Here is a 1,153,433-nt window from a genome sequence, read left to right as displayed (position 1 = left end):
TCTCCATGGGCACCAAATGCCTTACATCAGGTGCTTAGTATGGACATTCGCTTCAGTGCAAAAGAGCCTCAAGGGACAAGCCTGCCTCTTGCATCTTCTCATCCAAGCCACGTGCAGGAGTGATGATTCTGCTCCATATAGGTTGCTTCTGTAAACAGCCCTTCACAGTTAAGATAAGGAGCCATTGATAATGCTATCTCGGCAACAGTGAGGAAAATAATGGTTTTTGCATACTTGATTTTGATCGCATTACAATATTTCATTATCCTTCAGAAACAATTCTGATCGCTTTGCCATCATTAAAGCAGAGAAGAGCTTTATAATAAGAACACAAAAGCAACAATGGGCTGGCACGCTCTGAGACACAAGCCTCATGGCATAAATTACACTGCACAGTATAGGTCTCTAAGGAATATGAGAGAGAGAGGGGGGGGGAGAGATGCAAATCAGTGTGACTTTGGAATTCTGTTGAGTAAGTGCAGACACCTTTCCCTCATTCTGATCAATGCCTGCATTGCGTAGTGATCGTTTCATTGCATTGCTAATGCAGTTTGGGGAGAGGAAAAGATGTAGGCATTCGCCAATCAACCTAGGGTTTTGCAAACAACAGCAACAACTCGGAAATGTCCTGGTCATATTCTGGAACTGGACATTACGGGAAACGTGTGGCTCAGCAGCCACGACTCTCCTCCTCTCTCTCCTTTGGAAACAGTTTATTTTATTTAACACTCAGCAGTCACCTCACTTCAAAGAGGATATTGTAGAACTGCAGGAAAGTTGCAGGAAAAGGGTAACCAAAATGATCGAGTGACTCCCCTAGGAGGAAAGTCCACAGCACCTGGGACTTTTAGTTTGGAGGAAAGGTGAATGAGAGGTGACATGATAGAAATTTATGAAATTATGCATGGCACTGAGAAAGTGGACAGAGGATTTTCTTCCCCTCTCTCATAACACTAGAATTCATGGAGGAAACTGGAAGCTGCAAGATGACGAACAAATAAAAGAAAGTACCGTATTTCTATATGCAGTGCGTAGTTAACCTATGGAACTTGCTCCCAAGGGAGGCATAGATAGCCACCAACTTTTGCTTGAGGAGGACCTCCAAATTTGCTTCAGATTTCATTTTGGGTAGAGTCTGGTTGAAAATACAGGGATGTATTTTCCCACCTGTGCTCTCCCTGAGAAATTTCTTTAGTATCATCCCAACACTTTTGGCCTCCCTCAAATGTCCACACATGTCGTTGCCTCAAGAGGCATCTCCTAACCCACTTGCAGTTTCATTTAAGATGAAACCCAATGATGGAAGACTGAAGAAACCCCAGCTAAAGAATCATGGCAAGAAAAATTGATGGACTGTGCAGAACTGGCAAAACTGACATACAAGCTATGGGACAAGGATAACTGTGACTTTAAGGATGAATGGGAACCCTTTACAAAGTATCTGAAGACGCAACAAAGCGAACTGGACTCCTTGGCTGGCTTTGAATAAACATTCACAAACTTTTTATTGATAATAATCAGCTAAATAGTTTGAGGATCTATACAACTGTATAACATGCAGAAAACAGCATTTTTAGAGAAATCAAAGACTGGAACTGAGGGAAGTCGGGGGGTGGGTGGGTTCTGTGGGGGGAGGGAGGGGAGGGAGGAAAAATGGGGGGGGAAATAAGGATGATCTATTTCTGGATAATATGTTTTGTTTTAATTTTGAATAAAAAGTTATTTTAAAAAAAGAGTTGCAACCCAATGACTGCCTGGGAACAAACGAGAGACCTCCAGATGCCCTTCAAATGTTGTGTTCGGTGGAATTCACCCTGCAACACTAAATCGTCTGCTTTTTCTTTGATGCACAGAGAGAAATTACCCCAGAAATTAAATTGCCCCAATTCAAACTGGTGGTTGGGTAGCATAGATTTTCTACCTAGTCATTCAGTACAATAATACCCACAGGACCATCTAGGCCAGGCATGGCCAAACTTGGCCCTCCTGATGTTTTGGGACCACAATTCCCATCATCCCTGACCACTGGTCCTGTTAGCTAGGGATGATGGGAGTTGTAGTCCCAAAAACATCTGAAGAGCCAAGTTTGGCCATGCCTAGGATCTAGACTATCCTTACTTCCCCCAAAGCAAAATGATTTAGCCACCAGCCTAAGTTATATTTTATGTAGCAAGCTATAGGAAGTTTCTTTTTTCTAATGCAAATTGTCACACAGGGGGTGTGAGGATTCCCCCCCCCCGCAAGATCACAGCTGGGATAGGAAAGACTAAACTTGTTCTCTGTGTACACTGTTCTGTTCTGTTGCGTGCCCGCCCCACAACCCTGCACACACACCTACCTAGTGTTTAATACTGGGGGGGGGGGACTAGTTGACATTTCCTGTATAAGGTAACCTTGGGTAGAAATGTTTTAATATTTGCAGAAATACTGTATTTTAAAAAAAATAAAAATAAAAATCTGTATTAAAAAAAATCTGTATTTTTTTTTTTAAGTCAGACTGAATCACCCTGAAGAGCTTCAGAGGTATCTATTTCATTTCAGGGCATTTTGGAGATATCATACTTTGCCTTGGCCATGTGCTGTGTCACCGAGCTACAGCCTCCAAATTATCACTTACACACACTTACTGTGATGTGGCGCAAGAAAATAAGGAATATTTTACAGGTATCTTTACAGTTCCCCAAACTTTGATGAATGCAAATCCCAAAAATGTGCACTGCAATGGGACCAATTGCTTGCTTGCAGGTAAAAATACCATTTTAGATTTGCATGTACGCCATCTGAATGTTTGTTCCAGTGGGTCCTCTTTTTCATGGGTATGTAAAATGAGTCGTCATACTGATCCATAGTTAAAAGCAGAAGTTGGCAAATGTGTCCTCTGTTTTGCTCTTCAAATTATGGCAACCCTAGTTCCACTATAAGTGTGTGGGGGGTGTAATAATCTTTCATATCTTATTGTCCCTATAGTACAAAAAAACCCCAACATATTTGTCAGAAACATTGTTATAAGCTGCATGTATGGGGAGAAAAAGTTGAGACCAACATTCCTTCCATTCATATGGAAATCCACATTTCATCATCATCTCAAGCAAACAGGACCACTTAATATTATCTACAAAGTGGATTGAGTGTGGTTATGAAACTAGCAGTAACTTCAATAAGGATTTGAACGGAATACAATTTGATTTGTTTCTTTTTATTGAAACAGAGAGGAGCAGCAACACCAAAGGATGCTTATTTTATTAGAACAAATTGCTCAAAGTTGGGTGATAAATGCTTCTCCAAAGACTGCACTGAATGCTGACAGTTAATTATGGTAATCAATCCTTAATGGTGGTTATCTGTGAATGAATGACTATGTGTTTTAAAATAAAAACCACACTGCATTCATTGTATGAGCATGTCATGAACAAACATTTAAAGCCAGATTGCCGGCATAAATACCAGGGCATATGGGTGTGATTTAGCAATGGGCCACGCAGGCTGAAAACGAAGCAAAATTATGGCTGGCTCGTGGAAGCATAGTCCTTCAGGGCTCGTTCTTTTATGTATTTTGTTATGAATACCTCAGCTTTCAGGCACAGGCCCTTCAGGCATCTAAGAACCACTACAAATGTATATAAAAACAATAAGACAGTAGAGGCTGGGGGAAGAGGCTGGTTTGGGTGGAGGGTGCCAACCTTCATTGGTCTGGGCTTATGGAGTGACGTCAGCATTATCTTCCTTCAGAAAACAGGACAGAGGGAGACTGTGTGATTGAAACCTCTGTGTGATTTAGTGCTTGTGGGGTAAAGTTACTTGTACAATGGAAATGAGCTTATTTGGGCTTCAGCCCAAATAATCTAGCTGAATGATTGAACTGAATAACCTAACTGAATGATAGAACTGAATTAAGCCCAAGTAATTAGAATGAGGGATGCGGGTGGCGCTGTGGGTTAAACCACAGAGCCTAGGACTTGCCGATCAGAAGGTCGGCAGTTTGAATCCCCGTGACGGAGTGAGCTCCCATTGCTCGGTCCCTGCTCCTGCCAACCTAGCAGTTCGAAAGCACCTCAAAGTGCAAGTAGATAAATAGGTACTGCTCCGGCAGGAAGGTAAATGGTGTTTCCATACGCTGCTGTGGTTCGCCAGCAGCGGCTTAGTCATGCTGGCCACATGACCCAGAAGCTGTATGCTGGCTCCATTGGCCAATAAAGCGAGATGAGCACCACAACCCCAGAGTTGGCCATGACTGGACCTAATGGTCAGGGGTCCCTTTACCTTTACCTAATTAGAATGCTGGAATCTCATATGGGATGGCAGGGTTCAAATCCCAGCTCAGCCTATTAAGCTTGTTTGGTGACCTTGGACCAGTCACAATTCTGAGTCTGTGACAGTCATTCAGCCTACTATACTTCACAGAGTTGTTGTGATGATAAAATGGATGTGAAGGAGAGCCATTTTATGTCACCTTGAACTCCTTGGAGAAAAAGTGCGATATAGATGTATGTGTGTATTCTGGGATGTGAAACACAGAGCAGTCAAATACAACATTCCTAGAGTGGACATGTTTGTACCAAGCAGTCAGAACTTCCTGTTTCCTCCTAGGCTGGGACAAACGTCCTCCACATGTGACTAGAGGTGGGTGTGACCTTACCTGTGCAGGTAACATAAGCTGGCCACCATCTCTCTCTCTTCTCCATCTTGCTTTCATCATAGAAGCATCAGCTGCTTAGCCTGAGAAGCTCGCTTGACCTCCAGCCAAGAGAGGACAAAGGAACAATCTCTTTATGGGATAAATTCCAAGTGTATATATTTTATAACCTAAGTCTGCCTTCTAGGATCCACCTGTGAACAGAATGTGTGAGTAAACTGTTTTATACAAGACTGTGTTGTGTCTATTCCTTTTAGGAGGGAATAAAGGGGAATTACCAGGAAACTTATTTTAGAGGCTTAAGCAAGCCTGGCAACAAGTTATCTGCTGTGTAAGTTTAAAAAGGGAATGTTACTCTGCTAAATTATAGAACTTGCTAACGCAAGTTGAGAAGGATATTATTAAACAATATATCCTCTCCTGCCTCCCTGAACATTCCCACATGTATATCAGACCAAAATCTTGTGCACACTTGGAAATAAACACCATTGAACTGGATAGCTCACTTGGTTAGAGCATGGTGCTGATAACACCAAGGGTATTAGGCTCATTTATTCCAATTTGCAAACACAGCATATTTCTTTCTTAAAAACAAAACAGAAAACAAGTTCTCCACAGCCCTCAGGATCAATCTGCTTTTGAATAAAATAGGGGTAAAGCTGTTGTTTACACATAACAATTTTTTATTTTTGGTTACTTATTTTTGTTGCTGAGAACACATTTGTTGAAGCCATCAGTGTTCTGTGGCAGAGAATTGATCTGGATTGTGTTTGTTAACATGCTGTGATCATTTACACATTATAAATGTTTATTAGTAATCAGGAAAACATGGCGCAGTGTTTAGAGTTTGTTCACAACAGAATCTATCAGAGTGTGAGGAAAGATGGATATCATCAGGTTAAGGGGCTATGGATATTATCAAGCCCAACCAAAAACAAAACAAAACAAAAAAAAAGCATATGGGATTGTTAGGAAATATTTTTTTCTGAACTTCTCAAAAAAAGTGTGTTCTCAAAATTAGCCTCTCAGCATGTTGATCCTATAAGCTGTCCAGAGATTATTATTGCATTTATTCTATCTTATTTATGCTATCACTCCCCATAAAGCATCCTTATGTGATTCAACAACAGAATAATAGAATTGTAGGTTTGGAAGGGACTCAAAGAGGCATCTAATCCAACCCTCTGCAATGCAATATCAATAATAAAATCTTATATAAAAAGTCCAGTGCTAATGGGGAAACTAACCAAGTCTGAGACTGAAGAAGCAACACAAAATCAGAAAAGTTATGTAAAACACGGATCGGCTCTATTTCCTATGCAGTTACAGAAGAACATGACTATAGACCACCAGCAACTCACAGGGGCATATGGGAAGATATGTCTATTTGAATGAGAAATATTTGTGTGTATTTGAATGGAACTTCGGTTGTGCTCAGGCACAGGCAGGATGGAGTAGGAAAATGATCAATAAACCCTTAAAAAAAAGGAGGGGTGTCAAATACATGTGTTCAACTCCGTAGAGATACACGTGTCCCTGTGGAATGACTGACAGCATCCATGTGTCTGAGATTTTTCCATCTTCTCTATAAATCTAAATGGTTTTCAGATTCTCCACTAGCTTTCAGTGTTCATCTGGCGCAACGAACATATGGCATTGGAACATGACACATTTCCTTTGTGAGAAGATGATTCCTCATGCAGTCGTTTTCTTCAAAGACACAACTACAAACATTTGTACATTTCCTTCAAGATAAATGCCCACAACAATAATACTAAATGTCTTGATAGACATCATAGAGGAATCCTGATTTCTTCTGACATGGCAATGAAAGATTTATGAAAGTTAAAATCTCTCAAACTCTAGGAAGTTGGCACTGGAGCATCCTGAGTATTATTTCACAGGGGGGAAACCCCTGTGATTGTTGTATAATTTAGAGGGTATTTCTTTAGCCAATTGATTCTATAGGAAATAGAGAAAGATGCATTATTTAATGAAAATAGATTTTAAAAAAACAAAACACAACACTGTCTTGTGATCAGATATCGCATTTCCAGTTGTGGACAAGGCCTGGGCATCAACTCAAATGCTAGCTTGGCTCAGATCCTTCTTGAATTTCCTAACTTCAGTGACATTGCTCTACCACTAGGAGGAAGCAATACAGTATTTGGAAAATAGGCAAACAAAAATCCTACTGCAAGGAAAATGCCTCCCCATCTTCCCATTGACCAGGAGGAGAGGCTGTAAAAGATATATAAAGTCCTCCTATTTCAAAATCCCAGGGGGAGAATGGATACAGAAATCCCTAGAGGGTCTCCGTTAGGAAGGATTGCAACAGAAGGATTGCCCTTCCTATTTGGGACCTTATGGATGCAAGGAACCAAGGACGATACAGAAGGCAATGGGCGAAAAAGGTATAAAATAGGATTTATTGAAGCAGGCCTAGTTCAAACTAAATGGTCATAAAAGACCTACAAGAATGTTTGCTTTGTTGCCTGGTCAGTTGTAGAAGGAAAACACTGGAAACGCTCCAGATTCCAGAATGCTGGAATTACCATAAAAGACTGAAGAAGAACCACTTGCCCTTAAAAAAAACCCCCACGTAATAGAAATATTACATGCCACAGCAAAATGAGAAGCCACTTCACCTTGAAGAAAGCAAAATAGCATGAGGGGAGCAGGGAATATCCATCCATTAAGTGGCGTCAGTTTTTCAAACAGTGCCTTCACCACAAAGGTTTAACTCAGGAGCATCAGCACAGATAACAACTTTGACCCAGTTAGCTATGATAGGTGGTGGTGAGGCAATTCGAAGAGACCTTAGAATTCAGACTGCCAATGGCCCTTTCTCCTCTTCAAGAACCTGAAAACCTCCCATCATCTCTGATCATTGACCATGCTGACTGCGTCTGGTGGGTGTTGATGTCCAAACCTGTTGGTTTCTGTGTGTTGCCACAGTGCAGTGCTTGGAGCCACAAGACTCTGTTTTGCATTCCAGAGATTCCAGGCTATTGGAAGTCTCACGGAAGACAGGAGACGGATGTGATGTTACTGGTTTCCTGTTCCTTTGTTGTCCAGTTGCTCTCTGCTTTCACAGAGAGAGCATGTATATTTCTTTTCTGTCTGCGTAGTTAGAAATAAAACACTCTTTGCAATGTAGCTCATATTTCTCGGCTCCTTCCCTGTGTGCTGGATACTCTGCATAATGGGGAAATTAGGCGCGAGTGATCATGCTCTTCTGAAGTTTACTATACAGCGGAAAGGAGCAGCCAAGCATACTAGGACTCAATTTCTTGACTTTAAGAAAGCCGACTTCATAAAACTTAGGGAAGTGCTGGGTGAGATCCCATGGACAACAATACTAAAAGGAAAGGGAGTTCATGATGGCTGGGAGTTTGTTAAGAGGGAGATACTAAAAGCACAACGTCAGGCAATACCAATGAGACGGAAACATGGAAGGTGCCTAAAGAAGCCAGGGTGGCTATCTAAAGAACTTTTAACTGAATTAAGATTAAAAAAGGATGTGTACAAAAAATGGAAAAGGGGGGAAACCACCAAAGAGGAATTCAAACAAATAGCCAGCACGTGTAGACACAAAGTCAGAAAAGCTAAAGCACAGAATGAACTCAGGCTTGCTAGAGAGGTTAAAAGCAACAAAAAAGGCTTTTATGGGTATGTTCGTAGCAAAAGGAAGAACAAAGAAACAGTTGGGTCACTCAGAGGAGAAGATGGTGAAATGCAAACAGGGGACACAGAAAGGGCTGAACTACTCAATGCCTTCTTTGCCTCAGTCTTCTCCGATAAAGAAAACAATGCCCGACCTGAAGAATTTGGAGCAAATGATTCAGCAAAGGAAACACAGCCCAGAATAACTAAGGAGATAGTACAAGAATACTTGGCTAGTTTAGATGTATTCAAGTCTCCAGGGCCAGATGAACTGCATCCAAGAGTATTAAAAGAACTGGCAGATGTGATCTCAGAACCACTGGCAGTCATCTTTGAGAATTCCTGGAGAACAGGCGAAGTCTTGGCAGACTGGAGGAGGGCAAATGTTGTCCCTATTTTCAAAAAGGGGAAAAGAGAGGACCCAAATAATTACCGCCCAGTCAGTCTGACATCAATAGCAGGGAAGATTCTGGAGCAGATCATTAAGCAAACAGTCTGTGAGCACCTAGAAAGGAATGCTGTGATCACCAATAGTCAGCATGGATTTCTGAAAAATAAGTCATGTCAGACTAACCTGATCTCGTTTTTTGACAGAATTACAAGCCTGGTAGATGAAGGGAACGCAGTGGATGTAGCCTACCTTGATTTCAGCAAGGCATTTGACAAGGTGCCCCATGATATTCTTGTAAAGAAGCTGGTAAAATGCGGTCTTGACTATGCTACCACTCAGTGGATTTGTAACTGGCTGACTGACCGAACCCAAAGGGTGCTCATCAATGGTTCCTCTTCATCCTGGAGAAGAGTGACTAGTGGGGTGCCACAGGGTTCTGTCTTGGGCCCGGTCTTATTCAACATCTTTATCAACGACTTGGATGATGGACTCAAGGGCATCCTGATCAAATTTGCAGATGACACCAAACTGGGAGGGGTGGCTAACACCCCAGAGGACAGGATCACACTTCAAAACGACCTTGACAGATTAGAGAACTGGGCAAAAATAAACAAGATGAATTTTAACAGGGAGAAATGTAAAGTATTGCACTTGGGCAAAAAAAATGAGAGGCACAAATACAAGATGGGTGACACCTGGCTTGAGAGCAGTACATGTGAAAAGGATCTAGGAGTCTTGGTTGACCACAAACTTGACATGAGCCAACAGTGTGACGCGGCAGCTAAAAAAGCCAATGCAATTCTGGGCTGCATCAATAGGAGTATAGCATCTAGATCAAGGGAAGTAATAGTGCCACTGTATTCTGCTCTGGTCAGACCACACCTGGAGTACTGTGTCCAGTTCTGGGCACCACAATTCAAGAAGGACACTGACAAACTGGAACGTGTCCAGAGGAGGGCAACCAAAATGGTCAAAGGCCTGGAAACGATGCCTTATGAGGAACGGCTAAGGGAGCTGGGCATGTTTAGCCTGGAGAAGAGGAGGTTAAGGGGTGATATGATAGCCATGTTCAAATATATAAAAGGATGTCACATGGAGGAGGGAGAAAGGTTGTTTTCTACTGCTCCGGAGAAGCGGACACGGAGCAATGGATCCAAACTACAAGAAAGAAGATTCCACCTAAACATTAGGAAGAACTTCCTGACAGTAAGAGCTGTTCGACAGTGGAATTTGCTGCCAAGGAGTGTGGTGGAGTCTCCTACTTTGGAGGTCTTTAAGCAGAGGCTTGACAACCATATGTCAGGAGTGCTCTGATGGTGTTTCCTGCTTGGCAGGGGGTTGGACTCGATGGCCCTTGTGGTCTCTTCCAACTCTATGATTCTATGATTCTATGATTCTATGAAATGTGCCTGGAGCCTCATCAAAGGATCAGGTCATTAATCATCATCGGAGGTCTTGACCGGAGGAGTTGCTTGGTTGTATGCAGGTTCCGACAAAAACACCTCAGGGGCCACAGGCTCCTTAGCCTTGTGGTACAGGAATGATTTCTGGGATTGTTGCTATGCTAGAGCAGTAAGGAACATAGAGTTCTCTCTTTTTTGCAGAGACCTTCACATTCCCATACCCTCCAACTGCCCTGAAAATGCTGGGACCACCCTTTGGCCATCATGGCTTCTCATGGTATCACTGAGAGTCCTGATTTCCTGAGGGGCCTTCCCTTCCGTACAGCATTTCGATGTGTTACTGGGAGTTCAGATCCATGCATCCCTTTAGAACATTTCTTAGATCTATGCCTCTCACTCGCCCCCTCCCCCCGCAATCAATAAACACCATTTTCTGATTTTGTGAAAACATGAATCGGGTCACTTGACTACCCCTATGAAAGTCTTGGCTTTGTGTGGCCTCTTCTTCCCTGCCCCCAGCCCTAGCCCCGGAGGAGGAGGAGATGCAGGAGGTGGAGGAGGAGAAGGCAGCGGAGAGGGAGGGGCAAGACACTATTTTTACATTGAAGAGTATGCATCTGTCAGGATGCTGTTAGCGGCTCCCAGTCGGTTGCCCAGGAAAGTATAAAGACAATGAAAAGTTTCTTACAGTCCTATTTTATTTCAATCTTTACAGAGAGAGGCTATGGAACCCAGCCTCTTGGATAATTGCGTTGTCCCAAGTGAATCTCCACCCCTTGTCTCTCCCACTTCCTCATTCGTCGTCATCATCACCTCCTCTACGAGTGCTGCTATGTGCCTTCTTTCTTTGAGCTCCTACTTTTAAGGTGCTCCGGGTTCTGGGACATAGAGGGTCTGGAATGCTTTCTGATGACCACGTGTCAGCCAAGTGTTGCTCTGGCTCTCCCATGATTTCCCATCTTTTCCCCACATCTGCCTCTGAGCTGTGACCGCCCTCAAACCCCTGTTGTAAATCTATACTGTATTCCTCTTCCCTGGAAGGGTCAGAATAGGTAGGAATGGTGGAAACTCTCTCTGGGTGGACTAAATGTTGAACAGCCTCTGTATATCTAGAAGCAGCATTGGGTTGTGTGTAATTCCAAGGCAGAATATGGTCAAAACCAGAAGTAATCAATTCATGAAGTATCATTAATGACCAGGTTAAAGCACTAGAGTACAGGGTTGTAGCCAAGCAACAGAGTGCCTCATGCACACCAATTTGTTGCCAAGATGTCTCAGGTTCATACCTTGCCATGCTCTGTAGTTTGGTTAACCCATTATTACTATTATTATTATTATTATTATTATTATTATTATTATTATTATTTAAATCTGTATACTGCCCTTCATCCGTTGATGTCAGGGTGGTTCACAACATAAAAATACAATATAAAAACACAAAATACATAATAAAAATAAGAACAAACCAAACCAATAAACCCCGCTCCCCAAATACATTAAAAACGGTATAGACACTATCCCTCAGTCCTTCACAAGAGGATCATAAGACATCATAGAGCCTGTGAATGGGCCAAGCAGATATCTACTTGGAACACTGTGAAGCACTAGATAAATGCTTGAGGCTATCTGAGCATTGGCCTTGCTCCATTAGCTTCAATGAAACCGGGCCTTCTTTTGAATACAGCATATTTTCCGATGAATTTCTTGTGTACATATCTGTGATATAGCACTCCATTCGAGTCAGCCAAACAGAACGTGTAATTTGATGATTAGGAATCTAGGGGGTATTAACCGATTTTGAATTATTCTCATCGTTTGTTATTATTTGCTCATACCTCTATCATTCGCACAGTGGTTCCTATTGACCCTTAATTGCTTTCCCATTTCTTCTGGTTTATCTCAGCTATAGATTATTACATACCATTAATTGTCTGCCAAGGAGCACCAATGTGCTATCTATCCTCATCTGAGGAGTGTGTTTCCCATTTAAGAAATGACATAAAAATCACATCCGCATAGAATCATAGAGTTGGAAGAGACCACAAGGGCCATCGAGTCCAACCCCCTGCCAAGCAGGAAACACCATCAGAGCACTCCTGACATATGGTTGTCAAGCCTCTGCTTAAAGACCTCCAAAGTAGGAGACTCCACCACACTCCTTGGCAGCAAATTCCACTGTCGAACAGCTCTTACTGTCAGGAAGTTCTTCCTAATGTTTAGGTGGAATCTTCTTTCTTGTAGTTTGGATCCATTGCTCCGTGTCCGCTTCTCTGGAGCAGCAGAAAACAACCTTTCTCCCTCCTCTATGTGACATCCTTTTATATATTTGAACATGGCTATCATATCACCCCTTAACCTCCTCTTCTCCAGGCTAAACATGCCCAGCTCCCTTAGCCGTTCCTCATAAGGCATCGTTTCCAGGCCTTTGACCATTTTGGTTGCCCTCCTCTGGACACGTTCCAGTTTGTCAGTGTCCTTCTTGAATTGTGGTGCCCAGAACTGGACACAGTACTCCAGGTGAGGTCTGACCAGAGCAGAATACAGTGGCACTATTACTTCCCTTGATCTAGATGCTATACTCCTATTGATGCAGCCCAGAATTGCATTGGTTTTTTTAGCTGCTGCGTCACACTGTTGGCTCATGTCAAGTTTGTGGTCAACCAAGACTCCTAGATCCTTTTCACGTGTACTGCATCCCTTTGTCTGCACAAGATCCATCCCTACAATGAAACAAACTGAGAAGATTTCCTATCGGCGATGCCCCATGGCTGTGTAAATAGCAAACTTACCTCAGCTTGGTGCCTTCCAGCTGTTTTGGGGATATAACTTCCATCACCCCCAGCTAGCATGGAAGGCACCAAGTTGGCATATTCTGCTCTACTATCAAATTCTGGTTAGCTCAGTTGGTTAGAGTAATCATAATAATAATTTATTATTTGTACCCCGCCCATCTGGCTGGGTTTCCCCAGCCACTCTGGGTGGCTTCCAACAAAGATTAAAAATACAGTAAAATGTCACGCATTAAAAACTTCCCTGAAAAGGGCTGCCTTCAGATGTCTTCTAAATGTCAGGTAGTTGTTTATCTCTTTGACATCTGGTGGGAGGGCGTTCTACAGGGCGGGTGCCACTACCGAGAAGGCCCTCTGCCTGGTTGCCTGTAGCTTTGCTTCTCGCAGTGAGGGAACCGCCAGAAGGCCCTCAGAGCTGGACCTCAGTGTCTGGGTAGAACGATGGGGGTGGAGATATATACTGGTTTACTGGGCCGAGGCCGTTGTGGTGCTGATAATGCCAAGGTCATGGGTTTGATCCCCATACTCCTGCATTGAAGGGGGTTGGTCTAGATGATCCATGGGGTCCCTTCCTTCTCTATCACTGTCTGTCAGTATGCTTTTTATTATATTTTTATCACTGAAGTTCTGTAATGCGTTTTCAATGTTATACACCACCCTGGGGTCATTTGATAAGGATATATAAATTGAATAAATGATGATAGTGATATTATTCTATCATCTCTTGCGACATGGGATGCACAGATCTGTCATTTTCGGTTTCTCAGCATTTTAATGCATATCTCTCCTTTTTATAATAATGTTTATTAACAATTTTAACATAACAAATTATTTCAACAATTGTATTTTTTCCCCATCCCCCCCCCCATATCCTCCCACTTCCCTCGGTTCCTCTTTCTGGTTTATTAACACATATTGTTCTCTGCATGTTATAAAAATGTAAAAATCTCTGAGCTATCTATTATGTTAACAAATAAATATGTGTATGTTTACTCAAAACCTGCCAAGGAGTCCAACTCATTTTGTTGATTCTTTAGATACTATGTAAAAGGTTCCCATTCTTATTTAAAGTCACAGTTGTCCTTGTCACGTAATTTGTGCGCCAATTTTGCCAATTCCACATAGTCCATCAATTTCTCTTGCCACTGTTCTTTTGTCGGGATTTCTTCATTCTTCCACCCTTGTGCTACTAAGACTCTTGCCGCCGTTGTCGCATACATAAATATATTCTTCATTATCCTTGGCAGGTCTTTCCCTACAATCCCTAACAAAAATGCTGCAGGCTTTTTTACAAATGTTAATCTAAACATTTTCTTCAACTCATTATATATCATTTCCCAAAATTTTAATGCATATCTCTCCTAATGCACACATTTTTGCATGTGATTTTGCTTAATATACATGATTTTAAAAATCATATTTTCCCATAATGCATTTTTGTATGTTATTTTTCACTAATGTAAGCACTTTATGCACAATGTACCCAAATGTATGCATTTTTTGAAGCATTACTTGTTCAGAAAACTGCACTGGAAAATTCAGAGAAATGTCAATTTCTAAGCATCGCTGTGTTCTGGTTTGTTCATTGCTTCAGAAAGTGCTAATTAGGCACATTCACCTTAAAGTGTGAGCTGAATCAAATTTCTCATGCATCCCTCTCTGCTACTCCCTCACCCCATCCCCTGGCCTCTGCTTCAGGCTACTCACGCATGCTGCCACACCCCACCTTCCTTTTATAGATTTGAAAAACCAGACCTCTACAAAATGTTGCATTGCAGAGTGCTCCGTGCTCAGGATTCCAACCACTCAGTTTAACTTTCTCTTCCTTCCACTTTTCTGCAAACCTTCCAGCTCCCCAGTGCCTGATGATATTTCCCTTATGTGCATGGATGCTGAAGTTTTGGTCACATAAGCAATGACACTAAATGCCTGTCCAGTGGTACCTCGGGTTAAGTACTTAATTCGTTCTGGAGAATCATAGAATCATAGAGTTGGAAGAGACCACAAGGGCCATCGAGTCCAACCCCCTGCCAAGCAGGAAAAACCATCAGAGCACTCCTGACATATGGTTGTCAAGCCTCTGCTTAAAGACCTCCAAATTAGGAGACTCCACCACACTCCTTGGCAGCAAATTCCACTGTCAAACAGCTCTTACTGTCAGGAAGTTCTTCCTAATGTTTAGGTGGAATCTTCTTTCTTGTAGTTTGGATCCATTGCTCAGTGTCCGCTTCTCCGGAGCAGCAGAAAACAACCTTTCTCCCTCCTCTATGTGACATCCTTTTATATATTTGAACATGGCTATCATATCACCCCTTAACCTCCTCTTCTCCAGGCTAAACATGCCCAGCTCCCTTAGCTGTTCCTCATAAGGCATCATTTCCAGGTGGGTCTGTACTTAACCTGAAACAGTTCTTAACCAGAAGCACAACTTTAGCTAATGGGGCCTCCTGCTGCTGCCGTAATGCTGGAGTACAATTTCTGTTCTCATCCTGAAGCAAAGTTCTTAACCTGAAGCACTATTTCTGGGTTAGCGGAGTCTGTAACCTGAAGCGTATGTAACCTGAAGCGTATGTAACCCGAGGTACCACTGTACATTGGAAAGAGAGGGGCTGGTGGCTGAAACTGTTTTATAAGGAGTCAGAACACTGGTCCTTCTAGGTTAATAGCATTAACTTCCAGATGTTTATTCTTATCCTCCTTTGATTTGGGAGGTTTTGTCTGGTTTTGTCTCCAAAATTGAACCAATGCATTAGTGATTGCCTGTTTTTTAACACACACACACACACACAGAGAGAGAGAGAGAGAGAGAGAGAGAGAGACAGACAGACAGACAGACAGACAGACAGACAGACAGACAGACAGACAGACATCTGGTATCTGAAGAAGTGTGCATGCACATGAAAGCTCATACCAATAACAAACTTAGTTGGTCTCTAAAGTGCTACTGGAAGGAATTTTGTTATTTTGTTTAGACAGGCAGGCAGGCAGGCAGGCAGGCAGACAGACAGACAGACACAGACACTTTTTTTTTTACATAGTATCACCATATGTGTGGATGGTTTGCTACAGTTTTCAGTTCCTTCATGATTTTCTCTCTCTCCCTCCGCTTTCAAGATGTTTGCGTGCATCAATAAAACTCTGCAAAGAAACAAACTTGGTATGATTACACACATGATTGCCTCGCAATTCTATCAGCCTAAAGCTGTTGCAAAAGACGTTTTATGCATTCTCTGTTAGCTATCTCTCTCTAGCTTGTATTTTCTTGACCTTTCCAGCTCATGGTGAGGCCAAAAGTCTCTAGTCTCAGAAGTCTTATTGTGGTTAAATGCAGATTATATCCAGCTGCTCCAGATCATGGCCTGTAGGAGAAAGTTTAGTGAAATCATAGATGCCATGTCCTGTGGCATGGACAAAGGACATAACACTCTTCTCACCAAAACTAATGACAAACCTCCCACTGGCCTAAATGGAATCAGATTGTATCCAGTATATTTCCCTGTTTTATATATCTACAATACTTTGAATATGGTGTGCTGTTCCGGACACCTCATGACAAAACTGGGGGAAATAGAGAAAAGAATAACAAGGCAATCACTCCTAGTCCAGTGTCCTGTTCTCACAGTGGCCAGCCATGGGGAAGACCTGAATGCAACAGTCATAGAATCATAGAATCATAGAATCATAGAGTTGGAAGAGACCACAAGGGCCATCGAGTCCAACCCCCTGCCAAGCAGGAAACACCATCAGAGCACTCCTGACATATGGTTGTCAAGCCTCTGCTTAAAGACCTCCAAAGTAGGAGACTCCACCACACTCCTTGGCAGCAAATTCCACTGTCGAACAGCTCTTACTGTCAGGAAGTTCTTCCTAATGTTTAGGTGGAATCTTCTTTCTTGTAGTTTGGATCCATTGCTCCGTGTCCGCTTCTCTGGAGCAGCAGAAAACAACCTTTCTCCCTCCTCTATGTGACATCCTTTTATATATTTGAACATGGCTATCATATCACCCCTTAACCTCCTCTTCTCCAGGCTAAACATGCCCAGCTCCCTTAGCCGTTCCTCATAAGGCATCGTTTCCAGGCCTTTGACCATTTTGGTTGCCCTCCTCTGGACACGTTCCAGTTTGTCAGTGTCCTTCTTGAATTGTGGTGCCCAGAACTGGACACAGTACTCCAGGTGAGGTCTGACCAGAGCAGAATACAGTGGCACTATTACTTCCCTTGATCTAGATGCTATACTCCTATTGATGCAGCCCAGAATTGCATTGGCTTTTTTAGCTGCCGCGTCACACTGTTGGCTCATGTCAAGCTTCATGTCAAGTCAATGTATTGAAGTAATGAAACACCTTTCTTTGAGCTACTTGACTTAGAAATAAAGTTGACTGTGGAAGGGAATGGCATAAGTTTATAAAATTATGGGTAGGAAGAAGTTGTTGTTGCTGTTGTTGTGTTGGAGGGGATGCCAGGAAACAGGGTATTATGTTCACATGTGGTGGAGGTGTAAATATGTAGAATTTATTTTTGGCAAAGGGTTTTTAAGAAGATAACAGAAATCACTGGGTTAAAGCTGACCAAAAGTCCAGAGGTAGCATTATTATCTATTTGCGATGGGGTGGAAGGTTCGCGGGCTATGAAGGACTCGCCCACAAATTTATTGACAGCTGCATGAAGTATAATAGCTAGGGAGTGGAAGGGGCAAGCAGAATACACAATGGAAGAATGGTATAAATATTGGCAAAACCTATTGGTGTTTCACAACTTTCCGACTAGTTGCAGGACCTTAGCCAGACCTAGCAGAGTAAACGCAGAATCCATGGAAGCAGTTGGCGACTTGGCTGCAGACAGGATAGACAAAGCAGGAACCAGGAACTTGTAGTTAGGTGTTTATTATATACAGTGGACTATTTACAGGAACAGAACATGGATCTTTTGCTAGCGCTCTCTGACATGACTCACAACTCCTACACTGACGCACTAAACCACTGAACTCCTGAACTCCTGAACTAACACATTCCAGTTAGTGGGCCATTAATTATCACTCCCTTGAAAGAGCTTGACCAATCAGGAAGCTGTCTTCATGTCTCTGTTATATCCAGGCAGACTTACTCCTTCAGATTGCCATCTGGCTGTCTGCCAAACCTTAATTGACTCTGTGTGAGTAGCGGCACGTACACAGTTTCCCAACAATAAAGAGGTGTGGGATATAGCTATTAATTATAAATTAACATGTGCCGTTAAGGTAAGATGGGGAATATGCAGGAGAAATTATTTTTAGGAGATATGGAGGGTGTTTGTAGAATTTGTACTGTTAAAATGGAAAGGGTTCAAAGCATCGCAAGAGGTGTTGAAATTTTGGGAGGTTAGATAGTTACAATGGAATGGTCTCGGTGGTGGGGTGCACATTTTTATTCTTATTTATTAATGATTATTACTTTGTCAAAATAAAAGGAAAAAGGAAAAAGAAAGGGGAAAATAATAAACTATTAAATTCAAAAACCCTTTGACTCATTCAGTGAAATTGATAGCCAGAAGATTTAACGCAGGCATTGGAAACTCACGACCCTCCAGTGTTACTGGGTTACAACATCTACCCTGCTGCCCACTGTCCAGGCGGACCGAGACTGATGGGAGACAGTGTTTAACAACACCTGGAGGACCAGAGGCTCTCCATTCTTAATGTCAGGCAATGAAAAGCCTGTTGAATCAGGCTGAGAAATCCTGTAGTTATCATTCCTTCGCACAAACAATTCTGCCTTAAACTAAGAAAGTGTGCATGAATATCTGCTTTCACCTGCACACAACCCTTTGAGGGATCAGGGCAAAAAATGCTTTGGTTGCGGTCGTTCTGGCTTCCATAGAAAAGTGTTCAAAGCATAGAAAGCACAGAGCTAAATTATCTTAAAACTTCATTGTTGTTGTTTAGTCATTTACTCGTGTCCAACTCTTCGTGACCCCATGGACCAGAGCATGCCAGGCACGCCACCTTAAAACTTACACTACTGAAATAAAAATGGGCAGTTGTCAGTGTCAACATCTTAGAGTCTAAGTAGCCTCTCGAATGGCAGGCTCATATCCCTCCCTATATTTTTAATTATCTTTTTCAAATTGTGCATTAATGGGTTGAGCTATCACGGCTGAAAAGATGACCCTAATTACAAGCACAGCTAAGCAGCACAGTTACGGGGGGAAATTAATGATATAGGGCTTTCTACCTCCGATGAGGTCTAGGAGATGGGAAAAATGCATGACTAGTCTAAATGTAAAGTATCAGATGATTGCCATTCTGCTGGTCTTACAAGATGTAAGGAGTTATTAATTTGCAACATCCAACACCAAGACTTCATAACCTCTGTTTTGTTCAAAAATACTTAAAATGCACATATATGTTAATATATATGTTGAGTATTGGGTGGTCTGCAGTTCTGTTCAGTGGACTTGCACTAGTAGTCAGACTCCATATTTGAAGTTAGGATCAATATTTACTCCAAAGAGATTGTGAGCACTTATATTCTCCTGAATGTATTATTAGAAATCACACTTTTTACCCAACATGGAGCTTTGGATGGCATAAATGGCTCTTACATCCCCAAAACAATCCTATGACATAGTTTGGGCTAACAGAGAATAAGTGTTGGAAGACAACAATGAGCTTCACTTAAAGGAAGGGCTGTAGCTCAATAGTAATATGTTTTGCAGGTAGAAAGTTTCAATCCCCAGCATGTCTGGGTAGGGATGGGAATGTATCCAGTCTGGAAAGGTGGAGATTCACAGCTAGTCAGTGTAGGCAATGCTGAACTTCATGGACAAATTGTTTGAATCAGCATTGAATCAGGAGCTTCCTATGCTCCTTTATTCACAGCTGAATGGTGGTCGACAAGAGGTTTAAAGACTGTCTCAAGGCAAATCTAAAAAAATGTAATATAAACACCAACAATTGGTAAACACTAGCCTGTGAGCGCTCTAGTTGGAGAACAGCCTTTACCAAAGGTGTCATGGGCTTTGAAGACACTTGAACTGAGGATGCAAGGGAGAAACGCGCTAGGAGGAAGGCACACTTGGCAAATCCACACTGTGGTCAATTCCCGCCCGGAATCCTATGTCTCCACTTTGGAAGGATGTGTGAATCCAGAATTGGCCTCTACAGTCACTTACGGACTCACTGTTAAAACCATGTTTATGGAAGACAATCTTACTCGGCTATGAATGATCTCCAAAGAAAAGAAGAAGAAGGGTTAATTAGGTGAAGGTGAGAGTAGCAATGGCCAATACCACCATCATCTGACTTGGACCAAACCCTGACCTGCACGCAGCAGGACTGACTTGTGTCTGCAGCCTGTTTCAGAGCTTGGCAGACTTGATCCCAACTTCATTCTCCAATACACCTTAACAGCCTCTTTCAAAAGAGAGGCACAGCGCAGTAAACAAACCTCCCTGAGAAGGCATGCAGGGCAGGGCAGGGCAGGCAAAGAAAAGGACACTATTCCAGTGTTGGTGCAAAGAGATAACTCAGGAATGAGAGGACAGCATGGTAGTTATGGAAGTTGAAGAAGCAGAAGGATCCTGAGCAGCTTACCTGTGCAAGAAGGAATAAATTTCTGAACCCAATTCAAAGTGCTGATTGTAAACTTTAATAACCCAAGAAGCTTAGCACCAGGTCAGTTAAATAACCGCCTTCACTTATACAATCCTGCACAAATATTAAGATTTGTTTCAGTGGTCATTCTCAAGGCCATTAAATTGGTAAGGTTGACATGCAGGGCCTTCTGAGTGGTGACTCCAGAACTGTGGGACTCTCTTCTCATTAGCTTGCACACCGCCCTATATGTAGCTCACTGCCATTATTCATCTCCTCATTTTATTTAGGCTGATTTTCTACTGCCTGTCCAAAGCATTTTAGACCTGAACCAAAAAAACAAAACAAAAAAAAAACAGCTCTAATGGAGACTGTAATTAGATGAGCTTCAGATTGTAATTGGATGTTACAGGGCAGTTCTTTAAAGTAGTCTTGCAAATTCAACTATGAAATCTTTCTTATCTTACAAAGATCTTGTTTGCATATTATTTTGTGAGGGCATGGCCCTAAACAGGAACAAAAAACCCTTCCTTTTAATTAATAATTAATTGCTATTAATTAATAATATTAATTCCTTAATTATTTCATTAATAGCAGGAGTGCAGTGGCAGATATCTTAGATGGGAGAAAGGATTGCTGAATATCTGGCTAAGTAAAATGGTTCTGTGAAACAGGAGAGGAAAACCCCCATCAAAGTTCTTCATCACTCAACGGATAAGTTAAATATTGGTGATCATTTACCTAGTGGAGCCATATTGCCACCCACATCATTTTGCCAAGTGTTGAAGAAAATCCTGCTCCAGGTTTCTGATATGGTACAGGTTAGTACCATAAAATTGTCCTGTATCTCCCCATCTCCATTCCATTAATGAGAAAAGAAATTTAATTCAAAATTTATCAAAGAGTTGACCTCTCAAGGGGAGTCATAGCAGGATTGGGGAAGTGTCAAGGGAACTTGCTTCGTCTTGCAATCATGCTTTGCTTATATATAACTCTCAATTAAGTCTTTGGTGGAAACCAAGCTTGGAGTTCGAGTTCTTTATCTGGCAGTGAAGAGCAGCACAGTTTATGATTGTTCTTTCTTTCATTCTACAAATGATCTTCCTCGTGGTCTGCACTCGGCAGCCTTCCGTAGTCCTTATGCTTCAGCTAAATCCCTAGAGAAGACATCAGAATCTAGCTTCTCCCAAGAGGCTTCTTCAGATCAGAATGCACAGGCAGAATGCACTGCAGAGCACTGGAAAAATGGTTTCTCAGCCACCAAAAGTCTTGTCCAGCTCACAATTATTAAGGCAAGCTCAAACACCCTCACTCACCAGAATTCCAAAGAGATTCTATGATGCCTTATGAATGAGGCTGAAAAATAGCTTCTCCTTTGCAGGGGAAGAAAGGTTTCCAGAAACTGGAGAAGAGATGATAAAGATGTTAGGACAAATTATCCTTCTTAAGACAATTATCGTGGAGATTGTTGCTTGTACACACTCAACATCACAACAGCTTCTGCTGGGGGTAGCCTGGGGGAGGAAACCCCCAAATGCATCAAACAAGATATTGCCAATTTCTCCCCCTTCCAAGAGCAGCAAACAGGCAGTGATTTGAAATGTTGCCTGGGAATGCCTGACTTAAAATATTGGTTGTCATGTCAATTTCTCCCCAGCCATCACCAACACAAGCCAACACCAACACCAGTGCCACATAAGGCTCAGAAGTTGAAATTCAAGACCATCACACACTTATTAATATATGCATCTTTTATGTGCCCGATGTGTACTGCATTTCTCCGTGTGCATTGTACTACCATCTGTTGTACAGTCTTGGCATTGACTCTACACCTGTTTTTCCATCTGCTCCAAAGGACACTGAATCCATCGTGGAAAAATCCAAACATACAATCACTGGAATTATGCATTCCCTGTGGTGACTCCACTTTCAGCAGCAAACTGAGATTTTTAATAACAATGTTAAAAAGTAAGGCACTAATTCTACCCAATATTCCAAGTGCCTTTCTTAAGCTTTGAAGACTTAATCAGGGGTGGGGGGGACCTGTTTCAGCTTGAGGGTCACAATCTCTTGTAGGCAACATTCCAGGGGACTTCCTTCCAGTAGTGGGAGGGGCAGGTGAAAAACTGGGCGGGGCAAAAAGGCAAAAGTGGGTGGAGCAAAGTAGTCTGTTGTAAAGTAGTCTACATTCTGGGCACACAAAAACCAGAAGTTTCTGAACACCTACACCCGTCTATCCACCAGCAAGTCACACAAGGACAACAAGCCCTGTTGGCTTTGAAGACAAGAAGAGAAGAAGAAGAAGACTTTGGATTTGATATCCTGCTTTATCACTACCAGAAGGAGTCTCAAAGCGACTAACATTCTCCTTTCCCTTCCTCCCCCACAGCAAACACTCTGTGAGGTGAGTGAGAGGCTGAGAGACTTCAGAGTAGTGTGACTAGCCCACGGTCACCCAGCAGCTGCATGTGGAGGAGTGGAGACGTGAACCCAGTTCTCCAGATTACGAGTCTACCACTCTTAACCACTACACCACACTGGCTCTCAACAAAGACAAAGGGCTGCGTCATCGGAGGCATGAAGCGGACAGTTAATGCGTTCCTTTGAACTCAGTAGGAACATCCAGATTTGTGTGAAACTCCCCCACCCCAATAAAGGTTACCAATTTTATTGAAACTATTTTGGGTTTTGTCAAAATTCACCAGGATTTTCACCTCACGAGGAAAACCTGAAATCTGCCTTAGTTTTAACTTCCGTCAAAACATTTGTGGCAACTCTAGAGGCTGGAAATTTTAAGCACCTGGTCTGTTTCAGAGTAAATAACTCTGCAGTACAGTATGTTCAATGGTTGTTTGTGATATGCATCCTTTCTAATTCCTGCCATGGGATGAAACTTTTGCCTATGAAAACTCAGATACTTAAAATTCCTTAGACATTAAGAACCTGCGGAACTATTGTTTTAGTTTCTATAGATGACTGGTGGAGAACCTATGGCTCTCCAGGTGTTGCTGGAAGTATCTTTCATCATAACTGCCCATTGGCTGTGCTGGTGGGAATGGAGGTCCATGGGTTCTCCATGCCTGATCTACAGATTAATTCTCTTCTATGACTCCCCCCCCCCACTAAGAAAGTAAAGTTAGAACCACAATCCGTGGCATGTTTTTATTCATTGAGGAACACCTGTTATTTTGAGAAAGGGTTGTTGTTTTTGTTTTTTTAATATCATTCAAAATTCAGGTATGCAGCAAAGTTTCATGAGTGGTTTCTCTTTAAAATTTATACTTTATTTTATTTTACTTTTCAGATGCTTTCAGATGGTTAAAATTGTGGGATGTAATACACTGGGAGCAGTTAAGTACAACATTCCTTGTTTTGCTAGAGTGGACATGCAAGGAAATGTTTGGTCCAACCAGTCGAATCTTCCTGTTCCTCCTGGCCTGGAGCATCCTTCCTTGCATGTGAATAGTAGGTGAGTGTGACCTTTCCAGACCTGGTAGAAGGCCAAGTCACGCTTGCTACCTTTTTCTTTTTGACCTTCCTGTTCATCCTGTCTGCTTCTTGCATCACCTGGACTGGACCGCTGGCTGCCACAGAACTTCCCCAGCTTATCTTCTATATGGGGTAAACCTGTTTGTACATGTTTGCAACTTTGAGCCTAAAGCCTGCCTTCAGGGATCAGACTGTGCTCTGCCTGATTGTGAGTAAAACTACTTTTTGTTACTTATGAATAAAACTGTGGTGTCTTTATTCTTTAATGAGGGATTCAAAAGGGGTCTTACCAGAAATATTAGAACATATCTCAATCTCAATTGTCTTAAGAAACTCACACGAGTTTGCAAGCAGCTTTTTGCTGCGTAAGAAGGGGGATGCACTCTGCTAAGCGAAGAAACTTGCTAGTGCAATTTAGGAAGGATATTCCCACAAGGATAACATTGTTGAGACCCTTATTCTCCCGCTTGCCTTTGGTAACAATAACATTTTCATTTCTGCCAGTCTGTCACTTTGCACGGGGGAGTCAGGTGAGTGGAGATTCTGCTAATAAACTACTCAAAAACACAGGATTCTCAGAGATTTTGTGCAAACTTTTGGAGTTCTTTGCTGAGCAATTTGCAGAGAGCACAAGAATTAGAAGGCATGCCAAAAAGCATCTAACATTGCCCACTAGCCTTCAAACCAGATGCAGCACTGATATCCGTTCATTTGAACCGCTCCCCATCAAATTATTTTGAGGCTCTGATTCAGAGCTGTCATCAGTATCACTGAATTCACACAGAAGTGTATAAAGGGGGATACAGGATTTCCTCCTTGCCTGTCCATATAGATGATCACAGACTTGTTGTGGCAGGGCCAGCCCCACGATGAGACAGGGTGAGGCAGCTGCCTCAGGTGGCAGATGTTGCGGTACGGGGAGTGCCTTGTTACCTGCTGTCAGGAGTGCATGCAGGAGCCAGGCCCTGTGACCACTTGGGCTTCACAGGACTGGGGCCTTCCTAAGTTTGTTCTGAAGAGGCAAGGCGTGGCCGCACAGGTGAGGTCGATTGGTAACTCACAGCACCTGGTGGCAAGAGCTGGGAAGGGATATAAGGTCAGCATTTCTCTTTGGCTCTTTGCCACAGCAACATGCTTCCTGCGTTTGGCTTCTGGCTTCCTGATCCTTGGACCTTGGCTTCTTGACTCCCTGCTTCTTGATCCTCAGACCCTTGACTTTGTGACTGCTTGCTTCCTGACCCTTGGACTCCTGGCTTCTGGACTCCCGTTCCTGCTCCTACCCCACCATCTTGTCCCTGGTCCCGACGTCCTCAGCCGGGACTGCGATTGCCCGTAGCCCTGACCGTGACACCTGCCCTGTACCCCCTAGGCTAGCCTGCTGCCCTCAACTGCAGTGAGATACACTTTCCTTTCACTAGTACAGTGGTACTTTGGTTGTCAAATTAAATCCATTCTGGGAGTCTGTTTGACTCCCGGAACTGTTTGAAAACAGTGGTGCGGCTTCCGATTGGCTGCAGGAGCTTCCCGCACTCAATTGGAAGATGCATAAACTGCATCGGATGTTCGGCTTTCAAAAAACATTTGCAAACCTAAATACTTACTTCCGGGTTTGCGGCGTTCTGGAGCCAATTTGTTTGGGAGCCAAGCCATTTGACAACCAAGGTACCACTGTATTGGAGTAAGAGTCAACTACCAAGGGCATCATGATCAAATTTGCAGATGACACCAAACTGGGAGGGGTGGCTAACACCCCAGAGGACAGGATCATACTTCAAAACGACCTTGACAGATTAGAGAACTGGGCAAAAACAAACAAGATGAATTTTAACAGGGAGAAATGTAAAGTATTGCACTTGGGCAAAAAAAATGAGAGACACAAATACAAGATGGGTGACACCTGGCTTGAGAGCAGTACATGTGAAAAGGATCTAGGAGTCTTGGTTGACCACAAACTTGACATGAGCCAACAGTGTGACGCGGCAGCTAAAAAAGCCAATGCAATTCTGGGCTGCATCAATAGGAGTATAGCATCTAGATCAAGGGAAGTAATAGTGCCACTGTATTCTGATCTGGTCAGACCTCACCTGGAGTACTGTGTCCAGTTCTGGGCACCACAGTTCAAGAAGGGCACTGACAAACTGGAACGTGTCCAGAGGAGGGCAACCAAAATGGTCAAAGGCCTGGAAACGATGCCTTATGAGGAACAGCTAAGGGAGCTGGGCATGTTTAGCCTGGAGAAGAGGAGGTTAAGGGGTGATATGATAGCCATGTTCAAATATATAAAAGGATGTCACATGGAGGAGGGAGAAAGGTTGTTTTCTGCTGCTCCAGAGAAGCGGACACGGAGCAATGGATCCAAACTACAAGAAAGAAGATTCCACCTAAACATTAGGAAGAACTTCCTGACAGTAAGAGCTGTTTGACAGTGGAATTTGCTGCCAAGGAGTGTGGTGGAGTCTCCTACTTTGGAGGTCTTTAAGCAGAGGCTTGACAACCATATGTCAGGAGTGCTCTGATGGTGTTTCCTGCTTGGCAGGGGGTTGGACTCCATGGCCCTTGTGGTCTCTTCCAACTCTATGATTCTATGATTCTACCAGTCCAGCTGGCTTTTGTATGTGCCTTGGGGAAGGGTGCCATCTTTTCCTTCAGCTTAGGTTGCAAAATGTCTTAAGCCGCCGTTGAATTGTTCCTGTGCTGTGGCACAGTGGAAAAGGGAGAGGGACCTATCAGCAAATCTGTAAAATAAATTCATAAAATAAATAGGTTGTAGCCAATGGAACGGGTTTGCTGGCGAGATGATCCTGTAGTATCTCCTGCTACAAGCCACCGGTCCCTATAAGCTAACCAACAGGGACTTGTCTGTGGTAGCCCCTTCCCTTTGAAACTTCATTGCAAGGAAAGCTCTGGAGGATGGCTGTACTCAGCTCCCTGCTGCCCCACTAAAAAACAACAACCCACAAACCCCCACAACTTTCTATTTCTAAATCCTGTAGTCAAGCAATTTCACATCTTTAATCTTACACGTGGCCATTCAAAGAGACATTGCCATTGATGCACCATGCTATTTCCCAGGCAATGCTAAGCTTTGTGTTCAGATGTGTCTACAGAAAGGAAGAGATAAATTACCATGACATCAATGGTGCAGGCATCACATAATTCCATTAGGAGCATTTATTATGCTATGGCACCATCTGGATAGCTCTTTGTTAGAATTATTTCTCACAGATTAATATACCTCATCCTACATTTATTCATGGGTGAAGGGTTGGCTGAGGAGGAGAAAAAATAAACAGAGTAACAGTGGTTTACTGTTCTGCATTTGATGTGCAATAAAACAATTGTGTAGGGGGACGCGGGTGGCACTGTGGGTTAAACCACTGTGCTGCTTGGGCTTGCTGATTGAAAGGTCGTTGGTTTGAATCCCTGTGACGGGGTAAACTCCCGTTGTTCAGTCCCAGCTCCTGCCAACCTAGCAGTTCGAAAGCACACAGTGCAAGTAGATAAATAGGTACCACTCTGGCGGGAAGGTAAATGGTGTTTCCGTGTACTGCTCTGGTTTCGCCAGAAGCGGCTTAGTCATGCTGGCCACATGACGCGGAAAAACTGTCTGTGGAAGTGGACAAATGCTGGCTCCCTCAGCTTTTAAAGTGAGATGAGCGCCGCAACCCCAGAGTCGTTCGCAACTGGACTTAATTGCCAGGGGTCCCTTTAACTTTACCTTGAAACAATTGTGTAACACCTTTGGATAAACCATGACCCTATTCGGTTGAAGGTGACATTTGCAAATATATACCAAACAGACAGAAAAAGAAGTATCTTATCAGGACTGTGAACTTGGAAAGTTTCATGCCAAACATATGGTTTTTCTTATGTTGTTAGGGTCACAAGGCCATTTCTAATGTATTATATATTATTATCATTGTGGATATGATTATATTTTATCCACATTTCATTCTTACAACAACCCTGTTGGATAGATTAGCATAGATATAGAGTCTGGGCCAATGCAATCCAATGATCTTCATAGCTAAGCAGGAATCTGTCTGGTTCAAGTTATATCCACAATATGATCCCTGCATTAGATGATACATTGTAGACTGCTTGGGAGCAGGGACTTGTCCCCCTGCTCTTGAACATCACCAAGAATCGCAGTTCTGCTAAATCATATCATATATAGATAATAATAACTGATAAAAATATATGATGGGTTGTATCCAATGCCACACTAAGGGTGTATCTACATACAGGGGGGAAAACTGCCATAAATAAGTCAGAAATTAAATTGTTATAACAAAAGAAAAGAAAACACCTTATGTAAGAACACTATAGAAAGGTTTTCAGCTCCAATCTGGTGTTGCATGTTTATAACACATTCAAATTACTGTTTTGTTTTTTGACTAATGTAGCTGAGTCCTATAGTAAGGTTCGTATAGTTAAAGCCATGGTTTTCCCAGTAGTGATGTATGGAAGTGAGAGCTGGACCATAAAGAAGGCTGATCGCCGAAGAATTGATGCTTTTGAATTATGGTGCTGGAGGAGACTCTTGAGAGTCCCATGGACTGCAAGAAGATCAAACGCATCCATTCTGAAGGAAATCAGCCCTGACTGCTCACTGGAAGGACAGATCGTGAAGCTGAGGCTCCAGTACTTTGGGCACATCATGAGAAGAGAAGACTCCCTGGAAAAGACCCTGATGCTGGGAAAGATGGAGGGCACAAGGAGAAGGGGACGACAGAGGACGAGATGGTTGGACACTGTTCTTGAAGCTACAAACATGAGTCTGACCAAACTGCGGGAGGCAGTGGAAGACTGGCATGCTCTGGTCCATGGGGTCACGAAGAGTCGGACACGACTAAACGACTAAACAACAACAAGCTGAGTCCTAAGTTAAATTCCTGTAACTGTATACTAGTGCCGGCAGAGCAGGAATCAGCTGTTGGGCAACAAGCTTCTGTAACTGTTGCATTGGATTTGTTGCTCAACTGTTGCTCAACCTTTAAACTCTGTCATCTGCTATCACAAGGGTGCTTGCTTAGGCCCAGGCTTTCTGAAGGGCTATGTTCTTCCATACCAACCTGCCCAGGTTTTGAGACCTTCATGGCAAGCACTTATTTCAGTCCCGCACCATCACAGGCACACTTGGTAGGGACATGAGAGAGGGCCTTCTCGGTGGCTGCTCCCAAACTTAGGAACTCTGCTTCTCGAGAAGCTAGAATGGGTCCTACCTTTGTTGTTCTTCTGCCAGCAGGTGAAGGCTGTTTTATTCTGAAAGGTCTTTGGGAACTAATTGTTTTTTAGGGAAAGGGCTTTTGATAGTGCTGTGATGTTTTTATTCTCTGTATTTTAATAGATTTGTTTTTAATGTAGCTTTATTTCTATTAGAGCTTGATTACATTGTAATGATTATCATGGGTAGGCAAACCCGGGGGCCTGATCCAGCCCAATCGCCTTCTAAATCCGGCCTGTGGACGGTCCAGGAATTAGCATGTTTTTACATGAGTAGAATGTGTCCTTTTATTTAAAATGCATCTCTGGGTTATTTGTGGGGCATAGGAATTCATTCACCCCCCCAAAACAAAAATATAGTCCGGCCCCCCACAAGGTCTGAGGGACAGTGGACCAGCTCCCTGCTGAAAAAGTTTGGTGGCCCCTGCTCTATATGTTTCTAGCCGGTGGCGTAGCGTGGGGGGTGCCAGGGGTGCCGGCCGCACCGGGCGCAACATCTTGGGGGGGGCGCGAGTCCAGAGGGAAGGGACAAGTTCCTTCCTCTGCTGGGCTCCCCGCTGCCACCGCCAACCTTGCGCCCTAGCGCGTGCGCGCCCCCCGCCGCCGCTGCGGCTGCGCTCCACTCACTGCTCGCAGGAGGAGCAGCCGCTGCAGCAGCGCCACTGCCGCCACCACCGCCTGGCCGGGCACGGGCAGCCTCCGCACCCCGCCGCCGCCGCCATCCCCTCGGCCCAGCCACAGGCGGTGGCTGCTTCTGCCAACTGGGAGGGAGGAGAGCTCTGAGGGGCCTCGCCGCGCCCTGCGCTCCCCAAAACCCTCCGAGAGGAAGCCGGCGGGCGGGCGAGGGTCTCCCGGCAGAAGGGGGCGCCGCTGGCTCCGGCTCTCAGTGCACGTCTCAGCCGCGGGGGGGGGGACGAGGACGGAGCACGGCTGGAAGCCCCCGGACCCGGCCGGGAGGAGGAGAGGCGCTCGCCAAGCCCGGATCTGGAGCTCCACCTCCAGCCCAAGGAGAGGAGGGGGCGGGGAGGTGCCCGAGGGGAGGGGGCTTCGGCTGCCTTGGCCTGCGGGGGCTCCGCAAATAATAAATTTAATAAATTCCTGCTGAGCCTTTGGGGGGGGGGTCCTTGGCTCCTTCACTCGCCCCCAGCCCCAGTGGCATAGCGTGGGGGGGTGCAGGGGGGCCGGGCACAACATCTGGGGGGGGGCGCTCGCACTCGAGTGCTAAAATCCACGGGTTAGGGGGCGCAAATTACTTGCCTTGCCCCGGGTGCTGACAACCCACGCTACGCCACTGTTTCTAGCCATTTGTATTTTATTTGTGTTCTATTAATTTGTGTAAGCTTCCTTGAGTCCCAATCTGGGGGAAAGATGGGATATAAACACACAACAACAGCAGCAGCAGCAGCAGCAACAACAACAACAACAACAACTGACAAGGCCATAGGATGATGATGATGTAAAGTGATCATTACTAAAGATGACAAATGTTGCTAGTCTCATTCCTACTTGTTTGGTTTTCTTTGAATTTCCCACGGTATTTTACTTAATCCACCCCTCTTCCAGTTTCACTTTAAATATATTAGCATTTTGAATCCCCATTGCTATGGGGTCCCATTTAATAGGTTCTGCCTACAAGCCAGTCCCTTTATCTGTAGCATAGCACAACTTTCCTCCTCAAGAGGGTGGGGAATTAAAAGGCTTTCTAGAATAATTGGAATAAAGAGAGTCAAATACTTTATAATAGACATGGAGGGCTATAATTTTATCACCCTGCATGGGAAGGAATGTTCACAAAGCACTGGAACAAATAGCGAGGTTTATATGCCTACTGCTTGAAGATTTGCTTCATACGGAGAGATCCAGCTAAGTCATTTATTACTATACTGTAGTTACATTGCGTCTTCTGAACCAGAATGTTTCCCCTTACAGATGTGCTGTGAACTCTCCTTTCCTATGGGAGTTTAAGAAATATCAGCAATAACCCCTCCACTGTTCTTGGCTCTTTTCTCCTTTCCTCGTATAATAACTGAGCGTTTCCTGCAGACCCGCTTTTTACAGAGCCGTGAACATTTGTTTTCCTTTCCTTTTTGGCCTAAAACTCTGAAATGTCAGTGGCTAGGAAAAGCTAACATCTGGGAACTCTTTGCTTCCACTACAGAAATCAATATGATACTTAGAACGGATCGCTCAATAACATACGCACATTTCCCCCCACCCTCCGAAGATTTAATGCCATACATGCTAAATTGGCCAAGGGTAGTAATTTTACTCTGAGATGCTTCTAGAGGGAAAAGAAACAGATTAGACATCAATGGGAAGTACATGATGAAGTGTAGAGCCCTCCAAATGTTCCCTTTTGTGCCAGGATCTGAAAAGCTCCTTAGGCGTGCGCAAGTGTGTTTACACATGGGTGGCACATTCTGCGGCTGCATTGGCAGGTCACTTCATGGTTCCTCTCATTTTTGAAAGCAGTAGGCCAGAAGCCCTGGGTAGTAAAAAATAAAATCCCACCTGAAAGAAACAGCAAAACAGTGAAAGCTCTTTTTTCTTTTAAAGAAAGAAATCTCAGCAGCAGAATATAAACCTACCTGGCTGAAGTCCTTTAAAAAAAAGCATGGCAAAATTACAGAGGCATTTGTCTTAAAAAGATATGTGAATAGGCACCAGCAAAGCCTCCCTCCAAGGGAAAGGTGCCAAAACTGAAAAGGCCCTGTCTCCCATGTCTAGCCACCGTACCTTAGAATGTCCTCCGGAGATGAATGTAGTTCATAGGAACAGAGGAAGCTGCCTGATGCAGAGTCAACTCACTCAGTACTTTCTCCAGGATTTCATAGAATCATAGAGTTGGAAGAGACCACAAGGGCCATCGAGTCCAACCCTCTGCCAAGCAGGAAACACCATCAGAGCACTCCTGACATACGGTTGTCAAGCCTCTGCTTAAAGACCTCCAAAGTAGGAGACTCCACCACACTCCTTGGCAGCAAATTCCACTGTCAAACAGCTCTTACTGTCAGGAAGTTCTTCCTAATGTTTAGGTGGAATCTTCTTTCTTGTAGTTTGGATCCATTGCTCCGTGTCCGCTTCTCTGGAGCAGCAGAAAACAACCTTTCTTCCTCCTCTATGTGACATCCTTTTATATATTTGAACATGGCTATCATATCACCCCTTCACCTCCTCTTCTCCAGGCTAAACATGCCCAGCTCCCTTAGCCGTTCCTCATAAGGCATCGTTTCCAGGCCTTTGACCATTTTGGTTGCCCTCCTCTGGACACGTTCCAGTTTGTCAGTGTCCTTCTTGAACTGTGGTGCCCAGAACTGGACACAGTACTCCAGGTGAGGTCTAATACATTTGTCGCCCCCCAGAATTCAGTACCCAGGTGCACTGCACCCCCTGGTAAAGATGGCCCTGGTGCCACCCATTCAGGACTTCCAGAACTGGAGAACTGACTGACTGACTCCAGCTACAAAAGCCGAGGCTGCTGAAGAGGCCAAATAGCTGTGAGTCCTGGAAGAACTGTTCCCTGCTTGCTGTCCTTTCCCACTTGGTCTGGGAGGGTGGGACCCTGACTGAATCCAGCTACAAAAGCTGAGGCAGCTGAACAGACTTTTGGGCTGGGGCATTGTTTTAAAGGGTTTTGTTCTTTGCGGGGAGGGTTTATTGTTGTTGATTTTTTTTGTAACTTTATTTTAGATCTTATGATTTATGTGGAATTATTCAATCTGGTTGTGTATTCTTAATGTTTTATTTATTGTTGATGGCTACTTTTGTTATGTTGCTGTAATGTCTTTTCCCCATGTTGCAAGCTGCTTTGAGCATGGTTTGAACTATGGTAAGGCAAAATACAAATACAATTTTGTACATATGTATGCATGCATTAAAAACAATGACACAGATAAAAGCAGTCCCTGCACAATAACATTCCCTCCTTGTGGTCACAACATGTAAGACTGGCCATTGTGCTTTTCTGGTGCCTGGCACTGAAAGAGTCTGCAACAGTAATGCTCCCGTTATTGTGGGGGCAAAACTTTATCTTCCCTTTAATAGCATTTGAATACAATTTCATTAATTTCTCATTAATTGGTTGATTACATGTTGGAGTTGTAAGAACAACAACAAAAACAACAATTTATTTATACCCCGCCCATCTGGCTGGGTTTCCCCAGCCTCTCTGGGCAGCTCCCAACAGAATATTAAAGACACAATAAAACATCAAACATTAAAAACTTCCCTAAAGAAGGCTGCCTTCAGATGTCTTCTAAAAGTCAGGTAGTTGTTTATTTCCTTGACATCTGATGGGAGGCTGATCCACAGGGCAGGTGCCACCACCGAGAAGGCCCTCTGCCTGGTTCCTTGTAACCTCACAGGGAGGGGACCGCCAGAAGGCCCTTGGAGCCAGACCTCAGTGTCCTGGCTGAATGATGGGGGTGGAGACACTGCTTCCCACATCTGAAACTTATGCCAGTCATTGTAGGCCATACTGAACTTATACTGAGCAATCTTAAAATACATCTTGCTGTGTTCCTGAGAATGGTGGTGGGGGAAATGTGACAATTTTTTGGTATACATCATACCACACCAGCTCACTATCATCCTGTTATGATATAGGAAACATGTAGACTTTCATGTCAAATATGAAAGTCATTGAATTCAGCTATCAATTGAAAACAGTGAGCAAAAAAATAAGAAGGGCGGGGGATAAAGCTTTTGGCCCTTGGGCAGGAACATCCATCGACAAGATGCAAGGATGCTTGGTCACTGCCCTAGTGATCATCTGTTCAAAATCTGTAGGCTACCAAAGATTCAGCTTTAAAAAATAATAATAATAAGAGGCATCTCAGTTGACACACCAGAACATGATGTTTGAGATAGGGGAGAAAGTGGCAAAATATGATTTATGAAAGTGTGACCAACGCTGATGCCAATCGTATCCTGTTGGTGGAAGGAAAGAGAGCCCTAAGGAAGTCAAGGACATCTGATAGCCCTTCCTAAGAAGTCACTCACTGGCAGAGATCAGTCTAGACTCACAAAATGCAGATGTAATATATAACTATTTGGAACAACTCATTAGCCCTTGCAGGGCTGCACTCTGAGAGGTCCTGCTCCCTTCCCCAGTGAGGAAATGTCTATAAAGTGTTTGTCTGCTAGAAGGGCTTTAAAAAGAAGAGCTCAGCTTTTAGTTGGGTGAGCAGATGCAAGGAAAGGGAGAGGGAGAGGAACAAGAACAGAGGAGAAATCTCTAGTACTTTCCAAAATTGTGTTAGAGAGGGGAGTTCAGCAGAGCCAGCTTTTTCTGCTCCTGCATGACAAAGTGCATCTGCCAACACTATGGAATCTATCCTTTGTGCGCAGTCATTGTACCACTTAGGTAACATAAATAAGGCCCAGAGTTTCAAAGTCTCAAGCCATGCGCCACCAGTTCAAGTTGGTTTGCTTCTGGGTCGAGCAAAAGTAGAAACAAGGCAGTACAGGAGCCATGACCCTACAGTGGAAACCAATGGACATGGTTTTGATCAGGCAAAACTCAACTCATTTTGAATTGATTTTAGAATGAATTGATTTTAGAATGCTGTGTTACTTTTATTGTTGTTAGCCGCTCTGAGCCCGACTTCAGCTGGAGAGGGCGGGATATAAATAAAAATTATTTATTATTATTATTATTATTATTATTATTATTATTATTATTATTGCCACCGATTCATAGAATTATTGTGGAGCTGGAAGGGACCACAAGGGTCATCTAACCTCCTGCAGTAGTGCGGGAATCTTTTGCCCAATGTGGCCCCCTGAGATTAAGATTCTCATGATCTACCGAGTGAGCTATCAGAGGAAGGCCAGGAACGAAATGAGATCAAATGTAGGGTGCATCTAAGAATCTACTCAAAGATGCTTTGCGGGGAGACAAGCAGGAAACCCAGAAATCTGAAAGGCACTGTAAAAATTTTATCTTGCAGGAAAAGTTATGGAGTATGATACAGCAATATTTCCGTTGTTATCATTCTAGAGATGCCAGGGAAGTTCTCCTGAGACAGACTCAGACATGATATTCAGGGACTCATTAAAAGCACACCTCAATGGAGAGGGCATCCCCAGCAATCCTCAGCATTCCCCAAGAGGGAAGCCTCCTTTGCATCGTGCTCATAAATATATATTTATTTTACATGCTTATTTAATGCCTTGCTTACTGCATATATAGCTATGTAACCACTAAAAATGACAGCTACACCACAAGGCATCTCTGGCGTCCTTGATGCTTGTTTAATCAGCTTAGAACAGCAGGAAGCATATGGTGCACAAATGGACATTTTATGGTCCCATGGAGTGCGCTGTTTGACCAGACTGTATTGTGGAAATATAAGGCTAGGCTGTAAAATACATTCAGCTCAAACCACAACCTCATGTTCAGATGGAATCAAAGGCAATTTCCCTCATCGGATACTGAGTACTTCAGCTTTGGTTAGTTGTGGATCAGATTCTTAAGTTTACATGTAATAATATTGGAAGCGCTTCAGCAGTTCACACCAGCTAAAGTGACTTTTCCCAAACTTGGGTCTCCGGCTGCTGTTGGACTGCAACTCCCATCATGCCTTAGCTAGCAGAACCAGTGGTCAGGGATGATGGGCACTCTAGTCCCAAATCAGCTGGTGACCCAAGGTTGGGAAACCCTGAGCTAAAGGTAAGGAAAGGAGATGGGGTTAGTGGTGGCTGAGGACCAGGAACAGCAGTGGAGATCTGCAGTGGGAACATGGGATTTGGGGACCTTCTGCATGCAAAATGGATGCTCTTTCATGGAGCTGTGACTCTTTTCCTGAACACAGGAAGCTGCTTTAGAACGGAACCACACCTTTGGGGTCCATTAAGTGGAGCATTGTCTACACTGGCTGTGGTTCTCCAGGATTTCAGAGATAGGTCATTCCAAGACCTACAGGGAGATGCCAAGGATTCGATTTAGGATCCTCAGCATACAAAGCATCTGTGAATTTGATCTGTGAATACAGATTGCAAGGCTTCTACAGCTGCCCTCTCATTTGAGGTGTGCTTTAATGAGCCCCCAAAGATCACTTTTGAGTCTGCCTTGGGAGAACTTCACCGGTATCGCTAGAACGATAGCAATAGAAATATTACTGAATCATCCTCCGTAACCTTTCCCACAAGATACTTTCCCCCCCCCCTCCACAATGCATTTTGATTTCCAGATTTCTCTGCTTGCCTCTGCAGGGTTTTTAAGTAGCGCATGGAATCCTTCCTATTCCTATTAATAACACTGTATATTCAGAGCCCATTCATCTGTTGCTTTTCTGTGTCGTCGTCCCCCTTTTTGGGGAGGGGGTTGTTTTCATTTATTTATTTATTTTTGGTGAGGTGCGATTCCTTTTTGGCAGCTTGAGCAAGGAGGCTGTTAGCGAGGTTCCTTCTGTAAATAACTAACATTAGGCAACGACTACAGCAGCAGAAGCAGTAACAACAAAAATTCTCCAGTGCTCATTTGCTCTTTCGGTAGTACACATAATGAGAAATGGTAATTAGATCACAAATCACAGGGAACGTGTTAAAATCTGGGCAATTTTGAGGCTCACAGAATAACTCCAGATCTAATGAACTTTGAGCATTCCTATTAAATGTGCAGCCAGCTTTTCATTTGGTGCTTCTGGTGGAGAGGGGGAGTCACTGTAGGCCTACAGATTTCAAGAGCATTCTCTTAGCTTAGGCCCTTACAGATCAGCAGCCCGGATGTTTAATTGTTCTTATAAGTGATGGTTTCACTTGCTTATGAGTTTATGAGGCAGCAAATGACTCCTGCTCAGCAAATTTCTCACAGCTATTTATTACTGATTATATTTGGAGGAAGGAGAAAAGATAATATTTGTGCTCAGATGTGACATGGATGGGTAAAAAATTGGCTACTCCTTTTGTCTGACATCTGACGCTGTTTCTAGGCCCTAATAACAATATTTATTTAGTGTGTCGGAGTGCTAGAATCTTGGCAAACATAACAACGGCAAATCTTCACCTGCTCGAAGCCGTCAGATTATTCCAGCAAAACTAATAGAGGGTGAATGGAGGTTTGCTTGGTTTTTCATTTGTTCTCATCTTGTAGACATTTCTTTCAATGAACTTTTTAACTCAGGTTCAAACCAAAGCCTTATGCAAAAGCAGAATATCTTCTATTTAAGTCACTGTCTTGATGTACCCTCAAACCATGACTAACTGCAGTTTCTTTGCTGCTAGGGTCTTATCTGTGGGGCTACAGTCAGAATGCCTGTCTCCACTAACCCAACCAGCGTACAATTTATGGCATTCAAACCAAAAACTTGCTTCTCCAATGTGTCTATACTCTGCTGTTTGTTTAGACAAGAGAAATTGGTTGCATAAAATTTTCAGTCTTTGTTGTGTCCAAGTCTACCATGCTTGTTGTTGTTGTTTAGTCGTTTAGTCGTGTCCGACTCTTCGTGACCCCATGGACCAGAGCACGCCAGGCCTTGTTATGCATTGTTGAGGTTTCATTATATGAAGCAAGCTGAGGTTGCGTGGAAGTACAGTATGTGTATCAGCATTGAACGTCAATTGACCAGTTAGTTAAGTTTTCATTAGAGGAATATGTAACCAAACTTTCTCCTTGGGATAAGGTATTTCCATCCCCATTTCTTCAACACTCGCCATTTAAAGGGCCAGGGCTGTCCATATAACCTATATTAATTACATCTTGCTGCAATCTCTTTGCAGTTACTTCCACCTTCCTTGTTCCAGTTGCTGAGTCATAATAGTTGAACTTAGATTTCTGGACTACATTTTGCAATGGAATTCTGGAAGATTTGTCTGAAGTGCTGTGGGTCTGTGCTCATGTGGTAGCCATGTTAAAAAGCAGGCATAGACAAACTTAACCCTCCAGATATTTTGGGACTACAACTCCCATCATCCCTGACCACTGGTCCTGTTAGCTAGGGACACGGCAGCTAAAAAAAGCCAATGCAATTCTGGGCTGCATCAATACTCACCAGTACTCCAGGTGAGGTCTGACCAGAGCAGAATACAGTGGTACTATTACTTCCCTTGATATAGGAGTATAGCATCTATATCAAGGGAAGTAATAGTACCACTGTATTCTGCTCTGGTCAGACCTCACCTGGAGTACTGTGTCCAGTTCTGGGCACCATAATTGAAGAAGGACACTGACAAACTGGAACGTGTCCAGAGGAGGGCAACCAAAATGGTTAAAGGCCTGGAAACGATGCCTTATGAGCAACGGCTAAGGGAGCTGGGCATGTTTAGCCTGGAGAAGAGGAGGTTAAGGAGAAGAGGAGGTTAAGGGGTGATATGATAGCCATGTCACATAGAGGAGGAAGAAAGGTTGTTTTTTGCTGCTCCAGAGAAGCAGACACGGAGCAATGGATCCAAACTACAAGAAAGAAGATTCCACCTAAACATTAGGAAGAACTTCCTGACAGTAAGAGCTGTTCGACAGTGGAATTTGCTGCCAAGGAGTGTGGTGGAGTCTCCTACTTTGGAGGTCTTTAAGCAGAGGCTTGACAACCATATGTCAGGAGTGCTCTGATGGTGTTTCCTGCTTGGCAGGGGGTTGGACTCGATGGCCCTTGTGGTCTCTTCCAACTCTATGATTCTATGATTCTATGGATGATGGAGTTGTAGTCCCAAAACATCTGGAGGGCCATGTTTGCCTACGCCTGTTAAAAATGCAGAGTATCTGTCAGGCAAGGTAGGGCAGCTAAGCATTCCTTATCAGCTAAACACTGAGCCAAAACAGCTGCTCTCCCAGTGCCTGTTCCCCAGTTAAAATATATAGCTTTTTAGCTCATGTAAATATAAAACAGATAAAACTGATATGCTCCTTAACTGTATGTTGCAATTAATACCGCTGAGCCAACTGACTTTAAAACTATTCAAAATTTTAAAAACCACAAAATAAAACTAGAACAGACCGTGGAACTCAAAGACAAGCAGCCTTACTCCTCGCCATCTTCACCTGGAAACCAGAAACTATCAAACAGAATCCAGCTGCAAGTGTGTCTTGGCAGTTGTATTGGCTCTGTAAATGCAATACTTAGCAGTCTGTGAATTGCAAGAAGCAATATAATGAGATTACAAGATAGAGAAATCCATATGGACTAGGTGCTTTTGTGTTCAGAGGCCCAGGACTCTGCAGAAGTAAGATTCAAATTACGCTGAGCGATGCATAGTTTTATTTTATAGCTCTGTCCTTGCCACAGGCAGGCTCACAATCTTCCTTCCAGAATCCCCATGCTCCATCGCTGACTAGGGTGGCCTATTTTGTACTTATCCTAGCGCATCTGAAAATTGTGGCCTGTCTCATGGATGATAGTGGATGTTCAAGTGACACAAACACATTGGATGTATCCAGTGCTAGTTCTCAGTGTAGACCCATTGAAATCAACGGATTTACATTAATCAGGTTCATTCCGAACCAATGGGTTCAAGCAACAAGAAAGGAGATTCCGATCATTGGGGAGAACTTTCTGGTAGTAAGAGCTGTTTGACCGTGGAACGAACTCCCTTGGAAGGTGGTGGACTCTCTTTCTTTGGATGTTTTTAAGCAGAAATTGGATGGCCATCTGTTAGGGATTATTAAACTGTAATTCCTGCATTGCAGGGGGTTGGACTAGATGACCCCCCGTGTCCCTTCCAACTCTGCAATTCTATGATTTCACTTGGTCTGCTCTGAGTAGGACTAGCATGAGATTAACCCTATGGGTAAGGATTCAACTTCCTTTAGGCACAACCATGGGATGGAAATCAGCCCTGAGTGCTCACTGGAAGGACAGATCCTGAAGCTGAGGCTCCAGTACTTTGGCCACCTCACGAGAAGAGAAGGCTCCTTGGAAAAGACCCTGATGTTGGGAAAGATGGAGGGCACAAGGAGAAGGGGACGACAGAGGACGAGATGGTTGGACAGTATTCTCGAAGCTACTAACATGAGTTTGACCAAACTGCGGGAGGCAGCGGAAGACAGGAGTGCCTGGCGTGCTCTGGTCCATGGGGTCATGAAGAATCGGACACGACTAAATGTGCCATATTACAAGTTGCTTTTAAAAGCACCTCTGCCTTTCAGAAAGGGCTGCATCGTGTGGCGTGGAGATCTGCTCTTCAAGCCCAACACCAATTGAGGATGTGGAGCTCTTTGCATAGTTCTTTGGATTCCAGCCAGTGCTTTTCAAGGGACTTAGACATTACTCATAGTCGCCGACACAGAACTCCCTTTGAATACAGTTCTACAGCAGTAACTTCAGCAGTATCAAGTTCCATTTAAATGAATAGTAATTGTGCAACAGTGGTTGCTTTTATGCTCCTTGACTGATCCTATTCATTTCATTGGTGCCCATGCAGGAAACATTTTGCTTCTTATTTGTAGCCACGCTATATGGCCATCTTACATTTGGATCCTATTCTGTTGCATTACCGAAGATTTACAGAAATGGTGTTTGCCACGGGAAGATTCTTTCTACTGTCAGATTATTTGTCCACCAAACAGCAAGATTCTAGCCTCTCTCATGATTGGCAGGGATTCTCCTGAGTCCATCTGACCTTTAGAGCTGAAGATGCCAGGAATGAAATCCAGGATTATATTTTCATGCAAAACCAGAGCTCAAGCTCTGAGCTACATATTCACTCCACATAGAAGTCCAGCTTTTCTCTAACAAACTGAGGCAAGGACTGGCATTGCCATCTTCTAAGACGGGAAGGAAAAATAACAGGTTTAAAAAAATTAATTTGTACTGTATCATACTCTTCCTCGCAAAACTGCTCAGGGTGGTAGTGTGAGAATGTCAGACTAGGATCTGGGAGACCAGAGTTCAAATCTCCGCTTGGCCACAAACCTCACTGGGTGACCTTGTGCAAGTCGCCCCCACTCAGCCTAACCTTGCTGTGGGGATTAAATGAGGAAAGGGAGAACTGTCTTCAAATGCACTGAAGCCAACAAACATCCATATATTGAAACAATAATGTTTGAAGTAAAATTAAAACACTGAAATAAAAATTTATAATTCTGTTATTCTTTCAAATGAAAAACAACAACGACTAAGTACATTTAAAAGCAATCACCAGGTTACCAGTTTCGAGATTGCAATGGCCAGTACCTCTTAGCCATCAGTCCAATAGCTCTCAGCGTGTTTGGCCACATGACCCCTTGTAAGAGCATAGAAACCTATTTTAACACTATGTGGCATGTGTGTGTGTGTGTGTGTGTGTGTGTGTGTGTGTGTATATATATATATATATATATATATATATATATATATATATAAATAAGTAGATTCCCCACTCACAAATCAAAGTCTCTGCTTCCCTGTCTTGACCTCTCCAGGTAGCTGGAACTATGCCACTGTGCAAATATTTAGGTATCTATGTCATTTTGTAACAGTATGCGGATATGCAAATACCATCAGAATTCTCGATAAGAATACCGCTTGCAAAAATATGCCCCAGGACATAATCTTTTTCCCTCCCCCAAACAACCTATTTCATATTGCTCACATTGGTCAAGATTAATGAAATTAAGCCAACTCTGAAACGTTCCTCAACGGCAAACAGATTGGATCATTTACTTCTGCAATGTCAATGTGCTGTCACTATTATATACAATTTAATTAGTAGGCTCAAGGTAAAATTCAAGAGCACCCCTTGCGCAGCAGCTGCCATCAAAACAATTGTCTAATTTAGTTTGAAGGATTTGAAATAGAAGCAATCAGACATGGGGGTGGGGAAGAGAGTGAAGTAAGGAGAAAGGAATGCTCAGAAAATTATGAGCCCATGGGCCACTCTCAATCACGAGGAACCAATGTTTACTGCAATTAATTTATGTTTTAATAGATTCGTTTTCACTTTATTTGTTTTACTGCCTATATGTTTTTAGCTCTGTTTTATTGTACTTTGTTTGAGTTTTATGCACATTACTTTGGCGTCTTCTGCTGATGGGCAATTAATTTATAACAATAGGTAAAAGGTAGGTAAAGGGCCCCTGGATGGTTAAGTCCAGTCAAAGGCAACTATGGGGTTGCGGCGCTCATCTCACATTCAGGCCGAGGGAGCCAGCCTTTGTCCACAGATATGTGGCTAGCATGACTAAACCACTTCTGGCACAACGGAACACCATGACAGAGTGCACGGAAACACCGTTTACCTTCCCGCCACAGTGGTACCTATTTATCTACTTGCACTGATGCGCTTTTGAACTGCTAGGGTGGCAGAAGCTGGGACAGAGCAAGGGGAGCTCACCCCATTTCAGGGATTCAAAGCACTGACCTTATGATTGGCAAACCCCAGAGGCTGAGTGGTTTAGACCACAGCGCCACCAGCGTCCACCTTTTTTCTGTTTACCTATAACAACAACAACAATAGCAGCAGCAGCAATAATGCTTGTGATGGTGAAAGATATGGGTTATATTCAAAGTATTTCTAAGGAGGCTAATATCTGAAGGGCTGTCTTATGCAAGATGGAGCAAGCTTGTTTCCTGCTGCTCCAGAGTAGGACCCAACCCCGTGGGTGCTAACTACAAGAAAGGAGATTCCAGCTAAACATTAGGAAGAACTTTCTGACAGTAAAAGCTGTTGGATAATGGAAAACCTTGTGGTGTTCTAAGCTGAGCCCAGTCTGTCGCAGAGGTTTGGGCTTGGCTCACCATTGGCTCCCCCAACAGCATCCCTTCCATGGCCACAATTAAGATGTCCATACACTAGAGGCACAATCAATCCAAATTAAAGCACTTTTAAATCCAGAAAAGTTAAGCACGTGTTTAACAACATTGAAATCACTGCTTAGTTCCTGCAGGATCGTGACCTAGATATTAAGACTCCCTTAGATGATGGCCTCCAAGCACATGGAAATTCTTTCCCTGGATCTTCTATGTTACAGCTGTGCGTTTGGTCTTTCAAAACTGACATGAAAGGCAGCTCCTAAATGGGCAACTCAAGTTTTGAATCAAAAGACTTCCCTCCTTATATTAACAAGAGATGTCCTCTCACTGGGGGGTATTCAGTTCACTTACGAACCGAAAATAGCCAGGGTTAATCGTGTTGACAACAATTCAAAAGTCACTTGTTTATTGAGATGGCATGATATTTAACAAAGGTCCTTTGACAAATTTGGTGCAGTAGACAGTTCTTGCCCAGGCCACAGCTAGCTGCTCTCATTTCCGTGGTATCTCTTTGATGAAATTTATGTGTGAGGCCCCCAGTGTACCCATAAGCAGAGCAATCCCCACACAGAATGTGGATTATTCACTGATCCTTGTTTTATCTGAGTGGCTAGATAAGTCAAACTCTGTTACTTTGGACTTTCTCCATCTCTAAAAACAATCACTCACTTATTAAATCCTATGGCAATCCTTTGATAGCTATGATGAGCTATATCTCCTCCCCGTGTAGTAAAGAGAAGGAACAATCTTTTCTACAGAAATAATAGCATTGCATAGCTTGTTTGGGACACGTGTCAACTTGGCTTTTTCAGTCTCATTCTTTATCAGTACGTAATGGACATGATGGAGAAATTTTGTGCTTTAGTCAGCAGACTTCTTCTCTTTTTCTTTGTTGGGAATTTAGATCTACCAATAAACATCAGAAATGTTTCTGCCAGAAGTCCTGTTCTGGAAATTGATGAAACAGAGGTGGTGGATTTCAGGATAAAAATGATTGATGAATGGATTATTTAATTTCTACACTAATTAATATACAGTGGTACCTCGGGTTAAGCACTTAATTCGTTCTGGAGGTCAGTACTTAATCTGAAACTGTTCTTAACCTGAAGCACCACTTTAGCTAATGGGGCCTCCTGCTGCTGCTGGAGCATGATTTCTGTTCTTATCCTGAAGCAAAGTTCTTAACCCGAGGTACTATTTCTGGGTTAGCGGAGTCTGTAACCTGAAGCATATGTAACCTGAAGCGTATGTAACCCAAGGTACCACTGTATTAACAATATCTCTTAGTGGTGTACAGAAAACTGAAACAACAGACAACAAACAAAGTACAGTCAGTATGGTGTAGTGGTTAATAGCGGTGGACTCGTAATCTGGTAAACCAGGTTCGCTTCCCTGCTCCTCCACATGCAGCTGCTGGGTGACCTTGGGCCAGTCACACTTCTCTGAAGTCTCCCAGCCTCACTCACCTCACAGAGTGTTGGTTGTGGGGGAGGAAGGGAAAGGAGATTGTTAGCCTCTTTGAGACTCCTCCGGGTAGTGATAAAGCGGGGTATCAAATTCAAACTCCTCCCCCTCCCCCCTCCTCCTCCTCTTCTTCTTCTTCTCATGTCCACCTCCGCTCACATCCATTTCGCCCAACATTCATGGCAAACCCAGAAGTAACCCGTGGGTTTGCTGCCATTCGCACATGTACAGGAGCGGCAATCGCTGTTCGTGCATGCGCAGAAGCGTGCAATCGCTGCCCGTGCCTGCGCACAATGGCGCCTCTCCCAGTGACCTGTTTCGACTTCCAAACAGGCATCCTGAATGGATTGTGATCCTGAGTAGAGGTTCCACTGTCTTACAGAAATACAGTTACATTTAAAAAATGTTACGTTAATATAAAGTTACTAACATAGATAAATCAATATCAGTTCATTTTTCTTCTGACACACCCTCCCTCTTAGTCTCCGGGTTCTCACCCAGGGTCCAAACACACTGTCAGCTCACCAACAAAAGTCTTACCAATGAGAAGAGTTCCGGGAGACAACAGACATCTCCCTACACCATCCTTTCTCAATCTGTGGGTCCCCAGATGTTGTTGGACTACAACTCCCATCATCCCTAGCTAGCAAGGCCATGTCTCAGGGATGAAGGGAGTTGTAGTCCAACAACATCTGGGGACCCACGGGTTGAGAACCGCTGCCCTAGACTCTCATTTTAGACTTACTTTTTATAGGCAGGCTCAAGGTAGATGGTAATTCCTCAGGCTGCCAACAGCTGTGCTCCATTCAACTGCACTCTCCACACCCATTCCCAGGTACAGAAACTTTGCTGAGTTTCCCAGGGGGTCCGAAGGATGGGAAGAAGGGTCCCTCTCCACACACAGCTCTTTCTTCACTCTCTGCCATCTCCTCCACTTCCACTTTGTTCTGGTATCTGCCCCTGATACAGTATGTTCAACTTTGGGGGGGCATCTTCAAAGAATGTCTTGACAGTTGAATGTGGATGGAATATAATCATTCCGCAAAGATACTTAGTTGGCATTGGCATGATTCACTCATCACTGTAAGCCAAACTGCCTGAGCAGATGGACTCCCTGACAGTAGCTCATTTACCTTTACCTAGTGCAGTGTTTTTCAACCTTTTTTGGGCAAAGGCACACTTGTTTCATGAAAAAAATCACGAGGCACACCACCACTGTGTGTGGAGAGGGAGATGTCAGAGCCCCGCTGCTCTCTATGGGGAATCGGATGAGAGCGGACCGCCTGTCCGCTCTCATCCAATCCCATCCGATCTGATCCCCACCCAGGATGGATGGAAAATAGGGTGGACACAGTCCGGTGCCCACGTAGTGGGCGAAAATTCGACTTTTTTCTTTTAAAAAATCTTTTGAATTTTTCAATTTTTCCCACGGCACACCAGGCAACATCTCGCGGCACACTAGTGTGCCGCGGAACAGTGGTTGAAAAACACTGACCTAGTGTCTCCCAGTTCAGCTCTCTCCACACTATCCTTGAACTGCAACCATGAATAAATCTTGGTTACAGTTTGATAAATCTATTTGAATTATTGAATTCTGTTGAATGAATGTAAATCAATAAATTTACAGAATAAATCTAAAGCTCAACGTTCATGAAGAGAGTGCTTTAACCACTCTGGGGAGGCAGTGGTAGAGAAGGGGGGTGGTTTGACCCAGGTTTCATCTCTGAGGGGGGGGGTTGACCAAATCCCCCCTGGGTGGATTACTGATGTGCCAATAGGGAGTCCCATAGGGAATGGACGTATGGCACCTATAGGGATGGGGCACGCACTGGGGCCTCAGCCGCCTTACAGCTGGGGGGAAGGCAGTGGGCAGACAGTGAATGGGATGTCCCTTTGGGTGCTGTCTGTGCCGTCCCTTTGGGCGGTTCGCCCCACAGTTTGCCCCACCCCTGGGCACGCGCCCCAGGTGCCCAAGAGGCTTCATCCACCGCTGTGGGGAGGTGCAAAGTAGCTGTGAGCTACTCCACACTCTCATTTAGCAAGTCACACAAATCAAGCCATTGAGAACAGTGCTTGGAATAAGTAGTTTGGGTTAAGGAAGTTCATTGCATTAGTTCATTGCTGTTAGGTCTTCATTTTGTAATTGTTGATATATATCTGGTGCAATGTGTTGTACAAGCACTCTATAAAAACACTATCTGAAAAAGGTACACTTGAAAGTAGCTCATCTTCAAGTTTATTCTCTTACATGTATCTTTTTTATTATTCTTTAGACTTTGGGGCATTTAGTTTAAAGATCATGATTGAACAGAGGAAAATAAACTAGACAATTCATATTCCATTCTTTCCATTCCATCCTCTTTTTTTTGGTGAGGCTCATTTGGACGAACTTGAATTGAACTGTGAACTGAACGTGAAGCAAACTACCAGTAGTTTGTTTTGTAAAGGGACAAATGTCAACTGGAGTTAGCTCCTTTTTGAATAAGTTGAAGTGGAACTATTTCCTTTTTTAAAATGAACATTCCTCGCTCTGATTGAGACTCACAGGTAAATGCAAGGATATTTCTGGCATGTTTGCTGGATCTCCTAAAATCTGATCAACTACCAATAAACATCAGCGTTGAATGAGTTTCTGTTATTTACTGTTACATATAGACAAAGAAACAATGATTGTGGCTAATGGTGGTTCCTTACAGAATGAACATTAATATACCGTATTTTTTGCTCTATAACACGCACCAAACCATAACACGCACGTAGTTTTTAGAGGAGGAAAACAAGAAAAAAAATATTCTAAATGAAATAGTGGGTATATGATTTTTGTGGTTCATGCTGTGGCCACAGACATGTGATCTGACAGTGAGTTTGGAGTAGCCCAATTCAAAAATCCTGAGGATCCATGTGGATCCATGCTTTGTAACCATGGAGGAGGGAAGGAAGGGGAACCATGGATCCTCTGCTCACGACTGCAGCAGATCCCCCCCGCCACCCGTAGGCATTCGCTCCATAACACGCACAGACATTTCCCCTTACTTTCTAGGAGGAAAAAAGTGAGTGTTATGGTGCAAAAAATAGGGTACTTCATTCAATAAAAAAATCTCGGGTTTATAAAGACATGGATGCCTTCCCATGCCATAATCCTGGAAAACATATGTAATAACCTCAGATTCTCCACTGGTGACTGCGTGGGTGAAACCAATCAGAACTCCCATCCTCTCCTGATTATGATGACATTCAAAACCTTTGATAGAAATGATAACATGAAAAAAGTGATTAAGGAGCACATAAGCTTTTCAGTGTAATCATTTCTCTATATGAGTTAATTCAAGATCTTAAAGACCGATAGGTTTTATAGTAATATTACTTATCATTTCTATCAAACTTTATGAATGTTATCACAATCAAAGGTGATGAATATTTATTCCAAGGCTCATTTTTTTTAAAGAAAGAGGTCGTACATGTTTCATTTCAGGATAAGAATGAAGCCATTTAAATAGTAATATTACATATGCAAAATTATTCTCTGCTCTTTCCGTCAGCCTCTGTACTCACACCGTTGTCTTTCCGCAGTCTGCATCAGACTTAATTTCTTTTGAACCCTGTTTTCAGTTCTGCTGCTTGGGAATCCAACCTTGGTCCACAATCTTAGCTGAGCTCTGAGTGAGAAGGAAAAATAGGCTGTGATCATGTGTGCTTCAGCTGCTGATCGATAGTCAACTTTCTCTGAGTATACACAAAATATCCAAGAGCTAACTGACCAAGAGGTCTTGGCTACAGGTCTGCTGACAATCAGCCTAGCTGCTCAGTAGAGGTTGATTGATTGATTGATACGCATTGCCCTGGAGAATTCAGAATAAGGTTGGGTGCACCACCTACAGCTCATGGGGCAATCTGAGTGGACCAGCAGATAGTTTATACCAGGAAATCCTCTAAGGGAAACGTAGGCCAAAAGAAGTGGCCAAGAACCCAGGAACTAAAGGAGCCCAGGATAAGGTCTGAGCTCAGTGGAAGGTCTCAGTTTCACATTTCCTGGTATCCTCTGGTAGGGCTGGGAATGTTCCAACTCTTAAACTCCAAAAAGCCAGTGCTGGTCAGTGAAGGCAATACTGAGCTAACTCTGGATAAGACAGCTTCCTGTGTTCCTATCTTTGCAGACCACCCTTGCCCATATATCAGGGATTAGGGAGTCCAGATCTTGTTGGACTTTAATTCTTAACAACTCCAGCCAGCATAGGCATTGATCAGGGATAATGCAATCCAGCAAACGTCTGACCATTACATGGGAGTGCACTGCAGTCCCTCTATCCTCAGTCCATCCTTCACATCACTTGGGGCAAATATCACATCAACACTGTGCCCTTCCTGGTGGATGGGATCAAGGACAATCTGAGAAAGATCCATGGGTGGGGTTGGGGTCAGGTGGCGATGTTTCTATTTTACTTACTACAGTGGTACTTCTGGATACGAATGGGATCTGTTCTGGAGCCCCATTCGCATCCTAAGTAGAACGAAACATGTGACTGCGCATCTGTGCATGCGTGGATCACGTTTCGCTGCTTCCACGCATGCGCGTGATGTCATTTTGTGCATCTGTGCATGCACAAGCAGTGAAACCTGGAAGTAACGCATTCCGTTACTTCCGGGTCACCGCGGAGCGTAACCTGAAAACGCTCAACCTGAAGCATATTTAACCCGAGGTATGACTGTATATCCCATGCCAACCTAGCAGTTCGAAAGCACGTCAAAGTGCAAGTAGATAAATAGGTACCGCTCCGGCGGGAAGGTAAACGGCGTTTCCATGTGCTGCTCTGGTTTGCCAGAAGCGGCTTCGTCATGCTGGCCACATGACCTGGAAGCTGTACGCTGGCTCCCTCGGCCAATAAAGCGAGATGAGCGCCGCAACCCCAGAGTCAGTCACGACTGGACCTAATGGTTAGGGGTCCCTTTACCTTTACCTTTTATGACTGTATTTGTAGGGTTTGGTGTCAGCGTTGCTTGTCCAGGTTCTTTGCTGTTCACTTGTGTTCCTTTGGTGGGGAGACCTCTCTCTCCCTTTTCTTCCTAATGTCTCAACAAATGAAACTGATTTGTAAAAATGTTACATGGGGAAAAAAATACGAGAGAGAGACATTGCACACACTTTTGTAAATCAAGAAAATCTTTAAGAAAAAGAAAGAAAGACCCATGGTTGTCATGGGGGCCATGGATGCTTGAGCTGGTCTGACAGCAGCCTCTGCATGGAAGTTGAAGTCACCCAGGGTTATCATTTTAGGGTCCTCCAACAATATCCCAGAAAACAGGGAACCCACGTTTTTCAAGCTGCACACTGAATGCTTGCACCGTTTCCGCAATTTCTCACCTAGCTGAGGTTGATGCAGGTGGGGAGCAGAGAAAGTTATATCCTCATCATATACTTTTTACTCCGAAGAATCAAAGGCTTTCTGTTTGATGGGGAGCATAACTCAAAACCAAGATGAATAAGAATACTCTGGCATCTTTATGGTGTATTTGTGGAAGATTTCTTGCAGCCTGAAGAATTTCATCTCTGTTTTGAAAGCCTGAGATAGATTGTTAGCAGGCACATTAGATGTTTTGTTGTTCTTTTTCCAGTCAGACAAATGGCATTTTCCACCCACACCTGAAAACCGTGGATCATTTCACACATGCAGATTCAGTTCTGGGAGCTGTCTTGTCTTGAGACATATGACCAATACTGCTCCTGCTGCTCTCAGATGGATTTCATGTACCTCATGAAAAACTAGCGGACATGAGCACACAGAACAGGGGGCACCCACCCAGCTCTTTCTGTCCAATTTTCAGCTGCCGACTTCTGTTTTTCACTGGGTTAACAAAGCAAATATCTCTGCAATAATGGTATTATTGAAATGTATTGTTAAATATGTTTGTTTGAGCTTTAACCTTTTGTTGAAAGTTGAATATATATATATATATATATATATATATATATATATATATATATATGCAGGTTTTGGTGTCTTCGGGTGTCTTCCCGTGTAAGAGTCGGGGTGTCTGTGCGACGTTTCGACGAGGTCTCACTCGTCATCTTCAGGCTGGTGCTTTCGGCTTCTTGTTACTGGAACAGAGCAGAATCTGGTGTTTGAGTTCCTATAAATACTGTTGAGGGGTGTGGTGTATAGCCTCCAACGTTCTGGGCAGAGAGGAAGTTCCTAGATTAGTGTGCCTTTTCTTCTTTTGTTCCTTAATTACTTGAGGGATATCTTGAGTGATTTCATGAGTGATATTCTGAATACCACTGGGTGGGTCATTAAGTGTAGATTAGTTGCTAAAGCTTTTGTGTCTTGACCTCTTGAGCTTGTGAAGAGTTTTTCTGAGAAGATGGCTGTGCTGCATTTAGTTGTGCTCTGGCTTGGCTTCGTGTATAGGGGCGAGCTGTGGTTTTGTGCCTTGTGCCAGCCAGATCTGTGTAGGGATTGCAGGGGGGTGCAGCATCCGGAGGTGCCACTATAGTTTGGCTACTGGATGGAGTCTGTAATATGTCTGTGGAGAGGGTCTGGGTTTGGGTCTGGTGTGGTTGATTGGTGACGGCGTTCTGTGTGCCTCTGGTTCTGGTGTCGGTTTTTGTGGGGAGGGCTAATTTCCAGATGTCTGGCAGGCGGGACGTGTCGTCACGCTTGTTCATGTTGTGAGGGTGTTTCTCTATCTCGATGGCTTCCATGATTATTCTCTTGTGGTGATGTTCCATGTTAAAGAGCAATTTGGAATCTGCAAAATTAATTTCGTGTCCTGTTTCTTTCATGTGTTGGAAAAGAGAGGAAGTTTTTTCTTCTTTTTTGACGGCATTCTTGTGTTCTGCGATACGTGCATTTATTCGTCTGTTTGTTTGTCCAATGTACGTGGCTGGGCAGACTTTGCAGGGTATTTCATAGACCCCTTGGTTTTCCAGCTGGATTTTGTCTTTTGGGTTTCTGAGGATATTGGCTATTTTTTGGTTGGTGCAGAAGGCTGTTTTGATATTGTGTTTATGGAGGATTTTGCTGTGTTTATGGAGGATTTTGTTTTCTTCTGTGTCTTGGTTTTTGGGGGGTGTTTCCCCCCCAAAAGACACAGAAGAAAACAATGGCATGACCCTCCTTCCTTATATCAAGGGCACTACAGACAAAATCAGCAAAATCCTCCATAAACACAATATCAAAACAGCCTTCTGCACCAACCAAAAAATAGCCAATATCCTCAGAAACCCAAAAGACAAAATCCAGCTGGAAAACCAAGGGGTCTATGAAATACCCTGCAAAGTCTGCCCAGCCACGTACATTGGACAAACAAACAGACGAATAAATGCACGTATCGCAGAACACAAGAATGCCGTCAAAAAAGAAGAAAAAACTTCCTCTCTTTTCCAACACATGAAAGAAACAGGACACGAAATTAATTTTGCAGATTCCAAATTGCTCTTTAACATGGAACATCACCACAAGAGAATAATCATGGAAGCCATCGAGATAGAGAAACACCCTCACAACATGAACAAGCGTGACGACACGTCCCGCCTGCCAGACATCTGGAAATTAGCCCTCCCCACAAAAACCGACACCAGAACCAGAGGCACACAGAACGCCGTCACCAATCAACCACACCAGACCCAAACCCAGACCCTCTCCACAGACATATTACAGACTCCATCCAGTAGCCAAACTATAGTGGCACCTCCGGATGCTGCACCCCCCTGCAATCCCTACACAGATCTGGCTGGCACAAGGCACAAAACCACAGCTCGCCCCTATACACGAAGCCAAGCCAGAGCACAACTAAATGCAGCACAGCCATCTTCTCAGAAAAACTCTTCACAAGCTCAAGAGGTCAAGACACAAAAGCTTTAGCAACTAATCTACACTTAATGACCCACCCAGTGGTATTCAGAATATCACTCATGAAATCACTCAAGATATCCCTCAAGTAATTAAGGAACAAAAGAAGAAAAGGCACACTAATCTAGGAACTTCCTCTCTGCCCAGAACGTTGGAGGCTATACACCACACCCCTCAACAGTATTTATAGGAACTCAAACACCAGATTCTGCTCTGTTCCAGTAACAAGAAGCCAAAAGCACCAGCCTGAAGATGACGAGTGAGACCTCGTCGAAACGTCGCACAGACACCCCGACTCTTACACGGGAAGACACCCGAAGACACCAAAACCTGCATATATATATATATATATATATATATATATATATATATATATATATATATATATATTTGTTATAAGCAACTAGTTGTCAACAAAGGTCCGTATAGTTAAAGCTATGGTTTTCCCAGTAGTGATGTATGGAAGTGAGAGCTGGACCATAAAGAAGGCTGATCGCCAAAGAATTGATGCTTTTGAATTATGGTGCTGGAGGAGACTCTTGAGAGTCCCATAGACTGCAAGAAGATCAAACCTATCCATTCTGAAGGAAATCAGCCCTGAGTGCTCGCTAGAAGGACAGATCCTGAAGCTGAGGCTCCAATACTTTGGCCACCCCATGAGAAGAGAAGACTCCCTGGAAAAGACCCTGATGTTGGGAAAGATGGAGGGCAGAAGGAGAAGGGGACGACAGAGATGGTTGGACAGTGTTCTCGAAGCTACCAACATGAGTCTGACCAAACTGCGGGAGGCAGTGGAAGACAGGAGTGCCTGGCGTGCTCTGGTCCATGGGGTCATGAAGAGTCGGGCACGACTAAACGACTAAACAACAAAAAGTCCAAATAACAACACAGATGCAAAACAGCCAGAGGTTTGCAGCCAAAACTGCTGTTCTACTTGTGCAACAGACTTCTGCTTGCACAATGAAACTTTTGCTTCCTCTTCTTTCTATTTCAGTCTCTTGCACACCCTTAATATCTGCTGTTGAGGGTTAGTGGACCCTCCAGAGCAGATTCTGGGGGTACATGGGCAGAGGGAGGGTAAGTCCCATTGTGTTCTTTTTTACTGGGTTTTATAAATAACAATAATGTTATACAAACAAGTGTACCAAGTTTTCTCATGCCATTCCCATATCACAAAAATAGCATAATAAATGTGGAAAATATATCTACAACATATGCTTCATTATTACTGGTCAATGTACAGGTTCTTGGTTCATGAATTGGTTTAAGCCATGGGTAGGCAAACTAAGGCCCAGGGGCTGGATCCAGCACAATCGCCTTCTAAATCCAGCCAGGAATCAGCGTGCTTTTACATGAGTAGAATGTGTCCTTTTATTTAAAATGCATCTCTGGGTTATTTGTGGGGCATAGGAATTCGTTCATCCCACCCCCCAAAAAAACCTATAGTCTGCCCCCCCCACAAGGTCTGAGGGACAGTGGACCAGCCCCTTGTTAAAAAAGGAAGGAATAAAAAGGGGGGAAGAGGGTCGGGGGGAATGGTGAGTGGGGTGGAGTTGGGTGGTTATGCTTCTATTATTCTACTTAGTGTGTGTGTGGGGGGGTGCCAGGGTTACTTGTATGGGTTCTCTTACTATTCACTTCTTGTATTTCCTTGGTGGTAAGAGAGGTTGGGGGTGGCTTAGGGTGTGGTTGGTTGTCTTTGGTTGGCTGTAGTGAGAATTCTTTTTGTGTGTGAGTGGGGTGTGAGTCTGTATTTTTGAATCAGGTTAGCCAGATTGATTCGTATGCTGTTGGCGGATTCTTGTTGTCTTGTTGGGCTAGAATGCTCACTCAGGATTCAAAACAATGCTACATGTTTGCATGTTTTGGAGATTTTTATCCCTTCTTTTGATCAAAAGCTCGTCACAATACCTTACACTAGATTAAGGTAAAGGGACCCCTGACCATTAGGTCCAGTCACGGATGACTCTGGGGTTGCAGCGCTCATCTCGCTTTACTGGCCGAGGGAGCCGGCGTACAGCTTCCAGGTCATGTGGCCAGCATGACTAAGCTGCTTCTGGCGAACCAGAGCAGCACACGGAAACATCGTTTACCTTTCCACTGGAGTGGTACCTATTTATCTATTTGCACTTCGTGCTTTTGAACTGCTAGGTTGGCAGGAGCAGGGACCGAGCAATGGGAGCTCACCCCATCGTGGGGATTCGAACCACCAACCTTTTGATCGGCAAGCCCTAGGCTCAGTAGTTTAACCCACAGCGCCACCCGCGTCCCTTACACTTATAAACATGCAAAATAAAAATCTCAGACATACACATACACAACTGATCAGTTCTTAGTTCCCTGGCCAATGGATGAGGCCAGGGAGAGCTTCTCTTTAGCTCTGCAGTCTCAGGATAGGCGTGACCAAGCTATTTCTTAGATTGGGGGAAGGGAAGAAGCATTTTCTGTCCAACAGATGGGAAAAAGCTGTTTTTGTTATCCTTGTGTTGTTCTTCCTGGGAGGCCAGTGGTGTAGCCTCAGGTCAATTGGCAGTACTGACATCACTGAAAGCAAATGGGGGCAACCACAAGTGAGGGCAGCAGAAAAACATAAGCCATTTTTAAAAAGCAAGATGTTTTGAAACACTAGGTAAGGACCCCTGGATGGTTAGGTCCAGTCAAAGGCGACTATGGGGTTGTGGCACTCATCTTGCTTTCAGGCTGAAGGAGCCGGTGTTTGTCCACAGACAGCTTTTAGGGTCATGTGGCCAGGAGGACTAAACCGCTTCTGGTGCAATGGGACACCGTGACAGAAGCCAGAGCGCACAGAAATGCCGTTTACCTTCCCGTCTCAGTGGTACCAATTTATCTTCTTGCACTGGCGTGCTTTCGAACTGCTAGATTGGCAGGAGCTGGGACAGAGCAATGGGAGCTCACCCCGTCGCGAGGATTTGAACTGCCAACCTTCCGAGCCCAAGAGGCTCAGTGGTTTAGACCACAGCGCCACCCATGTCCCTTTTTGAAATACTATGGGATGGGAGCAATGGAAAGGAGATGTTTCTGGTGATCCTGAAAATGTTCCTAATAAAATAGTTTGGTGTCAGCCTTGATTTTAAATGTACAGTGGTACCTCGGGTTACATATGCTTCAGGGTACATACGCTTCAGGTTACAGACTCTGCTAACCCAGAAATAGTGCTTCAGTTTAAGAACTTTGCTTCATGATGAGAACAGAAATTGTGCTCTGGCGGCGCAGCAGCAGCAGGAGGCCCCATTAACTAAAGTGGTGCTTCTGGTTAAGAACAGTTTCAGGTTAAGAACGGACCTCCGGAATGAATTAAGTACTTAACCCGAGGTACCACTGTACTGTATGTGGTCTGACTTTAAAATATACTTGAAAATATCAAGGTTCTGGTGCATGGGTGTTCTTAAGCAGCCTATGTTTTTAAAGAGAAATGTTTGGGAGATATTGTTTACAGCTGGGGGAGTGTTAAGGGGTTGGTGTGTCAAGGGTTTACACTATTTTGCTTCTTTTGTTTGTAATATTAAGTTGTCATTTTAACAGGTTTTTAAATAGTTCTGCCCTGGCAGATCATTTATGGCAAAAAATAGGAAGCTAAGTTGGGAAAACAGAGTATCTTTGTGCAGGAGCCCAAAAAGTAGATACATAAAGCACAATTAGCTATTTTGTGCATTTAATCCCACCCACACAATACAGCTCACACACCGGTAAACATTTTCGGATGGATTTGGAGGACATTTTGTTTTGTTCTTGAGATCATAATATTTTCATGTATCACCCACATCAGTTGCTATGAAACAGACACAATGTCTTATACTTTTGTTCAAATGTTGGGATTCAAACTCTCTGTGATAAGTGTTATCCTCGTAAATCTCTGGATGCTGAAGACTTGCTGCTTAACCTGAATCTCTTTACTGAATTTGCTACCAAGATTGGTTCTCTTTAACAATTATCAGGGAACCATGGAACCAACTTTTCTCTGGCTTCATGCCATTTATATATTTATAAAAGTATTTATATATTGCCTATGGCAACATCCCCAGCTGCCGTACATTAGGGATGGTAAAAAAATCCAACTCAGTTCATGTTGAAAGGTGAGCTTATCTAATTTGCATGCCCCCACAAACAATGCAAGAACTGAGAAACAGCCTTCAAAATTTGCACTTCTCTGAATTTTGCAATGCAGTTCTCCATCCAAGTAATGTGTACAAAAATGCCTACACTGGGGGTAAATATCCACATATATTTATAAGTTAGTGAAAGTAACATATAAATTGCACCATTTAGGGAAAATTGCATTGCAGAAATGTGTGTAGCGGAATAAATTTGTATGAAAAATCCAGTGAATTTTCAGGAGGACTTTAAAAGAAATAAAAAATGGCAAACTGGAAATGTGGATAACTGAACTCAAAACTGGTAAAAGGAGAAACCGAAATTGACAGATTCACCCATGCCTTCTCTCTCTCTCTCTCTCTCTCTCTCTCTCTCTCTCTCTCTCTGTCTCTGTCTCATCTAGCTCAATTTGTGACCTGAAGACTAGTCCTAAAGTCCTAACTAAGACAGTGTCCATGCCCCACAGCACATTGTCCTCTAGAAGGGCATCAGACCCTCTTCTTCCTGAATTTATTCCTCAGGGAAAACTTCCTTTTAACCTCCACTGCTGGCATCTACTGCTATTCTGATGCAATAACCTGCACACAGCTCCTTCCTCCTTTTTCCCAAGCTCTCTGATTCTTCTTGTAATTAAGCCTGTGTTGATTCTTCCAGGCAACTCACCATCTGCAGAGCAAGAAATACTGGCCTTGATGTGATTTTGCACATTTTATGCTCCCCAGCTGCCCCTCCTTAATTAATCTCACTTTTATGCCTATCATGGGGAGAGAATCGTATCACAGAAGGAGGCAAGGGCTTTCATCAAAGCTATGACAAATGGAAGGAGGGAGGGGGATGAAAAGGGAAGAGGGAAACCCAAATGGCAGGATGAACTGAGAGACCACCTGCAACACCGCACGGCATCATCCGCTGTGATTCCTCTGGAGTGCAAAGTAATTCAGTGTGTCTGGGAAATGGATGGTGTGGTTGGGGCAGATGTCATTCTTGGTGTGAACACACAAAGGCTGAAACAGTGGGCAGGGATGTATGTAGAAGTATGGGCTACCCTTTAGGTAATCCCACTCTCGTGGCCATAGAACTGTTGGCATGCAGAGGGTTGCAAGGCCATCTGGCTAGCCCCAGCTGGGTTGTCTCCTTCCAGCCGTCCCGCTACGAAGACCCATCGGCCTCTGCTCCGACGTAAATCAGCGACCCAGGCTTCAAAGCCAGGGCACACTATATCAGCAGATAGAAACTGCGCACACAGAATAGGTGTGAGGCTTGTGAAAGCATACTACAACTACGGATTTATTAATCATAAATCAGGACAAAGAAACATGTCGTCTCTCTCTTTGTCTTCCCAGAGAGACAGGGAAAAGCAAAAGCTATACACACAACGGAAGTTCCCAGCAAGCTGTGCTGGTATGTAAACAGACATGTGACATGCAACAATTCCATGTTTGCAACTAAAGGTGGAATGGAATTTTCCAACAATAACTTGTGAACATCAAGTGAACCTGACTATTTTGAGGTTCAGGACAGATGAAAGAAAACACTTCTTCACACAATGCAGAGCTCAACTATGGAATTCATTCCCACAGGAGTGTCAGGGACTGGACTAAGGAGGAATGGTGGGGATCCCCCCCCCCGAACCTTCCCGAGAAGAGGAGGACAGTATAGATTTAGAACAGTGATTTGCAGAAGGGCACAGTTCAGAGGCTGCAGAAGGGAGAAGCTGGGAAATGTTGGGAGAGCAGCAGGAAGAAGAAACACCAGGGGAGAGACAGCTGACACACACAGTGTCTTTGGAAAGCATTCCTGACCCCCCCCTCTCCCAGGACCTGGCGTACATTGAGAGTAGTGGAATAGAAAGCTCAGAGACAGAAAGCACAGATCAGCCAGTGCAGGGATGACGTAGTATAGTAAAGACAGAGGGGTGGGACTTTACTCAGAGTAACACCATTACTTCAACATAGAGGCACTTTCCAAAGTCTCCCTCTGTGTATATTGAATAAAGGACTTGGTAAGAACTCTTCTTGTTATCTACCCCTTGGCTGCCCACCGTGAGAGGGATCGGATTCCTTGAAGCCTGACAAGGAGGCAGTGATGGCCACCAACTTGGATGGCTTTAAAAGAGGGTCGGACAAATTGATGGTGAAGAAGGTCATGGACCTGGAAGCAGTAATGCTTCTGCTGAAAAGCTCAGGAGGGGGAGAGTGCTTGTGGATTTCCTACAGGTTGTGATGGCCTGGGATTCGGACTCGGAGGCTGAACATGAGGGATCCCAGCCTGCACAGGAGTCCCCGCCTCCAGAGCCAGCTGAGCCGGGGCTGGGGCCTGAGCCTGAAGGGTCCTCACCTGTGCTGGATCCTCAGATGCAGGCTCCAGCTGAGTCTGCTCTGGCTTCTGAGGTGATGGAGGACCCATTGCCTGCAGGTGCTCTACTCTCAGCCCCGTCAGAGGAAGCTGAGGTTGCCTCTGGGTCTGGTAACCCTCTAGCCTCTCCTGAGCTGCAGAGGCTCAGGTCAGAGAGGTGGAGGAAACTAAGTTCCCGCAAGAGGAGTGCTTGCCTCCAGGCCAGGAGAGGTGAGTCACCAGAGGATCGGGGCCGCCCTATGCCTCGGGGGAGATAAAAGCCAGCCAGCCCCAGTCCCAAGTTGCGGGAGCAACATTGTTGGTTGATAGTTCCTGCCTGAACCCTGTCCTGCTTTCCTGCCTGAGCTCCTGACCTGCCCTGGCTCCCTGCTTGCAAGCCTGTTCCTGACTTCACGCGGCTCCCTGCCCTGCACCCAGCTCCAGCTACTATGGACTGCCTCCCCATTGCACCTTTGACCACGGACCGGACTTGGACCTCACCTCTCAGGTAACCCACGGGACCAGCACACATCACTCTCCGCTTGACCCCTGTGAGAGCCTTTGTGGTGTCATGGTTAGAGTATTGGACTGTGACCTTGGAGACCAGAGTTTGAATTCTCATTCAGACATGAAGCTCATTGGATGCCCTTGAGTCAGTCACCATCTCTTAGCCTAACCTATGTCATGGGGTTGTTGTGAGGATGAAATGGGGTGGAGGAGAACCATGTACACCATGTTGGGATACTGCCAGGGAGATAAAGTCCATCATGGCCCCCAAGCCGGCTGCCGGACGATCCATCGACCTCCCATAGACACGCAGTATCAGCAATTAGCGACATGAGCTCCAGAACATTCTAGAGCCGATGCACACTCTTTATCAGCAGATGATGCACAGCCAAAAGTTGCACTCAGGAGAGCATTATTTACAAGTTTTATTCAGCGTTGATCAGAACAAAGAAAGCCATGACTGCCTGCATCAGTGTCTCCGACACAGAGAGAGAAACGAAAGCAATAGAAAACATAAACATCCTGTGAACAGGAAATACGCAGACTCTGTGACTCACAGCCTGCTCCCTTTTAAGGTGGAACGGAAATATCCTAACACACCACACTGAACTCATTGGAAGATAAAGGTGGTGTTATAAATAAAATAAGCAACCAACAGCATGCTGTACTAGATCAGCTATTAGCCTGATACAGTAGGCTCTTCTTTATGTTCTTATATTATGTTCTTACCACAAATTAGCATGAAAGGTATGAATCAGTAACCTTAATCAGTAACCTTAACCAACCATAGGGAGATTTCTAAGCATGTACAACTGGATATTATCTAAATCTTTTCATACCTTCATGCTACTTGTGTCTAAAAAGGAGCCTACATGCCTAGAGATGGAGCCTTCACATGTGACTGTGGCCCTTTCCCCAGTTTGAGCATTGATGTGTTCAAGATAATGCTTGTGCACACCTGTGTCTCTTCGATTCACAGGGAATCAGCTGTACCATTTTGAGAAGTGCAGTGATATAATGAGCCTATTCCTGAGCCCTACTGATCTGCAGAAGATAGCACCTAAAAGGCAACCATCTCATTCATTCGTAATGCTGGAGTTTGGGCTCATCCACTAAGCTGATTGACAAAATAGCCCTCCACTTAACAAAATGCATTGATTATGGAATTAATTGGAAAAAGATACTGTCCACATCTCTTGAGTTGTGGCCTTTTAAAAGATACGGAAAATTCATGGAAGAAGGATTACATTGTGTTTCTAAGTCACTTTGGGGGTAGATCTACACACAGGAAAAAAACCACTATAAATAAGTCAGAAATTAGATGGTTATAACAAAAGAGAAAAACAACGCTATAGAATTTTTTTTGCTCTCCATCGCCATCTGGTGTTGCATATTTATAACACATTCAAAGCACTGTATTTTGACTAATGCAGCTGAGTCCTGGGTCACTTTTGGGAGGCAAGCAACTAAGTCATCATCATCATCTATCAATGATTAGTATCCATTACAGTTAAATGGAACTTACATTAACATAGGTTGTACACTTCTCAATTCCAAATGCTGGTGATGGTGAACAAGGGAAAGCCCTGCTTAAGAATGTAAGAAGGTATAGTTCTCCATTCCGCTCTATATTTGTCACATCTGTTTCTGTTCTGCTGCAGCTCATCTTCGGCCCAAACTGACATTATTTGACTTGCTGTCTGCTGAAGTGAAATTACATAACTTATGACATTCACACAATTAATTGCTTAAATTATGTAATCACATTGTCATTATGTTATTCTAACCCATTCTGTGCAAAGAAAATGAAATGCAAGTCAGGAAGAAACACAATGTATTACATTTGTGGGCTGAAATCAAGAACAACTGACAGTGAATACATACAACGGAATACTTTCTAGTCCATCTGCAATTTCTGCTGCTGTCTCCTTTTTCATCAGGATCCTCCAACATCGCTTGCCCTCCGTGGGACATCTGGCTTCCTGTTGTTGGGAAAAGATTCTGGACTAGATTATCTGGGTAGCGTATTGAGTCTGCTGGCTTGTCATATCAGGAAGTGCTTGAGTCAGCTCTCAGATGCTTTGCTTCAGTCCCAGTTCTGTATTGCAAGTAGCAGTCTGCTGTATCACTTTTTTTTATCTGCAAGCCGGTTTTTATTAAAGTTCTGGCTGCTTATGCATGCTCTGTGTGATCTGCTCTTCATAGTATTTTTCAATCATGGTCCGATACAGGAAGGCAATTCTGATAATATATGATACAATGCTTATTTTGAAAAGAATATTAAGTACACAATCTATAAGAAAATGTTGCTACTGCCATTCAGAATTGAAACCCACTGTGTCTATTCACATTCCTGGGCAAGGAATACCTATTCAAAAGTCATGGCATACTACAGGCGGTTAGAAATCTATCAGCTTTGGGGGTGCTGTTTCATGTTGAGCCCAGCAAGATTTGAGGCATACCTATGACACTTCAAATAATGAAGATGAGCCGAAATATATAATAGGTTATTCATTTGACTCTCACACTGGCACCACAAGGAGAAATAATCTTTTGTTGTAATGCCCAACCAGAATATCTGAAATGCATGCTTCTTCATGTACAAGCAAAACATTTCATTGTTTTAATACAGCACCCAGGATTTAGTCCCCTTCACCACAACATCTCTGGCACTGGGCTTGGGTCAGGGGTGCCCTTCAAAGACAGAAGCAACTTTGGGACTTGAATGCCTGGATTTTGGCTGTGAGTCCTGGAAGACCTGCTCCTTGCAGGCCTTTTCCCACCTGGCCTGGGAGAGCAGGGCCCTGACTGGCTCCAGCTGCAAAATACTCTTGAGTTGGTGTATTATTGGGGGTGAGTTTGTTGCTGTTGGGACATGGGTGGCACTGTGGGTTAAACCACAGAGCCTAGGACTTGCAGATCAGAAGGTCGGCGGTTCAAATCCCCACAACAGGGTGAGTTCCCATTGCTCGGTCCCTGCTCCTGCCAACCTAGCAGTTTGAAAGCATGTCAAAGTGCAAGTAGATAAATAAGTACCACTCCAGCGGGAAGGTAAATGGCGTTTCCGTGCGCTGCCCTGGTTTACCAGAAGCGGCTTACTCATGCTGGCCACATGACCCGGAAGCTTTACGCCAGCTCCCTCGGCCAATAAAGTGAGATGAACACCGCAACCCCAGAGTCGATCACGACTGGACCTAATAGTCAGGGGTCCCTTTACCTTTACCTTGTTGCTGTTATTGATATTGTTATTTTGTATCTTTATTTTTAGATCTTGTTATGATTTAGTTGTGTACTTTTTGATGTATGTTATTTATAGTTTATTGACTACTTTTGTTATGCTGTAATTATGCGTTTTTTCATGTTGTAAGCTGCCTTGGACATTGTTTTAACTGTAGATCGGTGGCGTACAAATAAAATAATGGATGGATGGATGGATTGCATCTTTGGGGAACAGTTGTAGCTCATTAGTAGAACATCTGTTTCTGTTGGGAGCCACCCAGAGTGGCTGGGATAACCCAGTACGATGGGTGGCTTATAAGATAGGGCTGGAAGTGATCCCTGTCTGAAGCCCTGGCTAGTTGTCTAGTCAGTGTGGACAATACTGGGCTTAATGGTCCAATAGTCTGACTCAGTATAAGGCAGCTTCCCATGTTGCTATGGAAAAGAAATTTTGACTAAGGCTCCATTTTTTAAAAAAAATGTTGTAAAGGACTAAGACAAAAAGCATTCATAAGAAGAGTCCATGCTGTGATGGGAAATCCACCTGAAGGAAATCTATTTGAGAGTCCTCCAACATCCCCAGTCACTCTATGGCAGTACAGTGGTACCTCGGGTTACATACGCTTTGGGTTACAGACTCCGCTAACCCAGAAATAGTACCTCGAGTTAAGAACTTTGCTTCAGGATGAGAACAGAAATCGTGCTCTGGGGGTGTGGCAGCAACAGGAGGCCCCAATAGCTAAAGTGGTGCTTCAGGTTAAGAACAGACCTCCGGAACGAATTAAGTACTTAACCCGAGGTACCACTGTATATTCTGAATTCCCTTCACCATTTTGTTTTAGAAAAACTTCCATGGGAAATTCATTCTCAGTTTTACCAGCTTCACCCACTGGATGAAGAGTTTTGGTTTTCCTCCTTGTCCCCATCCACAGTGGATTCCCAACAAAAGGATACGAGAAGGAGATGCAATCCATAGCACAACTTAATTTAGAGACCTTCATTAATATTTTCTGAGAGACTGAAGCTTGGATTGAAATACGATCTGGAGATAGACGTGTCCAGAACCCCCACTGCAGACTTCCAGTTTTCTTGCAAATTTCGCTTTAGGTGAAATTCCATAGAGATTCATTGAAATTTCACAGGGTTGTTTCACACATCTTTTAATTAAAACAGAAGAATACAGTGGAGATGAAGCAAATAATCTTGCCATGTGGCCAGATGCTTCCCATCTAATGTGTGCTTGCAAGTTTCTTTCAAGTGTGTCTTGAGATGCATACATATCTCAAATCTTTCAGCCCAGCTAAATGCTATGCCTTTTTCTCAGAGGAAATAGGATGGTTCCTCATCAACATAAGCATTTTGTTGTCTTTGATTAAAGCAATCATTCTCACTTTGTGAATATTGCAACAGTAGCACATTGCATCAATATATGGCTCTATTTTTGTCTGGTAGGAGATTGTGGCTGCCCTAATCCATTTGGTTAATTTCCCTCTGCGATCCTTTCTGTCCCAGAGCAGGGAGAAATGAGGCACACAGTACAACTGTACACACACAAAAAATGCAGTGTAGCCTAGCTATTTTAGGGGATGTGACATTAAGCACAGATGCAAATTCACTTGGTTTAGGCAGAATGCATCTCCTCTTATATGTTGCTGGATTCCAACTCCCATCAACTCCTGTCCGTATGGCCCCATGGTCAGGGATGCTTGAAGTCTAGCAACTTCTGGATGCCTACAGATTTCTTATCCCTGATGTAGACAGTCAGAATTGGAGGCCATTGTGCTACTTCACAATACATTCCTCTTCAAGGGGAATAACACTTCTGTACAACGTCCAAGGTCCTAGGACAGTTCTCAATGAGGATGGCAATTTTTAATGAGTGATAAAGACAAGGGATAATTCATTGACTCCTATTTGACACCCATCTACTCCCCAAAGTAGCTTAGCACAAGTAACATAACTTGTGAGGGGTCAAGATTGCAATATAAGATTGTTGAGTTGGTCAGTAAATGACTACTTATCTTAAGAGTCATTTGGAAGCAATCCCGCTTGATGGGATCTTGAAGGGCTTGAGTGTTCATTTTGCGCCTTGGTTTCCTTCCTTGAAGCCTGCGTTGAGGTATAATCTTGATAGCCATCGTGGAGCGGATCAGTCGATGATCTGTCCAGCAGTCATCGGCGCTCGTCATAGCTCTGGTAAGGAGCACATCATGGTTACCTTTAGCACGGACAATAACATAGTCTAAGAGGTGCCAGTGGTTTGACCGAGGATGCCTCCATGAAGTTTTAAATTTATTTTTCTGTCGAAATAATGCTGGTGGTCAACAAAAAAGGTTTAAAGACTGTCTCAGGCAAATCTTAAAAAATGTAGTATAAACACCAACAATTGGGAAACACTGGCCTGCGAGCGCTCCAGTTGGAGAACAGCCTTTACCAAAGGTGTCATGGGCTTTGAAGACACTTGAATTCAGGACACAAGGGAGAAACATGCTAGGAGGAAGGCACGCTTGGCAAATCCACACTGTGATCAGCTCCTGCCCAGAAACCAATGTCCCCAGTGTGGAAGGATGTGTGGGTCCAGAATTGGCCTCCACAGTCACTTATGGACTCGTTAAAATCGTGTTTATTGAAGACAATCTTACTCAGCTACGAAGAAGAAGACGACTTATCTTAAAGGAGTTCAAGTCTTTAGACCAGAAGAATGACAAACTATGGCACTAAAGAGCCTTATTCTCTTAATGATTCTTGCATTGAGAAATCCTGGAGAAACAGTGAGCACAGGACTGAATATGCATAAATGTTGTTCAAATCTCAAAAAGGAAGCAAAGATAGATCCAGGAAATGACAGACCAGTCTGACTTCAGTATGAGGGAAGATTTATCATAAGAGAGTCACCTTGTAAGCATCTTGATAACAATGCAGTGATCGCCAGGAGCCACTATTTATAGGTCAAGAATAAATTTTTCTGTTAAAAAAAAAAATCCAAGACACATTCTGGTCATTGGAAACAGTGTCTGGGCGGAAAACGGGAAATTGGACATATGGCAACCCATGTCAGAAGTGTTGATTTCACTTTTTGAAACATGGCAACCCTAATCATTTTGATTTCAGCAATGCCTTTGGCCAAGCCCTTCCATGATATTCTGATTAGCAAACTGGCTAAATGTGGGCTATCTAAAGGACTGTCTGCTCCCATGTGAGCCTTCAAGTGAAGTAAGATAGTTGTTGGATATGGGGGCTTTTCAGATGTAGTACCTCTATTAGCCTGGAGCTACACTTACTTTGTTTTAGTTGCCAGTGAAAACTTTAGTATTTATTGATGCGAGTGCTGTATTTAGGCAGGAACAGGGCATGGATTCCAGTATCAGAATGAATTCATATGCCTCAATACATTGGGCAGGTTTCATCTAATATGTCCCAGCAGCAGAAATCCTATACAACGATGACCACTTGTACATACATTTTCCTCCCCCTGAACCCCCTGGCACACCCCACATCTGTCTCAGGGGAATGAGAAAACCCCCAAAACGGTACATAGGGGAAGAAGGGAGGGATTGTCCAAATTGATGGAGTGAATGATCACTTTGTTTCAGTTTTGAATTCCTCCCATTATGCTTGTCTTACGGAAACTCAGGTGGTTTTTCTTCAAATGCCTCGGATGTTTTGCTTTGGCAGGAACTCCCAAATTCACCTGAAATGTCACCTTCGGAAATCAATGCTGGACCTTGGAATGGCAGAATTAGAAGAGTTTGGATTTGATATCCCGCCTTTCACTCCCCTTCAGGAGTCTCAAAGCGGCTAACATTCTCCTTTCCCTTCCTCCCCCACAACAAACACTCTGTGAGGTGAGTGGGGCTGAGAGACTTCAAAGAAGTGTGACTGGCCCAAGGTCACCCAGCAGCTGCATGTGGAGGAGCGGGGAAGCGAACCCGGTTCACCAGATTACAAGACTACTGCTCTTAACCACTACACCACACTTTTTTTTTGTTTGTGTAGTGCTGAGATTCCTGGCAGATGCAATGAGGAATGTTTGCCCTCCAGTGGGGCTTAGCTAAAACCAAGTGCAGTTTAGCTAGGACAGGAACTGATCCGCAAACTTCTTAAAATGCTATTATATATGTATGCTGTGCAAATGATACTCTTTTTTTGAATTTGCAAGTGCTAGCACAGTTGTTTTCAGCTCCTGTATTCCTTGAAATTGTCTCATAAATATGTGGCTATCTTGAATAAGCACCTAATGGGAATCAAAGCAAAATAATAAGAATGAAAATTTTTATTCATATTCAAGCACAGAATAAACATAATGGGAAAAGTTGCACAAATGTAATTCACACACATTATGATGTTATGCGAAAATAGCAATTCATTCTATAAAATGGACTGTTTTTTCTTCAAAATCACAGCACAGAGCCAAGAATAGCCTCTGCAGAACCGTTACTTTTCTCTTGAACAACAAATGATATTTTCAGTAATTCATGGAGTTGTAGAACCACAGGATTTGGAAGGCATACAAAATGTTGTTGTTGTTGTTGTTGTTGTTTAAGAAAAGCTCCTCCCCAATCCAGAGGCTGGACCATCCATCCAGAGAAGAGATTTTTGCCAACTGATTGCTACAGATGCTACTTTTGCCTCTTACAGGCATCTGTTGTGCTACATATTTGTTATTTCTCTTAATCTCCGAACTGAAAAAAATGTCTGTGGAAGACTGAAGGAGAAGCCTGTGGTGACTGGCTAGAGATTTCATTCTCGTTCCATAGCTCTTGCGTGTGTGACTGCTGGGCAGCCTAAGGGCAGAGTTCATAAACCATGAAGACTTTTTCCTCTCTTGCTTCAGCCTAGACTCTGAAAACTTGGGAACAAGTACTGTTTGGATGACTCACCACATTGCTAACTAGAGATGAATGGATTGATTTTGCATGTATCTATTCAGAAGCCCTTTCTCCCTTGTTCCCACATTAATCTGTGCAATTTTTAAAAAAACATATTGAAAAATCACATTTAACTCTATTTAAGCAATGTTTTCTAGGGGTGTACACCGACCATGGGATGCGGGTGGCGCTGTGGGTTAAACCACAAAGCCTAGGACTTGGCAATCAGAAGGTCAGCGGTTTGAATCCCCATGATGGGGTGAGCTCCCGTTGCTTGGTCCCTGCTCCTGCCAACCTAGCAGTTCGAAAGCACATCAAAGTGCAAGTAGATAAATAGGTACCGCTCCGGTGGGAAGGTAAATGGTGTTTCTGTGTGCTGCTCTGGTTCGCCAGAAGTGGCTTAGTCATGCTGGCCACATGACCCGGAAGCTGTCTGCGGACAAACACCGGCTCCCTCGGCCAATAAAGCGAGATGAGCGCCGCAACCCCAGAGTCGGTCATGACTGGACCTAATGGTCAGGGGTCCCTTTACCTTTACCTTTACCTTTACACTGACAATAAGACTTAAATTGACATGTTTTGACACAGAGTAGGTGGGCTGGGTGAAGTTTAGGTGAGCTTGTCTCCAGTCACTATATTCACATGCAACATTTGTTGGTAGAGGCACTTAAGTAATGCAGAGTCCAGAGAGAAAATGAGATTTCAAACCAAACCAAACCAAGCAATGCACAACTTGAGGAAAAAGAAACAAAGGGTGTTTGCCTTTTCAATGGGACCTTTTCAGAGCAGGATTAGAGTTGAAGATACATCCATAAGAAAGCTCCCTCACAGCCAGAGAGTCTATCAGAGCAGGTGCTGTCACACTGAGGATCATGACAGCTTTCTGGGTTGCTATGCAACACTGAGAACAGAATTAACCCTTTAGTTACACACTGAATGATCTTGGCTGCTGCACTTCCAACAAGACATGCATGCAAGCAGCATATTCAAATAGTTTATAGCTATAACAGATCCTGGGGATGTGGGTGGCGCTGTGGTTGAAACCACTGAGCCTCTTGGGCTTGCCAATCAGAAGGTCGGCGGTTCAAATCCCCGTGACGGAGTGAGCTCCTGTTGCTCTGTCCCAGCTTCTGCCAACCTAGCAGTTCGAAAGCATGGCAAAAAGTGCAAGTAGATAAATAGGTACCGCTCCACTGGGAAGGAAACAGTGTTTCCATGCGTTGCTCTGGTTTCGGTGTTCTGTTGCACCAGAAGCAGCTTAGTCATGCTGGCCACATCACCTGGAAAAACTGTCTGCGGACAAACGCCGGCTCCCTTGGCCTGTAAAGTGAGATGAGCACTGAAACCCCAGAGTCGTCCACGACTGGACTTAACTACCAGGGGTCTTTTACCTTTTTTATAACAGATCCATTCAGTTCAGCCATAAGCTATATCATGAGGGAAAAGGGGAGAATATTCAAACTTCTGAAGAACAAGGAAATGTCTACTTCCCTCAACAATACCATCACCTATATGAAAGCAGAATCCATTCAATTGACCCTTGTCTAATCTACCTGCAGTGTTTTCTCCTGGAAAAATGAAGCAACACAGAGAAATTCCTGTAAGGTTCTCTGATCTATAGCTATAGATGGTCCTGTTGGCTATTTGCAGATTAGTTGCACTGCAGAAGGCGTGCTGGGGAGACCACACATTACAAGGAATGCAAAAATAACTTTTGCTAGGTTTTAATAACAAAAACTCCTTTTACACTAAATATATCAATAAGCATGACCCAACCACCGACCCATCCACCAGGGTACTGAGGGAGCTAGGTGCTGCTCTTTATATACTATACCCAACAGCTTAATTAGCATAACTTAACAGCACCTGCTGTACTGCTTCACAGCTGTAAAACTAGGTCACGTTATTTGCTCTGGCCATTAAAGAAATACACATCTTGTGGAACAATAATGAACCTTCAAATTTAAAGAGACCATTCAACAGATTCGTGATGGCATTCCTGAGTAAGTACCGTTTGAGCTGATGAGTATAGAATGATGGCATCTTACCCACACATTCTGGGGATGGCGCTTATACGCAAAAGTGCATATACTCAAACTGTCTCCATGCAAGCATCCCTAGCATTTCAGAGCTGGTGCACCCCATACCCCAAGCAAGGCAAAGAGCTTAAAAGCTCTTTTTGCCCTGGGAAAACCCAATGTTTCTTTCATTTAACTTGAGGGATACCAACCAGCCGTCCTTCAACTGTGTATGGTTGAAATTGCATGAGTTAAGATGTGATCATACTGTACTCGTTTTCTCACTGGACCAACTATGATGATGAATTGTAGAACTTTATAGAAAGAAAGTTCTGTATGCTTCTAAATAAAGTTCTGTATGCTTTAAAAATGCACTCATCTGCTCTCAAAGAAACTCACAGAATTTGCATTCGGTTCAGCTCAATATGTTTGCTTCACCCAAGCAGTTTGCCAGCCAAGGCATTCACATTAATCCTTGATATTAACTAGATTTTTTATGTCTCTCTTCTCAATACACCAGATGTAACCCTTATTAGTCAGACATTTCTCTGATAATTTAGTACCTCTGGCATGTGGCTTTCTCCATAATTTCACTTGTCATAATAGTTTTGCTGATGATCTCCTCCCCCTCACCACACTTTCTTCAGGGCCCAATGAACACTGCATAAGCAATCAAATGTCTTCTCCCTCACCCCCACTTCCTGCATTGTTGGAGAACCTTTTACTGAAGGCTTAACTGATCTAATCTGTAATATTATGCAATGGAACTTAAGAGAGGGAGCAATCCTGGTTAGTTGCTTTTTTTGTATTACAGTGGAAGATGACAGGACATATCGGCTCTTGAAGCAACTTTTCACAAGGGTCAAGCAGCTATGCCTACTTTCATCACAACTTTAGAAAAAATAGACCTGGTCTTGGTCACTCATGCACTTGTTTCATCCTTTCCGGACGGCTATATATATATTATTATTTTTTTGTATGTGAATCGGGCTTTTGAGATAGCTGTCAAAATACTAGCCAGAACTCAGGAATTGGATAATGTAATTTATTATTGCTACTAATACATTACCATTTTCCACACAAATCCCTTTGTTGCATAATAATAATATATAATAATAACAATAACGATAATAATAATAATAATAATAATTTATACCCCACCCATCTGGCTGGGTTTCCCAGCCACTCTGGGTGGCTTCCAAACCGAATACAGTGGTACCTCAGGTTACATACACTTCAGGTTACTTACGCTTCAGGTTACAGACTCCGCTAACCCAGAAATAGTGCTTCAGGTTAAGAACTTTGCTTCAGGATGAGAACAGAAATCGTGCTCCTGCGGCAGGGCGGCAGCAGGAGGCCCCATTAGCTAAAGTGGTGCTTCAGGTTAAGAACAGTTTCAGGTTAAGTACAGACCTCCGGAATGAATTAAGTACTTAACCTGAGGTACCACTGTATTAGAAACAATACAGCATAGGCATCTTTGGCAATACACTTACAATCGGACAGAATCTACTCAGTCCATCAAAGGCTAAGGGAAAGCTAAGTCTTTACCTGGTCCTGAAAAGGAGTTGGTGAATGTCCCAGGTGGAACTCACTGGGAACAACATTCTACAGAGGAGGAGCCACAACTGAAAAGACCCACCCGCCTTTTCATCAACCTCTGAGCTTCTCTCAGAGTAAGGACCCAGACAAGAGCCTCAGCTATTCTACAGCAGAGAAATAGTCTCTCCTGGGAGATTGAAGACTCTCCTTCCTTGGGAGTTTTAAAGCAGAGGTTGGATGGCCACCTGGCATGGATGCTTTAGCTAAGATTCCTGCATTGCAGGGGATTCAACTGGATGACCCTTGGGGTCCCTTCCATCTGTACAGTCCTATGATTCTAATAGCATTAGCTAGCAAAGCATGTGGTACACCCAACTGGCATGTTCTCTTCCTCCTGGTCGATCGTTCGGGAGCTTCAAAAGCTTTCTTCTGCCCGAACATCACAGTGACTGATACCAACCGACACCGGCACACTTAGGGATCCGCAGAGTTTGCGCATAATGCGTGACAGACCTCAGCAACTCAGCATTTTGGCTAATTTTCTTTATTTACATATAAACACACACGGAGCACTGCAACATGGCTCCCTCTCTCTCTAGCATCAGACAGCAAAGAGAAAAAAGAACAGAGGACAATAGTCCCACTTCACAGAACACAGTGACACAAACATCCTGTCTCCATCATTTCCCACTCTGTGGAGTCAAAACATATACCGTCATGTGATAGACAAAAATCCCATGATGGCAATCATGGAGCGGGAATTTTAACACTATGGGCCTCACCCAAGGGGACAATCTCTTTCTCAAAGAAGGGATCACTGAGAGCCAGTGTGGTGTAGTGGTTAAGAGCGGTAGGCTCATAATCTGGTGAACCGGGTTCGATTCCCCGCTCCTCCACATGCAGCTACTGGGTGACCTTGGGCTAGTCACACTTCTCTGAAGTCTCTCAGCCTCACTCACCTCACAGAGTGTTGGTTGTGAGGGAGGAAGGGAAAGGAGAATGTTAGCCGCTTTGAGACTCCTTCGGGTAGTGATAAAGTGGGATATCAAATCCAAACTCCTCCTCCTCCTCCTCATCTTCTTCTATAGTGACATGTAGTTTAGGTTTAGCACTCATTCCCATATTTTCTGCAAACATATTTTTTTCTGCAAGCAAACAGCATGGAAATGAGCACTAAACTTGCACTATATATTTCACCATAATTCCAGAGATTGCTTCTACAGACTGATTCCTCTACTTTTTTTAATGAGTTCCCCCTTCCCTTCCCTTCCTGCGTATACCTGAGTCTGGGATGCAGTGGCAACTGGCCCACTGGAAACATTCTTCTTCAACATCATCATCATCATCATCATCCTCATTTGCTCCTCATTCTCCTCCTCTTGCTTGCAAAATGTAGTATCTACCACATGCCTTGCAATATCTACCACATGCCTTGCAAAATTAAATATTAATCCATGTTTCTACATACACTCAATCCTGCCCAAGTTAAATAAAACACAGCTAATGAAACCTCTTGCTTTAAAGTCTGCTCATATTCATCACTGCTATGTTTGTGCAAAGAAATTGTTTTCCCCCTGACATTTTAATGTAACGATCACATGACCCCAGACATTAATTATTTCCATGAGCTAGTTAGCAGATGGGTCCTTCAGGGCCTATGGCATCTAAAAGTCAATTAATCCTCCGAGTCTTCGTTGGATTGTTGGATAATATTTTAGCTGGGCTATTAAGCGACCAAGTAAAGTCTTTCATTAGCTGGCAGGGGAGGAAGTTGCACAAATATCTCTTGTGCTTTTGGGGCATCTAGATGGGTCATACATTTGCTATACAGTTCAGAGCATGATAAGAGCATGTTTGGTGCAATGAATGCAGCTCTCCTGGTGCCCAAAGTTGCGCGCAAACAGGAAAGGGTTTCTTGCTCTTTCCTTTCTCCCTCCAGCTTCTCCCTGGGCATGAGCAGGTGTATCACCCTGCTTGTGGTTAACGCTTAGCTGGAATGAAATATTCAACGCAGCAATAGAGAAATTAAAATAATAATTTATTTGTCAGACAAATAAATGAGAGGCACAGTGGTATATGGTTACCAAGCTCTGGCCTGGGCTCCTGCCATTATGGCCAGCACTTATATTCCCTCAGCCCAGGCCCCTTGCTCCTCCTTTGGCTGCCTCTGTCCAATCAGCCTGGTTGAATTTCCTATTGGCTGATTGCTATAACCAATCCTAAAAGATACACCCATTTCCTATTGCCTTTTATGGGATACAAAAAGCCTTTTATAGAAGCCTATTCTTCTATCTATAAATGACAAATAAGTAGTCATATATCTTACATTTGTCTCAACAAGGAACCTTAATTACCAGCTCACCTCTTGCCCTCCTTGCCCTATTGCCCTCCAAAACAGATGGTTAATAGTTTTAAATTTTTATCTTAAACAGATGTCAGAGATCTTGGGTTCACATTCTCATGCATCATCAATGAAAGATCTCCTTTTTGGAGGTCTTTAAACAAAGGCCTGACAACCATATATCAGGAGTGCTTGATGGCGTCTCCTGTCTGGCAGGGGGCTGGGCTCATCTGCCCCCCTGGTCTCCTACAGCAATATGACCCTATGAAATAAGAATTTAACATTTCTTTCTTTCTAGATCCTTTGCATAATTACATTTAAGCCAGTATATTTCATACATTATCATAGATAGCTTTTTAGAAGAATGAACCTTCTCAAAGTAAAAAGGAAGGACTAGTTTACAGCCTCAAAATAAAATAGGAAAAAAGCCTCTTCTGTTTACTCCCCTTCTCCAGCCATTTGCTCTTGGCCTTTAACCTTAGGAAGATATGGCTCAAGTTTAATGGAGGCACATGGTTTTATTTTACTGTTTACCAACCCTTTAATTATGTAGGGTCAGTGTAGCCTTGCTCTTCAGCCTATAATTCCCTTTGACTTTGAGAATTGTTTTCTGCTATAAATCAGGGGGCCCCCTTGTCCAGGAGGATAAACATCTTGCCAAAGTACTTAGGCAGCTGGTCTTCTGCCTGGCATAAAACATTTGAAAATCTTTAAGCTCATTTTAAAATACAGACCCTAATCAAACTATAAGCCTTGATAAAAATGCAGGCTATGATGAGATGCCTCACAGGGTAGTGCCTGACCTTGGGATCACCTGCTTCTGCCCTCTCCCATGCTTCTTCAGTCGCAGAAACTTGCCTCGCTGATGAGTCCTCCCAGGCGCCAGCCGTTTCTCAACTGGGGCTGGAACTAAACCCTATAATTCACACTGGCAATTCTGCAAGGCCTCCCAAGGAGAATATCAAGCAATTTTAACCTGTACCCCCCAAAATTCTCTTAGCAACACACACGTCCTTGTCCCTCCCACACTTTTATATTTGGACTCAGAGAAGGTCTGCACACATTTCTGTCAAATCTACAGTTCTCAGGCCAATCAGGACTCTGCACCACTAAGTCAATTCTAATCCAAAATTATACCTATGATGAGAAAATCACTGCTGTGCATCTCTGGGTGCAAAACCCATGTGAAATGTGAGTGTTAAAACTGCCAGCTTTTCAGTCCCTGTTGTGAAGGTTCTCCCTCCTTGTTGGTATGAAGGCTATTGCAGCCTCTGACTATAGGATGACATAGAACTACTTGATTTGCAGTACTTCCTGCCTTCTGAGCATGCTCAGAGCTGTTCCCTTGAAGGCCACACATCCAAACAACTCAAAGCACCTTCTTTGTAGCTAGCCAAGAGAAGGGTGTGGTTGCTAGTTTGAGCAGCTTGTTTTTTATTAATATTTAAGAGAGACTGGTAGTGGACACAGTGTAAATATCTTTCTATAATAAATAGTTTCAGGGCCTCTGAGCAGGATCAGGGGTATGTGATTTGCTGCACTGAAGTGCAATCAGATCTCAGCTTCTGTATGCAGCTTGCATCCCTTCTCAAATGCTTGAGACTACCGTAAACTCTAATGAGAGGTACACTCATTCCACCTGCAGATCTCCACAGCTATTCCTTCCCTGAGATGTGCGCATCACAAGGGTGCTGGGGATCTTCCGTGAGGTTTGAACACTTGCTGAATTTTATTTGCTTACAAAGTGGTTAGAAACTGTTGTGCCCCTTTCCCATAGAAAACCCACACAGTAGCAACAGTTTAAAAACACCACAAAACCAGCAAAAAATATAAAAATCGTAGCTCAATTGTAACTCCTCCCCAGACATGAAGAGCAAGTTATATGTACCGTATTTTTCGCTCTATAACACGCACCAGACCATAACACGCACATAGTTTTTAGAGGAGGAAAACAAGAAAAAAATTATTCTAAACAAAATAGTGGATATATGATTTTTGTGGTTCATGCTGTGGCCACAGACATGTGAACTGACAGTGAGTTTGGAGTAGCCCAATGCAAAAATCCTGAGGATCCATGTGGATCCATGCTTTGTAACCACGGAGGAGGGAAGGAAGGGGAACCATGGATCCTCTGCTCACGACTGCAGCAGATCCCCCCCGCCACCCGCAGGCATTCCCTCCATAACACGCACAGACATTTCCCCTTACTTTCTAGGAGGAGAAAAGTGAGTGTTATGGTGCAAAAAATCATAGAATCATAGAATCATAGAATCATAGAGTTGGAAGAGACCACAAGGGCCATCGAGTCCAACCCCCTGCCAAGCAGGAAACACCATCAGAGTACTCCTGACATATGGTTGTCAAGCCTCTGCTTAAAGACCTCCAAAGAAGGAGACTCCACCACACTCTTTGGCAGCAAATTCCACTGTCAAACAGCTCTTACTGTCAGGAAGTTCTTCCTAATGTTTAGGTGGAATCTTCTTTCTTGTAGTTTGGATCCATTGCTCCGTGTCCGCTTCTCTGGAGCAGCAGAAAACAACCTTTCTCCCTCCTCTATGTGACATCCTTTTATATATTTGAACATGGCTATCATATCACCCCTTAACCTCCTCTTCTCCAGGCTAAACATGCCCAGCTCCCTTAACCGTTCCTCATAAGGCATCGTTTCCAGGCCTTTGACCATTTTGGTTGCCCTCCTCTGGACACGTTCCAGTTTGTCAGTGTCCTTCTTGAATTGTGGTGCCCAGAACTGGACACAGTACTCCAGGTGAGGTCTGACCAGAGCAGAATACAGTGTGTAAAGCTGTAGAGACAAGAATGTATGGCACCAAGTGGTGGAAGCAGAAAGTGCAGAGAAAGCATAACGTCCAAAACCACCACGCCACACTCATTTGCATGTTGGATAGAGCTGCACTTGACATTTTATTGTAACCGTTGGAATAACTGTTGGGCCACTTGAGCTTCCATGTCAACTAGCTCCTTGTCACTCAGTAAGAGTGTTGGTGCTGGTTCACTTGAGCATAAGAAGCCTTTGGAGAGCAGGGGTCACAGATCTGCTAGGGAAAAGAGGGGACCTTCTCTTTGTGAAGGAGAGAAAAGTGAAGAGCTGGACTGGATTCCTGTAGAATGCTTCAATTAGGGGGTTATTAAGCTTCACTGTCTGGAACAATTCCAGTTGAAATTGCTATTATTGAAATCCACCTGGGGAGTGAAGCTTAGAGATATCCTAGACCTGGCTTAGAGCTGCAGAGCAATGGAAACCATCCTCTGCTGCCATCTGTTGGAGTCCCCTCTTGCAACTCACCCCAGTTGCTGCTGAAGCCTCTCTGCTGCCACCTTCTGGTTGGAGTTCTTTACTGATTCACTCTCAATTCTGCATCTGGAAGAACCCCGCCCATCGGTTGGATCCCTAAACTGACTGTAAGGCCTAAGGGAACGGACTTCCTTTGGCATTGCTGGCCCTTGGAAGAGGTTGAGACCTTCTTGACTGAAATTTATTTGTGTATGGCTTCCTAAATTGTTAATTTCTGGTTGTTAGCTGAGCATATGCCATTGCTCACAGATACCTTGAGACAGGATATGAATTGTGAGAAGGCTGCAACTCACACATTCAAATTGGGGTGCCGGTTTTCCTGCATAGGGGCTTGAGGCAGAAGAATAACCAAAGGGTTACGTGTACATAGGTATTAAAAGATGCAGGTGCTAAAGCTACTTGTTGGAAATGGATTCTCATTTCTCCATTCAAATACAGGTCACTCCACTTCTGTACCATACTGGGTGTGCATTTTGTTTTCTTTTTTTTTAATGCAAGCATGCAAATACAGTGTTATTGTTTATTTATTACCTGCCCTTCACCCCAAGCTCCCAGCATGGGTCACAATATTACAAACAGTTAAAAAACAAATTGCAACCACAAAAATAAGACAGTGTCCTAAAAATATGAACCCCAAGTGTCAAAAGCCAGGGTAAATAAATGCATCTTCAATATCCTCTGGAAACTGTACAATGAAGGTGCCTATTTGCTCCGATGAAAATAGGGATGTCCCATTCCATAATGATAATTTTACTATTTATACCCCACACATCTGACTGCGTTGCCCCAGCCACTCTGGGCAGCTTCCAACATATATAAAAACATAATATATAAAAACATTTTTTTTAAAAAAACCCTTCCCTATACAGGATTGCCTTCAGATGGCTCAAGGGTTGGATAACTCCATACCCTCCAACAATTCTCCAATGAAAATAGGGACATCCTGAGGAAAAGTGGGACATTCAGGGATCAAACTGGAAACGAGGATAGCTTCTCTAAATCAGGGATGTCCCTGGAAAATAGGGGCACTTGGAGGGTCTGCTGTGTGGAGAGGGAGTTCCACAACTTAGGGGCTACCACAGAGAAGGCCCCCTCTCAGACCATCATGACCCTAAGCCTTTGAGGGCAGAGAAATTACCAAGAGGGCCCCCTCCACTGATCTTAGCACCAGACAGGATCTGCAGGGAAAGAAGTGATCTTTCAGATATTCAGGGCCTGAGTTGTGTAGGGAATACGTTTTTTGCAAGTAATTTCCCCTAATATAGCACATTTTGCAAGAAATTTCACTAATGTGCACATTTTGGTGCCTGCTTTACCCCACTGTGTGCATTTAAAAACAATGGCATTGTTTTATAGGAGCAATGCGTCACAAAATCCAGAGAAGTGTGATTTGTGAGGGACGGCCATTTCACTTTTTGCATTTGTTTGGAAAGTGCAATATAGGTAGGTTTGCATTAAAATGAAAACCAAATGACTTTTCTCCCCTTCTCTAATCTCTATATGGTACAGAATAAGGCCAGTACAGCCACAGCCCAAGAGTGCTTCATTTTGCCACTGTCACACAGCATAATAGTAGGGAGATAGCAAACGCGTTAAAGATAGGCATGGATTGGAAAAGTGATATTCTGTTGCGGGCAAGATATATTTCTCCCGTTATCTGACAGGAAAAGAGAATAGCATTCTTGCTTTTTTATCAAGTGTTCAATAAAACAAAGTTTCAATGATATTGCAATGTCCTGAAAATCGTTTTAAGTGTTATTGTCAAACCCCTTCAAGTGTCAGTGCACAGCACTGTGTTCAGAGTTTTGTAGAAATGTGCTGGATTAGCAGATAGGGAGAGTCCAGTGGTGAGCTCTGTTCTGGGATGCCACAGGTCTCAAACTCATAAGAAGCTGAGCTATACAGTCAGAACTTTGGTCCACCTAGCTCAATATTGTCTTGAAGACTCTTTGCCAGGGTTTCAGGCAGGGGACCAGTCCTACTTGGAGACTGGACCATGGACCGTTTGCATCCAAAGTTGATGCTCCACCACTGAGATATGGCCCTTCCCACATGCCAAGAATAGGGAATGTTTTTCAGCCCAAAACCTACATTCTCTTCTAGGCAATTCTCTTCTAGGTGGTAGATGGGGCCAGAGGCAAGAGCGAGCAGACCAATAAATGTAAAATCTACCTTTCTACAGTTGGATAGTTTAGATGCACAGCTCTCTATATTCCTGAGGCATTGTCAGGGTCCAAGACACATTCAATCCAGACAAAGCAGTCAAGGAGAGTGCAAAGCAGGGTTGCTGAGGGGTGCTGCCTAGTGAGAGTGTTGGGATAGAATATTTAACCTTTGAAGGTCTGTTTGGTGCAATCTAATATTACAAAGAAGATGAACCTATTCTTTGACAAGTATTTATCTTATGACCCTATTTGGACGTAACATTATCTGTATTTGTACCTGTTTTGAATAAAGTTCCGTGAGTAAAGCTTTTGAAACATATTCATCGATCTGCACAATTTTTGTTCCAAGAGGAGTCAGTTTTTAATTAATAATGATAATAATAATAATTTATTATTTATACCCCACCCATCTGGCTGAGGTTCCCCAGCCACTCTGGGTGGCTCTCAATCAAGTGTTAAAAACAATACAGCATTAAATATTAAAAACTTCCCTAAACAGGGCTGCCTTCAGATGTCTTTTAAAGATAAGATAGCTGCTTATTTCCTTCACATCTGAAGGGAGGGAGGGCGCCACTACCGAGAAGGCCCTCTGTCTGGTTCCCTGTAACCTCACGTCTCTCAATGAGGGAACCGCCAGAAGGCCCTCAGCACTGGATCTCAGTGTCCGGACTGAACGATGGGGGTGGAGACACTCCTTCAAGTATACAGGGCCGAGGCCACTTAGGGCTTTAAAGGTCAGCACCAACACTTTGAATTGTGCTCAGAAATGTACTGGGAGCCAATGCAGATCTCTCAGGACTGCTGTTGTCCTGGCGGTCACTCCCAGTTACCAGTCTAGCTGCCGCATTCTGGATTAATTGCAGTTTCCGGGTCACCTTCAAAGGTAGCCCCACTTAGAGCGCATTGCAGTAGTCCAAGCGGGAGATAACCAGAGCATGCACCACTCTGGCGAGACAGTCTGCATCCTTTTGCTTAAAGCTGCACAACATTAATGTCTGCAATACGGAAGTCATTCTGTTAGAAAACAGAAATCACTGCACTGATAAAATTACCTCCTTAGGACTATGTTGAATCCCACCAAATGAGTCTGGTGTCCAAGTAAAAACAGCTAGGAAGATGAAACAAGGTTTGCAAAGTAGAGATGTCCAGAGCCCACCTCTTCCCTACTGTACAGAAGACAGATGATCCGGGGGGGCAGTACCCTTGCAAGCCCCCCGTTTCCTTTTCAATAATTTAATCATCCAGTAGCACTGAGAAGGCAAAGGGGATGGATGATGGTGATGATGGCCATCTTTATCTTAGACTGCATAAAAAACACCATGCACCAAAAGGGTCTCCCCGCTCCAAAGAATCCTGGGAGCCAGAGCTTACCCCTCCATGGGTTAGAATTCCCAGCGCCCTTAACAGGCTATATTTCCCAGGATTTGTTTGTGTGTTGTGTGTGTGTGTGTGTGTGTATGATGTGCTTTAAATGTATGGTGCGCACACAGCCCTACTCTTTAACTTAAAAAGGTCCCTTTCACATACTGAGAAGACAGTTCCTGCCTTCAGGCTCAGAATCTAAGACACACAGTGAAAAAGGAAAAGGACTGGGAAGGAAGAAGAGGGGGGGAAATCAGTCTCCGACACTAATCCTTAGTTTCAGAGATCTGTAGTGAACAGCAGGAATGGTAAAACAAGAAATAAAAAATGGGGAGGAGCTGAAAGTTGTTGCTCTTCAGAGCTGATGGAGATGCTGTCCATTTAACTCCCTCCTCTTTCTCTCTCCTATAACCTAATGGAACGAGTGTGGTAGATGACAGTAGAGGGTTGAGCCTGATGGAACTTCTCTAACAGCAGAGTAGGTGGAGAAGCCATGTGATCCCATCTCTCCCTCTCCTTTACCTGATAGAATGGATGCAGCTTGGACCTTTGTTAGTCCTAAAGCCTTACCAACAGGTTGCTTCCTGTGAAGATATGTCTGTGCACTGCAGCATCCCAGAGTTTCTGTTTCCTTCCTAAGGATTCAGGGAATGGACTTGTTCTTCCTGAGGATTGTCCAGAAAGAAAGAAAGAAAGAAAGAAAGAAAGAAAGAAAGAAAGAACCCCTTTATCCTTTTTCTAATCTTCATTTTTTTTTTTTGCCAGCCATAATGGTTAGAAACTTCTATATATAACAAATATTCATTAAATAAATATAATGAAGTCCCAGGAGGTCGGCATCTACAATATTCTGTACCAAAGCAGCCATGAAACATGAATGGCCAGATGACTCCCTGGGGAAGAGCAGACAAAACATTCTCAATGGGGGAAGACCTTCCATCTCTGGCAACTTCCACTTACTGGGAAACTTGCCTGAAACTGAGCTTGCTTTATGTTATCGGTTCTGCTATATGCTTGCCCAACAATTCTGAATGGGTGTAATCCTTAACCAATAACACATTACAGCATGCCATATATTTTACAATTCCATTCCATAAATGCAAACCAAATTGCAGCTATTACAATAAACTCACTTGTACATTCGCCTGCACCCCAACACCCACACACATTTTGATTAGGACTTGACAATGTTCGTAACTTAAGTGAATAGAGCTATAAGGTTGCCAGCTGAGTTTTCTTATTGGCAGAATCTGGATCGAAATGTGCTGCTTCATCAAATCAAAAGGTCATTCTGAAATTGCATACGCTCTTCCCCAAATCATGTTTTCATCAAATCTGCTTGAACATTCACCCATAATTTGCTCATGTTTTTCAACACCAAGTAATGTGACCTTTCGGAATTGTGAGAATATGGATTCTGCTTTGCGTTGGACCCCAACCCCCATCAGCCAATGGTCAGGGTGATGGCAGTCCAATAACATCTTCAGGGCCACAGGTTTGCCATCACAAGCTTAATGCCTCTTCTAAAATGATACAGTGGTACCTTGGTTGTCGAACTTAATCTGTTCCAGGAGTCCATTCGAAAACCAAGGCATGACTTCTGATTGGATGCAGGAGCTTCCTGCACTCAATCGGAAGCCACATCAGCCAGGTCGGATGTTCAGCTTCCGAAAACCTTCGCAAACCAGAACACTTAGTTCTGGGTTTGCAGCATTCAGGAGCCAATTTGTTCGGGAGCCAAAGTGTTTGACAACCAAGGTGCCACTCTACTTATTGAGATAGATGTAAGAGAAACTGGGAACCTGTGGCTCTGTAGGTATTGATGGTTGCTAACTCCTATCAACCACAGCCAGCATGGCCAGGGATGATGGGAAGCAGACCAATAGAATTGCAGGGTTGGGAGGAACCCCCAAAATAATTTTATCCAACCCCCTGCAATGCAGGAATCCCAGCTAAAAATCCCTGACAGATGGCCAACCAACTTGACTTGAGCAAGAGTTTAAAACACTGAATGGCAACAATTCAGCAAGCTACCTTGCCTGTAAGTTCAGGTTGATTTCTTTGGTTTACCCTGTCATAATGGGTTTTGCTTTCAGTATATCATTCCCTGGACTCATAGTTGCAAAGAAAGACAGTACTGTGTCAATCACCCAGAAAATTGTAACCAAATTCATCATCTAGCAGTTAACGGAAGCAAACACATAAACATACACACCCTTTTCCATGACTAACAGAGAAGAGTCCAATAGTACAAGTATGTGGTTAGCCCCTTAATAGGTTCATAAAACTGATGGTCAAGTTGTCCTATACAATAAAGGAAGGCTAAAGCCCCATGTTTGCAGATCCAAGCCCTCATTTACAAAAGTCTTCTGTGCAGTGGCTAGGGATGGGCAACCTGCCCTTAATCGGATTCAGAAATAATTCAGAATAATTGGATTAATTTCCCAGATGTCCACTGAATGCATGGAAAATCATATTTGACACAGAATTAGGTCACTGCCTAGGCCATTTCCCAGACCTGTACAAAGAGCTAATTGCCAGCCCAGCTAGGATCTGGTGTGTTACCAAGAGCTGCAGAAACCAGCAAACAAACAAACAAACAAAAACAAACGAATCCCAATGATGTTGACAACTCTATCCTCCGCTGCTTAAATCTCCTTTCTGGGGGAGCTTTTATCCTTACAGTGTTCTTCAGATATCAGACGAGCAACATTGGCCACCCTGCAAATCACCCAAGGAATTTTAAGGGGTGGCCAAAATAAATGAATACGTTCAATAAGATTGGAGATGTTCCACAGAGAGGCTCTGTGCATTTGCACCCCGCTGTGTCACTTTGCAAAACTGAGTGACTCACCACTCATTTTTCTATTTATATATACCCACCAGCTTCTCTGTTTCATGCACCTCATAAAGTTGGCTGATCTACGGATGTTTATCTTCTACGTTAGCATCACATGTCTTTTATTTCCTCACTTGCAAGAAATGAACAGGTGGCAGGAAGGCATGGGGATCTGGTCAGGGGCTGACTAGAAGGCTGCCTGGGATCCCATGTTTGCCACCTTGAGTTCCAAGGCAAAAGGGGGAGTAAAAATGATGACTTATGGGTCACATCCTTACTGTGCATTTAGTATGGAAAGGGTGCTGGGAACTGTAGCTCTGTGAGGGGTAAACTGCAATTCTCAGGATTCACTGGGGGAAGCCATGTTGCTTAAATGCGTGACCCTAGTATAAACATGGTCGGGACTGTGATCCAGCCCTACTTTTACACAGAGCAAAATTCAATGGGATTTATGTCTGAGTAGGCATAACTACTCAGGGACGCGGTTGGTTGCTGTGGGTTAAACCACAGAGCCTAGGACTTGCCGATCAGAAGGTCGGTGGTTCGAATTCCTGTGACGGGGTGAGCTCCCGTTGCTAGGTCCCCTGCTCCTGCCAACCTAGCAGTTCGAAAGCACGTCAAAGTGCAAGTAGATAAATAGGTACCCCTGTGGCGGGTAGGTAAACGGCGTTTCCGTGCGCTGCTCTGGTTCACCAGACGTGGCTTAGTCATGCTGGCCACATGACCTGGAAGCTGTACGCCGGCTCCCTCGGCCAATAAAGCGAGATGAGCGTCATAACCCCAGAGTCGGCCACGACTGGACCTAATGGTCAGGGGTCCCTTTACCTTTACTTTTAGGCATAACTAGGATTGCAGGCAGAGGAACTTTGTCACTCACAGCTTGCCATTTTGTGTGCTACAGCTGATAATGTCCAACTGTGGCTAGAGTGTTGGAGTAGGACCTGGGACAACAGGGTTTGAACTCCCACCTGGCCATGAAGCTCATTTGGGCCAGTCACTTCCTCTCAGCCCAAGCTACCTCACAGGGTTCTTGTGGGGATTAAATGAGGAGGCGGAGAATTGTGTCCACCACCTTGAGTTCCTTGGAGGAAAGGGTGGGATAGAAATGCAATTAATAAAAGTAATAATAACAACATTTTTAAAGCTTGCCTTGAGATGATAGACCAAACACATACTTGACATATAAATCAGGGCAGGGCAAGCGTCTAAAGATTCAATAAACACATCGTGCAGCTGGCAGAGAAAGCCCTTCAGCAATATGTAATGGTTGTGGGGTCTGTGGCGGCAACCCTTGGAGCAAAAATATCAAGTGTCTCTGTGTCCATCTGGAAAATATTGGGAGGTATTGCACGCATGCCAGCCATTAAAACAGCTCTTCAAAAACTGCAAGTTGTGTGCTCCGAGCCCTGCCAGGCGACAGCCAGAGCAGAGAAGAAGAAGAACCAATCTCAAGCTTGAACGTGCGTGCAGAGACAGGTGGCGTTATGCGAGTGGTGCTGGGAAGCGTTTGTGGGGGTAGAGATCTTAATTGCTGCTTGCATTATGCTTATGGTGGGTCTTTCTCCAGCTATACTTGGGAAAGAGGGCAGAATCTTGCCTTATAACGCACCAGTTCTCTCCCTGCCGCATATAGCTGCTCCCACAATCTGTTCCTCCACGTCAAATTTGCATTGGTTCCTCAGAGCTTCCCACCCTCTGATACAAAGCGTCCTTATGCATCACTGTCTGATGAGCTGGCAGAACGCTGAGTGTCCTCAACCTCCCTGCGAGGGAACACAGCATGCCGTTGCAAGAGCTGAGCTGATTGCCGATTTGGACCTTTGGAGAGGAGATGCTCACAGCCTGCCCTAAATTACAGGTGCCAAAGTGGATGCATCTGTCCTGTACTCATGGGCAGTCTAGGGCCATTAGCGGTGCTTTATCCACATTAATAGACGGACTCATTTCTTCATCAGTCTATGTTATGCAAATGATCACGGGGGTACTCCATGTAAAGAGAGGGAATTTGCATAGAGAGCGTTAATCAACAATCACTCCCTCTTGGAGAAATTGCAGAGCAGATGGCTGCGGTGCTGGGACGAGTGACTGTCTCTTGCCTCGGCAGCATGGGTGCACAGTCAATCAAGGAAATTAGTTTATTGTGGCTGTGATTTATCTAGGCTTCAGCTATCATTTCCCAAACAACTCGAGAAAAACATCAAGATAGATATCAGGGTCTTCTTGGCTTTCCAGTGCACCAGGTGTGGGGAGATAGAGGCCCACATCTCTTCATAGGCAACCTCTGGGGAGCAACATACCAGCAGAGAGTTTGGGGAAAGAAGGCGGGGCCAAACACACACCATTCTCTATTCTCCAGTGGGGCAGGCTAGAAGTACAGTGGTACCTCGGGTTAAGAACTTAATTCATTCTGAACAACAGACGAACGGACTTGTTTCGATTAATGTCTGCAGGAGACTTTGTGGATATTTTAGTTATAATTAGAAAAATCTTAAGAATGATGCATAAAGGAAACAGCTTATAAGAAGTAAATAAGGAGGCCAGATACAGGATAAATGAAGTCTTTTATTTGGTTGTTTGTATTGTTGTATGTTATGCTTATTGTTTGTTATGTTCGTATTTAATGAGGGTGGATTTCTTTATTGGGGGTGGGTGGGTTTATGTTACGTTGTAAATAAAATTTCCAATAAAAATAATAAATAATAAAAAAGAACTTTATTTGTTCTGGAGGTCCGTTCTTAACCTGAAACTGTTCTTAACCTGAGGTTGAGGTACCACTTTAGCTAATGGGGCCTCCCACTGTCTCTGCACCACCGCTGCGCGATTTCTGTTCTCATCCTGAAGCAAAATTCTTAACCCAAGGTACTATTTCTGGGTTAGCGGAGTCTGTAACCTGAAGCGTCTGTAACCTGAAGCATCTGTAACCCAAGGTACCACTGTATTTCCGGCAGGTGAAATCAATAGAGGAGAAAGCAGAGTGACTCAATACCTTTCACTGTCTCTCTCCGGCCCAATCATAGAAACGCGGAGTTGGAAGGTACCTCAGGGGCCAGCTAGTCCAACCCCCCCTGCAATGCAGGAATCTCGGCTAAAGCATCCATGACAGATGGCCATCCAACCTCTGCTTAAAAACCTCCAAGGAACAAGAGTCCACAACCTCCCGAGGGAGACAGTTCCAATGTTGAACAACTCTTACAGTCAGAAACATCTTCATGATGTTTAGTCGGAATCTCCTTTCTTGTAATTTGAAGCCATTAGTTCAAGGCCTACCCTCCAGAGCAGGAGAAAGCAAGCCCGCTGTATCTTCCATGTGACAGCCATCAAGCTATTTGAAGATGGCTACCATATCTCTTGGGACACGGGTGGTGCTGTGGGTAAAACCTCAGCGCCTAGGGCTTGCTGATCGCATGGTCGGCGGTTCGAATCCCCACGGCGGGGTGAGCTCCCATCTTTCGGTCCCAGCTCCTGCCCACCTAGCAGTTCGAAAGCACCCCTAAGTGCAAGTAGATAAATAGGTACTGCTTTATAGCGGGAAGGTAAACGGCGTTTCCGTGTGCTGCGCTGGTGCTGGCTCGCCAGAGCAGCTTCGTCACGCTGGCCACGTAACCCGGAAGTGTCTCCAGACAGCGCTGGCCCCTGGCCTCTTAAGTGAGATGGGCGCACAACCCTAGAGTTGGACATGACTGGCCCGTACGGGCAGGGGTACCTTTACCTTTTACCATATCTCTTCTCAGTCTCCTCATAAGGCTTAGTTTCCAGACCCTTGATCACCTTCATTGCCCTCTTCTGTACACATTCCAGCTTATCAATCTCTTTCTTAAATTCTGGTGCCCAGAACTGGTAGTAATTGTTGCCCACAGCAAGAAACTCCCACCCATTATCCACTGTGGCAGCAGAGCAAAAAATATACACAAAAGAAACAGGGTCCGGTCCTCAGAAATAACATCAGCCCTTCTCCTTGACCATTGGTTCCCTTTTCAATACAGCAAACAAATAAAACCTTACTCATTAGTCCAGGAAATGGACCACAAGTCAATCAGATCACGGCTAGCTTGCCCAAACTAGTTTCTATCCAATTTATAACAGCTGTTTGCATTTGACGTGTTCTGTTGTTGTTGCAACCTTTGTTGCCATTGGTAGGGGGGGACTCAAGGGGATTTCTGAGAACTATAGCCAGCTGACATGTATTAGTTTAGCTTTCACAATTTTTTGGGAACTCAGAGAAAGCATATTTGTACCAAACAGGAAAAAGCCTGATCCACATGTCACACTGGATTATTTCTCCACTCTTCTGGTTCTCTCTGAAATGCTTTCAGTGTCACCGTCAGGCAGGAGCCTTCAAATCTACTCCACCATTTCACTTATAGATGGATTGGGTGGAAGCTCAATTTACAGATCTTCTCGCTTTGCAACCTGCAGAGAGAGTTTCTCCCCCAGCTTTGGCTTTCTAACAGAGAGAATGGATTTCCAGTATTGGTGGAGGGGAGGAGATCTAAAATGAAGCAATCAGACCACCAGACAGATGATACCTTCACACTGTTTGACTCAATAACCTGTTGTGTAACCACTGAATTAATCTGATAAATCTGAATCTCTCTCTGACCTACTTTTTGCAAAGTTCTTTTTATTTTTAATGAATCATGTGTTTGTTATCTTTTCCTTACATTTTACGTTCATGGCAAGGCCATTTTGTTTGTTTGTTTTGTTTTGTTTTGTTTTGTTTCCAGAATGTCTTATGCATTGGGATGGAAGACTTATCCCAGTTTTGCTGTTCCTTCCTCACAGCATAATCTCAGTCAATCAGGAACCACATTGTCGATGTTGTGGTGTCACAGTTCCCCATAACCAATCAGATTTGACATTGGGACAGCAGACAGTGTTGATCTTGATGATCATGATAAATAAGAATTGTAAACTTCCCTTCAACTACATATAGTATCAACACTAAAAAGCATAAAATAGTCTTCCAAAAATTCAGCAATACATAATTTTGCACCCAAAGAACAGCCAGCTGCCTCATCTATCTGCAGTGACCAAAGAGAACAGATATATCTGCAGATGAGTTCAAAAGGAGATAAGCAAGAGTATGCTCGTGTGTTACACATCCAATGGAAGGGATTCCTACAATTCTTTTTTCTTTTTCTTTTTTAAAACCCTTTTTTATTATTATCTGCACGGGAAAAGATTTACTTATTCTTTGAGACGCCCACGGTTCTGCCATCCTTTCATATATTTGAACATGGCTATCATATCACCCCTTAACCTCCTCTTCTCCAGGCTAAACATGCCCAGCTCCCTTAGCCGTTCCTCATATGGCATCGTTTCCAGGCCTTTGACCATTTTGGTCGCCCTCCTCTGGACACGTTCCAGGATGTGCTGGAATTCTCGGGGATGATGAGCGACATGGCTGCGGCGCCTGTTCCTCTCTCCTGCTGTGGCCGGAAAAGTGGGATTCCTACAATTCTTGATGTTCCACAACAGAATAGGCCCTGCATTGCACCCAGGGCCGGATTTAGGTTTGATGAGGCCCTAAGCTACTGAAGGTAATAGGGCCCTGAAGGGCAGCAGTTGAAGAAGGAGCAAAAAGGGTTTTCTTGTGTGTGTGTGTTTCTTTGTGGCTGGTTAGCTGTTTTCCCTGTGTAAAGGTCAGAGGGGGCAGGGTTTCTGTTGAGGCAGGGGATTAGCTGTGGGAGGAGCTTATCAGAGTCTGAAGGGCAGTAGTTGAAGAAGGAGCAAAAAGGGTTTTCTTGTGTGTGTGTGTTTCTTTGTGGCTGGTTAGCTGTTTTCCCTGTGTAAAGGTCAGAGGGGGCAGGGTTTCTGTTGAGGCAGGGGATTAGCTGTGGGAGGAGCTTATCAGAGTCTGAAGGGCAGCAGTTGAAGAAGGAGCAAAAAGGGTTTTCTTGTGTGTGTGTGTGTGTGTTTCTTTGTGGCTGGTTAGCTGTTTTCCCTGTGTAAAGGTCAGAGGGGGCAGGGTTTCTGTTGAGGCAGGGGATTAGCTGTGGGAGGAGCTTATCAGAGTCTGAAGGGCAGCGGCACGCGCCTAGCGGCGCGCGCAGTTATACCCATCTTTTAGATTTAGGGGAGCTAGTCTCAAACGTTTGTTGGGGGAGACCTAGGTTTTTTTGTGTGGGGGGGGGAAGTTATTTGTCCTGTCCTCAAGCTTTTTATGATGGAGGACCTCTGTAGCCACCCCCAACGACACGATCTCAAGATGGAAGGGGAGGGAACAGCTGCAGTCGCCTGTGATTCCTGCGCAATGTTTGCCATCTTGCCAAAGGTTGCAGGCAGCTTTACCTGCAGCAATTGCATGTTGATTGCCCTTTTAAAAGACAAAGTCCAGCAACTGGAGGAACGTGTAGCTACGCTCCAAAGAATTAGAGAGCTGGAGCTCTTCTTGGAAGCAACAGAGCACACCGTCTCCACCAGGGAGGAGACAGGGGACTCCCCTGAGAAGGAGGCTAGTTCACCAACACAGGAGCCAGATATATGGAGAAACGTGACTCAAAGAAGTAGGAGGCCCAGGGTTCACTCTGATTGTTTAGAAATACACAATCACTTTGAGGTCCTCTCCCCTAGCATGGAAGACGAAGAGCAGACTCCATTTGAGGATCTCTCCCTCATTACAGTCGATCAGGTATATGAAGACGAGCAGCAAAGTCAGTCCTCAGGGAATGTGCAGGCGACCTTGGAACGGACAGCTCATGGAAGAACCCCGACCAAACCCAAGAGGAGGCGTGTAGTGGTGATAGGGGATTCCCTACTGAGGGGAACAGAAGCAGTGATCTGTGGGCCTGACAAGATGTCTCGGGAAGTGTGCTGTCTCCCCGGGGCTAAGATCCAAGATGTAACTGAACGACTGCAAGGAATCATAAAACCCACTGACGAATACCCCTTCCTCTTGGTTCATGTGGGAACCAATGACACTGCAAGCAATAGCCTCCAGAAGATCAAAAGAGACTACGAGGCTCTCGGCAGGAAATTGAAGCAACTAAATGCGCAAATTGTCATCTCGTCTGTCCTCCCAGTTGAACGACGTGGCCCAGGGAGAGAGGGGAAAATAGTGGAAGTGAACAGCTGGCTTCGCAAATGGTGTAAACAGGAACGGTTTGGATTCTTAGATCACGGACTGCAGTTTCTTGAAGATGGACTTCTGGCAAGTGATGGGCTGCACCTCACAACGGTTGGGAGAAATGTTTTTGCCAAAAATCTCAGAAACCTCATCAGGAGGGCTTTAAACTGACTAATGTGGGGGAGGGAGACAGTGCTCCTGAAGGTAGGAGTCTATCAATTAATGAAGATGATCATCCAAATGTCATAGACCAAATGGAGCAAACAGCACGCGGACCTAGTGGAGGGAGAAAAAAATCCTTAAATAAGAGACACGAGGGAATGATTAATGGACTTCAATGTCTGTACACTAATGCGCAAAGCATGGGAAATAAACAAGGTGAGCTTGAGCTCTTGGTCGGGCAAACTAAATATGACATAATAGGCATCACTGAAACCTGGTGGGATAAGTCCCACGATTGGAATGTAATAATGGAGGGATACAATCTATTTCAGAGAAACAGACCAGACAAGAAAGGAGGAGGAGTGGCGTTATATGTCAGGGGTGTGTATACCTGTGAAGAGATCCAAGATTTAGAACCTCAAAGCCAAAGTGAGAGCATTTGGGTCAAAATTAAGGGAGAGAGGAATAACAGAGACCTCATTGTGGGAGTTTACTATAGATCCCCAAGCCAAACGGAGGACATAGATGATGCCTTCCTGGAACAGATGGCCAAGCATGCAAAAGGAAGGGAGATAGTAGTAATGGGGGACTTCAATTACCCGAATATTTGTTGGACGTCAAACTCAGCCAAGAGCATAAGGTCAAACAGATTCCTCACTGGCCTTGCAGACAACTTCATTGTCCAGAAAGTGGGAGAAGCAACAAGAGGAACAGCCATTTTAGACCTGGTCCTAACCAATGTTGATGACCTGGTTAGTGGGGTAGATGTGGAAGGATCATTAGGCGCGAGTGATCATGCTCTTCTGAAGTTTACTATACAGCGGACAGTAGCAGCCAAGCATACTAGGACTCAATTTCTTGACTTTAAGAAAGCCGACTTCATAAAACTTAGGGAAGTGCTGGGTGAGATCCCATGGACAGCAATACTAAAAGGAAAGGGAGTTCATGATGGCTGGGAGTTTGTTAAGACGGAAATAGTAAAAGCACAACGTCAGGCAATACCAATGAGACGAAAACATGGAAGGTGCCTAAAGAAACCAGGGTGGCTATCTAAAGAACTTTTAACTGAATTAAGATTAAAAAAGGATGTGTACAAAAAATGGAAAAGGGGGGAAACCACCAAAGAGGAATTCAAACAAATAGCCAGCACGTGTAGACACAAAGTCAGAAAAGCTAAAGCACAGAATGAACTCAGGCTTGCTAGAGAGGTTAAAAGCAACAAAAAAGGCTTTTATGGGTATGTTCGTAGCAAAAGGAAGAACAAAGAAACAGTGGGGTCACTCAGAGGAGAAGATGGTGAAATGCAAACAGGGGACACAGAAAGGGCTGAACTCCTCAATGCCTTCTTTGCCTCAGTCTTCTCCAATAAAGAAGACAATGCCCGACCTGAAGAATTTGAAGCAAATGATTCAGCAAAGGAAACACAGCCCAGAATAACTAAGGAGATAGTACAAGAATATTTGGCTAGATTAGATGTATTCAAGTCTCCAGGGCCAGATGAACTGCATCCAAGAGTATTAAAAGAACTGGCAGATGTGATCTCAGAACCACTGGCAGTCATCTTTGAGAATTCCTGGAGAACAGGCGAAGTCCCGGCAGACTGGAGGAGGGCAAATGTTGTTCCTATTTTCAAAAAGGGGAAAAGAGAGGACCCAAATAATTACCGCCCAGTCAGTCTGACATCAATAGCAGGGAAGATTCTGGAGCAGATCATTAAGCAAACAGTCTGTGAGCACCTAGAAAGGAATGCTGTGATCACCAATAGTCAGCATGGATTTCTGAAAAATAAGTCATGTCAGACTAACCTGATCTCGTTTTTTGACAGAATTACAAGCCTGGTAGATGAAGGGAACGCAGTGGATGTAGCCTACCTTGATTTCAGCAAAGCATTTGACAAGGTGCCCCATGATATTCTTGTAAAGAAGCTGGTAAAATGCGGTCTTGACTATGCTACCACTCAGTGGATTTGTAACTGGCTGACTGACCGAACCCAAAGGGTGCTCATCAATGGTTCCTCTTCATCCTGGAGAAGAGTGACTAGTGGGGTGCCACAGGGTTCTGTCTTGGGCCCGGTCTTATTCAACATCTTTATCAACGACTTGGATGATGGACTCAAGGGCATCCTGATCAAATTTGCAGATGACACCAAACTGGGAGGGGTGGCTAACACCCCAGAGGACAGGATCACACTTCAAAACGACCTTGACAGATTAGAGAACTGGGCAAAAACAAACAAGATGAATTTTAACAGGGAGAAATGTAAAGTATTGCACTTGGGCAAAAAAAATGAGAGGCACAAATACAAGATGGGTGACACCTGGCTTGAGAGCAGTACATGTGAAAAGGATCTAGGAGTCTTGGTTGACCACAAACTTGACATGAGCCAACAGTGTGACGCGGCAGCTAAAAAAGCCAATGCAATTCTGGGCTGCATCAATAGGAGTATAGCATCTAGATCAAGGGAAGTAATAGTGCCACTGTATTCTGCTCTGGTCAGACCACACCTGGAGTACTGTGTCCAGTTCTGGGCACCACAATTCAAGAAGGACACTGACAAACTGGAACGTGTCCAGAAGAGGGCAACCAAAATGGTCAAAGGCCTGGAAACGATGCCTTATGAGGAACGGCTAAGGGAGCTGGGCATGTTTAGCCTGGAGAAGAGGAGGTTAAGGGGTGATATGATAGCCATGTTCAAATATATAAAAGGATGTCACATAGAGGAGGGAGAAAGGTTGTTTTCTGCTGCTCCAGAGAAGCGGACACGGAGCAATGGAGCCAAACTACAAGAAAGAAGATTCCACCTAAACATTAGGAAGAACTTCCTGACAGTAAGAGCTGTTCGACAGTGGAATTTGCTGCCGAGGAGTGTGGTGGAGTCTCCTACTTTGGAGGTCTTTAAGCAGAGGCTTGACAACCATATGTCAGGAGTGCTCTGATGGTGTTTCCTGCTTGGCAGGGGGTTGGACTCGATGGCCCTTGTGGTCTCTTCCAACTCTATGATTCTATGATTCTATGATTCTATGATTCTTTATATGTCCTGCTGTCCTTTGTCAACAACAAATTGCCGCTGGTTTTTTGTGTTGAATATATGCTATATGGTAATTTATGGACCTAATAGGTATCTAAAGCCATTTGCACATGTTGGCACCCTATATATAGAAATGAGCAAACCAGTGATATTTTAGGGAGCAGGCTGGCAGGTGGGCCCCATTACTTACATCATAGGAGCCTACACAACATTAAACAGTGTTGCTGTATGTAGGTTTTATTTTGATTGTTTTTTGTCTTATATTTTGGAAATGTACATCCAGTTTTTTCCCCTTTAAATTTTTTTTTGGGGGGGGGCAAGAGAGAGGGGCCCTAAGCTATAGCTTGTTTAACTTATACATAAATCCAGCACTGATTGCATCATAGTAGAACGGACCATGGCCATAGAGTAAACTATCAGCAGGGCCTCCATTGCAGATTTCGAGGAATGGGTCAGATAATAGGAGAGGCAATCCTTTATATATCTGAGTCCTAAGCCATTTGGGGCTTTATACATCAGCCAGCAACTTGAATTGGGCCTGGTAGCAAACAGGCAGCCTGTGCAGCTGTTTCAGGATTGGTATGAGATGAGCTCATCTAGCTATGCTGGCAGCTGCATTCTGGCAGCACTAGGTGGAACATTTAGCAATAGGCTAAATGAGAGGTAACCAGAGTGCATGCTACTATTGTTTGGCAATAGCTGGTGAACCAGCTGTATCTGAAAGTAGATGCTCATCACTAAGGCCACCTGGGTCTCAAGAGATAGTGTTGGATCAAGGAGCACCTTCAGGCTACAACCTGCTCCTTCAGAGGGAGTGCAACTCTGTCCAGAAGACTGGACTGCTCACCCAACTCCTTGTCCTGGGAATCACTCACCATCAATGTCTTCACATCTTGTTGGCATTCACTTTCAGGTTTTTGGCCCTAATCCAGTCCATTTCTGCCTCTAGACTCTGGTGCAGCAGCTGAACAGCCTCTCCTGATTCGCATGGAATGGAAAGATAGAGCAGGGTGTCATCTGTATACTGATGACAACTCTCAACTCCTGGATGACCTTTCCCAGCAGCTCTGCCACTGAGGCATTAACTATCCCTTGGACTCTTCCAACCAATGCTCCTCCAATTAGCTCTTAAAAGATCATGTGGTTGGCCAGACAGCTGTTGGCCAGACAGCCCAGGGAGTTTCAGTTTGCCTGCTATTGTGGTCCTTGTCACCACCAAAAGGCTTCCCATCGCTCTGCCTGCAGTGTACACCTTGTACACTTTACTACTGGCAAGGTGGGTAGATCCTTCATCTTCACAAAATTGCTGAAATCAGGGCTTCATCTTTAGGGCCTATAAAGAGGGCTTTGAAGTTGGAAAGTCTTTTTCAGTCCTCTCATTAACATATGACATTTTTGCTGCTGCGTTTGTTGTTACGGGAAAAGAAGTCCAGGGAGTTTAACAAGGTTCATAAATAGTTAGGATGCAGTTTGTTTTGCCTCATCACATTTGCGGGAATATGAAGTAACATCCAGCATATAAAATTGATTGGCATCTCTCTCTCTCTCTCTCTCTCTCTTGGTGGGATAAGGATTGTACTGCTGGTGTTCTGGGAGAAGACATTCCGAGAATTTCAGATGATTTTGATCCAGCTGGATGGAAAGGGGCTTGTTTTGAATTTTCATGTTTATGGGAAGTTCACATAAACATCTTTGCGAAAGACAAGAAACAGCTTGTTTCATAAGAATGTCAAATTGGCATACACCATGGAATGAATAGCCAAACATTAAGCCTTCCTCGGTCAGCAGAACTGTTTTTCATGGGACAAAACTAACAGCAAAATATGAGCATCTGTTACACTGTGGTTGGATCTATGGTGTGATGTAGAGACTCATGCTTTTGTGGCTAGAGTGGAACAGCTCTTCCTGTTAATGGGGCAAATCTACTTTACTTGACACTATTCATTTGGTGAATGCTCTGTTTCCAGATCTCTTACCTTCCCCCTGTACAGAAAGATTTTTCACTAGCCCTGGATGTCCAGTACAGAATACAGTGGTACCTTGGGTTACAGATGCTTCAGGTTACAGACACTTCAGGTTACAGACTCCGTTAACCCGGACGTAGTACCTCGGGTTAAGAACTTTGCTTCAGGATGAGAACAGAAATCGCATGGCGGCGGATAGGCGGCAGCGGGAGGCCCCATTAGCTAAAGTGGTACCGCAGGTTAAGAACAGTTTCAGGTTAAGAACGGACCTCCAGAACGAATTAAGTTCTTAACCTGAGGTACCACTGTAGTGATATCCGGTGCTAGAGGTAATACGGCCTCATAGTTTCTCAAACTTCTGAAACTGGTATTCGGAAGCATTATTGCCTCTGACCACTGATAGCCTTCCCCTCCATGAATTTGTCCAGTCCTCTTTTAAAGCTTAATAATAATAATAATAATAATAATAATAATAATAATAATAATTTTTATTTATATCCCGCCCTCCCCAGCCGAAGCTGGGCTCAGGGCGGCTAACAACAATAAAACAGTACAAAAGTACAACATAAACAACATTCTAAAATCATTCATTATAAAAATTAATTAATTCAAGCCACTAGCTTGAATATAAGTTGGTAGCCATCACTGCCTCCTTGGGAGCAAGCTCCATAGTTTAACTATGTGCTGTGTGATTTGTCTTGAATGAACGAATGCTTAAAAATAAAGTAAGATGTTTTTTTACCATATGTGGTGGGAATGCAGAGAAGTTAAAAAAAATGGGAAATGATATATAATGAATTGGAAAAAAATGTTTAAATTGACATTTGCAAAAAAAAAAAAAAAAAACCAAAAAAACCCAGAAGCATTTTTGTTAGGGATTGTAGGACAAGACCTGCCAAGAAAAACAAAGAACTTATTTATGTATTGTCAGGGAATTGCCATCGGAGCCAGAGGGGGGGGGGCTCCAGAGGGATTCCGGAGAGCGTCCCGGGAGGGAGAGAAGCAGCACATCTTCTGGGGAAGGAAATCAGCGTAACACCAGTGGAGAAGGGGGGCAGATGGGGGAATCGGTGAGGTGGCTCCAAGACTCCTCGCCGGGAACCAGTGGGGAGAGCATGGGTCCTCCTATGCCCACACCCTCCCTGCGCAGAAGGCTTCCGCGCAGGGAAAGTAGGCGGAGACTAGGCGTCAAAGAGCTTCTTTGCTGGAAGAAGTTCAAGAAATGCCCACTAATGGATTCTGCCAGCGATTGAGACAGCCACGGGCGCGTGGCTGTCCAGACAGAAAGGGTTCATTCAGGCAACCAGCCTAGGGTGGCATTGATTTACACACAAGCAACCCCTAGAACAGGGGTCTGCAACCTTTAAGACAAAAAGAGCCACTTGGACCCGTTTCCGAAAAAACAACAACAACTGGGAGCCGCAAAAACATTGCAACATTTAAAACAAATATAACACTGCATATATTGTTTCTTGCCTTAATGCTATATATACAGGATCGTGCAGTCAGCTGTCAATCTCAAGAAAAAAGGACAAATTAATAGCTAATTAAAATATTTAATTTACAACCAGGTAACCAGGTTAATGGGACTTTTGCTCCTGAACCTCAGTGCTCAGTGTCTGCACATCAGGGCTGTAAGACGTCACCTTCATTTTCACACAGGCTTGCAAGCTGTCATCTGTGAGGCGTGATCGGTGTTTGTTTTTAATATAGTTCATGTTGGAGAAGACCTGCTCACATACATATGTGGAAGAGACCACAAGGGCCATCGAGTCCAACCCCCTGCCAAGCAGGAAACACCATCAGAGCACTCCTGAGATATGGTTGTCAAGCCTCTGCTTAAAGACCTCCAAAGTAGGAGACTCCACCACACTCCTTGGCAGCAATTCACCAAACTTTCACCAAACTTTCCCCTGCTTAAGTTTAAAAAGGGGCTTCAAGCAACTAAAAAGGGGCTTCAGGCAACTAACTCCACGTGGAATTCCACGCAACCGCGACTGCATAATCAATGCCACAAAATGCCAAAGAAAATTAACCAGGGCCCCAGTGAACCATACATATAGTGATAATAAAAAGCTATTTAGGCCTTTCTCACCCCCTGTTGGGTGTGGGTGCATTTTCTGCAGACCAAAAGCCAAAAGTCTAGATAGCACGGCCCTCAGCCTCCAGCTGGCGGCCAGGCAGGTGCGCCCTTGGCGACGTGCAGGTAACTTGCCGCCGCTCCTGGAAGCTCCGCTGCGCGCCACCTCCCTCCAGCCAGGTGACTCCGCCGCCCGCCGGTCCATCCATCCACTGGCCCCTTCCGCGCGCCGGCGGCTTTCTCTCCTTTTGCGCGCCCGCCACTCCCTTCCGCGCGCGGGGACTCCATTCCAGGGGCTGCCTGCAGCCGCGTACGTGAGGCAGCCTGTGCCGGGGACAGCCGAGAGGAGGGGACTGGAGGAGGAGGAGGCGGCGGCGGCGAGGGCGGAGGGAGTGGGCGAGCCATGGCAGAGCTGGAAGGGGAATTTCAAAACAAGCTGCGCGAGGGAAGGAGGGAGGCGAGCTGGTAGGCGAGGCGGAGCGCGCGCGGAGCTGGCAAGCCGGGGAGGGGGCGCCCGTCGGGGGCTGGCGGCGCGGGCGTGGGGATTGATGCTGGAGGGGCGCCCGAGATTATTGGGGGGCAGAGCCCCCCAAACGAATTTTTGAGGGGGCTCGGGCCCCCTCAGGCCCCATGGAGTCTGCGCCTATGCCTCCGCTCTCTGCCTCCGCCCCTCGCCTCCTCCCCTCACCTCCTCCCCTCGCCACCGCCCCGGAGCCGCAGCAAAGGCTTTAAAGAGCCGCATGTGGCTCTGGAGCCGCAGGTTGCCGACCCCCGCCCTAGAACCATTACATGTATGCTACAACAGCGGCAAGAATCTTGTTAGCACAAGGATGGAAGAATGAGGAAATCCCAATGAAAGAACAGTGGCAAGAAAAATTGATGAGTTATGCAGAACTGGCCAAACTGACATATAAACTGCATGAAAAGGACAACTGTGACTTCAAGGAAGCATGGGAACTTTTTACAAACTATCTAAAAAGACAACAAAATGAACTGAACTCTTTGGCAGGTTTTGAATAAACATTCACAAATTTATTAGTTGAACATATGCTAGACAAAGCAAGGATATGTACAATTTTATAACATGCAGAAAACAAGGGAGGGGAGCTGAGGGAAGTCCTTGGTGGGGGGGAGAGGGAGGGTTGGGGGGCAAGGAATAAAGTGGGGAAAATAATGTAATTGATTATGAGGATTGACAAATTGTTATTTTGAAATTTGTTAATAAAAATATTTTTTTTAAAAAAAGGAATGTAAGATGCAGCCACTGGTCAATGGGACTGGTCAATGGCTGGTTGGAAGACCTCCTGGTAACTTCATGATGCTACCTTGATTCTCCAACGAAAGTACGGTTCTATTAAACAACAACAAAAAGAATATTAATGTAATTATTAATAAAACAAACAAACACAGCTTTGAAATAAATTGGCCTATAACAATTGAGTTAGACCAATGACCTGCAACAATGGGACAATAATGCAGTTTGGACAGTCCATTCCAGTGGATTATCCATTCTACAACGAGGCAGTGATTCATTTGGTGGACAGACAGGCACTTGTTTTCCCGCCATGTAAAGGGGAGACCAGATGAGGCAGGCACTCCGTGCTGATGTCGATTTGTGCGATGACCCAGTTCACCTGCTCCCCCTCCACTTTTGTTGTTGTTGAGGGGAATTATGTGGATTTGGCTATCGTCTTTATTTAGAGGCTTCTGTGTGAAGTAGCCACTCCACGTATTACATTAGATGGGCTGCACAACTCCATTTCACCATTCAAATGGATCACTGCCTGGGTAATTTGTCTGATCTGGGTAATTGTCTCCACCTTCTGAAAGCTCTCTTTTCACTCATTGCTGTTTGCGCTTAATGCATTTGACAGTTACGACACTGGTGTTTTGCTAGGGCTTCAGGCAGTCTCTTGCAATCATTTTTGGTACTGGGGTGACAGTGAGCGAAGGACCCAATAACTTTGCATCCACTGTTATGCTCCTGCTGGTCTTTATCACCAGATAGCAATATGCAATGAATAAAATCTGTGATATGTTGTTATAGGTTATATTGTTGTCATGTTATTCAAGTAGGAGAGGAAGGAGACTCTCTCTCTCTCTCTCTCTCTCTCTCTCTCTCTCTCTCTCTCTGTAAAGCATGATCACTTCACTGGTTATAGAACTCACTTAACTGTGCATAGAGTTACAGTATGACCAATGTTTATGATTCCCAACCCAGCTGGTGCTGTCAGTGCGAAAGAACCGCAGTCATTTGACTGCCGGAGGATAAACACAATGAATTTGTTCTGCTGATGTTCCAGCTTGTTACCCACCTCTGGCAGCTAGGAAAAAGTCTTTAATTACTGGAGCAAGTGTCCAAAAGCACTCCTCTTAAGGTATGATGAAGCCAAGAAAATGAAACACAACTCACTCTTCATGTACTGGCATAGCGGCTAAGAGTTTAAACTGGGAAGCCTGTACCACAAACCTCTCCTCAGCCAAGATCTCGGTTGGGCGGCCTTTGGAACAAGGGACTGTTCTCTAAGCCTCATCTCAAACATCTGCCTGTGGTGGTATTGGTACTGGCTTGCTTTAGAACAGTGTGCTTCCGACTTTAGTCCCCAGATGTTGCTCAACGACATCTTCCATTATCCCCAGGAAGTTCAGCCAATGGTCAGGGGGTGATGGGAGCCGCAGCCCAACACGTTTGTGAGAGAAGTAGTGTGGTTTTGCAACCCTGTTTTATTTTGGGTTTTAGAAAGAGAGCTGAAAGGAGTGCTGGGGATGTCTGTGTTAGGGAGACTGTATGCTGAGTGCATAACAACCAGCCATTGTGCACGTTCACCAGGTTTCATGGAGAATGTGCACATAATCAGTCCATGAAGAGGGAACTGTGCACAATTTCCAACAAGTCTTATGTGCACAGGACTAAAGCTGTGGTCAGTTTCAGGATATAAGAACATCAGGCTGTGCTATATCAAGGGTACCTAACACCGAGTAATTTGGCAAAAATGTAAAAATCAAAATCAAATAAGTGTTGGAAATGTAAAGAGAAAGAAGGCTTTTTTATCATATGTGGTGGTCTTGTAGTAAGGTTAAAGCTTACTGGGAAATGATATATAATGAATGGAAAAAGACGTTAAAAAACATTATTATTATTATTATTATTATTATTATTATTATTATTATTATTATTATTATTTTAAAAGCCCAGAAGCTTTCCTTTTGGGAATTATAGGGACAGAACAACCCAAACGGCATTGAAATTTATTCATGTATGCGACTACAGCGGCAAGAATGTTATTGCCCAAAACTGGAAAGAAGAAATCCCGACAAAAGAAGAATGAATATAAAAACTTAAGGAATTCACAGAAATGGCGAAACTTACCAGAAAAATAAGAAATCGAAAACAAACCTTTTATAAAAGAATGAAAATGGTTTATTGAATGTTTACAAATAAACTGCAAAGAGATAAGAACATTGGCAGGATTACTGTAATAACCTGCAGTTTTATAAGAGTATATATTTAAAGTAGATGAAAAAATGAGTAAATTAAGTTAATTTGGAATATGCAGAAAATACAAAAAATAAATTTAAGGAAACAGAGAGAGGGAAGCAAGTTGAGTTTTGAAATGTTAAAATAATTGAAAATAAATTGAAAAATTATTTAAATGTATGAAATTGAAAATCATAAATAAAACAAAATTAAAGATATTAACTTTGGGAAGCCAGTGGGTTGCTCAGCAATTATCCATGTAGTGACTCGAATTTATATTGGTAAAATTGAATTGTATTTTCCCCTCTGGTATGGATTTACTTCCTTTTTTTTTTTTTTTTTTGCACAGCCTGATCAGCCTGGAGGCTGTTTGTGTGACAGTGCTTCCAGTGAAAATGAATCTTTCAAGAAAAGCATGGTTATGAAATCTGAAACCATACAATTATTTGTATACTTTCTTTGGGGATTGATGCTTTTTAAACACACACACACACACACACACCACACACAAAACAATCCGAGAACAATTTTTCATAACCCTGTAACATTAAGAATCTTTTATACCTATTACACTTTTTGTTGGCTTCTTTTTCTGGAACAGAAATGATCAATAAGGAAGTTGGAGGTCACCTCAGTAATGAAAAAAAGACCTTTGTGTTTTTAGCTGATGGCATTGCAGAAAGGTCCAGTCCTGGTGTCATGCTGTTATTTCCTTGCTGTTTCCCATCGATGTGGAATTTTCCTGATACATCTGTACATTTAATGAAATGGGGACCATTATTTTTAAAGAAACATGGATTGTTATGATTCTGTTTGGCTGTAGGCGAAATGAGACATTGTGCTAATTGCACAGTTGTTCACTAAGTAGTGAATTCTATTCCCCTCCACCTCCATAACATTTAATATGTTACCCCATCTTGTGAGATGAAAATATTCTGCATTTCTTCACCCATATCCCACATTGCTGGGTGCTACTCGTGAAGGCACATGAAGTCAAGATTGGCTGCCAAGGCCTTGCTTGACTGCTGGATCCCTCAGACTGGCGGATATAAGAGGCGGGGCCCACTGGCAGAGGAAGAGGAGTGCGGGGGGGGGGCACCGCCCCCAGAAGCTCGATCCCCAGGGTGCCATTGTGGCTGCCTCCCACCCCCGCTGGGCACCCCTGCAGGTGTGCACCCCGCCCCCACTGCTCTTCACCCCCCAGTGCCGGAGTGTGAAGGACCTTCTCAGTGGTGGCTCCATTATTATGGAACTTCATCCTACATGAAGTGTGCCTCATTGACTCCTCTTAAACGGGCTTGTTTAAATACCTGGCTTGTTGAAATCTGCTTTCAGCTGATTACTCATTCCTGGGCAAGGTGATTGAGCGAGCGGTTGCCGAACAACTCCAGGCACGCCTGGAAGAAGCGGACCATTTGGATCCCTTCCAGTCGGGATTCAGGCCTCATCATGGGACTGAAACTGCCTTGGTCGCACTGGTTGATGATCCCTGGTTGGCTAGGGAGAAAGGTGAAAGCTGTTTCCTAGTTCTGCTGGATCTCTCAGCGGCGTTTGATACCATCGACCATAGCATCCTCCTGGACCGTCTTGAGGGGCTGGGAGCTGGGAGCAGAGTCATACAGTGGTTCCGCTCCTTCCTCCTGGGCCGTGCCCAGAAAGTGGTGGTGGGGGATGAGTGTTCAGACCCCTGGGCCCTCACTTGTGGGGTGCCTCAGGGTTCCGTCCTCTCCCCCATGCTTTTCAACATTTACATGCGGCCGCTGGGAGAGATCATCAGGAGGTTTGGGCTGGGTGTTCATCAGTATGCGGATGATACCCAGCTCTACCTCTCTTTTAAATCAAAACCAGTGAAGGCGGTGAAGGTCCTGTGTGAGTGTCTGGAGGCAGTTGGAGGATGGATGGCGGCTAACAGATTGTGGTTTTTTTTATAACTTTTTTTATTGGTTTTTACAAAAAATTTTAAAACAAAACAGACATGTAAAAAGACATACAAACACGTATAGTTTCATAACCTTTTTTTCATAAACCTCGTTTCTCAGACTCCCCCATACCTCCCCTTTCTGCATCCCAATGTCCAATTTTTTTTAGCAACTTCTAAATATTTCTGTCAAGCCTCTGTCCTCTTAATCTTTCCTTCAATCTGATCTTATATCACTGTAACCCTTTCTTTCTCAAAACCTCGACATTCTAACATTCATCAAGTGTATAATAGTCCTTAAGGTAGATTTTAAATTTCTTCCATTCTTCTTCCGCCGTCTCTTTTCCCAGGTCACGGATTCTGCCAGTCATCTCGGCCAATGTCATATAGTCCATCACTTTCATCTGCCATTCTTCCAGGGTGGGTAGATCTTGTGTCTTCCAATACTTTGCAATAAATATTCTTGCTGCTGTTGTTGCATACATAAAGAAAGTTCTGTCTTTCTTTGACACCAATTGGCCGACAATGCCCAAGAGAAAGGCCTCTGGTTTCTTAGGGAAAGTACATTTAAGTACCTTTTTCATTTCATTATATATCATTTCCCAGAAAGCCTTAATCTTCGGGCATGTCCACCAACGATGGTAGAAAGTACCTTCAGTTTCTTTACATTTCCAACACTTGTTATCAGGCAAATGGTAAATTTTTGCTAGCTTGACTGGGGTCATGTACCACCGGCGGCTAACAGATTGAGGTTGAATCCTGACAAGACAGAAGTACTGTTTTTGGGGGACAGGAGGCGAGCAGGTGTGGAGGATTCTCTGGTCCTGAATGGGGTAACTGTGCCCCTGAAGGACCAAGTGCGCAGCCTGGGAGTCATTTTGGACTCACAGCTGTCCATGGAGGCACAGGTTAAATCTGTGTCCAGGGCAGCTGTTTACCAGCTCCATCTGGTACGTAGGCTGAGACCCTATCTGCCTGCGGACTGTCTCGCCAGAGTGGTGCATGCTCTGGTTATCTCCCGCTTGGATTACTGCAATGCACTCTACGTGGGGCTACCTCTGAAGGTGACTCGGAAACTACAACTAATCCAGAATGCGGCAGCTAGACTGGTGACTGGGAGCGGCCGCCGAGACCATATAACACCGGTCTTGAAAGACCTGCATTGGCTCCCAGTACGTTTCCGAGCACAATTCAAAGTGTTGGTACTGACCTTTAAAGCCCTAAACGGCCTCGGTCCAGTATACCTGAAGGAGCGTCTCCACCCCCATCATTCTGCCCGGACGCTGAGGTCCAGCGCCGAGGGCCTTCTGGCAGTTCCCTCATTGCGAGAAGCAAAGCTACAGGGAACCAGGCAGAGGGCCTTCTCGGTAGTGGCACCCGCCCTGTGGAACGCCCTTCCAGCAGATGTCAAAGCGATAAACAACTACCTGACATTCAGGAGACATCTTAAGGCAGCCCTGTTCAGGGAAGCTTTTAACGTGTGATATTTTATTGTATTTTTGGTATTTAAGGAAGCCGCCCAGAGTGGCTGGGGAGGCCCAGCCGGATGGGCGGGGTATAAATAAATTATTATTATTATTATTATTATTATTATTATTATTATTATGGGGCTGTCCCAGCCTTTTTTGGTTGAAATGTTACAAGTACTTGTCTACTGCTTTTTCATTCTCCACTTCTCCACTTAACATATTCTCATTTCATGGTATCAAGGCTTCCCAGAGTTTTTGCCTCTCAACATTTCAGTGGACTACAATGTAGAACGCAACACTGCACATCCAGTTTTCCCTTGGAACAGAAGTTCACTTACACAAAAAAAGTTGCACTGTTTTCTTCCAATTTATTTCTTAATCATTTTAATTCTGCTTCATTACATCTCAGAAATTGCCAAATGCTAATGCTTTTTCATGGGGTCATTCATTTTAATAAACTGTGCGTTTTCACAGTGCCATGAAACCCGTCTAGCAGCCTACTTTATATTAATCATAAGTTTTAAATTAAGAAATGTAAAGAAAATGTACATCTTATAAGCTATGGCAAACCCAAGTCTCTCAAGTAATTTAATCATTCTCTGCTCATGGTAGTTTAATTACTTCCTGGCTACCAAGTTCAATTTTGTCATTGTGTTTGTAGGAGAAAAAAACCTCACTCTTCTGCTAACCTTTTGTCTGTCATACTGTTCTTTTGCTCATAAAGGGGTTCTGTATATATTGCTTAGGTCCGATTTCCAATGTGACATTTCAGATCCATGGGATGAGTTTGGAAAAAATTAATTTGAAAACTTCTTCATCAGAAAATGTCATCTATGCAAACTTGTCCAGAAACTGAACCATGGATTTTCTGGGATACATTGCCTTCCCCCTAAAAAATTATACAAGAAGCAACAATCATTATTAAACACCCCCACCCACCCCCAGAGCACCAAGTGTCTATTAAATTACATCAAACTTAAAAGTCATTTCAGTTTTTAAATAAAGGTACAGTGGTGCCTCGCAAGACGAAAAGAATCCGTTCTGTGATTCTCTTCGTCTAGCGGTTTTTTTCGTCTTGCGAAGCAAGCCCATTGAAGGATTAGCGGATTAGCGCTATTAGAGGCTTTTAGAGGCTTTTAGCGGCTTATCTGCTGATCGGGTCAGCTGATAAGCGGCTTAGCGCTATTAGCGGCTTTTAGCTGCTTTTAGCGGCTTATCTGCTGATCGGATCAGCTGATAAGCGGCTTAGCGGCTTAGAAAAAGGGGGGGGGAAACCAGCAGGAACTCGCAAGACATTGTCGTCTTGCGAAGCAAGCCCATAGGAGATTCGTTTTGCGAAGCACCTCCAAAACGGAAAACTCTTTCGTCTAGCGAGTTTTCCGTCTTGCGAGGCATTCATCTTGTGGGGCACCACTGTATCATTCTACAAGTTTGCTTGTGTCCTTGCAGGACTATATCCATGTTCTATCAATGTTGCATAGGTAATTCAACTATCTCAGGTTGACGGAAAGGTGGTGGACTTTCAAGAAAACAAATTGCAGATGTGGAGAAGACTGGGAAAATAAGGAAACAAGATGGGCAGATTTGCCCCTCCCTATTGGCTGGCTGGGTTGTGGGCAGCAGTGTGGGATGAGCCAGGAGCCATGAGGCCGATTGGGTGTCAGAACCAATCAGAATCAGAGGACAGACCAGCGGGCAGAACCCTAAAAGGCATCTCTGAAATATTCAAATAAATTCACTTGAGACAAGGCATTTAGCAGGGGGCTGGTACTATGAGTGGCTTTCTGAACTGGTTATTTATGGTGTGGTACGGGTGCCTTTTATTTACTTAAAATGATTTTTATGTTTAGAATTCTTTTTTAAATTTCATTTGGCTTCCTTTTCCTTCCCAAAGCATTTGATTGCCAAAGATTGTGAGCCTTCAGGGTTCTATTAACATTTAGGAAAAACGGCCGTATGACACTCTGAGCACTTGGGATAGAATGAGAAATATACTTCCTCCTCACTGTATATAATTTAACAAGGCTTGACAATGTCTCCCCCTCTTACTTTTCAAAACTACAAAGCTCTAAATGATATGTTGAAGATGACAACGCTGACTTATCAGTCCCTTGTTACCTTTCCTTCGTGGCTTCCCTTTTCACACCTTTCCCTGTTCTACAATATCTAGTTTGGGATAGGGCAGACAGAAATGTAAACAGCTGTATCTAATGTTAGTCCTGGCTAGAGTAGACCCATTGAAATTAATGCAGACCCTCCAAGTGTCCCTATTTTCCAGGGACAGTCCCAGATTTACAGAAACTATTTTATCCCAGAATGTCCCACTTTTCTTTAGGGTGTCCCTATTTTCATCGGAGAAATGTTGGAGGGTATGGAGTTATGCAATCCCCAAGCCAAGGAGATAAGTAACTATACAACCTTTAGAAGAAATCTGAACGCAGCCCTGTATAGGGAAGATTTTTTAAATTACATTTTTCTATATGTTGGAAGCTGCCCAGAGTGGCTGGGACAACCCAGTCAGATGGACGGAGTATAAGTAATTAAATTGTTGTTGTTGTTGTTACTATGGAATAGGACATCCCTATTTTCATCTGAGAAATGTTCTGGGTTTGTAAATGGACCTGATCAACTTATGTCCATTATTTTCAGTGGGTTTACTCTGAGCATCAGTTTCTTAGATACTACTTAGTATTCCAAGTGTTTCTACCCCACAGGCACACACAATTCTCAGCACAACAGAGTTGCTTGTCGTCTTCTTCTTCTTCTTCTTCTTCTTCTTCTTCTTCTTCTTCTTCTTCTGAAGATAAATTTGTTCAAATCAACTTGCCTGATGCACATATTTATGCCAGTGTTTCACTTTCTCATTAAGTTGCTTCATTTGAGCGCTGAGGATCACAAAAGGCCAGCCGAGTTGTCTGCAGCCTCTCTGTGGCAGCCGTTATGCAAATCACAGAGCCCTGAGAAAACAGAAAATAAGCACTTTTATTTTCACATTAGTGCAATACATTGCCTTTATCCAATTTGCTAACCGGCTACATTAAAAAGTTAAGTGCTTTACATTTGAAAACTGCCTTTCCTGTGAATTTAACTTGCATGTAAACAAGCACAGGAACAATGTGGTTTTCTGACGTTTCCTACTTGCCTTGCAAATAGTGGAGTGCTTTCTCACTTTCATCTCGCTCAGCTTTGTTTGTCCAGGTTGCAAAATACACAGCTGAGCCAGGATTTGCCCCTGAGGTTTCATGTGTGCATTGGATGGATTGGGCCAGATTTAGGGCTGTGTGAATGGTGTGCAGGCACTGGACACTGAGCTGAGGGGCACCATCTCAAAGCCTGGTAAGCAAGGTGCTGGGCTTTGGAAAGAGGTGTGAGGCTCTGATAGGTTCCTAGAGTTTTCCCACCTGCTTCCCAAGCCTAGTTAGCATTTTCCCAGCTTTGGGAAGGAGACAGAGCCTTTGTGCCTCCTTCCCAAGGCTGGGCAACCCCCTACCTGCTTTTGGGACGGCAGCTTGAGGATTGAGCGGGTACCAAAATTTGGGCTCATACAGGGCCACCGCAGGACCCAAGTCTGCCACTGGAAGGATGCTGAAGTTGCAGCCTACAATGGCAGATGAGCTTCCTTGAACACATCAGTGGTCCAGCCAATCCAGCATCTTTTCCCAGACAGATGCCTTTGGGAAGCCCACAAGCAAGACCTGAGTGCTGTGGACCCATTCTTGCTCTCCAGGCTGCTTCTCTGGGAATCTCCTCCCCTTTTGCTTTTAGTGTTTGTGAATCAGGCAAACAAGGGATGGGGTGGCTTTTAAGAGTCAACCTTTGAATCAATATTGTCACAGACTTTTTATATTATGTGGTTACATTCACTGACACTCCCCCCCTCCAAGTGTCCCTATTTTCCTGGGACGTCCTTGATGTAGAGAAGCCATCCCGGTTTCTGATTTGATCCCAGAATGTCCCACATTTCCTTAAGATGTCCCTATTTTCATTGGAGAAATGTCGGAGGGTATGAAGTTATCCATCCAACGAGACGTCTGAAGGCAATCCTGAATAGGAAAGTTTTTTATAAATAATAATAATATTTTATTATGTTTTTATATATGCCGGAAGCCGCCCAGAGTGGCTGGGGCAACCCAGTCTGATATGTGGGGTATAAATAGTAAAATGATCATTATGGAATGGGACGCCCCTATTTTCACTGGAGCAACATTGGAGGTTATGCATTCATTGCATAGATTTAGAGCACTCTAGTGCCACTTTATTCATCATGAAGTCCACAAAAGAATCCTGAAAGTTGTTAGGAGGCCCCTATTCCCCTCAAACATCCCAGCAGGGTGGGTTAGGGTGGGGAGGGAGCCAATATTTGGTCCTGGTCCTGAAGCCCTCATAACCTCACCTCCAAATATGCCCCAGATGTTCAGAGCACAGCATGAGAGCAGCAGGTTGCTGCAGGCGGTTGGAGAACTACCAAATACCATCCTGTTTTGCTGATGGATGCCTTCCACCAGTGTAGGACACAACCCTGGATTTCCTCCCCTACCACAAGAGAAAAGGGGGTGGTGACAGAGCGGCAGAAAGGAAAGAGGTGGCCTGCCCCACCCATAGTCATCATGTGGCCCCTGCTAGATTGAGACCCCCAGAGAATTCGACTCTCAACAGGATATCCCTGAGAGAATGAATGTAGTTCTTGATAGAAAAAAAGAAGTTTGTCCACCCATGTACACCCAATCACAATATGATTCTTTGTATGTCTTCTTGGGTCTTACTCAACTCAGTGGAATGTATTTCCAGGAAAGTATGGATGGGGTTGCAGCCAAAAGCGTGCTTATGCCCCACGGAAACAAATGGATTTCATTAAGCAGAACGAACTCTTCCGTTGGATTGTGGCCTACATATTCAGGGTGCAATATACACTGTGAAAGGGAGACGAATTATTTTTAAATGTGTTGTGGCAGTCTGGAGTACTTTCAGAATATCTTTTTTATTTTTATTTTGCTACTGTTAGCAAAAAAAAAGTACACTTTCTGAGAAAATATGTTTTCAAGAGGGAGTTCACATTGAGTGGGGAGAAGGAGGAGGAGGAGGAGGAGGAGGAGGAGGAGGAGGAGGAGAAGAAGAAGAAGAAGAAGAAGAAGAAGAAGAAGAAGAAGAAGAAGAAGAAGAAACCTGTACCGAATAATAATTCTTAGGGTTGTTGTTGTTTCTTTCCAGGCAAGGAATGGGGCATAGCCAGCCAAGGAAAAGAGCTATGAGAATTACATATGCTGCCCATGATTCCAGATTGGCTGGGATGGAAAGCATGACACCTCCCTCACCCACATAATAGTTTCCTGTGTTGTTTTCAGTAGTTTGGTTTTTGAGGAACTTCTTCTTTGGGGTGGTATAATTTTTTTATTATTGGTAGTAATAGTACTGGTTTTTTAATTGCCTTCTAAACCACTGTCTCTACACCATTTGCACATAAGATAATTTGAAATAGTTAAAAATGCAAAAAAAAAAAAAAAACCACAACAGGAATAAAGCCTATCAAGTTGGCACCTGTGGTAAAGACCCATTTATCCAGCTCAGAAAGCCTGTTGGAACAAATGTATCTTTGATTCTTTCCAGACAGTGCAGATATTGGGTGCCTGTCATATCTCGACAGGACTGCTATTCCACAGAATGGAGCCAGCCACACTAAAAGCCCTAGTTACTGCAGACCCGGAAAGCTGTCTGTGGACAAACGCTGGCACCCTCGGCCTGAAAGCGAGATGAGTGCCACAAACCCATAGTCACCTTTGACTGGACTTAACCGTCCAGGGGTCCTCTACCTTTACCTTTTTACATCGCAGTTCCTATGCCCCACTTGGCTTGGCACCCATTGTGGGAGAACTGGGGACACTGCCCTAAATCTGCCTCTGATTTAGCTCAGTAATCAGCCTGGAAGTGATAGTGGACAATATTGAAACACCTAAGGGGGAATTTCCAGGAAGAAAAGTCTTTAAAACTTTTGAAATTATAATCATTGAAGTGACTGAAATGGCATCTTCTCCTGAAGAGCTATTTCTATATTCACGGCATGTGAAACGGCATAATTAAAATGCTTTATTATGGCCATAGACAATGACTGTAGTAATAACTTTATAAGACATAAATGATCGTATCTTAATTATATATGTACGGTATGTATGTATGTATGTATTTAAAAGCAATTTGAATTTGAAGCAACTGCTGGGGGGGGGGGAAAGAAGTTTGCAACTGAGGGTAGATTAAATCCTGCTTTCACATTCCCACAGTGGTCTTGTGACATCCTAAAAACATCTGAGGAGGTGTTGGAGCTCATCCAGATGTTGGAATCGTTGCATGGGAATGGTTGCAGAAGTAAAAAGAGCTGATTTACTGAACACAACTGCACGGGATGAACCATGATGACCTCTGCAGATCCTGGCTTCTTTTCTCTGCTCACCTTGGTCCTCTATCACCCACACTGATAATTATGCCCTCCGCACCACAGTTGCTACTAAAAAACTATTGCTGTTGTTTTCCTTTTATGAAAGAGTTGCTATGCTTTTGCATGAGCCTGTGGCTTTGACATCACTGCTCATAGGACTAGACATTTTCCACAAGTAGCTTTTTTCCTGCAGAACAATCTCTTTGCATATCTTTGGAATCGACTCTGTGCAAGAAACATGGGTTGCTGTGCATCAGGGGTGGGGGTCTCTGGTCTGTGGGCCTAGTTAGGTGTGCCAGGCCTCCACATATGGTCCACTAGGCCAATCTGAGCAAGTCGTGCCCATCTATGATATGGGGCAAGTAAAGATCTGGCTCTGCACGACATAGTTCATAGCTTCTCTGAGTTATTTTACTTTCTTGGGCTCCATGATCACTGCAGATGGTGACAGCAGCCACGAAATTAAAAGACACCTGCTTCTTGGGAGAAAAGCAATGACAAACCTAGACAGCATCTTAAAAAGCAGAGACATCACCTTGCCAACAAAGGTCCGTATAGTTAAAACTATGGTTTTCCCAGTAGTGATGTATGGAAGTGAGAGCTGGACCATAAAGAAGGCTGATCGCCAAAGAATTGATGCTTTTGAATTATGGTGCTGGAGGAGACTCTTGAGAGTCCCATGGACTGCAAGAAGAACAAAACTATCCATTCTTAAGGAAATCAGCCCTGAGTGCTCACTAGAAGGACAGTTCGTGAAGCTGAGGCTCCAATACTTTGGCCACCTCATGAGAAGAGAAGATTCCCTGGAAAAGACCCTGATGTTGGGAAAGATGGAGGGCACAAGGAGAAGGGGAGGACAGAGGACGAGATGGTTGGACAGTGTTCTCGAAGCTACCAGCATGAGTTTGATGAAACTGTGGGTGGCAGTGGAAGACAGGAGTGCCTGGCGTGCTCTGGTCCATGGGGTCACGAAGAGTCGGACACTACTAAACGACTAAACAACAACATCTGCAGGTCATTCAAAGCCCTGTGAAAATTACTTCACACACAGAGGTTCGTTAAACTCATCAGCTGAGCTACAGGTCTTGGAAAGTCTCCAAGAGCTCCTTCCAAACACTTTGCAAGGGGAACTCTGTAAGGCATGTGCGAACAGTTGACACCATTGTGACATCAAGTGATTGACAGGTGGAAGGTCCTGCCCCACTTGTCAAACTAGGTCTTCTTGCAAAGCGCTCTACAAGATCCAACAGTCATGGAGAGTGCACTGTAAGGGGCTTCACAAGACCCAGTAATCAGCTGGTTGTTGGGTCTTGTTGAGATCTGGGAACAGCATTTTGCATAGGACAGTGCTTGCAAACCTTGACTGAACCAAATCTTTAACAGTCCCACACCTAATGTCATATAGATAATATGGCTTGGCTCAAATGGCCTTCTGGGCCAAATGGGTGGACTTAGCACGCCTAATTAGGCCCATGGGTTGCAGATGCCCCACTCCAATGGAAATGATGAAGCAATTGTTCTATTTACCCAAAAGATATTTCCATACCTATGAAGTGTCCTATTATATCCCAGTCCTATTTCTTAGCTCGGGGGGAGGGGGGGAATCTTTTCCACCAACCACAAACAGCAGCCAATCTTCATCTGTGTAAAACCACAAACAATTAGTTTCTTCCCTTTGTTTATAATTTTAAATAGTGATATTAGTTCGTATTCATACCTGGACCTCTGATATGACTCGACTAACTCTGCTCTTCAAATCTCCTGCATTCTTTGTGCTCTATTTACAGACATGACACTGAATATAAGATTTACTGGAATATAAATATATGCGGCTAAAATTGTATCGCTTGTTCAGGATGTGTGATGTTTGCCAACCCAAATTTTAAGAGAGTACAAATAGAAAACCATGAGGGCTGCTTGAGAAAGCTTGTCCCTTTTTTTTTTTAAACGGATAGCATTTGAGCAACTGAGTGTTAATGCTCGGTTTCTATTAACATTTACATTAATTAGCTAATTGAAAGATTAAATTGCTTACATACATTATGCAAATTTGATTTACACACGTTTAAAGAGCAGCTACTGATTAATAAATTAGACACTTACAAAATCCTGTGTAAATCAATGTAAACCATTCATTTTCAATTTCATTCACTTTTTAATGGAGTTTGGAAAAACACCTGGATTTGATCTTATCAGCTGCTCTGCTCTTCTATTCCTTTCCAGCAATTAATGTTCCTCAGTTGATATTAAACACCAGGGATGTGAAGCCTGTGGCCATCCAGCTACTGTTGAAATACAACTTCCGTAATGCCTGACCATTGGTCATTTTGGATGGGGCTGATGGGAGTTGGAGTCCAATGACATCTGGAGGCCCTTCAGATTCCCATTTCCAATGATAGAAAAAACTGAAGAAGAAGAAGAAGAGTTTGGATTTGATATCCCGCCTTTCACTCCCTTTAAGGAGTCTCAAAGCAGCTAACATTCTCCTTTCCCTTCCTCCCCCACAACAAACACTCTGTGAGGTGAGTGGGGCTGAGAGACTTCAGAGAAGTGTGACTAGCCCAAGGTCACCCAGCAGCTGCATGTGGAGGAGTGGAGACGCAAACCTGGTTCTCCAGATTACGAGTCTATCGCTCTTAACCACTACACCACACTGGCTCTCTGAAGGTCAAGATAGGCAAGCTGATGCATCTCTGCCTCTGTGATACTCTCTTTCAGTTTTGGTAGACACAGACACATACACCCCCTCACCACACAGTCTGGATCATGCCCATGGATCTAGAGAGGATTTTAAAAAGCCCTTTCCATGTACCATTCCCCAAATAAATTACACATTATTTGCCCCATCAGGGAAAAAGTATAGCTACAGAGGTTACCTCCTACAACCCCAAGTACCCTGTCCCCAGTCCAACCCACCCCCCTGTGTACACACATGACTTTTAACCAATATTTAAAGAAGCAAGTGGTCCTTAATAGGGTCTGAATCATTTTGTCTTGTTTGAATCTAGTAAATCGAATGTATCCTATGCAAGGATCACGAGAAGGGATCATGATTGTTGTGGATGTTGGAATGGCTTGTTTTCTGGAAGTGCATATTTGTACAATGGCCAGGGTTTAAAAGAGCTCTCGGGAGCACATGAAACCAAATTACTTAAAAGTTGCTTGTGGTGGAACATAGCATTACACAGGGTGGTTTAATATGAAATGGCAGCTACAGTCTTTTTAACGTTAATTCTAGATACATGCCTACTGGTATTGGGGAAAGTACTGTCTGGAACATTACAAAACATTAATAGCCTTTCATAGAAATTTATTAATTTATATTTAAAATGGGTTGTGCAGTCGTCATTTTTTAATTATTCCCAAAGCTAATGCACAGGACCTTGGCAAATACATTATACTTCAACAAGACAGGAGAAGCCAATGAAGCAATACTGGATGACTCTGATTTTAATATTTTAAATGGTTTCTATTGTATAAATGTATTCATAGATTGATGTGAAAATGGTCCGCTGACCAGAACTAGAGCTATCTACCTCTCCTCTTTCACTGTCCATTAAAGGTGGTCATTATTCTCAACCCTTAAGAATGTAAAAAGAGCCTGCTGGATCCGGCCACTGGCCAATCTAATCCAGCATCTTATTCACACAGTGGCTAACCAGATTATTATTTTTATTATCATTTCATTTCTATACTGCTTCCAGCCTACATCCGAACATCAAATAAAACAATTCAGGATAAAATATTACAGAAGGAAGGAAGGAAGTATACATTCAAAGCAACATAATTAGCAGGAAATTAAAATACTTTCTTAAAGATTGCAAAATGAAACATTACAAAGGAGGTCAACTACAGAATGCACATTTAACACTGCAAAGTTAACAAAAAAAATTATCTTGAACATTTCAAAAGAAACTTATTACTGAAGGAAGTCAAATATAAAATGCACATTCAAAACAGCCTAATTAGCAAGAGATTAAAATACTATCCTAAGCATCGGACGTATCAGCTGCTGTTGCTGCCAATTCTGCTAAGGGTGGTTCATGGCAGGCAGCAGCTGTGGAAGCTGAGGCTCAATGACCTGAGTCTTCAGCAGCCTCAGCTTTTGTAGCTGGAGTCAGTCAGGGCCCTGCCCTCCCAGGCCAGGTGAGGAAAAGCCTGCAGGGAGCAGGTCTTCCAGATGCCCATGGGAAAACCTCAAGCAGGATTCAGGACCAAGAGCATTCTCCCCTCTTGTGGCTTCTAGCAACTGATATTCGGAAGCCTAACAGAAATGAACTGAGCAGAGCCAGCATGGCTAGCAGCTCTCAGGAGTTCAGCCTACACTCGAGTAGGACCCTGGCAGAGACACATGCCCGACTGCCATGTTCCCTCCCTCCTGGTCAATCGTAAGGGAGCTTCAAAAGCTTTCTTCTGTCCGAACATCACAGAGACTGATGCCAACAGACATCGGCACACTTAGGGATCCACAGAGTTTGCACAGTTGCATAACAGACCTCAGCAACTCAGCACTTTGGCTGATCTACTTTATTTACATATAAACACACACGGAGCACTGCAACATAGCTCCCTCTCTCTAGTGTCAGACAGCAAAGAGAAAAGAACAAAGGACAATAGTCCCACTTTATGGAACACAGTACGTTTCCGAGCACAATTCAAAGTGCTGGTGTTGACCTTTAAAGCCCTAAACGGCCTTGGCCCAGTATACCCGAAGGAGCGTCTCCACCCCCATCGTTCTGCCCGGACGCTGAGGTCCAGCGCCGAGGGCCTTCTGGCGGTTCCCTCATTGAGAGAAGCAAAGCTACAGGGAACCAGGCAGAGGGCCTTTTCGGTAGTGGCGCCCGCCCTGTGGAACACCCTCCCATCAGATGTCAAAACGATAAACAACTACCTGACATTCAGAAGACATCTGAAGGCAGCCCTGTTAAGGGAAGTTTTTAATGTATGATATTTTAGTGTTTTTTGGTTTCTATGGAAGCCGCCCAGAGTGGCTGGGGAAACCCAGCCAAATGGACGGGGTACAAATAATAAATTATTATTATTATTATTATTATTATTATTATTATTATTATAAAAAACAATCTGTTTCTGTCACTTCCCACTCTGTGGAGTCAAAACATATACTGTAATGCGAAAGACAAAAAACCCTTGACTGCAATCATGGATCAGGAATTCTAACAGTAGCCACCAGTGGGTCCTCTCCTCCATGAATTTGTCCAATCCTCTTTTAAAGGTGTGTAGATTGGGGATCATCACTGCCTCTTTGAGGAGCAAGTTCCATAACTCTGGTATGCGTAAAGAAGTACTTCCAACATTCAGTTTCATTGGATGTCCATGAATTCCAATGTTTTGGAAAACGAAGAATCCACTTTCCTCCCTGCCAATTATAATTTTATAACCTTCTATCATGTCACCTCCTCCTCACCTTTTCTCTAAACTTAAAAAGACCCAAACAACACACCTTTTCTTCATAAGGGAGTTGCTTTCCATCCTCTTGATCATTCGGGTTGCCTGTTTCTGAAGCTACCCTTAACACCATGAAACATACATGGTATGCCCTGCGGAGGACCTTAAGGTCCACAAATAACAACACTTTGGAGGTCCCAAGCCGCAAGGTGGTTAGATTGGTCTGAACTAGGGCTAGGGCCTTTTCAGTACGGCCCCAACTTGGTGGAACGCTCTGTCACAAGAGACTAGGGCTCTGCGGGACTTGACATCTTTCCACACGGCCTGCAAGACAGAGCTGTTCTGCCTGGCCTTTGGTTTGCACTCAGTCTGAGCCTTATGTTTCCCTCCGCTTATGGTTTTGATGTTTGGGCTACTATTAAAATGAGGCTGCATTTTAAATTGTATTTTAACCTGTATTTTAATAAACTGGTTTTTGTTTGTTTGTTTGTTTGTTTTCCCCTATTATGTTTTATTGTAATTTTATTATTGTTGGCCACCCTGAGCCCAGCTCTGGTTGGGGAGGGGAGGGTATAAATAAAAAAAATTATTATTATTGTGTGTGTCAACATGGATTTATTATGGGATGGTGGCTGAGCTGGAATTCTATCTAGATGCCTGTGGACCTAGTGATGGAGAAAGTGTCTGAATCATGGTATGTTGTAGGTTTCCCTTTCGAGCCAATTATTGTGAAATCAAAGAGAAGATGCCTGGAGGATGTCCAAAGGGCTTCTCTTGGTCCTGAATCTATTGTAGAAAGCCAGTTTGGTTGTTAATGCCTGTGCAGCAAAAGCTCTAGCAGATGTCACTTAGGCCAAAGATTGAGCCATAGGAACAATTAAGATTTGTTTTTGACCTTTCTCTCAAGCCTCGTCCATTTAAGACACTGTGTCTGCACAGGCAATTCTAACAAGCGATTTGTTGACCCTTGCTCTGGGGGGAAACTGTAGGCCTGATAGAATCTTTCTCCATAGTGATAAATGAATCAGACAGCTGCAAGCCAGAGAGACATAGGAAAAGATCTGCAGATTGACAGAGTAGATCAGAGATGGAATGAGTTTACATGGATAAGGTCTATAAAGGTGAAGATCAGGGTAAGTCAAACACAGTGCATCATCCATCCTAGCAGGAGTTGCATTGTATCTAGCAGTGTGTGAGTGGGTATCAAACTTGCACAATGGATCTCCTCTTCCCTTTGCTCCTTGAAAAGCTTCAAGGATCAGAGGGCTCTCTGGAACAGTGAAAGTTGTGCTGCATGGGGGTGTAGTGTGAGAGAGGGGTAACAAAAAATAAGCAGGAGGAGCCCTGCTAGATCAGGTCAAATACCCATTTAGTCCAGCACTGGCCAACTGGATACCCATGGGAAGCCTGCATGCAGAACCCAAACACAACAGCACTCACCCCACCTGCAGTTCCGAACAGCTGGCAATCAGAGGCATACTGCTTTAGACAGTGGCCATCATGGCTGTTGTTGTTTAGTCATTTAGTCGTGTCTGACTCTTCGTGACCCCATGGACCAGAGCATGCCAGGCACTCCTGTCTTCCACTGCCTCCCGCAGTTTGGTCAAACTCATGCTGGTAGCTTTGAGAACACTGTCCAACCATCTCGTCCTCTGTTGTCCCCTTCTCCTTGTGCCCTCCATCTTTCCCAACATCAGGGTCTTTTCCAGGGAGTCTTCTCTTCTCATGAGGTGGCCAAAGTCTTGGAGCCTCAGCTTCACAATCTGTGTGGTGTAGTGGTTGAGAGCGGTAGTCTTGTAATCTGGGGAACCGGGTTCTCGTCTCCGCTCCTCCACATGCAGCTGCTGGGTGACCTTGGGCCAGTCACACTTCTCTGAAGTCTCTCAGCCCCACTCACCTCACAGAGTGTTTGTTGTGGGGGAGGAAGGGAAAGGAGAATGTTAGCCATTTTGAGACTCCTTAAAGGGAGTGAAAGGCGGGATATCAAATCCAAACTCCTCCTCTTCTTCTTCTTCCTTCCAGTGAGCACTCAGGGCTGATTTCCTTAAGAATGGAGAGGTTTGATCTTCTTGCAGTCCATGGGACTCTCAAGAAGTATTCAAATATGCATGTGCTCTTGGTGACTACAGCATCTTGTGACTTACATGGAAGACATGTTAGGCCATCACAGATATAGCACCATAGACAGAACTTGTGCTTCAGCTCAAGAGGGTTAGGGACCAGTTCGGATGGTCCATCCTTGGAGACTGCCACTCTCACCATAGTGTGTATGTGTGTGTGTGTGTGTGTTTGCCATATCCCAGCTCCCCTGGGAAGAAGACTTAGAATTGTTTTCCCCAATGAAGGCATTGGGGATGGCTTGCATGGGTGGTTCACCCAACGAGGATGGGGAGGAAGCCAGGCTATTTAAGCTTGCTCTTTCCCCCAAATGCTCCCTTTTTCTTCTTGAGCTGCCATGCCTCCCTATGTAGAATGGGCTTTGTTCGTTGCCTCTTCAAGAAGAATTACATGTGATCATTCTGACCGTGCATTGGTTTCAACTTCTGGTGTTCTATGGGATACGTAAATGCACCTGATTCCTGCAGGATATGAAGCCCATGCTGGTCTTCTGGTGATCTTCAGGATGGTTAACAGAAGCCACATCATCAGCACTGTGAGCAATGCATTTGGCATGGCTTACTCCTCTGTTTGTGGGACATGGGTGACGCTGTGGGTTAAACCACAGAGCCTAGGACTTGCCGATCAGAAGGTCGGCGGTTCGAATCCCCACGACGGGGTGAGCTCCCGTTGCTCGGTCCCTGCTCCTGCCAACCTAGCAGTTTGAAAGCACATCAAAGTGCAAGTAGATAAATAGGTACCACTCTGGCGGGAAGGTAAACGGCGTTTTCGTGTGCTGCTCTGGTTTCACCAGAAGCGGCTTAATCATGCTGGCCACATGACCCGGAAGTTGTACGCCGGCTCCCTCAGCCAATAAAGCGAGATGAGCGCTGCAACCCCAGAGTCGGTCATGGCTGGACCTAATGGTCAGGGGTCCCTTTAACTTTACCTTAACCCCTCTGTTTGAACCCAGGGTTGTCCCAAAGGAATGGGTACCAAGCAATCCTTGGAGTCTTTCCTGGTTCCACTAGTCCCCCATTTAATAATACCTAACCAATCTGGGAACTGCCACTGGCCTCTGTCATTCTCTTCCAGCCACTGAGAAAATGACCCATCTTTAAAACATATACAGTCTCCACTTAGCAAAATTTATTATACTGTACTTTTGCCCACAGCCTTTTTCAATATGGTTGCGCTTGACGAGAGTGCATTCATTATCTTATCATAAATGTAGGCTCATGGATTTCAAAGAGACACATCCAGCTTGAGCGTTCATTGAAGCAGTTCATTCATTGAAAGGAAATGCCACATAATTAATTGAAACTGGTTGCAGGCAATTATGACATTCTGGCAAGGAGAACCCTTGGTGGAAAAGCACATCAAATACTTCAACCTCACTGCATTTTGGAACAGGCAGAAAGGCAGCCTGCCCTGGGCTTTAATAAACTTTGGGGGCATGCTACAGAATGAGTAACGCCGTATTGTAAAACCAATCAGATTAACACTTCCCAATAAAAAAGGTACACAGTTGTAAATCTGGCCATGTGTTGTTTTAATTTTAATGACTCGAATATGCTTGAGATAAAAATTACTCTTTTGTGAAAGTGGAGAGCTATAAATCTCCGTGCGTTGAAAAAACCAAATTTATGTTTGTGTGTGTTTACAACTAATAACACAAATTCTCTCTGGAGGTATAATATATTAGAGGCTTCAATGAAAAAGCATGCAGAAGAAAGAGCCCAAAGGACCCAACAATTCCTACAGACCATATACATGGACTATATCCACTTTATCTTTTGGTTATTGGGGAATATAAGAAGGCATTGCTTTCCGTTCTGCTCCATATTTGACACATGCAACAGTGTTTCTCTTCTGCTGCAGCCCGCCTTCTGCCCAAAACCTGGATGGTTTTAAAAGAGGGTTAAGCAAATCCCTGGAGGAGAAGGCCACCAGCAGCGATGAGCCACAATGGCTATGTTCTGCCTCTACTGTCAGAGGCATAATGATGCTGAATACCAGTTGATGGGAATCACAGGTGGGCTGAATGCAGTTGTGCTCATGTTTGCCTTGAAGGCTTCCCACAGGCATCTGGATGGTCACTGTGAGAAGAGAACGCTCTGTTAGAAGGGTTGGTTGGATCCATTGGTTGAATCCAGCAGGCTCGTCTTATGTTCTTATTCTGGTTTTACATCTGGGATGATTCCACACCCTGGCACTTTCTGACCCTGTTCATGTGAGCTGGCACCACCACACTGCCGGCAGAATAATGGAGCTGCCCTCTGGTGGGACTTCACTGCAATCCAAAACCACAGATTTTACAGTAGAGGCTGATGTGTTGATATGATGTGATGTGTCCTATTTTCTATCTGGATGCCTGATGGATAACACAAGACCCTCAAGTCAGGGCCGGATTTAGGTTTGATGAGGCCCTAAGCTACTGAAGGTAATGGGGTCCAGCTGTCCTTTGTCAACAACAAATTGTCCCTGTTTTTTGTGTTGAATATATGCTATATGGTAATTTATGGACCTAATAGGTATCTAAAGCCATTTGCACATAACGAAATATGTATTTTATCAAAGTAATGTTTGAACTGAAATACAATTAAGAAGTATATTATTAGTGAAATACAATTAAGAAGAAGTACATTAATAGTGAAATAACTATTAATCTCTAACTTAAAATGATTTTTTTATTCATAACAAACTTAATAATGCAAACACATTTACATTTGGCAATAACAAAAGTTCCTTTAGAAACACAATTTACAAAGACTCATAATCTAGCCTCTAGAAACTTGCTATAAAACGAAACAATAATAGGTGATTTATGATTCAAATTGCTAATAATTATAAATAGCTTTAGTAATATGAAATTAAGTGTTATAACCTGTACAATGCAAATGTAGTTAAAACAATGCATTTTTTAAATATAATATCAATATCACCACAGTAGTCTACACTGTTCATTGGAATAGCAGACCTTTGTACCCTGTTACACTTAGTGAGTGTAAAAGATGGTATTTCTAGGAATATGTCACATTCATAAATAATACCTATACTATATCTTATATTTTGGAAATGTACATCCAGGATTTTTTTCTTTAAACATTTTTGGGGGCCCCCCAAGAGAGGGGCCTTAAGCTATAGCTTGTTTAGCTTACACATAAATCCAGCACTGCCCTCAATGTATGTCTCTCTCCCTCCCCTCCAAAAAAAACCTCTCCCATGTTTGGAATCTTTTCTCAGGATCCTCACACATCCTACTTTGCCGCTTGCTTCTTAAGAAAAGGAAAACACCCCTAAAGGTGACGAAGGCTAAAAATAAAATTCAAGTAATGGCAACGTCAGGACTTACATGCCTTTAGAGCACTTCACAAAAGTGAACTAATTAACATTCTAATTACTCCATTTCAGAGGCTAAGTATTACTACTGCTGAAAAGCCCAGAGTCCATTTATTGTATATCATATTTGCTACTTACAGCCTCATATCTTAAGGCCTTTCCACTGACAATATTGGCACACACAAAAAGAGAATCTTTATATCATTGAAAAGATATAAAAGGGAATGTAGTAGAACTGTCGCTGAGAAAATGCACCAGGAAGCTACAACTTAGCTCTGAGAGACCAACTCCTTCCCTGTAGGAGACCCTCTCAGGTGTTAAGATTGGCAGAGTGCATTTTCAATATATTCAAAGTTGTGGAATCCCCTCCTTAACGTGTTTTTAAATTGTTGTAGCCTGCCCTGGGATCTCATGGTGAAGGGTGGCTAAGAAATCTAATAAGGGTAATACAAAATGCATAGATTTTAAATGTGTTCTTTCAAAAGATCTGCACGGAATGGGATGCAACTGACCTACAGTTGAGTGCCAGCCAAACTGAACTAGGATAAAGATGTTCAGTCCTCTGCTATGAAAAGGCCTGTCGTGACATTATTTGCCCAAAAAGGGACATGGGAATTGGCCACAAAGGAGAACATCTTAATGGTTTTAGACCGCTTTAAGTATTTTACTTTTTTAAAAAAGTGCTTTGGAGATATTGCACATAAACAAAACAATTCCTACTTTTGCCTGATATATTATGATGTTTGAGGTTTGAGGAATAAAGAACAGACAATCTTTTTTACTCATTGGTCTGTCAAATAAATAAAATATAGTATTCTATAAAAAAGTAGTCTTGTAAGAGCAAAAAGGTAATGGATGCTAAGGAACATGCAAGATGTATACTAGAAATATACTTATTTCTAGAGCCACGTTAAGACTTAAATTGCAGTGCCAAGGGGGTAGCCACTTGGTTGAGGCAGTAAATTTTACCAACAGGATAGAATTTTAAACTCATACTTTCTCATAATGGTGGCTTCCCCCTTACAGCTACTGAGTAATATGATGACTTTATCTAATGGAGGCATCTCTTTAGAAATCATTGGGTTTTATTTATCTCAGGATGAAAGTGGAAGGAGAAAAACACTTAGGCTATTTTTCTTCACAAAAGCAGCAAGAATGGCACCTTGTGCAGCTATTGAGATGTTTTATGCTTATTGGCATCTTGGTCTTTATCAGTTGCCTTTCCTTGTTGTATTATTGAATGTTACATTTCTCCTGCTTCAAAACGCTTCATTGAAACTTCCATATAACAAAAATAACCCACCCCACCCCAATAAAATAAATGTCTCTCTGTGTGTTTGTGTGCATGATCAGTGCAAAATGCTTATCTTGTTCCACCATTTTTTTGAGAGCTGTTGTTTATGTATTCAATTTACACTCTGCCTTTCTTTAGAAAATGGACAAGGAAACTTTGGTCCTCCAGATGTTGCTGAACTACAACTCCCACCATCCCTGGTCAATGGCCATGCTTTCTGGGGCTGATGGGAAATGCAGTTCAGCAACAAGTGGAGATCCAAACTTTTCCCCAAACTGCACATTCTAGCATAAACACAACACAACACAACCATTGCAATCTTTAAAAGAAACCAGTTACAGATAGGTAGCCGTGTTGGTCTGCCATAGTCAAAATAAAAAAATTCCTTCCAGTAGCACCTTAAAGACCAACTAAATTAGTTCTTGGTATGAGCTTTCGTGTGCATGCACGAAAGTGTGCATCTGTACAAAGTGTGCAGTCTGTACAAAGTGTGTATCTGAAGAAGTGTGCATGCACACGAAAGCTCATACCAAGAACTAACTTTGTTGGTCTTTAAGGTGCTACTGGAAGGAATTTTTTTATTTTTAAAAGAAACCAGACACACATAAAAAGTACCACGCAAAAACTGTTCAGGCAAAGGTAGGTAGCCGTGTTGGTCTGCCGTAGTCGAAACATAATAAAAAAATTCCTTCCAGTAGCACCTTAGAGACCAACAAAGTTTGTTATTGGTATGAACTTTCATGTGCTATCCGAAGAAGTGTGCATGCACACGAAAGCTCATACCAATTAACAAACTTAGTTGGTCTCTAAGGTGGAAGGAATTTTTTTTTTATTTTGTTCAGGGAAAATTCACATGTTTGGTTGAGTTCCTCAAAGTGCCCCAGACTGCCCAAAGACTAAACTAACTGGATCTCTCAAGAGTGGCAGCTTTGAAATCAGGCCCTGCCAGAAACAAAGTCCAGGTCCTAGTAGCTGCCAATGTAAATGTTCACAGTGGCAGCAGAGGGAGCATAACATTATCCAGTAGGGTTGTTCTTATGTTCTTAGCAATCACTGACTTTTGCTTGGCTGGAATGTAGGCTACTCACTGCACAAAGCTTTAGTTGCTCCACCCACTTTTGCACCTGGCCCCGCCCACCACTGGCATGTGGTTTCTGGAGGGTTGCCTACCTAGTCATGCAACCCACAGGCTGAAAAAAAGACCAGCATGGCAGTAGTTGTCAATACATAAGTAGGAGAAGGAAGTCAAAGGGGTCATTTCTCTCTCTTTCTCAATGAGACCAATCGTAACCATGCAAGTTGTTCAACACAGACCTCCCCAGATTTTCACTGACTGCCTCTAGCCATCCATGTGTTTTTTCAGTGAGCACAATTGAAATGAGCAAAAATAAGTCCTGAGAAAAGAAATGGAATGAGATTCCTTTGCAACTTGCCTAGAATTCATTATTGCCGGACTGTGCCCTTTGAAATCAATGGGGCTTACCCAAAGCATGCTTACAATGAGAGCCCGGCCTGGCAGCAATGCGCTTAACCTTGCCACTTATTATGCCTAATGTTGTCTGCAAATAATTCCCTCTCATAGGAAAGCGAGAAAAATGGCTAGCTTGTGTCTAGTACATTGCAGAAAAGCGAATCCTCTTGGGAGAAGAGGGGCAGCCAATTAATTGGCGCTCTACCCATCTCCTTCCAGTATTGTGTGTGTATTGTATGTGTGTCACCACTGCAAATACATATATAAGGCAGCGGCAGATGTTTCGCAAGCCATGGTAGCACATATCTGAGCACATGGCATCCAATTAGAACTGAGCGCACAATGGTAAATAAAGACTGGAAACCACAGGAGAATACCAAGCAGGGGGAAGTCCCGCATGTTTGTATAGCTCTCATAGCTCGTGAAGCAGCATAATGCTTAATGATTCCTTTGTCCCAGCGTAGGCAGGTGTATGTTTATGGAAAGGCGATGCTCTCGTAGGAACTGAACAGTAAGACTACTTGAGTAGGGGGCGGGGGGGGGGGCAAGCCAGGGCCGGATTTAGGTTTGATGAGGCCCTAAGCTACTGAAGGTAATGTGGCCCTTTATATGTCCAGCTGTCCTTTGTCGACAACAAATTGTCACTGTTTTTTGTGTTGAATATATGTTATATGGTAATTTATGGACCTAATAGGTATCTAAAGACCATTTGCACATAACAAAATATGTATTTTATCAAAGTAATTGTTGAACTGAAATACAATTAAGAAGAAGTATATTAATAATGGAAATTTTGGGGTGGCCCCAAGAGAGTGGGACCCTAAGCTATAGCTTGTTTAGCTTATACAGTGGTACCTTGGGTTAAGAACTTAATTTGTTCTTGAGGTCCGTTCTTAACCTGAAACTATTCTTAACCTGAGGTACCACTTTAGCTAATGGGGCCACCCACTGCCGCCGCATGATTTCTGTTCTCATCCTGCAGCAAAGTTCTTAACCTGAGGTACTATTTCTGGGTTAGCGGAGTCTGTAACGTGAAGCATCTGTAACCTGAAGCGTCTGTAACCCGAGGTACCACTGTACGTAAATCTGGCACTGGGGCTAGCTCACCCATGCAGGGAACTCCTGCCTTCCACAGTAACCTTTGAACCTTTATTGAACTACAGAACTGGGAAACAAGAGGCAAAGCAACTATTTATATACATTTCTGAAAGCCTGGGCCACTCCCACTCCCAACATGATTGGCTGTCTACACTTCCAAACTGTGAATCACAACTCAGAGTTCAAGAGCCAATGGCAGAGGCCCAAATCCTGAAATGTTCTGTGACTGGAGAACATGTATCGAATCAGAACACAGGAGCTCAGAATCCTTAGTCCAGACTCAAGCTCAGGCAAACACAGGCCACTGAATACATAACAGGAACAAAGCCAGAATTAGTGAGCTCTGCCAACATTGGTTCCAGCTCCACCCACTGTTGCCTCTGGCTCCACCTACTGTTACTCTCCCTGCATTCTGCCCTATTACTCCCAATGGGCACCAACCTCCACTTCTGTGTTTTGCCCTTTTGCAAAGCAAAAGCGTTACCTTCAGTCCTTGCTTAACTTAACAGACATAATTTGGCTGATGCACCATAATAAAGGTTTCCGTTAGGTAGGGCCAGTGTAAATGATTTTAAAGTATGTTGCTGTACAAAAAGAAATGTAATTATAATAATGTAAAAATCTAAATGGCTATTTAATCCCCTACAGGTCTTTTAGCCCTGAAAAGCCATCTCGGAAGCATATAATCTCCTACTGATTTGAAACAGACCAGGCTGAATGTGCTTTCATGTGCAGTCAGGAACGGCTCCCACCCTCAACGATAATCAAAGATGATGAAACAGGTAATGATGCATAATAATGCCAAGAAAAATATTATAACAGAATAACTATCATCAGGCATTATATAGTTTCACACACACACACACACACACACACACACAATGCACGTCTGGTGGAATTCAGGTCATGACAGCTGCAAAAGCTACTTGAATCTGGTGCTGGTGTTCTGAATGTGGAAACAGGTTTCTCCAAGCACACAATGTCTAACTCTCGACATTTGGATATGCACTGGCATCCACAACACAATGCTCATTCCAGGCCCCAATGGAGCAATTGGATAAATCTGATATGGTTGGGGATGTGCGTCCCCTTCGGGGGCCGGTAGGGTCTGCTTGTGATGAACTGCACACAGCTAGATCTGGAACAGGCTCATGGCTGACATACAGCCCACAGGACAAAACAGTTATTCCTCCTAGCGCTGGCAATTGTCAAAAATAAATAGATGCTTCCAACACAGCTATAGAGACACATCTACAAAACAAAGAGCCTCCAGCCAGTGTAAAAACAAGGCAAATATACTCAGGCATCAACAGAGTATGAGTGAAAAAATGCAATCTATAATCTATCAAATGCAAACACTGCTGTGCTGTTTCGATTATCCATATTTTAATAGATATGTTTTCATATGGTTAATACTATTAGAGTTTACTTATTCTTTTATATGCATTCAGCTTTTTGTAATTTATCAGTGTTGTTTTCATTTGTGTAAGCCGTCTGGAGTGCTGGTCTGGGAAAAGGAACACTGGGTGAGTGCCTGGAACCCCCTGGGCTCTTGCCACCGCTCAACAGAGGGATGGGGAGGCACCAAACTTTTGTCACAATATATATTTAGCAAGAGGGACACGGGTGGCACTGTGGGTTAAACCACAGAGCCTGGGGCTTGCCAATCAGAAGGTTGGTGGTTCGAATCCCCGCAACAAGGTGAGCTCCCGTTGCTCGGTCCCTGCTCCTGCCAACCTAGCAGTTTGAAAGCACGTCAAAGTGCAAGTAGATAAATAGGTACCACTCCGGCGGAAAGGTAAACGGCATTTCCGTAAGCTGCTCTGGTTCAGCAGAAGCAGCTCAGTCATGCTGGCCACATGACCCGGAAGCTGTACGCCGGCTCCCTCGGCCAATAAAGCGAGATGAGAGCCGCAACCCCAGAGTCGGCCGCGACTAGACCTAATGGTCAGGGGTCCCTTTACCTTTTTATATTTAGCAAGGGGGAGGGGGGAGCTTAGAAGCTGGAGCTAACCTGCCATCTACTTCATTCTCATTACATTAGCAGTGCTCACAAAGGTAAAATAAAACACACAGGCATCTCATTGTTATAGAAAAAAATATTTTTTACTTGGTTACTTCATATTCACAATGGTAACTTTTGATTCTACATCATGAGCGGTGATTTCATAGTGGCCTCAGGCAAGAGGGGAGTGAAGAGAGAGCAAGGGGGAAGGACAAAGGGGGGGAGATTAAGCATTTAGTGGGAAACCACAAGGTATATTTTCCCTAGTCTCAACCCTGCCCTCTACTGATTGGAAGCTGCAAGGTTTACTTATACCCAGTGGATAGGTAAAGGTAAAGGGACCCCTGACCATTAGGTCCAGTCGTGGCCAACTCTGGGGTTGTGGCGCTCATCTCGCTTTATTGGCCAAGGGAGCCGGCGTACAGCTTCTGGGTCATGTGGCCAGCATGACTAAGCTGCTTCTGGCGAACAAGAGCAGCGCACAGAAATGCTGCTTACCTTCCCGCCGGAGTGGTACCTATTTACCTACTTGCACTTTGACGTGCTTTCGAACTGCTAGGTTGGCAGTAGCAGAGACCGAGCAATGGGAGCTCACCCCGTCACGGGGATTTGAACCGCCGACCTTCTGATCGGCAAGTCCTAGGCTCTGTGGTTTAACCCACTGCGCCACCCGCATCCATAATAATAAGAATGTCCCTCCTGGATCTGAGCAAATATTTATCTAATGTATCCATTCTAATGTCCTCTTCTTAGAGGGGGATGTACTTGCGGGAAGCCCACAAATAACTATACATCCTGCAGTTCAGCACGGATTAGAATTAGGTGGTGGTGGTGAGAAAAATCCGAGTTTCAGACTATTAGCACTACATCAGCAAGCAGCACTCAAAGTATGGCAGGCAGATGAGCAGAGAGATGCATGGTGGCCAAACTATAAAAGGAAGTTTGAGAAATTAAGACATTCCCACTGTCAGATAGATAATTGTTGCTGGCACAATTAGACTTCCTGTAGCACCAAGATGAGTCGAGAAGGACTTACTGGCTCAGTCCAGCCCTTATCTGAGCAGCTTTTTGGGTGCAGATTAATGTGGAAATGACTTTTCCATGCTTCAACAAGCTAGTTCATTAGGAGCAAATACTTCTTTTTTTCTTCTAGGAAAAAAATATACAAAGGCCACTGCTGCCCATTTGCTTAAAGCACACACGTTTGCTGTGTTCTGCTGCAGATGCAAAGGAGATTGTGCTGCCCAGTGATGTGATAAGGGACACAGGCAACCCATTATGATTGTGGGAGGGATTATGGGTAGGAGCAGCATCTGGAAAAAATGGTCCCTGTGACTCAGGTGTGAGCACCAACAGGGGGGGAAACTGTATTGATGTTAGCCTAGGAAGAAGGATCCCGAACGGATGCCACAGATAGAAGAGAGTGCTTTCTACATTCAGAAGGCAGAGTAGGAAAACTTAGCACTGAAAAATCTGTTTCCACATTCTGGATTAGAGGGGCAATCACAGAAGGAAAAGTCGTCCAAAGTGTAGAATGTTAGAGCTGATTCAAAGAGACATCTACAGCAACTGATCTCTCATCACTTGGGATCGGTTGGAAACTGCTTTGCGTGGCTAAAGGTGACTTACGGAAGTGTTGTGGGATTGTGTCCATCACAGAAGACATGCCTCCAGGTTATGTGGATGTCACATTTTGAATGGGACATTTTGAGCATGCCTTAGGGAAGGAACATGTGCCACAGACACACACACACACACACAGAGAGAGAGAGAGAGAGAGAGAGAGAGAGAGCACCAGACTCCAACTCCCATCAGCCCCAACCAACATAGCTAATGGCCAGGTATTGAATGATGGAATTTGTTGTCTTGCAACATCTGAAAGAATGCAGGTTCCCCAGGATTTAACTTCCTTCCGCAGGGCCTGTAAGACAGAACTATTCTGCCTGGCTTTCAATTTGAACCTGGCCTGATCTTTTGTTCCCCTTCCTTCCCTCCCCCTCCCCATTTTGTGAAGATTGCCCGCTCTGGGATCCCACAGCTGGTTCTCCCCTGGTCTCCTCACTGGCCCAAGTGGGACTAATTTAGCCAGCTAGCCCTGGTGATCATCTAATGTTTATTGGATGAATTTCCCCCTAAATTGATTTTTGATTTTATTGTTATTTATGCTTTATACCGTATTTTATCCTGGTTTTTTGTAGCATGAATTAAGTGTTTTAAATTTGTTGTTAGCTGCCCTAAGCCCGGTTTCCTGAACTGGGAAGGGCGGGGTATAAATAAAATATTATTATTATTATTATTATTATTATTATTATTATTATTATTATTATTATCCCTACCCTATGCATGGCTGAGGGAAGTGAATGGAAGTGGGCACAAATTAATGAATGATTGCAGAAGGGGGTGGGGGCTAAAAAGGATTTATCAGTGGGTGGGTGGGGGGATGGATGGATGGATGGCTGGCTGGCTGGATTGGACATGTTTGTAAATGGCAGATAATAGTGGGTCATGCTTTTGTGTCTATGTTTGGTTTATATGTGTGGCTGGCTGACTGGGTAGTGGACTGGTAGTGGTTGTGTATATTAAAGAGAGAGAGGGAGAGTAGGATATGAGAGACAGAGAGAGAGAGAATGAAGAAGAAACAGTGGCATCCATTATAGAAAAAATAGAATCACAGAGTTGGAAGAAACCCTGAGGATCGGGGCTACAAACTTGAGTAAACAATTGAGGGTAGGTAAGCCCTGCCCCACATAATCAATCACAAAACATACAACCATTTGAATAGAAATGCCTATCAACTTGGGGGGGTCAGCCCCCTCCAATATTTTATTGGGGTGCGTGTGAAGGGACCTCAGTCCCTAGGAGTTGGCTCCTTTGCTGAGGATTATCTAGTCCAGGCATCCCCAACCTTCAGCCCTCCAGATGTTTTGGACTACAATTCCACTGGTCCTGTTAGCTAGGGATCATTGGAGTTGTAGGCCAAAAACATCTGGAGGGCCAAAGGTTCGGGATGCCTGATCTAGTCCAACCCCTGGCAGTGAAGGAATATACCCCATAGAGGGATCAAACCTGTAACCTTGGAATGATCAACCCCATGCTCTAACCAGCTGAGCTATCCAGACTTGTGGTTTGCTTCTCTCCAAACAAACCATGAGTGGTAACCAATGTTTGTTCTTTCCCTTGTTGATTGTGATTTGTTGGAGAAAACCAACAAGGATCCCAGGTTCAGATCCCGTTGCAAGACGAATTCCGGCTTGTTTCATGGCAGCACAGCAGCAGTAGGATTGGATGAGGAGCAGAGCGAGAACCTTTCAGCAGCAGGCATTAGCACCCTGTGTGGCAAGATTGAACCACAATTTGTTTTTAAATACAGTTTAGTGCAAAATACAAACCAGGTTTGCATTGTCTGCACTGGAGGGCAGTGGCTCTCCAGGTTTCAGAAGATGTCTTTCACAGCCCTACCATGGGCCTGACCTCAGCTTTAATATATGCAGCTATGTGCCATTTGTCATATGGTTTATTTTGCAGTCTTTTAGTCTCTCATAGATGGTGCAAAATGTCCTCCTTCCCCTTTCAGGGAAGCTTCCTATTTTTGGAGATGTTGAAGATGGTTTTGGAGAGGAGGAGGATGAGGGTTTCCTCCTTTGCTTTGTGTATTTGGGGCAGTTTTATAAATTCATTTATTCATTCATTAAAAAAGAAAAAACACCTAGCAGTTAAATACACACTGCTTATCTTTGTTAAGACTTTAAGGAATGCTAAGCAAAGAGCTGATGATGGTTTTAGTAAGAGGAATTAATTGTAATACATATATATATATATATATATATATGCTTTCGTAGATTTTCACGGGTACAGGAATGCAGGTTTTGGTGTCTTCGGGTGTCTTCCCGTGTAAGAGTCGGGGTGTCTGTGCGACGTTTCGACGAGGTCTCACTCGTCATCTTCAGGCTGGTGCTTTCGGCTTCTTGTTACTGGAACAGAGCAGAGTCTGGTGTTTGAGTTCCTATAAATACTGTTGAGGGGTGTGGTGTATAGCCTCCAACGTTCTGGGCAGAGAGGAAGTTCCTAGATTAGTGTGCCTTTTCTTCTTTTGTTCCTTAATTACTTGAGGGATATCTTGGGTGATTTCATGAGTGATATTCTGAATATCACTGGGTGGGTCATTAAGTGTAGATTAGTTGCTAGAGCTTTCGTGTCTTGACCTCTTGAGCTTGTGAAGAGTTTTTCTGAGAAGATGGCTGTGCTGCATTTAGTTGTGCTCTGGCTTGGCTTCGTGTATAGGGGCGAGCTATGGTTTTGTGCCTTGTGCCAGCCAGATCTGTGTAGGGATTGCAGGGGGGTGCAGCATCCGGAGGTGCCACTATAGTTTGGTTACTGGATGGAGTCTGTAATATGTCTGTGGAGAGGGTCTGGGTTTGGGTCTGGTGTGGTTGATTGGTGACGGCGTTCTGTGTGCCTCTGGTTCTGGTGTCGGTTTTTGTGGGGAGGGCTAATTTCCAGATGTCTGGCAGGCGGGACGTGTCGTCACGCTTGTTCATGTTGTGAGGGTGTTTCTCTATCTCGATGGCTTCCATGATTATTCTCTTGTGGTGATGTTCCATGTTAAAGAGCAATTTGGAATCTGCAAAATTAATTTCGTGTCCTGTTTCTTTCATGTGTTGGAAAAGAGAGGAAGTTTTTTCTTCTTTTTTGACGGCATTCTTGTGTTCTGCGATACGTGCATTTATTCGTCTGTTTGTTTGTCCAATGTACGTGGCTGGGCAGACTTTGCAGGGTATTTCATAGACCCCTTGGTTTTCCAGCTGGATTTTGTCTTTTGGGTTTCTGAGGATATTGGCTATTTTTTGGTTGGTGCAGAAGGCTGTTTTGATATTGTGTTTATGGAGGATTTTGCTGATTTTGTCTGTAGTGCCCTTGATATAAGGAAGGAGGGCCATGCCATTGTTTTCTTCTGTGTCTTGGTTTTTGGGGGGTGTTTCTTTTTGTATTAGCTTCGTAACCCTGTTTTTCTGGTATCCATTGGCGATTAACACATTTGAGAGATTCTGTAACTCAGTTGTCAAGTGGTCTTTGTCAGCCAGGCGTTTGGTTCTGGAGATGAGAGTCTTGGCTACGGAGTTTATTTGTGCAGGGTGGTGGTGTGATTGTGCATGTAAGTAGCGGTTGGTGTGTGTTTTTTTCCGGTAGATAGTGTGTCCTAGGGAGCCATCAGGTTTTTTGTAGATTAGGACGTCAAGAAAGGGGAGTTGGTTGTTGTCTTCTATTTCCATAGTGAATTGTATTTTGGGGTGTAGGCTGTTGAGATGTGTGAGGAAGCTATCTAGTTTTTCTTTCCCGTGTGGCCAAATTACAAAGGTGTCGTCAACATATCTGAGCCAAAGTTTGGGTTTGTGTTCTGACTTGTCTAAAGCATTGGTTTCAAAGTGTTCCATGTACAAATTTGCGATGACCGGTGAGAGGGGTGATCCCATAGGTGCTCCTTCTATCTGTTTGTATCTTTGTCCATTGTGGATGAAGTACGTGTTGGTTAGGCAGTGGTTGGTCAGGTCCAGGATGTATTTGGGGGGGTTGTATTTGTTTTGAATGGCTGTCAAGGCTTCATTAATGGGCACTTGAGTGAAGAGAGATACAACATCGAAGCTCACAAGTAGGTCATCGGGATGTAGGTATTGTTTCTTTATTGTTTCTATGAACTGGAAGGAGTTAGTAACGTGTGAAGCGATGGATTCTGCATAGGGCTGAAGTTGCTTAGCGAGAAATTTAGCGAGATTTTGTAGAGGTGAGCCTATGGAGCTGACTATTGGTCTGAGTGGTGTTCCTTCTTTGTGTATCTTGGGGAGACCGTAGAGTTTGGGGCATCTGGATGATTTTTCTCTGGGGATGATTCTTAGCTGGATTTCTTCACTGATAGGAGAGGCTTTTATTTTGGATTTGGTGGTTTTTTCCAGATAGGTGGTGGGATCTGTTTTTATAGGTTGGTAGGTAGGGTCTTGGAGTAGATTTGATAGTTTTGCTTGGTAGTCCGATGTGTTCATCACAACAGTGGCGTTGCCTTTGTCTGCTGGGAGAATGATTATGTTGTTGTCTTTCCTCAGGTTGGTGAGTGCTTTCTGTTCTTCTTTGTGTAAATTGCTTCTGGGTGGTTTGCTGGAGCAGAGGATGTTGGTGACTTCAAGTCTGATTTTATTGGCTTCATCTGGGTCGATTTTGGTCAGGCTAGCTTCGACTCCGCATATGATGTTTTCCGTGGGGATGCGTCTCGGGGCGACTGCAAAGTTGAAACCTTTGGAGAGTACTTTGGTTTCAGTTGGGGTGAGGATCCTGTTTGATATGTTATGTACTGTTTGTTTCATGGGTTGTTGTGGAGGGTGGCTGGGCTTCTGGCGTTTCTCTAGTTTGTAGAGTTTGTTGGTGTGTATGTCTGTCTTATGTGAGGTCTCAGTTTCAGCTCTCCAGACGGCTAGTTGTTTGCATTTGTCCCAGAGTGCAGGGTGGATTTTGTTACATAGTTTGAGGTGAAGAGTGAGCAGATCTTTGTTGGTTTGGTTTAGTAGGTATCTTTTCTTATGTATTTCGTTTCTGATTAGGGATAGTTCAGTTCGTTTCAGGATCCTTTCGGTAGCTGGGGTTTTAGAGTGGAATTTAAGTTGGAAGCATGTGGGAGTTAAGTTGTTGCCACTATAGTTTGGCTACTGGATGGAGTCTGTAGTATGTCTGTGGAGAGGGTCTGGGTTTGGGTCTGGTGTGGTTGATTGGTGACGGCGTTCTGTGTGCCTCTGGTTCTGGTGTCGGTTTTTGTGGGGAGGGCTAATTTCCAGATGTCAGGCAGGCGGGACGTGTCGTCACGCTTGTTCATGTTGTGAGGGTGTTTCTCTACCCAAACCCAGACCCTCTCCACAGACATACTACAGACTCCATCCAGTAGCCAAACTATAGTGGCACCTCCGGATGCTGCACCCCCCTGCAATCCCTACACAGATCTGGCTGGCACAAGGCACAAAATTACAGCTCGCCCCTATACACGAAGCCAAGCCAGAGCACAACTAAATGCAGCACAGCCATCTTCTCAGAAAAACTCTTCACAAGCTCAAGAGGTCAAGACACGAAAGCTTTAGCAACTAATCTACACCTAATGACCCACCCAGTGGTATTCAGAATATCACTCATGAAATCACTCAAGATATCCCTCAAGTAATTAAGGAACAAAAGAAGAAAAGGCACACTAATCTAGGAACTTCCTCTCTGCCCAGAACGTTGGAGGCTATACACCACACCCCTCAACAGTATTTATAGGAACTCAAACACCAGATTCTGCTCTGTTCCAGTAACAAGAAGCCGAAAGCACCAGCCTGAAGATGACGAGTGAGACCTCGTCGAAACGTCGCCCAGACACCCCGACTCTTACACGGGAAGACACCCGAAGACACCAAAACCTACATTCCTGTACCCGTGAAAATCTACGAAAGCAAATATATATATATATATATATATATATATATATATATATATATATATATATATTCCCTAAACCCAACTGCTAATGCAATCTCAAATTAGAATTAATATATTTCATAAACTGTAAAAAGTTCATTAATTGTTTATTTAAATGCTGTTTGGTGCTCTTTCCTTTCTTCCCTCCATTTGTTCCAGGCTCCTGGAAGATAGCGATATTTATGAGCAAGCCATATTTAGTTTATTAGATTAAATTTTCCTCTTCCTAACTAATTTGTGTAATCCTGGGAGAGAGGATTAATTCTTCTGTCTGACCTCAAATTTTTTTATATTTCTTTCAGATAAATAAATATGGCACTGTGGCTGGCTATACAAGCTCCAAGTGTAACTGTTTATCCTGCCTCATTTGTGTGTGGGATGTGTGAGTTTGTGGCATTATTAATATCTACAGTTTTATATGAAAATAAAGAGAGATTTCAGACAAAATGACTCTCCCCCACCAATGAAATCTTTTCCCTCATATTTTGTGGAGACGACTTTGAAAATACTTGGGCCAAGCAATTTTTAAAGCACTCCTTATGCATTAAACAGGACTAACTCATGTAGCTGCTTATCCATTTATTTATTATTTATTATCATTTATTTATTATCATTTATTGCATTGGGATGGATCCATTCCTGCCTACATGGAGTTATGTTCATGCAATGGGATTTCCTTTTCATCTTTGTGTCATTGAAATTCTACTCTATATCGATCCAGAGTATATTCAGACATATAGTTAGCAGAGTAAAAACTAAAACACGTTGCAGTAATTCCCCCCAAAATAGATCAGAGGCAATTGTATTTCATCCAGCAGAGCTTTACTGCTACCGAAGGCAAATGAGCAAAACGGTCACAAATCCAGTACAGGGAGGTAGCTGTGTTGGTCTGGCACATTCCAAATAATAATAATTTATTTATTTATTAATTGTCTAGTAGCACCTCGTAGACCAACTAAGTTTGTTTTGGTATAAGCTTTTGTGTGCATGCACACAAAAGCTTATACCAGAACAAACTTAGTTGGCCTATGAGGTGCTACTAGACAACTTTTTATTTATTTTTAATTTTTAAATCCAGTACATTCAGGATTGGCACTGTCCATAAGAAATCCAGTTGCAGTAGACTTAACTTAAACTTGCAATAGCTTATAAAAAGACTAAACCTTAACACTATATACAGAGCACCACACCAGAGAGAGAGACAGACAGAGAGACAGAGAGAGAGAGAGAGAGAGAGAGAGAGAGGGAGTGAAACCCAGTCTCCTTCTAGCCACACTATTATAGTCAGTATGACCTTGGCAGAAGAGATAAGAGAACCAGCTTAAGCCAGCTGTACTCAGCTTCTCTGAAAGTATAACCCAAACATCAGGAATTTTCTGTTTGTTTCTTTCACACAGAGATGCTTCCAGAAGTTTCCAGAACCCTCTTAGGTACCACTCCGGTGGGAAGGTAAATGGCGTTGCTCTGGTTCGCCAGAAGCAGCTTAGTCATGCTGGCCGCATGACCCGGAAGCTGTATGCCGGCTCCCTCAGCCAATAAAGCGAGTTGAGCACCGCAACCCCAGAGTCAGTCACGACTGGACTTAATGGTCAGGGGTCCCTTTACCTAGTTGAGATCCCTGCATTTTAGGGGGCTGAACTAGATGACCCCGAGGCACTGACGGAGGAACAGGAGTGCAGAGGGAGCGGACCACCCCCGGCAGTGCCCCCCAGACACTGCCATTGCAGTGCCCCCCAGACAAGCGCCGTACCCCCCCCCCCCGTGAGCCAGGTGCCATGCCCCCATAGGTGGTGCATCACGCTTCCAGAACGCACATCACACCCCTGCGGGCAGCGCGGCTCACCCTCATGGGCTGCATACCACACCCCTGGGGTGTGTGCCACGTCCCCCAGGGCATGTGTCACGCCCCCCTGGGGGGCACCAGCCATGCCCCTGCCTGCTCTCCACCCCTGATAGCGGAGCATGCAGCTTCGCTACTGCTCCCAGGGTCCCTTCCTCTACAATTCTCCCCCCCCCAAAAAAAATCATTCATTTTATAACACAAATAAAGAACACAAACAGAAAAACAAGCAATACAAATAAATTCTTGTCTTATCCTTATTTTCCTAAACGTTGTTAGGAGGGCTTCCCCAAGTCCCAACTATCTGATTTTCATTTTACTTCATCTTTAGCAGTTTACATAAAATAATAATAATTTATTATTTATACCCCGCCCATCTGGCTGGGTCCCCCCAACAAAACACTAAAATACAATAACCTATTAAACATTAAAAGCTTCCCTAAACAGGGCTTCCTTTAGATGTCTTCTAAAAGTTTCATAGTTATTTTTCTCTTTGACATTTGGTGGGAGGGCATTCCACAGGGCGGGTGCCACTACCGAGAAGGCCCTCTGCCTGGTTCCCTGTAATTTCGCTTCTCGCAGGGAGGGAACCACCAGAAGGCCCTCGGCGCTGGACCTTATTACATATATCATAATTTCTAACCATTTTTATCACACTTACTTTAACCATAAAAGCTTCACATTTTATCACTTACAAATAATACTATTTTAAAATACACTATCTTCTACGTCTAACCCTACTCTACAATTCTATGATTCCATGATTCTATTCCCTGGTTTTATTCACTTTGCTCAATGTGTCAAAATGCCTCCACTTTTGGAGACAGTGTCCCTCTGAATACCAACCAGTAACTGGACCTCACAAGCGGGGAGAATACTGTTGCATTCAGCCCATGCTTACAGGCTTCCCATAGGCATCTAGTTGGCCTGCTGGAAAGCAGGACACTGGACCTTTGCTTGATCCAGCAGGGCTGTTCTTAGTTCCTTATTCTGACAGCATAGCCAAATTCAAAGGGTTGGGCTGTATCTATCTATATGACTGTAGGCAGTATGGCAGGCAGGCCAAAGGTTAGAAATGAAAACATCTATCCACTGTGAAAAGTCCTGCTCTTCTCCATTGAATGATATTGTACATCTTCCTTATAATTCTAACGACAAGAAAACTTCACACTGAAACCGTAAACAGCTGTTTTTTCAGGCCTGCTCCTCTCTCTCCTCCCTGCAATTGCCCTTTAGTTTGGGTTGCTTAAGTTTAAATTGTTTCAGTATTATTCTATATTTTAATCGCTTAAATCAGTTTAGTGTTCAAATAGGTTTAAATTTTTAATCAATTTATTGTGTACTCAGATTAAATCTAAAATTAATTCAGTATCTAGTCTGGGGTGAATTTTTAAATTCAATTTAGCTCTTGATCTGATTTCATTTTTTACATTGAATTACATTTTTCGTGTAGCCATGCTCGGATAAAATTTGATGATTAATAAGGCCATTCGACCCCATAAATCCAGTATAATTGACCGTGAGGTCTGAAAACAAGATGCTGTAGAAACAACATAAGTCAATTGTAGCCTGATTTTGGAAATTGTCCTTCCCAAGGCATGCATAACACAGCTTCTAGAGAGATGGGATGCTAGATTTTCTGATCTCCAACCTCTTCTCCCTTTGCTATGGTTGCTGCATCTTTCTATGCTGCTTTCCAGCAGTTAAGATAAGAGCCAGTGCTCTAGACACCCTGTTTCCTTGCAATATTGTGCTTTTAAAAAAATGCCCATTGCACTGAAACCAGCTACGGGTGGTATGATGCTACTAAATTCTACTCCAAGGGTTGCTCACTCACAAGCAGCTTCTCTGCATTGAAGCCATCTGCAAAGGAGAGAATTTGGGAGAATTTTCTCTAGCACGTTCAAGTACCGAGCCTCACACCAAATTCCCAATCGGTCAGACTTTATTCAGTATTGCATTGCAGGACAGAGTTCAATGGGTATGTGAGAACTTCCCATTCTCTCTCTCTCTCTCTCTCTCTCTCTCACACACACACACACACACACACACCTAGGCACTATACAGTGGTACCTCTGGTTATGAAGAAGAAGAGTTTGGATTTGATATCCTGCTTTATCACTACCCGAAGGAGTCTCAAAGCAGCTAACATTCTCCTTTCCCTTCCTCCCCCACAACAAACACTCTGTGAGGTGAGTGGGGCTGAGAGACTTCAAAGAAGTGTGACTAGCCTAAGGTCACCCAGCAGCTGCATGTGGAGGAGCGGAGACGCGAACCCGGTTCACCAGATTACGAGTCTAACGCTCTTAACTACTACACCCGGAAAAGATGGTATTCACGAACTATCCAAAACCACTGGGTCCTCGCACAGGGACAGACCGCGTGAGGCACCTGCTGACTATTATAAACAACGTTCTACCTGGGGCAGTTAAAGCAACCGACATAGACAGTATAGACTACCTATATCAAGATGGACATTCAGTCCGTGCCCTGATCACTTTCACAGATCATAATCTGGTCAACTTCATCTTTAGAACAAGAAATCTATTTTTAAAGAAAGGAATAGATTTATTAAGAATCTTTGAAAACAGAGCCCCGCTAACCTCCCTACTGGCGGCCAAGGGGGAAGGGAGACCAGGAACAGAGGAACAAAACGATAGAGTGCACATGCAACAAAACCAGCAAAACCAGAGCCTAGTGCACCAGCAGGAAAACATAGCCCCTATTGAGACTCAAACTTCATTTGAACGACAGAGAGGACTCTTTCTACATAGAAGAACATGCCCTAATGAATCGGTTCTGGTCACTGCAGATGCCAGCCCAAAAGGAAATCTTGGTTAGACTGGACACCCTGAGAAGCAGACTGACCAAAAAGGAGGTCCATGTTGAGACTACGGAAGGCTCTCACACACGGCCTGTATCCCCCAAGTGCCTAGTGGAGAAGAGGACGGTGGGAGGCGCCTTTAAATGTGTAGATTCGGAAAACCAATTGCAGCCCCCGCTGGTGTATGGTAAGGCAAAACTAAAACAGATTGTCACATCTCCGAGTACCTGGTTCAACTATCTAAAACTCTCCCCAAATGAAATAGCTACTCCCCCAAGTCCAAACCACCCCCTTAAGTCCCCAAGAGCTATGGATAATCATTCCCTTATGCAGCAGATGCCTATTGACAAACTTAATGGGAGTGTATTTTTAGATATAAAGGGGTCACTGGACACCGTGGACCCAACAAATCTACACCATGGAGGGACAGAGAATTAAAGCTGCTGTCCTGTAACATTGCAGGATGGCACGCTAAGAAAAACAATCAACAACTTGCAATGTTCCTTAAGCGATTCGATATCATCCTCCTGCAGGAGACCTGGCACAGCGACCCCATTCTGTCCAATGGGTATTCTTGTCACTCCCTATTTGCTATTCCATCTGTGAGGGGAGGTAGGCCTAGTGGAGGTTTAGCTAGCCTTATCTCCACAGAGCTTGATCATTCCTTAAAAGCCCTCCCAAACTGCAATTCACTAGCCACGGCAGTCCTACTCAAATTTAAGAGAGATGCACTGGTAGTGGTCAATGTCTATCTGCCCCCCTGCCAAAAAAAATCTATAGTGAAAGCTAACTGGGCAGAGTTAGAGGCATTCCTAGAGTCCATAGAATCTTCCCACCCTTCTACACCGATTATAATCGGGGGGGGGGGGGGATTTCAACGCCCGTATGGGAATTGATGATAACAATCTTTACAGCCAATATAATCAGATTCAGGACCCTGAGAGTCCAACCGAAGCAGGCGTTTCACGACTTTCTAAAGATAATAAATGCAACTACTCGGGGCTATGTCTAGCCCAGGTCGCAAAAGGAAGGGAGCTGATGATATTAAACGGTAGTAAGGAAGAGGATCGCCCAGGGGAGTATACCCATTTTTCAAAGATGGGATAGACTATATTCTTGTACAGTGGTGCCCCGCAAGACAAATGCCTCGCAAGACGGAAAACTCGCTAGACGAAAGAGTTTTCCGTTTTGGAGGTGCATCGCAAAATGAATTTCCTATGGGCTTGCTTCGCAAGATGACAATGTCTTGCGAGTTCCTGCTGGTTTCCCCCCCCCTTTCCTAAGCCGCTAAGCCGCTTATCAGCTGATCCGATCAGCAGATAAGCCGCTAAAAGCCGCTAATAGCGCTAATCCGCTAATCCTTCAATGGGCTTGCTTCGCAAGACGAAAAAACCGCTAGACGAAGAGAATCACAGAATGAATTCTTTTCGTCTTGCGAGGCACCACTGTATCAAGATTCACCTATAACTCTGTGTCGAAGTTTCAAGTGGGACATAACACCGAAAGCGACCACCTCCCACTAATTTTAGCGCTCAATGGCCCATCGTTTAACAAACCCACGGCTAACCTTTACTACACCCCCATCGTTAATCTGGGATCACTGGCCCCCAGAAGAATTAAATGGACCCCCATGCTCAATACAGAGCTAACTCATCTCCTCCATTCGGAAGACGTGAAGACCATCTACACAGCCATTGTATCAGCTAATACTGGGGAAAAGGCCATGGACTCGTTCAACGAGTTATTAGCAAGACTAAAGACCTTCCTAACAACTGAGATACTTAATTCTGTTACAAAGCGGGCAAAGGATCAAGAGAGATGGTTTGATTTGGAGTGTAGACAAGCAAGGAAACGCCTGAGATCAACCTATCGGAATTACAGAAACACCGGAGCACCCTCGCTATTTATGGCTTACATCTATTTAAGACGAAACTACAAACAGCTATTAAAGGTTAAAAAAAAAAACAAAAAGCTGAGGGACTGGCCTGGTGTAATTTAGTGAAGGCCTCGAATGAGAAAGACTCAACCTCCTTCTGGCATACCATTATGGGCCTCCTGGGCCAGGAGCGGATTGGTCCCACATGTACTGTAGAACCCCAGGAGTGGATGAAATATTTTCAAACCCTCTTCTATGACAACAAAGCTCAGCACAATGATCCAAGTGCCTACTCCGAGAATTTACCATATTGGCCTCCTGTCTCCATAGAGGAGGTGGGGAAACTAATTGCCCAACTGAAAAACAACAAAGCCCCGGGCATAGACCACATTCCAGCAGAGCTCATGAAGAACAATATCAGTTGGTGGGCTCCTTTAATGGCGTCAATATTTACATGCATCGATTCAACAGGCATAATCCCTGGTTGCTGGACAGAGGCAGTAATCATCCCAATCTATAAAAAGGGTCCTATGGCAGATCCAGCAAGCTATAGACCCATTAGCCTCCTTACTATCCCCAGCAAATTGTATGCCAAACACCTCCACATCAAACTAATTGACTGGATGGAAACTGAGGCAGTTCTGGCAGAGGAGCAAGCCAGCTTCAGACAGGGCAGAACAACAATAGACCACTACTTCGTATTAGCACACCTCATTGACAAATACGTCAATAAAACACATGGGATTCTATACGCAGCATTTATTGACCTGAAGGCGGCCTTTGACTTGATCTCACGAGTCAAACTTTGGGCTAAACTCAATGCTACCAACATTGACAAAAGATTACTATTCTTGATAAAAAGCCTATATAAAATCTCCAAGTTATATGTAAGAACCTCAGTAAATGGGCAACTAATTGGCCCTGTACCAGCCACCAAAGGAGTCAAGCAGGGCTGTATTTTAGCCCCGGCATTATTCAACTTATATATAAATGACATGGTCAAATACCTAACATCCCCGGAGTTTCATGCCCCCAAACTGGCCGAAAAATCAATTTCAGCGCTCCTCTATGCAGACGACGCAGTTCTCTTATCACGAACTAAAGTAGGCCTCAAAAGGCTACTAAGAGAATTCTCAGCCTACTGCAGGAGAGATCAACTGGTGGTTAATCACCAAAAAACCAAAGTCATGGTCTTCGATAGGAGACACAGACATCACAGATGGGAGATGAACAATCAGCCAATAGAACAGGTCAAAATTTTCAAATACCTCGGAGTAGTTTTCCAGTCAACAGGGGCCTGGGAGGCCCATCATAAATATGCTAGGGGGGAAGCATCTCAAAGCGCCAAAATACTGTCTCGCTTTTACTTTATGAAGGGGGGCAGACATATTCCAGCAGCTCTGGAGGTCTTTCAAGCAAAACCCTTGGCGCAATTACTCTACAGGGCCCAAATCTGGACGGGAAATCATTGCCACACACTTGAGACGGTCCAGTCTAAATTCTTAAGACGGATTCTAGCCGTTCCACCATGCGCACCAAATGCGGCCCTACGGCTGGAGACTGGCCTCCTCTCCGTCGAAACCCGAACCTGGTTAAGAACATTCAACTATTGGCTTCGCTTAAATTTAAACCCATCCGGACTACTACCTCTAGTAGCACGAGATGCTCATAGAAGTAGGTGGTCCAAAGTAGTGCATCAAAAACTACTTACATGTGGCCTCCAAGCACAGCATCTCCTGAAAATGGGTCTCCCCAAGGCAAAAACCATTACTGACCAGCGCATGAAGGATATTGAGCAACAGAATAATCTGGCCTATATTAAGAAATTTAGTGCTTGGTACGCTTATCTGCCCCCCTCCCACTTTGGTTTTCGGGCACCTTATTTGTCTACCTTAACCATTCCAAAACTCAGGCGGGCCTTTACACTGGCCAGACTAAATATGTTACCCTCGGCTGTTCTTGAGGGTAGATATCAAGGAATTTCATTCGAGAACCGGCTCTGCCCCTGTGGAGCTGGCTACGTAGAGACTGTGTCACACATTCTCTTGTCTTGCTCCCTATATAAAGATCTCAGGGACGAGACCATCACGCTGCTCCTATCTGCCATCCCGGGCCGCTCTTGCGAAGCCAAATTGTTCTCACTCCTAGCCGACCAGAACAGCTTGACAACAGAGAAGGTTGCCAAATATCTGTGCATTATTTTATTATTTAAAAAAAGAAAGCTGTTCTGAGATCAACAGCAAAAGATCTGTGAGTTTGAAGTGAACTCTTTAAAATCCGAACACCTATGAGAGTGCAAAGGTTACTGTATGTACTCCTCCCACAAACCCCACTCAAGAGTAGACAAGGATGGAAGGAGAATGTGTGTGTGATAGAGAGAGAGATGTGCACTGGGAAGCTCAGTTCAGTAGCTCACATGCCTAAAAGATTACAAACCATTGCGATGGACTGCCACCTTCCATGATTTGTATTGAAACAAAGGAGGAAGCTTTACTATTAATCAAGATGACAAGATGCCTGAGCCTCGGGATCTCTGCAGAGGAGGCCTCCAGCAGAGCAGAGCTTGCCATAGCTGGAAGGTTCATATAGAAGGCTGAGTCCTGGCCAAAGGTGGAATTCTACTGCAGGCTACATTTTGACAGGCTGCTCAGCAAATGCCTGCATAGTCTTTACATTAAATAATTGGATCTCTGGGTTTTCCGAAGATGGTAAGGTCTGTGTTTCTTTTAAACACACACATATATATAGAAATACTGCCGACTCAGAGAGAGAGAAAACAGAGCTACACCAACAATAATCTCTACACCATTTCCCCCATGCAAAGAAGAAGCCATAAAATTAGGAATCAGGATAATTTAATTAAAATGGATCGGCTGTCAGCCTTGGCTGCAATCCTGCACTCAGTTGCCCTGCTTGAATCCCATTAATGTTGATGGCCTCTTGGCAGCCAACTGCGCACTCAGGGTTGTAGCCCTTTCGCAACTCGTGCACACCAGTTTCATTGTGGGAGAGAGAATGGGTGGCCCTAATGTACGTGCATGGCTCATCATAGATCACAGAACTGTAGGAAGGGACCACGAGGGTCATCTAGTCCAACCCCCTGCAATGTGGGAATCTCCATGAGGGTTTCCCCATTCATTTGAGTATGGCATTCAAAACATTTGTCTTCTGTGAACATTTGGCATTCAGCTCTGCAAAAACTTGAATAGGTTTCTAGGCACAGAGCCCCTTCTGATATCACTTAAGTCTGTATACACACAGAATCCTTTTTAAACTTAATGAATCAACCCTATGCAAAATGATCAATGGACTGCACTTTCTCTTTCCACAAGCCACTGCTTAATAAACTGAGACGTACTCACTCATGTTGGACTGACAATATTTGGGTTGCAACATCAGAGAAATTATTTTATTTAACAAAATGTATATACCCCTTGATTGCATTTATATACCACTTTTGGCTGTTTACCAAGAAATATTAAAATTATTGATAAAAGCAGTTGAGGAACAAGTAATTAAAAACAGCAAAATGATACATAAAAGCTAAAAGAAAAGAAAAGAAAAGATGAACACACATTTATATGTCTGAATAAGCTTGCCTGAACAATAATGTTTTTAGCAGGCACTGAAAAGAGTGTCAGGAGCTGTCCTACTCTCGAGTAGGACCCTGGCAGTGACACATGCCCAATTGGCATGTTCTCTTCCTCCTGGTCATTCTTTCGGGAGCTTCAAAAGCTTCCTTCTGCCCGAACATCACAGCAACCGATGCCAACAGACATTGGCACACTTAGGGATCCACAGAGTCTTCGCAGTTTGTGTAACAGAACTCAGCAACTCAGCATTTTGGCTAATATACTTTATTTACATATAAATACCCACGGAGCACTGCAACATGGCTCCCTATCTCTCTAGCATCAGACAGCAAAGCGAAAGAACTAAGGACAATAGTCCCACTTCACGGAACACAGTAACACAAACATCCTGTCTCTGTCACTGCCCACTCTGTGGAGTCAAAACATACACCGTCACATGATAGACAACAATCTCATGACTGCAATCATGGAGCAGGAATCTTAACAAAGAGTACTGTCAAGTTGCTTGCCTGATGTCAATAGGCAGGGAGGTCCAAAGTTTGGCTGCTGCAACACAAAAAGATTTCTTACTGTGGAATGAGTATTATGTGCTACCAGTGCTGGTTCCGCAGACTGAAGTGGCCAGGTGGGCACATATGGGATAAGAAACCAGACATCTTGACTGTCCGAGTAAGAAGCAAAAAGCAAATGGGAGATGGAGAAAAGGGGAGTTAAAGCTGTTTCCAAAAAGGGAAGAAATAAGGAGGGGAAGTAAAGTCGATAGGCAGGAAGGAACTCAAATTGAGCTGAGGAAAGAGACCAGGAAGCAAATACTATGGATTACATTCAACTAAGTCCTATTCTGAGTAGACTGGTTGAAGTGAACCTAAGTTAGTCAGGTATATCACCTTCAGTAGGTCTACTTCAGGGTAGGACTAGCATTGAATACCATCCTATGGGCAGGATTCTCCTAACCAGCCCTATAAGTAGAAGCCTTACAGAAGGGCTTCCACTTGTGCAATGGGACTCTCCACCCCCCTTCTCAAAAAAATTGACTTGGGAATGGGTCAGGGGAAACCCCAGAAGACTGTGCAAGGTGAAGGGGAGGATTGTTCTGTCTGGCTAACTCTCATTTCACAGCAGTCACTGCACATTTTGCCACATAACTTTCTTCCTAGGAGAGCTAGAGACTTAGATATTTAAAAATGAAAGCTAAGAGTCTGGGGTGTTGGTTTTTGTTTATGCCACTGTGCAGTGCTTGGAGCCACAAGACTCTGTTTTGCATTCCAGACATTCCAAACTGTTGGAAGTCTCACCGAAGACGGGAGACGGATGTGATGTTACTGGTTTCTGTTCCTTTGTGTTCCAGTTGCTCTCTGCCTTTCACAGAGAGAGGATGTATTTTCTGTCTGCGTAGTTAGAAATAAAACTCTTAGCAATGTACCTCATATTTCACGTCTCTTCTGCTGCTTTGATACTCTGCTGAATGGGGAACGTGCCTGGAGCCTTATCAAAGGCTCAGGTCGTTAATCATCGTCGGAGGAGATTCTGAAGGCTCGACCGGAGGAGTAGCTTGGTCGCAGCAGAGATTCCGACATGGGGCACCTGCCCAGGAGTATTCCCCCCCCCCCGTACACACATACACACCTTGCATTGGGTCTAGGCTACAGCTTCCAGGATGCATCCGGGCTAGCTGAAAAAATAGTTTAATCTAATATAAAGCAGTTGCATGTATTTCCTTACTCACCAGAGGGACAATGTCATGCTACTAGGAATTGGGAGTGGTCCTTTAAGAGCACTATAGTGCCATGAGGACAAATCACAAGAAAGATGAACACTGCTGTCAAGTTTCTCAGGTTTCTTTTTGTAATTAAGTACACTTTAATGAGATCTCTGCACAGGTGATAAATTAGACGGCGTCCATCTTTACACTGCCTCCAGTATAGCCAAATGTAGACCTTATGCATTCAGTCCTTTTGCTTTCAGCAAAATGTGCCGTATTTCCATTCACTGTCTGCAAAAATGTGGATGAACTTTTGAATGGAAGGCCACCTTTAATGTTACATCCATTTGCAAAGACCATTTAGCATGCATTTATTATTTATCATAAAAGCAAATAATTATTTTGTGCAGATCACGTGCCTTCCTATCTGGGTCGCGTTTGCTAAAGGCCTTCTGAAATGAAAGTCCCCGCACATTTTATTAAAAGGTGTGCGACCCGGGAAGGAAAGATGCCCACAAACATCAAATGATGAGGTTATGGCTCTAACCTCTTGACTTCGTAACACATTCATTTACACAAATAACCATGTCTCTGAGAGCGTAATGGGGAACAACAATCACTAAAGTAATTACATAACCTGTAATTAAGAAAGATTTCTTTCTCACTGCAAGGGTGAAGAAGAGAAGAGAGAAAATCCAGGAAGAGACTAGCAGACGGAGAAGCTGTTGAACTGAATGGGATCCTGCATCCTGACTCTGAATGCCACTAGGGAAAAATAATGCCAGGAAGCACAGAAGACAATGGTGATTCATTTCCACTTAAGTGTAGAGTCCACACTCATATTTGTATATGCTTAGATCTATTATTGAGGCTCTCATATATTTGAGAAAATGCCACGTGAACCTTCAATAGAGCCTCCCTGTTATACGTTCACTGTGTGTTTCCAGAGGATCTCAAATCAGCACTTAAACATCCTGAGCAGGCATTGATAGTGGATCCATCCATTTTTAGTCCCTGCCTCTGTCACATTTGTTAATTATGTTCCATCTCATTTATGTTGCCATTTCTGGCAAAAAGAAGTCCCAGGTTCAGTCTCCTGCATCTCTCCCCCACCAAATTGGTTTAGGGGTCAGACCCCCCCTCCCCCCAAAAAGTGCATGGGGTTGGGGAGGAGATAGGAGAAATGATTGCACTGATGGAACAATCACCTTAGCACTACATTAAATTCCTCCCAGTGGGTCTCCTCTGAGTAAAGCTTCATTAAAGCTGGTTTTGACCTTTAAAGACCTTCACGGCCTAGGACCCTTATACCTATGGGACTGCCTCTCCCGGTATGCCCCACGGAGAGCCTCAAGGTCCATAAATAGCAACACCCTAGTGGTCCTGGGCCCTAAGGAAGTTAGATTAGCTTCAACCAGAGCCAGGGCCTTTTCAATACTGGCTCTGGCCTGGTGGAACACTCTGCCTCATGAGACCAGGGCCCTGCAGGATCTGATTTCTTTCCGCAGGGCCTGTAAAACAGAGCTGTTCCGCCTGGCCTTTGGCTTGGAGCCAATTTGATTCCCTCCCTCTGTTTCTTTTTCCTTTCTCTTCCTGTGATGAGGCTGCATTTTATTATTTTAATGTTTCAATATTTTAATTGTTGTATTTTAATCTTCTTTTTAAGTTGTATTCATTCAACTTGTTTTTATTATTGCTTGTTAGCCACCCTGAGCCCGGCCTTGGCTGGGGAGGGCGGGGTATAAATAATAATAATAATAATAATAATAATAATAATAATAATAAAATGCCACCCATGTTTCCCTACATTTCCCCCATTGCTGTACATGTACAATTATCCTCATTATATATAGAGATATAGATAGATAGATAGATGATAGATAGATAGATAGATAGATAGATAGATAGATAGATAGATGATAGATAGATGATAGATAGATAGATGATAGATAGATATAGATACTGTAGACTGTTTTAGCATGCCTTCAATTGTCAAAAGTTTTTTTTTTTGTTAGGGGGAACGGGGGGGGGAGACTAGCAGCCTTTTGATAGCTTAAGGTTTAAAACGGATTACAAAGGTTTTATAGAAAACTCTATTCATTAGCCACATTAAAGGCAGACGGCACAAATCAATGCTTGACTTTTCCTTTAACCTTAAAATGTCATTAAATTCCTCACATGAAAAGGTTGATAAAAACACCCTTTTTACTTAATTGACAACATTTCCATCCACTGTAGCATTTTGTAACGGCAAAGCAGCACATGCAAAAGGTGCAGAAAGGTCAGCATACAACTTGAAATATTTAGTGTTTGGGGGCAGAGGCCTCTATGTGTTCGGACAGATTTAATACCTGATTTTTCCACATGCGTCCAAGAAGAAGTCATTATTTTTGTTTGGACTTATACTGCTTCTAGATGAATGATTCCACAGGCCGGGGTGGGTAATTTACACAGAACATTACAGATCTATTCTTACCGCTGGCGTCTTGACAGTAACCTTTTGCCTCCCAGTCCTCTTCATCTTGGGCAAGAGAATGTAACATTTCCCCCTCCCCTCCGAATGAATTGCAATTGTAACATCATTTCTCTGAGCTACAAAGGTGTGTTTGTATGTGTGCAGAGGGAGATGTGATTCAAGACAAATTCTTCTGATGGAAACCAAAGTGTGGTAAGGACCATTACTAGCAGGAGAAAGGATTTGGGTTCATAGATTTTAGAGACTGGGGGGAAATAGTGTTGGTAGAGAAGACACAAACGTGATTCCCCCATCCCCACATTTCCTGAAGTGGATGCATATTTGCTAGTTTGGATAAGTTTCCAGAACATATTTGCAGATACTATTGTCAGATTATTATGAAATTTAGCACTAGGTGTATGGAGTGAGGGCCAGGGCAAGTGAGCACACATATAATCTCAGAATTGTAAGGAACATGAATGTCATCTAGTCCAACCCCTGCTGGAATCGTTTTGCCCAATGTGGGGCTCAAACTCATGGACCTGAGATTAAGAGGCTCATGCTCTACTGACTGAGCTATCATTATACCCAAAACTTCTGATTGACATATGGAGCATTGGCTGGGACCAGGATATTTCAGGGACGACCTCTGCCCTCAGAAACCTTCACTGAACCTCTGGGTCCCTTATGATCACTCCAGCTCTGAAAGAGGTTTAGTTGGTGGGAATGGAATGGCTGTTCTATAGTAAGCTATCTTCTCTGACCATTACTTAAGGGAGGGTTTGTAGCTTCGTAGTAGATGACATGTTTTGCATGTAGAAGATCCCAGGTTCAGTCACTGACATCTCTAGTTAGAGCAGGAAAGGTATGAAACCCCGAAGAGCTATTTCCAGTAACTACTAAGCTAGATGGATCAATGGTCTGTCCAGGTATAAAGCATCTTCCTATGTTCTTTTTCCATTGTGTCGCCCAAATAATGGAATTCCTTTCCTGAGAGAGGCTTGGCTGGCTCCTCCACTGCCTGCTTTTAAGTGGGCATTTTTAAAAGTTATCTTTAGAAGTGTGTCTGTGAATGTGTAGGCAATGGGTAGGCAAACTAAGGCCTGGGGGCCAGATCTGGCCCAATTGCCATCTAAATCCAGCCCGCGGACAATCCGGGAATCAACATGTTTTTACATGAGTAGAATGTGTCCTTTTATTTAAAATGCACCTCTGGGTTATTTGTGGGGCATAGGAATCTGTTCATTTTCTCTCTCTTCAAAATATAGTCCAGCCCCCCACAAAGTCTGAGGGACAGTGGACCAGACCCCTGCTGAAAAAGTTTGCTGACCCCTGGTGTACACAAACACACACACACACACATGCTCATTATGGATCTAAATCCAGCCCACGGACAATCCGGGAATCAACATGTTTTTACATGAGTAGAATGTGTCCTTTTATTTAAAATGCACCTCTGGGTTATTTGTGGGGCATAGGAATCTGTTCATTTTCTCTCTCTTCAAAATATAGTCCAGCCCCCCACAAAGTCTGAGGGACAGTGGACCAGACCCCTGCTGAAAAAGTTTGCTGACCCCTGGTGTACACAAACACACACACACACACATGCTCATTATGGATCTAAATCCAGCCCACGGACAATCCGGGAATCAACATGTTTTTACATGAGTAGAATGTGTCCTTTTATTTAAAATGCACCTGTGGGTTATTTGTGGGGCATAGGAATCTGTTCATTTTCTCTCTCTTCAAAATATAGTCCAGCCGCCCACAAAGTCTGAGGGACAGTGGACCAGACCCCTGCTGAAAAAGTTTGCTGACCCCTGTGTGTACACACACACACACACACACACACACTCATTATGGATATTTGGACTTTCCCCCACTTACTACCTCACAGCAAGTAACAAGAAAGCTGTGACGTAGCATACCATTCCTGAGTCCCTGTGTTTAGGATGACAGTCTGATTCATGGGCTAAAGGACTACTTAGTAATTTTATTTATTTATGGTTACAAAATACATCAACTTTATGACCAGGCACAAACCATTACAACATCAGCTATAAAACTTGAGATCACTGTGTCGCTTTATTATTCTTGGTATTTCATCTCTTGACATTTCACTCCATGTCACAGATAGCTAAAAAAAAATTCTTTCTGAAATGATGTATTGCTTTTAATACGGATAATATTAAATGCAATACTTAGTTTCAGACAGGATCAAAAATGGTAATAGAAAACAAGGAGGGGGGATGCAAAAACAGAACTCACTCGCAATTATGGTTGAGTAGGGCCAGGGGGACATAACTTCTACTGAGAGTATACCCACTGAAATTAATGAATTTAAGTAAATCAGGTTTAATAATTTCATTGCATCCAGCACTGGATACTACCTAAGGGATAATAAAACAACACAAAGCATACTACTTTGGTATAGCTAACTGGCACTGTTGACAACTGGCAGCAATTCCTGATGCTAATACCCAGCTGAGCAACCAGTGCCTTAGGAACTACATGTTGCCCCAACCTCATTTTATGTCCTATATGACATCAGGTGGCAGGGAGGGTTGAATGACTTGGCCAAAACTGTCACATCTAATATGGAGATGCCTGGTGGGTATATTTAGGACCAAGCACTGGAGATTCCCCATGCCTATGCTAACTCCATGTTCAACAACAACAACAACCAACAACATCCAGAAAACAGTCTGTATAAGGAGGAAGGAAGAGGCAGGAATAAGAGAGAAAGAGTTCAGTAAAAAATTAGCATGTCTGCAAACTCGGGAGGTCTATGGTAGGCATTTCAGGACCCTGGACAGAGCCCAGGAAGCAGCTAACTTGTTTTATTGACAGCTCCTTATCAACTGAGTTATTCTACATTCCCTGAGTCTGACTAAACCTTTCAGGCTCTACTCAAGGATGCTATTGTCCTTCCATGAGGCCATGGAGCATGGCACACTGTCCTAATTGGTCCTCACACAGGACCATAGGAAGCTGCCTTATACTGTGTCGGAACATCTAGCATCTAGGATTTTATTTTATTTTAAGATTTCAAAGAAGAGCCCTACCTGAAGATACCAGGGATTGAGCCTGGGAACTTCTACATAAAAGGAAGACGTTCTACCATTGTACTACAGGTTTTGGAGCTAGGTATACCGGCTTCTTGATGAACCTTTGCTTGGGGGCTGAGGTCTCTGAGGGTCTAGGCTCAATGGCTTCAGGCTTGGGGTTCTCTGCTTCAGTGGTGGAGCTCAGGTCCATTGCCTCCTCTATAAACACCACTGCCCATTCCTCATCTGGAACTGTGTTCAGATCACTGCTGGACATTTGGATCATGACATGGGATCCAGCTAGGAAAAACTAGTTCCCTGACAGTTCAGAGGGTACGATTTGGTCTTAGAGATTAGCTGTGCCAGATTTTCTGCTGAAATTTTGTGCTTGATGAGAAGGAACATTTCAAGGTCCTATGAAAAACAGCCACGAAAATCACCTTACTAAAGTGAAGGTGTCTAGGGTGTGGCTCTTACCTGCGCAATAGGCTAATGGAAGTATATTAGAGAGAGTAAATAAAGGGTTTCTGCCTCAGCTTTAGCCCAATCTATCTGGGTGTTCCCAGATTTGTCAAACAAACTCCAGTGTTGTGCAGCTCCCTTCCTTGCAAGGCTCAGCTGTTTGCTTTGTTCTAGCTCAGAGACTGGAGAGTTGCCAGGGATCTTAAAAATCAGTTGGATGGGGGCTTTTGCAGAGCTCTTTCTGAGCTGTCAATGTGGAAGGAAAATAGTCAAAATTTCAAGAGGTAGTTAAATGCTTACCAAAAAGATACAGATGTTTTCCGACAAAAATGAAATTAAGTAGACTTTTCCACTTGACTCTCTTTGGCGTAAAGAAGCCTTTGCCATCCTTTGACCTGCTGTATATTTTGTTCTACAATTTCCATCTGCCCCAGCCAGCTTCAGGGATTATGGGAACTGGAATCCAACAAGTGACTGTTGCATGGGTTCTTCCCCATATTTTTCATATTTAATGAGCAAAACTTACAGTGCAAGGAATTACCCATTTTTTAAAAAATCCCAAAAATGGGTCTCAAACAAAGATTATTTAGATATTCAGAGAACTGACTCAGTAGCTACCCATGTAATTACTTTGGGTTTTCACTCGGCATTCAGTGTGTCAAAGCAAATAAAACAGTCAAGGGAAAATATGTCTTAGCTGCTAAAAGAAGAGAAAATTGATTGGGAAAAGCTTCCCTCCCCCTTTTCTTGTTAGACACAAAGTTATAGCTCACCAGCACCGAAGTGGGTCAAAGCACTGAATTTGGTAAGCATGGGTTTTAAATAATCAAGCAATCATAATAAAATTGGGAGAGAGAGGGGAGAATTGCACATTCTGCACAATGGAAAGTTAAAGAAATAATCAAAAAGAAAGCAGACAGCATAAATAATTCCCTTTCTTTACATGGGGAGGTATAGAAAAATCACATTTTTTGTTTCCAACTCTGCTGTTAAATAGAGGAGGGTGGTGAAAATTGCACCAGTAGAATATTGAACTCTGCCTTCAGAAGAATTATAGACGCTTCTAAGTTGCTATGGCAATCTATTGATTCATTTTCCTGGGAGACATATGCTGTTTATACAAACATTTTGACAGTTACGAGATACAATAATATTATTTTATACATTAACAATGTTTAATTACTAGGGTTCATCCACACATGTCATATGCTTTGGCAAATGGGAGGAAAGGCCATCGCTCAATGGCAGAACTTGTGGCTTGGTGTGTAAAGGACATCTCCATCCCCAACATAGCCATGTAAGTGAATCTCAGGTAGCAGGTGCTAGGAAAGAGCTATTCTTGAGACTTGCAGCCAGACAGAGTAGACAACTATTAGTATTACAACCACTTTATACCAGGGGCAGATGGGGCTCATCCAGCTGGGAAGGCAGCCCATCTAGGAGAAGGAAACTCTGATCCTAGCCCTCCGCTGCCTTGCAAGATATCCTTCAGAGAAGAAAAGGTCAAGAAGTAAAGCCTACACAAATCCTGAGCGGAGTCTCTAAAACGATTGGATGGTGCCTTGTTAAGCCTCTTTCCGGCCACTCCTGCAGCCAAGCTGGTGCCAAATGTATTGTTTAGCTTTACTTTGGGCCACATCCATGAGATTGAAAGGGGGTTCTTGTTGTCTGGGCAGCCCAAGACCTCCAAACACACTGTCTAGGCTTGTGCCCTGGAGAGGCCAATTTGGTGCTGCTAATGCAGTAGTTTGACCTCACCCTCAGAGGCACATTCCATTGTCTCCTGAGACAGACGGATGCCTTGATGTAATATCACAATAGCCCCTAAAATGTGTTCGGAGTTGATTTTTATGTTGCTGCAGTAGATAACATGCTGTTGTGCAGGCATCATCCGGGAAGGCAGACCACAGAAGCGTGAGTCACAACACGATCAACTGGCCTTGATAACAAGCACAACGCCAAATTTCAATTTTGAAAATGTCATCTTTTTAAAAGAGAGAAATGGAGAGAAGGAGGGAGGGAGAGATTCCATGCTGTTCATCACAATGCCAACAACGCAAACTGTGAATTTTGAGTTGAACAGTCTTGGGTTAAACATTGCAACTTATCTGTAATTGTATGCATTTTGCTCTTTTGTGGGTTAAAACATTACATGGCAGTCATTTTTTCCTTCAGGAATCATTAGAATCAATTGCACAGCTCCCTTTTCTTATAAATAAAGCTGTTCAGTGTTATTTAAGGCATATCTGCAATCCCAATCCCATTTACCCAGGAGTAAGCCCTGCCAAGGTCAATGAGGGTTTACTTCTGAGAAGATATGTACAGGACTGCACTGCACATATTACAAATTTCCCTCAAAAGGTCTTTATCCATTAACCAAGAAAAACTTCTTGTTGCAAACTACTAATATTTAATAATAATTCAGTCACAATTCATATCTGTCATCAGTTCCATTGCATTTACCCAGTGAGCTATGCACCCCCCAGATGCAAATTTTTGCCCTCCCATAAAAACACACACCAAAATTCCTCCCCAATTCACCAGTTGCAAATGGGACTGCCCATTTAGGAAAGCAAATTTGTACAGTTGGCTTTCGTTCTGCCTTCCTTCAGCCTTTGCGTTGTTCCACTTTTGACCACATGGAAGCTGGGTCCAAAATGGAGACATTGCACTTGAATTTTCTAAACTTTGGACACCCTTTGAAATCCTTCAGATTGGTTGACTTGCACACCCTTTCTCCACAGATTTGAAGGTGGCATACATGACGTAATGAGTTATGGGAAGAGATTGGTCCAAGGTCACCCAATGAGCTCCACTACCCAAGAGATACTTTAGAAAGTCAAGCTGGGTGAGCTCCAATACAAATGTTTCCAATCCAATATGCAGGCGCCGACTTAGATATACATTTGGCTTAATACTTCCCCAATGTTCTGACAGAGTTCTCAGCTGAAATAAAATATCAGAATATGTTTGAAAATGCATATTTTGAGACAAAAAAAATCATTCAAATACATTATTTGTGTATGTATTGAACATGAATTTTCATATGGATTTTTAAAAAGAAGAAGAATAACAGATTACTGCAGAAATAGGATGGAATGAGAATATGGTGGAACACACACGAAAGATTCAGACCAAAAACTGAGTCTTTGTCCATCCCTGTCCAACAGTGGTTGTTGCTGCTGATTAGGACTCCTGGAGAAGGAAGGTAGGGGTAATAAGTGTAAGTGAAGACAGAGCCATCAACAAACAGAGCCATCCTCCGACTGGCTGTGAGTCAAAGGACAAGATGGTGGAGGTTGGTTGGTGGCAGACTGAGGTTGGTGGGGCAGAGCCCCATTTGCCCATATGGACTACTAGCCACCGACGTCCAGCTCTCACATTATTTTGCTAGTTCCAGGTACTCGCAAAGTTTCCCCAACCATTCTCTTTTTGTTGGGATGCTGTCTTCTTTCCAAGAGCTAGCAATCAAAATTCTTGCCGCTGTTGTCGCGTATAGAAATAAGTTAGTTTTATCTTTTGGGATATCTTTGACTAGAATTCCTAATAGATATGCCTCTGCCTTTTTTGTGTGTGATGTCGTTATCAATTTTTTTATTTTGATGTAGATCATGTCCCAAAAGGTTTTAGTCTTTGGGCAAGTCCACCACATGTGATATAACGTACCTTTTGTTCTGTTACATTTCCGGCATTTGTCGTTGTTCCTTTTATTTATTTTTGACAATCTGTCAGGGGTTAGGTACCATCTGTGGTGAATTTTTCTGAAATTCTCCCTTAGTAAATCACATGCAGTAAAATGTTTCTCCCAAAAAGTTTTCCATCTTTCCAGATCTATCTCATATCCCAAATCGTATTTTTTGATCACTTTGCAATATTTCCTTTCAGCTCTCACATTCTATCCACAGTATTTTTTCCTAATTTACTGTTGTAAACAGAATTTTCACTAGGGAAGCAATTGTGTAGGCTTTGAACAGTAGCTCTGCACAATCATTAGTGTGGGTTTTATCTCCAGCGGGTGACAATAGCTTCTATTCATTCTTTGCTTTTTTCAAAATAATAATAACAATGATAATAATGATACAAAAGTTATCTGCCCCTCCCCAATGCTTTCAGGTATCTACCTCATTTTCTCCCCATTTGTGTTCAACGAGTGCCAGCTCTGGGGATTTAAAATTAAATTACAAACAGCGTGTTCATAGATTATATCGATAAGGCTGGTATCTGTTGCAGAGCTTGACGGAATGTAGTGTGCTAATAACAAAGCAATAAATAGCCATGGTTTGTTCCTATTCCTTCACATATTTGTGAGGGGCTTTTAAATAATGAGCAGAGCCGGGAATGCTACGCTGAATAAGTCTGCAAAGGTCTAGAAAAGGTTTGCTTGACATTACGAAAAAGGTATTCTCATTTCATATACATTTGGCAAGTGAAAGTAAAAAGCCAAATATTTTTGTTTTCTGTTTTGGTGGTCTCTGACGATCTATGGGATTACAGCACCCATGTTGTTGTTTAGTTGTTAAGTCGTGTCCGACTCTTCGTGACCTGATGGACCAGAGCATGCCAGGCACTCCTGTCTTCCACTGCCTCCCACAGTTTGGTCAAACTCATGTCAGTAACTTTGAGAACACTGTCCAACCATATTGTCCTCTGTCATCCCCTTCTTCTTGTGTCCTCCATCTTTCCCAACATCAGGGTCTTTTCCAGGGAGTTTTCTCTTCTCATGAGGTGGCCAAGGTATTGGAGCCTCAGCTTCAGGATCTGTCCTTCCAGTGAGCACTCAGGGCTGATTTCCTTCCGAATGGATAGGTTTGATCTTCTTGCAGTCCATGGGACTCTCAAGAGTCTCCTCCAGCACCATAATTCAAAAGCATCAATTCTTTGGCGATCAGCCTTCTTCTTCTTTTTTATAAATATTTATTAAAGTTTTCACAGTATTACATAATGAAAAAGAAAAAATACAAAATAAAAAAATAAAAAACAGTTAAAAATAATTCCATCTTTTTGTCACTTATCTTTCATTTACTTGTTTCCCGGACCTCCTCATACCTCCCTTTTTGTATTCCAGTTCAGTTTATTAGTTCAGCAATTCCTTTCCCTCCTTATTATCCTGATCTTTAATCTTAATATATTGTAGCATTAAATTTTTACCTATTAAAAATCCAATTTTTCCATATTCTTTTATACCATTACAGCTAGAAACCACTTAACTTCAATCAAACATCATTCTAACATTCATTAATTTTGCAATATTTCTGTAAATAGTCTTTAAATTACTTCCAATCTTCTTCCACCGACTCTTCTCCCTGGTCTCGGATTCTGCCAGTCATTTCCACCAATTCCATGTAGTCCATCAACTTCATCTGCCATTCTTCCAAGGTGGGTAGATCTTGTGTCTTCCAATATTTTGCAATGAGTATTCTTGCGATGAGTATTCTTGCGATCAGCCTTCTTTATGGTCCAGCTCTCACTGGAGCAGGAACCGGCAAGCCACTCCAGTATCCCTGTCAAGAAAACTCTATGGACAGCACCCATAATTTTCTTGCTGGCTGTGACTGAAGAGAGCTGGAGTTCATCAGCCTCTGGGGGTCCACAAGCACCTCATTTCTGCCTTACAATAATCCAATGGCATATACACAAGGCTGGGCCAGCCATTAGGTGATGTGAAGCTGCCACTTCCTGGGACAGAAGCCCCAAGGATATGCCCCACCTCCTCTACCGCTGGTGAAGAAACAGCTTTTCCATCGGCATGGGTTTCCAGCGAGATCCTGTGAAAAGCGCATGAAATCTCACTGGAAATTGGGAATTGGTGCCCCTTCTTCATTGGTGGTGGAGGTGGTGGAGTAGATGGAGCAGGCAGCAGGGCAGCACTTCCTGTTTCACTTCAAGTGATGAAACGGGACTCACCATTGGTCCACTCGGCTCAGTAATGTCTGCACTGCTTGGCAGCAGTGATCCAGGTTTTCAGATAGGGGGACATGCCTAGTCTGGCCCATAGGCGCCGACTCCATGGGGCCTGAGGGGGCCCGAGCCCCCTCAAAAATTCATTTGGGGGGGCTCTGCCCCCCCAATAATTTAAGAAAATTATTAGGCACCTTGCCAAAAACCGCGCAGGGGACTCCGGCGCGCGCCTCCCAAAGTGACCGGGAGCTCCTGAGAAGGGGCGGGCAGGTCGGTCAGTCAGAGGAAGACCCCCAGCGGCGGGACTTTAGAAAAAAATGGAGCTGCGGGGCCGAGGAACGGCGTATTCATCGCCGGCGAGGGACCTGGGTGAGGGGAGAATGGAGGGGACGGGAGTTCCCGCCGCCGGAGCGGGGCTTTTTTTCTGGGTTCGGCTAAGGTGACGTTGGTAGGAGGGGGTGGCCGCCTCCCGGCGCGAAGCCTGGGGAGGGCAGGCCGGTTCTTGCATGCAAAAGCACCACTGCCATCCTGCCACCAGTATGGACCCCGGTATGGGCCCCCCAATATTTTTTATAAGTCGGCGCCCCTGGTCTGGCCATCGTTTGATCCTCAGAGAGATGGATAAGTGGTTATCCCTTCACACAACTGCCATCCCATACTGCTGGTTATCAAGAAACACTACCACAGGAACCCAATAAAAGACATCTCAAGCATTCTCATCTAAGCTTTAAAAACCACCCTCCACAATGGTCCTGTTACCTCTCGGCCATCTTCAGTGAGGGAGGTTGCCACACACTAGCCTGCTGTTCACCTTTACATTTGTTGTTCTCTCCACTTTTGCCTTTGGCCAAGTCCACCGCTGGCGTGCAGCCTTTGGAAGTTTGCCCAGAAGAGAAAGTGGTCCTCAGGTTGAAAAATGTTCCCCATTACTGGTTTAGGAGGTGCATGACCACATCCCTGAGTTTGTGTGGCTTCCATCCACGTCTGGTCCTAACCTAGGCAACATGATCAGAAATTCAGGGTTCTGATCGTACTATAGTTATTCACTGTAATTGTTAAGAGTGAATTTCAGTTTAATTATTATTGGCTAATGTTTTGAGAGTTAATTACAACTAGTTTTCTACTAGATTATTGAATATTACTTTATTTGATGTAAGTCGTTCCATTTTAAAGTTATGTTTTATTATGACTTTCTGTGTTGGCTCAGATTTTATAAGGTGTGTGTTCTTTGTGATATTTGTTGCTGTAAACTGCCTTGTATATGTTATTATTTATCATCATCATCATCATCTATATATTCTATATATATATATAGCTATATATCCATGATATTCTTGTAAAGAAGCTGGTAAAATGCGGACTTGACTATGCTACCACTCAGTGGATTTGTAACTGGCTGACTGACCGAACCCAAAGGGTGTGCATTAATGGTTCCTCTTCATCCTGGAGAAGAGTGACTAGTGGGGTGCCACAGGGTTCTGTCTTGGGCCCGGTCTTATTCAACATCTTTATCAACGACTTGGATGATGGACTCAGGGGCATCCTGATCAAATTTGCAGATGACACCAAACTGGGAGGGGTGGCTAACACCCCAGAGGACAGGGTCACACTTCAAAACGACCTTGACAGATTAGAGAACTGGGCAAAAACAAACAAGATGAACTTTAAGAGGGAGAAATGTAAAGTATTGCACTTGGGCAAAAAAAATGAGAGGCACAAATACAAGATGGGTGACACCTGGCTTGAGAGCAGTACATGTGAAAAGGATCTAGGAGTCTTGGTTGACCACAAACTTGACATGAGCCAACAGTGTGACGCGGCAGCTAAAAAAGCCAATGCAATTCTGGGCTGCATCAATAGGAGTATAGCATCTAGATCAAGGGAAGTAATAGTGCCACTGTATTCTGCTCTGGTCAGACCTCACCTGGAGTACTGTGTCCAGTTCTGGCCACCACAGTTCAAGAAGGACACTGACAAACTGGAACGTGTCCAGAGGAGGGCAACCAAAATGGTCAAAGGCCTGGAAGCGATGCCTTATGAGGAACGGCTAAGGGAGCTGGGCATGTTTAGCCTGGAGAAGAGGAGGTTAAGGGGTGATATGATAGCCATGTTCAAATATATGAAAGGATGTCATATAGAGGAGGGAGAAAGGTTGTTTTCTGCTGCTCCAGAGAAGCGGACACGGAGCAATGGATCCAAACTACAAGGAAGAAGATTCCACCTAAACATTAGGAAGAACTTCCTGACAGTAAGAGCTGTTTGACAGTGGAATTTGCTGCCAAGGAGTGTGGTGGAGTCTCCTACTTTGGAGGTCTTTAAGCAGAGGCTTGACAACCATATGTCAGGAGTGCTCTGATGGTGTTTCCTGCTTGGCAGGGGGTTGGACTCGATGGCCCTTGTGGTCTATTCCAACTCTATGATTCTATGATATACCACTCTATACCCAGGGGTTTCAGGGTGGTTCACAAAATAGAACATAGTAATATGGAAAGATAGTATGCAAATTAAAAGTGAAATGAAATGAAATCTCACCTTGTCGTGATTAAATAAAATATTCTTCTTCGTTGGATGTATGACAGGGTAGCTGCTAATTTGATTCAAAACTGTTTTCGTAAATTTCCAAAACTTTTTAAATCTAATGTCATAAGAGTTGTTTGACAGTAGAATGGTCTCCCTCAGGAGGTTGTGAACTCTCCTTCCTTGGAGGTTTTTAATGCAGAGGTTGAATGGCCATCTGTCATGGATGCTTTAGCTGAGATTCCTGCATTTCAGGGGGTTGGACTAGATGACCCTTGGGGTCCCTTCCAACTCTACAGTTCTATGATTCTATATCACATTGGAGAAATACTGGATAAAGAACCCCTCTATCTTGTTTGGCTTTCAGGAGGTCCTTGTTAAATGAGAGGATTTGGCAATTATCATTCATCTCTTAACAGAAACAGGAAAGATGATTGCACATAAATGGGGTGAAAAATGGCTCCATCTTCTGTAATGGACTAGTTACTTACTGCTTGTAGTGTGGTTCCAGCGATGCAATTGCAAAGTTCATATGTATCATGGAAAAGAGACAAATAGACCATTTGTTTGTGGTGTTTTGGAACAGCAAAGAACATGTCTATGTTCAGCTGCCACACGCTTCACTAAAACCGCCATGATTTATTGTAATTATGTTCCCATCTTAGGCTTTTATCATCATGTAAGGTTTATTTATTTTTCTAGGTGCTGCGTTAAATATTTTGAAATAAAATTTAAAAAGATTTATATCTTTGTTTTAATCATTTCATATTGATCTGGTACTGTTGCTTTGTGTGATATTGATTTTGCTCGTCGCCTTGAGCATGCCAATGAAATGGAAGGATGTACATTTCGGCCACAATCCTGGACTGGAGAGCCACTGAACTCAACAAGATCTGCTGCTGCGAAAAATGCACACAAGTTTGTATATAGTTAATGAATCATTGTCATTAGTAGATAAAGCACCAAATTTGGGGGTGGGGAAACAAGGATAATTCATGCACTGACCTTCACTCATCTTTCCTTGGCCCCCACAGTCCCCGCATAGATGGTGCACCTGTTGTGAGGTCGCCTATAATGAAATGTGACTCTAGGGTTGGGAAAAGTTCCCTTTCTCTCCGTTGCTGCCTCATATGCTTGGGACTACCTCCCAGATCACCTTCACACGACCTTTACTTTTTTCCCAATCTCTCCTGAAAATCCATCTTTTCAAGGAAGGCCCGGTAGGCCACACACCCCATGGGCTCTACTAGTTACCCTAAAGTATTTTTATCTCACTGGAAGGTGCCCTTGATCTCTGCTAATGCCCCTTGCTCACTTACATGGAGGACAGAGGAGGGTAGGAGTTTGTGCCAGTAGATGCCAGCCTTGTATACCCTGGTAATTTTGACATCAGTTGCTTCCCCAACCCTGCCATAAACCCAGTACCTTATTGTAACTAAGCCAATGTACATGCAATCAGAATAATTTTAGCTGTCTCTTAGTGGAGACCGCCCGCCATGAACCACCACTGGCAGCAATGGTAGCAGATAGGTTCTATGCTTCATTTTATTCTCTTGCTGTTTTAAATGTGCATTTTATATTTCGACTTCTGTTAGCAATGTTTTCTTTTGATATGTTAAGGTATTTATTTATTTATTTGGTTAAGTGTGCTGCATTCTGTGCAGCCTAGGACCCACATACCTAAGGGACCGCCTCTCCTGGTATGCCCCGCGGAGGACCTTAATGTCCACAAATAACACTTTGGAGGTCCCAGGTCGCAAGGTGGTTAGATTCGTCTCAACTAGGGCCAGGGCATTTTCAGTACTGGCCCCGACTTGGTGGAACGCTCTGTCACAAGAGACCAGGGCCTTGCGGGACTTGACATCTTTCCGCAGGGCCTGCAAGACAGAGCTGTTCTGCCTGGCCTTTGGTTTGGACTCAGTTTGACCCTTATGTTTCCCTCCCCTTATGGTCTTGATCTATGGGCTATTATTAAAATGAGGCTGCATTTTAATTGTATTTTTAACCTGTATTTTAAATTGTTTTTTCCCCCTATTATGTTTTTATTGTAATTTTACTGGTGTTAGCCGCCCTGAGCCCGGCTCTGGCTGGGGAGGGTGGGGTATAAATATTATTATTATTATTATTATTATTATTATTATTATTATTATTATTACTTGACCTTCTTTGTAATGTTTTATTTCAAAATGATTTCAAAATTTTGTGAACTATGTTGCTTTGAATGCATACTTTATATTTCACTTTCCGCTGTAATGTTTTATTTTGGATTGTGTTATTTGATGTTTTAACGTAGATTGTAAACAGCTTTGAGATCATTTTTTTCTTAAAAATATAAAGTGGTACAGTAATGAAATTCATTATCATCATCACCATCATCATCACATATTCCTCTCCGTTTACATCTTCCTCCATTTCCTTTCCCTTCCTTTGTTCTTTCCTTCTATCTGTTTTTAGATTGTAAATCCCTTTGTGTGAGAATTTGTCAAGTCTGTTCCTTGCAAATCATATAGATGGCCTATAGAAATGGTTTATAGAAACATCCCATCATATCCGAGGGGGATGCAAGGTCAAAGGCCTGCTGCCAGGACTAGCAGCTAGTATATTTATTTTAAAATATACACCTCTGAAGTGATAAAATATACATGAAAGCAACAATCACACCAACAAAACCTAATATATACATTGTATTGGGAGAAAGGTCATTCTACCCTTTCTTATTCAAATGTGACGTTGGGATTAACTTGCTTGGAAGCATGTCAAAATACACCCTCAAGCTCCAGCCACAGGTTACTAGAGATTAAGACATGGCAAATGCAGCGTGACAGATGACATTGCTTCTTTAAATTTATATTATCTTTACATACGTCGGCTAATGCTGGGACAAGACACTGGCTTCTCCAGTTCGCCCCTGACACTTGAAGTTGCATCCATCTCCTCAGAACCTTTTTGACAGAAGGTTCTACTTCCTTTAAGGAAATGGTTCTTCAAAGATGCCCAGAGGATGGGAAAAATCAGGGTACAAATGTAAGCGTTGGTAGAAACCTCTGGAGGGTGCTGGGTGCTTAATGTGTGTTGTACAACGAATTTCGTAGTTGAACATAACTTTAGCACAAGAAATTTGGGGACTTTGCATGGAAACGTAATGGGCTGGATCCAGAATGGGAATAAGTCACATTGAACTCAATAGGATCCACTTCTGAGTAGACATGGTTAGGATTGTGCATGGTTAGAGTAGACCCACTGAAATCAGTGGAACAATTGATTTCAGTTGGTCTACTCTTAAGTCTGGCTATGTCTGGATCCAACACCAAAAACTTCAGTTCAAACGGCCAGTATTTCTTCTGCTAAATATACATTTCCTGGAAAAGCTGATAAGGGACATTTTGAATTCTGATCAAGCACTCAAGGCCTGGATAGGCAGGAGATTTCATTTGTTTGGAGGAAAAGGTGGCAAATGAAAGTCTAATTACTTCTCCTTGCTTTGGTGAGTGCATATGTAGATTTTGTTGAAAACTGTCTGCTCCCGCAATCTTAGTCTACATAAAAATAGTATTAGGACTCATTTTCAGGGTTCATACGTATGTGCTTTTGTTTATATATATTTACATTTTGCAATGCTTTAAAATAAAAACAAAAAGATGTTAATAATAAATCTAATCTAAATGGGAGGAAAAACAGCAGGAAACACAAGTCGGATTTGTAGCAAAGCAAAGCCCTGGATGAGCAAGCAGGAAAAACAAAAGTTTGAATTTGAAGTTTAATAATTAAAGAATGTATTTGCAATAATGCCTAAGGCGCTCTGTGAGCAATCAATGTGAATCTGGGGTAAAAAAAAGACCTCTGACTTCAACAACACACAATCCCCCACATTTCTAGAGGCAATTGCATTGTTCCTAGCATACATCCCGTGAAATAGACAAGAGGAGTGTTAAAAGTTTGAAATGATGTGAAAACATTCCTAGGAAAGACTGCCTTGAAGATGACTGGTTTCCATTTCATTTGGAGGGCAAGTGGTATTTCCTTTTGAGATTTCCTAAAATCCCTGGATGGCCACTGTGAGGAGCAGGTTTCTGGAAATGAAGAAATTTTAATTTTGTGCACTCTGATATGAACTCATTTGGGAGTATCTCCTGGGCGGGGGGAGAGATTGTGAGACATTTTGGAAACCCAAAATCATTTTGCTGGGACTTGTGATTTATCAAGGAAATGGGGGTGGGATTTTGGAGCAAGTTTGGAATTCCTCAAACGAAACCTTGCAGGAGTGTAGGAAAAATCAAAAGCGCTCTGATAAAAATCAGCAAAATTTCTTAACAGGCTTAATTCCCACAGGGTTTTGCATAAACCAAAGTGCAAAGCAGTTTTTGAGGTTTTCAGAGGAGTGAGAATTCAATACCCAACCCCATCCCCTGCATGAGTCAGGGTTGGGGAACGAGATGCCTGTACAATATGCAAATTCTCCACACTGATAATAGAGACACAGCAATAAGGGTTACAGGCTTCGTTGTGCAGGGACTTGGGAATAAAGAGATGTGATACATGAAATGGGTTGAACTAGGGCCACGTGTTATTAGTAACTTCTGCAGGGGAAATGAGCAGCGTGGGATGCTATGCTAACCTTTGATGCTTTTAAAAGAGGACTACACAAATTCATGGAGGATAAATTTATCCAGTGCGACTGGCTACCACGACTATGTTCCTTCTCCATGGTGGAAGCAGTATCCCAGTTGCTGGAAACTGCATCAAGGGATAATGTTGTTGTGCAGGTTGAAGCAACTGGATACATAAAAACTGACTCCCGTTGGAATAAAACGTTGTCCAGACCGATTAGATATTATTCAAGACTTTAATTACAGAACTTCCTTCAAAACAGAACAAAAACATCAAAGATACATCCAAACAATTCCATTCAATATCTTGTGCATGTCCAGCACAGGCTCAGCAACTAATAAGAAATAAAAGGTAATTCCAAGCAGACCTAGAAGCAAAAGTGTGTCTCTCCTTACAGCCTCCATTTTGCCTGGAGCTGCATTCACTCTCATATAGGCTCATTTACACATCCTTCCTCCCGCTAAGCCTGGGAACAAAGAACCAAAGGCAATTCCCTTCAGAATGGAGATTTGCAGCCAAATGCCGTATTTTTCCGTGTATAAGACTAGGTGGTTTTTTAACCAAAAAGTTAGGTTTAAAAATGGGGCTCGCCTTCTACACATGTAGTGCTTTGGGGTGTTTTCTTAGTTTGAAGTTCCCAAAAATAGGGGGCGTCTTATACACAGAAAAATACGGTACCTTCATCACATGTTCAAAGGTAAACATTCCACATTAGAGCAAAGAACATCCACAGTTAATTATCAGAGTCTGCTAGTATGCACCCAGTGTTAGCAATACAGTATCAATTATACTTAACAAGGTCCTGTATTTGAGCTTCTCCCAGGCATTTGGTTGGCCACTGTGTGAACAAGATGACGGCCATCCAGCAGGCTCTTCTTATGTTATTAAACATCAGCCTTGGGTGAGCCAAAAAGACCTGTCCATGACAAGGGGCTGTGATGGCCTGGGAATCCGATTCAGAGGATGAACCGGAGGAATCCCAGCCTGCACAGGAGTCCCCGCCTCCAGGGCCGGCTGAACTGGGGCAGGGCCTTGATTCTGAGGTGCCTGCACCTGTGCCGGATCCTCAGGAGCAGGCACCAGGTGAATCCATTCTGGCTCCAGAGGTGGTTGAGGACTCAGTGCCTACAGGTGAGTCTCCCCCTGGGCCCAGTAACCCTTCAGCCTCTCCTGAACTGCAGAGGCTCAGGGCAGAGAGGCGAAGGGAACTGGTTTCTCCCAGGAGGAGTGCTCGCCTTAAGGCCAGGAGAGGCGGGTCTCCTGGGGGCCGGGACCGCCCCTGGACTCAGAGAAGATAAAGGCCAGTCAGCCCGGTCCCAGGTTGCGGAAGCAACGTCGTCGTTGAGTACCTGCTCCTACCCGGACCCAGACCTGACCTTCCATGTTCCTGTCCCCGCCCGGCTTCCTGCTTCTGACCTTCCAGTGTTCCTGTCCCCGCCCGGCTTCCTGCTTCGGACCTCACCTTGCTCCTTGTGAACTGTTTCCAGGCTAGTGACTCAGGACTGGACTTTGACTATGACAACGGTAACCTTCCCCCCGGGACTAGCACAGGGGCATTACAGAGCATAGCCCCAAAGTCTAGGCAGCCACCTTACACTGGGGAAGCCTTGCCTTCCAGGCCACCCATATTCTAGTGAAGTAAGCCTCAAAGTGTCCCATATCCAACCTAAGGTCCTCACTGTTAGAATTCCTGCTCCATGATTGCAGTCATGGGATTGTTGTCTATCACATGACGGTATATGTTTTGACTCCACAAAGTGGGAAGTGACGGAGACAGGATGTGTTACCGTGTTCCGTGAAGTGAGACTGTTGTCCTTTGTCCTTGCTCTCTTTGCTGTGTGATGCTAGAGAGAGAGGGAGCCATGTTGCAGTGCTCTGTGTATGTTTATATGTAAATAAAGTAGATTAGCCAAAATGCTGAGTTGCTGAGGTCTGTCATGCATGATGCGCAAACTCTGTGGATCCCTAAGTGTGCCGATGTCTGTTGGCATCGGTTGCTGTGATGTTCGGGCTGAAGAAAGCTTTTGAACCTCCCGAATGATCAACCAGGAGGGAGAGAACATGCCAGTCGGGCATGTGTCTCTGCCAGGGTCCTACTCGAGTGTAGGACAAGCTCCTGACACTCACAACGAAGAACAGTTGGACACCAAAAACATCCTTCACCTTAGAGGTGTCCAAGTATGCTCATCTGTTCCCTTGTCTCCCATTACCTTCTTTAACTGCACCCAACCCTAAACTCCCACTAGTTCAGAGCTGGTAAAAAACCAAAAAGTAACTGCCTGATCTGGCCAGTTTGTGGGGAGGCAGAAAAAATAATTTAAAAAAATCCCACTCAGCCCCCAAGTGACTGGAAATTTGCACTGGAACTGAGAGAGGGAGGGATGAATGAATGAATGCAGGAATGGTCAAATATGCCTCTGGGGCAAGGTGTGGGTCTAAACATCTCTTGGTCAAGCTCCCAGATGCCAATGTGCAGAACTGGCACCACCATGCATTGTCTCCCTCCCTGGCCAGTTGCAATAGCTCTTCCAGACATAGACTTGTGCTTTTGGAGGGAACAAGCTTCTGTCGCACAACAGTAAATTAATCTCTCAGAGTTTTCTTCACAAACAGAATAAAACTTTTACTTGAGAAAATAAACTTGTTCAGAAACAGCATAGTTAAAGAGCATGCACAGAGTGCTCTGGCTGAGACACACACAGACACAGACGAGACATTGCACTGGGTCTGCCTGCAAACAGGATACAAATTTATAGAGAGAATGAGTCATCCTGTAGATGAGTCACAATGATTCAGTGGTTTGCTGTTAACAGTTAGCAGGCTTGAATGATTGTGTAGACCTTGTAGGCCTTACTGCTTCTGCTCTTAAGAACCTTTGTCTCATGACAGCTTCTGGACACGTCAAATTCTTGGTCTCTTCCTACATTTCAAAAAATCTGTACAGTGGTACCTCGGTTTTCAAACACAATCCGTTCTGGAAGACCGTTTGACTTCTGAAACGTTCAAAAAATGGAAACTCAATACGGAAGCCTCAAAATGTATGGAAAACTCAAACAGGAAGCCACCTCAGAAGTTCAACTTCCGAGGTGCATTCGAAAAGAGAAGCATTTACTTCTGGGTTTTTGGTGTTTGGAAACTGAAACGTTCAGCTTCCGAGAAGCTCAAAAACCGAGGTACCACTGTACTGGTAAACAGATAAATAAGTCCCACTCTGCTATGCAAATGAAGGTCTGCTCAATCATGAAGACAATCTCAGTTCCCCGCCACCAGGGGGCTGCAATTTTGGAAGCTTACCAATTTCTTAAAGTTTGCACTACGAATGAAAGAGGCTGACCTCACGTGGTTGCGGCTCAGATGAGTGATATTTAGATTATAAATCTCAGCGAGGCTAAAGCTGTGGTATCCGAGTTGCTATAAAACCTCTGAGGAATTAAAATAATAATAATAATAGCTCTCAGTCTATTTGAGAAGAAGTAAAAGAGTAAACAGTATTATAATACTTAACACTTGGTGGCTTAGTTGTTGAGATTAAATCATATGAACATGCTTATAGAATTTAAACTATCCATTGCGTAAGGGAAGTTGATTGTGCTGCTGGGGTCAACTTCTGCAAGCAAATTCTAATGGACAGGCAGACAGGATGCTAAAATTCTGAAGCAGTTAAGATTCTAAGATTAAATAATAGCTCAGCTCAGCAGCAGAATTGGGCATTATTTTTGCTACATTTCAGCAAAGGAAATGGGACTCTACCGTAGATTCCAGCGTATTAGGCGGCTGGGCGTATAAGACCAGTGGCGTAGTGTGGGTTGTCAGCACCCGGGGCAAGGCAAGTAATTTGTGCCCCCTAACCCGTGGATTTGTGCCCCCTAACCCGTGGATTTGTGCCCCCTAACCCGTGGATTTGCGCCCCCTAACCCTAACCCCCAGATGTTGCGCCTGGTGCAGCCGGCCCCCCTGCACCTCCCACGCTACGCCACTGTATAAGACGACCCCCCCAACTTTTGCTGTTAAATTATAGAGTTTGGCCACCCGCCAAGCGCCGCCAGGGTCAGAGCGCGCACCCCTCCGCTGCCTCTGCTGTCACAGCAGCAGCCCAAGGCGCGTGAAGCATTTGGTGGGCAGAACTCCTTCCCTCCCTCCTGCCTCCTTCCCTCCCTCCCTCCAGGAAAAGGCTGTGAGCGGCCACCTTGGCCTCCGCCGCCCTCACCTGTGAGGATGCCCAGCTCCTTGGAGCCCCAGCCGAAGCCGTGCACCACCTCACCGCAGCAGGCTCTTCATGGTGCCCACGAGCCGAGCGAAGCCCCGCGTGGCCACGGCAGAGGCCAAATCCGGCTCCCATGGCAGCAGCAGACGGTACCTGATTTGCAGTTCTGAAACAATATGTTAAAACACAGCCAACTTTCAAAATTTGCTTTTCTTTCAATATTGCAATATTGCAAAAAAAGCAAAAAAAAAAAAAGCAGAGACATCACCTTACCGACAAAGGTCCGTATGGTTACAGCCATGGTTTTCCCAGTAGTGATGTATGGAAGTGGGAGCTGGACCATAAAGAAGGTTGATTGCCGAAGAATTGATGCTTTTGAATTATGGTGCTGGAGGAGACTCTTGAGAGTCCCATGGACTGCAAGAAGAACAAACCTATCCATTCTGAAGGAAATCAGCCCTGAGTGCTCACTGGAAGGACAGATCGTGAAGCTGAGGCTCCATTACTTTGACCACCTCATGAGAAGACTCCCTGGAAAAGACCCTGATGTTGGGAAAGATTGAGGGCACAAGGAGAAGGGGACAACAGAGGACGAGATGGTTGGACAGTGTTCTCGAAGCTACCAGCATGAGTTTGACCAAACTGCGGGAGGTAGTGGAAGACAGGAGTTCCTGGCGTGCTCTGGTCCATGGGGTCACGAAGAGTCGGACACGACTAAACGACTAAACAACAACAATTCTCTAGCTGAGTAATGTGTCCACAAATGCATATATCATTTTGTGTAGTGAACTGCCCTGAGATTTAGGGCCGTATACCAACAACAACAACATGGAACCTCTGGGATAGCTCATTTAGTAGAGCATGAGACTCTTAATCCTGGGGTTGTGGGTTTGAGCCCCACACTGGGCAAAAGATTCCTGCATTCCATGGGGCTGGATTCGGTGATCCTAGCGGTCCCTTCCAACTGTACAACATGATTATATGATTCTAAATGTGTGCAAAATATCATGATGCTGTGGGAAATTGCTTTGAAAGGGAGCGTATAAAGCAAAGTTGCATTCCAAAATTGTGTCATAATTCGCACTAAAATGCTGATGAATTTCCATGAGAACATTTGCTTAAAAAGCAAACCAATGCGGAAATATGAGACCAGAGTTCAAATCCCCAAGCAGCCACGAAGTTCATTGGGTACCTGAGCCCCAGTTGGTATCTCTAAGCCTAACATACTTCACAGGGTTGTTGAGAGGATAGAAAAGGAGATGAGAATGAGATGAATACCTAAAATGGAAACAAGAGGAACTACCGACGAAAGAAGAACGGAGGATGAAATTGATGGACTATGCAGAACTGGATAAATTAACAGGAAGGATTCAATGCCTGCGGCACCAGAGATTCTTAGAAGACTGGAGTGAATATACGAACTATTTGAAAAGTAATTGTAATGAACAGATTACGCTAGTAGGATTGCAAGAAGTTTTGTAAGGAGGACTATTTGAAATATTGCAAGAAAGGCTATAAGGAGAATTATTAGTTAATGATAAGGGTAATAGAGAAATTAAGAAAGGCAGAATAAGTGATAGAAATGGAAAATCATCAGAGGAGTTGACGGAAGTCAAAGATATTGTATAAGATAAGAAATTATGTTAAATGAATGTTGGAATTGATATGTTAAAAAAACTAATAAAACTATTTTTTTTAAAAAAAAAAGAGAGAGAGAGTGAGATGAATGCCACCTTAAACTCCTTGTAGAACAGGTGGGATAGAAATCCAATGCATGCATAAATACAAATGAAACTGTAAGCAAACATGCTTCCATACTTTGATGATTGCTGGGACTTCTCAACATGACCACATAAAGTTACTACCAGTTGGCTGTCCCCCATTAACCCATCTAAGGTGTTTGCATTGTGAGATTTGTTTACAGCAATAGGACTTCAAATCTTGTGCAGAGCTCCTTCAGAAGCATCCACACTCTGTATTATAAGCCATGCTTTTATCAGATACTTTTGTGTTCATCTTCCAAAGTTTTAAAGAGAGCTCTCCTCTCAGTATCATTTTTCATCCCCGGTTTGCATATCCAAGGTCACGAACAAAGCAAAACACATCAAATGAATAGCCATCTTGTTGGCAAATATCGATGGCTGAAGCTGTTTGCAGGAGGCAGGAAGAAACAATGTATACATTCTGAGGAGAGCAGGATTTCAGGGGAATTATTCTTTTAAAGCACTCAGGTTATTGCTCTTTCAAACATAGGGGAAAGTGAAATACAAAGGCAAGGATACTTTTAAAAAGGCGGCTTTAGCCACAGCTAAGAGCAGAGGATATGTGAACCCATCTTGATTATTGATGTGGATTTCCTGCCTTGCTAGTTCACCGACTGTACATCTTTTCTTGTTGAATATTTTACTTACTTCATGCAATTTATATACTGCTTGTTTATAAAACCAAAACCAAAGCAGTTTACAAAAAAAAGAACGAAACAATGAAACAAACGATGCGCTAACTATCAAAGTGAAACACCGGTCAATGTTCTGCATATCTGGATAGGTTTGGCTAAATGAACATATTTTTTTAGCAGGTGCCAAATATATCTATATCTATATCTATATCTATATCTATATCTATATCTATATCTATATCTATATCTATATCTATATCTATATCTATATCTATATCTATCTAATCTATATCTATCATCTCTATCTCTATCTCTATCTCTATATCATCTATCTATCTATCTATCTATCTATCTATCTATCTAGATACAGTGGTGCCTCGCAAGACGAAAAGAATCCGTTCTGTGATTCTCTTTGTCTAGCTGTTTTTTCGTCTTGCGAAGCAAGCCCATTGAAGGATTAGAGGATTAGCGCTATTAGCGGCTTTTAGCAGCTTTTAGCGGCTTATCGGCTTATCGGATCAGCTGATAAGCGGCTTAGCGGCTTAGAAAAGGGGGGAGAGGAAACACCCCCGCAGGAACTCGCAAGACATTTTCATCTTGCGAAGCAAGCCCATAGGAGATTCGTTTTGCGAAGCACCTCCAGAACGGAAAACTCTTTCGTCTAGCGAGTTTTCCGTCTTGCGAGGCATTCGTCTTGCGGGGCACCACTGTATAGATATATAGATATAGATATAGATATAGATATAGATATAGATATAGATATAGATATAGATATAGATATAGATATAGATATAGATATAGATATAGATAGAAGCTCTTGCCTGTTATCAACAGGCAGGGAATTCCAAAGACTGGTTTCTGACGTACTGAAAGATCTATTTCTTGCAAACGCAGAATGTGTATTCTGTGGCACTTGTAACTTTGCTGGACTCCTGCTCCAATAAAGGAGGTAATTAGATTCCAGCAGAACAGAAGCTAATTTGTTGGTTTAATACATAGCTGCTTTTAACATGGTCATAAAACCCTTTTCCAAAACATTAGCCATACATCATCATCACAATAAATCAAGTGGCTTTCAGCACCGCTTCTCAGATCTCTTTTTATTTAGATCGCTAATGACAATGCATTATTTATGGCTCTCTAATTGCTCCATGTTTTGGAAACAAGGTACTACTTTTAAGAACTTAGAAGGGAGCTGGGAAGAGATATAACAGATTGCTTGGAATTTTTTCCCCCTTGCCTGCTGTATTGTATTATTACCTAGCAGTTCAAAAGCATACCAGCACAAGTAGATAAATAGGTATCACTGTGGTGAGAAGGTTAACGGCGTTTCTGTGCGCTCTGGTGCTCGTCACGGTGTCCTGTTGCGCCAGAAGCGGTTTAGTCATGCTGGCCACATGACCCGGAAAGCTGTCTGTGGACAAACGCCGGCTCCCTCAGCCTGAAGCTAAGGTGAGAGCCACACCCTTTGACTGGACTTAGCCATCCAGCAGTCATTTACCTTCCCTACCTATTGTATTATTATCATTATTAATATTTCTTACCCAAATATAAAACCTACACGAAATATAAAAAACTACACAAAATACTTCAAAAAGGTTATGCAATAAAGGGGAATCAGTTGTGAAATGGAGGCCATTTCGGATGACTTCCATAAGGCAAATATCATATACTGTTAGATGCATCATGAGCATGGGAGTTCCACAGTCACTTATTTGGTAGTCTCAAGAATATCTCTGTACACACCTTTGTTGTTATTATTATTTATTATTATTTTATATTGCCCTTCATCTGAAGATCACAGGGCGCATCACAACATAAAAATACAAAATGAGAACACAAAATACATAACAAAACAAGAACAGAAATAAACCAATAACACACACCCCTCCATCAAATGCATTTAAAAGGCCATAGAATGTTAATCAGCCCAAGGCCTGGTTGCAGAGAAACATTTTCTCCTGGCACCATTTTGGCATTAAATAACATTAAAAAAAAACACGTTTTGTATTCTCCCCACCAAGCAGATTTCCCTTCTCTTGGGTGTGCAAAACTCTGAACTTCCAATGCAACTTGTCAGTTACGTGCATTGACTTGGCAATGTATGCCATTCCAATCCCGGTACATTTGCTATGAACTGAGGTTGCCAGTTTATAATGCTAGCCTTACAATTGGTTTAAGTAATGCAACAAGGTCCCAACGTGAATGCAATCATAGCCTTATGGTCTCTGGTTGCAGTGAGGTATGTTGGGGGGTGGAATCTTAGGGAAGATGTCTGTGAGTAGTTGGGTCTGGAAGGGGCATTGGCAGCAGTACAGTCATACCTCATGTTACGTTTGCTTCACGTTACGTTCTTTCAAGTTACGTCCCACAGCAACCCAGAAGTACCGGAAAGGGTTACCTCTGGGTTTCGCTGCTCGCACATGCGCAGAAGACTAAATCATGCTTCACGCATGGGCACAAGCTCCATATCGCGCTGTGCACCTGCGCAGATACGGTGCTTCAGGTTGTGCTCTTTTCATATTGCGAACGGGCCTCTGGAATGGATCCTGTTCGCAACCAAAGGTACCACTGTATATTAAGGCTCTGCGCATTTCCATGTGATGCTCTGGTTCGCCAGAAGCGGCTTAGTCATGCTGGCCACATGACCCGGAAGCTGTACACCGGCTCCCTTGACCAATAAAGCAAGATGAGCGCTGCAACCCCAGAGTCGGCCATTACTGGACCTAATGGTCAGGGGTCCCTTTACCTTTACGACCCCTCATTTACCTGGATGCTTACAGAGCAATCCTAATCATATAACTCAAGAGGTGATTCCTGCTTAATGCATTTGGGCTTACTCCCAAATGTGGAATTAGGACTGCAGCCCTATTGTATTTATTTAAGGCTTATGTCCTCTTTTAGACAGTGGTCCTTTAATGTTCCTCTTTTAATGATTTTGCTTTAATCCGTTTTACTGTAATTTTAACTAAAGCTACCCCGGGAACCTGCTGTAAATCAGGTTGATAAATCAAATAAATATGCTGTGCTTCAGTTAAAGATTCCCAAAGTGGCTCACAAAATGAGGGCGGGGGAGGGGGAGATACATAACAATACAGTAAAACACAACATTAGGGTCTTAAAACGGCAGAAGCAACACCACCACAAAGATAAAACCCAGTAGTCAATAAAAACCACCATTTAAAACCAACTTCAGTAATTTGCTGGAAGACCTCCGATTTTTATTTTTATTTTAAAGGACTTTGCCGGGAAGCAGATGCGGTACCATTTTGCTCTTACCTCCTGAAAGAGCACCTCCTCTCCCAGGGACTCTCTTGGGTGTTAAGATCAGCATAGGGGAGTCTTAGCATCCTCAAAATATTGTGGGGTCCAGGAAAGGACATTATCTGGGCCAGCCCCTAAGTTGTGGAATTCCCTTCTGCGTCTTGCACCTTCATTATATAGTCTCTACTGTGTGCTGAAGACACATCCATTGACCTGACCTTTGACTATATATGTAGAACTGATTTTAATGTTGGGATCTCATGGTGAGATCCTCCAGGAAAATAATCTCTCAAAGGACCTGTTGATGGCATTTTACCATTGTACTGTTGAGAGTGTATTAACTTATGGTCTGTGTGTGGTTTGGAATCTGCATGGTCAGGGAAAAAACAATGCTGTCCAGGGTTGTAAAGACTGTGGAGAGAATAATTAGGTGCACTCTTCCCACCTTGGATCAAATCTATGCTTCCAGGTGTCATAAGAAAGCTGCAGAGATAGTGCAGGATAGTGCATACCCCGGAAATGATCTCTTTCAGCTTCTGCCTTCTGGAAGAAGGTACAGGGTTATAAAGACTAGGACAAGCTGCATGAGAAACAGTTTCTATCCAAATGTGATTTTGGTTTTAAATGCAGTGTAAGGTAGTCTCTATGGGAGTATATTGTATTTAATTATGGGGTACCAGAGTTTTCAGGGGGCTAACCAGACTGGGATAGCAGGATTGTTGGTATTTGAATGTCTGATGTAGATTTTTTCAACTTTGTTGTTCTGTATGGGACAATGACAAAAAAGATTATCATATTGTATTGTATTGTATCATATTGTATGAGTAGCGGGTAAGTCACAGTAGCAGAAATGCTGCAAGCGACTAGGCCTGGTGTTAGCATTTGGTATCACTGGGCATGTGTTGAGGCCCATATTCAAGGAGGGGAGACCATTGGGCTCTCCTAGACCTCCTCTTAGTATCATTGCCTGTTCACTTCTTCACGCTCAGTGGGTGAGTCATGAGAAGGGCATGCCATGAGGAAGACACAGCAGCCTCCAGCCCCCCTGCTGTCTCTTTCTGGGAAGCTGAATGGTGGATTGGTCCCAAAGGACAAGTAAATGGCAGTAGCAACCACTGGTGTCCGCAGTTTTTCATTTCCCAAGGAGAAAGTGATGAAAAGCATTCGAGGGAGGGAGGTAGGCCATTTTCCTCCACATGCAAAAACTGAGAACAATATTGCCTGCACATTTTGATTCCTATCTCAGATGCTACACATGCCAGTAGCCAGAATAAACCACATACACTTAACTTTGCAAATAACTGGATATTTTACTCACAGAGTTTCCCGATGTTACAGCCCCCATCCATTGGCAGTAAAGTGAAGAAGGAAAAGGTTCCAAAGTGACTTTAAAAGAAAAGTACTTGGGTTTCCTTACAAAAAGGACAATATAATCTTCAGGTTAAGATGCAGTGTTGAAAATCCTCTTTCTTAGAGAGAGTCAGTTCACTTGCAAGGAGCCATGACTCCTGTGTTTGTTCAAGGAAGCATAAAGAAAGAAAAAACTGAGAAGGGAGGAGCAGGGGCTGCTGAGAGCCTATTAAGCCACACCCACTTGCAACCTAAGCTCAGGGCTCATTAACCCTTTCGCGCATACAAGTGTGAGTCAGTAGTGTGGAACGCCCTCCCATCAGATGTCAAAGCGATAAACAACTACCTGACATTCAGAAGACATCTGAAGGCAGCCCTGTTCAGGGAAGTTTTTAATATGTGACATTTTAGTGTATTTTTCATCTTTGTTGGAAGCCGCCCAAAGTGGCTGGGAAACCCAGCCAGATGGGCGGGGTACAAATAATAAATTAGTAGTAGTAGTAGTAGTAGTAGTAGTAGTAGTAGTAGTAGCAGCATTACTTTGCTGTAATATAAATAGACTAGGGATATGTGAATCTGCCTGTTTTAGCTTCTATCAGCTTCTCATTTTTCCATTCATCAGTTCTTCATATTTCTCCATTAGTTTACAATTATTATTATTAGTTTTATTAATTAATTAATTTTATTAATTATTTATTAGTTTTATGTAACATAAATAGACTAGGGATATATGAATCTGCCTGTTTTAGCTTCCATCAGCTTCACATTTTTCCATTCATCAGTTCTTCACATTTCTCCATTAGTTTGTAATATTATTCTCATTTTTAAAAAGAAAAGCCCTCACCAGAATTAGTCAGCATTTTAGCACATGGTTCTCCTAATATACACATTTTGGTTATGCAAGCACAGTTTCCTAATAATGCATTTTTGTGTGTGTTATTTCCAGGAATATATACATTTTAATGCACACTTTCCCTAAATACCTAATTTTTGGTTAGATAATTGCTGCTGCCAACTGGATGGCTTAGTGAGGTCCTTGGTCCAAAGAAGTGCAGGATTTGAAGGATAGCTGTGCTTCGGTTCATGTATTGCTTCAGGGAGTTCAAATTGGCAGTTTCCCATTAAAATGTGTGCTGAAACAAATTTCTGCCTATCCCTAACACAGATTGCTTTGAGAGCAACTGTGGAAGCAGTAGCAAAGCATGGGGCATCAAGCTCATTGCTGTCTGCACTGACTCACAGTGGCTATGCAGGGTTCCAGACAGTCGTCTCTCCCAGCCCTACCTGCTGGTCCCTGGATCAATCTGCATGCAAACCAGGTATTCTACTACAGCATGTTGTCAGACATGTGTGTTAATGGGTTTGTTGTTTAGTCATTTAGTCATGTCCGACTCTTCATGACCCCATAGGCCAGAGCACGCCAGGAACTCCTATCATCCACTGCCTCCCGCAGTTTGGTCAAACTCATGTTCGTAGCTTCGAGAACACTGTCCAACCATCTCATCCTCTGTCGTCCCCTTCTCCTTGCGCCCTCAATCTTTCCCAACATCAGGGTCTTTTCCAGGGAGTCTTCTCTTCTCATGAGGTGGCCAAAGTATTGGAGCCTCAGCTTCAGGATCTGTCCTTCCAGTGAGCACTCAGGGCTGATTTCCTTAAGAATGGAGAGATTTGATCTTCTTGCAGTCCATGGGACTCTCAAGAGTCTCCTCCAACACCATATGTGGGTTTACTTCAGTACAAAGGCTGCACTTTCTGCCAGTCTGTTTATTTCAGTTTCTTTACTTTGTGTTCTGCATTATCAGGCTGTTTGCATATCATATGCTCTGAGGGTTTTTGTGTGTGTGTCTCTATGGAAGCAGGTAATTCTTTCCTGCACATGGGACAAATATTCCCAGAAAAATTAACCACACGCGATCTTGACTGTTTCACTTGATTGCATTGCGTAAGTAAGGAGCTTCCTTTATAGTTCCTCTGGCTGATCAGAAAAAGTCAGAAAGCCATTAATGCTTTTGACCACGACGTGAGGCAGTAACTGTGTGTACTCTTCTGAAATAGTCATTATACAAAACCTTTCACATTCAGATCCAGAGCACTTTGTGTCCTGTGCTGAAACATTTTGTGCTGTCATTTCTTACGGAAATGATATGAGTGCTTGTTGGCGAAGAATAGATTTCTTAGAAATTGCTTGAAGGTGCCTGATTATCTCCTTGTAAACCAGCAAGATGGAAATTTTCAATGTTCTCGCCTGGTCTCCATGCTCACAGGCTCACAGCTCACTGCCCGCATCGTCCCTAGTGGCCCACCGCCCACGCAGTGAGCCTCCAGGGGTGTCACCTGCGCAGCAAGCGTGAGGTGGGGTTGGGGGTGGCACGGCAATGTCACCCTCCCTCACGGCTGACGCCTGGTGCGCACCGTACCCCCCACCCACCTTCCTCCACCAGTGATGCTCAGTAAGAAAAGTTGTCTGCTCAAGTCCACTGAAAAGGAGATGGATATCTGCTGAAAGTTGGTGTCAAGTGCACATTGCCTCCTTTTTAAAAAAGAAAAAGAAAAATGAATTAGTGGAACACTGCAGATAATTCCAATGATTTGCAAATCATTTTATTGCACTGGGACCTCAGAACTATTAATTACATTGCCAGCATATTGCTGTTCTTCAGGGTTGGCTCTACTGTTAAGCAGAGGGAGATAGTGCCCTCAGGAAGCTGATTTTAGGTGTCATGAAAGGGCAGCAATTAGAGCCCCACAATATTTTTTGGAGCAGAGGGTAATGTCCAGAATATCAGGGGGCAGTGGAGGCCAAGCATGGAGCTGAGAGTGGTATGTGCTGTACGTGGGGCTACTTTTGAAGGCGACCCGGAAACTGCAACTAATCCATAATGCAGCAGCTAGACTGGTGACTGGGAGCGGCCACCGAGACCACATAACACCGGTCTTGAAAGACCTTCATTGGCTCCCAGTACGTTTCCGAGCACAATTCAAAGTGTTGGTGCTGACCTTTAAAGCTCTAAATGGCCTCGGGTCAGTATACCTGAAGGAGCCTCTCCACCGCCCATCATTCTGCCCAGACACTGAGGTCTAGCACCGAGGACTTTTTGCTGGTTCCCTCACTGTGAGATGCCAAGTTACAGGGAACCAGGCAGAGGGCCTTCTTGGTAGTGGCACCCGCCCTGTGGAATGCCCTCCCACCAGATGTTAAAGAGAAGAACAACTACCAGACTTTTAGAAGAAATCTGAAGGCAGCCCTGTTTAGGGAATCTTTTAATGTTTAATAGGTTATTGTATTTTAATATTCTGTTGGAAGCCGCCCAGAGTGGCTGGGGAAACCCAGCTAGATGGGTGGGGTATAAATAAATTATTATTATTATTATTATTATTATTATTATTATTATTATTATTATTATTATGGCTTCAGTGCCCAGCTCCTCCTCCTGCTGCTGCTGTGAAGGGGAAGGATGGTCAAAGCAGTCCCCTGCTGGCGGCAGCTATTGAAGCCACTCTGCTGTAGCCTTTGGTTCTTCCCAATGTCCTGACATCATGCAAGTGCTATATCATGCAAGTGCTATATCAATGCTGTGCAAGTGGTTTTCTGTTTGTGAAATGAGACTCCCTCTCCTCTTTGTGGGCACCCCCCCCCAAACTGCTCCAGATTGTCCCTTAGCCTTCTGGAGCAGGTCTTTAGGGCATGGGTAGGCAAACTCAAAGGGGCAGAAGAACCAGAGACCAAATTGCAAACATGCGCTGGGTTATGGAGAAAGCTAGAGAATTCAAGAAAGACATCTACTTCTGCTTCATTGACTATGCAAAAGCCTTTGACTGTGTCGACCACAGCAAACTATGGCAAGTTCTTAAAGAAATGGGAGTGCCTGATCACCTCATCTGTCTCCTGCGAAATCTCTATGTGGGACAAGAAGCTACAGTTAGAACTGGATATGGAACAACTGATTGGTTCAAAATTGGGAAAGGAGTACGGCAAGGCTGTATATTGTCTCCCTGCTTATTTAACTTATATGCAGAATTCATCATGCGAAAGGCTGGGCTGGATGAATCCCAAGCCGGAATTAAGATCGCCGGAAGAAATATCAACAACCTCAGATATGCAGATGACACAACCTTGATGGCAGAAAGTGAAGAGGAATTAAAGAACCTTTTAATGAGGGTGAAAGAGGAGAGCGCAAAATATGGTCTGAAGCTCAACTGGTGACTGGGAGCGGCCGCCGAGACCATATAACACCGGTCTTGAAAGACCTACATTGGCTCCCAGTACATTTCCAAGCACAATTCAAAGTGTTGGTGCTGACCTTTAAAGCCCTAAACGGCCTCGGTCCAGTATATCTGAAGGAGCGTCTCCACCCCCATCATTCTGCCCAGACACTGAGGTCCAGCTCCGAGGGCCTTCTGGCGGTTCCCTCACTGCAAGAGGCCAAGTTACAGGGAACCAGGCAGAGGGCCTTCTCGGTAGTGGCGCCCTCCCTGTGGAACGCCCTCCCATCAGATGTCAAAGCGATAAACAACTACCTGACATTCAGAAGACATCTGAAGGCGGCCCTGTTCAGGGAAGTTTTAAATATGTGACATTTTAGTGTAATTTTCATCTTTGTTGGAAGCCGCCCAGAGTGGCTGGGGAAACCCAGCCAGATGGGCGGGGTACAAATAATAAATTATTATTATTATTATTATTATTATTATTATTATTAATTGTTTGCGTAAAGTCTGGGTCAAGAAAACTAGCATTAAGAGACACTTGAGAGGAGGTGCTGGACCAATCTCCCTGGGGAGACACTTGAGAGTATAAGAAGAGTCTGCTGAAAAAGGCCAAGTTCAGAATCCTGTCCTCACAGTGGCCAACCTGCTGCCTGTGGGGAGTCTGTCTGCAGGACCTGAGAACAAGAGCGCTCGCTCCACCTGTGGTTTCCAGCAACTGATGTCCAGAAGCATTCCTGCCTCTGACTGTGAAGGCTAGCAGCCATTGATAGCCCTCTCCTCGGGGAATGGAAGCAGCACAGAGAAGACCTGGTCCATTGGGGACCAGCTGCCACATTTTCACCTCCAGCTGTACTAAGAGAGATGATCAAAGTCTCCTGCGCTACTGTGGGTATCAAGGTCCCTTCATTCGTATGGTGCATATATTCATTTCGCAACGTTTCTGTACTGCTTGATTTCATAAAAACTCAAAGCAGTTGACCAAAAAAAAAGAAAGATTAAAATTATCAATAAAATATATTTTATAGTATTTTATAGTACAGCACATTGATTATTGCTTTCATTTTATGGATCAATGGTCTTGTTCGATAGTAAAATTCATGTCCAATTGCTGTTTTAGGGGTTGTTTTTAAAAGTCTGGAATGGATTAATCTGTTTTGCATTACTTTCTACGGGAAAGCGGGCCTTGGTTTTGCAAAGCTTAGGTTTTGGAACGGACTTCCAGAACAGATTAAGTTTGAGAACCAAGGGACCACTGTACTAACAAACAGCACTGGATTGTGGAAACAGAATCATCTTTTCCCCCTAATTCAAATGCTGTTCATGCATTATCCTTGGTAATGTCAGAAATCTTCTGCAAAGAACAACCATACCAGAATAGAGTTCTGCAACACAAGTTTAATATTCAGTGGTCTCGGGCTCCCACATCAGCCAATTTGTTACTGGGCACTGGGAAGGTCCTATTTTTAGGCTGGAAAAGCAGGATATAAATATTTTAATTCCTAAATAAGTAATCTGCTGTGGGATTGCATCCAGTTTAAATCCAAGCGCACTGGTAAGAGGACAGTGCTTTGGGTTAGGTGAAATGCAATCTCCGGAAGCTATAGCTTGCGAGTAGCAGCCTGTGACATGAAATCACTTGAAGTGAAACATTAGGATGCAGTTGAGGAACACATTATTCCTCCCGATCCAACATCAACTCTCATTTTGAATGCAAGCATAAGATTTGAATGCAATGCAGTGGACAGGGGCAAAAATGCTTGATAGTTTCTCCACAGCTCAACCCCAACGGGATACCTTGGCTTGTCTGTCTGCCTCAACAGCAACAACAAAAAATCAGAAATAAAAATCATGGCAGTTCGGAATGCATCGAAATGAGGCCCGAATTGTGAGGCATTTGCTCTGTGATCAAATCTGAACTCCTTTCCTTTTGTGTGTTCCCGTTTATTCTGGATGATAGCACTATATAGGAAGGAAAAATGTCCTTTAGGATTGGAACGGATGCTGCCATCAATATAGATTATAAAATACCCTCTTTCCCCATCCAGTTCCTAGCCATTATTTAGTTGGGCAAGATAGCCTCAACATACAAGGGGCGGGAGATGGAGGCAGAGAGAGGAATTTGCATTTTTGTAGATTTACTTGCAGTGTTGCGAAGAGTCATACATATTACCCTTCTGAAGAAAAGAATTAGTTTCCCATACAAACGCTTAGGAAGGAAATGGATTTCCATGGGGCAAGGAGGATTTGGCTGGAGCAGCGAAGCTGACTTGATTGATATGGGGGGAAATGAGAAACCACAAGTTTTTATTTCTGTGAACTGATCAGCTGGTGAAAAATAGCCACAGGCAGGTCAGATTTTGGATTGGATTGGGGCCATAGTTCTAGGGGCAAGGCTGAGCTTACTCATTTCCTCCTTCACAGAAGCTCAAGCATCGGAAAAAACCCCAAAAAGCACTGAAAAGAAACGTGGAGTTTTTTACTTGCAAGTAAAAATGTAACTGCTGTTATTAACAAGAGCCGAAGAAATACAGTCATACCTCATGTTACGTTTGCTTCATGTTATGTTCTTTCAGGTTACGTCCCGTGGCGACCCTGAAGTACGGAAAGGGTTACTTCCAGGTTTCGCCACTTGCGCATGCGCAGAAGCGCAAAATGAAGTCACGTGCAAGCACAGAAGCAGCAAGTCACAACCCGCACGTGCGCAGATGCGCCACTGCGGGTTGTGCTCTTTTCATGTTGCGAACGGACCCCTGGAATGGATCCCGTTCGCAACCAGAGGTACCACTGTACACACCAAATTATATGGTGCTTAATTGCTAGTTTAATTACTGAAGAGTTGAAGGAGCTGGTTGAAGGAGCTGGGTATGTTTAGCCTGGAAAAGAGGAGACTGAGAGGAGATATGATAGCCATCTTCAAATATCTCAAGAGCTGAGACATGGAAGAGGGTAGGACTCGAACCATTGGCTTCAAGTTACAAGAAAGGAGATTCCGACTCAACATCAGGAAGAACTTTCTGACAGTAAGAGCTGTTCGGCAGTGGAACAGATTCCCTCAGGAGGTGGTGGACTCTCCTTCCTTGGAGGTTTGTAAGCAGAGGTTAGATGGTCATCTGCCATGGATGCCTTAGTGTTTGTGCTTAAATGTGTTTGTGGGACGAGGACTCCCAGTATGTTTCTGAGCACAATTCAAAGTGTCGGTGCTGACCTTTAAAGCCCTAAATGGCCTCAACCTAGTATACCTGAAGGAGCATCTCCACCCACATCGTTCTGCCCAGACACTGAGGTCCAGTGCCGAGGGCCTTCTGGCACTTCCCGCACTGAGAAAAGCCAAGTTGCAGGGAACCAGGCAGAGGGCCTTCTTGGTAGTGACACCCGCCCTGTGGAACGCCCTTTCACCAGATGTCAAAGAGAAAAACAACTACCAGACTTTTAGAAGACATCTGAAGGCAGCCCTCTTCAGGGAAGCTTTTAATGTTTAATAGGTTATTGTATTTTAATATTCTGTTGGAAGCTGCCCAGAGTGGCTGGGGAAACCCAGCCAGATGGACGGGGTATAAATAATAAATTATTATTATTATTATTATTATTATTATTATTATTATTATTATTAGTTTTTTTTAAAAAAATTATTTGTGTTTTTATCTTGTAATTTTATCTTGCGAACCACCCTGAGATATTTTGATGAAGGGTGGTATATAAATCTAATAATTAATAATAATGGTTGTGATTCCTGCATTGCTGGGGCTTGACTAGATGACCCTTGGGTTCCTTTCATAGTCTATAATTCTATTATTCTGTTCTATGAGTAGAATCCATTGCTTTGTGTAATACCTAGCTGTAGTATACAGTTGATTGATGCCTTAGGGTGCCCAGTGTTGGAAATGCAGCAACAGGAATAATTCAGTTTCTAACTTAAGTGTCAGTTCTGTCAGTGTTCGAGACAACTAGCCAAGAAGGCAAGTGAAGGTGTTGCCTAGCAGCTAATCAGAATGCCATGGTATCTAGTGAGGTAGCACATTCTCTGATTGGCTGTGTAGTTCTGAGGGAGTTTTTCCTCTGTATGCTTAGTTGAATGTCCCTCCGTTATGTACAACATTATGTACAAGGCCTGAAGTAAGAAAGGCAAAACCTCTCTGTTCCTTTCTCCTCACATTATACACAGTTCTTTCTTTGTTCAGTAAAGCATTATCAGGATTTATTTTCTCTCTGGACTCTGTTATTTAAGTGACTTGGCTATAATCCAGTCTTTTCCATTAAGTGCTTAAAAATTGCTCATGTAAATCATAGTGTACATATATTACATGTTATAAACATGTGTCAGAATCTTTATCATGCTGCTTTGAAAGGGGAATTGTTTTATACGGATGACTTTCAAAGGTTGTGGAAAATATGGTAGTTAAATAGAAATAGAAATACTGAAAAATTAATAAAATGGAAAGAAACTTGAAGAAAAGAGGATACAAAAAGAGAGGGCAAATAATAATCTTTTTTTTTTTAAAAAAGAATAATAATTCAAGGGCTCATAATTACTGAGTCAGGGAAGAGAAACTTTACTGAACTTTGAGTAATCATCTGCTGCCACCTACACAAGGAGATTAGGGAGATCATAATGAAATCTTGAAAATGAGAAGCTAGGAGACCCTTTCTAATTATCTCCATGATTCAACATGAAGAGGAGAAAGAAGCCATAAGATGTATTTATCTAGCTTCATTTGAAAAAGAGAGCAGTACTCTCTGATGTAAGTATCACAGGGGTTATGTCTGCCAAATCTCCAATAACTGAAATCCTACACTTTTACACAAAGATGCGTTTATGTTTAGGACGTGAGAAAGTAAGACCTATCAATATTTAGAGGATAATAACCTGTAGAGACTGTGGGGGTGGACATTGAAATCTTGGATTTGGTTCGAAATGAGGTTCACTGTTGATCCTGCTACTAGTTAATCTCTTCACCTCTTTACTAAGCAAGCAAGCAAGCAAACAAACAAACAAACATCTCCATTCCCCTTAGTTTTAAGATTGGGAAGGATAACAAGCATTGAAGAAAGCCCAATTTGGTTTGGGACTTGGAATTTGGCTGAATACTGTACACAGCCCTATTGCAAGTTTAGCTGAAATCAGTGCATTTTGGAATGGTTTGGAACTTGACTCAAAATGGCATCCTGTTGTATCCAACCACAGACAAAATCCCGACCCTCCATTATATGAACTTGGGCAACAATATCTTCAGAGGCATCCAAAGCAGATTAAGAACAGAAGAAACAACAAACACCCTGCTGTTCTACCCAGACACGGAGGTCCAGCACCGAGGGCCTTCTGGCGGTTGCCTCACTGCGAGAAGCCAAGTTACAGGGAAACAGGCAGAGGGCCTTCTCGGTAGTGGCGCCCTCCCTGTGGAACACCCTCCCATCAGATGTCAAAGAGAACAACTACCAGACTTTTAGAAGACATCTGAAGGCAGCCCTGTTTAGGGAAGCTTTTAATGTTTGATGTATTACAGTATTTTAATATTTTTCTGGAAGCTGCCCAAAGTGGCTGGGGAAGTCCAGCCAGATGGGTGGGGTATAAATAATAAATTATTATTATTATTATTATTATTATTATTATTATTATTATTATTATTATTCTGAATCAGGACAGTGACCCATCTAGTCCAGCATCCCTTTCTCACAGTGACTGACCAGCTGTCTACAGAAAACCCACAAGCAGAACATGAGTGCAACAGCAGAGTCCCTTCTTGCAATTCCCAGCAGATGCTATTCAGAGCTGTACTGCCTCTAACAGTGGAGACAGAACATAGCCATCAGTGTTAGGAGTCAATGACAGCCTTAACCTCTAGAAAGTCATTTAATTCTCATTTTAATAGGTTTCATTTATAAATGGCCTCCTATGGAATATCTTAAAGCGATTTCACAACAGAATAAGGGCAATAAAAAACATCCATAATAAAACGTATATATATATATATATATATATATATATATATATATATATATATGCAGGTTTTGGTATCTTCGGGTGTCTTCCCGTATAAGAGTAGGGGTGTCTGGGCGACGTTTCGACGAGGTCTCACTCGTCATCTTCAGGCTGGTGCTTTCGGCTTCTTGTTACTGGAACAGAGCAGAATCTGGTGTTTGAGTTCCTATAAATACTGTTGAGGGGTGTGGTGTATAGCCTCCAACGTTCTGGGCAGAGAGGAAGTTCCTAGATTAGTGTGCCTTTTCTTCTTTTGTTCCTTAATTACTTGAGGGATATCTTGAGTGATTTCATGAGTGATATTCTGAATACCCCTGGGTGGGTCATTAAGTGTAGATTAGTTGCTAAAGCTTTCGTGTCTTGACCTCTTGAGCTTGTGAAGAGTTTTTCTGAGAAGATGGCTGTGCTGCATTTAGTTGTGCTCTGGCTTGGCTTCGTGTATAGGGGCGAGCTGTGATTTTGTGCCTTGTGCCCGCCAGATCTGTGTAGGGATTGCAGGGGGGTGCAGCATCCGGAGGTGCCACTATAGTTTGGCTACTGGATGGAGTCTGTAATATGTCTGTGGAGAGGGTCTGGGTTTGGGTCTGGTGTGGTTGATTGGTGACGGCGTTCTGTGTGCCTCTGGTTCTGGTGTCGGTTTTTGTGGGGAGGGCTAATTTCCAGATGTCTGGCAGGCGGGACGTGTCGTCACGCTTGTTCATGTTGTGAGGGTGTTTCTCTATCTCGATGGCTTCCATGATTATTCTCTTGTGGTGATGTTCCATGTTAAAGAGCAATTTGGAATCTGCAAAATTAATTTCGTGTCCTGTTTCTTTCATGTGTTGGAAAAGAGAGGAAGTTTTTTCTTCTTTTTTGACGGCATTCTTGTGTTCTGCGATACGTGCATTTATTCGTCTGTTTGTTTGTCCAATGTACGTGGCTGGGCAGACTTTGCAGGGTATTTCATAGACCCCTTGGTTTTCCAGCTGGATTTTGTCTTTTGGGTTTCTGAGGATATTGGCTATTTTTTGGTTGGTGCAGAAGGCTGTTTTGATATTGTGTTTATGGAGGATTTTGCTAATTTTGTCTGTAGTGCCCTTGATATAAGGAAGGAGGGCCATGCCATTGTTTTCTTCTGTGTCTTGGTTTTTGGGGGGTGTTTCTTTTTGGATTAGCTTCGTAACCTTGTTTTTCTGGTATCCATTGGCGATTAACACATTTGAGAGATTCTGTAACTCAGTTGTCAAGTGGTCTTTGTCAGCCAGGCGTTTGGTTCTGGAGATGAGAGTCTTGGCTACGGAGTTTATTTGTGCAGGGTGGTGGTGTGATTGTGCATGTAAGTAGCGGTTGGTGTGTGTTTTTTTCCGGTAGATAGTGTGTCCTAGGGAGCCATCAGGTTTTTTGTAGATTAGGACGTCAAGAAAGGGGAGTTGGTTGTTGTCTTCTATTTCCATAGTGAATTGTATTTTGGGGTGTAGGCTGTTGAGATGTGTGAGGAAGCTATCTAGTTTTTCTTTCCCGTGTGGCCAAATTACAAAGGTGTCGTCAACATATCTGAGCCAAAGTTTGGGTTTGTGTTCTGACTTGTCTAAAGCATTGGTTTCAAAGTGTTCCATGTACAAATTTGCGATGACCGGTGAGAGGGGTGATCCCATAGGTGCTCCTTCTATCTGTTTGTATCTTTGTCCATTGTGGATGAAGTACGTGTTGGTTAGGCAGTGGTTGGTCAGGTCCAGGATGTATTTGGGGGGATTGTATTTGTTTTGAATGGCTGTCAAGGCTTCATTAATGGGCACTTGAGTGAAGAGAGATACAACATCGAAGCTCACAAGTAGGTCATCGGGATGTAGGTATTGCTTCTTTATTGTTTCTATGAACTGGAAGGAGTTAGTAACGTGTGAAGCGATGGATTCTGCATAGGGCTGAAGTTGCTTAGCGAGAAATTTAGCGAGATTTTGTAGAGGTGAGCCTATGGAGCTGACTATTGGTCTGAGTGGTGTTCCTTCTTTGTGTATCTTGGGGAGACCGTAGAGTTTGGGGCATCTGGATGATTTTTCTCTGGGGATGATTCTTAGCTGGATTTCTTCACTGATAGGAGAGGCTTTTATTTTGGATTTGGTGGTTTTTTCCAGATAGGTGGTGGGATCTGTTTTTATAGGTTGGTAGGTAGGGTCTTGGAGTAGATTTGATAGTTTTGCTTGGTAGTCCGATGTGTTCATCACAACAGTGGCGTTGCCTTTGTCTGCTGGGAGAATGATTATGTTGTTGTCTTTCCTCAGGTTGGTGAGTGCTTTCTGTTCTTCTTTGTGTAAATTGCTTCTGGGTGGTTTGCTGGAGCATATATATATATATATATATATATATATATATATATATATTTGCTTTCGTAGATTTTCACGGGTACAGGAATGCAGGTTTTGGTGTCTTCGGGTGTCTTCCCGTGTAAGACGTTTCGACGAGTATTTATAGGAACTCAAACACCAGATTCTGCTCTGTTCCAGTAACAAGAAGCCGAAAGCACCAGCCTGAAGATGACGAGTGAGACCTCGTCGAAACGTCGCCCAGACACCCCGACTCTTACACGGGAAGACACCCGAAGACACCAAAACCTGCATATATATATATATATATATATGCAGGTTTTGGTGTCTTCGGGTGTCTTCCCGTGTAAGAGTCGGGGTGTCTGTGCGACGTTTCGACGAGGTCTCACTCGTCATCTTCAGGCTGGTGCTTTCGGCTTCTTGTTACTGGAACAGAGCAGAGTCTGGTGTTTGAGTTCCTATAAATACTGTTAAGGGGTGTGGTGTATAGCCTCCAACGTTCTGGGCAGAGAGGAAGTTCCTAGATTAGTGTGCCTTTTCTTCTTTTGTTCCTTAATTACTTGAGGGATATCTTGGGTGATTTCATGAGTGATATTCTGAATACCACTGGGTGGGTCATTAAGTGTAGATTAGTTGCTAAAGCTTTCGTGTCTTGACCTCTTGAGCTTGTGAAGAGTTTTTCTGAGAAGATGGCTGTGCTGCATTTAGTTGTGCTCTGGCTTGGCTTCGTGTATAGGGGCGAGCTGTGGTTTTGTGCCTTGTGCCAGCCAGATCTGTGTAGGGATTGCAGGGGGGTGCAGCATCCGGAGGTGCCACTATAGTTTGGCTACTGGATGGAGTCTGTAATATGTCTGTGGAGAGGGTCTGGGTTTGGGTCTGGTGTGGTTGATTGGTGACGGCGTTCTGTGTGCCTCTGGTTCTGGTGTCGGTTTTTGTGGGGAGGGCTAATTTCCAGATGTCTGGCAGGCGGGACGTGTCGTCACGCTTGTTCATGTTGTGAGGGTGTTTCTCTATCTCGATGGCTTCCATGATTATTCTCTTGTGGTGATGTTCCATGTTAAAGAGCAATTTGGAATCTGCAAAATTAATTTCGTGTCCTGTTTCTTTCATGTGTTGGAAAAGAGAGGAAGTTTTTTCTTCTTTTTTGACGGCATTCTTGTGTTCTGCGATACGTGCATTTATTCGTCTGTTTGTTTGTCCAATGTACGTGGCTGGGCAGACTTTGCAGGGTATTTCATACATTGGACAAACAAACAGACGAATAAATGCACGTATCGCAGAACACAAGAATGCCGTCAAAAAAGAAGAAAAAACTTCCTCTCTTTTCCAACACATGAAAGAAACAGGACACGAAATTAATTTTGCAGATTCCAAATTGCTCTTTAACATGGAACATCACCACAAGAGAATAATCATGGAAGCCATCGAGATAGAGAAACACCCTCACAACATGAACAAGCGTGACGACACGTCCCGCCTGCCAGACATCTGGAAATTAGCCCTCCCCACAAAAACCGACACCAGAACCAGAGGCACACAGAACGCCGTCACCAATCAACCACACCAGACCCAAACCCAGACCCTCTCCACAGACATATTACAGACTCCATCCAGTAGCCAAACTATAGTGGCACCTCCGGATGCTGCACCCCCCTGCAATCCCTACACAGATCTGGCTGGCACAAGGCACAAAACCACAGCTCGCCCCTATACACGAAGCCAAGCCAGAGCACAACTAAATGCAGCACAGCCATCTTCTCAGAAAAACTCTTCACAAGCTCAAGAGGTCAAGACACGAAAGCTTTAGCAACTAATCTACACTTAATGACCCACCCAGTGGTATTCAGAATATCACTCATGAAATCACCCAAGATATCCCTCAAGTAATTAAGGAACAAAAGAAGAAAAGGCACACTAATCTAGGAACTTCCTCTCTGCCCAGAACGTTGGAGGCTATACACCACACCCCTTAACAGTATTTATAGGAACTCAAACACCAGACTCTGCTCTGTTCCAGTAACAAGAAGCCGAAAGCACCAGCCTGAAGATGACGAGTGAGACCTCATCGAAACGTCGCACAGACACCCCGACTCTTACACGGGAAGACACCCGAAGACACCAAAACCTGCATTCCTGTACCCGTGAAAATCTACGAAAGCATATATATATATATATATATATATATATAAATTCATAGACAAAAACAATTTCAAATCCAATACCGATATGTAATAGGATAATAATCTCCACTTAGAAGGCTTTCTGAAAGAGAAAGGTCTTCAGCAGATGATACATAACAGGGCATTATTTCAGATGGTAGCTGCTGCCACACTAGAGACCTGATTCCTACATCATTCAGGATGATGGTGATGATAGTTGTTGTTGTTGTTGTTGTTGTTGTTCTTCTTCTTCTTCTTCTTCTTCTTCTTCTTCTTCTTCTTCTTCTTCTTCTTCTTCTTCTTCTTCTCCTTCTCCTCCTCCTCCTCCTCCTCCTCCTCCTCCAAACATTAAAATCTTCCCTGAACAGGGCTGCCTTTAGATGTCTTCTAAAAGTCAAATAGTTGTTTATCTGTTTGATATCTGATGGGAGGGTGTTCTACATGGTGGGTGCCACTACCGAGAAGGCCTTCTGCCTGGTTCCCTGTAGCTTCACATCTTGCAGTGAGGGAACCACCAGAAAGCCCTCAGAGCTGGATGATGGAGGTGGAGACACTCCTTCAGCTATACAGGGCCAAGGCCATTTAGTGCTTTAAAGGTCAACACCAACAATTTGAGTTGTGCTTGGAAACGTGCTGTGTTTAGGACCAGTCCTTTAGGCTAAACCTCTTTATGAGTTGGTTTAAACAAGAAGTTCTCCTCAGGTCCCAGTGATCAGTTGGGCATCTGAGGATTGACACAATCTTTTAGGCATCATGGTCCCCAGCTCTATAGGAGTTTGAGCACCAGTGCCAGCGTCTCGGAATTAGCTAATTGGCAGCCATTGACTGATTCCTTGATTGCATATGCCCTGGCACACGGTGGGGAAACGATGTCATTTGGGACCGAGGGACTGAAGACTGATGTTTTGTTGTTATCCTACAATGATGGGAGCAGACTCTTTTCCCCTCTCACCATGTATTAAAAACAACAACAATGGGATTAAAGGCACAAAGGAGGTGGAATCGAATAAATGAACACACCAGTATTTTTTTTTTCATTTTACAGAAGGTAGCACTCGCTCGTTCTGTATGGAAACCAACGTCTAATGAGCACATTTCATGATGAATAATCGGCACAGTCAAATTTAAGCTTGACTATTTTTTAATTAGAGCTGACATTTCCACCCTCGCTGTTGTATTAGAATTGATTGTATTGCTAAAAGATTAATGGGTGTGATGATTCCGTTGCTTATTTACATTTTCTTACTCAACCCATCCTGGAGGCTCAGAGCATCCAACGAGACGTTAAAAACAACCAACAGCAACCCAGTGCAGATCCAACCCATTAAGATGAATGAAATAAATGAACCAGCCTTGGCCTTGGCACTATTAAAAGCCAGATGAAATGGTTAGGGTTTCCCAGTGCTTCTGATATACAGGCTTTTGGGTACAGATCTGCCAACATCAGGTTCTCATTTTTCCAGTCTTAAATTCAGTTTTCTACATTTCCTCAGCAATTTACACTCATCCTCACCAGAATTCTTTTGGAAGCAGTTTCTCCTTAAAACCGCACATTTTTGTAAGTTAGTTTCACCGATTTATGCATTTTTATACACATTTTCCCTAACATATGCATGCACATGGCCCTGGCCTGATGGAATGCTCTGTCACAAGAGACCAGGGCCCTGCGGGATTTGACATCTTTCTGCAGGGTCTGCAAGACGGAGCTGTTCCGCCAGGCCTTTGGTCGGGGTTCACTCTGACTCCCTCTCCCCTTTCATAAGAACTTGCATGAAATTGGCCTCCCAATTTTTCTTACAGGCCCATATGCATTCAGCACAAACAGTTGGGCCTGGTGTGCATTTAAGGTCCCCAACCCTAATCTGATTGGATTTTGTTCTGATCCTGATTTGATTTTAGGATGCATTTTAATTGATTGTCTGAGTTTATGTTAATGTGTTATACATTTGATGTTAGCCGCTCTGAGCCCAGTTTTGGCTGGGGAGGCTGGGGTATAAATAAAAATTATTATTATTATTATTATTATTATGCACAATGCACCACAAAATTCACAGATGTGTGAATTTCAAAGGATAACAGCTTTGATTCGTTCATCTGTTCAAGAAGTGCATTGAGACTGAGAATTGTGGACTCAGGGATGGGAATTATAAAGCGTCAAAATCGAGATGTGGAAAATATGGAAACAAGAAGAGGCAGGACTGAGATGTGGAGATATGTGTCAGAGATCCAGACAGTGGGGAGCCCTGAAAAATTAATAATTATAACTTGGACTATAATTTGGTCTTTTTATTTTAGTTTTTTATTTTAATTGGAGTATTATGATTGGATATATTAATTGGATTTTTATTGGAAAATCAATAAAAAAGATTTTTTTAAAAAGAAGTGCAAATTAAGTAGTTTCTCATTAACACGCAAACAAAATCAAATTTCTTGCCCATCCCTTCTTGGGGAAACTCAGCTTGTAGCCTTATTGGAGTTCACCGATTGGGTTTGCATTGCTCCTGGACAGGAGGAAGGAAGTCAAATGACATCGAGGTTGGTTCAAAAAAAGAGTTTATTTTGCTCTCTGGATAGCAGAAGGCACTTGCGTGATTAGTCCACAGCAAGCCCAAAGAAATGAGAAGTATATATATCCTCCAGGCACCCTCTCCCTCCTTCCCCAGGAATCCAACCACGTCAGCCTACGTACGCAGTTTGACATCACAGTTGTTCCTGCTCCGGCACTCTTAACCATAAAAGGGTATTCCTTCCTATGCTCCTGACCATAAAAGGATCTTTCTTCCTGTACTTCTGACCATAAAAGGATATTCCTGTTCCTACTCTTATCTTGGAGCAAGAGGTCACCATTTCTGAGAACACACTCTGGCGCTGTTCCCAGACTGGGTCTGTGGTCTTTGTGGTCAGGACGTAAGATAAGGCACAGGTGTGTCTTCTCTGTTCTACTGGTACAGTCAAGGCCATCCTTGCCGTCACAAACTGATAAAGGAGAGAGCTTTGAGCACAGCCAGGTTTTTGTTTACACATTGACTCAGAGCTCAAGTTAATGGATTTTAGCTAAGGAAAAATAGGGATTTTGGTGCAGTTTCAAACTGCCTACACAGTCAGTTTTGGATTTGGAAAACCCATTCCTTCAAGCTGAATAAGGGAATTATGTTTCTGAAGCAGGAAGCAAGAAGACCTCTTTGTTCCTGAAATGGTGTACAGATAGTAAACCCCAAAGCTAAAGCCACTGCAAAGAGACTTGATGGAGGAATCCCAGTCCAAAAGACATTGCAACATACACCTAAGCAGCGTGAGAAAGGGAAGGAGCCTGTTGCATTATGTACTGGAGGTGGTGAGTGCAACTAGCAGACCTCTTTTTTTATAAGCAACATTTCTGGTGGGTTCTCAGAGAAGAGCAGAAGCTTGTTCGCAACTAGCAAAAGGGCACTGGAAAAGCAATTTTGGAGGAGAGGCAATGCAAACAGGAAAAAAAGAAATGTGCCTGCAGGAAGCAGTGAGGAGGCTGTTCTATCCTGATGCCTCTCTTATTTCCCTCAGTTTATTTCAAAAGGAGCCGAAATGAACATGGCAGTATTTGTGGTCATGCTCCTGCATCACTGTTTAAATCTGTGCATCTCACAGAAAATAAGGCTTTGTTGATTGAGTACAGCGCAAGGAACTGCAAGATCTGCTTAGGAAAAGTGAAGGCTTAGAATGCTTCCTGAACACTTATGTAACCAAAACAGCATTTTTAAATAATAATAAAAAAACACCCTGTAAACTGCCCTGGTGTACACAATGTTTGTTGAATGTGCAATATGATAATTACTTCCTTGCATCCTGATAAAGACAAGCCATCTGCAAGTAATAGATTAATATAAGTCTTGTTCGTGTGCTCTGGACCACATGATTAGACTTGAAGGATCAGGATATTTGAAAGATGTGTGCAGCCCCACCCCCACCCTTGCATCCCTGATGGGCCCCATCTTCTTCATCTTCGGCAATCACTCATAGCTGAGTAAGATTGTCTTCCATGAACGTGGTCTTAACAGTGAGTCCGTAAGTGACTGTGGAGGACAATTCTGGATCCACGCGTCCTTCCACAGTGGGGACATTGGTTTCCAAGTGGGAGTTGATCATGGTGAGGGTTTGCCAAGCTTGCCTTCCTGTTAGCACGTTTCTCCCTTTCGTCCTGAGTTTGAGCATCTTCAAACCCCATGACACCTTTGGTAAAGACTGTTCTCCAATTGGAGCACTCGCAGGCCAGTGTTTCCCAGTTGTCGGTGTTTATCCTACATTTTTTCTAGATTTGCCTTGAGAGAGTCTATAAGCCTCTTTTGTTGACCACCAGCATTACGCTTTCCATTTTTAAGTTCGGAATAGAATAGTTGCTTTGGAAAACAATAATCAGGCATCCCCACAACATGACCAGTCCAACAAAGTTGATGTTGAAGAATCATAGTGATGTGTCAAAGGTATTATTTCAATTAACAATTCATACTAAGAACTTGGGGACCCTCAGCCACAGGGGGGCTACATCTGCACACATTGCACATGTTTAATAACAGGGCTGGCCTTGGAGGCATGCAGACTGAGAGTTTTATCTCATACAGCCTCTGACTTTCTTGGGTGCTCTGTGCACCCATGCTTATGTTTGACTGCCCCTTCCTTTCGGAAGGTGGCTTCTCTCAGGGTCATGTTGTTGTTGTTGTTTAATCGTTTAGTTGTGTCCGACTCTTCGTGACCCCATGGACCAGAGCACGCCAGGCACTCCTGTCTTCCACTGCCTCCCGCAGTTTGGTCAAACTCATGCTGGTAGCTTCAAGAACACTACCCAACCATCTTGTCCTCTGTCGTCCCCTTCTCCTTGTGACCTCCATCTTTGTCAACATCAGGGTCTTTTCCAGGGAATCTTCTCTTCTCATGAGGTGGCCAAAGTATTGGAGTCTCAGCTTCACAATCTGTCCTTCCAGCGAGCACTCAGGGCTGATTTCCTTCAGAATGGAGAGGTTTGATCTTCTTGCAGTCCATGGGACTCTCAAGAGTCTCCTCCAACACCATAATTCAAAAGCATCAATTCTTCAGCAATCAGCCTTCTTTATGGTCCACTCAGGGTCATAACACGAGTGTAAAAACATTAGGTAAAGGTAAAGGTACCCCTGCCCGAGCGGGCCAGTCTTGACAGACTCTGGGGTTTGTGCGCCCATCTCACATCTATAGGCCGGGGGCCAGCGCTGTCCGGAGACACTTCTGGGTCACGTGGCCAGCGTGACAAAGCTGCATCTGGCAAGCCAGCGCAGCACACGGAACGCCGTTTACCTTCCCGCTGGTAAGCGGTACCTATTTATCTACTTGCACCCGGGGGTGCTTTCGAACTGCTAGGTTGGCAGGCGCTGGGACCGAGCAGCGGGAGCGCACCCCGCCGCGGGGATTCGAACTGCCGACCTCTCGATCGGCAAGCCCTAGGCGCTGAGGCTTTTACCCACAGCGCCACCCGCGTCCCAAGCAAAAACATTATGAGGTGCTAATTCAGAGTGTGAGTTATCACATCAGTAACCAGGATCTGGTTCTGGTTCTTAGGGGACTGTCCCCAGCAGAAAGTCAAGGTGAGAGGGATTGAGGCTTCTACAGTGGAAGACATCTGACATGTTCACATTTTCCTGTAATAATGCATTTTCCTGTTTCTTTTTCAGGGTCTACAGATGGGCCCTATTAGACAGCTGGAGGATAAATCGGCAAGAGTTGGCCACCTTAGACTTTGCAGATGGAACTTTGATCTTCTTTTCCCTTTCATGCCATGTATTATGTTTTATTAAATGAGTGTTGTCTTACACTGAATGTGCAGGCTCCCATTCTCCCTCTCTCACTGTGCAAAATGATTTTGTACTCAGCTGTTGCAGTGGATCCCTTTGTTTAAAATCTGAAGCGAATTACTCACACAACATACAGAGAAGGAGGGGGAACTGGAATAAAAATATTGGAATATTTGGCCTACCTGTATTAAGGATTGTGACCCCCCCCCCAAGCATATTCCAATAAAGTTATATGTTGCAATGCCACCTAAAGACCACATTCTTCACCAAGCTCTCATTTGACTCATGTCAGTCAATTTCCAAATCTCTGTCACACCTTCTTCTTACTTTTCTTTGTTCAATTCCAAACACCAAACTGGCAATTGGTTTTTAAGCCATGCAAAGATGAGGAACATGATGAACAAAGATGGTGTGCCCTAATGTTACAAAATGATTTTACTGAACTGTTGCAACTCATAGAAGGATAGGTAGCCGTGTTGGTCTGCCATAGTCAAAATAAAAAAATTCCTTCCAGTAGCACCTTAAAGACCAACTAAGTTAGTTCTTGGTATGAGCTTTCGTGTGCTCTGAAGAAGTGTGCATGCACATGAAAGCTCATACCAAGAACTAACTTAGTTGGTCTTTAAGGTGCTACTGGAAGGAATTTTTTTATTTTTACTCATAGAAGGAGTCATGGCAATCTTTGGGATGGATAAGTCAATGAAGTTTCTCTCACTGTCCATAAGTGCAGCCTTGCTGGATCAGACCAACTGTCCATCTAGTTCAGCATTCTGCTTCCTACCTAAAATGGTCATTGAGATGCCACCTTGAAATTTACCTGCAGGGGTCAATAACAATTGATCTCACAGTTGGATATGGGTCAGTTTTCTACACCTGCTTTAGGGCTTGGTCTGAGGGCATCAGATGCAGCTACCTGGCTGAAGTGTAATTAGATCTTGATCTGGTCTCTTCCTGGATGGGTGACTTCCAATGCTGCCTTGGGTTTCCTGATTTTGGTGGTGGGTGGGCAGAAAGGCAATTTGGCCCAGGGATTCAAGCTCAGAGGGGATCTCAAATTTAGACACTGATGATGATTATTTTGCCATTTGATAAGTTTCAGTTTGTTTTCATGTGCATCAGAGCAAATTGTGACTCTCTCAAGAGAGCTCCCATCACTTTGTCCCATCTCCTGCCAACCTAGCAGTGCATACCAGTGCAAGTAGATAAATAGGTACCGCTGCAGCGGGAAGGTAAATGGCAAATCTGTGTGCTCTGGCTTCCATCATAGTGCTCCATTGCATCAGAAGCGGTTTAGTCATGCTGGCCACATGACCCAGAAAGCTATCTGTGGACAAACGCCATCTCCCTCAGCCTGAAAATCGAGATGAGCCCCACACCCCATAGTCAAATTCAGCTGGACTTAACTGTCCAGGGGTCCTTTACCTTTACCTTTTCAATGAACAACACACCCTTTCAATCTCCTCCTCCTCCTTCCACTTTACTCATGGAAATGACTCAAAGCGACTTACAAACACATAGATATGCTAAAATTGATTGCAATAAACATAATCAATAGAACCTAGGCAACAAACAAAGGCATGCATACAAATAAAAGACAGGTCTAGCAGATCCTGCCCTACCAAAAGAGGCCAAAAATACTTTTAACACTTTCAAACTAAGAGCCAAAAGCCAGAGTAAAAAGGGTTGTTTTTGTTGTTTTTGCCTGGTGGTGCTTAAAACTAGGTAAAAGGAGGGTGCCAGGGAAGTCTCTCTGGGGAGAGCACACCAGTGGAGTGCCACCACTGAAATGGCTTGTTCTGGCACTGTCATCCCCTGGACCTCCTGTGGCCAGGTCACATGGAGAAAGGCCTCAGATGGCAATTGCAGGGTCCAGGTCAGTTCTTATGAGAAGAGATGGTCCTTGTATTGAACAAACCATGGAACATGGAAGATTTGGGAGGATGGAACCAGTAATTTACCTCAGTAAGGATAGTGACAGTTGAAAACACTGGCAGTATTGAGGTAAATTCAACAGTATAATGCATTTAAGAGGGTATAAAATAGGGGGAAACGGATTTAGATGGATATACAAGAATGTGCAGGAATTATGGGTAAATTAAAAGAACCTTGGAAGGGGAAGGAGGGAAGTCATTGAATGTATGGGTATAATGAAAGATGTTAATGTGGGAATGTAAAACTTGAAAACCTTAATAAAAATTATTTTTAAAATAGAGAGAGAGAGGAAATAGCTGAAGGAGGGCTTAAGGCAACTTGTATATATTCGGCTCTGCAAGATTGCCTGCAAGATTCTATTTTGATGCATGAGCAATCACATTGTCTCTGTGAGACGGAGAGCTTGCCAAGGCCACACAGCTTGTCCCTGGCTGTGCTTATGCTGATGAGCTGTGGTGAATCCAGGGCCGTGGTATTTTCAAAGGATTTGATCAACGCGTGAGAGCGATGCAGGCCATCTGAGGGATAGAGGAAAGTTCACACTAATTGTTATAACTACTGAATCCATTTTGTCACCAACCTGACTCCCATTAACGATCATTTATTAAAAGCATATTTATTTGTTATACAAATATAGCTGTAACAGGTGCAACCCCCCCCCCCAGCAACCGAGCAAATTATCTGAAATGTGTCTTAAAAGCATAATGTTTTGATGAATGCAACGGAATGCAGAAAGGGCCTCTATTATTATTACCACCAAATCCTCCTTCTAATCAAATCACGGCAAGCCTCCCTATTGAAAATAATTGATTATTTCAAGCAGTTCTTAAAAGACAACATGGGGGCAGGGGAGAAGAATTGTGATTTCCATGCCGAGTTAGAAGCAGATTTGTCAGAGCATGTCATCCCAAGCGTCCATTGCACCGGGAGGAGATTTTGTATATATTGCAGGGACATAATGCTATGCATTCCAAAGGCCACTTTTTCACTGACAGATTTTACAAATGAGCCTCTCCACTGCCCAGATAGAGCTCAATGGCAAAGAAATTAATATCCTGGGCATTGACACTTATTTAGGAAAACAAGATGAATGCTGAGAAAATAAATGACTTGTTAAGTTTGGGGGAAATGCACTTTTCACATTGCAAAGAAGAAATGGCCCAGTCTAGCATGTCACAGGGGAAACAGACTGAGTTTTCCTTATGCTTCTAATATAGGGAGGTGGCAAAACGAATGTGGGCTCAGTATCAAAACAAATAAAACCCAGCCAGGGTCTTGTGGTACCTTAAAGTCTGTAATGGTTGGGAGTTACTCATGCGTAAACCTTCCCTTTTGGAAGCTTGGTTGCATAGTTTAAACCATTTTGACTGCACAGCCCATCTCAGCGTGGCTGCCTCAGTCGCTAGCAGAATCTGTCTGTAGGCGTTTCTTAAACCTTTGCCAGCATAAAAGCTGTTTGACTCCCAATCGTCTCCGCCTCTCATTGTGCAGGAGTCTCCTGCGCAAGGAGGGCGTGGATAGTGGAGGACCAGTGCTCTCCTCACTGACTTCCAAGGAAGAATCCCGGAGCCCTTCCACCTCCTCTGCCATTTGCTCTCCTGGATCCTTGGTGTTACGCTGATTTCCTTCCCCCTCTATCAAGCTACGTCTCCCCCTTGTGCTGGTACCTTCCCCTGCAGAATCGGAGAGCCTCTCCTTCTCCTGTTGCTCTGATGTCAGTTCCCTGACAAAGACGAACCAATTTTATGATGTCATGAACTTTTGTGGACTAGAGCCCAACTCATCAGATGCAAACAAGCAAACAAAGAAAAAGGAATCAGGCTACTCTCTTGAGAAAAAGTAAAATGGTGATGATATAGCTATACAGTGGTACCTCAGGTTAAGTACTTAATTCGTTCCGGAGGTCCATACTTAACCTGAAACTGTTCTTAACCTGAAGCACCACTTTAGCTAATCGGGCCTCCCGCTGTTGACGCCACCGCTGCACGATTTCTGTTCTCATCCAGAAGCAAAGTTCTCAACCTGAAGCACTATTTCTGGGTTAGCAGAGTCTGTAACCTGAAGCGTATGTAACCTGAAGCGTATGTAACCTGAGGTACCACTGTATTTATAGATAGCTAGATATTGGTTCAGGCTATTTTTGATGGATATGGCAGACATTTTGCTGCCTGAGGTGAATTAGAAAACACATCCTCTCCTCCCAGGAATCTTGGGAATTTTAGTTTGTTAAAGGTGCTGGGTTAAAGCATGGATAGGGAATATCAGGCTTGCGGACCAAATTCAGCCCTCTAGGTCTCTCTGTCGGAGTTCAGGCCTACCCCCTCCAGTCCTGCTTTGCATCTTCATTGAGTGTATTTGGCTGGCAGAAAGGTGACTTTGAACACCTAACGCTTCTTGCTTGCCTGAATGGAAGAGAGAAAGGGATGCATATGAAGGTGCTAATCTGCAAAAATAAAATTCACACTCCTGGCTTTGACCACTTTTGCCTCTGGTCCCGCTCACCATTGACATGTGGCCGTCAGACGTTCACCCAGTAGACAATGCAGCCCTTGGGATGGAAAGAGTTCCTCATCCCTGGGTTAGAGTGTTAGAACTGGATCTGCATCATATCCATGAGGCCCACATGAGAGAACCAGTCACTCTCTCTCAGCTGATGGTTGTGAAGATAAAGGGTGAGGTAGGGGCAAAGAAAGAAGGCTTCTTACGAAGAATAAAAGTGTACCCCTGTGTCACTTTGTTATGTACTGAAGTTCTCACCCTGGGCCAGCAGGGGGATACTGTAGATAGTTATGCAAATGAAGGATCGAAAGTGACGTTCAGTGATTGGATATTTTGTATGCAAATGAAGGATCGAAAGTGACATTCGGTGTTATAATATAGAACAGGAGAAATGGTTAAAATTATGGAATGAGGGAATAAAATTTACAGCAAGTGCTGCTATTAGAGAAAACTTAGAGAAAATGATATATAGATGGTATTTAACCCCAGAAAAATTAAATAGGATGTATAAGACTGGTAACAAGGCCTGCTGGAGATGCAAAACAAATGAAGGGAATTTCATACATATGTGGTGGACTTGTGAGGGAGTAAGAAAATTTTGGAATCAGATATATGACGAATTAAAAAAAATATTTAGACTCACATTCCCCAAAAAACCAGAGGCCTTCTTACTAGGGATGGTGGGAAAAGAAATACCGGAAAAGGACAAAACCTTATTCCAATACGCAACAGCGGCGGCTAGAATGTTAATTGCCCAGAATTGGAAAAACCCAACCTTACCAACGGTGAAAGATTGGCAACTGAAACTTTATGGCTTTATAGAAATGGCGAAAATGACACAAAGAATTAGAAATCAAAAAAATACAAAGCTAAAAGAAGACTGGAACAAATTTATGGTTTATTTCAATAGTAATTTTAGCAGCTTATCAACTACAGTAGGTTTGACCTAATCTTCCAATGTTACAATCAAAGATCCTATACCAGCTGTTAGACTGAAATCATTAAAGGTAGGAATCCGAAATCAGAAGGGAAGGAAGTTGTTATTAGTAAATTGTTTGTATGTATCTTTTCTTTTCTTTTTTTCTAATCTTTTATTCTTACTTAATGTTTTTTAATGTGTATTGTTTTTCTTTGGAGGGGGTTTTTCCTTTTTTCTTCTTTGGTTGTGTATGATGAAGAAAACTTAATAAAAAGTATATTAAAAAAAAAGAAAGTGACATTCGGTGATTGGCTAGTTACAGAAAATGGTAACTGTTGCATTCTAGTGGAGCTCTATATAAGCAGGCTGACTGAGCTCCTCAGTTCAGTTCTGTTCCAGCTTACAAATAAAGAGTTGCTTTGGAAGAATCGCTGTGTCGTCTGATATGTTCGCCCACAACTTAACACACTTACCTATGGGTTAAGCACAGCCAGGAAGTGCAGAAGGGAAGCCCAACATGGAGGAAAGCAGCTGACTAAATTGTGCTGGAAGTTTGAGAACCTGCACATTCCTTAGCTGGGATCCCTGCATTTCAGGGGGTCGGACTAGATTAAACTTGAGGGTCCCTTCTTTATGATTCCGTGATTCAAGACATTTATGAGATTGTGCTGCTAACTGATTGCTGTTTCGATCCAATAAACTTTGCATCCCTACAATAAATGCAATTCTGATCAGGCTCTCTTCCAGCTCTGACGGCACACGCCTCTCAAACAGCAAGATATGTATTCAGAGTGCTTCTCCCCATCCATCTAGATACTGATTCTGTATTCAGTCTCACACGTTAAATCTTTTGTGTTATTTTAATCCATTTGGGAGACATTCCCCCCCTTTCTTAAACTTTTTTTTTTTAGGGAGGGGGAGGGGCGGTGGATGTCAACTCTGTTAGCTTTCCTACAGAAACTGTCACCTTGTTTAAACATGGTTTTCGTGGTCCAAGCTAGAAAAGACTTAATTGTGTTATTCATTATTTATAGACTAGCTGATAGAAGAACTGCAAAAGGGGAGAAATGTGTTTGGAAGATGGAGTATATAGTCTGCTCTGCTCTGGTGAAATAAGGCAGCAGGTGTGTGTGTGTGTGTGTGTGTGTGTGTGTGTGTGTGTTTGGCATCTGATGAGAGTGCATAGAAGCTGAGGGTCCTCTGTCTTTGTGAGAGTGGAAGATGGCAATGGGCTCAAATTGCAGAACCATGGTGGGCAGTGAGATCCCAGGGCTTCAGGCGAGAGTATTTTCCCACCTTACCTGGAGATTAAAAGATGCCTGCTTCTTGGGAGAAAAGCAATGACAAACCTAGACAGCATCTTAAAAAGCAGAGACATCACCTTGCCGACAAAGGTCCGTATAAGTTAAAGCTATGGAAGTGAGAGCTGGACCACAAAGAAGGCCAGTCGCCGAAGAATTGATGCTTTTGAATTATGGTGCTGGAGGAGACTCTGGAGAGTCCCATGGATTGCAAGAAGATCAAACCTCTCCATTCTTAAGGAAATCAGCCCTGAGTGCTCACTGGAAGCACAGATCCTGAAGCTGAGGCTCCAATACTTTGGCCACCTCATGAGAAGAGAAGACTCCCTGGAAAAGACCCTGATGTTGGGAAAGATGGAGGTCACAAGGAGAAGGGGACGACAGAGGACGAGATGGTTGGACAGTGTTCTCGAAGCTACCAGCATGAATTTGACCATACTGTGGGAGGCAGTGGAAGACAGAAGTGCCTGGTGTGCTCTGGTCCATGGGGTCACGAAGAGTCGGACACGACTAAACGACTAAACAACAACCACCTGGAGATGCTGAGGATCGAACCTGAATGAACCTCTGAATACCAGGTGCTGGAGATGACAAAGTGAGAATGCCTGAAGAAAGACAGGAAGGAGAGGAAAGTGTACAAAGGGAGAGATGGAGAGAAGGGTGGACAGGAGAAAAGACTGGGCAAGCGGAAGAAGGGAGGACGCGGACAGGAGAGAAAATGCTGTATGGGGAAAAAAGAAAACAGGTCCTCACCAGGGCATTCCCTGTGAACAAGATATTACCTGGGTTCTGAGGACTCCTAGAACCAGAGAGAGAGAGAGAGAGAGAGAGAGAGAGAGAGAGAGAGAGGACCCACATTCTCTATGTGTGCATGCAGACACAAATATTTTAAGAATATAAGAAGAAGAACCTTGCTGGGTTAGATAAAAGTCCCATCTAGTCCATTCCTCTTTTCTCATACTGGCCTATGAGAGTCCCCTATTCCCCTCCCAGAGCTACAGTTCCTTGAGAAGAGGTATTGATTGTTAAAGCCCTCTGGAAATTGTAGCTCAGAGAGGGGGGTACAGGTCTCCTACCAACTTTCAGCACCCTTAACCAAAAACAGCTCCCAGGGTTCTTCAGGAGGAAGCCGTGACTGCATAAAGTGGCACCATAGTGCTTAAATGCACGGTGCAAATGTGGTCAGCAGCAGTACCGGCCACTGGCTTCCAAAAGTGACAGCTGAGAATTGATCCTCCTTACACCAGACTGAGCAGCCGTCCAGCACCAGAACGAGAAAGATCCATGCCATCACTGACTGGGGTGGGGAGTTCTCCCCTTCAGGAAGCACCTTCAGATGTCTTCTTGTGGTCTTGTTACCTGTTCGGGTTTTTTTGCATACGTGGCCTGGTCACCGCAGCATTTGTTAATGTTTTCTTTCCATTTAATCTTTCCAGCTAGCCACGACCTGCTCAGCATGATGAACTACCTCCCTGTTGTTTATACGTGCTGACTCCAGTGGATCTGTGGAACACAGTGTAAGCATCATTCTTGAAAAGCGGCCAATTTTCCCCCTCCCTTCAGCTTGCAGAACAGCTGCCAGGTATTCCAGTCATACAGCCAGCCGAACGCCACTCATGCATACATTACACAGCCTCGTTTCGCGATGAATGGCAAGTGTGCTTAGCCAAAGAGGTTTTTTTTCCCGTTATTACCCTGTGTGTTTTATTAAGAACTGGAACGGCAGAACAACCGTAGAACAAGGACACACTTTTAAAAATGGGGCATATGCGCATCACGAGACGTGTAGGCTGATTCCATGCATCTTTATTCAGAATAAAGTCCTCGTGATTTCAGTGGGACTTGCTCCTGTTTACGGGCACATAAGATGCCTTTGTTAAGCTGGCTTCAACTATTTCCTCTCACCCAAAGGACTGGCGCTGTTTTTTTCTGTGAGGAGGCTTGAGCTCAGAGAGAAGCTTTTTCCAGCACTCATCAGACTACAATTCCCAGGTCTGCAGGAAGCAATGAAAGTTGCATGCCATTTTTGTAGTGCAGATATACCCAAATTCATCACTTCCCCCTGGAGCTTACGTTTTGTCAGTTTACTAATGGCATATCTGTACTTACATCCAGGGATGTCAGTTGAACATTTTTACTTTCAGGCAGGCGTGAATAAAGATGGTTGTCTTATGGTACGTTGGGGGGGGGAGCAAAAAGCAAAAGACCTTCTCTGACCTGCTTGAACCCTCTAGAATGAGTATCCTAGAGATGAAAGGGATGGCAGGGGCTGCCTTTTAAGTGTCAAACTGATCCAGCGAGGAGGTGGAGTTGTGTGTAATGTTCGAGGGTCCAGTTCTCCCCTGTATCTTTTCAGTAGCAAAGGGGAACTTTCTTCTCCATTCACATTTGAAAAGGATCCCAAGGACACTGGATCTTTGTCCTAAGAAAGTATGCTTTTAAGGCCTAAGGATCCATTAAGGTGGAAAGGGCGACTGTGTACAGTGGTGCCCCGCAAGACGAATGCCTCGCAAGACGGAAAATTCGCTAGACGAAAGAGTTTTCCATTTTGGAGGTGCTTCGCAAAACGAATTTCCTATGGACTTGCTTCGCAAGACGACAATGTCTTGCGAGTTCCTGCTGGTTTTTTCCCCTCCCCCCCTTTTTCTAAGCCGCTAAGCCGCTTATCAGCTCATCCGATCAGCAGATAAGCCTCTAAAAGCCGCTAAAAGCGCTAATAGCGCTAATCCGCTAATCCGTCAATGGGCTTGCTTCGCAAGATGAAGAAACCGCAAGACGAAGAGAATCACAGAATGGATTCTTTTCGTCTTGCGAGGCACCACTGTATTTAGAATTATGATGATGATACAATACGATAATCTTTATTGTCATTGTCCCATACAGAACAACGAAATTGAAAATATAAAATATAAATCTACATAAGACATTCAAAACCAACAAGCCTGCTATCCCAACCTGGTTAGCCCCCTAAAAACTCTGACACCCCATTTTAAAAATTCAATATACTCCCATAGAGACTACCTTACACTGTGTTTAAAACCAAAATTGCATTTGGATAGAAACTGTTTCTCAGGCGGCTAGTCCTAGTCCTTATAACCCTGTACCTTCTTCCAGAAGGCAGAAGCTGAAAGAGATCATTTCTGGGGTGCGCACTATCCTGCGCTATCTCTGCAGCTTTCTTATGACACCTGGAAGCACAGATTTGATGGTAGTGGTTATCTGAATTTCTTACTGTAAGGTTGCAGGCACATAGTAATTTCTAACTACGAGGAGCCAGGCACATTTGAAAAGCACATTACCATACAAAAATATAATACTAAAATAAGTTGAAACAATTAACAATCAGAAGAATAGGGTGGATCCTAACACACACACACACACACACACACAGAGAGAGAGAGAGAGAGAGAGAGAGAGAGAGAGAGAGAGAGAGAGAGAGAGATTGATTTCAGGTATATATTTTGTGGAATTTTAAAATTAATTAATTTATATTTGTACCCCGCCCATCTGACTGAGTTGCCCCAGCCACTCTGGGTAGCTTACAACATATATAAAAAACATAGTAAAACATCAAACATTAAAAACTTCCTTATACAGGGCTGAAATGCCTTCAGATGTCTTTTAAAGATTATATAGTTACTCATCTCCTTGACATCTGATGGGAGGGCATTCCACAAGATGGGCGCCACTACTGAGAAGGCCTTCTGCCTGGTTCCCTGTACAGTGGTACCTCGGGTTAAGTACTTCATTTGCTTCAGAGGTCCGTTCTTAACCTGAAACTGTTCTTAACCTGAAGCAGCACTTTAGCTAATGGGGCCTCCTGCTGCTGCCGCCCCGCCGGAGCACGATTTCTGTTCTCATCCTGAAGCAAAGTTCTTAACCTGAAACACTATTTCTGGGTTAGCGGAGTCTGTAACCTGAAGCGTATGTAACCTGAAGCGCATGTAACCCGAGATACCACTGTATCCCTGAAGCAGCTAGTTTAAAATCGAGCCCTCTTTGATGGATTTGGTAAGAAACGGAACTGAAGAACCTTCAGCATGAATATGGGCTTAATTTTTCTTCTCACCTGCCTTAGATCTTCTGCTTTTTGAGCTGCAATTTGCTTTATTTATTTATTTATTTCTGCTCAGCCCTGATCTGACACAGACATTCTCAAGTCTCTCAGGATGTACCAAGAACAGATGGCATTCAGTAGAGATGGCTGGATGAAAAGAACACAAGGAAGGGAGATAAAACATTGGCGGTCTTTAGAATTACCTATTAATGAATCATTGAAAATGCCGAACGTTCTCAGAGATCAGAAAGAAAAAAAGAAATGAAGTTCAGATCCTGAACTCTCTCTCACACACACACCAGAAATTCCTGAGTTCCAAGTATATATTTTATTTCATTTTAAGCCTGTTTAAACTTTATCAAGAAGTCAAAGAGGCATACTGTTGAGCCAAGCATCTGTTCACAGAAAGGGGTGGAAAAATCTGTCCCTTTAGGTTTCTCTCTGTTTTTCATTTTTCCAGTTCTTCAGTTTGCAATATTTCTGCATCAATTTGTAATTTATCTATCTATTTTTTAAAAAAATAAAAACAGCAACAGCTCATCACACAAAAAAAAATTAAGAGGGAATACTTCTGATGTAGACATTTTTGCAAGCAGTTCCCCCCCCCCCGCCGTGATCCATGATGTTATTTTCAGTAATATATGTACTGTATTTTTTGAAATACTCCCACCCTATTTTTTCACATTTTTTCCAGATTTCTTTTCCCTTGAAGGACAGAATTGCTATTTGCTTTGTTGATATATTTTTATTCATTTTTTTGAAAATATGTACAAAGTCAACTGAATGTAAAGGTAAAGGTAAAGGGACCCCTGACCATTAGGTCCAGGTGTGACCAACTCTGGGGTTGCGGTGCTCATCTTGCTTTATTGGCCGAGGGAGCCGGCATACAGCTTCCGGGCCATGTGGCCAGCATGACTAAGCCACTTTTGGTGAACCAGAGCAGTGCACGGAAACGTCATTTACCTTCCCGCCGGAGCGGTACCTATTTATCTACTTGCACTTTGACGTGCTTTCGAACTGCTATGTTGGCAGGAACTGGGACTGAACAACGGGAGCTCACCCCATTGCGTGGAGTGATAGGCCAGAGTTCATATTTTTTTGGTTCTGTGCTGTTGCAGAAAGTCAACCTATAGAACTGACTCCAACAGGAGGCAGTGACAGTGACCAATTTGGACATGGGTAGCGCACTTCTCCCCGCCGCCAGCGTCCAAACCAGGTCGGGGGACAGCAGCATGGTGGCATTCCGCCTCCCCGCTGTCCCCCGAGCTTGTGGGGCTGGCGGCAGGGAGAAGCGCGCTTCTCCCCGCCACAAGCCTCCAAACCAGGTCGGGGAACTGAAGCCCGGGGTGCGCTGTGCAGCGCGCCCCGGGCTTCGAGATGTAGGCTGCTATCCGCAAGCCTAGGGAGCCCGACGGGAACTCCCACGGGCTCCCAAGGTTTGCAGAGAGCTTCCTGAAGCCTGGAGAGTGAGAGGGGTCGGTGCGCACCGACCCCTCTCACTCTCCAGGCTTCAGCGAAAGCCTGCATTCGCCCTGTAGGATGCACACACATTTCCCCTTCATTTTTGGAGGGGAAAAAGTGCGTCCTATAGGGTGAAAAATACGGTAAGTTGCTTCAGAACGTAATTCTCACATAAATGGGGAGTTCTCTGTCATTGTATAACTGAGCTATGGTGCTGAAATAAGTTCTCATGTGTTCAATTTCAGTTCTGCCTCTCTGAATGTGGGCATACGGTTGTACCTGGTTTTAAGAAAAGAGGATCTGTTCAGTCATTTAAACTTCATGATGTTGGATCCTTCCGGAAATATGATTCCAGCATTTTTATTTTTTAAAAATGTATCCTCATGTAGAGCGGATCTTAACATGGACATGCAGTGACAATGAATCCTTGTGAAATAATAATAATTTGAAGAGACGGGGGAGGGGGGACATTTCCGCAGTATGGTTCTTTCAACATTTGAGCATCCAGGGTATATTTCAAATTAATAGCAAATTGCTTTAATGGAAATATTGTAAACTCACAGGCTTTGATAGCCTTTCCCCCCCTTTTTCTAGAAATTGTACAGTGTGTTTGCTCGTTAAGCAGAGTTTTTAGTTTCTCTCGCCTCCTGTACTTATTGAGCCTGAACCCTGTTTAACCCCGAACCGATTAAACAGCTTTTTATCAGTCCGAGGGTGTTTTAAAACAAGCACAGCTCTGTCGTTAGTAGAAGGATACTTGTTTTTGCAAAGAGGAGCAGGGTCTACTTTGATACTGGCATATTGTTAAAGTGAGAAAGGATTTGGCAAGGATTTGACTAAAGCTGCAGAGGAATAAAGGCGGAAAGGGCCATGTTTCCGCAGGAGAATCCTGCACAGTTTTAACCGTAAATGCGGCATTTGAGACTTGTGGCCCGCAAAGTGTGTGGTGGGCCATTGAGGGGCAAAAACCAAGCTCGCTCCTAAGCCAAGGTGACCCGATGCATCTCTAATAAGAACATGAGAAGAGCTCCTCTGGATCAGTGGACCAGTGGCCCACCTAAGTCATAGAATCATAGAGGTGGAAGGGAACCCGGGGGTCATCTAGTCCAACCCCCTGTAATACATGAATCTCAACTAAAGCATCCATGACAGATGGCCACCCAACCTCTGCTTAAAAACCTCCAAGGAAGGAGAGTCCACAACCTCCCAAGGGAGATAGTTCCACTGCCGAACAGCTCTGACTGTCAGATAGTTTTTGCATATACAGTGGTACCTCGGCTTACATACGCTTCAGGTTACATACGCTTCAGGTTAAAGACTCCGCTAACCCAGAAATAGTACCTGGGGTTAAGAACTTTGCTTCAGGATGAGAACAGAAATCGTGCTCTGGCGGTGCAGCAGCAGTGGGAGGCCCCATTAGCTAAAGTGGTGTTTCAGGTTAAGAACAGTTTCAGGTTAAGAATGGACCTCCGGAATGAATTAAGTGCGTAACCAGAGGTACCACTGTATACGCAGTTGTGTATTGTGTGTTATTCAGTAGCAGACTATGTGCAGTGAAGTGTAGGTGGGTTCCCATGAGGCAAGACACAATGATAACAGCAAGAACCTTTATTGAACTACAGAACTGGACAACAGGGGCAAAGCAACTGCTTATATACATTTCTGGAGGCCTGGGCCACTCCCACTCCCAATGGGATTGGCTGTCTAAATTTCCAAGCTGTGAATCATAAATCAGAGTTTAAGGGCCAATGGCAGAGGCCCAAATCCTAAAATGTTCCCAAGCCATCTCCATCTTTGCAGTAGTCTAGACTGTTGTCTGATTCCCCCCCCTGCTTTCTGTCCAGGATAGACCACTCTCCCAGAAGTGATTTGGGAGAATGTGTTTTAAATAACCATTTTAAAATGATTTCAAACATTAAACTTTGTTGTCGCAGGAGGGACATGTCCAGATTCCAGCCTTCTAGAAGTTAAAACTCTGAGTGGGCAGGATTTGTGACCCAGATAGGTAAAGATGAACATAAAAAAACCACACTAGTATAGCTGCTTTTCTACCTATCCTAATAACTGCTATGCTGGTGGTAAACATTGCAGAATATGTTTTGGCTTTCAGCTATGCTACAATAAATACAACCAGACCCTCTGGGAAATTAAGCATCCTATTAAACATGCTTAAGTTTTATATTTTCAAAAAGGAAGCTGTGCTAGTTGAGTTGAGTAACAGTCTCTACTTCAGCAGCCGCTGCTGCCCAGGCTACAGTACACAGGACTTGGCCGGTAGGAGGGAATGTGAGGGTTACATGGTCTGCAAGAAAAACAATAGTTTCGCTATCCCATTTGCTTTTGTTATTAAAGACTTCCTTATTGTTTCCTTATTGTTTTCATTACTGTTTGTTTCATAATTTGTTTGTTACAACCACATTCATTTCGTTACTTATTCATGAACAACATATTCGTTTCCATATTTACTTTCATTTTCATTATGTGTATTCCCCTTCCTTTTCTCTCTCTTTCTCTCTCTTTATCACTGTTATGTACTGAGCTGAATCCTAGAACAATAGGATCCAGAATGCAGCAGTCTGATTGGTCTGCAGGGGCCACCCAATCCAGCTCCAGGTGGAAGTGAATCAGTGACCTGATTGGCCTGCAAGAAGCATATGTAACCCAAGGTACCACTGTAATCTTCCCTAATTCTTTAAGGGTGCTGAGAGTTATTACATGACCCCCGTTCCTCTTACAGATCTACAGTTACAGGTAGGTAGCCGTGTTGGTCTGCCATAGTCAAAATAAAAAAATTCCTTCCAGTAGCACCTTAAGGACCAACTAAGTTAGTTCTTGGTATGAGCTTTCGTGTGCATGCACACTTCTTCAGATACACTGAAACAGAAGTTGCCAGATCCTTCTATATAGTGGATCCTTCTATATAGTGGATTCTATATAGAAGGATCTGGCAACTTCTGTTTCAGTGTATCTGAAGAAGTGTGCATGCACACGAAAGCTCATACCAAGAACTAACTTAGTTGGTCTTTAAGGTGCTACTGGAAGGAATTTTTTTATTTAGATCTACAGTTCTCAGAGTACCGTAGTTTAGCAGTACATCCATCTTCCCAATAAACTCTTGATCATTGCAGCTTAGTGTGAGGAACAGGGCTCTTATATCAACTTCTAGCACGCTCCACAAACTACAGTTCCCAGGATTCTTTGCGGGAAGCAATGACTGTTTGAAGTTGAATGGCATTGCTTTAAATGAATAGTGGAGATGGGGACTTTGAAACAGAGAAACCACAGGAAGAAGTACAACTGCTTATCTAGCTGCACAGAGCTCAGACTACTGAGATTATGGGGAAAATGCAGCCATATTCTTTTCTGTAGCTTCAGATAGCTTTAAAGTTGTTCCAGTTCTCATTTTTTTCAATAAGAAAAATACTAGCTTACTTTTGTGTGTCATGAAGATGCTACAGAGCTGTCTTGTCAAGCATCTAGCAGGGGGTGGGATGTCTCCTAATAACACTATCAACAATCCTGGAGCATCATAAAGAATGACACCTGAGCGTAAATGCTGAGAGGGAGAAAATGATCAAATCAACAAAAAGATTTTATGATGAGCAAAGTAAATGCAATCTTCTCCCTTCACTGACTTATCAAAACATTATGCCCAGGATTGGAATAAAGGTTTGAATGAGGAAAAAGTTGTGTGTGTGTTTTAAAGACAGAATTGATAGGAAGAGGAGGAGCTGGAACGAAAGATGGGTAACATTCATTGCAGCAAAACAGGAAAATCCTCAACTTTCTCAACCTATGTGTCTGTTTCCACTGACACTGATGGGCCTGAAATCATTAAATGTTCAATAGCTTTGACAATAAAAACAGAAACAGTAAATATATATATATTTAGGTAGTTCCCAAGTGGGTAGTGTCATTATGCAATTTAGTCAGTAGATGACTCTGTTACTTTTCAGAGGAATCACGAATTTCCTGTTACTGTTCCGTTTGTGTTTGAGAGAGACAATAAAGATCTTGTTTGACTTCCTGACAAGCTCCTCCAAACATCCCATGGCAGGTCTTTCCCCCACCTAGAGTTCTCAACTGACTTATAATCGCCATGCCCAATCTGCAATCCTCTCTTATCTGACAGATGTTGAAGCAGGAGCAGTTGGGGTGTGCGTGCCCCCAGAGATGTTTGTATATCTCCACCCTCCATTCCTTAGGGCTTTATATTTTCACATAGTCCCAAATACTTTCCAACAAGGGTACACATTTGTTGTGGAAGGAAAGAAAAATGAAATCAAATTGTGGTCCATTCAGCTCTGAACTGATTGCATTGAGGAACTCACAGACATGAATGGGTAAGTTTTACTTACATTTGTACCCATTCATTCTGTATTCATATCATTCAGGGGTGAGGCACTTACATTTTCCTGCTTGGCAGGGGGTTGGCCCTTGTGGTCTATTCCAACTCTATGATTCTATGATTTTCTTTTTATACATATAATATTTTATTAGTTTTCCACAAATAACATTTTTTTTAAAAAAATGTGTATCTGAAGAAGTGTGCATGCACACGAAAGCTCATACCAAGAACTAACTTACTTGGTCTTTAAGGTGCTACTGGAAGGAATTTTTTTATTTTAAAAAATACAAATTCATAACCGAATATAGAAAAAATTTACTTCCCCCAGTCCCTTCCCTGGTTTCATTATTTATCATTTTATGCCTGCTGGGTTTTTTTTCCTCCCCCCCCTTTTCTAAGCCGCTAAGCCGTTTATCAGCAGAGCCGATCAGCAGATAAGCTGCTAAAAGCCGCTAATAGCACTAATAGCGCTAATCCTTCAATGGGCTTGCTTCGCAAGACGAAAAAACCGCTAGACGAAGAGAATCACAGAACGGATTCTTTTTGTCTTGCGAGGCACCACTGTACATTGCTTCTGTATATATGCAATAGTCTTTCCAATCTTCCTTAAATTCATTGCCATCTCTTCCTCTTAATTTCATTGTTGATTTAGGCACTTACATTCTCCATCAGATGCAAGTGAGATGACTGGCAGCTGCTCCTGGTGTCCGCCATTTTGTTTTCTCAAAATGTCCCAATTGTTGTGCCATTCCAGGGTAATCCAGAGGCAAACAATGGTGCTTTTTAAATAGCTTTTAATGCTATATTTGTTTTCATGTTGCATTAATTATATTATAGTTTAATCACTTTGTAACTGTTATCTTTTATATGTTTTTAGTTTTCTGTATTTTGCCAGTGTATTTCTTTTTTTTTTATAATCCACCTTGAGTCCCGGCCTGGAAAAAAGCTGGGGTGTGAATATACCTTTTTCTTCTACTACTACAACTACAACTAATGGTTGCACCCACGGGGCCCACACTTTTTTGTGGTAGCTGCCACTTTTTAATGCCTAGAACATCGGAACCTCTGGAACATTCTGGGAAAATAAAGTGGCAGCTTCCGGGAGTGGATACAGGAATTAGTTCTCCAGCCACCAAAGCTGCAGGTAGCAACAATTTTAAAAATATGCTTTAAAACCCAGGGAAAAAAACCACACAGAGAGAGGAAAATAAGTAAAATTCATGTGTGTAAGCACTGAAGTGAATATGACAAATCAAAGTAACAAAATGGACACAACTTTAACAAAATTAAAAAGGAGATATAACTTTAATTTTAAAAATAATGACTATAACACCAAAACAACACTATTTGGAACCTACAGTTCTGTTCTTGGTGTAATCTAACCATGTATTATCTAGTGAAAGTTGTTGCACTACTGATATTTCTTCTTTCTTTTTAAAAAAGAGCTCTGCTCTGACATAGTTCACCTCCTTTCTTCCACACTTTCCATAGCACTTTTCCTTTCTAGAGCAATATTTTGTTGTCAATGATGTTTGTTTGAGATGGGGAGCAATCAGGCAAAGAAATGTACTGCAGAAAGTTTAGCTGAGCATAGACCACTATATATTATATAGTCACAAACGTGAGGGGGGGGGGGACACAAACTTTAAAGGTGTCGAGCCCAGGAGACACTGTATCTATTTTCCTGCACCTCGGCAGCCTTTATCTATTCTATAGGGGATAATATGCCTGCGAATTTCACCTACTTCTGTCAAAAGGGGGGAAATGTTATAGCCATTTTTATATTTCCCAATAGTGAATGGGAGCAGGGCAGGAAAGAGAAATGAAGTGGGCTCAAGATGGATGCCAAATTAAATTGGGCAGCATATATAGCACCCGGGACCAAGGTGAGTTGTTTTCTGAAACCCCGAATGGAATCCAAACTAAATCTTATGTTCAATGCAGCTCTAAAATTCTATTGTTCCACAATTCTACACACTTGGGGTCGTGTTCAATTAAATCGTTGTGCTAGCAGGAGAAGGTGCAGCAGTTTCCACTGGCATAACCGGACTCCCTGCTCTTCTGCCCACACTTCCCACCCCCTCCCCAAATCTGCGCAGAAGGACTAGGAGGATGCTATAAGTACAAATAATCAGCAAACAATAAATTAAAAATTGTGGGTGTTGGAGAAGCCCCAGGGCTATGAGGCTGAGGAACCTCAAGTACTTTAAGATCTTGTATAGAATGTCCTGGGAGATTGAAGTGTTCTCCTATTGGTTTCTCTTTTTATGATTCCTGATGTCAGATTTATGCCCATTTATCCTTTGGTGGTGTAAAGTTTGTCCTGTTTGTCCAGTATAGAGAGCTGAAGGGCACTGTTGGCATTTGATAGCATATATAATGTTGGAAGATGAACAATTAAATAGGCCAAAGATGGTATGTTTGATGTTGTGGGGAGCAATAATGATGTTTTCCGGGCGTATGTGGCAGCAAAGTTGGCATCTAGTTTTATTGCAGGCTCTTGTGCCAGTGTCCATGTTAAGTCTGGTTGTTGTATTATTGTGTGTGAGGAGCTGTTTAAGATTGGGTGGCTTTCTGTAGGCAATGAAAGGTTTTCCTCCCAGAGAAATCCAGAGAGGATTGGAGAGGTTTGCCTTTAACTGCAAGCTGAATTGAATTCCTCCTCCATCCCTGGTTTTGAGTAGTGTTATGTACTGAGTTGAATAGGATCCAAAAGGCAGCAGTCTGATTGATCCTAGAACAATAGAATTCATAATGCAGCAGTCTGATTGGTCCTAGAACAATATTCAGAATGCAGCAGTCTGATTGGTCCACAGGAGCCACCCAATCCAGCTCCAGGTGGAAATGAATCTGCAACCTGATTGGCCTACAGGTGAATCCCAGAATTAGCCAATCACATGGGGCCCATTGTGTAAATAATGTATATAAAGCAGACATTCTGGGGGAACTTCCATTCCTCCTCACCACTATGAGCTGAATAATGAGCATGAAATCCACTCTTGACTCCAAGTATATTTTAAGTAGACATGGTTATAGAATCATAGAACTGTAGAATTGGGAGGTACCCTGCAGGTAATCTAGTTAAACCCCTGTGCAATGCAGGAATCTCAACTAGATCAGTTAGGATAGCACTACTACGCTTAAAGGGATCCATGTGTGTGTAACAGTGGGTTATCCTTCGCTGTTCTAATTACCTATGGTTATGGAATGTGGCTGGTGAGCTGAATGGAAGCAAGCAAGCAAACAATCTCCGAGCATCAAAACAGTGTTCCTCTGACTCACTAAACAATGTATGATACCAGGGATAAAAAGCTACAACTGAGAGCATACTCAAAGTGAATAATGGCACAATTAAAAGTCCCTCCAGGACTGTAACTCTTTGGAAATGCAGAAGATTCACACAGTGTTTCAGCCTGCATCTGCCAACACAAAGGGAAATGTTGATGCAGACCAGCTGATGGGTGCTCTCCTGGCGAGTTAAGCCAGGCCACTTGGGCTGATACTGATTTAGTTTCCATGAAAGCAGTGTGACAAATACCAAGGCGTTTTCTACTTCTCTTCCATTTCGTAGCACCGTGCATTGAGGGCCAAGCCAAACTGGGCATATGTTGAAGGCCTTGGATGAGTCAAGTCCAAACAGCCATACCTATCAGCTGACCTGGGAAAAAATGGGATATCCAGGAAGACCAAGGCAGCCATTTTGGGTGCTTTGCTCTCACGTGATTTTGGGCTGAGATCTCACCCTGAAAAAGCTGTTTTTAAGGTCTAAGAACTTGTCTGGCACCCCAAAATACACACTTTTGTGTCTTCTTTGGGAAGACAGAGCAAGGACAGCATGGGGCGGTTGAGTAAACCAAATTTTCACCTTGCAAAAGGCGCCATATTATCAGGACCCATTCCTTACCAGGATGAGGAACCTTTGGCCTGTGGGCCAAATTTGACCCATTGGGAGTTCCAGTTTGGCTTGCAAGGCCGTTCCTCACAAACCATGCTCACCTGCCCTACACTTGATGCCATCTGTTATATCAGGTGTGAGGCAGGTTCCCACAGGGTTACAGAGTAACAACTGGGAGCTTGAGTTCCGAAGGTTTTTTTGCTGTCTTAGAGCACATTACTATCAGTTATCATCTGATGGAAAGTGGAAGCATGCTTTGCTCTGAAAGAATGAAGCACTTTGCAGGGGGAACACTCCATTTTAGCAGCAGTTTCAATGAAAAAGTTGGCAGGTTGCATCTGATGACACGTGAACATTGAGCTCCTGGGTCAAAAATGTTCTCCACACCTGATTTAGACTGGGTGACTGAAGATTGCAGTTCTATACTTCCGAGTGCAACTGGTAATTCAACTCCTTGTTGTTGTTGTTTAGTCATTTAGTCGTATCCGACTCTTCGTGACCCCATGGACCAGAGCACGCCAGGCACTCCTGTCTTCCACTGCCTCCCGCAGTTTGCTCAAACTCATGCTGGTAGCTTCGAGAACACTGTCCAACCATCTCGTCGTCTGTCGTTCCCTTCTCCTTGTGCCCTCCATCTTTCCCAACATCAGGGTCTTTTCCAGGGAGTCTTCTCTTCTCATGAGGTGGCCAAAGTATTGGAGCCTCAGCTTCAGGATCTGTGCTTCCAGTGAGCACTCAGGGCTGATTTCCTGAAGAATGGAGAGGTTTGATCTTCTTGCAGTCCATGGGACTCTCAAGAGTCTCCTCCAACACCATAATTTAAAAGCATCAATTCTTCGGCGATTAGCCTTCTTTATGGTCCAGCTCTCACTTCCATACATCACTACTGGGAAAACCATTCAACTCCTTGTTGTTGTTGTTTAGTCGTTTAGTCGTGTCCGACTCTTCGTGACCCCATGGACCAGAGCACGCCAGGCACTTCTGTCCTCCACTGCCTCCCGCAGTTTGATCAAACTCATGCTAGTAGTTTCAAGAACACCATCCAACCATCTCATTCTCTGTCGTCTCCTTCTCCTTGTGCCCTCCATCTTTCCCAAGATTCTAGTTAATGTGCCTTGTTGTTGTTGTTGTTGTTAAAAATAAAGCTCAGACTTTTACAGTGAGAATAAAATAAAATCTTTAGGCTGCAGCCTAAGTGAATATAGTTTTATGCAGGTCCTGTGGAACTCACTGGGATGCAGTTGTAAGAAAGAATCTTTCGAGAATGCCTGGCATTCAGATGTAGAGGGGAAAAAAAACCCTTAGAAGTGCAAGGTCTGTGGGTGTATTGGGGGGGGGGCATCAGAGGAAGGCAAGAAAGTCCTTATTCAGCTTTGCCCACCTAGGGAGATTTCTTGCAACAGCTTGTTTTCTGTGCATGGAATCTAAATTGAACTTTTGTGTCAAAGGTTTTTGAAAAGCAGATTGGTGAGAAATTGAAACACTGTACAATTGGGAGCGGAGGGTAAAAGGGGGGGAAAAAAAGGTGGGGAGCTTTTAACCACGATGAGGTGGTGGATTGAAACCTACAGTGATTCTTCCAGCTGCTTTGATTAAAAGCAAGGGCTTTAGTTTATTTATGTTTTGATTTCCCCCCTACTCCTCCCTCATCCTGAATGTAGCTCACCACATGAGATCCTACGCTAGATCAAATCACGCAGACAACCCGTGTGAAAATGCAGCCTTGCTCTTTTCCGATCTGATCTGTTTGCTGTCATAAGAACACAGAGAAATCCCTGCTGGATCAGACCAAAGGCCCATCTGCAGTCCAGCATTCTGTTTTCTGCAGTGGCCAACCAGATGCTTATGGGACTGGGCTTCAGAAGCCTGCTGCCTCAGATCCTGGCCATGGCATATGGCTACCAGGTCAGTTCTGGCGGGCTAGGGACAAAGGTGAGAGCTGTTTCCTAGTTCTGCTGGATCTCTCAGTGGCCTTTGACACCATCGACCATAACATCCTTCTGGACCGTCTAGAGGGGCTGGGAGCTGGGGGCACTGTTATACGGTGGTTCTGCTCCTTCCTCCTGGGCCGTGTCCAGAAAGTGGTGTTGGGGGATGAGTGTTCAGACCCCTGGGCTCTCACTTGTGGGGTGCCTCAGGGTTCTGTCCTCTCCCCCATGCTTTTTAATATCTATATGAAGCCGCTGGGAGAGATCATCAGGGGGTTTGGGCTGGGTGTTCATCAGTATGCAGATGATACCCAGCTCTACCTCTCCTTTAAATCAGAACCAGCGAAGGCGGTGAAGGTGCTGTGTGGAGTGCCTGGAGGCGGTTGGAGGATGGATGGCGGCTAACAGATTGAGGTTGAATCCTGACAATACAGAAGTGCTGTTTTCGGGGGACAGGGGGCGGGCGGGTGGGGAAGATTCCCTGACCCTGAATGGGGTAACTGTGCCCCTGAAGGACCAGGTGCGCAGCCTGGGAGTCATTTTGGATTCACAGCTGTCCATGGAGGCGCAGGTTAATTCTGTGTCCAGGGCAGCTGTCTACCAGCTCCACCTGGTACACAGGCTAAGACCCTACCTGCCCGCGGACTGTCTCACCAGGGTGGTGCATGCTCTAGTTATCTCCCACTTGGACTACAGCAATGCTCTCTATGTGGGGTTACCTTTTCAGGTGACTCGGAAACTACTAATCCAGAATGTGGCAGCTAGACTGGTGACTGGAAGCAGCCACTGGGACCATAGATCACCAGTTGTAAAAGAACTACAGTGGCTCCCAGCTGACCTTTAAAGCCCTAAACAGCTCTGGCCCTGTATGCCTGAAGGAGCATCTCCACCCCCATCATTCTGCCCAGACACTGAGGTCCAGCTCTGAGGGCCTTCTGGTGGTTCCCTCACTGTGAGAAGTGAAGTTACAGGGAACCAGGCAGAGGGCCTTCTCGGTAGTGGCGCCTGCCCTGTAGATTGCCCTCCCATCAGATGTCAGTGGAATAAACAACTACAGTGGTACCTCAGGTTACATACGCTTCAGGTTACAGACTCTGCTAACCCAGAAATATTACCTCGGGTTAAGAACTTTGCTTCAGGATGAGAACAGAAATCGTGCTCCGGCGGCAGCAAGAGGCCCCATTAGCTAAAGTGGTTCTTCAGGTTAAGAACAGTTTCAGGTTAAGAACAGACCTCCAGAACATATTAAGTTCTTAACCCAAGGTACCACTGTATCTGACTTTTAAAAGACATCTGAAGGGAAGTTTTTAGTGCATGATGTTGTACTGTATTTTTACTATATTTTGTTGGGAGTCGCCCAGAGTGCCTGGGGTAACCTAGTCAGATGGGTGGCATATAAATTATTATTATTAGCCTTCTCCTCCGTGTCTTTCTTCAGTTCCCCTTTTTGAGCTGCCCAAGTGCTCCCTGCTTTCATTTGAGCAGAGGCATACCTTGGTATTTGGTTGATTCTTTCCAACCACAGGGGTGCTCATCACAGACTCTGGCAAAAAGGCCTCCTTGATGGCTGTTGAAGCACTGAGTTGCAACATGTGCTGAGTTGAACAGGTGCCAATGGAGGGGTGCCTTATTATACTACTCACCTCAGCTTAACTCAAACTGGTTCAGAGGACTGAGAGCAAAGGAAGCAGGAAGAAGAAGAAGAGGAGGAGGAGGAATTTGGATTTGATATCCCGCTTTATCACTACCCGAAGGAGTCTCAAAGCAGCTAACATTCTCCTTTCCCTTCCTCCCCTACAACAAACACTCTGTGAGGTGAGTAGGGCTGAGAGACTTCAAAGAAGTATGTACATTTTTTCACCTTTGGTGGACGTGCCCAAGGATTAAGGCATTCTGGAAGATGATTTATAATGAAATGAAAGAGGTATTTAAATATACCTTCCTTAATAAACCGGAGGCCTTTCTCCTGGGCATGGTCGGCCAATTGGTGTTAAAGAAGGACAGAACTTTTTTTATGTATGCAACAACAGCAGCAAGAATACTCATTGCAAAATATTGGAAGACACAAGATTTACCCACCAGGGAAGAATGGCAGATGAAGTTGATGGACTACATGGAATTGGCGGAAATGACTGGCAGAATCCGAGACCAGGGAGAAGAGTCGGTGGAAGAAGACTGGAAAAAGTTTAAAGACTATTTACAGAAATACTGTAAAATTAATGAATGTTAGAAAAATGTTGGAATGAAGTTATATGGCTTTAGTAGAAATGTTATAAGGAATTAAGTATAGATAGATTAATAGAGCATTAAAGGGAAAAATAAGGTTAGAATGTGTTAAGATAATTATAGGATAGAAAACAGAGGAAGATGGAAAGGAATTGCTGAAACAATTAATAGAAGTGGAATACAAAAAGGGAGGTGTGAGGAGGTCGTGGAAATTAGTGAAAGAAAGATAAGATATTGAAATTGGATTGTGTTTTAAATGGTTTTTGTTTTGTTTTGTTAGATGTATGTTAGTGGGTTTTTTTTGTATTGCATTGTATTGTTGTATGCTTTTTCTCTTTTGGTTTTTTGTAGTGTTGTGTTTAATTTGTTGGAAAACAAATAAATATTATTATATATATAAAAAAGAGACTTCAAAGAAATATGACTAGCCCAAGGTCACCCAGCAGCTGCATGTGGAGGAGCGGAGACGCGAACCCGGTTCACCAGATTACGTGTCTACTGCTCTTAACCACTACACCACACTGGAAATAGAGGAGACTCCATTATTGCTGCAGATCTTCTGTTTTGCTGCAAATAGTCCTACAGATGGTTTGTAAAGCTATTATTTCATTAGATTTCCAGGTTGTGGGCAGGGTGTCTTCTCATTGTTTCTGGTACGTTGCCTAATTATCTTTGATGGAACAGGAACAACAATGGGAGCTGTTATCTTTCATTGACCAGTTCTGTCTATTCCTCTTTACAGGAGGAGTAACAGCATTTTGGCAAAACCTAATTTTTGTCTTAATGTTCTGTAGCAACCCACTTTCACAAGCAATGGATTTTGCTCTCTTTGGTTGTTTCAGGGCATCAGGTCAGAAGAATTCCGTTCCTGTTATCCAGACACACAAAAGTGAGACATCTTCATTCACAATTATCAAATGCTGCAGTGCTAATGCAAAGGCTAAACCCTGTTTCTGTAGAAGTCAATAATGTGTGTTTATTTTTTTCATCCCATCCCCCCCCCCCATCTTCTTTTCTTATTGATGTCAGTGCAGCATTTCTGCCGGGTGATAAAAAGCAGCTGAGTCAAATCAATAACCAACAAAATGTATCACCTGATAAACAAGCAGACGTTTGCGCGGAGAGCTACTCATTGACCTCCAAGGCTGTTGCAAAACCATTGAACACCTTGTGAAAACGCCTTTAGGAAACTAGCTAGATCGACCATTAGGCAGGAGACTAGGGAGAGGGTGGTTCTCTGTAAAAGTTCAATTCCTGTGATGACATTGGCTGACAGAAAATAGAAACTGTGGTTTGGTGGCCCAATAGCAGTGCTTAGAGCAGGGGTGGGTGAGTCAATCTATATACAGTATGTGTCATGTTTTTGAGCAATTACCCATAATGTCTGTTCTGTATCAGTTCCACATTAGTCTGCTGTGACTGTTATGTGTGTGACAGTTCACATTTATATGCATCTTAAAATGTGCATTTTTTTATATACAGTGGTACTTTGGTTCTCAAACAACTTGGAACTCAAACACTGCAAACTCAGAAGTAAGTGTTCCAGTTTGCGAACTTTTTTTGGAAGCTGAACGTGCTCCGTTTTGAGTGCCACGCTTCTGTTTTGAGTGTTATTCTGAGGTCTGCCGGGTTTTGCTATTTATTTTGCGTTTTTGTTTTTGTGGCTCTTTTTGTTTTGTTTTTGTGATGGTGTGGAACCCAGTTCAGCTGCTAATTGATTGATTGTGTGATTGTAGTACATGGTTTATTGCTTTCATTTTATGGATCAATGGTATCGTTAGACAGTAAAATTCATGTTATATTGCTGTTTTAGGGGTTGTTTTTAAAAGTCTGGAATGGATGAATCCATTTTGCATTGCTTTCTATGGGAAAGTGTGCCTTGGTTTTGGAACGCTTAGGTTTTGGAACAGACTTCTGGAACGGATTAAGTTTGAGAACTAAGGTATCACTGTATCGTATCTTCTCTAAAAAGTGCAGATTTCTAAAGGTATTTTCTCTCAGAATATGCATCTTCAATGAATTTTGACACTTGTTGCCTCAAGAACCTTCTGACAACATTTAGGAGGTACAAGATCCGTTGCGCCTTTTTGGGTGCTGTGATCTCTCATGTTTTGGGCACCATGCTCTCATGCGAGAGCACCCCCTCCAAAAAAAATGGGGTGTCCCAATTTAATCAGGTCAGTTGAGAGGTATTCCATCTCCATCTTTTATATATATCCAAAATTAATTTTCAAATCTGCATACTTTAAGAGTATTCATTTTGGTTAATTTCTCTCTCTATATATATATATATACCGTATTTTTCGCCCTATAGGACGCACTTTTTCCCCTCCAAAAATGAAGGGGAAATGTGTGTGCGTCCTATGGGGTGAATGCAGGCTTTCGCTGAAGCCTGGAGAGCGAGAGGCATCGGTGCGCACCGACCCCTCTCGCTCTCCAGGCTTCAGGAAGCTCTGTGCAACCCTCGGGAGACCGGCTCCGAGGGTTGCACAGAGCTGCCTGCTGTCCCGGGATCAGCGCACTTCTCCCCATCGCCAGCCCCACAAGCTCGGGGGACAGCGGGGAGGCAAAGCGTGCCTTCCCACTGTTCCCAGACCTGGTTCTTCCAGCCCCGCACCTGGGGGGGGGGGAAATAATTTTTTTTTTCTTTACTTCCTCCCAAAAAAACTAGGTGTGTCCTATGGGCCGGAGCGTCCTATGGGGTGCAAAATACGGTATATATCAACTCAATATTTCTTAAAATAAATGAACAAGAAAGCAAATCCATGACTTACGCTAAGAGCCTAATGTCAGATTTATTTATTCGAGGTTCTGGGCAGGAAATCCCTATAACATCAATCACAGATCATTATATGACAAATCATATCATTAGGTGGAGTTCATCCGGTGATACATATCCATTCTTGGGATTGCTGGTGAGAAAAAGAAAGGAGGGAATAATCAATGTTTAGATCATAACCCTCTAATTGGTCTGCACAGATCTGAATGTTAATGAAGGCTGCAGAGAATTGTCTTGCTTCTTAGCAAATTGTAGCAATGGGTAACCCTCATCTCTATCAACCCACCAAAACTCTTCCTTGGCCACACCCTTTATCCTCCAGGCACGCCCCTCACTGGTGCTGCCTCACATCCAGAAGGGAATATGGCTTTCGACTTAGAGAAGTTGCAAAACCCTGCCCCAGGCCTTTTCATACCTTATCCACACACTTAGGAAGCCACCATTACAATGGCAGACTCTCTTCATCTTGTCTATGCACTCATTATTCCACTGCAGAGGATGTTTCTCTGTGTATTCTGGAACTCTAATTTCTCAGGGTTCCAGAACACATACCCTGTTTTCCTGAAAGTAAGACATCCCCCGAAAATAAGACCTATTTCCAGTTTTGCCTCTCACTGTAGTATAAGGCATCCCCTGAAAATAAGATCTCCCCAATAATAAGGCTGCCCTGAACATAAGGCCTCCCCGGAATATGTGTACCATATTCTTCATGGAAAAATAAGACATCCCCTGAAAATAAGACCTAGCACATCTTTGGGAGCAAAAAGTAATATAAGACGCTGCCTTATTTTCGGGGAAACAGGGTAGAGAACAGTCCTCTGTGTGTTAAGTTGCATATATAATTAACAGGTAGCATTGTGCATACATTGTGAAACCTTCCAGAGGGTGTACAGCCCGCTCCCTCAATGTGTTCATTATACAAATGGGTCACACATCATCATCATCATCATCATCATTAATTAAATTTATAAAATGCCCTATACCAGGGGTCAGCAAACTTTTTCAGCAGGGGGCTGGTCCATTGTCCCTCAGACCTTGTGGGAGGCAGGACTATATTTTGAAAAAAATAATGAACAAATTCCTATGCCCTACAGAGATGCATTTTAAATAAAAGCACACATTCTACTCATGTAAAAACACCAGGCAGGACCTGCAAATAACCCAGAGGTGCATTTTAAATAAAAGGACACATTCTACTCATGTAAAAACATGCTGATTCCTGGACCGTCCGCAGGCCGGATTGAGAAGGTGATTGGGCTGGATTTGGCCCCCGGGCCTTAGTTTGCCTACCCATGCCCTATACCCAGAGGTCTCAGGGTGGTTCACATATAAAAAACGCTTGGCTCTCAAAATAAACTGGCAGGCTTCCTCTGCTCAGGAATAATGTGATTTACTTTTTTCTGTTGTATGAGTATCTCAGACTCTGTCCCATTGCCGTCCTATGGAGATTTGTGTGCGCGCACGTGAAATTTGGGGCCTGTGAAACCAGGGGCAATTTGAGGGGAAGGAGAAAAAAGGTGCAGAGGGTTCATGGGAGGCTTGCCATTATGGCGGCAGTGGGGTCAATATCCCTTAAAATGTATTTTTAGCACCACTGTTGCATGCCCCTGAAAGGAAACAGTTTGAGACAGATTGCTGCCCAAGGCAAAGGACAAATGGAGCTCCTTCCCATTCCATGTTCTGACACTGACTTGTAGTTGGATATTACATCAACACTGGCAATGGAATAGCATGCTCCACTGTATCTGACATTAGTTTATGAGGGGCCAGGAGAGGCCACGGGGATACACAGATCTGTCTTCCAGTAGCTAGGAGCTTCTGCAACCTGAGGCAGTTGTTTCCCTTTGCCTAATGGTAGGGCCGGCCATGCCGCATAATGCCTGGGAACAATATTACAGTCAGGGTAATCTGGGGGAAATGTTGGGCTTCAAACACACCCTGCCCCTGCGCAAGCGTGCTTGGTGACAGTAAGACATAAGTAAAAGGGAAAAGCTGCCCCTGTCACTACAATAGTGCTCTCCTCATGAAAGTTTCAAAGAATTCCCCCCAAATTTTGTTTTTTAAAAAACCCACCCTACTTACAGCTACTCTTTACCAGCCTTTTCTCATCAGTAAAACACATGAGTAATTGTGGCATAAGTTACCAGGGATCTCTGAAGAGGAATCAGATAAGGAGCATGTGTGATATATTACCCGTTTTGAACATTAAGGCTGGAGTGAGCTGCAAATCTTAACATGTACATAATGAACTGAACTGATATTTTTTTAACGAAAGGTATCATCTCAGAGTCATTAGGACTTAGAAAGAAAATGAGGAGCTGGTTCAATGCATGCCCATCACTTGATTTTCCGACAGTTCCTGCCCATGTGGTTCCTCTTTAGGCATTTACTTGGGAGGAGAGAGGGTCAAGATTCATAAAAATATCACCTTCTTCTATGGCAATCACTCATAGCTGAGCAAGATTGTCTTCCATAAACACAATTTTAACAGTGAGTCCGTGAGTAACTCTGGAGGCCAATTCTGGATCCACATGTCCTTCCACAGTGGGGACATAGGTTTCCAGGTGGGAGTTGATCACGGTGAGGGTTTGCCAAGTGTGCCTTCCTCTTAGCACTTTTTTCCCTTTTGTCCTGAGTTCGAGCGTCTTCAAAGCCCATTACGCCTTTGGTAAAGGCTGTTCTCCGATTGGAGCGCTCGCAGGACAGTGTTTCCCAGTTGTTGGTGTTTATACTACATTTTTAAAGATTTGACTTGAGAGAGTCTTTGAACCTCTTTTGTTGACCACCAGCATCACACTTTCCATTTTTAAGTTCAGAAGAGAGTAGTTGCTTTGGAAGATGAAAATATACCATGAAAGGTAAAGGTAAAGGACCCCTGGATGGCTAAGTCCAGTCAAAGGTGATTATGGGGTTGCGGCGCTCATCTCACTTTCAGGCCGAGGGAGCCAGCGTTTGCTCACAGACAGTTTTCTGGGTCATGTGGCCAGCAGGACTAAACTGCTACTGGCACATAGAGGACTGTGTTGAGTGTTAGAGTAGACGGAAACGCTGTTTACCTTCCTGCAACAGTGGTCCCTATTTGTCTACTTGCACTGATATGCTTTTAACTCCTAGGTTGGCCGGAACTGGGACAGAGTTCACCCTATCACAGGGATTCGAACCGCCAACCTTCCGATCAGCAGACCACAGCGCCTCCCAAGTCCCTACCATACCATGTAAATATCCCACGTACATGGCTATACGGGCAGAAGTCCTAATATGGGAACATAGGCATGGGCACAGCCTGTATTCCTCTGATGTGTGTTCATTGTAATAATAATAATAATAATAATAATAATAATAATAATAATAATAATAATATTTTATTTGGCTGAGTTTCCCCAGCCACTCTGGGTGGCTTCCAATCAAGTGTTAAAAACAATACAACATTAAATATTAAAAACTTCCCTAAACAGGGCTGCCTTCAGATGTCTTTTAAAGAGAAGATAGCTGCTGATTTCCTTCACATCTGAAGGGAGGGCGTTTCACAGGGTGGGCACCACTACCAAGAAGGCCCTCTGTCTGGTTCCCTGTAACCTTACTTCTCACAGTGAGGGAACTGCCAGAAGGCCCTCGGCGCTGGATCTCAGTGTCCGTGCTGAACGATGGGGGTGGAGACACTCCTTCAGGTATACAGGACCGAGGCCGTTTAGAGCTTTAAATCATCAATTTACTGAGGTCAACACACCGAAAAATCAAGCGAGGCATCTGTATGTGTGAACCAACTTGCTTCTACCACCCCTACCCATTGATTTGCACATAGCTTTAGAGATGGGAGAAGGAAGAGCCCCAACTGACCTTTTGCCTCTTGTTATGCATTGCCGGTGTAGAGTCAAAGTCTGCCTGGATTCAAATGCCAGTTATTCATATTTTATCATCCCCCCCTTTTTTTAGGTGCAGAATTGAATACGAAAAGTGTGCACAAACAGTATCTCTCCCAATATAGCCCCTGCTCATTGCAGATACTTGCATAAGTCCGTCCGCAGTGATGGTGCCTCTAATTATTCCTGCAGGCGTACCTTTCTCGGTGGGCATTTCCCGTCATTACACAGTCATCTGCAGAGGTCACCATTAATCCACGAGCGAGTAAGAGAGATTCCACTTATTTCAGAAGAGGAAATAGCACCGTCTTGGAAGCCTCCCAGGCCTCCTTCGTTCTCTGGCATTCTAGAGACTCAAAAACAAAAAAAAACCCACATTCTAGCTGAGAGGAATTGAACATGGTGTGAATATTAATGTTCCGGCTGTGTTAGCAGAACTGTGGTCTTGGGCTGGTGCCAAATCTGAGCATCTGAGAGAAGAAGCTGTTCTAGGACCTGTTCTTATGCTACACTGGACATCATTCGCATTCCCCTCAGCAACACAGATTGATATTCAGGGATGTCAGCAAAGGCAACATCCATGATCTCAGAAGAACAAGTTTGAATACCAAATCGGAATGTGCAGAATGCCTCACTCCCTTATAAATATATTTTTGCTCGTCTTTTTCAATTTCTTTCTTTCCTTCCTTCCTTCCTTCCTTCCTTCCTTCCTTCCTTCCTTCCTTTTTGCTTCCCTTAGAGTCCTCCCCCTCCCCTCTTTTTAAGTAGAGAGTTCCAAGAACAGCTCTGATTTAGGTAATTTTTCACACCACGGTTTTTGTCTCTGATCTTACATGCCCTCCAACATTTCTCCATTGAAAATAGGGGCGTCCCATTCCATAATGATAATTTTACTATTTATACCCCATGCATCTTACTTTGGAATTTGTTATCATGAGGCTATTGTTGGAGTGTAATTGAAAACGAATGAAAATTATTATTTAAAAAATAATGAGGGGGAGAACGATGCACTGTATGCCACCTTCAGCTCTTTGAGGAGAAAGGTGGGATATAAATGCTAATAGTTATGATGAAGATGATGACAAGGCTTGCCTTGAATGACAGAATTGTAGAGTTGGAAGGGACCCCGAGAGTCATCTAGTCTAACCCCCTGCAATGCAGAAATCTTAGCTAAAGCATCCATGACAGATGGCCACCCAACACCCTTCTTAAAAACCTCCAAGGAAGGAGAGTCCGTAACCTCTTGATGGAGTCCATTCCACTGTCGAACAGCTCTTACTGTCAGAAAGTTCTTCCTGATGTTTAGCTGTAATCTCCTTTCTTGTGACTTGAAGCCATTGGTACAGGTCCTATACTCCAGAGCGGGAGAAAACAAGCTTGCTCCCTCTTCTATGTGTGAGCCCTTGATATATTTGCAAAAGGCTATCGTATTTCCTCTCATTCTCCTCTTTTCCAGGCTAAGCCTACTCAACTCCCTCAGCTGCTCCTCACAAGGCTTGGCTTCCAGACTCTTAATCATTTTGGTTGCCTTCCTCTGCACATGTTTTAGCTCATCAATATCCTACTTAGATTGTGGGGCCCAGAACAGGACACAGTACTCGAGATGTGGTCTGACCAAGGCAGAATAGAGCAGTACTTTGACTTCCCTTGATCTGGACATTACACTTCCGTTGATGCAGCTAGAATAGCATTAGCTTTTTTTTTGCTGCCACATCACACTGTTGACTTGTGTTAAGCTTGTGGTCCAACAAGACCCCCTAGAACCTTTTCACATGTAATACTGGCAAGCCGATATTATATTTGTGCGGCTGGTTATTAAAGCGAAACCATGTGTAAGTTGGACTAAAGGTAGATATTTCCTATATATGTACCTAGGATGGAATTCTGCCAAAGTTTAAAAGGATGGAATTGCCACCCACAGGCATAAGAATATATTTGCAAGAGGAATCCTAGAGGGACCAGTATTGCATAGTGGCGTTCTGAAGCCAACAGTGGTAAAGATGTCACAATTTATTTTTTTAACAAGACCAGTGGGAATAGGTGTGCTTTTGTTTGTTTGTATGTGTGTATATGTGTGTGTGTGTGTGTGTGTGTGTGTGTATATGTATGTATGTATGTATGTATATATATATATATTCCATTCTTACTAAGCAGCTACCTTTATTTCTCTTTAATGTAAAAGCTGGACCATGCCCTGCCAGGCTGCTTAGTGCACAATAACATTCTTTACATAGTTCACAGCTTCATGGGGGTGACTGACAGCTGGCCCAGCATGTGCAAATAGCTCTTTTGACACATCATGAAACCAAAAGTCAGCGTGACCTGAGGAAAGACAAGAGGTGAAAAGGAGGGTGACAGCTAGGATGGCTGGCAAGGCTACCAGCAAAAACATATTTAAATAGAAAGACATCATGAATATGACAGAGGTGTATAAAAACCATGACAGGCTCGGTAAATATGAACACATTGGACAAAGGCTGTATTCTCAGGGTTTGTTGTTGTTGGCTTTTTTGATAGAGCTAAGGCCTTAGCAGCCCCCTACATTAGAGACCATTTTTTTAAAATTAACAGATTGCCCCAAAGAATCCTGGGAAATGTAGCTTATTAAGGGTGATTAGCATTTCTAGGAGACCCCTGTTACTCACACAGACCTACCATTTCCAGAGCAATTTGCATGTCGAGGTCCCCCAAGCCACCCCTAAATAATTCACAATTCACTCATAATTTTTGTTTAAGGTTTTTGGCATAATTTTGGCCATAACTTTATTAAAGTACATAAATGTGAGTGGTTGCTTAGGCATTGGTTAGGACTATCTGTCCCCACGCCCAGGGACAGAACTGACTTCCGAATTCCAGCAAAAGCCAATAAGGGAAAACAATATTGGGGAGAGCATGGAGCTGGACACCAGACCCTCACACCCCCCCCCCCGCATGCTCCCTGGAGCTTGCGCGGCCCAAGCCCCATTCAGGGGTACGGACGAAAGAATGGCAAGCCCCTGGATTCCTTTAATGGAATTCCCTTTCCGCAGCAGCATTGGAGGGGCAGGCACCACCAATCCTTACCCCTCCACCGACCAATTTTTTAAGCAATGCCTAACCGCAACCTTACAAGCTGTGACGATTTGCTACGCAGTAGGCAAAAACCAAATGGCCCCAGCCAATCAGCCAAATGGCCAAAATTCCTACGAGGCCCCTGCCTCAAAAGCAGATGACCCCATGACAGGCATAGCAAGGTCAACGCAATAGCCCTAGATTAGGGAGGGTGGGCAGGTGATCCGATGCATGCAGCAAAAGAGCCCAGTCAGTGCTGCGTGATTTTATTTTATAACCTTTGGTCCATCCCCCTAAATGGCAACACCAAAATTTGCCCAGTAACCCAACCGCCCAATCATTGCAGATGGTCATCCATACTAACCCGCCCAGCAACAGAGGGGTGGCCTGTCAGACCCCACCGCAACACGCTTTAACAATGAATCCTTCTACCCAGGGAATTCTGTGAATTGTAGTTCTGTTGGGGGGTGGGAATGGGGTCTGCTAACTGCTCTCACCAGTGTGGAATTGAGTTTCAGCCACAATTTGTGCAGGCATCAGCACACGGGTACCATCTTGTCCTTTGCCTTGGACGGCAAAATGCCATTGCAGCATGCTGTGGAAAGCTCTGGAGATGTCTCAAATAGCTTGTGCAAGTGCCACGTTGTATCAGCCACTTGCAAACAGTGCTCCATCGCTTGCATGATGGTTGTCTGTAAAAGAAAGGTTGTCATCATCCCAAAATGTGTGGCTCTAGGAACAGCTATCACCATCACACAATTAATGATAAATGTGTGTGGAGAATATGGAGAACCAGGAGGGGTGGGGAGGTAAAGAAATTAATGTGATGTTACATTTAGATTTAATGCTAACTGATTAACTGATTTTTAAAAGAAAAACCATGCCCAAGCTCTGCAGCAAGTGGCAATCAGTCAAAATTATGAGTTTTTGAGGAATGGAATTACATTTTTGGGGGACACATGGGATTTAAGATAGCTACCCTGCATTGTATTAGCACAGCTGCATCTAAAGCATTTAAAGTACCAATTGGTGATGCAATCAAAGGCAAACTGAGCTGAAAAAATACAGAATATGTGTTTAAGATACATTTTAGAAGTGTGAGATTTTTCTTTTTCTTACCACCCAATAAAAGGAAGGCAACTTTGTTGAAAGATGTCTAAATAGTTTCCTCAGTTTTGCCATTTGATGGCAAGGCACCAGAACAGTGCTAGTTCTTGGGTGAATCTTTCAAGTTCAGTTCTCTAAGTTTCTTATATTTCAAATCCTAAGTAATGTTCTCCACATTTCCACAGCAATTTGTGATCTTCTTTAAAAAAAAAAAATTCCCATGGAAATTCAGCATTTTAGTATGAATTTCCACTAGTAACATTTTTGTATGCAGTTTTGAGTAACACAGAATCATAAAATATTAAGAGGAGGAGTTTGGATTTGATATCCTGCTTTATCGCTACCCGAAGGAGTCTCAAAGCGGCTAACATTCTCCTTTCCCTTCCTCCCCCACAACAAACACTCTGTGAGGTGAGTGGGGCTGAGAGACTTCAAAGAAGTGTGACTAGCCTAAGGTCACCCAGCAGCTGCATGTGGAGGAGCGGGGAAGCGAACCCGGTTCACCAGATTACGAGTCAACCGCTCTTAACCACTACACCACGCTGAGCTGGAAGGGACACCAGGGGTCATCTAGTCCAACCCCCTGCAATGCCAAGAATCTCAGCTAAAGCATCCATGACAGATGGTCATCCAACCTCTGCTTAAAAACCTCCAAGGAAGGAGAGTCCACAACCTCCCAAGAGAGACTGTTCCACTGTCAAATAGAATCATAGAATTGTAGAGTTGGAAGGGATACCTTTTTCAAGCAATTTCCCCTATTATGGTCTGCTTTTGTGCATTATTTTCACCAATATGTATGTATCAATGCACACATGGCATGTGGCATTTGTGTGCACCCTTGAAGTGAGAGCAGTGTCGTGAAGTGGCCCTAATTGGTGGAAAGTGGGTCCATCGGATTAGGGCTTAATCTTTGAATTTTGGCAGGAAATAATGAATTAGAGAACAGAGACATTGCCTGTCATATCTGGAGCCGATAGCAAGATTTTACAGTTGAGCTATAAGCCAATAAAAGCTGGCTTTATAATTGAAGTGCTGACACACAAGTCTTAGGCATACTAGGGTGAGCACATCACTATATAACACATGAATCAAAAGTCTGTTTCATAGAGCAGCAAGTCTGTAGCTGAATATGCAGATAACTTGGCTTAATGAACAGCCTAATTTAAAACGCGCACACACACGCCACAGAGTTCATGTGGCTAAACAATCAGTGACTGTTATTAATGTTTTAATTTTGTGGACAGAAGTAGGATGCATACAATTAAATCCGGTAGAAACACTCCAGAGATATTTATTTATAAGGAAGCTTGCTAAATTTACATTGTCATCTGTTAGAGAACAGCTGCTGGGTCAGGGTTACAAAACCGCAGGAAAGAAAAAGGTTCATTTTTTTCCTGTCACCTTATAAAGCGTTGAACATTCCTGGAGAAGATGCCCAGGATAGCTCATGTGTCAGGAAATAATTGAGGGAGGTGAAATGACAAAAGAGCACGGCTAATGACATGGCTGAAAGACTCTTCTGCAAGGGAACAGGTGAGCGTTTTAGGGGTGCTGCTGCAGGTACAGATGTCCTTTGTGGCTTGGCGTGCCACCTTTGCTGGCAAGACAGCTATGACCATTCCTGGCTTGACCTCAAGTGTCTATGCATTGGTAATCTCAAGTTTGGATTACTGCTGTGTCAAACCCTCCAAGTGTCCCTATTTTCCAGGGAATGGGTGGGACCCTGACCGACTTCAGCTACAAAGACTGAGGCTGCTGAAGAGGCCAGAGGCCATCTTGGCTGTGAGGCCTAGAATACCTGCTTCCTGCTTGGCTTGCCTTTTTCCACCTGGCTTGGGAGGGTGGGGCCTGTTAGAATTCCTGCTCCATGGTTGCAGTCATGGGATTTTTGTCTATCACATGACGGTGTATGTTTTGACTCTACAAGGTGGGAAGTGACAGAGACAGGATGCTTGTGTTACTGTGTTCCGTGAAATGGGATTATTGTCCTTTGTTTTTTTCTCTTTTTGCTGTCTGATGCTAGAGAGAGAGGGAGCCATGTTGCAGTGCTCCGTGTGTGTTTATATGTAAATAAAGTAGATTAACCAAAATGCTGAGTTGCTGGGGTCTGTTACGCAAGTTGCGCAGACTCTGCAGATCCCTAAGTGTGCCAGTGTCTTTTGGCATCAGTCGCTGTGATGTTTGGGCTGAAGAAAACTTTTGAAGCTCCCGAACGATCGACCAAGATGGAGAGAACATGCCAGGGTCCTACTCGAGTGTAAGCTGAACTCCTGACAGGGCCCTGGCTGACTCCAGCTACAAAAGCTGAGAGAAGACACTCCAAGTGTCCCTATTTTCCAGGGACAGTCCCAGATTTACAGAAGCCGTCCTGGTTTCTGATTCGATCCTGGAATGTCCCACTTTTCCTATTTTAGATATCCCTATTTTCATTGGAGAAATGTCAGAGGCTATGGTAGGACATCCCTATTTTCATGGGAGAAATGTTGAAGAGCGTGGACTTATGCAACCCTGAAGCCAGAGATAAGTAACTGTAAAACCTTTAGAAGACATCTGAAGGCAGCCCTGTAGAGGGGAGTTTTAAAATGTTTAATGTTTAATTATGTTTTTATATATGTTGGAAGCCACCCAGAGTGGCTGGGGCAACCCAGTCAGATGGGTGGGTTAGATATATTATTGTTATTGTTATAATGGAATAAGATGTCCGTATTTTCGCCGGAGAAATGTTTGAGGGTATGTTGTGTGCACCATGTGGGACTACCCTTGAGGTTGTTCCAGAGGACGCAGCTAGTGCAGAACACACGGCAACTACACTAGCAGCCAAAATAGGGAAAACCGTTAGGGAAAAGTGTACTTCTGAGGTTTGATGGCTCATAACACCACTATTTTTTGGAGTAATACCATAAAAGTATATATCAATGGAAATATAATTTAATGAATAATGTAATGCAACAAAGTTTGTTCAATTATCTGTAGTCAATATCTGTAGTCTATCAAAAGTTATAGCCAAATAACCAGGAAAGGGAAGCATAACTTGCTTAGGTTGATATCCAGGAGCTTTCCTTCATCTGAATGTAACCAATGAGCATGAGTGTTTAGAGAGCCAATCAGGTGTTATGAGCCATCAAACCTCGGAAATACACTTTTCCCGAAAGGTTTCCACAATTTTGGCCACTAGTGCAGGTTGTTTGAGGGGGGGGGGGAGTACAACCACCATATAACACCTTGCTCACTTCATTTGCATGGGCTGCCAATCTGCTACTGGGCCAATGTCGAAGTTTTTAATAAAAAAAAATCCTTCCAGTAGCACCTTAGAGACCAACTAAGTTTGCTATTGGTATGAGCTTTCATGTGCATGCACATTTCTTCAGATAGCACACGAAAGCTCATACAAATAACAAACTTAGTTGTTCTCTAAGGTGCTACTGGAAGGAATTGTTTTAATTTGTTTCAACTACGGCAGACCAACATGACTACCTACCTGTAACTAGAACTATGGAAAGTTTTTAATGTGTAAGCCCCTATACAGCTATATACCCCTGTACATGAAATACTGCCTTATAAACTCAGTAGGTCACTGGGGTCTACAGGAGAGCTTCTCCTGCACTTTCCAAAGTTATTAGGAGTCCAGTTCACTCAGAGCAAAGCATTCAATGACCCTGTTTTGTGGAACAGTATTCCTGCTGAGATACAGGAACCTACCTACTACAGTGGTACCTCTGGTTACGTACTTACTTCGTTCCAGAGGTCCGTTCTTAATCTGAAACTGTTCTTAACCTTAGCTAATGGGGCCTCCCACTGCTGCCATGCTGCCACCATGTGATTTCTGTTCTCATCCTGAAGCAAACTTCTTAATCCGAGGTACTATTTCTGGGTTAGCAGAGTCTGTAACCTGAAGCGTATGTAACCTGAGGTACCACTGTAACTGTGTTTTCCAGAATCAACTGAATACATTTATGTCCAAATAACCTGTCCTGGGTCTCTCCTGTGGAAATCCATTTTGTATTTATTTATTTTTTATAAAAATAATCTTGTGTGTTCTTTTTCTTTTGCTGTTCTTAACTGCTTTTATTTGTTTGCTTGTTACATTTTGTACATCACCTTGAGATATATTTGTGGAAAGAGAGATCATCATCACCCTATGATCACATCAGCACTGGTTTTCCTTCACCAGTTTATTTCCTGAAGAGTTCCCACAGCAACAACCAAGCATAGGAGCCAACTCCTAGGGACTGAGGTCTCTTTGCCTCCCCCACAATAAAATATTTGAGGAGCCCAGGGCCCCCAAAAGTTAATGGGCATTTCCATTCAAATGGGATGTGTGTGCTACATCACATGATCAAATATGTGGGTCAGGGCTTACCTGGGTTCCAACAATATTTTATTCAAGTTGGCACTCCTGCAACCAAGTAATGCAAAATCATAATCAAGTGCAGTGAATGAAAGCTATCAATGCACACATGTACATTGCTAGCAAAAGCTGTGTGTCCATGGCAGGGGAGGGAAAGCTGTTGATACATGTGAACTGCAAAGGCTGTGGTAAACTGTTGTTGTTTAGTTGTTTAGTCATGTCCGACTCTTCGTGACCCCATGGACCAGAGCACACCAGGCCCTCCTGTCTTCCACTGCCTCCCACAGTTTGGTCAAACTCATGCTGGTAGCTTCGAGAACACTGTCCAACCATCTCGTCCTCTATCGTCCCCTTCTCCTTGTGCCCTCCATCTTTCCCAACATCAGTGTCTCTTCCAGGGAGTCTTCTCTTCTCATGATGTGGCCAAAGTATTGGAGCCTCAGCTTCAGGATCTGTCCTTCCAGTGAGCACTCAGGGCTGATTTCCTTCAGAATGGAGAGGTTTGATCTTCTGGCAGTCCATGGGACTCTCAAGAATCTCCTCCAGCACCATAATTCAAAAGCATCAATTCTTCGGCGATCAGCCTTCGTTATGGTCCAGCTCTCACTTCCATACATCACTATTGGAAAACCATAGCTGGCAAACTGAGCATGCCCCAATTTAGATGTTCTTCTAGCTGAGGCAGGACTCAGGAGGCATGGAAGACAAGGCAGAACAAACCAAAGGGAAATAAATAGATAAATAAAGGCATGAATGGGGTGTGCGAAGAATCTGCTCCTCCCTAGGCATTAGCAAGACTCTTGAGATGTCATTATGTACAAAAGCATTAAAAATATCTTCCATTGCTTAAATCTCAACCATTAAGTCTTATCTGCATTTTAAGCGGCCAGCTGGGAATTTGAGCAGAGCAATTTGAAGCTTAGTGATGTTTCTCTGCAGAGATCATTGCAACATGTGCTTTTGAGGGAAACAACAAATATTTACTTCCCAAGAATGAATGGAAACCTCGCCGGGAATATGAATTTGCGTGGGATGAGTGGAGTCAGTTTGCCATGGGCCCTTTCGCAGTCTCTAAAGTCAATCAATCAATTGTTTGTTTATTTATTTATAAAAGATTTATAAACAGCTGTCTTATAAAAATATATCACTGCGGTTTAGAACAATATAAAAACATACCTGTGTAAAAAGAATGTTATATCAAACGGTATAATGAGAAGTATGGGAAGGATTGTGTCGATGAGTACTTTTACTATGTAAATAACTTTGTCCTTTTTTTATTTCTTTGTTTCTTATCTTTGTTACTACTTTATTTTTTTTATTTCTTTATAATTTTTCTATTTTATATAATTTTCTTTTTTCTACCTGTTAAGAGATAGTACATAATGTTTGTATAGATATGCAAATTTTTTAATCAATAAAGAATATTAACAAAAAAGAACAATATATAAACATAAAACCAAACAATAACAGCAGAAAAAGTAAAAAAAAAAAAAAGTGAAAAGTGAAAAGAAATTAAAAACAAACATCAACTCTTCAGGTTGGTAAGTCCACGGGCTGCAAAATCTTCAGAGAGATGAACCATGATATCAATTACCCATATTTGGAGGACTTAGAATCATAGAATCTTAGAATTGGAAGGGACCACAAGGGTCATCTAGTCCAACCCCTAGCATTGCAGGAATCTTGGCTAAAGCATCCATGACAGATGACCATTCAACCTCAGTCTAAAAACCTCTGAGGAAGGAAAGTCCACAACCTCCTGAGGGAGACTGTTCCACTGTCACAGCTCTTACTATCAGAATGTTTTTCCATACGTCTCGTCGGAATCTCCTTTCCTGCAACTTGAAGCCATTGGTTTGAGTCCTACCTCCCAGAGCAGGAGAAAACAAGCTTGCTCCATCCTCCATGGGACAGCCCTTCAGATATTTGATTAAAGTGGAAGAAGAAAGGGAAGGAACCCAATGTCTCCATTGACTGGGATTCTTCTGGGCAGGCAAGTATCTGGCTTCTCCTCATTTTCATATTTGGCCATCCAAATCCCATGGCACAGAGTACTACAACTGAATATGTTTCAAGTACGTGGGTGGCGCTGTGGGTTAAACCACAGAGCCTAGGACTTGCCGATCAGAAGGTCAGCGGTTCAAGTCCTCACGACGGGGTGAACTCCCGTTGCTCGGTCCCTGCTCCTGCCAACCTAGCAGTTCAAAAGCACACCAAAGTGCAAGTAGATAAATAGGTACCGCTCCAGTGGGAAGGTAAACGGCATTTCGGTGCACTGCTCTGGTTCGCCAGAAGTGGCTTAGTCATGCTGGCCACATGACCCGGAAGCTGTACGCCGGCTCCCTCGGCCAATAAAGCGAGATGAACGCTGCAACCCCAGAGTCGGCCACGACTGGACCTAATGGTCAGGGGTCCCTTTACCTTTACCTTTACTATATGGTACTCCAGGCTGTGGAAAAAACATTAGGGGCAGGTCTATGGATGTCAGCTGGTGTACCCCGACAAAGCCCCGACAATTTGTCACCAACAGTAATAGTTTTTCTCAGATCAAAATATTGTGAGCTGCAAAAAAAGAATAACCAAAGACAGCAAATTATGGTACTCAGGTGTTCTTCTGTGTCTGCCACCTTTTGTTGTATTCGGAGGTGGGAAGTTGTGTGTGAAAAAAGGTGGCACATAGCTTCCAGCCGTCTCCTTCTTCTGCTTACCACTTCATAACAGAGTGTCAAATCGCTTGGTGCGAAAGGAGTCTTGTTATATGAATGGCTCAGGCACTTTCAGCTGCATACCTGGTCACTGACAAGGGGGGAAAGGCAAGAATTCCATGGCCATCACAGAGCTCTGAAACCCCCGACAACTCACACAGTTTGTGTTAACAGCTTTTTGATGGGTTCTCTGCTGAGCCTTGACAACTGGATTCAGGTGTTGGTAACTTAATGTATCATCTATTATTGCTTATTAAACATCTTAAAGCACAGGCCTAACCATACCTACTTGGAGGCAAGTCCTATTGAATGCGGTGGGGCTTATTCCTGAGTAAGGGGGTGGGGGTTTAGGATTGCAGCCTCGGTCGCCTTTCTCAAAAATGACACAAGGTAATTTACGGAAATATGAATATATATAGAATGTACAAAGCAGCAAAGCAACAATGAATGCCTGTAACAGTAAAAGTATGTAAAAAGTAACAAAAAAATAACAAGATCAAGGTAGGCAAAATATACAGTTAACAAATCGGGTCCTCCCTTAAAGAGGGAGTATTGTGGTGAGACCTGGAAACCAACACCCTGTGTTGTGGGTGGGTACGATTCATCAGCCACAACACCCGATTGGAGGTCCCTCGATGCTGGGTTCAATCAGGCCAATGGGGCAGAGTCCAAAGGGATCGAGGGACCTATTTATGCCCATTCACGTGACCCAGAGCTTCCTCTTTTGGCATGTGCATTCAGAACACCCACCCACCTCTCCCTACTTTTAGGGCTTGTGCGCTTGACCTTGCTATGCTGTCGTGTGTCATCTGTCATTGGGACAGGGGCACAGCAGGAATTTTCCCCACTTGGCTGATTGGCTGTTGCCATTTGGATTTCGCCTGCCGTGTAGCAAATTGTCACAACTTGTAAGGTTGCGGATAGGCTCTGGTTCAGGTGATAGGGATGGGAGAACGCTCTTGCCATCCCTATGTGAAGGGTTTTCCATTAAAGGAATCCAGGAACTCGATGGTTTGGTCAATCCCTGAGAGGGGGTTGTGCCCGTGCCGGAGTCCAGGGGGACATTTGGGTGGCGGAGAGAGCCTGTTTCCGGCTTACTGCTTATTCAGGTGTTCACCCTTGGCTGATCTATGCTGGTGCCCTGGGTCAGCGCTACCTGCAAGGGTACAGGGAGCTAGTCGAACCAGATCCTATGCAACCATTCACTTGCTGTAATCAATAAAGTTGTGGCCTAAATTCTGCCAAAAACCAAAACTAAAATTTGAGTCAAGTGTGAATTTATTTAGGGGGGGAGGTTTCTGGGTCTGAACATGCAAATGAATAAAAACCAATGCTCAGTAAAAGCAGAACATCACATGCCATCAAATGCCTGAGAGTAAAGTTTTAAGCTGGCAACAAAAGGATACTAATGTTGGAACCAGGTGAATAGGCTATCATATCCTATATTGTGTAATATACACATTCCTCTGACAGTGCTCCCAACACAGGCCTGCAGCAGGGATTCTCATTCATTGAGGGAATAGAGAAAGGCAATGGTTGGAGTCTTGCTTGTCCTTAGTAGTCAGTTAAATTTGCTGTGCCTGAATATAAAAGAGCTGTGATCATCTTAGCTCAGTTGGTAGAGCATGAGACTCTTAATCTCAGAGTCGTGGGTTCGAGTTTCATGTTGGGTGAATGCTTCCTGCATTGCAGGGGGTTGGACTAGATGACCCTCGTGGTCCCTTCCAACTGTACAATTATACGATTCTCTGTGTCTTGCCATCAGTTGCAATCAGTGGCAGCTGGTGCTCATTCAGACTGGTAGGGTAGAGGGCCGAGAGCAACAAACAATGACCAGTGCAACCGTCTAATTCTAGCTTTGTCCCAATTCACCTCCTTACTGAGGTCTGCATGGGCAAAACTGAGGCGCGGGGGGGGGGGAGAGAGAGAGAGAAGCTGACAGCAACCCTTCCAACATTCCTTAGGTGAAAATGTTGTTGTTTATTTGTTTAGTCGTGTCCGACTCTTTGTGAACCCATGGACCAGAGCACGCCAGGCACTTCTGTCTTCCATTGCCTCCCACAGTTTAGTCAAACTCATGCTGGTAGCTTCGAGAACACTATCCAACCATCTAGTCCCCTGTTGTCCCCTTCTCCTTGTGCCCTCCATCTTTCCCAACATCAGGGTCTTTTCCAGGGAGTCTTCTCTTCTCATGAGGTGGCCAAAGTTTTGGAGTCTCAGCTTCAGGATCTGTCCTTCCAGTGAGCACTCAGGGCGGATTTCCTTAAGAATGGACATGTTTGATCTTCTTGCAGTCCATGTGACTCTCAAGAGTCTCCTCCAGCACCATAATTCAAAAGCATCAATTCTTTGGTGATCAGCCTTCTTTATGGTCCAGCTCTCACTTCCATACATCACTACTGGGAAAACCATAGCTTTAACTATACAGACCTTTGTTGGCAAGGTGATGTCTCTGCTTTTTAAGATGTTGTCTAGGTTTGTCATTGCTTTTCTCCCAAGAAGCAGGCATCTTTTAATTTCGTGGCTGCTGTCACCAGATGAAAATAGGGACATTCTATGCTACATCAGTGTCTCTGCTTGAGCATTCCTCCCAGACAAGTACAAAAGTTGTAAGAGGAAACACACAAAACCACAGTATTTGCATTGCAGTAGAGCTGATTCTACCCCTGATATTGTGGCTGGGCCTAGTCATCACTTATTGAGTATCCTGTCCAGGGGGTTTAAGCCTTGCTATATCCTGTGTATATTCCTGTACTCTCCTAGGAATCTTTGTATCCTTTCCACCACCACCCCTTTCCTGTTACAATGATGGGTAATTTGTTGGTGTGAGACGGATGAGATAGGCCAGAATATTCTGGAGTCGCTCTCTTTTTCTGACAAATAAATAATGTTCCTGCTTTCTTACCTGACTGAACCCATTCCTGAGAAGCCCAAGGACATCCCTGGAGTTCAGTCAGATAGACAAGCGAAGCCAGCTGCCAGGGGAGGGGAGAAAAGGCAGAGGAAGATGTGTTTATGGGAGGGGGGAAATGCATGGCTCAGAAAACAGAGGCTTAAAATGCATGGGGATACCTTTTATTAACAGCCTGGGGACCACATATACATCTGAGTGACCTCCCAGGGGCCACATGTCAACGGAGAGTGGAACAAGAGTCAAAAAGTGGCTGTGACGATGAATGCGACACTAACCACATTGGTGAAGTAAGCACACACCAAAGTCAAAGGTTTCTCCCTCCTCTTCAGGCAAGAAAGAGGCCCTGTCACAGTTCAAGAAGGCATTCTAGCCTGGGGAAATCACTTGAAAATTGCAGAGCAGGGCCATTTTGTAACAACAACAACAACAACAACAACAACAACAACAACAACAACAACAACTTTATACCCTGCCCTGCTGGGAAACTGTGTACGTGCAGCTACTCACACAGAGTCAGTTAAGGTTTGGCAGACAGCCAGAAGGCAATCTGAAGGAGTAAGTCTGCCTGGTGATAACAGAGACATGGAGACTGCTCCCTGATTGGTCAAGCTCTCTCAAGGGAGTGATAATTAATGGCCTACTAACTGGAATGTGTTAGTTCAGAGTTTGGGAGGTTTAGAGTTCTGTGTCAGTATAGGAGTTGTGAGTCGTATCAGAGAGAGCTAGCATAAGATCCGTGTTCTGTTCCTGTAAATAGTCCACTGTATATAATAAACACCTAACTACGAGTTCCTGGTTCCTGCTTCATCTTTCCTGTCTGCAGCCAAGTCACCAATTGCTTCTGTGGATTCTGTGTTTACTCTGCTAGGTCTGGCTAAGGTCCTGCAACTAGTCAGAAAGTTGCGAAACACCAAGAGGTTTTGCCAATCTGGCCACTCTGGGCAGCTTCCAACAAAAGATTAAAAATACATTAAAACACCAGTCATTAAAAGCTTCCCTAAACAGGGCTGCCTTCAGATGTCTTCTAAACGTCAGATAGTTGTTTATTTGTTTGACATCTGATGGGAGGGCGTTCCACAGGGTGGGTGCCACCACCAAGAAGGCCCTCTGCCTGGTTCCCTGTAACTTCGCTTCTCGCAGTGAGGGTACCAGCAGAAGGCCCTTGGCGCTGGATCTCAGTGTCCGGGTAGAACAATAGGGGTGGAGACGCTCCTTCAGGTATACTGGGCTGAGGCCGCATAGTCTGGGGAAAGTGTATGCGGCCTGTGGGTGTCACCAAAAGGATATGGTAGTTGGGAAAGGTTGGGAAGAGAACAACCGAAATGATCAAGGAGTGGAGTGACTCCCTTATAAAGAAAAGTTGCAGTGTTGGGGGCTTTTGAGTTTAGAGAAAGGGGCATGCAAGAGGTGACAAGACAGAGGTGTATGAAATGATGGATGTCATAGAGAAAGAGACTTCTCCCTCTTTCACAACACTAGGTATCATGGACCTCCATGAATGTTGGGAGGTTCAAGGCAGATAGATGAAAGTACCGCATCAGCCGTGTGAGGTGCTTGCCTCACTCTGCCTAATAGTAGGGCCAGCCCCAAGGACAGGACAGCAGAGAGAGGTGAGCAGGGTGCAACGGGGGAGATGGAGACAATGGGATCATCTCGGTCTCATTTCACAGGAGCCTAATCGCATGGAGGAAGAGCAAGTTAGGACTAATGTAAAAGACAACCTTGGTAACAGGTTTTGTTTTGTGGACCTATAAGTGTTTGTTTTGGGGAGGTGACAGTCTCACTGAATTTGTAACATATGGATCAGGTCTGTATAGGTTCTACACATAGAAAGATCCCTGTATTTATTCTGCAAGGTGAAATAAATCACACCTAATTGAAAGAAGTGGCATTGCCTTCTGTATCCCCTGATGTCTCTGAAGCTGCAGGTGAAAACAGATTTTTTTGTTTAGTTTTATTTTTTGCCCTTTCACCCATGATATATCTAAAAAGGTGAAATATTGTTGGCTGGTGTTACAGAGGCTTAGCACTTTTCTAGTTTGCAGCTGTTGCTTTTCATCTTCTGGCTAGGGGGATACCAAAAATAAATGCCAGTGACATCTGTCGGCTGCTTCATCTTCATTCAAAACAAGTTTTCCAAATACTTGCATGGAGGCAAAAGCACAAGGGTCTGAAAAGCGTTTCCAGCTAGCTGTGGGGTCAGAACCAGCAAATGGAATCCTTGGGCAGCTGACAGGACCCCACCACAAACACCTAACCTGGACTTATTGAGGGGGGCGGGGAACCAAAATTAAATGAAACATCTGGCACAGCATTTCAAACTCTGTCAAACCTGTGGATCTATCTGCTGTTTGAATTACTCCAAATGTCTCAGGGGCATCAGTGCAACAGGGGCACTGAGAAAACTGAAACAGTAGGTTGGATAGAAAGCTGTTTCATATGGACTGCACCAGCTGCCAATTACTTTTTCTGGGCCCAATTCAAAGTGCTGGTTTTGACTTATAGAGCCTCACACAGCTCAGGACCTCAATGCCTTAAGGACCGCCTCTCCCCATATAAACCAACCCAGACCCTGTGCTTGTCATCTGAGGCCCTTCACGATGTGTCCTTCCCTCTCCAAGACTTGGGGGGTGACAACATGAAAAGAGGCCTTTTCTGTGGTGGATCCCCAGAGCAGCTCACATGATGCCATCATTACATGTCTTTTCAGGAGTTCAGCCTACACTCGAGTAGGACCCTGGCAGAGACACATGCCCGACTGGCATGTTCTGGGCGGCTTACAACAAAGTTTAAAAATACATTAAAATGTCACACATTAAAAACTTCCCTGAACAGGGCAGCCTTCAGATGTCTTCTAAATGTCAGGTAGTTGTTTATCTCTTTGACATCTGAAGACATGCCACAGGGCGGGCGCCACTACCGAGAAGACCCTCTGCCTGGTTCCCTGTAACTTTGCTTCTCACAATGAGGGAACCGCCAGAAGGCCCTCGGCGCTGGACCTCAGTGTCCGGGCTGGATGATGGGGTGGGGACGCTCCTTCAGGTATACAGGACCGAGGCCGTTTAGGGCTTTAAAGGTCAACACCAACACTTTGAATTGTGCTCGGAAACGTACTGGGAGCCAATGTAGGTCTTTCATGAACAAGCCCAATGGCCCAATGGCCAGAAATACCCCAGCAACCGAGGGTCTAGCAATTGGGTTGTTGTGGCTATCCAATCGCTCCCACCCACACAAGCAGTGAGGTCAGTCCTGATGATCTCACCACAACACGTGCTCTCTGGGAGGAGGACACAATCTGATAGCCAGTTTGAACACAACTGAGCTAGATGAATCAATGGTCTCCATTGGTACATGAGAAGGGCTGCAGCTCAGTGGAAAATCATCTGCTTTGCATGCAGAAAGCCCTGGGTAACCAGAAATCCTGGAGGTCCACTCCCAGGCAGTGGATACATTACTGAGTTTGATGGGCCCATGGTCTATTGCCACTTCCTCTGTTTCTCGCTGGGATGTTTTATTCCAAATATCCAACAAAAGAGAGTAAATGATGTCTCTCTCCCAGACTTGTTGCAGCTGAAGCAAGAGGCCAACAGAAAATCCATCCCATAAATTATTTCTGATCAGTTAACAGGCTAGCTTGACCCAGAATGTATTGATCCATCCAGCCATCCATTCAGAAAGATTGGAACCTCTTTGATGCAAATGCCATAAAAAGACATATCTAGGGGTTTGTGGGTTTTCTAAATGTCTTCCCCCTCCTCCAAAATGTAACAAATTCCTATTGTTTTTTTTAAAAAAGCATAAACAAAATGTTGGTTGATTTGTAGTTTTAAAAAAACCAAAAGAAAAACATTTCCTATTTGCATGATATGCATTAAGTGCCCAGTTCTCAGGATTTAATACAAGATGTTTTGTGTTGGTGAATCTATTTACCGAGTTAGGTTAACCTCACATCTTCTTTATTGGTTTGTCTATCTGTTTGTTTGGGATATTTATGAGGAGCAAAACCTCACTAAATTGTAAGGCAGTCTCCTCTCCCAGTATATCATACCCAGAAAGCTTACAGTGAAATTACCGGCGGCCAGTCAAACACAGTAAATTAGGGATTGCACAGTAAATCAAAAAAGCATCTTATGCGGGAAGAGGGGAGTGAAAAAGGAACAATCGAGTTAAGATAAATAGACTGAAGCAGCGTAGTTCAAAAGTGACAAATAAGCCCTCTTTTTGATCAGCACGGCCCCTTAAGTACACAGGTCAGCAAAACTGGACTGAGTTAGAGGTGTTGGTAGGCAGTAGAGGCAAATGAGAGTGCAGAGAGGAGATTCCACAGTAGCTCCAAAAGTAGGAGGGTGGGTAGATCTGCCAGTTAAACATTTACAGTAAGTTTGTGTGGCGTTGTGTGGGGTTATCAAATAGATGCTAAATCATTATCTACTCTACACAAATACATGCACACATACACCCCCACCACCTGAATTGCCATTGTTGAGAAAGTTATGTGCCCTTCCTGAATTTGCTGGCAGCCAGTGGCGTAGCATGGGTTGTCAGAGGCTGGGGCCACATGAAGAAGGGGTGGGAGGGGGGAAATGGATGCAGTATGCATGTGCATTCAACTGCCTAATGGGGTCTGTGTCACCCAGGAGGGAGGTAAGAAAAGAAGTGTTGCTCCTTTGTCTGGACTGGAGAGGTCACTTCCTGGTTCTCATGAGAAGCCATTTTCAATGGAGTTGCTATGTACTGAGCTGAATCCTAGAACAATAGGATCCAGAATGCAGCAGTCTGATTGGTCCGAAGGAGCCACCCAATCCAGCGCCAGGTGGAAGTGAATCAGCGACCTGATTGGCCTGCAGGAGCAGCCAATCAGGCTTCTGGAGGAGGTGAATCTGCAACCTGATTGGCCTACAGGAGCAGCCCAGAATTAGCCAATCACACGGGGCCCATTGTGTAAATAATGTATACTACAAATGTACCATAAACAAGGCCCTCACGACCCATGCATACCCAGTGCCAGTGGTCAGCCATGTCCTTGCCACCCCGGCTGGGTCATAAAATTTTGGCAAGCTGGACTTGGCCCAAGCCTATCAGCAGTTGCCGGTGGATGAGGCCACAGCAGAGACTCTGAGTATTTTTCAGGAGCCCAGGCATGGAAGTACACAGCTGTATTGAGGCAGCACCAGGTGTTGAAATTTTGCACCTAACAATTTTGCGACCAGGGCAACTGCCCCTGTGCGACCCTCCTCCCCACACAGGCTACACCATTGATGGCAGCAGGGGGTTTGAAACAAACAAGCAACCTCATACAAGGGGCAGAGTGGAAGCAGCACTCTGTTCTGTCCACACATTTAGGCAACAATGAGATAGTGTACAGTAATCCAGAGAGTAGGCAGAGGCAGCTGGATGCAAGCATTAACTCAATTGTTCTTAAATTTATATGACCCTCATATGGCAGAATGGGCTCTGAACCATTTGAATGGCTTCTACTAGGCTTCGGCGAGAGAAGAAAAAAGCAAAAACACAACAGAATGGCTTAGGCTGCAAGCCAGATTTCACCAACCAGGTAGCTTGCAAAAAACAAAACCCCTTCCTTTGTGCATCCTTGGATGTAACCCATTTCATTTGCGCTTTTCAGAATGTTACAAAAAAAATGTAAAATACAATATCAAAACATGACACGCAACTTTATTCAAGGTGTTAAATAAAAAGGGAGCTTTAAATTGAACAAAGTCCATTCAGACCGAGGGAAGGAATGACTGCCATCACTCAGAATGGGTGTCAAGGATGAAGCTGCCAACATTCCCCCCCAACCCTTTGTTTTCAGCCTCTCTTCAGTGTGGTTTATTTCACAGGGATGGGTGGGATGCGCATGAAACATAACATCACTGTTTCTGGCTCAGCTCTAATTATATATATATAAAATGATTTTTTGACAAATGCATTATCTGATACAGAACATCATGTCAGGTTCTATTAGTCAGTTCAAGTTCCCTGATGTAAATAATACATTTCTGAGTTATGCATTATTTAATCCTGAATAGAGCCAGCACATGTGAATACATAGGTAAAAATTATCAGTTCACAGCAGTGCCAGAGGCTTGCTTTCCCAAGCATTGAAGAAAGGAGCGTTGAGGTCGCAGTGGGTGTTTGTGTGCGTTTCTGCTACTTTACCTGTGCTGAGTGCATTTAAACACTATGAATTCAAAAGTTCAAAGACAGTTGTTTGCTTTCTCCTTCCTCCCCCTTTTAGGAGTTGAAAAAGTCTTTTAAAAGTGGGTTAATTTTCTGCATTCTACAGAATCGACTGTTCTGCTTTAGGCTATATTTATTCATTTATTATTAAGGTTTTAGCCTGGGCGAAGGTAAAAGGTAAAGGACTCCTGGACGGTTAAGTCCAGTCAAATTTGACTATGGAGTATGGCTCTTATGCCCACTTTCAGGCCAAGGGAGCTGGTGTCTGCAAACAGCTTTCTGGGTCATGTGGCCAGCATGACTAAACCGTGACGGAAACCAGAGCGCAGAGAAATGTTGTTTACCTTCTCGCCGCAGTGGTACCTATTTATCTAATTGGACTGGTGTGCTTTCTAACTGCTAGGTTGGCAGGAGCTGGGACAGAGCAATGAGAGCTCACCCTGACGCGGGGATTCGAACTGCCGACCTTACAATCAGCAAGTCCATGAGGCTCATTGGTGATTACTGGAGAGAGGGTGCCACCACCGAAAAGGCCCATTCTGCCGTCGTCACCCATGTCACCTCAGAAGGTCATGGTTAGCCACTTGGACAGAAGGTTTCAGAAGATGATGTCAGAATGATGGCAAGCTCATCCTTGGAGTAGAAGGATGACTTGGAGTAGAAATACCCAGACTCCAAAGCTGTAAAGTAACTGAAATGTTAAAACCAAAGAAGAGATAGAGGAGTATTCTGCTAAATATTATGAATCTCTGGATTTCAAAAGCCCCTTGAGAGTAACTGGAGGTAGAAATGGTTCTGCTCTTTTCTGGTCAGTTTGAGAAAATAATAATATTCACCCTGCATGTATATAGTCAACACGGAACAAGGCATCTTTTGTAGTAAATACTTCATGTCTTTTCCCATAATAGCACTAGAAACACAATACATTTAATCTCAGCAAATTTTTTGGTGGCAAAGTTCATGCTGGGCTGTTAGCTGTGCTGCCTTAATCTATTTGTTAACACATGCACAACAAGCTGTAAATAATGGATAAAAGGATGATGAGCCCCATATTCCAATAGCACAGAGATTCAACCTGTCAAAGGATGCTTTAAGTAGGATTACTAATGGTAATAATGAGATGCCTCTCCATCTGAAGAGCTGTTTCAAATAATATACAAATGGGAGGGTGTGAACACAACATAATGTGGGCTGGCCTTATTCCTTGATAGCTGGTAAAAGTATGTGTGCCACAGAGCTACTGGATTGCTAATAATAATAATAATAATAATAATAATAATAATAATAATAATAATAATCCACCCATCTGGCTGGGTTTCCACAGCCACTCTAGTCAGCTCCCAGCAGAATAGTAAAGACATGATAAAGGGTCAAACATTAAAAACTTCCCTCAACAGGGCTGTCTTCAATTGCCTTCTAAAAGTCAGATAGTTGCTTGTTTCCTTGATATCTGAAGGAAGGGTTTCCACAGGGAGGGTGCCACTACTAAGAAGGCCAAGGCACACAAATGGCCTTAACTACACATGACACCTAAGGCATGTAACTGCATCTCTGAATTTTCTTTGGAGGAGAAGCACTCCACTACAACAGTTTGTTACACACCCCACTTGTTCTTAGGCCGAGGTTTTAAAAAATCCTGAAGTGATGTTTTATGAACAGGTAATATAGGGGATGTAAGATGAACAGTAAATGTGCATAACTGACCACTGTGCACATTCACCAGGCCCCATGGAGAATGTGCATATAATCCATCCATGAAGAAGGGAGTGTGCATTTTTCATGGTCAATATCCACAATCCCCATCAGGTCTTGCGGAATGCGCGTATATCAACAGAATTCTGTATGTTCTTCAGTCATTATGCATAATCCCCAAAAGGCTTTGGGGAATGTACATATCCTGAGTACATTTTGTATGTTCTATGGCCATTATGCATACCATTCCGGCATATAAGGCGACTTTTTAACCCTGGAAAAGAGGTTAAAAAGTCGAGGGTCGCCTTATACGCCAGGTATAAGGTGGGCGGGCTCCGCGCCAGGAGAAGGCCACCCGGCGTGGAGCCCGTCACCCGCCGCTCCTGCTTTGGACAGCTTTCTCCCGGCGTGGAACTGCCCAGAGTATTAGGCGACTGGGCGTATTAGACGACCCCCCAAATTGTAGCTGCCAATTTGGGGGGTCATCTAATATGCCCAGTTGCCTAATGCGCTGGAATCTATGGTAATTTGTTGGGATTTTTGACTACGTGCCATTCTGTGCAGCTTCACACAAAGTCAATTAAGCTTTGGCCGAAAGCCAAGGATGACTGAGCAGAGAGGAGTTATTCTGCCTGGATACAGCTCTACCATTGGTCGCGGTCTCACACAGGTATGATGACTTATGACCTTCCTGACTGGATAGCGGTGAACAAAGAGAGAGAGAGAGAGAGAGAGAGAGAGAGAGAGAGTGCTAGTTAGGAGCATGTCTGTTCTTGTATATAGTAACTTGTAGAGTCTGCTGTAAATAACAAACACCTCTAAGTAACCAAGTTACTAGTAGCAGCCTCTTGTTCCTGCTTCATCCATCCTGCCTGCAACTGATTGCTTTCTGGAACTGTGCATATGCTCTGCTAAGGTCTGGCTAAGGTCCTGCAACAGATCAAAGTTGTGAAACACCAATATAATTCGTAACAGGCTATTGGGGAACATGTCTATCTCGAGAGAACGTTGTACAGTCTCTGGTCATTATGCATAATTACCAAGAGGCCTTGGGGAATGTGCATATATTGATTGCGTTTTGCACATTCTCCAGCGAATATGCATATTTCCCAGTCAGTATGCACAGTCTCCAAGATACATGCTCTAGTACAGAAGTGTGCAATCTCCCTCAGCCTAATCTTATAAGGCCCATGACCTGGAGCAGCAGGAAGGGGTGGGGTGCCAGAAAAGCTGCTTTTCACCAGCCCAGCCTCCTTTTCCCCACTCTCAGCTGCTCCCCCAATCAAGGGGATCATGGGGACAAGAAAGATTAAAAATTTCCCTCCCACCATCCTGATAGAAATTGCCCCCCGTGCTGCCATTAAAGCTAGGAAAGGGATGAGTAAGTAGCAGCATGGGGAGGGACAGTGATTATCAGACTCACAGGAGAGGTAAGAGTTAATCAGTTGGTGAAGGGTTACCCATGAGGGAAAAGTAAAGTACAAGAGTGTGGAATGCCTCTAGTTCCACCTCTTCTGTGGAAAGTTTTTAGTTGTGGGTGAACATATCAGAGGATACAGCGATTCTTCAAACAGCTCTTGTTTATTCACAGGTCAGAACAGAACTGAACTGAAGGGTTCAGCCAGCCTGCTTATATAGCGCTCCAGTACAACGTAACTGTAACAATTTTCTAAAAATATCCAATCACGGAATGTCACTTTCGATCCCTTATTTGCATAACTATCTACAGTATCCCCCTGCTGGCCCAGGGTGAGAACTTCAGTACATAACAGAAAGAGCTTCCCCACCTCTACTCTAGGAATTTGTGGGTGAGTCTCTGGAAACATCTTACAGAGCTCTCCACCTGGCAGGTTCTCTTCAGTGATTCATCTCCATCACAGGAATCAGAAAATAACACTATTGTGAGCCTGCTTTCCTTCTCCGCCACAATATGCTAAGTTATTTACCAAATAAAGCTGGAGTAAGAACCGTTTCACAATTCTCCAAAATAGGCATCTCCAAGCGATTCAATCAATTCACTTTCATGCCCCTTTCGCAAAAGAGCATTTTTTAAAAAAAGAAAGAAAAGAAAAGAAAAGAACATCACACAATGTAAACAATTCTCCGCCACAGTAAGGCTTTATTAATTCTTACCCCCATTGTCACGGGTGCTTTAGAGAGAGTTTTGCTGAAATTAAGGGTTGGGGGAGGGAAATCTCCCGCTGCTTTTATTTACAATTAATTCAAATTCAAAGCACGCAATTTATTGTCCTGGGTTGCAGGGCATCAAATGAGCTTTCTCCCTCTAAGACCTGAGTTATTCTGAGAGTTCAGCAAATCTCTGCTTCTAATCAGATTTAACAGGTGCTGCTTTCGGATTCAGTCGGAGTTATCAGAAGGCAGCCATTTAGCATTTATTTATTTATTTGTCATTCTTTCCCCCGTTCCCCCCTTTCCCCACCGGATAGCGCATGTCATAGCTGATCTTGAATTAATGGCAGCGGCATTTGGAATATTGATGTGGGACGTGTGTGCAAAGAAACAAATAGATTCCTTAAAATAGAAAAACAACAACAGAAGAGGGGGGAAAGGATTGAGGGTTATTTTAAGGTGCTGTTAGGACCAGTGGCGGAGTTTCATGCTCCGGCACGGGGGGGCAGAGAACAGGCGGGGGTCGGGCTGGTGTGTGTTCTGGAGGCGTGGCACGCCGCCTGTGCGGGTGTGGTACCCAGCGTGGGCAGGAGGGCAGCCGCGATGGCACCCCACTGGGATCGTGCTGCCGGGGGCGGTACGCTCCCCGCGCACTCGTCTTCCTCCGCCAGTGGTTAAAGGTAAAGGTAAAGGGGCCCCTGACCATTAGGTCCAGTCGTGGCCGACTCTGGGGTTGCGGCGCTCATCTCGCTTTACTGGCCAAGGGAGCTGGCGTACAGCTTCCGGGTCATGTGGCCAGCATGACTAAGCCGCTTCTAGCGAACCAGAGCAGCGCATGGAAATGCCATTTACCTTACCGCTGGAGCGGTACCTATTTATCTACTTGCACTTTGACGTGCTTTCGAACTGCTAGGTTGGCAGGAGCAGGGACAGAGCAACAGGAGCTCACCCTGTCGTGGGGATTCGAACCACCGAACCTCTGATCGGCAAGCCCTAGGCTCTGTGGTGTAACCCACAGCGCCACCCGTGTCCCTCCACCAGTGGTTAGGACTACCAAAAAACCTCCTCTGATCACCTTAAATTGCTATGTGTGGGGTTGTTAGGGGTGCCTTTTAGGCCTGGCATGCACACTCGGGCGAATGCCAAGTCAGTGGTGCCACTGTGAGCTTGTGTGGTCATATACCCAAGTTTCTCAGAGCAAGAAAGAAATTGTATTCCTTCCAAACATTTGGTCTGCCTGTAAACATGGTGAGGAGCAGGGAGGAACATGGTCCCTCCTATCTTAGGAAGCTTTCCTGCCTGGACTGCATTTTGATTTGCCTCCTTTAATTTGGTTTGCAGATTGGTGGAGTATTGGGTCAAGGTGCTGGTCTTGACCTTTAAAGCCCTTTGTGGCTTAGAGCCCTCGTATCTACGGAACCCCCTCTCCTGGTATGCCCCACAGAGGACCTTAAGGTCCATGAATAACCATAGTTTAGAGGTCCCGGGTCCTAAGGAAGTCAGACTATCCTCCACCAGGGCCAGGGCCTTCTCAGTGATGGCTCCGACCTGGTGGAATGCTCTGACCCATGAGACTAGGGTCTTTCAGGATTTAACCTCCTTCCGTCGTGCCTGTAAGACAGAGCTATTCCTTTAATTTAATTTCAGCCTGATCTTTTATTTCCCTTCTCTTCCCTCCTCCTCCCCTTTTATGAAGATCACCCGCTCTGAGACCCCACAGCTAATTCTCCCCTGGCCTCCTCGCTGGACCAAGTAGGACCAATTCAGCCAGCTAGCCCTGGGGATTATCTAATTGATTTTTGAATTTTATTGTTATTCGTGTTTTTATACTGTATTTTATGCTGCTTTTATAATTAAGTGTTTTAAAGTGTTTTAAATTTGTTGTCAGCCACCCTGAGCCCGGTTTTTGAACCGGGAAGGGCGGGGTATAAATAACATATTATTATTATTATTATTATTATTATTATTATTATTATTATTATTAGATGTTCTAAGCTTTTAGATTTCATTCTGTGCCTTCAGGCTTCTTTGGGGTGTGTTGGCAAGTTTTTCTAAATGGTGTGTATTGGGTTGTGCTTTGACATTTTATTACAGTGATCACCCCAAATGAGGCTGCCCCACTAGGAAACAATATCTTTTGTTCCATATTTATAGCTCTGTGGTTAATTTCTGGTTGTTTTCCTGAGATGACTAAACCACTGTGCAGATGAAGGTGGAGGCATCTGTTCCCAGCCGCCACACACTCAGCTGAAAGGAAGGAAGGAAAAAAATGTTAGCAGTGCTACCCAGTGCTTGATACTTCATGACTGCGTCACCCACCAGTAACCCCCAAGCACTGTGGGTTAAGCAGTTGTACTTCTGCAAGGGTATTTCTCCAGTTCTTGCATCTCAGGAAGCATGGATACCTTAGCTAGTGCACCATTTTCAATTGAATTAGATTTTCTGCTGTTATGCAAAAGGAAGAAATGTGTTGGAAAAGATCCCAAGTCAGACCAATTATATGTGTGTAAAAACCAGTGTATTTGCCAGCTTCATTTTTTCGTGACTTTATATGAATGCCTTCTAGGTAGGAGAGGAAAAGAAACTTTAGTGAAGACTTCAATTAGCCTTGTAGTTTGGGGTGACTGGATGGCCAGCCATTGTATCTGCACAGCAGATGGTCCTTTGTGATATATTCCGCATCACTCAGCGCATCTTAAAGTATAGTGTGGCCTCTCTAATCTGAATGTCATTAAATGTCAGGTTGTGTAGGTAAGAACTCACACATGATATCGTCATGTCAGTTTTTCATTCCTAGGAATTCATAGCAGAAGGAATGTGAGAGAGGTTGTTGGGCTCGTCAGATATATTATTCTTTCTTTTTAAAAAGATGTAAGCAAGAATTAAAGGAGCACAGGGAAAAAAGAGTATTTGTGAAGGATTTTTTTCTTTCTGATTTTTTTTCCAAATTATGTAACCGTGCAATCTGTATGTACATATACAGTAATCAAACAATCCAACCCACATATAAAGGTGAAAATGGCAGGAATGGAGGCTTGGGTAGGTAGGATGGGATTGTGGACACAATCTTTTCCCTCCATGCACTGGTTTGGTGAGGAAGTGGTTATTTCAACCAGGAGATAGACAGAGGATAGAGGTTAGAAGACGGATTGATTTTTCGATCAACCTTCCTATATACACAAAACCTAAGGTTGCTGTCAACCTGCAGTTTGTATAGTCACCAATAGGGGGTGTCAGGGGTCCAGGTGAGCTATAGTTTGGCAAACCACTATGTGAAGTGCCTCCTACCTCCTTTAAACATGACTGCAGCAAGGTTCCATTGGGGTGAGGGGGCATGTCAGAAAATCACTCATTTAACAGAAGGTGGGACTTGGGTTGAGTTGTATGGGGAAGGGCCACACCCCTCACCAGCCTTGTTTGGCAGTGAATCTCCAGGTTTTCAGAAGGGGGTCATTCTCAGAGATGCTGGGGACTGAATCTGGGACCTTCTGCGTGTGATGCAAAGGCTCTACCAGTGAGCTAAATCCCTTCCACAAATGGATAGCCTCCCTTCTGTTTGTTTTGAGTGAGGACAGAGAGCTCTATTAAGCCTCCAGCCTGCGAGAAGATGGATTGCCCACATTATATGTAATTAAATTGATGACATCCCACTTAATCCCATAAATATCATTTTGGGTTTACTTGATAGGCTCATTAAAAATAGCAAAAAAAACCACACAAAACCCCAACCTGGTCAGAACAAGAGGCAAACGTTTTAATTGCCAATAAACGGTGTAAAGCCTTAGTTTCTAGCACTGAATGGTGGTATAAATCTTAGGGAAAATATTTTCCTTTTCCTTCTACTTTTAAGTTGCTTTTGTTATTCAAGTGATGGACCATTTGCTCTGCCAGTGTGTACAGAACATGCACAATGGTTTGGAGGGAGACTATTTTGGAAGAAAAGATATCATTTACATAAAATAGTTCTTCTGCGCTAGAATTAAGTTATTGAACCTCTACACAATGCCGCATCTTGTGTTCTATTTGTGTATTTGTTAGAACATAAAATAAAAAGATTTAAAGTTTCTTAAAATATATATATATGCAAATGTATGCAAAATTTGTCCCAAGCAAAACATTTGGAGTTCTAGCGATGCAGAATAAGATTTGCTCTGATAAAAAGTGGAGCTATAATCACAGTCTGGAGGAAAATATTTAAATGCCAGAAATTCTCTCCCTCTCCTAGAAATTGCTTTGTCCTTCCAAGATTCTTTCTGTGATTGTCGTTTTCCAGTTAAAACTTAACTCCATGACAAAAGGACTTGCATATAGTTGCTGTGGGACCAAATAAACTGCTTCAAGGCAAAAGATCTGGGAACACATTTTATTTCACTTCCCTTGGCTCTCTGTTTCTTGAGAGTCTTTTGTTATTAAATTAAAGTGATGGATAGTTTGGTCTACCAGTATGTAAACAGGTTAGGCTATTAAGGAGGAAAACCTGGCTTAGAGAGGCCATCCTGCGATTGCTCTGAAATAAAATAAAAATGGAAGGAATGAAAAAAGGAGACTTGTTTTTCTCCTTTTCTTCATCCTCAGTTGTGTTTCTGAACTTGTAACGGGCAGGGCTCACACTCCTCACAGCAAAATGCAGAAACAAAACCACAGCAGAAGGCTGGCAAACGAGTCAATGAGCCCATATGATTTGTGTATTCTGACATGACTAGAGAGAAACGTAGACTCTGAACGTAATACAGTGGGGAAAATATTACGTGGGGAGAAATCCCTGCAAAAGACTCAAAGCTGACTTATATGTAATCAGCAAACATGTTGGAATAGGGAGAGGCAACAGGCAATGAACTATGGCAACTATTGGCTAAAGTTCAACCACTGCTGTGGAAATGATTCATTTTTTAAAACAAAAACTGGCTCCCTATCTACCTGTGGTTGGTAGGCTTCTGTTGGGGACTGTGAGAACAGGACGCTGCACTAGATGGGCTCCAACAGGCTCTTCTGTGGGATGCAACATCACTGAAGCAGTCAAATACAACATTTCCTGTTTTCCCAGAGTGGACACTCCAGCCAGGAGGACTTCCTGTCAGACCTGGTCTGGAGCATCCTCCCCCTGCATGGGACCAGGTAGATGGGTGTGACCCTGGCAGACCCTATAAAAGGGCCAGACACACAGCCATCTTCCTCTTGACTCTCTCGATCCCATCTCTTCTTGATGCCTTTTGCTGTCTCCTGGTTCTCAGCCAGCAGCACATGGGCTCACCTTCTCACGTAGGATGAACCCACACATTTCTCTGTAAGTGTAACTTAAGAACCATAATATGAACTGAATGTAGGCAAACCTTAGCATTACTTTTAAAAGAAGATTGTTGCATCATTATTATTTTTAAGAGGGAACTAAAAGGGACACGGGTGGTGCTGTCGTAAACCACAGAGCCTAGGACTTGCCGATCAGAAGGTCGGCGGTTCGAATCCCCGCGATGGGGTGAGCTCCCGTTGCTCGGTCCCGGCTCCTGCCAACCTAGCAGTTCGAAAGCACATCAAAGTGCAAGTAGATAAATAGGTACCACTCCGGCGGTAAGGTAAACGGTGTATCCGTGTGCTGCTCTGGTTTGCCAGAAGCAGCTTAGTCATGCCCCGGAAGCTGTACGCCGGCTCCATCAGCCAATAAAGCGAGATGAGCGCTGCAACCCCAGCAACCCCAGAGTCGGCCACGACTGGACCTAATGGTCAGGGGTCCCTTTACCTTTACCTAAAATGGATTTACCAGAACAGTCCAATCTGGACAAGCCAGACTGGATTGCTTAACTCAAATGGTTCTAACGAATCCATCAGCTAGCTTCCAGCAGTGTGCAAGGAAATGTGCTCACTAGCAACAAGTGAAGAAGGATAATATTTAATCAATATATCCTCTCCTGCTGTCCACAACATTCCCACATCTTCTTACATAGACTCTCCTCCCTGAAAGAGAGGGGAGTTGTTGTGGTCGGGAGCCCGAGCACCGCCCAGCAGGGGGCGTGGCCCCCTGCCTCCAGCTCACCTGGCTGGCGCTCACGCCCCCGGTGGCCACCCAACCAGGTGCCACAGAGGGGGCGTGTTCAGCAGCCTTTTGCTGCAGCGTCAGCCTCTCCCTGGCCTCATTCCTCATCGTCGCCCCATCGCGAGTCACCCACCCTCCACTCCCTTTTAGTTAGGGCTTAGGTCATTGGCCTTGCTATGGACCTTAGGTTGGTCGCCCTGGTTGCCCGGGGGGCCTGGTAGGAGTTTTTCCATTTGGCATTAGGCTTTTTGGTTTTTTCGCCTACCTCGTAGCAATCGTCACAACTTTTGTGGTATTGGTGGGTAGGTTAGGCATTGGAATAATGTGTTGTGGTGTGTCAAAGTGCTAGGTGTGGCCATCGCCTAGCACTTGCTTCCACTATGTGTCGTGTTTTTAATATTCAGTTGGAAGCTGCTCAGAGTGGCTGGGGAAGCCCAGCCAAACAGGCAGGGTATAAATAATAAATTATTATTATTATTATTATTATTATTATTATTATTATTATTATTATTAAATGCAGGTCCAGTTGTTGGAATATCTGAATCTGCAGCGTATATAGCAAAGTTTTAGTACTAATTCCTCAGCTTTTGATAAGTATATTTCACATAACAAGTATTTGGGTAGGGGACCTGCATGTATATCAACTGAAGTCATATGTTCTCTGCACATTATGCATAATCTCCAGCAAGTCTTGGCGAATGTGTGTATCTTGACTGCACTTTCCTGCTCAGGAGGAGCCAATCGCTGGTCTGAGTAAGTGGAGCCAGGGCATATCTAGAAAGTTCTTCCTTAAGATCCTGCTATTGCATAGATCATCCCACAGGACAATAGATGGCAGCTCCTGAAAAGTAATTTTTCAGGTCAAAATAGGACTTTGAGCTTATTGTTATTCCAGGAGATTTGGGTGCATTTGTTTTGATTCATAGAAGGTGAATTCAAACATGACATTCTGGCAATGCCAAAGAGTTGTTTATGAACTAAAAGCAGGGGGAAAGGGACAAAGCCTTCAATATATTGGGGGCGCCTTATTCTCCAGACTTACCGATTCACAGATGGAATTTACATATCACCCAATATCAAGAAACAATGTATTTTGCTATAGGCAGTTCACATATTTGACTGAGGCACACCAAGCATTGATCTATGGGATTTCTCAGCTCTTTAGCACAACAAAATATAATTGCTTCTTGCAGATTTTGTGCCCTCTTTCCCCTTAACAGCTTTGTGCTGTAGGTGTTAAACAGCATGGGAGACAAAAGCTGAACGTCATCAGACTCCATAGGAACAGCGCCTCTCCTAGCATCACCATCTTGCAGTTGCCAAAAAGGTAGGAGTGGGACTAACTCCCCGCCTATCCAGAAAGATGCAACGGCATCAAAAGTCACTGAAGAGAACCAGAGAACTGACAGCCCCACATTTCTCCTGTCTAGGGATGGATGGATGTGTCAGTTCTGGCTCTTCTCAGGTTTGTGGCCGCTAAGTTCCATTCTCCCCATTTCTACACCAGTCTGCAAATTTTTCTTCAGAAAGTCTGCACAAAAATTCATATCCATTCATGGGTTCCTTTCTATTAATACACGTGACTTTTCAAAATTTCCCTGGAGGCATTCCCCCCTAATATGATGTATATTTACCGTATTTTTTGCTCTATAAGACTCACCAGACCACAAGACGCACCTAGTTTTTGGAGGAGGAAAACAAGAAAAAAAATATTCTGAATCTCAGAAGCCAGAACAGCAAGAGGGATGGCTGCGCAGTGATAGCAGCGATCCCTCTTGCTGTTCTGGCTTCTGTGATAGCTGCGCAGCCTGCATTCGCTCCACAAGATGCACACACATTTCCTCTTACTTTTTAGGAGGGAAGAAGTGAGTCTTATAGAGCAAAAAATATGGTATGTTATTTTCACCAGTACCTTGGAAGTCAAACGGAATCCATTCCGGAAGTCAATTCGACCAAAATGTTCGGAAACCATAGCATGGTGTGAGGTGGGTGTGTGATTGCTCACAAAGATAACAGCCAGGACTCTAGCCTGTCATTTCAGGTTTTATTGAGTGCAAACTTATGTACAGTGCAGAAACTTCAAAACCGTGTCTGCCTTAATCGCTAGCAGATTCCAGAAGTGCCTTCTTCCTATTTCCCCTCCAGCATAGAAAGCCTGGAAAAATCCCTCTCTGCCTTTTTTCCTTACGTGGAAAGCTATGCTACGGAAGCAGCACATCCCCTTCCCTGGTATCAGTGTTTTGGCTCCCCTTTCTCTCGTCTTCCGTGTCTCCTGAAAGCTCCCCCTCCCCAGACTCTGACAAAGTGCAGCTGCTCAACAGAGGAGGAGGCTCTCTGTACGTTCCTGTCTCTTCCCCCTCCCCTGCAAGCAGATCCCTGACAAGTGGCTTCTGATTGGCTGCAGGAAGCTCCGGCAGCCAATCGAAAGTTGCGGAAGCCCCGTTGGATGTTTGGCTTCCAAAAATAGTTCGCAAACCAGAACAGTCACTTCTGGGTTTGCAGATCTGGGAGCCAAAACATTCAAGAACTAAGCTGTTTGAAAACCAAGGTTCAGCTGTATAAGCATTGTTGGTTGCAGAACTGTATCATAAAAATCAGAGAAGTGTGGCTTTCAAAGGAGTGAGTGCTGAACCACTTGTTGGTTCAGGAAGTGCAAATTAGGCAGTTTTGCAATTAAAATGCAAAATGAACAATTTTCTCTCTCCTTCCTGCTCCTGTTCCTCTCCTGCTACACATCTCAAAACCAGCCCAGAAAACAAATTGATAAAGTTCTTTTTTTAAAAAAATAATATTTATTAAATTTCCATTTTAACAATCCAATCAAACCATATTATATATTCCAAATTATACAAATTATCCAATAATCGAACAGTCCCAATATTATGCCTAATTATAAATTTTTTGGCTGACTTCCCATGCTTGGAGATCAGAGATTGATAAAGTTCTAGCTAACTCCTGAATAACCAAGAATGCCTTGAATAGGGTCCACCATATTGGTTCCACACAGAGTATTCTGAGCTCGCTGATGGAGCAATAGCCATGCTGCTGACACCTGGCAGCACATATCTTTGTGGGACAGGTTTTTCCAACAATGACTGCTATGAGGATGAGGCTATGTATCAGTAATCATCTAAAAGTGGCAATGTCTAGCAACCATCAAACCCCACACTGCAAAACGCAAACTCCGCTATCCCACCAATACTTGCCAACATGGACTTTAGTGTGAATACAACGATTAAAAATATTCCTCGTTTGTTATATCCATATCTACCTGTATCTTTTTAGAATACTTTTTCATAACTTACGGCACAATACCTTGCAATCACGTTCCCATTAAAAACACAACAACTGTGAATAACTTTGTAAGTACTATAAATATTTCAACAAATTCCACATTAATAAGGGTGTTAGTTCATTTTTGTCTCAAGTAATGGTTATAAAATAAGCAAAGTTACAGTTAAAAATCTGGTAAATTGATGGCTGCAGAAGACCTAAGGGCCAGAATTAATGTGACAATAAGTTGAAGGGTCACCATATCAAGAAAATCTGGACTGGCGGGTCATCGTACCAAAAAGATTGAAAACAATGATGTAGGTCATCTGGCGGAGGGGTGGCTGTTAGGTGGTTCTGCCTTAGAGCAGAGAGTTAGAAGTGATACAGTCATACCTTGGACACTGAACGCCTTGCGAGTCAAACGTTTTGGCTCCCGAATGCCGCAAACCCGGAAGTGAGTGTTCCAATTTGTGAACGTTCTTTGGAACCCGAACATCCATCGTGCCTTCCACGGCTTCCAATTGGCTACAGGAGTTTCTTGCAGCCAATTGGAAGCCACGCCTTGGTTTCTGAATGTTTTGGAAGTTGAACGGACTTCTGGAACGGATTCCGTTTGACTTCCAAGGTACCACTGTATTGGTCTTTCTCTCTCATTCTAATGTTTCCATTCAGTATCTTCCACAAGATCTGATTGCATTTGCATTGTGCTCCTGGTGAGTGGATTGACTCCTCTCCCCTCCGTCCTGCCGCCCGGTAGCACATGGTCATCCTTGTTTTAGAAACATTAGGGACATTAATTCTGTAGGAGGCTTTCAAAAGGATATTTAAGTGCTGTGGATTTCCAGCTTTTCAATGAAAAAGTTGTTGAAGGGGGAAACTAGGGGGAAAGAATACACATTCTTATATAAAAAAAATTCTGTCCCTTTTCATTCTTTTCTTTGATGCTCCTTTTATTAAACATCAGCTTAGCTTCTGTGCTTCATACTGAAACAGAAAAGAGACATTATCAAAGAGATGGTGATGTAACAGTGGAAAGCTTCATATTTTTAAAACAAATTCATTTATAACATTTTCTTTTTTTGAAAAAAACGGGTCTTTCTTCTGAATATCAAAAGGGTAAGACATTCTGTCTTGGCTCAGCTCAGCTTTCAGTATCCAAAGGTTGACATGTCCTGCCCCGTTGAATTATGGGGACTTTATTACTCACAGATAAAGAAGGCAATTCTTCAGTAATATTAGGGAATGCACTTTTCAGCCTTAACATCCGCAGCAAATGAAAAATATTGTTATAGATGTGGGCAAAATTAATAAGTGCTAGCATTTGGGCTATTTATGAGATGAGGGAAGAATGCAATTCCTGAGCTGGCTTATGCAAACCAGCCTGGCTGGTTGGGGGAAGATCAGACCTGTTAGCATTACAAAAAGGTGTTGATATGCCATAGAAGGATCCTTTGGCCTGGGGAGTCAGATGTTACAATGGTTGCCGGGGGTAACAGTGTGTTTGAGGGAACAGGAAAAGGGAGGTTTGAAGGTTTCTGGGTAGAAGAAGGAGGAAGTAAGGCTGAGACCCATCTTGGTGGGGGAGAACTAAAGGTTACCTGCAATACTTTGGGTCATGTTGTAAGATTTGGTCTCCCTCCATGCAGACTGAAGATGTAAATAGGTAAATAAACCATGTTTCTTAAGGCATGACGCTGTGTGTGTGCCTGTGGCCTCGTGCGCTCTTTCCACTGCTTGGCGGAGAATGAGGCAGGCTTTTGTAAAAATCTACACCCACCACCGGATTTCCACCAGCATCGTTTTAAACCTACATGTCATGCACAGCATTCCTCAAGATCAAAAACTCCCCAATCAAAATATGCTGGACTGCTACTGTTCCAAAGAAGAGAAATGCTGATGGTATCTTAACCTTGTCACGTCTACAAAGTACTTGGCCAGACCTTGAAGGCACTTGGCTGCTTTGAGGGTGATTGCCAAGACGTAACACTTCAAAGGCAGCATGGCAGGTAAGGTGTCTGGGAAGTATTGTGCCTCACAAGTCACAGCGTTTGCTGGAGATGTCGTGCCAAAGGTTAAAGCTTTAATATTCCGAGGCATTCCTTTCAAGTGGAGGTGATATAGTGCATTCTCTTGGAATCAAAATTCTCACCATACGGATGTCTTACTGCTTAGCCAGCAAAGGTTGGTGACTCTGTGGCAATTTCCAAGATTCCCTAGGAAGAAAGAATGACTATTGATCGGGCTTAAGTGTGCAGTGTAGACGTGCCTGTAGAGCACTGTAGTGTAAACGCTGAAGCTTTGATTGCCAACTATTTTCTAGCCAGAGCAGCTCCTCAGGGAAAAGGTGTCATTTTATATGTTCAGGAATTGGCCCCAACATCCTGTGCAATGGATTGTTAGCTATGACAGTGAGCTTTCCATTTGGTCAGCATGAGATGTCTGCTTAGATCTCGCCGCATTGCTGGGCAGGCAGAGCTGAACACCCCAACTCCCAGAACATGCTTCAAAACACTCAGTTTCATCCTAGACATGTAAGTGAAAGATGTTGAGCTTCTTTCCAAAAACTATCTGGAAGAGGCAGCCATATCTGCTTTCATCAAACTCCCGTTTAACATGGGTGAGATAATGGCATATATTTAACTGAGCCAGGATCTCCACTCACTGCAGTTGTGAGGAAGCTTTGACCCTCCAAATGCTGATGGACTTCAGTTTTCACCATCGCTGGCCATTGGCCCTGATGTCTGGGGCAAAACATGTGGTGTGTGGGGGTGGGGGTGGGGGTGGGTGTGTCGGTACATTTGTAAACAAGTGGTGGGAGTTTATGGAATATAAGACAATATATGGAACACCATAGGACTGTTTCCGGAAATCAGGTTGCTCAATTTGTGTGTCTCACAATCAAGAGTCTCCCAATCTTTTTAAAAATGGGGATTCAAATGAATGTACTGCTGCTTTCTTGCATTTACAAGTATGATTATTGCAGGATTGACCCTTCATATTGTTGCATACCAACCGCCATCAGCCTCAACCATTATCATGGCCAATGGTAACAAGATGATGGAAGTTGCAGTCCAGCTAAATCTGGAGGGTCACACATTGCTCATCCCTGGAATATTAGGGTCATTTCTCACATAACTGTACACACAAATTTTGATCACTCAAGTCCTTATGCATGGAGGGGGCAGTGAGACTTGGCACCTTCTAGCTCAAAGATTAGGAACCTTTGGCCCCTAAGATGACGTTGGACTCCATGGGATGTGGGTGGCACTGTGGTCTAAACCACTGAGCCTCTTGGGCTTGCTGATCAGAAGGTTGGTGGTTCAAATCCCCACAACAGGGTGAGCTCCTGTTACTTTGTCCCAGCTCCTGCCAACCTAGAAGTTCAAAAGCACACCAGTGCAAGTAGATAAATAGGTACTGCTGCAGCGGGAAGGTAAATGGCATTTCCATGCACTCTGGTTTCCGTCATGGTGTCCCATTGCACCAGAAGAGGATTAGTCATGCTGGCCACATGACCTAGAAAGCTGTCTGTGGACAAATGTCAGCTCCCTCGGCCTGAAAGTGAGATGAGCACCACAACCCCATTGTCACCTTTGACTGAACTTAACTGTCCAGGGGTCCTTTATCTTTTTACCTTTTACCTGTTGGACTCCAACTCCCATTAGTAAGTAACGTTGAGTTGCTGTTGGGGTGGGAAGTGACTACGTAATGTAATTATTAATAATTATAATATTAGTGCCCCATAAACTTGAAATCCACCTGCCCTTCAATTGCTGAAAAGCCCTCACATTTTTTCAAAGCCACCATTTAGGTCTGTGAAAGCAGGATGGATTTCCACTCAGTCCTAATATGAGCAACTGGAACACAGGAGCATAGAAATTTGCCTCACAATGAGTCAGACATTTGAATCCTTCTAGCTCAATTCTGTAAATTCTACAAGGCAGGCTTAAGCAGTATGTGGACCGAGAACTCCCAGAAGTGCAAGCTGGATTTTGAAGGGGCAGAGGAACCAGAGACCAAATTGCAAACATGTGCTGGATTATGGAGAAAGCTAGAGAGTTCCAGAAAGACATATACTTCTGCTTCATTGACTATGCAAAAGCCTTTGACTGTGTCGACCACAGCAAACTATGGCAAGTTCTTAAAGAAATGGGAGTGCCTGATCACCACATCTGTCTCCTGAGAAATCTCTATGTGGGACAAGAAGCTACAGTTAGAACTGGATATGGAACAACTGATTGGTTCAAAATTGGGAAAGGAGTACGGCAAGGCTGTATATTGTCTCCCTGCTTATTTAACTTATATGCAGAATTCATCATGCGAAAGGCTGGGCTGGATGAATCCCTAGCCGGAATTAAGATCGCAGGAAGAAATATCAACAACCTCAGATATGCAGATGACACAACCTTGATGGCAGAAAGTGAGAAGGAATTAAAGAACCTTTTAATGAGGGTGAAAGAGGAGAGTGCAAAATATGGTCTGAAGCTCAACATCAAAAAAAACCAAGATCATGGCCACTGGGCCCATCACCTCCTGGCAAATAGAAGGGAAAGAAATGGAGGCAGTAAGAGATTTTACTTTCTTGGGCTCCATGATCACTGCAGATGGTGACAGCAGTCACGAAATTAAAAGATGCCTGCTCCTTGGGAGAAAGGCGATGGCAAACCTAGGCAGCATCTTAAAAAACAGAGACATCACCTTGCCAACAAAGGTCCATATAGTTAAAGCCATGGTTTTCCCAGTAGTGATGTATGGAAGTGAGAGCTGGACCATAAAGAAGGCTGATCGCTGAAGAATTAATGCTTTTGAATTATGGTGCTGGAGGAGACTCTTGAGAGTCCCATGGACTGCAAGAAGATCAAACCTCTCCATTCTGAAGGAAATCAGCCCTGAGTGCTCACTGGAAGGACAGGTTGTGAAGCTGAGGCTCCAATACTTTGGCCACTTCATGAGAAGAGAAGACTCCCTGGAAAAGACCCTGATGTTGGGAAAGATGGAGGGCACAAGGAGAAGGGGACGACAGAGGACGAGATGGTTGGACAGTGTTCTCAAAGCTACCAGCATGAGTTTGACCAAACTGTGGGAGGCAGTTGAAGACAGGAGTGCCTGGCGTGCTCTGGTCCATGGGGTCACGAAGAGTCGGACACGACTAAACGACTAAACAACAACAGCTCAATTCTGTCTTCACTGGCTACCAGAAGCAGACTTTTGGGCAGAGGATATTCCTGTCAGGAGTTCAGTCTACAGTCGAGTAGGACCCTGGCAGAGACACATGCCCGACTGGCATGTTCTCTCCCTCCTGGTCTTTCATTCGGGAGCTTCAAAAGCTTTCTTCTGCCCGAACATCACAGCGACCGATGCCAACCAGCACCAGCACACTTAGGGATCCGCAGAGTTTTCGCAGCATTGCGTGACAGACCTCAGCAACTCAGCATTTTGGCTAATCTACTTTATTTACATATAAACACACACATAGCACTACAACATGGCTCCCTATCTCTCTAGCATCAGACAGCAAAGAGAAAATGAACAAAGGACAATAGTCCCACTTCACGGAACACAGTAACACAAAAATCCTGTTTCCGTCACTTTCCACTCTGTGGAGTCAAAACATACGCCGTCATGTGAAAGACAAAAATCCCATGACTGCAATCATGGAGCAGGAATTCTAACAATTCCCAGCCCTACCTAGAGATACCTGGGATTGAACCTGGGACCTTCTGCATGCAAAGCAGATGCTCTATCACTGCGTTATGGTCCTTTCTGTTACAAAAAAAGGTGCCTAGAATAAACATTGCTAATCACATCTCTTCCTTTCATTGTATAATACACTAAAAATGGCAATGTCAAAGCATCCCAGGCAGTGAAGCCATTTGACTATCACTTGGGTGATGTAAGTGCTAATTTCCCCAATTGACTCCAATTCCTTCTTCCAAGCCTCCTAAGCTGTTCTCTTATTGCCACCTTGTTGTAAACAAGATATTTCAGCGTGACTCTATCAGTGTGATTCTTTAGTACCATTAATATTTTACAAGAATAAATCAAAGCTTAAGAGCATGTTTTAATGCTGCCTTGTGTCACCGAAAAGAAATACTTCTGTGGGGTACGATAAAAATCAGAGATTGTCATGTTAACGAGTTATTTGAAATACATATATTTATTAATGCCAAGGCAACACGCCTACAAATCAGCAGGATGAAGCTTGAAAACTCCCAATGCACTTGCTCAAGTTGATCCAATGTGTGATAGAGGATCAATCTACTTTTAGTACCGTGTAGATATTTTTATTCAGTGAAGGTGCGTCTTACCCGGAAAGACTGTGACATGTCGCTGGTTGCGATGGTAGAGAAATTCAGCCTGGTTAAGGTTTTAACATGAATGTACCTAATTCGCACTTTCTGAAACACCGTGTGAAGCAAAAGGGAGCTATCCTGCAAAATTCACACTTCTACATATTTTTGTGACGCTGTTCTGAAACTAAATAATGTATACAAAGATGTGTATATAAGGGCAAATGTAGCTAAAACACATACAGTGGTATCTCGGGTTACAGGCGCTTCATGTTACAGATGCTTCAGGTTACAGACTCCACTAACCCAGAAATAGTACCTCGGGGACTTCCGGTCGGCGCCAGCGTTAATGGCGGTCCTCTCTCCGAGCTCCGGAGGAGGACGGCTCTGCGAGTTCGGGTCTGACCCGCTACGGCAAGCGGGGGACCCCTAAAATCACAGGCGCGGACGCCTGTGAACAAGGAGATTCAGTGGGCACCAGAAGCGCCCCTCTTTACCGCAGAAGGAGCCTTTTTAAAGGCTCCGGAACGACATGCCAAGGCAACACGCCTACAAATCAGCAGGATGAAGCTTGAAAACTCCCAATGCACTTGCTCAAGTTGATCCAATGTGTGATAGAGGATCAATCTACTTTTAGTACCGTGTAGATATTTTTATTCAGTGAAGGTGCGTCTTACCCGGAAAGACTGTGACATGTCGCTGGTTGCGATGGTAGAGAAATTCAGCCTGGTTAAGGTTTTAACATGAATGTACCTAATTCGCACTTTCTGAAACACCGTGTGAAGCAAAAGGGAGCTATCCTGCAAAATTCACACTTCTACATATTTTGTGACGCTGTTCTGAAACTAAATAATGTATACAAAGATGTGTATATAAGGGCAAATGTAGCTAAAACACATACAGTGGTATCTCGGGTTACAGGCGCTTCATGTTACAGATGCTTCAGGTTACAGACTCCACTAACCCAGAAATAGTACCTCGGGTTAAGAACTTTGCTTCAGGATGAGAACAGAAATTGTGCGGTGGCAGTGTGGCGGCAGCAGCAGGAGGCCCCATTAGCTAAAGTGGTGCTTCAGGTTAAGAACAATTTCAGGTTAAGAACAGACCTCCAGAACGAATTAAGTTCTTAACCCAAGGTACCACTGTATATTGGTGGAGATAACGCATGCTGCAAAAATGTGCTCTTAGGCAAAAGTGCATACAGCAATATCAGAAGAAAATTGCACTAAAATCCTGTTGAATTTTCAGGAGATTTTTTTTTATTGCAAACTGATGCAGAAATGTGGTGAACAGAGAATAAAAGTCAGGGTGTGGGGGAGAAAAGAAACAGATAAGAAATTGAGAAATTTGTCCATCCCCAATTGCTCTCTGGCATAGTACAGTGGTGCCTCGCAAGACGAAATTAATTCGTTCCGCAAGTTTTTTCTTCTTGTGAGTTTTTTGTCTTGCGAAGCACGGTTTCCCATAGGAATGCATTGAAAATCAATTAATGCGTTCCTAGGGAAACCGCCTTCAGACCAGGTCCGGGGACAGTCTGTCCCCCGACCTCTTCTGAAGGCTGGGGGGGGGCAAGGGCTTTTCTTCCCACTGCCAGCCTTCAGAAGGCTGTTCTGAAGGCTGGCGGTGGGAAGAAAAGCCCTTCTTCCCACCTCCCGCCCCGCAAGCTCCGGGGACAGGAGGGCTTTGCTGCCGACCGCCAGCATTTTAAAAGCCCCTGCTGTCCCGGGGCGATTTTAAAATGCTGGCGGGCGGGAGCGAAGCCTCCACTGTCCTGGGGAGATTTTAAAATGCTGGGCGTTCGCTGCCGACCCCCAGCATTTTAAAATCTCCCCGGGACAGCAGAGAAGTCTCCGCTGCCCCGGGTGATCTTAAAATGCTGGCGGGCGGGAGCGAACACTTCGCTGCCGACCCCCAGCATTTTAAAATCTCCCCGGGACAGCAAAGAAGTCTCCGCTGCCCCGGGCGATCTTAAAATGCTGGCGGGCGGCAGCGAACGCTTCGCTCCCGACCCCCAGCATTTTAAAATCTCCCCGGGACAGCAGAGAAGTCTCCGCTGCCCCGGGCGATCTTAAAATGCTGGCGGGCGGCAGCGAACGCTTCGCTCCCGACCCCCAGCATTTTAAAATCTCCCCGGGACAGCAGAGAAGTCTCCGCTGCCCCGGGCGATCTTAAAATGCTGGCGGGCGGCAGCGAACGCTTCGCTCCCGACCCCCAGCATTTTAAAATCTCCCCGGGACAGCAGAGAAGTCTCCGCTGCCCCGGGCGATCTTAAAATGCTGGCGGGCGGCAGCGAACGCTTCGCTCCCGACCCCCAGCATTTTAAAATCTCCCCGGGACAGCAGAGACTTCTCTGCTGTCCCGGGGTGATTTTAAAATGCTGGGGGTCGGCAGCGAATGCTTCGTTCCCGCCCGCCAGCATTTTAAGATCGCCCGGGGCAGCGGAGAAGTCTCCGCTGTCCCGGGAAGGCAGGCGGGGGGGGAGCAAAGACTTTTGCCCCCCGCCGGCCTTCAGAAGAGGTCCAGGACCTCTTCTGAAGGCCGGCTGTGGGCGAAAGTCTTTGCTCCCGACCGCCAGCAATTTAAAACAGGTCCCCGGAGATTTCCCTATGGGCTTTCTTCTTGCGAAGCAAGCCCATAGGGAAATTCGTCTTGCGAAGCGCCTCCAAAACAGAAAACCCTTTCGTCTTGCGGGTTTTCCGTCTTGCGAGGCATTCGTCTTGCGAGGTACCACTGTAGATATATAGAGATAGAGGTAGGGATAGATAACTTTTTTATACCACCTTTATTTTCCAAGGAGCTCAAGGTGGTCTACATGGTTCTCTTCGCCTAAATGGCTTTGGCCCTGAATACCTGAAGGAGCGTCTCCATCCCCATCGTTCTGCCCGGACACTGAGGTCCAGCTCCGAGGGCCTTCTGGCGGTTCCCTTGCTGTGAGAAGTGAGGTTACAGGGAACCAGGCGGAGGGCCTTCTTGGTAGTGGCGCCCACCCTGTGGAACACCCTCCCATCAGATGTCAAGGAAAGAAACAACTATTTGACTTTTAGAAGACATCTGAAGGCAGCCCTGTTTAGGGAAGTTTTTAATGTTTGATGTTTTATCATGTTTTTAATTTTCTGTTGGGAGTTGCCCAGAGTGACTGGGGAAACCCAGTTAGTTGGGCGGTATCAGCGGCGTAGCGTGAGCTGTCAGCACCCGGGGCAACGCAAGTAATTTGCGCCCCCTAACCCGGGGCAAGACAAGTAACTTGCGCCCCCCCTAACCCCTAACCTGCAAGTTGCCGCTGGCGCTGCCGAGCAAACGACGCCGCTTGCCCGGAGGAGGAGGGGGGCAGAGAGGCGAGGAAAATGCAACGGCCCAGCAGCTGCAGCAGCACCGGCGGAGGCGGGGCTGTGAGGAGGGGCTGCCTGGCGCATCCTCCGTGGCGAGCGCGGAGAGCCGCTGCCTGCCGGGCGCCTTCAGCCGGGCGCTGCGAGACATGCGGCTCCGCTACAGCCTGCGCCCGAGGCTCTTTGGCGACTCCGGAGGCAGCGAGCGCGCCCCCCCCAGAAGTTGCGCCCGGTGCGGCCGGCACCCCTGGCACCCCCCACGCTACGCCACTGGGCGGTATAGAAATAAAATATAATAATAATAATAATAATAATAATAATAATAATAATTTATTATTTGTACCCCGCCCATCTGGCTGGGTTTCCCCAGCCACTCTGGGCGGCTTCCAACAAAGATGAAAAATACACAAAAATGTCACATATTAAAAACGTCCCTGAACAGGGCTGCCTTCAGATGTCTTCTAAACGTCAGATAGTTGTTTATCGCTTTGACATCTGATGGGAGGGCGTTCCACAGGGCAGGCGCCACTACCGGGAAGGCCCTCTGCCTGGTTCCCTGTAACTTGGCCTCTCGCAGTGAGGGAATATTATTATTATTATTATTATTATTATTATTATTATTATTATTACTATTACTATTACTATTACTACTACTACTACTACTACTACTATTTCATCCTCACAACAACCCTGTGAGGTAGACTAGGCTGAGAAATGGTGATTGGCCCAAGATCACCCAGATTCCGGATCAGACTGCATTGGTTTAGTAGCTCTCTGTCCCTGTTCCCTTTTAAATTTTATCCCTGCCTTCTGAAGTGGAAGTTATCCCTAGCTGTTTTGTATCATCTGCAGTTTTGATAAGGATTTCCTTTTTTAAGCCATTGATTAAAATGCTGAGGAGTGAAGATGGTGTGTCCTCTTCAAAGATACATCTGTACAAGACCCATATCAGACAAGGCATAAAATACCAATTCGGTAGCAATTTTAAGCTGAAAGGAAATCCCCCAGTACATCAAAGATGGCACAGGATTGATGCAAGGCATTCTAAGAACACAAAGAATCCTCAAAACGTCATGAATCATATTGAGGAATAAACTGTACATCACCAATATTCTGGCGGTCCCCCCCCCCCTTTTTCGGTTTAACAGCACACTATGTTATAAGTACTTGAGGTGAATGGGCTATAACTGTTCTAAAGGAAAACAAAGGGAACCACTTACACTTGTGTAAGAAAATAACAGTCTTGATCCCATAGAAAGCTCACCTGTAAGATTGAAAAATGGACCCAATTATTCTAGTCTGTCCTGTAATCTTGGTCTTGGCAGGGATATTCTTTACTTTAGCCTTGACTCCAGTTCTGGTAGTTTATGCTTAAGGTGCTCTTAAAATCAGAGCCGAAAAGTGGTGGTGCAACCTCAATCACAGGGTGCAGTTAAGTTGCTGAAGAAAGAATGTGTGAATGACCTGACCTTGTGCAGACAGGCTGGTGGGCCCCAGTAATATGAACTAGCAAATTTGTATTTCTTTGAGAAGAAAACAGGCAGGTTGGATAGCTCTGACACATACTAAAGTCGGGACTCTTGATGCTGATCTGCTTTTCTGCTTGCAAGTTGTATTTGTCTGGTAAGAGTGCAGTGCTGGATTTTTGTGCGTGTGTGTTTCATCTTTAGCGTTATTCTACTGGATTAGCACATTTGCACTGTGAAACCTTGATGGGGATTTTATTCTGAAATTCGGTTTGTGAAACATGTCGTGTGCACGTGAGTATGATGGAGTTGGGAATTTGTAGGCCTTAAGACTTGCAGGGAATGGCTGTTCTGCAGACTGCAAATTTCTCAGCACAGCATGTTATTATTGAATTGATAGGAAATAAAACATCAGGGTACAGTGGTACCTCTGGTTGCGAACGGGATCCGTTCCGGAGGCAAGTTTGCAACATGAAAAGAGCGCAACCCACAGTGGCACGTCTGCGCACGCACGGGTTGCAATTTGCCACTTCTGCGCATGCACGTGATGTCATTTTGTGTGCCTGCGCATGTGCGAGCGGCGAAACCCAAAAGTAACCCTTTCTGGTACTTCCGGGTCGCCGCGGTATGTATCCTGAAAGAACGTAACATGAAGCAAATGTAACATGAGGTATGACTGTATACCACGAAACAGGAATTATGGTGAGCTGCTTCTGCAATCGGGATATGTTGTTATGTTTCTGTGTTGGGTGGTGGGGAATTTGAGGATTTCATTGTTGAATGTGCTTCCCCTGTGTGAGGGTGATCTCACCTTTGTTGGAGTTGTAAATCTGTAATGCAAGTGTTTTGTTTCTAGGTGTCACTAGAGCGCCCTTTGTTTTACCATTCACTTCAGCCAACAAGGAGGGAGCAAACCATACTCCAGCACCACCTAGTGGTGAACCCTACAAAACATCATGAACCCAAGAAGACATCAAAAGAAGACACGGAATCACAAAAAAAGGCTGTTCTGGCCATTTCAGTTTTTGTTCCCAGCTTATGTTCCTGGCTCCAGCTTCTGTCTCCCCAGACTACCTCTTCTAGTTATCAATTCAGGCTTGGGCTCTGACCTTGCCTGGTCTAACCTTCTGGTCTGTCAACTATCATGCATTTATTCGTTTTCAGCTACAACTGCATTTAGTATGTGCTGGATGCTTTGATCCCGACATTACTTATGGCTGACTGCAATTATCAGTGTTTGCACCTGGCCTAAAATAAATGGGAAGAACAGCCCTCCCTATCCTAATAAAGATGAGACATGCTAAGGTACATTCCTTTCCAGGTTTCATCAAACACATCTGCCCAATGCTTAAATTGGGCAACATTTTTTTTAAGCGTTTAGTTTTGCTAAGCCCAGCATACTGATCTCTTCCTCAAATGGCTCTCCAGAGATAATCATGTTGCATTATATCATTAAACAGAGTAACCTTAGTTGCAGGCCACACATGAGGTTGCTTCCTAAGCAGAGGGGTGCACTTCTGAATGTATGTGCTAAAAGCAAGTCACCCCAGTCTTGTCTTTTTCTGGAATTGGAGAAGCTCATATAGAAAACATGGAAGGTGGGAAAATCTCCCTCCCCATTTGAAAGGTCAAAGCAACAGGATCGATGTGGTGTATTGACTTTGTTCTGAATTAAAATGCTGCTTTGCCATCACATGGGTAAATCTGATTGGCTACATCATCATCATCATCTTCTTCAATGTTGTCGCTATTTAAATTTATTGGCCTTTTTTGTGAACGTAACTCAAAGTGACTTACAGAATATAAACCGGCACAGATATTGGAAACCAGCATAAAAACAAAAAGAAACAGAAAAATCTAAAAGACAATCCTGTTTTTAAAAGGTAGGATTGAGACATTCTTGTCAGTAATTCATTCTCTCATTGCTGGATCATGTGATCCTTATTTATATTCCATACTGCTGGAAGTGTGGGAATGGAAACTCAGACAAGAGAACTTCCGCTCTTGGTGCTTTTGTTTTTCTGCTCTTTGTTCTCTGCTTTTGGACAGAGAGCACATGAGACCACAGATCATTAACAGCCAAAAGCCTGGAGAAAAAGAAATGTTTTTGTCTGGTGCCTAAAGCTACATAATGATGAGGCCGAGTGAGCCTTCCCATGGAGAGCATTCTGCAAATGGGGAGCCACCACTAAAAAGGCCCACTCTCATGTTGCTACCATCCAGACCTCCTGAAGATGGGTCTCAAATGATAATTGCAAGGTATAGGTCAGTTCATATAGCGAGAGACTGTTCTTGAGGTACAGTCATACCTCAAGTTGAATGTGCTCCGGGTTGAGCGCGTTCGAGTTGCACTCCGTGGCAACTAAGAAGTAACGGAGTGCGTTACTTCCAGGTTTCGCTGCTCACGCATGCGCAGACACTCAAAATGATGTCATGTGCATGCGTGGAAGTGGCAAAACGCGATCCGCACACACGCAGACGCGCCATTGCATCTTGCATTCCACTTGGGACCCAAACGGGGCTCCAGAACGGATCCCGTTCGCATCCTGAGGTACCACTGTATTGGGGTCATGAGCCACCTAAGACTTTGTAGGTCAAAATCAGCACTTTGAACTGGGCCTGGAAACTAATTGGCAGCCAGTGCAATCAGGTCAGGGTTGGTGTTATGCACTCAGACCTAACTAGGAAGAAGGATTGTTATTCCACACACACACCCCAAAAATGGTGCTGAAACAGCTAGGATTCAGGCTGTGAACTGGAGTGAAAAAAATGTGAAAAGGAAAGTTTCAGGGAGGGGTAAAAGGTTTCGATTCTCCCCCCCCCTTGCAGAGAAAAAAGACATTACTGCTGAAAATGTTCACTTTCGACCATTTAGCTCAGCGCTGCTGAAAATGAAAACACTCCGTGAGTAATTGCAATGTAAAATCCATGTCCATATATTAAACACCACAATGTTTCCATATATGAACACCTACGTCTAGCTAATTATAGATGTGCTAAACTATAGCTCTGCTGTGAGTATTTGAATAATTGCAAGCAACCTGCTAGCAGTAGACACCTCAGTGGATTGTGAACCATCCCCACAGAGCTTTTTAGGGGCCAGAAATTCTGGTTGACCTATATATTATCTCAGCAAGAGCAGGTGTGTCTCAACACACTGTTCTTCAGGCTCCAGATAAACCAATCCCCTCTCCTTCTTTCTCTGTCTGAAGGGATGTTGTTTTGAGAAGGAGGAGGAGGAGGAGGAGGAGGAGGAGGAGAATCTGGACCTTGAATAAGCAGGCATATGGTAGCCTTAGACTACCATGTTGGCCATCTCTCAAGAACTTATGCATCCCTAAAAAATACTTAGTCTTAAGAAGAAGAACTGCATGAACCTTCTAATAGATGCTTTTCAGCAGTCAATGGCCTGCTGGTTTAATTAATATTTTCAGTACCCCCAAGACACTCTGGCGGCACAACAATGGATTAGAACAGCAGCAGAGCCCAATCTCAGAATAATGAGATATACCCAGGCTGCTGTGAATGGGAAGGTAATAAAAATGTTAAAACTTGTTAATCCTTTTTTTTAAAAAAAAAAAATATCATTATTTTTGAATATTCAGGCACAGTAATTAATTGCCAGGATCACGTGTGACAAATCTAGACTACAGAAGCCCTTCATATTTGTTTCACTCCCCCTTTTCTTCTTAAATAAATGCTGCAGAGTTTGCGTTTATTAGTTTTGCCTCTTAAGTTTGCCCTAACGGAAAACAAGAGCATCCCTGAAACTACAATACCGACTGAATAAACAGATATTTCTATTCCAAAGTCAAATATAGGAGAAAGCCAAAGCCCATGGATGGTTGCAGCTGCCTGTTAACCATACAGAAGGGCAGTAAATGTTTCAAATAAATGAAAGAAAAAGATATAAATTATATTGTTAAGAGTCCATAGATAAAGCATGATGATGTGTCAACTGCTATATAATGCTTACATTTGCCCAGTGCAATGAAAACATTCCTCTTGGCAGCTATTAATGGTTTAAAACAGGCATAGGCAAACTTGGCCCTCCAGATGTTTTGGCCTACAACTCCCATGATCCCTAGCTAGCAGGACCAGTGGTCAGGGATGATGGGAATTGTAGTCCCAAAACATCTGGAGGGCCGAGTTTGCCTATGCCTGGTTTAAAAAAAACCTGCCCCTCTTAAAATGATGCACAGACTGGCTGGGGCTGATGGGAATTCGAGTCCAATAACATCTGAGGATGATGGGAATTGGAGTCCAGTAACTTCTGAAGGTCCACAGGTGCCCCATCACTGATGGGGATTTGAGTTCAACATGATCTGTGGGGAGACATTAGCCATTCCTGCACTGTACCAATCATTTAGCTGTATCTACATATTGCAGGGGTTTGTCACTAATGGTTCGCTTCCCATTACTGATCCTCTCACCATAGAGCCTCTGATAAGCTTCTGGGTTCCTTGCAACACAGCTTGAAAACTTAAGTTGACCCAGCAAAATATGTTGAATTTGAATGTCTAATTCTCTGGGAATGTTATTGAAAGGGCTGTTGATATATGGGAGGAAAAACAACAACCATCTATTGCCCCTGCCTGTCACCATGTCCACCCTAAGCCCCTGAGGTGAACCACAGACGTATACGGCAAGGGAGGAATTTTCAGTGCACTTTTGTTTGAGCTTTCGCCGGTGCGCTTAGGCCTACAGATACAATTTGCAAAAGAAAAGAGGACAGGGAGAAAATAGAGGCAATATATCTGTTTTACGGCTCGCCCCAAAAGCGAGAGTTACATCCAGTAACTTGCACTGAGTCATTTATACAGCTTACCTGTGGTTCAGCAAGAACAAAAGAGGAGCCAATTTAACAGCGCACTGAAGGAGAGGGGCCTTGGGGAGGGAGCACTATCCTAGTGTCCACCGCAGAGCTATCTGGAAAAAAAATAACAGATACTGATGGCTCAGTCCTCTCGTTGCTATACTGATGCATTTCTGTGGAATAGCTCATAATCTCCCCAGTTTGCTGCATCCATCTTCTTCCTTCCACTACTTTAACAATGAAGGCTGACTGTGATCAGGAGGCTGATGATCTCTCCTGGATAAAATTGCCCTTGATGATGCTGGGTGATGCTAATTTAGTGCAAACACAAGCAAGCCTGTAGCCTTCGGCCATGCAGCCCCTTATGGTGATCTGTGACCTATCTGGTCCCGGTTAATTTGTCTGCCCAGGGCTGCTTCCTTGGAGAAATCTAACTGAATCCAAATGGGGCATTTCTTTCAGCTCGGGAGCGTTTCTATAGGGGGGGGGAATAGGCTATTTACAATTAAAGGACATTTCTGGGCAGTTTATTTGCTGGGGGGGGGGCACAGAATTCTGTCTCGCCGTGGGGGGCAGAAAACCAGGTGGAGATAGAATAGAGTGCAGTGGATACTCGGGTTGCGAATGCGATCCATGCGGGATGCACGTTCGCAACCCACAGTGTTCGCAACCTGCAGCAGCATGTCTGCGCAAGTGTGGGGTGTGATTTGGCACTTCTGCACATGCACAAAGCACGATTTAGCACTTCTGCGCATGCATGACCACTGAAACCCGGAAGTAACCCATTCCAGTTCTTCCAGGTTTTGGCGCGTCCGTAACCTGAAAAAACGCAACCTGAAGCATATGTAACCCGAGGTATGACTGTCATGTGGAAGAGGGCATGGTTGGCTGGCTGAACTGCTGAGCAAGAGCACTCCATATCGTAATATGTCATAGGTTGCTCTTCTTGGAAGAATCACTGCCGCTAGAGGGAATTGAAAGTGGGCATAAGCAATTTCTTTCCATTTAAAGGAAACACACTTATAACAAGGCAAGCAGGAATTCAACAGATGTAGCTTTTCCCCAGACCCTGCAAGTGTCCCTATTTTGTGAGGACAGTCCCAGATTGACAGAAGTCACCTCAGTTTCTGATTGGATCACAGAATGTCCCGCTTTTCCTTAAAGGTAAAGGTAAAGGGACCCCTGACCATTAGGTCCAGTCGTGACTGACTCTGGGTTTGCGGCACTCATCTCCCTTTATTGGCCGAGGGAGCCGGCGTACAGCTTCCAGATCATGTGGCCAGCATGACTAAGCCGCTTTTGGCGAACCAGAGCAGCGCACAGAAATGCCGTTTACCTTCCTGCTGGAGCGGTACCTATTTATCTACTTGCACTTTGACGTGCTTTCAAACTGCTAGGTTGGCAAGAGCAGGGACCGAGCAACAGGAGCTCACCCCGTCATGGGGATTTGAACCACTGACCTTCTGATCAGCAAGCCCTAGGCTCAGTGGTTTAGACCACAGCGCCACCCGCGTCCCTTCCCGATTCTTTAGGACATCCCTATTTTCATCTGAGAAATATTGTAGGGTATGGAGTTAAGCGACCACAAAGCCAAGGAGATAAGTAAGTATACAACCTTTAGAAGACATATAGGGAAGGTTTTTTTTTAAATAATAATAATATTTTATCATGTTTTTATATATGTTGGAAGCCATCCAAAGTGGTTTGGACACAATAAAATATTTGAGGGGGTGGGGGCTCCCTAAGTTGATACGCATTACCATTCAAATAGTGTGGGTGTGTCCCATCGTGTGATCAATTATGCAGGGCGGGGCTTATTTGTCGTCCCCCCCCCATATTTGTTTCAAGTTTGCACCCCTGGGCTTGGACAACCCTGTCAGATGTGTGGGGAATAATAATAATAATAATAATAATAATAATAATAATAATAATAATAATAGAATAGGACACCCCTATTTTCATTGGATAAATGTTGGAGGTATGTTTCCCCCATTCATGAGAAGCTGAGTCTCTTGAGTTTCTTGTTACAGGCATGAATATTTTGTCCAGTAAGAAAAAAGAGCACCATAAAAATCACCATTGTGAGCAGGCCATAATAAAGGTTTTCTGGATTTCTGAGTCCATTTGCAATTGTGGTGGCGGCGGCGGCAACAGGCAAGCGAGTCCTTCATGGAAATTCAATCATAAATCAGCAGTAAGAATCCACTTATAAAACCACCCTCTTTACTGACTTTGCACTTTTGTCTAAACCATTGATTCCTGAAAAGCTTTAAAGATAATTTGCTTAAATCAAGGCCACCTTAATTACGGGGCCCTTGATTAATTGCCACAATGCTCAAGCTTCCTTGAAACATATTAATCCTAATAGAGGCACCCAAGCTCCCAGTCCCTGAGAAATGCCCACCATTGTGTATGTAGCAAATATCTTATGTCTCGGGTAATGTAAATTCTGAGATGCATTGTTTCCATCCACTCTCACTGCATCATTTTGTGTAATTGCTCCTGACTGGGCTAACAGTATCAGTGACAAATGAAATGTAATGCAGACAAATTCTCGGGGATACATAGTGCATGGTTTGCAGAAATGGAGAACATAAATATAAAATGAGCAAGAGGGAGAGACCTGAGGTTGACTGTGATTGGAACTTAAGGGAATAATGCAGACCTGCTCCCAGTATTGTTGAAAAGCAATTTCAAAGTAAATAAAATGCTGGATATTCTTGGCTTGTATTGCAGTGTTCGTTCCCAGTATTGCTTGCAGTTAAACCTCCTTTGTTTTTCCCCTTTAAGGGGGAGTTCAGAATGCCAATCATTATTTCTAACCATTGCTACTATTATTAGCTGTTGTTGTTTATTGTTATTATTAGTTTAGCGAGTAAACATTTATCTAAATTAGGGCTAAATTTCATCAATCAAACTTTTCAATTAATTGCCACAAAGACAGAAACCTACCAGCCTTTCAGTTGGTTAAAAAAACCTTCTGATGGATTGAAAAAGTGCCACATTTAACTGGGTGGGGGTTTTTTGGGGAAAAGAAATACAATTTTTCATCCAATCACCTGTAAAGACAGCAGATGGCAAGCTCTGCCATGTCTCAGGATTCTGTGATAAGAACGAAAGACACCCTGGGGGTCCTAATGAGTGGAACAATATTTATTAACCACATAAGCTTAAAAACAATTAGTGCAGGGGTCAACAAAGTTTATCTTGCCTGGGCCGGATTGGTCCCACAGAGATCCCATGTGCACACACGATTTCCGGCGCAGCAGAAGTGAGTCCCAGCACTGTGCTGCACCAGTTTAGCTCAGTGCGCTAGCAGGCAGCTTAGTTTGGGGGCTGCTCGTGGGCTGGTGAAACGACCTCCACGGGCTGCTTCCGGCCCATCGGCCTTAGCTTACTGGCCCCTGAATTAGTGCAACCAGTGAATGAGCAACCTTAACAGATACACAAAGGAACCCACTGTGACCCAACTCAAACCACAAAAGTGGGTTTACTGAACAAATGAACCATGCCAGTTAACAGTAGTTGGAAATCAGCTTCTATAACTGATATTTTCAATCTATCCTTCTCTTAAAGTGCATTCGGACTTGGGCAATATTGGCAGAATGTCAGAATCTGCCCCACAAGCTGTTTTCTGGGCTCGAAAATTGCAATGTAATTCAGATTGGAATGGAAGTGCAAGGCAAGGCACGCACACGGAAAGAAGAGAAACAGAATCAGGACACCAACAAAACTGACCGTGCCCCAGCATACTGCGATTCAAACATGGTCAGCCTATGCAGGGCATGAATGACAACTGGAGAAGTTGAAGCGAAACCCTTGAGGGAGCTCACATCAATTTCATGCACAAAAGCTATTAGTTAAAGCTCCACACCAGAGAGACTCTTTTGCTGCTTCAGCACGAATAGTAATATGCCTTCTTCTTCTTCGGCGATCCCTCATAGCTGAGTAAGATTGTCTTTCATGAACACGGTCTTAACAGTGAGTCCGTAAGTGACTGTGGAGGCCAATTCTGGATTCACATGTCCTTCAACAGTGGGGACATAGGTTTCCGGGCAGGAGTTGATCATGGTGTGGATTTGACAAACATGCCTTCCTCTTAGCATGTTTCTCCCTTTTGTCCTGAGTTCGAGCATCTTCAAACATCACTGCTCTGAGCCACGGGCGTAGGAAAGGGGGATGGTGGGGGCAGTCCGACCCGGGTTCCACTCTGGGAGGGGTAACAAGATGGCTCCTGCCTCCCCCCAACTGTAGAGCGGCTAAGGGCTCCCGCAGTCTGTATGGGCGCCGCTTGCATGGCATCCGTATGGGCTACCGCTCTCACGCGCCGTCCATACGGGCTGCTGCTCTTGCGTGCTGTCCGTACGGACGTCCATCATAGCTGTCAACTTACAGATTTGAAAATAAGGGACCAGCAGCCTCAAAAATAAGGGACCAGCAGCCAAAATAAGGGATTCTAGTCAACCAGCTGAAATACGAAGTTAAAAGGGACCAGATAATTTGGAAGAGCAGCGCCGGTTTTTAGCCCTTTGTTTCCAGGGGTTGCTGCTCAAGACACCAGCTGATGAAACACTGCAATTAAATAACTACAAGCACCAACCACTTTTCGCGCAAAACGAAGTCCAAGCTGTGAAGATGCTGGTGCGGTTCTGTATCTTTTCTCTTGTGCTCCATCTGCAGCTCTCAGTTCCATCAGGCGGGGCTGGAGGAACGGGGGGAAATAGTGCCCGAAGTAAACCTGCAGATCAGACCATCTATGCTAGTCTACCACTACAAATCTATGGGAGAAGCGCTTGCAGTCCTTCCTCCGCTTTCCCCCTCTATGGTTAGCCCTTGGAACACCTATGTGTCTCTATGGTTGCCCTCGCTCTCTTCTCAAGGCTCCTCAGTCCTGGTGGGGAGGGGCTCCTGGGGGCCGAGGCTGGTGAGAGGAGGCCGGAGGGGGGCGGGGGGGGCAGCCAAACAACACAGTTGGAGCCTCCCTCCTCCCTGGCTGGGAGGGAGGCAGGGAGAGGAGCTACTTCCTTTGAAACCCGGGAAATTTAAGGGACATCATCAATAAGGGACAGCAGCGGGACACAGCGCTGGGATAAGGGAGTTTCCCACCAAATAAGGGACGGTTGACAGCTATGGCGTCCATATGGCGCCGTGCGAGAGTGGCATCCCATATGGACTGCACATGTGCGGCATCCTGTATGGTCCCAGCACACGCACAGTCTGTATGGGATGCCACTCGCACAGAAGCCCCTGTGGTCGCCATGCAAGCGGAAGCCCATGTGGATGCCATGCAAGCGGCAGCCCATATGGAGTGCCCATGTGCAGCATTCCGTACGGAGTGCGCACGCATGGGATGCCGCACATGCGCAGTCCATATGGGATGCTGTGCATGCACAGTCCATATAGGCTCCGCCGCCCCGGTGCTGAAGGGGGTACCTCTGCCACTGCTCTGAGCAAGAGACAATTGATAGCACAGGCAAGGAAACTGCTGGGTGGACCTTCTTTTTAAATCCACGTTGTCTAATCAATTTAGTGGGGTTGAAGATACAGATTCCAAGAATGTAGCAATGTGAACATGAATATTCCCATTGGCTTCTCAAATTTCTGGCAGTTCTGTTTGCCCAGTAATACATGGATTTGTTTACAGCTGTGTTCTTGAAAAAAGAAGGCAAGATGCTTTTGTGCATGTTTTGCGCTGCTCATGTTCACACTGCATCCTGGGTTTAGAAGTCTTCCGACAAAATATTTACCAGCAGTCCTATGCTTCAGCCATGGTCATGCTACATAGAATACTTGCTTTACAAGAGGGTAGAATATGGTAGTATGCATGCACAATGAAAAGATACACAATGAAGTCTTCTTTAAGTATGCTGTGGCAACTTATAAGTAGAGAGTGTATCACAGTGACGTATGTGATTTGTGCCTCTTAGCCGAAGAAACACTCTCTTTCCTTCTTTGAAATATCATTCCCTGAATTTATTTTTGAATCTGTCAGTTTTGTAGACATTGAAACATCTGAAATAATGCTATCAACATGGAAGACAATCTGTCTAGATTTTCATCGCCAAAGCAACAAACTTTCCAAAAGTGTTCAGCTCTTTTGCAACCTAATTAAAGCAAGTTTTGCAGAACCTAAACCACAGTATCAGATACATTGCATCATGCCTACCGTATTTGCAAGGTTAAATGGCTCGCCTTTGAGTTCTTCTAGTCCTAAGCAACTTCAAGAAATAAAACGGCTTTCAATTTTTTATGGACGTTCAACACCTTTTCGGTAATTTCAGTGAGAATTTTCACAATCATGCACAGTGATAGTTCACTTCTATGATATCAGTCTGCAATTGTGGATAACTGATGCTTTGCAATGCTGCTGTAAAGCATTGTTGCATATTGTTATATGCAATTAATGATGCATAAGCACCATTTTAGCATCACCCTGTCCTCAGTTTAGTTCAAGACTTCAGTTACTTTCATTGGGAAAATGCAAAACGACTAAGTTCATTCTGGGTGAATATGAACAAAATTACATCCAATTACCCACCTAGTTACAACATTTGGAAGGAAACAGGGTCTCATTGCTTCCAATCCATTGATCCATCCACTTGTCTCCTATCCAAAAATAATGATATTTTGTATACCAAGCCGAGAATATGAAGTTTGGTGACATCTTTACCAGCAGTTGCCCTGAATGCACATAATGTTCCCAGATAGCAGTACAATGAAGATTTGGAGAATTGATGCACATCATATTTGTTACTGGCTCAACTGTGCAACAGCTTATACACCCAGGCACTACTTTTTGTGGATTTGATTATAAAATTCTCCAGGATGTTATGTTGCCTGTTTAGGGCATGTATACTGAAGATGTAGCCTTTGCACCAGAAAAGGATACTTGTGGCATCTGAGTGCTGACTGTGGGAGAACCAGCCTCATGTAACCAACATGCTTAAGTCTAATTTGTGCATGAAGGGGTTAATGTCATAGAGTAAGTTGTCTTGGCGGGCTAAACTAGGTCACTCCTCGTCACCTTGGAAAGGAAGGAATTCAAGTCTACTGCTCTTCCTCAGTCCGCCAGAGAATCTTAACATGTGAGGTCTAAGCTTGTTGCTCCAAGTTGAGACCACATGGCTCTAACAAGCTTCCCTTGAGTTCCTATACCAATAATTTAGGAACTTTCACCACTGAAGTTAAGCTACATTTTACTGCCTGTGTTTTCTGACTGATATATGGAAAAGCACATAAACCTGACCTTTGAAGAGTTTGTAAGTAAACCAGTTTTAAACTTAACAAACGTGTGATCTTTTTCTATGCTAGGAGATGAGGGGAACTTTGGAAGGAATGCGGAAAGGCATATTTTAAAGGTCTAACAGCCTATATTTCCATGTTTTTCTTTGCTGGATATTTTGTGATTTTAAATATCTATTGATATTTATCTATTGATTTGTTTTACCTTGTGGGCTCATAGCCGAATAAAGTATTATCTATCTATCTATCTGGGGTTTTCTGACCAAAGAGTACTTACCCCAAACCTTGAATTTTGCATCCAGAAATTATCCTTTTATAGACCTTTATATGCCTATTTTTCCTTTCCCAACACTGACCACGCCCAGATGTGAGTAATAGTAATAATAATAATAATAATAATAATAATAATAATAATAATAATCCCACAAGAAGAAATTCTTACAAGACTATCCGTTTTGCAAGTTTTATTGTATGTATAGTTCCCTCCCCCTTTCTGACTCGTATACCAACCTAATGTTCTCTTCCACTGGGCTGTCATGAATCTACTGTCACAAAATATATCTCTTTCCAGGAAGACGATGCTTCCAGCATTGTGCTCAGAAATGCCAGTTCTCATTATACATGCAAACAAGCAGATGTCACAATTTATTCCTATTGACAAAGGGTTCTTGGCTGTTGAGCTTTAAAGCTGATAGATCATTTCATGTGGGAGGAGTTTGTTCTCCCCCTGCCCCCTGCTTTAGCTCCTCAGCTGAAAAATTTGAAACAAAATGATGTGAGAAAAAAATGTCTTGAACTATCCTTGTGCTTCCTCAAATCTTGGGTTGCTATGGGGTGATGCCCATAGAACCAAATAGTACTAAACTGCCAATAGTACCAAAATACAGTTATCATCAGGTTTTGTAGTCATCTGTTAGGTTCGCCACCTGGAAGTTCAATGTTTGCAGAGCTCAGACAAGTAGCATGTGATTTCTGAGAATCCCAACTTTAATTTAACTCTGCAAGTTTCTATTTCCTAGTAGTGATGTATTTCCCAGTAGTGATGTCTGGAAGTGAGAGCTGGACCATAAAAAAGGCTGATCACCGAAGAATTGATGCTCTTGAATTCTGGTGCTGGAGGAGACTCTTGAGAGTCCCATGGACTGCAAGAAAAACAAATCTATCCATTCTGAAGGAAATCAGCCCTGAATGCTCACTGGAAGGACAGATCCTGAAGTTGAGGCTCCAATCCTTTGGCCATCTCATGAGAAGAGAAGACTCCCTGGAAAAGACCCTGATGTTGGGAAAGATTGAGGGCACAAGGAGAAGGGGACGACAGACGACGAGATAGTTGGACAGTGTTCTCGAAGCTACCAGCATGAGTTTGACCAAACTGCAGGAGGCAGTGGAAGACAGGAGTGCCTGGCATGCTCTGGTCCATAGTCGGACACGACTAAACAACAACAAGCAAGTTTCTATACCTCATGGCTTTGGATATGGGCTTGGTCATTGAATGCATTGGCTTTTATCCTAGGATAAGGCAGGAAGTTCATGGAAGGAACATTTCCCCATCCAGGCTGGATTACGACAAACCAAGACCATAGGTTTTATCAATTTAAATTTCTTGCAACAGAAATAACCATGAAAATAGATATTATAAATGTTTACATTTGCATACATATCAGTACATAGCCATGGATGCAGCTAAAAACTTAGTCTAACCAAAACAGATAGCAATAAGCCTATTTGCATATGAAATGCCTTTAAATTAAAATACCTTATAATTTCTTACTTAGCATATCTGAAAACGATATTATACTTATTTCTGCTCAGGTTTGTAAACACAGTATGACTCATAACTGTGCAGCCATTAAGTATATTTTTGTTATATCGGAAGGAGACTCTCTGTTTTTTCAGTCTGTTTTCCCTGAGTCCTTTATTTTTTAACCAAGTGTGTGTGTGTGTGTGTGTGTGTGTGTGTGTGTGTATAACACGGTAGTTAACGGCCCCTCATAATTTTGCCCCGAACCATGGGTAGGCAAACTAAGGCCCGGGGGCCAGATCTGGCCTAATCCCCTTCTAAATCCGGCCTAGGAATCACTGTGTTTTTACATGAGTAGAATGTGTCCTTTTATGTGTCCCAGTATGTTTCTGAGCACAATTAAAAAGTGTTGATGTTGACCTTTAAAGCCCTAAACAGCCTCAGCCCAGTATACCTGAAGGAGCATCTCCACCCCCATTGTTCTGCCCAGACACTGAAGTCCAGCGCTGAGGGCCTTCTGGCAGTTCCCTCAATGCTAGAAGCAAAGCTACAGGGAACCAGGCAGAGGGCCTTCTCGGTAGTGGCACCCGCCCTGTGGAACGCCCTCCCATCAGATGTCTAAGAGAAAAACCACTACCTGACATTTAGAAGACATCTGAAGGCAGCCCTGTTCAAGGAAGTTTTTAATGTGTGACATTTTAATGTATTTTTAATCTTTGTTGGAAGCAGCGCAGAGTGGCTGGGAAAACACCGCCAGATGGGCAGGGTACAAATAATAAATTACTATTATTATTATTAATAATGCAACTCTGGGTTGTTTGTGGGGCCAGCCTGGTGTTTTTACATGAGTAGAATGTGTGCTTTTATTTAAAATGCATCTCTGGGTTATTTGTGGGGCATAAGAATTTGTTCACCCCCCCCCAAAAAAAATAGGCCAGTCCCCCCACAAGGTCTGAGGGACAGTGGACCTGCTGAAAAAGTCTGCTGACACTGTTAGCTTGTGCATCACTCTTCCCGTCTCCTTTTCTCTCTGCCACCATTTGCACCCACTGGAAAGCTTGGTGGGTTGGGAAGACATGGAAGGTTGTTGGCAGGAGGAGGAATCACACCAAATCAGGTAGAACCTCACCTGATTTTAGGCACCCCACTTTGAAGCCCCCTATGTCCTCATCCACATTAAGGATAAATCCTCATTTATAATAAGCATTGCTGGTGGAGCAGTTTCTTTCTTTGCTGTGCGTTTTTAAAGATTCTGAGGTAAAAACGCAGTGAGTCACGGCAGGAGATGTTGCTCTTGAGTGAAATGGCATATTGAGGCTAATGGACCTCCTTTGAACTTTGCTTTGTTTCCTCCTTAACCGATTCCACCATGTGGCTGTGAAACTGCCTAGCTCACAGACAGCGGCTGCTGGAAAAGGGAGACAAAACCCTAAAGAAAACACCACTTTGAGGAACAGGAGGGGAAAGGGGATTTCTGACGGTCAGTTTTAAATGGCTAGGGTTTATAGTGAAACTGAAACCATGCATTGAATTTGTTTTTTGGTGGATGACACACACCATTATTCATCATTTTCTATACAAAAGCAAGAAAAATGAGTATAAACTAGTTCTGAGCCAAAAGATGAGAGGTTCAGACATTAGTGGATTTGGAGGGTGGGGTGAAAGGTTTGGGTGTCGTTTAGGATGTCAGAGAAATCCGTAGAAAACAGAATCAGGAGTGGAAATTGCTAGTATTCACTTACTCGTTGTTCAAAACGGGAATCAATTCAGTGAAGAGGATTGATATTGGCTGTTGTTGGATTCAGCCCACAAATGATACAAAATTAATTATCCACACACACACAAACACCTTGCATTGTGCTTCCTTTGCATTCAAATGAATGGGTGGAATAACATCATAACATAGTTAATTATGTAAATTACCAAGTTATGCAATTTCACTGCAGCAGACAGCATAATGTTTGGCAAAAGTTTGCCTGCAGCAGAACAGAAACAGCGGTTCAGAACAGAAAATTACACCTTCGTGCATGAGGTAAAACTCACTGCTGCTACCCAAACTCCTTCCAGCCACTATTACCTCCCCTGCTCCTGCAACACCTCCATAAGACAGATGCAAAGGGGGAGGCCAGTGCCGGATTTACGTATAAGCTAAACAAGCTATAGCTTAGGGCCCCACTCTCTTCAGGCCCCTAAAAAAAAATAGAGGGAAAAAACTGGATGTACATTTCCAAAATATAAGATAAAAAACAAACACAGTGGTACATCGGGTTACATACGCTTCAGGTTACAGACTCCGCTAACCCAGAAATAGTATCTCGGGTTAAGAAATTTGTTTCAGGATGAGAACAGAAATTGTGCTCCGGCGGCACGGCGGCAGCAGGAGACGCCATTAGCTAAAGTGGTGCTTCAGGTTAAGAACAGTTTCAGATTAAGAACGGACCTCTGGAACAAATTAAGTACTTAACCCGAGGTACCACTGTAGAATAAAACCTACATACAGCAACAGTGTTTTGTGTTGTGTAGGCTCCTTTGATGAAAGTAACCTGCTAGCCTGCTCCCTAAAATATCACATATAAAGGGCCCCATTACCTTCGGTAGCTTAGGGCCTCATCAAACCTAAATCTGGCCCTGGGGGAGGCCACCTTGCTGCCATTTACTGTTCTTTCTCAGTCCAGATCTAGAAAGAGGAAAACACGTACAAAGCTACCTTATGTACAAGGAGTAGGGAGCCCTAATAAGCCCAAGGGCCACATTCCCTTATGGCTCACTTTCCTGGGGCCACATACCATTGATGGACAGGCCAGAGGCAAAAGTGGTGAATGGGCATATGTGACTCTTACCAGCCATGCAGAAGCCAGAGGTTTTCCCAGATACACCCCTCTTTAGTCTATGTCCAGGCAAGGAAGAGGCTCAAAGATCCAGACCAGCCAAGCAAAAACATTCAAGAAGGGTTCAGAATAGGGCACAATAGAGGTGTATAATATTCTGGGTCAGTGGTGAAAGTATTTAATAGAATCATAGAGTTTGTGTCAGGAATGAGCCAGCTCCCAGTGGAGGTTTATAGCCAACTGCACAAAGCAGCCAGGAACAGAGAGGCTTTGATGTTAGTCAGGCAGGGGAGAACCGGCTGCTGTAGACTTTGGCTCTTCCTGACCTTGATGGGCAGGCTGATAAGGTAGTAGCTGAGAGGAGGCTAGAACACAGCCAAAACTTGCCGGAAGCACAAACATCAGTGAACAAACTCAGAGACAGCCTCTCAGAACCGAAAAAGGTTGGAGTTGATCCACTCAGTCCAAAGAGTTGGTGAATGGGAGGGCTGCTAGATAGGAAGCTAAACATAAAACGTAAGGGTCATAAGTTCAATATCTTCTGTCGACACCGGAAGGGTCGTCTTGAGTAATGATGCCAGAGGCTTTGTTAGAGCTGTCTGGAGCTATCTGTTTTTGCAATAAATCCTCCTTTTTAATTACCGTATTTTTCGCCCCATAAGACGCACCGGCCCATAAGACGCACCTAGATATTTGGGGGGGAAATAAAGGGGAAAAATTTATTCCCCCCCCCCAGGTGCGCTGCGCTACACCAGGAGGTTGGGGCGTGCGGAGCTCAGCGCGCCCCAAGCTTCTGCGTGCCGGCAAGGTCTCCGCTAGCGTGGGAGAGCCGGGCGCCTCTCCCAGGGCTAGCGGACCCCTGTGCTAATCCAGAAGCTTGGGGCGAGCTGAGGTCAGCGCGCCCCAAGCTTCTGCGTGCCGGCAAGCAGTCCGCTAGCCCTGGGAGAGCCACGGGGCTCTCCCAGGGCTAGCGGATCGCTGCGCTACACCAGGAGCTTGGGGCGTGCTGAGCTCAGCGCGCCCCAAGCTTCTAGGTGCGCGAGAGCAGTCTGCTGCCGCCCCAAGCCTCGCGCACCCGGCAGGAGGTCCCACTGGGTGCGCGAGGCTTGGGGCGGCAGCGGACTGCTCGCGCGCACCTAGAAGCTTGGGACGTGCTGAGCTCAGCGCGCCCCAAGCTTCTAGGTGCGCGCGAGCAGTCCGCTGCCGCCCCAAGCCTCGCGCACCCGGCAGGAGGTCCCACCGGGTGCGCGAGGCTTGGGGCGGCAGCGGACTGCCAGCGCGCACCTAGAAGCTTGGGGCGTGCTGAGCTCAGCGCGCCCCAAGCTTCTAGGTGCACGCTGGCAGTCCGCTGCCGCCCCAAGCCTCGCGCACCCGGCAGGAGGTCCCACCGGGTGCGCGAGGCTTGCAGACACTCGCCCGAAGCAGGGGGAGCCCTCCCGAGGGCTCCCCGTGCTTCGGGCGACAGGCTGCCGCCCCAAGCCTCGCGCACCCGGTGGGACCTCCTGCTGGGTGCGCGAGGCTTGCAGACACTCGCCGGAAGCAGGGGGAGCCCTCCCGAGGGCTCCCCGTGCTTCGGGCGACAGGCTGCCGCCCTAAGCCTCGCGCACCCGGTGGGACCTCCTGCCGGGCGCGCGAGGCTTGCAGGCATTCGCCCCATAAGACGCACCCCGATTTCCCCTTCATTTTTGGAGGGGAAAAAGTGCGTCTTATGGGGCGAAAAATACGGTATCTATGCTTATTGTGTAATCAAGCTAGGAACCTGGACTCCAGACAGTTTGAAGGGACCCCAAGGGTCATCAGGCCCAACCCCCTGCATTGCAAGAATCTCAGCTAGAGCATCCAAGACAGATGCTTTGAAAACCTCCAAGGAAGGAGAGTCCACAACCTCCTGAGAGAGACCATTCCACTGCCGAGCAGCTCTTAAAGTCAGAAAGTTCTTCCTGAGGTTTAGCTGGAATCCCCTTTCTTATAACTTGAATCGGACACAACTAAATGACTAAACAACAACAACAAAATCAGAATTATCCTCCATCCTTATAGTGTCTACACTGACTGTCACTATTTCTTCCAGGATGCAGGCAGGGGTATTTGCCGGTCCTACTGGGGCACATCAGGGATTTAACCTGGTGTCTCCTCCTCCCCTTTAAACACCCAGGATGCAGTGTGCAGAGTGGCAGACCTGACTCATGACCTTAACTAGCATCATGGTACACATTATCAAAACATTTACTGTCATTGCTCCTGAGTTTACGAGACAAACCTATATGGCTGAGTCTTAAGTGAGTGAAAGGAAACTTTTTTTAAGATGCATTTTTATCGGTAACCATAATCACAGGAGAGAGTCTAAAAATTTACTGACCTGCTCCTTCAGATGTAAAAGTTTAATCAACTCGCTAAGGTCTGAATTCTCAAAAGTGCAATAAAACAGCAAATGAGAAGGGGGCGGGGGTGGTTAAGAGATCCCAGGAAATCTAAACAGAAACTGCATCTGGGAGTTGAGCTTTTAGAAAGAGTCTTGTCAGAAATTTCCAGCTGTTACTGCGTGGTAAATAATTTAAACAGATGCTCTCAGCTAAAAGTGCATAGTGACAGATTAGGGGGAAAAATGAATTTTTAACAATGCTACTAAACTATATAACAACAAACTCGAGTTGAGAGTCATCCAGCTTTCCAGTATCAAATGCACACAGTAGAGCATCTAAAAATATTAAATGGGGACAGAAAACATAAATTAATTAAGACACATTTTCTGTCTCCAAGTGTTCAGGTGGTTCATAGTGAGTCACTAGAAGGAAACAAAGTCTCCATGTCTTTTTAGATTTTTTATTTATTTCTTGGAGTTTTGAGGTTGTTAAGAGTTACCACTGCTGTTTTTTTACAGAAGGGGGGGTTACTCCTTATTTACGCTAGGAATGTACAAACCAGCACAACCCCAGGACATTTGCCAAGTCTGAATGAGACTCTTTGAGCTTCTCACAGCATTCCTCAAATATTTTGCCCTGAACCGTTTCTCAAAATTCATCACATCAGGGATGCATTAGTTGAGATTCCTGTGTTGCAAGGGGTTGGACTAGATGACCCTCAGGATATTTTCCAACATCACCATTCTGTGATTCTATGATCACAATTTAGCTTTGGGTGAAATCTGGTGGAAATCGCATTCAGCACTGTCTCCTTCAGCAAAGTTCACCTCTCAGATACCTCCCCTCTTAGGTAAAGCCCTGTAGAATCACTGATGGGCCTGATGCCAGCTCTTATGGTCTTACATTTCAATGCACGTATTGCATGAATTAGCTAGGTTCACAGTGAAATGCAAACTGAACCAAATTCCTCCCACAACCAACTTAGATAGCCTCCCCAGGACACATTGCACCATGGGTTTGCCCTGTCCATTAGCTAATTGAATTTCAAAACCCTATTTAAAACCGAAGCTGCAAAGTCATAGAGAATCAATTGTTTCTGTGATTGGTAGGATCTCACCTGTGCTTTTAATAGTTCAGAAAGCCACACATTCAGGACCTATTGTTGAAGAGATTCCTGTGGAAGCGTGCCCATGCTCCCAGATTCCCACCCTGATGTGCCTTAAATGCTCATTACTGCAGAGCAAGACACTTGCGTGAGCAATGCATTATAACAATACCGATCATTTCCTCTCCCTCAAATATTGGATTTTATGCTAGTTGCAAAAAAAGAATAGCATCTAGGAAAAGGATTAGTGGGAGAAAGAGAAAGAGGATGTACAATGGTACCTTGGTTCTCAAACACTTTGGTTCTCAAACGCTTTGGTTCTCTAACTCCGATAACCTGGAAGTAAGTGTTCTGGTTTTCAAACGTTTTTCGGAAGCCGAACATCCAATGCAGTTGTCGGCTATTGTTTCCGGGGCACCTGCACCAATCAGAAGCTGTGCTGTAGTTTTTGAACATTTAGGACATTTTGAACATTTAGGAATTCAAATGGAGTTTTTGAGGCGTTTTCTGTTAATTTGTTTTTGTGACTGTGTGGAACCCAGTTCAGCTACTTATTGATTGATTGTGTGACTGTGGAAATGGATAAAAGCCCCCCGTCCAAACAATGACTATCATCAGTGCAGGTAAGGGAAAAAAATTATTTTAATTTTTATCATCTACTATACTGTCTTATTTATTTTGTAGTGCAGTACATTGATTCTTGCTTTCATTTTATAGATCAGTTGGTCTTGTTAGGTAGTAAAATTCATGTTAAATTGCTGTTTTAGGGGTTGTTTTTAAAAGTCTCGAACGGATTAATCCATTTTGCATTACTTTCTATGGGAAAGCGCCCCTTGGTTTTGGAATGCTTTGGTTTTGGGACGGACTTCCGGAACGGATTAAGTTTGAGAACTAAGATACCACTGTACAGCTATCCTGTTGATGTGGAAGGACCATACATGGTGTGATGGTATGGGACTCGGGCTCGGACTCGGAACCAGAGGAGTGTCTGTACCAGTCTGTACCAGATCCTCTGCCTCAGGCGGAATTGGAACCAAGTCTGGGGCCTGATTCTGAAGAGCCCCAGTCTGCACAGGTTCCTCTGCAGCAAGCACCAGCTGGGCCGAGTCAGGGGCCTGAGCCTGCCCTGGCTCCAGTTGCGGGGTTTACCTCGTTGCCTTCAGCTGGGCAATCACTTACAGCTGCTCCACTACCAGTTGGGTCAGGAGAGGCTGAGGCAGCCTCTGGGTCTAGTAACTCACTGTCATCTCCTGAGCTGCAGAGGCTGAAGTCTGAGAGAAGGAGACCTGAGCACTCGCAGGAGGAGTGCTCGCTTTTGGGCAAAACAGGGAGCTGAGTCAAGAGGGGATCAGGACTGGCTGTTACCCCGACAGAGATAAAAGGCTGTCGGACTCCCCCCCAGGTTGTGGGAGCAACATTGCTGTTTGCTAGAACCTGCCTGTAACCCTGTGCCTGATCTAGCCCGGTTTCCTGCCTTGGCCCTGTCGGACTGACTCTTTGCAGAACCCTTGGATTCGGGACTGGACCTGGACTGCATTGCTTGGCTTAACCCCCGGGCCCAGCACACATAGCTCAGAGAGAGAGTATCTGCTTTGCAGGCAGAAAATCCCGGGTTTGATCAATGGCATCTCTGTGCAGGGCTTGAAGAGACCCATGTCTGAACTATTTGAGAACTGCTGCCTGTTTGTGTAGACCAGGGGGCCAGAAACCTACAGCATGCGGGCCCCAGTTTAGCCTGTGAGCTCGTTTTCCCAAAGCCATGGCCATGTGGCCCACAGCAGGTATGGAAGAGGTAGAAATGTGGCTGCCAGCGAAGATTTGGAACCCTAAAAGTGCATCAATTGGGTACTTATTGAATCTGCTCACAGTTTTGATGGAGGTGAGCATATTGTTGGGAATCTGAATACATGCAGCTACTCACACAGAGTCAATTAGGGTTTGGCAGACAGCCAAGGCAGTGTGAAGGAGTAAGTCTGCCTGGTGATAAAGAGGCATGGAGACAGCTCCATGATTGGTCAAGTTCTCTCACGGGAATAATGATTAATGGCCCACTAACTGGAATGTGTGGTAGTACGAGTGTCAGTGTAGGAGTTGGAGGTTGAGAGTTGTGAGTCGTGTATGAGAGAGCTAGCTAAAGACCTGTGTTCTGTTCTGTTCCTGTAAATAGTCCACTGTATATAATAAACACCTAACTACAAGTTCCCGCTTCCTGCTTCGTCCATCCTGTCTGCAGCCAAGTTGCCAATTGCTTTTGTGAACGTTTGCGTTTACTCTGCTAGGTCTGGCTAAGGTCCTGCAACTAGTCAGAAAGTTGTGAAATGCCAATAGGTTTTGCCAATATATGTGGCAGGGAACAGATGTTACCTCACTCCCCTCTCAATCCAGGTAGCCACAACCCCAGATATGGAATACAGCAGGGGTGAGGAACATGAGGCCCGTGGATGGAGTGTGGCCCTCAAGGCCTCTTTATGTGGCCCTTGGAATTCTCCCCAGGCCATACCGCTTCACTGGCCTTGCTCTGTCCCTGGAGTGTCTTTGCTGGGCTGGAATGTGTCCTTCAACTTTGATAACGCTTGTCTCCATGGAAGAGTAAGAGAGGAGCTTATAGTAGCTAGCCTTCTGTGGCGTTGCTTCATCAACTTTTGCCTCTGATCTCACATGTGGCCTCCAGGAGATTGCCCAGAAGGGACTGTGGCTCTCGGGTTGAACATTGTTCTAGGCCTCTAGGATATAGGGACCCCAAGCATTCAATAATGCTAGATAGTTCTTGAATATCTCCTGCAAACAACAATTGTCGTTTCTGGATTCCTTAAGCTGATGTAGACTTGAGCAGCCATATGGTCTTTTCTCTATAGATGTGTCTGCCAGGTGGGCTGGAAGCCCATGAACTTTCTATTTTGTGAAGTATGTGACTAGGGAACACACAGAGAAAGGAGTCAGCTATAAAAGCTAGACACTCGCTTCCTTGAAAGCTGGGCAATCTGGTGGAAAGCAGCGGGGTTAATAGGGTACAAGAGAAAGTTGCCCATGACTGATGTTTTATTCACTTCCCTTCTTTCCCTTGTTTTAGCGAACAATGGCCTCATCTGAACATTGTGCAGTGAGGCTGAATGGTTCTGTTTTAAAGAGAGCCTTTACTTCCACCACGACAGTTTATGCGCCCATTCCCCTCTCCTAACCTTAGCAATAGCTGGCACAATGGTCTCTGCCGCCATCCCTGTTTAAGCATCATTGACTGCCGCTGCTGTCCTTACCCGCAGAGCTTCTTAACAAGTGGAAGCTGTTAGCTGAACTAATGAGCCTGCGAAGGTTCAATGAAATCTATAGCTCACTAAAAGAAAAAGAAAAAAGCCACCCAGCTTTTCCTGTGATATGGAGTCCTTTCTGTTCTCGGAGGAAGAGCCAAGATGAGCTTGGAAACACAGCAAAGTACCCTTTGGGTAGCAATGTGAGGCTGGACCAGTTCAGGATTAGACCCTATGGAGGCCCTTAGGCAGTTGAAATCTCACAGCCCCCCTTGCAAATTATCTCCTAATACGTTTTTCATTTTACCAACCAACAAATCTAATAAGCCAATTTTATTACACAAAACAGGCATTCACAATTATTTATGTTATTAAACAAATTAACCTATTATGTTATTCAACAAAAAACGATTAAACATTATTAAACAATATGACACACACTTATAAAACTTTTGTTAATTATTATTTTTTAAAAAACCAACAAAACTTTAAACATTCACTTTCCTCAGTTTTTGGGTGGTGAAATCTTTCAGGATATCTAGGAAGTCTACTCACAGAAACCTTCATATTTGGAGGTTTCTTGTGAGTGGGCTCTATTGGGATAACACTGAACTAAGAAAGATTGATTACAATTTTCTTTCAAGATCAAAACAATATTATTTTGATCTGTTCTTGCGGAACCCCTAAAAGGTGTGGGGCCCATAGGCCAGTGCCTATTTTGCCTATTTGGTAACCCAGCACTGGGCTAGAGCCAGCTCCTGTTTGCCAAAGTTAATGAAGACTCAGGCTGTGTATTATATAATCATCATCATCATCATCACCATCATCATCATTTATTATTTATACCCCACCCATCTGGCTGGGCTTCCCCAGCCACTCTGGGAGGCTTCCAACAAAATATTAAAATACCGTAATACATCAAACATTAAAAGCTTCCCTAAACAGGGCTGCCTTCAGATGTCTTCTAAAAGTCTGGTAGTTGTTGTTCTCTTTGACATCTGGTGGGAGGGCATTCCACAAGGAGGGTGCCACTACCGAGAAGGCCCTCTGCCTGGTTCCCTGTAACTTGGCTTCTTGCAGGGAGGGAACTGCCAGAAGGCCCTCGGTGCTGGACCTCAGTGTCTGGGTAGAACAATGGGGATGGAGATGCTCCTTCAGGTATACTGGACCGAGGCTGTTTAGGGCTTTAAAGGTCAGCACCAACACTTTGAATTTTGCTCGGAAACGTACTGGGAGCCAATGTTTGTCTTTCAAGACCGGTGTTATGTGGTCTCGGCAGCCACTCCCAATCACCAGTCAACTGCCACATTCTGGATTAGTTGTAGTTTCCAGGTCACTTTCAGAGGTAGCCCCACGTAGAGCGCATTGCAGTAGTCCAAGCGGGAGATAACCAGAGCATGCAACACTCTGGCAAGACAGTCCGCGGGCAGGTAGGGTCTCAGCCTGCATACCAGATAATGCTTCCAAATACCATTTGCCACAGGAGGGGAGGGTGCTCCACCCCCATCGTTCTGCCTGGATACTGAGGTCCAGCCCTGAGGGCCTTCTGGTGGTTCCCTCCCTGCGAGAAGTGAGGTAACAGGGAACCAGGCAGAGGGCCTTCCTAATAGTGGCACCCACCCTGTGGACCGCCCTCCTTTAAGATGTCAAGGAAATAAACAACTATCTGACTTTTAGAAGACATCTGAAGGGAAGTTTTTAATGTTTGATGTTTTATTGTGTTTTTAATATTCTGTTGGGAGCTGCCCAGAGTGCCTGGGGAAACCCACCCAGATAAGTGGGGTATAAATAAATTATTATTATTATTATTATTATTATTATTATTATTATTATTATTATTATTAACATCATCCTGCTTGCATGCTTCCCATAGGAATCTGGTTAGCCACTGTGAGAACAGGATGCTGGCCTTGATGAGCATTTGGCCCAATCCTGCAGGACTGTTCGAGACTTCCGGTCGGCGCCAGCGCTAATGGCGGTCCTCTTTCCGAGCTCCGGAAAAGGACTGCCCTGCGAGTTCGGGTCTGTCCCGCTACGGCAAGCGGGGGACCCCTAAAATTACAGGCGCGGAAGCCTGTGAACAAGGAGATTCGGTGGGCACCAGAAGCGCCCCCCCCTTTACCGCAGAAAGAGCCTTTTTAAAGGCTCTGGAACGACATCGGGGGAGTGCGGTGCTGAGAATCGCTACCCAGCCCGCAGGGTGAAGCCGCGTCGCTATTAGTGGAGAGCGCCGATTCCTTCCTGTAAATTTTGGACAGAAAAAAACCCGTGAGTAGAAAGAAACCTTTATTTGGAATTACAATCTGAAATTTGGCTGAAAACGGGGAGGCGAAAATTAAGGAAGTCTGCCTTCCCCCGACTGCATGAAAGTGAAAGCAACGGAACTGAAAAGCTGCATCCATCAAAGACTTTGCTTTTGTTCAATTAAACCTGACATTTGGACCTTAGATCTCCACTCTAGCTAGCAGGGCAGAGGGGAGGCAAAACAGACATTAGTAACTGCATGATTTAATTAATAGAAAAATCCTATGCTGTCTCAAGAAACTGAAATGGTCTGCCTAATAAGATAATAGAACACTGAACTGACTTTTTCCTGTGGAAGTTGTGGAGTTTGGAACTAACAGGGTTAAAACTCACTGGTGTCCTGTATCTGGTTCTGGGAGGAGCTGGGAGGAGCTACATGCCGAGAAGTGCGTCACAGGATGTTGTTCTGACGCTCTTCAGATCTGTCTCTGCAACGGACAGAGAAGCAGCCCAACTTAGAGGCTGCTGGGCGAGTGCTTTGGAAAAGCACAAAAACATGCCGGAATGTTCCGATGGTGTCTGACTGATTTATTGCTCTGTAAATAAAGCTACTAGAGACTAGAACGGACCGTTTCTGGACCTGATTTATCCCTATTCTCACACGGAAGCAGGACCGTTGCCGCTACTCTGCTATCTTGCCAGGTCATTTTTCCCAGCAGAGTTCTCACAGGGAAGAGTGACTGGACGGCAAATTATCTTCACTCTAAGAGGTTATGGATGATCCGCGTCTCCTGATAAGTGTGAGAAGGGAGGAAGGCTGCCAGCTTTGAGTTGCTGTGATCTCCTGCCAGGAAGGGCAGTGAGGAATGCTGGTGATCGGAGCCAAGAGCCAAGAGAGACGGCTGCTTCGGAGGAGGTCCAGCTTGATGGCAAACTTGTGAGTACGCTTGAGAAGCCCTGGGGGGAGGAGATGGCTGCTGTTCAGGCACAGCAGGGCCATGAAAGCTTCAACATCCCCTTCGAAAGGCTGCATGGGGCCAATTGGGAAGCCTGGAGTACACACATGTACTACTGGCTGGCAGAGAGGAAGCTGTGGGACTGCACCCAGGCTGATCCAGTCCATGCCCAGTCCGGTGAGGGGTCTGCAGAAGCTTGTGAAGCAGACGTGGCTGCTCTGGAGAGAGAGCAAAGGGTGCTAGCCGTTTTAAGAGCCAGCGTTGATACTTGGCTGTTGCCAAAGCTCCAAGGGAGGAAGCCCTGGGTCGCGTGGCAGGCACTGAAGATGGCATGTCAAGCCTCAGTGGGAGCCACACCAGAGGGGGCTGAGAGTTGCCCAGAGAAAGCCCAAAGTTCAGAGGGGGCTGGAGCTGTTTTGGGAAGCTGTGTCCATGCTTCGACGCATCTGTGTGATGGACTGTGTGCTGGAGAGAGGCTGAGAGCTGGGAAGAGGAACGCAGTTGCAGGCTGTTCCTTAGGCAGCAGAGCACCCAAGAGTGGGGGTGCAAGCCGATCCAAGAGCTCTGCGAAAGCCAAAGTCTCCAAGAGTTGTTTGTGCTTTGTGGCGTCGTCCAACAGCGCTGGGAAGCATCCGCTAGAGGCCCAGGCTGCCAAGGACACCAGCTGGCGTGGAATGTCAACAAAGCAGGTTCCCAGGGCCGGTGCTCAGCAGAGGCGTGAGAAAGCTGCAGGCCAGGAGGAAGACAAGGTGCCTTATCACCTCACAGCTGTGTTGGTCTCTCTGGGAAGCAGCGAAAGCCCCAGTCAAGGGAAGGCTGTGGCCATGGCAACCAGGAAGGACACTGACAGTGGGGGTGCAACCAACGCCATGGCATCTTTGGAAAACAGCCAGAGAGACACCTTTTCTCTGATCATCGATTCAGGAGCTTCGCATTGCCTCGTTAACTCCAGAGTGCTCCTGAGGAACTGCAAGACAGTTAAAACTGCATGCTCTGTTATTTTAGCAGATGGGTCAAAAAGACCACTGACTGAATCTGGGTCTTTGTTTTGCTCTTTTCTAGGTTGTGAAGTGCCAGCTTATTACGTCCCGGAACTCGCCCATTCTCTTTTGAGTGTGTCAGCATTATTGGCTATTGGAATTGATGTCTTATTCTCTAACAATTTGTGCTCTTTTTACAGGGATGGGAAGAAGATCTACAGTGTTGAGAGGAAAGACAGGCTCTTTCTGGTGGAGCTGCCCATTGAAAATGGGGCTGGTGGGAAAATGGGACTGGTGGAAAATGTGGCTAGTGGGTCCATTGATGATGCCCAAGTGCAGTGTGCTAATGTCCCACCACACAATGATTGTATCCATCTGTGGCACAGGAAATTTGGGCACGCAGCGTGGTCGTATGTGCGTAAAGCTGCAGAGAACACAATTGGGTGTAGGTTCAAGGCATGTGACAAATTCCTAGATTGTCAAGCCTGTAAGCAATCAAAGGTCACAACATGCACATACCCCAGGTCAGAGAGAAGGACCAGCAAACCTTTTGAACTGGTCCATACAGATTTGTCAGGGCCCATGCCAACACCTTCTTTAGCTGGGTCTAAATGGATTCTGATTCTGATTGATGATTTTTCGAGACACACCTGGCTGTTTACGCTTAGATGCAAATCAGAAGCAGCTGCACTGATCAGGGATTGGATCACAGCGGTAGAGCTGCGTTTCTCTACCAGGGTGATTTCCTTTCAATCTGATCGCGGGGGGGAATTCACAGGTTCTGCGCTGCAATCGTTTTTCAGACAGAAAGGTATCAGTCATCGTTTGACTGCCCCCTACTCTCCGCAACAGAACGGGTTGGCGGAGAGGAAGTTTCGCACTTTACAGGAATCAGCGCATGCTATGTTGGCAGACTCGGGATTGCCACAGCGCTTTTGGGCTGAAAGTTATAAGACAGCATGCTTTGTGCAGAACAGGGTGTTCAATTCAAGTGTAGGAGACACACCGTACTTTCTGCTTCATGGAAAGAAACCGAAGGTGGACTTTCTGCACGTTTTTGGTTCGCAGGCTTGGGTTCTGGTTCCAAAGGCCATGCGCAGAAAGGGTGAGCCAAGGTCTAGGAAGATGATCTTTGTAGGCTATGAGCCGGGTTCAAAGGCGTGGCGTTTCGCATACCCTACTGGCAACCAGTCTAAGCTGCTTATTAGCGGCAGTGCTGAGTTTTGCGAGCAGAGTGGGTGGGAACGTCTTCACGGGAACCCAGATGTTCTGTTAGACTCAGGTGATGAGGAGGAGGAGGACGAGGCTGAACCTGTTGCTGAGGCGCACGGTCAACAGCCACAGAGTCCAGAGCAGGGATCTCCAAGGCAGAGGCCTCAAACCTCTCCAAAAGGGAGTCCCAAGACCCCTCCACAGGTCTCTGTCAAGTCTGAGCCGAGGAGTGAACCATCCTCGCCAGCAGAACCAGCTGTACGCCCGAAACGGCGCAGCAGGTCAGAGGGGGAGGTTTCTGACACAGGAGATGGTAGGGCTGATCCAGGTGAATCAGGCGCAGGTCCGGAATTCACGCTGAGGAGGTCAGCTAGGTCAACCAAGGGTAAGCCTCCTGAAAGGTATGAAGCCACTAGTGTTTGGGTTGGTGTGGCTAGGTGTGAGCCTGAATCCTTTGAGGATGTTCAGAAGTTGCCTCAGGAAGAAGCTAGCAAATGGCGTGAGGCGATGCAGAAGGAGATGAACTCAATGAAGTCTCTTGGTGTGTTCTCACTAACTCAGCTGCCGGCTAACCAGCGAGCTGTTAGTTGTAGGTGGATTTACCGCTTGAAACCCACAGAAACGGGAGAACCACAGTACAAAGCGAGATTAGTGGCACGTGGATTCACACAGAAAAAGGGTGTCCACTTCACAGAGGTTTATTCGCCGACCTCAAGAGCGGAGACTTTGAGAATGTTTTTGGCGATAGCAGCACAGAGAGGTTGGAAGGTGAACCATTTTGATGTAGATGTTGCCTACCTAAATTCAGATCTCCAGGAGGAGTTGTACATGCTTCCTCCTCCAGGGTTTGAAGTCAGTGAGCAAGGAGTCGTGTGGCGGTTGCACAAATCCATCTATGGATTACGCCAATCTGCCAGGAATTGGAATATGTGCCTACATGAAGCCTTAGAAGAGCTAGGTTTTAAGAGGTCTGTTGCAGACAGTTGCCTGTACCTGAAGAGGTCAGGAGAGACACAGGAAGTGATTCTTGTCTTTGTTGATGATATCTTAATGATGGCACAGACTAGTGAGCAGGTGAAGAAGTTTGCTAGGGAACTTGGAAAGCGGTTCAAGCTGAAGCAGCTTGGGGATGTCAAAACCTACCTAGGTGTTCCGATAGCGAAGACTGAGGATGGTAGCTTTTTGCTTCGCCAGAAAGGCAAGATTGAACAGTTGCTTGAGAAGTTCAGGATGTCTGATTGTGCAGGTGCCAGGTCACCCATGGAAGCTGGATACGTAAAGGAATTTCAGCAAGTAGAACGCGCTGCGTTTGAAAATACTGAAGTATTTCAGTCAGCCCTAGGGAGTTTGTTGTACTTGTCTCAATGGAGCAGACCAGACATTGCGTTTGCTGTCAATCTGCTCAGCAGAGAGGCATCAAACCCCAGTGTGCAAGCCTGGAATGGCATCAAGAGAGTTCTGAGGTATTTGCAGGAAACCAAAGACTTTTGTCTTAGGTTGCCAGCTCAAGGAGAAGTAAAGCTGACTTGCTTTGTGGATTCGGATTGGGCTAACTCTGAAGACCGCAAATCAGTGTCAGGCCTAGTGGTGAAGTTTGGGGACTCTATAGTTGGGTGGAGGTCCCGGAAGCAAAGTCTCATAGCGTTTTCATCTACTGAAGCCGAGTTCAGTGCGCTATCAGATGCTTGCAGAGAGCTGGAGTTCTATGTGTGTTTGGTCAAGGAAATCTGTGGAGAGAATTGTCTACCCGTTGTGGTGCATGAAGACAATCAACCTTGCCTCAAATTGGCTGAGACGGGGCAATTCAAGGCGAGGACCAAACATTTGGACATACGTTTCCGGAATGTATGTCAGAGCGTTCATGAGGGGCTAGTTGCTCTGAAATACTGTCCCTCAACAAAGAACCTCGCTGATGGTTTCACAAAACCATTAACCTTCCAGAAGCACGAGGAGTTCTGTGAGGGTCTGTGTATGGGGAAAGCATTGTTGACTGTTGTCTCCAGATGCAGGACAAGAGGGGGTGTGGAGTTTGGAACTAACAGGGTTAAAACTCACTGGTGTCCTGTATCTGGTTCTGGGAGGAGCTGGGAGGAGCTACATGCCGAGAAGTGCGTCACAGGATGTTGTTCTGACGCTCTTCAGATCTGTCTCTGCAACGGACAGAGAAGCAGCCCAACTTAGAGGCTGCTGGGCGAGTGCTTTGGAAAAGCACAAAAACATGCCGGAATGTTCCGATGGTGTCTGACTGATTTATTGCTCTGTAAATAAAGCTACTAGAGACTAGAACGGACCGTTTCTGGACCTGATTTATCCCTATTCTCACACGGAAGCAGGACCGTTGCCGCTACTCTGCTATCTTGCCAGGTCATTTTTCCCAGCAGAGTTCTCACAGGGAAGAGTGACTGGACGGCAAATTATCTTCACTCTAAGAATCACTACCCTGAGAATCACTACCCAGCCCGCAGGGTGAAGCCGCGTCGCTATTAGTGGAGAGCGCCGATTCCTTCCTGTAAATTTTGGACAGAAAAAAACCCGTGAGTAGAAAGAAACCTTTATTTGGAATTACAATCTGAAATTTGGCTGAAAACGGGGAGGCGAAAATTAAGGAAGTCTGCCTTCCCCCGACTGCATGAAAGTGAAAGCAACGGAACTGAAAAGCTGCATCCATCAAAGACTTTGCTTTTGTTCATTTAAACCTGACATTTGGACCTTAGATCTCCACTCTAGCTAGCAGGGCAGAGGGGAGGCAAAACAGACATTAGTAACTGCATGATTTAATTAATAGAAAAATCCTATGCTGTCTCAAGAAACTGAAATGGTCTGCCTAATAAGATAATAGAACACTGAACTGACTTTTTCCTGTGGAAGTTACATTGTGCAACAAAGTTTTGGCATAGCTTGGCTACAGTATACCAGAGTAGGCTGAGACAGTATCTATTGGGAAACTGTGGTAACTTGCAGCTACAAGCCCCCTGCTATACTTGTTTTAACTTTTCTCTTTCTTCTTATCCTACGTATTTGGATTTTCTCTTTGCCTTTGTATTCGGACATTTTGATTTGCTCCCCCTAGAGGGTAAAGTAGAGACCGACACAGCTTAAGACAGTGGAACTTTCCATAGGGAAGCTCCCGTGAGAAACGACCTTGACATGAGCGGCTCACAAGAAGAGATAGTCACAAGAGCCAAGACCAAACAACAACAACAGCACCAGCAGCAGCAACAGCAACAGCAACTAAAGAAAAGAGGCTCGATTACAGGCGCAACACCTGCAGGACCGACAGGAACAACAGGACAAGAAAAAGTGACAGCTGTCTCCATGGATGCTGTGACACAAGCCTTACTTAAGATAAACCAATCCCTGGAGTCTCTAACAAAACAGACTTCAGAAAATACACAAAAATTAACAGAAATATCAGCAAGATTAGACCAGAATACAGAATCTATAAATAAATTAGTTGAGGAAAATTCTGCTACACGTAAAATTGCTGAAGAAGCTAGAGCTATTGCTGGGGAGACTCAAGACAACTTACAACCGATCGCCAAAAAGGTGCATGAGCACGAAGCAACTTTGGCTCTGTGGGAATTACAGAGAAAAGAGAGAAACCTTAAACTGAGATTGGTTCCAGAGGACGAAGCTGACAGTCTCGTGGAGTTTTTAACACAAGTGTTTGCTGACTGTTGGGAAGATCTGGAGGAAGACGAATTTAAAATTACAACAGCGTTCAGACTGGGAAAAAAACAGAACAGAAAGACCCCGAGAGATTGTTTGATTACACTTGGATCCAAGGAAGAAAGGGACAAAATATTAAGACTACATTTTGAAAAGGCCTTGCAAATTGGAAATTCAGCTGTACAGATCTTTAAAGACATTCCTAAACACATCCTGGATTTGAGAGCCTTTTATAAGGATCTGGTTTACCTGCTAAGGAAGAACACTATACTTTTCAGGTGGGAATTTCCACAGGGATTGTCTTTCGACTACAAGGGGAAGAAGGTGAAAATAAAGACTATAGAAGACAAAGAGAAATTTTTGGAAAGAAATCGAGAGGACCTACAGAAGGGAACTGTGGACCCACTTGCACAACAGAGGAGAGCACTAGACATTCTGAATCTTTCGTTTGGACACAAACCACCACCATCAGAGGAAGAGCAACAACTTGGAGCTGTCGGAGGAGTGCCAGAAAAATAACAAGATGGCCCTGCAATTCCTTAGTTGGAATTGTAATTGGCTCAATGTGCCATTGAGGAGACGACAAGTTTTTCATATATTGAACAGAGAACAACTGGATTTGATATGTCTACAAGAGACCCATATAACCAGAGCTCACAGGAGACTACTTATAAATAAAAGATTAGGACAAGAATTCATATCATCAGACAAAGTTAAAAAAAGAGGAGTTGTCATATATGTTAAAGAGAAGTGGGCTCCAAAAATGATCTTTAAAGATGAACAAGGGAGATATTTGGCAGTTGAGATTCAAGTACAAGGAGAAAAATTTTTGATAGTTGGAATTTACGCACCAAACGATGGTAAAGTTGAATTCTTTAAGAAACTCCATGAGACTCTGACAGACTATCTGGATTACAATATGATAATTATGGGAGACATGAACGGTGTGGTCTCCACTAACATGGATAAGGCACAAAGACTGACAGTTACCAAGGAAGGGAACCTTTTTCTCCCAAGCAATGATGACCTGGACCAGAATTGACCAAATTTGGATTACTAGTGGGATGGCTCCAAAGATTAAAAAGGTAGAAATCTGCCCGAAAACCTGTGAAGATAGAAATGAAACTTACAACAACTGGTCAATTTAGATGGAGAATGAATGACAGCCTCTTTCGAGATAACGAGATCCTCATGAAGGCCCCAAAAACTTTAAAGGACTACTTTGAAATAAACTTAAGGGCCGATGTCGAGAAAAGAGTGATCTGGGACGCAAGCAAAGCGGTGATGCGAGGTTTTCTGATTCAACAAAATTCAATAAAGAGGAAGAAACAGAATGAGAAGAAGGAAAAGATCTTGGAAAAGATAAAGGAAGGAGAGAAAAAATTAAGAGTAAAACCAAAGTCCCAGGAGATACTAAGAGAGATTAAGTTATATCAAGTACAATATATGGAATTGATGAACCAACAGATTGAATGGAAGATAAAGCAAATGAAACAAAAGACATTTGAATCGGCAGACAAATGTGGTAAACTTTTGGCATGGCAACTGAAGAAAAGGCAGAAATTAAATACAGTCACAAGTTTAGAAGTGGATGGAAAGAATATATCTAAACCTGATGAAATTAGAAATTGCTTTTTAAGCTATTTCAAAAAACTCTATACTCAAGGACCGCAAAATGAAGAAGATATAGACAAATTCCTGGACAAATATGGATTACAAAAAATCTCTCATCAGAGTAAGTTGGATCTGAATCAGAGAATATCAGAACAAGAGATAGAGGCTGCCATTCAGAAAATGCAATTGGGCAAATCTCCAGGACCAGATGGACTGACTTCTAGATATTACAAAGCTTTGAAGGAGTGGTTGATTCAACCCTTAAAAGAGGTCTGTAATGAGATCTTAGAGGGGAAAAAGGCACCTGAATCGTGGAAAGAAGCGTATATTTCACTCATACCAAAGACAGAGACTGAAAAGACTCAACTTAAGAACTACCGCCCAATATCATTACTTAATGTGGATTACAAAATTTTTGCAGACAATTTGGCAAAAAGATTTAAAAGAGTGTTGATTGAGAAGATTCATAAGGACCAAGCGGGCTTTCTCCCAAAAAGACATCTATCAGACAATGTAAGGAATATAATAGATACAGTGGTACCCCGCAAGACGAACGCCTCGCAAGACGGAAAACCCGCTAGACGAAAGGGTTTTCCGTTTTGGAGGCGCTTCGCAAAACGAATTTCCCTATGGGCTTGCTTCGCAAGACGACAGCCCATAGGGAAATCTCCAGGACAGCGGGGAAGCGCAGCGCGTCTTCCCCACTGTCCTCGGACCTCCTCCCGCCGTGCGGCATCGGAACGAAGCTCCGATGCCGGGCGGCGGGGGGGAACGCCTCCTCCTGCCGCGCGTCATCGGAACGAAGCTCCGATGCCGGGCGGGGGAACGCCTCCTCCCCCCGCCCGGCATCGGAACCTAGCTCCGATGCCGATCGCGGGGGGGGGACGCCTCCTCCCCCCGCCCGGCATCAGAACCTAGCTCCGATGCCGGGCGGTGGGGGGGGGAAGCCTCCTTCCCCCGCCCGGCATCTGAACGAAGCTCCGATGCCGGGCGGTGGGGGGGGGAAAGCCTCCTTCCCCCGCCCGGCATCGGAACGAAGCTCCGATGCCGGGCGGTGGGGGGGGAAAGCCTCCTTCCCCCGCCCGGCATCTGAACGAAGCTCCGATGCCGGGCGGTGGGAGGGGGGAAAGCCTCCTTCCCCCGCCCGGCATCTGAACGAAGCTCCGATGCCGGGCGGTGGGGGGGGGAAAGCCTCCTTCCCCCGCCCGGCATCTGAACGAAGCTCCGATGCCGGGCGGTGGGGGGGGGGAAAAGCCTCCTTCCCCCGCCCGGCATCTGAACGAAGCTCCGATGCCGGGCGGTGGGGGGGGAAAGCCTCCTTCCCCCGCCCGGCATCAGAACGAAGCTCCGATGCCGGGCGGTGGGGGGGAAAAGCCTCCTCCCCCCGCCCGGCATCGGATGGCTGTCCTGAAGACTTGGGGTGGGAGGAGGGTTTTCCTTCCCACCGCCAACATTCAGAATGCTGTTCTGAATGTTGGCGGTGCGGAGGAAAAACCCTCCTCCCACGCAAGCCCCGGGAACAGAGGGAAAGCGCTGCGCGCCTTCCCCTCTGTTCCTGTACCTGTCCTGAAGGCTTGCGGTGGGGAGAAAAGCCCTTCTCCGCACCGCCAGCCTGGCAAGCGGTTTCCCTAGGAACGCATTAATTGATTTTCAATGCATTCCTATGGGAAACCGTGCTTCGCAAGACGAAAAACTCGCAAGAAGAAAAAACTTGCGGAACCAATTAATTTCGTCTTGCGAGGCACCACTGTATTTTGGAAAAATTAGAAGTGAACATAAATACTAAAGCAGTACTGATTTTTGTGGACGCGGAGAAAGCCTTTGACAATATTTCTTGGAGCTTTATGATAAAGAATCTTCAGGGGATGGGGGTAGGCCAGGGTTTTGAGAATGGCTTGGGTGCAATATACTCTGAACAAAAAGCTAAGTTGATTGTACACAATGTAATAACTGAGGAACTCAAGATAGAAAAAGGAACACGACAGGGGTGCCCAATTTCCCCATTGCTTTTTATTTCCGTTCTGGAGGTGTTGCTGAATATGATTAGAAATGACCAGCAGGTTAAAGGTGTACAGGTCGGAGCTAAACATTATAAGCTAAGAGCATTTGCAGATGACTTAGTATTGACTCTGCAAGAGCCAAACACTAGTACGAAAAAGGTGTTAGAAATAATCCAACAGTTTGGTCAGGTAGCTGGATTTAAGTTGAATAAACAAAAAACTAAAGTTCTAGGAAAAAACTTAACAGATATGGAGAAGGAGAAATTTCAAGAGGAGACAGGGTTGACGGTGGTCAAGAAGGTGAAATACCTAGGGGTTTATTTGACAACTAAAAATTTGAATTTGTATAAGGATAATTACGAAAAATGTTGGTCAGAAATCAAAAAAGATCTGGAAATATGGTCAAATTTGAAATTGTCAATGTTAGGCCGAATTGCAGTGATTAAGATGAACGTATTGCCTAGAATGTTATTTTTGTTTCAGACCTTGCAGATTATTGACAAGATGGAATGTTTTAAGAGGTGGCAGAAAGATATCTCGAAATTTGTCTGGCAGGGCAAAAAACCCAGAATCAAATTTAAAATATTGACAGATGCTAAAGAAAGAGGGGGCTTTGCCCTGCCGGACCTAAAACTGTATTATGAGGCAGCAGCGTTCTGCTGGCTGAAAGAGTGGATGCTCCTCGAAAACACAGACATTTTGGATCTGGAAGGCTTCAATAATGCATTTGGTTGGCATGCATATTTATGGTATGACAAAATTAAGCTGCATAGTGCCTTTAAAAATCATATTGTTAGAAAAGCATTGTATAATGTTTGGATAAGGTATAAAGATCTGTTGGAAAACAAAACCCCTAGATGGGTGTCTCCAGTGGAAGCTAAAGCAGTGAAGAAACTCAATATGGAGGTCGGATGGCCAAAGTATTGGGAAATCTTGGAACAGGAGGGAGACAAATTGAGATTGCAAAGTTATGAGAAAATGAAACATAAAGTACAAAATTGGCTTCAATATCATCAAATAATGGAGTTTTTCAAACAGGATAGGAAAATTGGCTTTCAGGTGGAAAAATCAAAATTAGAGACTGAATTGTTAGAACCCAATACTAAGAATTTATCAAGAATGTATAACTTGCTGCTGAAATGGAATACACAAGATGAAACAGTTAAATCGGCTATGATTAAATGGGCACAGGACATTGGTCATAACATTATGTCTGCTGACTGGGAATGGTTATGGAACACTGGTATCAAATTTACGGCATGTAATGCCTTAAAGGAAAACATTATGAAAATGGTTTACAGGTGGTACATGACCCCAGTCAAGCTGGCAAAAATTTATCATTTGCCCGATAATAAGTGTTGGAAATGTAAAGAGACTGAAGGTACCTTTTATCACCTTTGGTGGACATGCCCGAAGATTAAGGCCTTCTGGGAAATGATTTATAATGAAATGAAAAAGGTACTTAAATGTACTTTTTTGAAAAAACCAGAGGCTTTTCTCTTGGGCATTGCCAGCCATTTGGTGTCAAAAAGGGATAGAACTTTTTTTATGTATGCTACAACAGCAGCAAGAATACTCATCGCAAAGTATTGGAAGACACAAGATCTACCCACTCTGGAAGAATGGCAGACGAAGGTGATGGACTACATGACATTGGCTGAGATGACAGGCAGAATCCGTGATCAGGGAAAAGAGACGGCGGAAGAAGAATGGAGAAAATTTAAAAGCTATCTTAAGGACTATTATAAACTTGATGAATGTTAGAATGTTGTGGTTTTCAGGAATAAAGGGATACAGTGATATAAGGTCAGAATAAAGAAAAGACTAAGATGACAGAGGGTGGAAAGGAACAATTGGGAGTTGCTATAAAATTTTGGACATTGGGATGCAGAAAGGGGGGGTATGGGGGAGTCCCGGAAAAGAGGTCTATGAAAAAATGTTATGAAATTATACGTGTTTGTATGTCTTTTTAAGTGTTTGTTTGTTTTTAAAAAATTTCTGTAAAACCAATAAAAAATTTATATATATAAAAAAAATCCTGCAGGACTGTTCATAAGGCCTTATGTGAACTATGGAGTTGTTTTTGTTTGGGAAGATGATAAGTAAGCACAGCAGAGCTAGTTAAAACATCAAATGCATCATAATTGAAAGGGATAAAAAATTACTATAAATAGAGGGTTTTAAAAATCCATTTTGCTCCTTTTAATCCTTACTGGTATGGTGCAATTTTAATGTACCACTCTAGAAAATCAGCATATCAAACAATGCAGGGAAAAATAGAAGCTTTGTTCTCAGAATATGCCTCCCTCCTCCATTCTTCCTGCATCTTGGAGGTCGTCTAGTGCCTTTGCTGATAAGAAGTTTAAAAGAGGCTCCCCAGTGGGAAGATGTTAGAGGGTTCCTCATAGGGCTGACACATTACAAGTGCTTCCACACAGTTTATGAGCTAAAAAAACCCAATACTATTGGCAATGAAAGGAGATGTTTAGCCCTCATTCTGCAGCAGCCTAGACTTGAGAGCTTTAAAGGGCACACCAGCCTATTACAATATCTCTTCCAATTAGGGCCCCCTCTTACTCAGAGCAAGATACACTGAGTGATATCTAGTGTTAGTCGTAGTCAAACTATTGAAATCAATGGAAATCAATGCCAAGTTATTTCAGCAAGTCCACTCTGAGTCTGAATTAGTCAATAACAACCCAATGTCTTTTCATATCACTGGTCCTCAAACTATAAGGTGAGTTCCATTGGGTGGTACAGTTGTACCTTGGAATTCGAACGATCGAAAACTGCAAGTGATTGTTTTCAAACATTCTTTTGGAAGCCGAACATTCGGCGGGGATTTCACGGCTTCCGATTGTCTGCAGGAACTTCCTGCAGCCATTCAGAAGCTGAGCCTTTGTTCCTGAATGTTTTGGAAGTCAAATGGACTTCCAGAACAGATTCCATTTGACTTCCAAGGTATGTCTTTATTGGGCACTTGGAAGCAGGGAGACCTCCAGTGCACATGGGGTCCTGATGGGGTACAGGTGGCAGGAATGTGTGGGGAACCATTGTGGTAGCAGAGCTGCCCTCTGTGCTAGTGAGAGTTTTAAAGGATAAGATGTTACAGGTCTGCTTCCAAAAATAATGCCTCTTTTCTCCTTTCTTAAAAGCAGATTATTGTAATCTTCTACTCCATAGATATGAATATTGTCTGGTCATAAACAGTGCCCTGAATTGGAAAATACAGCTCCCCAAATCCTGCTTGGGGTAAAGCCAGTTCTGCTAGCACACTGGTCCTGCCTACACTGGGGAAGAAATTCAATTCAGTTTGCATCTAAAGTTGAATTTACCTAATTCACACATTCCAAAACAATACATGATCTGAAACTCAACCATTCTTCAAAATTCACATTTCTCTGATTTTTTCAGTACAGTTCTCCAGTTAGTACAAAAATGCTTGTGCTAGGCTAAAGTGTACACATAAATGAGTGTGTGTACTGCATTATATTGGGCAAAATTGCATACAAATGTGCATAGCAGAAGAAATTTGCACAAAAAATGCTGACGAATTTTCATGAGGACTTAAAAAATAATTCAAACTGATGTTGAAATGTGGAGAAGTAAACTTAGGACTGGAAAAAATAAGAAACCGAGGGAAGCTGAAATATTCACCCATCCCTACTCCATGTGGGGATGAAATGTGAGAATGCCATCTGTGAGCATGAAATCCATAGCACATAGGCTAAAATTGCATGGCCGATTCACGAAATGAAATTCACCAGTAAGTCATGGAATTTTCACTACATGATGGATTAAAAAAAAAAAAGTAGGTAGCTTGTGCACGTTCCATCTCAACATGGATATTTGAGGGGGAGGGACAATGGAAGTGGGGCTAGTTCTCTGGAAGAGTAGCAGTGGACAGGACATATGCACTCCTTTCCCACATGATGTATCAAATAGAGGATGTGCTGTCATCTTATCCAGCCCATGTTGGAGCCCTGCTGAAACACTGAAGAGCCATTCACAGTTGGTGTAGTCCAGTTTTGTCCAGAGTATTTTGGACTACAACTCCCATCAGCCCTACTCAACTGGAAGGAACCAGAAATCTGACCCAGCAATACTGGGCTAAGGTAAAGGTAAAGGGTAAAGCTAAAGACCATTAGATCCAGTCGTGACCGACTCTGGGGTTGCAGCACTCATCTCGTTTTATTGTCCGAGGTCATGTGGCCAGCATGACTAAGTCGCTTCTGGCGAACCAGAGCAGCACACAGAAACGTCGTTTACCTTCCCGCCAGAGCGGTATCTATTTATCTACTTGCACTTTGACGTGATTTCGAACTGCTAGGTTGGCAGGAGCAGGGACCGAGCAACGGGAGCTCACCCCATTGCGGGGATTCGAACCGCCGACGTTCTGATCAGTAAGTCCTAGGCTCTGTGGTTTAACCACAGCGCCACCCACGTCCCAAGACTGGGCTAGATAGCCCCAAAGTTCTGGCTCAGCATTAGCCAGCCTTGGTTGCCTAGGTACCGGATTCCTGGAGCACCCACAAAATAATAATAATAATAATAATAATAATAATAATAATAATAATAATAATAATAATAATAAATTACTATTATTATTGCTCCAGAGAAGCGGACACGGAGCAATGGATCCAAACTACAAGAAAGAAGATTCCACCTAAACATTAGGAAGAACTTCCTGACAGTAAGAGCTGTTTGACAGTGGAATTTGCTGCCAAGGAGTGTGGTGGAGTCTCCTGCTTTGGAGGTCTTTAAGCAGAGGCTTGACAACCATATGTCAGGAGTGCTCTGATGGTGTTTCCTGCTTGGCAGGGGGTTGGACTCGATGGCCCTTGTGGTCTCTTCCAACTCTATGATTCTATGATTCTATTATTATTATTATTATTCCCATGAAAGGGCCGAGCACCCACAAATTTCAGCACCAGTGCTATGCACACTCCACCTATGGCCCCAGGCAACCCTGGTCGTGGGGCCAAGGCCAAGCTCTGCTTGGTGGAGTAATATTGGTGGAGCTTGACCCTGCGGCCTTTGGATCAACATGGAACATGGGCTAGAAGTTGTTCTCCTCAGTTCTCTTCACCTTCTCCCTTGAAGAGAAGGGCTTGGTGAGACTCCTGTGGAAAGAGTTGCTTGATGAATCGAAGTTAATGGGAGTTTGAGAGAAGTCATAAAATCCAGGATTCAAGGGACAAATATTTAGAAACTTGACATATATTGTCCATTACATTAGAATATACATGTGTTTTCCATTTCAGCATCAGATTAATATTCATTGATTAGCTCAATCAGCCAATTCACAGACGCAACATTTACATGCTCTGCTCACCTGATAAATTGGGCCTGTTTAAATGCAAAAAGGCCGCCCCTAATTCTAAACTCTCAACGCTCCAGACAGTTTATGGCACACTTTGTGGGTAAAGATTTGCTAACAACACCTACCAAATTGCTCTCATGGGATTTATGCAGAAGAATGGAGAAGAGATCCAAATCACCCTTGCTTCCAACATATTCTCTTTCATGGTTTCTTTAAAAAAATGTGCTTCTGTGTTTATATATGCAATTATTTTAATCATTTTTATATGTGCAATCGTTTTATATGTGTTTCTTTATTGTATTGTGAAATTGCTTCAAGATGCTTTGTTGGAAGTGATTCATAAGTGAAATGAATAAACAAATTAATAAATCTACCAGTTAAAATGTCAGGGAGAATAAGAAACAAAAAAGCACAACTGCTGCCTAAGTAGCTGACCTAACAGCAAAATCCTCCACACTGCTCAGGAGCCTAATCCTGCACTCAGGTAAGTGTGCAGGCTTTCTCTGCTTAGTGCACTGCCTGGGGGTGATGGGGGTTGTAGTCTGGAAGGCGCCACACTGATGAAGGCTGATGTATAAGGTTGCAACTTCTGTTACTAGAATCCTTTGCTCTTAGCTTCCATGCTTCTGAGAGAGGGCTATTTGTTTGGCATAAGTTTCCTCTTTTTCTACAGAAATATCCCCCCCCCCAAATCACATACAACCCACAGGACTTGAGCATTGACGATGCATGCCTGGCTGAGGAAGTCTGTCCTAATGTCAATTCTTACATTTTTGTTTCTTGGTGCCTGTGTCTCCAAGGATAACATTTGTGGAGGACAGAGGACTCTTTACCACTGTGGGTCAATGTTTTAGTTCTGCTTTGTCAACTACAGAGCGGCTTGATGGATCTGACAACGTCTCCGATGCTATGCAACTCCCCTCGTGCCATTTTGAATTGTAGCAGAGACTGGCCGCGTCTGATTTTTCAAGCAAACCAGAGGAATTAATTTGCTTCTCTCACCTTGGGCCTGAGTGTTTTAACTCACGACTGTTTCCCCAGGAGCATGCTCAAGAAACGAATGTCAAATGCAAAGACCTTTTCAAACAGGACTTTAATACGAAGGCATGGCATGCCTGGTTGGTTGCAGGGACGCGGGTGGCGCTGTGGTTTAAACCACAGAGCCTATGACTTGCCGATCAGAAGGTCAGCAGTTCAAATCCCCGTGACGGGGTGAGCTCCCTTTGTTTGGTCTCTGCTCCTGCCAACCTAGCAGTTCAAAAGCACGTCAAAGTGCAAGTAGATAAATAGGTACTGCTCTGGCGGGAAGGTAAACGGTATTTCCATGCGCTGCTCTGGTTCACCAGAAGCAGCTTAGTCCTGCTGGCCACATGACCTGGAAGTTGTATGCCAGCTCCCTCAGCCAATAAAGCGAGATGAGCGCCGCAACCCCAGAGTTGGTCACGACTGGACCTAATGGTCAGGGGTTCCTTTACCTTTACCTTTATACAAACACAACCCATTGCCTAAGAAGAAGAAGAACTGAATGGGGCTTGAGAGCACTATATGGAAAATAATTTTGGTGAAGAGCACTTCCAGATGTGGTAGGTATTTGGGAAACAAGAATTTAAACAACTGCTGTGGTTGCCAGTTAATTTCTGGAGCCAATTCAAGATGCTCAGATTAGTGTTTAAAGCCCTCAGCGTCTTGGACCCTAAATATCTGAGAGACCACCTCCACCCCTACCAAGCTTCCCAGGTATTGAGCTGTGTAGAAGGGGCTCTCTTGGTAGTTCTGACTCCCTCAGAAGTGTGAGGAACGGCAGGCTGAGAGAAGACCTTCTCTGCAGCAGTTTCTAAGTTGTGATACTCTCTCCCCACAGAGAAGCATCAAGCACATTCATGGTACTGCATTCTCCATATGCTGAATATATATACCTCTTCACCCCGGCCTTGAACAGTTAAGGTATTCTCATTTGTCGGACTCCTCTCTTTCGCCAAATGTACATTATTGTGTTAAATTTGGAATGGTTATACATGTTTGATCATTGCAATGGTTTCAGTTGTTTTTTCAAAAACTGTATTTGTCAATGTTAACCTGCCTTGGGATTATATGGTAATGAGTGGATAAGAAATTTGTTGTTGTTGTTTAGTCATTTAGTCGTGTCCGACTCTTCATGACTCCATGGACCAGAGCACGCCAAGCACTCCTGTCTTCCACTGCCTCCTGCAGTTTGGTCAGACTCATGCTGGTAGCTTCGAGAACACTGTCCAACCATCTTGTCCTCTGTCATCCCCTTCTCCTTGTGCCCTCCATCTTTCCCAACATCAGGGTCTTTTCCAGGGAGTCTTGTCTTCTCATGAGGTGGCCAAAGTACTGGAGCCTCAGCTTCAGGATCTGTCCTTCCAGTGAGCACTCAGGGCTGATTTCCTTAAGAATCGATAGGTTTAATATTCTTGCAGTCCATAGGACTCTCAAGAGTCTCCTCCAGCACCATAATTCAAAAGCATCAATTCTTCAGCAATCAGCCTTCTTTATGGTCCAGCTCTCACTTCCATACATCACTACTGGTTAAACCATAGCTTTAACTATATGGGCCACTGTCAGCAAGGTGATTTCTCTGCTTCTTAAGATGCTATCTAGGTTTGTCATTGCTTTTTTCCCAAGAAACAGGCGTCTTTTAATTTCATGACTGCTGTCACCATCTGCCGTGATCATGGAGCCCAAGAAAGTAAAAACTCTCACTGCCTCCATTTCTTCACCTTCTGTTTGCCAGGAGGTGATGGGACCAGTGGCCACGATCTTAGTTTTTTTGATGTTGAGCTTCAGACCAGAAATCTTCCTAACAAATAATTTTTTTAAAGTTTGCTCTAGAAAGAATCTGGAATATCCAAATTAACCTTCCACATGTTCCCAAGATATAATTGCAACAAACCATTGGCTGGAAGCCTTCATTGGAGCTCGATACAAATTAATTAGGGATGAAAACAGACACTGGATATTGATTTGAAACGAATCTGTCAGAGGGACACCTGTAATTCAGTGCCTACACTTGTGAGCTTGTTGCCATCACTACTTTCTATTTCAGGCAGAGCGCAGATGAATGTTTTTCAGAGAGTCATCATTGCTCACTGTACACAGATGCATTTTTAAAAAACATGTTACATTCTTTTACCAAGCCGACCAATTTCTTTTTGCAGATTTTGTAGCACAGGGAGAGAAACTTTTCTCATTTCCTTCTAGGCAACTTTTCAGGGGCTGCATGCCAGTTGTAAGTAAAAGTAAAGGGACCCCTGACCATTAGGTCCAGTCGTGGCCGACTCTGGGGTTGCGGCGCTCATCTCGTTTTATTGGCCGAGGGAGCCGGCGTACAGCTTCCAGGTCATGTGGCCAGCATGACTATGTGTATGTTCAGGTGCTGTGACTGCCTATCGGTCACTGCCCAGATCATCACCACTGCCATGATGTAACATCTGCACGCTCAGAGGAGGAGATCAGCACAGTTGCTCTAATAATAATAATAATAATAATAATAATAATAATAATAATAATAATATATTATTTATACCTCGCCCATCTGGCTGGGTTTCCCCAGCCACTCTGGGCAGCTTCCAACAAAACACTAAAATACAATAACCTATTAAACATTAAAAGCTTCCCTAAACAGGGCTGCCTTTAGATGTCTTCTAAAAGTTTGGTAGTTATTTTTCTCTTTGACATCTGGCGGGAGGGCGTTCCACAGGGCGGGTGCCACTACCGAGAAGGCCCTCTGCCTGGTTCCCTGTAAATTGGCTTCTCGCAATGAGGGAACCACCAGAAGGCCCTCGGTGCTGGACCTCAGTGTCCGGACTGAATGATAGGGGTGGAGACGCTCCTTCAGGTCTACTGGGCCGAGGCTGTTTAGAGCTTTAAAGGTCAGCACCAACACTATGAATTGTGCTCGGAAACATGCTCTTGGATGCCTTCTGTGGATTTGATGTGCTGCTTGAGTATATCAAATACCTCATCTGAACAGTACACCCTCCTTAACCAGCCAAACACTAAAAACTCTTATTGACATTCTCCGCTTGCTTTCCCATCGCTTGTTTTGTTTTTGACTTGCATTTGGAATGCAAGTATATTCCCACCATCATATTTACTATCCATCTTATTGCCAGATTTTTCATTGCAGTGCTATCAGTCATAAACGCTAAGGAACTGACCGGCTCTATGATAGTTTGGAGCTGATTGTTCCAGTGCCTCCCAGACATGCTTATTTTATATTTTTATTACCAAGTGGTTTCTTTTCGCTTGCTCCTCGGCACCCACAACCCTTTTCTCACCTCGCTCTTGGGTTATTCTGCAAGTGCTTTTAGTCTGCTGACAGTTTAACTGATCAGTGTGACAAAAAAAAAAAGTAGAGGAAGAGAGAAATCTTTTCAGTTTTGCCATTGATACTTACAAATGCTGGAGGGTGACTATAAAAGCCCTTGATTTCAATGGGGCTCTGTGCAAACCGAGATTAAAAACAATCAAAGAATATAAAATGTTCTCTAGCTGGAGGGTATTTCTGAACACAGGGATATAAACTGTTCATATAAGCTGGGTTAGACATGCAGTTTGTTTACTGGAAAGGAACAAGATACAAATGAAACAGGCTGGCTTGCTAAGAACTTTTATTCCTGTGAAATTTGTTCTGTGTATTTCTCAGAAATACTGTAAAATTAATGAATGTTAAAATGATGTTGGACTGAAAAGAAGTGGTTTTGGTAATAAGGTTAATAAGAATAGGTAAATATAGATAGTTATACGGATGAAAATGTATAGTTATAATAGGTTAAGTATAGAGCAAAGTTAAATGAAAGAGGGTGAGGATTTGCTGAAAAGACTTGGAAAACGGGAATACAAAAGGGGAGGTGTGAGGAGGTCAAGGAAATAAGCAAATGATATCAAAGATGCTGAAAAATGGATTTATCCTTTTTTAAAATATCTTTTTTTCTTTTTTCCTATTTCCTTTTTTCCTTCTTTCTAGGTTGCCTTTTTGTCAACTTTCTTGTTAGCTTGTGTTTGTTAGTTTTTGTTTGTTTTTTCTTTATGTGTAATTTTTTGTATAATCTCAATAAATATTCTTTTTTTAAAAAAAGAAATTTGTTCTGTGGGGGACAGGGGGGGACCACTGCACCCCTCAGCCACACAATGACCTCAAAGATTCCCCTAGTCTCTCCCCTCCCTCCTTCTCATACACAGCTTCCCAGCGATGGGGGAGAAGATCCATTCAGGTCCCATTTAAAGGTGAACCTACCAAATTCACAATTTCCATAACCCTACATTAACCAAAACACCCACAGGTTCCAGATTTCGTGGCCAGTCAACCAGTTTGCACCTCCAACCCCATTTGGAGGGCACTGTAAAGGGATGGCTTGCTGATTTTAAAGGGAACTAATTTCAACTTCATAGGGACGCAGATGGCGCTGTGGTCTAAACCACTGAACCTAGGGCTTGCTGATCAGAAGGTTGGCGGTTCGAATCCCCACAATGGGGTGAGCTCCCGTTGCTTGGTCCCAGCTCCTGCCAACCTAGCAGTTCGAAAGCATGCCAGTGCAAGTAGATAAATAGGTACTGCTCCGGCGGGAAGGTAAATGGCATTTGGTTTCAGCAGAAGTGGCTTAGTCATGCTGGCCACAATACCCAGAAAAACTGTCTGTGGACAAATGCCAGCTCCCTCTGCCAGTAAAACGAGATGAGCGCCACAACCCCAGAGTCATTTGCGACTTGATGTAACTGTCAGGGGTCCTTTACCTCTTTAATTTCAACTTCAGGCTTCACCTGAATACATAATACCTAAGATCATCAACTGGGGTAGGGCATGCATAGAAGCTGCATTCTCAGCGATACCTCTGATGACATTACTTGAGGAACCTGATTAATAAATGCCCCTTCCTCTCCATTTCCCATGGGCTAAAACATTATTAATTTAGATATAACAAGGATAGGAAACCTCTACCCACCCAGATACTGCTTACATTGTCTTTGACCATCAACCATGCAGGTTGCCATTGACCCTCAAAGAAGATTGTCAGAATTCTTGTTTTGGAAAACTCTTCCAAGGCCCAGAGTGGCTTCCAAGGCAAAAATATCAGATGGATTTCTCTCTCTCTCTCTCTCTCTCTCTCTCTCTCTCTCTCTCTCTCCCCCCCCCTCGTTCTCTATTTTCACGAGCAACCATATTCCAAAGAACTTATGGAGACTTTATACGCAAAACTGTAACTCACCAGCATTTATTTTAAATGGCACACTGTAGTAGCTAATGTGTGCAATGTGTATGGCAGCTTAAACGGCAATTGCTTGCATAAAACAAAACAAAATAAATTGCAGGTCTTTATCGAGGTGCCTCATCATTTTTATTTTTATCGAAGTTCTTCGTTGCAACAGTTTACTTCCCTGTTAAAACTCCTTTTGACAGGGAGAATATGAGAGCGAAGCATCAAAATGGGGTGTCCCCCTGCCTACAAAAGCTGTTTATGTGCTGGATGAGTGGAAGGAATAAGGGCATGAATTATGTCTGGTAGGCAAAAGGTTCCAATTAGCCGAAGGGTAACGCAACGGCATTACTCCAACTTCAGAGTGCGGCAAAGGTTTGCTGTCAAAGAATAGAAGGGTAGAGTTCATTACCTTTTTGCCGAAGAACGTAATGATCCGAGCTGAGTTAAGCATTCTGTAACAAGATGGGCTTGAAGCAGATGAATATAACCCAATCTGTGATAGTGATGATCTATACATTAGGTTTGCAGAACTGTGCGTGCAGAATAGTGGGCAGAATTCAATTTTGCGCTCTTCCAATTGTTCTGTCTGCATAAGCATTATGCAGATGGAATGATACCCTCCCTTTCCTCCCTGCATATAGTGTACACTTCTGGATGTTCTCCTGACCTCTCCAGAGCATACTTTGGGGGGCATGGGGACATACAGTGGGGTGGGGGGGGGGAGGAAAGCCCCATTGCACATGTGGATGCACTTGCACAGGGCTTTCACTGGTGGGGCTGGTTTCGTGGGGCACAATGCCAGCATGCAGGCTCACACAATGTTGTCACAAAGCAGTGGGTGGAGCTTAAAGGTAAAGGTAAAGGGACCCTTGACCATTAAGCCCAGTAGCGAACGACTCTGGGGTTGCAGCACTCATCTCAATTTACTGGCTGAAAGAGCTGGTGTTTGTCCGCAGATAGCTTCCGGGTCATGTGGCCAGCATGACTAAGCCACTTCTGGCGAACCAGAGCAGCGCACGGAAATGCCGTTTACCTTCCCGCCAGAGTGGTACCTATTTATCTACTTGCACTTTGGCATACTTTCGAACTGCTAGGTTGGCTATTTAACTGCTATTTAAGCCCAATAGGCCCTAAATCAAGCCCCTTGGAGATGCAATAGGGATAATGCTTCTCTAAAACATATGTTTTTTCACTGTCCTATATTGAAAGATTTTTGGCAGAAGGTAACTGAAACTATCAACAGAACTGTACGGAACAACCTTACATTTACAGAGCAAAATCAGCACATGGAACCTTACAAAAGGACAACATGAGTGCATTCTCCTTGCAGCGTTACCACAGCAAAAAGACTGATGAACTGGAAAAATAAAACTGGAAACTGGAAAAATAAAAATGTGGATCCCTTCTAAGACTGAAGATAAACCAGCAACATATGAACAGCTTGCATATAAACACAGAATTGCCATGGACAAATTCAATGATATTTGGAATCCATTCTTACTAATATTGTAATCTGGTGAAGAACAATAACAACCTCGTGAAGTATATACCGGTAGTTTTGGGTTTCACCCCTTTATTTTCCCCTTCTACATGGGTTCTGTTTTTCTTTTTCTTTTTCTCTTTTATCTACGTTTAGTGCACATATAACTTTTTGAACTTTCAATAAAGATTTATTTATTTTTAAATCAAGCCTCTTTCCAATTTACTTGCACCCACTCATCCTCTTTTCTCCCTTGTAAAAGACCAGTTAGTTTTTCTGGGGCAAAACAGGATACTCCCCCCCCCCAGCCCTTCTGTACTGAGGGTGAGGAATTACAATTAGCATGGATGTCCCTCTTAATTTGATCAGGTTTAGGCTAGAATGTGAAGGGAATTTATCAAATAAGCCGATAATAGGTGAGCACCCTGAGTCACCTGAATGGGTGATTGGCATTTCCCAAGGCTCATTGCTCAGGACTGCGGACCTGTGAGCAGGATATTGCTCAACATTTTGGGTTAACCTGTCTTACCCACCTGGTGTTGTGGAGACCCAGGGAGGAAATATCCCTCATCGTCCAAAAATAAATGGCTTTGGGAACAAGATGGCGAAATCTCCCAGGTTAGCATCTCACACAGTCCGATTTGCACATCAGTGGGGCTCATTTCAACACATTTACTGGTGCCTCTGGGTGAGATTCCAGTGTGAACTGGAGGTTTCCAAACCAGGATGGATACATCAGAAAAATAGGGAAACTATAACATGCCTTCTACAGAGTCAGATATTTGGTCCATTTTGCCCAGCATTGTCTACACTTACTGGCAATGGCGCTCCAGGTATCTCTGAGCCTTACCTGAAGATGCTGGAGACTGAACCTTGGCTGGGTGATTGCTCTCTAATCCACAAACCTTCCAGGCATTATCAGTGCCTTAGAATCATCAGTACCAGGAGATGAGAGAAGAAACACACCCTATTAAATCTGGTTTTGCATTTACTTACCACCACCTCTTTTCTAGTGATGCGGGTGGCGCTGTGGGTTAAACCACAGAGCCTAGGACTTGCTGATCAGAAGGTCGGCGATTCGAATCCCCGCAACAGGGTGAGCTCCCGTTGCTCGGTCCCTGCTCCTGCCAACGTAGCAGTTTGAAAGCATACCAGTGCAAGTAGATAAACAGGTACCGCTCCAGCGGGAAGGTAAACAGCGTTTCCATGTGCTGCTCTAGTTCACCAGAAGCGGCTTAGTCATGCTGGCCACATGACCCGGAAGCTGCATGCCGGCTCCCTCGGCCAATAAAGCGAGATGAGTTCCGCAACCCCAGAGTCGGTCATGACTGGACCTAATGGTCAGGGGTCCCTTTACCTTTACCTTTACCTCTTTTCTGGATGGGGAGAAAGATAACGTTTTCTTCTCATCTTAACCCTTCTTTAGTTCTAAAACAGCAGAACAAAGAGAAATCCGAATGCTCACCTCCCATTTTAAACACTGTATGTACACAGAAAGTGTCAAAATGCCGGTGATGAAAAGTGTAGCCGTTGTTTATTTTCAGTGTAGTTGGGAGGTGGGAAAACATATTTAGAAGTCCGCTACAGGGCATTAAAATTGATTTCTGGTTTATCTGGTAGAGTAGAGTCCCTTGCCAAGCTGAGAAATAATTGATTGCTTGAAGCCCTGTACCGTGGTTAAAAATTGATAAATGCTAGGGCAGGGGCAATGCTTTATCAGGACTCCAGAGTAGTGGGACCCCCGTATCTCTTTCTCATCGCCACCTTCAGATCATGAGGCAGAATTTCAAAGGTGCTTTGTCTTAATCTTGGCAAATTACATCCAGCAATTCCAAGTCTACTCCACATTGCTGCAGGCGTTGGAGGACCTTTGAAGTCAGATAATAACTGATTAGTAATTTACAAGTCCAGGACATCTGTTTAAAGTTTAGCAGATTGTTTGCCTTTTATTAGACACTCTAATTAAAATTAAAAAGGCTGGTGCCGATAACCATAATATTTTCAGTGTCAAGCCAGAGCACAGCCTTTAATCTTCTGCAGAAGACATGCAGGACACCTGCGTTCTCCGAACACCCCTAGCCTCATATTGCCAGAAGGATAGTGTCGTCCCCCCACTCTTATTCCACATCAGTGAAGGATTTCCCCTGGTGGTTCAATGTAGTATTCATTTGGTTTGAAGTAACCCATCTCGTCCTGGCTCCTGAAGGAGACGTGTTAATAAAACTGACCCTTCCCCTTAAAGAAGAACTAAAAGAAGTATGGTTAATTTTGCAATAAAGGCGCTTGCACTTATTCTGGAATGGCAGAGATTCCTACAATTATTCAGCAGTATATATTCTGGTCAGGGACGCGGGTGGTGCTGTGGTGTGAACCACTGAGCCTAGGACTTGCCAATCGGAAGGTCGGTGGTTCAGATCCCCACGATGGAGTGAGCTCCTGTTGCTCAGTCCCAGCTCCTGCCCACCTAGCAGTTCAAAAGCACGTCAAAGTGCAAGTAGATAAATAGGTACCGCTCTGGCAGGAAGGTAAACTGTGTTTCCGTGCACTGCTCTGGTTCACCAGAAGCGGGTTAGTCATGCCAGCCACATGACCTGTAAGCTGTCTGCGGACAAACGACGGCTCCCTCGGCCTATAGAGTGAGATGAGCGCCTCAACCCCAGATAATCCACTACTGGACCTAACAGTCAGGGGTACCTTTACCTTTACCTCTATATAATTACAGTTTCCAAATTCATTTTATATCCACTTTTAACTTTAACCTTATTACATTATAAGTGTTATAACAATCATGCTAACGTTTTTAAATATCTACAGTGATATTTAAGGTACTCTGTATTTTTTTCCCATTCTTTACTAAATTTCTTCTCATCTTGGTTTCTGATATTCATGGTCATTTTTGCTATTTCGGCATAGTCCATCATCTGGGTTATCCATTCCTCTTTGGTGGGGACTTTCTCTTCCTTCCATCTCTGGGCAAAAAGCATTTTTGCGGCTGTCGGCACATACATGAACCATCTTTTCTAATCCTTTGGTATTTCATCACCTATTATTCCTAATAAGAAGCTTCTGGGTGGTGTTTGTTTGTTAGTTTGTTTGTTTTACAAAGGTTTTCTTAAACATTTTTTTCCAATTCATTATATATCATTTCCCAGCATTCTTTTATTATTTTGCATGTCCACCACATATGGTAGAACATGCCTTCTTTTTTCTTACACTTCCAACTTAAGTGTACTTATTTTAGATACTATGTTATTCTAAATAAGTAAGTAAATAAATGCATATGTTTGCATGCACTCAAATCTCAGAGTGGCTAGAGACTCCAGGTGTGAATGAAGGTCAATGGAGGATATGGCATCTTTAAATGGTTTTATTTATTCATATTCACAACTTAGCATGGAATAGAAGAGCTCACAGAGTTAACCCTTCCGTAGCTCTAGTTTCCCCATGAGGGTTCCAGAGAATATCTAAGTCACAGCTTTGAGGTTCAGCACAGAACAAGACTGGTCTCCTTTCAGCTCTCACCATCAACAAAATCTTTCTTACACACAACCCCACTTGCCCTTTTGCTCTCTGTCCTAGGATGACATAGCACCCAGACAGGCGAAGCAGGAAAAGTTACACCCATTTGTCTGTATTGCAGCAGGGCAACCTCTTTGTACATGTAAATGGTGGCACTAAACTGGCCAGATAAGGCCGTTGTCTTACAAATAAACTGTTCTGACTAGTTCAGTAGCCTCTTCTACTGGATTCTAAGCCTCTGTGGTACAAAATCATAAGCCTGGAAGGGATCCATGGATATAATCCAGACTTAATCTCCAGTCCTATGACCATAGGGTAAATTGCACAAATGTTTTCACTGGGAACCTTCTTCAAGGGCACAACAATTATGTGTGGACTTATTCCAGTAAGGCAACATCTTCAGATTAGCATACCGTATTTTTCTGTCTATAAGATGCCCCCATGTATAAGATGCCCCCTATTTTGGGGGACTCAGGTTTAAGAAAATGGGGGGAGATGGCCCTGTGTATAAGATGCCCCCTAATTTTTGACATTATTTTTTAGGAAAAAAACCTAGTCTTATACATGGAAAAATACGGTAAATAAATACCTATAGAATTTAGGACAACAGAGTAAACTGGTCTATATTTTTTTCTCCCTAATGTCTTAGATTTTTCCCCATTTTCAGGATTTATTTATTTAAATAAAAAAAATGGGAAGAATACAAAAATGGCACCTCCCACTTGCAGTCTGAAGTGGTGCAGTCAACTCTACCTACTCAAGACTATACCATTCCATACTTTTGCATATATCAGACCAGATCCAAGGCTAAAATATGGAGCTATAATTTACAGTGGTAAAAGCAGTAGGGTCACCAGGGAGCAGACTCAACTCCCACCCTACTGGTGTCCCCATTTATTGATTCTTCACAGGAATAGGTGGGATTCATATGGGAAGACCTAACATGCTTCAGGGTCTCCCATAGTGCACTGCACAATGCATTCCTCATAATAGTTCCCACAACATAAACCAGGCATCCCCAAACTCGGCCCTCCAGCTGTTTTGGGACTACAGATCCCATCATCCCTGACCACTGGTCCTGTTAGCTAGGGATGGTGGGAGTTGTAGTCCCAAAACAGCTGGAGGGCCAAGTTTGGGAATGCTTGACATAGACCCTCCTCAAACACTGGTTGTCATAATGACACAGATAATGGAAGGCCCATAACTCAGTGGTAGAGCATCTGTTTTGCATGCAGAAGATCTGAGGTTCAACCCCTGGCATCCCCAGGCAGGACTGGGAAATCTTGGAGGGTCACTACCAATCATTATAGACAATACTGAGCTAGGTGGACCAATGAGCTGGCTCAGTGTAAGCCAGTTTCATGTCTTCCTGTCTCTTATAATTTGAAATTAAAGGTCCTGACTACCTTCTTATACTAGAGGAAATGCCATTGTTGAAATAAATTTGGCACAGCTTTGATTTCTAAGCACTTTAAAAAAACCTCATGCTGGATTCTAATCATTGCTATACACCAGTGACAACATATTTTCATCATGACTTAGCACACTGTCGTATATTATGACAGCAGCTTTCATTCTGGCATTTAGTTCCATTCTTTTCCCATTTAAATTACCTGCTCTAACAATGTGCACACAGGTCTTTGCTGTACCATTCACTCCCTCCTTCTCCTTTTCCTTCAGTAAATTACGAGCAACCCAAACATCTTATAACTGTCTCTGAGGACATCCGGATAAATAGGGTAGCCTTACATACATGTAAATCTCCTTAATCTGAGGAGAAGAAAAAAAAAATAACTCTGCATGCTGAGGGCCTTTGGGCTGGATCGCAAGTGCAAAAACTGCTTAATCACTCTTTAGAGAAAATCAAACTCCAAAACTTCAAAAGGCCCCTTTCATATTGGCCTTCAAAGTAAGATTATTCACCAAAGGTATTTCTAGTTGAATGATTAAAACCCACTCAAGGCCGAACCCCTGTCAGGCAATGAGTTGCTTGAAGAAGCTTGCTCACTAGTCCAGCAGCTTTCAAATGGAGTTCCTGGGAACTTTGGCATCCCCCAGAAGCTTAGAAGAGGTTTCTTGACAAGGGACATAAGGAAAGAAGCCTGCCCATCATTACTGAACTGCTTCGCCACATCCTCCAGGGCCATATGGTTCATATGGGGCGACTGCTTGGTCCATTGTATAATTTGGGACAATTTGATTGACTGAGTCATTGATTGATTGGACTATTTACATACTGCCCTCTCATAGAATATCAGGACACTGTGGAGCAATCTAAAAACATTTTTAGAAACCCAGACACTCCAGGTGTCCCAATTTTCCAGGGACAGTCCTGGATTTACAGAAGGAGTCCCAGTTCCTGATTTGGTCCTGGGATGTCCCACCTTTCCTTAAAGATAAAGGTAAAGGGACCCCTGACCATTAGGTCCAGTCGTGGCTGACTCTGGGGTTACGGCACTCATCTTGCTTTACTGGCAGAGGGAGCAGCCATACAGCTTCCGGGTCATGTGGCCAGCATGACTAAGCCACTTCTGGCGAACCAGAGCAGTGCACGGAAATGCCGTTTACCTTCCCGCAGGAGTGGTACCTATTTATCTGCTTGCACTTTGACATGCTTTCGAACTGCTAGGTTGGCAGGAGCAGGGACCGAGCAACGGGAGCTCACCCAGTGGCAGGGATTCGAACCGCTGACCTTCTGATCGGCAAGTCCTAGGCTCTGTGGTTTAACCCACAGCACCACCTGCGTCCCTTCACCTTTGCTTAGGACAACACTATTTTCATCAGAGAAATGTTGGAAGATATGGAGTTATGAGGACCACCAACCCCCCACCAAACCAAGGAGATAAGACATAACCTTTAGAAGACATCTGAAGGCAGCCCTGTATAGGGAAGTTTTTTTAATGTTGAATTTTTATCATGCTTTTACATATGTTGGATGCGTCCCAGAATGGCTGGGGCAACCCAGTCAGGGGGCTGGGGAATTAATATTAAAATTCCCTATTTTCATTGGAGAACTGTTGGAAGGCATGAGAAACCAGTTAAAAGAAATACAATTAACAATCATTAAAATGACTGGCTACTCAAGGAAAATGTTAAACTGCATAGGCCTGTTGGCTTAAAAAAGCATTGAAGAGATGCCTGAAAATTGAGAGTGAGGATGCCTGATGAGTCTCTCCTGGAAGAGTGTTTGTCAGCATGGGACTGGTGGCACTAAATGCCCAACTTCTGTTTAAGTTGGGTCTCCATAACAAGGGAGCAAATGAGCAATGTTCCTCCAGATGGTGTTGGTGATTGGGCTGGGATTTAAAGGCTCAGGTAGTCCAGGACCCAAGTTCTTCAGGGATTTGCATATCAACACAATAGACTTGATCCTGGTCTGGTTGCATATGGACCTCCAACGAAGGAGAGTTCACAACTTCCTGAGGGAGTCCGTTCCACTGTCAAACAGCTCTTAACTGTCAGAAAGTTATTCCTGATGTTTAGTTGCACTATGTTGCACTATTTTAGTGTTGTTAGCCGCCCTGAGCCCGGCTTCGGCTGGGGAGGGCGGGATATAAATAAAATTTATTATTATTATTATTATTATTAGTTGGAAACTCCTTTCTTGTAACTTGAAGCCAATGGTTAGAGTCCTGCCCTCGAGAGCAGGAGAAAGCAAAGCAAGCTTGTTCCCTCTTCTATGTGATAGCTCTTGAGATATTTGAAGATGGCAAGCATATCTCCTTTCAGTCTCCTCTTTTCCAGGCTAAACATACCCAGCTCCTTCAGGTGTTCCTCCTTAGGCTTGGTTTCCAGACCCATGGTCCCCTGGGTTGCTCTCATCTGCACACGTTCCAGCTTGTCAACATCCTTCTTCAATTATGGTGCTCAGAATTGGACACAGTATTCCAGGTGTGGTCTGACCAAGGCAGAATAGCGTGGTACTATTCCTTCCCTTGATCTGGACACTATACTTCTGTTGACTTGGTTCAAAGCAGCTTCTTCCATTCCATTCCATGCTGGGAGCCAGTGTGGTGTAGTGGTTAAGAGCGGTGGACTCGTAACCTGGTGAACCGGGTTCGCTTCCCCGCTCCTCCACATGCAGCTGCTGGGTGACCTTGGGCTAGTCACAAGTCTCTCAAACTCACTCACCTCACAGAGTGTTTGTTGTGGGGGAGGAAGGGAAAGGAGAATGTTAGCCACTTTGAGACTCCTGAAGGGGAGTGAAAGGTGGGATATCAAGTCCAAACTCCTCCTCCTCCTCCTCCTTCTCTTCCTCTTCTATATTCCCAAACAAACCAAGGTGGGTGATTTCATCTGGATGCAACCCCAATGTCTGTTTCTCTCCCTTACGTTTTCCTTTCCTTAGCCCCTTCCCATCCTTCCATGGCACCTTATTTGGAGGGGTGCCACAACACAAAGGGCCCTGCTTCTGATGAACAATCACGTGATCTCCAAAGGAGGGTCACCTTTATCCAGATCTCAGCTGATGATTTTTAACATATCAGCAAAGTAAAGAAAAATAAACTTGTACACATGACCACAATATTATCTCCCACAAATACTTAAAAATGTTTTTGTCTTATTTCTATATTTTACTTCCACAGCCTCAAAACACAGCCTGATATGGCACACCTCAGATATTAGCTTCACTTCAATAACCCTAATGAAGTTTAACTTAATGAAGTAATAAATTCAGGGATGTGTGTCTGCATGCATTTGTTTCATGGATTTATTATCTGAAAATCCACAGATAAAATGCATTGGGATGAAAAGCCAAGACCCGAGAAAGATGCTGAGTATCGGAGCGTGCACTATATTCTGCATTACCAATAATTTACAGAAAGGCAGAAAAATTACCTTAGTGATTGTTTAAGACCCAGATTAATGCTTGCTAGGTGTGTCAACAGGATTAGAACAGTTTGAAAAGGGTGTTGGAGGGGGAGAGAGACATGGGAAAGTGGTACCCAAATCTAGTGTGTGACTGTAATATAATCACACATCTTTGTAATCTTGATGGGTGAATATGGAATATGGAATATGGAAACCAAGCCATATGAGGAATGGTTGAGGGAGTTGGCTATATTTAGCCTGCAGGAGACTGGGGGGTGAAGGTGAGCCATCTTCAAATATCTAAAGGGCTGTCACACCCACCCCTGACTCAGATCTGTCCCAGAAGGATACCATGGTCAATAGTATTGAAAGCCACTGAGACATCAAGGAGAATTAGCAGTGCAATGTGATGTTCTTCCATGATTAAGTCCCATTAACTCTGCTGTATGGGAAGCTTTTGCAGATTATCACAGTGCCTGGACACAGGCAGCCAGGATGTATATCCATAGCAGTGACCAGAGGAGGAATGTGTTGGGAGACAAAGTCCATCATGGCCCCACATCACCTCCGGTGCGTCCATCGATCTTCCATAGACACGCAGTATCAGCAATTAGCGACATGAGCTCCAGAAATAGCTTCTCACATTCTGGAACTGATGCACGCTCTTATCAGCAGATAATGCACACCGTAAGATGCACACAGGAGAGCATATTTATAAGTTTATTCAGCGTTGGTCAGAACAAAAAAAAAACCATGACTGCCTGCTTCAGTGTCTCCAGACACAGAGAGAAAACGAAAGCAATAGAAAACATAAACATCCTGTGAACAGGAAATGCGCAGACTCTGTGACTCACAAAGCCTGCTCCCTTTTAAGGTGGAATGGAAATATCCTAACAGAATGACCACTGGGAGGAGCACAGAGAGAAGGAACGCCACGGTGCACCTGTAGCAACAAAACTGGACGTCTTTCTCTGCCCCACCTGCAATAAAACATGTCTCTCCCATATCGGTCTCTACAGTCATAGCAGGAGCTGTAACTTTCCAACAGTTTGATTTTACCCCCAAAGACTGACTCCTCCATTGTCTCCTGAGACAGTCAAATGCTGCAGATTCACCTGCTGGGCTCTTCAACTTCCTAGAGTTTTCTATGCTTCACAATGTACAATACAGGGACATTATATATTTCCCATTTCAATCTACATTGAACAATGACACTTAAAAGGAAATACATGTTTGTGTGCGTTGAAATGTCCAGCGTTTGTGTGACTGGGATGTAGCCTCCTGTAAGAGTTGCAACAATTGCTTTGGCCCCACCCACCACATGCATGCGGTTCACGTGAAGAAAAGACGTGATGCTCGGGCTGGAAAAGACACCCCCCCCCATCTAAAGCTAGACGGTTTGACAGTGGCTGCTCTGCACTTCTCTGCTGCAGGAAAATACGGTTCCTCATTTGAAATCCACACCTCACGTTCCATCTCTCCTCTACCTTTCATACCCTGCTGCTGTCAGAAGCCATGTCATCACGTATGAATTGGAAAGGAAGCACTGCCTACCTGCCAGCTCAGTTCTTGAAGCTGCAAAATCTTTTTGAACCATTTGATGGGTGGGGTAAAATGAAACCCTCCTGAAAAATGATGGGGGGGGATGCATTTTCATTTTGAAGGGGGGGGGGTTGCCACTTATTCTTTCTTCTTTTGCAGCTTCTCATATCCACAGGGTTGCCAAAAAGTAAAAACCAGAACACCCCAAAATTGTTGAACTCTCTTTCGGAAACCACCGAAAACGCCCAAAAACCCATGATTGTTCAGCCGACTTGCTAAAGATCCAGGACAAAGAACCGCCTTTTGGAAATCCCCCCTGGACGTCAATTCTGCCTTTGAAAATTAGGATGTATTGCAGCCCTACACATCCATATTTGGACAGACACCTCTTCAAGCTCTTCTTGCACCCAGGTTAGTCTTGACTTTATTGTATTTCAACTATTGCTTTTATCCAGTTTCTTTTTGTTACTTTGCATTTCACAATGCTATTTTAAAAGTCTTGTAAGCCATCTTGAATCCCAACTCGGGAGAAAGCAGAGATATAAATACATTATATAAAGTAATCACCACCATGATCATAATGGGTGGCAGAAAAATAATTGCAGGCCCTTACAGGGACGTGGGTGGCGCTGTGGGTTAAACCACAGAGCCTAGGACTTGCTGATCAGAAGGTCGGTGGTTCGAATCCCCACGACAGGGTGAGCTCCCGTTGCCTGGTCCCTGCTCCTGCCAACCTAGCAGTCCGAAAGCACGTCAAAGTGCAAGTAGATAAATTGGTCCCACTCAGGTGGGAAGGTAAACGGTGTTTCCGTGCGCTGCTCTGGTTCACCAGAAGCGGCTTAGTCATGCTGGCCACATGACCCGGAAGCTGTACGCTGGCTCCCTCAGCCAATAAAGCGAGATAAGCGCCACAACCCCAAAGTCGGTCATGACTGGACCTAATGGTCAGGGGTCCCTTTACCTTTACAAAAACAACAACAACAACAACAACAACAACAGGGTGATGTGGTGGTTACAGTGATACCCGGGAGCCAGGAAGACCTGGGTTCAAATCCTCACTCAGACACAAAACTTATTGGATGACAGTGGGTTAGACCAGGGGTCAGCAAGGCTTAAGCGGCCTGGGCTACTTCACTCCCCTGGAGATCTCTCTGCGGGCCGGATCACACGCATGTGTTTTGGCACGGAGAAGACGTCTGTGTGTGCGTGTGCATGCACAGACGCTATTTCCGGCACCGAGAAGTCACAGAGGAGGTGTCTGCATGCACTGCGCTGGTTTATCGCAGCACATGGGGACTTGCTGAGCGGTCAGCAGGGTTCGTGTGCAACTTAGGGGCCGGTTGAATGACCACTTCGGGCCGTATCCAGCCCCCGGGCCTTAGGTTGCTGACCTCTGGATTAGACCCTGACTCTCAGCTGAATCTACCTCCTAGTATTACTGTAACAGTAAAAGGGAAACAGGGAAGGCAATATATGGTGCCCTGGATTCATTGGGGGAAAGGGGTGGAATTGTAGCAAATAAACCCCAGGTTCCCCTAAAATCAGTTGAGGACTCAACTCTCCTCTATCTCTTTTAAAAACAGACAACTACATTCAGTGCACCCGTACACCAGCTTCTTTCCCTTCTCCAAACTCTGGTGAGTGTCTCATTCATAAACAGAGAGCGATCCCTGAGCTATCAGGAAATTGCCTCCCAATGATCAAACACACTGGCCTCTTAACCAACCACCTCCCTAACAAAGGAAAAAGCTAGCCAGCCGCTGTAACATTAGATACCATTTCATGTTGCTTTTCTGGCAAACTTATTGCTCGCTCTCTCGCACACACACAGAGGAAAGAATGAAGGCAATCGTATTCTGGAGGGGCCGTTTTATTCTGAATGCTAAGTTATGGGTTTGCTATCACTGTAATAGCTCCCCTGTCTCCTCATCTTGGAGTACTTTGAATTCCTATGGCAGCTTGGTGGTATGATTTACAGCTGTGATTCAGGCTCATTGTTCACTGCAAGCCCACAGGGAGAATGCATGTTAAGTCCAGCATCCTTTTCTGCAAGCGAGCTTATGAGGGCTCACGTGCCGCTTGTATGACTTCCTAGTGAATGGTTCGATTTCACTCTACAGAAAACCTTAATACAGGCATAGGCAAACTCGGCCCTCCAGATGTTTTGGGACTACAACTCCCATTATCCCTAGCTAACAGGACCAGTGGCCAGGGATGATGGGAGTTGCGTGGCGATTCCTGCCCCCTCCCACAGATGGAATAAATAAAGACACCGGACACCAGAATTTAGGTTACAGGGCGTAAAATGGCCACAACTTTATTGATTACAGGTAAGAGCAGTATTGGCTTTAGGCATTGGCCCTATCAGACTATAAACCGGGAAGGGTTAAGCACCAACAGGGGGAGCCCCTGAGATGCACATCCCTAGGCGCTCCCCGAGGGGTTACCGCTCTGGAGCGCGCTTTAGGCCCTAGCCTCCATAGGTTTCGGACGAGGCAACACCCCCCCCCCGGAGTCCTTTAACGAACTACCCTTCATCATTTGGGGGAGGTGATGGCGTTCCTTCCCCCAACTCATTTGCATAATAATACCCCTGCCAATGCCTAACTGCCAAAACCAAAGGTGTTGTGACGTTTTGCTACGAGGTAGGCGAAAAAACCAAGTGACTTCCAAAATATAGCCAATTAGCCAAATGGAAAGACTCCTACCAGGCCCCTTGCGGCGACCAGCCGAAGCCCATAGCAAAGTCCAAATGCCAACCTAGAGGGTGGGTGGGTGGGAAAACCACAGCTGCTAAAATGGAGAAAGGGGGCGAGCATGGGCTGCCCCGACCTTAAATCCCCCCTAATAAGCCCGTCCCCACTGCCAGCCGATTGGCTGGTGGGGTGAATGATGAATAATAATGAGACCCGGGAATCCCTGAGTCTCGTGGGGCTGCAGCCAGCCCCGCGAGGATGTAGATGGGGGCATGAGCCCGCAACCCCCCTCCTGATGTCGGGAGTGGCTTTGTAGTCCTAAAACATCTGGAGGGGCTGAGTTTGCCTATGCCTGCCCTAATATCTACCATTGCCGAGCCAGACACAATATATATTTAAAAAAAGAAATTACAGGGTGTAAAGTGACTTCCTAGTCTACTATAGATGGCAAACTCTTAAAGGAGGAATGGTGTTGCTGGTATCTTTTTAGTTCTTCACGCAGCACATTGTTAAACTGTGGAACTCACTCGCACAGGAAGCAGTGATGGCTTTAAAACTTGGATGTCTTTAAAAGTGGATTAGACAGATTCGTGGAGGAGAGGGCTATTGAAAACTACTAGTCATGATGGCTATGCTCTGGCTTTGCAGTTGGAGGCAGCAATGCTTCCCTACTCCACAACCGTCCCGATTTTCCTAGGACATCCCAGAATTACTAAAGCCACCCCAGCTTCTGATTGGATCCGGCAATGTCCCATTTTGGTGCCGTGAGTCAGCTGGTTCTGGCAAGACACCAAAAGACAGAGGGTTCCGATTTTAATCAGAGGAATGTTGGTGGGTATATGCTTCCGAATACCAGTTGCTGAAATTTACAGGAGGGGAGAGTGCTCAAATCTTGCTTGCTGGTTTCTCAGGCACATCTGGTCAGTAACTGCAAGGGCAGGATGTTGGCCTAGACAGGCCATTGGCCTGGTCCAACAGGTTATTCTTAAGTTCTTACATTTGCATGTGCCGTGTCTCACCCAATGAGATTCTCTTTGCTGAAAGAGATGATGGTGATGATGATGATTACAATTTGTATACAGCCCTTCACCTGAAGATCACAGAGCATGGCGAGTTCCCGCCTCCTCCTATTGGAAATAACGACAGACACAATTATTAAGGTTAATAGGCTAAAATTGGCCACAGCTTTATTGATTACAGGTGATGAGTGGTATTGGTTTAGGCATTGGTCCTGATCTAATCAGCTATATGGGACGCGGGTGGTGCTGTGGGTAAAAGCCTCAGCGCCTAGGGCTTGCCAATCGAAAGGTCAGAGGTTCGAATCCCCACGGTGGGGTGCGCTCCCGCTGCTCGGTCCCAGCGCCTGCCAACCTAGCAGTTCGAAAGCACCCCCGGGTGCAAGTAGATAAATAGGGACCGCTTACTAGCGGGAAGGTAAACGGCGTTTCCGTGTGCGGCTCTGGCTTGCCAGAGCAGCGATGTCACACTGGCCACGTGACCTGGAAGTGTCTCTGGACAACGCTGGCCCCCGGCCTCTTGAGTGAGATGGGTGCACAACCCTAGAGTCTGTCAAGACTGGCCCGTACGGGCAGGGGTACCTTTACCTTTACCTAATCAGCTATCCGGCTGTAGGCCGGGAAGGGTTAACACCAGCAGGGGGAGCCTGCTGATGCACATCAACTAGGCACTTCCCTGGGGTCACCGCTCAGGGGCGTGCCTTGGGCCCTGGCCTCCCTAGGCTTCGGACAGGGCCACGCCCCCCAGAGTCCTTTAGCGAACTACCCTTAAATAACCGGGGGAGGTGATGGCGCTCCTCCCCCCATTCATCTACATAGCAATACCCCGACCAATGCCTAACCGCCAAACCAGGAAAGTTGTGACGATTTGCTACGAGGTTACCAGAAAAAACCAAATGGCCGGTGCCAATTTGCCAAGTGGAAAAATTCCTAGCAGGGCCCTTAACGGCGACCAACCGAAGTCCATAGCAAGGTCAAAGGATAAACCTAGAGGGTGGGTGCGTGGGTGGGAAATTCCCCAGCTGATCAACAGCAAAGAGGAAGCTCCTCTGCCGCGCTTGCCTTAAATGCGGCAAGCCACACACCGCAAGCCAGCTGATTGGCTGGCCAGGGTGATGACGCGGCAGAGGATTCCCCAGATCATGCGGGGCTGGGAGCCAGCCTCCGCGCGACTGTTGGGGGCGGGAGCCCGCAACACCACCTCCTCCTGAGGTCGGATGGGGCTTTCCCAACATAGAAATACAAAATGTGAACACAGAATCTCAGACCAAAGCAAACAAATGCAAGCTAATAAACCCACCTCCCACAAACACATTTAAAAGGTCACAAATTGTTAAATCAGCCAAAGGCCTAGTTATAGAGATGTCTCCAACCTGGTGACCTCTAGATTCTGGCTGGTTCTACACTGACCTGTTTAATGTTATTAGAACGATATTAGACATATCATTCTAAAACGTCACAGGGCATACTTGTAAAATAAAGCGTTTCCTACCTTTGTTTCCCCCCCCCCTCTTCAAAATGGCTCTCTCCCTACTGCTGGTAGCTGGTTGCTCTGCAGCGCTCTCTGGTGTAATAGTTTAAGAACGTATTGTGAACGTCCAAAAAAATAACATTGCGTGTCCATATGGTTATCAAAACCATTCCTTAACCCCTAATGTTAAAAGCCATGAGTGTAGATCTGCCCTCTGGTGGACTCAAAATCCCATCAGCCCAAGGCAGGATGGTCCAATGATCAGGGGTGATGGGAGTTGTAGTCCAACAACATCTGGGAGCAGGCCAGGTTAGAGGAGACCGTCCTCTCACTGCTGCAGCCAATGGAAATTCCAACACTACTGTGTTCCATGCAAGCAAAAATAGCAAATAAATTTGAGGCAGTTTTGTTTGACAGGTTTTCCATTTGAAGAGCGCTGTATCTTATGGTGTTTTACAGCAGGACTGGTGCTTTATGGCAGAATGCTTCATACCAGGTCTACTGGTATAAAATTAGGGGTGGAAAATGGCCTGCTTTTTATTGCAAATCTTTCTCTGTTGCTGAAGTTTTCTGGGTTGTAATGGTTTTGTTGCCATGTGTTCTTTTTGTTTTTATGCTATACCTTTAGCTAATTTTTGTGAGTTGTGTAGAGCCTTTCTTGTAATGAGCAACTAATATGATTAATATTATTATTATTATTAATAATAATGGGTAACAAATTTACACCATTTTACAACAGTTTTGCAGCTCTCCATGATTCGGTAACACACTCGTTGCTTTCAAGTCATATCCAGATATGTTTTCGTCATTTTAAGGACCTGAAATGTTATTCAGACTCATGTTCCAGCACTGGAAATATGAATCTCAATGAGGATACATAGTGATATATGTATAAAGATACAAGGCAGAATTTCTCCTCTTCTTGGAGATTTCTTTTGGATTGCAGCAAGTCTGATGTCAGGAGCTGAGATTCTTGAGGACCTGCTGAAACTGACACCCCAAGCTTTTTTCCTCTGAGCACATTAGGAAAAAAGGGCTGAACTAAGCAGCCGCTTAGTTGGTTTCATTTGTTAAGGCCAGAGGGACATTGAGGGCATTTGACTGCAATTGTAGATGACACTAGGTGGCCGCCATTAATTTCCCATAATGCATCACTGTGGTCTGTGACTGGCCAAGGTCAGTTAGCCAGGGTTCAAAGAAGGACCTTCTCCACTTCAGTGGCTGTTTTGTGTCATGAGCACCTTACGGAGACCAGGCAAGCACTGACTAGGGGTGTTTTGGGGGACTGTTAAAAAAAATGGGTATCTTATCGTTTGCTATGTCAATGGCTGGTGCTGATTGGCTGACGCTGCGGCAATAGGGTGGGCGATTGGCAGCTTCTGCTGGTGAGGGGACAGACGAGAGGCAGATTTTTGGCCATCCACCCTAAAAAAAGGGGGTGTCTTATAGACGGAAAAGTACGGTATTAAAAATACAATAAAGCATCAGACATTAAAAACTTCCTTAAACAGGGCTGCCTTCAGATGTTTTCTAAACATCAGGTAGTTGCTTATCTCTTTGACATCTGATAGAGGGCGTTCCACAGGGCGGGCGCCACTACCGAAAAGGCCCTCTGCCTGGTTCTCTGTAACTTCACTTCTTGCAGTGAGGGAACCGCCAGAAGGCCCTCAGAGCTGGACCTCAGTGTCCGGGCTGAACGATGGGAGTGGAGACGCTCCTTCAGGTATACTGTTAAGACCTTTCTGTTCACTCTGCCGTTTCCCGACCATTATTGAGGGAGACAAGTCTGGTTCTACCAGGATGTTTAAATCGCTGTTCTTTATTGATTTTTCTCATTTTGCATTTCTTGTACCCCTCAACTGCCCCATTTTAAGCAGTCAAGACTTCTGTTTGATTCCTGGGATGTCCCGTTTTTTGGTTCCATTGCCAGACCAAAAGAAGCTCACTCTGGTGTGAATCAGCTGGGTTCCTCCAGAGCACCAGAATGAAAGCCACTCATTTTTTGTTCTCATGCAATAAAAAAAAGAGTGTATTTTGGTCTTGTGCTCTCACACATGCATGAGAGCTCAGGAGCAGAAAGGGAGCTTCCCGATTTAGGTGCTGAAAAGCTTGGAGGGTAAGATATATTGCAAACTGCTTTGAGATTTATAAAAGTGTAAATGAAAAATGTCATATAAGTTGTTGTTTTTTAAGCAGAACGCATGTACTTTCAGCCTAAAGTATTGAGAGGAGACACTCCCCCAGTCTAACAGGAAGAACAGAAAAGATGGGAGAAAGTAGGGTGGGGAGGGGACTTGAATACTTTTTGGCAAAGCTCTTCACTGTTTTCTGGGGGAAATGAGACATTCTGGAAAAGTTTCCTTTCCACTGCAGCAAAACCTTTTGTTTTCTTCAATTAAAAGTAGCACAATCCCAAAATGAAAACTTTCCTTTGGTCCTATTGATTTGATTGTCACTCAGGCGACATTCAGAAATGAAACTTTCAAGTGAGATAGGGAACATCAAAAATGCTTCTGATTTGTTTTGTTTTGTTTTTTTTTTTAAGGAAAAAGACTCTAAGTCTATGCCAGTTCAAAGTCTGTGTTTGTCAGCAAATTGTAACTTGAAAAAAGAATTTATTTATTTATTTTTGCATTACTGCAAAATGGTTACCTGATTATATATATATATATATATATATATATATATATATATATATATGCAGGTTTTGGTGTCTTCGGGTGTCTTCCCGTGTAAGAGTCGGGGTGTCTGTGCGACGTTTCGACGAGGTCTCACTCGTCATCTTCAGGCTAATTAGGCACACTAATCTAGAAACTTCCTCTCTGCCCAGAACGTTGGAGGCTATACACCACACCCCTCAACAGTATTTATAGGAACTCAAACACCAGACTCTGCTCTGTTCCAGTAACAAGAAGCCGAAAGCACCAGCCTGAAGATGACGAGTGAGACCTCGTCGAAACGTCGCACAGACACCCCGACTCTTACACGGGAAGACACCCGAAGACACCAAAACCTGCATTCCTGTACCCGTGAAAATCTACGAAAGCATATATATATATATATATATATATATATATATATATATATATATATATAATGTTGTCACTCACAGAGTAAAATATAGAAAAAGAAGGACAAATTAAAAGTTTGTGTTGAATTAACAATTTCAGTTATTGATAGTTCTGAGAATTAACTATGTGGGTTACATACAGATTTTCACCCTGATCTGATTTTAGTAAGACAAGTCATATGGAAGAACTTAGAGATTTGGGGGGGGGGATGTGGTTCAGTTTGTATATAAAAATGAATCTGTGAAATTTGCACTTTCTGAACAATGTGCAAACTGAAAACAACTATCCTTCCAAATCTGCACTTATTTTGTGATGCTGTTCTCCAACTAATGTTTACAAAAATGCAGATATTAGGGGAATGCGTGCATAAAAATGCATGTATTTGCATACAAAATGTATTATATTATGGGATATTGCTTACAAAAATGTGTACAGTCATACCTCACGTTACGTTTTTTCAGATTACGTCCCGCGGCAACCTGGAAGTACCAGAAAGGATTACTTCCGGGTTTCGCTGCTCGCACATGGGCACAAATGTAAAATTGTGCTTTGCGCATGCGCACAAGCGCCAAATCACGTCACGCACCTGTGCAGATACAGCACTTCAGGTTGAGGGCTTTTCATGTTGCGAACGGGCCTCTGGAACTGATCCCGTTCACAACCAGAGGTACCATTGTATGTTAGTTAAAAATCCTTACAAAAATATGTTTATTAAGATAAATTCACATTAAAGTGCTGATATTTTTATCAGGATTTGAAACAAAACAACCACAATTGCTGCATACAAGTGGAAAACTGTATTGAATATTGTTAAAAAAGGAGAGAGAAAGAGAGAGAAAATAAGAGAACTGAAATGGATAGATCCATCCATCTCTAGTAGGAACTGGTGGCTGAGAATGTAAGGGAAACCACAAAGCTCTCTTTCTTACTTTCTAGACTTCCAGTCTATGAACAATCTTTTCTTGTTTACAGTGCCAAGCAACTACTCTATTCCGAACTTCAAAATGGAAAGTGTAATGCTGGTGGTCAACAAAAGAGGTTTAAAGACCATCTCAAGGCAAATCTAAAAAATGTAGTATAAACACCAACAACTGGGAAACACTGACCTGCGAGCACTCCAGTTGGAGAACAGCCTTTACCAAAGGTGTCATGGACTTTGAAGACGCTCGAACTCAGGACGCAAGGGAGAAACGTGCTAAGAGGAAGGCACACTTGGCAAATCCACACCATGATCAACTCCCACCCAGGAGCCAATGTCCCCACTGTGGAAGGACGTGTGGGTCCAGAATTGGCCTCCACAATCACTTACGGACTCACTGTTAAAACCATGTTTATGGAAGACAATCTTACTAGGCTACGAGTGATCACCAAAGAAGAAGAAGAAGATTATCTTTTTTCCTTCACGAAATAGACTTCCATGTTCTAAATTTGCCCAGGTATTTGGAAATAAAAGAACAGTTTGATGCTAAGTGTGCTTACCTGAAGTCCCGCTGAGACAAGAGGACCTCTTTCCCAGTAAGTGTGCTAAGGATTATGAACATTCCTAAGCACATCTCTGAGAAAGGAAGCTCGTCTGGAATTAATGGAACCTACCTTTTGAGGAAACATGCTTAAGACAGAGCTGTAAATGAGCAAAGCTGCACAGCAGGCTCACCAAATCAAATTCAGCTCACTGCATATGTATGTTGATCCAACAAGAGTGGAACGAACTATACTGGCTGGCTTAGTTCGTGTCTTGCCTGCCTTGGGAATATTTATTGATGGACAGCCATATAAATTCAATAAAATAAAACAAATAAATGGGCTGCTTGGTGTTGCCCCCTGCCTAGGTCTGCAAAAGCCAGGGAGGCTGTCAAGAACCTGTCAATCATATATATATATATATATATATATATATGCTTTCGTAGATTTTCACGGGTACAGGAATGCAGGTTTTGGTGTCTTCGGGTGTCTTCCCGTGTAAGAGTCGGGGTGTCTGTGCGACGTTTCGACGAGGTCTCACTCGTCATCTTCAGGCTGGTGCTTTCGGCTTCTTGTTACTGGAACAGAGCAGAGTCTGGTGTTTGAGTTCCTATAAATACTGTTGAGGGGTGTGGTGTATAGAGGGGTGTGGAAAACCAAGGGGTCTATGAAATACCCTGCAAAGTCTGCCCAGCCACGTACATTGGACAAACAAACAGACGAATAAATGCACGTATCGCAGAACACAAGAATGCCGTCAAAAAAGAAGAAAAAACTTCCTCTCTTTTCCAACACATGAAAGAAACAGGACACGAAATTAATTTTGCAGATTCCAAATTGCTCTTTAACATGGAACATCACCACAAGAGAATAATCATGGAAGCCATCGAGATAGAGAAACACCCTCACAACATGAACAAGCGTGACGACACGTCCCGCCTGCCAGACATCTGGAAATTAGCCCTCCCCACAAAAACCGACACCAGAACCAGAGGCACACAGAACGCCGTCACCAATCAACCACACCAGACCCAAACCCAGACCCTCTCCACAGACATATTACAGACTCCATCCAGTAGCCAAACTATAGTGGCACCTCCGGATGCTGCACCCCCCTGCAATCCCTACACAGATCTGGCTGGCACAAGGCACAAAACCACAGCTCGCCCCTATACACGAAGCCAAGCCAGAGCACAACTAAATGCAGCACAGCCATCTTCTCAGAAAAACTCTTCACAAGCTCAAGAGGTCAAGACACGAAAGCTTTAGCAACTAATCTACACTTAATGACCCACCCAGTGATATTCTGAATATCACTCATGAAATCACCCAAGATATCCCTCAAGTAATCAAGGAACAAAAGAAGAAAAGGCACACTAATCTAGGAACTTCCTCTCTGCCCAGAACGTTGGAGGCTATACACCACACCCCTCAACAGTATTTATAGGAACTCAAACACCAGACTCTGCTCTGTTCCAGTAACAAGAAGCCGAAAGCACCAGCCTGAAGATGACGAGTGAGACCTCGTCGAAACGTCGCACAGACACCCCGACTCTTACACGGGAAGACACCCGAAGACACCAAAACCTGCATATATATATATATATATATATATATATATATATATATATATATGCCCAACACACACAAAAGATTGCCATTTCAAAGCAAGGCCTGATATAAATATAGAAAAAGACACATTTTCTGAAATTACACGATTGCTTTTCGGATATTGCTAGGATCACACACACACACACACACACACACACACACACACATAGACATGTTCATTTCCAGCTGCACAGATGGGGCTACAACTGGCCCGGGGGGGGGGGGGACCCAACAGCCATCGCTGCCCTCGTGTCTTGAAAGCTACTTCATATGCAGTAATTAGCTGGTGAAGCCGCTTGTGGAGAAATAGCTGGAAGCGGCTCCAACTCCCACACCGCGCTGGGTCTGACACGCAGCTGTGCCAGCGAGGGTGAGGCATGGTTGGCAGTGTAGCCTGAAGATGCTGACTCCACTCGCTGCTGCATGGGAGAAGAGGGCTGGGATAGGGAAGAGAGAGCCTGCAACTGAAAGGTGACTGCAGTGTTGCCAGTAGGCAGCAGCAGTAGGGCCACTACCTTGGCGCTGCAACACATGAGACCCTGAGAAGATGAACAAGGAGAAAAAGAAATGGGGCAATAGTGGCAGCACAAACAGCAGCCCTACAAAAAGAGGCTCTGAATATTTGAGGAGTGCGGTTATTACCCCTCTGTTATTGTCCATGTGGCTTACATCATGAAAATGGGATTCAGGTGGCACTGTGGTCTAAACCACTGAGTCTCTTGGGCTTGCCGATCTGAAGGTCGACGGTTCGAATCCTCACGCCGGGGTGAGCTCCCGCGCTCTGTCCCAGCTCCTGCCAACCTAGCAGTTTGAAAGCACGTCAAGTGCAAGTAGATAACTAGGTACCGCTCCGGCGGGAAGGTAAAAAGTGTTTTCGTGTGCTCTAGTTTCCGTCATGGTGTTCCATTGCACCAGAGGTGGTTTAGTCTGTGGTTAAACACCGGCTCCCTCGGCCTGAAAGCAAGATGAGCACCGCAACCCCATAGTCGCCTTTGACTGGACTTAACCGTCCAGAGGTCCTTTACCTTTACCTTTTACCTACATCATGAAAAAATAAATAACTACAACATAACAAAAGTAGCCATCAATAGTAAATACAAAAATACAAAATACAAAACCAAACTGAACAATCCACATAAATCACAGCAAAACAAAAAAAGAAACACACACACACAAACCCATCAGCAACAAGAGCAACAACTCACTCCCCAACAACACCTCAGCAGCCTCAGGGCCCACCCTACCAGATCAGTGAGATGCTTCGTGAGATTCTCAGTTCTCATTTCCAATAGAAGACCCAGTCTGCCCAGGTTATGTACCTTAAGATCAGGGCAGCATCAAGGATCAGCATAGCTGGCATCTGCTGAGGGCGTGGCACACGCTGACCAGAGCCCCCAGACCAGCTATTCCTCTTTCAGCACTGCAACCTACTAGTTTGTTGCCTTTCATTCTGGTCCTGACAACGGTGAAGCAATAGACAAAAAGTATTGGTAATCAATATCAAAAGTAATCAGCCCTGGGTGCTCACTGGAAGGACAGATCCTGAAGCTGAGACTCCAATACTTTGGCCACCTCATGAGAAGAGAAGACTCCCTGGAAAAGACCCTGATGTTGGGAAAGATGGAGGGCACAAGGAGAAGGGGACTACAGAGGACAAGATATTTGGACAGTGTTTTCGAAGCTACCAGCATGAGTTTGACTAAACTGCAGGAGGCAGTTGAAGACAGGAGTGCCTGGCGTGCTCTGGTCCATGGGGTCACGAAGAGTCGGACACGACTAAATGACTAAACAACATTGGTAGATGCCACTGCCTGCTTGCTGCCTTTCAAATCCAATCTGCCAGAATGTTTTCCCCAAGGTCAAGCATCCTACAGGGGCAGTAAAATAGAGTATCACTCTTAGAGCGATAAATATCATTGCTCACTAATTGCTGCAGATAAAGACCTGTTCAAAACCTGACACACCTACACATAGGCTACAGAACGTAGCTAGTTGGCTATCTTGACTGTGATCTGAATTGTGAATTTATTAGGTCTACCAGACATTCCCTCTCTTTCCTTTTAAGGCCTATTTCTGGCTCAGCTCTCCATCTCTCTAGAGCCTTGGCTAGAGTCTCTCAGTATTATTTGGAAGCTCTTTTTTATTATTTGACTGTTCTTGTCTCCATCTGTACTCCTAGCCTTCATTTAAGCCTTCTAATAAACAGCTACATCTTCCTGCCGTGGGTGGCTGAGGGAAAGATATGAAAAGATGTTTCCACTCTGTCTCCATGCCAGTCACCCTGGTGAAGCCTGCAAATAAAAAAATTATAAAATGTTGGAAGATAAGGTGAGGCAAGCTGGCCATATCCTTGATTCTCAGTGTCCACAATTAGAGAGGGACAAATCTGTCAATTTGAGTTTCTCATATTTTTTTCTATCTTAAATTGAGTTCTCTACATATCTACATCAGTTTGTAATTAAAAAACAACCTAAAGAAAATTCATCAGTAAATTTCTCCTAATATATATGATTGTATGCAATTTTGCTCGATTTTGGTTTGCATATTGCTTCAGAAAGTGAGAATTCAGTAGGTTGATCTTTAGACATGAAGTGGATTGGATCTCTCCCCCATTCTATCCACAATACAAAGTTGTGGAATTGTAATTATGAACATGAATTTTGGGATACTTGGATGATTATAAATCCACTGACAGAACATCAGCTTTAAGAGCATATACAGTAGAACCTTAATGACAGGAAGTCCTTTTTTATGGTAGAGGAGACACCTACATTTCACCCAACCCAAATTGGGAAGTTCAAGATGTCACTGGAAAGAAAAATAGCACAGCACAGGATTGTTTTACATCCGGGTTATTCCTTCCTTAGTGTCTTTTGGGTAGAGAACGCTTTAGGGCTGCCTGGCTCGTCTTCTCGCCACCTAATGCCCTGTTCCCTAAGAATGCTGGCTCACCCTGGACAGCCCAATCCAACATGACCTGTATCCATCTCAGGGAAACCTGGACCCCCCCCCCCAAAAAAAAAAAAATCAGCCCCATTAAGTTCTTGCTTTGGCTGAATCTGGTGCATGGCCCTGCTGCTCACATTTGCATCCCACCTTCCTTCTATTGACTTCAGAATGGTGCATTGGATTTATTTGACCATACTTCATCCTTGCAACAGCCCTATGAATTAGGTTAGGCTGAGAGAGGGTGAATGAGCTGTAGGACTTTTGACACCTAATTTCCCCATTTGAAAGTTCCACACTCTAACCACCATACCATTCTTGGCCCGGTACACTCCCTAGTAATTCCTCAGTTCCCTCTGATGACCTGACATGGAACTTTGTCAGATATCAGTAGGGTAGCCATGTGTCCTGTTTTACAGAGGGCAATCCTTTACATGGTCCTTTATATGAGGATCATGTAGTCCAAGTCTGCTTTAAAGATACAGAACTATAAAAAGTGACCACAGGAGCCAAGAAGTTGAGCCCTCACCCACTGCCTTCCCCATAGAGCAGCTCTACTTGAATTATACTAATACTTTCCAAATGTACATCCATACACGCAATGGAGTACTTGCAAATTGCTGTCCTTTTTCCTTTTATTTTTTGGCAAGGCCGAATTATAAATAGAAGGCCATCCTTATCATGCACACTTTGTGCAGGCCGCTCAACCACACCACTGTGAAGCTGCCAAAATTCCCTGGTGTCTTCTGACCCAACATTTTGTCCAGCCCCCTGCAATGCAGGAATCTTTTGCCCATGGGGCTCGAACCCACAGCCCTTAGATTAAGAGTCCCATACTCTATTGACTGAGCTATTCCTTTCTTCTGTTTGCAGATCTTCTTGTTGTAGAAGCTTTTTGGATTTAGGTCCATTTTAGAACACTCCACTCATCCTCTAGCCAATCAGAGAAGCACCCCATTGTGACTCCCTTATTTTAGGTATACCTGGGACCAGGCCTCAGCACACATCCTGTACCTGTGATCCAAATAGTTTTTAACTGCTTTCTCTCTCCCTGTTCCGTTCTTACATTTCTCTCTTTCCCCCGCCCCTGCCAATTTCCATGTAATTCTTTGTCAATTTGCTGCTAGGCGGAAGGCAGGTTGCTTGATCTCTCCTTAATTTAGCATTTAGTCTCCTCATTTCCCCATCTTTGTTCTTCTCGCCTGCTCCAATTTATCCGAGTCCTTTTTACTCAGCAGTGAGCATTTTTCCTTTCAAACCCAGCATACCTGGAAAAGAAAAGTCCTATCCTCCTCGCCCCTCTGTTGCTAGGACACTTCACTCTCATTTATAGAAGCAGACTTGCACACAGGCGCACAGATTTTTCCATTTCATTTAGGACTTTCTCCCCATACAGCACAGACACAAGTAAGGAAATCTTCTAGAACTTTGCACACCATCATGCAGCGGGATATGCAAATGGTGCGGCTTATTCTGACCTCACGATGATTAGGGCTGAGGATGAAATTTGGTTCAGTTTGTATGTAAAGGCAAAGTTACTTCATTTGTACTTCCTGGAACAATTTGCAAAAAAAAATGCAGGTGTCCTTCCATGCAGTTTTCCAGTCAAGTAATGTGTATCAGAATGCATTTACCAGAGTAAAAATGTGGATTAAAGTTGCACATATTTCTGCGAACGACGTACCAAAATGCATCCATTGGGGATGATTGCATTTTGAAAGTGTATATTGGAAGAAATTTGCAGGGAAATGCTGATGAATTTTCATGATAACCTTAAAAATAAAATAAAAATCACAAACTGATGTGGAGAACCAAACAGTGGAGAAATGAGAAATGGAAAATGACAGCTCCTTCCATCCCTACCCATGATTACCCCTTTCTGCCATCTGATAGACAGCCTCTTCCTAAGTGGTAGAACACTTATTTTGCATGCAGAAGGGCCTAGGTTCAATCTCCAGCATCCCACCAGGCAGGACTAAGAGAGACCAGTGTTTGAAAACCCAAGGAACTGGTTGGACTTGATGATTCTTGGAGTCCCTTCCAACTCTGCAATTCTGTGAATCTATGATTCCATGTACCAACTCAATGTGAAGCAGTTTGCTGTGACTCCAAAAGCTCTGCCTTTCTCAATGACAAAATAAGAGTAGGGATGGGGAACCTGTGTCCTTCAGATGTTGAATGACAATTCCCATCATCTCTGGCTGTTGGCAATGTTAGCTGGGGTTGATGGGAGTTGAAGCTCAACCTCTGGAGAGCCCTAGGATCTCCAGCCCTGCCATATAGACATGCTCTTAGAATCATAGAATTGTAGAGTTGGTAAGGACCCCAAGAGTCATCTATTCCAACCCCCTTCAATGCAGGAATCTCGGCTAAAGTATCCATGACAGATGGCCATCCAACCTCTGCTTAAAAACCTCCAAGGAAGGAGAGTCCACAACCTCCCTAGGGAGACTGTTCCACTGTCGAACGGCTCTTATCATCAGAAAGTTCTTCCTAAGAACTGCTAAAAATTAGAATGACACACAGGTCCCTTCAGGTGATCAGTATATATAGTATTTCATACTACAGCCTTAAAAGGTAAAGGTAAAGGTAAAGGGACCCCTGACCATTAGGTCCAGTTGTGGCCGACTTGGGTTGCGGCGCTCATCTCATTTTATTGGCCAAGGGAGCTGGCATACAGCTTCTGGGTCATGTGGCCAGCATGACTAAGCCGCTTCTGGTGAACCAAGCAGCACACGGAAAGCGGTACCTATTTATCTACTTGGACTTTGACGTGCTTTCGAACTGCTGGTTGGCAGGAGCTGGGACCGAGTAACAGGAGCTCACCCTGTCGCGGGGATTTGAACCGCCGACCTTCTGATCGACAAGTCCTAGGCTCTGTGGTAAGCCTTAGGGTAGAGTAAACAAAGCATGGAGGAGAATAACATTTCATCCAATTGACTAAAGATTTCCTATGGATTATCTGTGCCCCATCTGGCAAGCAAACAAGCAAACAAACAAATAGATAGCTAGCACCTTACCTCCAATATGTTCAGGATGATACATGTGACCATCATCTATCTTTACAGCAGCCCTGTGAGGTAGGTTTAGATTGAGAAACGATGACTGGCTGAAGCTACCAGTGAGCTTCATGGCAGAGGGGGGATTTGAACAAAGATCTCTCCATCCTTGGTCCTACACTGTAACCACTATGCTGTGAGGCTCTCAAGTTCAGGGAAGAACAGGGAGTCAGTGAAGATATTAGTAAAGATCAGACTCCTTAAAGGGAAGGGGCACAAATCTGAAGACAGCAAGAGTCGACTTCTTCATTGTTTAGATTTGAGAGGTTTATCAGCTGCCTAGTTCAACACTTGTCATACAAAGAAGGTCCCTTGGCTGGGATGGACAGCGTTACTAGAGTTCTTCCCTTTGTTCAGAGTTCCACAGCAGGATGCAGAACAGGTTAAAACTTTGCCCGAGTTCATGGCCTGCTGAGGACTCAGCTCCTCACACTCTGTTGCTTGAGTTTGGAAGCAGCCAAAGTAAAACTCAGAAACTAATATCCAGACACACATGAAGAATGACTCAATGAAGCATGGGTTTCGCCTGAAGCTTGACTCGCAGCTAAACATGAGAGCTGCTTCTGTGGAAGGAGACTGTGTGTGTATAACACACACTCATGCACAATCCTCTCCTGATGTTGTGGAGGGGTGTCACTGAGTGCTGAATATACTGTGAGATCAGTTCACACCCTGGCTCCCAGGGGTTTCTACCATGAAGGCCGTTGCCTGGAAAGCTGTGTTCCTTTTGCATCCAGTGCCATGAATACAAGAGGAAAACAAAAGAGGGATTCCTACCCAGGTGTTCTGGATTTTGTCTTAACAAAAATAATCCTTAGTGTTTTGATTGTGGTAGGTTAATGCCTCCATCACCTTTCCCCTTTATTAAGGAATGCCCCATTGTTCACACAACCCATTGGATGTTAATTGGTTTTGTTTTACCTACACCTGAGTAAGGTCACTGACACCCACCCACCCACCTGATATTTCTTGTTGTTGTTGTTGTTTAGTCGTTTAGTCGTGTCCGACTCTTCGTGACCCCATGGACCAGAGCACGCCAGGCACTTCTGTCCTCCACTGCCTCCCGCAGTTTGATCAAACTCATGCTAGTAGCTTCAAGAACACCATCCAACCATCTCATTCTCTGTCGTCCCCTTCTCCTTGTGCCCTCCATCTTTCCCAACATCAGGGTCTTTTCCAGGGAGTCCTCTCTTCTCATGAGGTGGCCAAAGTATTGGAGCCTCAGCTTCACGATCTGTCCTTCCAGTGAGCACTCAGGGCTGATTTCCTTCAGAATGGAGAGGTTTGATCTTCTTGCAGTCCATGGGACTCTCAAGAGTCTCCTCCAGCACCATAATTCAAAAGCATCAATTCTTCGGCGATCAGCCTTCTTTATGGTCCAGCTCTCACTTCCATACATCACTACTGGGAAAACCATGGCTTTTACTATACGGACCTTTGTTGGCAAGGTGATGTCTCTGCTTTTTAAGATGTTGTCTAGGCTTGCCATCGCCTTTCTCCCAAGGAGCAGGCATCTTTTAATTTCGTGACTGCTGTCACCATCTGCACTGATCATGGAGCCCAAGAAAGTAAAATCTCTCACTGCCTCCATTTCTTCCCCATCTATTTGCCAGGAGGTGATGGGCCCAGTGGCCATGATCTTCGTTTTTTTGATGTTGAGCTTCAGACCATATTTTGCGCTCTCCTCTTTCACCCTCATTAAAAGGTTCTTTAATTCCTCTTCACTTTCTGCCATCAAGGTTGTGTCATCTGCATATCTGAGGTTGTTGATATTTCTTCCGGCAATCTTAATTCCGGCTTGGGATTCATCCAGCCCAGCCTTTCGCATGATGAATTCCGCATATAAGTTAAATAAGCAGGGAGACAATATACAGCCTTGCCGTACTCCTTTCCCAATTTGGAACCAATCAGTTGTTCCATATCCAGTTCTAACTGTAGCTTCTTGTCCCACATAGAGATTTCGCAGGAGACAGATGAGGTGATCAGGCACTCCCATTTCTTTAAGAACTTGCCATAGTTTGCTGTGGTCAACACAGTCAAAGGCTTTTGCATAGTCAATGAAGCAGAAGTAGATGTCTTTCTGGAACTCTCTAGCTTTCTCCATAATCCAGCGCATGTTTGCAATTTGGTCTCTGGTTCCTCTGCCTCTTCTAAATCCAGCTTGCACTTCTGGGAGTTCTCGGTCCACATACTGCTTGAGCCTTCCTTGTAGAATTTTAAGCATAACCTTGCTAGCATGTGAAATGAGTGAAATTGTGCGGTAGTTGGAGCATTCTTTGGCACTGCCTTTCTTTGGGATTGGGATGTAGACTGATCTTCTCCAATCCTCTGGCCACTGCTGAGTTTTCCAAACTTGCTGGCATATTGAGTGTAGCACCTTAACAGAATCATCTTTTAAAATTTTAAACAGTTCAGCTGGAATACCATCACTTCCACTGGCCTTGTTATTTGCAGTGCTTTCTAAGGCCCATTTGACTTCACTCTCCAGGATGTCTGGCTCAAGGTCAGCAACCACACTACCTGGGGTGTACGAGACATCCATATCTTTCTGGTATAATTCCTCTGTGTATTCTTGCCACCTCTTCTTGATGTCTTCTGCTTCAGTTAGATCTTTACCACTTTTGTCCTTTATTATGGTAATCTTTGTACGAAATGTTCCTTTCATATTTCCGATTTTCTTGAACAGATCTCTGGTTCTTCCCATTCTGTTGCTTTCCTCTATTTCTTTGCATTGCTCGTTTAAGAAGGCCTTCTTGTCTCTCCTTGCTGTTCTTTGGAAATCTGCATTCAATTTCCTGTATCTTTCACTATCTCCCTCGCATTTTGCTTGCCTTCTCTCCTCCGCTATTTGTAAGGCCTCGTTGGACAGCCACTTTGCTTTCTTGCATTTCTTTTTCATTGGGATGGTTTTAGTTGCTGCCTCCTGTATAATGTTGCGAGCCTCCATCCATAGTTCTTCAGGCACTCTGTCCAGCAAATCTAAATCCTTAAACCTGTTCCTCACTTCCACTGTGTATTCATAAGGGATTTGGTTTAGATTGTATCTTACCTGTCCAGTGGTTTTTCCTACTTTCTTCAGTTTAAGCTTGAATTTTGCTATAAGGAGCTGATGATCTGAGCCACAGTCAGCTCCAGGTCTTGTTTTTGCTGACTGTATAGAGCTTCTCCATCTTTGGCTGCAGAGAATATAATCAATCTGATTTCGATGTTGCCCATCTGGGGATGTCCATGTGTAGAGTCGTCTCTTGTGTTGTTGGAAAAGCGTGTTTGTGATGACCAGCTTGTTCTCTTGACAGAACTCTATTAGCCTTTGCCCTGCTTCGTTTTGATCTCCAAGGCCAAACTTGCCAGTTGTTCCTTTTATCTCTTGATTCCCTACTTTAGCATTCCAATCCCCTATAATGAGCAGAACATCCTTCTTTGGTGTCACTTCGATAAGGTTTTGTAAGTCTTCATAGAACTGGTCAATTTCAGTTTCTTCAGCACCAGTAGTTGGTGCATAAACTTGGATTACTGTGATGTTAAAAGGTCTGCCTTGGATTCGTATCGAGATCATTCTATCATTTTTGAGACTGCATCCCAGTACAGCTTTCGCCACTCTTTTGTTGACTATGAGGGCCACTCCATTTCTCTTACGGGTTTCTTGCCCACAGTAGTAGATATGGTAGTCATCCGAACTGAATTCGCCCATTCCCGTCCATTTTAGCTCACTGATGCCCAGGATGTCAATATTTATTCTTGCCATCTCATTTTTGACCACATCCAACTTACCCAGGTTCATGGTTCTTACATTCCAGGTTCCTATGCAATATTTTTCTTTACAGCATTGGACTTTCCTTTCGCTTCCATGCATATCCACAACTGAGCGTCCTTTCGGCTTTGGCCCAGCCGCTTCATCAGCTCTGGATCTACTTGTACTTGTCCTCCGCTCTTCCCCAGTAGCATGTTGGACACCTTCCGACCTGAGGGGCTCATCTTCCAGTGTCATAACTTTTATATGCCTGTTGTCTTTGTCCATGGAGTTTTCTTGGCAGGGATACTGGAGTGGCTTGCCGATTCCTACTCCAGGTGGATCACGTTTGGTCAAAACTCTCCACTATGACCTGTTCATCTTGGGTGCCCTGCTCGGCGTAGTTCATAGCTTCTCTGAGTTCTTCAAGCCCCTTCGCCACGGCAAGGCAGTGATCCATGAAGGGGCTGATATTTCTTGCTTTGGACCAAAGCTAATCTAGCACAATATCCCAGCAGTGCTTAGCTCAACTGCAAAGAAACAAAGGGAGCGATTTACTCCTTATTAGCAGAGCCCATTGTTTGTAATTACAGGTTTAAATATCAGCCAAAGCCCTAAAAAAAGGGGGGGAGAGATCAACTGATTTCTTGAAAAGATAACTAGATGGCAGAATTTCATGGAGCTTCTTGTTTTCTTTAAACACTAAAATGGAAATTTCACGCCTAGGACAGGCATGGGAGCAAAGAACGACTCTGGTTTCAAAACAGAGTTGAATAGATAATGAAAGGCTATACTTTTTGAAAAAGCATTCCCTCAGTTGTTACCTATGAGAAACAGGCATTTTCTCCCCTTTTCTTTCGCCCGTGAAGTTCTGGGGGTTTCCTCCTGTTGGGTGGTTGTGCAGAGCATTGAGCCTGCCACAGCCGGAGGCAAGAGTTGAAATCTTAATTCATGGGAAACATGGGAAAGAAAAAGGCAGAAAATTGGTAATCAGGAATTTGTGGTACTTCAGATGCTGTTGGCCCCACTTTGTCCCTGACTACTGGCCATGCTTTGATGGGATTTGAAGTAGAAAACCATCAGGAAAGCATGTTTAGTTTACATTTAAAGGTTAACTCCCCAAATCCTCACTTTATACCTGAAGAAGCATCTCCACCCCCATCGTTCAGCCCAGACACTGAGGTCCAGCGCTGAGGGCCTTCTGGCGGTTCCCTCCCTGTGAGAAGCCAAGTTACAGGGAACCAGGCAGAGGGTCTTCTCGGTAGTGGCACTTGCCCTGTGGAACGCCCTCCCACCAGATGCCGAAGAGAACAACAACTACCAGACTTTTAGAAGACATCTGAAGGCAGCCCTGTTTAGGGAAGCTTTTAATGTTTAATAGGCTATTGTATTTTAATATTCTGTTTGGAAGCTACCCAGAGTGGCTGGGGAAACCCAGCCAGATGGGCGGGGTATAAATAAATTATTATTATTATTTATGAAACAATATACAAATTTCATGCTAGCCACCTTTACACCTTTAAATTTTGCTGTTTCCAAAAAAAGGAGACTTTATCTACTTTGGCTTTCCTGATCATAGAATCATGGAATTGTAGAGTTGGAAGGGACACCAGGGGTCATCTAGTCCAACCCCCTGCAATGCCAAGAATCTCAGCTAAAGCATCCATGAGAGATGGCCATCCAACCTCTGCTTGAAAACCTCCTAGGGAGGAGAGTCCACAACCTCCCGAGGGAGACCGTTCCACTGTTGAACGGCTCTTACTGCCAGAAAGTTCTTCCTGATGTTTAGTCAGAAACTCCTTTCTGTTGTTGCTTTCAGCCCACAGACATAATTATGTTCCACACACACCGCTTCACTTTCACTGCCACAGAACAAGATAGTGTTGCATGTGACAAATAAAGGGCAGGATGGTAAAAGGTGCCAGTGTGGTGTAGTGGTTAAGAGCGATAGACTCGTAATCTGGGGAACCGGGTTCGCGTCTCCACTCCTCCACATGCAGCTGCTGGGTGACCTTGGGCTAGTCACACTTCTCTGAAGTCTCTCAGCCCTACTCACCTCACAGAGTGTTGTTGTGGGGGAGGAAGGGAAAGGAGAATGTTAACCGCTTTGAGACTCCTTCGGGTAGTGATAAAGCAGGATATCAAATCCAAACTACTACTACTACTACTACTACTACTACTACTCTTCTTCTTCTTCTTCTTCTTCTTCTTCTTCTTCTTCTTCTTCTTCGTAACACATCTAGTTCTTCAGTGGGTTTCCCTGTGGAGGGTTCGAGGGGAACATGCATAGTGGCCTAGGTCCTCAATCTGAGGGCAATCAGGTTCATCCTCTGAGAACTCCCATGTTTAGTATTGAGTCAGGGCTAGGCATGGCATTAGTTGAGTGAGGAGGCAGAGAAGGGAAGGCTGGCATTTGATTTTGATTTTATTTCCTTCTTTTGAGAGAGAGAGAGAGAGAGAGAGAGAGAGAGAGAGAGAGAAAGCAAGGAAGGAAGGAGGAAGGAAGGAAGGAAGGAAGGAAGGAAGGAAGGAAGGAAGGAAGGAAGGAAGGAAGGCCCTCATCCACTACAATTTAACCACACATGTGGTTAGCTGCTGTCATTATTGGTGCATTTTGCCATTGACCAAATCTCATCAAACACTCCGTTCTAGCAATACTTTGTTCAGCTTCAAAAACAAGAAGAGAGTGAGTGAGCCCTTAACCCCCTTATTAGTAGGGCCCATTGCTTGTTATTACTGGTTTAAATATCAGCCAGAGACCTGAAAAGAATGGGGGGGGGAATCAGCTGATTTCTCAGAGAAGAAACCAGATGGCAGAATTTCATGCAGCTTCATGTTTACACCAACCATGAAAGCTCTACAGGTTCTAACTGGGCAGGGATCAGGTTGCCACCAGGAGCCAATAGTGCTCTACCTGATCAGGTGAAGTTTCTGGTTGTGGCCTGATTCTTTAGTTGGTCCAGATTTCCCCCACTCTTGACTGCCTGCTTGCCTCCTGACCACCAGCCCTGAAGGCCTCTATCTTAGTACTTACTCCATGAGAGGGAACTGTGACTGGCATCTCTAATGATGGCTTACACTCTGTCTGTGTGTTCTGGGGACGGAGCCCGAATGAAAAGCCCTGTCAATAAGAACACACTTGCCAGTGAATGGCAATTTCCTTTACAAGGAGGTGATGTATAAAGGGCACGCAATATTGATTGCTTGAATGTATGGACAGGCATTTAAGGATGCAACACCTCTTATTTCGTCTAGTGCTAATCACTGTTTAATAGGAATATTTTGCATTTTGGAAAATTGCCTAGTGTGTTTGAGCTCTCTCTCTCTCTCTCTCCCCTGTAAGTTACTGAAGCACTTCATTATCATCTCTCTCCAAACAGTACTGATGAAGGAGAATGGAAAATTCACCTCCTCCCCCTTTCTCTGTCTCTTTTAAAGGAAACTCTTTCCTGGCACCTCCTTGAACAAAAATAAGAAATCTGTAAAATATGTGCTGAAAATAAAATATGGGAATAGGAACTGCTAGACGTTGTATCAATAACGCTGGTGCCAGGTTCTCGTTCACCATGGAGATTCACTTTTTCTCCCACTGATAAGAGCGCCGAAGTCTGTCAGGTTGTATTCCATTTCCCCCCTTTTAATTAAAGATAACAAAATGACATTTTGTGTTTCTCATCCTGAAACTGAGCCTAATTAGTGGAAATAGTTTAGGGCTGGGGAACACGAAAGCCTGTTTATCAAAGGATGCCGAATTGGAAATATAACAAAATTCAGAGACACAACAAATGGGTGTTTGTCATGGCTTTGTGTGATCTAGTTAGCTCAGATTTATTCTTCTCGGAGCTATTTGTGAATTCAAGGGCCAAATCAGAGGTCAAAGTGGGTTCATAAAGAAGAAAAGAACCCTGCTAAAATAAAAGGCTGTCCTTGCTATCGTGGGCGATGTTGTGGTCCTTATCCACCAGTGGACTCAAACCTCAGGGCTTCTTGGACCTAGCAATGGAGGAAAATATAATTCAGCCTGCATTTTAAAGCAAACTGTACTTTATGGACCAAACCACAGGTGAAAACATAATTATCCATCCAATTTTGCACTTCTCTGAATTTTGCAAAAGATTCTCAGATTTCTCAAAGTACCAAAAGGGAATCAATATCTAGGACAAAGTACATCTAGAAATGCATGTATTTACATATAATACACCTTAAATATGTGTTTTGTAAATATATGTGTACTTAAACACAAATTTCCTATGAATTTATTTTATCTATTTATTTTAAAAAATCACAGATCAAGGCAGAAATGGGACGTAATGGATTTATGAATGAAGACATGTGAAATTGACCCAAAGCGCAAATAGACTGATCCATCCAACCCTGCTTGGAGCACCTCATCATGAACACTGTTCCTTGGCCACCATGTCTTACTAGAAAGACAAAGGCCCCCATTGTTGGTATCTTATCCTTTTAAAACTGGAATACCAGGGCCTCAACATAGTGTTTGCTTAGAATGCTTGTACAGGAAAGATGACTCAAACCTAAACAGAATCAGAGGGATGGAAGTCCTCTTTCCCCCCACATACAGAACCAGAAAGATGACTCTGGGTGGAGGAACAGTTGCACCAGAGCTGGGAAAACCTGGCATTTCTCTAGCCTTCTAGGATACCACTCAGTGTTGCACCAGAGCTGGGAAAACCTGGCATTTTTCTATCCTTCTAGGATACCACTCAATGCACAATTTTAGCTTTAATTTACAACCCATGTAGCCCTGTAGCCACACTGGGCAAATGGGTGCACTCCCACCTCTGAGGGCCAGGAAGAGAAGTCTTTAAGTCTTCCTTGAAGGTTCTCAACTTCCACACCATTGTATGGTCCTTAGGAGTTGTAGCTCTTGGAAAACAGAATGTTCTCAACAGCACTGCTAGGAGCTGTTGTGACTGCAGAATCCAATGTGCCAACAAGTTCTATTTGCCATCTCCTTTAATGGCATGTTGGACAATGCCAAGCTCTACATGGTAAGCTGCTCATCTTGTAGATGTCAAAACATAGCCTCATCAGCACAGCCGTTGTCTAGGCTTGCAACCGAGTACAGATTCTGCTGTAGCAAGGCATTCTCCAGACTGATGAACAATAAAATAGCCCTCCACTTATATGTTGTTGTTGTTTAGTCGTGTCCGACTCTTCATGACCCCATGGACCAGAGCACTCTAGGCACTCCTGTCTTCCACTGCCTCCTGCAGTTTAGTCAAACTCATGCTGGTAGCTTCAAGAACACTATCCAACCATCTTGTCCTCTGTCGTCCCTTCTCCTTGTGCCCTCCATCTTTCCCAACATCAGGGTCTTTTCCAGGGAGTCTTCTCTTCTCATGAGGTGGCCAAAGTATTGGAGCCTCAGCTTCAGGATCTGTCCTTCCAGTGAGCACTCAGGGCTCATTTCCTTCAGAATGGATCGGTTTGATCTTCTTGCAGTCCATGGGACTCTCAAGAGTCTCCTCCAGCACCAGAATTCAAAAGCATCAATTCTTCGGCAATCAGCCTTCTTTATGGTCCAGCTCTCAGTTCCATACATCACTACTGGGAAAACCATAGTTTTAACTATACAGACCTTTGTTGGCAAGGTGATGTCTCTGCTTTTTAAGATGCTGTCTAGGTTTGTCATTGCTTTTCTCCCAAGAAGCAGGCGTCTTTTAATTTCGTGGCTGCTCTCACCATCTGCAGTGATCATGGCACCCAAGAAAGTAAAATCTCTCACTACTTCCATTTCTTCCCCTTCTATTTGCCAGGAGGTGATGGGACCAGTGGCCATGATCTTCATTGTTTTGATGTTGAGCTTCAAACCATATTTTGCGCTCTCCTCTTTCACCTTCATTAAAAGGTTCTTTCATTCCTCCTCACTTTCTGTCATCAATGTTGTGTCATCTGCATATCTGAGGTTGTTGATATTTCTTCCGGCAATCTTAATTTACATTATGTCTATTTCCTTATTCTTTACATTCATACTCCACCTTCCCTCCAAGGAGTTCAAGGCAGGTTTACCCCTAACTTTATCATTACAACAGCCCTACAGCGTAGCTTAGGCAGGGATGGAAGAGAAAGGGGTTAGAGATCCATGAGTTCAAGGTCACCTGATGAGTTTCATTACCGAATGGAGATTTGAACTCTAGGCTTCTAAAGCCCTAATGTATTTCTAGCTCACATTTCTATACACTTTTGCACAACTGGGTAGCCATTAGGTTTGTGGACACTGTCTCATTAATGAGGAAGGAACTTCTGAAGGCCTGATGATTCTAAAGGGCTAGAGATCTCCCCAAATATCTGCTGCCTTAGCATGGCCTCTTGCAACAGCTTCTTGATGTGCCCGTCTTTGATTATTCCTGTTGGCCTTTATTGCAAATTGTGTGGTGCCAATCCATTCGTTCCTAAAGAGGGCTCCTGACTGTTTCATGATCAGATTTCTTTGTAGATTCCTTAAGGGGGAGGAGGAAAAGAAAAGAACAAACGCTCCTGTACTGTGAATGGTGCTAAATTTTTAAATTGGTTGAGATGTCTCTGAATAATGCTTCAGATTCTGCTAAGAGGTTTATCATTTATAGCCCTGATTTGTTCCATTTATAATTCCAGAGGGTTCTATACTTAGTTTTTATTCCGCAGAGGAGTTTTATGAACATCACTAAATCCTATTTTTGCAACATGTATAATGCACAGTGCTCTCGGCAGACAGCTCTGAATGGGAGCTTTGTCTCTGCAGCCTTCCTTTATTTCCCACTAAGAATGCAAATAGACAAAACGGAGGGATCCCACGACCCCATCATCAGTTTTGTCACACAGTTCCTTGGCGAACAGATAATACTTCTTCGTGAAGGAGCACAATAGGTAGGTGCTACAGAATATAAGAGGATACAAGAAGTCATTTGTTGAAACAGACGCAAGGAACCTTGAGGGTTTAAAGCAGGCATTCTCATACCTGAATGGTAGCTAGGTAATGTATACATTCCTGTAACTCTCACCTCGGCCTCTAATGCCTGCTCCACAGTTCTTAGCAACATAGGAAGCCACTGTTTATACTGGGCCAAACTACAGTTTTCTCCTACTTCACATTTTGTCTATACCATGATTGAGAAACATCTGGCTTGAAGGCTAGACGTGGCCTATGGGAGACTCCTCACTCACCCTGCGGTCTCTCTGATTAGGCCTACCCTTTGCTACAACTAGGCAGAGAGAGAGAGAGAAGAGAAGAGAGAGAAGTGGGTGAGGTCTTTTTTTGTAAGGCTCCTAGGCATGAACTTGGTGGGGTGGAAGAGAGGATCGAAACTCTCCATTCCAGTCATGATGAGGCAACGAAGAGATGGGCTGTTTTTCCCACGTGCTGCCTTCACAGAAGAGGTGCCACCTTTGGCTGAAGATTGGGGGGCGGTAGCGACAATGTCATGTGCCTGTGATGTCACACTGCACCGCACTGCTGGGAGGAGGTGTGCTATCGGGAGGAATCCTTCTCTAGCACCATGCAGCTTCAATGGCCGTGGCTTCTCCTCTCTTGCACTCAGATGCTGTGTCATTCTTGGCTTGGCAGTTCAGCCTCCTCCAAACCTTCAGTACTGGAGTGGGGGCACTGGCGGAGGAAGAGGGCGGTGGGGGCAGCACACCGCCCCGGCAGCGCGATCCCAGTGGGGTTCCATCACGGCTGCCCCCCTGCCCACGCTGGGTGCCCCGTCCCCGCAGGCGGTGCACCCCATCCCCAGAATGCGCAACCCACCCCTGCAGGTGGCGCGCCATGCCCCTAGGATGTGTGCCACGCCCCTGAGGATGGCGCACCATGCCCCTAGGATGTGCCCCCTCCTGCTCTCTGCCCCCAGTGCTGGAACATGAAGCTCCACCACTGGGGTGGGGGCTAAGCCCCCTGATAAAGATTATTGAGGGAGGTGACGACACCTCCAGACCCTAGAATAAGCGTGTCTGCTCCACAGTGAGAACTGGGCTCCCCCTGTAATTAGCGGAGGAAAAATAAGGAGCATAGCTGCCTGTGTTGCATTTGAGTGCGTGTCTAGTTTGGCCCATTCTTGACGACAAGTCCCACTAAGCCACTTGGATCTTTATTCTTAGTAAGGAGGCATAGGATTGGACAGAGTGTCTGCTTTGCATGAAGAAGATCTCAAGTTCTCTGGCATCAACAGGTAGGATTGGGAAATACCCCAAATCGGAATCCTAGGAGACCAGCTGCCAATCGGTGTAGACAATACTGAGCAAGATGGACCAATGGCTTGACTCAGTGTAAGTCCTGTGTTATATCACTTTCCTGATTCGACCCTCTCCTCCTCTTTGTTTTATAGAGGGTACATTTTTAAAAAAACCCTCTCAAAATGATTCTGCTGCAGCAAAGATGGTCTGGATTTGCATTCATGCAACTAAGCAAATGTGGCCTACAGACCTTCCTTGTCATAACATCTGGCACCATTGTAATTATTTTAATGAAAACAGGCTTTGCATAATGGGTTTATATTTAGTCATTTTGAATATGAGCATTTCATTAACAGATGCGCGGAAGTGAGCTTGGTCTTCCTCTGTTCCCTTTCACGCTCTAGTCTTTCTCATTATTTTTTCATAGTGAAGCAGCATATATTTCTTTTACAATTTCAGGGTAAAAGCAACGTTTTCAGGGTTTGCTTTGGTGATGCACTTGGACAGTACCACAGACGGCAGTTTGCAACAGCAGATAGCCCTAGATCTATACTGATGCAGCAATTTTAATTTACATTGCACTCAGCAAGCTTTTTGCACCTGCCCTCATGGCAACACACAAAAGTAAGTTATCGTTACTGTAGTGGCAGCAAGACGCGTACATGTACAGTCAATTAAAAGTTGGTTTTATTCCAGAAAAAAAAATGCCACTTGTCCGGAGCTCTCTGCCCCCGTGACTTATGGCTACCCTGATGGTGATTCAACTAAATCCTCAGCGTTGTTCCACTTCTTCCGGAAACAACGCATGAAAACGAATCTCTTCCGTTGTTTCTGTGATGACAATTTCCCCTTTTCTTGTACCCCCCTCCTCTTCTGCGTTCTTGCATGCTGCGAAGTTTGCAAACTGGTTCAGACAAGCTATCATCTGCTAAGACCCGTGTTTCTCTGGTCTGTGAACTCCCCCCTGTCCTTTCCTCTGATCTTCCCATGGCAAACCTCCCTTCGTCCCCTGAGCTGTCGTCCAAGTCTGGCAGCTGCTGCTGTTCGCTTGCTGGCTCCAGCCTGACAGTTACTCTCATTCCATGGTGAACTGGGGTTTGTGTCTTGGCAGAGGCTAGGCATGAACACAGGGACACAGTCTTGTGCTACTTGAAGAAAAGGCCCAGACTGAAGGATACCTGAAGGAGCATCTCCACCCCCATTGTTCTGCCCGGACACTGAGGTCCATTGCTGAGGGCCTTCTGGTGGTTCCCTCGCTGCGAGAAGCCAAGTTACAGGGAACCAGGCAGAGGGCCTTCTTGGTAGTGGCACCCGCCCTGTAGAACGCCCTCCCATCAGATGTCAAAGAGAAAAACAACTACCAGACTTTTAGAAGACATCTGAAGGCAGCCCTGTTTAGGGAAGCTTTTAATGTTTAATAGGTTATTGTATTTTAGTGCTCTGTTGGAAGCCACCCAGAGTGGCTGGGGAAACCCAGCCAGATGGGTGGGGTATAAATAATAAATACATTATTATTATTATTATTATTAGACTGAAAAGAGCGATGGGCATCAAGCTCATGACACGGTGCCAGGGACCACATGCCAGGCTGACCTTGCTTGGCATAACCCTCAGCTTCCACTGCCACTCAGATCCTGGCAGCCTTTGGGAGGAGATGGGCTTCAGCAATACTGGATGCTTTGCACGCAGAAGGTCCAAATTTCGATCCTTGGTCTCTCCATGTAAGACTGGGAACATCCCCTGTCTGAAACCCTGGAGAGCCACCACCATTCAGCATGGACAATGTTGAGTTAGATAAAGCAACAGTCTGACTTAGGATAATGCAGCTTCCCATTCTCCTGTGCGAATAATAATAATAATAATAATAATAATAATAATAATAATTTATTATTTGTACCCCGCCCATCTGGCTGGGTTTCCCCAGCCACTCTGGGCGGCTTCCAACAAAGACCAAAAATACACTAAGATGTGACATATTAAAAACTTCCCTGAACAGGGCTGCCTTCAGATGTCTTCTAAATATCACGTAGTTGTTTATCGCTTTGACATCTGATGGAAGGGCGTTCCACAGGGTGGGTGTCACTACCAAGAAGGCCCTCTGCCTGGTTCCCTGTAACTTGGCTTCTCGCAATGAGGGAACCGCCAGAAGGCCCTTGGCGCTGGACCTCAGTGTCCGGGCTGAACGATGGGGGTGGAGACGCTCCTTCAGGTATACTTCATAGAATCACAGAATTGTAGAGTTGGAAGGGACCCTGAGGAACATCTAGTCCAACTCCCTCCAATGCAGGAATTTGCAGCTGTCCTGTACGGGGATCGAACTTGCAACCTTGGCGTCATCAGCACCATGCTCCAACCAACTGAGCTATCCAGGCTCACAAGTGGAAAGCCTTGCTGGACCAGCGGTCCCAATTTCTGCACTCGCCCCCTAAGACAACCCTGCATACAAGCGACAATTGTTCCCTTTTAAATATGAGAATTCACCACACAAGAAAGCAGAGACCAATTACTATTTTTCAAAAAAATGAAGAGAGGCAGGAAAAAGAGCCACTTGATCCTTATTTATTTTGCATCTGTCACTACATCTTTCCTCCCTGGAGCTCAGAGGGGCATACATGATTCTCCCTCTCCTGGTTTTTATGTTCTTAACATCCTTGTGAAATAGGTTCCAGTTACAGATAGGTAGCCGTGTTGGTCTACCATAGTCAAAATAAAAAAAAATCCTTCCAGTAGCACCTTAAAGACCAACTAAGTTAGTTCTTGGTATGAGCTTTCGTGTGCATGCACACTTCTTCAGATACACTGAAACAGAAGTTGCCAGATCCTTCTATATAGTGAGAAGGTGGTAATGAGTTGCAATTCAGCATTACCAAACTTAAAACCATGGAGAGACCTGGTCTGAACAAAGACATTGGATTCTTATCTCATTATACATGACCAAGCCATTTCTCACCTTCTCACCCCTTGCTTTTTCCTGTAAGACCTATTACAGTCGTTAAGAGTCGTCAACAAGCTCATCTCAGCTATCTGCCAATCTCTCATTCCCACCACCCTTCTGAGTAATACCCCTCCCCACCTTTGCAGCTGAGTGAATCATAGAATCATAGAATCATAGAATCATAGAATCATAGAGTTGGAAGAGACCACAAGGGCCATCGAGTCCAACCCCCTGCCAAGCAGGAAACACCATCAGAGCACTCCTGACATATGGTTGTCAAGCCTCTGCTTAAAGACCTCCAAAGTAGGAGACTCCACCACACTCCTTGGCAGCAAATTCCACTGTCGAACAGCTCTTACTGTCAGGAAGTTCTTCCTAATGTTTAGGTGGAATCTTCTTTCTTGTAGTTTGGATCCATTGCTCCATGTCCGCTTCTCCGGAGCAGCAGAAAACAACCTTTCTCCCTCCTCTATGTGACATCCTTTTATATATTTGAACATGGCTATCATATCACCCCTTAACCTCCTCTTCTCCAGGCTAAACATGCCCAGCTCCCTTAGCCGTTCCTCATAAGGCATCGTTTCCAGGCCTTTGACCATTTTGGTTGCCCTCCTCTGGACACGTTCCAGTTTGTCAGTGTCCTTCTTGAACTGTGGTGCCCAGAACTGGACACAGTACTCCAGGTGTGGTCTGACCAGAGCAGAATACAGTGGCACTATTACTTCCCTTGATCTAGATGCTATACTCCTATTGATGCAGCCCAGAATTGCATTGGCTTTTTTAGCTGCCGCGTCACACTGTTGGCTCATGTCAAGTTTGTGGTCAACCAAGACTCCTAGATCCTTTTCACATGTACTGCTCTCAAGCCAGGTGTCACCCATCTTGTATTTGTGCCTCTCATTTTTTTTGCCCAAGTGCAATACTTTACATTTCTCCCTGTTAAAATTCATCTTGTTTATTTTTGCCCAGTTCTCTAATCTGTCAAGGTCGTTTTGAAGTGTGATCCTGTCCTCTGGGGTGTTAGCCACCCCTCCCAGTTTGGTGTCATCTGCAAATTTGATCAGGATGCCCTTGAGTCCATCATCCAAGTCGTTGATAAAGATGTTGAATAAGACCGGGCCCAAGACAGAACCCTGTGGCACCCCACTAGTCACTCTTCTCCAGGATGAAGAGGAACCATTGATGAGCACCCTTTGGGTTCGGTCAGTCAGCCAGTTACAAATCCACTGAGTGGTAGCATAGTCAAGACCGCATTTTACCAGCTTCTTTACAAGAATATCATGGGGCACCTTGTCAAATGCCTTGCTGAAATCAAGGTAGGCTACATCCACTGCGTTCCCTTCATCTACCAGGCTTGTAATTCTGTCAAAAAACGAGATCAGGTTAGTCTGACATGACTTATTTTTCAGAAATCCATGCTGACTATTGGTGATCACAGCATTCCTTTCTAGGTGCTCACAGACTGTTTGCTTAATGATCTGCTCCAGAATCTTCCCTGCTATTGATGTCAGACTGACTGGGCGGTAATTATTTGGGTCCTCTCTTTTCCCCTTTTTGAAAATAGGGACAACATTTGCCCTCCTCCAGTCTGCCGGGACTTCGCCTGTTCTCCAGGAATTCTCAAAGATGACTGCCAGTGGTTCTGAGATCACATCTGCCAGTTCTTTTAATACTCTTGGATGCAGTTCATCTAGCCCTGGAGACTTGAATACATCTAAACTAGCCAAGTATTCTTGTACTATCTCCTTAGTTATTCTGGGCTGTGTTTCCTTTGCTGAATCATTTGCTCCAAATTCTTCAGGTCGGGCATTGTTTTCTTTATCGGAGAAGACTGAGGCAAAGAAGGCATTGAGGAGTTCAGCCCTTTCTGTGTCCCCTGTTTGCATTTCACCATCTTCTCCTCTGAGTGACCCCACTGTTTCTTTGTTCTTCCTTTTGCTACGAACATACCCATAAAAGCCTTTTTTGTTGCTTTTAACCTCTCTAGCAAGCCTGAGTTCATTCTGTGCTTTAGCTTTTCTGACTTTGTGTCTACACATGCTGGCTATTTGTTTGAATTCCTCTTTGGTGGTTTCCCCCCTTTTCCATTTTTTGTACACATCCTTTTTTAATCTTAATTCAGTTAAAAGTTCTTTAGATAGCCACCCTGGCTTCTTTAGGCACCTTCCATGTTTCCGTCTCATTGGTATTGCCTGACGTTGTGCTTTTAGTATCTCCCTCTTAACAAACTCCCAGCCATCATGAACTCCCTTTCCTTTTAGTATTGTTGTCCATGGGATCTCACCCAGCACTTCCCTAAGTTTTATGAAGTCGGCTTTCTTAAAGTCAAGAAATTGAGTCCTAGTATGCTTGGCTGCTCCTTTCCGCTGTATAGTAAACTTCAGAAGAGCATGATCACTCGCGCCTAATGATCCTTCCACTTCTACCCCACTAACCAGGTCATCAACATTGGTTAGGACCAGATCTAAAATGGCTGTTCCTCTTGTTGCTTCTCCCACTTTCTGGACAATGAAGTTGTCTGCAAGGCCAGTGAGGAATCTGTTTGACCTTATGCTCTTGGCTGAGTTTGACGTCCAACAAATATCCGGGTAATTGAAGTCCCCCATTACTACTATCTCCCTTCCTTTTGCATGCTTGGCCATCTGTTCCAGGAAGGCATCATCTATGTCCTCCGTTTGGCTTGGGGATCTATAGTAAACTCCCACAATGAGGTCTCTGTTATTCTTCTCTCCCTTAATTTTGACCCAAATGCTCTCACTTTGGCTTTGAGGATCTAAATCTTGGATCTCTTCACAGGTATACACATCCCTGACATATAACGCCACTCCTCCTCCTTTCTTGTCTGGTCTGTTTCTCTGAAATAGATCGTATCCCCCCATTATTACATTCCAATCGTGGGACTTATCCCCAGTGGCTGGTTCTGATCCTTCCAAGCCAAGGTGGACTTAGGGCTTGGGCTTAGCTCAACTCATAATGGCTAGGTGTCCAAACTGGCATGTAAAGGAAGGCAGTATCATGGCAAAGGGTAAAAGGTAAAGGACCCCTGGACGGTTAAGTCCAGTCAAAGGGGACTATGGGGTTGAGGCGCTCATCTCACTTTCAGGCAGAGGGAGCCGGCATTTGTCCACAGACAGCTTTCCAGGTCATGTGGCCAGCATGACTAAACCGCTTCCGGCGCAACGGAACACCGTGATGGAAACCAGAGTGCATGGAAACTCCATTTACCTTCTCGCCACAGTGATACCTATTTATCTACTTGCACTGGCATGCTTTCAAACTGCTAGGTTGGCAGGAGCTGGGACAGAGCAATGGGAGCTCACCCTGTCACGGGGATTCAAACCACCGACCTTCTGATCAGCAAGTCCAAGAGGCTCAGTGGTTTAGACCACAGCGCCACCCGAATCCCCTCCTTACACTGGTGCCTTCCTTCTGACACTAGTGTTGCACCATCTTACCTGGATGGGACTAGGGCTGAATTGAACTATGCAATGAAAGCAGTATCATGCCATGTTAAACCATCATAAACAGAGTTCCCTGGGAAAAGGGCTTGATAGTTAAAACTCTCTAAAGGAACTCACACCACCACCAGTAGCAACCTCCTTGGGGCCTTCAATTGCCAGGGGAAGCCCTGACGGTGATGCTGCCTCTGGCTGATGCCTGGTTGTTGTTGAACATCGGTAGGCAAACTAAAGCCTGGGGACCAGGGCCGGCCCAATCGCCTTCTAAATCCAGCCCGCAGATGGTCTGCAAATCAGTGTGTTTCTACATGAGTAGAATGTGTGCTTTTGTTTAAAATGCATCTCTGGGTTATTTGTGGGGCATAGGAATTCCTTCATTTTTATTTTTATTTTCAAAATATAGTCCGGCCCTCCACAAGGTCTGAGGGACAGTGGACCGGCCCCCTGCTGAAAAAGTTTGCTGGCCCCTGTTGTTGACTCACGGCAGGATTTTCTCAATGGTGGCTGCCCATTTGTGGAATGCCCTTCTTGTTGTGGTGTGTCAGTCTCCCTAATTTCAGGAGAAAATTTAAAACATTCTTATTTACTTAGGCATTTGATGGCTGATCGATGCCAGCCTTGGCAATGGTTAAATTAACAATTGTACGGGCATGTTATTGGTTTGAACCATTTCAGATGTTTTTAAATGTTTTAGATGGGTTTAAAATATTTTAAATATGCTTTATGCTATATTCTGAATTTTGAATAATGTTTTGAATTATGGTGCTTTTGAATTATGGTGCTGGAGGAGACTCTTGAGAGTCCCATGGACTGCAAGAAGATCAAACCTATCCATTCTTAAGGATATCAGCCCTGAGCGCTCACTGGAAGGACAGATCCTGAAGCAGACTCCAATACTTTGGCCACCTCATGAGAAGAGAAGACTCCCTGGAAAAGACCCTGATGTTGGGAAAGATTGAGGGCACAAGGAGAAGGGGACCACAGAGGATGAGATGGTTGGACAGTGTTCTCGAAGCTACCAGCATGAGTTTGACTAAACTGCGGGAGGCAGTGGAAGACAGGAGTGTCTGGCGTGCTCTGGTCCATGGGGTCATGAAGAGTCAGTCATGACCAAACAACTAAACAACAACAATATATTCTGAATTTAGCATTTTGATGCTAGATTATTTTGTTATGATTGCGAGTTTGTTAAAGCTCCTTTAATTTTGCCTTTTTAATGTTTTAACCTGCCCTGGGACTTTACGGGCAGGCTAATGATGATGTTTGCTGCCCTGGCATCCTTTGGAAGGAAGAACAGGATACAAATTTAATCATCATCATCATCATCTGACTGGGAGTCGTATTCTGATGCACAACCAACTTCATTTTTTAAAAATAAATATTTATTGGATTTTCACAAATTATAAAAACACACACAATACACAATACAAACATACACACACAAAAACAAACCTGTATAATTCCGAGTCCTTTTTTTCTTAAAACTTACTTCACCGACTTCCCCTTTCTGCATCCCAATTCCCAAATTTATTTCAGCAAACCCTCCCCCTTAATTTTGCCTTATTTTTCCTTTCCTTTTCTTTTACTTAATCTTTTACAGCTGTAATCCCCTACTTTCTATAACCGCGACATTTTAGCACTCATTAATTTTACAATATTTCTTAAGATAAATTTTAAATTTCTTCCAATCTTCTTCCACCGTCTCTTTCCCCTGGTCTTGGATTCTGCCAGTCATTTCAGCCAGTCCCATGTAGTCTATCACCTTCATCTGCCATTCTTCCAGAGTGGGTAAGTCTTGTGTCTTCCAATACTTTGAGATGAATATTCTTGCTGCTGTTGTAGCATACATAAAAAAGGTTCTGACTTTCTTTGACTGATGCACAACCAACTTCAGGATCCTCAGACTGGGTCACCCTGTTGCAGGAAAGGAAAGGAAAGGAAAGGAAAGGAAAGGAAAGGAAAGGAAAGGAAAGGAAAGGAAAGGAAAGGAAAGAGAGCCAAGCACATTAATTCCCTATCCATATGGAATGGTCACCTCTCTTTGTAGACAGGCTCTGTCGCTCACCCTACTTTGAGGGGTTCTCTGCTCCCCAAGTTTCATTGCTGGCTTTAGTAGAAGAGAGCTGCTCTAGACTAATCCTAGTCCGGGCTTCCTTCACTGCCCTTCTAGATGCTACTTTTAGGAGAGCAGGAATTATAAAGCCATTAGTCACTGCGAGTTAATGGTTGTGACACCCGAATCACACAGCCTGGGAAAGGCTAAGATAGTTATCTCTAAAACACACACTGAAAATAGAGTCACCAATGATGTCAGGCCCACAAGGTGTTCAGTGGGAGCAATCTGTGAAGATAAACATCTGCTTAGTTGCACTCTTAATTGCTAATTATGTTTATTACTAATTATCTTTTCCTTTTCATATGGCTCCCGAGGAACACCTTGAGGTCAATACCGATTTGCTGGCTCTGCCTGCTTGTGTAGAATCTTTAACCCTTTCCCCCATTTGCCTCTCCAGCTCATGACCCGCTTTATATAGTTTCCTAATTTGATTACGCTTCTACGGATCCTTCTTGTGAGCAAGGTTTGATTCATTCGGTGACTGTGCTTTTTTGAAAGGTAATTACTTGCACAGCAGAGATAATCATTCATAATGCTCGGTGCGCATTTGTTTCCTTTATGTGGAGATGCCATAATTCTGTGTGCTGGGTATTTATTTGTTTCCAATCTAGCTTTCTTTTACTCAACCTATACCCAAAACCCAAAGCTTAAAAATCATGATAAAACAAATGCAATAGGACAGATATCCAAGAGTCAGTGTGGTTTAGTGGTTAGAGTATTGGACTAGCACTGGAGATGCCCAGGATCAAATCCTCACTGAACTAGGTTACCAGCATTCAGCCTAACCTATCTTGCAGATACGGTTGTTCTGAGGATAACAATACAGCAGGGTACATGTTAGGATTCCTGCTCTGTGTTTGCAGTCATGAGATTGTTGTCTATCACATGACTGTGTATGTTTTCATTCTACAGTGTGGGAAGTGACGGAGACAGGATGTTTTGGTGTTACTGTGTTCCGTGAAGTGGGACTATTGTCCTTTGCTTCTCTCTCTTTGCTGTCTGATGAGAAAGAGGGAGGAGCTAAAGCAGAATGCTCCAAGTGTATTATATGTAAATAAAGTAGATTAGCCAACATGCTGAGCTACTGAGTTCTGTTACACAAACTGCGAATACACTACAGGATCCCTAAGTGTGCTGATGCTTCTTGGTATCAGTCGCTGTGATGTTGGGGCTGCAGGAAGCTTTTGAAGCTCCCGAACGATCAACCAGGAGGGAGAGAACATGCCAGTCGGGCATGTGTCTCTACCAGGGTCCTACACGATCAGGGCCACAGACCCAGTGTCAGCAGAAGAAGGACCGGGAGCTGTTTTTGTCCCAGCTGGAGTCTCCTGGAACCGACAGAGTGAAGCAAGCCTCTTCAGAGATGGAAGAGAAAAAGCAACTGAGTGGAGACTGTGTGAGAACAGCGAAAGCCTAAAAGTGAAAGTAAAGGCAGGCTTTCCTTGAGCTTCTTGAAGGAAGGTCACTCCTTACCTTCAATCATGGGTGGGTTTCGTCCCCCTTGGTGAGAAAGGAAGTCTTACTGGTATTCTTTGGAGGGGAGGGGAGATCGCTTCCTCCACATGTGGCTAGTTTTAGGCCAATAGCATTGGGGAAGAGAGCTTGCTTATAACAGCTCAAAATCATAGAATTTGAGTTGGAAGGGATTCCAAGGGCCATCTAGTCCAACCCGCTGTGATGCAGGAATCTCAGCTAAAGCCTCCATGACAGATGGCCATCCAACCTCTGCTTAAAAACCTCAATGGAAGCAGAATCCTGAGGGAGACCATTCCACTGTCAAAAAGCTCTTACTGCCAGAAAGTTCTTCCTGATGTTTAGCTGTAATCTCCTTTCTTGTGACTTGGTACAGGTCCTATACTCCAGAGCAGGAGAAAACAGGCTTGCTGCCTCTTCCATGTGTCACCTTGCCCCCCCATTTCATTTGAGATGTGAGGCAAAGACAAGAATACGGTGTGTGTGTAGTCTACCTATATGTTGTGGGTCATGTTCCAGGTCCTCACTGCTTCACCTATGTGTTAGGAGGGAGCTACAGAGTAAGCCTGGAAGGTTGCCATGCCCCCTGTTCCAGTAACTACAAGTCAGCCTACCCTTTATTTAGGCTGTGCAGCAATGGGGAGGCTGGAGCGTAGGGACATTTCACCACTGGCAACAGCAGCAATGGATCAGTAGCCCCCATGATATGCTTTGTCTCCTAGACAATGTAAGTGCAACAGCCATCAATGGGAGCAGGGAAAAGCCAACCAGGTGCCCATGTTGTATAAAATCAAATCAGCACATTATCAGCTTAATCCTGCTCACCAGTATAGCTTCTAAAATATATGAATTGTTTGCCTATTTGGGGATCTGTTTAGAGTTCTTGTGAGTCTCAGAGCCAAAGAATGGGGCAGGGTGTGTGGAGAGACTAAGATTTCCTCTGATAGGTTGAATTTATCGTAGTGGGTGAGGATTTTTAAGGAGCCATCAAGCCTGGCTTCGTAGGTAATGCCCAGTGCAGATTTATTGTGCAATTTCTATTCCCCCCCCCCCGAATGGATTTATGATACTTGTATTGGTGTAATTCCTTCCCCTGGGTAGCCTGAGAAGAAGGCTGAGACTTTGGGTCAAAACTCAAGATATGGTAATCATAAAAGGTAAAGGGACCCCTGACCCTTAGGTCCAGTTGTGGCCGACTCTGGGGTTGTGGCGCTCATCTCGCTTTATTGGCCGAGGGAGCTGGCGTACAGCTTCTGGGTCATGTGGAGAACCAGAGCAGCACACGGAAATGCTGTTTACCTTCCCGTCAGAGTGGTACCTATTTATCTACTTGCACTTTGACGTGCTTTCAAACTGCTAGGTTGGCAGGAGCAGGGACCGAGCAACGGGAGCTCACCCCGTTCGAACCACCGAACCACCGACCTTCTAATTGGCAAGTCCTAGGCTCTGTGGTTTAACCCACAGTGCCACCCGCATCCCCATGGTAATCATACCAGCAGGTTAATTTTCAACAAACACATTTGTGGTACGTACCTGGCTGGTAATCAACCAAGTTTTGCTCAGAGTAAACCCATTAAAGTTGATAGTCCTTACTTAGTCATGTTCATTCATATCAATGGATCTGTTCTGGATAAAACTGAGTTGAATACCACCCACTAAGTATGAATATTACCTCAGCCAACCCCCATGCCCATTTTCAAAGGGGTGAAGGAAATGCAAAACATATTCTAATATGGCATATCTTTTGATGATGAAGATATTGAACTGAAAGATAATGTTTATGTTAATGACTTCATTGTACATTCCAAGTTCAAAGCATAGATCAACCTCCACACCCGTTTCAAGTAGGCCTGGAAAGAGATAAGTGCACTTCAATATGATATGTCCATTGAAGATTCATATATCTCATATATTTAATTATTGGGTTAGAGTACTTAGTGACCATGAATAGTGATAAATTGCCTAAACTTTGCTTTCAAGAAGAAATTTCATAAAGTGTGCCAAAAGAGTCTTCTTGGTATCAGAAGACAATGAATTTAATTCACTGTTAGGGGTTTTCTTATTAATTAATGCCATGGGAACAGCTATGGCTTCAATTCATTTGAAGCGAAGAACTGAAGATATTTTAAATATGCCTAAACCAAATAATGTGAAAAGCTTCTCATGAACAAATTTTCTCATGAGACTTAGGCACTGGTGATTGCAAAATACCAAATTTTCAAAACATTGATTCTTCGAAAGATTTCAGAAGATGCCATCCTGTCTGAGAGGAGTTTTTATTAAAGAAATGAGCAAAAATGCAAAATTTGGCATCAGCTGTTGAAAATCTTGCCTGTTGCTTGATTCAGTGCTGCATGTGTGCAATACATATAAATATCCACTTGTGGGGAAAGTCTCGTGGCCAATCCAGCCTGCTCCCCCCACAAAAAAACAGTAGCAAACAGGAGACAAAAATTACATAGATATTAAAGGGAGAGATCAAAAGCACCCTGATAAAAGGTTGAGTTATTTGTATTTGTGAATGCAAATACATTATCCCCTTTTGGGGGGATGCATTGCTTGTTATTATGAGAATTGCATTTTGTCCAGTCTGAACAGATCAACTGAGTACTGGTTGGTCTGCATGTGCAACTACCCTGATCCAGGAGTGGAGCAAGGTGGGGGCAATCCGCCCCGGGTGTCATCACCGAGGGGGGGAGACATTTGGCGCACTGCCCGCCCACGACTCCTGCCTGCCCTGAGCCATTGGAGGGTAGGGGTGAGTTGCACTGCTTTGGCAGTGGCCTTCCCCCTTCGTTTTGACAGCCCCACGCTCCTGTGCTGCTGGAGGAGGCATGCAGGCAGACAGGGAGATGATGGGAAGGAGGCTGGCAAGCAGAGGGTGGAGGGAAGGAGAGAAGCAGAAGCTCCCTCAAGTGAGGACCCAAGCCCTGTTGAAGGAACGGGTTTCCCAAAACCCAAAACTGACTGTGCAAGCAGTTTTAAACTGCACCAAAATCCCTATTTTCCCTTAGCTAAAATGCATAAACCTGAGCCGTTGAGCAAATGCTTAACAAGAACACAGCTCTCTCCTTTATCAGTTTGTGACGTCAAGGATGACCCTGACTGCACCAGTAGAACAGAGAAAACATGTTTGTGCCTTATCTTATGTTTTGACCACAAAGATGCACAGACCCAAGTCTGGGAAAAATGCCTGACGCGTGTTCCCAGAGATGATGACCTCTTCCTCCAAGATAAGAGTAGGAAGAGGAATATCCTTTTATGGACAGGAGTGTAGGAAGGAAATCCCTTTTATGGTTAAGAGTGCCGGAGCAGGAACATCTGTGATGTCAACCTGCGTGTACAAGCTGACGTGGCTGGGGAAGGGGGAGAGGGTGTCTGGAGGATATATATACTGCATGAAACTTCTCATTTCTTTGGACTTGCTGTGGACTTGATCACGCAAGTGCCTTCTTCTATCCAGAGATCAGAATAAACTCTTTCTTTGAACCAACCTTGGTGTCATTTGACTTCCTTCCTCCTGTCCCGGAGCAACGCAGACTCAATCGGTGAACTCCAATAAGGCTACACTGTAAACCCCCCCCCCAAAAAAAAAAAGCTTAACAACTTTGGACAACCCTCCCCTAAAAAAAGCTCATCAACTCCTGGCAATGACAATGGGTAGATCACAACCAGTATTTTTATTCTGCAGGTAGATCGCAGTCTCTTGGGAGTCCAACTAGATTTCAGTGTGGGGGTGGGTGACAAGAAATTTTCTGCACCGGGTACCACCTGACCTTGCTATGCCACTGCCCTGATCTGCATTCTAGATTCAAATCCCATTTCAAACATTGCACCCACTTTTAAGATGTAAAAAAATGCAGCACAATCTGACTGTTGACATGTAAGGATCAAACTGAGGTTGTTGTTCTTCAGGATAGTATTGTGCTTTTTCAGCTGAAAGCCCAGCTGAAGCTTCCTTCCGTTTCCTGCAGGGGCAGGAAAGATCTAAAACACACATCTATGATGAAGGCCCTGGAAAAGGGGTTGTCTGATGAGGCTCCATCTCCTCTTTGCAGTGATAGCTTCGGGTGGATGGCTCTGGCAAATATTCACATTTCATCCACTTTGCTAGAGCAATGTTAAATTGGGGGCAGTGGTGAGAAATTAAAATGGTGGGTAAATCCAGCTGTTGGATATATATTTTTAAAAATGTGGGGCTAGGGCAAACCTCATCTGTGGGCCTTGCCAGGTCCACAGGGCCAGAGCAAGCATGACTCTAGCTAGGGTTGCAGAGATCAGAATAGCTTGATGCCTTTGTCAGCTGAAACAGAATCCAGACGTATCCAGGTGTTATGTAAGCTGAAAGCCTAAATGGACCAAAAGCACTATTAGATGTCAATTTGAAAGAGCTGCTAAATGGGGAGAAATGCGAAATTATTCTTGCTTTTCTGGAAGGGGAAAAAAAAACCCATTAAAGTAGCTTTCCTACAATTTGGGAGCTATTTCTATGTTTTGATAGCAAGTATCCGAAAGCTCATTAAACACCGGACTCAGACTGCTCATTGCTGCTAAAACTCTTGCTGATTGGATTTTTGCAATATGTTGTCTTATCGGCTTGCCATTTCATTTTCACTGCAACACTAACCTTATAGGATTTGGGTTGTATGGGTTGTACACAGACAGACATGGGCTCTGTTTAGACCTGCAGCCAAATCCATGGAGGTCAAGGTAGGGCCTCCTCTGTGAATGGTGTATAGTTAAGCTGTGGTGATGTCCACCACCTTGGATGGCTCTAATTAGACAAATCCATGGAGGGAAAGGCTACCAGTGGCCACTAGTCATGATGGCTATGCTTTGCCTCCATGCTTGGAGGCTGTAAGCTTCTGAATGCTGGAAACTGCAGGAGGAGGTAATGCTCTCGCACTCAGGTCCTGCTTGTAGGTTTCCCACAGGTTGACCACTCTGAATGTTAAGTACAATTGGTTTAATTCATACTGAAATGGTGAATGCCTAAATGTGTATTGGTAACTCTGGAGAAATTCCACTGCCATATTCTCAGGGACTCTGAGCTTTAACTGAGTTGATGATTAACTTTTGTTGTTTTCTGCTAACTGACACGTGAGTGTTTGACCTTGGATCAGGTGACAAAGGTATTTGGTTGTGATCTCCATTTTGAAGGGAGTTGCCCTTAGTTTTTGTTCTCTACTGGGAGAGTGAGGATGTAAATGAAGCTCTCCGGGTAAACAGTTTAAGGCAGGATTCTGGCTGGAATGCAGGCTGTAGGGAGAGGCAGACCTCTGTTTCTAGGTCAGTTTGGAATTACTTAATGTTTTGTAAGGTGCTGAGCCTATGCCTTGGCCTGCCATATGTCTTATGGAACCATTTGGTTGTATCATTTGATTTTTTTGCTATGTTTTAAAGAAAGCTCTGCAAGTAAAGCTTTGAATAATAGCTTATGTGCCCTGACAATGTTTTATTTCCAAGAAGGTGTCAGTTTCCATGCATCCAGTCACTTCAAACCCTAGAATATTGCACTACTCAGAGACTGGGGTAGGTCGCATGCAACAATACTAACGTATCTTGGTTGTCATTACAAGAGGTCTACAAATGCAGTTTAAGACTTTGAAAGTTTATCCTAGTAGGGAAAGAAAATAAAAACAGGAACATCAGAAGATCTTTTATACTAATTCAGACCATTGGTCCATCTAGTTCAGTATTTTCTTTTTATATATAAAGTTTTTATTGAATTTTACAATTTCATATTCAACCATACAACAGAATATAACACTTATCATATAACTCCCCCCTCCCCATGACTTCCCTCAACTTCCCCTTCTGCTTCTTAAAATATTTACTACTTCTGCTTAATTGTAGTCCTATTTTTATGATCTTATGCCTAAATGCTCTTATTTTCTTATCGATTTTATACTGAATTTTCTTTCATAATTACATCTTACACGCAATTAGATTTCATTTTATTGCTTCTTGACCTTTGAACTTGTTTTCTTAGTCGTAAGTGTTTAATCAAACCCTGCTAGGGAGTCCATTTCTTTACAGTATTTCTGTAAGTAGAACATGAAGGGTTCCCAGCCTTTAAAAAAGTCGTCATTGTCATTGTCTCTGATTTTTTTCCCATAAGCTTCTCCATTTCCACGTATTCCATAAGCTTGGCTTGCCATTCTTCTTTTGTTGGTATCTTACTGTCTTTCCATTTTTGGGCTAGGAGAACCCTAGTCACCATTGTAGCATACATGAACAACTTCTTTTGCTCTTTTGGTAATTCCTGTCCTATTATACCCAAGATCTAGTTCAGTATTTTCAACCCTGAGCAGCGACAACTTTCCTGGGTTTCAGGACTGGACCTCTGACCTTCTGCTTGCAAAGCAAGTTGCCTGTCATGGAGCAACAACCTTTCATTCTAGGCACTTTTTGCTTAGTCTTCCGATCCTTAACACAACCAAACCTATAAATGCCAGTGACCTGCTGGAAGCACCAGGTAACCTTGCCGCAAGAACGTTTGAGAAGATTGTCACAAAATTACCGCGGCCCCTTTCTTTTAAAGGTGCCAGTTACTACTGAAACATTTCATTTAAATAAACAATCTCTGGAAGCCGCTGAAACCATCACTCAGAATATTGCTGTTTTAAAGACTCTATCAAAATGCTCCGAGTGTGAGGTGGATTTAAATAATGCATTGTGTGTTAGTGTCTAGTCTCCGAAAGTAGAGCAAATTGAGGGGAAAAAGTTGCTCGTGAAGGTTGACTTAACATATACTATAGCCGCTGACTTAGCAGTATTCCTTTTTTTAAAAAAAAAAGAAAAAAGAAAGTAAGTAAAGCAAAAGTCTCCCTTGAGCTGAATACTGATACTAAGTCAGTAAGTGAGTGGAAATGATTTTGAAGTGGCAAAAAAAAAAAAGTTTAGTGAGAATGAGAATATCCAATCAGGAGAGTGATACCCTCAAAAGTGATACCTTTCAAGCTACTTGGACCAGGAAGCACACTTAGCTTCACAAATCATTCTAAAAAAGAAATCTCTTGATCTTGAATAGTAATCTGAATATCAGATAATAATTTCAAGGAGGTGCATTTTAGGTCCGTTTTGGCAACCCTGCAGAAAACATCAGGCTGATTTGAATGGCTTAATCACTGTATCCCCTAGGCCAGAAGACTTCTAAAAACTTCCAAAATAGGTTTGAAGCGAAATGATATGATTTGATAACCTTACCTTGAATTGTTCTTCACTGTATGTTTCATGTGCTGCATATTTTTAAAAGTATTTTTTGTAGGTAACTTTGAGATGCATGTGCAAAGCAATTGGTGAGTTTAAACAGTAGCAGCAGCAGCACAAGACTCAAGATTCATCTTATATGTGCATCTGTATTATTTGTTTGTTTGTTTCTGAGTCACTCTCTGCTCTTTCTGCTTCTTTCTGCTTTGGGTCCTGAGCAAATCTGTTTTCCCATAGACACCATTCCCTAATTCACATCATTATTCAGTCCCGAAACAGAGCCAACACACACTTTTCACATATGCATACCAGTAGATGTTCCTTTCTGTTTAGCAGTGGGATCTTCTGTTCATGCTGTGCTAGGAGCTACTGACATTATTTTAACAGTATGCTGGAACAACCACGATGATGCAGATCTCTCATGACAGCATGCCTTTGGACTTCACTGGCACCAGAGGAGTTAGTATCTTCTCAGAATCCAGCTGGTGTAACTTGAGGAGTCAGTATCTTCTTGTAATCCAGTGTAATTTGAGGATAATATTGCACATTGTATGGGGGAAAACACAGTTATGGTTGCTTTTGGGACAGAGAACATCAGAACACAATTGCACAGTGAATATTTTGAAAATATAAATAGTCACACTCCAGTTTTTCAAATTCCTACCCATCTGAAGAAATCAAGGCTTCTAGGTGTTGCTGGACCACATCTCCCATAATCCTTGACCATTGGCCATGCTAGCTGGGGCAGATGGAAGTTGAAGTCCAGAATATCTGGCGGACACCAGACCAGGGCTGACTGTTGGAAGCCAACACAATATTTTAAATACACATTATTTCCACCTGCTGAAACCAGGGCCTGAGCTCCTTTCTGGTATATTCCAAGCGGGAAAGGGATAGTTTTCAGTGGTTAAGCATCTGAGCATTTGTGGTGAGTGGGGTCATTATTTTAATTCATTAGCTTTTATATATATTTTCAAATATTATAACTGATCTAAACCGTCAGAGTCAGCAGCGCAAAATTCAGGGGGTTGGGGTGGACACACAACAATATTTATGTGTACATGAAAGGGGAATGATTATTCCAGAATGGAATAGAAGGGTCAGGCAAGATTAAACTTCAAACTCCAGCCTATGTACATGTTAGGGAGGCTGCGGAACAACTTGCACGATCCAGGAAATGCTTGAGAAAATGTTGCACATATTGCCATTGTAGACGCACCAGAAAGTTTTCACATAGGCTGCAGTGTGTTACAGAATGATTGCCCGTTCAGTTGCACTGGGCATGGAGCCTTGGGAGCACAACTGAGACTCCACAAAGATGATTTACAAGGAAGCTGGAGGCAGAAGGTTGATGAATTTTGGCGTGGCACAGAGCGCCACTGAAATTGAGTCTCCGAGATCCAAGGGATGGTTGCAGCAAGGACTTCTTACTAGGGGTGAGAAGCAGAACAATCTGATGATAAATATTGCTTTAAAGCTTCAGATCCATTAATACTGCAAAGCAGTTCAAACAAGCCCTGTCTTTTATCACAGGAATTGGTTAAACCTTGTAAGTTCAGATCAGATACGATTCCGAACACAATTCAATGTGTTGGTGTTGACATTCAAAGCCCTAAATGGCCTTGGCCCAGTATACCTGAAGGAGGATCTCCACCCCTATCGTTCTGCCCAGATGCTGAGGTCCAGCTCCGAGGGCCTTCTGGTGGTTCCCTCACTACGAGAAGCAAAGCTACAGGGAACCAGGCAGAGGGCCTTCCCTGTGGAACACCCTCCCATCAGATGTCAAAGAGATAAACAACTACCAGACTTTTAGAAGACATCTGAAGGCAGCCCTGTTCAGGAAAGTTTTTAATGTGTGACATGTATTTTTAATCTTTGTTGGATGCCGCCCAGAGTGGCTGGGGAAACCCAGCCAGATGGGCAGGGTACAATTATTATTATTATTATTATTATTATTATTATTATTATTATTATTATTATTATTATCCCAGAGCCTTCATTACTGCCCAGTTTATTAGGATTGCTTGCTGGTGCTCACCTCACCTGACTTCCTGACAGTTGAATTGCTGCTGCTGCTTACTGGGATGGAGAAGGGGCAGGGAGCAGGGAGGTTCGATGCTGCCAATGCATTGGTGAAGTAAATATGGTGTTCTTGCCGGTGGCTTTGCACTGCGCCAGTCTCTTCACTGCTTTCCCACTTCCCTTCCCATTTAGCATAAGCAATTCAGTGTTAAGCTAAGCACGACACCCCTACTACTGGTACTACCTATATGCACTCAGGGCTTTTCTGCAACCCAAATCTTTCTTCTTCCATCCAATCCCAGATCTCTATAGTGGTACCTCGGGTTAAGAACTTAATTCGTTCTGGAGGTCTGTTCTTAACCTGAAACTGTTCTTAACCTGAAGCACCACTTTAGCTAATGGGGCCTCCTGCTGCCGCCGCGCCGCCGGAGCACGATTTCTGTTGTCATCCTGAAGCAAAGTTCTTAACCTGAAGCACTATTTCTGGGTTAGCAGAGTCTGTAACCTGAAGTGTAAGTAACCTGAGGTACCACTGTGCTGAGCTAGATGGATCTATGGTCTGCATAAGACAGCTTCTTATATTCTTAAACTCTAACTTTTCTTTTTTAAAAAAATATATGCAAATGTAAATATGGTAGATTGTTTTCTCTCCCCCGTGATGTTTTGCTAGCACCCCCTCAAACACACACACACACAAAAACCCACCCCAACTAGAAATAAAATGAATAGTAACATTTTGCTTTAGCTATATTGTATGCATCCGTGCTCCTTAATTTGCAGCGATACTGCGGACCTCCTGGGGCGAACTGTGACTGGATAATCTGATTGATCGGCTTTGTTTGTTTGTGCAAAAGAGACTGAAGTGTTAATAACAACTCCTCAAGTGCAGGCCAAAGGCACCGCACGATGCAGATGCAATTCTGGAATGTTCTGACATTTGAATATATAGTTAAACCTCAAAAAAATAGCTAATCAGCTCGAGACCACGTGATTCCTGTGAACAGTGCTGTGCTCAAAGCTGTCCCCTGATTTCTTCCACCGCAAAAGAAGCTTGCAGTGACACCACAGCCCAGACGAACACTTGGGAGACAGAGTCATAGTTCAGATGTACAGCTCGTATCCAACAGAAGTGATGTGTTGAGTACTGTGGGCTCAGTTTTATGGAACTCTGTTCCATTTGAGGTCAGGCATGCCCCATCCCTACTGAACTTCCGATGCCTACTTTGTATTTGTATCATTATCATTATTATTCAAGTAAGCATTTTGATTGATATTTGAATTAATGACTTCCTTCCACAGGGCCTGTAAGACAGAGCCATTCCACCTGGCTTTCAATTTGAACTTAGCCTGATCTTTTATTCCCCTTCCTTCCCTCCACCTCCCCTTTTTATGAAGATTACCTGCTCTGGGTAATCCCACAGCTAATTCTCCCCTGGTCTTCTTGCTGGCCCAAATAGGACTAATTTAGCCAGCTAGCCCTGGTGATCATCTAATGTTTACTGGATGGATTTCCCCCCTAAATCGATTTTTCAATTCTGAATTTATTGTTATTCACGTTTTATACTGTATCATGCTGTTTTTTGTTGCATCAATTAAGTGTTTTAAATTTGTTGTTAGCTGCCCTGAGCCCGGTTTTCTGAACCGGGAAGGGCAGGGTCTAAATAAATTATTATTATTATTATTATTATTATTATTATTATTATTATTATTATTGATTTTTATTTTTTGTATTGTATCTTTATAAGCTGCTTAGAGACTATTTCAGCTCAGCAGCATATAAATCGTTCATGTAAAATAGAATAAATGTGTACTGGTAAGCAAATGACCTAAAGTGTAAAGTTGGGCTCCCTCGGGGCCAGGAGAGGGAAATCAACGTCAGATTTTAGGAGGTGTGGGTGGTTCCCCCTCACAGGTGGGATGCAAAATTGAGAAGACCCATAATTGAGAAGATCCATTTGGGGGTGCCAAATTTAGGCCTCACACAGTGTGCCATATTAACGAAGTCTGCTCCTGAGGAAATGGGCAGTCCTACTTCCGGGGTTGACGCGATCTGGGAATGGCGGATTCCCTCCGAGCTCCGGAGGGAATCGGCTCAGCAGGGGACGGGTCTTGCCGTGCCGGCGACACGGGGACCCTTAAAACCGCAGGCGCGGTGCCTGCGGACTGAAGACTCGGCGGGTGCCTTAAGCGCCCCCCCTGATTCGCGAAGAGCCTTTTTAAAGGCTGCAGAGGGGATACGGGGGGTGGCGCGGCACTGAGAGTCCATCGCTACCTCTGCTGAGCGAAGCCGCGAGCCATGACCGGAGAGCGCTGACTTCCTTCCTTGAAATTCGGCTGAAAAAACAACCCGTGAGTAATTTGGACTTGGCTTTTAAGAAATTTATCCACTGAATTTGAGACGATCGGGGGATGTGCTAAAAGGAAGTCCGCACCCCCTACCTTGCAGACGATCTAGAGCAACGAAAAAAGAACTAAGCTGGAGTGCCTACCCTGTAAAGGGTGAGTTTTAAAAAAGACAGTGACTTCCAAGATTTGGAAATTTTGAGCAGGAGAGAGGAGTGTTGGATGTTTTATGCTCTGTTGTAAACAACCCCCCCTCCCGGGCCCGGGAGCGTCCTGCTTTGGAGCTGGTTTAAGAAGTGCAGAGTTTGACAGCTGTCAAAGCTGTCAAACGGACTGTTAATAGTGGAAAATTGCTACCTAAGTTACCTCTGGATTAAAAAGAGTTACAATTGATCTAAAATTGTTGGAAATAAAGAAACAATAACAAGACAGAGGACTGTTGGGGAAAAGAATACTAAGTAACCAGATTCCCTCTAGAGGGAATTCTGTGGAACTACAATGGCTGTGGATGGAAAGATACTGGGAGAAATCGAAAGGATGTTTTATTTGGTTGGAATCTTACAAGAGCAGACTACGGCTATGAGTGAACAATTGATGACCTTGACTTCTGAAACAAGTAGTCCTGCTGAATGTAACGAGGACCTCAATGAGAAAGAATCCACAGCTGAACCAGAAATGATAATAAAAGAAGAGGAGAAGACAAAACAAGAAAGAGAAGAAGTGATGTGGGAAAATACTGAGCAGAAGCTGACGCCTGTGGAATACAAACAAGGAGATTATTGGAGTAAATCTACTATAAATCCACGAAAGATGCAGAAGACGAAAGTGGAGGCCCTGGGAGTCTATGAAATTAAGGAATTTAAAATAAAGAAATATAATCGGGGCCTCCACATAGACTCTGACTTTGATTACCTTCAAGATTCATGCCTTGTGGAAACTCTTCAGCAGCTGTTTGCAAATATGGGAAGAGACTTTGGATTGATGGTGAAAGAACTCTTTCGAGATGTGACGACTGGCATAAAGGATTACCAACAAGACCGGCGGAGAGGGACTGAAAGAGACTGGAGGGCCTCGGACGTGAGGAACCCGGGCTAATAACTGTTATTTTGGACATGCTTTGGGAAGGGATGCAAACCGGGGATGGGAGGGAGGGAAAAATTAAGTTCTAACAACACTCATGATTATGGGATTTGGTTAAAAAGATCATTATTCAAGACAAAATGGGAAATCGATGGAAGGGAATTGAGGTCCAACTTAGAAAAAATTAATTTTGTTTGCTTTTATAAAAGGACTAATATTAAGACAGGGAAATGCCAATTTGCTGACATAAATTTGGAAATGGGGATGCAAGAGAGGGGGTAGGGGGAAGTCAATGACCAGGGTTAGGAAATAACATTTTCGGGAAAGTATATATGTTTGTTGTTGTTTTCTTTTTTTTTCTTTGTTTATGTGTTTACTTGTTTTTTGTGTTTTTGTTTTTGTCTATATAAAATGTGAAAACCCAATAAAAATTTTTTTTTTTAAAAAAAGGAAATGGGCAGTCCTGAATAGATTAAGCCCTGCTGTTGTCTTTGCCTTCTTCCCTTGCTCTCTTCTTTGTGGAAGAAGAGAGTTGATTCTGATGGTGCCTTTGCCCCTCTCCCTATCTTGTTGAGAACTCCCTCTCTCTCTCTCTCTCTCTCTCTCTCTCTCATACACAGCTTTTTTCCAGGGGGAACTCAAAGGAACTGTGTTCCAACACCTCTCAGGTGGGCGCCATTTTAAGAGACCGAGGGAGATGTTCATGGTGAGTTCTGGCACCCCTTTTTCCACACACATACATGCACTGCAGGAGATTTTTCCAGCATAGTCCTATGAATGAAAGCTTTATTTTTGCTCTTACAAATCAAAGGGAAAGAAAAGAAAAGAAAAGAAAAGAAAAGAAAAGAAAAGAAAAGAAGGAAGGATATACTAGTTGAAAAGATATATATCCTTTTATACTGTTGCCTCAGTATTTTTAAACCTCTTCCCCTCCACCCTCAAGAACTTGTTCTCACTTCTTCTAAGTGAACAGCAGTAATCCCTTGATCTCCAGCTTGGAAAGGAAACCACAGCCGTTTGTAAGCTCAAATGAGCAGATGACATAGGTTGTGGCCCACAAACCAAACTAATATGTGTAAACCTCAGCAGGCTTAATCTCTTTGACTTTGATGAGGAGTAAGTTATTTAAGTGCAATTACATGGCTTGAGCTTAAGGTTGCCATTTCCCCTCTTCTCTTTCTGCTTCTCTGCCTTTAAACATGAAGAAATTAGGCAGGCAAAGCGTCCCCGTTCCTTTGTCTCCCCGCTAGAAAATGCATCATTTGCGAAATTTCTTTGGGTTAAGCCGCCATTGAAAACGGGGGGAGAACTAGGGGGATGTATGCAACATAGCGCTAAGCTTCTTGTTCCATCAGTGCAAGGATTTCTGCTTATGAAACAGAGAGCGTTCTCCATCTCGCCTCCTCCCAGTGTCCCCCCTAAATTTGTTCCAGAGGTTTCCCCAACCCTCTGAAGCAGAATTGGGAAGAGCATGAGGTGCATTCAGTGGGAGGAGAGGCAGAGGAATCAGGTTGCATGAGCAGAAATCATTGTGCTGATGGGATGCAGTAGCTAAATACCGCCCAGTGTTTAATAGAGTGTTACATTTCCCCTTTTATTTTTTAAAAAGTGTTCTTTTCATCTGCAAAGCCAGTGTCCCCTAGTCAAGGCATGATCAATGTGCTGCTTTCCAGATGTTGCTGGACTACAAGTCCCATCATGCCTTGCTATTGGCCATGGTGGCTTGGGTTGGTGGGAGTTGTAGTCCAACAGAATGTTGGAGGCATCTGTCCTAGAGAGCCCCTTTGACAAAGAAAATCTTAAGAGTTTGCAATCAATAATAGTTGTGAAAACCAGGATTAGACCCGGCCCTCTTTTACTTTCCCCTAGCTCAGCACTGGCTGCTGTTAGTGCTTTCCTTGTAGAATTAAATCAAACCATTCACTAGGAAGTCATGAGAAGAATCTGATAGATCAGGCCAAAGTCCTAACAAGTCCAGCACTTTGTTCTTTAAAATTTCCGCACCAGTTGATTGTAGAAACAAGAAACAAACCCTCAAAGTGGTTTACAGAAAAGATAAAACAGTAAGAAGAATTAGCAATAGTTTAAAACTTTCGCAAAATTCAAAACAGAAACAAACTAAAAACGCATCAGTTTTCTAAATGTCTAGATGTGCTAGCTATATGCAATGCAGCTTTGCTTTTCGGCAACTGTAGATCACTGAATCGGCACACATATAGACACTTAAAGCCTAAAGTGGCATTCCAGGGATAGCTTACTGCTTGACACTGCTGAGGGCATAATTAATTAATTAATTAACTAACTAACTAATTTCTGTCCTGCCCTTCCAAAGCAGCTCAGGACAGCAATATAAATTGCCCCCTAAGAGCACAGTGAAGGCAGCACTGCAGTTCCCTATCGGGCTTCACAAAAGGTCTTGCTTTGTGATGTACTTTGAGCGACTCGTACGTCTTGGTCCAACGGTTATGGATGTTGTTTGGTTTTGAGTAAAGCTGATGGCTCTCCTGGTTTAAGGAGATTAGGGCTTAAAAAAGAAACATACTGGGGAATAATACTATGTGCTATGGTGGTTTTTTTGGTTGGTTTTTAAAAATTATAATAATTTCAGTGCAGGTTTTTGACCCTTTGGGGTTTTATGGTGGACTGAGCATGTATCCTTTTGGTGTTCTGCCCAGATGAAGAGCAAATTGTCCTCGCTAGACATATGGAATGCAAACATGAGTCTTTTTTTAACTCCCGCATCTGTGCTGGCTGTCCATGTGGAAGTTAAAAATCCTCTGGCCCTCTGCGATAACCTCAGTCTCCTGGCTAACATTCCCTCGCCTAATAAAAACAAGATTTCAAGGTCTAAAGCTCTGTGTTAACTGTTGCATGGTGCTTTTTTATTTGTTTGCTTTCAGTCCTGCCCTTCCAATGTCTTTGCTGTACAAGATATCTGAAGGGCTTAACCAAATGTTTTCCTGTGAACATTTGACAAGGACAGGAGAGGTGTCCTAGAAGGGCCAAATATCCCCCATCAGCCACAAACTTTTAATATTTTCCTTGTCCCCCATTATTGACTGCAGTTTTCGGTTGCATACAAGTGTAAAAGCCACCTAAAATGTTTCCCGATAATCAGTGCGATTTTCAAGGGGGGGGAGGTGCCAGAACTCACCATGATCTGCTCCCTCATTCTCTTAGAATGAGAGGTGCGGGAACTGAGTTCTGGCAAGTTTTCACTGGAAAAACAAGCCCTACTGATAACAACAACAACAACAATAATTTATTACTTATACCCTGCCCATCTGGCCGGGCCTCCCCAGCCACTCTGGGCAGCTTCCAAAAAAATATTAAAATACAGTAATGCATCAAACATTAGAAGCTTCCTTAAACAGGGCTGCCTTCAGATGTCTTCTGAAAGTCTGGTGGTAGTTGTTCTCTTTGACATCTGGTGGGAGGGTGTTCCACAGGGCGGGCACCACTACCAAGAAGGCCCTCTGCCTGGTTCCCTGTACCTTGGCTTCTCACAGTGAGGGAACCCCCAGAGGACCCTCGGAGCTGGACCTCAGTGTCCAGGCTGAACGATAGGGGTGGAGACACTCCTTCAGGTATACTGGACAGAGGCCGTTTAGGGCTTTAAGGGTCAGCACCAACATTTTGAATTGTGCTCAGAAACGTACTGGGAGCCAATGTAGGTCTTTCAGGACCGGTGTCATGTGGTTTCGGCGGCTGTTCCCAGTCACCAGTCTAGCTGCCGCATTCTGGATTAGTTGTAGTTTCCGGGTCATCTTCAAAGGTAGCCCCACGTAGAGCACATTGCAGTAGTCCAAGCAGGAGATAACCAGAGTGTGCACCACTCTGGCAAGGCAGTCCGCAGGCAGGTGGGGTCTCAGCCTGCGTACCAGATGGAGCTGGTAGACATCTGCCCTGGACACAGAATTGACCTGTGCCTCCATGGACAGCTGTGGGTCCAAAATGACTCCCAGGCTGCGCACCTGGTCCTTCAGGGGCACAGTTACCCCATTCAGGACCAGGGCGTCCTCCACACCCGCCCGCCTCCTGTCCGTCCAAAACAGTACTTCTGTCTTGTCAGGATTCAACCTCAATCTGTTAGCTGCCATCCATCCTCCAACTGCCTCCAGACACTCACACAGGACCTTCACCACCTTCACTGGTTCTGATTTTAAAAAAAGGTAGAGCTGGCAACAGGCATTCAGAAGCATAGCTGCCTCCATCTGTGGAGCATAGACATTGTGGGTAGTTGCCATCAGCATCCCCCTCCTTCATGAATTTGTCTAGTCATCTTTTAACACCGCCACCACCTCCTATGGGCGCGAGTTCCACAGTTTATCTAAGTACTGCTTTTCATCCAATTAGGAGACGTGGAGGTATTTTGGGAAGGTGGAAGAGAATCTCCGTATCCAAGGAAGAGAAGCAAGGACTGTTTCTGCAAGCCATGGTGCCGCCAGAGCCATCTCAAGTGAATAGGGGCCAGGCCATTAACATTTGACCTTCGTTGCTGTAAATATCGGGACGCGGGTGGCGCTGTGGGTTAAACCACAAAGCCTAGGACTTGCTGATCTGAAGGTCAGCAGTTCGAATCCCTGCGATGGGGTGAGCTCCCATTGCTCGGTCCCTGCTGCTGCCAACCTAGCAGTTCGAAAGCACGTCAAAGTGCAAGTAGATAAATAGGTACCGCTCTGGCAGAAAGGTAAATGGTGTTTCCGTGCGCTGCTCTGGTTTGCCAGAAGTGGCTTAGTCATGCTGGCCACATGACCCGGAAGCTGTATGCCGGCTCCCTCGGACAATAAAGCGAGATGACCGCCACAACCCCAGAGTCGGTCATGACTGGGGTCCCTTTACCCTTTACCTTTACTGTAAATATCGCCTCATTGTTTCCAGTCTTTCTCCATTCAGAACACAGGGCTTGGCTGCAAATGCTGCAGCATGATAAATGCTCGGGTTGTAATGGCACCTGTTCCATGAGCCCATAAAAGAGGCAGTTTAGTGGCTATGTTGTTTTTGTGGTGATGGCTGTTTTAATTCACTTAGCACTAAGTAGTTACCAGAGGCACATTGAGGCATGGCTTGATTGTTTTTATTTGCCCTTAAACTTCTTTTTTTGATTCCCTTTGGAAACCCACATGTATTTATCTCACTTTATATATGCCGTGTAATTAGATGTGATTTCAGTAATCGTAGCCAAGTATGTATGCATGCATAATCTAGCTCTGTGGTAGCTGCAGTGACTGACTGTGTTTCTCTAGGGCATGGGTAGGGAAACTAAGGCTTGGGGGCTGGATCCGGCCCAATTGCCTTCTCAATCCAGTCCGCAGACGGTCCGGGAATCAGCATGTTTTTACATGAGTAGAATGTGTCCTTTTATTTAAAGTGCATCTCTGGGTTATTTGTGGGGCCTGTCTGATGTTTTTACATGAGTAGGGTGTGTGCTTTTATTTTAAATGCATCTCTGGGTTATTTGTGGGGCATAGGAATTCGTTCTCCCCCCCCCAAAAAAAAAAAATATTCCGGCCCCCCACAAGGTCAGAGGGACAGTGGACCAGCCCCCTGCTCAAAAAATTTGCTGAGTTTCACAAAGGGGACTCCCCCAGCTTTGTCTGGGTGGTAGCTCAGAGGCAGAGCATGTAGTAGCACAGCATTCAGCTGGCCTCAAGTTCAATCCCTGCTTAGAGACCTTAGAGTCTGGATAGCTCAGTTGGATAGAGCATGGTGCTGATAATGTAGAGGTTGCAGGTTCAATCCCCATATGGGACAGCTGCTTATTCCTAAGGGGTTGGAACAGAAGATCTCCCAGGTCCCTTCCAACTTTATGAATATATTCTATGATATTTCCAGGTACTGTTGAGAAAGAACCCCATCTGAAAGCCCCCAAAGCCCCTATGCCTATTGGTCTGTTTAAAGGCTTCCATGCGCATCGTTCCCCTGTGGAATTCTCAGCATGCCACAAAGGCAATGCACCACCGAGGTTATCATTTGTATGGCCGCTCAAACTGTTACTAGAGCTGGTGGTGACTTATCTTTGGCTAGGGGTGGGGGAGAAATTTAAAGGCAAACCTATCAGATTTGCACTTTCTGGGAACAATATTCAAACTGAAGCACAGCTGTCCTCCAAAATTTTCATGTCTCTGAATTTTGCAATGCTGTTCTCCAGCCAAGTAATGTGTGCGCAGATGCAGATATACTGGATTACATTGTGCATTAAAAAAGGAATGTATTGGTGTGTAGGTGAGAATATGCAAAATAAATTGTACTAGGAAAATTTCATGGCAAAAATGTATTGGAGTTCTGAATTTTAAGGTGGATTGGCCAGGCAAGTGGCAGAAGATATATTTTTGGTTTTTTTCCCCTTTTCCCCCCTTTTCCCCTTTGGTTATTTTATCCTGGATATAGCATTGGATTGGCCAAACAAGTGGCAGAAAAATTAGATTATAATTATAATATAATATAAGGAACGTATTGGTGTGTAGGTGGAAATATGCAAAATAAATTGTACTAGGAAAATGTCTTGGCAAAAATGTGCATGTTAGAGAAAGTTGCATATAAAAATGTGTGTATTTGGATAAATCTGCAATAATTCATCCAGTTATTTAAATGGTCTCCCCTGGGATGTTGTGGACACTTCTTCCTTCTTCTTTTAAACAGAGGTTGTCTGGCCATCTGTCACGAATGCTTTAGTTTGGATTCCTGCATTGCAGGACGTTGAACTCTTGGGGTCCCTTCCAACTCCACAATTCTATGATTTTATGGTTCTATATGCAATGCATTTTCATGCTAATTCCCCCCCCCCAATTAATTGCAGCATCTTAAAAACTAGAGACATCACCTTGCCAACAAAGGTCCGTATAGTTAAAGCTATGCTTTTCCCAGTAGTGATGTATGGAAGTGAGAGCTGGACCATAAAGAAGGCTGATCGCCAAAGAATTGATGCTTTTGAATTATGGTGCTGGAGGAGACTCTTGAGAGTCCCATGGACTGCAAGAAGATCAAAGCTATCCATTCTGAAGGAAATCAGCCCTGAGTGCTCACTGGAAGGACAGATCCTGAAGCTGAGGCTCCAATACTTTGACCACCTCATGAGAAGAGAAGACTCCCTGGAAAAGACTCTGATGTTAGGAAAGATGGAGGGCACAAGGAGAAGGGGACGACAGGGGACAAGATGGTTGGATAGTGTTCTCGAAGCTACCAGCATGAGTTTGACCAAACTGCAGGAGGCAGTGGAAGACAGGAGTGCCTGGTGTGCTCTGGTCCATGGGGTCACAAAGAGTCGGACACAACTAAACAACAACAATTAATTGCAAAATGATGTGAAAATGTGCAGAGCTGAACTTCAGAATGGAAAAAAGCAAGAAAATGTGAGAAGCTGAACCTGGCAGACTTGGCCCATAGTTAGAGATGATGGGTGTTTGCAGTCATTCCACTCATGTTAAGTGGGGGAGGTGGGGGTGTCCAACAACTGGTTATGAGCACACCTGGGCGCATATCTTGCAATATCTTTGTAATATATATAAGCAGGCTGCTATTAAAATGGCATTCATTAGCATTATTTATTATGCCAACAATAAATCTATTTGACATTGTAATTAACCGAAAAATCACACGAGCAATAAATACACAATCACATTCTTCTTAATATCTCAAATTGGTAATTAAGTTCATGCAACATGGATTTAATTGATATTTTAAATGTTAGCAGTGGTAAATTGCAATTCACAATAAAATCATTAGCTGGGAGCTGGCATGGTAAGTGGCAACGTGGCAAGTGAAAGTTGATGGGAATGAATGGATAGAAGGGAGAAATGGGGAACGTTTTGAAAGTTGTGAACTAAATCTGGAAATTCAGATGATCCCATATTTGAACTCTTGGCCACATTTTCCCAGAAACCCTCTCAGAATTATGCTAGATTTGGGCAGAGTCAGAGAAAATCACTGTGGGGTCACTGTGCTCTGCAGGGGAGAGACCTCTGATAATAAAATTTCATCAGGAAGTCCATTCCAACAACAACAAAAAATCCTGTTGCATATCAGACAAGTGCCTGTTGTCTTTTCAGCACAATTTGAAAATCTTCCTTTTTCAACAAGCCATCTTTATCCCAATGTACCTGCATTGGATTTGAAATTAATTTGAATTGCAGAATGAAGTTAAGTGGTTTAAGCAGCAATGTTATAAAGGTGTATGTAAAAATGGATTGTTAACAGGTGAGAATCCAAAGTTATAATATATTATGTTAAAGGACTAAGATAAAAACAAAGAGGGAAAGAAATTGCTGAATTAATTAATTGAATTGGAATACAAAAAAGGGAGGTGTGAGGAGGTCAGGGAAACAAGGAAATGAATGTAAGGTATGGAAAGACTGATGTATTTTTTTAAGTGTTTTTTATCTTTTTGTATTTTTTATTTTTTATTTAATTTTACTCTTGTCTTTCTTTTTCTTCTTTTCTTTAATTCATGTAATTCTTTTCTTTGAAACCTTAATAAATATCATTTTTAAAAAATGAAATTAATTTGAATTGTTTTGTAGCCTTATTGGAGTTCACCGATTGGGTCTGCGTTGCTCCCGGACAGGAGGAAGGAAGTCAAATGACACCGAGGGTTGGTTCAGAGAAAGAGTTCTTTATTTCTGCTTTCCGGAACAGCAGAAAGGCACCTGCGTGGTCAGTCCACAGCAAGTCCAAAGAAATGAGAAATTTCATGCAGTATATATATCCTCCAGGCACCCTCTCCCCCTTCCCCAGCCACGTCAGCTTGTACACGCAGGTTGACATCACAGATGTTCCTGCTCCAGCACTCTTAACCATAAAAGGGTATTCCTTCCTATACTTCTGACCATAAAAGGATATTCCTTCCTGTACTTCTGACCATAAAAGGATCTTCCTGTTCCTACTCTTATCTTGGAGCAATAGGTCACCATCTCCAAGAACACCCTCTGGCGCTGTTCCCATACTAGGTCTGTGTGTTTTTGTGGTCAGGATATAAGATAAGGCACGGACGTGTCTTCCCTATTCTACTGGTACAGTCAAGGCCATCCTTGCCGTCACAAACTGATAAAGGAGAGGGCTCTGAGCACTTGTTTATACAGCTGGGTTTTTGGCTCAAGAGCTCAAGTTAAAGCATTTTAGCTAAGGAAAAATAGGGATTTTGGTGCAGTTTCAAACTGCCTGCACAGTCAGTTTTGGGTTTGGGAAACCCATTCCTTCAGTTTGAATAGATTTTTTTAAAAAAATTATTTTGTACATATGGAATAGTTTTCAACCTATTTTTTAAAAATGCTTTTACTATGGAATTCTTTTTAACTGCTTTTATCATTGATGCTTTTTGTCGTGAAATTGCTCTGAGATATTGGCAGTGCTTCATAAATGGACCAAGTCCTATCTAGACAAATGCACTGATGTGAGGGCTACTATTAGCCATTGAGGGCTGCAAATTACCTCAGCGGTTGGATGCAGCAATGACCACAAAACCACAGGAGAGGATAACAGGAGGGTGGACCAGATGGAACATAGGCCTGGTACGGCAGGCTTTTCTTATGTTCTTACAAATCAAATATATAAGTTTGTGAGTTCTGGCTGTTTTTCAGCAGACACTGCTGCACTGCTGAGCTCCCCAGCGTTACTTAACATTGTCCCCAAAGGTGGACAAAGTTGCAGCAACAAGCTTGGACCTCTTACTTCACTGTGGTTGATGCTAAAATATCTTGACAAGCCTGTCAGAGCCGGAGCATGGCCGTAAACTTTCCCTTCTGTGATTTCACCTTTTTATTATGTTTGAGAGCTTTGTTCCACTCTAGTAGCCTGTGGCAATGTGCTGGGAAGATGAGACTTTAGCAAAATATCGAACACTCAGAAAGATGTGTCAGAAATTGCACTGAAAGATTCCTCCCCCCGTCTTGATTTGTGAGAGCAAAATGACATGAAATGCGTTCAGAGAGACTACAGGAGACAGTGGTATTTTATGTGCTATTCAGAATAGAACATGGCAAATAAGGGGAAGGCAGCCAGAAAAACAAATGCTGCTTCTGAGTAAAGAACTTCAACATTCCGAAAACAAGTTATGAACTCATTTGTATGTACAATAAATATTACTCTAAATGCTAGCTTTGTGGTGGAACTTAAGAGTATAAGAACTGCCATATCAGTCCAATGTTGTTGAACTACAACTCCTGTTATCCCTGACCACTGAATACATGGGCTGGGTCGGATGGGAACAGTAGTCCTATAATATCTGAAATTCTGCTCCACAGCATTTCTGGTTGTCTCAACTTAGAGATAGTGCAGCAGTGAAACTGGCAGAGGAAGATGAATATGAATGAATATGAAACTGCAATTAATCCAGAATGCGGCAGCTAGACTGGTGACTAGGAGTGGCTGCTGGGACCATATAACATCGGTCCTGAGAGATCTGCATTGGCTTCCAGTACGTTTCCGGGCACAATTCAAAGTGTTGGTGCTGACCTTTAAAGCCCTAAACGGCCTTGGTCCAGTATACCTGAAGGAGCGTCTCCACCCCCATCGTTCAGCCTGGACACTGAGGTCCAGCGCCGAGGGCCTTCTGTTGGTTCCCTTATTGCGAGAAGTGAGGTTACAGGGAACCAGACAAAGGGCCTTCTCAGTAGTAGAACCCGCCCTGTGGAACGCGCTCCCATCAGATGTCAAGGAAATAAGCAGCTATCTTATTTTTAAAAGACATCTGAAGGCAGCCCTGTTTAGGGAAGTTTTTAATATTTAATGCTGTATTGTTTTTAACACTTGATTGGGAGCCGCCCAGAGTGGCTGGGAAAACTCAGCCAGATGGGCAGGGTATAAATAATAAATTATTATTATTATTATCTGGTTTAATCTGACCTCTAACCTGGACAGGAAAGAGGAATTAAATATATTTTGGGTCAACCTACACTGCTCTGGCTTTGTGGGTCAATGGGGATGCCCAAAGAAATGGGCATGTGTGCCAATGTGAACAATGAACTGGTGGTTCCATGGTGCTCTTGTCTGGTTTACAGACCCAATGCCCTGTTACAATGGAAAAGAACTCATTCCATTCCTTGTTTTGGGGACACAGGTGGCACCCAATTGTATGCCCAGGAGTAGGGAGGGAGATGACCCTTCCCTCATTAGGGAACTTTCCTGCGTTGACGATGCTGATTTGGTGTATTGGTTTGTTCTGGTTATTTGGTTTCTGCAGAGCCACTTTATTTTTATTGTCACATTTTAATAAATATGACCTCGCCGTGTTTTAATACTGTGTTTTGAGTCCTGTTCAAAGGTGTGATGGCAAGGAAATAATTGCTTTCCACTGCATAAAGGGGATTTTCCCGTAAAAGATAAAATGCTGCATTTGTTGCTACTGAAGCGAAAGTCCATGGAAATGGCTTTTCTGGGAAATCCAGCTCTTTGGAAAAAGTCAGGAAAGCCCGTGACTATGGAGAAAAATTACAACTGCCACAATATCACCTTCTGTTATGCCGGCTGCTATATATTCATGGGAACATCTGTTGACATAAACAAGGAGGGAACGTAGCATCACAATGCTGTCTACAAATACACCACAGTGTTGGCTTACGAAATGGTGAAGTTGTGAAGTTCCCCTTCGGGCAACATGCTGGGAAGATGCCTCTCTTTGTCCCCACATCTGGCCAGAACATCAGTCAAAATGCCACCGGAGAGAACAGCGAGACTTGTGGCTGCCCAGTTATTCCAATTTCACTTTCTTCTTTTTTTGAGGGATTCTTCCATTCAAATGAGAGTCCCATGGACTGCAAGAAGATCAGACCTATCCATTCTGAAGGAAATCAGCCCTGAGAGCTCACTGAAAGGACAGATCGTGAAGCTGAGGCTCCAGTACTTTAGCCACCTCATGCGAAAAGAAGACTCCCTGGAGCAGACCCTGATGTTGGGAAAGATGGAGGGCACAAGGAGAAGGGGACGACAGAGGACGAGATGGTTGGACAGTGTTCTCGAAGCTACCGGCATGAGTTTGACCAAACTGCGGGAGGCAGTGGAAGACAGGAGTGCCTGGCGTGCTCTGGTCCATGGGGTCATGAAGAGTCGGACACGACTAAACAACTAAACAACAACAACAACCATTCAAATGGTTGTTCCCAACATGAAAACCACAGGAGGTATCCAGTGTACTCATTCCATGAATGCAAGGATTTCTGCTTGCTCAATAGATCTCTCCCTCCCCTTTCTCCTTTCTGTGTGCCCTCCCCAAATCTTTGGGGAGTGTTTGGGGATCTCCAAGAACAGATTTTTTTGGGGGGTGGGTGCCTATGAGAGGAGGAGGCAAAGGGAAAAGTATCCAAAAGTCTCTGAGATACCGGAACAAGTGAGTTCAGTGCTTGAACCATCCATCTTCTGGTTAGCAGCCAGACACATTAACCCATTGTGCAAATGTCTAAAAATATACACATGTTTATATTCAAAGTTGTTTAATATATACATTGTGGCAAAGCAATCCCCCCCAACTCATTTTTGCGTTCAGTTTACACTGACATCTGCACTTCTATGCACACTTTGCCCCAGTGTACGCACTTTTTTGTACATATTAATTGGCCGGATAACTGCATTGCAAACTTCAGAGAAGTGCAAATTTCAAAGGATGACTGTGTATGGGTTCAAAAAGTGCAAATTGTGTAGGTTCACAATTTAGTGTGACCTGAATCAAATTTCTCCACCATCCCTAATCCCGACATATTTCTATAGTTAAATAACAATCACTGTCATTCAGTCATATGCTTTTGAACAAACACTGTATGTATGCCGTTTTAAACAAGCTCTAAAGGAAGCAGAAGTCAGGCATATTATTTTCTTTAGCAAAATACGAGTGGTGGGGAAAGTGAAGGCTTATTGAACTCTGAGTCCTAACTAGCCTTCAGCATTGCTAACGGTCTGCAAGATCCTGTCTCATTTGTTGACTAATCGTAGTGGCATATAATACATTTTAAAGCAATAGGTATTTCCATCTACAGTGACACATGTCCATTTCACTGATGATGTGGAAGTACTCTCAGCTGTTCCTCCAACCATATCTAATTAAAATAGTGTGTGACTTGTTTTCATGTTGGGCACAATTAAAAAGAACAGCACTCGCTTTATAAAAAAAGCCAGAATCTATGTTGTTGTCTGCCAAGAAACCTGCTGCTTTGTAGAAGACAATGAAATGGTGGCAAGACCTAGAAACATTGGGGCGTAAGCTGCATTACACAGAGGCTACATTCACACCTATGGTGCTGGAGGAGACTCTTGAGAATCCTAGGGACTGCATGAAGAACAAACCTATCCATTCTTAAGGAAATCAGCCCTGAGTGCTCACTGGAAGCACAGATCCTGAAGCTGAGGCTCCAATACTTTGGCCACCTCATGAGAAGAGAAGACTCCCTGGAAAAGACCCTGATGTTGGGAAAGATGGAGGGCACAAGGGGACGACAGAGGACGAGATGGTTGGATAGTGTTCTCGAAGCTACCAGCATGAGTCTGACCAAGCTGTGGGAGGCAGTGGAAGACAGGAGTGCCTGGCGTGCTCTGGTCCATGGAGTCACGAAGAGTCGGACACAACTAAACGACTAAACACACACACATTTACACCATTCATCAGGGCCAGCCCACCCATAAGGCAAGGTGAGGTGACTGACTCATGTGACAGGTTCCACCCAGGGCAGCAGATCCCTCTGTCAATCTTTCTTCCCCACCTTGCTCCTGGTGTAGTTCTTCACTCACCCTTTCCCCCCGGTGGGGAGGAGGGGCGCCATTTTGGAGTCTGCCGCAGGTGCCAAAATATCTTGGGCTTTTCCAACTCTACAGTTCTATGATTCTAAGTGTGTTTAGGGTGGCTGCCTTAGACAGATTCCGTAGCCACTCAACGACTAACGCAAAGTGGTTGCAGTTCACCATCTTTTTGACGCGACATCAAGAATAGCAATCGCAAAGTAATTAATGTCATTCATGTGCCGAGAGCTGAGGTGTGGATGAAGTAGATCTGAGTCACTGGTAATATGTGACAGAAGCTCGGCAACTTTCTAAAACGCAACAGCCTGAAAAAGAAATGGCATCTGCAGCAGATAGACACCCAGTTGACACAAAAATCTAAATGAAAGCCATTTTTCAAAATCTGTTTCCCGTTTGGAGGCTGCATTTTTTTTATTTTATTTTTTACTGTAGCACCACATTCTTGGGGGGAACTCAAAAGGTCACCAAAGCCTCGCTTATGCTTGATTCTTCATATCATCAAAATATTTAAATATGCAAAAGAGGATCTTCAACTGCAGGAGAATCATCTCCAGCAGAAGGATATGGTTGGCAACGAATTAAAAACCCTGACAAGTGGATGACTCAAAGGGGAACAGAATGTTCCCTCTTGTTGTCTTTACTTTCTTGCAGTCTGTGCTGAGGACTAATTTGCCAACTTAAACTTCACAAGGATGAGACGATCCTCCTCTCCATGACAATTTTAAGGCAGGCAAGACGCCTTAATTTATAAATGAGACTGAAAATAAATCCGGGGATGGAAGAGAGATTTGTTTTCTCCCAATCCAAGAGCCATAATAAGCAACAGCCCGTGGGTTTTGTTTATATTATCAAAATTCACCTTGATTTGGGAATGAAATAACAGAAGATTTGTTGAATACTGAGTGGTGATTTTTTTTTTTTTTATAATCATATTTATTAAAATTTCCAATAATAACAGAATAGGAAAATAAGAAAGATAAAGGAAAGAAAGAAAAAGAGAAACTAACTTAGACCCTTCTTTTCATAACCTTCTTTCTGGGACTTCCTCCTTCCCCTCCCGATTGTATTCCCCTTTATCTAAGTTGGTTCCACAAGTTCTCATCCCCAATTAAACCTAATATATTATACTCATAAACCAATTTAAATTTACACCATCTTAGCATCACTCCTCGTCTTATAATAGAACAAAATTTTCCCCAAGATCCGCTCTCATTTCTTCCACGAGTTCCCCCTTTCTAAAAAAAAAGAAAAAACAGAAACGTAAAATATCAAAGTTATAAAGAATATAAGATAGAAAATATAGAGAAATTCAAAAAGTTGGTTACAAAGCCTTTGGATTCTAAGGTTCCCCCTCCCTTCCCCGGTTTTGATTCCCCATGTCCATTTGTCTGTATGTTGTCGGCCTGGAGATCTTAAGTCCACAGCCAAATTTATCTCAGTCCATCATGCTGTTTTCTTCGGATTTGATTGTCTTAATGATGTTTAACGTCGAAAATCCAATCTAATAGAGGCCTTTAATTTTCTTTAATCTTTTGTTGCTCCTCCCATTATTCTTTCCGTGTCGTATTCAGTCATCTACTCTTTTATTTCTTGGTTTCTCAGGTTTCTGTCTTGTTCAGCTGTCAAAACATTCTTGTTCCAAAATTTAACGTCTCTACAGAGGTTTGTTATTCAGGGACACAGACTTACGTCCAATTCCTTTCTTGCTTCAATAGAAGATTCTATTGTGTTATAGTCACCTCTGTAGACAAAATAATATTTCAGTTCTGCAGCTTTCCCAGGAGATAAGACCTTTACACATCCCAGAGTAGTTTTCCACATACGACACTTGTAATGTCCCGAATCCCCTCTAGAGGGATTACAATAACTTTGTATCCTCTAATCCAAAAGTCAATTTGTTGTTTCTTTTTCCCGACAGTTTATATCCATATTTATCAAATTGTAACAAAATTAACCAGCAAAGAACTTGTAGCAAAGTCCTCTTTATAATTTCCAGTTTTGACAGCTCCTTTGACAGCTGTCAAAATCTCCATCTCTCTTCACCAGGCTGTCCGAATCGCCCCGGTTCCCAGGGGGGGGGGTTGCTTTTTCCTCACCCTCGACTCCTCTCCTCCAGCACAGTTCTTATAATTCACATCGTGGAGTTGGTAATTTTTATCATCAATAAGCTTCTGAATAGATCTTGGTTTCTCAGTCCTTGTTTTAGCATGTTTACAATCAGGGAGGGGACTGACTTCCTTTTTTGGATCCCCTCCCGCTCGTGCCAAATCCGGAAAAAATTTTCTTTTTTCCTCCTTTTAAACCCGGTTGCCCAATTACTCACGGGTTGTTGATCAATTGTCCGAATTTCCTTTGGAAGAAGCCAGCGCTCTCCGCCGAATGGCATGCGGCTGCGCCCGGCAGGGGAAGCGGAGGACTCAAAGCACCACGCTACTCCCCGGCGCCCGATCCGTAGCCTTTAAAAAGGCTCTTTCACAAGCCGGGAGAGCGATAACGGTGCCAGCCGAGTCACCATGTCCACGGGATCCGTTCCCGTGGTTTCTAAGGGTCCCCGCGTCGCCGGCGCGGTAGGACCCAGCCCCTGCCGAGCAGACTCCCTCCGGAGCTCGGAGGGAGTCCGCCATTCGGCGATGGCGCCAACCCGGAAGTCCTCCTGAGTGGTGATTTTTTATTATTAAAAAATATTGTTAGGTGCATGTGAAACTCAGATCCACATTCCAACGTCAATCTTATATTTTCTATCTTGTTTATTAACATTTGGATGTATGTACTCATTACAACATGATCAGTTGGATAGAGCATGGTACTGCTAATGACAAGGGTTGATTCCCATATCAGGCTACTGCATATTTCTCAGGGTCCCCCCAACTCTACAATTGTACACTTCTATGATTCAATGGGGATGTGGGTGGCGCTGTGGGTTAAACCACAGAGCCTAGGACTTGCCGGTCAGAAGGTTGGTGGTTCGAATCCTCACAATGGGGTGAGCTCCCGTTGCTCAGTCCCTGCTCCTGCCCACCTAGCAGTTCGAAAGCACATCAAAGTGCAAGTAGATAAATAGGTACCGCTCTGGCGGGAAGGTAAACAGCGTTTCCATGCTCTGCTCTGGTTTCCCAGAAGTGGCTTAGTCATGCTGGCCACATGACCCAGAAGCTGTACGCCGGCTCCCTTGGCCAATAAAGCGAGATGAGCGCCGCAACCCCAGAGTCGGTCACGACTGGACCTAATGGTCAGGGGTCCCTTTACTTTATGATTCAATTATTCAGTTATTTTCTGGGAGTGCCGCCTGTTGATCAGACAACACACCATATTCTGTGCTGGCGGAACAGAAGGTTTGGATGACCGCTGCATCAAAGACAGAAAATCCCAGCATAATAGCTAGCCTGGTGGCATACTGCCAGCACAAGGGATAGAGTAAGTAATGCTTGCAAAGTTTGCTGGACTCAAGCTTAGATGCAAGCTCCGGAGATAATGATGTTCATTTCAAAGGGCAGGCAAGCATCAGAGGAATGCAAATTCTTTATCAAATCAGGTTAAAACCTGACCTGAAGAAGACCCTACTGGCTTATTCCTCCTTTGAAGTGATGCACCATGGGAAAGTGGCCCCAGTGCAGGGACCTCCATTACCCAGGGTCAAAGTTCCAAGATAACGACTTACCTGGTTTGTTACTTTGCTAAGATAGGACAATGAAGAGGTTCTCTCAAGAATACTGGAGGTAGGGACAAAATAATGTCCCTTACAGGGGATGAGCTTTTGCCCTCTATTCCAATGGTCTGTCTACTAGAGCATAAGAAATGAATCAGACCAAGTTCACACCAAGTCCAGCATTCTGTTCTCACAGTGGCCAACCCGATGCACATGGAAAGTCAACAACAGATGAACAACACTTTCCAACTTCTGCTGACCAGTAACTGGTATTTAAGGGCATACTGCCTCTGATAGGGGTTGCCTCTGAGGTTGGAACTTAACGGGTTAAGTTCTTCCCATGATGCCACACCATTCTGACGTCAATTTTGGAAGCTTGGGAGGAGCTTGGGAAGAGTATGCCAGTCCCACTCGGTACTTTGTGGGGAAAGGATGCAGTTTTGTCATGGCTGCAAATAGTCCTGGAAATTCCTGAGAAATGTTGGAATAAAAGCTGTAAATAGACAAACCTGGACTGTGTGTGTTTGTCTGGAAGCCAAGCTACATGACAGTTTTACACCGCTGTGTAATCTCTGCTACGGCGTGACTGAGAGATCGGAGCAGAGCGTGCGGCAGGAGAAGTGTGCCGGGCAGTAAAGAGCTAATTGAGGATCGTAAATCAATTAGCGGGAGTCGCGCCAGATCAAACAAACTGCACAGGTTATGGATACCCTAAATCACCTATCGTAAAACTGTCACGGAAGAGCTGCCGGGAGCTGAGAAATCTGCGGTGTCTAGCAGAGGAGCACGGAAGCAAGCAAGCAAGCAAGCTGAAAGAAGCTGTTGCTGAATGCTGTGGAGCTGTGAGCTGAGAGCAGCAAGGAAACGTTTCTCCACGCCAGAAGAGCTGGTGCTTTTGTAAGTACAGCTTGGGGCCAACTTGGGAGAAAGGGAAAACATGGCAGATGGCCAGGAGGTGATTCAAGCTCCGTTTGAACAGCTTGAGGAACTCACCGCCCAAGCGTGGAATACCTGGGCAAGATGGGTGAGAGCGTGGTTCATAGCCACGGAGGTTTGGGACATTTCCCAGAGGGAACCAGTGCAACTGGTGGACAGAGATGCAGGAAAGCTGAAGTCTGTTTCTCTGGAGGAGAGAATGCAGAGGGAGAAAGCTATGAGAGCTGAGGTCTGCATGTTGAGAGCAGGTGTTCATGCTAATTTGCAACATCACCTGGAAAACGTTGAATCTGCATGTGAGGCCTGGAGTGTGCTGAAACGTCTGTGTGAAGGCTCAGCAGGAGGCCAAGAGCAGATGGAAGCTGAAAGCCTAGAGATGGCTGGAGCCCCTGTTCCTGATGATTTAGCCTCAAGGAGTGCTAGTGAGCAAGTCGGGGGGGCGGAAAGTTCCAAAGGCAAGTTTGAAAAGTTTTCCACTGAATCTGCTGGAATGGAGCGGCAGTTCAGGGGGGGCGGATCTGGCAAGGAGTGCTTCTCCGGAAGAAGGAGAAGGAGGCCAGCTGGGAGGAGCCCCAGGCAGTGTTTTTCCACTGGGTTTCGTCGGTGCTACGTGTGTGGATCCCACAGTCATTTCAAAAGAGACTGCCCACAGAGAGCAGCTGCACAGGAAGGCTTCAAGGACACCTTCCATGGAAATCAGTCGGGTTTCCATGGGAACCAGTCTGGAAGGGGAGGTCAGCGTGAGAACGCAAGAGAAGGACGAGGAAAACAACGTCAGGAGACTTATCAAATCACGGCTAGTCTGGCGTTGGCTGAAGACAGCCGTGGGACAAGCCAAAAGCTAAGTTTTGTTATTGACTCTGCAGCTAATCGCAATTTGATTCCAGAGACACCTGCTGTCGAGAGGTGGAACTGCACGGCAATTCCTGCCGGGAAAACTGTACTGTTTGCAAATGGACAGAAAAGAAATATGACTAATGCTGTAAATTTGCATTTTTGTATTTTACAGGAAACGTTGGAGTGTTGTACTGTTCCTGGGATGCAACACTGTCTTTTATCTGTGCCTTATTTACTGAAAAAGGGATTTACGGTTTGTTTTCAGGGTGATGTGTGCACAATCTCCAAAGGAGGGAGGATGCTTGCCAAGGTTAAAAAGGGGCAGAATGATCTCTTCATTCTTAAAACGTCTCTGGAGGGTGGTGGGAAGGTTGAGAAAGCACAAGCACTGCGTGCTACAATTCCCAATCATGATTCATGCGTACATGCTTGGCATACACGTACAGCTCATAGTTCTCTTGAAGAACTACAGGTGCTGCCGGAAGTTTCCAATGGTTGTAAGATCTCAGAATGTGGACATGCTGTAAGTTGTGAAACTTGCAAACTGGCAAAGGTAAAAGGATGCAGTTATCCAAAGGTTGAAAGGATAACAACAAGGCCTTTTGAACTGATTCACATAGATTTGTGGGGTCCTGTAGAGGAACCAAGTCTGGGAGGGTCAAGGTTTCTGCTCTCGATGCAGGAGGATTTTACTCAGAATTCCTGGATACATGGCCTCAAATCCAAGGATGATGCAGCACAGCTGATCAAAGGGTGGATTGAGGGGGTGGAACAAAGGTTTTCCACCAAAGTGCAAGCTGTCACAAGTGACAGAGGAGCTGAGTTTACAGGTTCTGCTTTGCAGAAGTACTTTCGCAAGAAAGGGATACGTCACACAGTGACTTCACCCAATCAGGGGGGGGTGGCAGAGCGGAAGTGTCAGGCTCTGGTTAAAACTGCACAGGTGTTGCTGGAAGACTCTGGGTTACCTCCTAGGTTTTGGCTGGAGGCAATCAAGTATGTAAGCTTCACATGGAATCGCACCTACAATTCCATGGTAGGGGACACACCGTTTGGTTTGTTGCATGGCAGGAAACCCCAGATTCATTTTTTGCGTATGTTCGGGTCACGTGCGTCTGTGCCGGTACCTGCTGCTTTGCAGGGGCCAGACGGATCCAAGTTCCGAAAAATGATCTTCTGTGGGTATGAGCCAACAGCGAGTGCATGGAGATTTGCATTTCCATCAGGTGATCAGAGTAAGTTACTGATCAGTAAACACGCTGAATTCTATGAGCAGGATAAAAAGACACAAGCTGCTGTCAAGCGTGATGTTCTTTCAGAGTGTCTCTCTGATTCAGAACAGGAAGATTATGAGGGGGAGGAAGAAGAAGCTGAGTCTGATGATGACGATCAGGTAACTGACCAAAGTCAGGAACAGGAGGAGGTATCGGTAGTTTCTCCACAAGTTGTAAAAAGGGAGGCCAAAAGTGAGCCTAGTTCTCCTGTGAGTGTAATGGAGAAGATTCGAAAACGTTTTAAGTCAGAGGGGGAATCCCGTGATGCTGAGGACACATTTCCTGGTGGCAGTGAGTCAGAGGTAACATCTGAGTTTATGCCCAGAAGGTCTAGTCGCACAACAAAGGGCATTCCACCTGAAAGATACCAGGCAACATGTGCGTGGGCGAGATTCGCACAGTGTGATTCTGGGAGTGTTGAAAGGGTTCAACAGGTGCCTGGGAAAGATGCTTGGAAGGAGCACAAGGCAAAGGGTAAGGTGTTGAGCTCAAAAGGGTCTTGTCAGAAGGTGCAGCAAGGGGGGGTGTTGAGGTTGGAACTTAACGGGTTAAGTTCTTCCCATGATGCCACACCATTCTGACGTCAATTTTGGAAGCTTGGGAGGAGCTTGGGAAGAGTATGCCAGTCCCACTCGGTACTTTGTGGGGAAAGGATGCAGTTTTGTCATGGCTGCAAATAGTCCTGGAAATTCCTGAGAAATGTTGGAATAAAAGCTGTAAATAGACAAACCTGGACTGTGTGTGTTTGTCTGGAAGCCAAGCTACATGACAGTTTTACACCGCTGTGTAATCTCTGCTACGGCGTGACTGAGAGATCGGAGCAGAGCGTGCGGCAGGAGAAGTGTGCCGGGCAGTAAAGAGCTAATTGAGGATCGTAAATCAATTAGCGGGAGTCGCACCAGATCAAACAAACTGCACATGTAGCACACCGCTAAAATGGCTAGTAACTATTGAAAGCCTTAGACTCCATGCCTTGGTCTAAAATGCTTTTAGACCATAGAACTCAAGAGAAGGCCATGGAGAAGTGGAGGCCCTAGTTTAAAAGGTAAAGGGTAAAGGACCCCTGGACAGTTAAGTCCAGTCAAAGGTGACTGTGGCACTCATCTTGCTTTCAGGCTGAGGTAGCCGGCATTTGCCCACATGCAGCTTTCCAGGATGTGTGGCCAGCATGACTAAACCGCTTCTGGTGAAATGGAACACCATGACGGAAACTAGAGTGCACAGAAACACTGTTTACCTTCCTGCTGCAGTGGTACCTATTTATCAACTTGCACTGGCATGCTTTCTAACTGCTAGGTTGGCAGGAGCTGGGACAGAGCGTTGGGAGCTCACACCGTCTCAGGGATTCGAACCACGACCTTCCGATCAGCAAGCCCAAGAGGCTGAGTTGTTTAGACCACAGCACCACCCATGTCCCCACAGGGGACCCCTTTAGCCCAAGCAGCCACTTATTGGAGAATGAGTGAGTTTTGGAAACTCACTACCAATTTGTTCGAGATGGGAGAGGAATTTTTGACCCTCTTCCCATCTCACTGAAGGTCTGGTTGCCTAGACAACTGTCCAGTAAGTTGTAAGTTGAGACCCAAATAGCCTGGGCACTTTGGGGGCACCCAGGGGGGAGATGATATCAATATGGAGTCACGCATCCCATGACCTGTAACCTTTCTTGAGGTATGTAGAAGGATGTTTAAAGATGTTTCAATGTTTTATGACCCTTTGTGTGCTGTGTTTAAAATCCCCATATAAGCTTTCTTCTAATGCGCCTTGGGCCAATCTTTCTAACTAGCAGTTCTGCAAGAAGAAGAAGAATTTGGATTTGATATCCCGCTTTATCACTACCCGAAGGAGTCTCAAAGCGGCTAACATTCTCCTTTCCTTTCCCTTCCACCCCCACAACAAACACTCAGTGAGGTGAGTGGGGCTGAGAGACTTCAGAGAAGTGTGACTGGCCCAAGGTCACCCAGCAGCTGCATGTGGGGGAGCGGAGACACAAACCCGGTTCCCCAGATTACAAGTCTACCTCTCTTAACCACTATACCACACTGGCTCTCACTATTGCAATAGCTCTAATAAACTAGATCCCTACAGGATTCTTCAGCTTGCTATTCTCTTGGCCTTGTGTTTTGTTTAAAAAGGGTTCCCTCACATGGGTAACGGACCAGTAGTTTAGAAGTAAGTTCTTACCACAGCTTCACCACATCCCTGCTTAATTGCGGGCCAAAGGTGACTGCCGTTGAGGGAAGGCTCACACAACTGAAGATGTGGGAGATTTCATCTCCTACATGTGGGGATTCCATCTCCAAAAGAGAGCTCTTGAAACTCAAGCAAAGAGCAACAAAAATATGTTTATGCCTGTTTTCCTCCTAGCCGCCGGCTATCACTTTGGTGTTCCACTTCCCTGAATGAATTCCCTTATCAGAAAGCATACAGTACACACTGAATTGTTCAGCCTTTGGAGGGGAATTCTTTGAGCGTTTGTGGATGAATATCAATCAGCTGATCCTATAGAAAGGAAATCAGAATAAGAGTATGTAATCGTTTTAGATTTCCCACCAAAAGTACTGGAGAAGTCCTTGAAATATAAAAGAAATTCACATTTCAAAGACCGAAACCTATCTGAAACCAATGAAGTACTAGTTGATTTCTTCCTGTTGGTTTATACTGACACACCGCCTTTCTGCCCTAACAGGGATCCCAAGGCAATTGATGAAGCAAAATAAATAAAATACTAAAATGAATTCCAAAATAAAACAATAGTAAAGAGAACACGTTTCTTTTATTCAATTATAATACTTGCAAACTAGCTTTTAAGCAGGAATATTCCCCAAAAAACTGGTTTTAAACAAAACAAAAAGTGGTGGGGATGACAACAACATAACAATGCAATTTCTTTTAAAAACCCACCAGGGTTAAAACCAATATTTAAAAATAAAAGCAGCAGCAGCAGTTAGACCAAAAACCATACCCTTACCTTTGAAAAGAAGTTAAGCTGCCACTTATCTCTTAATTTTCTATGGATAGAGGTGAAAATGTGGCTAACTTTTCAAAATGTGGGGCGATACAAACACACACACACACACACAGAGAGAGAGAGAGAGAGCGCACTACTTCTGGTTGTTATCAATACTATATATAAAAATGTCTGAAAGCAATGGCTTCGTTGTCATAGCCTGGGCGTGGGAAACTTAAAGAAGGAATCAATAAATATCACCCACTCAACCCCAATAAAACCCAGGACCAGACTAAGCCAATATTAAGCAACAAAAGTAGTCAAATAAGTTGCTTTATTTCTTTTTTAAAAATAACAACCCACAGCCGGAGGGTTCCTTTGTTTTGTAATACAGTTGCACACATTCAAACTGGATGAGTTCAAATTTGAAATCAGCGAAGTAATCGCAAATGTTTGTACTATCACTTGTCTCAAATGCTTAAATCTTTATGGATTACAGTTGTACCTTGGAAGTTGAACAGAATCTGTTTGACTTCAGAAACGAAAGTGCAGTTTCTGATTGGCTGCAAGAAGCTCCTGCAGCCAATTGGAAGCCATGGAAGCCCCGTCGGACATTCAGCTTCCAAAACCTGATCACACACTTCTGGTTTTCAATCGTTCGGGAGCTGGAACTTCCAAGGCATTTGGGAGCTAAGGTATAACTGTATAACAGGGATGGGAAACCTGTGGACCTCCCAAAGTACATGGGAAACAGCAGAAAATACCTGCCTTAAGGTCACTGCCCTATGTTATTCTTCAGGGTGTGGTGCCATGAGTAGAATTTTCCAAGATGATCTACGTGATCTTGCATAGACATGTGTCCACTCAGATAACCTGCACACTCTGGGGTTGAAACAAATTTGGAGATTCCTCCAAGGGAAAAACTAAGAATACAAAAGGAACCCAAAAGAGTTTCAGTGAGCCTTGGGAAATGTCTCAGGGAGCAAGTGTTCATGTGAAAGGTAGAAAGATGTCCCACAGCAGTCTTCAGGCAGGCACAGAGGTGTTATCCAATGGTGAAGCTGCTCTTCAAGTTAGATAATAAAAGGGCTGATCCTAACCCCATTTTCTTGGAAGAACGCCCCCTTGAATTCAGTGGAACTTACATCCGGGTAGATGTGGTTACTGCTATCAGATCTATTAACTTTTTGTACTGTGCTTTCCTTGTTACATGGTTGCTCCACGGGATAATAGTAACTAAAATGAGCAATAATGCACCTATCACAGTGTACTGAGCTGGATTAATTTGCAATGTGAGCTCCAGCCATGGAATATAAAAAAAGAGAAAAATGGGGATTTGGAGCAAATGATTGCATTTAAGAACAATGGTGAAGAAGAGAGCAGAAAGGCTATTTAGGATTACATAGTCGGGGCCAGGGTGAGGTCCAGATGGGCTTTCAGCCACTGAAGGAATGAAATGACAATGGCAGATGATATTTGACAGCAGTCAATGCAAAAATAGCACATATTACAAAAATAGGCCGTACTCTCCAAGTAGCGTAGGCAGATGCGGTCACAACATGGAGGGTCCTCTAAGGAAACAGACACAGGAACAACCGCGAAAACGTCTACCCTGTGAGTGGCAGCAGTTTTGAAAAGCATATATGCTTGAATGCATTGTGGAACAAAGTGAAACAAGCAAGGCATATGGTTTCCCCACCCAGAAGTGCTAAATTTGGTAGAATTTTAGAGCAGAGAGGACTGTTGTGGTCATGTTCTGATCTCTGTGATGCTGACATGGGGTATCAAGTCTTGCAGGCGTCTGGTTGGCCACGGTGTTAGGATATAGTTCTGTTCCACCTTAAAAGGGTACAGGCATGACTGTTGTATGTCACGTGCCTGTTTACTTCCAGCACTTGCTGGGAACTTCCGCTTGTATATAGCTTTTGTGTTTCTGCTGTTTTGCTGGAGACGAAGGGAAGCAGACATGTTTTCCTCTGTTCCTGAACTATGCTGAATAAAATGCTGTACGTTATACGTACACATTTCTCTGTCTGCCTCTTCTGCTGTGAGAAGATTTACACACTCTGCTGATAGAGCGTGCATGGGTCTCTAAACATATCTGAGGCTCGTTTCACTAATTGATGCTGTTACAAGGGAGACCGGCTGCTGGCCGGTGGCTGGAGCCAGCTGGGGGCCTGCCTGATGCCTGCCTGATGCCCCCGTCTTCCCGGCAGTATCCCAACAAGGACCGGATGGTGGATTAGATGAACTGTTGACCTGATCCAGCAGCCTCTTGTTATGTTCTAATGGGGAGGTGAGGATTGTCCCATGAAAGGAGAGAAACCCAAACTTCATTAAAAGAAGAAACTGTAAAGAATGTAAGAAGGGCCTGCTGGTTCAAGCCAATGGCCAATCTCGTGCAGCAGCCTGTGGCCAACAAGATGTCTGTGGGAAACCCATGAGCAGGACCCACGTGTAAGAGCAACTGGCATTCAGAAGGATTACTTCCTCTGACCATGGAGGCAAAGCCAAGCCATCATGGCTAATAGCCTTTTATAGCCTTCTCCTCCATGAATTTGCCCAACTCTCTTTGGAAGCCATCAAGGTAGGTGACCATCAGTTCCTCCTGTGGGAGCAACAGCCAGTGTGGTGTAGTGGTTAAGAGTGGTAAACTCGTAATCTGGTGAACTGGGTTTGCTTCCCCACTCCTCCACATGCAGCTGCTGAGTGACCACCTCCTCCTCCTCCTCCTCCTCCTCCTCCTCCTCCTCCTCCTCCTCCTTCTTCTTCTTCTTCTTCTTCTTCTTCTTCTTCTTCTTCAGCTTCACTGTGTGCTTCACAGGGGCAGATCACTGGTGCACCTGCAGAAGCAAAGGTAGCCTTCCGTCTTCACGCCAGCTCTTCTGGAGGCAAAGGAGCTCAAAGCAAGATGCAAAATGACAGAATAACCTGGATTTAGTCTACATTCATTGTCTGAACTGGGCTAAGAATTGGGAATAGGAATAATAGCACCAATTCAGAGATGTTCAGGTGGGGACCCATGTGTGGTGAGTTTATTTTCCATAAACAAAGCTATCAATTTACAACAACAGTATCATTCTGTCCAATAGCAGAATAAATGAAAGGAAAAAAAGAAAATTATATAAGGTGTTTTTAGCATGGCTGGGACTTCAGAGGAGGGAGTGGGGGAAGACACAACCTTGTCCCAGAAAAAGAGAGAAGCTGCGGGGGAGGGGGGACACGACAACATTCAATCAAGTAAAAAAATGGAAGAAAAAGGTATATACAAAAATTTATCAGTTCTGATCCCCCCAAAACCTTTTCCTCCTCCTGGGTCAGCTTTTCAGCCAAGACTAGTTGCCAAATTCCATTGTAAAGGTGAAGGGACCCCTGACCATTAGGTCCAGTCGCAGATGACTCTGGGGTTGCGGCGCTCATCTCACTCTATAGGCAAAGGGAGCCGGCGTTTGTTCGCAGACAGTTTTCCGGGTCATGTGGCCAGCATGACTAAGCCGCTTCTGGCAAAACCAGAGCAGCACACGGAAACGCTGTTTACCTTCCCGCTGGAGCAATACCTATTTATCTACTCACCCTGTCGCGGGGATTCGAACCGCCGACCTTCTGATCGGCAAGCCCTAGGCTCTGTGGTTTACACCACAGCACCACCCGCATCCCTGTAAATTCCATTGTACCAAGTTTTAAAGGATCAGTAGCTTTCTGAACCTTAGGACGTGGATCAGTTAGGTTGTAAGATGTCCATACTTTAGGAAAGAACTGTGCGATTTTCAGGACCATCTTGTGGGTAGTTTTCTGCAAGTTTTCCATAACATTGTCCAAAGTCAGCAGAAGCCATGGCCATATGTGGGACCTATCCCCGTTAAAACAGGCAAACACTTCAGCTTCACATTTTCAGCAAGGTGTATCTGAGGAAGATAACATGGTTTAGGCAAATTTAAGAATACTGCAGGAGATATTCAATGAGAAAACAGGAACGTATCTTTCCAAACAGTTTTAGGTTGTTCAAACATGTCCCCCTTTTGCCCTCACTAGAGTCTGGTGAAGCCAATTCTATTTCCTCCCAGCAGTGAGAAGTCTTAAGTATCAAGATGACAGAGCACTGAAACCTGATGGCAATTTTAGCTTGTCTTAGTTACACTTGGACAGGCAGAGTCCCTGGTCAGGGGAAGAGAGTCCTGGTTAACGTCCTGTTGTTTGTGCTCTAGCTGTTTTCTTGCTTGATTTTATTCGTTGATTTTATTGATTTTATATTGTTTTCCTAAGTTGGAAAAACACTTTGGTATCTTCCTATACATGAAAAGGGCATATTATTTTCTATAATAAGCAATGAGGCAAAGCCTCAGAGTAATGATCAATGTAATCTACCTGCCTGCCTATTGGGATCTGCATGTATCACCTTATTGAGGGCAAAAAGAAAGATCTAACTTTACTTAATGTGTACTTAGAGCATGCTGTTTCTGGGAAAGGATTTTACCTCTTTGTTCACATACCACCTTCCCAATCTAAATCTAGCAGCAATAACTCGATTCAGTGGACTCTCCAGGTGGAGGCAGAGACAATTGCGATTGATTCTCTGCATAGCTGTCAACGTTTCCCCCTTTTTAAGGGAAATTCCCTTATTCCGAATAGGATTCCTCGCAAGAAAAGGGAAAAGTTGAAAGCTATGATTCTCTGCTCCCTTTCTCCCACCACCAAAGCTCCCCACCCTCATACTATGCAGAGGATCTCCTAACTCTCTAGAGCAATGTTTCAGGGTAAAGAAGTAGGAACGGAGGAGAAATTCAGTTCAGTTTACATATAAAGGAGAATCTTCCTAATTCACACTTTCTAAAGCAACCTTCCTTCAAAATGTACACTATAATGCCGTTCCCCAGCCCAGTAATGTGTAAAAAAACACACATACAGTGGACGCTCAGGTTGAGAACGTGATCCGTGAGGGAGGCACATTCAAAACCCACAGCGTCCGCAACCCACAGCGCCACGTCTGTGCACGTGCGGGTTGGCGCTTCTGTGCATGCGCAAAGCGTGATTTAGTGCTTCTGTGCATGCACGAGCACCAAAACCCAGAAGTAACCCGTTCTGGTACTTCCAGGTTTTGGCACATCCGTAACCCGAAAACACGCAACCTGAAGCATCTGTAACCCGAGGTATGACTGTATTAGTATAGTGTGTGCATCCAATATGTGATATACAGTGGTACCTCGGGTTACATATGCTTCAGGTTACATACGCTTCAGGTTACAGACTCCGCTAACCCAGAAATAGTACCTCGGGTTAAGAACTTTGCTTCAGGATGAGAACAGAAATCGTGCGCTGGTGGCAGCAGTGGGAGGCCCCATTAGTTAAAGTGGTGCTTCAGGTTAAGAACGGACCTCTGGAATGAATTAAGTACTTAACCCAAGGTACCACTGTATACGTATCAGTGAAGATTCCTATATTGCAGAGGGTTGGACTAGATGACTCTTGGTGTCAGAGAACGGGACTCTCTGACAGGCAGAGACAGACAGATACAGTGGAAGGAGGGGGAGAATTCCTAAGAGAGGGGGGAGAAGCAGTCAGTCACAGGAATTCAACCCAGTGGCGTAGCGTGGGTTGTCAGCACCCGGGGCAAGGCAAGTAATTTGCGCCCCCTAACCCGTGGATTTGCGCACTCTAACCCTAACACCCAGATGTTGCGCCAGGTGCGGCCGGGCCCCCCTGCACCCCCCACGCTACGCCACTGATTCAACCTTTGTACACAGAGAGACACAGAAATGCAGAAATGCAACTGCAAAGCTCAGATAGTGACACAGACATGGAAATAGTGGGAGTACAATCTCCCCAATCTTGTAGACTCAAGAGATTAAATGAGAAGCGAGAAACTAACAGGAAGAGAAGGTGGTGTTTTTCCCGTTGGGGGGAAAGGGGGTGGAGCTTAGTTCTGGCAACTGTGCTATTGGAGGAGGACTAAGATTAGCTGAGCTCGAACTGGAGCTTTTAATTGACTAATAAATCTGAAATAATTAACTGCCAGAGTCGTCTCGTGTGTGGGGGAGAGACCCAAGCCTGACACGTGGGATATCTTCCATCTCTACAATTTTGTGGTTGTATGATTCTAGAACATCCAAGACTGCATTATATTGGGGGAAATTGATTTGCAGAAATGTGTTTATTAGGCAAAACTGCATAGAAACAATGGGTGTACTAGGAGTGTACTATATGGAACTTGCCGAACTGACTGGGAGACTCCAAGATCAGAGAGAAGAGATGGTGGAAGAAGACTGGAAGAAGTTTAAGGAATATTTGAAAAAATATGTTAATATTTAAACCTTAGAATAGCTTTGGACGTAGATATAGGCTGTAGGGTTAGAAGTAGAAGATAGGGTATCTTTAAAAAGTATTATTTGTAAGTGATAAAATGCGAAGTTATTTTAAGTGTGATTTTTTAAAAAAAGATGGTTAGAAATTATGATATATGTAAACTGCTAAAGATGAAGTAAAATAAAAATCAGATAGGTGGGACTTGGGGAAGCCCACTTAACAATATTTAGAAAAATAAGGATATGACAAGAATTTGTTCGTATTGTTTGTCTTTTCTGTTTGTGTTTTTCATTTGTGTTATAAAATGAATTTTAAAAAATTGAGGGGTAAAGGAGAAATTTAAACTAAGATAAAAGATGTACTTTTATGGGGATGTTTAAAAAATAATAATCATGTACTGATGTGGAAAAATGGATAAGTGAAACTGAGACTGGAAAAATGATAAACTGAAATAGAAATTGACAGATTTCATAGAATCATAGAATCATAGAGTTGGAAGAGACCACAAGGGCCATCGAGTCCAACCCCCTGCCAAGCAGGAAACACCATCAGAGCACTCCTGACATATGGTTGTCAAGCCTCTGCTTAAAGACCTTCAAAGAAGGAGACTCCACCACACTCCTTGGCAGCAAATTCCACTGTCAAACAGCTCTTACTGTCAGGAAGTTCTTCCTAATGTTTAGGTGGAATCCTCTTTCTTGTAGTTTGGATCCATTGCTCCATGTCCGCTTCTCTGGAGCAACAGAAAACAACCTTTCTCCCTCCTCTATGTGACATCCTTTTATATATTTGAACATGGCTATCATATCACCCCTTAACCTCCTCTTCTCCAGGCTAAACATGCCCAGCTCCCTTAGCTGTTCCTCATAAGGCATCGTTTCCAGGCCTTTGACCATTTTGGTTGCCCTCCTCTGGACACGTTCCAGTTTGTCAGTGTCCTTCTTGAATTGTGGTGCCCAGAACTGGACACAGTACTCCAGGTGAGGTCTGACCAGAGCAGAATACAGTGGCGCTATTACTTCCCTTGATCTCGATGCTATACTCGTATTGATGCAGCCCAGAATTGCATTGGCTTTTTTAGCTGCCGCGTCACACTGTTGGCTTCCTACACAGGGGAGCAGCAGGGAGAAGATTGTAAAAAATCACTTCCCAAAGAATTATACCATGAATTACTCCACTCACAGTAATTCTGGATCCAACCTATCTGCTGCAATCCCAACCAGTGTCTGCTTCGTTGTTTGTTTTTAAGGAAAGCTCTTGGAGACCTGAACACGGGTCTCCTGCATCTCATCTAGTCCGATCTGCAGAATCCGTTCCACCCACAGATCTATAATTCTTTTCTTAACTAGCCTTAACCCAGCACTATTGAAAATACTAGACAGACAGCATACATCCAGCAGTGTCTGACATCTCAGTGACCCATAAATGTATTTAACAAGCGCTGGAGCTCTGGCTGCATCTCTTTTTTAAAGGCTATGGGGAGGGAAACCTTTCACGGTTTCCGAAGGGTGCGGAGATCACTCCAATACTTAGATGTTTTATGGCAACAGTTTTATTTAAACTAAACTGTTTCTGCATTAAAAATCCATTAAAACCTGCCTGCATAAAAGCAAATACCAGGGGATTCAATTACTCAGATTGTTCACAGTCAGCTTATTCATGCAATCGGCCTTCTCTTCTCTACATGCTTCCACCTGGGAATGCCTAAGAGGGTGGGAGGGGGAAGTGCTATCCAAAAATACGACAGAGAAACAAATGTCAGTGTTTTACTGCACCAGAAGGCATTTGAATCCAGATTAAGGCTGTGTTTAAACACACTGTTGTTTCTATGTTTTTCTAAAAGGTTTGTGCCCTCGCAGACCTCAGGAATGGTCTAGCGGAATGAGAATTTGAAAAGGTCAGAGTGCAACACCACTGTTCTTATTGTCATGAATTTTACCCAAGATGTATTGTACTTTTCTTGCTTAGTGTGTCATAAAATAATAATTATAATTATAATTATAAATTTTTATTTATACCCTGTCCTTCCCAGTTCAAAACCAGGCTCAGGGCAGCTAAGAACAAATTTAAAACACTTAATTGTAAAAGCAGCATAAAATACAGTATAAAAACATGAATAACAATAAAATTCAAAGTTCAGAAATCAATTTAGGGGAAATCCATCTAATAAGCATTAGATAATCCCCAGGGCTGGCTGAATTAGTCTTACTTGGGCCAGTGAGGAGGCCAGGGAAGAATTAGCTGTGGGGTCTCAGAGCGGGTTATCTTCATAAAAGGAGAGCGGGAGGGAAGAGAAGAGAAGGGGAATAAAAGATCAGGCTGAATCCAAATTAAAGGCCTGTCTTACAGGCCTGACGGAAGGAGGTTAAATCCTGAAGGGCCCTAGTCTCATGGGACAGAGCATTCCACCAGGTCAGAGCCATCACTGAGAAGGCCCTGGCCCTGGTGGAGGATAGTTTGACTTCCTTAGGGCCCAGGACCTCTAAACTATGGTTATTCATGGACCTTAAGGTCCTCTGCAGGGCATACCAGGAGAGGCAGTCCCGTAAATATGAGGGCCCTAAGCCACAAAGTGCTTTAAAGGTCAAAACCAGCACCTTGAACCTGACCCTATACTCCACCGGGAGCCAGTGCAACTGGTAAAGCACTGGGCGAATATGCTCCCATGGCAGGGACCCCGTGAGGAGCCTCGCTGCTGCATTCTGCAACCTCTGGAGTTTGTGGGACAGTTTCAAGGGCAGCTCTGCGTAGAGCGAATTACAGTAGTGAAGCCTGGAGGTGACCGTTGCATGGATCACTGTGGCCAGATCGGGGCGGGAAAGGTAAGGGACCAACTCCAATATGTTGGAGTCTGCTACTATGCTGTCCAGTGTAGTGTTGGGGTGAAAGGTATCTGCTGCTTTGTGCTGGACTTCGGGCACCTTGGACACCTGAAGAAGAAACAAGATCTATGGGAATGTTAGTGCTGTGAGTCCCTCCATCCTTTGTTCAGGATATATACAGTATATATATATATATATATATATATATATTTGCTTTCGTAGATTTTCACGGGTACAGGAATGCAGGTTTTGGTGTCTTCGGGTGTCTTCCTGTGTAAGAGTCGGGGTGTCTGTGCGACGTTTCGACGAGATCTCACTCGTCATCTTCAGGCTGGTGCTTTCGGCTTCTTGTTACTGGAACAGAGCAGAATCTGGTGTTTGAGTTCCTATAAATACTGTTGAGGGGTGTGGTGTATAGCCTCCAACGTTCTGGGCAGAGAGGAAGTTCCTAGATTAGTGTGCCTTTTCTTCTTTTGTTCCTTAATTACTTGAGGGATATCTTGAGTGATTTCATGAGTGATATTCTGAATACCACTGGGTGGGTCATTAAGTGTAGATTAGTTGCTAAAGCTTTTGTGTCTTGACCTCTTGAGCTTGTGAAGAGTTTTTCTGAGAAGATGGCTGTGCTGCATTTAGTTGTGCTCTGGCTTGGCTTCGTGTATAGGGGCGAGCTGTGGTTTTGTGCCTTGTGCCAGCCAGATCTGTGTAGGGATTGCAGGGGGGTGCAGCATCCGGAGGTGCCACTATAGTTTGGCTACTGGATGGAGTCTGTAATATGTCTGTGGAGAGGGTCTGGGTTTGGGTCTGGTGTGGTTGATTGGTGACGGCGTTCTGTGTGCCTCTGGTTCTGGTGTCGGTTTTTGTGGGGAGGGCTAATTTCCAGATGTCTGGCAGGCGGGACGTGTCGTCACGCTTGTTCATGTTGTGAGGGTGTTTCTCTATCTCGATGGCTTCCATGATTATTCTCTTGTGGTGATGTTCCATGTTAAAGAGCAATTTGGAATCTGCAAAATTAATTTCGTGTCCTGTTTCTTTCATGTGTTGGAAAAGAGAGGAAGTTTTTTCTTCTTTTTTGACGGCATTCTTGTGTTCTGCGATACGTGCATTTATTCGTCTGTTTGTTTGTCCAATGTACGTGGCTGGGCAGACTTTGCAGGGTATTTCATAGACCCCTTGGTTTTCCAGCTGGATTTTGTCTTTTGGGTTTCTGAGGATATTGGCTATTTTTTGGTTGGTGCAGAAGGCTGTTTTGATATTGTGTTTATGGAGGATTTTGCTGATTTTGTCTGTAGTGCCCTTGATATAAGGAAGGAGGGCCATGCCATTGTTTTCTTCTGTGTCTTGGTTTTTGGGGGGTGTTTCTTTTTGGATTAGCTTCGTAACCCTGGTTTTTTGGTATCCATTGGCGATTAACACATTTGAGAGATTCTGTAACTCAGTTGTCAAGTGGTCTTTGTCAGCCAGGCGTTTGGTTCTGGAGATGAGAGTCTTGGCTACGGAGTTTATTTGTGCAGGGTGGTGGTGTGATTGTGCATGTAAGTAGCGGTTGGTGTGTGTTTTTTTCCGGTAGATAGTGTGTCCTAGGGAGCCATCAGGTTTTTTGTAGATTAGGACGTCAAGAAAGGGGAGTTGGTTGTTGTCTTCTATTTCCATAGTGAATTGTATTTTGGGGTGTAGGCTGTTGAGATGTGTGAGGAAGCTATCTAGTTTTTCTTTCCCGTGTGGCCAAATTACAAAGGTGTCGTCAACATATCTGAGCCAAAGTTTGGGTTTGTGTTCTGACTTGTCTAAAGCATTGGTTTCAAAGTGTTCCATGTACAAATTTGCGATGACCGGTGAGAGGGGTGATCCCATAGGTGCTCCTTCTATCTGTTTGTATCTTTGTCCATTGTGGATGAAGTACGTGTTGGTTAGGCAGTGGTTGGTCAGGTCCAGGATGTATTTGGGGGGGGGTGTATTTGTTTTGAATGGCTGTCAAGGCTTCATTAATGGGTACTTGAGTGAAGAGAGATACAACATCGAAGCTCACAAGTAGGTCATCGGGATGTAGGTATTGCTTCTTTATTGTTTCTATGAACTGGAAGGAGTTAGTAACGTGTGAAGCGATGGATTCTGCATAGGGCTGAAGTTGCTTAGCGAGAAATTTAGCGAGATTTTGTAGAGGTGAGCCTATGGAGCTGACTATTGGTCTGAGTGGTGTTCCTTCTTTGTGTATCTTGGGGAGACCGTAGAGTTTGGGGCATCTGGAAGATTTTTCTCTGGGGATGATTCTTAGCTGGATTTCTTCACTGATAGGAGAGGCTTTTATTTTGGATTTGGTGGTTTTTTCCAGATAGGTGGTGGGATCTGTTTTTATAGGTTGGTAGGTCTTGGAGTAGATTTGATAGTTTTGCTTGGTAGTCCGATGTGTTCATCACAACAGTGGCGTTGCCTTTGTCTGCTGGGAGAATGATTATGTTGTTGTCTTTCCTCAGGTTGGTGAGTGCTTTCTGTTCTTCTTTGTGTAAATTGCTTCTGGGTGGTTTGCTGGAAAGCACCAGCCTGAAGATGACGAGTGAGATCTCGTCGAAACGTCGCACAGACACCCCGACTCTTACACGGGAAGACACCCGAAGACACCAAAACCTGCATATATATATATATATATATATATATATATATATATATATATGTCAAAAAAAGCCATATATCCTAAATATGCTACAGTCTCCATTGACCTCTTTCCTAGGAAACCAAACTCTGGGGGAAATGATTGGAGGCCCTGGAGTCTTTCCCTGCTCAGAGATTGGGCTGGCACCTGTCTGTCTGTCTGTCTGTCTGACTGTCTCTCTCTCAACCTCTCCCCCCGATTGCCCGCCATCAATTAATGAGAAAAGAAATTGTACTCCAAAACCATTGAAGGGAAGATAAACTCTTTTGGTGAAATTCACAATGTTGGGGTGAAGAGTTTAGTTTAGTTGAGGTAGCCACAGGGTATTTCTGAGCCTTTTTTCTTTCATTATTCAAACCATCTCCCTGGTAGTCTGCATGCTGAAGCCTTCCTGAGTGATCACATTTCCTGAAAACCCCATGGCACCCTTGGGTGGGCTTTCCTGTAAGTGCTGGAAGGTGTGGAGGCTTCCTACTGTGTTTCTGACAGTGGTTCATTGTTATTCAAATAAAATGTTTTCACTATTAAGCATATCATTGTGGATTGATTTTTTGTTTGTTTGATTAAAGTAAAAAGAGGAACGTCCCTTACAAGCAACATCTTGGAGCCACGACAGTGGAGTGTCACCTTTAAAAAGATCTCTTAAAAAAGGTGGGTTCACCATCTTCCAAGGCCACCTGTTCTGCTCCCATATATGTCTTGCTTTTGTTGTTTAGTTGTTTAGTCGTGTCCGACTCTTCATGACCCCATGGACCAGAGCACGCCAGGCACTCCTGTCTTCCACTGCCTCCCGCAGTTTGGTCAAACTCATGCTGGTAGCTTCGAGAACACTATCCAACCATCTTGTCCTCTGTCGTCCCCTTCTCCTTGTTGCCCATGTATGTCTAGATAAAGGTAAAGGGACCCCTGACCATTAGGTCCAGTCGTGGCCGATTCTAGGGTTGCAGCGCTCCTCTCGCTTTATTGGCCTAGGGAGCCAGCGTACAGCTTCCGGGTCATGTGGCCAGCGTGACTAAGCCGCTTCTGGTGAACCAGAGCAGTGCACGGAAACGCCGTTTACCTTCCCACCAGAGCAGTACCTATTTATCTACTTGCACTTTGACGTGCTTTCGAACTGCTAGGTTGGCAGGAGCAGGGACTGATGCTCTGTGGTTTAACCCACAGCGCCACCCGTGTCCCTTCCATGTATGTCTACACCCCTTCAAATAGAACATCAGAATTTAATAAGAGCTCTGCTGAATCAGTTTAGTCCAGGGTCCTGTATCCTACAGGGTCCAATCAGATGCCCCTGGGAAACCCACAAGCAGGCCACAATTATAATAGCACTCTCCCCTTTGTGCTTCCCTGCAATTGGTATAAAAATATCTGAAGATTGCTATCATATTGCCTGTTAGTAATCTCTTCTCCAGACAAAACATACCCAGCTCCTTCAACCAATCCTCACAGGACTTGGTCTACAGGCCCTTCATTATCTTTGTCAGCCTCTCTGGACATGTGCCAGTTTGTGGATATTGGACAGATCCCAGTGTGTTCTGAATCAGCTGAGAGTCCATAGCAACTGTGAATCCCTAGCTGATGCACTGTAAGTTGAAAAAGGGGGCCTTTAACAAGCATCAAGGTGAGCTTCTGTGGTACTGCTAAGTGCAAGCATTACTGACAATAATTACACATTTTTGACTTACCCAGAAGCTTGTGGAAACGACCAGATATGTTTGCATGGACAGTTGATTAGCAGCACAATCACATGGTCCAAACCAAGGCTTTTGTAGCCAGGAATAACTATAATTTACAGCACTAAAACATTAATCTACCCTTGTGGAACAATGAAAGTAAGGTATGGAAGGATTCAGGGACAGAAAGTGTTCAAAATGAAGAGGGCCCAGAATAGTATAGATGTATTTCTACAGGGCTACAATTTGTGTTATTCTTGGCAGAGGCAAAGGACAAAGAAAGGTCAGCCCATTCTCCATTTCCATGGATTGACCATTATCTGTGGGCTTATATTGCTGTATTTTTCTTAAACTGGTTGAGTTGGAAGATGCAGCAAATGCAGAAACACAATGGGATTACTCCTGTTGAATGTGTCTTGTGTTCCTCCAATGCACAGTCCTGGGGAGGCTGGCTTAATACTGAAGCCCTTGCTGATGGGGCAGAGGTTGTATCCCAAAGAACAGCAGCAAGGCAAGCCATATCCAGTAGTCGAGACAAATCCAGTAGGTACTGCCACATATCAACCAGGACAGAGTTGGAGAGCTCCCTGCTGATGCACTGAAAATTTCAACAAGCCTCAGAACAGGCTTCCGTGGTGCAGCTAAGTTCAAGCACTATTGACAACAAGAACACACTAAAACTTACAAGAAGCTTGTTGCAGTGGCCAAACATGTTTGCATGGGTGGCAAATTGATTCTCAGTGTGACTATGTGGCCAAGACCATGACTTGCAAGAAGGCATGACGACAATCATAATCTATAGCTTAGGCTCACCAACAACCAGTATTCAGTGGTTCACTGCCTCTGATATCAGAGATTGTTGTTGTTGTTTAGTCGTTTAGTCGTGTCCGACTCTTCATGACCCCATGGACCAGAGCACGCCAGGCCCTCCTGTCTTCCACTGCCTCCCGCAGTTTGGTCAAACTCATGCTGGTAGCTTCGAGAACACTGTCCAATCATCTCGTCCTCTGTCGTCCCCTTCTCCTTGTGCCCTCCATCTTTCCCAACATCAGGGTCTTTTCCGGGGAGTCTTCTCTTCTCATGAGATGGCCAAAGTACTGGAGCCTCAGCTTCAGGAGCTGTCCTTCCAGTGAGCACTCAGGGCTGATTTCCTTAAGAGATACATACTGAATTTCTCTAGTTGCCTTTTAAAATAGCTCAAGCTGGCAACCTTCACTGCATCTTGTGGTAGCAAGTTCCTTGGCTTAGCTGTGTACTGTGTAATAATTATTATTATTATTATTATTATTATTATTATTATTATTATTTATTATTTATACTCCGCCCATCTGACTGGGTTTCCCCAGTTACTCTGGGCAGCTCCCAACAGAATGCTAAAAACACAATAAAACATTGAACATTAAAACTCCCCTAAACAGTGGGTTCCATTCCTTCCCTGTATAGTGGGGGACATTTACCACACCCTCCACCCCTGCAAGAAGAAGAGAGATGGACTCTCCTACAAGGGTAGCATGGGCAATTAAGTGAGGGTGGTTTGCCCTATAGGCGAGAGGCAGAGATCAGGTTTTTTAAGCCTGTTCCACCCAAAACTCTCACCTCTTCTCACTGAGACACCCACCTTCCCACCCTTTTGCAGTGTGGGGGCTCTGCTAGTTGCTCTATGGAAGGAGACTTCACACTCTATGATTGGAGAGCTGTTTTGTTTGAATTTGGCTAATTGCCATTTGGACCTTGTGGGTGAGTCCGTTTCGGAAAATATCTAATTACTATCTGAGCCAGAGTGATTTTGGGGCCTGTCAGGCGCATTGGTGTGAATGCTGGCCAATGGGGCCATGGCACACATGTCAGGATCATACACTCAAGGAACACATTGTGGAGGGGGCAGGGGCGTTCCTCAGGCCTTGCTGTGTGTTCCCAGTGTGTGGCTTGTAGCTGGCTCAGGAGATGGGAGCATTAAGGTCAGTTCACCTCACAGCCTGGGCCTTATTTGTTTTGGTTAATTTAGTGGAATTATTCTGATTGGCAGAACCTATAGTTGCTATGTTTTAATCTTCTTTCTTCTCTTTCTTTGGTGATCACCCGTAGCCGAGTAAGATTGTCTTCCATAAACACAGCTTTAACAATGAGTCCATAAGTGACTGTGGAGGCCAATTCTGGATCCACACGTCCTTCCACAGTGGGGACATTGGTTTCCAGGCAGGAGTTGCCCACAGTGTGGATTTGCCAAGCGTGCCTTCTGCTTAGCACGTTTCTCCCTTGTGTCCCAAGTGTGAGTGTCTTCAAAGCCCATGACACCTTTGGTAAAGGCTGTTCTCCAACTGGAGCGCTCGCAGGCCAGTGTTTCCTAATTATTGCTGTTTATACTACATTTTTTAGATTTGCCTTGAGACAGTCTTTAAACCTCTTTTGTTGACCACCAGCATTACGCTTTCCATTTTGATGTTCGGAATAGAGTAGTTGCTTTGGAAGACGATCATCAGGCATCCATACAACATGACCAGTCCAAAAAAGTTCATGTTGAAGAATCATTGCTTCAACACTGGTGATCTTTGCTTCTTCCAGTATACTGGTATTAGTTCTTTTCTTCTTTCTTCTTGAGTCTGTTGACACTAAGTAATTTCCGTGTATGAACTACTCTGCACTCCTATGCAAGCAGGTCTTCTGTTCCACATTCTTCATTCTTCCTGAATTTGGTTTAACTTGGAGAATTTCTAAAACCCATGCCAGCACTGGAATATGTAGCATGTAGTATTCGGCAGGAACCAGCTGTTTCAGCTCATTTGCATCTTCCCCCTCAAAATATTGCTGAGGAGCATATGTGCATGGATGAAACACCTCCCCCTCAAAAGCAAACCTGATGTGATTGCATTGTGATTCTTTTTCTTCAGAAGTGTATAAAATCATGCATTGTATGAAGAAAGCTGACAGAGAAACATTTTTTCTCCTTCTCTCAAAATGCTACAACCTGGCACCATCCAAGGAATGCTGGAAGATTAAAGACATATGAAAGAAAGTACATTTTCATGTAGCTCATGATTACGCTATGGAACTCACTCCCACGAGAGGCAGTGATTGGACAAAGTCAGGCAAAGGACAAAGCCTTTTGCGGCTCTGGGTGCCAATACCTTTAAGGACTGCCTCTCATCATATGAACATACCCAAAGCCTATGTTCATTACCTGAGGCCCTTGCTTGTGTTGTGCAGAGGATGGAGCACAATAACAAGCCTTTTTAGTTGTTGTTTAGTCATTTAGTCATGTCCGACTCTTCCTGACCCCATGGACCAGAGCACGCCAAGCACTCCTGTCTTCCACTGCCTCCCGCAGTTTGGACAAACTCATGTTCATAGCTTCAAGAACACTGTCCAACCATCTTGTCCTCTGTCGTCCCCTTCTCCTTGTGCCCTCCATCTTTCCCAACATAAGGGTCTTTTCCAGGGAGTCTTCTCTTCTCATGAGGTGGCCAAAGTATTGGAGCCTCAGCTTCATGATCTGTCCTTCCAGTGAGCACTCAGGGCTGATTTCCTTCAGAATGGAGAGGTTTGATCTTCTTGCAGTCCATGGGACTCTCAAGAGTCTCCTCCAGCATCATAATGTTCTCATCATAGGGACATGGCTGGTGGACATCACTGTCAACTTTTGGGTGTCAGGAAAATATATTCTTGTTCATGCAGGCATTTGGCTCTGAAGTAGGGTCCTGGGATATCATGATAGCCAAGCCTGTTCATTTTCATCTGTTAGTGGGCTGGGGTAGGATTGTTTGTTTGTTTTGTTACTGCAGTGTGACCATTAATGTTATTTTACCTTTTTTGATGTATTAAGCATCTTGTATCATGTATATTTTAGTACTGTAACTTTCTCCAAGATGTTTTTGTGGTAAGCAATGAATAAATGCAAACTATAAGAATAAGAATAAGAGACACAAAAGTTAATCTGGACACTATATGGCTACATCAACGGAAGTATTGTGTCCAGACCAAAGGGAAGTAACAGTACCACTGCATTCTGCCTTGGTCAGATCACACCTGGAGTACTGTGTCCTGGGCACCACAATTTAAAATGGATGTTGACAAGCTGAAACGTGTGCAGAGGAGGGCAACCAAAATGATCAAGGGTCTGGAAACTAAGCCTTATGAGGAGCCCTTGAAGGAGCTGGGTATGTTTAGCCTGGAAAAAAGGAGACTGAGAGGAGATATGATTGTCATCTTCAAATACCTTAAGGGCTATCACATGGAAGAGGGAACATACTTGTTTTCTCCTGCTCTGGAAGGTAGGATTCGAAACAATGACTTCAAACTACAAGAAAGGAGATTCCAACTAAACATTCAGAAAAACTTTCTGACAGTAAGAGCTTTTTCAGCAGTGGAACAGACTCCCACGAAAGCTAGTGGACTCTCCTTCTTTGGAAGTTTTTAAGCAGAGGTTGGATGGTCATCTGCCATGGATGCTTTAGCTGAGATTCCTGAATTGCAGGGGTGGACTAGATGATCCTTGGGTCCCTTCCAACTGTAAGATTCTATAATTCTGTGATTCTGTGAAACAAAAGGGGAAATGAATGGGGAGGGAAGGGAGAGACACAAGTGAATCAGGTATCAACTCTTAAAGGACCGACCGCTTGGAGTGGTCATTGATGATCGAAATTGGCAGTGGTCCAGGCTGCTCTGATGGGTTGGATTTCCTGTCTGTCCTCTTATGATTAAGCCAGGTGGAAAAGGTTTCCAGTAGAAACGGTTTTGGGAAGGAAGAGCCAAAAGCCAGTATAATGAATGGAGGGACCATCAATGTCTTATTTTCTATGTTGAGAGACCCAGAGCTGCCATTTCTCTGGCAGCTAAGCATATATCACAAATGTCTGGTTCTGACCTTCATTCCTGCATCAAACTAAATGACTCAATCTGCCATCAGATGTGTGTGTTGTTTAAAGACAAATGGTGCCAATCCAGTTTATTATTGCTCAAATTTTCATCCATATGCATGAACTCTGCTCACGAAACTTGCCATTTATGAATTAATGTGATTGCTGCAATTCTTTATTCTCTTTCATATTTATACATCAAGACACACACAAAAATATGCGATCTTTCTTGATCTGAGGAGCACCTCTGTGACCTGTCATTATCGCTTGTCATTAAGAACCGATTCACCTTTAACATGTTCCCTTTTGCCTTAATTGGTTATTTTCTAGCCAGTTAAATTGCTTGACCCTTCAAATTTTTGAGGCCATTTTTATCTTTCCCCCTTGTTTCAAAACACCCTACCTTCCGTCTAGGTGGCAATTAATCATAACAATTCTGTTGGCAGGAGATTGTTGGTTCTCTGTAGAAGGCACTGTATGTCTCTTCTCCGCAGCTCTCTATCAGTTTGAATATGTTAAGAAGTGGGGGGAGGAAATCTGGTTGCTGATAACTGGGGGTGTGAGTGATAGAAGCTTCTGGCATTCCCTGCAAGCTGGAAGCATAATATGTTCAGTGTCAAAAAGCTACAAGAAAAGGGGGATTGGGATTTTATTAATTACTTTCACACTAAAGGAAAGACCAAAATAAACTCTGCAAATGGAAGCTGAATATACACACAGACCTGAGGCTTGTTGATATGAGACGTTGAACCTCAAATTTGGTTGTTGGTGGGGTAGTGTTACCTTCAAAAGAACTTTGGAAGAGCGCTGCTATATCAGGCCAAAGGAAGATCTACTCCAGCACCCTGTTCTCTCACATTGTGTGGCCATGGTGCAAGAACGTCCCACATATATCAGCATCAAAAGGAGAACTGTCATAGCATGCAAAAAGCATCAGCTTCTAACCCTGGTGTCGAAACAAGATAAAAAAATTCCTTCCAGTAGCACCTTAGAGACCAACTAAGTTTGTTATTGGTATGAGCTTTCATGTGCATGCACACTTCTTAAGTAGGGCTGATAAAGTCCCCTGACTGAAACCCCCAAGAGCCACTGCCAATCAGGGTTGACGGTAAAGGTAAAGGACCCCTGGACGGTTAAGTCCAGTTGAATTCGACTATGGGGTATGGCACTTACCTCCGCTTTTAGGCCGAGGGAGCTGGCGTTTGTCCGAGTCACGTGGCCAGCAGGACCAAACCACTTCTGGCAATGGGACATCGTGACAGAAGCCAGAGAGAACAGAAACACTGTTTACCTTCCCATCGTGGCACTGCCTATTTATCTATTTGCACTGGTATGCTTTCGAACTGCTAGGCTGGCCAGAGCTGGGACAGAGCAACGGGTGCTCAACCCGTCACAGGAATTCGAACTGCCAACCTTACGACCGGCAAGCCCAAGAGGCTCAGTGGTTTAGACCGCTGAGCTAGATGGAGCAAAGTGTCTGATGCAGTCCACGATAGCTTCCTGTGTTCCGATCTGCACCACACCATGTCTTCAGGTAGTGAATACTGTTGATGGATCTTAGCCAGAACCTGTTGAATATAGCAGAGCATATGCAGACTGTCCAGAAGCAGTCAACTGCAGGCAGGATGAAGCAGGAACAAGACGCTGCTACTAGTAACTTGGTTACTTATAGGTAACAGCAGACTCACAAGTTACTATATACAGGATACAGACACAGATCTTAACTATCTCTGAACAAACTCCAATGAACTCTCAGAACAAACTGCCCAACCAACTAACCAACCATGCAGGAAGGTCATGAGTCATCATGCCTATGTGGGTGACCTCAACCAATAGCAGAGTTGTATCCAAGGTCCCATATCTCTAGGCAGAATAACTCTCTCTGCTTAGTTTTCTTGGCCTTCGGCCAATTCCTTAATTGCTTCTGTGGGAAGCTGCATCAAATAGCATGTAGTCAAAATTCCCAACAAATACCTCAAAGACTGCCTCTTTCCATATGAACTTACCAAGACCCTGAGATCATCTTCATGGGCCTCTTCCATGAGAGGTCTGGGGGGTGGCAACCAGAGAACAAGCCTTTTCTGCAGTGGCTCCCTGTTTGTGGAATGCTCTTCCCAGGAAAGTTCAGCTGACATCTTCCTTATACACCTTTAGGTGCGAGGCAAAAACAATCTTCTATAATAATAATAATAATAATAATAATAATAATAATAATAATAATAATAATAATTTATTTATACCCCGCCCATCTGGCTGGGCCTCCCCGGCCACTCTGGGCGGCTTCCATAGAAACCAAAAATACAGTAAAATATCACACGTTAAAAACTTCCCTGAACAGGGCTGCCTTAAGATGTCTTCTGAATGTCAGGTAGTTGTTTATCACTTTGACATCTGCTGGAAGGGCGTTCCACAGGGCGGGCGCCACTACCGAGAAGGCCCTCTGCCTGGTTCCCTGTAGCTTTGCTTCTCGCAATGAGGGAACCGCCAGAAGGCCCTCGGCGCTGGACCTCAGCGTCCGGGCAGAATGATGGGGGTGGAGACGCTCCTTCAGGTATACTGGACCGAGGCCGTTTAGGGCTTTAAAGGTCAGCACCAACACTTTGAATTGTGCTCCAAAACGTACTGGGAGCCAATGTAGGTCTTTCAAGACCGGTGTTATATGGTCTTGGCGGCCGCCCCCAGTCACCAGTCTAGCTGCCGCATTCTGGATTAGTTGTAGTTTCCGAGTCACCATCAAAGGGAGCCCCACGTAGAGTGCACTTTAATGAGACCTTGAGCTGATTGACATCCAATACCCTTTTAAAATGTGTCGGGGAGCAGGGAATTAGGTTGTTTTTGTTTTTATTATGTGCTTTGTCTTTTTTGTATTATGATTTTGTGTTGTGAACTGCCCTGAGACCTGTGGGTTTAGGGTGGTATACACATTACAGTGGTACCTCTACTTACGTTCATCTCTGGTTATGTATCCTTCGGGATACATACGCGGCAAACCCGGAACTATTTTTCTGGGTTTCGCTGCCCGCGCATGCACAGTAGCGCTCTACCACGCCACATGCATGCACAGAAGCGGTCCCTCCGGTTGCGGAAACCTCGGGATCCAACCAGAGCTCTGGAACGGATACCGTATGCAACTGGAGGTACTACTGTATTATTATTATTATTATTATTATTATTATTATTATTATTATTATTCCATAGTTTGTGTACTTACCTTCCCACCTTCATGAATAACATGCCATAATGCAACTTCACACTGCCTCTGAATGTGGTGGCACAAAGGGGCAGTGGGCATTTGAGCACAACCCTCACATGGCTTTGCACCCCAAAATAGCAGATTTACCCATTCATGAACTAGGGAATATAGTCTTCTGCTTTCACCTCTGTGCACACCTGAGTCTTTCCTATCATGGGGGGTACTACAGAGGTGAAATTAAGGGTCTGAAATTAAGTGCCTTTCTGCAGTTACATGGTTATTCCGTAAAATGTTGAAAATAGTGCAATTTTCTGCGTCCCCAAATGTGATTATTGCGCTCGGTTTTGCCTGTAGGCGCCACTCGCCTTCTTTGCTGCGTTCAAATCATCCCTCACTTTCTTGGAATATAGCACCTGGGATCATGCATAAAACATTTGCGGCCCACGCTTCAAACACCTGCAATTATAATTGGGTCCTTAAAGTTCAGACACCCCCTACAGATCATGAGGGTTTAAAGTGTTTTTTCCCCATTGAAGAAATAGCACATATTGTATCTAGGTGTCTTTTTTTAAAAAAGCTGGATCAAACGGGGGCTTGAACACCAGCTGCTAATTGGGTTCTAAACACTCTCCCTATGTGTTCCATATCACTCTATCTTAACAATGTAAATAATTTGGAAAAACCAGACTGCTTCATCTTATTACATAAAAGTTTTTTTTTTAAAAAAACAACACCCTAATGAATCAACATGAAAAAGGTAAAGATAACTTATACAGTCTTGTGGAGAGATGGTATTCACAGGAGAAATGGTATATTATTTCCCTCCTGCTGTGAACATGGCTCCTTTCAAATTCAGCACCTCCTATGTTCAGCTGAATAACTAAACATGATAAAAATGTATGCTCATGGTGTAATTCAGGTCCTCATCTATCACCTATTCAGGACAATGAAAATCTATAGCATTCTCTCTATTTCCAATCTTTAGGAATGAGTATTGTTGGTTCTGGGACACGGGTGGCACTGTGGGTTAAACCACAGAGCCCAGGACTTGCAGATCAGAAGGTCGTGGTTCAAATCCCCGTGATGGGGTGAGCTCCTGTTGCTTGGTCCCTGCTCCTGCCAACCTAGCAGTTCAAAGTGCAAGTAGATAAATAGGTACCGCTCCAGTGCTGCTCTGGTTCTCCAGAAGCGGCTTAGTCATGCTGGCCACATGACCCAGAAGCTGTACGCCAGCTCCCTTGGCCGATAAAGCGAGATGAGCACCGCAACCCGAGAGTCGGCCACGACTGGACCTAATGGTCAGGGCTCCCCTTTACCCTTTACTATTGTTGGTTCTAATCCATCAGAAAAAAATGCCAATGGGGCAACCTAACCTCCAAAAAAGAACTCAGTCCATCAAGGACTGGATATGTTCAGTAGCCGTGTAATCCTGGCTGATTGTTTGGTTGGGAGGAGGGAAAAATTGGAATGGGATATCTAGAGGAGAGCATGGATAACTGGAACAATGAACAGAAGCAGTCTTGACCGCAACGTTCTGTTGCAGGCCCATTTATATACAGCTGGTTTTGATGCCAAGGCCACAGTGGCGTGGCATGGTGTGGCAGGGGCCGGGAGGAGTGATTGCCCTGGGTGTGAGTGGGTGTAGATAGATAATTTATTAGGTCAAAGACCAGCTCACATAACATAACACAATAAAAACAGCATTCATAAAGACAAATTATACAATCGGAGCAGATTGCAGCAATAGCTCATGAGTTAAAATTGAGATCTATACATACACCCGTACAACTGAGATTTAGGCTACCATAAAAAATTGACCCTGAGGCGCCCCAAAGGGAAACTTCAGCATTTGCCTAGTAAGCTATTTTATACTAGAGGAGGATCTGTGCCTACAAATCTGGGCACAGAATCTGGCTACAAGCCAGGTCGTTTTATGATCTTTGCCTAAGAGGAGAGAATTAGGTTTAGACTTGTCTGAAAGATCGGCGAGCCTCTTCAGCAAAGGGTCAATGGTGTCTCTACGAAACTCAACGGACATCTAAAAAATATATGTTTGAGGTTTCCTATTTCCCCTAATGGGCAGGCGCAAAGTCTCTGTGCGTCTGGGACTCTTCTATAGGAGCCTTCCAGAACTGGTGAGGGCAAGGCGATTGCCCCGGGTGCAAATATGAAGGGACAGAACCAGTCTGAGCTCATGCCACCTTCCAGAGCTGTGGGGAGGAAAGCAGGGCAGGACCTTCGGGGCTGAGGCAGCATCTCCTTCTCCTTGTGGCCAGAAAAGGGATTCCTGCACACGCTGCCCCTGGCTGGCTGACAGGTCAAGGCTGAGGTGCTCAGGAGGAGGAGGAGACGTAGCAACAGCAACTGGAAAATAAAACCAAAAAATGAGAGAGGCCAGTAGGATGATCTCAGAACTTGGCTTCAGAAAATAAGCATGGCCAGAAGCAATGAATTTCTGGAATGGCTATGGAAGCCATGGGGACTAGGGAAAACAGAGAACACTGAGATTTTCTAGTAAGAGAGGGTGAAAATATACCCCTAGCCATATTTGCAACACCACACATAATTGTATACACCTCTAGCCCGCCCCCTCTTACCTGCCTCCTCCTCCTCCTTCTTCTTTTGCTAAGATAAGCATCCACAGATCTTGAAAACATTAACAGAGGTTTGTCTCTTCCTTCCATCACTTTATATGTGAATGTGATGGACAAGTGAATGACAGCCCCACTATGCAATGTTAAGCCTTCATGAAAAGCACTCCATATAGTCCTCCTTTGCACTTCATATAGTCCTCTGCTTGATAATGTAGGCAGATGGTTGTGTGAACAAATGCTTCTTGGGTCACCAGGGTTTTGGGGCCCATGCGCCCATATTCTCTTCATTTGGACTTCAATTTTCTGAAGGAAGGCTCAAATAGCTTATTTGACTCTGTGCTAGCCTTGCTGACATCCTCTTGGCCCTAGTGGTGTCTTTTCTGATCTGCGGTATGCACTCCAGTTGAACTTTTAATACAACTTTTCCTCTATTGGATGCTTCCTTGATTTCATTCTTCATCTCAAGATCTCTCTGAGCCTTTTGATCAGGGAGACAATAGCATGTCCTCTGTACTAAATGACTAAATGTCCTCTTTGGACACCAGTAAAACCAGACACTCTAGTTCACCCATCTTGGCTTGGAGACATCCCCATTCAAGAGGAAGTTTTACACAAACAAAGCTTGATGGGGTCAAAACTGCCAAATTCTGTGTTTAAATCCATTTAAAATGGATTCTTCCTCCTTCACTAAGCAACTTTTGAGGAAGGCTTTGGAGATTTCTAAAAACTGTAGCAGAAAATGACAGATGGAAGCAAGTGGTGCTCCTTTCCATGAATGATAGACACATTGAATTGATCTTCCAGCTCAGGATTGATCTCCCTGGTTTTAGAGCAACTCCTTATCCATCTTCATAATATATAGCCTAGCCCATACTTAAAGGGTTTATATAGCCATCTTTCAAGTGAAACTCAGATGAGGAAAAGAAGCAGAAAAACACTTTTTTAAAAAAAAACCCACCTAGACAATATCAAATCTATTAATTTCATTTAATGGTTACTCTATATCATACCAGCGACAACATCCTTTCTCCATTATGGTGAAGGCTGAAGGGATGATATTTCTAATCCTTGCTTTTCTTCTCCTGCTTTGCTTCCATTTTGTGAGATTATACCATCAAAGCACATTTGTAATATAGAATCTTAACTGAAAGGAAAGAAGTTTTATCCCATGCAATGACCAAAGGAGAAAAAAGAATCCCAAAAAGTGCAATATGTTATCCAAACTTGATTTGCAATTTGATAAAGTGTGATTTTCCAGAAGAAAACCTTTTTGTTTATTTCATCAAACTAACCCGGACATATGTTTAATTTAGTTATCTATGTTTGCTTTAAACCTTTTACTGGTTCTTTGTATTTTATGGCAGATCCTCTTACATATAAAGGTAAAGGACCCCTGGCAGTTAAGTCCAGTCGCAAACGACTCTGGGGTTGCGGCGCTCATCTTTCTTTACTGGCCGAGGGAGCCAGCGTTTGTCTGCAGACAGTTTTTCCAGGTCATGTGGCCGGCATGACTAAGCCGCTTCTGGTGAAACCTGAGCAGCGCATGGAAACGCCATTTACATTCCCGCCAGAGCGGTACCTATTTATCTACTTGCACTTTGACGTGCTTTTGAACTGCTAGGTTGGCATATACTTGTATTTTAATAGTTTTGTGGACTCTAGTTTCCTTTTAATCAATAATTTGTATTTTTTTGTACATGACTTAGAGAGATTGAATATTAAGCAGTATATAAACATTTCATTGAAAAAAGTTTTGGCTCAAAGCACATGGGAGTTCTGGGATGAATAATTTCACACAATTTTTAATGTCCATGTTGCCATTGGGCCAGACTGATGACTTTGATCAGTGGATTGCTAATTCTATCTTATCAAGTTGGGCAAAATATTTTCCTAGATCTCTCCCCTGTGTGTGGTGGCAAGAGTCTCCTCTTCTTCCCATCTGGCATACCTGTCCCATGTCTGATCCTATCTGTCTGATGCTATCATAAGGAGAACCCAAAGGCCCATCTAGTCTAGCATCTTGGCCCTCACAATTGCCAGCCAGAAGCCCATGAGAAGCCAACAAGCAGAATTGATGTTTGGAGGCACGACAATGTTAGGCACTGGGCAGGGGAGGAATGGCAGAGACTGCCTCCCCAGCCTGACTCTTCAAGAAAAGAAGCAGACAGTTCAGTATTACAACAGGGGTTTGAGGGAGGCCACAGCTTAGATGCAGATGAGTAGAAAAGCTGGGAAATAATGGGAGAAGAGAAGGAGGAAGATGCACCAGAGAGACAGCTGACAGACTCAGTGTCTTTAGAAAGCATGTCTTTACAAATTATATGAAGAAAGTCGGTTCCCAAAATTGTAATTGGCTTAGTCTAAACTAAAAATTCCATAGGTAAACAAATAGTCTCTCCGTTAATGCAAAATGATTACAGACAACTGTAATCATATATGAGATCATATAAACTGTATAGTGGTTGAAGGAAGTCAACTTTTTCTATTTTTCTATTTTCCTTTTGACTTTTTAATTTTAATCTTCTTATTAGTAGCTTTTTGGTACAGCCATACCACATGTTACATTTGCTTCATGTTACGTTCTTTCAGGTTACGTCCCGCAGCGACCCAGAAGTACTAGAAAGGGTTACTTCCGAGTTTTGCCGCTTGCGCATGCGCAGAAGTGCAAAATGACATCACATGCATGCGCAGAAGCGGCGAATCGCAACCTGCATGTGCGCAGATGCGCCACTGTGGGTTGCTGTCTTTTCATGTCGTGAACGGGCCTCCGGAACGGATCCTGTTCGCAACCAGGGGTACCACTGTATTTGGTAACTTGTATTATTTGTATAACTGCACTCTTTTTTGTGTGTTGTTTTTTTTAAAAAAAGATATTTATTAAAGTTTCCAATTTTTTACAAAAAAAACCCAACATAAAAATATTAAAAAACACTTAAATTTCACAACTTATTTTCTTGTAGCTTATTTCCCCGACCTCCTCATACCCCCCCTTCTTGTATACCCAGTTTGAGTTGTTTATACAGCAAATCCTTATCTCAACATATTAAATTATTGTAGCTTTAAATTCTTGCTTACAAAAAGAGAGTCGTTTTATCATAATTACAGCTTGAAACCACTTAATTTCAATCCAGCATCATTCAACATTCCTTAATTTTACAATATTTTTGTAAATAGTCCTTAAATTTTTTCCAATCTTCTTCTGCCGACTCTTCTCCCTGGTCACGGATTCTGCCAGTCATTTCTGCCAGTCCCATACAGTCAATCAGCTTCATCTGCCATTCTTCCAAAGTGGGTAGGTCTTGTGTCTTCCAATACTTTGCGATGAGTATTCTTGCTGCTGTTGTAGCGTACATGAAAAAAGTTCTGTCCTTCTTTGGCACCAATTGGCCGACTATGCCCAGGAGAAAGGCCTCTGGTTTCTTGAGGAAGGTATATTTAAATACCTTTTTCAGTTCATTATATATCATCTCCCAGAAAGCCTTAATCCTTGGGCACGTCCACCAAAGGTGAAAGAATGTACCTTCAGTTTCTTTACATTTCCAACATTTATTATCGGGCAAATGATAGATTTTTGCAAGCTTGACTGGGGTCATGTACCACCTATATATCATTTTCATAATATTTTCTCTCAAGGCATTACATGCCATAAATTTCATTCCGGTGCTCCACAACTGTTCCCAGTCAGCAAACATAATATTATGACCAACATCTTGTGCCCATTTAATCATGACCGATTTAACCGTTAACTGCACTCTTTTTGGGGGGCATATATGTCATATTTGTAATATATGTAATATTTATGTAGAGAAAAAATATATATAGAAAGCATTCCAGGCCCACCTTCTCCCAGAACCCGGTGGGCATTGAAAGTAGGAGAGTAGAGAGCTCAGAGGCAGAAGGCACAGATCAGCCACCGTAGGGATGACGCATAATGGGAAAGACGGAGGAGGTGGGGTTTCACTCAGAGCAACACCATTACTCCAAGAGGCTGCATTTATAAGCCTCTCTCTGTGAATATTGAATAAAAAGCATTGGTAAGAACTTCCTTGTCTCCTCCATTCCTGGCAACCTGCTGTGGGGGGCTGAATCCTCTGAAGCCTGACAAACACTTTCAACAAAGATAAGAACTAGCTAATGTGACCACATTTGGTATGTGGTAGTAAATGACAATAAATGATGATGATGATGATGATGATGATGATGATGTATTATCACTAATATCCAGCAGTAAGGACTTTTAAATGAAAAACTGTGACCCCTTATTTCTCAATGAGATGATAAAAGAAAGGAATTTGACAACAAAAAAAATAGATAAAATGGCCACATATAAAACAGTGCTAAAATATCAATAGAAGTATAGTATTCTATTCTGCTTTGGTCAGACCTCTCTCTTATAGCACTTTATGAGGACATTGGGGATTATAGTTTCTTAAAGATGCTTAAAGTCTTAACATACAATAGTTCTCAGGGTTTGTTGGGGAAAGTGATGATTGTTAAAGTCTTATAACAGTGCTTCAAATGTCTTGTGTGGCTATGACCTGTCTAGTTCTGGGCACTAGATAGACAAGATTATGGGAACTGTAGTTTAACAACACCTGGAGTGTCATATGGGAACTTCAGGAAAACTGGTTGCATGGGGTTATTGCAGGATTAGTAAACCATTTGTGAATTATGGTCCTAGCATGGGTGTGTGCATCCCAGAAACATTGTAAATAGGTGACTGATTCAACATTCAGCTCTACTTACTCACAAAAGAAATGATACTGGTTTTTTAGAGTCTGGAATAAAGAGCTGGTCTAGTATCCTATAAATAATGGGAGTAGTTGTAGAATTGACAAGATGTTCTCAGAATAATATAGGCATATTGAAGGAAATAATAATAATTTTAGGGCTTTCAGTTGAAACTGACAGACCTCAGAGTCTGAACAATAGCTCTTTGATCTTGAAAGGCACGCATTGTACATGCCACAATATATTGAAATGACTGGCTGTTGATAATTCAGGAGTGTGTGTGTACGTACTGATTTGCAAAAAAGTTTGCTTGGTGAATCCAGTTTCAGTGAATCTGGAAACAACTGCCACTTTCTGGGCCACTTCAGTTTCAAGTGTCATGGTCCTTCGGCATCATTTTGGTACCAATTAAAAAGGTAATAATTAATATCATTGTTGAAACCACGTTGGTAATAATCAAAATCCTAAACTTGGAACTAGATTTTATTTGGCAGACATCTCCAACCCCATGTTTGCTGAAAATATTGGCTATACAAGATTGTGGGAGGGTAATTGGCTGGGAAACTATTATTATTTGATCCCTGTATGGGACAGCTGCATAGTCCTGCACTGCAGGGGGCTGGGCTAAATGACCCTCGGGGTCCCTTCCAACTCGATAATTTACGATTCTATGATTCCCATTCTCATATCTAAGATATAGTCACCAGATTTTTTTCAATGAATCCGGGAACACTTCTTTTTTTTGGAAGCTGAGTAGCAACAGGGAGTCAGTAGTGGGGATGGTGAGGCAAAAGACCCTGGGCCCAAGCACACATGCATAATGTATAAAGGTGCAAAGCCCTTCTTTTGTACCTTGTGAAACAAAAATGCGCAGAGTTTTTAAAAAAACTGGGCAACAGCCACCCTCCCGTGACTCCTGAGCCTTCCCTGATCAGTCAAAACAAAGGGGAAGGGGGCAGGAGATCTGTACCACTGGACGTCCCCGGTTCCCTTTCGGCAGTGGCAGCAGCAGTGGCAGCCTCTGCAGCCTGGAACCAGCCTGGTGGTGCAGTTGGCTCTGGCTGGCTTCAGGAGCTGCTCACGGCCAGGGCACCCGCCATTTTTCCTTTCTGGGAGTCCCTATATGATGTGTTGTGCACAAGACACGTCTTATGGGGACTTCCGGAGAGGAAAAATGGTGGGCGTCACAGCAGCGAGCAGCTCCTGAAGCCAGCCAGAGCCAACTGCCCTACCAGGCTGGTTCCAGGCTGCAGAGGCTGCCACTGCCATGTTTCCTGGGGACAGATTTGCAAATCTGGGGACATTCCGGGGACGGAATTTGTCCAAGGACAGATTTGCAAATCTGGGGACATTCCGGGGATGGAATTTGTCCGAGGACAGATTTACAAATCTGGGGACATTCCGGGGACGGAATTTGTCCGGGGACAGATTTGCAAATCTGGGGACTGTCCCCGGGAACCGGGGACGTCTGGTAACCCCAATCTAAACTTCAATCTAAGTTCACTCTTCCAATTCACTGTTTGACAGCTGTGGCAGCATCTGTGGGAGGGAGGTCACTCCATATCCTATTTATGCAACTGCAACAGCGTTCGGAGTGAAAGTTGGCTGGGGGAGAGCTACACCACCTCCCTCCCTGCCCCACTGCTGCTACAGCCACAGCAGCTCCCAAGACACTTCTTTTTTCACACCAAAAGCATTCACTGTAGAACATTTAGCTGAACCCTAATTTCCCCTTTCCATTGTGCCCTTTGTAACTCACAAAAAAGGGTTTTGACAGTCTCCTCTGCTATAAATGCACAGTAGAATTGTTTTGCTAATGGCCTAGGTTTTTGAATGTGTAATAGACATTGGTAGGAGAACAATGGCAGTCCATTGTTCAGACAGGGCTACCAGGAGGAGGTTACAAAAAAGCAATGGGCTCAAATTGAAAGAGTTTAGGTTAAATGTCTGGAAGGATTTTCTAACCTGACTGAACACTCAGGTAAAGTAGAAAAGTTACAATAGATGGAAGGCTGGAGGCTGCCCTCATTTGAATTCAAAAGAATTTAGATATGTGTCTATCATGGACGTGTTAGAAGGAAAATAATGGCTCTGCTTAAATGACAGAGAAATCAATGGCTTGATCATTCATTATTCTGCAGGGATACTCATCAGTAGCTCAGAATGGTCATTTATGTCTGCCTTTTGCTCGGTATCCAGGTAGAAGACAGGGAATTGGGGAACATGTGTCTTTCTTGTGTTTTCACTTGTGCTGTGCATTGGAACTAGCTGAAGCCCGCATCCTGAATTAAACTGCACCCACCTGGAGCAACAGGGCTGTCAGAAGGTGGGATGGTCTAGCGGTGAGAGTCAGGTGAGGCAGGCAGCCTGAGACTAGGGATGAGAGACTTGGAGAGACTAGATAATCGTTTTGGATGGCATGCATATATATGGTATGGCAAGGTAAAGGCCCACAGTGGTTTTAAGAATCATGTAATTAGAAAGGCATTATACAATGTATGGACTAGATATAAAGATCTCCTACTAAGAAAAACACCAAAATGGATTTCACCAATGGAAGCACAGGCCCCAAAAAAGTTAAATATGGAAAACAAATGGTTGAGGTATTCAGATTTGTTGTTAGAGAATCAGGAAGGTTTTAAATTAAAACCATTTGAACAAATTAAAGATAAAGTGAATTGGTTGCAATGTTATCAAATTAACAAATTATATAAGATGGATAAGAGAAATGGTTTTGCAACAGAAAAAACCAAATTGGAAATGGAGTTGTTAGATACTAATGATAAGAATATGTCTAAAATGTACAGTTTGTTGTTGGAGTGGCATACAAAGGATGAACAAGTTAAATCCATTACGATTGATTGGGCAAGGGATGTGGGACATAATATAATGATGGAGGACTGGGAGAGGCTATGGAGGAAAGGGGTTAAGTTCACTGCATGTGCGATGTTAAAGGAAAACATTATGAAGATGATGTATAGATGGTACTTGTCCCCTGTAAAACTAGCAAAGATTTGCGTGTTGAGTCCCACAGTGCCACCCCCCCAAAATAATTCACACTTCACACTTCAATTTTTGTTTAAGGTTTTTGGCATAATTTTGGCCACAACTTTATTTAATACAAAAAATGTGAGTGGTTGCTTAGGCATTGGTTATGACTATCTGTCCTTGCCCCCAAGGACAGAGCTGGCCCTTCCAGACACCACCGGAATCCAGCGTGGGAAACAAGTATTGGGTGAGAGATGAAGCTGGGACACAGTCCAACACCTCTCACCCTCATGTTCCGGTGGGGCTTGCACGGCCCAAGTCCGGCTCCACGGACAAGGACGAAGCGAATGGCAAGCCCCTGGATTCCTTTAACGGAATTCCCTTTCCACATCATTTGGAGGGGTAGGCACTTACCCCTCCAAGCACCAATTTAACCAATGCCTAACCGCCAACCTTACAAGTTGTGACGATTTACTACGCAGTAGGCAAAAACCAAATGGCACCAGCCAATCAGCAAAATGGCAAAATTCCTACCAGGCCCTCACACCAAGGCGAACGACCCCATGACAGGCATAGCAAGGTCAAATGAACAAACCACCCTAATTAAAGGGAGGGAGGACGGGTGATCCAGTGCAAAACGGCCAAGAGGACGTCCCATCGTCTGGTCCCTATATTTAAAACCTCTGACCCCTCCTCTGAATTGGCAACAATCAAAATTCCCCAGCAACCCAGTTAACCTCTTAAAGGCTGGGTTCCACCAAATTTGCCTAGTCATAAACGGGGTGGCCTGTTCCTCCAACCGCCACACGTGCTCTCTGTTAGGGAGAACACGCTTTATCACAAAAGTGATAACCTTTGTTGGAAATGTAAAGAAAAAGAAGGCACTTTTTTCCATATGTGGTGGACTTGTCCCAAGGTGAAAGACTTCTGGGAGAAGATTTATAACGAACTGAAAAAAATGTTGAAATATACATTTATTAAGAAACCAGAGGCCTTTCTCCTTGGAATAACAGGTTTAGAATTGCCCAGGAAAGATGTTAAATAATTTTGTATGTCACAACAGCCGCTCGAATATTACTTGCTAAAAATTGGAAAACACAAGAACTACCAACAGTGGAAGATTGGCAGATGAAGATGATGGACTTTTCAGAGCTAGCTGACCTGACTGGAAGAATCCGCGACCAGAAAGAAGAGGAGTTTCAAGAGGATTGGAGGAAATTCAAGGACTATTTGAACAAATATTGTAATATAAAAAATTAGAAATTACTTGAAAGAAACAAATAGGCCTAGGACAAATTAAGTTATAATTGCCGTATTTTTCGCCCTATAGGGCGCACTTTTCCCCCTCCAAAAATGAAGGGGAAATGTGTGTGCATCCTATGGGGCGAATGCAGGCTTTCGCTGAAGCCTGGAGAGCGAGGGGGGTCGGTGCGAACCGACCCCTATCGCTCTCTAGGCTTCAGGAAGCTATCCGCAAGTTGTGGGAGAGCTGCGTGAAGAGCTGCTCCCACTGCTAGCGGAGAGCTTGCCTGCACCCAGAAGCTTGGGGCGCGCTGAGCTCAGCACGCCCCAGGATTCCGGCTTCGTGTAGCTCTCCCACGGCTTGCAGATAGCAGCCTGTTCTGGGGGCTGGGGTCAGGGGAAGCTCGGGCTTCCCCCGCCCCAGCCCCGCACCTGGGGGGGGGGGAATTAAAAAAAAATCTTTATTTCCCCCCCAAAAAACTAGGTGCGTCCTATGGGCCGGTGCGTCCTATGGGGCGAAAAATACGGTAAATAAATGGGATTCAGAATGTGAAGAACAATGAATAAGATGACTATAGTTGGAAGTTGTTTTAGTTTAACAATGATACTGTAAAGCTGTTACTTTAAAATTACAAGGAAACTCAGAAGGGAGGGACTTGAGGACGTCAATTAAGATGTTTAAAAAGTTGGATTTGGGAAGAATTAAGTTTGCTATTATTGTTTATTTGTTTATTATTTTCCCCCTTCCCCCTTTCTTTTTTTTCTATTTTTTTCCCTTTTTCTGTTTTTGTGTATCATTTTGCTTTGTGCTTTGTGTTATTACGATGGAAAACTTAATACAGATTTATTTAAAGGAGACTAGGGATGGGTGAATGTGTCCATTTCAGTTTCTCACAGTTTCTCATTTTTCCAGCCTTAAAACTCAGTTGCGTGAGCAGGCGGCAACAGCCCCAGCCCCCAGGGATCATAAGGAAGGAATAAAGACTCTGACAATGTTATATGGAATTAAAATTAGGCCACAACTTTATTAAACTTCTGAATGTAGGAAGACCTTGGCTTAGGCCTTGGGTGTGTATCCCTCCCAGCCCCCCAGCTGGGGGGAACTGGGGCTCATCAGGTTAAATGGGATATAGGGGTGCTCTGCGAGACGTAAGGGTAGCAGGCAGCCCATCCCATATCCCCGCACGCAGGGTAGTTCACTGATGACCTTTCAGTATATGGCCAGTGACACCCATATATATAACCCCTTTAAGAGGGGGACCCTGGAATCGCCGTCGCAGGGGGGTGAGCCACCACTTCACGCGCCCCCCATATAGGGAAGAAAAGACTAAAGGGTTCCACCCAAGGCCATAACCGTCAAAGTTGTGATGAATTGCTATGGGGAAGACAAAACCTGCCAATGCAGGAAACAGCAACCAGTCAAAGACCGTAGCAGCACACCCTAAAGAGGAAGAAAAAGTTAACCTGCAAACAAGAAACATTAAACAAAGAGAGGGGAGGGAGGGTGAATCTCCAGAGCCAACTGCCTGGCTATTGTCTGCTCCATCCCCTAGTTATAAATGGGGCTGGCCCCACCTCCCAGCAAGAAATTGGGCACGAACCTCCAAAATTAACACTGAGAGGCCCTGTTTGCCAGTAAGCTCCCTGGGAACTGTAGCACCACACATGATCCCGCAAAGGGCACCCACAGTGTAAAGTGTGAATGCTCATTCTCCACATTTCCATCTCTTATTCACACATTTTGGCAAAGCAACTACCCCTAATATAATGTGTTTCTCTGTGTTATTTTCACTAATATTAAAAGAATATGTACACACTTTGCCCCAGTATGTGCGTTTTGGTAAGCATTGCAAAATGTGGGGAAGTGTGGCCTTTGAAAGATGGCTTTGTTTCAGTTTGTACAATGATTTGAAAATGTTAAGGAGTTGAGTTCACCTTGAAATCGGGTTTCTGAATGGGATTTCTCCCCCATCCCTATTTGAGACCATATCTTCACCATGGAAAGTGGTGTGGGTTCAAAGGAGAAGAGGAAAACATGGTAGTTCAAGGTAAGTATAGCTGCTCAGCTTAAATATGTTCCCATCAAGAGAAGCTCTGGGGGTTTCTGCCAAACGTCCTCAGCTTAGTAGCTTCTGTACAGGGAGTTTTCCTCGCAATAACCGATATACATAATGGAAGACTTAAGTGCAAGCCTAATTAGTCCCCAGAACCTCTGCCATATCTAATGCAAGTAGACACCCTTATTTCTCACTAATTAACTCTGGACAGTAATCAAGGGGCATCCTCCAGCAAGCGCACAACACACACCAGTAATTGGATTGAGTGTAAATTTACATGAAGGAAACAGAGTTGCATTTCCTGCGAGACACTTCCTGCCTTTCCCCATGAGGTCACCCGGTGGTGAGCTCCAATTGACTAGAGACCTCTCACGACCTCTCTGCCATTATTTGGCAGGAAACCTGTATTGATCTGTCTGGGAATGGCTCGGTACTTGTTAATTAGCTTTCAGTGTCTCCTTACATCCAGTTTAGTCCTTAAGGTAATTATCCTCTGTCAGGCCCTGCGCTGTTCAGTCTTCTACCCTGGAGATTGCTCTACGGACTGAATCTTTCTCCCACAATTCTCCTCTTATATGAACTTGGTGGCCCACATGGATACCCATGGGGAAAGACCTCCTCAGCTTTAGCCAACTTTAAGGGAGCATAAAACTTGTGTGCTCTCTGGGGAAACCTTTCCATTTTTAAACCCTAAGCCAAAGACACCAGGTTGCTTGCTTGGGACCTCAATGAAGTTACTCCTTCACTCTCTTTTATCTGCAATGGGTAAAAAAAAAAGCATTTTTAAACCGAAGGAGCATCTCCACCCCCCCATTGTTCAGCCCAGAGGCTGAGGTCCAGTGCCGAGGGCCTTCTGGCGGTTCCCTCACTGCAAGAAGCTAAGCTACAGGGAACCAGGCAGAGGGCCTTCTTGGTAGTGGCAGTTGGAGCCTCCCTCTTCCCTGGCTGGCAGGGAGGGAGGGAGGGAGAGGAGCTGCTTCCTTTGAAATTTAAGGGACATCATTTAAGGGACATCCATCAATAAGGGACAGCAGTGGGACATGGCGCTGGAATAAGGGACTGTCCCTTCAAATAAGGGACACTTGACAGCTATGCAAAGGAAGTCTCCTTAGACATCTAAATGCTGAATCAATGCTCTTGATGAAATGCAAGCTGTCAAAATTCCAAAAAGTCATCACAGTGTGATAACTGTTGGGATTGGACTTAGATTAATGATTTTCCACAACACGGTTGGATTTCTTGGGAGCCAGAACCCAGTCTTCAGAATGCAGAACTGCCGACTCCTTTTTAGCTTGCCTGTTGCTACTTGAGATAGCTTTGTAATCCTTAACAGCTGAAATCAAGATTGCTGCTGAGTTCTTGTTGCTGTTGTTTGCAATGAAAATGCCTGCATTGAATCTAAAAGGCTGTCCCGAAAATGGGAACATCTGTCACAGAAAGGACATGATTGGGACTTGCAAGCTACCTAGATATACTGCTTGGCTAACCACCAGGAGATGAAACCTTGAAGGACTTTCCTGAGTTTTGGTAAATTCCCTTTCAGTTATTGGCTGACACTGGTGAGATGTGGATAAGGTTTCTTGTTGTTTTAAGTAAGTTGAAAGAAAATGATTTAAGGGAGGCTTTGCTTCCCATGTTGTACACACATTTATTTGTTTTCTTCCACTGTCGCTTCTGATCAAATAGGCTTTGTGGGTCTTTGAAAGAATATAAAACCTGTAGAAGTTGTTTTCCAGAGGCAAAAGCACAGTGAACACACACACACACACACACACACACACACACACACACACACCATCAGCAGTGATCCATCTTTCAAACCATTTTCAATTATCTAGGGGGAAATGCCTGTCTTCATGTTATATTTTAGGCATGTACAGCTGTTACGTGCTGGGAACACATAACATGGCAAATTGGGATTTGGGGTGATTTTACTCTTCCCTGTGTTAATGTCAACAAAGAACCTTGAGGTAGATCAGGACACACAAAAAGTCTCATTTCATTGTTGCTCTGTTTGTGTACACCAGGGGTCAGCAAACCTTTTCAGCAGGGGGCTGTCCCTCGGACCTTGGGGGGGGGCAGACTATATTTTTTTAGGGGGGGAATGAACAAATTCCCATGCCCCACAAATAACCCAGAGATGCGTTTTAAATAAAAGGACACATTCCACTCATGTAAAAACACACTGATTCCCGGACCGTCCGTGGGCCAGATTTAGAAGGCGATTGGGTCGGATCTGGCCCACGGGCCTTAGGTTGCCTACCCATGGTGTGCACTATGGTATGCAATAAACTTTTACTCAGAGTAGACCCATTGAAAGTAATGACCCTAACTTAGTCATGTTCATTTGATTCAGTGGATCTACTATGAGTAAAACTTAGTTGCGTATCACCCCACTATTTCTATATGTTTCTTTATTTCTCCAGAATATGCTCCTCTTCTGAGCTATCACAAACATTTGGTCTGCACACTTTCTTCTTTAAAGCATCTCTCTACTATGTACAGGGTTTCCCCCTCCATTATGACACTCTGTAAACAAGGCCACCTGGGAATCCAGATGTGCATTTCTCTTTGAACAACAATTCTCTTCCAGACAACACATTGAAACTGCAATTACACTTGGCTTTAGTATCAATTATGTTTAAATTAACGATGGTTAGCAACTACTTTGCAATGGTGGCGCATGGAATCCAATTCCAAATGGATTTAGCCATAAATGCAAGTAATCACATAAAAGACTAATATTAACTGCCATTGCAAAGCACTCACTCAGCATACAAAGGGCCAAGGGAGAATGCGTCGTCAAAGAGGAGTCTGCGATGAGATTTGGTGCACATGTTGTGATCATGAAGGCATGCAGCTAAAAACAGCCTTCCCTTTCCCAGCCCATAATATTTGCAAGTAGCTGTCACATCCCAGTCACAGTATGAGCCTCCATAGTCCTGCGACACACCCTGGGCAACCACTGTCAGGCACACATCTATTTTGCACTATGAATCCCATTGGCCATTGTGGTGAGGATGGTTTATTGTTGATCAACAATATCTCAAAGGCAGCAGGTTGGGAAAAACTATTGCAGGGTGAGCGAGAATTGCAACAGGTACAGGCAGGGGAATGCAGTTCACAAAAGGGAGGTATTTTCAATGACTTCTGCCTGACCATCGTAATGGATGTTCCAGTCTCAAATGGGAGAAGAAAGAAAGCAGTGATAGTGAACGATAGGTTGTGCCAGAGTGAAGAATGCAGAAAAAGTGGGTTAAATAACTCCTCCCCCTTCGTGGAATATGTCTTTCAATCCCTATATAGAGCTCCCTTCCAGGACAATGCTTAAAAGACTTAAGAAGAGGGCACGAGAACACAATATTGTTACTCAGCCTCGGCCCAGTATACCTGAAGGAGTGTCTCCACCCCCATCGTTCTGCCCGGACACTGAGGTCCATCGCCGAGGGCCTTCTGACGTTTCCCTCATTGCGAGAAGCAAAGCTACAGGGAGTCAGGCAGAGGGTCTTCTCGGTAGTGGCGCCCACCCCGTAGAACGCCCTCCCATCAGATGTCAAAGAGATAAACAACTATCTGACATTCAGAAGACATCTTAAGGCAGCCCTGTTCAGGGAAGTTTTTAATGTGTGACATCTTAGTGTATTTTTGGTCTTTGTGGAAGCCGCCCAGAGTGGCTGGGGAAACCCAGCCAGATGGGCGGGGTACAAATAATTTATTTATTTATTTATTTATTTATTTATTTATTTATTTATTTATTTATTTATTATTTTTATTATTATTATGCTCTAATCCTTGCCACCAACTGTCTGAAGATGCATCAATTGTCCCGTTAAGTGAATTGTGTTAATTCAGTGTGGATCTCGCTCCACCACGTTGCTCCCTTCTCATTGGAGAGCCTGTGTAGCCTGTGTATTAGTTAGAGCAGGGGTGGGCAACCTCCGGCCCACAGGCTTAATGGTACCCACCAGGAATCCTCATTTGGCCCGCAAGGCCATTTTGCTGAAGCCACACCCACATGCCCTGCACCTGACATCATGCATGATGCGAGTTACAGCATAAAATCCTTGGAAGATCCCTTCTGGGACAACCTAGTTCAGCACATACCTCTCTAGCAATGGACCACCAGATGGACCTAGAAGCCTCAGTATGTGCTTCTTCCCAGTTAGCCTATTTGCAGGTCTCATGGATTCCTCCCAACAGGATTTAAAAGACTCCATCTGCATTTACCAGGGGAGGGGGGATTATCCCAGCCTTCACAGAAATTTCTCTGGAAAACTCCCTGAATATTGCTGAAAAACATGAGAAGAAACTGGTGGGAGATTTTCCTGCATTTCTGCACATCACAATACCCAGGGGAAGTTGTCATTGCATATCCATGATATATGTAATTGAATCTTTATGGCTATATTATTCTGACAGAAGACTGAATTATACAGGGGGATGCTGGTGAGCTAGTTCATTGTTCACTTTGCATGAGCACTTGCTATTTAAATTTTTAATAAGCCTAAGCCTCGATTCTTAAAGTGCTTACTTTCTCTTGCCTCACGTAGCAGTCTCCACAATATGCTTAATAGGTGTGCCTGAGAATGTTTGCCTGGTTTATTCCAGTTCAATGGAAATGGCTTTTGCATGGTGACACTGAGGACTGTGTCCTGAAAGCACACACCCTCAGCACCACTCAGTGATGTCTTATGTGTTGCAGGCAACCCGTTGTGTGTACAGTTTGCACACAATTTACATACCTTCCCACCGAATTGGGACGTGAGCCAAACAAGTATAAAGTGATGGGCTGCTATCACTGCCCAGTCCGTATACATGGAGAGCAATAAATATTGCCTGACTTCCACTCACCTTGGGCAGCTGTCCTGTAACACGATGCCATAAGAACATAAGAAGAGCCGACTGGATCAGGCCAGTGGCCCGTACAGTAGTACCTCAGGTTAAGAACTTATTTCGTTCTGGAGGTCCGTTCTTAACCTGAAACTGTTCTTAACCTGAGGTACCACTTTAGCTAATGGGGCCTCCCGCTGCTCCGCTGCCACATGATTTCTGTTCTCATCCTGAAGCAAAGTTCTTAACCCGAGGTACTATTTCTGGATTAGTGGAGTCTGTAACCTGAAGCATCTGTAACCTGAAGCGTCTGTAACCCAAGGTACCACTGTATAGTCCAGCATCTGATTTTCACAGTGGCCACTCAGATACCTGAGGGAAACCCCAAAACAGGATTTGAGCATTTACCATTTCTGTGGTTTCCAGCAACAGGTGTTCAGAAGCATTGATGCCCTTGAGACTCATCCCACAGAGCCTCTGTAGGAGGATACCATGATCAACAGTATAAAAAGCCACAAAAGGCTTGAGAACAAAGAGCAAGATCACACTCTCATAGTCTTGTTCTCAATAAAGGTCATCCATCAAGGTGGCTTAGGGCCGATTCAGTTCCATAGTTGGGCTTGAACCTAGATTCAATTGGGTCTAGACATGCATGCCAACTCCTAGGGGTCAAGGCACTTCCACACGGAGAGCGTTTTTTTTAGTAGGCCTGGCCTCCTCAATGTTTAGAGGGCATTTGGCTCTGCCCCCAGCTCCTTGCGACATCTTGCTCATGACATCATGATGTTGTGTAACATCATGAGTCTGATGTCAGGACATCATGTCGGGCCTCCTCAATCAACTTGGGAAGATAGTGCCTCTGGGTCTCGATCAGGGTTTCCCAAACTTGGGTCTCCAGCTATTTTTGGACTACAATTCCCATCACCCTAACCACTGGTTCTGCTAGCTAGCTAGGGATGATGGGAGTTGTGGTCCAAAAGCAGCTGGAGACCCAAGTTTGGGAAACCCTGGTTTAGATAATCGGAACCACCCAATAATGGTCATAGATAATTCACCATGGCCATCTCCTCCACCTTCCCTAGGAAGGGTATATTCACAGCTGGACAATTATGGGTACAGGGCTGGCTTTTTTTAGGAGCAGTTGTACCATCACCAATTTTGCAACTATTTGAAACGAGCAGTTAATGAAATGTTGGTTAATGGGGAAAACATTTATAAATTTGTACTCTAAGGGAGCAAATGAAGGTGCTCATGATCTTTTCTTTGGGTTGGTGATTTATTTAAAAAAATGTGAAAGTATTGTTCTCATACCTGCTATAAAAAAATAAGCAAAGGGACCCATGTGGAGAGCTGTGGCTCGAAAGAAAATGGGATGTGGCTCTGAAAAGGTTGCGGTGAGGCTACAGCTCTAAAAGATGTGGGGCTGACTGCTGCTGAGGATCAGGTTTGAGGCTGACAAGCGGAAGAAGATTGTGAGGGAGAATGAAAAATGTCCATTATATGAGAGAGCTTTCATCAAATTACCAAAAAATATGGGGAAAATATATAAATCATGCTTGAGAGCTTCACAGCCTATTAAAAAGTAACAGTGTGATGTATTGTATGCCCCGGCTCCTTTCAGAGTGACGAATAGGCAGCTTTCTTGGTGCCCACTAGGATGAGCAGTGATAATGATAATGATAAATATCCATGCAAAATAACAGACCTATTAGGGAAATAGCACCCCCTTGACTCATTAAATACACAGCCTTTTGCCAGCAACTTAATCAGTTCCATGAGAACGTGACCTATTGATTCAGTTAAACCACTCAAAATGCTTCAAAAAAGTAAAAAATAAAATAAACCATGCTGTCCACAAATCAAAGCAAATATATGAGGACATATCTTCCTTTCCTCACTCAATCAGGTGGGACTGAACTGAATGAAAACAAAAACCTACGGCTTTGTAGGGCTTGAATAGGGCTGAGATGGCAGGGTATGAATGAGAAGAAACAAAGGGAGAAGGTAAATACCCAAAGACAAAAGATTGGAGAGCAGAAACAAGGATAATAATAGAAAGTTATGAGGACTATGAGCTGGATCCAGACTTTCCATAAATACTTCTGATCATAGGACGCTTTGCTAGAGGCTGCATTTTGCAACGGCTCACAGTGGCTCGTACAATCACGCAATCCTTAAGAGCAGCTTTTTGGGGTTACAGGGGCTACACCTCTGCAAACCAACCAAGTTCATGGTGGTCATCATCTGAAGATCCTCTGTGGGTGTCTCAGTCATCGTAAGTCCATGGAACAGTCCTTTCACAGCAGTAGCACCTACCATGTGGAAAAGTCTCTTATTGGAAATTAGGCATGAGCCATCATTATTAAGGGCAGTATTCAACTCAATGGTTGTGTGCATGCAAAGATTGCCACTACCGCAACCGGACTTACAGGATGGGGCCAAAACTAAAATTAGTAATTATTAATATCATTATTCCTTTCATTTCTATAACCACTATACATTTTTAAGGGGAGGGGAAATCTCAAAGTGATTTAAAACACGTTAAAACACCAAATAAAAGAATTCAGCACAAAAATTTACTGAAGAAAGTCAGATATAAAGTATACATTCAAAGCAACATAATTAGCAGGAAACAAAAATATGATCTTAAGGAGTTCAACATAAAACATTACAAAGAAGGTCAGCTATAGAATGCACATTTAATTTAGCAAAGTTAGCAAAAAAAAATCTTATTGCAAAAGAAAGCATTAGTGAAGGAAGTAAAATATGAAATGCAAGTTTAAAACAGCATAATTAGCAAGACAATAAAAGACATCAACGGTGTCTCCAAAAAAAGTTACACATCACTTGGGAAGACAGGCAAACTAATACCAGTGTACTGGAAGAAGCAAAGATCACCAGTGTTGAAACAATGATTCTTCAACATCAACTTCGTTGGACTGGTCATGTTGTGCAGATGCCTGATTATCATCTTCCAAAGCAACTACTCTATTCCAAACTTCAAAATGGAAAGTGAAATGCTGGTGGTCAACAAAAGAGTTTTAAAGACTGTCTCAAAGTAAAAGTAGTATAAACACCAACAATTGGCAAACACTTGCCTGTGAGCGCTCCAATTGGAGAACAGCCTTTACCAAAGGTGTCATGGACTTTGAAGACACTCAAACTCAGGAAGAAAGGGAGAAACGTGCTAAAAGGAAGACACGCTTGGCAAATCCACACCATGATCAACTCCTGCTTGGAAACCAATGTCCCCACTGTGGAAGGACGTGTGGATCCAGAACTGGCCTCCACAGTCATTATGGACTCATTGTTAAAACTGTGTTTATGGAAGACAATCTTACTCGGCCATGAGTGATCACCAAAGAAGAAGAAGATGGTTCATGGCTGGTGGCAACTGTGGAAGCTCAGGTTCAATGAGACCTGGGTCTGCACTAAGAGGCAGCCAAGATGGTCTCTGGGCTCTTCAGCAGCTTCAGCTTGTTGGCTGCAGCTGTCATTGTCTCTAGCTCCACCTACAGTTGATCTCCTGGCCTTCTGCCCTACCAGTCCCAATGAGCAATGAGCACCTACTGAGCTAATGAGTTTGCAGTATATTTTGCAGACAGATTTCAATCTCTGGCCACCATCCTCTCACTCACTATGACAAATTGAGAACCTCGCTTTCGCCAGGGACACAAAAACACTCTGGAGAACCGTTGATTGGAACAAAAGACATTTATAGCATCCCTTGGGCACCTGCCAATGATAAGGTTCCCTCAAAACCTCACATACCAACCTAACTTCCAAAGAAATTGTTAAATGCCCCCCAAAAGGAGGCTAAGAATACATGCCTCTTTCACCAGACGAGAAAACTTTCAAGAAACTGGAGGTCAGATTTTGTGTGCAGCACACATTTTCAAATGTCCTAAATAAACTGTTAATGGTTGAATTGCCAACACTATGCTGTAGTGCATGATCTTTTTGGTATGTATTGTGGCTCTTGTGCCATTATTGTATTTAGATTGCTTATTTTCTGTGAAATGCTTTGAGAGCCATGTATTTATGGAAAGTGTGGCTTATAAATAAACTTGACAATGGCTGTACTATGAACAGCTTAATATAAAGGTATACTCATTTATCGTTAAGTTATGTGATCTCAGTAGAAATAAGCACCATATACGATAATTAAGTCTTTTCAAAAGTTTATGTTCCTGTGGAAGAAATATCTGAAAGGTTCCTCTCTCCCATCCTGCTTTACTTTTCACAGTTAATGCTAAATCATGCTGCAATAGGTTAGCCCACCAGCAGAACTAGGTGTTTTTTGTTTGTTTTTACAGGCAACTAGTACAGTGGTACCTCGGGTTATAGACACTTCTGGTTACAGACGCTTCAGGTTACAGACTCTGCTAACCCAGAAATAGTACCTCAGGTTAAGAACTTTGCTTCAGGATGAGAACAGAAATTGTGTGGTGGCGGTGCGGCAGCAGTGGGAGGCCCATTAGCTAAAGGGGTGTCTCAGGTTAAGAACAGTTTCAGGTTAAGAATGGACCTCCAGAACGAATTAAGTTCTTAACCCAAGGTACCACTGTAGTGGCATATATTCAGTGAGATGTTAAAGTGAATGTTCCATCAGCAAGAGGATTTTCTCTCTTTCTCCCTCTCTCTCTCTCTCTCTCTCTCTCTGTTCTATGGAGTAGCCATGGTCAGGCAAAAATCTAGAATCTCTATGGAAGGGAACATTTTAGGTAGTAAGGTATCTTGTGAACTGAAATATACTCGGAGTCGAGTGTGGATTTCATGCTCTTTATTCAGCTCATAGTTTGGGGGAACATGGAAGTTCCCCCGAAATGTCTGCTTTATATACATTATTTACACAATGGGCCGCATGTGATTGGCTAATTCTGGGATTCTCCTGTAGGCCAGTCAGGTTGTGGATTCACTTCCACCTGAAGTTGGATTGGGTGGCTCCTGCTGACCAATCAGACTGCTGCATTCTGAATCCTATTTAACTCAGTACATAACACCTGAATAGTTTAGGATAAGAGGACAGAAAAATCCCCAAATCTTAGCATTTTTAGGTACCTTTCATCTCCAGGCCCTGGGTTATGAATCAGTGCAAATTCCAGGGGCATACTAGACCAAGGACTGTAGGAATTATGAATTTCTGCCTGTTGCATTCATTCGTTCCAAGGATTTAGCCCCACTTCTTAACTGAACGATTCTCAGGTCACCTTGCAACAGATTGCAATAATATAAAGCGAACATGTATACCATGGTCATTTGGGTATTATGGGATGTTCATCAGGATTAAGCATCAGGAAAAACTTTCTGGCAGTAAGAGCTGTTCAACAGTGGAAGAGTCTCCTTTGGGAGGTGGTGGACTCTCCTTCCTTGGAGGTTTTTAAGCAGAGGTTGGATGGCCTCTGTCATGGATGCTTTAGCTGAGACTTCTGCATTGCAGGCGGTTGGACTAGATGACCCTCGGGGTCCCTTCCAACTCCACAAGTCTATGATTCCCTAACAAAATAGTTTAGTAGTTTAGAATGGGGTTGATCTGAACATCCGTCTTCCCTGAATTTATCTGCATTCTGATAGGGCAGGAGAACACTCATGAAAATCAGGATTAGGGTGGGGAATATTCAGGTAGGATTTCTTTTGACAAGGTGGAAAGGGCTTATTTCACCCCACCCCTACCTTTTGCACTTAAAAAAAAGCTAGCCATGGCATGTGATGACACTCTGTCTTCCCGGATGCACTCTCTGTGTGGATTTTCTTCTAATTCTCATCACATCCCTTGATTTTGGCAAGAAGCTCTTTTTTATTTTATTTTTACTGACTCCTCCAAAAGTCCAAACAGTTCTTTCATTTCCTATACACTGTTATATGCATATACACTCCAGGTTTCTTAAAGTAACCAGCGCTTAAATAGAGACGTACAGAAAATGCAAATGATGGTACCAAAAATACTTACATATTAATATTTATAAAATTCTGCTGCAGAAAAGTATAGCACTGCATAGAGCTTGATTCTTTTCTGTGTATTATATGTTATAATGGATGTTAAGAGTGATGGGCTAAGAATTGGGGGACCAGGGTTCAAATTTTCACTCACCCATAGAGCTCTCTGGGTGACTTTGGGCCGCTCACTGTCTCTCAGCCTAACGTACCCCACAGGGTTGCTGTGAAGATGAAATGGAGACCATTTCCACAACAAGGTAGAAAATCAGTCAAGCGAAGGGCTCCCTGTCTACCATCACATCATATGAACACCTGTGGAAACCTTGTACTTGTTAGGATTTCACTCCTCTGATGCTGCATATGAGATTGGTGTAAATCACATGCCTGTCTGGGAAGAGTGTGGGAACAGAAGACAGTCTTATCTCTTCCACTATATGTACTATTGTAACCTACTTTTGCTTTTACTTGTCCCTGTTCTTCTCTCGGAGCTGGAGAGAGAGGACGCCATGACTCCTTTGTCTGTACATAGTGTGTAAATCATGGGTAGGCAAACTAAGGCCCAGGGGCCGGATCCGGCCCAATCGCCTTCTCAGTCCAGCCCGAGGATGGTCCGGGAATCAGCATGTTTTTACATGAGTAGAATGTGTCCTTTTATTTAAAATGCATCTCTGGGTTATTTGTGAGGCATAGGAATCCATTCATATATATTTTCCCAAAATATAGTCTGGTCCCCCACAAGGTCCGAGGGACCAGCCCCCAGCTGAAAAAGCTTCCTGACCCCTGGTGTAAATAAAGATGTAGGTTATCTCTACATTATCTCACGCTTCTTGCTGTGTTATGCTAGAAGACTAGTGTGCATATATCATTTGATATATGTCATTGAAGTGCACTGGAGAAGAAGGGAAATGCCTTTTCCCGAGCTGTGCATACCAGAGGACACTCTGAGTTTGGTGGCAGCAGGGGCACCCCAGGGCGTTTTCGAACAATACTATGGTATATGCTGCTATTGTGCAACCCATGGCTGCTAGTTGCAATGACTATTATTTACAATGGCGATGGTCTACAGTGGTGATGGCCTTCTGTTGCACTCAGGTCCTAGCTGTGGGCTTCCCGCAAGCATCTGATTGGACGCTAGAAGCTGGACTAGATGAGCCACTGGCATGATCTAGCAGGCTCTTCTTATATTTTGCCCTCATCAGTGTCATGGTCATTCCCACAGCAGCTGGGAGGAGGCTTCTGAGGTTAAATATCCCTGCAAGGGTGTCATGGGGCAGGGAATCCATAATATTCTCTGTCCCCCTTCCAGGACGCCTTCCCAGGGACCATAGAAGTATGCCCTAAAAGCAAATTTTCATGAGGGTTTTTGGTTTTTTTTAACCGATCCCTAATTAACGGGATGGAATTGATAGATGAGAGAACACGTGTCTACATACCACTGGTAGATCCCATTTCCAATTGGCAGCATGAGTCGTTTGAGAGTCTCTTGTTGATGATTTGAGGAGCAGTGACCTTAAACATCCCTCAAATATTGTGATGTTCAAAAATAGAACGTGAAGCGTGTGGCTTCTGCCTCGCTTTCTCCATGAATCAAGAATCTTTTTTCCCCATTCCTCAGCTGCTTAAAATATCCGCTCTCTTTCCTCATGTAGGAAGCAGAGCTGCAATCTGGTCATGGTGACTCTGGCAGACCAGCAGAGAATTTCTAATTTTTCCCCACTGTTCTCGCCTCATCAAATCTATCTCAGTCTTCTGCACGGTCTCTCTCTCTCTCGTCCTAAAGCATCTCAAAAAAAGCAAAAAAGAAGAAGCAAAAAGCGTCATTACCAGAAAACTGCCTTTGATCTCTTGAATCAGGCTTAAATAATTTTTTTTTCTTCCTCCGGAAAACAGGCAGACATTACTTCATGCCTCAATAAAGTAAGTGCTGCGCTGACATTTAAATTTTCTCTTGACACAGTCCTGATTTACCCTTCTAAGCTGAAAAGGTGGTGATGTCATAATTTCTTTAAAAATTGGTCAAAGGACCTACCTTCCTTCCAATTTCACAGCACAACTCAGCATTTGCCAACCTGGTGACCTCCATGTGTTATAGACTACAATTCCTATCAGCCCTTATCAGCGCTAGCCATGCTCCCATAAGACTCATGCTGAGGCTGATAGGAGCTGTAGTCCAAAACAACTAACATACCCCTTTGGAAGCTGGTAGATGCTCTTTCAATTGAGGTTTTTAAGCAGAGGTTGGATAGCTATCTGTTATGGATGCTTTAGTTGAGATTCCTGCATTGCAGGGGGTCGGACTAGATGACTCAATGTCCCTTCCAAGTCTACAATTATATGATCCTATGTGGGTGCCCAGATGGGTCAACACAGCTGCTACGTCACTGATGGGGAACCTGGGGCCCTCCAGATGTTAGAACCATAGAATTGCACATCAGTAAAACACTGCAGGGGGGGGAAGAGTCTTGATAGTTCCCCATACATTGCATCAAGATTTCTGTGCCCCCTACTACAGAGAAAATCTGGCAGCCTGAGAGCAGGATAGCCTGAGAACCTGAGACCAATAAAATAAATCAGCCAGTCCCTGACAAGCAGCTCTGTTTGTAACCCTGTTTGAAAGGCAGTTCCCCTCCAATTGCTCATAATCCAGTCTCATAACTGCTGCGCCCGCAACACTGTCTATGCATTGTCTGAAATTAAAAGACAATTTACAATCCTCATGTTTTAGTAGCTGACAATATACATGGATATTAGCTGACAAGAGGACATTGTCTTAGTCTGGCGCGAGCGGAGAGAGCGGAATGAGATGCAGGAGACGCGGGTGGCGGCAGGGAGGAAGAAGAATCCCCAACAACATGAATTTATCAGCCAATATTATTTTCCTCCAATACGCTTCAGCTGCCAGCTTCCTTAATGCACATTGAATAATATGGGTCATGACATTTGCCAGCAAGCAGAAGCAAACGACGGGGAGAACATTTTGTTAGTGATGTGTCTCTGCTTAACATTCGTGCTGCGCAAATCTTTCGAGGTTCTTTCTCTAGTGGCAGAGGACCTTGGACTAGAAGGGAGACCCGGAGGGCAGTTGCGTGAACCAGGGAAAGAAAAACAAAGGTTAGAAAGCTTTGGGGAGGATTCCTGAACTCTAGAGATAGCCAGCACTATTAAATCAACCTTTTTCTTTCAGAAATCATTATTTTATCCCTCAGTCCATGACATGTCCAGCGTGACATTTGAGGAGTTGTTGTAGCAAAGATGGGGAAGATCCAGAAGAGGTCCTGATTTTGGCCACAAGCCACACCCACCTGCTCCATTCATGATGTCATATGATGTCAGGTGTGGGGCAGATGAAGGACACCACTTTCTTTTCTTTTTTTAAAAAAAATATTTTTATTTGATTTTACAAATTTATTCACACAAATAATATTATTACAGATATTAGAATTATGCACGATATTCTTCTGAATCTCAAAACTTCCCTCCTCCCCTCTGTGGATTCTTTAAATAACTTTTTAAACTGCATATAATAAGTCCATCTAATTTACCATCCTCCATTATATCAATGGTGTCTCCCAAAAAATTTACACATAACTTGGGAAGACAGGCAAACTAACACCAGTGTTAGAATCATAGAATCATAGAGTTGGAAGAGACCACAAGGGCCATCGAGTCCAACCCCCTGCCAAGCAGGAAACACCATCAGAGCACTCCTGACATATGGTTGTCAAGCCTCTGCTTAAAGCAGTGTTTCCCAACCGGTGTTCTGCGGCACACTAGTGTGCCGCGAGACGTTGCCTTGTGTGCCGCGGGAAAAATTAAAAAATTCGAAAGATATCTGGAGAGGCGGCCTTCAGGCGAGTTTTAATTTTAATTTTCCTTCTCCCACTTAATGCCCCACGCTCGCCCGAGCAGCTTGCAGTCCTCGGTAACCACGGCGACCCGAGGGAGGGGAGGGAACAGGGAAGTCGAGGGCGGCGGTGAGCCGCGATGACGTCAGTGGGCCGCGCCGCCTCGCCCTGGCACGGTGTGAGAGCCCCGGCTAGTGGCGCGAGCTTCGGAATAAGTGGGATCCGCGTGCGCGAGACCGAGATCGCGGGTAAGGAGCTCAGCCCTGGGCAGGAGGAAGCGGGGCCGCGCGTGCGGGCCACATCCCCACAGAGAGCGAGCCTCCCCCGGCCCACCACTCCGGGCAGGTCCACTCGCATGAGGGGGCGGCGATGGCGACGGCCGGCAGCTTGCCTGCAATGCCATCCCTCGAGCAGGCGAGGAGCCCGGAGGCTACCAGATGCGAGTCCTCTTTCCCACCCTGCTCGGGAGTCCAGAGCACTTGGTCGCATTCAGGATCTAGAGTGGGGAAGCGGGGCTTCTGTCTGGGCTGGACACATTGGGCTGCCTGTGCCGCTCGACCTGCGGGGAGAAATCAGGGTGGGAGTCACGACCGTGAGGCAGGGCTGCCAAGTGTGGCAGAAGAGGACACGGCCGTCGCACCTGTCCTTAGGTAGGAGCTTCTTCCGTGTCGACCTGCTGCCCTAAAGTCTTGGCTTTTTTCTTGGCTTTTTGGCGGTTGGCACAGAAGGAAGGCAAGGGGGGGGATTGAAACTTACGCTTTCGTGCGTCCCTCCCGGCGTGACGCTGCGCGCTGACGTCACGGGGCTGTAATGGTGGTGTGCCTCGAGATTTTTTTCATGAAACAAGTGTGCCTTTGCCCAAAAAAGGTTGGGAAACACTGGCTTAAAGACCTCCAAAGAAGGAGACTCCACCACACTCCTTGGCAGCAAATTCCACTGTCGAACAGCTCTTACTCTTCTTCAACATCAACTTCGTTGGACTGGTCATGTTGTGCGGATGCCTGATTATCATCTTCCAAAGCAATTAGAAGAAGAAGAAGAGGAGTTTGGATTTGATATCCCGCCTTTCACTCCCCTTCAGGAGTCTCAAAGCGGCTAACAATCTCCTTTCCCTTCCTCCCCCACAACAAACACTCTGTGAGGTGAGTGGGGCTGAGAGACTTCAAAGAAGTGTGACTGGCCCAAGGTCACCCAGCAGCTGCATGTGGAGGAGCGGAGATACGAACTCGGTTCCCCAGATTACGAGTCTATCGCTCTTAACCACTACACCAAACTGGCTCTATTCTGAACATAAAAATGGAAAGCATGATGCTTGTGGTCAACAAAAGAGGTCTCAAGGCAAATCTTTAAAAATGTAGTATAAACACTGACAACTGGGAAACACTGGCCTGCAAGAGCTCCATTTGGAGAACAGCTTTTACCAAAGATGTCATGGGCTTTGAAGACACACAAACTCAGGACGCAAGGGAGAAATGTGTTACGAGGAAGGCACGCTTGGCAAATCCACACAGTGATCAACTCCTGCTCGGAAACCTATGTCCCCACTGTGGAAGGAGGTGTGGATCCAGAATTGGCCTCCACAGTCACTGAGCTCTTGGGCAGGCTTTAAATAACTCTTGCAATGAGACACAGATTTTGGATATAATTTCTTTTTCTTTGTCATGATGGACCAGCCTCCATTGACTGCAATGCAAGAATAGTTCTTACACAGTGGGGGGAGGAATTATTGAAAGAAGAAATTGGAAAAGGAGGAAGAGTCTCCCATTCCCATCTTCTCCAGAAGATTAAGAGACTTTATTGAATGACTTGGACTCTGTCCACAGTGCAAATGAGGGAACTCATCCTAGTGGTAGAGAGAGCCAGCATGGTGTAGTGTTTAAGAGTGGTAGACTCGTAATCTGGTGAAACGGGTTTGCTTCCCCGCTCCTCCACATGCAGCTGCTGGGTGACCTTGGGCTAGTCACACTGCTTTGAAGTCTCTCAGCCCCACTCACCTCACAGAGTGTTTGTTGTGGGGGAGGAAGGGAAAGGAAAGGAGAATGTTAGCCGCTTTGAGACTACTTCAGGGAGTGATAAAGTGGGATATCAAATCCAGAGAAATCTAGCATCATTGGAGCTCCCCTTCATGAAATGTTGCTTTGTCCAGTTTTCCATTTTTCCTGTTTAGGGAAGCTTTTAATGTTTGATGGACTATTGTATTTTAATATTTTGTTGGAAGCCATCCAGAGTGGCTGGGGAAACCCAGCCAGATGGGCGGGGTATAAATAAATAAATGATGATGATGATGATGATGATCTCCCCTTTGCACTACATTTCTGTGTGGCATAGCTTTCTATGACTTTCTACTCTTTTTTGCTGGGGTGCAGGGGAGCTGCGAGACAGATGAGGGGATGGAATGAATGGCTGGGCAAGCTAGTCTTTGCTTGTGCAATCACTGGATACAACTCAGCATAAACAACTAAAAATGGGTTCAAGCAATGGGTTCTGGATAACTCAGATGAAATACTGGAGATTTCTGAATCTTAATGAAGCCTTGAATGAAGAAGTCTTGTATTTTTACGACTGAGACAAAATATGGGATTTTAAAAACACCTGCCATCATCTAATTGTTTATTTTTTAGGGACATCAACTTTGATTACTTGAACACATTGAGCTTCTCAGTAATTGCAGGGAGGGGGAAGATAATAAGTGACATCTCCAATCATTGACGGCAAATACTCTGATTAGACCAACTTTACAAATGAAATGTTATGGTTCAAATACTTGCAAAATAAGGAATTCCATTCCTAATTAACTTTAAGTGGCAGAGACTGAAATATTTTGAGTAATGTTTTCACCAATAAAGGTAATTGCATCTGCAATTTTGATGTCTCAAAGTAAATGAGGGCAAGGGGAAATCCCAAAATTATCTAAGTCAAAATAATGCCATGTCCATTGTTTTATTGCTTTGTTTTCTCTTTCTCAGTCAAAAAAATATGAGGAATGAAAAAGGATTTTCATTGGGAAAACTGTATGGGAGGAGTGTTAATCTCCCCTTCACCCACACTGTGGTACTATTCTAGATTGGGGCTCTTGTAGTTTGGATCCTAGAACAATAGGCAGGTAGGATCCTAGAACGCAACAACTGGTTGGCTTGCAGGAAAAGACCAATCAGGCTCCAGGAGGAAGTTAATCAGCCTATTAGGCTAGTAGGATCCTAGAATGCAACAACTGATTGGCCTGCAGGAGAAGACCAATCAGGCACTAGGAGGTTAAGCTGAATGAGCCAATCAGACAGGATTCATTGTGTAAATAATGTATATAAAAGCCTGAGGTTTGGGGGGGCCAATTCATTCACTGTTTTACAAGCTGCAATAAAGAGCATGAAATCACTACAGGACTCCGAGTATATTTCATAGTTACTGTTTAAAAGAAACAGGGATGCATTCACACATCTTCTCTGTCAGGTGTAGTATGACCCTAAGAGGCATAAGACTGTGTGAAATATACTCGGAGTCGAGTGTGGATTTCATGCTCTTTATTCAGCTCATAGTAGTGAGGAATGAAAGTTTTTCCCAAATATCTGCTTTATATACATTATTTACACAATGGGCCACACGTGATTGGCTAATTCCGGGATTCTACTGTAGGCCAATCAGGTTGCGGGTTCACTTCCACCTGGAGTTGGACCAGTCATACTGCTGCATTGTTCTAGGACCAATCAGACTGCTGCATTTTGGATCCTGGGACTAATCAGAATTCTGCATTTTGGATCCTATTCAACTCAGTACATAACACTGTGTAAGCCGCTTCTGCTCACAGACTCGAGAGACCACAGTTTGGTAAAATAGTTATAGTCGTTAAAATATAACTTGAGGATCTTCACCAAATAGTTAAACTTTACCAAGTGAAGGAAGGTAGCACATACGAGGTGTCAGGCTTCAGGAATTCTATCCCGTCCCCAGTGGCAGCAAGAAGCAGAGGGGTGGAAAGGTAGAATCCTTTCTAATGGGTTTATTCATTCATAATAGTGAGAGACAAAAGAATGCAGTTTGTCCACCGATAATGGCGTCGCTCCAACTGACCACCCTCTCCGTCCTTCCTAGCAACAACATTTCCCCTTATGGTGTCCGCTTGTGCGCTTGTGGCCAACTGTCTCTGGGTCCTTTGCTCTTGCACTCTGAATGAACGTCAAGTTCTGCGAGAAAGGGGGGTCAGAAATACTCTCCAGTGACAATGTGTCAGTCGGCTGCTCTGACTGTAAGTCCCCTGGCTCTGCCTCCCCCTTGTCTTCTGTTTGCCTCCCAACTCTTCTGTTTGCCTGTCTCTGTGCTGTGACCTTCCTCCAACCCCTGCTGTAACTCAAAACTGCCTTCCTCTGTAAGCTTCAGGAGAAGGGGGGGTGATCTCCACTGTTCCTCCTCCATCTCGTCCCTTCTGTTCAGTCCCTGACATGAGGATAGAGAGGGAAATCTCCTGTCCACCATGGGGGGTTGGAGTCAGCTGTGCTCCATTATCCTAAATCAGATGTGGGAACCTTAGGCCTTCCAGGTGTTGCTAGAATAATTGTTTACCTTGTGCAACTCATTACTAAACACAGAGAGAAAGTGCAAAACTAGATTTTGAGCTCTTGAGAGGTACTCATATTTAAAGGATGGGCAGGTCAGCCTATTTCTGTTCTAAATCTCTTCTGTCCCAATTATTGCAGCAACAACAACAACAACCCATGTGAAAAATGTACATTTCAATGGTATGTGTTTTCACCTAAAATACACATAACTGGTATTCTAAGCATGGTCATCCGGATGCCCAAAGACTCTGATATGTTCTGAAACTACTGCAAGAGGGAATGCACACATGACTGTTTTCAAGTTTCCCATAGGCATCTCATAGAATCATAGAGTTGGAAGAGACCACAAGGGCCATCGAGTCCAACCCCCTGCCAAGCAGGAAACATTAATTTAATTAAGGACCGGTGAATATCTGTCTGGTTGGTCTTTGTAAGAAAAGGATGCTGGACAATATGGGCCTTTGGCCTGGTCCAGCAGGACACTTCTGGTGCCCATATGATTTTGTGCTCCTCAGAGCTTCAGTTTTAATACGTGAATGCCATGGTGCAGCTGGCGAGGATAGAGATCTGAGCGGCAAAACTGATATGTGCAACTCAAAATCTCCTCCACACTTTATCCTCACACACATCACTTGAATGCTTGAATATGGCTGTCAGCTCCATCCCTGGGTCTGGTCCTAGGAGTCATCAAAACGCATGGTGGCCTCTTGTTCTCAGAATGGGGCACTGACTCAAAGACCTCTGTTGTCCTCTTCTATCATAGGATACTGCTTTGTTTGTTTTGTTCTACTTATAGTGTTTTCTTGCCTGTCTTCTGAATACAGTTCTTCTCCAGATTCCCCTTGTTCAGTGTCATCGGCTACAGGGTCATCATGCTAGGAATGGACAAATTTGTTAATATAGGTTTCTCTCAGTTTCTCATTTTTTCTAATCTTTCATTCAGTTCTACACATTTCCATATCAATTTGAACCTTTCCCCCCCTTTTAAGTCCCCATGAAAAAGCACCAGTGTTTTAGTGTCAATTTCTCCAGATGTACACATTTTGTACAATTTTACCTACCCTATACCTTTTCTCCTGATATATGAATTTTATATGCACATTTTACCATAGCATGTGAATTTTTGTACATGTAACTGGGCTGGACAATGGTGTTGCAAAATTCAGAGGATGTCCATATTTTGGTTCAGAGAGTGCAAATCAGGCTGGTTGTTTCTTTTTTAAAAAATGTGAATGAAATCTAATTTATCCCTCATTGCTGCATCTTGGAAAACACAAATGGGAGAATGCTATGTGCTTGTGGGCTGCTTGTGGGCTTTCTAAATGCATTTGAACATCAAATTCTGGACCAGATGGGTCTTTGTTCTGATCCATCAGGGCTGTTCTTATGTTCATCATTAGCCTTCGGATCTTGCTTCCACTGACTGGCTCACACCTTACGTGCGGTTGTCAAGAAGCGAGGCATTTTCAGTCACCTGAGATGTGCTGAACACTCTGCTCTTACCAATAATACAAAATAATAAACACCTTTAAGTCCCGTAGCATGCACTTCCAGTGACTGTCTTTGTGAGGATGACAGGTACCCTCCCACTTTGGAACCAATGTTCCTGATGCTGATGGTAAGTCAGAGCCATATTTTCCATAGAAATTAAGGACCGGTGAATATTTCACAGTGGGATCAAGCTGCATTCCTGATACATAAATAAATTGTGGTTTCTTTGTTAATTTTTTTGCTATTGATAAAGCGGGATATCAAATCCAAACTCCTCCTCCTCCTCCTCCTCCTCCTCTTCTTCTTCTTCTTCTTCTTCTTCTTCTTCTTCTTCTTCTTCTTCTTCTTCTTCCTTAAGGCTTCTTGATCACACAAGTGTCTGAAATCAGAGATGTGTCCTTGGGCACAAGGGAGATAATCTGGCCTCTAGCACTGTCATGACAAATGCAAGGTGGTTCTTTTAAAATGAGATTCAGAAGTAATACAAAACACAAGTGAGTGAGAATATTAAAGATTTTATTCTAAACAGCAAACAATATATACACACCAAGCAAGCACCTCAATCTGCCACTTGGAGGTCCACAAGGAGTGGCAAAGTGACTCCCCCAGGTAGCTTCAGGTTGCACAGCCCCCACGGCCATCAGTCGGACACGAGCTTCTTAGAAACTATGCCCAAAACCATCCGATTTATAGACAGCTAGCCTGTTATCCTGTGTGGCTTGCCCGACTGGCTATGTGCAGATTACTGGTTCCATGGAGATTATTCATTAGCCACCCTCTCCCAATGCCTTACTTTCTCCAAACCATGTCCAGCATCAAAAAATGTACCCAGCACTATCCTTTTCTTCCAACAGATTAGGACATCAAAGGCTGTTCTCAGCCATCAAGGAGCTTAACAAGAGATAGGGAGGGGGAAGGAACAGGGGGCAGTAAGGGTAACCATGTCAGATCACCTAACTCCTTGAAATACAAATACCTTCTGGATAGATTGTCCATACAAGTACCCACAGACCCACATGGGTGAACCAGAGTATAGATCCATCTCCTCATTGGGGCTGCAGCTGGTGAAAACTTCTGCCTGGTTCTGGAGTCACAAAGAACCCTCAGATTATTGCCCCCAGTTCCTACAACCACTCCCAAAACTCAGTTACAGATAGGTAGCTGTGTTGGTCAGAGAAGCTGCTGAACTGCAACTCATTACCAAACTTAAAACCATGGAGAGACCTGGTCTGAACAAAGACATTGGATTCTTATCTCATTATACATGACTAAGCCATTTTTCACCTTCTCACCCCTTGCCTTTTCCTGTAAGACCTATTGCAGTCGTTAAGAGTCGTCAACAGGCTCAGCTCAGCTATCTGCCAATCTCCCATTCCCACCACCCTTCTGAGTAATACCCCTCCCCACCTTCTCACTATGTAGAAGGGTCTGGCAACTTCTGTTTCAGTGTATCTGAAGAAGTGTGCATGCACACGAAAGCTCATACCAAGAACTAACTTAGTTGGTCTTTAAGGTGCTACTGGAAGCAATTTTTTTATTTTCCCAAAACTCAGCTCAGAGAACACAGCAAATCTATAGGAGGCAGTGATATGAGATTGGCTCTCCAACATGACCCTCAAGCCAGGAACATCCCTGCAGTTGAAATGCCTGCAGTTCCCCTTAGCTGCCTTCTACTGAGTCAGAACCCTGGTCCGTCTAGCTCCGTATTATTTATATTAACTGGGAGCAACTTTCCTGCGTTTCAGATAGGGAATCTTTCCTAGCCCTACCCAGAGATGCTGGGGCTTGAACCTAGGCCCTTCTGCATGCAAAGCAGTCACTCTAACACTGTTTCCCCTTATGCTCTCAAACCAGGACTGGCATATTCCTCCATAGGGCCTGTAAGACAAAGCTATTCTGCCTGGCTTTCAACTTGAACTTAGCCTGATCTATTATTCCCCTTCCTTCCTTCCCTCCCCCTCCCCTTTTTATGAAGATTACCCACTCTGGGATCCCACAGCTAATTCTCCCTTGGTCTCCATGCTGGCCCAAATAGGACTAATTTAGCCAGCTAGCCCTGGTGATCATCTAATGCTTATTGGATGGATTTCCCCCTTAAATTGAATTCTGAATTTATTGTTATTCATATTTTATACTGTATTTTATGCTTTTTTCGTTGCATCAATTAAGTGTTTTAAATTTGTTGCTAGCTGTCCTGAGTCCAGTTTTTGAACCAGGAAGGGTGGGGTATAAATAAAAAAATATTATTTATTATTATTATATGGAGTACTGAATAGTCTATGGATGTTGCTGGAATTAGAGAGAATATCTAGAGCTCACAGTATGGGTACGATATAGACTACTAGTATTCCTGCCACTTGCCCCATCCTGCCCTAGCCGAGGCTTCCAGTTATATAATATGTGCCACCTGCACAATAACACAGCATTATTCAGATAGCTCCACCCTGGCAAAAAGTGCCATACATTCAGAGGAGAAGAAAGCAGTTCTGAAAAGCAAATCCTCTAAAAAAAATAAATTAAGTGCTACATTTCATCCTTATTAGTCACACCACAGACCCCAAAAGTGACTGAAATGTACAGAGCTAGACAGGAGAATAGGGAGAGAGCGCATCTCCTCTTTTTCTTCCAAAGGGGCTCAGAAAACTGCGTAGCCCAGCTGTTCTTTGCTCTCTAATACAATGAACGTTCATCCAAAATGACATTTTCTCCATTCACGAGACGCTTCCGGCAAGAAGAGGGCGGGGAGGGGGGGAGAGCAAATAATGGGGGAAAGCAGATCAGCTTAATCCATTTCAGCTTAACTTTGCAGGTGCTGCAGTGAGCTTGGAAGCGGCTGATATTAAAACTGAAATCCATGAAATTTGGGTCTATCACAGGGAAACCTCTTTCAAATTACTGGTTATTGGTGTAACCTGCCCTCATTTACCGAAGCTGGTGATTACTGAATTAGATATGGCAATTGCCCATCTTAGTATGACACACACACTCATTTCTCCTTTTTAACATCAATAGCAAACACAGCAATAGGAAATAACTGATAACTATATATTAGATGCCTGTGGCAAACAATTTGGCTGCTTATTTTAAAACGATATGTTAACTTCAATCTCCATCAGATTCCTTAGTTTTTTCCTTTGATGCATTCTCTTTCTTTTTTAAAATAATATTTATTTAAAAATTTAATAATTCCAGAAAAAAGAAGAAAGAAACAATAAAAATTTAAACAGAGCAAAACAATACCTTACAAAAACAAAAACAAAAACAAAAAACAATACAACTAAACAACATAAAAAACAAAAACATTTAAAAACACATCCAATATTTCCATATCTTTACCTTTCATTTACTTGTTTCGTCGACCTCCTCACACCTCCCTTTTTTGTATTCTAGTTCAATTAGCTATTTCAGCAAATCCTTTCCATCTTTCTCAATTTTTGTTCTATAATTTATCTTAACACAATCTAACCTTGAATTTTCCACTTTGGCCCATTAACAATCTATTTTTACTTAATTCTTTATAACATTTCTGCTAAAACCATATAGCTTCATTCCAACATCCGTCTAACATTCATTAATTTTGCAACATTTCTGTAAAAAAACTTTGATTTTTTTTCCAATCTTCTTCCACCGACTCTTCTCCCTGGTCTCGGATTCTGCCAGTCATTTCCGCCAATTCCATGTAGTCCATCAGCTTCATCTGCCATTCTTCCCAGGTGGGTAGATCTTGTGTCTTCCAATGCTTTGCAATAAGTATTCTTGCTGCTGTTGTGGCATACATAAAGAAAGTTCTATCCTTCTTTGGCACCAATTGGCCTACCATGCCCAGGAGAAAGGCCTCTGGTTTCTTCAGGAAGGTATATTTAAATACCTTTTTCATTTCATTATAGATCATCTCCCAGAATGCCTTAATCTTTGGGCATGTCCACCAAAGGTGAAAGAATGTACCTTCAGTCTCATTACATTTCCAGCATTTATTATCGGGCAGATGGTAGATTTTTGCAAGCTTGACTGTTGTTATGTACCACCTATAGATCATTTTCATACCTTTGATGCATTCACTTCTTTCCCTTGCTAGTGGGGTCGGAGAGCTGAACATATACATATATTTTCACTTCCAGAGGTAACACTAAATACATCACGCCTGGTAAATGAGCCACAATAGCCGCCAGAGGGCCGTAGAAATTTGTGTCCCAGGCTTTTTAGACTTAGCTACTTTAAAGCCCTAAATGGCCTCAGTCCAGTATACCTGAAGGAGCATCTCCACCCCCACCGTTCTGCCCAGACACTTAGGTCCAGCTCTGAGGGCCTTCTAGTGGTTCCCTCACTATGAGAAACCAAGTTACAGGGAACCAGACAGAGGGCCTTCTCGGTAGTGGTATCCTCCCTGTGGAACGCCCTCCCACCAGATGTCAAAGACAAAAACAACTACCAGACTTTTAGAAGACATCTGAAGGCAGCCCTCCTTAAGGAAGCTTTTAATGTTTAACAGACTACTGTATTTTAATACTTTGTTGGAAGCCACCCAGAGTGGCTGGGGAAACCCAGCCAGATGGGCAGGGTATAAATAATAAATTATTATTATTATTAGCTACCCACGTACTATCTGAAACCAAAGGGGCACATTGGTTGCCAGATATGAAATATATTGGCATCCTTTCCAGCTCTCCTACCACACCAAACTCTCCAAGGTCAATGGTGGGGAACCTGTAGCAGATGCTGCTGGCTAGCTAAAGTTGAGTTAAGCAACTCCAGGTAGCTTAAGCCGAGATTCCCTAGACCCCCGGGGTCGCTTCCAACTCTACCATTCTATTATTTTATGATTCAATGAAAGATCCCCTCACTCTTGGCCATTGTTCATGCCTGTGGGCACTGATGGGAGTTTGAATCGAGCAACCTTTCAAGGGCCACAAGTCCTCCAGCGCTCCCCTAGACCAATCCCTTCTCCAAGCTTGCTTTCCTGGGTCCCTGCTTCTTTTACTCCTCTTCTCTGAAAATGTTCTTCCAGTCCTGCCCCTAACTGGAATAATAATTGCACTTTGGCAATTTGTTTTTTTATTGGGGGGGGGGGAGAGAAAACAAAACTGCCAGCCGGCAAACAAACAGACTAAAAGTAAATGTTATCATCTGGAGGTAACTATTGAGAAATTAGGACATGCAGCGTGCAGAATGCTGCTTAATGACAAGGAAGGCTCAATCTTGCTGTGCTGAATTTTCAGTTTGCCTCTGCTTAATTGGAGGGGCTGTTCAGCCACGAGGGTTAGAGACGGGGAAATCTGTTTTTGAGATAAAAAGAACATTTGATGTCTCTAAGGTCAGGGATGTGACACATGTTAAGTTTTCTGTTATCAAAAAAATAATGATGTACTATTTTCAAATCCAAGCAGGGAGAAGCAGGGCGGGTGTGTAGGGGGCTTATAGGTCCATTACTGGTGTATTGGTGTGTGTGGGTGTGGGTGTATGTGTGTATGTGCATATTTGCTGTTTTCTAAAACTCCAGCCGCCCAATGACCTCAAAAGATAGCTGATTACCTTGAAAAATAAAATGGCCTTCCAACCTGTTGTGTACTAAATTGTAGAGGATCCAAAATGCAGCAGTCTGATTGGTCTGCAGGAGCCACCCAATCCAGCTCCAGATGGAAGTGAATCCACAACCTGATTGGCCTACGGGAGAATTCTGGAATTAGCCAATCACGTGCAGCCCATTGTGTAAATAATGTATATAAAGCAGATACTTTGAGGGGACTTTCATTCCTCCTCTCCACTCTGAGCTGAATAAAGAGCATGAAATCCACTCTCGACTCTGAGTATATTTCACAACCACTGTGCAGGAAGTGGGTGATTTGAGGACAGTGAGATATAATGAATATATGAGACAAAAACCCATTGGAAGAATTGGGATGGTATTTGGGTGATGCCCCACCATCACAGCCCATTGAACAGCTTGGCTGCATTAGTCTTAGAAACATCACATCCCCCCACTAAGCTCTGTATATTTTGACAAATAAATATTTAAATCGTATATGGATTATTATTTTTTAAAAAGATCATAGTCTGTCACACCACAAAGTAAACATAGCTTGAGAGTTTTTAAGCATTCTGTTTGCATTACTCCCAGGTTTTTGTGGTCTCCTGAGATGAGGTTTCTTTTAAGGGCCAAAGAGGACAGTATCTAAATGTACAACTGCATGTGCGTACATATCTATCTCTATAGCTCTATTTATTTATCTATCATCTATTTATCAATATCTGCATAGATTGTGAAGGTATCAGATTGAGTCTGTGGTGGAAGAGAAGGGATTAGAATTTTTCAGACATTCAATTTCCCTGACGAAAACGCTCCTCCCCATCGTGTTTGTGCCCATTGTATTTTCCCTCCAAGGGCCAATAGCAGCTTGGATGGGGGACAGTTTTCATCAGGACTGTAGTGCTGAGAAAAGGGTTAATTTCCATCTCCCCCACCACACTTTTGAACAAGATCTGACCCACTGGCTGCTGCTGCTTAGGGGGGAAAAAGTATCTACAATAAAATTGTTAACCCATTTGCAAAGCTGAGCAGGATCTGAAATGGTTTTAAGCTGAATGCACAGCAGAGGGTTGGACTGAATGGCCCTCGGTGTCCCATCCAACTCTACAATTCTATGATTGTATGACACATTGGCCTGTTGTTGTTTTTTAGTCGTTTAGTCGTGTCCGACTCTTCATGACCCCATGGACCAGAGCACGCCAGGCACTCCTGTCTTCCACTGCCTCCCGCAGTTTGGTCAAACTCATGCTGGTAGCTTTGAGAACACTGTCCAACCATCTCGTCCTCTGTTGTCCCCTTCTCCTTGTGCCCTCCATCTTTCCCAACATCAGGGTCTTTTCCAGGGAGTCTTCTCTGCTCATGAGGTGGCCAAAGTATTGGAGCCTCAGCTTCACAATCTGTCCTTCCAGTGAGCACTCAGGGCTGATTTCCTTCAGAATGGATAGGTTTGATCTTCTGAGAATGCTCCAATTGGAGAACAACCTCTGCCAAAGGTGTCGTGGGCTTTGAAGATGCTGGAACTCAGGACACAAGGGAGAAACGTGCTAAGAAGGCATGCTTGGCAAACCCTCACCGTGATCAACTCCCACCTGGAAACCTATGTCCCCACTGTGGAAGGATGTGTGGATCCAGAATTGGCCTCCACAGTCCCTTACGGACTCACTGTTAAAGCCATGTTTATGGAAGACAAAATAAGACCGGAATAAATAGTGTGAGAACTTTAAAATGGTGCGAAAGCTTTGTCATTGTACGTGTGTGTGTTTTCTCCATGGAGCAAACAGCCGAGTAGCCTGTTTTACAAGGATGTCAACTCTGTCTCGAAAGACCACATCTGACAAGTGCTGTGCTAATGCTGTGCCAACTAATGGAAATCTACAAGGCTTCCTTCACTTCGTGTAGACCAATGACCTTTCCAAAGCTTAATACAAAATATGATGCATTGACAGCAGAGAGGGCCGTCTTGTTTTGGGATTGTGTGGTGTAGCAAAGATGTTCACTATGGTTGTTTCCAAGGAGGGGGGTGGTTCTTCGCAAAGAGAATTGTTACTTATTTCTGTTGCTGGGATCAAAAAAAAAAGACTTATCATTAGCAGAGAAAGAAGTACGATCAATGCACCTGCCCCAATAATAAACAAAACAGAATATCTATGTGTGGAGGTTTTTTTGTGTGTGTGTTTTTGCGAGTGCAGGAGGGAGGGCTGGTAATCGATTTGAATTTGCCACAACCTTCAAATTAAAGGTTAGAAGTAAGGCAAAGAGCTGACCTTTCTCTCAAGTTAATGCGATGCTATACTTATTCAAACATCTACTTCCTTGACTTCCGGGGGGAAAGCAAAGCAAAATTACATTGGATGGTTTAAATATATAGAAGCATCTGGCATTCCAGAAGCAGGCTTGCACAATGTAAATTCCATAGCAAAGGCTAGCTTAGAAAGTAAGCACAGTATGCTTATTAAGCAGACATAGCCTGTGGTCTCCGGTGAGAAAGAAACACACCTGCCCCTCTCCACTGAGACTTTTCCCAATCCATGTTACTTGGGCTTGCATTCCTTCATAAATCCATTTCATCTTGTTTCCACCTTAATCTGGGGGAGGGGGGTATGAAAATTGGTATTTATATGCACATTTAAATAGAGAGCTTTGCATGTTGTCTCACAACATACCCATTTCAATTTTACCTTCGATTATCCCTTTCTAAAAATATATATTTTGGTACATTATTGTTATTATTATTAGCCGAGAAGCACACCACCAAATTTAAGGGGAGCTATGGGACAAGACATCTCCTAAGACTCTCCTGTCCATTCACACCCCCCCCCACCAGAGGCTGCTGATGGGATTTATTAGGTTGGGGAGGGAATATATTAGCTATATTTTATCCCTCTATAGACCCACATGTGTGGGTAGGGACAAAGAGAAAAACACGGCTGCAAGCATTTTTCGAAATGCAGGGCCCCTGCAGACTCTCCCATGAGAGAAAGCTCTCTCAGCAGAGTTTAAAACCCATTTTAAGCAGTTTAATTGAAAGCATTGGAATTAGTCGTTAGGCTGATCTCCCCCTTTGCTGCCCTGTTTAGTTACAGATGTCTTTAGGGGAGGGCAAACGGGGCAATTGCTCAGGGCAGTGAATTTGAGGGCATGGCAAATGCTGTAGCTATAAACTTAAACATGAGCTGCTGCCCCCGACACATACACACACACACACACACACACACACACACACACAATTTCTGTGAAAATGGACTGGTCTAGCTTGGCTGCTTTTAGTTCCTACCAATGAGTGAAGTCAGAGCTAGAGGCTGAGGCTGCAGGAATTCCTGTCAAATTCTGTGTGAAGGAAGGAAACCAGCCCAGATTGCCGTTTTCAGGAAAGCCAGTAGTGGAGGTGGAAGCAGCTTTTTACCAGGAGATACTGTTCCTTGTCCTCTCCGTTCCTCTTAAAGGACTGCTGGTGAGGGAAAGGATTATGGATCCCCAGGAAATGCTTCAGAGGAGTGAGAAAAACTTCAGGGGGGGGGGAAACTAGCATGGACCTCAGGAGTCATTGATGCTAGTTGGACTTGTGTCCCTCCTCATGGTTTTTAATGAGTAAAATAGATATTCAGCAAACGATATATGTTAATGGAAATGACAGGAGGGGAGATTGCTCCTGTGCTTGAATCCTAACTGTGGATTTCTGGTTGAGCACAGTGAGAAAAAGTTGCTGGACTAGATGGGGCACTGGCGGAACCCATCAGGCTCTCCTTATGTTCTTGGAAGATAGAGAGAATGATGGATAGATTGACAGGCAGATAGATATACAGTGGTACCTCAGGTTAAGTACTTAATTCGTTCCGGAGGTCCGTTCTTAACCTGAAACTGTTCTTAACCTGAAGCACCACTTTAGCTAATGGGGCCTCCTACTGCCGCTGCGCCGCCAGAGCACGATTTCTGTTCTCATCCTGAAGCAAAGTTCTTAACCTGAGGTACTATTTCTGGGTTAGCAGAGTCTGTAACCTGAAGCATCTGTAACCTGAAGTGTATGTAACCCAAAGTACCACTGTATAGATGATAGATTAGATGATGATGATAGATAGATAGATAGACGAAAGATATAGATAGATGATCGATAGATAGATGATAGATAGATAGATAGATAGATAGATAGATAGATAGATGATAGATGATAGATAGATAGATAGATAGATAGATAGATGATAGATAGATAGATAGATAGATAGATGATAGATAGATAGATAGATAGATAGATAGATAGATAGATGATGATGATAGATAGATAGATAGATAGATAGATAGATAGATAGATGATAGATAGATAGATGATAGATAGATGATAGATATAGATAGATAGATAGATAGATAGATAGATAGATAGATAGATGATAGATAGATAGATGATGATGATGATGATAGATAGATAGATAGATAGATAGATAGATAGATAGATAGATATAGATGATAGATAGATAGATAGATATAGATAGATGATAGATAGATAAATAGATGATAGATAGATAGATGATAGATAGATAGATAGATGATAGATGATAGATAGATGATAGATAGATAGATAGATAGATAGATAGATAGATAGATAGGAAAAACAAAAAGGTTTTAATCCTAGCTTTGAATCAGGCGCTGTGGTCTAAACCACTGAGTTGTTACGACCACATTCAACCTCAGTTGTTCCCCGTCACACACCCTGTTAAGAAAGCTTTCCACTGGGCTATGATTGGAAAACTCCTCAGTTTCTAGTTTTTCGAACCATGTGAATCCATCCTCCCATGAAATAGTCTTGAATACACTAGGGTTTCTTTCTTGCAAACCCCATCAAATTTCAGCTCAGCCCCACAAGTTTCATCTTGTTGTGTTTTCATCAAATATGTGATTGGTTGAGCAGGTAAGATGAGCAAAATTCCCATCTCACTGGTTGCCACATTGGCATCAAAAACCAGGCAGCTATTGATGTTCCAAGAAAGACTGTCTTCCCTGGGAAAATATTACTTTCTGAGACAGAAGTGCTGACTGGCAGATGCTGTGTAGTCATGCCTGGAATTAAACACCACCTGTGAAAGGTGGCAGTTACAGGAAGAAGTCACAGTCTGGCAGCTTAGAGCACCCGATTCTTGTAATTACCGGGGAGAAGGGCATCAAAGACCATGAACGAACAGCCGGATGCTGACCAACTTGTGCAGCCGAATCTGATGACAATTAATGACTTACCTAAAGGGAACAGATGAATCACCTATCAGATCGGAGATGCCTCTTCCTGCATCAAAGTCACCAAGTCTCACACCCAGACAATCCAATACTTACAGCTTTGTAAACGATGGCTGCACAGAGTGAAGCACCATTCTGTGATGAAGATCCTTGCACGGTTCATCTGTCCAACAACTTGGTATACAAAGGGAGGACAGCCTTACCACCTGGCAACCACATATGATAATTTGAGAGAGAGAGCACTAGAAAGGATGTCCTTTTTGGAGCTGGTGAATGATTCTTTCCTTCTCTATGTGGAGAAGAAGGGATATAAATATAACTAAAGGAGATGTATGGACTGAGATGATGAGTAGGCCTAAAAGGGGGAGGACCGGGGCTAAATGGCCCCTCTGGACCAGGGGATAATGGGGCCCTACAGGCCTCTCTTTTAGGGTCTTTTTTTAATAAATATTTTTTATTATTTTCCAACACAAATATACAATTCTATCAGGTTTTCACAAATTTGTTTCTTTTTAGACTTCCTTCGGCTTTTCTGACAACCATCCATTTTTACATCTAAGTTTATGCATTCCTCTGTTTATATTGCCATTAAACTTTCCTCCCACTCCTATTTCTTTTTAACAATATATCTCAACTTTCACAGTTCTTCTTGAAATCCCACCAGTGTTGTTTGCACATCACATGTTCTTTTCAGATACTCAACAAATTTGCCCCAGTCCTCGATGAACTTTTGGTCTCGAAGATATCTAATTTTCCCGGTTAACCTGTCCAATTCTGCACAGTCAGTCAGTTTCAGTCTCCATTCTTCTATTGTCGGTATTTCCTCTTGTTTCCATTTCTGGGCCAGTAGAATTCTTGCTGCTGTGGCTGCATATTGAAACAGTTTACAGTCTTTTCTTCTAATTTCATTCCCTGTAATTCCTAAAAGAAAGGTCTCTGGTTTCTTTACAAATGTATATTTTAACATCTTTTTCCTTTCGTTAATGATCATCTCCCAGAAGCCCTTCACTTTCTTTCTCTTTTAGGGTCTTAGGACTTCCCCCAAGCTGCATCTCCTCTCCACAGGCTAGACTTCTCACCAGTCCAGTTCCATGCCCAATGTGAGTGCTTTTGTCTAGCTGGAATACAGAGATATGCCCTGCTGACCACAAAGTTTGCTTGCCAGAATCGATGATGGAGAGATTTGTGTGTGGTAACCTCCTACTTTTGCATGTCTGTAATTGCATGCCTATTGTACACAGGCAAGAGCCATGGTCATTGCCATCACCACTTTCTCCACAACGTACAAAAATCCTTCCTACCCTGAGCTCCATAACCTTTACCATCCCTGCTCCTTATAGTTGGCTGGCATAAGCAGTGTAATAACATCAGGACATGGAATAATTGTGGGATGTATTGCTAGAGCAGTCAAGTAAGTTTCCCTGCTGCCTAGAATGGACACAGAGGGGAATGTGGCTCCAGATAGGGAGGAACTCCTGTCAAACCTGCTGAGAACCTCCTCTCCCTGTGTGTGACCAGGTAGATGGGCGGGCGTGACCATAGCTGACCAAGTAATAAGGGTTGGCCATGCCGCCATCTCTCTGTCTATTTGGACTTCCTCTTTTTAGATCTTCACTTCTGGCTCTCTACTGCTCCTGGCTCTTAGCCAGCAGACGACTCATCCTTACAGAGGATGGAGCCCACAAGTAGAAAGTCTGAGACCTAGCTCAGGCTTCTCTATAAATGTAACTATAACAGCAAAATAAAGACTGCCTTCAGATTACTGCTGTGAACTGAATGTAAGTAAAACCTTATTCTTATTCTCAAGAAGACTGTGTTGTTTTATTCTTACTTTAAGAGGGAAATAAGGGGGAAATTTACCTGGAAGAATCCAGTCTGGACAAGCCAGACTGGACTGCTTAATTAAAAGACTCTAACGAGTCGTCAACTTTTCCAATAAGTTGCAAGGGAATGTGCTCTGCTGTTTACTCACTAGCGTGAGTGAGGAGGGGTAATATCAAAACAATATATCCCCTCCTACCTTCCGATGTGGGTGGTGCTGTGGGTTAAACCACAGAGCCTAGGGCTTGCCGATCAGAAGGTTGGTGGTTCGAATCCCCGCAACAGGGTGAGCTCCCGTTGCTCGATCCCTGCTCCTGCCAACCTAGCAGTTCAAAAGCACTTCAATGTGCAAGTAGATAAATAGGTACCGCTCAGGCGGGAAGGTAAACAGCGTTTCCGTGCGCTGCTCTGGTTCACCAGAAGCGGCTTAATCATGCTGGCCACATGACCCGGAAGCTGTACCCCGGCTCCCTCGGCCAATAAAGCGAGATGAGCGTTGCAACCCCAGAGTCGTCCCTTTACCTTTACCTTCCTAAACATTCGCACAATAATGGTGTGCAAGGGCTACGGCTTAGTCATAGAGCAGATGTTTGGCATGCAGAAGGCTCCATGTTCAGTCCCCAGCATCTCCAGGTAGGGCTGGCAAAGATGCCTGTCTGAAATCCTTGGAGAAACACAGCCAGTCAGTGTCAGCCAGAGAAACAATGGTCTAAGCCACCGCAGAGCATCTTTCTATGTTCCTAAATAGGACTGCTTTTTTTCCAGTGCCTGGAAGTGTTGTGTAATGTGTTTTCCTACCCAGGGCGCGCTTATTTCCCTTGAAAATGTTGAGATGGTAGTGAAAGTTGGTGTTATAGGAAAGTGTGAACCTTAAAGTCTTTGGAGACAAATGGGACAACTGAGGAGCTGTCAAGAAATCTCAGAATGCTTTCCCAGGTTGTGACTCAAAACTAGTGTCCTCTAGAACAATCCCATTAGCAGAAATTTGATTCTTCCCTGGGTGGGTCTTTGGTTTCCCAGCCAGGCTATCTAAAATTATAGCTTGGCCTTGCAAGAATGAAAGCCACATGAACCAAGAATCTCCCAAAATTTCAGTCTTTTTTCTCAGCTGCATTTCAGTATAACTGTCTTGGGCAAATTAGAATAAACTTAACTGGATGCCTGTTCTGCCTAGTTCCAAATTAATGAGCAGGTATTTTGCTCCATGGTTCTCATACAGACTAATTTAAATTAATTGCTTGTCTGTGTGGCCCAGTCAAAAATAAAGAGTCATGGGAAGTCTGCAAATGCAACTAGCTGTGCAAAGTGTGGGGTGTTTAATTCTCAAAATCGCTGTGCCAGAAATATGTTTCTATGTCTCTTAAACTTCTTATTGCTGGAGCAGAGGGTTTTTTGTTTTGTGTGTGTGTGTGTGTGTGTGTGTGTGTTTTAAGTAAAAGTAAAATAGAGGCACATGCTTATGGGGGCTGTAAAAAATACCTGAAGAACAGGTGAGATAACCAATGAGAGAGTAGTGCTGCCTTCATGTCCTGCTGTGAGTTTTCTGGCGCCATCCCCATTTGTGGGGCCAAGGAAGCAAACCAGTGAGTTGGATGAGAAATGATGACAGTCAATGATCTGGGATTAAACGGGCCACAACTTTATTGATTACCAATGTGGTAGGATTTGGCACAGGCATTGGGTATATATCCTATGTCTACCAACCTGTCTGCTGATTGATACCCCTTCAGGACAATCCTAGGTTCAGGGTGTTAGAATATTCCGTTCTACCTTAAGAACAGATGTGTGGATTGTTGTATGTCACATGTCTGTTTACACTTCAGCACCGCTTGCTGTGAACTTCCATTTTGTGTATGGCTATTGCTTATGCTGCTTGCTCTTGGACAGGAAGGGAGAAGACATGTTTTTCCTTTGTCCTGATGTATGCTCAACAAACTGCCTGTAAATATGCTCTCACAGCCGTCTCCTGCCACTTCTGTTGTGCAATGTTGTTCATTCTGCTGAGTGTTGCATGCTCCAGCTTCTGAAGGCTTCTGAAGCTGCGGGTCGCTGTTTCATGCTGATCCAAGGACTGGAGATCGCCCAGCTTACTGGCCGGTGGGCTGGAGCCAGCTGGGAGCTTGCAAATTGCCCACGTTCCCTTGGATGCATCCTAACACAGGTATCTCCCCATGATACAGATCAAATGGGGCATCCTGCCATTAGGATGTTCTATGGCCAAAGCCCTCCCCCTGCCTCATTTGGACCCTCAGACAGAACCCTCTGGACCCCTTTACTGGGGTCCCTTGAATTTCACTCCTGATTAGTGACTCCTCACCCACACCCCCCAGAACTTAGACTATGAATCCAAAACAATCTCTTTTTCTGCCAATGTTGTGACAATTGCTATGAGGAAGCCTAAACTCCAAGACTGGCCCAGTTTGTCTGCAGGCAATTTCCTTCTTGGTCCTGAATATGGTGACAAATCCCCGTGGAACCCACTGTCTGTGTGGGGGCACCTGGCTGAACCCCCTCAGAATTTTGTGCCCAGGGCCACAGCCCCCCTGCCCCCCCATGTTACACCACTGGGACACCCTTATTCCCGTCACATAGCTACAATTCCCAGACTTCCCTGAGAAGAAAGATTGGATGTTAAAGCACTCTGAAAATTGTAATTCTGTGAGCAGTAGAGGGGCCTCCTACTGATGCTCAGCACTCTTAATGAACTACAGTTCCCATGATTCTTTGGGGGAAGCCATGACTGTTAACGTGACATACTAGTGCATTAAAAGCAAGGTGTGGATGTGTTCAAAACCAGCAGATTTTAAAAACAAATGCACACACCAACATTATGTTTCTGAGTAGGCTTGCCAAAATAAGAACGCTTTTAGCAGACATTGAAAACAACACAATCACGCAACAGTGAAGAAGAGACTTCAGATAATAGGTGCTGCCACACTGAAAATAGATAAATAGATCAATCTGTCACAAGCGTGGAGTGAATATTACGTGGCAGTTGTGAAAGTGCCAGTTCTTTGGAGTGGGAATACCCAAAATTCACCACACACCAAAAATCCAGATCGAAGGCTTTGCTCGCTTTAATACCAGCCAGCAAATCAAGTGAATCCCTGAACCAGCACTTTGCAAAAATAGCAAGAGGCTGAAAGGGCAAGGAGGAATGAGGCAGAACAGGCCTCAGGCCGCTAATGCAGAGTGGCGGCAACAAGTTGGAGCTGAAACAAAGAAACCATTTCCAGAGGAGTGCTGAAAGGAAAAGAAAATGAAATTAAAAACAAAATAAAAACAGAACAATTTCCCCTTAAAGGCACAAAGCAAGGAGGGCAACAGGAGTCTTTCTCCTCACAACGTTCCCAAGGTGTTTGAATTTGGCTGACAAATGAGCTTAAGGCGAATCTCACCACTTCTGCATAGCATCAGTGGATGTTCAAAAGAAGGAGGGATTCCAAGTCAGGTTTTTTTTTTTAAGTATCTACCCCAGGAGACAAGTAAGAATAGACTGCTGTCTGGCCCAGCTCACATCAGAGAGATGGGGGGGAAAGATCTATGAAATGTGGTTGTTTTTTTGTTGTTTTTTGAGAGGGTGAGGAAAGTTTGATGCACATTCCACTAGGGAACTTAAGCAACACATTTGGTCTTTTGAAAACAAAAAAAATTGCCCAGAGAAATGAAGGGAATTCTTCAAAGGTAGAGAGGAGCTAGAAAGTAAGTAAAAGAAATAACAGCCAAGGTTCATGCATAGGCTAAGGCAGAATCTTTGACCCAGGAAAAGACGGTTTTGGTAAAGAAACGTGGAGAAGAAAATTTAATAAAGGCAGTTAAACAAAACCCAGGTGGTGTGGGGCAGGGGAGGGAGGAAGAGCCCAGCAAAGTAAATGAAGATGCTGCCCATATTGACAAAGGATGGATGTCTTGCAAGAATAGCCGGTCCTTCATTTTCTGATAAAATATTTGATGGGGGCATTTGTGTATGCAGGAAGGAGCAGACATATGCAAGATACAGAGGCGACCTGCTCCTCCAAGGACTCTTCAATGTGAGAGTCATCAAAGGGTTTTTAAAAAGGGGAAAGTGTGCCTGATCGTCAAGTATTAGAATGATGAGGTGGTGAAAGGTAAAGCCTAGTAATCTTGGAGGTACATAGGAGCACAGGAAGTTGCCTTATACGGAGTCAAACCATTGCTCCATCTCGCTCAGTATTGTCTGCATTCACTGGTGCCAGTGGTTTTGCACGATTTCAGGCAGGGATCTGTCCTATGTGGGAGAAGACCAGCACCTCCTGATAAGAAGGTATCTGGAAGAGGCCCTCAACTGCAGAGCGCAGTGTATATAAGGGGCGAGATGATCCTGTAGCCTCCAAGTTCTCTGAATCACCCCCCCCCGTGTTTTCAGCTTTTTCTGACTGGCTGTTTCATTCCAAATAATTGATAGCCCACACTGCAAATGTGTGTGGCTTCGTGACCGCCCTGCCTTGAAATGCAAGCTCACTTGAAACATACACATTCAGTCATTCTTTGCAGGGCCTACTCTGAGACCCATTGCTGAACCCAGACACTTATCTAACACCTGCATATGGCTTCACCTGCTTCTGTTGTTATGGAGAAATGGAGATGTGTGTCAACCACATTCTTATTCACATTGTGCTCCATCCCTCTAAGGAACAGATCTCTCTCTCTCTCTCTCTCTCTCTCTCTCTCTCTCTCTCTCTCTCTGTGTGTGTGTGTGAAATTCTCAGAACTCTCATTCTAATAACTCTCAAGCAACTGTGGAACCCATGGACCTTATGCCATCAGTTCCAGGAGCCTGGAAGAACAATTAGAAAAAGCCTTGACCCATCTTCCCAGGGGGTACTTACTCATAGGGGAGGAAGAGGGGGGAAATGGCGAGGGTGCTGCCATCAAATTTTAGAACAGATCCTCAATCTGTCTTCGTTGTTCTATATCTTGTAATATATGTTTGGTTTCAAACTGTGAACTCCCTAGAGTACCTTGGCAAAAAGCTGGGATACAGTTGCAGTAAATCAATAAATCTGCTTAAACCCATTTAAGTCTACAACAGTTTGTATACTTGAATTCTCTCCAAATAAGACCCTTTGAACACACATAGTCTTACTTTCAAATGATCAGGCTGTAAGTACGGGGACGTGGGTAGTGCTGTGGTCTAAACCACCGGGCTTCTTGGGCTTGCTGATTGGAAGGTCGGCGGTTCGAATCCCTGCAATGGGGAGAGCTCCCGTTACTCTGTCCCAGCTCCTGCCAACCTAGCAGTTCAAAAGCATGCCAGTGCAAGTAGATAAATAGGTACAGCTGTGGAGGGAAGGTAAACAGTGTTTCTGTGTGCTCTGGTTTTCATCATGGTGTTCCATTGCGCCAGAAGTGGTTTAGTCATGCTGGCCACATGACCCGGAAATCTGTCTATGGACAAACGTTGGCTCCCTCAGCCTGAAAACAAGATGAGCTCCGCAACCCCGTAGTTGCCTTTGACTGGACTTAACTATTCAGAGGTCCTTTACCTTTACCTTTCTTTGTACTGGATACCTTGGCATACTGCTCTTCCTCCACAGACTTCCAAGCAGCAATTCCTTTGCAACAGTCCTGTGAGGTAGGCTATGCTGAAGCTAAGCAGGGCATTGAACCGGGGTTTTGTACACCCAAGTCCAACATTCAACTGCTACATAAAATTTCTAGTTTTAGGCTTATGTTTTGTGGTTACACATTCAAGAGGGAGGCAGCGTGTGCACTGCAGAAATTTCTGAACACAGTCCCAAAAAACTACTGCAATATTATGGATTTTGATGAAAAAAGTATCAAGGTAACCTAGACCCATCTATGCTATTTTAGTCAAGGTGGCAGCCCCAGTCTCCATAGTGATGAATGAGCCTGTAGATTCTCTGAATGGGATTTTGGCAAGATAGTATAGCATGGGACGGAGACTCATTTATCAAAAGTAGTTTCGGCATTTGCCAACATTATAGGCAGGCACTGCGTTCATGTTCCAGTAAAAGTGTGAAATTCCTTTGTCCATCAAATTGCATGGATCAACCAAGTATCTCCAATTCCTGTAAACTGAAACTGGCAAGTCTTTTGCCTAACCTATAAGATGCATATCCCCTGAGTGATTCCAATTCATGAAAGGCATAGCTTGTTTTTTGTTTGTTTAGTTTTTTTGACACAATCATTGATTAAACATATGGTATTTCTTGAATTGTGAAATTTATTGAATTGGGTAGATATTCAAAATGTGTATTTGGGTATATGCGAAACATTGTGAGAACTGATTTGTGTCTGGGCTATGTGTGTGTTGTGAGAACGTAAGAGCACAGAAAGTCACTGAATTTAACTTCCTTAACACACACACACACACACACACACACACACACACATATAACACTAGATATGTAAGAATGCTTAAGCAAGAAGCTAAGAAACCAACACCAGATCTGCATGGAAACAAATTCAGTTATCCACAGAAGGAAAATATTATACACCATAGGAATAAGTCACACCGAAAGAGGGTCATAATTGTAAACAAGAAGAAAAGGTGACAAAAACTGATCTGCATCAAATGGAGGCCACACATCATTGCCAGTGCTTCTGTAGAGATAAACTCAGCTAAGGGTTACTGAGAATTTGAGGCAAAATGTTCAACTATAAATCTGCTTTAATAGTCCTTCAGCTGAGAATATCACAAAAGGCCGGTTTCACTTGTAGTCAGTGGAAAGTCTGTTTTACGGTCATATACAGTTCAGTAACAACAAAGACTTAACTGGTTCAAGTACCAGTTTTTAAAAGCTAAAAGAAAATCTTGGGACCAGGAAATCGTAAGGGTTCCCATCAAGGTGACCTCTAAGTGTTTCTGACTACAACTCCACCCTTCCCTGGCCATCCATTTTGCTAGCTAGGGATGGTGCGGAGGGCACCAGGTTGGCAACCCGTGGTCTAATAACTTTCCTCTGAACCACCCTTGGACCATAGGATCAGGTCATCCACACCTCAATCTACTCCCCCCCCCCAACAGTGTAACATCTGGAAGGAACATGGTGCTCAAGCCAAGAAGCCTACAAAGGAGATAGTTCCAGATGGCCAAAGAAATGTGTGCAGAGGAGATTGAAAACTGTTTGTTGTTCAGAAAAAGAGAGCTGGTCATGATTAATGTTATAAAATGGTTTTCAAAACCCCTAAAGGCTTCCATTTTTTAATCACACAGTGGAGGTGCCATTTCGAATTTCAGTGGAGAAGTAATATTCTCAGAGAGTGTCAACAGGCCTGCTGCTGGGTATATTCAAGATGAAATGGCAAAGAAAGCAAGGGCCTAGGACCATTTATTGGGGTTTACTTTTATACTTCATAATAAACAGCGATCTGTGTGCTTTTGAGGAACGTCCACCTGAAAGTTCTTAAGAAGCTGAAACAGAAAATGACTGACCCTTTAAGAAGAATATGTAGCATATTAAAATCAATTTCCCAACAAGATGGCTGGAAGGTAGTCACTGTAAAACTACTTGCTTTAAAAGGGACCCCAAAATTACAGACCTAGCAGCCTAGTATTTGATCCAGTAAATTTTTAAGAAAGCATAGTTAAAGGTAGATTTTTTTAAACATCTAGAAGAAGAAGCTGTACTGAGGATGAAGAAGCATAGCTTCTTCAAAGGGAAGTACTATATTCCCAATATATTTGAAATCTTTGAAAGTGTCAGCTATTGTGTAGATGGGGTGATATAGTGCATTTCATATCTTTGGGCTTCCAAAAAGCATTTGACAAATTCCTTCATAAAAGGAATTATCTTAGCAATTGGTTAAACAACAGAATTGACAAAGGGCGAGTTTTCAAGATACAGTGGTGTCTCAGGTTAAGTACTTAATTCATTCCGGAGGTCCGTACTTAACCTGAAACTGTTCTTAACCTGAAGCACCACTTTAGCTAATGGGGCCTCCTGCTGCTGGCGCCGCGCCGCCAGAGCACGATTTCTGTTCTCATCCTGAAGCAAAGTTCTTAACCTGAAGCACTATTTCTGAGTTAGCGGCGTCTGTAACCTGAAGCGTATGTAACCTGAGGTACCACTGTAGGGGAAAGCAGGTAATGGAGTTTTCAATAGGCACTGGAGTTATTTAACTAATAATACATGGAACAAACTAGCAAATGATGTTCAGTGTAATGTGAGCCCCATTGGAAGCATCTATAGTGCTGGAAAGAGATATTGGGGCAATGCTAAAAAAGCTCAGTGAAAATGTCAACCCCATTTTCAACTGCAACAAAAGGGAAACAAATATTGCCAATTATTAGAAAGTTGATTTAAAAATAAAAAGGCCAAGGTTACCAGTCCTTTATATGAATCTATGGCAAGAAAGGGAGGAATTCAAAGTTGTGTTCTTCTGAATGGTCCAGAAATGCAAGCACCTTAGAATAACAGAATCATGGAAATGTAAAGTTGTAAGGGGACCTAAGGGTCATCTAGTCTGACACCATGCAAGGCAGGAATCTCAACTAAAGCATCCATGACAGATGGCCATCCAACCTCTGCTTAAAACCCTCCAATGACGGAGAGTCCACATCCTCCTGAGGGAGACTGTTTGGCTGTCACATAACCCTTACTGTCAGAAAATTCTTCCTGATGTTTAGTGAGAATCTCGTTTCCTGTAACTTGAAGCTCTTTGCAGGGCAGGAGAGAACAAGCTTGCTCCATCTTCCAGACTTTTAGATACAGTGGTGCCCCACAAGACGAATGCCTCGCAAGACGGAAAACCCGCTAGATGAAAGGGTTTTCCGTTTTGGAGTTGCTTCGCAAAACAAATTTCCTATGGGCTTGCTTCGCAAGACGAAAATGCCTTGCGAGTTCCTGCGGGGTTTTTTTCCCTTTCCCCCCCTTTTCCCCAAGCTGCTAAGCCGCTTATCAGCTGATCCTAAGCCGCTAAGCCGCTTAACAGCTGATCCGCTAAGCCGCTTAACAGCTGATCCGCTAAGCCGCTTATCAGCTGATCCGCTAAACTGCTAAACCGCTTATCAGCTGATCCGCTAAGCCCGCTAAGCCGCTAATAGCGCTAATCCGCTAAGCTGCTAATGGGCTTGGTTCGCAAGACGAAAAAACCGCAAGACGAAGAGACTTGCGGAACGGATTCTTTTCGTCTTGCGAGGCACCACTGTAGTTGAAGATGACTAACATATCTCCCCCCAGTCTCCAAAAGATGCTATACCAATGGTATTTAACTCTCAATAAACTCTCCAAAATGTATAAAAGTGTTCCTAATATATGCTGGAAGGAACGCGGGTGGCGCTGTGGGTAAAACCTCAGTGCCTAGGACTTGCCGATCGTATGGTCGGCAGTTCGAATCCCTGCGGCAGAGTGAGCTCCCATCTTTCGGTCCCAGCTCCTGCCCACCTAGCAGTTTGAAAGCACCCCTAAGTGCAACTAGATAAATAGGTACCGCTTTATAGCGGGAAGGTAAACAGCGTTTCCGTGTGCTGCGCTGGTGCTGGCTCGCCAGAGCAGCTTCGTCATGCTGGCCACGTGACCCGGAAGTGTCTGCGGACAGCGCTGGCTCCCGGCCTCTTAAGTGAGATGAGTGCACAACCCTAGAGTCAGACATGACTGGCCCGATGGGCAGGGGTACCTTTACCTTTACTAATATATGCTGGAGATGTGAAGAACCAGATGGAACTCTCTTTCATATGTGGTGGGTATGCAAGAAGATTAAAAGCTTTTGGAATTACCGTATATATAGAGAGAGCCTGAAACAATGTTAAATGTAACTTTTTTGAAAAAATCAGAATCGTTTTTATTGGGTATTATTAGGCCCAGATATTGTTAAGAAGATAAGAAAGGTTTTGATCTTCTTGCAGTCCACGGGACTCTCAAGAATCTCCTCCAGCACCATAATTCAAAAGCATCAATTTTTCGGTGATCAGTCTTCTTTATGGGCGAGTAGGAAGACCTATATTCTTTTGTTGGAGTATGTTTTGGAGGGGGGATTGTTTATGTAAAATAAGGAAAATATGTATTTGATGTATCGATGCAAGTACGGAAAATAAAGCATTAAAAAAAATAATCTCCTCCCAGTCTTTTAGAGGGAATATTGGTTGAATGGAAACTCCCTTTTGGTGGTTCCTTTCCCCTCCATGAATACAGTATACTGAGGTCGCAGAGGTGAGAGAGATCTGGTGGCTATGGCTGAAAGCAGGATACTCAACAACCTGAATCCTTGAAGCAGGTATCTGTTCTGATATCCACCTTTCCCCCCTTTCTAAACGATGTTCCAATTACTGAAAACTTGCTAAGACCTCCTTTACAGGCCTTGTTGTTTAAATCACTACATTGATTCCTGATGTCAGGCTTGTTAACAGAAGATAAAACCCAAAACGTACATTGGCCAAACTTTTTGCTGCACATTTCCCTTCTTTTAACCACATAATTTTCTTCAACGTATCATGTTTGTTTGCTTGTTTGTTTGTTTTAAAGGTGCCTTAAGATGCTTTAAACTGGCCTAGAGATGTGTTGCTGTTGCTTTCAAAGCAGCAGCAAAGCCTTTAAAATGTTGCACATGAAGTAATGGACTTTGACAGGGAACCAACATACCTGGGATAAGTGATATGAATGGAAGGGGCTGAAACCTATAGACAACAGGGGAAGGTCAAGCAGAATAAATGGCATCTCGGCACTGAAAAGCCGAAACAAGGCTAGCCAGTGACAGACAAAACATACAATTGTACATTTAATGGATTCCCAATGGGCACTGGGTGCTCTAAATGGAAGTAAATGGATGTTACTTCTGCTGGCATTGATTGTTGAGCGAGTGGGAAAATATATGTGTCAGGGGGTGATGGGAAATGTCACCAAAATTCTTTGAGAGCATAACAATACGTTGGGGAATTAGAAGAAAGGGAAATATATATATATATTGCAGCACAGATGGTGGTGTGGGAAAACACCTACGATCATGGAAGTTTTGTTTTTTAAAAAAGAAAGATAGTATGCCAAGGGATGTTGTCTGTCATTCACAACATAATTCAAGGGCCCACACAACCTTCTTTGAAAGGACATAGCACAGGCATTCTTTGATTTTATCATTTCTTTTATCTTCATTTAACTCATTCACTGGCCATATACCTAAATATCAAGGACTTGTGGTGAAAATGAACAATACAATGGTGTTAGAAGACCTGGTGTTATGTACTGAAGTTCTCACCCTGGGCCAGCAGGGGGATACTGTAGACAGTTTTCACTCAGGTCCACATATGCAAATAAGGAACTGAAAGTACGTTCAGTGATTGGGTAGTTACAGAAAGTTGTTACTATTGCGTTGTAGCGGAGCTCTATATAAGCAGGCTGGCTGAACCCTTCAGTTCAGTTCTGTTCTGTGTCTGTGAATAAACAAGAGCTGTTTGAAGAATCGCTATGTCGTCTGATATGTTCACCCACAACACCTACAAAAATCTATTTTGATTCTGATTATGTTATTGGCAGCATGTATTTAATTTATTTAGTTTAGCGGTTTTATGTGTGTGTGTTTTTAATTGGTAAACCGCATAGAGTATTTTTTAATATATTAAGCAGCCTATAAATTTAATTAGACAAACTGAGGAATGAGTAGATAGGTAGCATAATATCCATTTTATTGGGATCAGTGTGGCTGTAATCCCATGCAGACTTCCCTGGGAGTAAGCTCAAATGATCTCAGTGGTGCTTTCTTCTGACAACAAAGGTTCAGCTTGTTAAACATGCTGAGCTTTCACAAAAGATCTTCAGTCAGCTGAAATGCAACCTTTAGCTTTCAATTAGAAAGTCTCACAAAGAACTGTTGCCGTTTAAACTACTAATGTGAAGTCTTGCCCCATCAAAGGAAAGAAAAGAAGTATCCAGACACTGCTTAGTTATTTTCCCTACTTTTGGTCTTCTTCTATGTTTATCTGTCACAAACAAACTTGAAAGCTTTTGTTGTCTCCACATTTGCTCCCACAACCCTGGCATTTATGGCAGATAATGTCGGCACCCGAAAAATTCCTTCTGTTTTCCTTTCACTACACCTCTTCTGTATTTTAGTACATTAAAGAGAACAAGGCCTACAGCTTTGGAGGACAAACCCCAAACACTTGAAATGTACATGGATATTTCTGAGAGTTAATACATTTTAAAATTAACATGATATTTGAGTAATCTATTGACTATTCTATGCGAAAAAGTGAAAATGCTGTTTCAGAATTATTGAATTGTACTGAACTTTATTGCAGCTCCTCCAGCTAAATTAATAAATCCAGACAATGGATTTATTTTCTGTGTTCTATTTATTTATTTATTTATTTTTACTCTCTGATTTCTTTAAGAAGCTTGATGGGAAATATACTGTCCCATGTTAGCCTCACAACAGCCCCCGAAAAGAGATTTTGACCCAATGTCACCCAGTGAGCTTCAGGGCTCTCCTTTGTCCTAGTCTTATACTCTTGTCTACAGGCCTTGGATTTCAATCTGTGCCGTTATGTGATAGTGTTAGTATAAGGTTGTGACTGAGAAGGGTTCAGAGGTAAGAAGAGAGCCCTGAGCAGCATTTCCCACACTGTCTATTTATATAGGATCAGTTGAAAGTATATTGTGTTAAAGGTATCATCATCATCATCTTATTTATTTATTTCATTTTATTTCATTTCATTTCATTTCATTTCATTTCATTATTTCATTTCTATACCGCTTTATATTTCAAAGACAAACTTCAAAGCAGTTTACAGTATATTAAAGCATCAATACAGTGGTACCTCAGGTTAAGAACTTAATTCGTTCCGAAAGTCTGTTCTTAACCTAAAACTGTTCTTAACCTGAAGCACCACTTTGGCTAATGGGGCCTCCCACTGCTGCCGCGCCGCCAGAGCACGATTTCTGTTCTCATCCTGAAGCAAAGTTCTTAACCTGTGGTACTATTTCTGGGTTAGCAGAGTCTGTAACCTGAAGCGTCTGTAACCTGAAGCGTCTGTAACCCGAGGTACTACCATAAAACAATATGAAGAAAGTCAAATGTAGAGTATACAGTCAAAGCAATATAACTAACAGAAAACTAAAATATTATCTTAAAGATTTCAAAATAAAACATTACAAAGGAGGTCAACTGCAGAATACATATTTAGCACAAACGAAGTTAACAAAAAAAAAATCTTAAACATTTTCTTTTAAAAAATTGCTAAGTGAAATGTAATACAAAATGCACATTTAAAACAGCATAATTAACAAGAGAATAAAATACTGTCATAAGCATGACACGGCTGTTTAGCAGGCACAAAAAATGGGGCAAAAGACTCCAATAGTTAGAGTTTGTTTGCAGGCAGAGTGATGTCCCTCTGGTCTTACCAGGAGTCTCTTTAGTAGAGCTGAGTGAGTGTGGGCCTCACCCCCTAGGCCAGGTGGAAAGGGCCTTGCAGGGAGTGGCCTTCACAACTCATAGCTGGGCAACGTAGAGAGTCTTTCCCCTAAGTTATAGAGAGCTTCCTTCTATTTAGCCTAGAAAGAAGAAACAATGGGACTTGCAACCAAGAGCTCATCCAGGGTTCCTTTTGCACCACATTTCTCAGGCGCAGGCCCATTCTTTAAAGCTGTGTGTCAGAACATTTTATTATTATTATTATTATTATTATTATTATTATTATTATTATTATTATTATTATTTTGTCCCAGCACAACCTGTGTTTTTCTGCTGAGTTGGATCTAATGGCAATCTGCAAAAACTCAATTGTCATTTGCTCTAATTCGGCGATAAAGCATGGATTTCCCCGGGGAAAGTGAAGGACCAAAAACCCTGTTTGAACCCAGACCTGTGCCTAGAAATGTGGAGCAAAAGGAGGTCTGGATGAGCCCTAAATGAAAAGAACACCTGGCAGTTGTGAGGTTTGCAGCGGTGTTTGAAATATACTTGGAGTCCTATACTGTAGTGATTTCATGCTCTTTATTGCAGCTTGTGAAACAGTGATTGAATTCCCCCCCAAAACCTCAGGCTTTTATATACATTATTTACATAATGAGTCCTGTCTGATTGGCTGATTCTGCTTCCCTCCTGGAGTCCGATTGGTCTTCTCCTGCAGGCCAATCAGTTGTTGCATTCTAGGATCCTACCAGCCTAATAGGCTGATTTTACTTTCCTCCTGGAACCTAATTGGTCTTTTCCTGCAAGCCAACCAGTTGTTGCGTTCTAGGATCCTACCCGCCTATTGTTCTAGGATCCAAGCTTAGTACATAACACTGTTGTTGTTGTTGTTGTTGTTATTATTATTATTATTATTATTATTATTATTTATAAAAATACAAAATGAGAACACAAAAAAGAAACAAAAATGAACCAATATTCCCCCTCCCACAAACACATTATATAAGGAAGAACAGTCTATGAACTCATGTGGAAAGAGTTTACATGATACCAAGCACAAAAGCGATATTAACTTGGCATCCACTAAAAAAATATTTGGAAAAAATACGTATCAAGGTAACGCTTGTATATAAATGAGAATTTTGCTTACAGTCTTTGAGCATTTTTTTATATGTTGAAATCAAACCTTTATTAGGCATTATGCAAATAAAAACCGTAAGAAGGAAAATAACATGTAAAAGCCTTGAAATATATATAAAAAGGCAGCAGTTGGCTACAATCATATATATATATATATATACATATAAAATCAGTGGTTTTCCTTGTTATCCTGCTCCTTGGAGGACTGCAGCCAAAAACTCGGCTACCCCCGCCGTTACCCTTTGGTCAACGTCGGATAGGCAGAATCCCGCACATTCACCTTGCTGGGGTTCCAGACCACCCAAAAGAGGGGACAGCACGCGTTGACGGAGCGTACTGTACAATGGGCAATGAAAGAGAATATGCTCTACAGTGTCCGGGACATTCATAGAGCATCTGCAGAATCTCTTGTTTCTAGGGATGTTTTGATATCTTCCCCAGACAAATGCTGAGGGAAAGACATTCAACCGGGCCAGCATAAAAGCCCTACGTTGGGCTGGGATTATTAATTTAGTGACGTAATTGACTCTGCTATCTAAGATATTTAAATCATAGAATATGGGGGAGCAAATTTTATTTACAGCTGCCATAATATTTTGTCTCTCCACATCCTTTAGTCTAGCTAGGATATTATGGAAAATGTATTGCTCATTAGAATTATACAGGGGCTCCAGCTCGATGCCTAAAGATTCAATCTTTTTTTCGAGGTACTGATACCATCTTGATTTATAGGGGTCTTTGAGCAGATCAGCGAGCAGGCTTGATGGAGAGCAGCGAAAATGGCAGCGTAACCAGTACTTTATTGAGGTGGACCAGGCCCAGTATTCCATTGTGTGTATGCCTATTTCTGCACACATTGTTTCATATTTGATCGCAGCTGGGAGTCCAAGAATACGTCTCAGAAAGCTGGAGTGAATCTTATTTAAATCACTGTTATATGCTTGAATCCATAGCGGGATTCCATAGAATATCTGGGCTTGCACTTTTGTTTGAAAAATCTGATTGGCCGCAGGAATAAATTGATTACCTTTCTGATAATAAAAAAACGGGCAACTGCTGATGAGGTGCACTTTGCCTGTTTTATGGCATTTGTGCGATGACTTGCCCACCCTAGATTGCTCTGGAATAAGATTGCTCTGGAATATTAAAAAAGGGTATTTGTCTTAAGGAGAGATGTGATTAGGAAGAAGATTGGCAGGGAACAAGGAACAGTGCTGAACTCTATATAGGACAGAAGCTCCCCTGAGTTCTGCCGAAAGCTCAGTACACAGTGCCTGTGTTTATGAAACTATATCCATGGGTTCTGCCTTGCTGTTACTTATTTATTAAATACCTGTGATTTCCTTCCAAATTATTGATCGCAGTGTACAGTGTGGTGTAGTGGTTAAGAGTCATGTAATCTGGGTAACCGGGTTCGCGTCTCCGCTCCTCCACATGCAGCTGCTGGGTGACCTTGGGCCAGTCACACTTCTGTGAAGTCTCTCAGCCCCACTCACCTCACAGAGTGTCTGTTGTGGGGGAGGAAGGGAAAGGATTATGTTAGCCGCTTTGAGACTCCTGAAGGGGAGTGAAACGTGGGATATCAAATCCAAACTCTTCTTCTTCTTCTACAAATGTGGCTGTTTGGGTGCACAGGATATGAAAAGCGTATCTCTTCCTTATTGCAAGGACTGTGGTCATTGCTGTGGGGTTTTATTTAGTTTAAGAGAGTTTTAAGAGAGAGGAGGAAATCTTGGTCATTGTCATCTATAGCAAATTGTACCTATGGGACACAAGCAATAAGAACTTGAGCTCTTAATACAGTGGTAACTCGGGTTAAGTACTTAATTCGTTCTGCAGGTCTGTTCTTAACCTGAAACTGTTCTTAACCTGAAGCACCACTTTAGCTAATGGGGCCTCCTGCTGCCGCCGCGCCGCCAGAGCACGATTTCTGTTCTCATCCTGAAGCAAAGTTCTTAACCCGAGGTACTATTTCTGGGTTAGTAGAGCCTGTAACCTGAAGCATATGTAACCTGAAGCGTATGTAACCCGAGGTACCACTGTACAGGATGGCAGATATGACCTAATAGGCATTACTGAAACCTGGTGGGATGGGACTCCCTTCAATCGTGGGATAGCTAGCATTGTAGCAACGCTTTCATTATGGAGATTTTTATAAGTTTTGCAATTAAAAAAGAGTTCCAGACACATGATGGCCACCAAAGGTCTAAGCCTGAAAACTATTTTACACAGACAGATTTTTTAAAAAAATGAAATGCTTGGCAAGTTCCAAAATATATGCAGTGCAAAGCAATGTGATATTGTAATTTGGGTTATTATGTCCTCTTATGTCTGCAATGCCATTAAAAACAACAAATTGACATGCATTTTGGGTACCATGAGATCAATCCAGATAAACCAAAATCATAAAATTTTATGTGAGTGAAATAGAAGCCAAGAAAAAAGTGAAGTCCATTCTGTTGAGAGTAGGAGGGAATACAAAATAGCCCAAGAGAAGAAGAACCAACCTTGTTCCTTTTTCCAAAAAGCCAATAAATCATATGTACAATTCCAAAACAGGGACAGTATTCAGCAGCTGACACACAGTATGAATTGGTGGCTTCTGTTATATCTATAAAGGTAAAGGGAGTCCTGACCATTAGGTCCAGTCACGGATGACTCTGGGGTTGCAGTGTTCATCTCGCTTTATTGGCCAAGGGAGCCAGCGTACAGCTTCCGGGTCATGTGGCCAGCATGACTAAGCCACTTCTGGCGACCCAGAGCAGCGCACGGAAACGCCGTTTACCTTCCCGCTGTAGCGGTACCTATTTATCTACTTGTGCTTTTGACGTGCTTTCAAACTGCTAGGTTGGCAGGAGCAGGGACTGAGCAACGGGAGCTCACCCCGTTGTGGGGATTCAAACCACTGACCTTCTGATCAGCAAACCCTAGGCTCTGTGGTTTAACCCACAGCACCACCCGCATCCCGTTATATCCAAAGTATACATTTAAAACAATATCATGCCGCTTTAAACAACTGTGGCTTCCCCCAAGGAATCCTGGGGACTTTAATATGTTAAGGGTGCTGAGAGCTGTTAGGAGACTCCACCCCCCTCACAGAGATACAATTCTCAGAGTGGTTTAACTATCAATCCATCATCCCAAGGGAACTCTCGGAAATGGGAATGTTGCTGTGTTAAGACATAGTATCTCAGTGTATTGAGTTCCACTCCCATTGTGTTTTGGAACATCTGGCTAGTCCAGAATGCTTGACTAGATGGACCTGTGGTTTGAGCCAACTGACTTCTCCATATATTCTTATCAGAACTACTGCAGATATTTATCTGGTGGCCCTCATGCGGGGTTACAACATTGAAAAGTGCTCCAATATATGTTTCAGGTGCTAAGCAGAGAAAGAGGTACATTGGGAGGCCAACTCTCTTCTGTCACCAGCCATCCCATCAGGCTGTGGGAGAATGTCATGGCCCTGGACTCATTGTATTGTAGCTCCAAGAAGGAGCTGGGTGGAAGCCCTTGTCTATCCACAGACTCCAGTGGATCAGTGGAGCCTTGCAGAGAGCTTTTCATAGAGAGCAAATCCTGAAGGAGCCAAGGCTGCATAAGTTACTGACCCTCTAACTGGCTAAGAGGCAAGGGACCCTAGGCAACGACTACCAAGGACTACAACGAAACTCAGCCTGTTTGCTGGAGGAATTCGCTGAGCCGACTTGGATGTTTGCTCTCAGCTTCCAGAACGCTGTCCGTGGTCCTGAAACTAGACTGTGGTCCTCCAAGATGTTTGCCTTGCCTAGCTGTCTTGCCTGGGGATCCAGGAACTACTGACCTCGCTTTATTTTGATCATCACCAGTCTTTGGTGGTGGGCAGCAACATGGATCACAACAGAGAGGGAGAGATGGGCCATCAGTTATGATTAAAGATCAACTTCAACAAGCAGCTCCTTCAACTGTCTATTAGCAGCCATTCCACCAGACTGTAGGAGACGGGGGATGTTGGGAAATCAAGGCCTCTCTATCAGTTCTGTCGAAAGTCCAGTAATTTGTGGGGTTTCTTCTTTTATTTTTTTTCATTCCATTCTGGTTCTTAGTTACAAGAACTCTGTAACTTACAACTATTGCCTGATGGTGTTTTTCCTCTTCCAGACCAACATCTTTTCCTTCTGTGCCTTTTTTTTGGGGGGGGGGAGATTATAGGCTTATCTTTTCAAAATAGTATGTGCTGTCAATGATAGAGGGGAAATACACATATCTAGGAATTGGTTTGAAATTCAGTTCTGCTTTCATTTTAATACAAATCTACCTCATTTGTTCTTCCTGAAACAATAAGCAAACTGAAACACAGCTCTCCTTCAAAATCCATACACCTACAAACATTGTGGTGCAATTCAACAACCAAATATGTGTATATTAGGGGAAAGTGTGCACAAAATGCATATGTTAATGGAAATAACTTCTAAAATCAACGCATTATATTACAGGAAGCTGAATAAAAAATGTATTAAGAAAAAGTGTTCATTAGGATTTTTGTAAAAAAAAAAACTGATGAGGAAATGTAGCAGATTGAATTTAAAGATTAGAAAATTTAGAAACAAAAAAATAAAAATCATGAAATTGACATGTTTGTCCCTCCCTGCTTGCATCCCACATAGCTTGGAACAGAAGTAGTTTACAAATCTAGGCAGACTTCAACATAACAGGGGGAAAGGCTAAAAAAACACCTTGTTGTGATAATCTCTCAGTGGTCTGTTAATCTTATATTATTTTCCTGAAAGTAGGCTCAGTTTAGGTAAACAGAATCTATGTGGTAAATATTTTCCAAGCAAATAAGGTGTGTTATTTTGGGAAGGGCTGAATGTTTGCTCATTTCCTTTTTATTGTATGTACTTTTGCAGTGTAAGAGATTACAAGTTCATTTTGATGTGATTCATCCCACTAGAGTTGGAACTTGACAGCTATCTTGTGTTGGTAAATGCAAGGATTTAACTAAGCAGATTTTTAAGCAAAAACAAAGACAAAAAACCCTAGGTTTTTAAAAGCTGGGGGGACATACGGTGTGAAGCCAGTTTTCTTTATACTGAAAAACCTGATGTGATGCAACACTTCAGAAATATGATGGCTGGGTGCTGGATTTGACTGAATCCTGTAGTGAATCCAGTTGATTCAGGATGATTTTTGCTCTGGCCAGATTAGGTTGAGGAAGCTACAGAGCAGGTTGAGTCATCTTAAATTGATTAATAGTGATTTGTGCTGATCTGTACCTCAAACAGTCTCCTATAAAGCCAGAAAGACTGTCTCCAAATTGTTGCAATTATTAATATAAGGAAAGTGCTAATAATCTGGATCTGGGGTGGGCCCAATCAGCTCCAGATTGATCTAAGCCAGGGGTCAGCAAACTTTTTCAGCAAGGGGCCAGTCCACTGTCCCTCAGACCTTGGGGGGGACCTATATTGGGGGGAATGAACAAATTCCTATGCCCCACAAATAACCCAGAGATGCATTTTAAATAAAAGAACACATTCTACTCATGTAAAAACACGATGATTCCCGGACCATCCACGGTCCAGATTTAGAAGTTGATTGGGCCAGATCCAGGCCCCAGGCCTTAGTTTGCCTACCAATGATCTAGGCTGAATCAAGTCTGATCTGGATTTACAAACTGGAACTGTAAATCAGATCAGAGGTCCAGGAACAGCTCTAATAAATATAAATTATACATTCAGAAGTGTATGTGGGGAGGAATAAACTCTCACAACTTCCACTCTAAAGAAAATGACAAAGCTAAATTTGTTTTCTTTTAGTTAAACATGTGAAGAATTTCAGCAAGGTACTCTCATTTTCCTACTCATATTGAGATAGGACAAACTTAGATCCACAAAATGTTTAGGGGTATGCGTACCCCTGCATCCCCCCCAGAAAAAAAGCACTGGTTCTGCATACCTTGACACTGGAACTAATTAATGATTATCTGAGAAATTTTGCAAGGTGAGTGTCAAGCTGTGACACCTCCATGCTCCAAACAGTGCACCTTTTGAGCCCACCCAGATCTTTCATGACCCTGACTCTGAACAACAGCCAGGAATCAAACGCAAAGAGGGAGGAACAAGCTGCATATGGAGAACCACCAACACAAGCCATAGAGATGAAGGAACCAGACTCTGGTCTCAACAGGGTCAACCAATCATTCATTGAACCTAGAGTTTTGTGTTTAGAGAGCCAGTGTGGTGTAGTGGTTAAGAGCGGTAGTCTCGTAATCTGGGGAACTGTGTTTGATTCTCCGCTCCTCCACATGCAGCTGCGGGGTGACCTTGGGCTAGTCACACTTCTCTGAAGTCTCTCAGCCCCACTCACCTCACAGAGTATTTGTTGTGGGGGAGGAAGGGAAAGGAGAATGTTAGCCGCTTTGAGACTCCTTCGGGTAGTGATCATAGAATCATAGAGTTGGAAGAGACCACAAGGGCCATCGAGTCCAACCCCCTGCCAAGCAGGAAACACCATCAGTGATAAAGCGGGATATCAAATCCAAACTCTTCTTCTTCTTCTTAAGCAGGCCAATTTAAGACTATTGAACACAGAGACTCTCGAACAGGCTGTGTTGGCAGCCTGGTCACAATTTTGCACCTCCACAATGACCATTGTTCTGTGGCATTCTGGAAGAGGTGTCGAATGCAGGAGGGGTCATCACACAAAAAAAATGGTGAAAATTCGGTCAGGTGGCTTCTTAGTCTATGGAGGGGTAAGAAAATGCAAGAGCTCAAAGTTTTCTCAAAGGGGAAAAGGTCTTTTGAGATCTTTTAGCTTAGCTCTACATGAAATAGAGCAACCTCCATGTACACTATTCTCCCTTTGCTCTTTGGAATACTAATGTAATTGTCAAGAAGGTTTCTGTGCCACTTTAGCGTGGCCTTTTAGCTCCTCTAAAATGTGACCATTCTCCCCAGGCAATGAAGTTTTGTCCTTTTGGGTATCTATGGAAATATCACACTGCTTAAATAAGTTATTCTAGAGATTCATTGAAAAAGATTTTTTTCATATATAGATTGTATGCTACTATGAGATTGTAGGACTCACAGTTATTTAACATCCAAACAGAAACTGGAAAATCTTAATGAGGCAGTTTAAATACTTACGGCTTCTTGGTTATGTCCCTCTGGGACTATTTATCTGCTGATAACCATGTTTACAGCAATAAAATAGTGATTAAACATAGAGATTGCCAAGAGTTAGACTCTCATATTGACCGTTACTTTAACAATGTTGGAGAAGAAATGAAAGATACAGGAAGGGCGGGTGGAAGACAAGATAGTGAAGTGTGATGGATGGAGACTGGAGGGACTCCATCAAATCATCGGGAAAAGATTAGCATCTTAGGTGAATTACGACGAGGGTGGGCAGCTATGAAGTAAAAGCTTGGCAGCTGGGGGGGGGAGAGAAGGGGAGATAGGAAGAGAGGAGACATGGTGAGAACTGTATTAGTGCAAGGCTGCTTCTGTGGAATGAAAACTCTAGATCATCTTCCTAAACAACACTAAATTTATCATCCACCTTTCACCAGCAGTTCCCAGGGTGGGAGTTATTGCTTTAACTGTTAGGGATAAAGGAGAGGGTCAGAGATAAGAAAGTTGCTGTGCCTTCTGTCTAAACCAGTAGAAGGTAGTAGAAGGAAGTGTTGTCATATACGAACATAGCTGCCCCTTTGCACATAAATGGATAATAATAATAATAATTTTATTGTTTATACCCTGTCCACCTGGTTGGGTTTCCCCAGCTACACTGGGGCGGCTTACAGCATCAAACACCAGATATTAAAAACTTCCCAATACAGAGCTGGCTTCAGATGTCTTCTGAATATTGTGTAGTTCTTTATCTCCTTGATATCTGATGGGAGGGAGTTCCATAGGGAGGGTGGAATAAATACTTGCCCTTTCTTCATATTTGGTGTGCCACCCCTCAATCGCTTGCTAGTTGAGGTTGTGCTACACTGGCCTTGCAACACCCAAATATACATCCTGTTCGACTGACAATTCGAGTCTGGATCTTATTGGCCATCCAGACTAAACCAACAAAGTATTGGGTATTTAACTCCAATAACTACCCATCACTACAGCACAGGTTTATTCGAAAGTATACCCCACAATATTCAATGGAACTAATCCCAGGAAGCCAGGACTGGGCTATAATTTGCCATTTTTGATAGAATCATAGAATTGTAGAGTCATATAGTCCTACCTACTGTAATGCAGGGATGCGGGTAGCACTGTGGGTTAAACCACAGAGCCTAGGACTTGCCGATCAAAAGGTCAGCTGTTCGAATCCCCGCAACGGGGTGAGCTCCCGTTGCTCGGTGCCTGCTCCTGCCAACCTAGCAGTTCGAAAGCACGTCAAAGTGCAAGTAGATAAGTAGGTACCACTCCGGCAGGAAGGTAAACGGCATTTCCATGCACTGCTCTGGTTCGCCAGAAGCGGCTTAGTCATGCTGGCCACATGACCCAGAAGCTGTACACCGGCTCCCTCGGCCAGTAAAGCGAGATGAGCGCCGCAACCCCAGAGCCGGCCACGACTGGACCTAATGGTCAGGAGTCCCTTTACCTTTACCTTACTGTAATGCAGGAATCACAGCTAAAGAAACCTTGACAGATGGCCTTCCAGCCTCCAATGAAGGATGGTCCACTGCCTTGCCTTACCTTGGACAGAAGTCCCATAGGCATCAATGGGGCTTACTTCTGAGTCAACCCAGTCAGGAATGGGCCACAAAAAAATTAAAATGTAGGCCAAAACTACAACGTAGCAGAAATGATTCTATACTAAGTAAAGTTAATTTATTAACTCACTTATTCAATTTAAATTACTTTATTAATTTATATTTGAAAACTTGGGGTGGGGATGAAGAAATAAAACATTTCCAAATTAGGCAGTACAGATGTGGGGATGGCGAATAGCAGCTGCACTTGGAATACTGAGAACAGAATTGGACGCATTCTCACAAAAAAGAAGAAGAAGAAAACGAATGAAAAACTTTCCTTTGCAGGTTTGCCTCGGAGCCAAACCAGAAAAGCAATTGACAGGTGATAATGAGAACAGCAGGTTGGTTTTCATCTGGCTACATCTTGCGCATGGAATGCTCCCCGTTCAATGAATCGACAGGCAGCTGCATCTCACAGCAACTTAGGAACACTGATGTTTCATCGCCAACTCTGGAGTATACCAAGTGAGAAGAATGCGCCCTTTTTAGTTAGTGATGGAGTCTAACACTTCCTGAAACTGGGAGGGTGGGGGGGAAGTGGTTTTAAAAAACACAAGCTAAGAAATGCTTTTGAATTCAAGACAGCTGGTCTGCTGATATGGCTCTTCATTTATCAGAGCTGAGTGCTGGCACATCAGCACCAAAAGCATGCATGCTCTTGAGACTTGAAATCATCGCTTTCCTCCTTGCAGATCTGAGAATCCTATTATCTCCCCAGGTAATGAGGCTTGCTTATGTAAAGTGTGGACAAGTAAATTCTTCAGCACTCACAACTGGAAATATATCTTGGGCCAGACAGCTGGTGTTAATTTGTCCCAATATAGGTGTGCTTTTCTTTTGAATTATAGTGCTGGAGGAGACTCTTGAGAGTCCCATGGACTGCAAGAAGATCAAACCTATCCATTCTTAAGGAAATCAGCCCTGAGTTCTCACTGGAAGGACAGATCCTGAAGCTGAGGCTCCAATACTTTGGCCACCTCATGAGAAGAGAAGACTCCCTGGAAAAGACCCTGATGTTGGGAAAGATGGAGGGCACAAGGAGAAGGGGATACAGAGGACGAGATGGTTGGACAGTGTTCTCAAAGCTACTAACATGAATTTGACCAAACTGCGGGAGGCAGTGGAAGACAGGAGTGCCTGGCGTGCTCTGGTCCATGGGGTCACAAAGAGTCAGACACGACTAAACGACTAAACAACAACAAAGGTGTGCTTTTTCCTATAAAACCCATGCCACTCCACCCATCTACTTAAAAACATCAAGTCCTACATCAGAAATGGGGATTCTGCAGAGCTTTTCCTCCCCTTTCAGCTCCAGCTCTCCAGAACTCAGTTCCAGTACCTCTCAGGTGGGTGCCATTGCCATTCTAAGAGAACAAGGGAGGTGTTCATGGTGAGTTCCTGCTCCTATTTTTCTAGAAAAATAGCAGCAGGGCCATCTTAACCATATCCGGCGCCATGGTGCAAAGATCCCTCCAGCGCCGCCCCCCATTTCCCAGAGTTACCTACCTTTTTTAGGGAGGATGGCGCTGCCGGCAATGTGCCCAGCTTTGCAGGGCTGGAGGAGGTGGGCAGCGGCTGGAGGGCAGCTCCTCTGGCAGGGAAGAGTCGGAGGCTGGACCGCTTTGTGCCGTGGTGGCCACGGCAGGCAGAGGCTCCAGGCGCGGCACTCCTTTGGTGCGGCATGGCAGAGGCGGGCGAGGGCGGTGAGCTGATGCCAGGAAGCGCTGCGTCCAGCCTGCATCTCTTCCCTGGCACCCTCCAGAACTTGGCGCCCTGCGCCACTAGCATCTATGGGTAAGACGCCCCTGAATAGCAGTGGGACTCTATAACCCTCCAGATATTTGGCATAACACTAAATGGTATGCTGGCTGCAGGGGCTCCCGGGAAATGCTATTATTCCCAAGGCCACCAACAAATGCCAGGGAATTACGCAACCCTGATCAGCACCTAGTTTCATGGTCACTTTGGGAAAGGCATAAAGGGTGATAAAGGTAAAGGTAAAGGGCCCCCTGACCATTAGGTCCAGTCATGACCAACTCTGGGGTTGCAGCGCTCATCTCGCTTTATTGGCCAAGGGAGCCGGCGTACAGCTTCCGGGTCATGTGGTCAGCATGACTAAGCCGCTTCTGGCGAACCAGAGCAGCGCACGGAAACACCGTTTACCTTCCCGCCGGAGCGGTACCTATTTATCTACATGCACTTTGACATGCTTTCGAACTGCTAGGATGGCAGGAGCAGGGACCGAACAACGGGAGCTCACCCTGTTGCGGGGATTCAAACCGCCAACCTTCTGATCGGCAAACCCTAGGCTCTGTGGTTTAACCCACAGCGCCAACCGTGTTCCTTCATAAAGGGTGATGGACTAAGGCTAAACCCAGTCCTCTCTCAAGCGTTATTCTACCAGCTCCGGTTGCTATAGATGTTTCTAATTCATACTCCTTGATTGTCTGCTATTGAAATGATTATTATTTATAATAATATTAGGGTGTGGGACACTAGTATTTCCAAGATGTGGCCAAGGATGCCTAGTCACTGATTCCTCATATAGAACAATTCATCTTAACATCATAAAGAACGTTGCTTTTAATAGCGTGAAAGTTGTAATGCATCAAACTGCAACATTACTACAGTTGGGCTGGATTTTTTACAGCCAGCAGATGCAGGGCATCTAGTCAGGCATGATAATGAGCAGAGAGTGCAAAACCTTGAGCTGATGAGTTTTAACTGGCCAGTAATTGTGTCACCTCCATATGTGTTTGCAGTCAGATATTTCCCTGAAATAGCAGCTTATCGGTGAGATATGATGGGAACACCACCACAACCATCATTAACGTTTCCAAACAGCTGCTCAACCCAAAGGCTTCCAGAGTGATGCACAACATTCCCCTAAAATGCAACCTATCAAAACATAATTAAAAACTACGGAATTGCTACTAATGTTGCAGAATTTCAGTCGAGTGGACTCTAACCTAGAACTATGGCCATTGTTCCATCAGTGCAAGCATTTCAGCTTGCCAGATAAAACAATCCCTCTTCTTCTCTGCTTGCATTCTGTCCTGAGGGTTCTCCTGACCTACCTCCAGAACAAATTTGGAGAGAGGAGAGTGGGGAAAAGTCCTATTATGCCACAGAGCTCCATAGAGCAGGATAGGGCACAGATCTTTCAAGCACTGAAACAAGAGGCCATCATTTCTCCCTGCTAAAGCATTGAGAGCTCAGGATTTCTTCTCCTGTTGGGCCCATGAAGGCAGACTCTCCTTCCTTAAAGAACTTTTAGGGTGTTATGATTAGCAGAGGGGTCCCTCTTGGTGGTTCCTGCGCTCTCAGATAGTGGCAGCCCCTGAATTTGGGAAATCCCTCTTCACAAAGGTGCGTTTGGCACCTTTGCTGTGTAGCTTTTGTCACATGCTGAAGTCACATGGCTTCATCTTGATTTTTGATTCTCTCTCGCTCCCCCTTCTCCACCTCTGTCTCTCTATACCCACTGACCATTTGGATTTTAAATTGATTTTCCTATTGTGTTGTATTTCATAACAGGTTACAGGGAACCAGGCAGAGGGCCTTCTCAGTGGTGGCACCCACCCTGTGGAACGCCTCCCTTGACATCTGTCAAGGAGATAAGTATACAACCCCTTTCAGGGGTGGGTATCCTTCTGTTAATCCAACATCCATCTATGGCCCTTTGGAACTGTTACTGTTGTGACACTCTTCATAATTACATGGTATTTGAGTCCATCATTCTCGCTTAGAGCTGTATGCATGAAAACATTACACTCATCATTAATGCACCTCCTTATAAATTTGGGGAGAAAGTAATGCCTTTTGAACAGACTAAGTGAACTAAGCCTTCCGGATTTTTATTTAATTGTTTGTTTATATTGGAGAGGGGTGGTGTTTTAATCACAAAGGCCGGATAGAAGACAGAGAAAGAATCATGATTGCCTTGTTTGTTATAATGAGTTGTTTTTTTAAAAAAATAAGATCCATGACTACATTTGCATCCGAGAAAGATGTGGAAGATGGAAAGTCAATAGGGAATAATCTGAGCATCGATGACACAGGCCAAGATCCCTCAAGAGTTCCTTTGTGTATAAGCAAGAATTTCAGGGAGCTAAATGGGATTTGCTGACTCCCTTCTCCTCTTTGAACAGATGGTCAGATCAGAAACTGTCAGATCAGAAACTGCTTCAGAAACGCCCCCCAGTCTCAAAATCAGTTTACCATGTGGCATGACGTCCGTGGCTAATCAAGGGCCAGAAACTCAAATCCAAAGCTCCTTTGAGGACGTGGAGTTAACTGTACAGTTCTTTGGCTATTTAAAGTGTAATTCTGTATCCGTCTTCTAAAAATGCATACGTCTTCCATCAACTCCCATAGGCCTTACAGTCATGTATCTGGGCACAGGATTGCAGTATTAAAGGTGCAAAGGGGAGAGGTACTCTTTAAATTACTAATAATGTCAATACCACGAACAAAATCCTGCAGAGAAGTCGCTTGAGAATGAGCACCCTACAGGGTTGGCCCCTCCTGCTGGGATGAGGGAGGAGAAGGAACTGTAATATCTCCTTTTATATAGTATTTTTATTGATTTTCCATTTTTTAACATTGATATAACATCTTATTTTCTTTTACAATTTTTTTAGCTCCACTGAGGTATTCAACTTCCCTCCATCCCGTCATCTGGTTTTTTATATATATAACTACCTCAAATTTCCACACATTTATACCATCACATTTCTACATTTTTCTTAATGTTTATAAGTGTTTAAGCCTGTTTGTAGAAAAGTTCCTTCTAATAAATGCCCCAAGATTTCACGCAATCCTGCTAGTGCCTTTATGCATTTACAATGATTATATATTGAATAAATGTACTCCACTATCTCTGGAATAATAATAATAATAATAATAATAATAATAATAATAATAATTTATTTTTTATACCCCACCCATCTGGCTGGGCTTCCCCAGACACTCTGGGCAGCTTCCAACAAAATATTAAAATACAGTCATACATCAAACATGAAAAGCTTCCCTAAACAGGGCTGCCTTCAGATGTCTTCTAAAAGTCTGGTAGTTGTTTTTCTCTTTGACATCTGGTGGGAGGGCGTTCCACAGGGCGGGTGCCTCTGGTACGCTTGATCGCTCTGGTTTTGGATTTTTCCCATCAGCTTTGCAAGTTCTGCATAGTCCATCATCTTCGTCTGCCATTCTTCTACTGTCGGTAATTCTTGTTGTTTCCACCTTGGGGCTAATAAAGTTCCAGCTGCCGTAGTAGCAAACCTAAACAATTTCTGGCAGCTTCTGATACTTCCTCTCTTACCATACCTAATAAGAACGCTGTAAAATTTCCTTCCTCATCCCCTCTCAGCCATATGTTGAATTAGATTTTTTTTTTGCCATAATTAAACATTAGCCACACCCCTAACTATTTTGGAACTGGATTCAGTTTGGGGTGGCATGCAACTGGCTTGAAGGTTGGCCTGACTGGGGCACTGCCGAGGGGCAGATACAGAGTGGCCAAACAGCCCTGTGAACTGCAGCAAAATCCTTTTAGCAGCAGCACTGCCAGTGCACTTTTAATGCTTTATTTTCTCTCTGTCTTGCAAAGCTATGCCTTAGGGTATTTCTATTGGGGGTGGGTGGGTGGGAAATTTGTCAGTTTTTATTTTCCTTTCATTAGGATATGATGACCCTGAGAAGGGTGAATGGTTCTTTATGATAGTGGCATAACCCTTGCATCAAAAGCATCTGACTACTCAGGATTCTTTGATCTGTGCAGAAAGCGCATTCCGCAATCAGCCTCAATTTGAAAACATGATACAAATGTCTAACAACTACTGATTTTACTGCAACAACGATCACTTACATCAGCGAACTTCATTTTATGGCCTTACCCTTGACAAACATATTTATCATCTGTAGGCTTGTTTAAAAAAGAGAGTTTGGGTTATGCTCTTTGAATCAATATCCTCATTACTTTTAATTAAAAGGGAATGAAGACACATGGGAACTAATTTGAATAGCATCTCCATCTTGCATTAAAGTTTCACAAGCAGTTCACAGTGCACGCCGTAGAAAGAAACATAGGCAGTGTTTTCTAATGAGATACTAGCATGTACGTGGGTGTGCAAAAAATATAGAAAGGTGGTGTGGTTAAGAAAAGTGTTCTTAACAATGCATAATTAAAAATAGTTCTGAAGGGTTTACATGACCACAGCTTATCACATGATAACTGCATCTGTCACTTGATGGCTCGGTTGAGTTGAGGCACATATGGTGTCAGCTCAAACTCTTTGCAGAGTACATTGTGATTTAGAAGGATTTGGCAATACTTCCCCTTGAGAAGACACTTGTTTGGTAATTTAATAATATCAGTATGTTCTTCCTTGGCGTCTACTTGAAGCTCACCAAAGCATGTTTGGAGGTGCTCTCCTTTTCTCTCTCTTTAGATAGGGTTGCCATACGTCCTGAATTTCCTGGACATATCCAGAATACTGCAACCACAAGCAGTGTCCAAGCCGAAAGTGATGAAATTGAATGAATGAATCTTTATTTGCGCCAGCCATAGCAACAAAACAACAATGCAATATACAAAGAACAGAAATAAAAAGTTGATTATATAAAACACGCTTTAGGGTCCTGAATCAGCAGTCAAATAATGGACCTTATTCTGATTGCCCCAGCTACAAACCTTGCAACCTTTGCTGTCATCTGCTCATCTTGACCTGCCAAGAGAAAGGACACTGTGGCAGTGGTTGGGCGACCCAGAATGGACAATACAAGAGGGATGATAATCTCATTCCTCAAGTCTTTATAAATAGTGCAAGCCAGAAGGGCATGCACAACTGATTCAGTACTGCCATCTCCACAGGGACATAAGCATTTTTCATATGGAAAAAGTGACTAAATGTCTGGGGAAATCTGGACATGTGGCAGTCCGTGTCATTTTTACTGATTTTCCTCAGAAATATCTCAACACATATCCAATTTATTTGCTAACAACTTTGGCTAAAAAAAAGCAGCTCAAGACTTTTCTGTCCAGATTTTCAGTTTTTGAAATATGGCAACCCTACTTTAGATTAATTGGTACTAACTAAAGCTGTGTACTGGATTCGGCTGAGGCCCACGCCAAATGGACCAAATTCAGAGGCAGAGGCAGATTTCTGCTCAGGAGAAGCTGAGAAATTTTGGCTGAATCACAAAATTCTAACTAAGTCCCTTAGGAAAAGAATTGTCCAGTAGCACCTTAGAGACCAACTAAGTATGTTCTGGGTATAAGCTTTCATGTGCATGCACACTTCTTCAGATACACACGAAAGCTTATACCCAGAACAAACTTAGTTGGTCTCTAAGGTGCTACTGGACAATTTTTTAATTTATTAATTTAATTTGACTGCATCAGACCAAAACGGCTACCTACCTGAATCTAAGTCCCTTAGGAGTTCCTCACAGTCCCGTCTTAACATGGCGATGGGGAACCTGAGATCCTCCACACAACTCCCATCATCCCTGACCATTAGCTATATTAGATGGGGTTAATGGGAATTGGGAGTCGCACAACATTTGGTGAGGCACAGGTGTTCACTCCTTCCTAAACAGCTTGGACCATTAACCAACCTACCTGTATTCTGCAGTGATACCTGCCAAGGTGGCCATCTTTGTTGTACCATCTGCACCACAGAATCAGATGGGGAAAGTTGCTTGTTGGTTTCCCTATAATTATGGAATTTTCTTCTTTAGAGACTCAGTAGACCTGGACTCTGAAAAACAGTTTGCATGATGAAGTTATCACCTGAGAAATACGTTTGCTGGCAGAAATTCTACAGACATGCTGGGCACTGCATGCCGCAATAGCTGTTGGATGTTGGGTACCAACTAGGGCTGCGCATAGCATCTCAAATCTGCCCTGTGCCCCCAATCAGTGACACCCCCCCCGAGATCAATCCAATTCATCTGGTGCTGCCCCTGGGGTTACCTGCTCCCCCCCAAAAAAAAACAATTCAGGGGTAGGGTTAAGAAAGGTTGGGCAGAAGGCAAACTGCAGCTGAATGGAGACAGTGCTGCAAATGACAGATACAGGGCATAATCGAAAACGATGCCTTATTACATCCCTGCATCCAGTTCATGAGAATCATAAAATTGTAGCATTGTAGGGTTGGAAGAAATCCCAAGAATCATCTTGTCGCTCCCCCTGCAATACAGGAATCACAGCTAAATAATCCTTGACAGCTGGCCATCCAAACTCCATTTAAAAACCTCCAATGAAGGAGAGTCCATCACTTTCTGATACTTATTGCCACACGTTCCCCTCCCCCTTTGAATGCAATCTCCCTCCTCATTAATTTATGGAGAAGAGTTGGGGTGAGATGGGAGAGATTTTCAGCACAGTTCTATTCCCTTTTCCATCCCAAGGCCAACTTCAATCTTAGTTCAGCTTCAATTAACATCAATCTTCGCTGAATTTCAATTGACTTGCCTGCCAATTCTCCTGAATTATTCCCCCCACCTCCAACACACACACACACACACACACACACACTTTCTGTTAAATAGTCCTGGAAGTCATCCTAAAGCTGGATGGGGGGAGGAAGGAGTTGAAATAATGTGCTAGTCAAACTATTAGTATTGATCTCAACACTTCCTGCAGTTTAGCACCATACGACCAGCATCCTCACACGTTTTCTTTGACCGAAGAGTTGAGTGTGACAGCACTAAATATTGCCACCTCACCTCCTCTCCCCCCTTCTTCTTCTTCCCCAACCCCATTCTGTATACAATGTTTCACTTGAAATGTTAAAAGAAGGCTCTACAACCTGAAAAAGAGGCGATGCATGTGCTTTTGTAAACCAAGAAAATCTTTAATAAAAAAAAATTTTAAAAAAAGAATGAGTACAGGGAAAGGGAAGGTGTGGGAAGGTAAGAGAAACTGGTCTGTAGGGAGATGGGAAGCACCACGAAGAAGTCGAGTCACAGGCACCAAATGTCATCTAAGAAACGCAGCTTCTGTGGCAGGGCCATATTGCATAACGGAGTCTTTCCTTCACGTTGCGTAGCTGTGAGGCAGCCTCTGCACAGAAGACAGTAAGCAGAAATGACAGAAAGGCCAAAACGGCATCACAATAGGGGTAGTTCATCACAACTTGTCAAGAGAAGCATTTGTCCTTGGTCAAAGACAGCAGATGAAGACACAGACGTGCGGAGGCACTCACCCTGCGTGACCATTTTAGCTTGCTGGTTTAAAAAGGCCCAAAGTGTTAAAAACTTTTATCTTGAATTCACTCACAGAATTTATTTACATCTTCCTTCCTTCCTTCCTTCCTTCCTTCCTTCCTTCCTTCCTTCCTTCCTTCCTTCCTTCCTTCCTTCCTTCTCTCTGTGTTTTGTAGTTTGTTTCCTCAGTTCCACATCAAAATATTTGTTTCCTCGCAGTCCACTTGTCAGCTGTGAACCTTTGGCGCCTAGTTTGTGGCCAGTCAGGTGAACCCACATTATGCTTTTGGCTGAAAGTTGTTCTAAAGTGTTTTCAAAATGGATTCAATTGTTGTAATCCACCCAAGGACCTTAGGATGAAGGATGCTTTAACAACAAGAACAACATGTACACCACAGCACCACAGACTGGACCTGATTTAACAGTCCTTCCTTCTCTGTAGGAAAGCGTGGGGATGATAGTTTTGTGAGGGGGCTGGGAACTGAAATTGACCCGAAAGGAATTTTTATGTATTATGTACTGAGGTCAGAACCAAATCACGTGGTTGGTGCACAGCAGCAGCAAAAAAATATTGTTAATAAATAAGGTTAGAATGAGTAACAAATGCAGGTAATGAAACAAATGGACTGTCAATGAATGGCTAAGGAAATGAATGCGATTTGTGCAAATAAATAATGAAATGAGTGTGCTCTTTAAAATAAAAATAACTAAAGGAGAAATGAAATGAAAAATATTTTATAGCTCACCCCTTTTGGAAAGTTTCTGGTTCTTATCTTGCCTTAGGATCATCCCATGTTCCATCATACTTTGCCTCACTTTTCCACAATTCAAAGTGTTGGTGCTGACCTTTAAAGCCCTAAACGGCCTCGGTCCTGTATACCTGAAGGAGCGTCTCCACCCACATCATTCAGCCTGGACACTGAGGTCCAACACTGAGGGCCTTCTGGCAGTTCCCTCATTGCGAGAAGTGAGGTTACAGGGAACCAGACAGAGGGCCTTCTCGGTAGTGGCACCCACCCTGTGGAACACCCTCCCTTCAGATGTGAAGGAAATAAGCAGCTATCCTATCTTTTTAATATTTAACACTGTACTGTTTTTAACACTTGATTGGAAGCCGCCCAGAGTGACTGGGGAAACTCAGCCAGATGGGCGGGGTATAAATAATAAATTATTATTATTATTATTATTATTATTATTATTATTATTATTATTCCAATTCCCCAGCCTCCTTTGTCCATGATTAACTGTCCATGACTTTGTCCATGACTAATTTGTTTGGCTCTCTCACCTTGTTGTGTGCCATACTTTAATCATTGTCTCTGAACTTAATATGCAGGAAAGCAGTGTAGCTCTGTGGTATGGCATCTGCCTTGCATGCCAAAGGCGCCAGGTCCAATCCCTGGTATCTCTGTGTAGCGCTAGAAGATATCACTTCTCTGAAATTCTGGAAAGCCTCTGCCAGTCCGTGTAGACAGTACTGAGCTGGGTGGATCAATGGTCTGACTCAGTATATGGCAGCTTCCTATACAATGGTACCTCTGGTTACATACTTAATTCGTTCTGGAGGTCCGTTCTTAACCTGAAACTGTTCTTAAGCTGAAGCACCACTTTAGCTAATGGGGCCTCCTGCTGCTGCTGCACCGCCAGAGCACGATTTCTGTTCTCATCCTGAAGCAAAGTTCTTAGGTAAAGGTAAAGGGACCCCTGACCATTAGGTCCAGTCATGGCCGACTCTGGGGTTGTGGCGCTCATCTTGCTTTATTGGCTGAGGGAGCCGGCGTACAGCTTCCGGGTCATGTAGCCAGCATGACTAAGCCGCTCCTGGCGAACCAGAGCAGTGCACGGAAACGCCGTTTACCTTCCCGCCAGAGCGGTACCTATTTATCTACTTGCACATTGAAGTGCTTTCGAACTGCTAGGTTGGCAGGAGCAGGGACCGAGCAACGGGAGCTCACCCCGTCGCGGGGATTCGAACTGCTACCTTCTGATCAGCAAGTCCTAGGCTCTGTGGTTTAACCCACACTGCCAAGCCGAGGTAATATTTCTGGGTTAGTGGAGTCTGTAACTTGAAGCGTATGTAACCTGAGGTACCACTGTATCCTGAATTTCTAGACTGGAACCTGTAGGGTTCATGCTGTTTTAGGTGCTGCTGGCTGTTTGGACATTTACAGAAAGTCATTGGTTAAGAATGGAAACCACCATTTTACTAACAAGCTGCAGTTAAAGAGGGGAATGGCCAAAACATCAGAGCGAAACAAGGTATCCGTCTGATTTCTGCCTCCTGACAACCTGAGCAGGTTTTAACGAACAGTTCCCAATCTCCGTTAATTTGAATAAGATTAAGAGTCTGCTTGCTCTCTTGGTAATGGCATATTGGACGTACTGTGCAATGTGCTAGCAAGATGCCTTTTTAAAAACAGCTTCATTATGCTCCCTTCAGGTAGAGGGGATGGCCAGAGGCAAAATCTTGCCCGAGATGGATCACTGGGCTGATCTGATATGGCAATTCCTGCGTTTTCTGTGTTCACAACGAAGATAAGGTTTTAACCAAGCAGAAAGGTTTCACAGCTGGCTGGAACAAATCCATTTTGTTGTTATGGAAAAGGGAAGAAGGGGAAAAATACATTTTTAATCAGAGTTTACCGACATTAGTCAACCAGTTGTCTGCCTGTGTGGAGTGGTGCTGGCAGGAAGATTGTTGGCAGATCGATGGGAAGAAACAAAATTTCTTTGCGTTATTGCACCGGGAAGCCATGTTGGCTGAACAGGCTGGGCACAGAAAATGGAAAACGTTCAGAACAAGAGTGGAGCCAGAGTATAATTTGTCAAGGGAAGGGTGCTGCCAGGGCAGAGACTGATGGGTCATTGGTAGGTAGCACTTGTGGAGAATTTGAAAAATTAGAGGTGGAGTCAAAAGAACATGGGAAAGCGTGTTCTCCTTCATGGAGAGCACGTGTTGCATGGGGGTCGACAAGACAATCCAAAGTTGTGGTGTGGGCTAATTGATCATTGGCCACTGTTGTGATTGGGCTTCCCTTGTTGTTGGGAAGAAGTTAATGTTGCCATTCTGTGACTGACAGCCTGAAATATTAAAACTCCCTGCACAAAGCGTAGAGCTTCCTCTTTTCGCTCCGTGCATTGTATTGCCCGTCCCCCCTCCCCATAATTAGGGTTGTTCGCTTGACTTTGCTAGGCAGGGGCCTGGTAGGAATTTTGTCCATCTGGCTGATTGACTGTTGCCATTTGGGTTTTGCCTGCTGCGTAGCAAATCGTCACAACTTGTAAGGTTGTGGTTAGGCATTGGTTTATGGTTTGGTTGGTTGAGGGGCATGGATTGGCTGTGCCTGCCCCTCTAATGCTGCTGCTGCAGGGTATTCCATTAAAGGAATACAGAGGCTCACCATTGCTTTTGTCCACCCTGTCAAGGGTCTAGGGCCATGCAAGAGCCCCTGGTTGCATTTGGGGAGGGCTGAGGGCAGGTTCCCTGCTCCATCGCTATCCCCAAAATGTATTCCCCTTTTCTGGCTTTCGCAGGCTTGCGAAATGCCAGTCTGTTCCCACTGGGGGCAGATAGTCGCATCCTGTGCCTAAGCAACAACTCATATATATATATATATTGTATTTTAATAAAGTTGTGGCCAAAATTATGTCAAAAACCTTAAACAAAAAATCCATGTGATGTGTGAGTTATTTGGGGTGGCTTGGGGACCTCAACATACAAGAACCTGCTGAATTGGGCCAATGGCTCATCTTGTCCAGCCTGCTGTTTTTGCAGGGTCCAACTAAATGCCTGTAGGAAACCCATTGGCAGGATCTGAGCAAAAGAGCACTCTCCCCTTTCAGATAACCTTTAAACTCTTGAAAGGGAGAGCTTCCTGTTTCCATTTTAACAACCTAGATTACTTATATGTTTTGTTGCTTATACTGGTTGCAAGCCACTTTGTGATGGATTTAAAAAAAAGGAAACCAGGTTAAAAATCAATCAGATTAATTTATCTGAGCAGTTCAACAATGAAGCCAATGAACCTACAGATTCCCTTCATCTAGACCTTCCAGCAGAGGCTGAACCACCATCCATTTGGGATGTCCCAGCTTCCGACTGCCTGCTTATAAATTCCCCTTCAACATTCTGATTCTCTGTGTCCATTCATGTTACTCTTTCTTCAATTTGGGGAAGGTTTTGAGTAGCATGCAGGTCATGGATGTCAGGTGGTTGCCTAGCAACCTCGCCCTTTGATTCGGTTTGCCAAGACCAGAAGCCACGACGCTGATGGTAAAACAAAGTGGTAGGAAAGCTGTGGAACCACATGGGGAACAGTGGTAGTGGGAGAGATGAAGGGACATTTTGGATTGCTCTAGGTTTTCTGAACATCTAGGATTGGCTCTGGTAAATTATGTGTATGTATAAAGTCAAAAAATGTAAATGCACAATTTCTACTTTTGCTAATTAAATGGGATCGGGGGGAAATGTGCATATACTGTAAAGGATAATCAGTTGATGTGTCCCCTGTAATTTAGTGGAGGGAGATTTAATGGCTGAGTGTAGCATTAGTAAAGAAAGAACACCCCGGAGAGAGCTGACTTGGGCTTTTCCTTTCATTGCACAGCTGCAATGTTTCGTCAATTTCCTTTGGATGCAGATCAAATTGTAAATTGCCACCATCATCATCTGCTAAAGCTACTGTGCATTGCGTAGTAGAGTCACAACGAAAATAAGATGACATTTTATAAAAGTGGACTCATGTTGGTTTGTTTTAAAAAAACTTCTAACAATACAGAAAATGGTGGGCTCCTTATCTGACAGATAGTCCAGTCTGGGGAAGTTAAGAACAATAACTTCACCGCTATCTGGCTTGCCTTTATTGGATATTTAATTTTTTTAAGAGAACAGAGCTGCTAACACAATATGTATTAGTAGGGTAGACATACACTGGTAAAGGTAAAGGGACCCCTGACTGTTAGGGCCAGTCACGTATGACTCTGGGGTTGCAGCACTCATCTCGCTTTATTGGCCGAGGGAGCCGGCATACAGCTTCCAGGTTATGTGGCCAGCATGACTAAGCCGCTTCTAGCGAACCAGAGCAGCACACGGAAACACCGTTTACATTCCCGCCGAAGCAGTACCTATTTATCTACTTGCACTTTGATGTGCTTTCGAACTGCTAGGTTGGCAGGAGCAGGGACTGAGCAATGGGAGCTCACCCTGTCACGGGGATTCGAACTGCTGACTTTCCAATTGGCAAGCCCTAGGCTCTGTGGTTTAGACCACAGCGCCACTCATGTCCCAGACATACAGTGGTACCTCGGGTTAAGAACTTAATTCATTCCAGAGGTCCGTTCCTAACCTGAAACAGTTCTTAACCTGAGGCTTGCTTTCGCTAATGGGGCCTCCTGCTGCTGCTGTGCTGCTGGCGCACGATTTCCGTTCTTATTCTGGGGCAAAGTTCTTAACCTGGAGCAACCAATTCCTGGTTAGCGGAGTTTGTAACCCAAAGCTTCTGTAACCCGAGGTACCACTGTACTGAACCACTCATGGGTCATTCCACTTTATCCTGCAATGTTTCCTCCATAATGCAATGTTGTCTGAGGGGGAACTCTTGCCCTCTAGTTCAACAAAATTGGGACAATCCCTCTCCCCCCAAAAATGTCTTATGAACAATTACAGGATTTCTGCAGGAATCTAGGGGGCATGTAACAACTGGAAACAAAGCAAGATGCTTTGTTAATAATAATAATAATAATAATAATAATAATAATAATAATAATAATAATATATTTATACCCCGCTCCTCCCTGCCAGAGCCGGGCTCAGGGCAGCTAACAACAGTAAAATTACAGTAAAAATATAATAGGGGGAAAAACAATTTAAAATATGGGTTAAAATACAATTTAAAATGCAGCCTCATTTTAATAGTAGCCCATAGATCAAAACTATAAGGGGAGGGAAACATAAGGGTCAGACTGAGTCTAAACCAAAGGCCAGGTGGAACAGCTCTGTCTTGCAGGCCCTGCGGAAACATGTCAAATCCCGCAGTGCCCTCTTGTGACAGAGCGTTCCACCAAGTTAGGGCTAGTACTGAAAAGGCCCTGGCCCTAGCTGCGACCAATCTAACCACCTTGCAACCTGGGACCTCCAAAATGTTGTCATTAGTGGACCTTAAGGTCCTCCGTGGGGCATACCAGGAGAGGTGGTCCCATAGCTACGTGGGTCCTAGGCCGCATAGGGCTTTAAAGGTCAAAACCAGCACCTTAAACCACTCCAACAATATCATGAATGCAAAACTGAAAGGTCATTTTGAGGCACCCCCATAGGAAGGCATGGAATGAGGGAAGGAGGGAGAGGGAGGGAGAAGGATCTGGTAGGGAGGTGTCTGCTGCATCATCTGCTCTCCTCCATGATGAGTAAGGGAGTACAGCTGCCCTAAGCCCGGAGTGATCTGGGGTCCTGTGACATTGAAGAAACCTATGAAGAAAGAAGAAGAAGAAGAAGAAGAAGAGTTTGGATTTGATATCCCGCCTTTCACTCCCTTTAAGGAGTCTCAAAGCGGCTAACATTCTCCTTTCCCTTCCTCCCCCACAACAAACACTCTGTGAGGTGAGTGGGGCTGAGAGACTTCACAGAAGTGTGACTGGCCCAAGGTCACCTAGCAGCTGCATGTGGAGGAGCGGAGACGCGAACCCGGTTCTCCAGATTATGAGACTACTGCTCTCAACCACTACACCACACTAGCTCTAGGCTGCAGTATTTGGGATAGTTTAGTTTAGAGCATGGGTAGACAAACTAAGGCCCGGGGGCCGGATCCAGCCCAATTGCCCTATAAATTCAGCCCACGGACAGTCCGGAATCAGCGTGTTTTTACATGAGTAGAATGTGTCCTTTTATTTAAAATGCATCTCTGGGTTATTTGTGGGGCCTGCCTGGTGTTTTTACACGAGCAGAATGTGTGCTTTTATTTAAAATGCACCTCTGGCTTATTTCACTGTAAACAAGTGGTTCTATACCATTTCTATACCAGCAGGCTCTTCTTATGTTCTTATGACATCATCAAATAATCAGTGCCAGGGGAGGGAGAGAATGAAAAAGAAAATGAAGGTCAATAAAGAGAATTCAACTCTTAAGAACCTCCAAGAGCAGACCAGTAGGTAACTCCCAACATCTAAAGGAGAATGGCAGAGTGTGAGACAATTCCTGCAAGACATTTCTGAGATAAAATAGCCACAACTTACAGCGTTGATCCACAGCAGTTGAATTTGGTTCAAGACTCAGGAGCTAGAAAATTTCCCAGCGTCGGTCTAAATGAAAGGTTTCATCCACAAAATGGTTAGGATGCCTTTTGTCCTTACACAAATAAGTCATTTTTCTTTGCAGGAAAGTGAAAATGGAAGAGACAAAGTATTAACAAGCTTAATCAAAATAAGACCACGGAGCCAAAAGGTGTGCAGAGAGCAAAAGAGACTAAAGGGAGAGCTGAAATAATAAGATGTTGTGACAGTCTTGGTGATCTTAATGGCTTAATAAGAAGAGCACAATGTAGAGGATGTGGAGATCAGAGCACATGGCAGCTGAGTGGATTACAGGAGAGGGGTGCCATGATTCAGGAACACAATATCCGGAAATCTCCTGAGCGGATCAAAAAACACCCTTCTGGGAAGATAGTTTTGCCCAAATCAATGGAACTTCCATCTAACCTATAGTGCTCAGGATCATGGCCTCAGTGGGTTTAGATTTCACAGGCTAAGGGAGCTGGGCATGTTTAGCCTGGAGAAGAGTAGGTTAAGGGGTGATATGATAGCCATGTTCAAATATATAAAAGGATGTCACATGGAGGAGGGAGAAAGGTTGTTTTCTGCTGCTCCAGAGAAGCGGACACGGAGCAATGGATCCAAACTACAAGAAAGAAGATTCCACCTAAACATTAGGAAGAACTTCCTGACAGTAAGAGCTGTTCGACAGTGGAATTTGCTGCCAAGGAGTGTGGTGGAGTCTCCTACTTTGGAGGTCTTTAAGCAGAGGCTTGACAACCATATGTCAGGAGTGCTCTGATGGTGTTTCCTGCTTGGCAGGGGGTTGGACTCGATGGCCCTTGTGGTCTCTTCCAACTCTATGATTCTATGAGGTGCTACATGAAAGACAGTTGTCAGCAGAGCAGAGATGCCATCTTGTGAGGGTCACATCATATGTGTGATGTTGTGTGTGACATCAGGATGTTGGGAGGAGCCAGGGGCGGAGCCAAATGCAGCAAGTGAATGGCTTGAATGGCTAGTGGCTCCTCCTCTGCCTCCTTCTGGTACCACCACTGGCAGGAGGCTGCTTTTTCCTGGTGCTATGTATTGAAGTTCTTACCCTGCCCACCAGGGGGATTGTGTATATAGTTTTCACTCAGGTCCACGTAAGTTAGTTTAGTCGGGAAACCCTGGGTTGTTGTTACAGTGTTGACAGCCGGCTGCCTATAAAGGCAGGCTAGGCTGGCTGAGCTGTTTGAGTTCAGTTCCAGATTACTATAAAGAACCACTTGGAGAAATCTCTGTGTCGTCTGCTATGTCCACCCACAACTTAATACCTTCCCCTCCACAATAGGAGGAGAAGAAGTCACTGGAAAAGCGCCACACTTGGCTCTGTGCTTTGCCTCCACACTTTTTGGACATGGGATTGGCCCCTACCTCAAAAATATTGGAAGGGCAAGGGACTCAGCCCCCAGGAACTGGCGACCCTGCAACAGAGTGGGGGTCTCCTGGCTTGGAACTGGCAGCACAGAACACCAAGATCCAATGTGATTGCACCCTCCAAGCAGCCTATTGGCTCCTTACTCGACCTAGCTTGGCTATAGGAATAGGGAATAAATGCAATTCAGTTCACATTTACAGTGGAACCTTGGGTTATGAACAGTCCTGCTTATGAACACTTTGGGTTATGAACTCCACAAACTAGGAAGTAGGTGTCCTGGGTTGTGAACTTTACCCCGGGATATGAACACAATCTGCTTGTGGGGTCGCGGGAGGCCTATGTAGGGAATGCGTGCCTCAGGTTAATAACATTTCAGGTTAAGAACGGACTTCCGGAACGAATTAAGTTTGTACCACTGTAATCTGCACTTTCCAAAATGATACCTGAACTGAAACATCTCCAGCCTTGAAAATTTGAACTTCTCTGAGGTTTGCAATTCAGTTTTCACATACAGCCTGAACGACAAAATTTAGTTTCATAAATGCACATGCAAGGATCATGAAAAAGGATTAGTTAAAATTATGCACAGAAACAAATAAAGGAAAATAAAACTAAATATAAGTGTCCGACTACATTTTCAAATTAATATATTGGAAGATATTTGTACCCAAAAGGCATATGGGTATTTTGAGGTCTACTAGCAAGGTACACAAAATTTCTCTTGTCAGGTTACGAAGAAGGAGAGACTTGTACCTAGTATTTTAACGTAGGTTTGCAAGGGGAAGATTTTAAACCATACAAGCAGGTAGTGATCCATAAGAATGAAGAATGAACCAGGTAAAAAGTCCAGTCAAGCACAACTCCTCACACCACTGATGTTCAAAGCCTTCTAATTCATCAGCGACATGTGGATCAAAGTCTTAAGATCACCTTGAGAAGTTCAAAACATTTTTAATAAGTTCTCTTTTATAGTTGGCAGACATTCTATACAAGGAAAAAGAACAGTTGCTGAGAATATATTAACTTGGCATGAAACCAGCCTAACGCACACCAAAGATGATTCCACCCATAAATCGTTTGATTTTATGGTCACGTTAAACCAAGGATAGCTAACATGCTGTCCTCAAAATGCTGCTAGACTACAACTCCCATCACCCTTGACCATTGGCAATGTTGGCTGCGGCTGATGGGAGTTGTAGTCCAACAACATCATCAACAACATCATGACAATCCCTGCTTTAAACTCATGGAAGTCTTTTAGATGGCAAAACATCATCCGTGCACAAACTAAACCTTTAACAAGAGCTTAGTGACATTTTTTTATTTTTGTTCCCATTGTAAGAGGGTGATGTTATGGCCTTAATGAAGCCAATTAAATTCAGCAGAGACCAACAAGGCGGAGAGAGTGACCCAGCAAAAGCAAATGCCTGTTGGGCTCCAATTCACTAGCAAAACCACACTCGCCCATCAAGAAGAGACCTGTCAGCTCAGTTTATGCTGATAAGGTCAGACAGATTTCATAGCTGGGTCTTGCTGGGTCTTGTTTTATTTTCTTTCTGTAGTCTTTGAATTGGGGAAGCTTTCAAGTCATTATATAAGCAACTGCTGCAAACAATCACTTTGAGAAGAAAGAAAGAAAGAAAGAAAGAAAGAAAGAAAGAAAGAAAGAAAGAAAATGTTGTAAACAAAAATTGCCCTTTTCCCTTATGAGGTATCCAAGAGCCCATATAGAGTCCTTACATAGGTTCCCTATTGGTAGGAGAGAATAACAGAGGCCAACCAGAGAATATTGAGAAGCAAAGCAGCTAGTAAGCTTGATCTTTATTGATCTGTTGAAACAGAGTGCTCCCCTCACCCTCAGGAGAGAGAAGGAACCCAGAAAAATGGCCTGCAAGGCCTTATAAAGACTTTTGAAATTGCCACCCTGTAGATCAAGACCACCCCCAGAAACATCATACATGCATCACAGAAGAAGCGGTCTAAACAGAAATTTGAATGTTCTTTTTCTCCTGTCCTTGTTTATCTCCTGTCTGGCAGGTTACTTGATAGGATTGCCTGGGAACCCTGGCCAGTCTTTTGTAATGATAAATACTTAGTTCCTGGGGAGGTCACAGGCTCACACCCTATTCAAACACAGACATACCCTTAAGACAGGATTTGTGAAGGAAAAGACAATGGGGAGGCTTTTCCATTTTCTTTTGACCTTGCAGAGAAAACATTTGGTCAGTTTGGAAATCAAAATGGTTCCAGGTCTGTCTTCCTGTGCTGATCTATGTATGTGCTTGGTTGGTACACTTATGAACACTTAACATATATCTAAGACCTCAAAATTCCTATCACAAAAGAAAGATTCATATTTGGAGGAGGTTGTTTTGTATCGCATAGGTCAAAGCTCAGGGTGCAGTGTTATGGATTCTCTGTGGCCCCATGTGCAGTGAAGCTTCGAAGGGATGAGTGGGGAATAAAGGCCACAAAGTTGTGGTAAAATAAGGCCACAACTTTATTGATTGAACTAGAATAGGTTTGGCATAATCACAGGGCATGGTTCTGTTGACTGGCCAGCCAGAATGTTTGTCAATATGCTCAGTGCTTTTTTCTCTTTTTTTCTAAAAAGCTTAGGGGGACTCTCATTTTGTCTCAAGAAAATCACTATTTTATAGTTTAAATCGGGGAAAAGAAATACAGTAAATGGACAAAAGTACAAAGATTCACAAAATGTTTAGGGGTATGTGTACCCCTGCGCACACACCCACACCCAGAAAAAAGCACTGGATATGCTCCTAAGGAATTATTATTATATATTTATTTATACCCCGCCTTTTCCACTGAAAGGGACTCCAGGTGGCATACAGATAAAAATAAGAACAGTTGAATACAGAAGGCGTGAAACAATCGTTAAAGGCACACAGAGAGAAATATTGAAACCATGCAAATAAATGCCTACAAAGAACATCAAACACAGAATTCCACTGACTCTGTACCCACATCTACTAACACCTCCAATCAACCTACGTCTGCACACATTCACCCACCCACACATCATCATGGTGGCACACCACACTGACCTGTTCATGTGTTAAGACCTGTGAGAGATGCTCTTCTCCGTTTCCTCCTAAGTCCGGATGTGTGTTTCATGGGAACACAGAACAGGGCCTTCTCAACGGCTGCACCTAGGTTTTGGAACTCATCTCCCAACCTGCTGCAGAAATGCCCTTCTAGACACTTCATTAGAGGACTTCTGCTGAGTAATCAAGACCTTCCTTTCTGCCAGGTTCGTGTCCTGACAGATTGGCTATTATTCTGCCTTGATGTATCGTATCATCATTTTATGGTTCTTTATTTTAGGGACCTGCCATTTTTAACTTTTTTCCTTGTTAACTTTGAAATATTTATTATGTTTTGTTCAGTAATTTTGCAGGGTTTTTAAAGTTGCCTTTGACATTAAATATGGAAGGCATTCTAGCTTTCCATATTCAATATTGTATATCTGTTTGGGTTTTGTTTTTTGCTCTCTATCATCACCAGTAGTGATGTATGGAAGTGAGAGCTGGACCATAAAAAAGGCTGATCACCGAAGAATTGATGCTTTTGAATTATGGTGCTGGAGGAGACTCTTGAGAGTCCCATGGACTGCAAGAAGATCAAACCTCTCCATTCTGAAGGAAATCAGCCCTGAGTGCTCATTGGAAGGACAGATCCTAAAGCTGAGGCTCCAATACAGTGGTGCCCCGCAAGACGAATGCCTCGCAAGATGGAAAACTCGCTAGACGAAAGAGTTTTCCGTTTTGGAGGTGCTTCACAAAACGAATTTCCTATGCGCTTGCTTCGCAAGACGACAATGTCTTGCGAGTTCCTGCTGTTTTTTTCCTCCCCCCTTTTTCTAAGCCGCTAAGCCGCTTATCAGCTGATCCGATCAGCAGATAAGCCGCTAAAAGCCGCTAATAGCGCTAATCCGCTAATCCTTCAATGGGCTTGCTTCGCAAGACGAAAAAACCACTAGACGAAGAGAATTACAGAACGGATTCTTTTTGTCTTGCGAGGCACCACTGTACTTTGGGCACCTCATGAGAAGAGAAGACTCCCTGGAAAAGACCCTGATGTTGGGAAAGATGGAGGGCACAAGGAGAAGGGGACGACAGAGGACGAGATAGTTGGACAGTGTTCGCGAAGCTACCAGCATGAGTTTGGCCAAACTGCGGGAGGCAGTGGAAGACAGAAGTGCCTGGCGTGCTCTGGTCCATGGGGTCACGAAGAGTCGGACACGACTAAACGACAACAACATCTATCAACTATCTATCTATCATCTATCTATCTATCTATCTATCTATCTATCTATCTATCTATCTAATCTATCTATCTCAGGGGTTGGCAAGGCTTACCGGACATGGGGCGAATCACTCTTGCAGAGATCCTCCGTGGGCCAGACTGGCACAGCGCGATGCCGGAAATCACTTTTGCACAGGCCCAGAAGCCAAAAATCTCTCCTGTGCGGAACCGATTTTTGGCGCCTGGGCATTCACAGAAACTATTTCTGGCACTGCGAACATGCGCAGATGCGATTTCCGGTGTCTGGCCATGTGCAGAAGCCATTTCCAGAGCCACAGAAGAGAATCCCTGCACAGCGCTGAGCTAGTTTAGCACAGCGCGGGGGGACTCACCGAGCGGGCGACTCGGTTCAGGGGCAGCTCATGGGCTGGTTAAGCAACCCTCATGGGCCACTTCTGGCCCAGGGGCCTTAGGTAGCTGACCTCTGATCTATACCATGTGCAGATGTGTGCATGTGGTTTCATCTGTGATCTTGCTATTCTGATAGTATTCCATTGATTCTACTCTATTTCTCTCTCTCAAACTATTTTATGCATCTTTTGTGGCTTTGTTTCTTCATTTAATATTTGTGTGCTGGCTCTTGTTGCTATTTTGTGTTGTCTTCCAGCAGAGAATGAAGCTCGCTAATACGTGCATTAATAAGAACGAAAGAAAGATTTAATTTATGGTGCACATTTGCACACTGGCTCAGAGCTGTCTCCTTTCAATCTCTGGCTACCAATCTATAGAAGCCGAATGCACATGCCTAAAATGCATGGCAGCAATCAATAGTGAGAAATCAAGTAATATATTCAGGAGGCTGCCAATGCTTTCTGTAGTGCTATTCTCCCTACTGAAGAGGCAGAGAGAGAGAGTCGAGGCTTTCACCTATTTGAAACTGCAGGATGTTGAACAAGGCTTTGATTCAGTGTTTGGATTGGTTTCAGTCTGCGGAATCCATCGGCCTTTTTCTTGAGCTGACACTTCAGGTCCGTGCTCTAGAAGGAGTGGCTCAACTTCCCAATCAATGACAAAATAAAGATATGATGCGATGAACTCTTTGTAAATATATATATATATATATTGAAAAATGGGAGGTCATAAATCTGGGAAGGATATTGCAGATATTAATACTGTGCAGTTTAAAGTGACTGGATGCATTGTCCAGACCCATAACAAATATTATTCAAATTTTACTAGTAGAACTCTTCAGAAACAAAACAGAATACAGTAAACGATACATCCAAAACATCCATGGAATGTCTTGTGTGGTTCAGCACAGGCTCTGCATCTTAGAAAATATGAAATAATCCAAACAGACCTAGAAGCAAAGGCCTCTCAGTGCCCTTGAGCTGTTTTCCTAAAGAGCTTCATTTACATCTTCTTGTTCCTTAAGGCCTTCAGAGAAAGACTAACAGCCACCACCCTTGCAAAGATGGCGAATTTTCAGCTCTGTAGCTTTGTCCCATGATCAAAGATTCACTCTCAGCAAAGAGCAGAAAACAATCAACGGGTAATCATTAACCCACTTAGGAGCTTAGGGTCCCTGAGAAAATTACTGTGGGAAAACCCCCAATGTTAGCAATACACATTTAGCCATTTTCCATTTTAAACATTCATTAATACACAAGCGTTTTCCTTTTCTGTGCCAGTTAGATCAATTATACTTAGCAGACCCTGCCACTTTTGTGTTCTGTATCATGCCTAGTATTCTGTTGCTGCTGCATCAATGGGTTGAATCCAAATGTAGGGGGGGCACTTGTGTCTAAAAACAGAAATCATAGAATTGTAGAGTTGGAAAGCACCCACGGGTCATCTAGTCCAACCCCCTGCAGTGCAGGTATCTCAGCTAAAGCATCCATGACAGGTGGCCATCCAACCTCTGCTTAAAAACCTCCAAGGAAGGAGAGCCCACAACCTCCCGAGGTAGACAGTTCCACTGTCAGAATCTCCTTTCTTGTAACTTGAAGCCATTGGTTTGAGTCCTACCCTCCAGAGCAGGAGAAAACAAGCTTGCTTTATCTTCCATGTGACAGTTACAGATAGGTAGCCGTGTTGGTCTGCCAACCAACAGTAGCTGTTTTACTACAAAGGAATTTCAGAAATAGACTGGAAAGAGAAGCTGCTGAATTGCAACTCATTACCAAACTTAAAACAATGGAGAGACCTGGTCTGAACAGAGACATTGGATTCTTATCTCATTATACATGACTAAGCCATTTTTCACCTTCTCACCCCTTGCCTTTTCCTGTAAGACCTATTGCAGTCGTTAAGAGTCGTCAACAGGCTCATCTCAGCTATCTGCCAATCTCCCATTCCCACCACCCTTCTGAGTAATACCCCTCCCCACCTTCTCACTATATAGAAGGATCTGGCAACTTCTGTTTCAGTGTATCTGAAGAAGAGTGCATGCACACGAAAGCTCATACCAAGAACTAACTTAGTTGGTCTTTAAGGTGCTACTGGAAGGAATTTTTTTATTCCATGTGACACTGTGTCTAAAAAGAGGACACTGATTTGCATAAGATTTGCATATGCTAATTTTAAGTACAGGTGTCAATTCAGTGCAGTGGTACCTCGGGTTACAAATGCTTCGGGTTACAGACTCCGCTAACCCAGAAATAGTACCTCGGGTTAAGAAATTTACCTCAGCATGAGAACAGAAATCACGCAGCGGAAGCAGGAGGCCCCATTATTCAAAGTGGTACCTCAGGTGGGGTACTAAATTGGGGGATGCGGGTGGCGCTGTGGGTTAAACCACAGAGCCTAGGACTTGCCGATCAGAAGGTCGGCAGTTCGAATCCCTGCGACGGGGTGAGCTCCCATTGCTCGGTCCCTGCTCCTGCCAACCTAGCAGTTCGAAAGCACATCAAAGTGCAAGTAGATAAATAGGTACTGCTCCGGCAGGAAGGTAAACGGCGTTTCTGTGCACTGCTCTGGTTCACCAGAAGTGGCTTAGTCATCCTGGCCACATGACCCGGAAGCTGTACGTCAGCTGCCTCGGCCAGTAAAGCGAGATGATTGCCACAACCCCAGAGTCGGCCACGACTGGACCTAATGGTCAAGGGTCCCTTTACCTTTACCTTTATGCATGGAAACGTGTGTTTTCTTTTCTGTGCATTTGGGTTGTGTAGCCTGATAGGAGGAATTGTGATGCAAAGGTGGTGGATAAAAAACAGCTTTTTGAAAACGTGGGCAAATCACAGTGGATCTCAGCGTGATAAGGAAAGCCACTGGGAGAGAAAGGTGCAAAGAAGAACTACACTATGCGAGAGAAAGTGAGATTCAGCAGTAGAGTAAGTACTGAGAGAAGAGGGAAAGGTGATTGCATTTTAATCTACTTTATTTTGCTCTGCTGGGGAATATATGGGTTTTCTGTAACTTTTCCATGTAATATACTTCTGCTTAAAATGCCATATTATTTCCTTCTTAGTATTTCCCCCCACTTTTTCATACACCTGTGAGTTCTCAGCTTATTGTAAACACCCTCAAACCCGGAAGACATAACCTGTACTACCCTACCTTGAGAGGCGTCAGGGAGACCATAGGGAAGCATTTAGGCTGATTAATAAAGGCAGGCAAGTAAAAATATCCCCCATTCTTTATCTGGTGGCAGCAAGATCTTTAAGTGGGAAAGGGGGGGGTGTTGAAGTCAGAGGGGTACACTCTGTTGTGGCTTGATTTCCCATCCCCGGATAGTACCAGCCCCCCAGCTGGATGGGTGGCCATCCCATAGGACCCTCAGGGTGACCATGCCTGATTTATGGAATGCCTTCTTTAGTGAGGGGCATCTTCCTCCTTCAATATTAGCATTCAGGAGGCATTCTAAAAATACCTGTTTCCCCAGGGATTTGATGGCTGAAATCTGTGGCTCGTGTTAACCTTGAAATTATTAGCTGTGTGGGTGATGTGACTGTTTTTAAACGTGTTTAATGCTTTATTGGAGGTGAGAGCTGGACCATTAAGAAGGCTAAAGAAGGCTGATCGCCGAAGAATTGATGCTTTTGAAATATGGTGCTGGAGGAGACTCTTGAGAGTCCCATGGACTGCAAGAAGATCAAACCTCTCCATTCTGAAGGAAATCAGCCCTGAGTGCTCACTGGAAGGACAGATCCTGAAGCTGAGGCTCCAGTACTTTGGCCACCTTATGAGAAGAGAAGACTCCTTGGAAAAGACCCTGATGTTGGGAAAGATGGAGGGCACAAGGAGAAGGGGACGACAGAGGATGAGATGGTTGGACAGTGTTCTTGAAGCTACCAGCATGAGTTTGACCAAACTGTGGGAGGCAGTGGAAGACAGGAGTGCCTGGCGTGCTCTGGTCCATGGGGTCACGAAGAGTCTGGCACGACTAAACAACTAAACAGCAACAGCAACAAAATGCTTTATTTCTTTATTTTTTAATTGCATTCTTCTGTTATTTGCGGCCCTGGGATATGAATTATTATCATCACCACCCTTAACAAAAGTGTGCAGGGAAATGAGCTTGTTTGCCCTTAGGAGTATGTGTAATTAGGAATACAACCATTTCAGGATATTTTATGTCCATCATTGTCAGAATAAAAGGAAATCCCATCTGAACCATTAGCCAACCACCCATGCCCCCCCCCACAAAATAATGTTTTTCATATCTGCACAGACACTGTTCAATGTTTTATCTTATTCTAGGATGGTAAGGATAAGATGTGATACATTTTTCATTTTATTCCAAATGGCCAGTTTTCCACCCAGTTCTCCAGCTTATAACACCCAAAGCCCTGTTATCCGCTACTTTTTCCTTAAGAGTGCTTAATGATATGGATCACCATGTTTAAAAACTCTCTTCTGAGCTGATGTTGAAACATTCCAATTAGCCCTGCAATGGAAGGGCTTGTTACAGCAGGTCAAAATTTCTGGTGGCATTATTTTCCCATGGGAAATGCTGAGAGTAGATCGTGGCATTTTCTGGTTTTTTGAATTAAAGCAAGGGGAGAACTAGAGAAACAGGGAGGCCCGTGAGTTTCAGAAATGTGTCTGCATGTTTTGGATTTCTCTCTCGCTCTCTCCTGTTCAGAAATGCTGAAGCAATTATAAGTTGAGCCAAACTCCCTTCCAAAGTTGAGCTTGGTTCATAATCAGTTCCTTAAAAGAGCCATGCAATTACTGCTCTAGCATAGGTGTTTTGCTTAGGAAAACAGGAAGCTGCCATAGATTGACTCATGGCATTAGTCTACCTAGCTCAGTGTTAGGTAGAGGTTCTCCATGGTTTCAGAGCCTCCAAGTCCTACTTGGATATGCAAGGGTTTGAACCTGAATCCTTTGCCATTGATGGGCTCTTTTTTACTCACACCAGCTGAAATAGGAGGATGAAGGGAAAGGGAAGTGGCTGATCCCAGACAAACCTCTTTAGATGGATGATTAATACAAGGAGATGAGAGAAACTTGTAGGAGAGAGAGAGACGCTCTTCTTCCTTTCTCTTCCTAGAAGCCAGGGTCATTCAATGAGAGTGGGAGAGTCAGGAAATATCCGTCCAATAGTGCATCATTTTATGATGTAATTAATGTTAAGTATTGTAATGGGAATTGGGGTTGCTTATGGTGCATAAACTGCAAACTGCTCTGAGCTAATCGTATAGCTAAAACTTTCCCTGGTTTGACAGCCCTTGAAACGCGACTGTCTTAGTCACTGGCAGAATCCGTGAGTGGGCGTCTCCTAAATTTCTTTCAACATAGAAATTCTTTGACGCCCAGTCTTCTCCTAGATTCTCTGCGCGGAAGCCTTCTGCGCAGCGTGGGCATGCCAAGCGGAGGTCCAGTGCTCTCTCCGCTGATTTCACTAGAAGAGTCTCGGAGCCTCCTCTCCGCAGTACTCTCCACCTCTCCTTCCTCCCTGGTGTCCCCTGGATTTCCTTCCCCAGCGGAAGCTCTCTCTATCTCCTTGCTAGTTCCCTCCCCTGCATCATTGGAGCGTCTTACCTCTCCTCTCGCCTCTGATGGCAGTTCCCTGACAGGTATATTTGGTTTAATTGACAAGGAAATGAAAATTTGTGTGTATTAATGAAGGTTTAAAATGGGAAATGGCTAAGTGTCTATTGCTAACACTGGAGCTTTTCCACAGTAGTTTTTATAACAGACTTTGAGCGCATAATAATAATAATAATAATAATAATAATAATAATAATAATAATAATAATTTATTATTTATACCCAGCCCATCTGGCTGAGTTTCCCCAGCTACTCTGGGTGGCTCCCAATCGAGTGTTAAAAACAATACAGCATTAAATATTAAAAACTTCCCTAAACTTAATGGTTTAATGAGTAAATGCTGATTATTTTCTACTCTGTGCTGGGGGTGAATCTTTGATCATGTGGTGAAGGTATTGAGTTGCAAATCTCCAAAGTATCCTTTAGTCCTTTGTCTCCCATATTCCATGGAGTAAGGATGTAAATGAAGTTCTCCTGAAGGAAGAGTAAACAGCCTAAGCCCAATGGAAGCTGAAATGCAGGCTTTGGAGAGAGAGAGAGAGAGAGAGAGAGAGAGAGAGAGAGAGAGAGAGACCTTTGGTTTTAGGTCTGTTTGGATTTTCTAAGATGCTAAGGCTGTGCTGGACAGCACAAGACATTGTATGGATATTTTGGTTGTATCTTTGATGCTTACGTTTTGCTTTGAAGAGTTATGCCAGCCAAAGTTTGAATAATATTTTTATGGGCCTGGTCTGACTCCAAAAGGAGTCTGTTCTTATGCTTCCAGTCATTTCAAACTGCATAATATTAATATCTGCAACAATTGATACCTTGATACCCTTCTGCAACATGCAGTGATGGCTAACAACTTGGACAGCTTTAAAGGGGGGTTAAATAAATTCCTGGAAGAGCAGGATATCAGTGGCTAGCTTTTGCTATATATTATGCCCAACATATTTTTTATATATATATATATATATATATGCTTTCGTAGATTTTCACGGGTACAGGAATGCAGGTTTTGGTGTCTTCGGGTGTCTTCCCGTGTAAGAGTCGGGGTGTCTGTGCGACGTTTCGACGAGGTCTCACTCGTCATCTTCAGGCTGGTGCTTTCGGCTTCTTGTAACAAGAAGCCGAAAGCACCAGCCTGAAGATGACGAGTGAGACCTCGTCGAAACGTCGCACAGACACCCCGACTCTTACACGGGAAGACACCCGAAGACACCAAAACCTGCATATATATATATATATATATATATATATATATATATATATATATATAGACATAGGTGGTGCTGTGGGTTAAACCATTGAGAGCCTAGGACTTGCTGATCAGAAGGTCGGTGGTTCGAATCCCTGCGACGGGGTGAGCTCCTGTTGCTCGGTCCCTGCTCCTGCCAACCTAGCAGTTCGAAAGCATGTCAAAGTGCAAGTAAATAAATAGGTACTCCTCCGGTGGGAAGGTAAACGGCGTTTCCGTGCGCTGCTCTGGTTTGCCAGAAGCGGCTTAGTCATGCTGGCCACATGACCCGGAAGCTGTACGCCGGCTCCCTCGGCCAATAAAGCGAGATGAGCGCCGCAACCCCAGAGTCGGTCACGACTGGACCTAATGGTCAGGGGTCCCTTTACCTTTACCTTCATGCCCAGCTTCAGAGGCAGTATGTCTCTGAGCACCAGACACTGGGAAATATGAGCAAAGAGTGCTGTTGCTCTCAAGTTCTGCTTGCAGGCATCCTGGTGACATTTGGCTGGTCACTGTAAGAACAGAATACCAGAATAGATGGGCCTTTGGTCTGATCCAAACATTGGTTTGAGAACATCATTGGGGATCAACCAATGGAATTATTCGGAAGTTCAAAGCAGATAAAAAGAAGTACTTATTAATGTGCAATTAAGTAATGAGGTTCACCACCATAATATGTGGTGATGGACTCCAATTTATTTATCTTTTGAAAGTACAGCTGTACCTCAGAAGTCAAACAGAATCCATTCCGGAAGTCTGTTCAACTTCCAAAACATTTGACTTCCAAAGCACAGCTTCTGATTGGCTGCAGGAAGCTCCTGCAGCCAATTGGAAGCCCCGTCAGACGTTCGGCTTCCAAAAGAATGTCTGAAAACTGAAACAACCACTTCCGGTTTTCAATCGTTCAGGAGCTAGAACGTTTGACTCTCAAGGCATTTGGGAGCCGAGGTACGACTGTACTAGACAAATTCATATGGTAGTAGAAGATAGTCATAGCAGCAAAATGAATCTTCTATGAGCAGAGATAGCTCATGTCCAAGTCCCATAGGGAGGCTCTTGTCTCTAGGCGTAAGATCCAAAATTTAAAAATAAGGATTTCACCACTGTTAGCTTTAACAATTTCACAGGTTCCCATTCCCTCCTGTTGCCATTTGGGAAATCCAGCCTCATAGGACACAATAATTAGCATACATTCCTAGCTGTATCATAGTTATGTGTTTTGAACATGCCCAGAGTGGTTTCCTTGAAGGCCACACCACCTCACCAGGATAATCCAAACGCTGTGTTTCCTACCTTGAGGAACTTTTTTGTTTTGTTTAGTATTTGTTTGGTGACCTAGAGAGAGCATGCAAGCAAACAAGCAATGGTTGACTAAGTGTGTGTCTTTCTATAATAATACAGTACTTAACTTTTTTTCTTTGCATAATAATTTTACAACTATTTTTGTCAACTGGATAGAAAGGAGAAATGGTGGATTGCTTGTGATGCATTGAGACAAGCTATGCATTAACCATTTACCTATTAAAAGCTACATAATTGACTGGATAGGGGAGGGCAGATTTATTTGAGCTCCATGCAGTACCAGAGTATTTTCCAGAACATTTCCAGAAAAGGAGGGTTGGGTGTTGGTGTATGCATACATAGAGATCTGCTTCCAATATTTCATGCTTTCCATATAGAGAAATTAGTGTTTTGGATGGTAAAGTTTAACTGATATTTTAGGGAGGAAAACAGCATTCAACTAGAAACAAATGTTCCCCACATTTTAAAAGTTTTTGTGTGTTTGATTACTTTTTTGGCAGCGGAAGTTTAGCTGTAAACAATACATAAATTGAAAAATATATGTCTTGTGTTATGGCTTAATTTTTAAATAAGACATATGGAGTCAATATCGTCTGAAAATCATAATTGGGCCTTCTTACATAGAAGCTCTCCCCCTATCTGTAAATGTGCAGATAATAAATTATTATTATTGTTATTAAGGCAATGGTGACATTCTGCTGATCATGACACAATTTCATAAATAAGTGCTGTACAATTGTATTGCAAGGAAAACAGCAAGGTTAAGGGAGCTGGGCATGTTTAGCCTGGAGAAGAGGAGGTTAAGGGGTGATATGATAGCCATGTTCAAATATATAAAAGGATGTCACATAGAGGAGGGAGAAAGGTTGTTTTCTGCTGCTCCAGAGAAGCGGACACGGAGCAATGGATCCAAACTACAAGAAAGAAGATTCCACCTAAACATTAGGAAGAACTTCCTGACAGTAAGAGCTGTTTGACAGTGGAATTTGCTGCCAAGGAGTGTGGTGGAGTCTCCTCCTTTGGAGGTCTTTAAGCAGAGGCTTGACAACCATATGTCAGGAGTGCTCTGATGGTGTTTCCTGCTTGGCAAGGGGGTTGGACTCGATGGCCCTTGTGGTCTATTCCAACTCTATGATTCTATGATTCTATGAAAAATTGCATCCCTACCAAGTCAAAATTTTACCAGCTTCCACCATCCAAAATCTGGGGAAATTTTGGATAAGAGCATGGGGGGGCGGAGAGAATCCTTAAATGAACACTTTCCAAATGTTTACTTTTCCTGCAGAGATATTTTCACTCTTTTGCCTTCTCCTTCAACTCTCTAGAGTTTCGAATAAACCTCTTTTAAAAAGTTTTATCTCCAAGTAAAATAGCTTACCCTACAGAACCTAGGATCTCCGAGCATTGATCATTTTTCAAACTGTTCTTTGACATTTCATATATTCCAGGGAGAAATCTGTGTTGCACCAGCAAAAAATCTGGTGTAATTCAACTTGACCTTTCCAGGAGATACACAACATTTAACATTAGCTAAGGCGCACCTATGATTTTTAATTAATTTGAAGCCTCCCTCCTTCCAATGTTCTTGTCTCTCCCTAGTCCCTTGATACAGAAAAGCTGTCAAGTTGGAGGGCGGGGGAGAATCAGATTAATGGATTAATTTGGGAAATGCAAAGCAAGTTGAGTGATAACATAATACTCAATCATCAGCCACTTCCTTTCTCCTTCTTTTTCCTTACAAGGGTGGACAGGCTTCCGGGCAATTATCTGAGCCAACAAAAAATTGCCATGTGCATTTGCTAGATTTGGAGGATCCATTCCGTTTTTTTTTTATTAATTTCAAAACATCTCAGTGCAATACTTAGACATGAAAATGGACCTCAATCACTTAAGACTATTCTTATACTCAATGAGGTATGCCTCTGTCAGAATGGTTGACATCAACCTCAACTGTCCCCAGGAAAAACAAAATAAAAAAATTCCTTCCAATAGCACCTTAGAGACCAACTAAGTTTATTATTGGTATGAGCTTTCGTGTGCATGCACACTTCTAAGTATCTGAAGAAGTGTACATGCACACGAAAGCTCATATCAATAACAAACTTGACATCTTTCCCCAGGGCCTGCAAGACAGACCTGTTTCACCAAGCCTTTGGCCAAGGCGCAGTCTGACCCCCTTCTGTAATCCTCATAGCATTCTAGCCCAATGGTTGCCATTAATTTGACTCTGAATTGATTTTAGAATGAATTGATTTTAGAATGTATTCCAATTAATTGATTGTGATTTTATGTAAACTGTGTTATTTTTATTGTTGTTTGCCGCTCTGAGCCCGGTTTCAGCTGGGGAGGGTGGGATATAAATAAAATATTATTATTATTATTGATATTATTATTATTACTTGGTCTCTAAGGTGGCGCTGTGAGTTAAACCACAGAGCCTAGGACTTGCCAATCAGAAGGTCGGTGGTTCGAATCCCCGTGACGGGGTGAGCTCCCGTTGCTCGGTCCCTGCTCCTGCCAACCTAGTAGTTTGAAAGCACATCAAAGTGCAAGTAGATAAATAGCTACTGCTCTGGCGGGAAGGTAAACGGCGTTTCCATGTGCTGCTCTGGTTCGCCAGAAGCAGTTTGTCATGCTGGCCACATGATCCGGAAGCTGTATGCTGGTTCCCTCTTCCAATAAAGCGAGATGAGCGCCGCAACCCCAGAGTTGGCCACAACTGGACCTAATGGTCAGGGCTCCCTTTACCTTTAAGGTGCTACTGGAAGGATTTTTTTTAATTTGTTTCGATTACGGCAGACCAACATGGCTACCTAACTGTAACTGTCCGCAGGAAGACATCTTGACATAAGAAAGACAGTAATGTAAGAAAAGCCCTGAAAGACCACACCAATGGCCCATCTATTCCAGCACCTTGTTCTCACAGTGGCCAAACAGATGCCCATCGAATGCCAGAGAGCAGGACCTGAGCACAACAGAACTTGTGATTCCCAGCAACTGGGATTCAGAGGCCTGCTGCCTCCAAGTGTGGTGGGAGAACATTATGGCTTGTAGCGTTTGTTAGCCTTATCCTCCATGAAACTGCAATCTTGGCTTGATTTAATAAATTAATTTAATAAAAAGGTAAAGGTAAAGGGACCCCTGACCATTAGGTCCAGTTGTGGCTGACTCTGGGGTTGTGGCGCTCATCTCGCTTTATTGGCCAAGGGAGCTGGCGTACAGCTTCCGGGTCATGTCGCCGTTTACCTTCCTGCTGGAGCGGTACCTATTGATCTACTTGTACTTTGACGTACTTTCGAACTGCTAGGTTGGCAGGAGCAGGGACCGAGCAACGGGAGCTCACCCCGTCGCAGGGATTTGAACCGCCGACCTTCTGATTGGCAAGTCCTAGGATCTGTGGTTTAACCCACAGAGCCACCCGCGTCCCCCAATTAATTTAATACCTCGTTCCATTTCTAGCACAACTTTCCCCTAAGGAGTTCAAGATGGCTGAAGGAGCCCCTCCCTCTTTTATTTTCAGAGCAAGCCAATGAGGTAGGTTGGGCTAAGAGACTGTGACTAGGCCAAGGTCATCCAATGAGCTTCATGGATTAGCGAATTAGAACCCCTGTCTCCCAGTCCCAGGCCGTGTCCAACACTATACTACACTGCTAACAGTTATGCTATTAGGCATCTGAATTGGCTGAGGAGCCAACTAGCAGCTTCTTCCTGCTTCCTTTTGTCCATGGATGCTCAAATGGCTTCAAGGCAGTCTGCATTCCTAGCAGGGTACCACTGCAGAGTATTTCTCCCATCTCTTATAATAATCTAGCTTTGTGGGATAACATGGTTATTTGAAATGACCAGGTGTTGCAAGCAAGGACCATCAATGGGGTTGGTTAATGGCATTACCCCTCCATCAACCAATGGATGGTTGACTGGTGGATAATCCCATCCACTTGTCAAAGTTGGCTTGGGGGTGGGAGTTAAAGACCTGGCCTGCTGGGCCAAAAAGATCCCTCACCCTGATCTGCATTGAATGTCTCTCCATGGTTTCAGGCAGAAGATGTTTCCAGTTCTCCTTGGAGTTGCTGGTGATCAAAGCTGGGGTCTTCTGTACATAAAGCAGATGCTCTACCATCAAGCTACAGGCCTTCCCTGAAACCTGGTGAGGGGGGAAGAAAATCAAGTTTCAAGCATTCAAATTTTGTAGCTCATATTTTGTCTCATCTCCATCTTTCCTGACTTCAGACAGATGTGCTGCTGATGCTGTGGCAACACCTTCAAGAATTTTAGCTGTGAAATATCTGCAGGAAGAAGTGAAGTCACCTGCAGGCTAAATGCACACCATGTGAAAACAGCAGCTAAAATTTCATATGGTTGTGATTTTAACATATTAATCAAGATCCTCGTTTGATCTAAAAGCAAAGAGACCTACACAACCTGACACTCCTACCTGATTTTTCTCCCCCCATTCCTTGGAAGATAGGGGGAGGAAACAGGATGCTGACTGATCCTCTTGTGGGTCACCCTCTAACAAACAGCCTTTTCTGCTGTAAATGACTGGCCCCTTTCCTGATCAGTAAAGACTTATACTTTTTCCAGAGTCCTTTTTTGGGAGGGGGTGACAACAGAGGCTATTTGCACCCCCTGATTCTTCCATTTTGCATATTTAAATGGTGGTTTTGTTATTTGATTATTTGGAATGACTGCTTTATTGCTGTTTTGTGTGTGTGTGTGTGTGTGTGTGTGTGTGTGTGTTGTTTTTTTTAAAAAATCCTATTGCTATTCTAATACATTGTTTACCACTCACGGGGGTTCTGAAGACAAAAAGGCAGTACTGATAAAAGATTTAATAATCCTAATAAAATAACATGGCAAGTAGTTTGCATCCAGCTTGGTGGCTCTCGTGTCATACAGACCTGATGCAATGTTCAAAAAATAATAGTTGGTGATCTGCCAAGATCTATAAAGCTGCTTGAAGAGGCTAAAAAGAATAGTTAAATTTATGGGTTGACTTTCCCTCTCTCTTTCTTTTAAAAGGGTTTTTGCATTGTCTCTTTCCTAAATCCAGCAAATGCAGATGGGTAAAAAAATAAAAAATAAATAAATGTCAGAGCAGGTTATAAATAAAGAACCAGTGTTGGGACAGCTGATAAAATATGAATACTATTCCAAAGAGCTTAATGTGTCAGCTCCTCGTAATAGAAAAGGGGATGAAGTGCGTATGTGCTCCTGCTGCTTAACAGTAGGTTTGAAAGAGGCTGTCGCAGTAGCACAAGTGGAAAATTTCCCCCTGTCTTTTGGCAGGTTTCCAAGGCGTCGATTCAACTTATGAAAAAATGTGATGTTTCATTTGATTCCAAATTGCACGGATTGCATCCTGCGCATGGGATTTCCGTTAGGCAGAAACGCAAGGTAGCTTGGATGGCTTCAAAAGAGGACTGGACAAACCCCTGGAGGAGAAGGCTATCAGCTGTCAAGGCATCAGGGAATCCGATCCCACCCACCCCACCCCCCGGCAGTAGGCTGCCAGGAATAGATGAGACAAGGAAAGTTCTTACCCATGTCTTTTATTCTATAGTCACAGAGAGAGGCTTAGAAATGCAGTCTCTTGGAGTAATGGTGTTGCTACGAGTAAATCTTCACCCCACCCCCTTTTCTCCCACTTCCTCATTCATCAAGAGCACCACCCGACTTACAGTGGCCGCTTAGGGACATTTGTCTCTGAGCCCTTTGCTCTCCTACTTTCAATGCTTGCCGGGTTCTGGGAGATGGTGGGTCTGGAATGCTTTCTACTGATAACGTGTCAGCCAGCTGCTCCGGCTCTGCCTCCTCCTCCTGCTCTCCCATTATTTCCTAACTTTGCCCTTCATCATAGCTGTCAACTTTTCCCTTTTCTTGTGAGGAATCCTATTCGGAATAAGGGAATGTCCCTTAAAAAGGGGAGAAAGTTGATAGCTATGCCCTTCATCTGCCTCTGAGTTGTGACCTCCTGCAAACCACTGTTGCAAATCTATACTGTCTTCCTCTTCTCTGGAAGGTTCAGGCTTGGGAGGCAGTCTCCGCCACTCCTTCTCGGTCCAGTCCCTGACACTAGTGCTGTCTGCCTCTAAGGTTGCAGGCAATAACGTGTCTGAATATCACTTTCTGGAAGCAGGGGCAAACAAAGGCATGACACGTGGGGCGGGGTGTTGCTACATAGGGCACATGTGCAGTGTCGCTGCGTACAACACATGAGGGGTTGCTTGGATGAATCAGGCCACCTTTCCATTGTCTTGGGACATCACATTCTGCTCTGAGTGGAGATGGCAAGGGCCGAACCTGAAACTTTCCGTACGTAACACATGGTGGTACAGCCCATAGTAGTACAGCCCTGCCTTGAGTTCATGGGCCTCCAGTGTGAAATATAGCTTCATAAGCAAAGACAGAAATTGGGATGCACTCCGCAGCTGATAATCAGGCCAATTTCCACCTCCAAGAGAATTGGTGTATTAAATTTACTTTCAAGGACTGACATTGGGGTCGCATTAGCATTTGCACTCCGGTCATTGTAACATTTCCAGACCATTAACATTATTCCAGTACTCTATTGTTGGGAATTAAACATTTATGAGATATTTAGCAAGAGTCTGTCTGAAAGAAGGAGAGGCCAGGAGGCACCGCGAGGTACAATTGTAATACTTATACTTGGATCTAAGGAAGATATCATTCATGAAACATTCTCTTTTGCCATGGAAATGTGTGTGCGGAAGCTATACAAGATCAAGGTGTTAACATCCTTGTTGTGAAATTTGACCAGTCTAATGCAGGGATTCTAAATTGGCATTGAAATTACAAGTGGATGTGGTGGTCCCTCCTCTAGCTAGTGAAGATGTTTGAGGCCTTGGGGGCTTGGTATGGCCCAATGTCTTCGTAAAATAAAACCCAAAGTGAATCCGCAGGGTTATAAAAATGCATTAAGAGCACTGCTGGATCTGAACAAAGGCCCATCTAGTCTATGTCCCAGGAACTCATAAGAAAGACATGGATACAATGGTACTCTCCCTCTCCCAGCAACATGTTTTCAGAGGAATGCTGTCTTTGAACCTGAAAGAAGTAGCTGTTGATAGCTGTATCCCCATGAGTGTATCCATTTTAAGGCCATCCAAGTTTGCGGCCATCACTACATCCTGTCATAATGAGTTCCATAGATTACTATGTGCTTCCTTTTGTATGTCTTGAATTTTCCAACATTCACCTTGATTGGATAACCCTGGGCTCTACTTACAAGAAAGGGAGACAATTTTACACACCTCTATCATTTCCTTTTCCCAGTAGTGATGTATGGAAGTGAGAACTGGACCATAAAGAAGGCTGATGGCCAAAGAATTGATGCTTTTGAATTATGGTGCTGGAGGAGACTCTTCAAAGTCCCATGGACCCCAAGAAGATCAAACCTACCCATTCTTAAGGAAATCAGCCCTGAATGCTCACTGGAAGGACAGATCCTGAAGCTGAGGCTCCAACATTGGCCACCTCATGAGAAGAGAAGACTCCCTGGAAAAGACCCTGATGTTGGGAAAGATGGAGGGCACAATGAGAAGGGGACGACAGAGGACAAGATGGTTGGACAGTGTTCTCGAAGCTACCAACATGAGTTTGACCAAACTGCGGGAGGCAGTGGAAGACAGAAGTGCCTGGCATGCTCTTATCCATGGGGTCACGAAGAGTCGGACACGACTAAACAACTAAACAACAACATCATTTCCTAGCTTACACACATTTTTTTTTTAATTAAAACAATTGTTGGAGAAGGTGCCAGATTAGGGGAGGAAGTCTCTATTTGCTGGAATAGGACCAAGAGGCAACACTAGGACATGTCTGAATAAGAAGTGGTCAACTTAATTCAGCTTCCTGTAAAGTGGAAGTAGAAAACTAAAACACCATCTGGAGCAAAAGTATGACACATGCACAGTTTTGATTCAAAGATTACCACTTTGTAGCAGCCAATGATCTTTTATTGAAATGATTTCCAGGCCATGACTAAGGAACCAACAAGTTGGGAGATGGGAAACCTTGTGGTTTTGTGGGCGATGATTTTAGTATTGCAATGGCATATGGTGGAGAGGTGCCCCTAGGAAAGCAAGCTATAAAACATCTTCTTAGTGGTAAAATATTATCTGGTTTTAGAATGGCCCTGCCCACCCAAGCTAGCTATAGGGCCCTTGTGGATAGGATGGGCTGTAAAGCACTTCCTGTCTGAGCCTTCTTCTTTTCTTCTTTTGCGATCACTCATAGCCAAGTAAGTTTGTCTTTCATGAACATGGATTTAATAGTGAGTCCGTAAGTGACTGTGGAGGCCAACTCTGGATCCACACATCCTTCCACAGTGGAGACATAGGTTTCCGGGCAGGAGTTGATCATGGTGAGGGTTTGCCAAGCGTGCCTTTCTCCCTTTCGTCCTGAGTTTGAGCATCTTCAAAGCCCATAACACCTTTGGTAAAGGCTGTTCCCCAATTGGAGCACTCGCTGGCCAGTGTTTCGCAATTGTCAGTGTTTATACTATTTTGTTTATTTGCCTTTAGAGAGTCTTTAAACCTCTTTTGTTGACCACCAGCATTATGCTTTCCATTTTCAAGTCTGGAATAGAATAGTTGCTTTGGAAGACAATAATCAGGCAATGAAGAACCATTCCTTCGACACTGGTGATCTTTGCTTCTTCCAGTACACTGGCATTAGTTCGCCTGTCTTCTCAAGTGATGATTAAAAAATTTCAGAGACGCCATTGACGGAATCTTTCAAGGTCTTCCTAACTCTAGAGTTTGTCCCTTGGTCTGGTTTTTCTCCCCACCACTTTGAAGAACGAGTGTACCTCAGTGACAGAACATCTGTCTTGCATGCAGGAGGTCCCAGGTTGAATCTCCAAGTAGGGCTAGGAGAGTCCCCTGCCTAGGACCCTGGGGCTCTGCTGACAGTCACTGTAGATAGATCTGAACTAGTAGACCAGGGGTCGCCAAACTAAGGTCCTCGGGCCAGATCAGGCCCAATTGCCTTCAGGATCTGGCCTGCGGACTGTCCGTGGATCGGCATGGGGATTCTGTTCATTCGGGCTGCACCATTTTTTCCCCTGTGCCATTCTATTCCCCCCCTCTCCCTCACACACACCGTGGTGGCGCCTCCTCCCTCCCTCCTGGTTTCTCCCAGCCCTGCCTAGAGAAGGAAGGGGGCTGGGCTGAGCTGGCTGAGCGCCATTTTAAGCAGCCCCTCTCTGGAGCCAGCCCTTTCGCGCTGCTCATCTTCCCTCCTCCACTGTCGCCCTGGTGCTCCTGTGGGCCAGAGAGTGGAGTGGACAAGCTCGCTCTGCCTACCCACCAGAAGCAGGAGCAGTGGTGTTGGCAGCGGCGGCAGCCCCAGAGAAGGTAAGCGCTCAGGCTGGGGCTGGGGGATGGGGAGGAGGACTACTTGCCCCCCTCGCCTCTTCTTCCAGCTCCCCCCCCCCCATGCGGCTTCTCCAGCCTGCCACAAGGTCTGAGGGACAGTGGAGCGGCCCACAGTTAAACAAATTGGCCGATCCCTGCAGTAGACAGTACAGTGGTACCTCGGGTTAAGTACTTAATTTGTTCCGGAGGTCCGTTCTTAACCTAAAACTGTTCTTAACCTGAAGCACCACTTTAGCTAATGGGGCCTCCTGCTGCCGCCGCGCCACCGGAGCCCGATTTCTGTTCTTATCCTGAAGCAAAGTTCTTAGCCTGAAGCACTATTTCTGGGTTAGCGGAGTGTGTAACCTGAAGCATATGTAACCTGAAGCGTATGTAACCTGAGGTACCACTGTACTGAACTAGTGAGGTGGCCGGACTATAAGGTCACTTCCTATGTTGCAAAAACTACAGATGGAAACTTGTTCCAAACTTTTCATCCATATAGGGGTGCGACGGTTTTATTTACTGTTTTTTCCTTGTAGTGCTGCATTGCTACACACTATAATAGAATTATGTAGCACTTTGACCTCTTGAGCTTGAGCTTGAAGCCTTTCCTTGCTTGCTTGCTTCCAACCCCTATCAGCCATTCTGTCACACGATCTGGATAAAGATATCTGCTTCTTGACCAAGTTCTTGATCCGTGTCCGAAAGCATTCACTTAACTCAGAGCTCTGCTTCCCCTGAGGGTCAAAGTTCAAGTTTTCTTCTGTGTGAACCAGCAGGAAGTATCTCAAATCAAGCCACAGACTCAGATCAACTGGGCTTATGGAAGGAATTGTGTTGGCTATTTTACACAGTGGGAAGATAAATGAACTACCCATCCAAGCTAAGATCACTTGGAACCTGCAGTGAGTGTACTTTTTAAGGCTTCCTTGAAGTGCAGAGCTCTGACACATGAGGAGAAATTTGATAGCTCCAGTAATAACCAGGTCTATGACAATCTCCTGCACAATTGAGGCTCCCCACAGTAAGAAGGGACAATTAATCAGGAGTCGTTTATCTTACAGAGATACGGAGCCTAAGGGACTACAACAATTTTTGGACCCCGACTGCCATCATCCATGTTCAGAGACTGCAGAGATGAGATAGGCCAAATATTCAAGAACTCTAATATGCACTTGTTTGAAGTCTGCCTCAAAGTTGCATGCCGCCTTGGCAATATTCAGTAAGAATTGTGCATGGATAATGTGATTTCTGTCCATTTCAGTTTGAACGGTCATGATCTGCACCTCCTGGATTAAAGTGTGGATTAGGAATTAGAATTTGTCAGTTTCAATTCTCTTCGCTTCTGGTTTTCTAATATTAAATTTAGTTTTCCACCTTTCTGCAGAAATTTGCATTTTTAAAAAATAAAAATAAAGCAGAGGCTCACATTGGACAGTCATCTCTTGTGGCTGCCTTAGCTCTCTATTATCCTAGGTATCCTCCCAATTAAGAATTTTTATTCTCTCAGTTCCCCGTTTTTCCAGTCTTAAATTCAGTTCTCTACATTTTGCAGCAATTAGTGATTTTTTAAAAATAAAAATCCTCATGAAAATTCTCCAGTGTTTTAGTGCAAATCTATTCTAATACACACATTTTTGTATGCAGTTTTCACTAATGTACATATTTTTGCAAGCAATTTCTTTTGTATGTTTTTTTCACTAGTATATTCATTTTTTTGCCTGATAAATTCAATTTTATAAGCATTGCATGGTTGGGTTAACTACATTTGGAAGGATGGCTGAGTTTTAGTTCCCATATTGTTTCAGAAATTGTAAATTATTTAATGCAATCTGAATTGAATTTCTCCTTCACCCCTAATTGGAACAGAAATATCCTTTAGAAGTCACACTTCTCTTAATTTTATAGTGGCGTTCTCAGCTCCAAAAATGTGTTTGAAATATATATTTCAGGACAAAGTATATTTAGAAACATATTCATTGAGATAATGTGTGTGTGTGTGTGTGTGTGTGTGTGTGATGAGATATGTATTTAAATTAAATAAAATTTAAATGCAAAATTTCATATGCATTTTTCTAATGTCATATTAATGCAGAAAAGGGACAGAACAGATTTATGAATCAACACATCTGAAATAAACAAGGAGCAGATGCACAATGACTATATTAGATGTCTTGCCTGTATAATATATGTCAGTAGATTAAAGCTTCTACTGATCTGTACATTTTATTTTGAATAATTTTACAAATTTGGATGTAATTGTTTTTCTTGTAACTCACCTTCTGGTTGTTTATGATGAAGATATATATGTTTATGATGACGATATATATGGCAGCTTTTGATTTTCACCCAAGTTGCAACCATGTTGTCTTGAGGTTTTCCCTTATAGTGTACAGAGGAAAAAAAGAAATCATTTGAAATAGTTAATCCAGTGCATCTCCTTACAAACTGGTGCTAGCATGCAACTTGCTTTGCCCAGGGCAAATTGTCTTGCTTTGTAATAAGCAAGGAGTCTGGGCAGAGGGAAGAGAATGACTGAAAGAGCCTATAATTTCCTTTTTCTTGTCCTTGGAGGCATTGATCTCCACTGAAGAATGGTTCTGTCTTATGCATCAGATACCTCAATTAGAACAGCATCACTCCTGCCTAGGAGCAACATTTCATTTGGTCTGAATTAGGGCTGTGTCAGTGTTCACCCATTTTTGATGTTCAAGGGGAAAGTGCTGCTTTTGAAGCAACTGATTTCCAGGGAGGGGGTGGCCATAATGTTGAGAGATGTAGGAGGGGTTTTTTTAGCCTATTAATTACTGTTGTTTTCTCTCTGCTGCAGCTGCTTTGGTATCATTGATGTTCTTCAGACTTCAACAGACCCAGCCAATCAGGGATTGCATAACGTCTGGGATGATGTCACAATGCCAGTCATATCTGGTTTCATGAGAACATCACTGGGAGCAAGTGGTACCCATGAAGGGAAAGGGTGATGCAGCCTGAACTAGTCAAATAGGTGATCTCAAGTAATCACAACATAATACATGGGATGTCAATACACTTGTAGTCTGTAAGATACGACAACATGCCGGTGTCATTGAAAGAAGGCAAGGCAGCCTTCAGAAAGTATAGACAGATCTCATTCTCAATGGGCAAACACATTTGCCCCTTTAAAATGCAATCTCTGAAAAGTACCAGAAAAGGGAGTGTATTTTTTATGCTACTGAAAATGTTTGTGGAAAGCATTTTACTTTTAGTTCATCCCTACTCAGAAGGCAAGATATGTCCTAAGTATGGTTGGCATTTCCTTCAAGATTAGCATAACTATAATTTAAATTATCCTTGACCCTCTATAGGGATTTCTGTTGTGGTGGTGGTTGTTGTTAATCATGTCATGTTTGCTGGAAGGAGGGTGTGGGAAATTGCAATCAAACATAATTATGCATGAGTGCTAGTTAGTGCATGATGGGGTTAAGACAAGTGAGCTGCGTTCCTAGACTTGGGTAGGTTATGCCTTCTCTTCTCCGATGAGAGAGGAAGTGAAACCTTCTATTTTCTTTCCCCACTCTGCGCCATGTAACTGACCAAGAAAGACATGACTAAGCAAGCACCAAGCTCACAGCATGTGTCTGAAGCTATTTTTCTGTATTCTCTACCCAATAATATTCTGCCTGTGTTTTCCTTGATACTGCTTGGATAAATGCTTGAATCTGACCTTTGGAACGTTTTGTAAGTAAAGCATTTTAAACTTACTTAACAGTGTGCGGTCTGTTCATTTCAAGAAGGGTAGCAAGAAAGTAGCACTGTTTGTAAGCGGACTAAATGGAATAAAACAATCTAAGAACCTATATTCATAATATTATACTACTGCTTGACTTGTGAGTTTAAACTCTGCTCTGTTTGGTTGCAGAGTGAGTTTAGCCCTCTTTTTAGAATCCAGGCACCCAGCCAATTCTTCACTGGATTTGGTTTTACATGTGTTGGTTTTAACCTCTGATTTTGTAAAGTACATTATGTAAATCACCTTGAGGCCATTTGTATAAGGCAACCAATAAGGCTAATAAATTAGTAGTAATAATGTTTACTATATCACTTAACAACTGTAACAACTTCCGTAGAATTTCCCTGCTGAGCACTGTGGGGAAAGCCTTTGCCCGCTTAAGTCTCGACAGATTACAGCCACTCGCTGACAGGGTCAACATGGTTTTAGAGCTCAGAGGTCAACAGTTGACATGATTTTCTCACTGTGTCAGCTGCAGGAGAAATGCCAAGGGCAGAGACGTGAGCAACTTACACCCTCCAGGAGCAATGCCTCAATGTCTTTTACATGCGCTGTGTCCGGATGATTTTGGGCAGGACAGCATTTCAAACAAAGATGTGCTCTCCCAAGCCCCCATTCCCAGCATGCTCGCACTCCTGTCTCAGTGACATCTACGCTGACTTGGTCATGTCCACAGAACGGAAGGTGGCAGAATCAACAAGGATGTCTTCAGGCACCAGGACCATTGGTAGACCAACTCTGTGTTACAAAGATGTCTTAAAATGTGAAATGAAGGCAGGCAACATTGACCCTGCTGTATGGGAAATTTTATTTATTTATTTATTTATTTATTTATTTATTTATTTATTTATTTATTATTTATTTATTTTCCGCCCTCCCCAGCCAAAGCCAGGCTCAGAGCAGCTAACAACAGTAAAATAATACAGCATTCTAAAATCAATTCATTATAAAATCAGTTCAAATCAAATTAATGGCAACCATTGGGCTAGAGTTCTGTGAAGAATTGCCAAAGGAGGGGGTCAGGCTGTGCCCTGGCCAAAGGCCTGATGGAACAGCTCTGTCTTGCAGGCCCTGCGGAAAGATGTCAAGTCCCGCAGGGCCCTAGTCTCTTGTGACAGAGCGTTCCACCAGATCGGGGCCACGGCCGAAAAAGCCCTGGCTCTGGTTGATGCCAGCCTAACCTCCCTGTGGCCCAGGACCTCCAAGATGTTTTTATTTTAAGACTGTAAGGTCCTCCATGGGACATACCAGGAGAGGCGGTCCCGTAGGTATGAGGGTCCTAGGCCTGGAGACAAACAGTCAGGTTGTGCACCAACAGCAGTATCCAGAAAAAGAATGACTGCTGGGAAGAGGGTAGAAAGGAGAGATGTTGTGGTGCATCTATATCAGCACAACAGGATACCTTCATCTGCCCCAGCTGCAACAAAACAGCTCTCTACAGCCATAGCAGGCATTGTAGCTCACCAACTGTTTGACTTCACCCCCAAAGGTTCTCTCTTCCATTGCCTCCCAAGACAGATGGAAGCCAGCCATATCGCTTACTACATAAAACGTCTCAAAGTGTAAACAACAACACACAAATGCAAAGATTGCAGACAACGTCAAAATAATGCAACATTATTTACTTATTTTCTAAAGGTGCTCATCCTGCAATACCATTAAAGGGCAGGTCCTGCCCCACCTTATTATACAGCCTAGGACCCTCATACCTACAGGACCGCTTCTCCTGGTATGTCCCACGGAGGACCTTACGGTCTTCAAATAAAAACATATTGGAGATCCTGGGCCACAGGGCCAGAGCCAGGGCTTTTTCAGCTGTGGCCCCGATCTGGTGGAACGCTCTGTCATAAGAGACCAGGGCCCTGTGGGACTTGACATCTTTCCGCAGGGCCTGCAAGACAGAGCTGTTCCGTCTGGCCTTTGGCCAGGGCACAGTCTGACCCCTCCCCCCTTTGGTAATCCTTATAGAACTCTAGCCCAACGGTTGCCATTAATTTGATTCTGAACTGATTTTAGAATGTATTTCAATTAATTGACTGTGATTTTATGTAAACTGTGCTATTTTTACTGTTGTTAGCCGCTCTGAGCCCGGCTTTGGCTTGGGAGGGCAGGATATAAATAAAAATTTACTATTATTATTAATTAAAAAGATGAACACCAAAGTAGGCAAGGGTATATCATCCCAACAATATACATACATACAATTTTCTTTCTTTACCAACAAACTAGAACAATGATTGCAAAGTGAAATTTCACTCCATACCTATTCTGACCTATGAAACAATTACCAAAATGAAGGGGAGGGTGTATTCCTAAGCAGAGAGGACTGGAAACTCCCTGCTTCTATAACATAGTTGTTGTTTTTAATTTGAGTATATAGTACTTTTATTTCTGGTAGGTTTTTTCTTCTTGGAACAATGGTTCCCTTGTTTATCCTATAAGTTTGCACGGCTTCCCCAAGAAACGGCAACTAAACTTTCACCTGCTAAGTCTGTACTGAACAATGTCTCCTGGTTTTTTCTGCTCAGAACATGAGATTAGACACAAGAAATGATGAGGCACAGAGGGGGAAGGAGTGAATCACAGGTAGGAAGGCAGGGGGTAATAACATGATAGGCAGCCACACAGCAAAAAAAAAAGGGGGGGAGGACTTCAACATAATAGCCGAGGGAGAGCTGAACATGACTCAGCTAAAGTGAGCTGGAGTTCAGATGGGCAGGCTTATTCTGAGACGAGGAAACAGAACATTCACAGCAGGGCTTGATGGAAACACTCTCTAGCCAAGGCACTTGAAATGTGAGTCAGGACTTCCCATAGAGACAAGGTCAGCTCATTTTTGACCCTCATCATACCAAATTCATATATAACCACACCACTCAGGCAAACTATGAATCAGCTTGTTGAATGACAAGCCATAGGGTCAATGCACTCCGGCTAGAACTGAATGTACAGTTTCAGGAGAGAGGGTGGCAGCACCGAGGCAGCTGTGAATCTTCATTCTTCTGTGGCACTTGAAAACGACTCCTGCTCCCCTCCCCACACACAAAAAAAGCACAAGATGACAGAGATCTTAAAATAATATCGCTGTATTTTCCTTTTCCATACAATGGCTCTCACAGATTTGCTTCTCATCACTTCACAGCTCGGATCCCATTCTTGGAGGAAAGGGATTAAGAAGCTTGATCCAGTGTAGATAACCACAATGGGGGCGACTGATACAATTTTGCAATGGGGGATGCTTGAGGAATTTTGATGTTTGCCAAGTCCCATATGGCTCTGATCTGCACCTCTCATATTAATGTGAGCAGTGGAATGAGCCTAGCTACTGGAATTCATACTTTTTCACATAGTTCACAGCAGTATAAATTGAGTGCCATTTGCTAGACTCCAATTACCATCAGCCCCAGCCAATATGGCCAATGATCGGGTGGTGGGAGGTTCTTGTTGTTTTCTTCTATATACAGTGGTACATTGGGTTACAGGTGCTTCAGGTTACAGACTCTGCTAACCCAGAAATAGTACCTCGAGTTAAGAACTTTCTTGTAGTTTGGATCCAAACTACAAGAAAGAAGATTCCACCTAAACATTAGGAAGAACTTCCTGACAGTAAGAGCTGTTCGACAGTGGAATTTGCTGCCAAGGAGTGTGGTGGAGTCTCCTTCTCTGGAGGTCTTTAAGCAGAGGCTTGACAACCATATGTCAGGAGTGCTCTGATGGTGTTTCCTGTTTGGCAGGGGGTTGGACTTGATGGCCCTTGTGGTCTCTTTCAACTCTATGATTCTATGATTCTATGAACTTTGCTTCAGGATGAAAACAGAAATTGCGTGGCGGCAGCAGGAGGCCCCATTAGCTAAAGTGGTACCTCAGGTTAAGAACAGTTTCAGGTTAAGAACGGACCTCCAGAACGAATTAAATTCTTAACCCGAGGTACCACTGTATTTTAAAAGTTTGTCTTTTTAGTATGCACTTGGACACCTCTTAAGATAGCATAACAAAATTTTTCATTGCGGTTCTTGAGATCAAGGGGCAGGTTGTCATTTATGTTTCAGCTATCTGGAAACCAAGCCTTATGAGGAACAGTTGATGGAGTTGGGCATGTTTCGCCTGGAAAAGATGAGACAGAGAGGAGGTATGACAGCCACCTTCAAATATCTTAAGGGCTGTCACATGGAAGGTGGGGCAAGCTTCTTTTCTCTGGCTCCAGAGGGTAGGAACTGAACCAGTGGATTCAAATTACAAGAGAGTCCAATTCAACATTAGGAAGCACTTCCTGATGGTAAGAGCTGTTTGACAGTGGAACAGACTACCTTGGAAGGTAGTGGGGAGTCCGTCCTCGGAGGATTTTAAAGCAGAGGGTGGATGGCCAGCTGCCTCCCACATGGATCATGTTCACAACCCAAACATCCACTGTATTATTATTATTATTATTATTATTATTATTATTATTATTATTATTATTTATACCCTGCCCATCTGTCTGGGTTTCCCCAGCCACTCTGGGAGGCTTCCAACAAAAGATAAAAAACACATTAAAACACCAGTCATTAAAAACTTCCCTAAACAGGGCTGCCTTCAGATGTCTTCTAAACATCAGATAGTTGTTTAATTCTTTGACACCTGATGGGAGGGCGTTTCACCACTACCGACAAAGCCCTCTGTCTGGTTCCCTGTAACCTCGCTTCTCACAGGGAGGGAACCGCCAGAAGGCCCTCAGCGCTGGACCTCAGTGTCCGGGCTGAACGATGGGGGTAGAGACACTCCTTCAGGTATACTGGGCTGAGGCTGTTTAGGGATTTAAAGGTCAGCACCAACACTTTGAATTGTGCTTGGAAACGTACTGGGAGCCAATGTAGGTCTTTCAAGACCGGTGTTATATGGTCTCGGCGGCCGCTCCCAGTCACCAGTCTAGCTGCTGCATTCTGGATTAATTGCAGTTTCTGAGTTACCTTTAAAGGTAGCCCCACATAGAGTGCATTACAGTAGTCCAAGCAGGAGATAACTAGAGCATGTACCACTCTGAGGAGACAGTCTGCAGGCAGATAGGGTCTCAGCCTACGTACCAGAAGGGGCTGGTAGACAGCTGCCCTGGACACAGAATTGACTTGCGCCTCCATGGACATCTGTGAGTCCAGAATGACTCCTAGGCTGTGCACCTGGTCCTTCAGGGGCACTGTTACCCCATTCAGGACCAGGGAAACAACAACAACAACTGTTGCATCTTTTTTTCACATCTGTAACGTGCTGATTTCCCCTGCCAAGGCAAGAGCAAGAGGCTGCTTGTGCACGTTGACTATTGTTCCACAGTTTTGCCTGATTTTGCCGGATAGAAAAATGCTGGGAAAATTTGTCCCAAATTCACGTTGCACTCGAATGATTTTTGCTAATGAGACACTACTGGGGAAGGCGTGGAGAGAAAAACCCATCCTTTTCATACCTTGCATGAACAGGCAGAACTACTTAATGCACCGCGGAGCCAGAGAAGCGTTTAAAATAACAGCACCTGTCATCTGGCTGGGATGACTGTACAATTTAGCAAAACTCTCTCACTACTATCCAGGCAAGGTTTACAAAGTCCATCCAACCCTCTGCCATTCTCGCCCCCTCCCTTTAGATTATTCTGGAAATGTTGCACCTGCTGAAGTCCTTAAGGAGACAAAGGAATCTTTAAAAAGATTGTAGTGAAAAATGTCTATGTGAATGGAGGTGTGTGTGTGTGTGTGTGTGTGTGTGTGTGAATTGCAGGGTAATACCACAGCTAAAGTTTCATCCCTGTATAAATGATTCATATAAGCATGAACAATGTGTGTTAAATCACTTTTGCCTGCTGTGTGGATAATGTTAAATGGGATGGGGCAACTCCTCTATGAGGAAAGGTTACAAGATCTAGGTTTTTTTTGAAGAAAAAAGAGGAGCAAGAGGAAACATGATACAGGTGTATGAAATTAGGCATGGTGCCGAGAAATTGGACAAAGATAGGTTTTTCTCCCTCTCTCATAACTAGAACTTCATGGACATGAATCTGACTGCTGACAGACCAAACAAAGTTCTTCTTTGTGAAGTGCAGAGTTAAACAACGGAATTTGCTCCCACAACTAGCTGCCGACTTGGAAGGTTTTAAAACAGGATTAGACAAATAAGTGGAGGAAAAGGCTATTGGAATCAGAGGTTTGGTAATGCTGTGCCATGGATTTCCACCAGAGTCCTGGACTGGAGATTCACTCTTTTTGGCCATAGGTACAGCTAGCCAGAGCAGGGTGGACATAGCACTTTGGTAGGGAAAGTTGAGAACTTGAGTTCCTGGCGTTCTGCTGGATAGGAGGATAGCCTCTGAGCTGTGTGTGCAAAATTTGCCCTGAGGAAACCCATCTACAATGGCCAGAGAAAGAAGTCTCTGAACTTAGATAGAAAGACAGTGGTTAGTGTATTTTGAGAATGCACAGACGAGCAAGACCTGGGAAGCTGAAGCTGAGAACAAGTAGAGTTGTGAGGGAACTCTCTCCTTGGGTCTCCATTTGGATTGATGTTCCGAAGAGAGAAGATTCGGAACGGATCCCGGACGCAAAAGGAGGTATGACTGTAACTATGACTGTTGCCTCTGTGAAGAGTCCGATAGCTGCTATGAGCACTCTGTGTATGCTCTTTAACTATGCTGTTTATGAGCAACTTTATTTTCCTCAAGTAAAAGTTTTATTCTGTTTGTGAAGAAGACTCTGCTTTGATTCATTTACCTCTGCGCAACAATTAGGTCCATAAATTACCATCTAGCATATATCCAACACAAAAAAGCGGCAATTTGTTGTTGACGAAGGACAGCTGGACATATAAAGGGCCTCATTCAGTAGCTTAGGGCCTCATCAGACCTAAATCTGGCCCTGCCCTGAATTCCAGTTGCTGGGAATCAAAAGTGGGTAGAATTCTGCTGTGCTCAGACCCTGCTTTCAGGGTTCCCACAGGCATCTTGTTGGCCACAATGAGAGCAGGATACTGGACTTGATGGGCCATTGGCCTAATCCAGCACTCATTTTATGCCCTTATCTGTTGCCCAGTTTATAGATGTTCATAGATGCATGGGATCATAGAATTGTGGAGGTGGAAGGGACTCCGAGGGTCATGTAGTCCAAGGAAGGAATCTCAACGGAAAGCATCCATAACAGATGACTCTCCAAACTCACATAAGTTTTTTTCCTTGCATTTTAGTAATTAGTGAACTTTTTTGGCCATAGTGTGCTGCTCTGCCAGGAAGAAAATCTTCCATCAGTAATTTCCTGATGCCATTCCATATGAATTTTCAGGGCTCTTCCGTGCATATATTTCTCATTGCCTCTGATTATTATTCTTTAGATAATAGAACTTTATAGAGAAGGATAGTGAAATTTCCTGACACCGCTTCTCGAGTATTCTGCTGAGGTAGAAAGTAAAATTACAGTCTTCTCTTTCTTTGCCAAAGACATTCAAATTTCTTCTCTTTTTAATTTTTTTTAAAAAAATACAAATCCTCCCCTCCCTCCATTTTTGGAAACATGCCATCATTTCAAGTGCTTCTGGTATCCAGTGAGAAAATGATACCATTATATGACAAAAGTGAGTAGTAATTTGCAATGCTGGAGACTGAGGGCTGATTGGTAGGTTGAATTTAGAGGTGTGCAAATTGGAGAGCTTTTCGTGAATCAGTATGCGAAGATAAAAAGCACAAGTTCTTTTTTTAAAAAAAGCAGTAATTAAAAATGCCAACTATAAACAAAGCAAATCGACAAACAGTAAAAAAAAACAAAAACAAAATAACAACGTTAAGAAATTCACATACATCTAGTGGTGCCAGATTTCAAAAAGCAAAATTCCTGACACCCACAAAGTTGTCGAGCTGTTTTTGGGAACAAACCCAAATTGTTGAGCTATTTTTTCGGGGGCTAACCCTAAAATAGTGGTTTTAAGCGTTCTGAGCTGCTTCCACTACTCTTCTCATAGCCTTGCCATACACCTGGGTTTTCCCTGACATTTTGCAGATTCAGCAAAGTCCCCCCCCCCACGACATTTTTACACCTGACAACCAGGACATGCCAGGAATTTTCCTGCAATATGGCAAGCCTATATATACCATGAGGAAGAAAGATGGGGAAGGATTCAGCTAACTATGTCCACTAGCAGAAGACCAAACAAGGACATCTGCTAGCACAATATTGTGTTCATTCTGCAACCTTGGAAATTCATGGGGGGGAGGAAAAAACCCAGAACAAGACATGGATATTAAAAGGCCTGTATCACCCTCACAGAGCTACAATTCCCAGAGTGGAAATCCCTCTTTTTTCTTTCTTTTTCTTTATTATTATTTTTTCTTTTTCTTTTATTTTGACAAAGCAAGCAATCCCTCTTCCCGGAGGACTCTAGAAATTGTAGCTCTATGGGAAGAAAGTGGGGTCTCCTAATAACTCTTAGCACACTTAACATGCTACAGTTCCCATAATTCTTTGAGGGAAGCCATGACTGCTGAGGCTCCAATACTTTGGCCACCTCATGAGAAGAGAAGATTCCTTGGAAAAGACCCTGATGTTGGGAAAGATGGAGGGCACAAGGAGAAGGGGGCGACAGAGGACGAGATGGTTGGACAGTGTTCTCGAAGCTACAAACATGAGTCTGATCAAACTGCGGGAGGCAGTGGAAGACAGGAGTGCCTGGCGTGCTCTGGTCCATGGGGTCACGAAGAGTCGGACACACCTAAACGTCTAAACAACAACAACATGACTGCTTGAAGTAGTATCGCCATGCTTTGAATGGATGACTGACTCCAGCTACGAAAGCTGAGACTGCTGAAGAGACTCTTGGGCTGTGAAATTTTGATGGGTTATTTTGCTGCTGTTACTGATATTAATTTTCTGTCTCTTCATTTTCAGAGCTTATGGTTTTGTTTTGTTTTAAACTTTTATATGTAATTATTGTTTATTGCTACTTTTGTAATCATGCAAATCCTTTCTTGTTGTAAGCCTCCTTGAGCGTGATTTAAAATACGGAAAGGTGGCATCCAAATAAAATGGTGATGATAATGAAATGTATGGTGCAAATGTGGTCCATTCCAGGTATTCTGGGACATTGTGGGGAATTTAAAATGGCAGCCAGTTATTGATGCCACTCATTCGGAGCCCAACGATGTACAGTGGTACCTCGGGTTAAGAACTTAATTCGATCTGGAGGTCTGTTCTTAACCTGAAACTGTTCTTAACCTGAAGCACCACTTTAGCTAATGGGGCCTCCCGCTGCCGCTGCGCCGCCACCACACGATTTCTGTTCTCATCCTGAAGCAAACTTCTTAACCCAAGGTACTATTTCTGGGTTAGCGGAGTCTGTAACCTGAAGCGTATGTAACCTGAAGCGCATGTAACCCGAGGTACCACTGCACAAGTGGAGTTTGTCCTCACTTGCAGCTTCAACAGCATCAGAGCCCATTTCCAAGGATAAGGGATGGGATCGATGGAGTTTCCTATTCTGGTCAGCCCATAAGCTGTGTTTATGCACTGAATTGCAGCCACTTTATAATGATCCAATTATTAGAGTCCCCAAATTCTCTCAGAATTCAGAGAGCCCTGAAGCTCTCCGCATACTAATATTTGTATTTGTCTAATCATTCCTTTTAATTTGGAAGTTCATAAATTAATATACAATGGCTGTGTTATGATTTCGGCAAGACGTTCTGCCGCAAGTGGTGTGTCTTTCCATCCAGTATGCTGGCGCAGGCCATCTTAATGAAGCAATTAAATTAATTAAGGTGATGAATGCACTGGGTCCACATTTCTTTTCATCTGTAATCAGCAGGTCAGTTAGCTTGCAAGGAACAGACATGACAATTTTTGCATTTTGAAAAGTCAAAATTAGTGTCGGATCTCTGAGGGCAAACTAAACAGGAACTTATTAAGGGAAGGTTTCGAGAAACTCATTAACTGGGGGTGGGTAGACTACTAGAGGAGAGAACAAAGTGCAAAAAATAAGATTGCCAACTTCAAATACGCTGCATCTTTGTAATTAAAGTACTGCTAATTGCCTGCTGGAGAACCATACAATCAATGCACTTGTAGCTGAGCAAGTACTTCCAATGAACATGTGAAAATAAGAGTTCATATTCAGAACTGTGTATCTGTATTCATTGGCCAGGGCTCAACGATGAATGCAAGATCCTCAAGATACAGTGAATCCTCTGTGAGGATGAACCAAAATGTCACAGAGATGTCAGAAAGCTTTCACACTTCCAAGACTCTTCATCAGACTAGACATTATGCAAACCAGAGGGAGTGGGGAGATATACAGTTGGCTTCGTGCTGGTGCCATAAAACCGAGATGGGTAACCCTCAGCCCTCCCAGCAAAGTTTTCTGCCCACTCCAAGGCCCCACCAGACACAGTACCAAAAATTAAGAGGGCATTGAACAGGGTGGGCAGAGATGTTTAAACACAGATAGCCAAGCACAGTGTTCTGATGGGAATAATTATAATTATAACCCCGCCCCCATCTCCCTCATAAGTTGGTACCTCTGAACAGGGCAATAGCCTTTATTCTCAGTGGCCCGGAGTGCCTTCCATCAGCTTCGGCTGGTGGCCCAGCTATGCCCCTATCTGGACAGGGATAGCCAAACTACCGTTGGATTAGTTCAATGCGCTATACAAAGAGCTGCCTCTGAAGACAGTTCAGAAACTTCAGCTAGTGCAGAATTCAAAGGCCAGGTTGCTCACTGGAGCAAGACCGTTTGAGCATATTACACCGATCCTGGTCCGATGTCACTGACGTTTCTGGGCCCAATTCAAATAATAATAATAATAATAATAATAATAATAATAATAATAATAATAATAATAATAATAATTTATTTATACCCCACCCATCTGGCTGAGTTTCCCCAGCCACTCTGGGCGGCTTCCAATCAAGTGTTAAAAACAATACAGCATTAAATATTAAAAACTTCCCTAAACAGGGCTGCCTTCATAGAATCATAGAATCATAGAGTTGGAATAGACCACAAGGGCCATCGAGTCCAACCCCCTGCCAAGCAGGAAACACCATCAGAGCACTCCTGACATATGGTTGTCAAGCCTCTGCTTAAAGACCTCCAATGTCTTTTAAAGAGAAGATAGCTGCTTATTTCCTTCGCATCTGAAGGGAGGGCATTCCACAGGGCGGGCACCACTACCGAGAAGGCCGTCTGTCTGGTTCCCTGTTAACCTCAGTTCTCGCAATGAGGGAACCACCAGAAGGCCCTCGGAGCTGGATCTCAGTGTCTGGGCTGAACGATGGGGGTGGAGACGCTCCTTCAGGTATACAGGTATACAATTCAAGGTGCTGGTTTTGACTTAAATGGCTCAGACCCACAATACCTCAAGGACCGCCTCTTTCCATATGAACCTACCTGGACCCTGAGATCACCTTCTGAGGCCCTTCTTCGTGTGCCTCCGCCTCAAGAGGTCCAGAGTGTGGCAACACGAGAACGGGGTCTTCTCTGCAGTGGCTCCCAGTCTGTGGAATGCTCTCCCCAGGGAAGTTCACCTGGTGCCTTCATTATATACCTTTAGGTGCCAGGCAAAAACATTCCTTTTTAACCAGGCCTTTGGTTGATCTATACATTCTATGCCCTTTTAAAATGTGTTTTCAGGGGTGTCGGCTATTGGGTTTTTGTTTTTATTTTTACTATGCATTTGTGGTTTTATATCTTGATTTTATTCTGTGAACCGCCCTGGGAGCTATTTTAATGTATAGCTATTTTAATGTATAGCAAACTGACAAACAACTTTTCAAAATATGAAGTAGAAAAAGAAGCAGCAGAGGAGACATTGTCTATTTCCTTCCTAATTAGCTATCATATCCTCAGAATGACAGCCAAGAGGGGCAATCTAACCCAATGAAGGCTAGTTACCAAAATGAAAAATAATCCTCCTAGGGTGCTATAAAATTTCTACTCTACGCCACAGTCACTAACTTACTGAAAGCCACATGTGCTTGGCATTTTCCATGTCTCAGCTTCTCCCCAGAACACTGGTCTTGTGCAGGCTTGAGCCAGAAATGGAGAAAACCTTGTTTTCTGTTCCTTTTCATGTGTGTTGGAAATGGCTTCCTGTTCACTGCAATTTTCAGTAGTTTTGTGCCAGCTGGCCCAGCAGATGAGTGTGCCTTGCTTCAAACACAGAGATTTGGTTCAGTTGGCATTCAAGGAGAACCAACATAATTTGCACTTCCCCAAGCAACATGCAAACGGAAACACAGCCAACCCTCTCGATTTTACAATTCAGTTTTCCAGCAAAGTAATCCATGCCCCCTCACAAAAAAGATTTATTTTATTTTTAATGGGGACTAAATTATAAGACTAATAATCGCAAATGGATGTGGGCATGGTGTAGACATGTTATTTCTATGTGCCTAGCATAGTAAAACATTGGTTCTTTTCCTCCTGCATTCTGGGAATTATTTCTATCTTCCCTTTGCTTCTAAAACAGACTATAAGACCTGTTTATAATCAATCACGCTTCTCTCCCTCTCTTTCACGCACAAGGCTAAAGGTCTGTGCCTGGCACAGATCCTTTTGTATATCATTCCTTACATACCACACTTGTCTCTTTTAGTTCACCTTTAGTTCACAATGATGTGTAAATCACAATGATGTGTTAATCCTCAATGTATAATTAATTGTGTGAGTTTATATAACAATCTAAACATTAGTAAACACCTTAGTCATAACATTATCAATCTTAGTCATAGGTGGATTAAGAGCTTATATGCCTGTCTAAATACAGCTCTAACATTCTGTCTTTCATGTGCCAAAGATCTATGGAGCTATGTAAGCCCGCCTTACATACAAATGAGCCAATAGGATTTCAGTTTCTTTGTCTTGTATTGAGCCAATCAGCCACTAGCACATTCGTGGCCATGCTTGTTGTAACTTTGAATAAAAGGAGATGCTGTGAGGCTGGAGGAGGAATCTCTCTCTCTCTCTCACTTTTCATCTGGCACACACGCAAGCTCCCTGAAAGAAAACATCTCGTCTGTCTTTATTCATCTCTACAGACCCCCAAAATCCACATCTGGTGACCCCGACGTGATCCTGAAGAAGGGTAAGTAATCAGATCCCAATAGAGATCCCTTTAGAGCCAAAAGCATTCCTCATACTAATCCGACTGGGAAAAAGTCTAAAGCGCTTAATTCGTTAGTATGGGAGGGGATTTAAGTAAGGTGCAAAAGGCTCATGCGAAAGAGCTTCTTTCGTTAGTAAGACAGACAATAGACAAAGTCCAAATTTCTCTAAAAGAGATTGAACAGCTGCTGCAGGAGATAAATCATCAATGTCCTTTTTATAAAGCAGAAGGCACATTGCAAATTAGCACATGGGAGAAAATCGGCAAAATTTTATTCTCTGAGCCACGTGCCCAAATCAGCTGCCTACTCACGTGGCAAAAGTGTGCTACCGCCATAGCAAAATTAGAACAATCTTCTCTTTCAATTTCTTCATTGCTGGTAACTGAAGAAATCACTTCCCCCCCGCCATACCCCCTGATTTTGCCCCCTTTGTCTCCTTCATCACCTAGCAGAAATCCCCCTCCCTTTTCTCCTTCCCTTGCTCCTGCGTCGTCTCAGCTTTCTGAGACCCCTCCCCCTCTCCCTGCTGTAAAAGTTGTGGCTCAGCCTGCTGCTTTTTCTGCTGCTGCTCCTTCTCAGTTTACAAATTCCCCCCCAATCCCCCCTCACCCCCCTTCTCTGCCTGAACAAGCAAATCAGCATGCCTTTGTCCCTTCCTCTTTGTCTCTAGACCATGCTGCTTTGCCAAAACAATATGGAGCCGTCCGTGCTGGGCTTTTACAGGCTAAGCAGGATGGGCTTTTTTCAATGGAAGAAACAGCTGCATGGGCTGGTGAAATGCCATTAATTTTTCCTCTCACTTATCAAAATGCTCCTGGAGGTCAGCAATTACAAGTTTATCATGAAAAATTGCCTTATGCTGTCATGAAAGATCTCAGGAAAGCCATTAGTGATTCAGGTCTTAAATCTTCTTATGTAATGGGAATTATAGAGGGCATTTCTACCTCTTTTACAATGATTCCGATTGACTGGAAAGATTTGATGAGGATGATGTTATCTCCAGCGCAATTTTTAGTTTTTGAAAATGAATTTAAACATGCCGCCATCGCTCTGGCTGATCAAACGCATACAGCAAGCCAGCTTTTCGGCGCTCCTCCATTTGAGACCCTGGCTGCCCAAGCCGTGTTGTCACCTTCACACCTTCAGCGCACTGCAACTTGCGTGCAGCGTGCATTTCGTAAAATTCCTGTCTCAGGACAGCCACTGAGTTCTTTTGTAAATGTTAAACAGCAGAATACAGAGCCATACCATCAATTTGTGGACAGATTGAAGGAATCGATCTGTAGACAGATTGATAATGAAACGGCTCAAAGTGAGTTGCTAAAAAAATTGGCTTATGAGAACTCTAACACAGACTGCAAAAAATTGCTGCAATCAATCATAAGCCGTTCAACATATTCCCTTGCAGATTTGATAAAAGCGTGTTCGGAAGTAGGGAGTCAATCTCATACAATGTCTTTGTTTGCCAATGCACTTCACGCTTCCGTGATACAAACAGGAAACTGTTATAATTGTCACCGGCCTGGTCATTTTGCAAAACAGTGCAAGGCCCAAGGTGGGACTGCACAGAAGAATAATAATGCAAATACCACAACCAGACCTTCCAAAAAATGTCCAAAGTGTGGAAAAGGCTATCATTGGGCAAATCAATGCAGGTCTCAGGGAAACTTCAGTGGGCCCAGTCTCTCGGGCCCCAAAGAATAGAGAGATGTCAGCCTTTGGTTTCTGCTGCTGCAAAAGTTACTAAAAATATGCCTTCTGAATTTGCCATTGATTTGATTAATCAAGAAACCAAAAACACTGCATTGCCTGGTGAAATCATAATCATGGCCAGCCAAATGGCAGGTCCACTTCCTCCTAATATCACAGGTTTAATTTTACCTAAATTTTCTGCTGCAAAACAAGGCATTCATGTCATCCCAGGTGCCTTGCCTCCTGACTATGTGGGCACAATCATGGTTCAATTTTGGAGCCATATGCCCATGCAGTTAACAAAGGGTGAATCCTTTGCTCATTTGGTGATGCTGCCTTCACCACCTGATGTTGTTTATGCAATTGACACTAATCTGCACAAGCTCTCTTTATCTTTTTCCCCTCAGCTTCTAGCTGTGACCCAACGTATTGGAAGAGAGAAACTCCTTCGTAAGTATAAAATCAATGGAAAAATATTAGAGGGTCTGATAGACACTGGTGCGGATGTTTCGATTATTTCCATTAATTTTTGGGAACAAAATTGGCCGCTTGAAACTTCTCCTGAAGTGTGGGGCGTGGGAGGTAATCAGGCTTCTTGCAAAAGCGCACAGTGGCTGCCTGTCTCTTTGCCTGATAGCTCTGAAGTTATTGCATATATTCAGCCCTGTGTGCTCAAAATTCATCTTAATTTGTGGGGAAGAGATTTGTTGCAACAATTACAAGCAACGATTCAAATAAATGAGTAAGTTTGTGCTTCCACTTACTTGGAAGTCCACTGATCCTATATGGATTCCGCAATGGCCTCTTACTACAGAGAAATTGATTGCTTTGAGACAATTGGTCGATCAGCAATTATTAGCTGACCATATAGAACCTTCTGTCAGCCCTTTCAATAGCCCAGTCTTCGTAATTAAGAAGAAAAATGGGAAATATAGAATTTTGCACGATCTGAGGTCCATAAATAGCATCATTGAACCCATGGGGCCTTTGCAATGTGGTATGCCTAATCCAAATATGATTCCACATTCATATCAATTGGCTATAATAGATCTGCAGGATTGCTTCTTCTCTATTCCCCTGCATGAAAAGGATCGCAAATTTTTTGCTTTTACAATTCCAGAATTAAATAATTGTAGACCATCTAAGAGATATCACTGGAAGGTTCTGCCACAAGGAATGATAAATTCCCCCACTATGTGCCAATATTTTGTGGATAAGGCACTTCAATCCTTTCGTCTTAAGTACCCACATCTTAAGATTCATCATTATACGGACGATATCCTTTTTTATTCTCCAGTCCTTCCCCCTAATTGGAAACATGATTTAATAACCAGTTTGTCTTTGTATGGTTTAAAAATAGCTCCAGAGAAGGTTCAGGAATCTTCCCCCTTTCAATATCTAGGACATAAAATGATAGCTAGTTATTCTATTCCAATAATCCCTGAACTTCATATTTCAAAAACAATGAAATATGTACAACTGCAACAATTGCTGGGAAATATTAACTGGATAAGGCCTTATTTTAAAATCCCACTTGAAGTGCTAAGGCCACTGTTTTCAGCCTTAAAAGGCCATCAATCTCCAGGTGAGCAAATCACCTTGAACTCTGATCAACTCAAAACTGTTGCACAGTTGAAAGCACTCATGCGTATTCATTGGGTGGATCGAGCGATTCCTAATGTTATGCCTGATTTGGTCATAATGACGGATTCTGTACAACCTTTTGCTGCAATTATTCAGAAAGGTCCATCAAAAGTTCATATACTAGAATGGCTTTATTTACATCATGCACCAAGAAACACAGTAAACCCTTTAGTGGATCTCCTTGCTCAGCTCATTAGCAAGGGACGACGACGTTGTAAGCATCTTTTTGGTGTTGATTGTAATCAAATTATTGTCCCTATGCCTTTAGAACAATGGGAAACAGCTCTTTCCACTAGCATGGATTTACAGTGTGCGTTCGCTGATTTTGTGGGTCAGGTGGATTGTCATATTCCACCCGATACGCGCCTGCAAATGAGCAAGCAATTCCCTATGTCTTTCTCTTCTATCATTTCCCCTGTTCCTTTGAATGCCCTGACTGTTTTCACTGACGGGGCTCCTTCTAGAGGAGTTGTTGCTTGGCAACAGAATGAGGAGTGGCATAGCCTGTACACTCTCCCACAAAAGTCTGCTCAGCGTTCTGAACTTGCAGCTGCTATAAAAGCTCTGCATTATTTTTCCTCACAACCAATTAACTTGATTGTTGACAGCTTATATGTTTCAAACGTCATATGTAGAATGCAAGGCAGTTATGTAAGTCCTTTATTAGATGATAACTTGTTGAGTCTCTTCCTGTCTTTGCAACTGCTTCTTTCTAATCGTTCTCACCCACTCTTTGTAGTGCACATTCGCTCTCACCAACCTTTTCCAGGTTTCATTTCAGATGGAAATGCAAAAGCAGATTCTTTGCTAAAGATTTTGCCTGTCTCTCCTATAGAAAGTCATGCTTTTCATCATCAAAATGCAAAAGCCCTTAGCCGCCAATTTCAAATTTCATTGGAAGAGGCGCGTGCAATTATTCAGCAGTGTCCTCAATGCTCCAATCAGATTGGCCATCCCAGCCCTGGGGTTAATCCCCGTGGACTGGAAGCAAATCAGTTGTGGCAAATGGATGTAACTCATTTTGCCCCTTTTTCACCCTGGAAGTTTCTGCATGTCTCTGTCGACACATACTCTGGCTACCTTTGGGTTACGCCTCAAAGAGGAGAGCAAGTAAAACATGTTTGCAATCATCTTGTTCGTGCAATGTCAGTTATGGGCAAGCCTCATTCTATAAAAACTGACAATGCCCCAGCGTATTGTGCAAAAGGCTTTGCTAAGTTTTGTGAAACTTGGGATATTCATCATCTGTTTGGCATCCCTTATAATTCACAAGGTCAAGCTATAGTTGAACGCTCTCATCGTACCCTGAAAACTGCACTGAACAGGCAGGAAAAGAAAGCAGGCATTCCAAACTCACTTTCAGAAAAGGAAAGTTGGTTGTCAAGTGTGCTTTTCACTCTTAATCATTTGAATATCTCCATACAGGATCACCAATCTTACACACGTCTTCAAAAGCATTTCCAGCAAAAGGAAATTCTTCCAGCTCCACTGGTGCGCTATAAAATTCTACCCTCCAATGAGTGGAGTGAACCAGTGAAATTGATTACATGAGGTAAGGGTTACGCTGCAGTTTCTACTCCACAGGGTGCTCGGTGGGTTCCTGCACGTTGTATTCGGCTGCACCATGGCGTGGCGACAGGTTCTTCCGGATCCATTGCCTCAATTCAACCACCAACTCCAGATCACCCGCGATGTGACGTCCAGCCCCCCCAGGACTCGTAAGCGGGGACATCGCAATCCCCCAGTGACGTGGGGCCAAATAAAATCGCTCTCTCTACAAGCTGAACAGTATAGGAGAGAACAGCAACTGGAAGCAAGCCCTACTAACCAGCTTCTATCCCTCATTGCTTGTCTTAATATGAATTCCATGATAATTCTCATTTTCAGTATTTTAATTTTGCCTCTCTCTACTTCAGCTCTTCCTACTGGTGATTCCACATCGTTAAATGTATGGGAATCGTTTGCAAGGACGCTCAATGTCTCATCATTTTGCCTTACTCAGCAAGTAGCCATTGGTGATATCCTTGGCTCTTGTCTCATTCCAGTTTGCCATGATCCTCATGACATACAGAATGATACTTGGTTTTTCTCATTCCTACCTCAAAATGATTCACTTCGTACCCTTGGATATAAAGGCTATCACAATTGGGGAACGCAAATGCGTGAACGCCCACCTTTAGCTATTGATTTGACAACACCATATGTAGCCTCTTATAACGCTGTTTGTGCACGTATGGTCAACTGTACGAAACAGAACTGCGTGAAAATGGGCAAAAATAACTTCAATTGCTCTGATTATGTAAACATTTCTTATATATATAAGTACACAGAACTGCCAGCAGGCTGGTTTTGGTCCTGCCCAGGTTACACTTTCAATTACATTCCGGCAAACATTAGTCACGGCACACCTTGTTGTTTAAGCCGTCTGTCTATCATATTGCCTGAAAAACATCATTTCTCTTACTCTAGACATCAGCGTAGTGTTGAATTGTCTGATGACTGCGATGATCTTGTCTCTCTCCCTAGCAGGTCTGAATACATCTCTTTAGCTGTCTCTCTCTTAGGTGTTCCAGGTTTGGCTGTGCGTAATAGCGCAAATATTAATTCTTTAGCTTGCTCTGCAGCAAAATCCCTGAATATTACGTCTAAGGCGCTTCATCTTCTCAACACAGAGCAAGCTGAACTTCGCAACGGTTTATTAAGGTCGAAATCTACCTTGGACTACCTACTCATGGTACATCATTATGGTTGCGAACAATTCAAGGAAATGTGCTGTTTTAACATCACTGACAATTCTAAGGCCGTTCAAAGGCAAATTTCTCATTTGCAAAATCTCACTCACCACATCAAAGAGGATATCGGATTTTCCGGACTCTGGGATTCCTTTTCCTTGTGGTCGACGGCGTGGCTACCTAATCTCAAATGGCTACGCGATGTCTTTTATTATACCATTATTATTGTATGTATATTAATTTTGTTTTGTTGCTTTCTCCAATGCATTCCTAGCCTTACAAATCTCTTTTCTCGCCTTCTCTCTCCTCCACCACCACCTAGCGCGCTCCTTGCAGCCTATTATGCGAAATGGCAACGCCACCAGTAAGTAAAAAACAAAAATAAAAGGGGAGATGTGGGTAGGATTATTTTGAGATTTGTTGGCACACCACTAATCTTGAAGTACTTTTGCCCCATCAAGCCTAGCAGTATTATTTCCGGCATTTGATGGCAAACCACTGATCCGGAAGTATTGTTGCTTTATTCACCGAGTTGCCTTACCTCGCTAAGAAGAAAAAAAAGGAGGAGATGTAGACATGTTATTTCTATGTGCCTAGCATAGTAAAACATTGGTTCTTTTCCTCCTGCATTCTGGGAATTATTTCTATCTTCCCTTTGCTTCTAAAACAGACTATAAGACCTGTTTATAATCAATCACGCTTCTCTCCCTCTCTTTCACGCACAAGGCTAAAGGTCTGTGCCTGGCACAGATCCTTTTGTATATCATTCCTTACATACCACACTTGTCTCTTTTAGTTCACCTTTAGTTCACAATGATGTGTAAATCACAATGATGTGTTAATCCTCAATGTATAATTAATTGTGTGAGTTTATATAACAATCTAAACATTAGTAAACACCTTAGTCATAACATTATCAATCTTAGTCATAGGTGGATTAAGAGCTTATATGCCTGTCTAAATACAGCTCTAACATTCTGTCTTTCATGTGCCAAAGATCTATGGAGCTATGTAAGCCCGCCTTACATACAAATGAGCCAATAGGATTTCAGTTTCTTTGTCTTGTATTGAGCCAATCAGCCACTAGCACATTCGTGGCCATGCTTGTTGTAACTTTGAATAAAAGGAGATGCTGTGAGGCTGGAGGAGGAATCTCTCTCTCTCTCTCACTTTTCATCTGGCACACACGCAAGCTCCCTGAAAGAAAACATCTCGTCTGTCTTTATTCATCTCTACAGACCCCCAAAATCCACAGCATGGAGAGAACTGAACTTCACACTGGGAAAAGGAGAAACCGGAAGGACTCAGCTACACAGGTCAATTTATAACGTTAAAAATGTGTTGTAAAAATGTGGCAGCAGATGGCACTGTATAGCAGAATGCAAAAATGATTTATTTTATTTATTTATTCATCTTATACACCACCCTACAGCCAGAGGTCTCAGGGCGGTTCACAACAAGACCATAACATATAAAATCAAACCAAAAGCAGTAACCCAATACCCCCCCCCCAGAAGCCATATTCTAAAAGGGTGTTGGATGTCAATAAGATCTACCAAAGGCCTGGTTAAAAAGGAATGTTTTTGACTGGTGCCTAAAGGTGTGTAATGAAGGCACCAGGCGAACTTCCCTGGGGAGAGCATTCCACAGGCAGGGAGCCACTGCAGAGAAGGCCCCGTTCTCGTGTTGCCACCCTCCGGACCTCTCGAGGAGGAGGCACACAAAGGAGGGCCTCAGAAATCAATGGCAGATTGCCTTGGGAGCTTCCCCCACCCCCATAATGTTTATTTTCCCCATAGCATTTTTTGTATCTGTTATATCTGTTAACTAATACGGAATGACCACTCCCCGCTTAAAACGGGGGGCGCCCTTTGCGTGGACGCGCGCAGCCCTGGATCTGGAGCGGCCCCATCAGCATAGGCTTGGCTTTGCCTTCCCTCAGGTGGGATACCTGGAGGTCCCCGCCTACCTCAGTCAGTTGTCCAATCCCACTTGGGGGAAGCGTTGCCAAGGAGACCAGGCCAGGTAGGGGGAGGGATTACCTGCCCACACAATACCTGGGAATCCTCACTTGGCTCCAGAGCTTCTCCCACCCTACCCACCCTCAGTTAATGTCTTCCTTTGCAGGTTAACTTTTCTTCATAGGTTTTGCAGGTTAACTTTTCTTCACAGGTATGCGGGCGCTGCTACGATAAGGTCGCAGTTAAAGGGCCGGAAAGGAATTTCCCGGCATTGTCAGGTTTCGCCTTTCCCGTAGCAAAACGTCACAACTTTGGCGGTATCAGGCCTTGGGCGGAATCCTTTAGTCCATCTTCCTCTTTGCAGCGGCGATACCAGGGTTCCCCGTTAAATGGGTTTCTGAAGGGAGGCTTTGACCGTACGCCGAAAGGTCGTCATTGCTCTCCCCTGCGGCGGTGGCGTAACGGGGGTGGCTATCTCTGCTTGAACATATGTTCTCCAGAGCCGGCCTATCCCCCCCCCCACACACACACTGGATAACCCTGAAGCTCCCTAGGTCCCCGGCTGGGGACTGGGGAGGGAGAACGCCCAATGCCTGAGCCAAGGTCTACCCACATTTGAAATTTAATAAAGTTGTGGCCAATTTAATCCCATAGCACATTGTCTTGAGTCATTATTACACATGATGGGTGGGGGGACCGCTCGGGATCTAGGGACTCCGCCTGTCCACGCAAATGCTCACTGCTACAGTTGTGTGGTCCCAACCTATTTCAGAACTTGAAATGGTGTTTCTGAGCATGAATTTAGATTGCACAGTGCAACGCACAGTGTTTTGGAAGTGCCACGGTGGAGCACAGAGCTTCAAATCTCATGAACTAGAAAATGTGCCTCATTACCTGACATTGGAAACTTCAACCGGTCCAAAATGCAGCTGTGGTTGCCTTTAGAACTATTATAACCCCTTTTTCTAAAACAGCTGAATTGGGCGCCAATTTAATTTCAGGGCCCAATTAAATGTGCTCATCATTTCTCGATAAAGACATTATGTCTTTTTTATAATGTACGGGAGTAATAAAGTAGAAGATGATGTAAACCTTGTGCCTGTGTTTACTTGGAATCCTGTGATGTTAATTTATTATGTTCAGTATGAAAATTTGTCCCTGTATTTTTAGTTCTAGATCTCCCTTTCTACTTTTAATTTTGTTTGCTTTATTTGGCATCCGTTAATATACTTTATTATGTTAGCAATATATATATGCCAATAAGAGTTTTTAAAGGTGCTCATGTTACTGTTTAAAGTCCTGGAGAAATCTTTGCCTATAAGGCAGATGCTCTAAACACTGAACTTTAGCCCTTCACTCAAGGCTCAGTTTCTAGGTCATGTAAGGTGTACCACTAGATCATATGGAATATTTCACAACATCTCCTTTGAGGTGACAGCCAGGGGGTGGTGGGGGGGACGACAGAGCAGTCTCTTACCTAACCTTACCTTGGGTTATAATATACAGTGGTACCTTGGTTTATGGGGGACGCGGGTGGCGCTGTGGGTTAAACCACAGAGCCTAGGACTTGCCGATCAGAAGGTCGCGGTTCGAATCCCCGCGATGGGGTGAGCTCCCGTTGCTCGGTCCCTGCTCCTGCCAACCTAGCAGTTTGAAAGCACGTCAAAGTGCAAGTAGATAAATAGGTACCACTCCGGCGGGAAGGTAAACGGCATTTCCGTGCACTGATCTGGTTTGCCAGAAGCGGCTTAGTCATGCTGGCCACATGACCCGGAAGCTGTACGCCGGCACCCTCAGCCAATAAAGCGAGATGAGCGCCGCAACCCCAGAGTCAGTCACGACTGGACTGGTCAGGGGTCCCTTTACCTTACCTACCTTGGTTTATGAACTTAATCTGTTCTGGAAGTCCATTCTTAAACCAAAGCCTTCTTAAACCAAGGCGTGCTTTCCCATAGCAGCGGGGGACTCAATTTACAAATGGAACACACTCCACAGAAAGCGGAACATGTTCTGCTTCCAAGGCAAAGTTCACAAACCAAAACACCTACTTCCAGGTTTGCAGCATTCTTAATCCAAGTTGTTCTTAAACTAAGCTGTTCTTAAACGAAGGTATCACTGTATACACATCACTTCACACATCCATCCATCTCCCAAAGTGAGTTACAATAGCAAAAGACCTAAGAAATTCAATAAATCAATAAAAAAATAGACTCCTCAGAGTTTGAGTCCAAAACAAATGTCATGAAAAACACCACAAAATATACACCATGCAGGATAAACTCCATCGAAACCCCCGACAGACACCAGTGTTCTCCAACTGCCTAGGTATAACCTGACTAAAGTTAAAAGATGTGTTGCTTGATGTGAGCTGTTTTATTTCTCCCGCAAAAGAGCCTTCAGATAAAAATAATAATTGCAGAGGTCCAGAAAGAAAAGTTGACACACACACACACACACACACACACACACACACACATTCTTGCACCTGTCAGGAGACTGCAAATCATAAGCTCCAGGCACCCATCTTTGTAAACAAATGGTGCTGGGATAAATATTGTCAGATCTGTCTTGTAATCTGAAGGAAAGGAAAGCAACCACCCAAAGGGAAATCATAGTGGGGTGAAAATCTGTCGAAGTCAGGCTTTTTTGTGGTGGTGGAATTTTGCCTTTCACTGGAAACCAAGGAGCTTTGTTAAAAACCTCCCTTCCGCTCCATCCCCAGGTGAACCACAAGGTAGAATTAATCACAGCCCTGCAGATAGCAGAACCATTCAGCCTAATTAATGCGCTCTGTTAAAGGGGGAGGGGGAGGGGGGAGAGGAAAAAAAACCAGGAAGTTGGAAAGATGGTAAACCTAAAGGAAAAAATGCATGCAAGAACTGGGCACAATTTGCAGCCATCTGTCTGGAGGTAACAAGACAGCAGATGATGAGCTGAATATGAGTCAGCATTATTGGTCTCATTGCAAAGGATGCCAACACCATGCTGGGCTCCATTAATGGGATCTTATTATGAGTTAGCCATGGGAGGTCATTTGGCCTTCCTGCCAGAGACGTTAGTGAGAACTTTTGTTCTTGGAGAATAGCGTTCAGCTCTGGTAAAGGCGTCTCAAGAAGCACAGTATAGAATCATAGAATCATAGAGTTGGAAGAGACCACAAGGGCCATCGAGTCCAACCCCCTGCCAAGCAGGAAACACCATCAGAGCACTCCTGACATATGGTTGTCAAGCCTCTGCTTGAAGACCTCCAAAGGAGGAGACTCCACCACACTCCTTGGCAGCAAATTCCACTGTCGAACAGCTCTTACTGTCAGGAAGTTCTTCCTAATGTTTAGGTGGAATCTTCTTTCTTGTAGTTTGGATCCATTGCTCCGTGTCCGCTTCTCTGGAGCAGCAGAAAACAACCTTTCTCCCTCCTCTATGTGACATCCTTTTATATAACCTTTACTCCAACAATAGTCATGTGCATTTATTTATTTATTTATTTATTTATTTATTTATTTATTTATTTATACCCCACCCATCTGGCTGGGTTGCCCCAGTCACTCTGAGTGGCCTCCAACAATTCTGAAAGGCCAAAACCCCATCATCTTGATTCAAAATGGCATCCAAACATAGACAAAAAAGCCTGCTCCTTGATCTCAGGAACAATTACTCAAAATTTGGTTGAAATTAACACAGATTTGAAAGGTTCTGTCTGCCATCTTGATTCAAAACAGTGTCCAATTGCATCCAAATGCAGATGAAAATTTGCTCCTTGATCCCAGGAGCCATCATCAAAAGTAATAATAATAATAATAATAATAATAATAATAATAATAATAATAATAATTTATTATTTGTACCCCGCCCATCTGGCTGGGTTTCCCCAGCCACTCTGGGCGGCTTCCAACAAAGATTAAAAATACATTAAAACATCAGTCATTAAAAACATCCCTAAACAGGGCTGCCTTCAGATGTCTTCTAAAGGTCATATAGTTGTTTTCTTCTTTGACATTGATGGGAGGGTGTTCCACATGGCGGGTGCCACTACCAAGAAGGCCCTCTACCTGGTTCCCTGTAACTTGGCTTCTCGCAATGAGGGAACCACCAGAAGGCCCTCGGCGCTGGACCTCAGTGTCCAGGCACATTGATGGGGGTGGAGATGCTCCTTCAGATATACTGGACCGAGGCCATTTAGGGCTTTAAAGGTCAGCACCAACACTTTGAATTGTGCTCGGAAACATACTGGGATGAAAATTGTTCATCTAGAGCATGGATTCTACTACGGAGCCATGGTCCTTCTGTGTGGTCATTGTTATGCAGTAGGCAGCCCTCCCTAGAAACTTCCTCTAGGCACCAAACTATCATACTCCTTTGTTCTGCTAAACTAGAAAAGGCCACAGCTCAGTGGTAGAGTATCTGATTTGCAAGCAGAAATGCCTAGATACAATTCTTCATGTCTCCCTCGGGAACCACTGATAGCCAGTGTAGAAAATATTGAATGAGGTGGACCAATGGTATAAGCTCCTTCTAGTTATCTCTCGCTTGGATTACTGCAATGCGCTCTATGTGGGGCTACTTTTGAAGGTGACCCAGAAACTACAACTAATCCAGAATGCGGCAGCTAGACTGGTGACTGGGAGCGGCTGCCGAGATCACATAACACCAGTCTTGAAAGACCTACATTGGCTCCCAGCACGTTTCTGAGCACAATTCAAAGTGTTGGTGCTGACCTTTAAAGCCCTAAACGGCCTCGGTCCAGTATATCTGAAGGAGCGTCTCCAATCCCATCATTCTGCCCGGACACTGAGGTCCAGCGCCAAGGGCCTTCTGGCAGTTCCCTCACTGCGAGAAGCCAAGTTACAGGGAACCAGGCAGAGGGCCTTCTCGGTAGTGGCACCTGCCCTGAGGAACGCCCTCCCACCAGATGTCAAAGAGAAAAATAACTACCAGAGTTTTAGAAGACATCTGAAGGCAGCCCTGTTCAGGGAAGCTTTTAATGTTTAACAGACCACTGTATTTTAATACTTTGTTGGAAGCCGCCCTGGGTGGCTGGGGAGACCCATCCAGATGGGCGGGGTATAAATAATAAATTATTGTTGTTATTATTATTACTATTATTATTATTAAGCTGCCTTTATAAAGCACAAAACATGGATTCAGCACCTCGAACTCACGGGCATCGTTGCATTGTACAGTAGTACCTCGGGTTACATACGCTTCAAGTTACATACGCTTCAGGTTACAGACTCCACTAACCCAGAAATAGTACCTTGGGTTAAGAACTTTGCTTCAGGATGAGAACAGAAATTGTGCAGCGGTGGCATGGCGGCAGCAGGAGGCCCCATTAGCTAAAGTGGTACCTCAGGTTAAGAACAGTTTCAGGTTAAGAACAGACCCCCAGAACGAATTAAGTTCTTAACCTGAGGTACCACTGTACATCGTTGGGCCCCCAATGAGTGGCATCAATAACTGGCTGCCATTTTAAATTCCCCACAATGTCCCCGAATAGCTAGAATGGACCACATTTGCGGACCTCCGGAACAAATTAAGTACTTAACCCGAGGTACCACTGTATCTACCACACTGCATGCACAACAGGAAGTATACTGCAGTCCCTGAGATGCTATGTGGCAATGAGCTTGCGGTGCAAGGAAGCCCCAGGGGATGTTAATTAACTAGTGAGCACCGGGATGTGCAATGGCATTCCAATTATTGCAATCTCTCCTAGAGAGAAATATGAAATGGAATGCGGATTCTAATGCAAATGCCTCTGCCTCACACTGTGGGCTGTGAGGGGCTGTTAGCTGATCTCTTCTGGGCCAGAGATGCACACAGATGCAGCAAATTACAAAGCTGAGGTTTACTTTGTATTTAATCAATCGCTATGAGAGAGAACATTTTAATCACTTCAGAACTCACTAGAATCATGTTCCATTTCAGTCAATTTCATAGAGAATGTGAGAGAGGCATTCATTTCCAACACGCCTTTTAGGCAGCAAATCACAAAGCCAAAGCGCTGAGGTTTTTACTTTTCATTTAATCCCCCAAACTTTTTAATCACTTCACTTTGCTTAGTCGTATTGTATTTTACAGCTGCATCGCCAACTGCGGATAGGCAACCAATCACAAGGTTGGGCTGACAACATCGTGAAACTTCCTGATTAGCTGCGCTGCCGCCAATGCTCTACAGTAACTGAGCCACTGGAATCCTCAAGCTGTTACATCATATTTGTGTAATATGTGTGCCTAAGGCTTCATCCTCAGCGCTCATCCCACAACCCAAGGATATAGATTGGAAATGCAAAATGGCCTTGTAGTTCCTGTCGTTGGAAGCTCAGGGGTGCCCAGTGGCTAGCAGTGCCTTTTTACCAGTTGGTTCTCCAACTATGAGCCCTTTGGGGTCAGACATGACTTGGCCACTGTACTCCATGTTCTGGTGATTTCCAGACTTGATTACTACAATGTGTTCTATGTGGGGCCAGCGGTGGAGCAAGCCTGTATTCTGCTCTGGTCAGACCTCACCTGGAGTACTGTGTCCAGTTCTGGGCACCACAGTTCAAGAAGGACACTGACAAACTGGAACATGTCCAGAGGAGGGCAACCAAAATGGTCAAAGGCCTGGAAACGAGGCCTTATGAGGAACGGCTAAGGGAGCTGGGCATGTTTAGCCTGGAGAAGAGGAGGTTAAGGGGTGATATGATAGCCATGTTCAAATATATAAAAGGATGTCACATAGAGGAGGGAGAAAGGTTGTTTTCTGCTGCTCCAGAGAAGCGGACACGGAGCAATGGATCCAAACTACAAGAAAGAAGATTCCACCTAAACATTAGGAAGAACTTCCTGACAGTAAGAGCTGTTCGCCAGTGGAATTTGCTGCCAAGGAGTGTGGTGGAGTCTCCTACTTTGGAGGTCTTTAAGCAGAGGCTTGACAACCATATGTCAGGAGTGCTCTGATGGTGTTTCCTGCTTGGCAGGGGGTTGGACTCGATGGCCCTTGTGGTCTCTTCCAACTCTATGATTCTAAGCCAATCAGGCACCTGGGGCGGTGCGTGTGCCCTGTGCTGGTCCCATGGGTTACCCGAGAGGCGAGGTCCAAGTCTGTTCCATGGTCGAAGGTGCAACGTGGAGGCAGTCTGTAGTAGCTGAAGCTGGGTGCAGGGCAGGGAGTCGGGCGAAGTCAGGAACAGGCTTGCAAGCAGGGAGCCAGGGCGGGTCAGGAGCTCAGGCGGGAAAGCAGGGCAGGGTTCAGGCAGGAACAGGCTACCAACAATGTTGCTCCCGCAACCTGGGACTGGGGCTGGCTGGCTTTTATCTGCCCTGAGGCATAGGACGGCCCCGATCCTCTGGTGACTCACCTCTCCTGCCCTGGAGGCGAGCACTCCTCCTGCAGGAACTTAGTTCCCTCCGCCTCTCTGCCCTGAGCCTCTGCAGCTCAGGAGAGGCTGGAGGGTTACTGGACCCAGAGGCAACCTCAGCTTCCCCTGACGGGGCTGAGAGTAGAGCACCTGCAGGCAATGGGTCCTCCATCACCTCAGGAGCCAGAGCAGACTCAGCTGATTCCTGCACCTGAGGATCCAGCACAGGTGAGGACCCTTCAGGCTCAAGCCCCAGCCCCGGCTCAGCTGGCTCTGGAGGCGGGGACTCCTGTGCAGGCTGGGATTCCTCAGATTCAGCCTCCGAGTCCCAGGCCATCACATGCCCAGAGGAGGGGCCAGCCGCCTGCGGGGCAGGGCAAGCGGGGGGGTAGGACGCTCTATTGGGCCTCTGAGGAGTCTGCCTGCCTCCTCCCTCTCAGCCGCCCTACAGGTGAGGGGGAGGTGGTGGACAGACAATCTGGGGCAGCGTGGAGCCTGTGGCTGCCCAAGCTACCACGTCACTCCCAGGAGAAACGTGTGGCTTGGGCACACTGCAGGCCCCACGGTGAGTGCCACCCAACATTTTGTCACCCCCCTCAGTAGTGACACCCGGGGTGGACCCCCCTTACTGCACCCCCCTTCCTCCTCCCCTGTGCGGCACTACCCTTGAAAATGACACAGAAACTTCAGCAGCCATTTTACTGGCTGAGGTTCCATTTAGATCTCATATAACCCCTGTTTTAAAACAGCAACACACATTGCCGGTTTGTTTCTGGGCCTCATTGAAGGTGCTCACATTGGTGTTTAAAGCCCAAATGACTCAGACCCTGAATATGTGAAATGTCACCTTCTTCACAACACGCCCTCTTGGGTACTGAGATTGGTAGGAGAAGGCCCTCTTGGTAGTTACTCCACCCTCAGAGGTTTGGGGCATGGCAACCTGGAAGAGGGCATTCATTGTGGCAGCCCCTAGGCTGTGGAATGGCCTCTGCAAAGATATGGGTCTGGAACCTTCATTATATAGCTTTCAGAGAAGGCTGAAGACATTCCTCTTTACCCTGGTTTTTGACAATTGATGTGTATGTTTTTAGGACCCGCCTTATTTTAAATTGCTTGTTTTTTATTATTATTATTATTATTATTATTATTATTATTATTATTATTATTATTATTTACTTATATCCCGCTCATCTTGCCAGGCCTCCCCAGCCACTCTGTGTGGCTTCCAACAGGATATTAAAAACACAACAAAACATCAAACATTAAAAACTTTCCTAAACAGGGCTGCCTTCAGATATCTTCTAAAAGTCAGATAGTTATTTATTTCCTTGACATCTGGTGGGAGGGCATTCCACAGGGTGGACACCACTACCAAGAAGGCCCTCTGCCTGGTTCCCTGTAACCTCACTTCTCTCAGTGAGGGAACCGCCAGAAGGCCCTCAGAGCTGGACCTCAGTGTCTGGGCTGAATGATGGGAGTAGAGATACTCCTTCAGGTATAGGGCAGTGTATATATTGAATGAAGAAGAAGAAGAAGAAGAAGAAGAAGAAGAAGAAGAAGAAGAAGAAGAAGAAGGATAAGAATAAGAATATATTGCGGTCTAATGCTGTAATCCACCCTGGAACCTTAAGGTGAAGGGCAGGAAATAAATAAATAAATAAATAAAAGCTGTGTTCCAACATGTTCCATTACCTAGAGTCACCAACCTCCCCTACTTACTGCCAGGGACCAGCTGGACACTGAGAAGTGGTGGGTCAACTGATGAGTGGGCACCAGAAGAAGCAGGGTTGGAGAATGACTTGGAATAAGGGATCAGTGAATTGGAGGAGTCTGTAACAGCCAAGAGACTGAGAGGAAGAGGGACTCAGATGGACCCCCTCCCAGTTTGGGCATCTTACAGAGCACTCTGGATTAAGGCAGATTCTGTTTCAAAGTGCTGAACCCATGTTCAATCTGAATCTTGTGCTTGGTGCACACCGCTAATTTTGCAGCCCCACACAAACCCATACGTACAGGCCTATTTCCATTTCTTCTGTAAAATAAGCCAAAGTGCACGGATTGGTCTAGGAGACTCAGCCGATCACACATTGCATAAGCCTCCAATGATTCCTACAATCTCCTTCCTCGTCCCTTAGAGTGACTATAGTCACCAAGAGTAGAATAGCACATTCATTTCCTTTGTGGAATTTGTATCTGTCTATCATTGTATTTTCCGGGCAGAGTTATTCATAGTGCAGATACACTCCCTACAAATATGCCCTAGAATAATTTTCTTTTCTGATTCCCAGCTGATTAGCAAAGTTCACTGCACATTATTTATCTTCTTCTGCCTACTCAGCATACATCATCCTCTGTCACTCATCTTCAGTTGCTCGTTTCTGTTCAATTATCATCACCTGAAATGGCTCATCTCGTTTACCTCCCATGCATTCCATAGTCATCACCTGACATCATTTTTCAATACGGGATTCAGACAGCCATTTCCTTTCCCAATTATGACTGATGGCAATTAACTGGAATTAGAATATTCATGCCAGCCTACCCAGGAAATTTGCCACCCGATGCTGATCACAGCGATCATTACCGCTAATAGGAGCCCTGTTCATATGCTCACTTAGGTCCTTCTCCTTAAACTTCAGACCTTCAATGGACAGATGAAGTCCTGGTCATCTAAGAATTAGGTCCTCTCAAAAGGTCCTCAGCACATGATGGCTATTGAAATAATAGACTTGAACATCTGGTTCTGAATGGTTCCATATAAAACAGATTGATATGGAGGATGCACCCCACTACCAGGTATTTGGAATTCATACACTTCCAAAATGACATTTGAAATTAATCTGCTTTCAAACTGGACTTAGTCTGAGTAAGTGGAACATCACATCCCCAATGGTGTCATTGGGCTACAGACTTGAAAAGCATCACCTTCAACAGCAGATGCATGCAAAGTGGATCACCAGGTGGGATGGAGCCACTACACTATCTCCTTGGAATGTGGGTTGTTGTAGCTTACAGGGAGGGGCAAGCCAGCAGGGATGTCAGCGCAGTGCAAAGCTACCAATGGAGCCAATCCAGAGCTTCTGCTGGTGCGTTTGCACCATGGAGACCTCCTCACAAATTAATACCGATGTCTAGGACTAAAAATGCTAAAGGCAGACTCAAACTTGACGTCAAAATATTATTTCAAATCACCATAACAAGAGAATAGAATGAATCACAATAGCAGGTCTCATTTCTCACCAGTTCAAAACAAATCAGCAAATTTTAAATCCAGATTTCCTACCAGAATTGAAGGGGATCAAAACGAACAGTATGTCTGAATTAGAGAACTGTTCCCCTCCACTCTTCATCAGTGGTGGCTTATGGGCCAAAAGAAAATGCTGCTGTATAGCCAATCTCCTTTTAAATATCACCAGACTCTGTAGTAGTTGGTGCTGCATATCAGCAAGATATCCTTTTCCTTAAAAGAGATTTAAATGTAATAGGGCTGCAGGGAGGGAACAGATTAAATTGCTTCACGGGTCACTTCTGGCGTACAGGCTGCCTGTTGCAGGAAGATGGACCAGTTGATGTCATTGATCTTCTCCTCTTTATCATCATCAGGAATGTTCCTGGCTTGAAGACATAGCTGGGTGAATTTTATACTCATTGATCTAAGCCAGCCTATTTTCTAATTTGAACATAGTTAGGAAATAATTGAATGACAATTAATCACTGCAGCTTTTGGAAAACTGCTTTTTTTTCCCTCTTAGCTGCTGCACAGGGGGAAAAAATAAGGTTCCATAACTCATTTCTGCCAAAACAAAAAATAAAAATGGAATATGCAGCCGATTGGTTTTAATAACAAGAAGTTAATGAAAACAGTGATTTGTATTTTAAAAAACATTAATCAATTACAAAAAGGCATGTATTTTAAGCCAAATCCTTTCCATTCTGTGCACAGTTTGTGAAGGTCTTCAACCCTAGGAAGTGAAGACTGACTATGAATGAAATAATAGACCCATAATAGATGACTCCGGGGGACATCTAGTCCAACCGCCTGCAATGTAGGAATCTCAGCTAAAGCATCCATGACAGATGGCCATCCAACCTCTGCTTAAAATCTTCCAGGGAAGGAGAGTCCACAACCTCCTGAGCGTGACTGTTCCAACGTCAAACAGCTCTTAGTGCCAGAAAGTTCTTCCTGATGTTGAGTCGGAATCATTGGAGAGGAAGAAAGAGCACAGAAACTTCTGCTGTCTTGCATGGAGTCGGATGTAGCTTGCTGTACAAACCTAAGAGTCATGTCCGTTGCACCACCTGGGCTTTCAAATGGCCCCTCGACTGTGACAGCCTGTTCCCAGCAAAGTGGTGAGCAGAGAATGATACCTGCAGTCTGCAGGTGATACCTGAAGTCTGCACAGCTCTAGGAACAAATCACATTATCTCAGCGTTTAGGGGGTCCTAAGAATTCCTGGGCAACACCGGGTACATAATGTAATGCTTACTTTGTTTTAGATAAGTGGTGATAAGCTCTTTCTTACACATGTGCATCGATGCATGGGCACAAATTATTATATATACAAAAGCTACCCAATTTGATGGGTCTGGTTCGCCATGCTGCATCTTCCTTGGCCTTCCCCAACCTCCAGATGTTGTTAGACTACAACCCCACCCCACCCCCAATCTGTGATCACAGAATGTGTATATGCATTGTCTTGGAAAAGGCTGAAACACCTTATTTTCTGTGCATGGAAACAGCCAATCAACCAATCAAGAGGTTTGGAATATTCCTTTTTTTAAAAAAAAAATTATTGATTTTCATACATTAAACCAAACAAAAAAGACATACATAACACATTCACACAAAAAAAAAAAACATAAAGAATTAACATAGGACAGCAACAGATTAACTACATTAACTACAAAACACATAACACTAACTGACTTCCCTTCGTCTCGGTATCAGAATGTGTTATATAGTTTTTCTATCTGCAGTTTCTTCTCCTCAGACCATTCTTTACATCACAAGTGTTATATCGCACCTACTGTAATTTTTAGATTTTTTTACCTCTGTTTCCATGTATGCCATAAATTTATTCCAATCATTATTAAACTTTGTGTCTTTTTGATTTCTTATTTTCTGTGTCATTTTTGCCAATTCTAAATAATCAAATAGTTTGGATTGCCACTCATTTATAGTTGGGATTTTTGGTGTCTTCCAGGTTTGGAATATTCCTTATGAAAAGACCCTTGGCGCAAAGGCTTCTGATGAGACCCAAGTAGCTGTTCGCTCCTTTATAAGAGAAGATCATTTGAACAATGTCTGTTTCTCTGACTTTGCTGCTGTACCAGTTCATAATGGGTCAGGAGGTGGCTTGTTCTAGACTGTGACCTTGCTCTAAAGCAGCCTTTCTCAACCTGTGGGTCCCCAGATGTTGTTGAACTACAAATCCCATCATCCCAGCAAGCAAGGCCAGAGCTCAGGGATGATGGGAGTTGTAGTCCAACAACATCTGGGGACCCACAGGTTGAGAACTGCTGCATTTAAAGGGTTTAGTTTCATCTGGCTGAGCCTTACGTTGCATCAAAATATTTATATTTTTTGCCATGCTACAATAACAAAAACGTATGGTTTCAGACAGATACTGTACATAAGAAACCCCCATGGGTTTTAGAGCTCTCTGCGATTTGAAACGGTTCGTCACCCCAATGGCCAAGTTAAAAGCAAGGGCCGTAGTTGTGGAAATATGAAAATGCTCCACTTAGACCAGCACAAGCACCATGATAGAGATTTAGTGCGGCTAATCATAATGGTGCTCAGGCACATGGAGGTGTTGGGGAAGAAGTCGTTTTATCAAAGTGACAGCTTGATGGTGCATAGATACGGCTCTGTTATGACTCCCATGTCATGTTTGCTCAGTTTAATCAGGCAGGCAGCATTCTTGTTATCATCCACCTTTTGGGGCGGAACAAGCTGTGCATTGGGGGCAATCTGAATTTAGTCTCACATGTTCATGTTACATTGCTGGTGACAAGCTTCTCAAAGGCAGAGTTAGCACTGGCCAAAGACTGATATGGAAGTCAATCCCCATTACCACCAGCATCCACCCACTTGCCTGGCCTTTGCTCTTGTCGGCTTTTTAATACATCAGTGGTAGTCAGAAGGTAGATCAGAATTAACTGGTAGATCTAGGGGTGAAAACTCACCCGCCAGCAAATTAGAGGAGGCAGATTGCGGGGAGACACTTCACAACATTTGCCATTTACTCCTCTGGAATAGGAGGGCATTGGCAGAAAGTACAGCCTTGTACTTGGAGCTATGAGCTCTTTTCAGGTGGTCAGCCTGATCATGTGTTAAGAGCCAAGGGGTGCATGTGCGGGCTTCACCCACAATGCCCCCTGCATCACCTGAACTGAACAACTTCAGAAGCCTCTGCACAATAGTAAAGGTAAAGGGACCCCTGACCATTAGGTTCAGTCATGGCCGACTCTGGGGTTGCAGCGCTCATCTCGCTTTATTGGCTGAGGGAGCTGGCGTACAGCTTCCGGGTCATGTGGCCAGCATGACTAAGTCGCTTCTGGAGAACCTTCCCGACGGAGTGGTACCTATTTATCTACTTGCACTTTGACGTGCTTTCGAACTGCTTGGTTGGCAGGAGCAGGGACCAAGCAATGGGAGCTCACCCCTTCGCGGGGATTCAAACCACCGACCTGATCAGCAAGTCCTAGGCTCTGTGGTTTAACCCACAGCACCACCCACACAATAGGAACCCTGAAAATGAAGAACTTCCAATGGCAAGAAGACATCAAAGGCCATTTAGCTGAACGTTTCAGCCTTTTTCACCCAGGTCCAAAGAGGCAAAAGCAGGTCCTGTGATGTCAAGTGATTGACAAGTGACAATCTCCACCCATTTGTAGAACCTGACCCATGTGGGTGATTGGGATCCTGCTCACTTGCTATATGAAGTTCCCCTCACCTGCACTAAATGCATAAAGATCAGAGTGAAGTAGGGAGTGTGGGACCAGCACATGAAAACCATGCCTCAAGCGCATATTGGGTTTGTTGAATGCTTGAGATGATGACAGCAAATCTGCCCCCTGAGCAACTTTGAGCATATACAGTGGTACCTTGGGTTAAGAACTTAATTTGTTCCGGAGGTCCGTTCTTAACCTGAAACTGTCCTTAACCTGAAGCACCACTTCAGCTAATGGGGCCTCCCGCTGCTGCCGCACCGCAGGAGCGCAATTTCTGTTCTCATCCTGAAGCAAAGTTCTTAACCCAAGGTACTATTTCTGGGTTAGCAGAGTCTGTAACTTGAAGCGTCTGTAACCCGAGGTACCACTGTATATCAAAATAGAAAGGAATGTGACAAAGCAGCATTGCTTTATCCCCACACCCCCCGAAAAGAGCATGATCAGATTAGAGGGAGACCAGATGCACATTGCTCCTCCTTTGCACCACGGCACCGAAGGGTCCCCACTAATTGCTTCACAGCGGGCCTTTGCAAAAAGACGCCGAAAATTGAGCTGTGTAATCTGGAAGTCCTCTATCAACTCTGTTCAGTACAGCAGGAATTCAGCTTTCATTCAATTACTGCGCACTTACTCAATAGGAGCTTTGCCTGAAGAAAGATGGGAAGTTTTGGCCATGGATTCCTGCATTATCAACTTCAAGGTGCACCTCGCTCGAAGCTTTTCTCCTGCCTCCTGTCCAAGTCATCCCTGAATGCCTTCCACATCACAAAGAAAAGGGTGCCAAATGGCAATGTAGCTAGTACAATTAATAGACCTTTGCTCTTACTCTTCCAGACACCCCCTGCTTTACTGGGGCTTTAAAAAAAATTAATTGGGATCCCCACACAGTAGAACCAATATATCAGTTCCACTGTCTTCTGTACAATAGCTCAGGGTTTGCAGAGACACAGCAGAAGGGGATAAGGGGATACATAGCCATTCAGAATGGTGTGATTGCACCATGGAGGGCCTTGAGCAAATCTGAAGGGGCAACCATAGGCAGGGAAGATGTGAGATTTGTTTGGACTCAACTCAGAACAGGATTTGCTCCTCTCTGTCTGCAGCTACCCCGGTCTTCCTGCCAGTCTCTCCTGCAAAAAGAAAAAAAGGGAGGGGAGAGCCTTGCATTGGAGCTGGTCATGGACATGACATGAGAAGACATGTAAGCACTTTCCACAGTTGGAAATGGTCCTTGAAAAATGTCATATCTTATCAGGGATCATGACACTTGCATGGCTGGAAACAGCTTTCCTTAACCATCTTGCTTTGTTTCTCTCAAGCTGGAATGCAACAGATGTCCATTGTGCTGTAAGGTCAACACAATCTCCTCACCATTAAGCTGGAGTGCTCCTTAATTGTCTACAATGCTTCTCCTACCCTCTCTTCTCAGCTATACACACACACACACACACACACACACTCCCTTTAAGAGTAAGTCATGCCAGATGAATCTCATTTTTTAATAATTACAAGCTTGGTAGATCATAGGAATGCTTTGAATGTAGTGTATCTTGATCTGGATTTGTAGCTGGTGGACAGAGCAAGTGCTTACTAATGATTACTCATCATCCTGGGGGAAAGTGACAAGTAGGGTGTCACAGGGTTCTGTTGTTGTTAATGTCTTTATAAATGACTTGGATAAAAGTATTGAGGGGATATCAAATTTGCAGATAACACCAAATTAGGAGGGTTAGCTAACGTGGCTGAAGACAGAATCAGGATTCAAGATTACCTTAACAGATTGGAGAATTGGCCAAAACTAACAAAACAGATTTCAATGGGACAAATGTAAGGTTCTACACTTCGACAGGAAGAAATAGCTGCACAAATATAAGATGGGAAACAACCAGATTGCCAGTAGTACATGTGAAAAGGATCTAGGGGTCTTAGCAAGTCTACTGTCCCATTCAAGGGAAGTCATAGCACCTCTCTATTCTGCCTTGGCCAGACTACACCTGGAATACTGTGTCCAGTTCTGGGCAACACAATTTATCAAGGATATTGATAAACTGGAATGTGTGAAGAGGAGTGCAACCAAGATGATTAAGGGTCTGGAAACCAAGCCTTATGAGGAATGGTTGAAGGAGTTGGGTATGTTTAGTCTGGTAAAGAGGAAACTGAGAGGAGTTATGATAGCCATCTTCAAATATCTTAAGTGCTGTCACATGGAGGATGGAGCAAGCTTGTTTTCTTTTTCTCCAGAGGGTAGGATCCAAAGCAATGTCTTCAAGTTATAAGAAAGGAGATTCCAAGCAAACATCAGGAAGATGGCCCTCTGCAATTCAATGATTCTGTGAAATGCATTTGCTTATAAACATACAAAGCCACTTTGCTAAATCATCGGCTTCGCTGTTTTGACAGAACTGTGAAGAATTCTTGAAAGGGAAAAGATACATTCTAGTGAGTTAATTTTTTCAATACATAATTGATGTTGATAGACTGAAGTTCCAGAAACACACCTGCTTTGTTTATTCCGTTCTGTTGAGCTTCCCTTTTCGAAACTTGCTCTGTGGCTGTTCCACCTAAGAGGCTAATAAGCACATGAAGCATTAAATGAAAAACGGGAACCTGAAGCAGAGGAAAGATATTTCCAGAGTTTGCATAAGTTTCTGTTGCTAGGGAAACAATTTATTCATCTCTGAAGAGCACGGGGTGTCTTGAACATCTGCCTCATTTGCAAGCCTGGTTTTGTAGCATATAGGTGGCATCGATGCAACCAGAAACACAATGCAAACAAATTAATTTCTCCTTTATTAAAAGAAATACGTGCCTTTTCTTATGCACAGTGATCCTCTTATCTGGAGAGAGAAAACTTCCTTAGCTGTGAAGTCCTGACTTTTGCATGCACAAAAAGCACAAATCCATGATCTTGATAAAACATCATCATTATGAGTCCCGTGTGGTTCTCCCAAAGAAGGAAGATATTATCTCCTGTGCCCTGGCCTCAGTCCAAGTTGGGTAATTGCATTCTGCCTAATGTACCTAGAATCCCCTGCTGCTTTGATAGGATAAGGAAGCCGCTTCTCCTCCCTGTGTAGAAGTGTTGAGTAGCTTAGCTCATAGAGTAATAATGACTGTTGTGTTGTGCCCAAAAGCCCCAAACAAATGGCATCGTCTCACCCTAGAGCCAACAGTACAAATTAATGTGCTGTTTGATTGCTGTCAGTTGCCTAAACTGCTGAAGTGCAACTTTAAAAAAACCAGCATTTTAATATGTAGTGTATAGTAATCATCTTTGGAAATTAGCATCTGATCTTAAATATCCAAGATAATAAATCATGCACTCCCCCCCCCCCCCGAAGCTGGTTTTTGAGTCCATTCGCTTGTATGGTAAGGCCATCTCAGTGACATTTGAAATCTGTCTGAAATCCTGGAGAGGTGCAGTCAGTCAGCTTGGAGAGTAGAGCTTCGTATGAGTTCATGACAGCTTGCTAGAATCATCACTTCTTCTAGAAAGGCCAGGTGAATGAAGAAATGAGATGATATAATAATAATAATAATAATAATAATAATAATAATAATAATAATAATAATAATAATTTTTATTTATACCCCGCCCTCCCCGGCCAGAGCCGGGCTTAGGGTGGCTAACACCAGTAAAATTGCAATAAAAACAATTAAAATACAGGTTAAAACATTATTAAAATACAGGTTAAAATACAATTTAAAATGTACCCTCATTTTAATAGTAGCCCATAGATCAAAACCATAAGGGGAGGGAAAACATAAGGGTCAGACTGAGTCCAAAACAAAGGCTAGGCAGAACAGCTCTGTCTTGCAGGCCCTGCGGAAAGATGTCAAATCGCTCAGGGCCCTGGTCTCTTATGACAGGGCATTCCACCAAGTCGGGGCCAGTACTGAAAAGGTACTGTTAGCCACCCCTCCCAGTTTGGTGTCATCTGCAAATTTCATCAGGATGCCCTTGAGTCCATCATCCAAGTCGTTGATAAAGATGTTGAATAAGACCGGGCCCAAGACAGAACCCTGTGGCACCCCACTAGTCACTCTTCTCCAGGATGAAGAGGAACCATTGATGAGCACCCTTTGGGTTCGGTCAGTCAGCCAGTTACAAATCCACTGAGTGGTAGCATAGTCAAGACCGCATTTTACCAGCTTCTTTACAAGAATATCATGGGGCACCTTGTCAAATGCTTTGCTGAAATCAAGGTAGGCTACATCCACTGCGTTCCCTTCATCTACCAGGCTTGTAATTCTGTCAAAAAACGAGATCAGGTTAGTCTGACATGACTTATTTTTCAGAAATCCATGCTGACTATTGGTGATCACAGCATTCCTTTCTAGGTGCTCACAGACTGTTTGCTTAATGATCTGCTCCAGAGTCTTCCCTGCTATTGATGTCAGACTGACTGGGCGGTAATTATTTGGGTCCTCTCTTTTCCCCTTTTTGAAAATAGGGACAACATTTGCCCTCCTCCAGTCTGCCGGGACTTCGCCTGTTCTCCAGGAATTCTCAAAGATGACTGCCAGTGGTTCTGAGATCACATCTGCCAGTTCTTTTAATACTCTTGGATGCAGTTCATCTGGCCCTGGAGACTTGAATACATCTAATCTAGCCAAATATTCTTGTACTATCTCCTTAGTTATTCTGGGCTGTGTTTCCTTTGCTGAATCCTTTGCTTCAAATTCTTCAGGTCGGGCATTGTCTTCTTTATCGGAGAAGACTGAGGCAAAGAAGGCATTGAGGAGTTCAGCCCTTTCTGTGTCCCCTGTTTGCATTTCACCATCTTCTCCTCTGAGTGACCCCACTGTTTCTTTGTTCTTCCTTTTGCTACGAACATACCCATAAAAGCCTTTTTTGTTGCTTTTAACCTCTCTAGCAAGCCTGAGTTCATTCTGTGCTTTAGCTTTTCTGACTTTGTGTCTACACGTGCTGGCTATTTGTTTGAATTCCTCTTTGGTGGTTTCCCCCCTTTTCCATTTTTTGTACACATCCTTTTTTAATCTTAATTCAGTTAAAAGTTCTTTAGATAGCCACCCTGGTTTCTTTAGGCACCTTCCATGTTTTCGTCTCATTGGTATTGCCTGACGTTGTGCTTTTACTATCTCCGTCTTAACAAACTCCCAGCCATCATGAACTCCCTTTCCTTTTAGTATTGCTGTCCATGGGATCTCACCCAGCACTTCCCTAAGTTTTATGAAGTCGGCTTTCTTAAAGTCAAGAAATTGAGTCCTAGTATGCTTGGCTGCTACTTTCCGCTGTATAATAAACTTCAGAAGAGCATGATCACTCGCGCCTAATGATCCTTCCACATCTACCCCACTAACCAGGTCATCAACATTGGTTAGGACCAGGTCTAAAATGGCTGTTCCTCTTGTTGCTTCTCCCACTTTCTAGACAATGAAGTTGTCTGCAAGGCCAGTGAGGAATCTGTTTGACCTTATGCTCTTGGCTGAGTTTGACGTCCAACAAATATCCGGGTAATTGAAGTCCCCCATTACTACTATCTCCCTTCCTTTTGCATGCTTGGCCATCTGTTCCAGGAAGGCATCATCTATGTCCTCCGTTTGGCTTGGGGATCTATAGTAAACTCCCACAATGAGGTCTCTGTTATTCTTCTCTCCCTGAATTTTGACCCAAATGCTCTCACTTTGGCTTTGAGGTTCTAAATCTTGGATCTCTTCACAGGTATACACACCCCTGACATATAACGCCACTCCTCCTCCTTTCTTGTCTGGTCTGTTTCTCTGAAATAGATTGTATCCCTCCATTATTACATTCCAATCGTGGGACTTATCCCACCAGGTTTCAGTGATGCCTATTATGTCATATTTAGTTTGCTGTACCAAGAGCTCAAGCTCATCTTGTTTATTTTCCATGCTTTGCGCATTAGTGTACAGACATTGAAGTCCATTAATCATTCCCCCGTGTCTCTTATTTAAGGATTTTTTCCTCCCTCCACTAGGTCCGCGTGCTGTTTGCTCCATTTGGTCTATGACATTTGGATGATCATCTTCATTAATTGATAGACTCCTACCTTCAGGAGCACTGTCTCCCTCCCCCACATTAGTCAGTTTAAAGCCCTCCTGATGAGGTTTCTGAGATTTTTGGCAAAAACATTTCTCCCAACCGTTGTGAGGTGCAGCCCATCACTTGCCAGAAGTCCATCTTCAAGAAACTGCAGTCCGTGATCTAAGAATCCAAACCGTTCCTGTTTACACCATTTGTGAAGCCAGCTGTTCACTTCCACTATTTTCCCCTCTCTCCCTGGGCCACGTCGTTCAACTGGGAGGACAGACGAGATGACAATTTGTGCATTTAGTTGCTTCAATTTCCTGCCGAGAGCCTCGTAGTCTCTTTTGATCTTCTGGAGGGTAGGAGGGAAGAGATGGTAAATGAAGCCAAACTTGTAGGATTCCAATTCTCCCAAGCAGGAAGCGAGAAAGAAATCTTATATCCGTACCAAAGTACTATCCCATAATACTGAATTGCTAGGCAGAGCTACAACATAATGGAAATGAATGTGATTGATAGCAGGTGTCAGTCACAGAGGGGTAATTTTTATAGTGAAATAGATACCTCATAAAACTTTGACATAGCCTGACCCTTCACATGAAAAAAGTAAGAGAAATTGAAGATAAAGATGAAACAGTAATAATACTGGGAGTTATATTTGGACTGTCCCCGGGGATGGGGAACACAAGCTACAGGGCATTTTCAGCTTAGTATAGACTCGGCAATGGAAAGGCAATAATCATGCATGGTTAAGATAAGACAGCAAGAACAATTCTGCTAAGTCACACATATTGTACAGGTATCTCTTAAATGTGTCTTTCACTTAGAAGAGAGGTAGTGAGCATAGGCCCCTTCAGATGTTCCAGACTACAAAATGTATCAAACCTGGCCAGCATGACTAATGGTCAGAGATGATGGGTGTTTGTAGATCTCAAGCTCTGGAGGAAACCATGAGATCTACTCTGACTTTGGAACATATCTACCTCTGACTTTTTGATCATATCCTTCATTTATGTCCCACCATTAAAGATGGAACCAGTCTTTGTGATTAGTGGGTCAGGTGGCAAGAGTTGAGGTGTGCCTTTAAAAATAAAAGTTTCAGTACCCCCAAGAAATGTGCATTTTGAACATAGAATCATACAGCTAGGACCTCAAGGTTCATCTAGATATATAATACTTCTTGAAATACATACTTAAATGCTATTTTTGCAAAGCATTTTTAATGCACACTCATTAGGAAATGGGACAGAATGGACTAAACACTATCAACATCATCACGATTAAAAATATGTAATTTAGCACCTGACCTGCTTTATATAAAATGAAAGTGTCTCTGTGTGCTCCCCATAATCTTAAAATGGCTAAAACCTTTCCCCCATTTTGGCCCAAGAGGATGAAATGCACAGGAATGGAAGCCCCTCTAGAGTGGATTAAGCCTGCCAAATTGCAAATGAAAGGAAAGGAAGGCCAGGGACCTTTTTATGGGGAAAGTAAACAGGGTTCACTTTCCTCCATAATCCCCTATTGGGCAGGAAGTGTGGGGTGTGGTTGCCTCTTTCATTTGGGGGGGGGGGTGTTGAAGTGAAGTTTGCCTCTTGCTTTTTCTTACTGAGCTAGTGTGTAACCTAGCTTGTACAGTGGTAGCTCGGTTTACATACCCTTCAGGTTACATACGTGTCAGGGGATGGTTAGCTGCTTGTGCTTAAAATTGTGCCCCTTCAGAGTTTGTGCGACCCCACAAACCTCTGTGTGTGACAGAGCTCCTCAGACATGTCTGCTCTAGTCACTAGTAGAGTCTGACAGTGGCTGTCTGCGGAAGCGCTTCCAGCAAAGAAGTTCCTTAACGGAAACGCGTCTCCTGGACTCACGACGTGGCAGCTTCCGGCGAAGCATGGGTCTCCCTGCAGTTGCTTCTGACACCTCCCCGCTATTTTCGCTCGAAGTGTCTCTCACCCCTTTCTCTCCCCTGCTGCTTCCTGCCTGGGCTGCTGCGTCTCTCTCAGCATTACTGAGATCCTCCTCCAGAGACCCCGCGCTCCCCCTGCTGGTCCCTGCTTTGGCTGTTGACTCTCTCCCAGTCTCTGGGAGCCTTACCACTTCCCTTTCCTCCGATGTCAGTTCCCTGACATCCACCTCCCCTCCAGGGCCCCCCTCTCCCCCGCCCCTACTTTCTCCTCTGGGCGGTGAGGAGCTGAAACCCCTAAAAGAATCCTCTTCATCTTCAGACGTCTCGAACAATTCCCTCCATCGGTCTTCGTTCCGACTCGCTGAATCCTCCTCCACCTCGGAATCAGCGAACCCCTCCAACTCTTCTTCGTCGTCGGTGGTGGCGAAGTATTCCCTCCGGAACCTCGCCACTGGCTGGGGTTTTCTAGGGAATCTCTGATGAAAAGTTTCAATCAAAACCTCGTCATCTACCTCCTCTGCCCTGACCCAGGTGTTTTCCGACTCCGGCTCCCCTTCCCACATTACCAAATACTCTACTTGCTCTCCCCTCCACCTGGAATCGAGAATCTCCGCTACATGGTAGCTGTGTTCTTTTTCCTCCATAGCTGGTCCCCTATTGACCCTCCCCTCTCTGTCCCCTATATACGGTGACAGCAATGATCTGTGGAACACTGGGTGCAACTTCATGTGGTTCGGTAACCGGAGTCTGAAAGCCACTGGGTTGACCTGTTGCGTGACTTCAAATGGGCCCAGTCTTTTGGGTCTTAACTTCTTACAACCTCCTTTAAATGGTAACCCTTGGGTGGACAGCCACACCTGGTCCCCCACCCTAATGCTTTCCCCTTCCCTTCTGGTTTTGTCTGCCTGCCTCTTATATTCCTCCTTCGCCCTGTTTAAATTAAGTTGGAGCTGGCGATGGATCGCTTCCATTTCTTCAACGAACTGTTCTGCGGCAGGAACGCTCCAGTTCTCCCCCTCCCCCCCTGGGAAGGCTCGGGGATGACACCCGTGATTGGCCAAAAAAGGGCTCATCCCCGTGGACACGTTCTCTGCATTGTTATAGGCAAATTCTGCCAACGCCAGCTTCTCCACCCAATCATTCTCTCTGTCATTCACATAACACCTCAAATATTGCTGGAGGACACCATTAGCTCTTTCCGCCTGCCCATTGGTTTCTGGATGACGGGCAGTGGAAAAATTCACCTCTACATGCAATAAGCTCATGAGCTTCCTCCAGAACCTGGAAGTAAATTGTTTCCCTCGGTCCGAAACCACCCTCAAGGGGGCACCATGCAACCTAAACACATTTTCCACAAACAATTTAGCGGTTTCTTCTGCTGTGACCGCATGTGAGCAGGCTATAAAATGGGCCATCTTGGTTAACAGGTCTACCACAACCATAATGGCTGTCTTCCCTTTGGACCTGGGCAGATCAGTCATGAAATCTATTGCCACTGCCTCCCATGGTCTTTCCGGCGTGGGTAGTGGTTCTAATAACCTTGCCGGTGCCCGCCTCTCCCCCTTGGCTCGTTGACATCGGTCACACCCTCTCACATATTCACGCACATCTTCCCTGACCTTGGGCCACCAGAATTCCCTGGTAACCAGCCACATGGTTTTGTGTTGCCCAAAATGCCCTGCTGTGGGGCTATCGTGCAGTTGCTTGAGTACCTTTTCCCTCAATTCCCCTTCAGGTATGTATAACGCTCCCTTGTAGTACAACGCCCCATTTCTCTCCTCAAAACCCCCGGGTTTGTCTCCCTCCCTCCTGAGACCCCTGAGTTTGTCCTGGGCGTATTCATCCTGCACCGTTCCCTCTATCAGTTCCCTTTGCCCCACCAAAGCCGCCCCACACACCCAGCGGTCCTCGGGAATAACATGGGTCTCTTCGGGTGCACCCTCTCCCTCCAAATATTCAGGTTTGCGTGAGAGAGCGTCCGCCCTAACGTTCTCCGGGCCTGGTACGTAACAAATCTCAAAGTTAAATTTGGAGAACTCCTGGGCCCATCTCAACTGCCTTTGGTTGAGCACTCGCGCAGTTCTCCAATACTCTAGATTCTTATGGTCCGTGCACACTTGCACCTTCTGTTGTGCACCAATTAGTAGGTGCCTCCATCTCCGGAAGGCCTCATAAATCGCAAGAAGTTCCCGGTCGTGCACCGTGTAGTTTCTCTCAGATTTGTTCAGCTTTCGCGAAAAGAAGGCACACGGTCGCCACTCTGACCCCTCCTTCCCCGGCTGCAGAAGAAGCACCGCCCCTATGGCTCTGTCAGAAGCGTCTGTTTCGACCCTCAGCTTTTTTTGTAAATCCACATGTAGAAGTTGTTCGTCAGAGGCGAAGGCCCTTTTCAGTTCCTCAAACGCTCGCTCCGCCTCCCCCGTCCAAACAAACTTCTTTTTGCTGCTGAGACAGTCCGTGATGGGCGCCGTCAGGTGGGCGAAGTTTCGGATGAACTTACGATAAAAGTTTCCAAACCCTAGGAACCTCTGCACATCCTTCTTGGTCTTGGGTGTTTTCCATTCCAGCACCGCTTGAACCTTGCCGGGGTCCATGGCCAACCCCTTGTCTGACAAGCGGTACCCCAGGAATTCCACCTCCTTGGTATGAAACTGACACTTTTCCAGTTTCACCCACAGTCTGTTGGCTTGCAGCCTGCTCAACACTTCTCTGACGTCTCTCACATGTTGCTCCTCATTCTCCGAATACACCAACACGTCATCTAAGAAGGCCACGCAATTCTTGTAGAGCAAAGGCCCCAGTACATGGTTCATAAAGGCTTGAAAACACGCGGAGCCTGTTTGTAATCCAAAAGGCATAACGAGGTATTCAAATGCCCCCAAAGGGGTGAACATGGTGGTCTTCCATTCATCCCCTTTCCTTATACGTATCAGGTTGTACGCCCCCCTTAGGTCCAGCTTTGTAAAAATCTTTCCTTTTCGCACCCTGGTCAAAATATCATCAATCCTGGGCATAGGAAAAGCCGCCGGCTCTGTCACTGCATTTAGGGCCCGAAAGTCACATACCAGCCTCGGCTTGTCCATTTTTTTTTTATCCACAAAAAACACTGGGCTACCCCCCGCTGCCTTGGACTCTCTGATGAAGCCTCTCTTCAGGTTCTTGTCAATGAACGCTCGCAACTCCTGCATCTCCCTGTCTGACATGGCATACAACTTGCCTACAGGAAGCTGTGCTCCAGGGAGTAAATTGATCTGGCAATCAAAGGGCCTATGCGGGGGTAGTTGGTCCGCTTCCTTCTCGCTGAACACGTCGCTGAGATCAGCATACTGTGGTGGCACCTTCCCCTTCTCCATCACTTCCGTCCCTGCTAGGGTGGCTTGGGCCCCTGCTGACCCCTTTTCCCCCCTGCAGTGTTCTAAGCAGTGTGCGGAACCGAAGGAAACCACTCTTTGATGCCAGCCCACCAGCGGATCATGTAGGGCTAGCCAGCTCATTCCCAAAATAATGGGAGCGCCTCCCAAGGTGGCCACATTAAACGCTATCAGTTCTGTGTGCCTTGCCACCCTCATTATCATTGGGACGGTCTGCAAGCTGACGCCTCCTCCCAACAGTTCCCTGCCATCAATCGTGGTCACCTGCAGGGGGTTGCTTAAAGGGATAGTCTGTATCTGGTGCTCAGCAGCAAACTCCTTGCTCATGAAATTGCAGGAGCTGCCTGAGTCCAACAGCGCCTTTATTTTTAGGGGGTGTCCATTTTGCAGCTCTAGCGACACTTCAATCACTAGAGCAGGTCGAGGAGCTTCTGGCACTGGCACTTGGGGAAGGGGCACTTTCACTGCTCTTTGGCCTGGCTGCAGTGCCCTGCTGGCAACCAGGCGTTGGCTTTTACCTGCTCCGTTTCTCCCTGCTCTTCCCCCTCAACAGCTCCCACCATCCCTTGCCATTCCTTCCTCTGGGGGCAGACTCTGGCAAAGTGGCCTGGCTGTTGGCAGAGATAGCATTTCCGGGCTCCCTTTCCCTCCTTCTTCGCCCCCTCACTGGGCTTTGAAACTGCGCGCGCGCGGGCTGTTCCGATTTCCATCGGCTCTGCCGGCGGGAAAGCTGGCTCAGGAATGTCTGGAATGCGTAACTCCTTCCAACGTTCCCCTCTCCCTTCCCGCCTCTCCAAGGCTCTTGCCTCCTGACGCGCTCCAATGGTCAGCGCAGATTTGGTCAGCTGATCCATAGACCCCGCCCTGGGGCTCCTGGCCAGCTCGTCTTTCACAGCTGAAGAAAGACCTTCTTCAAATAGCATCTGAATGGGTGCCGCCGATAAATCCCACCCCAATCTGTGAATCAGCATGGTAAATTCAGTCCAGTACTCACGGACAGATCTGCTTCCCTGCTTGCAAGCCATTAGCTGTCTGCGTACCACCCCTTCCTCAATATCGCTGGAAAACATGATATCCATTGCACGAAAGAATTTCATAGTGTCCTTTAGGATATTGTTGTGCGTTGCCATCAGGGGTCGAACCCAGTCCCGCGCCCCCTTCTCAAGATGCCCAATTACGAACGCAACTCGCGATTCCTCATCAGGGAACTCATCAAACTGCACATTCAGAGCATATTGCATCTCAGTCCTAAAGGCATGGTAATCCTTGGGGTCCCCCCCAAACTTCTGCACCAATCCTGGTACCTTTCTGGGGAACTGAGTGGTTCTCCCCTTTTTGTCAGCATCCTGAGCCCTTCTCTCCTCGAGCCTCGCCGTCTGCAGCGCAAGTTGGACCTCCAGAGCTTGATACCTTTCTTCCAAGCTTGGACCAGCTCCAACCCCTGCCTCTCCGGTTCCGGCTGGGTTGCTCATGATGCTTTCTCCTGCACAGGCAGCGTACAGAGACTGTCAGACTGCTGTCAGGGGATGGTTAGCTGCTTGTGCTTAAAATTGTGCCCCTTCAGAGTTTGTGCGACCCCACAAACCTCTGTGTGTGACAGAGCTCCTCAGACATGTCTGCTCTAGTCACTAGTAGAGTCTGACAGTGGCTGTCTGCGGAAGCGCTTCCAGCAAAGAAGTTCCTTAACGGAAACGCGTCTCCTGGACTCACGACGTGGCAGCTTCCGGCGAAGCATGGGTCTCCCTGCAGTTGCTTCTGACACCTCCCCGCTATTTTCGCTCGAAGTGTCTCTCACCCCTTTCTCTCCCCTGCTGCTTCCTGCCTGGGCTGCTGCGTCTCTCTCAGCATTACTGAGATCCTCCTCCAGAGACCCCGCGCTCCCCCTGCTGGTCCCTGCTTTGGCTGTTGACTCTCTCCCAGTCTCTGGGAGCCTTACCACTTCCCTTTCCTCCGATGTCAGTTCCCTGACAATACGCTTCAAGTTACAGACTCCACTAACCCAAAAATAGTACCTCGGGTTAAGAACTTTGCTTCAGGATGAGGACAGAAATCGTGCTCTGGTGGCGTGGCAGCAGCAGGAGGCCCCATTAGCTAAAGTGGTGCTTCAGGTTAAGAACAGTTTCAGGTTAAGAGCGGACCTCTGGAATGAATTAAGTACTTAACCCGAGGTACCACGGTATATGTTTACAAACTTTGCCGCTTCACCCTGGCCTTAATTTCCAGTGCCCTCTGATAGACCACACAAGCCTTCGATAAATAATTCTAGAACACCGCCTGTGGCATTCTGAAGAGCTCTGTTTTTATTTGTTTTTGTTAATGGAGAGCAATGTAGGATTGTGTTTTTGCTTCTTCAGCTTTCAGCTTCCTTATTTATTTATTTTTTAAAAAATAAATCATCCGCTGCTGTGTTTACCAACTACAGCAGCAGCAACCAATCCAGATCCCTTCAGTTCTCCACGAGCAACATTTTAGACAGCCTTACTTTGGGCAAAACCTGTGGACCTAGGGAAACCCCAGGCTGTACACAAACGTCCAGCTATTCTGTACAGAAGAAGAGAGTAACAGAACCCTTTGTGTTTGCCTGTGGGGGCTGTGTTCTGACTCAAGGGAGGGTTATTAACATTGTGCTACAACTTGGGAGGGGTGCTGAGGTCCTGAATCACCCCAAATTTGCCTTGCCTTTTGGTCACCGCACAGAGCCTACTAAATCATGGAAAGATTATATAAGAGAAGACACAAAACTACAAAATGCTCTTCATCCAGCCATTTTCTACACGCGGATTATTATTGCTGCTTCCCAACTCACTAGAATGTGCTAATCTTCATTTCATTACAAAGATGCTGAGGATGCTGCATAGGAATTCAGCACAGAGTGAACGGAGCGATTCGGATAATTGGGGTGTGGATAGCTGGAGTTCTTTTGTGTTAGTTAATGGTTAACATAACTTAAGAGGTGATTAAACAAAGCCACTGTAAGAGTAGCTCAGGGGACTCAATCGTCTAATTGCCTTTCTACCGGCATATGCCAATCTTTTATAATAAGCATAGCAATGATTCATAACAATAAGAAACAGTTCCCTCGGTGTTCGCTATTTTATTATATAGATGCCAATTATGTTGGCTGGGGCAATCATCTATTATACCAGTGGCTCAATTGATTGCCATGCTACAGAGGGTTATGCTTTCATATATCATTCTCAGTAGGGCTAGTAAAGTACTTGGATTGCTTTCATTTCTTAGAGGCACTACAACTGTGCTTGACCTTATTTGGAGACTTCTCTGGTTTCCAAGGAAGGCAAACTCCCAACCCCCAACCCCATTGCCTGTGCTATAGCTAACAAAAGAAATAATTCATTTTATAGATCCCAAATCACAGCCTTTGTGAAGGGGAGACAGCTGAGAATGTTCCTAGGAGAACTGGAGAGTCTTTCATTGGGGCAGCAGAAGTGGGGTGGGTGGCTTTGGGGTTGGGGAGATAGCGCAATCATAGAGGCAATCGGTGGAAACAGCCAGCTCCAAATCTTGATAAACACCAGGCGAAATGCAGGAATGTATAATTCACTTGTTGAAGGTAATTACAGCCTAATCAGCCTCTGTTTCCCGTTCAGGGTTAAATAGCACATTGTCAGACTTCTAGGAAATTTTTAGGATGCTTTGCCACTGGAAAACCTTTCCCAGATGTTATCTCTCACTTGGAGAATTGGGCCGTGTCTGTGCAGGACTAGGCCCCAGATCAACTGAAATTATATCTTTATTTAATCCGATTACATTTCTATGTAACCTCCCATCCATCATGGAACCCAAGGCAGGTTATAGTGTATGTAGTTGCCGGTAGTTACCCAGATCTGTTCAACTCCACTGGTGGAGTTAAAGCTGGTGGCTGAGTGTTTCTTCAGACCATGTTCTGGTACCTGTGAGCTAAGTCTGTTGATTCCAATGGGTCTGCTTTGGGAAATGTATATATAGATATATAGATATAACCTTCATATAGTTCTGCACCTACCATGAGTAAGGTCAGTTGACTGGGTCACCTGACACTTCTGTGAATGGGTGAATACTCTGCGAATACTTATTTAAATGAATTACATATCCATCAGGCTGAAGCTGTGGGAGAGATCAGGGCCTTTCTATCAGCTCTGCTGGAAGATCAGTTCCATCAGGTTCCTTCTCCCATCAACTGGCATGCAGCCATAGTAGAGGGAGAGATGAGAAACAGTCATTTTATTGTCTTTGCTAGCAGGCAAGCTCTATTTGGCTTGTCATCTCCCAGAACTGTTCCATTGTGGCTGCAACTTTAAGAATGGGCATCTGAGGTTGCTTAATTTCCTTTTTCCTTCTCATCCCATTTTTGTGCCATGTCTTATAACTTTTTCTGCATCCTTTTTGGCTAATCCTTCTAGATATGAATAGTTGGTTGCAATCAACCTCTTCATTGGCAAGCATCTCCCTTTCCACAGGAGCACAGCACGCTGATTTATACTGAGTCAGACCACTGATCCATTTCGCTCAGTATTACCTACACAAACTGGCAGCAGCTGCCCATGGTCTCAGACCTAGTTTTCCCCCCAGCCCTACCTAGAGAGACCACGGATTGAACCTACCACCTTCTGCATCTAAAGGAGATGCTCTACCATTTTTTAAAGATTGTGACTCTCACATTGCTGAGCACACCTGATTCCTGGGTTACAGACACTTTCAAAATTCAAAGTAGAACTGTAACAGAAATTGGAAATAAGGCTTCAGGCCTCATTGTGCTTCCTCAAAATTTATTTTCTCCAAAATACTTTATCTAAACACTTACAAAGCTTTCCTGTTCCGCCCCCCCCCATATCCCTCATGGTTACGAAAAACAAGTGGACCATCGTTGCAAATGAAGTACAGACTGATGTGTTTATTTCCATTCATTTGTTTATCACTCTGCCTCTGCCTTTGCTCATCTGCGTAGAGGAACTCCCTAAGCATGGTCAGAAAAACTCAAGAATCACAGAGCTCCTCGCCATGCTTTGTGCACCCAAGTGCTCAAGGATTTCATACTTCACTGATCCCTTAAAAACCAGCCTTTGTGAGGTTTTGCCCAGCTCTTTTTTGAGCTGTCCTGACTGTCCAGGACTTCTGTGAAAAGCAGAGGAATACTGTGGATTTTCATATAACTTCCTTAACTACCAGATTAAATATATATATATTATATTTATATATTATATAATAGAGAATATATATTCTCTATTGGATATGCCAGACATGACATGGGAATGGGAACTACTTACAATGGAAATTTGAATCAAAGTTCAGAGAATATTGGGGAAGGGCTAAGAGACAGTATACAACACAATGATACCCTGTACCCCACTTTTTAATTTAGCCATTTTGCTGTATATGATGCGTGCTGTGCAATTGGATTCACTGACTGTTTCCATTTGCCAATTTCCTACTGATAGATGCCTTGTGGATTTTTGTTGGGATTGAAGGGAAGGATAGAAACATTTCTTAAACAAAAATAAAGAAAGAAATGTAAGACTGGAGAACCTGTATATTGCTGATGACATCTACTTATGAGAAAAGACTCCCATGTCAGGGATCATTAAACTCATTTCACGGATTGCATCTGTGGCAGGAAATGATAGTGAGAGTCTCAAATCCCCATCACTGCCAATGTTCCAAATAGCAAGCTAATCTCAGTGTAACCAGTGTAACCAGTGTAACCAGATTAGAATGCCTCTAAATAGCACTTGTTGGGAAGCACAGGTGGAGACACAGGTGACCAGCACCCTCCACACTTGTGCAACTGGTATCCAGAAGCATATAGCCTCAGAAGGCAGAGGTAGAACACAGCCATAGTGGACAGTAGCCTTGGGTAGCCTTCTCCCCTCCACGAATTTGTGCAATCCTCTTTTCAAGCCATCCAAGTTAATGGCCATCACTACCTCTTATGGATAGGGACACGGGTGGCGCTGTGGTCTAAACCACTGAGCCTTGGGCTTGCCAATCGGAAGTTTGGCGGTTCGAATCCCCGCAATAGGGAGCTCCCATTGTTCGGTCCCAGCTCCAGCCAACCTAGCAGTTCGAAAGCACGTCAACGTGCAAGTAGATAAATAAGTACCACTCCGGTGGGAAGATAAACAGTGTTTCCGTGTGCTGCTCTGGTTTCTCCAGAAGTGGCTTAGTCATGCTGGCCAACCTGGAAAAACTGTCTGTGGATGAACATCGGCTCCCTCGGCCAGTAAAGTGAGATGAGTGCCACAATTCGCGACTGACTTAACTGTCAGGGGTCCCTTAGTTTTACCTTTACCTCTTACGGAAGGTCTCTGGCCCCTCCTGATTTTTTAAAAAATGAATTTTTGAGGCTCTTTTTTCCCTTTCCCTTTCCCTTCCCTTCCTTCCTTTTTCTTGATTTTAAGTGGGTTGCTTTACATGATGTCGCCTGCTTTTTTCTTCTCATTTTATTTCTTGGGGGGAGGGCTGTGTCAATGTTCTACCTGAGGTTTTTTGTTGTTTTTAGAGGAGAGTTTGAACATTGTCAGTTTCCTCTTGTGAAATAAATATTTTGCTGTGTCTGACAGCTCTCTGGATTTCCAAATATGTCCCAGGTCCAAAAGGTTTGGATACCTCTGTTTGATAGAGTTTCCAGCCTAAGTCATTCATGGTACCTGGGTTTGGCTAGCTTCAGTGCTTCAGAGGCCTTCATTCAGAATAGTTGGGGCTGAAGTGCTATGATCAATGTAGGCAACAGTTAGGGCTGAAGTTAACTATTGCATCTGCAAAACCTGATCAGGTTTATGGTTTGAGTGTTTCCTCTAGACACCAGATCTCATATTCACCAGGGAGACAGAACCACCGAGAGCAACAAGAGATGCTCTCCAGTCTTTTGCCCTTAGCTGTACTAGGGCTACAAACCACATCTCGATTATCCAGGCAGAATAATGATGTCAACAATGAGCAGGTTTTCCTTCTCAGTTATCCTATTAAACCAGCACATTGTTGACATCATGAAGTTGGGAGAAAATGAATCAAATGTCAGGAAGCAGTGGGGACAAAATTAAATTGATTCTTGGCCACCTTGATAATTATTTCTCTGAATCAATGTGGGGCCAAACAAGCAAATAAGATAGCTAGATGCATAAATCTGTGTGCGCGCACACACACACCTGTTTTAGAAAGATGTGGATTTTGTATATCAGCAAAATCACCAGAGGCTGTCATTGAACTGCATTTCTTTCATGGCTTTGAAAAATATAATGCAAGGGGAAATGGGAAATGGGAGAAAAATAAGGCATGGGATTGAGACAGAAAATCAAATAGGTTACCTCCAGACAGAGAGGGGATTAGGGCATCTCACCAGTGATATATGTGTAGCTTACAGAACTAGAGGAGAATTGGGTGACAACCACCCAGAAATAGATCTGTTCTGTATGAAGCCACCTTAGGGCATCATTGGAACATTTCAATGATTTTAATCAAGGCTTGGTCTGCCTATGTACAGATAGGGTGATAAAACTGGGGATCAGTGACAGCTCCAGAATTTGGGGGCCTTTGGGTAAAGCACTCACTGTGTGTCCCGTTGATCTGGAGGAGGCAGATGATTTGAGTTTCTACCTGTTCCTTACTTCAACGAAGGTGTTTCTTTATTCCTCTTCAAGCTAATAAGGAATGCAGCTTATTTCTTGGTGTGTGTGTGTGTGTGTACTCGTACTCTAAAAGGTATTGTTAATATCCTAACACACATAAAGCATCACTTTCTTAAATTTCCACAATGTACTCCTTATTTTGTGTGGCCACAGTGGCACATGCCTTACCTACATCCCCATTTGGATTATTGTAACATGCTCTATATGGGGCTGCCTTTGAAAAGTACTCAGAAACTTCAGCTGGCTCAGGGAGTTGCAGATTGTTGACTGGGGCTGGTTATATGGAGCATACAATTCCCTTGATAACAAAAACTGCACTGGCTACCAGTTTGTTTCTGGGCATTGTTCAAAGTGCTGGTTATGACCTAGAATGCCCTTTACAGCTTAGATGCAGGATATCTGAAAGGCAATTCATATGAACTAGCCTGGGGTATAATATTTTTGGAGGAGCCCCATCTCTTGATCTTGCCACCCTCACAGACATGCTTTGTAAGGACATGGAAGAGGGTCTTCTTGGTGGCTGCTCCCAGACTTTGGAATTCCCTTCCTAGAAAATTAGACTGGGGGTAGAGGGGAGCGAGAGAGTTTAAATTCTATTAATGTTTAATTGAATTTTAAATATGGGTTTTTTCCTGTGGTTTGTTTTTTCTAGCTGTTTCTGTTTTATCTGTAAGCCACCTCACTCATTTAAAAGGAGTGGGGATCACAAAATGGCAGCCATGGGTTTGGAAATGGCCAAGGCACAATGTGGAAACTGGTGAATCCACAGATGGGTGGGCTCTGGCTCAAAGTCCTCTTCCTCATTTCCAATGGGCTCTTCCTCCTATTAGGTGTCCTCTTCCATAACTCCTGTACTTCACTGTTTGGTCGTTGTCGTCCCCCATAAGGCTCCCCAGTTCTTGTTTAAAAGTTCTGATCTTATGAGTCTTTCATATGAACAAGGATTCCAAGACCTCCTTAATTTGATGCACAAGTTTACTCAGTGATTACAAGACTAACAGAACCGTACATACGTACAGCCCATGATGTATATACAATAGCAGGAACGTTCAGGTCATGGACAGGGCAGGAATTCCCATGCAATTGTCACCTGCAATATCCACAGGGATGAGTCCTAAGCATGAAGGTTTTTTTTAGTGTGTTTATATAATATATAATAATAATTTATTATTTGTTCCCCAGCCACTCTGGGCAGCTTCCACAAAGACCCAAAATACACTAATATGTCATACATTAAAAACTTCCCTTAAGATTTCTTCTGAATGCCAGGTAGTTGTTTATCTCTTTGACATCTAATGGGAGGGCGTTCCACAGGGCGGGCGCCACTACCGAGAAGGCCTTCTGCCTGGTTCCAAGTAGCTTTGCTTCTCACAATGAGGGAACCGCCAGAAGGCCCTCGGCACTGGACCTCAGTGTCCGGGCACAATGATGGGGGTGGAGACGCTCCTTCAGGTATACTGGGCTGAGGCCGTTTAGGCTGTTTACTTCAACATACTGAATCCTCTCTGGGATCAGGAGCCTTATCAAGGTCCCTTATCATGGAAAGATAGCTACAGTAAGCATTAAACAGAAACCACCTTCAAACCTTGGCACTGGTGCACAAAGGTGCAAACAGGAGTCCACATGCCTCAGATTCTTGATGGCAGAGGTGCACTCCTGCCCCCATCCACCATTTAAGGTGAAAGCGTAGACATGCCAAGGGATGCTGTTTGCTTTAGCAAAAGAACATCTTGATGCTTCCCAGGTTTCCCTATGTGATCAGTTGTGCTTGCCTCTATTTTTTTTAAATAATATTTATTAGAATTTTAGAGACAATAAAAGTTTACAAAATTTAAACATAAAAGATAAAAACAAAGAATAGCCATAGTAGAAAAAAGAAAGAAAAAGGGTACAAAAATACCAAAAACAAAACACAGAAAAAATAAAAATCAGTTTAAAAAAGAAGAAAAATCAATATTTCATATCTTATAGTTCATTTACTTGATTCCTGACTTCCTCGCACCTCCCCTTTTGTATTCCCATTTAAAATTCCTTTCAGCAAATCCTTACCCTCTATCATTTATCTTTACTCAGTATCTTAACCTGTTATAACTATGTATTTTCAACCATTGTCAATCCATATTTGCATATTCTTAATAATCTTTTTGCCAATACCACTTATTTTCCATTCCAACATCATTTTAACATTCATTAATTTTACAGTATTTCTGCAAGTAGTCTTTAAATTTCTTCCAATCCTCTTCCACCGACTCTTCTCCCTGATCTCGGATTCTGCCAGTCATTTCTGCCATAGTTGTGCTTGCCTCTAGACTAGCAAGCCTGTCTGTGACATCATGGCTGTTGAGTCCAAGGAAACAAAAGGCAGTATGACACATCAAGTTGCATCACAAACAAGGCAACAAGAGAACTTCCTGGTACTATTCTAAAGGAAGTCTAAAGGAAGAAGACAAGACATTATATTTATATGAAACAGTAGCTGCAAGGCTATTGATTGCGAAAAATTGGAAAAGTGGTATTATACCAACAAAAATAGAGTGGCTTGCCAAATTATTGGAGTACTACAATATATCCAAAACAATGGGAGAAACTGGAATGATCTCAAAAGAGAAGATAGACAGGGACTGGAAGGTGCTTAAAGGATACTTGCAAAACCACATCGAAAAATCAGAACTCCTATTAGAACTCCTATTAGAATAAACAAGTTCCGTTTTAAATACTGAAATACTAAATAAGATGGATAACAATGTATAATAGAAAAAGAAGCATGAAAGTAGGTTAAAGGTTTGTGAAAGAAAGTAATAGAAGTGGAAAGAAATTGTAATTGAGTAGATTGGAAGTCTAACACAAAGGGTGAGGGGTGGTGGATGGTGATGGGAAAAGGAATTATCTGTGGGATTGAGTGTAGGTATGTTTGAACATTTTTAAGGATTGTATAAAATGTATGTTTGTATGCTTGTATATTTGCAATATGCGTGTATTAAAGCTGAATTATTTTAACAAAAAAAAAAATACAAGGCAACAAGAGAAGAGGACCAATGACATCTGATACCCAGCAGCATTGAGACATCAGAGCCCCACATAGATATTACAAGGAAAAGGAGGTCAGAGGGCAAGGTAGAGGGATTCAAGACTGTTTAGAGGATGGTTCACTGATCAGCCTGTTGCACTGAAAAGCCCTAAACTAGGATAGCTATCTAGAGAGTGGATGTAATTCTTAGGTCAAGTGATCAACAGTTCAGTTTGATCTAATTGGGAGGGCTTGGCTGGAAAAGCAACTAGAATATTTGATTTTTTTAAATAATTTTTTAAAAAAGAAACCCTATATTTTAACAAGCTCAGGCAGCCAATTAGTAATGTACTTTGGACTACGGAAACATGCCTCTGCATGCAGAAAAATAACTGGAATATCTTTTAAAGTCAATTTTGCATAGATTAACAATCTGCATACCAGTTAAGATGAAAGGCTCCAGATCCAACAGGTTACATCTTGCACTCCAGTCACAAACAGATCTACATAGATACAAGTTGCACTGATTTAATGGGGGGAACTGGAAGCCTAGAGATGTAGACTGTTTATTAAGGAAGGTATTCAATGGTTTCTCCCATTCTGCTTCTTTATTGTCCTTCTGGTTTGCTCTGGTTTGTTTTCCACTCCTCTGAACTTGCAGTTTAGCTATGAGAATTTCCACATTGCAGACCATTCATAAAAACTAATTCCCAAAACATGTTGCTGCTGCTGTTGTTGGCTACCATTTACAGAGTGGGTTGTCAATCAATCCCTTTTCCTGGGTAATTCTGCAGATGGTAGTTCTGTGAGGGGAATAGGATTCTCCTCGCAACTCCCAGCACCCTTAAGAAACTGCAGCTCCCAGAATTATTTGGGGAAAGCCAGGACTGCTTAGAGTGGTACCATAGCGTTTTATATGGATGGTGTGACTGCTGCATGAGGTTAGATATTGGTCCATGGCTAGTATACGTATGATGATGGGGGAGAACCACCATATTAAAAGGTTTACAAGATACAAGAAAATGTGCCCAACCTGAGATGATACTTTTCACAAGGAGCTTGGTGGGGTCTGATTTAGTGCTTCAGTTAGATTAGCGGTAGTGGTGCCCCGCCATGTGGAACGCCCTCCCATCAGATGTCAAGGAAATAAGCAACTATCTGACTTTTAGAAGACATCTGAAGGCAGCCCTGTACTGGGAGGTTTTTCAAAGTTTGATGTTTCATTGTGTTTTTAATATTCTGTTGGGAGTCGCCCAGAGTGGCTGGGGAAACCCAGCCAGATGGGCAGGGAATGATTAAACAAACAAACAAACAAACAAATAAAGGCGATGATGATGATGATGTTGATGATCACCATCATCATTATCATCTAGATTATTTTTATATTTTTTTAAAAAAAATCATTGCATTTAATACACACACACACACACACACACACAAATGATTTGTGTAGATATCCCCACCAAATGAAATGCATGGAGCTGGAACAGGACAAGCTTGACCCCGGTCCCAAATGGAACTGGGACCCGCCAGGAATGTGGTTTTCAGCCCAGGCTATTCCTAGGCAATAATTGTGCATTTATGCCATCAAGATCAGCCTAAAGCTTCCTCACAGCCCCTTTTCTTTCTTGAGAGCTAAAAAAAGAAACCCAGAAACTCTATAGCCCACTCCTGAAATTTCAAACAAGATCAATCACCTGCAATCTCCAAATAACTAATTTGTTTTTGACTGAAAAGGAGAACTGGCTGTATGTGACTAAATTAAAATGCAGTCCTGGAGATTAAATTTCAAGTTCAATCAAATTTACATATATTTAAATATAATCCAATTTAGCTATTATATACTCGCAATTATTTTCTTCTCTTTAAGTTGTAATTGCTGTGTGATGGACCCCCTTTTAATTTGCTTTTAAAAATAGCTGCATTGTGAGGCATTTAACACCATCCTTCTTTGTCATTGGAAACCTGCCAGGCGGCATTTACCCAGCTCTGACCTCTCAATGAGAAGGAGGAGATTGCAACAGTCTACAAGAAACAACTACTTTTCAATGGGAATACTTAAGGATTCTCTATTATCTACTCACTTCCTACAAAATAAGGCAGACGGTCTAGACATGGGTGGGAACACAGGCGAACTAATGCCAGTGTACTGGAAGAAGCAAAGATCACCAGTATTGAAGCAATGATTCCTCAACATCAACTTTGTTGGACTGGTCATGTTGCTTGGATGCCTGATTATCATCTTCCAAAGCAACTACTCTACTCCGAACTTCAAAATGGAAAGCATAAAGCTGGTGGTCAACAAAAGAGGTTTAAAGACTGTCTCAAGGCAAATCTTAAAAAATGTAGTATAAACACCAACAACTGGGAAACACTTGATTCTGAGCACTCCAATTGGAGAACATCCTTTACCAAAGGTGTCATGGGCTTTGAAGACACTCAAACTCAGGATACAAGGGAGAAACTTGCTAAGAGGAAGGCATGCTTGGCAAATCCACACCATGATCAACCCCCGCCTGGAAACCTATGTCCCCATTGTGGAAGAATGTGTGGATCCAGAATTGGCCTCCACAGGCACTTGTGGACTCATTGTTTATGGAAGAGAATCTTACTCAGCTACGAGTGATCGCCAAAGAAAAAGAAGGCACTTCCTGTCATCCTTCAGTGCTGTTGGACTACAACTCCCATAGTCTCAATCGCTATGCTCAATGGTCAGGGATGATGGGAGAAGTAGTTCAAAAACATCCCGAAAGCCACAGGTTCCCCACCCAGTGGTAGCTGGTGCCCATTGGTAGGCCTGCCAAGAGACAGGTAGAAGGGATTGGATTTTGGAGCTGTCTAAGGTCAGCAAGGGGACATGGGTGGCGCTGTGGGTTAAACCACAGAGCCTAGGACTTGCTGATCATAAGGTCGGCGGTTCGAATCCCCACAACAGGGTGAGCTCCTGTTGCTCTGTCCCAGCTCCTGCCAACCTAGCAGTTCGAAAGCACGCCAGTGCAAGTAGATAAATAGGTACCACTGTGGCAGGAAGGTAAATGGCATTTCCATGCGCTCTGGTTTCTGTCAGTGTCCCATTGCACCAAAAGCAGTTTAGCCATGCTAGCCACATGATCCGGAAAGCTGTCTGTGGACAAACACTGGCTCCCTCGACCTGAGAGTGAGATGAGCGCCACAACCCCATAGTCACCTTTGACTGGACGTAACTGTCCAGGGGTCCTTTACCTTTACCTTTTACCTTACTGGGTTGCTTACTATCAACCCCTGCTCTATAAACCCCACATCTAGATGCAGTCTCATCTAGTCTCATCACAAGGGCTTCCATTTAGTTATCATGGCTAATAGCCAACATATTTACTGATTCTCTTCCCTTCTCTCTTTGCCTACGTTGGTCTAATTACAAAATTAGTTATGCATGCATTAGTCTGCATCAAAGCTGTCTGTTTCCAGAGAGGAAAAATGTGAATAAAGGATGGCGGCAAAGACCAAATATTGAAAATCTGAACCCAAGACAACAATTAGTCATTTGCTTCCCTATCGAAAACACCAAAACAATTAGGCAAGGTCTGATATCAAGGCAACATTTCCTGACAACACAATCAGTGTTTCATTAGGGTTGCCTACCCCTATTAAAGCTTCACATGAGATAATGAATGTGACTAAGAGTGTCATTTTCTTAGTATTAATATTCTCATTAATATTTTTCAGCTACAAAGGGATGAAGTGGTTCATATGGAGTTCAAAATGAATGTGGTTTGATTTTGCAGGGGGGAAAGTGTATCTATCTTTGAGTGTTGCCATTTAGCACATCAGTTTGACATGAATTAAACATTAACTCATGATAAAATCATCAAAATGCAGAAACAAAGGCCTGACTGCGGGATCAAAGGCACCTTTCAGTTGCTAAAGTAACCAAGGATGGAGCTGATACAGTCGCCACACCGTCTCATGAGATGGCTACACAGAAGAGAGATGTGAAATCCGTCTCTTTATTTCTCCAGTTATTTCCACCTTCCCCACAAAGGCATCACAAGTTCTGGCCAGCGATGTGGGAAAGCAGATATATATGGCTTTCACAATACAGCTCCGAATCATTGCTCTGAGATTCAGGCGGATGGCTTGGGCACCTTGGAAGGGCCCTCGCGCAAACATGTGTGTGTGAAATGGTAGACGCCTGACTGGAAAGCTCAAAGCCTGTTGCTGCTACATGGGAGATGGACTGAAGAAAAGGAAATACAAATTGGCCCTGCCCCATAGCTTGACCGATTGCATGCAGGAGTGGCTGGGAGCTAGGTAGAATCATGGTTCTACAAAAGTGTAGGCTCGCACACACTGGCCAGTTTCCATTTTGACTTGAAATGTTCTTTTGGGGCTTCCCAGATGTACATAAAAGCAGTGGCGTAGCATGGGTTGTCAGCACCCGGGGCAAGGCAAGTAATTTCTGCCCCCTAACCCGTGGATTTGCGCCCCCTAACCCTAACCCCCAGATGTTGCGCCCGGTGCGGCCGGGCCCCCCCTGCACCGCCCACGCTACGCCACTGCATAAAAGCAAGAAGCAAAAAGGAGGAGCGCTGGCCTGCAATAACACCCACCTTAGAGGTGCTGGAACTGCTCTCCGACTCACTCTGGCTAAAAAAGAAATCCACTATTTGCTTTACTATATTATGTTTTTTTTAAAATATATATTGCAAACTGCTCGGTATCCTTGGATAAAGGGAGGTATAGAAATTTAATAAACAAAATAAATAAAAAGCACTCCTTTTTTGTTAGCTTGCTAATGTGAATTTCAATGTTACATTATGAAACGTGTTTGATATGTTTGAACAGAAGCTGCTCACCAGGTGGAATAGAATCACTTTGCTAGCTTTCCCTGCAGGACTCATCCCTGTGAGTTGCTGCTGTTTATCAAGAGGGAGATGGATGAGGAAGCAGAGATGTATTCCTATTGCTGCGTTTTTTATATATATTCCCCCAATAATAACCAGAATATAACAATACCAATTAGTCCCAAATTAGTACAGTTATACAGTTATTCAAATGCAGCCACCTTCCAGTTAATACATTTTAGTATTAATTTATTAATTGTTAATTAATAAATTATTTTTCCCCGCATGATGTATTAGATGCATTTCCGATCTAATGTCACTGTGTTTCATAATCTTATTAATTTCAGCTACATTTCCATTATCTTCTGCCCCTTTCTGTCTCCCTACTGGTAAGCAAGAGTGACCCAGCTGCTCTGATGCTAACATGGTTGTTCCAACCCACTAAGAGACCTGCTTTTGTATTTGACTGTGCTTTTGTTGTACCTGTGCAAAAGGTAAGGTAAAGGACCCCTGGATGGTTAAGTCCAGTCAAAGGTGACTATGGCGTTGTAGCGCTCATTTCGCTTTTCAGGCCGAGAGAGCCAGCGTTTGTCCACAGACAGCCTTCTGGGTCATGTGGCCAGCATGACTAAGCCGCTTCTGGCACAACGGGACACCGTGATGAGTGCCAGAGTGCACAGAAATGCTGTCTACCTTCCTGATGCACCCGTACCTATTTGTCTACTTGCACTGGTATGCTTTCGAACTGCTTGGTTGGCAGAAGCTGGGACAGAGCAACGGGAGTTCACCACCGTCACATGGATTTGAACCGCCGACCTTCCTATCGGCAAGCCCAAGAGGCTCAGTGGTTTAGACCGCAGCGCCACACGCTCCCTTGTATACCTATGTACTAATCTGCTTACTCTTCTGATCAGCCACTTGGAGCATTATTGGGAAAGCAGCATATAAATGAACAGGATGGAGGATCCTGGAAAGAATGTGGGTGGGTGGCCTAATTATTTTCACTACACCCCCCCAAAAAACCCCCACTCTTAAATTCAGCCAGTTTGAAAGGCTATTATGTGGTGGAGATACCTTTCCTGGCATACATATCCTAAGCCACAAATGATGTTCAGAACAGTATTTCTTTCCCAAGAGATCATGCGCTTGTAGTTAGCAAAGCACAACCCCCACAATCCCCTGCATATAAATGGTATTGTGCACAAAAGTAAAAGCAATGGAGTTGGTTGGTTTGGGAAAGTCTGGCAGGGAAGGAGAAAGCAACAGGAAAAAAATAATAATTGGGTTTTCAAGGATGGTGTTGGTTTTTTAATGCTTAAAAATAAAAGCCCTTGCATTTGACAGGAGCACTCAAAAAGCCCAAATAATTTTGGAAGGGAGCAAAATGGGAATCATGCATCCCTATCTCAGGAAAAGTAACTGCAGAGCAGCTACCTCCAGATAATTAGCCAGCAAGCACAGCTCCATGTCACACACTCAGTATCCAAAAGATATAAGAAACACAGACAGTGGCTTCATATTGAGTGAGACCATGGGCTCATCTAGCTCAATATTGTCTATAGTGGCTGGCAGTGTCTCAGCAGAGTGCAGACCAGCTATACCTGGGAGGCTATGTTCTATCACTGCATTATAGCTCTTTTCCAACATTCCTCTATTTCAAGGATAGGAAATCTGTGGGGCTTCAGATGTTGCTGGACTACTGCTCCAATCATCCCTGACCATGGACCATGTTTGTTGGAACTGATGGGAGCTGAAGTTCAACAAAACCATGAAGGTCATCGGTCAGCAGAATGTCTTGTCTGTCTTGTGCTACTACTTCTTGTAGGGTGATACCCAGTGACATCATAAATTTCCTGCTTAGGTCCATTGATTTAAATGAGACTGCATATTGAATAACCCCCATGGTTGTGAATGGACCAGTAGATAAGGAGTTGATTAAAACTAAGTAATTTCTTACCCAACAGTAACCACAGAAATGTAAAGTAACATCTGTAGATGGCCTCAGAGAATTGTTTAATTAGAGTGTCGATAATTAAAAGTGAAGCATATAGTGTTTAAACTTGATTACACTCAAGTCAATATGTGTTATGTTATTTAACCAATATGTTATTTCCCCAACTTAAAATATAGTGGTATAAAGTCATTCTGCTTTGTTACATCAAGCTCCAGTTTCAACATAAAGTTAAACTCAAGTTTAGCTTTTACCACACAGATGTGCTGCACTATAAGAACAAGGCTGGGTGAGGAGGGATTGACCAAAGGTAGGGGAGGTGAAATGTATTGTTTTGTGATGGTCATACCACTACCTGATAGAATTTGGCCTGGTAGTAGCAATTCACACCTCGAAGGTGGCGAACCCATTTAGATAGTCCTTGCACAGAGACTGATGGGAAGTGATGTGTTCCTGGATGCTCTGGGGGATTTCCCACAAGAAAGCTGATGATCCTTTCGAAGTCCTGGTCTCATTATGGAATGGCAAGATGAAGGTGGCAGTTAACACAATCACTGCCAAGTGTCCTGTCTGGCACTGTGGAGCTCAAGTGGTCTTCTGGGAAGCTTCAGGCTATGAAGCAAGCCAAATGAACACTGTCGAGCAAGAGGCTGCAAGTCTTGTACAGAAGCCAACCAAACATTGGTTTAGGCCTACCATGAATGTGTGATCTCCACAATCAGAACCATCAGGACATAACTGGTGTCCCATGGTAAACACAAGGTTGTTGGGACTGGATGGCTCTCTCTCTCATTTTGTGTCAGCCACATTCCCATAACAGCTATTTTGTGATGGGTGCCACTGGTCCAAAAATTTTTTGTGATGGGTGCCCACTGGTCCAAAAAAAGTTAGCAACCCCTGATATAGAAGATTGAGGTTGGAGTTCCAGACACAGAAGGTGCCCACCTCTGCCCAAGCCATGAGCGTCTTTGGTGCATACATCCAAAAATGGGTTGGGAGGAGCTTAGCACGCGCCACCTTTTGTGGCAAAAGATCATTGGGGTTAAAGGGCTGCTTATTTGGCACGTGCATGTGGGGGGTCCTGCGCTGTTAGCTCACCGCAGGCCCCTCCAAGAGGTGGTTCCTCAAGGTTAAAGTCATGTTTGGCACTCAAGGGCACAACGGAGGTCATTTCCCTCAGATCGCTCCTGCTCCCTCTTCTACAAAGGTCACATTTCCTGGGTGTGCATGCTAATGTGTGTGGGTCCTTCCAATCAAGTCATTGCCCCCAAACCCAGTGTAGCATCAATTGCCCAGGAGGTGGCTGTGAAACTAGTCCCTCCATTCTTGCTGCTAAACCTTAAAAGAGTAGCACTCTGAGATGAGAAACAGGATTTCCACTCCACTCCTACAATATCTAAAGGGCATCTTTGTCTCCTCTAGTTTCAGTCTTCAGAGTCCAGGATTTCAGCCTCTCGCTCTTCTTTCTCCCACTTCATAGAATCATAGAATCATAGAGTTGGAAGAGGCCACAAGGGCCATCGAGTCCAACCCCCTGCCAAGCAGGAAACACCATCAGAGCACTCCTGACATATGGTTGTCAAGCCAGGTAAGACACTTCCAGGTAAGACACTTTTCCTCTCGCTGGTTGGGGGGGGAGCTCCCATGCCAGAAATTTCAAGCAGCATTGATGATTTATACTTTCCCCCCCTCCCAACCCCTTTTCTTGGGGGAAGAAATATGAGAGATTAATTCCAGTCTAGCTCCTCTGTGCTGTACTCCAAGTTGGAACTTTACAGCCATAAGACACCGTGGTGTTTAATCAAACCAGCCGTTCTCCATATTACTCATTTGGATAGCTCGATGCAGATATAATTTCAGGAACCTTCCAAGATGAGTTTAACACAACAGCAACATGCAATGCATTTTCCTAGGGACATTGTGTGTCTTTAACCACTGCATGCTGACGATGATTGCTTCCCTCATTGCCCCCCCCTCATTTTTTTTTTATTTTGGAAATAAATGTTATGGGGTGGGGAAATTTTTCAAGCCAAGCACTACATTCCCACCTGGGCAACTTTCTGGCTGGCCACATGCCAGTGCTGAGTGGGGCCAGAGACAAAGTCTTTCCCCCTGCCTTTCATAAAAGATCCACAAGGTGGATGACATTACAAACATTTTAAGATGCAATAGAAGCACAAAATACAATTGGCAGAATAAAAAGCTGCCGATTGAAATTGCAAAAAAAAGGAAAGCCAACAAAAATTGGTGGTTTATTTATTTAAGCAATTTATATGCTGCTTGACTACAATAGTCTCTAAGCAGATCACAAAGATACCCCCCCAAAAAAAATCAGTTAAAACTATAAAATCTAATATCAGTTAAAACAGCTGCTGGAATAAAATCAGTATTCAGTAGAGAGGGGACCTCTCTGAAAAATTGTTCAGTTGAACCACCCCACCCCACCCCATTTGAAATCTGTCAGGAGTTAAGAGAGCGTCGAAGGACAAGTGTAATTTCTTTGGCAGACAAAGATAATTTCTTTTGGGAGAGAAGTTCACAACTTTTGTCAGGAGGCCATTTTGTTAATAAGTACTTGCATCACATGACCTTTCCTGCTGTAATCCTGCCTGTCGTTCTCTCTGTGTGTTCACTCAACTCTTGTATTTCCCTCCTAGATTCTCTCTCTCTCTCTCTCTCTCTCTCTCTCTCTCACTCACACACACAGTATCTGTTTTCCTCAGGTAGATTTGCACTTCTTTCCGCCCATTTTTAAGGTTATGATAGTCGTAAATCAAATATAGATGAGCTGTCTAACAGGTGGCAAAAGAATTGAAGGGGTGAGATAGCTGCAGACGAGTGAAACTATTTATGGCCAATAGCTGTTAAAATGGCAAAGGAAGTGAAAATGGAAACAGAGCATGTAGTCTCATCTGTGAAGTGTACAGAACCCCAGAGTTAACAGCAACTTTTTCCTGCCTCAGATGTGTGGTTCCTGAAGCAGTTTATCTACCCACCCCCCTTGTTGCCCTACTAAATTTTAATCAAGGTGTGGAAATGTGCCCACAGTTTCATTCTCAAGAGCAGGGGAAAAGTTTTCTAAATTCATGACAGATAGAAGCTGTGCACTGCCATTTTAGTCTTGTACAGTGGTGCCTCGCAAGACGAAATTAATCCGTTCCGTGAGTCTCTTCGTCTTGCGGTTTTTTTGTCTTGCGAAGCACGGCTATTAGCGGCTTAGCAGCTATTAGCAGCTTAGCGGCTTAGCGGCTATTAACAGCTTAGCGGCTTAGCGGCTTAGCGGCTATTAACGGCTTAGCGGCTTTAAGAAAAAGGAAACAAACTCGCAAGAACTCGCAAGACGTTTCGTCTTGCGAAGCAAGCCCATAGGGAAATTCGTCTTGCGGAACGACTCAAAAAACAGAAAACTCTTTCGTCTTGCGCGTTTTTCGTCTTGCAAGGCATTCGCCTTGCGAGGTACCACTGTATATAATTTTTTGGCCAGCCGCAGAGATAGATTTGATAGCAATATAGACTTTGTGTGTTGAGGTCCCCAAGCCACCCCTCAAAATAAATTCACAATTCACACATAATTTTGTTTAAGGTTTTTGGCATAATTTTGGCCACAACTTTATTAAAATGCATAATCTGTGAGTGGTTGCTTAGGCATTGGTTAAGACTATCTGTCCCCCCGCCTGGGACAGAACTGACTTTCCGAACTCCCTCGGAAGCCAGTGAAGGGAAAGCAATATTGGGGATCAGTTGAGCTGGGTGAAAGGCCCTCACCGCTCACCCAACCTGCTCCCCAGGGCTTGCCAGCCCTGGTCCCATTTCAGGGATTGGACGAAATCGTGGCAAGCCCCAGGATTCCTTTAACAGAATTCCCTTCCACACCACCATTGGAGGGGCAGGCCCAGCCTGTCCTTACCCCTCCTCCACCAATTTTTATAACCAATGCCTAACCACAACCTTACAAGTTGTGATGAATTGCTAAGTAGTAGGCAAAAACCAAATGGCACCAGCCAATCAGCCAAATGGACAAAATTCCTACTAGGCCCCTGCCCCAACGGCAGATGACCCCATGACAGGCATAGCAAGGTCAACCGGAACTCAGGGCAGGCGGGCGGGTGATCTGATGCACTCAGCGAAAGAGAAAGCAAAACCTGAGTGCCCCAATATTTAAAGCCTTTGGTCCCACCCACCACATTGCAACAATGTGCAATTTGCCCCAGCAACCCGGCCATCCAATTGTTGCCCCAGGCCAACTCACTTTTACCTGCCTGGCAACAGAGGGTTGGCTTGGAAGACCCCACCACAACACGTGCTCTCATTTCAGGGAGAACACGCTTTATGCCTTTGGACCTCTGACTGGAGACTAAACTGTCCTCCCCCAATACTACTGATGCTATTCATCCTTCATCTTTGATCATCTTTTTTTATTAGTGTGGGGATCACAGGAGAGAGGACCTTTTCAGTGGTGGCTCCTCTGTTGTAGAATGTCCTCCCCAGAGAGACTTACCAGGTGCCCATTTTGCTACCTTTTCCATGCCAAGTAAAGCCAGGCTTATCAATTAAGATTTCATTTTTATTTTAGCACATTTAGGATGCAAACCCGTAGTGCCTGGGAGGGCATTTCAGAGACCAGATGATTTTGTAGAACTCCATCACCATCTGAGAAATTTTGGGACAGTTCTACTAAAATAATAGCGAACGCAGTTAAGGTTTGCATAAGCCCAGGAAAAAAGAACTTTAGGGGGGAAAGCCTGGAAGGAGTGGGAAGAAACCCAAAAAAAATGTGGGTTTCTGGGTGACTTTTTGGTGTTGTGTTGTTGTTTAGTCATTTAGTCGTGTCTGATTCTTCATGACCCCATGGACCAGAGCACGCCAGGCACTCCTGTCTTCCACAGCCTCCCGCAGTTTGGTCAAACTCATGCTGGTAGCTTCGAGAACACTGTCCAACCATCTCGTCCTCTGTTGTCCCCTTCTCCTTGTGCCCTCCATCTTTCCCAACATCAGGGTCTTTTCCAGGGAGTCTTCTCTTCTCGTGAGGTGGCCAAAGTATTGGAGCCTCAGCTTCACGATCTGTCCTTCCAGTGAGCACTCAGGGCTGATTTCCTTCAGAATGGATTGGTTTGATCTTCTTGCAGTCCATGGGACTCTCAAGAGTCTCCTCCAGCACCATAATTCAAAATTTGTCCATGGAGTTTTCTTGGCAGGGATACTGGAGTGGCTTGCCGGTTCCTGCTCCAGGTGGATCACGTTTGGTCGAAACTCTCCACTATGACCTGTCCATCTTGGGTGGCCCTGCACGGCATAGCTCATAGCTTCTCTGAGTTATTCAAGCCCCTTCGCCACAGCAAGGCAGTGATCAGAGTATTCAGGAGCAGGGCATGGCTGGCTGAAACCGTAAACAGGAGCACTCACATTACAACACTTGGTTGGAGCAGGTGACACTTGCAACCTCTCGTAATATCTGTTCCCCAGCATTTATTCCCATTAGCGTAGCTTTCATATATGAACCTTTTACGTCTTATTGATCTCATGCTCACACATCAAATATTTATGGGGACGGAGAGACAGGCCAGGACACCACAAGGTCAGAGCACCTTGCATTGAGTTTGACACTCTGCATTGATTTTATTATTAGTATCTTGATTATTATTTAATGTGGAGCATGGGTATTGTTGGGTCTTTAGCTTGTCTGTGCAAAGAGAAAACAGAGAAGAAATCATGGCTGGTTTTGACATGTGCTGAAGCCCTTTCCTCATGTATTCTCAGAATTCATGGAGGGAGGAGAGCCCCATTTTCAACACTGGCTCCTTTCCTAAGCTTCACACATTGAGCAGAAAGGTCCAAAGGCAGAATCTTCAAATGTGTGAGAGCATGTTTAGAACTCTGCATGTGTAGTTTGGAATGCCATCCAGGCAAAATTCCAGATCTTATGGAAGAGACACAGCACATTCAACTGAATGCACAAAGATTTCCCCTTCGGAGCTTCCTGCTCAGCAAGCAAAGTCCTGAGGCTATGACTAACAGGAGGTAAAGATGATGGGAGAAGAATTAACAAGGCCTTTCCCTTTCCTCTGTACATTCTCATGACACCTCTGGTTAGAGATTCAGTTATCTGGAGGAACTAAGGCTGTGTACATGAAGCATTTTATTCCAGTATCAATGGAGACCAAATAAAATGGTATCTTGGGTTACATACTGTCAGGGGTTCAGGAGCAGAGGCGAGGGCAAGGGAGGAAACAGAGAGCGAGGGGGAGGAGGCAGAAGAAAGGATGAGTGATGACGACGACCCGAGATCTCCGAGTCTTTCCAGTGAATCAGAAGATTCACAAAAAGGAGCACCAGTGGCCAGGGCAAGGGGGGAGACTAGGGGGACACCCCAGGAAGAAAGAGCCAGAGGGGACTCAGAGGGGAGCAGTTGGAGATCGGGACCAACGTCACCGCCAGAGAGTAGGAAAGAGGAAGAGCGCCAGGGAGCAAGCGCTGGCAGCTCGCAACAGGAGGGAGGGCACGAGTCAGGAGTGGCCACACCTTCATCGGGGAGCGAAGTGACGGTTAGACGGAAAGTGGAAGGTTGGGCGCGCGCGCCAAGTTCAAATGCACAGGAAGGTGGCGCAGTAGGCAGCCCGGAAAGGGAGCCAGGTCCTAAAGCCCGGCGCAAGGAGACAGGAGAGTCTGGGGGGTCAGCGTCAGAAGAATCCCGGAAGGAAGAGACCCAGGGGGGCAGAGGGACCCAGAGGAGAACTGTCAGGCGGAAAAGGTGGAGCAGGGCTAGGATATTAAGTTGGTGCGCAAGGGGCGGAGACTCAGACGGAGCTTCGCCGATCTAAGCATAAGACGTAGGGTTGCACGCAGCAGCTCGAGAATGGAGACTGTAACTCAATAAAGACTTTTATTTAACGATCGCTGGCTAGCGTGATCCTCTGTGAGCTAGGATCTGGAAGTAACCCTGACAGTAAGCTCCATCTCTTCAAATTGTGGGCATCCACGGCCTCGCGGAGAGGAGGGAAAGCGGGTGCCTACAAGAGAGCTCACGAACGGCAGACAATATGACGGCCGAACAGCAAATAACGGAACTCAGAGAAGCAGTTTCACGACTGAATGCCGAGGCGCTGGCGTCCAGGAAGAGAGAGGAGGAAGCAGCTGCCGCCTACAGGGATCTCCAGGTCAGGTTGGACGTGCTTACGAAGCAAGGGCAACAGACACCCAAATCAGAGGGGATTGGGTTGGGGAGACGCACAGGCGGTCTAGTCTCTCACTTCGATGGGAATTTGCAACAGTACCCCAACTTTAGAGCAGACGTAATGTGTGCACTGCAACTACTGCACAAAGACTTTAGAGATGAACAAGAGAAAGTGGGGTTCATCATGTCCCATTTGCATGGAGACGCAAAAGCATGGCTGCGCAATTTGTGGAGAGATAAGGATCCTGCGCTCCAAAATGCGGATGCCTTTATTAAAGCGATGGATGGCTGTTTTTTATCAAGCATTGACGTGGATCTTGCCCGAAAGGAGGTGCATGGACTAAGGCAAGGGAGGGCCAGCGTAAGGCAGTATCATGCCCGCTTTTTCGCTTTGGTCAGTGCCCTGGAATGGGACAGAGATTCGGCTCCTGTCAGAGACCTTTTTTGGGAGGGCTTGCACAACTCGGTTAAAGATGAGATTGCGAGGGGGGAGAGACCCCGGACCACGCAGGAGATCGTTCAGAGGGCGCTGGCGGTGGGGGTGCGGCTGGAAGAACGTCCGTGGAGCAGGGACGAAGGGCGCAGCGGGCGCGAACCAGCCAGGGGCTCCTCCTTCCTTCCCAGAGAAGCAGCGCGTGCGCAATCCACGCCTCCAACAGGGGGAGGGGTGGAACCGATGGAGGTTGGGAGTGCAAGGGCTCAGTCAGCAGCCAGAGCCCTAGCACCGGCAGCAGTGAAAGCGAAGCCTCCTAGAGGGAACAGGAAGTGTTATATCTGCGAGGATCCAGGGCATATGGCGAAAGAGTGTCCCCGGAGGCTCCACAAGCACACTGCAGCCTCAGCAATGGTGACTGCAGCAACGCAGCACGGAGAACCACAGCAGGGAAACGACGATGTCTGGCTGGAGGAAGAGGCACTGGGGCCCAGCCAGACGTGTCAGTGAAGCAGTCCCCAGAGATTTTACCGCCCATGGACCCCCTCCCGCCCAAGCCAGTAGTGAGGCTCACCGCATCGCTCCAGCTACCCAATGGAATCACCATGGACGTGCCAATCACCGTCGACTCAGGAAGCAATGCAGACTTCATAGGGCAGGACTTTGTCGACCGGCACGCTATACAGTTGCTGCCTGCCACGCTGCCCCTGCAGGTTGTCACGGTGGATGGCAGGGAGCTGTTAGGGGGGCAAGTGGTGAAGCAGACGCCACCTATGGTGCTGCGGCTTGGAAATCACAGGGAAATCATCAGCTTCAACGTCACTCAACTCTCGGACACGCCTATTGTATTGGGCATGAGTTGGCTGGACAAGCACAGCCCGACGCTGGCTTGGTACCAGAGGCAGCTGACCTTCGGCTCTTCCTTTTGTGCTGAACACTGCATCATGCCCCAGCAGGAAGGGGAGCAAGAGGAGTCACAGCTGCTGCTAGGCACGCTGCAAGCGATTCCCCACAAGGACGCAGAATTTTTGGAGGTTTTCTGCGAGAAGGAGGCAGACAAGCTACCCCCCCACAGACCATATGACTGCAAAATTGACCTGCTGCCGGGGGCGGCGCTGCCCAAAGGGAAGCTGTATTCCATGTCTGAAGACGAACTGCAGGAACTCAAAGAGTTCATAGATCATAATTTGAAGCGCGGTTTCATCCGAGAGTCCCAGGCAGCGGGGGGCAGTCCTGTATTCTTTGTGAAGAAGCGAGACACGCCCCAAAAAAGACTCGTAGTGGACTACCGCATTTTGAACAGTGTCACCAAGCCGTTGGACTTCCCCATGCCCCGAATCGACGACCTCCTCGCAAAAGTACGCAAGGGCAGCGTGTTCACCAAGTTGGACCTGCGAGGGGCGTACAACCTCATTCGCATGCGGGAAGGAGATGAGTGGAAGACAGCCATGTTCACGCCCCTGGGCACCTACGAATATAGAGTTATGCCTTTTGGATTGCAAAATGGCTCCCACGTTTTTCAAGCTTTCATGCATCACGTGTTGGCGGGGCTCCTCTACAAGACGTGCGTCTGTTTCTTGGATGACATCCTGATCTTTTCGGAATCGCAGCAGGAGCATGACAGACACGTCAGGGAAGTGCTGAGCAGGCTCCAGCAACATAGGCTTTACGCCAAGCTGGAGAAGTGCCAATTCGACGTGACGGAGGTGGATTTCCTGGGCTACAAGTTGTCTGGCAAGGGGCTCGCCATGGACAGCGCCAAGGTTCGAGCGGTGTTGGATTGGAAAAGCCCACGCAACCGGAAGGAGGTCCAACGGTTTGTCGGCTTCGCGAACTTCTATCGCAAGTTCATCAAAGGCTTCGCTATGCAGACAGCGGCCATCACGGACACGCTCAGTTCCAAGAAAAAGAAGTTCATCTGGACAGCACAGGCGGAGCAGTCCTTTCAGGCACTCAAGCGTCTTTTCGCGTCGGAGGAACAGCTGCTTCATGTCGACCCCAGCAGGCCGATGAGAGTTGAAACAGACGCCTCGGACAGGGCCGTCGGAGCAGTCCTGCTGCAGAAGGACCCGCAGGGGGTTTGGAGGCCCGGAGCGTTTTACTCCAGGAAGCTCAGCAAGTCCGAACAGAACTACACCATCTGGGACAGGGAGTTGCTGGCTATTCATGCAGCGTTCAAAGCATGGAGGCACTTCCTGATTGGAGCCAAGCACACGGTGCAGGTCTGCACGGACCACAAGAATCTGGAGCACTGGCGCACGGCACAGTTCCTGAACCAGAGGCAGATACGTTGGGCTGAGTTCTTTGCGAACTTCGACTTCCGGATAGAGTATGTCCCGGGGGACACCAACATCATGGCGGACGCGCTCTCCCGTAAGCCACAGTATCTGGAGGACGCCACGCCAGCGGCCGCCATGCACATCTTCGCACCAACAGTGTGGGCGTGCGCTGCGGCGACAGTGGACCTGGAGGCGGTGCGACGAGCGTTGCAGAATGACTCCTTCGCGCAAGCAAAGATGGCAGAGATGCAAAGGGGCACGGCAGCGACCGACGGGTTCCAGCTGAGAGATGGATTGCTCATCCGCAAAGGGGCCATCTACGTGCCGGGAGACGAACTTCGCGCCAAGGTACTGCATCAGCTGCACGACACGCCCACTGCCGGGCACTTTGGCAAGGAGAAGACGGTGGAATTAGTCGCCAGGGATTTCTGGTGGCCCGGAATGAGAGGGGAGGTCGCGGACTACGTGGTGAGGTGCGACACCTGCCAGAGGGCCAAACCAGTGCACAGACCGCCGGCCGGACTGTTGGAACCGCTGCAAACTCCGGTCGAGCCATGGGAGAGAGTCGCCCTGGACTTCGTCACGGATCTGCCCAGCTCGAGGGGCAAGACGGCCGTGCTGGTGGTGGTGGACTTGTTCTCCAAGATGGCACATTTCATCCCGTGTGCGAAGGTGGCCACGGCGGAACAAACCGCCAAACTGTTCATAGACCACGTGTTCAAGGTTCACGGTCTGCCACGGTCTATTCTGTCCGACCGCGGGCGGCAGTTCATCTCGAATTTCTGGCAGAAGCTGATGGGCTTCCTAAACGTCAAGATCAACCTGGTGTCGGCGAGACACCCGCAGACCAACGGGCAAGCGGAGCGGGTCAATGCCATCATGCAGCAGTACCTGAGATGCTATGCGAATCAACAGCCTGTGACGTGGGTGGATTACCTGCCGCTCGCCGAGTTCGCCTACAACAACACGAAGCACGTGTCCACAGGGGTCACGCCGTTCTTCGCCAACAACGGGAGGCACCCCAGAACCTTCCCAGGACTGGAAAGACTGGTGGAGGGGGAGCCGCAGACAGCAGATGCGTTCGCGTCGGAGTTGCAGGAGGTCCACGATCAGCTGCGGCGGCACCTGGAGCTGGCCAAACACGCATACAAGGTGCAGGCAGACAAACACAGAAGGGTTGGCGAAGAGATCCATGTGGGAGACTGGGTCTGGTTAGCAGCCCACGCAGTGCCGGCCAGGTCGTTGGCCAAGAAGAAACTAGGGCATAAGCAACTGGGGCCCTACCAAGTCGAAGAGCAGGTCAACCCGGTGGCCTTCAGGCTGGCGCTTCCGGAGGGTTCCAGAATGCATCCGGTGTTCCACAGATCGGTGCTCACTCCCTACAAGGCACCGCACAGGTTTCAGGAACCCGGAACGGCGCCGAGTCCGCTCCGAGAGGGAACCAGGCAACGGGGAGTGGCACAGGAGGTGCGCCTCAACGAAGTCACAGAGATTTTGGACTCCAGATGGGGGGAAGAGGGGGTAGAATACCTTCTCGCTAAGGAGGGCACCCCGGCCAGTGCCAACAGCTGGGTGCCGGGCTACGCTTTAGATGAACCTCTGCTCAAGGAAGAGTTTCATGCCCTCTTCCCCCATAGGCCAATGCCAGCGGACTTTTTCGACGACTGGCTTTTCACGCCCACGCTTTCAGCCAGCACGTTCCGGGGGTTCGACTCGGATGAGGAACCGACACGAGACGCCCGTTCCCCGGAGGGGTCGCCCTCGGGATCTGCTTCAGAACCCTCGTATTGGTGGGATGATCGACCAGAGGAGCAGTGGCGCAGGAAGTGGCTGGAGGGTCCAGGACGAGCAACGCCTCCAGAAGGAAGCGAGGGAGAGACGGACATGGACGTTTTCGGGGACGACCAGGGTCTCGAGCACGGCAGCACAGAGATGGAAGCAGAGGTGACCGTCGTCGACGAGAGCAGGGAGGAAGAACCGGAAGACTTCGGATGGAGGCCCGCCACGGGAAGCGAACTGTACCCGACATTCGTCCCCTTGACACTGCAGCACCCAGTTCCCGCACCGGAAGGAGGGGAGGGGGGAAGAGGGGGCTTCGAGGGGGGATGGATGTCAGGGGTTCAGGAGCAGAGGCGAGGGCAAGGGAGGAAACAGAGAGCGAGGGGGAGGAGGCAGAAGAAAGGATGAGTGATGACGACGACCCGAGATCTCCGAGTCTTTCCAGTGAATCAGAAGATTCACAAAAAGGAGCACCAGTGGCCAGGGCAAGGGGGGAGACTAGGGGGACACCCCAGGAAGAAAGAGCCAGAGGGGACTCAGAGGGGAGCAGTTGGAGATCGGGACCAACGTCACCGCCAGAGAGTAGGAAAGAGGAAGAGCGCCAGGGAGCAAGCGCTGGCAGCTCGCAACAGGAGGGAGGGCACGAGTCAGGAGTGGCCACACCTTCATCGGGGAGCGAAGTGACGGTTAGACGGAAAGTGGAAGTTTGGGCGCGCGCGCCAAGTTCAAATGCACAGGAAGGTGGCGCAGTAGGCAGCCCGGAAAGGGATCCAGGTCCTAAAGCCCGGCGCAAGGAGACAGGAGAGTCAGGGGGGTCAGCGTCAGAAGAATCCCGGAAGGAAGAGACCCAGGGGGGCAGAGGGACCCAGAGGAGAACTGTCAGGTGGAAAAGGTGGAGCAGGGCTAGGATATTAAGTTGGTGCGCAAGGGGCGGAGACTCAGACGGAGCTTCGCCGATCTAAGCATAAGACGTAGGGTTGCACGCAGCAGCTCAAGAATGGAGACTGTAACTCAATAAAGACTTTTATTTAACGATCGCTGGCTAGCGTGATCCTCTGTGAGCTAGGATCTGGAAGTAACCCTGACACATACGCTTCAGATTACATACGCTTCAGATTACAGACTCTGCTAACCCAGAAATAGTACCTCGGGTTAAGAACTTTGCTTCAGGATGAGAACAGAAATCGTGCTCCGGCGTCACAGCAGCAGCAGGAGGCCCCATTAGCTAAAGTGGTGCTTCAGGTTAAGAACAGTTTCAGGTTAAGAACAGACCTCCGGAATGAATTAAGTACTTAACCTGAGGTACCACTGTACCTGATTTTTCTACAAAGTCAACACACAATGGGGATCCATGGCACATATTTGCCACTGAAAAATGCTTCTTGAGTAACTGGTTTCATTCTGAAAATGAAAGCCCATTGCAGATTGATTCCGCACGAATTCAGAATGTTGGCATTTTCTTCTCCTGACTCCAGTTGGTGGAACAACACCACCTCAAACCCAACAATGGAATTGAACCACCTCAAACCCATCAATGGAACTGCACCACTTCAAACCCATCAGTGGAACCACAACACTTTGAAGCAATGATACCACACTACCTTAAATCTTATTTGATTTTGGATCACAGCCATTTTGCCTCTTCAAAATGCAACAAAACAAAACCCAGGATATTTTTATTACAGCTTTATCGTTGTAATTTGCAACAAAGGTGGGGGGGAGGAATGATCTTCAGTTTTGCTCCATCATGTTTCTGTGCCACTTAAGTTATGCTTCATCTAACACAACATTATATTCGGTGATAAGATACAAATCAACCAAATACGGGGAAAGGCTTGGGGCAAATTGTTCCTCCTTGTTAGCATATCCATCATGTTGGTGTTATTTTGAAAGCTAATTACTGTTGTGAACCATAAGCAATAAGGAAGCATCAACCTGAGCAGCAAATTAACCTCTCTTCCCACCATATGTTCTTCGTACCCAAAACAAAGGTAATATTTGCTCCTCCTCCTGCATGGGATCATTAAACTACCAGAGGAACAACTATCTAATTGCTGAAGACAATTTTGAAAAATGACATCGCAGCATTAAGAAAGAGAGAAAGAGAGAAAGAGAGAGGGAAAGAAAGAAAGAAAGAAAGAAAGAAAGAAAGAAAGAAAGAAAGAAAGAAAGAAAAGCCTAGTGATAAACTACCAGGAGGAAGACAGCCCTTAGCTTAATAAAAGCCATTGGACTGATTGCCTAATTCTTTGGGGAAGGAGAAGGGATCAATGAATATAACTCATCACTGTTCACCACAATCTTTCATTTCAGCATTGAACTGTATATGCTGGATTCAGCTGTTTTACAGCTCAAAGAGAACAGAAGCAGGTCCCTGAAAAGCCAGAGGAACAAGACAACTAGGAATGAATGAATGAACACTTTTACTTATATGCCACTTTTCCACAATGAGTTGTGCCCAAAGCGGCTTACAGGAAACATTCAAAGCATCAAAATATAAATATACGAATCACAGAGCATGTCAGTGAATTCAGAAATAATCTCAACAATTTAACATACACAGAATGAATCAAATCGAGTGTGTGTGTGTGTGTGTGTTTAAGTACATAAATTCAAAGTAATCTGGCTTAAGTACAGTTCAGATACAAGGAGTTCTTGCTGGGATACTGCCAGGGAGACAAAGTCCATCATGGCCCCAAGCCGTCTGCCGGACGATCCATCGATCTCCCGTAGGCACGCAGTATCAGCAATTAGTGACATGAGTTTCCTGAAATATCTTGCCACATTCCAGAGCTCATGCACACTCTATCAGCAGATAATGCACAGCAAAAGTCGCACTCAGGAGAGCATTATTTACAAGTTTTATTCAGCGTTGATCAGAACAAAGAAAGACATGACTGCCTGCGTCAGTGTCTCCAGCAGAAAGAAAACAAAAGCAATAGGAAACATAAACATCCTGTGAACAGGAAATATGCAGACTCTGTGACTCTCAAAGCCTGCTCCCTTTTAAGGTGGAACGGAAATATCCTAACAGTTCTCTTACCAGGCTAGATAATATACAGCTGACTCCCATATCCTTATTCCAGAGGAGGCTGGCAACCACAAAAAGCAAATGTTGGGGAGATTTCTTAAGGGATGACCTGGCTTCTTATACCCCAGTCCAGGTTCTGTATTTGTCAATGTAATATGATATCTATGAGAAGCAGGGTGTTTAGTGTAACCGTCAGTACCTTCAACAGAGCTTTCCAAACTTTTCATGTTGGTGACACACTTTTTAGATGTGCATCATTTCGTGACACAATAATTCAGTTTTACTAGCAAGCAGGAGGTTAAACTAACCCCTTTCCAGCCCTGGGATGAACACTGGGAGCATTTGTGAGACACACCTACACACTGCAGCCAACACACTAACGTCTCACAACACACAGTATATTGTCAGTATACAGACACGGGTGGTGCTGTGGGTTAAACCACAGAGCCTAGACTTGCTGATCAGAAGGTTGGCTTTTCAAAGCCCCGCGATAGGGTGAGCTCCCGTTGCTCGGTCCCTGCTCCTGCCAACCTAGCAGTTTGAAAGCACATCAAAGTGCAAGTAGATAAATAGGTCCTGCTCCGGCGGGAAGGTAAACGACGTTTCCGTGCGCTGCTCTGGTTCGCCAGAAGCAGCTTAGTCATGCTGGCCACATGACCCGGAAGCTGTATGCCAGCTCCCTCGGCCAATAAAGCGATATGAGCGCCGCAACTCCAGAGTTGGCTGCGACTGGACCTAATGGTCAGGGGTCCCTTTACCTTTACCTTTACTGACCTACAGTATAGATCTGCTAGAATTAATTTTAAATGTGCTGTTCTTGATGCTGTTTTTTTGTTTTTTGTTTTTCTCTCTTTATATAACGTGTGTGTGTGTGTGTGTCACACCTCCAGGGTGCACGCCACGCCCCCGCCTGCTCTCCGCCCCCCCTTGCCAGAGCATGAAGTTCCGCCACTGTGTGTGTGTGTGTGTGTGCGTGTGTGTGTGTGTATGCAAATGTTCTAACGGTTTTGTTTTTATATGTACAATTTTTTGACATATTTTAATATTGCAAATTGTTCTTGGGAAGCTTTTAGGGCGCTTTTTATGTTGTGAACTGCCCTGTGATCTATGGGTATATGGCACTATCCAAATTTAATAAATAAATAATAAATAAATAAATAAATAATAGGGACCTATTCCTACACACACACACACACACACACACACACACACACACACCTAGCCATCACATTTTAGCCTGCGTTCAGTACCTGCCATTGTTTCCATCAAAAAACCAAATCAAGTTGCTTCACATGGCACCCTGCTCCCTTACTTTCTCTTGGAAAGTTGGCAAGTTCCCTCTAACTCAACGCAATGAAGTGTCCATTGTTTTCACTCCGATAAATGAATTTAATAAGGGTCCCAGCAAGACTCTGCAAACATGGTTGACTTGTCACACCTCCATCACCCAAGGCGACATTTCCTTATTGATCTGTTTATTGCTTCCGCTGAGAGAACATTGTCAATCCACCTCTGTCAGAGCCCCAGCCCTCGCAGAAGGGAGCAGACACCGTTATTACCATTTAGGTGAGAAATGAGGCTCGCATTTCATTCAGCATTCTGGGCAAAGTCACATATTTATTTCTTCCAAAAGCACAGATATTTAAGGGCAAGTGAACATCTAGCCTCACTGTCAGGAAAAATCAATTGCATTTGGTGGGAATGTCTTCGGAAAACACAAGGTTGTGGGTATCAGTCTCCAGTGCTTTTGCTTCATTGGTGTGAAATTAATCCTTTAGAAGCCCCACACATGTTCTTTGGAGGCAGGTGATGAGGAGGACCTTGCCATTGGTCCAAATGGGCATTGGACTCCTGATGTCCAGATTCTAGGATCATCTTGCAGTCAACTTCAAATAATTTCCATCCCAATTGTGGCACGTAAATCAAGGCTGACCTGGCATGATCTAAAATGAGAACGTAGACCTTCCAAACTTGAGTGTAACCAACTAGATTTTGGTAAGTCTGTTTTTTGATCCAGTTCGATTCCACCAGCTTAGATGGCCTGGAGACAACTGGGGAAGATCAGCAGAGAGAGGTGACTGCTGTAGAATTTGATCAGGCTCATCAGGAAACCAAAAGGGAACCAGTTGCGTTGGCGACAGGGGGAAAAACAGGGTGAAATATACTCCGAGTCGGGAGTGGATTTCATGCTCTTTATTCAGCTCATAGTGGCGAGGAGGAATGGAATTTCCCCCAGAATGTCTGCCTTATATACATTATTTACACAATGGGCCCCACATGATTGGCTAATTCCGGGATTCTCCTGTAGGCCAATCAGGTTGCGGATTCCCTTCCACCTGGAGCTGGATTGGGTGGCTCCTGTGGACCAATCAGACTGCTGCATTCTGGATCCTATTGTTCTAGGACCAATCAGACTGCTGCATTCTGGATCCTATTGTTCTAGGTCCAATCAGACTGCTGCATTCTGGATCCTATTGTTCTAGGACCAATCAGACTGCTGCATTCTGGATCCTATTGTTCTAGGACCAATCAGACTGCTGCATTCTGGATTCTATTGTTCTAGGACCAATCAGACTGCTGCATTCTGGATCCAATTCAACTCAGGGTTTGGGGATCTTTTAACTGTTCTATCTCCACAATCAGGACCAGCAGGACAGAGCTGATTTTCCATGGTAAGCATGAGAAATTCTATGGGAGAGAAGCAGCAAAGACTCTCAGAGCCCAACCCTTTCAGCAGGGAGATAGCACCATTAGGACTCTCTCTAAGTTTGTGTTGTGCCCCACCCAACCCTATGGCAGCCATCTCATGCTATGCCATGGGCCCAAGGCAGCCGCTTTGTGACTGGAGCCCACAACACCTTTTCAGATTTCAAATTACACCACAGGGTGGTATTAGGGTTAGAGCGTCGGGCTAGGGACCCAGGAGACCGGTGTTAAAGTCCCCCCTGAGCTATGGATATGACCTTGGACCAGCCTTATCTACCACAGGTTTGTTGTAAGGATAAAATGCTGCAGAGAATAAGTGTCTACACCACCTTGAGCTCCTTGGAGGAGAGGTGATATATAAATGTAATAAATAATTACATTAAATTGAATTATACTTGCCCACTGATCCAAAAGGGTTAGTAACCCCATCTTGGAGCATGGTTATGTGAGAAACCTAGACCAATGAAGGAGAGAGGGCAGGCCTTCGCCATAGCTTGGCACCCAGGATGTATAGCTTCAGATGGGCTGACATTGATACCAGGATGTGATCCTCTTTGTACACCTACAAAAATGAGATTGGACCAGCAAATACCTGTATATGCAGCTCTTTGGGTAATAATAATAATGATGATGATGATGATGATGATAGTAATAATAATAGCCACTCTGGGCGGCTTCCAACAAAACACAAAAATACAATAACCTATTAAACATTAAAAGCTTCCCTAAACAGGGCTGCCTTTAGATGTCTTCTAAAAGTTTGGTAGTTATTTTTCTCTTTGACATCTGGTGGGAGGGTGTTCCACAGGGAGGGCGCCACTACCGAGAAGGCCCTCTGCCTGGTTCCCTGTAACTTGGCTTCTCGCAGCAAGGGAACTGCCAGAAGGCCCTCGATGCTGGACCCCAGTGTCCGGGCAGAACGATGGAGGTGGAGACACTCCTTCAGGTATACTGGACCGAGGCCGTTTAGAGCTTTAAAGGTCAGCACAAACACTTTGAATTGTGCTCAGAAACGTACTGGGAGCCAGTGTAGGTCTTTCAAGACCGGTGTTATATGGTCTTGGCAGCTGCTCCCAGTCACCAGTCTAGGTGCCACATTCTGGATTGATTGTAGTTTCTGGGTCACCTTCATGGTAGCACATTGCAGTAGTCCAAGCAAGAGATAGCCATAGCAGGGTCATAGACCTCAAAGGGTTTTTTTGTTGTTGCTAAATTCCCCTTCCCCTTTGATTCTAGTGGCACTTTATATGAAGCTTCAACTCTGCCACTGACTTCTGCATGACATAATGACCCAGCAGATCACAGTGCAACAAAAAAGACGGAAACAATCTTGGATGTGGGTAAAGCCAAGCCACTATGTAACACCAAATCAGGTTTCTATCATTGGTTTCTCCCTATGGTCTAAAGCAGAGTTAGCCAACATACAGATGCCCTTACAGGTGTCTTTAGACTACAGTTCCCATCATCCCTAGCCAGCATGAACAGTGATCAGGAATGATGGGATTTGTAGTTCAGCAGCATCTGGCAGGCACAATATTGGTTGTCGCTGATCTAAAGGATTACAGTGTTTGCTGATATAAACATGCAAGGGGTTTGGAAGCTGCAGAAAAGATGGTGGTGTGAATGTCTATTTTTATTCTGTGCCATCTCCTTCCTTTCTAATCATGATGGACTAGAATTTCCCCTCTGCTTTTATGCTGGGAGTATATAACATACACACCCTTCCTGTCTCCTGGGTGCTCTTTTCTGTTTGTGATAAAACATGATAAATGGTTTCTCTCCACCTAACCTTGAATCTCAGAGTCCTTTAAAAACTTCCACACAAAAAATGTCAGTCTTGCTGTGCTTGAAATAAGTGTAAACTACAAATCTTGCTTAAATGGAGGCATGATGAACCAAAACTCCAAGCTTCTATCTGTCTGTCTGTCTATTCCTCAAGAATTTTGATACGTTGAAATTGATTCATTTTGCACCAGGACAAAAATAAATAAAACCTATATCTGTTTTTAATGCAAAGAGGGGTTTTCCCCATTATTATTATTTTATGGAAATACTGTAAGTTAGGATGTGCTGACGGCATGATTATCCTTGGTGAATGACATGATTCATGTGCCGCTGAAGACATGCCTGAGTCATGAATCAATTTCCCCTGCAATCATATTGATAGTTGGTTGGATATTTTATTGAGCGGACCTTTTCCCATGGTTTTTTTTTTTCTTTTAGAAAAACGGGCAGGTTCCACCAGATAAAAAGGTAAAGGGACCCCTGATCATTATGTCCAGTCGTGACCAACTCTGGGGTTGCGGCGCTCATCTCGCTTTATTGGCCGAGGGAGCCAGCGTACAGCTTCCGGGTCATGTGGCCAGCATGACTAAGCTGCTTCTGGCGAACCAGAGCAGCGCATGGAAATGCCATTTACCTTCCCGCTGGAGCAATACCTATTTATCTACTTGCACTTTGACGTGCTTTCGAACTGCTAGGTTGGCAGGAGCAGGGACCGAGCAACGGGAGATCACCCCGTCGTGGGGATTCGAACTGCCAACCTTCTGATTTGCAAATCCTAGGCTCTGTGGTTTAACCCACAGTGCCACCCACGTCCCATCAGATAGCACAATATTAAAAACATCCAACCTCCACCCCACAAGTTCCTTCACTTCAGGCAGCACAAAGGACTAACTAATCATTCTGGAGGGAGGAGAAATTGACTCCAGGCATATTTTTAGAATCCTGGGTCAATTTTATGAATGAAAAAAAATGCAATTGGTTCAAGAAGAAATAGAAGTTGTCATACAACCCTCTCTGCAGGTGTGAGGCATGCCAGACAGGACTGATATGAAAAACGAAGACACAAGATTTACCCACTCTGGAAGAATGGCAGATGAAAGTGATGGACTACATGGAATTGGCGGAAATGACTGGTAGAATCCAAGACCAGGGAGAAGAGTCGGTGGAAGAAGATTGGAAGAAATTTAAAGATTATTTACAGAAGTTTTGCAAAATTAATGAATGTTAGAATGATGTTTGATTGAAGTTAAGCGGTTTCTAGCTGTAATGATATAAAAGAATATGGAAAAATTGGATTTCTAAATAGGTAAAAATTTAATGTTATAATATATTAAGATCAAAGATCAGGATAATAAGAAGGGAAAGAAATTGCTGAATTAATTAATTGAATTGGAACACAAAAAAGGGAGGTATGAGGTGGTCAGGGAAACAAGGATATGAATGTAAGATATGGAAAGGTTGATTTTTTATTTTTATTTTTTTCCCTTTTTTCTGTAAGTGTACTTATTTTTTTTCCTTATTCTGTATTTTTCTTGTATTTTTATTTTTGTCTTTTACTTCTGTATTTCTTGTTTTTATGTAATTCCTTTTTCTGAAACTTTAATAAATATTTTATAAAAAAAGGACTGATATGAAAAACAGAATACATATTTTGTGTATCTGGAGCCGTCTAAATATGCTATCAGGTCTGGTTTTGTAACAGAAACTGCACTGGATTCTCTGATGGATGATCCTGGGTGACAGAGACTGTTACACTTCCTGGATCTTCCAGTAAGTTTTGAGAATATATCAGCCACAGTATCACTCTGTATAGACAATCCAGGCTGAGAATTGGGGGCACAACGCTCTAGTGGTTTGGTCTCAGTTCCTACCCAGAAGGTGGTGCTGAGGGACTACAGTCATACCTTGGAAGTTGAACAGAATCCATTCCGGAAGTCCGTTTGACTTCCTAAATGTTCAGAAACCAAAGCACGGCTTCTGATTGGCTGCAGGAAGCTCCTGCAGCCAATCGGAAGCCACAGAATCCCTGTCAGACATTCGGGTTCCAAAGAACATTTGCAAACCAGAACACTCACTTCTGGGTTTTCGGCGTTCAGGAGCCAAAACGTCCGAGTACCAAGGCGTTTGGGATCCAAGTTACGACTGTACTGATTGGTCTTGTGGGACTTGTGTTAAATATCTCCACCATCAACAACTGCTGCCTGATGAAACCACCAAAGTTAAGCACCTAGGAACAGTTCACCCAGATAGGGCCTATGCTGTCACCAATGGCTGCGAGAGCAAATGTTTAAAAGCCGTTTAAATGAATAAGGCAGGTGACTCCCATATTTTAGGCTAACTTTCCCTTATTTGTTCAAGTGATGTTAAAAAGAAATTTGCTGCTCTCTGGGAAATGATCTATAATGAACTTTCCAAAAAATAATAATCAAAAAACCCAGAGTCCTTTCTGTTGGGGATAATTCAAAGTGAAATTCCCAGATTTCAAAAAAAGGTTTTTTATGTATGCAACTACTGCAGCCCATGTTTTGTTAGCCCCAAAATGGAAAACGAGCGAGGTCCTGACTAAAGAAGAATGGCAACTTAAGCTGACAGAATATGTGCAGCTTGCGGACCTAACATACAGAATAAGAAAACAAGAAGAACATATGTTTAAAGAAGATTGGAAAACGTTTATTAAATATACAGGAAATAATTGTGTACAGCTGAAAACACTGGCAGCATTAAGATAAATTCAACAGTGTAAACAAGTTTTGATGGATGCAATTAATAGAATACTGAATGGTACAGTTTTTGTAAAATATGCAGGGATTTACGATATGTAAAATGAACCATGGAAAGAGAAAAGGGAAGTCATTTATATCTTAAGGATGTAAAATGAGTATTTCAAATTGTAAAACAAATTTAGGGCAGGCACTCTCTGGGTGACCCTCGCCCATAGCCCCTTCTTTAAGCAAGGAACCCTGTCTCAGAATCAGGCGTGGAGTGCTTGTTCCATTCCTTTGTAGGAGGGAAGCCTGTCAGGCCATATAAGAACATTAGAATTGCATAATAATAATAATAATAATAATAATAATAATAATAATAATTTATTTATACCCCACCCATCTTTCTGGGTTTCCCCAGCCACTCTGAGTGGCTTTCAACAGAGCATTAAAAACAGAATAAAACTCAAACATTAAAAACTTCCCTAAACCTGGCTGCCTTCAGGTGTCTTCAGATGTAGATCTGAAGGCGTTGTAGATCAGGCCAATGACTCCTCTAGTCCAGCATCCTGTTCTTAAAGGGGCCAAGAAGACGCCTGTGGGAAACCAAGGAGCAAAATGTGAGCATAAGAGAACCCCTCTGTGGTTTCCAGCAACTGATATTTGGAACCATGACTGCCTCCAACTGTGGAGACAGAGCACATCCACCATGGCAAGTAGCTATCGATGGCGTTCTCCTCCATGAATCTGTCCAATCCTCTTCAAAAGCCATCCACGTCGGTGGCCATCACTGCCTCCTGGGAGAGAAAGTTCCATAGTTCCATGGTTTCAGTTGGTGACTGTAAGCAATGGATGGGTGAGTGCAGCTGGCAGCAGGATAGGCAGTGGTCCCTGCTGCTCAATCAGGTATAGTGGTGACCATCTCATCAGTGAGTCAGCCAGGCATAAACACACTCAGAGCACTGCAACATGGCTCCCTCTCTCTCCAGCATCAGACAGCAAAGAGAAAAAGAACAAGGGACAATAGTCCCACTTCACGGAACACAGTAACACAAACATCCTGTCTTCATCACTTCCCACTCTGTGGAGTCAAAACATATCACGTCATGTGAAAGACAACCATCCTATGACTACAATCATGGATCAGGAATTCTAACATCCTCCCCCAATTCATGATCTGTGTTGCAGTCATCAGTGTAACTGCAACAACCATACAGATGTCATTCACACAGCATACCCCTGTATCACCCGTTCCACCCTTGGAACTACCTGCAACTGGATTGGCCTTGGGCCTCACCATCTTGCACTTCTGACTAGACTTGGCGTCATAACCCTTCTGACTATCAGGAAGTCTCACACCAGGCTTTGTTGGGACCCGAACCCTAGCCACGTTCCTCTCTGAGGAATCAGTTTTGGCACACACAGCCTCTGGACATGGTGCAGCTTCCTTCTCCAAGAAAACAGCCTTTGGGCGTGGTTTCCCGTCCCTTGAGGACAACCCTGTACCCCTTTCAAGACTCCGGGTTTCAAGACCTGTGTTGAGCCACTGACCATAGCTAAATCTGCAACACGGCCCCATGGAGTTTGCAACAGTGGTCTCTACTGTGGAATCAGCACCTGCCTGATGGTGCAATCAGCCTGATTATGCTATGAACTGCTTAAATAGAATGTTCATCTTACACTCTTTGCCTTATTTAGTGACATTTTCCTCCAGCGAGGGAATATTCTTTAGACCCCCGTCCCTGCCTGTCAGGTGGTTAGACTCTTATTTGGCCTTTTGAAGCAGAAACCAGAGGTCTGGCTGACATCTCGTTTTCTATTTGGAGGGGCTTTTTTCTTCCTGTGTGAAAGGGCTTTCAGCTAGGTGATGTGGTTTAGGCCAGCCTACACACCTCAGCAAGAACTAGACCAAACAGTAAATAAGTAAATTATAAAAATGGCATGCTTTGCGTGCCACATTTCACTCCTGAGGCATGACCTCATTACTCACAGATTGCCTTGGACTCTGATGTCCAGATGGCACTCATTCCTCTGACATGGGGGTGGATGCATCTCGCACAGATGTCCAGGAGGATTGCAAGACCGAGGGGGTGGAAGAGCAATTGTCCTTTTCCCCTTCTTTTTCTTTTCGGCAGGGAAGGATACTTAAAATGGAAAGCTCCACGTTTGATTTAGGGCTGCAGTCTTCTGCAAAGCTGGGGTGGACAGCACAGCAACGGTCAGTGCTTTGAGCAGAGAAGCTGTCTCAAAACAAAATGCCTGAACGCATTAGGTAGCCAAATGCAAGCAACCCCCTGTCCCGCTGTGTTGGCGCCATCTCTTTTGGAAGGAGGAGAAGGGTTCTTGAGCAAGTTGTCCTTAATAACAGAAGAAGATCCCAGATTTCCTTAAGAATGGATAGGTTTGATCTTCTTGTGGTCCATAGGAGTCTCCTCCAGCACCATAATTTGATGCCTTTGAATTATGGTGCTGGAGGAGACTCTTGAGAGTCCCATGGACTGCAAGAAGATCAAACCTCTCCATTCTTAAGGAAATCAGCTCACTGAAAGGACAGATCGTGAAGCTGAGGCTCCAATATTTTGGCCACCTCATGAGAAGACTCTCTGGAAAAGACCCTGGTATTGGGAAAGACTGAAGGCACAAGGAGAAGGGGACAACAGAGGACGAGATGGTTGGACAGTGTTCTCGAAGCTACCAGCATGAGTTTGACCAAGCTGCGGGAGGCAGTGGAAGACAGGAGTGCCTGGCGTGCTCTGGTCCATGGGGTCACGAAGAGTCGGACACGACTAAATGACTAAACAACAATAACAACATCCCAGCTGGACCACATTAGGCAGGCCAATAGAGGGGTCTTGTTAGGCAGCCCAGGATCTCCATATTCACTGTCCAGTCGTGTGCTCCAGAGGCACACTCTATTGACTCTTGAGATAGACAGATGCCACCACCCAAATGTAAGTCACTGAAACCCCCCAGAGCACGGCTGTACTGCTAAATGGATTGGCTCCATCCATGTCACATGGCATTTGGGCATTGTCATGAGTTAGGCTCCTGATTGGGGAGTTGGCTGAGTTTCGATGCTGGGCCCATGTAGGGCAGGCCCTATAATTGGCCAGAGTGAAGCAGGTGCCTCAGGAGGCAAATGCTGGTAAGCTGGAAGTGTCAGTGATGTGTTGGATGACAAAACTGGACAGGCTATGCAGTCTGACATCAATACCAGGGAAGATTCTGGAGCAGATCATTAAGCAAACAGTCTGTGAGCACCTAGAAAGGAATGCTGTGATCACCAATAGTCAGCATGGATTTCTGAAAAATAAGTCATGTCAGACTAACCTGATCTCGTTTTTTGACAGAATTACAAGCCTAGTAGATGAAGGGAACGCAGTGGATGTAGCCTACCTTGATTTCAGCAAGGCATTTGACAAGGTGCCCCATGATATTCTTGTAAAGAAGCTGGTAAAATGTGGTCTTGACTATGCTACCACTCAGTGGATTTGTAACTGGCTGACTGACCGAACCCAAAGGGTGCTCATCAATGGTTCCTCTTCATCCTGGAGAAGAGTGACTAGTGGGGTGCCACAGGGTTCTGTCTTGGGCCCGGTCTTATTCAACATCTTTATCAACGACTTGGATGATGGACTCAAGGGCATCCTGATCAAATTTGCAGATGACACCAAACTGGGAGGGGTGGCTAACACCCCAGAGGACAGGATCACACTTCAAAACGACCTTGACAGATTAGAGAACTGGGCCAAAACAAACAAGATGAACTTTACCAGGGATAAATGTAAAGTATTGCACTTGGGCAAAAAAAATGAGAGGCACAAATACAAGATGGGTGACACCTGGCTTGAGAGCAGTACATGTGAAAAGGATCTAGGAGACTTGGTTGACCACAAACTTGACATGAGCCAACAGTGTGACGCGGCAGCTAAAAAAGCCAATGCAATTCTGGGCTGCATCAATAGGAGTATAGCATCTAGATCAAGGGAAGTAATAGTGCCACTGTATTCTGCTCTGGTCAGACCTCACCTGGAGTACTGTGTCCAGTTCTGGGCACCACAGTTCAAGCAGGACACTGACAAACTGGAACGTGTCCAGAGGAGGGCAAGCAAAATGGTCAAAGGCCTGGAAACAATGCCTTATGAGGAACGGCTAAGGAAGCTGGGCATGTTTAGCCTGGAGAAGAGGAGGTTAAGGGGTGATATGATAGCCATGTTCAAATATATAAAAGGATGTCACATAGAGGAGGGAGAAAGGTTGTTTTCTGCTGCTCCAGAGAAGCGGACACGGAGCAATGGATCCAAACTACAAGAAAGAAGATTCCACCTAAACATTCGGAAGAACTTCTTGACAGTAAGAGCTGTTCGACAGTGGAATTTGCTGCCAAGGAGTGTGGTGGAGTCTCCTACTTTGGAGGTCTTTAAGCAGAGGCTTGACAACCATATGTCAGGAGTGCTCTGATGGTGTTTCCTGCTTGGCAGGGGGTTGGACTCGATGGCCCTTGTGGTCTCTTCCAACTCTATGATTCTATGATTCTATGATTCTATCCTTGTGCCTTCTAAACTAGAGTACTGTGCTCAAGAGGACGCTGTCCAATCACCAGTGCTGAAAAATATCTTCAACAGCCAGTCCGATCAACTCCCACATGCTAAATGAAAAGGTAACAAATATCTGGGCCAGCCCTGGAAGTATGTCTGCCATTTTTTTTGGGGGGGGGTCTTTTTCAAGACAGTGTGTGTTTTCTCTTAGAGGACCCCACCCACCTTTACAGTAGCAGAGTCCTTTCTGAGGGTACATTTGACATTTTCCAAACCCCAGTGTTTCCTGGGAATCCTTGATCCTTTTCCCATCACCACTGCGTGACTCTTATTGTACCCACCCCAAAATAGTAAAGTTTCAACTGAAACTAGCATTCTGGAATTTGGTGGCTTTGTCCCCGCAGAAGCGACACGTCTGGTAGAAAATAAAAGAGACATTTTCTTTAAAACCAAAATGTAAGAAAATCTGAAAGGTGTCCTGCATGAAAACCACATTATTCAATCTGGTAAACTTAATCCATTCTCGAAGGTCTTCTGTGCCTGCAAATTCCATCCACTTCTGTGAAAAGGAAAATCTATATAATCCTTCGCTATAGGAAATGGGGAAAGGGAACAGCTTCTTAACATATCTAATTCAGCACCAAATAAAAAGATGTACAGGAAAAGCACACAGCTCTGAAACAGACTGAGATGTTTCCAAAGCTATAGATACAGGTTGAACCATGTGGCCAGTGCTCAGCTCTAATATATATGCATACTGACCATGCAATTCATTTAATGCCTATCAACAAGCAGCTATTCTGCATGTTCACTTGCATCGTTTGGAAGCTCTACACATGGACCACACAGTATATAAAGTCGTCCAATGATGATGTTCATCTGTGCACACTCTCCATTATGTCTGGTGAAAGGATACAATGGTCAAGTTTTATACATAGTCTTGATTCTACTCATGTTCTCACACACACACACACACACACACACACACTAGTATATAACATAGTGTATGAGACTAGTTGTAATTCACAAGTGAAATCGACAGCCATTTCAATAGAAATTCCTCTAGCATCGTGTACAAAGAGTTATGGAAATGGGGGGGGGAATAATTTGAGTTGATCAGAAAGGGATGGATTTATTTATTTATTTATCCATCCATCCCACCTGCATTTCAAGAGAGAGAAAGGGAGATTTTCCATTAGGATTTTCCCCACTGATAGGAGGAAATTGGCAGTTCATGGATGGAAAACATTCATTCTGCCTGACATTATGTATCATATAAATGCAAAAAAGTGGCTTTGAGTATCACTTTAACTGGGAGCAGATACTGTTAATGTCAGCAATATATGTGCAGTTTAATAAGATATTTTTCTGCGGCAAAAGTATAGTTTTTGAAGGATTTACTATTTCAGAAGGAAATAGACCCGTGATTTTCACTTATATCTTGAATCCCCGATAACGTGCAATGGGCGAGCAAATTCTACATACAAAGCTTTCTGTCATGGAAAACCTTTCATAATCATTTTTTTCAATATACTGGTACTGCAACTGAAAGAATTCAGAACAGTGTACTTCTCTCTGGAGCTCTGCTTTTTAAACTCAGGTTTCACAGACATTGTAATATATATATATATATATTCTCATTTCAGCAAAGAAATGTTCAGGCATATGCGTGCACGTTTCTGATGCTCTGATTCCTTAAAAAAAACAACCTTTTGAAGTTATGCTACACACTGATTTTAATGATCATTTAAATTGACACATAGCTACAATGGGGGATATACAATATTGTTCATAGAGCAGACCCAATTGAAACCAATGGACTTAAGTACAAGAAAGAAGATTCCACCTAAACATTAGGAAGAACTTCCTGACAGTAAGAGCTGTTCGACAGTGGAATTTGCTGCCAAGGAGTGTGGTGGAGTCTCCTACTTTGGAGGTCTTTAAGCAGAGGCTTGACAACCATATGTCAGGAGTGCTCTGATGGTGTTTCCTGCTTGGCAGGGGGTTGGACTCGATGGCCCTTGTGGTCTCTTCCAACTCTATGATTCTATGATTCTATGATTAAGTAACTCAATACTTGAAACAGTGCCTGAACCGAATAAGGAGGCAGGATACAGGATAAAGGAAGTCTCTTATTTGGTTGTTTGTATTGTTGTATGTTATGCTCATTGTATGTTATGTTTGCGTTTAATGAGGGTGGATTTGTGTATTGGGGAGGTGGGGTTTATGTTATGTTGTAAATAAAATGCCAATAAAAAATTAAAAATTAGGAATTTCGGGGGAGCTTTGTTTGTTTTTTTAAAGTCTCAAAGTCATGGGGATGTGTGGCAAACTCAACTTAGAATCATAGAGTTGGAAGAGACCACAAGGGCCATCGAGTCCAACCCCTGCCAAGCAACTTGACTGGGGAAAGGAGAAACTGATAAAAACTGAAATTGTTAGATTCATACAGAGAGAGAGAATCATTCATGCAGTCATATAAACATAAATATTGCTTCTTCTTTTAAAAAGCATATGGAGCCTCAGGAGAAGGGAGCAAATATGTTGATATGGAAAGCTGTGGCAAACTGAGCATGCTCCAATCCCACAATCAATTTGAGAAAATTCTCCTGGTTCAACTGGCATTTAGGAGGAGCAGAGCAGAGAGCGAAAGCTCAGAACAGTAAAGGAATGGACAGGGGGAGGTTTGCTCATCCCTCAGACCCGCAGAGTCTTTCTTCTCCTGTCACAAAGCATTTCACACTCCAGACATCCTCCACCGATGGAGCCTCTTTTCATGTTTCCAGCCGGCTCTGGAAATTGATCCCTGCCCACTCACTACCTGCCCAGCTATTTAATGGAATCCGCTCATCTCTCAGACCAACTGGGTCTTTCATCTCCTGCCAGCATCTCTGACGACAGAACAAAGACCTGACTCTCTGTCTCTTTAAGGACATTGTACCTCCTAAAGACTCTCCATCCATGAGAGCAAAGCGAACAATGCAGGTAGAGGCCACAGGTTTTGCTGAATACACCTGAGGATGTGTTAGCTCAGGCTGAAAAGGATGACAGGGAGGTCTTCCTTAGTTCACAGCTCTCTTTCCCTGATTCCCATGAATGGCGTTTGCTAAACCCCTCCTGTAAGGTAAAGGTAAAGGGACACCTGACCATTAGGTCCAGTTGTGGCCGACTCTGGGGTTGCGGCGCTCATTTCGCTTTACTGGCCGAGGGAGCCGGCGTACAGTCTAGGTCATGTGGCCAGCATGACTAAGCCGCTTCTGGCGCACCAGAGCAGCACACGGAAATGCCGTTTACCTTCCCGCCAGAGCGGTACCTATTTATCTACTTGCACTTTGACGTGCTTTCAAACTGCTAGGTTGGCAGGAGAAGGACCGAACAACGGGAGCTCACCCCGTCGCAGGGATTCGAACCACCAACCTTCAGATTGGCAAGTCCTAGGCTCTGTGGTTTAATCCACAGCGCCACCCACATCCCTTTTAACCCCTCCTGTACTGGACAGCAAACCCACCACAGCATTTGTTGAATAGGAGGCTTCCCCCATCACAAATCTGCCATTGCCCTCCTAACACACACTAGAAATTGGCATGTTTCTTGTATGTCAGGTGCCGGGTACCTTTGACCCTCCAGACACTGCTGAACTATAACTCCCATCGGCCCCAGAAAGCATGACCAAATGTCAGGGATGATGAGACTTGTAGCTTCCCAATACCCCAAAGACTCTTGTTGACATGTTACCATTTAATGTATGTGTTTGTATTCTTTACAAATTATTTTTATTAAGTTTTCACATTACATTGATACCTCAGGTTAAGTACTTAATTTGTTCCGGAGGTCCGTACTTAACCTGAAACTGTTCTTAACCTGAAGCACCACTTTAGCTAATCGGGCCTCCTGCTGCCGTCGCGCCGCCGGAGCCCAATTTCTGCTCTTATCCTGAAGCAAAGTTCTTAACCTGAAGCACTATTTCTGGGTTAGCGGAGTCTGTAACCTGAAGCGTATGTAACCTGAAGCATATGTAACCAGAGGTACCACTGTATAAGAAAAGGGATAACATATAAAGAGGAAAAAAGAAGAAACATCGATAATATACAGCATCATTGCAGGCAGGAAAATAAAATTATTACAATACATCCTTGTGTAAACAATTAAACTGTCAAACTTAAATGTCCATGTCCATGTGCAGGCTTCACAGAGGAATAGAAAGAACTATAATAACATTACTTTCTGTGGTCTCTTTTCCCAGTTTGTCTTAATAAATGTGAAGGTATATTCAGTCAGGTGTGTGATTATATATATATATCTCATACACCTGGCTGAGTATATTTTCACAGACTGCGCAGCTGCCTGACCATGTGCTTCCTCATTTGTAAATGAATTAAAATTATACCATGTTGAAACAAAAACATTTAAAAAACACAAATACAAAGTATTCAAAAAGAAAAAGAACGACATCTGGAAGGCCAAAGGAGACCCCTTGTCCCTCTCACAGAGCTACAACTCCCAGAGTTACTTGCAAAGAGGGAGTAATGGGTAAACTAGTCTGAGAATTGTAGCTTAGGGTGGAGAAAAGAGAATAGACCATCAACAAACTACAGCTCCCAGAATTCTTGCGGCGGAGAGCAATGGCCTTGGATCAACTCGCAGCAAGCAGCAAGCTGTCTTAAAATACACGCGTCCAAAAGATAACAATAATTATTTCTCCTCTCTTTTTTTGTCCTTCTCTGAAACCTTTTACGGCACGATTTCCAGTCCTCTCCGCGGTCCACACAATTAATAATTCACCATCGCGTTATGAATAATGAAAGCTTTGCCTCGACTATTTGTCATGTCATCCAGCCCGGACCGCTTCTGATCGACAGTCTTGTTTGTTGTACACAGACGCAACTGGCGCTGCTCCATAGGAAAACAAGCTTCCTGTCCATCAATCCCTGGGTGGCGGGTTCTTCCTGCCGCAGTTTCTTCATGCAGATTCGCATTGGGAAAGTATAAGGCTCATTTTGTGCACATTCCCTTAAGCTCAGGCTGGCTGGTAGAGATCAAAGGTTGCATTGCTCGTGCGATGTTAAATGCACAACAAGCTGCTGAAAAGGAGGCAGAGAGGGCATTAAGTGATCACCTGCCATGATCACAGTTTCTAACATTTCCCGTCTTCTCTATAACATTGCATTTTGGCACACTAAGCAAAGTCTCCCACTCCTATCAGAGAAACTCTCTATACAGTGGTACCTCGGGTTAATTCGTTCCGGAGGTCCGTTTTTAACCTGAAGCTGTTCTTAACCTAAAGCACCACTTTGGCTAATGGAGCCTCCTGCTGCTGCCGCGCCGCTGGAGCACAATTTCTGTTCTCATCCTGAAGCAAAGTTCTTAACCCGAGGTACTATTTTTGGGTTAGCGGAGTCTGTAACCTGAAGCGTATGAGTTACCACTGTATATTCATGGCTTCAGAGTCTGGTCTGGGTGCCGACCCTCGAAGTGTCCCTATTTTCCAGGGACGACCCTGATATAGAGAAGCTGTCTCAATTTCTGATTTGATCCTGGAATGTCCAGCTTTTCTTTAGGATGTCCCTATTTTCATTGGAGAAATGTTGGAGGGTGTGGAGTTATCCGACCCTTGAGCCATCTGAAGGCAATCCTTCAGTATAGGGATTTTAAAAAAAAAAAAAATATTTAATGTTTTATTATGTATGTGTATGTGTGTGTGTATGTATATATATGTGTATGTGTATATATATGTGTGTGTGTATGTATATATATATATATATATATATATATATATCCCATATTTTTCGCTCTATAACACGCACCCGACCATAACACACACGTAGTTTTTAGAGGAGGAAAATCCGTAGGCATGCCACCCGTAGGCATTCCCTCCATAACACGCATAGACATTTCCCCTTACTTTTTAGGAGGAAAAAAGTCTAAGGTGCTACTGGAAGGAATTTTTTTATTTTGTTATGAGTAGAATGTGTCCTTTTATTTAAAATGCATCTCTGGGTTATTTGTGGGGCATGTGAATTCATTCCTTCTTTTTTTTCTTTTTCAAATTATAGTCTGCCCCCCCCAAGGTCTGAGGGACAGTGGACTGGCCCCCTGCTGAAAAAGTTTGCTGACCCCTGGACCCAGCCAATAAAGAATCACAGAGTGAACACAATGGAATCTCAAGTTTCTGTGCGATCCTGGCCAATCAGGAATCGCAAACTGAATATGAGGAACTCACAGTGCTACAGATATGAGAGTATCACTGAAGGCATGTGCTACCAAACAGAGACAGAAAGGAAGCCGGAATAATACAAACAAATAGGCAAAGATTTCTCAAGGAACGTCACAAAGCTGTTTTTAAAAGCAGGTGGTTTTTGACACTGTCAAAAAAACATTCATGAAAAACTGTTTCAACTCATCCCTAGTTCTAATTATACAAAATGCTTCTTTTTATCACCATATGGACTTGACAAGTGTATAGAAGTTAATTTCAAAAACTAGATAAGGAGACGTTTGCTGCTGGGTGTATGTGTGTGTTTGTGTGTCTGCTTTAATTACAAGCAATAAAAAGACCACAGGAGCTTTTTTCCCTCTTCAAACAAGGTGCAGCAACATGTAACCATGAGGTTCCATTGCACTGTATCACCAACAAGCTATGTAAATAAAACTTGTGTCTTAGAATCTTGTGTCTTAGAATTTATGGACACAACCCGATGTTTTAGAGAGAAAATTGGTGAATCACTGGCCCATAGGCCAGGTCTGGAACCTCAAGCATTTTTGTTTGGCTCCCTAGACACCAACACCTGGATACAACAGTAACCTCCCTACTCCCTTGTAGTTTTGAGCAACTGGAATTGAAAAGCATATTGCCTCTGACAACAGCATGCTAACGACTGAAGATCATAACAGTAAACTTTAGTCACAGGACTAAACTAAGCAGAGGTTAAGCAGAGTCTGTTAAGTCTGTTAAGCAGAGGTTGGGTAGCCATCTGTCATGTATGATCAAGTTGAGATTGCATTGCAGGGGGTTGGAGTGGATTCCCCCCCCCCCAAGGATCCCTTCCAAGGCTACAGTTCTGTGAGACCACACCTGGAATACTGTGCCCAGTTCTGGGCACCACAATTTTAGAATAGAATCATAGAATCATAGAGTTGGAAGAGACCACAAGGGCCATCGAGTCCAACCCCCTGCCAAGCAGGAAACACCATCAGAGCACTCCTGACATATGGTTGTCAAGCCTCTGCTTAAAGACCTCCAAAGTAGGAGACTCCACCACACTCCTTGGCAGCAAATTCCACTGTCGAAAAGCTCTTACTGTCAGGAAGTTCTTCCTAATGTTTAGGTGGAATCTTCTTTCTTGTAGTTTGGATCCATTGCTCCGTGTCCAAGCTGGAATGAGTGCAGAGCAGGGCAACGAAGGCAATCAAGGGTCTGGAAACATTTTTAAATTGTTGATCCAAAGCCTTCCGTATTGTTAAAACAGGCAATCCCTTCATAAAATCTGTGAAGAGGGCCCTGCGTAATAAGTACAGGAACACGGAGCAGAGATATAAAGCTTGATAATGCACTGTCCAATTATCTTTTGATATGCAAAGGAAAAGCAAGGTTTTTGCAAATTTCACTGTTTGCCATTGCTGCAGTGGTGACACAACTTCCCAAGGTGGACATGTAACCTTTCTCAAAACCTGAGGTTAACAGGCTGAGCGAGGAGAGTGCTCTGCAGTTGCTAACATCTTCTGGGAGCTGTAGTTTGTTAAGGGTGCTGAGAGTTGTCAGGAGACCCCAACCTCCTTCACAGAACTACGGTTCCCAGAGTGGTATAACAATTGACCCCTCTTCCCAGGGAACTCTATGAGGCAAACAGCAGCCTTCTTACAACTCCCAGCACCCTTCACAAACAAACTTCAGCTCCCAGGATTCTGTGGAGTAAGCCATGGTTGTTTAAAGTGGCATGATGATGCTTAAAACATATACAGTGGTACCTCGGGTTGAGTACTTAATTCGTTCCGGAGGTCCATTCTTAACCTGAAACTGTTCTTAACCTGAAGCACCCCTTTAGCTAATGGGGCCTTCCACTGCCGCCGCACCACCGCTGTGTGATTTCTGTTCTCATCCTGAAGCAAAGTTCTTAACCCAAGGTACTAAATCTGGGTTAGCAAAGTCTGTAACCTGAAGCAACTGTAACCTGAAGCGTATGTAACCCAAGGTACCACTGTAGTCTGAATGTGGCCTGTGTCTACATAAAACCTCCATTGGGAAATAACAAGGCTGGACCCATCATCCTCCATGCCTTCTCCCTAGCCTGTTGCTGCCATCCCTGCTTATCAGTCATGCCCAGTTAAGGCTTCAACTGCCTCTTATTTATCAAGGCCCCAACAATATTCCAGTGAAGGAAAAAAGGAGGAGAAATCAACCCCAGTTCTCAACCCCTGAAATAATAATAATAATTATTATTATTATTATTATTATTATTATTATTATTATTATTATTATTATCATTTTGTTTCTGATATCCTTTCCAATCGTATTTCAGCCTCACACACACACAAAATGGCATTTGCCTCAAAGTGGCTTATTTGAATTTTCATAAAATAAAATAAATGAAAATGAGTAATCCATAATGATGATGATTTGACTTATGGTATATGCTTTCTAGTTCAGTTGGGTTTCCTATATTGATTTTTGAGCTGCAGAATTAATGAATTATTATTTTCATGCAGCAGGCCCCCTTTGGGAATTTCAAGCTCTCGGAATATTATTGAATTAAGGTTGTTGGAGACAAACACAACACATTTCCTCCTTGACTGCTGGTCAGAATTCCAGCTGAGCCTTACTTCTATTTATGATGTTCAGATTTTTTAAAATAAAATAAAATAAAATAAAATCACATAAATATATTGAGAGCATGATTCAGCAGCTTGATAATTTTTTTATTAATTAAACATTTCATGAATATGCATCCTTATCTATATACAGTCTCCAGAATTTTCATCTGAGATCATCAGCATCATCCTGGCCCAGTTGTTTGGAGGAAATGTGACCATTGAGAAAAACAAACCATGATTGGCAGTGGAGAGGGGGTGTTGCTTTTACCATTTATTGCTTTGGGTTAGCTTTATTCTCCGTGGATTTCTCCTATCTTCCTTAAAGCAATAAAAGTTGGAAGTCATAGTTCCATAGTTTAACTATGGGCTGAGCAAAGAAGTATTTTATTTCAATAGTCCTGAATCTTCCAACATTCAGCTACACTGGATGTTCACAAATTCATGTGTGAGGGGAGAAGGAGGAAAACTATTTTCTGTCCCCTTTCTCCATGCCATGAATAATACAAATAATTAGGTGGTTGTTTTGGTTGTGGTTGTGGTTGTGGTTGTTGTTGTTGTTGTTGTTGTTGTTGTTGTTGTTGTTTCTATGCCATCCATCTGACTGGGTTGCCCTAGCAACTCTGGGCAGCTCCCAACAAAAAATAATAAAAATACAACACATTGCATTGCAGTGCATTGCACAGTGCATTGCAGTCTTCCAAGCAGGAGATAACCAGAGCATGTACCACCCTGGTGAGACAATGTGCAGGCAGGTAGGGTCTCAGCTGGCGTTCCAGATGGAGCTGATAGACAGCTGCCCTGGACAAAGAACCGACCTCTGCCTCCATGGACAGCTGTGAGTCCAAAATAACTCCCAGACTGCGCACCTGGTCCTTTATAATTGAAATATACTCGGAGTCGAGAGTGGATTTCATGCTCTTTATTCAGCTCATAGTGGTGAGGAGAAATGGAAGTTCCCCCAGAATGTCTGCTTTATAAACATTAATTACACAATGGGCCCCATGTGATTGGCTAATTCCGGGATTCACCTGTAGGCCAATCAGGTTGCGGATTCCCTTCCACCTGGAGCTGGATTGGGTGGCTCCTGTGGACCAATCAGACTGCTGCATTCTGGATCCTATTGTTCTAGGACCAATCAGACTGCTGCATTCTGGATCCTATTGTTCTAGGACCAATCAGACTGCTGCATTTTGGATCCTATTCAACTCAGTACATAACAATAATTTTATAAACTTCTTCCATGTCGCTGACCTTTTCTCTAAGCTAAAAAGTTATCCCACACTTTCCACTGCATTTCCAGAGCGCTTTCCTTCTCTGGGGGAAGCCATTCTGTTGTGCAACGCCTTCCAACCAGCTATCATTCTGCAACCCGCAACTGCTGGGATGCGATAGAATCCCATCCAAAAAATGCCAACTTTTTCCTTTAAACTTCCCTTTGAACAAAATCAGTTGCTTTCCAATTTGCTGGGGAGAAAATATTTCATTAGGAATTTGTACACTAGTTGAACTATTTTCGAATTCGATCATGGCTGAAACAACATGTCTCTTTGGTTAATTCACTGTCTCTTCTCCAGTCTATCATGATTAGATGTCATCGAACCTAGGGTTTTACTCTTTTCACCGATGTCAAAGAAGAGGAAGAAGTCTGAATATAGGTCATTATTTTGTCTCTGGGTGAAAAGCTTGATTTGACACTTGTTTTGACTAACCTCCGCACTCTAATGCTTTGGGGCAGTAATAACTTGCATTAATAGCCTCTTTCCGCCGAAGTGGAGTTAAGTCCATTTATAACTACCATGATTAAATTGCTTGTCATAGCTTGGAACAGTGGAGTAGGTTGTTGTTGTGCTGAAAACATGAGGTGAATATCATTTCCACTTACTTAGCTGGGAAGGCAATTTGCATGGGTGATTAGAAATTATGATGGATGTCCACATTACATAGGAAAGATTATGGTGACATGTACATAGACTTGGGTTTAGAAACAGTTCCATCCCTGAGGTGCATCCAGAGAGGACCCAGAATCCATTCGGTGTCCCTCTTTGAAACAAACAAAGAACTGAGCAAAGCGATAACTGCCAGAAAACAAATTTCCAACAACTGGCTTCATTCATACAGGCCTGGGCCAGCAATGGGCTTTGAATGATGAAAGAGCATTGTGGGCATCCCTTTGATATGCAAATTAGAGACCCAAGCCGTTTATTTTTCTATTTTAACAATGTTTCAGTATTTCACTTTTAATAGCCTTTAACTTTTTAGACAGAGTGGGAAAGGTTTGATTTCTGTGTGAGGTTCCTTTGGGTCATAAACAAGAGATCCTATCTAAACTTGAATGTGCCACAAATGGCCCTCTAGGATGTTATTTTGAGTTAGCACCAGAGGGTAAAATCAGCTATTCCTGAAGATTCCTGGGAGATGGGAGACACAAGGGAAGTAAGACAAAGGAAGGAATGTCAACAGCCTGACCGAAGGCCTAGTTGCCAGGGGAATGGTGATACAATTATGACATTTCAGACCAGTTGTTCTGGGACACCACAAGGAAGCTGATATCAGTATGAAGCCATGCGTATTTAACATCCCATGACCTTTCTTGATGTATGTAGAGGGATGTTTATGTTTTAAGAATGGTTAGATGTTTTACGACTCTTTGTGTGCTTTGCCTATAATACCCTTGTTCCAATTCTCCTTGTGGCAGGTTTCTTCTCAGCTAGAACCCAACCATGTTAGGTTGAGCTCCTCCCTATTGCAACAGCTACAATAAATCCTGGGTCCTCCTGCATATGGGAATTTCCTTGGTTCTGTGGTATATTTAAAAGGTGTTCCCTCACCTGGGTAACAAACAAAGTGGAGCAGAAGTAAATTCTCACCACACCTTCATTCCACCACAGAGGGTGAGATCCAACTGATGCAATTGTACTTACAGAAGAGCTTTTGATCTAGTGAAGGTATCTGCTACTGGAAATGGAAAGGAGGTGATTTTGCCAGCTCCCCTTTTTCTCTTGCAACCCCCACCATCCTAACCTTTGAATTCTCTATACGGTCCACAGAGACAACGTTAAAGATAATAAAACAGTAAAAACATCATGATAAAAAAGAGGAATTCAGAAATAACAGGTCTGTGCTTTCATCAGCAATGTCACACAGGCAACAGCAAAGTTCATGGGATCTATCATTCCACATTATCTCAGAACCAGTGAGGGGAAGTGAGATGGAGAGCAAGGGCAAGTAGGACAGAACAGATGAGTCAACAGACTTTCAAAAAGGAGAGGCACGTCTGAAAACATTCGTGAAAAAGCTATAATATTGGTTTACTCACTCACATAGTAACTCCCATGAATAGAGCAAAAGAGCAATCTAAGGGCAGAAATTGGGTTGTGACGTAAAAGACTGGCTGGGATAATAATAGCTTTGAAGACAGCCATGAAAACCTTATTATTAAAAATCCTATATTTTAAATCACCATAATATTTCCCTCTCCTTAGCCACCGCTCTAGATCAATAGCCTCTTAGAATATACACCCCATGAAATGCTTTGTACAGGAGTCATAACAGTCTTCATATGCAATGTAACAAAAGGTTTCCAAAACCACTTTTAAACAGTTGAGATTGAATGTTATAGATGGGGTCAGTTCAGTTGCTCTCAGCTTTGCAAATGGGTAAATATGAAATGAATGGGTTTTTTTAATATATAAAAAAGCCCCTCTATCCTATGACTGTTGCCGGCACTCCAGAATAACTGGATTCATTGCTGGAGATTTAGGTGAAGACTTTGGATAGGGGTGTATACCAGATTTCAAACAAATAAATCAAAGGCACTGGTCGAGGTTTAACAAAGGCGACCTGGAAATAATCCAGACATTTCAGACGATTTTTGAACACCCATTCAAATATTTCAGTAGTTTCTGTGTTGTAGTCAGAGAGCCTAGAATCCTTTGGAATAAGCTCCAGAATGCAGAATAAGATTGATAGAGGGTCATAGAGTAGCAGGGGCATCAAGAGTGGCAGGACGAGAATGCCCTGGTAGAGGACACTAGTGGCTACTGGGAGGCAGGAGACCTCAGAAGACCTCAGCAATCCCATGGAACACTGGGAGGAGCTGCTGGACAAGAGGCCAGCAGGAGAGCCACAAGTCATCATACAATACCTGGAGGTCACATAGCCCTCCAACACAGTGGGAGCTAGGACCCTGGAGGAACAGGACATCCCTGCTGTCTCTGAGGGCCAAGGGCTTTGTAAGAAGGGGAGCTGGGGCATTCATGGTTGCCACAACTTCCCAGAGTGGATGCTTGCTTGATGTGAGTGTAGTGGGGAGGAGAACCATGGAGGCCGGAGATCGACAGAGGCGCAATGGCTGATGGGTGGCGAAGGCAGGAGGAACTCACAGGGTATCAACCTTGCTGGTGCCTTGGGGACATCAAGGCAGAGGTCTACAGCACAGCTAGCTGGTGAACTGGACTCACCAGCCCAGTGTAGGACTGGGATCTCTCCAGAGTCAGCACGGATGTGGCACGCTTGCCTCAGCACTGAACACCAACCAGAACATAGATGTAGAGTTTAATGTTGAGTTTTCTTCCCTTCATCAAGCAAAGATCAGACTCCTATACTTGTGGGTCCCTCCCAAACCTGTAATCCTGTCTCTGTTAGGTTAGAAGCGATAAGAGGAAACTGGCTGAACCAGCCAAACCAGTTCCTTTGTTAAGGCAATGGGCTTAGCTAGCCAGTTAAGTACTTCCATTTACAAGTCTGAAGAATGAACTCTGTTGTCATAGAGAGAAATGGGTGTGTCTTTTCCTACCTTACCAGGCTGGATGCTACGTCATGGATACATACATCATGAGACCTGCGGGTATAGGCGATATATTCCTTCAATAAATAATAATGATAATAATTATTTGTATGCCACTTTTCCGTAGTTAAAGCCATGCTCAAGGTGGCTTACAACCTAAAAAATACATAATTACAAATGTAACAAAAGCTGTCATAAACGCATCAAAAAGGACACAACCAAATTGAACAATCTCCACATAAATTATAATAAAGAGGCATAATATTAATATTGAAATATACTCAGAGTCGAGTGTGGATTTCATGCTCTTTATTCAGCTCATAGTAGTGAGGAATGAAAATTCCCCCAAAATATCTGCTTTATATACATTATTTAGACAATGGGCGGCACGTGATTAGCTAATTCTGGGATTCTCCCGTAGGCCAATCGGGTTGTGGATTCACTTCCACCTGGAGCTGGATTGGGTGGCTCCTGCAGACCAATCATACTGCTGCATTGTTCTAGGACCAATCCGACTGCTGCATTCTAAATCCTATTGTTCTAGGACCAATCCAACTGCTGCATTTTGGATCCTATTGTTCTAGGACCAATCAGACTGCTGCATTTTGGATCCTATTCAACTCAGCACATAACAAATATCAAGAACAGCAACAAAAACCCAAAGCAATACCCCACCCCAAAGTTGTCACAGCTTCTGTAGCTGGAATTAGTCAGGGCCCCACCTTCCCATACGAGTTAGAAAAAAGACCTGCAAGGCATGGAGCAGGTCTTGCAGGACTCACAGCCAAGATGGTCATCCTAGCATGGAGAATAAGTCAGAAGGTCAAGGGGAGTTTCCAATGGGCATCAGTTTGAGGATCGTGAGAGCAGAGTGCTGCTTAACTAGGTGGGGCTTATGCAGCAGACCATGATTTTTAGTGGTCTTATCAGAAAAATATTGATTGGTTGGCCACCTTATTAATCTCAGATAGCCACCCACTCTCTCTCATTGAAGCCTTTCACAAATAATTACACTGCAATCTCTGCTCAGAAATCCTCACTTTCTTAGCTGCAGGTCAAAAGCAGGCATTTTAAAAGAACGTATTTGCTTGGACCCAAAAAGTTTAACATTCCTCCCAATGCATTGTCCCTCCAGCTATTAATTTCTTGTCTGAAAGGTTTTCGGTGGGATTGAAAGCTTCTGTCATTAAGTGTGAGGCCATTACTCTGACCTCTATTTTGTCTTGGTTAACCTTATATTCTGAACAATAGCCCTTGCTCAAGGCAACCTCTTATTTTCCAAGTTTCTCAAGATTGGGATTTTAGCAGGACTTGGGAAGTGTCAAGGCTATTTTTCAGCACTCGAGACTCTATTCAATAAAACATTATCTCCAGGATTTCTATTTTCCCTTCTTTCTGCATTCAGTTGCTTAGTTGATGCCCCAAAATGTATATTAATTAGTGTAATAGTTTCCTCTGGGCTGACCAGGGCAGGCCTTACTTTTTCCTGTAATAAGAGAGGCAGCATTATATTGGGATGACTATATATTCAGACACAGAATCATAACTGAGGAGTGTTATGATAAAAGAGGAAGGGCTTTCACAGTGGTGGCCCCATAGCTTCGGAATGCATTCAATTAGGGCAAGGAAATTCAGGCCCAGAGGTGAAATGTGGCTCTCCAGACCTCTCCATCTCACAGTTGGGACTCTTCCACACCAGCCCACATGGTTTTCCATGCCCTATATAATTCCCACAACAATCTTGTGGTGTAGGTTAGGCTGAGACAGAGTGAGAAGCCCAAGGTCACCCAGGCTGCTGAGAAACCCAAGGTCACCCACAATATGGCTGTTGATTTGAACTTGGGTCTCCCAGGTCTCTATCCAAGATTTTAACTGCTACATCACATTGATTCTGAAGGCTGTGCAGCCCAGATTTATACTCCAAATGTAAAAACCAAGCAAGGAAAAAAGTGGAAAGTGCAAAAAAAAACATTGAAAAATATATATCACAGAAATGGACTCCCATATTTGCCACCAATGACTGGGGTGGTGAATTTTCATGTTTACTGGATGTTGCTTCTGTAAATGGTGGTGTTGCTCTAAACTCTGTTTAGCGGTTATACTTTTTTCATTGTGTGTTTTCATATTTCAGGGCAGGGGTAGACAATGCGGTACCCTCCAGATCCTGTTGCACTACAACAGTGTGACGCGGCAGCTAAAAAAGCCAATGCAATTCTGGGCTGCATCAATAGGAGTATAGCATCTAGATCAAGGGAAGTAATAGTGCCACTGTATTCTGCTCTGGTCAGACCTCACCTGGAGTACTGTGTCCAGTTCTGGGCACCACAGTTCAAGAAGGACACTGACAAACTGGAACGTGTCCAGAGGAGGGCAACCAAAATGGTCAAAGGCCTGGAAACGATGCCTTATGAGGAACGGCCAAGGGAGCTGGGCATGTTTAGCCTGGAGAAGAGGAGGTTAAGGGGTGATATGATAGCCATGTTCGAATATATAAAAGGATGTCACATAGAGGAGGGAGAAAGATTGTTTTCTGCTGCTCCAGAGAAGCGGACACGGAGCAATGGATCCAAGCTACAAGAAAGAAGATTCCACCTAAACATTAGGAAGAACTTCCTGACAGTAAGAGCTGTTTGACAGTGGAATTTGCTGCCAAGGAGTGTGGTGGAGTCTCCTACTTTGGAGGTCTTTAAGCAGAGGCTTGACAACCATATGTCAGGAGTGCTCTGATGGTGTTTCCTGCTTGGCAAGGGGGTTGGACTCGATGACCCTTGTGGTCTCTTCCAACTCTATGATTCTATGATTCAATGATTCTATAAACATCCTCATCCGCCCAGCATTGATCATGCAGGCTGGTGTTGGTGATATTTGTAGTACAACATGCCAAAAGCACCTTGTTGACTACCTGTGTTTTAGGAGCACAGGAACCTGCCAATAAACTGTGGATCTGTGGCTATCTAGCCACAGCCATCTAGCTTGGTACTGCTTGTATAACTGACTAATAATAATATTTATTTATACCCCGCCCATCCGGCTGAGTTTCCCCAGCCACTCTGGGCAGCTCCCAACAAAGTATTAAAAACACAGCAAAACATCAACCATTAAAAACTTCCCTAAACAGGGCTGCCTTCAGATGTCTTCTAAAAGACAGATAGTTGCTTATTTCAACTGACTCTCCAGGCAGGACTCTTTCCTAGCAGCCTGTCTAGAGATGTTGGTGACTCCTTTAGATACAGGGCAAGTGTCCTACCACTCAGCTACATCCAAGGAGGCCAAAGAACAGGATCAGAAATTGCCCATGTTGGCTTATTTGTTCCCTACCCAGAACAGAAATCAATGCAGTGAATATGGTGGATATTGCTGTTGCTTTGCCTGCAAACAATATGTAATAATAGATTGTGTTCTCCCTCCCCTTTGCATTCAAATGAATGGAGTGGAATGACGGAATGACAATAGATAATAATAATAATAATAATAATAATAATAATAATAATAATAATAATAATTTTATTATTTAAACCCCGCCCATCTGGCTGGGTTTCCCCAGCCACTCTGGGCGGCTTCCAACTGAATATTAAAAACAATACAGCACCAGACATTAAAAACTTCTCTAAACAGGGCCACCTTCAGTTGTCTTTTAAAGTCAAATAGTTCTTTATTGCCTTGACATCTGCTGGGAGGGCGTTCCACAGGCCGGGCGCCACTACCAAGAAGGCCCTCTGCCTGGTTCCCTGTAACCTCACTTCTCGCAGGGAGGGAACCGCCAGAAGGCCCTCGGCGCTGGACCTCAGTGTCCGGGCTGGATGATGGGGTGGAGACGCTCCTTCAGGTATACAGGACCGAGGCCATTTAGGGCTTCAAAGGTCAGCACCAACACTTTGAATTGTGCTCGGAAACGTACTGTAATGTATGTAATGAATTATGTAATCATCTATGTAAATTTCTCACATGTGGTTAGTGAGATGAATGAAGTAGCTTTTGCCAGAAGGTGAACTGCATCGGAAGAGAAACAGCTTCATGTGATGAACACAGAGCAGAACAGAAAATGATGCCATTCTCCTATGGTGAATATCCACCTCTCTCAATTTCATAGTAAATAAGGGTAAAAATGATTAAGTGCAAATAACATAATAATAAATTATAGTGAGCAGTTTACTGCTCCATTTCTTCAGCCTAACCCAAGCTCTCCAGTGACTACCTGAACTTGAGCTGTGCAAACTCAGCATATTTTTCCAGGAATGCATCTCAGTAAATTCAATGGGACTTGCTCCTTAGTAAGTGTGATTAGGATTGAAGTCTTAAGTTGGATCCTTGCATTCCCTTGACTGTGTGTGCAGTGAAACAAAATTTGGCCATAAGGTGATTTGGAAACGTACGGAATGAAAGTCACTGCGTTAGTCCAAGATTATCTTAAAGCACAGCACTAATACCAAGAAATACCTAAATATCACTGTCTTTTGTTAGGCTTGATCTGGATTTGCGTGGCGAGTTCCCGCCCCCTCCCAGGAAGAAATAAAGACACAGGACACCAAGAATTTAGGTTAATGGGCGAAATATGGCCACCTCATGAGAAGAAAAGACTCCCTGGAAAAGACCCTGATGTTGGGAAAGATTGAGGGCACAAGGAGAAGGGGACGACAGAGGATGAGATGGTTGGACAGTGTTCTTGAAGCTACCAGCATGAGTCTGACCAAACTGCGGGAGGCAGTGGAAGACAGGAGTGCCTGGCATGCTCTGGTCCATGGGGTCACGAAGAGTCGGACACGACTAAACGACTAAACAACAACAATACCACTCTAATATTTCTTAGAGCGTTTTCCCTCTCCCACCAAAAGGAGCAGATGGAGAGAATTGCAGAACGTACCTTGGTCTGCTTCTTTGACAATTCTCTTTCCATCTTCTATGGCAATCACTCATAGCCGAGTAAGATTGTCTTCCATAAACGTGGTTTTAATAATCAGTTTGTAGGTGACTGTGGAGGCCAATTTTCCATGAGCCTACACAGAGACACATTCACACACACACACACACACATTTTTGTTTCTGAGAAGAGATTGGCATTGCATCCTTCCTTCCAAAAATTTCCTTCAAGGGCTCTTCTGTTATGCAGTGGAGTGGCAGCACTATCATAAATGCAAACAAGGAACGGGTGGATCAAGGACTGTGTACACAGGCTGAAGCCATGAAGCCTCTTCTCCCACAAACAAGCACTCTTGGGATCACAGCTTTTCAAAGCCACAAGCCTGGCTTCTTTATAGTCAACAGTGTCTGGAAACTCAAACTGATGCTCTCAAAACTTAAAATGGCATGTTAGACAATGTACTCGGCCCAACCTCATGTTTCTGCAGTATTGCTGGAAAAATCAATTCAAATAGAAATGAATTATTATTGCATACCCTCCAACATTTCTCTGATGCAAACAGGGATGGCCCTTCCATCATCATCATTATCATCATCATCAACAACATCATCTTCATCATTCCCCATCCATTGGACTGGGTTGCCCAGCCACTCTGGATGGTTTCCAACATACATAAAAACATAATTAAGCATTTTAAAAACTTCCATATACGAGGCTGCCTTCAGATGTCTTCTAGAGGTTGTATAGTTACGTATCACCTTGGCTCATGGGTCATATAACTCTATACCCTCCAACATTTCTCCGATGAAAATATGGGCATCATCATAGCCATACCCTCCGCCTGCCCACCTAGCAGTTTGAAAGCATGCAGTGCAAGTAGATAAATAGGTACCGCTCCGGCGGGAAGGTAGATGGCGTTTCCATGCACTGCCCTGGTTTGCCAGAAGCAGCTTCGTCATGCTGGTCACATGACCTGGAAGCTGTACGCCGGCTCCCTCAGTCAGTAAAGCGAGATGAGCACCGCAACCCCAGAGTTGTCTGCGGCTGGACCTAACGGTCAGGGATCCCTTTTCCTTTACCTTTACCTAGCCATACCCTCCAACAGTTCTATAATGAAAGCAGGGATGTCCTAAAGAAAAGCAGGACATTCCAGGTTCAAATCAGAAACCGAGATGGGACTGTCCCTGAAAAATAGGGACACTTAGAGGGTCTGGTATTGTTGCTATCAGCATTGCACCAGAGTATTCACACTGCTTTGAGTACATTGTTGCCATAATATGTGCACATATTATCCCTACACCTGACTTCATCTATGATGTCAGGTCTAGGACAGGTGGGTGTGACTTAGCTAAATGGGGAGGACTGGGAGGCCTCAGTAGGCCCACTGGTTGGTGGTTTCCCAACCCTGAGTTAGACCTTTTGGCTCTTCTGAAGTAATTTGCCCATGAGCAAAATCTCATCTCCTCTTCCAAAGTATGGGAGGACTTGGAGAGCAATAACATTTGGTCCCTATGGCTCTAAAGTTTGAGTCAGGCAAATTCATTTGCTCAGCCAAGTAATTACGAATTTCAGTAATATCATCACTCCTTACATAAACAGAATTTGTTGTATGGTTCTCTGAATCTTAACTTAGAAACTTATACAAGGGCATTTCTCCAGACAAGCTGATGTGGAAAGCATTCCCTGAAGGTACAAACTTCGAAAACCAACTTGTTAGTACACTAATGGATCCGAAAATGCCCAGCAGAGCGACCTTTAGTTTAGAGCTGATTGTAATCTTTGCACAAGGCTACAAAATGTAAAACCTGACTTCTTCTGTATGGTATATCAGAGGCTATAAAGCTTGCTATTACCTCTTAGTGCACATTCATCACACACAAACAATTTTAGCAACTTTTCTGGTGCCAAAATTGAGCATTTGCTATTTTCCCTCCTGAACGATCTCCAAAGGAGGAAAATGTTTGGAGGAATTAAATCGGACTATAAAAACCCTCCCGGTGAATGGCACCAAAGTTTTATATATTACTTTTATTCACTTGCGTAGTGATGTTGTATTTACATCAGTAAAGAGATCATGTCACCAGGTGAAATATGCAATGGGAGAAGCAAACTGGTGCCTGCTTCCAGGTGCCCTGATCATCGAACCTCTTACTTTTGGCAGATAAATGTCTCTGGAGAATGATTCATGTGCATGCCACTTATGAGAAACAGCCTCCCTTTAGTGCATATGTTAGCACAATAATTCATAGTTCATGGCAGGAGCAGATAATTTTGCATGTGCCATAAAACAGCCTAGGAATAAAACACAAATCAGGCAGTTGAGAACACTTCAGCTTTTCATGGCAATTATACTTGTGATGTGGATAAAGAACCATAGAAGCATTGAATTGTAGAATTGGAAGGAACCGCGAGGGTCGTCTAGTTCAACTCCCTGAAAAGCGATGGTGTTGAAATTCCTAACAGTGGCCCATTCAAGGTCATGGGAAAGTGACTTTTTTAGGAAGGAATTCCCTTTCTGGTGAGCTTAACTTTTAGAATGGCTTAGTTGCTGTTTCACTGGATGTTTTAAAGAGGGGTTTTGGAGCTGACTGGCTGCATCTTCAGCCACATGTCACTGTCATTAGAGAGTCAATGTATTTTTCCCCCTTTCCACACTAATGTCACACTGTGCTCAAACTGAGAAAATTTTGTGGCTGTAGTCAGAATCCTTACATTACATTTATTACATTTAAATACCTCCTTTTTCCTCCGAGGAGCTCAAGGTGGTGTCAGACTGCTGCCAGCGATTCCCACGGCCAGTTGCCCAGGAATTTACAAAGACAAGGAATATTCTTATCGTCTGCTTTTTATTCAGTATTTACAGAGAGAGGCTATAGAACCCAGCCTCTTGGATAACAGCATTGTCTCAAATGAATCTCCACACAAACACACCCACCCACCATATCTTCCACTTCCTCATTCGTCAACCTCAACTTCTGTCAGGAGTGCGTGCAGGAGCCAGGCCCTGTGACCAGTCGGGCTTTGCAGGACTGGGGCCTTCCTAAGTTTGTTCTGGAGAGGCAAGGCGTAGCCACACAGGTGAGGCCACTTGGTAACTCACTGTACCTGGTGGCAAGAGCTGGGAAGGGATATAAGGTCAGCATTTCCCTTCGGCTCTTTGCCACAGCAACATGTTTCCTGTTACTGCCTTTGGCTTCTTGCTTCCTGATCATCGGACCTCGGCTTCTTGGCCCCTTGCTTCTCGACCCTTGGACCCTTGACTTTGTGACTCCCTGATTCCTGATCCTCAGATCCCTGGCTTCTGGACTCTCGTCCCTGCTCCCACCCCACCATCTTGCCCTTGTTTTGTGTTTTTTTAAAATAATATTTTATTAGGTTTTACCCATAAAAAAAGTTTAGAAAAATACAAAAAATGAAAAAGATACAAAATTACAAAATACAGAAATACAGACATTAAACACAAAAAAGAAAAAAACACATATAAAAAGACAAAAATTCCTTCTTTCTTAATTTCTCCTCTTTGATTAGCTTATTTTCCTGACTCCCTCACGTCTCCCATTTTTGTATCCCTTTTAAAAGTTAGTTCAGCAAATTCATGTCCTGTTAGCCTATCTATTTATTAATCCAATCTTGCATTTTACCTTGTTGCTAAAACCCCTGCAATTCATTTCAATGTCCTCAACATTCAAAAATTTTACAACATTTCTGCAAATACATTTTAAATTTCCTCCAGTCTTCTTCCACCAACTCTTTTCCCTGGTCTCGGATTCTGCCAGTCATTTCCGCCAACTCCATATAGTCTATTAGTTGCATCTGCCATTCTTCCAAGGTGGGTAGGTCTTGTGTCTTCCAAGGCTTTGCGATGAGAATTCTTGCTGCTGCTGTGGCATACATAAAGAAAATTCTATCCTCCTTTAACACCAATTGGCCAACTATGCCCAGGAGGAAGGCCCTCTGTCTTTGAGCTCTTTGCTCTCCTATATTCAAGAGTTGCTGAGTTCTGGGAGAGGTGGGGTCTGGAATGCTTCCTAAAGACACTGTGTCCATCAGCTGTTGCCCTCCTGGTGCTACCTCCTCTTCCTCCTCTCCCATGATTTCCCAACTTTCCCCCTCATCTGCCTCTGAGCTGTGATCTCCCTCAAACCTCCCTCAAATCTAAACTGTCTTCTTCATCTCTGGAAGGGTCCGGCTGGGGAGGTGGTCTCCACCATTCCTCCTCTTCCCAGTCCCTGGCAGGTGGTGTACATGACCTAACCTACCATGTGAAGTAGGTTAGGCTGAGAGATTGCGACTGGCCCAAGGTCACCCAATGAGCTTCATGAATGAGTGGTGAGTTGAACCCTGGTCTCCCAAGTCATAGTCCAACCCTCTAACCATTACACCACACCTACAAACCCTTGTGTTCCTTCAGCCAGGAAATATAAGGAGTTAGGAGCTTGTGCACAGGGATAGCCCTTGCTCAGATTTGTTTGTGCCTTGTTGTCTTGTATATAATAGCAAGTATTCTGGAATTCTAAGCTTGTGGAAGTATAGGAGATGAGAAGAAGGGATTGGAAGAGAGGAACCACATGTGTCTGTCTGAGCTATGCCTCGTCCCTGAGCAACTCCCATTGTTATCTGCCGTGGTCTTTTTACAAAAGTGGCCAGCACACACCAGTCAGAGAGAAATGGTGTGAAATGGATGTTTCCCAAACTATGCCTCTTTTTAAAAAAGCAAAATAACTCTCTAATATATCCCACACAAATGAAAATATATTGAGGATCCATCCAGGCTATTTCAAAAATGTTGAAAGAAAAAGCAAGTGTTTTTCAGTACATTATTCCAGAAAAGCAGCTGAATAATGGCTATGTCGTGTGGAAGTATGATCATCCTGCCCTCCGCAACTGTATAATACCATGTTCTATCTTCCTCTTTGCCTTGCTTCAGATATTCTCCTCTGTGTAATCATAACCAGGATTTTGCATGCTGGCCTTGCCTCTATGATTTTGTCTCTCCTGGCGTCCCCCAACATCCTCACATTTTTTTTTGGGGGGGGACAGGGTTTGGATAGAGTAGCCAGTTCTGTATATATATAATTCTCCCAGGGTTAGAACCATGCATGATCAGGGTTATGAATCACAGGCAATGCCAACATGTATAGATCAGGCCCAGGATGGATATGATACCATCCCACCAAACTATTGTTCCAAAGTTTCTTTTGCAGGAAGAGCCATGGCCAGCTTAACTAAAACGGGGTGGATTAAAATCTATAATGTTTTAAATTAAAAATTGGATCTGTTTTCAATGAAGTATTTAATTTTCTTATATTTTTAATTAGTGTCTCTTTTTGAAACTGCCCTATAACGTAAAATGCAAGCCGCTTATTCACGCTTATAATCACTTAAAGCTGAATCATCAAAATCCCTATGTGCTCTTTTTATGTTCCCGAAACAACCCTAGAGGAAAACAATATCTGGCTTATGGGGTTAAGTATTATAAATGACACAATATGTCTTGTATTGCTGCATTGCTATGGGTTTCCGGCTGAACCCAGAGACTAGCAATTTATCATAGGCACTAGAATCCAGCAGACACCATTCTCTGCCTTACCAAGATCATCCTCTAATCTCATACAACTGATCTTTTAACCCATCCTACTTTATGCCCTCCACCTAGCTGGGCTCTGCAATGTGTTCGGTTCTCAAATTACGACTCCTCGTAACTGAACCCACCAAACAGCATAGACATTTAGTTTCATCCTCACAGCGAAATCCTTTTGTCCAGTAACTACTTGTTTGCCAACACATGACATCAGTGTTAGAAAACCCACACTGGCTTCCTGTCTGGTTCAAAGTTGTTCTGATGTACAAAACTCTGAACAATTAGGATACCTAAAGTACTGACTGATCCCCATTTCCCAAGTCAGTCGATGATATCATCTTTGTTGTTGTTTAGTCGTGTCCGACTCTTTGTGACCCCATGGACCAGAGCACGCCAGGCACTTCTGTCCTCCACTGCCTCCCGCAGTTTGGTCAAACTCATGCTGGTAGCTTCGAGAACACCATCCAACCATCTCGTCCTCTATCGTCCCCTTCTCTTTGTGCCCTCCATCTTTCTCAACATCAGGGGTCAGAGATCATCTAGTGGAGCACTATTAGTGGGTCTCCCTATTGCAGATATTAAGATTGAGCAGTTTGAAGCAACTGGAAACAGAAGAACTGATTGTTTTAGGGAAGAAATCATTGTCCAGACCAGGGGTCGGCAAATTTTTTTAGCCACAGGCCAGTCCTCTGTCCCTCAGACCTTGTGGTGGGCCGGAGAAGCAGCACCGGGGGGGGGGGGTGGAAGGAGAGGCGAGGGGGGCAAGTAGTCCTCCTCCCCACCCCCAGCCCCAGCCCCAGCTGCTGCACTTACCCTTGTCATGGGTAGGCAAAAGGAGCTCATCCGCTCCTCTCTCTGGCCCACAGGAGCCAGGAAGAGGAGCCGCCGCGGTGTGTATGAGGGAGAGGGGGGAAATGGAATGGTGCAGGGGGAAAATGGTGCAGCCCAGACAAACAGAATCCCCACACCGATACACAGACAGACCACGGGCCAGATCCCAAAAGCAACTGGGCATGATCCTGTTGGGATCACAGAATGCTGTGTAAGATAGTAAGTCTGCAGGCTTGAGGTTGCTAGCTGATGCAACAGGCTGATGCAATCAGCCTGCAATACTTTCTATGGAGGTGCTGGGTCAGAATGACTGAGCAGTAATGTGCTGACAGTTGATTGGCTGTCATCGGTTTAAAAGGGAAACCTGTCCAGCAGTAAAGGTGGTGGTGTATAGGAGTGTGGTCAGAGAGAAAGAGTCTTCCTATTTGCTTTAAGGTGCAGCCAGGTACTCTATCTGACTCTATGAACTGCTTCTGTAGATATTTGTGTATATATAGCTCACAATAAATAATACTGCACTGAAGAACCTGGGACTCTGAGCATTTCTGCTAAAGCGCCGCAAAGAATTCGCAACAGATCCGGCCCCCGGGCCTTAGTTTGCCAACCCCTGGTCCAGACCCATAAAAATGTTATACAAACTTTTACTTGCAAAACTTTCTTCATAACTGAATTAAATGTACATCAAATGTACATTAAAAAAATTCATGCAATCTTTTTTTGCTGTTCAGCACAGGTTCAGCATCTTAGAAATCTTTCAAAACGGAGATTTGCAACCAAATACCTTTGTCATCTGATCTAAGGTTACTCACATGTTAGCTAGCAGGAAGCAACAGTAGTTAATTATCAACTAGTTAAAGCTTGTTCTTTAGCTTCAGTGCAATCTCTCCATATTAAACCTTTTCACCAATACACAGTCGGCCATTCCCATTCAGTGTGAATTAAAGCAATTATACTTTAAACTCCCATGGACCAGAATCATGGGAATAAAGAGTTGTGTTCAGGGTGGTTAGTGTGATTCTATGGAACTACCACTGAGCTATGACCCTTCCCCTGGTCAAAGACATATCTAGTCCAGCACTCTGTTCTCACAGCAGCCAACCAGATGTCCATGGGGAGCCCATATATAGAACCTGAACGTAACAGCAGTATATATGGAAGACTGTACTGGAGAGAAATATCTAGGTGGGACGTGCGGATAGATGGCATTCTTTTGAAAGGAGAGGTTTCTTGATGGCCTCTTTTATAATATTTTTATTAATTTTCACAAAAACCTTGCATTAAAGAAAGAAGCATAAAATAAAACATTTAAAACAACTATATACACAGTATTGAATCTACATTATGGGATTAAAGTCTTTATCTCTGATTATCTCCAATATTGAACATTGTCTACAACATTATAAGTGGGTTTTTTTAAAAAAAAAATCCTGCTAATGTATTAACTTGTGTACATTGCTTTTGTAAATATGCAATGAACCTTTCCTATTCTTTTTTATATTTGTTGTCATCTTGATTTCTAAGTTTCCCAGTTAATTTAGCCATTTCAGCATACTCCGTTAACTTAATTTGCCAGTCTTCCTTGGTGGGGACTTTTTCTTCTTTCCAATGTTGGGCTAGCAATATCTGGGCAGCTGTCGTTGCATACATAAACAAATTCTTATATTCTTTAGGTAGATCCATTCCTGTAATACTTAATAAAAAGGCTTCTGGCTTTTTAACAAAGGTTAGTTTTAATGGGTTCCCCCCCCCCAATTCATTATACAGTAGTACCCAGCGGCGTAGCGTGGGTTGTCAGCACCCGGGGCAAGGTAAGTAATTTGCGCCCCCTAACCCCTAACCTGCCGCCGCTGCCAGCTTCTTCTTGCTGCTGCCTGGTCTGGTCTGGTGTGGTTCTCTCCTGCGCTCAGCGCTGCGCTGGGCAGCCGCTGCACTGTCCCTCTCCCAGATAGTCCCTTGCTCTCTCTCCACCCCGCACGCCTGGCACCCACCCCCTCCACAGTGGGCAGCGACCCAGCAGCTCGGATCGGATTCGCACAGCCAGCACTGCAGTGAGAGAGAGTGAGTGAGCCAGGTAGGGGCAGAGAGCTGCAAGTGTGAGTGCGCCCCCCCAGATGTTGCGCCCTGTGCGGCCGCCCCCCTGCACCCCCCCACGCTACGCCACTGGTAGTACCTCTGGTTGCGAACAGGATCCATTCCAGAGCCCCGTTCGCAACCTGAAAGGAACGCAACCCGCGTCTGCGCATCTGTGCACACACGGGTCATGATTCACCGCTTCTGCGAATGCATGTGACGTCATTTTGTGCGTCTGCGCATGCGCAAGTGGCGAAACCCGGAAGTAACCCTTTCCGGTACTTCCGGGTAGCCGCAGGACGCAACCTGAAAAAACGTATCATGAAGCAAACGTAACAAGAGGTATGACTGTATATCATTTCCCAGAATTTTTAAAATAACCTTACATTGCTACCACATGTGATAAAATGTACCTTCTACTTCTTTTCATTTCCAATACTTATTTTCTCTTGTTTTATACATTTTTGCCAATTTAATCTCCTGTTGGAGATTCCCCAGATTGGCTGGGGAAACCCAGCCAGATGGGCGGGGTATACATAATATATTATTATTATTATTATTATTATTATTATTATTAGGGGTTCAGGAGCAGAGGCGAGGGCAAGGGAGGAAACAGAGAGCGAGGGGGAGGAGGCAGAAGAAAGGATGAGTGATGACGACGACCCGAGATCTCCGAGTCTTTCCAGTGAATCAGAAGATTCACAAAAAGGAGCACCAGTGGCCAGGGCAAGGGGGGAGACTAGGGGGACACCCCAGGAAGATAGAGCCAGAGGGGACTCAGAAGGGAGCAGTTGGAGATCGGGACCAGCGTCACCGCCAGAGAGTAGGAAAGAGGAAGAGCGCCAGGGATCAAGCGCTGGCAGCTCGCAACAGGAGGGAGGGCACGAGTCAGGAGTGGCCACACCCTCATCGGGGAGCGAAGTGACGGTTAGACGGAAAGTGGAAGGTTGGGCGCGCGCGCCAAGTTCAAACGCACAGGAAGGTGGCGCAGTAGGCAGCCCGGAAAGGGAGCCAGGTCCTAAAGCCCGGCGCAAGGAGACAGGAGAGTCAGGGGGGTCAGCGTCAGAAGAATCCCGGAAGGAAGAGACCCAGGGGGGCAGAGGGACCCAGAGGAGAACTGTCAGGCGGAAAAGGTGGAGCAGGGCTAGGATATTAAGTTGGTGCGCAAGGGGCGGAGACTCAGACGGAGCAGCCGCCGATCTAAGCATAAGACGTAGGGTTGCACGCAGCAGCTCGAGAATGGAGACTGTAACTCAATAAAGACTTTCATTTAACGATCGCTGGCTAGCGTGATCCTCTGTGAGCTAGGATCTGGAAGTAACCCTGACAGTAAGCTCCGTCTCCTCAAATTGTGGGCATCCACGGCCTCGCAGAGAGGAGAGAAAGCGGGTGCCTACAAGAGAGCTCACGAACGGCAGACAATATGACGGCCGAACAGCAAATAACGGAACTCAGAGAAGCAGTTTCACGACTGAATGCCGAGGCGCTGGCGTCCAGGAAGAGAGAGGAGGAAGCAGCTGCCGCCTACAGGGATCTCCAGGTCAGGTTGGACGTGCTTACGAAGCAAGGGCAACAGACTCCCAAACCAGAGGGGATTGGGTTGGGGAGACGCACAGGCGGTCTGGTCTCTCACTTCGATGGGAATTTGCAACAGTACCCCAACTTTAGAGCAGACGTAATGTGTGCACTGCAACTGCTGCACAAAGACTTTAGAGATGAACAAGAGAAAGTGGGGTTCGTCATGTCCCATTTGCATGGAGACGCTAAAGCATGGCTGCGCAATTTGTGGAGAGATAAGGATCCTGCGCTCCAAAATGCGGACGCCTTTATTAAAGCGATGGATGGCTGTTTTTTATCAAGCATTGACGTGGATCTTGCCTGAAAGGAGGTGCATGGACTAAGGCAAGGGAGGGCCAGCGTAAGGCAGTATCATGCCCGCTTTTTCGCTTTGGTCAGTGCCCTGGAATGGGACAGAGATTCGGCTCCTGTCAGAGACCTTTTTTGGGAGGGCTTGCACAACTCGGTTAAAGATGAGATTGCGAGGGGGGAGAGACCCCGGACCACGCAGGAGATCGTTCAGAGGGCGCTAGCGATGGGGGTGCGGCTGGAAGAACGTCCGTGGAGCAGGGACGAAGGGCGCAGCGGGCGCGAACCAGCCAGGGGCTCCTCCTTCCTTCCCAGAGAAGCAGCGCGTGCGCAATCCACGCCTCCAACAGGGGGAGGGGTGGAACCGATGGAGGTTGGGAGTGCAAGGGCTCAGTCAGCAGCCAGAGCCCTAGCACCGGCAGCAGTGAAAGCGAAGCCTCCTAGAGGGAACAGGAAGTGTTATATCTGTGAGGATCCAGGGCATATGGCGAAAGAGTGTCCCCGGAGGCTCCACAAGCACACTGCAGCCTCAGCAATGGTGACTGCAGCAACGCAGCACGGAGAACCACAGCAGGGAAACGACGATGTCTGGCTGGAGGAAGAGGCACTGGGGCCCAGCCAGACGTGTCAGTGAAGCAGTCCCCAGAGATTTTACCGCCCATGGACCCCCTCCCGCCCAAGCCAGTAGTGAGGCTCACCGCATCGCTCCAGCTACCCAATGGAATCACCATGGACGTGCCAATCACCGTCGACTCGGGAAGCAATGCAGACTTCATAGGGCAGGACTTTGTCGACCGGCACGCCATACAGTTGCTGCCTGCCACGCTGCCCCTGCAGGTTGTCACGGTGGATGGCAGGGAGCTGTTAGGGGGGCAAGTGGTGAAGCAGACGCCACCTATGGTGCTGCGGCTTGGAAATCACAGGGAAATCATCAGCTTCAACGTCACTCAACTGTCGGACACGCCTATTGTATTGGGCATGAGTTGGCTGGACAAGCACAGCCCGACGCTGGCTTGGTACCAGAGGCAGCTGACCTTCGGCTCTTCCTTTTGTGCTGAACACTGCATCATGCCCCAGCAGGAAGGGGAGCAAGAGGAGTCACAGCTGCTGCTAGGCACGCTGCAAGCGATTCCCCACAAGTACGCAGAATTTTTGGAGGTTTTCTGCGAGAAGGAGGCAGACAAGCTACCCCCCCCCCCCACAGACCATATGACTGCAAAATTGACCTGCTGCCGGGGGCGGCGCTGCCCAAAGGGAAGCTGTATTCCATGTCTGAAGACGAACTGCAGGAACTCAAAGAGTTCATAGATCATAATTTGGAGCGCGGTTTCATCCGAGAGTCCAAGGCAGCGGGGGGCAGTCCTGTATTCTTTGTGAAGAAGCAAGACACGCCCCAAAAAAGGCTCGTAGTGGACTACCGCGTTTTGAACAGTGTGACCAAGCCATCGGACTTCCCCATGCCCCGAATCGACGACCTCCTCGCAAAAGTATGCAAGGGCAGTGTGTTCACCAAGTTGGACCTGCGAGGGGCGTACAACCTCATTCGCATGCGGGAAGGAGATGAGTGGAAGACAGCCATGTTCACGCCCCTGGGCACCTACGAATATAGGGTTATGCCTTTTGGATTGCAAAATGGCTCCCACGTTTTTCAAGCTTTCATGCATCACGTGTTGGCTGGGCTCCTCTACAAAACGTGCGTCTGTTTCTTGGATGACATCCTGATCTTTTCGGAATCGCAGCAGGAGCATGACAGACACGTCAGGGAAGTGCTGAGCCGGCTACAGCAACATAGGCTTTACGCCAAGCTGGAGAAGTGCCAATTCGACATGACGGAGGTGGATTTCCTGGGCTACAAGTTGTCTGACAAGGGGCTCGCCATGGACAGCGCCAAGGTTCGAGCGGTGTTGGATTGGAAAAGCCCACGCAACCGGAAGGAGGTCCAACGGTTTGTCGGCTTCGCGAACTTCTATCGCAAGTTCATCAAAGGCTTCGCTATGCAAACTGCGGCCATCACGGACACGCTCAGTTCCAAGAAAAAGAAGTTCATCTGGACAGCACAGGCGGAGCAGTCCTTTCAGGCACTCAAACGTCTCTTCGCGTCGGAAGAGCAGCTGCTGCATGTCGACCCCAGCAGGCCGATGAGGGTCGAGACTGACGCCTCGGACAGAGCCGTGGGAGCAGCCCTGCTGCAGAGAGACCCGCAGGGGGTTTGGCGGCCGGGGGCATTTTACTCCAGGAAGCTCAGCAAGTCCGAACAGAACTACACCATCTGGGACAGGGAGTTGCTGGCCATTCATGCAGCATTCAAAGCGTGGCGGCACTTCCTGATCGGCGCCAAGCACACGGTGCAGGTCTGCACGGACCACAAGAATCTGGAGCACTGGCGCACGGCACAGTTCCTGAACCAGAGGCAGATACGTTGGGCTGAGTTCTTTGCGAACTTCGACTTCCGAATAGAGTATGTCCCGGGGGACACCAACATCATGGCGGACGCGCTCTCCCGTAAGCCACAGTATCTGGAGGACGCCACGCCAGCGGCCGCCATGCACATCTTCGCACCAACAGTGTGGGCGTGCGCTGCGGCGACAGTGGACCTGGAGGCGGTGCGACGAGCGTTGCAGAATGACTCCTTCGCGCAAGCAAAGATGGCAGAGATGCAAAGGGGCACGGCAGCGACCGACGGGTTCCAGCTGAGAGATGGATTGCTCATCCGTAAAGGGGCCATCTACGTGCCGGGAGACGAACTTCACGCCAAGGTACTGCATCAGCTGCACGACGCGCCCACTGCCGGGCACTTTGGCAAGGAGAAGACGGTGGAATTAGTCGCCAGGGATTTCTGGTGGCCCGGAATGAGAGGGGAGGTCGCGGACTACGTGGCGAGGTGCGACACCTGCCAGAGGGCCAAACCAGTGCACAGACCGCCGGCCGGACTGTTGGAACCGCTGCAAACTCCGGTCGAACCATGGGAGAGAGTCGCCCTGGACTTTGTCACGGATCTGCCCAGCTCGAGGGGCAAGACGGCCGTGCTGGTGGTGGTGGACTTGTTCTCCAAGATGGCACATTTCATCCCGTGTGCGAAGGTGGCCACGGCAGAACAAACAGCCAAACTGTTCATAGACCACGTGTTCAAGGTTCACGGGCTGCCACGGTCTATTCTGTCCGACCGCGGGCGGCAGTTCATCTCGAATTTCTGGCAGAAGCTGATGGGCTTCCTAAACGTCAAGATCAACCTGGCGTCGGCGAGACACCCGCAGACCAACGGGCAAGCGGAGCGGGTCAATGCCATCATGCAGCAGTACCTGAGATGCTATGCGAATCAACAGCCGGCGACGTGGGTGGATTACCTGCCGCTCGCCGAGTTCGCCTACAACAACACGAAGCACGTGTCCACGGGGGTCACGCCGTTCTTCGCCAACAACGGGAGGCACCCCAGAACCTTCCCGGGTCTGGAAAGACTGGTGGAGGGGGAGCCGCAGACAGCAGATGCGTTCGCGTCGGAGTTGCAGGAGGTCCACGATCAGCTGCGGCGGCACCTGGAGCTGGCCAAACACGCATACAAGGTGCAGGCAGACAAACACAGAAGGGTTGGCGAAGAGATCCATGTGGGAGACTGGGTCTGGTTAGCAGCCCACGCAGTGCCGGCCAGGTCGTTGGCCAAGAAGAAATTAGGGCATAAGCAACTGGGGCCCTACCAAGTCGAAGAGCAGGTCAACCCGGTGGCTTTTAGGCTGGCGCTTCCGGAGGGTTCCAGTGTTCCACAGATCGGTGCTCACTCCCTACAAGGCACCGCACAGGTTTCAGGAACCCGGAACGGCGCCGAGTCCGCTCCGAGAGGGAACCAGGCAACGGGGAGTGGCACAGGAGGTGCGCCTCAACGAAGTCACGGAGATTTTGGACTCCAGATGGGGGGAAGAGGGGGTAGAATACCTTCTCGCTAAGGAGGGCACCCCGGCCAGTGCCAACAGCTGGGTGCCGGGCTACGCTTTAGATGAACCTCTGCTCAAGGAAGAGTTTCATGCCCTCTTCCCCCATAGGCCAATGCCAGCGGACTTTTTCGACGACTGGCTTTTCACGCCCACGCTTTCAGCCAGCACGTTCCGGGGGTTCGACTCGGACGAGGAACCGACACGAGACGCCCGTTCCCCGGAGGGGTCACCCTCGGGATCTGCTTCAGAACCCTCGTATTGGTGGGATGATCGACCAGAGGAGCAGTGGCGCAGAAAGTGGCTGGAGGGTCCAGGACGAGCAACGCCTCCAGAAGGAAGCGAGGGAGAGACGGACATGGACGTTTTCGGGGACGACCAGGGTTTCGAGCACGGCGGCACAGAGATGGAAGCAGAGGTGACCGTCGTCGACGAGAGCAGGGAGGAAGAACCGGAAGACTTCGGATGGAGGCCCGCCACGGGAAGCGAACTGTACCCGACATTCGTCCCCTTGACACTGCAGCACCCAGTTCCCGCACCGGAAGGAGGGGAGGGGGGAAGAGGGGGCTTCGAGGGGGGGATGGATGTCAGGGGTTCAGGAGCAGAGGCGAGGGCAAGGGAGGAAACAGAGAGCGAGGGGGAGGAGGCAGAAGAAAGGATGAGTGATGACGACGACCCGAGATCTCCGAGTCTTTCCAGTGAATCAGAAGATTCACAAAAAGGAGCACCAGTGGCCAGGGCAAGGGGGGAGACTAGGGGGACACCCCAGGAAGATAGAGCCAGAGGGGACTCAGAAGGGAGCAGTTGGAGATCGGGACCAGCGTCACCGCCAGAGAGTAGGAAAGAGGAAGAGCACCAGGGATCAAGTGCTGGCAGCTCGCAACAGGAGGGAGGGCACGAGTCAGGAGTGGCCACACCCTCATCGGGGAGCGAAGTGACGGTTAGACGGAAAGTGGAAGGTTGGGCGCGCGCGCCAAGTTCAAACACACAGGAAGGTGGCGCAGTAGGCAGCCCGGAAAGGGAGCCAGGTCCTAAAGCCCGGCGCAAGGAGACAGGAGAGTCAGGGGGGTCAGCGTCAGAAGAATCCCGAAAGGAAGAGACCCAGGGGGGCAGAGGGACCCAGAGGAGAACTGTCAGGCGGAAAAGGTGGAGCAGGGCTAGGATATTAAGTTGGTGCGCAAGGGGCGGAGACTCAGACGGAGCAGCCGCCGATCTAAGCATAAGACGTAGGGTTGCACGCAGCAGCTCGAGAATGGAGACTGTAACTCAATAAAGACTTTCATTTAACGATCGCTGGCTAGCGTGATCCTCTGTGAGCTAGGATCTGGAAGTAACCCTGACAATTATTATTATTATTATTATTATTATATTATACCGGTGTTAAATACCACCTATACATCATTTTCCTATAATTCTCTTTAAGTAAGGTACAGGCCATAAATTTCATTCCATTCTTCCATAGTCTTTCCCAATGTCATCCTAATATTATGTCCCACATCTTTTGGGCAAAAGGTGTCTTGATGGCTTCTAGGTTCCTTTGACCCTTAATACAATTATTTTCTTGCTTATCTCTGAAATTAAGGGGTTGCCCATACTTCTGCTTGCCCCATGTCCAGAAAGCACAGGTGTACTCATCATATACTCATGGGTCTGACTGGTTTTAGCTTTCCCCCAGAAAACCTGCTCTTTAGTGCTAAATCGGAACAAACATCAATACAGGGCCGTCTTACCCATAGGTGCTAGGGGTGCCTGGCACCCGGGCCAAGAGTCCGGGGCCCAAGAGTTGAGTCTGGAGAAGAGCCCACCCACTGGCTGGAGCGTTGCGGTGGGTTCTTCTGCTGCGGGCGGCTCTGTGCCACAAGTTCGGGGGTGACTGAGCCAGCAAGACACTGAGGCGCGCCTGGGACTGGGCAACCTGGGGGGGCTGCCAGGTGGATCTTTACACCCCAGCGCCACATATTGACAGCCCTGCGTCAATATGGAGAAAACCCAACTGACGTTTGTTCCGATTCAGAGGTAAAGATCGGGTTTCCCAGGGGGAGAGCAGCAGAAGTGTGGGTGAACCCTGAGTGTGGGCCTGCTGAAGTTTTCCCGATGCTCCTACACCGAACCTTCCCACCCTCCCTCATTTATTCATCATGCATTTTCATCAGCAGCTGTGTTACTGTTACCAACACATGAGCAGCTCCGAGTGCCGGGGATGTCACCAAACTGGCTCTCTTATTAAAAGGCAAGCCTGGAGATTCTTCATCCAGAAAATACTGCAGCTGCTCCCGGTGCTGATATATAATGTCGAACCGCCAGCCGTGAGAACTGTGTATAATGCCTGTTCAAGATGAGGAGTTGCAATATCAGAAAGGAATTTCTCTGCATATGAATTCTATTGTAATGCTAGCAGCGGTTTCCCTAGCTTAGCTGAAAGGAGTGTGTTTTTAAAAAGACAAACCATGGTGTCAATTTCATGGGTGTTTCTGCACGCAGGCACCCCGCCCATCAAGGAGGGGACTTTTTCAGAAAGTGGAGCTTCTTCCAAAGATGCTACAGATGTCAGAGATAAGGTTTGTAGAAACAATGAAATAATATTTATTACGTATTAACGTGCCTAAACAGCTAGGGGCTCTGCAATAAGAGTGGCAAAGAAGGCATAGGATTTAAGACAAATAAGGTTTTAAAGAAGGAGAGCATAATACTGTGCTAAGAGATTAAACAGGAAAAGTTGGTAAAGAGGGTGGAATGTGTTAAGTTTAAGATAAGGAGATGTCATACAAGAGCCATGCAATAACGTAAACTGCTATAGAATAAAACAGCAATAAATGCACAACTCTCAGGAGCATTCGTTTTGATTTGTATGCACAATCAACTTACGGAACTAATTGGCACAATATACCCTTTACCTTTACCTTTACTCTGACAGCAACTTAAGATATTTTTGAAGATCAAATGGATGGATGCATATATATTTAATTAATATTTAAGGGAAGGGTTCACCATGTTGTGAACCGCCCTGCAGCCTTAGGATGAAGGGTGGTGAAATATACTTGGATTTCATGCTCTTTATTCAGCTCATCGTGGTGAGGAGGAATGGAAGTTCCCCCAGAATGTCTGCCCCATGTGGGCCCCACGTGATTGGCTAATTCCGGGATTCACCTGTAGGCCAATCAGGTTGCGGATTCACTTCCACCTGGAGCTGCATTGGGTGGCTCCTGTGGACCAATCAGACTGCTGCATTCTGGATCCTATTGTTCTAGGACCAATCAGACTGCTGTATTCTGAATCCTATTGTTCTAGGACCAATAAGACTGCTGTATTCTGAATCCTATTGTTCTAGGACCAATCAGACTGCTGTATTCTGTTTTTTTAATAAAATATTTATTAATTTTTTTTGAAATATAACAGAAAAAATGAAAAATAAAAAAGAAAAATACAAAATAAAAACAGTTAAAACCATACATTATTTCATTTACTTATTTTCTTTTAACTTATTTCCCGGACCTCCTCATACCTCCCTTTTTTGTATTCCACTTCAATTTATTGGCTCAGCAAATCCTTACCATTAGATTTTAACCCATTTATAACCCTTTTTTCATATTCTCTTAAATCATTACAGCTGGAAACCCCTTAGTTGCTATCCAACATCATTCTATCATTCATTAATTTTACAATATTTCCCCTAGATAGTCTTTAAATTTCTTCCAGTCTTCTTCCACCGACTTTTCTCCCTGGTCTCGGATTCTGCCAGTCATTTCTGCCAATTCCATATAGTCCATCACCTTCATCTGCCATTCTTCCAAAGTGGGTAGATCTTGTGTCTTCCAATACTTTGCAATAAGTATTCTTGCTGCTGTTGTGGTGTACATAAAAAGAGTTCTGTCCTTCTTTGGCACCAACTGGCCGACAATGCCCAGAAGAAAGGCCTCTGGTTTCTTCAAGAAGGTATATTTAAATACCTTTTTCAATTCATTATATATCATTTCCCAGCATTGTTCTAGGACCAATCTGACTGCTGCATTCTGAATCCTATTGTTCTAGGACCAATCCAACTGCTGTATTCTGAATCCTATTGTTCTAGGACCAACAGACTGCTGCATTTTGGATCCTATTCAACTCAGTACATAACAGGTGTCATGCAAATTTAATAGATAATAATATTTCAAGATGTCTGAACCCTCAAGTTCAGCACTTCAGTGCATATACGTTGTTGTTGTTGTTGTTGTTTGGATTTGATATCCCGCTTTATCACTACCCAAAGGAGTCTCAAAGTGGCTAACATTCTCCTTTCCCTTCCTCCCCCACAACAAACACTCTGTGAGGTGACTCCCAGGTGACAAACTCCAGGGAGCAGACTGTTCTTGTGCCATTTTCTGAATCTCATTGGGGTATCAGATGCCTAAGAAAGGCTGCAAGGAGGACCAGAATGCAACAGTGCTCTCCACAGTTGTGGTTCCCAGCAACTGGTATTCAGAGGCATACTGCTTCTGATAGTACCGTTTGTTCCGGAGGTCCATTCTTAACCTGAAACCGTTCTTAACTGGAGGTACCACTTTAGCTAATGGGGGCCTCCTGCTGCCACCACGCCATCAGCACGCGGTTTCTGTTCTCATCCTGAGGTAAAGTTCTTAACCTGAGGTACTACTTCCGGGTTAGTGGAGTCTGTAACCCAAAGTGTTTGTAACCCGAGGTACCACTGTACATGGAAATTGTGGCCAGTAGTGAGTGATAGCCTTCTGTCCCATGAATTTGTCTAACCCACCTTTCAGTCCAAAGTTGGTAGCCAGTGCTACGTTTTGAGACAGATCCATGGAGGATAAGACAAATGCCTCTCAGTACTAACTGCTGGGAGTCTTGCCAACCATATTCCTTGACCAATGTTCAACCTACCCTACAAAAGCTGGCATCTTATGATTTTGTAGCCTTTTTCAAAATGGGTATCCGGAAAAGAAAAGGGAGGTAGGGAAGAGAAGCCAGAGAGAGGGTGTTTTGGTAATATATTTCTCTTATGCGTTCATTTAAATTATTTTACAAAATTTGCCACTTGTTGGCACCCTTCTCTCTCGGGGGGATAATGGAAGAGTGTGTCTTTCGGGGTGAAGTCAAACAGTTGGAGAGTTATAGCATCTGCTGTGGCTGTAGAGCATGGGTAGACAAACTAAGGCCCGGGGGCTCGATCCGGCCCAATTGCCTTCTAATCCAGCTCGTGGACGGTCCTGGAATCAGCATGTTTGTGATGGCCTGGGAATCTGATTCAGAAGCTGAACCTGAGGAGTCCCAGCCTGCACAGGAGTCCCCGCCTCCAGGGCCGGCTGAGCCGGGGCAGGGGCTTGAATCTGAAGGGCCTGCACCTGTGCCAGGTCCTCAGGAGCAGACACCAGATGTATCCACTCTGGCTCCGGAGGTGATTGAAGAGCCATTGCCTGCAGGTGCACCTCTCCCAGCCCTGTCAGGGGAAGGTGAAGCTGCCCCTGGGTCCAGTAACCCTCCAGCCTCTCCTGAGCTGCAGAGGCTCAGGGCAGAGAGGAAGAGGGAACTAAGTTCTCTCAGGAGGAGCGCTCGGCTTAAGGCCAGGAGAGGTGGGTCACCTGTGGGCCGGGACCGCCCCTGGTCTCAGAGGAGATAAAGGCTAGTCAGCCCAGTCCCAGGTTGTGGGAGCAACATCGCTGGAAACCTGTTCCTGCCAGCACCCTGACCTGCTCTTCCGGAGTTCCTGACCACGCCCGGCTTCTTGCTTTGGACCCCGCTTCCCCCTTGGTGGACAGTCTCCAGACCCTCGGCCCAGGACCAGACTTTGACCACGCCTCACGGTAACACACACACACACACCCAGGTCCAGCACAATGTTTTTATATGAGTAGAATGTGTCCTTTTATTTAAAATGCATCTCTGGGTTATTTGTGGGGAATTCATTATTATTTTTTAAATATAGTCCAGGCCGCCCACTCCAACAAGGTCTGAGAGACAGTTGGACCAGCCCCCTGCTGAAAAAGTTTGCTGACCCCTGCTGTAGAGGCAAAGCCCCTCTAAGCACGTTACAAAAGTAACCACTTTAGTTTTCTCCCACACGTTCTAAAAATAGGATCTGACGTCTTCAGAAGCATCTCTAGATTATCTCATGGTTTTGAAATCAGTTGCTCATCCTGTTTGATTCCGTTCCGTTTTCTGACTTCTACGCCCTTTTAACTACCCATATCAAAAGACAAAGGGAGAAAACTATTACTGCCCCATCTGCTTACATCTCTCTGGCTACACACCAATCTCGTGCATGTATGAGATCACAGTGATGGCTTTATTAGGGGCTGAGTTTACAATTTGGCAGTCTACCCTGCTGTGGTTATGGAAGATCAACCTTCTCAATTAAAATTCACTTAAGCAGATTTGCCTGACGCCTGCCACTTATGGTTACTGCCACAACGTCTTCTCTCTGGTTCAGTCATGATTATCTTATCACAGATAATTCCTAGTTCTGAATTCCACCCTGGGAGGTATTTCCGCGCGTTACAGCCGCAGCAAATTGTGGATTGTCACTTTGGATAATTGTTTGCTAAAATATACAAGACCGAATGCAAATGTCTGGGTGTTTTGTTTTGTTTTTTAAAAAAAGAATTATCAACAAAGTGCATCTCCCAAAAGTGTCAAAGGAAGCGCTATCTATCGCAAAGATGCCCTACATGATCTGTGAAAAGTGATACAGTGTATATGTGAGAAAGCAAAGGAGGTCCACAATGCCACACCACATTTCCTCATGCAGATATTCCAGCCATCTTAATTGCCTTGTGCTTATAGGCATATGTCATTTATTCCTTTAAATTTCTAAACCACCAGCTCACTGAGAACAATCAGGGTGGTGTGCAATAAAATATGTTTACATTTGCAGTAAAATATGGTAGGGCTGCCATATTTCAAGAGATAAAAATCTAGACACAAAAGGTTGTGCAGCTTTTTAATTGCTCAATAGCCCCTCCGCTGCCGCCGAGCCTGAACCAGAGCCCTGGGCTACCCACGCCAGAGCCACCCACAAACCTTTTTTTAAAAAAAGGTCAGAATCCAGGACATTTGTTTTAAAATGTAAAATTCCCCTTGAATGGGCATGTAGGACTCCCAAAAGAGGACATGTGTCAGGATGCTGTCAGCAGCTCCCGGCTGGTTGCCCAGGAAAGTATAAAGACAATGAAAAGTTTCTTATAGCCCTTTTTTATTTCAAACTTTACAGAGAGAGGCTATAGAACCCAGCCTCTTGGATAATGGCATTGTCCTGAGTGAATCTCCACTCCCCTTCTTTCCCACTTCCTCATTCATCATCATTATCACCTCCTCTACAGGTGCCACTAAGTGCCTTCTGTTTTTGAGCTCTTTGCTCTCCTACTTTTAAGGCCCACCAGGTTTGGGGAGATGGAGGGTCTGGGATGCTTTCTAATGACAATGTGTCAGTCGAGTGTTGCTCTGGTTCCCCCATGATTTCCCAACTTTCCCCCTCATCTGCCTCTGAGCTGTGACCGCCCTCAAACCCCTGTTGTAAATCTGTACTGTCTTCCTCTTCATCCTCCCTGGAAGAGTCAGGATGGGGAGGCAGTCTCGACCATTCCTCCTTTGCCCAGTCCCTGACAACATGTCTGGAAATTCTCATACATATGGCAACCCTAAATATGCCAGATTTATTGGTTATGATGATTTGGAAATTGGTTTTAATGTATTGCTGTATTTTATTGTTGAACTTGTGTCAAGTTCTGTTTTCTTTAGTGTATTCTGAACCACCCTGCAGTGAGTGAGGCTGGTGACTTTTATCAACATGCCTAGTGTGTTATGGAAACTCCTCTCCTCTCCCTGGAAGATTACCTCCATAGTTTGGTGGGGACTAGTTGGAAACGTGCTCCTGCTGGTCTAGCAAATCCTAGCAGTTACGCTGAGCTGTTGATCGATTGTTTATCAATAACTATAATTTATGGAGCAACTCTCCTGTGAGGAAAGATTACAGTCATACCTTGGGCTGAAGTAGCTTCGGGTTGAGTGTTTTTGGGTTGCGCTCCGCGGTAACCTGGAAGTAACAGAACACATAACGTCCAGGTTTTGCTGCTCGCGCATGCACAGACGCTCAAAATGACATCATGTGCATGCGCAGAAGTGGCAAATCGCAACCCACACATGCGCAGACACGCAGACATGGGTTGTGTTCACTTCAGGATGTGAACGGGGCTCTGGAATGGATCGCGTTCGCATCCAGAGGTACCACTGTACAAGGTTTGGAGCTATTTTGTATAGAAAAAAGGTGAATAAGTGGAGACAAGAGGGGGTGTGCACACAGAGCAAGTGGATCAGGAGTAGCTTTTGTTTCACAATCCTGCAGCTCAGGGCCACCCAGAAACGCTAAATGTTGGAAAATTCAAGGTAGACAATAGAAAGTACATTCTTACACAATGTATGGTTAAAGTACTGCTTCCACAACATGTAGTGATGGACACCATTGTGAGTGGCTTGAAAAGAGGGTCAACAAATTCATGGAGGCCATACATGATGGCTGCTAGTCATGATGGCTTTGCATTACAAAGTCCTCTCTCATGGGTAGATCTTCACACAAAAAGAAGAGAACCCTCCCAGCTCTCACCTGGGAGCTTCCCTTTCTCCTCCCAGCTTCCCACCCTGAGAGATCTTCCCTTCCTGGTCTCTCACACAGGGTCCTTCATCAACCATCTATCACTTTCATCTGCATGCCGTCCCCTCATTAACCCACAGTAGAGAGCAAGAAAAAACAGAAATACATTGTTTCCATTGTCTCCTTCTGCGCTTAAAAAGGAGTAAATGTAATTGAAAATTGAAACTAACTTTATTGTTTGAATTGTGCTTAAAAGGATTGATACAAATAGAAATTGTTTCCCCCTAGAGGAAGCCTTTGAAATTGTTACATGAGCTGAGCGGGGAATTTCCAGCTGTAAGACAAGACCGTGAGAATCTGGGATTGACCTTGGACTGTTAAGAATGTTGACAGAAGAAGCCTTAGTGGTTGCATTATGTAAGATTAATGACTCACTGGAACAGCTCCATAGGAAGACGGATGTGATGATTATAAAAATTGATAACTTGGAACAAAAAGTGACTAACTTGGGACAAAAAGTGAATATTAATACAGAAACTATTCAGGAATCGATACAGGGATCTACCTTGACATGGCAAATTGAGGAGAAGGCGGGGGAGAAAGTTGTTAGAGCCCCAGCCTCACAGATGCAATTTGATGACAATAAGTGGATGGCTTTTATGACTGAATCTAGAGAAGGCCAGACTTTGAGGATTGGAGCCCCGCTTGGACTGGAGAAGGAAAGTTGGATAGATCCCTCCTTTATGCAGGGATTTATTGACTTTTGGGACTTGGACTTGGGTCAGGAGGAGACTGGAGTTGTGGGGACTGCCAGACTTGGAGGAACTTTGAAATATGACTGGAAATATCTCGTGAATTTCAGTTTTAACTATGGAGATTTGGCTGATTTGTCGAGAAGGAATAAAAACATTGCTAGATGGGAATTTCCTCGAGATTTACTTTTCAGCATCAAAGGAAGGAAAATAAGAACAAGATCAGGAGAAGACAAAGTAAAGTGCATGTATAAACATGAAGAAGACTCGCAGAAGGGACTTGGAAAAGAGTTAAGAGCCTCGGACAGAAGATCACCAGGTTGATGGACTATATGGAATTGATGGAAATGACTGGCAGAATCCGAGACCAGGGAGAAGAGACGGTGGAAGAATATTGGAAAAAGTTTAAAATCTATATATGGAAATAATGTAAAAATTAATGAATGTTAGAAAAATGTTGGAAGGAAATTATATGGCTTTAGTAGAAATGTTTTAAGGAATTAAGCATAAATAAGTATTATAGTTTTAATGGAAAATAAGGTTAAAATATGTTAAGATAATCATATGACAGAAAATAGAGAAAGATGGAAAGGATTTGCTGAAACAATTAATAGAAATGGAATACAAAAAGGGAGGTGAGAGGAGGTTGATGAAACAAGGGAATGAAAGAGAGGATATTGAGATGGTATGATGTGTGTTTTTTGAACTGTTTTTGCTTTTGTTTTGTTTAATGTGTTAATGTTGTGTTGTGTATTGTTTATATATTGTACTGTATGTTTTCTCTTCTTTTCTCTTCTTTTTCTTTCTTTTTTCCCTTCTTTTCTATTTGTAAGGTTTAAAGGTAATAAATATTTTTTAAAAAAAGAAAAAGAAAAAACAAAACAAAACAGAAGCAAGAGCAAAGGGGAAAAAACAAAAAGGGAAAGTAACAGAAGATAAAAGGAATAAAGGAATGAGAAAGGAACAAATGAATAAAAAGAAAGAAAGAGAGATAAGGAAAAAGAAATAAGTAAAAAGGACCTCCAACTTTCTGTCTGTCAGTTGTATATACAAGAATATTCAAAATGTTCACTCCAAGGTGGTCTCCAGCTCCTTCTGCTAGGCGATGTTTTTCCAGTCTCCAAGTCCAGGCATCTCAAGTTCATTCATTTTTCCTTCCACACAAGTCTAAAAGAGGTTTTCCAAATGCTATTATCAATAAGTCAGCAATCGTCCATCCTCTGGTCCAGCATAGCAACTTTACCCCCAATATTAGATCAAGGGAAGTAATAGTGCCACTGTATTCTGCTCTGGTCAGACCACACCTGGAGTACTGTGTCCAGTTCTGGGCACCACAATTCAAGAAGGACACTGACAAACTGGAACGTGTCCAGAGGAGGGCAACCAAAATGGTCAAAGGCCTGGAAACGATGCCTTATGAGGAACGGCTAAGGGAACTGGGCATGTTTAGCCTGGAGAAGAGGAGGTTAAGGGGTGATATGATAGCCATGTTCCAATATATAAAAGGATGTCACATAGAGGAGGGAGAAAGGTTGTTTTCTGCTGCTCCGGAGAAGCGGACACGGAGCAATGGATCCAAACTACAAGAAAGAAGATTCCACCTAAACATTAGGAAGAACTTCCTGACAGTAAGAGCTGTTCGACAGTGGAATTTGCTGCCAAGGAGTGTGGTGGAGTCTCCTACTTTGGAGGTCTTTAAGCAGAGGCTTGACAACCATATGTCAGGAGTGCTCTGATGGTGTTTCCTGCTGGGCAGGGGGTTGGACTCGATGGCCCTTGTGGTCTCTTCCAACTCTATGATTCTATGATTCTATGATTCTATGATTAAGAAACAATAAATACTTGATCTTTATTCCCCCAGGAGTCTCTTCACTACAGTCATATACTGAGGCAATAATCCATAGCAGTCCTTTCAGTGCTTTGGAAGTTTATCTCGGTTCTTCAGAGATCATTCAATAACCAAGTTGATTTACGGATTGTCCCTCATTCATCACTGTATCTCAGTCAATGGGAGTGTTGACAGGAGACGTCTGATGGACCATGATTCCTCCCAGAAGAGATCCAGAGTAGCCTTATGGATGGACAAATCTCTCAGTTGGGGGGGTTTCTCCATTTCCCACTCTTCCAATCTTCAGTTCAGTACACCACCAAATATATATATATTTGTAAACTGCTTTGAGATTGGTTGGTTGGTTTTTGCAATCAAGTGGCATATAAATTTTATGAAATAAAGAAATAATAAGGACTCACAGGTGGGGATCGTAGCTGTCCACCGTCCCTTATTTGGCGGGAAAGTCCCTTATCCCAGCGTCGTGTCCCGCTGCTGTCCCTTATTGATGATGTCCCTTAAATTTCCCAGGTTTCAAAGGAAGCAGCTCCTCTCCCTCCCTCCCTGCCAGCCAGGGAGGAGGGGGACTCCAACTGTGTTTCTTGGCTGCGTTGCTCACCCAAGAAGGAGTCTAAGAACAATTGGGGGGTGGAGCTTGCATGCCTTGTGCCAATCAAATTGGCCGCATTGCCTGGGGACTTGCCTTTGCTCAGCGCTTCGCAGCAGAGAGGTGACGGTGGTTTTCCTTGCTGCAGCCCCTTTGCCAGGTTGCTGCGCTGTGGGAACCACGGCTTGAGGCTTCGTTTGGCTGCTGGCTGGGCTTTCTGCCTTTGGCTGGGAGGGGCTCAGAAGTTGAACATAACTGTGCTCTGAAAATCCCTTATTTTGGCTGCTGATCCCTTATTTTCGAGGCTGCTGGTCCCTTATTTTTAAAACTGTAAGTTGACAGCTATGGTGGGGATGTGGGGGCTTGATGGGGCCACCTGCCTGATGCCAGCATCACAGCGGCTTACCTGGATGGGGCTGGCGTGAGGCAGAGCAACAGTGAAGTTGGGGCTAGATGCCCCTGTGCCCAACCCTGTCCAATAAACTGCACTGATGTTGGTTACCGGGAGGGCGACTCTACAGCTCTGTGCCACCACACTGGCCATACACCAGAGTCTAGCGAGATATAAAGGAACATGTGATCTCTTGGATGTGTTGAGTTTGTGCCACTGCACATTGCTCTAAATTAGACAGGATGAAAGGAGGGCTTTTTTTTCCCCTCGCCAAAGAAAAACCTTTTATTTCCAGCCAGACTGAAGATAAACATCGGCAGTAAGAAGTATTAAATTAAAACAAGAATTCCTGCCAGTTAAATAGCTCTGAAGCAGTCACCCACTAACACGATTCGACTGCCCATTGGTATGCAGGTGAAGTAAAATATCTGAAGGCACAGATAAAACTAATCTCCACTCTTTTAAAACCAGGAATGACTCCGAGACATCAGCATTTCTACTTAGCTTTCTTCCCTAAGAATCTTTTGCATTTATTCTTCCAAAAATGTAGAGAAAGCTGGGGTTGGGGGGGAGGGAGTCTTTAGAAACCAGAAGCACCCAAAAACATATGAAAAGCCACTGAGATGTCAAAAGAAAGTGTTTTATTGAAAATTGTAGTAATTCCATCCCTAGCAGATACAGAGAAAAGCTTCCCTCCGTTCTTATTTAAGGAAATCTGGTTTAAATCATCTAGAATAAACTCTTCTCTCTGGACCTATTTTTACAATCATAGCAGGTTTTCAATTTTGCATTACATTCTGGAGCTTCAGAGGAAGATAATTCTTTTCAGAAAGTAACGGGACATCGTGTTCTGCATTCTTTGGCATTCACTAGAAGTTAACTACCCATTAGCTGTAGTTATCATTAAACTCCTACAATTACATTTTTATTTTTTTTAAAGGAAGAATGATCCCGGATAAGAAAGGTGAGTGGGTCATCCTTGGGCTGTCTTTTATGCACCTGACCATTAGTTGCCCTTTCTCACAAGATTCCCTGCTATCTACCTTTGTGGCTTAGGGCCCTCACATTTAAGAGACTGCCTCTCCTGGTATGCCCCGCAGAGTACCTTAAGGTCCATGAATAATCATAGTTTAGAGGTCCCGGGCCCTAAGGAAGTCAGATTATCCTCCACCAGGGTCAGGGTCTTCTCAGTGATGGCTCCGACCTGGTGGAATGCTCTGTCCCATGAGACCAGGGCCCTGCAGGATTTAACCTCCTCCCGCAGGGTCTGTAAGTCAGAGCTATTCCACCTGGCTTTCAATTTGAACTTAGCCTGATCTTTTATTCCCCTTCCTTCCCTCCCCCTCCCCTTTTTATGAAGATTACCCGCTCTGCGATCCCACAGCTAATTCTCCCCTGGTCTCCTCGCTGGCCCAAATAGGACTAATTTAGCCAACTAGCCCTGGTGATCATCTAATGTTTACTGGATGGATTTCCCCCCTAAATTGATTTTTGAATTCTGAATTTATTGTTATTCACGTTTTGTACTGTATTTTATGCTGTTTTTGTTGCATCAATTAAGTGTTTTAAATTTGTTGTAAGCCGCCATGAGCCTGGTTTTCAGAAGCGGGAAGGACGGAGTATAAATAAATTATTATTATTATTATTATTATTATTATTATTATTATTATTATTATTATTAATGCCTGGAGGCATCTATGACTGACTTTGAAGAGGTGTTCCTGATTGCTCATGCAGCTGGGATCTGCACCCCAACAATTGTGAGTGTAGAGGGGTGTGGGGGCAGTATGCTTCTGAATGCCAGGCATCATAGTGGGGAAAATGCTTTTGTGCTCAGTCCTGCTTTCAAACTTGTCTCAGTCCAGAGTGGCTGGGGAAACTCAGCCAGATGGGCGGGGTATAAATAACAAATTGTTGTTGTTGTTGTTGTTGTTGTTGTTGTTGTTGTTGTTGTTATCAGCATCTCACTGGACATTGTGAGAACAGGAAGCTGGATTAGATGGGCCACCAGCCAGAAATCTGCATCCCCTGATTTCACTGGAAGAAATTTCCTTGTTTTCTTTATGGTGAATCTGGTTCTGTAAGCACACTTCTTCTTCTTTCTTTTCTTTTCCTGCTTATGCATGGTTTCTAACCCTTCCTTTTTCATCACTGCCTCCACGCCTGCCCTCGCTATACCCAGAGGCAACTCTGTCACCCTGGCTTGAAGGTTGCTGTGGATAATTCATTGCTTACTCAGGGCAGGTGTTGGTCGCATGCCATACACCTGTTCTTATTTTGGCTCCTTCCATTTCCATTGTCTGACCAAATGTCTCTCCCTGCTGAGAACAGAACGAGGCCTTAATAAAGGTTGCTAATGCCAAGGTCTTTTCTTTCAAATAACCGTCGTTCTCGCACCACTCATTGATTTGTCCTTTTGGACCCAATAATACTTGGCAAGCCTGGCGGAATTGGTTAGCAACTGTGTGAAAGACACCACATGTAGCAGTGGAAGAGGGCACTGTCAACATCTGACCTTGCTGTTTTTGATTACAGATGGGGAACATAGCAACCAGCCTTACACTGAGGGCCCAATCTGCACTGTTTATTTAAGGCAGTATCATACTGCTTCAAACACTCATGTCTCCCCCCACCCACCCAAAGAATCCTGGGAAGTAAAGGGCTGGTTTTGACCTATAAAGCCTTAATTGGCTCAGGACCGCAATACCTCAAGGACTGCCTCTTTCCATATGAACCTACCCGGACCCTGGGATCATATTCTGCGGCCCTTCTTTGTGTGCCTCCTCCTCAAGGGGTCCGGAAGGTGGAGACATGAGAACAGGGCCTTTTCTGCAGTGGCTCCCCATCTGTGGAATGCTCTCCCCAGGGAAGTTCACCTAGTGCCTTTGATGTAAGCCTTTAGGCACCAGGCAAAAACATTCCTCTTTAACCAGTTCTTTGGCTGGTTGACATCCAATGCCCTTTTAAAATGTGTCTGGGTGGAGTTATTGCATTGGATTTTTTAAAAAATTGATTATGTATTTTGTGGGGGGTTTTACTGCATTTTTTATCTTGGGAACCACCCTGAGACCTGCGGGTATAGGGCGGTAGACAAATCATATATCCAGCCTGGACACTGAGGTCCAGTGCTGAGGGCCTTCCGGCAGTTCCCTCGCTGCGAGAAGTGAGGTTACAGGGAACCAGGCAGAGGGCCTTCTCGGTAGTGGCGCCTGCCCTGTGGAACGCTGTGGGTTAAACCACAGAGCCTAGGGCTTGCCGATCAGAAGGTCGGCGGTTCGAATCCCTGCGACGGGGTGAGCTCCCGTTGCTCGGTCTCTGCTCCTGCCAACCTAGCAGTTCGAAAGCACATCAAAGTGCAAGTAGATAAATAGGTACTGCTCCAGCGGGAAGGTAAACGGCATTTCCGTGCGCTGCTCTGGTTCACCAGAAGCGGCTTAGTCATGCTGGCCACATGACCCGGAAGCTGTACGCTGGCTCCCTCGGCTAATAAAGCGAGATGAGCGCCACAACCCCAGAGTCAGTCATGACTGGACCTAATGGTCAGGGGTCCCTTTACCTTTACAAAGGTAAACATTTGCCCCACCCCCTTTTGCCTCTGGCCACACCCACCACTGGGCATGTGATGGATGCGTTGGCTGATATGCCTGCATTGCAGGGGATTGGACTAGATGACCCTCTGGTCTCTTCAGCTCTACAATCCCATGATTCTATGTGAGTCTCAGAAAGGTTGCCAAGAAGGGAACAAGGACTCTTGGACTGAAAAGGATCCCCCGCCCCTGGACAAAACCAAAACAAAGTTTTGGGGTGTCTTTTTTTATTTTAATGATTATTTGTGTGGTGAAATGTTCTTGTCAGTGTGTCAGGGTCTCAGGGAAACACAATTGCCAATGAAAGATGCAAAGCTTACAGCAGTGCTTTAAAAAAAGCGTGTTCTCCCTGAATGAGAGCACGTGTTGCGGTTGGGAATACAAGCCACCTTGAGTGAATGGCAGTTTGGCTAACTGGGACATTAATGGTTAATTTGTTTACTGGGGAGTTTTGGATGTTGCTAATTTGGAGGAGGGGTCAGAGGCTATAAATATAGGACGCCCAAAGTGGGTCGTCCTCTTGGCCTTTTTGCACCGGATCAAGGAGCAGTTTGCATCTGGAGACGGTTGTATATGAGGCCCTGCTAGATTTTATAACCACTCATTGCTTATCCCTTAGGTCCCTCTGACCTTGCCCTGCTTTTCCCTTCTTCTCCCTCCGTCCCCTTTGCCTTCCCTTTCCCGGCTTAAATCGTCTGTCCAATTTTAATTTTAATATTTCTTAACTTTTAATTTTAATTTTATTTTTAATTTTCCTGGGGAGGAGGGAGCTTGGTTGAGGGTGGGGTCCCCCCCCAACCCTGGGAGGTCCCTCCTGGTCACTCCGGGCCCGGGCACTCTCGGCCTGAGGATTAACGGAGGAGAGGTCGCAGCCCTCCTATCCAGGCCGCGGGAGCGCCTTGCACCCTTTGGGTAGCTTCACGGCTGCAGCCGCGGGGCGCAGCCGCCCCCTCCCCCCCACCAGCGAGTAGGAGGATCGCTTACCTGGTGGGCTCCCTGCGTCCGTGGGGGTGATCGCAGGAACGCGGCTCGGCGAGGAGGCCGTTGCCGTCGTCCCGCTCCTTCCCGGTGCGTTCGGCTACTCCCGCTGGGCGGTGGCGCAGCGGGCGCCTCTCCCTCAGCGTCTTCTAGGAGCCTCCCGGACTCTCTGGCGGCAGAATTAACGGAGGAGAGGCTTGCAGCCCTTCCTATTCGGGCCGCGGGAGCGCCCATTTTCTACGCATAGCCTCGCGGCTGAAGCCGCGAAGTTCTGCCGCCCCCTTCCCACGCCAGCACGCGGCGGAGTTCGCTTACCTGTCGGACTCCCTCCGGCTCTCGGCGCGACCGCTAGGCCGCGGCTTCAGCAAAGGGGCCGTTGCCGCCATTTCGCTCCTTCCCGGTGCGCTGGGCCGAGTCTCCTTAGAGAGGACGCGCCTCCTATTTAATTGGCTACTGGGAGCCTCGGAGCGTTGTTGTCGCGCGCCTCTAGGCAGCGCGCGGCGGCTGCACGGGCCCCCGACCTCCTCCGGCGCGGTTTGCACCTTCCCGCGGTGGGAATAAATAAAAAATCGCTGCGCAATAGGCGGAGGCCCTCCATTTTGTCAAGAGGGGTGGGTGCCTGCCTGTACTCTGCGGCTACCTGCTCCCTCTTGTGGCCAGCTGCCGTCATTGCGCCTGGGCTGCGCTTGGGCTCCCCCAGTGGCTAAGTCTGGTACTGTGGCTTATTCACCTTGGTTGCTTGGTTGACCCAGCTATTGGGCCTGTGCAGCAGGGGGCCCCCTGCTGGCTGGCCTGTGTAAATACATAGGTAAATCAGTTAAGTGCTTTTGCAATTGCGGTTGATTTAATAAAGTTTGTTGGCCGTTTTATTGTCTTGGTGATATCGCAGAGTTATTTTGATTGTGATTTATTCCCAACTAGCACGCATGGCTCCAAAGAAGGTCGCTGCTCGCCCGGGCCCTGCCACCACCTCGAAAAGGCCTATTAGAGGCCCATCCCAGGCGCTTCGCTCACCCACTTCGAGCCAACCAGTAGGGCAGGTGCAATCTCTGGTGGCAAGTATGGCCGGCGATCCAGCAGCCCTATCACGCTTTGCGGCTGAAATGGATGGTTTCCTGCAGCATTGTTCCGCCCAACCTTCTGCGTCCCGACGGCCACCTCCTGCGGCAAGGGCGTTTCCTCCAGAGTCACCGTCATCTAGCGAGGATGGGAGAGAGGGGTCACCATTGGGGAGTGTCATCGCGAACCCCCAGTTATCCCAGTCCCCTGACTTACCTGCAGTCCGGGGCCGGTCTCAGAGGTCAGGCCGTCCTACCAGGAGGGCTTCAGCAAGGGGTGGCCCTTTAGCAGTTTCCACTCGCCGGCGTACGCCCACTCAACCTGCTGCTGAGGCGGCCTCGGGTTCTGGCCTCTCACGTGTTGTCTCTTTGCAGTCTGTTTCAGCCCCATCCCAGCAAAATCCTGAATCCGAGTCTTCCACTGAGGACAGCCTTCCAGTCCCTGCCAGGAAGTCTTCAGGAAGAAAGCGTCGCCACAGGAGGTCATCCCGGAGGCGTGCTAAACGGAGGAGGGATGAATCATCTTCTTCTTTCTCGGGTACGTCCTCTTCTAGCTCTGATGATGAGGATAATCATATGGAACTTTATTGGGGTTTTGGCGAATCGGCATCGGGGCTCCCGCGGTGGGCTTGGGAACGAAGGGCCAACACTCACAGGGCGAAATATGGGGCAGTCCAGGAGTGTAGAGATGGTGTGTTGGTTCCCGACGTTAAAGTCTCAACCAACTCTGCCAGGGACATCATACCAGGCTCGCATTGTCAACAAAACTGCGATCCAGGATATTAAATGGTCGCTACGTAGACATTTTTAAATTGATCCCACCTTCGGATGATCAGGAGAAGGGTAGTTCTTCCTCCAAGAAACGCCCTGGAATCGCCAGCGCGGACAGGACTTTCGAACGTTGGCTCGATTGTTTCCAGGTCTTTGCTGGTGTAGTTATGGCGGCTTACCCGCGGAGATCCCTGCATTTGATGGTTTATCTAACCACGGTGCGCTCCGCATTCAGTAAGGCTGGAGAAAAAGCCGCGATAAAATATGATGAAAATTTCAGGCGCCGCGCTGCCAAGATCCCTTCGGCGCGCTGCGATCGAAAGGATCTTGATGTGTGGACCACCTACGTGGCCCCGCTAATTGATAAAAAGGTGCCGGATCAGCAGAAGTCTAAGATTTCTGCTTTTAGACCTGGCCGTCGTTTGCTCTGCTGGGATTTTAATAAGGGCTCCTGTCAGCGTGCAACGTGCAGATTTGCTCATGTGTGTGAGAAATGCAATGGGTCTCATCCGGCTGCCTCTTGTTTTAGTGGTCGGCGGGAAGAGGGGGTTCTCAGCAACCCCCTAAGTCAGCCCCACTCCCTTCAACCTCAGGAACAGGAAAATAGTGTATTTACCGCCTTGGCTCATACTCCTGTATGCCTGCCGGCCCTTCAAGTTTGGTTGCAGTCTTATCCCAATAAGGAGGCTGCGCGTTATCTAAGTGATGGTTTTTCTTTGGGTTTTCCGATTCCAGTAGCCATGCCTCCCGTGGCACGGAATCCTTCTAATCAGAAGTCAGTTCGTGAGCTTCCTGAAATTGCTAGAAAAAAGATTGCAAAGGAGGTGGCCAAGCATCGTATGGCTGGTCCTTTTAGTGTCTCTCCTTTTCGTAATTTGCATGTATCCCCATTGGGTATCGTGCCAAAGAAAGCCCCAGGTGAATTTCGTTTGATTCATAATTTATCGCATCCTAGGGGCACTTCAGTCAACGATGTTATTCCTCCGGAGCTTTGCTCTGTAAAGTATGCCTCGCTTGATCACGCAATCAAAATGATTCGGAAATTCGGCCAGGCTGCTTTGTTGGCAAAATGCGATATTGAATCGGCTTTTCGCTTATTGCCAATTCATCCGGAGGATTTCTGGCTCCTGGGTTTCCAGTTTGAGGGCAAATACTACTTTGACAAGGCCATGCCTATGGGCTGTTCTATAGCATGTGCTGCCTTTGAATCTTTCAGCACCTTTTTGGAGTGGGCCCTCAAACAGAAGACAGGACTGGGCGGAGTCACTCATTATTTGGATGATTTTTTATTGGCCTAAGCTGGCAACACCGGCGATTGCTCGGTGCTGCTGCAGGCCTTTGCTGACCTTACGCAGGAATTGGGGGTTCCGCTCGCAGCGGAAAAGACTGAGGGTCCTTCGACCCGGTTGACATATTTGGGTATCCTGCTGGATACGGTGTCCCAGACTTCCAGCTTGCCAAAGGATAAGCTGGTCGCTCTGAAGAAAGTTATAGAGGAATTGCTCCCGTTGAGGAAGGTGTCGCTATTGCAACTCCAGTCGCTTTTGGGTCACCTAAACTTCGCGTGCAGGGTCGTGGCCCCTGGGCGCCCTTTTTGTTCACGCTTGGCTCGTCTCACCGTGGGGCTGAAGGCACCACACCATCGGGCTAGGCTCTCCAGTGGGGTGAAGGCCGACCTGAGCATTTGGCTGGAATTCCTAAGGGAATTCAACGGAGTGTCATTATGGCAAGATACGTTGAACTTGCATAATGACTTTCAAGTGCAATCAGATGCTGCAGGTTCCCTGGGTTTTGGGTTGTACTGGAAAGGCAGATGGTGCGCCATGCGTTGGCCGCCTGCTTGGCAGGGTGGAGCGATTACACGGGACCTAACTTTTCTTGAGTTTTTCCCCATTGCAGTGGCAGTGCACTTGTGGGTCGATGAGTTCAGGGACCGCCGTGTTTGCTTCTGGACCGATAACCAGGCGGTGGTAAATGTGCTGGCCAAACTATCTTCACGCTCTCCCAGGGTGTCAGCCCTTTTGCGGGCCTTTGTTCTACATTGTTTACGTTATAATATAGTGTTTTCTGCTCGTTTCATACCAGGGGTGTCTAACGAAATTGCTGATGCTCTGTCCCGTTTTCAGATGGAGCGGTTCAGACTTCTGGTTCCAGAGGCTCGAAAACCTCCGGAATATTTCCCGGATCATCTCTGGAACCTTGGCACCAATTAGTTTTTCAGGGAGTAGCGGCATCTATTTCCCCTTCTACTCTCAGGTCGTACACAAAAGCGTGGACTGATTTTTTGGCCTTTACACATCAGTCAGCTAAGGTTGAATTGAGGGTTTCACCCTCCACTTCTCAGGTTCTGGAATATTTGGCGCACCTGTTCAGGTTGGGTCGTGCAGCCAAGACAATTAGGATCCAGGCAGCGGCAATAGCCTTTTTCTGTAAATCATATTTTGATAAGGATCCTTGCGCGAAGTTTGTTGTGCGTAAGGCCCTGGAAGGATGGGGTAGGCTTTGTCCTCCCCAGCCAGCAACCCGGCGCCCAATTTCATTTGAATTGCTGTGCAAGATGCGAAAAGCCTTGCGGCATGTATGCTGGTCCGGGTACGAGGCTCGCCTTTTTTCGGCAGCATTCTCTATGGCTTTCTTTGGAGCTTTAAGGGTGGGTGAGCTCCTCTTAGAGGCTCTTGGGGACGGTCGCTCCAGGGGTCTGTTGCTCCAGGATGCGCAGTTATCCCCGTCAGAGTTGAGGCTCTATGTTAGGAGCTCAAAAACGGACCAGAGGGGTAGGGGGGCCATTCTTCGCCTCCCTGCCACGGGGGAGGCGGGCCCCTGCCCAGTAAAAGATGTAAAAAGGTTCCTGGCTGTTCGTTCCCCAGGGGATGGTCCTCTTTTGCGGCATGAGAATGGGTTGCCCCTTACTAGACACCAGTTCACAATGGTAATGCGAAAAGCAATTAAGGCTGGTGGGGATTCAGCTGATGGTTTCGCCCCCCATTCCTTTAGGATTGGGGCAGCCACGACAGCAGCGCACTGGGGCCCGTCGGCCAGCAGAATAAAGGACTTGGGTCGCTGGAAATCAGACGCATTCAGGGGCTATGTACGGTAATTATTCGTTATTCTTACATATTTTACTTGTTTACCTAGGTTTGGCGGCCGTTCGCATCTGGCTGGTGGGGCACAGCATCGTGCATTGGGCTGGTGTCGGAGCCAAGCAATCCGGTTTGGGTCCAGGTCTCGGCCTTCCGCCACACGTTCGCATATCGTGGCTATCCAGACGTGGAATGCACTGGCCGGAGTTCCTGCCGTTGATCCGGAGGCAGTTACTTCTAGAAGGGCCGCCCATGGCTATTGTGGTACAGCTGGGAGAGAACGATCTGGTATCCACGGACTGTTTGTCGTTACGTGCCGCTATAGTGGGTGATCTCGAGGAGCTGCGGTCATTGGTGCCGTCAGCAAAGATTTTTTGGTCGAAGCTCCTGCAACGACGTATATGGAAAGGTAGTCGCTGCCCAATTGCCATTGACAGGGCCAGGAAACGTGTCAATTCGGCTGTGGCCAAAAAAGTTTTGGAGCTGGGCGGTGAGGTGATTTCCCATCCTGGGATTCAGTTTCAGGCTGTATCATTCTACAGGGAGGATGGCGTGCACCTTTCTGCCTTGGGAAATGAGGCTTGGCTAGGTGCGGTGGTGGCCAAGCTGAAGTCTTGGCTGGGGCTGTGAGTGGTTTGGCGGGGAGCCTGGGGCTCCATGGCGGTTAGGCATTGGTTAAAATGGTTGGTGGAGGGGTAAGTGCCTACCCCTCCAATGGTGTGCGAAAAAGGGAATTCCGTTAAAGGAATCCAGGGGCTTGCCATTCTTTTCGTCCTTGTCCCCGGAGTCGGACTTGGGCCGTGCAAGCCCCACTGGAACATGAGGGTGAGAAGTGATGGACTGGTACCCAGCTTCATCTTCTCCCCAATACTTGTTTCCCACGCTGGCTTCCGCTGGAATCCGGAAGTGCCAGCTCTGTCCCTGGGCATGGACATAGTCATAACCAATGCCTAAGCAACCACTCACAATTTTTGTATTTTGAATAAAGTTGTGGCCAAAATTATGCCAATAACCTTCAACAAAAAATTATGTGTGATGTGTGACTTTTTTGGAAGGGGGGTGGCTTGTGGGACTCAACACGCAAAGCGTGTTCTCCCTGAATGAGAGCACGTGTTGCGGTTGGGAATACAAGCCACCTTGAGTGAATGGCAGTTTGGCTAACTGGGACATTAATGGTTAATTTGGTTACTGGGGAGTTTTGGATGTTGCTAATTTGGAGGAGGGGTCAGAGGCTATAAATATAAGACGCCCAAAGTGGGTCGTCCTCTTGGCCTTTTTGCACCGGATCACCCGCCCACCCTCCCTTTATTAAAGGGGGGGGGGTTTCCTGGTTCATTTGACCTTGCTATGCCTGTCATGGGGTCGTTCGCCTTGGTGCGGGGGCCTGGTAGGAATTTTTGCCATTTGGCTGATTGGCTGGTGCCATTTGGTTTTTGCCTACTGCGTAGCAAATCGTCACAACTTGTAAGGTTGGCGGTTAGGCATTGGTTAAAATGGTTGGTGGAGGGGTAAGTGCCTACCCCTCCAATGGTGGCTTGTGGGACTCAACACGCAACTGTTTTGAAATACTTATTTTAACAGCTGCTAGAGAGAGACAGGGAGAAAGGGAAAGCTCTTGTCCTGGTGTCTGCCGCTGTCTCCAGGTTGAAATTAATAAAAGTGAATGTTTTACATTATTGCGCCTTCGCTATATCATAATGCGCAGGGAAGATAAAAACAAACAACTTAATTGATTCTTTACCTAATTCCGATCCTCACTGACTGAGCTCTCCCTATCATTCTTCTGAGAGCGATTACAATATGTGCTTCGAAGTTTATGGATTGTTCAGTGTGCTCTGGAGAAGTGAATGATGTCTGGCGCGCCTTGTTTCAGATGGCGAATGGCTTTTATAATTTCCAGCAAAGCAGGGAGATTAAATGTATGTTGACACTCATGTGCTTTCGCTGGGAATCCATTTTATGCGACTCAATTAGGCCGTGAGTCTACATTACACCGTACATCTATTAAGAATTTGCCTTATTACCCACTCTTTCCCAGACCTCCGGGAGGCAAATCAATTTGATTGTAAGATAGCCCATCATGTATTGCAAAATTAGGAGAGTATTAGTGGCAATATTTACATTGTCCATGAAAAAGATGCTCTGCTAAATCTATGCATCACATCTACAAACCAGAGCCTTGTCTATGCAAGGGTTCCATCAGTGACTCCTCCCCATCCAGTTTTTACTCAGAGAGCTGGAAAGGGTTCAGAAAAGGGGAAGCAAAATGATTAAGGGGCTAAGCAACTCTCCTATGAGAAAATGGGACTTTTATCATTTAGGGGGGAAAGGATGAAGAGCAGGTTTTTAATGATAACAACATGACAGAGGTGTACAACATGGTATAATTTTCACAAGGTAAGGTAAAGGGATGTGGGTGGTGCTGTGGTCTAAACCACTGAGCCTCTTGGGCTTGCCGATCAGAAGGTCAGTGGTTCAAATCCCTGCGATGGGGTGAGCTCCTGTTGCATTGTCCCAGCTCCTGCCAACCTAGCACTTTGAAAGCACACCAGTGCAAGTAGATAAATAGTTACCACTGTGGCGGGAAGGTAAACCATGTTTCCTTGCGCTCTGGTTTCTGTCATGGTGTTCTGTTGCGCCAGAAGCGGTTTAGTCATGCTGGCCACATGACCTGGAAAGCTGTTTGTGGACAAATGCCGGCTCCTCGACCTGAAAGCGCGATGAGCGCTGCAACCCCATAGTCGCCTTTGACTGGGCTTAACCATTCAGGGGTCCTTTACCTTTTACCTTTACCTTTTATAATTTTCACAATATACTCTCATAATGCTAGAACTTAGCATCATCTTAAGAAGCTGAATGTTTGGAGATTTCGGACAGACAAAAGAAGAAACTACTTCATACAATGCACGATTAAACTATGGAGTTCACTGCTGCAAGGTGTGGCGATGCTCACCAACTTGGATGGCTGCAAAAAGAGAACTGGCAAATTCATGGGGGAGAAGTCTACTAAAGCTATTTCTGCCTTAAGGACGAGGTAGGGTTGCGGGCATCACGGCCCCCCGCCCACGCTTGGGGGGGGGAGAGGCCAACCCCACGCGATTGGGGGGTTCCCAGCTGCGTCACCCCCTAGCCGGCCAATCAGCTGGTTCAGGAGCATGGCCTGCCCTATAAAGACAGGACGCAGCCGGGGATCTCCCTCTTTGTCCGCCTGCCAGCTATTCCTGTTTTCCCACCCTCCCGCCTTATTAAGGTTTTATTTCTTTGACCTTGCTATGGACCTCAGTTGGTTGCCATTGAGGGGCCAGGTAGGAATTTTTCCACTTGGCAAATTGGCACCAGCCACTTGGTTTTTGCCTACCTGGTAGCAAATCGTCACAACTTTCTGGGTATTGGCGGTTAGGCATTGGTATCATACATGACAGATGGCCATCTAACCTCTGCTTAAAAACCTCCAAGAATGGAGAGTCCACCACCTTCCGAGGAAGTCCATTCCACTGTCAAATAGCTCTTACCATCAGAAAGTTCTTCCCAATGTTTAGTCAGAAACTCCTTTCTTGCATCTTGAAGACATTGGTTCGAGTCCTACCCTCCAGAGCAGGAGAAAACAAGCTTGTTTCCTCTTCCTTGTGACAGCTCTTCAGACATCTGCAGATGGCCTTCATAACTCCTCTCAGTCTCCTCTTTTCCAGGCCACAAATACTCAACTTCCAACAATCCACCACCATCCCAAGGTCTTTGTTCTCTAATGGATGTGGAAGGATATACCAACCTCAGAGATGTCTGAAACTACTGACTGTATTAAATGGGGCCTTGATTTGCTATCAAAGTAAAAGGACTGATACGAAGCAGGGTCTGCACAAACAGGAAAAAGGCTGAAGGTTTTATGAGGAAATAAATAATCCTAGACTCAATTAGATTTTGGGTAATATTTTTTTTAATTAAAGATGCATTATTTATCAGGAAATACCATTGCTACTTTGACACTGGGGAAAAAAATCAATGTATGGCCTTGTATACAGAGATAATATGTGCCCCCCCCCCCGTAGCATATATTTACTTATCTATATGGATGTATCTTTTAAAATTGGAGTAGTCATTTATTCTGATATAATTGATGGCAGTGAGGCAAAGTGATGGTGGTGACTCATTACAAATTCTCTTCTCTTTCCCTGTTTTGTTGTTGTTGTCCAGTTCTGGACATTTAAAGGAGAGGGAGAGGGAGAGGGAGAGGGAGAGGGAGAAGAAGGAGAAGGAGAAGGAGAAGGAGAAGGAGAAGGAGAAGGAGAAGGAGAAGGAGAAGGAGAAGGAGAAGGAGTTAGTCACTTGTTACACAAAAGGTCTCCAAGTGACTTACAACAGTTTTTAAAATATTAATCATAAGTAAGAATACATGGGGATGCAGGTGGCGCTGTGGGTTAAAATCACAAAGCCCAGGACTTGCCGATCAGAAGGTCGGCGTTTTGAATCCCCGCGGCGGGGTGAGCTCCCGTTGCTCAGTCCCAGCTCCTGCCAACCTAGCAGTTCGAATGCACGTCAAAGTGCAAGTAGATAAATAGGTACCGCTCCGGCGGGAAGGTAAACGGCGTTTCCGTGAGCTGCTGTGGTTCGCCAGAAGCGGCTCAGTCATGCTGGCCACATGACCCAGAAGCTGTACGCCGGCTCCCTCGGCCAATAAAGCGAGATGAGCGCCACAACCCCAGAGTCGGCCACGACTGGACCTAATGGTCAGGAGTCCCTTTACCTTTACCTTTAAGAATACATGATAATATAAACACATATATATGAACACATATTTGCACAAACACACATTCAGTTAATAGAGAACACACACACAGCAGCCCTCCCTAACAGCCGCAGAAAGCTACAGCAGCAGCTACTAACAGCCAACAGCATCACTGTTGTCCAGGGTTGGCGACCCTGTAGCCCTCCAGATGTTGTTGGTTTTCAACTACCATCATTCCTGACCATTGGCCATGCTGCCTGGGGCTGATGGGAGTTGGAGTCCAGTAACGGATGGAGGGTCAAAGGATTCCCATCTCTGTCAGAGTCCATTGAAAGCTGCGGGAGAGAGGATGTATTACCTGGTGCCAAAATTATAACAGTATAAGGTGTTCGGCAGACCTCGCTGGGAAGAGCATTTCACAAATGGGATGCCACAACTGGAAAGGCTCTCTAACTGGGTTGACCACTGGATGTTGGTTTTTGAACAGGCCTTTGGCCTGATCCAGCAGGGCTCTTGTTAAGTCCTTAAAATACACAATAAATAACAAGTACATGTTGCATCGGGACGCAGGTGGCGCTGTGGTCTAAACCACAGAGCCTAGGGCTTGCCGATCAGAAGGTTGGTGGTTCGAATCCTTGCAATGGGGTGAGCTCCCGTTGCTCGGTCCCTGCTCCTGCCCACCCACCAGTTTGAAAGTATGTCAAAGTGCAAGTAGATAAATAGATACCGCTCCGGCGGAAAGGCAAAAAGAGTTTCCATGCGCTGCTCTTTTGGTTTCGCCAGAAGCGGCTTAGTCATGCTGGCCACATGACCCGGAAGCTGTCTGTGGACAAGTGTCAGGTCCCATGGCCAGTAAAGTGAGATGAGGGTTGCAACCCCAGAGTCGTCTACGACTACTAGACTTAGCTGTCAGGGGTCCCTTTACCTTTTTTTTTTTTTTTACATGTTGCATCTAAGCTCCAGCATATATTGTCACAGAGCACCTGCAACCAGAAAACAATTCTTCTTTTTCTTATGAAAAGAAACCGTGGGCAAACTGTTTGCCACATTTTAAAATTTGGTAAGGCATTTGGAAGTTTTTCATAGAATCATAAAATTGTAGAGTTGGAAGAGACCCCATGGATCATCTAATGTTTGATGTTTTATTATGTTTTTGTATATGTTGAAAGCTGCCCAGAGTGGCTGGGGCAACCCAGTCAGATGGGCAGGGTACAAATAAAAGTATTATTATTATTATTATTATTATTATTATTATTATTATTATTATTATTAGATGAAGATATATTGTATGTCACATCCAGACTGTAGGCTGACCATTGCCCATCCCTGCCTAAGTTGGATTGTACATTGATCAATTACATTTCAGTTAATCAAATTCTTTCAATTTCATATTTAAAAAACCAAAAGCCTACATTGATGACCATTTCAACTGCTTAGCATTTTCTAAAATTAAAATCACAGATCTTTATCTTTCCCCCTAATCAAACTTAACCAGACTGGTACCTTTCGTAAAAGCGCATGGAAGGAGAATGGGCATATGTTCATTAGCAATGCTGAGTACCAACGCGGCACATGTCAGGGATCAGCTGCCATATGAGACATGAATGCTACCGCTGCTTCCCTTGTTATGTATTACATCCTCCTTCCAAGTCGTATGATCTTGTCAGTCATCAGTGGTGAAGCCTTCATGTCCCAGGAGACAATTTCAGAAACTACTTTACTGGAAATGATTTAAGCATCAGCCTTCGCTCCTGGCATCAAACCTACTGGAATGATGCCTGTGGTTTGTGCACTTGGATTCCAGGAGAGACGGGAGACTCAGGTTACATCTTTGCTACTGAAGAAGCACATCTTTAGGTACTTTTTCATGCAGAGCATAATTAAACCATGGAACATAGGAGACAGTGACGGCCACCAACTTGAATGGCACTAAAAGAGGATTAGACAAATTTATGGAGGTGAAGACTATCGGTGGCTACTAGTCTTATTGAAGGATTCAGATGTTCATGGATATTAATCAGACATTATGTCTCCTTTCTTTTCTTGTGATTTATTTTGTTTTTGAGTGCCATCAAAAAGAATAGGGCTCAAATGTGGCCTGGACCTATTTGGATCTCTGAGAGGGCTTGCCTGGGGCTAATAAAAGTCCAACAACAGCTGAAGAACAAGCTCTGTCCTGATTTGATGGGCAAAGCCATCCAAACTATAGGGAGCCAGCATAATTTGCAATATGGAACATTATTTCTTTCAGGAGTGAGGCTACTGATGGTTAAGCCTGCCTGAAGCTGACAGATGGAAAATAATAATAATAATAATAATAATGATAATGATAATTTATTTATACCCTGCCCATCTGGCTGGGCTTCCCCAGCCACTCTGGGCGGCTTCCAACAGTAATGCATCAAACATTAAAAGCTTCCCTAATCAGGGCTGCCTTCAGATGTCTTCTAAAAGTCTGGTACAGTGGTGCCCCGCAAGACGAATGCCTCGCAAGACGGAAAACCCGCAAGACGAAAGGGTTTTCCATTTGCGAGTTGCTTCGCAAGACGAATTTCCCTATGGGCTTGCTTCGCAAGAAGAAAGCCCATAGGGAAATCTCCGGGGACCTCTTTTAAATGCTGGCGGTGGGGAGCAAAGCCTCCCCTCCCCTCCGGCCTTCAGAAGAGGTCCAGGAAGGCCGGCGGGGGCTGAAAGGCTTTGCTCCCCACCGCCAGCATTTTAAAAGCAGTCCGGGATAGCAGGGAAGCGCTTCCCGCTATCCAGGACCTCTTCTGAAGGCTGGCTGTCCTCCGCTGTCCCGGGACGATTTTAAAATGCCGCCCGCCAGCATTTTAAGATCGCCCCGGACAGCGGAGAAGTCCTCCGCTGTCCCGGGGTTTTTTAAAATTCTGGGGGTGGGAAGAAAAGCCCTTATCCCCCCCCAGCCTTCAGAAGAGGTCGGGGGACAGACTGTCCCCGGACCTGGTCTGAAGGCGGTTTCCATAGGAACGCATTGATTTTCAATGCATTCCTATGGGAAACCGTGCTTCGCAAGACGAAAAACTCGCAAGAAGAAAAAACTTGCAGAACGAATTAATTTCATCTTGCATGGCACCACTGTAGTTGTTCTCTTTGACACCTGGTGGGAGGGCATTCCACAGGGCAGGTGCCACTACCGAGAAGGCCCTCTGCCTGGTTCCCTGTAACTTGGCTTCTCGCAGTGAGGGAGCTGCCAGCAGGCCCTCGGCGCTGGACCTCAGTGTCTGGGCAGAATGATGGGGGTGGAGACACTCCTTCAGGTATACTGGACTGAGGCCATTTAGGGCTTTAAAGGTCAGCACCAACACTTTGAATTGTGCTCGGAAACGTACTGGGAGCCAATGTAGGTCTTTCAAAACAAGCCTTTAAAATATAGTCTAACTTCTGTTGTGTTGCTAGACCACGTGACCAAGCTGAAAGAAGTTAAGAACAGAGGTAAGCCTTGCTCTGCCCTGCCTTGCCTTGTCTTGCCCCCTCCCCACCCAGTCGTTTCCATTTTAGGGACTTATTTTGGCTGAGCCCCAGTTGGGATGGAGAACTTACAACTAGTGGATCTCTGGGTGACCTGAGATGAAGGACTTCATTGCTTCAGCTAGAGATCCACATCTTCCAAACTCCACTCATGCAGTACACATAATGTGCACTGAGGACCACAGACTGCTAGATGCATTCAATATGGTGCCTTCATTACCACCCCCCAAGACAAAACCTTGACTCCTCTGATGGTACACTGTTAGGATTAACTGGCATGGACCCCCTTTCCTTTTAAACATAAACCTCCCTGGCATAATCTCAATTCTCAAAACACACATAGACTTGCAATATATCCACACGGCTTAACAAAAATGACACTATACGAATAAGAAGCTCTCTCTTTTTTTAATGGAAGAACACAGGTTGAGTAATGCAACGCTTGTTTGCCAAGCAATAGATTCAGCACAGGCTATTTTCTGAGCCATCCCTGTCATTGACAAAGGCACTCACTGCAAAATTTTATTTCTGTTTGATACTCGTTAAAAACTGCATTTAGAGTAAGGCCTGATTAAATAGCCATTTTGACCCTAAATTAAGTCAATGTCTACCCCCATGCCGACACTCCCTGCCAGCTCCCCCTCTTTTTCCTAATCCTAATCTGAAAGACCTCATTTAACAACCCAAAAAAATGCTTAAATAAATATTCTCGTGGCCTTTGTCTTCATTACCCTTATCTCACAAATCCAATCATTTCCCGCATTCGTTTCAAACACATCATTGAAATAAAGTTGCCATAAGCCTTCTAATGCCATAAACCCCTACTGGCAGTAAAATACAAGCACTGATTACCATCAAATGAAGAGAGAGAAAAATAATTTTAACTCTTGGTACTAGAATATAACAAACCACAGTGTTGATTGCAATCCCACTCACGACTAAAGTCGAACACTTTAGTTTAATACAGGCCAGTCAGTTTTGAGGGTAAGACCTGCAACAGGACTGCAAATCTTCCATTTCTTGTTTAATTTTCTTTGGAATCACCATCGTCTTTTTCCTATTGCTATTACCAACATTTCCAAATATTAACAATAATATTTTTATTTACCGTATTTTTCGCTCCATAAGACACACTTTTTTCCTCCTAAAAAGTAAGGGGAACTGTGAGTGCGTCTCATGGAGCGAATGGCGCTGCGCAGAGAGGGAGAACTGCACAGCGCCCCTTCAGCGACGTGCCTGTCCTGTGAAGATAGATAGATAGATAGATAGATAGATAGATAGATGATAGATATAGATAGATAGATAGATAGATAGATGATAGATAGATATAGATAGATGATAGATAGATAGATTCAGATCTGCATGTAGCATGGGACCACCAGCTTATCATATGAAGCACCAATCCAATGAATTTCCTAGATAAATCATTTGGAAGAGATTTGTCAGCCCATCAGTGTAATCTCACCACATATATTTCATTCATCATCAGTCGTCAGTAAAAAGTTCACCTGTGCTGCCTTTCTGGTTCATAAAACTTTTAAAAAATATTCCCTGGGTTGCAGTTCTTCAATTAATCATGTCCTGCAGAACTCTGCAACTGAACATTCCTGATACTCTCCATCTGCAGCCACTAAATCTGGTTGCTTGTTTCTTGTTAATCCCGTTGAGCCTTGCCAAGGAGTGAGTTAATTGAAACATCCCACCACCTGTCAAGGGCTGGAGTGCTCCCTTGCTCCCCTGTGGGGTCAGGGTCTCACAGGTGAAGGGAAGGGAGGTCCTGAATTTCAAAAGACTGGGCCTTTTCCAATCATTTACAGCTTGGCTGGTAAATCTGACTAAGGGGCAGGATGGAAATGAAAAAGACAAAGGGTCAAACTAAGGTCATTTTCAGAGCTCCAGCCCAAGTAAAGGAGACCAATATACGGGCAGAAGCCACCAACAGAACCAACTGGAATAAGGAATGCGGGGAGCCATTTTCAAGACCAGTCTGCAAAGCTGAACCACATAGAGACTATGGATGTTGGCGAATTCAGAAGAAAATGGAAATGGGAGTGGAAATTGCTGGTGTTGCTTATTCATGCCATGTGCCGAATGGAAATCAGTCTAGTGAATGCAATCTGGATTCATTGTCATGGTTGCTTTCAGACCGCAATGAGTCGCTCCTCTCCATTTGCACTGCACTTCCTTGTATTGAAATGAATGGGATGAAACAACATAATGGCAGCACAGTTTATGTAAATAATTATGTAAAGCACATAAACGGCATAATTTAACCACAGTAAGATGAACGGCATCGGTTTTTGACAGAAGCCGAACAGCAGCAGCATGCAAACAGTGCTGCATATGATAAATACAGGACAGAACGGAAAAGGAAACCACCTTAAATCCCAAACAGATGCAGAACTAGGAATGGAGTCTCTGAACATCAAGCCAGAAGCTTTTTGGTTTGTTTTTTGGCCAGGGAGGGAGTTGCTCAAAATCTGCGAATTCTAAAGGATTTGTAGCACAGTTGCTGGCAGCTGCTAGGATATCCACAGCACAACAATGGAAGACTTTGCAGGAATTTGGTGACCCCAGAAAAGATATAGGTTTCCAGAGGCTGAGAAGATCCAGGACATTTTTGTATGGTGTGGCTTTATCCTCATACCAATACAACTAAACTCCAGGACTCATTGATGCTACCAGTGCGTTAAATGTGGATCCCTTTTAATAACAGGTATCTCCTCACAGCTTCTTTTTTTTTTTTCAAAGTAAGAGAATGAATCCGTGGCCCCCTTTGTAATTTCTGTCCTTTTTGTATTCTTTACACTTGTTGTTGGTGTTTATATTTTATGTATGAAGCAATACTTCATTTTATTTTTAAGGGGAGCGGGGAGGAAACCCACTAACGGAGAGAAGAACTTTATTCAGAAACGGGAAAAGGCAGAGGACAATTAGAGCAGGCAAGGGTGGAGTGAGGCAAAGATCCAGTAAAAACTTTGCAGCTTCACACTGGCCTTTCCTTTCGGTAGATTTCTGTGTCTTCTAATAGGCCTTTGCAAATCTAGGCCTCTACAAATCTCCTGACAAGCCTTTTCAGGCCTGAAGAGCTCTGTGGCAGTTGTTTTGATTGTAGCTGAAGCACAGCAATGTATGTTTTAAAATGATGCTTTTGACTCAACATGCCACCCTCGCCATCATGCTGTGCTTTAACAAACAAACAAAAGATTCAGAGGTCTTCAGGCAACATTTCGGACAGCCTCACATCCTGCAAAGCTCATGGTTTTAGAGAAGCATGAGGAAACATGGCTATACTGCAGAGAAATAGAGCAATGCAAGTCTCCGTGGCAGAGGGTGGGAAGAGAAATCCACCTCAGGGCATATTGACATTGTGATTCAGTTCAGGGGAGGGAAGGGAAGTCCCCAAATGACTACAATTTGCTTCATTCTTTAGCCAACACACAACGCACACTTCTAATACCGGAGGGCTCAATTTGTTTAGCAAAGGCGAATAAGTGGAAACAAAGGGTTAAAGAGAGTGGGAAGCTTAATTAGCGGGCCCAAAGTCACCGTGTATCATTTGGACATGCAAAGAGGTTAATGAAGAGAAGAACGTGATAGCTTAACATTAGGAAGCTGGTGCACATTTGATATATGGGATCATAGCAGAAGACGAAACTGATCCACTGAAACGTATCACTGAATTTAGTCCATATCATACCTTGGGCTAGTCACACTTCTCTGAAGTCTCTCACCCTCACTCACCTCACAGAGTGTTTGTTGTGGGGGAGGAAGGGAAAGGAGATTGTTAGCCGCTTTGAGACCCCTTAAAAGTAAAGGGACCCCTGACGGTTAGGTCCAGTCGCAGACGACTCTGGGGTTGTGGCGCTCATCTTGCTTTATTGGCCGAGGGAGCCGGCATACAGCTTCCGGGTCATGCAGCCAGCATGACTAAGCTGCTTCTGGCAAACCAGAGCAGCGCACGGAAACACCGTTTACCTTCCCGCTGGTGCAGTACCTATTTATCTACTTGTACTTTGACGTGCTTTCGAACTACTAGGTTGGCAGAAGCAGGGACCGAGCAACGGGAGCTCACCCTGTCGTGGGGATTCAAACTGCTGACCTTCTAATCGGCAAGCCCTAGGCTCTGTGGTTTAATCCACAGCGCCACTCCTTAGGGTAGTGATAAAGTAGGATATCAAATCCAAACTCCTCCTCCTCCTCTTCTTCTCTCAGTGGCCATATATGTTAGAAATAATGCTGTACACAGTTGAAGAAAACAGTTCAATGCTTCTAGATGCCGATGCATATATGACTTATGCAAAGCAAACATTCCACCGTGGAGCAACAACCCTCCCCTTGGTGTTACACTGAACCAAGAATGCATGTTTCGCTTTGGATTCAGAATACAAATGAATATTTAAGTGGATACAATCTGGTACAAGTGAGGAACCAAAATACAGAGTAGTGGTACATGCACAAAGACTCAGAGCCAGTGTCTCATCACCAGCATTCCTGTAGAGGTGACCGGGACAGGAGTGAGGCAGGGAAGAGCAGGGTGGCGAGGTCACAGCTGTGTAGCAAACCAGCAGAAGTTATTAGAGGTTACTGCCCACACACTTCTGGTGTGCTTTTCTGCTTGTGTGGTGGCACCTCAGTAAAACCACTTCTTACTGTATGTAGCAGAGTTTTCCCGGAGGCAGAGGACAAGAACAGGAGTCATACTCAAATTCACAGTCAAGAGCTTCTTTGTTGCTTGACTTGTTGCACAAGCATTTCTGTTACTATTCTATACAAGCTATTTACATTCCTTCTTTATCTCTCCAGCATGGTATAATCTCAGTCCAGTAATTAACAATCCTGACACAGCAAAACTCACAGTATCAGCAGCACACATGATCTTACTTTCAACCTTGTTGTCAGCGTGTGTGCTGACAGCGTGTGCACATGCATAGAATCATAGAGTTGGAAGAGACCACAAGGGCCATCGAGTCCAACCCCCTGCCAAGCATGTGTGTGTGTGTGTGTGTGTGTGTGTGTGTGTGTGCTTTCCTCTTGCAGAAATTGAAGCCTGCAACTTCCTCCCTTTATTTGCACCTCCATCTGACACCAATCAAGCCTAGAGTGCCAGAAAGAAAATTCTGGAACCCTCTTTAAAGCTTCCAGGAACTTTTATCTATTTCTTACAGAATGTTTTCCTAACAAAAGTGCCCAATTGACTCAACCTGTGCCCCCACCCAGCCCAACCTCACTGCCGCTCTGCCCCATCCTGCCCCCATCCACCCCGTTAGGATTTTTATCCATCCCGGCTGCTCCAGCAGTAGCGCTATGTTTGTGTATATCATGTGAGTCTCTGAGAGAGCGTGAGACAGGAAGTCTCAGTACAGTTGGAGTACTGTTGGAATTTAGTTTCACTTCTGCATGTGTTGTTCTGTACTGGTGCTCAAAGAGCACAGACATGCTGATGGATTCTCTGTATATAGACTGTAAAATAAAGTAGTTTGGAGCTACTGATTGACTCTTTCTTCTGCTATGATATGCCAGAAGACGAGTGTGCTCCTCTCAGGAGGGAGGGGTCACTTATCACCGGTCTCTCCGGACTAAGGGAGATTTACATCCAGGGAGGACCACCGGAGAGATGGTCTCTCCACTGGTGTCTTAGGAAGTTGGCGGCCTTCCCGGGCGTGTTTCCAACACACACAAGCTACAGCAGCAACACTGTCACACAAAGGTGGTTCTACATCTGCTGGTTGCCGGCTTAGTTCTGGGATCGACACAAGGTGTTCACATTAGTGTTTAAAGCCCTAGATGTTTCATTTATGTACGCTACAACAGCAGCAAGAGTCTTGATAGTACAAGGATGGAAGAATAAGGAAATCCCCATGAAAGAACAGTGGCAAGAAAAATTGATGAGCTATGCAGAACTGGCTAAATTGACATAAAAACCGCAGGACAAGGACAACTGTGACTTTAAGGAAAAATGGGAACTTTTTACAAATTATCTAAAAAGACAACAAAATGAACTGGACTCCTTGGCAGGTGTTGAATAAACATACACAAATTTATTGGCTGATATCATGATAGATAGACAATGCAAGGATATGTATAATTCTATAACACGCAGAGCATAATATGATCAGAGAGAGGAGCTGAGGGAAGTCCCTGGTTGGGGGGGAGGGGGGAGGGAAAGGGGGGACATAATGTATGTGATTATATGGTGTGATAATTTGTTATCTTGAAATTCCTTAATAAAAAAATATTTTTTTAAAAAAAAGCCCTAGATTTTTCAGGCGCCCCAAATACTTGAAAGACCACCTCCATCCCTACAGTCCATCTTAGGCAATAAGATTGGCAGAGGAGGCCCTCTTGTCAGTTTCTCTACTCTCAGAGGGTTGGAGGGCATTCTCCATGGCAGCCCCAAAGAGGAACCTTCATTATACAGTTTCTGGCGAATGCTGAAGATGCAACTCTTCAACCCTGGTTTTTGACACCTGAGCTGTATGGTTTTTTTAGGAACCACATCATTTTCATGATTCTAAGTTGTTTAAAACCTGCTTTAATGTTGTGTTTTAATTGTTAGGGCAAAGGACAGTTCTCTTCCCCACTACACGGTCCTCTGCTGAAAACAACATTTCAAACAAATTTATCACTCATACTTTTGAAGTCATATTTACGGGGAAGCCAGTTCTGTTTCTTAATTGAAAGTTGATGTGCCTAGGACTTTAGCCTGAATAAGACTGTTTTGACTTCTGGCTAGCTTTGGAAGTTGGGGCAGGGATATACATTTTTAAAGAAATGTAATGCGTGTTATATTTCACCCCAGTGGTGTAGATTCTACCACCCCGTACGTACCCCTTCGCTTTAAAGTCTCATTTTAGTAATAAATTCTAAACAGCGGATCCAGCAATATTTTATCATCTGGTTTCCTCCCATTGATATGTTCTAGCTGCCTTGCATGTAAATTAAAACAATTAGAAAAAGGCGCAGCTATTACTAAAGACAGATGTATTACTACAACGCAGATGTTTCTTTGGTTCCCAAGCTGATACAAATGTGTATGCAAAAATATTTTTAAACTTGCTGAGCCTCTTGGAAAACTCCTATTTGAAAGGATATTTGTTTAAAAAAAGAAGAAGGAGAAATGTTCCTCTGGCAGAAATGTTTCACACAGAGGAAGTTTATTTATTTATTTTAAAGAGTGAGAAACTTGAATTTCCTGGGGTTTCATTCACGACGATAGTTAAGGATGTGCACAACCTGACCCACAGCAATCTGGGACTGTCTCAACCCAACTCAGGCGGCAACCTGACCCCCAACCCCCAAATCACACCAATTCAGTTTAGGACTCAGGTTTTTGGTGATTCTGGTGCACATTCTGAGTGCAGCATCTTTAAGAAAACCCAAACAATTATGCCTGCGTAAGGGAAGCCCTAGGGACGCGGGTGGCGCTGTGGGTTAAACCACAGACCCTAGGACTTGCCGATCAGAAGGTTGGCAGTTCGAATCCCCGCGACGGGGTGAGCTCCCGTGCTCGGTCCCTGCTCCTGCCAACCTAGCAGTTCGAAAGCACGTCAAAGTGCAAGTAGATAAATAGGTCCCGCTCCAGCGGGAAGGTAAACGGCGTTTCCGTGCACTGCTCTGGTTCGCCAGAAGTGGCTTAGTCATGCTGGCCACATGACCTGGAAGCTGTACGCCGGCTCCCTCGGCTAATAAAGCGAGATGAGCGCCACAACCCCAGAGTCGGCCACGACTGGACCTAACGGTCAGGGGTCCCTTTACATTTTAAGGGAAGCCCTGAGGGTGCAGTGGGCACAATTTGGAAAATGGGCTACCGCTTGCCATGCCCTCCAATTTCATACCAGCTTTGTGGTACATAACTCCATGCAGGTAGGGACCCACGAGGCGTCACTAGCTGCTAACAAAAGTACAGTGGACACTTGGGTTGTGAATGTGATCCGTGCGGGATGCACAGTCGCAACCCACAGCATTCGCAACCCGCAATGGGGCATCTGCGCATGCGCGAGTTGTGATTCAGCACTTCTGCGAATGCGCAACTGCCGGAACCCAGAAGTAACCCGTTCTGGTACTTCTGGGTTTCAGCAGGGACGTAACCCAAAAAAACACAACCTGAAGCATCTGTAACCTGAGGTATGACTGTACAGTGGTACCTCGGGTTACAGATGCTTCAGGTTACAGACTCCGCTAACCCAGAAATAGTACCTTGGGTTAAGAACTTTGCTTCAGAATGAGAACAGTAATCGTGCTCCGGCGGCGCGGCGGCAGCAGGAGGCCCCATTAGCTAAAGTGGCGCTTCAGGTTAAGAACAGTTTTACGTTAAGAACGGACCTCCAGAGCGAATTAAGTTCTTAACCCAAGTTACCACTATACTCCTTTCAGGGACTCCAGCCAGCCTAGAACAAGAGCCATATATCACAGGGTAGGGAGCAAGGAAATTTAACATCTCCCCCCCCCATGTGCTTTCCTACCCTCCTGAAAGCTTCTGCCAATGAGCTGTGAGTACATAAGAAGCGCGCTTCTGCATCAATGGCCCACCTAACCCAGCATCCTGTTCTCATAACCATCTGGGATAGCTCAGTCAGTAGAGAACGAGACTCTTAATCTCGGGGTCGCAGGTTCAAACCCCCTGTTGGGCAAAATATTTCTTATTTGAATATCTATTGCTTTCTGTCGTCTGTCTGTCTATCTATCTATCTATCTATCTATCTGTGATGGTATCCAAGAAAGTCACACCATTTGTGCAAGTTCTTCTGCTTGAACAATGCAACTTCCCCTCCCTCTCCTCTCCCTTTGCTCCCCAAGAGCCAGTGTCGTGTAGTGGTTAAGAGCGGTAGACTCATAATCTGGTGAACCGGGTTCGCTTCCCCACTCCTCCACATGCAGCTGCTGGGTGACCTTGGGTTAGTCACACTTCTTTGAAGTCTGTCAGCCCCACTCACCTCACAGAGTGTTTGTTGTGGGGGAGGAAGGGAAAGGAGAATGTTAGCCACTTTGAGACTCCTTCGGGTAGTGATAAAGCGGGATATCAAAGCCAAACTCTTCTTCTTCTTCTACTCTGGAGGTAACCCCTAGAACAAATTTGCTCAAGCAGAAGTCTTTGCACAAACTGGAGAACTTGGGTAGATTCAGCCCATGTGTTCATGGTTTGCTCCATAACGCTGCCAGCAAATTTTACCCAGACGCTTGGCCCTCTGCAACTTCATGAAAAGATCACTTTTCCCCGCATTAAGAACTTCTGCCTCTAATAACAGCGAAATGTTTGCCAGTTTTGGGTGCTGTCCAGCTCCATTGAGATGTATGGGAGCCGTTTCAGCGGCATCAATTGGATGCCTTTGTCTAGCATAATAGCTGTCTGTTGTTAGCAGATGCGGTACAAATGGAGCACACATGGAGATTTTTTTGTACAGATAATAACATCATTGTTGCAGAGCTAATTAAACTGATAATGAATCATTTATAGCACTGCGCAAAGATAATGGAACATATACTTTATCATCTTCAATGCATAGTATAATTTAAATGAACAGCAAAATTGCTTTTGCTTCCCTTTGCCCTGTTTGTACAATTGTATCTTCGGCAATAATCTGGCGATTGCATTGTCTTGCATTCTCTTTGGAATACGCCTCTAGTTCCAGAACTGTCTCCATGGGCACACAAGAGTTTGTGAGTGCACAAGTTCTCTCATCCACCATATGCACAGAAGTTCAATAAGACCTGAACCAGCAGCTGGTACTTCCAGGAAGCTGGGGAATAGACTGGCCATTATTGCCCTATTTGCATTTTGCCGCTGTTACCATCTTCTGGGGTAAGGGTATAGGAGCCCGCCATATGTCATCTAGCCTAGTGAGAGGTTCCTTCCCCTGTGTACTGTATTTAAACCAGACTCCTTGGACTGCACAAACACCAGTACCAGAAACTTGTCACCAGTACCAGAAACCCTTGTTTTGCTATGTACTTATGCACTTAAGCCTGTTGTTGTTTAGTCGTTTAGTCGTGTCCGACTCTTCGTGACCCCATGGACCAGAGCACGCCAGGCACTCCTGTCTTCCACTGCCTCCCGCAGTTTGGTCAAACTCATGTTAGCAGCTTCGAGAACACTGTCCAAACATCTTGTTCTCTGTCGTCCCCTTCTCCTTGTGCCCTCCATCTTTCCCAACATCAGGGTCTTTTTCAGGGAGTCTTCTCAGGAGGGGGCCAAAGCATTGGAGCCTCAGCTTCAGGATCTGTCCTTCCAGTGAGGACTCAGGGCTGATTTCCTTCAGAATGGATAGGTTTGATCTTCTTGCAGACCATGGGACTCTCAAGAGTCTCCTCCAGGACCATAATTCAAAAGCATCAATTCTTCGGCGATCAGCCTTCTTTATGGTCCAGCTCTCACTTCCATACATCACTACTGGGAAAACCATAGCTTTTACTATACAGACCTTTGTTGGCAAGGTAATGTCTCTACTTTTTAAAGATGCTGTCTAGGTTTGTCATTGCACTTAAGCCTAGATTGTTGTTTTTGATAGGGTTACCATACATCTGCAATTTCCCAGACATGGATGGCATTTGGCCCTGGTAAACAGCATCTGGGAGGAAATCTCTGAAATGTCCAGGAAAATTCAGGCAAAAGGCAGCCCATGTCAGAAGTGTGGGTTTTGGCAAATTTCAATAAAAATAGTTCAAAAACTCTCTTTTTGCAGCAAAATTGAAACCCTATACAATATCAAATTTATTCTGTGTTTACCAATTTGCTAGTTTTTTGTCATTGAATTTACTGACATTTTTTGAATTTACTGACAGTTTTCTGTATTTTGTGCATTTGGTATTTCCAATGTTCTGTATTTTGATGCTTTGAATGTTTACTCTAAGCCACTTAGATACAGCTCATTGTGGGGAAAATGGCATATGTCAATCAATCAATCAATCAATGATAGAATTGTAGAGTTGGAAGGTACCCCTCAAGGGCCATCTAGTCCAACCCCCTGAAATGATGGAATCTCAACTAAAGCATCCATAGCACATGGCCATCCAACCTTTGCTTAAAAACCTCCAAGGAAGGAGAGTCTACAACCTCCCAAGGGAGTCCGTTCCACTGTCAAACAGCTCTTACTGCCAGAAAGTTTTTCTTGATGTTTCGTCAGAATCTCCTTTCCAGAACAGGAGAAAACAAGCTTCCTCCATCCTCCATGTGACAACCCTTGAGATATTTGAAGATGGCTATCATATCTCCTCTCGGTCTCCTCTTTTCCAGGCTAAACTATGGTTACCAGATTTTTTTCAATGAATCCAGGGACACTTTTTTTTTTTTTTTTTGGAAGCTGAGTAGCAACAGGGAGTCAGTAGTGGGGATGGTGAGGCAAAAGACCCTGGGCCCAAGCACACATGCATATTGTATAAAGGTGCAAAGCCCTTCTTTTGCACCCTGTGAAACATAAATGTGCATAAATGTTCTAAACACTGGACAATGGCACGCCACACACCTGTGAAGAAGAAGAAGAAGAGTTTGGATTTGATATCCCGCCTTTCACTCCCCTTCAGGAGTCTCAAAGCGGCTAACATTCTCCTTTCCCTTCCTCCCCCACAACAAACACTCTGTGAGGTGAGTGGGGCTGAGAGACTTCAGAGAAGTGTGACTGGCCCAAGGTCACCCAGCAGATGCATGTGGAGGAGCGGGGACGCAAACCCGGTTTCCCAGATTACGTGACTACCGCTCTTAACCACTACACCACACTGAGCCTCCCCCGATCAGTCAAAACAAAAGGGAAAGGGGGCAGGAGATCTGTACCACCAGATGTCCCTGGTTCCCCTTCGGCAGTCAGTAGCCTGGAGCCAACCTGGTAGCACAGTTGGCTCTGGCTGGCTTCAGGAGCTGCTTGCTGCTCACTGCCATGGAGCCCGCCATTTTTCCTCTCCAGAAGTCCTCACATCATATGGGGACTTCTGGCAAGGAAAAATGCCAGGCGCCATGGCAGTGAGCAGCAGTGGCGTAGCATGGGTTGTCAGCACCCGGGGCAAGGCAAGTAATTTGTGCCCCCTAACCCGTGGATTTGCGCCCCCTAACCCGTGGATTTGCACCCCCTAATCCTAACCCCCAGATGTTGCGCCCGGTGCGGCCGGCCCCCCTGCACCCCCCACGCTACGCCACTGGTGAGCAGCAAGCAGATCCTGAAGCCAGCCAGAGCCAACTGCACTACCAGGCGGGCTCCGGGCTGCTGAGGGTGCCACTGCCATGTTTCCCGGCACAGATTTGCAAATCTGGGGACATTCCAAGGATGGAATTTTTCTGGGGACAGATTTGCAAATCAGGGGACTGTCCCTGGGAACGTCTGGTAAACCTAGGCTGAACATACCCAGCACCCTCAGCCGTTTCTCGTAAGGCTTAGTTTCCAGACCCTTGATCGTCTTGGTTGGCTTCCTCTGCACACGCTCCAGCTTGCCAATATCCTTCTTAAATTGGGGTGCCTACATCCATCCATCCCTACAGTTCCAATTCTGTGATTCTATGAATGAAATTCGGCGCAACATGCCTGTATTGCAGTAAAAAAAAAAAAACACAGTTCTATAAAGCAACAGGTACCAAAGTGTGAAAGGAACATTACGAAACAGGACAGAAGTGCTAGCATTCTAATCACGAAAACAATCCAATATTTCCCAGCCTATGTGTTTTAGAAAAAAGTGAGCACGTTTGCACAAAACAAACTTCCTGTCTCTATGCCCATGCTCCAGTGCGCACACATGCAGAACAAACAAAATTTGATTGCCTAAAATGCAGTGCATTTGGCATTACCTTTTCCTTTTCTTTCTTTTTTTACAAAGTATTAAACAGACAATGTATAAGCCAACCTGTTTTAATTGATTTAATAGTGCTAAATTGACCAGCTGTCAGAGCTGGCTCCCACTCAGCCAGAGCTGGCTCCATAGCAAGCAAGAGCAAAATCTCTTGGCTGTTCAAAATACCAGTGAGAAATTCTCAAGCCATTTTGCTGACAGACTTGAAGGATAAGGTGGTGTCCCCAATCCCCTTTCCACACACCAAAGCTGACCAGATTGGTAGCAGAATCCTACTTCAACACTGATTGAATTATACATCTCAGGTTGGCCATTAGTTGTAGTTTAGGAGCTTCCACTTTAGGAGTTTAGACTAGGATTTTCGCCTTCACAATATTTGCCTTCCCAGTTGTAGCGTGTTCCGACTCCCGGCTCCGAGTCAACAGCCCTGTCCCAGGGTGACTTAACCAATCCCATCAGCTAGGGATGGAGTGGGGATTTGATAAAGTTCACCCTGAAGTTCAGTCTACAAAATTCACCTTCTCCTAAACAGTATGAGAACCCAAAGGCAGCCATCGTTTGAAATTTGCACTTTTCCAAATGTTGCAATGCCAAGTAAGGTAAAGGGACCCCTGACCATTAGGTCCAGTCGTGGCCGACTCTGGGGTTGCAGCGCTGTTCTTGCTTTATTGGCTGAGGGAGCCGGCGTACAGCTTCCGGGTCATGTGGCGAACCAGAGCAGCGCACGGAAACGCCATTTACCTTCCCACCAGAGTGGTACCTATTTATCTACTTGCACTTTGCGCTTCTGAACTGCTAGGTTGGCAGGAGCAGGGACCGAGCAACGGGAGCTCACCCTGTCATGGAGATTCAAAATACCGACCTTTTGACTGGCAAGCCCTAGGCTTTGTGGTTTAACCCACAGCACCACCCGCATCCCATGCAATGCCAAGTAATATGTATAAAAATAAATGTACTGGGTTAAAGTGTGCAATAATAATAATAGCGCACATATTAGTGAAGGTAACATACCAAATGCGTTGTTGTTGTGGAAATTGTTTTTAAAAAATTTTTATACATTAGGCAAAATGGCTAAGCAAACGTGTGTCTATTAAGGGAAATTCACTTTAAGATACTGATGAATTTTCATGAGGACTTAAAAATAATAATCACAAACTGATTGCAACCCCTGCTTGCAGTCCCTTAGGTGGCTGGTTCTTCACAACACTCTACAGATCTGAGTTCCATCACCATCTAATGTTCAGCTAGTACAGCTAAGTAGTTTTCAACGGTCTAAAGCTGAGTCCAATCGTGGAATGGGCTTTAAAACTGGTGTTTTAGCAATAAAATAAAATAAAAATCATCCACTTGAAAGGAAGGCTGGGAAATATCATTCTTGAACTTTTAATCATTTCCAATAGGGGCTATTAAGCACACCGATTTCCGCAATTTTGTCAGCAATCTATACAGTAGAAAAGTCACCTTCTGCATACAGTCCTTCTATAAAAGGAAACTTTTTTTCCCATAATTATGCCATTCACATATCACTCCGCTGTCTAACGCAGGAGCAATCATCTTGTATGAAATCAATTTCTCCCAGAGAGTACCATTCTTTTTTCTTCCTTACGAAAATGTATAGCAAATATAGTTAGTGCGGTACATGCTAAAAGGGAACAAGACCTCGCCAGCTCATCTCTGTATTTGACATTTCTTCCTGCAATTACTGAAACAAAAGAAAAGGAGTTCTGTTCTCTCCATCACAAATCTATACATGACTACTCAGAAGTAAGTTCTAATGGGTAATTTTCATTTCCCCACTAGCTAAGATTATACAGATTTGCAGCCCAAAAGTGCCCAGCATTGGAGAAGTGGGTTTCTGATTTTATTTACCAGTATTTTAGATGTACAGTTTCCTTCTTTCCCATGTTAACCTCACATGAGAGGATGGTAGGTTTAGAATGCTTTCTGGTTGCCGCCTTGCTGCTAGCAAGATTTCTTATCGTGGCAAAATGAAAGAGTAATGAAATTCCCTCTATACAAGTTTGGATCCAAAAGCTGACAGAATATGCCGAATTAGACCGTCTATCAGAAAAAAATAAAGAATAAATCAAACCAGGAATCTGTTTCAAAATAGGAGGTTTTCAAGGAATATTTGAAATATAAATATAGTAGTTTAAACTCTGTTGCAGCATTCGAGGAAATTCAGTAATAGTTGTAAGGCAGATATAAGAATTAAGATATATTAAGAAAAAGTTTAATTACAATAAAAGTGTATATTGGCAATAAGTAATACGAAATCGAAATATGGAATAGATGGGAGGTTGGGACTTTGGTGTTAAGACCAATTTATGTTTTATTGTTTGCTAATGAAAATTCTGTGTCTATGGTTATTCCAGTGTGTAATTTGGTATTTGTGTTTTCGCTTTTTTCTTTTCTTGCTGTATCAATCAATCAATCAATCAATCAATCAATAATGCTTTCTAGTGATAAGCTATCCTGGCTCTGCCTCCTCCTCCTCCTCCTCCTCTCCCTCTCCCATTATATCCCTACTTTCCCCCTCATCTTACTCTGAGCTGTGACCTTCCTCAAACCCCTGTTGTAATTCTGAACTGTCTTCTTCTTCTCTGGAAGGGTCAGGCTAAGGAGGCTGTGTCCACCATTCCTCCTCTGTCCCATCCCTGACGCTAGGTAAAAGAAGCTAAAGGACCCCTGGATGGTTAAGTCCAGTCAAAGGTGACTATGGGGTTGCGGCACTCACCTCGCTTTCAGGCCGAGGGAGCCAGCGTTTGTCCACAGACAGCTTTCCGGGTCATGTGGCCAGCAGGACTAAACCGCTTCTGGCGCAAGGGAACACCGTGACGGAAGTCAGAGCAAACAAAAATACTGTTTGCGTGGCAAGGTCCTGAACCCTCACCCCATTGTAGAATAAAGATGCCTGACACCAGAATTTAGGTTACTGGGCTCAAAAAGGCCACAACTTTATTGATTACAGAATGTGAGTGGTATTGGCTTAGGCATTGGAACCAATGACTATATCTGACTCCTGCCCACCTGCAGGGAGTCTAATAAGGGTTAACTACTGTGGCGACCACACAAGGTCCCCGGACGTTTCACCGTCTATTGATCCCTGTGCCACCACTTTATTTCTCACTGCCACCACCCAGGCCCTACCTGGTACAATACTGAGTCCAGTCAGGGTTAAACTGGAACATAAATTTCTGTTTATTTTTTGAAGTTTAACAAGCGTGTGGTTTCATAAACGGTATCGGTCAATTACCATCATGGGGTGCTTATCCAGACCTATAACGTCCGCTCCCTGCTCTCACTCACTAGACCACCTCTCAGATATTTACTTGTCTTCCTAGCCCCTAACTCAAAATAAAAAAAATCCTTCCAGTAGCACCTTAAAGACCAACTAAGTTAGTTCTTGGTATGAGCTTTCGTGTGCATGCACACTTCTTCAGATATCTTGGTATCTTCTTCTTCTTCTTGGTATCTTGGTATCTTCTTCTTCTTGGTATCTGAAGAAGTGTGCATGGACACGAAAGCTCATACCAAGAACTAACTTAGTTGGTCTTTAAGGTGCTACTGGAAGGATTTTTTTTATTTTGACTATGGCAGACCAACACGGCTACCTATCTGTAACTAGCCCCTAACTGTTCCTGACTCAGCTTATTTCTCTACACTAACTCAACCTACCCACAGACTCTATCCTAATTCACTACCACTCCAACCAACCACCCAGCTCCCAACAAACTTCTTTTTTTCCTTTGCTCCTCCCAGAGCTGGTTTTATAGTTCCTCTGACTCCACCCCCTGGGTTCTGATTGGGTAACCTGTTTAACTATTTCACATCCAGTACTCTCATATGTTAACATCACAACCACTGATAGGGGGAGCCCTATTGATGCACATCAACTAGGAATTACCCCAGGGTCACTGGTAGGGGTCGTGCTATGGCCCTGGCCCCCGCATGGGCTTCAGATAGAGGACACAGCCCCCGGGTTCCTTTAACGGAATACCCTTGAAACAGGAGGGGAAGGTGATGGCTGCCACTTCCCCTCACCTCCAACCGAATACTGCAATGCCTAACCACCCACTGGGCTTGTTTAAATGGGTTAAGCCACATCCCCCTCAGCCAGCCAGACTGGCCAATATGAAATGACGCAGCCAGGAACTCCCTGTGACGTGGAGCTACCTAAGTCCTGCATGCATGAGTAGGGCTCATGATCTGGCCACAATATTGACTCCCTGCGACGGGAATCAACTTTACCTTCCCGCCAAAGTGATACCGATTTATCTACTTGCACTGATATGCTTTCAAACAGATAGGTTGGCAGGAACTGGGACCGCGCGATGGGAGCTCACCCCGTCATGGGGATTCGAACCACTGACCTTCTGATCAGCAGGTCCAAGAGGCTCAGTGGTTTAGACCACAGTGCCACCCGCTTCCAGTAAACGAGTCCTCTGGGTGGTTCACCAAGTTATTGAGCTGCGGCCTCTTCTTGGGATGAGCAAACACACGTGTATTTGTTTTATTATTATTCCTCTCCAATGGACCTGTAGAAAAAAACGTGTGGCATGCTCCTGCTTGGTGCCCTAGCATGGCAGAGCTGGTCAGGGCTGATGGAAGTTGTAGTCCAAAATGTTTGAGGAGAACTAGTTTGAGGGAGGCTGCTCTAAGGAGTATTTACGCAGCATTACACAAGAGTTATTGTGCATTCTGCACTCCTCTTCCATTTATTGTTTCTGCAAGGACCACTGACCTTCATGGCTTCTTTCTCAAGCCGACCAGGCAAAGCACAGTAGACTTATCACTTGATCTCTAGCCTCCTCATCCCCAGCTGGGCCATTAACTTGCAGTGACTCTGTTTCTCTTTATTACAAACAATTGGGAAGTCTTTTTTTTTCTCCAACCAAGTATTCTTAAGCTTCAGGGAGAACAATCTCCTTTCCTTGCAGGGGGTTAAATTTTCAACCGTTCAGCCAATGGCCAATTCAAAAGCCTTGAATACCATTTGAAGGCACCTCCACCTTCAAATTGCACCCATTTTAGTTTGGGCTGGCAACACTAAACCCGCCATAAAGGAATCCCTTGCAGACGGCCACAGTGCCTGGAGACAGACAGGTTGTGTATCCACAACAGTGACCAGAGGAAGAATGACCACTGGGAGGAACGCAGAGAGAAGATATGCCGTGTTGTATCTGTAGCAGCAAAACCAGATGTTTTCATTTGCCCCGGCTGCAATAAAACATGTCACTCCCATATTGGTCTCTGCAGCCACAGCCGGCACTGTAGCTCCCCAACTGTTTGGCTTTGCCCCCGAAGGCACACTCTTCCATAGTCTCCCAAGACAGACGGATGTCAACCCAGAAATGTATGTGTCAATTGTTCAGTTGGTTGTGTGTTTTTTAATGTTTCGTCTATTTTTATGACTTCTTTCCTTACATTAAAAAGGTGAAGGGACCCCTGAACATTAGGTCCAGTTGTGATCGACTCTGGGGTTGCGGCGCTCATCTCGCTTTATTGGCTGAGGGAGCCGGCGTACAGCTTCCGGGTCATGTGGCCAGCATGACTAAGCCGCATCAGCGAACCAGAGCAGCGCACGGAAATGCCGTTTACCTTCCCGCCAGAGTGGCACCTATTTATCTACTTGTACTTTGACGTGCTTTTGAACTGCTAGGTTGGCAGGAGCAGGGACCGAGCAATGGGAGCTCACTCCGTCGCGAGGATTCGAACCGCCGACCTTCTGATTGGCAAGTCCTAGGCTCTGTGGTTTAACCCACAGTGCCACCTGCGTTTCTTACATTAGACTTACGTATTTTGTTCCTTTTTGTAAAGTGGTTTAAGCTTGGCTTGAATTGTTGAAAGGCGGCATGCAAATAAAGTATGTATGTATGGAAATATTACATATTTCACACAGTTTACTGGCTAGGTATTGAAACACTGCAGAAACAGCAACGGGCTATTGAAGGTTGAACATGTGTGACTGTTCTGCTCTGCTGGCTTGTAGCGGCTACTTAAATATAAGTCTTAACCTTTCCCTACCAGGGAAGTCAATAATTCTGCGCTCTATTGAACACCATCCCCTCTAAGTGAAAGTAATATGGATTTTTGCTCTCCGCCATCTCCAGCTATGTATGTTGTTATAGCTATACATAAGGGTGCTATGGAAACACACTGCCTTGCTGTCATTTTACACTGTATTTTATTTCCCTGCCAACCAGCCCACCCCATCCCAACCCCACCCCAAAAGTTACACCATTGAATTTTTCTTCTGTTGTGGATTCGGAATTAATCTCTAACTTTCAGAACATAGGGGAACCCCTTAAAAATTATTGGGTTTTTTTTTGCTTGCTGGTTTGTGTGATGGCTTGTGAACGCTCTCCGCAAGAAATGCCTCTGCTCACTCAGAGATACATATATACATCCTTTATTTTACATATGTACAAGCAGCACGTACAATTATGCATCTGAATCCTCCGCCTCAGATTCCTGGAGTGCCTTACGCCCACCCCTTCTCCAGCAGAAAAGGCGTGGAATTCTCATGTTATGTCTCTGTCCTCCTCTTTAACACCCTCCTTTCCTGGGCAGATGGAACAGGCATTGCTTCACTGTCCGTGCCAGAACTTCCTGTGCGGTGTTGAGGCTCTGTTCCAACATCGGTGAGCCGTCCCTCCTCCTCACCTTCCCTTCTTTCCTCCACCGTCACTTCCTGTCCCCCTTCCTCTGCCTGTCTCTCCTCTTCCCCTTCATTCTCCGTCAATACCATGACTGTTTGCTTGTTTGTTATATTTAGCAACTGCAGCATTCGTATTATCTATACCTGTTCCCCACTTGCACACCTCTACTTACAAACGCGATCCATTTCAGGGTGCCATTCGCACCCTGAAAAGTCCATAAGTAGAGAGCTGCTACTGTGCGTGTGCAAAGTGCGATAGAGCGCTTCTGCGCATGCGCAAAGCACGCAGATCGGTTCCGGGTTTGCCGCGTTTGTAACCTGAGAAGCCGCAACATAAAGCAAACATAACACAAGGTATGACTGTATATATGCATTCGGGCCCCGGAAGGTTGCCTTCGAAAGAGAGATGTGGCCGTAGGACTGAAACCTGTCCCCTGCCTCTGTCCTGGATTGTGACTCAGCATTTTGTGGTTGACCGATCCTGATTTCACAGTTTGCAAAGGACGGGTGCTTGACGGAAACTCCTAAGGTGCTTTGGAATATTCATCATGGAAATTAATAAGATGCCAAGCACACGGTAAGTAATGACTAGGTAACAGCCGCAAATGCTTTGCTGGGGAGATCTTGAGAAGTTGGAGGTTTTTTAATTAGCAAAACCGCTTCGGCAGCTCAGTAATCATTTGGTGTTGATTTATCACAGTCAATGGCCTCAGATCTCCTCCAGGTTTCTCAGATGAGCCAGGGGCAAGGAAGGCAGATACAAAGCTCCACCCACTACTCTTTCCCTCCCTTATTCTGTTTTTCCTGCCGGCACTTTCAGAAAGTGGTGGTTGGTTTGCAGGCCCTGACTCTGCAATGACTCGTGCATCTCAGAGAAGTCTGCGATGATTTTCTTTTCCTTCCAGATGTGATGCTGGACTAGCAATGGGTGAGGATTTTGTTCCGTTTGCATTTTTTTTTTTAGTGAACTGACCTAATTTGCACCTCCTGGACTAATGCACAGATCGGAACAAGTAATTATCCCTTGGATTTCACACTTCTCTGCAAGCTGTGATGGAGTTCTCAGCTCACACAATGTACCAAAATACATTTAGAAATTTTATTTAGAAAGGCATATACTGAGATGAAATACGTATTTAAATGCAATCCAGTGATAACTTATTTTAATATGCATTTAAATGCACACATAAATATGGACTGGTTTTTTCCCCAAATAACAACAAATGCAGATTACTGCATAAGTGGGTCAGAACAGATGTATAAATGAGCATATGTGATACTGACATGGGATATCGAATTTTGTGGGCAGCTGGGTGGCTACTGTGAGAGCAGGGTGCTGAACTAGATGGGACATTGATCCAACAGTGCTCTTCTAATGTTCTTAAGTCAAAATGAGACTTACCCATCTCTTTCAAATCTGAATATTTCACTAGTATCTAATTACATCCTGTTTCAAGGTTGCTGTCAATCATAAGTCTGTTCCATCCTGTTTTGTGTTGCTTTTTAAAGTAACGTGTTCATACTCTACATTTAAATTATTTGCATTGTGTATATACTTTTACTGGCAGTTCTAAAACATGCAGTACTCAGTGCTTTCCCGCATTGTCTGCCAAATTCGCATTTTGTGTGCATCTTTTACTTAAAAGTATTTCTTCTGTACCGTAACTGCCTCACAAAATCCAGAGAAGCTCATCCTCTGATTTTAAAGTCTGCAGACATTGTGCAATAGGAACAACTGACTTCCTGCCTCGTTCACATTGGAAAGGTAAGAAGGGCTCGGGGGGCCACTAGGGGCGCATTGGAAGATGGCCGACAATACCATCTCTCCGTCTCACACGAGATAATTAAGTAACTGATATGGGAGTATGCAGCCTCCCTTGTTACCCCAAGAGAATGGGGAACACTGCCTCACCTGCGGTTGCCATAAATCACCCCCGAGTTTGAAAGAAGGGGGTGAGGGCACAAGGCGCACAGCACTCGTGTGGTACGGCTCTCCCACACGCTGTCTCTGACCTATTTGCAGGAGCTCAAAATAAACAATTAGAGAGAAGCAAATGTACATATTTCAAGTGAAGAACGGGAGTTAAGACTGCTAATTGAAGTGACCTCTGTGAAGTGGAGCGACGGGCTGGATTCAACAATATATTAAGAAGAAGATACATCAAAGGATCAGTATGTCGGAACGGGACGGAATGGGGGGGGACTTTTCTTTTTTTACCTTATGTGATTACCTAACAATCCTCCCCCCAAGAAGAATCGTTGCAATTACTGATTATAAGAGGGATGATTAAGAACTGTGTGGAAATGAATTACTATTCAAAGACATGGTTTGTGGAATATCTGGAAAGGAATGAAAGGCCTTTGGAATGACACGGTTATAAAAAGAGACTCGTTAGGGAAGCAGGCCTGGCTGCCGGATTTATGATAGGGGGAGGAGACCTTGGTTTGTTATTATATCGGACTGTGAGTTTGACCGGGCAGAACCCCCAAAATTGATAAGAGAGGGACAGGCCTGCGAGGATTAACGGACAGACTTTAAGAATGTTTTGTACGGAAGTGTTGAAATGGCATCTGTCTGTATGAATATGGCTCTTGGAGGAATGGAATATCCACACAGGACATAACGTTTGTTTTTCACCCGCTTGTGGAGACTATCAGAGGTCACAAAGAAAGGAATATATGATAACAACAAGAAGATGAGGAAAATAATAAAGAGAAGATTGGACAGAACTGTGAATATTATTTGGACAGAACAGTGAATATCAAAGCAGCAGCAAGAGAGATGTTTGGATCCCTTTCTGAGTTCGAAGCATGGGTACCCCCAACAAAAATTTAAAAATTTGGCTTTGTAATTTGGAACTAATGTGATTTGATTGGTTTGTTAATAAAAATTATATATATATATTTAAAAAAGGTAAGAAGGGCTCATCCCAAAACTACCGTCTTTAATGAAAGGTGCAATGAAAATCAGATGAATTAAAATCAGACTCAAGCATTCTTGGTTAGAAATCATCATCATCTACCCTCAGTAGCCTATACTGTCTTATCAATAATCTATCCTCCCTCTGTTCAGTTCTTCGCAACTTTTTTTTTAATGCATCATATGCCAAAAATACACAACTGTGTCTGCACCCAAAAGGGAACAGTGGATCAGAGCTAATCTGCATGTAAGGAAAAGACAACCTTGATATTTCTCAAAACAAAAGTGCCTTTTCATTCCCTAATTGTGCCTCAGAGGAACCAAGAGTAAAGAAGTAAACAAAACACGAAAACTCTTTTGTCCTTAAGTAGACACCAGAACAGAGGAAGTATTTGTTCAAAATCAATCAATAAAAAAATACATCACCAGTGGCTAACTTCCACTGCAGTACTTGAAGGCTGTGATGGGTAGCGCTGATTCTCACCCACCCGCCTCCGACTTCTGAGGATTTTCTTTTTCTTCATATATGACTTTTTATGAACAATTATTATTTTGCTGTTTCAGGGGGAGGAAGCTGATAGGACTGCATGTGCAGTAAACTTGGTGCCTATGTGATCTCAAAAAAAGAATTAAACAGTCTGTCTGTGAGCATTTAGAGAGAGATAGACAGTTGTGATCATCAAGAGACAGCATGAATTCAGTAAGATGAAGTAATGCTATCTCCTTTTCTTCTGGTGGAGTACTAGCTTGGTAGATCACGGGAATGCTATGGACATAGTATATCTTGGCAGGCACACTGCTCAAAAACTAGCTTGTATGCAATAATAATAATAATAATAATAATAATAATAATAATAATAATATATTATTTATACCCTGCCCATCTGGCTGGGTTTCCCCAGCCGCTCTGGGTGGCTTCCAACAAAATATTAAAATACAATAACCTATTAAACATTAAAAGCTTCCCTAAACAGGGCTGCCTTCAGATGTCTTCTAAAAGTCTGGTAGTTGTTTTTCTCTTTGACTGGTTGGAGGGCGTTCCACAGGGAGGGCGCCACTATATTCCCGATATACATGAAAAGTTTGCATTTCGAGTATTCTAGCTCACAGTCATCACCTGTGTGGATTGTGTTTACTCCGCAACACTTCCCAGAATCCTTTGCAAAACACACGGGCCAACAGAGCCTTGTTGTCACTCTCTAACACACTGATGTACGATTGGCCAGGTACTCTCTCAGCATTAAAGACCTGACACAGCTTCCCTGCCTCAGTGAAAACGAAGCCTGGAATCTCCTGCAGCACTGACGGGTCTGGCACTTGTTCCTTTGCAAATCATTTCCGTTCTGCCTTAATACTATGAGAGAAAATATTGCACGCTCCCAAATTCGATGGAGGAACCAATTAGAAGAGATGGCCCATTCCTCCCCACTGACCTCAATACATTCAGCAGAATTTGAGAACAGAATAGCTCTTCTGCTCATGAAGGAATAGCCGCCCGCAGGATATTTCCAAACTGTAATTTAACTGTATGTTGAAACAGGGTTTTAAAAATGCTTTAATAAGTGTTCACCTCATTCCCCAAATTGCTTCAGGGGCAGATCTGGGCTGGGATGTTTAGCATTTAGTGTGGCAGCACAGGGGTTATGGAAGACTCTACCTCACGAAATCAAGCTGGCACTGTCTATAATGAGTTTAAGGCCACCAACTTAAGGTTTGGTTATTTCAGCTAGCCTTCTTATGGAAAATGATTTATTGTTTTTATAACCTTCTTGTCAGATGACCCATTTCGCCCTTCTGTTTCCTTCACGTATTTTGCTTTGATTTTCCTTGCTCTGTTTTGTTTCGCTCCTTAACCGAGATTTGGCGCGCCGCGTGGACATATATTTTAGATGAGTTTGCAGAATAGAAATGAAAATATCAACACGAATAAATTGCTCAGAGTAGCACTGGATTGCAAACATAGGCCCTGTACGCACATATATGCCATATTCCATAGGAGCCAACTCCTAGCAGCCAAGGTCCTTTCGGCTCTCCCAATGAAATATTTGAGGGGACTGTGGCTAGAGATGGGAAGGCCTGGGGGAGGGGGAACAGAAAAAATTGGGGGAAAACCTGTTTTTTCCCATTTTTTCTGTTTTTTCCCAAAGCCATTTTTTTTCCAGAAAAAGGGGGGGCAGTATGATATAGTCTGAATATTCCACACACTTTGGGGGGGGAAACTGGATTTTTTTCCAGTTTTTTCCAGGCCTTCCCATCTCTAGTTGTGCCCCCCCCTAAAGTTGATGGGAATTGTCATTCAAATACTGTGCATGTGCCACATCTTGTGATCAATTATGCGGGGTGGGGCTTACCTGCCCCCCCCAATATTTTATTCAAGTTGGCTTCCCTGCCACATTCACACCACTTTATGACGCCACTTTAAAAAGTCATGACTTCCTCCAAATAATAATAATAATAATAATAATAATAATAATAATAATAATAATAATAATTTATTATTTATACCCCGCCCATCTGGCTGGGCTTCTCCAGCCACTCTGGGCAGTTTCCAAAAGAATATTAAAATACTATAATACATCGAACATTAAAAGCTTCCCGAAACAGGGCTGCCTTCAGATGTCTTCTAAAAGCCTGGTAGTTGTTGTTCTCTTTGACATCTGGTGGGAGGGTGTTCCACAGGGAAGGCGCCACTACCGAGAAGGCCCTCTGCCTGGTTCCCAAAGAATTCTGGGAGCAGCAGTTTGTTAAGGGTGCTTGGAATTTTTAGGAGACCTAATTCATAGAATCATAGAATTGGAAATGACCTCAAGCATCATCTAGTCCAACCGCCTGCAATGAAGGAATCTCAGCTAAAGCCTCCACGACGGATGGCCACCCAACCTTTGCTTAAAAACCTCAATGGAAGGGAGGTCCACCACCTCCCGAGGAAACCCATTCCACTGTCAAACAGCTCTTAGTGTCAGAAAGTTCTTCCTGATGTTTAATTGGAATCTCTTTTCTTGTAACTTGAAGCTATGGGTATGAATCCTGCCCTCCAGAGCAGGAGAAAACAAGCTTGTTCCCTCCTCCATGTGACAGCCATATTTGAAGATGGCTATCATATCTCCTCAGTCCCCACTTTTCCAGACTAAACAGACTTAGTCTGCTCCTTCAACCGCTCATTGTAAGGCTTGGTTTCCCTTCCACAGCAAGAATTCCCAAAGTTCCCTGGGAAGAATGGATTGATTGTTGAACCACTCTGGAACCGGGGGGAGAATAGAGGTCTCCTAGCAACATTCAGCATTAAAGCTATGGTTTTCCCAGTAGTGATGTATGGAAGTGAGAGCTGGACCATAAAGAAAGCTCATCGCCGAAGAATTGATGCTTTTGAATTATGGTACCGGAGGAGACTCTTGAGAGTCCCATGGACTGCAAGAAGATCAAACCTATCCATTCTGAAGGAAATCAGGGCTGATTCACTGGAAGGACAGATCCTGAAGCTGAGGCTCCAGTACTTTGGCCACCTCATGAGAAGAGAAGACTCCCTGGAAAAGACCCTGATGTTGGGAAAGATGGAGGGCACAAGGAGAAGGGGACGACAGAGGACGAGACAGTTGGACAGGGTTCTCAAAGCTACCAGCATGCGTTTGACCAAACTGCGGGAGGCAGTGGAAGACAGGAGTGCCTGGCGTGCTCTGGTCCATGGGGTCACGAAGAGTCGGACACGACTAAATGACTAAACAACAACATTCAGCACTCTTAACAAACTACATTTCCCAGGATTCTATGGGGAAATTCCATAGCTATTTAAAGTGGTATCATATTGCTTTATATGGATGGTGTGCTATTCCCTGAGTCCAATTTTTACCTTCTGTTTAACATATGGCGGAAGCAAATGGGGCTTTTAGGTAAACCTCCCCTATTCCACACATGCAATTCTGTGTGTGTATACTGAAGGGCAGGAACTGAGCTCAAGAGAAGGCCAAAGGCTATTCCTTAAAGCCTTAGGTTCATTTCAGAGTGAAAACCATTGTGCTAGAGACTTTATAGCTTACTTTACATGTTAGCTAATCCCGGAGGCTAGAGATTTGACACATCAACGAAAGTCATTAATCAGTGTGAAGAATCAAGTAAATCTTTAATCACTGATTAAATTCTGCTCTTCCCACCCTGTGCGACTGTTGCGGCAGAAAATATCCAAAACCGAAACAAAATACGTCTCAGGAGTTTCCTGCCGCATGGATTCATTGAGCATCTCCTACCCACATGGGCAGAATGAAACATCTGACTGGCTTTTGATTCCAGTGTGGATTTAAAGGGAACTTGCCTTTTAGGGTTAAATTTCTGTGGAGTTCTTTTCTTGCAAAGGGAACCGCTTCTAGCAATTGATGCTAAAAGGGCTCCATTAATATTCATGGCAATGTGTTCTTTTGTCTTTTCTCATAGATGTAGTCTGAGGTTGTTGTTGTTGTTGTTGTTTAGTCATTGAGTCATGTTCGATTTAGTCATATTCAGATTTGAAAGAGATGGATAAGTCTCATTTTGACTTAAGAACATTAGAAGAGCACTGTTGGATCAAAGTCCCATCTAGTTCAGCATCCTGTCTCACAGTAGCCAGCTTGTTGTTGTTTAGTCGTTTAGTCGTTTAGTTTGTGACCCCATGGACCAGAGCACGCCAGGCACTCCTGTCTTCCACTGCCTCCCACAGTTTGGTCAAACTCATGCTGGTAGCTTCAAGAACACTGTCCAACCATCTCGTCCTCTGTCGTCCCCTTCTCCTTGTGCCCTCCATCTTTCCCAACATCAGGGTCTTTTCCAGGGAGTCTTCTCTTCTCATGAGGTGGCCAAAGTATTGGAGCCTCAGCTTCAGGATCTGTCCTTCCAGTGAGCACTCAGGGCTAATTTCCTTAAGAATGGATGCGTTTGATCTTCTTGCAGTCCATGGGACTCTCAAGAGTCTCCTCCAGCACCATAATTCAAAAGCATCAATTCTTTGGCGATCAGCCTTCTTTATGGTCCAGCTCTCACTTCCATACATCACTACTGGGGAAACCATGGCTTTAACTATACGGACCTTTGTTGGCAAGGTGATGTCTCTGCTTTTTAAGATGCTGTCTAGGTTTGCCATCGCCTTTCTCCCAAGGAGCAGGCGTCTTTTAATTTCATGACTGCTGTAGCCAGTAGATGCCCACAAAACTCAATATCCCATGTCAATATCACATATGCTCATTTATACATCTGTTCGGACCCACTTATGCAGTAATCTGCATTTGTTGTTATTTGGAAAAACAACCAGCCCGTATTTATGTGTGCATTTAAATGCATATTAAAATAAGTTAAGTTATCAGTGGACTGCATTTAAATACGTATTTCATCTTAGTATATGCCTTTCTAAATAAAATTTCTAAATGTATTTTGGTACATTGTGTGACTCTCAAGAGTCTCCTCCAGCACCATAATTCAAAAGCATCAATTCTTCGCCAACCAGTCTTCTTTATGGTCCAGCTCTCACTTCCATACATCACTACTGGGAAAACCATAGCTTGAACTATACGGACCTTTGTCGGCAAGGTGATGTCTCTGCTTTTTAAGATGCTGTGTGTCCATGGCAGAGCTGAGGGAGAAATTTGTTTCAGTTTGCATTTATAGGTGAACCTATCAAATTTGTGCTTTCCAAAACACCAGGGAATCTGAAGACAGCCATCTTTCAAAATTTTCACTTCCTGTGAAATTTTCAGCGCAATTCTACAGCAGTGCATAAAAAGGAATATATATCTGTATAAAATGCATTTTATATTGGGAAGTGGCTTTCAGAAATATGTTTATGATGCAGAATTGCATACAAAGGTGTGCGTGTCAGAGGAAATTCAAACTTAAATGCTGCTGAATTTTCACGATGCCTTGTGTTTTTTTTTAAATGCAAACTGATGTGGAAATGGCGAGAACTGAACTCGCCCATCCCTGGTAGAAAATTTGATGTTGTAAAAGCGTAAAAGGCAACTTCATTGTCTCTGTGAAAACTAGGCCACAAATGATTTCATAACGTGCTGATGGGTTTTGAGCTAGTTTATTGGCAAATCAGTTGGGCTCTGGTCTACTTACTGTGACAGGATTTACCCCCATGTTGCCACATTTAATGAGGAAAACAACTCTCAGATATGGCTGTTCCTCCTAACAGCACACTATCACTAAATTATCAAAATGCATTCTTCCAGGATTTCCCCAGTACCTTCTATCCCAGACAAAAGGCGCTTTCCAGTGAGGTTCTAGGAAATGTGTTCCAATTTAAGAAACTAAGTGGCCTGTGCAATGGCTTTCAGAAGAAGGCAGCTAATTGATTATAAACATTAATTGCCTTTTTTTTAAAGCCCTGATTTGAGAGCCGTTCTAAAGAAAGTCACTGCCACCTACGGACAGAAATAAGTAGTGCTTCTGCAGTGGGAAGATAGTGCATTACTCATTTTGAACTGTAGGTGGCAGCAATTTACATCATGTTGCGCACCTTTAAATCCTCAGCTTTCAGTTTACTGTTATGGGAACGTTCTAAAATCAAACTAGATGTGATGCTAAATATATATTTGAATCTTTTGCTTAGGGTCCTGCTCCTTCTCCTCCTCCCAGCCCCTCTCTATTAAACAATTAACCCTTTCCTCTCGCCCTACCCCCACCTATGCTATTTTGTTATAATCTGAAACCTTTTCTAGCTATTCTGGGATATTTATTCTCTCTGGGCTCCACCAAGTTCTTCCCTCAAATTTCCACTCCCCAGTCCTGTCCAAATACCAGATTTCTTTTTTAAAAAATCTAATTTTATTATCACTGCATAAACTAACTAGACAAGATATTCGGTGCATTAAATAAAACTGGCAGCATGCCAATCCCCTCCCAAACCAGATAAGGAGCATGGAAGACTGAATGAGGAGATTAAACCCTTTCCTTTCCCCCACCACGCTCCAGAAATAATATCACCTCCATGCTGCACACACTGATCAGGCAGTTCCCACTGTTCTGTTCCATATCCATTCATGATTTCAACAGGGGCAATGTAAGGTTCTGCACTTAGGCAGGAAGCAGCAGCTGCACAAATATAAGATGGGGTGCCTGGTCACCAGCAGTACATGTGGAAAGACTCTAGGGGTCTTAGAAGACCATAAGTGCCTGGCCCTTGGTCAGGGTTCAGTCTGATTCTTTTCTTTCTGTATAAGAACAAGCATTAAAGAGGCCTCCTAGCCCGCTTACAGGTCCTTTATAAGACTAGTGGTAACAGTTGGCCCTGGAGAATATTGTTGTTGTTCTTGTTTAGTCATTTAGTTGTGTCCGACCCTTCGTGACCCCATGGACCAGAGCATGCCAGGCACTCCTGTCTTCCACTGCCTCCCGCAGTTTGGTCAAACTCATGTTAGTAGCTTCAAAAACACTGTCCAACCATCTCGTCCCCTGTCGTCCACTTCTCCTTGTGCCCTCCATCTTTCCCAACATCAGGGTCTTTTCCAGGGAGTCTTCTCTTCTCATGAGGTGGCCAAAGTATTGGAGCCTCAGCTTTAGGATCTGTCCTTCCAGTGAGCACTCAGGACAGATCCTGAAGCTGAGGCTCCAATACTTTGGCCGCCTCATGAGAAAAAAAAACTCCTTTACCCGTGGACTGCCATCTGTCCAGATTTTAATTTGCTCTGAACCAAATTTAAGATGTATTTTAATTAATTGATTGCCTGTTTTTATGTTCTTATGTTCTTTGTATACTGTGTTAGTTTTATGATGCCAGCCGCCCTGAGCCCGGCTCCAGCCAGGGAGGGTGGGGTACAAATAAAAAAATATTAAGTGGAACATGAGATCACAGTGTGATGCAGCAGCAAAAAAATAGCTCATACTATTCTGGGCTGCATCGACAGAAGTCTAGTGTCCTGACCAATAGTCCTGCTCTGGTCTGCCTTGGTCAGACCACATCTGGAATACCATGTCCAGTTCTGGGCACCACAATTACAGCAGGATGTTGACAAGCTGGAATGTGTGCAGGTGAGGGCAACCAAGTTGATCAAAGGCCTGGTAACCAAGCCTTATGTGGAACGGTTGAAGGAGCTGGGTATGTTTAGCCTGGAAAAGAGGAGACTGAGAGGAGATATGATAGCCATCTTCAAATATCTAAAGGGGGGATGGAGTAGGCTTCTGGTGGGTAGGAACCAAACCAATGGGTTCAAGAAAGGAGATTCCAACTTTAAACACCGGGAAGAACTTTTTGACAGTAAGAGCTGTTTGATAGTAGAACAGTCTCCCTTGGGAGGTTGTGGACTCTCTTTCAATGGAGGTTTTAAAGCAGAGGTTGAATGGCCGTCTGCCATGGATGCTTTAGTTGAGATTCCCGCACTCCTGGGGGTTGGACTAGATGACCCTCGGGACCCTTTCCAAGGACACAATTCTGCGGTCCTATTGCTTGCCAGTTGAGGCTAACCCTGCAAGCTGCCGGTGAAGCAAAGGTTGCAGACACAACCCTGACAGCTGGCACAGCAGCCACTCTGTCTTGCTCTGTTTTGGCTTTGCTTCAGAAACGTGTCTCAGGAGTTGGTCCAGCTTTCCCTCATCTCGGTTCCCCGCTACTACACCCTGATGTCTCTATTACTTTCCCGAAGCCGCTGGAAATGAAACGAGAACATATTTGCTTTCAGTTTTGTCGTGCATATACATTATCTACATAAGATGCGTAAATGCACTCAAACGGCAAAAGCCCATCTGATAAATATTTCCAAATTGCTTTGTTATCAGTAAAAACTAGGTGTTATGTTATCTGTCACTTTGACGCTCCGGAGCTGACTGTTAGCTCTAAGGGTGCAAGACTGATCATTGTCTTAACTGCTTAGAGGAAAGGAACACTACCAGCACTAGGCCTTTGCTGCCATGGCAACTGTCTAATAATTCGCCGGGTAACATTTACGTGATAAACAAGCTCAGAAATCACTGTTGACTCACACCAGAAAATAAACCCCCATATGCTTTCCGTTGAACTTTTCTAAACAGCGATCTCTCTCTGCGCAGCTCCGAGGTTTCTGATTCCGCATGAGGAGGTGCTCAATCTTCTCCAAGGAAGTAATAAGATTAAGCAATTTCACCCCTCCCACCACTTCCTAAAGCAACACAATTCATTTTAATATGGGTTTGCGTGGTCGGGTGTAGGAGGGAGTGTGCGTGTGTGGCGAGGCAACGTCTCATCCAGGCACCGTTGTTCTAATGAATTAAGAAACGCATTTGTAACATAGTACAGCTCCCTGCAGTGCGATCTGTTTAAAGCAGGGGGGAAAGGTTAAAGGTAAAGGGACCCCTGGTTGGTTAAGTCCAGTCAAAGGCGAGTGGAGTCTCCTTCTTTGGAGGTCTTTAAGCAGAGGCTTGACAACCATATGTCAGGAGTGCTCTGATGGTGTTTCCTGCTTGGCAGGGGGTTGGACTCGATGGCCCTTGTGGTCTCTTCCAACTCTATGATTCTATGATTCTATGATTCTATGAGTGTGGGGTTGCAGCGCTCATAATAATAATAATTTATTATTTATACCCTGCCCATCTGGCTGGGTTTCCCCAACCACTCTGGGCAGCTTCCAACGGAATATTAAAATACAATAATCTATTAAACATTAAAAGCTTCCCTAAACAGGGCTGACTTCAGATGCCTTCTAAAAGTCTGGTAGTTGTTGTTCTCTTTGACATCTGGTGGAAGGGCTTTCTACAGGGTGGGTGCCACTACCGAGAAGGCCCTCTGCCTGGTTCCCTGTAACTTGGCTTTTTGCAGCGAGGGAAGGCCCTCAGCACTGGACCTCAGTGTCCGGGCAGAATGATGGGGGTGGAGAGGCTCCTTCATCTCGCTTTCAGGCCGAGGGAGCTGGCATTTGGCCATAGACAGCTTTCTCGGTCATTTGGCCAGCATGACTAAACCACTTCTGGCGCAACGGGACACCGCGACAGAAGCCAGAGTGCGCGGAAGCGCTCTTTACCTTCCTGCCACAGCGGTACCTATTTATCTACTCGCACTAGTGTGCTTTTGAACTGCTAGGAATCATAGAATCATAGAATCATAGAATCATAGAGTTGGAATAGACCACAAGGGCCATCGAGTCCAACCCCCTGCCAAGCAGGAAACACCATCAGAGCACTCCTGACATATGGTTGCCAAGCCTCTGCTTAAAGACCTCCAAAGTAGGAGACTCCACCACACTCCTTGGCAGAAGCTGGGGTAGAGCAACGGGAGCTCACCCCGTCACGCGGATTCGAACTGCAGACCTTCCAATCGGCAAGCCCAAGAGGCTCAGTGGTTTAGACCGCAGCACTCCCGCCTGTGGCCCTCGAGGTTTTGATGGATGCTGTCATTTGACAAGCCTCCCAAGTAAATCGTGTTTCTTCCCACTTTGCAGATGCACAACTGAGGCTGCGTGCGAGGCAGATGGCTTAGCATGCGAGGCCAACCCAGTATGGCCAATGGGCAGATGATGGGAGTTGTAGCCAGCAGTGCCTGGAGGGCCACGGGATCTTTGCACCTGATTTAAAAGACGCCAACACTGTTTCCTCACTGCTAGTCCAGGCGACAACTGTGTCCCAGTGTCTGTGAAGCTAACAGCACCCCACTTCAGGCTTTCCAAACCATGACACAATGAGGCCATCCGACAATGCAGTGCCTGTCATTCTGCTCAATCTGGCCTTTCCTACTAGCTCAGTAGTTCTCCAGTTTTCTGTCTCCAGGAAGTCCTTTCCATATCAATGTGTCTGCAGATGATGTTCTGGTTCATTGTGGTCCACAGACATCCCTCCCCCCCCCCCCCGTTGATCCTGCTGAATTTATTCCTCTGAATGTATCTCACTCTCATCTCTCGCTTTTCATCTTGCATGTGGAGAGTCCTGGCATAAAATCTTCGCCTCCATGCAATTAATGAGGGTTTTCCCATTAGCTTCAGAAATGCTAGTATTATAACCCCTGCACTGTTAAACACACTGCCGAGATATGAGATGAAATGCCTTTATTGTTCAGTATTATATTTACCAAACGATTGCCCCGTTTCAGCATTTGATAAACATCTGATCGTTAAATGGTTATTGTCTTCTCGGCATTTGCAAGTGTAAAATGCATTGAAATGATGTCATCTCTATGGAATGATAGATCTGGCCACTCTTGCCAAGCTAATTGGGTACTTCTAGTAAGACAATAGGAATTGCTATCTCTGATTGGCTTCCAATGGAGACAAAAGACTGGAAGTAGTACAAAAAGGATGGGCAGCCTGTCTTTCTGGGTGGCTGCCTGACTCTAGCATGAAATGTCCTCTCCCCCAACTAAGGATGAAGAGTTGAGTTAACTTTTGTTCTTTGGGAGTTTCTCATCACACATCCATTAAGTCTCTTCCACTCTATTTTCTGTGTTGCTGTTTTAAAATACAGTGGTACCTCGGGTTAAGAACTTAATTCGTTCTGGAGGTCTGTTCTTAACCTGAGGTACCACTTTAGCTAATGGGGCCTCCCACTGCCACTGTGTCGCCGGAGCACGATTTCTGTTCTCATTCTGAAGCAAAGTTCTTAACCCGAGGTACTATTTCTGGGTTAGCGGAGTCTGTAACCTGAAGTGTCTGTAACCTGAAGCATCTGTAACCTGAAGCATCTGTAACCCGAGGTACCATTGTGTGTGTGTGTGTGTGTGTGTGTGTGTGTGTGTGTAAAAAAAAAACAGTATTTGCTTAGAGGGCTTTTTCTTTTTCTTTACTGGGTCTTTACTTGTTTATTACATGGGAAATAAACAAGATGAGCTTGAGCTCTTGGTACAGCAAACTAAATATGACATAATAGGCATCACTGAAACCTGGTGGGATAAGTCCCACGATTGGAATGTAATAATGGGGGGATACAATCTATTTCAGAGAAACAGACCAGACAAGAAAGGAGGAGGAGTGGCGTTATATGTCAGGGATGTGTATACCTGTGAAGAGATCCAAGATTTAGAACCTCAAAGCCAAAGTGAGAGCATTTGGGTCAAAATTAAGGGAGAGAAGAATAACAGTGACCTCATTGTGGGAGTTTACTATAGACCCCCAAGCCAAACGGAGGACATAGATGATGCCTTCCTGGAACAGATGGCCAAGCATGCAAAAGGAAGGGAGATAGTAGTAATGGGGGACTTCAATTACCCGGATATTTGTTGGATGTCAAACTCAGCCAAGAGTATAAGGTCAAACAGATTCCTCACTGGCCTTGCAGACAACTTCATTGTCCAGAAAGTGGGAGAAGCAACAAGAGGAACAGCCATTTTAGATCTGGTCCTAACCAATGTTGATGATCTGGTTAGTGGGGTAGAAGTGGGAGGATCATTAGGCGCGAGTGATCATGCTCTTCTGAAGTTTACTATACAGCGGAAAGGAGCAGCCAAGCATACTAGGACTCAATTTCTTGACTTTAAGAAAGCCGACTTCATAAAACTTAGGGAAGTGCTGGGTGAGATCCCATGGACAGTAATACTAAAAGGAAAGGGAGTTCATGATGGCTGGGAGTTTGTTAAGAGGGAGATAGTAAAAGCACAACGTCAGGCAATACCAATGAGACGGAAACATGGAAGGTGCCTAAAGAAGCCAGGGTGGCTATCTAAAGAACTTTTAACTGAGTTAAGATTAAAAAAGGATGTGTACAAAAAATGGAAAAGGGGGAAAACCACCAAAGAGGAATTCAAACAAATAGCCAGCACGTGTAGACACAAAGTCAGAAAAGCTAAAGCACAGAATGAACTCAGGCTTGCTAGAGAGGTTAAAAGCAACAAAAAAGGCTTTTATGGGTATGTTCGTAGCAAAAGGAAGAACAAAGAAACAGTGGGGTCACTCAGAGGAGAAGATGGTGAAATGCAAACAGGGGACACAGAAAGGGCTGAACTACTCAATGCCTTCTTTGCCTCAGTCTTCTCCGATAAAGAAAACAATGTCCGACCTGAAGAATTTGGAACAAATGATTCAGCAAAGGAAACACAGCCCAGAATAACTAAGGAGATAATACAAGAATACTTGGCTAGTTTAGATGTATTCAAGTCTCCAGGGCCAGATGAACTGCATCCAAGAGTATTAAAAGAACTGGCAGATGTGATCTCAGAACCACTGACAGTCATCTTTGAGAATTCCTGGAGAACAGGCGAAGTCCCGGCAGACTGGAGGAGGGCAAATGTTGTCCCTATTTTCAAAAAGGGGAAAAGAGAGGACCCAAATAATTACCGCCCAGTCAGTCTGACATCAATACCAGGGAAGATTCTGGAGCAGATCATTAAGCAAACAGTCTGTGAACACCTAGAAAGGAATGCTGTGATCACCAATAGTCAGCATGGATTTCTGAAAAATAAGTCATGTCAGACTAACCTGATCTCGTTTTTTGACAGAATTACAAGCCTGGTAGATGAAGGGAACGCAGTGGATATAGCCTACCTTGATTTCAGCAAGGCATTTGACAAGGTGCCCCGTGATATTCTTGTAAAGAAGCTGGTAAAATGCGGTCTTGACTATGCTACCACTCAGTGGATTTGTAACTGGCTGACTAGCCGAACCCAAAGGGTGCTCATCAATGGTTCCTCTTCATCCTGGAGAAGAGTGACTAGTGGGGTGCCACAGGGTTCTGTCTTGGGCCCGGTCTTATTCAACATCTTTATCAACGACTTGGATGATGGACTCAAGGGCATCCTGATCAAATTTGCAGATGACACCAAACTGGGAGGGGTGGCTAACACCCCAGAGGACAGGATCACACTTCAAAACGACCTTGACAGATTAGAGAACTGGGCAAAAACAAACAAGATGAATTTTAACAGGGAGAAATGTAAAGTATTGCACTTGGGCAAAAAAAATGAGAGGCACAAATACAAGATGGGTGACACCTGGCTTGAGAGCAGTACATGTGAAAAGGATCTAGGAGTCTTGGTTGACCACAAACTTGACATGAGCCAACAGTTTGATGCGGCAGCTAAAAAAGCCAATGCAATTCTGGGCTGCATCAATAGGAGTATAGCATCTAGATCAAGGGAAGTAATAGTGCCACTGGATTCTGCTCTGGTCAGACCTCACCTGGAGTACTGTGTCCAGTTCTGGGCACCACAATTCAAGAAGGACACTGACAAACTGGAACGTGTCCAGAGGAGGGCAACCAAAATGGTCAAAGGCCTGGAAACGATGCCTTATGAGGAACGGCTAAGGGAGCTGGGCATGTTTAGCCTGGAGAAGAGGAGGTTAAGGGGTGATATGATAGCCATGTTCAAATATATAAAAGGATGTCACATAGAGAAGGGAGAAAGGTTGTTTTCTGCTGCTCCAGAGAAGCGGACACGGAGCAATGGATCCAAACTACAAGAAAGAAGATTCCACCTAAACATTAGGAAGAACTTCCTGACAGTAAGAGCTGTTTGACAGTGGAATTTGCTGCCAAGGAGTGTGGTGGAGTCTCCTACTTTGGAGGTCTTTAAGCAGAGGCTTGACAACCATATGTCAGGAGTGCTCTGATGGTGTTTCCTGCTTGGCAGGGGGTTGGACTCGATGGCCCTTGTGGTCTCTTCCAACTCTATGATTCTATGATTCTATGATCTATATTTTGAAAAGTGGTTTGTCCATCCATGCGTCTTTCTGTCCATCTGTTCTCCATAGGTTACTTTACCTCCTTTTTTGGCACATATTTGGTCATCTCTCAATATATCATTGCCAAACTCTGCACACGGGTTCTAAAGGTTGAGGTTGTCACCAATGTTTGGATGCCGGGCACCATTTTGAATCAATATGGCAGATTGAAACATCCCCTTTAACCAGGCCCTTGACAGTCAAGGTTCTTTTTGAGGGACCCCCCTCTTCAGTTTGGTTTAGCCTGAATGTTTTTGTCTCAAATTGTTTTCAATACCTGCGTAAACTATTTCCCCCTGTTTTTCTTTTTTTATGATTATAGTGCTGTAATGCACCCTGCAGATTTATGGTGCAAGCCGGTTGAGAACTCTTACAAATAAATAAGTATTCTTCAGAATGTAGGTTGCTTTCATGGAAATTGAACCTCATGACCCCCATGGCCTCCCTCTGCCCCTGATACTGCTATTCTACAAATTCACAACTAAAATCCAATACTACATCTGAGTACTTCGAAATGTGCTGCTTTGCCTGCCTTCTCAGTCACTGCATTTCTCTTCGTTTCACATCAACATGAAACAAGCTTGGTCCACCACGAAGTCCCAGTGGGGACATCCCTTCTTAAAAGATGACACACTGTATTAACCTTCACTTAACATCTGCTCATACTGAAGCCAGATGTAACCAGCTTCCCCCAATGCACATTATGTAATTAGCAGCGATCTTATTGAGTTTCTCAAACAGAAAATTTCATAAGCCTGGAACAAGGAACACTATAATGCAATCTCTGTGTAAGAAATTTAGAAAAGGACTGCCACCCATAGACTAAAATTAATATAGCACAGCGGATGTGCATTTATCATCAGAGGAATAGGCCAAATGCAGCGTTTGCAGAGAGGCAAAAATGGCCACAGTGGCTTTGGGCTACTTACACACCATACATTTAAATCACATTGCTCCTGTCCAAGAAACTATGGTTTGCTAAGGATGTCAAGAATTGTAGCTCTGTAAAGGGTAAGAAATGTTGGGAAAGATGGAGGACACAAGGAGAAGGGGACGGCAGAGGACGAGATGGTTGGATGGTGTTCTCGAAGCTACCAGCATGAGTTTGACCAAACTGTGGGAGGCAGTGGAAGACAGGAGTGCCTGGCGTGCTCTGGTCCATGGGGTCACGAAGAGTCGGACACGACTAAACGACTAAACAACAACAACAGTTCCCAGAATTCTTTCAGCAAAGTTGTGTGCTTTTTAAATGTTTAGTGTATACACAGCCTGGAAGATCACAGTGTCAGATAGAGTTAATCATGGAAGATTGCTTTTTCAGAATGATATTGAATAAATGATAATAATAATAATAATAATAATAATAATAATAATAATAATAATAATAATAATAATAATTTATTTATTTATACCCCGCCCATCTGGCTGGGTTTCCCCAGCCACTCTGGGAGGATTTCCAACAAAACACTAAAATACAATAACCTATTAAACATGAAAGCTTCCCTAAACAGGGCTGCCTTCAGGTGTCTTCTAAAAGTTTGGTAGTTATTTTTCTCTTTGACATCTGATGGGAGGGTGTTCCACAGGATGGGTGCCACTACCGAGAAGGCCCTCTTCCTGGTACCCTGTAACTTGACTTCTCGCAGCAAGGGAACCGCCAGAAGGCCCTCCGCGCTGGACCTCAGTGCCCGGGCAGAACGATGTGGATACTTAGAGTTTGGGGGAGGGTATGGGGTAGGGGAAACATCTCTGGTGGGGGGGTAATGTAATGCTCATTCTGCAGTAGTTTGTCCACCAGTGGTCCCCATCCTGCACTCTGCTCTCACCTATGGCTCCTAGAAGCTGTCAGCATGCGACATTGGCCACACTCCAGGGAATGACTTCAACTGGCCGGCTCAACCAGAAGAGGGTAGCCAATGGGCCTCAAACCCTCAGTGAGTTAGGGACTTCCCCTGCATGTGAAGACAGACTTCGGCAGATTATGCTAACGAGACCAATAGTGGAAATAAAAAAATTCCTTCCAGTAGCACCTTAAAGACCAACTAAGTTATCTGAAGGTATCTGAAGAAGTGTGCATGCACACGAAAGCTCATACCAAGAACTAACTTAGTTGGTCTTTAAGGTGCTACTGAAAGGAATTTTTTTATTTTGACTATGGCAGACCAACACGGCTACCTATCTGTAACTGAGACCAATAGTGGGTCCAACAGTCAAGAAGGTGGTTTCTGCATATCCTATAGGGACAGATGCAGCAGATCAGCAGAGAAAGTAGCCCATATAGGTGAAAGAAAACTCTGATCCTAAACTTCCACCGCCTTTCAGGATATATTCAGAAGAAGAAAAAGGCTACGGAGTAAACCCTACACAAATCTAGAGGGGAACCCCTAAGACGGTTGGATGGTGCCTTGTATGCCTCCTTCTCACAACTCCTGCAGCCAAGATGATGCCCAATGTATTGCTTGCTTTCCTTTGGGCCACATCAGCAAGGCCGAGAGAGGGAGGTCTTGTTATGTGGGCAACCCAGTACCTCCATATACACTGCTTAGGCTTGTGCCCCAGGGAGGTCAATTTGGTGATGTTAATACAGCAGTTTGACTTCACACCCAGAGGTGCACTCCATTGTCTCTTGAGACAGACAGGTGCCAACTATTACGATTACTGTTTCGAGTGTGGAGGGACAATTAGGTTCTCCAAATAAGTTCTGACCCTTATTGGCTACATTTCTCATGTGGAAGGGGAAATTCGCACCTCTTCCTGGTGTTTACATCAGATTTTTAGCTAAGGCAACAATGGCATTGCCAGTGAATTTGGAGGTTTGTCCCCAGTGAAAATATCTGTGGGATTTCATGAGTGCTCCAATAAGAATCTTATCATAAGATTTGGGGGAGTGAGGAAAAGGTCTGCAGGCTGAGGAGATTTGCACATTCGTACGGGTGGGTGAGTTCACCAACTTGCCGAGTCTTTTCATATCAGCTGAAAGCCAAGTCATTTTTCCTAGTGAACAGCTGCAAGCCGTTGAAAATGAGGGTGGTAGAAAAAGAAAACTGATCATTTATTCCCCGCAAACACAAACTCTGCCACTCCTGCTGCAGTACCTTAGGAATATATAGAAGATCTGTGCTTGTGTGTGTGTGTGTTGGGGGTGTAAACATGCTTTCCCATAGCAGTACTATTTTACATAGATTGCTCAATTTGAACTTTATTCCCCGGTAGGTGAAATTAATGTGATCTCATGCAGGAGGAAAAAGGGAGGATGTTTTGGAAGCAGCGTTTGAAAAGGTGCCAATTACTCCTTCGTACAGGTGGCTTCCTGGGCAATCTGCAGAAGATATTGGTGTGCGTCGACATCAATTTGCATGGTACTAAATTTATGGAGCATGAAGCTATCAAGTGCTTAAAGAAAACATGATGCAACAGGAAAAGGAAACAACTAGTAAGAGGGCCTGCCACTGCAAGTAGATAAATAGGTACCACTACAGCGGGAAGGTAAACAGTGTTTCTGTGCGCTCTGGTTTACATCACAGTGTTCTGTCTTGCCAGAAGCAGTTTAGTCATGCAGTCTGTGGACAAACACCGGCTCCCTGGGCCTGAAAGCGAGATGAGCGCCACAACCCCATAGTCGCCGTTGACTGGACTTAACCATCCAGGGGTCCTATACCTTTTACCTTTATGATGGTTCACCCAACCTTAATTGACAGTGGTACCTCGGGTTACATATGCTTCAGGTTACAGATGCTTCAGGTTACAGACTCCGCTAACACAGAAATAGTACTTCAGGTTAAGAACTTTGCTTCAGGATGAGAACAGAAATCGTGCTCTGGTGGTGCGGCGGCAGCAGAAGGCCCCATTAGCTAAAGTGGTGCTTCAGGATAAGAACAGTTTCAGGTTAAGAACGGGCCTCTGGAATGAATTAAGCACTTAACCCAAGGTACCACTGTACAGTCCATGTTAACCTCTTAAAGTCCCACCACAACAGCTGCAAGATTTATTGCAGAATGGGCCTTTGCAGGGAATGCTCTTTTTCACCCCATTGATAAATTGCCATTTGATTATCTATTTCAGTAGATTTTTTGCCTGGTATTCTTCAGATCTTGTTGGGACTCCAACTCCCATCAGCCCCAGCAGACATGGCCAATGGCAAAAGGTTGCGGGAGTTGAAATCCAACCTGGGGGGGGGCACCTCTTTGTCCCTCTTTTCTGCACACGTTCACACTTGTCAACACCCTTCCTAAATTGTGGTGCCCAGAATTGGACACAGTATCCCACGTGTGGTCTCACAAAGGCAGAATAGGAACAAAACAAGTAAAGAAATGGTTTTGCTGGGATGCTTTGCGGCGCTTCTGCCGTGCATAAACAGAACAAACAGTGCTGTTGATTTCAGGGCTATGATCAGCTATTAAATGTAATGTGAACTGAATATATAAGCAAGGGCTATAAATGAAATGGGGGTTATTAAACGAATGTTCCTTTTATGGATCTGCGCCTTTGTGCATGTCATCAAACAAAGGCTGATGGACTTCAGGTATGCAGAATTCAATTCTAATTGTTCTATAAAAAGTGGGAGATGGACATTTTTAAAGGCTGGAGGAAATGAAGAAGGAAGGTAGGAAGTCTTCTTGTGTTGGAACAATGGGGCAGCTTCAGGAGGCATCTGGGACTACATAAAATGAGTCTGGGAGCTGCAGACTCCACCTGTGCTATAGGGAGCACTTGCCCCATCTTCTCACCCCACCACATTCAGCCATTAGCTAAGGAGGAAGGGGTTGTTTAGAAGGTGTGCATTCATACTACAACAAATGAATATAAAGCAGATGGACCCCATTCATTTCAATCTTCATTCATTACGAAACAAATGTTATTGGTAACTAATGGTTATGAATTGGGTTCATTTCTCCCCATTCATTTTCATCCGGCTGTCTTAGTTTTCAAGATGACCCGGATGTTGTGATCTGTCAGGGGTGTGGATGCTACCATTTTTTTGTGTCTGCCACTATTTCCCCCAGAATTCCCTTTGTCCCAGAATGATCTAATAAAATAGCAGGTTTTGAAATTGGCTCTGCTGACTATTGCCACCACCCTAAATACACACACACACACACATTTAAGGAAGAAAAAGTGACAAATAAAAATTACGCAACAAGGCAAATGTGTTATTAACAAAGGCACACCAGATAAAAGGTGATTTTTTTAAAAATCAGCAATGAAACAGACAGGTATTTAATAACAAAAATGACTGTAATTATGGACCTCTTCCCACCCCACCCCACCCCTCGTTACCATTGTATCCCATTTCCCCCCCTGAGAAATCAGGCTGGCAAATCCATGGCTCTCCAATTGATCAAGTGGGGTGAAGTAACCTAAATATATTTCTACTCCATATCTAGCTCAGTGGCAGAACACCTTCTTTGCATGGTTCACTTCCTGGCATCTCCCAGTTGAGACTCTGGAAAGCCAGCTGCCAGCCAGGGCAGGGAATGCTGAGCTACATGGAGAGATGCTATAAGACAGTGGTTCTCAAAGGGTGTGGGGCACCTCGCTGGTGTGGCAGGAGAGGATGGCAAGTGTGGTGGAAAGACTCAAGGACAATCAATGCAGGCGGCGGCCATTTTGCGTGCATCCAATTGACAAGTGACTGCTGAGGCGTGGGTCCCTTTGGACATGGAAGAGGGCAGAACTGGGACAGAATGGGGGGGACACACAGGGTGGAATGGCGCAGAGCAGGCTTATGCCAGAAACAGAACCCCCACGCAAAATGGTTGGCGCCAGTATTATATTTTGGGAATCATTCGTGTTCTTATGTAGCTGCACTGTTTTATCCTTTTTTGATGTCCCATGGTAATATTATAAAGTACTTATGGTCTATGTTATAAATCAAGCCCTGTGAGGAGTTGTTACTTTTTGTTTTCCAATGTATTGCCTATCAAAATAATAATAATAATAATTGGTGTGGAGCAAGCAAATTTTGATGCTGAAAGTACAGTGGTGCCTCGCAAGACGAAAAGAATCCGTTCTGTGATTCTCTTCGTCTAGCGGTTTTTTCGTCTTGCGAAGCAAGCCCATTGACAGATTAGCGGATTAGCGCTATTAGCGGCTTTTAGTGGCTTATCTGCTGATCGGATCAGCTGATAAGCGGCTTAGCGGCTTAGAAAAAGGGGGGGAAGAAAAAAAAACAGCAGGAACTCGCAAGACATTGTCGTCTTGCGAAGCAAGCCCATAGGAGATTCGTTTTGCGAAGCACCTCCAAAATGGAAAACTCTTTCGTCTAGCGAGTTTTCCGTCTTGCGAGGCATTCGTATTGCGGGGCACCACTGTAATAATAATAATAATAATAATAATAATAATAATAATAATAATAATTTATTTATACCCCGCCCATCTGGTTGGGTTTCCCCAGCCTCTCTGGGCGGTTTCCAACAAAAGATTAAAAATACATTAAAATACCAGTCATTAACAGCTTCCCTAAGTGTGGCCCGAGGGGGGGGGAGAACCACTGGCATAAGGTCACTTCTTGTGATCCTATGTGCAGTTAAAAATGTCAAAGCACAGTCTCCATGGTAGGATTTGTGGTGCCTCATAGTAATCCAGGATTTGCATGAAGCCAGAGCAGCATGGGGGGGGGGGAGTGAAGCCAGGTTGCACAACGGGTTATGGCATGGGAGCAAAAAGAGTGGTTTAAAACTATAGCAAAAATCTGAGTAAAGTAGGAATGGAGGGAAATTGTGGTTTAAACAACCAGAGAGGTTTTAGTATGGTATGAAGGTACTATGAGATATCTGAGGGCTCCTCATCCTCCATCTCTCTCACAGCTAAGGATTAGAAGAGGGAGAAGTCTAGTTACAGTTAGAAGGGGGAGATTCTGGAAGCAGGCGGAAGTAGCTGCTTTAAGCAATGAGAAAAGTTTGAGTAAAGCTAGGTTGGAGAAACAGTGAGAGGGGGGATTTTAAGCAGTGGCAGAGGTTTGAGTAGAGCTAAAGGTGTCTAACACCGAGGGAGGGAATGAAAATTTAAGACAAGGTTTAAGTACAGTGAGAAGGGAGTTGGTAAACGCCAGTCCCACTCACCAGTCTGGCTGCCACATTCTAGATTAGTTGTAGTTTCTGAGTCACCTTCAAAGGTAGTCCCATGTAGAGCATGTTGCCGTAGTCCAAGCAGGAGATAACCAGGGCATGTGCCACTCTGGTGAGAAAGTGTGCAGACAGGTAGGGTCTCAGCCAATGTACCAAATGGAGTTGGTAGACAGCCACCCTGGACACAGAATTAACCTGCACCTCCATGGACAGCTGTGAGTACAAAATGACTACTGGCGTTTGGTTCCTGGAAAGCTGATCAAAAGGGAATGTGTCCCATCAGCTTAAAAAGGTGGCCCACCCCTGATTAAAAGTATTATAGCTATATTGCTATTTTCTGCTAGTAGCATCCACTTACCCATTTCTGCAATGCGCTTTTTATTTCCTCCATACTGTCAAGCCAATGGTAACAAGAGTCAAAACAAATTAAGCATTGTTGGCTGGGTTAGCCTTTTGCCATTACATTGCTGCTTTCTGAATGCAGAACAGGCTTTTTCGAAAACCCTTGAGGATCCACCAAATGCATTATGCTTGCAAAAATAAATCTTCATTTTCCATAATAATTTGTAAACCATTGGCTGCTGTTTTGACAGGGCTTTTTTTTTTTTAGCCTTTACATCTGGAAGGGGAGTAATTTTTTTGATGGTGTCTTCTGCATGCCAAAAAACCCAGGGGTTGTTTGGGGAAAAAAACCCACACACACAATAGAAATTAAACCATAGTGGAAGCACAGAGATAAAACACTGACACCGTAATCATTTCCAGCGGCCTGGGAATTGCTCAAATGCAGACCCCATCTTCAATGGAACATGCACTAAACTTGCAAATGAGCCGAACGTCGGGTTTTAAGAATTCAGACGGGTTCCTGACATTAACATATGCTTATAGTAGAGTTCTGTTATCCATCTTATTATATCACAAGGGCCTGGGTTTTCAAAGCATGTCAAGCCAGAGATTCCGAGGATGTGCATTCCATACAGACTAATTTGGCCTTCATTAAAAAAAGAAGAAGAAGAAGAAGGCTGGAACAATGGGAATTCCAGGAAGCCAAAGTGGCTAAACTACGATCCAGAATGCCATGATAACATGCCGCTCTTGGAATCGATGCTCCCAGATTCAGCAGACTAATGTCTGAATAATGGCTGTGCTGTTTCCAAAGAATCATAGAATCATAGAATCATAGAGTTGGAAGAGACCACAAGGGCCATCGAGTCCAACCCCCTGCCAAGCAGGAAACACCATCAGAGCACTCCTGACATATGGTTGTCAAGCCTCTGCTTAAAGACCTCCAAAGTAGGAGACTCCACCACACTCCTTGGCAGCAAATTCCACTGTTGAACAGCTCTTACTGTCAGGAAGTTCTTCCTAATGTTTAGGTGGAATCTTCTTTCTTGTAGTTTGGATCCATTGCTCCGTGTCCGCTTCTCTGGAGCAGCAGAAAACAACCTTTCTCCCTCCTCCATGTGACATCCTTTTATATATTTGAACATGGCTATCATATCACCCCTTAACCTCCTCTTCTCCAGGCTAAACATGCCCAGCTCCCTTAGCCGTTCCTCATAAGGCATCGTTTCCAGGCCTTTGACCATTTTGGTTGCCCTCCTCTGGACACGTTCCAGTTTGTCAGTGTCCTTCTTGAACTGTGGTGCCCAGAACTGGACACAGTACTCCAGGTGAGGTGACCAGAGCAGAATACAGTGGCACTATTACTTCCCTTGATCTAGATGCTATACTCCTATTGATGCAGCCCAGAATTGCATTAGCTTTTTTAGCTGCCGCGTCACACTGTTGGCTCATGTCAAGTTTGTGGTCAACCAAGACTCCTAGATCCTTTTCACATGTACTGCTCTCAAGCCAGGTGTCACCCATCTTGTATTTGTGCCTCTCATTTTTTTTGCCCAAGTGCAATACTTTACATTTCTCCCTGTTAAAATTCATCTTGTTTGTTTTGGCCCAGTTCTCTAATCTGTCAAGGTCGTTTTGAAGTGTGATCCTGTCCTCTGGGGTGTTAGCCACCCCTCCCAATTTGGTGTCATTTGCAAATTTGATCAGGATGCCCTTGAGTCCATCATCCAAGTTGTTGATAAAGATGTTGAATAAGACCGGGCCCAAGACAGAACCCTGTGGCACCCCACTAGTCACTCTTCTCCAGGATGAAGAGAAGCTGCTTTGCATGCAGAAGGTCCCAGGTTCAATCACAAGCATCAGCAGGTGGGGTGGAAGGAAAGCCTTCCTGAAACCACAGAGAGTAATAGTAATAGTAGAGGAGGTGATTAAAGTGAGGAGGAATTAAAGAACCTTTTAATGTGGGTGAAAGAGGAGAGCGGAAAATATGGTCTGAAGCTCAACATCAAAAAAAGTAAGACCGTGGCCACTGGTCCCATCACCTCCTGGCAAAGAGAAGGAGAAGAAATGGAGGCAGTGAGAAATTTTACTTTCTTGGGCTCCATGATCACTGCAGATGGTGACAGCAGCCACGAAATTAAAAGACGCCTGCTCCTTGGGAGAAAGGCGATGGCAAGCCTAGACAGCATCTTAAAAAGCAGAGACATCACCTTGCCAACAAAGGTCCGTATAGTTAAAGCTATGGTTTTCCCAGTAGTGATGGTTGGAAGTGCGAGCTGGACCATAAAGAAGGCTGATCGCCAAAGAATTGATGCTTTTGAATTATGGTGCTGGAGGAGACTCTTGAGAGTCCCAAGGACTGCAAGAAGATCAAACGCATCCATTCTGAAGGAAATCAGCCCTGAGTGCTCACTGGAAGGACAGATCCTGAAACTGAGGCTCCAATACTTTGGCCACCTCATGAGAAGAGAAGACTCCCTGGAAAAGATCCTGATGTTGGGAAAGGTAGAGGGCACAAGGAGAAGGGGACGACAGAGGACGAGATGGTTGGACAGTGTTCTTGAAGCTACCAGCATGAGTTTGACCAAACTGCGGGAGGCAGTGGAAGACAGGAGTGCCTGGCGTGGTCTGGTCCATGAGGCCACGAAGAGTTGCACACGACTAAATGACTAAACAACAACAGAGGAGGTGATGATGATGATGACAAATGAGGAAGTGGGACACACAGGGGGTGGAGATTCACTTCGGACAACACCATTATCCAAGAGGCTGGGTTCTATAGCCTCTCTCTGTAATATTGAAATAAAAAAGGATGGTACGAAACTTTTCCTTGTCTTTATATTTTCCTCAGCAACCAATTGTTGTGGGCAATACCGATCTAGATGGACCGGTGGCTTGACTCAGTGTAAGGTATCTTCCTATGTTCCACCAAGAGAAGGAGATGTTGGTGACAGCAGAGGGGGCCACTCTCAAAAGTCTCGAACTTTTTTGAAGGAGGTATCTGTAGATAGTGTTAGAATTCCTGCTCCATGATTGCAGTCATGGGATTTTTGTCTATCACATGACAGTGTATGTTTTGACTCCACAGTGTGGGACTCCAGTGATGGAGACAGGATGTTTGTGTTCCGTGAAGTGGGACTATTGTGCTTTGTGCTTTCTCTCTTTGCTGTCTGATGCTAGAGAGAGAGGGAGCCATGTTACAGTGCTCTGTGTCTGTTTATATGTAAATTCAGTAGATTAGCCAAAATGCTGAGTTGCTGAGGTCTGTCACACATGATGCGCAAACTCTGCGGATCCCTAAGTGTGCCGGTGTCAGTTGGCATCAGTCACTATGATGTTCGGGCAGAAGAAAGCTTTTGAAGCTCCCAAGCGATTGACCAGGAGGGAGAGAACATGCCAGTCAGGCATGTGTCTCTACCAAGGTCCTACTCGAGTGTAGGCTGAACTCCTGACAAATAGGACTTGGGGTGACTCCTGTCCACTAGGCAGGGCTTGGAGAAACCAATGGTCTGACTCCATATGAGGCAGCTCCTGTGGTGCTAATGAGCAGACATTCAGTCCTCGGGTAGCTGTCAGAGTAGACGATGGCACAGAGGAGGAACAGGCACACACCACCTCCCCAAGACTCCCCATGCACACTGGAAAGCCAGCCTGCCTCTGCTTAGAACCATTTGATTTCCACAGTACGTTTAGCAAATGCCGAGTTGTAATTGAATATCTGTGAAACTGCATATTATGCAAATATGTTCATTATGATTCATCGCGTTACAATGGAGAGTAAATGAATTGATTATTATATGACACTTAAAAATAAATAGGACTATACTCTCCTAACTCCCCAACTGAAGGATTTGCTTCCAACAATGCACGTTTTGTTGCTGTGCCTGCCAGAAACAATAAAATTGAGGAGGGGGTGAATTACATACAATAGGAGGGGCTCCTTGCCTTGCCAATGAGCTTGCAAATCAGGGTCTTCTCCAAAGGCCAACTGTGAGATGTATCTGGTGTAACCTGTTCTGTTAACGTAAGGATTTCTGCTTAGAATCATAGAGTTGGAAGAGACCACAAGGGCCATCGAGTCCAACCCCCTGCCAAGCAGGAAACAAGCTTGTGCAATGGAAGTTCCCCTCTTTCCACTTCTTGTGTGTCCCCCAAATCTGTTCTGGGGATTCACCCAACTCTCTGTGCAGGGGTAAATTTTTACTCTCCCCCTCCTTTAGTTATTTCTGAAGGGAGGGGGAGGTCACATAAGGCATCTCTAATAAATAATAATAATAATAATAATAATAATAATAATAATAATAATAATAATTTATTTATACCCCGCCCATCCGCCCATTTATACCCCGCCCATTATTTATACCCCACCCTAGCCACTCTGGGCGGCATCCAATATTAAAATACGATAGTCTATTAAACATTAAAAGCTTCCCTAAACAGGGCTGCCTTCAGATGTCTTCTAAAAGTCTGGTAGTTGAGAGCCAGTGTGGTGTAGTGGTTAAAAGCGGTAGTCTCGTAATCTGGGGAACCGGGTTCACGTCTCCACTCCTCCACATGCAGCTGCTGGGTGACCTTGGGCCAGTCACACTTCTCTGAAGTCTCTCAGCCCCACTCACCTCACAGAGTGTTTGTTGTGGGGGAGGAAGGGAAAGGAGAATGTTAGCCGCTTTGAGACTCCTTAAAGGGAGTGAAAGGCGGGATATCAAATCCAAACTCCTCCTCCTCTTCTTCTTCTCTCTGAAATCTGGTGGGAGGACGTTCCACAGGGCAGGTGCCACTACCGAGAAGGCCCTCTGCCTGGTTCCCTGTAACTTGGCTTCTCGCAGCGAGGGAACCGCCAGAAGGCCCTCAGCGCTGGACCTCAGTGTTCGGGCAGAATGATAGGGGTGGAGATGCTCCTTCAGGTATACTGGACCGAGGCTGTTTAGGGCTTTAAAGGTCTTTAAATACTCTCCAGAAACCGCTATGAGCAGCCCAAGGGAGGAGACCAGCAGTGGCAGCCATGGAGAGGCAGCAGGGTTTTCCTTGGGTGCTCTCAGTGCCACCACTGCATCCTCATCCCCAAGCTCGACAGCGGTGGCACTGGCAGGTGAAATAGGGACATTCCGGGATCAAATCAGAAGCCAGGATGCAGGGCCGGATTTCGGTTTGATGCGGTCCTAAGCTATTGAATGTAATGAGGCCCTTTACATTTCCAGCTGTTCTTTGTCAACAACAAATGGTCACTGTTTTTTGTGTTGAATATATGCTATATGGTAATTTATGGACCTAATAGGTATCTAAAGCCATTTGCACATGCAGAATGAAGGCACCCTATATATAGAAATGAGCAAACCAGTGATATTGTAGGGAGCTGGCTAGCAGGCAGGGCCCATGACTTACATCATAGGAGGCTACACAACGCAAAACACTGTTGCTGTATGTAGGTTTGTTTTATTTGTTTTTTATCTTATATTTTGGAAATATACATCCAGGTTTGTTTGTTTCCTTTCAATTTTGGGGGGGCCCCAAGAGAGTGGGGCCTAAGCTATAGCTTGTTTAGCTTATACATAAATCTGGCACTGCCAGGATGGCTTTCATATTTCCAGGACTGTCCTTGGAAAATAGGGACACTTGGAGGGTATGACACCTATCACACAGATTACATACTTCTCTGAATTTGGTGATGCAGTTTCAGACCTAAATAGTGTACACCAAAAAATATGCATTTTTCTTTTTTTTAAAAAAATGCATTGTTTAGTCGTTTAGTCGTGTCCGACTCTTCGTGACCCCATGGACCAGAGCACGCCAGGCACTCCCGTTTTCCACTGCCTCCCGCAGTTTGGTCAAACTCATGTTGGCAGCTTCGAGAAACATCTCGTCCTCTGTCGTCCCCTTCTCCTTGTGCCCTTCATCTTTTCCAACATCGGGGTCTTTTCCAGGGAGTCTTCTCTTCTCATGAGATGGCCAAAGGTTTGGAGCCTCAGCTTCAGGATCTGTCCTTCCAGTGATCACTCGGGACTGATTTTCTTCAGAATGGAGATGGTTACTTACTCTCTTCTGACATTGGTCTAGTAGGGTCCAGATTAACCATGTGGTCTTCAACTCTCCACACAGCAAAGATATTTGAGAAAGGTGGGAACTTCAGCACAGAGTTGGCACTAGATGTGGGATTGTTGTTGTTGTTTAGTCATTTAGTCGTGTCCGACTCTTCGTGACCCCATGAATCAGAGCACGTCAGGCACTCCTGTCTTCCACTGCCTCCCACAGTTTGGTTAAACTCATGCTGGTAGCTTCGAGAACACTGTCCAACCATCTCGTCCTCTGTCGTCCCCTTCTCCTTGTGCCCTCCATCTTTCCCAACATCAGGGTCTTTTCCAGGGAGTCTTCTCTTCTCATGAGGTGGCCAAAGTATTGGAGCCTCAGCTTCAGGATCTGTCCTTCCAGTGAGCACTCAGGGCTGATTTCCTTCAGAATGGAGAGGTTTGATCTTCTTGGAGTCCATGGGACTCTCAAGAGTCTCCTCCAGCACCATAATTCAAAAGCATCAATTCTTTGGCGATCAGCCTTCTTTATGGTCCAGCTCTCACTTCCATACATCACTACTGGGAAAACCATAGCTTTTACTATATGGACCTTTGTTGGCAAGGTGATGTCTCTGCTTTTTAGGGAAACGTACTGAAAAGGATTGGAAGCCTTATTTTGCAGAGGAAGTGTCAACAAAATGCAGACAATTCGATTTACATGTGGGTTTTTCATCTGTAAAAAATAATGAGATGGGATAGACATGTCATTCCCTACCGCTCATCCTTCTGTTGTCTGCTGAATTTTTCTAAATTTGCAGCTATTTAGGAACCGAAAATTGTGATGAGAAGTTAGCAGGAATAGAATTGGAGCTGCCCCGACCTACGGGCTTTATTGCTTACAATCCTGAAATCGTGTTTGTAGGCCGTTGTTTGCTGAGACTCAAACAATGCATAATAATTTACACATGTGATTACATTCTGAATTCTATCTCGACTTGCAAATAGAAGGGGGGGAATCAAACACCCCTTGAAAATACATTTGTCTTTTGTTGATGCTAGCGAGGCAATTAGAGGCTCTCCCCAAAAATATGAGGCAGAAGATATCAAGTAAAAATGTGCCATCCTGCAGGACATTTAACCACAACTGGGAAGTGAAAGATAAAAAGAGCAGAAAAGAACACAAAAGAAAATAGGAATGACATTAGTGTTGAATTTGCCGATGCTATCGTTCCCCGTTGTTTTTCTTAGGTTTTCTGAAACTCCCCACAGAAAATTACATTGACAGGCTAAGGATTTGTTTGTCTGTTTCCAGTTTTGTTTTGTTCCCCTTTGCAAATATTCACACTGGTATTAGCTTCTTGCGTATAAAGCTACTCCCACCCCCAAAGGCAAATATGCAAAAGGCCCCAGTGATATTCTCTTTGGGCTTCGTTTAGATTAAATTGTTGTGTCCGTGATCACCAAGATAAAAAGGAATCTTCACTCAGCTACCATCAGCATTGTATTTTTTTAAATCTTATTAAAAGAAGAAGAAGAAACAGAGTCCAGGGAATAAACCTCCAGTTCGTGCTATGAGTAATGATTTTCTACCAGGCCTTGGACCAAAAGTTCGGTTATTTCAAAGGGCCAAACTGGTTGCATAGATGCAATTAACAGGCACAGTGTTATGTACTGAAGTTCTCACCCTGGGCCAGCAGGGGGATACTGTAGATAGTTATACAAATAAGGGATCAAAAGTGACGTTCAGTGATTGGATAGTTTTAGAAAATTGTTACAGTTACGTTGGAGCTCTATATAAGCAGGCTATATGGAGCTCTATATAAGCAGGCTGACTGAACCCTTCAGTTCAGTTCTGTTCTGGCCTGTGAATAAACAAGAGCTGTTTGAAGAATCGCTGTGCTGTCTGATATGTTCACCCACAACTTAACACAAAGGTAACTAGTAGCCACAGAGGAGTTGGAGCAAGTTGGAGCTGTGGGGTTTGGGAAAGGAAGAGTCCATAGAGCAGCAATGGGAGCTCTTTCTTGCTCTCATGACTCTATCCAGACACACCGTCTCGGCCCAGCCTCTCGTCTTCTCCCCAGGACACCCACTATACCAGTTCTGCTTTGCACCCTGTTGGTTTGATCTGCTCAACAGATATTTCAGTGCAAGGCTTCAACCGGTATTAGGGATCGGGAAACAAATTTGTTCAGTTTGCATGTTAATTGCAAGGTAATTTGGACTTCACGAAAAAATATGAGAAACAAAATGTGACCGCCATTTGAATTTTGCACTTCTCTGAATTTGGTGGTGCACTTTCTCCAACCCAGGGTATATGGGAATTCAAGTAAAGTTACCTCTTACAAGTAACTTTACTTGAATTCTGGGGTGTGGGGGCTGCTAGGGGAAGGATACTACCTCTGGTAGGGAACACGTTGTGTTCCTCCTTGGGTAGTTTGCCCTCCTTTGGTCCCCACCCACTCATCTCTCACCTGTGGCTCCTAGAAGCTAATAATAATAATAATAATAATAATAATAATAATAATAATAATAATAATTTATTTGTACCCCGCCCATCACCCAAAGTTCTGTAGCAGCATCCCTCACCCTCAAAAGCACCACATATTAGTGAAAACTGCACACACAAAAATGTGCATTAGTGAAAATAGCATACACAAATGCATTATAGTAGAAGAAACTGCTGGCAAAAGAAGGTTTATGTTGTATGAAATGCACCCCCAAATATGTATGAATTTCACAGGGGTTTTTAAAAAGAAGTTTGCAGACTGCCGCAGAAATTTGGTGAACTGAGCTGAAAAATAAAAAATGAGAAATTAAGAGAGAAATGGAAATCAGCAGATTTGTTCATTCCTTGTCAGTATGGATCGGATCTGCCAAAGCCCAGCCCCAGACCTGGGATGCTAGCAATAAATAAATAGCAATTAGATTCTGTTTTTGTTGTGCGACAACTATGTAGATACAGCAGCCAGATTGATGAGAGACATCGACTGCTTTCTGAGATGTGGAGCCTTTTACAAATGGCTCTACGAGACAGAAATATGAGGTGCTGCTAAAGAGTCAGTCGAAATTAAAACCTTCCCGAAATCAATGCATCAGGGAGCTTCTCGCTCCAGCTTCCCCAGCCTTCGCTGATTTATGCCCTCACCTTTTCATCTTTACACGGCACATGGTTTTATTTATCGCCGCATCGCACTGAAACGAACCTTTTTGTGCTGCTTTGTTATGCCATTTCTAACCCCATTTTGCATGTAACCTTTATGTGCCTCTTGGTAGTTACTGGTAATTCACCCCCCTTTAAAAAAACATTAAAAAAACTAGGCTACAGGTTGACTGCAGTTTCTCCCATTGTTCCCATTTCCTCCCAAAATCTTTTGCAACCACATTAAATGTGGGCGAAGTGATTCCCCACCCCCGTTCTCCTCAGATGAAGTAACAGCCAGGGAGGTTGAAATGTACAGTCAGGTGAAGCATTTTCCTTTGCACGTGCAATTTCAAATCAAACCACATTAGTAGATGCTCAGGAATTTACAGGTGTCGCTGATCAGCTCATTGGCAGCAACTGCAAGCCCCGTGGTAGGCAGGGCACTTTGTCTCCTCTGATGTCATATGTAGAGCAGGTGGGTGTGGCTTGGGATAACAATCTCATAGGCCAGCTCATGCACAGGTTTCTTCAAGGCTAGATTGCTGCAATGCGCTTTATGTGGGGCTTCCCTTGCACTTGGTCCAGGAGCTGCAGTTAGTACAGAATGCTACAGCACAATGGCTGGAAGAAGTGAGGCCTTGTCAGCAAATAACAGACCCTACAGAAGTCATCCCAGTTTCTTTTCTTTCTTTCTTTTTAATTCTTTTTATTAAGTTTCATGTACATAACCAAAAAAAGAAAAACAAATCAACAATCACAGAAAAAGAAAAGAATAAGTAATTTACAAGTGTTTAAACATAGCAAAATGGTCTTATCCGTTTCCATTACAGTTATTTATCTTTGTATTTATTTCTTTATAGTTTTAAAAACTTAAGTCATTCCTCTGCCCTCTACCGACCTCCATCCCACCCGCGTTCAGGCTTCTTAATATACATAGTTTGTTTTTCCTGCGTAAGATTTATATCAAACCTGCTATAGTTTTTAGGTTTTTGTAATTCCCTTCAATATATATCATAAATTTACTCCAGTCGTTAATAAACTTTGTATATTTTTGGTTTCTGATTTTCTGTGTCATTTTTGCAAGGTTAACAAATTCAAATAATTTTGTTTGCCAGTCTCTAATTGATGGGGTGTTTTGATTCTTCCAGTTTTGGGCAATTAGTAATCTGGCGGCGGTTGTGGCATACTGAAATATTACCTTATCCTCTTTTTTGATTTCGTCCCTGAAGTCATCCCAGTTTCTGATTTCATCCTGGAATGTCCCACTTTTCCTTAGAGCATCCCTATTTTCATTGGAGAAATGTTGGAGGGTATGCAACCCTGAGACAAGGAAACAAGTAACTGCACAACCGTCAGAAGACGTCTGAAGGCAGCCCTGCATAGGGAGGTTTTTTAATGTTCTTGTTTTTTAATGTTTTTATATATGTTGGAAGTCATCCAGAGATGGCTGGGGCAACCCAGGCAGGTGGGGCGTATATAATAAAAATGTTGTTGTTATTGAATAAAGGGACCCCTGAGCATTAAGTCCAGTCGCAGATGACTCTGGGGTTGCTCATCTCACTTTACTGGCCATGTTGTTGAATAGGACGTCCCTATTTTCATCATCATCATCAATTATTTGTACCCTGCCCATCTGGCTGGGCTTCCCCAGCCACTCTGGGCGGCTTCCAACAAAGATTAAAAATACATTAAAATATCACACATTAAAATTTTCCCTGAACAGGGCTGCCTTCAGATGTCTTTTAAATGTCAGGTAGTTGTTTATCTCTATGACATCTGATGGGAGGGCGTTCCACAGGGCGGGCGCCACTACCAAAAAGGCCCTCTGCCTGGTTCCCTGTAACTTTGATTCTCGCAGTGAGGGAACCGCCAGAAGGCCCTCAGAGCTGGACCTCAGTGTCCGGGCTGAACGATGGGGATGGAGACGCTCCTTCAGGTATACTGGGCCGATGTAACATCTGTGCTCAGCGATCTGCACTGGTTGCCAATTTGGTACTGGACTCAGTTGAAGGTGTTATTATCTAAAGACCTTAGCAACTTGGGACTAGTTACCTATGAGATCTCCTTCCACTATATATGCCCGCTCGACACATTGATCAGAAGAACTGGCACCGTTACTGGTACTACATAATATGTATTCTACATGTATAAGAACTGCATCATGTTGTGTGGCAGCAACTTCACTTTGAAACTCCTTGCCTGCTGAGATCCAGCAGGTGCCTTCACTGTACTCTTTTTTTGGCACCTGCTAGAAACCTAGCGGGTGGTCTGTGGGTTAAACCACAGAGCCTAGGGCTTGCCAATCAGAAGGTCGGTGGTTCGAATCCCCACAACGGGGTGAGCTCCTGTTGCTTGGTCCCTGCTCCTGCCAACCTAGCAGTTTGAAAGCACGTCAAGTACAAGTAGATAAATAGGTACCACTCCAGCGGGAAGGTAAACGGCATTTCTGTGTGCTGCTCTGGTTCACCAGAAGCGGCTTAGTCATGCTGGACACATGCTGGCTCCCTCAGCCAGTAAAGCGAGATGAGCACCGCAACCCCAGAGTCGGCCACGACTAGACCTAATGGTCAGGGGTCCCTTTACCTTTAGAAACCTTCTTTAGACAGGTCTATCCAGATGCTTAGAAAGTTGAGGTAATTTTAATCTGCTGCGGTATTTTAAACTTTTGTATGTCTGTGCTTTTTTCTTGATTTCATTGTTTTGTTTTTGAGGGTTGTTGTTTTTTACAGCCAAGCAGTGCATAAATTTGATGAAATAAATAAAAATAAACCAATTAGGAGTCCTTCTTGGCCTAATTAGGACTGTGGGCTGTTTCTTGAGTGTGTTTGTGTGTTCACAAAATATACAGCTTTCTAAGAGTTAACGAATCTCACCCAAGTAAAAAAAACCAAATGAAGTACAGATGAGGATTGCACACTTCACTGGAGCCCAACAGTTTGCGTTCCAGCCCACAGTTAGATGCTCTATAAAATTGTCCTCACATAAATAAATGTGCTCAGCAACAGAGCTCTCGCGCTTGGAAAGTGCTACCTTGGGAACTGGCCAATTAACAGCAGCAGGAAACTACCAAGTCAGAAAACACCACATATCAAAACATACATACAGGGGAGGCATCTGTTGGTGAATCCAAATGGCTTCCAGTGGGCTGCTTACGGGAATCCTCACTGACATTCAGCCTGGGCTTATGCACTTGCTCCTTTAAAAAAAAAATCAAACAAGAGTTCCTCTTTCAAATTATAGAGCCGATGAAAGCTAGCCCTTGATTTAATCCTAAACAAGTATCCATGTTCTTGGGTGAGATGCAGGGAACTCTGTAGTACCTCATAAGAATGCATAGATCTGCCATACAGTGGTGGCCCGCAAGACGAATGCCTCGCAAGACGGAAAACTCGCTAGACGAAAGAGTTTTCCGTTTTGGAGGTGCTTCGCAAAACGAATTTCCTATAGGCTTGCTTCGCAAGACGACAATGTCTTGTGAGTTCCTGCTGGGTTTTTTTCCTCCCCCCCCTTTTTCTAAGCCGCTAAGCCGCTTATCAGCTGATCCGATCAGCAGATAAGCCGCTAATAGCGCTAATAGTGCTAATCCGCTAATCCTTCAATGGGCTTGCTTCGCAAAACGAAAAAACCGCTAGACGAAGAGAATCACAGAACGGATTCTTTTCGTCTTGCGAGGCACCACTGTATATTGAATCAGGCCACTGGTTCAGCTACCTCGGTATGGTTCGCACTGACTTCCAGAGGCTCTCCAGCGTTTTAGAAGGGACATTCCCAGCCCTACCAAGAGATGATGGAGGCAACTGAACCCATGACCTTCTGCATGCAAATGGCTACTGGCCATGATGACTATGTTGCCACCTCTACCGTCAGATGTGGTATTCCCCTGAATACTAGTTGCTGGCAGAGCTCATACCATGCAACTGTTCCATTTTAAGAGGGACATCCCGGATTTACGGAAGCCGCCTGGGCTTCTGGGCCCAACCCCGGATGTCCCATTTTGGCCAGAGCACGAGAACAATAGATGCACATTTTTGGGTCCAGCACTATGGCGTAAGTCAGTTGGCTCACACCAGAACATGGGGTCACAAAACGGAACCAAAAGACATGCCAACTTTCCTTGCCTGCCACACGCATGTCGCCCATTCTTCTTCCTCCTTTCACCATGCAGCACCAGCTTCCTGAAGGACATCAGCAGAGGTGGAGGCAGCAGCGGCAGAGGAGGAGGTGGGGGGGAAGGTGTGAGGGAGAGAGGCAGGTGGGGAGAAAGAGTGAGAGGGGGCTTGCCAGAATGAGAGGGGTTGCGGCCTTTGTCAAGGTTATGTCCCGATTTGCCTCACTCTGGTGTTGGAGAGTATGAGAGTACAGTGATACCTCGGGTTACATATGCTTCAGGTTACATACACTTCAGGTTACAGACTCCGCTAACCCAGAAATATTACCTCAGGTTAAGAACTTTGCTTCAGGATGAGAACAGAAATCGTGCAGTGGCAGCGCAGCGGCAACAGGAGGCCCCATTAGCTAAAGTGGTGCTTCAGGTTAAGAACAGTTTCAGGTTAAGAACAGACCTCCAGAACAAATTAAGTTCTTAACCCGAGGTACCACTGTATTGTCACACTCATGTCCAACAAGCATCTGGTCGGTCACTGCTGTGCCACTGAACTATGCCCGTTCCCTATTGTCTCACTTGCAAACTGTGAATTGGCTTGAAGTGTTAATGGTGCAACTATTGCACGTAACCTAGAACTGTGCTTGTCTAACTGGACGTTTGAGAAGCATTTACCAAAGTCCTCAGCCAATGCATGCAAATGATATATGAAATGCAGTGTAGCGTAACGACAATATTCACACATTATTTGCTCATGCAATGTACAAAGACACGCATGTTAGGGGAATGTGTATTTAAAAATGCATATATTGCTGAAAAATAACGGGAAAATGTGTTTTATTATGGGAAATTACATGTAAGCTAAAATGCTGCTAAATTTTCATGCTGACTTTTTTGGGGAAAAAATACAAATTGCACACTGTGAAGAGATGTGAACTGAACTGGGGGGGGGGGAATGAGAAACGAGAAACTAGAAGAAACTGAAATTGATGGACTTCCCAATCCTTAACCCAGAGGAAACAAAATGCTGCGGACTTTAATTGAACAGCCTTGAAGGGCCTGCCTTTTATGAGTAAACAACTCTCTGCTAGCACTGCTTATATTTATGAAGATTATTTTTTTTAGTTTAGTTTTTAAATTAGTTTTCTGTATCCAAACGCAGACAAGCAATTTACCAGACTTGCCTCCAGGAAATCCTGAGAACATTAGCGGTGTAATATTGTAAGTTGTGGACCCTCCGTTTGCATTGTTCAGGCTTGAGCAGGAATTAAATAAAGTACCAGAATATTGTTTGGAGCCTCGGGCCTGTGGAACTGCTTAAGGAAGAGACGCTCAAGCTCTTTATCTATCATTCATAAACGTTCCGCAACTTGCCAGAAATGGTTCTCCTCTTTATTACAAAAGTGTCCTTTGCAGCAAGGGGGAGAAATATGATATCGTACTGTGCATGAAGCATCTGTACATTTTATAGCTAATTATGTTTCTGTCCTGAGAGCTCCTTTTTCAAAGATGGGGAGGGGGAGCCTTGAAATCAGCTCCTGTCCTTGTTGTCCACGTATGGTAAATGACGGGGGGAATTTAGTGAGATACACGACCCGTTTCTAATTGCCTTCTATTGTTTGTTTGTTTTTTTTAGTTCTTAAGAACATTAGAACATGGTGACAGCAGTCACGAAATTAAAATACGCCTGCTTCTCAGAAGAAAAGCAATGACAAACCTAGACAGCATCTTAAAAAGCAGAGACATCACCTTGCCAACAAAGGTCCGTATAGTAAAAGCTATGGTTTTCCCAGTAGTGATGTATGGAAGTGAACGCTGGACCATTAAGAAGGCTGATCGCCGAAGAATTGATGCTTTTGAATTATGGTGCTGGAGGAGACTCTTGAGAGTCCCATGGACTGCAAGAAGATCAAACCTATCCATTCTGAAGGAAATTAGCCCTGAGTGCTCACTGGAAGGACAGATCCTGAAGCTGAGGCTCCAATACTTTGGCTACCTCATGAGAAGAGAAGACTCCCTGGAAAAGACCCTGATGTTGGGAAAGATGGAGGGCACAAGGAGAAGGGGGCGACAGAGGACGAGATGGTTGGACAGTGTTCTCGAAGCTACCAGCATGAGTTTGACCAAACTGCGGGAGGCAGTGGAAGACAGGAGTGCCTGGCATGCTCTGGTCCAGGAGTCACGAAGAGTCGGACACGACTAAACGACTAACCAACAACAAGAACATCAGAAGAGCCTTGCAGGATCAGACCAAACAGTGGCGCCATCTGGTGGGGCAGTGGCCAAGTCCCCCCAAAAAAATTCAAAAAGAGGACCAGGCCCCCTTAATATTCTGCGGGCTACAGCGGGCCCCGTTGGGCCTTCTTCTGGGTGCAAAGGGCCCTGTTGGGCCCTCCCATGGCTGTGATGGGCCCCAAGAGCTTTGCCGTGGTCATGACGGGCCCAACTGGACCCTCCTACAGCTGCAATGGGCCCTGCCAGGCCTACCCACAGCCATAAGTATCCAAACAAACCCCTGTGTTGCAAAGAGAATGTCAACAATGTCTAGGCAACAAGATGACCTAATAATAATAATAATTTATTATTTATACCCCACCCATCTGGCTGGGCTTCCCCAGCCACTCTGGGCGACTTCCAACCAAATTTTAAAATACGTAATACATCAAACATTAAAAGCTTCCCTAAAAAATATACATACGTAATAGACAATCTTTATAGAATTACTTCAAATCATAAAAAGTTCAAAATGAAATCTTTAGTCTCAAAGTCTCTGAAAATCTTTAAATGAAGCAAGGTACCAAACTTTGTACGGTGGAAGACAAGCTGTGAAGCTTTGCGTATTCAACAGTGATGTCCAACGCTGAACAGGAATTCTGGATATTGACTACTGTTTCATAGAATTATTCGTCAGCGTGGTGGGTGGATATAGAATGCTTCATAAACTGAAAATAAAATTTTACAGATGATGACCTGCATGACATATCACTTTACAAAAATTATAAACTATAATACAAACAGTAATGAAAAAGAGTACATGCCCCATCATAGTTTTATGATTTGAAGGAATTCTATAAAGATTGTCTATGACGTATGTACCGGTATATGGTCATCGTGTTGCCTAGACATTGTTGACTACCCACAGCCATTGCAGGCCCTCCCATGGCTGTGGCAGGCCTCCTGGGGGTCTACTGACAGCCATGACAGACTCCATCAGGCCTTCCTGTGGCCACAGTGGGTCCCATCTGACTTACTCCCGGGGTGTGACCAAAGTTGGTCAGAACCTGGTTCCTGTGAGGCCAAATGTTCATCTCTTCTCACAACTTCTAACCAGATGCCTGAGGGAAACTGGCAAGCAGGACCCAAGGGCAAGAGCTTGTTTTACTCCTGTGCATCCCAGCAACTGGAATTCAGAAGCAATACTGCCACTGACCATGGGGGCAGAGCACAACCTTCATGGCTAGTTGGCGTTATCCTCCATGAACCTCTCTAATCCATCCAAGGTGATAGCCATCACTCCTTCCTGTAGAGCCAGTGTGGTGTAGTGGTTAAGAGTGGTAGACTCGTAATCTGGTGAACCGGGTTCGCTTCCCCGCTCCTCCACATGCAGCTGCTGGGTGACCTTGGGCTAGTCACACTTCTTTGAAGTCTCTCAGCCCCACTCACCTCACAGAGTGTTTGTTGTGGGGGAGGAAGGGAAAGGAGAATGTTAGCCGCTTTGAGACTCCTTCGGGTAGTGATAAAGCGGGATATCAAATCCAAACTCTTCTTCTAGTAAAACAACTGATTTAAAACAGTTTGGCTGGGTCCATTTACCACTGCATTATATATCCTGACAGGACAGGACACCAAGTGATTTCAATGGAGCATTTTCAAAGTCCCCTTCCTTGCTTGCCACATGACTTATATCCCTTGGAGTAGGGAAATTCTGCTGTCAGTACCTTTTTTTTTTTTAAGACTACAATTTGCTTATAGATTTCCTTTTTCGATTGCAGCCTTCGCTCTCCTAAAATGTGCAAGAAATTGGCTAGAATACGCAATTACCAGCATGGCTAAAAGTGGGTATTCCATGCTGGGCACATCTCTAATTAAAACTGCTGGCTTGAAAATAATGATGAGATTCATTAATGAAACTATGTAGGATCAGAACCTCTTCAACTTTAGTTTAACCTAGTTTTGTTGATGGAGATTCTTAATTTCTCACTCTCTCCAGCCTTTATCCTTAATTGAAAGTGTCACTACTTAAATAATTTTAATTCACATAAGTTGTACTAACTTGGTCTCTCTTGTTGCCTGTATTCTCCTGACACTTTATACTTAAAAATGAGGATGAGATCTGATGGAAGAAACCGGAAGAGGTCAATTTGTGCCTAACTCCAGCATATGTCATAATGCCGTTATACAAATCTAAAGGTGTTTTAAAGGTGCTGACCTTTAAAACCCTAAACGGCCTTGGTCCTGTATACCTGAAGGAGTGTCTACACCCCCATCATTCAGCCCAGACACTGAGATCCAGTGCTGAGGGCCTTCTGGCGGTTCCCTCATTGCTAACAGGACCAGTGGTCAGGGATGATGGGAGTTGTAGTCCCAAAACATCTGGAGGGCCAAGTTTGCCTATGCCTGCATTAAATATGAGGAAAGGAAACCTTTTTCAAGGGCCACATTGCTATAATGATGAGTGCTAGCCTGTGCTTTGCATTGCTTATTTCAGCGGGTCATGGCATCCGTGCAGGTGCCATGAGTTTAATATAAAATATACTCCATATGAGCTTTCTATGACCCTGCTACAAGCTCCTAGCTTATATGCGACCTGGAAGGTACAGCAAACATTCTGACTCTTCCTTGTTACAGTAAAGATCAGCACACTGCTCTAGTAAGTACCAGGAAAGTTTAATTATCACCCTCCAGTAAGCAGGAACCAGACTTCATATAGATAATTAATTCCTATTTCAAGAGCAAATTTATGATTCAGGAACTGTATAGATAACTATATATGTGGTTTCCCAAAATGAAGGTTATGTCCCCTTAACTTTCAAACCCATCTCATTAAACAGAATAGTAAACTTGCAAGAACAAACAATAGTTCAAAGGACTTAGGTGCTACATTATTCACTCACCTCCTCCCTTCTCCACAGAGCAGTTAGCTTCAAACTATAGTTAAACCCCAGGTTTTCCATGGTCTTACAGTTTACCGTTCCAATGGGACCCCGGTATTTGCTCTATGATGATGGATCAAAGACCAAGAAATGGGTGAGAAACTCTGTTGCCTTGCAGGCACAGGATTCCAAAAGGGAGAGCTTAACTCTCACAAAGGGCAAAGATATCTGGTCCCTGACTTTACATTCTGCTTGCTTCTAAGGCTATGATACCACTTTAAATAGCTTCTCCCAAAGAATTCTGGGAGCTGGAGTTCATTAAGGGTGCTGAGAATCATTAGGAGACACCTGTTCTCACCCCAGAGCAACAAGTGAATCTACCAGGACCAGTAGTATAGTTTTTTTGTTTGTTTGTTTTTTTAAAGTTACTTCTACCAAGCAGGCTGGTTAATGTCAATTAAGCTTGATGGCCAGCATGTAAACAGAGGTTACTAGCCATGTGCGTGTGTGTGAACTAAAGGTGGAAGCTGAAACATTTTGGTAGACAAATTCAAGGGTTATGTTCTGTTAGTCTGTAATAAATATATTGGGTCCTCCCTTAAAGAGGGCATGTATTGTGGTGAGACCTGGGCAACCGACACCCTGTGTTGTGGGTGGGTACGATTAGTCAGCCACAACACCCAGTTGGTAGATCCCTTATAGCTGGGTGCAATCTGGCCAATGGGACTCAGTCCAAGCGGTTCAAGGGACCTATTTATGCCCATGCACGTGACCCAGAGCTTCCTCTTTCGGCACGTGCATTCAGAACACCCGCCCACTTCTCCCTACTTTTAGGGCTTGTTGCGCTTGACCTTGCTATGCCGTCGTGTGTCACCTGTCATTGGGACAGGGGCACAGCAGGAATTTTCCCCACTTGGCTGATTGGCTGTCGCGTAGCAAATCGTCACAACTTGTAAGGTTGCGGATAGCCTCTGGTTCAGGTGATAGGAGAATGGTCTCGCCATCCCTATGTGAAGGGTATTCCGTTAAAGGAATCCAGGGACTCGATGGTTTGGTCAACCCCTGAGAGGGGGCTGTGCCCGTGCTGGAGTCCAGGGGGACATTTGGGTGGTGGAGAGAGCCTGTTTCCGGCTTACTGCTTATTCAGGTGTTCACCCTTGGCTGACCTATGCTGGTGTCCTGTGTCATCACTACCTGCATGGCAGGGAGCTAGTCACTTTCTGTACTCAATAAAGTTGTGGCCTAAATTCTGCCAAAAACTAAACCAAAAATTTGAGTCAAGTGTGAATTTATTTAGGGGGGAGGTTTCTGGGTCTGAACACGCAAATGGCTTTAATGATTAGCTACACCCGACAAGGATCCGGAACAAACATGTCTGAAGGGTTACTTGATGCTTTCATTATGCTCTCTACCTACCTACCTATAAGATGGAACACTCTGTCCCATCGCCCATTACATTCCTTTGCAGGTTGTGGAGGAAAAGAGCTTCATTCCTGCATAACTAAACAGGTGGGCTGGTGGAGACAGAACAATGCAATCTATCCTTCTGCCACTAGCCAGGTCTCTTGCCTGTGTGGAATTCCTGGCTTCCAGGTAGGTTGATAAATGAAAAGCTGTGCTAAAGACTCTAAATGTAATGGAGAGCTGGGTAAGGAGCCTAATGGACAAGCCTGAGGCAGATGCCCCTACGCTGTAGCTTCTTGGAGCCTTTCTTATGCAAGGTCATTTGGGGTACACACAGCAGCTTTCCGGCATTACTCATAGTCTAGCCTTCTAATGTGCTTCCGCTATTTAAAATCATCACATGCTGCCCAGAACAGAGGCTTAGGCTGCAATCCAGCATTTAGCATTTGAGACCTTTTTGTCCAGAGAGCAGTGAGAGTAAGAGGTGATTAGCTTCTAAAATTACGCACGGGGTGGAGAAAGTAGATAGAAGTTTTCCTCCCTGTCTCATAATGTTAAAACTGATGGACATCCAATGAAGCTGATTTTTGGAAAATCCAGGATAGGTAAAATAAAGTACTTGTTGCATCACATAGTTAAAGTATGGAACTTGCTCCTGCAGGAGGCAGCGATGGCCATCTTCTTGGGTGGCTTTAAAAGATTGGATAAATGCATGGAGGACAAAGGCCATCAGTGGCTCCAACCATGTTAGCTTTGCTCTGCCTCCACGGACAGAGGCAACGATGCTTCTGAATACCAGTTCCTGAAAGCCACAGAAGGGGAATAGGGCTTTTGTGCTTGGGTCCTGCTTGCAGGATTCCCACAGGCATCTATCTGGTTGGCCACTGTGAGAGCAGGATGGTGTCCTGGTGGGCCATTGGCCTGCTCCAGAAGGCCAGTCTTGTGTTCTTAATTACCTTGGAACAAGCCCGTCCACTTCATTACATTTCTTTCTTTCTTTTTAGCCACCTAAGCTAGAGACCTAACGCCATACCTGATGGTGGCAAATCCTATAAGGTAATAATTATATTTTGTGTGAATTCAGTACCTTTCTTGGTCTCTCCTGAATCTTCTCAACCAAGGGATGGGTGTTACTAGTCACTACAGTTATATTAGTAAAGTATCCGAGGCAACATATTCCTGATTATCGAATGCTGGGGGTCATGTTCTGGCCGACCACTGTGAAAACATGATTCTGGGCTATATGGTCCTTTGGAAGACCAAAGACCTAGATGGTCCTTTGGAAGACCAAAAAGGCTCTTCAATGGAAGACCATTCAGCAGGGTTCTTCTTATGTTCTTAGCAATCCATTCTGTTGGGTGACTCCAAGTTCTGCTCTTATTAGAGATGATGAAATCTCTCCTTCACCTCCTACTGTTATCTTTCTGTTCTGCCTTAGGACATGAAGCTCTTATGCAAATACCCTCCCTTGACTCCTCCTCTTAGCAGCCTCGCCTAGGCAGCCCTCATGTCTGCTCTAGCTATGTACGTATAATATATTATTTATTACCTTATTTTGTAAGTGCAAATTAGTTTGGTTCCATGCACTGTGTCAACGAAGTGCTCCTATTTTCCGCTAGATGTGTGCCTATCACATTTCTGTTTTTATTTCCTCTATCCCAGCGGTCTGTTTGCTTGTTTTATTTTAGCCATTTAAGTTGGCTGGTGGCTTCAATGATTTTCTGTAACAATAACTAAGCTATAAATCCTTTCCCCTCTCTATGCTTTATAGTCTGCTCCATTTAATATACTCTCTGCTTGGTGTCCATATACACACACACACCCTCTCCAGGACTTACATTTCGGAAATCTGAGTATCCATGATGACATTCACCTTCCACTTATCCAAAGCATCTCAGTGATTGTCTCATACTCAGTAGCTGGCAGATGCAAAAGGAAACAGAAAACCTGGTAGGATTTTCACTGTGAAAATAATAGCTAGGCAACAGGCAGCAGCTCCACAAAATCCAATAATCCTACATTTTCCCCTCTTGCTTGTTCAGAGCCACTCTTTCTTCACTGTTTCCCTCCTTGAGCCATTTCCCCAGCTCTCTGTTTCACTGCCCTTGATTGATTGAACCTAGTCTATCAGGGATCAAGTGCCAGCAGTAATGACCGCAACACTGTGCAGCCAATCAAATTTTGTTATGTGCTGATGACACGAAAAGCAAATCAAGCTCAAAATTACCAGAGTTGGTGATGGGAATCTTTTGATCCTAATGAAGTTTTTGCAAAACTAACCCTTTCAGTTCAGCATTAATTAACATGCAAAACTGAACTCTCTTGTGCATGGGTAGGCAAACTAAGGCCCGGGGGCTGGATCTGGCCCAATCAACTTCTAAATCCAGCTCGTGGATGGTCCGGGAATCGGCATGTTTTTACATGAGTAGAATGTGTGCTTTTACTTAAAATGCATCTCTGGGTTATTTGTGGGGTATAGGAATTCATTCATTCCCCCCAAATAATATATTCCGCCCCCCCACAAGGTCTGAGGGACAGTGGACTGGTCCCCTGCTCAAAAAGTTTGCTGACCCCTGCTCTTGTATAAATACCAGGCAGTGGAGACTGGTCTGCTAGCACTACTAAGGCACAGTCCTCCCAAGGAGAATATCAGACACCATAATAATAATAAGAATAAGAATAAGAATAAGAATAAGAATAAGAATAATAATAATAATAATAATAATAATAATAATAATTTATTTATACCCTGCCCATATGGCTGGGTTTCCCCAGCCACCCTGGGCAGCTCCCAACAGAATATTAAAAACATGATAAAATATCAAACATTTAAAAACTTCTCTAAACAGGGCTGCCTTCAGATGTCTTCTAAAAGTGAGATAGTTGTTTATTTCCTTGACATCTGATGGGAGGGCATTCCACAGGGCAGGCACCACTACCGAGAAGGTCATGTGCTTGGTTCTTCCTCCCCCCCCCAAAAAAAAAAAAACCACCTCTAGGCTACACACACTTTCTTGTCCCAAACGTTTTATACTTCTTGAACTCAGAGAAGTTTTACCAGCATTTGTCAATCAACTTGTTCTCTGGCCAATTAGGTCTTAACAGCACTCAGCCAATCCTGATCCAAAATTATTGCTATAGCAAAGATGGGCAACCCAAACAGAAAAGCCATGTGATTAATCGGTCTGCCCTTCAAGGCAGACTTACTATAAGGGCTCCCACTCCATCAGCTGTTTTGAGAGCTAACAGTATTGGTCTATTAGGACTTGCCTTGAAGGGCAGTCTGAGCATGCTCAGTGCTGTTTCCTTGAAAGCCGTACCTCAAAGCATGTGCTTTGCGGCTAGTCGGGAGTGTGGGATATAAAGCTGTCAGTCAAGTCCAACATTCCGAGAGAGGACTAACTGCCTCTATGTGGCAGGCAGTTTTGTCAGTTGGTTGGTCGCTGCTAGGAGTGATAACTGGTAACTGCTTGGATGCATTCTTCTCATGACTCACTACTATCTAGTACATGGGTAGGCAAACAAAGGTACAGGGGCCAGATCTGGCCCTATCAACTTCTAAATCCACCCCATGGACGGTCCGGGAATCACTGTGTTTTTACATGTGTAGAATGTGTCATTTTATTTAAAATGCATCTCTGGGTTATTTGTGGGGTATAGGAATTCATTCCCCCCCAAAAAATATAGTCCGGCCCCCCACAAGGTCTCATGGACAGTGGACTGGTCCCCTGCTCAAAAAGTTTGCTGACCCCTGCTCTTGTGTAAATGCCAGGCAGTGGAGACTGGTCTGCTAGCACTACTAAGGCACAGTCCTCCCAAGGAGAATATCAGGCACTATTTTATTTATTTATACATACATACATACATACATACATACATACATACAATGTCTGGGAATCAGTGTGTTTTTACATGCATAGAATGTGTCATTTTATTTAAAATACATCTCTGGGTTATTTGTGGGGCCCTCCTGGTATATTTACATGAGTAGAATGTGTGCTTTTATTTAAAATGCATCTCTGGGTTATTTGTGGGGCATAGGAATTCATTCATTTTTCCCCCTTCAAAATATAGTCCAGCCCCCCACAAGTTCTGAGAGACAGTGGACCGGCCCCCTGCTGAAAAAGTTTGCTGACTCCTAATCTAGTATATAGTTTATCTGTTATGTAACCTAAGTCTGCCTTCAGGAACAACTCTGTAAACCTGAATGAATCTGATAGTAGTTTATGTTTAATATGATTCAGATTCATGTGTGTGTTCTTTAAGAGGGACAGAAAGGGATTATCAACCAGGAAGGTATAATTATTGATAGGACTTAAACAAGTTAGCAGCCCGCTTGTCACTGCATAAACTCAAACAGGGGATCATTTAAACTCTGCTAAATTATATAATTATATTGGACCATAAAGAAGGCTGATCGCCGAAGAATTGATGCTTTTGAATTATGGTGCTGGAGGAGACTCTTGAGAGTCCCATGGACTGCAAGAGGAACAAACCTATCCATTCTTAAGGAAATCAGCCCTGAGTGCTCACTGGAAGGACAGATCGTGAAGCTGAGGCTCCAATACTTTGGCCACCTCATGAGAAGAGAAGACTCCCTGGAAAAGACCCTGATGTTGGGAAAGATGGAGGGCACAAGGAGAAGAGGACGACAGAGGACAAGATGGCTGGATAGTGTTCTTTTTATATATATAAATAATATTTATTAGTTTTCCAACAAATTAAACACAACACTACAAAACACCAAAAAAGAAAAAAACATACAATACAATACAAAAAAAAGAAACAAAACAAAACAAAAAAGAAAAACCATTTAAAACACAATCCAATTCAGTGGCGTAGCGTGGGGGGTGCAGGGGGGGGCCGGCCGCACCGGGCGCAACATCTGGGGGTTAGGGTTAGGGGGCGCAAATCCACGGGTTAGGGGGCGCAAATCCACGGGTTAGGGGGCGCAAATCCACGGGTTAGGGGGTGCAAATTACTTGTCTTGCCCCAGGTTCTGACAACCCACGCTACGCCACTGATCCAATTTCAACATCTTATCTTTCTTTCCCTTATTTCCTCGACCTCCTCACACCTCCCCTTTTGTTTTCTACTTCTGTTAATTGTTTCAGCAATTCCTTTCCATCTTCCTCTGTTTTCTATCCTATAATTGTCTTTACACATTCTAACCATATTTTTCCCTTTAAAGCTCTACTAATCTATTTATACTTAATTCCTGGTAACATTTCTACTAAAGCCATATAATTTCATTCCAACATTTTTCTAACATTCATTAATTTTACAGTATTTCTGTAAATAGTCTTTAAACTTTTTCCAGTCTTCTTCCACCGACTCTTCCCCCTGGTCTCAGATTCTGCCAGTCATTTCCGCCAATTCCATGTAGTCCATCAACTTCATCTGCCATTCTTCCCTGGTGGGTAAATCTTGTGTCTTCCAATATTTCGCGATGAGTATTCTTGCTGCTGTTGTTGCATACATAAAAAAAGTTCTATCCTTCTTTAACACCAATTGGCCGACCATGCCCAGGAGAAAGGCCTCTGGTTTCTTAAGGAATGTATATTTAAATACCTTTTTCATTTCATTATATATCATCTCCCAGAATGTCTTAATCCTTGGGCACGTCCACCAAAGGTGAAAGAATGTACCTTCAGTCTCATTACATTTCCAACATTTATTATCGGGCAAATGATAGATTTTTTCAAGCTTAACTGGTGTCCTGTACCACCTGTAAATCATTTTCATTAAATTTTCTCTTAGGGCATTACATGCCGTAAATTTCATACCTGTGGTCCATAACCGTTCCCAGTCAGCCATCGTTATGTTATGTCCAACAACTTGTGCCCATTTAATCATAGCTGATTTCACCGTTTCTTCCTGAGTGTTCCATTTCAACAGCAAGTTATACATTCTTGACAAATTCTTAGTTTTGGGATCTAACAATTCTGTTTCCAATTTTGATTGTTCCACCTGGAAACCAACTTTTTTGTCCAATTTGTATGCCTCCATATGCAGAAGCTACAAAGGATATCTGTTGCGGAATCACCTGATTGAATACAAGCAGGTTCCTCATTGGTGAGGAAGGGGCAGTCTGTGCATGCTTGTGCTATTCAATTTTTGAGGCTTAAAGTTCCTAATCATGACTCCACTGCTCAAGACTGTAAGAGGAGACAGTGTTTTGTGAGAAGTTGTTAGTAGTGCTAACAGCTAAATCCCTTAGGCTGCATCACACTTCGGGAAGAATATTGTCTGCACATTTTACTTCTCAGCAAGCCAACTGGAAAGAGCCTCCTTGTCTTCATACCTTTTTTAAAAAAATCCAAGCACACCAGAGGATGAGGCAATATAAAGATTCTCATCTCAGTCACTGGCTCACTGTGAGGTGTTGGGAACATTATCCATAATAACTATTCAGAAACTTGTTGCTTTGTGCGAACACTTATCTAAAATGGCAAATATCCGGGTTTCACTTTGAGGAATGGAAACCATAGATGCTTGCTGCATCCCAATTTCTCATACGCCCCCCTGTTTTTAGCGATCCCCACCCCCTTGATATTCTACTCTTCTTATATCTAGACCACTGATTTATTGAACAATGTATTCCAAGGCACTATTTTGCTGGTGATTGTTTTTGAGATTTTAGCAATGTTGGTTTAGTTGCGTGCATTGTATGTTTTACGCTATACTTGTGAACTGCTCTATTTTTCTTTTCTTTATGAAGAGTGGTCTAGAAATTACATAATAAATAAACAAATAAAAAGCACATGCAATAAGCTAGCAAGCAAGTTGCCTTAGGCATTACGATTCAAGAACGGGGAAATTGAGCACCCTCGCTGAAATGTTGGCTGTTCCACAGAAGCCAGTGACTGCGATCCCTAAGAGAGTATTAAAACTACACAGCACACAGTTATATGAATAAGGAGCAAGTTATTTCTCAGACCTATCCGAGGGATAAACATAAATTGGGGGGTGGAAAATAGTGTTTCCTTCTCCATGGAGACCAGCTGCCATTTCCCAATAATGCTCCTGTTTATAAAGCTGTCTGTTGCAGTTCCTGGAGGAAAGAAAGCAATAATGCAGTGGCCTTGCTTGTAGCACTCATGGACGCAATTTCCGTCACGTGACACATTTCTTTATGCCTTGTTTTTCAAATGCTTTCCCTGAATGAGGCCTGCTGCAACCCCGTGAACAGAATATTGGGTGTGGGGCCTGTTATGTACTGAAATTCTCACTCTGGGCCAGCAGGGGGATACTGTAGATAGTTCAGGTCCACATATGCAAATAAGGGATCGAAAGTGACGTTCAGTGATTGGATAGTTACAGAAAATGGTTACTGTTGCGTTGTAGTAGAGCTCTATATAAGCAGGCTGGCTGAACCCTTCAGTTCAGTTCTGTTCTGGCCTGTGAATAAACAAGAGCTGTTTGAAGAATTGCTGTGTTGTCTGATATGTTCACCCACAACCTAACAGGGCCAAGTTTAAATAAATGGGGACGTGCTACCGTTCCATGTGACACCTGACAGCTGCAAGGCTGCATCCGCACTATGCATTTAAAGCAGTATCGTTCCACTTTAAACAGTCATGGCTTCCTCCAAAGAATCCTGGGAACTGTAGTTTGTTAAAGGGGCAGATCTACAATTTCTAGAGTTCCCTGAGAAGAGGGATTTATTGTTGAAGCACTCTGAGAATTGTAGCTCTGTGAGGGGAATAGAGGTCTCCTAGCAACACTCAGCAGCAGTAACAAACTAAAGTCTCCTACTTTGGAGGTCTTTAACCAGAGGCTTGACAACCATATGTCAGGAGTGCTCTGATGGTGTTGCCTGCTTGGCAGGGGGTTGAACTCGATGGCCCTTGTGGTTTCTTCCAACTCTATGATTCTATGATTCTATGATTCTATGATTCTAAAGCCCTCAGAATTCTTTGTGGGGAGCCATGGCTGTTATAATTTAAGTGCATAGTGCAGATGGGGCCCGAGAATCCATGCTACTCTTCTTATTGAGCTGATAGATCTGCATTCGTGTTTACTCTGAGAAGGACTTCAAGTGTGCACTAAACAGAAGGAACTATGCAACATTTAATCATGTCTTCTTTGCAATTTAAGCCAGAGAGTCCTTGCAGAAGGGGAGAGTGGTAAGGACAAGCTTCAGGCTCCTTACCACCCTACCTTTTCCCCCAAGGCTGTGTGTCAGTGTGTTTTGACAGGAACAGAGGGGAGATCTGGGAGACTAGGGGTGAGAATACAGTTCTGTTCACCTCACCTCCAAAAGGATAGTGTAGAGTTGGAAAAGGTTCAGAAAAGGGCAAGGAAAATCATCTGCCCTATGAGGAAATGGGACTTTTTTGTTTAAAGGAAAGGTGAGTAAGACATGATAAAAGGTAAAGGTAAAGGGACCCCTGACCAATAGGTCCAGTCGTGACCGACTCTGGGGTTGCGGTGCTCATCTCGCTTTATTGGCCGAGGGAGCCGGCGTACAGCTTCCGGGTCATGTGGCCAGCATGACTAAGCCACTTCTGGCGAACCAGAGCAATGCACGGAAACGTCGTTTACCTTCCCGCCGGAGTGGTACCTATTTATCTACTTGCACTTTGACGTGTTTTCAAACTGCTAGTTGGAAAGGAGCAGGGACCGAGCAACTGGAGCTCACTCCATCGCGAGGATTCGAACCACCGACCTTCTGATTGGCAAGTCCTAGGCTCTGTGGTTTAACCCACAGCGCCACCCGCATCCCTAGAAGTGTATAAAACAGGCTTCCTCAACCTCGGCCCTCCAGATGTTTTGAGACTACAATTCCCATCATCCCTGACCACTGGTCCTGCTAGCTAGGGACCTGCTAGCATGGGAGTTGTAGGCCAAAACATCTTGAGGGCTGAGGTTGAGGAAGCCGGGTATAAAATTATATATGGCATGGAGATACTGGATAGAGAAACGGAAGATTGCAGACAAATCCACAGGGGGCAGTAATGACCACCAACTTGGATGGCTTTAAAAGAGGATTGGGGAAATTCATGGAGAACAAGGCTATTGATGGCTACTGGCCACAATGACTATGCTCTGCTTCTAAATGTCAATTGCTGGAAGCCACAGGAGGGGAGAGTGCAGGCAATTGTTTGGCCACTGTAAGAAAGCCACTTCCGCCCTGCAGAGGAGGTAGGATTACAGGCGTCATGGCCCCACCACCCGTGCAGTGGCTGGAGCCCAGCCCCCGTGCGATTGGGGGAATCCCCAGCCATGTCACCCCCTAGCCAGCCAATCGGCTGGCTTTGGGGGCATGGCCTGCCTGATTTAAATGCAGGCACGGCCGGGGATCTCCCGCTTTCCCCACATACCAGCTGTTCCTGTTCCCCACCCTCCCGCCCTATAAACTTTTCTTTCTTTGACCTTGCTATGGACCTTGGTTGCTCGCTGTTGAGGGGCCTGGTAGGAATTTTTCCACTTGGCAAATTGGCACCAGCCACTTGGTTTTCGCCTACCTCGTAGCAAATCGTCATAACTTTCTTAGTATTGGAGGTGAGACATTGGTATTGGTATTGTTTTGTAGATGGAAGAGGGGAGGAAGCGGCATCACCTGCCCCACATATTGAAGGGTAGTCCTATAAAGGATTCCGGGGGGCGTGGCCCTGTTCGAAGCCTGCAGAGGTGAGGGCCTAAGGCACGCCCCCGAGCAGTGACCCCGGGGGAGTTCCTAGTTTATGTGCATCAGCATGACTCCCCCTGCTGGTGGTTAACCCTTCCCAGACTTCAAGCAAACAGGCTGAAGCCAGATAGTCTGTTAGGACCAATGCCTAAGCCAATACCGCTCATCACCTGTAACCAATAAAAGTTGTGGCCATATTTAGCCCATTAAGTAATTGTGTCATGTGTCTTTATTTCCACTTGGGGAAGACAGGAACTCACCATGCAATAAGATGCTGGACTAGATAGGCCATTGGCCTAATCCAGCAAGCTCTTCTCCTGTTGGCAAGTGAGAGTGGGTAGGAGAGAGGTACAAATTTGTGTTGGCTAAGCAATTAGCTGATCTATTTCCTAGTTTGGGGTGGGCAACTTGGTTCATCTCCCATCCAATGCGAGCTTTGGGTGTGGGGAGGAAGGTGAATATTCCTAGCCGAGCCAAGATAACCCCCTGCAAATACACACATGCTAAAACCTGTACTGGCATAAATCAGCCTGCCTTCCTTTCTTTTTTTTCCTTCCCCAAAGTGTGTTTGAGAACAAATCTTGTACCTTCACCTTGCATCTGGAGAAATCATGATGATGACTAGGTTCCACTCGACAATAAAAATGTTTCCTCCTACACTCTATGCTGCCTTTTATAGCATCATTTAGAAGTGACACAGCATGTCAAAACAAAAGCACACGATGAAATATGAAGCCTCCAGACATGGAGGCACAATGGATGTCCCACTACATGCCATCTTCCAAATGATATTTTCAGTTATTCAGAGCCACAATGACTTTAGACAGGTACAATAATGCACAGAAAGAAAACAGCTGAGATGCAACAAAGTAGAAAAAAAATCCCCTAAGTCAAAGCTAAAAATACTTAGTGTCAGAGCTGCTACCAGGTCCCAGCTCACATAGGACCACGCCACACAGCGTCCACTTTAAAAGAGTCTTTATTGAGTTACAGGTTTCATTTCCGAACTGCAGCGTGCAGCTCTACACCTTCTGCCCTAGGTCGGCGAAGACCCATCTGAGTCCCCGCCTCTTGCACACCAGCTTAATACCCTAGCCTTGCTCCACCTCCTTCGCCTCTCCCTACGTCTCTGGGTCCTTCTGCCCCCCTGGGACTCCTCCCTTCTACTCTCCTCTGACGCTGACCCCCCTGATCCTTCCGCTTCCTTTCGGCGGGCTTTGGGACCTGGCTCACTCTCCGGGCTGCTTACTGCTCCAGCTTCCGCTGCATTTGAACTTGGCGCGCGCGCCCAACTCTCTACTTTCCTCTTGACCGTTGCCTCGCTCTCTGAGGAGGGCGTGACCACCCCTGACTCGTGCCCTCCCTCCTGCTGACGGCCTCCGGAACCCGATGCCTGGCTGCCTTCCTCCCTGCTGCTCTCAGTCTTGAGCGTGGGTCCCGACTTCCAGCTGCTGCTCTCTGAATCTCCTCTGTTCCCTTCCTCCTGGGGTGTCCCCCCGGATCCCCCCCTTGCTCTGCTCACTGGGGCTCCCTTTTGGGAGTCCTCTGACTCACTGCTTAGGCTTGGAGATCTCGGGTCGTCATCATCACTCATTCTCCCTTCGGCTTCCTCCCCCTCGCTCTCTGTTTCCACCCTTCTCTGCGTCTCTGCTTCTGAACCCCTGACACTTAGCTATTCGTTTTAAGGTGTCTGCCATTTTATTTTTGCCATATTGTCCCAATCCAATTCCTAACACAGAGGAAGTAAGAGAAGGAAGGAAGCTAGCTTCATTTGTGAAAACATGATTTTGGGGGGCACTAGCTGCTTTGGTGGGACACAGGTGGCGCTGTGGGTTAAACCACAGAGCCTAGGACTTTCCGATCAGAAGGTCGGTGGTTCGAATCCCCACAACGGGGTGAGCTCCAGTTGCTCGGTCCCTGCTCCTGCCAACCTAGCAGTTCAAAAGCACCTCAAAGTGCAAGTAGATAAATAGGTACCGCTCCGGCGGGAAGGTAAACGGCATTTCCGTGCGCTGCTTTGGTTCGCTGGAAGCGGCTTAGTCATGCTGGCCACATGTCCCGGAAGCTGTACACCGGCTCCCTCGGCCAGTAAAGCGAGATGAGCACCGCAACCACAGAGTCGGTCACGACTAGACCTAATGGTCAGTGGTCCCTTTACCTTTACCTTTAGCTGCTTTGGTCTGCATTTGAAACAGTTTCTCCTCCTGGGAATATGATCCTAGCCAATCAGAGAACACAAAGTAAATGTGAAACTGCCACAGAGCATTATATTCTGTCATAATCGACGATGTAATGACATCACAAAGCCAGTTCAGAGTGAGAGGTGTCATGGCCCCAGAAATAGGGTCCTCAGAAACAGAGTCCTCCTCCATTGACAGCCCCAAGGAGGAGATGGAACCATTCCATGGTCCATCTAATAAGGAGCTGTGATCACCAGAGCTCACTGTTCCTTCTCTGAAACTCGAGGAGGCAGCTCTGCCATCAAATGCCAATCACTGACCCACAGATTCCTCAGAGGGTTAGTGGAGCCCTGAGCAGATATCCTCACACCTTGCAATCCTAGGGCCTGGAAGAAGCCAACAGATGCAGAGGAAGGCACCGGCCAAAGGCACCATTCAAGGTTATGGCCTCTACTCAATAAAACCTAGCCCAGCCATGTGCTAATGAGTTATATACATGTGGGACACACATGCACACAAACCTGAAATTTGCCCCTCTTTTTTGTTAAAAATTGAATGCCTTTATAGTGAGAATCAAATGTATTTCGGGGCATATGAATCTTTTAACATGATATAAAAGTAGTCAGAAATAAGAAGAAGCTGAAAATGAAAAGAAAAAGAAAGAAAGAAAGAAAGAAAGAAAGAAAGAAAGAAAGAAAGAAAGAAACCCAAGGGAGATGAGAAAGCTATATAAAATCAAATCTCTAAATTTTCAGCTGTAATAGTACGGAAGAAGTAGCCCATTTTTGAAACATAATTTGCCAGGAAACAGGTCCCAATAATAACCCAACAGGAGTGGTTTAATCCTATTAAGCTTGTTTTCCTCATTTGTAGCAGCAGCAGCAGCAAACACAACCATGAGCCTGTGTCATTAAAGTTCCCCAGTTGCCTTCTGAGCTCAAATCTTCACATATTTTGCCATTAAGGACCACAGAGAAGGCTCACAGGAGACCGCTCACAGGAGTCTTCCGCTTCTTCCTACTTTCTCTCTCCCTCCCTCTCCCTTTCCTGATGTCCTCATAAGGCTGAATATGAAATTAGACATATCGTTCAGAAGCAAACCTTGCACATAATGAGCCCATAAGTAATAGGCATCAACCGTGAAGGCACCTTTGAGGGAAATCCACAAAACTTAGATGGTGACGAGAGTTTTAGCTTACAAAGGCAAGTTGGCTCTCTTAAAGCGCCATACTATACACATACCCTCCAACCTTTATCTGATGAAAATAGGGGATATCCATTATTATTATTATTATTATTATTATTATTATTATTATTATTATTTTCTTCTTTATACCCCACCCATCTGAGTGAGTTGCCCACTCTGGGCAGCTTCCAACATGTATAAAAATGCAATAAAACATTAAACATTAAAATGCTTCCCTATACAGGACTGCCTTCATATGTCTTCTAAAGGTTGTATAGTTACATATCTCCTTGGCTCAGGGACCACAAAGCTCCACACCCTCCAACATTTCTCCAATGAAAATAGGGATGTCCTAAGGAAAAGCAGGGATGCGGGTGGTGCTGTGGTCTAAACCACAGAGCCTAGGGCTTGCCGATCAGAAGGTCGGCGGTTCGAATCCCCGTGATGGGGTGAGCTCCCATTGCTCAGTCCCAGCTCCTGCCCACCTTGCAGTTCGAAAGCACGTCAAAGTGCAAGTAGATAAATAGGTACCACTCCGGCGGGAAGGTAAACGGCATTTCCGTACACTGGTCTGGTTCGCCAGAAGCAACTTACTCATTCTGGCCACATGACCCAGAAGCTGTCTGGACAAACGCCGGCTCCCTCAGCCAGTAAAGTAAGGTGAGCGCCGCAACCCCAGAGTCGTCCGTGACTGGACCCAACAGTCAGGGGTACCTTTACCTTTAAGGAAAAGCAGGACATTCCAGGTTGACAGCTTCTGTAAATCTGGGACTGTCTCTGGAAAATAGGGACACTTGGACAGTCTGCTAGACTGTTCCACTGATTTCAATGAGCCTTAGTCTAATGTAAGTGGATATAGACCATTGAATTCAAGACTACAGTGGTATCTCTGGTTGCAAATGGGATCTGTTCCGGAGGCCTTTTGGCAACATGAGCAAAAAGCAACCCGCATCTGCACTTGCGCAGGTCGCGATTTGCCGCTTCTGCACATGCGCGTGACGTCATTTTGCGCATCTGCACATGCGCGAGCGGCGGAACCCGGAAGTTATCCTTTCCGGTACTTCCGGGTCACCGCGGGATGCAACCTGAAAATGTTCAACCTGAAGCAAACGTAACATGAGGTATGACTGTACTTCATGAGAAACACAAAAATTTACCAACCTAGGAGGTCAGATGACAGGATGACACAAGCAGCACAAGATGGAGGCTTCCTCCATCAACTCATGCAGCTTTATGATCAGACAGCCTCAGCAGGAGAGCTTAGAGGCAGGGCTTACTTCATTGGCTCTCCTGTGATAGACTAGCCCCATCAGGCCTCCTCTCTCCTCAGCAGGGAACTTTTCTATTTGGTTGAGCCATCAGAACTGTAATGCCTTAACCGCTGCCTGAAGCAGCAAAGTCCAACAAGCACTGGACCAGACAGTTCTCTCCATCACGTTGCTCAGCTCTCACTTTTGTCTTCCTCTTTTAGCAACTTTTGGTACGCGAGACATTTGCTCATTTTGAGAGGGAAAAGCATAGGAAAGTTTGGGATTTATGAGTCAGTAACTTCTGTCTCCCTTGCAAATTTATGATCGGATGAAACCTATTTGTTATTACTCATTGTCAAAAAGAGAGAGAGGGAGATGGAGGGGAAAGACATGAAACCAGATGTTATTCTCAAAACTATAAGCAACTGTAGATTTTCCAGGCTGTCACTCGGAGGAATTTTGAAGCCTTTTCTATATCCATCACAAATGTTGGCACATTCTGCCATCACCAATGGAGATGGCAATTAAGTGTTAACTAAACGGAGAAGCATTCACTTCCTCTTGCTGATGCATAATTTAAGCCATTAGAAACGAAGATTGTCATTACCCAATTTTTAAACAAAAAGGCTTGCTCAGGCTGACAGATTTCGCTCGCTAAATTAGCCTGAGGTTTATCTTTGTCACTCTAGCCCTCGTGTAATCGTGACAGTGTGTCCCAGCTGCCAACTGATACAATTAGATTAGTTTTAGGAATCCTGATTATTTTTAGCAGACTTTTGTGCATTATCACTGTCATCATCATGCATTTTGCATAGCAAAGTTCCAAGTCCCCATCTAATGCTCATTTTCCTTCTGCAGCAACGTTGTTGCCATGGAAGAGAAGAGGTCCAGCATGAGACACAACTTAAGGCAGGGATGGGGAACCTGTGCTGCACTGGACATTGGACTCCAACTCTCATCTGCTCTAGCCAGCAGGGCCAATGTTCAGGGATGATGGGATATGTAGTCCAACATCATCTAGAGCAGCGGTTCTCAACCTGCGAGTCCCCAGATGTTGTTGGACTACAACTCCCATCATCCCTGAGTTCTGGCCTTGCTAGCTAGGGGTGATGGGAGTTGTAGTCCAACAACATCTGGGGACCCACAGGTTGAGAACCGCTGACCTAGAAGATCGGGGGGAAGGGATCAGAATAAAGGTAATATAATGTGTAGTCCCATTCTGAATGTGTTTACAGCTGCAGTCTTCTAATGGAACAAGTATAAGATAAGACTCATTTAGTAATCATCTAGCACAGAAATAGCCAGTTTGATACCCTACCAATGGTATTGGACTCTGGGTCCCATTAGCCCCAAACAGAATGGCCAATAGTCAGGGATGATAGCAGCTGAAGTCCAATGACATCTCAAGGGCCCCATGTTGGCCATGTCTGATCTAACAGCAGCAGAGGGGTAGTGGCTGGGGTTGTGGGGTGTGTGTGTGTGTGTGTAGGGCTCATTACTATTTCTGCAGCAGGATCTGAGAAGGGTCCCTGTCTCCAGCCTCCTAGAGCTTGCTCCATCAGCATGAAAAGGGAGCTTTTCAGCCACTGAGAAGTAGTCTTCTCACCCTTTGTGCTAATCAGAGTCAATCAAAGTGAAAGGAGGTGAGTCAGCCACTGAGGATTGGCTCCTCTGAATACTGAGGAGGAGTTATCATGGATGCACCAAAGAAGAAGAAGAAGAAGAAGAGTTTGGATTTGATATCCTGCCTTTCACTCCCCTTCAGGAGTCTCAAAGCGGCTAACATTCTCCTTCCCCTTCCTCCCCCACAACAAACACTCTGTGAGGTGAGTGGGGCTGAGAGACTTCAAAGAAGTGTGACTGGCCCAAGGTCACCCAGCAGCTGCATGTGGAGGAGCGGAGACACGAACCCGGTTTCCCAGATTACGTGACTACCGCTCTTAACCACTATACCACACTGGCTCTAAGCATTAAGCTAAGCATTAAGGAACACTGAAAATACAAGGTCCTTCAAGTATCAAGAGAATGGTGTGGAGTTTCTATTATGTACAGTGGGATGTCAACCAGCGATATGGGATGATGGGAGCTGAAGTTCAGCAATACCTAAGGAGCCAATGCTTCACCAAGCCCGGCTTAGTGGATAGCACTGTGATGTGATTGAGGAGAAATGGGATTTGTTCAGCCAGCACCATACATCCATGTGCTATGGAGTAGCTAAGAATGCCCGTCACAATTATTTGATGTCCCATACAGTTCATTGATGTTCACTGTGCCCATACTTAGCATATGCATTGGCACTGGCACAGACCTGAATTAAAAGTGCCAATATCCCCTCTGTTAAAGGGACTACCACCCCACCACCACCATCACCATGAAGTACTGCAGTTGCTGGTTCCCTCCCCCTGTCATCATCATCAGAGACCACCTTTCATAGACCATAACATAAGGTCATAATAATACCCGGTTGGATCAGACCAATAGCCCATCTATGTTGGCAGGGAAGCTAATTTGCAGCTAGGAAGCCAAATCATGTGCAGTGTTGACACATTTCTTGAAATTAAAACAATATCCAAACACTTGTTAAAATATTCAGAAGCTTTTACCTGCAGAACATATACCATATTTTTTCGCTCTATTGGACGCACCCGACCACAGGACGCACCTTGTTTTAGAGGGGGAGAACAAGGGGGGAAAAATTCTCCCCCTCTCTGCTCAGCGACCCTTCAGCGAAGCGGCAGGAGAAACGAAGCCCCTTCCATTTCTCCTCCCGCTTGGCTGAAGGGGCGCGGTGTAGCTCTCCCTCTCTGCTGAAGCCAGGAGAGTCTTGCTCTCCTGGCTTCAGCGAAAGGAACCTGAAGCCTCCGGAGCGCAGCGGGAACTCGCACTGCGCTCTGAAGGCTTCAGGCAGCTACCCCTTCAGAGCGAGAGGGGTCAGTGCGCACCGACCCTGAAAGCCTGGAGAGCGAGAGGGGTCGGTGCGCACCGACCCCTCTCGCTCTCCAGGCTTTGCATTGCTATCGCTGAAGCCAAGGAGCCTGCATTCGCTCCATAGGACGCACACACATTTCCCCTTAATTTTTGGAGGGGGGAAAGTGCGTCCTATAGAGCAAAAAATACAGTAGCTAAAGAAGAAAATATGCAAAGTATTTTCATTCACGTGCTTATCCAAGCATGGACTTAGTTTTGCTTAGTTGAAGACTACAGTTTCTTCTTTAACATTCAAACATACTGTGTCTTTCTCTCTTCCCAGCACTTACACTCAGCCTCCTGAATACTACCCCAGCTAGGCCAGGCAATTCCTTCTGAGAGGCTTTCATTTTCTCCTTACTGTTTCTCTGGGAGAACATCAACTTCTGTCCTTCATTCTGTCACATACATTCACAAAGAAACATCAGCACTCCTCTCCTCTAGTGAGTTATCTAACACTGTCTCTTCTTCAGTGTTCATGGAGATGCAGCCATTACAATCAAGTCTCTCACACAGAAAACAAAAAGGAGAATGTGATAAGATACCTCCCATGTGGCCAGAGTTAACCAATCACATGAGAATAACTGCGGGACATTCCAGAATCAAACGCACAGTAATGCATGTAAGTATTCCCAATTTCAGTAAATTAAATCACTACGCCCAAGAAAGATGTTAAATTATTTTTGTATGCCACAACTGCTGCTCGAATTTTACTAGCTAAAAAGTGGAAAATGCAAGAATTACCAACGGTGGAAGAATGGCAAATGAAGTTGATGGATTTTTCAGAGCTAGCCGACCTACCCAGAAGAATTCGCGACTAGAAGGAGGAGGAGTACCAGGAAGAATGGACAAAATTTAATGATAATTTAGTTAAATATGTTAAGTTAAATTAATTGGAAACAGCTTGCAGATACTTAATTGGCTTAGGATTTTATATAAGTGATGAATTAATATATTTAATTTCAAAATGAAAAGATTTAAGGATGTTAATCTTCATATTAAATTTTATAAGAACTGTGATTTGGAAAACCGTTAAAAGGATATACACTGAAATTCAACCAAGGGGAAGCGAGGAAGTCACTTAACAATGTTAATAAGTGTAATTTTTAATAAGGTTATGATTTATGTTTGTTTGTGTGTGTGTGTGTTTTTGTTTTTTTGTTTATAATCATGTGAAAATCAATTTTAAAAATTGAAATAAATATAAAAAAAAAATCACTATACCATGGTACCTCAGGTTAAGAACTTAGAATCATAGAATCATAGAGTTGGAAGAGACCACAAGGGCCATCGAGTCCAACCCCCTGCCAAGCAGGAAACACCATCAGAGCACTCCTGACATATGGTTGTCAAGCCTCTGCTTAAAGACCTCCAAAGGAGGAGACTCCACCACACTCCTTGGCAGCAAATTCCACTGTCAAACAGCTCTTACTGTCAGGAAGTTCTTCCTAATGTTTAGGTGGAATCTTCTTTCTTGTAGTTTGGATCCATTGCTCCGTGTCCGCTTCTCTGGAGCAGCAGAAAACAACCTTTCTCCCTCCTCTATGTGACATCCTTTTATATATTTGAACATGGCTATCATATCACCCCTTAACCTCCTCTTCTCCAGGCTAAACATGCCCAGCTCCCTTAGCCGTTCCTCATAAGGCATCGTTTCCAGGCCTTTGACCATTTTGGTTGCCCTCCTCTGGACACGTTCCAGTTTGTCAGTGTCCTTCTTGAACTGTGGTGCCCAGAACTGGACACAGTACTCCAGGTGAGGTCTGACCAGAGCAGAATCCAGTGGCACTATTACTTCCCTTGATCTAGATGCTATACTCCTATTGATGAGGCCCAGAATTGCATTGGCTTTTTTAGCTGCCGCGACACACTGTTGGCTCATGTCAAGTTTGTGGTCAACCAAGACTCCTAGATCCTTTTCACATGTACTGCTCTCAAGCCAGGTGTCACCCATCTTGTATTTGTGCCTCTCATTTTTTTTGCCCAAGTGCAATACTTTACATTTCTCCCTGTTAAAATTCATCTTGTTTGTTTTTGCCCAGTTCTCTAATCTGTCAAGGTCGTTTTGAAGTGTGATCCTGTCCTCTGGGGACAGGATTCATTCCGGAGGTCCGTTCTTAACCTGAAACCGTTCTTAACCTGAGGTACCATTTTAGCTAATGGGGCCTCCCACTGCCACCTCTCCACCGCCGTGCAATTTCTGTTCTCATCCTGAAGCAAAGTTCTTAACCTGAGGTACTATTTCTGGGTTAGTGGAGACTGTAACCTGAAGCATCTGTAACCCGAGGTACCACTGTACTTAACAGTCTAGCCAGGGGTGGGAAAAGGGCGGTGTAGTGGGGGGCAGACCACCCCAGGTGTCACCACTTGAGGGGGGTGACAAAATGTTGGGCAGCACTCACCGCAGGGCCTGCAATGCGCCCAAACTACTCGTCTCTCCTGGGAGTGACGCGGTGGCTTGGGCGCCCGCAGGCTACGCGCTGCCCCAAACGGTCCTCCCACTGCCTCCCTCCCCTGCTCTAGGGCAGCTGAGTGAGAGGAGGTGTGCAGACTCATTGGAGACCCTGCAGAGCATCCTGCCATGGCTCACCCTGCCCCACGGGCGGCTGGCCCGCGCGCCACCCCAGGCGCCCGATTAGGTTCCTCCGCCGCTGAGTCTAGCATTCTGTTCTCACAGTGGTCAGCCAGAAGACTGTGAGGAAACTGACAAACAGGACCTGAGCTCAAGAGCTTTTCCCTTCTGTGGCTTCCAGCAGCTGGTGTCTTCAGATGCATTACTGCTTGTTACGATGAAGGCAAAGCATAGACATCATGGCATGTAGCCATTGGTAACCCTCTCCTCCACTAATTCATCTAAATTTTTTTCTAGAAGAAGAAGAAGAGTTTGGATTTGATATCCCGCTTTATCACTACCCGAAGGAGTCTCAAAGCGGCTAATATTCTCCTTTCCCTTCCTCCCCCACAACAGACACCCTGTGAGGTGAGTGGGGCTGAGAGACTTCAGAGAAGTGTGACTGGCCCAAGGTCACCCAGCAGCTGCATGTGGAGGAGCGGAGACACAAACCCGGTTCACCAGATTACAACCTAATTCTAGATTGGTGACCATCACTTCCATAGCCTACCTATGAGCTGTGTGAAGGAATACTTTCTTTTGCCGGTCCTAAATCTTCCAACATAACAACAAAGAGGATGAGGGGAGAACGTGATGCTTTTAAAAACTTGTTTGTTTTTCTCTCTCTGTCTCCCAGACAGGAGAAACTCTCGGATAGGCCTCAAAACTTTGCTCCAGGTGGAAACTCTGGTGACCCACTCAGTCCTCTTCCTCGTTGCATTTGTTTATTTGCCTCCAGATGTGGCTGGCCCTGTGGCATCCCGATGTCTCCACGCTTTTGACAAAGTAGAATGTGAATCGAACCGATCACAGCAAGCGCGGCTGCTGAAGCAAGCTGAAATGAGCCCAAGTGGGAATGATGCTGCATAGATTAAGCTTCAGCCCCCCTGCTGGGTTGCCAGGGAAACTGGAGAAACAGCTGCATCAGAATGTGGATGGAGAAAGGCAATGGAGCTGGAGTCAGAAGGGGGAGAGCAACTGAAAGGAAGCTCAGCGTGGTGCTCATTCAGAATGGGGTCAGTGGTACAGGAAGCAAACAGAAGCACCGCAAGGCATCTCATTGCTTCCCGGGGAAGGAGTAGCCATCCCACTGTATAAAAATGGCATCCCCCCCCCCATTCCTGTAATCAATTTTGCTCCGTTATGGTTACTTACTGTCTTCTGACGTTGGTCTAGCAGGGTCCAGATTAACCATGTGGTCTCCAACTCTCCACACAGCAAAGATATTTGAGAAAAGTGGGAACTTCAGCACAGAGTTGGCACTAGATGTGGGATTGTTGTTGTCGTTTAGTCGTGTCCGACTCTTCGTGACCCCATGGACCAGAGCACGCCAGGCACTTCTGTCTTCCACTGCCTCCCGCAGTTTGGTCAAACTTATGCTGGTAGCTTCGAGAACACTATCCATCCATCTCGTCCTCTGTCGTCCCCTTCTCCTTGTGCCCTCCATCTTTCCCAACATCAGGGTCTTTTCCAGGGAGTCGTCTCTTCTCATGAGGTGGCCAAAGTATTGGAGCCTCAGCTTCACGATCTGTCCTTCCAGTGAGCACTCAGGGCTGATTTCCTTCAGAATGGAGAGGTTTGATCTTCTTGCAGTCCATGGGACTCTCAAGAGTCTCCTCCAGCACCAGAATTCAAAAGCATCAATTCTTCGGCGATCAGCCTTCTTTAGGGTCCAGCTTTCACTTCCATACATCACTACTGGGAAAACCATAGCTTTTCCTATACGGACCTTTGTTGGCAAGGTGATGGGATAAGCAGCTTCATATAACCATCATGCTGAAGTCAAATTAATGCATGAAGGGGTTAAGACCATAGAGTAAGCTGTCCTGCCAGGCTTAGCTAGGTCACTTCCCCTCGCCCTAGGAGGAAGGGTTATCAAGCCTTTGTTCTTCCCATTCCATCATGTGAACCCTACCAGCAAGGAGGTCCAAGCTGGATGCTCTAAGCTTAGACCACATGGCTTAAGTCAGCCAGCTTTGTGTTTCTGTACAAATAATTTGGAAACATTTACCACTTTGGAACCTAAGTTTTACTGTCTGTGTTTTCTGACTGCTGTATGGGAAACCACATGACTTTGACCTTTGAAGAGTTTGTAAGTAAACCATTTTTAACTTACCAAACATGTGGTCTTTTTCTGTGCTAAGAGGGGAATATGGCAAGCAACTTAGAAGGCGGCATTTTTAAAAGGTTTTGCATTTTAAGGATTTTTTTTAAAAAAAGTTTTATTGTTAACCATCTTGGGAGTGTTTTCCAAGACTAAAAGGCAGGCTTTAATTGTTTATATAAATAAATGCATAAAAAATAAATAAAAAATGACCATAGAGGCCACAGCACTGCTGAAGCTAAGCAGGGGGAAACCTGATCAGTTTTTATTCATACACAAATGTATGCATATTAACCCATTTATTCATTAATTGACTAAAATGCATATGATTAATCGACTCCCAGTTTCTTTAATCAGGTGTCAGCCCTAATCAGCACAATTGCCTAAAGAATTTTACAGTATCCAATTAAATTTTCTTAAACTGCTAAAACCATCACATCTCTTTGTCAAGACATGATTTTTGGTAGAGAAATTATTTTGCTGGCAGAGAGCCATTTCACATATATAATATAAATTCAACACTGGTAGTATATTAACTAAGCAGAATCGCTACTGGGAAATTAAACATATTGCAGAGGAAAAGTGAAACAGCCATAAAAAAGAAGGGGGGGAAGGTGTTTGGTAGAGGAGATTAATTTTTTTTTCATTGTCAGAAACCTATTAAAATATATAGAGCATAAAGAAATGTATCAAATGTTGAGATTTCATCTAGGGTAGCCGCAATTTGAGACAAAAGATCTTCTTTCTAGGGGCACTTCTCAAGCAGAGAAAATGTGGATTAACGTGTAAAAGTAGTTCAATTCTAATGTAATAAAAGCCCAGGAGACAGCTGGCTTAGTGTACAAGATACTGTCTATTTCAGAACTACTGGAATAAAAAAAGAATCATCCCTATAGCTTCAACAAAGGCAATTGTAGGAATATTGAGCTAGCGTTAAAACACTTTAAAGTCCAATTGATGTCAAAGGAAGAGATTTAAGAGTGTGCTTAAGTTTCCTGTCGAAATGAATGGCAATTGAAAGGTCCTCGCTTGGGTTAGAGTGTGTCTAACCCGGGGAATGAACTGGATGTGGTTTCTGGTTGGCCGTCAAGGCTGGTCCCAATGAGAGTGCTTTACAGTAGTCTATAAAGCACAGTTTGGGAGATTGCCCTTGAAGGCTGTTCAAGAATCTCACCTAGTTCAGAAAATGGAGGCCCGGCTCCCAACTGAGGCTGCCTGAAGAGACTGTATTATGTGTGTTTTCAAAAAGTCAAAGTGGTTGCCAGTTGGTTTTCTAGAAGCCGTGTCTCTTCCTACATATATGTTGGAAGACACAGAAACACACAGACAAAGAATGGAAACCTTGATGCATGTGCATAGCTGCATCTGAACAGATGGCTACAATACTGAGGGCCTTCTCAGAAGCGGTACCCCAGTTATGAGGTCTAAAGGGTTCGCAGCATGGTAAAAACTATTACCGTATTTAATAATAATACAATAGCTGGTTTGTGTCAGTGCAATAGTCAATATAAGGTAGGGTTGCCATACATCTGGAATTTTCTGGACATTGCCGGGATTTGGCAGTCATAAGCAGTGTCCGGGCAGAAATAGCTGACATGTCTGGGAAAATTTGGATGTATGGACACCCATGTAGGAACTGTAGATCTGGGTGAATTTTCTTAAAAATAGCTCAAAAACTTCATTTTTATTTTTAGATTTTGCCAGAGAAGCTCAAGAACTTTGGGCAAAACTAAAAAAAAGCACACTCAACAACTCTTTGACCAAAAAACAACTTCTTCTTCTTCTTCTTCTTCTTCTTATTATTATTATTATTATTATTATTATTATTATTTAGTTTTTGCAACAACAACAAAAATTCAACAACCTTGCCAAAAAAAGATTTCAACAACTTTTGTGTCTGGATTTTCACTTTTTGAAATATGGCAACCCTGAGATAAGGCAGTGCTCATCATTCTGTTATGGAAGGCTTTTAAAAAATTAATGCCTCCTGGAGATTTTAATAGGAAACGTGAAAGTATCTCTGAGGCCCCATATTATGAAGGGAGTGTGTTATGATTACAGATATTATCCCATCCTTTTTTATTGAGCTTGGACCAGTCACCTGCTGTCAGCCAACTTACCTCACAGGGTTGTTCTGAAGATAATATATAGAAGGGGAGATCTATGCATGCTGCACTTGAGCTCCTTGGGAGAAAATGTGGGATGTGGCTTCAGTACTAAATAAATAAATACATCCATGCAGGATAGAAATGGAAATAAGAAGATAACAAGTCATGTATGATGGAAGCAGGCAGACTTGCTAAGTGTGTCCCTGACCAGAAGCTCTCAGAAGAAGGGAGACCCTCTCACAAAAAGAGTTAAACCAACAACTATATTTAATTTCCCAATTAATTATTTCCCCAATTTCGCAGTTAATCCCCCAACTAATTATTCAGCATGATGCAGTGAGCTTCCTTGTACTTGAATTAAAATGAAATCTTTTTAATGTAGACTCAGGGTTAAGTAAGAAACTTAGGCTACCACGTCACCAGGGGAAAGCCCCATTGGTCCTTACTTTTAAGTAGACCTATGCTTTTTTTTGAAGATTTTGCTCTGTTGGGCTGCAATCCTTTATCCACTCACCTCCACGTAAGCCCCATGCATAGGAGCCAACTCCTAGGAGCCGAGGTCTCTTCGTCCTGCCCCCATAAAATATTTGAGAGGGCTGGGCCCCTCCAAAGTTGTTGGGCATTCAAATGGTGTGTGTGTGTGCTGCGTCTTGTGGTCGATTATGTTGGGCAGGGATTACCTGGGCCCCTCCCCCAATATTTTATTCAGATATGGCCCCATGGAGTTCAAGGAGACTTCTGCCTGAGAAAAACATAGGAAGCTGTCCTGTATCAAATAAGATTACCGTTCCATCTATCGCTGTGTTGTTTACAAAGTCTGGCAGCCGCTCTCCTGATTTTCAAGCAGGGATGCTCTCCAATCAATTTACAGGTAAAAATTCCTGGAAATCACTTCCCGTTATTTACAACGACTTTGTTAAAAAGAAATGGAAGATCATTGTAAGGGGGGGGGGGACATGAAGCATTCCTTCTTGCTACTCAAACCTTTTTTGGGGAAAAGAAAGCTCTGGACTGTTCTAGTCTTCTGTCAGTCAAGAGTGATCTACGGTTTTCATGATTAGATGACCTGCTTTCTATGTCTGCAACTGTTCCACAGTCTCAGTTCAGTTGATGAAACTTACCTCAAGGGTACGGGCTGCATTAGCTTTACAGTTTAACGATTACTTCACTTGGTCTCCCTTTCCATTAGGTGTGTTCAATGAGTTTCAAAAGCCGAGTTGTCATCCTGCTGAATGCCTGCTATCTCGGGCTACAAAACCCATTAAGAAAACTTAGAGCAAAGCTTCGGAAGTCTGGATTTCCAGAGGCAGCGATCTCATTCCCTTGGTTTTGACTGAAAAACACTTCCCCGTCACAGATCATAGAATTAGATTTAAAGTTCCACTTCCTCTGGAATGTAATAGCAGCGAAGTCAGAAGAGGATCCTGACACAAAAAGTCCTCTTTCTAAGGTGTCACCAGGGCAGTTGACCCTTGGGAACAAGATATTAAATAATTAGATCCTTGGCCAAGGCAGGCTGGTGTCATGGTTATCAGCACAGTGCATTTGGAACTGGACCAAATGAGAGCAGAGGAAAATAAGAAGAGCTCTGATGGCCAAAGATCCATCAAGCCCTGTATTCTTTTCTCACAGTGACCAACCAAATGACTATGGGAAGCACACAAGCCAAGTCCAACAGTACTCTCCTCACCCATATTCCTTAGATACTGACATGGTTCGGGGGGGGGGGGAGTTGGACATTTGGCCAATTCAGAAAAAATCTGCCCTGATGCCATTTTGCAGTCCAATTCCCAGATGTGTTCAAGAAAACCCAGACGTACGGCAGCCCCACATAAATACTGAAGAGATCAAATTAAGTGTGATGGCCTGGGACTCGGGCTCGGATTCAGAACCAGAGGAGACTCAGTCTGCACCAGATCCTTTGCCTCTGGCATCACCTGAACCAAGTCTGGGGCCTGATCCTGAAGAGTCCCAGTCTGTTCCCCTGCAACAAACACCAGCTGGGCCAAGTCAGGGGCCGGAGCCTGCCCTGGCTCCAGATGCGGGGATTACCTTGTTGCCCTCTGCTGGGCCATCGCTTACAGCTGCTCCAGGGTTTGGTCAGGGGAGGCTGAGGTGGCCCCTGGGTCTAGTAACCCACCGACATCTCCTGAGCTGCAGAGACTAAGGTCGGAGAGAAGGAGAGACCTGAGTACTCACAGGAGGAGTGCTCATCTTCAGGCGAAACAGGGAGGTGAGTCGCCGGGGGATCAGGACCGGCTGTTACCCCGACAAAGATAAAAGGCTGTCAGGCCCTGCCCCAGGTTGCGGGAGCAACATTGCTGTATGCCAGATCTTGTACCTGTCTTTGCCTGGTTTCCTGCCTTGGCCCTGTTGCACTGACTCCTAGCAGAACCTTCAGATTCTGGACTGGTTGTGGACTGTGTTGCACGGGTTACCCCCGGGCCCAGCACATTAAGCTCCAGTGAGTATTTCAGCAGTTCTTCTACATCATCACTTCCAGATGAGCACACATCCCTCTTGCCCAGTATCAGCAAAGTATTCAACTAAGGTATTATCTTCACATTTGGAAAAATGTGTGGTATTCCATGTTTAAATGATCCCTCGTATAAAGACTCCTTACTCATAGAAACTTAGCATGTAAGGGAGAAGACTCTAACTCTTCTTGGTGGACTAGCTTTCCATGCACACTATTTTAAATTAAAGGTAAAGGGACCCCTGACCATTAGGTCCAGTCGTGGCCGACTCTGGGGTTGCGGTGCTCATCTTGCTTTATTGGCCGAGGGAGCCGGTGTACAGCTTCCGGGTCATGTGGCCAGCATGACCAAGCCACTTCTGGTGAACAAGAGCAGTGCACGGAAATGCCGTTTACCTTCCCACCGGAGTGGTACCTATTTATCTACTTGCATTTTGACGTGCTTTCAAACTGCTAGGTTGGCAGGAGCAGGGACCGAGCAACGGGAGCTCACCCCGTTGCGGGGACTCAAACCGCCGACCTTCTGATCGGCAAGTCCTAGGCTCTGTGGTTTAATCCACAGCGCCACCCGTGTCCCAATTAATGGTACATGACCCCATCACCATCTTTTACATGCGTAAGTCAGGTGTGAGAAACCTCAAGCCCAGAGGCCAAATATGGACCTGCAGACCCCTTGGGACTCTCCCCAGGCTGTGCTCCCTTCTTTTGAGGTCACTAGCCTTCCCTCACACCCTACTGCAGTTCTTTTGCCTGTGCAGAATGTGTCCTTGAATAAGGTTTCTCGCTCGCCTGGATGGAGAGAGGTATGTGTAGAAACTCCTATCTTTTGCCTGGCTGGACAAGAGCCTATTCCACAAAGGTGAAAGTCATATCCCTTTATTGACATGCACCTTCTCAAGGGTTGCACCCATGTTTTGCCCATGTGCCTGTCATGTTTTCCTTACTATGCAGATCTGCACTAAAAAGGCAGATTGAAAATCTCAAGACCGCAGAGCTGTAAAATATCTTCAAACGGTTGTGCAATATACCGCAGCAAGGTAAACATCACATTTCATACCAAGTGTGTTGTAAAGTTTATAAGAATTCTAAACACAGCCTGCTGATTGCAACAAATGATGGCTTCTCCATGATACCACTTGTTTAGTGCCAGAGAACTTTCAAACAGCCATGAATCTGATGAATGTGGAAGAGAGGGGGAGAAAGCCACCTGTTTCCTCCTCATCCATCCTCAGCATAGGTATCACTGCGCAGAGTTCGCCCACAATACACAGCGAGCACCTAATATGCAGTGTGCACGCACACACACAAGGCAAGTCCATCTTGTTCCCATCCATCAGTTTTATATGTGTGTGCATTTAAAACAGAGTTTCTGCACGGACTGTCATCTTTCAACTTATGTCAGGTCTTGCCGAGCTGGTGTGGATGGGCAAAGTAAGCAAAACGTTTTAACTCCCACCATGCATGCATCATAAATTCCTAATGGGCAGGAACTAAATAAATCCCATCGTGCATGCGACATAAATCTAAGTCTGTGCGTGCGAGTGATCCAAATCTCCAGGCTGCTGACATGCAACAACTCCTATTTGGAACGCTCACCTGACAAGAATTCATAAAGGCTCACAAATCTGTGTTGACTGGAAAACTTCTCGGGTGGCAGGTGTTGACCCCACTCCCTAGCCCTAGGGTTAGACAAATAATTCAGGGAAGGAGAAGTCTGACTTTCTCTTATAGCCTTTATTCATTGTGATCAGGCATGCAAATAGCAATCAAGACGTAGGCATAATAATAGATGGAAGGATGGAGAGATACACAGACAGGTTGTATACAATCTGACTCATTTTGCAGGGGACTGTTAAAATGGTTAGGGTACTTCCACTTGACTTAGATAGCTGAGCTACATATATATACAGGCCCTCCAAGTGTCCCTATTTTCCAGGGACATCCCTGATTTAGAGAAGCTGTCCCAGATTCTCATTTGATCCTGGAACGTCCCAGGTTTCCTTGGGATGTCCCTATTTTCAATGGAGAAATACTGGAGAGTATGGAATTACCCGACTCCCGAACCGCCTGAAGGCAATCCTTTGTAGGGAAGTGTGTGTTTTTTAATGTTTAATGTTTTATTGTCTTTTTATAGATGTTGGAAGCTGCCCAGAAAGGCTGGAGCAACCTAGTAAGATGTGTGGGGTATAAATGGTAAAATTATCCTTATGGAACAGGACGTCCCTATTATCATTGGAGAAATGTTGGAGGGCATGGTGTATATTTTACTGCCAAATGGAAGATTCTAAGTGCATAAGTACATCCACATTTTCAGCCAGGATGCTGAAATTTGGCCTATATGTGAGACAAAATTCCTTAGAATACCCCCCCACTTTTCCCCTTTCCCTTTTTTTTCTTTACATCTAGATGTTCAAACATCCCATGTACAGATTTGGGGCAGGGCAGGAATCAGTCTTGTTTCCCGTTCAAGTCAATTTTGCATGTGTTCGCCCATAAATATGTTCCAGTCCACTTCCAGATTAATCTGTAGGGGGTGGGTTTTAGGGGAAGGGGTACTGCATGAAAACATGTACTCACATATAAATTTAAAATCTGTTTTTTTAAAAAAAATATCTCCCAAAATATGTATTTTTAAGGCTTTTCTTTTTAAATCTGTATCAGAACATTTCGAGATTTTGAAAGACAGCTGGATATCTAAGGCTGTGTACACGTTAGTGGCTTAAAACACAACAAGGTCATTCCCCGCCCCTGCCCCCAATGCATTTCAAGTTGCAAATGGACCAATGGCCTTGCTCCCCTCTTCAGACCTCCCTCCCCTCCTGGCACTTGGGCAACAGGGAATGGATTCGATGGGGGCAGATTTGCTCTTTGCCAAGACAACTAGAACTGCCAGTGGCAGAGGTGACCCACCCCGTCACCCTGTAGCACCCTGCTTGTGGTTAACGCTTAGCTGGAATGAAATATTCAACGTAGCAATAGAGAAATTAAAATAATAATTTATTTGTCAGACAAATAAATGAGAGACACAGTGGTATATGGATACCAAAGCTCTACCCACTCCAGCCCTGATGGCCAGCACTTATATTCCCTCAGCCCAGCCCCCTTGCTCCTCCTTTGGCTGTCTCTGTCCAATCAGCCTGGTTGAAATTCCTGTTGGCTGTTTGCTAGAACCAATCATAAAAGATACACCCATTTTCTATTACCTTTTATGGGAGACAAAGAACTATATTTCCTTCTATCTATAAATGGCAGACAAGTAGCCATATATCTTACATTTACCTCGACCAGGCACCTTAATTAACAGATTATCTTTGCCCTATTGCCCTATTGCCCTATTCACTCCAGAACAGATGGCTAAAGCAGATCTTAATCAGAGGTCAGAGATCTTGGGTTCACCTTCTCACACACCATCTATGAAATAAGAATCTAACATAAGAATCTAACATTTCTTACTTTCTAAATCCTTTGCATAATTACATTTAAGCCAATATATTTCATACATAACATATATAGATTTTTAGAAGAAAAGGAACTTAAAGAACTTAGAGAACTTAGTTCTCTGAAGCTTCAAAGCAGCTTCAGAGAGCAGCCTCTTTCCTAGTCCAGCTGCTGTTTCTATTTGCCCTTTTAACCTTATGAAGATGTGGCTCTCTAATGGGAGGCACAATAATTCTTACTATTTACCAACTCTTAATTGTGTTTTTGCAGCTTGATTGTATTCTGTAATTTGTATGGTCAGTGTGACCTTTTGCTCCTAGCCTGTAATTTCCTTTTACAACCCTGAAATACTCGTCTCCTGCAATAAATCAGTGGGGCCCTTGAACAGGAAGATAAACAGCTGCCAGCACCCAGGCAGCTGCTTTATGCCTGGCATGAGAGAATGAGAGATACAAACATTTACAAATATATATATATTAAGCTCATTTTAAAAATTCAGGTCTTCATCAGATGCCTCAACCCCACCTGAGGCGAAATTGGATTTTGCTACCGCATTTTCTCCCTTCTACCATATGCTGGGATGTTCTCCACTCTAGCTGAACTCATTCTGCAAGGGGGCAGAATTGGTGGGGCTGGCGGAGGACTGCCTCTTGTGCTTCCAGATCATCAACATTTGATGATCTCCTTCTACCAGTCCACAATAGAAAGTGTCCTTTCATACTGCATCACGGTGTGGTACGCTGGTTTGACATCATCTGATAGGAAGTGCCTACAGAGAGTGGTGAATACAGCACAAGATATTATGGGCTGCCCCGGGAATCCGCTGGATGAAATATCGGAAGAACGTTGCCTCAGGAGAGTGAGGAAAATTCTCAGGGATGATTCACACCCTGGCTGGTACTTTCTTGATCTCTTGCCCTCTGGCAGAAGATATAGAAGCATGATTAGTCGCACCAACAGGGCAAAGAACAGCTTCTATCCTGCTGCTGAATGAAAAGATAACAACAGGGCAACTGACTTTCGGGTTTGGTGGGAGTGCGTCAGTAAACGAGGGGAATTAAGACTAAGAGAGCTGAGTGGGGGGGGTGCTTGTGTAATCTTACTGGAAAGAAGAAGAAGAAGAAGAAGAAGAAGAAGAAGAAGAAGAAGAAGAAGAAGAAGAAGAAGAAGAAGAGGAAGAAGAATTTATTATATATACCCTGCCCATCTGGCTGGGCTTCCCCAGCCACTCTGGGCAGCTTCCAACAAAATATTAAAATACCGTAATACATCAAACATTAAAAGCTTCCCTAAACAAGTTGTACAAGTGACAATAAAGTATTTCACTTTTTCAATTTCCACCACCGGAGGTGGGTGTTCACCTTGCGACATTGGTGGGCCAGCATCAGACAGTGGTGAATGAGCCCAGCAGCTCCATCAAGCTCCTTTCTGCAAGACTTCCAACTGTATGCAATCAGCCCATGAAAGCTTGTATGGTGGGAGAGATCTTCCCTCTTGGCCCAGACATTGTCACCTAAGTGGGATGGAGGGCACTGCTGTCCTAGACAGCCAGAAATAAATAAGCAGTTGTGTTATAAGACAAATAACAGGTGCCTGAACTTCCTTTTTCATCTCCCCGGTTCTTCCTGATTCTTCTTGTGCCATGTCTTTTTTTTCAGATTGTAAGCCTAAGGGCAGGGATTTCTTTCTAATAATGTTACTTATTATGAAAAGAATTTTAAAGAATTTATTTTTAAAAACTGTTTTTTTTGGTAAGCCAATATGGGTGCCTTTCTGAATAAAGGGTGAGGCATATAAACACTTTGACTTAAAGACGCTCAGTGTTTAAGATAACGTGTTAGGTTAGGCCTTTGGGGACACGGTAATTACAAGTTGATGCATTAAAATAAAATAAGTTTCTCTTGGCAGGAGCTGGGTTCATTCTTCAGTTTGATAGGCAATCGGAGTTAAATGCCATTTTAATAAACTGCTTGATTTTCTGACTCTTTCAACAAACTCACCCTTGCAGGATACAAATCAATAGCTACTGCACACAAGGGAGTAAAAATAGAATGTGATTTTTAATTTAATATAATAAAAATGATTTATTTTATTTTGCAGTAACCAGTCACATGGAAGACTAGCATCTGCAATGAAAAAAGCAGAGGATGGAAGAAAGGGAATTTGACGTAATAAACTTCTGTGAGGAAGGAAAAACAGCATTTGAAGTAATGGCCTTTTTTGGATTTTGGCTTCTGTATTGTTTGTTTGTTTGTTATTTAAACTGTTTCTATATCACACGTGTGTGTGTGTGTGTGTGTGTGTGTGTGTGTGTGTGTGTAATCAAATTAGTTCATAACCTAGATTAAAGCATCAAAATATCCACTCACACATACACAAATCCATTACAGTCTAGATTGAAATATAAAATACAGATTTAATGCAGCACTATTAACAGGGAAGCAAAATATTCTCTTAAACTTAAAAAATTGGTGCATAAAAATAAAATACAAAAATAAACTTCACTTTAGTTTAGTAACTAAACGAAAAAATTGAGATAGAAGCTGCATCCACAACCCCACAAGGCATGATGTAGTAACCTCTCCCAAATATATCCTGAACAATTCTCCCCATCCAAGACCCACTCTCATGCACTCCTCTCTTCTCATCCATGCCAAAAATTCAACTAATCCCCAGTAACCTGGTAAAGGTAAAGGTAAAGAGACCCCTGACAATTAAGTTCTGTCTCTGGGGTTGTGGTGCTCATCTCGCTTCACAGGCCAAGGGAGCCACCGTTTGTCTGCTTCCCCAGACATGTGGCCAGCATGACTAAGCCACTTCTGGCAAAACCAGAGCAGCACATGGAAACGCCGTTTACCTTCCGGCCTATTTATCTACTTGCACTTTGGGGGCGTGCTTTCGAACTGCTAGGTTGGGAGGTGGGACCGAACAATGGGAGCTCACCCCGTTGCGGGGATTGGAACCGCTGACCTTTTGATCAGCAAGCCCAAAAAGCACAGTGGTTTAACCCACAGCGCTACCCGCGTCCCTGTCAACCTGTTATTATAGAGTAAACTCCTGCTTTACAAAAGTAAGCATAATGTTATACGTTTGGGGGATCAGACTGGGTGACAGCTGTGGGTCCCTTCCAGGCTTGGGATCCTGGATCAAGGAAGCTTATAATCCAGTAGAAGAGGCCACTGAGCCAGTCAGAACAGTCTCTTTGTAAGATAATGGCTTTAGCTGGCCAGTGAAGCACTACTATTTACATGCCCAAAGAGATGGCTCTGTTGCCATGGAGACAAAGGGATGGGCTTTTCCCCACCTCACCTGGCTGGATGCCACATTATCCCAGGATGGAAAACAATAGTCAAAGGGAGCTGTGTGTAACAGAGTTTTTGGCTGGCCCTGGCAGCTGGAGTCAAAGAGGCTTGTCTTGCTCTGCGCTGGACCAAACATTATGATTTGGGAGTGCTCTTTTTCTAGAAAAAGAGGTGCTGGAACTCACCATGAACACCTCCCTCGTTCTCTTAGAATGGCAATGGGGCTCATCAATAGGAGTATAGCGTCTAGATCAAGGGAAGTAATAGTGCCACTGTATTCTGCTCTGGTCAGACCTCACCTGGAGTACTGTGTCCAGTTCTGGGCACCACAGTTCAAGAAGGACACTGACAAACTGGAACGTGTCCAGAGGAGGGCAACCAAAATGGTCAAAGGCCTGGAAACGATGCCTTATGAGGAACGGCTAAGGGAGCTGGGCATGTTTAGCCTGGAGAAGAGGAGGTTAAGGGGTGATATGATAGCCATGTTCAAATATATGAAAGGATGTCACATAGAGGAGGGAGAAAGGTTGTTTTCTGCTGCTCCAGAGAAGCAGACACGGAGCAATGGATCCAAACTACAAGAAAGAAGATTCCACCTAAACATTAGGAAGAACTTCCTGACAGTAAGAGCTGTTCGTCAGTGGAATTTGCTGCCAAGGAGTGTGGTGGAGTCTCCTGCTTTGGAGGTCTTTAAGCAGAGGCTTGACAACCGTATGTCAGGAGTGCTCTGATGGTGTTTCCTGCTTGGCAGGGGGTTGGACTCAATGGCCCTTGTGGTCTCTTCCAACTCTATGATTCTATGATTCTATTCTATGATTCATCTGAGGGGTGCCGGACCTGAGTTCCAGTGAGTTCTGGCTGGGAAAAAAGGCTTGGGCTTGAGGATCTCTTTGGGAACCTGATGAGGAGCCCAGAGTTGTTGAAATGTTAATACTGTGAGCATCTCCATCCTATGCTCAGGTTGTATATATATGTAAATAAACCATATATCCTATGCTGTGTGCAGCTTATTCACCCACCTATTTACAAACAGCAATACAGTGGTACCTCGGGTTACAGACGCTTCAGGTTACAGACTCCGCTAACCTAGAAATAGTGCTTCAGGTTAAGAACTTTGCTTCAGGATGAGAACAGAAATCTTGCTCCGACAGCGTGGCAGTAGCAGGAGGCCCCATTAGCTAAAGTGGTCTTCTGTTTATGAACAGTTTCAAGTTAAGTACTTAACCCGAGGTACCACTGTAGGACCACTCCATCACAGTTTCTCATTGAGGTAGGGCTGTATCTATTTGTTTTCATTTGATAAAGGTAAAGGGGTCCCTGACCATTAGGTCCAGTCGTGGCCAACTCTGGGGTTGCGGCGCTCATCTCGCTTTATTGGCTGTACAGCTTCTGGGTCATGTGGCTAGCATGACTAAGCCACTTCTGGTAAACCAGAGCAGCGCACGGAAATGCCGTTTGTTAGTTGTATGTGTTAGTTGTATGTGTTAGTGTTTTGTAGTTTTTTTGTATTGTATTGTATTGTTGTCTTTTCTGGATTTTGTAGTGTTGTGTTTAATTTGTTGGAAAACTAATAAATATTAAATTTTTTTAAAAAAGGAAACGCCGTTTACCTTCCCGCCAGAGCGGTACCTATTTATCTACTTGCACTTTGAACTGCTAAGTTGGCAGGAGCAGAGACCGAGCAATGGGATCTCACCCCATTGCAGGGATTTGAACCACCAACCTTCTGATCGGCAAGCCCTAGGCTTTGTGGTTTAACCAACTGCGCCACCCGCATCCCTTTCATTTGATAGACTGTATCTATATCACACCTATTTCTCCAGGCGCTCCAAGTGACATACATGCTTCTTCATTTTAATTCCCACAACAACCCTCTGGGGTAGGTTAGACTGAGAGGTGGTGACTGGCCCCAGGTCATCCAGTGAGCTTCATGGCTGAGTAGGGGTTTGAACCCTGGACTCCCACGTCCCAGCCCAGCACTCTAACCACTACACCACACTGGTGCTTTACCATCTCATTCTCTTATAGGTAGTACTACTGAGCAACTTTGAAACACAAGAAATATGGCAACCCGGACTCTCAAGCTAGACCAGAGCTTTCCAAACTTTTCATGTTGGTTACACCCTTTTTGGACATGCATCGTTTTGCGATGCAATAATTCAGTTTTTGGGACGCGGGTGGCGCTGTGGGTTAAACCACAGAGCCTAGGAGTTGCTGATCAGAAGGTGGGCAGTTCGAATCCCCACAACGGGGTGAGCTCCCGTTGCTCGGTCCCTGCTCCTGCCAACCTAGCAGTTCGAAAGCACGTCAAGTGCAAGTAGATAAATAGGTACCACTCCGTCGGGAAGGTAAATGGCGTTTCCGTGCGTTGCTCGGGTTCGCCAGAAGTGGCTTAGTCATGCTGGTCACATGACCTGGAAGCTGTACGCCGGCTCCATTGGCCAATAAAGTGAGATGAGCGCCACAACCTCAGAGTCGTCCGTGACTGGACCTAATGGTCAGGGGTCCCTTTACCTTTACCTAATTCAGTTTTACTAGGAAACCAGAGGTTAAATTAACCCCTTACAAGCCCCGGGAGGAGAACGGGGAGGGTTCACGCGACACACCGGCACACTACATTCGATACACAAATTTTCACAGCACACAGTTTGGAAAGCTCTGATCTGGGCAGTGAAAACACAGATCCAGCTACCACCCCAAAATTCATCACTCATTTCTCCCATTGGAAAATGCATTCATCAGTCCAAAATTAAAAGAGGTGCTCACCTGCAGACCCCAAAAAGTCTTCATAGCAGCAACCTCCTTAATAGATCCCAAATAAATAATTGTGTTTTAAGCCTCCTCCTCCCCCCCTTGGCTTAATATACTTTATGTTCTTCAAAGCAGAGAATCATTCTTGTTTTGTGTGGAGTGGAAAAGAAAAAGATTGAAGCGACTAACAAGAAAGATTGTTTGGGGGGGGGGGTCGGAAGCCTGCCAAAGTGAGAATTCCATTCCCAGGAAAGAGCTCATCAGACAGATACCAAATGACCATTTCCTGGCAGATGTCTATTAGGAGGCTTCTAAGCATTATATTTTGTACAATTGAATCCAATCTAGAGAAGACACAGAGTTGCATTTACTTACTTGCTGCAATAAATTGGAAAACACATTGAATTATCAATCTCCTTTCAGGCTTGGAGGAACTTCAGAATGAATGGAGCCAGCCCGGCCATTAAGAAGAGTGAGAATGGAAAATTGGGTTCTGCGTGTCAGGTGCTAACTCGGGATTTGGCAGGCCAGCTGCCCAAAGCCAGGTGCTTAATAAGCACATTCATGGGGAAGACTGTGCTAATGTTAGCGCCTTCCTCTGCGTGAGGCTCTTGTCCGTTGCTTTGAGCTTCATGGCCAGATAACCTAAACAAAGCAGCCTTTTGTGGGATGAACATATTCCCTGTCAGGATCAATTCTCTCCCCTCCCAAAGTTTGAGACTTTTGTGAGTGCCCACCTCTGCCACCACCATCTGCTTGCCCAAGGGGAAAAGAGGATGGAAGCTCTCCTTCCTTGATCCATCTAGCACTAATATTATCTCCACTGAATAGCAGTGGCTCTCCAGGATTCCAGGTGAAGGACGCTCTCGGCCCTGCACAGAGATGCTTTCAATGGATGGATGGATGGATGGATGGATGGATGGATGGATGGATGGATTTACAGTGGTACCTCGGGTTAAGAACTTAATTCGTTCCGGAGGTCCGTTCTTAACCTGAAACTGTTCTTAACCTGAGGTACCACTTTAGCTAATGGGGCCTCCCACTGCCACCATGCCGCCGCCGCGCGATTTCTGTTCTCATCCTGAAGCAAAGTTCTTAACCCAAGGTACTATTTCTGGGTTAGCAGAGTCTGTAACCTGAAGCGTCTGTAACCTGAAGCACCGGTAACCCAAGGTACCACTGTATTTAACTAACTAAAACTAACTAACTAACTAACTAACTAACATGATTGATATACCACTGGATTGTAACGAAACCTCAAAGCACTTTACAACAACAAAAAGAATAGGATTGTCAGAAGGTCGGCAGTTCGAATCCCCGTGACAGGGTGAGCTCCCATTGCTCGGTCCTTGCTCCTGCCAACCTAGCAGCTCAAAAGCACCTCAAAATGCAATTAAATAAATAGGTACCGCTCCGGCGGGAAGGTAAATGGCGTTTCCTTGCGCTTCTGGTTCACCAGAAGTGGCTTAGTCATGCTGGCCACGTGACCTGGAGGCTGTACGCTGGCTCCATTGGCCAATAAAGTGAGATGAGCGCCACAACCTCAGAGTCGTCCGTGACTGGACCTAATGGTCAGGGGTCTCTTTACCTTTACCTAAAGCATTCCAAAAAATAATGATGAGCCAATAACCAGATTAAAATGCATGCCCAATTTTCTGCATAGCTGAATAGGCTTGCCTGAGCAAAAACGTTTTTAGCAGGTGCCTAAAAGAGCACAGCAAAGGAGTCTGCCCCACATTAATAGACAGGGTGCTGCAAGGTGAGGGCAAACCAGAGCTGGTAAGCCAGACAGGGAGACCTAGAGAGCCACATTTGGCCACCAGGCCTGAGGTTCTCCACCCCTAGCCTGACAGAACACATTGTGCATGCTATTTTCAGGAACAAATGCATTTTCACGCACATCTCTCCCTCCCCCGTGTACATGTCTGCACACATCATTTGGCTGAAGAACTACATCACAAAATTCAGAGAAGTGTGAATTTCAGCTTGAATGTTGTTTTGGGAAGTTCAAATCAGCTAGGCTCGCAGTCAAAGATGAACCAAAACAGATTTCTCCCCCACTTCTTGGTGGGGAGTTGAATTTCCAAGCAGCTTTTCAGCTTTGGCAAGTCCTGGGAATGAGAATTCCCCAGGGGGCAATGCAATAGGCTCATGCATGCAGCACCATCCACACACATATGTCAACATTACAAGCTGGGAGTGAATTCCCAGGGAACGTATGCTTTTTCTGAATGTTCACTGATAATTAAGCCAATTCCAGATCAAGCGATCCCAAAGTGAGGCAGATGGCCTCAAGGGCTGTATCCCAGTTTGCTGAACTTAGCAGCTGAGGAAGCTGCCTTATACCGAATCAATCCAATGGTCCATGTAGCTCAATATGATCTACACTGATTGGCAGAAGCACATCAGGGTTTCAGACAGGCGGTGTCTACTAACCCTAACTTCTGCATGCAATGCTTAGCTGTGTTCCTTGCCCCGAACAGACGTGTTTTATCAAATTAAGAGGAGAAAGGGTTGGTCATTTACAGAGGTGCATAATTTAAACGGTTTCTCTGGTTGACATCAATGCATTGAAGTCAGGATTGGAGGCACAGAAATTCTGGGCCCCACACCCATGTGGCGTAACGTAAAGGTAAAGGACCCCTGAACGGTTAAGTCCAGTCAAAGGCATCTATGGGGTTGCAGTGCTCATCTCCCTTCAGGCCAAGGTAGCCAGTGTTTGTCCACAGGGAGCTTTCCAGATCATGTGGCTGTTAGTATCTTGGCTCACAGTCAGAGGTACCTGGCCTCCCCCGAGGCAATTGAGCGAGATACTGTGTTTACCATCCGTCTGCGACCCCCGGCAGGCTAGGTAAACAAACCCGGCGATTCTTCTCATTAGACGTGAGAAAGAACACACCCTCTGCTTTCCTCTTCTTCTCTCTCCCTCCCTGCATTCCCCCAGGGAGGGGAAATGAGACAGACAGGAGTCCTTTTTACATATTTTATTCCTGTCACTCAGCAGTACATAGAAATGCGACTGCTCCCTTCAGACTCCATCAGAAGAGTCACAACTCTTCCCCTGCACTTCCAGCACAGGTCACATGACACTCTGAGCTAACATCCGGTGCTCAGTACAGAGAATAGGCTCCACCTTTTCTCCAACAGTACATCTGCAAAACACAACATCCTGTTTTGCATTCCAGCCATCTGGAGCTGGCTTTTGCCTTGGTGCTTTTTCCTGACATCCTCCCCTAAAAGCACCAATAGGCAAAACATGATCCAGAGAAGAGAACAAACAGTTGTTATACATATAACAGTCCCCTGTTGTTTCAGTTCCACCCTTGGAACTCCCCACCACTGTTTTCACTAGTGTACCTCTCTGGTTGTCTGGCTTCCAAGGAATGAGTGCTTCTGCATTACCTTGGCTTGCTACTCTCTGTTGTGTCTTTGTCTCTGACTTAGACACTGCTTTAACCTGCTTTGAGTTGTTAACAATAGCAACACACGCAACAGCCAAGTTAGCAAACTCTTTTGAGTACCTCTTTGGTGCTACACCCTTTGTGACTCTCTCAGACCTGCGTATGAGGTTCTGATCCTCTGTGCTCACTGGTTCAACCTCTGGACTTTGTTGAGAACCAGTAGCAATCAGTGGTTCTTCCTTCACCTGTGAAGGTCTATCCATTGTGTGAGATTTTCTCTCGATGACTGTTACAACTGAACTCTCTGAGCTATCAGTGTCATCATCAGTACCACTGTAATCTGTGACATCAGAAAAATCATCATAATCATCATCTGAATCGTTTCCTGTGGGAAATGTGTGTTCTACAACCCGCTTTTGCTCTGGAGCACTCTCTAGAAACTTTGTGAGAATCACCTGATCAGATTCAGACAAAATTACTCTGTAGAGACCCTTTTCATAACCCACAAAAATGCCTCTGCCATTCTTTACTCCACCTGGAGCTTCTGTTCTCACATGAGACCCGAAAACCTTAAAATAGGCAACAGAAGGTTTTCTATTGAACAGCTTCTCAAAAGGAGAACATCCCAACTCTGTTGAGACTTTTCTCAACCACACATGAAGAGACTCCGCCCAATATTCATGTGGCAAATGTGAACTCAGCAATTGCGCATGCATCCCCTTTTACAATTCTTTGTTCACCCTCACACAGACCCCCCTGTTCCACGCTTCGGTCGAAACAGCAACTTTGTGGTCTATCCCTTTTCCATCCAGGAACTTCTGAAACTTCTGTAACAGAAAAATTTGCTTGTCATCTGTGAAAAGACAATCAATGTTAGCATCATGCATATTTTTAACCTTGTCACAAAACTCCTGAAACTTTTCTAAAGTTTCTTGCGGTTTCTCTTTTTTTTTTTATGCATAATTTTTATTGGTTTTTCAAAAGTTACAATACATAACAAACTTTATCCAAACTCATATCCATTTACTTAAAGAAAATAAGTTGACTTCCTTCAGTCGTTCCACGAATCGTCCAAAGTAACATTGAATCAACAAATCCGCATTTCCAAGTTTGTAAAGCCATAAGTCATTCTCATCTATCCATTTTCTTTTAGCTTTACCCTTTACCTCTTACAGAGCTCCTAAGAAGCCTACTAGTGTTGTCTGTTCATCGATTAAGCTTTCCAGATATTTCGTAAAACTTTCCCAATTTTCAACAAACCTCTGATCTTTTGTATATCTGATTTTACATGTCATCCTGTCCATCTCCACATATTCTAATAATTTACTTCTCCATTCCTCCATTGTTGGAATACTCTCCTGCTTCCAATTTTTTGCTATTAGGACCCTTGCTGCTGTTGTTGCATATTGAAACAATTTGTAATCTTTCTTCTTAATTTCCTTTCCTACCATACCTAGCAAGAACGCCTCTGGTCTTTTCTTAAAGGTATATCTTAGCATTTTTTTCATCTCATCATGTATACTTTCCCAAAATTCTGTAACCTTTGGGCATTCCCACCACAGGTGGTAGAAGGTACCCTCCCTTACCTTACATTTCCAGCATTTATTGCAGGATCCATACATTTTGGCTAACTTAACCGGGGTCAGATACCAGCGATAAAACATTTTCATTAAGTTCTCCTTGAGTAACACACAGGCCGTAAATTTTAGGTGTTGTTTCCAGAGTTTTTCCCACTCTTCAAAATAGATGTTACGGCCAAGGTCTTTGGCCCAATGGATCATTACCGCCTTATCCTCTTCGTCAGCTAAGTTCCAATCCAATAGATACTTATACATTTTTGATAATATTTTTGTATTGCTCCCTAAAATCTCAGTTTGAAACCTAGAACTTTTATCGGCGTAGCCTTTCTCTTTTGCGTCTTTCCTGAACATATCATTTATTTGGTGATAGTGTAGCCAATCGTGTACTTGAGATTTAACCTGGTCGTAGGGCCTCATTTTCCATTTTCCTTCCTCCTTCGTAAGCAGTTGTTCATACGTTACCCAATTAGTACCCATGTTAACCTTTTTGATGGCCATTACCTCTAATGGAGATAGCCATTGGGGTGTTCTGGGTTCTAACAACTCCTTGTATCTTTCCCAGACCTCCAACAGGGGGCCCCTAAATATATGATTCCCAAATCCTTTGTGGCTCTTCTTCCGCTCGTGCCATAGGTAAGCGTGCCACCCATATCTATTGTCATGGCCTTCTAAGTCTAGCACTTCCCCATCTTCTAGTTTTATCCATGTCTTTATCCAGCATAGACAAGATGCCTCGTAATATATCTTGAGATCAGGGAGGGCGAAGCCTCCCCTTTCTTTCGTATCTGTTAAAATTTTGAACTTTACTCTCGGCTTCTTCCCCTGCCATATGAATCTGGAGATGTCTCTGTGCCAGATTTTGAATATCTTATTACCTTTAATAATCGGAATGTTTTGGAAGAGAAACAGAACTCTTGGGAATACCGACATTTTGATTGTAGCTATTCTGCCCCAAAATGACAGTCTTAACCTACCCCACGTTTCTATGTCTTTCTTGACTCCTTTCCATACTGTTTCGTAGTTATTTTTAAAAAGATCTATATTTTTTGGCGTTACCCATATCCCTAAGTATTTCACCTTCTTTGTTACCTCTATTCCTGTTTCTCTCTGTAATTCCTCAATTCCGGCTGCCTGCATGTTTTTAACTATTATTTTTGTTTTTCTTTTGTTTAGTTTGAAGCCTGCTACCTCCCCGAATTGGTCAAATTCTCTAAGTACCTTTTTTATTGACTCTAATGGTTCTTCCAATGTTACGACCAGATCATCTGCAAAAGCTTTGGTTTTGTACTCTTGCTTACCAACCCTGATGCCTTTGATTTCTTTGTTATCTCTGATGTTTTTTAATAGTACCTCTAATATCGTTATGAATAATAGTGGGGACAGTGGGCATCCCTGTCTTGTTCCCTTAGTTACTGTTATTTCTTCCGTCTCTACATTATTTATTATTAATCTTGCTTTTTGTTCCGTGTATATTGCTTTAATGCCATTGGAAAATTCAGTACCTACTTCCATATATTCCAGTTGTTTCAATAGAAATTCCCAGCTTACGTTGTCGAACGCTTTTTCAGCGTCCACGAATAGCAGTAAACCTTGTTTGTCGCACCTTTCTGTTAAATATTCTATAATATTTATAATATTTCTTAGATTGTCCTTCATTTGCCTTCCCGGCAGGAAGCCGGCTTGGTCTTTATGGATACTGTTTGTCAAAGTGGCTTTAAATCTTCTTGCCATAACTCCCGCAAAGATCTTGTAGTCTACATTTAATAAGGAGATCGGCCTGTAGTTTTTAATTTGTTCTAATTCTGAATCTTGCTTTGGTATTAATGTAATCAGTGCCTCCTTCCACGTCTCCGGTATTTCTCTTTCCTTCAAAATATTGTTCATTACTTCTTGTAGAGGATGTAACAGGATCGATTCCATCTCTTTGTAGTATCTACTGGTGAACCCGTCTGGACCCGGGGCTTTCCCATTTTTTAAGTTTTTTATTATTGCTTTTATTTCCTCCACCTCAATCGGAGCGTTTAATTTCTCTTTGTCTGTCGCGGGGATCTTATTTATGTTCTTGGATATTAAATACTTCTCTATTTCCTTCGTTTTATTCTTTTCTGTATTTCTAAAAAGTTCTCCATAGAAGGCCAAAAAGGCTTTCCTGATTTCTTTAGGTTTGTTTATTTCCTCTCCTTCCACCACTATCCTATTTATTGTGTTCTGTTCCTTTCTTTTTTTCAATTGCCAAGCTAATATCTTCCCCGTTTTGTTAGCATATTCAAAATTCCTCTGTTTCAGTCTTTTGATTTTCCATTCTATCTCTCTATTTATCAGCATTGTATATTGGGATTGTAAAACTTTAATATTCTCTTTTATTTTCTTATTTTTTGGATTTTCGATTAATTTCTGCTCATTCTCTACTAATTGTTGTATTATTTCTTTTTTCCCTTTTTCCCTTCTTTTGTTCTTGATTGCACTCTGTTGGATGAAAAATCCCCGCATTACCGCTTTTCCTGCGTCCCATGCCACCTTAGGCTTTATATTATTTCCCCAATTGACTTCAAAGTATTCTTTTAATCTGATTTGAGCCTTTTCTGCTACCTCTTGGTCATCCAGCAGGTAGTCCTTCAATTTCCATCTTAATAGTCTGCTTTCCTGCTCTTTCAATTCCATTTTTATTGGGTTGTGGTCTGTAATAGTTCTGGCCTGGATCTCCACCCGTAGAGATCTTAAGACTAGCTCCTTCGAGACCCATATCTGATCTAATCTTGAGGATGAGTTGTTAGGTTCTGAGTGGAAGGTATATTGCTTTTCTAGTGGGTATTTGAACCTCCAAATATCCACTAAGTTACAGTTCTGGACCAGAGAGAAAAAGGTTCTGGGTAGCTTCCCTTCTTTGCCTTTTATGTCCCTCAGTCTGTCCAATTCTAGCGACACCACGCCGTTCATATCACCTAATAATATGATTTTTTGATCGGCGTAGTCAAATAGCTTTTCTTCCAACCTTCCGTAGAATTCTGCCTTGTTTGTATTGGGCGCATATATTCCGGCTATAATAATCTTTTCTCCCTGCCAATTTATTTGTACTGCTACTATCCTTCCTTCTTCATCTTTGAAAAGATGTTTCGCTTCAATTTGTTTCTTTATATAGATAACCACTCCTCTCTTTTTACTCTGATCTGAAGATATAAACTCATTCCCCAATCTTGGATTGATTAGCGTTCTTTTATGTTTCCTCGCTATGTGTGTCTCTTGGAGACAAATAATATCTAATCCTTCCTTCTTCAAGATATGTTCGATTCTATTCCTTTTCCCCTTATCATTCATCCCATTAACATTCCAACTAAATATCTTTAGCACCATTGTAATTTAATTAAAGGAGAGCAAAGGATAGAAAAAGAAAAAATAAGAAAGAAAGAGGAAGAGGGAAACAACTGTTGGTTCTTTTTAGACTTCCTCCTCAGACCCTCCTCCCTCCCCCCCCTCCTCCCCCGTCTCCCCCCCCCCAAGTCTCCCCCCGAACCCAGCCCCCCCTCCCCCACTTCCTTTTGCGGTTTCAACTCTTTGTATTTCCTTAAAAATTTGTCTGTTTCTCCTGGATTTGTCAGTTTTTGTCTTTTGCTCCTATATGTGAAAGAGATTCCTTCCGGAAACTCCCACTTATACTCGATGTTATTCCTTTTTAGTATCTGTACTAATTCTTTGTAAGCGTCTCTACGTTTTAAAAGCCTAACTGGAATGTCTTTGAAGATTATTATATTATTTCCTCCGATATTTAACCTTTTCTCTCTGCTCTTGTGTAGGATCTTATCTTTTATTTCCTTATCCTTGAATATAATTAAGCAGTCTCCTATGAATTTTTTATTCTTTGGGAGTTTTGCTTTTAACCTGAAGGCTGTTTGTATTGCCTTTTCTACATCTTCTGTCGATAATTCCAACCAGAGGGCTAATTCTACTGTTATTTTCTCTTTTATATTTTCCCCTTGAACGTCAGGTATCCCTCTCATCCTAAGATTAGCCTCCCTCTGTCTTAATTCATTCATAGCAATCCAATCTTTTAAATCCTCTTGGTTTTTGTTTAGACCCAGTATCTCGGCTTTAATTCTTTCTTCCTCACGTCTTACTTCCTTCAATTCTACTTTTGTCTTTTTCAGACCTTCTTCCACTGTCTGTGTCCTCCTGAATACCTCTTTCATTTGACTTTTCAATTCACTGACTGTTTCCTCTAACTTCTTATCCACTTCCCCAATTCTGTGTTCTACTTGTTCTAATTTGCGCTCAACATTTTTTTCGCTCTCTTTTATCTCCGCAAACATTCTCAATATCTCTGCTCTGAAATCCCCTTCTTGCTTTGATCCCTTCCTGTCCCCTGGCGTTCCCCCTTCAGGTCTTTTTCCAATATTTGACATTCTTAAATTTGAAGGGTGTCCCAACCTTAAAAAGACAGTATACTTGTAACACTCCTGAAGCAATTACCTGTATGGTTAATCAGTCCTAGCCCTCAATTTTGACAGTCTTTAACTTAACAGAATTCGGCTCAATTTACAGTCACTTAACAGTCTTTAAGTTCCAGAAGATCGTCTTGTTTCGTTCCGCTGTTCTGTAGCCCTGGTATTGTCAATAATAGTCTTATAGTCTCAAGCTTCTAGTAGTTCAAAAGATTGAGCTACAGAAAGTTCAAGAAGTTGGAGATCTTGTGTTTGTGTTAAAATGCAATGTATGTTCTTCGATCTGTACAGTGAGTTCTTAGAGGTTTTTCAGGAGGGTCGACTTGTGGTTCACAAGTGGCAGTTTTGGAATACAGCAGTTCCTCATCAAAAGTGGCAGTTCGCAAGTGGCAGTTTCGGAATACAGCAGTTCCTCATCGAAAGACTTTATGTTTTTACCTATAAGAAACCAAATAGAAAGGAGAGGGAGAAGGAAAGAAAGATATATATAGGGGTGGTGGGAGGGGAAGGGGGAGGGGAAGGGGGAGGACGAAGGGGGGGAGAAAGAAGAGAGAGGTGGGGGATCGGAAGGGGAGCAGACGCAGGGCCGCAAGAATCAAATAAGACCAAGAGAGAAGAGAGGCTTCAGAATAAAAAGTTCCAATTGCAATAAGCGCTCTGGCCGCTAGATGTCTCTCTCTCTGCTGCTGCCTGGCTCTGAAGACAAAGCGCGTCACACAGGCAAATCGGGTGCTCCAGCAGTCCTACGCAGGAGATTATTGCCTAATCGTTTCCCGTTGTTAGATAGACGGAGATGAGTACTTCCACCAAATTCCAGATCAGATATATCCAAAGAGCAGGTACCTCCGTTTGTTATATTTGTAGGTTGTAAATATATAAGTTCTGTGTGTTCTGCTCTTGCAAATGGCGCCGCTGGCACTTCCCTTCCGCTTTTCCGCTTTCCGCTAAGCGTCCTGAGGCAAAGATGGCGTTTTGGCGTCTTCGCTTCAATAAATGGGTTTTAATGTAGTAACTGTGACCTCTGTTCCCTGTTTGAACATCTCCTTTTAGGGAGAGTCGTTGTTCCCTTTAAAAAGTCTTTCAGGGAAACAAAATCACCACTGGTGGTAGCTCCGTATGATTGTCTCTGCTCTGCAGTTTCTTTGCGGTTTTGCCGACCCCTGGTAACGGCTGAACCTCAAAAGTTGCACTTTTCTCTCCCCGGGTTTTATTTTCGACTTACAGTTTCTCCTTGCTTTTTAAAGTTGCAAGACCGACACTTTAATTCCGTCCTCGGGTTTCTTGCTCTTGGAGCGGGGCGCTAATCTCCAGCGAGGACTGGGCTGTCCGCTGTTCGGGGGGTGGAGTAATGGCTGCCTAGGACCTGTTGCCCGACACCGCTGTTTCCTCACCTCTCTGGGTTACCTAGCGGCGGTGCGAGCCGGTCTCTGCTGGCTCCCTGTAACTCCGGACACCCTCCGGACGTGTTCCTGGGGTGCTTCCGCCCTCTAGCACCCCCCTGGCCCCCCGTTTACCGGACTGGGTTCGTGCTCCTGGCCGAATCCCTTCTCGCCTCGGAGACGCGCACCACCGGAAGTCTTCTTGCGGTTTCTCCATCACAAAAACCCAAGAATAATTAGTGAAACAATCCACACACAAAAGGTAATATTTTGCACTGCCCCTAGATGGTTCTAGAGGACCAATCACATCAGCATACACCCACTGAAATGCTCTGTCGACCTTCGGCACCTTCCAGGCGCTCTTGGTCACACCTGCAAGAGAGATTACGTTAGAATCAGAAGAATTACATTTCATGTAATCACTTTGATCAAAAGTCAACAAATACAGTCCATCTTTCTCTTTGGCAGTAAGAAACAGTTCTCCATCTTTGTAGATCTTGCAGCTTTTAGCATCATAGGACAGTTTCAGTCCTTTCTTTGCAATCTGCGACACACTCAGCAGATTGAATCTCAGATCTGGAACCAGGTAAACATCACTTATAGTCAAGTTCAGACTCTCAAGTTACACAGTCCCGATTCCAGTCGCTTCCAACTCTTTACCGTTGGCCTGTTTCACAGTGAAGCTTTGCTTCTTCAACGTCGAAAACAGTTGTCTGTGCGGGCATAAATGTTTTGTACATCCAGTGTCGATTATGAACGCGTTCCCAACATCTGGCGTGGTTCCTTTCGCCATCATAGCCTTTGCAGGTTTCACCTGGCACTTGGAACGGCTTTTGCCTGACGCCTCAGGCTTCCTTGAGCTGCTCCTTGCTCCTCTTGACTGTCGCGGCTTCTTACAGTTTCGTTGTAGATGCCCAGTCTGTCCACAATTGTAGCATCGGACAGCACTCAATGCTACTCCACGCTCTCCAGTAGATTCAGCAGTGGGAAGATTTGAACTCTGTTCTACCCTCCCCCTGTCCTTCACTTCCAGTGCAGCAAGTCTGTTGTGTTCGTTCAGGACCACAGCACACACTCTTTCCGCGGTTAGCTGCGCGGCCGGTAGGGAACCAAGCTGACTGGCAACAACCTTGTAGGTGCGATTAAGGCTGTTTATCATCATGAAGCAAAACACTTCCTCCTGAAGACGGAAATTGCATTCCACCATCTGTTGACGCAGAAACTTCATCTCTGTCAGGTGCGCTTGAACATCTCCATCAGGCGCAAGTCTCAGATTGGTTAACTTCTCAAAATACAGCAACGCTGAAGAACCAGCATCTCTCTGATGCGTTGTACGCAGCGTGTCCCAAACCTCTTTCGCATTTTGTAAATGCTGGATATGCACAAGCTGCTGATCTGAGACACACAGAATTATAGCAGTCCTGGCCCTCACGTTCTGTGATTCCCAACCTCTGGTTGGTGCTGCAGGGATGGGGTTTTCAATTACATCAAAAAGCCTCTGATTCTGCAGCAGGGCCTTCATCTTTACAGACCAAGATGAATAATTGTCATTAGTTAAGGGAGGTGGGTAAGGCAGCACTCCCTTCTTGGCATCCATCTTGAAGCCAAGCCTCCAGCTCACACTCTCAAACAAACTGTAAAATCCAACAGTTGTTTTTTTCCTTTCTCAGGCAGGCAAACTGCAAGTTGTTTACGCTCTTTGCAACTGGCAGCTAAACGCTAGCTGCTATGGAAAGTCCCTCCAAGAGCACGTAAACTTGTAGCCAAAACACTCCGTGGCTTTGTTTCACTTTTCCCAGGCTTACACTCACAGTCCAGCCCCTTTGCCAGTAACTTTCCATGCAAGAGTGCATTCAGGACTTCTTATCTTAACCACAGGAATTTGTGGAATGCAGGCTTCAGCCTCTGAGCTGCAGGCCTTTCCTTCCGGAGCTTTTATTTTTCCAAAACGCAGCTCCCATGAACCAGGGAATTAATCAACCTGCGTTCACACTTTTAGCCCGTAATGCAGCATACCTTGATCTCCGTTGCTTGGAAACACTTTCCTCTGGGTCTGTTCAGCCTCTGGCTTCTCTCAGATGCTTGCCTTCTCCCTTGGAGCAGAGGAGGACATTCCACCAGCCTCTCATGCAGATGCCCGATGACTCGCAACCATCCGAAGGCTGCCATATGTTAGTATCTTGGCTCACAGTCAGAGGTACCTGGCCTCCCCCGAGGCAATTGAGCGAGATACTGTGTTTACCATCCGTCTGCGACCCCCGGCAGGCTAGGTAAACAAACCCGGCGATTCTTCTCATTAGACGTGAGAAAGAACACACCCTCTGCTTTCCTCTTCTTCTCTCTCCCTCCCTGCATTCCCCCAGGGAGGGGAAATGAGACAGACAGGAGTCCTTTTTACATATTTTATTCCTGTCACTCAGCAGTACATAGAAATGCGACTGCTCCCTTCAGACTCCATCAGAAGAGTCACAACTCTTCCCCTGCACTTCCAGCACAGGTCACATGACACTCTGAGCTAACATCCGGTGCTCAGTACAGAGAATAGGCTCCACCTTTTCTCCAACAGTACATCTGCAAAACACAACATCCTGTTTTGCATTCCAGCCATCTGGAGCTGGCTTTTGCCTTGGTGCTTTTTCCTGACAGTGGCCAGCATGACTAAATTGCTTCTGGTGCAACGGGACACCATGACAGAAACCAGAGCACATGGAAACACCATTTACCTTCCCGCTGCACCAGTACCTATTTATCTACTTGCACTGGTGTGCTTTCGAACTGCTAGTCTGGCAGAAGCTGGGACCGAGCAACGGGAGCCCAGCCCATCATGTGGATTAGAACCGCCGACCTTCTGATCAGCAAGCCCAAGAAGCTCAGTGGTTTAGACCAAAGCACCACCTTCATCCCGCTCCATGTGGCATACCACATTTTGAAGTAGACAAAGTAATATGCATTGTGTATGGCATGTGGTGAAGTTGTAGACTATTAAGGCCTACATGTGATACCTTCATTGCAGGCGGTTGGGCCAGATGTTCCACTGGGGCTCTTCCAACATTAAAATTTCCTTATTCTGTGATTTTATTATTCTAAGTCCATAGTCTAAAATTACCTAACTGCACCATGGACTGGTTGAGCCAGCTAAGTGCGCCATTTATTTCATTCTTATTCATTGGTCCAGTCAAGAATTTATAACCCACTCTACATTCAGAGAAAACCCAAATGATATACAGAAATATAGAAAGCAGAAAATTGAGAATAAAGCAGGGTTAAAAAAAAACCAACCAAAATTAAAAACTACAGAAATAAAATTGAGGTAATTTAGGGAAGGCTTGGGAGAAAAGAAAAGTTTCCAATGAACCTCTAAAAGATAACCATGCCAGAGCTTGTTTCCTTTCTAAGGGTCGGGAAATTCCAGAGAACTGACGTTGCCACAGTGCTAAAGGTACTTGCTTGAGACACAGCATGCTTTGATGTGGGGGTTTTCATCAGGCATAAACATACTTTCATCCACAGATCTTAAACAATGGGGGTTGGATGTAGTGGGAGGCTTGGCTTATCAGATATACTGGTTCGGAACCACACAGGGCTTTGTATTCCACTACTAGATAGAAACAATTTCTCCGGTGGGGCACTTCTACTTACCATGAGGGAAGAGGGGTTTGGCAGCAGGAAGGCTGGCATGGTGTAAATGCACAAGCAGAGCCAACCCAGCACTCTTCCCCGCCCCCAATTTTTTTAAATTTTTTTTCTGAATTTATAACAAATACAATGCACAAAAAAGAAAAACATTACAATATTAAAAAGAAAAACAAACAAACATATAAACACCCAACCCTTCTAAAAACCAAATTTAAGAAACCAGAGGCCTTCCTCCTGGGCATAGTGGACCAATCGGTGTTAAAGAAGGATAGAACTTTTTTTATGTATGCTACAGCAGCAGCAAGAATTCTCATCGCAAAGCATTGTAAGACACAGGATCTACCCACCTTGGAAGATTGGCAGATGCAATTACTGGACTACATGGAAATGGCGGAGATGACTGGCAGAATCCGAGATCAGGGAGAGGAGACGGTGGAGGAAGATTGGAAGAAATTTAAAATTTATTTGCAGAAATATTGTAAAATTTATGAATGTTAAGGACATTGAAATGAATCGCAGGGGTTTTAGCAACAAAGTAAAATGTAAGATTGGATTAACAACAGATAAATTAATAGGATATGAATTTGCTGAATTAACTTTTAAAAAGGGATACAAGAACGGGAGACGTGAGGAAGTCCGTAAAATAAGTTAATTGAAGATGAGAAATTAAGAAAGAGGGAATTTTTGTTTTTTGTTATTATATGTGTTTTTATCTCTTTTTTCTTTTTCTTTTGATGTGTTTAATGTTTGTATTTTTGTATTGTATTGTATTGTTTTTTTGTGTGACTTTGTATCTTCTTTGTCTTTTTTGTGAAAACTTAATAAAATATTTTAAAATAAAAATAAAAACCAAATTTAAATTTCATTGTTAAGTGACTTCCTCAAATCCCCCCCAACTGAATTTCAATGAGTCTCCTTGTAATAGTTTTCCAATATCCACTTTCTAATGAAATTAACTCATTCAGATTACTATCTTCCTTCCTTTTCATAATATTCTCAATCCATAATATTATACAATTAAACATACTTTAATCCTAGGCCAGTTTGGTACTTTCACGTAATTCTACTTATATTAGAGTATCTAGCTAAATAATCTTTAAATTTCATCCAATCTTCTCGGTATTCCTCCTCTTTCTGATTGCTGATTCTTCCAGTCAGGGCTGCCAGCTCCAAAAAGTCAAGCATCTTCATCTGCCATCCTTCCACTGTTGGTATTTCTTGCAATTTCCCATTTTTGGCTAACAAAATTCTTGCTGCAGTTGTGGCATACAAAAACAATCTAGCATCTTTTGGGGGCAATTCCAATCCCATTATTCAAAGTGGAAAGGCTTCTGGTTTCTTAATAAATGTATATTTCAAAAAAAATAATCAATTCATTATAATTTTTTCCCCAGAAGTTTTTCACCTTCGGACAGCTCCACCACATATGATAAAAGGTACCAACCCAGCACTCTTGCTGGTGCACTTGCACTGCACCAACCTTACAAATGCCTCACCTCTCCCAGAAAGCAACAATAATGCCCTTGCTGGGAGTCTAGCATAGCAGATCTGCCCCACCAAAGCACACCTTCAGTCTAGCTTGGTAGAAAATTGTTTCCTCACATCTACACTCCTAATGGACAGGGATGGTGGAGTGCTAAACCACTGCTGCTTGCCATGCAGCATAGGTAAAGGTAAAGGGACCCCTGACCATTAGGTCCAGTCACGGACGACTCTGAGGTTGTGGCGCTCATCTCGCTTTATTGGCCGAGGGAGCCGGCATACAGCTTCCGGGTCATGTGGCCAGCATGACTAAGCTGCTTCTGGCGAACCAGAGCAGCACACGGAAATGCCGTTTATCTTCCCGCCAGAGCGGTACCTATTTATCTACTTGCACTTTGACGGGCTGGCAGGAGCAGGGACCGAGCAATGGGAGCTCACCCCGTTGCGGGGATTTGAACCGCCAACCTTCTGACAATCTTATTCTTTTTGTTGTTGTAAACTGCTTTGAGGTTTTGTTACAATCCAGTGGTATATCAATCATGTTAGTTAGTTAAATACAGTGGTACCTCGGGTTACAGACGCTTCAGGTTACAGACTCCGCTAACCCAGAAATAGTACCTCAGGTTAAGAACTTTGCTTCAGGATGAGTGCCCTATTTTGGATCTCCACTTTCCACTGACATCCCATCTTCTGCATAATCGTGAGGGACAAGAACTTAGGCAGAAAGAAATCCAATTTCCTAAAGTCAGATTGACACAAATCTGCATGGAACTCGCAAGTCGGCACTGCCCACTCCTGTCTGGTTTACCCTTTTCATTGCTGTTTTGTTTATCTCATTTCTTAATTGGGATGTTGGCTAATATTTCTTCCCTGATCTTATATAAGCCCCTTCGATTATTCCTTGATTCCACACCTGCGCAGAGGGACATCTCATTATGCAATCTAGAAATCCCCAATATGATTTCACAGTTTCTGGATTCATATTGCTCAGCTGATATGAGACCATTGTCAACAGCCGACTGGGTTTCAAAGCAGCCAATAATCAGTTGGGTAAATTGCCATTTGTCGTCTTTTTTTGGACTTAACGTTCTCTGGGACCAGAGAAACCCATCAGCGATCGCCTTGGGCATGATACGCCCTGCTTAATTGCTATAACAATCAGGCCCTCTGTGGTGCTTATGGAGCAGAGCTGCAAAACCTTGAAGAAAGCAAATGAATATCGACTTGCCAGTGATAGAAATGACGCACCTCTGGTGTTAGCCGAAGACAGAAACTGAGAAGTAATGACACCAGAAAGCATGCTGTGAATAAAAAAGGAGAAGCCACAAGCTGTCAAGGAAAGAATAGAAACTGTTGCTAAGTGGGAGGTACATTTATCTCACCTTTCACACCAAAGGAAGAAAAAAAGGCATTGTTCCCTTGAAGAAGAAGAAAATCCACTCCAGCAAGGTATGCTAATAAATGCCAAGGCAGTGCTGCAAAGAACCCAACATGGATTTATCAGCTTGTCTTGTTTTAGGGAAATAGGACATCCTTTGCCCATACACAGCAGTGAAATGGTTGGGTGTCAGGGACTGGCTGGTGAACCCCCAAGGGAAGCCCTAGAGGAGGAAGGCTCAGAGCCTGGGGATTGGTGGTGGGATGCCGAGGAGAGGTCAGAGGGGAAAGAGTGGAGTCCTGAAGGGGCAACAGGATTTAGTGAGCAGAGAGACACTGTGACAGGAAACAGTTTGGACGCAGAGGCTGAAGCAGAAGAGGGGGAGGGCAAGAGGCTGCAGAAGAAGCTGTCTCTCCTACTGTGACAAACTCCCCTCCTCCCTTGTCTCCTAGGATGACCAGACGCAGTTGGAGACTGCTTGGAAAATAACCAACAGAGGAAGATGGAGAAGAGAAGAAGAATTTGGATTTGATATCCCGCTTTATCACTACCCGAAGCAGCTAACATTCTCCTTTCCCTTCCTCCCCCACAACAAACACTCTGTGAGGTGAGTAGGGCTGAGAGACTTCAAAGAAGTGTGGCTAGCCCAAGGTCACCCAGCAGCTGCATATGGAGAAGTGGAGACGCGAACCCGGTTCACCAGATTACGAGTCTACCACTCTTAACCACTGCACCACACTGGATGGGTTAGAAGGCGGGAACCACCAGTCCTGGTAACTGCTCCATAGGGCAAGACCTACCAAGAGTGTTTCTGGGTGTGTGTTCAACGCCTTGAATAGAAAGTTAATTTCAAGAACCACTGGTTCTGCTTCTTCTGCTGACGGCATCTAACTCCAGCCCTGAAACTGGGCACAGAGATGTTTGGGTCATGTGAGTATACCCATGAGAGTGAAAAAGACACCTCCCTCCTGCAATTTATACATAGAATCATAGAATCATAGAGTTGGAAGAGACCACAAGGGCCATCGAGTCCAACCCCCTGCCAAGCAGGAAACACCATCAGAGCACTCCTGACATATGGTTGTCAAGCCTCTGCTTAAAGACCTCCAAAGTAGGAGACTCCACCACACTCCTTGGCAGCAAATTCCACTGTCGAACAGCTCTTACTGTCAGGAAGTTCTTCCTAATGTTTAGGTGGAATCTTCTTTCTTGTAGTTTGGATCCATTGCTCCGTGTCCGCTTCTCTGGAGCAGCAGAAAACAACCTTTCTCCCTCCTCTATGTGACATCCTTTTATATATTTGAACATGGCTATCATATCACCCCTTAACCTCCTCTTCTCCAGGCTAAACATGCGCAGCTCCCTTAGCCGTTCCTCATAAGGCATCGTTTCCAGGCCTTTGACCATTTTGGTTGCCCTCCTCTGGACACGTTCCAGTTTGTCAGTGTCCTTCTTGAACATGATTGTGATGTCCACATAAAAAATGGCACCATCTTTGAATGCTTTCTGCTGATGGGTCAAGAGGCATCTTTTTCATCCAGACCTCTGGAAACAGAGGCGATAGCCATCATAGCTATTCACAACCATAGCTGATGGTTTTAATTTTTAGCATTACATGGGTATGTTGGTTGTTGTAAGCTAGAGGAAGCTCATGTGGTGTCCTCAAGATGTTGTGGACTCTGCTTTCCATTATCCCTGATCATTGGCCATGCTGGCTGGGACTGATGGGAGTTGGAGTCCAGTGACACTTGGATGGCTATTTGTGCCTTATGTTACACCATCTCGCCAGATCACAACTTCAGTAGTGAATGGGTCAAATACAGGTTGTACTTAAAAGAACACTGTAATCACTTGAGCTCTTTGGCAGGCTTTCAATAACTCTTGCAATATTGCAAAGATTTTGGATATTTTGCAGGACTATAATGTGGATGGATTATAATATGCAGTTGGTTTAAATATACAAAGGACCCACAGAGGGGAGGAGGGAAGTCCGAAGATTCGGAAGAATCTTGTTTGATGTTAAAATCTAAATGTGTTAGATTTATTTTGTAAAACCAATAAAAATCATTTCAAAAAATAATAATATTTGTGTTTTATGTTATATGTAACCTTCCCTGGACCCCCTTGGTGAAGGACAGGCTATACATTATACAACAGCTATAACAACACTGACCCTAAGCCTACTTTATTCTTTTTTCTGCCTGAATAGAACGGCAGGCTGTGGAGGATAGGAGGTTGCCAGGTACCTGAGAAGCCACAATTCACAGCTGTTAGCTTATGTTCAGTTTGGTACATCACAAGTGGTACAGGCTACTTCGCCCCTCTCAACAAAAGTAACCTCTATTTCGGTACCTTAATGAGACTCTGGAGAACGTCATCGGGCACCTCCCAAACTATTTTACTGTAGTGATGCCTGCTTAGTATACACGCTGTAGGCTGATCTGGAATAAACTCAAAAGTGCAAATGCAGCTGATCTCCAAAAAGTAGCTGCAAGCCAAGAAGACAGCTTTTGTTTAGCAGTCGGTGCTACCCAATTAAGTTCTGCAAATAAATAGACAAACACTATTTGGGTCTCAAGTGGGTTTGAGATTTGTTTTTATTTAGGTGGAGAGAAATGCCATTTTGCAAGCCAAGCTTGTGTTGACAACCTAGGCCATTCGAAGCAAAGTGACATAAACATAGCATGCACCCTTGATTCGGAACAAAGCAGTGTGCTGGGGGATTATCACATGAGTATTTTGTCTGCTCTCCAGTTCACCAAAGGTCTGCTTCCAACATTATGTGAGAAGTGTGGTTGCCCATTTCTATATCAGCCTTGTAGGATCAGACCAAGATTTATCTGCAGTAGGGATGGATGGATCAGCCTGGTATCATTCCATTGAGACATGCGCACCATACATTTAACGTACATGGCTCACCCCACCCCACAAATCCTGGGAGCTGTACTTTGTTAAGGGTGCTGAGAACTGCAGCTTTGTTTTAAAAAGCCCTAAAAGAGGGCATGTGTTGCAGTGAGACCTGGAGACTGACCTCCTGGTTGTGGGTGGGTATATTGGACAGCCACAACACCCGATTGGTAGGTCCTTCATTGCTGGGTTTAATCTGGCCAATGGGGTGCAGTCTAAATGGATTGAGGGACCTATAAATACCTATGCATGTGACCCAGAGCTTCTCCCTACTTCACCCCACCTCTCCCTACTTTTAGGGCATTTTGCTATGCCATCGTGTGTCATCTGTCATTGGGACAGGGGCACGGCAGGAATTTTCCCCACTTGGCTGATTGGCTGTTGCCATTTGGGTTCCACTTGCCGCATAGCAAATCGTCACAACTTGTGAGGTTGTGGATAGGCACTGGTTCAGGTGACAGGGATGGGAGAACGGTCTCGCCATCCCTATGTGAAGGGTATTCTGTTAAAGGAATCCAGGGACTCAACTTGGTTTCATCAAGAGGGGGTTGTGCCATGCCTTGAGTCCAGGGGAGCATCTGGGGAGTGAACAGAGTCTGTTCCTGGGCTTTTCACCTACCTCAGGTGTTCACCCTAGGCTGACCTATGCTGGTGCCCTGGGTCAGCGCTACTTGCAAGGGTGCAGGGAGCTAGTCGAACCAGAGCCTATGCAATCACTCACCTTTCTGTAATCAATAAAGTTGTGGCCTAAATTCTGCCAAAAACCAAAACTAAAATTTGAGTCAAATGTGTGTTTATTTAGGGGGGAAGTCTCTGGGTCTGAACACGCAAAGCCATGACTGTTAAAATGCTATAAATATGCTTTACATGTGTGGTGTCGGTGTCCATTTCCCATGCATTCAATCGTAAGTCTGTTCTACCCCATTTCCTGAGAAATGCAAAAGCACACCAAAAATGCGTTTGAATTGTGCACATTTTGTACATATGTATGCACTTCCCTTCTAAAGTACACATTTTTATGTATGCATTGCTATGATTTCCCGCCAAGATGCACATTTTTGTATGAATTTGTCATAACCCGAAGTTTATTGTTCATCGAGTCACGGGAATTCAAAATATAACCTTGAAAACAGCTTGAAACAAATTAGAAACACAAGAATAGGGTGGGTCCTAAAAAATACATCTCAAGTGTCAAAGGCCAGGATAAAAAGGTGAATCTTCAGCATATGACAAATACGGTATAGTGAAGATGCCAGTCAAACCTATGTGGGGAGGAATTTCCACAACTTTGTTACAAGCCATGACTCTGAACCATGAAGAACCACTAGGAGACTCCCTGGAAGGTCTCAGAGACTGAGCAGGGATGTAAGGAATCTAGGTGAAGAACCATTGGTTCCCTATCCCTGGTCCCTGCCCCAGATCACTGAGGGAAAGGAGGCACTGGGGTGTTTTAAGCTTAAAATAAAACATTTCCTTCCTTTTCTTAACACAGCTGAATGACAGTTGGAGGCTCAAAAGGGCTTTTCCACCAAATGCTCACATCTTGAGTAAACAGCTCTTGAGGGTTTTAAGCCACAGCTGAAATGAAAGGTCGTGCTCCTTAAAAAGCAATGTTTAAGCACATTTTCTTCAGCACGCAGAACAGCGGTGTGAGCTGCCAAAACCACACACAAAAAAATCTCCAGGAAGAGGACTTGACATTTAATAGCCACAGACATTTTATTTCTTCATTTATTTATTGACCGCATTCGTTTGTCTCTTTTCCGTGAAGCGATGAAGGCAACATAAGCTGCCATTGCAATTAGAAGCGTTGCATTGGCTTGTTTCGTTTTTCTTTAGAAGCAGCAACATCAAATTAAAGAAGCAGCGAGGGTTGGTTATGTTCAGTATTGTCTGTGGACAGAGATAGAGACCCAAGGTCAACCTTCCAGCTTGGTTGGGGCCCAGAGACAAGGTAGCTGGAACAACAAAGGTGATTCTACCTTTGTACAGTCACCTAACCTCCAGGTATGCAGAAACGCCATTTCTACACCCAAACATCTCTCCATCTAGACAAGCAAGAGGGAGGTTAAGGGGTGATATGATAGCCATGTTCAAATATATAAAAGGATGTCACATAGAGGAGGGAGAAAGGTTGTTTTCTGCTGCTCCAGAGAAGCGGACACGGAGCAATGGATCCAAACTACAAGAAAGAAGATTCCACCTAAACATTAGGAAGAACTTCCTGACAGTAAGAGCTGTTCTACAGTGGAATTTGCTGCCAAGGAGTGTGGTGGAGTCTCCAGCTTTGGAGGTCTTTAAGCAGAGGCTTGACAACCATATGTCAGGAGTGCTCTGATGGTGTTTCCTGCTTGGCAGGGGGTTGGACTCGATGGCCCTTGTGGTCTCTTCCAACTCTAAAATTCTATGAGGTGGGTCTTGCCCAGAGCAGACCTACTCAAATTAATGAGCATGAGTAAAGGTAAAGGGACCCCTGACCATTAGGTCCAGTCGTGACCGACTCTGGGGTGGTAGCGCTCATCTCGCTTTATTGGCCAAGGGAGCCGGCGTACAGCTTCCGGGTCATGTGGCCAGCAGGACTAAGCCGCTTCTGGCGAACCAGAGCAGCACACGGAAACGCCGTTTACCTTCCCGCCAGAGCGGTACCTATTTATCTACTTGCACTTTGATGTGCTTTTGAACTGCTAGGTTGGCAGGAACAGGGACTGAGCAACGGGAGCTCACCCCGTCGCAGGGGTTCGAACCGCCGACCTTCCGATCGGCAAGTCCTAGGCTCTGTGGTTTAACCCACAGCGCCACCTGCGTCCAATGAGCATGAGTAAGTTCCATTAATTTCAATAGGTCTACTATGAGTCAAGCTTCATTGAGTGACACCCACAGGTCTAGGACAGGACAAAGCAGTGCCAGTGTGGGGTATGACTTGGTTATAATGCTCATGGCCTGGGCTGGAGTATGTATTGGTGAGGGCCAGATAGGCAGGTCTGGGGGCCGCATTTGGCCATCAGGCCTGAGCTTCCCCACCCCCACCCTTGTTCTGCAACCAAGATTATCAGTGTAGGAGCAATTCCTCATTTTGGCTATAAGGAGAGGCTGCCGACAAGGGCAAAGATTGCCTTTTCCAAAACAAGGGTGTAGAGTTGACTTCATATATATTAAACAAACAAGCAAAACTATTCAGTCAGCTTTAAAGGTTACCTGTCAAGCATGCCATTCTGTAAACAAAACACCAAGCCATTTTCAATAATACTATTTACAAAATTAGCCATCGCACGCCCAGTGCTGACAGAAGTCTCCGTGCTACCCTTTAAATCTGCTGCCTATCTAATTTCATGCCAAGGTCTTAATCTACAATTATAGAGTGGCTGGCCAGAGGATGCACATCTGAGTACCAATTTTCAATAATTACTACTTTTAGTGTTATTTATGAGTGGTCTTTGGACCTTATTCAGACAAACCCCAAAGTAAATTGCTCCCACAGGCCTGACCTCAGCCACAGACTCTAATTATCGGTAGTTAGCTGTAGCAAACAGTCAGATGAATAGCTGTTTCCTAAGCCATGGCTGTCTAAACTTCTGCTCCCCCTTTAATAGAGCTGGCTAAACCCTAGCTAACCCTGATGAATTAAGCAATCTTTGGAGAGCCAGGTTCCACATCCCGTGATCTAAATGGATAGACCATGAGGCAATGAGAATTGTCAGGCTGGGTATTAGTAAGAAATATGAGCATATGAATTTGTGCCGCTCTGCACCTGACAGAGCCCGGCAGGCAGGAAGGCAGATTTCATTTCTCGCTGGGACAATTCAAACACACAAACGTTTTCAACAAAGGAGGCCCCTGGGCCCAAAACTTGCAAACATTTTCCTCATGGATAGAGCATTTTAACCTAACGGATATGCTGTGGGTATTCCACTCCCTTTTCAAGGCAGAACTTCCAACGATGGGGATAGTTGGCAGGGTTAGGAGTCAGTTCTGAGGTAAATTCCTCTGCTGTCCTGGTGGTGATGATAAGCAACTGTGATAGGAATTTTATGGTTTTAGATATATGATAATGTTCATAACTACACATACATAGATCAACACAGGAAGACCATCCTGGAACCATTTTGATTCTTAAACTGACCAAATCCTTTCTCTGCAAGGTTAAACTGGAAAAGCCTCCCCATTGTCTCTTTCCTCACAAATCCTGTCTCAAGGATATGTCTGTTTGAATAAGGTGTGAGCCTGTGACCTGGCCCAGGAAATAAGTATTTTACCACTACAAAAGAATGGCCAGGCTCCCCAGGAAATCCAATCAAGTAACCTGCTAGACAGGAGATAAACAACAACAGGAGAAAAAACAACATTTAAATTTCTGTGATGTAGGTGGGATGTATCTGAGGGGTGGTCTTAGGTTACATCCCTTCTGTGATGTATGCATAATGTTTCTGGGGGTGGTCTTGATCTAGAGAAGGGGAATTTCAAAAGTCTTTATAAGGCCTTGCAGGCCATTGTTCTGGGTCCTCTTCCTCTCCTGCGTGTGAGGGGGGTACCCTGTTGCAACAGATCAATAAAGATCAAGCTTACTAGCTGCTTTGCTTCTCAATATTCTCTGGTTGGCCTCTGTTATTTTCTCCTACCAATAGGGAACCTATGTAAGGACTCTATATGGGCTCTTGGATACCCCATAAGGGAAAAGGGCATATTTTTATTTACAACACAACCTTGTTTTAACGGAAGACGTGAGGCAGAACTAAGGTTAAAATTGCTAGAAATGACAGCTCTGGGCCGGGTTCCTCCATTTCTTACAAGTAGTTCAGTGACTTGCCTCATGTCATGGCACCATTAAAGGTGGGCTACACCACCATACATTTTAAGCACTATCGTGTACCACTTTAACAGTCATGGCTTCTCACCAAGATCATAAGTGTGATGGCCGGGACTTGGACTCGGAACCAGAGGAATCTCAGTCTGCACCGGATCCTTTGCATCAGGCATCACCTGAACCAAGTCTGGGGCCTGATCCTGAAGAGTCCCAGTTTGTTCTCCTGCAACAAACACCAGCTGGGCCAAGTCAGGGGCCTTAGCCTGCGCTGGCTCCAGATGCGGGGATTACCTTGTTGCCTTCAGCTGGGCCATCACTTACAGCTGCTCCACTACTGGTTTGGTCATGGGAGGCTTGAGGCTTAGAACCTCATAATATGCATCCTTTGATTTTCATACTGCTCCAAATTTTGCAGTATAGTTCTTGGTTCAAAGAATGTACTCAAAAAAGACACTGAAAATGAGTATTTAGACTTTACACGTGTACCAAAAATGTGTACTTGTGTGTGGGGGGGTGTTTGGAATACTTCCAAAACTGCTAAATCTGTGGGTGCATTTATATCTTAGGATGAGGCAAAAATGGCCTTGCGAACAAGTGCATGCAAAGCTGACAGGGAATAAACAGGAATCACTTTATCCCTGGTATGTGGATATTGGTTTGTTTTTTGTCGCTCTGGCCTTAGTTTTCAAGATTCATTAAAAAATAATAATTAGCCGAGAGGCCGTCCACAAAAATTGGCAGGAAATTTCATCTTATTTACTATGTAATTGCTTTTGATTTCACATTAAAACAGTCCCTTTGCAAACATAGGAGCTCTTACTGGCCTAAACAAACACTATTGAGCTTCATTGAAGGTTTAAACTGTCTAGAGTACTTTTGTTATTTGGAGCAGAATATAAATACTGAAAATAAATAAATACAATCGTGAACAAGGTTGCTGTTTAACTGCAATCTGAAAGTGTTATTCTGGAGTGAATTTCACATGCTGGGTTTAAAGGGGCACACTTTAACTCTAGTTAAAATTGGTGCCACCAATTAAGAGCTTATGGGCAGGAGAGAGGGACAGAAATCTGCTCCAGGAAAGGAAGGATCTTTGCTGAGAGTCTGGCAATGGTTTCTGATATATTAACTGTTATGTAGTGAAGTTCTCAGGGACGCGGGTGGCGCTGTGGGCTAAAGCCTCAACGCCTAGGGCTTGCCGATCGAAAGGTCGGCGGTTCGAATCCCCGCGGCGGGGTGCGCTCCCGCTGTTCCGTCCCAGCGCCTGCCCACCTAGCAGTTCGAAAGCACCCCCGGGTGCAAGTAGATAAATAGGTACCGCTTACCAGCGGGAAGGTAAACGGCGTTCCGTGTGCGGCTCTGGCTCGCCAGAGCAGCGATGTCACACTGGCCACGTGACCCGGAAGTGTCCCCGGACAGCGCTGGCCCCCGGCCAATAAATGTGAGATGGGCGCACAAACCCCACAGTCTGTCAAGACTGGCCCGTTCGGGCAGGGGTACCTTTACCTTTACCTTTAGTGAAGTTCTCACCCTGGACCAGCAGGGGGATACTGTAGATAGTTATGCAAATGAAGGATCAAAAGTGACGTTCAGTGATTGGATAGTTTGTATGCAAATGTAGGATCAAAAGTGACATTCAGTGATTGGATAGTTTTAGAAAGTTGTTACAGAAACAAGGTACTGGAGCTCTATATAAGCAGGCTAACTGAGCCCTTCAGCTCAGTTCAGTTCTGGCCTCAGAATAAAGAAGAGCTGTATGAAGAATCGCTGTGTCGTCTGATATGTTCGCCCACAACTTAACATTAACCATGGTTAGCAACGAGTCAGGATTATAGTCTTCCTTTGCAAAATAACCACACACAGAGACAGAGACATTTGCATTCAGCAAATATCCACACAAACGTACGACAATGTGATCTAAAAATATGTCATGTGCTAAGTGACACGCCATATGTTCTCTCTGCCCCACGAAAGCAGGTACTTTTCATTGCACAATAGACTTAAATTAATGCGTCAGAGCATCTGACAAGCTTTTAAGTAGATATATACATCAAGGACTTGCATTTCCCACAGCCAGCCTGTCATCCTTGATTATATTTTGCCAGACTCCCCCCCCCATACAAAGATGGCTTTGTTTATTAAACCCAAAATACCAGAGGCAGTTTGCTGTTGCAGCAAATTGCTTGAATTTTTATTTGTGGGAATTTATTTTCCATAAAACACATAATGGAAAGTAATTTAGATCAGTGTCGCAGGCATTACCTGCAGAAGGAGATCTGGAATAGATATCTTTGCAATATGCATTAAAACTGACAAAGTCACCCAGGCAGAGAGAGGACACAGGTATGAGGACACATCCTTTGTTGCTGATCTATGCTACATGCTCCTCTAGAGATGGGGATCATGTTAAACAAGGCAAACCAATCAATACAAATGCATGAAGCTGCCATATACCAAATTGAACTGTTGGCCCCACCTAGCCCAGTATTCCCCACACGGGCTGGCAGCAAAGAAGCAAAAGTCAGCAGAGCAATGGATGTTTATTTTGCCTTTCCGCGCCAGGCTTGCTTTTAAACACACACACTTCTCTAAGCTTCACCCAAGCAAGCAAAGAAGAATTATCAAAATCCAAGGACACATTCCAGATTGGGGGGCGAGGGAGAAAATACTTGTAGGGTTAGTGAGGGGTGCAACCTGGAAAGAAGGAGTGTGGCTGCGAAGGAATATGGCCTGAAGAAACTTCAGGGGCCACACAGATATGGAAGGCCACATTCAGAACCTGGGCTTGAGAGTCCCCGTCCTTTTCATATAGTGCTCCCAGTATATATGTGCTCATATATGTGCTCCCAGGACATTTCTGAGCACAATTCAAAGTGCTGGTGCTGACCTTTAAAGCCCTAAATGGCCTCAGTCCAGTATACCTGAAGGAGCATCTCCACCACCATCGTTCACCCTGGACACTGGGGTCCAGCACCAAGGGCCTTCTGGTGGTTCCCTCACTGCGAGAAGTGAGGTTACAGGGAACCAGGTAGAGGGCCTTCTCGGTAGTGGCACCCACCCTGTGGAACGCCCTACCACCAGATGTCAGAGAGAAAAACAACTACCAGGCTTTTAGAAGACATCTGAAGGCAGCCCTGTTTAGGGAAGGTTTTAATGTTTAATAGACTATTGTATTTTAGTATTTTGTTGGAAGCCGCCCAGAGTGGCTGGAGAAACCCAGCCAGATGGGCGGGGTATAAATAATAAATTATTATTATTATGAGCACCGCAACCCCATACTCGCCTTTCACTGGACTTAACCATCCAGGGGTCCCTTTACCTTTAACCTTTTACCCCTGCTTTAAACAGATTGCACTGCAGGGAGCTGTACTATGTTACAAATGCGTTTCTTAATTCATTAGAACAACAAATGCGTTTCTTAATTCATTATTATTATATTGTTCCTGCCTCCCCACTAGTGTGTGTAGCTGACCCCTTTAAGAGACATGCCTGATTTGTAATGGAAACTGTCCTCTCTGGATGTGGTCCCCTACCTGGGGACTTATTGGAGTCTTTCAGACCCCAATCTAAATGGGAAAGTTAGGCTACAGTCCCATGCACACTTACTAGGAAGTAAGCCTATTGTACACCACCCTGGAGTCTTCAGAGGAAGGGTGGTTAAGAAATACGTTGATAAAAAATAACTCAAACATAGTACTTACATCTCAGAAAACCCATAAAGATTTGCACTGGTATGCACATTGCTAAAAGCTCTTCCATAGCTAGAAATATCATACCCAAGCATAATTGTGTAGCCAGAGCCTCTCAAGTTGCACATATTTTTAAACTCTGATGCAATTACATCCACCAGGAATGTAATATATGGCATTCTATTAATAAATGACTTAAAAGAGATTGGATATAGAGATTTATGTTCGTTTCATCTCAGAAGGGTTGTCTCCAGATAAATCATACTCAGAGTAAACCCACCGAAATCAATAGACATTTCTAACTTAGGCACGTTGATTTCAATGGGACTGCTGCGAGTATGATTTAGTTTGAAAAGAGCTAGGTCAGTGGGGCTTACTTTCAGGTAGATGTCTATAACAGGGGTGGCAGATCCTGATGACCTCCAGATGATGGTCTTCTCCAATTCCTACTAGCCCTAATCAGCATGGTTGATGGTCAGGGATTATTTAAGTTGGACCCACAAGAACATAACACCATTCTAGTCGGCACCCATCTGTCTTGAGAGACAATGGAAGAGTGAGTCTTCCAGGGTGAAGTCAAACCATAGGAGGGTTACAGTGCCTGCTGTGGCTATAGAGACCAATATGGGAGAGACATGTTTTGTTGCAGCTGGGGCAGATGAAGGTGTCCGGTTGTGTTGATGCAAGTGTACCATGCCATTTCTTTCTTCTGCACTTCTCCCAGTGCTCACTCCTCCTCTGGTCACTGCTATGGACCACAACCTGACTGTCTGTCTCCAGGCATTGTGGTCGTCTGCAAGGAATTTCCACACAATGGGGTCAATGTTGCAAGCCTTCACGGCATGTTTGCAGACTGTCTTTGTAGCACAGAGTTGGCCTGCCAGTGAGCCTGGTGCCTGAAGTCACCTCCCCTTGGAGCATGTCCTTGGGGATCCTGCCATTTTCCATTTTGTGGGCATGACCAAGTCAGCATAGACATTGCTGGGACAGGAGTGCAAACTTGCTGGGAATGTAGGCTTGGGAGATCTCATCTTTGTTTAAGACTCTGTCCCAAAATCTTCTTGACGCAGTGCATGTGGAAATTGTTGCTGTGTCGTTCCTGGTCAGTATAAGTTGCCCCTGTCTCACTATTGTCAGATTCATCAACTAGCTGCCTAGGGAAAATCCATCAGCAATGTCTAGGCAACACGATGACCATGTACATACTCAACAGACAATCTTTTATAGAATTCCTTCAAACCATAACAAGTCCAAAATGGAATCGTTAGTCTCAAAGTCTGAAAATCTTTAAATGAAGCGAGGTACCAGACTTTGTACAATGAAAGACAAGCTGTGAAGCTTTGTGTATTCAGCTAATATCCAACACTGTCCAACACTGAACAGTGATTCCAGATATTAACTACTGTTTCGTAGAATTTAAAGATTTTCAGAGACTTTGAGACTAAAGATTTCATTTTGGACTTGTTATGGTTTGAAGGAATTCTATAAAAGATTGTCTATTGCGTATGTACATGGTCATCGTGTTGCCTAGACATTGCTGACGTTCTCTTTGCAATGCAGGGGTTTGTTAGGGAAAATCCATAAGCAGAACCTGAACACAGCAACTTGTGGTTTGCACCAACTGGTACTGAGAGGCAGTAATATATCCATCATGGCTAGTAGCTATTGAGTGACTTCTATTCCACAATTCTACCTTTTAAAGATGTCCACCTTGGTGGCCACCAGAACCTTTTAGGTGAGGAAATCCAACTTTTACTATGCATTGTGCAAAGTCATACTTCTTTTTTTGCTCTCCTGACTCCTGAACCTTCCAACATTCACATAGAATCATAGAATTGTAGCATTGTAAGGAATCTCAAGGGTCATCTAGTCCAACTCTCTGCAATGCAGGAATCTCAACTAAAGCATCCATGACAGATGGCCACCCTGTTGAGATTTCTATTCCACCTTAAGGAGCAGACGTGTGGAACTGTTGCGTGTCACATGTCTGTTTACATAGTTTACATTCCAGCACAGCTTGCTGGGAACTTCCATTGAGTGTATTGCTTTTGCTTTTCCGTCCTCTCTGATAAGACAAAGAGAGAGAGAGATGACATGTTTCTTTCTCCTGATTTATGATTAATAAATCTGTAGTTGTGCTATGCTTTCACAAGCCTCACACCTATTTTGTGTGCAGAGTTCGATCTGCTGATAGTGTGCCCTGGCTTTGAAGCCCGGGTCGCTGATTTATGTCGGCACAGAGGTCAATGGTCTTCGCAGTGGGGTGGCTGGAAGGAGACAGCCCAGCTGGGGCTAGCCAGCTGGCCTCCCGACCCTCTGCATGTTGACAACACACCCAATCTCTGCTTTGTTGTTGTTTAGTCATGTCCGACTCTTTGTGACCCCATGGACCAGAGCACGCCAGGCACTTCTGTTTCCACTGCCTCCCGCAGTTTGGTCCAACTCATGCTGGTAGCTTCGAGAACACTGTCCAACCATCTCGTCCTCTGTCGTCCCCTTCTCCTTGTGCCCTCAATCTTTCCCAACATCAGGGTCTTTTCCAGGGAGTCTTCTCTTCTCATGAGGTGGCGAAAGTATTGGAGCCTCAGCTTCACAATCTGTCCTTCCAGTGAGCACTCAGGGCTGATTTCCTTCAGAATGGATAGGTTTGATCTTCTTGCAGTCCATGGGACTCTCCAGAGTCTCCTCCAGCACCATAATTCAAAAGCATCAATTCTTTGGCAATCAGCCTTCTTTATGGTCCAGCTCTCACTTCCATACATCACACCTGGGGAAACCATAGCTTTTACTATACAGACCTTTGTTGGCAAGGAAGGAGAGTCCAACACCTCCTGAGGGAGTCCCTTCCACTGTCAAACAGCTCTTACCATCAGAAAGTTTTTCCTGATGTCTCTTGTAACTTGAAGCCATTGGTTCAAGTCCTACCCTCCTGAGCAGGAGAAAACAAGCTTGCTTCCTCTTCCATGGGAAAGCCCTTGAGATATTTGAAGGTGGCTATAGTATCTCCTCTCAGTCTCCTCTTCTCCAGGCTAAACATACCCAGCTCTTTGTGGATTGGATGTCCACAAGTTCTTGCAGTCTGAGACAAAGCAGAAATCTTTTCTTCACCCACTTTCTACACACCATGCTTTATTTTATACAGCCCTATCACATCCCCTCTATCTTTCATTTTCTCCAAACTGAAAGTCCTGATTTCTATACCTTTCCTTCTTTGAGAGCTGCTCCATCCCCTTGATCATTTTTGCTGCATATTTCTGAACCTTTTCCAGCTCTGCAATCTCTTTTTTTTTTTAATGTGAGCTCACCAGAACTGTGACACTATTCCAAGTGTGGTACAGCAACTTCTGGATGGTTCCCTACATTGGTATACAGGATTGTCACTTAAATTGCCCCAACCCTTCACTTGAGAAAGGCATATTTTTTGCCATTGAGTAAGTTCTTATGTCATGTAGAGTTAAAATTAATGAACTGGAAATGGCTGTCTTAACATCCTGGGAGGATTTCCCTGTCTCAGTTATACTATATACCCTTTCATGCTTTGCTGCCTGATGATTGGTCCTCGGGGCATTATTTGCTGAATAAAAAGAAAACATCAAGGCAATTATAATGTCCTTAGCAAACCTACAATCAAAGAACTGAGCTGTGCCCAAGACACAATCTCTAATGAAGTCTGCCTCTCACCCCTCTCCACCTTTTCTTTCCAAATCTCCCAAAATGATATCTTTCCTTTTTTTTAAGGGCACATAGAAATTGTTTCTTTTTAAATCAGTTGGGAAATATAAAGTGAAGATTGATAGGCAGGCTTTTCGCAGCAAAACAAAAGGGGGAAAATGGGGAAGTTGGCACCGTGTACAAGGTACATTTGGGATCTGCAGGCAAAGTTCAAATGAAACGGTGAAATGCAGCCCACTAGAGTTCCTCATGCCCATCTCTCTGTGGTTGTGCATCCTCTCCTTATTAAGCCATCCTCTTCTGGCTCTCCCTGTTCCATTGCTTCTCATCTCAATGGTCTCCAGCTGGCCAGACCCCCGGCCTGACCACATCCCATTGCCTTCTTGACAACACCCATGCCTTCTGGTGCAGCGAGACATTCCCCGCCCCCCAGCCAAGCTGAATTAAGCTGTCCTACATTTTTGTCCTTCCTTCAGCGACTGACCCTTGTTCCTCTGCAGTTTGAATATTTCATGATATTTTGGGAGTTCAGTCACTCTCTGGGAGAATATTGAATGCAAGATGAGCCCTGCTGGATCCAGCCAAAGGCTCATCCAGGGTAGCATCCTGTTCTCCCAGTGGCCAACCAGATGCCTGTGGGACGTGCATAAGTAGGACCTGAGCGCAACAGCTTTCTTCCCACTTGTCATTCCCAGCAATTGGTATTCAGAAGCATACAGCTGTTGGAGGACTTCCGGGGAGGTGCCTCCGGTAATGGCGGAATTCCTCTGATCGGGAGGAATTTGCCCCGTGGGAATTTGGGTCTGACCGCCATGGTGAGGTGGAGACCCGCAAAAAATCACAGGCGGGAGAAGCCTGTGAATGTGGGATTCGCAGGGAAACCCGGTTTCAGGGGTCCGGAGCGACATGGGGTGAGCGGCACGGTGCTTCGAATCGTCTGCTTCTTCCACGGAGCGAAGCCACATAGCTGTTGCCGGAGAGTGCTGACCTTTTCCTGTGGACAATTTGACTTTAAAGTAATTACCCGTGAGTAGAGCTGAAGCTGGAGAATTGGATTTCTAAACGTTTAATTTGGTACCGTAACGGGGAGGTTCAAAACAGATAGTCCACCTTCCCCTTTTGTAAATAGACTGAAGCAAGAAGGCGGCAAGCTGAAGTCTTGGAAAGCCTTTTGTAAAAGACTAAATTTCCATCGGCAAAGAACATTAAACCCCCCCTTGGAGGCAGGAGAAGAGGGGGGGAATTTGCGGACTGAGTATGCCTGTAGGAGAGAGCGAAGAGAGCTAAAATACCACCGCTCTGACCCTGGAAACGGGCTGCTAGCAGGACTGACGTCTTTTGGAATGTTCATTGACAGTGTTTAGAACGTTCATTGACAGCTAGCTAAATAAGAGAAATAAATTGTTCCTACTGTCTCCGGCTGCTTTAAAAAGGAGTAAAAGTAACTGAAAATTGAAACTAACTTTGGATTGTTTGAATTGTGTCTAAAAGAGGACATTATTGACTATTACAAATAGAAACTGTTCCCCCCTAGTGGAAGCTTTGAAGCTGGTTGTTTTACAAGAGTTGGGCTAGGGGAATTTCCAGCTGCAAGATAAAAAAACTGTGAGACTCTGGGACTGACCTTGAATCTTTTAAGTGCTATGGCAAATGGAAGGGGAAAAACAGACCAGTCAACTGCTGACAAAACATTAAGATCTGGGAGGACTTGGCAACAACCTAGGAGAGGTTCATCTTCAGGCCCCCCTGCTTCTTCTGCTGCTGCCTTTGTTCCAGTACACTCAAAATCAAGAGGAATGTCGACAGAAGAGGCCTTAGTGGCTGCATTATATAAGATAAATGATTCACTGGAACAGCTTAACAAGAAAATGGACGCGATAAATGCGAAAATGGATGTTTCAACTACTAAAATCAACTTAAATACAGAAAGTATAAATAATACCAATACAGAAACCACCCAGAAATTGATACAGGAATCTACTTTGATACGGCAAACTGCGGAGGAACCCAGGGAGAAAGCCGTTGCTGCTGAATGTAAAGTAACACAACTGGAGAGAAAGAGAGCCCCAGCCCTACAGAGGCAATTTGATGAACATAAGTTGACGCTTACTATGATTGAACTTAAAGAAAAACAGATGAATCTGAGGATTAGAGTTCACCTTTGGTGGACATGCCCAAGGATTAAGACACTCTGGGAGATGATTTATAACGAAATGAAAAAGGTATTTAAAGATACCCTTTTGAAGAAACCAGAGGCCTTTCTCCTGGGCATGGTCGGTCAATTGGTGTTAAAGAAGGATAGAACTTTTTTTACGCATGCAACAATAGCAGCAAGAATACTCATCGTGAAGTATTGGAAGACACAAGATTTACCCACCCGGGAAGAATGGCAGATGAAGTTGATGGACTATATGGAATTGGCGTAAATGACTGGCAGAAATCCGAGACCAGGGAGAAGAGTCGGTGGAAGAAGACTGGAAAAGGTTTAAAGACTATTTATAGAAATACTGTACAATTAATGAATGCTAGAAGAATGTTGGAATGAAGTTATATGGCTTTAGTAGAAATGTTATAAGGAATTAAGTATAAATAGATTAATAGAATATTAAAGGAAAAAATATGGTTAGAATGTGTTAAGATAATTATAGGATAGAAAACAGAAGAAGATGGAAAGGAAGTGCTGAAACAATTAATAGAAGTGGAATACAAAAAGGGAGGTGCGAGGAGATCGTTGAAATAAGTGAATGAAAGATAAGTATTGAAATTGTTTGACGTGTTTTAAAATTGTTTTTGTTTTGTCAGTTTAATGTGTGAGTGTTGTGTAGTGTTTGTGTATTGTATTGTATTGTTCTTTTTTATTGTTCTTTTCTTTTTGTGTAGTGTTTAAATTGTTGAAAAAGTAATAAATATTTTTTTAAAAAAAACAAAACAAAAGCATACAGCTTTTGACATTGGAGGCAGCACACAGCCATTATGCCTGCTAGCCATTATTAGACAATTAAGGAGCAGTTTGACGTATATGCATACATTAGTGTAGTGCCCAGCATGATGATGGACAGGGTACCTGTGAGAGAGGCCTCATGTATTGCAATGATCTCTCTCTCTCTCTCTCTCTGTGTGTGTGTGTGTTCATAGTGCACGTCTGTGAAATCTGTGCACATAGACCCTTGTAGCCCAGCCACCACCACCACAACTGAATTCTTTTTAAAAAAAATAATTAATGATATTTATTGAAACAAAAGATTTTTTTTAAAAAAAATACACACAAAAAGACAAAATTACAAAAAAGGAAAAAAACGTAAAAAGATAAAACCATCCTTATCAAATTCACCAAATTCCATTACTTCTTTCCATGGCCTCCTCCTCCTCCCATCTCTTGTATCTTGATTAATAATTGTCGCAGCAAATCCTTTCCATAATTGATAATATTTTATCATTACGTTACCTTACTCTATTCTCATTTTATCTTATAGAAACGACCTTAGAGCTTAAAACTTAAATCTTTTTTACCAACTTCTCATAACCATTACCTTATTGCCTAGTTCTTTAGACATTTTAACAAGAGCCAAGTAATTTCCTTTCAACGTTTCCCCAACATTCATAAAACATTTCTATTAATAATAATACAAGAAAAAAGAAGTACAATAAAATAAAAACAATCCAATCTTCTTCCAGCGTCCCCTCCCCCCGGTCCCGGGGTTGTCAGTCTTTTTTTTTTTTAGTCTGGCACATTAATCTGGTGCCCTTATATCCGAGGCTTTCAAGTCTCTTCCATGTCCCTTTCGCAGCTCTTCTTCATATTTTCCTTTCACTTGCGGGAACTCCAGCTTTGTAGTGTTTTTGACCCTTTTCAGCAAATCAGCCCCTTTCTCATAGTCCAGACTAAGCTCCATGTGGTGTTTTAAAACATATTTCAGATTCCCTCCAAAATTGGGGGTCCCAACAGCTCCAAACCTCTGGTGGCCCATTTCCAGACTCGGAAAGTCCGAACCTCCCTGCATAGGGGGGGTCAATCCAACCCCCCATTTCCAGTTCAATCCAAACTTTATCTTTCCAAGTCTGGTTTTTTCCAAGTTCATTTGTCGAATCCAAAAGTTCACTTTCCTGCTGGGCCGAGAGTCCCTCCATCCCTGGCGTCCCAGATTCAGCAAGGTCCTCTTCTTTCTGTTGTTCTGTCATGGCACACTCCTGTTTTAGTTCCTGAGTCGGCTCCATATAATTTTCCACTACCTGATCAAAGGCACTGGCAGCTTTTGTCATAAAATCCATCTTCTGACTTAACTGATCCAATAGGGCGCTTATATTACAGAAGGCACCCAACAGTGCTTCTGAAGGCATTGTCCTGCAAGGTCACAAAACTGTTTCCCACAGTTGTAATCAGTAAACAGCAGCAAGTTCCCAGGATTTAGTTACAATTTCATAGCTCCCCTCTAGGGGGAGAAACTTCTGATTGTTCTTTTCCTTGAAGACAATAACAACAGAGTTTCTTCTTTAAAATATTATGTCCATATTGTTCTTTTTTTGAAAAGCGAAAGGAAACAATGGAATCACAATGTTTCCCTCCTTTTAACTATCTGTCAAAGCTTTTATTTCTGGTCAATGAGCTTCAAACGTCAAATCTGACACCCCGCTCCAGGGTCAGGACAGTGGAAAATTTCTTTACTTAAACTTTAATTCCGCAGGTTTAAACAACTCAATAAAAATCCCCCTTCTTCTCCTGCTTCCGAAGGGGGGTTCCGCAATTGTGAATGATGAAAGACAATCCTTTAAAAGTGATTTTTAAGGCTCTAGTTTACGTTGTCTTTGCTTTGTTGTTACTACAAGAAAACGGAAGGGTGACTTCCTGTTTAACCCTTTCCGTTTCAGTACCAAATTAGGGTAAATTTTAGGGTCCAAGTTCCTTTTATTTTGCCAATGCTTGTTTAAAATCCAGGTATTTAGTGTTCCAGTACTCACGGTTAGTTATTTTCAATGCCAAATTGTCCCAGGAAAACGGCTGTGTGGCTTCGCTCCGCAGAAAAAGCAATCGACTCACAGCACCACGCCACTTCCCCCTCTTCACTTCGGAGCCCGTTTCTGGGTTCCTTGGTGAGTTGGGGGGGCGCTAAAGGTGCCCGCCGAGTCCCACGGTCACAGGCTTCATCCGCCTGTGATTTTCAAAAGGGTCCCCGCTACGCCGCAGCGGAGAGACCCGTTTCTTGCGGAGCTTGTCCCTCCAGTTCAGAGGGAGTCCGCCATCACCGGAGGCGCCACCCCAGAAGTCTCCCTTTTTAAAAAAAAATTATTAAGTTTTTCAAAAAATAGAAATTAAACAAAGAAAAACAAAGAACAATACATAACACTGTAAGTACACTTATATACATATTTTCCAAAATGAAAACTAATAAAAAGGAAAAGGAAAAAAGAAAAAAGGAAAGAAAAAAAGACAAAAGAAAAGAAAAAATACTTTTCATAACCTGGAATATTACCAAATTCTTGCTTCAAATACTGCAATATATAAATCTTAGCTAAAATATTATAAAAGACTCCCACCGCATTCACCACACATCTCTTAGTTGTCTTACTGGCATTTACATCTGTTCTTCAATCATTTCCCTGCCTTAGATTCTTTCATAATCAATCAAATCTTTATGTTCTCTGTATTCTTCACAAGGTTAGTCTAGACACAACCAAACTTCCGTATTTGAGCCCTGCTTGTATAAATAATCATTTAAACACTTCCAATGTTTCTGAATTATTTTTTTTTACTTATTCCTTATTAAATCCGTCAATTTTGCTAACTCCAGGTACTCACAAAGTTTACTTAACCATTCCCCATTTGTTGGAATATAATTTCCTTTCCAATGACTGGCTACCAACATTCTCGCTGCCATTGTTGCGTACAGAAATATATTGATTTTGTCTTTTGGAATATCCTTATTCAAAATTCCTGCCCTTTTAATATATGATACTTTTATCAATTTTTTAATCTCCTCATGAATCATATCCCAAATTTTTTAAATCTCTGGATATGTCCACCACATATGGTATAGGGTGCCTTTCATTCTATTACATCTCCAACATTTATTACTATTTGTTCTGTTCATTTTTGCCAGTCTATCTGAATTCTTGTCAGGGGAGATCAAGGCATCCAGAATTTTGTCTCAATGCAACAGTGTTCAGTGTCGTGATATAGTTTTCCAAACAGGAGTGCTTGCCCACCTTCTTGCACCTTTAGGGAGACGGACTATAGAACGCTGGTAGATTGCATCCTTTGTACATGGGTTCGTTCACCAGCATCTAGAGTTAAAAGGATCGTGTAGGATGAGAAAGACTTCTGCATGAGACTAGGGATGGCAGAGAATTCAACCCTGGGCCGCACCAAAATTGCCACAGTTCGCATGGCCAGGAACAGAAATCAGGTCAGCAAATATGATTGGTGTTCACTGTTGCTGTTGTTTTTCACTCCACAAACAAAACTAATTCAAAAAAAAAGCCACCCCCCCCCCGATATTTCCTTTGCATCTAAATAAATGACCTTTGCACTGAAGTAAATGGTGGCAAATAGAAGAGGAAGAAATGGAGGCAGTGAGAGATTTTACTTTCTTGGGCTCCATGATCACTGCAGATGGTAACAGCAGCCACGAAATTAAAAGATGTCTGCTTCTTGGGAGGAAAGCAGTGACAAACCTAGACAGCATCTTAAAAAGCAGAGACATCACCTTGCCAACAAAGGTTCATATAGTTAAAGCTATGGTTTTCCCAGTTGTGATGTATGGAAGTGAGAGCTGGACCATAAAGAAGGCTGATCGCTGAAAAATTGATGCTTTTGAATTATGGTGCTAGATGAGACTCTTGAGAGTCCCATGGACTGCAAGAAGATCAAACCTCTCGATTCTGAAGGAAATCAGCCCTGAGTGCTCACTGGAAGGACAGATCCTGAAGCTGAGGCTCCAATACTTTGGACACCTCATGAGAAGAGAAGACTCCCTGGAAAAGACCCTGATGTTGGGAAAGATGGAGGGCACAAGGACAAAGGGACGGCAAAGGATGAGATGGTTGGATAGTGTTCTCAAAGCTACCAGCATGAGTTTGACGAAACTGCGGGAGGCAGTGGCAGACAGAAGTGCCTGGCGTGCTCTGGTCCATGGGGTCACGAAGAGTCGGACACGACTAAACAACAACAACAACAACAAAAATGGTGTGGAATGATAGAATCAATGATGTAATTAATGGCATCATTAAATTCAAGCACAGGCAGGCAGTATTTTTGGCAGAAGCCAAACTTGTGACAGAATAGAAACAGCACTTATGCATGTCAGACCAGAAATTTGCTGCCTTCTTACATCTCTAACTGTGACTCTGAAGAGCTGCTACCAGTCCAAATAGGCAGTATGAAATATACAGTACAGAGTAGACAATAAAGTCTGAGCTGATGTAATGTAGCTTCCTATGTTTCCACCCATATCGTTTGAAATCAAGCCTCTTCCTATTTGGATAGCCCTGTTCTGTCTGTTGACCACACTATAATGAGACAGAATTTTGATCACTGGTGTTTGTGTGTCACAGAGAAAATGTTTGTAGAATCTAGTAGCTCAGTAGCATCCCAGCACAGAGTTTATGAGGATGAGTGATTATTGAAGATTTCCAGGATACCAAAATTCAAAATTCAGTCCAAGTTCACCCCTATAAAAGCTGCAAAAATATGCAAGAGATTTAGTCTTCTTTCTTGGCAGGACAGACTGGGATGAATAATTCACTATGAAGATGCCCAGTGGGGAAAGTATTAACCCTTTGTAAGGATGAATTATAGATGCACACTCCAAATAGAGATGATTTAATACCAATGCTAGATCCCACTTAATAAAATTAGCCACATTTTTTCATTACAAAATGTGGTGGGGTTTTTCTCTTCACAGAAAGGAAGATTAACCCCATGAATCTCATTAATGCGGGCTGTTGAAAGGACCAAGAAAATAACCCTGTTCAGTAATGGATTTGGCAAGTAATAATTGAGAGAGAGAGAGAGATCTTCAATAAATTGTCTGTTATTTGTCCTATGATTCAGCTTCATACCATGAGACACTTGCCAGAATAAACAATGGGGAAGGAATAATACCAGCTCTTAATACCCATGTGGCTTCTTGGGAAGCAGCCGATATTGGCTGCTGAATGAGGAAACAATAGATAAACACTCTCAATGGCCAAATCTAAATGCACAATAACTACCACAGTTCTTATGAGCATATAGCCAGAAGTGGCTCACTGGGTGGGGCAGAGCAACTATACTAGCTTCCCGACAGATGGGTCCCTATTGCTTGTCAGGAGGACAGAGGGATGGGCAAGCAAATGGGCAGGTTGGTGTGATGCAAACACACCAGTGGAGCCAATCCAGCATGCCTGACCATGGATTTGCACTGCGTCAACCTCCCACCACCTCACCCTTCCCGCTTCTACCTTCTGGTAAGCAACAATGACCCACCTGGCTTAGTAGCTAGTGGAGCAGCTCCTCCACGCCAGGCTAGCAACTTCTATATACAGTCGTGTTCAGCAGCTAACAGATCAACCCTAAATGAATTTGTAAATGTGGATGGTGGAGCACAAAAATGAGCACCATTCTTGTAAGTTTAGAGCCTTCTTCAGTAGTCAATAATTCAAGCCCAAGTGAGGTTGTGAAGGAGCAGAGTGGCAAATTCATCACTATATCTCAAGACCTGCCAGCTCATACCAGCTAGGGTGAAAGGTGGAGAAGCTTCTCCCTTCTTTTTTTAACTCTGCATGATCAGGTGACCCTGCCCCCCCCAAAAAAATCTTTTTTTTATAAAAAATTTTATTGGTTTTTCGCATTTTATAAAGACATAACACACAAAAAAAGACACAGACAAAAACATGTATAATTTCAAAAGTCCTATTTTCTTAACCTTGTTCCTTGACTTCCCCCCACCCCCTTCATGCATCCTAATTCCCATAATTATGTCAGCAAATTATTATTTCTCCTCTTTACCATCTTAATATTACATCTTTTATAACAAATAAGTTCTTTCCTAAGTTGGACTCAAATTCTCTTCCATCGATTTCCCATTTTATATTAGATAAAAGTCATAATAACTAAACCCAAAAGTCATGAGTGATTTTAACGTTCTATTTTCCCCTCCCTCCCATCCCCGGTTTTCGTCCCTTCCCCAATACATGTCCAAAATAACAGTTCTTAGCCTGGATTCCTCACATCCAAGGCTTTCAAGTCTCTTTCCGTCCCTCTCCGCCGGTCTTGTTGGTAGTCCTTTATGTTGGCCGTCGAATCTCGAAGGAGATCTATCCCCATCAAACCAAATTTTCTTCCCACAAGAGTATTTAAGAACAACTGCTGCAGAAGTTCCACAAACCATTCAACTTCAGAGTCAAAGTGGAGGCCCCAATCGTATTTCTTCTTTGTTTTAAGTTCCTGTATTCCATATACTCCAGGAGCCTCCTCCTTCATCTTTCGCATCTTTCGCAGATTTGTAATCCATGTGATCCAAAAGTCTCCTTGCTTATACTCCACTAGTGTAAGCTTCTGGTTGGTGCTTTCCATCTGTGCTTTGTCCTTTCCTTGTTTAGTCTCCTCCACTTCTTGAGATATCATTTCCAGTTCAGCTGCAGATTCTTTCTCATTCAAGTCCTCAATACATTCAGCAGAGCTGCTTATTCCAGAAGTCAAGGCCGTGAGTTGTTTATTCATAGTCAGACTCTGCTCTTGTAAAATTCCCACCAAATAAAACATTCTTTCGATTTCAGCGAGTAACTTTCCATCCGCAGCCATTGTAATGTCACAGAATTCCCCCTAGAGGGAATCTGGTTACTTAGTAATCTTTTTCCAACAAACCTCTGACTCGTTGTTGTTTCTTTGTTTCCAACAATTTTAGTTCAATTGTAACTCATTTTAGTCCAGAGAGATCTCAAATAACAATTTTTCATCTTTAAACTGCCCGTTTGACAGCTTTGACTCCGTATTGCTCTTCCACAGACTCAAACACGGGACGCTCCCGGGCCCGGGAGGGGGGGGGTTGTACACAACAGAGGAAGCTTCTAAAATTCCACTCTTACACTCCAGCTCGAAATTTCTTTTTGCCAAATCGAGGAAGTTAATATCTTTTTTTTAACTCACCCCGCAAAGGGTAGGCTCTCCAGCTTAGTTCTTCTATTGTTGCTTTAGATCGTCTGTAAAAGGGGGGGTGCGGACTTCCCTTTAACACACACCCCGGTCGTACCGAATTCACAAATAGATATTTTAAAGTCCAAATTCCGCTTACTCACGGGTTATTTCTTTTCCAGCCGAATTCAGGGAAAAAAGTCAGCGCTCTTCAGCCATGGCACGCGGCTTCGCTCCACTGGGGTAGCGGTCTACTCCCAGCACCGCGCTGCTCTCCGTACCCTCTCCGAAGCCTTTAAAAAGGCTCTTCGTGGGTCAGAGGGGGCGTTTAAGGTGCCCACCGAGTCACCAGGTCCGCAGGCATCCGCGCCTGCGGTTTTTAAGGGTCTCCGCGTCGCCGTCGCAGCAAGACCCGTCTCCAGCGGAGCCGATTCCCTCCGGAGCTCGGAGGGAATCAGCCATTAGCTGTTCGCGCTAATCCGGAAGCCCTCCCCCCCAAAAAAAAAAATCTTGGGGGGGGGGATTATGTTTGCTACCAACTGCAATAGAACCATTATTGGTAGCTTTCAGTTCAGCTCCCAGTATGTTTCCAAGCACAATTCAAAGTGTTGGTGCTGACCTTTAAAGCCCTAAGTGGCCTCAGCCCTGTATACCTGAAGGAGCATCTCCACCCCCATCGTTCAGCCCAGACACTGAGGTCCAGCTCTGAGGGTCTTCTGACAGTTCCCTCACTGTGAGAAGTGAAGTTGTTGTAGTTGTTGTTGTTGTTATCTGGGTGCAGTTGGGGGCCCCAGCATGGCAGACCTTCTCCCTCTCTGGCAACACTTCTATCTACTAGCAGTGGCTGATACAGAAGCACCAACCCCACCCCATCAAGCTATCAACTTCAGGGAAGGTAGGACTGTAGTCTGAGGCAGTAATCCTATGCAATAGCCTTCACCACCTGATGCACGCCAGCTGTTTGGAATATAATTCCCATGAGCCCCTTCACAACCAGCAATGAAATTTAGGTAACCACTGTTGTCTTCTTCAGTGGGGTTCTTCCATGACCGATCACGACACCTTCACAGCTTCCGTGCTACTGACCGTCAAACTTTGGGGTTGTTGAAATATATACAACAACAATAAAAATCAAATTGAGTTGTGCCACTCAAAGTTCATAGAATCATAGAATCATAGAGTTGGAAGAGACCACAAGGGCCATCGAGTCCAACCCCCTGCCAAGCAGGAAACACCATCAGAGCACTCCTGACATATGGTTGTCAAGCCTCTGCTTAAAGACCTCCAAAGAAGGAGACTCCACCACACTCCTTGGCAGCAAATTCCACTGTCGAACAGTGGTCTACTAGACCCAAAATTTTAAGCATTGTGGACTTAAGTTGCTTCTTTGGCCCCTCCAGAATTAGGGGAAGCTTAAGAGTTTTGGATTTGATATTCTGCTTTATCACTACCCAAAGGAGTCTCAAAGCAGCTAACATTCTTCTTTCCCTTCCTCCCCCACCACAAACACTCTGTGAGGTGAGTGGGGCTGAGAGACTTCAGAGAAGTGTGACTAGCCCAAGGTCACCCAGCAGCTGCATGTGGAGGAGCGGAGACGCGAACCTGGTTCCCCAAATTACGAGTCTACTGCTCTTAACCACTACACCACACTGGCTCTTTAGTTTCTTTTGTTTCATAGTACTAAATCTACCTCTGATTATGGCACATGGGGCACTGCCCCAACAACTCAGCCTGCCCTCAGCCACTATTAGAATTCCTGGCTCCATGACTGCAGTCATAGGATTGTTGTCTTTCACATGATGGTTTATGTTTTGACTCCACAGAGTGGGAAGTGACGAAGACAGGATGTTTGCCTTACTGTCTTCCGTGAAGTGGGACTATTGTCCTTTGTTCTTTTTCTCTTTGCTGTCTGATGCTAGAGAGAGATGTTGCAGTGCTCTGTGTGTGTTTATATGTAAATAAAGTAGATTAGCCAAAATGCTGAGTTGCTGGGGTTCTGTTACGCAACTGCGCAAACTCTGCGGATCCCTAAGTGTGCTGGTGTCGGTTGGCGGTGATGTTCGGGCAGAAGAAAGCTTTTGAAGCTCCCGAATGAAAGACCAGGAGGGAGAGAACATGCCAGTCGGGCATGTGTCTCTGCCAGGGTCCTACAACTCAGCCTGCCCTCAGCCACTGCCCACCTGCCTGCCTTCTTACATGCAACTAAACAGAGAGTGGCTCTGCCCATCATTGGTTTTCCCTCAACCTACTGTTGGTCTCCTTGCTTTCTACCCTACCAGTCGCAATGGGTACCAGCTAGCACTGCACTGTAATACTACTCTAATACTGATTCCACCCACCACTTCCCATCTGTGTGGGCCAAGGGTCCTATTTGGGCATCTGATTCCCTCACGTAATTAGAAAAGCTTGAATAAGAGTGGCATCATTGGATTCTGATAATTCAAACAAGAGAATTTCAGAGGAAGGAAGGAAGGAAGGAAGGAAGGAAGGAAGGAAGGAAGGAAGGAAGGAAGGAAGGAAGGACAGGTGAGTCAGGCCATTAAGCTCACATAGCTGCCCACTTGTATTTGGTTGTTGGGGGGGGGGTGAACGCCAATACAGAGGCAAGACTCCTACTTCCAGCAAAGCCTTTTTATTCTTGTCTTACACCTTGTAGGTACTGATACAATCTAGCTCTCTAGTCAATTGGCATTAGCATAATGGATATATTTGCCCTGGTTTTAATTTTAGGAAATATTCCCACCAGGAACGATGCCCAATTAGGACATACATTTAAATTCCGTAACATTAATGAAATGGGGGGGGGGTTCAAAGCTGTCTAGGTGGAATTATACCTATTCACTTTATGAAATTTTAACTGGCTATTAAAGGGCTCGTTATAACAACCTGACAGACAGCCTTATATGCAGAATTCAGTATATAGGATTTGGGGGTACAATAGTTATTGCAGGCTTGATTCCACATTTCATCGGCCAGGGGTTGCTGTGGTTAATGTTAGTGGCTTTTGGACCTTTGTGTAATGGTCTTGCTATAGTGGTTGATATGTGGTGGCTATTCCAGACTTGCTAATGTAGCATTTAAGCAGAGAGAAGTTTGAAAAGACAGCCTGGCCTTACCTGTTTTCCTGCTACTTAGTTGTCAGCGACTGGCTGGATTCAGAGGAGTAGTGCAAAGCACCAGCTGGGGAACCCCTAAGGGAAATCACAGAAGAGGAAGGCTCTGAGAAAGGGGATTGGTGGTGTTACAGAGCAGAGGTCAGAGGGAGAAAAATGGTAGAAGTTGGGGCAACATGATTTGGTGAACACAGAGAGCCTGTGGACAGGGAGCAGTTTAGACTCAGAGGCTGAAACAGAGGAGGGGGGCAAGAGGCTTCAGAAGAAAACAGGGAGCCTGCCTCGCCTACTATGGAAAACTCCCCTCCACCCTTGTCTCCAAGGACACACAGAGTGATGTACAGAGTGGAACAGAGATTAGAGATGCCTCGATGCAGTTTGAGACTGCTTGGGAAACATCTGGCAGAGAAGGAGTCTTCAAGGGGGGTGAAGGTGGGAACTGTCAGTCCCAGCAACTGCTCTATAGGTGCAAGACTTACTGGGCAGTATTGCATGCTACTTAAAAAAAAAATAAAGAGTTAACTGCACTGACAAACTCTGCTTCTTACTTGTTGATCTGCATCTGACTCCAACCCTGACACGGCTGCCACATTCTGCCATGGACTTTGATGCAGCAGCAATAGGGAGAATGTGTGGGATGTGAAACACAAGAGCAGTCAAGTACAACATTCCTAGAGTGAACATGTTTACACATGGGAAGGAATGTTTGTCCAGCCAGCAGGTAAACTTCCTGTTTCCTTCTGGGCTGGGACAGGCTTCCTCTTCATGTGACTAGAGATGGGCGTGGCCTCACCTGTGCAGGTAATGACAAAAGCCATCTCTCTCTCTTTGACTACATGCACCGAAAAGGAACATCTGCTTAGCCAAAGATGCTCTCTTGTCTTCCAGCCAAGAGAGGACAAAGGGGTTGTCTCCTAATGAGATAGTTTCCAGGTGTATGCAACTTTACTAAGCTAAGTCTGCCTTCTGGGATCCAATTGTGAACAGAACATGAGTAAACTCTTTTTATACTTTTATAGAAGACTGTGTCGTGTCTTATCTTTTATGAGGAAATAAGGGGAAAATACCAGAACAGTTATTATAGAGGCTTTAGCAAACCTAAGCAAACACATCTGCTGTGGGAATGTTACTCTGCTAAATTGTGAACTTGTTAACACAAGTTGGAAAGGCTATAATAAAACAATATATCCTCTCCTGCATCCCTGAACATTCCCACAGAATATGTAAGAAATTAGTTCATGGCTGAAGCTGAGACTTATCCCATGAACTCAGGAATCCTGAGTTCAGTTGGAACTACCCAGAGCCCCCAACTGCCCCTGGCAAAATGTCTGAACCAAGTATTATACCTCCGCTAGACAGGAGTAGCCTGCCCAGACTGTTATCTATGCTTTGTTAACTTTCAGATTAGACTACTGTAAATTAATATACGCGGAGGCTACCTTTGAAATCTGTTCACAAATTGCAGTTATCTCAGAATATTGTTAGCATTATTGTGATGTTGATTTATATCCTGGCTTTCCCCCAGTCCAGGACTCAAGGTGGCTTACACAGATAAAACAGAACAAGCGAAAAACATGGAAAAGACTAGACAAGAATACAGCTGCTAGGCTGTCAACTGGAACCAGTTAAGTTGGATATCTTACCAGTGCCGCATTGCCATCTGTTCCATTTCTGGACACAGCTCAAAGTGTTAGTGCTCACCTTCCATGCCCTACATGCAGTGGCGTAGCGTGGGTTGTCAGCCCCCGGGGCAAGGCAAGTAATTTGCGCCCCCTAACCCGTGGATTTGCACCCCCTAACCCCCAGATGTTGCGGCCGGTGCGGCCGGGGCCCCCTGCACCCCCCACGCTACGCCACTGCCTACATGGCTTGGGGGTCTGTATATGCTCACCATGAGCTTGCCCTCAACTGAAGACTTCTTTGAAGCCATCATCCTGCTATGTGAGGTGAGGCAAGTGGTGATGGAGGACAGGGCATTCTCAGTGTGGACGCTTCTCCCCAGGGAGGCTTGATGTATCTTCTGCCTTAGTACAAGGGAAGCTTCTTTTGAACATATAAGACCTTTGGGCCCATCTTGCCCAGTATTGTCTAAGCTAGGAATGTGGAGCCTTTGGTTTCCAGGTGTTACAAAACTCTAGCTCCCAGCAGCCTGGCGTGTGGTATGGGATGATGGAAACAGGAATCTCAACAACATCTGGAGGACCATAAGTTGTTCATCCCTGATCTATATTGACTAGTAGAACATCTCCAGTTTTTCAGACAGGAGTGTCTCTCAGCCCAACCTGGAGATGCTGGAGATTGAACCTGCGACCTCCTGCATGCAAAGCAATTGCTCTACCACTGACCTTCAACCCTCCACACCAGGCAGATGTTCTCCTTAGTCCCTTTATCTTTTGTCTATGTTATGCTGCATTTACTCTTTTATTTTATTTATTTTATTTTTTTACACTATACAGTGGTACCTCGGGTTAAGTACTTAATTCGTTCCGGAGGTCCGTTCTTAACCTGAAACTGTTCTTAACCTGAAGCATCACTTTAGCTAATGGGGCCTCCTGCTGCTGCCGCGCCACCGGAGCACGATTTCTGTTCACATCCTGAAGCAAAGTTCTTAACCCGAGGTACTATTTCTGGGTTAGCGAAGTCTGTAACCTGAAGCGTATGTAACCTGGAGTGTATGTAACCCGAGGTACCACTATACTGTGCTGTATACTTTTTTATTTTCCCTTGTAAACTGTCCCAGGAATATTTTATATTTTTCATCGAATGCTAGCCTAAGAGTCTTAAAATAATGAAAAAAATCCCTCCTCTCGTTTCACAGGACTGTGGCAGGACAAATTGCTTGATGCAGACACACATATTCAGTGCATGCTGAAAATGTCTCAGGAGGCAGAGGCCTGTCACTATTAGCATATTTTTATGTTGTTGATGTATAAATATTTTATGCAATGATAACACTGTTATTGTTAGCAAGCCAGAAAAAAACCCGAGTACATACATCATGACTTGCTGTGCCTGTAAGAGCATACCCTCCAACATTTCTCCTATGAAAATAGGGACTTCCTATTGCATAATAATAGTAATTTTATTATTTACACCCCGCCCATCTGACTGGGTTACCCCAGACATTCTGGACAGCTTCCAACATATATGAAAACATAATAAAACATTTCTTAAAACCCTTCGCTATACAGGGCTGCCTTCAACTGTCTTCTAAAGGTTGCATAGTTACTTATCTCCTTGGCTCAGGGGTCACATAACTCCATACCCTCCAACATTTCTCCTATGAAAATAGGAATATCCTAAGGAAAAGCTCACTGGAAGGACAGATCCTGAAGCTGAGGCTCCAATACTTTGGCCACCGACGACAGAGGACGAGATGGTTGGACAGTGTTCTTGAAGCTACCAGCATGAGTTTGACCAAACTGTGGGAGGCAGTGGAGGACAGGAGTGCCTGGCGTGCTCTGGTCCATGGGGTCACGAAGAGTCGGACACAACTAAATGACTAAACAACAACAAGGAAAAGAAGGAAATTCCAGGATCAAATTAGAACCTGGGGCGACTTCTGTAAATCCAGGACAGTCCCTGGAAAATAGGGACACCTAGGGGATCTGTAGGAGTTTGTTAACAATGCTCAATCTAACACTCAAAAGTCTTTGGTTCCATTTTCCCCTCATATAGTTCAACTGACTCTACACAGTTAAATCCGCTGAAGTCAGTAGCTATTGGAGAGAGATCTGCTTTTAGCTGCAGGGAGTGGGGCAGTTAGTTAGTCTGAGGTCCTCAGCAACGAGTTACAAAAAGACTCCCTCTGATGCCTAAGTTTTCCCCTAAGTTTGAAAAATCTAGCACAGGGAGGGGGATCCTTTCCCAGCCTTAGGGCCACATTGCTTTCTGAGAGACCCTATGGGGTCCACATGCCATTAGTAAGTGGGGCCAGAGACAAATGCATGTATTTTTTTTCCTGAAGGAGCGTCTCCACCCCCATCGTTCAGCCCAGACACTGAGATCCAGCACCGAGGGCCTTCTGGTGGTTCCCTCATTGCCAGAAGTGAGTTTACAGGGAACCAGACAGAAGGCCTTCTCGGTAGTGGTGCCCACCCTCTGGAACACCCTCACTTCAGATGTGAAGGAAATAAGCAGCTATCCTATCTTTAAAAGACATTTGAAGGCAGCCCTGTTTAGGGAAGTTTTTAATATTTAATGCTGTATTGTTTTTAACACTCGATTGGAAGCCGCCCAGAGTGGCTGGGGAAACTCAGCCAGATGGCCGGGGTATAAATAAATTGTTGTTGTTGTTGTTGTTGTTGTTGTTGTTGTTGTTGTTGTTGTTATTTCTGTTATTTCCCCCTTTGTACAGTAGGGTGGGACGCGCGTGGCGCTGTGAGTTAAACCATAGAGCCTAGGACATGCCAATCAGAAGGTCAAAGTGCAAGTAAATAAATAGGTACCGCTCCGGCGGGAAGGTAAACGGTGTTTCCGTGCGCTGCTCTGGTTCACCAGAAGCGGCTTAGTCATGCTGGCCACATGATCCGGAAGCTGTATGCCAGCTCCCTCGGCCAATAAAGCGAGATGAGCGCCGCAACCCCAGAGTCGGCCACAACTTGACCTAATGGTCGGGGTCCCTTTACCTTTACAGTAGGGTAATTTCTAGGCACACTCACACATCCTTCTCTGTGGGGCACTCGGTGCTCGGCGCACACCCCTGAGATGCTCGCCGTTTGCTGCACACACTCCTGATGTGTGCCACACACCCCACAGGTGGTGCACCACACCCCCTGGGACATGCGTCACACCCCTTGGGACACACACCAGCCACGCCCCCCAGGTGTACACAACTCCCGGTGCCGGGGCAGGTAGCTTCGCCACTGATTATTTCAGTTCTCGCCAGGTAAAACCATGTGGGGTTGCCTTGGGAAGTCTTCTGAAAAAGTTAAGAGAGAGAAAAAAAAGAAGAAATACTCAATAAATTAAGAGATTGCGAAAGAAAACTAGCAATAAATCCAACTGAGGAGCAGGTTAAACAAACTTATAGAATATTACAAACACAATACTCAAATTTAGTAGGCCAAGAAGTAGAATGGAGAATCAAGATATGGAAGCAAAATTCTTTGAATCAGCAAATAAAACCAGAAAATTACTAGTGTGGCAATTATGAAAAAACAAAAAACAAAATATGATCAACAAATTAAGAATAGAAGAGCAAATTGTGGAAGAACTTAAGAAAATAAAGGAAAATTTCATCAAATTTTATGGTAAATTATACAAAAGAGAAAAAGAAGACAGCACAGAAATAAAGGAATATTTAGATGAAAATAGACTAAAAGGATTAACAGAAGAAGAAATAACACAATTAAATAATCCTATAAAAATTGAAGAAATCCAGGATGCGATAAAAAGAATGAAATTAGGAAAGGCTCCAGGGCCTGACAGCCTTTCAGCTAAATACTACAAAGTTCTAGAGGAATATTTAGCCCCGGTGCTGTGCGAAGTAGCGAATAACATCTTAAGCGGCGGAAAGACACCAGACTCATGGAAGGAAGCCTATATTACATTAATATCTAAGCCAGACACAGATAAATTAGATATGAAAAACTACAGACCAATTTCATTATTAAACAATGATTATAAATTATTTGCAGAGGTAATGGCCAACCATCTTAAGAAATGTTTAAGAAACCTTATCCATACAGATCAAGTCGGATTCTTACCCAATAGACAATTAAAAGACAACATAAGACATATAATTAACATCATTGAATATCTAGAGGCCAAGAATGAAATACCTGCGGCACTAATTTTTATAGACGCCGAAAAGGCCTTCGATAATGTATCTTGGCAATTCCTTGTAAGATGTCTAGAAACAGTAGGGATAGAGAGCGCCTTCCTGGAAGGGATAAAAGCTATTTACTCAAGCCAGAAAGCAAAATTGATTATTAATAACGATTTAACTGATTATTTCGAAATTTCAAAGGGTACGAGACAGGGGTGCCCTCTATCACCCTCTTTTATTTATAATGATACTAGAAATTATAGCAAATAAGATAAGAAAAACTCCAGAAATACGTGGAATTAAAATTGGGGGGGGGGGAGAATACAAACTGAAAGCATACGCTGATGATCTGATGGTATCATTAGAAGATCCACAAAAAGTGTCCATAAGGTAATAGAATTGTTAGAAGAATTTGGAAAGTTATTGGGTTTTAAGTTAAACAAATCAAAAACTAAAATGATGATGAAGAACATGGAAGAAGTTATGAAAAACCAGCTGGAGGCTAAAATTGGAATTAAAGCGGTAAAAAAAGTAAAATACCTGGGAATTTGGCTAACTATGAAGATCATAAATTTAATGACAGACAATTATGAAACAACCTGGAAAGAAATTAAAAAAGATTTAGATATATGGAACAGAATAAAATTATCATGGTCAGGAAGAATGGCTGCAATTAAGATGAATATACTTCCAAAGTTGTTATTTCTATTTCAAAATATTCCGGTGATAAGAGGAAACAAAGTATTTAAAGATTGGCAGAAAATTTTATCTAAATTCATTTGGCAGGGGAAAAGGCCTAGAATTAAATTTAAATTGCTTACAGATAGAAGAGAAAGAGGAGGTTTTGCGGTACCGAATTTGAAACTGTATTACGAGGCCTCATGCCTCTGTTGGATTAAAGAATGGATTGTAATAAAAAACACTGACCTACTAGATTTAGAAGGCTTTAACACCAGATTCGGCTGGCATGCATATTTGTGGCATAATAAAGCAAAAGTACATAAAGAATTCTCCAGTCACATCATTAGAGGTTTGGGAAAGAAATAAAAATCTTCTTGAAAGGAAAACTCCCTGGTGGTTGTCACCAATGGATATTTTAACAATTAAAAAAACAAACATAGAAGGTAAGAGATGGACATATGAAGATCTATTGGTGAGAACAGAAAAAGGTTGGCAGATCAAAACTAGGAGATAAATTAACGAGTTGGTTACAGTTCCATCAAATTAATGCACTGTGGACAGAAGATAAAAAGATCGGGATAAACGGAAAAAAATCAAGATTCCAGATAGAAATACTGGAAGGAAATTCAAAACTCTTATCAAAAATGTATAATCAACTGTTAGAATGGGATACTAAGGACGAGGAAATAAAAGAAGTTATGGTGAAATGGGCGATAGATCTGGGATATAATTTGGAATACGATAGTTGGATTAAGCTCTGGAATAAAGATATGAAGTTCACTGCTTGTGTTGCCTTAAGAGAAAACATGAAAAAAATTATGTACAGATGGTACATCACCCCCTTAAAATTAGGAAAAATCTATAAGAATGGAGATGAAATGTGCTGGAGGCGTAAAAACAAGGAAGGTAGTTTTTACCACATGTGGTGGACTTGTGAAAAAATCAAGAACTTCTGGGAGCTCATTTATAATGAACTAAAAAAAATGTTTAAATATACTTTTGTTTAAAAACCTGAAAATTTTCTTCTGGGAATGATTGGCAATGAAATTAAGAAAGAGGACCAGACCTTATTCCAGTACGCAACAACAGCTGCTAGAATTTTAATCGCCCAAAATTGGAAATCAATCAATATCCCAACAGTAAGAGATTGGCAAAGTAAATTATTTGAATATTCAGAATTGGCAAAATTAACACAAAAAATCAGAGACCAGAAAGAAACAAAGTTTATTAAAGAATGGAATAAATTCATAACCTATATTGAAGTAGATTTAAAAAATCCAAAGATCACAGTAGGCTTAATATAACCCTTCGACAGACAAAAGTTTTAAAGATAAACTGCGGGGGGAAATGTATTACATAACCCAAAACTGAGGTGGAGGGAAGTCAATAACTTACATGTTTGTCTTTTTTTTTTCTTCTTATAATTAAGTTATGTTGTTCTTATTATTGTGTTTTTTTGTGAAGAATTTATTTTCTGTACATATGTGTGTATATGTGTGTATGAAAATTAATAAAGAGAAATTAAAAAAGGGAAGTCTTCTGAGGCCTGGAGGTCTGCACTTGGTTCTTGAACCTAAGGTTTCCCACCTCTGATCTAGCAGATACATTAAGAACCACTTTCCACTGCTCATTTCCTCTTGTCCAGTCTGATCAGCATCTGCAGACCTACCCAAAGTCCCCCACTTGGCTGAAGTTCGGCAGATGGCTGCAGGAACTGCAGCCTTTCTAGTTGTCTGTTGAACCAAAGGCAAGCTATTTCCGGAAGGTCTGCGGATGCCATTTTGGTAGTCAAGATAAACCTCAAAGCTAATAGGTAGCTGTTGCAAGGATAAGCTCACCTAAGGTCATGCACTTGCTTTCATATCTTTGCATTTTTAAATAAATTAACGGATCATGGCAAACAGGGCAGGTTCCATTTTGTTGGGAGCTGAGTCAGGCCAGATGGAGTTGGCTGTTGCTACGGCAACAGGGGAATTAGGGAGAAGAGATTTGTCTGAAGAGAATTGATCTCAGGTAGATTAGCCGCTTGCTCTTTGAACAATAGAAGTGTGTGCAGACTTGGGGAGGGAGAAAACGCCCGATTTCAATTACTTAGAAAAATATTAGGTCCTAACAAGACAACTTTACAATAATGAATGTTTCTTCTAAAAACAAACAAACCCCGGTTTACAACAGTTTATGATTCATTCTACTCCCCATAATCTGCAAGTCAGAATTGCCAGAACATCATTATACACTTATTCTGGCATTTAGTATAAATTATTGTGAGAAACAAAATGGCTGAGTAAGGCATCCTGCAGGAAACCTTTGTTCCTTCAGATGTTGTTGGACTACCGTTCCCATCACCCCCAGCAATTGACGATGCTCACAAGGGCTTATGGGAGTTGGGAGTCCAACACTGTCATGTTCCCCATCCCTGTCCTAAAGATTCTCATCCTATGAAAGTTAGACTCCTTACAGCAAACAATTTATTTATTTATTTAAGCAATTCAATTTTCAGAAATATCCAGAGTGGCTTACAATAAACTATAAAGACCTAATAATAAGATCAGCATATTGAAAACAAGAACAGAAAATTGGGGTTGATTTTCCAGAATAAAAAGTGGGAGGTGATCTTTAAGGTAACGGGAGAACCTGCAGCCCTACAGAGGTGGCCAATGATCAGGGCAGTGGTAGCCTGGGTGGTGATAGGTCAGAGCCACTGAGACAGCCTCTCACCTTACCTGGATGGGACTGAGAACAGGAAATGCATGGGTTTGCAGGTGTACCACTGCAGCCAAGAGGTGGTCCTTGAGTCATCACACACAACCCTGACATCACTGGTGCCCTGCTCCACCCCTCTCCAGGGCTGGATCAAAACACATCAAATAAGCAATTCCACCCAACGTTTGGCAAAAAATGGGACTCCAAAGAGCCATCTGGTGTCATAGTGTTATAACGCATATTAGTTCAGGAACTAATACCAGTGTACTGAAAGAAGCAAAGATCACCAGTGTTGAAGCAATGATTCTTCAACATCAGCTTCATTGGACTGGTCATGTTGTGTGGATGCCTGATTCTTGTCTTCCAAAGCAAACTATTCCGAACTTCAAAATGGAAAGCATAATGCTGATGGTCAACAAAAGAGGTTTAAAGACTGTCTCAAGGCAAATCTTTAAAAATGTAGCATAAACACTGACAACTGGGAAGCACTGGCCTGCGAGCACTCCAATTGGAGAACAGCCTTTACCTAAGGTGTCATGGGCTTTGAAGACACTCAAACTCAGGACGCAAGGGAGAAACGTGCTAAGAGGAAGGCACACTTAGCAAATCCACACTGTGGTCAACTCCTGCCCGGAAACCAATGTCCCCACTGTGGAAGGACGTGTGGATCCAGAATTGGCCTCCACAGTCACCTACGGACTCATTGTTAAAACCGTGTTTATGGAAGACAATCTTACTCGGCTATGAGTGATCGCCAAAGAAGGAAGAAGAGGAAGAAGAAGTTATAACATGTATAAAGTGCTTTATCTTTACAAATGTAGCTGAGTCCCAGGTAAACTACAACCATGCCACTATCAGGAGGCCCGCTCCACCCAACCCCACAGGCCACTACTGGATCAGGAGCAATGGGAATTGCAGCTCAGCAACATCCGGAGAGACCCAACTTCCCCATCTTCAGTCTAAGACTTTAAATGTGAGCAAAGGAAGCTGTATTGCACTGAGGCAGGATACTGGTCTCTCTAGCTCCATGTTGCCTATATTGACTAGCATTGGTTCTCTAGATTTTCAGGCCATGAGTCCCACCCAGACCTCCCTGTTAGAGTTGCTAGAGATTGAACCCATGACCTTCTGCATGCAAGGAAGAAGCTCTACCACTGAGCTACTGCCCTTCGCCTAAATATGAATCATAGAATCATAGAGTTGGAAGAGACCACAAGGGCCATCGAGTCCAACCCCCTGCCAAGCAGGAAACACCATCAGAGCACTCCTGACATATGATTGTCAAGCCTCTGCTTAAAGACCCTCCAAAGAAGGAGACTCCACCACACTCCTTGGCAGCAAATTCCACTGTCGAACAGCTCTTACTGTCAGGAAGTTCTTCCTAATGTTTAGGTGGAATCTTCTTTCTTGTAGTTTGGATCCATTGCTCCGTGTCCGCTTCTCTGGAGCAGCAGAAAACAACCTTTCTCCCTCCTCTATATGACATCCTTTTATATATGTGAACATGGCTATCATATCACCCCTTAACCTCCTCTTCTCCAGGCTAAACATGCCCAGCTCCCTTAGCCTTTCCTCATAAGGCATCGTTCCCAGGCCTTTGACCATTTTGGTTGCCCTCCTCTGGACACGTTCCAGTTTGTCAGTGTCCTTCTTGAACTGTGGTGCCCAGAACTGGACACAGTACTCCAGGTGAGGTCTGACCAGAGCAGAATACAGTGCCACTATTACAGTGGCACTATTACAGAATACAGTGGCACTATAATAAAAGTGTTTGCATTGTGCTGGGAAGCAAATTGTGAGTCAGTGCAGAAGGTCCAGTCAGTCGTCTAGCTACTAGAAAAAGTATTAGGAAGTTCTCACAGGAAGCCTCATTTAGTGCTTGAATTTGGGGAGGAAAGGTAAAGGGGCAGTGAAGGAAGGAAACTGTGGCTGCTCAGGCTTGGCTTCTCCATGGAGTGATGCAGTACCTACCGTATTTTTCGCTCCATAGGGCACACCTAGTTTTTAGAGGGGGAAATCAAGAAAAAAAATATTATTCCCCCCCCATCCCCAAAGAGCAGCATACAGGCTGTGCACAACCTCTCCCTACCGGAGGGGTTGCGCGCGGCTATGGCACAAGCCAAGACAGTGAGCAGGATGGATCCCGCTCGCTGTTTTGGCTTCCTCTTTAGCCGCACACAACCTCTCCCTGCTGGAGGGGTTGCACACGGCTATGGCACAAGCCAAGACAGTGATGTTCCACCCTGCTCGCTGTCTTGTCTTGTGCTAGAGCCGCGCGCAACCCCTCTAGCAGGGAGAGGCTGTGCGGGGCTAAAGAAGCCATAGCCGTGTGCAGCCTCTCCCTGCCGGAGGGGCTGCACGCGGCTATCCCTGAAGCCTTCCAAGTGCAGCGCAAGTTCCCACTGCGTTCCTCAGGCTTTGGGTTCCTTTTGCTGAAGCCAGGAGAGCCAGACTCTCCTGGCTTCAGCGAAAGGAACCTGAAGCCTCCAGAACGCAGTGGGAACTCGCGCTGCACTCCGAAGGCTTCAGGGGGCTATCCCTGAAGCCTGGAGTGTTGGGATGTTTTCATTCCACCTTAAAAGGGAGCAGGCTGTGAGTCACAGAGTCTGCGTATTTCCTGTTCACAGGATGTTTATGTTTCCTATTGCTTTCGTTTCTCTCTGTGTGTCTGGAGACACTGATGCAGGCAGTCATGTCTTTCTTTGTTCTGATCAACACTGAATAAAACTTGTAAATAATGCTCTCCTGAGTGCAACTTCTGGCTGTGCATTATCTGCTGATAGAGAGTGTGCATTGGCTCTAGATGTTGGGCTATTTCTGGAGCTCATGTCACTAATTGCTGATACTGTGTGACTACGGGAGATCGATGGATCGTCCGGCAGCCGGCTTCGGGGCCAAGATGGACTTTATCTCCCTGGCAGTATCCCAACATGGAGAGCGAGAGGGGTTGGTGCGCACCGACGCCTCTCACTCTCCAGGCTTCAGCGAAAGCAACGCGAAGCCTCTGGAGAGAAGAAGGAGCGCTCCCTCTGCGCTTCGGAGGCTTCACGTTGCTATTGGTGAAGCCAAGGAGCCTGCATTTGCTCCAAAGGACGCACACACATTTCCCCTTAATTTTTGGAGGGGGAAAAGTGCGTCCTATAGAGCGAAAAATACGGTAATATGCACTTTCTGAAATGCAGCCAAATGGCTCCAAATTTTGCTGTGCAGCTCTCCCACCAAATAACGCCTAGCAAAGGCATAAACTGGTGAGACCCACGCACAAAAATGTGCTGAAATCGTTAAAACAGCAAAACAAAAATTTGCATTACGTTAGGGGAAATTGCTTGCCATGTGCATTATATCAGGAGAAAGACGCATGAAAATGCATACCGCTCAACCCTCCTGATTTATGTGGGACATCCTGGAATTACAGAAGTCTTCCCAGCTTCTCATTGGATCCCAGAACGCCCCGTAGTTTTTTGTGTTGATGTTGTCTTTTGGTCTCAAACTCTGGCGCAAATCAGCTGGCTCGCGCCAGAGCACTGGACCAAAAGATGCTCATTTTTTGGGTCTCGCAAGTCAGGCGGCTCCCGCAAGAGCTTGGGAACAACAAAAATGAGCATCCCAATTCAGATCACCAAGATGAAGGTTATGATAATTGTTATTGTTATTGTTATTGTTATTATTTATACCCCGCCCATCTGGCGGCTTCCAACAAAGTATTAAAATACAGTGTTCTTCTCTTTGACATCTGATGGGAGGGCGTTCCACAGGGCGGGTGCCACTACCGAGAAGGCCCTCTGCCTGGTTCCCTGTAGCTTCGCTTCTTGCAATGAGGGAACCGGCAGAAGGCCCTCGGTGCTGGACCTCAGTGTCCGGGCAGAACGATGGGGGTGGAGACATTCCTTCAGGTATGCTGGACTGAGTATATATGAAGAAGAAGAAGAAGAAGAAGAGTTTGGATTTGATATCCCGCCTTTCACTCCCTTTAAGGAGTCTCAAAGCAGCTAACGGTCTCCTTTCCCTTCCTCCCCCACAACAAACACTCTGTGAGGTGAGTGGGGCTGAGAGACTTCAGAGAGGTGTGACTGGCCCAAGGTCACCCAGCAGCTGCATGTGGAGGAGTGGAGACGCGAACCCGGTTCCCCAGATTACGTGACTACCGCTCTTAACCACTACACCACACTGGCTCTCTGACAATGTGTATGGAATTTTGTGCCATTTTTATTTTTATTTTAAGGGGGTGGAAACTGCAAACTGACTGAGCAAGCTGAACTCAATATTGGGAAAATGTGAAAGTGATTGAAATTGGAATGAATAGATTGGGACATCCCTGTTCCCAGCCTTTGTACTTGACTTCCTCTCGACCAGAACTTCCAGGGACTGAGGTGTTCAGACCTGCATGTAAGACACCTGCTCTGCTGCTAATCTAGGGCCCTCCCCTCCTAGATCTTCTGCATTTAGGATTAGGTTGCTGATGGGAATGGATTCCCTGACATCTCTCCGACAGGATAATGTAGTGTGTGGCACGGCCTCCTTGCCGAGGAACTAATTGAATGTCTTTCCAGCTCCTCAGCTTTCCATGGCCAAATTATGGCTCACCTTATCACTTACAAAATGATTAACAAACTAAAGATTTATTACTGTACTCACACCGCTTTACAACTTGGAATGAATGTTTGTGCCATGTTCCGGAAACCTTATTATCTTATTTATTGCTGGTACCTCATAAATACTACCCATTAATCTTCTTCTGAACTGTCAGGTGACAGTTAGCTCTTTTCTCACATGCCCCATCCCTATCTCAGTTTGTGTCGCTGTAATTAGGTACCAGGAACAGCTGATAATGGAAACAGAAATGCCATTAATTGTAGGGTTATTTTCTTCCTGCCAGACATCCGGTCATGGCAGGTTAGGTAACTTTATCACCTTTCAGCTCCAGTTAAAATCAATAAAATAGCTGTAGCCGTCAGACTGCAAGCATTGCATATTGATATGTCACAAGCTTCTTATTAATGCATACATGTGCAAATGCATTACTGCTTCCGATCACGAATGAGGGGGGAAATAATTTTTTCTTACTGATAGCAGGTTATTTGACTTTCTACGTGTATCACATCATGGCGTGGGGATCTATAATAACCTTCCATTCCTTGTAACCTGTAATCAGGAGTGGGCATTGGTAATACCTTGGATCCTGAACATTTTGGCTCCTGAACGCCCCAAACCCAAAAGTGAGTGTTCCAGTCTGCAAACGTTCTTTGGAAGCTGAACATCCAACACAGCTTCTGCAGCTTCTGACCAAGTGCAGGAAGCTCCTGCAGCCAATCATAAGCCATGCCTTGGTTGTCAAATGTTTTTGGAAGTCGAACAGACTGTTGGGATCTCTGCTCGGCCAAGCTGATAAAGCTCATTTTCCTCTGGCCGAGTCCTTCAGAATCGCCTCCTGACGTGATTAACGACCTGAGCCTTTGATGAGGCCTCAAGCACATTCCCATCCAGCAGAGAATCAAAGCAGCACACGGGAGTGATGAGATTTATGGCTACATGGCTAAAGAGTTTTATTTCTCGCTACGCAGACAGCAAAGAAAAATACGTCCTCTCTCTATGAAAGAAGAGAGCAACTGAACAACAAAGGAACAAAGGAACAGGAAACTAATACAGTGGTGCCTCGCAAGACGAAATTAATCCGTTCCGCGAGTCTCTTCGTCTAGCGGTTTTTTCGTCTTGCGAAGCAACCCTATTAGCGGCTTAGCGGATTAGCGCTATTAGCGGTTTAGCGGCTATTGAAGGCTTAGCGGCTATTAAAGGCTTAGCGGATTAGCGGCTAAAAGGCTATTAGCGGCTTAGCGGCTTAGAAAAGGGGGGGGGGAGCGAAAAAATCGGAACACTTGCAAGACATTTTCGTCTTGCAAAGCAAGCCCATAGGGAAAATCGTCTTGCGAAGCAGCTCAAAAACGGAAAACCCTTTCGTCTAGCGGGTTTTCCATCTTGCGAGGCATTCGTCTTGCGGGGCACCACTGTACGTCACATCAGTCTCTGTGAGACTTCCAACAGTATGGAATGTGTGGAATGTAAACAGAGTCTTGTGACTCCAAAGCACTGCTCAGCGGCAAACAGAAACTAACACGGACTTCCGGAATGGATTCTGTTTGACAATCAAGGTACGACTGTGTGGTGCCCTGTGAGAGGCCAAAATTTGACACAATCCCCACCACCATTACCCAACACTTACTCTGCCTTCCCAAAACCAGGTAAGCGAGGCACTGGGGGTTGGGAAGGAGGTATGAGGGATCCGTCAGGGTCCCCAAAGCTGGGGAAATGCAAAACAAGTGATTGCTAGGCTTTGGGAAGGAGGTGGGAAGGCATGCTCTCAGCCCAGGGAAACTGGTCACACTGTCCTAAATCCCCCTTTGCTGTGTGGTGGTGCTAGAAAAATATATCATGCAGGACACAGAATGAGGAAAGTTTGGGGAGGTGGAGCAAGCACCGAACCATCCTTAGCCTCACTCTTTAAGCATGCCTGCATGGGAATGGCAGTTTATTCAGTGTGTGACACTACAAAGCCCATGGTGCAAAATTAAATTCCCTGGATATGATAGCCACACACACTTCTTCTCTGATGCTTCCCCTTCCATGACCCACCCCCCTTGCATATTGTTCACCCAACCAGCAAAAAACAACAGTGAGGAATATAGGAGTGGGGTCAAGTGATGGGCAGAACTTGGAGGATGGACTCAGGGATTGGGGAGATTAACCCTTAATAAAACTTAGAGCTATGCAAAGCCCCCACTTTGGTTTGGACCCCAAGTCAGATCAGGTCTGGCTTATCCTGGGTCAGAGAAGGCCAGATCCAAGGTACCACATTGGGCCCTGAACCAGATCTAGGTGTGGATGTGCACAGACTCACTTTATGACCTCCAAGTCTCCTTCTTATGCTATGATTTTATGAAAACAGAATCACTCATCCTAAGGATTTTCACCCCCAGGTTTCTGTTATTTTCCCCATGTAGGTCCTAAAACCTTGAAAACTCAGGTCAAATGAGGTGAACTGGCAAGTCCTGTCCCAGATTAGCTACCTCACAACTAAACTAGGCTAAGAAAGAAAGAAATCCGCACGTTTCCTTGCTGTGAATTGAGAGCTACTGAAGAATTCCAAACAAGATCATTTGTGTGCGGAACAAAGGCTGCATTTAGTACCAAGGTACAGTAGCACAAAAGAGTTAATGCCAGAACTTCAGAAAGCCTATTATGAATCTGTGAAATGTCACAACTCCTTTGCAGTCTGCGAAACACTTTATTTCCTTTTCCTTCTAAAACATCATTATGCTTCAGTAGGCATCGCAGAGTTGAAAGTAATGGAATGAGATCAACATTGCTGTTCTTTTCAGCCAGCGCCGCTTTTTCCCTCTGAGAAATTAATCAGGGTGTGTGTGTGTTTTAATACAGGATTTCTTTAAATACAGCACATTTTATATTTGGCGTTATGTCCTCATTGCAGATGGACTGGCAATATTGTGCCTGGGTCTTAAATAATGGAATGGGATCAGAACTAGTGTTACTTCGAGAATGTAATGCCTCTGAACCTTCTCTTTGACCATGGGCCAGAGATTCTTTAATTATGATTCCTCCATTGCAGGAGATTGGACCAGATGATTCTTGGGATCCCTTCCAATTCTACAGTTCTGTAATTCTTTGCCAGAACACCATTACCAAGGCCCTGCTGATGATAGCACAAACACCATGGCATTGATAGCTAAATAACACTTGTAGTGGGATAAAAACCCATAATCCCAGTTCAAACCACTGGTGATAGAATTGAATTTCCTGATAAATGGCCGTTCAGTTGACAACGAAGCTTATCCCCATTTGCAAGGTATTACTTGTATTTTCATAAACACAATTGCCACACAAGCATAAATACTATTCTTCATCTCTCTTGTTTATGAAGCTACGTCATGCAACATGTGACCACAAAGGGCAATAAAAAATGAGAGAGCCATACAATGGGTGGTGCTTGACTTTTACCAATAATGCACACTTGTATGCACAGCTCTGCACTTATGCAGAGAGCTCCTGCAGGTTAATGGAAATAAGGCAGAAGAGCAATGCCAGGGAATCATTTTGGAAGATGAGTGGGTGAACCATCTCTCAGTGTTGTGACCAGAAGGATTAGGTCCTGCAATAATGTTGCCTGCGTAGATTTACGGGGATAGAGCAGGGATCTGGGTTTGCTGGAGGTTCTGGTCCCTGTGTTTGTGGATCTGTTTTGTGAGCTGCTGCTGGTTTCTGATCGGGAGGCTGTCTGTAAGCAATGGCAGACCTGTCACCAGCGTGATGGGGCTTTGCCACTCACCTGACCTCCATATAGCTGAGTCACAACAGGACAGGGAAGAAGAGGGATGCAATGGTGAGGCCGGTGCGGTGCAAACAAACCAGCGGCGTCAATCTGGAGCTCCTGCTGTTGTGTTTGCACCTTACTCGTTTATTTAATTTTTCAATCAAATGTGTATACTAGTCTTCAATAAGATATCCCAGGGCAGCTGACAGAATAAAATACAAGATTAAAAAAAAACAGCAAATAATTAAACCAAAACAACAAAACAATATCCTCTCCCTTTCCCACAGATACATTTAAAAGGCTGTTGGATATTAATCAGACAAAGGCCAGGTTGAAGAGGAACGTTTTCGCCTGGCACCTAAAAATATATAATGAATATAGAATAATATATAATGAAGGCACCAGGCAAACCTCCCTGGGGAGTCCGTTCCACTGTCAGACATCTCTTACTACCAGAAAGTCCTTCCTGGTGTTGATTCGGAATCTCTTTTCTTGTACAGTGGTACCTCGGGTTAAGAACTCGTTCCAGAGGTCTGTTCTTAACCTGAAACTGTTCTTAACCTGAAGCACCACTTTAGCTAATGGGGCCTCCTGCTGCTGCCGCACTGCCGGAGCACAATTTCTGTCCTCATCCTGAAGCAAAGTTCTTAACCCGAGGTACTATTTCTGGGTTAGCAGAGTCTGTAACCTGAAGCGTCTGTAACCTGAAGCGTATGTAACCTGAGGTACCACTGTAACTTGAAGCCATTGGATAAGGTCCTACACTCTGGAGCAAGAGAAAACGAGCTTGCTCCATCTTCCATAAGACAGCCCTTGAGATATTTGAAGGTGGCTATCATATCTCCTCTGAGTCTCCTCTTTTCCAGGCTAAACATACCCATCTCTGTCAACCATTCCTCCTAAAGCTTGGTTTCCAGACCCTTGATCATCTTGGTTGCCCTCCTCTGCACTCGCTCCAGATTGTCAATGACTAGCAGGTGGTTAGGGTTTGCAGGAATGGACCCGGAAGGTTGGATTGAGGGATGTGGTGGGTCAGATTATGCTCACAGCCCGAAGGTTTCTGCCCCTGCTGGAGATCATTGGTGCTGTATTTGTCAACCACCTAGGTAAATAAAAAGTTTGGAAGCAACTTGGAAGCAACAGCCTTTAGTTTCAAAACGACAGTCCTCAGTGGTGATGTTCTCCTCTGAGATGCTTGCCCCAAACAGGCATGAGGGCAAGAGTTCAGCAACACTTGGAAACTTTGAGTAGCCAATATGGGATTATTTCTTTGAAGCTGGATTCTGCCAGGTCTGATGTTAATTACCAAAGGCAGAGTAGGTCAGCAAAGGCATTGACACCTATCTGGAGGTGATGATGCTTAATCATCACCACTTACTGAACACTTGAATTGGGCTGCTGGTTGAAGGCGGTTTCTTGGAGACAATAGGTATGTCAGACCGCCTTGGGACACTTTTTGCTGTTTCCTAGAATGTGATTACGTTCGCCCCGCTTTGGGAGAATCTTGAGGTCAGTTTTAATTTAGAGATAACTACTGGATCAAAAACCATAGCCAAAAAAGCTGTTCTATCTCACTTAGCCTCACAGAATGAAAATGTCTAGAGTTACCCTGAGGGGTATTACGCCATCTTAAACTCTGGGCTCCAGATGTTTTCTGGACCCCAATATCGACAATATCAGAAGTTCCAAAATGTGTTGACCCTTTGCCTAGGAAGGGATTTGTGTGATGTAGCTAGCAGCCACTAATGGTTGGGTTCTATGCAACATCCAGAAGCAATGAGAATTGGAAAAATAAGATGTTCCCAGGATCTATTTCCCACTTTATCAACACCATTTCCAACCAAGCAAGCTTGCTTCTCAGTGATCACAAAGACCTTTGCGTGGACAGGCTGAGTCCCCCAAACCCTGGGTGGAATAACGACTCAAGACAACGTGCTATGGGATTAAAATTGGCCACAACTTTATTATGTTTCAGATGTGAGTAGACCTTGGCTCAAGCATTGGGCGTTTATCCCTCTCAGTCCCCCGCCGGGGATCTGGGGAACATCAGGGTTATCCAGTGTGTTGGGGGAATGGGCTGGCTCTGGAGAACATATGTTCAAGCAGAGAGAGACCGCCCCCGTTACGCTGCCGTCACAGAGGAGAGCAATGATGACCTCTAGGTGTACGGCCAAAGCCTCCCCTCAAACAACCCCTTTAATTGGGAACCCTGGTTTCGCCACAGCAAAGAGGGGGGCGTGGGTCACTGCTGCACGGCCCCCCCCATTCAGGGAAGCTAGACTAAAGGATTCCGCCCAAGGCCTGATACCGCCAAAGTTGTGACGTTTTGCTATGGCCAAAGCAAACCTGCCAATGCAGGGGAATTCCTTTCCAGCCCTTCAACAGCGACCCTGACGTAGCAGCGCCCGCATACCGGTGAAGAAAAGGTTAACCTGCAAAAGAAGTCTTAACTGAGGGTGGGTTCGGTGGGAGAAGCTCTGGAGCCAACTGACGTTTCCCAGGTAAGATCCTCCCCCTATTGTGTGGGCAGGTAGTCCCTCCCCCTACCTGGCCTGATCACCTTGGCAATGCCTCCCCAGGCGGGATTGGGCAACTGACTGAGGTAGGTGGAGACCTCCAGGTATCCCACCTGGGGAGAGGCGAAGCCAAACCTGTGCTAATGGAGCCACATAAGGTCCAGGGGCTGCGCGCAACCACGCAAAGGGTGCCCCAATTTAATGTGGGGAGCGGTCATTGTTGCTTTCATTCTCTGCTTTGCAAAGGACTCATCGGTATATCTGCTGTCTCTACACTCGTTTTTTTTCATTGCCAAAAAGCTAGCCTGTCATGAATCTGATAGAAGCCCTTCTGCTATGCAGAATAGATCAATCATGGCTCCATCAGGGAAAGCGTTTATTTTTGGAACAAAGGAAGGATAACAAATTGAATCAGAAACTCATCATACTGGAGCCATTGGCAGTTGTTGTCAGCATGTAACTTTTACTAAACATGGGAAAGGCTGGGGACAGTTTCATCTGCTCTAAAATCCAGACTGGATCCATGGTGGTAGTGTTTCCAGAGTGAATCCAGAACCTGCTGCTTTTTAGCAAGTTCTAGTCCAGGTCCAGAAATAAAGGAATGCCTTCCGTGAAGGGAGGGCGCTTGAGAAGGAAAGCAAGGTTGGGGAAGGGCCTACCCAAACCTATATCTTCATTGGAGGCCCTGTTCTATGTACCATTACCAAGAGAAGAGAAGTGAGTGGCTACCAAGATGGGCAGTGGCACCCCAGTTATGAAACAGCCTCCCCAAAGAGACTCACCCGGTGCCTTCTTTGTGGTCATATTGGCATCATATTATTGTTCACCAATTTTTTTTCTTTTAAATCTAGCCTGTTTTATGCAATTTCACTTTTAATTTGTATACCACCTTCCTATATTACTACACACAAGGCAGTTTACAAGCTGAAAAACCAATGAAATGTTCTCCTTTTATTTTTTGGTGATCTTAATTGTTATGTATTATATTCTCATGTTATTTTGCTTGTAAATGTTCTTATGAATATTTTGCATTATTGTAAACTGCTCGCTCTCTCTGTGTGTGTGTGTGTGTACATACACAGTTTGTTAAATAAATAAATAAATAAATAAATAAGCAAGCAAGCAAGGAAGGAAGCTACCCTGGGAATATTTACTGAAGGCCAGCTATGTATTATATGTTCATTTACAAAGAAGAAGAGTGAAGCCTATCAATAACATCCCCCAATAATGTCTCCACCCCCCTCACTGAATCAGAGGACTCAGGGTTGGTCGCTGGTAATATCCTAAACATTCATTTTATTACTGAGCTACAAAGATCATGATCTCGACTTGATATCTTTTGAAACTCCTTCCTTCCCCATCTTTGGGCTGCAAAGGAGAATAGACATGTAAAAAATTAAAGGGGAAGGAGAGAAGAGAGAGCCAATGTAGTATAGTGGACTGTTGTAACGAGAAACTGAAGTTGGGGGGAGAGCCACCACCTCAACGTGGACCACCTTAAGCTTGCTGGAGGAAGGGTGACGGGCTAAATAAATAAATAATCCAGAATAGCCATCAAAACGCTTCTTGAAAAAGTGGACCCAGGCAGAGGCGTAGCAAAGTCAGGTGGTAGCCGGTGCAGAATTTTTTTGTCACACACACCCAACACACATTGACAGCTTGGGGTAGGCTTGGGAGTCACAGGCAGGTGGCGCGCCAAATGTCACCCCCCCTCAGCGATGACACCCGGGGCAGTCCACAACCTCCGCAACCCCCTTCCTATGGCTCTGGGCCCAGGAGTGCCCATCGCCCACCCTTGACACACACTCACTCTCTCTGTCTCTCTCTCTCATTTCCTGCTTAAAAGAGAACAGTAAGTTCCTAAAGGGACACAGGTGGCACTGTGGGTTAAACCACAGAGCCTAGGACTTGCCGATCAGAAGGTCAGCAGTTCAAATCCCTGTGACGGGGTGAGCTCCCGTTGCTCGGTCCCTGCTCCTGCCCACCTAGCAGTTCAAAAGCACGTCAAAGTACAGGTAGATAAATAGGTGTCGCTCTAGTGAGAAGGTAAACGGCATTTCTGTGCGCTGCTCTGGTTCGCCAGAAGCAGCTTAGTCATGCTGGTCACATGACCTGGAAGCTGTACGCCAGCTCCCTCGGCCAATAAAGCGAGATGAGCGCCGCAACCCCAGAGTCGGCCACGACTGGACCTAACGGTCTGGGGTCCCTTTACCTTTAAGTCCCTAAAATGGCAGCTGTGGGGTTGACAGCCCAAGGATCGTTTGGAACAGCAATGGCGCCCAAGCACTGTCTGTGACAATTCGCTTCAAAATCAAGGCTTTTGTGTTCCTCCGGTGAATAAACAGTGTACCATGTTATTTGGCTATGCCTGAAAGGCTAGTAAGCGCTACAAATCCTTGCAAGCCTAAGTGTAGCAAAGCAATAGTTTTTTCTTCATGCTTGGAGTTCCCACAAGAGCTTCAGCCACACTCTATCGAGAAATTGAGTGGTGACACTTTTCAGAAAAGTCCAGTCAAAGCATAGAACCACTAATTATGTATTGTGCCTAATTTGTGCCTTGCAAAAGGTATTATTTTGCTTAACTGAGCAAATGCCTATTCCATTATAACAATTATGGATGTTACATGCCATGTTACATGCTGCTAGCTGTCAAATGCTTGAAAAGCACCAAGAGAGGTTCATTGGTCATCATGCACTCATCTGCAGCTTGGCCTAGCACAAGGGTGACCTGCAGGACTGGTGGATTCCAACTCCCATCAGCCCCAACCATCATGGCCATCGGTCAGAGATTATAGGAGTTGGAGTCTGCAATCTCTAGAGGGACTACTGTTAAGTTGTGGGTGAACATATCAGATGACACAGTGATTCTTCAAACAGCTCTTGTTTATTCACAGGCCAGAACAGAACTGAACTGAAGGGTTCAGCCAGCCTGCTTATATAGAGCTCCACTAGAACGCAACAGTAACCATTTTCTGTAACTATTCAATCACTGAACGTCACTTTCAATCCCTTATTTGCATATGTGGACATGAGTGAAAACTATCTACAGTATCCCTCCCTGCTGGCCCAGGGTGAGAACTTCAGTGCATAACAACCACAATGGCTGCCTCCAGCCTAGTGGGACATTAGTGTCACCAGGCAGCTTACCCGGTCTTGGCATTTGTTGCAACATCCATGATTACACGTGAGGAAATATCTGATGAAAGAGATCTTGCAATAATAATAATAATAATAATAATAATAATAATAATAATAATATATTACTTATATCCTGCCCATCTGGCCAGGCCTCCCCAGCCACTCTGGGAGGCACCCAACAGAATATTAAAAACACAATAAAACATTAAAAACTTCCCTAAACAGGGCTGCCTTCAGATGTCTTCTAAATGTCAGGTAGTTGTTTATTTCCTTGACATCTGAAGGGAGGGCATTCCATAGGGCGGGCGCCACCACTGAGAAGGCCCTCTGCCTGCTTCCCTGTAACCTCACTTCACTTCTCGCAGTGAGGGAACCACCAGAAGGCCCTTGGCGCTTGACCTCAGTGTCCGGGCTGAACAATGGGGATGGAGACGCTCCTTCAGGTACACTGGGTCAAGCCCAGTATGTCACTGCAGCCCAGACATTAAAACTCAAAGTGGTCATATAAGTAAAAAAATTTCTTCAACATTCTGAGAGTGAGGTATATCTCAAATGGTTATTGAGAGAGAGAAGAGAGAGAGAAGTCCTTTGTAGCGTTAATGAGCATGATTTAAATATCCTGAATAGCTCCAGAAGGGCTGCATTTGAACTTTGAAAGTAACAGTACTGGGCAGCATGGTGGGATGGCAATACACACCTGACCTCCCAACAGTTGAGTTGCTATTGGGTAAGGGCATGGCAACAGGGAGGCCCATGCAGTGCTAACACACCAGTACAGCCATTGCAGGGTGCTCCTGGTGGTCTGTTTACACCACACCAACCTCCCTGCCACCTTGCCCCTCCCAGTGAATGAGAGAGATGAGTTACAACTTAATTTGCTAGCATCCATATAGTCCTTGGGATTATATTGGAGCCCCACCAGCTCCCATCTTAGCCTGTCCATGTATTGTTGTTGTCTACTAATCGTCTTCTTAGGTTGCCTGCTACCATCAGAAGAAAACTCACAGCATCCCTCCAGGAAATTCTATATTGCAGGTCACATGTTATGTTCCTTAACATGATTGCGAACACAATAGAAGCCTTGCCTCTACGTCTGGAGTTCCCTGGACATTACCAGGATTTCAAAGGTGTCATTGACGTCTGGGGAAAATTTCAGAAATGTGGTGCTTTGTCCTGGATTTTAGGCAAGTCAATCAAAAAAATCACACTTTTTCTGGCGTTCTTGCAACCCTACTCTGAAAGCCTCAGGAAAAATGCAATGAATATCAAATTTAGCTTCTATTTGACTTCAATAGGTGATGCTATAATAATTTAGGTGTTCACCCTCCTTCTTTAGCAGCACCCCAAGGCCCATTATAATCAGTGGGGGTCCTTTTTCACTCCTGAGTTGAAGCTGCTTTGGTCTTAATGTTATTGTTTTCGTCTTTCTGTGAGCATTTAATTGTACAAGATGTATTTCTGCATTAGCCAAGGTAATTCACATTGCTTTCCTTTCTTTTCTTTTTAAATGGCTTTCACACAGAGGCAAACTTGGGATGGGAGGGCAAGAGAACAATATAATAAACAAGCAAATTTTTATGCCTGTAGCCTTTTCCTGAAGCCCTCTCATTTCTAATTATGAAAACCAGTCTCTCTCACACTTTTGCCCCTAATTCTGCCTGGTTACTTGGACTCGGTCAGATTAGAATGTTAGGTTTGTGACATCACCTTCAGCTGCCATGGCAACGCTTGGGTTGCCACCTGAGGATTCCACGGCTTCATGAAGGAGGAGACTAAAAGGAAGGAACCCCTTCAGAACAAGCTTTTTTTTTAAAAAAAAAAAGTGATTATTACTCAATTATTAATATTGATGGTCATTTTCTTTCACCATTTCATGTGTTGCTTACATCCTGCTCTTCCTTCCTGGGCAGCCAGCAACATAAACAGAAATTCAATTAATACAAAATATCAGACTAAAAATCAATGCAACAAAAACTCATATCAAAATATGGTATTCAAAAGCCAAATGCAGATTGAAACAGTGTCAGCAATACAGCGCACCTGGTTAAATCTGTAAGAATTAATTCAGAAACATGGCACTTTGAGAATTTGAAGAAATCAGAGACATTTTATGTAGCAAGCAACAAATAAATGTAACATTTTAAAGGGGGAGGGGTCTCCTTCTAACTTTGATGTTTCTTCCCCATATCCCCATTCTTCCAAACATATAGGAAAGACCAGTCACATGTGCCTTTCTCTCCCAATCAGAACCCTGCTGAAATAGATGCTAATCAGGTGGGAGATTCAGGAAATCTGCCCCACTCATGTGGTTGGAATATTTACAGTCACTTACCAGGAGTATGGGATTCCACCACAAGGATGTATGGATCCCCTACTGCAGGCGACATAAGAAAAGGGGAGTTCTTAAGTTTCACAGTCAGCTCCAATGTATCCCACTATGATCTAACCTAGGGATGGAGAATCTGTGTGAACCTCCAGATTGCTAGACTCCAACTCCCATTGGCCCCAGCCAGCATGGCCAATGATTAGGGATGGATAGTAGTTATTAAGGCAGCAACATCTGGAGGACCAGAGATGGTCCCCATCCATGGTCTATACTGACTGGCAGAAACTCTCCAAAGTTTCAGATAGCAGTCATTTCCAGGACCACTTGGAGATGCCCAGAATTGAATCAGAACTTTTTGCATGGGAAGAATATGCTCCAATAATGCACAAATATTCCCTGTGCAATTCTAAAAATGCTTTAGAATCATAGAATTGGAAGGGACCCTTAGATCATTTAGTCCAACCCTGTGCAATGCAGGAATATGCAGCTGTCCCATACAGGGATTGAACTTGCAACCTTAGCATTATCAGCACCATGCTCTAACCAACTGAGCTATCCAGGCTGACTAATCAAAAGTGATTCTTGTTGAGGCCAATGGGACTTTCTCCCAGGGCAGTGAGTGCTTAGGATCATACTTTACAGCCTACCCTATCCTATGTATGCCAACTTGGAAGAACTTGCATCCAGTGGGGCTAGCAAGTAGATAAGAAGAAGGGACTCTGTCTAATACTGTGTTAGCCCATTGGCCCATCTAGCTCAATATTGTGCATAAAGTGTGGCAGCAGCTCTCCAGGGTTTGGGGCAGGGAATATTCCCAACCCTACCTGAAGATGCTCAGGATTGAATGAGGGACCTTCTATATGTTAGCAGATGCATTACTGCTGAGCTGCAGCCCTTCCCAACATAAGTGTGTTTTCTGTATGCGTTTCCTTGGGATTAGGCCTGGGGTTCGCTTCAGAATAGACATTGATTGCCTTCGATGCCAAATCTGACACTTTTACCCTCTTTCCTTTCCAACACCCTTCAGTCGAATAACATCCATCACTGGATAACAGGGGATGAGAAATTAAGAGACCATAAATCATTTTGTTATAAATACCAGTCTGCAAAAAATGGCACTTTTCACAAGGAAGCAGATCAGAAGAATTTGCTTGAGAATTCCCTCCCCTCCTAAGAACATTAAGAAGAGTCTGCTAAAGTAGACCAGTGGTCCATTTAATACAGCGTCCTCCTCTCATGCGGCTAGCCAGATGCCTGTGAAAAGTCTGCAAGCAAAACATGCAGAGTGCAGCAGCACTCTCCCTTCCTGTGGCTTCCTGTAGCAACTGGTATTCAGAGGCATTGTGTCTCTCACAGCGGAGGTGGAACATAGCCATTGTGACCAGTAGCTGTTGGCTAAAGGTAAAGGGACCCCTGACCCTTAGGTCCAGTCGCGGACGACTCTGGAGTTGCGGCGCTCATCTCGCTTTATTGGCCGAGGGAGCCAGTGTACAGCTTCCGGGTCATGTGGCCAGCATGACTAAGCCGCTTCTGGCGAACCAGAGCAGCACACGGAAATGCCGTTTACCTTCCCACTGGAGCAGTACCTATTTATCTACTTTCACTTTGACGTGCTTTTGAACTGCTAGGTTGGCAGGGGCAGGGACCGAGCAATGGGAGCTCACCCCGTCGTAGGGATTCGAACTGCCAACCTCCTGATCGGCAAGCCTTAGGCTCTGTGGTTCAGACCACAGCGCCACCTGTGTCCCTAGCCCTTATTTCCACTTGCCCATCCCCGCCTTTCTTTTCAGCTCTACCACATGCCAGTGGCATTATTTGGAAAACCTGAAGCAAAATGAAGCTGGCCTGAAGGCAGAGGCAAAGTTAGGAGGGCATATTTCAGAAGGCCATCCTTGAAACCAATTTTACGAACCAGCTCCCTCAAAGCAGAGCACAGCTGGGATGCTGCACCATTTTACATGCAAAGGAGCCTCTCGTTCTCTGCGTGAACTATCACACATCTCTTAATAAAAAGGGGAAAGAAAATTGCTCTTCGCTGGCCATGATGAGCCCTTGGATGCATAACAACTCCTTTAGCAACTACGATATTGCTAGACACAAATCCTGCCATATTATTAAGCAGTTCTAAGCACCCGAACAATGTAATGGTTCCTTCGAGACATATTATATAACACAAGGTAAAACATTATGGAAAATTGTCTTTAATTTATTCATAGTTTGGGGAATCAGAAGGGAGCACTGAGGAAGTGGAGGGAACCGATACAGATTATGCGGAAGAGCTGCACACTATGTCAAAGGACGCCTTATTTGCTCACCGTGATGTCTGCTCCATATGTCAAGACATTAGTGGGAAATAGGTAGCAGGAAGGAGCCGTAGCTCATTGGAGGAGAACTTGCTTTGCATGCATAAGAGCATAAGGAGAGCCCTGCTGGACCAGACCAAAGAACCCTTAAATCCAGCAACCTGTTTCTGAGACCAGCCAATCAGATGGCTTCAGAAAGCCCACAAGCAGCCCATACAGGTGTTAGCCCTTTCCCACTGGTGCTCCCTAGCAAGTGGTCTTCATAGGCATGCCGCCCGTGAACCTGGAGATGGGGTGTCTCAGGTTCAGTCCTCGCACCCATCACAAGTCAACAACAAAAGCTAATGCTATTCGAGGCTGCATCAACAGAAGTACAGTGTCCAGATCAAGGGAAGTAATAGTACCACTCTATTCTGCCTTGGTCAGACCACACCTGGAGGTCTGTGTCCAATTCTGGATGCCACAGTTTAAGAAGGTTGTTGACAAGCTGGAGCATGGGCAACAAAAATGATCAAGGGTTTGAGGGGGAAGCCTTATGAGGAACGGTTGAAGGAGTTGGGTATGTTTAGCCTGGAAAAGAGGAGACTCAGAGGAGATATGATAGCCAACTTCAAATATCTCAAGGGCTGTCTTATGGAAGATAGAAAAAACTTGTTTTCTCCTGCTCTGGGTAGAAGGACCCGAACCAATGGATTCAAGTTACAAGAAAGGGGATTCCAACTAAACATCAACTAAACTTTCTAAGGGTAAAAGCCATACAACAGTGGAACAGTCTGCCTCATGAGGTTGTGGATTCTCCTTTCTTGGAGGTTATTAGCAGAGGTTGAGTGGCCATCTGTCATGGATGCTTTAGCTGAGATTCTTGCACTGCAAGCAGTTGGGCTAGATGACCCTTGCGGTCCATCCCAACTCTACAATTCCATGATTCTGTTATTCTTAGTGGTCCTGCCAAACCTCTCTCCAAACTGCTTGCTTATAACTTCCCAGCCATCTTCAAAACGTCTGTTCAACTGGGACAAGGTTTACTGACACGTGCATGTAGAACATGCAATCTGTGCCCAATCCTTGCAGCCGTAAAGTATTTTATTATTCAAATTGGAACAGTGATGGCTACGAGATATTCTCACAAATCTACTGCTCACAGGATGACAGATTTCAAAAAATGCAAAAGAACGATATTTCCTGACTTCCGGAGGCGGCGCGAAACGAGTAATGGCGGTCCTCTTTGCGCAGCGAAGAGGGGCTCCGCAGAAAAGGGTCGTTCGCTACGGCAAAGCGACGACCCATTAAGTTAAACCACGAGCAGAGCGAGCTCGTGGCCGTGGGATCCGGCGGGCACCCAGAGCGACCCCCAAAACGAAGAAGGGACCCCGTAAGGGGCTCCGGAAGCGCGGAGGGGAAGCGGTGCTGTGGATTCATCGCTCTTTCTGCGGGAGTGAAGCCGCGCGGCTGTTACGGATGAGCGCCGACCTTTCTTCCTTTACATTGGATTATAAATCAACTACTCGTGAGTAAGATTCACTTGAGATTGGATTACAAATTTATGAATTCGGCTGAAAGCGGGAGACGAGAAAAAGGAAGTCCGTCTCCCGGTGGTGCTTAGTGATCAAAGGCAAAGGAACTGACAAGCTGGAAGCAGTACAAAAAGGCTTTTAAATGAGAGACAGCATACGTCTGGAGAAGCTGGAAACTGAAAGGAAAGGCAAGTTACCTTTATTTTCTTGCTATTGTGTTTATATTATTTGGGGATCTTCTCCTCTGCTGGACCTTTAAAATCTTTAAAGACTTGAAAACCCCCAGTCCCGGACTTGCAGTGGGGCAAAAGGCTGTTTTGCGGATACACTTACAAAGTTGAAACGGATACTCAGTGGCATTACTGGTGGATACAATTAAGCAATTGCATTTTGCACCTTTTAAGAAACTACTGTGGCAACATAGAGAGGGCTCTGCCAGAGGGAAAAGGTCTTCTCTAAAGACTATGGTTAATTTACTTAACTGCAGGAACTTTAATGGCGACTGAAACTTTGTTTCTTCTTTCCTGAACTGAACAATACTCCCTCTAGTGGAGTTTGGGATTTACAATTTCCTGAGAACCAACTTTGTTTTGTCTCTCTGTGGTTTGGTTATTTGCTCTGAGGCCAGTCCTTCCCATGGAACTTTTGATAATTTGACCTTGAATCCAAAGACAGGTGTGGAATGAGCGACCGAGTAAAAACAAGAGCTGCGTCGAAAGCAGGGAAAGGCAAATTGGTACAAACAACTTTGGCTTCCCAGGCTCGTAGATCTTCAGTCCCTGCTGTTCTACAGGCTGTACCATCACCAACAACCCCAGCTGAAGAAGCTGAACAGTTAACAAGTGAAGATATGGCAGCTGGGGGATCTAACATTCTTTTAGAGGAAATGTTACAACAATTTGCAATCTTGAATAAAAAAGTGGATGATCAAACTGCAAAAATTGACTTAGCCACATCTTCAATCACCAAACTTTCCGAACAGGTGGCTAAGCATTCACAAGATATTGGAAATCTAAAGGACGCTGCATCTGAAAATTGAAAATTGGCCGAGGCTGCGAATGAAAAAGCAGAAGCAGCAACTAAAGAAGTGGAGGAACTGAAAGGAGAGGTAAGGCCGCTCCATAAACATATTACTGACCAGCAGGCCTACCTGTCTTTGGTGGAATTGCGAAACAGGGAAAATAATTTGAGATTACGCTCTATCCCAGAGATTGAGAAAGAGGACTTGATTGGCTTTTTAACAGCAGAATTCTCTAAATTCTGGGGTATAAACGAAGATACAGATTTCAAAATAACAACTGCATTCAGATTGGGACGGATTGCTGGGAAGGACAGGCCTAGAGACTGTCTGATTATCTTAAGGACTAAGCAGGAGAGAGACAAGCTACTTGACCTACATTTTAACAAAGCACTTGAGATCCAGGATAGAAGAGTACAAATCTACAAGGATATTCCTAAACAATTACTGGATCTCAGATCTAACTACACTGATCTAGTTGGACTTTTGAGAGGTAACGGAATACCATACAGGTGGGAGTTTCCACAAGGCCTTTCATTCAAATACAAAGGAAAGAAGATAAAAATCAAAACGAAAGAGGACAGCCAGAAGTTCCTATACGACAACGGAGAAGACTTGCAGAAAGGAGCGGCAGCTATTTGGCCACCACCAGAGTCTGGAAAAGAGCTACCATCCTCGGACTTGGACCAAAAAGAAGACGCCCAATAAGAGTAACAACAGGTTGATACAGGATGTCTCTGCAGCTGTATAGTTGGAACATTAATGGCGCGAATTCCCCGGAAAAACGCAAAAGGATTTTCCATATTCTAAAGAAAGAAAATTTGGACATAATTTGTTTGCAAGAAACCCATGTGACCAGGATACACAGGAAGGTGTTAATAAATAAAAGATTAGGCCAAGAATTCATCTCATCAGATAGAGTTAAGAAGAGAGGCGTGGTGATCTATGCCAAGGAGAATTTATCACCAAAATTTTTGTTCAAAGACGAACAAGGAAGAATCCTGGCTATTGAAATATCAACTCAAGGAGAGAAAGTTTTGATATTAGGAATTTATGCACCAAATGAGGGGAAATCAGAATTTTATAAGAAGCTGCATGAGACACTACTGGACTACCTGGACTACTCCAACATCATTATGATGGGAGATATGAATGGGGTTGTCTCCACTTTTATGGATAAGTCACAGAATCAGAATTTGACCAAAGATGGAAGACTACCAAAAACTTTCTTTGAACTAACTGACAATATGGATTTAATTGATTTATGGAGGACGAGAAACCCCCTAGGTAAAGAAGGAACCTTCTTTTCTGAGGCCCACCTGTCATGGACAAGAATCGACCAAATCTGGGCAACTAGAGGGCTGGCACCTAAGACTACAAAAATAGAAATCTGCCCAAAGACTTGCTCCGACCACAACGCTTTGAAAATGGAAATGAAACTTACTACTGCCGACTCCTTTAGATGGAAAATGAATGACAACCTGTTAAGAGATCAAGAGATTGTAAAGAAGGCCCAAAAAGCCTTAAAGGACTATTTTGAAATCAACTTGAATACCTCGGTGGAAAAGAGAATAATCTGGGACGCAAGCAAAGCTGTCATGAGAGGGTTCCTGATACAACAGAATACGATCAAGAAAAAACTTTGGAATGGTAAAAAGGACAAGATATTGGAGAAGATAAGAGATGGAGAGAAAAAATTAAGATTGAATCCAAAATCAAAAGAGACTTTAAGAGAAATCAAATTTCACCAGTCACAATATGCGAAATTGATTAACCAAGAAGTGGAATGGAAAATCAAACAAATGAAACAAAGATCTTTTGAATCTGCGAATAAATGTGGGAAACTGCTAGCTTGGCAGTTGAAAAAGAGACAAAAATTAAATTATGTTACCAACTTAGAAGTTGAAGGGAAAAACATTCAGAAACCAGGAGAAATTAGAAAGTGTTTCCAGAAATATTTTAAAAAACTGTATACACAAGAATCCGAGGAAGCAACTGAGATAGAACAATTTTTGAAAGACAACGGCCTACCAAAACTATCTCAAGAGAAGAGATCAATCTTGAATTGTAAAATAACACAACAGGAAATCGAGGATGCCATTCAGAATATGCAACTAGGCAAATCTCCAGGCCCTGATGGACTCACCTCCAAGTACTACAGGATGTTAAAAGACTATTTGATACAACCATTAATGGAGGTTTGCAACCAGATTATGGGGGGAGGGAGGGCACCAGATACGTGGAAAGAAGCATTCATCACACTGATACCTAAAGTGGAAACTGAAAAGACTCAACTTAAGAACTACCGCCCCATCTCACTCCTAAACGTGGATTACAAAATATTTGCGGATGTTTTGGCTAACAGATTTAAAAAAGTATTAAATGAAGTAATCCATAAGGACCAAGCAGGCTTTCTCCCAGGTAGACATTTGTTTGATAACACCAGGAATATTATCGATATTCTGGAACTTTTACAAACAAATATTAACACCAAAGCAGTGTTAATTTTTATTGATGCGGAGAAGGCCTTTGACAACATTTCTTGGAAATTTATGAAGAAAAACTTGGAAGGGATGGGAGTGGGAAGGGGGTTTGAGAATGGAATAGAGGCAATCTATTCAGAACAAAAAGCTAAGTTGATAGTGAACAATGTGGTGACAGAAGAACTTCATATTGAAAAAGGAACACCCCAGGGGTGCCCCCTATCCCCTTTATTGTTTATTTCAGTCCTGGAGGTTTTGCTGAATATGATAAGGGAGGATCGGCAGGTACAAGGAATACGGGTCGGAGCGAAACAATATAAACTGAAAGCATTTGCAGATGACTTGGTTTTAACATTACAGGAGCCAGAACCTAGTACAAAAAGAGTTTTGGAATTGATTCAGAAATTTGGTCGGGTGGCGGGTTTTAAGCTGAACAAACAAAAAACTAAGGTGTTAGGGAAAAACTTGACAGTTACTGAAACAGAGGGGTTTCAGAAGGAAACAGAACTAAACATTGTTAAAAAAGTGAAATACCTGGGGGTCAATCTGTCTTCTAAGAATTTGAATCTATTTAAAGATAACTATGAAAAATGTTGGTCAGAAGTCAAAAAAGATCTAGAAATTTGGTCAAGATTGAAACTATCCTTGTTAGGCCGAATTGCAGCTATAAAAATGAACGTTTTGCCAAAGATGTTGTTCTTGTTTCAAGCCTTGCAGATCGTGGACAGAGTGGAATGTTTTGGAAAGTGGCAGAGGGATATTTCTAGGTTTGTCTGGCAGGGCAAAAAGCCCCGAATAAAGTTTAAAATACTAACCGATGCAAAGGAGAGAGGGGGGTTTGCCCTGCCGGACTTAAGGTTATATTATGAAGCTGCGGCCTTCTGCTGGATGAAAGATTGGATTTTATTGGAAAACACTGATGTCCTAGATCTGGAAGGCTTCAATAATTCGTTAGGTTGGCATGCGTATTTGTGGTATGACAAGGGGAAAACACATGGAATGTTTAAAAACCATATTGTCAGAAAAGCAATATATATGGTCTGGAAAAAATACAAAGACTTATTGGAAAGTAAAACTCCGAGGTGGATTTCACCAATAGAGGCCAAAGCTCGGAAAACACCCAATATGGAGGCATATTGGCCGAAATATTGGGAAATAATAGAAAACATTGGAGGTAATTGGAGATTGCAGAGCTTTGAAAAATTAAAGGATAAGGTGCAAAATTGGCTACACTATGCCCAAATTAATGAGGTTTTCAAGCTAGATAAAAAAACAGGATTCCAGGTGGAAAAATTGAAACTTGAGACAGAGTTGTTAGAACCAAAGACCAAGGTATTATCGAGAATGTACAACTTGCTGCTTAAATGGAATACTCAGGACGAGACAGTTAAATCAGCCATGATAAAATGGGCTCAAGACATTGGTTACAATATTATGTCTGAGGACTGGGAAAGGTTATGGACCACCGGTATGAAGTTTACGGCATGTAATGCCTTGAAAGAAAACATTATGAAAATGGTATACAGGTGGTACATGACCCCAGTCAAGCTCGCTAAGATATACCATTTGTCTGATAATAAATGTTGGAAATGCAAGGAGGCTGAAGGGACATTCTTTCACCTCTGGTGGACTTGTCCAAGATTGAAGGCCTTTTGGGAAATGATCTATAACGAGTTAAAAAAGGTGTTTAAGTACACCTTCCCCAAGAAACCAGAGGCCTTCCTTCTGGGCATTGTCGGCCAGAAGGTGTTAAAAAAGGATAGAATTTTTTTTATGTATGCTACAACAGCAGCAAGAATTCTTATCGCTAAGCATTGGAAGACCCAAGATTTGCCCACACTGGAGGATTGGCAGACGCAATTGATGAACTACATGGAACTAGCCGAGATGACTGCAAGGATCCGAGACTTGGGAGAAGAGGCAATGGAGGAGGACTGGAAAAAATTTAAAGACTATCTGCAAAAGTATTATAAGTTGTATGAAACATAAGACGCCGTATGATTTGGAACGTTAGCCCCAGCAACGAAATTTATTATCTATGAAATTGATAACATTCATGAAAGAATCAAAGTTTAAATGGGTAAAAACGAAATTATGTTATATTTTTAGAGTAAATGGAGAATAAGAGATTTAAACTTAAATTGCAACTGAAAATATAAAGAAACACACGAAATAAGGGTATAATTTGCTGATAACTTTATTATCAAGAATGCATTATGTGGGAGATGTGGGGAAGTCCAACGGAAATTTGAAATAAGTTGTTGAAATGGTTGTGATTTTCTGTTCTTTTTTTCTTTTTTTCTTTCTATATGTCTATTCTTTTGCTCTTTCTGTAATTTGGAAAAAATGCAATAAAAAATTATTATAAAAAAAATAAAATAAAATGTGTCAGATACTGGGGAAAAAAAAAAAAGAACGATATTTCCTATCTTTTCCCTTCTTCTCACTGACATGTTAATTGACATGCCAGATAATGAAGTCATCAGATTATAATAATTTGGGGGGAAATCTATTATTGACTCATCGTGCTGCATACTTTATATGATTTGCCTATGCTAATTACTTGTACAGATCCTGCAGCTAAAATAATAATAATAATAATGATTCAGTTTTGTTTTATTTTTAACAAGGGACTGTCCCTGTTTGCTCTGCTTACCAACCACCCTGCTATTTTCCCACATTAACCTCCTAGAATTTCACCTTTCCACCCCATGCAACTACTGATCTTGCTTTTCACCTTCTCAACCCCATTTCTGAAGCCACTTCTCTCTTCTATTCTGCAGTCTTGCTTTACATCCTTGTTTTCACCTTCACCCCATGTCCATCCCTTCTCCCCCTCCTTTTGTGCAAACCCCCCATGCACACAAACCAGCCCCAAAGTAACCTCCTGCATCTTCCTCTTCCCTCCACCACAGCAACTACAAAGTGTGTTCTTCTTCATGGAGAGCACGTGTTGCAGTGGGGTCTGCTGAGCCACCCCTCTGTTACCAGGCAGGGACTCTAAAGATGGCCTGGGGCAGTGATTGGTTCACTGGGTTGCTGGGGTAAAAGTTATGTTGCAATTTTGGTGGGAGGGGTAAAATGTTTAAATACTCTGCATGCAGCCTGGAGCTTTCTCTTTGCTGCGTGCAACGAATCACCCGCCCACCCGCCCTTGAGTAAGGGGTTGTTGCATTGACCTTGCTATGCCTGTCATGGGGTCACCTGCCGTTGGGGCAGGGGCCTGGTAGGAATTTTGTCCATCTGGCTGATTGGCTGGGCCATTTGGTTTTTGCCTACTGTGTAGCAAATCGTCACAACTTGTAAGGTTGCGGTTAGGCATTGGTTATAAATTGGTGGAGGAGGGGTTAGGATAGGCTGGGCCTGCCCCTCCATGGTTGCCGCGGAAAGGGAATTCCGTTAAAGGAATCCTGGGGCTTGCCATCTTTTCGTCCAATCCCTGGAATGGGACTAGGGCCGGCAAGCCTTCGGGGAGCATGCGGATGAGAGGTGAGGGTCTGTGACTCAGCTCCATTTCTCCCCGACTTGCTTTCCCCCGCACTGTCTTTCGGTGGTGCCCGGAAGTCAGTTCTGTCCCCAGGCAGGGGGACAGATAGTCTTAACCAATGCCTAAACAACCACTCACGGTTTTGTATTTAAATAAAGTTGTGGCCAAAATTATGCCAAAAACCTTAAACAAAAATTAAGTGAGCGTTGTGAGTTATTTGGGGGGTGGCTTGGGGACCTCGACACGCAAAGCACCCTTTTCACCTTCTGACCAATTCTGAGGGCACCATCCCCTCCTATTCTGCAGACCCTCTCATGAACCTGCGTTCATCTTCAGCCCCATCCCTATGCTTCCTGCTCCCTCGCTTAGGCAACCACCTTTGCACACACACACCCCAATTTTCACCATCACTGCCATTTTTCTTCCTCTCTCCTTGCTTTTTCAGCTTTCACGGGCACACAGATCACCTCCATTTCCATGCCTTATGATACAATACGATAATACAATATGATAATCTTTATTGTCATTGCCCCCAACGAAACTGAAAAATCTACATAAGACATTCAGAAACCAACAAGCCTGCTATCCCAACCTGGTTAGCCCCCTAAAAACTCTGATACCCCATATTTAAATACAATATACTCCCACAGAGACTCCTTCCCCTGCGTTTAAAACCAAAATCGCACTTGGATAGAAACTGTTTCTCAGGCGGCTAGTCCTAGTCTTTATAACCCTGTACCTTCTTCCAGAAGGCAGAAGCTGAAAGAGGTCATTTTTGGGTTGTGCACTATCCTGCGCTATCTCTGCAGCTTTCTTATGACACCTGGAAGCATAGATTTGATCCAAGGTGGGAAGAGTGCACACCCAGTGACCACTCTTTTAGAATCTTTAAGACCAATCCTGTCAGTTATCGTTTTCAGTTTGAGAAAGTGATGTTCCTTTGTTGGATGTTGGTATGTATATGAGTGTTTGCTTGTTAATAAAATATCTTTGCTAAACTACTACACTGAATATGGAACTTCATGTTGTAAACTGCATACAGAGTGAAATGCATTGTGAGAAGGTACAAATAAAATAATAATAATAATAATAATAATAATAATTGATGCAGAGCCCTCAGATGTTGCATTGTAGTGAGGTATTTTACTGAAACTTCTGCCATGGTTTAAAATTGCCATTTCCCTCTCAGTTTCCTCCATCCCTGCTTTGCTCAAAGTTCAGCTGTTATTTTAAACCACTACTTGCCCCCTCTCAGTGTTCCATCCTTCTCACTCTTATGCCATGACCACTGTTGTGCAATCTGCCTTCTCTTCTGCTGCCCTACCCAGCCACGACTTCACAAAAATTGAGAGCTGTGATGCAGCACTGCAAATCCTCCTTACATTTTTAAGCAAATAAGAAGAAAAGCTGTCTCCAACCACAGACCCGAGTACATACCCTAATAAATTTAATGAGCTAAAAGAATGTCATTTTAGCCACCAAAGTCCAACTGGAAAATGTTAGAAAAACTGAATTCTTCTTCTTCTTCTTTGCCACTTGGCTGAAGTGACATTTTCAGGAATGTTGTTTGCAAGAATCCTGTGTGTCGTGATTTTATTATAACCAAGAAGGACCAATAATGTAACACAGAAGTGGAGACAGGAAGAAGACAGTGTGATCCCATTTAAATAATGAAATATTTTCTCCTCGTGGTGGACAGACTAAAAGTTCATGTCCTTCTTATAAATGTCAGTATTTCTTCCTGCACTTTAACAGTCTCTCTCTCTCTCTCTCTCTCTCTCTCTCTCTCTCTCTCTCTCCTTCCCTCCCTCCCTCCACCCCCACCCCAATAGCTGGTAGGTTATAAGCAATACATTTTACTATCTGAAAAAAGGTTTGACATGGCTGTCATCCCGTTGAGCTGACCTATGGATGCTATTGATCCATTCGCTCATTTCAATTTCTAATCCACCCAATCACAAAATGCCTGGAGAAGGTGGGGAACACATAAAGCAATGAGCCAATAAATAAACCAGTTGACAAAAAAAATACCCCATTACAGTACAAAATACTGTGCACTGACAAAATGCACTATTTGATTATCTCAAGAGTAGCCTATGCGAAGTCCTCTAAGTGATGTAGACTACAACTCCCATCATTCCTGGTCATTGGGCATGCTGGATGGGATGGATGGGAGTTGTAGTCCACACATGTTCTGAAGGATCCCATGTTGGCTACCCTTGCACTAGGCCAAGCTGCTGACTGAGTGCAATGAGCAAATCACCTTTCATGGGACCAAAATCCCGATGCAGCAAGAAGCAGAAAGCACTCCTGCAGAAAGATCTGTTCTCCTATATACTATACATTTTAGAAAGTGTTCTATTTGTCCATCTGTTTGCTATAGGTGTGGCTACCTCTCACTGTACTGTCACCAAACTTGGCATGAAGCTTCCCACAGTCTTCATTGATGTTCAGATGCCAGGCACCATATTGATTCAGGATGATGGACCAAAATATGACATTGGCATGATTTCACCTTTTATTTTTCCTTTTATTTTTCCATTTCTTTTCTTTTTTGCATAGGTGACGATGTCTCTTGAAATAATGAAGTGGGAGTGGCAATTTGCATCAATGTTTGAGTGCAATTTTGAATCAAGATGGCAGGACAAAATGTGGCTTTGGTGTGAATTTGCCCAATTTTTGGCATGATGGGGCAAATTCGCAAATTGCACTACCCATTTGAAAAACACAATAATTTTTGGTTTCTACAAATTCCCAGGCAGTGCCAGGCAGCCTCCGCTACTTCACCATACTGGGGAATCTAGAAATGGCTCTAACGTGTCCTTCTTTTGACCAAAGTGGGTGGAATTTACAGGCACAGTAGCCCCTCCAAGTTGGATTAAGCGTGTAAAGTTGCAAACAAATAGGTCCAAGGGCAATTGTGGTGGAAGCAAAAGGAATTCACTTTCCTCCATAGTTCATGAAGGGGGGGGGGTGGAAGAGAAGAAGTCTGTCTCTTTCTTATGCTTAGGAGATGAGCAGGCAGTGTGTAGTCCTACTTGTACATTTAAAAAAAACTTTGCGGCTTCACAACAGCCCTTCCTTTCCAGTGCTTCTGTCCTCCAGTAGACATTATAGGCTTGAAAAGGTCTTACACTTCTTCAATGGACTTTATAACATTGGGTTTTCCAAAACACTGTCTGTGGAGTTCTGAAAAGCTCTGTTGTTTTCCATAAAGCAGAGCATCACCGTTTGTTTGTTTGTTTGTTTGTTTGTTTGTAAAAAAGAAAGCTTAAATGAAGCTTTTAACTTTCAGAACTGCAAGCATTCCACCTCTGGCAGAACACTGATTGGATTCAAGGCCCAGTGCATTATGGGAAACTCCTTGCTAAGCCTGGTTCCCTCTGCTAGGCCTAAGGCACCCCAAAATAGAGGAGAGTCCCTACCACATAGATTGACAAGATAGCAAGACGAGAGAACCCCTTCCTGCTGCAAAAGTTGGGAGTCTGGAGGGACGGGATTATTAAAATGTATTTGAAAGAAAGATTGAGTTTTGTGCTCCCGGCATTTGCTGCAAATACAGTCGCTTCCGATTTGCATCGTGAGGCAGCAGAACTATTTCCTTGTAATTATGTGAACGTCAAAGTGATTGGCAGGGGGAAACGGGCTGAGCTGCTTTGTGACAGCACACCTGCCTGCTTGGTCTGCTGCAGAACGAGGATCTGTCACTGGCGGTGGACACTCACTCTCAATCCTTAGTTCTCCGAGAGGCGGTTGCCATGGATACAACCCAAAGATTGCCTTTGTTCAATATGAGACTTAGTCTTGATGCCTTGGAATCAGAATTAGGATAACATTGTGTTCAGGTGGGGGGAATTGTTATCATGCAATCTGCCAGCCCAAATATCAGGCCCTTGTTTTGTGTTTTGTTATTAAGGACACGTTGATAAAGGGCCTACCTGTGCTGCAGAACCAATGCCTTCATTCTATGCTAGACACATGGAGATGGCCGCAGGTATAAGGACATCTGTAAAAGGTGAGCCAGGAATGCAGGAACCAGAAACTAGGAATCAAAGTTCAGGGGACACACAGGGATACACCAGATAAAGGAAGACCTAGGTGGTCAGACAAGGTCCCAAACCAAAGAGGAACTTCTGTGTATCCCTTCCTATCCAGGAGGACCCAATGTGTGGTGCCAGTCCAGGGTCTATATCGCAATCAAAAGGATGTTTCAAGTTGCAGGACTGGTAGTTCATCACATGGGGCAACTATTGAAATTGCAACAGCAGGGATCATTCAGTTTGTAACTTGAGGGTTAACATATTGGTAAGTCAACCAGGAGAGGTGTGCACTATTTTAATGTTTATTTATAAATCATTTGGATGCCACCTTTCTGAGCACAGCCCCTCCAGAGCAGCTCACAACATCACAAAATAGTACATCTATAAAATCCAATAGCAAAAACAACAGAACTATAGCAAGGGGATTTGCCATCCTTTAAAAACCGAAGCCACTTAAAACAAATATCCATATAAAAAACCGAAGCCACTTAAAAAAATATCCATATAAATTACCACCCGGCCAACAGAGTCATTGATGTTAAAATAGCCAGTTCTGAAAAAACAACCACTGGGGCTAAGAGGCCCAAAATAGACATGTTTTCAACATGTAGAATATTCTAAGTCAGGTGGAGCCAGACTCAGTGACAGCAGTGGTGGCAGGTGCCCATTGTGACTTATAGGAAGGAAGGCAAAGAGAGCAACAGTAGGTAGGGCCTGAGCCAATGACAGGAAAATCGCCCCTCTGACTGGTTGTGAACAAGAAGGCAGTCGGCTGTGGAGTGGTTAAGGCAGATTGAGGTTGGTGGGACACTGCCCCATTCAACCTAATGGAACAGCCTCCACTGCTTCCAAGGACTACATGCCAGTGGTGTTGCAAAAGTGGGTGGAGCAGCAAATGTAGATTTTACCTTGGTCCAGTAGGTTAATTCAATAGTGGCCACTGAGGCCACGCAGTTGGGGCACCATTTGCTCTCCCAGCTTCACAAAACACCAGCCTTTACCCAGATAGAGCAGGAAGGAGTAAGGCATGGTGTCAGGGACTGACTAGATGAGGAGGAGTGGTGGAAGCCACCTGAGTGTCAGGAGCTCATCCTACACTCGAGTAGGACCCTGGCAGAGACACATGCCTGACTGGCATGTTCTCTCCCTCCTGGTCGATCGTTCGGGAGCTTCAAAAGCTCTCTTCAGCCCGAATATCACAGTAACCGATGCCAACGGACATCGGCACACTTAGGGATCTGCAGAGTCTTCGCAGCTTGCGTAACAGACCTCAGCAACTCAGCATTTTGGCTAATCTTCTTTATTTACATATAAACACACACAGAGCACTGCAACATGGCTCCCTCTCTCTCTAGCATCAGGCAGCAAAGAGAAAAGAACAAAGGACAATAGTCCCACTTCATGGAACCAGTGGCATAGCGTGGGGGGTGCAGGGGGGGCTGGCCGCACCGGGTGCAACATCTGGGGGGGGCGCTCGCACTTGCAGTGCTAAAATCAGTGCTAAAATCCACGGGTTGGGGGCGCAAATTACTTGTCTTGCCCCGGGTGCTGACAACCCACGCTACGCCACTGCATGGAACACAGTAACACAAACATCCTGTCTCCGTCACTTCCCACTCTGTGGAGTCAAAACATACACCGTCATGTGATAGACAAAAATCCCATGACTGCAGTCATGGAGCAGGAATTCTAACACTGAGCTTCCCAGGGAAAGCACAGAGGGAGAGGATTTGGACCCTGACTCCTGGTGGTGGGAAACCAGCCACACCCCAGAGGAGGAGATGAGCTGGGAAGTACTGAAGGCAGGGAGCTTGAGAAATAGTGAAGAGGAGGAAACAGGCAAGGAAACAGGGCAGGGACAGGAATCAGACTTGGCAGAACCACTCCGATAGCTTCTCTGCTGACAGCTTGCAGCCCGCCCTTCCAGAAGAAGGCGTTTGTTGCACGTTGCCAGGCAAAGAGCCAAGCAGACACAGAGAGGGTCCCTTGGGGATTGCCGTAGCCAGAGGGAGGGGCCTGAGATAGAGGGTTAGGGAGTGAAGAAGGGGGAGCTAAAGGCAACAACTGCTTCACCAAGACAGGAGCAACCTTCAGAAGCCTCTGTGTGTTCTTTGTTCCTTAATAATCATTATAATAGTAATAACTAGCTGTAAGCTAGCCAGGTGTTTCACTCTCTTTCTCTGATCTACAAGCAACCTGCTCTCCTTGACGGCTTCCTGACACATGGGAAGATTGGGCCAATGCAGTGCAGGGTTGGGACAACCCAAAAGGATGCTGGACTAAGTGGGCCATTGATTCGTCTTATGATCTTTTAAAAAAAGGAAAAGGACTCCTGACAGTTTAGTCCAGTCGCAAACGGCACTCATCTCGCTTTACTGACCAAGAGAACCGACATTTGTCTGAAGACAGTTTTCCAGGTCATGTGGCCAGCATGACTAAGCTGCTTCTGGCGAACCAGAGCAGCACACGGAAATGCAGTTTACCTTCCCGCTGAAGTGGTACCTATTTATCTATTTGCACTTTGATGTGCTCTCGAACTGCTAGGTTGGCAGGAGCTGGGACCGAGCAACAGGAGCTCCCCCCGGTTGCAGGGATTCGAACCGCTGACCTTCTGATCGGCAAGTCCTAGGCTCTCTGGTTTAACCCACAGTGCCACCCGCAGTTAATCACTAAAGCCATTTGTGTGTTCAGACCCAGAAACCTACCCCCTAAATAAATTCACACTTGAATCAAATTTTTGGTTTGGCTTTATTGATTACAGAAAGTGACTGGTTGCATAGGCTCTGGTTTGACTAGCTCCCTGCCATGCAGGTAGTACTGACCCAGGGCACCAGCATAGGTCAGCCAAGGGTGAACACCTGTATAAGCGGAAAGCCGGTCACGGGCTAACTCCGCCACCCAAATGTCCCCCTGGAGTAAGGCATGGGCACAACCCCCTCCCAGGGGTTGACCAAACCATTGAGTCCCTGGATTCCTTTATCGGAATACCCTTCACATAGGGATGGTGACAGTGTTCTCCCATCCCTATCACCTGAACCAGAGCCTATCTGCAACCTTACAAGTTGTGATCATTTGCTACACAGCAGGCGAAACCCAAATGGCAACAGCCAATCCACCAAGTGGGGAAAATTCCTGCCGTGCCCCTGTCCCAACGACAGATGACACACGATGGCATAGCAAGGTCAAGTGCAACAAGCCCTAAAAGTAGGGAGAGGTGGGCGGGTGTTCCGAATGCACTCACTGAAAGAGGAAGCTCTGGGTCACATGTATGGTCATAAATAGGTCCCTCGAACCATTTGGACTGCGTCCCATTGGCCAGATTGCTTTCGAACTGCTAGGTTGGCAGGAGCTGTGACCGAGCAACAGGAGCTCACCCCGTTGTGGGGATTCAAACCACCGACCTTCCAATTGGCAAACCCTAAGCTCAGTGATTTAGACCATAGAGCCATCCGCGTCCCTTATGATCTTAACCCATGGGGTTCCCACAATGCCACTGAATTCAGAATCTAAGGCCGTAATCCTTTACACAATTGCCTGAGCAGATAGACATGTATAGGACTGCAGTGTACATTTTCCTACTTGTGCCACCGAAACCAAGCACAGCAATCCTAATTAGATCTTGCCATTTCCATCCCACGACGCTTGGAAAGAGACACGTTGTAAACCTTTGGCCATATCTATATCTACTTACATCAGCATACATATTTTTTAGGGGAAGCGACGAAGCTGCAGTTTGCTCACATTCATCCCTCGGGGGATCCAAACGGTAAAAAAGATAACCGTCTGGAGGAAGTTGATTTTCCTTAGAGCACCCTAAGAAAAGACAGCACCAGATCGCTTCCCGAAAATTGCACATATAAAAAACAGAAGACTCTGGTTGCTGAAAACAAAGCAACAATGTCAGATTCTCAGTCTACTTCACTGCCCCCTCCAGCTCCCGCTTGAGTGCTTCATCTCCCAGAAGACCAACTAACTCCAATTACTTTGCCAACAGCTGCCACTGGAAAGGGGAAAAAATATGTGACAAACTTCAAAATATTTTCCCTCCTTTGCACTTTTCAAATTTTGAGAGATGGGCAGAAACTGGAGGCCCTCTTCGTTGAATCAATGTTGTGCCAAGGAAAGTCTGGGCAGCATTGTTCAGAAATTCCTACATTCTTTTTCTCCAAAGGTTGAAGAAGGGACAGAAAGCGGTTGTGTGGATTTGTGGCTCAGTGATGATCTGACTACAGCTTCTTTAAAAACACAGCACTTAATTGAATTTCCTGCAAGGGTCGCCCAGTTATTTTTCTCAGTTGTAAGACATTTAATTAAATATTGTGCATGGGTAGCATCATCATCACATATTATATTTAATACCCATCCTTCACCATAAGGTGTCAGAGCAGGTTACATCTAAAAAAAAGATGTTGCAGTATAATAAATCAAGCGAAACAAGCACTGCTTGGTTCTTTTGTTTTTTTATTCATTAAATTTATATCCCACCCTTTCATCTGAGAATCACAAGGCAGTTTACAGCATTAAAAAACAAAAATGCATAATATAATAACGAACAAAACTACCCCTCCGCACACATAGTTTAAAAGGCCATAGATCACTTAAACAGCCAAAAACCAGGGAGAAAAGGAATGTTTTTGCCTTGCACCTAAAAATGGGTTGTTTTAGTATCATTCTCTTGGTTGCATGATAAGATGATAGATAGAATGATAGATGATAGACAGACAGACAGACAGATAGATAGATAGATAGATGATAGATAGATAGATAGATAGATAGATAGATAGATAGATATAGATAGATAGATAGATAGATAGATATAGATAGATAGATAGATGATAGATAGATAGATAGATGATAGATAGATAGATGATAGATAGATAGATAGATAGATAGATAGATAGAGATATATAGATATAGATAGATGATAGATAGATAGATAGATGATAGATAGATAGATAGATGATAGATAGATAGATAGATAGATAGATGGTATTATTAGGTATACATCTTAACCCCTGTAAGCAAATACAAGGAATAGTGCTCTGATCTTTTCTGCAGCTATTAGGGTCAGGATGTTAGCAGAGGAGCTATTAGGGTCAGGATGTTAACAGAGGAGATGGAGGGGATGTTCCATTGCTCTCATGCAATTATTTCGCACGCAGAATCATTTAATTGGATATAACACAGAGATATTTCTTTATCAAAATACTTGTATACCACAATTTCATTAAAAAGGTTATAAATACACATATATATACCATTTCAGAAAATAAAATTAGCCTAACATCTATTGCATATCCTGTATTTGTCCTCCAATTATTTTTCTGATTTGAAGGCTCCTACTCATACACTCACACACCATTTCAAAGAGTAAAGTCAAATTTAGATATTCCCTTTAATAATTTCTGCTCTTGAACTATTCCAGATATACAGTTCTAGGCAGATTTGTCCAGATTAAATGACCAGCATATTACTTACTCAAATAGCATACATTAAGAATGAAGAGTGAATATGCCGTTGATGTTTCTGGAGGTTTTACTACGCCGTCCTGTGCATGCAGTTGAATATGAGAGGCCATGCCATTCCATTACAGAGGTTGCTGTACTTTTAGATGGTTGGGCCATTGGAGAAACCCAAAAAGGGAGGGCACAAATCTGTAATAGTGATGCTCAGAAGCAGAGAGCACTTATGCCAGCCTTTCTCAACCTGTGGGTCCCCAGATGTTGTTGAATTACAACTCCCATCACCCCTAGCTAGCAAGGCCAGAGCTCAGGAATGATGGGAGTTGTAGTCCAACAACATCTGGGGACCCATAGGTTGAGAACTGCTGACTATTTGGTACCAACAGTCAAAACACTGCACCATTGAAAACCTGTGATGGAGAGACCATCACAGACTGCAGCAAGCAGATGAAACAATGGGAAGATCACTATTGAGAATTGTACTCATGGGAAAACATGGTCTTTGACAGAGCAAATCACAGCATCCAGACTCTGCCTGTCTTGGAAGAGCTAGATGTCTCTCACTTGATGAGCAGAAGAACGCCATCGACTCTCTAGCATGTGAGAAAGCCCCAGGTAGGACAGAATCGCAACAGAAGTGCGGGAAGTTGACCTCAAGTCCCCTCTCCTGACGCACCTCCATGGCTTTCTCTAGCAGTCTTGGGGAACAGGAGCCATGCTACAAGACATGCACAACTCCAGCAATGTGACCCTCTGCTGGAACAAAGGTGACCGCCAACTGTAACAACTACAGTGGTACCTCGGGTTACATACGCTTCAGGTTACAGACGCTTCAGGTTACAGATTCCGCTAACCCAGAAATAGTACCTCGGGTTAAAAACTTTGCTTCAGGATGAGAACAGAAATCGTGCTCTGGCGGCGCGGCAGCAGCAGGAGGCCCCACTAGCTAAAGTGGTGCTTCAGGTTAAGAACAGTTTCAGGTTAAGAACGGACCTCCAGAACAAATTAAGTTCTTAACCTGAGGTACCACTGTACCATGCAATCTCCCTGCTGAGCACCTGTGTACTATTCAACAGGATCTGTCCTGGAGTGTCAACACAAGGGGGCTTGTGAAGAAGGCGCAGCAGAGATTGTACTTTTTGAGAATACTAAGGAAAAACCATCTTCTGCAGAAACTGCTGCTTGCCTTCTATCACTGTGCCATTGAGAGTGTGCTCACTTATGGCTTATGTGTGTGGTACGGAAGCTGTACTACCCAGGACAAGATGGGGTTGTGCAGGGTTGTTAAGGCAGCAGAGAGCATTGTTGGCTGCCCACTCTCCACCTTAGAGCAGATTTATGCCACAAGGTGCCATAGGAAGGCACTGGACATAGTAAAAGATCCATCGCATCCTGGGCACTGTCTCTTCGAGCTCTTGCCGTCGGGACGGAGATACAGGACGATGAAGACAAGAACAAGCCATCTTAAGAACAACTTCTTCTCCAGAGCGATCTCGGCCCTGAATGGGAAGCCCGGACTTTGAAAGTCATCTAATCCCCCTTGCTGTATTATACTGTATTGTTTAATTAGCGTTTTTATGGAGCAGTCAAGTAATTTCGTTGTCCCCGAAGGGGGCAATGACAATAAAGATATTATTATTATTATTATTATTATTATTATTATTATTATTATTATTATTACAGTCACTCACTGAAAAGGTCTACCCAGTCACAATGCAGCTTTGGAGTTCAGAGATCAACAATCAGCATGGTTTTTTCACTGTGTCAGCTGCAGGAGAAATGCCGGGAGCAGAGATGGCCATAATAATAATAATAATAATAATAATAATAATAATAATAATAATAATTTATTTAGACCCTGCCCATCTGGCTGGGTTTCCCTAGTACACTGCTTTCTTACACCTGATGATAGCCTTTGACCTCGTCAGCGAAAAAGGACTTCTCACACCACTCAACAAGATAGGAAGCCCCCACCTAAACTCTAGGCAAATTCTGAAAGCTGTGTTTCGGTATGCACATGGTTTTGAGAAGTGCAAATAAAGCAGATCCACATTAAAATGCAAACTGGGCTGAATTTCTCCCCCACCTCTAATTCCAGGGCATTCCAAGGAAACTAACATGCAGATAGGAGCTGGGGAAAGCACCAGACAGCTGCATACACATCGTCCTCAAATTAAAAACCCTGCCCCACAAAATATCTGAAATGCCTCCTCCCCTGTTTCACAGCCTGGGAATGGCTCCACTCAACTGCATTTCAATTCAGCACCAAGGTTGCAGAGACATCTTGATTTATGCTCATAGTTTTAGCCTGCTGGAACGTAACTGTGTTTTGTTGCATTGTAAGATAACAATTTTCAATAGTCCACTTAAGTCAACAGCAACCTTGGATACCATTAAATAAAACATGGAAAGCGTATTTGTGTGAGATGAGGATATGCAGACGTAACACTCAACAATGATTTAGCATTATGAGAGGGTGGAGCAGCAAGCCTCAGGCTCATACGCTTCCCCTTCATTCAATCCTTGCATGCAAGGGGGTAGAGATTTAAAGCTTTGCATCACATTTATCACAAACAACCGTTTCCCATGTAGAACCACTGCAGGAAACTGTGGTTTGCCCAAGCTGTAGCTAACAAATCAGAGCATCCAGCCACAGGGATTGCACTGTTTTGATAGCCTGGTTTCTTCGCCAGTTACAATTCAAATGAAACTGCAAGCCTGAGGCTCCCTGAAATGGGCTCTCATCTTGACAGAGCAAACCACAGTTTGCTCCATTAATCTTCCCTGCATGTTGGTGCTGAAAATGCAAAGTTCGGTTTAGCAGCACCAGGCAAAGACACTTGGGGGAGTTGAAGGAGGGTGACATCAATTTTGCATGTCATTTCCTTCGGCTAGTAAACACATCAGATTTTGGAAATAGTATGTTTCCTTCTTTCTTTCTTTCTTTCTTTCTTTCTTTCTTTCTTTCTTTCTTTCCCAAGACAAGCTGATTCCTCCTTTCCCACCCATCCTACCTCCCCACCCATCCCACTTCCATAGTTTAGGCCGATGGGCTGTTTAATTTCCCTGCCCAGACTTTGATGCCATTAGTATCTCTGCAGCATTATGTGGGTGATTTCTTATTCAATGGCTCAGGGTGACTCCAATCTCTGTGAGCAGCTACTGAAGGGTTTTCATGATGTGACAGCCGAGTCAGCTAGCTGAATAACAAAGGCAGAGCCATCAACCTTGCATGGTGTGGGATGTCGAATTAGATTCGCAGGCAACAGCATCTATATTGCCTGCGAGAGAAAGCTGCACTTCATTAAGCCGGTGGGCGATGAGGTGATATGTGCAAAAATAGGGCTAGATGAGGAATTTGCATTCCATTCACACAGTAAGCAAATACATGAGCCAATGTTCTGATGTGAGCGCAGCAAAACTCAGGACTATCCATACCAGTGACCAGAATGACCTGCCATGTAGTGAATTTGAAGATGCTCAAAATACGTTTGGAGAAACCAGCAGGCATGGACAAAGCATTTGGGGCTTTGTAGCTTATGGAGACATCACCTTGCCAACAAAGGTCCATATAGTTAAAGCTACGGTTTTCCCAATAGTGATGTATGGAAGTGAGAGCTGGACCATAAAGAAGGCTGATCGCCGAAGAATTGATGCTTTTGAATTATGGTGCTGGAGGAGACTCTTGAGAGTCCCATGGACTGCAAGAAGATCAAACCTATCCATTCTGAAGGAAATCAGCCCTGAGTGCTCTCTGGAAGGACAGATCCTGAAGCTGAGGCTCCAATACTTTGGCCACCTCATGAGAAGAGAAGACTCCCTGGAAAAGACCCTGGTGTAGGGAAAGATGGAGGGCACAAGGAGAAGGGGGCGACAGAGGATGAGAGGGTCGGACAGTGTTCTCGAAGCTACCAGCATGAGTTTGACCAAACTGCGGGAGGCAGTGGAAGACAGAAGTGCCTGGCATGCTCTGGTCCATGGGGTCACGAAGAGTCGGACACGACTAAACGACTAAACAACAACAAGCTTATGGAGAAAAGACGAGTAAGAAGCAACATGATAGAGGTGTGTAAAAATATGCATGACGTAGAGAAAGTGGACAGAGAAAATATATTTTCTCTCATAACACTAGAACTCATGAACATACAAGGAAACTGAATGTTGAAAGGTTTGACAGACAAAAAAGGGTTTGGGACAGCACAGAGGTGAACTATGGGGTTTTCCCCTCGCAAGATGTAGCGAGAGCCACCAAACTAGGTAGCTCTAAAACATTAGACGAACTGGCTTCTAACAGGCATTTGGGTGGCCACTGTGTGAACAGTGAGAACTTGAAGGGAGAACTGTGGGGGAATGGAGAACTGTGAGAACTTGAAGGGATACTCGTCTGATCCTGCAAGCTATTTGTATGTTCTGAAATCTGTCTATTTCTAATCTGTGGCACTTACAGGTGGTTTTACTCATTATTGCATTCTGTTTCCACATCAATCTGAGAATTTTAAAAAAAATCTTCTCAAAATATGTCCTGCAGATCATATTCTCAGATGTATTTATATGTGTCACCTCTCCGATGAAAGAAGAATGGCAGACAAAATGAATGGACTACGCAGAATTTGATAAAATGACAGGAAGGACTGGAAAACTGTGGGACCAGAGATTCACAGAAGATTGGAAGAAATATACAAACTATTTGAAGAGCAACTGTAATCAACAAATTACGCTAGTAGGACCACAAGAAGTTTTGTAAGGAGAAATATATGAAACATTGCAAAGTAGAAAAAGAATAGAGATATTAGTTATGAGATTCAAATGTAATAGTGAAAGTAAGAAATGTATATTAAGTGATTAGATTGGAAAATTTTCAGAGGTGATTGATGGAAGTCAAAAAAGTTGTGTAAGATGTAAAAGTATGTTCAATTACTGTTGAAAATGATATGTTAAAAAACTAATAAAAAATATAAAATATAAATGTGTCACCTCTCTATAAATAAAAACAAAAATTCAATGAGTATTTCTCCCCAAAAAAACCAACAAAGTCTTATGAGGAACGGTTGAAGGAGCTGGGTATGTTTAGCCTGGAAAAGAGGAGACTGAGAGGAGATATGGCAGCCATCTTCAGATATCTAAAGGGCTGTTACATGGAAGATGAGCAAGTTGTTTTTTCTCCTGCTCTGGAGGGCAGGACTCAAACCAATGGCTCCAAATTACAAGATGGGAATACAACTATGGTACTCCATTATGCTCATAAGACCTCGGTTCTCGATCCTTTCTTCATAGAAGGTTGATTAAGTGTCACTGGAAACTTGTTCTACATAAAGTGCATGGTTTGAGGGCCTGGGATATCTGGCTATGGGAGAACTGATCTTTTATAATAAAAATATAAGGGACTTCTTGGTGCCTTTGCAACAAGCGTTTGGGAGAATCCTTGTCCATGCTTCTTTTTACTGTGTCTTCCCATTCCCTCTCCTTGAATTTTTATAACTTAACAATAACCTGTACTATTTATTACTATTTATTATGGTCACTTCATGTTTTGGGAGTGGCCTTCCCTCTGAGGTGTATCATGCTTCAGGATTACTGCCTTTACAAAGGTAGGTGAGGACATCACTCTTTGTCCAGACCCTTTAAAAGTTGAGGGGTGCATTGTGATTCATTTCTGCTGCCTTTTTGATTCGGCCATTGCCGGTGATTTATACTTAGTTTGGCTCGGTATTATATTTTGTTGCATCAGATTTTAAAATGTTTGTTGCTGTCCTCCCACCCTGTGACCCAGGCAAGGGTGGGTTATAAATATCTGAAATGAATAATTTAGCCAGGATACGCATGGGGACGGGCTGCACAGATATCATATATCAGAGGTTGTTATAGTATACAGTTATAGCTTCATTTCTTAACCCATAATAAAAGGGGTTGTTGTTTGTTTTTTTGGTTGGGGAAGTCTGCTGGAAGAAAATCAAGGGGGAAACATTGTATTCCCCCCTGCTGGATCAGGCAAGATGAATCTGTAATCCTGCCTTAGCATAAGCAGAATTTGTTCTTTTATGTGACATTTTTGTGACTTTAAGTACTAATGTAAATTAAAGAAGCCATGGTGAATGTTTCCGTATTGTGACTGAGAGAATAACCTTTTATTTGATAGTCTCAGAGCAATGCTCAGCTGTTAAAGATTCATTATGATTCTTCAGCAGAATTATTTTTCTTGCCTTTATGCGTAGCACTACTGCAAATATCAAAGTTCATTTGCAGTATTAGCAAAAGGTTCATCCATACAATGGACTGTGGGTCCCATAAAACCTCTCTCCTCGCAAGCGAGTCATCTCATCCTCTGCTTGCCTCAGACTTACAAGGGACCCTGAAGCCCCCATAGTGCCCTGCCATTGGCTGATTAGCTCTGATGTCACAGCACCCTGGGATACAGTGCCAATCTCACTGTGTCATCACCTGCTGAGTGCTAAAGGGGCTCTGGAGTTATCATAATTTGAATTTAAAGTTCTGCAAGCAATTTGTCTTAATTTTTGCCTCTGTAATCAGAATGCCCAGGTCTCAAAGCTCTTGAGTAATTGGAGGCTCCAAGCAGTCCTAGAAGCAGGGATAAGGGACATCTGTCCATCTAATTTGATCAGAAGCAGTTGTGCATCTCAAAGCAGGCAGGGACCAGCTGGCTGAATGCTCAGGCTAGCTTGGTACTGCAGCCTAGGACAGGGGTCTGCAACCTTTTCCAGCCATGGGCTGCTCCACCGTCCCTCAGACCATGTGGTGGGCTGGACTATATTTTGAAAAAAATAATGAACAAATTCCTAAGCCCCACAAATAGCCCAGAGATGCATTTTAAATAAAAAGACATATTCTACTTGTGTAGAAACACGCTGATTCCCGGACCGTCCGCGGGCTGGATTGAAAAGGCGATTGGGCCACATCCAGCCCACGGGCCTTAGGTTGCCTAGCCCTGGCCTAGGAAGTGTCCTCAAAGCACAGAGCCTGGTCTTCTTGGATTACAGTAGAAGCAAAAGTGCTAATGATGCAACAATAGCTTGGCTATCAGGAGCTTGGGCTCGATACACACAAATAAGCCGTTTCACCTTACACTTTGGGAGGCAGGCAGGAGGTGCCTTTCAAGATGGTGCCTTCAACCAGAGAAATGTGAGAAAATGTGTCTAACACTGACTGTAAGCCTGTTTGCTGCCCCATCCCCAACAACAGTACCAGCCATTGCTAACCAGCTATGCCTACCCCAGTTTCCTGATCCACAAGAACATAAGAAGAGCTCGCTGGTTCAGGCCAATGGTCCATCTATTCCAGCATCCTGGTCTCGCAGTAGCCAACCAGATGTCCCAGTGGGAAGCCTGCAAGCATGCAGCAACTTTCTCCCCACCTGTGATCCCCAACAACTGGTTTCAGAAGCATTACTGCCTGCAACCGTGGAGGCAGAGCATGTAACCACTGGGAGCCTTCTCTTCCATAAGGATTCCCACAAGCAGCCCCCAGTGTGGGGTTGTTGTTTAGTCGTTTAGTCATGTCTGACTCTTTGTGACCCCATGGACCAGAGCACGCCAGGCACTCCTGTCTTCCACTGCCTCCGGCAGTTTGGTCAAACTCATGCTGGTAGCTTCAAGAACACTGTGCAACCATCTCGTCCTCTGTCGTCCCCTTCTCCTTGTGCCCTCCATCTTTCCCAACATCAGGGTCTTTTCCAGGGAGTCTTCTCTTCTTCACGATCTGTCCTTCCATTGAGCACTCAGGGCTGATTTCCTTAAGAATGGATGCGTTAGATCTTCTTGCAGTCCATGGGACTCTCAAGAGTCTCCTCCAGCACCATAATTCAAAAGCATCAATTCTTCATCCATCAGCCTTCTTTACGGCCCAGCTCTCACTTCCACACATCACTACTAGGGGAAATCATAGTTTTAACTATATGGACCTTTGTTGGTAAGGTGAGGTCTCTGCTTTTTAAGATGCTGTCTAGGTTTGTCATTGCTTTTCTCTCAAGAAGCAGGTGTCTTTTAATTTCGTGACTGCTATCACCATCTGCAGTGATCATGGAGCCCAAGAAAGTAAAATCTCTCACTGCCTCCATTTCTTCCCCTTCTATTTGCCAGGAGGTAAGGTAAGGGCATGTAAATACAGCCAACTCATGTGCCTTTTGCACTAGACCATCCTCCCTCAACCAGATGCCCTTTGGATATTGTTGGACTCCATAAACCCCAGCTACAGAGGCCAATGGTCAGGAGTGATTTGTCCAAAACAACTGGAGGGCACCAAGTTAGCTAAGGCATTGCCAGGAAGACAAGAGGAACAGTTATGGGTCAGCACTAATCACATATCCTTAATGCTATGTAAGGTAAAGGGACCCCTGACCATTAGGTCCAGTCGTGGCCGACTCTGGGGTTGCGGCACTCATCTCGCTTTATTGGCCGAGGGAGCCGGCCTACAGCTTCCGGGTCATGTGGCCAGCGTGACTAAGCTGCTTCTGGCCAACCAGAGCAGCACACGGAAATGCCATTTACCTTCCCACTAGAGTGGCACCTATTTATCTACTTGCACTTTGACGTGCTTTTGAACTGCTAGGTGGGTAGGAGCAGGGACCGAGCAACGGGAGCTCACCCCTTCTGATTGGCAAGTCCTAGGCTCTGTGGTTTAACCCACAGCGCCACCTTTTGGGAACTTACTGTTCTCTTTTAAGCAGGAAATGAGAGAGAGAGACAGAGAGAGTGAGTGTGTGTCAAGGGTGGGCGATGGGCACTCCTGCGCACCTCGTCGCGGGGATTCAAACCGCCAACCTTCCAATCGGCAAGCCCTAGGCTCTGTGGTTTAACCCACAGTGCCACCCGCATCCCTTAATGCTATGTACATTAACTGTATTACTCAGTATGGATGGTGGAAACAATGCATTTAAATCTGGAACAACCAATATGGTGCCCTCGAGCAGCTGTTGAACTACAATTCCCATTGTCCCTGGCTATTGGCTATGCTGCATGGGGCTGATGGGAGTTGAAGTCCCATGGTACACTTGGAGGGTACCATGTTGGCTACTATACAGTAGTACAACTATAACTTTTGGCTGTTGATGATGCTCTGTGCTATTAAAGCATGTGTTTTTAGAAGATGATACTGAATTTCTACCTTTATCAACATCTGCAATTATCACCTTTTTAAAAAACAACAACATTCTTTTGACCCTGGAGGCAACAAGGAATTAGGAAACCCCAATTTCCTGACATAATTCTGCTTTCTGACTGTAGATCAAGGAGCCGAGGGAGCAAAGGTGTCATAGGAGAGCAAATTTCACGTGGTGATTTGAAATTAGCAACCAGACCATTGGTTTGCAGGTATCGAATGCAGAAGCAGTCGACGCTAAAATACCAAACAAAACCTAAACTATATATAAAATGCTGGGGGAGAGGCAGCAACATTAAAAGCTATAAAAAAGATTTATCAGGAGGTTGCAATTGAACTATATGGATTTATCAATAGTGCATTAAAAGCTGGGATGCTTCACACACACACATACCCATCTGGTGCAATAGATCAAAGGGTATCTCTTTGAAATAACGGTGAAGAGCCTGGGCCAGTTAACATGGAACAAATAATGCAGCAAAACCCTGGTTTGGTTTAAGTTAGTAGCAAAAGCTGTATTCTTGGTAAGTTTCTTCCAGCTTTTTCTGAAATACACCCCAGGACAATCCAAGAACAGCCAGTTCTGTCTTTATTCTGGGAAAGTCAGTCCCTCATTAAAGAGTCCACAGACATTTCAAGACACAGGAACATAAAAGTTGCCTTACACTGAGTCAGACTTTTGCCCCACCAACCTCAGTAAGCTCTGCATTGACCTTGAATAAGTGCCAACGAAGAGATGGTCTCTTCTGGATTCTATCTAACTGCAACTACTTTGAAATACCCAATTTCCCCCTTGGTATCTGCTCCCAAGAACAGAGCATTGCAGAGCTAGTTATCTGACCAAACTCTTGCTGGTTTCCTGAAGAAATGCCATTATTGAGCTGCGTTTCCAAGTGATGCCCACCATTGTCTTGGATGGCCGCTATAGCAGGTGGTGTTGATGGCCTCTGATACCTTCTCTCTCTTACATCATGGGTTTTGGCTTATATTATGGATGGGTGTTCTCCAAATTTGAGGGTGCAGTTCTCCAACAAACACAAAGGTGCAAACATGTGCATATTGGAGGGAAAGCGCATAATAAAAATGCACAAATTGGTGAAAACAGCACACAAAATGAGTTATATTAGGAGGGAAAGATGCTTGAAAAAACTCTGTAAAATTGCATGCATGCAAAAAGCATTTTTCTTTTCCTTTCTCCTCCTGCGATGAGGCTACATTTTAATATTTTAATGTTTCAATATTTTAATGTTGTATTTTAATTTTGTTTTTAAGTTGTAATCATTCAACTTGTTTTTATTATTGCTTGTTAGCCACCCTGAGCCCAGCCTTGGCTGGGGAGGGCAGGGTATAAAAAATTATTATTATTATTATTATTATTAGGAGAAATGCATACAAAAATACAAATGGCATTTTTTTAAAAAAAGCTGCAAAGAGATGCAAAAATGTCGGAAACTGAACTGAATAACTTGCCTATTGAACAACCTGCCTATTTTGAATGATGGTTTTGGGGTTAGCTCTTTGGGACCTGTCATGTTCTTCGGTTGAGCTATCTATTGTCGATACATTTCTGCCATGCCCTGGCTTGGGCTCACTAATTATCTCAAGCTTTACAAAAAAATTCCCTCTTCTTTACTGCAATATCAATGCAGTTGACTTTGTAATAGATATTGATGCCAGTGAACATTAAATGTTTTATAGCAGAACATCATCTCAGTAACATATCCCTCCCGACTGCTATTTATTATGGTGTGGAGTATGGCGGCTGTTGTTGTTTTATGGATCCCTCTGACCACTCTGGGACTAAAATACAGGGTCTCCTCACAGGACTAGAAATCGACTGGCAGTACAACCCTATGTGTGCCTGCAAGGAAGTAAGGCTCACTGAATTAAATGGAGTTTACTTCCAGGTAAGTACATATAGGACTGTAGCCATAAACTCTAAGACAGGCATCCCCAAACTCGGCCCTCCAGCTGTTTTGGAACTACAATTCCCATCATCCCTGACCACTGGTCCTGTTAGCTAGGGATCATGGAAGTTGTAGTCCCAAAACAGCTGGACGGCTGAGTTTGGGGGTGCCTGATCTAAGACATTAGTTCAGTGTTCAACTGAGAAAACAGAGTGTAAGAACAGCTGTTTTAACAGCCTCCTCATATGGGCTACAATGCAAAGCAAGAGTTGGATGAAGTGGAATAGTCGTTGCATGAATCGCTGTCTTGCATCCAGAAGTGGTTTGGTGTGGAGCTGCTATGATAATTTATTGGCAGGTGGATCACTGTTGCAGTGTTGTTTACTGGGATAGAGTGAAGGGAGCAGGGAGGTGGGTGCAGTGCAAATGCACCTGCAGGAACACCAAACAGTCGTTTGCACCCTGCTGCCTCCCCAACCCCCCAAGTAAGCAACAGCAACCTACCTGCTTGGAAGCTAGCATATAGTGGCTGCACCCTGCCCACCAAGTCATTTCTGCTTGCATCTGTGCAGGAAATCCACACCCCAAAATGCTACCTCAACTCATTGTGCAAACTGTCCCTGGCAACATGTGAGGTGGAGAGGTGGTGTAGTGGTAGCAATGCAACCAAGTGGCAGTGACAAGAGCCAGTTCACAAACATGCACACCTCCTAATTCCTCTTTCCTTTTGTTGCTTGTGAGACAGGTGGCGCTGTGGTCTAAACCACTGAGCCTCTTGGGTTTGCTGATCAGAAGGTCAGCGGTTCAAATCCCCATGACAGGGTAAGCTCCCATTGCTCAGTCCCAGCTCCTGCCAACCCAGCAGTTTGAAAGCACATCAAAAAGTGCAAGTAGATAAATAGGTACCACTCCGGCAGGAAGGTAAATAGTGTTTTCATGTGCTGCTCTGGTTTCGGTGTTCCATTGCACCAGAAGCGGCTTAGTCATGCCGGCCACATGACCCAGAAAAATTGCGGACAAACGCCACTCCCTCAGCCTGTAAAGCGAGATGAGCGCCGCAACCCCAGAGTCGTCTGCGACTGGACTTAACTGTCAGGGGTCCTTTACCTTTACTTTTTGTTGTTGTTGTTGCTTACTGAACACTTGGCTGTTAGACGCTAACTGTGCGATCTGACTCGGTTGGAAAGCGGAGGTTCCATCTGTTGCATTGTATATCTGTGATGGCAGGTTTACACAATCACTTCAGCGTTGGAGATTGCAGTCAACTGATCAGCATGCACGGCTTGAACCAAGCCAATGCCACACCAGTAAAATCATGAAATGTAGGAAGCCACGTTGTCAAACCCTTTCTCCAACTAACTCAGCCTTGGTAGCAAAGAGTCAAACAATCTACATGCACACACATTTTTGCAAGGCCATTTGTCTCCTGCAAAAGTACAGCGGCTTTTTTGGCAGCTATGTATAAGTCTCTCATAGAGCTATGGTCCTCCTCCATCTTGCACTAGGCAGTCCATCAAAGGAAAACCAGCAAGCCTCTCCTTCGCTTCCTCCCTCTATATTCAACATCCAGAATGCATTTCCTGTTGGAAGAAATTAAAACAGAGAAACAAAGTAGGGAGTCGTCAGGCGTTGTTACAGCCAGAAGCAGTTTATTGGGTGGGGTGGAGCTCCTACTCTTGCTTCCTGGCAAATAAAGGTAAAGGGACCCCTGACCCTTAGGTCCAGTCGTGGCCAACTCTGGGGTTGCAGCGCTCATCTCGCTTTATTGGCTGAGGGAGCCGGCATACAGCTTCTGGATCATGTGGCCAGCATGACTAAGCCACTTCTGGCGAACCAGAGCAGCACACGGAAACACCGTTTACCTTCCCACCTATTTATCTACTTGCACTTTGACGTGCTTTCGAACTGCTGGGTTGGCAGGAGCAGGGACCGAGCAACAGGAGCTCACCCCATCATGGGGATTCAAACCACCAACCTTCTGATTGGCAAGTCCTAGGCTCTGTGGTTTAACCCACAGTGCCACCTGCGTCCTCCTGGCAAATAGTGGATAGCTATTTCTTACTGGGAGAGAAAGAAGGGGGGCAGCAGGGAGGTCAGCTAGGTGCAAATCCAGTGGTCTTGCTGGTGAGTTTGCTCCGTACCAACCTTTCTGCCCACCAGTTCCCCATCACTCCTGGCAAGCAACAGTGCCAGGAACCTAGCATAGCAGATCTGCCCCACCTGTCAAGATGCTTCTGGTTGCAGGTATCTCACACAACGTTCCCTGAGATCATATGATTCTGGATCAAGCTGTAGGCTTTTTCATGTGATCTTGTGAGTGAAGCCTCTTTACCACCTTCTTAAATTCCTACATGAATCTGCTTTCTGCACTCCCATTCTTTTATTGCATCCTCTTAACTGCTCTTTGATCCTAAATCTCCCATTTCTTCATGGTCTCCTTGGAACCTATACGTGCTTATCTTAAATTTACGGTTCTCTTTCTCAATGAATGCCGTTCCCATAATATCTATTTAACCGTAAATTTCAACAGCCTGCCATTAACCGTTCTTATAGTTTGCAAGTTCCCCACTTACTCCTCCCGTCAAGTCAGAAACCTTACAACACTATTTACTTTAATGTGTCCGTGATTGATCTTTTCGTCTTTCTGCATGTATGTATAAATGAATATATTTCACTACACTGCTAGAGCTCCCATTCTTCCTCCTTTTGATTCCCATACAGAGTCTTGGAGGATTTCCACGGCATCGTTTTACTCCACTTACTTATTTATTTTGACTATTTTCAAAAGGCTGTTGCCACATTAGCTCCTTGGTGTTCAGACACGTGTGCATATCTAAGCAAATTCCATTTGCGAAGAGCTTAGCTCTGCATATACTAATTCAGTCAGAAAGGTGTTTCATATTCCTTTAGCTAATAACACTAACCTTGCAACACTGAATTAATGGCTCAGTTGGCATAGTCCCAACTGTGCAGAGTGCAATCCAGCATCAAAGCACATTTTTATTTCTTCCTAACTTCTCCTGTATCAAAAAGAGGTCAAGTGACAGTTAGGGATGGGTGGATTTGTCTCTTTCTGGTCTATGCCACTTTTGCATGGTGTTTGTTCATAAGTCTATTCCCTCCTGTTTCTGCATCAATCTGCATTTAAACATACACACACACACTGCTTTATTTTTGTACATATTTTCCCCACAAACATAGAGATACAGGAAGCTGCCTTACATTAAGTCAGAACATTGGTCCATCTAGTTCAATATCAGCATTGTCTACTTTCCCTAACAGCATCTACCAAAATAAAAAAAATCCTTCCAGTAGCACCTTAAAGACCAACTAAGTTAGTTCTTGGTATGAGCTTTCGTGTGCATGTACACTTCTTCAGATACACTGAAACAGAAGTTGCCAGATCCTTCTATATAGTGAGAAGGTGGGGAGGGGTATTACTCAGAAGGGTGGTGGGAATGGGAGATTGGCAGATAGCTGAGATGAGCCTGTTGACGACTCTTAACGACTGCAATAGGTCTTACAGGAAAAGGCAAGGGGTGAGAAGGTGAAAAATGGCTTAGTCATGTATAATGAGATAAGAATCCAATGTCTTTGTTCAGACCGGGTCTCTCCATGGTTTTAAGTTTGGTAATGAGTTGCAATTCAGCAGCTTCTCTTTCCAGTCTATTTCTGAAATTCCTTTATAAGTAAAACAGCTACTTTGAGATCTTGTATAGAATGTCCTGGGATCTCAAAGTAGCTCATACCAAGAACTAACTTAGTTGGTCTTTAAGGTGCTACTGGAAGGAATTTTTTTATTTTGACTATGGCAGACCAACACGGCTACCTATCTGTAGCATCTACCAAGGATGTCATATTGGGGACACTCCCAGCCCCAATGCCAGGAATTGAACCTGGAATCTTCTACATGCAAAGCAGTTGCTCCATGACTCACCTGTTGCCCTTGCCCTAAAATAAGCATTTGTGTACACATTTCAACCTAGACAATGTCTTTAATTTGCCACATTCTTTTGAGCCAAGAACTGTATTGCCAAATTCTGGAGGACAACTGAGTTCCTATCTCCATATTAGTCCAAGAAGAGTGAATCCTCAGCAGCAGAGCTTGGTGGAATGAGGCCTTCTGTTGTCCCAGGTGAGTACTTTGCCTGATAACCTGTCCAATTCTCTGCTGTTTTTGTTCTTAGGGCCAAGGGGATGATTGTGAACAATCCTAAGACTCAGAGGAAGGTCAAGCATTCTGTAAAACATATATACCCATATGTCTGGGTTTAGGCATAGCGGTTCTCAACCTGTGGGTCCCCAGATGTTGTTGGACTACAACTCCCATCATCCCTGAGCTCTGGCCTTGCTAGCTAGGGGTGATGGGAGTTGTAGTTCAATAACATCTGGGGACCCACAGGTTGAGAAAGGCTGGACTTTAGGAGGATCACAGAATAAGCTGGCTGTTCCTGAGTCTCCACTAGCAGAAGGCAGCACCTTGGGCTCCCAGCATGTACAAAGGTGGTGGTTATTAATCTGTGACCCTTCAGATGTTGTTGGACTCTCATCAGTCCCAACAGAATGGCTGGTGCTCAGAGATTATGGGAGCTGGGCTCCAGTAAACATTTAGAGGGCCACAGGTCCCCCATCTCTGTACTAGGGGCTATAGGAGGCTCCCCTTCCTAGGAGATCCCACTTGACCTGAGCTTCAGAAGCTGGCCAGTCATAAGATGGATCCAAAAGGAAAGATTTGTATAACTTTGACCTTCAGGGTCACCTCTTGAACAATAGCATTTCCCCCTCCCCATTCACAAAATTTCTGGGCAAATTTGAAGGTTCCAGCTTGGGGTGAGGGAAATCTCAGGGTTTGGGGGGGGGGTTCAAGCACCACATTGGGGGAAAGATGGCCACGAATTCTTTGCAGCGCTTTAGCAGAAATGCTCAGAGTTCCAGGTTCTTCAGTGCAGTATATTTATTGTGACACACACACACACACACACACACGCTTTAATACACGAGCAGTTCATAGAGTCAAACAGGGTACCTGGCTGCACCTTAAGGCAAATAGGAAGACACTCTCTCTCTCTCTCTCTCTCTCTCTCTCACACACACACACACACACACACACACCACATGCCTCTACACCACCATCTTTACTGCTGGACAGGTTTCCCTTTTAAACCGATGGCAGCCAATCAACTGTCAGCACATCACTGCCGAGTCATTCTGACCCAGTACCTCCACAGAAAGTATTGCAGGCTGATTGCATCAACCAGTTGCATCAGCTAGCAAACTCAAGTCTGCAGACTTACTATCTCTCACAGCATTCTGTGGATCCCAACAAAGATTTCTGCATTGCATGGGGTTGGACTAGATGTCCCTTGTGGTCCCTTCCAACTCTCCAGTTTTATGATTCTATGATTCTAAAAGACCCTGAATAAGATGAGCCCAATTTCTCATGCAGCAATTCACACATCCCATTCAGTGACATGCAGTATGGTTCTTTTTGAAACATAATGACTTCCTACACTGAAAGAGGCAGCCTTCAAACTCTGAACGTGCTGCCTATGTAACTTTTTAAAATGTTTTGACAGAGAAGAATGTGTGTGACTTAATCCAGGGTGGGAAAGGGAAATGGAAGTCATACTTCAGCTGAGAGCAGTTAATGATCAATAGCGACAGGTAACAATAAACACAGTAAGAGAGTCCCCCTCATTTTCCTCTCTCTTCCTGCCTGCTATATAACCCTATCATAACTATTCTTGAGGAAAATTAATTTGGCTGACTCTCACTCTTAGAAAGTTACTGTAAATACAATATGAAAGGGGAAATGAGCTGGAGGAAGGGAATGAAAGATATCTGGTTGAGGACCAAACAAGATGAGCCTGTAAAGGCAAACAGTTTGTCTCTGGAAACTGGGTGTTGTTACTGAAAGACCTGGATAAAAATAAATTATTCTTGTTGTTGTCGCTGCTGTTAAGACAGCATCAAAATGCTTCAAAAATTCCCACACACCATAACATCTAGTACCAGGTGTGGCCCTTCAGATTACCTCTGAATACTAGTTCAGGGGAATCACAATTGGGGAGAGTGTTGTCATATTCATGTCTTAAGTGACTCAGGACCACAATACCTCAAGAACTACATCTCTCTATATGAACCTGAGCATGAATATTTGAGTGCATTTCTGCGCTTATTTCTCTCAAATTTCTTGATTCTCTTTGATTCAGTTGGCATTTGAAAGCAAACTTACCTTTTTTGTACTTTTGGAAACAGTAAGTGAAAGAAAACACAGCCATCTCTAAATTTTGCAAATTCTCCAACCGAGCAATGTTGCATTAAAATTCAACATATTAAAGTGTGTCTAAAAATGCATATATTGCTGGAAATAAAATAGAAAAACACATTATTCCAGTGGGAATTGTTTTGCAAAAATGTGTGCATTGGGGAAAATTTTATACAGTGTGCATAGCAGTAATATTCTGATGAATTTTCAAAAATGAAAAACCGAGAAAAACTAATATTGACAAATTTGCCCATCTGTAGCTGTCACTGTGCATTATTTGTGTTACTTCTTTGTTTGATATATATTGAAGTGCATATGTTTGCTCTAGTCTTTTGCTACCAAGGATGCCATAAAGTAAATATGAACAGGACAGAACTGTTGTTCCACCTTTTCCCCAGTCCATGCTTCCATGTGTTTGAAAGGAAGCAGCAAAGACCACGCGCACAAATGCTTTGCAACTGACCTGATGTGCATATGAATTTGCATATGTGGATATGTGCTCCAGGAGCCCTGCATGGGAGCAAATTACTGCAAGGTAGACTAACACCTGTAAGAAAGAAATCTTGGTGGGTTTGTATATTGCCAAGTCCCTCCATGCTCCAGCGAGTCTGCGGTTCCAGCAGAGCTTAAAGACGACAGTGTAGAAAATTATCCACAAGTGAGGAGAGGAATCTCGTGAATTGCCGAGATGGTTCAGAAACAGACGGAAATTGAGCGAAAAGCACATGAGCTCCTAGGGAAGTTAGGCAACGTTAGCAGAAAGAGATGCTTCATTAGCTCAGTTAATAAAATGTGTCCCTTCTCCCACTTTGATTGTCACTGTAAAGAAAGACTTTGGGAGGCGGGCAACAAAGGTTTTCTCAGTTTTTCTCCTTTTCTTATTTCAGTTGAACTGAAATGCTACAGAAAAAAGAATAAGAAATGTAGACAATGGCTGGTTTTTCACACACAACCTTTCACAATCCAGCAACACCTGGTATAAAGGTAAGAGACCTCTGGACAGTTAAGTCCAGTTGAATTCGACTTTGGCATGAGACGCTCATCTCTGCTTTCGGGCCGAGGGAGCCGGCGTTTTTCTGCAGGCAGATTTCTGGGTCATGTGGCCAGCATGACTAAACCACTTCTGGCACACAGAGGACCGTGACAAGTGCCAGAACGTATGGAAATGCCGTTTACCTTCCCACCACAGTGGTATCTGTTTATCTGTTCATACTTGTATGCTTTCAAACTGCTAGGTTGGCAAGAGCTGGGACAAAGCAATGGGAGCTCACCCCGTCGTGTAGATTCGAACTGCCGACCTTACCATCAGCAAGCTCAAGAGGCTCGGTGATTTAGACCATGGTGCTATCTGTGTCCCAGATATCTGATATACTTACAGCCAAGCCACACAACCAGTGGGTCCACGTGGGGTAGGTCATGCAGACTGTGTCACTACAGAGTGCAGGCAGAGAAGGACCTCTGCCAAATGAGAGCCCTGTTGGATTGGGCCATCTAGTTGGACTAGATGATGCTCGGTGTCCCTTCCAACTCCTCAATTCTATGATTCCTGGTCCAGGGCCATAACATTAACAAATGCAGAGAGTCTAGCTGACCCCAAAAGGGAATGGAGTGCCGCTGTCAGGATTCTGTCAGCAACTCCCGGCTGATTGCCAGGAAAGTATAAATACAAGGGAGGTTTCTTACTATCCTTTTTTATTTCAGTCTTTACAGAGAGAGGCTATAGAACCCAGCCTCTTGGATAATGGCGTTGTCCCAAGTGAATCTCTCCCACTTCCACATTTGTCACTTCTATAGGTTCTGCTACGTGCCCTCTGTCTTGGAGCTCTTTGCTCTCCTACTTTCAAAGCTTGCCGGGTTCTTGAAGAGGGATCTGGAATGCTTTCTAAAGACACTGTATCCATCAGCTGTCTCCCCTCTGCTGCTTCCTCCTCCTCTCCCATTATTCCCCAACTTTCCCCCTCATCTGCGTCTGAGCTGCGACCTCCCGCAAACCCCTGTTGGAAATCGAAACTGTCTCCCTCTTCCTCCTCCCTGGAAGAGTCAGGCTAAGGAGGCAGCATGCACCATTCCTCCTCTGCCCAGCCCCTGACAGCCACTCATGGGAGGCATAGCCAGTTACTGAAATTATCTGGGGTTGGCAGAGGCCTCAGCACATATTGGCCTCAGGCAACTGCGGGTCCTTCAGTGCCCCAGCATGACTTACCACTGGCACCTGCCATGAGCACCCACTACCTGGCACTGCAATTAGCACCACAATGGCCTAGAATAATGCTATATGATGGTCAGTGAAAACAGTGGCTTCCGGTCCATTCACAAAGGGTAATAATAATAATAATAATAATAATAATAATAATAATAATAATAATTTATTTATACCCTGCCCATCTGGCTGGGCTTCCCCAGCCACTCTGGGCGGCTTCCAACAAAATATTAAAATACTGTAACACATCAAACATTAAAAGCTTCCCTTTTAAGTTGATCAATGGCAGCCAGGCATGATCGGCAGAGCCGTCCTTCCCATTAGTGTTAGTGGTTCATTGCGCCAGGGCGCCGGCCTCTCAGGGGCGCCCTAGCGAGTGGGGGAGCTGCGTGGCTTTGCCGGCAGCCTCCTCTTTCCCTGCACACCCACCAGCTGCGCCCCACCAACTATATGTTAGGATATTTCCGTTCCAGGATAGAAGCTGCTCCCGGTCGTTGTCCTCCTCCTGCTTCCTGGCGAAAGGTGGCGCACAGCCTTCCCAGGCTGCCTTCTTGGGCACCCAATGCCAGAAAGCATGTCCGCCAGCATGCTTTCCTACTTGATCGCCGCCACCACGCCAGGGATCGGGGCGGTGGGGGAGGCAGAGGACATTTTCTACCGTCCCCTCCTTTGTTTTGGAATTGCCAGGGGGCGCGCTGGATGGGTCTTTGCACCACGGCACCGGATATGCTTAAGAAGGCCCTGGTGATGGGTATATTCTACCTCCACTGTCAGGCGGTATTCATCTGAATGCCAGTTGCTAGCAAGTGGGAATCAAAAGTGCGAAGAGGTTTGTTGTGCTCAGGTTCTGCTTCTCATGGGCATGTTGGTCCCTTACCTTTCCCGCCCAGTCCTGGCCACAGTGATCCATGTGACGGTCACCTCCAGGCTTGACTACTGTAATTCGCTCTACGCGGGGCTGCCCTTGAAGCTGACCCAGAAACTCCAGCGGGTGCAGAATGCTGCAGCGAGGCTCCTCACGGGGTCCCTGCCATGGGAGCATATTCACCCAGCGCTTTTCCAGCTGCACTGGCTCCTGGTGGAGTACAGAGTCAGATTTAAGGTGCTGGTTTTGACCTTTAAATCCCTTCATGTCCTAGGACCCTCGTACCCACAGGACTGCCTCTCCCAGTACGCCCGACGGAGAGCCTCAAGGTCCTTAAATAGCAACACCCTAGAGGTCCCGGGCCCTAAGGAAGTCAGATTAGCCTCAACCAGAGCCAGGGCCTTTTCAACACTGGCTCCGGCCTGGTGGAACGCTCTGTCTCATGAGACCAGGGCCCTGCAGGATCTGATCTCTTTCTGCAGGGCCTATAAGACAAAGTTGCTCCACCTGGCCTTTGGCTTGGAGCCAATTTGATTCTCTCCCCCTCTTTCTTTTTTCCTTTCTCCTCCTGTGAAGAGGCTGCATTTTAATGTTTTAATGTTGTATTTTAATCTTGTTTTTTAAGTTGTATTTTAATCAATTTGTTTTATTATTGGTTGTTAGTCGCCCTGAGCCCGGTCTTGGCTGGGGAGGGCGGGGTATAAATAAAATTTATTTTTATTATTATCATCATCATCATCATCATCATCATCTAGTTGGCCACTGAGAGAGCTAATGTGCCTTCATTTCCTGTGTTTTTAACCAAGCATAGATGGGAGTGTGCTGCTGCTGCTGCTACCCACCTATGAATGCTGAAGGGCACTTGCCAGGAGGGTCTGTCAAATACAGAGACCTGCATCCACAATTAAGTCCCAAGGCATGGAGTTGCCTTACAACACAGATCTCAGCTACCTGGGCGTTCCTCAGAGAAATGGAACAGCGTTTAAACCAATTTAAGTCCAAGATATTGCTATGCCCTAAGTCTTTTTTCTCTATTTTCCCTAAGGAAGAAGGTAATTATCAGTTTCCTGCATTTGCTCTTTGAGCTTACATTGGAATAGTTTGCGACTTTCCAAACATCCATTAAGAGAAAGGGGGGGAGGGGGAGAGAGAATGATCAATGAAACCTGCCTTGAGTTCCTAGCAAGATTGCAAATGGTTACACAACAAGAACAACCAACAACAACAACAAAGCATCATGGGGGCAGCTCTCCGCCGCTTTCCCACCCCCCTTTTTCATTATCAGTTCGCCCAAAGGATAATGACTCGAAAGGTCACTGCAGTGGAAGGAAATGGCTTAGGTTTTCAATTCAGATAGAACATACAGCTTTGCCATTTAAAAATAAAATAGACTAAACCAGACGGCTTAAACCAAGCACACAGACTAATCCCACAGACACTTGATCTGTTGGTTCCCCCCCCCTTAAACCCTCATTTCTGATTTAAAATGTTGGTTACATAATGAGACATTGTGAAGTATAGGGAAGATCTACACCAAAAGCATATCCAACAGATGGAGTTGGAAGGGTTCCCTTGGGGTCATCTAGTCCAACCCCCAGCAATGAAGGAATATCAGCTAAAGCATCCATGACCTCTGCTTTAAAACCTCCAAGAAAGGAGAGTCCACCACCTTCTGGGGAAGTCCGTTCCACAGTCAAACAGCTCTTACCACCAGAAGGTTCTTCCTGATATCAAGTTGGAATCTCCTTTCTTATTACTTGAAGCCCTTGGTCCGGGTTCTACCATCCAGAGCAGGAGAAAACAAGCTTGCTCCAACTTCCATGCGACAGCCCTTGAGATATTTAAGATGGCTATCATATCTCCTCTTTTCCAGTTTAGACAGACCCAGCTCCCTCAACCGTTCCTCATAAGGCTTGGTTTCCAGACCCTTGGTCATCTTGGTTGCCCTCCTCTGCACACATTCCAGCTTGTCAATATCCTTCTTAAATTGTGGCACCCAAAACTGGACACAGTACTCCAGGTGTGGTCTGCCAAGACACAAGTACCAATAGGTCAATTTTATTTTGGGGAGCGAAGACTGATCTGTCTGCATCAGTACTTCATTTATAGTCAGGTAATGGAGCCCCAAGAAGACGCTTACTTCTTGGGAGAAAATCAATGACAAACCTAGACAGCATCTTAAAAAACAGAGACATCGCCTTGCCAACAAAGGTCTGTATAGTTAAAGCTATGGTTTTCCCAGTAGTGATGTATGGAAGTGAGAGCTGGACCATCAAGAAGGCTGATCGCCAAAGAATTGATGTTTTTGAATTATGGTCCTGGAGGAGACTCTTGAGAGTCCCATGGACTGCAAGAAGATCAAACCTATCCATTCTGAAGGAAATCAGCCCTGAGTGCTCACTGGAAGGACAGATCCTGAAGCTGAGGCTCCAATACTTTGGCCACCTCATGAGAAGAGAAGACTCCCTGGAAAAGACCCTGATGTTGGGAAAGATGGAGGGCACAAGGAGAAGGGGACGACAGAGGGCGAGATTGATGGACAGTGTTCTTGAAGCTACCAGCATGAGTTTGACCAAACTGCGGGAGGCAGTGGAAGACAGCAGTGCCTGGCGTGCTCTGGTCCATGGGGTCACAAAGAGTCGGACACGACTAAACGACTAAACAGCAACAACAGTATGCAAGAGGTGGGAACTCTCTCCAAAAAGCCATTCCCACAGGAGAGGTGCCTCTTTTAGCTAATGGGACTTGTACTGAGATACAGTGGGTGTGACCATTCACACTTTTACTTCTAAGGCTTTTTCTCTGTTGCCCCTGGAGAATAGGGCCAGATTTGATGAAGTTGAAGAAGGGTAGATTTTGCGTGCATGTTGAGTGACATTATGCCTTGGCAGTCGGAGCAGTTGGACCAATGGAGCCCTTGACCTTTTCCTTGTTAGAGGTCTCTGTGCAAAGGCTGGGCTGCCATTGGCTGAAGATATTCTTGCTCTGGATTGCCTGGATCAAGCAAGGAATTGAATTAAATGGTCTACATGGTTCCCTCCAATTCTGTTTCTATAAGCTAAAAGAAAATTCCACATTCCCATCTCCTAGGCTGGCACACTTTCATGAAAGTCAAATACAAGATTTATTATATTTGTTTAATGCTTCTTGCCAGAAGCAGAGGAAAAAGGCTTTTAAGTATCTTAGCTTTAGTCACAGTCTATAGTACATGCTGGTTCAACCAGCATGCAAAAAAAGATAAATGTTTTATACTAGTGATTTACCAGGCAGAACAACTGGTAACACTGGTTAAAGCTAGATTCTCTAGCCATCTTTAATTGCCAAAGCTTTATGGTTTATTTTTATTTGTTTATAGTTTAATCGCATCATGTCTGAGAGTTTCAGAGTACATAGAAATACCACCATTATAGTGGTGTAGAGGTTAAAGTGCTAGACTAGGACCTGGGAGACCAGGGTTCAAATCCACACACCTGTGAAGCTCACTGGTTAACACTGTTGTTGTTGTTTAGTCGTTTAGTCATGTCCGACTCTTCGTGACCCCATGGACCAGAGCATGCCAGACACTTCCACTGCCTCCTGTCTTCACGCTGAGTGATGCATAGTTTTATTTTATAGCTCTGCCCTTGCAGAAGCCACAGGCAGGCTCACAATCTTCCTTCCAGAATCCCCGTGCTCCACCGCTGACTTGTTGTTGTTTAGTCGTTTAGTCGTGTCCGACTCTTGTGTTCTTTTATATTTAGCTGGCAACCGCCCAGACTGGCTGGGGAAACCCGGTCAGATGGGCAGGGTACAAGAAATAAGTTCTAATTTTAGAAAGTCGCCGAACTTGACAAAATGGCTATGTTGTTGTTGCTTAGTCGTTTAGTCGTGTCCGACTCTTCGTGACCCCATGGGCCAGAGCACGCCAGGCACTCCTGTCTTCCACTGCCTCCTGCAGTTTGGTCAAACTCATGCTGGTAGCTTCGAGAACACTGTCCAACCATCTCGTCCCCTGTTGTCCCCTTCTCCTTGTGCCCTCCATCTTTCCCAACATCAGGGTCTTTTCCAGGGAATCTTCTCTTCTCATGAGGTGGCCAAAGCACTGGAGCCTCAGCTTCAGGATCTGTCCTTCCAGTGAGCACTCAGGGCTGATTTCCTTCAGAATGGATAGGTCTGATCTTATTGCAGTCCATGGGACTCTCAAGAGTCTCCTCCAGCACCATAATTCAAAAGCATCAATTCTTCAGCGATCAGCCTTCTTGATGGTCCAGCTCTCACTTCCATACATCACTACTGGGAAAACCATAGCTTTAACTATACAGGTTAACGCTGGGCTGGTTGAAAAAGAGAACTTCACGCTGCAACATTGCATTGCAGGTCATCGGTGTGTTTATATCAAGAAAGTTTATTCTATCATTTAATTGTACTATGGGTTTAAGTTCTAGAGACCTGGGGGAAAGGAATAAAATCCGATGAACAACACTGCACATCTTCATACACATTTGTATTTTAAAAAGTTTCCCTCAGGATTTTTGTAAAGGCAAAGCAGGGGCACAAGGAGGACAATGATTTGCTAGGGACCAGTTCCAGAAATGAGGGGCGTCCCTAGTCAATAGGGTCAGTTGGAACATATTTGTTTGTAAATGTCAGCGTTCATTACTTACTGATCCTCCTGAGGATGAAATCCACTTGCCTGGTGCCAGAGTTCAAAACTTTTCTTCCCCGATTGGGGCATAGACTTTCATTGCAGAGCTCTCATTTGACATTTATTTGTAGTTTTTGTAGTTGTCTGAAGACCTCTCCTAGGGATGAGGGCCAGCTCAGCCCTTTACACATTCTGCATTATTTGAATGTTTTTTTCAAGTATGAACATAAGGATGGATGAATCTGCCAATTTTGGTTTCTCTGCCTTTTCCATTTCTTCCAATCCAGAGCACCAAGTTTCTGCATCAGTTTGCATTAAAAAAAAAAAAGGTTCTCATGGAAATTCATCAGAATTTGAGAGCAGTTATTCCTTCCAATGTACAGTGGTACCTCTGGTTATGAACTTAGTTCATTCCGGAGGTCCGATCTTAACCTGAAGCAGTTCTTAACCTGAGGTACCACTTTAGCTTATGGGGCCTCCCGCTGCCACCGTGCCGCTGGCGCATGATTTCTGTTCTCATCCTGAGGTAAAGTTCTTAAGCCGAGGTACTACTTCCGGGTTAGCGGAGTCTGTAACCTGAAGTGTTTGTAACCCGAGGTGTCTGTAACCCGAGGTACCACTGTATGCATTTTGTGTCTAATTTTACCTGCTATACACATTTCTGCCAGCTATTTTCCTTAATGGAATGCATACGTGTACATTCCTCCCACTAACGTATGCATATATGTGGAACGCCCCTGAAAAACCACAATGTTGATGTGTATGTTCAGCAGAGTCACAGAAAATAACCAATCTGTTAGATGTGGCACATTGGGTCAGGTGGAACTGCAATGCTCACTTCTGGTCAGGTGTCTCGCTGCTGTTAAACAGACGGCTGAAGCAGTGCGGAAACTTGATACAGTACAAAAGCACAGCTGAAGCCAATTCAGCTCTCCCTCCACTGCATTGTATTGTGATTTTATGTTGCAACCACCCTGAGGCCTGCAGGTCTAGGGTGGTATACAATTTTAATAAATAATATTAATAATTTGCCCTGCACCTGAGTCTCCATCACTTCACTCCTCTTGTCAGGCACCGGAGTCAGGAGTAGGTCAGCAATAAAAAAAAAAAACCACATCAGTGAAGATAATAATAATAATAATAATAATAATAATAATAATAATAATAATACCCCATCCATCTGGCTGGGTTTCCCCAGCCACTCTGGGGAGCTCCCAAAATATTATTACAAACACGATAAAACATCAAACATTAAAAACAGGGCTGCCTTCAGATGTCTTCTAAATGTCAGGTAGTTGTTCTTCTCTTTGACATCTGATGGGAGGGCGTTCCACAGGGCGGGTGCCACTACTGAGAAGGCCCTCTGCCTGGTTCCCTGTAGCTTTGCTTCTCGCAGTGAGGGAACCGCCAGAAGGCCCTCGGAGCTGCACCTCAGGGCTGAACAATGGGAGATGGGCCTTTGTAGGCAACGGAGGCCTGCTGTGACCATGTGACCCGTCATTTTGAGGAGCAAGTTGCTCAAGTCTCTTGTGATTTAGATGTTGCCATTACAGTCCCAGCTGAGGTGTCCCATGCTACTTTGACTTCGTGGGATTGTTTTCAGTTCACGAGGCCCGAAGATGTCAACAGGACGCTTGTAGGAATGCACCCACCTACATGCTCCCTTGATTTCTGCCCATCATGGCTGGTGAGATGGATAGAGGTTGACCAGGTTGCTCCAGGGAGCGGCAAATGCTTCACTTAAAGGAGACGGTGGTGGGAACACTTTTGAAAATGCCACTCCTTGACCCAATTGATAGTAACAATACTTGCCCAACTGCAAATACCGTATTTTTCCGTGTATGACAAGGTTATTTTATTAAAAAATTATGCTGAAAACTTGGAGTCATCTTATACATGGTTAGTGGAGAGGTGGGACGGGTGACTGGCGGCTACTGTGTTCAGGATATTGCCTGTGGCGTTTTTGCAGGTGATTGGTGGGTGTGGCAAGGTCCGCTGGCTATTGGATTCTGTGGCAATTGGGCAGGCGATTGGTGCTTGCTTTCAGCGAGCGTGCAGACGATTGGTGGCTTCGTCGACGTGCGTGCAATTGGCTGTTGCGTTCCTGCGAGTATGTGATTTTCAGTAACACCCCCCCCCCCGAAAGCTCAACAACTCTGGGCAATCTCCCCTGCATTTCCTCTGTGGAGTCCCAAAAAAGAGGGGGTGTCTTATACATGGGGGCGTCTTATAAACAGAAAAATACGGTACCCCCTTTCTAGGGAAGGTGACTGAGTGAGTCATGGCAGATCAACTGCAGGCATTCCTGGATGAGACTGAGTACCGTGGTACCTCGGGTTACATATGCTTCAGGTTACATACGCTTCAGGTTACAGACTCCGCTAACCCAAAAATGGTGCTTCAGGTTAAGAACTTTGCTTCAGGATGAGAACAGAAATCGTGCTCCGGCGGCACAGCAGCAGCAGGAGGCCCCACTAGCTAAAGTGGTGCTTCAGGTTAAGAACAGACCTCCAGAACAAATTAAGTACTTAACCCGAGGTACCACTGTATTTGGATCTATGCCAGTCTAGGTTCAGGCCTGGGTCTGGATCCAGGGTGCTCCACCTGACCTCCTGCTTCCCATGTGACCTCTCCTCCTTCTCAAGCAATGCCCCACAGGATCTAATCCTCTGTGTAGCAGCTAGCAACCTTCCTGCTTTCCTTCTTCCCCTATTCCCTCTCAACCATATGTTTAACTAGGACATTAGCCCTTCCCCCAGGGTGGGGTGGGTGATCTCTGGAACCGCCTGGGGCTAAGTGTTCACTAATATAAGTATTTTCGTGTGCACCTTAAAATTAGTATATGCATTTCTGTATATATTATTATTATTTGGCTTGAGAACAGCACTGCAAAATTTGATGAAGAGTGAATTTGGAAGGCTGGTTATGTTCTGGTGCACTTTTCTTATTGAAAGTGCAAAATAGGTAGATTTGCATTTAAGTGCAAACTGTATCCGATTTCTCCCCCATCCCTACAAATAACAACACACATACAGACTTATTTACTTTGTAAGCTTCAGTTAGCTGTTATCTAGAGCTGATGGATAAACATTACAAAGAAAAAGCAGAGGTAATAGAAAAGATAACTCCCCATCTTAGATGGCAGGCTCCAGCATAAAACAGAGTAATTCTCGTGTCAGGTAAGTGAAGATATCCAGCAATAATCCCTGGCCATCTCACAGCTCAGCTTGATGTTTAAAGTCGCCCCCACAAATATGGCCTGTTTTGTTCCTTTACCAAACTAAAGTACCACCCTGGGAAAATAAACAGTGGGATGCTATTTTTCATTTGCCTCATAACAATTGCCTGTGGCATTTCTGGGAGAAATCACATTGATTTCCACGACCCTTTCAATGAGGAAGAATGTCGGTATGAAGAGATTGCAGGACTTTGGATATGGGTTTTTTGCAGGTTACCTTGGCTCAGAGATGGGCCTTTCTGCTAGCCATGAAAGGGGATCCAGGTCTTTGGAGGGTAGCCATCAGATAGCAGACTTCCTCAGTGTTGGATGTAACATTTGAAGAAATCTGTGTGCTCAAGCCATTACCTTCACCACCTCCATCCTCTCCAAGCCCCCCTCTTCACAACCGACTGTTGGGTGATAACGCTGAGGCCAGTGCCTCTCCCCCCCGACCCACCCACCCCCCATGCAATGTCGCCAGGGATTCATCATTTCGGTCTCTCCAAGGACATGAGCACACAACTTGTTGTTGTTGTTTAGTCGTTTAGTTGTATCCTACTCTTCATGACCCCATGGACCAGAGCACGCCAGGCACTCCTGTCTTCCACTGCCTCCCACAGTTTGGTCAAACTCATGCTGGTAGCTTTGAGAACACTGTCCAACCATCTCGTCCTCTGTCGTCCCCGTCTCCTTGTGCCCTCCATCTTTCCCAACATCAGGGTCTTTTCCAGGGAGTCTTCTCTTCTCATGAGGTGGTCAAAGTATTGGAGCTTCAGCTTCAGGATCTGTCCTTCCGGTGAGCACTCAGGGCTGATTTCCTTCAGAATGGATAGGTTTGATCTTCTTGCAGTCCATGGAACTCTCAAGAGTCTCCTCCAGCACCATAATTCAAAAGCATCAATTCTTCGGCGATCAGCCTTCTTTATGGTCCAGCTCTCACTTCCATACATCACTACCGGGGAAACCATAGCTCAGAAGCTCAGCCTTGAGGAGTAACATCTAAGCTAATTCATTGCAAATTAAAGCAAATGTATCAGAACAAAGAAAAACCTGGCTTCTCTCTCTGTCTGTTTTCCTCGGACAGAGAACTGCAAACACAATAGCTATACAGAGCGGAAACAGTTTATCTCCCTTTCCGCTCACGAGACTCAAATAATCAGTACTGGAAGGTAAACAGACATGTGACATGTAACAATCCCACACATCTGCAGCACCGGAGGAACGGAATTCTCAACACGGACACAGTGCCCTTTTCTCCTGCTAGGGACTTGGGACTATGAGTCACAGAATCCGTATTGGTTGGTAGGCACTGGGACTTGTATGGCAAAAGTCTGGGAGCCCAACAGCAGGTGAAGCAAGAACCACTGCCGACTGTTCAGAGAGCATGTGTGGTGGCTAACTTAGAAAAGGTTGGTGGCATGGAGCTCTGTTTACCCTTCTTCCTGAGCCGCCATTGTTCAGGGACCTTGGTGTGGTTCCCTTCCCTTCCTCCCTGCCCCAGTCCTGGTCATTTTGGATTTTCTGAGGATTAAAACAACCACAACAACACATATTTAAAGAGGAAAGGGTCTGGGACACTTGTAAGATGTCATGTGGATGAACCTATATTAATGGAGACACAGGCTTGTGGGAATCCACATTTTGCTCGGACAAGCCCTTAGGTGGCCTTAAATAAAGGGATCCGACCAATTTATGGAGGATAAAGCTAAGAAATGGCTGCCCATCATGGTAGGTATTACCTCTATGGACAGCAGAAGCATGCTTTTGGACTTCCCATAAGGGTTTGGCTGGTCACTGTAAGAATAGTCTCCTGCGCCTGCTGCCTCCCACATCTCGGTCTCCCAGAACATGCAGAAAAATGAAGATGGCAGAGCAACAAGAGATAACATGACAGAGCCTTAGGCTGCCGGGGAATGAATCAGGGGAAGAGCCTTAGAGAGCAGTGGGAAGGCAGTGTCAGGCTTCGGGAAATCGGCTTCCTCCTCCTGTTAAGTTTTGGGTGAACATATCAGATGACACAGTGATTCTTCAAACAGCTCTTGTTTATTCACAGGCCAGAACAGAACTGAACTGAAGGGTTCAGCCAGCCTGCTTATATAGAGCTCCACTAGAATGCAACAGTAACCATTTTCTGTAACTGTCCAATCACTGAACGTCACTTTCGATCCCTTATTTGCATATGTGGACCTGAACTATCTACAGTATCCCCCTGCTGGCCCAGGGTGAGAACTTCAGTACGTAACACCTCCCATGGCAGTAGTAGGATTGCAGGGCCTTCACTCTAAATTGCATTTGCCATAGACTTCAATAGATTGAAATTTTGTTTTCATTGTCCCGCAAAGAAACGCTCTGTCTGTCTTTAAACTTAGGTAATTGCTAGTGCAACCTGTGCTTTAAAGGATTTTAATGCTCCCACGGTGCTGTAAGCACAGCAAGACTGTGACATGGAAATTGGCATAGGAACATCCACACCAATAAAAATGTGTGTAAGGGGCAGGGTGTTAGTTTTTATGTTGGTGTGGCTTGTTAGAAAAATCAGTTGAGTTTTTCTTTTATTTCAGATCCAGTGGTCTATGATTATTCTCGAATTAGTTTCAAGTGGGGCTGTTGATTTTTTTTGGGGGGGGGTAGAACTGCCATCCATTATCCTTTCAGTAGAGAGGTTACAGGGTTGCTAAATCAAAATCATTTGCTCACCCAGCAAAACAGGGATCCTTTCATTTCCAAGCTTCAGCTACTAAAATTTCAGAGGAGCCCCTAATGTCTGGTTTAATGTCCCAAAATGGAACATTACCTTCTTCCCTGGTGCAATTTTAATTGTTAAATTTAAACTCTGCAGAGTGAGTCTCCATAAAATGTAATGAGCTCCTCAGCTGGGCTCTCGGTTATGTTCCAGTCCATTCATATGAATGTGTGCACATCTATATTTCATTTAAAAATGTAGCTATTTTTGCTTTGTTCTTCACTGCCTCATGAGTTCCTTTTGCAACCCACAAAGGTGCTCTTATGCCATTGTTGCATTGACTTCGACAGGCAGAATCTGACTCTCAGGAATGGCTGAGAGCTTCCCAAAACTTTCTCCTGCCTGTTCTGAGACAGCCCTGACCTGCTGTAACAGCGCCACAGATGATTTTGTTCAGTTGCTGCTTCAAGCTGAGCTCATTGCTACCTAGAAACTGAGGCCAGCTCTGATCAAACAAAGAATCGGCAGTTAAGCTTGCTAATTCTGTGGTTGTCATGGAGCAAGCTTGGCTGTATAAAAAACATAGGTCTATGAACCGACTTCTGCTTCCAGAGCCTTCATAGGGTGGTTATGGCAGACTGTGAATTCACAGTGCAGTTGAGCAGGTGGCGAAGAAGTCAGTGATCTCGCATGTTCATCTTTGCCTTTGAGCAAAAAAACTGAGATGCAGGAGAGGATAAATTAACGTATTTTTCTCTCTATAACACGCACCAGACCATAACACGCACGTAGTTTTTAGAGGAGGAAAACAAGAAAAAAAATATTCTAAACGAAATAGTGGATATATGATTTTTGTGGTTCATGCTGTGGCCACAGACATGTGATCTGACAGTGAGTTTGGAGTAGCCCAATGCAAAAATCCTGAGGATCCATGTGGATCCATGCTTTGTAACCACGGAGGAGGGAAGGAAGGGGAACCATGGATCCTCTGCTCACGACTGCAGCAGATCCCCACCCCCACCCGCAGGCATTCGCTCCATAACACGCACAGACATTTCCCCTTACTTTCTAGGAGGAAAAAAGTGAGTGTTATGGTGCAAAAAATACGGTATTTGATAAAAATATTTAAAGTCAGAGACATAATATTTGAAAATTACAAAATAAGAATTGAAATAAGGTAATAAATTGCTGCTTATAATTTTATAATTGGGAACGCAGGAAAGGGAGATGTGAGGAAGTCCAAAAGGTTATGGAAATTTGATTTACAGACAGTTGTTTTCGTTGTATCTTTTCTATTCTATGTTTATCTTTTTGCTTCTTTCTGCTTCTCTTTGTTTGTTATATCTTGGTGATGGTATTTTATATGTTTGGTGATTTTATTGTTTAAAACCTTTAATAAATATCTTTTTTTAAAAAAAGAAAAAGAACAGACCTCCAGAATGAATTAAGTACTTAACCCGAGGTACCACTGTATTTGGATCTATGCCAGTCTAGGTTCAGGCCTGGGTCTGGATTCAGAGTGCTCCTTTTCAAATGGCTTTGCCACCTGACCTCCTGCTTCCCATGTGACCTCTACTCCTTCTCGAGCAATGCCCCACAGGATCTAATCCTCTGTGTAGCAGCTAGCAACCTTCCTGCTTTCCTTCTTCCCCTATTCTCTCTCAACCATATGTTTAACTAGGATATTAGCCCTTCCCCCGGGTGGGGTGGGTGATCTCTGAGACTGCCTGGGGCCAAGTGTTCACTAATATACCGTAGTTGCCTCCCCCCAAAAATACTGACCATGCAGGTTGTGAGCTTGTGGGCTTTGGGGAGGGAGAGGGAGAGGGAGGAAGGAAAAAAAGCCCCTAGCAGAATACCAGATATTAAATGATTTGTTTATAGCAGGACAACCTTAGCATCTTCAGGCAAGGTAAGAACCTAAGGAGAGACCTACTAGACTGGATCAAAGATCCATATAATCTAGCATGCTTTTCCTGCCACAGTGGCCAACCAGATGCCTCTGCTTTGAAGCAATAGACCTCTTAAGAGCCTGATGGATCAAGCCAGTGGTCCATCTAGTACCGCATCCTCTTCTCACAATGGCCAACCCAACGTCTATGGGAAGTCCAAGAGCAGGACCTGAGAGCAACAGCTCTCTCCTCACTAGTGATTTCCAACAGCTGGTATAGAGAAGCAATTGCCTCTTGCAGCAGAGACAAAACATAGCCATCTGGGTTGGTAGCCCTTAGTGATAGCTCCATGGGTTTGTGTGGCCTTCTTCTGAAGCCATCCAAGTTGGTGGCCACCACTACTTCTTGGAGGAGCAAATTCCATAGTATTAACTACATACTGTGTGCAGAAGTAAAGGTAAAGGGACCCCTGACCATTAGGTCCAGTCGTGACCGACTCTGGGGTTGCAGAGTTCATTTCGCATTATTGGCCAAGGGAGCCGGCGTGCAGCTTCCAGGTCATGTGGCCAGCATGACTAAGCCGCTTCTGGTGAACCAGAGCAGTGCACGGAAACGCTGTTTACCTTCCCGCCGGAGCTGTACCTATTTATCTACTTGTACTTTGACGTGCTTTCGAACTGCTAGGTTGGCAGGAGCAGGGACCGAGCAACAGGAGCTCACCCCGCCGCGGGGATTCGAACCACCAACCTTCTGATCAGCAAGCCCTGGGCTCAGTGGTTTAACCCACAGAAGTACTTCTGCCTTAATCTACCAGTATTCAGCTTCATTTGCCTCTGCTACTCTTGTCTCCCCCAGCAACTGATATGGAGCACCTGAATATTATAGGTAGCTAACACAGAGTTCTCCTCCTCCTCCGTGGATTTGTATACTGCCATTTTACAACCATTTTAGCTTGTATCCATCCCCACCTATTATGGCAGTGGTTCCATAAACTATCCAGTCCCTTGTAGGATAAGAGTGTGCATAGGTTCCTCTTCCCTATGGTCTGGCCCCCATGCTATTCCTGAAGCATCTTCATGGAGTGGACACCTGGGTGGGACAAATTATGCCATTTCCTCCTATTCTAGTGTTGCCCTCTCTGGGTGCTGGCAACATTTTTGTGAGAAGAAACCACAACATTCGTCTTGCTCAATATGGATCAAGGCTTGTGAACCCATTCCCAGTCCAAGGGCCACACTGCCTCCAGGGGCAACTTTCCAGGGGCCGCATACCAGTGATGGGCAAGGCGAGTGTCAAAAGTGGGCAGGGCAATGGATGGGGCTCTTGCCTTTCTACAGAGGTCTATGTTGCAGCCAGGCAACCTTCTCTCCATTTAGACAAGCAAGAGCCCTGGTCACAGTTCAAGGACACTTCCAGCCATGAAAAATCACTCAAGGGGAGCAAGGAGCAGGAATAGTTGCAGGAGGTGACATCTGGGAAGAAGGTGCATGCAACTTCATATATGCATTTGAGCCTAATGTTATTTTTGCTTTAAAAACAACCCAGTGTAACTTTTTCTCTACATTAAAAAAGGGGGGGAGGCCAGGATATTTTATGGCATAACTAAGCAAACTTGATCAGACACCGAAATGGGAAACCAAGATATATGCAGCTTTTCGGTAATTAAGTACAAAATCACTTATATGGGTATCAGTCACTGTGTTTATCTTTCCATTTGCACAACTCACATTTTTTGTACTTAAATCTTCCGATTTGCCCTGCCACAACCTTATATCTACTGCCAGCACAATTTGAATATGAAAACAAATTAAATTTTGTAAGCTGCTACCATATGCCACACTTAGATGGCCCATATATTTCCCCGCTAAATAGAATACTGGTGCAGTATAGGGATTGATTCGCATATGCATGCGAATTGCTTAAATAATGACTTACCACGTGGTGATTAGTTGCTGAAAAAGTGGACCGTTTTCCTTGGAAAGTATTGTGTCTGTAGTGCTGGGAGGCGATATTTATGTTTGGTCCGGGGTGTTCGATCCGTGATGGCTCTTTTTGCACATGTTACTTTTATCAGCTTATGATCACACAGGGTGTGAACACAGGTTCTGCTGGGGTGATGAAAACTAGCCGTTCCCAAGTGAAAGGGGATCATACCTTTCATGGGCTGAACTTTGTGTGGGTAGATGCAATCCAACACATATCGCTAGCATGGGTGGTGTGAAGTAGCCCTTGGATACCAGCAATTTCACAACCTGGGTCAAAGTGGTTTTCTTCTTTGTTACTGGCTCCATTACCTGGCTATGTGGTCTAAACCACTGAGCCTCTTGGGCAGGGGTCAGCAAACTTTTTCAGCAGGGGGCCGGTCCACTGTCCCTCAGACTTTGTGGGGAGCTGAGAAAAAAATTTGAACGAATTCCTATGCCCCACAAATAACCCAGAGATGCATTTTAAATAAAAGGACACATTCTACTCATGTAAAAACACACTGATTCCCGGACCATCTGCAGGCCAGATTTAGAAGGCAGTTGGGCTGGATCCAGCCCAGGCCTTAGTTTGCCTATCCATGCTCTTGGGCTTGCCGATCAGAAGGTCGGCAGTTCAAATCCCCACAAGGGAGTGAGCTCCCGTTGCTGTGTTCCAGCTCCTGTCAACCTGGCAGTTCAAAAGCACGCCAGTGCAAGTAGATAAATTGGTACCACTGCGGCAGGAAAGTAAATGGTTTCTGTGTGCTCTGGTTTCCATCACAGTGTCCCATTGTGCCAGAAGCGGTTTAGTCATGCTGGCCACATGACCCAGAAAGCTGTCTGTGGACAAACGCTGGTTCCCTCGAGATGAGCGAGATGAGCGCCACTACTGTCCAGAGGTCCTTTACCTTTTCACCAAAGTACTGGTGCAGACAGATCAGTCTTTGTTCCCCAAAACAAAACCAGCCTATTGCTACTACATCAGTAAAAGTAATCATAACTGTGAAAGCCACTTAGGGAAGGCTTAGGGAAGTGATAGAGCATCTGTTAGCATGCAGAAGGTTCCAGATTCAAGGTAGGGACTGGAATGTTACCTATCTGAATTCCTAGGGAGCCACTGCCAGTCAGTGTAAACACTATTGAACTAGATGGGATGCTATTGTGATTCAGCATAAGGAAGCTTCCTGTAATCCTATGCATTTAACAGATATTATGAGGGAGGTTTCTGGCTCCCTAACAATTCCAAAAAATGTCATCTGAGCTCTTAGATAGTCATAACGGAGCGGTTATGTACAAATTAAAGAACATAACAACAGCCTACTGGATCATAGCTGTCAATGTTTCTCTTTTTTTAAGGGAAATTTCCTTGTTCCGAATAGGATTCCTCACAAGAAAAGGGAAAAGTTGACATCTATGTACTGGATCAAGCTACTGGCCCATCTACAGTGGCGTAGCGTGGGGGGTGCAGGGGGGGCTGGCCGCACCGGGCGCAACATCTGGGGGTTAGGGTTAGGGGGCGCAAATCCACAGGTTAGGGGGCGCAAATTACTTGCCTTGCCCCGGGTGCTGACAACCCACGCTACGCCACTGCCCATCTAGTCCAACATGGGCCATGGGCCTGATCCAACAGGCTCCTATGCTCTTACATTTATTTAGAACATCTCTATCATGCACCTCTAAACCTTCTGAAGATCATAAAAGAGAATTATAAAATTGTAGGGAGCTCAAGGTTCATCTAGTCCAACCCCCTTCAATGCAGGAATCTCAGCTAAAGCATCCATGACTGATGGCCATCCAACCTCTGCTTAAAAACCTCCAACGAAGGGAAGTCCACAACCTGCCAAGGATCAACAAAGTCAAGTAGTGCCTCGCCATTAGTAAGAAAAGTATAATAATTCTCTTTTTTCTGCTCAGTCCTAGCAGAAGTATGGTAAGCAACAAGGGTGCTTACCTTTGCTCGTTTTCTTTCCCTCTGGTGTATTTTCACTCGCTGAGAGAAAATGGAACAATTTATGTGCTTATATCTTAGGGTGGCCCTACATCTGGAATTTCCCAGACACAGCCAGAATATGGGAGTCGCTAACAGTGCCCGGGTGTAAATTGCTGAGATGTCCATTAAAATCCGGACATATGACAGCCCATGTCGAAAGTCTAGTTTTGGGTGAATTTCCTTAAAAATAGCTTTAAAACTTCAAATGTTCAGCAATTGGCCCCCCCAAAAAACAAACCTCAACAACTAATAATTTTTAACTTTTTAAAATATGGCAACTCTATTGTATCCGTGGAAGATTTGCCCTTCTGTCTAATGGCTTTATTTACAAATGTCTAGGATTCTTTCTTACAAGCAAAAGTGGACATTTGGAGGTGAAGAGTCTAATCAACAAGAAGAACAATAGAGGTTGCCTTCTATGCCTTTGCATGCTGCGTACACCAAAGGTTTGTTTCTCCTCTGCTGCAAATGCAATAGCGTGTTGTAATGATCAATGACTATATAGATGTTGACATCCTGTATTCTGTGTATCAAATTGTGGGTTTTGCCATGACCTGTGGCCTCATCCAATCCATATATAACGTATATTCAAAGGTATCCTTCTTGATTTTTTCTTTGTTCCATGGCTAAGCAAACAAATTTGCTTTTTTAATTTTGCTGGCTAGCTCATCTTACCAGCAAGCTCTGCACTTGTAATTGTCTGATCCACGCTAAAAGGGCAAAAGGGGAAGTTATTATGCAGAAAGCAGAAGTTATTATCAGTCATTTAATGAGGAGAAACACAAACCATATGGGAGGTTTTTTTAATGTTTGGTTGTAATTGGTTGAAAAGAATAAAAGAAGAATTCCCTGGATGTCTAGATCCAGATTTGGGGCGGGCAAATACTCTCTTGGTGAGAGAGCCCCAGCAGAGATTTAAAATCACAAAGCATACAAATGCTATCAGTAAATGGAAACACATAAAAAAGATGGACCTATATCATATTAACTCCACCCACCATGACAGTTCCTGTTTTGGATGATGCTGCTGCCTGCCCCGCCCTCATTCTTTTGATTTGGGTGGCAATATAGCATCTCCAGACAGGACAATGTGCCTCTGCCATCAGTCCTGATGGGCCCTGTTCCCACTCCACCCCGTTAAGCATATTTGTTTAATTGCACACTGAAATGGAAAGTGCCTGTATGTATATTACTGGAGGGTTTAACCTCGGAAAATTCCACTGAGAAATACTAAAGCTAGAAATAACTCTTTCAGCTTCTAGCTGGGTTAATAATTAACTGTTAATGTTCTCTGCTCCTTCACATGAGTGTTTAACTTTAACTCACATGGTCAAGGTATTTCATTGCAAATCACCGTTTTGAAGGGAGTTGCCTTTGGTCATTTGTTCCCAGGTACAGTGGGAGATGGATGTGCAAATGGGTTTATTCCGAAGAGAATGCAGCTCCGGGCTAATGCAGAGAGTAAGGAGAGAGAGACCTTAGATTCTTGGTCTGTTTGGAATTCTGTTATATTTCTTAGAATGTGCTTGGACAAGCGTATGTCTTACGGAACTTTTTGGATATATTATATTGATTTGTTTTGTACCTGTTTTTAAGAAGTTAGTAAAGATTTGAATTATAAGTGGGGATCTGAACCATTTTTATTCCAGAAGGACTCAATTTTTATGCACCCAATTGCTTCAAGCTGCGCAATATTCGTATCTGCAATAACTCCCACCCTGCCTTGGCAAGACTCTCAGTGAGGTCTTCGATGGGGGTCCTTCCTCTTCCCTTTTCTTGCCTCCCATCCTTCTGAACATTTCTATCTTCTCACTGATGTGGGTCTCTAACGTGCTATAAAGCATATTGGTATATCCACTGAACTGTGATGGCAGCCAACTCTAAAGTAGTACCAGAGATGCTGCTGGTAGCGTGTGTGGTTTTTTTGTGTGTGTTTTTTAAGTCTCTTAAAAATAGCCTTTTAAAATCGTACGCGGAAGAAGAGTGCTGAGATGGAAGGGAATCATTCCAAATGCCATCTGCATAGTGCTAATTATACACACTGTTGTTATTTGTCAGGATAAGATATTTCGGAATGATATCTGTAAGCCATCTGCCGACAGCCTTATTCGCATTCCTCAGATCACCAGTAAATGCTGCCTCTTCCTCACCACCAACACCAACTTAGGTAACCATCTGCAGTTTGCATGAGAGTGACTCAATAGAAAACAGCTTTCTCAAAGCGCATTGTGGATGTACAATTCAACAAGGTTCTCTCTTAATTAGTTATTTTGAGTTGTTTATATCTATCACTTTCTAAACAAGCCTTTTGAAAGCTGAATATTGGGTGCTGCTTTGCTAAAAAAAATAATGAAAAAGTCCCCAGATTGAACATGCTATTTTCCCTTCCCCCAGACCCTTACATACTTCCTTTGGTTTTAAGGAATAAAGAACCAAAGGATCTACGTGTGCAGTGCTGAGCTCTGTTTGAGGTTCAATTATGCTATAGATGTAAACATGTGGTCCAATCCACCCAGGAGCATGTTTTTGTTTTGTTTTGTTTTTAAGTGGGAGGGGTGACGGTGCTCCAACATTAAATTAACTATTAAATTCCAAAAGGATCCCAACTGCATTGAAAACACACAATTCAAGAATAGAAGCTCTGTGTTCAGGGCTCGGCCTCTTCACTTTCTACCCCAATTCTGTTTCTCTCTCCTTCCCACCCAACACATTTGTGTTCACAGTTCAGTTCAACTTAACACCTCCTTCCCCTGAAAGGCTCTGCTTCCAGTGCAGTCAGTTGCTGAGCTCTAGAAAATCAATTAATTAATTTTATCTCATAACGGTTATACAACGCTTGATTGGAGGCGGGGAGGAAACCCTCAAAGCAGTTTACCAAAAGAAAAAAAAACTCCAAGGAAATCATTACAATACTTTAAAATGTAGAAAAAAGTTGAAATACGAAATTAAATTTCATATCAACTTGAGTTGTATTTCTCCCTCTCCTTGACCAATAAGCCTTGACCCCAATAAGCAGCAGACTTTTTGGCCTAATCATCCCTGGAGACAGGCTTAGGTCACTTCCATACCTAACATTTCAAGCTCATGGCTTTCCCCCAAGAATCCTTGGTTTTCCAGGGTCCTGGGAATTGTAGCTCTGGAAGGAGTAAACTACAGGTCCCATGCCTAGAAAGCGTGGGTCTGAGTGGTTTTCCACTCTTTAGCCCTAAATCGGAATGAAGGAATGGGTTTCTGTGCAGTCAGTCTGAAACGGGCCCCAAAATCCCCATTTTTCCTTCTCCAAGGGAGCATTTCAAAAATGCATTAACTTGAGCTCTTGAGCCAATGTATAAACAGAAACCCAGCTGTATAAACAAGTGCTCAAAGCCCTCTCCTTTATCTGTCCATGACGGCAATGGATGGCCTTGCCAGTTCCGAGTGGAGCAGGGACGGCACATCTGGGTCTTATCTTACATCATGACCACAAAGACGCACAGACCTTGTCAGGTCTGTCAAGAGACCCGGGAACGGCGCCAGGAGTGCTCTTAGAGTTGGTGACCTTCTTGCCCCAAGATAAGAGTATAGGAACAGAAACAACCTTTTATGGTCAAGAGTACCGGAACAGGAACATCTGTTTATGGTCATGGATGTCAACTTACGTGTATAAGCTGACGTGGTGGATTCCTGGGGAAGGGGGGAGAGGGTGCCTGGAGGAGATATATACTGTATGCAATTTCTCTTGCTTTTGTGCTTGCGGTGAACTGATTCACGCAGTGCCTTCTGCAATCCGGAAAGCAGAATAAACTCTTTCTCTGAACCAAACCTTGGTGTCATTTGACTTCCTTCCTCCCGTCCAGAAGCAACGCTCACCCAACCAATCGGTAAAGTCTAATAAGGCTACAGGAACAAACAGCCATTCATGGAAAACCTGGTTGCCATTTGCTCTGATTGAGCACTAAAGAGAGCTTTTCCCCAGTGAAAAGCGGTGGGGGAGGAAGTATGGATAAGCCCTCTCCTGCCCAAACCTAAGATGGACTCCAGCCTCTTCTGCCCTTCCTCTTCATGGATACCCTCCAAGCCACACATGCCATTCTTTCTCTGTATTCTGCTATAAATGGAGTACTCCGTTCCACGATTGCTCCCCCACAACGCCTGGTAATATCAACCAGTTTTTCTTGTGTGACTCTAACACACTCTTGTGGATCAGTAACTGGTTAAAGAACAGAAGGCACTTTCCGGAGGAAACCAAGCTGCTGAGGTTGACCCATTTTATTCCTGAGCTTTGGCCGGATCCCAATACGCTCAAGACTTCGCTGCATTCTGACCCAGAAACAAGTTGCTTCACTGGTAGCAGGCAAAGAATAATGAAATGGAATACCTGTGCAGGGCAGTAGAATTGTACATCCAAAGTGTATGTCTGCTACATCCTTGTTCTGTTTCACCTGAGCTGCTGTTGTTTTCTTACCTCCATAGAACCACAGATTCATCAAAGCACTATGAGCGCACTACTTGAGCATAGGGTATTCTCAAGTACAAACTAGAGGGGGGAGTCGTGCTTTTGGCCCCAGTCTTGAAGTTGGGTCTTCTGTTTTTTTTAATAGCCACATGTTGAGCATAACTCCCTTTATAGCAGGGGTTGTGGAGCCTTCACAAAGAAGGCTTTGTGGGCCTTTCTGGGCAACCTTCCAGGGGCCAGGGACAAAAGTAAGATGAGCAGTGAATGTAATTTTTTTTTGCTTTTGCACATTAGTCTAGGTTTTATGCATACTCTCACACCTTGGTCTGTTCCCCATCCAAACAAGCAAGAGGTATTATCAGAGTTCAGGAACACCTTCCAGCCAAGCAAAAACACTCAAGGAGAGTAAAAGGCAGGTCTAGGAAGAGTGTGTCCGGGAGAACAGGGGGTTGTGTTGGGAGAGAGTGTGTCTATGGAGGAGTTGTAGCTTTGGGAATCTGCCAAGGCCCAAAAAGGGAGATCTGCTTTAAAGGAAACCTTAAAGGTAAAGGGACCCCTGACCGTTAGGTCCAGTCACGGATGACTCTGGGGTTGCATATTCATCTCACTTTACTGGCCGAGGGAGCCGGCGTACAGCTTCCAGGTCATGTGGCCAGCATGACTAAGCCGCTTCTGGCGAAACAGAGCAGCGCACGGAAACACCGTTTACCTTCCCGCTGGAGCGGTACCTATTTATCTACTTGCACTTTGATGTGCTTTTGAACTGCTAGGTTGGCAAGAGCAGAGACCGAGCAACGGGCACTCACCCCGTGGCAGGGGTTCGAACCGCCGACCTTCTGATCGGCAAGCCCTAGGCTCTGTGGTTTAGACCACAGCGCCACCCGTGTCCTACCTTACGTGCCCATAAAAGGTAAAGGACGCCTGGAAGGTTAAGTTCAATCAAAGATGACCAAGGGGTTACATGCTTTCAAACTGCTATGTTGGCAGGAGCTGGGACAGAGCAACGGGAGCTCACTCCATCATAGGGATTCGAACCACCAACCTCCTGATCAGCCAGTCCAAGAGGCTCAGGGGACTCTGTGTGATCAGAACACCAGGTTTCCTGGTTGTTTGGACCCTGTACATGCGATGAGAGAGTGCTTCATGGGGCTTCCTGTACAGAAACATACGCTCAATATTGGTTGTTTAAAAAAGAAGACTCAAAGTTGAGGTTCAGGGCTCAAAGTACAATCCTGTCCATCTGTACTTTGAGTGTACTCTACACATGGCTAATGCACACATCAGGCTCAAGTGCTAAGGTTTAACCCAATAGTCTCAAGCAATATCCATGTATGTGTGAGGTAATCCCAAGGAAGGACTCCAAGGCGTGTCATGGACTGCTATTTACCAACCACCACACACAAGCCTCTTGAGACCAGCTATTGGTTGCTACTTACCTGACAAGTAATGCAGCTGTTAATTGCATCCCCACAACCCACATCACATCTAGTTTGTTCTTCAATCTGCAGGAAATAAACGGAGCTGAGGAAATATGGTTGAAGGCTGCTATCATTCTCACCATTGCATTACTTTTCAGGAGCCTTCTGTACAAGCCGAAGCATCTCTACTCAAAAGTAAGAGCCGCTGCATTCAAGGGGTTCTAAAAAAGGTAAAGGTACCCCTGCCCGTACAGGCCAGTCTTGACAGACTCTAGGGATGTGCGCTCATCTCACTCTAGAGGCCGGGAGCCAGCGCTGTCCGCAGACACTTCCGGGTCACGTGGCCAGCGTGACAAAGCTGCTCTGGCAAGCCAGCGCAGCACACGGAAACGCCGTTTACCTTCCCGCTAGTAAGCGGTCCCTATTTATCTACTTGCACTTTGACGTGCTTTCGAACTGCTAGGTTGGCAGGCGCTGGGACCGAGCAGCGGGAGCGCACCCCACCACGGGGATTCGAACCGCCAGCCATGCGATCAGCAAGCCCTAGGCGCTGAGGTTTTACCCACAGCGCCACCCGCGTCCCTTCAAGGAGTTCTACTCATGGGTAAATGGACATAGGATTGGAGCCTCTGCCACATGCTGGGTGAGTTTAACAGTTCCACCTCCCTGGGAGAAAAAAACATTATCAGATTACTGTGCTGTTTTTTCACCTTGCCATTATCAACTTACGGTGTGAAATAATAGTGAAATTATTCTAGAGAACAGTTGTTTTTTCCTCTCGGTTTCTCTCTCCCCGTTGCATTTTTAATCAGGCTGTTAGCAAGATCTCATTAGCAGCGTGAGGAAGTTGGCCAAATATTCCCAGTCCCTCTATACTTGGACAGTCTCCTTGTTTCAGATACTTTGTTCCCTGCAGAGAGAAATAAGGTAGCAGGCAAGGCTTTGCTTCACAGATTTCACCTGCTCTACACCTGATGCAAACAAAGGCGGCTGTGACATCGTGTGAAGATGGTGGTGGGGAACCTTTTTTTCCTATGGATGAAATTCTTCCAGCGTTGATATTTTGGTTTGGGTGTAGAAAACCCCTATACAGCTTGGGACCAGGATGCCTGAAAGACTGTCATACCCCTTTTATACCAAATCAATCACTGTGCTGTGCAGGTGAAGGCCTCTTGCAGATACCATCTTATCAGGAGGTCCATTCTGCACAATGTTTAGTGTCATGGCACCCACCCTTTGGGATTCTCTCCCCTTGAATATTAGGCCATCTCTTTGGTCATTTTAGCATCAATTGAAAACCTACTTTCAACCAGCCTTTTAACCTGAGATCTGGCCACATGACCCGGAAGTGTCTCCGGACAGCGCTGGCTCCTGGCCTCTTAAGTGAGATGAGCGCACAACCCTAGAGTCTGTCAAGACTGGCCCGTACGGGCAGGGGTACCTTTACCTTTTCCCAGTCTGCATCTGTTTTGCAGATTGTTTTAAAGATATTTTGATAGCTTTATCTATTGTGTTTTGAAAGGAAGGGCTTGTTCTAAATTTGATAAATAAATCCAGGAAGTTTTAGTCATCTCACTGTATCTCTGAGAAGAAAGATCGGGGAGCTTTGACCTTCCAGACGTTGTTGGACTTCAACTCCCATCAGCCTTGGCCAACCAGAACATTGGTCAAAGATGATGGGAGTTGTGGTCCAACAACCTCTGGGGGGGTCATAATTTCTCCACTCCTGTCTTAGAACTTCCAGCTTCTGCAGGAAGGGATAATAAATCCAAGGGGCATTGGAAGATGATATCCCAGGATCATCCTTTCTGTTACCAAGTCTTGATGAGTCTCAGTTTGTCCTTTGTCACTGTAGTTCCTAATCGTATTTGCACAGATCATTATTTTTTTCCACCAATATCTCACTCCCCGAGTTTCCTGAGCAGTAATAACCACTGAAAAGCACTTTACTGAGATATATTTGCTTCCAGAGAGGAATGGAAAAGGTTTGTTTATGCTATCCAGTGTGTATTTTTCACATCAAGGTTTCTGCTTTATTGGCACGTCAATGCTTGGTCAACCCTTAAGACTTTCAGCTTTTAAACACAGCACTGAAAACTGCATTAGCAAATATGTGACTCACAAGCTTAATGCTCAAGATGTTGAGCTGCGCGGAATAAATACCATTGCCCTTCTTTGTAACAAAGGAGAAGAATACACATAGCAGGACTATCAGGACAATAATTTCCACTCATCATTCCTGTTAGGAATTACAGCTACTTAACCAGCCCTAAACAATTGACATGTGAGCCCTGTGATAGACCACTTTCCTCTTCTGTTCACTTTTATTATTTTAGCCATTACCATTCATCACATACAATCTTGTACAAAATGTTGAGGAAATGTCAGTCTACATATTTTAATCCACCAAAGGTTATTTATCTACATCTGTGTTTACAACACAACAGGGAACAAATTCAGCATGCGGTTGTGTTTATTTATTGCAAAATCCAGAACTCATAAAGCTTTCTTAGGATATTCCTGTCCTGCAAATTTATTTATGAAAATGGCTTTCAAATAGTAGACCCATGTTTGCAATTCTTCAATATACCTTGAAAATATTTTGCACTCTCGGGATGCTCTGGCCTTATCCTGAACAAGGGAACCTGTGGCCCTCTAGGTGTTGTTAGAGTCCAACTCCGACCAGCTAATCATAATCATAATAATTTTATTATTTATACCCCACTCATCTGGCTGGGTTTCCCCATCCACTCTGGGCGTCTTCCAGCACATAAAAACATAATAAAACGTCAAGCGTAGCCAATGGCCAGTGATGATTGGCACTCAAATCCAACTATATAGGGAGGACCATTTGACCCCCTTCCCTGGTGTATTCACTTGGGGCATTCATCAGTTCAGCAAGTACTACTAAAGCACCCACTCTTTAATGGATAGGGCAATTTTTAAGGAGCAGGGCTAAGGGTGTCAAAATTATTATTATTTATACTTTATACCCTGCCATTCTGGGCGGCTCCCAACCAAATATTAAAAACACAGTACAGCATTAAACATTAAAAACTTCCCTAAACTAATTGTTTGGAAGCCATTTTTGCTGGTATGAAGAAGGAAGAAGGAACTATTCAAAGTGATCTTTTCTCCTCATGTTTCACTGCTCTCAAGCAAAGGAACGTATGATCAGGGTTTGATAGCATGCACTGCAACTACATGGTGCTGTGCCATTCTGTGTTGTGCTTACATCTCCTAACAAGGTTAGCCTCTTGTTTTCTACAAGAGGGAGAAAGAAAAATCACCAATAATGGCATATAATAGCATGCTGCCAATTGCTCTTCATCAGTACCACGCCACTCTCTCAGCACTGAAGCAGACTCCCACAAACAAAAAACAATTCCTTCTGTCCCTGATCCCTTTCAAGTTAAGAACATAGGATTAGGTCAACGGCCCATCAAGTCAATGCCTGGCATCTTCAGGTAGGGCTGAAATCCTGGAAAACTATGCCAGTCCGTGTAGACAGCACTGAGCTAGCTGGACCCTTGAGTCTGACTCTGTATAATGTGCCTCCCTCAGTTTCCAATGAACACACAGCCAGCAATTGGCCTGTTGGCACTTCTTGCATGGAGGTCATTTGAACACCTCACCTATCATGGTGAAAAGTAGGACAATCAAGTTATCGGACGGGCACACATGAGACTTAATAGGACTACATTCCTGCTGTTGAATTGCATTACAAAAAAATTATCAGTTGTACCAGGTATGCATTATTGCACAGCTGAAATTACTCCTCTGTTTAATGTTTCATATTCATTTAATTTGGTGTGTTCTTTTATATTTAGCTGGCAACCACCCAGACTGGCTGGGGAAACCTGGTCAGATGGGCAGAGTAGAAGAAATAAGTTCTAATTTTAGAAAGTCGCCAAACTTGACAAAATGGCTATGTTGTTGTTGCTTAGTCGTTTAGTCGTGTCCGACTCTTCGTGACCCCATGGACCAGAGCACGCCAGGCACTCCTGTCTTCCACTGCCTCCCGCAGTTTGGTCAAACTCATGATGATAGCTTCGAGAACACTATCCAACCATCTCGTCCTTTTTTGTCCCCTTCTCCTTGTGCCCTCCATCTTTCCCAATATCGGGGTCTTTTCCAGGGAGTCTTCTCTTCTCATGAGGTGGCCAAAGTATTGGAGGGTATTGGTTCTGAAAATGGCTATAGGTGATGTGTTTATGAAAAGATCCTGAAATCACCCACATGGCTAATCTGAGAGAGAGAGAGAGAGAGAGAGAGAGAGAGGAGCAGCAAGCAGAGAACGTCTTGATGCCAACGTATCAGCATCAGAGGAAGCAAGATGGCACTGGAAGAGGTGAATAGTCACATAGTCAAGTGCCGGGCTGCTTGATCCTTTGCTCCAAGGCATCAACCAACTGTGTCATCATCATCATTGCTGGATTACCCCAGGCATCCCAGCTAGTAGGATGGTCAGCTCACACATCTGGAACTTTGCATCTTTTATCTTTACATCTCTAAGTAAATCCACACACCCTGTTCAAGAGCTATCTCTGTTTAGAGAGCACCTTCTTTCCTTTCCGAAATCCAATATCTGAGTTATTGGCTGTGCTATTTTGTTTTCCTTGAGGCTGCCTCTCGGCCGCTGCAACTCCACGTAATCTGAACTGATGGGCATTCCACCAACAGATGTGAAGTGAGACTTATGCGCAGCAGTGCCTAAAGATATTAAAGAGAGAAATTCATCTGCCAACATGGCATGGGGGGGGGGAGGCAAACGCTTGCCAACCTGATGCACTGCCAAGTAATATATAAGCTTTTGTGGGCTCCCCACCAGAAAAAGAAAAGTGCTATTATAGTTTGTACTAGAGACTGCCAACCCTGCCCCCTGCCAACACCCCCATCCCACCCGTCTCTTGCATTCCATTCTACATCATAGTTGCTGCAACCCCTGCAGTGTACCTAAACTAGTTGCACTCCCCTAAATTCACCTCTGTACAGTGGTACCTCAGGTTAAGAACTTAATTCGTTCTGGAAGTCCGTTCTTAACCTGAAACTGTTCTTAACCTGAAGCACCCCTTTAGGTAATGGGGCCTCCTGCTGCTGCTGCGCTGCCAGACGATTTCTGTTCTCACCCTGAAGCAAAGTTCTTAACCTGAGGTACTATTTCTGGGTTAGCAGAGTCTGTAACCTGAAGCATCTGTAACCCGAGGTACCACTGTATTAGGACCAGGCAAACAGGGACGCAGGTGGCACCTTTTTTAATAGCTGTCTCATAAATATAAATAAGATATTGTCATTCTACTACCAGCCATTCCAGTGGCTTACACCAGAGGGTACTGCACTAGCCAACTCCAACTGCTAAGATCTGCACAAGGTGACTAAACCAGACTTAAATCCCGGTCTAACTGGACTGTAGCTAGGTAAAGGGATCCCTGACCATTAGGTCCAGTCGTGACTGACTCTAGGGTTGTGGCGCTCATCTAGCTTTATTGGCCGAGGGAGCTGGCATACAGCTTCCAGGTCATGTGGCCAGCATGACCAAGCCGCTTCTGGCGAACCAGAGCAGCACACAGAAACGCCATTTACCTTCCCGCTGGAGCGGTACCTATTTATCGACTTGAAATTTGACATGCTTTCGAACTGCTAGGTTGGCAGGAGCAGGGACCAAGCAACAGGAGCTCACCCCGTCGCGGGGATTCAAACCGCCGACCTTCTGATCAGCAAGTCCTAGGCTCTGTGGTTTAACCCACAGCGTCACCCGCGTCCCTTTCGGACTGTAGCTAAGACTGCATAATATGATGATATGCAATTTATACAGGACTGTAGCTAAGAATGCATAAATAGCATATCATCGTTTGAAACGGAATGGTTGTATTGGTCTTTTCAACCCCTTGTAATCCAGAGAGAACACAAAATGGAAACCAGGTCAAGGAATCTAGTTGTTGGTTGTTGTTTTTTTAAAAAAGCTTTGCATTTCTGAGCAAGGCTGGATAGGTCTGTAAACTTGCATTCTCCTGGTCATCTCCAGTTATTTTAAATCTCTCACTTTCCTTACTGGTTCTAAGTGTTTGGCAAACGCTGCCCGGGAAGAACTACTTACTTGACTCAGCGCTTCAGTGTGTCCTAAATTTTCCCTCCATAGTTCATAACCTGCTTTCTGTTCGTACACATTCTGGCAATAGTCTGGGAGCACTGGAGCTTGAAATGAGAAATCCTGAATGATGAGTCCTCACCGCTGCTTAATCTCTAGCATGGGGAACCTACAGAAAAAGCCCATCGCAGAGATTAATCACCAGCATGGACCCGGCGCATCTCTTAGCCCAGAGATCAATGGCTATGTTCCTCTTCCACTCTTGGAGACAGTATGTTCCTGAATGCCCGTTGCTGAGGAATGCAAGCTGGGAGAGGGCTTATTGCACTCAAGTCCTGCTTTCAGGCTTCACACAGGCATCTCATTGGTAGGGGATATTGACAATGCAGTGAAACCAACAATGCATGTTTGCTAGACAAGCACACGATAGGAGCTCAGAGTCCTGTAAGTTTCCTAGAGAGGAAACTCTGAGAGACACTCCCATGGTTAGCCCTGTTAGGGGGAGGGCATATCCATACATAGAATCTCCTCACCTGGCCAGGGCTCTTCCACCTCATTCCAGCAATGTGAGAAATCATGTCCTCCATCGTGGAGAGCACGTGTTATGGTGAGATCGCCTAAACTGCCTTCCTGATGTGGGGTGGGACCGTTTGGATAGCCACAACACCCCATTGGTTTACCTTCCCACCGGAGTGGTACCTATTTATCTACTTGCGCTTTGACGTGCTTTCAAACTGCTAGGTTGGCAGGAGCAGGGACCGAGCAACGGGAGCTCACCCCGTCGCAGGGATTCAAACCGCCAACCTTCAGATCCGCAAGTCCTAAGCTCTGTGGTTTAACCCACAGCGCCACCCGCATCCCTAAAGTGTCATGTAGTTTTATTCTATTTCTATACCTCGTAACTATTTAGGGGAGATAATTTGGGGGGGGGAGAATTTTGCCTTCTGCCGTTTGTCAAACCATTCCCCCCTAATGTGTCATGTAGTTTTGTACATTAGTGCCATTTAGAGAGATCTGCATTTTTGTGCATTCTTGGGAGAACTGCATCCAAAAATTCAGAGAGGTGCAGATAACCGTGTTCACTTAATGGTTCAGTAAATACAGCTTAAGTCGGTTTGCATTAAAATACAATCCAAACTCATTTCTCCCACCACCCTTAATACCATTTTTATATATGCTCTCAGGAACCTATCGCCATGTGTGCTAAACCCAAAGACCTTTTGATGCTCAGCCTTCCTTGTGTTTATCTCATCTGACTCTTCCCTCTACCCTCAACTTTGCTGCCCTCAAACATTCTCCTATTGTTCATGTTAATTAGCTGACGTGGATCCCAGACAAGGACAAAACACACTCCAGAGATCTTAGAAGATAATGTTATCTGGCACCTTCAACAGAAATGCTGGCAATTAGAGAAAGGTTCCCTTTTCCTCCCTCCTTCCCCTTGAGCCCATTAATGTATCACGAAGCTGAATAACTCTAATCAGAACAAAACTAGTAATTAATATAGTAAGTAAGCCGCCTATTATCTGTGTGTTTAATGGGCAGGTGCTGGAGCAGATGTGGTTGACTGCATCCTCGTTGCTATGGAAACCCAAGCATCCACTGCACAGATAACACACGCATCCTGGTCTAGAAAGCATCACCCGCTTGGTAGTGGGTTTGGGGCGGGGGGAGTGGAATCCAGCACAGATCATTTGCCTTTAAGTGGAAGTGACATCTGTCAAGCTCCTTGGGTCCACAAAAAGTAGGGCTCAGCGCTTTCAGAGGTCCAGCGAATTTCAGCTGGGTGCTTTGAAGCCATCCAGGTTGCTTGCCAACTCTACATCTTGTGAGAGAAAGTTCCACTGTTGGGATCTGTGCTGGGTGAAAAGGTGTTTTCCGAAAACTTTTCTTTTAAAATAAAAGACCATACCCACACTCTCCTAACAGATATCAGGTCGTTCATTCATATAAACGATTCTCATTAATTCGTACAAAGTATCCAAATGTCCAGCATTATAATGTCCCAGGGACAGCACAAAATTGTTCTTGTTGCTTTTAATCCATCACCAATGGTAATTCCCCCGAAACAATACAGTACAAGCCATGCTGTTTGGTATAATCCTATCTGCAAAGATGCTTTTGTGCAGTAAACTATGGGCCTTGCTTCCACAGGCGGCAGTGATGACCTACAACTTACCTCAGAGTTGGGCGCTGGAGAAAACACCCATTCAGGTTTGTCATTGAATTGACTCAGCCTTGAGTGCTCACTGGAAGGACAGATCCTAAAGCTGAGGCTCCAATACTTTGGCCACCTCATAAGAAGAGAAGACTCCCTGGAAAAGACCCTGATGTTGGGAAAGATGGAGGGCACAAGGAGAAGGGGACGACAGAGGACGAGATGGTTGGACAGTGTTCTCGAAGCTACCAGCATGAGTTTGACCAAACTGTGGGAGGCAGTGGAAGACAGGAGTGCCTGTCATGCTCTGGTCCATGGGGTCACGAAGAGTCGGACACAACTAAACGACTAAACAACAACAACAGAACATTTGTGGGAGACTCCACTGAACCCTAAAAATTAATAAATGGTAAGATTTTGATTATTTGGGATGTGAAGGGAGAAATGCAAGAGGAATTCCTCAGCTAGCCTATGCAAAATGAACTGGCCAATCTAGGTGCCATTAAGCAACAATGCAGGGCTATTGGCACCAATTTGCAATGCAAGAAAACTGTCCTCCCCCCTACCTTCAGGTGTGAAAAGAGACTAGGGATTTAGAAAGTTGCCAGGGTAAACTGGGTGTGCGGTGACAGGAAAAGAAAGTTTTTAGCAGGGTGTTCTGGGAAGTAGGAGGAGGAAGAAAGACTGGGATCCATCTTGGGTAGGATGGCTGAAGGCTGGCTGCACTGCTGTGGAGGACCAGCCCCTCTTGAAATGACCACGCTGTAAGATCTGGACTCCCTCCATGCAGACAGAAGGTGTAAATAGGTGAATCAACCACATTTCTTAAAGCTGTGGCATTCTCTCCTGTGTCTCAGTTCTTCAAAGGAACGGCCACGGCCCAGTATACCTGAAGGAGCATCTCCACCTCCATCGTTCTGCCCGGACACTGAAGTCCAGTGCCGAGGGCCTTCTGGTGGTTCCCTCGCTGCGAGAAGCCAAGTTACAGGGAACCAGGCAGAGGGCCTTCTCGGTAGTGGCACCCACCCTGTGGAACGCCCTCCCACCAAATGTCAAAGAGAAAAATAACTACCAAACTTTTAGAAGACATCTGAAGGCAGCCCTGTTTAGGGAAGCTTTTAATGTTTAATACCGTATTTTTTGCTCTATAAGACTCACTTTTCCCCTCCTAAAAAGTAAGGGGAAATGTGTGTGCGTCTTATGGAGCGAATGCAGGCTGCGCAGCTATCCCAGAAGCCAGAACAACAAGAGGGATTGCTGCTTTCACTGCGCAGTGATCCCTCTTGCTGTTCTGGCTTCTGAGATTCAGAATATTTTTTTTCTTGTTTTCCTCCTCCAAAAACTAGGTGCGTCTTGTGGTCTGGTGCGTCTTATAGAGCGAAAAATACGGTAGGTTATTGTATTTTAGTGTTTTGTTGGAAGCCGCCCAGAGTGGCTGGGGAAACCCAGCCAGATGGGCGGGGTATAAATAATAAATTATTATTATATTATATTATTATATTATATTATATTATATTATATTATATTATATTATATTATATTATATTATATTATATTATATTATAGAGCCGGAGTGAGTGCCTGGAACCCCCAGGGATCTTGCAGAGAGTGGTGATGGCACACGGCTTTTGTAACAATACCCTACAGTATGCCAAGCCGCCCAATCTGAACCAGCTACTCTGGGCTCAGTCCCACTTCTGCTTTCCGCACTGCTTTCCTCTGGAGTAAACCCATTCATTGCCACTGAGATGGAGCAAACATTGGGTTTTCTCTGGGTTGACTTTTGCTTCCATTTAGCACTTTCCCCAGGGGAAAGCAGTGTGACCAAGGCTAAACCACTTGGACCCACGCTGTCTAGGTGGATGACTGTTTGCTTCCCAAGAAACCTTGTTACATCCAAGAGGCTAGCCAGCCAAATAGCAAGACTCCATTGCATCAATACCCCTGGAATGAAAGGACATATATTAAGGTGAAGCACTGCCTCGATTATCTCTACAGTAATTCTTTTGTGGGGCTCTGGCAGCGCATGTTGCCGATGCAGCTTTGCAGTGGCTGGAGGAGATGGATGGCAGCTCTTCCCAAACGATGCGTGCCCATAAACAACCAGCCCAGCTATTAAAAGGAAGCATGTTTGTTAGAGATCGCTTGTCTTCTCCCCTGCGCTCAGTGCATTTTGCTTTGTTTCATTGAAAGGGATGCTACTATCCAAACCGTGTCTGCACAAAGCAACAAAGCTCACCCAATATATCTCCCCCTCCTTCCATTCCTGCATTTTCCCTGACCCCCACCAACACACAGAGAGATCCTCAGCGAATGTGCGGACTCCAAAATACCAAGTTGAATGACAGCCTCATCATTCAAGCAGTGCATGCAGATGGTTGACATTCTGAAAGGATACAACTTGAAGCCTCTCTGTATTATCTTGGGATTTAAAAGATCTTACTCGAGGGTAGTCAGATCGCTTCAGCTAAATGCACTGCAATGCAGTGGCATGTTGATGTGGAAAAGGCTGGCATTCTTAACCTTTGAGAACAAGGAACGAAAACATGATTTCCAGCCATTTTATTCATTTATTTGCAAGAGTCATATCCTGCCCCTGCCCCTCCCTCACTAAGCAATCCCAGACCGCGTTTCATTCATAATGTATGTACAGTCTGGTTCTTAGAAGTGAAATGGGTGTGTCGCTTTCCCACGCTGCACACCAAGTTTATATCAGAAGGGGATGGTGATGTTAATTGTCATGGCGCTATTGTCCTTCTCTGACCTTGAATTTGTTATTGAAGACTGAAACGCAGTTCAGGGTATATGTGAGAGGGGACACAAGGACTCACAGGCAGGAATGGAGGAGAAATCAGATTCCATCGGATTCCAAGGTGAACTTACTTAATTTGCACTTTCTAAAAAATTGCATGTGAACCAAAACACAGCCACCCTCCGAAATTCATTTGTTAAAACTTGCTTGCTTTGTGTGGCAGCACCTACACTTTGGAACACCTGCTGTATTTTTGGTTTTTATGGAAGCCGCCCAGAGTGGCTGGGGAGGCCCAGCCAGATGGGCGGGGTATAAATAATAAATTATTATTATTATTATTATTATTATTATTATTATTATTATTAAGCACAGCTGCTGCCTCACTGAAGGATCAACTCCTTGCAAAGGGGTTGTTCAACCCACCTTAAATATTATGTTGTAAACAAAATCTGCCCTTTTCCCCTTATGGGTATCCAAGAGCCCATATAGAGTCCTTATGTGGGTTCCCTATTGGTAGGAGAAAATAACAAAGGCCAACCAGAGAATATTGAGAAGCAAAGCAGCTAGTAAGCCTGATCTTTATTTATCTTTTGCAACAGGGTGCTCCCTTCACACGCAGGAAAGGAGGAGGACCCAGAACCCAGGTGTGCCTGCCCTTATATCGACATTTTAAATTCCCTGCCCTGGAGCTCAAGACCACCCCTCCATACATCATATATACATCACAGAAGGGGTGTAACCCAAGACCACCCCCCACAAACATCATACCTACCGTACATCACAGAAAAGGTGGTCTACAACAGAAATTTGAATGTTGTTGTTTTTCCTGTCTGCCAGGTTACCTGATAATGCCTTATCTGATTGCCTTTCCTGGTAGTCTGTCACCCTTTGAGATGGTGATTTCCCAATTCCTGAGACAATGGGAAGACTCCCTGCAGTTTTCTCCTTGCAGAGAAAACATTTGGTCAGTTTGGGAGTCAAAATGGTTTCAGGTTAGTCTTCCTGTGCTGATTATGTACGTCCTTGGTTAGTACATTTATGAACATTTATTTTATATATGTATAAGACCTTAAATTTTATTATTACAATTACAGTTGGACAATTTTCACAACTGCAGAATTTGGGAGCCAGCCAGACAAAAACACCACTGGACATCCCCAAGCAAAGCCCAATGTGGAAGTCCCACCCACCTTAGGTAAGCCCTTAAACCACCTGACATTTGCTGAATATGTGATTAGAATACTCATAGAATCATAGAATCATAGAGTTGGAAGAGACCACAAGGGCCATCGAGTCGAACCCCCTGCCAAGCAGGAAACACCATCAGAGCACTCCTGACATATGGTTGTCAAGCCTCTGCTTAAAGACCTCCAAAGTAGGAGACTCCACCACACTCCTTGGCAGCAAATTCCACTGTCAAACAGCTCTTACTGTCAGGAAGTTCTTCCTAATGTTTAGGTGGAATCTTCTTTCTTGTAGTTTGGATCCATTGCTCCGTGTCCACTTCTCTGGAGCAGCAGAAAACAACCTTTCTCCCTCCTCTATGTGACATCCTTTTATATATTTGAACATGGCTATCATATCACCCCTTAACCTCCTCTTCTCCAGGCTAAACATGCCCAGCTCCCTTAGCCGTTCCTCATAAGGCATCGTTTCCAGGCCTTTGACCATTTTGGTTGCCCTCCTCTGAACACGTTCCAGTTTGTCAGTGTCCTTCTTGAACTGTGGTGCCCAGAACTGGACACAGTACTCCAGGTGAGGTCTGACCAGAGCAGAATACAGTGGCACTATTACTTCCCTTGATCTAGATGCTATACTCCGATTGATGCAGCCCAGAATTGCATTGGCTTTTTTAGCTGCCACGTCACACTGTTGGCTCATGTCAAGTTTGTGGTCAACCATGACTCCTAGATCCTTTTCACATGTACTGCTCTCAAGCCAGGTGTGCGTCTCATTTTTTTTGCCCAAGTGCAATACTTTACATTTCTCCCTGTTAAAATTCATCTTGTTTGTTTTTGCCCAGTTCTCTAATCTGTCAAGGTCGTTTTGAAGTGTGATCCTGTCCTCTGGGGTGTTAGCCACCCCTCCCAGTTTGGTGTCATCTGCAAATTTGATCAGGATGCCCTTGAGTCCATCATCCAAGTCGTTGATAAAGATGTTGAATAAGACCGGGCCCAAGACAGAACCCTGTGGCACCCCACTAGTCACTCTTCTCCAGGATGAAGAGGAACTCAGGAAATGCATGGCTCCTCCTTTCCCTTGCTTATTTCCCCCCTTGCTTTTCCCATGCAGAAAAGAAGTCCTAACCTGAAGGTTTTCCTATTTGCTATGTGTGCAGTCTGGAAAAAGTAGGGGGGAAAGGAAAGGGGATTTCCTTTTTCCTTTTGCAAACTCGAGAATGTGATGTAAAACTTAAGCAGAAGAGAAAGCTAATAAATATGGAGAAGTGAACATTTTAGCAGGCAGGGTTTAAAGCCCCATCGTAGCATAGTACTGATGTTGGGTACTCATAACAAATTTGAAACATCTTTTGAGAAAGCTCCGTCAAAGTGCAATAATAATGCTGTTTGACAATAGCAAAATGTGTCTCTCTGCGCAATTGGATCAATTACACCTTGATTATTGCTCAGATCTTTTGCTACCATATTTTGAACGTTGTGTTGGAAAATGCAAATAACCCTGTCTTAAGTGAAGGAACATTGTAAGGGGGGGGCGGGCATGGAAATCTCTGTGCACAATTTTTTATACAAGATTTTCCTGAAGCCCGGTAACTATTTCTCAACAGATGGAAATCTTTCCTCCTCCTCACACCTAAAAAAAATAGAAATAAACGAAACCTAATTTTATAAGCACAGCAAGATCATTTTCATTTCTTTGTGAAACTTTGTTTTGCAGAGATATTTCAAAGACCCCTCTTGGCCTGAGAAGACGAGTTTTGAAGAGAGCAAAGACAACTAATCAAAAAGCGAAGCAGAAGGGAGTTTTCAAGCCCATCAAAATAAAAGATTGAAGTGAGGGAAGAGACGTGATTCTGGGTGCTTTCCTTGAAAAATAAGCTTGAGAGACATTCTATGAGACGCAGTTACATCTACACAACGCCCTCACGTTTGGTTGCCATCTGGCAACCTGCAGATATCAGCTGCTATTACCTACGCAACAAGCATTGCTTGGGGATGCTAAAATTGACCTTCCAAGAAGAGAAACCTCCCATTTAGGAGATGACAGAAAGATGGAAGATTGCCCTTACATCAAGTGTCATGGTTACTGGTAATGTAGTGTGAGCCTTTGTGAAAATGACTTGCTTTTTGGGTGCCTTTTATATACATATATGGCTGTCACAGGAAAACTAGGGTTGGAGTCACATAGGGCCTATGTCTGGGTACCTTCTTCTAGTTTCCCACTGTGTTGGATGCTTGCATATGGTAGATTCACGCTACAGCAAAAGTAGGGAAGTGGTCTTGTAGCCTTATTAGACTTTACTGATTGGTAGGGTGAGTGTTGCTCCCAGAGCAGGGAGGAAGGAGTCAAATGACACTGAGGTTGGTTCAGAGAAAGAGTTTATTCTGCTCTCTGGATAGCAGAAGGCACTGCGTGATAGGTTCACAGCAAGCACAAAAGCAAGAGAAATTTTACACAGTATATATATCCTCCAGGCACCCTCTTCCCCCTTTCCCCAGGAATCCAGCCTCGTACATGATTACACGTAAGTTGACATCCATGAACGTAAACAGATGTTCCTGTACGTAAGTTGACATCCATGACCATAAACGGATGTTCCTGTTCCTGTACTCTTATCTTGGGGTTAGGAGGGTCACTCAGCTATAGGAGTTTCCCTTGACGCCATCTCTATCTCCAGCCGTGGGGGCTGACAGACCCTGTCTTGCAGAGTCTGTGCGTCAGTGTGTCAGGATATTTATTTATTTATTTATTTGTTGTTTTTTATAATTTTTTTATTGGTTTTTCACAATTTATATAAACACAAACAATACACAATACAAACATACAAAAACATAAACAAACATGTATAATTTCGAATCCTTTTTTCTTAAACCTTACCTCACCGACTTCCCCGTACCTCCCCTTTCTGCATTCCAATTCCCAAATTTATTTCAGCAAATCCTCCCCCTTACTTTTATCAAATTTTCCCTTGTTCTTTTCTTTTACTTAATCTTCCACAGCTGTAATCCCCTGTTTTCTATAACTTCAACATTTTAGCCCTCGGATATTTACAACCTTCAAGATAAGATAAGCGCCAGCTCTGCCGTCGCGTCTCCACTTCGGAACTGACAAGGCCATCCATTAAGCATCACAGACTGATAAAGGTGAGGGCTTCATTTATACAGCTGGGTTCCTGTTATACATTGGCTCAAGTGCTCGTTAATGCTTTTTAGCTAATGAACCCTTGGAGAAGGAAAAATGGGGATTTGGGGGCCTGTTTCAGACTGACTGCAGTCAGGCTTTAGATTTGGGAAACCCATTCCTTCAGTCTTGGCATTTTTTAAATGCACAGATGGGCAACCTGAAGCTCTCAAGATGAACTCCAACTTCCCTCAGCTCATCAGAGTCTTGAGGATTTTTTTTGTACCCAGGCTTTTGTATTGTTCCTGGTGCTCAGAAGGAGGGTGGAGGTGAAGAGCCTAGTTCTGCCCTGCTAAATACAAAACAAAGAAGAGAACACTTTGGAGGTGAAGTGGAAGTGGAGGAGAGATGGAGAGAGAGGTTGCTTTCGCCTACTTTGAGGTTGAAAGCATCCTTCAGGCATAATATCTGCATTCCTTGAATCCATTTCCAACCGGCTTTTTACTAGTCTACAGATTATGGAGTTTTGCAGCATGTATGTAGCTCTCTGCCCTGCCTTGCCCCACCTTAATAAACAGCCAACCCTGATGCCCAAGAGGGAAATGTTCCTGGCATGTGAGAGACAGCCAGCGTGCACACAAGCCCCTCTATGCACTCTCCCTGTACGTCAGTGACAGGAAAGGTCTAGGTTTGAGTCAGAGTCTGTAGCCAAACAGCCTAAGAGACTAGAGCGAAGCGGGTGCACGATGCCGGATGCTAAATCAACGCATCTGGAAATGCAACAGGCTGAAGCAAAATGTCTTAAATTGACAAGTCTTTTCGCCAAGCACTCCTCAACTGCTACTGTCGCCACCGGAGAAAGCTACTTTGGAATTAAAAGTGAGGGGGTGAGATTCCTCAGACAAAGCAAAGAATAAAAGGATCATAAACTACTCCTATGGAACACAAATTAGAATTACAATATCAAAATAAAGAGCATGTGAAGATTCTGATGGATCAAGCCAATGTAATCCACCCTCCTGTTCTCACAAGTGACCAACTAGAAACCTGTGGGAAATCCACTAGAAAAACCCAGGGCATTTTTTTTTTCTTGCCTGCACACTGGGCAAGGAGAATTTTTCCACCTATTCTGTCCTGGATTTTTAGCAGCGCTGTTAAATAGCTGGATTTGGTTGCATGGATAGGTTGGTCACATTGTTGACAGGGAGGTATGGGAAAGGTGAAGGGCAAACATGGAAATTTAGGCTGTAAAACTTTTAAAATGTGCCCTTCCAGTGAGTCCCAAAATTGCCTCCTTTTAAATGCTCTTTCCTAGCTTTCCCACTTCCCTAGCATAGATCACACGTTCGGTAGGTCGTGAAACAGTTTGCTTACGAAACTCTTCAAAGGTCATATTCATGTGCTTTTCCATACAGCATTCAGAAACAATGCACGGGCGGTGAAATGTTGCTTAGCTACTAAGCTTCTAAAGTATTGGTATGGCAGAGGGCTGATCTTTCAGGATTCCATTCTGGGCTGAAACAAAAGAGGTTAGTTAAAGTCATATGCTGGAATGAGAAGCTCAGAGCTTCTTACATACTGAATTCCACATGGAGAGAGAGATAACAAAAGCTTGGTGACCCATTTCCTCTCAAGGTGGGAAGTGATGCCATAGGCTAAGCCTAGGAGGACATCTTACTCTATGGTTTAGCCCCTTCATGCACTAATTAGGTTAAACATGCTAGGATTACATATATGAGGCTAGAACCCTTCAGCTGGATATGAAATGTTTGTGCAGCTCCCCTGCTCCCGAAGGAGTGGGTTGGAAAGGAAGCCCTCCCTACTCACTATTAGGTGGGGCCAAGGCTTTTTCGTGCCCCTTGAAATGGAGTTAGGCTCTTGCCCTTCTCGTTTCCCCTGTATACACGTTTTAAAACAAATGTGGCCCTAGTTCATATTGCAGATATTATTATTGTGCAGTTCAAAGTGACTGGATGCATAAGAACTGGCTCCTTTTGGAAGAAATCATTTTCCAGACTCATAAAAATATTATTCAGAGTTTTACCGGCAGAACTTTTTTTTCATAACAGAAGTAAAACATCAAAGGTACATCGAAAATATCCATACAATGCCATCACCTCAGGCCGTATGTCTCCTCTGTGAGAGGTCCAGAGGGTGGCAACACGAGAACGGGCCTTTTCTGTGGTGGCTCCCCATTTGTGACTGCTTGCCAGCAAAGGTCTGTATAGTTAAAGCTATGGTTTTTCCAGTAGTGATGTATGGAAGTGAGAGCTGGACCATAAAGAAGGGTGATCACTGAAGAATTGATGCTTTTGAATTATGGTGCTGGAGGAGACTCTTGAGAGTCCCATGGACTGCAAGATCAAACCTATCCATTCTTAAGGAAATCAGCCCTCAGTGCTCACTGGAAGGACAGATCCTGAAGCTGAGGCTCCAATATTTTGGCCACCTCATGAGAAGAGAAGACTCCCTGGAAAAGACCCTGATGTTGGAAAAGATGGAGGGCACAAGCAGAAGGGGACGACAGAGGATGAGATGGTTGGACAGTGTTCTCGAAGCTACCAGCATGAGTTTGACCAAACTGCGGGAGGTAGTGGAAGACAGGAGGGCCTGGCGTGCTCTGGTCCATGGGGTCACGAAGAGTCGGACATGACTAAATGACTAAACAACAACAACAACAATATCCCCAGGGAGGCTTGCCTTGCTCACCTTCTTTACATATTGTTGTAAATTAGGGGGGGGGAATAACCCTAAACCCCAGGAATGAATAAACGCTAGGATTTTGATTAATTGGGATATGGATTATAAAGGGATATGGATTAAACTGTGCCAGACACAGAATTCAGGAAATTCCTGGGGTGGCTTATGTATACCAGCCTGGCCATTAAGGGAACAACAGAGGGCCATTGCCAATGCAAGAGAATTTCCCTCCTGCCCTGAGGTGTGAACAGGGGTTTGAAGGGTTGCCAAGGTGATGGGGTGGGGTGTTCTTTTGAGGAAGAAGGGGGAAGAAGGCCTGGGTTCCATCTTTGAAAGAGGCAGCCTGAAGGCAGTGGCGGAGGAACCCTCTCTGGCTCCCGGAGTGGCACGACCCGTATGGACTGTGCATGTGCAGCATCCCCCATGTGCACAGTCCGTATGGAATGGCGCTCATGCGCGGCAACCAAACAGACTGTGCATGTGCGGGGACCATACAGGATGCCGCACATGCACAGTCCGTACAGGCTGCCACTCGCATGGCGACCACACAGGCTGCCACACCAGCGGCATTCCGGATGGAAAGAGCACAAGAGTGGCAGCTCATACGGACTGTGAGTGAGCAGCGCCCATACGGACTGCATGCGCCCTCAGCCACTCTACAGATGGGGGGAGGCAGGGGCCATCTTGTCACCCCTCCCAGAGTGGCACCTGGAGCTGCCCGCCCCCTCTTCCTGCACCCCTGCCCGAAGGTGTCTCCCCTGTTGCTTCTGGAAATGGGCATGCTGTAAGATCTAGACTTCCTCTATGCAGACTGAAAGTGTAAATAGGTGAGTAAATCATATTTCTTAAAGCATGACAGTTTCCACAGTGTTTTCTATTCTCCAAAGGGACACAAACCCTGTGTGTGTGGCAGGGACCCCATGGGTTCTTGGCACTGCTTGCCAGAGAGAGGGACCTGGCTTTCGTAACAATATCTTTAGGTGCCAAGCAAAAACATTCCTCTACTTCCAGAGCTTTAGCTAACTGAACTATGGCTTTTTAAACTGTGGGGGCTATTGTCTGTGTTTCTTTTTAATTTATTATGCATTTTGCCTTCTCATTTTATATCATCATGCTGTGAACCATCCCATGATCTTAAGTTGAAGGGTATACAAATTTTAACAACAACAACACGCCAAGGATTCTGATCTTAAATCAGTAGTCAAAATCACCAAGAAGAAGGGGGGGGACGGTGGATTTAAATCAATTTTGGAATCCATATATTCCCATAGAAAGATGTGAAATCGCTACTGGATGCTATAATAAATAAAACATATTGTTTGAAAGGAAAGAGAGAGCTTTCTACAGTCCAGAAGAATAATTAAAGACCTTCGGCCATGCAGGCCGAATTCTGCACTGCAGAATTATATCTCCTTAGAAAACAGAGTTCTGCTTGGCTTTCTCTGTACACATCCTAAGGTTGTAATGAAGATCGCTAGGCTGAAAGCTAATGCTGCAATTCTATATGCCTGCTTAACTGAAGGCAAGTCCCATTAAACTTCTGTGTAAACAGGAAGCCATTTGTGCTATAAGCATCGGAGACATTCTAGAATCAAAAGGAGGCATAGTAACTGGACAGAAGTGTGTTTATGACATGGAAAATAAAGTTCTGTACCATTTGGGAGGTAGAGCTTCAGTGGTAAAGGTTTGCATGCAGAAGGTCCCAGGTTATAAGAACATGAGAAGAGTCTTTTGGATCAGGCCAATGGCCCATCTCATCCAGAATCCTGTTCTCACAGTTGCCAACCACATGGGAAACCTTCCAGAAGGACTCTCTCCCCTGCTGTAACTTCCAACTTTCACCTTCATTGGATGCCTACAAGTTCAAGTGTTATGATAGAGAGGGGGAGGGTCTTTTCTCTTGCGACTTTCTACAGTCCGTGCATAGTTCCATCAATTCCTATCATGGCACATATATGATGATAATTACCGTATTTTTTGCTCTATAAGACGCACCAGACCACAAGACGCACCTAGTTTTTGGAGGAGGAAAACAAGAAAAAAATATTCTGAATCTCAGAAGCCAGAACAGCAAGAGGGATCGCTGCTTTCACTGCGCAGCGATCCCTCTTGCTGTTCAGGCTTCTGGGATAGCTGTGCAGCCTGCATTCGCTCCATAAGACGCACACACATTTCCCCATACTTTTTAGGAGGGAAAAAGTGAGTCTTATAGAGCAAAAAATACGGTATATTAATCTTCTTGTATCTTATAGTGTGGTGGTTTGTTTGATTTTTCTGTTGTTTCTTTGTTTGTATGTTTGTTTACTTGTATGTATGTCTGTTTTCTCATAAATGTATTTATTTTAAATTAATAAAGATATATTTTTTTAAAACAAAACAATTCCTATCATGTCACCCTGACTTGCCTTTTCTCTAAACTAAAATGTCTCCTTTCCCCATAGGAGAATCCAGGGACACCAACTCTAGGGGACAGAAGGTGCTTTGGCCCCCTCAATATATGTGGGCAGAGGACCGAGTCCCCACCCCAGTATTGAAGGGGTTGCCCTCCCCCGCTATGGCCTTGGCCCAGTATACCTGAAGGAGCGTCTCCATCCCCATATTCCATCACGGACACTGAGGTCCAGCTCTGAGGGCCTTCTGGTGGTTCCCTCACTGTGAGAAGTGAGGTTACAGGGAACCAGGCAGAGGGCCTTCTCGCTAGTAGCGACCTCCCATCAGATGTCAAGGAAATAAACAACTACAGTGGTACCTCAGGTTATGAATTTAATTCGTTCTGGAAGTCCGTTCTTAACCCGAAGCGTTCTTAACCCAAGGCGTGCATTCCCTACATAGGCCTCTCGTGGCCCTGGAAGCAGATTTTGTTTGTATCCTGGGGCAAAGTTCGTAACCCGGAACACCTACTTCTGGGTTGGTGGAGTTCGTAACCTGAAGCATTCGTAAGCAGGACTGTTCACAACCCAAGGTACCACTGTATCTGATTTTTAGAAGACACCTGAAGGCAGCCCAGTTTAGGGAAGTTTTAAATGTTTGGTGTTTTATTGTGTTTTTAATATTGGGAGTTTCCCAGAGTGGCTGGGGAAACTCAGCCAGATGGGTGAGGTATAAATATGTTGTTGTTGTTGTTGTTGTTGCTGTTGTTACTGCCAGGCGAAGGCTCGCTCATGAGATGGGGGCAGGACATGCAGAGAAGAAGAAGAAGTAGAAGAAGAAGAAGAAGAAGAAGAGTTTGGATTTGATATCCCGCCTTTCACTCCCTTTAAGGAGTCTCAAAGCGGCTAACATTCTCCATTCCCTTCCTCCCCCACAACAAACACTCTGTGAGGTGAGTGGGGCTGAGAGACTTCAGAGAAGTGTGACTGGCCCAAGGTCACCCAGCAGCTGCATGTGGAGGAGCGGAGACGCGAACCCGGTTACCCAGATTACGTGACTACCGCTCTTAACCACTACACCACACTGAAAATCACCCTCTGCTTTCCCCAATCCCTGCCGCTGATAGGATAGCGCTGGTGCAATGGGCAGGAGCGTGACGTGGGACGTGATGCTGGGCCCCCTCAATGTCAGCAAGTCAGCACCCTTGGGAGAGTCACGACACCCCCTTGATCATTTTGGTTGCATTTTTCCAACCCTTCTCCAACTCTACCATATCCTTTTTCAGATGCGGCAACCAGAACTGTACATGGTATTCCAAATGTGGTCACTCCATAGATCTGTGCAGCAGCATTCTTCTATTGGCAGTTTTATTTTCCTTATGATCCCTAGCATCATTTTTACCTTATTCACCGCTACTGCACACAGGGCCAACATCTTCATCAGATATCTCCTATAACTCCAAGCTCTTGTTCCTGGTCCATCACTGGCAGTTCAGACCATGGCCATTCCACATTTCTTAATTTGCAAGCAGATGAGGATAATGGTCATAGGATCATAGAGTTGGAAGGAGCCACCAGGGTGATCTAGTCCAATCCCCTGCAATGTAGGAATCTTTTTGCCCAACGTGGGGCTCAAACCTACAACCAGGACTGTATATCTGAAATGAAGATATCTAGGCCTGACACGCATTACTCTAGACTTGTTTACATTGATCTGCATTCACCATTTTACTGCCCATTGACTCAGTTTGGAGAGGTGCTTTCAGAGCTCTTCACAATCTCTTTTAGTTTCAGTGACCCTGAATAATGTGGAATCATCAGCAAACTTCTTCTTCTTCTTTGACAACCACTCGTAGCTGAGTAATATTGTCTTCCATGAACACTGTCTTAACATTGACCATAAGTGTCTGTGGAGGCCAATTCTGGATCCACATGTCCTTCCACAGTGGGGACATTGGTTTCCGGGCAGGAGTTGATCACGGTGTGGATTTGCCAAGTGTGCCTTCCTCTTAGCTCTGGGATCCCACAGCTAATTCTCCCCTGGTCTCCTCGCTGGCCGAAATAGGACTAATTTAACCAACTAGCCCTGGGGAGCATCTAATGCTTATTGGATGGATTTTCCCCCTAAATAGATTTTTGAATTCTGAATTTATTGTTATTCACATTTTATACTGTATTTTATGCTGTTTTTTGTTGCATCAATTGTTTTAATTTGTTGTTAGCCGCCCTGAGCCCGCTTTTCTGAAGGGTGGGGTATAAATAAAAAATTATTATTATTATTATTATTATTATTATTATTATTATTATTATTATTCCGTTTGTCCCTTGCATCCTGAATTCAAGTGTCTATCAGCAAACTTGGCCACCTCCCTGCTCGCTCCTAACTCTAAATCATTTATGAACAAGTAAAACAACACAAGTCCCTTGGGAGACCCCACGTTCTACATCTCTCTATTTGGAGAACTATCTATTTATTCCTATTCACTGCTTCCTGCAACGGAGCTAAGAGATAATTCTGCACATTGGCAAGAAATGGATCCTTGCTCCCAAAGAACTCACGGGGCTGATTTATAGAACCAGCTTCCATGCAACTGCCACCAGAAGGGGACCTCCGGAATCCTGTTGTTGTTTTAACATTGCCTAATTTGGCATTTTATCAGAGTCAGCAGAAATAAATAACTTTATAAAGTCTTCCTGCTACGGCGCATTGGTCAGCTAATTGCCCTGAATTTTGATCCCATTAGCCAGTACTTAGAGTAGGAATGATCTGTGGTCATCCCTCAGCCTAATTTCATGGGGGTGGCAAGGAGGAGGGAAGGTGGGAGAGAGAGAGAAACTGAGTGAAAATGAGTAGTAGGAGTATTTATGAGACCTGAAGGTTTCCCAATGACTTATAACACTTTTTTTTAAAATGGATATACTGTAAATAATGAAAAGTCTGTTTCCGGACACAGTTCCAAGTGCTAGTTATGACCTATAAAGCCCAGCAGGTCTTAGGTCCAGGCTATCTGAGAGACCATATTTCTTCATACGAAATATGGAGGTTTTCAGAGGAGGGCCTTTTCTCTGTCCTGCCACCCTCATAGGCAAACTTTGTGAAGATGTAGGAAAGGGGCTTTTTGGTGGCAGCTCGCAGTCTCTAGAACTCCCTCTTTGGAGAAGCTAGACTTGCTCCCTCCATTTTCCCCAGCCATAATTTTTTAAACTGAAACTTTTCATCATACAATACAATAAAAATGCTATAAAAAAGAAATTCACCTACATAAGGGAAAGGGAAAGGACCTCTGGACAGTTAAGTCCTACCAAAGGCTTGCGGTGCTCATCTCGCTTTCGGGCCGAGGGAGCCGGCATTTGTCCAGAAATAGCTTTCCAGCACAGACAGCTTTCCAGGTCATATGGCCAGCATGACTAAACCATTTCTGGCACAACGGAACAACGTGATGGAAACCGGAGCACATAGAAACGCCGTTTACCTTCCCACCACAACAGTACCTATTTATCTACTTGCACTGGTGTGCTTTCGAACTGCTAGGTGGCAGGAGCTGGGACAGAGCAACGGGAGCTCACCCCGTTGCGGGGATTCGAACCACCAACCTTCTGATTGGCAAGCCCAAGAGACTCAGTGGTTTAGACCACAGTGCCACCCACATCCCTATGTATCTAACACTGTCTCTTCTTCAGTGTTCATGGAGATGCAGCCATTACAGTCAAGTCACTCACACACAAAACAAAATGGAGAATGTAATAAGATGCCTCCCATGTGACCAGAGTTAACCAATCACACGACAGTTACTGGGGAACACACAGCAATGCATTTAAGCACTCCCAATTTCGGTAAATTAAATCACTGTACTTAACAGCACCTCCAGATGCACATCTAGAGATGGAGTCCATCTCATTATCAGCTTCAGAGAGAGGGACTTTTTTTGTTGATGGAGAGGGCCAGATTCCTCTCCTTGGCTGGCAAGTCTGCAGCCCAGCCCATGTATACAGTGAAGTGAATGAAATCACGTAAAATCCCAGCATCAGAGCTCACCCCTAAATGGCCTTTAGGCAGAAACAAATGTTTGCTAAATGCAGAGCAGCTTTTCCGCTGTCCATAAACAACAGCTGTAGCGTTAACTATCAGGGACACCTCAATGGATTTTAAATCATTCCTATTCTTTATCTTTCATAATGTTTTCTTATTACAGCCCATCCAATTCATCATGTAGCTAGCCTGAGACGGGACCTACAGGACACCAAAATGAATGCGTTATTAGATAATGGGATGAGCCTCTGTGTATATCTGAAATATGGAGAATGAATTCCCCGAGGGCGGTGATCTACAGCTACAACCCACAGCTAATTTATTTTAATGCATACACATGGTTCGAAATGTATGATATCCTGGCTGAACAAGGCAAGCTTAACCTTGACGAGGTGATTAGAATTTCAGAATCGGCTGCCCAGCTCAGGCCATGCCTGGGGGAAGTTTTGTATCAAAGGCGTTGTTAAAATAGGCAGCTCTGTGTAACATGGTCTCCACTCTTTGCGTAAATGATTAAAGCCGGGACTCCCTGCATGGCTGGCAGCTGGAAGGTGCTGGAAGCTGTTGTGCTTCCCAACTTTTGACTTTTTAAAAAATGCCAGGTGAGGCAATCAGCTGATTAACAATGGAAGAGTGTGTGTGTGTGTGTGTGTGTGTGTGTGTGTTTTTAAAGAAAAACACACCACTTATTTGCAAGTGGGTACTGCCAAGGAAGGGGACGCAGGTGGCACTGTGGTCTAAACCACAGAGCCTAGGACTTAGAATCATAGAATCATAGAATCATAGAGTTGGAAGAGACCACAAGGGCCATCGAGTCCAACCCCCTGCCAAGCAGGAAACACCATCAGAGCTCTCCTGACATATGGTTGTCAAGCCTCTGCTTAAAGACCTCCACAGTAGGAGACTCCACCACACTCCTTGGCAGCAAATTCCACTGTCAAACAGCTCTTACTGTCAGGAAGTTCTTCCTAATGTTTAGGTGGAACCTTCTTTCTTGTAACTTGTCAATCAGAAGGTTGGCGGTTCCAATCCCTGTGACGGGGTGAGCTCCTGTTGTTCAGTCCCTGCTCCTGCCCACCTAGCAGTTTGAAAGCACGTCAAAGTAGATAAATAGGTACCACTTCGGCAGGAAGGTAAACGGCATTTCCATGCACTGCTCTGGTATCACCAGAAGCGGCTTAGTCATGCTGGCCACATGACCTGGAAGCTGCGGACAAACGCCCGCTCCCTCGGCCTATGGAGTGAGATGAGCGCCGCAACCCCAGAGTCGTCCGCGACTGGACCTAACAGTCAGGGGTACCTTTGCTTTTTACTGCCAAGGACAGATGAGAGTCTGAGAAACTCCAGCAGGAGATGAGCTAATAGCACAAGCATTCTGTCACTTTTAGCTGGCCCTGTATTATATGGTAGACTGAGCATATGGTGGTGCACTAGTGCAAGAAATGTCTGTCCAGGGCTGGCATCAACACTTGGCATCCCTGGACAGCAGACAAGTCCCCAAGAACTTGAGGGAGCACAATGCGGGTGTCTGCTTTGGACTACCATAAAAAATAAATTCTGGCCCAACACTAAAAGCAATGTCATTTGACTTGGTCTACCTACCCATGTAATTTCTCACAGTTATCTGACCCTAGCACCACTACAAGGTAGGGATATACTAGGATTTTCATCTGGTGCACATTTTTTTAAGGAGCTGGCCTGATTTGCACTTCCTGGACTCATATGTGACTTGAAACAAAACTCATTCGTTTTTCACACTGCTCTTGAATTTTGCAATAAGTCCCCCATTGTTATTATTATTATTATTAGTAGTAGTAGTAGTAGTAGTAGTAGTAGTAGTATTAGCCTCCCTATGCCCACATTTCAGGACATTTATAAAAACAGTGCTAAAATGTGTACCTAAAATGTGCCTATAAGGATTACATTTTAGGTTTCTTTATTTATATATCAAATGTATATCCTGCCCTTCCTCTCAATGGAGGTAATTTGCATCATGGTAATTTTTAAAAATACAATTAAAAAGGAAAGGAAAGGAAAGGAAAACACATTGAAAAATTTAAAAAGTCTATGGAACATTTATTTTTTTAAGTACAACTTATTGTGTATATTCAGAATGCATTCCAAAAGATGTATTGAGTTGGAATATGCTAGAATAAATTGAAATTTTCATGCACTTTTTGTGTGTTCATATCCATATATTGTTAGATTGATAGATGATAGATAGATAGATAGATGATAGATAGATAGATAGATAGATAGATAGATAGATAGATAGATAGATAGATAGATATAGATAGATAGATAGATGATAGATAGATAGATAGATAGATAGATAGATGATAGATAGATAGATAGATAGATAGATAGATAGATAGATGATAGATAGATAGATAGATAGATAGATAGATAGATAGATAGATAGATATAGATAGATAGATAGATAGATAGATAGATAGATAGATAGATAGATGATAGATAGACAGAGAAGCAGGATGGGGCTTGCCAAAGAACACTATGCCCAGAGCCCCTTAATATATTCAGAGTTCATGTGATGATTTGGCACCTGTATAGTAGGCATTCTTCAAAATATAGTAGGACCCTGTTGCCCTCCAGACATTTCTGGATGACAGTTCTCCTCATCCCTGAGCATTGGCCTTGCCGACTAGGGCTGATGTGGGTTGACATCCAATAACACTTGGAAGGGCACATGGTCCCCATCTTTGCATCACCTGCCATGAGCACATCTTCAAAACTCAATTACTCTAATTCTTTATCATGTCGGAATCCCTTGTAGACAACCACAGTGCCTGAAGACAGTCAGGTTGTGCATCCATAGCATTTCCCAGAGGAGGAATGGCCACCAGGCGGAGGCACAGAGAGAAGAAATGCCATGGTGCATCTGCAGCAGCACAACTGGATGCCATCATCTGCTCCAAGTGCGACAAAACATGTTTCTCCCATATCGGTCTCTACAGCCACAGCAGGCGCTGTAACTCTCCAACAGCATAAACTTATCCATTGTCTCCAGAGATCAGTGCTTTTCTTCTAGAAAAAATGGTGCTCATAATGAAGTTGTTATAGTAAGTGCCACACGTTTGACCAATGCTTTTCTTCTAGGGGGGGGAAAGGGGTGTTGGTACTGCATATCCTTGAGTACCCCAAGAAGAAGAAGAAAGCACTGCCGGAGATAGATGGGTGCCAAAAACAATACCTTTGAATGAATGGGGAGCCAGCCCAGAGTCTACACAAGATAGTTGAATGTGGCCTCAATGTACAGATTCTACATACCACTTAATACAAGTTAAAGAAAGGAGGGATAACAGCACCGTAGGGCTATTCCCACCGGGCTCATTGCTGTGTGTGCTGCAACAGGCTTAACACAAAACTCAAAATGTGTTGTGTGCAGTGCTTTTTTCAGGGGGGGCGCATACCCCTAAACATTTTATGAATCTAACTTTGGCCTCATTGAGGGGCAGTATTTCAATATGAGTAGGAAAATGAGAGTGCCCCTAAACATTTTTTTAAGGGGGGGGAGCACTGGTTGTGTGCATGCTGTTGGTTCTGTTTTAGGAAGAAGAAAGGTGTAGCAAACATAATTTTGGCTTGGGTGGAGCTCATTTGCAACAGAGCCTGAGGAGCTCAACAAAAGGAAAGGAGATGGCAGGAACCGTCAGGACTATTCAGCTCTGCACAGAGAATTGGACAGTTTCTGAGCTCTGGTGGAGAATTGTGACAAGAGTTAAGAATTTCACATGAAAAAATGAAGACTTTCTTAAACACCAAAAAAGAAAAAGAGAAGCTAAAAAGGGAGATGCTCCCAATGTAAGCTTCACTGCTCTCCTGACAGGCCAGGAAGAAATCTTAAGTCTACCAACATGCTTGACTGGTCTTCCTGAATTTCAAGTGATACTAGCCTTCAAAAATAACAGTTAATGAAGAGAGCTGGCTTCCAAGTGAAAGACAGATTTGGGTCGGGAGATAACACCCAGTGCCAAGATACATGGTCCTCTCAACTGAGAGGATCTGTTGTGGCTTACATTAGAGAAAATACACATAAAACGTGTATTTTTTCTAATGTAAGCCACAACAGACAGTATCAGTATAGAGAACCATGGGTCTTTGTATAACTTCCACACATGATGACAGCAAGTCAACCAGACTGTTGCTGTAATTGTGGTCCTTGAGGCACATATACACATCTCTGGTGGTAGTGTCCCAGTTGTGTCTGCTGCTTGGGAGAAGACCTCTGAGGTAATTCTCAAGGGACAATAATAAAACAATAAAGTAAAACAACAAAACGAAGCACTAAAAGGAGTTAAGAAATAAAATGGAAGAGAGGATAAAAACAAATCCTAAGGGTTGGTTATAGAGCAGAAACTTGCCTTAGAGTTGGCCTTAGAGCTCAAAACCCTGCTTCAAGAATTCGGCAGCCGTCTTCCTCCAATAATAGCCTTTATCTCGCAATTGTTTCCATTATCTCTCTTTGAAGGGGCAATGCAAAATATATACTGTTAGTTTTCTTAATAATAGCTTCACAACTGTATACAGTGCATCTCTGGAGAATGTTAAAGGGTTTAAATCTTAATTGACGGCATTGCAATGCTTGCAAGAGCTGAAAAAGTAACACTTCCAGCTATATATAACAAGAGAGATGGCATCGTGTGAATTTTTTTATGTAATACGGAACAGTTTAACCGTGTTCTCCAGTTGTCACACAAACCATGTGTAATCCCTTTCTCCAGCAAAGCCTCTGACTGAAGGAAACCTGTAGTCCACTAACATCTGCAATCTGGATCTTGACTGATCTGACATGTAAATTGTATATTCACAATTTCATTGGGTGTGAAATGGGAATATTTTAACCACCACAGAAGGAATAATCAGAGCAAAATGGAAAGTTCTAAATGGAAAGGAAAGGATGGTTAGTAAAGGCTTGGGATGCATATATTTATAAATATTCCAAGTGCTATAGTTAAAAAGAAAAACATACAGTGGTACCTTGGGTTAAGTACTTAATTCGTTCCAAAGGTCTGTTCTTAACCTGAAACTGTTCTTAACCTGAAGCACCACTTTAGCCAATGAGGCCTCCCGCTGCTGCCGCGCCAACAGAGCACGATTTCTGTTCTCATCCTGAAGCAAAGTTCTTAACCTGAAGTACTATTTCTGGGTTAGTGGAGTCTGTAACCTGAAGCGTATGTAACCAAAGGTACCACTGTATTCACAGAGACTCACTGCAGCATGCGTTCAGGAACCTTTTATTCTGACAGGGGCCACATTCCTTTGAGAATAATCTTGTTGAGGGCCACAATTCAGTGGTGAGTTGACCTGAGTGGAGTGCAGCCGTGAATAAGGAGAGATGCCAAAGTGGATTTGGCCATCCTTTTCTTTCCTCTAACTTTCTGCCACCTCTTCTCTCTTCTCCCTTTCTTTTCCTCTTTTTGACACCCGACATGTCTCTCCCTCTCTCCCCCCCACCCTGACACCCTTTATCTCTCTCTTTCGCTTTCTAACACCCCCTCACTCTCTCCCCAGCTATCTCTCCCAGTGTGAGCCAGTGTGGTGTGGTGGTTAAGAGCGGTGGACTTGTAATCTGGTGAACCGGGTTCGCTTCCCCGCTCCTCCACATGCAGCGGCTGGGTGACCTTGGGCTAGTCACACTTCTCTGAAGTTTCTCAGCCCCACTCACCTCACAGAGTGTTTGTTGTGGGGGAGGAAGGGAAAGGAGAAGGTTAGCCGCTTTGAGACTCCTGAAGGGGAGTGATAAAGTGGGATATCAAATCCAAACTCTTCTTCTTCTTCTCCTCTACCTAGTGGGCTGCCAAGAAAGGGATGGACCTCTCTTGCCAGAGATCTGATCAGGTTGCCCTAAGAGGGCTTTGAAATTAGGCTGAGAGCCACATGCAACCCCATGCGCTATGGTGGACAGACTGCACTAGATTCAGATTTCTGCTCAGTCATGATGCTCAGTGGGTTGTCCTGAGCTAGTATGTGAACCCCACAGCCTAACCTACCTCGCAGGAGTTTTGTATAAATTAAATGGAACGCTGGAAGTTGCCTTACACAGATGCTCTACCTAGCCTAGCAATCCAGCTATGGTTTCCCATTCGTACCTGGAGATGCTGTGACGTTTTCTGTGGAAAGCTTGCACACTGCTACCAAGCATTGCAAGCTACTCAGATGAAGGCTGGGCTACGATAAAAAAAGCAGAAGACCACATCTCTGCTAGGGACGGAGGGGGGGGGAGGAGAGCCCAGTTTATTCTCATTCACTTCGCTATCGTGAAAGCAATCCTTTTACTTATTCGCTGAAACCTGGCCTGCTTTCGAATTCTTTGTCAGAGTTTAAAATGGAAGTGGCAGGTATCTGTCCCCTCACGGCTCGATCGCGAGCAAAAACTGGCAATGCAGAAAGCGTTGTCATTCAAAGCTGTCATTTACCGAGATGCTTAGAGATGTTGCCGCAGCTATCAAGCGCATTGGACAACATGGCAAATGACAAGGGGGGGGGCGGAGGACGGAAAAGGCCTCACTCGGAGGTCCACATCGCCATCTACTGGAGGCTACTGACATCGCACAGTCTGCCGGGGAGGAACGAAGCAACGGTGCTCTTTCGGCTTGCTTTTTTAAAAAAAACAATTGATGGGCTCAGAGATTGAAGGTGCTTAGGGGATATACATGCGAGAGGTATCTGAGAGTTGCCTTGTGAGAATGCAGATCTGCCTTCTCCTACAATATTGTCTACTGGGGAGTGATGCAGAAGGTATTGTCCTCTGATATCAGAGGTAGGATTGCTGGGGAACATGAAAATTGTTGTGCTCGTGTCTTGCTTCCTATGGGCATTTTTGACTGGCTACTGTGAGAGAAGAGTGCTGGACTAGGTAGGCCTTTGATCAGACCACTGGAGCTCTTTGTGTGTTTTAATTGAGGCGGACTGCCTGCTGAGGACCTGAAGGACGCAGCCCTTGCCTCTTTCCACCTGGCTTGGGGCGGGACTTGACAGGCTTCACAAGGACTGTGGCTGCTGCTTAGCACCAAGGACTCCTCTTTTAAACTGTTTTTAGTGTTTATCTGTGTTGTTTTAAACGAGACCATCCTTGGCTGTGAGCCCTGGAAGACCTTCACCCTGCCTTACTGACCCTTTCCCATCTGGCCTGGGAGAGTGGAGCGCGGACTGACTCCAGCTACAAAAGCTGAGGCTGTTGGATAGATTTTGGGGCTGGATTATTGTTGAGAGAGCTGTTGCTGTTATCGGTACTATTGTTGTACAGTGGTACCTCAGGTTACAGACGCTTCAGGTTACAGACTCCGCTAGCCAAGAAATAGTACCTCGGGTTGAGAACTTTGCTTCAGGATGAGAACAGAAATCGTGCGGCGGCGGCGTGGTGGCAGCAGGAGATCCCATTAGCTAAAGTGGTACCTCAGGTTAAGAACAGTTTCAGGTTAAGAACGGACCTCCAGAATGAATTAAGTTCTTAACCCGAGGTACCACTGTATCTTTAATTTTAGAATCATAGAATCATAGAGTTGGAATAGACCACAAGGGCCATCGAGTCCAACCCCCTGCCAAGCAGGAAACACCATCAGAGCACTCCTGACATATGGTTGTCAAGCCTCTCCTTAAAGACCTCCAAAGTAGGAGACTCCACCACACTTCTTGGCAGCAAATTCCACTGTCGAACAGCTCTTACTGTCAGGAAGTTCTTCCTAATGTTTAGGTGGAATCTTCTTTCTTGTAGTTTGGATCCATTGCTCCGTGTCCACTTCTCTGGAGCAGCAGAAAACAACCTTTCTCCCTCCTCTATGTGACATCCTTTTATATATTTGAACATGGCTATCATATCACCCCTTAACCTCCTCTTCTCCAGGCTAAACATGCCCAGCTCCCTTAGCCGTTCCTCATAAGGCATCGTTTCCAGGCCTTTGACCATTTTGGTTGCCCTCCTCTGGACACGTTCCAGTTTGTCAGTGTCCTTCTTGAACTGTGGTGCCCAGAACTGGACACAGTACTCCAGGTGAGGTCTGACCAGAGCAGAATACAGTGGCACTATTACTTCCCTTGATCTAGATGCTATACTCCTATTGATGCAGCCCAGAATTGCATTGGCTTTTTTAGCTGCCGCGTCAGATCTGCCACGTTTAGATCTTATGATTTATGTGGAAATTGTTTACATTAGGTTGTGTACTTTTGGATGTGTTTTATATATTGTTTATGACTTCTGCTATGTTTGTAATTATGTAAATCTTGTCATGTTGTAAGCCGCCTTGAGTATAGTTTCAGCTATGGAAAGGCGGCATACCAAAAAAACGATGATGATGATTTCCCACACTGGTCCAGCAGTCGGCTCCATCAGCTGGGTGGGCAAGTCGGCAATCGGTGCAGATGGGAAAGCCCTGCTTTGTCTGGACTGTACAAATCAGAGTGGCTTCACGTGCCTTTGAGATCCCTCCACTGACTGAGAGCTGTGTTCTTCTACCACTAAGCTACAGGCTTTTCCTGTAGCAGAGCACAATAAGAACACGGCAGCAAGGAGTGTTTTAGAAATAAAAAACTCAAATGAAAATGGCAAGAAAAATAAAACTTCAATTGATCTATTCAATCAATCAATCAAATCTTTATTATGGTCATAGACCAGCATAAGTAGGGTGGGGTACAATCATTTAAAATCTGTAAAACGTTTTGGAAAGCTAAAATTATTAAAACAGAAGGTATATATAAAAGACTATAAGAAGCTAAAAGAAGGATTAGGAGCATTAAATGGATGTGGAAGAGCATAAAACGTTGGTATACGAAAGGCTATGACTATCAATTTACAAAGCACTCTCATATGGGTGTTCATTAAATCTAGATTGTTGCACAGGTCATCAACCGACGGATTTTGAACGCTGCTATGCAGAACCTGACAACATTGTATGTTGTAGCAGGGTTAGTATCTGAAAGCAGCAGGGAGGTATAGAATTGTCCTGTGCACCCTGGGAGCATATGGAGTAGTGGGGAGATGAGGCTAATATAGTGGGACCTCGGGTTACAAACTTAATTCCTTCCAGAGGTCCGTTCTTAGCCTGAAACCGTTTTTTTTTTCTTTTTTAAAAAAATAATATTTATTAGAAGTTTTAAAAATTACAGAAAAAAGAAAAAAGGAAAACAATAAAAAATTTAACAGAACATACATTACAATACATAAAAAGAAAAACATAAAAAACAATACAACAATACAGCAAAAAGAAACAAAAACACTAAAACACACATCCAATATTCCATATCTTTACCTTTCATTTACTTGTTTCATCGACCTCCTCACACCTCCCTTTTTTGTATTCTAGTTCAATTAACTATTTCAGCAAATTCTTTCCATTTTTCTCAATTTTTGTTCTACAATTTATCTTAACGGTCTAACCTTAAATTTTTTTCATTTTGGCCCATTATCAATCAGCTTTCACTTAATTCTTTACTACATTTCTGCTAAAACCATATAACTTCATTCCAGCATCCTTCTAACATTCATTAATTTTGCAATGTTTTTGTAAATATACTTTAAATTTTTTCCAATCTTCTTCCACCAACTCTTCTCCCTGGTCTCGGATTCTGCCAGTCATTTCCGCCAGTTCCATGTAGTCCATCAGCTTCATCTGCCATTCTTCCCTGGTGGGTAGATCTTGTGTCTTCCAATACTTTGCGATAAGTATTCTTGCTGCTGTTGTGGCGTACATAAAAAAGTCCTATCTTTCCTTGGCACCAATTGGCCGACCATGCCCAGGAGAAAGGCCTGTGGTTTCTTCAGGGAGGTATATTTAAATACCTTTTTCATTTCATTATAAATCATCTCCCAGAATGCCTTAATCTTTGGGCATGTCCACCAAAGGTGAAAGAATGTACCTTCTGTTTCATTACATTTCCAACATTTGTTATCGGGCAGATGGTAGATTTTTGCAAGCTTGACTGGTGTCATGTACCACCTGTAGATCATTTTCATTAAATTCTCTTTTAAGGCATTACATGCCGTAAACTTCATACCAGTGGTCCATAACTGTTCCCAGTCAGCCATCATAATATTATGTCCAACATCTTGTGCCCATTTAATCATAGCAGATTTCACCGTTTCATCTTGAGTATTCCATTTCAACAGCAAGTTATTCATTCTTGACAAATTCTTAACTTTAGGGTCTAACAATTCTGTTTCCAATTTTGATTTTTCCACCTGGAAGCCTAATTTTTTGTCCAAGTTATATGCCTCCATTATTTGATAATAATGGAGCCAATCTCGTACTCTGTTTTTTAATTTTTCAAAGCTCTGCAGCCTGAAACCGTTCTTAACCTGAGGTACCACTTTAGCTAATGAGGCCTCCTGCTGCTGCCACGCTGCTGGCGCACGATTTCTGTTCTCATCCTGAGGTAAAGTTATTAACCTGAGGTACTACTTCTGGGTTAGCGGAGTCTGTAAGCCAAAGTGTTTGTAACTCAAGGTGTTTGTAACCTGATGTCTCTATAATATAGGCACTGGAGAAGCACACTCTCTATTGTTTCTGTTTGACCAGAATCACAGAGGCATTGTCTCTCCGAGTAAGCAATCTCCTTATATCAACCTTCAATGACAGCTGAGGGGAGGCCACTGAGCCAGGGTAAAGGCCCTCCAATGCTTAGGGACTTCGAGTTTAGTTAGATATGCCACGAGGGAGGCAGAGTACCTGATGGATTCATTGGCAATAAAAGTTGGGGTCCTGGCTAGATCCAATTGGTGTTCTATGTCTGCTACATGTTGTTTAATGAGTGCTTTGGCCTGATCATATCCCATGCTGAGTAGAAGACCCGGAGAGAAGTCCAGGGGTGAGATTTTAGTTGCCATTGCTTGTTTTCACGTGGATTGGAAGTCATCACTCATAGTTCATGGGGCAAGGCCAAGGAATCTATTCATAAAATGGTTGTAGCCATGTTGATCCATTGGGATAACAAGCAAACAAGCAAATTTGAGATATTGACTGATATTAAAAAGGTAAAGGTAAAGGAGTTTGCAGGGCATCAGTTGAAGAAGGAGCAAAAAGGGTTTTCTTGTGTGTGTGTGTTTCTTTGTGGCTCATTAGCTGTTTTCCCTGTGTAAAGGTCAGAGGGGGCAGGGTTTCTGTTGAGGCAGGGGATTAGCTGTGGGAGGAGCTTATCAGAGTTTGCAGGGCATCAGTTGAAGAAGGAGCAAAAAGGGTTTTCTTGTGTGTGTGTGTTTCTTTGTGGCTCATTAGCTGTTTTCCCTGTGTAAAGGTCAGAGGGGGCAGGGTTTCTGTTGAGGCAGGGGATTAGCTGTGGGAGGAGCTTATCAGAGTTTGCAGGGCATCAGTTGAAGAAGGAGCAAAAAGGGTTTTCTTGTGTGTGTGTGTTTCTTTGTGGCTCATTAGCTGTTTTCCCTGTGTAAAGGTCAGAGGGGGCAGGGTTTCTGTTGAGGCAGGGGATTAGCTGTGGGAGGAGCTTATCAGAGTTTGCAGGGCATCAGTTGAAGAAGGAGCAAAAAGGGTTTTCTTGTGTGTGTGTGTTTCTTTGTGGCTCATTAGCTGTTTTCCCTGTGTAAAGGTCAGAGGGGGCAGGGTTTCTGTTGAGGCAGGGGATTAGCTGTGGGAGGAGCTTATCAGAGTTTGCAGGGCATCAGTTGAAGAAGGAGCAAAAAGGGTTTTCTTGTGTGTGTGTGTTTCTTTGTGGCTCATTAGCTGTTTTCCCTGTGTAAAGGTCAGAGGGGGCAGGGTTTCTGTTGAGGCAGGGGATTAGCTGTGGGAGGAGCTTATCAGAGTTTGCAGGGCAGCGGCGCGCGCCTAGCGGCACGCGCAGTTAGATCCATCTTTTAGATTTAGGGGAGCTAGTCTCAAACGTTTGTGGGGGGAGATCTAGGTGTTTTTTTGTGGGGGGGAAGTTATTTGTCCTGTCTTCAAGCTTTTTATGATGGAGGACCTCTGTAGCCAACCCCAACGACACGATCTCAAGATGGAAGGGGAGGGAACAGCTGCAGTCGCCTGCGATTCCTGCGCAATGTTTGCCATCTTGCCAAAGGTTGCAGGCAGCTTTACCTGCAACAATTGCATGTTGATTGCTCTCTTAAAAGACAAAGTCCAGCAACTGGAGGAACGTGTAGCTACGCTCCAAAGAATTAGAGAGCTGGAGCTCTTCTTGGAAGCAACAGAGCACACCGTCTCCACCAAGGAGGAGACAGGGGACTCCCCTGAGAAGGAGTCTAGTTCACCAACACAGGAGCCAGATATATGGAGAAACGTGACTCAAAGAAGTAGGAGGCCCAGGGTTCACTCTGATTGCTTAGAAATACACAATCGCTTTGAGGTCCTCTTCCCTAGCATGGAAGACGAAGAGCAGACTCCATTTGAGGATCTCTCCCTCATTACAGTCGATCAGGTATATGAAGACGAGCAGCAAAGTCAGTCCTCAGGGAATGTGCAGGTGACCTTGGAACGGACAGCTCACGGAAGAACCCCGACCAAACCCAAGAGGAGGCGTGTAGTGGTGATAGGGGATTCCCTACTGAGGGGAACAGAAGCAGTGATCTGTGGGCCTGACAAGATGTCTCGGGAAGTGTGCTGTCTCCCCGGGGCTAAGATCCAAGATGTAACTGAACGACTGCAAGGAATCATAAAACCCACTGACAAATACCCCTTCCTCTTGGTTCATGTGGGAACCAATGACACTGCAAGCAATAGCCTCCAGAAGATCAAAAGAGACTACGAGGCTCTCGGCAGGAAATTGAAGCAACTAAATGCACAAATTGTCATCTCATCTGTCCTCCCAGTTGAACGACGTGGCCCAGGGAGAGAGGGGAAAATAGTGGAAGTGAACAGCTGGCTTCGCAAATGGTGTAAACAGGAACGGTTTGGATTCTTAGATCACGGACTGCAGTTTCTTGAAGATGGACTTTTGGCAAGTGATGGGCTGCACCTCACAACGGTTGGGAGAAATGTTTTTGCCAAAAATCTCAGAAACCTCATCAGGAGGGCTTTAAACTGACTAATGTGGGGGAGGGAGACAGTGCTCCTGAAGGTAGGAGCCTATCAATTAATGAAGATGATCATCCAAATGTCATAGACCAAATGGAGAAAACAGCACACGGACCTAGTGGTGGGAGGAAAAAATCCTTAAATAAGAGACACGGGGGAATGATTAATGGACTTCAATGTCTGTACACTAATGCGCAAAGCATGGGAAATAAACAAGATGAGCTTGAGCTCTTGGTACAGCAAACTAAATATGACATAATAGGCATCACTGAAACCTGGTGGGATAAGTCCCACGATTGGAATGTAATAATGGGGGGATACAATCTATTTCAGAGAAACAGACCAGACAAGAAAGGAGGAGGAGTGGCGTTATATGTCAGGGATGTGTATACCTGTGAAGAGATCCAAGATTTAGATCCTCAAAGCCAAAGTGAGAGCATTTGGGTCAAAATTAAGGGAGAGAAGAATAACAGAGACCTCATTGTGGGAGTTTACTATAGATCCCCAAGCCAAACGGAGGACATAGATGATGCCTTCCTGGAACAGATGGCCAAGCATGCAAAAGGAAGGGAGATAGTAGTAATGGGGGACTTCAATTACCCGGATATTTGTTGGACGTCAAACTCAGCCAAGAGTATAAGGTCAAACAGATTCCTCACTGGCCTTGCAGACAACTTCATTGTCCAGAAAGTGGGAGAAGCAACAAGAGGAACAGCCATTTTAGATCTGGTCCTAACCAATGTTGATGACCTGGTTAGTGGGGTAGAAGTGGAAGGATCATTAGGCGCGAGTGATCATGCTCTTCTGAAGTTTACTATACAGCGGAAAGGAGCAGCCAAGCATACTAGGACTCAATTTCTTGACTTTAAGAAAGCCGACTTCATAAAACTTAGGGAAGTGCTGGGTGAGATCCCATGGACAACAATACTAAAAGGAAAGGGAGTTCATGATGGCTGGGAGTTTGTTAAGAGGGAGATACTAAAAGCACAACGTCAGGCAATACCAATGAGACGGAAACATGGAAGGTGCCTAAAGAAGCCAGGGTGGCTATCTAAAGAACTTTTAACTGAATTAAGATTAAAAAAGGATGTGTACAAAAAATGGAAAAGGGGGGAAACCACCAAAGAGGAATTCAAACAAATAGCCAGCACATGTAGACACAAAGTCAGAAAAGCTAAAGCACAGATTGAACTCAGGCTTGCTAGAGAGGTTAAAAGCAACAAAAAAGGCTTTTATGGGTATGTTCGTAGCAAAAGGAAGAACAAAGAAACTGTGGGGTCACTCAGAGGAGAAGATGGTGAAATGCAAACAGGGGACACAGAAAGGGCTGAACTACTCAATGCCTTCTTTGCCTCAGTCTTCTCCGATAAAGAAAACAATGCCCGACCTGAAGAATTTGGAGCAAATGATTCAGCAAAGGAAACACAGCCCAGAATAACTAAGGAGATAGTACAAGAATATTTGGCTAGTTTAGATGTATTCAAGTCTCCAGGGCCAGATGAACTGCATCCAAGAGTATTAAAAGAACTGGCAGATGTGATCTCAGAACCACTGGCAGTCATCTTTGAGAATTCCTGGAGAACAGGCGAAGTCCCGGCAGACTGGAGGAGGGCAAATGTTGTCCCTATTTTCAAAAAGGGGAAAAGAGAGGACCCAAATAATTACCGCCCAGTCAGTCTGACATCAATAGCAGGGAAGATTCTGGAGCAGATCATTAAGCAAACAGTCTGTGAGCACCTAGAAAGGAATGCTGTGATCACCAATAGTCAGCATGGATTTCTGAAAAATAAGTCATGTCAGACTAACCTGATCTCGTTTTTTGACAGAATTACAAGCCTGGTAGATGAAGGGAACACAGTGGATGTAGCCTACCTTGATTTCAGCAAGGCATTTGACAAGGTGCCCCATGATATTCTTGTAAAGAAGCTGGTAAAATGCGGTCTTGACTATGCTACCACTCAGTGGATTTGTAACTGGCTGACTGACCGAACCCAAAGGGTGCTCATCAATGGTTCCTCTTCATCCTGGAGAAGAGTGACTAGTGGGGTGCCACAGGGTTCTGTCTTGGGCCCGGTCTTATTCAACATCTTTATCAACGACTTGGATGATGGACTCAAGGGCATCCTGATCAAATTTGAAGATGACACCAAACTGGGAGGGGTGGCTAACACCCCAGAGGACAGGATCACACTTCAAAACGACCTTGACAGATTAGAGAACTGGGCAAAAATAAACAAGATGAATTTTAACAGGGAGAAATGTAAAGTATTGCACTTGGGCAAAAAAAATGAGAGGCACAAATACAAGATGGGTGACACCTGGCTTGAGAGCAGTACATGTGAAAAGGATCTAGGAGTCTTGGTTGACCACAAACTTGACATGAGCCAACAGTGTGACGCGGCAGCTAAAAAAGCCAATGCAATTCTGGGCTGCATCAATAGGAGTATAGCATCTAGATCAAGGGAAGTAATAGTGCCACTGTATTCTGCTCTGGTCAGACCACACCTGGAGTACTGTGTCCAGTTCTGGGCACCACAATTCAAGAAGGACACTGACAAACTGGAACGTGTCCAGAGGAGGGCAACCAAAATGGTCAAAGGCCTGGAAACGATGCCTTATGAGGAACGGCTAAGGGAGCTGGGCATGTTTAGCCTGGAGAAGAGGAGGTTAAGGGGTGATATGATAGCCATGTTCAAATATATAAAAGGATGTCACATAGAGGAGGGAGAAAGGTTGTTTTCTGCTGCTCCGGAGAAGCGGACACGGAGCAATGGATCCAAACTACAAGAAAGAAGATTCCACCTAAACATTAGGAAGAACTTCCTGACAGTAAGAGCTGTTCGACAGTGGAATTTGCTGCCAAGGAGTGTGGTGGAGTCTCCTACTTTGGAGGTCTTTAAGCAGAGGCTTGACAACCATATGTCAGGAGTGCTCTGATGGTGTTTCCTGCTTGGCAGGGGGTTGGACTCGATGGCCCTTGTGGTCTCTTCCAACTCTATGATTCTATGATTCTATGACCCCTGACAGTTAAGTCCAGTCACAGACAACTCTGGGGTTGTGGCGCTCATCTCGCTTTCAGACCGAGGGAGCCGGCGTTTGTCCAGAGACAGTTTTCCCGGGTCATGTGGCCAGCATGACTAAGCTGCTTCTGGCGAAACCAGAGCAGCACACGAAAACGCTGTTTACCTTCCTGCCAGAGTGGTACCTATTTTTCTACTTGCACTTTGACGTCCTTTCGAACTGCTAGGTTGGCAGGAGCAGGGACCAAGCAACGGGAGCTCACCCCGTTGCAGGGATTCGAACCGCCGACCTTCTGATCGGCAAGTCCTAGGCTCTGTGGTTTAACCCACAGTGCCACCTGTGTCCCTTATTGACCGATATTAGGAATGATCAGAAGTTACAAAATAGGTAGAAAGCTTTGCATTATTATTATTAGTTTTATTTCCCAGTCGTGACCAGGGCAGGTTAGGGTTACGTAAAATACAGCATTAGAAACATGTTCATAGGAAATCACAACTAAAGTGTCTCCTAAACACGTCTCTCTCAAGGGTCAAAGGGATTCATCTTCAGCATATGATGCGTAATGAAGTTGCTAGATGCACCTCTGTCACAAAGAAGAAGAAGAAGACGACGACGACGACTTTGGATTTGATATCCCGCTTTATCACTACCCGAAGGAGTCTCAAAGCAGCTAACATTCTCCTTTCCCTTTCTCCCACCACAAACACATTGTGAGGTGAGTGGGGCTGAGAGACTTCAGAGAAGTGTGATTAGCCCAAGGTCACCCAGCAGCTGCATGTGGAGGAACAGAGACGCGAACCCGGTTCACCAGATTACGAGTCTACCACTCTTAACCACTGCACCACAACTTAGGGGCTGCCACAGAGAAGGCCTCCTTCTAATATGACATTCGCCAACCAGGTCCATGCAGTCAATGCTGGTCCATGTGGCCTCTCCTGATGCTATGTGGCTCAGGGCAACATCCCACCAGTCTGCACTGCATCACATGACTCAGCGTGGCCAGGGCAACATTCCACCAGACCATGCAGCAACAGGAGATGCTCCAAGGCCAGGGGAAACTTCTCACCAGGCTGCACCATGCCGGCAGACACCACACGGCCTGGGGTGAATTGCTGCCAGGCCTCCTCAGCCCCCTCAAGATTGGGGGGGGCTGAGCCCCATATCCATGGACATTAGGAGGCTGTAGAGCCCTCAGCGCCATGGAGCTGGAGCTCCTGCCAGAAGGATTACAGGAGCAAGATAATGGCAAAATACATAGGAAGCATTGGGGGAGAGAAGGAATCTGTTTGAACTTGGCACGCAAACTGCATGTGGCACTGAAGCCAAGGTTTGGCTTCCCAAGAAATCCACTCTCTTTTATTACCCCCCCCCCCAAAAAAGTGACCTCTTTCTAGCCTTCACCCTTGCAAACATTTCTCTAACAGCGTGTGAGCAGTGCCCGGGTCAACGAAACAAAACTCAGCGCCCAGTAAGATTCATCATTCCATTGTGCTTTATTTGTGTGCCGTATATGCGCACTGTGCCTGTAATTTTAGGCGGAGAGGGGTTTGGCAAGTAGAGACTGGCATTTGCTGAAGAACGAACCCCAGTGACTTTTGGCAAGTGCATTTTCTCCCTTTCCTTTTTTTTCTCTTCCTGACACAGGTGCCTCAAGGAACAAGAGGCCAAACACTTTTGCGGCGCAATCAGAAATAATGTGTGCATAACGCTGGCACTGCCTCCTGGTTCCTTTCAAAGGAAGTGCCATGCTGGATTGAGATGGGAGGACTTCCAGCCTCCTAATAAGATGTTAAAGCCTTCTAAGCTTTCCCCATCAATAGATTAGTTCACCCCCCCTCCCTTTTCTTCAAAGCACCTCGCATGTTAAAATCCTCCCAATCTAAATTGACCAAGTCGAGTGCACTGCTAGAGCATATCAATAGCAATTGGGAAACTTGGAAGCAGATTTCTGTGGGAGTTGCTATAATAGGACTTTCACATACAAATCCCATTCAGTAGTCCTGTTCTGAATGCCTCCCTTGATGTGAAAAGCAGGCCCCTCAGTCACCACCACCAACACTTTTAGTCTTTTTAAGAAAGAAGCTGCTCATATCTCAAATAAATAAATGAATGAATAAATTTGGCTTGTCTGCTAAGAATAAGTCTCACTGGGGTGCAGCTGGGAGGATTCCATTTTCAGCAATAAGTCAACAGCAAGGCGTTCATTGAGAATTTACCTTTCTTCGTTGCATCCCATAGAGCTGCGGAACAATGTCTTTCCTGCATAGATAGACAGAGGAAAGCCTTTTGTTTGTGGTCTTCATCTTCTTGACAGTATTCTTAAATATTAGTGGCTAGGGACTGGGAGAGAAATTTTTATTATTATTTGTATTGTAACAAGTGCAGCTATGCTTCAAAATCCTCACTTCTCCAGTTAAGATAAAGGGTAAAGGGGACCCCTGACCATTAGGTCCAGTTGTGGCCGACTCTGGGGTTGCAGACTCTGGGGTGGCCGACTCTGGGGTTGCATCTCGCTTTATTGGCCAAGGGAGCCGGCGTACAGCTTCCGGGTCATGTGGCCAGCATGACTAAGCCGCTTCTGGCGAACCAGAGCAGCGCACGGAAACGCCGTTTACCTTCCTGCCAGAGTGGTACCTATTTTTCTACTTGCACTTTGACGTCCTTTCGAACTGCTAGGTTGGCAGGAGCAGGGACTGAGCAACGGGAGCTCACCCCTTGCAGGGATTCGAACCGCCGACCTTCTGATCGGCAAGTCCTAGGCTCTGTGGTTTAACCCACAGCGCCACCTGTGTCCCTTGACCAATTCATACTAATATGCTAATTCCTTTTTTAAAAGCAATGCATAAATGTGGAGAACCGAACTTTATACTGGGGGAAACCAGAATCCAAAAGAAACTGAAATTGACAGATTCTTCCATCTTTATTAAAGGCCAACCACTGCATGATTTTAACTGCATTGCTCTGCCCTTGAGTTCAAGTCCCCCCACCCCCACCCCCAAAAAATGCAGGCACAAGGGTCCCCAGTCCAGACTGGGTGTAAAATCCAGATCAGTTCTCCCACACACACACACCCATGAAACCTGCAATTTGGCTTGCAAAAGAGGTTCCATTCATTGGACCTTGTTTTGCAATGCAAATTCCAAGTGCAGGAGGCAATCTGAATTGAAACCAACAGCAAAGAGTTGTTACCGGAAAAATCCGAGGGCTCCCTTGGACAAAAACAAAGACACCAACCAGGATAACTTGGAGCAAAACAGCAGCCTGTAGGCTTGGCCTTTATTGAACTGTTGCAACAGGGTGTTCCCCTCACTTGCAGGAGAGAGGAAAAGACCCAGAAAGATGGTGTGCAAGACCTTATAAAAACTTTTGAAATTCCCATCCTCTAGGTCAAGCCCACCCCAAGAAACATCATGCATACATTACAGAAAGGAGGGGTTGAGGGAGGAGTTGGTGGTAACCTGAGTGTCCTGTCACCTGGCTGGTTCTTCCTTCCCCACCCCCCCATGAGTCACTTCCAGGAGACAAAGGGGAGTTGGCAGTTTCCTGCCCCCAGAGGGAAGATCTGATCATTGTCCTTTCTTTCAGTCCATGCTGAATCCACTCCCATATGCAAGTTCTTTGTGATCTTGATGGTCTTCTGTCTAGGACCATCAGGGTTGACATAGCAACTGGGCAGGGCTCCTGTGGATGTGCTGGGATGGTGAAGGGATTATGGATGACCAGAACCAAGCCACCCCCCCTTTGATAGTCCTTGTCATATGGAGTAAAATAAAAATGGAACAGTGCAAATCCGATGTATGGTTGATTTTTCTATGAATTTATAACAGAAATGTGGCGTATGTAGTGTGTGAATGTGAGTGTGTGTGAAGTTTGTACAAACAGAATGATTGGGGTGGGGGTGTTCCTGCTACAGAGTTAAAGCACCCACTGTCCTGAACCCAGGCATATTCTGGGGTAAGTCCTGATAGCGTGCACAGGGAGCAGCATAGTCTAAAGTTCTGTTGACCCCAGCCCAAGGAGAATGTTAGAGAGTCACTCAGTCCAAAGATCAAATACCAGTTCAGGTCCAGCGCAATGAGAAAGGTTCAAAGTCAAACCATAAAGCCAGGTTCCCCACACTGAAGGAGGTACAGGGTTTGAATCCTAGGGTCGGTCCCGGAATCACAGTCCAGTCCAGTGGAGTTCTCAAAACAGTCAAGCTGTGGTCCATTAATGGTGAAAGCCGAACAGACACAGAGTCTCTGCCTTGCTTCTCTTTTTCTTCCTCCCAATCTTATTTGAAGCACCTGAGCTTGAGCTTCAGCAGTGGAGACATCTCTCCTACTACAAAGAGCAGATTGAGTTGGGATTCCCATCAGGACCAACTGATGGCTACATTCCACCTCCATGGTCAGAGTCAGTATGCTTCTGAATAGGTAAAGGGCCCCTGGACAGTTAAGTCTTGTCAAAGGCAACGATGTGGTTGCGGCGCTCATCTCGCTTTCAGGCCAAGGGAGCCAGCATTTGTCCACAAATAGCTTTCCGGGTTGTGTGGCCAGTGTGACTAAACCACTTCTGGTGCAATGGAAACACTGATGGAAACCAGAGCGCACAGAAACACTGTTTACCTTCCCAACACAGTGGTACCTACTTATCTACTTACACTGGTGTGCTTTCGAACTGCTAGGTTGGCAGGAGCTGGGACAGAGTAAAGGGAGCTCACTTTGTCACAGGGATTCGAACCACCGACTTTCTGATCAGCAAGCCCAAGAGGCTCAGTGGTTTAGACCACAGCGCCACCTGCTTCTGAATACCAGTTGCTGGAAACTCAAGGAGGGGAGATTACTGTTACACTCCGGTTCTTGCTTGAATGCTTCCTCTAGGCATCTGGTTGGCCACTGCAAGAACAGGATGCTGGACTGGACAGGCCACTGGCCTGATCCTGCAGGTTCTTTTTATGTGAAAACTTAATTTCCCCAACACACCTCCTGAAATCCCAACACTCCTCGACAACAACACCCCACAGCTGGCACAAACGATGCATAATCATTGCATTAGCTTCCCATATACTTTTGCCCTAAAATATATATCTGCCCACTCCCTGAGATCAGTGAGTTCCATCCTGTAGACATTTGGAAGAGGTCCTTAACAGTACAGTGGTACCTCGGGTTACAGACGCTTCAGGTTACAGACGCTTCAGGTTACAGACTCTGCTAACCCAGAAATAGTACCTCGGGTTAAGAACTTTGCTTCAGGATGAGAACAGAAATTGTGCTCCGGCATCGCGGCAGCAGCAGGAGGCCCCATTAGCTAAAGTGGTGCTTCAAGTTAAGAACAGTTTCAGGTTAAGAACGGACCTCCGGAATGAATTAAGTTCTTAACCCGAGGTACCACTGTAATGGCATCTTTCTTTCTGGAGCAGCCTTCTTTCTGAGATTAGGGATGAGCAAACTGTACTATCATTTCGCTGCATGCTTAAAGTGAATTTGCTTAAGCAGGCAATTCCTGACCAGTAATATTACTGTCAGATTGAATATTGTATTATTTATGCATCACTGTTTTATGATTTCACATTGATTTATTGCCTTTATCGTGCTGTAATTTTATTATGTTACGTTGCACTTCACGTTGGTTATTTGTCTTCAGTACTGTTATGAGTCTTCAGGGGGCCTAAAATTCCTGGGTGCCAGAATCTCCCTGTAATCTCTGCAATTAGTAGATCATAGAATCACAAAACTGTAGATTTGGAAAGGACTCTAAGGATCATCTACCTAAGGGTCAGCAACCTAAGGTGGCCCACAGGACTCGTCTATGCAGCCCATGGAGACCCCTGCCACACACACCCCGCCGCCTGCTCTTACCAGCGCGGTGCAGTGCGGCACGGGGACCAACTTCCGGGTTGATGGCACCTGTGCGCATGTGCATGGGCGCTCCTCCGACCTGGATGTGCACCGGAAATAGTATGTGTGCATGCATGCAGGATGGAGAACTGCCCATGTGCATGCATACATGCTATTTCCAGCGCACTTCCAGGTCAGAGGAGCGCCAGAAATAGCATGTGCGCATGCGCACGGGCACTCCTCCGACCCGGAAGAGTACACATGCGCACATGCTCCGGCCCATCCTCCGATGGATAGAGCATCAACTGGCCCATCACTTGGTAAGCTTGCAGGCCCCTGATCTACTCCAACCCTATGCAATGCAGGAATATGCAGCTGTCCCACGCAGGGATTGAACCTGCAACCTGGCCGTTATCAGCAGCATGCTCTAACCAACTGAGCTATCTAGGCTGACATCTGGGGTTTTCAGACAAGGCTGCTTCTTCATGAGCTTGGCTTAGAGAGGTGCCATCAAAGAACAAAGACAGGTGATGACAGAGTCGTTACCCTGAGGAAAAGTGAGACATTCAGCATCAGACAAGAGACGGCTAGGATTACAGTGGGTGTGATGTCACAAGAGAAAAAGTCCTTTCTGAGATGGAGGGTGACAGAGGTAGGCAGTGGCGTAGCGTGGGGGTGCAGGGGGGGCGGCCACACCGGGCGCAACATCTGGGGGGGGCGCGCTCGCACTCGCAGCTCTCTGCCCCTACCTGGCTCACTCACTCTCTCTCACTGCAGTGCTGGCTGTGCGAATCTGATCCAAGCTGCCGGGTCGCCGCCCACTGTGGAGGGGGGGTGCCAGGCATGCGGGTTAGGGGGCGCAAATTACTTGCCTTGCCCCGGGTGCTGACAACCCACGCTACGCCACTGGAGGTAGGAGATGCTTTCTGCAAAGGCTTCTGGGAAGAAGAAGAAGAAGAAGAAGAAGAAGAAGAAGAAGAAGAAGAAGAAGAAGAAGAAGAAATATACTCGGAGTCAAGAGTGGATTTCATGCTCTTTATTCACTTCATAGTGTTGAGGAGGAATGGACGTTCCCACAGAATGTCTGCTTTATATACATTATTTACACAATGGCCCCCACGTGATTGGCTAATTCTGGGATTCACCTGTAGGCCAATCAGGCTGCAGATTCACTTCCACCTGGAGCTGGATTGGGTGGCTCCTGTGGACCAATCAGACTGCTGCATTCTGGACCCTATTGTTCTAGGACCAATCAGACTGCTGCATTCTGAATCCTATTGTTCTAGGACCAATCAGACTGCTGCCTTTTGAATCAGTACATAACATAGGCAGAGCTTTATACTGGCTGGAGGAGGCTGCACTGAGAAACCAGGGGCCATGACTGGCTGCTGCTATGTACCCCAGCTTGCTGAAGCTATGAGAAGAAGAACAACAAGGGACATACTCGGGGTGTAATATTCTGCACTGCCATCACTGAAGGCTATAGGTGCAAATACGTGTAAAATAAACCATCTTTCTTAAATACGCTAGTCTCCGCTGCGCCTTGATTTCCCAACAGAAACACAAATTCTTGAGTGAATACCTGGAACCCCCTGGAATATGTTTTATATATGCTGGAAGCTGCCCAGAGTGGCTGGAGCAACCCGATCAGATGGGCAGGATACAAATAATGACATTTATTATTAATAATATTAGTATTACTACTACTACTACTACCACTTGACAGAGATTCGGAGTGGCGTGTAACAATATAAAGCAATATGAACTATTGGGATACTGCCAGGGAGACATCATCCATCAATGCCCAACGTCGATTCCGGACGATCCATCGATCTCCCGTAGACACGCAGTATCATTCAATTAGCGACACGAGCCCCAGAAATAGCTTCCCACATTCCAGAGCTCTTGCACGCTCTATCAGCAGTTAATGCACAGCGAAAGATGCACGTAGGAGAGCATTATTTACAATTTTATTCAGCGTTGGTCAGAACAAAGAAAACATGACTGCCTGCTTCGGTGTCTCAGGCACAGAGAGAGAAACGAAAGCATAGACACAACAGAAACATCCTGTGAACAGGAAATACACAGACTCTGTGACTCACAAAGCCTGCTCCCTTTTAAGGTGGAACGGAAATATCCTAACATGAACATGCTTCTAAATAAATGAATGCTTGGTCTTGCTTGGAGTTTAGGTACTGGGGCAGAAACATTGGCTGGTAACAGAGTGGACCAGAGAGCAAAGGGCAACATTGCTCCTCTCCTCATTCCATGTACAAAAGCCAAGCAGACTGGCAACTTAATCTTACTTCAGCACTGGCAGCAGAACAGTACCTGCCACTTTACCTGAGGGCACGGGCCAGCTTAGGGGTCATAGGGCATGGCACAAATAGCTCTGTCCTCCCCTTGTTCCTCAGCATCAGTCACCTGAGGCACTTGCCTCATTCTGCCTCATGGTAGGGCTGGCCCTGCCTGGTTGCTTTGGGGGAAATAGCAGAAATCAAAGGGATACACAAACACCAAGAATTTTGCGTATATATTTTCCCCTGCTTCCAGCTCTGGAGGCATAACCGCATTACCTTGAATTATTCTGCTGGAGAAGGGCATGCAACTCTCAGGATCAATTTTAATTTGATCTCGCTCAGTGTAGTGCTGCCAGATAATCCTACTCGAATTATTGTTCTACAGCTTCCCAGTATCTAAGGTGAAAGCATCACCAAGGGTTTTGATCAATTTACAGGATGCAACCTTTTCCTCTGCAGTGTTTCTTTTTATTTATTTTAAAGAAAAGCAAAAAAAGGGGGGGAGAGAAAAGTACAAGGCATAACAAGGTTTTATTTGCCCCCTAACAGTCACAGTCATTTCAGTGCCAGAACTCAATTGAGAGCAGCTTCAGATTTTACTCAGGACTGGTGGAAGGAGAAAGATTTACTGAGAGCTGTTAGGCAGTGAGAGAGTGGTATAAAATTAATAAATATGATGCCAAATCTTGGAATTGCCAGATGAAACTGGGTGTAAGGTTGAAACAGACAACAGAAAGTAGATCTTCACAGAACCCGTCCTACCCTATCTATTCACTACTAACATACTATTCCCCAACTGTCTATGCCAAAATCACACCATCCATCCCCAAGAGATGTATCAGCAAGCAAGGAATGATGTCTCCACAGATAGATGCATGGATTCCCATACTTGGGTATTCAGCTGTTTTTGGACTATAGTTCTAATAATAATAATAATAATAATAATAATAATAATAATAATAATAATAATAATAATATTTTTTTATTTATACCCCGCGCTCCCCAGCCAAGACCAAGCTCAGGGCTTCTAACACTGAATATAAATACAGTAAAATCATTAAAAACAAACCAACAACAAAAACAACAACAGTTGATTAAAATATAAGTTAGAATACAGTTTAACATGCAGCTTAAAATGCAGCCTTGTTTTAGTGGTACCCCTTAGATCAAAGCCATAAGGGGAGAAAATGTCAAATATTCACCGGGGCCAGCTATCCATGTTGGTCCTACATGGGCCAGCAAAAAAGAGCCGAGGGGAAATTTGTATACAAATCCCATATAAGGGGTTCCATCAAAAAAAAAAAAAAGGAGGGGGGTTAGACTGAGTCCAGCCCAAAGGCCAGGTGGAACAGCTCTGCCCTGCAAACCCTGAGGAAAGATGTCAAATCCCGCAGGGCCCTGATTTCCTGCGGTAGGGCGTTCCACCAAGCCGGGGCTGAAAAGGCCCTGGCCCTGGTTGAGGCCAATCTAACCTCCTTGGGGCTCGGGACTTCCAAAGTGTTGTTATTTATGGACCTTAATGTCCTCCGCGGGGCATACCAGGAGTGGCGGTCCCATAGGTACGAGGGTCCTAGGCTGCATAGGGCTTTAAATGTCAAAACCAGCACCTTAAACCTGACCCTGTACTCCACCGGGATCCAGTGCAGCTAGTAAAGCACTGGATGAATGTGATCCCACAGCAAGAACCCCGTAAGGAGTTTCGCCGCAGCATTCTGCACCCCTGGAGTTTCTGAGTCAGCTTCCCAGCAAGGACTACAGATAAGGTCATCCTTCCAGTAGACCGGCTCCAAGCTGTCTTAAAATGTAAACTAATTCCTGAATTAATAATCCATCTAGTCTGAATTTGAAAGAAGTGACCATGTTTCCTAAAATCCTCTTTAATTTCAGCTTCTTTTCCTCCCCCTTTTTTTTAGTAATAAAGGGGAAGATATCACCAAATAAAGTTTTTTAAGGGAGAGCCTCAAAAGTCTCTATGCGTTTCTCACCATAGAGGGAATACTTTTTCAAAAACTTTCCTTGACTTCATTTAAAGTAAGAAAACTGGATCTTAACTACGGCTGCTCTCAAAGTTTTCATCCTGAAACACCAGGGGCAGAAGGTCAAGTGTTCTGTTAAAAAATTTCCAAGCATGCCTTCAGGTGTTTGTTCATTCGTTTGCCTTTCTAATGAAAAGTGCCTTAAAGCAGTACAAGCCGTGCTTCTCCCTCGAGGGCCACTTTTGCTTAACCTTTTCCTTTGGAGCAATGTGAAAACCCAATAGGGAGCAGCTTGCAAAACTCAGAACTAGCACTCGCCTTAATTTTAAAGCGCATGCATGTAAAATCTCAATATATCCAGTTTCTGATGTTCCATAACATATGACCAAAGAGAAATTATATTAGGCAGCACAGTGACGATTAAAAGAAATGCAGCTAGGAACACAAAGGAGAGCCCTGCTGGATGAAACCAGAGGCCTAGATTGGTGGCATCCGTCCATCTCAACAGACTGACCTAGATTGGTGGCATCCATCCATCTCAACAGAGTGTGCCTCTGGTTAAACTGCTGCATCAGCAACACCAAAGTCAACTCCCCAGGGCGCAAGCCTGGGCAGCATGTGTGGAGGTCCTGGGTGGCTCAGATAACAAGACACACACACACCTCAGCCTCGCTGATGTGGTCTGAAGGAAAACAGAGCAATATGTTTGGCACCAGCTTGGCTCCAGGAGTTGCCGGAAGGGTGCATACAAGGCATCATCCAGCTGTCTTAGGGCCTCCACTCTCAATTTCTTTGCCTTTTCTTCTCCTGAAGATGTCATGCAAGGCAGTGAAGGTTTAGGACCAGAGGTTTTTCTTCTCCTAGGTGGGGTACCTTCCCAGGTTGACGAGCCTCATCTGCCCCTCACTTCCCTCTACTACAGCATGTGCACAAACCACCTTCTTGATGGTTGGACCCACTACTGGTCTTGTTCATTCGATCCACCAGACCCTGTCTTCCCATGCAGAGGATGCCCCTAACTTACTGAGCGTTTGAGACTGATGGACAACCATCACCTGATTTAGCTGGCCAGTTGAAGTCATTCCCAAGGTGTGGCTGCTGTCGCATGCAGACAGCTTCTAGGAGCCACAGGTGAGAGATAAGTGCAAGGTGGTGATCAAAGGTGGACAAACTACCCTAGAAGGAACACAGCATGTCCCCCACCAGAGGTTCTTATCAATTTGTCTCACCCATTTTAAAGCCATCTAAGATATTGTACCTCATCACATCTTTCGGCCGTGAGTTAGCACAATAGGAAGCTGCCTTACACTGGCCCATGGTCCATCAGCTTAGCATGATCTGCACTGACTGGTAGAGGCTCTCCAGGATTTCAGATAGGAGACCTTCTCATCCTTACCTGGAGATGCCAGGGATTGAACCTTCTACTACTGAATAATAATAGCTGACTATTTGTTGTGTTGGCTTGTAACCAATGCAGTGCTAAGTAAACATTGCATCAACACAAGGATTCCCAGTTCTGCAGTAGGAGAACTAACAATTACTCTGGCTCTTTTATGTATATGGCTGAAAACTTGATTTCTTGCTGGCTAAGACCACAAGGGACACCACACCAGAAAGCCCCTGAGATTCATTAGCAATCCAGGTAGACAACGCTGGGCTTGATTGACTATTAATCCAACTGCATCAGGCCGCTCCTTATGCACTCTCTTCAGCAAGTTGCTCAATGGCATTTGTTCCTTTCCAACATGATAGAATTCTCCAATTCTTTGAAGCTATCCTTCCTCATCCTATGGGAGCAAGCCCTTTTTGAATGCCAACTGCCCCGGGGCAAGAGGCAAAGCTGTAAGCATCATTAATCTTCAAGCAGTTCGCCCATAGGCTAAATTCATCCTGGCTTGAAAGAACAGGGAGGTCATTCAAGCCGCTCTTCATCCTGCTTTGACAAGGGCAAGAAGCAGGAAGACTGAACTCTAACCCGCCTGAAGTTTGATGCTCAAAAACCATACCAAGGAGCCAAGTTGGAGCTGTGAAGCATCTCCATGTGGAATCTCTTTTGACTTCCTTCAGAAACCCGGTGGTTTTATTTCTGTCCAAAGCATTTATATCCCACTTCTTTTTTTATTGTCTGCAGCAGCTCATTAAGTGTTCATTTGTGCCATTTCTTTCCTCCACTGAAATTTGGAAGGGATGTAGCTCGCTGGCTTTGCATGCAAGAAGTCCCAAGTTCAATCCCCAACATCTCCAGGCAGGCCTGGGAGAAACCCCTGCCAATGTTGGCTGGTGCTTATTGGGACTCACTGGGAAGAAGGCAGGGAAAGCTACAGTAGAGGGAGGCAGAATGATGACAAGCAGAGCCACCTACTGATTGTTGTTGTTTATGTTGTAATTGCAGAGTCCTGTGCACAACGGAATGATGAGCAGTACGTGCCACATGCTTAACTTGCTTTATTTACACTTCAATGTTGAGAGATTACAAACATGCATCTTGCCTCTGCGGGAGCAGAGAAGCAACCGTCCTTCTCCTCGGAATGAAGAACACCGAGAGAAAGTGAAAAACAGGAAAACCAGTGTACGTCACATCCAGTTTCCCATTCCCGTGGGAAAACCCAACAGTACTCTGACTGTGGAATGTAAACATTGTCTTGTGACAAGCACTTCGCTGCACAGTGAAGAGAGCAGAAACCAACAGTTTAGTCGTTTAGTTGTGTCCGACTCTTCGTGACCCCATGGACCAGAGCACGCCAGGCACTCCTGTCTTCCACTGCCTCCTGCAGTTTGGTCAAACTCATGCTGGTAGCTTTGAGAACACTGTCCAACCATCTTGTCCTCTGTTGTCCCCTTCTCCTTGTGCCCTCAATCTTTCCCAGCATCAGGATCTGTTCCAGGGAGTCTTCTCTTCTCATGAGGTGGCCAAAGTATTGGAGCCTCAGCTTCAGGATCTGTCCTTCCAGTGAGCACTCAGGGCTGATTTCCTTCAGAATGGAGAGGTTTGATCTTCTTGCAGTCCATGGGACTCTCAAGAGTCTCCTCCAGCACCAGAATTCAAAAGCATCAATTCTTTGGCAATCAGCCTTATTTATGGTCCAGCTCTCACTTCCATACATCACTACTGGGAAAACCATAGCTTTAACTATACGGACCTTTGTTGGCAAGGTGATGTCTCTGCTTTTTAAGATGCTGTCCCACTGATCGGTTATAGGTAAAAAAAAGTAGGTGGGACCTGGCTAAGATTCTGGAGGCCTTTCACCTGAATGGACCATTCTCCTCTGCCTCCAACACTACAGCTCCCATTATCCCTGACTATTGGCTGTGCTAGGTGGAGCTAATGGGAGTTGGAGTCCAACCATAACCTGTGTGGAAATCTGGGCTAGACACCTTAGCGTAGGGCATTCTGTTCATATCTCCAACTGCTGCTCTCCCAAAATTATTTCTGAGATCCGTTTACAGCTTAGCCCATTGTGTGTTTTGTTTTGTTCGATTATTACATTTATATACCTTCTTTTCCTCCAACGAGCTCCAGCTGGTGGACATGGTTCCCTGCTTCCCCCATTTTGTCTTCACAAGAACCTGAGAAACAGCAAGTGGTCCAAAGTCAGCTAGTGAGCTTCATGGCCAGGTAGGGATTCGAACCCTGATCTCAGGTCACATTTCAACACTCTAACCTAATAGGCTCTCCGACTTACAGTGGTGCCTCGCAAGACGAAAAGAATCCATTCTGTGATTCTCTTCGTCTAGCGGATTTTTTGTCTTGCGAAGCAAGCCCATTGACGGATTAGCGGATTAGCGCTATTAGCGGCTTTTAGCGGCTTATCTGCTGATCGGATCAGCTGATAAGTGGCTTAGCGGCTTAGAAAAAGGGGGGAGGGGAAAAAACCAGCAGAAACTCGCAAGACATTGTCATCTTGCGAAGCAAGCCCATAGGAGATTCGTTTTGCGAAGCACCTCCAAAACGGAAAACTCTTTCGTCTAGCGAGTTTTCCGTCTTGCGAGGCATTCGTCTTGCGGGGCACCACTGTATTCTGCTGCATTTATTAAAATAAATAAACAAGTAACCGTTTAACACCAGTAGAGTTAGCCAAACCCCATTGGCGTTAAGGGGATAATGGTTGTTGTTTTTAACCTGCATAAAGTTACACCGTTTACAATACAGGCACTCAATATAGCTGAAGTGTCAAAGTAAGGCCTTCCGTGGCCACCAAAATGAATGCCAATTGCGCTAGGAGCTTCAAACAAGCACCCAGAGTGTGAAGAAAGGTGCATCTCGTCTTGCTCCACAAAATCTCCATTGAACCTTTTGACTCCTCACTTTCGATTGATGCTGTGCCGTTGGCAGCATAAAAATGGAGGTCATCCCGATTTCACTGGAGCTTCTTGACATTTCAGCTCATGGCGGGGTGTCTTACTTTCAAACTTACTCCCCCCATCCTCTCCCTCTCTCTTCCTTTTGCATCACAGACAAATCTCTTTTTACATAATGTAGAAGTACAAAGAAATCGAAGCTTGAAATGGATAGAAGGCAGGATGTTGATCTCTGCACGGTGACAGGCTGGCTTAGACATTGCCCACCAAGCCACTTAGTGATGGCTGAACACTCCTCTGCTGGGTTCAGAATCGGCTCAGTAATTCCAAACTTTTTCAGAGAACCTTCAGAATAAGAAGGGAAAGTTCTGTTTTCAGAGAGTTCCCTCCCAACTCACAACGTTCATCATCCAGTGCTTTTCCAGCTGCACTGGCTCCCAGTGATGTACAGGGTCAGGTTTAAGGTGCTGGTTTTGACCTTTAAAGCCCTATGTGGCCTAGGACCCACGTACCTACGGGACCGCCTCTCCTGGTATGCCCCGCGGAGGACCTTAAGGTCCACAAATGACAACATTTTTTAGGTCCCAGGTTGCAAGGTGGTTAGATTGGTCTCAACTAGGGCCAGGGCCTTTTCAGTACTGGCCCCGACTTGGTGGAACACTCTGTCACAAGAGAATAGGGCCCTGCGGGACTTGACATCTTTCCATAGGGCCTGCAAGACAGAGCTGTTCCGCCTGGCCTTTGGTTTGGACTCAGTATGACCCTTATGTTTTCCCTCCCCTTATGGTTTTGATCTATGGGCTACTTTTAAAAAGAGGCTGCGTTTTCAATTGCATTTTAACCTGTATTTTAAATTGGTTGGGTTTTTTCCCCTATTATGATTTTACTGTAATTTTACTGGTGTTAGCTGCCCCGAGCCCAGCTCTGGCCGGAAAGGGTGGGATATAAATAAAAATTATTATTAGCCTTTGGCCGGGGAGGGTGGGATATAAATTATTATTATTATTATTATTATTATTATTATTATTATTATTAACGTTGGAGCCTGCGTCCTGCTGGTGCTGCGTGCAGGTGTCTTATCCTATTGCCTTCTGGGAAATCTAGTTTCCAGTACCAGTATCACCTGTAGTCTGATGAGCTGTCGGACAACCCAAGTAGTCAGGACTGAAGAGTAAGGCTGCTTCCAAACCGAGACTGTTTAGACCTGCGCACTCATTGGTCTCAGACGGTGAGCTGCGTAATTTTCTGCACTCAGCAGATAAATAGAAACATAGCATTGCAAAGTTGAAAGGGACCCAAAAGATAATCTGGTCCAACTCCCTGCAGTGCAGAAATCAACACATTCTCCTCTCCTGTGATACCAATTTTCACTCACTTTTTATGGGGCAAAGAGTGGGGTTTTCACCTTACCTCATTGGTGCCAAGGGTGTATATGTTGAGAATTCCATTCCACCTTGAGAGACAGACGTGTGGAATTGTTGCATGTCACATGTCTGTTTACATTCCAGCACAGCTTGCTGGGAACATCCGTTTGTGTATAGTTTGCTGTTTTTGCTTTGGACACGAAGGAGATCAGACATGTTTTCCTTTTGTCCTGATCTACGCTGAATAAACCTGCTTGTCAATATGCTCACACAGCCTCTCGTGCCACTTCTGTTTGCGCAGCGTTTTCTCTGCTGAATAGCGCGCTCAGTCTTCCGGGACTTCCGGGGGCGGCGCGAAACGGCAATGGCGGTCCTCTTCAGCTTCTGAAGAGGGGCTACGCAGAAAAGGATCGTGCGCTACGGCACAGCGATGATCCATCAAGAAAAACCACGAGCAGAGCGAGCTCGTGGCCGTGGGACTCGGCGGGCACCTGGAGCGACCCCCGAAACGAAGAAGGGACCCCGTAAGGGGCTCCGGAAGTGTGGAGGGGAAGCGGTGCTGTGAGTTCATCGCTCTTTCTGCTGGAGTGAAGCCGTGCGGCTGCTGCCGATGAGCGCTGACCTTTCTTCCTTTGAATTGGATTATAAAACCACCTACTCGTGAGTAAGGATTACTTTCTCTTGGATTACAAATTCTGAAATTTGGCTGAAAGCGAGGGACGAAAAAAGGAAGTCCTTCTCTTCGCACTGCTTAAAGATCAAAGACAAAGAACTGACAGCTGGAAGCGATTTTAAAGGGATTTAAGAACTGGAACCATCGTGCGTAAACGGAATTGACAACTGAAAGGGTAAAGGCAAGTCTTTCTTTATCTTTTACGGTACTGATTTAAACTGGGAACTTTCTCCTCATTGTTGGATTACAAACTAAAAATACCAAGTATCGGGCTGGCAGGGTGAAAAAGAACCGTCGCTGCGGGAACTGTATCTAAAGTGGAATTTGATACATTTGGGCGCTTATGAAGGATACTTTTAAAGAACTGTAGCAGGCACCTTTTGGAGAGACTTTGTGGCAACTTGTGAACGCTCTGTAAGTTTTAAAGAGGAGGAAAAAAGTTTATTTCTTCCTTTCTTTTAAAAAGGACTGTTGTTAAACTTTTAGGGACTGCAGGGACTTTAATGGCGGATAAATTTCTTTTTTTCTTTCCTGAATTGCAACAATACTCCCTCTAGTGGAGTTTTGGATTTACAAGTGCCTGGGAACAAACTTTATTTTGACTCTCTGTGGTTTTCTTTGGTAACTGTGGGACTGCCTTTCCCATGGGAAGGCTGACAATTTGACCTTGAGCCATAGACAGGTGTGGAATGAGTGGCCCACCGAAAACAAGGGCTGCAAAAGCGAAAGCTGGGAAAGGACAATTTGTGCAAACAACTTTGACAACTCAACCACGCAGATCATCTGTTCCCGCTGTGTTAGACGAAGCTGGTCAGACTACAACAGAGGATATGGCTGCAGGAGGAACTGAGTCTACTATATTAAAAGAGATGCTAGATCAATTTGCAATTTTAAATAAGAAAGTGGACGAACAGACGGCAAAAATAGATTTAGCCACATCCTCCATTATAAAACTTACTGAACAAGTGACACAACATTCACAAGCAATTGGAAATCTTAAAGACACAGCATCTGAGAATCGGAAACTGGCTGAAGCTGCCAATTTGAAAGCTGATCAAGCAAATAAAAAAATTGAGGAAATAAAAGGAGAAGTAAGGCCACTCTATAAACATATTAGTGACCAGCAAGCCTATCTGTCTATGGTCGAATTGAGAAATCGGGAAAATAATTTGAGACTCCGCCTTATCCCAGAACTTGAGAAAGAAGATTTGATTGGCTATTTGACAGAGGAGTTCTCCAAATTCTGGGGTATAAAAGTTGATCAAGATTTTAAAATAACAACTGCATTTAGATTGGGAAGAGTGACAAGGAAGGACAGACCCAGGGACTGTTTGATCATTTTGAGATCTAAACAGGAGAGAGACAAGATATTGGACCTACATTTTAAGAAATCACTTGAGTTCCAAAACAAGAGAGTGGAAATTTACAAGGATATACCAAAACAACTTTTGGACCTCAGAGCTGTGTATACGGATCTAGCGAGACTATTGAGAGGCAACGGGATACCTTACAGGTGGGAGTTCCCTCAAGTGTTATCTTTTACATACAAAGGAAAGAAAATTAAAATCAAAACACAAGAAGACTGCCAGAAGTTCCTGCACGACCACGGAGAGGATCTACAGAAGGGGATAGCGGCTCCTTGGCCACAACCACTGCCTGGAGTAGTACCATCGCCTACTGCCTCGGGTACGGAGGAAAAAGAGGACACCCCATTATAGAGTAACAACAGATCGATCAAGGATGTCTCTGCAGCTATATAGTTGGAATATTAATGGCGCAAATTCCCCGGAGAAAAGGAGAAGGATCTTTCATATTTTGAAAAAAGAACATTTGGATATAATTTGCCTGCAGGAAACACACGTGACAAGACTCCAAAGGAAAGTTTTAATTAATAAAAGATTGGGCCAAGAATTTATTTCATCAGACAGAGTCAAGAAAAGAGGCGTGGTGATCTATGCAAAGGAGAATTTGTCACCAAAACTTTTGTTTAAAGATGAACATGGACGAATTTTGGCAATTGAAACACAAATTCAAGGAGAAAAAGTTTTGATATTAGGAATTTATGCACCAAATGAGGGGAAATCGGAATTTTACAAGAAACTGCATGAGACATTGCTCGACTATCTGGACTATACTAACATCATCATGATGGGAGATATGAATGGGGTGGTCTCTACCCTAATGGACAAGTCCCAGAACCAAAATTTGACTAAGGACGGCAGACTACCTAAAACCTTTTTCGAACTGACTGACAATATGGATTTGATTGACACTTGGAGGACAAGGAACCCCCTAGGTAAGGAGGGAACATTCTTCTCTGAGGCCCACCTGTCATGGACAAGAATCGACCAGATTTGGGTAACTAGAGGGCTGGCACCTAAGATGGTAAGAGTGGAAATCTGCCCAAAGACTTGCTCCGACCATAATGCTCTGAAAATGGAATTAAGACTTACTCCAGCTGGTTCCTTCAGATGGAGAATGAATGACAACCTGTTAAGAGATCAAGAGATTGTTAAGAAGGGCCAAAAAGCTTTAAAGGACTATTTTGAGATTAACTTGAACACCTCGGTGGAAAAGAGAACAATCTGGGACGCAAGCAAAGCAGTAATGAGAGGTTTTCTGATACAACAGAATACGGTCAAGAAAAAACTCTGGAATGGGAAAAAGGACAAGATATTAGAGAAGATAAAAGATGGAGAGAAAAAATTGAGATTAAATCCAAAATCAAAAGAGACTTTGAGAGAAATTAAATTCCACCAAACACAATATATGAAATTGGTAAACCAAGAAGTGGAATGGAAAATTAAACAAATGAAACAAAGATCTTTTGAATCAGCGAATAAATGTGGAAAACTGCTAGCATGGCAGTTGAAGAAAAGACAAAAATTGAACTATGTAACCAATCTTGAGGTCGAAGGGAAAAACATCCAGAAACCAGGTGAAATTAGAAAGTGTTTCCAGAAATATTTTTAAAAACTGTATACGCAAGGGCCCGAGGAAGCGTTTGAGATGGACCAATTTTTGAAAGTTAATGGCCTACCAGAACTTTCTCAGGAAAAGAGATCAATCTTGAATCACAGAATAACACAACAGGAAATTGAGGCTGCCGTTCAGAATATGCAGCTGGGCAAATCTCCAGGCCCAGATGGACTTACTTCCAAATATTATAAGACATTAAAAGACTATTTGACACAACCATTAATGGAGGTTTGTAACCAGATTATGGACGGAGGGAGAGCACCAGAAACGTGGAAAGAAGCTTTCATTACATTGATACCCAAAGTGGAAACTGAAAAGACTCAACTAAAGAACTACCGTCCCATCTCACTCCTTAATGTGGATTACAAAATATTTGCAGACATTTTGGCAAATAGATTTAAAAAGGTATTGAATGAAGTAATTCATAAGGACCAGGCAGGCTTTCTCCCGGGTAGACATTTGTCTGACAATACCAGGAACATCATTGATATTTTGGAATTCTTGCAAACTAATATTAACACTAAAGCAGTGTTAATCTTTATAGATGCGGAGAAGGCCTTTGACAATATTTCCTGGAAGTTTATGAAGAAGAACTTGGAAGGGATGGGAGTGGGACGGGGGTTTGCAAATGGTTTAGAGGCAATCTATTCAGAACAGAAAGCTAAGTTGATAGTGAACAATGTGGTGACAGAAGAGTTTCAAATTGAAAAAGGGACACGTCAAGGGTGCCCTCTCTCCCCCTTATTATTTATTTCGGTCCTGGAGGTGCTCTTGAATATGATCAGGAAGGACCGGCAGGTACAAGGAGTACAGGTCGGAGCGAAACAATATAAACTGAAAGCCTTTGCAGATGATTTGGTTTTGACATTACAGGAGCCAGAATCTAGTACAAAAAGAGTCCTTGAACTGATTCAGGAGTTTGGTCGGGTGGCGGGATTCAAGTTGAATAAACAAAAAACTAAGGTATTGGGTAAAAATTTGACACCTTTAGAAACAGATGGGTTTCAGAGGGAAACAGAGTTAAATGTGGTGAAAAAAGTGAAATACCTGGGGGTAAACTTGTCTTCAAAAAATTTGAATTTATTTAAAGATAACTATGAAAAATGTTGGACAGAAGTGAAAAAAGATTTAGAAATTTGGTCAAGATTGAAACTTTCCTTGTTGGGCCGAATAGCAGCTATAAAAATGAATGTTTTGCCAAAGATGTTATTTTTGTTTCAAACCTTACAGATCGTGGACAGAGTGGAATGTTTTGGAAAGTGGCAGAAGGATATCTCAAAGTTTGTTTGGCAGGGCAAAAAGCCCCGAATAAAGTTTAAAATACTAACTGATGCAAAAGAAAGAGGGGGGTTTGCCCTGCCAGACTTAAGGTTATATTATGAAGCTGCAGCCTTCTGCTGGATGAAAGATTGGTTCTTGCTTAAGAACACTGATGTCCTAGATCTGGAAGGGTTTAACAACTCTTTAGGATGGCATGCGTATTTGTGGTACAACAAGGTAAAAACACATAAAATGTTTAAAAACCATATTGTCAGAAAAGCAATCTTTATAGTCTGGACAAAATATAAGGACTTGCTAGAAAGTAAGACCCCGAGGTGGCTATCACCAGTGGAGGCCAAGGCGCGGAAAAGACCCAATATGGAGGTCGGTTGGCCGACATATGGGGAAATAATAGAAAAAATTGGAGATAACTGGAGGTTACAGAGTTACGAAAAACTAAAGGACAAGGTGCAAGACTGGTTTCATTATGCCCAGATTCAAGAGGTATTTAAGATGGATTAAAAAAAAACAGGCTTCCAGGTGGAAAAATCGAAACTAGAGACAGAATTGTTAGAACCAAAGACTAAGTTATTATCAAGAATGTATAACTTGCTGCTTAAATGGAACACCCAGGATGAGACAGTTAAATCGGCCATGATAAAGTGGGCCCAAGATATTGGGTACAACATCATGTTTGAAGACTGGGAAAGGTTATGGACCACCGGTATGAAATTTACGGCATGTAATGCCCTGAAAGAAAACATTATGAAAATGATATACAGGTGGTACATGACCCCAGTCAAACTAGCAAAGATATACCATTTGACTGACAATAGATGTTGGAAGTGTAAAGAGGCTGAAGGGACATTCTTTCACCTATGGTGGACGTGCCCTAAAGTGAAGGCCTTCTGGGAAATGATATATAATGAGTTAAAAAAGGTGTTTAAGTACACCTTCCCTAAGAAACCAGAGGCCTTCCTATTGGGCATTGTCGGCCAAAAGGTGTTAAAGAAGGATAGAACGTTTTTTATGTATGCAACTACAGCAGCAAGGATACTTATTGCCAAATACTGGAAGACTCAAGATTTGCCAACACTGGAAGAGTGGCAAACGCAGCTGATGGACTACATGGAATTAGCCGAGATGACTGCCAGGATCCGAGACTTGGGGGAAGAAGCGATGGAGGAGGACTGGAAAAAATTTAAGGACTATTTGCAAAAGTTTTATAAATTATATGAACTATAAGAATTTGCACGATTTGGAAAGATTAGCACCAGCAAAGAGAGTGGAGGACATATGAAATTAAATAATAATTAATGAAAGAACCAATGTTTAAATGTTGAAAATGATATTTCATTTGTTTCTCTAGACTAAATTGAAAATAAGTAATTTAAACTAAAACGTAAGTTTTTGAAAGTATAAATGAAACGCATGAAACAAGGTTATAATTTGCTGATATCTTTATTGTTAAGAATGCACTGTGAGGGGGATGTGGGGAAGTCCGATAGGAAACTGAAATAAGTTTTGAAATGATCTATATTTTCTTTTTTTCTTTTCTTTCTCTGTTGTTGATGTTTCTTTGTAAATTGAACGTATATCTTTATCTGGAAAAAAGCAATAAAAAATATTTTTTAAAAAAATGAATAGCGCGCTCAGTCTTCCGAAGCCTGGGCCGCAGATTTATGCTGCACCAAGGACTGGAGTTCTCCCGGCACACCAGCCAGTGGGCTGGAGCCAGCTGGGGGCCTGCCACTTGCCCCCATTTCCTTGGGTAGATGCCAACAGTATATGCATGCATGTTGCATTGACATCTGTAAGCCGCCCAGAGTGGCTGGGGAAACCCAGCCAGGTGGGTGGGGTATATATATTAAAATTATGATTATTATCATCATCACAGCACATGGTGCAAAATGTATTTGTGCATGTGCAGTAAGGTCTACTGCATCTAGAATGAGAATTCAACAATGTGGGGCCCCGGTGCATTTTTGTGTACTGTGGTTCAGTTCTTACACGGATGGACTCACATCTTCATCACCATATCCTACCTCTGCTGGATTTTCTCTGGGCAGATACATTTAGAGCACATCCAACACCCTCCCTCAAGAACTCTGGGACTGCGGTTTCCTATCATAGAGCTACAACTACCAGCACCCTTCACAAACTACAGTTCCCAGGATTCTAGGGGGGAAGCAATGTGCTTTAAATGTGCATGAGATGTGTTTAAATGTGTAGGGGGATCTGCCATCTGACAGCAATAATGATAAGTGAGGCTAAGATTTGCTCCGGCATCATGAAGAATGGTTTTTTTTCCTATTATGCTTTGACACTACATAAATTCCTTTTATCAGCATTACACTTTCCATTTTCAAGTTCAGAATAGAGTACAGTGGTACCTCGGGTTAAGAACTTAATTCGTTCTGGAGGTCCGTTCTTAACCTGAAACTGTTCTTCACCTGAGGTACCACTTTAGCTAATGGGGCCTCTCGCTGCCACCGTGCCACTGCCGTACGATTTCTGTTCTCATCCTGAAGCAAAGTTCTTAACCTGAGGTACTATTTCCGGGTTAGCAGAGTCTGTAACTTGAAGCCTCTGTAACCTGAAGGGTCTGTAACCCAAGGTACCAGCGTAGTTACTTCAGAAGGTGATCATCAGGCATCCGAACAACATGACCAATCCAACGAAGTTGATGTTGAAGAATAACTACTTCAACACTGATGATCTTTGCTTCTTCCAGTACACTGGCATTAGCTTGCCTGTTTTCCCAAGTGATGGGTAAGATTTCATTTTACACCTTTAGGCGCCAGGCAAAATTGTTTCTTTTGTTGTTTCTTTGGCTGATTACCATGCCTTTAAAATATGCTTGTGGTGGGGGGTTACTGGTTTGTGGATTTTTGTTCTTGTTTTTATTGTGTGTTTTGTGTGCTACACAAACACAATTTTTTCACTTCTCCACAGCCTGATTCACATGGCTTGTGTACCTATGTGCTAATAGAATGAGCAAACACTTCAAAAGAGGTTTGAGTAGCCCAGAGCTAATGTTTCGCAAACAGTTCTAATCAAAGCATTTCCTCTAGTGCTTTACTAAAGTCAGATTTTATTTCTTTGTCCCAAAACAATAATCAAACAATACGCAAGGAAGTAGGAATGGATGGTTCTGCCCATTTCAGTTCTCGCAGTTCCTTGTTTTCCTATATCAAATTCAGTCTTCCAGATTTCCACAGGAATTGGATATTTTTTTAAAAAAATGCCTCATGAAAATTCATCAGCACCTCAGTGCAAATTTCTTCTAATAAACATGTTTTTGTATGCAATTTTTCCAAATGCATACACTCTTGCAAACAACTTCCACTCACTTGGTACATTTTTGTACTCACTGCTTAGCTGGAGAACAACAACTGCATTGCAAGATTCAGAGATGTGCAGATTTTTTTAAAAAAATGACTTTAGGGTCGCATTATTTTTCAGGAAGTGCAAATTAGGTAAGTCCGGGGGTGGGGTTTCAGCCGGAACTCTCTGGAACTCAGTTCCAGCACCTCTCAAGTGGGCACCATTGCCATTATGAGAACATTGTAAATTATGGCACCTCTTTTTCTAGAAAAATAACACTGGGTAAGTTAACCTTTAAATCTGAAGTAAACAGAATTTCTCCCTCCATCCATGGTCCTGTGTACACAAACATTCATTCTAATCTCTCAACTTCCCAGGCTGATATCATGTTTCCCTTTGAGAATGACTGCCTCACCTTGCTCCGCTAGCAATATGTAGCAGAGCACATGGCTGTGATTAAGCTTTTGGCAGGCTGCTAAAAAGTCGCAGCAAAGAAGGGTCTCTTCTGGGAGGCTTGCCTTCGCGTTCTCTCTCAAAATTAAGCATGCATTTATTCAGGAAAGAGATTTGGATCAACTTGATTGACAGCAGCTCTCAGACATCAGCAAAAAGTTCCTTTGCTTTCCACCTCAGTGCTCACCTCAAAAAGCAAATTCCCATCATGCTTTGTTCTCGGTTATCCTGCATGTTCTGGGTACTCCTCTCTCTCAGATCCCTGGGCATTTGTCTTTTTCACAGCTGCTTGTTCTTGGCTCTCCTTGAGGCGCCGACCCTGAGTGTCCCATCTACATCACGGCTGACCTCTTTCTTGCTCCTGCCACCAATATATTGTCTTCTGCTGTCAAGCGAGGCGTTGCAGTCACCATTCACATACAGTCCATAAGAACGTGAGAAGAGCTTGCCAAATCAGGCCAATGGTCCATCTTACTCGAGCACCCTGTCCTCACAGGGACCAATCAGATGGCTGCAGTTGAGAGACGGGGAGGTGATTGAGAGAGGAGACCCAAGGGAGAGCTGGGAAATAAGGCTACCATGAAGGGACGCTGGTGTCTCTATGGTCTAAACCAGTGTTCCTCAACCTTGGGCCTCCAGCTGTTTTTGGAATACAACTCCCATCATTCCTCGCTAGCAAGACCAGTGGTCAAGGATGATGGGAATTGTAGTCCAAAAACAGCTGGAGGCCCAAGGTTGGGGAACACTGGTCTAAACCACTGAGCCTCTTGGGCTTGCATTACTGTGTGTTCACCAGTAACTCTCGTGTTAACTGTGGTCACATGGGAGGCATCTTATTACATTCTCCATTTTGTTTTGTGTGTGAGTGACTTGACTGTAATGGCTGCATCTCCATGAACACTGAAGGCAGTCTCTCAGCCTCACTCACCTCACAGAGTGTTTGTTGCGGAGGAGGAAGGGAAAGGGGAATGTTAGCCACTTTGAGACTCCTTAGGGTGAAGGAATGGGTTTCCCAAACCCCAAAACTGACTGTGCAGGCAGTTTCTAAACTGCACCAAAATCCCCATTTCTCCTTAGCTAAAATGCATAAACTTTAGCTGTTGAACAAATGCAAAACAAGAACACAGCTCTCTCCCTTATCAGTTTGACGTCAAGACTGGCCTTGACTTTACCAGTAGAACAGACACAGACATATCTTATGTCCTGACCACAAATGACGCAGAGACCCAAGTCTCGGACTAACGCCAGAGCATGTTCTCGGAAGTAGTGACCTCTTGCTCCAAGATAGGAGTAGGAACAGGAATATCCTTTTATGGTCAGAAGTACAGGAAGGAAGATCCTTTTATGGTTGAGAGTACCAGAGCAGGAACATATGTGATGTCAACCTGTGTACGTACGCCAACGTGGTTGGGCTCCTAGGGGAGGAGTGAGAGGGTGCCTGGAGGGTATATATACTGCATGAAACTTGTCATTTCTTTGGACTTGCTGTGGACTCACCACGCAGGTGCCTTCTGCTATCCGGAGAGCAGAATAAACTCTTTCTTTGAACCAACTCGGTGTCATTTTGACTTCCTTCCTCCTGTCACGGAGCAACGCAGACCCAATCGGTGAACTCCAATAAGGCTACAAGGGTAGTGATAAAGCGGGATATCCAAACTTCTTCTTGTTGTTCTTGTTGTTGTTGTTGTTGTGCTTTGTTTAATTCTTAGGGTTACTACGTAGTGGGCCACTGAGCACCATTGTGGGAAAGAGACATAAAATAGCTCAGCTGGTTAAAGCATGGTGCTGAGAATGCCAAGGTTGCAAGTTTGATCCCTGGATGGGACAGCTGCGTGGTCCTGTATTGCAAGGGGGTTGGACTAGAAGACCCTCGGGGTCCCCTCCAACTCTGCAATTCTATAATTCTATGAAATAAGCTGATGAATGAACAAAGAGAATGGATGGAAGTTGCTTTACTCTGGTTGTCAATCTGTTGCCTGGGGCTAGTGGGAGTTGTAACCCAAAACATTTGGAAGGCACCATAGAATCATAGAGTTGGAAGAGACCACAAGGGCCATCGAGTCCAACCCCCTGCCAAGCAGGAAACACCATCAGAGCACTCCTGACATATGGTTGTCAAGCCTCTGCTTAAAGACCTCCAAAGTAGAAGACTCCACCACACTCCTTGGCAGCAAATTCCACTGTCGAACAGCTCTTACTGTCAGGAAGTTCTTCCTAATGTTTAGGTGGAATCTTCTTTCTTGTAGTTTGGATCCATTGCTCCGTGTCCGCTTCTCTGGAGCAGCAGAAAGCAACCTTTCTCCCTCCTCTATGTGACATCCTTTTACCGTATTTTTCACCCCATAAGACGCACCGGCCCATAAGACGCACCTAGTTTTTTGGGGGGGAAATAAAGGGGAAAAAAATTATTTCCCCCCCAGGTGCGCTGCGCTACACCAGGAGCTTGGGGCGTGCGGAGCTCAGCGCGCCCCAAGCTTCTGCGTGCCGGTAAGGTATCCGCTAGCGTGGGAGAGCCGGGCGCCTCTCCCAGGGCTAGCGGACCCCTGCGCTAATCCAGAAGCTTGGGGCGAGCTGAGGTCAGCGCGCCCCAAGCTTCTGCGTGCCGGCAAGCAGTCCGCTAGCCCTGGGAGAGCCGTGGGGCTCTCCCAGGGCTAGCGGATCGCTGCGCTACACCAGGAGCTTGGGGCGTGCTGAGCTCAGCGCGCCCCAAGCTTCTGCGTGCGCGCAAGCAGTCCGCTAGCCTTAGGAGAGCTGCGGGGCTCTCCCAGGGCTAGCAGATCGCTGCGCTACACCAGGAGCTTGGGGCGTGCTGAGCTCAACGCGCCCCAAGCTTCTAGGTGCGCGCAAGCAGTCCGCTAGGCTTGGGAGAGCCGCCGGGCTCTCCCAGGGCTAGTGGATCGCTGCGCTACACCAGGAGCTTGGGGCGTGCTGAGCTCAACGCGCCCCAAGCTTCTAGGTGCGCGCAAGCAGTCCGCTGCCGCCCCAAGCCTCGCGCACCCGGCGGGACCTCCTGCCGGGTGCGCGAGGCTTGCAGACACTCGCCCGAAGCAGGGGGAGCCCTCCCGAGCGTTCCCGCTGCTTGGGGAGAGGTCCGCGAAGCCTGGAGAGCGAGAGGGGTCGGTGCGCACCTACCGCTCTCGCTCTCCAGGCTTCAGCGAAAGCCTGCATTCGCCCCATAAGACGCAGGAAGTGCGTCTTATAGGGCGAAAAATACGGTATATATTTGAACATGGCTATCATATCACCCCTTAACCTCCTCTTCTCCAGGCTATACCAGCTTGGCAAAGGCTGGTATATGACGTAAAATTAAATCCAAAGGTCTGGGGGGGAGGAACCCCGCTGATTTCGTTTTGTTTTTTTACATGTTCTCCCAGTTACAGCATAAACAATGTTGTTTATCTTTGGGTACACCTTGTTCATCATGGGCTATTATTATCCTTAAGACTTATGGGGGAAAATAGACCAGTCATTATATTCAAGGAGTTTGTAATTAATTTTTCTATGACACTTGACTTTCACATAGCTCGCACAAACTCATCCATAAATCCATCCCTTTTTACATGAGTCATTTGTTGAAGGAACATGTTCATTTATTAGCACGCAAAAGCTTCTGAACTTAAAGAGTAAGCATTCTGATTAAGAGCATGTGCATTTCTGATGCTAACAGTTCATATGGGTGGGCAAATACTGAGCCAGCAGAGGACAGATAATTGGACCAGCTTCCTGCACTGCTGTGCTGAAGTGGCCATTGTTTGAACAGAGCACTATCTGAGATCCAGGTGCCTCCAGCCCACTCCATTGCTCAAAAAAGGACTGCAATTGTGCAGCAGAGGACAACAATAGCTCCAGTTCATGGGAGAATGTGAACAATGTCTTCTTCTTCTTGCAAGCCACGCAAATATTTTGGGAGATTCTCATTTCATTAGCAAGTTATGCAAATGCAATAGGATTGTCAGCTTTCTCAGAAACAAGTGATATTTGGTATTTGGTACTTCAATAAAACATTAACTGGATAGACTATTCGCTCTATAACACGCAGATTTTTTCTCCTAAAAAGGAAGGGGAAATGTCTGTGCGTGTTATGCAGCGAATGTGTGGTCTCTGGAGCCGAAAAATAAGGCAAAAATCAAACCGCGCTTCAGGGAGAAGGGAGCTCCGTGAGACAGGAAGTTGCTGCTTTCCTGCATTCTGCCTCAGGGTCTTACTGCCCGCCCTCTCTGTTTCGTTGCTGTGTTTGCTCAAACGGAACAAAGAGCAGGGAAAGCCCCTCCCCTCCAGGCAAGTAGAGAGGAAAGCAGAGCGTCGCTCTATCCTGTCCCTGCTCTGGAGGGAACAATGTTTGTGAAGGGAAGAGAGATTACAGGTTCGGCTTAAAATTCTGATTTGACTTCCTGCTTTTTGTTTTTGGAGACACACAGCATTCAAATATGCTTTCTTCCATTTAAAAGGATGAAATCCTTAAACAGTGGCTGGCTTGTGTGGGTGGGTGGGGGGAAACTTTTGCCTTCCTTTCCTCACGTTATAGCCCTCTCCTGCATTCTTAGCCTTCTGTGTTTTTCCTTCCCTCCCCACTTAAAATGTGGTTACAAAGCATGGATCCACATGGATCCTCAGGATCTTTGCATTGGGTCACCCCAAATTCACCATCAGAGCACACAGCATGTCCATGGCTACAGCCTGCCCCCCCAAAATCACACACCCATTGTTGCCTGGGGCTGCAATGGTGCAAAAACGTGGTTACAAAGCATGGATCCACATGGATCCTCAGGATCTTTGCATTGGGTCAGCCAAAATTCACCATCAGAGCACATAGCATGTCCATGGCTACAGCCTGTCCCCCCCAAAAAAAATCACGCACCCACTGTTGCCTGGGGCTGCAATGGTGCAAAAACGTGGTTACAAAGCATGGATCCACAGGGATTCTCAGGATTTTTGCATTGGGTCACCCCAAATTCACCATCAGATCACATGTCTGTGGCCACAGCATGAAGCACAAAAATGATACGTCCACTGTTTCATTCAGAATATTTTTTCCCTTGTTTTCCTCCTCTAAAAACGATGTGCGTGTTATGGTCAGGTGCGTGTTATAGAGCGAAAAATACGGTATAATCTGCTAACTCAATAGCCCGGGATAGTTCAGGCTATTGTTCTATAGTGGAGGATATTTAATTTTGGTATTCATTTACAGCAGGGTGGTCTGCTTCCCCACCCTCAGGCTAATGAAAGTAGAATTAATCAACCTTGAAACCTTGAGATAACCATCACAGGCCAATGCAAATATATGAGCATAGTGCATTCCGAGATACGATGATGGATACAAACACTGTTCAAGTTGCTTCTTGCTGTTGCTTCTTGCTGTTTGACCCTCTTCAAGCGACATAAAATGCAGTGTTGGGGTGGAGAGAGCCTTGGACTCAGGTGTCCTGAGTTCAAATCTCTCTGCACTTTAATCTCAATAGCACTAAAATCCTGACAACCAGATTGAGTAGAAATCTGACGGTCAACCAGGATGATCAAAAGGCTGGAGTCCCACCACTATGAGAGAAGGTTGAAATTGGAGTGGGTAGGACAGGCTACAGTGGTGCCCCGCAAGACGAATGCCTCGCAAGACGGAAAACCCGCAAGACGAAAGGGTTTTCCGTTTGCGAGTTGCTTCGCAAGACGAATTTCCCTATGGGCTTGCTTCGCAAGAAGAAAGCCCATAGGGAAATCTCCGGGGACCTACCTCTTTTAAATGCTGGCGGTGGGGAGCAAAGCCTCCCCTCCCCTCCAGCCTTCAGAAGAGGTCCAGGAAGGCCGGCGGGGGCCGAAAGGCTTTGCTCCCCACCGCCAGCATTTTAAAAGCAGTCCGGGATAGCAGGGAAGCGCTTCCCGCTGTCCTGGACCTCTTCTGAAGGCTGGCGGGGGGGGCGAAAGTCTTTGTCCCCCCTGCCTGCCTTCCCAGAGGCTTTTAAATCGCCCCGGACAGCGGAGAAGTCCTCCGCTGTCCCGGGGCGATTTTAAAATTCCACCCGCCAGCATTTTAAGATCGCCCCGGACAGCGGAGAAGTCCTCCGCTGTCCCGGGGTTTTTTAAAATGCTGGGGGTGGGAAGAAAAGCCCTTGTCCCCCCCCCAGCCTTCAGAAGAGGTCGGGGGACAGACTGTCCCCGGACCTGGTCTGAAGGCGGTTTCCATAGGAACGCATTAATTGATTTTCAATGCATTCCTATGGGAAACTGTGCTTCGCAAGACGAAAAACTCGCAAGAAGAAAAAACTTGCGGAACAAATTAATTCCGTCTTGCGAGGCACCACTGTATTTGGTTTAAGGAAAAGCAGAGGAGGGGTGCATATATAAAGTGAAGCATGTTGTGGAGAAACTGGGGAGATGTTTCCTCCCCTCTCTCATAATTCTAGACTGGTTTTAGGAGAGACAAAAGGAAGTGTTTTCCCCACAGTTCCTAATTAAGCAATGGTATCCACTGTTAGAATTCATGCTCTGTGATTGCAGTCATGGGATTGTTGTCTTTCACATGACAGTATATGTTTTGACTCCATAGTGGGAAGTGGCGGAAACAGGATGTTTGTGTTACTGTGTTCCGTGAAGTGGGACTATTATCCTTTGCTCTTTCTCTTTGCTGTCTGATGCTAGAGAGAGGGGGAGCCAAGTTGCAGTGCTCCGTGTGTGTTTATATGTAAATAAAGTAGATTAGCCAAAATGCTGAGTTACTGAGGTCTGTCACGCGAACTGCAAAGACTCTGTGGATCCCTAAGTGTGCCGATGTCAGTTGGCATCGGTCGCTGTGATGTTCGGGCTGAAGAAAGCTTTTGAAGCTCCCGAACGATCAACCAGGAAGGAGAGAACATGCCAGTCAGGCATGTGTCTCTGCCAGGGTCCTACTCGAGTGTAGGACGAGCTCCTGACATCCACTATCAAAGTATGTAGAGATAACGCTACCAACTTGGACAACATAAAAAGAGATTCAACTAAGGCAATCAATGGCTACTCATGATGGCTGTGTACTAGCTCTGGTACTAGAGACCATCTTGGAGTTGCTGGGAATCAGAATCAGGTCTTGCTTGTGGGCTTCCTGTAGGCGTCTTGGTAGGCCACAGGGTGAATAGGATGGTGGACTAGATTGGCCATGGCCTGACCCAGCAGGCTCTTCATATGTTCTTATACCCATAGCAGAGGCCGTTGCCCAGGTGCAAAATTGTTAAGGACGCAAAATTTCAACACGTGCTGCCTCGATACAGCTGTGTGCTTCTGTTGTCGGGCTCTGTTGAAAATGGCTTCTTTGTGTGAACCAAGAAGTGACCTCTCCAGACAATAGAATGACTTTTCTTATCTCTGCAGATGCGATCTCCTGGGTGACGCAGATGCTGCTGAATGCATGTGAATACGCCATCCCTTTCCCTCTCTTCCTCCCATCCCCTCCACGTGGCCCCGGGCTCTGGCAACTCACGCTATGCCACTGGCCCATGGGGGAAGTCTTGGGATGTATTCTGGGGAAGCTTCTATAGCTATTTCCTTGATCAAAGGAAACCCATATGACAATGATTAATAACCACAGTTAATTTCTGGCAGGCCACCGATTTCAAGAGACATGCCAAAACAAACAACAGCAAGAAACAACCATCAGATTTGGAAAATAGCTGTTAGACCCAAAGTAAACACTTCAGAAAAATCTGATTCTTAATGTTTCTGTTCTTGCCAGCAGATGTTAAGGGCCAGCAAGGCAGCATTTTACTTTATTGGTTTTAATGAGAGCTTGTTGATTAGGGCTTATCTGCTCTCTTTCTTATCTCTCTCTCTCACACACACACACACTCCCCCTGTTACATTTTCATTGTTTTTTCCGGGTTTTGGTTTTTTTGTTTTTGTTTTTTTGTTTACTTCCTTTCTGCCAACTCTGTGTGGACTTCTCAGCCTAGCTTTCTCCATGGATAATAGTGGTATCATTTCCCCATGATTACTGCATTTGTTTGTTTGATGCGTGGGCTGTGGCAACGCTGCAGGAGATTCAGAAGAGGCTTGTTGCTTTTCTCCACGTTTGAAATTCCTCTTTAACTACCTTCTGAAGTCGCTGCTCACTTCCTTGTGTCCAAATGTGCCTGTACTGAAGTTATAATGAATGTTCCGTTGCAATCAGTGGAACATCAGGTCGTGATCTTAGCATTTGCAGATAGGTGGCTGTCATTTTCTTTTAGCTGGAAGCTGGTATAGTATGGTGGCTTTTTTTTCTTCCAAAAGCTCAGGGATTATTATGAAGCCAATATTTTATCACAAGGCTCCACAAGACTCACAGAAAGTGGGTGAACTTTGTAACTGACAAGGGAGAAGGGTGAACCTGCAGAACAATGAGCCTGCAGCATGATCTATCTGAAGGAAGGAAACTCATGCAGGGAAGACGGGATCAAGGCATCTGTGACGAGAGGGCGCATGGGAGAGAGAGGCACGAGAGAGGGAAGCGGTGTCCGGATCTGAATGTGCTTGGTGCAGCCACCAAGTTATGCATGTCATAGAATCATAGAATCATAGAGTTGGAAGAGACCACAAGGGCCATCGAGTCCAACCCCCTGCCAAGCAGGAAACACCATCAGAGCACTCCTGACATATGGTTGTCAAGCCTCTGCTTAAAGACCTCCAAAAAAGGAGACTCCACCACACTCCTTGGCAGCAAATTCCACTGTCGAACAGCTCTTACTGTCAGGAAGTTCTTCCTAATGTTTAGGTGGAATCTTCTTTCTTGTAGTTTGGATCCATTGCTCCGTGTCCACTTCTCTGGAGCAGCAGAAAACAACCTTTCTCCCTCCTCTATGTGACATCCTTTTATATATTTGAACATGGCTATCATATCACCCCTTAACCTCCTCTTCTCCAGGCTAAACATGCCCAGCTCCCTTAGCCGTTCCTCATAAGGCATCGTTTCCAGGCCTTTGACCATTTTGGTTGCCCTCCTCTGGACACGTTCCAGTTTGTCAGTGTCCTTCTTGAACTGTGGTGCCCAGAACTGGACACAGTACTCCAGGTGAGGTCTGACCACAGCAGAATACAGTGGCACTATTACTTCCCTTGATCTAGATGCTATACTCCTATTGATGCAGCCCAGAATTGCATTGGCTTTATCATCATCATCATCATCATCATCATCATCATCATCATCATCATTTTATTTGTATGCTGCCTTTCCATAGTTGAAACTATGCTCAACACAGCTTGGACTACTGCAATGCACTCTATGTGGGGCTACCTTTGAAGGTGACCCGGAAACTACAACTAATCCAGAATGCGGCAGCTAGACTGGTGACTGGGAGTGGATGCCAACACCATATATTTTTGTTTATATTATATTTTTATTAGTTTTCAAATACAAAAACAAATTTATACATTCCATACATCTTAATTACATCTTACTTCTCTTTTTTGACTTCCCTCAATTTGTCTGCCATTCCTTCCTATTGTTACTTTTTACACATTTCTGCCCTTTTAACCCTTTCCCCTCACAGAGCTTCCTTAAAGCTTACAAACGTAATTTTATTATCACTCAGTTTTTGCATATATTGGATAAACTTTTCCCAATCTTCTGTAAATCTTTCGTCTTGTCGATTCCGGATCCTTCCTGTCATTCTGTCCAGTTCTGCATAATCCATCATTTTAGTTCTCCATTCTTCTATCGTAGGTAATTCCTCCTGTTTCCATTTCTGGGCCATCAATATTCTTGCTGCTGTCACCGCATATAAAAATAACTTCTTTTCTTTCTTATTTATCTCATTACCTGTAATGCCTAGTAAAAATGCTTCTGGTTTCTTAACAAATGTATATTTCAACATTTTCTTCAATTCATTATAAATCATTTCCCAAAAGCATTTTACCTTCTTACATTCCCACCACATATGAAAAAGGTACCTTCTTTTTCTTTACATTTCCAACATTTGTTACTTATCTTATACATTTTTGCTAACTTCACAGGTGTTACATACCATCGGTACATCATTTTCATAACATTTTCTTTTATAACTGTGCATGCAGTGAATCTTAAACCATCTTTCCAAAGTCTTTCCCAATCCTCCATTTGAATATTATGCCCTATATCTTTGGCCCAGTCGATCATAACTGATTTTACCTCCTCATCCTTCGTACACCATTCCAGTAATATCTTATACATTTTTGCTAAATTCTTATAATCATTATTCAGTATTTCTGTCTGAAATTTTGATTCTTTGTCAGCAAAACCCCTCTGATTTAATTTTTTTCTGAACATCTCATTAATTTGAAAATAATGCAGCCAGTCATTCACATAGTCCTTAACTTCTTCAAATGATCTCATTTTCCATTTTCCTACACTTTTACACATTAACTTCTCATATGTCACCCAACCCCCTGTCATATTGACTTTCTTCACACATCGCCTCCAACGGCGACAACCAATATGGAGTTTTTTGTTCCAACAAGTTTTTATATCTTTCCCACACTTCAATCAAAGACCTTCTTATAATGTGATTTTCAAAACCTTTATGTACTCGTCTCTTGTCATACCACAAATACGCGTGCCACCCAAATCTATTATCAAAACCTTCAAGATCTAACACATCCATATCTTTTAATTTAACCCATTCCTTCAACCAACAGAGGCAAGATGCTTCGTAATACAATTTCAAGTCTGGCAGGGCGAAGCCTCCTCTTTCTTTTGTGTCCGTCAATATCTTAAATTTTATCCTCGGCTTCTTACCCTACTAGATATACCTTGAAATTTCTCCTTGCCAATTTTTAAAAATCGCTGCCCCTTTGATTACTGGAACTGTTTGAAACAAGAATAACATCTTCGGTAGCACATTCATTTTTATCGTTGCAATTCTTCCCCAAAATGACAATTTCATTCTTCCCCACACCTCTAAATCTCTTTTGATCTTATTCCATGTTGGAATATAATTATTCTGAAACAAGTCAATACTCCTGGGGGTTAACCAAACTCCTAAATATTTAACTTTCTTTACCACTTCTATTTCAGTTTGCTGCTGTAATCTGTTTACATTCTCCGAATCTACATTTTTAGTAATTGCTTTAGTTTTTTTCTTATTCAGAATAAATTCCCAAGAAATATTATCAAAGGCCTTCTCTGCATCCACAATTAACATCGCTTGTTTGTCATTCTTAGCATTCGGGTATTCCAAAATATTAATTATATTTCTAATATTGTTTTTCATTTGTCTACCTGGCAGGAAACCCGCCTGATCTTTATGTATTAATTCCTTCAATACTTTTTTTAACCTGTTTGCTAGTATGTTTGCAAATAATTTATAATCATTGTTCAGAAGCGAGATCGGCCTAAAATTTTTAACCTGATTTAGATCAGAATCTTGCTTGGGTATCAAAGTGATGTATGCTTCTTTCCATGTTTCTGGTATTTCTCTGTTTAATAGAATGTTGTTCATAACTTCTTTTAATGGGACAAGTAGGATGTCCTTCAATTCTTTATAATATCTTGCACTTAGTCCATGGGGTCCCGGTGTCTTCCCACTTTTTAATTCTTTTATTGCATTTCTAATCTCCTCTAATTCTATCTTTTCATTTAATTTTCCTCTTTCTTTTGTCAGAATTTTCTGCACCCCTTTTTCTATTAAGTATTCCTCTATTTTTTTTATATTACTGCCAACACCATATAACACCAGTCCTGAAAGATCTTCGTTGGCTCCCAGTACATTTCCGAGCACAATTCAAAGTGTTGGTGCTGACCTTTAAAGCCCTAAACGGTTTCGGTCCAGTATACCTGAAGAAGCATCTCGGCCTCCATCGTTCTGCCCGGACACTGAGGTCCAGCGTCGAGGGCCTTCTGGCAGTTTCCTCGCTGCAAGAAGCCAAGTTACAGGGAACCAGGCAGAGGGCCTTCTTGGTAGTGGCACCCGCCCTGTAGAACGCCCTCCCACCAGATGTCAAAGAGAAAAATAACTACCAAACTTTTAGAAGACATCTGAAGGCAGCCCTGTTTAGGGAAGCTTTTAATGTTTAATAGGTTATTGTATTTTTGTGTTCTGTTGGAAGCCGCCCAGAGTGGCTGGGGAAACCCAGCCAGATGGGTGGGGTATAAATAATAAATTATTATTATTATTATTATTATTATTATTATTATTATTATCATCATCATCATCATTATTATTACAACATGACAAGATTTACATAATTAGAAAGATAACAGAAGTTATGAACAATAAATAAAACACATCAAAAAGTACACAACCAAATGGAAACCATTTCCACGTAAATCATGAGATCTAAAACTAAAGATACAGCAATAATATCAATAACAGCAACAGCTCACTCAGCGCCCCGAAAACAATACTCCAGCCCAAGAATCTGTTCAACAGCTTCAGCTTTTGTGACTGGAGTCAGTCAGCACTCCAGACCAGATGGGAAAAGGCCAGCAAGGCAGGGTGCAGGTCTCCCAGGGCTCACAGCCAAGGATGGACTCGTTTAAAACAACACAGATAAAAATTAAAAACAATTTAAAAGCAGCTGCAGTCCTTGTGAAGCCTGTCGGACCCCACCCCTAGATGGCTCCCCATATCCAGAAACCTATATTTAGCCACATGTATTATGGCAGCCCTGATGTATGGAAGTGAGAGCTGGACCATGAAGAAGGCTGATCGCCGAAGAATTGATGCTTTTGAATTATGGTGCTGGAGGAGACTCTTGAGAGTCCCATGGACTGCAAGAAGATCAAACCTATCCATTCTGAAGGAAATCAGCCCTGAGTGCTCACTGGAAGGACAGTGTTCTTGAAGCTACCAGCATGAGTTTGACCAAACTGTGGGAGGCAGTGGAAGACAGAAGTGCCTGGCGTGCTCTGGTGCATGGGGTCACGAAGAGTCGGACACGACTAAACGACTAAACAACAACACTAGTTGGGAAGGCACCCCTTCATGGATCACTGCCTTGCCGTGGCGAAGGGGCTTGAATAACTCAGAGAAGCTATGAACTATGCCGAGCAGGGCACCCAAGATGAACAGGTCATAGTGGAGAGTTTTGACCAAACGTGATCCACCTGGAGGAGGAACCGGCAAGCCACTCCAGTATCCCTGCCAAGAAAACTCCATGGACAAAGACAACAGGCATATAAAAGTTATGATGCTGGAAGATGAGCCCCTCAGGTTGGAAGGCGTCCAACATGCTACTGAGGAAGAGTGGAGGACAAGTACAAGTAGATCCAGAGCTGATGAAGCGGCTGGGCCAAAGCAGAAAGGACGCTCAGTTGCAGATATGCCTGGATGCGAAAGGAAAGTCCAATGCTGTAAAGAAAAAATATTGCATAGGAACCTGGAATGTAAGAACCATGAACCTGGGTAAGTTGGATGTGGCCAAAAATGAGATGGCAAGAATAAATATTGACATCCTGGGCACGACTAAATGACTAAACAACATCATCATTCTGGCAGAGACCTGAATAGGGCTAGTATTTGAAAGTAAACAGAGATAATTCACAATAGCATTTAGTGTGAATCCCCATTATGTGTGTGTAAAAGAGGAATCAGTGCTGAAGCCCTGCTACCCAGTAGCCGTATAGTGTTCAATGGTAGACCTATGTCTTTGGGTGCCCCACAGCTTTTGGGAGCCCCTTCATAACCAGCAACGAGGTCTGGGTAACCTCTGTTATCAGTGGGGGTTTTCCATGATGGATCACCACGATTATTACATGAGTTTGTGTTTTGGGGTATCATCCCAAATACCTTCATGACCTCCTTATTATTCCTAGGGTCTTGACCTCTGTTAAAAAGGGAGGAGGTTTACATTAGCCACAGCAGAGCAACCAACTTAGCACAACGCTCCACCTTTACAACATCTGTGCTACTGACTCTTAAACTTTGGGGTTGTTGAAATATATACAACAAATATGATCAATTTGAGTCATGCAACCCAAATTGAGTCTACTAGATCCAAACATTTTAAGCAACCCTTCTGGGATTGGGGCCCTGACACATAAGCTTCATTGGTTGATAGTAGTGTCATGGAATTCTATTCAACATTGATCCAGAGGAGAACTCAAACATATAGTTAGCAGAGTAAAAACTTAAACACGTTGTACTATTCCCAAAAATAGACCAGAGGCAATTGTATTTCATCCAGCAGAGCTTTACTGCTACTGAAGGCAAATGAGCATAATGGTTACAAATCCAATACATTCAGGATTGGCACTGTCCATAAGAAATCTAGTTGCAGCAGACTTAAACTTACAATAACTTATAATGTCTAAACCTTAACAATATACACAACACCACACCAGAATGAAAGAGAGATAGAAAGAGAAAGTGAGACCCAGTCTCCTTCTGGCCTCACTTATATAGTCAGTATCACCTTGACAGAAGAGATAAGAGAACCAGCTTAAGCCAGCTGCACTCAGCTTCTCTGAAAGTATACAGTGGTGCCCCGCAAGACGAATGCCTCGCAAGACGGAAAACCCGCTAGACGAAAGGGTTTTCCGTTTTGGAGGTGCTTCGCAAAACGAATTTCCTATGGGCTTGCTTTGCAAGACGAAAATGTCTTGTGAGTTTCTGCGGGGTTTTTTTTCCTCCCCCCCCCTTTTCCCCAAGCCGCTAAGCCACTTATCAGCTGATCCTAAGCCGCTAAGCCGCTTATCAGCTGATCCGCTAAGCCCGCTAAGCCGCTAATAGCGCTAATCCGCTAAGCCGCTAATGGGCTTGCTTCGCAAGATGAAGAGACGAAGAGACTCGCGGAATGGATTCTTTTCGTCTTGCGAGGCACCACTGTAACCCAAACAACAGGAACCTTCTGCTTGTTTCTTTCACACAGAGCAGCTTCCAGAACCCTCTTTCTGCACTAAGAAATGCAAACTGACATGTAGATCTATCCCTGATGGTGTCCCCTTCATTCATGTAATCGGTAGAAGGGGGCAAGGTAATGTTGAAGAATGTCAGAAGAGCCAGCTGCTTCAGGCCAGTAGTTCACCAAGTCCATGTCATGGTCCGGGTTATGGGCAATCGAAGTCCCAGCTGAGGATGTTGGGGCTGGGGGCAAGATGGCAGTCTGGGAGCAGTAACAAGAATCCAGAAGCCAGGAAGCCAAGAGTCACGACGTCAAGGGTCTGAGGATCAGGAGAAAGGATTTACAAAGTCAAGGGTCCAAGGATCAGGAAGCAAGGAGTTATGAAGCCCACGGCAGGAAGCAGGTTGCTGTGGTAAAGAGCCAAAGGGAAATGCTGACCTTATATCCCTTCCCAGCTCTTGCCACCAGGTGCTGTGAGTTACCAATTGGCCTCACCTATGCGGCCACGCCTTGCCTCTTCAGAACAAACTTAGGAAGGTCCCAGTCCTGCGAAGTCCTACTGGTCACAGGGCCTGGCTCCTGCATGCACTCCTGACAGTCCAGCATCATGTTCTCACAGTGGAGAACCTGATGCCTGTGGGAAGCCCACAAAGAAGGCAGCTGGGTTAGGAGTCATTGATAGCCTTGACTTCTATGAATTTGTCTAATACTCTTTTCAAAGCCATCCTAGTTGGCGGCTATCACTGCAAATTCCATGGTTTATATATTGTGTGAATTGCATTTGTACTATACTGATTCCATGTATTTAATCAATCAGAACTCCTCTTCATTGGAGGTTTTCAAGGGGAGCTCGGGTGTCCATCGGTCATGGATGCTTCAGTTGTGATTCCTGCATTGCAGAGAGTTGGACTGTATGACCCTTTGGGTCCCGTCCAACTCAACAATTCTATCATTTTATGATAGGACGTTTCTTCGATATACCTCTAGCTCCCCAAAGAGTCACATTTCTAATTTCAGGTTCCAAATCTGTATTGTAAAATTTGACATTTCAGTTAATTTTGAGTTTGTTCACTGCCGTCCTAAAACAATATATATTTGAGTCTAGATCCTAAGCAGCTCTGCCAACTGCTGCTAAGCATGTGGCTGGCCTGCCAGGAGTTCAACATAATCGCATAACTGCATTGTGTTATAGGGTGCACAATTGTGTCAAATAAATGCAGCTAACCCCCAATTGCAACTAATACGCCGAAATGACGATGCCGGCATTTTTTCATGCGGCTCTAGAAGTGTATACAGGGAAATTAGGCTTTGACGTGCCATCAGCTGTAAATTGCTTTAATGGGTTGTTTGTTCAACTGACACCTACAAAAGCTGTTTACTTCATTAATTTGCAGATTTATTAACGTATAAACATCAAAGCTATTTGAAGACTTGAGAAAATGTCATCCACTATAGCACTTATAAAGTAAGTGGAAACCCTGTAATGGCTTTCTGCTGTCTGCTGAGTGGAAAGACAGAAGCTTGAGTTGGCCTGGATATTTTGTGCATGCATGTGCATGTTTGTATGTACGTAGATTCAGGGAGGTAGCCGTGTTGGTCTGACGAAGTCGAAATAATAATAATAATAAATTTAAAAATTGTCCAGTAGCACCTTAAAAAAGGTTAAGGACCCCTGGCAGTTAAGTCCAGTCGTGAACGACTCTGGGGTTGCAGCGCTCATCTTGCCTTACTGGCCAAGGGAGTCGGTGTTTGTCCGCAGACAGTTTTTCTGGGTCATGTGGCCAGCATAACTAAGCCGCTTCTGGTGAAACCAGAGCAGTGCACGGAAACGCCATTTACCTTCTCGCCGGAGTGGTACCTATTTATCTGCTTGCACTTTGACGTGCTTTCGAACTACTAGGTTGGCAGGAGCAGGGACTGAGCAATGGGAGCTCACCTTGTCGCGGGGATTTGAACCACCCACCTTCTGATCAGCAAGCCCTAGACTCTGTGGTTTAGACCACTGCGCCACCCACGTCCCTACTGAAATTATAACCACCATGCAAATGAGGCAGAAAAAGCCTCTTTTACAGGAGATGAAAACTTCCCAGAAATTGGATTACAGGTTCTGGCCCAGTGCTAATATGCACACACTTTGTTTTTCCTAGTTGCTTAACATGTATGAGTACGCAAATATTATAGTCCTACATTTTTAGGATATTATAGTTTCCCTCCTGAGATGCGTCAGATCTGAGACAGGCAGGCAGGCACATCTGTATATGATGCAAATGTACGTCTTAGTGTGAGAGGGATGGAGCTTACCGTTCTGGCTTTGCAATGTGCCATTTTCCACAAGGGAGACTGCACATGCCAGCCCTCAAGAGAAGCTAAAGCATCTGGTGAAACGACAGCAGTCAACAGAAGCTTACGCCACAATAAATTTCATAGCCTTTAAAGGTGCTGCAAAACTTCCTTTGTTGGTGTTGCCACAAAAAGACTGGCACAGTTATCCCTCTGGAAACAGCTAAAGCCTTAAGACACAGGCTCTCCATCTAGAACAGGTGAACTGGAGCTTTTATGGCCAGAGGGCTGGATCCTGAACTGGCCTACCTTATGTGGGCCATTTTGGTCAGATGGGTGGAGTCACCCACCTGTCAATCATCTGACATGATTTCAAAGCTGAAGCCAGGAGCAAGCAGAGGCTTATCCCTCACCTTAGCCCTGTGGTCCCACAGCACTAAGATCAAAGCCAAACCCCGGCCTGTTTTTTGAAGATGAAAGGCAGCTGTAATATCACAGCAGTAAGATGATAGATAAGCCTCTTGCCTTCTGTCTTCTGCCTTTTAAAGAGCAGAAAGAGGTTCTTTTATGCCTGGTGCCTTTTTCATGCCTTCCTGCTTTTATCTTGGGTCTTAGTGCTTTGGTACTTAACCCTAACATCTGAGATCCCTTATCTCCAATCTTATTACTTAAATCAGAAATAACAGATCATGCGCCTGGTGTCTTGTGATATCAGGTGACTAACAGGTGGGTATGATTTTCAAATTCATAGACAAGGCCTTGCTTTCAAATTCAGAGACAAGGCAAGTCTAATTAGACCAGCGAGCTTGAGTTTCCCCACTGCTGATCTAATATATCCAGTGTCGTTAGCTCCCGGGTTTTAATTTATTTCCTACATGCTGTAAGATGAGATTGACTTTCAAAAGTGTGGGGCTCTGTAGTGAATTCACATGCTCTGTTCTCCACAGAGCATCATTTTAGGTTGAAAGGAGGCCACCATGTAGAAAGTCTGATGTGAATTTGGCTCATTAAGTCTTTGATGCTAGGAATTTGACACCATTCCAAAAGCTCCGTATGAGAAACCCCATCATTTTGCATTATAAAACAGATCTTAGGCAGCAAAGCTGGAATCTTTTCACCTGACTAGGATAGCAGCACAGTCTCACAGCCACAAAGAAGGGAGGTAAGGAGGGCATTAAAACAGGACACTGAAAGAGATATATAGTGTGGGCATTGCTTTCGCTTTGTTGCATTATATATTTCATTTATTTCAACCATGTTTTAGTTACATTCCAGCAAACACAAAATGCTAACCGTGACAAAAAGTATCTTACCTGAAAATTTGTCTCACCCCTTATATACCTGATCACTGTGCTCTGCAGATGGGGACCTCCTGCCGATATCATCTTATCTGGAGGTCCATTCTGCCCAATACAGGAATCTGGCCTTGAGTGTTGCCACACCTTTGGAGTTCCCTGTCCTTAAATATTAGACAGGCACCATCTCTGCTGTCAGATCCTGAAGCTGAGGCTCCAATACTTTGGCCACCTCATGAGAAGAGCAGACTCCCTGGAAAAGACCCTGGTGTTGGGAAAGATGGAGGGCACAAGGAGAAGGGGATGACAGAGGATGAGGTGGTTGGACAGTGTTCTCAAAGCTACTAACATGAGTTTGACCAAACTGCGGGAGGCAGTGGAAGACAGGAGTGTCTGGCGTGCTCTGGTCCATGGGGTCACAAAGAGTTGGACATGACTAAACGACTAAACAACAACATCTCTGCTGTCTTTTTGATGCCTGCTGAAGACCTTCCTCTTCTAACAAGCATCTTGAGCAGAGATCTTTCCCAGTCTGCATCTGTTACTAGAATTGTACTTAGCTGTTTTATAATTTGTCTGTTTGCCACCCTGGGCTCCTTTGGAAACAACGTGGAATTTCTGCTAGGCTCATTATCAGTGAGTGCAGTGTCATGTACGCAAGAATGCAGCCTGTCCGAAAAACTGGTAAAAACCAGTTAAGGAGAAACCTAATAGCTAAATGCTAAAGTGAAAAACAACTCCAGATAAGATACAAGGAGGGTGCTAACGCATATAGTTAAAAAAAAATAAGGATTGAGTAAGTGTTTCCAAGGACTGTGGTTGGATGGAAGATGGTGAGTTCCTGGAGTGACAGAAAGTGGTTTGGTAAAGGATGAACAGCTAAGAATGAAATACATTTCCTATATTGTGTGCGTCCTAATGAAAATCTCTTCCAGACTCTGTCCAGTGATGCATTACTGAATAAGTCTGGCTGACTGGGAATTTGATGGGAGCCTTCATACTTGAGCCCCCAAGGTGAATTTCCCCCAAAGGGTGAAGGAAGAGATATAAATTTAATAAAGAATAGATTCTTGCTATTATTCTCAGTTCATAGAAGCAATGCCTTTAATGTGAGCGAATGGAGTTCTCAGGATTTCAAACACTGGGTTAACAAGGAATCCTTTGGCTAGGTACCCTTCCCTGGAGCCTGGCAACATCTTTTCTGCGGCATGAGCTCCTTATAATAAAAAAGGAGATAGGGAAAAGGATAAAGTCCATCTCTTTCTATGTCAGCCAGCAGCGGTTATTTCTTAAGTCATAAATGGCTGCAATTCCCATCAGTACATCGTTATATACATGACTATTTCTCAATGTGACATGGGGATGCTCAAGGGACAGCTGGATCTGAGCTGACCTTGCAAAAACCACTCCACTAAACTGTTTTTAAGGGGCTGGGGGCAGACGGGAATTGTGGCTTTTACACGATTTTGTTGCTTAGGAGAAGGAGGAGAGAGACCTTGGATTGTGGATTCCTAATAAGGCTGAAATGACACAAGCCACATCAAGCAGGGGAATTGGGATGCTGACCTTTGCTACTGTAAGCAAAGCATTTAAAAAAAAAATAAGCAAGGGCAAACGAGCAAAGAGGAATGCTGATTTTAAAATGCTGGACTAAATTTAAAGATTTCTGTCCTTAACACCAGGCCTTTCACATCTCCTTCTCTTCTTAGGTCAAATTCAAAGATGGAGAGATGGGGAAGGCTTGCTTAATTTCACACTAGGGGTGTGAGCCAATCTTTGACCTCCAGGGGCTCAAAATTGGTCCACGAGGTTCCATAAGAGTTCTACTGAGAGAAGGTGTACAATGTACTGTGTGTGGCTGTTTAAAAGCCCTTTTGCAAAGATCCCCATGCTGCTCTTTGGGGAACCACCATCTTCCATTTACATTGGTCAAAACTGTATATAAAATGTGTTCGCTATGAGAATGTTATAATGTTGTGATGCCAGCAATTTATCCGTTTTAATGACTTCTAATTGGATTTGTTGAGTAGTAACAAGGAAGCGCTTAGTGCGATTATAAATCTTTCCCAGCCAGGGAAGGTAGCATATTTTTCCAGAAAGAAAGAAAGAAAGAAAGAAAGAAAGAAAGAAAGAAAGAAAGAAAGAAAGAAAGAAAAGAGAACTTTTGATCGAAGTGTGTAATAAAAGTCCACCAGTTCCTTGCTATATACCATTAGAGCTTTCTAGGGGGGAAAGGTCCTTCCCAAAAAAGACATATTGCAAGCACCGAAAAATCACTGGCACTCAGTCACCAGCTTGAGAGACCATCAGGCAGGTTTTAAGCATTAGCAAAGGACCTAACTTTCCCTGGTGTGCTAAGGTGGAGGGGGAAGTGTGTGTGCAGAAGCAGGAGAGAAAGAGAAATGCTATATACTATAGTGGGTAGGGAGAGAGAATAGGATATTATACAATCCACAAAACACAACTAAGATCAGAAAGGCTACACAGGCAGAGAATCCAATAGGCCAAGATTGCACCACAGGTGAGAACATGGATTTATTTTTTTCCCATCACTTGACCGTAACCACTAAGGATGAGCAAGAAATCCAATTCAGTCCACATTGAGAGGTGAACATACTTCATATTTGCATTACAAGAACCAAAACACAGCGGTTCTTTGAAATTCACACTTCTTTGAATTTTGCAATGCAGTTCTCGGACCAAAATGCGTAAACTGCAGTAAAGTGTGCCTTTAAGTGCATATATTAGTGAAAAGGACATAAAATGCATGATGTCGTGGAGAAATCGCTTTGCAGAAATGCATGCATTGGGGGAAACTGCATGCAACACTCGAAAATGCATTACATTTAGGGACTGTTGTATACCAAAAAAAAAAAAGTATCTTGGGAGAAAACCACATTAATATGCCAGTAAATTTGCATGATTACTTTTCACACACCCTGGATTGGTTGTAAGTAGAAGGCAGGCAGTGGGCCAGTACTTTTTTCTGTCACATGCATTCACACAGAAACGTTAGCAAACCTCTCCTTTATTTCTTTTAGAGAGAGAATTATCCGTCTTCTTCAGTGGTCATGGAGATGCAGCCATTATAGTCAAGTCACTCACACACAAAACAAAATGGAGAATGTAATAAGATGCCTCCCATGTGACCAGAGTTAACCAATCACACAAGAGTTACTGGGGAACATTCCAGAATTAAACACACAGTAATGCATTTAAGCACTCCCAGTCTCAGTAAATTAGCTTATTTGCTCCAGTCTGATGTGCCATTGAATCTAATGCGCACTCAGTTTTCAGAACCTTGAAACCAAAAAAAGAAGTATTTGCTGGCAAATGTAAATGTGCCACTGAATTTAATGTGCACCTTAATTTTCGCAAAGTAATTTGACCAAAAAAGGTGAGCATTAGATTCGAGTAAATACAGTAAATCACTATACTTAACAAAAGTTATAAAGAAAAGTATTAAAAGAAGCGATGGGACAATACTGCAAGACAAGACATAAACAGCAGGTCATAAACTCATATAATCAAAATAGTTGCCACATGAAATGGAATTTGCCATCTGTATGGCTGTGTCATTAAATAAGGTACAAAAAGCCACTAGACTGCCTCAGAGTCCAATGGGTTAACTTCCCCTCTGAGAACCTGGGCCTGGTGGGTCAATTTTTCTGATGTGGTTATAAATAAGGCTTCTAAAAATCAGTTTGTAATGGAGTACAGTGAACCCTCCGGATATGAATTTAATTCATTCCGGGGGCCCGTGCGCACTCCCGAAAAATCTGTATCCAGAGGCACCGCTTCTGTGCACGCACGTGGCACGATAGAGCACTTCTGTGCATGTGCACAACACAATAGAGCGTTTCTGTGCATGCACGCAGCACAACAGAGCACTTCTGCTCACGCACAAGCGGCGAAACCCAGAAAAATACTTCCAGGTTTGCCGTTTTTGCAACCTGAAGTTTACGTTACTCAAGAGTAATGTAACCCCAGGGTCTAAAAGGTAAAGGTAAAGGGACCCTGACCATTAGGTCCAGTCGTGGCCGACTCTGGGGTTGCGGCACTCATCTCGCTTTATTGGCCGAGGGAGCTGGCGTACAGCTTCCGGGTCATGTGGCCAGCATGACTAAGCCGCTTCTGGAGAACCAGAGCAGCACACGGAAATGCCGTTATCCTTCCCACTGGAGCGGTACCTATTTATCTACTGGCACTTTGACGTGCTTTCAAACTGCTAGGTTGGCAGGAGCAGGGACCGAGCAACGGGAGCTCACCCCGTCACGGGGATTCGAACCGCCGACCTTCTGACCGGCAAGTCCTAGGCTCTGTGGTTTAACCCACAGCGCCACCCGCGTCCCAACCCGAGGGTCTACTGTACGTTAAAGTGTTCTTCCAACCCTGGGCCTCAAGCTACAACTAAACGGACAGCTGTTAGCAAATGAGTTATCAGTATCTTGCTATATAAATTGGAGTTATCTCACACAAGCATGGAAGCTAAATACAACCTACGGTCCATATAGATCTTTTGCCTGGTAATGGTGTTGCTTGGGAATCTTTGAGCTATTGCTGTAACCATCTCTGCTAGGCGGTGCTGAATCAAGGTTTTGGCGTCCAAAGGGAAGCTGTTTGTTTGTTTGTTTGTTGCTGCTGTTGTTTGCTGCTGCCGAGTTGTTAAATAATTAGGAGCTTTAAAAAAAAAAAGCCAAGTGGAAATTAACTCCTCCGCCATCAGCCAATATCGTCCCACAGTTAGATCTGGAACATTGTCACACGCTGATAAATGAATGCTCGGAAATTCTGGTAAGCTGGAATTTGGGGAGAGCTAAAAACCTTAATTAGATTTATTCAGCATGTGTCCCACATTAGTTTTGCCTTCTCTAACAATCTAACAAACACACACACACACACACACACACACACACACAGAAGGGGCAGGGAGGCTGACAGCTGCCATGCCGATAGCACAATTTTGACATATGCCTCTCGGAATTAATGAGAGTCCTCGCCAGCAACCCATTTAGATAGTAAAATTGTGATAAAAAGTCAAACTGTCAACAGCAATAAGAGGAGAGGGGACACAAAAACCATCTGACAGGCTGCATAAGCAGTTATTTTACTGGTCCTGGGCAGGCTTGTTCATTTCCCTCTTCACTGCCTCCACCCTGCCCCGTGCTTCTAATATACAGAGGCTGAACGGTCTTCTCTGATGAAACCAAGCAATTTTCTTAATCGGGGGGAGTGGATGATCAAAGCAATTTCAGGGATGGCGCTGGGAGAAAAATGTGGTCATCCCTATCGCTATCTCCCTCTCTTGGGCTCGTTCTTGAAAGCTGAGACATTTGAATGCTCATATAAGCTGTGCCCAGGGTGCACTGAGCAATGACTAAGTTCTTTCAGATGAAAACTAAGGAGATTAGAAAGGGCTAATACCTGTTCTGCAAAATTACTTTGCTTCTGGATTTCAGGACACGGAGCGCAAGGCATTTAGAGTCCATCTCACACACAGATTTTCCATATGATCTTCCTGCCCACAGTCCTTCCCCCTTAAAAGCAGGCCTACAAAGTGGAGAGAATGTGTGTCTGGTTGCCTCGGTCAGTTTGTTCGTCCTGTGTAAGACATACCCTCCAACATTTCTCCGATGAAAACAGGGATATCCTATTTTACATTGCAAAGCTTCTCCCTCATTTGATCTCGCTGAACACATAGACATCATATACACATCTACATCAGTCAATTACAAGCTCTCCACTGAACCTACCTCATAGGAGATGATAATAATAATAATCAGTGCTTTTTTCTGGGGTACGACGCAGGGGTACGCATACCCCTAAACATTTTGTGAATCTAAGTTTGGCCTCATTGAGGGGCAGTATTTCAATGAGTAGGAAAATGAGAGTACCCCTAAACATTTTTTAGAAGAAGAAAAAAGCACTGAGGAGGAGGAGGGGGAAGAGGAAGAAGAAGAAGAAGAAGAAGAAGAAGAAGAAGAAGAAGAAGAAGAGGAGGAGGAGGAGGAGGAGGAGGAGGAGGAGGAGGAGGAGGAGAAGGCAGTGATGGCCACCAAGTTGGAAGACTTTAAAAAAAGGATTAGACAAATTCATTGGGAGGAGGCTATCAACGTCTACTAGCCATGATGACTATATCTGGCTAAGTTTGGACTGATAACAGTAATTCCCCCAGTAAGTGTGGTGGGCCCATTTGTATGCCTGCCCTCAGAATCTGATGCAACCTGATATGTTCCTGGATGTTCTAGGGGATTTTTCAAATGAGAAAGTTAAAGGTCTCATCGTGGAACAAAGAGGCGAATGTTGGTGTAACTAGGCTGCCATGAGAATGAGAAGTCATGAAATCACCGGTTATCACCTCCTGGAATTCCTCTGAAATGTGACAGCCAGTTTTTACATGATGGTTGCAGCATATTGCTACCGAGGAACCAAAACATTTGCTATTTGACAGCTGCTATTTGACAACATTTGATAGCAAGCATGCACAGTTTTTGCATTTGATAGCCAGCTACAGAACACAATAGCAGTTAATATTTGGCTAAATTTGTCAGTTGGCATGCAATGATATAGTTGACAGTATCCAATAGCTGTCAAGACATGGAATTTAATAGATAGCAGTCCTGCATAGTTGACAAATTATGAAATGTGAATGGCTCTTGATTAAAAAAGAACAGAGGGCCATATCCAACGTTAGTCATACTCACAGCAGGCTCATTGAAATTAAGGAGCAGGACTAAAGTTCATTCTTTTCAGTGGGTCTTCTCTGAGTGGAACTGGGTTGGATATAACCCAGAGATACCAATAAACATAGATGTGGTCCACTTTTAAAGTTTGTGTTAAACTATTCCATTGAAACCTAAAATTAAGAAATGTAGGCTGCAATTTGAACCCCACCTACCTAGGAGCAAGCCCCACTGAATTCAGTAGAACTTACTTCTGAGTAGACACGGTTTGGGTTTCACTCTTAGATGGCAACGTTCAAAACGTTAACCACATTTCGGATCTCCACAATTCCTTATCTCAGCTCAACATCTTCATGCCAGGCCATTGATCATCCCTGAATCCAAACACTTTTTCATTTAAATGGTCATAGATAAGACTGTATTTCAGGCAGCTCTACGTCTTTCATCAGCTCAGTGAATTGGGGGCCAATGCAGAATACTTCAAGTATTCACCTCCTCTCAACCTTCGCTGTGCAGGCATGACAAGGACTTCCATAATGAACGCAGAATATGAAAGAAAGAAAAATCAACTGTATTCACATTTCCAAAAGAAGGTGTTCTGCTGAAGCATTTTAACACCATTTTTATTTTATTGCACACAGAGCGAGAGGTTTTCTTAAGTGATATCTGAATGCTATTTTCTTTGCCTGAGTCCTCAAATGCTCTTGTGTATAAGCGTCTCAGACCTTCCCCCACCCAACTCTTCAAATTCCTAGTACAGTATATATGTGAGGACTAAAGAGAGGAATTGTCTGGAGGGACAAAATTGTTCCCTCAATTATATCACTCCTGGATACATTAAACTTGGAGACTGAAAGCTGAAATAGAGAGGTCTTTATGGATTCTATCCAGACATAACAATTAAGGTTTGTTTTCCTTGACTATGGTTAAGCGTTATAATCTGGATACCTAAACCATGGCTAAGGATTTCAAACCAGGGTTTGAAATCATTGTGAAGTGGGGGCTACAAACCATGGTTTGCATTAACCAGGGCCACTGGCATTATTTGACACCTGCCAAAGCCCAAGGCTGGCCCAAGACATTTTGCTGTCTGAGATGCTATGTGTACAGAAGCTCATCAGCCTGTCAAATGAAACTTAATATAGCCCATCCTCAAATATACACTGCTCTGCCTTCCAAGTACCTTGCCACCACTTCTTAGCCCCCAGCAGCTTTCACCTGAGGCATTCACCTCACTTTGCCCAATAGTTGGGCTGGTCCTATCCACACCAATTTAGGGGACCTGCCACTGACTTCTAAGCCTCTTTGCCTGTTGCTGATGCTGTTCCTCCTTGCCTGCCATTGTCTGTTCACCTGACTGCTCCAAACATGTAAATGCTAGGAGGTGGCCCAGCACCTTCCATTTTCCTTGCTGGGAAGTTGTCCAGATTGGGGCCAGAGGAAGAGGGCATGAGCATGGGAAGGGTGAAAAGGAAGGGCATTCAGAGAGAGGAGGCCCCATGGATGGTATATTGCTCAAGGACCCCTCCCAAACATGGAGCTGGCACTGGCATTAACCATGGTTATGTGCCACAGGAAATATGTCTCCACCTCCTCCGTCTCAATGCTTGCACTTGTACATGTTGGCTATGGTCAGGGCTTAGCTTGGCAAAGTCAGGGGTCTTGACCAGGGTTATGGCAACAAACCAAGTTAGCGCCAACCATAATTAAGTGTTATGGCATTATAGTTGCAAGGATACAAAGGTTCCCTGCATACAATAAGTAGAAGCAAAGGTGTATGTTTATTAGGAAGCTGTTGTGTACCTTGAGTATAAAAGCCACATCAGATCTCACAGGTAGAAGGCATTAGGCAAAAACAACATTTTTATGAACTGACCCCTCTGCATGAGGGGTATTTGCAAGATTTCAGTCACCCCAAATGCACAGATCATAGAGTACATGTAGCTGGTCCAGAAAAATGGTGTCCCTGTGGACACACGTTCCGTATCTCCCACATCTGTGAAAGGGCTACCAGCCAACTATCACCAAGAAGATAAAGGACCTCTGATTTTTGGAACATGGAGCTGTTTTTGACAATCATGCTAGTGCTAAAGAAAGGAAAAGGGTGATGTCCAGTGTAGTTATACTTGGAAGAGACCCACTGAAATGTAATAATAAGAATAAGAATAGGAATAAGAATAATATTTAAATTTATATTCCGCCCAGCTTTCTGGGTTTCTCCAGCCACTCTGGGCAGCTTACAACATTTATAAAAACACAACAAAGCATCAAACATTAAAAAACAAAATATCCTATATGAGCAACAAGCAAACTACAATAATAATCACAATAACAACAACAATAGCAAATAATAAACAGTTTACAGTTATACCTGAATTAAAATAACAACCAACTCCAACTAAACATTTAACCAACATCCACCCGACAAAAACAAAACAGAGGAACCAAAATTAGAACCATTTAAAACATTTTAGCCAGTTGCGCCAACCCAAGAGTTGTTCCGGCAACATCCCTCTGGCCTCCCAGGAGCCTCTTTTAGGAAGGACACAAAGTGGCTTCAAATCAGTGTGAAGGTAAGTACAAATATGTATCCATGAATACAAGGGAATAATACAAAAATGAAATTAAAACAACAGTGACAATGTCGTTTTTTAAAAAATCTACTCATACACGGTAGAGGTTTGTCCATCGGTTTCAATGGGCTCTACTTAGACTATGACTACACTCAATGTTTCACCCAATGCAAAATTTTTCTTTCATGTTGAATCCAGAAGGGAAGGGAATGTTTGTTCTAACAATGCAAAACAAACCAATGCAAATTTATTGATTGGCCACTGAGTTCCCCAGGAATCTTCAAGTCGTCCCCACCAAAAAAAAAAAAGATAAAGAACCACTGGGATAGAGGCATCCCCACATTCGCCAGGAACATTGGGGAGGGGGGAAGGAAATTAATGAAATTGGATGAGAAAGCTAAGTAGTACCTTGGCACTCTGCATAATAATTAGGTGGTAATAGTAGGAATGGTGGGTGGCTAATTTTCATATTTCTGACAGCTTTTTCAGAGTGTATGTGCCTGGGCTTACTTCGGACTTGACAAAAATTAAATTAGATGATGCTGCGCAGCTTTTTCTTTTTAATGAAACCTCTGAGTATATATTGAACTTGAAATATCTCAAAAAGGAGAAAGGGGAAAAAAGAATTGTTTAAATATGTGTTATTCCACAGCAATTTGTGTGAATTTTCTTCTGGGGAGATTATGACGGCATTGGTTGATCCGTTGAGTCATTTCATGTGACAATGACACGCTAAAGTGGATATGAGTTCATGGAAAGTAAGGCTATCCATGGCTCAGCTAGGGCCAGGGCCTTTTCAGTACTGGCCCCGACTTGGTGGAACGCTCTGTCACAAGAGACCAGGGCCCTGTGGGACTTGACATCTTTCTGCAGGGCCTGCAAGACAGAGCTGTTCCGCCTGGCCTTTGGTTTGGACTTAGTCTGACCCTTATGTTTCCCTCCCCTTATGGTTTTGATCTATGAGCTACTTTTAAAATGAGGCTGCATTTTAAATTGCATTTTAACCTGTATTTTAAATTGGTTATTTTTCCCCTATTATGTTTTTACTGTAAAGAAGGCTGGTCGCCAAAGAATGGATGCTTTTGAATTCTGGTGCTGGAGGAGACTCTGGAGAGTCCCATGGACTGCAAGAAGATCAAACCTCTCCATTCTGAAGGAAATCAGCCTGAGTGCTCACTGGAAGGACAGATCGTGAAGCTGAGGCTCCAATACTTTGGTCACCTCATGAGAAGACTCGACTCCCTGGAAAAGACCCTGTTGGGAAAGATGGAAGGCACAAGAAGAAGAGGACGACAGAGGATGAGATGGTGGGACAGTGTTGTCGAAGCTACTAACATGAGTCTGACCAAACTGTGGGAGGCAGTGGAAGACAGAAGTGCCTGGCGTGCTCTGGTCCATGGGGTCATGAAGAGTCAGACACAACTAAATGACTAAACAACAAACCCTGGTTTAAGGAGTCATTTGGTGCCTAGCTTACATATCTGAGTTTCTAACAGTGCCAGAGCGTAGGTAAAATAAAAAAAATTCCTTCCAGTAGCACCTTAAAGACCAACTAAGTTAGTTCTTGGTATGAGCTTTCGTGTGCATGCACACTTCTTCAGATAGGTAGTGATAAGTATAGATTTCATACTGAGTTGAGCCAAGAAAACTATGATGACCACTCTCGCCTGTTGACAGAGGCCTACAGTACAGCTGGGTGCCCCTCGCATACAGTTTCTCCTCCTCTACTTTCAAAGCATACGCTGATTAGCATATCAAACAATATCCCTCCAATGTTCATTTACCCATCACTATGCTTCTCGTGCAATTCAGCTCCATTCAACATTTTAAAGCGACAATGAATAAAATTAAACATTCCAAACATGAAAAGGCAGTTCTCATTTAAATGATATATGGCAGCATGATTATGTGCTTGGCAATTAAATGACAATCACATCAAGTTTATTTAATGTTTTTGCAGCCGCTGACATCTGTCCATGGGTTTGGTGGTTCTGATTTGAGAGTTTGCTTGCTCACTTTTGGAAGTACACCAATTAGGCCTTCATATACGTATGTCCGGGTCTTTCCTTCAGATATGATAATCTAAATAAAGTTAGTGGCGCAGCTAGTGTTCTGCCCGGACACTGAGATCCAGCGCCAAGGGCCTTCTGGCAGTTCCTTCACTGCGAGAAGCAAAGCTACAGGAAACCAGGCAGAGGGCCTTTTCGGTAGTGGCGCCCGCCCTGTGGAACGCCCTCCCATCAGATGTCAAAGAGATAAACAACTACCTGACATTCAGAAGACATCTGAAGGCAGCCCCTGTTCAGGGAAATTTTTAATGTGTGACATCTTAGTGTATTTTTGGTCTTTCTGGAAGCCGCCCAGAGTGGCTGGGGAAACCCAGCCAGATGGGCGGGGTACAAATAATAAATTATTATTATTATTATTATTATTATTATTATTATTGAGCCTGGCCTTCAGGCCCTACCATGTGTTTTAAGTTGGAAAGCTCTTCTCTTCTCCCTTCCCTGCCTCAATATTCTATGCTTTACAACTACTCTTACATCCTTGATATGCTAGATGAGTGTTTCCCAAACATGGGTCTCCAGCTGTTTTTGGACTACAACTCCCATCATCGCTAGCTAGCAGGACCAGTGGTCAGGAATGATGGGAACTGTAGTCCAAAAACAGCTGGAGACCCAGGTTTGGGAAACACTGTGCTTGCCAATGCTAATTTTAAAAAGGAAGAGATTTGAGCATGTGCAGTTTTGCATTTTAAGAACTCTCCAAAGGGCTCATCTCTACTTCCTTTTATCTTGATTTCTTACATTCTCCCTGTGATTTGTAAGCATGTCTCTGAGAGGTTTTTTCATTTGTTCCACCTCTTTCCCCGGGAAAACCCGCTGTTTACCTCTGCATTGAAAGAAGAAAAACCGCCATTGACGTTTGTTCCGATTCAGCAATGAACCATGGGTTTTCCTGGGGAAAGCAGTGGGACAAAGCAAAAACGTCTCAGACCTGGAAAATCACAGATCCTAAATCAGAGTTTGGGGACCTCAGGCTTTCCGGTAAGCCCAATGAAAGGAGCATGACTAGGTAAAATTGTCAACTGCTGCAAGACAGGAAAACTGGCTTCCAGGTGGAGAAATCAAAATTAGAAACAGAATTGCTAGAACCCAATGCTAAGACTTTGTCTAGAATGTATAACTTGTTGCTGAAATGGAATACACAAGATGAAACAGTTAAATCAGCTATGATTAAGTGGGCACAGGACATTGGTCATAACATTATGTTTGCTGACTGGGAACAGTTATGGACCACCGGTTTGAAATTTACGGCATGTAATGCCTTAAAGGAAAATATTATGAAAATGATTTATAGGTGGTACATGACCCCAGTCAAGCTAGCAAAAATTTACCATTTGCCTGATAATAAGTGTTGGAAATGTAAAGAAACTGAAGGTACCTTTTATCACCTTTGGTGGACGTGCCCAAAGATTAAGGCTTTCTGGGAAATGATATATAATGAAATGAAAAAGGTACTCAAATGTACTTTCTCTAAGAAACCAGAGGCCTTTCTCTTGGGCATTGTCGGCCAATTGGTGCCAAAGAAGGATAGAATTTTCTTTATGTATGCTACCACAGCAGCAAGAGTACTCATCGCAAAGCACTGGAAGACTCAAGATTTACCCACTCTGGAAGAATGGCAGATGAAGGTGATAGACTATATGCGACTGGCTGAAATGACCGGCAGAATCCGTGGCCAGGGGAAAGAGACGGCGGAAGAAGATTGGAATAAATTTAAAATTTATCTTAAGAAATATTGCAAAATTAATGAAGGTTAAAATGTCAAGGTTTTAGGGGAAAATGGGGGTTACAGCTGTAAAAGATTAAGTAAAAGAAAAGAATAAGGGAAAAATTCGATAAAATTAAGGGTTAGGATTTGCTGAAATAATTTTGGAAATTGGGATGCAGAAAGGGGAGGTATGGGGAAGTCGACGAAGTAAGGTTTAAGGAAAAAAAGGACATGAAATTATACATGTTTGTTTGTGTATTTGTTTATTTGTTTGTGTTTATAAAATTTTTGTAAAACTAATAAAAAAAATTGGGGGGGGGGAATTGTCAACTGCTGTATTGATTATTTTGTTCGTGATTTGTTGTTGTTGTAATATGTTGGAGAACTTCATTGTAAACCACCTTCAGTGTGCCCCGCTAGGTGGGCTAGGAATTATTTGAATAAATAAATAACTGTAGTGTAACAGCAACAGAATACACTGGTACCTCTGATTAAGAACTTAATTTGTTCTGGAGGTCCATTCTTAACCTGAAACTGTTCTTAACTGTTCTTAACTGTTCTTAACCTGTTCTTAACCTTAACTTTAGCCAAAGGGGCCTCCCACTGCTGCGCAATTTCTGTCCTCATCCTGAAGCAAAGTTCTTAACCTGAGGTACTATTTCTGAGTTAGCAGAGTCTATAACCTGAAGCATCTGAAGCATCTGTAACCCGAGGTACCACTGTAGACAATACCACTCCAAGCAGAAACACCAGCCATGTCAGGAAGAGCTGGGGGTGGAGTCAAACACAGTGGCAACGCACGTTCATTGGCTGGCAGTTCCTGCTGCTGCTGCCACGGGGGGGGGAGCCTTCATCATCTCTCCTTCCCCTCGGCAGCAGGAGGAAGAATCATAGAATCATAGAGTTGGAATAGACCACAAGGGCCATCGAGTCCAACCCCCTGCCAAGCAGGAAACACCATCAGAGCACTCCTGACATATGGTTGTCAAGCCTCTGCTTAAAGACCTCCAAAGTAGGAGACTCTACCACACTCCTTGACAGCAAATTCCACTGTTGAACAGCTCTTACTGTCAGGAAGTTCTTCCTAATGTTTAGGTGGAATCTTCTTTCTTGTAGTTTGCATCCATTGCTCCGTGTCTGCTTCTCTGGAGCAGCAGAAAACAACCTTTCTCCCTCCTCTATGTGACATCCTTTTATATATTTGAACATGGCTATCATATCACCCCTTAACCTTCTCTTCTCCAGGCTAAACATGCCCAGCTCCCTCAGCCTTTCCTCATAAGGCATTGTTTCCAGGCCTTTGACCATTTTGGTTGCCCTCCTCTGGACACGTTCCAGTTTGTCAGTGTCCTTCTTGAATTGTGGTGCCCAGAACTGGACACAGTACTCCAGGTGTGGTCTGACCAGAGCAGAATACAGTGGCACTATTACTTCCCTTGATCTAGATGCTATACTCCTATTGATGCAGCCCAGAATTGCATTGGCTTTTTTAGCTGCCGCGTCACACTGTTCGCTCATGTCAAGTTTGTGGTCAACCAAGACTCCTAGATCCTTTTCACATGTACTGCTCTCAAGCCAGGTATCACCCATCTTGTGCCTCTCATTTTTTTTGCCCAAGTGCAATACTTTACATTTCTCCGTTAAAGTTCATCTTGCTTGTTTTGGCCCAGTTCTCTAATCTGTCAAGGTCGTTTTGAAGTGTGATCCTGTCCTCTGTGTGTTAGCCACCCCTCCCAGTTTGGTGTCATCTGCAAATTTGATCAGGATGCCCTTGAGTCCATCATCCAAGTCGTTGATAAAGATGTTGAATAAGACCGGGCCCAAGACAGAACCCTGGGGCACCCCACTAGTCACTCTTCTCCAGGATGAAGCGGAAAGGAGGAGGAGCCAGCCACTGAAGCCATGCCTTGCTCAGCTCCACACTCAGCCTTCTATGTCCCCTGATTTCTTGGGACATTGTGGGGCTTGGCCCCCTCTCAAAAAATATTGGGAGAGCCCAAAAAGTCTCAGCCCCCATGCATTGACACCCCTGACTCCAAGCTGCAGGGGCAGGGGGCAGGGGGCAGGGATCATTGTTCTTAATCCTTGTATACATTTTATACAAGTAGAAGGTTAGCTCAGCAGGAGGAGAAAAGAAGAAGATGAATGTTAAGTTGTGGGTGAACATATCAGACAACACAACGATTTTTCAAACAGTTCTTGTTTATTCATAGGCCCAGAACAGAACTGAACTGAAGGGTTCAGCCAACCTGCTTATATAGAGCTCCACTAGAACGCAACAATAACAACTTTCTGTAACTATCCAATCACCAAACGTCACTTTCAATCCCTTATTTGCATATGTGGACCTGAGTGAAAACCATCTACAGTATTCCCCTGCTGGCCCAGGGTGAGAACTTCAGTACATGACAAAGAAGAAGAAAAAGAAGAAGAGGAGGAGGAGGAGGAGGAGGAGGAGGAGGAGGAGGAGGAGGAGGAGGAATTTGGATTTGATATCCCCCCTTTCACTTCCCTTAAGGAGTCTCAAAGCGGCTAACATTCTCCTTTCCCTTCCTCCCCCACAACAAACACTCTGTGAGGTGAGTGGGGCTGAGAGACTTCAGAGAAGTGTGACTGGCCCAAGGTCACCCAGCAGCTGCATGTGGAGGAGTGGAGACGCGAACCCAGTTCCTCAGATTACGAGTCTACCGCTCTTAACCACTACACCACACTGGCTCTATAATCTTTAGCCTGAACTGTTTCTTTTCAATCTACAGGAAGATTTGCGGTTTTTATGGTGAGTGGAAAGGTAATATCCCCCCAATCTGCAGTTGTGCAAACCATCTCAGCCCCAAACCAAACAACTAATTAAGAGGCACATGTGGGTCTGGCCTGGGGCTGAGCTGAAGCAAAGGGGCCTTATGGCTTACTAAGCTGGGTTTCTGAAGGGCACCAAAGGACTGCAGTAGAACTGTCCCCGTCCCCCAACCTTGTACCATCCAGATGTTGTTGGACTCCAACTCCCATCAGCCTGAGCCAGCACAGCCAGTGGACAAGGATGATGGGAGCTACCTCCCAAAGTCTCTGGAGGGTTACCTGGTTGGAGACACGTTACAGTGGAAGAGGAGCCGAGACGCTCGGATGTGTCTAACATGCACCAGAGTTCTGCTACCCAAACTTCCGTGAGCTCTTGCAGGAGCAACTTGGGAGGTTCTGCTAGATGTTAATTTACTTCCATCAGATCTATCCCAGTGACCGTTATCCGTGAGGCCTTTCTTCACCCCCACCCCCACCCCCAAAACATCTGTTCTCACAGACTGAGTGATTGCTTTAATAAGCTACGACGAGAAATATTTTTACAGTTCTGGCTGTGCAAGAAGAAATATGACACTAACAAAAGCGGATGGAGGTCACACTTCACTGACGGCTCAATGCCTCTCTGCACAACATGCATATAAATAGGAGATTTGCTTTGTGTGTGCCTGCGTTCTCCTCCCCTCCTTTTCTTTAGCTAACGTCTACCTCCCTTGAACCATCTAAACAAAGAGCATAGATCATCTTTCCGTTAGAACCTTCATTTTTATGGCAGTTCTTGCGGCACGCAGCATCTGTTGGCACCCTTCGCCGTGCAAGCGTGGGAGCTCGTCACATCATCCCAGTTAATGAAATGCTTGCATTTTAAAGTTAATGAAGCATTTTAAAGCAGGCTCCTAATGGCAGCTTTTGCCAAATGCTACCATCAAGTCTAGTGGCAGCTCAGTCGTAAGGATGCTACCTTCTGCCACGGGAGAAGTCTGTGACAGCTACGGCCATTTCTGGACCAGGAAAGCTTGGCCACAGTGGTTACTGCATCGGTGACTTCAAGGCTGGATTACTGCAATGCACTCTTCGTGGGGCTTCCCTGGCTCTTGAGCCAGGAGCTGCAGTTCATGCAGAATGCTGCAGCACAATTGCTAGCAGGAGCAAGACCCTGCCAGCATATAGCGTCTCGGCTCAGAGACCTCCACTGGTTGCCAACGGGTTACCAGGCCTAGTTCAAGGTGTAGCCATCATGTCCGGGTATGGTCAGCCCAGGGACCTGGGGATATTAAACCAGGGGTTGCCAACCCAGTGCATGCCCACCAGTACCTCATATGGTGCCAGAGAATGTATATATCCCCTCAAAAGCTTGCAATGCACATGAGAGACTGTTTGCTCTTCCTGCTCAGTTCCAGTTAGCAGTGGCTCCAACACAGAACATGGCCATGTGTGGGGTTTTTTTGGATGCCAGAAATGAAACCCCATCTGTTCTGAATGGAGAGGTGCAAAGAGCTTCTCTCTTCGGGCAGGATTCTATCTAACTACTGTTGTCTGTGCTCTCGTAACCTCAAGGTTAGGTTACTGCAATGTGTTACAGGCAGAACTGCCTCCGGAGACAGTGCAGAATTCAGCAGTCAGGTTGCCAGTGTGGTGTAGTGGTTATGAGTGGTAGACTCGTAATCTGGGGAACCGGGTTCGCTTCCCCGCTCCTCCACATGCAGCTGCTGGGTGACCTTGGGCTAGTCACACTTCTCTGAAGTCTCTCAGCCCCACTCACCTCACAGAGTGTTTGTTGTTGGGGAAAGGAGGTGGTATTGCAGTAGCAAGGAACAACTGGAGAAAACGGGCTTCCACCTGGCTTGCTCTGGAACTGGCCATCACAGCCTATGGTACCCTGGACGCCTCTTCCCATCTCCTCAGGACTTCCTAGCACCTTTTGCACAGCTACCCAACACCCAGCGCTCATATGAGTGGACAACCTCCCGCAGACGTCAATGCCCTGCCTTGGAATCGTGACATTTCGAAAAAGCTGTTTTGTCTAAGCCTGAAGCGATAAGAAGACTGAGCTGGCTACATGACTCCCGCAAAGCCATTTTGTTATCCTGCCATCCCCTTCTTTTTACTTGTGGCACCCTGATGCTATTGCACACATCACAGACAAGGTACTCTGATGTCGGAGAGCCCCAGATGATCATCTCAACAATTGTTTATAAGATTTCATTGTCATTTGTACTGTTGGTTTTTGAAAGTGTAATCCTTGCCGACATCTCCCACTGAGCAGGGATTATAAAGAAGCAGTCTGTGAAAGGATATCAGCCTTGAGTGAAGGGGGGTGGGTATAAAAACCTCAGAATAAGTTTGCAGGAGAGAGAGAGAGAGAGAGAGAGAGAGAGAGAGAGAGAGAGCGCCTGTCTGGAGCTAAATATAAATGTGCCAGCATTCACTGCACAATGTCGTTTGGCTCTGAACCAAAACGTCCTCGTGTTTGCCATCTTCCTTGCTAATAGATGCAGGGAGTAACTCTTTCTTATGCACAATGGCAGCTTCAGTTGTCTAATAAAGTAATTCCCCAAGGAAGGCACTATTGATCAAATCTTAGACCTGCAAATCCATATATTGTTTCATTGGCCGGTCTGTTGGTCGGTGGTCATGGTGGTGGTGGGGAAAGGGGCTCCCCAAATGGAGCTTGTCGATTGGAAAGCAAAACACATCGCCGTCCTCTCTTGTTTTTAATTATTCAAAAGCCATTTTGCAGTAAAACAAGAGTCACGAGTTAGCGACTGCTCAACCAAAGCAGCGCGGGTTAATGCGTCCGACGCCAGGATTGAATTTATTTATTTTTTTGATGCTATGCATGCAATCTTGAGAACAGGGAGCATCTGCAAAGAATGCTGTGCACCACATATTGTGCATCCATTTCCCATTTTGGAAACCAATTAATGTTGGTTTCTGCTCTCTTCACTGTGCAGCAGAGTGCTTGTCACAAGACAATGTTTACATTCCACAGTCAGAGTACTGTTGGGTTTTCCCACGGGAATGGGAAGCTGGATGTGACGTACACTGGCTTCCTGTTTTTCACATCTCTCTCGGTGTTCGTTAGTCCGAAGAGAAGGACGGTTGCTTCTCTGCTCCAGCAGAGGCAAGATGCATGTTTGTAAATTCTCTACAATGAACTGAAAATAAAGCAACAAAAAGCATGTGGCACGTACTATTCGTCATTCCGTTGTGCAAACGGACTCTGCTATATCAACATTTTGGTTCCGGGCCCAGAAAGACGTAAATCAAACTGAGAAGCTGAGTCGGAATGCCGGCAGAGGTACAGAGGAACGGATCGCGTTATCTGCTCTGCGCGTCAAGTTTGATTGATGAAGGTATGTGCTCATGCTGCCCGGAGCAGCCTGGCAGCCTGCCAGTTTCTAATTTATGGCTTCATGGCTGGACTTTGTACTTTTAAAGCCGTTTTTGCCGCGAAACAGGCAAGGGCTTTAAGGCACAAGCTAACAGGCTTGGATGGCTGGGGGAAACGAAAGTACTTTTTACAAGTGCTTTTAGAAGAAGCTGCAGTACTGTGACGCAGCTTGTTTAAAGCAGCAATGATGGCTGAAGCAAAGCTGGTTGAAGCTTTTGGGATTCCTAAGCTCAATAAGAAAAATTACACAGAGTGGGTGCAGTATGCAGAGGCAATTCTGCGGAAAGAAGGTCTGTTTAATGTTATTACAGACAACCCCCCAGCTCCAATTACAGCTGAATGGACTGCTAAGGATTCCAAAGCACGGGGAACGCTTACGTTGATAGTATCCCCAGAAGAGCTCTGTCTGTTGCGTGGAAAGACCACAGCCAGAGAAATTTGGAACTCTTTAAGAGAGGCTCACTTGAGGACAGAAGCTGGTTCCTCAATGTACTACTATGCCAAGCTGCATGGCATGGCTCTTGCTGAAGGTGGAGATGTGCGTAAACACCTGATGGAGATGCAAAATCTGAGACATGAGTTGCAGCAGAGAGGACTCAACTTTCCAGAGGCTGTGTATTCCTTCATGATACTACATTCTTTGGGTCCAAGTTGGGAGTCCGTTGCCACTCAGATTGCTGTTCAACCAACTGCTCAGCTCACAGTAGCCTTTGTTACTGCCGTGATCCAGAATGAAGCAGATCGCCGGGGTGCTAGCTGCATGGGTATGGGGGAGTCTTCACAGACGTCATCCCAGAGTGCAGTGGAACCACCAGAGGGCGCCAAAGCTTTGAAGGCAGTGAAATGCTACTCGTGTGGACGTCTAGGCCATATGAAGAGGGAATGCAAATATCCCAGGGCCAAGACAGAGCAGCGCAGCGGAGGTTCATCGCGTGGAAAAGGCCAAAGCAAAGGCAAAGGTCCGGTGTCCAGGACAACGCAGCACAAGGCAATGGTCTCACGCTTCACTCCAAAGGTTGCAAAGGTCCAGAAGACGTCTAGATCTTTCTTCGTTGTTGATTCAGCAGCTACCCACCACATGTGCAACGATAAGAGACTGTTCGTGTCTTTTACACCGCAGGAAGGTGCGATTCACCAGGCGGATGACCACACGATCCCCAGTCAAGGCTACGGAACTGTTGTTCTTCACAGTTTGGACTTATCGATACAGGATGTACTTTATGTTCCAGATGCCACACACAATCTTCTAAGTGTGATGCAGCTGAATGAACGGAACATTGACGTTTCCTTCAAGAACAAGAAATGCACCATCACAAAGAAAGACGATTATGTATTGCATGCTGAATGTGTTGATCGTTTGTTTGTTTTGTATTATGATGTTGTGCAGAATGATACTTGTTGCATTGCAGGTTCTAACAAAAGTTTGCATGCAGGATGTATTCATGATTTTCACAGGAAATTTGGTCATTTGCATTTTGAGGCAGTATCTAAGATGCCTACCTTGGTTGAAGGTATGACTATTAAACCTTGCAGGTCCCACATGAAGTGCAAGGCATGCGCAGCAAACAAGGTGAAAATGGCTGTGAAAGGTAAGGTGTCTAGTAGGCAAGCTACAGAACCATACCAGATTGTTCATGCTGATTTAGTTGGTCCACTATCGCCCTCTTTGGGTGAAAATAGGTTCTTCATGGTTCTCATTGATGCATTTTCCAGGTATATTTACGTGTACAATCTCAAGCAGAAATCAGAGGCTTTTCCAAGGTTCAAGGAATTCTGTGCTTGGTTGGAAAATGTGCATGGTAAGAAGATAAAAATTCTTTTCACAGATCGCGGGGGAGAATTCACTTCTCAGCAGTTTGAAGCTTTTCTGACTGAGAAAGGAATTCAGCACGATTTGTCCAGTCCTCGCTCGCCATGGCAGAATGGGCTTTGCGAAAGGGCAAATCAAACATTGCTTCAAGGGTTAAAAACCTTGCTGCATGATGCAAATCTTCCAGAGAGTTATTGGGCCGAAGCTCTCTCATGTTTTGTTTACAGTTACAATCGCAGGTTATCTTCAGCGATTGGTTGTACCCCCTATGAAAAGATGTTTGGCAAGAAACCATACATCAAGCACATGAAAATTTTTGGTTCTGATATGTGGATTCACTCACCACAAAGCTCCAAATTAGGCAAGCGTGGATTGCATGGTATCTTTCTAGGTTATCAGAAAGGTTCTTACAGAATAATGATGTCTGACTCTAAGACAATTAGGCTCACAAGAAGTGTTGAGTACAATGCCAAGTGGGGGGAGAACGTGGGAATTTTTCAATGTTATCCTGATGACAGTGATGAGACTGAGGATAAGCAACAACAACCCACACCCACTGATGACGGTTCTGATTCTGAGTCTGAAACTGAATCGGATAAGTCAGAGGATTTCAAGAGTGCGAAAGCCTCTATGCGACCCTCTGAAAGCTCTGATCAGGAATTGGAAGAACCATTGTTCACAATAGGTCACTTTTCTCCTAAGAAGGAAGAGGAGAGTGTTGAAGACCAAAGGCTGATTCGCAGGTCACAAAGAGCCACAAAAGGCAGACCTCCAAAGAGATTTGCTGATGAATATGCTAAGACAGCAGTGGCAGCTGTTAAAAGCTCCAAGAAGGTATTTGAACCTTCAAGTTTCCAAGAAATCCAGGATTTGGATTCTAAGGAAGCTGAGCCTTGGTTAAATGCAATGAAGGCTGAGCTTGATTCCTTAGAAAAGAACAAAACTTGGGAGCTAGTTCCAGAAGTTCCAGGAATGAAACTGCTTGGAAGCAAATGGGTCTTCAAAGCGAAGACTGATCAAAATGGCAAGATAGTCAGACACAAAGCCAGATTGGTAGCCAGAGGTTTTGCACAAGTACCAGGTGAAGACTATCACGAGACCTACTCACCCACGGTGAGGTATGAGAGCATTAGACTTATGCTCAAGCTAGCTGCAGAAGAGAATCTACACATTAGTCACCACGATGTGAATACAGCTTTTTTGTACGGATCTCTAGGTGAATCACTTTATATGCATCCACCTGATGGCGTACAGGTAAAACAGGGATTTGTTTGTGCTCTGAAGAAGTCCCTTTATGGTCTCAAACAAAGTGCACGGTGTTGGCACACAAAACTCACTGAAGCATTGTTTTCTCTAGGTTTTCAACAAGGGAAAGCTGAACCATGTGTATTTGTCAAAGAGGAGGGGCAAAAGAAGCTGTATTGTTTGTTTTATGTTGATGATATTTTATTCTTTTGGAAAGATGTCACAATGTACAATAACGCCCTAGCTCAACTGAAAGAGCACTTTGACATGAAAGATCTTGGTGAGGTAAACAACTACCTATCTCTGGAAATAGAGAAAGATCAAAGTGGTAACATTCTAGTACACCAGTCACGGAAAATTGCTGATGTGTTAAGCAAACTGAACCTGATGGATGCTAACCCTGTAGACACACCGATGACAACAGGTTATCAGGTAGAAGACACTGAAGAAGCATTTTCTGACACTACACTGTACAGAAGTGTGCTAGGCAAGCTAAACTTCATTGCCAGATGTTCAAGACCTGACATTGCTGTTAGCTGTAATTTGCTAAGCAGACAAGTTAACAATCCTACTGTTAAGGATTGGAAAGCTCTGAAACGCATAGCACGCTATTTGAAAGGCACTATGCATTACAGACTGAGATTTAACAATCAGAAGTCTGGTGGTCTTGAGATCTTTGCAGATGCAAGTTTTGGAAGTGACACTACAGACAGAAAAAGTACGTCTGGAGTTTGCTACATGTACAATCAGGGTCTATTTGATTGGTCATGCAAGAAGCAAACAACGATTAGCTTAAGTACTTGTGAAGCTGAACTGAATGCACTGTCTTATTCACTTAAGGATTGTGAATGGTTGTTACAATTGTGCAAAGACATGAAAATTCCTGTCAAATGTCCAATCCAGGTTTACCAGGACAACAAAGCATGTTTGGCTTTGCTGAATTCGGAAGGTTGTAAGCAAAGCACGAAGCACTTGCAGTTGAAGTTGCAACATGCTAGGGAACATATTCAGAAGGGACTCGTAACGGTGTCCTATATGCCAGGTAATGAAATTCCTGCTGATGTATTGTCCAAGATTGTGTCAAGGGATCAACACTGTACCTATGTACAGAAGTTGGGTTTGTACTGATATTGTACGAACACGCTGCCCAGTGATGTTCACGGAAAGGGGGAGGATGTTGGTTTCTGCTCTCTTCACTGTGCAGCAGAGTGCTTGTCACAAGACAATGTTTACATTCCACAGTCAGAGTACTGTTGGGTTTTCCCACGGGAATGGGAAGCTGGATGTGACGTACACTGGCTTCCTGTTTTTCACATCTCTCTCGGTGTTCGTTAGTCCGAAGAGAAGGACGGTTGCTTCTCTGCTCCAGCAGAGGCAAGATGCATGTTTGTAAATTCTCTACAATGAACTGAAAATAAAGCAACAAAAAGCATGTGGCACGTACTATTCGTCATTCCGTTGTGCAAACGGACTCTGCTATATCAACAATTAACAGCTATGCTAAGTATGCTAAAGATCAGGGGTTGGGAACCTTTGCTCCCTCCCCCCGACACTTCTTCACTACGCCTCCCATCATCCCCAGCAAGAATGCCCAATGGTCAGGGGTGATGGGAACTGTAGTCCAACAACATGTGGATAGCCAAAGGTCGCCCACACCTGCTGTAGACTGAGAGCTGGCTCATATTCTCCAGGCATGTTTAGCCTGGAGAAGAGGAGGTTAAGGGGTGATATGATAGCCATGTTCAAATATATAAAAGGATGTCACATAGAGGAGGGAGAAAGGTTGTTTTCTGCTGCTCCAGAGAAGCGGACATGGAGCAATGGATCCAAACTACAAGAAAGAAGATTCCACCTAAACATTAGGAAGAACTTCCTGACAGTAAGAGCTGTTCGACAGTGGAATTTGCTGCCAAGGAGTGTGGTGGAGTCTCCTTCTTTGGAGGTCTTTAAGCAGAGCCTTGACAACCGTATGTCAGGAGTGCTCTGATGGTGTTTCCTGCTTGGCAGGGGGTTGGACTCGATGGCCCTTGTGGTCTCTTCCAACTCTATGATTCTATGATTCTATATGTGACATTACCATAGCCTCCAACATCTTGAGTCCCCAAACTGGGACGCATGTCTTCCTGACCATGCTCTCATGCGAGTCACATAATCTGTGCGAGATCACAAAGCCCCAAAGGCACACGTTTCAGGACTGTGCTCAAAAACACAGAATTTGGGGTGCCACACAAGATCGCTCCCGCCCAAAAAAGTGCCAGTTCTAGGCAGGAAATAGCGGAACCCCAAATGACCGCCACAGTCTCACACAACAAAATTAGATGTTGAGTTTTTTCTGGGACGCTTGCAGGGTGTGCATTCCCAAAGTTTGGAGCTGGTTGTAATGGTGGACCGAAGCATTCACTCGCTATGCCACACACTGGCACATTGCAAGCTCATTCAAATAAATTGTGAAATTGATAATAGTTTTATTATCCTTTCCCTCCCTGTTTTAGGAAAGAGTGGAAAGCAGAGAGCTCTCCCAGGTACACCAAGGTACTGTGTGTGTGTGTGTGTGTGTGTGTGTGTGTGTGTGTGTGTGTGTGTAAAAAGGTTGTGTTTTTCTGATTTCTCTGAGAAAGCTAATTATGAGGAGAGGGGAGTTTACCCATCATCACTAATTACTAGAGAGATATGAGAGCCATCTCCCAGTCGTCTGATCCTTAACTACTCTGGAAATATCTGAGAGAAGGAACCATGAAAGCTGGCTCCATTATTGCCAGCCCTCAGGGCTAATTATCTTTCCGATGTGTCCTCAGGAAAAGAGAGAAAGGTAAAAAGGAAGGCATGTTCCTTCTAGCAGTGGTACTTGGGGCGATAGAGGAGAATGCACCTCCAGGGTTTCTTTTATCAGAGCAGGAGCAATTACATCATCTGCTGAAGTGCCAGGGTAATTGACCAATCAAAATCCCTGCTTTGGAAAGTGAAAAGAGGTGATAATGAGTTTGGTTCTGACAAGATTAGCCAAAAAGACAGTCAGAGAATGCAGAAGATGGATGAATAGAGGTTAGGTGCTTCTTCCCTTTTCTTTGATGGGGTTCTTGCTTCATGCTTGAAGCTAAAATCTTCTCTGCAAGATTGTTGCATTTTGAATTCAATGGAATTAAAGGCTCAGAGTTACATTTCAGCTGGCTAAGAATCTTTTGTTAAGCATGATATGTATACCCTCCCATCAGATGTCAGGGAGATGAAGAACTTTTAGAAGACATCTGAAGGCAGCCCTGTATCAGGAAGTTTTTAATGTTTGACGTTTTATTATGTTTTTATGTGTGTTGGAAGCCACCCAGAGTGGCTGGGGCAACCCAGCCAGATGGACGGGGTATAAATAATAAAATTATTAAGTTGAGCCAATGTAGTCAGAAGTAAGCACCACTGAGTTCATTTGAGCTTAATCCTAGGAGACCACACACTGGATTGCAGTCTTGTTGCTCCTAACCAATTGGGTATTTTGCTATGCTCTTAGGGTGTGTGAGAGCGTATATATGTGTTATGTACCAAGCTTGGATCCTAGAACAACAGGCATGTAGGATCCTAGAACGCAACAACTGATTGGCTTGCAGGAGAAGTCCAATCAGGCTCCAGGAGGAAGTTAATCAGCCTATTAGGGTGGTAGGATCAAAGAATGCAACAACTGATTGGCCTGCAGGAGAAGACCAATCAGGCTTCAGGAGGGAAGCAGAATCAGCCACTCAGACGGGACTCATTGTGTAAATAATATATATAAAAGCCTGAGGTTGGAGGTGGGGAGGATTCAATCACTATTTTACAAGCCACAATAAAGAGAATGAAATCATGCAGGACTCCGAGTATATTTCAATATGGATCTCATTGGGGACAGGTCTATGGGGTGGTCATGATCCTGCCCGTCAAGAGTCGCCTCCATCCCATTTTCTCCCAGGAACTAGTGGAACACAAGATTAGCCTGGCCTAAAAACAAGAAAGGAAAAGCCACAGTTTATGGGACACTACAGCCAGTTTGGCCACAAACAGAGTATACTGGGAGACAGTGGTTTCCCGTCTGCTCCGTGGCAGGATGTGGCATTGCACCATGATTTTCCAGAGTTCTGCTCAACACACAAGCCACTCCTGAGTTCGGCTAGAAGACAGGCCACTTGCTTGAGCTTCACAGCTATGCAAGGATGTGAAGCTGAATCAATACAACAACACCCTCGCCAATACCATATCATGCTGCCTCCCCAGAAACAAGTCAACATTAAGGCTGATGGAAAGCCTCAGACAGCCGTGATGTTAGGCTTCCCCTCCAAATCATTGCAAAAGGGCAACAGATGAGCAGCCAGGGAGTACAACAGCAACTACAAAACCCTTAATGTTCCTTAACAACTGGATGGTTGCTGCTGGAGGAAGAGGACAGGGCAGCCTTGAAATCTCACCAGCGCCCCTGACTTTGCGATTTGACATCGTCTCAGGGCATAGGAAAGAGGCAGAGGAAAGAGTTTCTAACACACCATTGCCAGCTCAAATAATTCATTGTTGGAATTGTGCAATGGGTTTTTTGTGTGTGAGAGAGAGAGATTTGCTTTAAAATAGTTTCCTGTTAATAAGGCGAGAAGATGGGCTGGTCTGATAAATTGTCTAAGAGGTTTATGATCCCTTGAAAGCCATTTATGCATTTTTCTCCAGGTTATTAACTCTGGGGATGGAATTTTAGACACAGTCAAAACTACACAGTGAGAGAAAGCACACAGGCAAGAGCTCTATTTTCGAACAAGCCAAACACCCCATATATTGTTCAGCAAACTTAAAACCAGACTTCCCTGGAGCAACCCATAAAAGCACCCATCTCTTGCCTACGTCCTTGTGATAGGGTAATTGATCCTCTTTTATGAAAATGACCCTTCTTGTACCGCTATTTAGAAAGAGCATAGAGAAGAAGGAAGATAAGTTGGTGCCGTCTATTGGACCAACTCCAGTAGACCACTGGTCAACTAGAGCTATTTGCAATGAAGTGTTCATAATGCATGGAATCTTCTATACTTCGTTAGAAGGCACTAGTGAGGCCCCAGAAATTACAGTTCCAATAATTATTCCCCCCATGCCAAACAATTACTGGACAACAAGACTTGGATCTTAATTCGCTGATGGGCTGATCCAGGAAGAGCATTTGGCTCGCAAGGAGCTTACCGGGGGTTCAATGGCCCTCATCCAGCCCACCACTGCCTCCAAGCATTGGTGCAAGATCAGCACAGTCTCACCTGACAAACATGATGCAAACAGCATGTTCCTAAACATCTTCTAACTCTTCAAGCCTAATCAGAAAAGAATATATCTGAAAATGCTTCAGAAGAGAAGGGGGGTAAAGACCTTCAGTTTAATTTGCTGGAGCTGAACGAGCAGTGCTTTAAAAGAAGTCTAAAAGTTTTGCCACTTAATTAAGCTGTCTGAAATGCCACATTAACTCAAGAGAGAAAACACCTTAAGTATTGAGAAGCTGAATGTGCAAAGTCGTCCCTCTAATTTCACAACCAATACCCTACAGTAGATCGACTTCTGAAAAAGAAGCAAGGGTTTAAAAGGAATATTTAACAGGGGTGTCGTGTGCTCTCTCTCTATATGTATATATTATACAACATACTGCTTGGTCCATGGCAATAAGCCCTTCATAAGGAACATCAAATTACCAAGATGGTTTATGCAGAAATAAAAGGGAAACAAGTAGGCAAAGTCCCAAGATGCTTCATTCCGATCACTAAGACAAAGATCAAACCTGAAGTGTTCCCTTATTCTTTTATTGCACTCTTTGCAAAGGGAATATTTTAAGAGCACAAACTTGATTCTTAACATCCATTTTAACTGCTCCTGTATCATACACAGAGCTGGAGGTCCAGAGAGCCACTACAGAGCATCATATCTTAAAACTTGGACTGAAAAGATTTTTATTTTTTATTATTATTATTATTATTATTATTATTATTATTATTATTATTATTATTTTATACCCCACCCGCCCCAGCCAGAGTCGGGCTCAGGGCAGCTAACACTAGTAAAATTACAATAAAAACATAATAGGGGGTGGAAAGAAAAAAGGGGGGGAAAACAATTTAAAATATGGGTTAAAATACGGGTTAAAATGCAGCCTCATTTAATAGTAGCCCATAGATCAAAACCATAAGGGGAGGGAAACATAAGGCTCAGACTGAGTCCAAACCAAAGGCCAGGCAGAACAGCTCTGTCTTGCAGGCCCTGCGGAAAGATGTCAAGTCCCGCAGAGCCCTAGTCTCTTATGACAGAGTGTTCCACCAAGTCGGGGCCAGTACTGAAAAGGCCCTGGCCCTCGTTGAGACCAATCTAACCAGCTTGCGACTTGGGACCTCCAAAGTGTTGTCATTTGTGGACCTTAAGGTCCTCCACGGGGCATACCAGGAGAGGTGGTCCCGTAGGTACGTGGGTCCTAGGTCAAATCTCTGAACCTGAAGCTCATCAGGTAACCTTAGCCCAGCCACTGTCCCACAATCTCTTGCTTGCCTGTTTGCAGCACAGGGAGGGGTGTTGTGAGCTTGTGTGGAAGCCAGCCTAGGACATAAGAATGTGGGAATGTAAGAAACCTGAATCAGGCCCATGACCCATCTAGTCCAGCACCCTGGTCCAACCAGTTGCCTGTGGGAAACCGCAAGAAGAACATGAGCACAAGGGGGCACCATATTCAGGGGCAGACCTTGGTAATGTGACACTCTGTGCTAGTCCAAAATTTGACACCCCAGCCCAAATCTGCCTTCCCAAAGCCAAGAAAGAGAGGAGCAGGGCTTTGGGAAGGAGGCATGAGGGCTCTGCCAGGGTCCTAGAGTCCTCCCTTCTCTTTCCCAAAGCCTAGTTAGTGCTTTCCCAGCTTTTGGAAGGAGACAGGAGAGCTGCAGGACCCTGCCAGAAGCTTGTGCCTCCTCCCCAAAGCCTTGGCATTTTGCTTACTAGGCTTTGTGAAGGAGGCAAGAAGGTGCCCCCTCGACTCAGTGCCCTGTGCTGGGTCACGCGGCCCTAATTACACTTCTGCCGTAATCTTTTCAGTGCTTAGGGTCTCTAAAGGTCTTAATCCAGCCTTGACACAGGTTCCCCCAACTACTGTGCACTTTTCTGTATAACATGCATTTTGACCCTCATCTTAGACCGCGGCTGTAACCTTCTCTGGTGAAAAGTCGAGTTGTGATCCACCGAGTCCAAATAGCTGAATTATTTACAGCAGCAGAGAGAGGATAATGGCTGTGGATTTTCATTCTTTAGCAGTCATTCTCTAGTGCATCCCATTTTCAAAGTCTGCACACACACAGCCTGCCAGTCGCACATTAGGCCCCCTCACATGGCTAATACCTGCTTGCCATGAAATATACATTCCATCCACTGTCCAAGGAACTGAAATATTCAGTTCACCCCTCCATGTTCAAGTCATGGATTAACCCAGTTTCCTAGTATGCTCCTGGGCCACGAAGTGCTGCTGTAGTAAGCAGACTGGGGGATTTGAGAGAGAGCACCTGAAATACCATAAAAACAACTTCTGATTATTTAATGAATCTTTCGATGAAGGCAAGGCATCCCTTTGCTCCCTTCACAACAACTTAAGGCTTGCTTCTGCAGCTACCTCATCTACACTTTTTAATAATGATCTCAGCACTGCTCAATTCCAAATCCCATCTGAGCAGACAGGATTGCCTAATTAAAAAAAATATATTGAGCTATATATCGGAAGAGGAAAAATATCATCAAAACTGATGGAACTACCTTCCCCTTTATGGTGAGAGAAGAAAGACTGTGTTGCCAGTCTTGAGTCCTATTTAACACCAGAAAACCCTCCAAGCATCCGTATTTTCCAGGGAACGGCTCGGATATACAGAATCTCCCCATTTTCATTGGAGAAATGTTGAAGGGTATGTAGTTATGTGACACCCCCCCGCCGCCGCCGAGCCGAGATAAGTAACTATAAAACCTTTAGAAGGCAGCCATGTATAGAGAAGTTTTTAAATGTTTAATGTTTTATGTTTTTATATATGTTGAATAATAATAATAATAATAATAATAATAATAATAATAATAATAATGGAATAGGACATCCCTATTTTCATCGAGGAAATATTAGAGGGTGTGCACCAGTAACAGAAGTAGCAATGACCAAGACCTTTGGTTTTGCATATTTCACAGTAAATGGTTGAAATTTGCTGGACCGGAATGCAAGACCCTTGTGAAGGCTGACAAATCCCTTCACAAATGCAGCAAACTACTGAGAAGTTTAAGAAAAAGCAATGAATGTAGGAATGTGGGAAGGGGAATGTTGTGATGTCACATTTGTGAGCATTGCGTCTTCCTCCTTCAGTTGGGAAGAAGCTTCCCAGCTTTGAGAGCCAGTGTGGTGTAGTGGTTAAGAGCGGTAGTCACGTAATCTGGTGAACTGAGTTCGTGTCTCCGCTCCTCCACATGCAGCTGCTGGGTGACTGTCAGGGAACTGACATCGGAACTAGAGGCAGAGGAAAGGCTCTCAAATGATGCTGGAGAAGGGCCCAGCAGGGAGAGAGGCAGCTCCGCAGATGGAGAAGCTAATCAGCGCAACACCAGGGATATAGAGGGGCTGATGGGGGAATCGGCGAGAGGGCTCCAGGACTCTTCACCGGACACCAGCGGGGAGAGCACGGGTCCTCCGCTACCCACGCCCACCCTGCGCAGAAGACTTCCGCGCAGAGAGAGTAGGAGGAGACTGGGTGTCAAACAACTTTTATGTTGGAAAAGATTTAAGAAACACCCACTGACGGATTCTGCTAGCGACTGAGGCAGCCACGAAGTGAAGGGCTGCCCAGACTGAAAGGTTTAGCAAGGCAACAAAGCCTGGAGAGGCGGCAACTTACGCACGAGCAACCCATACACATTACAGTGACCTTGGGCCAGTCACACTTCTTTGAAGTCTCTCAGCCCCACTCGCCTCACAGAGTGTTTGTTGTGGGGGAGGAAGGGAAAGGAGATTGTTAGCCGCTTTGAGACTCCTGAAGGGGAGTGAAAGGCGGGATATCAAATCCCAACTCTTCTTCCTCTTCCACTTCTTCTTTGGGAAGAAGGCACCAGGGAAACATTTAAGGGACTTGCTATGGTCATTGTACATAGTGCGGAAGTCGCCCCGGGTTGCCTGACCCTTTTTAATAGTTCTCTTTTCTCCTAGAAAAACCAGGCGACCCTTGCTTTTAAAGTTTAAACATAACATATGACCTTTACTTGCTGTGCTTGCTCTTGTCAGATTGAATGTATGAGAAATGCAGGTGATACTTACGTTACTGAAACATATTTACATGAATTTGTATCTGAGACTGACGGATATTTACAGACTGGCTCTGAGGCAAGTAGCAGCACAGCGCAGAACACTTGCTGCTCTCACCGTCAAAACTCTCACGCAGTTGATAACTGAACTAACTGAAAGAAAACAGCCTCAGTATGTCTATGACATCACATGATTCAATGCTCCAGCATTAGCCCTTTGCAACGTATTTTGGATGCACCATTCTGTGGCCTAAACCACTGTGCCTCTTGGGCTCAGAAGGTCGGTAGTTCGAATCCCAACGATGGGGAGAGCTCCCGTTGCTCTGTCCCAGCTTCTGCCAACCTAACAGTTCAAAAGCACACCAGTGCAAGTAGATAAATAGGTTCCGCTGCAGCAAAGTGTGTTTCCATGCTCTTTGGTTTCCATCACGGTGTGATGGTTTTTCCATGCGCCAGAAGTGGTTTAGTTATGCTGGCCACATGACCCGGAAAGCTGCCCGTGGACAAACGCTGGCTCCCTCAGCCTGAAAGCAAGATGAGTGCCACAACTCCATAGTCACTGAAGTGAAGGCATGAGGCAGGAGTTGGTAATGCAGGTGAGCTGTGCATAAGCAAGCTGCCAGCTAGCTCTATCAAGGCTCTTTTTATTAGCACAATATGCAAAACCAGTCAGATACATTTTGGACTGTCACCTTTACACATCTTCCAATCCCGAGATTGTGGGGTGGTACAAAGTTATTTTGGCACCTGTTTCCACCGCAGCACTTTCCCCTTGCACAATGTATGACGAAGGAGACAAAGGTCATAGACAGGGCATGGCAGACCACTGAGAAAGCCAAAGGTTAGATAGAGGGCATGATGTTCAGACAGCTGAGGTTGTCTGTGGGTGGAAGTGTGCTCCACACCCGACGGTCATTCCTTCAGTCCCCTTTGACTTGACTTAACCATCCGGGGGTCCTTTACCTTACCTTTTTACCTAGTCCTCTTAGTCCACTGACCGCATACCACTGATTCCAAGGACTGAATGCCAATAACAGGCAGGACCAAAGGCAAAAGTGAGTGGAGCAGCAAATCTTAAACCCACCTCCATACAAAAGGGCTAGTTTCTACATACACTCATGCCCCATGGTCTCCATCCTTCCATCAAGGCAAGCAAGAAGCAGGATCCGAGTTCAGTGACATGTTCCAGTCAGGCACACACACTCAAGGAGGATGCAAAGCTGAATCAGTGAGTGAAGTAGCTTACAGGGAGAGGGCTCTGGCCAGGGAGGGGGGCATCCTGGGGAGAGCCTTAGAGAGACTTGGACTGAAACCTAGATTGAAGCCAATGGAAGAAGTACGGAGCCAAATTATGAATTGGTTACAGTATCATCAAATATATGATATGTTTGAATTAGATTTTAAACATGGGTTTCCGGATCAAAGCTCACAGTATGAAAAATAATTATTATGGAATAAGGATAAATCATTGTCAAAAATGTATAACTTATTATTTGAATGGGAAACGAGTTAGTCAAAGCATCAATGACACACTGGGCAACAGATAATAATAATAATAATAATAATAATAATAATAATAATAATAATAATAATAATAATAATATCTTTATTGTCATTGCCCCCTCTCGGGGACAACGAAATTACTTGACTGCTCCATCCACCCAGTAGGGCACTCCACACAAAATCAAAACAACTATAAAAACACTAATTAAAACAAGACAGTATAAAACAGCAAGGAAGATTAGATGACTTTCAAAGTCCAGGCTTCCCATTCAGGGCCGAGATCGCTCTGGGGAAGAAGCTGTTCTTAAGACGGCTCGTTCTTGTCTTCATCGTCCTGTATCTCCGTCCCGACGGCAGGAGCTCGAAGAGACAGTGACCAGGATGCGATGGATCTTTTACTATGTCCAGTGCCTTCCTATGGCACCTTGTGGCATAAATCTGCTCTAAGGTGGAGAGTGGGCAGCCAACAATGCTCTCTGCTGCCTTAACAACTCTGCACAACCCCAACCTGTCCCGGGTAGTACAGCTTCCGTACCACACACATAAGCCATAAGTGAGCACGCTCTCAATGGCACAGTGATAGAAGGCAAGCAGCAGTTTCTGCGGAAGATGGTTTTTCCTTAGAATTCTCAAAAAGTACAGTCTCTGCTGCGCCTTCTTCACAAGCCCCCTTGTGTTGACACTCCAGGACAGATCCTCTTGTAATTCAGTGCCCAAAAATCTGAACGTTGTTACCCTCTCCACACAGACCCCATCAATCAAAAGTGGCTGGACATTGCTCTTCTGTCTCCTGAAGTCCACCACAAGCTCTTCTGTCTCCTGAAGTCCACCATATATAGGGCATAACATAGACCTAAAGCTGTGGGAGAAACTTTGGAGGAATGATTTGAAATTTACCGCATGTTATACTTTGAAAGTATGAAAATGATGCATAGATGGTATTTAACCCCAAGTAGGTTGGTCAAGACGTACAAAGTTGGATCAGATCTGTGTTGGAAATGCAGAGAAATGGGACATTTTTTCACATGTGGTGGACATGTAAAAAGGTTAAAGATTATTGGGGAATGATCTACAATGAGTTTTTAAAAATGCTTAAAATAACATCCCCCCAAAAAAAATCTGAGACCATTTTGCTAGAAATAGTCTGAAGTTCCCAGTTGTCAGAAAAAAATATTTATCTACACAACTACGGCAGTTCAAATTTTGCTAGCCCAAAGATGGAAAGTGAGCGAGATCTCTAGTAAGGAAGATTGGCAACTTAAGATGGTAGTATTTGCAGAAGCAGCAAGTTTAATTTACAGAATAAGAGAGCAAGAAGAATCTTTATTCAAAGAGAAGTGGAAAATATTTGCTGAATGTTTAGAAAATAACTGTGTACAATTGAAAACGCTGGTAGCATTTAGATAAATTCAACAGTATGGTAAATATGTGAAGGATGTAAAATGGAGAAACGATTAGATTGGCTAGGGTGAAATATGCAGGAATGATAGATAAGTAAAATGAACCATGAAAGGAGAAGGAGGAGGGAAGTCAATTGTTACATGGTATTAAGTAAAATGTTTATTCTGAGATGTATAAACTGAAAAATTAAGTAAAATTGTTATAAAAAAGATTTGGGAGGCCACATTTGGCCCCTAAACTTGAGTTCTCTGCCCTTCAATGCTTCTTTCATTTTCAGGATTTGCTCCCCTCCACCCCAAAAAAAGCTTTTGGGGGGTTTTGTTTTTACATTTGAAGTACAATTTAATAAAGGCATAATGATTAACTTTATATGAGGTGTTCAGAAAGGTATGCGATTAACCTCAAGGCATTCTCTGAGCTTCCTGCAAAACACGTTGATTTTTCAAAACAAAGTTTCTGACGTGAAGACAGCTATTTCTGGTCATTTCCACAGTGCTGATTATCCCAGAGACGCGGGTGGCGCAGAGAGGAGACTTAACAGTAGCCTGAGTGCTTGACTCAGTTTGTAACAATGTAGGTATGTAATTATACTAGAAGATATTTTATTTTTTATTTTTTTTTGAGAGTGAGAGAGAATGAGAGAAAGAGAGCAGTTGTCCCATGTAATTTTCCAATCTTTGCCAAGATATTACAGTACCAGCGTAGGCTCTCTACCAAAGTGGTATTCAGAAGAACCATTTATACAGACAAAGAACTGGTATTGCACAAGGAAATGACAAGAGCTCGTGGAAAATGCAAGGAGGACGGAGAAAATTGGACCCCGAAATCCTTCAACATGTAAAACACATTCTTTAGATGTATGGAGAAATGTAGAACGATGATATTTGAGTTATAGCTTATGAATATCGTATCTGAGGTGTCTGGAGAGTGAAATTCAGGAGGCACTAGCTGGGGTGTGCTCCAAGAAGCAACTGGAAATGTATTTGTTTAGACAGACTCTCCCTGATACTTGAGAGAATAGAACTGTCCTGGTTCACCCTTCATGATAAACCAGTTTGTTTTAAACCATAGTGTGGCGTTTGCCTCCTAGGTGGGTCATAAGGAAAGGGTTAAATGAGTGTGATGTGATTGGCCAGTGGGAACCAAGGGGAGGAGTTAAGAGTTAGAGTCGGAGTTGGTTGGAAAGTCAGTTGAGAGTTGGGAGTTGGAGAAGGAAGAGGGGGGATAGGCTTGTGGGTTGGTCAAGTTGTGTGGTGAGAGAGTGAGAGGAACTGTTAGGTGGAGCCAGATAGATAGTTGGGATAATCATAGAATTATAGAGTTGGAAGAGACCACAAGGGCCATCGAGTCCAACCCCCTGCCAAGCAGGAAACACCATCAGAGCACTCCTGACATATGGTTGTCAATGATTAATCAGTTTGAAGTTATTAGGAACCTATAGGACAGTTAAGGAACTAAGATTAAGAAACTGACAAGAAAAATTAACTGAAACCATAACCTTGTTCATGCTTATAAAAATAAACTTGATTATTTGTTAATGTTAACAACTGTCTGGACTTTGTGTGTACCTGAGAGAAACGGGTTGGTGGCTGCGAAGAAAGCAGTCACAATGGTGGCACAGGGATCAATAGACTGTCAAACGTCCAGGGACCCTGTGTGATCGCCACACATGGTTTAACCAGGGCTTCTCCACTGTCACGTGGGTCTCTGTATGGCTTCTTCTCTGCCCTACCCTACCCCACCTCCATCCCAAGACATAAAAAAAGATGGTTCAGATAAGCCATACGGTGACTTGTTGCATCATCTGACTCTGGACCATGGTTAGTTTTGCTCCAAACAAACCACAAGCTCTAAGCCAGAAAAAAGCAGAAAACAAATCTATTTATTTCTGCCTTAATGCTCATGATCTCTTTGAAGCAAACCATATTCTGAGTTCAGATGGCATGACAAACCATAATATGACTTTTATCTGTCGAGGCCTTTTTATGTTGATCTGTTTTTTTATGACGGACTTTCATCTGGTTTCATTAGGATTGCGCTAGTATAGGCCTTGTTCGCACACAGCACTATTATTAAACCCTGGCTTAGCGTTCTTATGTGGGAACACTGCCCACTATCTTAACTATGGTTTGTTTACTGCCAACAAACCATGAGCTGCCGTCATGGTTAGTTGTTGTCTTATGAACCTTGGTTTGTTTTAATAGGGCTGCCACATGTCCAGGTTTTCTCAGACATATCCGGGATTCCGATACTGGAAATGGCGTCCAGGTGGAATTTCCGGAAATCGCTAAAATGTCAGGGGAAACCCAGACGTATGGCAACGCGGCCAGTTTTCTGGTGAAAATCCTTTAAAAAGCTTCAAAACTATTTTTTTCCCAGAGCTATATATATATGAAAAATATATATAAAATTATATATATATATATATATATATATATGCTTTCGTAGATTTTCACGGGTACAGGAATGCAGGTTTTGGTGTCTTCGGGTGTCTTCCCGTGTAAGAGTAGGGGTGTCTGGGCGACGTTTCGACGAGGTCTCACTCGTCATCTTCAGGCTGGTGCTTTCGGCTTCTTGTTACTGGAGTAGTAACAAGAAGCCCAGTAACAAGAAGCCGAAAGCACCAGCCTGAAGATGACGAGTGAGACCTCGTCGAAACGTCGCCCAGACACCCCTACTCTTACACGGGAAGACACCCGAAGACACCAAAACCTGCATATATATATATATATATATATATATATATATTTGCTTTCGTAGATTTTCACGGGTACAGGAATGCAGGTTTTGGTGTCTTCGGGTGTCTTCCCGTGTAAGAGTCGGGGTGTCTGGGCGACGTTTCGACGAGGTCTCACTCGTCATCTTCAGGCTGGTGCTTTCGGTTTCTTGTTACTGGAACAGAGCAGAATCTGGTGTTTGAGTTCCTACACCACACCCCTCAACAGTATTTATAGGAACTCAAACACCAGACTCTGCTCTGTTCCAGTAACAAGAAGCCGAAAGCACCAGCCTGAAGATGACGAGTGAGACCTCGTCGAAACGTCGCCCAGACACCCCGACTCTTACACGGGAAGACACCCGAAGACACCAAAACCTGCATATATATATATATATATATATATATACACACACACACACACACACACCTCAACAACAGCTACCTGGCCTCAGAGCTTCCTGACATCTTTTTATATATACCGAATATATATTTTTATTAGCTTTTTAATATATCATTTTCAACAATTATAAAACATACTTTTATATCTTATACAATTTTTTGACTTCCACCAATCACATCTGAAAATTTTCCAATCTTTTCCACTTAATTTACATTTCTTAATTTCACTATTACATTTAAGTATCATAACTAATGTCTCTCTTCTTTATCTTCTTTGCAATATTTCATATATTACAAAACATCTTGTGGTCCTACTAGCGTAATTTGTTGATTACAGTTGCTCTTCAAATAGTTTGCATATTTCTTCCAGTCTTCTGTGAATCTCTGGTCCCGCAGGTTTCGAATCCTTCCTGTCATCTTATCCAATTCTGCATAGTCCATTAATTTTGACTGCCATTCTTCTTGGAATAACAGGTTTGGAATTGCCCAAGAAAGATGTTAAATTATTTTTGTATGCCACAACTGCCGCTCGAATTTTACTAGCTAAAAAGTGGAAAATGCAAGAATTACCAACTGTGGAAGAATGGCAGATGAAGACGATGGATTTTTCGGAGCTAGCCGACCTGACCGGAAGAGTCCGTGACCAGAAGGAGGAGGAGTATCAAGAAGAATGGACAAAATTTAATGATTATTTAGTTAAGTTAAACTAATTAGAAATCGCTTGCAGGTATTAGATTGGTTTAGGATTTCATATAAGTTAAGTGATGAATTAATATATTTAATCTTGAATTGAAAAGGTATAAGGATGTTAAATGATTAAGTTAAGTTTATGAGAACTCTGATTTGGAAAACTGTTCAAGGATATTGTCAGGGAACTGACATCAGAGCGAAAGGCGAAGGAGAGGCTTTCCGATTCTGCAGGAGAAGGTACCAGCACTAGGGGGAGACGGAGCTTGGTAGAGGAGGAAGGAAATCGGTGTAACACCAGGGATCAAAGGGGGCAAATGGGGGAAGCGGAGGGAGAGCTCCGGGATTCTTCCCTGGACATCAGTGAGGAAAGCACTAGTCCTCCACTACCCACGCCCTCCCTGCGCAGAAGACTCCCGCGCAATGAGAGGCGGCGGCGACTGGGAGTCAAACAGCTTTTATGCTGGAAAAGGTTCAAGAAACGCCCACAGACAGATTCTGCTAGCGACTGAGGCAGCCACACTGAGATGGGCTGTGCTGTCAGGAAGGTTAACCAAGGCAATTAAGCCCCCCTAACGGGGACAGTTTACGCACGAGTAACTCAAACCCACTACAGATATGCATTGAAATTCAACTAAGGGGAAGCGAGGAAGCCACTTAACAATGTTAATAAGTGTAATTTTAATAAGGTTATGATTTATGTTTGTTTGTTTGTTTGTTTGTTTTTCTGTTTGTTTATAATTTTGTGAAAATCAATTAAAAAATTGGGGGGGGGGGAGAGAACTGGAGACAGCGCTGCCCAAGAGCTCGCTCTTCAAGGCCATGGGCAACTGTGCCTGAGCATGCCCCCCGATGAAGCCAGACTCCTGCCTGCATCACCACCGAAATGGGCCGCTCGTTCACGCACCCTCCACCCTTCTCTCTCTGTTTCTTGCCAGCAGTGAGGGCACTGAAGCTCTCGCCCTGGGGAAGCACAGACTATGATGGAAGCCCTTCTCAGTCGCAAGTAGATGCCAGGACAAACAATGGGGGCATGTGAGAAAGTCTACCCCTTACTTTTGTGCCTTAGACAGGGAGACAGCTCCCACCAACAGCCCCCAACAACTTTGGCTGGCGGGGGGGGGGGGAGAGGAAGCTCAACAACTCTTTCCAAATTTCCACTTCTTGAAATATGGCAACCCTAGTTTTAACTACTAGATGCTTATCCAATTCCAGGGAAGACCAGCTAGAAAACAAACCAAGCTCTGGACAAACAAGCCACGGTTTGTTTGATTCTCTGTCAAGCAAACCGTGGCTTGCTTGTTGTGCACAAATCAAGCCACTGCTTCCTGTAAAACGATCAACCGCTCTTGTCTTATGTTGCCCGCTTTTAAAACGTACAGAGCTACTGAACAGTGCCTTGCCAACTGCCCTGTACTTTGCCCTTGGATACATTGCCTTTGCCTGAACTACTGCTTCCATGCAACTAGGTCGTGGACTGCCTTTTGAACTTGTCTTTGCCTTGGCCCTTGCCTGAATTGCAGCCTCTGGGTGCCAATTCTGTGGGCTGCTTGAGGTCTTGCTGTGGAATCTCACGAGCCTGGGCCTGCCTTGAAAAAGGGCATATGTACATGGGTGGCACTGTGGGTTAAACCACAGAGCCTAGGACTTGCCGATCAGAAGGTCAGCGGTTTGAATCCCCGCAATGGGGTGAGCTCCGGTTGCTTGGTCCCTGCTCCTGCCAACCTAGCAGCTCGAAAGCACGTCAAAGTGCAAGTAGATAAATAGGTACCGCTCTGGCGGGAAGGTAAACGGCGTTTCCGTGCGCTGCTCTGGTTTGCCAGAAGCGGCTTAGTCATGATGGCCACATGACCCGGAAATTGTACACCGGCTCCCTCGGCCAATAAAGTGAGATGAGTGCCGCAACCCTAGAGTCGGTCACGACTGGACCCAATGGTCAGGGGTCCCCTTACCTTTACCTTTACACATATAGTTCGGGCCTTGGAGCACTGCATAACCCCAGCAAAAAAAGATAAAATACAGACCCTGGATTTAAAGATACAATTAGCTTGGTAAATTTAAAAATTACTGTGAAAATGTAGAAACACCATGGCTACTCATATTAAATTATCCTCTGGGCTTGTAAAATGTCATCGGCCGTGGAAGGATTTGAAGGCTCCCTTCAGTTGTGTGCAAATATGCTTGTCTTTCCAGTGGATTGCCCCACCGAAGCGCTAGAGGGCTGTTCTTCCAGAAGAAATATAATTACCACTCTGTTTTAAATTCATGAGGAATTATGGGGCTTAAGGTGGGATGCATTCAGAAGCAGCTTTGGAGATTCCAAGATAAGAAGACTGTGTGAAGCTCAGCCTCGCAGACACCCTCATGGGGTTCTCCGGTTAGGGAATAAATTTGTTCTTAATCCAAATGCCTTTGAATATTTGATACTGGGAGACCAGGCTAGCTGGAAGAATGTAAACTGTATATTGCACAGGCTCTCATATTGAGCTGCTTTGTACAGGGGAAACGCGAAGGATGTAGACCAAGCAGCATGATTTTTCCCAGGATAGGGACATGAAGGCCTCATTCTCCACCACTGCCATCACCCCAATGAAACTTCAAGCCAAGGAATTCCTAACATTTTGTTGCGATTCAAGCGGGGGGGGGGTCATTATGTGTCAGGTGTTGAGCTCTGTGTAAAATAGATTCACTCTCCTATTTGAAAGGAAACATATTCGTTCTAAAATACATGGCCCGTCTATTGGAGCAGTGCCAATTTTCTCGGACTTCTTTATATTTTAGGGATGGGAGGAGTCTTCCATTCTTAATGGGCCTGAGGCCCCATGACACCACTCTAAACAGTCATGGCTTCCCCCAAAGAATTCTGGGAACTGAAGTTTGTTAAGGCTGCTGAGTGTTGTTAAGAGGTCCCCTATTCCCTTCACAGAGCTACAATTTCCAAAGCAGTTGAACCAGCAATCCCTCTTCTTTCCCTGATAACTTTATTGTCATTTAACCATACAGAACAATGAAATTGAAAAATCTACGTAAGACATTCAAACCCCCTAAAAACTCTGAAATCCCATTTTAAAATACAATATACTATAGAGACTCCTTATACTGCGTTTAGAACAAGAATTGCATTCTGGGAACTCTAGAAATTGGGGAACTGGGAAACTTCATGGGGAACTCTAGAAATTGTAGCTCTGTGAGGGAAATAGGGGCTTCCTAAAAATTTGCAGCAAAACCATCAAAGGTACCACAAATGATGTCAGCCATCATCTTACTCACTTGGAATGGCATTTACTGCCTGGTCTACAAGCAACCACCACTTCATAATACACTCTGTACCACTGTAGTGGTAAAGAGAATGAGCTGTGAGCTAAGAACAGAAAAGCTCTACTGGATCATGCTAAATGGAGTTTGGAGTTTGGATTTGATATCCCGCTTTATCACTACCCGAAGGAGTCTCAAAGCGGCTGACATTCTCCTTTCCCTTCCTCCCCCACAATAAACACTCTGTGAGGTGAGTAGGACTGAGAGACTTCAGAGAAGGGTGACTGGCCCAAAGTCACCCAGCAGCTGCATGTGGAGGAGTGGAGACGTGAACCCGATTCACCAGATTACGAATCTACCGCTCTTAACCACTACACCACACTGGCTCTCTGGATATAATGTTCATTATATCCAGCTTCCCACTTGTCCATAGTGGGCAACTTTACACCTTGCATGTTTTGTCATCCATCTGTCTTGAGAGACAATAGAAGAGTGTGCCATTGGGGGTAAAGTCAAGCCATTGAACCTCAAACCAGGAATTAAGGAATTTTGCAGCTGTCGGTCCCCCACATTTTGTCTGATTTCCCAGAAATCCCAAAGTTTACCTAGGATGTCATAGTTGCATACTTAACAGCAGATCCTGCACTGAGAAAGAGGTTGCACTAAACAAATTCCATCACCAACATTCTATTACAGTAGTACCTTGGTTCTCAAAATTAATCAGTGCCGGAAGTCTGTTCCAAAACCAAAGCGTTCCAGAACCAAGGCTAGCTTTCCCATAGAAAGTAATGCAAAATGGATTAATCCGTTCCAGACTTTTAAAAAGAACCCCTAAAACAGCATATAACATAAATTTTACTATCTAACGAGGCCAGTGATCCCTAAAATGAGAGCAATAATCAATGTACTGTACTATAAAATAAGACAGTATTGTAGATGATAAATATTAAAATTAAATTTATTTCTTACCTGCACTGATAGTAGTCATTGTTTGGATGGGGGGCTTTTATCCATTTCCACAGTCACACAGTCAATCAGTAGCTGAACTGGGTTCCACACAGTCACAAAAACAAATTCACCAAAAAAGCCTCAGAAACGAAAACGCCAAAGAAATAGCAAAAACAAAAGCGCCAAACTTAATCTGTTCCGGAAGTCCGTTTGACTTCCGAAATGTTCAGAAACCAAGGCACAGCTTCTGATTGGTGCAGATGCCCTGGAAACAATAGCCAACAACCGCATTGGATGTTTGGCTTCTGAAAAATGTTCAGAAACTGGAACCCCTATTTCTGGGTTTTCGGTGTTTGAGAACCAAGGTATTCCAAAGTAGAACCAAATTAGAAACTGGTGAATTGGAAGCGGAGCTGTAATGGACTCTTACAAATTAGGAATGGAGCCACCACAGATTCCGGTATATCAGTAGTTGTCCCAGGCTGGAATTTACAGAATAGTAAGTGGAACCAGGCAGATACTGGCATTTAGTCAGAGTACAGTGTACTAGTTACCTGGCACAATACATTTTTTATTGCCTTGTGAAGTACTGGAAGAGATCGCACTTGTCTTCTGATGGCATTGCCTTTTCGACTGGACAATTACTCACCAGGAGCGAGAGAGAGAAGAATTAAGGTGGGAAAACAAAATAACCAGCTTGAGAGTCTACTTTCCTTTTAAGTATTTATAGAGCGCTTATCGGAGATGCCCAACTGACTCCATGCATAAATTATTTTGAAAGCATATAAGAAAAAGAGCGCTCCTGCACGCACCTGAGAGCATCTAATTAAAATTAGTTTACATTGAACACTTAATAGCCCTTAACTAGTGTTTCCAGGTAGTTTGACAACTGTTATTTGGTGACTGTTAATTAGTCTACAAGTTCCGTTCCCTGCTCACAGACAGATCATTTGCTTTTTCTAGAACAGGAAATGCAGCTGGAGCAAGCCAACTGCCAATACAGTGGTACCTTGGGTTAAGAACTTAATTCGTTCTGGAGGTCCGTTCTTAAGCTGAAACTGTTCTTAACCTGAGGTACCACTTTAGCTAACGGGGCCTCCCACTGCCACCACACCACCACCAGGTACTATTTCTGGGTTAGCGGAGTCTGTAACCTGAAGCATCTGTAACCTGAAGCATCTGTAAGCTGAAGCGTCTGTAACCTGAAGCATCTGTAACCCGAGGTACCACTGTACAGTGGAACTGCGTACAGTTAGGGCACAGTCAAAACCTTCCAACTCACTCTTCCTCTCCCCCCATCTGGCTGCGAGGCAGCGGCGGAGCAAGCCGATTGGGTGCCTGAGGCGGTTGGCGTGCCCCGCCGCCGAGGCCAGGGCCAGCCACCTGTGGGGTGCGGAAAGCCAGTGCAGGATGCTCCATGGGGCCTCTGAGGTGTCTGTCTGCCTCCTCTCACTCAGCCACCCTACAGCTGAGGGGGAGGCGGCGGGAGGACCGTTTGGGGCAGCGCAGAGCCTGCGGGCACCCAAGCCACTGCGTCGCTCCCAGGAGTGATGTGTGGCTTGGGAGCGCTGCAGGCCCCGAAGTGAGTGCCGCCCGCCATTTTGTCACCCCCCTCAGTGGTGACACCTGAGGCAGACCGCCCCACCGCACCCCCCTTCCTCCGCCGCTGCTGTGAGGCAAAGCTTGGATATCATTAGAAAGGAGTCCTTAAAATTAAAAGTTAGTTCAGGTATGCATATCTATTAGACAAACCATATATTTCAAAATACAATAGGTACTGGGCAACTTTATTCTTCTTGATCTAGGAAGGTTAGAAAGCTTCACCAGTCTGAAGCTAAGGGGTAGAAATCTGGTTTGAGCACTCAAAACCCCACCAAGAATAATTATTTTTCAGAATCTGAGGCATTTCCTACTCACCGCACAGAAAAAAATAAATCTGTATAATTTGCTGGAAGTATGAAGTATGACTGGCATGTGGTTCTCCATAACTATCCTGTTGGAGGGAAAGAAGGCTGTATCCCATTGCTCCTGCTGCTTTTATTTATTCATTTAAGCTCTCCAGCTATGCATGAATGAAATGCAAACTTCCCCTTAGCTGATCGTCTCTCAATACATAAGCCAAAATATACCTCCTATTGTTCTGTCATTCAGAAGCATAAAATTCTGGTTATGGGATAATGGTTTCTGTAAATACTCAAGATGCTGTTGAGGGCTTCAGAGACATCTGTGTGCCGACAGACTCAGTTGTTTCTTCTCTCCTTATTGTGAGCACACAAACCGACAGACACACAGGTACCATTCGTGTAATACTCTCCGATTAGAAAGATGCAAATTTAATAATAAACAAATCATCTTGCCACCTGCATTGCTTGATATAATTCTGCCCACCTCAAACATGCATGTCTCCTGGTCACTCCATTTTTCTTCCCATGCCGCCGTTCCATTGTCAGGGGCAGTTTGCCTCTGAATGAGAGCTGGTGGGAATCAAGAGAGACACTCTTATTGCTCTCAAGCCCTGCTTTTGGGCTTCCCACAGGCATCTACTAAAACCCCTGGATTCAGATGTTCCCCATCTTGTATTTGTGCAGCTGGTTATTCCTGCCTAAGTGCAGAACCTTACAGTTGTCCCTACTGAATTTTCATTCTGTTAATTTGGAGCCAGTTCTCCAAACTGTTAAGGTCATCTGGAATCCTGATTCCGTCTTCTGTAGCATTAACCAGTTTGGTGTCATCTGCAGATTGGAGAAGCCTCAATTCTTTCAAACAAGTCATTTATAAAGACATTGAACAACAACAGGCCCAGGGCAGAACACTGCAGCACCCCAATTGTCACATTTTTTTCCCAGGATGACAAGGATGTTGGGATACTGCCGGGGAGATGGGGGCATCAGGCAGGCCCCCAGTTGGCTCCAGTCACTGGCCGGCAGCCGCACTCCCTTGGAACAGCATGGGGACTTGGTCAAAGCCTTGCTGAAATCAAGATACGCTATGTCCAGAGCATTCCCTTGATCCACCAAGCATCTATCAAATTAAGAAATGAGATTTGTCTGGCATGACTTGTTTTTGAGAAACCCATGCTTGGGGATCACATCTTTTCAAAGTGCTCACAAACCAGATATTTAATTATCTGTTCTAGGACCTTTCCTGGTATCAGTAAGGAATGTTCCCCACCCCCCTTTACCAATGGAACCTCTATGTGTTTTATTCACTGTTTTAAGCAACGCAAGTGATGGGTACATAAGATAGAACAGGTGGTGATAGGAATGGGTAGCTTCAGCTCCTAAGCTGTTAGATAAAGGTAAAGGAACCCTGACCATTAGGTCCAGTCGTGACCGACTCTGGGGTTGTGGTGCTCATCTCACCTTATTGGCCGAGGGAGCCAGCGTTCAGCTTCTGGGTCATGTGGCCAGCATGACTAAGCCGCTTCTGGCGAACCAGAGCAGCGCACGGAAGCGCCATTTACCTTCCTGCCAGAGTGGTACCTATTTATCTACTTGTACATTGACGTGCTTTCAAACTGCTAGGTTGGCAGGAGCAGGGACCGAGCATCGGGAGCTCACCCCGTCACGGGGATTCAAACCACCGACCTTCTGATTGGCAAGTCCTAGGCTCGGTGGTTTAACCCACATCGCCACCTGCGTCCCTGTTAAGCAACGCTAGTGATGGGTAAATGAGATAGAACAGGTGGTGGTGGGAATGGGTAGCTTCAGCTCCTAAGCTGTTGCTCTGCTATATAAACTCTGAACCAATTATATTTTTGGAAACCCAAGAAGACCAACAACTTGGGCAAGGCCTTCCCATTATGAATACCCAACCCAGGCAAGTTCATCCATCTCCCTCTTTCCCATTAGCAGGGCCCAGAGCCGTACCTCCCAACCCTCCCTTTCTGTGATATTGTTGGCAATATATGGCGGCAATGAGAGAGAGAGAGAGAGAGAGAGAGAGAGAGAGAGAGAGAGAGAGGAGCTCATCAAAGTCATTGTTGCTTTACATTTATCCACACCAAACTGTCCTTCTCATCTATTATACTTTAAATGATCTGAGCCTCTCGCTCTATCTCCATCTCGCTGTTTTATCTTCTCTTCTTCTCCCCCCTCCGCCTCATTATACCTTGTCACACTGGCGCTGTCCTTTGTTCTGCACCTCTTATTCTTCCAAACCAGACATCAATAGAGATCACAAGGACCTAGAGGCTCGATGTTTAAAAAATGGCATTAACCTTCCCTCTGAACACAGAGCTGTTTTTAAAATAACTTCTCCCCACCACCACCACCGCCCCTTGTTGACATTGTTTTTTTAATGCCCCAGCTCAGTAAGTCAGGACTTAAATATATTTTCCCCCTTAAGCAAATCATTGCCGTTTTTGAAAATAAAGCCATGGGGTACCATGACCTGTATTTAATGACGTGTAAATGCCTCCTTCTCCCTCCATCCTACCTCCCCCTTTACTGTCTGCATTCGGCGTTACATGCGCCCAGCTCTAATTCTGTATGTTGGACAGCTCTCCCTCATAGCCAGACGGACTTGTCACCATTTATCAATGCCACGAGAAGTGTCCCTGTCATGTATTTATTAGCTTTAAAAAAAGATTTGTCTCTTTGTATGAATAAAAGCCGTCAGTTTTTCATCAGTGTTTGTCAAGGGTGCCACCACTCACTCACTTTATCTGCCTGTCCCTCCGCCCGCACACTCCATTACGTGTCACCCTTTTGATAGTCAAACTTCCACTTGATTCCGTGCCTGCCTTGCTGAACCAGTCCTTTTGTTCTAAAAAAATGTTTAGGGGTACTCTCATTTTCCTACTCATATTGAAATACAGTGGTACCTCTGGTTGCGAACGGGATCCGTTCCGGAGGCCCGTTCACAAACTGAAAAGAACGCAACCCGCATCTGCATGTGCGCGGGTCGCGATTCACCGCTTCTGCGCATGCGCATGATGTCATTTTGCACACCTGCGCATGCGTGAGCGGCGAAACCCGGAAGTAACCCTTTCCAGTACTTCTGGGTCGCCGCGGGGAGCAACCTGAAAATGCACAACCTGAAGCAAACGTGACATAAGGTATGACTGTACTGCCCCTCAATGAGGCCAAACTTAGATTCACAAAATGTTTAGGGGTATGCGTACCCCTGTGTACCCCCCCCAGAAAAAAAGCACTGTGCTGAACCATTAACCTTGAGCATCCACTTCTCTCACAAAACACCCACTAAAGTCAACAATTGTAGCTGGGGAACTTGCCATCGCTATCGCCCCCAACCCACATTTTGCTTAAGCATTCCATCTGGCTGCAGCCTTTAGGTGAGAGAAAGGTCTCACCTTTAAACCCCACAACTGATAATATTACTTATGGTTTGTACGCCCTGGCATCAGTGTGTATGGCTCCCCAGAAGGTTGCATAGGCAAAGCAGGGCAAGGGATAGAGGAGAAAGTTGATTTCAACTGCAACTTTAATAAGAAGCTACCTGATTAAGGGACGGGGGTGGCGCTGTGGGTTAAACCACAGAGCCTAGGACTTGCTGATCAGAAGGTCGGCGGTTCAAGTCCCCGCGACGGGGTGAGCTCCCGTTTCTCGGTCCCTGCTCCTGCCAACCTAGCAGTTTGAAAGCACATCTAAGTGCAAGTAGATAAATAGGTACCGCTCCGGCGGGAAGGGAAACGGCGTTTCTGTGTGCTGCTCTGATTCTCCAGAAGCGGCTTAGTCATGCTGGCCACATGACCCGGCTCCCTTGGCCAATAAAGCGAGATGAGCACTGCAACCCCAGAGTTGGTCACGACTGGACCTAATGGTCAGGGGTCCCTTTACCTTTACCTGATTTGTACTTCTCAAACCAATGTCAGAACTGGAACACAGATATCATTTGAAATTTGCACTTCTCCCTATTTTCCTATGCAATTATCCAGCCAAACAAGATGTATGAATGTACATATATATGGAGATACCTTTGAAGATAATGAATGCATGTACAGCAGTACCTCGGGTTAAAGACACTTCAGGTTACAGACGCTTCAGGTTACAGACTCCGCTAACCCAGAAATAGTACCTCAGGTTAAGAACTTTGCTTCAGGATGAGAACAGAAATTGTGCGGTGGCGGCGTAGCAGCGACGTGGCGGCAGCAGGAGACCCCATTAGTTAAAGTGGTAAAGGTAAAGGTACCCCTGCCCGAACGGGCCAGTCTTGACAGACTCTGGGGTTTGTGCGCCCATCTCACTCAAGAGGCCGGGGGCCAGCGCTATCCGGAGACACTTCCGGGTCACGTGGCCAGCGTGACAAAGCTGCATCTGGCGAGCCAGCGCAGCACACGGAACGCCGTTTACCTTCCCGCTGGTAAGCGGTACCTATTTATCTACTTGCACCCGGGGGTGCTTTCGAACTGCTAGGTTGGCAGGCGCTGGGACCGAGCAGCGGGAGCGCACCCCGCCGCGGGGATTCGAACCGCCGACCTTTCGATCGGCAAGCCCTAGGCGCTGAGGCTTTTACCCACAGCGCCACCCGCGTCCCGTAAAGTGGTACCTCAGGTTAAAAACAGTTTCAGGTCCCGTAAAGTGGTACCTCAGGTTAAAAACAGTTTCAGGTCAAGAACGGACCTCCAGAATGAATTAAGTTCTTAACCCGAGGTACCACTGTATTTGTGAACGGGCACAGACAAACAGCTACACAAGACTTGGCTGGCAGCATGCTGGCACCTAGTCCAGACCAGTGGAGCTTCCTATGAGCGTGCTATGGCTGGTGTAACTTGCCCCAGGCACTGGCAACCCATGCTATGCCAGTGGTTTGTTGTGGCAAGGTGGGCCCTATGGAACTCCCCACATGCAGAGCCTCAGCAGGAAGCAGGTCTTTGAAATATGAATTTCATTTTTCCAACATTGTTGTAATTTGGCATGTTGGTATACTGCCTTGCTGTAGGTTTATGGGAAGCATTTAAATAAAAAATCAAACATATAAATACCTAGGGCACTTTCTCAATTAACACATAGGGGATCTAACAAAAATAATGTGTGCTTGATTTGAGGGCACCGTTTCTTCCAATTTTGCCCTGGATTTCATTTTAAGCAATGTTTGGTAGCCAGGGGCGGAGCAGGTTGGTTGTGGTGGGGACAGTCCACCCCAGGTGTCACCTCTGATGGGGGTGACAAAATGGTGTGCAGCACTCACTGTACATGAGAGACGCTGTGGCTTTGGCACGCGCAGGCTTCCCGCTGCCAAAACAGTCTGCCCACCATGTCCCCCTCTGCTGTAGGGCGGCAGGCAGACTCCTCGTCGCAAGGCACACGATCTCTACAAGAAAAGCTCAGCAACTTTGGCTCCCCCAAGAAAGCTCAACATCATTGGTCTGGTAGATCACTCCCAGTTGTTTTTTTTTATAGTGGGAGTAGATTGCAGCCTCTTTGGACATGCCTGCTATAAATAAATTAACACAACCCATCCTGTAGATTTAAGTATCTGTCCACAGTCACCTACTTGGTTCCCAGTACGTTTCCGAGCACAGTTAAAAGTGTTGGTGCTGACTTTCAAAGCCCTAAACGGCCTCGGTCCTAATCACCCCCATTGTTCAGCCCAGACACTGAGATCCAGCGCCAAGGGCCTTCTGGCAGATCCCTCATTGCGAAAAGTGAGGTTACAGGGAACCAGACAGAGGGCCTTCTCCGTAGTGGCACCCGCCCTGTGGAATGCCCTCCCATCAGATGTCAAGGAAATAAGCAGCTACAGTGGTACCTCGGGTTACATATGCTTCAGGTTACATACGGTTCAGGTTACAGACTCCACTAACCCAGAAATAGTGCTTCAGGTTAAGAAGTTTACTTCAGGATGAGAACAGAAATGGTGCTCTGGCGGCGCGGCGGCAGCAGGAGGCCCCATTAGCTAAAGTGGTGCTTCAGGTTAAGAACAGTTTCAGGTTAAGTACAGACCTCTGGAACAAATTAAGTACTTAACCCAAGGTACCACTCTATCTTACTTTTAAAAGACATCTGAAGGCAGCCCTGTTTAGGGAAGTTTTTTTTAATATTTAATGCTGTATTGCTTTTAACACTTGATTGGAAGCTGCCCAGAGTGGCTGGGGAAACTCAGCCAGATGGGTGAGGTATAAATAAATTATTATTATTATTATTATTATTATTATTATTATTATTATTATTATTATTATTATCCGAGGCCCAGAATCCACATTCCTTTGTAAGAAAATATGAAAGAAGTCAAACCATTTTTGCAGGGGGGGGGGATAAATAAATCTATGTGGGAGGGGTGTGTGACAAGAAATTTTCCGCACTGGGTCCCGACCTGACCTTGCTACATCACTGTTGGTAGCCACTCTCCAACACAGAGATTGTAGAAACTTGCCACTAGGTTTCATTTCCTGATCTATCCCAAGACTAACAGTGCTGTAGCTGCTTCATTTTCCCCTTTCCCCTTACTTTGATTTACTCCTGGGTTGAGACATGATGAGGGGAGAAACACCCCAAGGAGATAATCCGCAGGCAAGAGAGTGAGATAACTCTGGGGAGGGAAGACAGGAGTTTCAGAAGAGAGACTCTGAAGTTCATCATTGGCAGGACACACTCTTTCTCCACACATCAGAGGCACATCATTTTAAAAGGAGCTTTGCTCACTTTCGCTTTCTTTGTTCCTCGAAAACTATGTCAAAGAGCATTTGAAGATCTGCTTTTGCTCTAGAATTCATCTTTGTCTAATCATCTGAGCTGTAAGATGTTCAGGACAAATGAATCTTCAAGTCTCAACATTTATCCTTACACCAGCAGTTTTGAAATGTCTTACTAAAGAAATGTATTGGAATATTTTGCTACCGGGTTGAGGCTTTGTTGCTTGGCAGAGGCCAGTATTTAGTTGGCATCGGTCTGTCCCAAGAGAAGACATGTTGCGGATCCAGGGGTGGAGTCAAACCACTGGAGAATCACAGCGCCTGCTGTGGCTGCAGAGACAGGTAACTTGTTACTGCTACCTCCCATGTTTGTTTTTGCTACGTTAGTAGTAGCAAAGAGAGCTCTCCAGGGTGCAAGCCTGGGCAGTGTGTGTGTGGAGGTATTGGGCCAGACAAAAGACCCCACTATCAGCCTCGCTGATGTGGTCCAAAGGAAAGCAGAGCAATACACTTAGAATCATCTTAACAGCAGGAGTGTCCGGAAGGAGGCATACAAGACACCATCCAACCAGTATTACCATATAGGTAAAGGTAAAGGACCCCTGGATGGTTAAGTCCAGTCAAAGGCCACGGGTGGTGCTGTGGTCTAAAGCACTGAGCCTCTTGGGCATGCCATTTGGAAGGTCTGCATTTCGAATCCCCGTGATGGAGTGAGCTCCCATTGATCTGTCCCAGCTCCTGCCAACCTAGCAGTTTGAAAGCACGCCAGTGTAAGTAGATAAATAGGTACCACAGTGGCGGGAAGGTAAATGGCATTTCTGTGTGCTCTGGTTTCCATCACGGTGTTCTGTTGTGCCAGGAGCAGTTTAGTCATGCTGGCCACATGACCCAGAAAGCTGTCTATGGGCAAAGGCTGGCTCCCTCAGCCTTAAAGCAAGATGAGTGCTGCAACCCCATAGTCACCTTTGATTGGACTTAACCGTCCAGGGGTCCTTTATCTTTACCTTTACCTATATGGTAATACCTTTACCTATTACAGTGGTACCTTGGGTTACAGACGTTTCAGGTTACAGACTCCACTAACCCAGAAATAGTACCTCGGGTTAAGAACTTTGCTTCAGGATGAGAACAGAAATCGTGCAGCAGCGGCGCAGAGGTAGCGGAAGGCCCCATTAGCTAAAGTGGTGTTTCAGGATAAGAACAGTTTCAGGTTAAGAACGGACCTCCAGAACGAATTAAGTTCTTAACCTGAGGTACCACTGTACTATGTAAGAATGATAAACACATGGTGTTGCACAATACAATCAACCTAAGCCTTCTTCCAAAAATCCAGATCTGAAGCATGATCTATCTATTCCCACATTAATCTACTGAGCAGTGTCTAAATGAAGAGGTGGATAGATTCCTTGGCTATTGGGTCAGCCTCCTTACCTAAGCTCTCATCCATAAACTATCAACTATCATCTCATCTTCTATGTGCCTGCTTTGCTAGCTCCCTAGCAGCAGCAGCACTGACATTTACCGGGAGGCAGAGATGGTGGGGAGATCAGGGCTAGGCTGGTACACCAGCAGAAGCAATCTCGTATAACCATCAATCAAAGTGGGTTATACCAGAGAACTCTGTGGACTGTAGTTCGGCCAGGGAAATAAGTGTCTTCTAACTCTCTGCACCCTCCACAAACTACAGCTCCCAGGATTCCTCGGGGGAAACCATGACTGTTTAAAGGGGTATAATGCTCATTTAAATGCATAGTGCAGATAGGGCCCACGTCATACTCAGAGTAGCTCACTGTAAACAATGGACTTCAGTTAGCCATGTTCCATCGATCGCAGTGAGTCTTCTCTGAGCACAGCTTAGTCAGATGTAGCCCATATTCTCTTAATGTTCTGTGCAGCTTGCTTCGCTTTTAAACTCTCCTCCTACAACTCCTTTTTCCCCCCCTGCCATCATCTTCTCAACTATATTTCTTCTGACGATTGCTGTCAGAGCTTGGCATGCACCATAGACTTGTAAACACTGCTGATGCCAATTTAAAAATGCTTCCTCGTTCGGTTGGTGGATCACTTCCCTCTTGTCTGAATTACCCAACTCATTAGATTGAATTAGTGCTTAATAACTGCCGAGTCCTTACCAGCATGGCAGCCATTTAGGAGTCGACGTGCAACGCCGTCGCTGAGGCTAAGTGTGGCCAAAACCTAATACATTGGAACATTTATCGATCTGGTTGTTTTTCCACTTTTAATTAGAAATTGACTCTTTTTTTAAGTCATTTTACATTAGCAACAAATTGGAAGGATGCACAGACATCCCTCCTAGCCAGAAGAGAGAACACCTGCCAGACTATTTTAAGATTGCATTAACAATATGACGATGCCTCCTCCTGCCAAGAATACTTAGCAGATGACAAGGAACAGATTGATCTAGTCCCAGTCATTTTGGTGGCCAGGATAAGGATAGGGAACTGTAGAACCCACCCACCCCACCCCACCCAAAAAATCCATACTTTGGCTGCAACCATAGTCTGCAAGCACTGGAATCATGGAGTTTAGGGGTGGAACTCAATGTTGCACAGAAGCGATCATTCCATCAGTGCAGAATGAAATAATCCACCTCTTACCCCCATGTGTGGATCTGGGGGTTCTCCCAGCACGCCAGAGTTGATTTGGGAAGTCTTTGGGTCCATACGAGGGGGGGAGCCCCACTGCATCAGCAGAACTCACTGCGATGGCTCCTACTATTGTGGCATCAGGCATAAGCCTGCATTTTATTAATGTTTGATCAGGACTTGTATATTAAAGAAAGAGCTTAAAGATTTTCAAAAGTTTCATGCCAGGCAGACCAGCTGCTTAAGAAAACATTGGCAATGTTTTTCCTAGACAAGGGGCCCTTTGATTGATAGCAGAAAACAATTCTCAAAGTCGTAAAAGCTGGAATTACAGACTGAGTGAGGACACTGACCCTACATGTTACAGAAGATAAAAAGGGCAGAGACCAAACATAATAAAACCGTTAAACTTGAGCCACAGGACAAAAGGCCAAGGGCACATGGGAAAAGCAACTGGCTAGGAGAAGGGGGGAGAGTGTGAAAAGGGGAAGAGGCTTTTTCTCCTATTTTATTTTGAGGCTGTAAACTGTTTCTTCCTTTTTACTTTGAGGAAGTTTATCCTTTTAAAAGGCTACCTATGTTATGTATTAAATATATTGTCTTAAATGTAATTATGCAAAGGATTTAAGAAATGCTAGATTTCATATAGTTGTATTTAGCCCCCCTTGTCAGACAAGAGACGCCAATCGAGCCCTCTTGACAAATAGTTGTCAGACATTTGTTTAGAAACCTTCAAATGAAGGAGATCTTTCAATGTTGATGTGAAACTCAAGATCCTTGACATATGTTTAAGATAAAAATTATTAACCATCTGTTTTGGAGGGCAAGGAAGGCAAGAGACACATGTAAGATATATTACTACTTATTTGTCATTTATAGATGTAACAATATATAGCTCTTTGTGTTCCATATAAGGACAGGAGGATATGGGTGTATCTTTTAGAATTGGTTATAGCAATCAGCCAATAGGAAATCCAACCAGGCTGATTGAACAGAGGCAGCCACAGGAGGAGCAAAGGGGGCTGGATTAAGGGAATATAAGTGCTGGCCATAATGGCAGGAGGCCAGGCCAGAGCTTGGTAACCATATACCACTGTGCCTCTTATTTATTTGTCTGACAAATAAATTATTATTTTAATTTCTCTGTTGCTGCGTTGAATATTTCATTCCAGCTAAGCGTTAACCACAAGCAGGGTGCTACATTTTATGGTGCCTGCGACTCGGATAAGTGGTCTGCTGGAACGCAGCCCCTTCGCCTTACTGGACGGGGTACAAGAGAGAAGACAACTGATTGCCTACCCAGCGCGCACTGGAAAATTTTTTTCCAGGGGAACGCAGCAGTCTCGTCTGTCTGATACCCTGCCCACTGACGGCGACGGACCGGGGGGGGGAACCAGAGAAATAAACAGGGAACCAGCTAAGGGTAAGTGCACTAAGGGGTTTTGGCCCTCCAATTAATTGGGAGGAAGAGAAGTCCTGATCAAACTTCTGCGTCTCAGTAAAGGGGAACTGAGTACGCTAGGTGGCTGGGTACATCAGATGGTGATCTGGTGTAGGGAAAAGGGAAGATTGGGAGGTAGAGTATGGTTGAAGTATCTGGCGCATTGCATGTGTGAGAAAGTACAATGTGTAGCTGACCTAAGAGTGGAGTGAGTACTACTTCGTTTCCCAGTAAGGTGTGTGTGTGAGTGACTGAGTGGATACTTCACAGGGCCATACAATGGGAGTTGGGGGTTCAAAGGGGGGAAATACACCTTTTGAATGTATGTTAAATAATTTTAAGAAAGCCTTCTCAGGGGCATATGGAGTCAAAATGACGCCAGAGCGCCTGAGAACGTTATGTGAACTAGAATGGCCAAAGCAAAATACTGAATGGCCATCTCAAGGAACCTTTGATATAAATTTAGTAAGCAAACTTTGGTCTAACATCGCCAAAGAAACTGGAGGGTGCCCAGAACAATTTTCATATATAGATTCCTGGCTGAGCACATTAAATAAAAATCCTCCATGGATAAGGGAATGCAAAGTCCAACGATGCAAATTATTGGCTGTAAAAGCCAAAGCTAGGAAAGGAATCTTGCCAAATAAACTCAAACCCATTTTTGAGGGACCAGAGGAAGAGGTGTTTCCATCTCCACCCTATGCTCCACATCGAAGGGAGCCTAATTCAAACCCTCTACCAGTTGTAACCCCAAGGCAAGAAAGTGGAACGAATAATGGGGGTGGAGTCACAGAACTCGATTCCTTGATAGATTATGATAAATATCTTCAGGAGGCATTGGAGTCCTATAATGAAGCCCAAGCAGAAGTGGTTATTCCACCTGTGAGTCCCAGTAGAACTCCATCTACAGTCTCTTTTAGTGGAATAACTGATTGCCTACCCCAAACCCCTGTACATCCAAGTCCTAGAGAATTATTACAGAAGTTACAGGGAGACCTTGATCGGTCAGCAAGCAATACAGCCAGGCGTATAGAGCTGCTAAAAGAACGCCTTGGGACAAATACCATCCCCTATGATTTGAGGCCCCTAGAGCAAAGCGAAGAGAAAGGTCACGTAGTAGCCCCTCTTAGAAGAGTATTTGATGTACTTGAGGAGCCTGTGCTGGTTAATGGGCAACCCGGACCACGGCCACCTCGAACTTCGATCCTCCAGTACATTCCATTCACAACTACGGATCTGATGAATTGGAAAACACCCCATCTTTCGCAGAAAAACCTCAGGCTATGATGGACTTGGTGACTTCAATAGTAAATACTCATAGTCCTACTTGGACAGATTGTCGCCAGCTCCTGAATACTCTCTTCACCACTGAGGAAAGGAGAGACATAATTGAAAAGGCACAGATATATTTGCGTGAGCAGGCCAGAGTGGGAAATATTTATAATATTGACCGTCATCTCCAGGACAACTTTCCCTTGGAAGATCCTAATTGGGATCCAAATAATGCAATTCACCTGGCCAGGCTTACCACGTACCGCCAGACGCTTGCGCAAGGTATCTGCAGGGCATGCCAGAAGCCCACTAATATGTCTAAAGTCTCAGGAGGGTAGACGTGTTACCCATAACACTGTTTCGTGTTTGGTGCACACCCACAAAAAGACTTAAGTTGTCACCTTTTGAGCTCCTGTATGGGAGGCCGCCCTCCTTTGTTCAGGATATTCCAACTGACCTCAAACAAATAGGAGACCATGCGACACAGGGACAAGTGCAATCTCTCTCCCGTGTTTTTGTCTCTCTCCCGTGTTTGTTTGTTTGTTTTTTATCTTAACAGGTGGGCCCTCGAGCGCACGCCGTGCAGCATTGCCAAGCCGATTCATCAGTTCCAGGCTGGCATAGCATATGGGTGAAAGAGTGGAAATGTGATCCACTTGCACCTAAGTGGCGTGGACCTTACACCGTCTTGCTCTCTACTCCAACAGCGGTGAAGGTAGCTGAGGTGACCCCCCTGGATTCATCACTCCCGTTTGAAGAAGTCCGAAGGCAGTTGGACATGCAAAGGTGACCCTTCTAATCCTTTAAAACTGACTCTCTCCAAAAACCCCTGTATCTAGCCCTACGGGGAACGGGCTAGGTCACGGGCAACATTAGACGACCGGCCTGCTGCAGCCACAACACTGGAAGCTGGCTGACCTGCGCACGCCTGAAGCTTGAGGAGCGTCTGAACCAGTGACTGTGAGCAGGAAGATTCTCTTATACAATTGATTGACTGCCCCCTTGTGGAACAATTATCAGAGATATTACACATTGGGGATTCTTGGGATATATGTTTTGGTCTTGGTGGTTCCCCATTTCTGTCACTGGGGGAATTATATTGGGACTAATAGTTTTATGCTATCACAATAAGGTAATCTTTTGTGAAAGGAATGCATATGCTAGACATCAACATGATTTTATTATTAATCCTGATCCCTTGGGAAGGGGAAGGGTCCTTGAATCTGACCAGATTTGCTAAATATGGATTCCGCTATGACCACAATATGTGGGTAGGCTTAGCTGAAATGGTAGCCAATGTTGCAAATAGGACCAATTGCCTTGTTTGCTCTCTTGGGCCAGATGATTCAGAGGGAGGTATGCCCTTATTACCAATACCATTAAATGCCATTGGTATGGTAAGCGAAATACCACACCAAACAGAAATACAGAATTTCCCCGGATGGAACTCAACTAAACCATTACAAGTTATACCTGTACAAGGGGAATTCTGTGTACATAAATCATCAGATGCAGCTGATTCTACCATGATAGGCTCTTCTCATTGTCACTATACTTGGGATAATATTAAGAATACCTGGGCAAACGGTACTACCTATCGAACTCGGAATACCTTGCCCTGTGCACCTTCTTTTATTCATGCATGGAAAGTGGTATGGAACATAACTGTGACAGAGAAAGGCAATCTAACATACTGCACTGTGAACTCTATACCCCTTGTGATATTTCGCCTTATGCACTCCACATACCAAAACCCTCAGACCCGATGGTTGTGGTGGATATGTGGAGAATGGGCATACAAGAAACTCCCTTCCAAATGGAGTGGGACTTGTTTCCTGGGATGGGTATTACCACCAATGTGGATTATGCCCACTAGTTCAGCAAAGCGAACACGAAGAAACGCTGATATTTCTCATATAGCAGGAGGAAGTACCCAAAGTTGGAGCGGTACTGATGATTGGCCACCAGAGCGCATTATAGCCTATTATGATCCTGCCTCCTGGAATCCTGGTGAGCTCATACAAGGGGCACGGGATCCTATTTATAATCTAAACAGAATAATTCGATTGCAAGCAGTAGTGGAACTTGTAACCAATGTAACGGCCCAGAGTTTGAGACTTATTGCATAACAGCTGGATGAAAGTAGAGCCGCCTTTTTGCAGCTGTAAATGGGAATGGATTATGTACTTGCCAAGCAGGGAGGCCTATGTGGAGTCTTGAACTTGACAGGGAATGCCTGTTGCTTTAACATTTCTGATAATGGTGAGGCAATCCGTGTGTTGGCCACAAAGATGGAAAGTATAGCACATGTCCCAGTACAAACATGGGAAGGATGGGATATGGGATGGCTCACCAATTGATTACCTAATGTCACAGGACTCAAAGGGATACTATTGTCTTGCTTGTTTTTCTTGATAGTAGTAGTGATGGTTTTATGTATGATGCCATGTATCATTTCATGTTCTAGAAGTACAATTAGCAAGATAATTTCGAATGAAACTCTACCTCATATCATGGCCCTATACAGAGCTTTAACTCAGGAATATGATGAAGATCAAGCTATCAAGGACGCTTGGTAGCAAGGTCCTTGAGCTTGAAAGGGGGGAATGTGGCATCAGGCATAAGCCTGCATTTTATTAATGTTTGATCAGGACTTGTATATTAAAGAAAGAGCTTAAAGATTTTCAAAAGTTTCATGCCAGGCAGACCAGCTGCTTAAGAAAACATTGGCAATGTTTTTCCTAGACAAGGGGCCCTTTGATTGATAGCAGAAAACAATTCTCAAAGTCGTAAAAGCTGGAATTACAGACTGAGTGAGGACACTGACCCTACATGTTACAGAAGATAAAAAGGGCAGAGACCAAACATAATAAAACCGTTAAACTTGAGCCACAGGACAAAAGGCCAAGGGCACATGGGAAAAGCAACTGGCTAGGAGAAGGGGGGAGAGTGTGAAAAGGGGAAGAGGCTTTTTCTCCTATTTTATTTTGAGGATGTAAACTGTTTCTTCCTTTTTACTTTGAGGAAGTTTATCCTTTTAAAAGGCTACCTATGTTATGTATTAAATATATTGTCTTAAATGTAATTATGCAAAGGATTTAAGAAATGCTAGATTTCATATAGTTGTATTTAGCCCCCCTTGTCAGACAAGAGACGCCAATCGAGCCCTCTTGACAAATAGTTGTCAGACATTTGTTTAGAAACCTTCAAATGAAGGAGATCTTTCAATGTTGATGTGAAACTCAAGATCCTTGACATATGTTTAAGATAAAAATTATTAACCATCTGTTTTGGAGGGCAAGGAAGGCAAGAGACACATGTAAGATATATTACTACTTATTTGTCATTTATAGATGTAACAATATATAGCTCTTTGTGTTCCATATAAGGACAGGAGAATATGGGTGTATCTTTTAGAATTGGTTATAGCAATCAGCCAATAGGAAATCCAACCAGGCTGATTGAACAGAGACAGCCACAGGAGGAGCAAAGGGGGCTGGATTAAGGGAATATAAGTGCTGGCCATAATGGCAGGAGGCCAGGCCAGAGCTTGGTAACCATATACCACTGTGCCTCTTATTTATTTGTCTGACAAATAAATTATTATTTTAATTTCTCTGTTGCTGCGTTGAATATTTCATTCCAGCTAAGCGTTAACCACAAGCAGGGTGCTACACTATTGGAACTATTTAGATAAATCTGGCCCAAGGTGTTTTGAGATTTGACACTATTAATCCTAGCAACAAACCTGGAGACGTCTATACCACCAACTTGCACCAACTTTTTAGAAAGCATTACAGGCAACCACGCAGAACCCAGAAATGACTTTTTTAAAAGCAAAAAATGGCCCTAAAAGAGCCCGGAAAGGGCAAAAAAAGCAGCAAAAACAGCTCTGAGCAATCCCAGGAACCCTTGCACCGACCGTTGAGGACTGTGGAGAGTTGCAGTTTGAGCAAGGAGGTTTGGAGGGAGTGATTGTCGTGAGTTTGGCACCCGGGAGCATTGAGTTTCAGCAAGGGTCATCCTGAATACTTCCCCACCCCCAAAAAGTCACCATAGTGTCCCCCACCATTTTGCCACTTGCAAATGGGGCAGTGAAATAAAGGTTCCATATCAGCTGCCCATGCCTTAACTCAGTGAAGATAACCATTTAAAACAGATGGCCCAATACGTGCCCAGATATATCTCCAGAAGTGCCAGATTTGCAAGCGCCACATAATGTTCCTTGCACACTTGCAATAAATTGTTCCTTTAGTGTGGTACCAGCTATTCCCTGGAACTCCCTGCCTATTGATTTCAGGCAGGAACCTTCACTTTTGTTTTCTGCAGCTGCTGAAAACACTTATGTTTAGGCAGGCTTATCCAGATATGTAATTATATTACGTCCTTTTGTTGTAAACATCTGTCAGTTTTATCTGTGTCGTGAAAAAACTGCCTTGGGCCAGTTTTTCTCTCTCAGCCTCTCCTACTTCACAGGAATGTTGTGGGGATTTAAAGAGGAGGAAGAGAACCACGCATGCCACTTTGATCTCCTTGAAGGACTGGTGGGGGTATTATTGCAATAAATAAATATACCTAATTGCACAAGCATCAGAAGCAACAATAACGCCACCTTCTACCGAGTGGAGTTTTTATTTTATTTTTCTTTCTATCTATCTTTTTTTGGTAGGGTTGATTACAAAGCCAGCTTTTAACCGATAGTTGTGCTGCCCTTTACACATCAGAGGCAAAATACTGAAGTGAGGCAGATCAAATGAAATGAATTACTTTTGTGCAGGGAGGTCTAAAATGTTCACAAATAACATCAAAGATACAGTGAAAGAAGAGGCCACGTTTACAATGAAGCTGTTTTTACAAAATGCAGATCATAAAAAGGGACAATGATAGGACAAGCTGCTGCTGCTGCTGCTGCTTCTTCGATCACTCGTAGCCGAGTAAGATTGTCTTCCTTGAACACAGTCTTAACAGTGAGTCCATAAGTGACTGGGGAGACCAATTCTGGATCCACACGTCCTTCCACAGAGCCATTTCCGACCTGGGAGGAGAGGGGGTTGTGGGCAGAAATCCCTCCCACATCCCACACGCAGGGGCTGGCCGTTGCCCCCGCGTGATTAGGAAATCCCCGGGCGTGTCGGCAACCCGGCCTGCCAATTGGCGGACCGGGGAGGCATGGCCTAGACTATTTAAGACTAGGCACGCCCGGGGACCGCCCTCTTTGCCCCTTTCCAGCTGAGCGGTTTTTTCCCATCCCACCCACCCCTTAGGTTTTAGGTAGCTTTGACCTTGCTATGGACTTCGGTTGGTCGCCGCAAGGGGCCTGGTAGGAATTCGAGCCTTTTGGTTTTTTCGCCTACCTCGTAGCAAACATCACAACTTATTCGGTATTGGCGGTTAGGCATTGGCAGGGGTCAGTTGTTATGCAAATAAAGGGGGGAAGGAAACGCCATCACCTTCCCCAAAAGAAAAGGGTAGTCAGGTAGAGGACTCTGGGGGGCGTTGCCTTGTCCGAAACCTAGGGAGGAAAGGGCCTCCGGCACGCCCCAGAGCGGTGACACCCGTTGGGATCCTAGTTGGCGTACTTCAACAGGACTCCCACGGCTTGTGGACAACCCTTCCCGGTCCCCATGCCGGGTAGTCGATAGGAGCCAATGCCTAAGGCCAATACCTTCCAATTCTGTAATCAATAAAGTTGTGGCCTTTTATGCCCATTAACCTTAAATACTGTGTCCAGTGTCTTCATTTCACATGGGGGAGGGGACTTGCCACGCAATGGGGACATAGGTTTCCAAGTGGGAGTTGATCATGGCAAGGGTTTGCCAAGCATGCCTTCCTCTTAGCACATTTCTCCCTTTTGTCCTGAGTTCAAGTGTCTTCAAAGCCTATGACACCTTTGGTAAAGGCTGTTCTCCAACTGGAGCGCTCACAGGCCAGTGTTTCCCAGTTGTCGGTGTTTATCCTACTTTTTTTCAGATTTCCCTTGATAGAGTCTTTAAACCCTTTTGCTGACCACCAACATTGCGCTTTCCATTTTTATGTTTGGAATAGAGTCATTGCTTTGGAATACAATAATCAGGCATCTGCACAATATGACCCGTGCCAACGAAGTTGATGTTGAAGAATCATTGCTTCAACACTGGTGAGCTTTGCTTCTTCCAGTACACCGGCATTAGTTCGCCTGTCTTCCCAAGTGATGTGTGAGCATACAATTATTGAACCAAAAAGAGGCATTGCCAAGTCCAGGCATTGCCAACCTGGTGCCCTCTGGGTGTTATGGACTACAATTCCCATCAGCTACAGCCAGTGTAGGTGCTTCCAGAAAGCCTTCAAACAAGGCCTGAAGCTAACAGTCCCGTCCCCCCATTCCTCATCCCCCAGCAACAGCTAACTGCCTCTCAGCACGACAGTTGAGGGTCCATTTAGCTGTCGTCCCTTAATTGCATGGCTTTATATCCAAAAGGAAAACAGTGTAGCTCCGGCATAAAGGGCTATTTGAAAACTGAAGAGAAATTGCATAAACGGACCACGTCACCTCACAACAAAGGTGCAGGCCGGCTTGACTTGGGAGATTCAGGAGCACACGTTCAGAGCAATGAGGGGCTGCGGTTGGAATTAAAAACAAAAGGCTGTTTTTCTTCTTCCCTCCGCTGGAGATTAACGAAGCAGAAAAAAATGTTTCCAGGTGTCGTGTTTTGAACTGACCTTCCATGAAAGAGAATTTACCTGTGGGCTGTCATCACGACAGAGGAATCCAGTGACTTAGCTCTTCCTCCCTTTTCGAGATCTCTGGCTTTGAACTGAACGCTGCAGTCGGGTTACTGCGGTGCCATTAACGCCGATAGCTGTGTGGTAAATTGGCTTTCATGTGGTAAATTGGCTTTTGTGTGCCATGCCTTTGCTTGGCTTCCAGCTTGTTATAGATAGGCTAGTAGGCTAGGAGGTGTGGGGGACCTCAGGTTCGGGGACTGAACATGGCCCTCCACAATTATCCATCAGGCCCTCAGAAAGCTCCCCAGGTTACACCCCTCTTTACAACCTCCCTTTTGACTTTTTGGAATGGGTCCTGGAAATCTGATCATGGCTCTTGCTTGACTGGTTAGAAGAAAGAGGAATGCATGTAAAAACTAGCCCACTGTACAAAGGTATTGTTGCAGACCTGGGGTAACAGAGTTTGGAGGTGCAAGGGCACCCATAACTGCTAGAGTTAGTGAATGTCAGAAACTAATAAAGGGACTATGGACAGAACCAGCTCTCCCATTCAGGAACTCTCTGGGAGCAATGTGCATAAGAACACTAGGAGAACTACTAAGGGCCAGGCCATTAAAGAACAATTGGCCATGCAGTTGCTGTCCTTCCCCCACAACTGAGTGTTAGTTAGAAAAAGAGATAGAGTTGGGGGGGGGTTGGCAAGGTGTTCTGGAAACAAGAATGAGAAAGTGGGAAGAACTCCATGTGGTGCTGGCTGGAAAAGGCTACACCAAGAGACCAGGGGCCATGACTGGCTGCTGCTTCGGTCCCCAGCTTGGTGAAGCTGTGAGATTAGCCATGAGGGACATCTTCGGGGTGTAATGCTCTGCACCCCCTCCACTCAAGACTTTAGGTGTCAATATGTGTAAATATTTCTTAAAGGCATGACAGTTTCCACCACGCCTCTATTCCCAACAGAAACACAGCCCTGGGTGAGCACCTGGAACCCCTTGGTATTTTGCTACTACTCGGCAGAGTGTTAGAATTCCTGGCTCCGTGACTGCAGTCATAGGATTGTTGTCTTTCACATGACGGTATATGTTTTGACTCCACAGAGTAGGAAGTGATGAAGACAGGATGTTTGTGTTACTGTGTTCCGTGGGGACTATTGTCCTTTGTTCTTTTTGTATTTGCTGTCTGATGCTAGAGAGAGAGGGAGCCATGTTGCAGCGCTCCGTGTGTGTTTATATGTCAATAAAGTAGATTAGCCAAAATGCTGAGTTGCTGGGGTTCTGTTACGCAACTGCACAAACTCTGCAGATCCCTAAGTGTGCCGATGTCTGTTGGCATCAGTCGCTGTGATGTTCGGGCAGAAGAAAGCTTTTGAAGCTCCCGAACGGAAGACCAGGAGAGAGTGAACATGCCAGTAGGGCATGTGTCTCTGCCAGGGTCCTACTCGAGTGTAGGCTGAACTCCTGACACAGAGATCAGGGGCGGCACACAACCTTTGCAACAATATTTGATTTGTTTATTTCATAAAAATTATAAATGGCTTGATTGTAGAAAACTTGGAAGCAGTTTACAAAAAGAACGAGACAGCAAGATTATTAGTAAAAACAAATTAAACAAATTAAAAACCAGCAATAAACGAAAAAACCAGCATTCTAAATAGGTAGGCGTCTCCAAACAAAAATGTTTTCAGCAGGTGCCAAAAAGAATACAGTGAAGGAGTCTACCTGATATCAATAGGTAGTGAGTTCCAAAGTTTAAGTTCCACCACATTAAAAGATCGATTTCTTACCAATGCAGAATGGAAAGGTGACAGTTGCATTCATTGTTCCACTCACCTCCCTGCCACGTGGCCCTTGGGAGGCTGTTTAGGAGCGAATGTGGCCCTCAGGGTGAAAAGGCTTCTCCACCTCTCTGCTTGGCTTTATGCAGCTGCTGAAGAGGTGGTCAGCTGGAGCCCTAGCAGGGCCATGGCCAGAGTTAGATGGCACCTTGGGGCAGATTCATAGGAAGGCTGACTGAGCAAGGATGAACCAATGAGCTCCCAAAGTGTTGGCGGCATCAGTACTGGGCAATACCACCTGTTCTTTCTCAATTCAATCAGCCCACCATGATAAGGGACACCAGAACAAATGCCAGGAGATATCCAAGCACCCTCTGATCCCAACAGGAGCATATACCCCCAGCTGCAACAGAAGACAACCAAGGAAAGAGGATATAGCTCAGTGACAGAGAACATGTTTGGCATACAGAAAGATGCTGATTCAATCTTGGGTGGCCTGTACATCAGCCTCTAGCATGGAAGATAGAACACTTTCCACACCAGAAGGGTTGTTTTCAGGGAGGGCGTCAGAGGAGCTATGTCAAACAGGGGTGACACTGGATGATGTTTTAGAGCTAATTGACAACTTACAAATTAACAAGTCAACAGGACCAGATGGCATTCGCCCGAGAGTCCTTAAAGAGCTTAAATGTGAAATCGCTGATCTTTTTGACAAAATATTCAACTTCTCATTAAAATCAGCTTACATACCAGAGGGCTGGGAAAGAGCTGGTAATGCAAACACCAGTTTTCAAAAAAGATTTAAAATGGAGAGTTGATGCACTGCAAACTGTCAGCCTAATTCCTGCCCTTGGGGGGATTGCTAGAGTTCCCCACTGCATAGAAGAAGCCTTGCTCATGACAAATCAGCATGGCTTTTGCAAAAGGCAGTATCGCTTCCCCAAACTTTAGAATCAGCGAAGCCTATAATGATAGTGAATGTTGGAATAGGACATGGGAGACCGGGTTTCAAATTCCCACTCATCTATGAAGCTCACTGTGTGACCTTGGGCCAGTCAGTATCTCTTGTCCCAACCAGACTTCACAGGGTGGGTATGAACATAAAATGGGGAAGGGAATCATGTATCCTACCTTAAGCTCTGGGGGGTGGGGATGGAGTGAAGGTGATATATAAATGTAATAATTAATAATATACTCTTGTAGATATCCCAAGCATTTTTAGGAAGGGCCTTGCAGAGCCCAGCCTTTGCATACAGAAGGTGCCAAGTTCAATTCCCAGCACTTATTGCAGATATTATTAGTATTGTGCAGTCTGAAGCGACTGGATGCATAAAAACTGGCTCCTTTTGGAATGCAGCATTGTCCAGACCCATTAGATGGCTCAAAACTCTACTTGCAGAACTTTCTTCAAGAACAGAACAAAAACATCAAAGATGCGTCCAAATAATTCCATAAGTCATCTTGTGCTGTCCAGAACAGGCACAGCATCTTAGAAAAGTTGAAATACTCGAAACAGACCTACAAGCAAAGGTCTCTCTCTCTCTCTTTACAGCCTCCAATAGCCTTCATTTACCTCCTCACTCTCACAGAGCCTAGGAACAAGGACCAAAGGCAACTCCCTTTCAAAACGGTGATGTGCAATTCAATACCTTAATCACCTGATCTAAGGTTAAACGCTCACATCAGAGCTAGCAGCAAACAATAACAACAGTTAATTATCAGCTCAGCTAGAGCTCAGAGAGAGCTGCTTCTAGCTTAGTATGCTCCAATGGAATTTTCCTATGTTAAACCTTTAGCAACATACATGCAGGCATTACAGTGTGAATGAAACATTTATTGGTCACTACTGGAAACAGGATGCTGTCCAGGACTGACCTCCAACCTGAACCAGCAGGGTCCTTCTTGCATTCTTGCGACCTGGAGTGCTCCAAGTTTGAGACTCATAGGGCCTGGAGGTAGCCAACAGCCCTGATTAGAAACAGAAGAAGAAAAGGCAACACTTGGGCAATATTGAGGATTCCTTGATAATCGTGTAATCTCCTTTCCCCAGCATTGTATCCTTGCAAAATCAGGTAAGCTTATCTCTCCAAAATGCCAGTGTGCTACTGAACACTGGGGAAATTAAAAGCATGGATTGCATGAGAAAGGTAGGTGTGTGTGTGTGTGTGTGTGTGTGTGTGTGTGTGTGTGTGTGGTGACTTATGCTGTTTGATTAATCTCATCACTGTGCCTTGGGAAAGGAGGATTATCAGGCTGCCGTGACTCTGAACGTGTGTGGGTGAGTTCATTCTCTCCCCCACCCCGCCGAAAACCCTTATGCCAAGTTCAAATGGAGCAAAACAACTTCAGAGTCCTTTGCACATAAGCAGGAGAGGAGGGCAAGGAAACTTCTACAGCATCTCTCTGGCTGCTTCTCGGGAAATGTTCCAAAGAGAGAGCATTTTCTGCCTCGGGCAATCAGCTGCTGATGAACACTGAAGATGCTGCTCCAACTTGTATCCACCCAGAAGAGCTCTTTTACAATAATGGCACTTACTTTTGGAATCCTCGCAGCAGCCTTCTCCCACCTTGGAGATTTGGCATGCACAAATAGTGCTTGCCTTTCTTGCCACATGCCTAAAACCTATTTGTTTTGGAACAGGCCATTTCTGATCAGCAGTAATGTTGCCATTAGGTTAGGAATGGGAAAGGAATCTGATTCAGCTAAGGGTGATATTCATTCATCATTTTATTTGTATGCTGCCTTTACAGAGTTAAAACAAAGCTCAAGGCGGATAATAATAATAATAATAATAATAATAATAATAATAATAATAATAATAGTATAATACTTTATTATTTATACCTGGCCATCTGGCCGGGTTTCCCCAGCTACTCTGGGCAGCTTCCAACAGAATATTAAAATACAATAGTCTATTAAACATTAAAAGATTCCCAAAACAGAGCTGCCTTCAGATGTCTTCTAAAAGTCTGGTAGTTGTTGTTCTCTTTGACATCTGGTGGGAGGGCGTTCCACAGGCCGGGGGCCACTACCAAGAAGGCCCTCTGCCCGGTTCCCTGTAACTTGGCTTCTCACAGTGAGGGAACCGCCAGAAGGCCCTCGGCACTGGACCTCAGTGTCCGGGCAGAATGATGGGGTTGGAGACGTTCCTTCAGGCTTACAACGCGACAAGATTTACATAATTACCAACATAACAAAAGTCATAAACAATAAATAAAAAACATCAAAAAGCACACAACCAAATGGAAAACACATTCCACATAAATCATAAAATCTAAAACTAAGAATACAGCATTAATATCAATCGCAATTTAAAATGACCTAGATAAAAAATAAAAGCAATTTAAAAACAAAAACGGAGCCCTCTCTGCCCAGTAATAGCAGCATTCCTTTATGGAGCCTGCCAGGTCCCACCCTAAGCCAGGTGGAGAGAAGCAGGGCAGGGCCCTTTAGGCTCCCAGCAGGTCAGTCCTGTTGTCAGGGGAGGTGGTCTGCTAGATGGTTTTAAAAGAGGGTTGGACAAATCCATGGAAGATATCAGTGGCTCCTAGTCATGATGGCTATGCTCTGCCTCCATGGTCAGAAGAAGTGTGCATGTACACTAAAGCTCATACCAATAACAAACTCACGTAGTTGGTCTCTGTGGTGATCATGAGACATCACCTTGCCAACAAAGGTCCGTATAGTTAAAGCTATGGTTTTCCCAGTAGTGATGTATGGAAGTGAGAGCTGGACCATGAAGAAGGCTGATCGCCGAAGAATTGATGCTTTTGAATTATGGTGCTGGAGGAGACTCTTGAGAGTCCCATGGACTGCAAGAAGGTCAAACCTATCCATTCTTCAGGAAATCAGCCCTGAGTGCTCACTGGAAGGACAGATTGTGAAGCTGAGGCTCCAGTATTTTGGCCACCTCATGAGAAGAGAAGACTCCCTGGAAAAGACCCTGATGTTGGGAAAGATTGAGGGCACAAGGAGAAGGGGACGACAGAGGACGAGATGGTTGGACAGGGTTTTCGAAGCTACCAGCATGAGTCTGACCAAACTGCGGGAGGCAGTGGAAGACAGGAGTGCCTTGCATGCTCTGGTCCATGGGGTCACGAAGAGTCGGACATGACTAAACAACAACAATGTGGTGATCACACAGGGTCCCCGGACGTTTAACAGGCTATTGATCCCTGTGCCACCACTGTGCTCGCTTCCCCACTACGACCAACCAGTTACTCTCTCGTAAAACACTGAGTCCAGTCAGTTGTTAAAAGTGAACCAAAAAACCAAGTTTATTTTACAAACATTAACAAGTTTATGGTTTCTCAGATAATATTCCTGTCAGTATCTTAACTTTAGTTTCTTTACTGGCCTATACCTTCCTAATACCTTCTGACTATCTCAACTGTTTGACTGACTCCTCTTAACAAATTCTCTCACTCGCTCACACCAGACTAGCCCAACCCACAGACTTACCGTATTTTTCGCTCTATAACACGCACCAGACCATAACACGCATGTAGTTTTTAGAGGAGGAAAACAAGAAAAAATATATTCTAAACGAAATAGTGGATATATGATTTTTGTGGTTCATGCTGTGGCCACAGACATGTGATCTGACAATGAGTTTGGAGTAGCCCAATGCAAAAATCTTGAGGATCCATGTGGATCCATGCTTTGTAACCACGGAGGAGGGAAGGAAGGGGAACCATGGATCCCCTGCTCATGACTGCAGCAGATCCCCACCACCACCCGCAGGCATTCGCTCCATAACACGCACAGACATTTCCCCTTACTTTCTAGGAGGAAAAAAGTGAGTGTTATGGTGCAAAAAACACGGTATCTTCTCTGTCTCTTCTAACTCCAGACAGTCTTCTCAACAACTCTAACTCCCTAAAAAACCTCTGTGCTTAAACCTTATACACAGTTAACTCTGTCCCCTTGGGTTCCCACTGGTTAGTCATTTTACAATTAGTTAACCCTTTCCTTATGAACCCAGTATGATGTCTCATACACAGGAGGGCAAATGCCACAGTCTCTAAGGTGCTACTGGAAGGAGTTTTTTATTTTGTTTTGTCCATGGTCAGAGGCAGGAGTGCTTCTGAATACCAGCTATGGAAACCACCAGTGGAGAGAGAGCTCTTGTCCTTGGGTCCTGCTTGCAAGCTTCCCACAAGCATCTAGGTGGACCCTGTGAAAAGCGGGTCCTGGACCCAGCAGACTGTTCTTATGTTCTTAGGTATCCTGGGGCTCATCCAGACTTCCTTTTGCATGCTTTAAAGCTTTTTCCATGCTTTCAAGCTCTGCATCCAATCAGTTTTTGTTGTTGTTTTGTCCTGGCGCTTTCTCCCAAGGAATACCCACATTTTGCTACTGAATCAGAGCAAATGGCCAGTGCTATTTTTCTTTTTAAGAAAATGTTTAGGGGTACTCTCATTTTGACTCAAGAAAATCACCATTTTATAGTTCAAATCAGGAAAAAATAAATACAGTAAATGGGCAGAAGTACAAAGAACATGCATTACCTCATATTACACAGCCAACAGCTCACTGTAACTTCCGCATTGGCAAGAAGAAGAAGAAGAAGAAGAAGAAGAAGAAGAAGAAGAAGAGGAGGAGGAGGAGGAGGAGGAGGAAGAGGAGGGGGAGTTTGGACTTGATATCCCACCTTTCACTCCCCTTAAGGAGTCTCAAAGCAGCTAACAATTTCCTTTCCCTTCCTCCTCCACAACAAACACTCTGTGAGGTGAGTGAGGCTGAGAGACTTCAGAGAAGTGTGACTGGCCCAAGGTCACCCAGCAGCTGCATGTGGAGGAGCAGGGAAGCGAACCCGGTTCACCAGATTACAAGTCCACCGCTCTTAACCACTACACCACGCTGGCTCTCGAGGTTGTGGGCACTAATATCTTCCCTCCTACTTCCAACTCCTACTTCACACATTAAATGCTAGCTTCCGTCTGAGACTCAGGAAACACCGTGACAGGAAAGGAGGCGGCCATCGGGGGTCGCAACAAAACTGGCGATTCACCGTGCTACAGAAGAAACTAAAAAAAAAAAAAAAAATAGTTTCTTCTCCCATTAGATTCACAAAATGTTTAGGGGTATGCGTACCCCTGAGTCCCCACAGAAAAAAGCACTGCAAATAGCAATCCACATAGATGAAATCCAGACTAATATTCACAAAGAAATGGGGGCAGGTTGGGCAGGATGCATGCTGAGCTATACTTAAAAGGACAGTATACAGTTAACTTGCTGTTCCTGAATTTAACAAAACTGTCACCTTCAAGTCCTGCTTCTAAACACCTGGAGGCATCTGGTTGGCAGCTCATACAAAGGCAACGCTGGAAAAGATGGTCCTTGGTTTGATTCAGCAATAGTCCTTTTATATTAATGGCATGGAGGCTGTGCATGCAGTTTTGCCCCTGTTGACAGCAGGCATCAGGTTAGCTGTGGTTACTACGGAGCTATTGTGATGTCTGGGCTAAGATCAGGGAGTCAAAGGTTCAGGCCCTACTCAGCCATGAAGCTCACTAGATGATCTTGGACCAATCACTCCCAGCCTTACCTACTTCCTTAGGTTGTTGTGAGGCTATATTTGGATACATAGCCCTGGGCTTCTCATACAAAAATGTAATAAATAACCTGGTAACCTGGTGAATGCTAACTACGGCTGCTTTAAGTCTCAGGCTGTATATTTTCAATAATAATAACAACAACAACAACAACAACAACAACAACAACAACAACAACACCATATTATTTATATCCCACCCATCTGACAACAACAACAACATATTATTATTATTTATATCCCACCCATCTGTCTGGGTTTCCCCAGCCACTCTGGGCGGCTTCCAACAAAATATCAAAATACAATAATCCATCAAACACTAAAAGCTTCCCTAAACAGGGCTGCCTTCAGGTGCCTTCTAAAAGTTGTTCTCTTTGACACCTGGTGGGAGGGCGTTCCACATTGTGGGCACCACTACCGAGGAGGCCCTCTGCCTGGTTCCCTGTAACTTGGCTTTTTGCAGTGAGGGAACCACCAGAAGGCCCTTGGCACTGGACCATTTCCTTTTTTTCTTTTTTTCAAATTTTTTTATTGATTTTCCAGATTTTTCACGCAAAGAAAAAACATGACAAAACACACAACAAAGACAATAAACTAAACACATAAGAAAATTATTACTTCAAATACCTAAATCTCTTAACATTGGTAACTGACTTCCTAGAATCCCCTCTATCTGAATTTCATTATATCACCTGTATAACAGTTCTCCAAATTCATATTTCTAATAATATTAACTCCTTTCATTAACTAACCTCTTCTCCTTTATTATTATTCTAATTCTATTCTAATTAATATTTACTACCACATATTCTTATTCTACCCCTAAGCCTATTTGTTACTTCCAAGAATTTTCTATTTATCTTATATTACAATATATAGCTAAATATTCTTTAAATTTCTTCCAATCCTCTTGTGTATCCTCTTCTTTCTGGTCACAGATTCTTCCAGTCAGGTCAGCCAGCTCCAAAAAAACCAACATCTTCATCTGCCAATCTTCTATTGTTGGTATTTCTTGCGATTTCCAGTTTTTGGCTAATAAAAGTCTTGCTGCTGTACAAAAACAATCTAACATCTTTTTGGAGCAATTCCAGTCCTATTATTCCAAGTAGAAAGCCTTCTGGTTTCTTAATAAATGTATTTTTCAACATTTTTTTCAACTCATTATAAATCTTTTCCCAGAAGTCTTTCACCTTAGGGCACGTCCACCACATATGATAAAAAGTACCTTCTTTTTCTTTACATTTCCAACATAGATTATCATTTGTATGATAGATCTTTGCTAATTTCACCAGGGTTAAGTACCATCTATACATCATTTTCATAATATTTTCTTTTAATACAGTACATGCAGTGAACTTAACCCCTTTCTTCCACAACCTTTCTCAATCTTCCAACATTATATTGTGTCTAACATTTCTTGCCCAATCAATCATCACTGACTTAACTTGTTCATTCTTTGTATGCCATTCCAACAATAAATTATACATTTTAGAGAGATTTTTAACATTGGTGTCTAACAATTCTGTTTCCAATTTGGATTTTTCTATCACAAAACCAATTTTCTTATCAAGATTATACAATTCATTAATCTGGTAATATTATAATCATCCATCCAATCTATCTTTAATTTGATCAAAGGCGCTGGACCATTTTCAAGCATTCCTTGATCAATGAATGAGTTCCTGATGAGAGCCAGCAATGACAAGAGATTTCCTTCTCGTTTGTATGCCCAGAAACATCAATCTCTTCCTGACCAATAACAGCAGAGTTAACTTTAAAAAAAAAAAATCGAACTCACTGATGCCTGAGAGAAAATGTAAATCTGAGGGACTCTGGATGAAAGTTCGCAAGAGTACAAAATGATCAATGGCGCCGAGAAACACTCACCCTTAAGTAGAAACATATATTTTTATATCCAGCTGACTTTCACTTGCTATTGTATTACTGAAATGAAAATGTGTTTTCATTCAAGCCAGCCGCTCATAATCACCCGCCATTTTTCAGCAATTTTCAGAGAGGAACAATCTGTTTCAAGGAGCGAAATGAGGAACCTCTGAATAACTGGCTGATTGGAGAGGCAGAAATGTTTGTAATATATATGGAGGGCTTTTTTGAGGGGGGGATGCTTTAGCAAAAGAAAGAGCGTTTTGAGAAAACATCAGTTGATCTAAGTTCTTTCACAAAGTTTACAGACTGTTGTCCTGAGATCTGGAGCTTTGAGCAAAGTAGAGTTTCTGGCCAAGGAAGTTATGGGTCACATACAAAGCCCTATAAAGGCATGGATATAGTCCCTCCATTTAAACCAGTTAGTCTACCAGATCACTTAAACTTGGTCCTCAGCCCTCTCCTTAAAGCATACATCCCCAGCTTCAATCCACAAATATCCACACAGCTTCCAAAGGTGAAGTTCAACAAGCTTACCTTCACAAACATCAGCCTGTTTCAGCCTTGCCACACCTACCAATTTCCAAATGCTAACTCAATCACCTTTTACCCACCAGCTCCTGCCAACTTGCTCCAGCTTCTGACCATGGATATGCCTTCAAGCTGCAACCTCACTCAACTAGAGAACTTGCCTTCTCATCTCTCCACAGCACCCTGCTACTAAATGGTCACCTCCTTCCATCTGCCAGTCCACCTACCTGTGGCAGGAGAACACCCAGCGTTGAATGTCCCTGTGTTCTGATAGGGAAGGAAAATGCTTTGCCCTTGTCTTTCCTCCTTCATACCCACTCAGCTGGCATGTGCTTTTGTGACATCACAAGTGTTCACAGCCAATGGCAACAGCTGGGGAGGAATCATTAAAACCTCCTCAGACCTCACAATGGTGGGCGCAGCTCAGCAGGGCTTTGTTCATTTGCCTGTCTGCAGCCCACCTCTTCCCTGTACTGACAACCAGGGAAGGGCACACCATGAACCCGGGGATGGGGACATTTTTCACTGACGCTAAAGAAAAGCAAAAAGAAATCTCTGAGCTTCTTCTTGGGTTGATGATTAGCTGTTGTTCTCTGGTAGATCTGACAAGGTGTTTAACTATAGATCACATGGGAGGCTGCTGAATTGCAAACCTGCCATCTTGGAAGGGTGGTAGCTGGAATCTTTTTTCCCCCGGACTTTGTGGGATTAAGGATGTAAAGCTCTTCATGAGCACCCAGCCTCAGGCTGTAATTTGGGCTGGAATATGGGAGAGACAGAGTTTTGATCTCAATCCTGTTTAAAGTTATTTCTTAAAAGATGCCGAGCCTATGCTTGGCTAAGCATGTGTTTTAGGGAATTATCTGGATGTATCTTTGACGTTTTTGTTCTGTTTTGGAGAAAGCTCTTCAAGTAAAGTTTTGAATAACAGCTAACGGGTGTGGACAATGTTTCATTGCAAAAGGAGGCAGGTTTTTTGCATCCAGTTGCTTCATGCTGTGCAATATTAATATCTGCAATATCTACACCCCACAGCATCTCTCCATCCATTTAAGCAAGGAGCATTATCACAGATCAGGCAAAACTACTCAAAGAGAGGTAACAGCAGAGCTGGTGAGGTGCTTAGTTTGGGGAGAGTCCCAGAGGGCCGGACAGAGTGGCCCTCAGCCTCAGGGCAAGATGGTTCCTCAGAAGCTCCTCTAGGTCCCTTGGTCCAGCTGGCTCAGGAGCATCTACCGTATCTTTTGCTCTATAAGACTCACTTTCCCCCTCCTAAAAAGTAAGGGGAAATGTGTGTGCATCTTATGGAGCGAATGCAGGCTGCGCAGCTATCCCAGAAGCCAGAAGAGCAAGAGGGATTGCTGCTTTCACTGCGCAGCGATCCCTCTTGCTGTTCTGGCTTCTGAGATTCAGAATATTATTTTTCCTGTTTTCCTCCTCCAAAAACTAGGTGCGTCTTGTGTTCTGTTGCATCTTATAGAGCGAAAAATATGGTACATTGACTAGCAGCTGCTATCCAGGGATTCAGGTGGAGAGTATTTCAAGCCTAGAGAGGTCAGAGCTTAAACCTGGGACATTCTGCATGCAAAAGAGATCCTCTGCCACTGAACTATGGCCCTTCCCCACAACTGAATTACTTGTGCCCACTAATGTGTAGCAATGCAACCCCCTGGATTGGGTGTATGAAAGAAGGCAGGCAGGTGTGGGGCTGGTTGAAGGTAGGATGAACTTGGTGGGGCAGTGCCCCATTCATCCTGATGGACCAGCCTCTGCTGGAGATAAGCCAAAGGAGGCAGAAGCCGGATGTGATTGGATTGCTGGGAGTACATTGCAACAGTGTTCCATTGACATCGCAGCCAAATTGTACAAATCCGGAGATCCTTATTCACGCCAACACATCCAGAAAAGCAGTTCATGCTAGTCACCCAGAGAAGCAGCTACAATTTCAGGCACTTATCCAAACAGAAGAGAATCCCCCGACCTTTCAAGGCTGACCCATCACCAGCCATGATAAATGGCTGCACTGTCTTATAGACACAATGCACCAGCTTTGCGCTTTCCACTGCCTTGGTCAAAGTGGATAACTTATGGTCTCAATTTTCAGCGTCTCGGGCAATAAAACATTCACTAAACTCTTCCCGGCCTCTGATGTTTTGCAGGCACTGAAGACAGCCCTGCTCATGAGTAATGGTGTGTCTCGCCGCCTGGGGCAAGGAGGCTTTGGTTAGTTCAGGACTAAGGTTGTTTGCCTTCCTTGGGGTTCCACATGGGTCAGGCCTGAAGCATGTCTGCAGTCCCCTCTTCAGAACATCAGAGTGGTTTATGTCTTCCCTGGATTTGAACAGGGCCCGTTTCCAAAAGTCTTGACAGTTGACAATCAGGGAATGGTGGTGATGAATGTCAGGTTTCCTAGGTGGAATCTGCTGGTGAGCAAGCTTTCCAAATATAAAGTAGATTCCAATCTAAAGCAAAGGGCTTCCAAGCTCTGCACATTTCAATTTTGGAGTAAATGACACGGGTGCAAGCCCCTCTGCTCATCTCTCCCGTAGATTGGTGCACACCCAGTGCTTTTTAAGGAAGGAAGGAAGGAAGGAAGGAAGGAAGGAAGGAAGGAAGGAAGGAAGGAAGGAAGGAAGGAAGGTGCCAGAACTCACATTGACGTCGTTACAGCCACACTTTTCAATAAGTGCCACACATTCCCCCCCAAACATTTGAAAAATAAAGGTGCTGGTACCGCAGAATAGGGACGCGGGTGGCGCTGTGGGTTAAACCATTGAGCCTAGGACTTGCTGATCAGAAGGTCAGCGGTTCGAATCCCCGCAACAGGGTGAGCTCCCGTTGCTCGGTCCCTGCTCCTGCCAACCTAACAGTTCGAAAGCATGTCAAAGTGCAAGTAGATAAATAGGTACCGCTCCGGCGGGAAAGTAAATGGAGTTTCCATGCGCTGCTCTAGTTTGCCAGAAGCAGCTTAGTCATGCTGGCCACATGACCCGGAGGCTGTACGCCGGCTCCCTCGGCCAATAAAGCGAAATGAGCACTGCAAGCCCAGAGTCGGTCATGACTGGACCTAATGGTCAGGGCTCCATTTACCTTTACCTTTTTACCACAGAATAAAAGCACTGTGCATACCCACCCACCTACTCATGAGAAAGTACACAGACATACACTTTGTTCTTCCAAAGGAGCTGGCTAAAACTTGGATCTAGGAGAATTACTCTAACCAACTGAAAGAGGAAGCTGGAAAGAACATCACTCTTCCATTTTAAATACAGTGGTCCCCACAAGACGAATGCCTCGCAAGACGAAAAACTCGCTAGACAAAAGGGTTTTCCGTTTTTGTGTTGCTTCGCTAGACGAATTTCCCTATGGGCTTGCTTCGCAAGACGAAAACATCTTGCGCTTTTTTAAAAAGCCACTTGAAGAGGCGCAGTTGCGACGGTCCGTGCTTCGCAAGACGAAAAACATCGCAAGACGAAAAGACTCACGGAACGAATTCTTTTCGTCTTGCGAGGCACCACTGTAACAAAATGGCATTGCCCATCCAAAATGGAATACAATGATAAAAACAGGGCTACGCACAGTCCCTCTATGCACCTCATTACTTCCATACAGTCATAGGAGCCAACTCCTAGGAGCCAAGATCCCTTCACCCCGCCCCATAAAATATTTCAGAGAGCTGCCCCCCAAAGTGGATGGGCATTGCCATTCAAATGGGGTGTGGGTGTGTGTGGGTGTGGGTGTGTGTGTGTGTATGCCGTGTCATGTGATCAGTTATGTGGGGCAGGGCTTACCTTCATAAGGCACCTGTAACTATGAATAACCACGATGGCTATGATCTCCCTCCACTGTTTGAGGCAGTGTACATCTGAATGCCAACTGCTGGTATTCAGTTATTCATGGACACCTGGTTGGCCACCAGGTTGCTGGACGAGATGGACCACTTGCCTGATCCCCCAGGGCTCTTCTTACATCACGTCAAACATTTTGTAAGAATAAAAAATTCCTTCCAGTAGCACCTTAAAGACCAACTAAGTTAGTTCTCGGTATGAGCTTTCGTGTGCATGCACACTTCTTCAGATACACTGAAACAGAAGTTGCCAGATCCTTCTATATAGTGAGAAGGTGGGGAGGGGTATTACTCAGAAGGGTGGTGGGAATGGGTGATTGGCAGGTAGCTGAGATGAGCCTGTTGACGACTCTTAACGACTGCAATAGGTCTTACAGGAAAAGGCAAGGGGTGAGAAGGTGAAAAATGGCTTAGTCATGTATAATGAGATAAGAATCCAATGTCTTTGTTCAGACCAGGTCTCTCCATGGTTTTAAGTTTGGTAATGAGTTGCAATTGGTAATGAGTTGTATTTTGTAAGAAGTGAGAAATAAATTCACCACTGAAGGAACGGCACCACCAAGTTCCTGGCCTTCAGCTTGCCCACTTCCTGCCCAAGATCCTTGCTTTCCCTGGGGCATGAACACCCAGCAGATTGGATCCCAGAGCTATTGGAACATTTGTCCCAGTACGTTTCTGAGCACAATTCAAAGTGTTGGTGCTGACCTTTAAAGCCCTAAATGGCCTCAGTCCAGTGTACCTGAAGGAGCGTCTCCACCTCCATCATCCAGCCCGGACACTGAGGTCCAGCTCTGAGAGCCTTCTGGTGGTTCCCTCCCTGTGAGAAGTGAGGTTACAGGGAACCAGGCAGAAGGCCTTCTTGGTAGTGGCGCCCGCCCTGTGGAATGCCCTCCCCTCAGATGTCAAGGAAAGAAACAACTACAGTGGACGCTCAGGTTGCGAACGTGATCCGTGCAGGAGGCACGTTCGCAACCCGCAGCATTTGCAACCTGCAGCGCCACATCTGCGCATGCACGGGTTGCGATTCGGTGCTTCTGCGCATGTGCAAAGCACAATTCAGTGTTTCTGCACAGGTGCGAGCGCCAAAACCCGTAAGTAACCCGTTCCGGTACTTCTGGGTTCGGCGTGGTGCGCAACCCAAAAATGTGCAACCTGAAGCATCTGTAACTCGAGGTATGACTTTATCTGACTTTTAGAAGACATCTGAAGGCAGCCCTGTTTAGGGAAGTTTTTAATGTTTGGTGTTTTATCGTGTTTTTAATATTCTGTTGGGAGCCGCCCAGAGTGGCTGGAGAGGCCCAGCCAGATGGGCGGGGTATGGGTGGTAAATTATTTTTATTATTGTTATTGTCCTAGATTTCATGGCTATTTTGTTCCAGTTCAGTTTGAAGCCTGTGGAGAGGTATTCTTCCTTTCTGTCTCATTCGCACGCACACACCTTCCTACACCTAATTATTTGCAGGCCGCACGGGCCACAGCAGCCCCCATCTGCAAAGGCGCCATGACATTCTCCCCGAGCTACCTGTCTTTCACACTTAATTTTCACACCAATGTCCCCTCTTGCTGAGAACACCAGTGCGCTGCAAGCGCACCTGGAGCAAAATAAACACACTGCGTCTGGCAAACAAAGCAGGGGAACATATCCATTAATAGCTACACCTTCGCCATTTGCTTATCTCTGACTTGCCTGGATGGCAGAACAGATTAAAGAAAAGGGAGAAGACACCGTCCACCCCTTCATGGTTCAGTGTTTCCTAATTGCTTCTGCAATCTGCCATGACATGTCACCCTACTCCGTTGAGGTGCAGAATATTACAGAATTATTTTCGTTATTTTAGTGCAGTGCTTGACAGCTACAAGCCTAAGCAACTGCTTTTGTTTTCTCCAGACGAAGAGAGCTGTCAGGGGCATGATAGTTGATGCCATTGTTTCAGGGACACCGGCATGAATGTTTGCTCTCTCTCTCGAGATCAGTTCTGAAACGTAGGGAGCCATCAAGAGCAGCTTTTTCTTCTGTATCCACTGTCAGAGTTGCTAGGAACTGCCGATGGAGAGAGCAGTGTTGCATTCAGGTCTAGTTTAGCAACGCACACCTACAGGAGCCCAGCAACAGCTAGTAAGGGGAGACCCTATTCAAGTGGGACATTCTGGAATTACAGAAGCCATCCCAGCTTCTGATTGGATCCCATTATGTCCCACCTTTCAGTCCAACGCTCGGGTGAGAGTCAGCTGCCTCACACCAGAGTAGCTGACCAAAAGAATGAGCGTCCCGATTTGGATCTCCCCCCACACCCAAATGTTGGAAGGTATGGGCATCCTGGTGAACGAAGGATTCACTAAAGAGGAGGGGCCTCTGCTGAATGCAAGGGTATGTGCTTGTCATGCAGTGTCTCAGGTTACAGTTACAGTGGTACCTCAGTTACAGATAGGTAGCCGTGTTGGTCTGCCATAGTCAAAATAAAAAAATTCCTTCCAGTAGCACCTTAAAGACCAACTAAGTTAGTTCTTGGTATGAGCTTTCGTGTGCATGCACACTTCTTCAGATACACTGACCTTCCAGTAGCACCTTAAAGACCAACTAAGTTAGTTCTTGGTATGAGCTTTCGTGTGCATGCACACTTCTTCAGATACACTCATGTGTATTCTTCAGATGTGTATCTGAAGAAGTGTGCATGCACACGAAAGCTCATACCAAGAACTAACTTAGTTGGTCTTTAAGGTGCTACTGGAAGGAATTTTTTTATTTTGATAGTGGTACCTCAGGTTAAGTACTTAATTCGTTCCGGAGGTCCGTTCTTAACCCGAAACTGTTCTTAACCTGAAGCGCCACTTTAGCTAATGGGGCCTCCTGCTGCCGCTGCGCCGCCGCAGCACGATTTCTGTTCTCATCCTGAAGCAAAGTTCTTAACCCAAGGTACTATTTCTGGGTTAGCGGAGTCTGTAACCTGAAGCGTATGTAACCTGAAGCGTATGTAACCCGAGGTAACCACTGTACATCCAAAAATTCTCGGCTAAAAGGGCTGGAGTGGAAGAGACTTCTCTGGGCCCTTCTGCAGGGCTGCCATACATCGGGGTTTTCACACACACACACACAAACAAACAAACAAACACACACACACACACACAGAGCACATCTTTAATGCGTTATAGACATGCAACACCAGATGGTGCTGTAGAGCAGAAAACTTTTCTTTGCGATTTTACATAGCATTTTTTTTCCTGACTTATTTATAGCGTGTGGTTTTGTTCCTCCAGGTGCTAAGGATGCGATTCCAATCATACCTGACAGTTAGTTACACTTGCCGTTGCGTATGATAGTTGGATTGGACCAGATTGTACAAGCAAGGAAGAGGAATTTGGCTTGGTTCCCCCTAAAGTCTGAGCATACCTAAAGTCACCCTTTCTGAAACTGTATGCGAACTGGGAGGAAGTGGTGGGGGGGAGGTATCACATACACACACACACAAATTCAAATCTAATACCAATATAGATGTAGGCTGCATTAGAGTGTGACAAAGAGACAGAACTGCAGAACCAACTTTTCCAGATGCGAAGACTGCAAGCCAGCAAGACAGCAGGGCGTGTGGTCAGCGGACATGGGGGACTAGGCTAGTCCTCTAAATGTTGATGCCGCCTTCACAAAATCTAGGAAGTTCCTGCCCAGCTGAGGGAGGGAAGCCGGATGCTCATGCGGACAACATCAGGACATCAGGACGTCATAGGCGCGGCAACATTGCCCCCATTGCCCTCGCAAGCTGGTGCCTCTGGCCCTAACTGTTCCTCTACAAAAGAATTCACCGCATGCCACTGCAAGCCAGCACCAGGTGGATGGATTTAACCGGCATTTCTGCCTTTTGCAATTGCTCCTTAAGTCTATAGGCCAGTGGGGAACTGATGCATTCTTTTCTTCCAGGGGTATACTTAAGCACAGCTGGTTCCTTCCACAGTCACAACGGACAGTTTAGCAGTGACTACGCAACCCTTTATTTCCCAGGGCAGGGTATCGTAACATTGTGAACCATGCCAGTCTGACCTACACGGCAAATAATTATTCACCTGTTGGTCAGGAAAGCTAAAGCGATTCTTTTTTTAAATCCAGAGAGAGAGGCCCTTCCCCCAGAAGACTGGAAATTCACAGCTATATCTAAGGGTTGTGAAGAATATTTTCTACACATACAGTCACAAAACACCCGGTCCTGGAGGTTCTGCTAAACATGATTAGAAGGGACCGGTTGGTTAAAGGTATACAGGTCGGAGCCAAACAGTACAAATTGAGGGCATTTGCAGATGACTTAGTATTGACGTTACAGGAGCCAGAATCTAGTACTAAAAGGGTTTTAGAATTAATTCAAGAATTTGGTCAAGTGGCAGGTTTTAAATTGAACAAGTTAAAAACTAAGGTTTTAGAGAAAAATTTAACACCAATTGAAAGAGATAGGTTTCAGAATGAGACAGGATTGACTGTGGTAAAGAAAGTGAAATACTTGGGGATTAATATGACAGCCAAAAATGGGAACTTATTTAAAGATAATTATGAAAAATGTTGGACGGAAGTGAAAAAAGACTTAGAAATTTGGTCAAATTTGAAACTTTTACTGTTGGGCTGCATTGCTGTGATAAAAATGAATGTATTGCTGAGAATGTTGTTTTTATTTCAGACACTGCAAATTGTGGACAAGATGGACTGTTTTAAGAAGTGGCAGAGAGATATTTCTAGATTTGTCTGGCAGGGCAAGAAGCCCAGAATAAAATTTAAGATACTAACAGATGCAAAGGAAAGGGGTGGATTTGCCCTGCCAGACCTTAAACTTTACTATGAATCAGCAGCCTTTTGCTGGTTGAAAGAATGGCTACTTCTTGAAAACACAGACATTTTGAATTTAGAAGGATTTAACAATGTATTTGGATGGCATGCATATTTATGGTATGATAAGGTCAAAGCACACAAAGCATTCAAAAACCATATTGTCAGGAAAGCATTGTTTAATGTCTGGATAAGATACAAAGACTTATTGGAAAATAAAACCCCAAGGTGGCTGTCACCAATGGAAGCAAAAGCTCTGAAAAGGCTCAATATGGAGGCCAAATGGCCGACATGTTGGGAAATTTTGGAACAAGAAGAAGACAAATTAAAATTGCAGAGTTTCGAAAAATTAAAGAACAAATTAAAGAACAAGATTGGCTTCATTACTATCAGATAATGGAGGTATATAATTTGGATAAGAAAATTGGCTTCCAGGTGTAAAAGTCAAAATTAGAAACAGAACTGTTAGAACCCAAAACTAAGAATCTGTCAAGAATGTATAACTTGCTGTTGAAATGGAATACTCAGGATGAAACGGTGAAATCTGCTATGATTAAATGGGCACAAGATGTTGGACATAATATTATGTTTGCTGACTGGGAACAGTTATGGACCACAGGTATGAAGTTTACGGCATGTAATGCCCTAAGAGAGAATATTATGAAAATGATATGCAGGTGGTACATGACCCCAGTCAAGCTAGCTAAAATCTATCATTTGCCCGATAATAAATGTTGGGAATGTAAAGAAACTGAAGGTACATTCTTTCACCTTTGGTGGACGTGCCCAAAGGATTAAGGCTTTCTGGCAAATGATATATAATGAATTGAAAAAGGTATTTAAATATACCTTCTTGAAGAAACCAGAGGCCTTTCTCCTGGGCATTGTCGGCCAATTGGTGCCAAAGAAGCCAGAACTTTTTTTATGCATGCTACAACAGCAGCAAGAATACTCATTGCAAAGTATTGGAAGACACAAGAGCTACCCACTCTAGAAGAATGGCAGATGAAGGTGATTGATTACATGGAATTGGCAGAAATGACTGGCAGAATTCGAGACCAGGGAGAAGAGTCGGTGAAAGAAGACTGGAAGAAATTTAAAGACTATTTACAGAAATATTGTAAAATTAATGAATGCTAGAAGGATGTTGGATAGAAATTAAGTGGTTTCCAGCTGTAATGCTTTAAGAGATAGGAAAAAAGGTTTACAAAAGGGTAAAAGCTTAATGGTAAGGATTTGCTGAACTAACAAACTGAAGTGGAATACAAAAAAGGGAGGTACTAGGAGGTCTGGGGAAATAAGTGTAAGGAAGATATGTTATGGAAAATCAATGTGTTTTTTAACTGTTTTTATTTTGTATGTTTCTTTTTATTTTTCATTTTTACTGTTATACTTTAAAAACTTTAATAAATATCTTTTAAAAAACACAAAAAACACCCTCCAACAGGTGCTTCAGGGAAGATCTATGGGGAGTGCTTATCTAATGTCAAAAGACAACAGGATCACCAACCCTGCTTGTTCTTCCACCTCTCAGTCCAAAAACACATTGCACAGAGCCTTTTCCAGGGAGTTGGCACATTTCGTTTTTAAAACTTACATGGCTCTCAATTTTCGAAATACACTTGGGTTGCTCCCAGACCGTTGCTGTTCTGTGGGTGCGATTCGATCACATACCAGCAAATTCAGGTTGTGCAGTTAACGTGCATTTGGTGTCCTTGCACACCCAACCAGCTTCCCAAAAAACCCCTCATTGTTGTAAGGAAAACAATGGGAAAATAGCCTTGAAAATGTGGGCTCGCAATTGCTAGATGCAATGTCAGACAACCTCCCCACTAGCAAATCAGAAGGAAATGCTCAATATTTTCCAAAAAAAAAACTTTGTGCAAACAAATCAGAATGAATGCTCACTAAAAAGACCGTCTGGAAGCCTTCTTCTTCCTCTTCTTCTTCTTCGGCGATCACTCATAGCCAAGTAAGATTGTCTTCCATAACCATGGTTTTAACAATGAGCCCATAAGCGACTGTGGATCCACACGTCCTTCCACAGTGGGGACATTGGTTACCGGGTGGGAGTTGATCACGGTGTGGATTTGCCAAGCGTGCCTTCCTCTGAGCACATTTCTCCCTTGCGTCCTGAGTTCGAGTGTCTTCAAAGTCCATGACACCTTTGGTAAAGGCTGTTCTCCAGTTGGAACGCTCGCAGGCCAGTGTTTCCCAGTGTTTATACTACATTTTTTAATATTTCCCTTGAGTGAGTCTTTAAACCTCTTTTGCTGACCACCAGCATTACGCTTTCCACTTTTAAGTTTGAATAGAGTAGTTGCTTTGGAAGACGATAATCAGGCATCCGCACAACAAGACCAGTCCAATGAAGTTGATGTTGAAGAATCATTGCTTCGACACTGGTGATCATCTGGAAGTCACCTCAGTGTGGTTAACAAATCATAATGTCATGACAGCATTGAAACATATCAAAACCCTCAATTCCAACTCCAGTCATAACGTCAAAGTACAGTGGTGCCTCGCAAGACGAAAAGAATCCGTTCTGTGATTCTCTTTGTCTAGCGGTTTTTTCGTCTTGCGAAGCAAGCCCATTGACGGATTAGCAGATTAGCGCTATTAGCGCTATTAGCGGCTTTTGGCGGCTTTTGGCGGCTTATCTGCTAATCGGATCAGCTGATAAGCGGCTTAGCGGCTTAGAAAAAGGGGGGAAGGGGGGGAAACCAGCAGGAACTCGCAAGCCCATAGGAAATTCGTTTTGCGAAGCACCTCCAAAACGGAAAACTCTTTCGTCTAGCGAGTCTTCGTCTTGCGAGGCATTCGTCTTGCGGGGCACCACTGTATCTTTTTTAAAAGAAGAATTCCAAAACAGGCATCTGAATTCATGAATGGCTAGCTGCCAGTTCAGGATCCTGATCCAACTCCTCAATTTTCCTTGGCCCTCCAAAAACCCCCAATATTAGCAGTGGCAGGGAAAGTATTTTTTTTTTAAGTAGCTGCAGGGTTGACAGATTCCAACACCCTGATAGGAATGTGAATAGCCTCCTCCTGATCATTCGATCAACCACTTGATGAATCGAGGGAGTGGGTACTTTGTGCCTCCATGTTCAGAGAGTGCCCAAGGTGGCCGCGCCCACTTGTAGCCACACGCACCAGTGGCCTGCCGCCCCTGGGGGTGGGGTCAAAAAAGTTCAGCCACACCCACTCTGATTAATAGCCTTCTGCTTGCTCCTTCGCTTTCAACAGGCTAATTGTATTTTGCTTGCTTATTGCTTCCTACAAAACATCTCTGAGTGATTTAACAATAAGAAAACATCAACAATGAAAAAATATACAAAATGATTTCATATGTTGTTTTAAAAACAATTTCATAACAAAAACAGTAACGTCATATACGTAAAAGACAAATTCGCATTCAGTACAGACACAGCCTAATGAGTTGCTTCCTGTTCAATCACCCTGCCTTTAGCAATCCTGAATTGCCTTTAATTAGTCAGTTCTTGTCCTGGGGGAGGGGCCAGTCTCCGTTTGCAATTGCAATCTTAATAAATAAAATAGGAGAAGACAAACTGACTAATTAGGGGCAATTCAAGAATGGCGTGGCCAGGGCTATGAACAGAAACTAATTAGCTGTTTTAAAAAGAAAGGGGCAAGGATGATTATACCAATTAAAGGGATATTTTGCAGGAAGAAGCAAAAGCTAAATGAGGCTTCCTTCTGAGTGAATGTTCCTACCTTTGGATGGGGAAAGTTGCACCACATTTAAAACACATTCAAAGCACATACCAACTCCAAGAATTCTGGGAGCTGTAGTTTACCTATCACAGACCTACCATTCCCAGCATCCTTAACAAAACTACAGTTCCCAGGATTCTTTGGGAGAAGGAGGCGGTGCCTTAAAGGTCTGGTGCATGGGTAGGCCCAATTGCCTATGAAATTCGGCCCACGGGTAGTCCGGGAATCAGCATGTTTCTACATGAGTAGAATGTGCCCTTTTATTTAAAATGAATCCCTGTGACAGGGTGGGTTCCCGTTGCTCAGTCCCTGCTCCTTCCAACCTAGCAGTTCGAAAGCACAAAGTGCAAGTAGATAAATAGGTACCACTCCGGTGGGAAGGTAAACGGCATTTCCATGCACTGCTCTGGTTCGCCAGAAGCGGCTTAGTCAAGCTGGCCACATGACCCGGAAGCTGTACATCGGCTCCCTCGACCAATAAAGCGAGATGAGCACCGCAACCCCAGAGTCGTCTGCGACTGGACCTAATGGTCAAGGGCCCCTTTACCTTTACCTCTGGGTTATTTGTGGGGCATAGGAATTCGTTCATTTTTCACCCAAAAAGTAGCCCAGCCCCCCACAAGTTCTGAGGGACAGTGGACCGGCCCCCTGCTGAAAAAGTTTGATGACTCCTGGTCTGGTGTGAACCCAGTCTAAGTGTCAAATGGAACCACCCTTTTAATTCTGCTCTCAGCCAATAGCAGAAAAGCAGTGACTCATCAGCGCTAAAGGCTTTTTAGTATGCAAATAACTGTGCTGGCTGATAGGTTGTCGTCCCAAACATCTGTGCCATGTTGGGAAAGGTTGCTCTATCTAGCCCAGGGTTTGCCAAACTTGGGTCTCCAGCTGTTTTTGGACTACAACTCCCATCATCCAGGACCAGTAATCAAGGATGATGGGAACTGTAGTCCAAAAGCAGCTGGAGACCCAAGTTTGGGAAAGCCTGATCTAGCCACTATAGAATACTGGTTTCCAGAGCCTGCAAATATATTTAATGAACAGATTTGTCAGCACTTTTAGGGGTTCACATGACCTGATTTCTAGGAGCACCACACCCCAGGTTTACAATAGCATATTTTATTTTTATTGTTGTTTCATTCATTGGGGAAGAAGAAGAAGAAGAAGAAATTGATTCAAGCAACATTCCAATAAATACTAACTTAATCAGATACCATGGAATGTCACAAGGGAAAATAAACCCAAAAGGCTTTCTGTAGAGACAACCGCAGCTTTCCAGCATTGGCTCCAGTTTCATTTCTAGTTCACTGGATTAATCAGATGATCATCTGCTAGAGATTATCGCACCCACCTTTCCAGAATCCTAATTCATTTCCCAATCAGCATATTACTCAGAATGAGGTGGTAAACAGAAGAGGCCGACTTGCAGACTGTGCCATTTGAAATTGGCTTTTTAAATGCATGGTGAGAAAACAGAAGGCATCTGAAGCAAATGTGGAATGCTCAGAAGCCAGAACTGTAGCACCACCGCCACCCCATCAATCATTTTGTACTTTCACGAGATCTGCCATTTTGTCTGCCCTGCCAACCATGATTTCAGACTCATTTACATGCTTGCTCCAACATGCTTCTGTGAATTAGCTACCAGGCTACGTTCAAGTGCTGATACTGATGCACAAAGCTCTATGGAGGTTGGGAGAAGGACACCTAGAAGATTGGCTCATGACCTATATACCCAACCGTCACTGCATTCTGCAGGCAAGGGCATCCTGCAAACCCCATCCTATCAGGAGGTTCATTCCTGCATTGCAGGGGGTTGGACTAGATAACTCTTGGGGTCCCTTCCAACTCTACAATTCTGTGATAATATTGGAATCAGGCCCTACCCCTTTCCATTACATATCAGACAAACACCTTCTCTGTTGTCTTCTCAGCACCTGCCAAAGACACCCCCTTTTCAACAAGCTTTCTAAGTGGAGATCCCCTTGGTATCTGGATTAGATTTGAGCTGATCCTATACATGTGCTGTTAGCTTGAATCATGTTATTATACATGTGTAGTTATTTCTATACTGTGGTACCTCGGGTTAAGAACTTAATTCATTCTGGAGGTCCGTTCTTAACCTGAAACTGTTCTTAACCTGAGGTACCACTTTAGCTGATGGGGTCTCCCACTGCTGCCATGCAATTTCTGTTCTCATCCTGAAGCAAAGTTCTTAACCTGAGGTATTATTTCTGGGTTAGTTTCTGTAACCTGAAGTGTCTGTAACCTGAAGTGTCTGTAACCCAAGGTACCACTGTATAAGCAAATGTTCTAGCTGTTTTGATATATGCAATTGCTCTGCACATGTTTTTATTCTATTGTAAGTCAGGGTGCCTCAGAGGAAGCGATTCATAAATGATTACAGTCATACCTCATGTTACGTCCACTTCATGTTACGTTCTTTCAGGATACATCCTGCGGAGACCCGGAAGTACCAGAAAGGGTTACTTCCGGGTTTCACCGCTCACGCATGCGCAGACGTGCAAAATGACGTCACGCGCATGCACAGAAGCGGTGAATCGCGACCCGTGCAGAAGCGGTTTGTGTTCTGCTCATGTTGCGAATGGGGCTCTGGAACAGATCCTGTTCGCAACCAGAGGTGCCACTGTATAGTAGTTGTTGTGACGTGGGGTTTGTGATTTCAGCTCTCTTGATATAACATGCTGGAGACAGTTCTCTAGTAACACTTCTTTATTAAAGCAACAAGACTAAGGTCTGGGGAGAGGAAAGCTACATTTATAGGGACAGGGGACTAGCAAGAAAGGATACATTTTGGAGGGAACAATATCAGGCAATCACAGTCCTGCCTTTTGGAGGGAACCAATAAGACAGAGGATCCAAATACAGCAGCTTAAATGAACCAATAGTAGCTGTACCCTCTGGAACCAAAAGGCAGTTACTTTACCCTAATGCAAATACAGACAATCATAATACAGATATAAAATCCCTTGACTCAATACACAACAGTGTTCATAGAACTGTGGAGTTGGAAGAGATCCTAAGCGTCACCCCCTGCTATGCAAAAACCTCTAACGTAGATCATCTCTGACAGATGGCCATCCAACCTCTACTTAAAAAACTCTACAACGTGCTGAGGGAGTCCATTGTTGAACAGCTCTTACTGCCATAAAGTTCTTCCTGATGTTTAGCTGGAATCTCCTTTCTTCTAACTTGAAGCCATTGGCCCTCCGGAGGAGGAGAAAGCAAGCTAGCTCTATCTCCCATATGGTAGCCCTTGAGATATTTGAAGGCTATCATACCCCTCTCAGTCTCCTCATTTCCAGGCTAAAGAGACCCTTCAGTCCAAGTCCCTGCACGGCAGGAATGATGGTGATGATGGCGTTTGGTGGCAATTTAGGAAAGAATAAGATGATGCCCAGTGGGCACACATCCCCCAAATGTTGATTTGCTTACTTATTCTTCATTCTATTTCTACCCCAGCTTTCTTCAGAGGAACTCAAGGTGGCCTACACGTCTCTCCCCCTCTCTTCCCCATTTCAAGCCCCACCTGGTGAGGAATCTTAGGCCGAGAGACAGCAAGTGGCCCAAGGTGACCCAAATGAGCTTCATGGCACCAGAACCCCCATCTCCTGGGTCTTAGCCTAACACTCTAACCACTACACCACACTGCTTGCAGCAGCTAGTCATGCCGCCAGGTTGCACCCTGTGCAAAAGGGGCCTACTGCCCACAAAGGTATTAAGTTCCTTCACAGAGTTCCTTCAAACAAGGTGGAACCCTGATCTAGGACTCAAATGGAGGAGGCCTACACACGCAGACCCTGTACACATGCAGGTCCCCTTTTAGAATCATAGAATCATAGAATCATAGAGTTGGAAGAGACCACAAGGGCCACTGAGTCCAACCCCCTGCCAAGCAGGAAACACCATCAGAGCACTCCTGACATATGGTTGTCAAGCCTCTGCTTAAAGACCTCCAAAGTAGGAGACTCCACCACACTCCTTGGCAGCAAATTCCACTGTTGAACAGCTCTTACTGTCAGGAAGTTCTTCCTAATGTTTAGGTGGAATCTTCTTTCTTGTAGTTTGGATCCATTGCTCCGTGTCCGCTTCTCTTTGCACAATATAAAGCTAGGGACATAGAATTAAAGAATTGTAGAGGTGGAAGGGACCCTAAGGACCATCTATTCCAACCCCCTGCAATGCGGGAATATGCAGCTATCCCATACGGGGATCAAACCTGCAACCATGGCATTACTCTACGTGGGGCTGCCCTTGAGACTGACCCAGAAACTCCAGCGGGTGCAGAATGCCACGGCGAGACTCCTTACGGAGTCCTCCGTGCGGGATCACATTCACCCGGTGCTATACAAGCTGCACTGGCTCCCGGTGGAGTACAGGATCAGGTTTAAGGTGCTGGTTTTAACCTTTTTTAATAAAAAAAAAAAGATATTTATTGAAAATTTTTGAATTTACAGAGAAAATACAAAGCAGAAAAAGAAAAGAGAGAAAAAAGAAAAAACAAACCACATCAAACAATACACATTTAAGAAAAAAAAATACACCGCAAACAGACAAAAATAAATCCATCATTCTCAAATCCTCAGCTCTCATTACCTTCTTTCTTTGATCTCCTCCTCCTCTCTTTTTTTGTATCCTGGTTAATAATTTTCACAGCAGATCCTTTCCATATTTCATAGTATTCTGTCATTACATTACCTTAATCTATTTTCATCTTATCTTATAGAAAACCTTAAAAACTTAAAACTTAAATCTTATTTTTACTGACTTCTCACAACCATAATATTCTTACCTAATTCTTTAAACATTTTTGCTGAAGCCAAGTAATTTTGTTCCAACATTTTTCTAACATTAAGGTGCTGGTTTTAACCTTTAAAGCCCTTTATGGCCTAGGATCCTCATACCTACGGGACCGCCTCTCCTGGTATGTCCCACGGAGGACCTTACGATCTTCAAACAAAAACACATTGGAGATCCCGGGCCACAGGGAGGTTAGTCTGGCCTCAACCAGAGCCAGGGCTTTTTTGGCCGTGGCCCCGATCTGGTGGAACACTCTGTCACAAGAGACTAGGGCCCTGCAGGACTTGACATCTTTCCTCAGGGCCTGCAAGACAGAGCTGTTCCACCAGACCTTTGGCCAAGGCACAGCCTGACCCTCTCCTTTGGCAATCCTCACAGAACTCTAGCCCAATGGTTGCCACTAATTTGATTTGAACTGATTTTATAATGAACTGATTTTATAATGTTGTAGTATTTTACTGTTGTTAGCCTCTCTGAGCCCAGCTTCGGGTGGGGAGGGCAGGATATAAATTGTTGTTGTTGAGGGCAGGATATAAATTGTTGTTGTTGTTGTTGTTGTTGTTGTTGTTGTTGTTATTAGCACCACACTCCAACCGAGCTGTCCAGACACGGCCAACAGGCACACAGAATGCATGTGAATGGGAATGATCCTGCTCTCCCTCAATGCTTCATTGAGTAACTTGGAGTCACGGTGTCCCATCCCAGTATTCATTGCTTATCTTTGGCTGAATCGAGTAATCAGGTTCTTTAATGGCCGTTTTGCTGCTGTTCAAAAAGGCAGCCAGAGAGCTCCACCTAGTGCATGCATAGCCCCAGTAGCTTCCCACAATAGCTTGCTTGATAGAATATAGAATTCACTCTCCATTAGATGATGCTAAAACAAGGTGGGGCTGACTGCCTTGCTCGCTTTTGCGATTGCAGTGCCTTTTACAGACCACAAGGCAGAGGCCAAAAAGGACATATCGTTAAGGTTAAAGCCGTTGCAGCTGTGAAAAACTGGTCAGGCAGAAGAAGATACGTTTATGAATATCTTTGCACAGGTGTTATCAGTATGCAGGTGGCACACAGCTCACTCTGTCTCTTTCATCAGAGGCAGGCCAGGCTGTGGACATCCTGATTCAGGGCCTGTAATGGACTGGATGAGGGGAAGCAACTGAGGCTCATCTGTTGTAAACAAAAATTGCCCTTTTCCCTTATGGGGTATCCAAGAGCCCATATAGAGTCCTTACATAGGTTCCCTGTTGGTAGGAGAAGATAACAGAGGCCAACCAAAGAATATTGAGAAGCAAAGCAGCTAGTAAGCTTGATATTTATTGATCTGTTGCAACAGAGTGCTCCCCTCACACGCAGAAGAGAGGAGGAGGAACCCAGAACAATGGCGCGCAAGGCCTTATAAAGACTTTCGAAATTGCCCCCCTGTAGATCAAGACCACCCCCCTTAAAAAGCAGAGACATCACCTTGCCAACAAAGGTCCGTATAGTAAAAGCCATGGTTTTCCCAGTAGTGATGTATGGAAGTGAGAGCTGGACCATAAAGAAGGCTGATCGCCGAAGATTTGATGCTTTTGAATTATGGTGCTGGAGGAGACTCTTGAGAGTCCCATGGACTGCAAGAAGATCAAACCTCTCCATTCTGAAGGAAATCAGCCCTGAGCGCTCACTGGAAGGACAGATCGTGAAGCTGAGGCTGCAATACTTTGGCCACCTCATGAGAAGAGAAGACTCCCTGGAAAAGACCCTGATGTTGGGAAAGATGGAGGGCACAAGGAGAAGGGGATGACAGAGGACGAGATGGTTGGATGGTGTTCTTGAAGCTACTAGCATGAGTCTGATCAAACTGCGGGAGGCAGTGGAGGACAGAAGTGCCTGGCGTGCTCTGGTCCATGGGGTCACGAAGAGTTGGACACGACTAAACGACTAAACAACAACAACAGATCAAGACCACCCCCCAGAAACATCATACATACATCACAGAAGGGGTGTAACCTAAGACCACCCCTCAGATACATCACACCTACATCACAGAAAAGGCAGTCTAAACAGAAATTTGAATGTTGTTTTTCTCCTGTCGTTGTTTACCTCCTGTCTGGCAGGTCACTTGATTGGATTGCCTGGGGAGCCTGGCCAGTCTTTTGTAATGATAAAGACTTAGTTCCTGGGCCAGGTCACAGGCTCACACCCTATTCATATCTTAAATGTGCCCTTAAGACAGGATTTGTGAGGAAAGAGACAATGGGAGGTTTCCCACTTTAACCTTGCAGAGAAAACATTTGCTCAGTTTAGGAATCAAAATGGTTCCAGGTCGGTCTTCCTGTGCCGATCTATGTACGTGCTTGGTTGGTACGCTTATGAACATTACCATATATCTAAGACCATAAAATTCCTATCACAATATACAACCCAGACAAGACAGAAGCAAAAGTGGTAGCAGGTCACCTGCCTTGCATGCAGAAGTTCCCAGACTGAATCCATGTCCTGGTGAGCTCCTGCTTAGACTACTGCAATGTGTCATACATGGGGCTGCCTTTAAAAGCAATACAAATACTACAGTTGGTTCAAAAAAGAGCCGTAAGACCATCAAGTCCTACATGCTGACAACTGAAGCTGGAACTTTCTGCATGTAAAGAAGAAGCTCAACCACTCTGCTATGGAGTTCCCCCAAAGATTTGCAGGGAAAGCTAATTTTTGAGAATGCGGGTTTCTCAGCCATGCATGGTTGTGTAAGTCAAAGCCACACCTTGAATTGGGCTGAGAAACAAAATGACAGGCAGTGTTGAGTATAATTGGTTTAATTGACACAGAAATGAAAGATGTGTGTATATTAATGAAGGCTCAAAATGGAAAATGGCTAAATGTGGGGTTGCCATATGTCTGGAGTTTTCTGGACATAGTCGGTATTCAACCCTGTTAAGCAGTGTCTGGTAGTATAGATTTTGCAGATGTTCATTTAAAAAATAGTTCAAAAGCTATTTGGGGGGGGTGAGATTTTGAAAAGGAAAAAAAAGCACTCAACGACTTTCGTGTCTGAATTTTCCCTTGCCAGATTTTCACATGAAATATTGCACCCCTAGCTAAATGTGTATTGCTAACACTGGGGGTTTTCCACGGTAACTATCTAGGTGGATTCTGAGCTCTTGCTGAGTTGATGATTAACTAATTGTTTTCTGCTAGCTAACATGTGAGTGTTATAACCTTAGATCAGGTGACAAAGGTATTGAGTTGCAAATCCGCCATCTTGAAAGGGTGGCAGCTCTTAGTCTTTCTCTGAGCTGCATAGCCTTAGGAAGGCTAAGGCAGGCTGGAATGGGGGAAAGAGGATTTTTCCCCCATTGGATTTTTTGGGAATTATTGTTTATTTCTAAGGAGCTGAGCCTGTGCTGGGCAGCACAAGACATTGAACGGATGTTTTGGGTGTATATTGGATATTTCAATTCTGTTATGAAGATAGTTCTGCAAGAATAAATGGGAGTAATATTTTTATGGGTCTGGACAAGGATTTCTCCCAAAAGGAGTCAGTTCTTATGCATCCAGTCACTTCAAACTGTACAATATTAAAATCTGCAATAGTGCAGGCAGCCAGGTACCAGTCCAAGGCAGCCCACCATGCAAAACATTGCAGGATTCTGACCTAGAGGTTGCCAGTACCAAAGCTAAGCTTTCCCCATCCAGATACTCATCTTCCAGAACAAAGGCAATCTACAATCATGACCATTTGATTGATTCTTTGAATGGCTGATTTATGGATTCAGAAGATTTATTATGTTCTGCCTTTCAGCATCAAGTAATGATTCTGATTTACCATGCAGGGATAGTGTAGGGATTAAAACCAGACAGTGCGTGTGAAAGGCTTTGAAAGTGCTAACCAAATGTTAAGTGTTAAGTATTATAATGAAATGCTTCTGAGGCAGCTAGAAATTGGGAATCAAACCATCAAACCCAAGAGGAAAACAATAGATCTTCAATAATAATAATAAAAACAGCGATAAAAGCGGCAAGAATAAAAGCAGGAACATCACAGGCATGCACATTGATAAATACAATAATAAACAGAAGTAAATGCAGAAATAAACAGCAAGGCAGGGAAAATAATCTAAATTTAAGCTGGAAGAAATGTGATCATTTTTACGACACTTAGAAGAGAATGTATCAAGTGAAAGTCAGTGGCATGGTGGGGAAATATCTTTACAGTGGTACCTCGGGTTAAGAACTTAATGCATTCCGGAGGTCCGTTCTTAACCTGAAACTGTTCTTAACCTGAGATTCCACTTTAGCTAATAGGGCCTCCTGCTGCCACCGCACAATTTCTCTTCTCATCCTGAAGCAAAGTTCTTAACCCGAGGTACTATTTCTCGGTTAGCGGAGTCTGTAACCTGAAGTGTCTGTAACCCAAGGTACCACTGTATTAGGACCAACCAAAATGTTTGGAGTATCAGAGAAGATTGAAGGCCAGTGTGCCAAGTTGATTGCACTGAAAGCTGTGGATACAAAGAGCTCCTACAACTGTAGAGCTGAAAGGGAACCTCCAACGATCTTCTAGTCTATCTTCTACTACGCAGGGATCACAGCTAAAGAATGCCTGACAGAGGGCCATCCAACCTCTGCTTAAAAACCTCCAATGAAAGAGAGTCCATAGCCTTCCAAGGTCTGGTTGTCAGAGCTGGTGGGAAGGTAAGTTTGGTCCCCTCCAGATGCTATTAGACTACAACTCCCACCATTCCTAATCCCGCCAGCCATTTTGTTAAAGGAGGGGCGGTGAGGGGCAGGGCCTGTGGGGAGAGGATGGGGCTGGGGAGGGAGAGAGAGGCCACATTTGGCCCCCAAGGCCTGAGGCTTCTCACCCCTCCTTTCATAGATTAAATACTTATCTTACGACAACACATTTGCTGAGGTGTTGGGGAGACTAGGCTTGCTCATTCCTCACCTCAGTTATAAGAAGGTGACGTTTTCAACCCACTGGCTGGCTTGTTGACAGACTCTCCCTGTTTTAATCATTACCCTAAACTCTCTTTAGAATCATAGAATCATAGAATCATAGAGTTGGAAGAGACCACAAGGGCCATCGAGTCCAACCCCCTGCCAAGCAGGAAACACCATCAGAGCACTCCTGACATATGGTTGTCAAGCCTCTGCTTAAAGACCTCCAAAGGAGGAGACTCCACCACACTCCTTGGCAGCAAATTCCACTGTCAAACAGCTCTTACTGTCAGGAAGTTCTTCCTAATGTTTAGGTGGAATCTTCTTTCTTGTAGTTTGGATCCATTGCTCCGTGTCCGCTTCTCTGGAGCAGCAGAAAACAACCTTTCTCCCTCCTCTATGTGACATCCTTTTATATATTTGAACATGGCTATCATATCACCCCTTAACCTCCTCTTCTCAAGGCTAAACATGCCCAGCTCCCTTAGCCGTTCCTCATAAGGCATCGTTTCCAGGCCTTTGACCATTTTGGTTGCCCTCCTCTGGACACGTTCCAGTTTGTCAGTGTCCTTCTTGAACTGTGGTGCCCAGAACTGGACACAGTACTCCAGGTGTGGTCTGACCAGAGCAGAATACAGTGGCACTATTACTTCCCTTGATCTAGATGCTATACTCCTATTGATGCAGCCCAGAATTGCATTGGCTTTTTTAGCTGCCGCGTCACACTGTTGGCTCATGTCAAGTTTGTGGTCAGCCAAAACTCCTAGATCCTTTTCACATGTACTGCTCTCAAGCCAGGTGTCACCCATCTTGTATTTGTGCCTCTCATTTTTTTTGCCTAAGTGCAATACTTTACATTTCTCCCTGTTAAAATTCATCTTGTTTGTTTTGGCCCAGTTCTCTAATCTGTCAAGGTCGTTTTGAAGTGTGATCCTGTCCTCTGGGGTGTTGGCCACCCCTCCCAGTTTGGTGTCATCTGCAAATTTGATCAGGATGCCCTTGAGTCCATCATCCAAGTCGTTGATAAAGATGTTGAATAAGACCGGGCCCAAGACAGAACCCTGTGGCACCCCACTAGTCACTCTTCTCCAGGATGAAGAGGAACCATTGATGAGCACCCTTTGCAATGTCGTGCTGCTGGAACGTTGTGTTTCGACCATCCTTACCCTTGCCCGCCTTTCTGTTTAATGCAAGCCATACGGAGAGGTCCATGTTGAAAATCCTGCTATCTGATCTGGCTTTCCAGATGGAATTAGCGGAAGCTAAGGGTTTGGCACTAAGTTTCGTGACACTGAGCAGGCTCAATAGATGCATTTGCTCCTATGGGGGGGGAGCAGGAGGGGTGAATCAATAACAAGTCCTAGCCAAAAGCACTTACTTCAACTCAGGAATTTTCAGTGCAAACCTCAGCAGACTCATTATCGCCATGATCAGATTCTAAAAGCCCAGATCTTGCTTCCCCACACACCCCACCCCTTTAATTGTTTCCTAGCCGTTAAAGGCTCAATGTCACCACCTGATCGCATCTTATCTGTGCACCTCAGCGAATGCAAACTTCTTCCTCCAGGAGAGAGGGATGTTAAACCCTTTCATGGGACAGCAAAGGACTGGCTTGGGATATGTTTATAGTTAAGACTGTGATAGGAATTTTATGGTCTTAGATATGTGGTAATGTTCATAACTGCACATACATAGATCAACACAGGAAGATCAACCTGGAACCATTTTGATTCCTAAACTGACCAAATCCTTTCTCTGCAAGGTTAAACTGGAAAAGCCTCCCCACTGTCTCTTTCCTCACAAATCCTGTCTCAAGGATATGTCTGTTTGAATAAGGTGTGAGCCTGTGACCTGGCCCAGGAAATAAGTATTTTACCACTACAAAAGAATGGCCAGGCTCCCCAGGCAATCCAATCAAGTAACTTGCCAGACAGGAGATAAACTGTGACAGGAGAAAAACAACATTAAAATTTCTGTGATGTAGGTGGGATGTATCTGAGGGGTGGTCTTAGGTTACACCCCTTCTGTGATGTATGCATAATGTTTCTGGGGGTGGTCTTGATCTAGAAGAGGGGAATTTCAAAAGTCTTTATAAGCCCTTGCATGGCATTTTAAGGGGGTCCTCTTCCTCTCCTGCGTGTGAGGGGAGCACCCTGTTGCAACAGATCAATAAAGATCAGGCTTACTAGCTGCTTTGCTTCTCAATATTCTCTGGTTGGCCTCTGTTATTTTCTCCTACCAATAGGGAACCTATGTAAGGACTCTGTATGGGCTCTTTGGATACCCCATAAGGGAAAAGGGCATATTTTTATTTACAACAAGACTCCGTTTTGCCATGAAACATCTCAGCTGGTCACACTTTGTAGGATACTTCTCTGTGATTGAAATGCACAAAATGCACCAAAAACATCCTGGACATATATATAATATTAAAGAAGGAAATAAGACAGCACAAAGTAAACCAGCCAGGATCAGCAGAGGCCATGCAAGTATTTTAAAGTCACCCAAGCATATTTTGGTTTGTGATAATGTCCTGGTGAAATCCTAAATTGCTGGTGGCACTGTGGTCTAAACCACAGAGCCTAGGGCTTCTGATTGGAAGGTCGGTGGTTCGAATCCGCATGATGGGGTGAGCTCCCGTTGCTCGGTCCCAGCTCCTGCTCACGTAGCAGTTTGTAAGCACAAAAGTTCAAGTAGATAAATAGGTACCACTCTGGAGGGAAGGTAAACAGCGTTTCCGTGCGCTGCTCTAGATTTCATTTAATGTCCCCGGATTTATATTTTAAGTGTTGTAGATTTCTTAGTAGGGAATGAACGTTGTGTGATTGGTTCAACGGCACAAGACACATCATATGGGGACTTCTGGAGAGCCAAAATGGTGGGCACCACAGCAGCGAGCAGCTCCTGAAGCCAGCCAGAGCCAACTGCACTACCAGGCTGACTCCGGACTGCTGAGACTGCCACTGCTGCTGCTGAGGGGGAACCAGGGACGCCTGGCGTGCCAACTGGGGGAACCGCTGACCCAAGTCAAGCCGGGAGTGAGAGCGCCTGGCCACCCAGCCGACTGCCAAGCGGAGCTCCAGGGTCAGTAAAAACTCCAGAGCTGACACAGGGAGAAGGAGAAGGAAGAGAGAGAACGAGGAAGGAGAAAAAAGAGGGGAGCCCTGACCTTGCAGCGCTGCCGCCGCCACTGAGGAAGAGAGGTAGGAGATTACCGGGAGGGCAAGGACACATGGCTGAGCCTATTCCACAGCGGATAGCGCTCCAAGAGATCAGGCCCAGAGGAAGGCTGCACGACAGAGGAGACCACAGAAGAGAAGATATTACTTCTTAATTTTCTTTAAAAATGATTTTTTCAAAATGATTTTTTTTTCTCTTTTCAAAAAAAAAAAAAAAGAAGTGTCCCCAGATTCTTTGAAAAAAAAATCTGGTAACCTTACCTTAGGACTCAGTCCTGGGACTGCCAATCTATTGGCCTCTTATGCACACCGTTCAGTGATATCACCTCTAGCCAGGGAAGGAGGTGGGGAAAGACATGCACCTTTCCAGGATGATCAGCAACCATTAGCTCCTAAGGCAACAAGTCACCTGTACTTGGCCCTCTCTTTAGTCATGTGAAGGCCCATCCTCCCAGCCAAAGGGAATCTCCCGAGCTAAACAGAGTCGGCAGCTAAGCTACCGTATTTTTCGTTCCATAAGACACTTTTTTTCTTCCTAAAAAGTAAGGGGGAATGTCTGTCCGTCTTATGGAGCGAATGCGTGGTCCCCAGAGCTGAATTGTGCAGGGGCAAAAAGCAGATCATGCTCCCCCCCCCTTTTTTTTTTTTTTTGAAACAAAGCCGCTGATTGTTTGCCAATCGGGGAGAGAGATAAGGGACGCTAGAGACAAAGGAGGCTGCCTGGGAGCGGGGGAGGTATGACAGCAAACTTGCAAAGGGGGAAAACAGGAAGACTAAAGCAATAAGGAGAGAAATTAGAAGAAAAGGAGGAGCAAAAAACTGCTTCAGCTAAGGAAAAGACACTAAGGCAAACAAGAGGGAAGGGAAAATAAAGAAATTCCTTCCAGTAGCACCTTAAAGACCAACTAAGTTAGTTCTTGGTATGAGCTTTCGTGTGCATGCACACTTCTTCAGATACACTGAAACAGAAGTTGCCAGATCCTTCTATATAGTGAGAAGGTGGGGAGGGGTATTACTCAGAAGGGTGGTGGGAATGGGAGATTGGCAGATAGCTGAGATGAGCCTGTTGAGGACTCTTAATGACTGCAATAGGTCTTACAGGAAAAGGCAAGGGGTGAGAAGGTGAAAAATGGCTTAGTCATGTATAATGAGATAAGAATCCAATGTCTTTGTTCAGACCAGGTCTCTCCATGGTTTTAAGTTTGGTAATGAGTTGCAATTCAGCAGCTTCTCTTTCCAGTCTATTTCTGAAATTCCTTTGTAGTAAAACAGCTACTTTGAGATCTTGTATAGAATGTCCTGGGAGATTGAAGTGTTCTCCTACTGGTTTCTCTGTTTTGTGATTCTTGATGTCAGATTTATGTCCGTTTATTCTTTGGCGTAAGGTTTGGCCTGTTTGTCCAAACAAACAGTTTGAGTGTTTGAGAAGATTCTTGAGAGTCCCATGGACTGCAAGAAGATCAAGCCTATCCATTTTGAAGGCAATCAGCCCTGAGTGCTCACTGGAAGGACAGATCCTGAAGCTGAGGCTCCAATACTTTGGCCACCTCATGAGAAGGAAGAGAAGACTCCCTGGAAAAGACCCTGATGCTGGGAAAGATTGAGGGTACTAGGAAAAGGGAAGACAGAGGACGAGATGGTTGGACAGTGTTCTCGAAGCTACCAACATGAGCTTGACCAAACTGCGGGAGGCAGTGGAAGACAGGAGTGCCTGGCGTGCTCTGGTCTATGGGGTCACAAAGAGTCGGACACGACTAAACAACTAAACAACTCCCCCCCTACCTGTCAGAGTTCTCTCTAGCAATTTTACAGGAAAATGCTGTGAGCTTCAGCTCCTATCATGTGCCTATCTAGCAAACATGCATTGTTGGTTTGACTGCATTGTAAATATACTGCAATCAACAGCAGGTTCCCCATTCCTGGACAAGCAAGGTCCTTGCTGTGATCCACCAGATCTCTCTTATTTTATACTCTTTTCCTTCTTACATTTTGCAAACCACTCAAAGAGTGCAAGGAGGTAGCATTTCATAAGGCTGACGATTTATAATCTCCGAAACAGCCAAACCTCCATATTTAATATTTTGTGGCAGCACTTTTATGTTTTTACGCCAGCCCTCCCATCATTCATAAACATGACTCTCATTATTCAGCTTGAACATTTGCATAAAAAAAACACTACCTGCCTCAAGTGCTTACAGGTTAAAGTCTCAATGAATAAGGATAGTGAAATATGGGTGTTCAGGAATCCATTTGCATTATGCAAACTTAAACCAGATTTCTGTAAAAGAATTTGGTAACAAAAGTTCCGGGGGGGGGGGGGACTCATGAAAATTTAATCTGTTTTTTTTAAAAACAACAGGATGGCGACCAACTTTTTAAATATAAGAAACAATAAATATGCATAGCGCATGAAATTTTGATGACACACTAACTTAATAGCTTGAGAGGCAGACTAGATAAAGGTATAAATACGTTTTAAAAGACAGAATAATTTGATTGCCACAAATATAGCTCACGTTCATAAATATGTTTTGAGTTTCTCTTGCTCGTCTGTAACAAAGCCGACTGCAGGAGGTAAACAGCGCTGAAAATAGCAAAAAAATAAATAAACCTGCGCATTGAAGAGCAGCCGTGGTTGACTAAATGCCAATTAAAATTCAGCGGTGGAATAAAATCCTATGTAACAAAATATGTGGGATATAAGCCTGCCAACATACACATACAAATTGCCTTTCTGGGTCAGACCAAGGTCTGCCTAATTTGGGGGTGGGAAACCTGTGAGGATGGTGAACTGATGTTGCAGGACCCAAACTCCCATCAATTCTAACTATTGGTCATGCTGGTTAAGACTGATGGAACTGGTTTCCAACATCATCTGAACGGCCAAAGGTTCCCCCCCCAAAAATCCTAGAAACTATAGTTCATTATAGATTCTGGGAACTAGAGCTCTGTGAGGGATGGAGTACAGTTCTCAAGTTTTTTTGGCTGGGTGCTGTAATTGTTTATGCAGCCTTAGTCAAGTTCTCATATTTTCAACCGCTGTCGGACTTGAAATTCAAAAGTAAGGACGCGGGTCACGCTATGAGTTAAACCACAGAGCCTAGGGCTTGCCGATCAGAAGGTCGGCGGTTTGAATCCCCGCAACGGGGTGAGCTCCCGTTGTTCAGTCCCAGCTCCTGCCCACCTAGCAGTTTGAAAGCACACCAGTGCAAGTAGATAAATAGGTACTGTTCCGGCGGGAAGGTAAATGGTGTTTCCATGTGCTGCTCTGGTTCGCCAGAAGCAGCTTAGTCATGCTGGCCACATGACCCGGAAGCTGTACGCCGGCTCCCTCGGCCAATAAAGCGAGATGAGTGCCGCAACCCCAGAGTCAGTCACAACTGGACCTAATGGTCAAGGGTCCCTTTACCTTTAAGGCTTATCCCAACATTTTGTACTGGGAGATAGACTGCCTCTGAACATGCAGGTTTCATGGCCATATAATGTTCATTCAGTATCTTGTGAATCGCTCTAAGATATACAGATGGTGGGGTGGTATATAAATTTAATTAATAATAATAATATTGCAAGGAGTTGGTCTTCTATTTTTTATATATATAAAAATTTTTATTGATTTTACAAATTTTTTATAAACAATACAAACAAATAAAAAGACAAAACAAACATGTATAATTTCTTCTCCTTTTTTTCATAAACCTCACTTCTCTGACTCCCCAAAACCTCCCCTTTCTACATCCCAATTTCCTTAATCATTTCAGCAAATCCTAAACATAATTTTGTCAAATTTGTCCCTTATTTATTCTTTTCATTTACTTAATCTTTTGTCGCTGTAATCTCCTTTTCTTACTAAGAACCTCAATATTTTAACATTCATTAGTTTTGTAATATTTCTTAAGGTAAATTTTAAATTTCTTCCAATCTTCGTCCGCCGTCTCCTTCCCCTGTTCACGAATTCTGTCAGTCATTTCGGCCAGTGTCATATAGTCTATCACCTTCATCTGCCATTCTTCCAGAGTGGGTAGATCTTGAGTCTTCCAATGCTTTGCGATAAGTATCCTTGCTGCTGTAGTAGGGTACAAAAAGGAGTTCGTCTTCTAGGAACTCCCTAGAAGCAGGTGTTGGGTAGGAATGGAAGAGAAAATTAGTTTGGTTCAGATCTCAATGGGAACCTACCAAATCTGTACTTTCTGAAGCACTTTGCAAATCGAAGAACAGCTATCCTTTGAAATTGACACTTTTCTGAATTTTTTTTATGCAGTTCTCCAGCAAAAGAGTGTGTCCATAAATGTATATGTCAGGAGGAGTGAAAAGTATGCATAAAAATGAATATAACATGTAAAATACATTGCATTAGGGAAATTGCTTGCAAAACACATGCATATCATGCACAATTACATACAAAGATATCAGGAGAAATTTGTTCTAAAATGCGGGTGAATTTCCATGAAAATGCTTTTATTAAAAAATAATGCAAACTGATGCAGAAATGTGGAGGATTCAACTGGGAAAATGAGAAACAGAGAAACTGAAATCGATAGTTTTTTCCATCCATATGGTCACTCTTCCATCTTAGACGCCTGCTAGAATACTTTTTTATTATTATTACAAGTCCACTCAGACATATAATTTAGTTTTGCATACATGTTTTATTTTTTATTTTTTCCTGATTTTATGAGGGTATTACCTATAATTATTTTAAATGATTTTCTGTTCACCACTTAGGAGATTTGTTTACTTTTGTTAAGCCATTTATACATATTTCAAAAGCAGGGTGGAAGCAGTTATGGGTTTAAAATTCAGTCCTTCCCAACTAGGCCTCGTCTCCACAGCAACCAGTGTGTGAGAAAGAAGAATCTAGGAAGCCCTCTGAACATACAGCAAACCTTCCTGAGCATACGCACCTCAAAGTTTGACCTTTTCCTTCTACATTCAAAGCGCAAAGCCCAGCACACACACACCAGACAGCCATGGAGAATTGTCTAGCTATTGTGGTTATTGCTGCATTTACTGTTTAATGCACAGGGGTGTTTTTTTTTTTATTATATTGGCATTCACGGGCTCTAAACTGCATTGTGATTTTTAATGAAGAATGGTATATTTAAATATATATTGTTGGCACCCGTCTCTCTCAAGAGACATTGGAGTGCGCCTCTGGGGGGGGGTGAAGTCAAACCATTGCATTAGCTGCACCAAAGTGACTTTCCTGGGGCGCAAGCCTGGGGAGTGTGTATGGAGGTCCTGGGCTGCCTGGACGTCAATGTCAGGAGCTCATCCTACACTCGAGTAGGACCCTGGCAGAGACACATGCCTGACTGGCATGTTCTCTCCCTCCTGGTCGATCATTCGGGAGCTTCAGAAGCTTTCTTCAGCCTGAACATCACAGCAACCTATGCCAACTGACACCGGCACACTTAGGGATCCACAGAGTCTTCGCAGCTTGCGTGGCAGACCTCAGCAACTCAGCATTTTGGCTAATCTACTTTATTTACATACAAACACACACAGAGCACTGCAACATGGCTCCCTCTCTCTCTCTCTCTAGCATCAGACAGCAAAGAGAAAGAACAAAGGACAATAGTCCCGCTTCACAGAACACAGTAACACAAACATCCTGTCTCCGTCACTTCCCACTCTGTGGAGTCAAAACATACACCATCATGTGATAGACAAAAATCCCATGACTGCAATCATGGAGAAGGAATTCTATCATCCAAGACCCCGTTCTTGGGTTCCACGTGTTCCGATTGGAAGCCCACAGCCTCAAGAGTGCCAACTTGGGCCCCAGATTAAGGGGGGGCCCAATGGCGCCCATGATGTAACATTAGCATGCCACAGCAGTGCTTCCAAGACCTCCAACACAACTTCTGTTTTTCTACTGGAAATCACGTCGGAGGCTTCGCAGGGCCTCAGATGTCACCTGGGAGGTCACATCCGGCCTCCCGATGCAACTTCCAGTAGAAACTGGAATTCACGTCAGAGCCGTGCGGTGTGGGTGCTGAGCGCCAGCAAAAAAATTGTGGGAGCCTAGGCACCAGGGCCCCCCTAAAGCTGGTGCCTGTGCACAGCATAGCAATGGCCAGCAGTGGTCACCACCCCTCACTTCTTAAAGGAAAAACAGTGTAAGGTCAGACCAAGGTTGGGCAGGGAAGCAGAACTGAGCTGAGCAGAAAATTCAGTCTTCTTTCTTTTCCTTGTCAGTTCATTCTGGAAAATTCTGTGAATTTTTCCCACCTTTTTTTTTGTCTCTGACTCTCAGCAACAGAAGACCTCGGTCATTCCACCCTGTTTGTGTGGAGCTGCCACACATGTGTAATTCCTACAGGAGCATGCGCAGTGCGCTCCTAACTCTTTGCCGTGTGACAGAAATTTCAGTCCTGAGGTGGTGGAGCCGAGGGCGGGCGAGGCAGATATCTATCTACAAAAATATTTTGCATATTGCTATGCCACAGAAAAATCTCAGAGAGGTTTACACACACAAAAAACAACCCCATCCAATAAAAACCCTAAAGGTAATTAAAATAAGACATCAATTAACTATTGCAGAAGGATGTCTTCTTCGTTGCCTGCAGAGGAATAGAAAAGTTTTCATCAGGCATTTAAAAGTAGGCACAGAAGTTGCCCACTAAATCCCTCTTGGTAGATTATTCCACTGGACTGGACCAATGGCATAAAAGACTCCGTTTCTCATTGTGGCCAAATGGGCCTCACCAACTCAGAATAACCAACAGAGCTCTGAGATATAAGGGTTCAAGCAATCCCTGAGGTACCCTGGACCCAAGCTGTTAGGACTTTGTAAATCAATACAAGACCCTTGAACCTGGGCAGCCAGTGCAGCTGTTTCAATGATGGCGTCGCATGTTCTCAACCAGAAGCTCCCATCAACAATCTGGCCTCCATATTCTGTGCCAGCTGAAGCTTCTGAACAAGACCCAAGGGCAGCCCCACATAGAGTGCACATCAGTAGTCCAGCCTCAAGGTTACCAACATATGGACTACAGTGGTCAAGGAACCGCCATAGTTGGTGAACCAGATGAAAAGAGTAAAAGGCCTCTTAATAACATTTGGGCCTCTTAATAACAGACATGTATTCAGTACCCCCTGTTGTGGTTCTGGACAGCCAAGAGTTAACACTCCAGAAGCGTTCTGATAAACTGGGTGCATTGCCCACATAACCCGGGCATTTTCCTTTGATCTGTGCTCTGTGGGGGCTGAGCTCTCTCTGGAGAGCAGTCTGTCTGAGTATGTGAGCAAGGTAGTTTTGTTTTTGTTAGAGACAGAATGCTGCAAGCATGCAGCTAGATTCTGAAGGTTTTTCTTTTCTGTTTTTGTATGCTTCTAAGTACAGTGGTGCCCCGCAAGACGAATGCCTCGCAAGACGGAAAACTCGCTAGACGAAAGAGTTTTCCGTTTTGGAGGTGCTTCGCAAAACGAATCTCCTATGGGCTTGCTTCGCAAGACGAAAATGTCTTGCGAGTTCCTGCGGGGTTTTTTTCTTTCTTTTTTTTATCATAATTTTTATTGATTTTCCAAATATATAATAAAACAAATAATAAAACAAAACAATACAAAACATACAAACAAATAAACATGTATAATTTCTTAAACTTATTTTCATGCACCTTATTTCCCGGACTTCCCCATACCTCCCTTTTTCTGCATCCTTATGTTAACCCTTTCTCAGCAACCCTTCGTTCAATTAACCTGCGGGGTTTTTTTTTCTTCCCCCCCCCTTTTTCTAAGCCGCTAAGCCGCTTATCAGCTGATCCGATAGGCCGCTAAAAGCCGCTAATAGCGCTAATAACGCTAATCCCCTAATCCGTCAATGGGCTTGCTTCACAAGACGAAAAAACCGCTAGACGAAGAGAATCACAGAACGGATTCTTTTCGTCTTGCGAGGCACCACTGTAAAGAGTGTTAGAATAGACGCACTGGTGTCGAGCTGAGTTATTGGCGACACCACGTCGACACAGACAAGCCATTTTATGCTGCGTGTGAACTCTGCTATCATCCGGCAACTGAGAAGAGTGGCAGCGCGCACGTGGAAGCGTGTGGGCGCCATTGGAAGTTTGTCGGAGTGGCAATAAATCAAATACATTGCAGGGCCGTTGCAGCAGACTCAATGGGTCAAAGGATTTACGACCCACAAACTTTAACAGCCCCAAACCCTCCAATTGCCCCATTTTTAGCAGGACATCCTGGATTTACATCCAGGCTTCTGTTTTGAGGCTGGAGCAGAGAGGAGCCCTGCCCTCGCCTATGTGGGAATGTTTAGGGATGCTGGGGAGGCTATATTGTCTAAGATATCCTATCCCAACTTGTCTTTACAAGTTCAACAAAATCAGCAGAGTTAAAATTCCCCCTTTTTAAACACACACGGCAGATAGCTTGCTCAGACTCGTTAGAGTCTCTGTTAATATTTCCTGGCATTTTCCCTGTTTAATCCCTCCTAAAGTAAGACACTACACAGTCTTCTGTAAAGTATAAAATGTTTACTCACAAGTAATCATCTGGTCACATAAAGGTTCCCAGAAGGCAGACTAAAAAGGTTAGAACATAATTTAAATGCGGTGGCTACCTCCTTATGGGAGAAAGCCTAATAATAATAATAATAATAATAATAATAATAATTTATTTATACCCCACCCATTCTTCTCTTGGCCTGGAGCCAAGAGTGCATCTTAGTAGCACTGTTGTTAAGATGGCATTGATAGAAACAAGAAAGATAAGATGGATGCCAGCCTGTGGTTCTGGGTCTTTCTACTGCAGGAGAGGTCACACCCATCTCAAGTTATACATAGGAAGTTTCGTCTCAGTCCTGGAAAGCAGGATGTTCCAGCTGGAGGACTGAGACTACCTTCATGTCTACTCTAGCAATGTTGTGTTTGACTGCACCTGATTCTTACATCCCACATCCTAGAAGGGTGGAAAGGCTCCAATTCTGGAGCTTCCAAGCTACACACCTGCAAGGGTAACTTGCCTGAGAACCACCCACCCAAAGAGCTTCCGTCTTCCCAAGATGCAAGCACTCATACTGTCAGAGCTGCCACCAGGTCCCAGCTCACACAGGACCACGCTAGCCAACGTTCACTTTATAAGAGTCTTTATTGAGTTACAAGTTTCATGTCCGAACTGCAGCGTGCAGCTCTACACCTTCCATTCTAGGTCGACGAAGTCTCGTCTGACTCTCCGCCCCCTGTGCACCAGCTTAATACCCTAGCCTTGCTCCACCTCCTACGCCTCTCCCTGCGTCTCTGGGTCCCACTGCTCCTCCTAGTCTCCTCCCTCCTAGACTCCTCCGACGCTGAAGACCCCCCACTTCCTTCCTCCTCCTTTCGGCGGGCTTTGGGACCCGGCTCCCTCTCCGGGCTGCTTGCTGCGCCAGCTTCCTCTGCATTTGAACTTGGCGCGCGCGCCCAACTCCCTGCCTTCCTCTTAACCGTTGCCTCGCTCTCTGAGGAGGGCGTGACCACCCCTGACTCGTGCCCTCCCTCCTGCTGACAGCCTCCGGAACCCGATGCCTGGCTACCTTCCTCCCTGCTGCTCTCAGTCTTGAGCGTGGGTCCCGACTTCCAGCTGCTGCCGCTCTCAGTTATGAGCGTGGGTCCCGACTTCCAGCTGCTGCTCTCTGAATCTCCTCTGTTCCCTTCCTCCTGGGGTGTCCCCCCGGATCCCCCCCTTGCTCTGCTCACTGGGGCTCCCTTTTGGGAGTCCTCTGACTCACTGCTTAGGCTTGGAGATCTCGGGTCGTCATCATCACTCATTCTCCCTTCGGATTCCTCCCCCTCGCTCTCTGTTTCCTCCCTTCTCTGCGTCTCTGCTCCTGAACCCCTGACATCCATCCCCCCCTCGAAGCCCCCCCTTCCCCCCTCCCCACTTTCAGGTGTGGGTGCTGGGTGCTCCATCATCACGGGAGGGAATGCCGGATACAGTTCGCTCCCCGTGGTTGGCCGCCAACTGAAGACCTCCGATTCTTCCTCCTCGCGGTCGTCGACGTTGACCTGTTCCGCTTCCATCTCTGTACCGCCGTGCTCGAACCCAAGGTCCTCCCCGAACACGTCCGTGTCAGTCTCTGCGTCGGTCGCTCGACCTGGCATCTCCAGCCACTTCCGGCGCCATTGCTCCTCTGGTCGATCGTCCCACCAATACGAGGTGTCTGACGCCGAACCCGCCGGTGATCCTTCTGGGGAACGGGTGCTCAGTGTGGGTTCCCCGTCCGAGTCGAATCCATGGAACGTGCTGGAAGAAAGTGTGGGCGTGAACAGCCAGTCGTCGAAGAAGCTCGCTGGCATGGGTCTGTGTGGGAAAAGGGCATGAAACTCGTCCTTGAGCAGGGGTTCCTCCAAAGCGTAGTCTGGCACCCAGCTATTGGCGCTGGCCCGGGTGCCCTCTCTGGCTAGGAGGTATTCGACTCCCTCTTCCCCCCATCTGGAGTCCAAAATCTCCGTGACCTCGTTGATGGGGTCCTGCTGCGCCACCCCCCGCGTCTCCGTCCGCTCCCGGAACGGACTCGGTGCCGTCCCGGGCTCCTGGAATCTGTGAGGTGCCTTGTAGGGAGTGAGCACCGACCTGTGGAACACCGGATGCATTCTGGAACCCTCCGGCAGCGCCAGCCGGAAAGCTACCGGGTTGATCTGTGCTTCGACTTGGTACGGACCAATTTGCTTGTGCCCCAACTTCTTCTTGGCTAGTGACCTGGTCGGCACTGCGTGGGCTGCCAACCAGACCCAGTCTCCTACGTGGATCTCTTCGCCAACCCGCCTGTGCTTGTCAGCTTGCACCTTGTAGGCGTGCTTAGCTAGCTCCAGCTGCCGTCTGAGTTGATCGTGGACCGCCTGCAACTCTGACGCGAACGCGTCCGCCGTCTGTGGTTCTCCTTCCCCCACTCTCTCCAGTCCCGGGAAGGTTCTGGGATTCCTCCCATTGTTGGCGAAGAACGGCGTCACCCCTGTGGACACGTGCTTCGTGTTGTTGTAAGCGAACTCGGCGAGCGGCAGGTAATCCACCCACGTCGCAGGCTGTTGATTGGCATAGCATCTCAGGTACTGCTGCATGATGGCATTGACCCTCTCTGCTTGCCCGTTGGTCTGCGGGTGTCTTGCCGATGCCAGATTGACCTTGACATGTAGAAAACCCATCAGCTTCTGCCAGAAATTCGAGATGAACTGGCGTCCGCGGTCGGACAGTATAGACCGCGGCAGACCATGCACTTTGAACACGTGATCTATGAACAGTTTGGCGGTTTGTTCCGCCGTGGCCACCTTCGCACACGGAATGAAATGTGCCATCTTGGTGAACAAGTCCACCACCACTAGTACAGCTGTCTTGCCCCTCGAGCTGGGTAAATCCGTGACAAAGTCTAGGGCCACCCTCTCCCACGGTTCAAACGGCGTTTGCAGCGGTTCTAACAGTCCCGCCGGCGGTCTGTGTACCGGCTTGGCCCTCTGGCAGGTGTCGCACCTCGCGACGTAGTCCGCGACCTCCCCTCTCAGCCTGGGCCACCAGAAGTCTCTCGCGACTAATTCCACCGTTTTTTCTGTGCCAAAGTGACCGGCCGTGGGTGCGTCGTGCAACTGTTGCAGTACCTTGGCTCGAAGTTCGTCTCCAGGCACATAGACGGCCCCTTTATGTAGGAGCAAGCCGTCCCGCACCTGGAACTCGTCTGTGTTAGCCGTGCCTCTGTGCACTTCTGCCATCTTCTCTTGCGCGAATGAGTCGTCCCGCAACGCACGCCGCACCGCATCCAGGTCTACCGTAGCTGAGGCACACGCCCACGCCGTTGGTGCGAAGATGTGCATGGCCGCCGCTGGCGTCACCTCTTCTAGGTATTGCGGTTTCCGGGACAGTGCATCCGCCATGATGTTGGTGTCTCCTGGGACGTACTCTATTCGGAAATCGAAGTCCGCAAAGAACTCTGCCCAACGTATCTGCCTCTGGTTCAGGAACTGCGCCGTGCGCCAGTGCTCCAGATTTTTGTGGTCCGTGCAAACCTGCACTGTATGCTTGGCGCCGATCAGGAAATGCCTCCACGCCTTGAACGCTGCATGAATGGCCAGCAACTCCCTGTCCCAGATGGTGTAGTTCTGCTCCGACTTGCTGAGCTTCCTGGAGTAGAACGCTCCCGGCCTCCAGACCCCCTGCGGGTCTCGCTGCAGCAGGACGGCTCCCACGGCTCTGTCTGACGCATCTGTCTCTACCCTCAACGGTTTACTGGGGTCGATATGCAGCAGTTGCTTTTCCGACGCGAAGAGACGCTTGAGCGCTTGAAAGGACTGCTCCGCCTGCTCCGTCCAGATGAATTTCTTTTTCTTGGAGCTGAGCGTGTCCGTAATGGCCGCCGTCTGCATCGCGAACCCCTTGATAAATTTGCGATAGAAGTTGGCAAAGCCGACAAACCGCTGTACCTCCTTCCGGTTTCGCGGGCTCTTCCAATCCAACACCGCGCGAACCTTGGTGCTGTCCATGGCTAGTCCCTTGTCCGACAACTTGTATCCCAGGAAATCCACCTCCGTCGTGTCGAACTGGCACTTCTCTAGCTTGGCGTACAGTCTATGTTGTTGCAACCTCCTCAGCACCTCCCTCACGTCTTGGTCGTGAGCTTGCTGCGATTCAGAGAATATCAGGATGTCATCCAGGAAGCAGACGCACTTCTTGTAGAGGAGCCCCGCCAATACGTGATGCATGAAAGCTTGAAAACAGTGAGAGCCATTTTGTAATCCAAAGGGCATAACTCTGTACTCGTAGGTGCCCAGGGGCGTGAACATGGCCGTTTTCCACTCATCGCCCTCCCGTATGCGGATGAGATTGTACGCCCCTCGTAGGTCCAACTTGGTGAACACGCGTCCCTTGCGCACCGTCGCGAGGAGGTCGTCAATCCTGGGCATGGGGTAATCAGACGGCTTGGTCATCTGGTTCAAGAGGCGGTAGTCCACAACGAGTCTTTTTTGGGGCGTGTCTTTCTTTTTCACGAAGAAAACGGGACTGCCCCCCACTGCCTTGGACTCTCTGATGAAGCCACGCTCCAGATTATGATCAATGAACTGTTTGAGTTCCTGCATTTTGTCCTCAGACATGGAGTATAGCCTCCCCTTAGGCAGCGTCGCCCCTGGCAGGAGGTCAATCTTGCAGTCATATGGCCGGTGAGGGGGTAGCTTGTCCGCCTCCTTCTCGCAGAAGACCTCCAAAAAGTCCGCGTATTTGTGGGGAACTGTGTGCAGCGTCCCCAACTGTAGTTGCGATTCTTCCTCTTCCCCCTCCCTTCTGGGTATAATGCAGTGTTCAGCGCAATAAGAAGAACCGAAGATCAGCTGTCTCTGGTACCACGCCAGTGTCGGACTGTGCCTGTCCAGCCAGCTCATGCCCAAGACGATGGGAGTGTCCGACAACTGAGTGACATTAAAGCTGATGACTTCTCTGTGGTTACCTAATCGCATCACCATTGGCGGCGTTTGCTGCACCACTTGCCCCCCTAGTAACTCTCTCCCATCCACCGTGACGACTTGCAGGGGCAGAGTGGCAGGCAGTAGCTGTATAGCGTGTCGCTTCACAAAATCCTGCGCCATAAAATCTGCATTACTCCCAGAGTCCACAGTGATCGGGACGTCTATTGTGAGTCCATTGGGCAGCTGGAGCGATGCGGTCAGTTGCACGACCGGTTTGGGCGGGAGGGGGTCTGTGGGTTGCAAGATCTCTGGGGACTGCTTCACTGATACGTCTGGCTGGGCCCCAGTACTTCCGTCTCCAGCCAGACATCGTCGTTTCCCTGCAGAGGTTCTTTGTGCTGTGTAGCTGTCTCCACTTTAGCAGCGGCTGCAGTGTGCTTCAGGCTCCTCTGGGGACACTCTTTCGCCAAGTGTTGCGGACTTTCGCAGATGTAGCACTTCCGGGTCCCTCTAGGAGTCTTAGATTTGCCTGCTCCTGGTGCTAGGGCTCTGGTTGCTGACTGAGCCCTGGCACCTCCCACCTCCATCGGTTCTGCTCCCCCTCCTGGCGGAGGCGTGGATTGCGCACGCTCTGCTTCTCTGGGAACGAAGGAAAAACTTCTCGCTGCTTCGCGCCCACTACGCCCCTCCTCCCTGGCCCATGGGCGTTCTTCTAGCCGCACTCCCGCAGATAGCGCCCTCTGGACCACCTCCTGCGTGCTCTTGGGTCTCTCCCCTCTCGCAATTTCGTCCTTAACTGGGTTGCTGAGACCCTCCCAGAAGAGATCTCTTACTGGAGGCGAATCTCGGTCCCATTCTAAAGCGCTGACGAGTGCGAAAAAGCGTGCGTGGTACTGTCGTACCGTGGCCCTGCCTTGTTTAAGTCCATGTATCTCCCGTCGCGCAAGATCCACATCTATGCTAGATAAAAAGCATGCATCCATCGCTTTGATGAAGGCATCCGCACTTTGAAGCGCTGGATCCTTATCCCTCCACAAATTGCGCAGCCAAGCTTTAGCATCTCCATGCAAATGGGATAGGATAAACCCCACCTTCTCTTCCTCATCTCTAAAGTCCTTTGCCAGCAGTTGCAGTGCACACAGTACATCTGCTCGAAAATTGGGGTACTGTTGCAGGTTCCCATCAAAATGCTGCACAAGACCGCCTGATCTCCTTGCCAACCCAACTCCCTCCGGCTTGGGTCCCGTTTGTACCTGCTTGGCAAACGCTTCAAACCTGGCTTGGAGATCTCTGTAGGCGAGCGCTGCTTCCTCCTCCCTCTTTCGGGATGCTAATATCTCTGTGTTTAATTGTGTCACTGCCTCTTGCAGATTTGCGATTCGCTGTTCAGCCGTCATGCCTGCCGATTTTGTGAGCTTGAGTCCAGGCACCCCTCTTCACCCCTCGCTGCGCCTTCTCCCGCTGCGGTGTTTCAGGCGCCTGGAACTTCTTTGTAGGGGAGACGAGACTTACTGTCAAAGCTGCCACCAGGTCCCAGCTCACACAGGACCACGCTAGCCAACGTTCACTTTATAAGAGTCTTTATTGAGTTACAAGTTTCATGTCCGAACTGCAGCGTGCAGCTCTACACCTTCCATTCTAGGTCGACGAAGTCTCGTCTGACTCTCCGCCCCCTGTGCACCAGCTTAATACCCTAGCCTTGCTCCACCTCCTACGCCTCTCCCTGCGTCTCTGGGTCCCACTGCTCCTCCTAGTCTCCTCCCTCCTAGACTCCTCCGACGCTGAAGACCCCCCACTTCCTTCCTCCTCCTTTCGGCGGGCTTTGGGACCCGGCTCCCTCTCCGGGCTGCTTGCTGCGCCAGCTTCCTCTGCATTTGAACTTGGCGCGCGCGCCCAACTCCCTGCCTTCCTCTTAACCGTTGCCTCGCTCTCTGAGGAGGGCGTGACCACCCCTGACTCGTGCCCTCCCTCCTGCTGACAGCCTCCGGAACCCGATGCCTGGCTACCTTCCTCCCTGCTGCTCTCAGTCTTGAGCGTGGGTCCCGACTTCCAGCTGCTGCCGCTCTCAGTTATGAGCGTGGGTCCCGACTTCCAGCTGCTGCTCTCTGAATCTCCTCTGTTCCCTTCCTCCTGGGGTGTCCCCCCGGATCCCCCCCTTGCTCTGCTCACTGGGGCTCCCTTTTGGGAGTCCTCTGACTCACTGCTTAGGCTTGGAGATCTCGGGTCGTCATCATCACTCATTCTCCCTTCGGATTCCTCCCCCTCGCTCTCTGTTTCCTCCCTTCTCTGCGTCTCTGCTCCTGAACCCCTGACACATACGTAAAATGAAAACAAATTCTCACCCCACTCCCCTTGCCAGTTTTGAGTGTCTCCCCTGCCATCTGAGATTTCGCCAGAGGCCGCAATGAAAGCAGCAGTTAAAATATTTCTCCAGTTACTGAGGGGGAAAGCCTGCGGTATCTTCCACAGTCTCCTCTGAGCCATCCGTTCTAGTGCATTTTAATTTCAGTTTATCTGTTTGGTCGTTTAACGCAATGAACCAGGCATCGTAAACACACTTCCCACCAGGAAACCGAAAGCCGCCGATACACTTCCTCCGCTGAAAAGGTTTTAGTTCAAGATCCTGAACAAATCAAATCAAACCAACACGGCAGGTTTTCACCTCCTTTCTCTAACATACAATAATCTTATTTGGAAAGCGGCTTAAGAGGGGGTAATGCGGGAAAGAGGTAATACTCCAACGTTGAATGCTGTGTGAGAGAGAAAATCAATTAAAGTGCATTTGAATTTCAATTCCCCCCCCCTCTGTTTGCAGAAAGTCGCCCTTTTACAATTAGCCTTGATTGTGATCTAATTGTGAATGCAAATCATTTTTTTGCCTTTTTGTTTTGCATTTATTTGGAACTTTTTATACGAGGGCTAAGTGGGAAATAATTAGCATAGGTAAAAAGCAGGCCTGTATAATGGTGGGACTTGGGTAACACAGAGACACCTTTCAGAAATGAAATTAAAATTATTCCTTCACGTCTCCATCTGGAAACTGTGAGACTAGATGCAAAGATGAAAATATTAGCTGGCAGGATGGGGGCGTTTGTGCAATTTCAAATCCCAGCAGCTCTTATCTGCATATGCCTGATCCTTCCCCCCTCCCCCATTCACTTCAAAGGAGGAATTACCGTATTTTTTGCACCATAACACTCACTTTTTTCCTCCTATAAAGTAAGGGGAAATGTCTGTGCATGTTATGGAGGGAATGCCTATGGGTGGCATGCCTACGGGTTTTCCTCCTCTAAAAACTATGTGCGTGTTATGGTCGGGTGCGTGTTATAGAGCGAAAAACACGGTAAATTGATTGGTCCAGAAATGAACAAGCTGCTTCTGGCCTAGTCAGTTTCACTGCTCAGTTTCTAGTGACTGGGAAGCAATTCTCCATTCACTTCAATGGTGTAGTGGGGGTGGCACTCGATAGGAAATGCTTTGCTGGGGGATAACAAAATACGGGGAGTTGAGGAGGGTCAGTGGAGGAGGAGTAAGAAATTCCCCTATTTTCATCTGAGGAATGTTGGAGGGTATACCAGTCTGTGGGGTTGCCTCGTCTGTCAACTGCCTCTTCCTTGGTCTTCCTTGCACAACTGAGCCCCATTATTATTATTATTATTATTATTATTATTATTATTATTATTATTATCAGGCAAGAGGAGGGGACAAATCTAGAATTAGTTGGCTCTGCCTGTCTGTCAAACCAAAATAAAACGTTCGAGAACGCCTGCAAACACCATCTTGGTAGTCAAGATAACCCCCAAACTAATTAGTATTTGTTGTGAGAATGAGCTCAGTACAGTGGTACCTCAGGTTAAGTACTTAATTCGTTCCAGAGGTCTGTACTTAACCTGAAACTGTTCTTAACCTGAAGCACCACTTTAGCTAATAGGGCCTGCTGCTGCTGCCGCGCCGCTGGAGCACAATTTCTGTTCTCATCCTGAAGCAAAGTTCTTATCCCGGGGTACTATTTCTGGGTTAGCGGAGTCTGTAACCTGAAGCGTATGTAACCCAAGGTACCACTGTATATGTTTACGTTCCTTTGATTTGATATATGCTCATGGGCTTGCTTTGGTGCTGTGCTTCTCTGTGGATCTTGGGGTGCTGGGCTCTCAGCCTAGAGAGAGGAAAAGCTTTGGATGGCTGCCACCTGTGGCCTCACTGACCAGGTGTGATAGGAGGTTCTGGGCAAACTGATATGTGCAGCTTTGAGCATAAAAGCAGTATGCAGTGCTATTTTTCTAGAAAAAGAGGTTTCGGAACTCACCACGAACTTCGTTCTCTTAGAATGGCCACGGTGCCCACCTGAGGGGCGCCGGAACTGAGTTCCGGTGAGTTCCGGCTGAATAAAAGCCTTGGCTGTATGAACATTTGCTTGGGCATAGACAAGTCATCGCAAGCTCTCACTGGTGTGGGTTGCATCCTGCGTCTGTAATGGCAGCGAGGCCCAGCAAACTGATTTATGGCAAGCTTACGCCATCTGATAATAAATCACTAGAACAGATCACTCTGCCCTTTTTGACATCCTCCTTTGGTTTACGTGCACCAGACCATTCCCACAAGCTCACCTTTCGCCTACGGTTCAGAACACTTGTCATTGGCTATGGCAGACCCTACAAGTGTCCCTATTTTCCAGGGATGTCCCTGATTTAGAGAAGCCGTCCCGGTTTCTGATTTGATCCCGGAATGTCCCACTTTTCCTTTGTTGTTGTTTAGTCGTTTAGTCATTTCCAACTCTTCGTGACCCCATGGACCAGAGCACAGCAGGCACTCCTGTCTTCTACTGCCTCTCGCAGTTTGGTCAAACACATGCTGGTATCTTCGAGAACACTGTCCAGCCATCTCGCCCTCTTACGTCCCCTTCTCCTTGTGCCCTCCACCTTTCCCAACATCAGGGTCATTTCCAGGGAGTCTTCTCTTCTCCTGAGGTGGCCAAAGTATTGGAGCCTCAGCTTCAGGATTTGTCCTTCCAGTGAGCACTCAGGGCTGATTTCCTTAAGAATGGAGAGGTTTGATCTTCTTGCAGTCCATGGGACTCTCAAGAGTCTCCTCCAGCACCAGAATTCAAAAGCATCAATTCTTTGGCGATCAGCCTTCTTTATGGTCCAGCTCTCACTTCCATGCATCACTACTTTTCCTCAGGATGTCCCTATTTACATTGGAGAAATATTGGCGGGTCTGCTATGGCTCCACCTAGTGTTCGTAGGCTCTCTTCCTTCCTCCCTATCAATGGGCATCAGCTGGGAGCAAGCTTGGTTTGGGGATTCAAGATAGGCCATACAGCACACACAACTCTGCTTTACAACACATCAGTGCTCCCATGCCCGCGCACACACCAGCATCCATCAACGAAGGAAATAGCTCACTCAGCCTAATGATAGGGCCGGCCCTGATATCCTGGGCTTGAACCAGAGCTATCTAGTGCAATCCTCTGATTTACCAGCCACAGTACAGCTGCCGGCGGCTGAAGCACAATCCAGGTAGTAGCTCCACCCGCGCCATCCTGACCTTGGCTGACCACCATGATAAAGACGTCAAGAAGCACGGTCAGCAGACAAAACGTCTGAGGAAGCTGGGGCCTAGTGGGAAACGGAGGTGCTGTAATTCAGGAGTGTTGTTCTTGGCTGAAGCAGTTAAAGAAGAAAGATGAAAGGCAATTTCTGGAGGCTTCAACAGTTAGGCACCAGACTTATTACCGGATAAATGAGGTGGAAGGGGCATTGCCGGAAGCAAAACAACAGCGACTGCTGCCAAATTATAACATAGTAAATATGTTTGCAGTAGCTGAGTGGACCCCGCTGCTGACAGGTTCAAGAGGCCAGTCAACCCCTATTAATTTAGACCTTTGCAGGTTCATTCCCCGAGGTTAGTGTATATACAGACGCTCTTAATTATGTAGGGCCAAAAATGGCTCGTGTGTGTGTGTGAAAATTTGCAGGAAGCTATGCAACAGTGTTTCCCAGTGGTGATGTATGGAAGTGAGAGCTGGACCATAAAGAAGGCTGAATGCCAAAGAATTTGTGCTTTTGAATTATGGTGCTGGAGGAGACTCCTGAGAGTCCCATGGAATGCAAGAAGATGAAACCGATCCATTCTTAAGGAAATCGGCCCTGAGTGCTCACTGGAAGGACAGATCCTGAAGCTGAGGCTCCAATACTTTGGCCATCTCATGAGAAGGTATAAAAGACCCTGATGTTGGGAAAGATGGAGGGCACAAGGAGAAGGGGACGACAGAGGACGAGATGGTTGGACAGTGTTCTCAAAGCTACCAGCATGAGTTTGACCAAACTGCAGGAGGCAGTGGAGGACAGGAGTGCCTGGCGTGCTCTGGTCCATGAGGTCACGAAGAGTCGGACACGACTAAACGACTAAACAACAACAACAATGCAATTCCAGAGGCTGGAATTCTGCTTCAGGTTCTGGCTACTACGTTATGAGAAGGACACTGACAAACGAGAGGAGGTTTAGTGAATGTGATGCCCTCCAGATCTTGCAGGACTTCAGCACCCATCACCTGACATCTAGAGCAAGGATGGAAGAAGGCATCATTTCTGCTCATCCTAGCTTTCATCGCATGCAGAACTGTTTCCATCCCACTGCAATTTGTCTTCCACCAAAAACTGTGTTGTTTGTCTCACTGTCTGCTGTATAGAAATTAATTACGGTGTGCATTGCAAACAAACAGATGTGGCCTCCAGATGGTTGCTTAGAAGCGATTGTGGCCCTCAGGCTGAAAAAGGTCCCCTACACTTGCTTTGAGGGCAGAATAAGGGAAAGGGGGCCAATATGCATTGGCTTCCCCCGGGTTCAAACCAACCAAAGCCAACAGAACTCTTGTAGGTACACGGAGAAGACTGAAGGTAAGAAACAGACAAAGGTCATTGAAATCCTATTTCAATGAGATTCCTTGTCTTATCCTGCATCAGCACACGGCAGCACTACCTGTTGTGCCTTCTAAGGAATCCTAAATCTCTGATAGTGTGTGTTGGGGATGGGGAGGAAGGAGTAAACATCCAAGAGGGATATCGCATGGAAAAAACATTTTCCCCCCAACCAGATATTCAAAACTGAGGTATGATGAAGAGAAAAATCAGGGTGGGGGTCCCCAAATGGGGGGGGAGGAAGGGAGAGTTACATGCACATCAAAGCCTTCCAAGTTGTAACACATGTTTGCGCTTTGTGGCTGCGTTCGCCGCGATGTTATCAAAGCCTCTTGATGTTCCCATCATCTTATACACCCTTCCCTATGTGAAGCATCTATCTGGGCTTCCTTGGTGGATAAGATACTGGGGAACTGAATACATTTCCACACATAAATGTTTTATTTCATATATAATGCACCCAACCTCAAAGCGGGGAAAATAAGTGGGGTGGGGGTTACAGAATCTTTCAAGCATTATCTTCGAAAAGAGGCTTAAGTCAGACTGCAGCCTGTTTGATCTCAGAGGACGAGTGTAGACACGGGGAACGTGTGAGGGAACGTGTGGCCCGCTTTATCACATGCAACCGCCATCTTTATCCAAAATAAATTCAAAAACTCACGATGGGATGGGCCAAAGCATCATCATCATCATTAATTACCCATCCTTCGTTGAGGGAAAGTTACAACAATTAAAACAGAATATTATTTTAAAAATCTTAGAAAGAAGGTGGGTTCTGTATATCTCACCTTCCCCCACTTCCCCCTATTCCTCCTTCTTCCCTCATAAATCTCTCCTCCACCTCCAAAGCACCTTGGATCTTCGCTGTTTCTCCTTTCTCCTGTTTCTACCTACCTGAGACATCTCCACATGCCAACCTTTTAACAGTCACGGGATGCTCTCTCCATTCTCCCAACACAAGACTTTCCCACCCAGCTGAATTCCCTCACCCTGACATTAACTTCTTTAAATGTAAAGGGACCCCTGACCACTAGGTCCAGTCGCGGACAACTCTGGGGTTGTGGCGCTCATCTCGCTTTACTGGCCAAGGGAGCCGGCGTACAGCTTCCGGGTCATGCGGCCAGCATGACTAAGCCGCTTCTGGCGAACCAGAGCAGCGCATGGAAACGCCGTTTACCCACTGGAGCGCTACCTATTTATCTACTTGCACTTTGACGTGCTTTCGAACTGCTAGGTTGGCAGGAGCAGGGACCGAGCAACGGGAGCTCACCCCATCGCGGGGATTCGAACCGCCAACCCTCTGATCGGCAAGCCCTAGGCTCTGTGGTTTAACCCACAGCGCCACCTGTGTTTCTTAATTTCTTTAGAGTGCTTATAAACCGCCCTTCCACCAAGTGAATCTCAGGACAAGGGTCAGCACAAATCTAGAAAGATTATTAGGAGTCTTAGAATCGTTGAGTTGGAAGGGACCACGAGTGTCATCGAGTCCAACCTCCCCACCCCCACCCCCAAAAAAACACATGGAGCTCAAACCCACAACCCAGAGATGAAGAGTCTCATGCTCTACAGACTGCATACAGCAAACACCAGCCAAAGCGTAACACTAAAAGCTATTAGCACCTTGTTCACTTATTTAAGGGCTTATAAACCACTTCCCGATAAATGTTCCCAAAGGGGTGTGTGGGAGAAATGTTGAAAGAACAACCGCTATACAGTGGTACCTTGGTTCTCAAACTTAATCTGTTCCAGAAGTCCATTCCAAAACCAAAGCATTCCAAAACCAAGGCGCGCTTTCCCATAGAAAATAATGCAAAATGGATTAATCTGTTCCAGACTTTTAAAAACAATCCGTAAAACAGCAATTTAATATGGATTTTACTGTCCAACAAGACCATTGATCCATAAAATGAAAGCAAGAAACAATGTACCGCAGTCACACAATCAGTCAATCAGTAGCTGAACTGGGTTCCACACAGCCACAAAAACAAAACAAAAAGAGCCACAAAAAACACAAAATAAATAGCAAAAACAGGCACCTCAGCGTAACACTCAAAACGGAAGTGTGGTGCTCAAAACAGAGCACGTTCAGCTTCCGAAAAAGGTTTGCAAACCGGAACACTTACTTCTGGGTTTGCAGTGTTTGGGTTCCAAGTTGTTTGAGTACCAAGGCATTTGAGAACCGAGGTACCACTGTAGTAAGAATTAAGCATATACATAATGTTCAGGCACCACAACTGCAAAAATGGCTTCACTTCGCCTCTTCAATGGACCGCCCCTGATAACCATCTAAAAAAAAGCCCACCAGATAATAAAATACATTAAGTTACAAGATTCTGTAATGATATACAATATAAAATGTTCAAGTCACTTGTGGCAGACTCCCTCAGCAAAGATGGAAGTCAGATAATATTGGGCTGAGGTGCTTTTAAAGCTTAGAGTCACTTGAAGTATCACTTAAGAGGTCTGGTGTGAACTGTGCTTGTTTGCTAATGTTCAGCAACAGTGTCTTTTTACCTGTGTGAAAGGAAAGCCTGCGGCCACTTGATCCTCATCCAGAGGATCAAGGTAAGGATGAGGCACTTTTGGAACAAAACTAGATATTTTTTTCCTTATACACTCGATGGTGTATAATAGTTACTCTGATAACTCAAAATGCTGTGTTTAAGTCAAAAGCTCTTAACAGAGATATTTAAGCACGCATTCAGAACTCTCATTTGAAACCAGTATCTGAATGAACTAATTCCTCTTAGAATGGCTATTGGTCTTACTAAACCAGTAAAAAAAGGTGACTAATAATTATTATTATTACCATAAAACAGTGGTACCCCAGGTTAAGTACTTAATTCGTTCCGGAGGTCCGTTCTTAACCTGAAACTGTTCTTAACCTGAAGCACCACTTTAGCTAATGGGGCCTCCTGCTGCCGCCGCGCCACCGGAGCCCGATTTCTGTTCTTATCCTGAAGCAAAGTTCTTAACCTGAAGCACTATTTCTGGGTTAGTGGAGTCTGTAACCTGAAGCGGATGTAACCTGAAGCATATGTAACCCAAGGTACCACTGTAATAGCTACTATAACAGCTACCTGGGACAGCTCAGTTGGTAGAGCATGAGACTCTTAATCTCAGGGTCATGAAATTGGACCGATACAATTGAAAAAAAAATTGAAATTCTACGAATCTAATTATTAGAACATGGACTGTGTGTTAGGATATTTCCGTTCCACCTTAAAAGGGAGCAGGCTGTGAGTCACAGAGTCTGCGTATTTCCTGTTCACAGGATGTTTATGTTTCTATTGCTTTCGTTTTCTCTGTGTGTCGGAGACACTGACGCAGGCAGTCATGTCTTTCTTTGTTCTGATCAACGCTGAATAAAACTTGTAAATAATGCTCTCCTGAGTGCGACTTTTGCTGTGAATTATCTGCTGATAGAGTGTGCATGAACTCTGGAATGTGGCAAGCTATTTCAGGAAACTCATGTCGCTAATTGCTGATACTGCGTGCCTACGGGAGATCGATGGATCGTCCGGCAGACGGCTTGGGGCCATGATGGACTTTGTCTCCCTGGCAGTATCCCAATACTGTGAACCTGTGGCCTCCAGATTTTGTTGGACTCTTAACAGCCATCAAGCTCGGAGACAGCTTGAACACCAGTGGAGGAAAGCTCCAGTCAAATGCAATCAAATACTGGTAAGGGCTCATCATCGAGCCTACCTAGTGGCAATGAAGATTGCATCCTTTTTGCATCCTTTTTGTTACATATCTTTAGACACAAACTTTCCTCTTCTCCCAATTGAATAATCTATGGCCTTTTAAACTGTGTGTGTGTGTCCGTTTGTTGCTATGCCAGTGTGGTGTAGTGGTTAAGAGCGGTAGTCTCGTAATCTGGGGAACCGGGTTCGCGTCTCCACTCCTCCACATGCAGCTGCTGGGTGACCTTGGGCCAGTCACACTTCTTTGAAGTCTCTCAGCCCCACTCACCTCACAGAGTGTTTGTTGTGGGGGAGGAAGGGAAAGGAGAATGTTAGCCACTTTGAGACTCCTGAAGGGGAGTGAAAGGCGGGATATCAAATCCAAACTCTTCTTCTCTTCTTCTTTTTGTGTATTTATATTGTAAACTTCGTCATGATGCTTTGATGAAGGACGGTATAGAATTTTTATAAATAATAATAAATCAGTATCATCAACCCTGACCACTGACTACACTGGTGGGAGGTGGAATCCTGCATCATCTGGGCAGACACAAATTCCCTACTCTGGTGTCGAGACTGATCTGCAGTCCCCATGGGGTCAGTAGTCCATATCTGATCCTCCAAGGCAGTAGGAATTGCACTGTGGCTCAAACGCTTCAGAACGGCGGCAGCAACAGACGCCAGATGTTCACCAGGATGCCATTTGCTCTGTCTTTTGACAGCAAGATGAATAAACACAGCTGCCTAATGTGTTCCTTGCACTTTCGCTGTGGTGCAGGAGTAAAGCTCCATCTGTGTCTCTTAGAGACCTCTGCTCTTTCGCTTCCATGCCAGAGGAAAACGTTAGATGCATCCCACAAGAGCAATCTGTGGAGGAGCGAGAAATTTAATATCCACTCATTTGTTCATAGAGCTAATGGGTGCATGACAGTCCGTGGGGGGGAATTCTTGTAAAGTTTGCAAACAGTGGCCACTGGTGAGTTATAGACACACACACTGTCGCCTGCAGGACTTAGATTTCAGCATGCATGGGGAAGCACTAGAAGACAGTGCTTCTCAAAACAAGCTAAAAACTGCAATCTCTGGGTGGATGTGGCGATGTGGTGGTGTCGCAGCATGCAAGCATTCCTCACAGTCACCACTTGTCCACATATGGCCATGGGACCAAGCCTTCCTCTGCCTTTATAGTGTAGAGCAGGGGTGTCCAACACGTAGATCACAATCTACTGGTAGATCCCTGGGAGGTTTTGGTAGATCGCTGTCGAACGCTGAGTCCCTTTCGTTACTGTTGGTAAAATTGAATCCAGCCCGCCCCCTCGCCCTGCCCTCCATTGTTGCATGATCTACAGAGCGGAAGAGAGAGCTTACCCAGTGTGGCTGTTTGTTTCCCCAGTGATTTGTTTGTGGGTGGCTGTTTCTCTTCTCACCCCCCCCCAAAAAAAAATAACCCTTATAAACAGGGCTTTCCTTCTCCCTAAAAAAAAGCTCATCAATTTTGCTCTGTACCCCCCCCCCCAAATGGGGCTTTTCTCTTCTAATTTTCTGAGATTGCTAATTTGGGGTTTACATCAGCTGTACACCATGATCATCACAATTATAACAAATAAAGGCTTGACATATCTCACTTTGCATGTCATGAGTCCATCTCATATACAGTGGTGCCTCGCAAGACGAAATTAATTCGTTCCGCAAGTTTTTTCTTCTTGCGAGTTTTTCGTCTTGCGAAGCACGGTTTCCCATAGGAATGCATTGAAAATCAATCAATGCGTTCCTATGGAGACCATCCGGGGACAGAGGGGAAGCGCCGCACGCCTTCCCCTCTGTCCCCGGACCTGTTTTAAAGCAAGGGGCGGCGAGGAGAAGATTGCTTCTCCCCGTTGCCTGCCCCGCAATCTCCGGGGACAGAGGGGAAGGCGCGCACGCCTTCCCCTCTGTCCCTTCTTTTGAAGCAAGGGGCGGAGGGGAGAAGATCGCTTCTCCCCGTTGCCTCCCCTTGGTTCAAAAGGGGTCCGGGGGCAGCGGGGAAGACGCGCTGCTCTTCCCCGCTATCCCCGGAGCTTGCGGGGCAAGCTTCGTTTTGCGAAGCAAGCCCATAGGGAAATGCGTCTTGCGAAGCGGCTAAGAAAACAAAAAACTCCTTCGTCTAGCGAGTTTTTCGTCTTCCGAGGCATTCGTCTTGCGGGGCACCACTGTATTAGTTTCACCTTTTAAGCTGAATTACTGAAATAAATGAACTTTTCCACGATATTCTAATTTTCCGAGTTTCACATGTAGATTGCAGTCTCTTGGGAGTCGGCCACCAAATAATCTGGAGCACGTCTCCAAATCTGAGGGTCCTGTGCTTCCCCCAGGCATCTGGTTGGCCAACATGAGAGCAAGATGCTAGACTAGTGTAGACAGACCTTTATTCTGATCTAGCAGGGCTCTTCCAATGTTTTATGTTCTTACAAAGGCCAAGCTGGACATGGCATTAGTTGCATGAATCCAATTAACACGCATGGCCTTCCTTATGCAAATGGAGACACGGGGAAGCCAGAGCCCACCTAGGTCCATGGGGAGGACCAGCAGCATTTTTCTTCTCCTTGCTGCAGCCCTGACAAAAAAAAAAAACCCTCTCCCAAGCTGCAATGTGCCTGTCACCAATGGAGGCTTTCCGTGAATTGCAAACAGCAGCTTTGGAGAAGCTATTTTTACTGGGACCATGGCAGGAAGAGAAAGGGTTAAACTTCCTCTCCATGCCCTGTTTGGTTGCAAGGCTGCTCAGGCTTCTATTTACATAACAAAATGACGTCCACATTAATTGCACTCATGCAATCAACATCGCATCTGGGTTGGTCCCGAATATGTGAAGCAATGAAGAGGTGCATTCTTCCTTCTTCATAATCTCTGCATAAGTCATCACCCATCACCATGGGGAGATACTAGCCCCTTTGTTCAAAGATCTAGGTTCAAGTTATTCAGTGCGCAAGTAACACAAAGTGAGCCTTTTATCCTCAGCCTGTCGTGCTGCTTCACCTTTGTTGTAGGAAAGACGTAGCAGGGCACCTGAAAATGTCCAAAGCAATGAGCGAGGATTTAGGAGATAGTTGTTGTTGTTTTTACACTGCCTCTCTTAGCCGGCAGATCAAAGCTTTCTGCCAATTGCTTGTCGCAACCTAAGAAGAGGCTTCTCTTGATTCACCAGCAGGACACCCTTCTACAAAGAAAAGGTCTGGCCAGGCTCTCATAACATCGAGCCTAGATCTCGATGGCAACATGTTGCGCACGGGGTTCCCCTTGAAGACCCCTTGGAAATGTCATGTGGATGGGAACCCACCTGGCTGATAACTTCTCGCGGAACATTAAAGATAGACAGCAGCATGAGTTTTGTTTCTGGACACAATTAAATGTGTTGGTGTTAACCTACAAACCCAAAACAACAGCTGGTGAACCAGTGGAAATTCAGATTGCGCTGGACTACTACTCCCGACATCCCTTACCATCGGTCATGCTGGCCAGGAACTGATGTCCCACAACTTTGGGAGGGCCTCCACACCCTACCCTAGACAGTTCAAGGATGGGAACCCTAAAGGAAAGCTGTCTCGCATAAAAATCTACCTAACTTGTACTGCCTCCAAATGTTTAATGGTTGGTTTTCAGAGGAAGACCTTTTATGTGGCTGCAAAATTCCCTTCCCAGACACTTGCCCTTTTTAACCCTGTGTGGCTGTTTGATGGTTTTGTGTTTGATGGTTTTGTGGGGGGGGGGTGGATGATATTTGTGTTGTTGGTGTGGTGTAGTGGTTAAGAGCGGTAGACTCGTAATCTGGTGAACCGGGTTCGCTTCCCTGCTCCTCCACATGCAGCTGCTGGGTGACCTTGGGCCAGTCACACTTCTTTGAAGTCTCTCAGCCCCACTCACCTCACAGAGTGTTTGTTGTGGGGGAGGAAGGGAAAGGAGAATGTTAGCCGCTTTGAGACTCCTTCGGGTAGTGATAAAGCGAGATATCAAATCCAAACTCTTCTCTTCTTTTTCTTCTTCTTATCTTAGAAATGCATCTTGAGTACTATTTGGGGGGAATTGTGGCATACAAATCTGATGAATTTTATCCTAGCACAGATATCCGATTCCCTCTCTGTAAAGTGCAGCATGGAAACTAGCCTAGTGGAGAATTCAGGAGCCCTTCTGCTGGACAGCTCCCAAATGGTTCAACACTCTGGTCCCAAGACTTCTCTGTCTCTCCATCTCCTGCCTAACAGCACCTGGTTGGACAACTCCATTGACCTGCCTCGTTGTTCCACACCTGAGGAAGCCAACATGGACACCTCCAGATGTTGCTGTACTACAACTCCCATCACCATTGACCATTGGCTGGCTGTGTCTGATGGGAACTGGGAGTCCAACAACATCATAAACCACTTAGAAATCATTTTGGCATGTAGGTAAGGCAAAGGTAAAGGGACTCCTGACCATTAGGTCCAGTCGTGGCCGACTCTGGGGTTGCGGCGCTCATCTCGCTTTATTGGCCGAGGGAGCCGCGTACAGCTTCCGGGTTCATGTGGCCAGCATGACTAAGCCGCTTCTGGCGAACCAGAGCAGCGCACGGAAACGCCATTTACCTTCCTGCCGGAGCGGTACCTATTTATCTACTTGCACTTTGATGTTCTTTCGAACTGCTAGGTTGGCAGGAGCAGGGACCAAGCAACGGGAGCTCACCCCATCGCGGTGATTTGAACCACCGACCTTCTGATCAGCGAGTCCTAGGCTCTGTGGTTTAACCCACAGCACCACCCGCATCCCTCTGGCATGTAGGTAATCATCATCATCATCGTGGTGCACGTTGAGCATGCTGCTTTATGGAACTGAGTTGTAGCAACTTACAACTGCCAGGAGCAATACCTGAACACCTTCCACATGTGCTGTATCAGGAAGATTTGGGGCATCCCATGGCAGGACAGAGTCTCAAAGATGTGCTCTCCCAAGCCCACATTCCCAACAAATTCACATTCCTGTCTCAGTGACGTCCACACTGGCTTAGTCATGTCTGCAGAATGGAAGATGGAAGGATCCTCAAGGACACGCTTTGCAGGGAGCTGGCTTCAGGCACCAGGCTCATTGGCAGACCAACTCTGTGCTACAAAGACAGTCTGCAAAGGTGACGTGAAGGCCGGCAGCAAGAAGCCTACCATTTGGGAATCCCTTGCAGGTGCCCACAGTGCCTGGAGACAGACAGTCAGGTCATGTAGCCACAACAGCGTCCAGAGAGAGGAAATGACAGCTGGGAGGAGCACAGAGAAGAGACACGCCGTGCTGCATCTGCAGCAGCAGCACAACCGGACACTTTCATTAGCCCCAGCTGCAATAATAGTAATAATAATAATTTATTATTTATACTCCGCCCATCTGGCTGGGTTTTCCCCAGCCACTCTGGGCGGCTTCCAACAAAATATTAAAAACAATACAGCATCAGACATTAAAAACTTCCCTAAACAGGGCCGCCTTCAGTTGTCTTTTGAAAGTAAAATAGTTGTTTATTTCCTTGACATCTGGTGGGAGGGCGTTCCACAGGGAGGGCGCCACTACCAAGAAGGCCCTCTGCCTGGTTCTCTGTAATCTCACTTCTCGCAATGAGGGAACCGCCAGAAGGGCCTCATGCTGGATCTCAGTGTCCGGGCTGAACAATGGGGGTGGAGACGCTCCTTCAGGTATACAGGACCGAGGCTGTTTAGAACTTTAAAGGTCAGCACCAGCACTTTAAATTGTGCTCGGAAACGTACTGGGAGCCAGTGTAGGTCTTTCAAGACCAGTGTTTTATGGTCTCGGCGGCCACTCCCAGTCACCGGTCTAGCTGCTGTATTCTGGATTAATTGCAGTTTCCAAGTCACCTTCAAAGGTAGCCCCACATAGAGTGCATTGCAGTAGTCCAAGCAGGAGATAACTAGAGCATGCACCATTCTGGCAAGACAGTCTGCGGGCAGATAGGGTCTCAGCCTACGTACCAGATGGAGCTGGTAAACAGCTGCCCTGGCCACAGAATTGACCTGCGCCTCCATGGACAGCTGTGAGTCCAAAATGACTCCCAGGCTGCGCACCTGGTCCTTCAAGGGCACAGTTACCCCATTCAGGACCAGGGAGTCCCCCACACCACCCCGCCCCATCTCTTCAAAACATGCCTCTCCTGTATCGGTCTTGACAACCATAGCAGGAGCTGTAACTCTTGAACAAAGGCACACTCCTCCATTGTCTCCCAAGGCAGGCAGGGATGAAGCCACCGCTGCCTTCTTTTGCAAACTGTCTCTGAATAATGAAGAGCCTCAGTGCTGGATCAGGCCAGTGGCCCATCTAGTCCAGCATCGTCTTCTCACAGTGGCCAAACAGGTGTTCATGGGAAGCCCACAACTCTGCCTGCCCAATTGCACAATGGTGCTGGAGTGCTTGGGTAGGTCTTTGGGTGCAAATCAGTGGCTCTGATAAGTGACCCTGCCTAAACTGAAATGTACACAGATTGTACACACAAACAGATCCTAAGCATTGCTACCCATTGATGTGGTATCCATGTTGTTATTGATTAGTCGTGTCCAACTCTTCGTGACCCCATGGACCAGAGCACGCCAGGCACTCCTGTCTTCCACTGCCTCCCGCAGTTTGGTCAAACTCATGCTGGTAGCTTCAAGAACACTATCCAACCATCTCATCCTCTTTCGTCCCCTTCTCCTTGTGCTCTCCATCTTTCCCAACATCAGGGTCTTTTCCAGGGAGTCTTCTCTTCTCATGAGGTGGCCAAAGTATTGGAGTCTCAGCTTCAGGATCTGTCCTTCCAGTGAGCACTCAGGGCTGATTTCCTTCAGAATGGATAGGTTTGATCTTCTTGCAGTCCATGGGACTCTCAAGAGTCTCCTCCAGCACCATAATTCAAAAGCATCAATACTTTGGCGATCAGCCTTCTTTATGGTCCAGCTCTCACTTCCATACCAGTCTGCATTTACAGTGGATGCTTGGGTTGCAAACGTGATCCGTGCGGGATGCACATTTGCAACCCATAGCAGCGTGGCCGCGCACACGCAAGTTGCGATTCAGCGCTTCTGCGCATGTGCAAAGCGCAATTTAGCGCTTCTGCTTATGCGTGACCACCGAAACCCGGAAGTAACCAATTCCGGTATTTCCGGTTTTCGGCGCATCCATAATCCAAAAAAAACACAACCTGAAGCATCTGTAATGCAAGGTATGACTGTATGTGCATCAGCAATATAGTTTTGTATAGATAGAGACAGACAGACACACACACACACACAGAGGGAAAGAAACTGTCTGAACTTTTTTTGAGGGAGGGAGGAAGAAACAGAGGGAGAGGAGGAGGAGGAGGGGGGGATGTAACCTTTGCATATCAACTGAGAATTTCACAAAGCACAAAACCTGATTATGACTAAAGCCTATGAATTATTCATCCGGCTTCAATTGAGAGAGATCAGATTTAATTACATTCCAAGGCGCAACTCCTATAGAATTAAAAAGCAGGGAAAACAAAAACACACATAGGTCTAACACAGTGGTTTTTAAGCAAAGGCGTACAGGGAACTTTAAACGTCCATACATATGCATCTCAGAAGAGAAAAGCCAGTGCTCATTCACAAGCTAAACTAAGGGATGTAATTAAAAACATGTAAATGCTTCGTCAGTACTGCCCTCTGCTTAGAGGATGCTTTGATGTGAAATCTGATGAAAAGGCTGTCTCTTGAGCACAGAGTGAACCCTAATAAAAAATACCTGTAGCAAAAGCTGGCCCCGGGGCGGGGGGGGGACTTGATAAAATCTCATTTATTCTGCCTCCTACATTTCAGTGTTTTTAAATGCCTCAGAGTGCAGGTCCCTATGTATGACTACTCGAAAGCAAGGACTACTGAGTTCAGTGGGGCTTACTCCAAGGTAAGGGGGGCAAATTTCAACCTTAGGAAGGGTAAGACACCTCTTATTTTCCTACAATGCAATGTTTTGTTACAGGCTCAATACGGTTGTCACTGCAGTGATGGAAATCAATGTTCTACCGTAGCCAGCTTCCCCTCCATGTTTTCATTCCATCTGTGACTGCAAAGGAAGTGGAGCGTTTAATGGACATGGTCTGTTTTGCAGCATGTAAGATTATAAAACTTGCACGTCAGTATGTTTGGGGATCTGGGGCTAACTTGGTTCTCCTTTAGGTGGATCATACTGGACAGGTGGTAAACTCCTTTGAAGATATGATGGGTTGTATCAATCTGCCTGCAGTTGGGAATTTATTTATTTTTGTAATCATTTTTAATAATTTTCCATTTTTCCAGTATTGTATCATAACAAATAATTCACTACTTCAAGAGTTTCCCCTCCCCCCTCTGACTTCCCTCAACCCCCTTCTCTGGTTTGTTTTAACATAGTATTTTTTCCTGCATATATTCATTCCATTTGTTTTTAACATTTGATCTTACGTTGTTGTTTAGTCGTTTAGTCATGTCCGACTCCTCATGACCCCATGGACCAGAGCACGCCAGGCACTCCTGTCTTCCACTGCCTCCCGCAGTTTGGTCAAACTCATTCTGGTAGCTTCAAGAACACTGTCCAAACCTCTCGTCCTCTGTCGTCCCATTCTCCTTGTGATCTTTCCCAACATCAGGGTCTTTTCCAGGGAGTCATCTCTTCTCATGAGGTGGCCAAAGTATTGGAGCCTCAGCTTCAGAATCTGTACTTCCTGTGAGCACTCAGGGCTGATTTCCTTAAGAATGCAGAGGTTTTATCTTCTTGCAGTCCATGGGACTCTCAAGAGTCTCCTCTAGCACCATAATTCAAAAGCATCAATTTTTCAGCGATCAGCCTTCTTTATGGTCCAGCTCTCACTTCCATACATCACTACTGGGAAAACCATGGCTTTAACTATACGGACCTTTGTTGGCAAGGTGATGTCTCTACTTTTTAAGATGCTGTCTAGGTTTGTCATTGCTTTTCTCCCAAGAAGCAGGCGTTTTTTAATTTCATAACTGCTGTCACCATCTGCAGTGATCATGAAGCCCAAGAAAGTAAAATCTCTCACTGCCTCCATTTCTTCGCCTTCTATTTGCCAGGAAGTGATGGGCCCAGTGGCCATGATCAGAAGGTCGGCAGTTCGAATCCCTGCGACGGGGTGAGCTCCCATTGCTCGGTCCCTGCTCCTGCCAACCTAGCAGTTCAAAATCACATCAAGTGCAAGTAGATAAATAGGTACCATTCTGGCAGGAAGGTAAACGGCGTTTCTGTGCGCTGCTCTGGTTCACCAGAAGTGGCTTTGTCATGCTGGCCACATGACCCGGAAGCTGTACGCCAGCTCCCTCGGCCAATAAAGCGAGATGAGCGCTGCAACCCCAGAGTCGGCCACGACTGGACCTAATGGTCAGGGGTCCCTTTACCTTTACTTGTTGTTGTTTAGTCGTTTAGTCGTGTCCGACTCTTCGTGACCCCATGGACCAGAGCACGCCAGGCACTTCTGTCCTCCACTGCCTCCCGCAGTTTGATCAAACTCATGCTAGTAGCTTCAAGAACACCATCCAACCATCTCATTCTCTGTCGTCCCCTTCTCCTTGTGCCCTCCATCTTTCCCAACATCAGGGTCTTTTCCAGGGAGTCCTCTCTTCTCATGAGGTGGCCAAAGTATTGGAGCCTCAGCTTCACGATCTGTCCTTCCAGTGAGCACTCAGGGCTGATTTCCTTCAGAATGGAGAGGTTTGATCTTCTTGCAGTCCATGGGACTCTCAAGAGTCTCCTCCAGCACCATAATTCAAAAGCATCAATTCTTCGGCGATCAGCCTTCTTTATGGTCCAGCTCTCACTTCCATACATCACTACTGGGAAAACCATGGCTTTTACTATACGGACCTTTGTTGGCAAGGTGATGTCTCTGCTTTTTAAGATGTTGTCTAGGTTTGCCATCGCCTTTCTCCCAAGGAGCAGGCGTCTTTTAATTTCGTGACTGCTGTCACCATCTGCACTGATCATGGAGCCCAAGAAAGTAAAATCTCTCACTGCCTCCATTTCTTCCCCATCTATTTGCCAGGAGGTGATGGGCCCAGTGGCCATGATCTTCGTTTTTTTGATGTTGAGCTTCAGACCATATTTTGCGCTCTCCTCTTTCACCCTCATTAAAAGGTTCTTTAATTCCTCTTCACTTTCTGCCATCAAGGTTGTGTCATCTGCATATCTGAGGTTGTTGATATTTCTTCCGGCAATCTTAATTCCGGCTTGGGATTCATCCAGCCCAGCCTTTCGCATGATGAATTCTGCATATAAGTTAAATAAGCAGGGAGACAATATACAGCCTTGCCGTACTCCTTTCCCAATTTTGAACCAATCAGTTGTTCCATATCCAGTTCTAACTGTAGCTTCTTGTCCCACATAGAGATTTCGCAGGAGACAGATGAGGTGATCAGGCACTCCCATTTCTTTAAGAACTTGCCATAGTTTGCTGTGGTCAACACAGTCAAAGGCTTTTGGATAGTCAATGAAGCAGAAGTAGATGTCTTTCTGGAACTCTCTGGCTTTCTCCATAATCCAGCGCATGTTTGCAATTTGGTCTCTGGTTCCTCTGCCTCTTCTAAATCCAGCTTGCACTTCTGGGAGTTCTCGGTCCACATACTGCTTGAGCCTTCCTTGTAGAATTTTAAGCATAACCTTGCAAGCATGTGAAATGAGTGAAATTGTGCGGTAGCCTTTACTATGTACTGCTTTTCCTCTACATTATTACAAAAAACAGTAGTAATTGAATGCAGTGACAATAATTTATGATAATAAAGAGTGGACACATAGTCCTACAGATACAACTGGCCCTTTGAGGGTGACCAAACTGCTGATGCGGCCCCCCGATGAATTTGAGTTTGACACACCTGCCTTAGGATGTCCCTATTTTCATCAGAGAAATGTTGGAGGGTATGGTGTTATCTGACTCCCGAGCCATCTGATGGCAGCTCTATATAAGGAAGTTTTTTAATGTCTAATTATGTTTTTATATATGTTGGAAGCTGCCCAGAGTGGCTGGGGCAACCCAGTCAGGTGTGTAGGGTATAAATAGTACAATTATCATTATGGAAGGGGACGTCCCTATTTTCCTCAGAGAAATGTCGGAGGGTGTGCAGTAGATAACCCTGATGAGTTTATATGCAGTGCAAGAGTAAGCGCTCATGTAGACAGCATTACCCGGACCAGCTTAAGTTGAAGGATTTCCTTGAATCTCTTTTCAAAACCAAAGTGTTATAATTACCTAAACCATGTGGACAGTATAAGCATCGATCTGGAACTCGCTGAGCATTTCCCCCAAAGGAACAAGGAGAGGAGAAAGGTTGCCACACCATGGAACAACAGCAATCTCCCTAAATTAATTACTTGGATGTGGGGGGGAGAGATTATGCCTACAGAAAATGATGGAGAGCTTAGTCACAAATCCCTATTTCTACTGCTTATACCTTCCTGCTTAAAATTCCCCAAAGATGTAATTTTGTTCCAATAATATATTTATTTTAAAGAATAATAAACAGTTTCCATTCAACCCGTATGTGATGAGTGCCTGTTTCCCTACATTTACTTCTTAAAATGTGTCAGGCTAATAATTGACATGGTTAGACGTAGACTTCTTTATTTTTTGAAAAAGGCACATTATTATGTCTTTTCTTCCTGTCCCCTGCCACCTTACTGGGCAACTCAAATGCATGCTTCTGTTAATAATAATAATTATATATTTATATGTTATAAATATATTTATTTATATCCCGCCTTTTCCCCACGTGAGGACCCAAGGCAGCTTGCACCAATGAAAAGGGATTCCCAACCAAGCTCTGATATTCTTTCTTTACTCAAAGCGATCTTGGTTGCCTAAATCAGTACATAAGCAATACTGTCTTTAATAATAACAATGTCAACCGGCCCCTCCAAAATTATATGTACTTACAAGCCCACCCAATATGCTAGGAGTCTACTTTCAATGTCAGCAGCTCGCACTGGTAAAAACCATGCATTCTTCTTATTGCAAACGGAGTGGAGAAAATGAAATATATAGTGTTTTCTACAAATACCCTTTTTTGCATAGGCACCTAGAGAGTAATTGAAACCATTCATGCACACACAGGACCATTGCTCATTAGACAGACTTAATTGAAAGTCTCTTTCCCATTCCAAAAATAATCAATAGGATAACCTCCATTATTGCTTTCCCTAAAAGTAGCATCTCTTAAGGCTGGTCCGAACAGCTGAGCCAGAGGGGAGGGGAAAGATGTGTTCATTAGCGATAGCATGTTAACTAGCTCCCTCTGGTGGCTGGTCTTTGAATATTCTTTCCCTTCAAGTTTTCTTTCGAGATTTATAAGGATTACTCCCTAATTTATTTGCATTGCATTGATCTGTACAGCCCTAAAATGCATTCCTGAATGGCGTGTGCTGTTTGCTTCTTGGCTGGAGGAAAGGAGAGGTGACAGCCACTCGTAATTCCCACTCCACTAAGCAAAGCCAAGATTATTGCCACCAGTAAATTTATTCACCAGTTGGACTGGCTGTAAATTAAGAAACAGCGGGAAAAGGCATTACAATGCAAGGAGATATTCTAGCGGTGCCTATAGAGGGGGCGTGGCTTGGAGGGAGTCCTGAGGACCACCGCGGAACGCTGGCCCAACCCTGAAATGCTCATTCCATTGGAAGTAAGCCCCACTGAAATCAACAGAGCTTGCTTCCTTTATACACACATATATAATTTTATTAAATTTTCTGTTTTACAATTTAAAGTACTCACTTTTACATCCTTAAGATATCAATGACTTCCCGTCTCCTCTTTCCATGGTTCATTTTACATATCATAAATCCCTGCATATTTTACAGAAACTATTCCATTATTACATCCATCGCCACTTATTTACACAGTTGAATTTGTTTTAATGCTGCCAGGGTTTTCAGCTGTACACAGTTATTTCCCATAAACGTTTTCCAGTCTTCTCTAAACATGTTGTTCTCTTATTCTGTATGTTAAGTCTGCAAGCTGCGCATATTCTGTCGACTTAAGTTGTCACTCTTCTTTGGTTGGGACCTCACTCGTTTTCCATTTTGGGGCTAACAAAACACAGGCCGCTGCAATGGCATACATAAATAACCTTTTCCAACACCTGGGAATTTCAGTCTGAAATTATCCTCAACAGAAAGGACTCTGGGTTTTTTGAGGGGAAAGTACTTTTAAACATTTTTTTCAATTCATTATGAATCGTTTCCCAGTACTCTTTTACCCTTTTACAAGTCCACCACATATGAAAGAACGTTCCCACAACAGAGCTTACTTCAGAGCAGGCATGCACAGACCCTCTAAGTGTCCCAGTTTTCCAGGGACCGTCCTGGATTTACAGAAGCCATCCCAGTTTCTGATTTGATCCTGGAATGTCTCACTTTTCCTTAGGATGTCCCTATTTTCATTGGAGAAATCTTGAAGGGTACGGAGTTATCTGACCCCGGAGCCAAGGAGATAAGTAATTGCATAACCTTTAGAAGACATCTGAAGGCAGCCCTGTATAGGGAAGGTAAAAAGGGATGCAGGTGGTGCTGTTCGAATCAGGTCAGCGGTTCAAATCTGCATGACGGGATGCCGTCATGACGGGATAAGCTCCCATTGCTTTATCCCAGCTCCTGTCAACCTAGCAGTTCGAAAGCACACCAGTGCAATTAGATAAATAGGTACCACTGTGGCGGGAAGGTAAACTGCGTTTCCATACACTCTGGCACTCCTCACAGTGTCCCATTGCACCAGAATTAGTTATGCTGCCCCCAAGAGTATTGCTAGCCCAGAAGTGGAAGCAAGAAGAATTTCCAACGAAAGAAGAATGGCAGACGAAATTAATGAACTATTCAGAATTGGACAAAATGACAGGAAGGATTCGAAACCTGCAGGACCAGAGATTTACAGAAGACAGGAAGAAGTATATGAACTATTTGAAGAGCAATTGTAAACAACAAATTACGCTAGTAGGACTACAAGAAGTTTTGTAAGGAGAAATATACGAAGTGTTACAAAGTAGAAAAAGATAGAGATATTGGTTCTGAGTTTTAAATGTACTGTAATAGGGAAAGTAAGAAATGCAAAGTAAGAGGTTAGATTGGAAAATTTTCAGACAGGACTGATGGAAGTCAAAAAATTGAATAAGAGGTAAAAGTATGTTTAATTATTGTTGAAAATGGTATGTTAAAAAACTAATACAAATTTTATATTAAAAAAAAGTTAACCTGGAAAAGCTGTCTGCGTACAAAAATGCCGGCTCCCTTGGCCTGAAAGCAGCCAAATTTGACTGGACTTAGCCATACAGGGGTCCTTTACCTTTTCATATACAGAGGGGAGTTTTTTAATACATAATGTTTTATTATATTTTTATATATGTTGGAAGCAGCCCAAAGTGGATGGAACAACCCCGTCAGGTGGTTCTTGTGACAATCAGATGGTGAGAGTAGGATTGTGGAATTAAAACCTTTTAAATATATATATATATAAAATGAATGTTAGTAGCAGTAAGCAAAGCATTTTTCTCACATGTTAAACGCATTGCACATTTGATTCTGCCTCCAAAGCAGCCACACACAGAGCCCAAAAAACCGCGAGACAAACAATGAATGGCTCTTTGGAAAACAACAGCAGCGTCTTGCGAGCAGTAATGGTTTTCAGGGCTAATTATCTCATTAATTTGCAGTCCTCTCCTCCCACAACAAGTTCTCGGGGATGTTACCGAGTGTCAGCTCATTCCAACCTCTCTTCATCGTAGAAGGAAAAGACGCCAGCATGTATTCCTTCCACTTGAGCAAAAGTATTAATAGGGGGATGCAGAGATGTGCAGAGGAGACCTTTATTGACTCAACATAAACAGCCTGTGAAGTTTATTCCCTGGCCAAATGTCGAACATCCCTCAGCTGCGGGAACACTGGTTTTAACTGTCCTGAACTCTGGTTTCTGAAATGGATTTATCGCTGGTCAATAACCAGCTCCGTTTCCCCCATAAACTATAAAAACAAACATTTCCCTGTGCCAGTAAATGATTTCTCAACATGCAAAAGACTTGTGCTGTTAGGAAGAAGGCAAAGTTGTTCTCATGAGGGGGCATCTGTTACGGAAAAGGAGCAATGCAGCAGCGAGCTGCAGCTGGCTGGAAAGCAAAACATGATAGGAATGGTTGGGACTGTACCGTGAGAACAAAGGGACAGTCTATTCACTGTGCTGAGCACCGGATGTTAGCTCAGAGTGTCATTTGACCTGTACAGGAAGTACAGGAGGTGGAGTTTGTCTCTCTGCTGTTGGAGTCTGAAGAGAGCAGACGCATTTCTCTGTAATGCTGCAAAGACAGAAATAAAGGCATGTAAATACATTTCTGTCTATCTCTTTCCCCTCCCTGGGGGGAGCAGGGAGCAGGGAAGAGTGGTGTGTTCTTCTCACGCTTGAGGAGGATCGCCGATCGCGACCTAGCCTGTATCCTACCGGGAAACGCAGACAGGGAGGTCAACAAGGAGATCAAGCCGGGTGCCTGGAGAGTGGCCAGTTTCTATGATAAGGCTTGAAATCCGACAGCATCATGAGGTGCTTAAAAAGGCTCAGGGCCTCCTGGCTGAGGCTGCTGGGATTTGTAGCCCAGTTGCACCTGGAGTTGTCCATCCCTCCTGTATTTTAACCCCTTAGTCCGAGGACTGTTGCAATATATTTTGCAGCCTGAGGTGGAGCAGCAAGCACTCCTTCCCCCAAAATAATGATGCCCAGGACCCCAAGCGGCTCACCCACCAACCCTGTGAATGCTGAGGAATGGTGGCTGAAGGTCACATGCACCCCAGTTAGGTCCTGGGTCAAGCGGGGATTCAAACTTGATTCTCTGTCGTCCTAATCTGACACTTTATTTAATCCACCCTTGCACTTAAGCACTAGCCTGGGAGAAACAGGCAACCAGTGATGCATGCAGGCGCAGGCTAGGCTGAGCGATATTAGCCCAAGGTCAAACACACTACAATGAGGTTCCTGATTTAGGGCAGATTTGAACCTGATTCTCTGTAGCCCAGGACGCGGGTGGCGCTGTGGGTTAAACCACAGAGCATGGACTTGCCGATCAGAAGGTTGGCGGTTCGAATCCCCGCGATGGAGTGAGCTCCCATTGCTCAGTCCCTGCTCCTGCCAACCTAGCAGTTCGAAAGCGCACCAGCGCAAGTAGATAAATAGGTACCACTCCGGCAGGAAAGAAAATGGTGTTTCCATGCGCTGCTCTGGTTCACCAGAAGCGGCTTAGTCATGCTGCCCACATGACCTGGAAGCTGTACGCCGGCTCCCTCGGCCAATAAAGCAAGATGAGCGCCGCAACCCCAGAGTCGGTCACGACTGGACCTAATGGTCAGGGGTCCCTTTACCTTTTACCCTGTAGCCCGGATCAGACTCTTCAATACACCCTTGAATTAAGCACTAGCCTGGCAAGCAATGTTGACCAGGAAATGCATGTAAGTGAATGGTCTGGTAGAAGAGGAATAGGGTTCTGCGTCCCTTTCTATGCGCAGCACCGAAACTAAATTGGCTGCTAGAGAACAACCAGGAGAAAGCCATCCCTCCTCTCCCAAACTCCAGTGGGGAGTGGGTTTTTTTGGTAGGCCAGTGACTTCTGGGGAGTTATTTACAAGGTTGCTCTAACCACTGCACTAGGCTGTTTTGGTGATGTCAAATGCAATCAGCACCATTCCTATAAAAAGCCAAAATACGCTACATTTTATTTCATCCCCCTCTCCCCTTTTGTAGGAGTGATAAATCAAGTCTATCCTAAAGGAGAAAGTCAGAATTTCCGCAGCACCATAAATTAATACCGTCGCACCACAAGTACAGAAAAGGGGAAGAAATTATTCCCATCTAGGTTCCCATCTTCTCATCTTCTCAGTCTGAATGGCGTATGAAATATTGATGCTCACTCCTGTTAGCAGAAAACTGCTCTCATTGCAATTTTTTCTGTCTTTCCCCAGAGTGGAATTGCAGCGTAAGGGGAGCCATTCTGTAAATTCAGGGATTTGGGAGCCATTTGCCATGCAAATCTACCTTTCTGTGCTAAGGAACTGAAGACTGCAAGAGGAGGAGAATGGGAAGGTCAAGGGAAACGCTCTTGAGTCTCAAGTGGTAAAGGTAAAGGGACCCCTGACCATTAGGTCCAGTCATGGCCGACTCTGGGGTTGCGGCGCTCATCTTGCTTTATTGGCCGAGGGAGCCGGTGTACAGCTTCTGGGTCATGTGGCCAGCATGACTAAGCTGCTTCTGGCGAACCAGAGCAGCGCACAGAAACGCTGTTTACCTTCCCACCAGAGCGGTACCTATGTATCTACTTGCACTTTTATGTGATTTCGAACTGCTAGGTTGGCAGGAGCAGGGACCGAGCAACGGGAGCTCACCCCGTTGCGGGGATTCGAACCGCCGACCTTCTGATCAGCAAGTCCTAGGCTCTGTGGTTTAACCCACAGCGCCACCCGCGTCCCGAGTCTCAAGTGAAGATGCCTCAAAAGAAATGGTTGGAGCCAGCGGAAGTGGCCGGGGAGGGAAAGGGGTCGCAGAGATGCAGCAGCCATTCACACCTCTTCCTTCCCATTTGCCTTCAGCTGCAGCAGCACTAGCGCTCTGCCAGCCTCCCTGGGAGAAGGCACAAAGAAGGGCAGAGCCCCCCGCCCTCAAAATGTGGCCAGCAGGGCACTGGCTTCTTCCCAGGCCACTGCTTGAGAGCAACAGAAGTGACCGGTGGCTGGGTCAAAGGGCATGCTCAGAGGATGTAGCCCTAAG

General features: G+C 44.4%; 7 long non-coding RNA genes across 7 annotated transcripts; 3 read left to right on the top strand and 4 right to left on the bottom strand.

Annotated features, from left to right (window-relative positions):
* Positions 1-210,342: 210,342 nt before the first annotated feature.
* On the top strand, positions 210,343-1,113,435 carry LOC309529737. Its single transcript, XR_014218394.1, has 4 exons — positions 210,343-210,721; positions 266,386-266,657; positions 742,207-742,275; positions 1,113,351-1,113,435. It is a non-coding gene; the product is annotated as an uncharacterized lncRNA (long non-coding RNA).
* On the bottom strand, positions 224,375-224,905 carry LOC309529033. Its single transcript, XR_014218049.1, has 2 exons — positions 224,799-224,905; positions 224,375-224,516 (listed from the first exon to the last, which is right to left on the bottom strand). It is a non-coding gene; the product is annotated as an uncharacterized lncRNA (long non-coding RNA).
* On the bottom strand, positions 578,506-580,247 carry LOC309529729. Its single transcript, XR_014218384.1, has 2 exons — positions 580,174-580,247; positions 578,506-578,805 (listed from the first exon to the last, which is right to left on the bottom strand). It is a non-coding gene; the product is annotated as an uncharacterized lncRNA (long non-coding RNA).
* LOC309529782 lies at positions 856,200-881,306 on the top strand. The gene is made up of 3 exons (XR_014218451.1): positions 856,200-856,425; positions 857,185-857,375; positions 881,214-881,306. It is a non-coding gene; the product is annotated as an uncharacterized lncRNA (long non-coding RNA).
* LOC309529175 lies at positions 940,871-943,460 on the top strand. Its single transcript, XR_014218110.1, has 3 exons — positions 940,871-941,366; positions 941,469-941,569; positions 943,270-943,460. It is a non-coding gene; the product is annotated as an uncharacterized lncRNA (long non-coding RNA).
* On the bottom strand, positions 958,529-964,664 carry LOC309529817. Its single transcript, XR_014218488.1, has 3 exons — positions 964,455-964,664; positions 959,883-959,961; positions 958,529-958,672 (listed from the first exon to the last, which is right to left on the bottom strand). It is a non-coding gene; the product is annotated as an uncharacterized lncRNA (long non-coding RNA).
* Positions 1,045,696-1,046,413, bottom strand: LOC309529801. The gene is made up of 2 exons (XR_014218472.1): positions 1,045,798-1,046,413; positions 1,045,696-1,045,757 (listed from the first exon to the last, which is right to left on the bottom strand). It is a non-coding gene; the product is annotated as an uncharacterized lncRNA (long non-coding RNA).
* Positions 1,113,436-1,153,433: the final 39,998 nt, after the last annotated feature.

This window comes from Podarcis vaucheri (assembly GCF_965113315.1).
Source record: "Podarcis vaucheri genome assembly, chromosome: 3".
NCBI classification, from domain to species: Eukaryota; Metazoa; Chordata; class Lepidosauria; order Squamata; family Lacertidae; genus Podarcis; species Podarcis vaucheri.
Note: the sequence above shows the minus strand (reverse complement) of the source record. Positions and strands in the feature narration are given on the sequence as shown.